We start from the raw sequence: 1064283 nt of genomic DNA on the forward strand, positions 1-1064283 counted from the left end.
CCTTAAAAATGTGGTTTACAAAAGGATTTTGAAAATTTGGTAGATCAATAAAATTCAAGATGAATAGAAAAAAAATTTAACAGAATCTTTTAGAAATAATAATGGGATATGTATTAAAATATAACCAGGTTAAATGAATTTTGTGTTGTAGTTATACAGGAATTAATATTAGGTAAAAAATTATTATAATGGGCACAACCAATAAAAACAGATAAGTATGTAGGCTTTAGTAAATATGTTAAGGTTAAAAAATAAATAGAATGTAGATAATGATAGATAAATCAATAATCATATTTACCTACAGAAAATCTAATAAAAATTACAGGTATAAACTATCAACAAATGACATGACTTTTAAGGCCATAGTGAGTGTCAGAGAAGTAAAAATGTTAGCACATCCCTTCTCACGGTCATGGTTGACAATTTGGCACCAAACTTGACCAATTTAAATGCAGTTAGTACATCATCTATTGGTCAACATTCTGTTGTTAGGTTCTAATTAACAACACATCCTGACCAGATCACCTGTACTAGTTGGCCATATCACCAAGATATGGCTACCTAATAGCATCAATTCTACAGATTTTTTTAATTTCCAAAAATTTCATGTTTGAATTAATAATTAATGAAAAAGTGATAGGCTAAGTTTAATTTGAAAATGAATTTATTCAGATAATTGGTGTATTAGGAAAGATTTTAAAATCAATTATAATGATATGATATTATTTTATAAATCACATACTTTAATCTCCAAAATTTACATATGTTACATTTAACAAATAACTATAAGTAAAATGTTGACACCATAACAAGTATAAATCACATTTTATTTTTTTTATTTAAATACATCAATAAATACTAATAACAATATATTTTTTTCTTTTTTAAAAAAATCTAATAAATACAACCCAAATAAGGAAGTAACAGTATCATACATTTTTCTGCGTCAATAAATAAATAAATAGCACTACTGAAAACACAGAACCTATTAAGGTATTGAATAAATTGTACATATTTATCACTTCAAACTTAAACTTTAGTAAAAATAAACCTACTACTTAATGGATATTACATTTATATTAGATCTGAAGACTGTTGAAAGTCAACAATAAACTTAAAATTATTTTTGACAATAAATAAGTAAATAACAACTAAGAGCATATTATACTAAATTTACATCTATTATTCAACATTTAATTTTACTTATTACGTTACATATATTTAGAGTATTATAAGTCTTAGTTATTATCTACAGAAAAGTTAAAAGAAATATTTTTAATATTTGACACTAATCAGTCATACATATTGTAGTTACCTTTTTACACTGAATATAAAATTTATGTAAAATAAAAATAAAATTTGATTAAACAAGAAAAAATACTGTTAATAAACTTTGTTACATTTTAATGAGGTATTATTTTCTAAAAAACAATAAAACGAAATAAAAAAATGAACTTTGTGCAACTATTTGTACAATATGAAGACACCTTTTAAAGTAAAATACCTTTAACATATTTTAAAAATCACAGATTTAAAAAACAATCTGCTTAAATAATTATAATTCTATTAACTTTTTTGTGGCTTACTACTCCCTTTGAGACCTTTCCCATGAAAAATATCAAGAAACAGTCCTGAAAACACAATAATAGTGGCTAACCATTGTCTTGGAAGTAATGAATTTCCAAAGAAAATTATGGAACTTAACACAGTAAAAAATTTACGTGTAGTAGTCACTATAGAGCAAGGTAATGGACCAAAATGCTCTATCATTAAAAATATAAACATTTGTCCTTGTGCACTTGCCAATGAAAATGAAACTAATTCCCATAGTAAGCTACGATGACGATCTACAAATAATATAAATTCAAAAAACTCACCGGTGTAGATCACAGTTATACCCAAAAAAATTACAGACCATTTATTCATGCTTGACATCATATGGAGGGATTTTGTTTTATATTCTGCTCTCATTCTTTCTTGAATCGCACCGGTTAAACCGTCCATTATTAGAGATAACAATAGTAAAATTTCGCCGAAACCAATAATTGATTCACCACCAGATGCCTGTTTTCCATCTTTATACATAAATAAGGCAACGCCAATGACAACCAATAACACAAAAAAATATTTTCGAGCTGGATACGATTTATTTCCTAAAAGTACACCGAGAATCATCACCGGAATCGGTTTTCCCGATTTTCCAATCACTTGAGTCGGATAATTAACCCACTGTAATGCCATATTTGTACAAACCATAGCTAACAAATAAGTTAAGGCACTTGACCAATAATAAAACGATTTTGTTGAGTTTTCTCCTTGTGGCATAACAGTTCTCAATAAAATATTAGCATATATATAGTTTACAACACACTGAACAAAAACCAGGGAGAGCATGTACGTAAACTTTTCTTCTTCACCCGGTTTACCATATTTACCTCTAGTAATTCGTTCTTGAATAATAGCATAATAAAAATAACATACAAATATACCTACAGCATAAAATATCAATTTCGTATTTTTATTTAGTTCCATTTCACTCAGTTTACTTCATAAATACGGTTCATGCAGGTAGCATAAGATTACGAATATAATAAGGTTAACTACTATCCGCTACTGAACGTCAGCACGATGTAAACAATACCACGTCAGTGATAATCAGCTGATGTCAAAGTTCCAACATTATGAAAAGAAAACAGATTTTGAAAGTAAATGCGATCGTTGAAAATTAAAATATTAATTTTAAGAAGCGAATTAGCTTCTTAATAAAACAGGTAGAAAAAGTTTTAAAATATATTTCGTGTGCTCCCTAACTTAAAAGAAAGTTACATTTTTCTGTTTCAATGTAATAGTAACAACGTTTAGTATTTTTGGTTAATTGTGAGCCTGTTGAGAATGCACGCAATCTCTCTGAAACAGTATGAAATATTAATTGTACTTCAATTGTCAGATGGCGTTAGTGAACGTGTCAACTGCCAGGGTTGTTATCACTTTCGCTTTTAGTTTTTGTTTCTTCAGTGGTTATCTATGAAAGTGTACTTTAACCGTGTAGGTTGTTTTTTGTAAATGTTATTATAATGTTGATCTATGGGGCTACGTTTATCCTAAAATTACGGAGAATCTTGTATTTTGTTTATTTATGATTTCAATTAGTGTGTTTTATCATAATGAGCGATTAAATTCAATGTTTTAACGTATTAACCAATAAAATATTTTAGTTCAGTTTATTTAATTATTAAATATTGACATAATGCACGATTCATTTTGGTTTGGTTATTCTATTAAGAATTTTTTGTTTGAGGGACTGAATATTAACTCGGTTGGAGGTAAGTATTTATTTGCATTTTTACTGTTTAAATCCGAATTAACTGACTTATATTAAGATACTTTGCGTAATCTTGCTAGGTTTTTGATTTCGGTAATATAGTTGAGTGGTTCGATTTATTTTTATTGTAGTTTCGTTGAGAAATTGTTATTTTTATTTCTTACGAAGTTTGTCTAACCTATTTGCTTACTCATGTGAACAGAATTACTAACGTCGTTTCACAGTAGGCATGTAGCATTTTTAAATAAATAGATTTAGTTAATTGGAATCCAAACAATGAAGAGTGGATTTGTGAAATCATTCTTTGTATTCATTCTATTAAATTAATAGGTACTGTTATATTATTGTTTATGAGAATTGTTTGTAGTAAATTGACTTCTTCCCTGCATACATTACTGAGTAAATAAATTGAGATAAGTAGGGATTTATTTTGTACCTAAATTGGTTTTATTCATCTCAGTATAACAGGCTGCCCCACAGTTTTATGAAAACTTTTAATGTTATTGAATATTTCATAAAAGATTTTATTGTTAAATTGTTAAAATTTAAATATCACCACTTCTCAGTTTTAGTTTATTGAATCACTTAATGTCATAAATTCCACAATAAATTAGTGTCATTTTAATCAAATTTTTTTCACATTTATTTTTTGTAGATCCAATTAAACAATTATTCATTCATAGTTCCACTGTTAAATGAAAACTATTATCTTGGGTTTGTGAATTTTTAACTTTCACTTGCTAAACTATGTTGTGGGGTCTATCATGCATGATGAAATCTGTTTATTTTCATGCTTGATACCTTTACATATCTTGTCTGTTTCCTTTTTAAAAATAAGTACTTACTATTACATTAGTATGAAATACTACTTGTCTACTTGCAGAACAGAAAATTCCCAGGCTTGATACCCAGGAATGATGCAAAAATTATGTGTTTATGTCAGTACAAATTGTAGGAAATCTTTTTACTAAATTCTCCATACTTCAAAATTTCCCGTTTAAAAATTCTCATTGTGGTAGAGCTCTTCTCTATGTTACAAAATGGCAATGAAATTGAACAAGGTAGAGTTTTGAGGAAATTTTATTGTAAATGAAGCCACAAGGAGAATATTCATAGAGTCAAGTCCGTTAGAAATTTTATCTGTAGTGCATTGTCTTTCGTATAATGTTTTTATTAGAATTTTCCACCACTTTTAGAATATTATCAATTTTCCACTATTTTTAGAATATTATCTGGAAATATGAAACCATCTTTTCCAGTTTAATTCTGTTACTGTTAATTAAAAATGAAATCCCTAATATTTTAATTGGGATTTTGTACTTAGGATTGATGCTAAATTTTTATTTTCTGTTAAAAATGTCAGAAATACAAACAACATTTAAGGGAATCTATACTTACCCAAATTCATGCTTGTTTTTGTGTGATTTCTGAATGATTACACTTAGATACTTCTTTAGTGCAGTCTTTTACTTCACACTGTTCCTTGTTGCTGTTTAGTTCAGGACACCTCTGAAGTAAACTGTGTGTGTGTTGCATGGTAGTTTTAGTATGATTGTATAATGTGTTTCTTATTCAACCTCTCATTATTATGTTTTTTTCCACACTTACTGCAGTTATTAGTTTTTATCAACTGTTGTGCTGCTTTATCTGTTTTAAAATTAAATTTTAGAATTCATCCACAAGTGTGTTATTCATTCTGAACTTCACTTTATTTTACAATTTCATTTCAAGTTATCAGAAGGAAATACATCTTCTTTTTACTATCCTAAAGGCACACCTTACTCACTACAGGAATTTAGGTAAAATTAGTTGTTTATATTTTGACGCACTCTGATCTTGTATCTGTTTATTTAATCTTTATTGCTTTCATGGTTTCAATCCCTTAATAGTAATTTGAGTGGCCCTGTTAAGTCTAAATTAACAACTTAATTATTACTGTAATAAGCATTTCCTTTTCTTGGGTTATTAGTTTTTGTTTAATTGTTTATTCATAAAAAACCTACCTCTTGCTTTGCTATATAAAATTAAATATGTAAAAAATGTAATTGAAACTTTCCAAAGTAGGAAGAGCAAATTATGAATAATAAAAAATAATTATCTGAAATTAGTAATAAATACTAAATTATGTTGTAAAAACAAAAAAAGCATGGTATTATTAATAAAAAAGATTTTATTAATTAAAAAGTGTATTCAGATATCCACACTCGCATACCACAAACACAGATACTAACATGACCTCATGACCACATTTTTATACTTGCCTCTCAGTATAATTACTTGAAATTTACTTAAATCTTGTTTAAGTGTGAATAAAAACAATCTAAAGAAAGGGATCTTGGGATAAAGAAAGTTCATTTAGATCATTGTAGCATAACTAAAATATGAGTATGTATCCTTAACAGTAGATAAAATAAGAATCAATACAGTTATTGTACAACAAATATAATGTTGTATAACAAACTCAAAAATAAACATAAACCTTTAAAGATTTTACTCATTCTTGGGGTGATATATAGCAAGGCTCATTTTGGATTAAAAAATATGTAAGAACTATCCAATCCATCCACGTAAGAAATCCTTCCGTAATCAGACTTTGAACTTTTATTTTAAGTTTAGGGATATTTTAAAGAGAAAGCTACACTTTTACAGATTATAAAAGTTATCAACAGCACTAAATTCCAAGGTTCACTGCAGGTACATAATATCAGATAATAATAATAATCAGATAAGAATCCTTTTTATTCATCTTTTGGGTTGCTTTGAAAGGAAATTCATAAATTTAGAGTAAAAATATGATTGATTATTATTATAGTAAATATTGCTCACAAATTTCTGTGTTTCATATAAGTTAAAGTTAAAGGAAATGTGCTAGTTTTTAAAAAATCAGTTCCCTTAGGGGTGAATGAAGAAAAAAGTTTCCTTTAATAATAGTATCTAAATTCTAATCTATTTTCTGTTGTACATAAAAAGAACTTTTATCCCAACTTTCAACATTTCCATATCTTCTTATTCAATCCAAATTAATTTAAAATTGTTATTAGTTTTTAAGGTAATTTTTTCTTACTTTTCTTAAATACCGATTACAGAATTTCTGTGCCAAATACCTTCTATCTGGGAAATTAGTGATGAATTATTCTTTAAGATGGATTTCATTTATGTTACATATAAGATTTTGCTGTATTATTTATTTTTCTATTTGGTCTGAAATTAAGTTTTTTTGTACCTAACTTTAATTTTATTATTTTATTCATTACGTAATTTGATTTTTTTAAACTAAAATTTTCATATACTCTTACATTATTTTATTTTTAAGTATTGGTCAGTCCTGTATGCTTTCCTTTCCTCTTTATGTTTAATATTAAGATGTTTACTATTATTTTATATAAATATAAAGAATTTTGTTATTATGTTGCTGGTGTGATTACCCAGCTGTTTATATTTAGTTATGCTTATTTGTATTATTGTATTCAGTTATTATTTAGATATGGAACTACACAGACATGAACAGTATTTACAGGTATTACACTTAAAACATGTAATTGTTAATGAAGAATATACTTGAAATATGACTTAAGTGTGTTCTTAATTAATATCAGTGAATCAGTGTTATGATCTAAAAAGGTTGAGTTATGTGATTCAACATATTTTATTTTTGGTCCTCCAGCCAATGGAAAAAAAAGTTAATTATGAACACCAAGATCTTTTAAATTTTAGCTCAGATACTGCCAGTAGTTTCCAGATTTGGTTCATCAACAATTTACCATAATAAGTTGATTATATAGTCAAGGTACATATTTTCATTGTTAAAGTAAAATATTGAATTGCGTCTTGTTGTATGCATGAAACATTTAATAAAGGCAATAGTCCAGTATTACTTACAGATGAGAATATTATTAATACATTATTTAATATACATGATAAAGATATTGAAAAATCAGTGTTAGAAATTTTATTTACAATAATAATGAAAAATTACACTAATAATAAAAATTTGAACATTCTTTAAACAATTCTAATAGTAAATTAATTGATAAATGTAATTTATATAATTTAGAATGTAATGAAAATAATTCCATGAATATCAGGCACTTTTAAAGAAGTTAATTTAATCTTGGATTCATTCAATTGAGCTAATGAAATGATTGACAAAGAAAAATGTAAAATTTTTAAATCTTTCAGCAATTAAGTAAGCACAGCAACAATTCCATCTAAATCATTTAGTAACAGTTAACTAACTCTGATATTTTGGATAATGTTAATCATCATGAATAATGATGAGGACCTGATCTATGAGGATAAAAATGCTGAATAAATTGATAAACAACTGATGAAACAATTAGTAAATCATTTGATAGAGAATACTGATTCCGATGTTATAATAAAACATTAAAAATACTAGGTCAGATTACCTGGTGAATAATAATAATAAGATAAGATAGAAAAATGACTTTAGAAAGAAAGCATTAATGAAATCATCATGATTGACGATTCATCACGTGCAATGATGAAGTTAGCAATGTTTATCCACAAACAATCTGGTTGACAACAGTATGAGTATATATTGAATGCCAACTATGTTACTGTTTCAAAATAAAAATGCAATTTATTTACACAAGAAAACATTCTAATAAATTGTTAAATCATAAGGAACTGTCTCAAAACTATTTGAATGAATTATTCACTTAAGATGATTACAAGACATTGTTTCAGAAATTATTTCTCAAGATGGAATCTCAGTCTAAATTTAATTGAACCATCTTTAATTAGTGTTAATTATGTTCTTCATTATTTCTTTCTGAAGATCAACTTACTAAGCATATACAGCGTCATTGCAAAAGAGATAATTCACTTAATTACCTTCTAATATAAAAAGAAAGAAATGTATAAAAACAATTTTAAGAATACATGAAAAATTGGAATTCACATATATTTAAAGATAATAGGAAAAATATCAACAGATACCATATGTTTCTATTAAGAAAAATACTACTTCTATTGCAGTGTTATTCACAATAACAGTAAATGCTATTTTAAATATAGCTACTTCTACTATTACTAATGGTATTAATACATTTCAACAACTTAGACATAAACAAAAGGTTATTAAATGGAGGAATTAATAAATATAATATTAACAAATCATTCACGACAAATATATTCAATAAATTTAATTAAGATTATATAAGGTAATTAGTTCATTACATTGTATTAAACGAGCTCCAGATAATGATAAATTAGATACTTGATGCAATAACAAAAAATGTCATAAATATGATGTTGCAGTCACACCATGAAACTGAATGAATTTGATGAACTGACAACAGCGTTTATTTCACTGGAAGTTTAATGAATGCATTAATAAAATGTATAATTAAAGATTTTTACATCAAGACTTAATAGATCGGCTAGATTCATTTGATTGTTCATAGATTCTTCCTTGCTATTGTTAAATCAAGATTCGTTGTTTTAAATGTATAGTATAGCTGAATTTAATTCTGTACAATTGATTAATGATCTGTTTTCTAATTTGAGATTTTATATATATTTGATTTGATTCCATTTAAGTATTTAAATATATTTATTCGCAACAAATTAATAGATAGAAGTTCTTCTGATTCAAAGAATGAAATTTGTATTATATTTTGTGTACTTACTGTAATACCAAATAAAAAAAATACTATAAAGTGCAATCTTGAAATTGGATTTCAGTTTCAGGAGACATGTTTATCAGTTGATGAATTGATAGAGGCTGATGTCTTTTACAGAGCATTATCTTATTTCTGTCATTTCACTTTGGATAAATTTACAGATGGTCAGCTACCACTTTCTCGAATAATTCCTTCACCAACATTTTCTTCTTGCGCAATAGCCTTAATAATTTGTTATGGCAGGCAGAGAAGTCTGAGGCTTTGATTAAACCATACATCACTCTCATTCCCATTTGATGATTCATGGAAGAGTGCAATTAAATATGCTGATGCCAGGTACAATCAGTCTAGAGGTTTAGTTTACCCTACTTAATGTACATATAATTTCTGTTGGCTACATGATTGTTCTGACTAATGGATACATCATAAGGCATCACGAACAACATTATAAAGAAATCCTAGATTCGTGCAGTGCTTGGTACATATTATGATAATCGGACTATTGAGTCATGCAGTTACTTACGACTATTACATAAACTAATGTAATATATATATGAGCTTTATCATTTATTGTATAATTGATTGTAATCTTGTGATTCATTGTATATTTAAATAATTGAATGTAATTAGTTATATGTTTTGAACTTATGATTTATTATATAATTAGATAACTGTTGCATACTATTGTATATTTGTGAGTGATCGCAATTTGGTCTAAACTTGAATTTAGGCATTTATTTCCATTTTGATATGGTGACAGTATGCACTTTGTAACATTATGATTTTATAGGTTATGTACAGTTTCATGATATTATATTTGTTGTTAATTGTAATTTGTTTATTAATATGTGGTAGTGTATAGCTTATTTTATGTTACCACATTGTCTACATTGTATGATATATATATATATATATATATACAGTTATATATATATATAACTTATATATGTATATATATGTGTACAGTTATATTATTTTAATTGCAATTCAAAAATTGTTGATATTGTTAGCATTGATATTACTTGTAAATTTTGATTATAGTATGACTAAGGAAAAAATCATATGATTTTTTGGTGGGCAGTATGGTCAGTCCCGTATGTTTTCCTTCCTTCTTTATTTTTAATATTAAGAAGTTTACTATTCTTTTCAATAAATATAAACAAGTTTTATTATGTTGCTGGTGTGATTACCCAGCTGTTACTATTGTATTCTGTTATTCATTAGATATGGAACTACCCAGACATGAACAGTAACATCTACAGGTATTAACTTAAAACATGTAATTATTAATAAAGAATACACTTGAAATATGACTAATTGTGTTCATAATTAATATCCGTGAATCAATGTTATGATATAAAAAGGTCTGAGTTATGTAATTCAACAAGTATAATGCACAAATTATGGATAGATTATCATAATTCGGAGAGAAAATGCAGTATCAGTAAAAAGTTTATTTCATCGTTTATTGAAGTTATAAATGCAACCATATATACAGAGTGACTTGGAATGATACTGCAAAACTTAGTAGGCAAATTTCTCTTGTAAATTAATGAAAAAAGTTCTTATAAATATGAGTCCAAGTTACAGATAGTGAAAGATTTCACCCTGATTTCTGCTCCTCCACTGAAATGAAGCCCTACTGAAATTTTGGGAAGGTGCTAAGAAATAACATGATACTGCAGGCAGACAAATGCATATTAGTGTAATTTTTCTGTTATTGCTTTACATGGACAGTACAGCTAAATTGCTATTGTAGGATGTTGCTGGTAAATAATTTTTTTAGAATTAAATTCTCTTATCAATTTAAGTTTTATCAGCAATTAGTTATTTTATGTCAAAGCTAAAACACTGTTTAACTCAGTTTTCTTATTATGCCCCATTTCATAGACATAATGGTGATAGAGTTCTGGGACCCATTTTTAAAAATGTTTCAGGCCAAAACATAAACGATTAAATTTGCCTCTTAATTTACATTACTTAAATTTCAGTAGGGCTTCATTTCAATGTAGGAGCAGAAGTCAAGGTAAAATCTTTCACTACCTGTAACTCACTGAAGAAGCTGTTTTCAGACAACTTTATATGAACTTTTTTTAATTATTTTAATGAAAGAAATACACCTATGAAACTTTGCAGAATCTTCTCTGGATACTTTATAAGTAATCTATTGCTGCAATTTTTCAGTGAATAACTGTTTGCATCTCATTTTTTTATTTTAGGTTGTGTGTTGGTCTGCGTTATTTTGACAATGTGTGCAGCATTATTTGAAGCAGTGAAACTATGTCAAATAACAATAAAATTAAAATCATTATTACTATTTTCGCCAACTAAATTGAGTATATTTTGTGTTAATAGTGATCAATCTAGTTTATTGCGTAACAGTAGTATGTCTGATGAAAAGGTTACTGTTAATAAAAGCAGGCAAGTAATATCAATATTATTTTTGCACTATTATAATTTTCTTTTTTGCAACTGTGGTTGCATATCTACAACTATGTAACTTGGGTAGGTGTTTGGGGTATCTAATACTACTCCTAAAATGGATTTATATATATTTGATAATAAATATAAAAATTATGAATATCATATGACATTGTTTCCTGATATCTTTTATGAATGACTGAAAAGTCAGTCGGTTAAGGATAAACAGTCAGAATATTACACTTAAAATCTGGCACTTAGTTTTGCACTCAGTTGAAACAGCGAGGTGTTAACCTACCTGCTTTGTTATTAAGATTATAGTTTGTCATATACCAGGATGAAAAGAGCCACTTTGTTAAAATATTTTCTGGAATTCAAAACTAGGTCATGCTATAATAAACTGATCTCAAATTGTTGAAGTGGTGATATGCCTATACAATTATATGTAGATTCCATGTACAGGCTGCTGATATGTAATTCATCAGACTTCAGAAAATGTCAAAAAATGGTGAATATGTTGCTAATGTGGAGATTGCAGCACCCTTGGATCCAAGCAAGGCAAATTATTATTTAATGTTGATGAGCTCTTTATATCCTTGGTGGGTATGTTCTGTTTTGTTCTTCATTTTTTCACAAAAATAGTGGTGAAAGTCCTTTGGAACCTTCTGCCCTTTCATGTCTTATTTTTTGTTATTTTATATATGAGGTGTGTGAGAAAAGTAATGAGATTGGTAACACTGTGAGTGATCTGGCAACACTGTGTCTACTGGTCTGTGCTAGACCGATTTGTTCATCCCTTCTATATGTTCAGTACGAGTTTCAACTCCGTTCAGCCAACACATTATTTTTGACAGAGCCATCAGTGAAGTTGTGTTTTTGTTGTGTGTTATGAAAATGGAGCATCAGAATTTAGAGCAACGTTGAGCAATCAAGTTTTGTGTTAAACTTGGGGAATCTGCGAGTGTGACCTTTGAAAAATTGAAATAGGCCTATGGAGAACATTGCTTATCAAGGGCACAAGTTTTCTGCTGGCACAAATCATTTTTGGAAGGCCGAGAACACGATGAAGCTCGCTCAGGGAGACATTCAACTTCATAATCTGACGAAAACGTTGAGCATGTGAGGATTCTTGTGAGATCAGACAGTCATTTAACAATAAGGATGATGAGTGAACAGTTAAATTTAAACACTTTCACCATACATCAAATTTTGACAGACTATTTGGACATGTGAAATTGGTGCCGAAAAACCTCACAACGGAACAGGACAATCGAAGAAGCGTGTGCGTTGATCTTCTTGAGAGGATTGACAATGACCAAGAATTCTTCAATCGTGTGATCACAGGTGATGAATCCTGGATATTTGAGTCATCTCCTCGGCTGAAAAAATGTCAAATGAGCAAATCAAAGGTCAAAACCAATGCTGATTTGCTTTTTTGACAGTAGAGATATCGTGCATAAAGAATTTGTTCCTCTACAACAAAAACTGTCAACCAAGTGTTTTACAAAGTGTCCTTGAAAGGCTCAGGAAAAAAATAATTCGTGTGAGACCAGACATTGCAGACAAGTGGATGCTTCATCATGACAATGTCCCGTGTCACACAGCCATTCCCATCAGGGAATTTTTGACCTCAAAACACATTCCTACGGTTACTCAACCTGATTTGAGTCCTTGTTCACCTGATTTGAGTCCTTGTGACTTTTTCCTTTTGCCGAAATTGAAACATGTCTTAAAAGGATGTCATTTTGGAACTCTGGAGAACATTCAAAATACTGTGACCGACCAGTTAAAAGCCCTACCAATTGTAGCCTTCCAGCGCTGCTACCAGGGGTGAGAACAATGACTCCACCGGTATATAGCTCCCCAAGGGAACTACTTTGAAGGGGATAATATTGTTGTTTGAAAAAAATAAAAACTTTGGTAAGTAAAAAGTCAGTCTCATTACTTTTTTCACACACCTTATATATACATTTTTTGAACTAAGTATTTTATATTTATGTCCTGTCTGGCCCAAGCTATTTCATGGGATCCCTTTGTAACTCTTTTGTTCTTTGTCATAGTAAAAAATTATTTTTAAGTAAACTTGTGTATATTTCATTTATTATTTAAATTTTACCTTTTTTAAATTAAATTTTGGACTTCATCCTCGTCTATTTTATTCTTTTGGATGGTTGATACCTCTAATATTATGGTGCTTATCTGTAAAAATGCCTGTCTTACTAGATAAAATTGTTGAATTTTATTTGTGTTTTAAAGTTATTAAAAACATTAAAATTCCTACTTCAATTTGTTTTTAATAATTAAAAAGTTTTAATGTTTTACTCATGTTTAAGGGAAAATTTTTTATTATATTTTCAGATTTTTGTTATTTGTATTTGAAGTGGCATCATATGTTGGACAAGTATTTCTTGGTTATATTTTGATGCTTGCTGTTATGACATTTAATGGATTTTTATCAATAGCATTGATATTAGGAGCCGGTTTGGGTTATTATTTGTTTGGACTCCAGTGTGCTCAAGCAAGAATGAGTGTAGCAAAGTTGAAAGTTCCTTGTCAACATTGTCTTCAAAATAATAGTAAGTATTTTGTGTGCTGTTGTTTCAAATATGTTATCTTACATTTTTATTTTATGTATATTTCGTTATTGCGAGCAAGGTCTTGCTAAGCGTAAATGTATGTTGCATGCTATTTACATCACTTTGATAATTTTTTTTTTTTAATAATTGCTTTATAGTACAGTTGAGAGTTCAGGATACATCATATTATGATTTGACATTGCATCTTGGCAAAAGATTTCTTACCAGGTGTTTCACGTATAACAGTTTCTTCACTTTAAAGAAATTAACATTATACTGAAGGTTTTGCTTCCTGGATTGCTTCTTCCATTTAAAAAAAAAAATAATTCCTTGAACTTGAAGAATGCTATGCCTTGCAATTTATATATGCAGGATGATCACCATTGTGAACTTTTTTCCTTTATAGCTTCTGTTGAGCTACGTGTTGTGGAATGACCAAAATGTTTTGAAGCAGCATTGACATTTTAATAAATAACGATTCAATAAATTCCACCATAATTCTCTTGGTAACATAGGTTTATTAAAAGTTATATCATGGAAGGACTAGGGTAAAACTTAGCTGGTCATTCTGTGTTCAAACATTGACATGCAATACTCCTTGAACTGAAGTTTTTGACAGTTTCATTTCTGTACAATTAAGGAAATTACAAACCAACCACAACACCTTTGAAAAAAATTGAATATCCTGCATTCAGAATGGACTATCGACCAGAAGAATTCTGTTAAAAACAAAGTACAGGCAGAGTTTAGAGGAGCTCTGTTAAAAACAAAGTGCAAAACCAATGTCCTCCTTTGTCATGGATCATAGATGGTACTGATGTGGATCTGGAATTGAGTATAATTACATTATATTGAAGTGTAATCTAATTAATTGTCTTGTCGCTTTTACTTTTTAAATTTTGATTTATGCTTGTTATTACTTAAAAATCTATGATCCAGTTGAAAAGTAAAAAATAAATAATAATGTTAGGACTGTTAAATGATTTCTGGTTCAGTAGTTTGTATTGATACAGAAAATTTGAACTTCATTATGGTGATGAAGGTAAGTGTAACCAATCGATATTTGTAACATTTTTTCTGTTTTTTGTTTTTTTTTTTTTTTTTTTTTTTATGACAAATCGACTGCTTTGGTTATTTTGTCCTGTGAGATTGGAAATTTGTAGTGTATGAAAAAATGCAATGTCTGACTGGGATTCTAACCTAGGACCTTCGGATGAAAGGCTGAGATGCTACTTCGTTATCTTTATACCCGTTATAATTCATAGATTTTACCTGTTATTTCATAGATTCATAGAATATATGATTGTATTTTGTAATTAATTCATATTCATATATTTACACTTCTATTTTATCACTTTGAGATGTTTTTTTTATACAAAAACATAATTTATTTTTGGCTAATCATAATAGTCTTTAACTTAAATGTATTATACTTAAGCATTTTATCTTTATGTTAGGCATATACAAAAAATATTTTTCAACCATATCTTACCGTTTTTCATTATATTAGTATCATATGCGTATCAGATATTTCTGATGTAAATTCTAATATTAATATTTTTTCTAGATTGATATGTTTTCATCTTTAGTGGATAAAATAGGGATATTGTAAAAAATATGTAATTTTTCAGATGAAGATAATGTTGCTTTCATTTAAAGTGTAGAATCAAGAGATGTGTTTATTCTCTGCATGTTTATGTTGAGGCAGTGATTAGTGTGTGTATGTAGCAAGCAGTTAACTTTGAAAAGTATCTCTTGAAAAGACCCTGTAAACCACTATTCTAATCCTGATATAGCTCTATGCTTTAATGGATTTGAAGACTGGTTTTTAACAGATTTTATTTTAAATTATTTTTATTTTTATTTTTATTTTACTTAAATTATATTTCAATGAATTGACCCACATGTCAGTTTTTGATATTTCATCATATCTGGCCAATACTTATTGTTTCAACCTACCAATGTAATGATAAGCATTATTATGTTAACAGTTTGTTACATTTTTATTAGTGAAATGTATAAATACATGATTTATTTTAATTTGAATCATAAACATCATATTTAAGTACTGGGATTACAACTGTATTATTCTTGATTGATTGATTGATTGAAGAAAGAAGATAGTTAAGAAGTATGACCATACTGTGATTGTTACTGGTGCCTTCATATCAGAGAATCTCGATGTGAATAATGGTTAGTTTCCTTTTTCTGTTTTTTTTTTGTATTTTGCATGAAAAAATAGGTAATTATAATTATATAGGTAATAGGTAATTCTTTATGTATATATACATAATTATATAACTTTATATAGTATTTATAAATTCTTTTATATATATATAATGTATAAAGAGACTTTTTATAGTAAATAATCAAACTAGTTTAAAATCTATTTCGGTCTATTTTTTTGTAATATTTCAGAAACTAATCACGGAGAATTTACAAATGTTATATTTTCATTAACGTTTTTTAAAACTATATACGAGGTGTGTGAGAAAAGTAATGAGATTGGTATCACTGCGAGTGATCTGGCAACGGTGTGTCTACCGGTCTGTACTATATCGGTTTGTTCATCCCTTCCACATGCTCAGTACAAGTTTCAACTCCGTTCAGCCAACACATTATTTTTGATAGTGCCATCAGTGAAGTTGTGTTACGAAAATGGAGCATCAGAATTTAGAGCAATGTTGTGCAATCACGTTTTGTGTTAAACTTGGGGAATCTGCGAGTGTGACCTTTGAAAAGTTAAACAGGCCTATGGGGAACATTGCTTATCAAGAGCTGAAGTTTTCCGCTGGCACAAATCATTTTTGGAAGGCTGAGAACACGTTGAGGATCAACCACGCTCAGGGAGACCTTCAACTTCAAAATCTGACGAAAATGTTGAGCGTGTGAGGGTTCTTGTGAGATCAGACCGTTCTTTAACAATAAGGATGATGAGTGAACAATTAAATTTAAACACTTTCACCGTACATCAAAAGGTTTGTGCCAAATTGGTGCCAAAAAACCTCACAATGGAACAGAAGGACAATCGAAAAAGGTGTGCGTTGAACTTGAGAGGATTGACAACGACCAAGAATTCTTCAGTCGTGTGATCACAGGTGATGAATCCTGGATATTTGAGTACGATCCTGAAACAAAGTGGCAAAGCGAAGAGTGGCACACTCCGTCATCTCCTCGACCGAAAAACTGTCGAATGAGCAAATCAAAGATCAAAACCATGCTGATTTGCTTTTTTGACAGTAAGGGTATCGTGCATAAAGTATTTGTTTCTCCAGGACAAACTGTCAACCAAGTGCTTTACAAAGATGTCCTTGAAAGGCTCAGGAAAAGAGTGATTCATGTGAGCAAACCCTGTGTCACACGGCAATTTCCATCAAGGAATTTTTGACCTGAAAACCCATTCCTACGGTTCCTCAACCCCCCTATTCACCTGATTTGAGTCCTTGTGAGTTTTTTCTTTTCCCAAAAGTGAAACATGTCTTAAAAAGACTTCATTTGGAAACTGTGTAGAACATTCAAAAGACTGTGACCGACCAGTTATTAGCCATACCAGTTGAAGCCTTTCAGTGCTGCTACCAGGAGTGGGAACAACGACTACGCTGGTGTATAGCCGCCCAAGGGAACTACTTTGAAGGGGATAATATTGTTGTTTGAAAAAAAATAAAAACTTTGGTAAGTAAAAAGTCAGTCTCATTACTTTTCTCACATACCTCGTATATGTGGGAAGATATCAGTTAACTGTATGTTACTTTCAATCATTTAGTTTCTTGAATGTCGCTCAGTTTTTAATTTTTGTAGTAAATGTTAACAAATAGTATATAAGAAATAATTTATTCCAAAACTAGGTTTTGTAAATGGCAATATTCATATGTCAGGTGTTTATAAATGGTAGAAGAGATCAGGAATGTTAGTAATGTGCAATTTTATCTAATCCTCTGACTTTTGGATCCTGTTGATCATTTGACGGATGCCAAACTAGTATTCAATTCCAACCAAGCATGCTGAATAATTTCCTTTTTAACAATAACAACAGTATTGACATTTTTTCAAGTATCTTTTAAATTTCTAAACTCTGTTAGTGTTAAACTTAGATTTCTAACAGATCTAGAGATTCTCCTTAACCTCTTCATCTATTAGTCAATGTCTCATTCAGTGCAGTTGATATTTTAAGTTTATTATTAAAGTAGACACTATGTTCTAAAAATGACATGAAAATATTTTTTCTTTCTCTTTAGTTTGGTCATATTATGAAAAAATATAATTCAAACATATCTAGATTGTGGTTACCGGTGTCTTTTTTTCTTCAAAGAAAAGAAATAATACCGGATTCTTTATAAAGTACTTTATACACCAGCATTAAACTTGTGGAGTAATGAATGTCTTCAGATTCATTTACCTGATTGGGTGGTTTTGTTGTGTTAATCAGAAAAATTATAAAATTTATATAACAACCGTTGATGTGAAATTTAGCTTATCAGAAAAAACAAGAGAATTAAAAAATATTGTCTGATCACATAATCATAATAAGAATACTGTGAAATTTTGACAGGTGTTCTAGGAATCATCAGATTAATAGTTTATGAGTGATCTAAAAATTGTGTGCAAATAATTTTAATTAGTTATGATATTTGTCTATGATACATCAAGATTCAGATTTCAATGAGAAAATCGTTTTCTAGACTTATGCATGATTAACAAATGAGTGTTACAGTGTACTTAACAGTAGTTAACATTGGCTGCCTAGGTAAATTTCATTTTTCTACATTTTCTCTTGCTTTAAGTATTGTACCATGACATTATTTTTTTTAAATATCTTTTGTTCCCATAAAGTTATGTTGTATACTGATAGTTGATTTAGATTCTGTATACTGTGGTATTGTTAGGCCTACTGAATTGATGAAATTGAGACAAAAAAAATAGGTAGTTGAATGCTGCCAACAGAACTAGTATCTTTAGTTTTGTAAAAAAAAATTCCAAAAAACTGCTGTATATAAAAGTCATTTTGAATATGAATGTTGTCCATCATTTTTTAAAATCTGGAGTATTTTATTCAAATATATTTTACAGAAATTAAAATCTCAGAAACTTCTTTTGAGTGGAACAATATGAATTTCTTAGAAAAAAAATTAAGTAAAAGGGTATAAAATCATAAAAGGGTTGTAGATTCTCACTCACATTATTTAACAAAACTGCCTCATCTCAAAACAATATATCTCTTTTCTTTCTCGTAAAAATTTCCTGACTACGATGGATTTTTTTTTAAGACAGAACTAATTAATATAAATCTGCATTAATTATTGGAAAAGGATTAGTAGTAATATTTTTTTTTTTTTTTTATATTATCGTGAAAGATTGAAATTTATCTAAGTTAAAGCATAAAGCAAAAGTCAGTTGAAAATCTTTTGAGGAATTTTTTTTTGTCAGAACCAGAATATTTGGAATGCAAAATTAACTAAAATTCACATTTTTTGTTTTATAATTTTTTATTGGTTACAGGTAAAAAGTAGCATAAACGTATTAATAGTGTTAAACTGTTAGCTTATTATGCTGCAAAAAATAATTCTTTCTGTTATTTACCATATCAAATTGGTGTAGGAACTTGACACAAAACACAACTTGTTTCCAAAAATAGTGTAGTGTAGACATTCCCATCATGTTAAGCCATCTTGCTGTGACATTTTCAGAGTAATTTGGAAAGTGATTTCTTATTGCCTTCCTTATCTAAATCTATTTCTTATAATTTAATATACTGCACATAAGCCTGCCAAGCCCACCAAGATGTAGATGATATTAAGTCTTGGAAATTTAATATAGAACCACTCTAGTATGGAGGTATATATAATCTTATGTTCTTATAAAATGCAACTGAGAGAGTCAGAAGATACTCTTTTGGTCTTTTTCCTGGTTGTAGTTTATGGCTGGGTTCTAATTAAAAAATTAATCGTATTGGTGTATGTATGACATACTATGTATATGTATGTACATGTGTATATGTCTATGTATATGTATGGTGTATATATAACATACTATGTATAAATTGTTAGTTCACAAATGAGAGATCAATGGATCAAAAGTCAATAAAGTTGCATCATCATATATTTTGGTGACTTTTACATTTTTGTATATTTTTTTTTTCAGAAAAAAAAAATAGAACAACCTGAAGATGAAAATTCAGTAGTTGAATCAGAGAGTGAAATGATGTGTCAACAGATTCTGACACATCAAAAAATGAAGTCTGATATAAGTAATAATAAGAGAAAGGAAATGCATTAATGACAGTATTTCTTTGTTCCTGTTCTTGACCAGGATGAAAATGAAGAACGAGTTGAAATTATAAAAAAAATAAAAAACTGGATAAATACATTTTAAATATAGCTTGGGTATTTTTTAAGGAACCTGAAGCCGCCATCTTTCATAAAAATACTATATCTGAAAGCTTGCTCTACACTAATAAAGAAAGTGAATCTGTAATTTCTTATTTGGATTACACTTACATTGCATTACATCGGGCCTGCAAACCAATAGCTGTGATTGCAGTTTCTAATCTATACATTTACTCTCTGACCTGGCAGTAGCTAGAAAACTACAGAGTTGGAAAATATGTGACAGTATTATTTAAAGATATTGTCAAAAAATAGCTTTTTTAGATCAATGAGATTGAAATTTGAGTTGCGAGTTAAGTAAATCATCCAAACACAGATGTCAGTGTCAAGAATGGATCAAATTTATGAAAAGAAGAATTATGATACTATATAACTGAATTTAGAAAAAATAAATATATAGTTCTGTCTATAATGATATAACAAAAACTATAAAAAATTAAATTAACTGAAACCATAAATAATGTTTACTTTAAAAGTCTTTGTTCTGTGAGTATACATTCTTGGAAGTTTATGATATTGTTTTAAGACATTTTTTAATAAATATATTCATTAGTGAAACAATCTGTACTTATTTTAAGAGTAATATTATAATAAGAATAGTATCAATTATAAAATCTATTATTATTATTAGTTATAAAATCTTAACATATACAATAAATCTTCCCAAAACAAAAAATGTTATGTAGTATAAATATATTTATAGTTGTTTAAAATAAAATTCATAAATTTTTTCATACTAATTTTAAGTTTTAATGGGCTGTGAAAAACTGTCTCATTTTAACTAATAAATTTTTATTTAGCTAAATTTTTTATCTCAATACCCATTCACAAATAATGTTAACACAAGATTGTAAGTTTTTTACACCCTTTTTGAATGATTTTTATACTTGTTTGTTATATATGCATGAATGTAACCTTCAAAGATGATTTTTTGTATATTCCCTTTTTAACAAATTTCTACATTGTATCATAGTAACTGACTCCTATTAACCAACTCATTAAGTTAACCTTAGTTAACCAGTGAGATAATCCTTATAGTGCAGTGTATGATCATTAATATTATTGTAAACAATAATTTATAGTTGTTTAATTACTTAGTACTGAATGTAATTAATCAATTATTAAGGGCTTTATGTTAAATAAGTTCTGTTATGTAATAGAGTAGAGTGCCAAGTGATGAATTGTCAATTAAAAAAGTAGAAGTTTTGGAAAAGATCAGACCAGAAGATTACACCAGTGTTGAAGATGAAAGCAGAGATGGAAATGAGTTCAGCATACAGAGTTGAAAAATATTTTTGATGTCAATTGTTGTTGGATAAGCAACCTGATGGATTTTTTCTGGATGAATTATTTTGCCACTGAAGCTTTGAAGCTTGTGTGCGGGAATATAAAAATGAAATTCTGTAGCATATGAAATATGTTATGCCTGACCAGGATGCGAATCCAGTACTTCTGAACGAAAGGGAGAGAAACTTTCACTTCACCATGGAGATGGGCATTGTAATAAATTTTTTAATGTAATAAAAGTTAAAAATGGAGAGACTGTATGGCAAAAGTAAAGTGTTTCAATGGCAAAATAAACTAAAATCATATAAATTTTTAAACAAAAATTTACCAAATTCAGTAGAATTAATTTGTAATTGTATATGTTAATTATATTTGTTGCTTAAGGTATAACATGACCAATTACAAACATGTATTTAAATAAAAATTTTGTGATTTTCTTATCATAAGGATTTAAAAAATCAGACAATGTCTGCAAGTAAATAGGCCAGAATAATAGTTAAAATTTTATTTGATTTGTGTTGAAGATAATGTTAATTAACCATCTACATGAGTTACCTTAAATTACTATCATTTTAATAATTCACAGAAAATTATTTATTCTTATGGTTATTTACAGGGAAGTAAGTCTCTGGTTTAATTAAACTTTTTGGTTAACTGACACCAATTGCAATTTAGTTAACAGGGATTTACTGTAGAAGAAAACTTCTAATCTTCATTTCATTAATTTGATCAAATTCCTCATCAGTAGGGATGGGGTTTTCTGTGAAAAAATTACAATAAAATCAATAACATTTTATATTATATTTGTAGTTTATGTACAAAAATCATTAGATTAAATGAAATATTGGTTATTGGGATTTGCTATTATTTTATAACCTTCAGTTTCCTAGGATCATTACCACACATTTCTGTTGTCCTTCAGCACCTTTAAAAATGAGTGTTGTTATAATAGGTATGAACAGTTGTCAAGGTTTTTTTTATGTAGGCCATTGTAACATTTTTCTAAGTACTTAATTAGCTGTGTGTGTAATTTTTTTATACTTATACAGCACAAAAACTTAACACAGTTATTATTTTTAGTCCTTTTTTTTAAGTATATTGACATAATTAATATTGATTCAATTTTTAGTTGATTATTTATTAATGAACATTACATTTATTAGTTTACTATGGTGTACTATCTCATCAGAATTAATTAAGTTTGTCACCAAGTTTAATTAAGTCATCAAGTTTAATTAAGTTAATTAATTTTGTTTAACTTATATTTCTTACTCAGTTACTATTCTAATAAAAAAAAAAATCCACGAGTATTTACCAAAATTTTCATATAAGTATTAATAATCATACTTTATATTATTTCTTAAATAAAGAAATAACCAAAAAGAAATTTTATTTAATGATATTAATTAATTTTTTAAGATGTTATGCTAAACTTAAAATAATAGGACTTTTCTAGTCTCTTTGTAAAATAGTAAAATAAAATGTTGTAAATGTGATAGTATGTATATTTCATTATTCTTGTACTGCTGGTTTGAAGATAGTGTTGTGTACAGTTTCTATGTGAGAGTTTCTGAATATCATGTTAAGTAATAAATATTTACTCACATTTTTTTTGGTGAAATAATGTAAAAAATGCTGTGTAATATAGGTTTTTAGGTAGATTTCATAAGAAAGCTATGTATTGTAATGGGTACCATGATTCGACTTCCGGAAAATTTTGACATCTTCGCATTTCACATCTCCCAGACTCCAAAACTGTCAGTTCAAAGTTTATACATACATTTCACTTTCTTGTGGACACAATAACTGTTTTAATTTTGCACCAGTCACTTTCAAATTGATACCTAATATACAACGACCCAAAATCTCAATCAAGTTCGTTAATAGGCAAGATCAAACCATGGTGGGCTTTTTTTCAAAAAAAAGAAAATATCACCATAACTTTCTTATTAAGTAAAATATTGAATTCGTTTAAAGGTCCTGCTATTCTTTGGATAAGGGCCTAGAACTAAGTAAAGTTTTTTGATATCATCTACCATTGGCCCGGGGGAGAAAAAATGGGGTTTTGAAGATAAAAAAAATCATCTTCCTTAATAGTCACAGTATCAAATCTGTTTAAAGTGGTTGTTAGTCCTCTAAACATTACCTAAAACTTTACTCTGAAACAATTTTTGATTGGCCAACCCTTATGGCTAGGGATGACCAAAATGTTGCTGGAATTGTAAGAAGATGGGGCTTGGCATACGCTAAACATGTGAAACTTTTTTCACATGCAACCATTGTCATATTGAGTAAATTTGAATGGAAATCTTTTTTATCCTCTACTTAGCACCGGTGAAATCTCTGTCTTCTGGCATGCTGAAAGGATTTTTTTTAATTACATAATAAATTTTCTTATTTAGCTAATTGGGATATATATAAAAGGTCTTTTAAATGGTACATTCTTGATTGGAATAACTTAATTAAAAATGCTAAAATTAAGCAAGAAAATGTTAAAAAAAGATTACAAAAAATGCCTCTTTAACTACTTAAAGAGGCATTTTTTGTGCAGTTTATTTTGATGTAAAATTTAAATAGTTGTTAAATAAAGAGACTCCTTTATGTTTTCCTTATAGAAATACAGGTGATTCAAAGAAACAGGAAATTTTGAAAGTTGTGTTTGTAGCTGTGGGCGATTGGTACCACTTGATAAGTGGTGCCAGCCTCTCTAATCTAACCTGCCATTTAGTTGTTATGGATCCTTGGATTGGTGTGCAACGTGCATTTGCTATCAAAGCATTTTACAAAAAACAATGACAGTGTGGAGGAAGTGCGTAGAGAATTCGCCGTCATTTTAATCTGGGACGGCACGACCGTGTTCCATCAGCACATGCAATTAAAACATGGATATCTAATTTTGAGGAAACTGGTTCGGCAATGAAAAAGAAACCTCCAGGCCATGAGCGAACCGTCCGTACACCACAGAATGTTCAAGCTTTACAAGATGTTGTCACACGAAGTCCACATCGGTCAATCCGTCGTCTCTCAGCATCTTTACAAGTGCATAGTTCAAGTGTTCGAAGAATGTTAGTGAAGGACTTGCAATTCCATCTATACAAGTTGCAGATCGTCCAGGAACTGAAACCGAACGATGCAGTTGTGCGAGCACAATTCTGTAATGTAATGCTTCAGAAGATAAATTGTAACGAAGAGTTTGTTCACGAACTGTAGATGTCAGACGAAGCGCATTTCCACCTCAGTGGATTTGTTAACAAGCAAAATTTCAGATACTGGGCACAAGAAAATCCTACGCAGCTACACCAGCGTCCGTTGCACAGCCAGAAAGTGACCGTGTGGTGTGCTATGTCATCTTACAGTGTTATAGGCCCTTATTTTTTTGAGGATGACAACGGTCTTGCGATTACAGTGACGTTGGCTCATTACGTAGCCGTGCTTGAAACCTTTTTTGTGGAACAACAAAAGAGATTTCCACCAATTCTTAACACAGCCTGGTTTCAACAAGACGGAGCAACATCACATCTATGGCAGCTGTACGCCGATTGTTTGGACAACGTGTCATTTCACGAAATGGTGACATTAGATGGCCTCCCAGATCGCCTGATGTCTCAGCTTGCGATTACTTTTTGTGGGATCACCTTAAAAGCAAAGCGTTCCACAATAGACCTGCTACAACAGAAGAACTGAAGGCAAAGATCCGAGAAGCAATTGCGGAAGTTCCAGTTGAGATGTTACGTCAAACCATGAACAATTTAACGAAGAGACTTCGTGAGTGTTTGCGTAGAAGAGGAGGTCACCTGCAAGATGTCATCTTTAAAAAATAAACTAAAATGTATGTATCCTAAAATGGCAACATTTGTACAATTACATGAAATAAAATGCATTTTCTAAAAAAAATTTTTCATTAACGTTATTTAATTTTTTAAATTTCCTGTTTCTCTGAATCAATCTGTATTTTAAATCTTGAATGATATGTTAGCATCACTGCGTAGCATAGGAACTAAAAAACAGTCCCTCACCACCTGAACATGTCTATTATGATTAGCTTATGCTTAGCATTCATTCAAAGAAGGTGTTATTTAGTGTCTGTGCAGATTTTTGTGATTAGTGACAATAACTCGTCAGCTACGAGACAGTACAGCCATAGCCAGAATTATTGAAAAGAGTTCCAGTTGCATGATTTTTTAGGGGGCATATTTACAATTTGATATATGTTGAATACATTTATGTTATAAAATACAATATAAATACCTACTTTAAACACACTTCTTTTGCTGACTACATGGAATGATGTTGACAGCACGAACCCAGTTATGGAATGAAATGGGCATGTACTACTATTGCTAACCTCTGATGAATGCCTTAATGCAAACTGTACATAGCCTTGCACCGGGTATCTGCCTAAAATTGAATTGCAAGAATCAAACAGCCGAAGTATAGTAATGTATCAGGAACTTCTAAGTCATGCAGGTGATTATAGGGATCTTGTCGATGGTAATAATCGGTGATAAGATGAGGGTATGATGTGGAAACAAAGTCAGTCAATGCAGTGGGTTAGAAAATTATCACAGATACTGAAAAAGGTTTGCGTACACATAGGTGACATCTTTGACATCAAAGGCATTGTTCAGTATGAATTTCTACCTGCAAGGCAGGTGGTAACTGCTACTACTGTCTGGAAGTCATCAGACATCTCTGCAAAAATGTGAGGAAGAGAAGCAGCTGAATTTAGATTTGAGAATTGTTCCTTCACAATGACAATTCACCAACCCACATATTGCAGGTGGTTCTTGAATTTGTTCAAGAAATTCACTGAATGTCATCATAGTAACATATCTTATTCACTTAAACTAGCCATCTACTGAATTTTATCTTTCAAATTAAATTTGCCATTAAAAAGACAGAAATTTAAGATAATAGAGAGATAGTAAAAGAAAATTCACAGAATACCCTGAAAGTTATTTCAAAAAGTGCATTCTAGAACTGTTTCTCAAAGTGGAAGGGATGTTGGGAAAAGTGTACAATTAGAGGAAGATTACTTTGAATGAGATTAGTTGTATAATTCTGTTAATATTCAATAATTTTTTTTGTTTAGAAAAAGTTTGGTTATTTTTTTTTAAATAGACCTTGTGTAATTGACTTGGCTACAGTTTTATTTTAAGTGCAAGTATTGTATTTCAAAGTAAATTAGGAGAGTGGCCTTTGGTTTTGTATTTTTAAAAGATTTCTTGAAATTTAACATTATGGCCATGTAGTTTTGATGTTTGTAAGTGAAACTTATATGTCATTTGAAACTCTGATGGTCAGAATTCATGTAGTGTGAATGATAGTATATACATTTTTAACACCATTTGTTACCTATTTACTGAAAAAAATGAGAATTGCAGTTTTTCTAATTTTATTATTTGTTGTGATGATTTTTTTAATGATAGTGTATTGTTGAAAATTCTTTTTTAATGTGAATTAATACAAGAAAATCAGTTCTAAAACTGATTCATTTTTTCTAAAGAATTTTTTTGCCAAGTTTATTTGTATCTAATTTATAGATACATAAAAACAGTATGTGATTATTTATTCATTTATTTTCTTTGTTGTTATTAGGGGAAGATAGTACAGCTAGTACTTTGGTTGAAAATGAAAGTGTAGCTGGAACCAGTGCTGAAACAACTGTAGATTGCTCATCACCTCATACTGCGACACAATCGATAGCTCATGTTGAAGTACATTAAAATTAATTGTGTGCTCATTAAATTGATAATTTTTACTTTATACTAGAGTTCATAGTATTTTATTTACATGATAGCAGAATTTAGAGATTTATTTTTTACTTTAACAGTATTTCTTAAATACATAATATATTGCATGATGTATGTTTTTTTTTTTACATACAGAATGGTATTCAGCTAATTTTACCATTTTAATCAGTTGGTTCTTTTCATCACCTGAAAAGAACCAGCTACTTTTCATCAACCTATTGGTACTTTTTATCAACTGTTTGGAGATTCATATTTTTTTATGTATTTCTTGTATGATAAATGTATGATATTTAACCCTTTTATTTTCACCTACTTTTATTAGAATGCCAAAAACCTGTCAGAATTGTTCAACTGATTGGTTGAAATATATTGTTGCAAGAAATATCAGAACCTGTGAGGTCATAGGAATAAAAAATTCACTAGGCAAGATGTAAATGTCTATGTTTGATAAAACTATAATATGTGATGACTTGTAACTTTTTAAGTGCGTCTCTATTGAAACTTAGTTATTACATGATTGTTTAAAGTTGAAATTTGAGTTAAGATTTACTATAAATAAAATTAGCGATGGATTATGATTCGTCGCCTTAAACTGCATAAGAACTGTATTTTGTGATAATATTAAGATTGTGGTGTTATAGGATTTGGGTTGCTGTCACTTAAGCTGAGCAGCATGTTGAAAGTGTTATTGAACAACCTCTGACAATTAGATTCATAGAAAATGCTCCTTCATTTACAATATATATATTATATATATACAGGTCAAAATGTATACAGAACTTCTAAATTTTGACAATAACAAAACATTTTTAACACCATTTGTTGCCTATGTCCTGAAAAAATGAGAATTGTAGTTTTTCTAGTTTTATTATTTGTTGTGATAATTTTTTTATGATAATAGTGTATTGTTGAAATTTCTTTTTTAATATAAATTAATACAAGAAAGTCAGTTCTAAAACTTCTTGATTCTTTCTAAAGAATTTTTTTGCCAAAGTTTATTTGTATCTAATTTATAGATACATAAAAAGAGTATTTATAAAAAGTTGATTTATATTGTAGTTTGTATTCTGTAAAAGATGAGAGCTACAGAAAAAAATTACGGAGTTCAGTTGTTTTAAATATGTTCATTAGTAAATTTTTGGGTGTTCTTTTTTTAAAGAAGTTGTTTTATGTGCGAATTATAAAATTAATCTATGAATTTTACCAAGAATTTTTGTAGTATCATTTACCACTATCACTGTTAGGCAGTAAAATTCTTGAATAATGTAGTCGCCAAATAGGAAAACTACCCATTGTTTCTTTACTTTTAATTGCAGTACAACTTATCTTTATTTTAAGGGAAAATATTTTGTGTCTAAATGGTTCCGGGTAAAATTTAATAGACAGAAGTTAAGAATTTTTTGTCAGGGGATATGATTTGGATTGGTAGCTCAGTTATCTGTAATTGTTTTGGTCAAAGGAATTTTGGTGGTTATGAAAATTTGTGCTTGTTTGGCATTGTATAGATTGTTAATGTATAAATTCTTAACACTACTATTCTTAGCTTTTGGTAAACAACACCATTCAGAATTATGGGTTTGAGATGTATGTAATTAATTAAAGTTAAGGCATAAAATTTATGCCTTAACTTAGACTCGAGCATTTAGCCTTGGCTAGATATTATTTTCTCATACCTTTTATCAGTTCCAGTTTGTTCAATATAGAATTATACTAATGGTAGTTCATGCAGGCCTACAATTAAGTATCTGCAGGGTCAATCCAGTTTTTCTATATTTATAAAACATTACGATTTTGCATAGTATATCGTACAGATGTCTTTATACCTATAATTTCAATATTAATACAGTCATGTCGTCAATGATAGTTTAGTCAATTTGCAAGTCTTTCAGTTTCTTTTAAAGGTTTATCTTATAAACCTTTGTCCAATCTGACATCATTTGGAAGTACACTGTATTTTTGATTTGGAACTGATTCAGTATATTAATGAAGTCGATGTCTTCTTCACCAGTTGTGCTCATTTACGATTTATGTTCACTTAAGACGGCATCTTAGAATAAATTTGTTCTTATTCATTTACAAGAAGCTATCCTATTATTGTAATTAATATAAACATTTTATTAAGTGGGGAAAAGAGTAATCATTAATAAAAGTTTTTAACGTCTGAAAGAACAGAAGAAAAATGAGAACATTATTTAATTACATTTTTTTTTTTGTTATGAAATATAATTAGATCGTGTTATAAAAATATATTTTTTATTTTATTTGTATCATGCATGCTTGTTTTTACTTTTTTATCTAGCAGACTTTTATTGTACTTTATCTCCCTGGTTAATTAGCTAATTATAATTCAATATGTGATGGACGTTTATTTTTATAACAGTTTTTGCAACTATATTCCTTCAAATTTAATTTTTTGTGCCCAATTTTATTTTTTTCTATAGTTTCTATAGGCTGTCTTATGCAAAAATATTCCTTTATTTATTTTTTTTAAAACTGAACACCTTTATTCATTTAAAATATTAAATTTTAATTTATTTCTGTCAACATTTTTAGTAGGCATAGAGGTTTTAAATATTTCTACGTTATATTACATGATTCATCATTTTGCAAGTTGTACAATTATTTATTGGTTTTCTTTTTTCATCTGTTTGTCTGTTGTAGAAGTTATTGTTAACTTAGATGTACTTTCTAAATGTTATTAATAATTTGTGATTTATTACTATTATTTTATGCTGTAATGAGATTACACAGTAACAGTATATCTTACATTTGACAAATGTCTAATGAAAAATTAATTGAATTTAGTTTTTGTTTTGTTAGTATTCAATAAAAAATGAATGTTATGTTTTAAAAACACTTTAATAATTCATGTTTATTTATTAGTTTTGAAAATTATTATTTTTTTTAATACCTTTCTTAAGGTAAAAATTTTGATATTAATTTTTTTTGGGAGGTTAAATAAAATTCTCAATCAGCCGTATTGTATTGTATTATTTATTTTTGTCAGGGTTCTTTAACTGAGAATTTTAGAACCATTTAAGATAAACAATTGCTAAAGTTTCATGAGTTGATCTTAATTTGTAAATGTAAACATTTTCTTAGAAATTTAGATTTGTAGGTGATTCTAAAATGCTAAATTTAATTTATGTTTGATTAAACGTCAAGAAATGCCATACTTAGTTTCACACTGTGTTTAAATAAATATAGTCCTGACATAAATGATAAGTGAATTAATACAAATGGCACTGTTTAAAGTTGCTTTCTCTAAGAATAATGATGTTTTTACAGTCAATTTCCTTGTTATGAGCAAAGTTATTGTGACACTCGTAGGGACACCTATGAATTCATATCACCTAAATTTAAGTGGGCTTGGCTTCCTGTTGTACAAATTATATTTAGTTCAGTAATGAAAAAACGTGAAACTATTTGCTTTTCAGTTTATCTAACAAGCTTATGCTATTTCTATGAGGGATTTGTGTCTTGTCAATTTGTCTGTAACCTTCAGTTTAAGGCAAACAACTTAACATGTACATTACTTTAATTAAATAAAAATATATTTAAATATAAGTTTTGTAAAATAAGTGTAGATAATTTTTGTGATATATAGGCTAAATATTGAATTTCTTAATATGCAGGTAGTAATATTTTTTTCTAAAAATAGAAAGTCAGCTTTAAATAGAGTGAACTAAATTGAATAATCATAAAGCAAGTCATTCCATCAATTATTTTTTGTTTTTTGAAAGTGGTATAAAATGATTAACTTTCACGAGATAGCAAATTGTTTTATTTAGACCAGTAGTCTCCAAATTGGGGTATGCCAAAGAAGTTTATAAATAATTTGATTTTTGACTACACACACATGCGCATGCACATATATATATATATTGTAGTATATGGGGTACAATTTATAATTCTTTTCGTCTTAAAAGACGAAAAGTACGTAATCAAAAAATTTTGGAGATTGCTGACTTAGATTAAAAAGTTAAAACATAATCATATAAAAAATTGAGTACATCTAAACATAACCATTCTTTATGAGGCTGATTATATTTTATATAAGAAAAAAATGAACATTATTATGTGATCTTTCGAATAGTATTTGTGTTATTAAATATTTTGTTCCTCTTATCATAAGCTTTGTGATAGAGGCAACATACTCCATGTTTAAATTGTGTTTACCAGTTTGTTTTACTGTTCTATCACTATTAAAGAAATATGTAATATTAGCTTGTTTGTTTAGGTTTTTAACTAAATTGTGTTTTATTTGTTTTTGTGTTTTTTTTTTTCAAAGACTTAAGTAATTTTGTTTTGTATTATAATAAATATTTTATATACTTTCAGATGTAGTTTTTTTTTAATAGTTTTCAAACTAATGCTTGTTTTTTGTAGCATTATTATTATTATTACCACACTTCAAAAAAAAATTATCAAAATAAACATTAAAAAAAAATATATTTTTTAGAAAAATGTGTATGGATTTATGTTTATAGGTTGTGATTAATTTACTTATAAAAAGATATCTCTGTTAAGATTCTCTGTTAATTAAAATATGTAATATATTAGAAAGATGATAATATTTTTTTATAAAAAGGTTTTTATGTTTGTAAATATACATAAAAAAGTGATATGTGATGATATAGTATTTTTACAAATGTCATAAGATTAAAGGGTAATTTAATAATGCTTCATAAATATCTATATGTTTTTGTTACTAAGCTTTTGATAGATGTGATAACTATATTTTACTAATTAATCAGTTGCAGGATTTTAATCTTTGAGGGTTTTTAGGGACGTAATTTTTAATGAGGCCTATATCATGTCCAGTTGCATATTTTAAAGTATAATATCTTAAGCCTTTTAAAATTTTTTTTTCTTTTTTTGGCTGTTGTTTTAATAATGTATCAAGGAGTAATTAGACTGACGTACGTGTGATGGACTAAGGTGATGAAACCGATGGAAAATGTAAGTTTTTGATTGACAGCATACATTATTTGGTTGGATGGATGAATTTGATTATTAGGATGGATCTGTTTAACTTGTATAAATTTTGCAGATTATTTAAGAATTAGAGATATAAAAATATTTATTTCAAACTGTTTTAGGTATCTAATAATAGATAAGGTTAAAGTTCTCAACACTATCAGCAAAAATATGTTTCATTTTTTAATGTTTTTCATTGTACAGAATGATAAATTGTTGATATCTATTTTAAAAATAAAATAATCTTCAAAAAAAATAAAGACGAAACTTAAAGAAAATGTATCTACTGATCCCATTGAAAAGAACTTTGTATATTGGATTGTAAAACTGCACGTTTAGTTTATTTTGAAAATACCCTCCAAAACAACCATCTTTTTTCCTACATTTTGCAGAATCTCTGGTTTCATACTTCTAATTTATTCTTTAATTCTAATCTTCAGTATTTTGAGAAGACAAAAATTTTTTAGTCATTCAAACATATCACATGGGGTGAGGCATTAACAGCATTCTCATTTTTTTCTCAAAGAAAACTAGACCAAGTATTCCAAAGGATGCTATTGGAAAATATATAACGACCAGTGTTGTTCAGCAGTTCATGATATTTTTTACTAGAGTTGTTTGTGCCTGATACCAGAAGTTTTGTTTATTCCCTTACCCACAGAAATGGAAATGTGATTTATCACATTATCTAATATGCTCATTAGCATATTGTGATATGTTTTGTAGGATTAAAAGTTAGCAACAAAAAAATTGTATGATCATTTAACACCTGCTCTATTTGGATTTTTTTATGCTGATAACATTTGAAGAGTCTTATAAATTCTTTGAACACTGATGTTTGACAAGCCAAGAGACCAGACTGTTTAGAAGTTTGTAAGCATTGCAGTTCATACAGCGTCTGTGTTTTCAGGTGTGCTTATTTATTTATTTGTTTACTAGACGGATTCTTCTTGATGCTGAATCAATTTCTTTGAATTCTACAACCATACTTTTAACAGTATTTGGTGATAGCACCAGGTCATTCTGATAATAAAAGTTTACATTTTTAAAACTATACCATTTTTGAAGATGCTTTAATCATAAACAAATACTTTTGACCTATCCAGTGCTACATTGTAAATAAGTGCTTGAAAAAGAAAGATTAATTTTTTGCTGAATGTACCTTAATAATACCGGATTGATAAAAACATTGTTTATAATCACTTTTTTCTATGCTTGCTCATTATAAATTCTGTCTTAAGAAAACCTCATCTCAATTCCCCTTAGGTAAGCAGTATTGCCAGCATTGTCTCTCGCTCTGTACATCCCTCTGTTCATAATACTAAAATCAAACCCATTATATTTGTACTTACTAAAGAGTGCCAAATAAAGAATATTTTGTTGAAGCATATAGAAGAATAAAGAAGAATAATATATTTAAAAGGAGAGTTGATGAGTAAGTTTCATTTTTTCCATGTATGCTAGCAGAATGTTTTCCAGGTGTTGCAACAGAAAAGTTTTTTTAAAAAAGGTTATCTATGAATTTGCTATTAGTATTTTCTTTGTTGAATCAATGGAAAATATCTGTGTTCATAATATGTTGATGAAAATATTTCTAGAAGAAAGTATCACCAAGTAAATAAAAAGCTAATCAAAGTTCAAAACAGCAAAAAAATTTTACTAATCTTGTGAGAAATCAGCAAAATGATATTGAAAAAATGAAAGGTGTGAATATAAACCAAGAATTAAACCTGAAACATACTGCATCTCAGTTAAGTATCTTACAGTCAACTGTAGAAGGTGACTTAAATAGTTTACACTATAATAAATATGTTATGCTTAATAAATAATGTAGGTATATGTTTTTCTTGATTTAAAAAAAATGGTTTTTTTTTGTAGAAAAACAGTAGTACAAGTATTATATAACTTGTGCAATAGTGCTTTTTTGAAATAAGTAGCCTAATTTTGCAAGCAGTTGAGTTATTTTGTTTTAGAATTGATTGGCAGAGTAGAAGTTTTTATATAATTAATAATATGGGCTCTAAGAGAAAAGTGTACATTTAATTGTTTGTAAATGCGCACAATTAAAAAAAAATAATAGAAAAAATATTTTTGTCAATTGATTCCCAAAAAATAAAAATTGAAAAAATAGTACGTTGACTTGTAATGATAGTGATTTTTGCCTTATTTATTATAATTATTGATTAAATGTTGTTTATTACTTCTTTTTTTAAAATAATACTCACTTTGTTATGATTTATAATTGTTAGTTTATTTTATGTTATATTTTTCTTTATAGTAAACTTGAAACATCACAGTTATTAAAGTTACCAGTATATTCTTTATGTATCTGTTTTTTTTTAAATTTGTGTGCATGTTAATTCTTTTCAATGAAATTTAGTATCTTTGCTGTTATTATTAATTATCAGTTTAATATTTATGTATTAGACAATTAATTACACTTTTATGTGTAATTCTTGAATAAATTAATTTTCTTTTAAATAATTTTATTCTTTATAAAGTAAATTTTTATGTAGTTGTTATTCTTTTTTTTACTTTGTTATTCATTACATGATATTGTTACTGTCATAAATAAAATTGTTTAAAAAATAAATTATGTTAGTATCTTAACCCTGTTTTCTGCTGTGTTTTATATATACACACACGTGTGTGTGTGTGTGTGTATGGTGTAAAAAATATAACATAAAATTATGATGAATTTAGTTGTACAGTGCATTCGGAATGTTGCTGTGCACTGGAATTATGGAAGTGTAATGAAGAAACTTTCATAATTACTTATATTTTTATTTCATTGTTTTATAGAGATGGATTTTGTAACTGCAGTAGTTATAAAAGGTGTTGAAAATGACCTCCTCCAACATCAATACAACACTGCACACGTTTCAATTTGTTTTCAAACACTTAAACCAGCTTATTTCTGCAAGGTCTTGTACGTATGTCATTATTGCAGTTTTTAATTCATCAATCCTGCATGACGTGTTGCGATACACTGGTTGTTTCACTGCCCTCCCTAGAAAGTAAAATGTGGGGGAGTCAGATCGGGCGACCGTGCCACAAACCCCTCAAAATGATTTGTTCACCAAAGACATTTCATAAAAAAGCCATTGATCTATTAGCTGTGTGCACTGTGGCGGCATCTTGTTGGAACCAACCTTGATTGTTTTCCACTTCTGTTAATTGATTAATGAAATTTGTTAAAATAGGACAATAACGATCACTGTTAACTGTATTTTCAAAAAACATTATGTTCATGCATGTTCTACTCACAGTGACCCAGACGCCAACCCCAATTTTCACTTTGTGTAAAGATTGTTCATGTAATTTATTGGGATTAGTTGTCAAAAACCAGTTGTGCATTTTGTGAATTAATATACCCTCCCAGATGAAACCACACTTACCTGTAAAGCACATGTCAAGAGTACCTATGGAATTTTGGTAAATAAAATGTTTAAACCATTGATAATAATTTAGTCTTTTAGCATGATCTGTAGGTTTCAGATTTTGAACACACATTACTTTATAGGGGAAAAGTTTCAGCTGTTTTTTTACAGTTTTATGTGTGGTAGCAAGTCTAATATCTTGCTGCTGTGTCTAACTTATGCATTGCTGAAATATCAGCAGTTTCTGTTTTTTAGTTTAGGTGGTCTTCCACTTTGATCAGTGTCTTCAACGGGGCTTGTTGCCCAAAATTTTTCAGTGAGTTCAAACTGTATTACGATGAGGAACAAAAGTATTTAGAAAATTTTCAGAAAATTTGTGCTTCACTAAATCAGTATACTTGTCACATTCATGAAAGACATGTTCAATGAGAAGAATGTGTTTCTTTACCAAAAGAACTATTACGTTTCTTGCAACTATTGATTCCAATAAATGAATTGACACAAAAGAAAATGAAACTTGTCACAACTTAACAATTGATATCTTGGTTTATTACTGAGCAATGCCCCACAAACCCACAGGGCAACCAACCTAATGTGTAAAGAACAGAATGCATCACATAATTCTGAAGCCTACTGTACAGCGACTTTCCAAACGTACTGTATTTTGTATTCCTTATTTATTGTGAAATAAGCTAATTTATAAAATAGAGTAGTGTGTTAGTTCATGAGAATAAAATCTACTTTCCCTGTGGTAAGTGTAGGCTGATGACCATTTACCTTCATTTTATTTTTTTTGACTATTAATGAGTTTTGAAAAGTGACATTACAAGAATAAAATAGTAACTAATTATTGATTATAAATGTTTGCTCATATTTACTTGATTTTTTTAATGAAAAATTCTATTTTCTTATGAATTTTGAAATTTTAACTATTTATTTATATTAGAATTGTTTATAAAGGAAGAATGGATTGCACTTGATGAAAGGTAAGATATCTTATCTTTTCTTTTATACCTTAGATGAAAAGTAAGATGTTATCACTCTGCAGCAATGGAGTTTGTTTTGAGTAATAACAGTTATGTTTATATTTTGTTTGCCATGATAGCTTAGTTTCATAACTAACTGCGAAGAGTTCAGTTACCAACAAGCTTTGTGGTTTCAAGACTATCAAAGAGTGAAAATCATGTGTTAGAATAAAAAATCTAACTTATTTGTATTTTCGTATAATTTAAAATACCACGATACTTGCAGTGGAAGAGTGTTTGAATATTTAATAACTATCATTGAAGTTATTTGGATACTACTATATTTCTGAAGTATGGAACCTACTTTTTTTATACAGTATCAAATTTGATTTAAATGGATTATTTTCAGTTTGTTAATGTCTTTTTTTTTAATTTGATTAGTGGCTATTATGAAAAGATAGTAAAAAAAAGAAGTAAAAACTAAAAAATGTAGATGAAAATGTGATTTTGTTGAAATAAAATTTGTTAATTTTACTTTTATCGTAAATTTATGAATTGCAAACTATTTTTAACTATTGAAGTGAATTTTACTGTCTATTGTCTTTTGTCTTATTTATTTAATTACAAATTTTTGCATTATGTAATTTTTTTATCATATATTTATCATTGTGGTTATTGTTTCATATATTATCATATGTCTTATGTATCTTATCACTTAAAAATTAGGGCAATTATATGTATTGTAAAGTATTAATAGTTGTGGTTTTATAGATAATAGTGTAATAATATTTTCCTTTCGTAATGATAATTTAATTAAACTCCTTTATATACAGGAAATGCTCTATATAATAGCATTAATTCAATTTTTCAGCCATAAAGCATAATGCTATCTAAAACTTATCAGTTGTGTTAAAAAAAACCATTAAATAAAAAAAAAATCATTAAAATTCAAAAGTAAAGATTTTCATAACCCTATCACCTTCAAATGCAAAGAAATTTTTATTTAGCGTAAAACATAAACAAATTTTATTGATCAGTTTTGAAGAAGAGGTTTTTACACGTTTGATATGATTATTTCAGAACATGTTGGTCAGTTTTGTTGCAGTTTAAATAACTACAGGTTTTTACTTTGGTATCATCATAGCAACTCTCATCAGGAAGTTGAGCAACATTGATTTAATAAATTCACAGTTTTTCTTTTGTGCACATTCATCACTCTAATTGTTCAGGATTGAGACTGTTGAGTTATATCCCAAGGATTTAAAATTTTGACGATTGGAGTTAGTCCACAAGTTGAAAAAATAAAAGGAATAAATGAAATTATGAAAAAAATTATGCAAAATTAAAAAAACATTTGCATGGGACTCTCATCTGAAAAAAATGAAATTAATGACTTAAAACATCAGCACTTTTGGTTCAATATCACAAAACCACACAAGGAAAATGGTTATCGGTTGAATAATAGTTTTGATTGATTCTAGTGAATTCTTACCTTTAAATACTAACATAAATAATCAGAAACTATATTATATATATTGTATGTTAAACATTTATTTTTTTATATTTTCACCATTACATGTTAATATAGTTAAGGAACTGCTCCCTTGATAGATCTAATGATCCCATCCCATCATTTTGGTTTCCAGGCTACATTTTCCCTGTGTGAATCTCAAATTTGAGGTTTAAATTACATTTCAGAAAAAGTAATTCATTAAAAATAATAATTAAAGCGAATCTGATCTATTAAATAAAGTATCAAGGTATCACTGGTTGGTTCATACATATGAAAAACCGATTAAATGAGAAAGATTTTATCACACTCAACAGATGGGCTCAAGAGTGAACATGTAGACAAGAAATATGTTTTATACTATCAGAGAATGGATGTATATTTCATGTGTTGTATAAAAACTTCTTGGAAGATAATTATATGTAAATTGTATCTCTTTTGTTAACAGGAAATGATGAATGAATGGTGATTTAAAAATAGCTTAGGAAGAATAAAAAAAAGAGAAAATATGATGTAAATACTACACAGTGTACAGGTCACAATTAATTATGCTTGTACTGTGAATTTAAAGTAGGAAAGAGAGTATTAAGGTAACGTAGCTCAGTGGGTCAGGATATGCAGTTTTTCTAAAACTTTTCTCTTTTAGCCAGTCGGTGTGTACATTTCTGGACCTGTTTTGTTTTTGTCAGGATAAGGCTAAATTTTCTTAACATTCATCTAGTAGTGGGATGCCTTATGAGATATTATGAACAAAAAAGTTTATCTTTTCTGTAACTGATTATCTTATTACAATCTACTGCATTATATGACATTTTTTTTTAATGTCATAGTTCTCATGGAAGATCTAGTTATTGAAATTAAATTACAGCAACTGCATCAGTCAATACATGGGACCAACAGGAGGAATATTGAACTAAAAAATGTACAAGCACTGCTCACAGGAAAGGAATCAACCTTTGAAAATTATATCATAGAAATATGTTACAAATAAATAAATATGTTATGTATTTGTATATCATAGAAATTTTACATTTAGTGTATTGTAGCCACAAACTCAACACATAAAATTTAAAAACAATACTGTAAATGAACTAATTAAACACAGATGAAATGTATTATTTGATTGTATGCTAAAGTGATCTTAACCGCTTCAAAATTAGTCTACAAACAATCCTACCTGGAATAATCACTATTGAAAAAGGTACATAATACTTCAAAAAATATCTTTTATAAGCATATTACCATGTATGGTAAAAAATCATTACGGCTTTTTAAATTTATTTTTTCAAAATCATTGAAAGACTTTCAAATTATGTTATTCACTGTAAATATTACAATATTAAAATATTGTAATACGTGCAAAATATCTGTTTTTAAAACTGAATTTGAATGCTGACTGATAAAATTTGTGCTAATTGTTTAACAGACTTCAAAAAAAGGAAGAGGTTTTCAATTTGATATATTTGCGTTTTTTTATGTTTAAGCATTACCAATTTCAAAGTCCACCAATTTTGAATATTCTTATTTTAGTTTGTAGAGGAAATTCTTCTACAGTGGTAAATAGTAAGTTTCTTCCAGATAGCATCAGTAAAAATTTTTTTTACAAAATTGATATGATCACAAAATAATTAAAATTTTTTTAATATTTTTTTATCTTCATAGTTATGTAGAATATTCTCACTAGAAACTTAATGAAATATTTGTAGGGAAGCTTGAAGTTACATAGTGAAATATATATTCCTGCATTCCAAATGTCCTTAACTCGTGCTTTGTAGTAGCATTTGTTTAATATTTGTCCTGGCATTCTTTTTCTTATTTGTTTGAAGATATGGGTCTGTTATTATAAATGTCTTTCTTCATATATGTGTCCTAAAAAAATTATAATTAATAAATATTATATTATAAATAAAGTTGTTCCAATTAAGGATAATTTTCTATTTTTTGTTTTCAATTTGGTATCTACTTCAAAAAATTAATATCTTTTACTTTTCATTGAATTTTAATTTTTTTTTTTGTTTTTCTTTGATTGTTCTATTTTTAATCTTTTATTTATTTTGTAAGGTTCACTGTATTTATAATTACTAATATTTCTTATTGATTGCAATTTTATCTAGAAGCCTGATCTTGATGTATAAGTAAACATTACAAAAAAAAACATTTTAGGAATCTGAATCTTCTTAAAACCTGATGTTCTGCAATACTTGTAGTGTTTCAGGATTTATTATTCTTGAAATTGAACCATATAATGTAAACTACCAATGGCTTAAAGTGCATTTAATAAAGTTCCTGTAAATCGCCAATGTTAAAAAACTAATTATTTTCACTGTATACTGTTAACATTTATTAATGGCTAATAATCATTGCAGTTGAGATAATCAAATATACTATGAATAATTATTAATTTTTACTTCCTTGCATGACGTACAAGGAAATATTGTAATCGCAAAAAAGTTTGGTTTTCAGATTTCAATGGAAATATCTATTTTGACTAGTTTTGGTGTGACATCTATACATACATGTGTATCTTGTATAACTCAAAAAAAAAGATTAGCCATAGAATGTTGAAATTTTGGATTTAGGACTTTTGTAACATCTAGTTATGCACCTTCCCTTTTTATTGCATTCTATATGACCCAAAAAGCCCAAAGTCCTAAAAATTTGGATTTTGGACTTTTTCTTAACTGCAGTAATAAGCCCTGATTGAGAGCTTTTCAATGATATGTCATAAGTGGCATTTATTTTCATTGGTTCCACAGTTACAGCAAATAAAATTTTAATTAATGAAATATTTTGATCTTACAAGGGGAAGGCACATTGGTTCGAATCAGACTTAATTTCCTTCTTTTTTAAATTATTTTTTTAATTTAAATATATTTATTTATTTATAATTAATTATTAACCTCTGATTTAAAAAAAAAAAAATACAATAAATAATTCAATAACAACAATAAAAGAAAGAAATGATAAAAATCAGATGTTAGTGGAATAAAAGTTTGCGTACTTCTCATTTTAAAAAAAGTGTATATGTAATCTAATAGGCGCACAAGGAAGTCATGTGGTGCCCATGTCAGATTTTTTATCATAAATATGATTAATTGTTCCTGATCATTAAGAATTCCTAAAAATGTAAAAAAATAATTTTTTTAACATGTGTTTTCAGATCTTTTCAGAGTTTTAGTTCAGCTGTTTTTTGTTTTTGGAAGTTCATTGTTATGTTTTTAGAATGTCAGAATTAATTTATAACACTGATTGACATGATTTTTGTAACATTAATGAAAATGCTCGTTTTGTGTTTCAGTTATCTATTCACAGAAATGTCCTACCATATACCATTTCTGAGTACCTGTTAATCTGTTTGGAATTACCTGGAATTCTACAAGCCTTTAAAGACTGTTATGTTTCTTTAAAATTTAGTTTGATTCTGCCTTGCAAACATAAGTGTCTTTTAGTGATTTTGTTATATTTTATATAAAATATCATGTTCTCATTGTTGCAGAAATCCAGTGGATAAGTTTTGTTATATTGATGGAAGATTTACATTTAATTCGCTGACTACATTTATCCCACAAAGTGAAATATAAAAAGTCACATTTTATATTTTTAGTGCCAACCTGGAGATCAAGATAAACGCTAGGCTCCTCATGTTTACTGTGTGAATTGCCACATAAATCTAGTGCAATGGATGCATGGCAAGAAAAATTCTATGCTGCTTACTGTTCCTATGGTGTAGAGAGAACCTTCGGACCATTTAAATGAATGCTATTTTTGCATTACTAAACAGAGGAGTATTCAAAAAAGCAAAAGGGCAAAATTGAGAACCAAAATTTTCCTTCAGCAATAAGGCTCGTTTAAACAACTTTAAATTATGATTCATATTCTTCATCAGGATCTGATTCACAAGTTATCTGAGACCACTAATAGTGGTCCTATGTTTTTACTAACCACCAGTGAGCCTCGTTTAATAACTAAAAATGAATTAAATAATTTGGTACGTGACCTGGGTTTGTCAAAACAAAAAACTGAACTTCTTGGTTTCAGATCTCAATAGTGGAACCTGTAAAAAACACAAGTGTTTCACTTTACTGAAAACAGAATATAACACTTTCAGGTTTTTATAAATGGAAGGATTGCGAGCATCTTGTTATGATATTGATGGTTTATTGAATGAAATAATATGGAAAATATAGCTTCTGAATGGCTTTATTTTCATAAATTCATTTAATTACAGTCTGAAAACAGTCTTGATTCATAATGGAAACGAAAAACCATCCTTTAGCTCATTCAGTGACAATGAAAGAAAACTGGTAACTTGGTTACCATATTAATTGAAGTTAAATATGAATTGTATCAGTGGTATATTTAATAGTGATAGGTGTATTGCTAGGTCTTCAGGGGATTTTACAAAGTATTATTGTTTTTTATGCCTATGGGACATGTGGGTAACACAAGAACATTTCATTAAGAAAGGCTGTTCTTATAGAACTTCTTTTGAACCAGGTACTTCAAATATAAAGTATGCTCCCCTCATTGATCCAAAAAAAGTGCTTCTCCCACCTCTCCATGTTAAGCATGGACTAATGAAAAACTTTGTTGAAGCTATGGACAAAGAAAGTAATAGTTTCAAGTACTTAAAATAAGTATTTTCCCTGTTAAGTGATGCAAAGAAGAAACTAAAGAAGGTATCTTTATTGGATCTCAAATAACGAAACTTTTAAGTGATTCCTTTTTTAAAGAAAAATTAAATGATAAAAAAATTGGTAACTTGGAACTGTTTTGTAAGTATAGTGAAGGGTTTTCTGAGTTATAAGAAAGATGATGAAAGCTCATAGATGACCTCATAATAGCCTATAAATTACTAGGATGTCGTGTATTCTTAAAAATTCAGTTTTTGCACTCTCATTTGGATTTTTTTCTGGAAGGTTTTGGTGCAGTAAGTGATAAACAATTAGAGAGATTTCATTAGGACAATGGAAACAAGATACCAGGGATCTAGGACCCATCTAAGATTGGTGACTACTGCTGATTTAAAAAGAGAACATTTTATTGAACACAAGAGAAAAAAGTGAAATACTTTTCACTGTATGGTATCTTTATGTAACATTTTATATTTTTTATTGCATATGGTCCTTAATAAAATGTCATTAATTAGATTTAATATGTTTTAGATGTAAATATATATATTTTTTATTCAATATACATTGCATTGGAAAAATTTATCATCTTCTGTTTTTAGTTAAACACCCCCACCCCTGTAAAAAAAAAAACTGTACATGTTACAATATTCTGCATATCATCTTTGAATTTAGGGCCACATAATACTCTAAATACAGCTATTTTCATCAATTTTACTTAAAAAAGTTTTAATTTTTTCACTACTATAATTCTTTTTTTTAGATTGGTCATTAATCATTAGTATCATTTTTACCACCATTATTATAATTTTTTGTTATATAATAACAATATTACCACAATTTTAACTGTCATTCTTATCATTATTGTAATTATTAATCTTGTTAATTTAAATCAATCTTGTGATTGTTTTCATCATCATTATTATTATTATAATTATATAATACCTACATGATAGATTGGTGGTATCTTTGTCAAATCAACCAAAATGTTTGGAGTCAAATTCTGGTAAAAAATAGTCCCATACAAAAAATAAATCATGGCTGTAATTATTATTAAATTGCATCCTCATATATATACATTTATATATATGTTATGTATTTATATCATTACGATTATTTATTTATCATCATTATTATATTATTTTCTTAAGTTTTTCCAACTAACTTCATATTTTTATTTGTAATAATTAACTTAAATGTATTACGTGAGAGAACACACTTATTCAGCTGGTAGATAAATCTTTTTACTTATTTGTTTCAAAAAAGATAAAAACAAATTTACATTACAAAATGATTTTACGGTTAATTGTTATAAATATTTAGGCATAAAGAAAAAAAATAAGCAGTATTGTTTATATTATTTATAATATATGATCATGATTATATAAGTAACTGAACTTGTTTGGCTTATTTGGTGTATTTTTTATAACTTTTGGCTTTCAGCCAATGATTGTGGTCATTGCTCCCTAGATAGATAATATACTGTTTAGATACTGCAGTAATGTCAAAGACCTTTAACGTTTTAATTAACTGATTTTATACAAAACAAGAGTTTTAAGAAGTTTAATTTTTGTACATTTATATTGTGTTATTTTTTTACCTTCAGTAAAATTACTTCCATCTTAATTAATTTCAAAATAATTTACTATTAATTATTATTCAAAAAATTTAAAAACCAAGTAGTATATCATTAATTTTTACTCTCCTGGCTATTATAGTTGTAACAATAAGAAGAGAGTATTGTTATCAATAAAAAACCAATCTTTGACTTTTTTGTTTCTCGGTGATCTGAGGCCCAGAAAAAATATTAAAATCTTTGTTATAAATTTATGGATTTGTATATGAGTGTATAGTGGTCTAGATTTAGCTTTGATTTACTTTAGATAGTCATGAAATTTATCAAGTAAAGTAATTATATGATTGCATAAATTTTTCAAAATTTAGTAGTCAATTCTCCTACTTATAAGTTATAAATTTCATGATGTAAGATAGACTGTTCTTGAGATATGTAGCTAGGTAGATGCTACCATATGCACATATGTCAGTGCTTAAATTTCAATGGAGGGTATGCTACATCTTAAAAGGAGATTATAATCGAGGAAAATTTATCTTTTGTAGCATATCACAAATTACTATTAGAAGTAACAGTGAAAATAGTAGGTCTCTGTACTTTGAATGAAAATTATGGGGACTATTTGGAAATTCTCTGATGGGGGCCTTATTCTTTAAGCATTTGGAGATTGGTGTCTCCATGGCCCTAGCCTCTGCAACTTTTATTCCCACTACACACAGCTGTAGAACACTTTACACAATACACATACACTACACAGATTACAACATATACCCTTACACCTTACACAACTTCTTACACTTAACACTCAGTGGTGTTGCGACACCTTACTAAATGCTACCATAACCCAAGGTGGAAACTATCATGCCAATGGATGGATGGCTCTATGTAGTGAATCCCAAACGATGTCCTCTGAGCACCTGGGTGAACCCAATTGTATTTAGCTCTAGCTCCAGTACGTATGCGTTCTGCTGGAGTGGTCCTTTTGTTGCCAATACTTGTGGAAACCATATGTTAGTCCCAATTTCTAGTCCTTCAGTCGTTGTTGATCCATTTGAAATAACCAACAAATCTGGAAGTTTAAAAAGGCTTCGACCAACTTTGGGGCAAGGTTGGGTTAAGTTGGGGCAAGTTAAGTTAAGTTGGGGACTTGGCTATCACTCCCATCTTCTGCTATGACTTCACTGATATTCATTTATCAGAAATAAATGAAGAGCTATCACCGGAGTCTATTTCAGCTGTCCAGAGGATCATTTGATCTGCGAGTCAACTAGAGGACTCGTAGAGACTGGAAAATTGTGGCTGGCTTCCTTCGATTCCTCACCCAACGTAGAGCGGCCGAAGGGATTTAGTAGAGTAGGAATCCGGGCGGCTAGGGTCCGCCTGGACAGTTTGATTGACCGAAGATAGGCGCTTGAGCCACGGTTAATTACATAAGAGGTGTCAATAATTGTAAAAGCTCTCGGCGGAACGTTGACTGTACTGCCGATGGGCATGGGACACCATGCAGCCGTGAGGTGTAGCGGTATCTCTACGATAGTTTATTGTGGTGAATGTCACGCGGGACTCTGCGATGGAGCCGAGTGGGAGTAGGAGGTCTGTTCGCCTCTCCCTAGACCGGAGTCCATAATTTAACCTAAGTCTGAGGTTTATTAAATTTAGCTGAGTTCACTAAGGGAACTAGGACTAAATTTCTTTGTTGCGATCAACATGTTTGTTGGTATGTTGTGTTCATTTTGCTCGAATTACGAGACATTCACGAAATTGGCTCATAATAAGTAGAACTAGGCGCGGGGTTCGCGCTTTCTCGGGCTTGGTTAGCTAGTTCAGAGGGATACGATGTAGGACATTCAAGATGTCCGGATGAGGCCTTCAGCGAAGGCAATAAGTTGAGTTATGAAATCACTGATGCAAATGTCTACCGAGGCATTTACATCGGTGGCATCCCAACGAGGCCAGGCTTACTACTATGAGATATAAAAAGTCAAGAGGGCAGAAGACGAATCCCGTTAAAACCCATCAGAGCTAGGAACGGATGGGGGTGGCGGCGACCGGAAGCGTCACAAGGCGGATGTCTCCCTCTACGGGTTTGGGATGTCCAGAGGATCATGTAAAAGGAAAGTGGTATTAATGTGCTATCATTCTCTTTTATCTTAACCTTCTCGACTCCCAACTGTTCCTGAGCGAATAAGAATTTGTTCGTGTGCGACCACATATACCAAACTCAAGACGCTGCTTTCGGTGCAAGGGTTTTGCTCACAATAAAGATAATTGCACGAAGGAACAAGTTTGTGCGCGTTGTGGCTGTACAGGGCATAATGATAGTACATGCGCTGCAGCAGAAAACTGTGTTAACCGCAAAGGTCCACACCCGACTAGATCTCGGGAATGATTCCTCTATAAGGAAGAGAAGGCTATATTAAAAATCTGTACCGAGCAGAAAGTATAATTTCCTGTGGCTCGTCGGAAGTATAAAAACTCCCTAAGGAGCTGAAGGTAAAATGTCTAAAAATATTACATGCTGGGAGTTCTATCTAATATCCGTTGGGGAGCTGATCGTATATACATGTTGCGTTCTAGCTCTAGTCCGTTCCCGATTAGACTACGGCTGCCTGGCTTATTCCTCGGCGTGAGCCACGTTCTAAAGATTTAAGGTAAATGAAATTAGAAAACAACTTCCAAAATGTTATTAAGTAAGTTTTCTAATAAGTTTCGTAACACTGTTTGAATTGTTGCTGGCCGATCACCAAGTAAGACTAATTATGCAAACAGACCAAATAACAAGGATCAAGTACACATCTAGTTGGAACATGTTCATACCCAACGCTATCAACGAGTTAGTTTTAACTAGGGTTCTTCAAATTATGGTGGGGAGGGGGGTTGAAATATTACTTTGATATTTTTTTTTTTACTTTTTGGAGGTCGTGGAGCCGAAAAGAATGAGAATCACTGTTCTAGACCAAGAACACTTATGTATGTATGTATATGCGTACAAATTTCTTGAGAAGGTATTATGTCACACTGCTTTTGACCTTATTTCTCAGGATTGACCAACCGATTTTCTTCAAATTTGGCTCAAAATATACTATATATAGACACTGATCATATTCATTTTTTTTTCAAAATTCGTTAAGGTGGTGGGGGGATATCTCGAAAAAATCCTATTTCGATTTTTTTCAGAAGAAATTTAGGAAAAACGTTATTAAAGCATATTTGTTACCTATAATACATATATAAGTAATAAGAAAAAAAGCTTTTTTCCAAAAATCAACCTACATCTTGTAAAATTGAAATATATGTTGTTTTTTTTTTTTTTACTCTTATTTCTCTTCGGTTTAATATCTCTTCGGTATATCAAATAAAATCGATCTAATCTATTTGGTCTAATATCTCTTCTAATAAATCTTCGGTATGTCTCTCTTTCGGTATTGATAAAATTATCAAGTCTTATGTAAAATCGAATAATTTTTTTTCTTATAATATTATATCATCAAGAATTTGCGCAAATTTATCGACATCAAAACGAATTTTTCCTTTTGCTTATTTACTATCTATTGCTAACCTTAATTGTGAATATTAAAAAAAATTAAAAACTTAACGTGTTGAGAGTTATAACAGCAATTTAAAAATGAAAAGATGAAAAGAAATTTTTAAATGTTAATTTTTGTGTGTATGTTTAAGTTAAGTGATGTGTATAGAAAACTAGTTGAAAGTTATACAAACATTTTATCGTTTTTGTTTATTTTGGTAAATAAAACTTAAAAAAAAAGAATTTTATGTAAGTTTTAAGATGCATTCCATCCGTTATTTAAATAAAAACTTTTACCGTCAAAAACTTTTAACCGTACCTCCAATTTGGAAACTTGCCTGTATAGATATCATTACGACATATTAGTTCAAAGTAATTAAAAAAAAATTATTAAATCTCGAAGCAATTAATGCTCGATTAAAATTTATAATGAAGGCGTACTTGCATGTCACGTTTTAACGTATATAATGTTAGTAATTAAAAGGTCAACCTTGAACACGCAAAGTAAAATGAGTGTGAATGCAATGCAAACTACTCACGCAATAAGATATTCATTCATTGTTCTTGTCGTGAAACGATAAGATGATAAAATTGTACTTGTGTATACAACATATATATATATATATATGTCGGTAGAAGTGTAAGTATAATTTAGTAATTAATCATCAAGCTATCCGGAAGTTTTACTAGATATGTTCGGTTTCTGAATTAGCAGTCATCCATCTTCCGTTTTACTTATTACTTTTTTTTTATTTGTTACCATTCTACAGTTTAATCTTATACAATCTACGAAACTTCGATCGATTATTTTTAATTAGTTTAATCAGAAATAGTTAATTAAATTATTTAAATCAAGTGATATTCTACGTGTCTCTGTTAAATAACGTGACTGGTACAATAACTCACCTTTATTTATATGTATTGCAATTTTAATGCTTTTCCCTATATAATTCTCAGTCTTACTTGTACACCGATGCAGTCTTGTTCTACACAGTCGAAGGCATGGAGAATAATCAGTCAGTTGCTAATAAATTTCACAAGGGAAAATAAAAAAGTCACATGATACCGAATATGGAGGATGTTCCAGTGTAGCAATGTGTTTGTCAGCCAAAAACCGCTTCACTTAAAGTGCTGTGTGAGCTAGAACATTGTTTTAATAAAAAAAGAAACTTTTTTCACATTTCTACTTGTTTTATCTGATTATTTATCTCAGGTTTGTCGAAACTTCCTTAAAATAATGCTGAGTCACTTGTGACATTTAGAATCCGTGTTTCCAAAATTACGCCTTGAAATTAAAAAGCACATGAGCTTTGAATTTGAACTTTTTTGACGAGCTTTTCTTATTTTAGGTAATAATATTTGATAGTGCAGCGACTGTCGTTATGTCATACATCATATTGAAAGCTCCAAGTTTCTTTACAAGTAATGATTTTTTTTAAATGTCGGGGTCGGTGTCAAATTTCTATAGCATGCTAGCAGAAATCCCCATGCGTGGTCAGTTTTCTCTGAAATGAAAACCCTTAGGACTATTTCGGCACAAACATTTTTTCATATTGAAATCCTCTAAAATCTTTTACTTTTAAAAAATAATTTAAAACGTTCCTAAATGTTATTTCTATTTCAATTATATTCACTTAATAGTTAACAAGAGCATACATTCATTTTATTGATTTAAATATCAATGGTCGGTATAAATTATTTAGGATTGGAACAACCAACACGCGAATCATCAGTGAATCATTGTGTATACCTCAAACGGTTGGTATACCTCAAACATCATTAAAATAATCATATTTGATTAATTACCAGATATGTACAGAAGCCGCCACGTAACGGCGGACTTGGATGATCAACCCGCACGTCACTGCTATACTATTATTCTCTGAAACATTGGCACACCATAACTATAGTGTATGTAATATCGTTACATTCGACTTCAGGCTGGTCATCCCTTCAGGCTATGACATCCCTTCCACTGCTCTTAACTTCACTCGGCGACATCTCCTCATAAGCATCCGGAATCTTCCGAATAACACAAATATTCTGCCACTCCGCTATAAGGTCGGCAGTTATGAAAATAATTTAAAATTTTTGCTAAATGTAATTAAAAAAAAAAGCTGACGACACAGTTGTAGGACTTTCCTCGGACTTTTCCGGGGAAGTCCGACAACTGTGACTTGTTTCTGATGCACGGCTTACACACACACAAGTTAATTTAAAATATTTATCATTTTATTTAAATATAATGATTTTTCATTTATTTAATTCAATGATTCTAACTAAAGCGCTCGCGCATATCGTATTTAATTCGCGCGGGTGTGGCGGTACTAGCGGCGACGATCGGCCACACTAAACTAATGTAATTTCACAACTTACATAGAACAAATTTCGTTTGTACGGTCGGGAGCTGGTATAGCCGCAAGGCTTAACGCACCAGGTACTGAGTCAACCAGGAGATCGAGTTTGAGACCCAGCCAGACCGAGTCACTTTATTACAGTTTAACTCTTATTCATTTATTTAATTCTACCGCTCATCTGTGACGTCACAACATGTAGATGACTCAACAGCATTTTTTTGGAATGGGGGTGCGATTTAGGAAAAAACTCTTTTTTACAAATTATTATTATTTAATTATTAACAAATGTGCCTAAGAAAAATATGACCTTAATTAGGTGAAATCTAGAGAAACTGAGGATATTCTTGCTCTACAGTTTGAACTCCTCGACCTTTTAAAAGTTGAAAATCTAGTGGCATTAGTGCCCCATTTATAGAAGTCATATGACCAAGTTTGGTCAAAATCGTACCAGTAATTGAGATATAAGATTATTTAGAGGGTAGATTATTTACACGTACATACAAACATTAATACCCGGAAAATTTCCAGTTTTTTTTTAGTTTTTTGGTTTCCTTAGGTGTCAAAACGTCAAGATCCGGTGAAAACCGCATATGCCCAAATTGGACATTACAGTACTTTCCCTCCTAGAGCTACAGAGCTACCTGGACGGGAAAATAAAAGTAAATATTTGCAGTATTTGGTTCGGTATGTAGGAATAATATAGAGTATAAAACCTTAGCTAAGGTTACGTCATGTAGCCTACTACAATCATGAAAAACGGGTACATGAAGTTTATAATCACAGCTAATCAAATTGCCGTTGGTTCTGTTATGTTCAAATAATTATGAAGTCTAGTTAGAGTTTTTTTTTTCCTGTAGTATCTAAACCAGGTAGTTAACTTCAGCGTATCTGATTTTATAAGTACAAAAAGTTGAAGTAGAATATCATTCTATCAAATTTATAAATATATCCATGAAATACCATTATAATTTATTATTCTATTTTGATGAAAACTAACTTAAAAAGTAAGATATTTATATCCTGTTTGAAGTGCACAAATTAATTAAAAACTTTACAAAAAATCATTTCACAGGAATCTCAGCTATACGTGGATAATTAACAGAAGATCTAAATTTCGTGGTTTATAACCATAAATTTTCCTAAAATTCATTAACTTTTTACTAAATTTAAAAAAAATTCAAGTAAATTTCGTAATTACATTTATAAATTCTTATAGAAGGAGTTTTATAAACAAGGATTAGAAGGTTTATGAAAAATCGAGGTATCGCAAATCTGTTTTATTTATTCATATGGAATTAGGTATTTGTTGTTTATTATTTTAATTAGGTCCAGTAATTTGTATAATAAATTAAAGAGTAATCTTCAAGGTACGTTTTGAAATACGTATTCAGGTGGGCGTTTTATATAGCTAAAAGTTAGGAGGTCGATGCACGTCTGAGGTTACGGCTATGTTACATTCTTCTACTTTTTTAATAAATTTTTTACAACATTTTTTTATTATCGTCTTATAAATTTTTAATGAAAAATTAATGAATTTTAATTAGCAAAATTCTAATACTCTTTTAATATTACCATTCCAAGGGCGTTTTAAAAACTAGGATTAAAATGTTTATTGTATACTATATTTGTATTTCTAATTCTTATGTTAATAACCCCATCTATGTATTCCCACAGAACTATATATTTTGCTGATATTTACTTTTTTAATTACATTTAATAAATTACAGTTAATTATTTGTTTTCTTCATCTTTTAGTTTTATTAAAAGAGCAATACAGCTGGACCACTTATATATTTCGTAGGGCTTATGCAAGGTAGGGGTTATCTTTAGCCAAGGTTTTTCTATCCTTGTCATTTTATATATATAGAATCATTCACGGGAACCGGATGTTTTTGAAGTGGGTTGTACTCGGGCGTTCGTGGTGGGAGGGGCACGTGGCTGGTGTCTGACGTTTCCTTTGTTCATAGCATTTACATTTTAGTCGTTGAGATGGAGCCGTGGACGCTAGATCAACGCCTGTACGCGTATGACATTTTTGTGCGAAATGACGAATCCGCAACTGCTGTTCAGCGAGATTTCCGCCATCGGTTTAATATCCATCGTAATGCAATCTCCCTTCTCGTAACACAATATTGCGATGGGTAAACAACCTTCGAACAAGCGGTTCAATATTGAAGAAAAAACCACCGGGTCCCCGACGAACTGCTAGCACTCCGGAGAACATCGAACGAGTAAGGGAAGCCGTTGTCAGAAGCCCACGCCGCTCTATTCAGAGGCAGTCAGCAGCGCTTCAAATGAGCACAAGTACGGTAAGACTTGTGCTGCATACAGACCTGCATTTCCATCCTTACAAGATAGCCGTCGTGCAGCAGTTAAACGAGCAAGATTTCACGCAGAGATTACAATTTTGTCGACAAATGCTAACCGTTTTTGAAGATAATGAAAATTTGTTATTGTTAATGAGTGACGAAGCCCGTTTTCATCTGAATGGCTTCGTCAACAAACAGAATTGCCGGTATCGGGCAGAAAGAAACCCGCATCAGCTTCACGAGAGACCACTTCATAGCCCAAAGGTGATTGTCTGGTGTGCAATAGGAAAGGTCGGTGTTATTGGACCATATTTTTTTGAAGAAAATGACGCTGCCGTAACAGTAACAGCTGATCGTTACATTGCGATGTTGAATACGTTTTTCATCCCTGAGTTACGAAACCGGGGAATCGATTTTCAAAATGTGTTATTCCGGCAGGACGGAGCTACAGCACACACAGCGAGGGCAACGATGGCTGTTCTTCGTAACTTGTTTCTGGGACGGATCGTTTACAGATTCGGCGACATTCCTTGGCCCCCTCGGTCCCACGACTCGAGTAGTTGTGATTTTTTTCTGCGGGGGTTTCTGAAATCGCATGTGTACGGCAATAAACCGCGTACATTGGAGGACCTAAAGATCGGAATTCGTCATCACGTCACCCAGATTGATGTAGACATGCTGCAAAGAATTGAGGCCAGTTACCGTGAAAGGCTACAACAATGTATAGCCCAAAATGGACATCACTTGCCGTACATAATTTTTCGTTCACGAGTAAGTAACAAATGCTTTGATTTAACAAGTGTTTCAGTACCACTAAAACTTTTTTAAAGAAAATATTCAATTTTTTATGATTATTTTAAAAACATCCGGTTTCCGTGAATGACCATGTATATATATATATATATATATATATATATATATATATATATATATATATGTCAATGAATGTTTGTTTGTCCCGTATGCGTTCCTAAACCATTCATTCTATTGCGATGAAACTTTGGTTAGTTGTTGTGCGCATGCCCGCGAAGGTTTCTGAATTAGTTTGGACCCGCTAGGTGGGGCTGGGGTCGAGATATTTCGAAAAATTGCATTTACGGTCCGATTTGGCTCATATTCATAATATATATTAGTTACGCGAAAATAAATATTTTTGCGAAAAATGGACCCACAAGGTGGCGCTGGGGTTGAGATATTTAGAAAAATTGTATTTATGGGCCGAAGAAAAACTTTTGCAAAAACTATACCCGGTGGCGCAGGTGTCGAGATATTTACGAAACAAACAAATATAAAAATTGACTATATACTCGTATATAAAAGGCAATGTTCGTATGTGTGTCCGATAGAGAGTAAAAAACTGCTGGACCTATTTACGGGCGGGGAAAGGGGAAGAAGATAAGAAGGGAAAAGAAGAAAAGGGAAAAGGCGGAAAATGAGAAAAATAAAAAGAAAAAAGAAAGGGGGAGATTGGGAAAGGAAAAGGGGCAGAAGGGAAAAGGGAAAGGTTAAATTTTGTGAAGTTCCGTAATGTTCATTTTTTTAAATGTTTTACCACACTTTCAATTACATTCATTTAATCTATATATATATATACTCAAATCTAGTAATAGCAAAGCATTGCCGGGTCTGATAGTTTATATTTATAGCAAGGTCTCTCTTAATCGAGGCAATTGGGGGGTGTTGCCGGCTCCGATAACGAAATCCGAGGTTAACAGAGACGTTTCGTTCTTGAATTCGGTAAACAAGACATATTAATATCGAATTAGTAGCAGAATAAGGCACGAATTGAAAATTATTATAAAAGTATTATTATTTTATTTTACTATACTAGTATTTATTATAATAAAATTAGTAGTCACTAATCATCGACTCATAAACCTATTTTGATCTTTTAACCAAAAAGTCTATCATCTTTTTTTGTCTTAACCTAAACAACACGGTCCATAGCAGCACGTTCACGACATTTTCGTAATACAGTTACGTACCTAAGTCAAGAAAAGGATCATAAGTTCGTTGTTTTAAATATTGGAGCGCTTTTGTGAGAAATACAGTCCCTTCCTTGTGGGTATTTTTTTGATTTTCATCAATTGGTTCGTCTTCGTCACTGGAGATTTCATTAACCTCTTCTGTCATACAATTAAACAATACAACATACTGTATTTTATTTCAATACAGCAGATATACATTCAAAATAAATAGACTAATCTTTACGCGTATAGTAGATCACAGAAACTAAAGAGAATTATTTTTCTGTTTTACTGTCACGCTCTGTAAATACGCAATAGAAATTACGTACAACGAATAATCTTCAGTAATAGATTATATTAAAATTCGTACATGGAGTAAACGGCATCTCGGTTCATTTTTTTTTTTTTACTGTTTTTTAGACTTTTATAATGAATTTAATAGATGATTTTTAGTATAGTGAAAAGATGCCATACCTGAGCGGAGTTCGAACCCGCAACCGCCGGATGAAAAGCCGAGACGTTACTAGACTACGGCAGCCGGTATCTCGGTTAACAGATGCTTGATTAAGGGAGTCTCTGTTGTATATATATCTGTTGTATATATATATATATATATATATATATATATATATATATGTATATATATATATTAAAACATATAAATAGTCTTTTTAAGTATGTGAAAATTCAGTGAAAGTTCTTTTTTTTTTACTTTCTTGTACGAAGTAAAGGAAGAATTGTGATCGCGAAAAATATCGGTTTTCAGATTTCAACGGAAATACCCATTTTAACTATCCCTGAATCTATTTTGGCTAGTTTTGGAGTGACGTATGTATCTCGCACAACTCAAAAACGATTAGCCGTAGGATGTTGAAATTTTTTATTTAGGACTGTTGTAACATCTAGTTGTGCACCTTTAGTTTTGATTGCAATCGACTGAACCAAAAGTGCCCAAAAAAGCCCAAATCCAATTTTTTGAATTTGGGAATTTTTCTTAACTTCAGTAATAAGTCCTTAATGAGAGATTTTCAACGATATGTCATAGGTGGTACTTATTTTCATCGGTTCAAGAGTTACAGCCAAATAAAATTTTAATTAATGAAATGTTTGGATGTTGCAAGGGGAAAGCTCATCGCTTCGAATCAGATTTCGTTTCCGTTTCTCTTTTTTTAATTTTTTTAAATTTAAATATATTGATTTATTAATAATTATTAATATCTGATGTTAAGAGGTGGGTCTGTGTAAATAATTATATCTCAGAGTTTTCTTGTTACGTTTCTAACCGGATATTATTGAAGTTATATATAAATTATAATAAATGCAGATATACTAATACGTAGATGTATGTATCTAATATTCAGAGTGTCCCACAACGATACGAAGAAACTTTCAGGACATGTTTTACTGGTAAAAATAATGAAAAAAGTTTATAAACGCTTTGTTTTCGAGTTACGGCTAGCGAAAGATTTCGCCTGGATTTCAGATCTTCTAATAAAAAGAAGCCCTACTGTAATTTTTGGGACTCAAATTAAGGAGTAAAGTTAGCAGTTCTTATAGAATTTGAGCCTTGAAATAGGATAAAATGGTCCCAGAACTGTAACTCCTGTAGGTTTTAAGATATCTAAAACGCAAAAACGCAAAATTCGGTTTCAAAAAACAAGTTTTTTTTCAGGTTTGAGTACAATAGCTTTGTTAAATGACTAATGAACGCGGAAGATTTAGTAAAAAAATTTGTAGAGAATTTAATTCTGAAAAGATTAATGTAAATTCAGCCGATAAAGAGTAATTAAAAACTTTTAAAAATCGGTTTTTTTATTGAAGCAAAACACACGAAAAATAGACAGAAAATCTTATTATTCTTTTGAACATTCTTCGGTGTATCAGAATTTATGAACGAAAGGATCATTTCCAACGTGTTTGTTTTCTGTTGAACGCCAAGTAAACTATCGTATTATTGATGGACATCGTGTGATACAGCATAGTCGACGTAGCCCAGGGACTAGTTCAAGGCGAATTTCATGTCGCACTGATTTATCAAAAAACAAAGTGTAGCGCATCATACGGAAAGGAAATATTTATCCTTTCCGCCTGCAGAAGGTTCAAAATTTGCGGCCAACAGATTACCCCCGGCGGTTAATCTTTTGTTTCTAGACAACGCTAAGGTAAATTCAATTTTATTTACTGATGAAGCCATTTTTATGAGAAACGAAGTTTCCAATTCCAAAAATAGTCATTTATGGAGCAAAGACAATTTAAATGATACTGTGGAAACCAGTTTTCAACACGAATTTCACACTAATGTTTAGCGTGGCATTATTTATGACAAAATTCTGAGACTATTTGTTTTCAATGAAAATTTACGGGAGATGCATATGTTCATTTCTTGAAAAATAATTTTCCGGCTCTTTTGGAAGATTTACCTTTACAATCTAGATTGAAAATGATTTTCATGCGCGTTGGTGCGACGCCACATTTTTCTTTAGTAGCTAGAAATCACTTGAACGGTAATTTCTTAAACTGGATTGGACGTGGTGGACGAATCGATTGACCACCACGACCACCTGACTTTTTTTTTCTTGAAGAGCTGGGAAATCCATTTTAGAGACGCCGAAGCAGTGTCGGGGTCGCAAACAGGTCCCGCTAAGATTTAGGAAGTGCGTATGTATACCTGCGCCCTACCGACTAAACTTCCACCCCTGGTTATCCACCTTTCCTGGCACAGCTAACAACGCATTCCATCAGGATGGAGGAAATCTCCCACACACACAATCATACGTCATATTATAATACAAGTACAGATCATAAGTTGAAAATACAATACAGATTCTTACATAAGATCATTAAATAATCAGAACAAAATACAAAACAACATCAAATGATACATGATCAAATACAGTTAACGGCCACTTCACTTAACGTCACTAGATTACCTAATTTGGGGCACATGAAAAATACAGTGTACCGACAAAATGTTAATACTAAAGAACAGTTATTCATTGAAATACGAAGTGCTATTGAATTTATACGAACGATTCTTAGATGATACGGAAAGCCACCAAAAATATTTTACGTCGGGCAGAGTGCTGTCTACATTGTCAAGGAGGGAATTTCGAACAGTTACCGTAACTCAGGTTTGTTATACCCCGACGGGGAGTCTTATTCTTTAAGACTTTGGGGGTTGGCGTCCCCACGGGCCTAGCCTCCGCAGCTTTTCTTCCCACTATACAATGAGCTGCGGAACACTTTACATTTTACACATATACTACACCAAGAACACTACATAAATTACAACATACACACATACACACATACACAATTACACAACAACACAACAATAACCTACACTGATATTTCTTACATTTACACTCGGTGGTGTTGCGACATCTTACGAAACGCAACCGTAACCCAAGGTGGGAACAAATCGTGCCGATGGGTGAATGGCTCTACGTAGTGAGTCTCGAACGATGTCCTCTGGGCACCAGGGCGAACCCAGTTGTATTTAGCTCTAGCTCCAGTACGCGTGCGCTCTGCTGGAGTGGTCCATTTTTCGCCGGTACTCGTGGGACCAAAATTTCAGTTCCAATAACAAACACAATGATGGTTGGTGGTCCATCTGAAAAAACCACCAATTCAAGTCTTGCGAAGAGACCTCGATCAGCTTCGTCTGACGAGGATAAAAGTTCTACAAAAGAGAATTTCTTAGAATCAAAATATAAAAATATTAGATTCGTTGTTCTCAGAAATAGTCAGGAAGGTGGCTCCCTTCAAAAGGTCTCACCGTTTTTAATAAACAAAACCATAACAGGTACAAGTGGCTCCCCGAAGAATATCAGGAAATTACGCGACGGATCGATTCTGGTTGAAACATTCAACGATGAACAGAGTCGATCTATCTTACGTCTCCTCAATATGGGTGGTATAAATATAAGTGCAGAATGCCACAAAACGTTAAATACGAGCCGGGGTGTAATTTTTTGTAGAGACCTTCTAGATATAGATATCTCGGAAATAATTGATGAGCTTTGCCACCAAGATGTTGTTGAGGTGAAACGTATAATGAGACGGCAGAACGGAACAGAAGAACCGACACCGTCTCTTATATTAACATTCAATCTCCCTGTTCCACCAGAGAAGATTAAAGTGGGTTACCTCTCGGTTCGGGTACGACCATTCATACCCAACCCACGGCGATGTTTCAGATGCCAAGGTTTTGGTCACACTACAACATCTTGTACAAAAACCAAGATCTGTGCTCGATGTGCTAAAGAAGGTCACAATGACACTAACTGCGAAGAAAGTGAAAAATGCGCAAACTGCAGTGGTCCACATACAGCTCGCACCCGAGATTGCCCAACTTTTAAAGAAGAAAAGGCAATTCTCAAAATCTGTACGGAGCAAAAACTATCTTTTCCGGCTGCACGTAGAGAATATAAAAAGATAAACAATTCACGGAACCTGGTTAAACCAGACGTATCTTTTGCCACCGCTACATCTAAACAAATTCCTACAATAATCAGCAGTGCGGATCCTGCAATGAACTTAAAAAACTTGTTCAGATGCTATCTGATCAAGTAGCTTCACTTACAGCCACTATCTCAGAGCTGACAAAAATGAATAAAAAGTCCTCCGTCGTAGCTAGTGAATCAAACAGTATGATACATACGAAAGTTCCTATTCCCAAAGTCGTACCGCCACGAATAGCGACTATCACAGCTGGCAGTAAGCCACCTAATAAGCTCCCCATAAAGGGAACCAATATAACTATCTCCTCTGGGATGTCAACTACAACACCACATTCAAATAAATCTCCTCCACCATCACCTCATATACTGGAGGATATGGTTGAAGAACCTCCCGACCCTAGGGCATCGGAGTTCTTTAAAATAAAAAATACAAAAAAGAAAAACCGACTCACATACAACTAATTTTTATATAATTTCCGAAATTTATTTATTTTTTTATTTTTTACACTTATGAACATTATTCAGTGGAATGTTAGAGGTATTCGGTCCCGCATTGAAGATATTAGAGTACTAGCGCACACACATGATCCACTAATCATGTGTTTCCAAGAAACTCACCTTCTACAACATGACCGAATTACACTTAGAGGATACTTCTGCGAGAGATACGACTGCCTAGTAGACAGTAGGGAGAGTGGTGGAGTAGCGATTTTCATGAAGAATGGGGTGTCAGCTACAAGAATTCAACTAACCACTGTCATTCCTGCTATGCAGTAAAGATCTCTATTCCCTTCAAATTGCATATCTGCAATCTGTATCTCTCACCGAACACTGAGTTCAGTGCTTTAGATGTCTCAAATCTCCTCACACAAATACCATCTCCACCGTTAATAGTAGGAGACTTCAATGCCCATCATATTTCCTGGGGCTCAACCTTCTGCTCCACTCGAGGAAATATGATAAACAGATTGAGACAAGATTTTGACCTTTGCCTACTGAATAATGGATCACATACATTCATGTCCTTATCAACTGGTACTGTATCTAACCTTGATCTTTCCATATGCTCACCGAATGTGCTCCCTCATTTTAATTGGTCGGTTTGTGATGACTTTCACGGCAGTGATCATAGACCAATTATTATTAGTTTCGGTGTAGACTGCGAGATTAAAAGAAGGCCACGGAGATGGATTGTTGAAAAGGCAGATTGGAACGGATACCATAAAGCATTCCAATCTCAGTATGACGATGGAGCAAACATCCTCGACCAATATTCTTCTTTTACGTCCATGATACTTAAGAATGCCAACAGATATATCCCACAAACATCGGGTAATCCTAGACGTCCTTTCGTTCCATGGTGGAACGATGAATGCAAAAATGCTATTAGGAATCGACGGCAGGCACTACGTAAATTTAATCGTAGGCCTACAACAGAACATCTAAATTTATACCGCAGGGCTAGAGCGGTGTGCCGTCGAGTATTCTTGGACGTTAAGAGAAATTCATGGACGAAATACGTGAGCACTATCTCACGCACTACTTCCACGTCTACTGTGTGGAAGAAAATTCGTGCAATCTTCGGATCACCGAAACAATCTATTCTTGGTCTTATTGATGAAGGAGAACTCCTTTCATCATCCTCGGAAGTGGCAAATAGTCTAGCAAAATCTTTCCGCTCGGTGTCTCTCACCTCTTCATATAATAACGATTTTCAACGGTACAAGATACAAATGGAGGTGTTGTCGTTAAACATTGGTGATTCGGTTGGTGAATTAAACACTCCATTCGTATTTAAAGAATTGTTACATGCACTTAAAAATTCACGGGACACTTCCCCTGGACCGGACAACATTCGCCTTTCCATGCTTTCACACCTTCCTAATTCGGCACTACAACAACTTTTGAATATTTTCAACGGTTTATTCTCCGAACAAGTCTTCCCACCCGGCTGGTCAGAAGCATTTATTATACCAGTACTAAAACCTGGTAAAGACCAGACGAACCCCTCAAGCTATCGCCCTATTTCATTAACAAGCGTTTTGTGTAAAATAATGGAGAGAATGGTAAACCGCAGACTTACATGGTACTTGGAGAAACATGGCTTTCTATCTCCAGAACAGTGTGGTTTTCGACAAGGACGATCTTCTATTGACCATTTAGTGTCACTGGAAACAGCCATACAAAACGCTTTCCTAAATCGGCAGCACCTCGTCGCTATCTTCTTCGATATAAAAAAGGCGTATGACACAGCCTGGCGACGTGGTATTCTTAACACTCTCAAAAAATGGGGAATCAAGGGCAATATGCTTGCTTTTATCCGGGGATTCTTAAATCACCGAACGGCTCGTGTTCGTGTGGATGATTCGCTCTCAGATAGTGTCATCTTGGAGAATGGAGTGCCCCAAGGTAGTGTATTAAGTGCCACCTTATTTTCTGTAGCCATAAATGATATTACCAAATGTGTTCAGGCTCCTGTCTCATGCTCTCTATTTGCTGACGACTTTGCTATCTACATTGCAAGCCGTTCGGCACCTACAGCAGAGAGACTACTGCAGAACACTATATATCACCTTGAAGCTTGGTCCAGGATTACTGGTTTCACATTTTCATCCGAAAAAACAAAATGTGTAGTTTTTTCTCGGCTACGAAAACGTTCTATTCCGCAAATTTTTCTGAACGGTGAGACTATTACTATCTCTACTTACGTCAAGTTTTTAGGTTTAATTTTTGATAGCCGTCTTACTTGGGTCAAACATTTAAAAGAATTGAAAACAAAATGTTCCAAAATTCTAGATATGATGCGAGTCCTTACTAACACCAACTGGGGAGCCGATAGATCATGTATGATACGTTTTTACTATTCCTTTGTTCGCTCCCGTTTAGATTATGGTTGTGTCGCCTACTCTTCAGCTCGTCAAAGCGTGCTTAAAAGTCTGGATAGTGTACATCATGCTTTCCTTCGGCTTGCCACAGGCGCGTTTAGATCAAGTCCTGTCGCAAGCTTACTTGTAGACTGTGGTGAACCATCACTTTGGGATAGACGAGACCAGCTCTTATTATCTTATTTTGCTCGTCTCAGAGGACAGCCAAATCACCCGGTTCTTGAGTCAGTCTTTAAAAATCCTAATCTAGGAAAGTATGAGGATCATCCACGTCGTACTGCACCTGTAGGTGTCCGTACCTGGCGTCTGCTGCAGCATATAAATGTTGACACACCGTCATTCTTTCCTATGTACCCTTGCTCATATCCTCCATGGAGAATAAACCTCATAAATTTTAATTTTGACCTGACTACATATAATAAACAATCGACACCATCTATCGTCTTTCAGCAGATGTTTCAGTGTGTTCTCTCCAAGACAAAACCAGACGCGGTTGTATACACTGATGGATCGAAACAAAACGATACAGTTGGGTGTGCTTTTGTTGTCAATGAGAGAACTTATATGTTTGGTCTCCCCAGTATTACGAGTGTGTTTACCGCTGAACTATACGCTATAAATAAGGCTCTAAACATCATTAACCCTAAATATAGAAAAATTCTTATTTGCAGTGACTCGTGTAGTGCTCTCCATGCCTTAAAAAATTTTTATTCTAAACATCCTATCGTCATTGAAATTTATAACGCAATCGCTGAGTTGAATAATCGCAACACAGAATTAAGTTTTTGCTGGGTCCCTAGCCACGTAGGGATTCCAGGTAATGAACATGCAGATTCTGCTGCCAAAGAAGCATGTAATCAGCCTCCTTTCACCAACCGAATTGCTACCTCTGATTTTATTAATTGTGTAAAACAATCACTGAGAACGTGGTGGCAAGGTGACTGGACGGCTACCGTTGATAATAAACTCAGACAGATGAAAGATTCTGTGTTACCATGGGACACCTCATACAGAAAAACTCGGCGTGAGGAAGTAGTCCTTTGTCGATTGCGGATAGGACACACGAGGATCACACACGATTACCTGATGATAAGAGGACAAGCACCCCTATGCGCACGATGCAACTGCCCCATGACTGTGCACCATATACTTGTGGATTGCATATGTTATGCGGCGTTGCGTCGTAAATTTAATCTACCCAGAAACATCCGTGGTGTCTTGTGCAATGATAATGAAATTTTAACCCGGTTGTTTTTATTTCTTCGAAGTGCTGGGTTAATGCAAAAAATTTAATATCGTTGCGTATATTTTTTAATGCTAGAAGAGTTTTTAAATAAGTTTCTTTTTTTCTGAGTTTTTGATTTTTTTTTACTCTTTATTTTTTTTTATTTTTTTTATTTTTTATCCGATTAGGAGCCTTTTACACTCCTTATCGGAATTTGTTAAATTTTATATAGTTATTTTTTATTTATTTTTTTTATTTTTAATATTTTAAAGACTGTCTGTGATATTAGTTGTAAGATTTTAGTAATGTTAGTTTTAAGTTTTATTTCAACTTTTTAATTTTTATTTTTAACCTAGTTTTAATTATATAATTTGTGTTAGTTCTAAGTTTTATTTCATTTTGTTGTTTTAGTTTTAAGTTTTATATTAGATCTTTTATGGTTTTTAGTTTTTTTTTTTTTTTTTTTTAGTCTTTTGTTATCCAAGAATGGGCCCTTTACACCCATCTTGGACTTTGTAAAATTCTATTTACTCTTGATTTTATATTAGTTTTTATCTGTGATATTAGTCGTAAGTTTTATTCATCATTTAGAATAGTTTTAAATCCTTTTATTTTTTATATTAAAAAAAAAACTCCGGGCGATGATAACGCGCAAGCGTTTTTCGCCCTACAAAAAAAAAAAAAAAAAAAAAAAAAAGGTTTGTTATTGTCATATTACTTATATTTCATGTATTTTATTTTTTTGTTTTGCATTATTAAGAATAATATTTATTAGGTACAGAAATAATAATACGATTTTCTGTCTATTTTTCTTCAATAAAACAACGATTTTAAAAAAAATTTATTTCATTTTTATTGCCTGTATTTACATTAATTTTCTCAGAATTAAATTCTCTACAAGTTTTTTTACTAGCCGGCCTCCGTGGCGCGAATTTTAGCGTCTCGGCCTTTCATCTGGAGGTCCAGGGTTCGAATCCCGGACAGGCATGGCATATTCACACACGCTACAAATCGTTCATCTCATCCTCTAAAGCTGTTTTATCTATTTCCCAGTTCAAATTACATAAGAAACTGCCAACGTTACTCCTTAATTTGGGTCCCAAAAATTACAGTAGAACTTCTTTTTATTAGAAGAGCTGAAATCCGGGGGAAATTTTTCGCTAATCGTAACCCAACAAAGCGTTTTCAGACCTACGTTTATAAACTTTTTCTATTATTTTTATCAGTAGAACATGTCCTGAAAGTTTTCGTTTCTTCGTGGGACACTGCATCGACTTCATAATACAGATTATGAAGTCAATATATCCGTGGTGGTTGTCAAATTTTTCTCTTATTTTATTTTTTCATTTATCCGACATTGTATTTTTAACGATTACTTTTTTTTAGTTAGATTTAAATTTAATGCAATATTTATTAATCGTATGTAATTTTCACGGATTTTCTTATAAAAAAAAAATACAGGAGGACCACGCTCTGCAGATTGAGGTTGTTTGCGCCGTATTTGTTTTATTTTAGGTTTTTTTTTTGACATGTATTAATTCATCACGGAAGTTTACGAAGAATCATTTACGTGGGAATATGTAAATGGAAATTTGTATCGTATGATAAATGTCGTGTCTGATTCGGATCCAATACCTCCGGTTGAGTAGCCGAGATGCTACCATTTCACCACGGAAATTAGTATTTCGAATTATATATTAATTATTTTAGCTAAATTTAGCATAAAGTTATAATTAATTGTTACGATTATTTTTATTAATACGAATACAACGAGTGAAGGGAGATCGAATGCAGTTTGTTTCAGAAGGTATTTCTAATTCTGAGTTTTCTCAGGTCAGATTTTTCATTAAATTTTGCTTGTTTGTGTTGAATAGATTGGAGAAATGATATTTACTATCTTAATTCTATTTAACAATAATTCCAATTTTTTGGGGAATGTAGTTTTAAATTCAAATAAAAATGAAATCAGATGATCTTTGCGTGGAAATTTGAAATCGATCGGATATATCAAATAAATTTTCTTGCAATCCCAATTTGAAATTATTTATTTATTTGAAAACAACAGATTAATGCTCAATTACTCCATCATTATGATAGGCGCCCTGGGGGTAGGTAATCCCCACGTCCGGAACACAACATCTACGTTCCACGTCCAGGGCGGCAACAGCTGTACTTATGTACAATATATATAGCTGGCTAACGGGGCTCCGAGTAAATTCCTCGGATGTATTACTTTATTGACCTGTCTCCATCTTCAGGTCAACAGACGGATTGGATTTTTCGGCTACCTGCAGGATATGAACAATTTATTGATTAGGAAGTGGACACATACCAAACTTAGAGCTGGCGATGTGGCGGCCAGGGTCAATGTTATTGCAGGTGTAACGGAGACCCTTCCGTTGTCCACATGCCCCCTGCGATGGCAAGCATGTAGAAATGGTGCCCATGTATGTCGTGCATGGGAGCTCTGAAAGCTTCGGTGAGTAGGAGCCTGGAGTCAGTGCAGAGGCTGCGCATCCTCTCTCTGCCAGGACATATGCCGGTTCCACCGGAGTACCGGATCGGACCTCCAAGGTTAGTAGCCCTGGAGTGGGGGTGTACCCCGGCGGCTAGCCTTGTTCAGAAGAGATTTATGTTCATGAATATTGAACAATCTAACGTGGCAGAGGGTGCACGTAAACACCCTCGTTTAGAATCCTCCGATTTGCCACAAGCGAAGAGGAAAAAGAGCAAGGAGTCAGATAAAATTAAGAGTGATGCTGACAAAATCAGTAAGGAATTGAGAAAGTCTTTGTTTGGAAACATTCCTCCCAAACCGAGATTTTTAGTTATTACAAAGGAGAATGGCAACTTTCAAAAAGTTAGTCCATTCTTGATCGCAAGAGAGATAACTAATTGTGCTGGTGGTCCTGTTAAGGAAATTCGCAAAACCTTTAACGGATTACACGTTGAAACTATTAACGACAGTCAAAGTCAAAAAGTCCAGGCATTGAAGAAGATCGGTGAATTTGCGGTATCAGTGCAACCGCAAAGCACCCTTAATACATCCAGAGGAGTTGTTGTTTGCCGTGATCTTCTAAACTGTACAGAAGAGGAAATAGTACAGGAAATGTCGAGTCAAGGAGTGATTCAGTGTCGCAGACTAACAATGAGAAGAAATGGCGAAGTTCTTCCTTCGGCCTCTCATGTACTGACATTTAACAGGCCTACCCTCCCTGAAAAGGTGCGTGCTGGCATACATCGGCTTGATGTACGTGCGTTTATTCCGCAGCCTATGCGATGTTTCAAGTGTCAACGTTTCGGGCACACTGCAGCTAGATGTGAAGCGCAGGAAATCTGCATATGTGGAATGAAGATACATGAGGGTGAACCATGTAAAGACCCTCCAATCTGTATTAATTGTAAAGGGCACCATAACTGCCGATCCAGGAATTGCCCAGTTTATAAATCTGAAACGGCCATTCAGGAAGTTAAAATTCTTCAGAAGGTTAGTTATCCTGAAGCGAAGAAAATTGTTAGTCAACGAACACCTCGACAATCGACAACTTATGCTGAAGCAGCTGCTGCCCCTTCTTCAACCAAAATTAACGTGGAGCAGTTGCTTAATACAATGGCACCAAGCCTTGCAACAATGATAGAAAAAATCATTGATGCTAAGATAGAGTCGACTCATCGCACAGAACCATCTAAGGGTGAGAAGGCTCAATCCCGCATTGACATCGTTGATAAAAGAAACGTACCAGCGCAGCATAAAAAACTAGTTAAACCTGCGATCATAACAACATCACCTGAAGTAGTAAATAAAAATCTTGATTTGTCTGGAAAAGAGGAAAAGATCACTCCTTCGTGTAGTTACAAAACTAAGGAAATAGCCACTAGAAAATCCGAGTCTACCGAAGTGGAGGTGCAAGTCTTTATTGAGAAAGCACCAGAGGTAGACGATATACAAATTGTAACAATGGGGCCTCCAAAAGCTCAGAGAACAGCTTCAGCGAGACCATCTATTTCAGCTGGACCCAGCACTGCTGTAGAGATAGAATCCGGCTCATCCGCCGCGGAGACATCATCGCCCATTAGTTTAGATTCGCTAGCAAAGATGCTAACAGCACCGGTGAAGGTTTCATCAACTGACGTCAGTCGAAGAACGTCACTGGCATCCGAAATAGAGGAAGACGATGCCATGTCTGAGGCCTCAGATACGCTGTCATCAGAGGTTGAGGCCGTCAGAAGAATGGAGAAACGCAAAAAAGGATGGCCGAAAGGAAAGCCTAGAAAGTAATTTTATTGGATCAGAAGTTATAAGAAAAAGTAAAATTTTGATCTTTTTTTGACACATGAAAATGTGAAATATTGAACCCTTTTTTTTATTTATTTATTTTTTTGAAGTGGGATGGGGCTAATGACCAAAGTAGTCGATGCCCCTAAAAACCTCAAAAAAAAAAAAAATTATGATAGGCGGATTTCGTAGCGTATCACAAATTCCAAGCCTGACCGGGATTCGAACGTTTTTGAATGAAATGAAAGGCATAAACTCTACCATTCGTCGTCACGCAGGTCAGCATGTACACGTAATTACATCTACCTGATTTTTAAAAGGTTTAGCGAATTATATTACCACCAGTAATATCTCCTTCTGATGAATTCGGTTTTATCTTTTAAAACCGTAGTTTTTAAAAGATAAAACCGAATCAGACACTGATATTTCCTTTCATATCTAAACATTCTAAATTCAATTTTTCATTTAGTTTTATTTAGTCTAATGGAATCGTAGCAAATAAAGTTGATCTTTACTTTTTTCTAGTTTTAACGTTAATTTTTTTAAATAATTCATTTATATTTAGATTTTATAATTAATTAGCAGCAACTTCACTTCGCTACCTCTATGCATGTTTATTAAATTTTTAGGTACTACGTTTTAGCCCGTCGACCATAACCATAGTGATCCCGTAACTTTGAAAATACTTCAAAGTTACGGGATCATTAACATATTTTACATATTAAAAATATAAGCATTATCGCTTATAATTATAGATATAAACTATAAATATATAATCTAACCAAACTTAACCTACGCTCGAATCGCTCGCTAATGTCGACTAATTAACAAGGATAGCGAACGAAGCGAACGTTGTTAAGTTGGTTAAATTATATTTATAAAATAAATAAATATAAAAGTTAAAAAAAATAGTAATATATTGATTATATCGGGTGATATTAACAATAACCCAAAAGTTTGCAATTTATTGGTCGACGGGCTAATACGTAAGTACCAATTTTTCTAATGAAAATAAGTCGAAGTTTAATTCAAAGTTACAGCAATCTCTTTCAGCAAAGTTTAGTTAAAATTTGATCCACAAAAAAACAATATTAAATAAAAAAGAACATATTATCCGTATAATTTTATCGATATAATGGTTAAAATATTTATAAAAATTGTTTAAATAATTTTCAACATTATTTAACGGGAGAGAGAAGCTTTCTCTTTTTCCTACGTTAGATAAACTTTTCTACACGAGGAGTAATCTTTCGTATATAAGTATATAACTACATAGTTAGTTTATATACCAATTTATTTTCTGTATCTTGTTCTACAAACAGATAACAGTTTATAAATCTAAGCACTATAATAGTTTATAAATCTAACTTTTCCTTGGAGAAGTAAAAAAGTCATGATAATTGTAAAAACATTTTCAGTTTTTTCAAGCTTTTAGTTAAATCATTTTTTGATTATTTATTTCTCTGATATGATTTGAACCCATTGAATCGTAAATAAAATAGACATTACAACAAAATTATAAAAAGATTAAATACATTCTGAAAGAACATATTTTGCCATTTATTTTCACCTACCTTTTATTAATTTTTAAGAATTATGCCGTTCATATGCCGACTTTCATCATTTATTCATTTCTTTAATCTCTCCCTGAAATTCCGCATTACTTTTCTTATCATTTCCAATGGTATACCAGTGATTTTTTTTATGGCTAGCAGTTTTTAAATGATTGAGGGTTCTTGCCTTCTGTTTAAAAATTTAAGCCTATATATCCCCAGTGAAAAAAATCACATGCTGTAAGAACTGCTGATCGTACAGGCCATGGCATGTCTCCTCGTTGTTTAAGTAAGATGTCCGGGAAACATTTTTCTGAAGGAATTCATTGATTTTCTTGCTATGTGAGCAATGGCTCCATCTTGTTGAAACCATAAATTTTCGCCTTGATTTCCGAGTTCATTAAGTCTTGGTAGCAAGAAATCGCGTAAAATTTTTACATAACGTTCGGAAGTTACTTAACTGATTGACTTTCTTCCTCAAAAAAGTACGGCCTTATTATTCCGAATTCGGCAACCGCGCACACCAAACTGTAATGCGCTCACAGTACGGAGGGCGCTCATGAAGTTGTAGAGGACTATTTTCTGCCCGGAATAAAAAGTTTTGTTTATTAACACAACCCCATAAATAAAAATCGGCTTCGTCACTTGACAGCACAATCGGGTTCACTGGAATATTTTCCTGAATACCCTGGCAAAACGGCTTATCCAGTCGCGTTCATTTAGCTGCTGCACGACCATCTTTTTGTAAGAATGAAACGGTAAGTCGGCGTGAAAAATTTTTCTTATAGTCCGATCAGATATTTGTTACGCAGCAACATGTTTAAGAGCTGAGCGACGTGGAGATTGTGTAACCCCTTGTCTCACTGTTTCAATATACTCGGGTGTTCGAACGCTTCGCGGCCTACCTGGTGGTTTTATTCTTCAAAGCTGAACCGGTAGCTCTAAGATTGGACTCATAACTGAATTGTCTTCCAATCGGGTACCGCGGCGTGTCGACCTAGCCGAAAGTGTGAACGAAAAATTGCTGCATGTTGATTATGGATTCAGAATGGTCAAATGGATTCAGGGATGGTCAAAATGGATGTTTCCGTGGAAATTTGAAAACAGAAATTTTTCGCGATTACAGTACTTGTACAAGGAAGTAATAAGTCATAATAACCGATATGTCACTACAACCGATGTAATTGTAAACAATATACATACTGTATTTACGTATTAACAGCAAACCAAATCAACAGACAAGTTCTTGGTCACTATATCCGATATGTCATTATATCCGATGTCACTATAAACGATAATATATATAGCCGGCAAAGTTAAAACGAAATAATCTGCCACAGCTGTTGACACTTAATTCATATTTCAAATCTAATATGTAATTTTCTAAATAAAAAGATTACAGTTCAGTTATAATTTGTTACTCGCAAGATGAATCTAATTCAAAATGCGATACCCTTGATTGGTTTCATCCTAAATACGTGTTATTAACTTAAAAATACCGCCAGAAACAACTTTAGTTAAAACCGTTGTGTTATACAGCAGCGCTGGTGTCACCATGGACAGCGCAGGATCTATTGAAAGCAGTATGACGTAAGTAAAAACGTCTATAAAATATTAATTTGGTTCAGTTTGTTTTTGAAAAGTTCATAGCTTTTTATATAAAATATTAGAGTGCGTTTAACAAAAAAGAAAACTTTTAACTCAAGCGAAGTACTTACTTTATATTAGTACTAATGAATAAAATTATATACGTAGATGAATATTTAATTTCATTATCGACAGAAATAATATAAACAAGCTGAATTATTTACATTGGTTTACAGACAAATAAAGGTTAAATAATGACTTTGATTATAGTGATTTATAAAAAAATTCGTAACTTTTGTTTTGTTATTTATAATCATTTAAATTTGATATATTTTATAAAAATGAATTAACGCTTAGAACTAACAATGCATATAAATAAGTTTTTCTTTGTTATTTGTTTTACAGTCATTTACGTAGAAAGAGAACCCAAACAAACATACCAACCTGTAATTGGTTTATTTATATTAACCGAAACGATTTATTTTTAAAGTAACGGGTGTCATTAAAATAGACAATTTGAAAAATTTAATGATCTGTTTTTATTTATAAATTAAAAAAATAACTTTTACTTCAGATGAGCAGTTAATAAATATATTTTAAGATTTTAAAACTTCATCAAAAGAATGACCATCATTTTAATTTACACATTCAAATCGAGTTTTTACGTTTTCCATCATACGTCGTTAAATATCCGTTGGAATTCTGGTAAATTTTGTGTAAATTTCTGGTAAATTTGTGAGGAATTAAATTTTTTTTAGAATTCCTTAAAAATTGTCTAAGTTCGTTGAGAATGAACCACTAAAAATAGCCCTACAAAAATAATCGTATGCTGAGATTCAGCGATCTTGCGGACCAACGAATATAATCGTCTGGTGTTAACATGATCTGGAAACATTCGTTGATATTGATTGACTGATCGCTTAGTTGTGTGATTCTGTTGAAAACGCTAGTCTGCTTTGATTTGAGGTATCTCCGCCATTCGTAGTGACAAAAATTCTTCAACATGTCTCTCTCGTCTAACATTTCTGTTACTATCCTTAAAGAAATTTGTATCGATTATTCCTGTTGTACACCATACAGTGACTTTACTGGTTTGATGATTCTTGGTACATTCCATTAGGGTTTTTTACATGTAGTATTTGATACATAAATTGTTGGAGTTTGATACGCATTACACTTAACTGCAGCTGTAATTATTTTTTACATCGGGTGGATTTTTAAAGCTAATCAAATACTTATTCAAAATAAATTTTTTTAAATATTTTTTGTTTTATTTATGTGTCCTGTCTGATGTGAATTTAATGTAATATACGCGAACAAAACTTCGATGAGTTGGTAAATTGTTTAAATGATGGCAATCTGGAAAAAATATGAATAATTTCAGCGAATATGTATCGGTATAGGTTGTGCGAAAAATTTAGTTACTAATTACTAGAACTTCTTTTATTTTATTTATGATTTATTCGTTAGTTGCATCGTTTGCGGATGACACGGGTATCTTGGCTGTGAATGCTGACTCTATTGTAGCTTCTGCTAAACTACAAACTGCATTGGATCTAATTAACAAGTGACTAACTAGATGGCAGATGAAGGTTAATCCGAATAAATCTACTAATGTTACGTTTGCGATGAGGAGATGTGACTATCCGCGAATTCAACTTAATAACATTTTCATCCGGAGTGCTAACAGCGTGCGATACCTACGACTGATCTGGCTCGTCGTCTGACGTGGATGAGTCATGTCATGGAGAAAAGGACGCAGTTTAACATTAAGTTCAGGGAGATGTACTGGTTGCTAGGCAGGAGTCGCAACTATCGTTATCTAACAAACAATTGCTGTACTCAACGGTCCTGAAACCGATTTGGATCTACGGAATCCGACTACGGGGCGCAACAATTGAGAGAAACATAGAAGTCGTACAGCGATTCCAGAACTATTTACAAATATAAGAAGCAACGTGGTTGGGAAAAGCAGTTAAATATACGATTATCTGGTATTGCAATCCTTTCGGTAGGAGATACGGCGATTCGGCACAAGATACAAAAAGAGACTGAACAAGCATGTGAACTGGCTTGCAGTTAACCTCCTGAATAACAGCGTGTACGTTAGACGCCTAAAGCGACTGGATACATTAGATCTGTAAGTTGTCCGAGATTTGAAGTGAATCAGCTACCCTAGAATGTTGTTCAAAGTCAAAATTCTTCATTTCGTTTCGTCAGTTACTTTTATCGGTTCTTTTATTTGTTTTAGTTATTCTTTGTGCGATTCATAAAATTATTTGTTTGTGTTTTCTTTGCTTTTTATGTTCTGAACTTTGAACTTTGATTAATGTTCATCGGACTGTTTGTATGTACTTATTTATTTTTAGTATATATTTATGTATACTATATAAGATATATATTCATATGGAAACCCCACTCTGCTTGTCATTTTTTTTAAATTCAAATTTACTTGTTTCCGGTAAATTGAAATCTATTGTAAATTAAAAACCGCGCCAGAAAAAAAATATTTATATCGTAGAAAAATGTACAGATAAACGTAAACAAATAATAAAAAGAAAAAGATTGCATTTCAATGAGGTCTCATTGCAAATCATAAAAGTTTTTCCATTTTATTCTTCTATTTATTACTTCCTTGTACGAAGCAAGTATTGCGATCGCGAAACATTTTGGTTTTCAGATTTCAACGAAAATATCAATTTTGACCGAATCCCTGAATCCATTTTGACTACTTTCGGCATGACCTCTGCACGTACGTATCTGTCTCGCATAATTAAAAAACGATTAGCTGTAGGATGTTGAAATTTCTATTTAGTACTGTTGTAAGATCTAGTTGTGCATCCCCCCCCCCCTCATGATTGCAATCAACTAGACCAAGTGTCCAAAAAAGCCCAAATTCCAAAAAAAAATTGGATTTTGGATTTTTCTTAACTGTAGTAAGCCCTCATTGAGAGCTTTTCAACGATATATCATAGGTGGTACTTATTTTCATCGGTTCCAGAGTTATTACCAAGTAAAATTTTAATTAATGAGGTATTTGGATCTTACAAGGGTATAAAGCACATCGTTTCGAATTCGACTTTATTTATTTTTTTAACTTTATTTACACTTAAATATTTTCAGTAATTATTAACCTCTGATTGTAAGAAAAAAATTAAGATAAATAATAATTCAATAATAATAATAAAAAAAAAAATATGAAAAAATATCAGAAATGAAATAAAATAAAATTTTATGTACGCTTCATTTTAAAAAGATGTGTATATGTAATTTAATAGGCGTACAAAGAAATCATGTGTCGTCTACATCAGATTATTTTTATTTTTTAAAGAAATAATTTTTTTGTTTTATATATATATATATATATATATATATATATATATATATGTTTATGAATCATGTTTTATTGTACTTTAAAATAACTATTTTTGTGTAATGTCATCATCTTTTTTAATTCATCACATAACTCGAAGTTTGTACCGTGTGAATATGAAATTGAAATTGTGTAGCGTATGAAACATGCCATGATTCGAATACCTGACCGAATTTCGAACTCGGGATCGGGGTTACGGTCATCGGCTGTAATGAACGGTCAAGATGTTATCGCTCTGCCACGGAAATCGGTAGAATATTTTCTTTTTTTCCGTTTTTATACTTCTATTTCTGTGTTAATTTATAACGCGTAATTTTTGCAACAAGGTTGGAAAAATAAGTTCCATCTGATGGCAAACGCGACAGAATAATAGGAACTTTAAACGAATCCGATATTTTACTTAATCAGAAAATTAAAGCGATATCCTGTTTTTTTCGAAAAATTAAATCCGATAGGTAGTGCTGTTGTTTTGCCATTTGGATTTATTTACATTCTGAGTTTTATAAAGTGAAAGGTTAAATTTTGTTAAATTGCTAATGTTCAGTTTTTTAAGGTTTCATGAAACTTTCAATTGTTGTCATTTAATCTGTATGTATACTCAGATCTAGCAATAGCGAAGCATTGCCGAGTCTGCTAGAATTGCGTGCTTATTAAGAATATTATATTATATTATTATTTATTGAAATAACGTTTTAAAGTTTAATTAAAAAATGTACATTGTGCAAATTTGTAAGGTGCAGTATTGAAGTGAGTATTTTACATGATTTTTCATGAATTTTAATGATGTATACACGTGCATTCAATAACAAACAACTTAACCTACAAATTTAAATTGTCAGTTCTCATTTGATTCTATGCAACTTATGAAATATTGAACGGCTCTTTGAAAATAAAAATTTAAGTTTGTAAAATAAATTATAACATTAATAAAATTACAATATAAGTTACTTATAATATAGTTTAAAGTATATTTAAAAAATTGAATTTATAATGTTTTAGCTGATTAATTTTATAAAAAGTTTTCTAAAATTATTTTTAATTTACAATTATCTAAAATTTGGTAAAATAGATGTTAAAACAAAGAATGATAAAAATGATAAAAATTTCTACCAAAATTTTAACTACATTGCTTTTTTACAGTGCTTTAATTTTTTTATTAATTGATTAATTAAGCTGTTACATGGTTATGAAACATCAAAATTATTAAATTTAAAAAAAATATGTAGGAGGTACTTTTTTAGAATGATGTTAAGTGAAAATTAGTAGTAATGTGGATGAAATTTTATTAATTACACTAATTATTAATTTTACGACGTTTCGATTTTTTAATTCAATTTTCATCGGACATCTCAATATTTAGTGAAAATAAATATTAACCATACTACACATAATTAATCAATAAACCCATTACAATAATACAATCACAAACTGATAATATCATACTAATAGTCATTTTAATGAAATTTAGAACACATTCCTGCTAATTTTAACTTAATTAATTAACTTTAACTTAATTTTAACTTATATTTATGTGTGTGCATTTATTACAGAATAATGCCGCGTCAGGACAATGTCTGTCGGGTCCGCTAGTATATATATATAAATGTATTTATAAACTTTTGGACTGACAGTGGTTTTGGGAACTGGGGGATGTAAAACGCAAAGATATGTCGAAATTTTTCGGAATTCGAATCTTAGTACCAAATACAATATGCAGCTTTCTTATGAAATCTACCTAAAAACAGCTGATACATTAAACAGTACCCACTTTTGATTGATCATTGGTTGAAAAGAGTAGGCTTTTGATTTATTGAACAGCTGTATCACAATGAAAATCTTTCATAATGACAATCATTATGATAGTTTCCAACCGCGTAATTCAAACGTTATAATTTATCCGTAGAAAAAATTATTTATTATATAAGACTTAATTATTAAATTAATACTAGAATTAAGAAATAATTTATAATAATTATGCGTTTAAAAAATCATTGAAGAATTTAATTAATTTTTTTACGATTCCAAATTTCTCACAATATTTCGATTACATATATTTACAATAAAATTTAATATGTTTGTATATGAATTTCGTATTTTTTCTTCCCGTATTTATTATGAAGTATCCTTTGGTTCATAAAGAGAATTGAAAATTTATATTGGATTAACCGTTTTATAAAGAAAAAATTTTTAAATTATAATTTCAAGTAATTTTTAATTAATCAAACCACTACTTATTTTTATTTTAAGTGATTATCTAATTATGGATTGAATGGAAGAAGATACAACAATATATCGGTTAAATTTTTGTTTATAGTTGAAAATGTGAGAAATATAGTTATACATTAATCTACAAAGATATTAAAATCATCGTTTGAAAGTATTTTAATTAAATAAACTTACGTCATAATATAAAGGGAATAATAAAAATAAAAAAAAATAGAACGAAGGGAAATTTTAAGATCAAAAGGGAAATATTTGAAAATACACAATACAGCGTCGCTGACTAGGATGCCAGTTGGATGGAGGGAATGCGCGGGACCGCCAGCAGGAGACTGGAAATAGTCGCCGGGGGCGGAGGCGGAATTGGACCTAATACTGGAGCACACTGGCCACCAAGTCGACGTAGAGAAGAAGCGACAGCTCTTCAGAATTTACATAGACGCCTCCAAGCCGGTAGATCCTTACCTCCAGAATCTCCTTTAACGACAACTCCGACCGCTTCTGCATCGACATCGTCGTCTAACGTAAGGGGTAATAGACGACATAATCAGCACTTAGATAACCGTCCCCATATACTTCATAAGGTAAACAGTATCTTATATTGTTATATGTAGATAGCATGCATTTTATGTTTCATACTTATTGTTAAAACGTTTAGAATGCAATCATCACATATATAATCGTAGCTAAACGATCCGATAGTAAACTTAACGATCCGTAATCCTTTACGGGTTTTTTGTTAACATTTTCGTTGGATCTGATAAAAAATTATTTTTTTGGAGTGGGGAGGATTACTTTAGGCCAATATAAAATAATGATAGCTTAAAATGTATTTGTTGTCGCATGAAATATAACAATGATAAAATTTGAAATTATTTTTGAATTTTGATGATTTATTTTTTTATTTATCTTTATATATCTACATAGTTGTCAATGTAATAATTAATTAATTTGTGATAACTCGTAACAAATTGACAGCTAGTTTTTTTTGATTTTATCAGTATTATAATTTAATTGTTAGCCGTTGAATTCATTTCGACATTCAAATAAATACTCTTATTAATTATATAATAATACTAATATTTTAAATTTGTAAAAATATTAACTGTTGAAGAATTGAGTTTGTTTTTTTTAAACCTGTTATATACCTTTTATAATTCATATTTATCTATAATTATAAATAATAATACAGTATTTATTTTTACAAACATTTTCCATTAATTTGTTTTCATTTTTTATTATTTATTAATCACTTCAAAATTGTTTTCAAAAAATGTGTAATAATACGAATTTCAGTAATCGATAAAATCCCGGGAAAATTCCAGTTTAACCCATTAAGTATTTTAAACATAATGTCATGTCTTACTTATATAATTATAACAATAGTTATTATTTATAAAACAAAAAATCAATTAAACAATTCATCAATTCACAAATTTAAATAATTAGTAATTTTATCAATTAATTTCAAAGAAATATAGATAGGAAATATAGGTGTATAGATAGATAGGCTTAATTGTTTAATATTAAGTATGTAAAAAACATACATATTTATAAATGTACGAATGAATGTTAAATAACAAGTTTTTATAACGGTTAATTTTTTTTACTACAATTGTCATAACACGTTATTTGAAGTAATTTCATTTTTGTATATGTGAATTATTAAAAAAATGTTCATATTTCGAAAAAATAATTTACCATAAAATATAAAATATTTTTATAAAATAAAACGAAGATTTATTTTATCTTTATGTATTTATCTTTAGCATTTATCTTTATGTAGTATATCCCCGTGTATAAAGATTATATTTTACCGACAGATTTCGCGTAGATGTATAATAACTGACATGTAATCGTTTATTTTAAAATAATAAAAGCCGAAGTAAAACAGATCTGATTAAATATTACAATATTCCTAAAACAGTAACATTGTAGCATTTTTAATTTATTTTACCTGTAATTTTTAATGATGAACCAATGGAAATTAAATTGTGAAATCTTTCATTTATAAAATTTTTAATACTTAAAAATTAAAAAACTAAACAAAAATTAAACAATTACAGAATAAATTAATTATATAATAATTTTCACTTACCTAACTTTTATTATTATGTCCGAGCGCTTTCGTATATTAATTTATCATCAGGAACATTTATATGTTATGAATTATAATTATTTCCTTTACAAATATATTAGATGAATTTTGAATTTTTTAAAAACAAAAATTATAAATACAACAATTGAAGAAATTGACGTCGTCCGTCATATCAGTATGAAGATCTCAATTGTTATATAATTAATTTTAGAATAACTAGTCGGCCCGTCTTGCCAGAACCTGGACCCTCAGGGCCCAGGTTGGCTCAGGCGAACCCCGGAGTCAACTCAAAGGCTCCTCAGGGCATCACGGGGCCTACTCCAGGGCCATAGAGCTCGTTCCGGTCGCCATTCACATCTAATCAGACGATTCTACTCCCTGGACCTCCGCATTGTTCGTTATCCTCATGATTGTGAGAATAATACCGATCAATAATAGTTAAAGTATTCAGGCTCTATAGAAACCCGAAAAAGAAAATAAATTATAAAAGACAGAATAGTATTAGCTATGATAACTAAAGTACACACACCCTTGACGACGAAAAATTCATAATTTATTTCTTTTCCATGATGGCAGAAATATAATAATGAAGTAAAAAAAAACTAATCTTTTTTTTCCTTAATGAATATTATTAATTTACAACTTCACCCTCTCTGGGGGTAAATAAGTAATGAATATTTTTAATATTTTAACTTTCAAGGAAGCTAGGGCCTAGGTCTGTGGCTTAAAATCTTCCATGGTATACTACGAATGTATCCTGAAAATTTGAAAGAAATCTCAGTTATGCCAACCAAGAAACATATTTCATATTTTTCGAAATATTTTTGCGAATGATCGAATATTTTTTTTCTTTATCCCGAACAAACAAAAAACCCTATTTTCTTTACTTAATTATATAGATATAGATTTTATTTAATGTATATTTAATTCTATTATTTTTGTAATATTATTCATTCCATTGATTCGAATCATCCGTTTCAAATCCAGTTCGCACAGTGACAGAGACTCACTGTTTACAGTTCATTAATTCAATTCATTAAAGTTTTTACTTCAACCGGCAAATCTTCATTATTACAATATATTTATTTCGAGAGTTTTCGAAATGAAATGTATCTAAAAACTTTCTCAGTTATGCCAATTAAAAATTTGGTTGCGATTGATCGAGTAGTTTCTTTTTTTATTCCTAACAAACAAAAACCCTCTTTTTCTTTAATAGTAGAGATATAGATAATGTAGTGTATAAGAAAAACTAATGAATAATGATGTAAAAATTTAAAACGAGGTGCACATTCGAAACTATGAAACAATTATCGTCAATAGATATTTTAAGATGAATGTCTTAAAGACTAAGATTAAAAAAAAAAGTTATAAAATCTGGTCGTGCCAGCTAATCTAGTTCCAATGAAGAGTTAAGTTGTTATAAACTGATAAAATGTTACTTCGACATGGATTATCCAAAGTGATATCTTTCATTTAACAACTTTAATTTATGCTTTGTTACTGATAGAGGTAGAACATTTTTTCGTAGTGTTTTCGTTATTGTTTATTTATTTTTAGTTATGTTAATGTATCTATGTATAATTTTATTCTTTATTTTGTCTATTTTATATCTATAAATTGTATTTTCTTTAAATCTTCTAATGATGCGTGTTTTAATTATCGATATGTAAATAATTTTTTTCAATTTTTATTTTAAAAAATACAATTCTTGAAAGTTTCTTTTCTTGTTATTTATTTAAAAATTTTAACTTATTGTGTTTATTTTGACGATGAAATTTTGTTTAATTTTTATTTGGAAGGTATCAAAAACTAGAAATGTTTTTATTGATATATTATACATTATTTTTTTCTGTTTATTTATTATTATTTTTCTATTAATAATTTACCTTACTGCTTTTTATGTTATTTTTAATTATGCTTATAAACGCTTTCTTATCGATTCATACTTTATCAGAAGAGTTATGTATTAATTAAAAACCGATAATTTTAAAACATAGGAGATATATTTCTGTCTTTGTTCAGTCATTTGGAAAAACTGTTATTTCCAATATTAGTAAAATACAAAACACGGTGGCTTATCGTAAATTATTCATTAATAGATTTTATATACATATATAAAATTATGTCTTAGGAATGGTCGGCCTGAGTCTATACAAGAGATACTTCATTTACATGTCATATATATATATATATATCATTTTCATCTTATTGGTCAGCGGAGGGGGGAGGTTGCTAATTGTTCATTAGTTGAACAGATTGCAACGAACATGTTAGGAAAATAAAATAATATACTGTATATATTATTGTTTTACAGATTTACAATTTTGGGTAAAATTGTGTATGTGTACAAGTAAACTCACCCGCATAAAAAATTGCAAAATAGTCTCTACACAATATCTTCCAAAAAATCATTAATTTATTTTTTGTAGATTTTATTTACCTCCTCAATAATTGTGGAAAAACAATTTTAACTCTTCGTACCGGTTGTAAAATCTCCAATCTCCTATCAGAGTTCGTTTCGTGACGATTACTGACAAGGTAAAATCTTTTAAAGAAGCTTTTGTTTACTTGAGGAACTACTCTCTCTTTTCCTGTTTAACCTCCAGAACCACCGTAAGGTATTAATAATCATTCAGAGAATAAACGAGGATGTTATGTATGAATGTAAATGAAGTGTAGTCTTGTACAGTCTCAGGTTGACCATTCCTGAGATGCGTGCTTAATTGAAACCCAACCACCAAAAAACGGAGGACGAGCCAGTACTAAGTTGAGTTTCTGGAGCGTTTCAGCAGTGTGGGCAGCAGTATGTGGACAGGCATTGTCGTGCAACAACACAACACTTTTCGACAGCAGTCAAAAGGCTGCTGTCGAAGCAAACTCGGCGTTTGCTTCGAATCGCAGATTTTAGCTCGGCAGTAAGCATCTCACTGTAACGCGCACTGTTTATTGTCGTGCCCCTTTCCTCATAACGTTCCAGTTCTGGGCCTTGTTAATCCCAAAAAACCGTAAGCATCAGTTTTCCTGCGGACAATTTGGTCTTGAACGTTTTTTTGCAGGGCGAATTTGGATGTTTCCATTCCATACTCTGCCGTTTACTCTCCGGCTCGTAATGATGGATTGGTGATTCGTCTAAGAATATGTCCCGTTCGTTACCATAGCGATCCAAATGTTTTTGGCAGATGTCCAAGCGCGTTTGTTTATGCGACTGTGTGAGTTGTTTTGGGACCCGTCTTGCATAGACTTTATGAAACCCAAGTCTGTTGTGGATGATTTTGTAGGCAGAACCGTAACTAATTTGCAGACGATGTGCCCTTCATCGATAGTTACCCGTCTGTCTAAGAAAACCACACTCAATGTTTTCCTCATTTTTGGCGGTAAACGGTGGTCCGGCTCCTTGGTCGTGCGTAACACTTATGCGACCGTTTTTGAATTTTTCATTCCGTTCGTAGACACTCCGTTGCGGCAACACACTGTTCCCGTACTGTACCGAAAGTCTTCGATGAATTTCGGCCCCTGACACACCTTCCAACCACAAAAAACGGATCGCTGAACGTTGCTCTTCTTTGGTGCAAACAGAATGGGGGCAACCATGGTTAACGGCAGGGCTGCGATAATGGAACTAACCTAACAATTAAACCACGCAAGCGTCATCTACGCAACACGACAGTACTACCAACATAAACAAAAATATAACTAAATTGTGGATAATAATTGACTTACACTCGTGTGTGTGTATATATATATATATATATATATATATATATATATATATATATATATATATATATATATATATGAGTGATGATGAAACGTTATCAGATTTGAAACCACAAAAACTCCCTACCAAGTTTTTGTTATTTTTTTTATGTCAAACGGTTATCGGATTTGTCACCTGCGACCCCAAAAACCCCGCATAGCCATTTTGCAATTTCTTATGCCCACACCCTTAATTTACCCCCGTACGGGGGAATGTTTGCAAAAGTAATGGTGGAATATTGTATTGCCACCCGACTTCAGTAACCGTGCAAAATTACATCAATAGGCAATGTCAGGAAGTATGTTAAATTAAGGATGCAAGATTTGAGGATGAACATGAAAAAACCACTGTGAGTTAAAGAAAAGCAAGTAAAAAAACATCCTCCAATTTGTGGATTGGTGGATGTTTACAAGCTTTTCATTTAACAGTTTCATATAAATTTAGTCCGGGACGTTAATATCCGATGAAGCTTTTTCAGAAGACACAGGTATAATCAATGTTTGTAATTATTATCATGAACATTATAAAGTCTAGCATTACGCTGTGGTAAACTGATTAAAGTTGTCACTTTTTGGAGTGAATTATTACACCTCTTTATTTCGGTGGGCTTGCCATTCTGATTTACAACATATTTGGATCAGTGAGGAATATAACGGGAAATCAATAATTACCTTGTTGTTTTGAAAAATGTAATTTTTAAATAAAAATGACTTGCGATTCTTGTCAGGTAACCTACAATTATATCGGTTGCGTCACAATACAATTAATATATTCGGATATTTTCTTTGAAAAACGTTTTCTCTAATTAAAGTTATTAATTAAATTATGTACTTGTTACATACACTAAACCTTAACATTTATATAACATAAATTATATACATGCTATATTTATCTGTTATTGTAATTTCTTTGTGGCTGAATATGTTCCAACAGCGGAGATAAACTAATAGAACAACATACGTACATAGCAAATAATGTAGCTGTTACATAATTACTCACCCACATTGTCGTATGTTTTGTTTAGAATGTTTTTTATTTTACTTAAAATTTTCTTTATATAAATTACATAAAGGTTTATTTTAAAAAATAATGAAAATTATAATAATGGAGTTGAAACTATTGAGTTGTTTGCTCTTATAGTATAATAGCAATATGTCATTGCCCATGAGTTTGAGCTTTAATAACTTATTATAAAATAACGTTTTTTTTGTCTTCAGTCATTTGACTGGTTTGATGCAGCGCTTCAAGATTCCCTATCTAGTGCTAATAGTTTCATTTCGGTATGCCTTCTACATCCTGCATCCCTATATATATAAAACAAATATTATATATGTAAAAAAAAATTGTTTTACGTATTCCAAACGTTGCCTTCCTGCACAATTTTTCCCTTCTACCTGTCCCTTCAGTATTAAAGCGACTGTTCCAGGATGCCTTAATATGTGGCCAATAAGTCTGTCTCTTCTTTTAACTATATTTTTCCAAATGCTTCTTTCTTCATCGATTTGCCGCAACACATCTTCTTTTGTCACCTTATCTATCAATCTGATTTTTAACATTCTCCTATAGTACCAAATTTCAAAAGCTTCTAATCTTTTCTTCTCAGGTACTCCGATAGTCCAAGTTTCACTTCCATATAAAGCTACGCTCCAAACATATACTTTCAAAAATCTTTTCCTGATGTTTAAATTAATTTTTGATGTGAACAAATTATATTTCTGACTGAAGGCTCGTTTCGTCTGAACTATTCGGCATTTTATATCGCTCCTGCTTTAGTAATTCTACTTCCCAAATAACAAAATTCTTCTACCTCCATAATCTTTTCTCCTCCTATTTTCACATTCAGTGGTACATCTTTGTTATTTCTACTACATTTCATTACTTTTGTTTTGTTCTTGTTTATTTTCTTGCGTAGGACTTCATCTATGCCGTTCATTGTTTCTTCTAAATCCTTTTTACTTTCGGCTAGAATTACTATATCATCAGCAAATCGTAGCATCTATCTTTTCACCTTGAACTGTTATTGTGGAACTAAATTTTTCTTTAACATCATTAACTGCAAGTTAATATTTTATTTTAAAATAACTTTTAACATTTTGGAAATCTTATTTTATATCCAATAATTCTCTTTTAAGGTAAGCAATTTAAAAAAAGAAACTGAAGAAAAGTAATGAAAATTATCTCTTTTTGATTATATTTCTTTTCTTAGATAAATTTACGTTCGTGTGAAATTTGCAAAAGATATTTCCTACTAACTGTCAAATAATCAATAATTTTTCTTATTATCCGAACACAGTTTGAGCGGATTTTTAACAGAGGTATTTGAATTATCGATTATCTTACAAGTAACAGTTATTTAAGTCAGGAATTAGAAAAATAAATAAATAATTGTAATCTTTATAGATAATCATTTTGAGTAAGAGAATTTTCATATATTAATCAATATTACCAATAATTTAACCAATATTGGGATGAGAATAATATCTGATCAATTTTTTTAATAAGCCAACCACACAAAATATAATAATTGTTAAAAAAAAAAATGGAATCAACATCAAGACCATGTAATGTGATGTAGGCTATGTAAGTAGAATTTTAAGATTCCTACTGTCTCTACCGACGCTGTTTAATTTATATATTATGTACTTCATTCGGTTTGAAAGGTTTAAAACGAAATATCTCGATTTTTGATGATTTTATTAACGGTGCTACATATCTTGTGGAGAAACTTACATTACCTACCCACAAAAGACCATATAACATCATCTAACATGACGCATACGTATAGAATATCAGAATTCCCATTGTTCCTTCCTACCTGCCTGACGCGAGAAATTTTTTTTCAATTTTCATTTTGTCAATTTTCATCGATTTTTTGTCTAAGAATTTTTTTAACATCGTGGTACTACAGCGAAAAACAGCTGCGTCGATTGCAACAAGATTTATTTCAATCGAATTAATAGGAAAAAAGTTATTCGCGAACAAAGATACAAAAAAATATATACGGGTACCTACATAGCCTCCTTCTTTTGAAGTCGATTCAAAAATAAATTATAAACCAACAAAAAAAGCTTTCAAAGAGTTGCCATAAAAAGAGTTTTTTCATAACTCTGACTACTAAGGACTTCGCCCTCGACAGATTACTACTTAGGAGGAAAAAATAAGTACGGCGTAAAGTAAACATGCAAATAAGTAATTATATAAAATAGTTTTTCGATTTTTTGAGTAAAATTTTGAGATGTGTGACTGTATTATTCCATTTCCTAGACCGTTTTTAACCACACTTTTATCAGTGAACCGTATTCAGATATCATCCTTCAAAATTTCATAAAAATTGGTTAATCCAGTCTGAAATTTCAAGCAAAACGATAACTGAAGAAAAAAAGGCAAAAAATTACGCTTATTTTTTCTCCCATCCCTGAATTAAATTGCCCAAATACATAATCAAAGTGATATACAACTATATTGGAATCATCTAATTAGTACAAGAATGTGATTTTGTGTCCAGAAACGATAAAAAAGAAAGAAATGTTTTTTTCCCACCACTTATGAAATACTTATTATCCTCAAGTATTTCTTATGAAATACTTATCCTTAAGAAATACTTATTATCCTTTACTCCTGAAGAAAACATGAATGAAATACTCATACATGACATATTATTATAATGGAATAATTTAATCAGTGAAAAAGTGTGACTTTGAGTCCAGAAACTACAAAAAGAAAAAATGTTGTTTCGCTACCACGTCTTTATAGAGGTTTGAATAAGACCAACCATCAGAAAATATCTTAGCTACCTGAGGGGTATCAAATTACGTAAAAAATTTACCTACTCTTTGAGTAGTTTTAGATACAATATCCATAAGACCCATATCTCCTTGTCACCTTGTCTACTCACAACTAAATGGTATCAATGTCTAATATACAGAAATCATCGTACCAAATTTCATTCATATCGGTCCATCCATTTTAAAGATATAAATTTAAAAAATAGACCAACATAAATACGTAGATCCTTCTGGAATTTTTAAATGTTAAAATTGTATTTTTTCATTAAAAAGATTTTTAAAATCGTCAAAATCTGAAAAAAACCGACATTCAAAATTTTACTCGATTAGCTTACTTTCCGTTGTATACCATAATAATAAAATAGTACAATTGTATGGCCAGGAAAATAATAAGTATTTAATAACGAGTAGTCTCGATTATATACAGAAACAAACCTTGATCTTAAAACGGAATAAAAGACGAAATACAGAAATATCTTACGCGTGTATCTGCTGAAAGGCAGACTGAAAGTGATTGGCGATGTTAGAAGAGGAGGGGAAACCACGTGTTCAGTCTATAGCGGTGGTGGCTCGTGATGGAAACTTCCTCACCACCACTTCTTCACTGTTATACCTGTCTAAGATTGTCAGCCCCCGCCATTTTGAAACAAGATCATTTTATGAGAAATTCTTTCGAATATTTCATTTTCACTTGTAATAGAAAAAACCTTATTCCAAAATTTTATAAATATTTGAAGACACGTATATATTTGTTGTATAAAATATTTAAATAATGATTTTAATTAATAATGATGAAAATATTTAAATAATGAGATATAAAAAACATATATTTTTACAAATATAAATTCTTCCACTGCATAATACTAGTTTATTTTTATTGTTTTACACGCTTCTTAAATTAGCTTATCAAAACGAATACACCAGTGTTTTTTTGTAACTTCTAACAAGAGATAAATATTAAAAAACACGACTGCAAAAAAAAATTGATCTTTAATATAAAATAATTAAAGACCGTGTGGATAACAATTTTTCTTATACATAGTATTTGTATAATCTTTTTCAAATTTTTTTAATTTATTTAAACATATATATACACATCTTTATATAGGCTATGACACTTTTGGTAACGTAAGGATTCTATCGCGAGATCATACATTTAAATCGGTTCAGCCGTTTAGATGGTACGGTGGAACAAACACCTTAAATATATATATTAACTCCTTTTTGGACAGTCGTGTGAAAAAAAAAAAAACAATCATTGGGATTGAATTAGCTAGTACTTGAAGGAAAAAAAAGCAAATAACTGGGAAACCTTTAGTCAAAAGATTCTCGAATTGGATGAAGACAATAAGAGGATATTGATTATCACGCAGGAAAAAATACATATTTTTAGAACTTTTTTAGTTTGAAATTTTTTGTTTAAATTTTTGTTTGATTAAAATTTTGTTAATAATGGGATGGGTACTTTTCTTTATTGATTATTTGAAGAAAAATTTCAATAATAACATGAAATTCTTTATGTAAATAAAAGTTTTAAGAGTAATGCAACATCACTATATTACCCTATTTTTTTTACTTTCTATGAAACAATTTTTAAGATTTTGAACTCATCGGTAAAGATATAGTATTACAGTTCGCCACTTCTCTGCCTTTAGGTTACGTTAAATATCAAATTAGCTTTGAAATTACGTTCCGATTTTTAATTATTAGTTTTCCTTAATTACTTTTACGCTAGTGCTCCTAATAATCGAACGCCAGGAGTCTGACTGAACGGTTTATCTAGTTCAGTTGGATGCTTCCACAGGCCATACAATAGTTAGTATGTATGGTGGGCCTGGTATTAAGTGGCTACTTAGTAACTGAACGTAAAGCAATCTATTGCAATATATATTTGAGATATTAAAGCAAAATATTTTGATCAGTACTTTACTCCTCCTAATCTTAGTAAAGATACCTCATTTTCCTGAGGATTGTGAGCAGAATGGTTCCCGTTGCCTGAAAGGGAATTAAGGTACTCTTTTGGGTGAGGTTTGTCTTTTATTTCGTAATCCCTTTATGAATATATCCACTTTTTTACACTTCCAACACTTTTTGTTATACTTGATCCCTTCTTTTCCGACAATGTCTGTGGATTTTAACTAAATGCTCCATTGAGCAAGGATTTATTGATTCAGGAAAGAATTCATTCAGGTCTCAGTTTTGTTTACAAACCTATCCGGGATCTGTTATTATCACTTGGTGTTTATACAAAAAGCGCATTTTTGAAGTTTGGCCTCCAAATCTTTATTAGCACAATATAATAAAATAAATTCGGGCTTCTGTTCTTTGGATAAAATCTGATTTTTAAATTGTAATAATGAGGCAAGCCGAAATTCAGCATTTTTTTGAAAAATGTAAAGGAAGTTATCCGTGTTCAAAATGAATCAATTTTTTTTTTACAATTTTTATGATATAATTTTAACAAAAAATTTGTTTTTTACTAAAAGGGTTTAAAATGAAACTTAAGTTAGCAGCGCCCCTAACTGTTAGCATCCCTACTTAAAAAGTACAAAAACAGCAGTACGTTTATTTGTAATAATTTTTAAGGATGATTTTTGAAATAGATACTCTTTGATTATTCCTGAAACCATTTTAATCGGTTTCATTAAAATATATGTGTACGTGCGTATACGGCTTAGATACCTTCGTTAATAAAAAAAAGTAATTTATAAGATATTATAAATTTTAGAGTTAATACTAAAAAATACATTACATAATTACGATGAAATTGGTATTCTCTTAAAGTATTTCCTACTTCTTCAGCCGTTTTTAGGTATTAGCGGTTTTAGAGACCTGACATGAGACACCAGCCATTTCCAAGAGGGGCTAATAAAAATTCATCCGTGCTGTACTTATAAAGGAAATTGGATGAAGTGATTTACCGTTTTACCCTTCTTCATTTTGCCGAATATACAGTTTTACATCAGCCCACTGAAATTCAAGGGACATTCAGTCCTGACATATTCCATATTCCATATTGGTTGGGACTCACCATTGGGCTATATCCGAGGTGTGTGAGAAAAGTAATGAGACTGACTTTTTATTTACCAAAGTTTTTATTTTTTTCAAACAGCAATATTATCTTCTTCAAAGTAGTTCCCTTGGGCAGCTATACACCGGCGGAGTCGTTGTTCTGACTCCTGGTAGCAGTGCTGAAAGGCTTCAACTGGTACGGCATTTAGCCGGTCGGTCACAGTCTTTTGAATGTTCTCCAGAGTTCCAAAATGACGTCCTCTTAAGTCATGTTTCAATTTCGGGAAAAGGAAAAAGTCACAAGGACTCAAATCAGGGGAATAAGGGGGTGGAGAAACTGTAGGGATGCGTTTTGAGGTCAAAAATTGCGTGATGGAAATGGCCGTGTGACACGAGGCATTGTCATAAACCTTTCGCATGTCCAAATCGTCTGTCAAAATCTGATGTACGATAAAAGTGTTTAAATTTAACTGTTCACTCATCATCCTTATTGTTAAACGATGGTCTGATCTCGCCGACGTTTTCACTCTACGCTTTTGTCAGATTTTGAAGTTGAAGGCCTCCCTGAGCGAGGTTGATCTTCAACGTATTCTCGGCCTTCCAAAAATGATTTGTGCCGGCGGAAAACTTGTGGTTTTGATGAGCAATGTTCCCCGTAGGCCTGTTTCAACTTTTCAAAGGTCACAGTCGCGGATTCCTCAAGTTTAACACAAAACTTGATCGCACAATGTCGCTCTAAATTCTGATGCTCCATTTTCGTAACACACAACAAAAACACAACTTCACTGATGGCGCTGTCAAAAATAATGTGTTGGCTGAACGGAGTTGAAACTCGTACTGATCATGTGGAAGTGATGAACAAACCGGTCGACACATCGCTCGCAGTGTTACCAATGTCATTACTTTTCTCACACACTTCGTATATATATATATATATATATATATATATATATATATATATATATAAATGTAAATAAAACGAATATCTTTTTTCTACGATTAATTCACTATATAAGCTGAAAACTTGTGCCTGAGAATATAAACACAATTTTTTTAGCGTATAGAAAATGCTATGCTTGACCGACATTCGAACCCAGAACATTCCGAATGAAAAGCTGAGATGCCTCTACTACGCCATGGAAGTTGACAAATAATTATTCTGAAAGAAATAATATTTGATTACTACGGTTTTTATCTCGGATGCTTTATGTAAAATTCTTACAATGAAATTTAATCGATATCTAAACCAATTCGTCTGTAAAGCGCCTACGAGGAAAGACAAATAGACAGATTAGACTTTCACATTTGTTTTATAGATATTCAAATGAAGCTACAATAACTGCCTTCAATAATGATGCTTCCTGATCGGCCGATACCAGATGTATATGAATGTTAGATGTCATAATCAAACAACTGATTACGGACGATCTGAAATTTGATACAAGTTAGAACTAAACATAATACAATTGTAATCAAGAATAATAAGTGTCTAATGTCGAGCATAATAAGGAAAAGAGGAATGGATTTCGGTTGCTTTTTTATCGAGCCTTATGTACTGCTACACATCATCACGCCAAACCTATCGACATCCTGGTAATACTCAGCTTTTCAAGTAAATTCCCTCTGGTTACCAAAGGACCTAACTGTTTAATGTTCATTATCGATCTTGAGATATGAGCTCTTCTTATTGCTTGTTGTATGTATCGAAGGTGATTTAACATAGATCATATGATAAGAAATACTTGAACGGATAGCAACAATTTAATGTACCCTTCCCTGGTATGATATTATGTTCTCTGACTCTTAGTTGAAAAAATAAATAAATTTGATTTCCTTAGTCAAAAAACACATGCTAATAAATCATGTTTTATGAATTTTACAAAGATGAATATAAGAAAAAAACTTATTGAATTTCCATTTTAGTTTTATAACGATTTGTTAAAAATATGTGATGAAAATAATTTCGTTCGTTATCTAGATTGATTCAGATTCATAAATTATGTAAAATTCAAACTTACATAAAAACGATGTTTTATCATCTTTATTATAAAAAAAAGAGTTTTAATTTTCACATATTATCCACGAGTTAGATTTCTATTGCGTTATGGTATTTTCATTTAAGATCACCTATTAACATATTGTAAACGTTTTTCCAAATAGAATTCAGGTACAACTAACTGGTTTTAGTGAAAAAAAATCCTTAAATTTGAGCTAGGCAGTACTTAAAAAAAAAAAAACAAAAAAAACAAAAAAACAATAACAATATTAACTTCGAGCAGTAGTTATTGTGATTTATATAACCGTAAATAAATTCAAAATGTTATAGGTCATAGAAGTACACTCTGAATCGCAATCCATTTATAAAAGTAAAAAAAAAAAAAAAAAAAAAAAACTTTAATAATCTGGCTGAAAATAAAAAAATAAAAATAAAAAAAAGGTTAGATGATACGCGATTTTAGATTAAAAGTCTTGTCAAGTAGTTGCTGTAAATAGAGTTTTAAGATATTAATGAGTTTTTTAATGGCTTCAATTCATAAAATACTTCATGAATGCTGCAGCGGTTTGGGAAAAATTTCTTTTAACTGATAATTTATATTAGTGAGGAAGTTACACGGTTTTTATTAAAAAAAAAAAACAAAAACAAAAAAAACAGTATTTCATTCATTATTATTTATTCAATAAACAGTTTTATGTAAAAAGAAACTCATTCGTGACAGAATAATGTTTTAACCGGAACGTACTGAATTCAAATTCCGATTAGGTTTTGCATTTTTTGACACACTACAAAATTCATATCTTATCATAAAAAAAAAACTAGATAAAGGTAAAAATCAAGGCTATATTATATATATATATATATATATATATATATATATATATATGATTAAAAATCAATGGTATGAACACTTGATATCGTGTAAGGGAAACTTCCTGAACTAGTTTGACTGATGTTAAAATTAATTTTAATTTTCAATGTTTAAAGAAAAAAAAATCGTTATCTGTTAAATTTTTTTATCTGTTGGCAGCTCCCCTATGTTTGAGTGAAATTCATTCAGAGTTCAGTTAACCACACCTTTATAAAATTATCTAATCTGATACCTCGTTTAGAACGTTTCTTTTTCGGGATGATGAACGAACATTCTGGTCCTTTGGATCGAAGAAGTTATATTTTTTATTTTCTGAGACTTTGAACCTAAGACTTGAAATTGCCACAGGCAGCTGCAGTTCTCTCTTCACAATTCTGTATAGCGATTAAATACTTGTCATTTTTTAATTTTCCTGCATTTAATGATTCTTGCTTCATGAAATCATACACGTTGTTTACAGTTTCGCGCGCCTGATTTCGAAGTTACCTTTCACAACAGACTTAAATTCAGCCATACTATTTGTACGTACGTAACTATTAATGTCGTATGATAAATAACATTGTTTATCGCGAAGAAAAAATATTAGATAATCCATTTAGTAAATCGGTAGGCCAGATCAAAAGAGCTAATTGTTTAATCTAGCCTTCTCTCCTTGATTAAATAAAAATGCTTTTTTGAAAAATCAACCTCACCTCTTAAAATTGAAATGTATGTTTTTTGTTCTTTTGCTCCATTTCACTTCGGTTAAAATATTTTTCGAACATTTTTTGAAACTTTTAATTTCTTAAAATGATAGATCCGGGACCTTCTTCTTCATTTTCCTGTTTAGCCTCAGGTAATTACCTTTCAGATAATACTTCAGAGGATGATATGTATGAGTGTAAATGAAGTGTTGCCTTGTACTGTCTCAGTTCTACCGTTCCTGAAAAGTGTGATTAATTGAAACCCAACCACCAAAGAACACCGGTATCCACGATCTAGTATTCAAATCCGTGTAAAGATCCGAGACCTAAAATGCAGAAAAGTTTTTTTTTAATTTAATTTTCTTACAGAAGCTTATATTGAAGGTTTAGAAAAAACCTTTTTTAAGAAAATTTGTTAAACTTAACCCATACATGAATATTTTTAGAAATGTTTTCTTAACATTTATTGCCCACCTCAAAAAAATGTATATATTCTGTTGATTGGTTTATGGCTCTTTTTTTTTGTCTTCAGTCATTGACTGGTTTGATGCAGCTCTCCAAGATTCCCTATCTAGTGCTAGTCGTTTCATTTCAGTATACCCACTACATCCTACATCCCTAACAATTTGTTTTACATATTCCAAACGTGGCCTGCCTACACAATTTTTCCCTTCTACCTGTCCTTCCAATATTAAAGCGACTATTCCAGGATGCCTTAGTATGTGGCTTATAAGTCAGTCTCTTCTTTTAACTATATTTTTCCAAATGCTTCTTTCTGCATCTATTTGCCGCAATACCTCTTCATTTGTCACTTTATCCACCCGTCTGATTTTTAACATTCTCCTATAGCACCGCATTTCAAAAGCTTCTAATCTTTTCTTCTCAGATACTCCGATCGTCCAAATTTCACTTCCATATAAAGCGACACTCCAAACATACACTTTCAAAAATCTTTTCCTGACATTTAAATTAATTTTTGATGTAAACAAATTATATTTCTTACTGAAGGCTCGTTTCGTCTGAACTATTCGGCATTTTATATCGCTCCTGCTTCGTCCATCTTTAGTAATTCTACTAATGGTTACTACTTATGGCTCTATACCTTTAATTTTTACGAGTATTAAAAAACGCTTTTTTGTATTTTTCTTCATTACTTAAAGAGCTACTAAAATTAAAGTAGCTTTGGGATCTTTATTATATTTCAAATCCAAACCGAGAAGAAATCTTTTTCATTATTTTCAAAAAAGTCATACTTCATTTTTTCAATATTTTTAAACAATTCTCTTTTAAATTAATTATTATATTTTAGGGATCACTTCTTTATAAATAATTTTTTTATAAACTTTTCCCACAGAGTAAGGAATCCCATAAAATCAAAAATGTTTTATCCGAAATTAGGAAATTTTTAAGTCTTATTTTGGTAATAATGATATCAATAAAAAAGCCCCCTTGATACTTGGGCTTAAAAATTTTTTTAAAATTTCGGTTAAACGTTTTTTTAGTTTTTTCGATCTCGACGAAAATAAAACTAACTTTGGTAAATATTAACTTTATTAAAAGAGTTATTTAATGCGAAAAATTGTGCAAGAACATATAACTACTTTTTAAGGCTACTTTATTTTTTTTAAAATGTTGTACGACTTTATCGGCAAAGCTGGTAAAATCACGCAATACTGCGCTAGCTTTTTGTCTTTTTCTTATATAAAAATTGCTAACCGTTATTATTTTTGTATAGAAAATTAATTAGAACAAATAAGAAATATTTTCATTCATTTTTATACTCGGTTCGGTTTTAAGTTGCTCACCGACTGTATGTTTATAGACATACATGTGTGTCTGTATGTGTGTGTGTGTGTGTGTGTGTGTTGTTTGTAATACTGTAAATTTATAATCTTTATGGTATGATCCGATCCCATAGTTCTAAACATTTTATTTTTTTCTTAAGATAGGAATTGCGTTGAATCATTGTAAACCTTAAAAAAAAATCCATTCTTAGACGAATTATTTTTATAGTGTAGTTATCAGTAGCCATAAAGTTCCTAAATTTTTTTAAATTAACTATCTTCTGAAATAATAATTTTTTTTTTAAATACTAATTTACTGTAAAATGTTTTAATTGTTAAAAATCGCCTAGTGAAATTTAGTTATAAAATAAATAAAAAACAATTCATAAATATTATATTGTTAATGCAGTACCTTGGTAACGTATATTCTGTTTAAAAATTCAGTCTTCGTTGGAGTGGGTTTGTGTGAGGTAGGGAAGGCGGGAAGGCCCTGCCTCAAAAAAATAATTCATAGTAGAGAATTTTTAAGCTTTATTGAATCTAAATATTAATAAAAACACGGAAAATTATTTTTGGAAGAAGATGGTTATGATCAATTCTAAAAATTTATTAAAGTATTATGAATTTCTTTTATTCTTTTACCATAACATAAATTTCAGCTTTACAAAAGGAAAAACTGATAAGTATACATCGAATACAATAGTTTAAGCTCTATATAATATTTAAAATTAATAACAAAATTAAGCTTTTGTATCATATTTATTTTCTGTATCATATTTTAAATTTCGTAACTATTAAATTTTTTTTCTATACTTCTAAAGGAGAAAGGAACTGGTCAATTTTCCAAACCTCTTACTCGCAAACAATTTATATAATGCTGTTTGTTTTTTATATAAGAAAAATTGGTAATAATAGGTACTGATGGGGGAATTATATCATTTGGACACTGTATTTACAGCAGATGACAATTTAAAAAAAAGAAAAGGAAAAAAATTAAGGATTCTAATTTGTACCAAAATGTCAGACGCCTAGTATAGTACAAAAAAATACTAGCAAAGCGCAAAGAGAGCTTTTGAAACTTATTTGGGTTGTGTAGAAATAATGAATGGAATTATTTCAAGGCTGCTGTGTTATTCATGTAGCATTTTAGAAATTAACAGCGAAGACTTGCTATATTATAGTTACTATCAAAGGGAATTTATTTGAAACGGACACAGTATTGATGATAATTGTATCCTGTTATCTGTTTAATTGTTATCCAATGTAAATAGTCTATTGTTAATTCCTATCAAGTCTTGATTAATTTGCTCACCGTCCGTATAATGTCTTCATTGCCATCAACATTTATTAAAGTATTATCAATAAAACTGTCTTCACTGCTTATCTCTGTTAGTGACAAATATTCCCCATCATTTTAACTAGATCACATATCAATTTCGTGCTTTCATACTTTTCTCACAGAAGTTTCACTCCATCATCACATTTCATTAGTGACCAGATCATCAGTCAGATTTCAGCTCGGGGGGGTATGCGGTAGTCTTAAAACTGAATGACTTTAAGGTGCATTACATTATGTACGATAGGCTTTAAAAAATTATGACTAGAAAAACTATTATTTATTCAACGACAATGTAATTAATCCTACTGTTCAACACAATCCCAGGCTTATTTAGGTATTTATCCAGACTTTTTGTAAGCGTTCTTATTCCAGTAATAAAGAATCGATCACCTTCGTGTTTGAGTCATCTTTGACTCGCTCACTGATGTCACGTAAAAACAAAAAAAAACATATTGCGAGGTCGGGATTGTAAAGTGAATAGGGCAACACCTTCTGACCAGACTTTTGAATAGCTTCTGTTGCCTTTTGAACGGAAGCTTTTATTGGAGGCGGCCGTTATCCTTCTTCTTCATTTCCTTCTTACTGCAAGTTTCAACTTTATTTTCTAGCGATAGTCACAATAGTAGTCACAGATCGTACGTTATTCAGCAATAAATTGGGTCTTTATAGTCCCAAAACACCGTTAGCATCGCTTTACCGGTTGACGCGTAGGTTTTGAATTTTTTCCATCGAGAAAACTGAATTTCTATTCCGTACTCTGATGTTTGGATTCCAGCTTATAATGATTACTTCAAAATAATTATTGGCTGTGCAAACTAAAAAAGTATTACCTTTTCAATAAATACCGTTGTTTTAAGTTCTGTACAAGTGTGAATTCGGATCTCTGTAATTTTGAGTTGTCTCGGAACCCCCGTTGAACATGATTTACAGTAATTCAGCTTATTATGGATAATTGAACGGTCAATTCTGACACTCCCACTACAAATTTCAGTAATTTCTAGAGCGTCAGTCGAAACTTTCAGTTTGGGTAATACATTTTTTACCATACTATTTTAACATATGCGAGTGAATTCTGGCCGGTTTTGCAGCTTTAGAAAATAGAAATCTTATCATAGCATGCTGTTTTCTCCCGCAGTAGATGCCTCAAGCGGAGCTGAAAGTTTGAAAAAAAAACTGGTAATAATAATGAAAATTGTTTTCAAATTCCTGATACTTTCAGGGGTGACAGCTTCAACATCAGTCAGTGCCATATATTATATTAAATAGTTTTCCTGCTGTTGTCATTTGTGTTTTTTTATTATAGAACGACCCTTGTAGCGTAACATGTTAGTAAGTGTTTTATTACGATTAACAGTGCATGCTGTAATATCTAAAATCAATTTATTACAAAATATTTATCTTGTAAAGATAAAATGAAATATAATTTTGTAAAGATCAAAGATGTTGCAAACATTTGCTAATAGTAATGTTACAGGATATTTCAAAATATTTCTGTTAACATTACCATCGCTTGTCACATATTAATCCTCTAGCTGACATTAAATTACGTCGTTTTCGTGAAAAATATTTACCCCTATTCTTTACACAGATCGATTTTTTTAGTTAAATTGTGTTGTAATCTGTGAATGTTAAAAATACTGAATCTAATTAAACGAAATGGAACGAAGATGACATGGTAAGATTAATAGAATTGTTTATGGAATATAAAATCAGGAATAAAAAACAAAATGTATGGAGTGAAATCGATAGAGAAATGGGAACAAAAAACGCTAAAGTTGAAAAAAAGATGCGATGTCCGATAGGAAAATTTCAAAAAGATGAAACTTATGATGAATCTGGTACAGAAGATTGAAAATAAAAATGGTTTAGATATAAAATGGCGTCTCGGCCATTCATTCGGAGGTCCCGGGTTCAAATCCTTGTCAGGCATGACAATGGCATTTTCATATGCTACAAAAATTGTCATCTATCTCATCCTCTGAAGTAGTACCTACCGGTGGTCCCGGAGGTTAAAAAAAGATATACCATGCTATTATTCATCAAAGATAAAAATATTCAACGCCATTCTCAGTAAACTGGTGTGAACGAATTAAAATTAGCAAGAAATGAATGAGATGAGAAGTATGAAAATAAATTCCTACGGCACTAATTACTTAGTTTTTTCGTTATTTTCGGTACAGACATTTTCATTAACAGTTCAAAATCAGAACTAGTGCTTCTTAGAAGTTTCTTTACTTATTTTTGAAGTCAACCATCAAATCACAGTAACCTTTCCGGTCTTGCAGTGAAAGCCACGCTCAGTATCTTAGTTTACATGTAGCCAGCCAGACTATTACATATATTGTTACATAACATAGGTATTGTAAATCTACCTTACGAAGGAAACATTTTAATTTGTTTTTAGTCTTTTTTCAGCTTGTTGAATTTAGTTACTTCATGTAGCTACGATCTCAATATGGATTTAGTTAATGATAATTAGTGTATCGATAATTTACTGTGCGTTTAAGCTTTCATTGAACTGGAATTCGGAACTGTGATACGAAATGAATTAACGAAATGGAGCGTTTTCAAGGATCTCAGCAGTAAAACCGACAGTGTGAAAAATATGGTAATTAGTTTTTACTAATTACCATAAAGCACAAAGAATATTTTATTTATAATGAAGAAACGTATTTTTAATGATCGATACAAGATAATTACAAAAAATACGATAAATAATAATTCTTGAGTAAAATTATTTATTAAATATTATTCAAATAAAACTGCAGTCGAAAAAATTAACTGAATCAGATCGTTTATATTATGCAAGTTATACGGATTCAAAGAATAATTTTCATTATAATTAAAGTTTTAATTTTCATTAAAACTTAAGAAAGTATCAAAATAAAAGGAGTTGGCTTAACTACAGAACCTAACTTAGTGAATAAAAATTATATTTTTTTTGTATTGCCTTCAAAAAAATTGTATATGTTATAAAATAATAAAGCAATTCTATTCATTGTTAATAAAATCATGCTCTGTGTTCATCCAATGCATCTGTATTTTTATTTATACTTCAATTAAATCTAATCTAATGATAATATAGGAAAGAAATCTAATATGGGCAACACATGACTTACTTGTACGCCTATATTAAATTTACATATACACATTTTTAAAAACACATAAAATTTTATTTCACTAATAACTTATTATTATTATAACTTATTATTGAATTATTTAGTGTAAATTTTTTTTATAATTGCAGGTTAATAATTATTAATAAATCAATATATTTAAATTTAAAAAAAAGGAAATGAAGTTGAATTCGAACAGATGTCCTTCTTCCCCTTGTAAAATAAATATTTCATTAATTAAACTTTTATTGGAATATAACTCTGGAACCGATGAAAATAAGTACCATTTATGATACATCGTTGAAAAGCTCTCAATGAGGGCTTATTACTGGAGTTAAGAAAACGTCGAAAAGTTTTTGGATACTTTTGGTCCAATCAAAAGGGAAGGTGCAAACTAGATGTTACAGCAGTCCTAAATTCAAAATTTCAACATCCTACGGCTAATGGTTTTTGAGTTATGCGAGATATATACGTACAAACGTCACGCCGAAACTGGTCAAAATTGATTCAGGGATGGTCAAAAGGAATATTTCCGTTGAAATCTGAAAACCGAAATTTTTCGCGATCACAAATCTATTCCTTGTACAAGTACAAGGAAGTAAAAATCAACCCTCACCTCTTACAATTGAAATTGTTTTTGTTGTATTACTTTATTTCCCTTTGGTTTAAATATTTTACAATTTTTTTTTTAGTCTATACTTCATAAAAAGAGCTATTTAGAAATGTCTACAATTTTTTAAAACTATAGATCCCGGATCTTTTTCTTTCTCTGTTTAATCTTCGGCATCACCGTAAGGTAATTAAGAGCTCGAATGCGGATGATATGTAAAAATGTAAATCAAGTGTGGTCTTGTGCAGTCTCACATTGACTATTCTTGAGATGTGTGTGTGATTAATTGAAACCGAACCACCATGAAACACCGGTATCCCCGGATGTAAAATGCAGAAAAGTTAAAAAAAATTTTTTTTTTCTTATTTTCGGCTTTGTTGAAGGGGGTTTTAGATTTACTGGAAATTAAGCTAATTTGTTAAGCCTAACTTCCAAATGGATATTTTTAGAAAGGTTTTTCTTAAATTTATTCACCACCTCTAAAAAGAATATTCTGTTATTTTTCGACTCTAACGTCTTCTTTTTTTTTATTAAAATTTTTTTGTTACTAAAAGTTTTCTTCATTATATAAAGGGCTATTAAAATTAAAGTATTTTGGTACCAATATTATATTCCAGACCCAAAATGAGAAGCAATTTTTTCATTACTTTCATAAAAGTTATACTTTATTTTCTCAATAATTTTAAACAATTCTTTTTAAATGAATTATTTTTTGTCAAAGATTACTTAATTATAAATAATTTTTTCCTAGATTTTCTCCACGCCGTAAGGAAGGTTCTAAAATCAAAACTTTTTATTCGAAATTTGTTATTTGTAATTTTGATACTTAAGTCTTATTTTGGTAATTATAAAAATAAATTTAAAAAAACCATACTTCCAAATTGTACAAAATTCGGAAATTTTTTTTTCATTTTTGTCCTCAAATCTTGCATCCTTAATTTAACATACTTCCTGACATTGCATTACTATTGCAAACACCCCCTGATCGGGGGTAAATCAAGGGTGAAGGAGTAAAAAATTGAAAAATCTATGAAACGGCTATGCGGTGTTTTTAGGGTCGCAGATGACAAATCCTATAGCAGTTTGATATAAAAAATAATAAAAATCTGAAGTTTTTGTGGTTTCGAATTTGACAACATTTCGTCATCACTCATACATATACATATATTTATATATATGATTAATTGTATATATACAGATGACTTTTGGCGGGTAGTATGTTGAGACACAGCTCCTTTATAATTTAATTAATTAAATGAAATAAAAACTAAACTATGAAAAACTTTGCTCTTTCGTTACTTTGTGTACTAAATGTTTGATTGAAAATTTTTTTTTTATCTTATAAATATATTTGAAATTTCAGTATATGATGTTACCTTTTGAAATCCAAATTAAAGCTACTAATTAAACTGACGCAATGTATGATAATAATTTGATTAAAGTATGACTAAAACGTATAAAGCAAGTTTTTAAAAATGTTGAAAAATGTTTGTAATGTTATTTTTGATCTCAACGTTTATAAAACTGATTTTGTTAAATATTAGCGTAATTAACGAGTCTTTTTATACGGAAAAATTGTACAAGAACATTTAATGAGCTTTTTTAAGGCTGTTTTACTTTACAACCTCGTAGAATTGCCAGGATTTTATTTTTCACAACTTTGTTTTACTTTTTTATTTTCTACATTTTTACGATTTTATAACATTGATGAAACAACACCTTTACCGGCGTAACCGAGAAAGTCATGCAGTATACTTTCCTAGTGTTTTATTTATTTATTTTATAATAAAAGCAAGGATAATGTTTTTTCATTATCAATCGAACAAACAGGTATCGATGCATTATGTTTACATGTATTGACTGTGTTATAGAGATACATTCTTTTTATTATACTATTCCTGTTTTATACTCTTTTTATATTTTATAATACAATTTCATATGAATGAAATAGAATATTAAATTATGCAGTTGTATATAAGCTACATTTTATTAAGCTTTTATTAAATACGAGAATTTATGGGGTCGAGTCTACATATAATAAAAGATAAATTTTGAGTAATAAAATTTTTTATGCTTCAGAATTTATGGCTAAACATAGTAAAAATATATTATACAACAGTATATTTTATATCTTTTTTAATCTTTTTTAAAAGAATATGTTTATATTTTTTTATAACATACGTAACTTTTATTAATAACGTTACTCAGTAACTAGACGTTCCTCACATTATTACACTATTACACGACTGCCCAAAAAGGAGTGTAATGTATTTAGGGTGTATGTATATGTGTTCTACCGTAGCAGCTCAACGGCTGAACCGATTTAGATTTACGACCCGGCGTTGGAATCCTTATCTTACCGGGAGTGTTATAGCCTGTGCGTGTGTGTGTGTGTATATATATATATATATATATATATATATATATATATATATATATATACTCGTATGTTTTTAATAAATGTAAAAAATTAAAAAAAAATTATACCATATAAAAACTTGTTGCACGCTCTTTAATTATCCTATATTAAAGAGCAATGTTTTTTGTTTAGCAGTCCTGATTTTTAATATTTATCTCTTATCACGTTTTATATTTTATTACGTCGGGGAGGACCTACGGTTAATAACTTATAGAAATATGTTACTCCGAATAAAGAAATTTATAAAAGAAACGGCTGGTGTAATTTTTTACTTGCGAGTTTTTTTAATTGTTTTCATATGTCCTATTATCACTATTACAGCATTTTCACATTACAAAAAATTGTTTTTTCATGTGAAAATGCAATTTCTCGAATTCCTACGAATAAAAACTTATTAAAGAAAAGGTGGTTAAATTATTAAGGAAAACTGATTGTAGAAACATATCTCTAAACAAAAATATTTAAATTTAATTCGATGTAATTTTAGACATTGAGCCTAGAAGCAAGATATTGACTGGCTTGAGAAATTGAAATACCATGTAAATAAAGTAATGAGACTGGTTCAGAAAAACTTTTTATTTACAATCCAATTATGCATTGACTATCACCTCCGAAATAGTTCCCTTTGGAAGCCACGCAACACTTCAAACGGTTTTCCCACACTTCATACCAATGTTGAAACTCATAAACCGGAATACCCTTCAGATGGTCGGTTACATTTTTTTTTTTTGTTTTCTGCTGTTCCAAAATGGTGTTCTTTGAGGGTGTTTTTAAAGCCGAGAACAGGAAAAAGTTGCAGGGACTCAAGTCGGGTGAATAAGATGGTTGAGGAACTACAGGAATGATTTTCTTTGCCATAAACTCATTAATTGAGAGTCAGTGTGATAAGGCGCATTGTCATGATGCAGCATCCAGTTGTCTTTGATGGCTGGTCTCACCCGGGCAACTTTTTTCCGCAGTCTTTAAAGAATTTGTTGGTAAAAATATTGATTTACAGTATGTCCTATAGGCAAAAACTCCTTATGGACAATTCCATTACTACCGAAGAAACAAATTAGCATGGTTTTGATTTGCTCATTTTTGCTTTTCTGGGACGTGATGGTACATTTAAGGTTCGATACCAAAGCTACAAAATTCTTTTGTTTTCTTAAGATAATTAGAACTTAATGCCAGGATTATTCAGGAACATGAGAAGTGAAGTGGTTTTCTTCACTGACCAACCCCTTCCCAACCAACTACACCTTCACTGATATGAAGGTGTATTTGGTCCTCTCGTCTTGTCTTTCAGTAAACATTTTATCATTTTCTATCCAAGACAAACCCAGATGCCGTAGTACGCACAGATGGATTGAAGCAGAATGACACCGTCGGATGTGCTTTTGTTGTAAATGGTAGAACTTATGTGTTCGGTCTACCTGGTATTACAATTGTCTACATTGCTGAACTGTACGCCATCTATAAGGCTTTGCATATCATTCTCATTTGTAGCGAATCGTCACAACACACAAGTAAATTTCTGCTGGATCCTTAGCCATGTGGAAATCCTGGGAAACGAACTTTCGGATTCAGCTGCTAACGATGCATGTAGCCAACCGTCTTTCACCGCTCGAGTTGCAACTACCGATTCTATTAATTCCATTAAACATAGTGGCAAGGTGACTGGACTGCTACAGTGGATAATAAACTCCGACATATCAAAGAGACGGTGTTGCCATGGGACTCTTCGTGCAGAAAAATTCTCCGAGAGGAAGTGGTCCTGTGCCGATTGCGATTAGGACACACAAGAGCTACACACTGATATCTGATGTCAGCATAAAATTCACCACTATGCCTACGATGCGATTGTCGCTTGACTGTGTGCCATAACCTTAAATTTGTGACTGTCTTACGTCACAAATTTAAATTATCGAGGTACATTCGGCGCATCCTAGGAAATAAGAATATACTAGACCGGGTATTGTTACTTCCAAGAAGAATCAATTTACTTAATTAAAAAAAAATTAATATGAAATTGTAAACCGTACGGTAGGTCTAGCAGATATCCGCTCAAAAACCCACCGGGTTAGTCTAGTGGTGAACACGTCTTCGCAAATCAGCTGATTTCGAAGTCGAGAGTTCTAAGGTTCAAATCCTAGTAAAGGCAGTTAGTTACTTTTATACGGATTTGAATACTAGTGGATACCGGTGTTCTTTGGTGGTTGGGTTTCAATTAACCACACATCTCAGGAATGGTAGAACTGAGACTGTTCCAGACTACAGTTCATTGACATTCATACATATCCTCATTCATCCTCTGTAGTAATACCTACGGTGATTCCCGAAGGCTAAACAGGAAAAAAAAGAAAGGATATCCGCTCAAAAAAAAAATAGAAATAAAACTGTTTTTAAAAAAATGATACTGATATCAAAAAAGGTAAGACACTTCATTTCTATTAACAAAATCTGTTATTAATTTAGAATTAAAAAAAAATATATATGTTAAATAAAACTGTTACCCAATTTAATTTATAAGTAATACATATCACATTTACAGAAATAATACAGTTATTTGTTGTTTAATAAATGAAATCGTAAGACATTTTTTTAACATGTATTTTTTTTAAATAAAATTTTATTACAGATTTTGATAATAGAAGTGTAGTGTCTTACCTTTTTTGATATCGGTATCATTTTGTTAAAAACAGTTTTATTTATATTACAGAATTTTTTTTTGAGCGGCAGAAATGATATCTGCGATATTCTTACTGTACGGTTTACAATTTCGTTGTATTTTTTTGATATCACTACGTTTTGTTAGATTATTCTTTTGTTGCCAATTTTTTTTGTTGATCATTTCATTTACTTATACCATATTTTTCCTTTATTAATAAAACTATTATCTTTAGGAATCGAAGATCCGTGATGTAATTTTGCACTTATTACTTTGTAAGTGTAACCCTCGATTTTTATCGTATCCCTGGGACACACTTTTTACATTATTATTAAATGAATGTTTTTTTTTTTATTTCTCCCAGTCAGTTCAAATAATTCTAATTGCAGAAAATATTTTTACCGATCGAATTTATTTCTGTTTTATGTAACGAATCTTTGTTGCCACATTTGCAACACGTTCCTACTGTTCGTGTTTTTGTGTTTTATTAGCAGCTTTAATCTCTTAAACTAATACTTTTATATTTTTTTATTTTAATGAAATGGGAATTAAAAAAATTGTTTCATCTTCAGTACTTTCATTTACATAACAGCATTTACTATTAAAATAAACTGTAGTATATTTTCTTTTAAATTTTATTATTTCAAGTACATTATCAAGTTTTTGAACGAGATAATTTTTTAAATTCAAAGGCGCCGTTAAATACCGCTACCTAGCGGCGCGATTCGTAAACTCACCTTTTTGAGGCAAACGTGACATATTCGAGACCCGCGGATCATCAAATGGAAGAAAAAAACGTTGTCTAACAAAATTCGAGGTATTTTTTGAAAGTGTTCTTTATTACAAATCTAATTGAACTGAAATATAATGTTTTCATGCTTATTTTTTACCTATTTTCATTTCACTTTCAGCTTGTCATGTTTATAACTATATAAACATAATTCGTTGACTTCGCCGCATCGTCCAGTTCTGCGGACTCTTAGCGGCGAAGTTCTAACGAACTTCTTGATAAGATTTAATGATAATCAACAATAAATTCTGATTTTATTTTGTTATTCGTGTTTTTCCTAATGGTTACGTGTCTTATATTATTTTAGTTTTAACCTTATTTTATTAATATTTAAATAACCAATAAGGGGCTTTTTTGTTACGTTTTGACCCATCAGCATGCCAAACCGATCAAAATGCAGGTGTTATTTAATCTTATAGGTAATACCTTTAGTCTGTTTACCGCAGGAACTGTAGTGATATTAAGTAATTTATATTTCAATTCAAAGATATTACTTCTAATGCCTGTTGAACCTTATTTGCTTTACATATGACCCAGTCATAAAAAAGACTGGAACAAATAGTACATGTTTTGTTGAATAATAATGTACTACATTCAATACTTAATATTAGTAAGAAAATTTTGGGTAGAAAAAAATTTTTTTGTTCAAGTTGTCAGGATAATTACTTTTTATTGATTTACAGATTATTACTTTTGTACTTTTTTCGATTTAATTTTTATTTTACCTTATTCTGCGGTTTTCTCTTTTTCCAATATTCCTTCTTCGGTTCACTATACTCTTTTATTCTTTCTTTTGACCACTTTATTTGTGGGTTTTCGATTTTAGGTCATATATCTTCCGATCTTTAGAACAATTTCCTAAAACTTTTCCTATGTTGGATTTTCTCTTCAGAAAATCTGTTTTACTCTTTAATTTTTGTTGATGTTTAAGAGCCAGATAAATTAAGTTTTTCTGTTTTTAAAGAATTCGGATATTTTTTTGTGAATTTATTTTCCCACATTCTTGAATGACAATAAAATGTCATATTAAACGCCATTCGTTATATGCCAAAATATTAGTGTCATTAATTTTTTTTTATATCAAATCAGACTTTTTTTTGGCATATTTCTAAACTATTTTCTATTCTCCAGGTTTTGATCTCTTTTGTGGTTTCTAAATTTCCTTCTGAAAAATTACTTTCTTCTGTTTGAAGAAAGTAATTTTTGAACATTCCGATCCGTATTTAATTAATAACTTTTAATGTCTTTTTATTTTTAATTTTATGGATAGGAAACTTTTTTGTTACAGATTCCTTAAGTTAGTTCGTAAATTTTCTTTATTTTTTCGATTTCATGAATTGCCAATTTTTCTAAATCATTGTGTTGGATCATTTTTCCTAAAATTTTAAATTTTTTGATTGTTAGGATTTAAAATTTGAGTTTAAGAAATTTTTTTTTTTTTTTTTTTGTTTTTTTATATTTGTCAAGAATTTTAGTTTTTTTTTGTTTTTTTTATAAAAATTTGTAATCCGTTTTTCCACTGTTTCTTTGAGAAGGTTACTTTGAATTTCTACCGAGTCGATATTTTGAGTTAGAAGTGCCCTGATCATCGAAGAAAGCTGAAAAGTTGACTTTGATTTCTTTTGTTTTCGTTTCTACAATTATTGGACGGTCTATAAATTCTTATAATTAAAGATTCCAAAGTTTATATATTTTTTCTAAGATTGTATTAAAAAGAAACGTATTTGATAGTCCATCTCCTTGTCTGAATCCGATTTTGATCAGAAATGTTTCAGATATTTCACCCATGAATTTCATTTTGAAATAGAATATTCTAGTACATTGTATTATTTTCTTTTTAATAAGAGTATTATTAATTAAATAAAAATATAACTAAAGTCATGAGAGTAATAGTAATGACCGGATGAACGATTACAATTTAAGTTCATTGAAAACTCCAGGAAAGGTCTGAAACATTTTTCAGCCTTTTTGAGAATAAATTTGGAGTTTTCAAGCCAGTTTTAAACATCTTTCTTTCTTTTTTACTTGCTATTCATCCTTCATTATTTTTTAATCAGTCTAGTTACTTTCTCTTTTCTTTCTTAGTAAATTTATATTTTTAGGATACTTTATGTACGTGTATAAACCTTATTAATTCACGATCGTCTAACGTATTTCAAACACGATATTATTAAATCCGTACACCGTAATAATCATATAAATGACAAATTAATGCAAATAAAATATTTTTAAAACCTTAAGAGAAACGTAATTATTATGAAACATACAGATGTAAATAAGCTAAAAATTATTATAACTTTAATTTAAGTAGATATACAACAATAATAGGTCATAATAATAAATAATATTTTTGCTAATAGATTAGTTATATGCAAATAATAAGTTATTTTCACATATAATAGACATATGATTTATGTGTATTCTATTATGTAAATTTATTTAAATTTACGCTTAAAAGCATAAATATCAAATTACCTGTTGATGTATTTTGATTTAATTAAATAACTTACATATATTATGGCTCATTAATATTACACTAAGTCATTTAACGAGATAAAAACGTTATATTTTGAGAGTAATTTTAAAAAACCTAAAGTGAGAGCTTATCTGCTTTTTCTTTAAATAATAATGATAAAGTAATTATTAACTGATTTTAATAAAGGGGAAAGGCTCTTAATTCAACCTGTACTTTTTTTCTTTCCCGACTAGTCTAATTATATAATGTGAATTATATATTCAACAATGCTTAACGACAGTAAAGAATGAAGTGGTTTCCCGTTTCCTCCTTTACTGAGCAAACTATGTATTTATATATTAGTAATATAGAAATGACAATCCTTGCTCAACCTTGATCTCAGATCTCATGAAGTCACACATCCCTCTACGAACTAATAGAATTGCAGTATTTTGATTATGTGACGCTAGCCCTGCCCCTCCGCCATCTTGTTCTCGCCATCTTTTTCCTTCACTATAACTTTCTTATTAAAAATGTCAGTTTTCGATAACGTTGTAACGTTTCTTTCATTTCTTTTATTTTAATTCCAAGCTTTTTTAATTTTCCAATTCAAAAGACTTTTCAGATTATGATCGTAAACTATTCAGTCCTTTACGCTTCAAACACTCTTTCAGTGTCTCGCGCTTTGTAAAATAAGCGTTCCCGGTGTAGAATTGAACTCCTTGATTATTCCACTTGAAAAAGTAGCGGTTAATCCAAGTTAACATAATAATCCAAGTAGAACTTTCCAATTCTTAGAACCTCAACTTCAAGACTGGCTCGTCCTCAGAACATCTGTCACTGATATTGATTTCCCCTATTATTCTCTTTTTACTGATATATCTACCTAATAAGCTGTCGAAAAATTCCTCACATTCCCCCTTGATTGTATCTCTGATAACTTAATATTCAAAAAATATCTAACGGTTTCGCTGAGACAATCGTTCGAATCATCATTAACAGTTTACGTCATGTATTCTCTTATATGAGTCATCTTTTCGTCTTCTGACAAACATTTATTCGTCAATTCAGGTGAAATGTGCTAATCTTGAAAGACTATGAAGTTTTGCCACCATCTTTATCAAAGAACAAAAAAAAGTTGTTTCCCGTTTTCTACGTCGCTGAACAAAATATATAATTACATATTAGTATTAAGTATAGTAATGCTAATTCTGGCACAACCGTGGCCTTTGATCCCATGAAGTCACGCACCACTCTACAAACCAACAGAATTGCAGTATTGTAGTCACGTGATACTGGCTCGCCCCTTCGCCATCTTTTTTGTTCGGTATAACTTTCTTGTTAAAAATCCTAATTTTCGATAACCGCCAACTTTATAGAAAGACGGTGGTGTCCGTCAACATTGTTCTGGTTACGGACAGTCGCCAGAATGATCTGTAACAATATTAAAAACAACTTTCGGAAGAAATACTCCTACATCATCAGTACCTATTGTAAAATATTTCACAGTTTTCGACTTAATAACTATAATTTTTATGATTTTCTTAGTACTCTGTTTTTGTACAAGTTGGTTACGTTTTCTACATAATAATCTACACATTGATCGTGAGAATACAAATTTTGAGAGTACAAATTAGATCTGACTTTTGGTCCTTGAAATAATAATAAAATCCTTCCGAAATGAGATTTTCTTTATCCTTGTTGTTGGTATATTGAAAAGAATGCAGCCAATCGACCGCCTGGAAAGTCCTTTGATGATATCTGCTGTATAAATTAATCCATGTAAAAACATGCGCTATGCAATGCACATTTCCCCTTTTGTAGAAAGGACTATATTTGTGAAATCGTTTTAGGAGCAGATTCTGGTATCTCCCGAACTTCGTTGTAAAACCGACGTTGGAATCCAGCCTTTTCCCGTCCCTTTGTGTATACCTTGGAAAAAATTGAACAAACTGTTTTCATCGTACCTCAGTAATTGTATCTTCTCCGTAATCCCAGTCTATATGATGATAGTTGTTATTCAACCATTCTGCTATTCGATGATATCTTAGCTTGAGGCTAGATTTTGCATAAGGTGTATGGAAGAAAAAAATCGTAAAGGAGTAACGATACATTATAGCCAATTCCATTACGATAAAATCGTCACTATTCATTATTATCGAGGAAACCGTGAAACTCAATTACACCTTCCATGATGATAACCGAACAAATAATAAAACCATATTGTTAACATACATTTTTATTAACTGAGAACAACGGTTGCGTTTCCACACCACCCTTGAGGTAGCAATCGATACGCGTTGTTTTATTAACGAGTGAAATCTCTTCCCTGGAGACCTACCATAAAAAACTTGAAATAAATTTTTTTTTCATGTAAATTTTTCTTACATCTACTTGTATGGCCTCATTCTGAACAATTTTAACCGTTATAGAAATTATTTAACCATACCGGACACCTCCTGATCATCTCTTTTCAACCTCTCTTGAAATATGGTTCTTGGTCCGCAATACTGGTACCCCAGTATGTGAAGTTCTACCGGAAATAAATTAACGCTTTTGTTTATTAACGTTCCTACTGCTTTCGTAACTAAATCACTCGCAGCGTTTTTGTGGGAACAATTAACAGACAGACTGCTTCCTCTGTTTGAATCGTTACCTTTTCGGTACACGCTCGCCATTTTATATATCTATTTCCATTGAGTTCAAAACCGACAATGGGTAATACGATTAATTCATTTCTTTTATGGTGCGATGTTTGTTTTCAGCTTGTTACTTAATAATTCTCGAAATTAATTTTCACGACAATGTAAATAATAAATATTATTAAATACTTGCCCTTTGTTTTATGTTTGGACCGTAACCACCGCCAACATTTATCAGTTTGTATTTATGAAAATCATACCCGTATTGTATTGAATTTGCGTCTCGATCAAGTTGAAGCACGGTTTTTTCTGTCATATTTTTCGATATCGTTCTCTCTTTGTTCATCGATACGTTTAAATCAACAGCATCTTCATTGTCTTCAGCACTGTATGAATTACAGATGCAAAGCTCTTTAACATCGATATCACCCTTCAGGGATTTTTCAAAGGGTATCCGACGGAGAATATGTTGACCCGCTCTGTTCAGAGGCATCGTAAACAATTAACACTGAGATGAACCCAAATCTCCTTTTATATTTTCCAGTTTTCGTAGATCTTCGACTCTAGAAATTATGTCTCTCTGATGATCGGTATGACTCGTGTCTTTTGAAGCCCTAAACAATTTCAATTTTTCATAAAGCTCGGTTGGACCATCAACATAGATGTAATCGGATTTTGTACTTTCATCAAAAACTATCGGTATCCTTATCCCTCTGCCGGTTTTTTGTTTGCCGAAAATAGTTTCCTTTATATCCTCATATAATTCAGCCCGACATTCGATTTTATACTACCTTATCTCGAATTCTGTATTCTAAGAGCATTGGTAATCATAAAAATTTATTTTTGTTCTCTGAGGTCTTTGTCGGAATTTACGTACGGACACTATTCTTTTTTTAAAAAGCAACTCGTACAATCTGTGCGTGCCTTGGAATCTTGTGTCGCCAACAAAAATTCCATGGTTTTCATCGAAATGAACAGATTTGTCTTCGATTTCCCATCATCACAAGTGAAATCTATAAACATTATCGGTTTTATTTCCACATTATATATTTATGTATAGGTATTTATTTTACATTATCGGCTTACGGCTTTCCTTTCATCGACTTACGCTTTTACGGCTTTCCTGTCATCATGAGCGTGTCTTCTACCGTACAGCCGTAATATACTCTTACGGTGAGGACATAAGTCTTTTAGGCGTAAGCATAACCATCCTCTGCTCCCGTCTTCTCCCCCTCCCGTAAAACAACAGTGATGTAAACCCATCGCTCGTTCAACTCGATCTGTGCACGTTTACTTACGACCTCTTCGGCGAATTCAATCATTTCTTTTCTTTTTCTTCCCCTTCTTTTAGCTAGTTAATAGTCCATGCGTACGTCATCGTCTTGTTAATAATTATTTTTATCTTTCTTCGCGTGATCCGGAATCACCGTAAGGTATTTCTTCAGATGATGATTGAGAATAATATGTATGAATGAAAATGAAGTGTGGTCTTGTACAGTCTCAGGTTGACCAATCCTGAGATGTGAGGTTAATTGAAACCCAACCACCAAAGAACACCGCTATCCACAATCTAGTATTCAAATCAGTATAAAAGTAACTACCTTTACTAGGATTTGAACCGTAGAACTCTCGACTTCGAAATCATCTGATTTGCGATGACGAGTTAACCACTGGACCAACCCGGTGGGCTAACATCCTGTCCTACAAAATGATAACTTAACTCTGTTGACTATGTGGACTGATTATGTAATTAACATGATTATTGTTAAAGATAAAACAACTCAGACAGATAGCGTAAATTAGCAGATTAATGTATCCCTTTTTCTGTGAAAAATTAATGTGCATAAATCAAATCGCAATTTTTAAAATAAAAAATATACAAAGTGATTCACAAAGAATGTAACAAACTTTCAGGACAGGTTCTACTGGCGAAAATAAAGAACGAAAAATTCATACCATTATAGGTTTTGAAATACATCGTTAGTGAGCGTGGCTGGCGAAAAATTTCTTCCTGATGTCTGAGCCTTCGGTAAAGTTAAACTAGACTGTAATTCTTAGCACCCAAATTAATGAGTAAATTTAGTTGTTTTAATAAGAAATTGACCTAAAAATTGAAACAAATAATTTTCAGAATTGTATCTTTAGCAGTTTTCGAAAAAATCTGGAGTAAAAGACAAAAGATTGGGGTCGATAAACGCACTAGTTCTGTTTTCCATAAAATAATTTTGTTAAATGAGGAATTAACATAAAAGTTTTAAACAACACTTCTTGAGAATTTAATTCCGAATAAAAGCGCCACAGACTTCTGAATAAAGTCCACAGAAACTAAATACAAACGAAAGAATGTCAAAGTTTATTAAAAACTAAAATATGAGAATGCGGTAAATTTATATCTATAAACATGTAAATCTTAAGTACAGTCACCGCCAAGTAACGACGAGTTTGGAGTAGCGACGATTAGTACCCAACATATCATGCATTATGTATATGCTACTAAGAGATCGCCAATCATGGTGTGCCAATGTTTGAGAGAATAACAATGACGTACGGGGTGATCAATCCAACCTCGCCGTTACATGGCGGCTACTGTACGGATTGAAATATTTTAATGAAAATTGCTATACATGTTCTCAACAAAGTCTTCTACAAACTAAAAATTCTGAAATTTTTACTTTTGAAAATTCCAAAATGGCGTCCATTAAATATTTTTAACCGTTAATAGTTCCTTAAATATTACGTATTATATTATATAAAATGTTAAGCCTTTTATTATGAATAAAAATATCAGGTTGTTCGTTCAAATTCCTTGATAAATAGCTGAAATATAACTAAAATTGTTGAATTGGATCGAAAAGTGATGCAGTCTGAAAATGTTGTACCTGTTTTCATTCCCTTCACTAATTAAATTAAAAATAATTACAATTATTATTAATAATATAACAACCAGAAAATGTAGATTTCATTAAAATATTTCAATCCTTTCTTATGATATAAATGTTTAATAAACAAAAAAAATAAAATCAAAAATAAATTAGCAGACAGGGAGAAAATTAAGAGACATTTTGTCCCAATCGAATTTTTTGTTTATTTTGATGTTCTGAATTAGTCCCTTAAGTTTGGACAACACCTGCCGGGATTCCATATGAAAGTTCTTTTAATTTATTTTTGGGCGTTTATAGACCTAGAAAAGGCATTCGATAACGTAGACTGGAATAAAATGTTCGGCATTTTAAAAAAAGTAGGGTTCAAATACAGAGATAGAAGAACAATTGCTAACATATACAGGAACCAAACAGCAACAGTAATAATTGAAGAACATAAGAAAAAAGCGGTAATAAGAAAGGGAGTCCGACAAGGATGTTCCCTATCTCCGTTACTTTTTAATCTTTACATGGAACTAGCAGTTAATGATGTTAAAGAACAATTTAGATTCGGAGTAACAGTACAAGGTGAACAGATAAAGATGCTACGATTTGCTGATGATATAGTAATTCTAGCCGAGAGTAAAAAGGATTTAGAAGAAACAATGAACGGCATAGATGAAGTCCTACGCAAGAACTATCGCTTGAAAATAAACAAGAACAAAACAAAAGTAATGAAATGTAGTAGAAATAACAAAGATGGACCACTGAATGTGAAAATAGGAGGAGAAAAGATTATGGAGGTAGAAGAATTTTGTTATTTGGGAAGTAGAATTACTAAAGATGGACGAAGCAGGAGCGATATAAAATGCCGAATAGCACAAGATAAACGAGCCTTCAGTAAGAAATATAATTTGTTTACATCAAAAATTAATTTAAAGGTCAGGAAAAGATTTTTGAAAGTATATGTTTGGAGTGTCGCTTTATATGGAAGAGAAACTTGGACGATCGGAGTATCTGAGAAGAAAAGATTAGAAGCTGTTGAAATGTGGTGCTATAGAAGAATGTTAAAAATCAGATGGGTGGATAAAGTGACAAATGAAGAGGTATTGCGACAAATAGATGAAGAAAGAAGCATTTGGAAAGATATAGTTAAAAGGAGACAGACTTATAGGTTTGTTTTTTTTAATAATAAAAACAAACTAATAATAATATTCCTGCATTGAATATTATTTCAACAAGCAAGATTACTACTGAAGAAGTAACGGGTATAATAATGTGTTATGACTATAAAATGTAAAACTGGGTTTCTCTCTCTCTCTCTCTCTCTCTCTCTCTCAGTGTGTGTGTGTGTGTGTTTGTATTTGTTTGTATGAGTATAATATCCGAGATATTTATTTAAAGATATAAATACAAATATTTGTATAAGTTACACATCAGTTATTTTATTAGAAGTAGATTTAATATAGCATGAAAATCACTTCTGTTTGGATAAATATCTTCAAAGTTATGTGTTAATTGTGTATAGTTTATATTAATTTCTCTATAAAGTAAAGAAAAACAGATAAACTGATCTTTTTAACTTATATATATCAACGAATTCATTGGGTAGATAATTTAATATGAACTGAAACTTTTTCCTTTGATGAAAAAATAATTATCACATAACCCTGTTAGGGATGACAGTATTGATAAGCTAACTGAACTGTGTTTTCTCCGGTTATCATTTTTCCGATTCTCTGAACGGAACTTCGTGGTAAGGGTTTTCAAAGATGTTTCTTATGAAACATGTACTGTAGCGTAAGCTAAACGGGCAAAAGAAAGGAGGTAAGGACAGTTGGTTGACTCATAAATAACAATGTATCAGGATGGTTGTGAAAATTTTTTTATTTAATGTAAATAAATCATGTAAATTAAGAAAACAAATTAAATAAGTACTGAATACAGAATGTTAATAAAGTTTTGGAACCCTTAAATAACTTTTCAACAATTAAACATAGAAAAATTAAATCTATCAAATAGGGTTACCTCGAAACTATTTTTACTTCCTTGTACGAAGTAAAGGAAGTACTGTGATCACAATAAATTTTCGGCTTTCAACGGAAATATCAATTTTGACCACTCCTGAATCCATTTTGACTAATTTCGGCGTGACATCTGTACGTGCGTACGTACGAATCTCGCATAACTCGAAAACGATTAGCCGTAAAATGTGAAATTTTGGATTTAGGACTGTTGTAACATGTAGTTGTGCACTTCCCTTTTGATTGCAATCAACTTGGTCAAAAGTGTTCAAAAAAGCCCAAAATTCAAAAACATTTGGATTTTGGACTTTTTTTAACTGCAATAATAAGGCCTCATTGAGAGCTTTTCAATGATATATCATAAGTGGTACTTATTTTCATTGGTTCCAGAGTTATAGCAGAAGGAAACTTTAATTAATGAAATATTTGGATCTTACAAGAGGAAGACATGTCGGTTCGAATTCGACTTCATTTCCTTTTTTTTTAATTTAAATATATTTATTTATTAATAATTATTAACCTCTGACTGTAAAAAAAAACGTACGATAAATAATAATTCAATAATAATAAAAAAAAAATATGAAAAAATATCAGCACTAATTAATGAAATAAAATTTTATGTATTTTTCATTTTAAAAAAAAATGTGTATATATAAATTAATAGGTGTACAAGGAAGTCATGTGCTGTCCACATCAGATTTTTTTGTTTAACCTCCGGAACCACCATAAGGTATTATTTCAGAGATTGAACGAGGATGATATGTATGAATGTAAATGAAGTATAGTCTTGTACAGTCTCAGGTCAACCATTCCTGAGATGCGTGGTTGATTGAAACCCAACCACCAAAGAACACCGGTATTCAGATGCGTAAAAAAGTAACTAACTGCCTTTACTAGGATTTGAACCTTAGAACTCTCGATTTCGAAATCAGCTGATTTGCGATGACGAGTTCACCACTAGACCAACCCGGTAGATTAACGAACGATTTATCTAAAATTATATTTGTGTTTTGGGGGTAAAAAATGAAAATATTGGGGTTATAGCTGTATTAAAAAATCACAGCTTAAAAACTTTATATAAATAAATGCGAAAGTTTGTCTGTTTGCAAGAGCATCAAGAGAGAGCCAGCCAACCAATTGCTTTCAAATTTTTAGAATACATTGGTGTTATCCCAGGAAAGGTTGTAAGCCACAGATCGAGGCCCTGATCCCCTCGTAAGTGAATTTGTGAATTAAAGATATTCATTAACGAAAAAAGTATCCTTTTTCATCATTATTATTTTTCTGTTTCCCATGGCAACAGAAGTATAATGAAGTAAAATGATCCAAATTTTTTTTCTTTAGTCAGGGTCTACGGGGCGAAGCCTCCTGTCTAGACGGTCGGGTGAGCAAAGCGAGCCCTGACCGGCTAGTTAAAACGTTAAAATGAAGTCAAATACAATTAAAAATACAATACAAGCTTACATCAACTTACAATACATTAACAATATGTGTCAATGATAATATCGAATTTGCGTAGAGAACGATTATTTAATTGATACTCGAGGTAATATATCTTTTTAATATGAACAGTGAGAAACAAAGCGGCTACGCATACCGTAATATTTTTATGGTAAACAATATAAAATTGGCCTTAATTTAAGTATTTACAATAATATTAGAGGTAAATTTAAAAAAAAAATATGTATGAATGTTAATATTACATCGGCAGAAAAGGACAGTTTAAATTTTTAATTTCCGAATTAATAAATATAAAAAAAAAATGTTAAAATCAAATATAAATAAAGCCCTTTAAATAAATTAATATAATCCTTAAAAGAAAGCGCTATAAGAATTATATTAATTTATTTAGATACAAAATTTCAACTTACACCATCAAATTAACTGTATATTTATGTTACATGTATACAGATAAATAAAATTGTAAGTAAACGTTGTAAATATATTAGTAAAAAAAAAAATTTACAAAAATATTTTTATAATTAAATATTTAGAAATTAATTCGTTTAATTTGAATTTTTGTTAGACACCTAAATACAAAAAGCTGTAGATACAAAATCAATAATTCGAGTAGTATTAACAAATAAAAACTTGTCAGCATTTGATTTAAAAGCTTTGATTTATTACGAATTTATATGAAATATATTTTCTTGTAAATTAAATATTCATTATACAGAATAAAAATTTTATACTCCTGTTATATCATAAAATGACTATTTCGGAAGATGTTCTACAGCAAAATATAATAAAAAAATCATATAAATATAACTCCGGAAATATTTTGTTTTTTTTAGTTTCGGTTGGCGAAATATTTCATCCTGATTTTTTGTTCTATAGAATAATTTATGCTCTACATAATGCACTAGTAAGATTTTTTTGAATATTAATTATGGTTAAAACATAGTGTTTTAAGTTATTTGACCTGACAATTATTTTTTTAAATCTTTCTCAGAACTATTTTAGTATTTATATTTTTTTAAGTCACCTTTGTGACAAAAGTAGTATAATTCGTATTAGTTATTAAACCTGATTCCAAAAATCTACAACACATTTAAGTTTTAATTATTAAAAAAAATAAATAAATAAAATCCAGATTTAAAAAAAAAATTTTACAAGTCCATATTTATTTATAGTTTATTATTTCGTGCACATATTTCATTAACCCATTATGTAATAAAAATAATTAAGAAAAAATAAATGCAGTTGTTTCAATGATGATAATTCGACAAAAAGTGATGAAAATAAAAAAAATCCGGGCGGTATAAAAAAATTAAGGAGGGGACGTATCAAAATAAGATAGAAACTGAAAGACGACGCTAAGGCGCCCATCTTCCATCTTACCCAACATGGGTTAGTTTTTTGAAAATTATATTTTATTATTTTTTTTTTTATCTGAATTTTTACGGGCATCGACTGCTAAGGTCATTAGCCCTCGTCACATTCTTTCAAAGAAATTACTATCACCATCTGGATCGTCATATGTAAGGGTGTAAAGGGCCCTTACATTTTATTTAAAAACACAAACTACACAAAACATTAAGACACAAAAGACAAGTACAACACACAACACTTACGGGGTGTAAAGGGCCTCGATATTAAAATTTGAGATAAGGTTCTCAAAAGACCATGAAATTAAAAATTCAACCCATCAATACCACATCCTTCTTTCTTTCTTCTACGAGTCTCGTTTATAGTTTGTTTGAGCACCCTCGGGGCGACCAGAACCCAGTATTATTTTCTTCGCCCGAATCCAGTGGCGGCTTGTAGCTAATATTAGTGGGGGTGCTGCTCCAAAAACGTTTTTTCTGGGCTTTTTCAAGGCCACGGTTAAAGTTTTCTGTAAAATAAAAGAACCGAAAAAACTGAATCAAACAGAATAGCTGGAAGCAGGATAATAATCTAATTCTATACTTTATCACATTCAAGAATATAGTAGACGTTTTTAAGCACATTGCGTTTAAAAACCCTATTCGGTTTAACCGAATAATTAATAAAATGTCAATACAGAAAATGTTTTTTATTATTATTAGATAATAACTTAATAAAACGTCCACTTAAAAACACTATAGTCCAACGGTGCTTAACTTAAATTTCTATGTACACAGAAAATACATAATTAGTTTTTACTAATTATCTTTTCTTTCGCCCTTCCAGCGTGTTTTTGGTCAGATTTGGAAATCAAAGAGCCCTTGCTTTCTGTCATCTTCTAATCACTACTGAAAAAACAACTAAACCGCTTCCATATGCCTTCCACCGACTAAACTAGAAAAGGAACAATCAAGGAAGTTTCCGTACACACGCAGAGTAAAATAAAACTACCTTCCACCAGCACGCCAGGGTCGGCACTCCGGGAGCGACAGTGGTCTCTCTTCCTCGCAGCCTCGCGTGTAGCTTTCTATGTGCGCATACGCACAACAGCCAAACACTACGCCGCTGGAACTGTGAAGCGTACAGTTCCATACAAATATTTTTGTATCTTTTTCGTAAACTGGGGGATGGTTACTGACATTAAGGTTAAGGATTATATATTGAACAAGTATAAAGAAAGAATTAAAGAAAAAAGGACTCATTACATTAAATGTTATCGATAATATCAAGTGGAAATAGGAGGTGATGCGGTTTCACAATGCCTGTACGCGAGCCACCACTGTCTGAATCAAACGGCTTGAAGAAGAAGACTTTGATCACAAATGAGTTGGTCCTCTAGTTCGGAGGTTAGAAGTGTGACTAACTTCATCACCATAGAATATTGTTATTACCCCAAAAAATTCTTCGGATTTGGACAGGAGTAATAAGAATTATAAACCTGAAAAGAATAAAGAGAAACAAGAAAATACATGTAAAATAGATGAGTAATTTAAGAAGTGAGAAAGATTCATAGAGAAAATCATTTAGAATGAAATACTGAGGGTTCCTGAAGTGAAAATGATCGAGTGATTTGGAGAGTGACGTTAGAAAGCTTAAATAACCACTAGTGGGCTTTAATGCCAAGAAGTAAGACTTTTCTTCATTTAAATACTATAATAATCGGGAAAATAATAATAATTTCACCAAATTTTAGTAATTATCATTTTTTAAATATTTTTCTCCTATTAGTTCGGTGTGTTTTTAAAAGAATAATGAGTGAATAAATTCCACAAAAACTATTTTTGTCATCAGGTGGGAGGAGGGGGTAATTAAGATAAATTTTCCTTTAAACAGAAAAGCTATTAATTAAGAAATAATTTCTGATTCGGATCCTATACTTTCGTAAATAACGTTTTATCATTTACGCATGATACTCTGACAAATAGACAAATTCATAAATCGAGATAGTGGATTGGTTTTGGTGTTTAACTGTATATGAAATGCGTCAGCTAAATGGGAATATTTTTATCTTGAATAATAAAAATCATATTTAAAATCACTTCTAGAAAAAATTTCAGTTATATTTATTAATACTAAAATATTGAAAAATAAAATACTATTAACTCTCAGTGAAGAAAATCTCTCATCAACGAATAAATTTAAATCAGTATTCCAATATACTAATAAAAAACTTTTTTGATAAAGTTCACATATAGAACTAATTGAAATTTTTAAATTATTTAAAAAAGGAACTATTCAATCAATGTCAATGCGTCATATGTGAATAACAGTACCTTTGGGGAATGTGGTGTAGTGGTTTGATATTACATTTTTGATGTTCAGGGAATGTATGAAACAGTAATCATTTTGTAATTTAGTATCGTTGTTGACCTTTAGTTGTAACCTGTCTCAAATGAAATGTCATTTTCATTATTTTATCAAGTGGAACATTTTCATAAAAGGTCATTAAATTTTCATTAGTTAAGTTTACTGTAAATATTTATTTCCTATTAGGTAATGTAACATATATGCTACGTCATACTTTTTAATTTAACGTACAATATTATTATTTTTTTTTTACGATTGGACTAAAAGCTTTAAATATTTGTGCACACGTTTATTACTAAGTTCATTTATAGATAAAATTTAATTAAATTTGATAATAAGTGTTTAAAACAGATTTATCTGTTTTCTGTTATGGATGTGAACAAATTATTATTACATCGCCCTCCTACATTAACGTCAAGTATTACGTAACACAACGGTGTACCCTTTCCCTACATTAACCGTCACAAAACATGAGTTAAATTAAGATATATTAGTTCTATTTTTGGATTACAACTAGTTATTAAGAGATAATTAAAGATAATTTTAATTTAAAAGATGTAATCTAGTAAATCTTTTTTAAATTATTTCTAGATCGGCGTTTTTTACTCTGCCGGTTATTATAGTATGTAATTATTATCAAACAATCAAAGAGTGACCCAATTTTTTATATTTGTGAGAATGAAAATAATTAATTTGCGAGAATATCAGAATGACGATTCCGGGAACTCATCCGTATGTAAAATTTAGCCGTTACGTCGGGCACTACAGAATGGCCTCCAATGACGTGGCATTAACTTCAAAATGTTCACTACAAATCGATTGAGATTTTGATTTATTAACGTGATACTTTCGAATCCGGAATTAGTTCCTATCTAACTGTGGCAGTGAGGTCGGACGAAGCGCGCCGACTCACGATAAAATAGAGTTTGCTGTCCTGAAATTCCTCGGATTAGGTTCTTCTCAAAGAAAAATACATTAATCTCATTGAATAAGAGTCGAATTGATTCAAATTTCCTTTGAATGGATTAAATTGACTGGATGTTCCTGAAGTGACGTTCGAGCCTCCTTCTAATGGAAGTGCTGAATAAAAACTGAATTTTAGTTTTCAGCGGGAATTGACCGTATATGAATTATATCTTTTCTTTTTGTTTTTAATCTCCGGGCCCACCGTTAGCGCTATCTAGATTGTATTGTAGCGCTATCTAGACGGGAAAGTAAAGAATAACCAAATCGTTCCGATAATTTGTTTAAAATACAGTTGAATTAATTTATTTTACAGAAGCAATATTATTTGTTAAATGATGTTGAATTGTTAAATGATACTTTTCTCCATCCCGTTCAAGGTACACAAAAATATGTGCTCAAAATTATTTTAAGTAACGCCTTCTGAATTTTGATTTAGTTTTAATTTTTTTTATTTGAATTATTATAATTCACCATATAAACTCGAAAGCTTGTGCATGGAAATATGAAATGGAGCTTTTGTAGCGTAATAAAAATTGTCATGCCTGACCGGGATTCGAACCCGGATCCTCCGGATGAAAGGTCGAGACGCTACCACTCCGCCACAGAGATAAGCATATATTTATATTTAGTATTTTCTTGTATTCAGTATTTCATATGTTAATATTTTAAATAATTAGTATGGAATTTATTTTTTTATTTTATAATTTGTTTTTCAGAGTGTTCAAAAAGTGACGCAACCTTATAGGGAAATGAGTAAGTTACAATAGCTGTTGAAAGTGGCCTCCATAATACATAATTAAATACGACGTTGCAGCTCTTAAACACATGTAACGTTTGTTGAGGAATTGCAGCGACACATGTACAATTTCGCTGTGTAATTCGGAAATAGTATGAGGATGAGTTTTGTAAGCAGCATCCTTAAGGTATCCCCACAAGAAAACGTCAGGAGGGGATAAATCAGGAGACCGAGGAGGCCACAACCCTTTCGAAAACACTTGTCATGATTAAATATTTATTTACTTTATTAGGATAGCTGTTTGTTAGTTTATTTATATAAAATTTATGATTCCTTTATTTAAAGAATAGTGCATTCTTATAACACTAGAAATAGTAATCGGTTAGATAAATAAATATATAATATTAACTAATTTTCGCTCATACTTTAGCTATTTATTAATAGCCGGGCTCCGTGGCGCTAGTGGTAGCGTTTCGACCTTTCATCCGGAGGTCCCGGGTTCGAATTTCAGTCAGGTATGGCATTTTCATACACAAAAAAAAAGATATTTTATTTATTAATAATAATAAATAATACGTATAATTTTATTTTAATATATTGGCGTATTTGTAGAGAAAAGGCAGATCAATATGCACCTTTAACTTATAAAATTGTAATTGAGAAATTTTTTGTGAAATTATTTTTCTGAAATAATTTTGAAAAATTTTTGACCGTAAAAGTGTCTTCCCTCTTTAATACTTTATTAAATATTTTCCTGTTTTTTCTAAGTTAGTTCATAATTTGATCAATTTTTTTATTTTTCAGCCTAGGATTTTTCTTTCAATTTTCATAATTTTTCAACAATTATTTCATAATCTACAACAATCTTTCTTTCGTTTTTCATATGTATATTACAATGTCCGGTTTGAAGGTTGAAGGATGTCGGTGTGTATATTTTCAGTCTCGGTATTGATAATTTACATTATCTTTTAATTTGACAGAATTGATTATTGTACGCAGTATAAATCAATTACAGCATTAACACACGCGTGCGCGTTTTATTTATATATATATAACTTTTTCACTTTTAAAGTTGTCATCAAAGCCAAGTTACTCTGTTATGAATACAGGCAGCTTATTTAATTATCTATTTGATATGATTTTAGTGCCTGAATTGCCACTCGTGTCCACGCACAATCATTACTCACGTGGACGTAATCCAATAGTAACTGTCATTTATTCATTACAGGAAGGTGATAAAAGCAAATATTATTAATTATTATTTTCTTTTTTGGGTTTTTCATTTATTTGTTAAAACTTTTCTGTTTTTACTGTATAAGTAATTTTTTTTTTATATTTTGATTATTTTTGTTCTTTAAGGCTAATTATGGACCGAATTTAAAATTACTTCTTTCTGAGTTTTCGCTGGATTACTGACATTCTAATTCTCAGTTATTCTTTTGAACTGCATCTATTTTTTCTTTCAATTTTCTGGAATTAAAAATCATAAACCTTTTTCTAACTAAGTCGCTTTCTAAATTCATTTGTGGAAGTATTTAATTCTTCCAGAATTTTTTCTGTTTCCATTAATCAGTTCGGTTTAACTTTTTGCTGCTATAAAAATCATAACTTTTTAAATTTATCTATTATTATTCATTCGGAAAATTAGTCTGTAAAAGTGTCTTCCCTTTTTAATTCTTTATTAAATATTTTCCTGTTTTTTTTTTGTAAATTATTTCATAATTTGATCAATTTTTTTATTTCTGAGCCTAGGATTTTTCTTTCATCTTTAGAATAATTCAACAATTATTTCATAATTTACAATAATCTTTCTTTGTTTTTTTTAATACGCATTTTATAATACCCTGTTTTTTGCAGAGTTAAAAATATTCATAATATTTTGATTTATTAAAATCGTATTTAAACAAATAAAAAAAAATATATACATATGTATTGAATGGAGAAGAGGATTTGAAAAATTACTTATTCGCATCTTTTATAAAAATCTTTAACTTTTTCAATTTAAAGTTGGAATTTTTTTTAATTACGGTGGATTTTTATCAAGAGGTAAATTATTATTTTTTTTTTTTAACAAAAATAATAAATGGATGATTACAACATATTGGTAATAAATAAATTTTATACTTTAAGTCGTTTATCTTGTGTTACATTACGCTATTGACCAGCTGATTATGCAGAGTGGCACACCGAGAAGTTGATACATTTATAAATAAATGTTTTTACTTCCTTGTACATAAGTATTGTAGTCGCGAAAAAATTCCGTTTTCATATTTCAACGGAAATATCCAATTTGACCATTCATTTTGGCATGACGTCTGTACGTACGTATGTAATCTCGCATAACTCAAAAACCATTAGCCGTATGATTTTGAAATTTTGGATTTAGGACTGCTGTAACATCTAGATGTGTAGATCCCCTTTTGATTGCAATCGACTGGAAATGAAATTTTAATTAATGAAATATTTGGATCTTACAAGGAGAAGATACATCGGTTCGAATCCGACTTCATTTCCTTTTTATTTTTAACTTTTTTTTAATTTAAATATATTGATTTATTAATAATTATTAACCTCTTTTTTTTCTCTTTTTTTTTTGTCTTCAGTCATTTGGCTGGTTTTATGCAGCTCTCCAAGATTCCCTATCTAGTGCTAGTCGTTTCATTTCAGTATACCCTCTACATCCTACATCCCTAACAATTTGTTTTACATATTCCAAACGTGGCCTGCCTACACAATTTTTCCCTTCTACCTGTCCTTCCAATATTAAAGCGACTATTCCAGGATGCCTTAGTATGTGGCCTATAAGTCTGTCTCTTCTTTTAACTATGTTTTTCCAAATGCTTCTTTCTTCATCTATTTGCCGCAGTACCTCTTCATTTGTCACTTTATCCACCCATCTGATTTTTAACATTCTCCTATAGCACCACATTTCAAAAGCTTCTAATCTTTTCTTCTCAGATACTCCGATCGTCCAAGTTTCACTTCCATATAAAGCGACACTCCAAACATACACTTTCAAAAATCTTTTCCTGACATTTCAATTAATTTTTGATGTAAACAAATTATATTTCTTACTGAAGGGTCGTTTCGCTTGTGCTATTCGGCATTTTATATCGCTCCTGCTTCGTCCATCTTTAGTAATTCTACTTCCCAAATAACAAAATTCTTCTACCTCCATAATCTTTTCTCCTCCTATTTTCACATTCAGTGGTCCATCTTTGTTATTTCTACTACATTTCATTACTTTTCTTTTGTTCTTGTTTATTTTCATGCGATAGTTCTTGCGTAGGACTTCATCTATGCCGTTCATTGTTTCTTCTAAATCCTTTTTACTCTCGACTAGAATTACTATATCATCAGCAAATCGTAGCATCTTTATCTTTTCACCTTGTACTGTTACTCCGAATCTAAATTGTTCTTTAACATCATTAACTACTAGTTCCATGTAAAGATTAAAAAGTAACGGAGACAGGGAACATCCTTGTCGGACTCCCTTTGTTATTACGGCTTCTTTCTTATGTTCTTCAATTGTTACTGTTGCTGTTTGATTAACCTCTGATTCTAAAAAAAATAATATGATAAATAATAATTCAATAACAAAAAAAAAATATGAAAAAACCAGAAGTTATTGGTGAAATAGAATTTTATGTTCTTTTAAAAACGTGTGTATGTAATTTAATAGGCGTGCAAAGAAGTTATGAGGTGTCCACATCAGTTTTTTATCTGCAATCTCATATTAAGCGTCATCCCTATTTCTTGGAAATACCGGTAGATGTCGCCTAGTCTTTGTATTCGCTTCTGATTCCGCAACACGGTAATCTGTAATTAATTTTGGTAATTTGTGATTTTGGTAATCGCGTAATTTTAAAATCGCTACCCGGACCGCAACAATGGAGGTCATTTTGAAGATTTCTTTGGCCACCTTTGAGCCCGATTTAAATTTTTTGACTTTTTTATGGAGATATTTAAAAAAGAAACTTTTCCCGTTAGGATCTGCAAATCTTATAGAAATGCGTGCGCGGATAGTTAAGTTGGATAAACCAGTTCCTTACAAAGTGAAAATGAAATTGAGGATGAAAGTCTACAAAATTTGTGAATGTTGCTGAACCAGACAAAGATAAGGTGGCACCAGTGGATGAGCAAGTACGTAAGAATTTGTGATTCGATTGAATTCTGATTCCAAGGAATACAGGGGCAGCAGCAGCTAGCAAAAACAAGGTAACAGCTCACAAGGAAATGCTCTTCAACAAATCTACAGCGATGTCATGTTACACAGAGAGACATCCAAGACTTGGAATCAATATTGTATAAACATCATTTTACATCATGTGATTTTTTTTGGCCTAAATTGATAGGAAGATAGGGTAATAGATTTTTCTTCTCGGTATATTCAAACAAGGTAGGGTATCTAACGTAAACCCACCGGGTTGGTCTAGTGGTGAACGCGTCTTCTCAAATCAGCTGATTTGGAAGTCGAGAGTTCCAGCGTTCAAGTCCTAGTAAAGGCAGTTACTTTTATACGGATTTGATTACTAGATCGTGGGTACCGATGTTCTTTGGTGGTTTGGGTTTCAATTAACGACACATCTTAGGAACGGTCAAACTGAGACTGTACAAGACTACACTTCATTTACATATCATCCTCATTCATCCTCTGAAGTAATACCTCAACGGTAATTTCCGGAGGCTAAAGAAGAAAAGAAAGGATATCTAACTAAGTTGTAATACTTAATGTGGGTAATATAGGTCTATTGTACTTTCAAATCATCTTCTGAACATTATTGTTGTTACATTTATACATATTTTTAAGTAAAACTTTCAGAAAATGTCTTTTTTTATCAATACAAAGAGGCAAACCTAGAATCTCAACTAATCCTGAAATAGGTGTGTTGTCAAGCAGTTCAGGAAAAATCATAAGGAAATCTTGATAAATTTAGCAATAGCTTGTTGTCTAATGAGTAAATGTAGTGTCCGTAAAACATGGAAAGTAATGTTTGATACGAGTTCGTACAATCCGGCTTTGCCTACCCCTATTTTGTCCCGGTGAAATCTACCTCCGCCTTCCGTCGTGCCGAACGGAATTTTTTTGTATTCTAATTTCTCAATACTCAACTCGGAAGTAAAAAATCATCTTCCGAAAGTTCTTGCACATAAGAGTGAAATTTATTTGTTTTAAGAATTTTTGAACTGAAAAACATTTGCTCATGTTCGATAACAGCTTTCCGAATTAATGAATGAGGGAGGGTCTTCAACAAAGATCTAAAATACGTCTAATGAATTTGCATCAGTTGTAATAATCCTCGGTCTACCGGTTCTAGGACGATTCTTTACAGTATCGATTTGTTCAAGTCGCTATACTGTCTTGATCGCAGTCGATTTATTTATCGGTCTCTGTTTGGAAATCTATTATTAAATAAATCACATATCTCTTGTAAAGGTCGACTGAGTCACCGTACTCGTACATCATCAACTGGGTAATTCTTTCGGTTTCACTTAAAGAAGGCATTGTTATTTGAAGATTTAACATTTAACAAAACTAAATAAACGAACGAGGAAATTAATAATAAAAATTGAGCAAAAAAAAAATTGAACCAAAGATCTACAACTAAATTTTCACAATTACTATCAAATTTTACCATTACAAGTATGTTTAAGTAAAAAGGTGAATGAGGAGTTATAAATTGCATTGTTTCAACATAATACAAACTGTATTGTTGTAAATTAACAGCTAATTTACCCAATTGATTTTGATATACATTTTTTAAGTAAGTATTTTCAGCTGATTTGTTACATTTATAATAAGTAATATACATCAGCTGTATTAATAATATTGGAAGTTAATTTTTATTTAAAAAATAATATTTGACATAGACGTTTAATTTGTTATTGTGTTATTAATTATTAGTGAAATAAAATTGTTCATGCGCGTTTTACCTCGTTTTATTTTTAAAACCAATTTTCCGTTCTTGCAGTTTTGAATGCCTATAACTCAATAATGAAAACATTAAAAGAAAAACGAGTTTCACCATTGCTTTTCTTGTAAAATTTTTAATCGAAATCATTTGTCAAGTTACCTTAAACTTCCGGCTCCATAGTTAAGTATTACTTCAGAGGATGAGATGAATGATTTGCAGCGCGTGTGAAAATGCCATGCCTGACCGGGATTCGAACCCGGGACCTCCGGATGATAGGCCGAGATCTTACCACTCGCGCCACGAAGGCCGGCCGAAATCATGTGTCGGTGAGTAATATGTCCACCTTCCTATTTAAAAAAAATTAAGTTTCATTCAATATGGAGGATTGAAGATGGCGGACAGAAATGAAAAAATTCACTATAATGCAGATTTTTTAAAACTATGTAGATTTCCATATTTTCCCGCCTCCAAATACCTCTCAGATATACATAGTATAATGTAAAGCTGTTTCCATACTTAAATATCACTCTGTGTATATATACACGTACGTACTTCGTAATAAACCTAACCGGGGAAGTTCTGGATTATATTCGAAGCAATCCTTTTTTTTTAATTTTCCATTTTCAGGAACACTCTATTTTCCACTTTGATCCAAAGGTATCCATCCAGAAATTTTCTTATAAAAATTAAACAGTAGACTACTTATGTCGTAGATAATTTCAAAATAAAAGTTAGAAAAAAAATATATATATTGTAAGTTATATGTTATATATATATATATATATATATATATTTATACTCGCACACAACATGTGTTTTTGTTCTAATGATAGGCTACAGATGTTAACAAACTAATTTAGTTTTTACGTTTGAATGTTTGCTTTTTCTCGTATAATACATTGTGTGTTTGGTGATGAGCAATATAATCCCAGCAGTACAAAATGTCTTTTATGTCCTCGTAAACTCTTAGATATATTACTCAAAGTTTATTAACAAACACACTCATAAGAATTGTAGATAATTTTATTATTTTGACCAGTAATTTTTATTTTTCTTATTATTATATTACAGAGGTTTTAGTGTTGCTTTTAGTGAAAAAAAAATAGTCTAGTTTGTATTTAGTACTTCTTGACGTTATCGTCACATTATCGATGATTTGAAAGCGATCATTCAATAAGAAACTAAAAACTAAAGTTTTTCAAACTTTTCTAAATTTTGACTGTTTCAAATAACTGAATCTTTTTCTGTAAACTAAATATTTTCAGGGCGGACAATTTTCAACGATCTATGCATGATAGGAAGTAGAAATAACAATCTGAACTTACAAAAATTGATTTTATTTAATCTTTTTGTATTTTAATCTACAGATTAGAAGATTGTTTTTTTTTTCAATGAGACGCTACGAAGGTTATTAAGGCTATTTAATCTTTTTTTTCAAATAAGAGGTTTAAAAATATGTTTGTCTATTTATTACTTTTTTTAACCTCCTGGACCACCGTTAGGTATTGCTTCAGAGGATGAAATGAATGATTTATAGCGTGTGAAAATGCCATGTCTGACCGGGATTCGAACCCGGGACCTCCGGATGATTCGCCGAGACGCTACAAATCGCGCCACGCAGGCTGACATTTATGTATTACTTAAGAAACAATACCCTAACGCTCAATTATAGTAACTCTATGGAATGTAAATTTTATAGCATGTGAAAAACGCTAAACCTAACTCGAATCGAACCTAGAACCTTACGGCTAAAAGGTAAAGATGGAGGTAAAAGTGATAGCTAAAAGCTATCATTTAGTCACGGAGGTCGGAAAAATAAGTTTGGATAGAACACCTTAATGCAGGGTTAAAATTTTGTAATCTTTCAGTTAAGAAAATAAGTTGTTAGGATAATAATAATAATTATAATTTATTTATTATTTATTTATTTATACATATTCATATAATTGTATAATATAGGGTCCCGCTAAGATATAAGTCTTGCCAGCAGTTCCCGTATTAACATAAATTGAATACAAGTTGTTTACACAGTGCAAAACAAGCAAAAAATACAATGAAAAATATATTTATATCCTTAATAAATAGTTAAATTCTATCAAATACTTTATTAAGGTGGCGTCAGAAAGTAATACAAAAGTAAATAAAAATTAATTAAATATGAGATTAATTTATAAAATTATATTAAATAGATTTCAATAAAAAAACTCAATATTTTAAGCTTTAATTAAATTTTAAAAAAAGTTTACGTTAAGGTAACTTTTAGTACATGCATACATCTAAATCTAGACTGTTTTTGTGTATTACAGAATACATGTTATAATATAGAATACAAAAATAAATGATACATAAATCACACATATTGTAATAAAAACAAAAATAACGATTATAATACACAAATATATATATATTAAAAAAAAAAAGAAATTTATAGTACAAAAATATTAAAAATAAAATAATATTAAATATTGAAATAAATATTATGTATAGTACGTACATAATTAATACATAGTACAAAAAATATTTTATTATAAAAGAAAAAATAACTATCAACAAAATTCCCACTAATAAATAATTAAAATATTTGAAAAACTTCTTTTTCAAATATTTTCTTTTTATCTATTTCTAAAATATATTAAGGTAATTTATTAAAAATGATTGAATTTAAGTTTTTAAAATCTTCTTACCATATAGATCCCAAACTGTGCGCCGCGGCACCCCGGGGAACTGCGACCTCTTCTTCTCAGGGGCGCCGCGAAATATTGTAAAAGCTTCATAGTTATTTGAACCAAGATATTTATAATTATTAACTTAATGTTAATAAAGTAAAAAAAAAAAAAAAAAAATTAATGAAGCTACACGAGTTTTATTTATTTTTGTCTCTTACTTACGAGTAGTTATATTTTTACTTAGAGTAGACCCCATGGAAAAATTTTAATTGAAAAAGGGCGCCGCGACTCGGAAAAGTTTGGAAACCACTGATATAGATTAAAATAACTTGGTACCGTGTACATTCTCTTATGTCACAAATAAAGGGGTACGTTGCGCTTTACTGGGTATTATTTTGGAAAAATAATTTCCAAAATGAGAAATAATGGTAATCTGGAGAGGTCAATGTATTGCAATACTTATAAAAATTTTAATTTGGGTGGTTTGATAAAAAGCCTGAAACCACTTTAAGCGTTCTTTTTTGAAGTTTAGTTATAATTTTTAAATGCGCATCAGTTACCAAACCCTCTATCTTCACACCAAATCTTATTAACGATTCCATTAGAACTTTATACATTAGTAAAACAGTTAATAATAATAATAATACATTTTACTTAGTTATTGCAGTAGAGGGTTAATTTGAAGCTTTATTTTAAGTAAATGTCAGGAAGGCGAGCTATATTTATGACAGTTTTTAAGTTTACTTTTAAATAGTAAAGTTTACTATTCTTATAATTATTACCTTAATTGCATGCTACAAAATATAACATTTAAGCATTCAAATCCTTCAAATAAAACTTAAGTTACGAATTTCAAGTCACGATACAATGTTCATTTTATTACGTAAACAAAGAATTCAATTTACATTGCTTTATTTTGTTGATTTTCGATTTTAAGAGTAGATAATGTATTTATTTTACTTACATTCATTAATTATAAAACGTCGTCGCTCATTATATTGTTATTATCCAAATAACATCGTATTTTAATATTATTATTACACCTTCCCCCATTCGTTTAAAAGGATGAGAAAATAAAATGATTCAAATGTCATTCGAATAACTAATGCGTGAAAATAATTAATTAATTTTGTTATCTGTAGAAAACACTGTACTGTTGATCTTTAGTAAAATAAAATTAAAAAATTATTTTGTTTTTATGTTTAGAATCATTATCTATTTGAATATCAACTACTAAGTTTTATTTTATAATATTTTTGTCTTATGAATATGAAAAAATCGTGAGCGTTTTTAAAATTCATAAATAATTCGAATAAAAAATCAAATTATTTATAAAAAGAAAAATCTGTTGTGGACACCAAATGACTTCTTTGTACGCTTATTAAATTACATATACACATTTTTAAAATGAAAAGTACATAAAATTATATTTCATTAATATCTGATATTTTTTCTATTTTTTTTTAGTAACGGATTTTTTCCTTAACGTAATGGAAGTTCACTGGATTCCGTATCGGGAGTTTCGTTGGATGTAGTTGGTATAGGACTTGTTGCAAATGTCCCTTTGGATATTCAGACAAAAGAATTGAACAAGAACTCCAGTAAGCCCTTGAATTATTCTCTCGTAGATTAAAAATATTTTACAATATGATCTGAAGAATTTTATTTTCATAATCTATTGTTTACGGATGAACAATTGATAATGCCTAATTGACAATACATGATTTCGTAGTACGCCTATTAAATTACATTTACACATTTTTTAAAATGAAAAGTATATAAAAATCTATTTCACCAATAACTTCTGCTATTTACATATTTTTTTTTTTTTTTTTATTGTTTTACTGAATTTTTCATAAAAATATTTTTACAATCAGAAGTTAATAATTATTAATAAATCAATATATTTAAATTAAAAAGAAACTTAAAAAAAAAATATAAGTAATGAAGTCGGATTTGAACCTATGTGTTTTACTTTTTTCCTTGCAAGAACCAAATATTTCATTAAATAAATTTTTATTTGGCTATAACTCTGGAACCAATGAAAATAAGTATCCCTTATGATATATAATTGAAAAGTTTTCAATGAGAGCTTATTTCTGCAGTTAAGAAAAAGCCTAAAATACAATTTTTTTTTTTAATTTGGGCTTTTTTTGGACACTTTTGGTTCAGTCAATTGCAATCAAAAGGAGAGTTGCAGAATTAGATGTTATAAGAGTCCTAAATCTAAAATTTCAACATCCTACGGCTAATCGTTTTTGAGTTATGAGAGATACATACGTACGTACAGACCTCACGCCGAAACTAGTCAAAATGGATTCAGGGATGGTCAAAATGGATATTTCCGTTGAAATCTGGAAACAAAAATTTTTCGCTGCATAATACTTTCTTTACTTCGTACAAGGAAGTAATAAATTAGGTTTTTTAAAACAAACATAGCACATTCATTAATTATAGAGTAAGATCGTAATTTTGAAAATGATCGGCTCTGATCCAAAATATGATGCTTCGAAAAAACTATTTTTTGTTTTTTTTGGTGTGGTTTTCTTAATTTATAAAAGCAAACTCAGAAAAAAATAAACTAATTTTCAATTTCACAGGTCACTATTACTTTTTTCTATGCATACATCTTCTTAAATTCAAGCATATTTTGTTTAATCCATTAAAATTTGCAACCTTTTTTAATAGATATCAAATTAATATTAAGAGAAAATGTATGTAGATGAAATATTTCGTATAGCTCACCAATTCTCTACATTAAAATTATCCTTTATATTTTAAACAATTTTTGGGTTCATTATTTCATCTTTTTCCTTCAAAATAAGTTAAAATACAGTTATGAAATTATATAATACAAAAATTTACATGATTAATCGATAAATTAATATTAAAAAGTAAGATGTAACCCAAGACGTGTATTATAGTTCTGGATTTGTCTGTGTGTAATGTGAAGAATTTATTAAAATATTTTTCTTTCAAAAGAATTTAACTTATATGTTTTTTATTTTTATTTTTTGTGGCCAGTTTACTGGTAGGCTACGGTAAGAAAGAAACGTTGAAAATTTCTTCAACTGGAAAAATTCAATTACGGAATTCTTTAAGTGCCAAACCTCTTTTCAGTAACGCAACGAATTACTTACATTTCACAGTATGTTAGAGGCTTTGCGAACAAAGAAACCGGGTAAATAAGGGAAAATACATTTTTTAAATATTTAACTTAGTTTTATTATGACAATTTAATAGTTCATATTATTTTGAACTAAATTATTTTAACTTCTTAACCAAGAGTTAAGAAATAATGATAAATAAAATTTAATTTTATATTTATTAAATTCCGAATGTAATTTTTATTTTATTTTTATACATCCTAAGAATACATTACTTTTCACGATATTTCATTTTCTTGTGAAGAAAAATGTATTAAAATAGGTCCTTATTTTTTGAATTGCGTATTTGTTAATCTATTGAATAAATACTTCAGAAATAATCAGATTGATTTTAATGAAACCTACTTGATAAACACTTTTCTTTTGCATCATATCCATATTCTGTCCGTATTTTGTACAACAATAAATCAGAACAGCGAGAAATCGATCATAAACTAAATTCCTCGTATTCATCGATTGGATAAAATGTGTTCTTTAGTATTACGCTAGCAGCAGGGCGTGCCTACGGCACACCTCCGCAGCTATGCCGTCCGGAGGGCCTAAAATAAAAAAAAGGATAATTTGAAAGGATAAATATGTGAATAATTTGAAAACAAAATAAAAAAAGATGATTCTTTTTTTATTTTGTTTTTTTATTTTAAAATTATACGTTATTTTTTTTATTTATGATTTTTTGCCCTGCTGGGCGGCGTCTCAGCATGGGGTTAATAGGTGTCCAAAATGTATTACCTCTTGTGTAAAAATATCATTTTTGAATGATGAAAATTGATATAGCAAATGTTAAATTAGAAATTTAACTCTACAAATTGCTACAAACGAATCGGGATTTTCCGTTAGTGATCGGTACATTCCGGTGCCTACTCGCTGGTTATAGTTCATTACTTTATGAAGAAAACCAATCACATAAATAAATTTTTAAAAAAGTTTTAAAACACCACTCTTAAATTAAACGCACTAAAAGGTAAAAAATAATTTTAGGACGGTATCTTTGAATAGATTTGACAAGCTTTGATGGTGATATGTAAGATTATGTGAAAGTCGTAGTTTCAAATTGAAGATGTGATGTTTTTACCAAGTTTTTCTTATGCGTGTTTGCACCCCACTCTTTAGATCATTCATCACGCATAAGAAAAAATCAGCAACAACTTCAAATTTTTAATTTGAAACTATGACTTTCACCATCAAAGCTTGTTGTCAAAGAATGTCCCAGAGTTCAACATTCTGCCCGCGATTGCTCCGATTGGTGGCAGTTGAAGACGGTACGTCCAACGGAGTCAATCTGTCCACAGTAGACACACACGTCTGAGTCCGTCCGTCTGAACCTGTTGAGGTACGAGCGGAAACACCCATGTCCCATAAGGAACTGGACAACCCGCAATTTATAATGATATAACATGACTGTGGGAAATAATCTATTTTTTCTCATTCCCAATATGTACGTTGCAATCTATTCAGTTTTGAACAATCAGGAACCCAATTTCCAGAATAAGATTGCAATAAATTGTAAAATAATATTTTCATAAATTTTATTTCTCAAGACTCATTTCTCCAAAATATTTTGGTGAAAAAATTCAAGAAAACAAAATTTGAAACATCTTTTGCGGGAAGATCCTTTTTTTCTCGTTTTCGTATTGATGTATGCATCAAGCTGTAGTACTGTGTATGTAAGTAGGAGAAATCGCTTTGTCAAAATTTTAAAATAAAGAACTCTGATTTTTTTAAGGGGGTAGAAAATGCATTTACGCACAATATGTCGGATTCCCGTTTACAAACTTCTGCAAAACACACCTATGCCACCATGGGCCTGATCGGGAAACCGTTTATCACATTAACACTGTGTCAGATCCCTTCACTTGTTTCTAAAATGGCGATCAGCTCTTTGCTTAATTCCTTTAACTAGTGTTGAAGCGATCCAAGTTTTTCTTTTTCGCACCTAGGACCCTCTCTGTAAATTGCGCCAAACTGCCCAAGCCGCCGGGTCTTGGAGCACTATACTGCCGATGTTCTCTGGCTCCACAACTCCTAGTCTGTTCAGCAGCGTCTCTCGTTCCGTTTTCCACCGGACACTCTCAAAAAACGTGTCCTCGGCATTGACATATGTCACAGAGTAGTATAGACATCTGGGGATTGGTCCTGCCGATCTTATGTAGGTAGATTCCGTAGTAGCCGTGTCCGGACAAGAACTGTGTCACGAAATATCCGACTTCCCTTTGCTGACGCTCCACCTATGGTCGGTCCTCCGGATGAGTCTGGCAGTCCATCTTGCTCTAATTTTCTACTCCTACAATGCCTGCCAGTTGAGAAATGTGCGAGTCAATAATAATAACTAGTGGCCCCTTGCTGATCCTCAGCGTTACTATTACGAAGTAATGTTATATATATTTTTTTAATCTGCTAAAAACGTATTCCATTTACAACTTCTCACCTCCAATTCCCTTGTTTTTCTCTTTTCTTTCCTACCACAGGTAAAATGTGTGCTCATAACCTATTTCCAGTTCGTCCAGACGTTCTACTATAAGGATCGGGCTGATTTTTTTTTATTCTACTCGGAACGGCTCGCAAATATGTTATCAAGCATCAAAAGATCTTCTTCTTTGAATAATAACTTCGGAAAGTTCTTCAGTTAAATAATAAATGAGGATTTTTTTTGAGGAATTCTCAGAGGAAACTCAAGTTTGGGGACCGATGACTCTTGATGACGTATCTGTGGGTCATTTATAACGGTTCCAGTCCGTTTACAGGTTTTCATTCCAATTTTTAGGTAGATTTCATAAGAAAGCTACATATTGTAATGGGTACCATGATTCGACTTCGGAAAATTTCATTATATCTTCGCGTTTCACATCCCTTAGACCCTAAAACTACCGTCAGTTCAAAAGTTTATATATACATATATGTATTTCACTTTCTTGTGAACACGATAACTGCCGTAATTTTGCGCCAATCGCTTTCAAATTGAAATCTAAAATGTAGCGATCCAAAATCTCGGTCGAATTTGTTAATAGGTAAAATCGGACCACGGGGGTGGAAATGAGAGAGCTTTTTCGAAAAAACAAAATATCGCTATAAATTTCTTATTAAGTAAAATATGGAATCCGTTTAAAGTTCCTACTATTCTTCGGCTAAGGGCTTAAAACTTATATAAGTAAAGTTTTTTGATATCACTAACCATTGGCCCAGGTGAAAAAAATGGGGTTTCGAAAACAAAAAAAAAATCATACCTCCCTTAATAGGCACAGTATCGAATCGGTTTAAAGGGTTCGTTAATTCTCTAAACATTACGTAAAACGTTTGTTTGAAATAATTTTTGATATGACCAACCCTTACGGCAAGGGATGACCAAAATATTGCTGGAATTGTAAGAAGATGGGGCTTGTCGTACGCTAATATGTGAAACGTTTTTACATGTGCAACTATTGTCGTATTAAGGAAATTTGAAGTTTTTATTAACTTTAAGATGGAAATTTTTTTATCCCCTACTTAGCACCGGTGAAATCTACCACCGCCTTCCGGCGTGCCGAAAGGGATTTTTTGTAATGTAAAAAATAATTTTATTTTTTGTGAAAGTAATGTTTATTAATTCTGAGAATCGGAGATTTATATTCGGGTGAACGTTGGGTACTGTCATTGTAAATAAAACCTCTGAATCTTGGCTAGCCCTGCACTCATTTCACTTTTTTTATTATTATTTGAATTGTTTTCTTGCCAAACATTGCAATATCTTTGTGAAACTTACTAAAGTTGTAAGATTTATTTTAAACTACAACATGAGATATATATTCTTTCTTGTTGTTTTTTTTTTTTTTTTTTTTTTTTATAGTACAATGTGTAAAATTTTCTATATGTATAAATCTCATTTCTCGAAAACGATTTATTTATATTTTACAACAAAAAAGAAAAATAAATAAAACTATAAAATCAACTATTCTTTTTATGCTGGAGCAACTTGAAAACTAGTCCAAGTTAAAAATTTATTTTACGCGATAAATAATTTTTTCAATTTTTTTTAATTTTATATTGTTAGGTTTTAACTAGTAGTAGTGGTAGTCACGTATTTGTGTGTGTGTGTGTGTGTGTGTGTGTGTATACAGGCTAAAAAAATTGCTAAAACATTTTTACTTAGAAAAATCAATTTTTTTTACTTCGACATAGGAAATTAAAACAAAACAATTGATAATTCTTTTTTATGAAAATTGTGTTTTTATAGCCGGAAAAATATAAACTGTGAAAGCCAGTAGGATAAATAACTAACGTCTTTGAAATGGAATTTTGCATAAGAATATTATGTATGTATTAATTGGTAACTTGTTTAGGAAATTAAAAAAAAAAAATTGCAAAAGCGACTTGTTTGTACAAAAAGATATTTTAAAAGAAAGAACCTTAATATTTTTTTGTGAAAACTCTTAAGAAATCTAAGGCTAATTAATTTGGTTGTAGAAGGAGGTGGAATAGAGTAGAATTCTCTTAAAAGACGGCAAAACATTTGAATACATGATCACATAAATCAGGATTTTGATGATGTGTAAAATAAAAATGATCCCAGATATAAAAAAAAAAGTCTAAAATAAATTAAAAAAAGAAATATATAGAGGCTGTTCGGAAGTCTAGGTCTGACAAAGAAAAAACAAAATGTTTCAGAAATATATTTTTAATTTTTGCAACGAGTAACCTTGCAATTCCGATACATTTAGACAACAAGATTTCAGCTTTTTAATACACTTAGTGTAATGCGATTTTTCCAACTCTGGAAATAAACGGTTAGCTCATTAATAATTAACGGTAAATCATTAATCATTTAAAATAAATCTTCATCCAGCGAACCATTTCGTCAAGTCTGGGAAGAGGAAGTTATCGCTGAGAGCCAAAAAGCGCATATTGAAGCACTTTGAACCGTTAGTCATGGAGTTTTGCATTGAAACCTAAATCACGTGTGCAGGTGCATTTTCATGGTAAAAAGGCGCCTTTTTTTTGACCAGATGTAGACGTTTATCTAAATGGTACCTTTCAGTCATCCACTAATTAAGCTTAGTATTCCCCGGTTATGGTCCTGTATTTTTCCAAGTAGTCTATGAATACACCGAGAGAATTTCAAAATGTCGTAGCTGTGACTTTCCTGCATTTAGAACCGTTTTCGGACTTATTGGGGCATTTTTACCTGTTTCCACCCACTGTTTGACTTCTACCATGTTTTCTTTTTTCATGTAATGTTGAATCTATATTTCATTTACTGTTATAGAACGTCGAAAAAATTCAATGGAATCTCGTTGAAATGGGTCTAGACATCCTTAAGAAGTGTTCAATCGAATGCAATTTTGGTCGACTTATAACAAATGCGGCAAAAAAGAAATGTATTGTAGAGACACGACCTATCGAGATGTTTGCGATGTTAGCTAGCTCGCGTACCTTCTGTCAGCGATAATTTAATATGGTATTGTGGAATTTTGTGATAAATTCGTTAGTCGTAGCGGTTTTTGGGCGTTCTGAGCGTTCATCATCTTAAATGGATGTACGATCACGTTTAATTTCAGCAGTCACTTTTTTACCGTCGTAAACGAAGAAGACTTCTTTAAAGTGGTATCCGACTCTTTTCGAATGTCCATCGGGACAATGAACTTGTCTTTTAAAACAAAGCACTTAATCACAGCTCGATCTTCAATTTTATCCACTTTTCTGAAAAACGATCAAAACTCATTTGCTTTACTCGATCCCCACAAATAAGTAACTCAACGCAGCCGTGTGAAACTACACAGCGCGCCATGTAAAGGATCATACTTTTTCTTTTCTTTTTTTTTGAAGTGGAGGAATCATTTTACAGACGTCAAAGCAGTGTCGGGGTCGCTAACAGGTTCCGCAGGATGTTATTAAGTGCGTATGTATACCTGCGCATTACCGCCTAAATCTCCACCCCTGACTACCCGCCCTTCCTGTTTCGGCTAATAAAGCATTTCGTCAAGAAGGGAGTAGTACGCCCTCACACACAGTCACACTGCTCATACTCTAACTTCAGTCCACACCACGAACAGACAACATCACGCAAGGCCACGTACGTCACACCACACACGATCCACAGCATCGCACAGCACACATCACGGCACGTCAGACAGTCACATCAAACTCAGGCGGCGTGCCCAGCGGCTCATCGCTTCTAGGCGATCCCCACACGTATGAGGGGCCCCTAGGCGTTCACCCGCGGGACTGTCCACTCACGCGCTCTCCAGGTCTCCTTCCCATCCAGGACTCTTCTACAAAACGGAGATTATCTGTCACTTTCTTTTCATATCTCTCAACTGCCTTCCATTCCTCCTCTCCTTTCATCATGATAGACTGTGTCTTCTCCGGAAGAAACATATCATGATGTCCCAGGGTATCCAGTAGGATACCGTTAACGCAGGATATCCATTTCTGAGTCAGGTCGAAAACTTTCCGAACGACTCTTGTATAAAGTTGAAACGATAATCGTAATTTTAATTTTATTTTTAGGAGTAAACTTTGAGCTCAACGAAATAGTATTATTGTTTTATTCATTTGAATCTCAACGAAAATTTAAAAAAAATGTTTGTTTTTAAATGAAAATAGTGCATAAATAGTTACGTAATTTATAGGTTAATGCGTTGAGTAGAGATATTTTTCCAATTACCTTAAAGTATTTTATTTCAAGTCAAAAGAGAGTACTTTCTTTCTTGTAATTTTTTTTTTTGGTATAGGCTATATATAGCATTTCCCTTTTTTCTGTTTCACTTTTTTATTTATTTAAAGTTCAAGGTTACAGTTATGTGGTGAAATGGTAATCGTCTTCTTTTAAACTTGTTTTCTTATTCAATTGTAAACAGGCGGTAGTTTTACTTTTAAAAGAAAAAAAAAACAAACTTTACTTTTTCTAATTCCCTACTTTTCGAGTAGGCTACGCATTCTGTATCTTAAATCTACATATTTCTTTGATAACAATAGATTGTTCAAATATTACTTTTACAAGTGTTAAATTATTAACGCTTTTTTAAAAATAAAATATAAAATTTGCCCTTGAACTTGAATCGAGAAGATATTCAATAAAATTTGTATTTTATACACCTACACAGAAAGATACGAAATCAGACAAAGTTAAATATGGAATCACGTAGAATAAGGGTATGCGATGCAAGAAAAAGACTAACAGCGGAGAGGGAAAATATCTGGGGAAATAGTATAGTCGAGTTGAGGTTGTAAAATATTAAAACTACTGCAGAAAAGTTTACCTTTCTGATTGTTTCAAGTTTGGGATTCGGCAGCATAAGTTTTTTTTTCTATTTTATATGTTTTACAATACTATACCTTAAAAATCTGATTCGGACATAACATGACTTCTTTGTACGCCTATTAAATTACATATACACATTTGTTTTAAAAATGTAAAGTACATAGAATTTTATTTCATTAATAATTTCTGATATTTTTTTAATATTTTATTTTTTATTGTTATTATTGGATAATTTATTGTAAACTTTTTTTTTACAATAAAAGGTTTATAATTATTACTAATAAATCAGTATATTTAAATTAGAAAAAACTAAAAAAAATGATTAGAAGTCGAAGTCGAACCGATGTGTCTTCCTCTTATAAGATCCAAATATTTCATTATAACTCTGGAATCAATGAAAATAAATACCACTTATGATATATCGTTGAAAAGCTGTCAACGAGGGCTTATTACTACAGTTAAGAATAAATCTAAAATCCAATTTTCTTTTTGGATTTTGGGTTGTTTTGGACATTTTTGATCAAGTCGATTGCAATTAAAAGGGAAGGCGCACAACTAGATGTTACAACAGTCCTAAATACAAAATTTCAACATCCTACGGCTAATCGTTTTTGAGTTATGCGAATTATATACATACGTACAGACTTTAAGCCGAAATTAGTCAAAATGGAATCATAGTTAAACAAATATTTAGGTTGAAATCTGAAAACCGAAATTTTTCTTGATCAAAATACTTCCTTTACAATGTACAAGGAAGTAAAGAGCAATTTTATGTACATAAAACATACATAAATAAAATTAAAATAAAGAAAAAAATGAACTTGAACAAAAGAAAAAATAATAAAATTATTACGTTAAATTATTTATATTTTGACCTTTAGAAGCCAATCGAAAATTAAAATACGAGTAGGTACCAACAGCTTATTAATTCTTAATTTAGCAGAGACTTCAAAAACCAAACTTTTTTTAACACTTTTTGTTTTATTTTTATTATTATAAAAACCACTACATATTATAAAAAAGAATACAAAGAACTTGTAAGAAGAAAATTGAAAGACAAAACATCTGCGTCTTATTATAATTAGAAAAAGAATGCAGAGAAACGCAACGCAAGGTAACACGGTAATAGTTTACGTCCTCTCTATAATTTTTTGGTAACAGTGACTTCACGCTCGGAATAGTGTAAGCTAAAAATCTCTGGAATGCGTAAATAAGTATTACTTTATCCCAAAAGTCCTCTTACTAATTTCTGGAATATTCTTGCAATAATATTTTGAATATTTTAACATCACGATATACATCATATTCCAACAATCCGATATAAACAATGGACAATTGACAATTTTTGTCAACATTTTGTTGTTGACAAAAATTAAATGAAAAATATTTTTACACCGCTCATCGTATTTTTTGTAAAAAAGTATGTTTCACCTAAATTATTTGGGAGAAATTTAAAATGGTACCATGATATTCCTACACAAAATAAAACAATGAATAATCGAAATCAGTCCATTTAGTGAAGTGCAAATTTTTGATTTATCCAAAAAAAAGTACCCAAACGTGTCCAATTGGGAACTTTTTTTTACATAGACTATAATGAAAGAAGGATCCCACAATTCAATCCGTGCGCATTATTTTTGGGTAAATTCAAACTTTGCATTTTACCTAAACCTAAAACTTCATCGAAAATATTTTCCTTTCGTATGCGTTCTTAAACGGAAAATTACATGACGAAGATGTTTTCGTTATATTTTTTATTTGTTTCTCGTTACCATTGTACAGTATTGGTTTGTTGTAGCGTAATCATTTCACTTTTTATGTCATTCTAATAAAAAATTATTTTCACATAAAAATTTAAGAAAATGTCTACCAAGTATCTTAAATATAGAAAGTATATTAAAAAAAAAAAAAAAAACAATTTGCTAATATTTTTTGAAATTGAATCTTTTATGAATGTGAATGTACACACATAATACACAAATTCATGAGTACACATAGAGATATATAAATAAAGTAACGCCAAAAACTAATACACAAATTCACATCCCAGGAAACCATTCTTCATATTTAATAGTAAATCTATATATTTTCTCTACATTTCTTTATGTATCTTTATTAACACGCAGTTTATTTTTTATTCTTTTGCGTTTCTTCTGTAACTTTTTTTTCATATGGAAAGCGTTTGTTATTGGCCTATAATATTTAAATTAAAAAAACATTAATAAATCCGGGTTTGACAAAAACCTCACTATAAAGTTACTTGTTCAAGTTTCGACTTTTTTTTAGTTTAGATACCAAATTAAGAATTAAAACCAGCTTTTGGTTTATCATTTTTTTTATTTGACTACTGTTTTAAAAAGTCGAAATATTAAAACAAAATTTGATAAAATACAATTTGTTTACTTTTTAATGTGTTTCTTTATTCAATTTATTATTCTTTTTTTGCGTTCATATTTATCATAATTGCTATGGTTAAGCAAACATTCTTTTACTTAAAAAAAAAATCTTTTTTAAGCAGTTTTTACTTCTTTGTACGAAGTAAAGGAAGTAAAAAATTGTGATCGCAAAAAATTTCGGTTTTCAGATTTCAACGAAAATATCCATTTCGACCATTCCTGAATCCATTTTGACTAATTTCGACGTGAGGTATGTACGTATGTATTTTGTATAACTCAAAAACGATTAGTACTAGGATGTTGAAATTTTGGATTTAAATATCCAAAAATAAATTTTAATATTTTATATTTTTATATATTAAATTTTGGATTTAAAAATATTAGAAGTTATTAATGAAATAAAAACTTATGTACTTTTCATTTAAAAAAAAAAAAATGTGTATATGTAATTTAATCCGTACAAGGAAGTCATATGGTGTCCACATCAGATTTTTTGCTTTTGTGTCAATACTTGAATCTGATATTTTTCCTATTGGTTAAATATTAAGACGTACATTAAAAGTAATCGAGATATCAAGATACCAAAGGCATGATTAAATAACATGCAATGCAGTTCAAACGTTTTAATTGAGTTCTTTTACAAAAATCAAGAAATTGAATTCTTTTTTTAAAATAAAAATATTTCAACGATTTGAAAACTTTGTAATTCTGTAAATATTTTTTTAGGTAATACATGATTGAAAAACTTGTTTGCTTACTTTTTATCATTTTATCCACATTTTCCACTATTTTTTTTACGGATGTAATAAAGGAATTAGGGATTTTCGGGATTTTTAAGGTTATATCGGATGTCAAAATCTACAAGAGGGATTAGAAATTTATAAAATGGTTAAAAAATGTTGTTATTTGAATCGGATTTGAATTTAGATCCAGAATCTTTCGTGTGAAAGGTGTAATTTTACTTAAATTTAAAACAAATCTAATATTTTTTAATACCCAGATCAAATAAAATGTTATAAAAAGGAAATTCCAATACATTTTATGAGTAGAATTTCTATAAGACTCTTTTCTTAAGTGAATTTTTAAAAATATATATTCAATTCGTACATAATTTATCTTTTTTTTTTCAAAAATACTGATTTTATTAGTCAATAAAAAAAGTTTATCCTATAAACTTTAAGATATCACTCTAACACCGTTGGTCTAACAACCAACTAACTTAGTATTCAATTTGTAATTACTATTATGCGGCAGTTCCGCTGCGTAACTCGCCTGCGTGGATCGATGAAGTACTGTGATTTTGGGCTGTAGAGAGGGTAAATGAATGTGTGCGTTTATTTAAAATGTTTTGTTGACTGATGCACCTAGTGAAGCAAAAAATACATAAGTGTTTTTTTATATATAATTAAATATAAATTTACAAATTCTTCTTAAAAATTACGATTTTGATATTAATTTTAAATACCGTATTTATTCGAGTACCCCCCGCCCGCGAATAAGCCCCGCACCTCGATATTTCGGACCGAAAATCTAAAAAAAAATCAAGTATATACCGGTATTTTAAAGTGCAACAGATATGATTAAAAAAATACGTAAATACGAAAATATTCAGAAAGTAAAGCATTGAATTCGTTCATTTAAATTACAATATTAATATTACATTAATAATTAATTACCGTAAGTACTAGTTTGGTTTAGAATCAGTAGGCCAGTAAAATGAAAAGAAAGTATCACGTTGAAAAGGATCATTTCAATACACTTTTTAATATGGGATTTTATTTTTAATTAATCACTGTAACTGTCAATGTCTATAGAAGAATTACCGGTAGTCTCCACGTCCCTCTGTCAAAGGTATTCCGCATTTTTAAAACTTTTCCTTACTAATTCCGTGGAAATACCTTCTCAAGTATCTTTTATCCAAACACAAATCCGGTTAAAATCTGGGCGTTTGATTTTTTCTGTAGGCGTGAGAAAGAAATTTTCATCACCCATCCATTTACTGTTCAGTTGTTTTAATGCAGATTTGAACGGCTTATTAATGCAGACATCTAGTGGTTGCAATACAGATGTAAATCCGCCTGGAATTATTACTTGGTCTGTCATACCCTTTTTTAAAATGTCTTTCACTTTATCAGTCGTATGCCCCCGATAACTATCCCTTACTAGCGTACTGGTATTTTTTTTATTAAGTAAATCTCCTGATCGCTTTTGCCATACACACCTGATCCGATCTAAAATTAAGGTTTCGTCCATCCAACCTGATTCCTGTGGTCTGATAATAACTCTATTTACCTGTACGGTAGGAAGAGTTTTTCTTTTAAAAACAATGTTCGGAGGTAATTTTGATTCATCGGAAGTAATGTTAATAATTAAGGATGTAATCTGTATAAGCGGTGTTCGGTATTGATAAACAAAAGCCTAATGTAACTACGTATATTTATGTGATTTAATTTAGGTACTTCTAAGAAAACGTTTACTTTACATAAATTATCCTGGCTAAAGACTATGTTTCAAGTAAGCCCCGCACCCTTATTTTTTCTCTCCAATTCCAAGAAAAAAAGTGCGGGGGGTACTCGAATAAATACGGTATTTAATAGTATTTAACATTTTAAATACGTTAAAGCAGTTTACAAAAATCGTTGTCCATATTTTCACAATATTTTATATTTCCGCTAGGATTATCATAACTGGATCTGAATGTTATTTTCTGCGATTCCTAACACTGCCACTCTAACAATCGTGTTTGACGCATTTCGAAGTATCTCTAATTCTCAAAATTTCTTTTAGAATAATACTGAATGTGCGCTTTTTGAGAACTGAGGTACTCCGAAATGCGTCAACTCCGAAGTTTAGAGTGACAATGCTAGGAAAGCAGAAAATTACAACCAAATCAACGTTGTCTGTAAGTAAAAATTATATGTTTTTGATGTAAAATGTTAACAAGAAAAAACATTATATATATATTTACAAATTATTGGTAACAATTTATTATTGTTAAAAATAGTTTTCTTTTTTTGTAGAAAAAAAATCCTGAGAAAATTCAGTAATAAAGGGGAGTCGAGAAAGGGAGGAAAAACTGGCCATCAAAAAAACAAATATCTACATTTTTACAGTCCAAAGGTAATTTAAAAAATCTGATGTGGACAACACATGACTTCCTTGTACGCCTATTAAATTACATATACACATTTTTTTTTAATATGAAAAGTACATACAATTTTATATTTTATTGTTATTATTGAATTATTATTTATCGTAATTTGTTTTACAATTAGAGGTTAATAATTATTAATAAATCAATATACAGTATTTAGATTAAATAAAAAGAAAGGAATTAAAGTCGGATTCGAACCGATCTGCCTTGTAAGATCCAAATATTTCATTAATTAAAATTTTACTCCGCTATAACTCTGGAAATAATGAAAATAAGTACCACTTGTATATATCGCCGAAAAGCTCTCAATGAGAGCTTATTACTGCAATTAAGAAAAGGTCCAAAATCCAAATTGTTTTGATTTTGGGCTTTTTGGACATTTTTGGTCCAGTCGATTTCAATCAAAAGGAAAGGTGCACAACTAGATGTTACAACAGTCCTAAGTCCAAACTTTCAACATCCTACGGCTAATAGTTTTTGAGCTATGCAAGATACATACGAACGTACGTACAGTTCTGCTCAACAAGACCGAGTTTTTGTTTCTGATGTCCTTACTACTTCGCAGTAAGAAACATGATTTTCTGAGTACAACGCACTTTATACGTTCGATTAACGAGTGGACTCTCCATACAAGCATCAAGTTTCAACTCAGTCGCCACTGTGACTCACTCCATAAGCGCGTATGAAAAGTACACCAATAAAAAAGTCAACATAACCTCAATTTGAGGTTATGTAGTCTGTTGTCGAACTTAAATTGAGCGTAACTGAAGAACAACCCAACCAATGCTCATTAAATGTTTTACTTGTACAACTTCAAATATACTACTACAGCATAAACAAATTTCAATGAAATTGATGTAGTTTTAGAGATTTTCGTCCCACAAAATCTTTGTTTTTGAACAATTGAGCGTAACTCAAAAACGACTCGACCAATCTTCATCAAATTTTTACATATACCACTTCAGATACAGTACTACAGCAAATGTAAATTTCAATGTAATTGGTTTAGTAGTTTTGGAGATTTTTGAGCCACAAATCTCATACGTAGGCCTATCTATATGTATATTAATTAAATTTTAAATGAACGATATTTTCGTTCTCATACCTGAAACCGTAAAGAAAATTCAATTTCCTCCTCCAATCCCATGTGCAACCGAAAGTAATGCCTGCTTTCCTTCTAAAAGTCGGTAAAAAAAAAGTTTGTTCATAAACTGCAGCCATCATCTTTATTTACATTGCTGTAGTTTTTTATTCGTAGGTCTAGAAGAGATTATTTTGTTAGTTTTTTTTTTTTTTATATTAAAATTTATTTACTTATTTTTTTGTTTTCTGATCCTTTTTTTGTTTTTTAAATAATTGGCCTTTTTTTGGATTTCCAAAACCACTATGAATGTTCAACAATCGTAATGACCATCTGGGATTTTATTTTATTAAAAAAAAATTTAAGGGTTTTTGAGTGTCCATTTTCTTTTTCAATTCATTTCAATAACCGTCTAGCATTGATCTTTATTTTTATAATTTTTAAGGTTTCTTTTTTTCTTGCTTATGTACATTTATTTTTACAACACTTTTTAAACGTTCTGATGATGACTTTTATTTCCCTGGTTATAGTTGTAATGAAACTGCTGTAGCAGCAAAGCTATAAAAGGAAAGTATATTCTAGATGTCAGCGTTATAAGGGGCTGACATTCTTTGCCCTAAAAGTACAAAAAAATTATCGAAATTTCCCAAAGATATATGTACGTATATATGTATGTTGGCTTGTATTTTGATTTAATAACATCTCCGAACAGGTTCAATATAAATTCTTAGAAAATGGTTGAAAAACTTTGTATACAGATATTATACTGATGACATTAAATTTTGGTCAAAATTAAAAAAGAGAACAAAGTAGTTCCCGTCAATTTGAATTTTGCGCTAAGTTCAATGAAATAAAACGAAGGATATACTGTGTTCCTATACCATCAGTATGGAAGTACAGAAACGGTTACTCAAAACATATGTATGGAGCGTAGCACTGTACGGGAATAGAATTTAGACGGTTGGAACCACCGAAAGAAAGAACCTAGAAGAAGCGTTTGAAATGTGTTGCTTCAGGCGATTATTAAAAATAACATGGACAGAAAAAGCAGCTAATGAGAAGGTATTCAAACGAATAAATGTAAATAGATCCGTATGGAAGATCCTTACTAGAAGAAGAGATATACTAATTGGACATCTGCTGAGACATGTAGGGGTGCTGAAGATCATTACTGAGATTGCGATTAAGGGAAGGAACCACCGAAGAATAGCTGGAATATATCAGACAGGTAATGAATTCCTTGAACTGCCAAAGCTGTCAACAACCAAAGACAGAAGGCTTTGGAAGCTCGCTGCGAACCAATCTACGGATTGAGACAACAGAAAGACGAAGAAAGTACTTCAAAAATTTAAAGTACTTAAATTGAAATTAAATGTAAAACTTTTAAAACGATCGGATATTATGATGAGAGGGTGTTAAGTCATATTTCTAAAAAGATTTTTCCTCATGTCCGAAAAACCACTGACAAAAAGTTGAAATTTAGCAAAAATATTTAGCTATATATATTTCTCACCTTTACTCTGACTTTCGACCCCATCGGTCCAGAAGGCATTACGGTACCTTTTTTCTTTTTTTAAATAAACTATAATCTTTTTACCCTTGCTTAATAATATTATACTGAACTGTGTGAAACTTACTGAAGTTAAAAACATCTCTTCTTCAAGGAGGTAAAATTTTTTAATACAAATTTTGATTTTTTCCTTTATTATACTTTTAATTTTAATATTGCTTAACTTTTAAAGTAAGTATATAATCTGATCAGAGCTCCAATTGGCCCAAATTTGTTTTTTTACTGAACAGTTTGATCTTTTTCGGCAATTGTGCTCTTTCGTAATTACGTTATTAATATTTCAAAACTCAATGGTGTATTTGAAAAAAAAAATCTGTCTCGCATAACACAAAAACGATTAGCCCTAGGATGTTGAAATTTGTATTTAGAACTGTTATTTAAATATTTATTTATTTATATTGATATTTATTTAAATATATTGATTTATTAATAATAATTATCTTCTTATTGTAAACAATTTTTACAATAATAACAATAAAAAAAAAATCTATGAAAAATATTACGTACTTCACATTTTTTTAAATGTGTATATGTAATTTAATAGGCGTACAAGGAACTGATGTAGTGACCACATCACATTCTTTTTATAAACGTTTCTTGAGCGTTTGCTTTTCTAATTTTATTTGATTTAATATTAACCATATTTTTGTTGGATTATCATATTATTACATTTTTATATATTTACTATGGAATACTATAAAAACACTTGAATGAAATTCAATAAAAATTCGTTTTAAATATACTTTAAATTACAAAAAAGTTGAAAGCATTTCAAATTCAATAACTGTTAACTATATATATATATATATATATAAATTCCTTATAAGTTTTGAACGTGTGTTTCCTCAAGGTACGACGAGTGAAATAAAATGACAAACTTATTTGCAATTTGAGGTCAAGTTTAAAATGGATTAAAACTGAAGAAACACAATGCAAGTAAACAGTATTTTATGTTGTTTTTTTTTTTAAGTGAATAAAACATACGTTTGTTCAATCGAAATTCTTACGTTAGTTTTATTTTTAAAGATATATTATAATAAAATTTATAAAAATAAAACAAACTAAATTTCACCTGTTTAAAATTAGAGCGACGAGATTTCGTTCTATTATAGTTAAGTTCTCAGATACACTTTTATTCTTTGTTTACCAGGGAGCTTCTTATTCAATTCTGAAATAGTTTCTTTGAAATTTTTCACCTAAATTTTAACAGAATAATCTGACGGCACTATATCGTTCCAATGGAGTCGAAACTACTTTTTTCTACGTAAATTTTTCACTATTTTTATTTTTGTTGAATGCTTTAATATAATCGCTTGATATTCATTCATACAGTGCTCCCTTAACTTAATCTCACTAGTATACAAAGAGACGTAATTTTTATTTGTTCCGCTAACCGCAAAAACTACTGAATCAATCATTACGAAATTCTAATTGTTGCTTTTATATGACCACCGGAATGTTTAATGTAGTTCAAACTTCACCACTCTCACTATTATTAAAAAAAAGTATAAATAAACAACGTATAACTTCTTTTATTAAATTTAATGTATAAAAATGAATGTTTGTTTGTTTGTCCCTAATCCTTTCCTATATCATTCATCCGATTGTTATGAAACTTTAGCGAGTTATCGTGCGCATGCCCGCGAAGGTTTCTGAATTAGTTTGGACCCGCTTGGTGGTGCTGAGGTTGAGATATTTAGAAAAATTGTATTTATGGACCAATTTAGCTCATATTCAGAATATATATTAGTTACGTGAAAAGAAAAACTTTTGAAAAAACTATACCCGCTAGGTGGCGCCGGTGTCGAGATATTTACGAAACAAAGAAAGAAATATACAAACAGACTTTCTTCTTCTATAGATATAAAAGGCAATGTTCGTATGTGCGTCCGCTATAGACTAAAAACTACTGGATCGATTTACGCATGGGATAAAAGAAAAAAGGGGGAGGGTAAAGAGGGGAAAAAATAAATGGAAAAAAGGGAAAGAGGGGAAGATAAAGGGAAAGGGGAATAGGAAAAAGTGAAAGGTTAAATTTTGTGAAGTTGCGTAATGTTCAGTTTTTTAATGTTTTATCAAACTTTCAATTGTGTTCATTTAATCTATGTATATACTCAAATCTAGCGATAGCGAAGCATAACCGGGTCTGCTAGTAGTTTATAAAAGATCAATTTGTATTATTATCGTAATAAATGTAAAAACAAATTAGTTTGATATTCAAATTAAAAGAAATGATGACTACTCGCTTATATAATAACGTTTTGATGCTTTGAGAAGCACTGGATAACATTTTCGACTTCTTCAGAAAGTTTTATGTGTTTTAATAATTTAAAGACATTGTCTAATCTGACGGTGCCCCACAAGAACTCGTCCTTATCACGCGAAAAAAGTACTCTGTAGATTTTTATATCCTGATAAAGAAGTTCCATCAGGGTAATCCATACACATAATTGATAAAGATTCGACTTTCAATTCGGTATTAATAATTTCTTGACGCCTAGGTTGGTGAGGACACTCACCGGGTTGATCTAGCGGTGAACTCGTCATCGAAAATCAGCCGATTTCAAAGTCGAGAGTTCTAAGTTTCAAATCCTAGTAAAGGCAGTTACTTTTATACGGATTTGAATACTAGATCGTGGTTACCGGTGTTCTTTGGTGGTCGGGTTTCAATTAACAATACGTCTCAGGAACGGTCGACCTGAGACTGTTCAAGACTACACTTGATTTACATTCATCATTCATCTTCATTCATTCTTTGAAGTCCAAAATCCAAATTTACTCGACGATTTGAATTTTGGACTTTTTCTTAACTGTAATAATAAGCCCTCACTGAGAGCTTTTCAACGATATATATATATATATATATATATATATATATATATATATATCATAAGTGGTACTTATTTTCATTGGTTCCAGAGTTTTAGCCAAATAAAATTTTAATTAATGATATATTTGGATATTACAAGGAAAAAGGCACATCGATTCGAATCAAACTACATCTCCTTTCTTTAATTTAAATATATTGATTTATTAATAAATTTTAACCTCTGTAAAAAACATTTTACGATAAATAATAATTCAATAATAGTAAAAAAAAAAGCAATATGAAGAAATATCAGATGTTAATAAAATAAAATTTTATATACTTTTCATTCTAAAAAAAAAAACATGTATATTTAATTTAATAGGCATACAAGGAAGTCAAGTGATGCCCACATCAGATTTTTTTAATTTTACGTTTACGGTGTCAACTATTTATTCTTGTTTAAAATTTATTTTCAAAAGATTTCAATTCTAAAATATAACATGCACAGAAGGGGTGAGTTAAATTAAAGGATGCATTGAAGTGGGAATGAAAGGATTTGCAACCCATTCGCCGTACTCTAGTGTCTTACGTCAAGGCAGTCTATGGTACTTAAGAGGGAGTCGTCTACTTTTACCAACAACGTTTAGCCGATTACTGACTACAGAATGAAGGAATACGTTTCAAGATGACAATTTTAGCAAACAAATGAATTTCAAGTGATGATTAATTTATGATTTTTTTTTAATAAAATAAATTGTTTATTAGTATCATTATAATAAAATTAAATGAGTTTTTTTAAAAATAATTATAATAAAATTAATCAGTCGCAGTAGTATTAAAAAAAAAAAAAAAAAAATGCTGTTATTTACACCACTGCAATTTACATAATCCGAAATCAGCCTAGTTTACAAAGTAGATTACATTTTAACCCTTTGTATTTTTTTCAATGGATTGTGTAGTGCATCACTTCCATTTTAAAAGATTTTCTGATTCATGAAGGTTTACTACAACCCGGACGAGTGTAACATTCCATATCATTGAATAATTATATTAGTTTAAAGCGGCAGAATTACCTAAACTTGTTTTTAAGTTCCCGATATTATTGGCCATATCTAAATAAATAATAGTTTTGTGTTGTTTTTATCGTTATTATTTTTTTTAAAGAATTAAGATTTTTAATTATGTTGTAAAATAATAAAAACAAATTTTTTAAATACATTTCTAGAAAACTGAATTAATTCGGTATCACTTCCGCTCCTATTATAAAATCTCTATTGTGCTGTTCCCTATTAATACTAACTATCTAATCCTTATACGTACATAAACGTTTATACATTTTATAAATATATCCATCCTTCGGTTTACTTTCATGATTTTAAGCTTATTAAACATTTTTCTTCCGTTTATTTGTTAAATAGAACGTATAAATTCGTACTTTATTTTGCCTTTTTAATGATCGCGAAAAATTTCGGTTTTCAGATTTCAACGGAAATATCCATTTTGACTAGTTTTGGCGTGACGTCTGTACGTATGCATGTATCTCGCATAACTCAAAAACGATTAGCCGTAGGATGTTGAAATTTTGGATTTAGGACTGCTGTAATATCTAGCTGTGCACCTTTCCTTTTCATTGCAATAGACTGAACCAAAAGTGTCTAAAAAAGCCAAAAATCCAAAAAATGGATTTTGGACTTTTTCTTAACTGCAAAAATAAGCCCCCCTCATTGAGAGCTTTTCAATGATATATCATAATTGGTACTTATTTTCATTGGTTCCAGAGTTATAGTCACATGAAATATTAATTAATGAAATATTTGGATCTTAGGGGATGGCACATCGGCTCGAATCAGACTTAATCTCCTTTTTTTAAACTTTTTTTTTCTAATTTAAATATATTGATTTATTAATAATTATTAACATCTGATTGTTAAAAAGGTTTTTACAGTAAATAATAATTCAATAATAATAACAAAAAATGAAATGAAAAAATATCAGAAGTTATTAATGAAATAAAATTTTATGTAGCCTACTTTTCATTTAAAAAAAAAAATGTGTACATGTAATTTAATAGGCGCACAAGCAATTCATATGGTGTCCAGATCAGATTTTTTTATCTCAGACGAGTAATCGATTGGTTTTAGACGTATTACAACATCAGATTCCATATATTCTTTGAGTTTAAGTAACATCGGTCATGAATAAACAAAAAAAGATGATGACCTTTTTATAAAAATAATGACAATATGGAGGCTGCGCCTAGAGAATTTCACCGCCAGTTTTATTTAGGACGCCACGATCGTGTACTGTCAGCAAATGCAATTAACACATGGATATGTAATTTTGAGAAAACAGATTCAGTAATGAAAAAGAAACCTCCCAGGCCGTGTGCGAGCAATTTGTATGCCAGACAATATCGAGACTGTTAGCTGCTGTCAAAAGAAGCCCATACCGTTTAATTCGTCGTCATGCAGTGTCTTTACAGTCGCATAGTTCAGGTTTTCAAAGAATACTATTGCAGGACATCGTCTACCATCCGCACAAGTCGCAGATGGTTCAGGAACTACAACCAAATATGTTTAAATAATACGCATTCAATTCTGTGAACGAATAATTGTAAAGATAAACGAGGACAATGACTTTATTAATAAACTGTGGTTGTCGGACGAAGCTCACTTCTACTTTAACGGATTTATTAATAAATAACATTTTCATTTTTGAGCGCAAGGGAATCTTACATGCTACACCAACGTCAGCTATTTTGCAACAAAGTTACAGTTTGGCGTGCTGACATGTTTTTCATACTTAAATGTTACAAATAAATTTATTTAATATAATTTTTACTTTCCCGTCTAGATAGCGCTACAGCTCCAGAAGGGAAAGTATTGTAACCGGTTCAATTTGGTCATATGCGGTTTACACCGGATTTTGACACCTACAGAAACCAAAAAAGGGGATTGAAGTTTTCCGGATGTTAATGTTCGTATGTACGAGTGTTCAGTGCAAACTTGGTCACATTATTTCTATATATGGGGCATTGATGCCATTAAAGTTTCAACTTAAAATGTCAAATGGGTGAGACTGTAGAGCAAGATCACCCTCAGTATCCTGAGATTTCGCCAAATTAGGTCATATTTTTCTTAGGCATTTGTTAACAATTAAAAAGTAACAATATTTTCCAAAAATATTTTACAAAATCGAACCCCCACCCCAAAAATGCCCCCAAAAATGAATAATATTTAAAGTTTAAAAAAGTAACTCGGTCTGGCTGGGTCTCGAACTCCATCGCCCGGTTGAATCGGTAACTGGTGCGTTAAGCCTCGCGGCTACATCGGTCTACCGACCGTATTTCGACAGTCTGCCGAAATTTGTTTTATTTAAGTTGTGAAATTACATTAATTTCACAAAAGTGCCGAAGTGCCGAACTTCGCCGCTAGTACCGCCACACCCACGAGCGCGAATTAAATACAGTATGCGCGCGCGCTTTAGTTAGAATAATTGAATTAAATAAACGAAAAAATATTATATTTAAATAAAATTATAAATATTTTAAATTAAGTTGTGTGTATGTATGTGTAAGCTGTGCAACAGAAACAACCCCCAGTTGTAGGATTTTCCTGGAACGCGGCTTTAGCCGCGTGATGAGAAAATCCTACAAATGTGTTGTCAGTTTTTTAAAACGATATTTAATTTTTTTTAATTTTCCATTTCCCTGGATCATTCTGTACATCCGAATTTTAAAGAAATAGATATATTTTTGATTAAATTTAACGAAAATCTATCGAATTATAATTATTTAGCGGTTATAATTCTTTAGTTTTATTTATGGACGGATTTATTAGCTGCGTTTCGATTCTTTGGACCGGGAAGAATTTGTTGACCGTGACTGACGATGGGAGACTAGCCGCGTATGAACTTCGTTCTCCCCGCGTGATTCCATTTCAGTCCGTCCCCTGAAGTCCTGTTGGTGCTATAATCTTCCGGCCTAGCAAGAATGCGCTTTTCTGGGATACTAGTGTTTGGAGGATGCAATGCGCTTCCCTATCCGGAGGGATTCGCATATGCTGACTGAAACATAATTGTAAGAATTAGGGATGATGGATGTTAGGTGAGATAAAGTTAGGGAACTTTCTCCACTCGGGGTGTCTTTGTTAATGCATGTGGGCTGGATTTGGTCGGGTAGGATTCCAATCTGTGGTAGGGAGCCGGTCTGCATTCTTCTTTCTTCTTTAGCCTACCTTTCCGTAAACCGGCTGTAAATAATCTACAAACCGTAAACATTGAATTGTCCCGCGGCTCTGACACGGGGGTAAGCGCAGGCCTCTTCTCTCTTCCATTAGGCGACTGCTGGGTTTTTCTTATTCGTTCACTGTTGTCCGTCTGCGATCTTCTTCGCTTTCTTGAGGTGGGAAAGGATGTTTGACTCTTACAATTTGTATAGCAAAATTTCGCGTTCGCGAGTGTTGTGGAAAGGAGCGGCGATCGCCTTATTTTATTTATTTCATGAAGTAAGAAGCTTTAAGGATTTTCTTATTCCAAAAAAAAATATTCTTTTTAAAATCATCTAGATACATGTGCATCTAGAAAGGGTTTGGGTTTCGCGGTTTCGCGTGGGCGATAACGATGTCCTTCAAGGCTGTGCCGCTACCATCGATCCGCATCACTATAACAGATCTAAAACAGAAGCAAAGAAGCATATGTCCTTATGTTAGAGGGGAGATTTAATCATATTACCGCGTAAAGTCGTGGAGCGGTGAAAGCACGTCCACCGAGCGTACGTGAACAGACTGTTCAGGGCCACGAGTGTGAAAAATGGTTTTAGAGGAAAATTCGCGAAAAAATCAGATGCCCGGCTCTTTTTATGGTTTTTTACCCGATTATTTTCGTAGACTTCCAAAAAATAATCTTTTTTTAATGGTCATTTTCAGGGCCGTAAATTTGTCTAGATAACTTCGAAATAATGCAAACCTAAGGGTTAGTTTTTATTAATTTATTTAGCAATATCAACAATTTCCTTTCAGTATGTACAATAACATCCTGGATGTAATAATAGTTTTAATTTGAAAAAGTAAGATATAACGGGTTCATATTTAGTCTTGATTTATGTTACTCTGTAAATTATTAACTGCTATTAAAGCACCACAGTAGGTTAGTTAATTTGAAAGTATTCCATGCGGGAAGTCAACCCTCTCATAACCGCTAATGGAAAAACTTATTTTATTTTTTATTCGGAAAATTATAGTACTGTAGTAAAATAATAATAAAAGAACAATTTTTTTCTTATTTATCCTTCATGATTATTTTTTTGAAAATACTATTTTAGTTTTATCAGCTGTAGTGCTTCGTCTTTATATAAGTCACTTTTATTAAAGGACTTCAGTAAAAAGAGTAGGTTGTTTATGCAACCCGTATATTTTTTTTTACGACCGTTCTATCAAATGAACTTTTATTCGATTTAAATTATTCCTTTTTCTTCGGGTGGTCAGAATAAAAAACCTTTTTTAATAAAACTCATATCGCTTATATAAGCGATTTGAAAATATATTTTTTTTTATAGTCATCATTACTTAGATTATTAATAGAACCAATATAAATATAATCTGACGTCATTCTGTAATACAAAGAATTTTCAAGCAAAAATTCAAGAAAAACAGCCAGATAAAGTTAGGGGTAAACAAAGTAATATGTATTCCCGCACTCCAAACAGTCTTAGTCTCGCTCGTTAAGCCCCTCTTTAAGCAGTTTAAGCCCTTTCTTTACGTCCTTCTGTGCCTTTCTTTTCTTATTTTTATCAAGATGCACGTTTTTCTTCTTTAAGTTTCTTGTGGATGAATTTCTTTCAAACTGGCAGCTTTTTATTTTATAGTTCTATCCGTATTTAAATTAAATAAAAAAATATAAAATAAACATTTTTAGTAAAACAAAAAAACATTTTAAAAATTGGTCTGAGAATTAAAAATATTATAATTTTTTAATCGTTTTTTTAAGTTCGCAAACTGATCGAAAATTAACAGCAACAAGCCGTTGTCGAAAACTGTTTGTTTTCAATTTGACGGTGACTTAAATATAAAATTAAAAAAATAAAATAAAATACAGTTGAAAAGATTATTGACATTTTTATAAATTTTAATCCAAATTTTAAAACACAGTTATGTTTAAAAAAGATTATTCAATAATAAATAAAAAATCGGGCAATGTGCGGGTAATTATTCTACTTCTGTTAAAAAAAAAAAAAACAGAACTGTAAGGATAGTCGGAAAACGAGGGATTTAAATTTTAAATAATCTAGTTTACTAATAATTCTAACCAATATATTAAAATAAGCGATTAATTAATACATTATAATTTTAAAATGTTTTTTATAAAATTATGTAATTTAAAAAAATGTTTTTTTACCCCTCCAATTTTATGGCGGATTGAATAAGACCGAACATCATTAGAAAGTATCTTAGCTGCAAAGGGGCATAAAATTATGTGAAAAAATATATTTAACCTTCGATTAAAATGTAGAAATTCGGAACTTATGAGATACATATTTTTCTACCTCCTTGATCAGTTGAGAAAAAAATTAAATATTTATACGCAGAAAACATCGTGCCAAAATTCATCCGACTCTGTCCATCCTATCTGGAAATATCGAGAAAAAAAAATCTGATGTGGACACCACATCACTTCCTTATACGCCTAGAAATTACATACAATCATTTTTTTTTTAAATGAAAGGTACAGAAAATTTTATTTCATCAATACCTTCTGATTTTTTTTCATATATTTTTTTATTGTTATTAGTGAATTGTAATTTATCTTAAATTTTTTTGAACAGTTAGAAGTTAATAATTATTATCATAGAGGTCGGTGAATGTTAGGTCAAATGTAAGATATATAAGAAGGAATACCTGTTGTCATTGGTTAAATTATGATTGACTTTCCTTTTCTGATTAAACAGTTACACAAGTAATCTTGGTGGGCGGTGAATGTAACGTGTAATCTGAGATACTGAAGAGTGAATACCTTTTGTCCGGCGATATTCCGGCGATTATTTACCTACGTAGTTCATCATTATTCCGCAGTCGTATACAGCGCTAGTAGAGAGTTTTCCTCTTATTCTATTGTATTCTTTGTCATACGAAAACAACTGATACGGCCTTTACGGGGTTTTGTTTACATTTTATATGAGAGATTTTCCGAGTATTTTTATATGTTTATTTTAGGTTGCAGCCGTTCTTTTGCGACTGAATATTGTATATACGCTTTATAAATTAATTTTTGCACTTTATCGTTTATTTGTAAATTGGACCGGAGGTTTCGCGTTTTCTTTTAATAGCTTTATACATACGGTTTCTTACCTTTGAGAAGTCGTCTACTTCAAAATTTGAATACTTTTACATATTAGACCAGTTACATTCTTATAGCGATAGCGATAATGATAGATTAGATTATACGTGTAAAGACATATCTTTGTTGTTACGACCTCACGATGACGATGATTATGCTAATGATATCGGTGCATATGATCCAGATGTGCCTATTCAAAGACATAAAAGTAATATCGAATGGATAAATTACCTCTGTCTGATTTCTTTTGTTTTGCCTCCAACTTTACTGTATAATCAGGTATAAATATTGTTATTTCTGATCGAAACGACGTATTTATTATTTTATAATTTAATACAACTGCTTAATTAGATGATATAATTTAAAACCACACACACTTTTGTGCAGAGAATTTTCTGTCAAATAAAGTTCTGAAACAATTTTCACGATTTCAAGGGTAAAATCCAGCTGATAGAAAATAAATATTTTTACTAATTTCAGTCGACATTTTGCAGGGAATGATTTGAAAGCCCAAAATTTATATATATTAAACAAAAATAATTATTATTTTCAACGCTAGGATTTTCGGCTGATATGCCACACAAACTTTCGCAACTTTCATCTAGATTTTTACATTTTACAAATAATTTACACCTCAAAAGAACAAAAGATTATAAGCATACACTCTGTATTATAATATGTTAATGGAATATTTTCTTCTGTTTACACATCAGAGGGGAAATTAGCTATTGATGAAAGGCATTTGTTGTGAAAAGTTAGGTTGAGTTTTGTCCAGTCACAAGAATCAAACAAGCTATATTTGGTATCGAAACCTTTGTTTTTTCTAAATCAGATTCAGAATAAATTTATAAGCCACTTGTATATATCGAAAATGAAATAGAACTAATCCATAACAAAAATTACGGGCTTGGAACAAATGTAGATGCACGACCTGCTTCAAAAGGGGTATTATGTGTATTCCGACAATTTCTATTGTAGTTAAAAGTTGCCTGTTGTTTTGAAATACAAAATTACTGAACTGGTAGGAATAGTAAATTGTAATAGAAAAAGTGTCCCTAATGATTTTCTAATAGCAAAATTGAAGGAAAATGAAATGATAGCATCGAATCAAAAATCCAGTCAAAATGATGCTATTGCAGTGGTGTGATAAAAGGAATGTGCTACGTTTGTCAACTCGGCACGATGTTTTTCCAGTTGAGATAAGAAGAAAAGGACCAAAGGTCATCATTCCTTCAATTATAAATAATTAATATATTTATATGGGAGAGGGTTGATAAAATCGATCAGATGCTTGCGGCATACCCTCTTGAAAGAAAGACACAAAATTTGGAACAAAAAATAATTAAAAAACCTCCTAAATATGTGCATTGAATTTCACATATTTTGGAACAAAAGTGTGGAGGACAGTACACCATCTGCAATTAAGAGAAGATTTGGTGGGACAATTATTAAAATACATAACAATGACAGCAGGAAGACCATCACTTGTAGAGGATACTCTGACGTTGACGGAATGGTAACTGCCTATAAACGGAAAGAGTGCAGATGCTTCAAGATGTATAGTCTGATCACACAATAAAAAGTGTCAAGACTCAAGATACAAGTATACGGTAAGCGATGTTGCGCTGTGGATAGCTCCACGATTTAAAATATTCCATAAACGAAAAACTATCAGACTGGAATAAAATGTAAGTAGTAAAGACAATAATTTCAATTACAATATAAAATATAATTTAGTGATATTATGGGCAATAGGAAAACATCATTAATCATTAACACGTTCAAGGTAGGTTAGGTACTAAGGTTTTTGTAAACACAATATAATAAAATTTCCTCGAAAAATTACCGTTATTATATGTATACTAGGCCATCATTACTCAAAATTATGTTTATAATTAAAAAAAAAAAAAATAGATCAAAATACATTATTTTAATTAAAAATACAAAACGGGTAAGGGGTTAAGTGTGATATAAGATACTGAAGAGTGAATGTGTGTTGTCACTGGTTTAATTTTTATTGGCTTTCCTATATTTCCTTTCTTTTTCTGTTTAGCCTCCGGTAATTACCGTTCAGATAATATACTTCAGAGGATGAATGAGGAGAGGATGATATGTGTGAGTGTAAATGAAGTCTAGTCTAGTACAGTCTTAGTTCGACCGTTCCTGAGATGAGTGGTTAATTGAAACCCAACCACCAAAGAACACCTTATTCACGATCTAGTATTCAAATCCGTGTAAAAATAACTGCATTTACTAGAACTTGAACGCTGGAACTCTCGGCTTCCAAATCAGCTGATTTGGGAAGACGCGTTCACCACTAGACCAACCCGGTGGCTTTGACTTTCCTATACTGATAGATTGTTACTTAACTAATCATTGAGAGCGGTGATTGTTAGATGTAATCTGAGGTACTGAAGAGTGAATTTCTGTAGTCAATGGTTTAAATTTTATCGACTCCTACTCTGATAGATAGTTACTTAATTATTATTAATAAATCAACATATATTTAAATTAAAACAAAAAAACGTTAAAAAAAAGAGATGAAGTCGGTAAAAAAACTTCTTTTTACTTCGTACAAAGAAGTAAAAGAAAAGGTCGGAGGCTCAGGGGGCGAACACACAAGGTATAACAAAGAAACAGACATTCATTCTCATCTGAAGGTCACCGGCCTGACTGGCTCGCGAATGCAAACGGCACAGAATGTAGGATTACCAACCTTTGTAGAAAGCATTACTCAAAGCTCACGGATAATCGTGTTTATATAAATGTATAGTTACTTTTCGAACGATCTATATAATATCATCATTACTTGAATGGAAAGAAGTTTTGACTAATGCCGTTTGTACCTCAGATGTTTTACATATATTACAGCAAAAAACTATTGATTCAGATGTTATATAGCAACAAATTTATACATCCCTTTCCAAAACGGTGTATAAAACGATCAGTAACGAAAAAAGGAATACGACACAAATATTTAGTTCAAATCTTTTACGCTTTTTTGTTACAAAACAAAACAGTTGTTTTAATAGAATACAGTACTTCGTCAGTGATTAAGATCATTTTATAATAATATTAAATTTTTAATGTAAAAAAATAATTAAAAAATATGAAATTAAAAAAAAATAGTTTGATTTTAATAACAAAAATTTAAGAAATTACAAAATTAGATTTTTTAAGGGTTAAATCCAGTAATCGATCCATTGTAGCCGTGACCTCAATACATAAAGAGATTTTTTTTTATGTACGAAGATTAATGAATACAAAAATGCAATTTAAGGAATAACTTTTATTTGACTTCTATCACTGAGTTCTGTGAAATGAACCGTTTCTTACCGTCGTATAAAAATTTAAAGTTTTACAATTTTGATTTAAATATTAAAATCCTTAAGAAATTATTTATTAAGATCTAATAAAATAATTATTAAAATTTGAAACCTTTTTTAATAAGAAAAAATCCTCAAAGTTTTTATATCTGTAATAATATTAATAATGATGAGGTATTTAATAACGGTTGAACATTTATTTGAAGTTTATTACTATTTGACTATTTATCTCAATTTATCTGAAATTGCAGTATTTTATTATTTAGATAGTAATAGTAAAATGATGTAATAAAGAATGAAAATACCAAAAGCACTGAAGCAGAAGAACTTTTAGGCTAAAATACTGATTTGGACACCACATGAGTACATCTATTAAAATATATATAGACATTTTTAAAAGTACATAAAATTTTATTTCATTAAAAACTTCTTATATTTTTTCATATTCTTTTTTTTATTGTTATTATTGAATTATTATTTACCGTAAAAATATTTTTACAATCGGAGGTTAATAATTATTAATAAATCAATATATTTAAATTAAAAGAAAAAAAAGGAAATGAAGTCAGATCCGAACCGATGTGCCTTCTCCTTGTAAGATCCAAATATTTCATTAATTAAAATTTTATTTGGCTATAACTCTGGAACCAATGAAAATAAGTACCACTTATAATAAATGTTTTGGATTTTGAGCATTTTTGGACACTTTTGGTTCAGTCAGTTACAATCAAAAGGGGAGTTACACAACTAGATGTTATAATAGTCCTAAATCCAAAATGTCAACATCGTACAGCTAACCGTTTTTGAGTTAAGCGAAATACATACGTACGTAAGTACAGATGTCACGCTGAAACTAGTCAAAATGGATTCATGGATGGTCAAAATGCACATTTCCGTTGAAATCTGAAAACCGTAATTCTTCGGGATCACAATACTTACTTAACTTCTTACAAGAAAGTAGGAAACAAATTTAATGACCAAATACTGAATTTCAGTTAAGGAGATAAAAGACGACGGCTCTCTTGATTTGATCGTGTACAGAGAATGGATGATTGTTGTTGGCCTAAGAGAGTGTACGATTGGCAACTACTGGTCGGTCGCGACGTGATAACCACAGGTTAAACTTCCGGCCTTCGTGGCGCGAGTGGTAGCGTCTCGGCCTTTCATCCGGAGGTCCCGCGTTCGAATCTCAGACAGGCATGGCATTTTCACGCTACAAAAATTGTCATTCATCTCATTCTCTGAAGTAAAATACCTAACGGCGGACGCGGAGGTTATAAAAAAAAACACAGGGTAAACTGCAGAGTGTTCAAAAAGTGACCCAACCTTACGGAAGAATATTTCCTTCTTTTGTTGTAAATTTAATTGAGGAAAAACGGGTTACACAGTGCATCAGAGAATATTCATTGTCTCCTAATACATTAGATGTACCAGTTATGCCCAGACCCAGAATGCCTTCACAGATAAGTACGATGTGGATGCACCAAACAAGTCATCCATCAAGCGGGTGTACAAGTTCCAAGAGACAGGGAATTTGGCAGATGCAGCCAAAAATATTCGACCGAAAGCGCTAAAACCAGAAAAGTTGATCGACATGCAAGCTGCACATTCTCTTAGTCCTAAGAAGACTATGCGACTCCTATCTAATCAATCTGGTCTCTCCGTTTGTACTGCCCAAATAGCCATTGGGCAAGTGTTTAAAGATCCATCGGTACAGAATTTGTGTTATTCACAGATTGTTATTTGCAGAAACTGGAAAACGTGTAGCTTTCTGCCAGCGGTTAATGTCATCTGTAACCCCGGATGGAGAAGAACTCGTTGATTGGTTTCGGTCTAACGAGGCACGGTTCCACCTCAATAGATACGTGAATGCACGAAATTCACGCATTTGGTGTATGGAAAATCCACATCAGCTGCCCGAGTCTCCTCTGTACGGACAAAAAGTGGGTGTTTGGTGTACAATATCATGTAAGCAAATCTTCATTACATTCTTTCATGGCACAGTGAACAGAGAGAGCGTAACATACAGATGGTCAACAATTTGTAAAAACTATACATGCAGAACGGCTAGAGTATACGTAGTTTCAGCAGGACAATTCTACAACTCGTAAAACTAACACAACATTATGACTTTCTTGGATCAGTGTTTTCATGGACAAGTGATTTCGAAGGCGTTATGGCCTGTCGGTCTCTCGATTTATCCACTTCTGACTTTTATTGTGGGGATTTACTTAAGGATTCTGCTTACAAAAATCATCCTCAGACCATTCCCGAATTACAAAGCGAAATTGAACGATGTGTCGCTGAAATTCCTCAAAAAACGTTGCAACACGTGTTTAAAAGACCACTTTCAACAACTATTATAACTTACTCATTTTCCCATAAGATTGCGTTACTTTTTTATACTCTGTAAATACTCTAGATGCTGCAGGAAATCGATAAAAGGTACATATAATTGAATATGGTTCATACTTAATACAATATTTTACCATACATTTTATTAGTACCAGGTATCTAGCGACAAAATGGAAAAAATCTTTCTTGTTTCTGTTACATAAAGAACATATTTTTATTTTAAAATCGTATTTATATTTAAGCGGATTAATTCCTAAATGGCCGTAAAGAATTATTTAATCCGAGAAAAAATTTTATCATAGTAAACGTAGTCCACATTAAATTGATTAGCCTTGGAAATACCATACCACTTATTTTGGATCCTATACACAATATCGTCCAATTTGTAGATCATCAACAGTTTTCATTTTTTTTTATACCAAAAAATATCTTTATTAATTATTTATTTTTAAGTAGAACTTTTGGATATCTATTACTAGATAAATTATGAAACTTTTTTACAAACTTCAAATGTATCTGTATCGAAAGCAAGTAAATTTGGTCGCAACCCAATAAGCGGTATAAATAATTCGTTTCACTATAAAATGTGTTTACTGTTTCACAATTCAAGTTTTTGTTGTTCTTTCTTATTTTTTTTTTTTTTTTTGCTTTAAACTATATGTCCCATAAGGCTGTTTTTGTTTTGTTTTTTTTTATTACCTCCGGGACCACCGTTACGTATTACTTCAGAGGATGAGATAAATGACAATTTTTTAGAGTATAAAAATGCCATGCCTGACCGGAATTTGAACCCGGAACCTCCGGATGAAAGGCCAAGACGCTACCTCTCACGCTACGGAGGCCGGAAACTTAAGGTTGTTTGATTACAAAACTCTTCACGATAAATGTGCACCAATCAGAATTGTTTTTTTTTTTTAAAGTAAATGATATTCAATATATAGCTTGTCCCTGTTATCAATTATACAGTTGAATATGAACTACATTTCACCAATCTGTCTAAACAGTGTTTTAATTCACTTAAAATGCTACTCAATTTTGAGGATTCGTGAAGTTTATATTACACAATACTATAACTGGGGGAATTCATAGAATTTTGGAATAACATAGAGGAAAATCCTTCTGGATTTTTTTGTGCTCCTTAAAACGTTCAAAAGGATTTTCGTGTTCACCTTTAAAGTCTGAATCCTTTCTCAGATTGCTCTTTAGTATCAGGAGGAAAAATAATTTGTTGAAGAATTTACTGCGAACGAAAATTTTTTTTTCATTTGCTAGTCATCGCAAAATCGTTGAGTAAAATTTAATTTGTAAAAATACTCCGATTTCTTGTAAAATTGCCTACAAAAAATGGATGCCGAATACCTTTCTTTCTTTTTCACTTTTTAGCCTCCGAGAATTACCGTTCAGATATTACTTTAGAGGATGAATGAGGATGATATGTTTGAGTGTAAATGAAGTATAGTCTTGTACAGTCTCAGTTCGACCATTCCTGGGATGTTTGGTTAATTTCGAAACCCAACCACCAAAGAACGCCTTATCCACGATCTAGTATTCAAATCCGTGTAAAAATAACTGACTTTACTAGGACTTGAACGCTGGAACTCTCGACTTCCAAATCAGCTGATTTGAGAAGACTCGTTCACCACTATACCAACCCGGTTGGTTGGATACTCAGTACCTGGATATACCTTAAAAGCGCTCCTTTAGTTAGATTATTTGTCTCATTTCACATCTGAACATCCGCGAGTGGATCATCCCTTTCTCATTACGTACTCCCTTACCTCTTATCCTTGATTCCTTTTTCTACATAGTGTTTTACAGATTTTAGGAAGTAAGGACTTATTTGAATATTTCATCTTCAAATGAAATATGCTTTTTACAATACGGTAAGTTCTGCAGGATCTGTCGATCGGTGGGAACTTTGTCCTACTCGGTGACTGCATAAATGCTTAGGTACTTATGAGATGAAGTTCAGGCAAAGCAATCGTTAATTATTCAATACAAAATATATCACAAATTTTCCGTTTCTGTAAGTTTGGTTCGCTAATGTGCAACAATATATTCACCTAGTTAACAAAGACATCAGAAAATATTTCTCTCTTTAGTTTCCTAAGTAAGTTAGTTTCCTGGCACGGACTGTTTGTTATTCTTGAGAATAATTATCCTGTTTTTTTGAAGTCGCTTGATTTTCATAATCGCGTCACGTATAACGTTTTGGTTGCATTAGCTAACTGCGAATTATATCAGCGTATAATATTGCTAAGTTTAGATTTAAAAACTTTTTAACTACTTATCAGAGATGGTGAGTAAATTAAAGCCGTGCGGAACGAGGAATTATCATTAGTCTAAAAGTTTTAATAGCTATAATTTAGTTTCTAACGACCGTATAATTTTTTGGTAAAATAAAAATACCCTAGACTTTCTGAATAAAATAAACGTTGGGACATTTTATTTATGTTAGTCCTTTTTTAAATAATGTAAAAGGGTAATTTTTTTTAATGGCTTATACGTTTTGGATTATTGATATTTGGATTTTGTCTGATGAACAACATAATGTTCTTAATATCGGGCGGTTCATAAATAAACAAACAAGTATAGTAATTTAGTTTGCGTATTATATTGTCATTAAAACAGAGTAATAGCGTATGGTGCAGAATATTGCTGGCTAAATGCCATACTCGTATTACAGGATCATTAATCATATTATTTTATGAATTATTTTCGTTCTCTTTCTCTGTTTAATTCCCCTCGCTGTTTAGTTTACACATTCACACATATATACGCACACGCACGCGTGTCGATTAGTTTTGTTTTATTATCGAGACTGTGTGAAAAATGAATTGCCAACAAGTTTTTACCGATCCTTACTGCAGATGCCAAGAAGCTCTGTAATAAAGTAAACCACTAAAAACTTAAGCAATTGATAATTTACTATTAAATAAAGAGGAAGAGGGTTTTAGTTTGTTCGGGATAAACAAAGAACTACTCGATCAATCGCAACCATATTTTTACCCGTGTTTCTTGGCACAACTGAGAAGGGTTTTAGGTATATTTCATCTCGAAAAATCTAAAAAAAAAAATAAAATATATATATATAAATAGGTAGTAATGGAGATTTGGCGGTTGAAGCAGAAAGTTTAATGAATTGAATTAATGAACTGTGAACTGTGAGTATCACTATGTGAGCTGGGTTTGAAGTGAATGATTCGAATCAATTGAATATTAAATATTACAAAAATAATGGAATTAAATTAAGTAAAATAAGATTAAATTAATTTAAAAAATCTGATGTGGACACCACATGATTTCCTTGTACGCCTATTAAATTACATATACACATTTTTTTTTACAATCAGAGGTTAATAATTATTAATACATCAATATATTTAATTTAGTTAAAAAAGTTAAAAAAAAAAGAAAATGAAGTGTGATTCGATCTGATGTGCCTTCCCCTTGTACGATCCAAATATTTCATTAATTAAAATTTTATTTGGCTATAACTCTGAAGCCAATGAAAATAAGTACCACTTATGATATATTGTTGAAAAGCTCTCAATGAGGGCTGATTACTGCAGTTGAGAATGTCCAAAATCCATTTTTGGGAGATTTTGGGCTTTTTTGGACAATTTTGGTCAAATCGATTCCAATCAGAAAGGAAGTGTACAACTAGATGTTACAACAGTCCTAAATCAAAATTTTCATCATCATACTACGGCTAATCGTTTTTGAGTTATGCGAGATACATACCTACATATGTACGTACATATATCACGCCGAAACTAGTCAAAATGGATTTAGGGATGGTCAAAATGGATATTTCCGTTAAAACCGAAATTTTTCGCGATCACAATACTTCTTTTACTTCGTACAAGGAAGTAAAAATGTTTGCTTAAAAATAATAGCTTAATAATAGGCTTCCCGTGGAAGCCTATTATTTTTAACAGGCATGTGAACGAGTTCTCTTATAATATCTGTGCAAAAAAATCGTCCGATATTCAAATTTCAAACCGGGTATTTTTTAGTAGGTTGAAGGCTAATTTTTGCATGCATCAGATACACTTTCGATCTTATAGATCACAGTTATTCGGAAATGTTATCTAAAAATGAAAAATTATTTATTAAAAAGGGTAAATAATAAATAATTCGTTACGGTACTGTGATTCGAACCGATGTGCCTTCCCCTTGTACGATCCAAATATTTCATTAATTAAAATTTTATTTGGTTATAACTCTGAAACAATTAAAATAAGTACCACTTATGATATATCGTTGAAAAGTTCTCAATGAGGGCTGATTACTGCAGTTAAGAATGTCCAAAGTAATTCTATTTTATATATATATAATGATAAATAACACTTTCTAGCGATATAATATTCCGTAAGTCATTCCTGGAAACGGTAAAATTATCCTCAAGAACAACAAGCATCCCATTATAACACTACTGAGAAAAAATGTAGACAGTAGAACCAGACTGTAGATTTAAAAGATACTGTCGCGTATTATCGGTTTGATAAAACATATTGAAGTGCTTTCTTGATTATTGAAGAGGTTTTTGCTCTTTGATTCTAGCCTTAAATCAAAATTATAATTATCCAAGAGGTATAATAAATATATATAATATAATTAATATATATAATAAATTAAAACATCTATATTTTTTTTTATACATTTACTAGATCTAAGAAATGAAACAAATTAACGCTTTATGGTATTCAAATATTTATACATAGAAAACAGAAACAAAAAAATAAAACCTTTGAAATAATGGTGTTGTAGAAGGATGCTGAAAATTGGATGGGTAGATAAAATCTAAAGTGAAGAGATTTTAAGAAGAATTGGTTAGGAAATAAATTAATGGTAGAATTTTATAAGAACAAATTACGTTATTGGACCATCTATTAAGACCTCAGTGAACAGTGATGGAAAGACACACAGAGTGTAAAACTACAGGAAGAAAAAGGTAGAAAAATATGAACAGATATTTAAGAAGATACGATGTAATAAAATCTTAAAGTAAAAAGATTAACACAATACGGAAAGGAATGTAGAAAGTAATCAGTCAAATGACTGCTGACTCAACAAAAGAATTATATATTTTATAAAATAAAATTTTATAAACGAAGAGTGAATAAAAAAGAGAGCCCGGAAAGAGTTAAAATTATAAACGATCTAAAAGGAAGCAGGAACTATTATTATCTTACAATTTTAACCGGAAATAAAATCGAAAGGGACATATCTCAAGAAGCCGATGATAATGAGAATGTTTAATAAAATTAATAATAATTACTGAACTTACAATCTCAGATATCTTTAACATCAACCGAAACATGACTTTGCGCATTATTCATTCATTTTCCCAAAAAAGAAAAAAAAAAAGAAAAATACTTCTGAAATTATATTTTATTAAGCAATTCTACTACGTAAAAATGTTATTCATTTTTTTTTTCTTTACCGATGAAATGTTAACATATAACATCGATTGAATTTTGATGCTCGGTGTTTTTATTTCTTCTTTAAGTTTGCGTGACGTTTGATCGAAAAGGAAGAATGTTTATGTAAGAGAAGAGAAATGAACCGCGATAAAGTTAGGTGATATGGTATGAGTTGTCAGGAGGAAGTATATTTTCAGAACCCCCTCCTTTTGCGTTCAAACATTTTCTTCTCTTCCTTCCACTTTTCTTCATATTCTTAGCTTGCGATAATGAACTGAACTAGGGAGTTTTTCACCCTTTTCTTTCCTCTACTTATCCGACCTTACTAACGTTCAATAATAATCTTCTTACATCCTGATTCGATTTCTATTTGAGTTAATGAAGAGGTGGTATGATACGCGAATTCTATTTTTAGTCCGTTAATGTTTCTTTCTCTAATGTACATTTTTAATAACTTATCTGTGTTTTTTTCTTTAAAAAAAAAAATTTTTTATATATATATATATATATATAAAGTAGTGTATATATACACTACGTAACCTATAATATGATAGAATATTAATAAAAGTAAATCAGCAGAAGCGAACTTAGGTGGAACAAAGAAAACCGATAGAAAACCTTGGGTTTCAGACGATGTATTGCAGCTGATGGATGAAAGTAGAAAATATAAGAATGCTAGTGATGAAAGAAAGTAAAAGGAACTATCGACAATTAAGAAATACTATAAATAGGAAGTGAAAACTAGCGAAAGAAGAGTGGATTAAAGAAAAGTGTTCAGAAGTGGAAAGAGAAATGATCATTGGTAAAATAAACGGAGCATACAAGAAAGTTAAGTAAACTTTTGGGGTACATAAATTAAAATCTAATAATGAGTTAAACAAACATGGTACACCGATATATATTGACGAGTGATATGGAGGAAATGAATTAGAAAATGGTGTTATAGAGGAAGAAGAGGAAGTCGAAGAGGATGAAAGAGAAGAAACAATATTGAGATCTGAATTTAATAGAGCATTAAAAGATTTGAATGACAGAAAGGCTTCTGGAATAGACGAAATACCTGTAGAATTACTGCCCAGAGCAGGTGAGGAACCAATTGATATATTATTCAAACTGGTGTGTAATATTTATGAAAAAGGGGAAGTTCTGTAAGACTTCAAAAAGAGTGTTATAGTCATTATACCAAAGAAAGCAGGAGCAGATAAATCTGAAGAATACAGAACAATTAGCTTAACTAGCTATGCATCAAAAATCTTAACTAGAATTCTGTACAGAAGAATTGAGAGGAGAGTGGAAGAAGTGTTAGGAGAAGACCAATTTGGTTTCAGAAAAAGTATAGAGACAAGTGTAGCAATTTTAGGCCTCAGATTAATAGTTGAAGGAAGATTAAAGAAAAACAAATCAACATACTTGGCATTTATAGCCCTAGAAAAGTGATTCAATAACGTAGACTGGAATAAAATGTTCAGAATTTTTAAAAAATTAGGGTTTAAATACAGAGATAGAAGAACAATTGCTAACATTTACAGGAACCAAACAGCAACAGTAACAATTGAAGAACATAAGAAAGAAGCTGTAATAGGAAAGGGAGTCCGACAAGGATGTTCCCTATCTCCGTTACTTTTTAATCTTTACATGGAACTAGCAGTTAATGATGTTAAAGAACAATTTAGATCCGGAGTAACAGTACAAGGTGAAGAGATAAAGATGCTACGATTTGCTGATGATATAGCTTAGAGTAAAAATCTTTTAGAAGGAACAATGAACGGCATGGATGAAGTCCTACGCAAGAACTACCGCATGAAAATAAACAAGAAGAAAACGAAAGTAATGAGATGTAGTAGAAATAACGAAGATGGACCACTGAATGTGAAAATAGAAAGAGAAAAGATTATGGTGGTAGAAGAATTTTGTTATTTGGGAAGTAGAATTACTAAAGATGGACGAAGCATGAGCGATATAAAATGCCGAATAGCATAGGCGAAACGAGCCTTCAGTCAGAAATATAATTTGTTTACATAAAAAATTAATTTAAACGTCAGGAAAAGATTTTTGAAAGAATATGTTTGGCGCGTAGCTTTATATGGAAGTGAAACTTGGACGATCGGAGTATCTGAGAAGAAAAGATTAGAAGCTTTTGAAATGTGGTGCTATAGGAGAATGTTAAAAATCAGACGGGTGGATAAAGTGACAAATGAAGAGGTGTAGCAGCATATAGATGAAGAAAGAAGCATTTGGAAAAACATAGTTAAAAGAAGAGACAGACTTATAGACCAAATATTAAGGCATCCTGGAATAATCGCTTTAATATTGGAGGGACAGGTAGAAGAAAAAACTTGTGCAGACAGGCAATGTTTGGAATATGTAAAACAAATTGTTAGCTATGTATGATGTAGGGGGTATACCGAAATGAAACGACTAGCACTAGAATCTTGGAGAGCTGCATCAAACCAGTCAAATGACTGAAGACAAAAAAAAGTTTTTACGAAAACTGACTTATCGTCTTCACCTCTCCCTGACTGGCTCAGTCAGTATAACCCTTCTTTGTTCATTAAAGAATTTTTTTTTAAATAGAATGAAATATTTAATAAAATTATTTTTCATAGTTTTATAAGCAGTAAGAAATATCAGACTATTAGCCTTAAAATTTCAGTACACTTCTTTTTCATTAACTCAAAAACGCTTCATTAACCATCATTAAAAAAAAACTGAATAAAATTTTTAATTTTTTTTACCGTGAATTATTTCACAGTTGCAAATAGTTAAACATTAATCAATCAATAGGGAGGGCAAGAGAGAGAGAGAAAGAGTGAGAGAGAGAGAATTAAAAAATAATATACGAGGGCGATTCGGAAAGTAGCCTCCGTTTAGCTGTAAATAAAACGTTGCATAGATATAAATATTTTCTTATATACAACTTAAAACTATAGCTTTTAACTATTTTTCAATATAATCTCCATTTAAATTAAACCATTCCTCATAGCGTTTCATTAATTTACAAATACCTACTTCATAAAATCCAGTCGCCTAGGTACTTAGCCAACCTTTCACAGCATTTTGAAGTTCGTCGGCGTCATCAAAATGCTGCGAAACAATCCATTTCTTCGTGTAAGTGAAGACATGAAAATCACTCGGCGCCAAGTCCGAGCTGTAAGGAAGATGATCAAAAACATCCCATTGGAATTGATTCAGAAGTTTTTGAGTTCTTCGAGTACTGTGAGGATGTCATGCAAAAAAAATACACCGGATGACAGCATACCGCGACATTTGTTCTGAATGGGACACCTAAGTTTATATACCGTTCAAATATTATTTCAGTGGATGAATGAGGATGATATGTATGAGTGTAAATGAAGTATAGTCTTGTACAGACTCAGGTCGACCATTCCTGAGATGTGTGGTTAATTGAAACCTAACCATCAAAGAACACCGGTATCCACGCTCTAAATCCGTATAAAAATAACTGCCTTTACTAGGACTTGAACGCTGGAACTTTTGACTACCAAATCAGCTGATTTGGGAAGATGCGTTCACCACTAGACCAACTCGGTGGGTTTTCACAGAAGACTGCTGAAGTAGCTGCTTGCGTCACAGCATTTCGATCGAACTTGAAAATGCGGTGAAAGGTTGTCTAGGTACCTAGGCAGCTGAATTTTATAAAGAAGGTATTTCTAAATTAATGAAACGCTTTGACAAATGCTTGTATTTAAATGGTGACTGTTGAAAAATAGTTCAAAGCTGTAGTTTTAAATTATATATAATAAAGTATTTTTATTTATGCAGGTTTTAAGATATTTGCAATAATTCACTTCATCTATTCATTCTTATGATGGGGTAGATTGTTGTATCCAATTGAAGAACATAAGAAAGAAGCCGTAATAAAAAAGGGAGTCCGACAAGGATGTTCCCTATCCCCGTTACTTGTTAATCTTTACATAGAACTAGCAGTTGTTAATGGTGTTAAAGAACAATTTAGATCCGGAGTAACAGTACAAGGTGAAAAGATAAACATGCTACGATTTGCTGATGATATAGTAATTCTAGCTGAGAGTAAAAAGCAAAACAAAGTTTTATATTAAGTTGTTAAGTTTTATATATATACATTTTTTTTTTTTTACTTCCTTATACAAAGTAAAGGAAGTTTTGTTATCCCGAAAAATTTCGGTTTTCAGATTTCAACGGAAATATCTACTTTGATCATCTCTGAATCCATTTTGACTAGTTTCGGCGTGACGTCTCTACGTACGTATGTATCTAGCGTAACTCAAAAACGATTAGCCGTAGGATGTTGAAATTTTGAATTTACCACTGCCGTAACACCTAGTTGTGCACCTCTTCTTTTGATTGCAATCAACTAGACCAAATGTGTTCAAAGAAGCCCAAAATCCAAAAAAATTTGGATTTTGAAGTTTTTCTTTACTGCAGTAAAAAGGCCTCAGTGAGAGATTTTCAACGGTATATCATAAGTGTACTTATTTTCATTGGTTCCGAAAGATAAATTTTTATATTATCCAACTCTATAGAGTTGGATAAATGGATCTTAAGAAAACGTTTAACAATCTTAGAAAATTTATAAAAAAAAAATAATAAATAAATAAAAACAAAATAAAACGAACAGAAAAAACAAAATCCCGGTTGATATTTTTTTTCATGACAATTTCCGACGACATACGGCAAATAAGACAGTGAAGCAATTGGGAAAATTAATTAATTTGAAAACTGTCATTCATCAACCCTATAGCTCAGACTTTGCTCCCAGAGATTATTTTCTTTCTCTTCATCTAAACAGTGGCTGGCATTACAAATCTTTGACAATGACGATGAATTGAAAAATGGTGTCATTGTTAATTCTATTACATGATTTAAATTACTGGTGTCAGAATTCTTTGAAGAAGGTACTGAAATGTTATGAAAAAGTGTTGTATGAGAAAATTAGTAAATAAATGTAATTTTTATGCGTAAGTAACAAAGTTTGTTCATATTTTTCAATTTTGTTTGTATTTAAAAACGGACCTTACTTTAAAAACACGCCTCACACATAATTATTAAACTGTTAACTCCAAGCAAATCGTTTATTTTATTCCTTATCAAATTTTGGTTAGTTTTTCACTACGCTTGGAATATCTCTGAGAGTAGAATGCTTCACTATAAACAGATATAAAGAAAGATTATTGGAAATTACATATATGTATTCCAATGCAAATGCATTTTCTTCGGAATTTTTTATAAACTGTTGGTAAATAATAACTGTTGGTTAATAAAATTTTCAGATATAACTCTTAGCTTTTACACCTTATCACCATAGCTTTGTATTCCAATGCTTTATCTATACCTGTACATAAGGTTATAATTCACTGATTAGGATAAATACTTATCCTAATATATATAAATTACGCGATCTGATTAATAATGACATATTTACGAGAGTTTTTTCTTCAGTAATTAATAAACATTTGGAAGAAGCAATATTAAATAATATAATAGGCAACAAGAGTTAGATGAACTGGAAATTATTAATTATACCGGAAACACAACTATTAATTACACCGGAAACTGAAAGGGAGAGAGCTTGAAAACAGCTGGAGTGAATGGATAGCCGATACTGACCGGCCTGCTGATTGATGAGAGTGGAGTTTATTAATGAGATTAACTCTGAGACTGTTTTTAAACCGTTACTAAGAAAGTGAAGGCTAGAGGTTATATATATATATATATATATATATATATATATATGTATAAAATAAATTACTTTTTTTTATTTATTTTATTTAATCTTTTATGAATTATTTGTTTATTTTATAATCAAAACAGTACTGTTGATTCGTCAAGGTTAGCGAGCGAAGCGAGCGTAGATTAGTTAGATTATATTATTTATTTTCATGTTTATATCTTTAAATATAATGTTTCATTATGATATAGGTATTTTTTTCGATTTTCATTGTGTTATATGTTATTTGTATCACTATGTAAATTTTTACTAATTTTCTATTTTCCGACACCCAAAATACATCATTAAATGAATAAATATTAATTTTGAATGAATTTGATATGTTTTTTTTTAGGATTTCGGGGTGAGGCATCTCAACTAAATAATTACCAAATTGAGCGTTGTTTTATAAGTTTATAAGAATTTTGTGTTGACAGCACGGTTCATACTTTCCTTATTTATATATATAAATTCATTTTTAATCTTTACATTATGTTTTTATCCTAGGTTTTCAGTTTTTAATAAACAATAGCAGACGCGACACAGTTAATAGTTTTACAGCGATCTCTTGTTACTTTTGTATTTTTTTCACGGCGCAGATATTTCTAAATTCACATAGCCCAAACATGAATACTTTATTTTTCATTCTCTTTTTCCGTTTAGCCTCCGGAATCACCATCAGGTATTACTTCAAAGGATTAATGCAGATGATCTGTTTGAGTGTAAATGAAGTGTGGTCTTGTACAGTCTCACTCAGGTCGACCACTTCTGAGATGTGTGGTTAATTGAAACCCAACCACCAAAGAACACCGGTATCCACGATCTATTATTCAAATCCGTATAAAAGTGATTGTTTTTACTAGGATTTGAACTTTAGAACTCTCCACTTCGAAATCAGCTGATTTGGGAAGACGCGTTTACCACTACACCGACTCAGTGGGTTAGACAAGAATACCTGCCTACATATTGCTTATCCAATCAGCGTAAGTTTTGAATCGTTGTCTAGACAACACCCGGCTTCAGATTGAATAGCCAATCAGCGTATGCCTTGACTGTGAAGCATTCCAACTGTGCTGAGTCTCGTTTTTTCCTTAAGTATTTGGTAAAAAAGAAACCTGATTAAAATAATATCATCCAGTTTGGTAGTACAGGCAGTAGAGAACAATTAAACATTTATTTATTTAATTTTTGTAATTATTTAAAACCTAGAGTATACGTACGTAAACAAGTGTGTGTGTGTGTGTGTGTGTGTGTGTGTGTGTGTGTGTGTGTGTGTGTGTGTGTGTGTGTGTGTGTGTGTGTGTGATCCTCATTTATAGGTACATATCTATATATGTACGTATAATCTAACTAGACTAAACCCCATACTACTTTAACTTTATTATCAAAAAAGAAAAGGTAGAAACAATTTAATTATACCATCAGATTCATAAAACGTTTTTGTGTAAAATGTGTAAAACAGCATTGCGTAACGATTTTTCGTTTTGTTTCTAATGGCGTGAAAATAAGAAAAAAATTCGTTGTTTCTTTTGGTGATGATGGTTTAACTTTAAAATATAAACAAATATTGGTAACGTCTGTATTTGAGGAAAATGAAAGGGAAGGGTTGAAATTTCTTTTGCTGTAATCCGGAGATTCTGTATTCAAACAAACAAGGATGATTTTTATTAACGACGCAAATTTAAGATAAAATTCTGGATCATATTTCACCATCTTTCAGGCGAAATACTTTATTATAAACTAGACACTAATTATTAATTACTTCAATTATTGAACGGATAAATAATTATTAATAAAAAAGCTGTCAACACAGTTATATGAATTTTCCGTCACACAGCTAAAGCCGCATTCCAGGAAAGTCCTACAACTGTGGGGGTTTTCTGATGCACAGCTTAATACACATAACATAATTTATAATATTTATCATTTTATTTAAATATAATATTTTTATACTTATTTAATTCAGTGATTCTAACTAAAGCGCGCGCGCATACCGTATTTAATTCGCGCGTGTGTGGCGGTACTAGCGGTGACAATAAACATTAACTAAATTAATGTAATTTCACAACTTACATAGAACAAATTTCACTTGTACAATCGGCAGACCGGTGTAGCTGCGAGGCTTAACGCACCAGGTTCCGAGTCGACCGGGCGATCGAGTTCGAGACCCAACCGGACCTTTTACACTTTAAATATTATTCATTTATTTAACTCTACCACTCACCTGTGACGTCACAACATAGCAGATGACTACAACAGTATTTTTTGGGGTTGGAGTGCGATTTTGCAAAGTTTTTTTTACAAATATTGTTATTTTTTTATTATTAACAAATGTGACTAATAAAAATATGACCTTAATTAGGCGAAATCTCGAGATACTGAGGGTGACCTTGCTCTACAGCCTCCCACCTTTGGCCTTTTAAGTTGAAAATTTAATGGCATCAATGTCCGCCTTTTATATAGAAGTAATCTGACAAAGTTTGCTCAAAATCGGTCAAGTAGTTATGGAGATATAAGGTGTTTTAGAGGCTACGTACATACGAACATTAACATCCAGAAAATTTACATTCGGTTTTTTGGGTTCCTTAAGTGTCAAGATGTCAAGATCCGATGAAAACCGCATATGCCAAAATTGGACCGATTACAATACTTTCCCTTCTATACCTATAGTTCGGCTCTATCGTTATCTAGACGGGAAAATAAAATTATAAATGTACCTATCAGTTTTTTTTTACATAATTGTAAATTTAAACAAATGTGTGTTGTAATCTTTAGTTATAATGAATTTTAGTCGTTAATTGTTTTTTAAGAAAATTAATATTTAGTTGTGAGCGTTGAACAATTTCAACCTGTATAAAAACGTTAACCTTTCAAAAATGTATTTGAAAGAAATATGCGCAATTATTATCAAAACATAAAATTCTATTGATAACTAGTTATCAGATGCTTAGATCCTAGAGTTTATGTAATTTATATAGATCGTTATAAATTTATACAATACACGATAAATTTTCTCACGATAAACCCAAACGTTGACGACGTAGAGATATCTGATTCAAATTTACAGAAGTATATTTTCGCTTTCGATAAGAAAACAAACTTATTCAGAATTCAGATATTTAGATCTTCTCAGAGATTCGTGATCTCTTTGTATCCGCAACTGACGTAATGTCAGCACGGGTTAACTAATCTTACATATGTTTAATTTTTATTTATTATAAATAGAAGGAAAGTATAACTCATTAAGAGTTAAATTAATTACACATCTATAAAATGATTAATTTACATAAGTGTTGCGATATAGTTAATACTTTGAGGAACGGTCGTTGAGGAAGAACCGAGGTGCACGTTTCGTGTAGGTGAGGGCAGTGCAGATCTCCGGGCGCTAGCTTGGTGGTCGCCTAGGATACCACCCCCCGCTTAACTTCACGATCAATATACACTCAGGTGGCTTGCGTTTGTCTCAATGACACACATCCTTTCTCGCACCGAGACTGTCGGCGTGTGCCGCTCGTAGCGGTGATCTCTCTTTTTATATTTCAACTTACCTCTTCGCATCTCTTACCGCCCCCTTTTTATCTCTTCCCTCGCCTAAAGTCACGTTTTAGTCCTCTTCTAACCGCTCGCAAAGCTCGCTCGGTTCATTCATGCAAATAACACCCTTCATCTTCAGCCGTAGTACATTTTCTGTGCGCAACAGTGATATCTTATTCCGAATCCATTTACTAAAGTACTACGCTCTAACTGTGACAAATATTCAGTAATTTTGAGACAATTTTAATTTTAAAGAAGAAACTACCTTTATTAAAAAAAGGTTAGAATAACTTTTAATTTTTTTTAAATTTAATATACCCTAATTATTACAGGATCTGATGATATAATACGTCGCTTACTTGATATTTATTAATATGCCCCAACTCTACTTACAGTCATAACATATACAACTCTTTATTTTTATATTTGTTTTACAAATTATCGCTTAATAGTTTGAATAAACTGTAACCGTAAAGAACCTTCGATACAAGAAGCACTAATAAGATTTTCTTTTTATGAAAGTAGTGATGTTGGTTATATAGTCAGTTCCTACGGTAGTACGGTAAAGTATAAAAGTGTTATATGTAGAGCTGAATATCAAGTTCATTTCGATGGGCTTAGCATGACGAACTATATAGAATATTTAGCTCGGGAAACCACTTCACTTCTCATTGCTTCTTATAAACCTATCATGGAATGCATGTTATTTCTTAAAATAACATGCCAGTTAGGTAACTTCTTATTTTTTGTTTCGAGTCGTCTATTAAACAATTTTATTATGGTACTTAATATTATATAATTATTATTATTATTATTATTTCGATCCTGCCGTGCTGGTGGTCACCGACGTTATACCCATTGCTCTTTTGGCAAGGGAGCGCCAGGCGGTCTACAGGAGGCGACGGGCAGGCGAAAACCGGGAGACCATCGCTGAGGAGGAACGGACTCGCACGTTCCTCGCCTGGCAAGACACTTGGGACCACGAAGCCAGAGGTCGATGGACCGCAAGGCTTATACCTCTGATCAAACCGAGAACACAGCAGCGGCATGGAGAGGTGGAGTACTACGTGACCCAGTTTTTAATGGGTTATAGATACTTCCGTGCTTGCCTTTATGCCATAGGGAAAGCGCTGTCCGCCGACTGCCTCAATTGCCTCGATGTACGGGACGACGCCGAGCACACCTTTTACAAATGTGCTCGGTGAACGGCAGATCGAGGGATACTAGAAGCGGATCTCGGAGTAATAAGTCCCCACAACGTGGTTGCGATGATGCTCCGTGACCTGAGCAGCTGGGAGAGTGTAGCACGATTCGTCGGGAGCATTCTCAGGTCCAAGAAGGACGACTTGGATAGTCCTGAAAATTAGGTAGTGGCCTTCTCAGGCTAGGATAGGACACGGCCTGAAGTAATGTATTAAACGGTTCCAGGTTGAGTCCTGGTAGAAAGGGGAGTGGTTTTAATCGGAAATCTGCTGATGGCGGTTGGATAAAACCACCAATAGGAGCCCGACCCTCGTTGCATAAATGCATTTCCACCTCCCCCCCCCCAAAAATATTATTATTATTACATTATTCTTATTAAGTAGAAATAAATGCAGTTATTTGAATGCCACCTTTAACTAAACAAGACGTGGCAACGTATTACACATCAAACGATTTACTAGCACATTTTCATGGGTTTTTTTCAGAAAAACGAAATGTCAGCAGAGGACTGTGGTTTCTGGGTTCCCCAAATTTGAGTAGCAGGCTTACTCGATTCCGTAACAATATTAACCGACTGAAAATAAAAGGCCGAAGGTCAATGAGATTTGAAGTGTTAGTAGTTTGGAAATGAAACTACAAAATGACAACACTTATCGTTTTGTACGGCATTTTATTTTCCTGTAGGATTGCGTAAAAGCATTTTAGCCAAAGGCCGAAAGAGAAGATCTGTTTTCAGCTTTGACTACGAAGCTTGGTCGATCTGCAGGTTTGAATAGTCAAATCTAGGAATGACTGTAAATCGGCCTTTGACTGTAACATATACATCACATTTAGTTATACAGAAATGTATATTAATAGGGAAAATTTATTTTTTGCTAGAAATACAATATAATAAAAATTTATTAACACATTTTAATGAAGAGTTGTCAAATGTATTTATATTACAAAGTAGTTTGTTTTTTTTTATACTTTATTGGATTTAATTTTTTTAAACAAAAAAAAAGAACAAAAACATGATGTTTGAGAGTTTAAAACTGTAAATTGTGTCGCTCTGGTGATTTAAAAATGCTGAATAAAACATTTAACAATTTAATTTGTATTCCCAAGGTATTATTGGATGTTCCTATATCGGAATGACATTTATGAAAAAGTTGTTCATATGTTGTTACAGTCAAATATTGTCCGCTAGCATGATCTAATTCACTAATGATTTTCAATTTTTATTTGAATGTAATATTATTCAGTTTAAATTAATAATTCATTAAAAATGGCAACATTCACAAGTCATTTGCATATTTAATGAGAATCATTCATCAAAACATTTTTTAGGGATCTTGTTCTTCAATTTAAATAAAATACAAAATTTCAGAGTTACTGATTAGTTGTAAATTATTGAAATGTTATGTAGATGGTGTTTCATGAAGAAAACATCGTATGGTGATAACTTACAGCACAATAAAGCTAGCTTGGGGTTGGTCAGCAGTTCTGAAAATGTATTCTTTCTGCAAAAAGGGGGAAAAATAGTATTTTTAATAACATTGTGATTAATCATTTTCATTAAATATGCAATGTCTCATGAAATTAATGTTATTATTATTAAAATTACTGGATGGAAATATTAAATATCAGTATTTAGTTCTTTTTTCAAAGAAAGCATCACTGGTATGAATTATGTTTTATTTTTTTAATCTCATATTAAATGTCCACACCGCATATCTGATAGAAACTAGTTTCTACCAACAATAACTTTTATGTAATCTACAAGTGCTTCTCCGTACTGAAATATTTTCTTCTTGTAGTTTCTTGAATGTGACTTATTTTACAGCATTCTAGCTCCCAGTCGCAGCTTCACTCGCGCTATATGGTTACTTACGTTTCCCGTGGTGGTAAATCTTTTTATTTTATATTTATTAGTCATGTAACCGGAGGCAGGTGCAGTCAGTCACACATACAGTAACGGTGGCATATCGCATTTCCCGTTGCTCAGTTGTTTCAATCGAACAGGATTGGGCTGTGTGTAATCGGTCGCTTTCCAATCTTGACTGTCTTTCGTCTTCAGTCTCTACCGCACAGATAGTTTTCATCATACATAGTTTTTTTTGTATTTCTCCCGATTGAAGAATGTCTTTTAGGCATGGTATGATGTTTTGAAAAAAGATTAGAGAATTTAAAAGATCGCAGTTAAATACTTTACACACTTTAAATTAGTAACACACACATGATAAACAAAAGCAGCTATTTATTTATGTTTTTAAACAGCTGTAAAAAATTGTAAATGAATGATTCGTAAAAATTACATATGCATGTGCGCTAAATCAATTGAAACTTAGGAATAACGGTACGTTAAAACCACAGCCCTTTTCAAAATTAATCAATTCAAAAAAATGTTAGCTAAAAATTAAATTTTTCTTAAAACTCAAAGTCATTTTGAAAATTAAATAAGCTTTAAGGTAGAAATAAAGTGTTTTAAATTTTGTTATAAAATTTCGTTACGTCGGAGGTCCAAAAAAATTAGCCTATGTTCACCGCAGGGCTTCAAAGTGTAGGTGTGCAAAATTTTAGACAAATCTGTCCGGTAGATCTCGAGTTAAGTTGGAACAGACAGACAAACAAATATTGATTTTTATATATATAGATGATTTACTTTTCACAAAGAAAAATTTACTTTTTTCTTCAAAAGAAAAAATTCTACAAAAGTTATTCAGATGATCTTTTGATCTTGGTGGTACCAAAATAGAAATTCATCCTTGAGCTGTTAAAAATCTACAAAAAATAACAAATTTCGTTTTATAAATATTAATTTCAACAGAACAAACAGCCATGTAAAGTGCCTAGTGATGATTGTGGCCAGTTGTTTTAATGGAATGCAATACTCTTAGTGGTAATTTTAAGAAATAAAGAAATATGGCCACCAGTGATACAAAATAATAATTGCTTTAATGCAGAGGTCTAATTTTCACATTTCAACTGGTTACATCAAATGATATATAAATAAAAAATACAACAACAAATGTTTAACAGGAAGTTAAACATTTTTAAGTTTGAAACTCTGAACATAACATTTTTATTTTAAATTGAAATTAAATTTTATTGAGGAATTTTAATCATCTATATCTTAATGTATTATTAGAATATGCTAAATCTTATTCTAATTTTAGAAATACTAACCTCTATAAATTTGCTAGCTTTTATATTTGTTTTATTTATTTATTTTTATTTTTTTAATATAATTAAAAAATGATTTCTTTAAACAAGTACATTTTGTTGTACAACGATCTTTTAGTCAGAAGAAACAAATAACAATAAAAATGTAATAAATTGAATACCAAGTAATGAAATAAAATATTTAATAAATTTTTAATCATTGTAATTAAAGTACAGGCAATAACAGAAAAAATTAAATAAGGCAGTTATTTTAGTAATCAAAATAATTAACTAAATGCACATCCTCGTGAGAGAGCGAGAGAGAGAAACAAACAAACAAACACACACACACACACACAAATAATAAATGTATTTGAATAAATACATGGTTAGTGTAATATAAGATTTAATTTAATTGCAAACCAGAAGATTCTTGACTAAATTCTGTATATTACTATTTTATTTAGTCATTAAATAAATATTATTCTTTTCCACAATCAACTAAGGAAATCATTACAAATTACTAAAAACTGTAAAAAAACATTTAAAAACTACAAGTCATATTTTAATAAAAAGTAATTACAACAATTATCTACTAATATTAAATTAATCGAAGAAAATTTAAAAAAAATTCTGTCAGGTGTGGGGTTCGAACCCACGCTCCCGTTTGGGAACCAGAGCTTAAATCTGGCGCCTTAGACCACTCGGCCAACCTGACTTGTTCTATAACTCGTCAAAAACATACATATATTTTAATTGAATTGACATAATGTACTTGCTGAATAATGTATTTTGTGGGACAGTTAATTTATATTTTCCCACTCATTCTTACGCAACATTTTTTAAAATATAACAACTTATATCTAACCTATGTTCTAAATTATTTTTTTAACTTATTGCTTGTAATTTTAAAGTTAACCAGAAAGCCATAATAAGCCATTTTCTCTATTAAAATTAATAGTGCAACAAAAATTCATTATTTAATTACGATAAGTAAATATTTCTTGCTAGTTGGTACGATACCTTTATAAAATATATTATAATTTTTTTCTATATTTGATTGTAAATAAAAAAAAGTTTTCACTAATTTTAAAACAGCCGTTTGTGAGCCGTTGAAATTTCTGTTTTTTATGGTTCCTTTTCATTTGCTAATTTTTATTTTACACAAAATAAAGTAATTTAAATTAATAAAGAGCAAGATTTTTTTATAGTTTGATGAAACACACACCAACGATTTCTTGACGTTAACATTAACATGAAGCTTTATCAAAAATTGTTTGCGTTAAAGTCAGTTGTTTTTAACGGTGTTAGCCAAAAATAAAAATTCTGACCCTGTAAATAATATCTGGAGTTTAATGGATAAATTTCAAGATATTCCGATAATTCATAAATGTTTTATCATTATGCTCAAATATTAACAAATAAGTGAAATTAAAATTCTACCACTTCAATTGAAATTTACAATTAACTTATTATCACAATTTATTAATTTAATATCACATTTACGTTTATTTAATTTATTTTACATTTTCTAAATATGAAAGGCAAATATAATAATGCTTTTTTTAAATAATAATAATTTTCCAAAGAGGCAAATTAGTAATGTTTACAATTTTAAGAATTAAAATATTCTGATAGTGAATGCTTTGCATGCCGATTTGTAAGTGTTGTGTCACGCGAAACGTAAGCGCAGCAGTTTATAAAATGTTTAAAGATTAAATACAGCTGTAAAACATTTTTCTTTGAATGCAATATGTAAAATAATAATAAAAATAAAAAATTAACTTTACCACAACACAATTCAACTATACCTGAAGTTACCTTCATTTGCTGATATTGTTTTACGGCGTTTTCAGTATTGCAGTTGTAATAGTATTTTATTAGTACCTAAGAAACAGTGTGTTCATAATAGTTTACCACGTTGCTGTACAAGAAATAATATTTCAAGCTGATATAAAATTTGCATGTTTCTAACGTTGTTAACATTTTCAAGCCTTGACCTTCAAATTTACCGTGGCACTAATTTGTGTATATGTGTGTGTTTTATGTAGATATTTTAAAAATAAAGATAGGTTTAATTAATTTTCAGTTAATAATTACCTCCTTTATTATCGTGTGCATTCTAAAAGGAAAAAAAATATATTTGCAATATTTTTATTTGAATTATTAAGAAAATTTATTCTTTAAAATCTATTCGCTTTTTTCCTAAATGATATTCCATTCCTAATCCTAAATGACATTCCTAAAGAAAGGACACTTTTTTTGCTGTCAATTACTTTGATCAATGTCGATTTATTAATTATCCATGACTACGATATTTTTATTACCTAATTTTTACGTTACTAACTATAAATAACGTAATCTAACATAGATAAAACTGTAAATGTTTGTTCAAAATCTGAAATCTCCGAAAGTTCTTTACCGATTGCTTTGAAATTTTGACACAACGTTGAATTCGAATACGAGCGTGTTTTTATATACCTATTATTTATATACCCAAGATGTCACACCTGTGACAGGTAAAAACATATTTTTTTTTAAAAACAGCGCTATCTGTTGGACGTAAAAGCAACACACGCTATACGAAATACTTTACGATTCCACTTCAATGTTTCCGATATGTGCGTCCACTATAGACTAAGAAACTACTGGACCGATTAACGCGCGGGGGAAAAGGGAAATAAGGAAAATCGGGAAAGGGAAAATCGAAAAAGGTAAAAGGGAAGAAGGGGAAAATGGAAAAAATAAAAAATAAAAAAACGGGGAAAAGAAAATGTAAAGGGGAAAGGAGAAAAAAGAAAAGGTGAGGGGAAGAGGAAGGTGGAAAGGGAAATATAAATGAAGGAAGGAAAGGAAATGGGGAATGGAGAAGGGGACGTGGTGAAATGAAAATGGGGAAAGGGGAAATTGAAAGGGGAAAGGAGGAAACAGGAGAAAGGGTAAAAGGGAAGGTTAAAGATTTGTGAAGTTTCATAATGTTCATTTTGTTAATGTTCTATCAAACTTTCAATTATGTTAATGTAATCTATATATATATTCAAATCTAGCAATAGCTAAAAGTATTGCCGGGTCTGCTAGTTATAAATAAATGCTTTTGTCTACATAATCTTATACAAGTAAACAAAATATTTTTTAAAGTCATATTTAAAAGACCATTTTTTAAATTCATTGAAAAGCATGATAAATTATGACATTTTAAAATTACTAAAAATTATAAAAGATTAATTTTCAAATTAATAGAATTTGTTCTTCTAAAGTAACTAATGGAGGTAATAATTATTAGTGCTTTCTTAAGTTGAGTTTCTGGAATGATGGGTTAATACCATCTTAAAAAATTAGGAAATCCTTTAATATACAATCAAGTAATATTTTCAATATGTTATGTTTGTTTAACGAGTTGTTACTTTTATCACATTTAGTGTGTTACTAAATTTAATAATGTTCAAGTTTGTTGAGATCTTGGTTTTTATGTGCCTTGTAAATTCTATGGTTAATAAGTTCTTTGTTTGTGTATCTGTTTCTATGAGATGATTTAAAAAAGTTTGATTCTGTTGTGTATAGTGTCTAAATGTTCTCTTTCTGCATGGATGATCTAGCAAGTGACTTTGAATGATTAAGGTACATCCAGTCTGTCCAATGTAATAATTAATGCAATCACTGCATTTAAATGTGGATTGCTACATTATAAATTAAATTAATTGTTAATCAGTTATTGTTTGATTTGAATTTATTTTAGATACTGTAAATAAATTTGTATTAGCAAATATATTTCATTATAAATTATACTGGAGCATTGTCAGCTGTAAATTATTTAGGTTTTCAATATACCTAAAATATGTAGGAACAATGAATGTGTAATACTCTGTTTTTAGTGATTTTTTTAAAAAGCTTATTTTGGTTTTATAAAGCAAAATAATTAAATAATTACAAATACGAGGTCTGTTCAGAAAATAACCGAACGTTTTTAATTGCGTGCCAACAGAGATATTTAGTGACGTGTGGTTGGCAGCATTATGTTCCGCACAATCTTTGTAACCACATGTTCTTGGATTGTTGCTATCTTGTTTAGTTTTCATATTATTGCTATTTCAGTGCAATATGTTTAATGTTAGTAGCGATTTTTGTAATGTGTGTTTTTCAGGAGAGCAACGATACAACATAAAGGTTTGTGTGAAACTGGGGAAAACTTTCACAGAAATGTGTCAACTTTTGAAACAAGCTCACAGATGATGCTCAGGGTCGTGTACAATGTTATGAATGGTTTTCACAATTAAAAAATGGTCAATTTAAAGGTGACCCTCGACCAGGGAGGACTTCAACTGATGACACCCACGTTCAGAAAATCAACAATCGAGTTGCAGCAAAGTTTGATGACTGAACAGCAGAAAGAACATCGAGTGAGGACTGCAGAAGTGGAAACACCACTGGGAAAAGTATATGAATAGGAGGGGGGGGAGTACTTTGAAGTAGACAAGGATCAGTAATCTGTAAAATTAATAATAAAGATTAAAAAAATAAAGTTTGGTTATTTTCTGAACAGACCTTGTAGACTAATTATCAGTGTTGATTAAATAATTTCTTTACTTTTTATTCTGTTTCCTGTTTAATCAAATTTAATGTTTTTTTTTAAATTTATTTGTTTGTTATTTACTTTATTTAAATCAATTAGCTCAAAATTAAATTTAGTCCTACTCTACAGATTTTATTCTCCCTTTACTGAATGGAGGTGATGTTTATTTCTCAATAGAAAATAATACAATAATATCTTGTTTTATTCTATTCATGCTAGTGTTTCTAATGACTTATTCATGTAAAAAACCTAAGCATAAAAGACTTCCATTAGAGTTTTTCTCTGAGAGTAATGATATTCACTACATAGCCTGAATGTAGTATGTGTGCTGAATAGAAAGAAAGTGTCACTTATAAGGATGAATATTACCTGCATTTTGGTGAACTTGGTTTGCTGATATCAGCAAACATTTGGCTCAATGAATAAGGCAACAGGAATCCACTTTACTCTTGAAACACAAGAAGAAACATTTCTTATAATCTTTACAGGAAACCACTCTATTCCTCACTTTGCCTGGTAAGCAATGATTGTTACTCTTGGAGGCGGCTAAGTAATTTATGGAAATGACTTGTGAATCTATCAAGCTACTTGCAATGATTATAGATATGACGGTTAATATAGAATAATATTAACAATCAATGAAATCCACTACCACCACATTGATATGAACTCAAGATCTTTCGGCTTACTTAAAAGCCATCATCAGGAAATGAAATTACTAATTAAAGTTAAAATTTAAAAGATCACAGTTAAAATTTAAAACTGTCATGACTGTCTGGTCCTACCAGTATACTGAAGGAATATCTCCTTCAGTATCTCCTTCTCGAAGGAATATTCCTTCGATTAAATATACTGGTAGGACTATTACATTTTAACTGTGATCTTTAAAATGTTTAATTTTAATGCAATAATTTTATCTCCTGATGATGGCTTTCAAGTAAGCTGAAAGATCTTGAGTTCATAACAGTGCTGGTAAGATGGATTTCATTAATTGTTAATATTATTTATTTAACATATCAGCAGTACCATGCTCGATAAATTAGTTAGTTAATATAGAAATTGATTTTGTTGTTAGTTTATTTAACCCACTGGGTTGATCTAGTGGTGAACTCATCATCACAAATAAGCTGATTTCAAAGTCAAACGTTTTAAGGTTCAAATTCTAGTAAAGGCAGTCAGTCACTTTTATATAGATTTGAATACTACACCATAGGTACCAGTGATCTCTCATGTTTTTTTTTTTTAACCTCCAGAACCATTGTTAGGTATTGCTTCAAAGGATGAGATGAATGACAAGTAGCATGTGAAAATGCCATGCCTGACTGGGATTCAAACTCAGGACCTGTGAATGAAAGGCCAAGATGCTACCACTTGTACCATGAAGGCTGACGATCTTTCATGGTTGGGTTTCAATTAACCACACATGTCAGGAATGGTCAACTCGAGCTCATACAAGACTAAACTTCATTTACATTCATACATATCATCTTGTGAAGTAATACCTTACAGTGGTTCCAGAAACTAAACAGAAAAAAAGAGAGTGTTGTCAGTTTATTTTGAGTCTCTGAGACATACAAGGAGTTATGAAAAAAATTTGTAGTTTATTAAGTTTATTGCCAATTTGCAAAGTTTATTTACTCCAAACAAAAATGAGTGTTTTTGTTAGTTGTTTAATAAAAATTAACAGTTGTTTTATAAAAACAGAATATGCCAATTGATAGTGGAGGTATAACTTAGGCCCTCAATTTTTTTTAATTCTTCATGTCAAATTACATTTAAAGGATTAGATTTGTCCTGTAATTGGTGCCCACAGAAATGCAGTACTGTATTAAATTAGCCTTTATATTTTATATAGATATGTGAAAAATCTTTTACCAATTATAACTAGAAATTCAAAAAAAATTTGATCAATATTTTAACAAAATTTTTTCTTTGTTTTAACCTGTAGAATGGATTTGACACATTTTGATGTAAAGTGTGAGTGAACAGGTTTTTTTATTGCCTTTTTAACTGAGTTAAATATATTGTAATATTAATGTACTTACCAAAGTGTAAATGTTGTTCAATAAATAGTGATATGTTTACTCCATTCACTACAGGAACTGATTATATAGTAACATCATTACTCATAGAGAATTTAACATACTAGTATTGCTTGTATCTCAGATACTTCACATTAAATCAAATCTATAAGAAACAGTATTTTAGGTAGTGTAAAATAACAAATTAATGCTCCTTTCCATGGGGTTTTCATTAAATAACTAAATAAGATTAAAAATATAATTTTGAACTTTTTTGTTGATATGGGAGATTAAATTTTGAGCTGTGTGTAAGTATCAGCAAAGATAAGTTATTTATATTATTAGCAGCTTTTTTTTTTAACCAAATCTGTCCAATTGACTAACTGTATGACTGACAAATCTCAACTTCCTATATTATTATGAAATTCCATTTTGGTGATGGGAGCAATCAAATTACAAGAAAATCATTTTTATACTGTGGTAAACAAAAGATTGTTAAATTTAAAAAAAATGGCTTTTAATGTAAAATTTTATTTTAATTGAAAAAAAATACTGCGAGTGATTAAAAAAAGTATTATATGCAAGCAGTAATGTTTATTGATCAATTTTAGCTTAACATTATAAGTTAGTAAATTAAAGAGATTGAGGTTGTAAAGAAGAATAGGGTTCCTGCTTCTTGACTTTTGACCTTTCTCAAACTGAAATAAATGAATTACATTTGAAGATCAATTCACCTGAGTGACTATAAATCCTGTTCTCTTATTATTAAGTTTTCTTAAGTTTTCAGAAAATATTTCTTAATTTAATTTATTTTTAAACCACTTATAACAAACTGGTAAATATTAAAGTTCATAATACTGAGATTTTATTTTCAATGGAAATGTATTTTATTATACCTTTGTGAATAAAAATACCTTTTTAACTTCATTGTACCATTTATAATTTATATGGATAACTACAGAAATAGGCCAGCTTTTACGTAGCAGCATTTATTTAATAGTTTTGATCATTCAGATTTTATTAATTTTTTTTATTGCACTTTTGAGTCTGATAAGAGGCATATTGAAAATTTATAGTTCTGAAAAGAGCTACTTGGAAACTCATCAACTTCTGGGATGTTCAGCAGTGGAGGCTAAGGCAGTGTGGTATCAACTTAGTAGGATGGCTCTAGAACCAGTTATTTTTACACGGATTTGAATACTAGATCGTGGATACCGGTGTTCTTTGGTGGTTGGGTTTCAATTAACCACACATCTCAGGAATGGTCGAACTGAGAATGTACAAGACTACACTTCATTTACACTCATACATATCATCCTCATTCATCCTCTGAAGAATTATCTAAACGCTAGTTACCAGAGGCTAAACAGGAAAAAGGAAGAAAAAAAAGGATGGCTCTAGAAAGAGCCATTTGCTCAACTCACTCAGTGAGTTGATAAAAATAATGATAAAAAATTTTGAGTTGATAAAAAAATAATTGGTCTAGTCCAGAAGATTTAACTTCAAAGTGGTTGTTAAAAGAAGCATTTTAGTAAGAAGAGGAAATCACTTTAGTGTTGATGGATAAATTCCCTCACATTGGTTAGCAGTGTTGAAGTGGCTGAATTCTTGTACGTTAAGTATCTTCTTAAATCTTCTTCTTTTTCTCCATGATGTCATTTGGGTATCTCCATTGGCAACATTCTGATATGGCTATTCAAGCTCTTTTTATTTTTATATCAGTCAGACCGCATTGGTGTTTCCTAACTGGTTAAGTCTGTGCATAATATTGGTCACTGAGACAATATTGTGCACAGTGACCACAATATTGCCTCAGCTATATTTTGTTTTTATAAAACTGAAAAAACAATTGTCAAAAACACTGTTTTATTTGGATTAAATAAACTTCAATTCTGAAAAATCCTGAATTTTTATAGATAACTAAATAGGTTAGTTATTAATTTTATTTTCTGTTATTGTACACAGGAGAGAACATATTGCTTTTGATAAAGAAATACCCCACTCTCCTGAATTCTTGTGTTTCTCAAAGTCTTGGTACCAAAAGTTTGATATATGTATGTATGTATGTATGAATATGTATGTTAATATCTATGTTTGTACATAGTGTCCTGGAAGGAATTGATCAAACTTACAGGACTGATTCAGGACATCAAAATAAATAAAAAGGTTTATTTGAAGATTAATGATAGAAGAAAGACAGGAATCTATTTTCATTATCTCTCTGTATGCCATTTTGTGGTTTTTCAATAAAAATTTATATCTAAACAACAGATCAAGATATTTTCATGAAATTTGGTAAACAACTTCTACAAAATAAATAAGTATGAAAATTCCAAAATGGCAACCATTTAAATATTTTAATCATTTTAGTTTAATCAAATTATGATTTTGTTTGATAAAATGTTAATTCTTTCATTGTAAATAAAATGACACCTCATTTGTTGATAAATAGCTAAGATATGGCTTAAATTGTTAAAGTGGATTGCAAAAATTTTTCAGTTGACAGTTTTGTGTTTTATTAATAAAAACAAAAGTTTTGTGTTCTAATAGTAAAAATTATTAATTATTTTTCAGTTAGTGAAGGAAATGAAAACAGGGAAAGAAAGTGAAAATGAAACTAGATAGTACTTTTGTCCACATGAACGGTTTTTCTTTATTCTGATGTCCTCAATCAGTCGTTTAACGGATCATTCTGTTCTTGGGCATTGTTTAACTTACAATCATGAAATTTTGTATGGAAGCTTGTTTATTAAGGGAATCAAACTAGTATTTAAATTTGTCAAAAATTGAGTCTGGAAGGGATTGCTTGTTTCATAAAAAGAATTGAATTTTTTTTTTTTTTTTAAATAGTATCAACATAAATAGAGCACTGATCAGTAACACCAGTAAAAATTATTTGAAACAAAAAAATTGCTTTATTTTTTATTCTAATTTTATATTTATTAATGGTTTGATAGCACATTTGTTCTTTAAATGAGATGTTATTAGTGTGAAAAAACTCTTCTTGGTAGGAAATCCTTAAAATAAGAGTTCCATAAAGGTTTTTGTTATAATTATTCTTTAAAGTCATATGTTATCAAGATGGAAATAATTTTCAACCCCTTATCACATAGATTTAAAGGTTCACATCTAATTAAAATAAATACATATATGAAAGTGTTCAAATAGGCCAAAAGTTATCACTAACAAGTAAAAGTTTGATCACTTTTTACTTATATTACAGGTGATGTTCAATACTACAAAAGTAATTCTTTTACTCCATTTACTTCAGGGATTGGTTATATGGTTAACATCATTACTTACAGAAAAAGTAACAGACTAGTATTGGTTGAACCTGAGATACATGCATAACATCTATAAGGGATAATTCAAATGCAGATTACATTTGAATTTCCATGTATTAACTAAGAGAGCTTTTCCATATGCAGTTTTAATGAGCTCTATAGACTATATACAGTATTTTTTGCCAGTTTCTGAATCATGAAACTTTTTAGACTCTTTTGTTCTGTTTTCGCATTTCAAAATATTTTCTAAATCTATTGCTTTTTCATTAATATAATTGTTGTGTTTAAGAAATACTATTATTTCAATTTTTTGAAAAATATTTTGAATTAATATTCTTTATAATATCAAATATTCAATAATTTTGAGTTAATTTACACTCTAAGATCGAATTTTTAATAATTTTGAGTTAATTTTCTTAGTAAATTATGATAAAGGAATGACAGATTTTGATGCTGTGCCAAAGCATACAAAATTCATCTATACATGCACACACACACACACACACACACACACACACACACACACACACACACACACAGGGATAATGTAATTTTTCTTTCTTACAAAACCATGTCAAATCAAGAGCTAACTATGCTTTCTTATAACTATATGGAATTTAATCGTTAGTTTTATTATTAACTTTTATTAGTCGTAAGTTTTATTATATGTCACACACAAGTTTGGTAATTGTGACGAAAAATTTGTGAAGTGCCGAAGTTGTTACTCAAAGCTGTTCTCTGTTTCATATTTAGGATACCTGCATTAGAAACTTGGTATTCTTTCATTTAAAAACTTGAATTAAATTTTAGTTAAATTACATTTCATTCAGTTCATGTACTAAACTTACAAGAAAAAATAAATTAATAAATAGTATTTCATTATATTCAAAATTATTTTTGTTCTGATATTGTTTTTTTTTTTTTAAGTGTAAAGTATATACTGTTTTTTTTTTGTTTTTGGTATAACCTAAATTTAACCTATGACAATAAATTCTTTCTATCTTTACTGAGCTGAAACAGACTTCATAACTGCATATTTCTTTTTAAGATTATAGCAGAATTTTTTTAATGTTTGCAAATTATCACTTATCTTAAATTGTTTTGGTACTATGCATTTTTCATAAATTAATGTAGTAAATTAAAGTTTTTTTAATGTAAGTTGCATGCCCTAATTTTCAAATTTTGGAGAAAATTCTTAGAATAAATCAAGTATAAGTTGAACGTGAGGAACTTTTTTACTGTCGATCTTCCATTCTCTTGTTCTCAATTTGCTTCTCTGAAACTGGGTCTTGCATTCAATATTTATTTGGCAAGCTAAGCAGGTCTACTTCATAGTTTTCCTTTATTGAATATGTAAAGAATTATGTGACACTTGTAAGGTATATTTTATTAAACTCCATCTTTTAATTGGATGCTTCTTTATAAAACAAAATTAAATTTAATCAAATTATTGGTTATTGATACCACACCCAAGGTATTATGTCTTTGGTGATCATTTTAATCAATACTGATTTTAAGGTTATAACATCAGTAATAAAATATTTAAAATTTATTAGATAAAGGTAATAGTTTGATGTATTTTTTGCCGTTCATTGTAAACCTAATATTTTTTTAAATATTACTATGTTTTTGCGCATATAGATCAGCAGTGAAAATGATAAACTTTGAAATAAATAAATTTAAAAAAAAACATTTTTTTGCTTTAAATTTTTTTTTAATTACCCTTATGACAATCTTCAGTTACAAAATATTATTTAAAACTATAAACTTTTGAAATGACAAACCGATCCAAATTTTATGTTTTTTTATCTTGCCTCACTCTAATGAGCTACTGAAGATGGGTTGCAAGTGAAAACTGAAAACATTTTATTTGTAAAATTTGGTTTACTTTGATGTTTCAAAACTTTTCAGTTTTAAATAAATTTAAAAAGTATTCTTTTTTCTTTATCTTGACAGCTAGCTGTAACTGATAACTTTTTTTATGATCAATTTCATCTAAATTTATACTTTATAAATGATATTGCAAATGATTTTTTTCTCAATTTTACAAGATAATTAATTACATCTTTCTTCTGAAGAGAAATTTTCTAAATTGTTATAATGGAGATTATTTGTACCATTCTTTGGATTCAGTTTTAGATTTTTATTCTATCAACTCAATTTTAAGTATTCTGGTTTTTTTTTAGATTTTTTTTTAATGCTCTCTTATACCATAAATCATGATTTATTTTATAATTCTGATGATAAAGATAATGCCTTAATAGATAATAGAATCTTCTTTTTTTTGAGAGTATTTTTAGAACTTTAATATTATGTTTTTTTGCCCAGTAAAGTTGAGATATTTGGAGAAATTGCATTTATGATTCGATTTGGCTCATATTCAGAATAAATATTAGTTACCTGAAAAAAAATATTTTTTCTAAAAATGGAAAAAGGGAAATAGGAAGAAAGAGAAAAGGAGGAAAATGGAAGAAAAGAAAAAGGGAAGAAGGGAAAATGAAAAAGTTAAATTTTTTGAAGTTCCATAATGTTCAGTTTTTAATGTTTTATCAAACTTTCATTTGTGTTCATTTAATATATATATATATATATATATATATATATATATATATATATAAACTCAAATCTAGCAATGGCAAAGCATTGCCAGGTCAGCTAATCTTAAAAAAAAACTTCAGATTAAGAATGTTGTAAATTTAATTTTTCAGTTGATCTTTCCTAGAATTAAATAACCATGCAAACCTCTTTCTAAATTCAAAACTTTGACAATTTATCTAAATTTATTTCATCATCCATTTTTTTAATTTATTATCAAAATGATAAATCATTTTTTCAACTTTTTTTCTTCAAAGTGCTTTTTAATTTTTATTTATTTCCATTACATTTTAATATAATTGTTATATTTAAGAAATAATTTTGTTTAAATTATTGAAAAATATTTTGAGTTAATTTGCTTAACTATGGTCAACTATGACCTTAACAAGGTCAACTATGGTCACTTTTTTAAAAATACTGTTAATAACTTTCAGTTTATGTCACTGAATAAAACTTTCTTTATAGAAAACTAGATTAAAACACTAAATAGATTAAATTTACAAACGTACGTTTACAAACCTACGTAGTTGTGTTTTGCATCGTAAAGTAATTTTAACTTCTATGTGAAATACTCAGAAAATTCCAGGATTATGACTTGATAGATAGATAGAAAGTACCAATATTCTTTGGATTTATGATTAAATAATGATTGTATTTCTTTACAATAATTAGGTTTTTATTCAAGAGCTATTAAATTATTTATAATACAGAAACTCATAGAACTTAGTATGCTTTATTGAAATTTAAATATTTTCATGATCATATTCATTTCTATAGTATTAAATTTGAATTTTTATGTGTATTTTAGTTGGATTAAATTGGCTTACTATTTGGTTTTCCTTATATATAATAAATTTTATTAAGGAAACATTATACATTTGCATAGACTGAACTAATATCCTTTCAATATACCCTTATCTGGCAATAAAATTTTATTTATTTTTGTAGAGCTGTTGAGCTCTTGCCAATTTATTCTATGTATATTTTATTATTAGAACAAGTGGTATAGTTTTATCACTGAACATTCACTTACAATATTTTATTAATATTATCTGTTAGAATTGAAAAAAGAATCTATCTGTTAGTAATCTATGTATTTTACAAGATATATGCTAAGTTGCTGCATAATATTATGTAGTAATAATTGTCTCACAGTGCTGTAAGCATTATTCTCCATAGGGAATGTTCACAGCACCATAGACTTCCTCATGACAGTTGTTAAATAGCTTTTTTTAGTCATTAATCACCATGTGTTCTGAGCCAAATAAAGGCAGTATATACAGTGCATTGTTTTTACAAGAGAAGAGTTAATTTGTTATTGTTCACTTTATATCAATCATTTTTATACCTAGATGTATACGAAAAAAGTGAGGCTTTCTCTGAAAGTTATAAGCCAATTTGATGTACAGCCAGTCCCTGTGTTAACAAATTGAAAATTTCATATGCAAAGTTGAATATCATCTTTGGTATCAAATCTGGCTGAAAAGCCAGATTTGCACAGGTGGTTGAAGAAAAGTATTTTAGCTCAGTGTAAGTAGCAGTGGGAAACAATAGAACTAGTGGTTCTATGAACAGTAAGCCTTGCATATTTTTTAAGTGGGATCTACAGTTAAATACAATTAATAAAGTGAGAATTAAAATAAAGTATAAATTAGATTGTAAAAGATTTAGTCAGTGCCTAAAATAATCATTTTGTTAAAATCAATATCATAAACAATGTTTCCATAAACACCTGATATCAATGACTGATGACTGTCAAGGAGATACCTCCACTAGTCCCCTATGTTTTTTTTGTTTTTTTTGTCTTCAGTCATTTGACTGGTTTGATGACCTCTTCAAGATTCCCTATCTAGTGCTAGTCGTTTCATTTCGGTATATCCCCTACATCCTACATCCCTAACAATTTGTTTTACATATTCCCCCCTATGTTAGATAGCAGATTCAGTACAATATTTCATCATAACATTTTCTGTCACATATTAAATTCAAAATTATTTTGTGAGGTGAAGGACACCAGAACAATTTTAGTTTCTTACTATAAAGTTATATAGTAAAATTATACTGTATAGTACTATGTATACTAGATAAGGAAAAGTGTTTTAATCTGATCAAATTTTGCATTTTAGGGTTTTTGCATACCTTGATCGTTATAACCACCTATGACAAAAAAAAATATAATTTTAGTACTTAAAATATAATTTTTAGTTATACTAAAATATAATTTTAGTATAACATATGGTCTGTTTTTTTGCTTAATATCTACAGACTGAATGGACCAATCCAGATGAGTTTTGGCATTGATGGCATTTAGTTCTGATCACAATTGTTCAAGGGGGTAGGACCTTCCTTTTGAGCCTTATATCTCAAACTTTTATTCAAAGGGTTGATAAATTTTAACTTAATATTCCTTAGGTAGTATTTTGTTTTAACCAAATCCATACAAAGGGATTTGGAGGCAAAAAAAATTTTTTTTTTCTTTTATGTCGTTTCTGGATTCAGTCACATTCTTGTACTAATTAGATGATTTCATTACATTAATATATCATGCTGTTTTGTACTGAAACAATTTGTTTCGAGAATAGGGAATAATAAGCTTACTTTTTTCAGATATTGTTTTGCTTAGTATCCTTTTAAACTGGATTAACAGGTTTTTATGAAAATTCTTACAGTGACTGAATATAGGTATTGATGTCATTTAATTTTAATGGCAATCGATCAAGAGAGTGGGACAATGTGCCACCATGGATCCCTTATTACAAAATTATATTCAAAGATTAGAGTATATATTAAAATAATTCTTTACTTGCATACTGCATTTTTTAATGTTGCACTAGTATTCCTCCTAAGCAGTAGTCTGGTGAGGATGAAGCTCTCGGTAACCAGAGTTACATAACTACCAGCTTTTTTTAATTTACAAAGAAATGTTTAAAAAATATATGTGTTATATACCCAAAAATAGTGTTGATAGATTTTTTCATCATTAGATTAACTAACAGTTTCATTATAAATTAAACTGTTTTGTATATATATGTAAAACCAATAATCTTAAACAAATATGAAAGTGATTATGATCATTATACAAAAAAAAAAACAATATCTACATCGATATTGTTTTATATTCAGTTATGTAACTGAAAGTTATCTCTAAAGAACCTAACATATTCAGCAGAGAGAAGACTAAATTAATGCAAAAACTTCTAAACAGAGTTGAAAATTGTAAAAATTACAAATTATTCAAAAGATTAATTAAGATTTTTTTTTAATTTCATATTACATACTAATAAAAAAAAAAAGGTTAATAGTATTACATTACTAAATTATTAGTAATATTATAGAATTATATATACATATTTATTTATACAATTTTTAATTATTATTGTTGTTACAGATTCTTAGTAATAAACCAGAGATAGTTACTGAACAAGAAGACTTGGGTACTGATTGGTTAGATAGCGAATTTATTGCTGAATGCCTTTGTTGGCATAATGTTTATAGACAAAGACATGGTGTACCGTTCCTTAGCCTTTGCCCACAGGTAATATTTTTACAAGATATTTTTATTTAGTATTTTGCATTCTAATGATAAAATAGTTTGTTTTTAATCACTTTTTTTCATTTGTATGAACTATTAGCTAAGAGTAATAGAAAAAATATTAACATATGTAATTTATAAATGGAAATGCATTTGGAATATTAACATAATTACTTGTATGTTTTAAGTAAAGTTTAGTTGCAGAAAAGGTAATAATTATAAATGCTACTTAGTGCCACTAAGTACCTTAATGATTAAGTACCTACTTAGCATTAATCTTTGCTGTTTTTCTGAATATCTTGAGTTCAATGCTAGTATTTTCATCTATGTCTTTGACACTTATATTTATTATGCAGTGAGTTAATATAATAAGGAAATTCACCATACCATAAATAGAAAAAGTAATAATGATTTTTTGTAACAAATAATAATAACTATTTTTAACTTATTTATAAAAGGGAAAAAATCTTAATTTGACTTATAATGTGTATAGGTCAAATTAATGACATGCACCTATTATGTTTTTCATTAAAAATGTTCAAGCCTTAGATAAAATGCTATGATTTGATAATTAATTTTTACTTTACTGGCTATACAATTATGTATAGCTGTATACTATTCTACTATATAACAGAAAGTATGTTAATCAGGTTAAATTTTGCATGCTGGGTTTTTTTGCAGATCTTGATATTTCATCACCCCCTATAACCAAAAAACATAATTTCAGCATTAAAAAATTCTAGAAGGATGCACTTATGTTGGCCTATGTTTTGCTTGGATATCTCCAGATATAATAGACAAATTTGGAAGAAATGTAATGTGATGATTTCTGCACATAGGGCATTGATGCCATTTAATTTTGATCATGATTAGACAAGGGGACAGGGAGATACAGACCTTAAGTTATATTAATTTATAACTTTTGTAACATATTTTTTGCGCAGTTTCATTGAGGGTGGATATATCAACTCAATTTAAACACTATCTGTCCATTCTGTCCATCTTCTAATAACAAATGAAGTATCATCAGCTATAACAGTTAAAAATTAAAAAAAAAAGGAGAAGAAGAGGTCAATGGTTCATAAGAATAAGCCTAAAAACATCAATAGGACTATGAAATAGATGTATTTGTATATCTTTAATCAGAATTATTATATACATTTATGTGCCATTGGAGGAAACTGACGTCATTTTTCAACAGAGTTGAGATCCAAAGCGTAATCAGTTCTTGAACTGGCTTAATGATTAGGAATTCTGTACTTCAGATTGGCAACCACAAGTCCCAGTTTTTAATTCCATAGAAAACTTATAGTCTCTTTATAAAAAAGGTACTTATGTAGCTTATGTAGACCAGTAAGGAATTAGTGAATTCCATAAGCAAGAATATGTAATATAATTAGTCAAAACTATGGAGACATAAGTCCTAAAAGATATTAAAGTTTATTAATAATTTTCCTTCTAAGTAGCAGTTTGCCAAGGGTAAAGCTCTCAGAAGCCAAAGTTGCCAGCACTTTTTAATTTCTAGAAGAGGTTCCTCTGATGGTCCTGTTTATTACAGGTAACATCTGGAGAAAACATTTAAAATTAAAGACAAGATGTTCATTAAGGTGATACTAAGGTATTTTTTGTTTCTTTGTCAATTTCTTTATGTTGGACTGTTCACACTGTGTATATAATAAGTTTTCTGATATGCAAAGTATTTCCGCGTATAACTTCAAGAAAATTAGTCAAAAATTTTAAGAGGAAATTAATAAATATTCCTACATTCCTACACTCTCTTAGCTTACATTTGGTAATATTTATATAATGCTGTTTCTTTGTATTTCTTTTATCTTTAATTTTTTTTCCATATGAACAGCATTTTTTTATTTCTAACCATATTTTAAGTAAAATAAAAATATAAAATATGAAAATTAAAAAACTTTTTAAAAAATAATACAATTTATTTTAGATTTTGACTTTCTGAAGTGGTTGCCAAATTAATGATTGTCAAGTTTGTTCGATGTTGGCACAAATTTAAAAAAGTTGCATTGTAACAAAGTTAAAGTTATTAACAAATTACTAACCCTTAATTTAGTGTTTAATTCATAAAGTTTAAAGAACAATTGAATATTACTACCTCCTTTTTAGTATATATATATATATTTTTAAATATGTTTCATTACTTTTAAATTTTTTTATTGCATTATCAGATTTTTTTTGTGAAGATTTTATTTTTATTATTTATCAACTTTGCATAGATATTTCCATTCCCAGATGTATCTAAAGTATATAAGTATATTGATCGGTTTAAAAACTAGAACACAGATAAAATTATATAACTTGTAGGCAACAGTGGGTTTGCAAATAAAATTTTGAAAAAAGATAGTAAGACGGTTTATTACAGTGAACATAATTTTTTCTTTTATAGTCAGAGCATGTGTTTTATTTACAGAATCTGTGAAAATCTTTTCTATAAAACAGTGAGTCTATTCTGATATCAAATTTTATAATGCAATACTTATCTCATATATTTGAAAGTTTTAATATTTAAGTTTAATAATGATTTATTTTGGATCAGCAGTCCAGATTAAATAGAGTATGCCCTCATTGTCCTAGTTATTATTAGACTTGAAACTTGTTCATTCTCTCTAAACTAATCGACCTCAAATATAACTGTGAATTGCTTACAAAAAGTGAATGTCATTTTCAGAAAATGAATTATACACTCATTGATCAATTTGAATGTTTTTTTGTCATGCCAAGCAATGAATTTAAAATTGAAATCCCTGTCATCCAAATTGCATTTTCTAAACTCTTATTTATCCAAAACTTCACAGAAAAACAATTGTTAATTCCTGCATGATAGAATAAAATCATATGCAATGAGATCACAGATCAAGAAAAGACCTTCCAGCATTTTTCATTGATGGAATGCGAAAACTGGTTCACCATTAAGAGAAATATGTAGAAATCTGTAAATGGTGACCATGTGTAAAAATATATGTAAGTCTTAGAAGTAAACAAATTATATTTTTATGCCATATTTGTTTCATTTGACTATCTCTTTTCATTTGTGAGTTACCAAATGATATTTGGTAACTTACTTGTGAATAACCAACTTACATTTTAGCTGCCCCTCATACATCTACAGTAAACTATAAAATTACAGCTGAACCTCCAACTGTAATCAACCTGTGACCATCAGTAATTTAGTTAACATGGATTTAGAAACAATATTTTTACAGAAAATAATACTTATACATTTCATTAAACAGATAATTATTTAAATAATTTATTTACATACTTAACAATTGAAAATCACCATGAGTACGAATGTTGATTGAGACTACAAAAGTAGTAGTCACTGCAGTTTCTGTTTTTAAAAAACGAGAAAAGTTAAAAGCTTTTTTATTAGGTAATTCTTTCCATTACTACCCAATGTTTTTAATAAAATTCCTTGTTTTTCTTGATATAATAGGCCAAAAATTAGAGCACTCTTTTTTCTGAATAAATAAGGCTTCATTGACTTTTTTGTGAATCCCTGTTTCACTGGTTATTTTTTAGCATTCCAGAAGACAAAAATTTGTGGAACACCAATTTTCTAATTCAATTTTATTATTTTTCCAGCCACAAACAGTACTTTGTCCCTCCTCTATTTTTCCAAACTCTCCATTTCCATGTTTTAATGCATAATCATATATTTAATGATTATTTTTGTTTTCTAATTTCTGATATTTTTCTAACAAATATTTATTAGTTGATAGTAATAAGTGATACTGAAACATTTTAATATTACCCAAATTAGAAAAGACAACCCATTCTGTCAGTAACGCACATAACATCGAACGAAGGATAATTAAAAAGATAAAGGACCTCTGGTCAGTGCCGTTTTTCTGAAATAATGACTATGATGGACTCTTTGACTATGATGGATATTCATTTTTAATCTTCAACCAAAATTCACATAACCCTAATTTAGTTAATTTCATTTACAAACCTCCAACCCAAGATAGTTTTATCAAAGATTCTGTTTGATTGTTAGGATTCCACAAATAATATCTAGTATGAAAGAGTTTTGTATACACAGGAATTCAGAAGGTAGGTTTCATAATGAACAAGAAGATAGTGAAGAGACTAGAGTATTTCAAAACGCATAGCGATAGAATCATTGTAATAAGGATCATTCTAATAAGGTTTTGATTATAAAATCAAAACCTAAACCGACAACGATTGTTAATGTCTATATGCCTACAAGCGCCCATGATGATGATGAGGTAGAGTGTGTATACAAAGAGATTGATGAAGCAATTAAACACGTAAAAGGAGATGAAAATTTAATAATAGTTGGAGATTGTAATGCAAACATTGGAAAAGGCAAGGAAGGAAATATAGTGGGTGAATACGGTCTGGGCAAAAGGAATGAAAGAGGGGATCGACTTATAGAGTTTTCCACGAAGTATAATTTAGTAATTGCCAACACCCAATTTAAAAATCATAATAGAAGAATATACACTTGGAAAAAGCCAGGCGATACTGCAAGGTATCAGATAGATTATATCATGGTTAAGCAAAGATTTAGAAATCAACTCGTTGACTGCAAAACTTACCCTGGAGCAGACATTGATAGCGACCATAATTTGGTGATAATGAAATGTAGATTGGGGTTTAAAAACCTGAAGAAAAGGTGTCAGATGAATCGGTGGAATTTAGAGAAGCTTGAGGAAGAGGAGGTAAAGAAGATTTTTGAGGAGGACATCGCAAGAGGTCTGAGTAAAAAAGATAAGGTAGAAAATGTAGAAGAAGAATGGGAGAATGTTAAAAAGGAAATTCTTAAATCAGCAGAAGCAAACTTAGGCGGAATAAAGAGAACTGGTAGAAAACCTTGGGTTTCAGACGATATATTGCAGCTGATGGATGAATGTAGAAAATATAAGAATGCTAGTGATGAAGAAAGTAAAAGAAACTATCGGCAATTAAGAAATACTATAAACAGGAAGTGCAAACTGGCGAAAGAAGAGTGGATTAAAGAAAAGTGTTCAGAAGTGGAAAGAGAAATGAACATTGGTAAAATAGACGGAGCATACAGTAAAGTTAAGGAAAATTTTGGGGTACATAAATTAAAATCTAATAATGTGTTAAACAAACATGGTACACTAATATATAATATGAAAGGTAAAGTCGATAGATGGGTGGAATATATTGAAGAGTTATACGGAGGAAATGAATTAGAAAATGGTGTTATAGAGGAAGAAGAGGAAGTTGAGGAGGATGAAATGGGAGAAACAATACTGAGATCTGAATTTAAGAGAGCATTAAAACATTTAAATGGCAGAAAGGCTCCTGGAATAGACGAAATACCTGTAGAATTACTGCGCAGTGCAGGTGAGGAAGCGATTGATAGATTATACAAACTGGTGTGTAATATTTATGAAAAAGGGGAATTTCCGTCAGACTTCAAAAAAAGTGTTATAGTCATGATACCAAAGAAAGCAGGGGCAGATAAATGTGAAGAATACAGAACAATTAGTTTAACTAGTCATGCATCAAAAATCTTAACTAGAATTCTATACAGAAGAATTGAGAGGAGAATGGAAGAAGTGTTAGGAGAAGACCAATTTGGTTTCAGGAAAAGTATAGGGACAAGGGAAGCAATTTTAGGCCTCAGATTAATAGTAGAAGGAAGATTAAAGAAAAACAAACCAACATACTTGGCATTTATAGCCCTAGAAAAGGCATTCAATAACGTAGACTGGAATAAAATGTTCAGCATTTTAAAAAAATTAGGGTTCAAATACAGAGATAGAAGAACAATTGTTAAAATCTACAGGAACCAAACAGCAACAGTAATAATTGAAGAACATAAGAAAAAAGCGGTAATAAGAAAGGGAGTCCGACAAGGATGTTCCCTATCTCCGTTACTTTTTAATCTTTACATAGAACTAGCAGTTAATGATGTTAAAGAATAATTTAGATTCGGAGTAACAGTACAAGGTGAAAAGATAAAGATGCTACAATTTGCTGATATGATATAGTAATTCTAGCCGAGAGTAAAAAGGATTTAGAAGAAACAATGAACGGCATAGATGAAGTCCTACGCAAGAACTATCGCATGAAAATAAACAAGAACAAAACAAAAGTAATGAAATGTAGTAGAAATAACAAAGATGGGCCACTGAATGTGAAAATAGGAGGAGAAAAGATTATGGAGGTAGAAGAATTTTGTTATTTGGGAAGTAGAATTACTAAAGATGGACGAAGCAGGAGCGATATAAAATGCTGAATAGCACAAGCTAAACGAGCCTTCAGTAAGAAATATAATTTGTTTACATCAAAAATTAATTTAAATGTCAGGAAAAGATTTTTGAAAGTGTATGTTTGGAGTGTTGCTTTATATGGAAGTGAAACTTGGACAATCGGAGTATCTGAGAAGAAAAGATTAGAAGCTTTTGAAATGTGGTGCTATAGGAGAATGCTAAAAATCAGATGGGTGGATAAATTGACAAATGAAGAGGTATTGTGGCAAATAGATGAAGAAAGAAGCATTTGGAAAAATATAGTTAAAAGAAGAGACAGACTTATAGGCCACATACTAAGGCATCCTTAGTATGTGGCCTAGAAGTCAAATTTGGAAAAGACTGTAAATTTTCATTCAAAACACTATTATTCATCATTTAGAATATTTTGATAAATGCCTTTATTTCATTGTTTACTGAAATTTGTTGTTTCACCTCGCAAACATAAATTAAGTTGTTGAGGTGACTGAAAATATCCGATAAGTATGTTAGTGTTATAATCAACAGCTCATTCAAAATCGATCACACAGTTCAAAATTGATATCCATTAGGATCACCTGCACTTCTGAATGTTCCTCCAATAACCTGCTTATCATTTTTCCTATAGAAAGTCATCTTACCTGTGTGTGTGTAACAGTAAATGAATGTGGTCACTGCCAATTTTAGAACACTGTTTTGAAAATAAACTTTCGTTTAAAGCCTGAGATTTAATAAAATTGAATACTTTGATGCCCTCCTGGAGAACACGTTTAAATTGTTCAGGCATCCCACTTTACCGCTAAAGCTTCTCTGTGGTTGCTACAATGAGTTATGGTACAATTTTTGGTAACTGATTTTACTTACCTCCATGCCTCGAACCTGTCATAGCTCGAGCACCATCAGAGCAGAACCCACTGCACTGCTTGGGTTCAGTTCAGTCTATTTTCTGCAAAGAATTCATGTAGTTTTTTTCAATATTTCACTGACAGTAGTTCATTTTGACAGATCATTACAAAATAAATAATCCTTAATAGTACTTTGAAATGCATACCATATGTAAACCAAAGTTGAACACAGGTCTTTACATCTGTGCTCTTGTCAAGCTGAATAGCGAAAAATCACTATTTCTGACTTGAACTATTAAATTCTCTTTAACTTTTAATGCCATGCTTTCAATCCTGTGATGCACAGTATATCACTAGACAGTATCATACCTAGCCTTTTAGCTGACTATTCATCTAGCATACAGATCACCATAGCCCACCAGGTTGGTCTAGTGGTGAACTATCACCGCAAATCAGCTGATTTCAAAGTCAAGAGTTCTAAGATTCAAATCCTAGTAAAGGCAGTTATTTTTATATGGATATGAGAACTAGATTGTGGATACTGATGTTCTTTGGTGGTTGGGTTTCAATTAATCACACATCTCAGGAATGGTCGACCTAAGATCAGTTCAGGACTACACTTCATTTACATTCATACATATCATCCTCATTCACCCTCTGAAGTAATATCTTATGGTGGTTCCAGAGGCTAAACAGAAAAAGAAAAGCATACAAATCACCATATCTTTTGCAGCAGGTAACAACAGCTCTTCATCCAGTTGTATGAGCTTTTCCTCACTTGGCTATTTTAAGCTAACTAAGAAAGATGCCTCGATTACTTTTTAAGTACTGCTTGTAAAAGACAACAATTTTCAAACAAAATAATTCTTAGGTTTCTTTTCTACCGTTGAATGTTTAGTAAAAATGTTTCAGTAATGAGGGTTTCATGCTTTCATTTGAAAGGATTTCAAAGCAGATATAACAATTGAGGACATGGATCATTGTTTACATCCATGATAGTAAATCCAGTATTATTACTGATTATTTCTCAGTATAGTTATTTATAGATTATTAATTATATTTCTCAGTATAGATTATTTCTCAGTAAGTATTATTACTTAGTATTATTTCTCAGGATTATATTATCTTGACTTGCTGCAAACTTTGATTCTGAAGTAGAGCTCAATGACATTGGATTTTTAACTGATGATTTTTTGTCTGTTGTTGCTCTATTAAACCACTTATCCATGTTGATTTGTATTTTATGTCAAATAAACTTAACCAAATTATATACCAAATATACACGCACATATATATATATATATATATAAGAAAAAAGTCCCTTCTGAGATATGTATACCCACACTTGCATATCAGTTTTATAAAATGAAAAAGTAACCAATAACAGCATTTTCATATCAGATCACAGCGTAAGTAAAACACCAAAAGCAACTATATCCTTCGGTCTGTAGGATAACCACGACCAACTCGCTTAACTGTTACAGGAAAGTATCACAATGCTTTTGTATTGACCATTAAGAAACTTGTTCATACATGCACTTTGCAGAGCATGATGCATGGGACAGACAAGTTACTACATTTGCACTGTGACATGTAAGACTAATCAGTGTTGCATGTTCATCCTTTCTAACTGAATAACTAATATTATTATTGTTGCTATACACAAATAATTTCCTTACATTAAGGGAAAAGGAAATGCTTAAAAAATACTTTTATATTATAATATATCAAAAAATATGTTTGAGAACCGCTGATCTCCTGTATTAATAATAGTAGATAAATACTACTACTAATAGTAAATATCTGTTGTACTAATAATTTTGTATTACCAACTACTATTCATGATTTCCAATCCATAACTAGTAAACAATCAAATTGTCATTCCTGCTTACCTAAAATTCATTCAATCTCTTTTATGAATTTCATTTGCTACTGTAATAAACTGAACAGGTGAGAAAACATTTTATTGTTTGAAGCCAAACAGAATTTTCAGAAATTCTTTAAAAGATTTTTTTCTACATTTTAAAATTCCCTTCTGCATTATTCCAATCAATTCTAGTAGTACAACTTCAGTTCTTAATGTTCTCATAGTATTTTTTCAAGAAATACCAAGAGAAATTCAACAGAATCATAGGCTTTTATAATTATCTGCCTGTATTTTATTAGTTTTAATAAGAATATTAATGTTATATAAACTGAATTTGAAGTTACTAATATAAAGGAAATGATTTATTTTTAATTGTGATTACAAAACTGCTATTTAAAAAACATTCTTAAAAATACATCAGCAGTAGAGCTGTAATTTTTACTTATAATTAATTTTCTAGAATCAGATTAACTTTTTTCAGTTGTAATAGAATTGTTAGGTGCATGGCGTAGAATATTTGTTTTGCTATCAGCTACTGTCACTTTCCACAGATTGCTCTGGCTGTCTTCTCTTGTTTCATTTATGTTAATAGAAGACATATTCTACTCAAAGACACATTCTTTTTGTATTTTTATGAAAATGTGTATTTAAATGAGTGGTTATTAGCACAGATACATTAATATGTTATAAATATTATAAAATAACTGACAGAAGCTTGTAAAACTAATTGAAAACTTTTATAAATCAGATAAAGAAATTTTCATATCTTTTTCATTTCTTATTATCATGTACATTTCTAGCACATTAACTTTACATAGATTATTTTTTTCAGTTTCTCTTCTTTTAATTCTCTCTCTCACTGGGTCAGGCTCAAAGCAACTCCACTTCTATTTTCTCTCACTCTTCCCTTCCACAACACTCTTTATCTGTCTACCTATCTCTCCCTGCATGAACCCATTTTCTTTAAAAATCTATCCTCTTTTACCCCATTCCTAATTTCCTCTCTATTGTACAATCTAATGGCACCTTCATTTCCCTTTTAATGTTAAGGGAAATCTCCATTTTGTTCTGATTCTTTCAGTTCCTATGATCTTTTTAATATTTTTCAATCATACATTCAGCTTATATTCAAATCACACCATTTATTTAAGCAAAACATTGTTATTCTCTTTTTCTTATCTTTACACTTGCTCTTCTCTTATGTTTTATCTTTATAAATCTCATTTTTTTTTGCCTAAGGTATTAACTTGGGTCAGCATATAATCTATGCTTGTATGCATATAATTAGTGAATGATCTACTTAAGATATAACTTAAGATATTTCTTTTACATAAAGATACTTCTTTTACATGAGATTTAATCCTTACTTTTTATTCTTTATTTTCAAAATGCTGCCTCTGAAATATATCCAACCTTAAAAGGTTAAAAGTGTTGTGAAATCATCACCACTAACTACTAACTAGTGGTTGTATTAATTATCCGCAGTTATGTAAATCTTTTTATTCAGAACTTTATTCCATTAATTGAACTGTAGTTAGAAAAAACATTATACTAAAAATTGTTTATGGCTAAACTCATTGAATATTTATGTTGACAACAATTTTTTTTTTTTTCTATATTTATGTATTTTCAATACACAATTCATAATATTATTAATTAGTTGTACACTTACGTATTAAATCCTTATCTATTTATTAAATAATTATTCTACAGCTTTGTGAAAAGGCGCAGTCATGGGCAAACCATTTGGCACATACAAACACATTTTTTTATCGTCAAGACAAAGATGTTGGCCAAAACCTTTTCTGTCGGCTGACAAATACTCTACAGTCTGATGTCACAGGTAAATTAATTCAAAATAACCATATTGATCACATAATTACGGCTATAATCTTGTAATAAATATATATTCTACATAACCATATATTTATATTCCTAAGTTTTTACATATGAAAGACGAATTTTGTACTATATTAAAAAATGTGAAGCCTGACTGGGATTGAACCCAGAACCTTACAGATGAAAGGCACAAGATGTTACCACAGAGGTCAGAAAAGATTAATTGAGGTTTGTCTGTAAAATTCACAAACTATAATAAAAATTGTTCTGCGTACCTTAGATGCTATTCAGCCTTAAGTAAACACCTCTGCTTTAAATACACCACTCCCAATGTTCCTTAGATCCTTCAAAAAATTTCTTGAAATTCTTCATTTTGAGACACTTAACAGTTCATCTAGCAAACTTTCCTTGTCTAGTTAATCCACTGAAAATTTGGATTTTTCAACTTCATTTTTATTTTGGGGAATAAAAAAACTCCACTGGTACTAAATCAGGTGAATAAAGAGAATGTGAAATGACTATTTTTTCATGTTTCACCAAAAACTGACTGATCAATAACTCGTTATGAGTAGATGCATTGTTAGCATGGAGCATCCATCAGTTTGACTTCCATGCTTTAGGTAATTTTTTCTGATACCTCACAAAAAACTTTCATTTCTTCAAAATAATACTACTTATTCATGAAATCCTTACTTCTTCATCTACTTTGCAAACAGTTACATGACAGTTAGAATTCCTTAACTTTTCCATAATTTCATTTTATCAGTTTGAACATAGATGATAGGCCTGAACAAAGATCATCATCAGCTAAAGTTCAGACATCTTTGAAACATATCTACCACTCTGGGTTTGAAATTGGCTTCAAGTCTCATCCTTGTATGCATTCTATAACATTGCAAATGTTCCTGCAAAGGATTTCCCATTTAAAGAAAACTTTCACATTAATCTATTGCTCTAGAAAATCGCTCATTGAAAATGCAATGAAAAGTGTACAGCACATGTAACACTTATTAACATAAACATATTGTAGTGCATTGACTAAACAGAATATTACATTGCAATTTTCATTAGGCTGCTACCCAACATTGCTACTAGGCTGCAGCACATTACCCATTCCATTAGTAGAGCTATCTGTTGCATAATTTAAAAATTTCAGGTATTATATGGACGAACCTCATATTTGTAAAATCAACCAAATAAAAAAAAAATGTTTAATCAAAATATTAACATATATGTAGACTTCTTCATATTGTGAAAATTTACAAGTTTTGGGATGTTGAAAATCTCTACTTCATCATACATAAAACAACGAACCAATGCATTGTACTTCTTTTATTTCTATTCATATGATCCAAGAAGCTAATACTTCCTGAAACCTAATGTTTTTTCTATGAGATGCCATTGCTGTTTAAATAGGTAATGAAGAATTTGACTGTAAAATATATGTTGATACAACTTTAAATGTATCAGTGCTGTGCTGACAGGTGTTAATGATATACTATCTGAGATTTGAACAAGAATAATGTTTTTAGTGAAATGCTGGGAAATACCTACAAAGTTAATACTTGTTCAACAAAAAAGAAAATAGCTGAGTTTTTATAAAAGCATTGTAAAACTTGTTGTGATATGTTTTAAAGTTTAAAATGATATCACTGGGAATAATAAGACTATTCAGATTTGCTTGTATGATGTAACCTTGTGAGAGTAGATGATAACTGGAAAGTTCAAATCAATTCTGTAACATGTCGTGGGAGATCAGCGGTAATAGCTTGCAGTTAGGGTAGTGATAGTCCAAAAAGTCAGAATGTTTAAGTTATAAAGATTCAAAGAATTTTGGATGCATATATGGGCACATCCTATGAGTAGATAACCTATAGATTAGCCAGGACAATATTTATAGAATTATACTGCCTGAGACTTTACGGAAATTGACAATTAATGAATTCAAACAAGTATAGATGAAGAGGCATTGTGAGGGAAGTCACAGTTTGTAGAAGATACACATTTATCATCATCAGAACAAATATAGTGCTTAGTAAATCAGTCAGTTATATTGTGATTTAAACTACAATCCTGCTATCTATTTTATTTCATAGAAATTTTTTGGATTTGTTTGTTTAAATACATATGTGAACACATTTTGTTGTAAACCAATGATGCTCATAAATGTTAACTTCCAGAAATTTTTTTAGATTTTTGCTAAGAAGCTCACATAAAATTTTTTCAATGAAAATTCAAACTTTTTTTGGGAGGGGGAAGATTAATTTATTTGCATGAACCTCACAATTTATTCTAATCTGCATTAAGAGATGAAAAGTTTTATTGCTGATATATTAAAGTAATTTTTAATTACATGACTTGCGATGAATGAATTCTAAATAGTAAATTAATGTTACCATACTATCTCCTAAAAAATAAGAGGTGATTTATTGCTTTTCATTTACTGTGTCAGAAATGTATATTATTTATTTAGTATTTATAAAACATTCTAAAAGATTTTTTATTATATGTGTCACTTACATCATTTGTGCCTTTTTCTTCTACTGTGTAAGTCATTATTTAAATCTTCATATTTATACTAAACCATTCATTATGAAATTCATTTTTAAATTGTATTCTTCATTTGTGAATTAGATTAAAAAAAAATGACCAATCATTTCTAGGTTATACAATGTAGTGCAATGCTATAAACAATAAATAATTAACAAAATATATTAAAAGACGCCTTCAGAATTCACTAACAAAGTACAATGTATATACTTATATTGCTTTTGTAATGAAATAAAAAACAGGATTTATAAATAACAAATTGATAGATTTAAATATGTAACAAAATACAAAACGTAACCCTCATATTATAACTTAACTGCGTTTCAGGTCAATCATCATACAAAACTGTATGTATCATTGTGTCATGTTCCTAATTAAATTCTGAAGAGAATAAACAGTGTTGATATATCTAGTGGATTTTCATAAAAATAATTAGATTTTAAAGAGCGGAGCAACATATCAGTACTTTAGAATTTTTGGCAAGTTGACAGGGTAATGGTGTACTGTTACTTTAACCTCCAAAAAGTTAATATTTTTGGAGCTAGTGAAGGATAATAAAGATAAATTCAGAGCAATAGCTCTAAATTTATCATGATTTGTTCAGTGAATAGACTTTTTGGCCCTTTTATATTTTTTCCCCATAATGGTTTTTTCTTTTTTTTTCCAAATCAGTGGGTATTTGAAGATATTTGCAGAAAAATTATAAATATAATCTAACCAAACTTAACCTACGCTCGCTTTGCTTATTTCTCTGCAAATATCTCCAAATATCCATTGATAGAGTATGTAACAATACTATTGTTATAAATTTCTTACATGTAAAACATCTAATTTTAATATGAAATGAAATAAAATAGTGTAGAACTATTGCTTTGTTAAAAACTTATGACATCTAATTGTTAATGTCAATATGTAGGTAAGTTACTAAAAAATGAACAATTATTATTTTCTTAATGAGTTTAAATAGTTATTCTTTAAAAAAACATTATGAAGGAGAAGCAGAAAAGACCTGACTTTTCTATACATTTTTATTAAAGTTCAATTATTTTATTTTTAGTACATTATAAACATATTCTACTATATTGCTGTATTGCTTAGAGTAAGGCGTATTAAAATTGAAATTATTTGATGTTAAATACCAATTAATAAAATCGTGTTCAACATTCCTCTCTCTTTGTCTCTGAAATAGAAGAAAAGAGAGATTTAGATCAAAGGTAGCATTGATGTTTTTAAAATTTAAGGTAGGATTTGAACTCAGCTTCCATGAAGCAAGAGCATTGATTTGTGTTATGAAAATTATAAATAAGAGTACCATAACATTCACGAAACTTTGATAAATCAGGGTACTAAAAGATTAAGATTAAGATCAGGGTAGTAAAAATTAATAATTGTATAATGTAATAATGAGATGTATACTAATTTTTATAGGTCAAGAAGTGGCGTCATATTGGTACAGTGCTGTTAGACAATATAACTACCTCAAGGAACCTGATGTCCTCCATGCTAACGTTAATGCAGGTAATTGTCAATATTACTTCACTAATATTTAATTTTAAGATCATACCCTTTAGAGGCAGAAAGGATTAATTTATTTTTTTTAATTGATATAATAGGATGAATCTTTTCAATAAATACATTAATTTTTTACTGATTTAATGATGTGCTACATGTAACTTATAAGAACTTTTAAAATGTTTTGAATAAATTTACATTTATAAAATAACTGCATTTTTGAAAATTTTATAGATTGAAAGTGGTGTTACTATTTCCAGATTTACAGACTCATCTAAACTGGCAGCCCTGTTTAACACAACATCCTTTCTGAGAGATGTTCTTTTGAAAGATTTTTTCTACATATTACCTATAACTTACAACTCTTAGCCCTGCATTTGAGATGATCTGTTTGCTTTAAAGCAAATACAAAAGTCCTTTAAAATGAAATCAAATCAATTTTCTAGTCTATGAATTTTTCTATTACTATCAATATAAATTTTATGTAGTAGGTAATTGTGATATTAAATATACTATTTCAGTAAACTATTTATTTTCATAAACCAGAATTGTATAATAATGTTTAGTGTAATGTGTACACCATATAATCATACACAAAATAAATTAACGTGAAGAATTATTGCTTCTAATGTCACTCTGGTGGTTCATTGGTCACTGATTTACATGAATTAGATTTTTTTTATTCTAAGGTTCCATTTGTAAACATAATGGGAATCCAAAATTAAATTTAATTTAATTTAAAAAAGAAAAGAGAAAATCATTTATAACCTTTACTGAACATGTGAAACAACAATCAGCAGGTAATGCAATATAAGTTAGCAGTACTACCACCATACCATCACAATGAAAAAAATACTTCCCACACTGTAGATAACTTATTACTTTTCCTGACTTATTGAAAGGGTATTGAATCTAATTAAAAGCCTGAATCAAAATTAATTTATTAGTTTCAAAACCTAGTGAACTGAGGCAAATGGTCAGAATTTATATTTTATGCATATTGATTGTTAGAAACAAACAACAAAGTACAAAGTAGAGATATGTTAGCTGTACTTCACTTTGTCAGGCAAATTCATCTACTATTAATCCAGCTGTGTATGCTTCTGGAGAGAAAGAAACCAGTTTTTACCAGCAACTCTTGGGTTAGTGCACTCTAGTACTGACTATGCTATATATTGTTGTTGAGAATTGAACACTATCTTCAGACTGGTTATATAAAGCAAGTTACAGACTTTAAAGAAGAAGTTTTTAATTTATTTTTTATGTCTTTCTCACAGACATTCAAGAAATGAACACAGAATAATTAAGGTACTAACACTTTTAAGCCCAATGAGTGCCTAAAATGGTTCTATAAGAGTACAAATTACTATGCATGAGGTTAACATTAATCATTCTTAAGTACCATGACTCCAATGTTTAGTTAAATCAAATCATTCAAGGAAAGAGTCTTAGGCTTCATTCATAAAATAGAAAAGATAATCAATCTATAGAATAGGACCACTTGTCAAAACAAAGATAAAAATAATAATAAGTAATCAGTTAACTGTAAAAATGAATACATCAGCTTATCATTTAGTTGGTCTCATATTGAATTCCCAGCAAGGATCTGGTGCCTTTCCTCATTTCACCCTATCATTATAAGTAGAATAACAATCTCTAATCAGGCAAATGCTAATTAAATAAATAAATAATATTTTGGGACCAAAGAGGAGTCTTGTTAATAAATTTCTTGTGTTATCACATTCAACTCTGAAGTCAATTTCAAGGCAAAAAGATTAAAAAGGAGCATTCAGAACAATCATCAAGGTATGATAAGCGTTGAGATTGTTTTTATTCCATAAATAATGACTGTCATGTGTACATTAACTTCGCTACAATTCAGGCGGAATTTGTTGAAGACAGGCGGAATGTTTTATAGAAAACATTCTATAAAATTCAGATTTGACACATAGTTATTACCATCTCTTTATTAATAAGAGATCTTTTTCAACTTAATCTTTGAACCAAGTTGAAAAACTTGGCAATGAGAATGTGCTGTTCAGTTTAGAGGGATAAGTTTAATAATTGATGATATAATTTTACAATGACAAAAATTTATTAAATGCTGCAATCAACCCCTCAATGTGGCCAGTGACTGTTGAAAAATAAAAAGAATTAATACTTTTAAATTATATTTATATTGTAATTATTTTATTGTTCAAAGCTGTTACATTTTATGTGTTAAGCAAACTATAATTTTATGATTTCTTTTTCTCTTTGTTACAAAGGTCACTTCACACAGTTAGTGTGGGCAAGTACAAGACTGTTTGGAGTTGGAAAAGCTCGAAGTAGATCAGGGAAAATTTTAGTAGTTGCAAATTATAGACCACCAGGCAATATATCTGGTCTTTTCCAAGAGAATGTACTTCCTCCTATACCAGAATATGAACTAGAATTAACTAGTATGTCTGGTAGTGACTCTAGTACGTCTAGGAGTACTGATTATTGTACATAAATAGAGCTATTGATTAGTGTTTATTAATTAATTAATTTATATTATTATTATTATTGTTATTGTATTACTATTGTAGCTCACCTCGATGAAAAACACCAATCTTCATTGTATTACTGTACTGCATAATGTGATTTTGTCAACATAAAGAAGATATTACGTTTTATTAGATTTATATGATATAGTGAGTTTATTATAAAATAATTATTAAACATACTTATGGTATTCTTTTATTGTGGTACAGTCAAATTTATTAAAGTGTAAATGATAACTGTATTATATTTATGATAAAACATGTTTTGTGATTTTTACAACAAAATTGTGATTATGAGATAGTGTAGTATATAATTTTATATCATAATTCAACATTAAACAATAATTTATTTTTCTCAATTTTTGACTTCTTAAGATTATTTTGTGACTGGTGATTTTTTTTTTTTTTTGCTTTTTTTGAAATAAATATTTAAAACTGCTTGTAATTTATAAAAACAGTGAGGTTTTTCTTTTAGAATTAGCAAACTGCATGCTATCTGCTGCTTAAAATATTCAGAAGTAGATCCAGAAAACTTGTTCTGTAATAGCACATAGGGAATAGTGAACTCTTTTTGCCCTAATAATGTAGTTTTCTACTTGCTGTGAAAAAATATTATCTAAACCATTGCTCTGTTGAATAACTAACTTTATATGAAAATTACAATATTTATTTTTTCTTAATATTTCACTAGTATTTTTTCACTTAGTATTTACTAATGCTGCTAGTTCATTTTAATGAATAAACCTTTGTAACAGAGCACCTGATTGGGCTAATCTGGGATCAAATTTTTATGTTGCAACATCTTTACTGCTTCCCCAACCAACAAACACAACACTTTTAAAAGAAGGGATTAAATATTTCAATATTTAAATTTATAATTAATAGGACTTAAACATTTTACTTAGCGTTTATTTTGTTTTTTACGGTTTGAATATTACAATAATTAAATTGTAACTAGTGAACTGGGCTTGGAAGTACAGAATTAGGTTTTTTGATTCTTTGTAAATTATGATTGGAACTCCCACCCTCAGCTACGTGAAGGAACTAATTTAGTGGATAATATCTAGTATTTATGTAACACCTACAATTCTCAAGGCTTTATTAAAAAATTATGATTTTTTATCAAAATATAAAGAAATAAATTAAAAATTGTATTGGTATAAATAAAATGAAATGGTAAAAACACAGTTATTGACACCTTAGGAAGTGATGTATATATTTAATGACCAAATATAACTATGAATAGATCCTTACATGTCCATACTTGCAGACTTCCAGATTTTTAGAAAATTCAAAATTTAAAAAAAATGTCTACTTATTATAAATATCTAAAAATTTGTATTTCACTTAGCAAAAATTATTAAAAATAACTACCCTTAAAATTTAAATATTTTTCTTTTATAAAAACTGTTCTTTGTGACCAGTTTTTACTTCAAATTAAACTATAGTTACACTGAAGTAAATCAGATACAATATATAATATAGGTCCTTTGTTTTATAATTTCTAGCAAATTATGTGAAAGCGCAATCTCCAGTTATTGCCCCAGTAAATTTTTTATGGCTGCATCAATAACTTGTCATATTTTGGTCTTCCATTGTGGGGCTGCTATTTTTTATGAGAAGCTTTTATATGTAGAATCAACAGTGTTATAGATTGATAAAATAATAAATAAATAAAATAACAAAAAATATAATATTATCACGAATTTATGTAGTTTTTGAAATAGACCTAATGATCAACTTTTCAAGGTTTTTAAATCAGATCACAAAATTTTATGAACATTTACTCATTTTAATGAACAATATCTGATTCTACATTAAAATGTATATGGATTTTAATGGTTATTCTGGATAGAAATTGTACCTCTAATCTAAAGATTGTATAGAATCATTTCAATGAAACAGTTGTGCCAGTTTTGGAGATTGAGATAAGTATCACTTGTTCCTTCTTCAATCTTTTCAACCATTCTCTTTTTCTTCACATCACAGATTAGCCCTCACTATTGTAATATCATTCTAATTTTTTTTTTACAGTAGCATTGACTTCTAAACTATTAGCAACTAAAAGTCAGTTCTTCTCAAATTTCTATAGATTTGGTCATTGGCATTTTGTTTCACTAATTTCTAGGATGCTACTCTTTGAGTTTTCAGGCATCATAAACCACACTGTTGTTGTATGGGATGGAGTTTATCATAAAATTCTTATTAAATTATTATCATTTGGGTATTGCATCAGTTATACTTGTACATACAAATCTATAAAAATAGTTATGAAATTACAGAATCTTTGTTTTTATGTATAATCTTTATTTAAAATAACAATAATTCTATATTACACAACAATAATAAGCAAAATAAAATAAATACAGAAAATGTAGTAGATTGAGCTACGAACATTTTTTCATTTGATATATATTTATTAAGATAAATATTGTTTCAAAGCTTTATTAAAAAAGTGTCCTGAACAAGATGTTAAATTACCACAACTAGGAACAGTCCTGCTGTGTGATTATGATTGCCTTTTTCTCCACCTGATATCTTATCCTCCAAACCTTCTTCCTTGGATAAATATTGTGGGATTTAGGTCAGCCATTGTCCTGGTTCGATCAGTGGTATCATTCTCAAATCTTCTTGTAGACAACATTGGCAGGCACTTTTTTACTGGGGGGTTCAGTTAGACAGTAACTCTTTTTTTGTTTCTGTGAAGTTTTACAAGTGTGTTTTCTATTCAGGAGTTGTACAAACTAACAAATGAGATTCTATTTCCTTAGATACTGATATAATTATTTTGAATAATGAATAAGCTGTAATATAAAGCTTATATATAATTAAAGTTGATTTATTTTTAAAATTAAATTTAGAAGTTTGAATCGTCTAAGATTAATATGAACTATATTTTATGATAAATCTTGGATTTTTTTTTAATTGCAATTCCAAATAGGTAATTTTTTTATTAACTGTTATAGTAGAAGAATTTTAGTAACGTATATTATAAAAATGACTGTGATTACATAAGATGGCAATATTTGAGGAAAATAAATTATTATTATTACTGTATAGATAACAGCTTTTCTTGTATACTTTACTTATTTATAAATTAATTAAAATAAAAAGTGTAGTCAGATGCAATTTAATTAAAATTACATCATTTATATATTTATTTAATTAAATTTGATTGTATCGTACTTGTTATAGAATTTTTTTTAATGTATATGTTTAAAAAATATATATAAAAATTGTAGAGGTGCTTCTAATGCATATTATCAATACTTGAATTAGATATAATTTATTATTTTAATTTAGATATTACTATTTGATTGATCTGTGTTTGTTTATATTGTTAATACAAGACAATCATAGCCGGCTAATTTTATATTTTATATACATAATTGACTAATAGTTGTAATTAAATATACTTTTTGTTGAATAATTATTATTACTTTTCTTCTTCATATAATTTTCTTTATTACTTATATAATACTATAATCATCGATGTAACTGAAAAAGGATTTTTTAAGCGTTCAAAAATTGGTCAGTATGTATCTAATTATGAGCTTATAAATATTAAATTTTTATTGAATAATTCATTGACCCTTTTTTATTCATTGACCAAGTGTCTAATATGAATATGATCTATACTATTCCATTTAAAGTGCTAGTAGACAATCTGTAACTTTTAAATTTTGTATTCCATTTTAAGGCATTACTGGCCATATTCATTAGAAAGCATTAACCCAAAATAATACTCAAATTTTAACCATTACTACTGTTTTACAGTTGGTTTGTAAGACAACAAACAAGTTTTACCTGAGATATCTTAATAATGAAAAATACATGTTAAGAAGAACCTTTTTTGTTGGCTTTTATTTAAATGAACTTTTGTAAATTATTTAAGTATAAAATTATAATATTTATAATCTTCTTCCCCCTTAAAATGTAACTCCCAAAAATTAAAAATATCACCACCAGTTTTTAAGCATAATATTTATGTGAATAAGATAAAAATTAAGAAGGTAAGAAATTTTTTTTACAAAAATGTTTACACTATAACACAAATATTACTTAATGTTTTCATTTTTTGTTAGTCTTTATAAAGTAATTTTTCTAAGGCAATAATGCAATTGGAAAAATAGGCCTTTTATTTATATTTTCCATTTAATAAAATAATAAAAGTAAAAAAAATTACATTCCAATAAATTGGTCCCAATTTTGTACATGCATGTGCATGTACGTTTGTGTGTGTAGATTAGGTATTGAGAAAAATAACTCCAGTTTAAAATTAAATTTACTTTATTATATTTATGAGTATAAAATGTATATGTTTATTACATGAAAATAAAAAGTCTAAAATTTTTTAGCACCATTTACAGCACTGAAGACATCAAACTGATAATCCATCCCAATCCAGCTGCTGTTATTTTGTGGCAAAGGTGGTCGAGTGACTGGATTTTTTTCCTGTTATGCAATGTCTTTTACGTAACCCCAAAAAAAAAAATCCATCCGCATGAAATTGGTATTTTGCAGTGGCCAAGCGATGGAAACTTCTCTGCTTATCCAGACTTTTGGAACCTGTTATTGAGCGCAGTCTGCATAGCTTCTGCACAATGTGGAGGGTGTCCATCCTATTGGAAAATTAGGCTCTCTATACTTTCAATCTGTGAAAGCACAAATTACTCTAGCGTGTCAGAGTATACTATATCTGTACTGGTATGCTTGTAGAAAAAATATTCCAAAAATTTGATAATGCATGATACTACACCAGACATTAACTTTTGCATAGTTGCAGATGAATTCCACCAATTCATATGGATTTTCTGAGCCCCATGCTCAACAATTTTGGTGATTTATGACTCCATGAATATGAAATGTTGCTTCCTCAGAAAATACAGAGCAGAAATGAAGTCTTACATAGCCATTAGAAACTGAACTCTTAGTGGCTTAATTTCATATATATTTCTTTTAGATATATATAAGGTACAAACATAATGTTTATTGAATTATTTTTTATATTGTACAGTTTATTAGGACAAGTAGAGGGAAAATAGAAAAAAATAAAAAATTACAGATATTTGTAAACAAACTATCATGACAAAGGAATGGAAGAGTATAATGGAAATAGAAGGAAAGAAAGTGATGACAAAGGAAGTCTTCAATAAGAAAAGGAAATTACTGAATAGTAAAAGTCTGGCCTTAGAGTTAAGGAACAAGTTAGTCAAATGCTATGTATAAAATGTCTCATATGAAAGTGAGCATAGACAGTGAGGAAGAAGGAGAAATACTTGATTGTGGTTTTTGAGATGTAGCTATAGAGAAAGTATGATGGGCAGATAAAGTGAGGAATGAGGAAGAAAAGAACAGGATTAAAGAAGAACGAGAGCTTATTTTGTAGATACATAAAAGAATAGGAAATCACTTAGGATATTTGGTTAAAGAAGTGGAATCTTGACAACTTCATTGAAAGAGTCAGTGGAGCAAGAAAGAAGAAGGATAAAAGTTAATAGATGAGCTGAAGATTGGAAATTATAAGGGAACAAGGCAGAAGGCTTTGGAGAGGGTAGATGTAGGCAGCAGTGGTGTAAGGATTGCTACCAGGCAGAACAGCAGATGATGAGAGTTTATTAATTGCTTAACACAGTTTCTCTTTTTTTAAGCAAGAAACTTTATTACACAAAAAATTAGTGGTTATCATTTTACATTGTATATTTTCCTCTATATTTATCAGTTCATTCAAGAAGTGTGACATTTGGACCACATATTCTTTTCATACCCAATAATAGATGAACAGTAGTATAGTAATTTGTTTCTGTTTACTGTAATTTGTTTGTTATACAAGCATTATGCTTTTTTTATTTAATTTATGTTTGCAGCTAAGCCTGTAATGCCATTCATTCTGTTTAAAGTGCTTTGGTATCCCAATAATTAAATCATGTATCTCAAAAACAGAGCTTATTTACCTATTTTATTAATTTCTATCATAAAAAATTTCTTTTATAAATTATAATTTCTAAAGATAAAGGTTTTATTTTATATTTATGATATTTTTTATAACACAGAAAAAGGCATAAAAGAATTACATTTCTCAATTTTTTTTTTTCATTAGTTTCAATATTCTGTTACTCTGATATATATATATATATATATATATGTAAGGTATTAGAAAGGTGAAATGGAAAGAAGAGAGTATTCAAATAAACGGTACACATCTAAACCACCTGAGATTTACAGATAATATAGTTCTTTTCTCACATGAACCAGAATAACTAGAAAGACACATACAGGAACTACAAGTGGCTGGCAAACCATATGGGCTATGGAAGTACCTTAAAAAAAGCCAGATCATGTTCAACAAGTTTTCCGATGGAAGAAAGATGTTGAAAAGAATTGGACCAAGTAGATCATTACATATATCTTGGCCAACGGATGTCAAGTGAAGGTGATACAATCAAAGAAGTTGAATGACGAGTTAAGCTTGGGTGACAGGCACTCCGGAGACTTAACATCATTTTCAAGAAAAAACTCCCCTTTTGCCTTAAAAAGAAAGTTTTCAATCAATGCATCCTACCATTCCTTACCTATGGAAGCAAAACTTGAACATTAACCATTCAATCATTACAGAAGTTTTGGGTACTACAAAGAAATATGGAACAATGTATGCTTGGAGTTACCAGATGAGATAAGAAGACCTGTAAATGGATCAGAGAACAGACGAAAGTACATGATATTATCATGAAAGTTTAAGAATTAAAATGGTAGAGGGGTGGCTATATAACAAGAAGAACTGGTATGTATGCATTATGAACTAACTATAGATAGATTTTTGTTAGGTAGATTATCCAGCTTTGCCTTATTAGATGGTTTAACTACAGTTTTCGGCATTTGGCCTTTTAATGAGTCGAGTTGAGTATACCAATTACTAGATAGTTGAGTATACCATTAACTAGATCTGCAAGAGCACACCTTTATTGTTTTCTTAGCAGCAATAGCACAGTATGGTATACAGAACAAGTGACTACTTTTCTGTAACTACTTTAATGTATAAAAAAGGTCATTTTTAATACATCAAATTTTGATTGCATTACCACAATCACCAACCTCCATTGAGAGTAGTTACCCAAATTCTATTTTAGTACGAAGCTCAGTATGTATAGTCATGTACAGGCTGTTGCTCCTCAGATGTCATTGTCAGTGCTAGAAAAAGATTAAATGCATTTATGCACTAGACCACTTCTATTCCTATAAGTCCAAATAACAATCAGCTGACATTCAAAAATTTGATTGTCATCTCTATGCAGTTTAAAAGCTGCTTGTGGTACTAAAACTGCAGGAATTGATTAGACACAATATCCATCCGTTGTTGAAATAACATTTTCAAGATTTAATATTATTGGGTAAAGTAATATTAATTAATGAGTTTTTTCTTGGCAATGAGATTTGAGTTTGTAAGATGTTAGAATCATTTAAATGTTATAGAGAGTGATAATTAATTCTCAGACTGAGACTATTAAAAACATACACAATAAATCAAAAACATTTATTATCTTGAATCAACATAGTCCTTGCTTGCTTCTTTTCATTGTTTATATCGCTCAAATGGCCAAAAAATTACTCCCTTTGGAATCACCTTCAGTTTACTTGAAATAGTCTTCAGGTCTTTAATTGCAATCTTCTACGATTAAAGAAACATCCTTGAATGTCATCTCTTTCATTGAGATTTTTTATTTTAAGAAATAATCTTTGTTTTGTCAAAACAAGAAACAATCTATAACAACTAAGATAATCAATTGGTAAGTTAATATCACAGCAGTTCAGTTCAGACATTCTTCTATGAAGCTTAGAACAGATCTACTCTTTTTTACATGCAGTTCTCTTATGACACTGCAGGATCCAGCATCAAATCTTATAATGATATAATTTCTTTGATCTTAACTCACTGCTAACAATAATAATTTGTTTGACCTTCTTAATTTAATGATTTTTTCCTACGTTGGAACTAAAGCAACTGGCAAACTGTAATGTTACTAAAGTATATTATGAAGCAGCATTATATTAGGTAAAGATAAAATATATATAAATTGCAAATGAATAAAATTTATTTTCTCTGATGCATCAAGATATAAACTCATAAGTTTAAATATTGAAAGAAAAAAAATATGCTGGTGCATTCTCATGATGTCATACAAACTTTTGTTATCAAAAAATTCAACCAGCATTATTTTTATTATTTTACTTCCTGAACTATTAGTTTTTCCAGACAAGTTGCATTTGATGTTTTGTATTGGATCATACTTTAAGAAACAATTTCCATTAGTCTTTACAATTCATTTTAAAAGATTTCTATTATCATCAAATATTTTAATTAATTAAGCAGATAATGTAGCATGTTGAAGCTTTGTTCTTAGATTAATAAATTATGAGTAAAATACTCTATTCTTTTTCAGACCTACTAGAATCTTGTGTAGAGTCTATCACATGTACACGATCATAATATCTCATGAGATGATATAAGAGTGATCATGTATCAATTAATCACTCATATCATTTATTTTAACATCCAAGAATTCAAAAATTTGATCTTTTCCCCAGAAGATTTGAAGCAGTTCTGGTGAATTTTGTGTTCGATAATTAGGACAGACTATCCTTTCCATTTCTACCAATTTTCATCCTTTGAACCATTTACACCTCTTGCAAAACAATTGCTCTCATACATTTTTTTACCAAAAACAATGTTAAATAATTAAATGATTTTGGTAGCTGTTAGTTTTAATTTTATATATAATTTACTGTTCTTTGTTTCACTTTTAAACATAAACATAAACAAAAACAAGTCTCCCCATAACAACTCTAACTCTCAACTTAGTTTTGTTAACCAACCAGGTTGAAAATTACACAGCTAATAAACAAACATTCTTTCTAACTGATGTAACTGATACCATCAGTACCACTGACATTAATATGGTTGTATTAATATCAGTTCACACAATGTGTATAATTTCAACTAACAAAGTCCGGTACAAAATTAAAAAATATGTTCACCCTAATGGCATTTTCTCATAATAAAGGAATAACATTGTATATTTTGATCTATACATACAGGTACTGTTTAAAATTAGAATTTTTGCACGTTTGAATTATGTTTTTTTTTAGAGCTGGTCTCAAAGATAGTATAATAGCTTAATGTTGAATATAAATACTTTTCTCTTTGTTAAGACAGTGAAGATATTACACAAATTTCTGTTAAAAATTGTAAAAAATAAGTAACATAGACATAAAGATTATTCTTTATGTCTCAAGACATAAAGAATAATCTTGTAAAAATTATTTATACTTCAAGGTTCAGTTATGTACCAGTGGCTTTAATAATTGCACAGCACACTAAAAGATTATGTGAAACATTATTTACGTCTTCAACAAATGAAAATTTCAATAAATACTCTTATTTTCTAAATCTATACCAAGTCTTGTGTAGTTTAAAAAACATTATTTTCAAATAATGGTAAGCTTAAAAATAATATTCACATTAGCCTGTATGCATTAAATAAAAACACTACATGTTTTAGTAATTGGAAAGGATTAAGCAGTCAGTTAGTTTACAGGTATGTTTACAGATATGTAAGAAAAAATATTTTTAAAGATGATTAAACATTTCAGTTTTGATTGTAAAAAAAGTTTAATGAAATTCTGGAAATTTTTTAATTCTATTTATATAAATAAACATAGTAATATATTTATATTTTATTTTTTTAATAATGTTGTTATACAATAAATTTGATGTAAGTGTGTTAATATTTCATGAAAGGATAAACTTGTTTAGTATGTTGTTCCAATTCATTAGTATCATAATAATATGTTAACTGCATTTTAACATCTATCAGTTTAGTAATATTTTATTTTAAATGTGATGTAATATTAATATAAATTTTATGTTAGAATTATATGTTCATGTCAGTTACATGATAATAATTTATGTGTTAATGTATGTTTTTACAAACTGTCATAATTTACTGTAATTATGTTGTTATAGATAGTTGAAAACATGTTTGTTAACTGTATTAGTTAAATGTTTAATGTTTTCAATATATATCTTTGGTAGATACTTTCATATAAATCTTAACATAATACATCTGTTTATATTGTGTAAAATGTAGACATCATTTACCTCTTTAATTTATCTTCACCGAGTTAAAATTTATAATAATAATTATATAAAAAAGAAAATCTTAAAAATACATTCAAAAACTGAAGAAAGGTTTTTATCTAAATAAATCCTTATAGGCTAATGTGTAGTGTATATAAAACTGAAATTATCCCTATTTTGATAATAAATTAATTTAATATTTTTTAAGATAAAACATTTTTGTACTGCAAAATGTCACAAATTTAGAATTTATAATAATCTAATATGTACAAGAAAAAATTCAATGAGTTGCTAAATGTAGCAAATGAAAAATTAAACATAGTTGTTAAAGATAATACTGACCCAAGACATGAAAGTTGTACAGTAAATCCTCTCTTAATTAAAAATTATATTATAGGGACTATATCTGGACAAGTAAATTGCATCTTTCCGTTAAAATTAGAACTGAAAGATTTCTACATAAAATACAATGGAAATGGAACACACACATACTAGTAGAAAAGGAAATTGGCCATTTTTTATATTACCTCTTTTAAAATTATTCTTGATTTAATTTTTTATTATTGTTATCTCTGCTGTTAAATTACATTTAACATTGTATTACAACAAGAATGAGGTAGATGGAATGCTAGAACTTTACCAGGAATCAAACCTGAGAGTAGTTCTAGAAGACAGTAAGGTAACTATTATACTAATGGCCAGCCATTTTTGAAAAAATGTCATAGTTCAGAAAAAAATTTATTGTAGAATGGAGAATTTACTTATAAATTATTGCCAGCTAGGAAACTGTTATAAGGTACAGGTGTTGACATCTAGTCTATTGATCCTTCTTTGTCAGAAAATTAATGACATTATCAGTCAGATTAAAAAAGTTCAGATAAAAGTATATTACATTTAAATTCGTTTTAAAAACCTCAAAAATAAATGAAACTTTTGCAATGAGGCTCATTGATACTTCATGTTCTGTGTGTATCAGATATTGTTATATGATTGTTGTACATTAATTCTAAAATAAATACTTTTATTTGGTAATTATATATTTTTTTTATATGCTATTAATGTATCATTTTTATGAAGAATGATAATTGTCCCATATCTCTTGATAAAGGATACCTATCTAGCAATTTCTATTTTTTTTTTTTTTTTTTTTTTTTTTTTTTAGTAATCCATGTTAACCTGATAAGCACCTTTTTCCCAAGTTAGCTTTTTGTATGACCAAAAAATAAGAAATCAAGATCAAGATAAATGCAATAACTTTGTTAAAACTTTTATCACAGAGCTAGCAATCTAATTTATAAAATGTAACAAGAAAGTAGACATCATGGATGAAAGAGACATCATGAATGATCTGTTGATGTAGTAATTAGGATACTGACTTCTACATCAGTAGTTCATTTCATTAGTAGAACAATAGTGTTCATTTTCTGAAAAGGGAACAGCATTCTTTTAACTGTCACTCCATTTACATTATCTTCTTTGTTAAAATTCATGTAGAAGTAGATCAATGATTACAGTTAATTTTAAAAAATAACCAACACAAAGCAGTGCTTTAGATCTCTTCCAGATAGAGGGTACCCCTCCCTCAAAATTCCTAAAAGATCATAATGTTTTTACCCAGGATGAACATTCCAAATTATTTAGCAACAATTTTGTATTGATTTTGTATTTGGAATATATAGCAGCTGATGTTAGAGTTGCATAAATCAAGTTTGTATTAAAAAGAACTCCTTTAATTCATAATGTTCATAATCTATTGATATGAATACTTATATTAACAATATTTTTTATTGAATTTCTGTAACAATACAATATTGATTTGTTTTTTCTATAATTCATATCAAATTATATTCTAATTACATTTATTATTTTTTTTATTACATACTCATACTTTTATATATATGTTAATTATTTGTATAATTTTATGTAGAAATTAAATTAATATGCTTTGAAATTTCAAAATAATTCTAAAATGGTGCGCTGAAAACATTTTACCAAACCTAGGGGTTGCCTGTGTTGATACTGTACTCCAGTAACTCTTAAGAGTAGGTTTTCTAATTATCCCCATGTTCAGTATGCAAGCTATAAAACAATTCATTTCAGAAATGGTAATATTTTTCCATTTTCGGTATGGTTCATACAGCCTATCTCTATTTGCATTTAAATATTGATTGGCTGATCTATTGGTTTCGTTCACCATCAGTTCAAATAAATTAAGTGTAAATAATAAATAAAAATAAATTATAGGTGTGGAACCTGGATTAGGCATACGTTTTGGGCCGGGGAGTTCCAGAAATTGATGTGGAAGAGGGACATTATCTTCCGGTTCAATGATGTTTCTGTATGCCTCATCTGAATCCCCATCACTATCACTTGTAATTAATTCATCATCTTTCTCAGCCCCACTGTCACTAGATAATTCGAAATCGCTATCAGTATCATCAACAAAAAGTTATTAATTTCTGCATCAGTAAGACGTCTACTAGGCCCGGGCATTGTAGAAAAAAAAACACTGAACTAACGAATAAATCTGGATATTTTACGGACCATATTTTAACTAAAACCACAACTAACACTATATTTGAAACTCTAATTTCATAAAATAATATTATAATACCTATAAAAAATCCCTTATAAACCCACGGAGTAAACAAAACATAACCATGAATGCACGTAACAAACTTCTGTTTACATCAGAGATTATCGGAATTTTGAAATCGATTATTCTCTAAAATAAGTATCGGAAAATGAAAACAACCCACACTATCGATATCTACGAATTGTAAGCTTTAAGAAAAGATATATATGAGCTATCTAGCAGTAACGCAAAGAAATTTTTTTTGCCTTCAGTCATTTGACTGGTTTGATGCAGTTCCCCAAGATTCCCTATCGAGTGCTAGTCGTTTCATTTCAGTATACCCCCTACATCCTACATCCCTAACAATTTGTTTTACATATTCCAAACATAGCCTGCCTACACAATTTTTTCCTGCTACCTATCCTTCCATATTAAAGCGACTATTCCAGGATGCCTTAGTATGTGGACTATAAGTCTCTACCTTCTTTTAACTATATTTTTCCAAATGCTTCATTCTTCATCTATTTGCCGCAATACCTCTTCATTTGTCACTTTATCCACCCGTCTGATTTTTAACATTCTCCTATAGCACCACATTTCAAAAGCTTCTAATCTTTTCTTCTCAGATACTTTGATTGTCCAAGCTTCACTTCCATATAAAGCGATACTCGAAACATATACTTTCAAAAATTTTTTCTTGACATTTAAATTAATTTTTGAATGCTGAACATTTTATTCCAGTCTACGTTATCGAATGCCTTTTCTAGGTCTATAAACGCCAAGAAGTATGTTGGTTTGTTTTTCTTTAATCTTCCTTCTACTATTAATCTGAGGCGTAAAATTGCTTCCCGTGTCCCTATACTTTTCCTGAAACCAAATTGGTCTTCTCCTAACACTTCTTCCACTCTCCTCTCAATTCTTCTGTATAGAATTCTAGTTAAGGTTTTTGATGCATGACTAGTTAAACTAATTGTTCTAATTTATCTGCCCCTGCTTTCTTTGGTATCATGACTATAACACTTTTTTTTAAGTCTGACGGGATTTCTCCTTTCTCATAAATATTACACACCAGTTTGTATAATCTATCAATCGCTTCCTCACCTGCACTGCCCAATAATTCTACAGGTATTCCGTCTATTCCAGGAGCCTTTCTGCCATTTAAATCTTTTAATGCTCTCTTAAATTCAGATCTCAGTATTGTTTCTCCCATTTCATCCTCCTCAACTTCCTCTTCTTCCTTTATAACACCATTTTCTAATTCATTTCCTCCGTATAACTCTTCAATATATTCCACCCATCTATCGACTTTACCTTTTGTATTATATATTGGTTTACCACGCAAAGAAATATATGAACATAAAACTACATACCGATATATACCAAGTACAAGAAAAAATGTTTAAAAATAAAATTAAACGTTTACTTTTTCAAAAAACTAAAACAACAAAGTTATTTGGTCTGATAAATTTAAATAGAATTATAAAAAGGTTGTTTTAAAATTCATAATAATTTTTGTAATTAATAATAGAAATGACTATTTTAAACAGCAAACTTGTGTGAAGAATACCAAAGAAAAAAACAACATCAGAAAAAAATAAAATAAACACATCTCTGATTTTTTGGTGTTTCTTTCCTTGAATTGTTAATATGCTTTTGAAAACACTGTTAATTTTATACTTTTTGTCAATATAATGTTTGTATACTTTTATTTTTAAAGATTTGATGAAAACAGAATGAATTCATTTCATACAATTAGCTAATAGCTAATTAGCTATTAGGTCTAAATACAATTAGCTATTTTTTGTTATTGTTTTTTTTCAACAAACAGTACTGGATTTACAATCCACATTCGCAGTTAAAAAAGTCAATTTGCTGGAGATATGCAAATAATAAAGCAAAATATTTAATGTGTTTAAGTTCTCAAAATGAAACTCTCTTTATGTTTATGTGGAATAAATTTATTTTCAGGTCAGTCAAAAAGACAATAACAGGAAACTGCTTAACTCCTCACTTTCCCTTATAAGCTTGGGGTGGGTGCTAGTTATTTTTCTTATGAATTATCATGATGTGATTGACAAACCCCAAATCTATGTAATTGTAAAATTCTTTTAGTTATTTCATATAATTTTCTTTGAAAATATGTCCTGATAGATTGATGTATAAAAGCACTTCAATCTAGCATGGTGTAACATGTCATCTCAGTTGATAATATGATTTGGTTTAAGGTCACATCCTCAGAATAGAATGAAATGAAAATCACAACACTGTTGCTTCAGATAGAATGTTTTCTTCAGCCATACTCTACATATATATCTTTGCGATTTGAAAATGTTATAGTTCGACTAGAATCACAACACAATAGAACTATTCGCTGTGAAAAGTATTTTTTTTCCTTAACCTCTGGGACCACCGTTAGGTATTGCTTCAGAGGATGAGATACATGATAATTTTTGTAGTGTGTGAAAATGTCATGCCTGACCAGGATTGGAACCTGGGACCTCTGGATGAAAGGCTGAGATGCTACCATTCGTGCCATGGAGGCCGGCAAGTGAAAAGTACTTGGTGTTTAGCCAAAAATGTTCAACCTAAAAAACATTTACATAGTATTTAGAATATCAAGATATTTTTTTAATATCCAACCTGAATTGTAATTCATATTTGAACCTTTTTTTTTATAACGTAAGATATAAATTATTCAGATCATATTTATGTAACTTCACAGTAGATATTGAAAGAGGTTTTCTCTTACCTAGATGCTGATTTTTACTCATTTCAAGACATTTTCAGGATCTTTGTTCATTAATTTTGAAATCTCATTCTCAATTGATCAATAATAAAAGATGTGTTCTTTTTTTTGTTTGTTACATCCTGCTATGGACCATGCAAGTACTGGTTTATTTCTTTCTTAACCTCTTTTTCTTCTCTTCCTGTCCTTGTACAAGTTTGTTTCTATTCATTTTCTATGAATTCTAGGATTCCTTTATCTAGCCTTTCCATGGGCATTCTTTTTAAGTGAAGCATAATCTTCTTTTCCTAAAGGTGGTTGTGAATTTTCCTATTGTCTGGTATATCTCTGATATACTAAAGAGGTTCAGATAAAATGTTTTCTTCAATCACATCCTACACATATATCTTTGTAATCTGAAAAGTTTTTACAGCTGGAATCACAAACAAATATCTCATAAGAAGGAAAAGGAATGTTGGTATAAGATCTGGAGATTTAGGTAGCACTCTTTTGAGATCAAGCAGTAACTAAAAGTTATTTTCTAATTTCATCGGCAGTATAACAAATAGCAATATCTTACTGTAACAATATTCTCATTTGGTTTTCTACAAATTACAGCTCAATAAGCAGTTGTATTACAAAATTCATGATAACCTTCACATATACAGTTTTATATTAACAAATATTAAAAATTAGAAAACATCTGCTAAAAAAAACTTTGCTGACAAACAATGCTCTTTTGTTCTGGTTTGGTTCCATTGTGATTTTGTATTAACTAGCAAATACTCTGAATTTTGAAAATCGGACAATTGTTTGTAGAGATATTATAAGAGCACTCCACTGCACCTCTCTAAACAGCACCGCAGGAGTACCCTGATTGTTACCAGTTAATGGTAACAATCAGGGTACTCATTGGTCTAGCCTCACTTTAGGTACTTGCATCACCTCACCCTAGCATCACATGCAATCCCCACGGGAAGCCCATTATTATTAAACAGAAATTTGTTTAATTTATTTAATACTATTTTGTTTTATTTAATGTAAATTTCATTCTATTATTTTTGTAATTTTATTAATTCGTTTGATTTGAATCATTCAATTCAAACCCAGCTAACTCAGTGAAAGAGACTCACGGTTCACAGTTCATTAATTCAATTCATTAAAGTTTATGCTTCAACCAGCAAATCTCCACTACTACATATATTTTTATAAATATTCATACATATATATAATATATATACATATTTATATAGCTTATGACACTCCCAGAAATGTAAGAATTCCAACGCAGGGTCATTCATCTAAGTCAGTTCAGCCATTGAGCTGCTATGGTAGAACAAACACACATACATACACCCTAAAAACATTACACTCCGTTTTGGGTAGTTGTGTAAAAAAAAATACTATCAATCTGCAGAAGACTGCATGCCAAACTCCAATTTTATGTGTAATGATTTTCATGAAAACAGTGAGGATTTAATATTTTTAGAATAACTACATTTTTCTACCCATGAGAAACAAAGCCCCATGTTAGAAACAAATAGATTCTAGAACTTGAATTCTACTTTCATCAATAAAAAAACAATGATAATATCGTAAAAAAGTTTTGGTTTGGTTCTTTAAATTCATGAACCAGTTCTGTAAGATACAATTTTATTCTTTTTGTTACTCTGAAACCAATAGTTATTGATAGTCTGATCCATGAGGATATCTTTTTAAGAGATTTTCTGGATAAGCTGTTTCATGCTCTTAAGAACCTCCATGATTAAAGGTGATTGTCATTCTTATTCCTTTTGGTCATGTTCATTCAGTCTTTGAAAATTTATGTTGATGACATAACATTTATTTAGTTTATTTATTTTGACGACATAATGGAAACTGCAGCTGGCAAAATTTATACTTAAATTCATATTTCACATTTTTGGAAGATTTATATAAAAAAATATAATGAAAAAAATGAAAAAAATTTATTATTGTTTGAAATAATTCTATAATAAACACATGCTCATCCTTGATAAATAACATACTTGACACAAAAGAAAATATAGATACTTAAATGATATTATTACACTAGGCTATTTCAATTACAGTTACAGCTAATATTGAGTAAATTTTGTCATCTGATAAATAGATTAACATAAAGTTTTTCCAGGTCATATACCCTCATAGATTGGTACCCCATTAGGATTGCTACCTTTTTGAAACACTTCATAGATTAAAGATTACTAAATCACAACAATCTAATTATATTGAATTATTTATTTCTATTTAAAATGCATATTTAAATGTCGTTTGCAGTCATAAACAAATAATACATTTTAATAAAGTATTCATTACAGATTTACTAATTTTTGGTTGTAAGTCACAATCTGGCTGTTTAAAAATGTTTAATATAAATTCAGGACATGAAAGTAATCTACAGGGTTATTCTGTATTCTTTTTAAAAATATTTGTAATTTTTGTTTTAATTAATAAATTAATTTATTGAATTTGTATTCAATAGGTGCCTATCTATATATATATATATATATATATGTGTGTGTGTGTGTGTGTGTAAACTGAATTCATCACTGATAAATATATCTATAAATTTTACTAAACTTGTTGGATTATTAAAGAATTATGTATAAAAATGATAATTAATTAATAATTGTAAATATTGTATAAGTAGTGTACACTGTACTTTCATTTCTTTTTCATAAAATGTATTTATGAAGACTACAATGTGTCATCGATGTAATATACATTATAATGTATATAATTAATAGATTATTTTATATAAATAAAATAATTTAATAGAGCTGTTAGTAGATTAACCTATAGAATGCTTGGCAATCATTCCTACAATGCCTTTGTTATTATTAGCACAAATTTTTTTTCATTAATTAAAAAAAAATTATATATTATAATAATTAATGTTATTAAATTTTATATTTAATGTTACTGGACTGAATGTTGTAATGTGAAAAAACGATGCTCAATTTATGATTTGTTTTAATTACTACTTACTTATTTTTTTATTTATTATTATTTTAAAATAATTATTAAAATGCTTAATCATTATTTATTTATTATTGTAACATTGTATTGAGTGCCTTTGATTTTTCTTATATATTTAAAAACATATATTTGTAATAATTATAAAGAAATATTTCATTTATCAGTTTTTCTCTTCATTACATCTTTTTTTATACAGATTAATAAAAAAAAAAAAAATATTGAAATTATGGCCAGCTTCCAGCTATGTTTATATAAATATTTTATTTTATTTAAAATCATTTGTTAATAGTTGTTTAATGCTTTGAATTTTCATATCCATGATATATATTTTGTTTATAAGATATTCAACATTTTTTAACAATTACAGTACAATTTATCATGTTGGTTGCAGTATTTTTTTTTTTTTAAAGCATGTAATTTTCTGGCATTACAAGACTCCCACTATCCAGTATCACATTTCCATTGTTGTGTTATAGGACACCTAAAGGTTGTAAGCTTTCAACTCTTTTAACGATATCTATCAGTCATTAACAGAACTATTAGTAAATTTTATATTCAAAAGGTGCAGGTGCAGGTTTTAATCCTTAAAGGTGCACCTTAAAGGTGCACCCAGGTCCACTTAATCCTTCTAACTTCAGAATTTAACCTTTAGGATTACTCAACATGACTTAAAATAATAAATGGGGAGGATGGATGAAAAACATACCTACTGCACAGAAGGGAAATCGAGAGCAGAATATGATGTTTCACTATAAATGCTTGTACAGGACATATCTAAATAGTACCGCAGCCAGCATGTTATTTTAAGGTAAAAGTTATAAAAACTTTACCTGTTTCTTTGCTAGCTTTTGCTCTAAATCTCACTTCTCCAGGGACTGCATAGAGTTCTGAGTAATGTGTTGAGTGAGTCGCTAGAATTTCAGTTAAGTTTTGAAAGATCTTTGTTCATGATGTATTCAAAAATTATGACTTAAGTTATGTTGATTTATTTAGAATTTTTTTTGTGTATTTGAAATATACAAACTCACATAAACATTAAAAAATAATATTTTAAATAAACAAACACAATTTAAATTGCTTACTTTTCAAACAAATCAAAAATAATGAAGGCCCTTTAATAAACTGGTATATTCAACGCTACAGTGATTCTTATTGTTTCTAGTAGTAAGTGTTTAAAAAGTTTCATTTAAAGCAAAAGTTAGTGCTTGGACTCAGGAAAGTTTCATAACTTTCATCCTAAAACAAAATCTGCTGTAACGTTTTAAAAACTGTTCCAATAATTATTTTACTATTTATGTAATCAGCAACAACAATATGAACTGTAAAAAGTAAATAGTACTTTTTAAATTGTTATTAGATGTTTTTATTTCTAGATTTAATATTACTAACAGGATATATTATCTCCATTTAAATCCTAGGTCTTCCTGTAGAATTGATTGTGTATTATGTTCCTTAAAGTTTCTAAATTGGTCTATTCTAAGACTACTAATTAGTTTTTATTTAGTTTGTTTGTAACTGTACTTAATGAATACTTTAATATTTTTGGGCATAGATCAGTAAATGATTGAGTGACAAGTAAATGGTAATTAATGGTATAAAAGAATCATGACTTTGTAAACAATACAAATGCATGCAATTCATTTCATACTGATTTAAAAAAAAAGAAGTGATGTTGTCTGTTATGTGTCAAGAAACTTAAATGTGCAAAAAATTACAACTTCCATCAATATACAGTGATCTGTAATAATACCTTACTATTAAAAATTATTACAGTTATTCTTTCAGCCATTAGTTATCTATGTCTATCAGGATTTGTTAAAACAAATCATTTTCACTGTAACTTAACTACATTAATTCCACAAAATATATGATTCAGATAGTTTTCTGTATGTCCAGTGCTGCATTTTGTTACATTGCCTCACTAACCTGCATGTGTCTTTACAGATTGGCTTATACTATCATTTGTAGATATATAAAATAACATGCTTGATCAACAGCTTATTGCATATAATTTGCTGGCATGTTCTTTCCTATTTGAAATAATTGTTCCTGATCTTGATTCTCATTAATATAACAGGAAGGAACATTTCTGTACTTTTATTCACTATTAGAATTAGAAAACTCTCTTTCATTTCTCTACAGTGCCACTAAAAAAACCATTGCTGAGGTAGGACCTGACCTGACACTATGTTTTCTAAAACATAGTAACTCTGATTTTGTAACATTTCTTATTTCTTTTTAATAAAATGCCCTTTGCCCAACAGTAAATAAACAAAACAATCATCCAAAGGGTAGTTTAGAACCATTTAAAAGTATCCCTTGTCATAGCTGTTTAAATCTGTCATTTCATCTTTCAAACATCTATCAGTACCATGAACCAGTGTGCAAAATTATGGATCCCTATGGCCATGATCATGTCTTCAAACTCTTGGAGAAATGCTTCTATCATTTTTATTTTTCACCAGGTGATCTAAATTCAGTAAAGAATTAGTGTACAATTATTGCATATGCTTGTTGTTATTCCTTAATGACTCATAGAACTTATTAGAGTTGTTATGATTTATGTTACTGACATTATGTTATAAGTAAACAACATTCCAACTTGATAATTTTATTCTTAATTTAAAAATTAATAATAATGAGAATCAATTGAAAGTAAGTTTCTTCACACATAACTTCTGAATAAGATCTAAAAAAAGCTGGCTAAGAGATTTTAAGTTAAGAAATTATCACAAGTTATTTTTTTACATCATTACAAATCAGGTTTTCTATGCACGATTCAGATCAGAGTCCTAGAAAAGAATTAAGATCTGTAAAAGTTTATTCTAGATCTGAATTTCGATATTATTAATGTAGTTTGGTTTTTGGATTAAATTAGTTACACTGATTCCAGTTCACGCAGTAAGATTGGAAATAAAATAATAAGGAACCAAAGTTATTATAATACATTTATACTTTGTAAAAGGAGTAATAATAATTTTGACTGAAAGAAAAGGAAAAAAATGATTACATGATTATAAGAATTGAAAATTTTGTTTTGATTTGAGAGTATGCAAAAATGACTTCAAAATGAAAATGAGCAATTTTTTATGTTAATTATAAAGTTAAAATTATTAACTTTTAAAAAAATAAGATTGCCAAAAATCTTGGGCTATATGTGCTTTAAAACTTGTTCAGTTTTGAACTTGAAGTAATTGTAACATTGTACCAGTGTTAATAACAAGTAATCCATTATGTATGAAAATTCAACAAAAAAATGTATAGTTTTAATTAATTTAGTCTGAGTACATTAAATTAAATTTGTTACTGAAAGCTTACAATTTGTATTGTTTAGACTAGAAAAAAAGTTATTTTTTGCTTCTTTTTAGCCATGATATGGTTTTACATGGTTGCTGGCTGTTATGTGTATGTTTTATATATATATATAATTTTATTAAATATTTTATATAATATTATAGTTGGTATAGTGCTGTACTGCATTGCTTTTTAATGTATGTTGTTAAAAAAAAGATTCTCTCTGTTCTCTTTTTGCTCTTTATTTCAATAAGGTAGAAATAAATATTAACATTCTTCTTTCTATGAGTAACAAATCGCATATAAACATATTCATACATATAGAAGTTAGTTTTTAGTAACATATCATATCCCAAGATGTATATGAACTGCCACTAACAGTTGAATTATTTTAAAGATAAGATAAGCCAATTTTAAATATAACTGATGATTTTTCTTTTCACTTCAGGATGTTTTCAACTATAAACAAGTACTTTACATCAGTATTGTTATCAGTAACTCCACTGGAAAAGAAGCTGTAAAAGTGGCTTTGAAATTTTCTCTGGAAGAACAATCCACATAATTCCCAAGTGAGTTGTTTATAATTGTGAATAATTTTAAATAATATTCTAAACAAACAAATAAAAATTTTTTTATATATCAAAGCAGTTTTTTTTTTTTTAGTAGGTAATATAGTCTGGATTTGAGTAATACTTATTTATAAAGTGTCCCCTTGCAAAGTCCCAAGTCCCAAGTCCCCTTGCATAGTGCATAACACTTTGCAAGGGGAATTGGTTGGTTTTAAATGCTGAATAAAATTGTGTCTAGAGTTTTATTTTTTATAGAATTATTCATCATATTTTTTAAAAACTCATGCAAGTTTTTTTTATTTCATTAGTTTTCTCTTTTTTACTAGAATAGTTTACACTTTCTACATATAAAAGAATCCAGTTTTTAATGTTTCATCCAGCTCTAAAAAGAAATCATTTAAAAAATAGTTAATAAATTGGTGTAATAAAACAGAATTCTAGTATCTCCAAGCGCTTATTTTAACAATGTACTTGAATTAAAATACGTAAACCATAAGATATTGTTGAAAGAATAAATCAGTTTTTTGATTAATTACTGCTTCAGTTTAAATGGTTTACAATTTTAAATTTTAATTGGTTGGAACAATTTAATATAAAAAAAATGTTTCCTTTATGAATGAACTAGGAAGTTAAATAGTAAGTTCAGTTATTAGTGTGAATTTTGACTTCGCACCAGACCTAGGATTTCCCCTTTTTCTATCAGATTGCAGCATTTTTCAATGCTGCCGACTGTCTCAATCTTATTACTATTCAATGGTGCCAAACTTGGTACCATTACTGCAACCTTTAATATATACTTAAAATCGTATGATAATGCTAGCAAAGGCACTTTTATACAGATTTGAATGCAAGATCATGAATACTGGTGTTCTTTAGTGGTTTTTTTTCTTGTTTAACCTCCAGGACTACCATTAGGTAATTGCTTCAGAGGATGAGATGAATGATTTGTAGCGTGTGTGAAAAATGCCATGTCTAACCGGGATTCAAACCCGGGACTTCCAGTTGAAAGGTCAAGACACTACCACTCACTACTTCTTTGTGGTTGGGTTTCAATTAACCACACATCTTAGGAATGGTTGACCTGAGACCTGTACAAGACTACACTTCATTTACATTCATATATATCATTCTCATTCATCCTTTGAAGTAATACCTTACAGTGGTTCCGGGGCTAAACAGAAAAAGAATAAAAGACAATCACTCACTGTACTTTTCTGGCCCAGGGTAAAAATATTAGTTTTTTTTCATGACTTTGACCCAACACCAGACTCTGATTAGTCCATTTTATTTTGAAATCAAAAAGTCAGAACGATTAGAGTTTTCAAAAAAATGCCTAGCAATTCTTGAGATATACCAGATCATCTGATCTGTGAAGAATTTCAATCAACTGTAACTTTTGAATAGTTTGATCAATTTTAGTGGCTCAAAATGAAAATCACTCACCTTGATCTTCACTGTTTATCAATATGGCTATACTAAAACTTTAGTCATGGATTTTTTCATTTAGCTGGCTCTGTTTCAGTCTGATTACAAAGAGTACAAACCATAAAAAATTATTCTTCATTGTTGTCAAAAGTAAATGGAACTAAATCAAGTCAGCATGGTGGTGAGGGGAAAATTTTATATGTTCTCTGATTGGTAAGAGGGAAAAAAATAAATTCAAAATGTTGAAGCTGGATCAGAGATCATAATGATAGCTGATCATAATCAGCTAATCATGATCAGCTGATCATAATCAAAACACATTGACCTATAGGTTTCTTAGATTACTGCAAATACAAAAGATATGCCATATTTTTACCTGTACTGTTATGTCAACAAATATATTGGTTTTTTTGTATTTCCACAATGGCTATTTTAGAAAAAAAAACTGAATTAAAAATATATAAAGTATAAATAATTAAAAATATTCAAAAAAACACCTGGTAGTTCTTGAGACATAGTAGATAAAATGATCTTTGGAGAATTTCCTTAAATGTATTTATCTGTTAAAAACATAAATAACTATAGAATGATTTGTTTGCTACTTATACAAATCAGGTTAATACATAAATCACGAATGCATAATATATTTTTAATTAAGTTTTATTTCTAAAATAATTATTTTGGATATTCCAAAAAAGAGAGGGATGTAAACTACCTGTTTATGTCAAGAGAAAATCCTTTTCTAAATATTTTTAGGTTATACCTCCCCATTAAAAATATTACACAATTAATATAAGCATACAATAATTTAAAATTCAAACTATCACTGTTAATTATTGATGAAATATAGATATTTAAAAAAAAAAAATTCCCACTTATTTTTTGGTCATACATGGTCTACCCATAGAAAAATTTATAAACAATTACCACTAAAATTTATGAATGTAAACTTTATCCACTTCATAATTCAATGAAAAGTTGTTTTCATTATTTTTACTATTATACCAACATTCTTTTTAAAAATACATTTAAAAATGTATTATGTTACCTACTAAGAAAAAAAAAAATAGCTGCCTAAATAACAATAGAATCTACGGAGACAACAACATTTTATTTAACATTTAAAAAAAACACTCAGGATATATGACAAGATTTACTACTAATCTCTAAATTTAGTATTGCAGTAACTGAAATAATTAAAATGTATAATAGATAAAGCTTGTATGAAATTTACTAAGAAATAATAAATTATTTTATTAATGAGAATTAAAAGAACAGAGATTTATTATTATAATTTTATTATAATTAATTTAATAACTGTTTATGTGGATTTGAGGTAATCAAATTGTGTAAGAAAGTGTATGAAAATTTGTTTGCCTGGATGTTTTGGGCTTGCCTTAAATTTGCATATCACCGAAGTATATTAGTGAACATTCATTGTTTTTTTTTTGTTTACTTGATCACTGTTTACTTTTTAAATGAATTAAATTTAAATTATTACATGTATAAATGTTTTTTATGTACTGAAATTTAGATAATATGTACAAATAATTTTAAAAAAGGCAACTGAGCATATATATCAAATGAATGCCAGTGTAAATAAAATATAAATATTTATAAAGAAATGTAGTAGATATATGTTGTACACTGATCATTTCATTTTAAATTAATCACTGTTTAATTATCTGTGTAATGTTTCAAACATGAAAGTTATTAATGAAGTGATGTAAATAAGTGAATCCAGTCTGATTACTTAAAGTACAAACCATAAAAAATTATCATTGTTATCAAAAGTAAACGGAACTAAATCAAGTCAGCATGGCAGCGAGGGGAGAATGCTATGTTCTCTGATTGATAAGAGGGAAAAGAAGAAACAACTAAGGACAGCTTCAAGTTTGTAGAAAGAAGAAAATGCATTTTTATTTAGTTCATTAGCCTGAAATTTGATAATTTAGCATTACTGATATTTCAATTCTGTATAATTACTTTTTGGAATTAATACAAAAAAATTTTACATTTTAACTGAGAATTGGTATTTTTAAGATGGTGAATATAAGAAATAATTATTTTTGTCATTTATACTATAATTTAGTTCAGATTGTGGAAAAGAATTGCTAAAAAATGAAAACATAAATTGAATTTGGTATTTACATTAGCAAAAGTTTATATATTTACCAAATTTTCAAAAAACATTTTCAAGTGAGCACCCTGTGCAAGAATACACTTTGCACTAGAGTGATCATATAGAGTACCAATCACAAAATGTTGTGGTCAATGTTATTGATTTCTTGTTGAATGCTGGTCTTCAGTTCAACAATAATGAGGGGATTGGATTCATAAACTCTACCCTTCAAATAGTTCCAAAGGAAAAAAATTCAACTACACAAATCTGTGGAATGCAGTGGCCACTGATCTCTGTCTGCTGGCAAGTTGTCCTGCAAAAGCCACATAAATGCGAAAAATTGTATGGCACAAATTGACAGAGTGATCATATAGAGTACCAATCACAAAATGTTGTGGTCAATGTTATTGATTTCTTGTTGAATGCTGGTCTTCAGTTCAACAATAATGAGGGGATTGGATTCATAAACTCTACCCTTCAAATAGTTCCAAAGGAAAAAAATTCAACTACACAAATCTGTGGAATGCAGTGGCCACTGATCTCTGTCTGCTGGCAAGTTGTCCTGCAAAAGCCACATAAATGCGAAAAATTGTATGGCACAAATTGACAGACCAGCTAAAAGATATTGACCACCCCATTATACAATTAACAGGAACAGCACACTGTACAGAAATTTCTCACTGTGAAGTGAATGCTGAAACATCTGATATAGATTTTCAGTCATCTTATACCTGGTGTGTTATGAGAATTAGATTAACATGCCCAGATAAGTGAATCTGTCTCTTGTTTGACATAAAATATAGAGTATCAGGTCTATCACTCATTAAAAATATTTTTGAGAAGATCACAATAACTAACATGTTTGGGTTAGTTGTTCTCTAAAGTTGTTGCAGCTGTAACAATACGGTTTCAAATTTAAATGATTAAATATCTTACAGCAAGATGTGAATTTTACAGTACTTTGTTGTGATAACTTACATATAGATTTTTTCTGACTGGCAGAAATTTTTCTTTGAATGTTGGCTATGACCTTTACAGCTCTAACAGAAATTTGCCTACTTAATTTTGAATTTGAAACTGACCCCATTGTATACTACTTTTTAACCAAATCTTGTATACTACTCTATGCTGGGGTGCTGTATTAGAAATTATTCTGCGAATATTTAAAAAAATCGGTTATGTATTTATAACCAATTGTGGCACTAGTAGAAACAGCATTTAAGATGACACTCAAATAACTGCAGTTCTAACCAGCTTGGTTTGATTTTAAGTAGCTCACCCACTATTATTGGCTAATTTTCACAAATTACATAAAGTCTGATTGGTGTTTTACTATAACCTGATGCTTCTAGCTATACCAGTTTGCATTTCCTTACAACTTTTCAATAGTTTGAGTAAAGGGAATAGTATTTCATCTATGAAAATTTTACTTACAATTGCCTTTGTATTAATGAAACCTAGAGCTCAGTGAGACATATTCTCCTAAATCTGAATATATGACAGAACCCTGTTATGATCTTCCTCATGGCATCTGCTGTTGTACTAACAGATCTGTCAAGAATTATAAGAAGTAATTTTTATATCTCATAACAAACTCCATCTAAAATTAGCATTGAGAAGTTATATTCTTACAAAATCTTTCTTTTTAATATATTTTAATGTATTTCCACAAACATTTTGTCACCACCAGTTTTTATTTTACAAAGAGTTATCAGCTTAAAACGTTTATGCACATCTTTACTATATAGCTTTAACATAGACAAAAAACAGTTGTAACGCACATGCACTGGATAGTTAAAAAAATACTTCTTCTACATTATTCAAGAAGCTTTCAACACAGGTGAATAGAGAAAGCTTTTAATGATTGAAGTATGCTTATTAATTCGTGTTTGCTTTTTTATTGTCTTAACTCTCCAAAAATTAATTTTTATTTAAAACTAATTCCTCAGTAATAATACTATACAGATTACTTATTAATTTTATAAATAATTGCATCTGTATTTTAAAATTATATTTAAGTGTTAAGCATTTACAAACAATTTTACATCATATATGTTATACTCATAATACAACATACAGATATGATTATAATAAATTTTGTAGACCAGATTATTCTTACATATACTTATATGCGTTTTCACATTAATTAACAAAGCAGAAATAAAACAAACCCTGAATTTTATGTAATATATAAATATAATAATTTATTAAAAGTTTAAAAGCATAATTTTTCCATTTAGGATGATTTAAGTAAAATAGTAACATTTATAAAACCAAAGTAGTATTAAAATGAGAGGAACATTAAATGAACAACATTTATATAGGAATTTGGTTTAATAAAGTGCAGCTTATTGTGTGATAAACTAAATTTTTAAACAGAATTTATAGTCTTTTTTTTGCGCCTTTATTTGTTTATAATAATTTAATTTGTAGTTACAAATATTAACAGCATCTTATAAATCTTATACTTATAAATAATGTGTAAATTTGTTATGATACAGTTATATTATGCCTTTGATATTATATACTTGATTATAGTTATTATTAAAAGTAGATATCTAATGGTAATTTAAGTTGAAAATATGCTTGATAACTTTTTAGTTTTGTCATGTTTGTCTATTCCATGGATAAATTTAAATCGAAGAATTAATATGTGAAGTATTATTGGGTGTACAAGAGAGGTATTTTTATAATGATTGGACGAGATATTGCAATGAAATATCTCTCATGTTATTTATATATCATATTTCAATATAATATCAAAAAAATGCAAGAAAGGTTAAAACATTTTTTGTAATAACAGAGAAAGTAATATTCTCTTGTTTTTTGCATGATTTTAAATGCAAACCCTACATACATTTTTCCCTTTAATACCTCTATAGTTAATAATAGTTTTATTTCATACAGCTAAATGTACTTAAAATCACAAACTTATGGTGATTCTAGCCTTCAGTGAAATAGAATGCAATAAGAAATGGAACACATGGATTTCGATACTGGTTCTACACACATTATTTACTTTAGATCTTAAATTTAGCACTACTAAATTCTTTCTCTGAAGTACTGCTTCTTTTTGTGGCACTTTCTGAAAAAAAATACCTTGTGCTATTGAAATATCATGACAATAATCCTCTCAGATGACATTAACAACCACAGTTTTATTTTAACAGAAAAAAACTATTTATTGATGAAATGAATTTTAATGTTACACTACAATTAGGTTGACTGTAACAGTAATTGACAGGCTGAACTCAACATGTTCAATAAATTGTTATTGATTTTCATAAAGAACTTGAAAATGAGATGTTTCTTTCAGCTTTACATATATATTTATTTACAGCTTCACACGTGCACACACACACACACACACACACACACACACACACACACACACACACACACACACACATACACACACACACACACACACACACTTATTTATTCATATATATTTTGGTATTTCTAAAGTTAATGTTTAAACCCTACTTTTCAAATGTTTCGATTAATTTTCTCATCAGTGGATGTCTAAAATTTAATTTATTAAAACAAATTTTTTTTTGCTTTTTTTTATTCACCATTGCTGATTTTCTTTTTGTATTACCCTTGAGTACTTTTGCAGAGATCTTTGATTTCAGTGATTAAGATAGTAAAAATCTATCACTACAGTTTATTTACATTCCTAATTGATTTATTATTATAATAAAATAAATCTATTCTAAAGAGGTCTTTTTAAAAGAACTAAACAGATATGAAAAAAAAAAGAAAAAATACTAAATGGAAAATCTTTAAATTGATTTTAAAAAACTAATGCATTCTGATGCTGGTTTGACAATTTGTTGAACTGGAACCATTAATTTCAGATAATTTGGAGATAGCCAAGTGGAGTACTCATGGTAACAATTACACAATTATTAAATATTAACTTCAGATGGTTTTGAAGTCCATAATTTAGTATTAAGTCATGAATTTATACTATGCGATGTCGTAATTACAGTGTAGTATGCCATAGTATACAAAATCGTAGTCTGTAGAGTCAGCAACCTAATAAAATTTAAATAAAATAGTGATCTTCCCCTTATACATGTACTTAGATGATTATACATGTACTTACATGCCTACTCTAAGATGATTGATGATTGAAAAGATATTTTCACATTAAATATATATATTTACAAATAATAATTACTTTAACTGACCATACTAAATTCATAGGTTTCTATCATAATTTCAAAATTAAATTGTTAAACAGTCAACTATTTGTTTAACATTCTCCCACCATCTGTGTGCCAATACAGTATGTAGTAATTCTATAGTAAACATTTCAAATGTTTAGATTGATTTTCAAAAGCAATTGATAAATATTTCATTTGGATATATCAACACAAAATACAACATGGAAACAAATAGCAAACAAGTTAGCTATGTGTAAAATTATAATATGATTGAAAACTGTTATAATAAATTCATATACTACAATAAACTTAATAATAACCCTTCATGTTTGAAACAAATTATAATAATTAATTAATTGTCAGATGTTAATTAATGTAAATTATTGTTTTATGATACTATTTTTTAAATAAAATTAATGTTAAAATTGTATTATTATAAACAGCTATTGTTTTTAAAATTAATAATTATTGCTTATATATGTACCTCAATCTCTGTTATTCTTTATTGTATATTGATTTATTTAAATAAATAAATATTTTTTTTTTTTATTGGAGGTTTTTGTAATAGAAAAAAATAAACAAATTAACATAAATATAGCACAGAATGTATGAGTTTTATTATTACATTAAATACATAAAACAATTAAAATTTAAAAAAAAATAGAATTTAGAAAAAATAAATCAAATTTCTTGGATTTTTTCAGTAATAATATTAATTAATGTATTGAATGAATAAATTAAAAATTAATCCTTTCAAATTTTATCAGTAACAGATTTAGTATTTAGAAAAAAGTAATTAATTTGTTATTATTATTTATTATTAATGAGACATTATTTAAAATGTCAATGTGGATTAATAAAAATACATAACTTTTTAGAATATTTATAATGGATTAAAATTTAATTCAAATATTATTTAATTTTTTCCTCTTATGACTGAAAAAATGTATGACTAATACATCTGTTTAATAATTATAAATTGATTGTATTTAGTGTATCTTTTGGATTAGAAAAAAAAACCAAAAATGTTTTAATTTGAACAAGTTTTATTATGTTAGTGTAGATACATTGCAAATGATTTTTTTCTTATTTAACATCTTTATCTACTTGGAAACTCTCTTCACTGTTATATTTTTAATGTTTCTAATAAATATTAATTATAAAATTTAATAAAAAAGGTATTAATTGTTAGTTATCACTTTGAAGTATAATTCAAGGCTACTAGATCATTATTTTATTTTTTTAGGTATAATCTACTTTTATGGGAATTAACTACTTTTAAATGTTTAATAGTATCAGTCAACATATCAAAACTGAAATTGAACACAGCATTGTTTAATTTTGGTCTGTAAGAACTAATTTACTTAATATAGTTTCATCTGTTAGTATTTCAACCAGATTTTACCGTCATTTATCTTTAGTCTGGATTTACTTTATGAGAAATCCAGGTATTATTAAACCACTGAGAGCGTAAATTGTTTTTTTGTTGATAACATGTTGAGCATATTGGTTCTTATCCAATCACCAAATTTAAATATTATAAAATTGTCCTTTCACAGTATTTTAATCAGTAAAGTAGTAAAAATGATTATCTATTTATTCTTACATATTAGTAGGAAATCAAAAGGTTCAGGGTTCTCAAAAAATGATTTATTTTACAGTTACCAAAGAGAGGGTAAACAGAGTACACTGAAAGATTCGCAGGCAGGCATCCCTACAATAGACCACATCAAAGATAAACTGGTTCTACATGTTCCCATATCTTCAGTAAAAAAACCTCTTCAGAATCTTGTTTTCGATAGGACCAACTCTGTTTTTATTAACCATCCCTTTTTCTTTATCTGGCTAGTAATTAGACTAATGTATCTTTACAAATTCTGTTGATATAATTATTTCATTGTTTTCTTTTGTTCAGTACTGACTCTGTTAGCTAACTTAGTAATATTCTTTCACATTATCATTCTGGACTATAACCTGACTGTTTTCCACTATATCTTAAAATGTACTTAATTTCTTGACTTGTGTTTTTTAATTGTAATTGTTTCAAGTCATGATTCAGCTGCATAAGCCATTATTAGTCAGACAATGACTTTATGGATTCTTACTTTCATTGTTTAATTAAAATATCTATTTTCCATATTACACCCCATTATTCTCTCAGCTTTCACAGCTTTCTCTTATGCTTTTCTTTCTACTTATCAGTAATACGTGATTAAGTAGCTGAATAGCTAAACAGAAGTACTCTGAACAATTCTACTATTCACAATGTAGGCTAACAGTTGTAATCATAACTATTTTATACTGACAACTTCTTAATGACCATGTTAACTTTAGTTATTGCCTGAAATAACTAAGAATCCATGAATTAGTAACTGGAAATAATTATCACAATAATTTCCAAACAGCATCATATTTATAATATAAATTCACGTCCTTTTCTTTGACAGCATTCTGATTTATCTATTAATCAAGTAATCTAATCTACAGTATACAAAAATTAAATGATAATGTAACAACAGTCTGTCCTCTACATTTATACCTCAGACATAACTCCTTGTTGTACCTGATCTTAATACCTGATCTAAGAAAGTATGTCTAACTTTTTTTTTATTTTTAACTAAATATGGTCTGATTAAGTCAATAAAACACATAAATAAATATTTTTGATACTTCAGAGCCCAACAACAAAAATTAGAATAACACTAACATTTCATTTTTAGCTTAAATGAAGTATTTGGCAAATTAAATCGTTTACTATTTTTAGTCTATTTTATCAATTTTTTTTGTTGAAAAAATGTAATAGTACTTTCCCATTCCTATGATATATGCTTTTCATTATCAATAATACTTGGTAAAACAGCACTCATGTATTGAAGTTGACCTCTGTATTTCAAAATTTTATTGATAATTCCACCTTTTCCTACTGATTTTGTATTACATAATGATCTCACAGCTTTTTCTGTTTACAAATCTAGGACAAATTTAAGCAAAATTCTTCATAGCGGATAGAGAAATAATTACATTTGCAAAATACTATGTAGAAATTTATTTTAGTGTTTATATTCTATTCTGATGTACAAATCATTAAATCCTCTCTGACCCATTCCTTTTACAGTTACAGTGAAAAAAAATTAGTTAATTCCAACAAGTCCTTTGTAAAATATATTAAAGTAATTTTTAAAAAAAGTCTTGTACTCCAGAAAGACAAAGATTTGCAAATGGATTAAATCAAGAATTTAAAGAATCACTCGAGTGCAAACTTAAATTTCTTAAAAAACACCCTTGTAATTTCTTTGTGGTTGAGTGGTATATGGAAGTATAGAAGTGTACCATTCAGTTCAGCACACACTATAGTAGCAAATAAGTGAAGGATTATGCCTGCCTGTACAGCATACAAAAAAGTTTATTTTAGTTATGTACAATAGTTTAATTACATGAGAAGATTTATTATGTATCTGCCAACAGCATAGCCTATGATTAATGATATAAATCAGACAATTTCAAACCATATATACTAATAAGAATATAAGAATATTGTATTGGTAATATTAACACTTCTTGATTCTAAACTACATTTTGCCAAATATTTTAATTCTGCTCTCATTATGTTTCATGCACTAAATTTTAAATACTGACCTGTTCCAATATGTCCGTGAACAATGAAATAAATTAAAATTGCGTTTTTAAATTTATCAATTGGATTTTTTGTTAATACTAAAATAGGAATAATGGTTTAGTAAATTTTCTACAAAAAAATTATAAAAAACAGTGAAGTAGCTATTAAAAACAACAAATTTTATTTATACAGAGTGATTTATTTAAAAGCGGGTCACCACCAGTTATTCTAAGGCTTTGATGCAGCAGAAAGAATAATCATTTCTTTGATGTTATAATTTATATTTTATTTACAGAGAAAAATAATATAAATTAAGCATCTATACATATTTGTTTTCAAATAATAATTTTGATGTTATTCAGCTCATCCAAAAAATGGGAATTGCATTTTAAACTGTTCCTTTTAAGTGGTTCTGGGAATAAAAATTACTCGTAGTTTGGAAAAATACTCAAAAAATTCTTGAATGAATCATACACATGCACATTAATCATAATAACCCTCTTTATACAAACAATATTTATTGATTTCTGAGAATAAAAAAAATCAACCAAACACAACATATATCATTGTAAATATAGAATTGACCATTAAATTCTGTTACATGAGGGGACATCAATCACTAACTAATGTTAGGGGATAAACTTTGCAGATTGAGGTGGGTCACTTTTAAATAAATTTATCTGTAATAATGTATGTATAGTTTGGCATCCATATAACACATGTACTTGACCTTGTAAGAATAAAATATACTTCAAATCTAATACTTCTATTCAGAAAATGTTATTTTGTTAAGTGTTTTTATTAAATGTATAGAATAAGTTCTTGTTTTGATCTGTTAACAAATGTAAATTACTATTATTTACAAAAATAAATTTAAATTGTATAATGTAATGAAAATAATTTTAATTTTAAAATTGTGAAAACAAAACGGCTGTGATGAGGTGGCTGGTTCATGATAGCATGATGCTGAAATTTATTAAGTTTTGAAAGATATAAATATTGTATGACTGAAGAGTGTATAATAAAGAGTAACATCTGTTTTGCTTAAAATTTATATTGAAGTTAATTTTTATATTGAATCATTGTAACAAAAAATTCTTAGTATGGTTATATTATACCAATAATTAAGAATAACCTTCCCTAATATTCCTGTCAGTTCCAGCTAAAATCTTAAAAAAAGGAAACAAAAAAGCTGTCTCTAACAAGTTACTGTTTGTATAAAAAAGCTGATGTATCAAAATTATTTTTATAAACTACTTAAAAATCTACCAGGATAATGGGAAGCCAAAAGACAGATATATTATTAACATATAATTTAAAACAAGGAGTATTAGGCATTGATTTTGGAAAACTTAATACCACTCTATAATATGGCATGATGAAGAAACTGATGAAAACTAATGTTTCTAATTAAAAATTAACATAAATCAGATTTTTGAAAGGGAGGAAAGGGGGAGAAATTAAAAAAATGACCCGAAATACCGACTAAAACTATGTATAACACTCAGTGGAGAACACTTTAGAAAAAAATGTTAGAGGTAATCCCTTAACCTATAAATTGAGATGTAGATAACGATTCCATAATTGCGATACATGCATACAAAAAAAGTACAAAAATAGCACGAAAAAATTAACCTGATGTTTGCTAGGTAGCTTTTTCAGTTTTTCCTTGAAACACTTCAAAATTTTGGGAAAAAAGCGCTAATGTTGTCCAAAAAGTTCCCCTGAGCAGGATGTTGTTAGTTAATTTGTTATTGCAAAATTTTGCAATTGTAGGTCTGAAAAGGACTGATTATTACATTTACCACACCACCCATGAGATATGTAATATGGAGGATTGAGATTTTTTTTTATTAATGAGTGAAATCTCTCCCCGAAGGCCTACTATAAAACATCGACATTTTTTATTTTATTTTTTTTTTAAAGGCCTACTATAAAACATCGACATTTTTTATTTTATTTTTTTTTTAATCACTTTAAAAATAGTTTATAGTTTAAACTGAATATTGAGCACCTTTTCATTATCTTTCAATCCAAAATAAACCAGTTTCATCAAATAAAATTTTGCAAGTCAAATCTTCATCGCTAAACAGATTTACATAATTAGATGGTAAATAAACATGAAACAACTCATACTTTACTGTGTCATTCAAAACGAATACCAACAAAGCTTTAGACATGGTAAACATAATTTTCTTGTCCCATACAGTGTACTCATGGAAACAATGTAGATCTTCTAATCTTTTTGTCGGATAAATGACTGTAGATGAGGCGACGTTAAAGAAATTCATGAACATGACTGGATACGTGCTTTCGTGCTAAATGCTTGATGTCACTAAACAGAATGATAAAATCTACCACATTCGCAGTATTTGAAAATGATCCCTTCCACTCTCTTATATGATTCTCCTTATCGTCATGAGACAAAAGTTTATTGATCGATTCTGGTGAAATGTGCTCCAAATACCAAATAATGTTTGGAGACAGAGTTTCAAGATGTGGAACTGTCATCTTCATCGAAGAACAAAAGAAGACAACCAATCACCAGAACGATTTGTATAATTTTAAAATAAAAAAAATTCCCCTCCACAATCTTTGACTCTATTCAATTTTTTTGGATCTATGTTGCTTCAAAATACCAATACCAACTGTTACATTTGATTCCTTGGTCTCTGAAAGAAAAATAAAATAAGCATGTATTTATTTACCTTCGATGTCTGTATATCAAAACGATTCCAACCGTTCGACCTCCTTGTAAAAGTCCTTTAGTGATAACTGTTGCTTCACCCAGTCCATTTAGAAATTGGCGCTATGTAGTGCACATTTCGCGCTTTTGTGGAGAGGACAGTCGTCTAAATTTGTTAGATTATATTAACCACTTTATATATTTACTGATAATTCTGAAATTTAATAACTCCCTTCATTATAACTAAAAAGCAATTCAGGGGGGTTTGCATAATAACGATACTACTAACTTTTATATTTCATTTATTACTAAAAATCGTTTTAATATATATATATATATGTATATACACTAAAGAAAAGTAACTTTTTTTTTAATTGACTTTCAAGGGAAGCATGTTTATAATACGATCTGTTGTAAAAAAGAAAAATAAACTGAAAAACATTCAAGACAACAAATTGAATGATTTTGATGATGTTTTCATGTATTTTGTAGAGAAACTTACTCTGGTAATTCTGAGAAAAAGGTTATTTTTTCTTAACTTATGGGAACGGAAAATTTAATAATCTACACAAACGATTTAAAGGCATTTGGCATCATAATTCAATTTCTAAAGATGTGATTAGATATATCTTAATGACATTCTTTTAATTAAAGGATTTTTGCGCAAAAACGTCCCTGCTAAATTGAGTTAGTAAATTATTTATTTTACACAATCATCTCAATTTTTTTCTCTAATAACACATTATATAAGACACTACAACACAGTTATAAAACCAGAAGTGTTACAAACACTGTTTCACCTAAATGAACAATCAAAGACAGATAGACTCCAAAAAATCGAAAGAAGAATTGTAAGAACCTGATTCAATAAAAACTACCAGAAAGACAGGCAGTGTTGGATTGTGTCCAACAAAGTCGTGTACAAAGAGTTAGAACCCATCAGTGTTACCATGCGTAAGATAAAACTAGGATTCTTTGGACATATCATGAGAATGCAATATTCAAGATTTCTGAAACAACTACTACAGTACAATCTCAACTCAAAAAACACCAAGACGGATGCAGATGAATCAGAGAAATAAGAAAGGATCTGAAGGAAATTGGCCTTACATTTTAAAACACCACAGTTAAAATAAAATTAAACAAGAAAATCAAGAACAAAAGCATTCGCTTCTCACTCACATCCCAACCCCATAGGGGGAAGACACCCACCTTGTGACGTTACCAGTTGCGACACCACCCTCTCCGTTCCAAGACTTGATGGGCTTTACCGGAGGTCATCTTTAGACCCTCTAACTGAATACATCTTACAGTCATCAGTCAGGCCTCGGTCGGGATGTCACCGATCCTACCACGATCGAGTACCTCGATTAAACTTCCTTTGTAAACCTACACACCGCAAGGACGCGAAGAACTAGCCAATATACTCCACTCCTCGCGGATCATCCAGTTAATACGGAGATCTAGAAAGGAATGTATTCTCTCAAGTTCCCTAATAGCTCGTGCACGTTCGACCTCGTATCGGGGGCAGATGTAGAGGACGTGGTCCACTGTATCATCAGTCCCACAATCCGGGCATTGACTCGAATCCATCAAACGAAACCTAGCCAAACTCGTCTGAAAGTCACCATGCCCGGAAAGAAACTGTGTGATATACCGATTGGGGGAGATCCATCCAATCGCATCTAAATCAGACACTATAGGAAATATACCATGCATGTATCGACCTGTGGGGAATTCGTCTCACCTGACCTACCAAGACGCAAGACCCGAGTCTTCAATCTCCTGCTTTCGTTCTGACGTCAATAGGTTATTTACCTTAGAAATAAAGCGTTCCTTACGCTAGCCAAGATATCTATTGGTTTGATTCCGGCTACAACACAGACTGCCTCCCGCGAGACTGTTCTGTAACCGTCTATAACAGCCAGCAAGAGGAGTCGCTGGGCCCGCAGCAAAATGTCTGCGCAATACCTAAAAGCCACGCGGTGAGCCCAGACAGGCACAGCATACAGCACAATAGCTTCGCTGACACCTTTGTGAAGGATACGCATGGTACGGTAATTCAACCCCCAATCGGGATAAATGACCCTACGGATTCCACAAAAAGCATCATTTTTGCTACATACTGTAGATGTGCCTTGAACCGAAAATTCTCATTAAGGATAACACCCAGGTATTTTTGAGTCGTAACGTACCAAATGGGGAGACCAGCCATTCGGATTCGTCGGGAAGCAGCCAATCGGCTCTTAAGCAACATCACTGTGGTTTTCTCCAGGCTGAAAATCATTTTATGTTGAAGACTCCACAGTCGGAGTGCCTCACAAGCATGAGCAGCTCGGAACTCTACCTCGTTACGCGAATCCCCTTCAATCAGTAGCAGCGCGTCGTCAGCATAAGCGATGACAGGACAACCACATAGCAACCTTAAATGTAACATCGAGTCGAATTCTATAATCCAAAGAAGGGGACTCAGAACACTGCCCTGAGGGCATCCTTTAGTTAAGGTCTTACGAACTTCCGAGCCGCCAACACGCAGGGAAACAGCCCGATGGCTGAAAGAACTTGAGAGCACTTCTAGTTCATTTCGTGCACACTTATGCTTCTCCATCTGAAACAGGGCAGAGGCTCACCATAACTTATTAAATGCCCCTAGAAAAATCCCTAATCCATATTTATATGGACTGGGGGAAGCTATATCCATCACCTTTAGTATGATGAAGAGCATCCTTAATGCTCTTGCCCGGTCGGAAATCATACTAGTTGTCCATTAGCAAATGATCAGTGGCCAATCTAACATTAATACGCAAATATAGGACCTTTTCAAAAACCTTGCCAATCACGGGCAAGAGCATTAGTGGACGGTAAGAAGAACTAACAGTAGGATCTTTGTCGCCACCTTTGAACAACATCAAGTTTCCACGCTTCCAATACTCCGAAAAGTGGCCGGTGAAGAGCAACCTATTATATATTCTAGTTAGAGGACTAAGGACCACTGGAAGTCCTCGGACGAGGAGCTCCACTGTGATACAATCATATCCGGCGGCCTTGTGCCATGCCGTGCTACAGATCAGCTGGTGCACTTCCGCCTAAGTGATCACAGAAATTGTATGTCGGTCTCGAAAATCCCGACTTCCCGCCTGGCACGCCGGTGATATGAAACCTCACCCACCATAGTGTCATACGGAAGCAAATAATTCAGCAAATATTAAGGACATGGTCCTTATCAATTACCACACCCTCGCGGATTGACAAAGATGACGGGAGGACATCTTTCCTGCGCTTATGTCTAAGGGCTCTATACACAACGCCCCAAGGGTCTCTATTTCCTTGCTCCTGAATGAAGGAGCGCCAGGAGGACCTAATGCTATGAAAGTACCTAGTCCTCACTCTGCGGTAATCTGCAGTTAGGGCGGCACGCCGATCGGGATCACCCTCTCATTGCGCAGCCTTCTCAGTCGGTTCACAGACTACTTCATTGCTGTCAGATTCCGAGACCACCAACCAGATATACGTTCCTGGCCAGTGTCTCTAGGAATGGCGGCTTCAGACGCTATCACCACCGCAGAAGTGAAATTTTCTGCAGGACATCTAATGGCAGGCCGTCAAGGTCTCGAGAAAAAAATCTCTACTCTGGACTCAAAGAGGAGAATTTCAGCCAGTCCGCCTTCCTGTGCAGGAAGCACCCTTGGTGAACAGGAAAATGTCCCTCATGGCCATCGCGCAGCTCATCCACTATTTCGAATAATATCAACCGATGATCGCTAGAACAGCTGTCGACCACAGACCAGTCAAGGATCCTGCCAGGGATGTCTCTATCAGTGGTGATGTCAATGTTTGTAACTGAAAAGGCCAGTCGTCCGTTAACCCTACCGAAGTAAGTGACCAACTGATCTGCAACATTAAAGACCTCAAAATTGTGCTGCGCGATGAAACTGTCAATTAGGCCACCGCCATGATCAATGATCCCACTGTGCCAGAAAAGCGACTTCGCATTAACATCGGCACCAATAAGGATTGGGCCATTGCCCACAATACGAAGGATCCTATCCCATATCGCTAGGTGTTCCTCAGTGGGATCCCTGTATTGGAAATATGAACTAGCAACTGTAATATTCTGTCCGCGAATGAAAAGTCTGACCACAACATGATGCGCGTCAGAAACCTGCCGTATAAAGACACTATCAAGCGAATTCCTGCACAGAGTAGCAGACATACACGAATGCCCTACACAAAACTTTTTCCAGCTGTGAAAGCCTGGCAGATCACCCCTAATTACATACGGATGCTGCAGAAAGACAACGTCGAGGCTCCGTCTCTCTACAATCTCACCTAACTCAACCTGGGACTACATAAGCACCCTGGGCATTTAGTTGACCGAACCTAGTCATCTAAGGAATTAAAGTACCCTAAAGTAGCCCTTACGTAACAGCCACTGTTGGGTAAAGTTAACAAAAAACACACAGCTAGTATTTGCCAAAAGAAATTGGACTTTATTGAAACCAAATAAATTTATGTTATAATTATAATCTTAAAACATAACAGGAAATTGTGAAATTAGCATGACTTAATACTACTTAATATATCAGCTGAATTAACAAATGAATAATGCTGTTAAATACAAAAATACATGAATAAACCTTTATAAATACACAGTGTAACAGAGTCGAAAAATAAGAGAGTTGTTTACAATAATTTCAGTATAGAAGGCGTTAAATCACAATATAAACACATTAAAATAAATAATAATATAAATAGAATTTATTCTAATAGTAAGTTTTCTTGAAAGTATTAAGTTACAAAGAAGCACAAAAACATAACTTCATATCCGGAGTAATTCTCTTTAGATTAATTTAAGTGAATATGAATTCAGTGCATGAATAGGTAAGAATTAATCTCAGCGATTAACAAGTTAAATTAGATTAAATGAAAGAGTTGACTGCAATAAACCTTTCAAGTAAAGGTAATTTGCTCTGAGTAACTGACGTTTGAACACGAACTTTTGATGAACAACACGAAATATAATAATTGTTATCAATAATAATATGAAATATATCGCACATAAGTTTTATAATTCTGAAGTAGTGTTTAAATTAAAAGTAGATTTGATAAGAACGATAGTTTGCATTTAATAATCCATAAAATGGGCTACACATGAACAAGGATAACATAAACGTTTAATATGAATAATAATGAATAATTTACACTTGCTTGTATCACACACAAATATTAGCCAGAGATGAACTCGTAAAAGCAAGTACAGATGAATACCTATGTAATCCTGGGCGTGGTCCGCACGGGTGTATCAGGAATACAGAGGTGTGATGTGGTTTGGTGGTAGAATGATGCGTAGAATCTCAGATGTGTAGTGACGAGTTTTGAGATTCTGCTTGAATGAGAATGTTACCACAAAGTTTGCAGGAGAGTATGGCCATAGGCGACTGCACTGGTGAGATGTTGGATCTACTCTGCCGAAAAGATGGCGAAAGAAAAAGGGGGAAACCAGATCCAGGTAGTGGGCAGGAGAGAGTGTGTGTAAGAGACAAGAGATGTGTGCATGTATTAGTAAGGGGACGAAAGAATAACGAGTGTATGAAAAGGGTAGTCAGAAATAACTCGATAGAAGAATGGACGCGGTCGCTAAGGATGACGGAGGGAGGGTCGAACACAACAAATAATAAAAACAGATAGTTTTGACAGACACAAAAATTCAAAACAAAGAAATTTAACATTCCAGTAATAATACAACGGGACCCACCCTAGCTTGGAATTCGTAGAAAATAACGGAAACTTTATGCCAGAATGGCGTAAACAGCCACACTCCTTACTAACAACTGGGTGCTCATGATTCTTGTGCAACCTCTTACTGTTCGAGGCCGGAGCTTCGAACCTATGCAAACAATCGTCACGTTTGTGGCTCTCCTCGCCACAATGGGCACACACCAAGGCAAACTTACAAAATTTAGCCCTGTGACCATATCTGCAGCACTTGAAACATCTTCGGACATCCACGTACTCTTTTAGTCGGCAGGACCCTAAATCAATAAATAGTCTGCCTTCGGACGTAAATTTTTGAAAGAGTCCAGAACTTACCTCGAAGACTTCATGATATTTCTAGGTGTCACGCCTACCCGTTTTAAAGACCAACCTGCAGTCCCGCCGGAATGCAGCTTCATCCAAATCATTATTCTGCTCCCTAATGAGGGACAAGACATCTTCGTCGGTCAGGTTACGGTCAATATCATAGAATATAATACGGTGCCTACGCGTTCTCTTCGGGTCTATTTTCACATTCAATCGCTTAACCGCCGTGGAATCTCTAATTGCCTGAATGGTCTCTGTATCATCCGCTACCACAACTAATCCCTTGCCGGTCTCTTTAATGTTCCTGATTTTAAGGCCTTTCCGGTCTCCCCCGAAGGGCAACCTGGAGATCTTTTTTCAGCTGACTGCTGGACACAGTCGATCCCTCCGCCCTATTAACAAATGCAACCTCAGGTTTCTTAGAGGACGGCTGGTTTCATGTCTACCCCTGACCACCTCAGCATACCTACGCAGTTGCATCGGAGCCGGGGCCGACTTCTGAGCTACAGCTACTTCTGCAGGCCGTGAGGCAAGATTTTCGAACCCCTCGACGAGAGCTGCGAAAGCCGCTTGGAAGAATTCGAGCCGGGGCAATAATGCCCTCTTGGTAACAGCACTAGTACACTTGGGGTTCGCTAAATAGGAAGACACACTGTAACTCTCGACTTCCAAATCAGCTGATTTGGAAGTCGAGAGTTACAGCGTTCAAGTCCTAGTAAAGCCAGTTGTTTTTACACGGATTTGAATACTAGATCGTGGATACCGGTGTTCTTTGGTGGTTGGGTTTCAATTAACCACACATCTCAGGAATGGTCGAACTGAGAATGTACAAGGCTACACTTCATTTACACTCATACATACCATCCTCATTCATCCTCTGAAGAATTATCTAAACGGTAGTTACCGGAGGCTAAATAGGAAAAAGAAATAGGAAGACAAGCCACCCAGTTCTGCCAAAACATCACGGGCCAAAGGAGCAGAGCTGCCAGGCCTGCAAAAACTCTTCAATAAATGGGTTCATACCCTCCCGAGTGGTCCCTCCTATATCTACCTCTGAACTATCGTTGTCAGGATTAGGCTTCTTACCTACCTCACTAACATCTGTCATGGTCGGAGATGCCCTGACCTAACGGTACACGAATACAAAATGCTCGCTGTAATATGTCTCGCTATATTTTCTATATTAATAGCGAAAGTAAGGATGTTTATTAAACAGACAAAATATTTGAAAGATATTAAAAGCATTTCGAAGGGCTTGACATATTAATGTATAAAAAAATATTCCTTTTTTTATAAAGACATTTCATTTTATTGAGCCACTTCATTTTCATTCCCTCAAATATTTCCTAGTAAGTCTGAAAAAGTTCATACATGCATATAAATAAAAAGAATTAATTTTTAAACAAGTACAAAACTATAATAAATAATTCTAAAACTCTCTTTGTAACTAGACTGCGGAGCGACTTTGTAAAAAAAAAAAAAAAAATGTATTATTAAAGCATGGTTAGCAGTTTGGCAAAAAAACAAATGTTACTGTATGTTAAGAGTTCAAGGACAAGTGACAGAGCATAAACAACTATATTAATAAACCCCTTGTTACGTGACCACTGTTCTTCGTGGAAGGGGTGTGAGGTAAGTAAAAAAAATTTGTCATCATGGAAGATTTTTATTTTATAAACCAACAATGCTATCTAGGGAGACAAATTAAAACTACAAATAACTTAGTACACAGTTAACAATCGTTTAATATACATCAATTATTTAATTTTTTTTGTTTTGTTTGTGTTTGAAGAAACGTTTAATTGATAAAATCAAATAATATATTTAAAACAAAAAAAAGAACTTTAATAGTATTACTTTTAGTTTTTTTAATCTGGTAGTGCGGTATTTTTTTAAAGTTTTTTAACGCATCTCTTTCATTAACATGATACATTGCAGTGAAACAATTTTTTGTGTGTTTGTTTTGCAGTAAATAAAATTTTATAGATGGATAACAAACATAATATCAGTAAGTACAATATACGATATATTTTGATTTGATTTTTTTTATAGAAAAGTTACGATAAAAAAAGTATTAATTTATTGAGTCATTTGGTTTCCTGGAAATTTCTAGATGCTTAGTTTACTTGATTCGACCCCACCATTATCAACTACATCCCTTATACGTGTCGTTAGAATACTTGTAACTTATTATAAAACGAATCAGCCGAGGGAATGTACTATTAATTAGAACCCAACAACGTAATATTGGTAGGGAGAATTTATATATATATATATATATATAGAAAGCTTTATTTTTAACATATGACTGGTGTTCGACTGGGTCTCGAACTATTAATCTCCTACATCGGAAAGCTAATTCTAAATATCACCAATATTTCGATAGATATATATATTTTATTATATTGATTAAATTTAATGTATATTCGTTTTTATTTTAATATAATTTATTTTGTTTGTAGAATTGATTCAACTGATTAAATTTATTTGATTCTTAGTCAATCTTCTATTTATCGTTCAGATCGGCTGTGGTTAAATACACCATTTGATTACAATTTTACTGTGTTAATTTAATAACAATTTTTTTTTTTATTAACAAATTTGAAATAGCAATTTTTTTATTAGAAACCAATGATCTACCATTTTGGTATTTTAAATTTTACGAAATTAATAACCTACATATTAAAACAAACAAATTTCTTTTCATTAGAAAAAAAATTTCCCAAATGATTTTTCTCGAATTAATTTTAAACTAAAGCTGTACAAATTGTTCGTAGATTTATAAAAAATAAATTAAGTGAAAAATAATATTGGTTAGGATCCATAGCAGTGTACATAAAAACAAAGTATTTTGGTCGGAAATTTATAACTTTAGCGAGATGTTTTGTATCGATTTATCGGTATATCGTAACGATAAACTTTACAGATCGATTTATAAATCAATTTTGTTTTGCCTTTATTATCGGTTTGTATTATCAAACTATAGATAACGATAAACTTTACAGATCGATTTATAAATCAATTTTGTTTTGCTTTTATTATCGGTTTGTATTATCAAACTATCTATCTACTGAAGTAAAAAATTATTTTACAAAATATTTTTTGTCGATTAACCTCTGACTGTATAAAGTTTTACAAATAATAATTCAATAATAACAATAATAAAAGAAAATATGAAAAAAATATCAACAGTTATTAATGAAATAACATTTTATGTACTTTTCATTTTTTTAAATGTGTGTATGTAATTTAATAATCGTACGAAGAAATCATGTGGTGTCCACAAAATATTTTTTCTGGTAATAAATTATTTTAAATATTTTGATGTTTTGGACAAAAAGGATTTTACAGAGCAACATAACGATTTTAAAAGCGGTTTATGCTTATATAACGAGTATGTTTTAATTCCAGTTTTATTCATATTGTATCTTAAATTCACAGTTCAGTGTGAACAAAACCCGTTAACTATTATTACTTTAATAGAAAATAAATTGAAAAATAGTTAATTTAAACTTATTCTAAATAAAAGTTAAATATAAAAATAAGAATTACAATTAAAATGAAATTAACTTGCACCTTGCTTTCCCATTTTTATAAAAAAATATTTTATTAAAAATTAGAATGATAAAATTAAAAAATATACAAAGATTTTACATGAATTAATTAACAAACTCTAACGAAAACGTTGAAAAATATTATGTAAATTACAATACAGATTATGTAGATTTAAGTAAAAAAAATAATTAAAATTTAACTAGGTTAACCTATAAACTTTTCTATCCCCAGATTACACTTTAGGAAATCTTTTTTTGAATTTTGTCATAACAAAGCTACCTTCATAATTATATCAATTAAAAAAGACATTACAGGTACATATTAATGAAATGTGTATATAGGTTAGGTTGGGTTGTTAACCTAACCTACAGAGAAATACACAAACATCTTGCATTACAGAACAAAATTAATTAATTATTATACAAACAGATTAAAAAAACAATAATTCTTTTACTAAAGGAGGTAACATACATAATTAAGAGTAAGAAAGAAAAACGATGTGTTTTCATAACTAATTCGTAACGTAATTCGGATTCATAACGAGTTTTATTCTTTTTTTTATTTTCTAATAAAAAAATCAATTTTTTAATAATACAACAGGCTATTTTTGATAAAACAGAAACCTAATTATTCGACGGTGTTAAAACTCGAATGCTAAGTAATTATTACCCAGAAATAAAAAATATCGGTTTAAAGAGCAGGATTTAAAGAAAAGTTTTTTGGGATAAAAAATCCACGATAATCCATAAAAATATACAGAAATAAATGGAAAATATCTTATTGTGATTTTGCAACAGTATCTATGAGAGAAGATTCTAAAATTCCCGACATTAAAAATCACATAATAGGCTACTGTATTTACTCCATGAAAGTGGATTGATTATGTACCATCATAAATTCAATAATTTTTCTTAAGTGTATATCAACCACAAAACAAATTAATTATCCAGTAGTTTTTTTTACGTTTTCATAATACACGAGATAATTCAAGCAAAAAAAAGTAACGTAACCTCACCACATTAAAACTGAAAATAATATTTTTAATTTTATGAGTTTTTGTGTAATTAGGCCTAATTAATTAATTGATACTAATAACACAAGAATTTGAAACCTTTATGGGTATAATTTTTTATTCGAATTACCTTGTACATTAAGTAGACAATATGCCTGAAGTACATTAAACAATAGAATTGAGCGTGAAACATATGAACATTTTAGGTTATCAGACTAAATTGATTAAGGGTTTTCTTTGAAAGATGTATATTTTTTAGAATTTTTAAATAATTTTTTTTTTAATATTATTTGTTATTTCTATTCGTTACTTTAGTTATTAAATTTTCTATTGTAGAAAATATTCATATTACAAATAATTACCGACGTTAAATAAAACTGATAAAAAAACAAGTTTTCACTTTCTGCCAACTTAAATTTTACCAGGGAGATTAATGTTAAAAATAGTACCTATTTGTACAGATAAATAAATAAATAAAACTATTAATACAATTATAATTAAGACGTTAATTTACGTATATTTATTAATTTTATTTATTAATATTATTTATTTAAGTGTTAAAAAGTACTTACAAAAAATAAATCTAGTAAACAAAAATAAAGACCGCGGATGATTATCACGCGACTCAAATCTTTTGTATAACCCACAAACCAGTTAATACTTGTTCATTTTACGCCGGGCAACGTAACGGAACACGTTGTTTAGTATTAAGTAAAAAAAAAACATTACCAGGAATTAAGGTAAAATTAGGGTAAACTTATTGAATAGCAGCATATTTATGCGAAAATATTAGTTTTTAAGTATTTAAATTAATTATATAGATTAATATTCAATTTTAACTGGTTACTGACTGTTGATTAAAAAGCCACGTGTCTTAAGTCTACATAATGATAAAAAATTAGAAAATCTATTTTCCTGAACTAAATAATTTATTTAAATTGTATTTAATTTAATATTTATTGCTATCACATTTTGTTTATTTTTCTTATTTTAAAATGTATTTGCTATTTTTTGATAAAAAATGGTTTCAAAGGCTGTATGTAGTCTTTTGTCCATGCTTCATGGCACAATTTTGGTTGTAAATTAAAAATTGTATTTCATAATTCTTAATTTGTTTAATATACTATTAATTTTATTTGGTTTTAAAATTTGCTGCTTATTTAACATGATTCATATTTTTTTTAAATATTTTAATAATTTCTTACAGAAAAAAGTTGATGCAATCAATTGAAATTTGCTACAGCCTAAATTAGGTAAAGATTATGCAATGTATGCTGTTGGAAAATAGCCCTACAATTTTGAAAAATAGCAGGGATTTTCTAAACCTACCAGCAGTTATAGAAAAACGTGTATGGCAAAAAATTAATTCTTGTTTGAATAATTAATATTAAAATATCCATGCACCAAAGTTTATTTCATATCCTGAAAAAGTGTATGCAAAAAAATTAATTATTGTTAAGTAATTAATATAAAGTGTATGAACAGAAGATTATTGCATATCCTGAAAAAGTGTATGCAAAAAAATTAATTATTGTTAAGTAATAAATATAAAGTGTATGAACAGAAGATTATTGCATTTACTGAAAAAGTGTATGCAAAAAAATAGTTATTATTTAAATAATTAATATAAAGTGCATGAACAGAGGATTATTGCATCTACTGAAAAAGTGTATGCAAACATATAATTGTTTGAATAATTAATTATAAAAAATGCATAAACCAGTTATTACTGGAATTTTTAAGTAGCTATGTAATTAAAATTTTTGAAATTGTATTAGCTAATGTTTATTATTAAATAATTACTAATAAAATAATGGAGCGAGGCCATTGGAATATTATCCTATGTGTTTGCAGTAATGTGTATGTTTTCATTAGTTTTGAGGTCACTTGTGATTTCTAGATATGGGCACAAAATCAAAAATATTAGACGACACATTTACATTTATTCCCATGTATGTAAACAACATTAGTTTTTTACGCCTTCATGCATATTCATAAATTAATTTTCATATAACGTTCTTTTCGTAATACGGAATTGAAATAACACCTAAGTAAGTAATTAGGCTGTTACAAGTGATCAAATAATTTAATCTATACTTCTACAATTTTTTTCATGAGTTAAAAATAACTTTCAATTAATTAAATTCTGGGGATGCGATAACAGACATTCATTAAAAAAAAAGTTGCATATACATGCACAGTGACCCCAGGTATTCATAAATTCATAAACTAAACTTCTGTTATCAAAAAAAAAAAAAAAAAAAAAAAAAAAAAATTGTAGCTTCGTAGTTACATATGTTAATTGTCCACGAATAATATTTTCATTGATTTATTACAAGAGATCTTTCTTAATCATTATAAAAAGAATTATCTTTTGTTTTAATGAATTATTTATAATGAAAGATAATTTAAGATTTATGTTTAGATTTCATGCAGTTCCATATTTCTGGTAAGTCGAAACAGAAGCAGATTGCATATTTAAGTCTCAGAATACAACCTTTAACCGACACCTCTTATGAAATTTTTAAAACATTTCTTTTCTGTTATAGATTTAACTAATTCATTAATATAACAGATTCAGGACATAAATACATGTTTATAAGTAATTTTCAATGACGTTATTATCCAGCAATTGTTACATAAAAGGGTTATTATCCTTCTGTAATTCTTTGTTAAATCTTAAACCATATTTTCAATTTATTCCTTAATTTGTTTTATTATTGTTTCATGGCCAAATGAAGTAACAGTTCCTTTAATTTTTACATACAACCTGATTTTTTCAAATCTAAATGGCGATTGCCTTTTATTAGTAATTTTGGTTTATTTCAACTTTCTCTGGTTATATAATTGACTGTATTATTTACATATATAATATATGAGGCCTATACATATAATAATAAATATAATTCTAATCTCTCAATCAGATCAAATTTTTAATTAATTTGGAGAAATGTTAACATATATTTTCTCCATGTTAATGCTTAAAATAATTTTCTTTGCTTAATTATGGTGACAATATGCACATAAAAAATGTATGTAACTAACAACTAACTACTAATCACTTACTAATAATTAACATTAACAATTAATTTGGTCTTTATGTGTAATAATTTATTAGTAGAGACCAGATTATATGCAACATAAAAAACTTGAAATATGCATGCAAATATTTATGAAAAGTGGCAAAATATGCACTTTAAATAAAAATAAAAAAAATTGTAATTTTTATTTTTTTTTATTTCAAAATCAGTATACAGTTAGTAAGTAGCTGAATAACATATCGATAAATTTGATAATTAACAATTATCTAACATTTAGTTACGTTTGTAAACATAAACAATCAGAGGTATTGTTCTGCGGTTGCTAAGTGCGCTCTAAGAGCCATACAGCTAATAAGGGTTGATCGGCTACAATTTAAGATTTCATTTATTAACAAGGTACCCTACCAAAAAATATTGTAAATATAGCGAAAATATGCATCATCACTAGATTTTAAGGAAAATATGTAAAAACCGGTGAGAATGGGCTTAGTATGGAAATGCATATAATCCGGTCTCTATTTAGAAGCAAATTAACTGGTAGAGGATTTTTATGTGTAATAATTTATAAGCAAATTAACTGGTGGTGGGTTTTTATGTGTATTAAGTTGCTATAATATATTTAAACTAAGATCATTAAGTTTAAGCATAACCGCTGGTGAATTTATTTGTCATCAACAAAATATTCAAAGAATTAATTACGATCTGATTGTTTTGAGATTAAGATAAATAATTTGTTATTAATTATATGAGAAACAATTTGAGGGGCGTTTTCTTTTTTCCTGTATTCGGATCATACTTTTTTTTTTTTTAAGGTACTCTTATTCTTTAATTCAAGATGTAAGAACAAGACAATCTTGTTCTTATTTGACTGGTTTCTTTATCTAAACCATTAAGTTGGATTATTTCTCCCAGATATATTGATTAGCTTGTTGATTTTTTCCATATTTTATGTTTAAGGACTTAAGGAATCTTTGATGTTGGTAGTGAATTCTGAATTCTTTTAATTTTATATTCTTCTTAGAATTCTCCCACGAATTCCTCTTATTATGATTCTATTTATTATAATTATACAAATTAAATGGTTGTATTGATTTCGAAAAGATATAAGATATTTGAAACTATTTTGACCAAGTTCCTACTATTGAAGCTGTTACTTTGTTTAGGCCAGTAATTCTTTCGTATATATTGCTCATGCACTCCATAAGTATCAGAATATTTCAATATTTCTGGCATTACCATCTAATAAAGCAAACAATATTCTTTCGTTCAATTCTAAACTGAAGAGGTGAATGAACTATTTCCACCGATATTATTATATAAATCATTTTGCTATCGTTATAGACTTTTTATTTTTTCTCTTCTATTTCAAAATTCAACTGTGTATTGTTATAGCTCAAACGGTTTTTCTTTCATTCTTCTTTTACAGTTAATTTAATGTATTTGTGTCCTGGAATCAATCGTACCTAAATTTTTAGGAAAGTATTTTGCAATTATGTTTATCCTGTCTACATCATCATGTTGATTTGTATATTATTTTCAATGCAGATTCAGTAATTTTTTACTCTTTTAAAAATGTTTTTCTGTTTCATGCCATTTTATTATCAAGTTATCGTTTTGTTGTTCCCCTCTTATCAGAAATTGTATAGGTTTTATTTTTTTTAGATAAGACATTTAAATAATTCTATTGAGCTATAAATAACTAATCCAGTAAATTGTCTATCCATTAAACATTGTATTCCCCTTTATATTTGCCCCAACTAATATCTTTCAGAAGAGAATATACTTCCGTTCTTATAATATTAGAATTTTTTTTTTTAATTACTTATTTAGATCAATTATATTCTAGTAACACTTTATTTGTCCGTAAAATATATTCTAGAAATCATCATTTGAGGGCAAGGTTGAAAAGGTTTGGGTGACAATGCGTGAAGCAGTATGTGAAAACTTCTAGAATAACTGGAAATGTTGAAACATAAATTTATTTTTGATTAGGAACTCTCTGTATAATATATTTTTATTAGTGCCATATTTTCATTGTCTAATAGTATTAATAATAATAATAATATCTGCTATTCTTTATCGTAATAAATTTGATAAATACATTGGCATATAATCAACTTCCAAAGTTTTTTCAGTATCTGTCGCATATGTATAAATATTGTTCTGGCCTTACACTCCAGTTAGGATGAATTGAAATAAAATTACAGGATTAATTACTAATAAAACTACAGTTCAGTGTAGAATTGACAGTAACCAGTATAAATGATTGGTACTTGAGTATGTAATATAATATCAGGTATCATTGTCTGTGCTCTGCCTTGCAGTGTACAGCATACAATATCAATGGATAACTGAATGTTTCCTGCCTTTGCAGGGAACAGTACATATCAGCAACCACAAATGTACTCTGATTATAGAGTACAAATGAATATATCTTTATGATATATAACACTATCATGGTGTTATAAATAATGTTATACTTGTTCTGCAAGTAATTCACCTCATCGGCTGATATGTAATAAGCATAAATATGTTGTAATAATTCAATAAGTGAGTGCGCGACGCGTACGCGTTTTCAACCGCGTCGGACACCGGCCGTTTTCTTCCATGCGGGGTTATGCATAAACCGTAAATGTGGATATGCGAATTGTATAAGATGGGTGTTACTAACGTTAACACCCATATGTATTTTTGTGTTTGTTTTTTTACAGGTCCAACTACATCAGTTCATCAATAGCAGTCCTCCCGATTATCCACCTGAGGGGAACATCCCGTTTTTCCAAAATTTAATTTTTATTATTTCAGAATAATTTTTCTTTAAATTTCATTTTTTTCCAGTTTTAATTGCATTCATAAAATTAAATTTTTAATGAAAATACAGTAACTTTTTTTAAATTAAAAATACTTTTACACAGGATTTTAAATTATTAATTTAATTTTAAATTTTTTAAAGAAATAATTAATTTTATTACACAAGGTAGATTACTTATGTTAAAGGTATTTAATTTATCATTTATATACAGAATATTTTTAAGCATTTAATTAATAATTCATTTTTATTTAACATTAAAGGGGGGATACTCCACCTTGGCCCTTTACCCCATCTAGCGAGCTACAGTCTTCTTTTTCTTCAGTTCATCGCTTCAACATCAACGGCATCAGTCCTCCTGATTACCCACCCAAGGGGAAATCCCATTTTTTCAAAATTATAATTTTTATTTTTTGAAAATAGCTTTTCTTTTATTTTATAATTTTAATAGCACTGGTAAAATTAAATTTAAAAAAAAATACAGTAATTGACTTTTTGAGTATTAGTTTTTAATTTAGAAAAAATTAAACTGTTTTTTAATATTTAAAGTAATTTTATTACACAAGGTAAATTACCTACGTTAAGGCGTTTCATTTATCATTTGTGTAAGGAATATTTTTAAGCATTTAATTAATTCATTTTTATTTAACATTAATCAATTTTTTAATATTTAATTAATTAAGCTTATGATTATTATTATTATTCAATAAAGGGGGGATACTCCACCTTGGCCCTTTGCCCCATCTAGCGAGCTACAGTCTTCATTTTCTTCAGTTCATCGCTTCAACATCAGCAGCATCAGTCCTCCTGATTATCCACCCGAAGGGAATATCCCTTTTTTTCAAAATTATATTTTTTTTTAATATTTATAGTATTCATTTGATTTTTTCATTTCTTTAAAAGTTAATTTGAATTTAATTTTTTCTTATTTTAATTTTAATAAAAGCTCACTTTTGATATTTTAATTTCATTAATTGAATAAAATTTATAACAGCAAAATTAACTAAAAATAAGAGATGCTTCTACATTTTTTAAAACATTTTTTTTTTTTTAAATTTAGGTTGTGCATATTTGTTTATTTAATTGTTAACTTGAAAATAATTTTAAAATTAATTGAATTAATAAAAGTTAATTTCTTTTAATATATTTTTTTCATTAAGGGGGTATAGTCCACCCTGACCCTTGTTACCCTCACAGCGATCTTCAGTCATCATCTACATTCTTCAGCAACATTATTATGTTTTTATTATGTGTTTTGTTTGAATCAGGGTAAGTTCAAAATCGGTCAATGAAATCTGTAAATAAAATATTGTAATTTATTTAAGTATAAAAAGGATTTTGTATTTTTTATCATTTTTTCTTTTTCTTTAAATAAAATTATTATGAGTAAGAAATAATTTTAATTTTAATTGGCGCCGGATAAAATCATTTAGTTTTTTATACTGATAAAAATTTTCATGCTATTTCATGAAAATTAATTGACTAGGATCGTAAAAAAAAAAGAGCAAACCCTGATTTGAACTTTTAGTTTTAAGAAGGCATCATTATCCAGTGTGATCGGCGGTACAGTGGTCTTGTTTGCAGTTCTTCAGCATCTGTATCCACCGCTGCAAGTCAATAGTGGTGGATACCTGGAAATCTATACCTTGATGTCCTATTCGTTCACAAAAGTGCTGGTCGATCTTGTTTGAATGATGACTTAGAAGAAAGAAGACGAATCAACCTGGTTGTTATCGAGATGGCTGCAATCGAAGGCCACTACCACCACAGGGCAATAATATTAAGGTAGTTTATCCTATTATATTTTGGGAGGTTGGGCAGGCTGAGAAACATAATGGTGTGTCGGTTATTCGTAAATTTTTGTATGAGTTTTATATTAAATGCTTCACTCTTTGGCCATTACTCCCTGATATAATCATTTGTTGCCCTTGCTGCTCCATTTGCACAAAAAACAATAAAATTTAGTGTAGTCGAGCAGCAAACCCAATAATAACACTTAACTTAAATTGCAACATCTAGTGCAGTGGTACTTGTACTCAGTTTTTCCAATTGGATTTTCATGTAGTCTTATGTTAGGTGTATATTCTAAAGGCACAGAAAGAGAATTGTTTCTGTGTGCAAAAGGAAGCTTTTAAACCAGTTTTTGAACAATCTATGGACAGTCTCCATACTGTAGAGTTATGTTCATGATGTAATGCATCTATTACTGCACAAATATTATTACAAAACACTAAACTATTTTCTTGAGAATATAAATTGTGAAACTCTTCTTGACAGTTACGAAAGAAACACCCTTCAGTGTTAACGTAGAGAAGATTCCAGCCTTTCAGCTTAGATTCAAAAAGCTCGGCTTGTTTCTTTGACAAATTCAAATTCTAAACAAGGTTGTTTAAATCACCTTGAGTTATCAGATGAGATTCACAGAAAGAGAATTCTGTTTCAAAAGTAGTATCGTCTTGCTCCTCATGTCCAACTTCAGTCGCCACCTCAAATTCCAGTTCATCTAAAATTAGTATGTTGGAGGATGCGGTACAGGTGAAGCTTCACTGCGAGGCACTTTCCTTGTTACCAAATCTGCCTTGACTGACTCGTGTCAGTGTCGCCAATGCTTAGTATCAGATGATGCTTATCATGTGCTGTACATCCTCAAAATGTGAGTTTAGGTGTGCAGAGGCGGTCAGAGAGCTTGAGGTTATTGGTTCAAGACTGAATCTGCAGGCTAACTGAAAAGTTAGAGATGAGTGGCTCATTGTTAATAGATTTTTAAGGTTTTTGGCACTTGAAAGGACTGCAGAGGGTGTTTAGTATAGAAATTAGACTAGGTAGCTAGGAACCTGTTTGGATGGTTTTCCACCAGAGTAGGTGATTTCAGCAATTGTGCCCGGTAGTTGTTTGGTATGTTTGTAGGTTGATTGGTAATTTTAGTTGCTTTAATATGATAAGTTGAAATTGCAATGTTGGGTACAATTTTTGAGGGTATGAGATTTAATGTTTGTTTCAATTTGTAAATTTTTATTGGTTATCAGTTTTTTGATTCAGTGTAGGCAAGTTTGAAAAATATCTTTTGTTAGTCGATGGGTTTTAACACCGATGGAAATGTCTTTCTAGACATATGCATCACTGCTTTCCTGATAGAGGTTGTACTGATGAATGAAATATGTAATCAGGTATTAAGGATCTGGAATATGACCTCTGGTAAATCCATCTGGGTTAGGAGCAGAGCAAATTGTGTGTTGACCTGGATCGTAGCAAGGTGGGTATCCTCCTTTATGGGATCAGGATTATGTTTGGATTTACAATTCTTATCCCTGTTAATTTTGCGATACAGACATAACAGTCCGACAAAGGGTCTTGTGGTTTACACCACACAATTGCATGTGCCAATTACCTGTAGCCCGGTCTGTCAAATGTTATACACAGGTTAGACAACAAAAGTGAGATGATCAGTTCTTACCTTGATCCCCAAATTTACAGTCAAACTATAGCTCGTAACACTTTTTAATTAGCGTAGTCAAACGTTATGGTTGTTTTTTAAATATCAGATTCTCACACATATAACAGGAGTTCAGATCATTTATACACTTCTTTGGTATATTTATTCTCTAACACAACACATTGCACTCAATAACTCTAAAACAGAGTGAAACCAAAGTATGTCCATACACCGTGAATATTTAAACAATACTGGTGTGTTATTGGTACGAATGTTCTGTACTGACATGACAGAATCTACAGTATCATCATGAATTTACCACTACTGCCTTCATAATAAGTTTGTACCTCACCCTCTGTTAGTATTCATTAAAAATATTCCTTTATGTAGATGAGTTATCCCTAAAAAATACATAGAATTCAGCAAAAGATATCCTTCAAAAATGTTATCGCACAAAAACTATGGGTGATAAAAAAATTTTGATTATATTTTTTAATTCAAGGTAAAAAGTTACATTAAAATCACAATAAAACTTTCATTTCCCAAAACTGTTGATTAGTTACATAGTATTAGATAAAAACACACTATTTAATTCTAATCCAGTTTTAATTAGGAATTCACAAGCTTATAAATCTCTCTGGTATTATTTTGCAAATGTAATAATATACTTGCTAATTTTGTCACAGAGTTGTTTTGAGTTATTTACATAATGAGTTTTTTGAAATGGTAATGTATGGCTTATGTATTAGTTCTACGATCTGATTAACAGTATTCTTTTTAATTTAGTATTTTGGAAAAATGGTCTGGCTTTCTTGATCAATAAATTAATAAATATTCCAATTTAAGACACAAGCTTTTCCACCCTTTTGTTGTGAAATTGGATTGTAACATAACTATACTTTGATTTTTCTTAATGCTATTTAAAAAAACAAGGAAATGTTTGTTATCAAAAGTATTTATAATACTAATATTGTTTGTTCTTTTTCTCTTTTGTTGCAGGTACGACAACGATCACTTAACATAGGTCAAGAGATTAAACAGTGTTAACATGGCTTAACTATATAGTTTTATAATAATTAAAGGAAGGACTACTTACTTTGTAACTGGTGCTTCTTTTCCAGTAGGATTAAGTTTTTTTACAGGTATTATATATATATATATATATATTCTTGTTTTGCTTTGTAAATATGTGCATGTTAGAATAAATTTGTGTGTTAGAATTAAGGAAAAATCGCATTTCCCAAATAGGCCCCTGAATAGGTTCTTTTTTTAATTACATTTGTTATGTTTTTTGCAGGTTCAATTAAGTATTTTGTGGTTATAATTAATTAGGTTAAGTTGCATTCACATACCCTACCATCCAACCCCAGTAGGCCCAATTATGAAGTGTGAATGTATATTTTAAAATGTTTTGTTATATTTATTTAAAATTAGATTAAGTGCATGCTGTTAAGTCATGTTAACCTGTAGGGGATTTTCCCTATTGTATATGTATATTTCAGGTTCATCAAATTCTATTTTTATCAATTATTTTAATTACTTTTACTAATTGTGTTTCAGAATGTTTAAGTTTGTTTCAGCTATAGAAGATTGTGATATTTTAACTAATTAATGATGAAAAAAAATAATGTTACGAAGAATGAAGTAGGAAAAACTGATTCCAAAAGAATCAAAAAGATGAAAATATTAATAACTCAGATTTATATTAATTTTTTTTAAATTCCTTTACTAATTTCTCTTCAGAATGTTTCCAGTGTGTTTCAGGTTCAGACAAGTAATTATGATATTTTAACTAATTAATGATGGATAACAGTAAAGTGATTCTTGGAAAATTATGTGTTTATTGAAGAGTATTTAACAAAAAAAAGGATGAAAAAGATTTCTAAATGATGGTAGATTAACACAGAGTCTAATTGAGACAAGTTAGTATAATTTAACATACATTAGATTATAGGGAAAAATATAAAAACCCATGAGAATATTTCTTTAACAAAATGAGTAAAGGTTTTTTTTGAAAAAAAAAACAGTTTTAATTTTTGGCAGAATAAATGGTAAAACATTTTAATGGAATACTGTAGTTGAGTTCAACGTGTTTTAAGTAAAAAAATATAATAAATGTAATCTTATTTGTTAATAATACAGACTTGTGAAGGTTTTTACAATGTTTTACATATAATGTCTCACTAGTTGAATCAATTGTACTAGTTTTAAATAGAAGTTTTTTCATTGTTTATTGAAATTTTGCACAATAATATATTTTGGATATTGTTGATGATGCACTATTTTAATAGTAAAAAAACTACAGCATGTTGCATTCACTATGGATTCAATATATTCCATATAATCATGTAAGCATTTTAAATCTGTGTTTGTTACAGTCTACTACAGGTTCTATTTTTTGTCATATTAAAGATAAAATCCATAACAGTCGTTTGCAATCACAATCTATGATCAAGCAGCCATTTCCCATTCACATTCATTTCCAGCTCTTGTCTCAAAGACTATAAGTAATGGTAACCAAATCTTCTCTTTCTTAGAATGACAGGTTCTCACTTTTCCACTCTCAGCACTACTAGCCTGATAAGTTTGCTGCTGTTTAACAAACTTATTGCAACCCCTGTTATAAGTTACTGTTTTCAGTTCGCATTCTGTTATGTGAGTTTAATTTGTAATTTTGTATGTTGTTAAAAACTGCTAATTAGAAGGGAAGGCTGAAGAAATACTGAGGACAGTTTTTTGTTATACTGGATAGTATAACAAACTTACCCCAGACAGTACAAGAGGATGTTACGAGATAAAGTAATAGAAAAATAACATTACCCATCTTGACAAAAATTTTTGATTGGGATATTTTAAATTGAACTTAGGAAATCAAAAAAATGTTAGTTTTTCATGTCGTGTGTAAATCTTGTGCAGAAAAATTTAATACAGTAATACAAAGAAATTCATTCAAAATCTTAACAATGATTGCTTATTTTTTTGTTTGAAAAATATCTGTGTAGTAAAAAAATATGCTATTTGGTCCATCAATAATAAAGCATTCGCTTCATAGACAGGACATCCCTATTCTAACACTTTCAGTTGTGTCACCAAATAATAAAATTTCATTGACCTTGAATAAAGAAAAAGATGATACAATTTCTTCACCAGCCTTTGAAGATCAGAATCTGCATCCTTTTAGTCAGGCAAAGATGAAGGATTTCATCCACGATTTGCCTCTTAATAACCATGATTAGTTTGACAAGGCTTTAGATGGAAGTCTTTATGTTTTTCTTTTTCTGTTTAGCCTCTGAAACCACCGTCAGGATTATTTCATAGAATGATATGTATGAGTGTAAATGAAGTGTAGTCTTGTACAAGTGAACTTATAGGGCCAATTTTGAGTTGAAAAATTTTAGTTTTTGCTTGAAATTTTACTGCTACAGAAATAACAAGGAATTCAAGTCTTTCATCATAAGAAAAAAACTTATATTGTTTCAAGATCCCTGTTTTAATGAGTTGGTCATCTAGAGATAACTTATGATCAACAGACTGATATTTGTCGATTGAATCAAAGAAGTCTAAAGGATGTTCTCCCAGTGGAAACAGACATGTTACAGTATAACTTTGCATTTAGTATCCTTAAAGAAACTTTTTTACCTAAATTGTCTTACCGCATTGTCTAAAAACAAATAAAATACACAAACATTGTGTGCTGTTATGGGAAAGTAGGAAGTGTTATATTGGGACAATAAAAATAGCAGTTTAAATGTTCATACTTCGGTATGAATGAAATAGTAAATTCAGGATAATTGTGGGCGATTACAAAATGACCCTCCAATAAATAAAAAATTGGTGCTAGGAATGAAAAATATAATAAATGCGTAGATAATTAGACTCATAAAAATTTTATAAGTTTCCATATGCTCCATACATTAGGAATTAAGTTAGGTTCATTATGCTTCCATCAGTTAGGGATAATGAGTAGTTTGACAAGGCTTTAGATGGAAGTCTTTATGTTTTTCTTTTTCTGTTTACCCTCTGAAACCACCGTCAGGATTACTTCATAGGATGATATGTATGAGTGTAAATGAAGTGTAGTCTTGTACAGTCTCAGGTTGACCATTTCTGAGGTGTGTGGTTAATTGAAACCCAATCACCAAAGAACACCGGTATCCACAATCTAGTATTCAGATCTGTATAAAAGTAATTGCCTTTACAAGGATTTGAACCTTAGAGTGGCGTTTGCTATCAAAACCTCATAGGAAATTGTTCATTATTTGTAGTGAAAGTAAAGATGGACATTTTTGGGCCTCTCACAGCTGCATTTAGTAATTTCACTTGAATAACTCCATACATGGGTCTCATTTTAGGAATTTTCTGAGTAATATAAAAAAAAAAATTATCAATATGACCAGATTTTAAAAACCATGCTAAAAATTACAAGGAATGTAACATGAGTTTAAAGTTACATTGTTTGAAGTCTTCTTTTGATTATTTCCCATAATACTAAGTGCATTTAGGGAAGAACAGGAAGGAGAGGTTCAATTAGAGATTAAAACCGAGATGGAAAATAGGTACCGGGATCATGGAAAGTCTCCATGTTTTCCAACTATTACCTGTATTTAAAAAGCTCTTGCTAGACTCATAAAAATAAGTCTATTACATGTTTGGGTGAGGTATGTTAAAAAATGTTGATTTTTTTAATGATTTAGTTTAATGTTTGGTATCTCATCCTGTTTAGATTTATCCTATTTAGAGCTGTTTTTACACGTTACATGTTACTCACAGACTACTTACAATATCTCTTTTAATCAACAAAAGGATCACATCATTTTTCTTACCTTATTTTATACTTGTACTATTTAAATCTATTACAAATCCTAATTTTACACTGCTGTAAAAATTGCCATCTTTGCCTGATATGCAGTTTCAGATCCATTTTTATGAGCACTACAAATTCTAAATTTTCTGGAGGGCCTTGCTCTAATAATTAGTAGAATTTTTTTTATAAAACAAATGGCTCCCACTCTTATACTTTGTAGCCCATTAGGCTGTCAGCAGATGAATGTGGAAGCCCTTGATTATTTTGCAGCAAGATAGCATTACTCTCTCCAGAAATTATTCAGCTACACTACACCAAAGATCAGTGAAAGTTTTGGTATGTTTCGTTTTACTTTTACAAAGTAGTCTATGAATTACACTGGCTGTGTAAAGTGCCTAATCAAATAAGTGAGAAAAACAACATTTTATACCCTTCGATGTAATGACACATTAAAAGAAAAGCACATATTCATTAATCCCGCTTATCCACTCCACTCATAGATTAGTTGTACTCATTTATAACTCGTCATTTTAATACAGGCTGTGGATTTTTGACTATTCTCTTTCTGAGGAACCACTCCTCGGTAGTAGAGTTTTTTTGTCCCAAAAAGACAGTATCATAACATTTTTTTTTCTTTCTGACCATTTTAGTCACAACAGATTGTGAGAAGAAGAAAGTGTGAATGCTCAATTTTTCAAATCTGTTTTTAACATTTCTCTTCATAAATTTATTCGATTTGTTTTAACCGTTATCATTACATAAATGCCGCAATTCAGTAGTCCTACAAATAAATTTGGGGAAGAGTACCAGATATCTAAGTAGAAAATTCTTCCCTCATTTAGTTCTCTAGTTGCATCAAAAACCACTTGTTAGTGAACAAGGTTGTTGACTAAATTTTAATGATAGTAAACACAATAAACTTTTTCGTGTTAAACTAGTTATGTTAGATTTTTGAAGAACAAAAAGTAATGTTTTATTTTCCTGTTATAGCTAATTGAAAGCATACACAAAATCCAGTATTTACTATTTTAACCAAATCCTCCCACCTACATCTTATCATATTTTCTCTTTTACTTTAATAATATTTCTGAGTAAATGATAATTCTGTAAACATGTAAATCTTTTGAAAAAATATAATTTAATACTTTATAAGTCAATTATGTTTAAGTTGTTTAAAATGTAACTTAGTTATGTCAACCATGTTTATTTATCAATCGCCTGTTAATATTCTGTTACAGATCTGGTTGTAATTGTTCAGAATGCATATAGTTTTTACTATTATGTAAGAAGTTTAATTTGAGATAAGAAAGTGCCAGTGAAATTCAATGAAGTAATTTATAAAACTTTCTGTCAATCCTTACACATAGAGCAGGAAGTTGGGTACTAAGACGCACAAAAAATTAAAATCTGAAAGTTCCAGCTATAGAATTTTTGAGAAGTGTGTATATAAAAACTAGAAAAGAAAGAATTCAAGATTAAATAAGGAAATGTGTTTGTGTGAATAAAATGCTGGGCATTATCAAGAAGGAACAACTAAAATGGTTTAAAGAACTGAAAAAAATGAGGGATGTGAAGTTAGCTAAATTATTCAAGCAAAAGAAGAAAATGCAGAGAGAGAATGCAAGAGAGAAATGCAGTAATGCTAGAAAGTCTTGCAAATAGAAACTGATGATATAGAAAATATTGTGTTCCAAAATCTTTGCGTTAAAGAAAGTTTAGAAGAAAATATACTGTTGATGGTAAAATATAATATGTAGAAGAACAAAGATCATATGAGAAACAAAATATTATAGACAAACAAAACATAAGAATAGCAGTCAATTATTAACAGTTTTTGTTACTGACATCATATGTTATATTTTATAAATAAAGAGTAAGAGATACTGTATTATAGTAAATAATTATTCAGTAAATAGAGAAGAGCAGCTTTAGTATAAAAATAGATGTATGTTACTTCCAAAATCATAGGTTGGAAGGGTCCTTGCCAACAATTTAAAATTGTGATCAATAAATACTGAAACATACACAACAATCGTCACTATTCAATAAGTTGTCTTGAAAAGTGTATTTTTGAAGAAAGAATTCAGCGATAAGATTCTTGTTTTATGAAGTGTAAAAACCATCTACAATTTACTAATGCATGCTTAAACAATACAATTATAAATAGTGCAAAATTTAAAGAATCGAACAGGAGATTGTTAGTTGAGTACTGACTGAATAAAAAACAGTTTGTTCGATGGAGACAAACCTGATTTTAGAAGATGCATAAAAATTCAGAAATTTTCTCTTGGATTCATTTTTGGAAGGTAAGATGAAGAAAATAATCTTTTAGTATATTTATAGATCTTAAAAAAAGTATTTGATTATGTAGAATTAAATAGAATGTTTTAATAAAATTTAAGAAAAGCCACATTGAAATAACGATCCAGTATGGATTTAAACTACTACTGGATGAGATAAATATTAAATAGTTTATGAAAATCCATTAGAGAAAATCAAAATTGAGTACAGCTACACAATTAAATTTTTTTTCATCAATTATTTTATCAGTCAATGAAAAGTTGTACAGTTAGACATTACATACAATAATGAAGAAAAAAATTTCTGTTATTGCAGTTTTAACCAGATTATTATTATTATTATTGCTGTTGTTGTTATCATAAAACTATAAGAAGCAAAAATTATTTAAGAATGTTAAGATTCCATTATCCATAAATTTAATTATACAATATGAATTTGTTCTCATCAACAGATATACACATCAGGCTTCAATTATCTTACAAAGTCTATTCACACAGATTGTAATTATAGTTATCTATTAATAACAACACTTATTAAGCATTGTATATTTCCATGAAGTAGGTTAACAGAACTAGTTAAAATTTTGCAGATCAGCAAGGCAAAAATTCAAGAATAGATATTTGTTGAACCACATATATGTAAGATTGAGTTTGAGAGGAATTTGAATGAACCTGAAAAAGCAGTAAGGTATTATTTCAAAATATTTTTAAATCATTCATAGGTAAAAAAAAGACAGAGAATTACCTACAATTGTTAAGTAACTTCTTGAAAACTATAGAAGTACTGGGATATAATATGTCTAAGGAAAGAATACACATGTTAATTAACATTTGAACGTTTATCCACCTAAAAAGCAATCTAAATGATGAGCACAATCAATGATTTCACCAGAATATATCTGTAGTGGAAACTAACTTCCAGTGAAAATGAGGCCTGAGTATGATTGTTCATAGGAATCTGTGTCCAGCAGTAGCTGGAGGGATATTCTAGAAAATGAATTCAAGAGAAAACTGAAGAAAAGCAGATGTTAGGTAAGATCTAACATCATACTGTAGGCAATATAATTCTGTAAAAAAATGAGGTTTTTTTTTTAATAAAACGTCCACTTTAAATGTATATAATAGAAATAAAATTTATAGAACAATGGTAATCAATAAATTTTTGATAGTTATTAGTTTTAATTTGCACCAAAAAGTTCATATTTCTTTAAATTGAACAAAAGTGGGTTTTTCTTTTTATTTGAATTTTTTTAAGGCTTAATAGCTTACTTTACATAAACAGCAGAGCAGTCATGTACTTAAATGATTCATTAAAGTTAAATTAGAAAATCAAGTCTGTTTGGATTTTTATTTAATGTTTGTATTAGAATTTATTTGAATTGCATAAAAACACATAGTGTTAAAATAATTTCTGTAGTGTGATTCATGTTAATGGTGAAAAGACCAATTTGTTTTTTGTTTAAAAAGGATAGGTATAATTCTCTAATTATTCAAACTGTTTATTATGATTTTCCCTTTTATAATAGTTATTTGACTAGTCAAAAAGAATGAATTAATTGATACCTATTATTAAACTTCACAATATTGAGATATAAAAAAAAAATGATTAACTTTTGTCATTCTTATGTCAAGACATTTGACGTATTTTTGTTTTTATTTACAGCTCTGTTTGTATTGATTTCAGCTTTATGTTTCATTACCTTTGGAGAGAGAAATCTGCAATGATGAGTTAAAAACATTTACCAGATTATTATTATATAATTCAACATTGTACAAGTCCTTATGCCAGACATCTGCGTTATTCTACAATCATAAGTGAGTACAATATTACTTAAATTTGGTAGAAATAGAATTTTTATTATTCGGTAAAAGTTTTTTAACAGCATTGTAAAAGCTTTTCTTTGAAGAATTTCATACAAATCATTTGATGTAAAATTTGAGTTTAAAACCAAATTTTAACTCATTATTTTCTATATGATTTTTGCAAGTTTAAAATTATTTGAAAAAATCTATCAGGAATTATGAAAAATTACTGCATCTTGTTTTTGCAAATTTTTTCCACTATGCAATTTTAACTTTCTACAACCTCATTAAGAGATAACATTACTTTTAATGTCATCTCTTAATGATGTTGAAATTTTGAATTTAGGTCTGTTGTAACATATAGTTGTGCAACTCCCCTTTTTATTGCAATCGACTGAAGCAAAAGTACAAAAAAAACCCAAAATCCAATATTTTGATTTTGGAATTTTCTTAACTGCAGTAATAAGCCCTCATTAAGAACTTTTCAATGATATATATTAAGTCTACTTATTTTCATTGGTTCCAGAGTTATAGCCAAATAAAATTTTAATTAATGAAATATTTTGATTTTACAATCTGTTCAAATCTTACATCAATTCAAATCTGACTTCATCAACTTTTTTAATTTAAATATATTGATTTATTAATAATTATTAACCTCTGATTGTAAGAAGTTTTACAATAAATAATAATTCAATAATAACATAAAAAAAGGAAATATGAAAAAATAACAGAAGTTATTAATGAAATAAAATGTTATATACTTTTCATTTAAAAAAAATTTGCATTTGTAATTTAGTAGGTGTACAAGGAAGTCATGTGGTGTCCACTTAAGATTTTTTTAAAAATAAATGCATTTTTAAAAATATTTTGATGGTTTGGACAAAACGGTTTTACAGCAGTTAGGATGAACATAATGATTTTAATAACTGTTTAAGTTTAAGTAACAAGTATGTTTTAATTCAATTTTTATTCGTATTGTATCTTAAATTCATAGTTCAGTATGAACAAAACCGATAGATAAGTAATGCACTATTTTCAAAACTGAGTAACTATTATTACTTTAATAGGAAATATATTGAAAAATAATTAATTTAAACTTATTCTAAATAAAAGTTACATATAAAAATAACAATTCCAATTAAAATAAAATTAACTTTCATCGTGCTTTCTGATTTTAATAAAACATATTGTATTATAAATTAGAATGATAAAATTAAAAAATATACAAACATTTTACACAAATTAATTAATAAACTTTAATGAACGCTTTGAAAAACAATAAACTAAACAAAAAAAATATGTAAACTATAATACAGATTATGTAGATTAAAGTAAAAAAATAATTAAAATTCAACTTCTTTATCAACTACAACTTCTCTATCACCAGATTACATTTTACAAAAGCAGATTTTCATTTTGTCAACAAAATTTTTGATTTTTATGCTTACTTCAGTATTATATTAATAAAAAAAAGACATTACATTATAAGTACATATTAATGAAATGTGTAAATAAAGAAATATACAAACATCTTTTATTACCGAACCAAATTAATTAATTATTACACAAACAGATTAAAAAAAATAATAATTTGAATTTTTACTAAACGAGGTAACATACAAAGGATTTTGTGTTTTTTATCATTTTTTTTTTCTTTAAATAAAATTATGATGAGTATGAAATAGTTTCAATTTGAATTATTTTAATTGGCACCGAATAAATTCTTTATTTTCTTATATTGATAATAATTTTTCATGCTACGTCATGAAAATGAATTGACTAGGATCGTAAAAAAAGAGCAAACCCTGATTTGAACTTTTAGTTTCAGAAGGCATCATTATCCAGTGTGATCGGCGGTACAGTGGTCTTGTTTGCAGTTTTCAGCATCTGTATCCACCGCTGCATGTCAATAATGGGGGATACCTGGAAGTCTGTACCTTGATGTCCCAGAAGAAAGAAGACGAATCAACCTGGTTGTTATCGAGATGGCTACAATCAAAGGCCACTACCACCACAGGGCAATAATATTAAGGTAGTTTATCCTATTATATTTTGGGAGGTTGGGCCAGGCTGAGAAACATAATGGTATGTCAGTTAACTGTAAATTTTTGAATGAGTTTTATAATTGATGAAAAATTAAATTTTATGTTTATCTCTGGGCGTATGTCACAAATTATTATAAAAAATGCATATATACAAAAATTAAGTGAAAAGAAAAAAATATTCAGTCTCTGTAGAGATTTAATTCAATAAAACTGACTTAACACCATTATGTTTCTAAGTACTTAATATGAAAATATGAACTTAATTAGTTCTGAAAGTCATGATTATAATCATATCACCTGTAAATTATCATCACAGCCTGTAAATTTTTTTGGTTTTTTTTTTCTTATAAAATTGAACTATAATTAATGGTAATAATATAATTAATTTTAATTAATAGTATAAATTTTTATTGCATTATGTAAACATTTTTAATATGGAAATAAAAAAAAAATCTTGTTTTGTTTAACAATCACGCAGACATGTTTTGCTTTTCTTACTAGATTTAAATGCATTTTCTCTATTATAACCAAGTAGTTGGGAACTTTATAAAAAAAATATATCTTAAAGTAAAATAAATATACTCATATCTTACGAACAAAATTGTGTAGTTTTTGGTATTATGGGACCCCTACTGAAATGTTTTTTTTTTGCATTTTTCTTGTTCAAGTAACTTTGCATCATTTATTATTTATGATATGAATTTAGAATATAAAATAATAAAACATAATTGTCATATAAGCAAAAAAGTTCAAATATCATACTGGCAAACGCGAATTATTACTAAATTCGTCTATTAATTTATCTATAATAATTTATTCTGAAAGTTGCACAATGCCGGTTAACTTGATGTCGTTTACATCGCCGGAGATAGAAACTTTTATTTAAAAACCGAAGTGTCTTTCCAAATACTTTTAAGCTATGCTTTTTATAATTAATCGAGATAAAAATTCGTAAAGATATTCAATCTGTTAAAAGAAAAAAATTGCATGTATGAAAACTTCCCATGACTATCCTAAATAACCGATCTAAAATTTTCAAAATGAATTTGAAAGTTTGAGGGCTCTTTTATATGCGACTAAATTTTCAAATCTAGAGACTGTATTTCAGGCCCTGCACAATTTGGAAAAATCGCCTTTTTTTTAAATCTGGATTGCAAAATTATTGTGCAAAAAGTGTCAGCCCGATTTTGTTGAAATTTGGTGTGTTGCTTTATCATATCAAAACGTTGTTTGAGGCAAAATCTGAAGGTCCTATGTATAGTATAAGTACTGGAAAAAAATTCCCCAAAAATCTTCTTTTTTTTTACAGTTGTTATTTTTCGATTTGCAACCATTGATATTGTGTGTAAAATTTTTTTCTCCTTCGTTTTTTTCTCTAAAATTAACAATTATCTAGTTATCTAGGTAAATAGGAGGAAAAATGGATATTTTTGCTATTTTTTTACATTTAGTTTAATAAAAATTTAAGTACCTTTTTCAACTGGCGCATAACGAAATAATCATTTCTGATGATATTCCAGAGGCATTAAACCAAAAATTAGCGTCATACAGAAAAAGTCCAAATATGCCCATTTTAAAACAGATACCGCCTGGACTATAATATTTAGGTTCTGAATAAGGAATATTACAAATTTCATCAAAATGTGAGACGAGCCCCTAATTTTTAACAATTACCCACTGTAATGTACATTTGTAGTACATAATCCAATAAATTTTGTAATCATAACATTTATAATTTCCTAAAAGGGGTTAGACAATACTTTTGAATGGCTTCCATGCTGACATTTTGCCTTAGCTTAATAATTTTTTGAATTGTCTATTCCTTTTTAAGTGTCACTAAAGTGAAAAAATTTTTCTTTCAAATAATGAAATCCAATATCATTTATATCTATTGCCTGAAGGAAATCTTTGAAAAGCTCTTATTTTTTATGTAGTGGTATAGAATCATTTTCGTGTAAACTAACGGGGGAAAGTACAATATGTTCCGGGTAATTGTGCTTGGTAGTTCTTTGGTAATTTTTTTTTTTTTTTGTCTTCAGTCATTTAACTGGTTTGATGCAGTTCTCCAAGATTCCCTATCTAGTGCTAGTCGTTTCATTTCAGTATACCCTCTACATCCTACATCCCTAAAAATTTGTTTTACATATTCCAAACGTGGCCTGCCTACACAATTTTTTCCTTCTACCTGCCCTTCCAATATTAAAGCAACTATTCCAGGATGCCTTACTATGTGGCCTATAAGTCTGTCCCTTCTTTTAACTATATTTTTCCAAATGCTTCTTTCTTCATCTATTTGCCGCAATACCTCTTCATTTGTCACTTTATCCACCCGTCTTTTTTTTAACATTCTCCTATAGCACCACATTTCAAAAGCTTCTAATCTTTTCTTCTCAGATACTCCGATTGTCCAAGTTTCACTTCCATATAAAGCGACACTCCAAACATACACTTTCAAAAATTTTTTCCTGACATTTAAATTAATTTTTGATGTAAACAAATTATATTTCTGACTGAAGGCTCGTATCGCTGGTGCTATTCGGCATTTTATATCGCTCCTGCTTCGTCCATCTTTAGTAATTCTACTTCCCAAATAACAAAATTCTTCTACCTCCATAATCGTTTCTCCTCCTATTTTCACATTCAGTGGTCCATCTTTGTTATTTCTAATACATTTCATTACTTTTGTTTTGTTCTGGTTTATTTTCATGCGATAGTTCTTACGTAGGACTTCATCTATGCCATTCATTGTTTCTCCTAAATCAGTTTTACTCTCGGCTAGAATTACTATATCATCAGCAAATCGTAGCATCTTTATCTTTTCACCTTGTACTGTTACTCCGAATCTAAAATTGGTAATTTTAGTTGCTTTAATATGGCAGGTCAAAATTGTGATGTTGCCAACAATTTTTGAGAGTATGAGATTTAATGTTTGTTTCAATTTGTAAATTTTTATTGGTTATCAGTTTTTTGATTCATTTTAGGCGAGTTTGAAAAATATCTTTTGTTAGTCGATGGGTTTTAACACCGATGGAAATGTCTTTCTAGACATTTGCATCACTGCCATCCTGATAGAGGTTGTACTGATGAATGAAATATGTAATCAGGTGTTTAAGGATCTGGAATATGACCTCTGGTAAAGCCATCTGGGTTAGGAGCAGAGCAAATTGTGTGTTGACCTGGATCGTAGCAAGGTGGGTGTCCTCCTTTATGGGATCAAGATTATGTTTGGATTTACAATTCTTATCCCTGTTAATTTTGCGATACAGAAATAACAGTCTGACAAAGGGTCTTGTGGTTTACACCACACAATTGCATGTGCCAATTAACCCTAGCCCGGTTTGTCAAATGTTATACACAGGTTAGACAACAAAAGTGAGATGATCAGTTCTTACCTTGATCCCCAAATTTACAGTCAAAATATAGCTCGTAACACTTTTTAATTAGCATAGTCAAACTTTATGGTTGTTTTTAAAATATCAGATCCTCACACATATAATAGGAGTTCAGATCACTTCTTTGGTATATTTATTCTCTAACACAACACATTGCACTAAATAACTCTAAAACAGAGTGAAATCAAAGTATGTCCATACACCTTGAATATTTAAACAATACTGGTGTGTTATTGGTACGAATCAGAAGACTCCTCTTGTACTGACATGACAGAATCTACAGTATCATCATGAATTTACCACTACTCCCTTCATAATATGTTTGTACCTCACCCTCTGTTAGTATTCATTTAAAATATTCCTTTATGTAGATGAGTTATCCCTAAAAAATACATAGAATTCAGCAAAAGATATCCTTCAAAAATGTTATCGCACAAAAACTATGGGTGATAAAAAAATTTTGATTATATTTTTTAATTCAAGGTAAAAAGTTACATTATAAACACAATAAAACTTTCATTGCCAAAAACTGTTTATTAGTTACATAGTGTTAGATAAAAACACACTATTTAATTCTAATCCAGTTTTAATTAGGAATTCACAAGCTTGTAAATCTCTCTGGTATTATTATTCTGCAAATGTAATAATATACTTGCTAATTTTGTCACAGAGTTGTATTGAGTTATTTACATAATGAGTTTTTGGAAATGTTAATGTATGGCTTACGTATTAGTTCTACGATCTGATCAACAGTATTCTTTTTAATTTAGTATTTTGGAGAAATGGTCTTGCTTTCTTGATGATCAGTAAATTAATAAATATTTCAATTAAGAGACGCAAGCTTTACACTCTTTTGTTGTGAAATTGAATTGTAACATAATTATAGAGTAGCTATCAATTAAATACTTTGGTTTTTCTTAATGCTATTTAAAAAAAGAAGGAAATGTTTGTTACTGAAAGTATACATAATACTAATATTGTTGGTTCTTTTTCTCTTTTGTTGCAGGTACAACAATGGTCACTTAACAAACGTTAAAGTGTATTCACCAACGTACCGCTAGGACGCTCAGTCCTTTTTTTAACCTCCAGGACCACCGTCAGGTATTGCTTCTGAGGATGAGATTAATGATAATTTTTGTAGCTTGTGAAAATCCCATGCCTGACCGTGATTCGAACCTGGGACCTCCGAATGAAAGGCTGAGATGCTACCATGGAGGCCGGCAGGATGCTCAGTCAAGCCAGCGACAGGGTTGTATCTTCTGTTTGACCTTCCGGTCAAATCGGATAAGTTTTAGCATAGTTTACTTTAGTTTGTAATTGTGAGCTTGAACGTCTTCAACCTTAATCTTTTTCAAATTGAAGTATGTTGAAAAATATGTTATATAATTAATAAAAATACAAGTTGCAAAATTTGGAAGAATGAGATTGCCTCATTATTCTTCCTCAGAATCTGTAATAGCAGTAGCGTTGTTATCAGCCGTTTTGGTCAACTGCATCATATAGTCAGGATACAGTGAAGCAATAATAGACCATAAATGATGTACTGTATTTTCTTTTGAAAAAGAACTCTGCGACATGCCCGTGTAAGTGGTGCTTACAATTTCCTACCGAGGATCGTTTGAACGCACTTCTCGCCACGCACGCTCGATTGTCTGTGTATGAACTCCCGTGTCCAGATGTTTGAAATTATATTTGTGGTTCATCGCTAAATGTTGATAGTCCTCGTGTTGCAAACAATTATATGTCTTCCAGCAATCGCTAACAATTACTGTACCGGGAAGAATATACTTTTGTATGATAGGCAATAAGGTGGCGTGTGTGAAAGCAGGTGTAGCTAACTCTACAAGGTATTATATTGTTAAAAGTGAAACAGTAATTTGGATTTACAGTGTACAAAAAAAAAGAATTCGGTACTTGTCGGTTATACGGGACCCCCTACTGAAATCCAATTGTTTGCGTATATAAAAATAAAATCGCCTATACGTATAACTTACTGTATATAATTTTTATTTTTAATGTTCATCACCGGAGGTTAGCAAATGTAGGTTCTGTTTGATTAGATTATGTTGATTCCTTGTAATGACGTATCGCGCATTATATCAATATAACCTAACCAAACATAACCTACGCTCGCTTCGCTCGTTAACGTCGTCTAATTAACATTAAATATACAAATTATATATTTGTATATATATATATTTTACCTATTTTCGCGGTCAGTAGACAGCTTCATTGTGTCCTGACTATATGATGGAGTTTCCCAAAACAGCTGATAACAACGCTACTGCCATTACAGATTCTGAGGAAGAATACTAAGGTAATTTCACTCTTCCAACTTTTGAAACTTGTATTTTTATTAATCTTATAACATATTTTTCAACATACTTCAATTTAAAAAAGATTAAGGTTGAGGATGTTTGGGCCCACAATTACCATTTTATTCTACTTTAAAGAAGTTATAACTAGTGTTATAAAGTTATATTTAGAAATTATTCTTTAATATTCAAATAAGTTATAACTAGGGTTATAAACTATTATCAAAATACTATTTTAATTAACTTAAGTATTTTAAATACTGTTCTCTTTTTACCAGTGTTTAACAATTAGTTAAGTATGTAAATTTTATTTTTAGGCTTACGACAAAGTAATTCTATTACTTTCAAATTATTTTACAGATTAAGTAGTGATTAGTACTAAGTAAATCATTTTTACTTAGATTTTATTTAGCTGTATACTGACAAGAGACTTTTCCAGGTTTAAGCACCGCCTTGTTTTAGCAGTTTACGCTAATTTAAGCCGTTATCCACTTAATTTTTTTAATTTTCATATTTTTTAATAAAGTGAATTTATTTCTTTTGTGAACCTAAACTTAAGCTAATGTTAAAATTTATATTTAGTGTTTTTTTATTGGGGCTAATGGTGACTAATCGCCCACCACCTCTTCGTTATCCCTCCTCGGAAATTTCGGGCGAGGAGAGTTTTATAACTTTGGGAGCCCGGAAGAGGAAAGAGGGCCAAGCGCCGGGCGTTGGTAGCTGTGGACAATAAGTTCATGGAGCCAACCACAATCGAGGGTGGTTTGGAAACAGCAGCCACCACCATGGAAGTTGACCCCCTTATAACCTCCGATTGAGAAGCGGGAGAAAATTCTGCTCAAAATGTTGGACTGTGCTAGGAAGTGGCCCACTTTGGCCAGAGCTATATCCGCCATAATCCGCGGGCGCCTGGTCGCAAACTCTCAGTAAGGTTGCAATTAAGCAGCGAAGCTGATTTCCGGGAAATGTAGAGTTTTCTGCATTTGATGGGAGAGGGAGCTTAAAGTCGTGGTTCAGGTACCCTCCTTTTGGGCCACTTGCAAAGAAGTGGGAGAGGAGTTCTCCTCACTAGGCTATGATGTGTCGTCAGTGAAAAAGCTGACACAAGAAACGGTAGGCAGACCCCTACGATTCTTCTGGTACTTGAAATAACGCCAGCCACCAGTGACAGCATTCGTATCACAAGGGGGCCTTCTCAATGCCGCAGATGCCAAAAGTTTGACCACTCGTCAAACTTGTAAATATGTGCATGTTAGAATAAATTTGCATGTTAAAATTAAGGAAAAATCGCGTTTCCCAAATAGGCCCCTGAATAGTCATAGGATTAAGTTTATTTTACAGGTATTATATATATGATTGTTTTGTTTTGTAAATATGTGGATGTTAGAATAAATTTGCATGCTCAAGTTAAGGAAAAATCGCATTACCCAAATAGGCCCCTAAATAGTCATAGGATTAAGTTTATTTTACAAGTATTATATATATTCTTGTTTTGTTTTGTAAATATGTGCATGTTAGAATAAATTTGCATGTTAAAATAAGGAAAAAACGCGTTTCCCAAATAGGCCCCTGAATAGTCATAGGATTAAGTTTATTTTACAACTATTATATATATTCTTGTTTTGTTTTGTATATATGTGGATGTTAGAATAAATTTGCATGCTAAAGTTAAGGAAAAATCGCGTTACCCAAATAGGCCCCTAAATAGTCATAGGATTAAGTTTATTTTGCAAGTATTATATATATTCTTGTTTTGTTTTATAAATATGTGCATGTCAGAATAAATTTGCATGTTAAAATAAGGAAAAATCGCGTTACCCAAATAGGCCCCTAAATAGTCATAGGATTAAGTTTATTTTACAAGTATTATATATATTCTTGTTTTGTTTTGTAAATATGTGCATGTTAGAATAAATTTGCATGTTAAAATAAGGAAAAAACGCGTTTCCCAAATAGGCCCCTGAATAGTCATAGGATTAAGTTTATTTTACAAGTATTATATATATTCTTGTTTTGTTTTGTAAATATGTGCATGTTAGAATAAATTTGCATGTTAAAATAAGGAAAAAACGCGTTTCCCAAATAGGCCCCTGAATAGTCATAGGATTAAGTTTATTTTACAAGTATTATATATATTCTTGTTTTGTTTTGTAAATATGTGCATGTTAGAATAAATTTCCATGCTAAAGTTAAGGAAAAATCCCGTTACCCAAATAGGCCCCTGAATAGTCATAGGATTAAGTTTATTTTACAGGTATTATATATGTGATTGTTTTGTTTTGTATATATGTGGATGTTAGAATAAATTTGCATGCTAAAGTTAAGGAAAAATCGCGTTACCCAAATAGGCCCCTGAATAGTCATAGGATTAAGTTTATTTTACAAGTATTATATATATTCTTGTTTTGTTTTGTAAATATGTGCATGTTAGAATAAATTTGCATGTTAAAATAAGGAAAAAACGCGTTTCCCAAATAGGCCCCTGAATAGTCATAGGATTAAGTTTATTTTACAAGTATTATATATATTCTTGTTTTGTTTTGTAAATATGTGCATGTTAGAATAAATTTGCATGTTAAAATAAGGAAAAAACGCGTTTCCCAAATAGGCCCCTGAATAGTCATAGGATTAAGTTTATTTTACAAGTATTATATATATTCTTGTTTTGTTTTGTATATATGTGGATGTTAGAATAAATTTGCATGCTAAAGTTAAGGAAAAATCGCGTTACCCAAATAGGCCCCTAAATAGTCATAGGATTAAGTTTATTTTGCAAGTATTATATATATTCTTGTTTTGTTTTATAAATATGTGCATGTCAGAATAAATTTGCATGTTAAAATAAGGAAAAATCGCGTTACCCAAATAGGCCCCTAAATAGTCATAGGATTAAGTTTATTTTACAAGTATTATATATATTCTTGTTTTGTTTTGTAAATATGTGCATGTTAGAATAAATTTGCATGTTAAAATAAGGAAAAAACGCGTTTCCCAAATAGGCCCCTGAATAGTCATAGGATTAAGTTTATTTTACAAGTATTATATATATTCTTGTTTTGTTTTGTAAATATGTGCATGTTAGAATAAATTTGCATGTTAAAATAAGGAAAAAACGCGTTTCCCAAATAGGCCCCTGAATAGTCATAGGATTAAGTTTATTTTACAAGTATTATATATATTCTTGTTTTGTTTTGTAAATATGTGCATGTTAGAATAAATTTCCATGCTAAAGTTAAGGAAAAATCCCGTTACCCAAATAGGCCCCTGAATAGTCATAGGATTAAGTTTATTTTACAGGTATTATATATGTGATTGTTTTGTTTTGTATATATGTGGATGTTAGAATAAATTTGCATGCTAAAGTTAAGGAAAAATCGCGTTACCCAAATAGGCCCCTGAATAGTCATAGGATTAAGTTTATTTTACAAGTATTATATATATTCTTGTTTTGTTTTGTAAATATGTGCATGTTAGAATAAATTTGCATGCTCAAGTTAAGGAAAAATCGCGTTACCCAAATAGGCCCCTGAATAGTCATAGGATTAAGTTTATTTTACAAGTATTATATATATTCTTGTTTTGTTTTGTATATATGTGGATGTTAGAATAAATTTGCATGCTAAAGTTAAGGAAAAATCGCGTTACCCAAATAGGCCCCTAAATAGTCATAGGATTAAGTTTATTTTGCAAGTATTATATATATTCTTGTTTTGTTTTATAAATATGTGCATGTCAGAATAAATTTGCATGTTAAAATAAGGAAAAAACGCGTTTCCCAAATAGGCCCCTAAATAGTCATAGGATTAAGTTTATTTTACAAGTATTATATATATTCTTGTTTTGTTTTGTAAATATGTGCATGTTAGAATAAATTTGCATGTTAAAATAAGGAAAAAACGCGTTTCCCAAATAGGCCCCTGAATAGTCATAGGATTAAGTTTATTTTACAAGTAGTATATATATTCTTGTTTTTTTTGTAAGTATGTGCATGTTAGAATAAATTTGCATGCTAAAGTTAAGGAAAAATTCCGTTCCCCAAATAGGCCCCTGAATAGTCATAGGATTAAGTTTATTTTACTGGTATTATATATATGATTGTTTTGTTTTGTAAATATGTGCATGTTACAATAAATTTGCATGCTCAAGTTAAGGAAACATCGCGTTACCCAAATAGGCCCCTGAATAGTCATAGGATTAAGTTTATTTTACAAGTATTATATATATTCTTGTTTTGTTTTGTAAATATGTGCATGTTAGAATTAATTTGCATGCTAAAATTAAGGAAAAATCGCGTTTCCCAGATAGGCCCCTGAATAGTCATAGGATTAAGTTTATTTTGCAAGTATTATATATATTCTTGTTTTGTTTTGTAAATATGTGCATGTTAGAATAAATTTGCATGCTTAAATTAAGGAAAAATCACGTTTCCCAAGTAGGACACTGAATAGGTTCTTTTTTAATTACATGTGTTGTGTGTTTTTTACAGGTTCATAAATGTTTTGTGGTCAAATTAATTATGTTAATTTGCGTTCGTGTATCCTACCATCCAAACTGAGTAGGCCCAGTCATGAGATGTGAAGATATATTTTAAAATGTTTTGTTACATTTATTTAAAATTAAATTAAATGCATGCTGTTAAGTTATGTTAACTTGTAGGGAATTTTCACTATGTATAGTTTTATTTATTACGCATATATATTTCAGGTAAATAAAATTGTTTTTTTATCAATTATCTTGATTATTTTTACTAATTTTGTTTCAGGATGTTTAAGTTCGTTTTAGGTATAGAAGATGTGATATTTTAATTATGTAATGATGAAAAACATGATGTTATGAGGAATTAAGTAGGAAAAATTGATTCCAAAAGAATCAATAAATGAAAATATTAATAACTCGTAGATTTGTATTAATTAGTTTTGATATCTTTTTACTAATTTTTCTCATAGTGTTTCAAGTTTGTTTCAGCTATAGAGAATTAATTAATTATACTTTAACCAATTAATGATGAAAACAGTATGATATTTTAACCAATTAATAATGAAAACAGTGATGCTTGGAAGATTATGTGTGTATTGAAGCGTATTAACAAAAAAGAAAAGGATGAAAAGGTTGATTTCAAAAGAATCAAAATGATGATGGTAGATAAACACAGTCGAAAGTCTAGTTGAACCAAGTTAGTATAATTTAACATTTATTAGATTACAGGGAAAAATATAAAAACAGATGAGCAGATTTCTTTAACAAATTTACTAGAGGGTTTTTAAAAAATTTTAATTTTTGACATAATAAATGGTAAAACATTTTAATGGAATACTGTAATTGAGTTCAACATGTTTTAAATGAAAAATATAATTAATGTAATCTTATTTGTTAATAACACAGACTTGTGAAGGTTTTTACTGTTTTACATTTTATATTTCATTAGTTGAATCAAATGTATTAGTTTTAATGAATTTTTTTTCATGTTTTGTTAAGATTTTGTAGAATAATATATTTTAGATATCGATGATGATGCACTATTCTTAACAGTAAAAAAACTGCTGCATCCTGCGAATGTAGTATGGAATACTATAGAGTCAATATATTTCATATGATCACATAAGACTTAAATCTGTGTTTGCCACAGTCTACTACTACACGTTCTACCTTTTGTCGTATTAAAGGCAGGGCTTCAATCCATGACCAAGTTGTTTCCCATTTACATTCAATTCCAACTTTTTATCTCAAAGGCTACGTCATGGTAACCAAATTTTCTCTTTCTTAGTATGACAGGTTCTTACCTTCCCACCTTCAGCACTACTAATCTGGTAAGTTAACCATTATTTAACAAACTTACTGCAAACCCTCTTATAAGTTATTGTTTTCAGTATTCTATTGTGTGAGTTTAGCTTGTAATTTTGTTTGTTGTTAAAAATTGCTAATTTGAGCAGAAGGCTGAGGAAATACTAAGGTCAGCTTTTTGTTATACTGGATAGTATAACAAACTTACACCAGACAGTACAAGAGGATGGTACGAGGTAAAGCAATAAAAAAATAACATTACCAAAAAACAGACATGTTTCAGCGTAACTGTGCATTCAGTATACTTCAAGAAACCTTTTTACATAAACTGTCTTACTGCATTGTCTAAAAACAAATAAAACACCAAGCATTGTGTGTTATAATGTGAATGAAAATAGGAAGTGTTTTATTGGGACAACAAAGAGAACAGTTTAAATTTTCATACTTCCTGTATGAATGGGATAGTAAATCCAGTATAATAATAGGTGATTATTAAATGGCCCTCCAATAAATAAAAATGTGTGCTAGGAATGAAAAATATAATATAAATGCCTTGATATGACTCATAAAAATTTGATTACCTTCCATATGCTCCATAACTTAGGAATTATGTTAGGTTCATTTTATACTTTCTTAAGTTAGGGATAATAAGTAGTTTGACAAGGCTTTAGATAGAAGTTCTTCTGTTTTTCTTTTTCTGTTTAGCCTCTGGAACCACTGTCAGGAATACTTCATAGGATGATATGTATGAGTATAAATGAATTGTAGTCTTGTACAGTCTCAGGTTGACCATTTCCGAGATGTGTGGTTAATTGAAACCCAATCACCAAAGAACACTGGTATCCACGATCTAGTATTCAGATCTGTATAAAAGTAATTGCCTTTACTAGGATTTGAACCTTAGAGTGGTGTTTGCTATTACAATCTCAAAGGAATTTTTTATCATTATTTGTAGTGAAAGAAAAGAAGGACATTTCTGGCCTCCCACAGCTGCATTTAGTAATTTCACATGAATAAATCCAGACATGGGACTCATTTTAGGAATTTTCTGAGTAATATAAAAAAAAATTATCAATATGACCAGATTATAAAAACTGTGCTAAAATTACAAGAAATGGAATGTAACATGAGTTTGAAGTTACATTGTTTGAAGTCTACTTTTGATTATTTCCCGTAATTCTTAGTGCATTTAGGGAAGAACAGGAAGGAAAGGTTCAATTAGAGCTTAGAAAGCAATGGAAAATAAGTACCGTGATCATAGATGGAATGTTCTCCATGTTTTCTAACTACTATTGGTATTTAAAAAATCCTTGCTAGTTTCATAAAAGTAAGTCTATGAATGTTTGGTTGAGGCATGTTAAAAAAATATTGATATTAAATGATTTAGTTTAATGTTTGGTATCATCATTTAGATTTTTCCTATTTAGAGTTATTTTTACATATTACCCGTTATTCATAGACTGACTACCTTATTTTATACTGACACTGTTTAAATCTATTCCAAATCCTAATTTTACATTGCTGTAAAGATTTTACGCGTTTGTAAAAGTTTTACAATTTTTCAAAATTCTGTTCTAAGTGTCAATATTTTTTGCAGTTTCTGATCCGTTTTTATGAGCACTATAAATTCTAAATTTTCTGGAGAGCCTTGCTTTAATAGTAGAATTTTTTCAATAAAATATACAACCCCCTCACTGTTTTACTTTACAGCCCATTAGGCTGTCAGCAGATGAATGTGGAAGCCCATGATTATTTTTGCAGCAGGATAGCGTTACTCTCTCCATTAAATGTTCAGCTACAGTTAACCAAAGATCAGTGAAAGTGGCTCATCAAATAAGTGAGAAAAACATTATACACTTTGCTGTAACAACACATGACGAGAAAAGCACATATATTTAATAATCCTGCTTATCCTCTCCACTCATAGATTAGTTGTACTCATTTATAACTCGTCATTTTAATACAGGCCGTGGATTTTTCCCTATTTTCTTTCCGAGGAACCACTGACAGGTAGTAGAGTTTTTGTCCCAAAAAGACAGTAACATAACATTTTTTTTTTCTGACCATTTTAGTCACAACAGATTGTGAGAAGAAGAAAGTGTGAATGCTCAATTTTTCAAATCTGTTTTTAACATTTCTCTTCATATATTTATTCGATTTGTTTTAACCGTTATCATTACATAAATGCCGCAATTCAGTAGTCCTACAAATAAATTTGGGGAAGAGTACCAGATATCTAAGTAGAAAATTCTTCCCCCATTTAGTTCTCCAGTTACATCAAAAACCACGTATCTAGCAGAAACTTAACTTTATCTAGCAGAAAAAAATTTAATTTACATGCCAGTGTAATTGTTTCACAGTTGCCTTCTTACATTCCATATTTTACATATTTGATTAATATCGCATGAACCTTTTTTGTGTTACAATAGTTCTGTTACATTTTTGAAGAACAAAAAGTATGGTTTTACTTTCCTGTTGTAGTTAATTAAAAGCCTACACACAATCCAGTATTAACTATTTTAACCAAATCCTCCCCCCTACATCTTATCATATTTTCTCGTTTACTTTAATAATATTTCTGAGTAAATAATAATTCTGTAAACATGTAATATTTCTGAGTAAATAATAATTCTGTAAACATGTAAATCTTTTGAAAAAATACAATTAATTACTTTAAAAGTCAATTGCATTAAGTTGTTTAAAAATGTAACTTAGTTATGTCAACTGTGTTTATTTAACAATCGCCTGTTAATATTCTGTTACAGATCTGGTTGTAATTGTTCAGAATGCATATAGTTTTTACTATTAAGTAAGAAGTTTAATTTGAGATAAGAAAGTGCCAGTGAAATTCAATGAAGTACTTTATAAAACTTTCTGTCAATCCTTACACATAGAGCAGGAAGTTGGGTGCTAAAACACACAAAAAATTAAAATCTGAAAGTTCCAGCTATAGAATTTTTGAGAAGTGTGTACATAAAAACTACAAAAGAAAGAATTCAAGATTAAATAAGGAAATGTGTTTGTGTGAATAAAATGCTGGGCATTATCAGGAACAACTAAAATGGTTTAAAGAACTGAAAAAAAATGAGGGATGTGAAGTTAGCTAAGTTATTCAAGTAAAGGAAGAAAACAGATATAGAGAGATACAGGGAGAAATGCAGTAATGCTAGAAAGTCTTGCAAATAGAAACTGATGATATAGAAAATATTGTGTTCCAAAATCTTTGCGTTAAAGAAAGTTTAGAAGAAAATATACTGTTGATGGTAAAATATAATATGCTGAAGAGCATAGATCATATGAGAAACAAAATATTATAGACAATCAAAACATGAGAAGAGCAGTCAAATGTTAACATTTTTTGTTACTGACATCATATGTTATATAAATATTGTAAATAAAGATGGCATCTTTAGTATAAAAATATATCTAAATAGATGTATGTTAATTTCAAAATCATAGGTTGGAAGAGTCCTTGTCAACAGTTTAAAATTGAGATTAATAAATACTCAAATATACACAACAATCATCACTTTTCAATAAGTTGTCTTGAAAAGTGTATTTTTGAAGAAAGAATTCTGCGATAAGAATCTTATTTTATGAAGTGTAAAAACCATCTAAAATTTGCTAATACATGCTTAAGCAATACAGTTATGAATAGTGCAAAATTTAAAGAATACAACAGGAGTTTGTTAGATGAGTACTGACTGAATAATAGTTTGTTTGATGTAGACCAATTTGATTTCAGAAGATACATAAAAATGGAGAATTTGTTTTAGCGCTTGCATTCATTTTTGGAAGGTAAGTTGAAGAAAATAATCTTTTAGTATATTTGTAGATCTTAAAAAAAAGTATTTGATTATGTAGAATTAAATAGGATGTTTTAATAAAATTTAAGAAAAGCCAGATTGAAATAGCGATCCAGTATGGATTTAAATTAATACTGGGTGAGAAAAATATTTAAATAGTGTATGAAAATCCATTAGTAGAAAATCAAAATTGAGTACAGCTACAGATTTAAAAATTTTTTTTTTTTAATCAATTATTTTATCAGTCAATGTGAAAAGTTGTAGGTGTACAGTTAGATATTACATATAAATAAGAAGAAAAAAAATTCCTGTTATTACAGTTAAGTAGTAAAAATTATGGAAGAATGTTATGATTCTATTACCCATAAAATTTGTTATACAATATGAATTCTTTCTCGTGGACAGATATGAACATCAAGCTTCAATTACCTTGCAAAGTAAGTCTATACACACAAATTGTAATCATAGTTATCTATTAATAGTAAAACTTATTTTGCATCATATATTTACATAAAGTAGATTAACAGAATTAATTAAAATAGCTAAGCTTAAAAGTAGATTTTCCTGGATCAGCGAGGCAAAAATTAAAGAATAGATATTTGTTGAACCACAGATATGTAAGATTCAGACTTTGAATGAACCTGAGGAAGCAGTAAGCAATCAATTCAATATATTTTTAAATCATTCTTAGGAAAAAAAAGACTTAAAAAAAGAACTATTAGAATTGATAAATAACTTCTTTAACTATAAAAGTACTAGGATATAATGTGTCTAAAAAATGAATACACATATTAATTCACATTTGGACAATTTTTCCACCTAACCTTAGTGATGTAACTGATGAACACAGTGAATGCTTTCACCAGAACATGTATGTGATGGAAACAAACTTATAGTGAAAATGAAGCCTGAATATTATTGTTGATAGTAATCTGTGTCTATCAGTAGCTGGAGGGATATTCTAGAGGTTGAATTCAGGAGAAAACTAAAGAAAAGTAAATATTAGTTAAGATAATATCATACTGCAGGCAATATAATTCTGTAAAAAAAAATTCAGGTTTTTTTTTAAATTTGTGTTGCTAAAAGCCCTGCCCTGATTCTATTTCGGTTTGCAGTTTTGATATCTGTTCAAGAAATACTATAAAACATCCACCTTAAATGCATGTTATAAAAAAAACATCTTTTTTAGAACATTGGTAATCAATAAATTGTTGATAGTTACTTAGTTCTTAATTTGGACCAAAAAGTTATTTCTTTAAATTGAATGAAAGTGAGTTTTTCCTTTTATTTGAAGGCTTACAAGCATACTTTAAAAATCAAGTCTGTTTGGACTTTTATTTAACGTTTGTATTAGAAATTATTTGAATTGCACAAAAACACATGGTGTTAAAATCATTTCTGTAGTGTGATTCATGTTTTATAGTTTTTAACACTACATATTGGTGAAGAAACTAATTTGTTTTTTAGTCAGAAAGGGTAGATATAATGCTCTGATTATTCAACTGTTTATATAGTTTTTCCTTTTATTACTTGATTTATTACTTTTAGTCAGAAACAACGAATTAATGTAATTAATTGATACCTATTATTAAACTTCACAATATTGAGATATAAAAAAATATTAATTTTTGTCATTCTTATGTCACGAGATTTGATGTAATTTTGTTTTTATTTCAGTTTTCATGTTTCATTACCTTTGGAGAGAGAAATCTGTAATGATGAGTTAAAAATATTCATCAGATTATTATTATATAATTCAACATTGTACGAGTCCTTATGCAAGACATCTGCGTTATTCTACAATCATAAGTGAGGTACAATATTACTTAAATTTAGTAGAAATAGAATTTTTATTATTCGGTAAAAGTTTTATAATAGCATTGTAAAAGCTTTTCTTTGAAGAATTTCATACAAGTCATTTGATGTAGAATTTGAGTTTAAAATCAAATTTTAACTCATTATTTTCTGCGTAATTTTTGCAAGTTTAAAATTATTTGTAAAAATCTATCAGGAATTATGAAAAATTACTTGCATCTTGTTTTTGCCAATTTTTCTCCATAAGCAATTTTAACAGTCTACAACTTCATTAAGAAATGACATTAAGAGATTAATGTATATTTAAGTACACAGTTTTACCCATGGATTTAAGTATTTTAGAAAAATGTCCTGATTTTCAATTTCAATATGAGAGCAATTATGCTTTTTCAGCTCTATTTAAAGATAGAATGTATTTATTTTGAACATATACAGGGTGTCCCATATAAAACACAACCCAACCTTATATTGGTAGGTATTGAAATAATAAAAAGGCATGTGTAAATGTAAATGTAATTTTTATTATTACCATCCATTACCTTACATTTAGAGTAAATGTTGGAAGTGGCCGCCATCTTCTTGAATACAAGCTTCAATTCTTTTTACAGCGTTTCTTACAACTTTTTTCAAAGTTTGTGGCTGGATATTTAATACAGCTTGTTCAATATTGACTTTCAATTGTTCAAGTGTTCGTGGTTTGTTGCTGTAGGCTTTTTCTTTGAGGTAAACCCGTAGAAAAAAATTCGCTGCAGTCAAATCTGGAGATCTTGATGGCCACAAGCCTTGACCGATAACACGATTACCAAAGAATTCCTCAACGAAATCAGAAGTTGAATCTGCGTAGTGCGATGTTGCACCGTCATGTTGTAGCCAGCAGTGTCTGTCTTCCTCTTCCAAGAGTGCGGTAAATTGAAATAAAATATCCTGATATCGTTCTGCATTAATGGTGTACTCGAAAAAAATAGGACCGATTATTTTCTTCTGCCATATCGTGCACCACACGTCCAACTTCTGCAGGTGTAATTGTTTTTCGTGATAAACGTGGGGATTTTCAGCGCTCCAAATTCTACGGTTTTGGCTGTTTACATAGCCATCCAAATGAAACCGTGCTTCATCTGTGAAAAATAACAAATCCATAACATTAATTCCCTCACGCAGAAATCAACGGAACCATTGACAATATTGTAGCCGTTTTTCTTTGTCGGGCTCAAGAAGTCGATGAACAGTTTGAATGCGATAAGGTCGTAATTGTAATAGTTTGGTCGCCCGATGAACAGTTGATTTAGACAAATTAATTTCAGCAGACAAACGTCTGATCGATTTATTTGGCGAGGCGAGTAATCGGTCTTTGATTTCAGCGACTGTATCTGTATTCAACACTGACGCAGAACTTTTGTGTTTCTTGTTATTAACAGAACCAGTCTCTCTAAATTTTGCAACTAACATTAATACTGATGTTTTGTTAGGAGCTGATTTATCTGGGAACTTATGGTGAAACAAATCTTCCACTGCAACCGCTGATTTCGTACTGAAGTACGACTCAACAATGAAAACACGTTCATCTAGCGAAAACACCATCTTGTCTCTAGCAATACACTGAACGTTATGATTGCATTGTTGTTACTATCTGTAGTGTTCTACTGCGTCGCCGCGATGTTCAGATGTTGGAAGAGTCCATTTCAGTAACGAGTAGGGGAGTAAGCTTGACTTTTGAAATTTCATGGATGAGGGATTGATTGGTTGCATTTTATATGGGACACCCTGTATTTTAAGAATGTTATTGCTAAATGTACACAGTTTGTAATTTCAATATTCACTGATTTGAATAAGGGGTTTTAAAGGTTGAAAAATTTACATTGTAATTCTTGTCAATCTTATCTTTAAAAATAAGTAGTTGCTCCATATGTTTGTGTAGAACAATGAATGTACGTACACAAGTAATAATGCTAGTTAGTACTAACCTTATTTTTTGCCAGCATTTTAAAATATAACCACAATTGTCAGCAGTTTTAATGGAATTTCTCATTTGATTTGCAATCCTTCACAGTTATCTTAAATGAAATGTAAAACTATGCACACATTGTAATAATCTTCATGTAATAAAGAGTTGGTAATTCTCAGAATTACCAACGATTTACCAAATCGTTGGTAATACCAACGTAATTCGTTTACCAACGAATTACCAAAGATTTTCTTCAGATGTATTGAAACTCATGAATAAATATGTACAAAAGAACAATTATAATTTATTGTATCGCAAATTAATTAATAAAGTAGTAGTTTGTAAAATATAAATCTTCAAATAGAAACTTGTTTTGTTACGATATATTTTAATTTTTTTCAACCTATCTGATGACATGGCTTAGACCCAGTCTAAATTAATGGTTTCAGTATTAGTTTAAATAACTTTAAAAAAATTCATAATGATTTTTCATAATTCTTAGAAAAGAAACAAAGAAATAATTATATAACCCATCATTAGTTGTGTAATAAACAAGTAAACTTAATTGCACTTGTAATGATTGATTGATTAGTTTAATAATCACTTAAGAAAACAGATTAAAATTTTTCTGCATCCTTTCAAACTTTAGTTCTCTTGTTCCATATTTTAAATTACTTCTCTTTTACCTCTTTGTAACATTGAATTTTCAGTTTTAGAAACTGGAACTAAGGGACCTAAAAATTCTATTAAGTTTTTTCATTATTGCATCACTTCTGCATAATAATTTTTTTATGTTTATAAACAAAATTTATAAATAATTAGTTTAGAGATATTAAAACAATCCTTGGAGAAATAATAACAAACAATCTAAATGAAAAAACCTCTATCCAAACAAGAACAATAAACTAGCTAAAGCACAAAAGTTACTGTAAAGCCTGCTACACTTACAGTAAAAAATTTCTATCCATGAACACAAAAATTAGATACCACAACACAGTTATAAAACCAGAAGCCAGATTTCCAGTAGAAACACTCTTCCACCTTAACGAACAATCAAAGATAGACAGACTCCAGAAAATTGAGAAAAAAGTCAAAGAAAGCTGCATTAACAAAAAGTACGAGAAAGATGGATAATGGTGGATTGTGCTAAACAAAGTCGTGTACGAAGAGTTAGAACCGATCACTGATACCATGTATAAGAGGATACCATGCATCGAGGATACTTCGGACAAATCACGAGAATGCAAGATTCGAGCCTTCTGAAACAGCTGGTACAGTACAATCTCAACTCAAAAAACACAAAAACAGAATACAAATATACACAAGTAAAAAGGCCTTGAAAACACTCGCTTCACACTCTTAAGAAAAAAACTCACAAGATGAACATTTTCAACACCAGAAAGGACACTGAGATTGGAACATATGAAAACATATTGGAAGGACTGCATGGCCTGAACAGTCCCTTTTGGTAATGGACTGACTAAAGTGATCCTATGTGATCATAAAAGATGAGAAAAAACAAAACAAAATTTATGCTTTTTGGATTCAGAATTTAATATTATTTTTAACATAGCTTTCATTACTTTTAATAATTTTATTTATGGTTTTTATTTTTAAGAAGCCTTTTTGTTATGAATTCAACTATAATTCAATAATAAATGTAACCAATTCAGCCTAAATGTATAAATTTAAAAACGATACATAACGCTTTCAAAAAAAAAGCAAAAAAGGAGACATTCGTTTTTAATGAAAAACAAAAAATTGTGTAGTTGAAAATTAAAAATTCAATCAAATTGGGACGAAGATAATTTGAATAATTTTATGTTCAAATTTTGGGCATATATAAACGACTTGAACGTTATAAATTGAGATAATTTGAATAAATTATTTTGATATATCTCACAGCATGCAATTGCAAAAATTTTAAATTGGCTAAAATTACTAAACTATTAATAAAATATTGATTTTTTTTTAAACAAGAGAATTTGCTACAGATATAATCTTTAGTAAGATTTATAACACTGAGTCTTTAAGGCTCAATATTAATGTCATCTTTGTCTGAATCATTTTCACTAGCATAAGTTTATTTTATAAATTTTACAATTTCATTATTCTGCTTCATCTTGTTCATTATTATCTTTGAATCCAGGAATTGAATGATAGAGATTAGTTATCTCTTTAAATAAACATAAATATATGTAATCGTGTAACTCAACGTAATACTTTAACTTTTGAGAACGGGACTTTACTGTGCTCTGTTGCCATTATTAATAAATTATCTATCATACAAAAAACCTTTCCAACAATTTATTTAAAATACAATTAAAAAGTTTTGTTTTAAAAAACAATATTACATTCTCGGTGAATTTTAAATAATACTGATTAAAAAAAATTCCCTGAGTTTTCTCCAATTCATTGTATTTATAAATGTTCAAATAATTTTCATTAACACCTTCTAATGTGTGCTTTATTTTGTAATTATTTTTATATTTAATATTTTCATATATTTACCTTAATATTATTTCACCAGTTCATATTGTAAATAATTAATTTATACAAATTTTAATCACATCATTTTTTTTTAATAATAATTATGTATTTTTTTATGCTGCTCTAATCAAGGTTTTACATCAGTTATCCGTACAGACAACTGCTGAGGTAGTTCCTTTTTTTATCAGTGGAGTAGATTCCTGAAAGAAATATAGTGCATTATTATACCAATCAGAATTAAAGATTTAATTCATTAAAATAAAAAAACTCTGGGAACTAGAAATAGTATCATCATGGAACTTTTAAGAGCCAAAATGAAAACTGGTCTCTCATTAATGGTGAGGCATTAAAGCCATACTGTCACAATGAGTAAATGGGAATCTGTCAATTCATTCAATCGTAGCAAACAAAGTTGATTTTCTGTGACTGTAGATTCTGCCACCAGCTAAATTTCATGCTTACCGCATGAAATTTATGCTTATGGCTTAGGCGATAACCATTCTCTTACTTATTTTATACCTAAATATAATTCTTAAATTTAGTTTAAATTTTTTGTTTTAACCCAGTAATACATATGTAAGGCAAATATACAGTACACAGGGCAAACGTACTCTTAAGATTTTTATCTTGAATCAGTCAGCGTAGAATACATAATTAACAAAATCGTTAATTATTTTTATATAAGTTTCTGTATTGCAGTTCATGAAGTACTTTCTGAACTTTTATTCTGTTAATCCGTATATTGAATATTACATCCACTGCAATTTTCTTCTTATATTATAAAGGCCTATTTTAACATTTTATCAATAATATATTTGTAATGAACCATCATGAAACGTAAATGTGGTTTTTTCAGTCAGTTTTTTTGTATATTCTCCTGAAGATTGTGAAAAGGTGGAAACACTTAAAATATTTTGTTAGCAAGAGGGAGATTATATAATTATTATAATAATTTTTGTTTTATACAATTATGTTATTTTTCTCTTTTCTTTTTTTCAGGGAAGAAGAATATCTGATATTGAAGAAATTTTTATAATTATTAACATTTTTATTATCAAATTTTTAATTGTATCATAATAGATATGTTTATTTTGTAAATGTTATATGCCTATGTGTATCAACATAAACATTGTTAATCTGTTCTGATCAAGGTTTTGCCATGGTTTCCCTTGGTACAATAGGGCAAATGCCGGAACAGTTCATTTTGTTTTCCATGGAATCTAATCTTTGATATTTTTAGTCATATTCAAAGTAATAAAAATAAATATTTATTTACACTTGAAATTTCATTTGTTTTAATTTGATTGCCTGCACAATTCCAAATATTTAAGTACTAGTCCAAATTCCAATTTAAAAAACCATCAAATTAAAACCAGTTTCTGAAATAGATTTAAAAAACATTTGAATGTCATAAAATTCTGTTCTTATATATTTTAACGCTTTTTTATTTCTGTAATTCCTTTTATATAATATCTCATTTATAAAAAAGCATTCGTACTACAGAATCCTGGCTTCAATAACACTCCTCTAAACGTATCTGTCCTCTGACATGCATCCACTTTGATTCCGGTTTTGATATCCATTTAGATCTGTTCCAAGGCTGTTTTGTGTAATTTTACAGCCTTTAATGTTCAGCCAATTACAACACTCCACTTAACCCTCAATCAAGAAGACCAGATGATTTTTTTATGTAGGATTTCTTCCCCTAGCCTTTGAAGAGCCAACTTCTGACTACAAAGAAGCAGTATCAGTTTTGGTCTGTTCTAGGCACTTCATTAGCCAGGATATGTCGTAGTTTCCTGAATTGTAACATTACAAATCTGGGTTTTGAAGGGCATTAAAAATCAAAAATTTTGACATAAAAACAACTTTAAGCTTCAACCCTTATCAAAATTGCATCCATTTAATTTCTTTTAGTTAGTTTCAAAACTGGTTATCATGTACCTCTTAATAATTTTAATTGCTCAAAAATAGTGAAGTAGAAAATTATATACATATAAAGATAAGGTAAATGTTCCTACCAAAATATGACTTATATTTCAGTATAAGACTCTTTTGACAACTTTTAAAATTAGCTGTGAAAAATATTAAATGGATGACATTTTTTGGTAGGGTTAACATAACCTTAAGATTTTAAATCAAAATCTTTGTTTTTCACTACCTTTAAAATGATGTTACAACCCATCTCTTTCTAGATAAAATTTGAGATCAACTGGTGGTTGATCTCACACTTATCAATAGATCACTTCACGGTAGAAGCATTGGTTTTTTATCATTTTTACTTCTTTGTATGAAGTAAAGAAGTATTGTGAATGCAAAAAATTTCGGTTTTCAGATTTTAACAGAAATATACATTTTTACCATCCCTGAATTCATTTTGACTAGTTTCGGCTGTATGTCTGCACATATGTATGTATCTCGTATAACTCAAAAACGATTAACTGTAGGATGTTGAAATTTTGGATTTAGCACTGTTGTAACATCTAGTTAAATCCTTTTAATTGCAATTTACTAGACAAAAGTGTCTGAAAAACTAAACTTTTGGATTGTGGGTTTTTTCTTAACTGCAGTAATAAGCCCTCATTGAGAGCTTCTCAATGACATATAAGTGGTACTTATTTTCATCGGTTCCAGAGTAATTTTAATTAATGAAATACTTGGATCTTACAAGGGGAAGGCACATCGGTTCAAATCTGACTTCATCTCCTTTTTTTCAACTTTTTTTTAATTTAAATCATTGATTTATTAATAATTATTAACCTTTGATTATTAAAAAAAAAAACTTTTCAAACAAGAACAATATGAAAAAGAATTGGAAGTTATTAGTGAAATGACATTTATCTTCATTTTAATTCAAAAATCTTTACAGAGGTTAATAATTATTAATAAATCAATATATTTAAATTAAAAAAACAGGAAATGAAGTCTGATTTGAACCGATCTGACTTCTCCTTGTACGATAAAAATATTTGATTAATTAAAATCCGTAACTATGTGTCCATAGTTATGGATCCGACTCGTTCTCACTTACACTACATAACTACTTGAGCAACATGAAACAAAATTAATATATAAAATGTTGATACAGACACCACAAAAAGATGTGATTACATTTTTTTCTTAGTGTACACATTAAGGGGTCAACCTGTAGTGGGTGGCAAAATAAAATGTAGATTGCAAATATCCTTAATATAAAAAAGTCAGCATTAACTGATATATCAAGATGATGTTAATTTCATTGAAAAGGAATTATATGCAATATCTATTTTTCCATATGGTCAAATATTTAATAAATTTTAAAGCTATTTTAAAGATTCTATATGTAGAAAAGGTTTAAGTTATAAAAAATACATGACTTAATTATTGGTCCTTTGCAAATTATCATCTAATACATCATTGTTATTCATACATTTTTCCCCTTTTTTTTTATGATCAATTTAACTGCAAAAATTCAAAGCTAGTGTGTGGGAATATGGAATGAAAATTTTATAGCATATGAAAAATCCCATGCTTGATCGGATTCAAACTCCAGATGAAAGGTTGAAATGCTGACCGAGTGGCAGTAATTATCAAAGAATTGTTTCTAAAAAAACTTAGGTAAGGCGTTTAGTGTTTTTGAAATATTACTGTCAGTGTGTGTACTAATTAAATAAACCTGAAGTATATGCGTTATTAAATAGATACTCTAATATTTATCAATGAATACTGAAGAAAGTGTGCGTAACATATGCTGCTCTTAGAAATAGACAATAAAAATACTGCTGTTCTCTTCAATCAAAAATATATTCTTAGTAGCTTGAAGCATTTCTTAAAACTAGAAGTTAATTTTAAACAAGAGAATAATATTTTATTAGTTTTATTCAAGTAATACATACACTGTTTAAAAAAAATGTCTGCTATTAAAATCTTAATCGAGTGAAAACAAAGTTTCAGAAATATTTGCCATAATAAACAGTTAAATGTTTAGTAGTTCAGTATGAGTATATACAGTTGGAGAACTTTTGCAATGGTATTAGGCTACACAATGTGTTTAGTTTCTTTTGCAAGTATTATTTTTTTATAAACTTTTTTTTTTCAGCTTTGTTATTACAATGTAAAAAAATTTGATCTTATGAATTAAAAGTTTTAAATCTCCTTATATTAAATAAATTTTGAAATGATAGATCCTAGTAAAATTATTAATATGGAACAGTCTACTGTGTACTAAAACAGACCGATGTAACTATTACACTGAGGATGATGTAGATTGAGACAACTATTTTAAACTTTTTGATGTTCTACTTTTGAAAAACTGATTATATCAAATGATAATTCATTTCTGATCTATTCAGAAACTGTGCATGAATGTGATGTATGCTAAATGTTTATGTTTGATATGTGGTGTAAATAGAATAAATTAAGTGAATAAATATAAAACTGATCAAATGTATATTATTTTACTCCTTTTTAATTGTATTTTTTTTTTGAAACCATGAACAACAATCCTTCTTCCAATACTTCTAAGGAAGGAACTGAATTACAGCTATGAAAAGAATATTTCTGGAAGCATATTTTTAGTTACAATATTTAGAAAGTGAGCAGTATGTATTCCTTATTTACTGAATGGAGAATGCTGATCCTCTAGATACACAAAACTAGGTATAGCCTTGTAGCAAATGATAAAACCACCTTTATAAAATATAAAAAGTAATAATATGTACTAAAAAAAAATAAATTAAAATTTAATAGAAACAAAAAAAAAATTAATACTTTTATATTAAAAAATTTAAGACACTCTTTTTAGTGCATAAATAAAAATATGTATTTCCAGTTAAATTACACATTAAATAATATAATTAAACATTTTAAAAATTAATTATATTTAAATACGAATTATACCCTCCCTTAAATAATATTAATAAAATAAAGTTTACTTTATTTATAAAATAAAGACCACTTATATTCCAGTTTCTTACCTATGATTCAGCACTATCGGTTCTCCTTTTCGGGAAAATATATGAAAACCAACTCTTCTCCTGGTATAGATTACTTTAAAAACTCACTATTAAAAAAAAAATAGAACATTTTATATCTAAGTCACTTGAAATTATTATTAATAAGTATTTTGAACAAGTAAATTTCTTAAATAAAACAGTTCTTCAATCAGGTGCAAAAACTAACCAGGGAAATTACAGACCTATTCATCTTTTAAGTAACTTCACCAAAATTATAGAAAAAATAATAAACATCAGGTTATTGTGCTTCTTAAAAAAGTTTAATGTAATTTATCAAAACCAATATGGATTCCAAGAAAATAAATGTACAAAAAATTTACATTTAAATATTATAAAAGATGTACAATTAAATATTTTAATAAAATACCTTTATAAGCTATTTTAATAACAGAAAACAAAATTACTTTCTCGCCGATCTCTGTGGCAGAGTGGTAGCGTCTCTGGCTTTTATCCATTTGTCCCAAGTTCAAATCCTGATCAGACATTGAATTTTTGATATGGTTCAAAATTTCAATTTCATATTCCCATGCACAAGCTTTGCACAGGCTTTATAAGGTGAATTGAATTAACAAACAACAAAAAAAAAAATCATGCGTAACAGTATCAATTCTCTATGTAATATTATGGTTTACCCCAGATATAAGAGCACAGTCACTCTTACTATACCTAATTTACAAAAATTATCTATTTAAAATTAAGTCCGATAATATGTTTGTTAAATCTTTTGTTGACAACACTGCTATTTTATTCTCACAAAAGTTTTGGTTTGACATATTCAATACAGCAGAGAGTATGCTTTTAAAAATTGGAATATGTTATACACATGAACTAAAACCAGGTTAAAACCCAAATATATAACTTTTCTCCAAATGTTGCCAGCTAGCCTTTGGATAACCATTAGATCAGAATTTACACAGCATTTTGCAAAGTGGTTCGTGATACTGTAAGTAGTTGCAGTTGTAAATTAATAACAAAAGCTATGGCAGTAAAAGAAATGTCTGAGCAATATGATAGATCAGAATCTCAAATGGCAATCTAAATCGGTTTCGGAAAATTAATAAAACAAAATCTTTTCACATAATTAAATTTATTCTTTATTCATATGCTTATTCTTTCATAAATTATTGCATTGAGGTTTTTGGGAGGGCCATTTGATGTTCACTTAAATAAACTTCATACTGTTCAAAAATATATTCTTAGAGCAACCTTGAGTAAGTATAGAATTTTTTTTACAAAAATCTACATTGAATCTATATTTCAATGTTCCAAGGGTTTTCATGATTATGTGTAGGAGAAAGTTTCATTACGCATATCACAAATTGCTAAACCTATTGAATTTATATTTTGGGTTTAAATAATTTCACATGTAGGAAAATAGTGGAGTGGATATCGGATCAATTTTATTTCAAAATAAATTTTATAATTCAGTCCTGAAAATGTTGCAGTTACTTAACGTATCTACAACGAATTCATGATTTCAAATAATTGTATCGTTGTGTGAAGCCTAAATTGTAGATTGATGTTATGTTTTGATCTATAATTATTAGTTACGTAATTTATAAACTGCTAATTTACTAATAGCGAGTGATAACTATAAAGTAACTGTAATTATATTCATTTGATAGCATCATAACTAGCACCTCTTCTGCTAGTGATCACTTATTGTAACAGTTAAATTAATTCTAAGTTAACTTGGATAGTAATTAATGTTTAATTAGTATTTTAATGTTCTGAGGAAAACTGCCAGAACATTGAAACACTTCATATCATAAACAAAATAATTTTTTTTTTAAATTCTAAACTTACCCAAGGCTGCTCTAAGAATATTTTTTGCAAATTAAAAAAAGTTTACAAAAGCGAACATCAAGTGTCCCACATAATAAATATGTATTTGTTACATTCAAGGTAAAATTAATATACACAAAACAAAATTTTCCATAAATAATTACACTGGGTAAATTTTGTAAAATAAGACATTATCATCAAAAGACAGTACACATGGATAAACTATTGTAATAATTAGATCTCTAAAACTGTTAAGTGCTATTTCAAAATTAACTTCATATTGGTTGCTAAAAAATATAAATACAAATTTATATAAATATCTTTTCAAATTATTCGCAGTAATAAAACACTGTTAGTCATTATATCTGGAATAGATATTAATTATCTAATATATATATATATATATATATATTGACAATTTATCAAATTATAATTTATTTATACCACTAAGACAGCAAAATAATGACATTCGTGTACTTAACTATTCCATTATTACTCGCATCATCATTCTAATTTTTAACAAAGTGTTAATTAAAATAAAAAATTTGCAAAAACTAAAATACTGGATCTATCCACGCCAAAAATAGCTAAATTTTTATGCAAGTCTTTCTTTTATAGTCAGTAAGCTAATAGCTAATAGCTAATAGAAGAGAGGAGGAGTATAACTGAATTCTGTTTCATTTACTCAGTTTCTGCCATTAGGGCAGGACCTGCATGGCTGCTGCTCTCCAGCTTGTTCTGTCCTTTGCCACCCTCTTTTTTTCCACATATTTTCCCATTTCCATAATACCACTCATTTGAATCTCTTCCTTTGCTTCCACTTACCAAGCCTTCTATCACATCCACTAATAAACCCTTTCTCATACAATGTCTTAGCCAAGTTCCTTTCCCTATATTCAATCACATTCTCCTATTCTCTCTGATTCTCCTTCAGACTTCATTTTTTAAATGATCTTGCCATCTGACATTTATCATTCTACGCCACACCCTTATCTCAAAAGCCTCGATTCATTTTTTGTCTGCGTTTCTCACTGTCCACGATTCAGTTCCACTGAGCATCACATCCAAATAAAACATTTAATTAATCTCTTCCTTAACACTTAACTTTCCACACAGCAGTCTTCCTTTCTTACTTCTTGATATTCTTGTTTTAATTTTTACTATGCAATCAGGTCATCAGTTTAAAACTGAAATTTCTTCACCTTCTCTAAAAACTCATTTCTTTCTTAATCTTCATTCTTTCCTCTTTTTCCATCTTCTTTTTGTTGATCCTCATACTTTTACAAGCTTCATTTAAGTCACTATGCATTTCATTAGTTTACTTATACTCTTTGCCAGTACCGCCACGTCAACAGCAAAATGTATTCATTCTATTCTTCTTCCCCACTCATCTTTATTCCTGTTCTCCCATTTAGACAGCATTTATTATTTCTTCCAGATATATATACTATACAGTATTGGTGACATGCAGCAACGATTGTTGGTGAATGCTTAACATAGCTAACCCATTTAACCTGTTTTCACTAAAGGTGCTTCTTAGCCATGTTTTAATTTGATTTTTTTTTTTTTTTTGTTGTTTGTGGGCGAAAAACGCCTGGGCGTTATCATCGCCCGGTAGTTATTAATAAAAGGGTAAAATAACTCCAAAATAAACCATACAAGGTGTAAACGTAATATTAATCATATAATAAAAATTTACTAAAACAAGTCAAGAAGACAAAATAAAACCCAAAACTAATACCACAGACAAAGCTGATAAAATATAAAAGTTAAAAATTAACTTTAAATTTAATTTAATTAATTAAATTTAATTTGATGAAGGGAGCTCCATGAATGCTCGATAATACTTGTGCAGGGCAGTAAAAGCAATATCAGCAGAACCTTTCTAGTAGCTGGGAAAACCAATTCGTTCTTTTTTAAAACATCAATGATGTTTGGCACTTCCTCTCCTCATTCCACATTTTTGAACCACAATTTCATCTCTCTTTCAATGCCTTCTAAATTGTAGAAAGTTGCACCTTCATCCTGTTCTCTTCATTGCTTCAATGAAATATCTCTCATGTTAATTTGATGGAAATTTATAAATGAAAATGCAGGCAATTTGTCTGCAGAAAATCTGACTTCTAAAGATGACATAGTGGAATCCAAGGAAGAAATTATTAGACCTCCAAAATTCAGATTTATTTTTGACTGGACAATGCCTATTTTGATTATACTTTTGTCAGCCAGTAATGCGAGTGGTGGTTAATATCAACATTCAAATTCATTGCAATTTCGTCTGCTTCTTTTAAAGCAGCAGTTCGCAGTTTCATCAGCCAAATTGCTGTACTACAATCTTTTTTAACCCTTGAGATGATGTGTTCCTCAATTGTAGCACCACACAGCTTAATTATTCCATTTTCTATGATAGGTGATTGCTACGACACATTTTTGATTTGTTTTTGAAAAAATCTTTTCTTTTAGATGTTGGTCTTTTAGTTGTGAATTACCTGCTTCAATGAATAAATTGCGTAAGTTGGATAAATACACCATCCAGATTGTTATCCCAAAGGTAAATCATCTGTACTGGAAAAAAATGATGCAGGAACCAATTGAGGACTATATTTTTTTTGTTTTTTTTCTATTAATTTTCATGAAGTCTGGTGAAGTTGAATGTCCAGTGAAACGACTTCCATGAGCGATTTTGCAAATTCTATTGCAGTCTGATGTCCCTGGGACTGTACATTGCTTTGCAATAATTGTGCACATCTTTGTATTTAGTGAAAGATCTGATGGAAAATGAACTCCAAAAGTCTCATCATTCTGGCTGGTGGGGGAAAGAACAAACAAAACACCTTTGTTGAGTAGGCTAGCCATGGTGAATATGTGTCCAACCTCTGGTGAATGAATTTTTTTTCTCTAGGTGTTTGGCATCTGCCATAAAATCGTAATTCTTTGAAGTTACTTAGACATTTTTTCTTATCAATCAGCATAGTGCTCGCCAGGCTGACAAATTTTGCAATATCATCTTTATGACAACCGTTATCCTCAATTTCATTTTCACTGTGTTGCACATTGATCTGAACTGTAGAAGAAGGCTCCCACAACTGCAGTGTTTGGACAAGAGGATGGTTGTACTTCCTTGTCCTTATCCTCATCACTGCTGCTGGTAGTTTTTTCATTTTAAATTCACTATAAAAAAAAAAGTAAATATAATTTTACCAAACGTTGATATGGATGCGGACGTAGCATCTCGCTACATTGGTTTGACAAGGAAGGTTCTAGCTGATATATTTATCAAAATTGTGTTCTATGGTATATGACTGTACTAGTTTAATAAAAAATATGACTTATCATCACAACATTAAAAGCTTATGAAAGAATCATCAATAAAAAGTTTATCAGACATTTTTTAAAAACCACTTTTTAGGACTCAGGGACTCCAACCAAAATAGATATTTCCATATATCCATATAATCAAATTTGTCACAAGGTAGTTAAATGTTTTACTTTCTTTACTGATGAATTTGAACTAGAAATTGCCAAAAGCAATATTGCTAATTAGGCCATGTTTTTTTAATTACTTTTAATTATTCATCAAAAGTATTGATTATTTAGAAGAATTTTAAAATTATAAACTTAAATACAAAATTCTATTTTATCCAAAAGAATCCCTAGAGGCATAAAAAGGTAACTAAAAACAAAATTTTAAGTGACATGTTTTTTTAAAGAAAGAGTCGTGCTTGTACAAATTTACAGTAGGTTACTTACTAAAAAATATTGTAAAATTCATTCATTATAATAAAGTGGATGGCAGGTGGCTAGCATGGAAAAACAAACTTTACAGTCACAAAAAATTGCATACACCTACCTACTTACTTTGTGAAAGTAACAACTGCACTAAGTCTAATCAGAAATATGTGCGCTCTCATATACTTGGCAAAATAGCTTCTGAAACATTACAGTGTGTTTAAATGAGATGAAAATGACAAGACTATTCTAGAAAAATCTTGCTGCGGCAAGTATGGTAGCACCTGTAACAGTAATTCTTAAATCTTCTCACAGATAGTGTGAATGTCTGTATTTCATTAGTTTCTTTCTTCCCTCTGGAAATGCCCATCGACAAGGTACCTGGGTTTGAAGCCAGATTGATAGTCTTGTGAAACAAAAACATTTTTTTTTTTGTGTGCATTAATAGCATACTAATAATAAACTTGCCACCAATTTATAACTATTACTGTTAAATGTTTTTTTGAGAGAGAGAGTCTTAGAATAGATATAGAAAAGTTAACATTGTTTTTATAGTGTTCAAAAAGTGATGCAACCTTCTGGGAAAATGAGTGAGCTACAGCAGTAGTGGAAAGTGGCCTTCATTATGCAATTCACATTACTGAATATTACTGAATATGTTTTTGCGTGCTCTTAAACACATGTAACGTGTAGAATTGCAGACACATCATTCAATTTTTGCTTTGCAATCCAGGAATGGTGTGAGGATGAGTTTTGCAAGCAGCATCCTTATGATATCCCCACAAGAAAATGTCAGTGGAATAAATCAGGACATTGAGGAGGCCATAACCCCTTTGAGATCAGTTGTCCATAAAAACACTGATCCAAGAAAGTCATAGTATTACTAACTGTATGAGTCCCATAGCATCATTTTGCTGAAACCATGAGTACTCTAGCTGGACTGCAGTTATAGTGTTTACAAATTGTTGCACCATCTGTATGTAGCATTCACTGTTCCATGAAAGAATGTCATGAAGATTCGCCTATGTGACATTGCATACTAAACACCCAATCTTCCATACACCAAATGTGTGAATTCTGTACATCACGTAACCTTCAAGGTGCCAAAATCAGTCTGAGTTCTTCCCCATTTGGTGTTACAGATGACATGAACCACTGACAGAAGGGTACAATTTTCCAGTGTCTGAAGGTAACACAACTCGTGAACAACACAAATTCTGTACAGATGCATCTTTTAACACCTGTGCAATGCTGTGTGGGCACTACCAATGAAGAGACCAAACTGTCTAGATAGATGTTGCAAAGACTTCCTGGAACTAATGTAATATAGAGCTTGCACGTACATCAACTTTTCTGGTGTTAGTGCTTTCAGTCGACCACTTTTGGCTGCATCTGCCACATTCTCTGTCTATTAGAATTTGTCGCACAGCCACTTAATGGAGCACTTGTTTGGTGCATTCCACATCCTACTTTTCTGTGCTGTGAAGACATTCTGGGTCTGGGCGTAACTAGTACACCTAATGTATTGGGAAATAGTGAATATTCTCTGATAAATTGTGGAACCAATTTTTTCCTCAAAAATTGCAACAAAAAAAGGGAACTTTCTTCCATAACATTGCATCACTTTTTAACACCTATATTACAGATAAAAATAGGAAAAATTAAAAAAAAAAAGAAAAAATTTACATTAATTATAAAAATTTATTTAAATCCAATTATTAACTGTTACATAATACAAAGTATATATGGTATATATATATCATAATTTATACTAAACACTACAATGAATAATAATTATAATATAGTGAAGTTACTTGACAAGGGAACAATATTATAAAATAAAAACGTACATAACTTAAAACAGGTCAACTTATCTTAAAAAAAAAAAACAAAAAAAAATTAAGTACAATAATAAAATAATCATACATATACAAGCAAAACAAAAAAGAAAACTAAAATGAGAATAAATAATTAAAAGAAATACATATGCATATAATTATTACATTATTTTGTTTCAGTTTAATCCTTAATTCAATAATATATTGATTGTTTACATACAAGTAACCCATAATAATGTTAAATGACATATATATTATATAGAGAGAAAAGTTATGCAAGAGAAAAACAGAACTACATAACTACATATTCTCTTTAACTAGAATAAATAAAGGTGCCTCAAAAATAATTCTGCCCTTTTACTTAAAGACATTCCCTATACAAGGCACATAAGGTTTTTATTAATTTAATAATTATTTTTTTACTAATAAAAATATATAATATAAATATACCATAATATCTATACGATTTATTCATTGGAAGTATAACATTCATAAAATTATTTTTATTTCATGCAAATATTTATTTTTGAATATTTTTAAAATGTAGAAGAAATGGAATACAGGCAGTAGTAACAGTGGAATGATTAACTTGTAATTTTTTATATTTTTTATAAAATATAAATAAAAGAAAATTTTATATCTTAATAAATAAAATATCAAACTATGTGCAAGTAGTAACATACAATCACTTATTGCTTGATATTCTACACAACACTATGTATATACTTTTTCTTTTAACATCAAAATGTAATAAAAATTAACTCAAAAGTTAACTTCTGAAAGTAATATGTATGTGTAGCGAGCAAAAAGTCAATTATGCATCAATATAATTAAAATTATTGAATATGTGCAATATAAAAGAAAAAAAATTGTTAACCCAATCTTCTTAAGTGCGCAACATTATACAATAAATCTATCAATTTATCAGAAATTTCAAAAATGGATGAAACTTAGCAATACATGACAACTTTAAGTTAGCACCACTATAGGTGCATTCTTAAACAATTCCACCCACACCCAAATTAATAGTTACTGATTCAGTTGTTAGATTGTGATGTATTCTGTTAATTTAAAATCCACACCAAATTGTAAACTGTAATGTGAATTGAAGTTTTTACTGCACAATGCATGCAGTTATCTATTAATTTATTACTAATAATTAAACTAACATTTAATTTAAAAAAGGTTTATAATTAAATCAGTTGCACTTTATCAATATAAAATGTATATCTGTAATCAGTCTTACTGAAAAAAAGTCAATATTCAAATATTCTATTAACTCCATTTTTAATTGCAGTCATTTTCATTGACAGTTGAAATCTAACGTCAAGCAGTGATAAAATTAAAAAATAAATGAATAAAAATGGATACGTACGAGTGGTGCTATCTATTCATCAAATATTGTTTATATACACATTGACATTGAAGTAGTTTTCATTATTCATGGGTCAATATAACTGGATTGTAGTACCGTTAAAAAAAACAGTAAATTTCTGAACAATCAATAAAAAAATTATGAATTACACACCCTTAATATTATCGACTATACAAGTGTGTAAGGAGGCATCTTAAAGGGTATATCACATTTTCAGGAAACATTAATAAATCCAATAAAGGCTACAAAAATAATACCCAAAAATATTTTGTCTCTAGTCACAATACTTGTATAAAATCAAACATTGAAAATTATATGCTATCGTGAACTGCAATTTTCCATATAAGAGCATATGTAGAAATAAAACAAGTCAATTTTCAGAATACATAAAAATCAAATTTGGTGTAAACACAGATGCACAGAAACTTTTCACTCACAAAATAATAAATTAAAAAAAAATTATATATTTACATTAATACATAAGTATATGAATAATTCTTTCTCAATAAATCAAAATTACATTTTTTAATCATCTATTTATTCAAATTAAAAATATATTGTTTAATTGTAGGATATATTAAAAAATAAAATTAATTTACATTAAAATAACTTGATAAAAATTTATAGCATTTATTTATTAGCTATGGAACATTTATGTATATATTTTATTATTTTATATGCATAGTATTATTACTATTATAATTTATGTAGCATTATGTAGTTCATCTAATTTAATTTCGTTTTAACTTAATTCAATATGGACTAATAATAAATATTAAAGTTGCAATTATATAATAATAACAATAATAACAACCATACATCATCAAGTTATCTTTCATAAGTATATATAGAGGCAATAAAGAATTAAAAAAGAAAAAATTATTTACTAAACATTTATTTATTTTAATGCCTTAAATAATTATAACAACAAATCAAAATACAAATAAACCAGAATATTTTTTTTATTATTAAATAAATTTCTTTGTTTAAAAACTGAAATCATCAATAAAGAATTTAATTGAAAATATTGTGCTGAAAATTATATAATAAATTTAATAAAAAAAATATGAAATTAATAATATTGTTATTATCTCATTATTATTTATATAATTCATATGATGATCATGAAAATGATTAGTTAGTAGCAACGACAATTCATTCACCACAGACCGGAAGAGAACCCACCAGGCGGTACACGCTGACGAGAAGGAGCAGAAGCCGCTGGAGTCTGAGCAGAATTATTAGAGCTGGCGTTTGGCACAGAAGAAGTGGAGCCTCCATTAGTAAGTTGTTGGTTAGGAGTCTGAGGCTTAGACAATGGCATATCGTAACCTTCACCGGTCACAGGGTTACCATCTAAATAAAAAACAAAAAAAATAAAAATAGTAGAACTCTACCACCAGATATTTATAAAATAAACTATATCTTATAATTATTTTTTTACGTATTAATACTTTAAAAAAGAATAACAAACTGTATTCAGCTCTCTGCTTTGAATAACACCATAAGGCTACTGTGGATACAGTCCTGTGTTTTGTTACTGCTATACGGAAGGTAACCTGACATTTACAATTAAAAAATTTAACAGAATATGCTGTGATTTACTAACTACCAACAGAACACAACCTTATGCTTATCAAGCATGAAGGATTTACATATATACCGTCATATAAGCAGTTAACAGTAAATATAAATTTTAAATACTAACTAAAATAAGGGCAGGCTGAACAAGTCTCTTAATCTAGAAGCAAAGTGAAAAAAATTTGAGTCACCCGACTAATAGTTTGTTTATCATTGTTGAATTTCTTCACATCTTGCTGATACCAAACAAGGAATACTTTCCTTAGGCGATATTTTAGCTTAAAATCAAACGTCATTCAAATATTATAATTTAATACAAAAATCAAATATGTATATAAACTTTCTTTCATGCTGATTTATTTCTCTCAACAATAATCCTGACCCTTTGGAGTAACTGAATGGTTATGTGTTTAAATGTACTATTTACTAAAATAGAATAAAATTATTTACACAACATTTATTTATTATAACACATCATCAAACTACAAATAAAACCAGTATTGTTTATTATTTTTCAATAGATTTTTTTATATAAAGATTATAATCAACAAAAAATTTAATTAGAAAATGAAATAAGTAATTTATGAAATTAATAATATTATTATCTCATTATTTTTATAATCTATATGATAATCTTAAAATGATTGGTCAGTAGCATTAACAATTAATTCCTTCACCACAGACCAGAAGAGAGCCTGCCAACCAGGTGGAGGTATGCGCTGATAAGCAGGAGCAGAATCAGTTGGTGCAGGATTACCAGAATCAGTGTTTATATCCAGTTGTTACAGTAGAATATAGTTTTTCAAATTTAAAAAAAATAAAGTAACAAACATCGCTGAATTGACAGTTAATTGTTCGAAGATAGTAACTTCCACAATGCAAATACATTATTAATCCACTTAAGATTTAAAGTTTTAGCAAATCTAGCTTATGAAAATTGAGCTGAAAAGAAAATCATTAAACTGAATATCAGAATGAGTAACGAAAAACTAAGGATTAAAATCTAATATTGTTAGCTGTGATAAGAGAAGAAATGTAACAATTTGAAGAGAAGACATTTGGGTTTGATTTCAGACAGAATAGGTGGGCAGAAAGAAAAATAAACCAACAAGCATTAAATATGAAAAAATTAAATTACTGGAAAGAGAAAAGAAAAAAAAGGCTTACAATTATTTAAGACTATTTTAATACCTACATTAATGAATGTACGGATCAGGAAATCAGACCGCACTGAATATGCATTAGAGCAGGAACAGACAAAATGAGATTTCTTAGAACAGTAAGGAAAATACAAAATCATCAAGGCATATTTTAGAAAAAAACTGTGAAGCAGATTCAGAAAAAGTCAGCTGCAATACATTATAAGAGCAAGAGGTCAAAATAAAAAATGAAAATCTGGCAGTGAACCAGGCAATTCTAGGTAAAGAAAAATACCTCTATTGAAGCGTAAATAGAAAACCAGAAACCAACAGGATAAATTGACATTAAACTGAATATATAATATATATATACTTAATCTGTGGCTCTAAAACTGAAATTAATAAACAGAAACGTCACATTATTTTATAAAAAATAATTAAAAAACACAAAGCTAAACAAGTACTACAAATGAATTTCCTGTAAACAAAATGTTGCTTAAAAAGAGAACCCAGTTCTCTTTTAAACCAGCACTTAAATATTTAAAATGTACCTCAAAACTAAGAAATGAGAAAACAATTTTATAAAAATTATAACTTTTACCACACAATCAATTTTTAAAAAGAAAAATATAGTTCAAAATTACAGCCTTTTACTTTATTATCATACAAAAATTTAGAGTTTATCCCTGCGGCTGATGAGCAATACTATCAGAGGTGAATAACCTGCTTCACAGATAACTAAATTTTTTTACAGCATTGGTAAGCAATAGAAAATTGTTTTGCCCTATTTTACAAAGTGTTATGCAATTCTACTTATCTCACAAAAGAAACACCCACTTACTAAATCTGCTTTACAATTTAACTACTACGACTCCAGATGTAATAAAAAATTTATAAATAATACTTTGTAAATGCATAAACTACAAAGAAATCCTAATCTGTACAACTGTCGAACGCCTATATAAAGGTCTCACCTTATACTAAATAACTGAAAACAGAGGAACCACTTCTTTCTCTTTCATAAGCATAGATAAGCTGTATTATTAATTCCACAATTAACATAAGCTTTAAAAAAATAACATTTATTAGAATATGCTTGAGAGTATAAATATCTGTGTAATTTATTTCATTTTATAAGAATATTGTCTAACAATTAAAAAAATAAAATGCTGAATTAAAATACAACATAATTATTGATCTATAACTAATATTAACTAAACTCTGTCAAGAAATATTTCACATTGATATGCTGAAAAAACACTCATTCATAACATTTTTTTCTTTTTAAACTAAAAGCAACTGACACAGACATAAGACATCCGGAATGTATAAATGAATAACAACAATAAAAACAAGTAATACTTTTACAAGCAATTAATGGATAAAAACTACACTACATACACAGAATACAAAAGAAAATAAAAAAAATTAAGCGTTTAGTACTTTTCAAAAATTCCATTTCCATATCCCACACACAAGCTTGAAGCTTATGTGGCAATATCATCAAGCAAAATAAAAAAATTACAAAAAACTCAAAATGCAATCACAAGAGAATGTAAAAAAACAACTGAAAAAAAATTAATCTAAAACACTACACATTTCTAACATTATTTACGTTATTATTATTTGTAACCAAACTGTTAACAATTAGCTGAATTTCTATAAAACTAGAATTTGATTTTATCTTTATCAAAATTAGAACTTCCATGGTAGTCCAAAAAAGAAAGAGCTTAGGTTTTAGTTTAACATTCTGTATTCTGTTAATTACCTCCCTTACTGATTGTTTCCAGAACTTTTTGGCTAGACGCTCATATAATCAGGACTAAGAATATGATTATTATTTAATATGTTAACATAGTAGTGACATTTATGAATAAAAGTGACAATTTTATAATTTTTTTTATAAATTGTCACCAAATTATTTTCATTACACAGGAATCAGGAAAGTGAGAAAATAAGTGTTTCCATTCAATTACTACAGATGTACTACACATGGCAAGTCATTTCTTAGACAATGTTTAGTTTTAGTTTTAATTTCCTTTGATGTGTAGAGAGATTAATCGATTCCCAATTTGCCCGCTCTACTTCTGTTGAAGTACTTCAAAGTATTTCACACGTATTCAACTCGTGAATATAAAACAGGTATGAAATTAGTGTGATGAATTTCAGTCAAAGTCATACGTAACAAAGGAGTGGGTGTTCATTCATCTATATCGGCAGCCCTTCTCCAAGCAATAAGAGAAGGTTTATGTGTAATAATCATTGCATAACACTACTTAGATGAAAAATTATTCACTGTTGTTTAGCGTACCAAAATGTTGCAGTAATATATCTAACAAACAGAAGCAAAAGTAAAACAATATGGGTGCCTCATCATTCAGAAAAGCAGTTAGAAATTCTACAGTAAGCAGCCTATAGCACTTTTGAAATTTTCTGATTTTCATTTATTTCCAGCACTGAAAAATCACCTTTGCGACAAGCAATTCTGATCATATAATGATGATAGCAGTAAAGTGTGGAAATGGCCATATCAACAAGTTCCAGTCTTCTAACCACTTTAACCAAAGTGATGTAGAAAATCGTAGTAAAGTATGTAATTTGTTTTCAAAAAATGGAATATTTTTCTGTAAAAATTAATTAAAAAGTACAAAGTAGGAAAGTTATTTTCTAACTCCTGTGACTGTTTAACAACTAGTAACATAGTAATTATTTATAAGTTCAAAAGATAAATTTTAAAATTTTGGGGATTTAAAAAAAAAAATTTTTTTAAATTTCAAAGTTAAATTAATGGAATCATATCAGGGAAACTATAGGCAGGTTTGAAATGTAAGTAATGGTTACATAAGTTAATTTCTATCATTTGAATTAATATCTGTATGTCAGGGGTAAATATTGTTTATTAAAACAAATTTCACAAAATACTACTTAATTTTTCTGTAATACATAATTTTTTTAATTTTTATTCTTAATAAAAACATGAATTTATCTGCCATTTAATTTTATAACAAAATACAATCCAATAAATAAAGTTCATGAAATAAAGCGGCCAGCAATAATTAGATTCATTCTAATAAGGTCTCAGACAACAATCTACCAGCTGCTATTTAGCAAGCAAATTCTTTATGACATTAACAAAGCACATTAAAATTCCCAAATAGAATTAGATATTTTTTTAACATTACAAATAAGCTAATATAAAGCGACTTGATTCAGACACTAATATATATATATATATATATATACACCAAATAGTTTGTGAATTTTATAATTTATTATTGGACTGGATTTACTCTTCTATACATTTATAACAAAACAAATTTTTTAACATATATAAAATATGTTTGATAAGATTACAACAGTTGAAGGTGATTAACACGAGATAAATTTAACATCCTGAAAATAACATAGCCTTTTTCATGAGCAACTAACAACAATCATTCCATGTTAGGCTTACTAAAGAAAGTGAATGAGGAGTGAAGCAGTTTCCATCGCCTTTATCAATGGAACATCATAACACAACATGCCAAGCCCACCAAAATGCTGGTAATATTCATGAACCCTATAAGCTTATCAAGACCTTCAATCTATCACATGATTAATGAATGTAACTATCATCAAGAAATGAAACTGTCACCTTTTGTACCATAGGTGCAGTAAATTCACTGTGATTTATGATGTGAATACAATGCATATAAATTCCTCAGTCAATAAAAAAAGTAAATGGCTATTAACAAACTCAAACTGATTTCTGATACATTGTGGCCAAAAAATTAATTTAAAGTGGTGTCATAAATTAATTTTTATGAAATAAAATAAAAATGGAGCATGTATGTTACATGTTAATAATGAGAAATTGTGGCAGGAAAATGTTTGATATGTGCATCAAAATAAAAAAATAATTAACAGAAAAATGTGAACACAGTATCACAGTGGCATAGATCGGAAATTTATCTCTATAATAAAATGAAATATTATGACAATTTAAACACCTGAAATGAAATAAAATCTTACTGTAAAAAGTTATACAGAAAGTAATCTAAAAACAATGAATAAAAGCCAATGCACTGATGTTGTCCATTTATCAATAAAGCTATTTGTTGTATAGATGAGATTACAACTCATACTGTTTATTTAACAAGTTTTTGAATAAAAGGGCACAGATGAACATTGTAGTGCAAGCAAATCTCTCTATAGGGTATTATTCAAACTTGTACTTTTTAAAAATAACGTTAATTACTTTCAGAGTACTCTGTCTGAAAAAAAAAAATTTTAAACACGATTACATAAGGAGAATTGAATATACATGATGACTGTTTGTATTACCAATATTAATGGAATTTTTTTTTAACAGATGCATTATATTGAGGAAAAATAAACAGTTTTTTTTTTTTAGATTCATGAATCTTGAGCAGTTTGTTTAATGAACAATTTTTAAAATATTCAACAATATAGAAAGATATCAAAATGTTTGGATGAAATCAATTGTGCATAAGACACTCTCAAAATATTATCCAATCTATGCCAGAAATAAAACATTGAACATAATATTTGAAAATTAATACTAAACATTAATATGATGCCAATACATATTTCTCTACCTATGAAAAATAATCTATTCTGGATAAAAAAAGCAGCTTTTCAGTAACAAACATAATTACGGATTATAACTATTCAGTAATTAAAACTAAAACGCATACAACCATGCATTTACAATAAAAAAATACAAAATAAGTTAAAACTACAATAAAAAAATAAAAATACAAAACAAACATAGAAACCTTAATATAACAAAATAAATAATAAGTATACTTACACACAGCATGCAACTGATGCAAAAAGGTTTAGAATAAACACATACATTTTAATCCTGACTCCATTACAATATATTTTCTAACAATTTAAAAAATATTAATGTAAAGTTCAATATTTAAAAGAATTTATTAATTTAAGATTTCTGTCTGTTTAATTGAGTAACTGCTTGACTGTTGTTTTGAACAGTCTTCATCAGACTGAACGGTTGAAACTAGAGATTGTTAATCGATTGTAATGGAAAACTAACCTGTTACAGAATTGTGAAAAAAAAAATAGCTAAGAAATTATATATTGGTAATCTAATACAAAACTGACAAACTGGGATATATACAATTGATATATTCATTCATTCTCAACAGGTATAAATCAAATTTATTGGTTTAATATTAAATATATTTTTATGAGTGAATGCAGAAAAAATTAATGTAAAAGTAATAATCACTTGACTTTCCAGTGAGATGATATGTTGATCACTGTGCTAACCAGCACCACTGACATATTAATAATATTATATTAATGAAATAAAAGTTATTGAATATCATTTATATATAATTTTTTTTTAAATATTTACATTTAACACACTTCAGTTAAGACAGACATCAATACAAGCAGTAACAGTCAAATAAATATGTGAACCACTGTCTGAAATTTCAGCTGCCAGATTAACAGCGTAATTATATTCATACACCTGCCCTCTAGATAGGTTAACTGAATAACGCCACACAATTCTGTAGGATGGGAAAGTTTTGTTTACAGAAAACCTGAACTTTTTAATTTCAGCAGGGAAATCAGTTTTTATTTTGTCTTATTTTTTAACAGTTCAATGCGAAGTTGGTGATAACAATAACCTCCTGCTCTATTCCCCAAGTAAAAAAATGTTTTGATCAAGAGATTACAGAGAAAATACATTTTGAAATTAAAAATACACTTTGTTGCATCACTTTTTATTATTTGATGTGAAAAAATATCAGAATGCAATCTCATACTGCTTAGCTAAATTAAACTAACTTTCAACACTAGTACGATATAAAATCTTTAAGGGTATTGAGAATGCCAGTGACCCAGACAAACCAGTACGGTCATCTTAAGTGACATAAGTAATAAACAGGTTTTTTTACACACATTGTATGTAAAATAAATAAAATCTCAAAATATGTTGCAGATGAAATATTATGAAAAGTGAAAACAAAGATTTTTTAATACAATAATTTGAGAGAATAATTTTTTAATAAAGGGAACTAAAAATAAATTTTTAACAGGTCAAAATTTTTTGGATAATAATTTTTATGAATAAAATTATGTAAAAAAAAAAGCCAAGACAAAAGTTATAGAATATTTTTTTCTTAATACAGGAAATAGGAAAATGATAAGGCCTGTAATGGTATATGTTAATGAACAGCATGAATTAAATTTTTAATACTTCCCTTTCCATTGAATAATCTTCATTAAAATAGTTAACAATAATAGAAAATAATGCATACATAACAAATTTACATTCAAATATACCAGTAATTTTGCAAATAAACCTTTATATTCCCTAAGTGTTGTTAATTTAATTAACAAAATGGATTTCTAAATTCAGATTTTTTTATTAGTTTCCTCACTGATTTGCACTCTCTTAAGAGCATATAAGATTTTGGTTTTATCTGCATCCATTCACATCAAATGTTATGGAAGGTACACTAAAGTTAGCTAAAATTTAAAGTGAAATTCACAAAAAGGTTTTCTTAAACAATTTTTAAATATATTTTTTCAAATTTTGTTTGTTTTACAAACAATATTTGTAAAATTGCATAGCGAGATACAAATATTGAAAAAAGTTTTTCAAAAGTTCTTGAGTTTTAATTTCTGTTTTTAAACTTTTTTTTTTAAATTTATATAGAACATTTTTCAAAAACATTTCTTAGATGTGATAGATCTCCTCCCAAACACATATTTTTAAATTCTTTAATGCTAGATATAGGTTTAGAAAGGGCTTACTATTAATACATTAAGTTAAAAGAAAAGGTCCAAAATATTTTTTTTTTCATATTATTGCAGCAAATCACAAAGGAAAGTATGATTATTTCATAATCTTATGAACATGTGTATATTTGTTCAGATGTACATATGTATACTGCATCCCTTTCTAAGCAAACTGTCTACCTACAGAACTCAGGGCTCTCAAAATGCCCATTCCTGCTAAACTATTATATAAAAAAAACTATTGAAGGTGTACGCAAAGGGGCTTTTGTATAATGAACTGAATAACTCTCCAGCAGCAAGGGCTCTATGTATAGAGGAACACTGAATCTACACTCTGTGTACAGATTATAAAGCAGCTATAATCTGATCCCAAACTAATACAGCAAGGATGACTAACAAATTTAAATTGCAATCAAAACGAAATAAATCTAATAAGATATTTATTTTTAACCACAACTGAGGCTAAAAATAATATAATATTATATTTATAATGTATTTATTATAATATTATAGTAAGTTTGGTTTTAATGTTTTTAAACAAATGTGGAATCAATTCCTTTTTGTCATTAATGCAAGTATTTATTTATTTAATTGACTTTCTTCGTCATCTAAAAAATAGATTAAATAAAGTTTATTTGAAACCTGATGTATTTCACGATTTAAATTGAGATCATAAGATGCACGGCAAAAACAATTATGATATTTAAATTTAAAGAAAAAATCAACGGAGTCAAGATTAAAAACTAAGCTAAATTATTAAAATAATTACCTTTTCTTCGTACAGAGTTGATACGGCGAACAGGAACGTAACCATAACCATCCCCGGTGACAGGATTCCGGGTTGAATGTAAAGCCTTTCCTGAGCCTTCTACACATGCAATATTATAACAATGCAAACAATACATGCCAAACCACCACCACATATAAGAAATAAAGAATAAAAAGCTCCAAATATATTAATAATACTATACATAATAAGTATTAATACATTGTGTTACATTTTATTGTAATTAATATTACATTGCAAAATGTTAGAAAACTTCCACACTACAATTACGTTAACTGCTTAGGTATTATCTTAAAAACAATAACGTTACTGAAATTTTAGTTATACATAAATTTAAAAAAACAATGATCATTTCTAATTATCAATTATAAAGAAACATGTAGAGATTAGAAAAATACAAAGAGACATACTCCACCATAAAATATTAAGGAAAATAATATTCATTTATAAACCTCTGAAGATCAGAATGCGTACGGGATGTAAATGCAAAAATTTGAGCTTCAAACTTAAATTTAACCATAAAATTAGAAAATGAACTGCAAAGAATAAATTTAAAAAACTTTATGATGAATATCTGAAATTATCAAGCAATATCAAATTATCAATATTTGAATTATCAAGCAATCTCCTGCAGCATACAGTACAAAAAATAAACTATCATGAAGCAAAGTAATTAAACAAAATGGATTTATAATACTTAAGTAGTACGCAAATAGCCATCATTCAGCAGATTTAATAAAATAAGAAGACAAATTATGAGCATATTTTCTAAAATAAGCTGCAACAAAACTCTGATAGTTGTCCGATAGTCAATTTTTTTTTAGATTTTCTTTTGTTAAATGAAACCAATTTCATGAATGTTGCAGGAAAGTATAATTTTTAAATGAAATCCCTTTGCTGTTAACTGGCAATGCAAACAAAAAGGGTTCTCAGAGACAATTGATTGTAAACAAACTGAATTTTTTTATCCACTGAACCAATAGATAAAACATTCAAGAAGCAAGCAGCGTGATTGTCGCTATTACTGTGAAAATTTCATAAGTAAAATTAATTTTGTGAGGATTATTCAATAAATATACACAATAAAAGAAAAACTAATTTAAAAACCTAAATGCAAAATTTTTTGTTCTGAGAAAATTTTTCCTCTCATTCTTTGAGATTTGAAAATAGGTGTGATAACGTAAATCTTCTGAGTGAATCTAATGCTGCAGCAAGTAAATTTTAGCCATTACAAACATTTCTATCGGAGGGTTGATGAAATGTATAAAATTGTATGAAGTTACTTTTCTTTAATTTTTGTTTAAGGACTTTTTAACCTCTAAAACCACCATAAGATATTACTTCAGAGGATGATATGTATGAATGTAAATGAAGTAGTCATTCAAAATCAGCTGATTTGCGATGTCAATTTTGGCACTAGACCAACCCAGTGGGTCTTACTCAAGGACTGCAGTTATATTTTCGATTCTGCATTATGTTTTTTTTTTTATTTAGCAATAGTTTTTACTACTTTTGAATTTTCTATGCAATTAACCCACAGTCTCCTAAAAACTTTCAGAGTTAATAAAACTTTTGGTTCCAAAAAACTTCCTATTCATCCTAAAAACAGCAGCCAAAACCTTTCCAACACAAGGATTTTGTATTCATTGACAAGTGAGCCAGACAATGGACCTACTCTCATACAAACTAGTGCAAAAACCTTTTTTCAGGTTGAACTCATGACTTCATAACCACTGAAAATAATTTTGAATATAGTTTTTCTTTTCCAATAAGTTTTAATCTTTTGTCAAATGTGATTTTGTAGATCATTTGGTGAACTTGTTTGACTTTTTTGGAAAAAACGAATCATTTTTTATAAAGCTTAACCCATAAGTAAACTAGGTTGAATGAAGTTGATATAATGAAGTTATATAAGCATCTAACTTTGACTGGCAAAACCTTACAAACTGTACTGCACTTCCAGTGTTAATCGGCATGTCTAAACAATGTAACCAATTAACAAAAAGAAATTTTATGGCCAAAATGCTACTGCCTGTGAATCACTCACAAACTTGTATTTCAAAATTAATATGTTCAGTTTTAAAATATAACCACTTCCAAAAAAAGAGTGAAATGTTATATTGGAATAATTTTTTTAAAGGACACTTATCAAGTTAAAAATAAAAAAAACCAAAGGAGGAGTCTTCTGACAAACAAACAAAAAAAAACTCTAAAGGGCTGCAAATCAAAAATAACAAACCACTATATAAAATGCAAAAAAAATCAAATACTACTACTGACTTATACAAATAATATGAAATGACTATTTGCATAAAAATTTCATTAATTGGTGGATGTTCTTAGAAGGACTAATTCCAAGGATTATTTGCATATAATGGATATATTTTGGTTATTAAAATGTACAAACTCTGTTGTATATAATAAATTATAACCTTAGACAGGAAAAATTTGATACAGTAATACAAAAATAACCTGAATTTAATATGATACTAAGTCATCAATAACACCTAACGTCTATCAATAAATGCAATGTAACAGATATCTTTGCAAAGATAGTATGCAAAAAAGTACCTATTTTTGCCAACCAAGATGATAATCACCAAGGTCACTCTAATAAATATAAAGGAACTAAATATTCAAGTGAATTTTGCTGAGAAAAGAAGATTAATTGAATATCTGATGTTTAGAACCTCTTCATCTAATTCCGATCAATCATGTTAATGAGGTAGATTAAAACTACACTAACTACAGCATTTAACTGACTTGATTCACATTAATTTTGAAAGCCTCCAGATAATTTGTAAAGTTAGTTCAGGGGGGGCCAAAGGCAGCTGCCCTTGTTTATTATATTAGTACCACCTATAGATTGTTACACCCATAGATTGCCAGATTGTCATTAAGCTGTGCTCAAGCTGGTCCTAAAGTAAACAATACTAAGGTGCAATAAAGCACATATTTTTAGTTTTAAATTTTGATATATCCATGATATGCAGTTTTAAAAATTAAAAACTCATTAAAAATAAACTATGGTGCATTAAACAGGAATAGTTGTAAAAAAACTGACAAAGTTGTAGAATTTTATGCACAGCTTAGACACAACTTAATTTAAAATAAGTCAGTGCTACACTAGCACTCCTTGTGGTGACAGGGGGTACTACTGACACAATATACCCACTAAGCCACTAGTTCAGAGCATTTTTTGGGGTAGGGGTGCAACTGAAAATTTTTTTTTGCAATTTTTTAATTATTTGCAAACTTGCTTCAGAAAAATAAGACCTAATTAAGCAAAATCTCAAGATACTGAGGGTGACCTTGCTCTACAGCCTCACCCCCTTGACCTTTAAGTTGAAAATTTAATGGCATCAATGGCCAATATATAGAAGCAACCTAACTAAGTTTGGTCAAAATTGGTCCAGTAGTTCTGGATATATTATACCTTAATTAGGCAAAATCTTGAGATGCTGAGGATGACCTTGCTCTAGAGCTTCAACCCCTTGATCTTTTAAGCGGAAAAACTAATGGCATCAATCCCTTATATACAAAGGTAATCTGACCAAGTTTGGACAAAATAAGTCCAGTAGTTCTGGAAATATAAGACGTCCAACATCGAGTACACAGACACACACGCGTGTACATATGAACATTAACATCCAGCAAAATTTCTGATTTTTTGGGTTCCTTCGATCTAAAAAGTCAAGATCCGGTGAAAACCACATATGCCCAAACTGGAGCAATTACAATACTCTCCCTTCTGTAGCTATAGTGCTAGATAGAAAAGTAAAACTAATAAAGTCTTTTAACTGATGTTAAATCATGTGATTTTAAACATATGCTTTCTTTTTCTTGTCTCATAAAAAAAGGTGGAAAACCTTTTAATCCATTTTGAGCAGTTTTTTACATTCTGTATGATGAAGTCGTGAAAAACAAGTTTGAACAATTGCATGATGAAATAATATTAATTCTATTCATGGCAAGTCTTTTAGCGACAAAATTAACAAATAAATTATTAAATATGACAAAAAAATTAAGAAAATACCTAAGCGAGTTATAAAAATACAATATTAGCAATAGTTAATATACAAGTAAATATAGTAGCAAAAAATTAATTAAAACTAAGAAAAGAAAAAACATTAATAATTAATAGCGAAGAAGAATACAGTTAAGAATAGCGAAGATATTAAATCACAAAAGCTCTTTTAAAATAAAAATGTTACGTTATTACTTAACTGTGATTTGTACCAAACATGATAATTTTTTTCTCTTTTTTATTTTTAGATAGTATGTGAAGAAAAGGCCAATTTAAGATGATAAAATGTGAGAAATTTTAAAATTAAATATATGAATAAAAATAAAATGTTTTATTTGGAATTGTAAAGTATGTTTCTTTGTTTAAACTTTTAACACAATTTTAACTATAAATATAATTCACAATAAAAATGTAACTATGCAGTTTTTTGGGAAAAACTGCAAAATTAAGAAGAATATATATATATATATATATATATATATATATATATATATATCTTAGAATTGTAATTTCAGACACATTGTTAAAAAAATATACATACATATATATGTGTATATATGTATACATATATATGTGTATATATGTATATTATATATTTGTATATATGTATACAAATACATAAAAACAAATAGGAATTACAAGAACCATAAACACAAAGATATTTCGGGTAATAATGATTACAACTGAAAAAATAAATTATATAGTATGTACATTATCTACATTGTTTCAGGACTGGTTAGCCAAAAATTAGACAGGAATAAACCGTTAAACATGTTTTAACAGTTTATGGAAAGATAAAATTATCCAATTCACATGTTATCTGAAAAGGTTTCAAGTTAAGCTTTGTTGATTCAGGAGTGCAAGAAGCAAGAGAAAGAATCTAGTTAAATATTTATATCATTAGATCAAGATACCTTGATCAGAAGCTTTATAACAGAATGGTGACAAAAGTTAATGTTAAAATAAATAAAATTAGTCCCAGTCAGTCTTTGAATTATTTCCTAAATAATAAGGCAAATGCTAAATCATATCCATCAATCATCACAAAATAATAACCAAATAAAACAATTACTAATTAATTGGGATCTAAGCAAGTTTGTAAATTATATCCCTTATTAGATGATGATTTTACAACATCTGGAATAACTCAAGCAGTAGCATCCGGAAAGTGAAGGATGTAGAGAGCCTATGGAATAAATGCATGGCTAAACCAAACAATTATTGGTTTTACTAAAATATTGAAAAGGTGATTGTTAAAATAATAAAAATAAACAAAAAATCAAGAGAAAAAATAAAGGAAAAGTAAGAATAATAAATAATGTAAAATAAAAAGACAAGATTAAATAATATAAACAACAGGAAACTGGTCAATAGAAAAATATCTTCCTGAGTGTAAAATGAAAAAATTAACAATTGTTTCCTTTACAACATTTTATCTTTTTTAATTAAAAAAAAAAAAAACAAAATAAAATTTTAGAAGAAACAAAAAATATTTTACTAACAAGTTTCTTGAATTTTAATGTTATTTAGATTTTATCTATTTTGATTTTAAAAATAAATTCATTTAAACATTTTACAAACAACAAAACAATGTTTTACTAAATAGTTACTTTTACTGAAATTTTAAAATGTATTTATTCAAAAAATGTATTAACTGGTTGTAAATTAATTTAATGAAAACTCAAGAGTTAACAAACAAAAGCATTTAATGTGTAAAAGCCACTAAACAAAAAACAAATTAAAAGCAGTGAAAACCAAAAAGCAAGTATGTAGTAAATATAAAGCACCCAAAAGAAATATAACCAAAAAATAAAAACATCTGTTTACTTCAGTGAATAAATGTGAACAAAATAAAGCCACCAGTGGTTATCCTGTGCCTGTGTTAAATTCAATACGATTTAACCTTTCATCAGTGCTATTCGGTTATATTAATGTTAATGACTTCTCGCATAAGTTGTAAAAATTTTAACTTCTTGTTTAATCGGTTAACAATTGTGTTTTTTCTGTTTCTTTTTTCATTAAAAATCATAAGGATAATCATAAGACTAACACCACATTAATTTGAAATGTTAACGCTCATTAGTAATTATATAGCACTTTACACAATATTTATATTATATTTCATGCCAACTTACAAGAAATATTCTTGCCCTATTAAAGTAAGGGCAAAAACAGTTAAGATGTGCTGTGAACATAGTAATATATAATATTATAATTATACAAAATTAAGAAAAAAAAAATCTTATACAAATCGCCAAAAGTCACAAATTTTGAAAACCAAAGTATAAGAAAGAAAATCTTAAATGTTATTTTTTTAAATAAAAAAGCTGAATAACAATAATAAAATTGTATTAGTTTATAACATACAAATAGTATCTAAATATATACTTAAAATATCCAAAACAATTAAAATTTCATTTATAAAATCATTCTTAATCATACAAGTTAAGTATCACCATCCAAGGTGTGCAAGATAAATTCAGGTCAGAAAACTTTCATTCTTTACCAGTTAATTTTTTTTAAATGAATAATATATCACATAGTTTCAACATCACACAGAAAGAACTTTTTGATATTTATTAACAACTGACAGCAAATAAACTTTTAAAACATTATAATGTTCTTGTTTCCTTGTGATTAATAGATTATTACTTTGATAATCCACTCTCATATGCCACAATTCTCATCTAAGATTACATTCTTGTTAAGCAAGATAGAAGCCTGTTCCGAGGTGGCTCTTGACTATCTTTAGGAAAAATCAATTTTTGCATATTTTCCTCTAATTTATTTGAACCGGTCAATATGTCGCTCCTATCGGGTAGATTCATTGATTTATCAAGGTAAACCTTGAGATATACACACACCTTGTGGACTGACCACTTCTTGATCAAAGATGCCTTTGAAATACTTCTCAGAGTACAGAGTTACTGTTTTTGGCCCCTTTATAAGATAATATATCATCCCTTTCTGAATTCAGATGCTCACTGGATCTGTGCCTGAAGACAAATTACTGCATCCATTGTGTTTATGTAGTTTGGTGGAAAAAGCTTAAGAACAAAGTCAGGGATTTTTTTTTATCTGCTGATAAAAAAACAGGTCAAACAGATTTACCAGGTAAAACAGATCCTTTTTATCTTATCAGATCATATTTACAAATATAAAAAAAAAAGTCAAATGTGCTTTTGTGAAATACAAAACGTCATGAAAATAATAAATTTAAGTCAATTTCCAGATATTGTATGTTTGAGGGACCCCAATAAAAAATCTGAATGCATGGTTACTGACTTAAAGGCAATAATGATAAAAGAAGTTATATAATGACTAGCAGAGTTAAATAAAATAGAATTTCATTGCTTGTAATTATAGAAGAAAAATACTGAAGTCAAAAAAGGACATTTTTTATTAGAACTTGAACCAGTATATTTCAAGGCAGTAAAATTCATGCAATTTAAACATATCTAAAATGAAAATTATAAATATGAATTATTTTATTCATTTAATCAAGGGAAAAAAGTATATAAAAATTATCCAAGTGCTAAACGACCAAATTCCTTAATATATGAGTTAACACATAGTTAACAGTAGTTAACAAAAGTTTCTTGAAATAATTCAAATTAAGATGCTAATCTGTTAACATAATCGTAGTTGTTACAGAAACATTAAATAAGGAAAAACTTCTGACTGTTCTCTTCCTTAATAAAGGTAAGAAAATTTTGAATTTGCATTCAAATTTTAACCAAAAAATGTAATTGATCAAAAACATTCATTTACTTTGCTTATTTGTTTAGTTATGTTTCATCGGGATTTTTTTATATAATTTTTGGTAACCTAATTTTCGTTATTTCTACACTTTTTTGATCTCCGTAATAGAAGGTTTATTTAATCACACCAGCATACAATAGGCTGACACACCCGATAAACAGTCACCCAATTAATTTTTTTTTATTTTAAGAGAAATGGATCTTATTACATATGAAAAACGTGATGATTGAACCAATCAATTAATTTCTGGATAAGATGGCAGAGATTTATACACCATACCGTGGTGAATAAACAATTGTCAACTGCGACTTTACATTATAAATTTATTTAGGAACTTATCAAATCTGATACGTTAATTCATAATACACGATTCAATGATAAGATGGTGCTTATATCAAATGTAAGTACAGTGCGCACACAGTTTAATATACAATAAGGTGCCTATTTTTTTGTGCATACTTACACAACATTAATTTTCAAATATGATTGCAATAAATACAACAATCAACCGATTAAAACTAACAAAAAATTCAAAAACATTTCCATCAAGAATTGTTTAACACAAACCGAGAATCAAGTACTTTGAATGTGCATTTCAATTGTTATCTTATCGGCAGAAAACACAAATCAATAAAAAAATTCACATTTTTCTCAGCTTTGACCACTCACTGTGAACTTACAGTACATCTTGTAAAACAAAGCTTCTACCGTTGGCCTAAATTGGCCTTTTTTTTACTTATTTTATATTTATAAATTTAAATGTAATTGCTAATTATGACAATTTAACAATTGCAATACACATTAGTTTCTTGACGTTTAACTTCATACTGATTCTCGAACATGTATTTTCTTATCTTAAAGAAATTAATTTTTGAATAAACTACTTGCTAACAACATATTATACTTTAAATTACTTTTCCTATTAAGCTGAAGCACCAATTAGGTAAAATAAAAAATATTTCTTCCATTTTTTTTTAATAAATGTACCAACCAGTTGTATATTATGAACACACCTCTCAAATGAAGGTCTGAAAATTTATATGTAATAGTGTAAATTATTCTACAATACAGATATATCATCTCAATATTATAAAACAGATGCAAAAAATAAGTAGATTTGGCAAATTACCATAAACGTGAACCTGAAACACTTTTTTTTAATATATAAAAAGGTCAATAAACTTCATAATAATTACTTTGTAACTCTTTATATAAAAGAATAAACTAATCAAAGTAATACAGGATTCATTTATGAATAATGACAACAAAATTTTCCATGTCTTGAAATGACATAGTCTTTAAATAATTTAACAAAATAATACAAAAACATTTCAATAAAATCACATATAAATTATTACTAATTAGAAGAAATAATGTAATAGAAGTTTAGAAAACTACAGTACTAAACACACACACACACACACACACACACACACACACACACACACACGCAATGACAAATTTTCACAATGTTATTAAACATTTTTATTATTTATGCATTTTTTTACTATTAGAATGAAACCTTTTGCAATTTAAACAAATATTCCATTAGGAATAATAAGAAGTTAGGAAAACATCTAAGTGCCATACATGAGGTCACAAATTATAATCATAAAACATATAAGTGCTCAAAAATATTAAAATCATGTACCTAAAAGTCAGAAAAATTAAACTTGAAAATTATGATTATACATCGAAACAAATTTTAAGGCTAAAAATACATTAATAAATTGTTGTCACTAAAAGGAGTTGAAAATAATTAAATTTTCATATTCACTGAGAAAGATCTTAATTAAAGAATAAAATTAAGATTTTTTCCCTCAGAAATCAGTAGTCAGATTTTTTAATCAATAGAACTTTTCTTTTACTGAACTCACCGAATAAAATAAATGAAGATAAAACTGAAAAAGTTGTTACCAAGAAAAAAATTACACACAGTTTTAACACGACACTTTTACATTACAAACTTAAAATAAAGAAAGAACGATATTTTAAATGTAAAAGACAACGCAGAAAAAAATGGAAAAATTAAAAAAAGTTGCTCCGATCTAAAACTGGTGAAATAAGGGGAAAAAAGATAAACAAAAAAATTAAAAACCTAAACAGAATAATGATAAGAAATAAATTAATAAGAACTGTAGTATTAAAAACACAACTACACTCACCCTATGACTACATATATATATATATATATACAAATTAATAATCACCCAACAGATAATTCAATTTTTCACTAACGTTCAGTTAACATTATATTAAAATTAAATCTTATTTTTTAGCATTTTTTTTTTTAGAATAAAACCTTTTTGTAATTTAAATATGTATTTACTTAAAATATGTATACACTTAAAAGAAAAAGCTACAAGTAATAGGTTTTATAATATTTTAAATTAAATGTTTTACACTGACATAATTTCGAAGTTGAAACTAGCATAGAAAAAGGATAAACAACAAATTTTTATAATTGGTTTTCAAACGAATTGTGACAAATGGCCATTTAATATGTATCTTACCTCTCATTGAATTTCCATTAATAGATGAAGTAGATGATTTACTCATAGGTGTTATATTTCCGTTAGTAATATTATTATTAGATTTATTATTATTAACGATACCGCTATCAACGGTATCCAAAATGATATTACTCTTCATACGATTCTTGGCAGAAGGTGTTTTAGGTATTTCAACTTCACCAAACAGACGTTGATATGAGTCATTACCGGGTTTATTTGAAGCTTTACTGCTCGTAGTGCTTGAAGCATCATCATCACCTAGGAACAGATTACTGGATTGGTGGATTTTATTTCTCCGAGGCTCAGAAGTTGTCTGTTCTCCACCGCTTACTCCAAATATGTCACTGCTACCGCCACCAGGGGGTTTCAACACTCTGTTAACAAGAAAAGAAATGAAGAAAACAAATTAAAATTCTGAACGACCCAGACATTACGAGTACAAAAACAGAATAAGGATTAAGTTATCAAAAAATTTACATAATTAAATTTTTTTAAAAATCAAAATAAACGATTTTCAACTTTATGTATTTTTAAAGAAAATAATTTTATATTCCAAAAACAAATAACTGTGGCTTTAGTATCTGACTCACAGTATATTTGTAAGGAAAAATGTTAATTGTATATAAGAAAAGTAGTCTAGAAATGATTAAACAGCACAACAAACATGTACATTAAAAGGTTATGTTACACCTAGTGCCCAGGAATCACTCAGGCAGGCGATATGTTACTTTGATGTTAAGCTCTTAATTCAAGATTTTTATAAAAGAAGTGCATCATTTTTAATATTATTAATCACTAACGTCATTTAACTAATGCAAATTAAATATAAATTAAAAAAAAAAAAATATTGACAAGGCAATTCAATTTTTTTTCTATGCTAGGAAAAAATTGTTATATTGTGCTAAAATGGAACTAGAAAAATTTTCATAGCCCATTTTTGTTTAGATTAATACAGACATTACCAAATGACAGTAATCTTCATTCTTGCTACCTCAGTTCTTAATTCAAAAAACAAATAAGGATTTTTATCTGAGGAAAACAGCATACTAATCAAAAAATTTCTTTCTTTAAAAATATGATTCTACCAGAAATCTATGAACTGGATAACTAAGTTTCTGATTAATATTATGTTAAAACATTTTACACGTTGAAATCATTATTCAAAGACAGTATATGAACAACAAACAAAAATAAAAGATAAAGTAAACTAAAAAAGACAAACTGTTTTATTTTTTTTTACTTTTACAAGTGCTACATAACAAAAATATTCTTATATAAATATTCTAAAAAAGAATAATCTAAAGAAATGCGACTGAATTAAAATCATAAACTGTTAAAAATTTAGATACAGATGTATTGAAAAATTTGTGAAAAAGAATGCGAGAGAATGTATTTTTATTTTATTATGCCAAATAATAAAACAATAATTTTTTAATACACTTTTATTAATTTTTAAAATAAATTTACATATTAAATAGTATTTAAGTGAAGGCAAATTCTGTATGGAAATTTTTAATCTGTAAACTAATGGATTTAAAGGTTAGGCAAAATAAAATTGCCATCTCCTAATACCCCCTCCCATTCAATAAAAAGAGCAGCTTTTTGGCGAGACACTCAAATATAGATTAACTGGATCGGTTTTTACACACACAAAATACATTCAAACAATGCGTAACAACCTTATCATGATAATGACAGTTTAATTATGTTTCATGAATCATACAAATGGTGTTATTTGTAATGGACATTATATATTAATTACCAGAAATTTACATATTTAACTAGCTGTTATTCAAACCATACTAAACTGTAATATTGAAATTAAAAATAACTTTTACGAATGAATAAACATTGTCATTTATTTATTCACATATTCATAAAATAATGTATCACGTCATTTAACATGAAAACTACTGATTCATATGACAACACTGAGAAAAATCTAACATACATATCAATCTATACAATACATATTTTATAAAAAAAAAAATCAAAAAATGAATATTCATAACTAAATAAATGGTTGTTAACTTAAGAATCAGCAAAAGTAAATCATAATAATTTAGTCACAGTTAACTTATTTTCACTAAAAGTACATCTTAAGAGGCATCATAACCAAAACAATTGTAACCAAACTTAAAGACACAAATCACCGGTGAAACAGCATAATCATTCTCTAAGTAACAAACATACCGTGCTAAGCTTAACAGAGAAATCAAAAAAAGAAGCAGTTTTGAGAAGAAGCACCTTCTTTGAGCTGCATAATATACTAACGTAATCAAGAATTTATAAAAACACAGTTGACAATCAACTGTAAAAATGGACTTCACTGTATTCAGCCCAAGGACTTTTCATACTCCTTTACTTACTAGTGTAGCTTGTATGGATTACATGTTTAAAACCATCTAAAATTATTTCTGTCGTGAAATATTACATTTTATCCATATTGTCTACACTTAATAGGAAAATTGGCTATCTTCAAAAATAAAAAATGTACTTAAATGCAGCTGCTCTTGTGAAGTTGTTCTGACATAATCTGGCAAGTAAAATTAAAATGTCAAAAAGTTATGACATCTAACATTAAAATAAAAATGTTTAAATTAAATCCTTTGTTTTTTTTTTCATGGCGTAATTGTTTCTTACATGAAATATTAATACACAAAAACGTACATATTAATGAAAAGTTGAAAAAAATTTGCTTTTCTCTGTGCCAATAAAATGTATTTGTTTCTTCAAAGGAATAAAAACAGAATCTATATTACTTATTTTACGCTTAACAATTCTACAACAAAAGTGCTAAGTCTTAATGAGGGTACATAAATTTAGCATATACTTTCTTCACTCTTGCTCAACCTCATAGATTTTATCAACATAAGTTCTTTACAGGAATAAAACCTAATGCAGGTAGTATATATACTTTACTATCGCTTAAAATATATTTTAGAAAAACATTTTTGGTCACCTGATCGCATTGTGATCCATAATGCCTGATGATAATTAAGGCTGTGCCTATTCAATTACAAAATGGATCTTCTAAGTATGTTTATTTTGATTTTACCTTTACTATATTAAAATTTAAATGATTTTATGAAACAGTATGTTTGTAAATATTTTATGTTCCGTATTATATTTTTTAATCATAGTTAATAGAATTCAACAGTATACAAATTTAATTTTTATTTCATTGAAGCACAGCCTATAAAAAATTATCTAGTCAAAAAAAATATAACAATACCAAATAATAAAAAAAATATGAAACCATAAAATATAATGCACATTTTCTATTCAAGTTCATTACCTTAGCAACAATCAACAATAATTAATAAATAAGAGGCTTCTTCTTATTAAAAAGAAAAAAATTAATATTTCCAAACATTATACAAAATAATGTTTTATGAATTCTAAAATCATGGAAATGAAAGTGTCACACATGAAGCTGATGAAAATTACAGTCTCTAATGATTTTTTATTATTAGATTCTATGATAATTAAAAAGAATAACAATACTGTTAATATCAATTAATGCTATAGAATCAGCAATGATTTAAATTTAAAGGAGAGAGAAGTAACATAATTAACAAAATTTAACAATGAGACATAAAATTTGATTATAAAATTTAGAAATAAAATAATTAATAGTGCCATACGAAATTAAGTAAGATAATAAACTGCATTTCTTAATGATGAGTAAGTTTAGCAACATCTTTTAGAGAGCAGCACATATTGGGACTGAAATATATAACATGTGTCATTACTTCAGAATGTTACATTTAATCCACATCCTGTGAAGAGTGCTTCCATCAGTATAACATAATACTGATGGATTATTTAAAAAGCCAAACAGAATAATTATAAATAACAAATGAAATTAATAAGGAGCGTATAATTAAAAACCATTTCCATTGGGAATCGTTTACACAAACCGAGTATAAAATAATCTGAATGTGCATTTCGATTGCACATCCATTAGATCACTGAAATTATAAGTTGGTCAAGTGCCATTTTATTACAATCTTACAATCTATTGTTATTTATTGGTGGCTGATAATCGCAACCCTCTATGCTACAAGAATGTTACAATAGCTACTTGAATTTTACTTAAAATATTTTAATTATTTTTAATTTGGATATTTTAATCTTACTAACTACATGTAACAAAATTTGCAAAATGGATGGAGGTATCACTTTTATATAGAATATCATATACATCCTTCATCATTTCAGCTCCTTTCCTGTACATAAATCACCATGTGATGTGAATGTCTATAAAAAAATATTTTTTCGGAAAGTATGATTCAAAATATCCATTGACCATCGATAGAAGTAAAAATGATTTGATAAAACTTTCAATCAGATGGATGGTCAAAGTTAACATTTATTTTCCTGACAAAGTTAGTAATATATGTAATGAATTGCTTCATAACAAAAGGGTACAACAATTTGTAGCTTTGTAGTATTTGTCCTGGTTGGTGTTGTACTTCTTACTACTGTGTGATTAATATAAACCGAATGAGGTATAAGAGGTATGCTCAAAAAGCGATGAGAATTTTTGTTTTTTTTGAAAGAATTTTATTTATTCGTCTACATTAATGTTATCCCCTCTAAAATAGTTCCCATTAGATATTATAAACTTATGCGAGTGCTTTTTCCAAATCCCAAAACACTTCTGGAACTCGATCTTTAGAATAGCGTTTAGCTTTTTCAGCTATTCACTTTTAATATCATCTATACTTGTAAAATGATGGCCTTTTAAGGTTCTCTTTATTTTTGGGACTAAAAAAAAGTCACATGGGGCCACGTCTGGTGAATATGGTGGCTAAGGTACTGTTAGTGTTGTTTTTGGCTAAAAATTGATGAACAAGCAATGAAGTGTGAGCAGGCATATTATCGTGGTGCAAAAGCCATGAATTCGCCACAAATCTGGGTGTTTTTTCGGATTGCTTCACGCAAACTGTGTTAAGAAATTGTAGGTAATATTACTTACTGATCGTTTGACCTTGTGGCAAGAACTCATGATGCACTAAAATCAAAGAACATTTGACCTTACTTGATGAGCTTTTTTCAGCCTTGGTAATCCAGAATGCCTCCACTAGGATGATTGAGCCTTAGTTTCAACATCATCTCTGTAAACCCATGTTTTATCACGTGTTATACATTTCAGTAGTTCTTTTTTTTGACTTCATTTAGCAACTCCTGAACAACTTTTCATTCGCCGCTGTTTTTGTCCAAAATTCAACAATTTTGGAACAAATTTTGCTTTCACGCGTTTCATACCCAACACATCTGAAAAAATTTCATGGCATGAGCCAACTGATATCCCAACATCATCAGCGACTTCTCCAACTGTGATTCGGCCATCATTCATAATATCACTTCTTTCATTTTTTCCATGTTTTCATCAGTTGTTGATGTGCTGCAGCTCATCATTTTCACAGTCTTCACAACCAACCTTCTTGTTAATGCTTACACCACTCGTAAACCCTTGGTTTACTCACAGCAGACTCACCAAATGTATTTAACATTTTTTAAAAAACATTTCTACACTTTATTTCAGTTGTTATAGCAAAATTTAATACAAATTCTCCAATCCATTATTTATACAAATAAAAAATTGCCGACCATACCAAAATATGTGTTATCCTTTTGACAGCTGACAACAGACTAACCATCAACATTGCTAAAAATGTACAGATACTTTTAGGACATGTTACCAATACAACAATGAAAAAAATCTCGAAAATCGAACTAATACAACCCGTGAAATTTCAAAATTCTCATTACTTTTTGAAGACACCTTGTATATTGTTTTTGAGAATGACTAATGAATGATTCATGACAAACCTTGCACAACTATTTCAGAGTTATGACATTTGACATATGCAACACTTATAAAATTCTATCCTTAACATAAATTTTCACTAGCCAGATCTGAAAATCATTAATTACTATTAAATAATTTGTCTATAGTAACACTCAAAACTGAAATTTTTTCCTAGTTAAAAGAAGAAATACAGTTTCCAAATTTCATTCTATTTCGTCAGTTGAAATTTTTATTTTTCCAAATTGATTCCTATAGATATGTAGAATATATTCAGGGAATATTTTAGTCAACTAGTTTTTTATTCCTTATTTGTCCTGGAATTTTACCCAAATACTTATATTTATTTTACATCTCCTATTTCTTCTTCTTCCTTATGTTTTGTGGACATTCATTCAGCCTTCTTCCATCTGTTTGGTGGCCTTTTTTCTCTATTTCATCCCAGACTCCAATAAGTCATATGGCCAGCCATCAGTATGTATGTGAGGAAAAACACTCTGTAATGTTCCTTTAACACATTTCATCCAGTACTGTCATTCCTTATGACCACCTCAGGATCTTCAGTTTGGTTAAAAATTGCTTACAATTTTTTCATTTTGTTTACCAGTACTCAAAAACTATTATGGTACATAGCTAGTCTGATGCCCTGATTTTATACATCTACCACAGGACATTCTTAAGAGTTTTTCACTTCAATAATAACATGGCTGCACACACACACACACACACACACACACACACATATATATATATATATATATATATATATACACACATAAATTATTAAATATATTACACAAAGATCCTTAATTATTATTGTGTTTAAAATAATAATAGAAGTAAACAAACAAAATATCAATTTTATATATATATTACACATATATACAAACATTTTCAAAGAAAATACAAAACTACTTAAAGAAAATATTCTTGCCTCAAATGGCTCGGTGTACCACTGAAAGATGCTCCAAAGAGATCATGACATTCACCACCTGGAGGCTTCATTTTATGTTTATTACTTTTATCAGTAAAACAATTAAAAAATAAATATGTAGATTTAACAACTGTCAAGTTTATTACTTTTTATTTAATATAAACACCTTTAAAAACCGTTCTCCAAAATGTCACAAACACAATAAATCACTTCTCACTATATTAACAGAACACACAAATTGATAATTTCATTAAATAAAAGTTGTTAATTAGGGAAAAAATATTAAATTTAATAAGTAGTGAATGAAGAAAAAAATCATGCAATAAAATTAGTTGTAAGAAAATAATAAAGTGAAATGTTAGTTATCTTAAACAACATAAGCAGAAATAAATTATATTTTCTACGGTTAATAGAAAGATGAAAACATTATTAAATGAAAAAAATAGATCTGCTAAGAGTCATTTTCTAATTCAAAGTGTAAGGGTAATACATGTGCAAAGAAGCGATGATGAACAGATTTTGCCAAAACTTATCAAACAAATTGTAAAGCATCCTTTAAAGAAGATATTTTGGAGATGCTTCAATTACTTTGGACCTAAAACTTTAGTACCCATCTCTGGGATGATGAACAGTGAAAAGCACATCCCATTATTGAAAAATAGGGGTCTACCAGAAAAACTCATCAAAGAAAGTTAGGCTTTTCAATTCTCAAAAAAGGATTCAGTGTTTGGACTGGCCTGGGAATTAAAAAACCCTGAAACCAAATTGAAACTATGCGGGCGTTTGTAAAGAAAAGACTGAGAAAAATGGACTGCTATACCAAAGAGAAGATGATTCATGCTGTGATAAAAGTATAGTTTCACGATCAAGAAATAAAAGAAATATATATAAAAAACTATAGATTCAATGCCTAAAAGAATTGAAATGATAATTAAAGAGCGAGGAGGACATATTAAATACTGTAATAAACACTACATTCTTTGTATGTAATATTGATTATTTTTTAAAATATATTCTTGTTCTCTACTAGAAATTAATTGTTTTAGCATATTACCTCTCTACAATTTGATATGCAAATTTTTTATTCATTTATTATTTTTTTTAATTAAAAATTTTGTAGATTAAAAAGTGTATTTTATATTTATAGTAAAGTTATGATTTAATTACAATTTAAATTCATGTCCTACAAAAAAATACAAAATATTTGTTAACAATGTTGTAAAAATTATTTTAGTTCCCATCAGTGATAAGATTTAAATTAAATTGCTCAAAATACTATACCAAGGTAGTCTAGTCAAGAGTACAATTACCACCCCCTAACATCTTTTATGAACATGAATAATCCTCTAGCGGGAAGGGTCTAGCCATATTGTTTATCGTTCAGGTAGGTTACAACCTAACATCTGCCATACAATTCCATAGATGTATTAGGGTTTACCTTAATGAAACCGGATCCAGTTATTGGATGGCTGTATAACCAGTCTTAAAAAAAATACATTTTATTGCATCAAATAAGATGTTCCAAAAAGGATTTTAAATTTCAAATATCAAGTGCAATTACTGCAAATAATTATGGCGTACACAATTTCAAACAAATAGCCCCTTAAATCTACCGACATACTTTTTCTATCGTGACAAAATTTTTGAATATCTTTCTGCTTAACTGAGGCTCAATTTTACACAACACGAGATTTTACAAATAACCAGAAAAAAGTGGGATGGATTTAAATCAAGAGACCACAGTGATCTGCATGGTACCTGCTGCTAGAGATAAGGGAACAAGAAATGGTTTCTTGTAACAAGTTGTTCAGAGTACAATATGACCGACTGCGCCCGTCTTTCAGGAATCACATATTTTTCAGATATTAACATCTAGTGGAAGCCACAAAAAACTTCAATATCGTTGCAGTAAGGTTCGCCATTCACTGTTACTGAATTTCCCGTACAGAATCATTTTCTGAAAAGTACGGCCAATTATCCCGCTAGCCCAAAATTTCAATTAACAGAGGCTCGTTGAAATGAAACGTCTTTTCATAAATTACTTAGCAAATTTTGTTTGTTTAAAGCACCCGTCTAGCTGAAAGTACTCTCATCTCTAAAGATAATTTTCCTCGAAAAATTACAGTTATCCACTTAGTTTTCCAATATTCAATCGACAAATTTTTGGCACTTCAAACGGCCTGCCCGGCTTGGGTTTTTGAATTTAGTTAAATCTTGTAATTTTTTTTTTTTTAATTTTCGAATTAGCTGCACATTAATGCCTTCCGGAATAACAAATTATTGTGAACGACGTTGTTCGATTACCTTAGAATCAAATCGATACTTTCTCTCATGACCGAGATGTTTTCAAGAAACCAACTATCATCAGGACGCCTGGACAATTTAATCTTTACAAATGAACCTGTTTCTTCGAACCTTTATCAGTCCTTTTGTCCACCTGGACAAGTGCTGGTCTAGTGGTTAACTCGTTATCAGTAAAGGCAATTACTTTTATACGGATTTGAATACTAGATTACGGATACCGGTGTCCGTTGGTGGTCGGGTTACAATTAACCTCACGTCTCAGGAATGGTCGATCTGAGATTGTACCAGACTATACTTAATTTACATTCATACATATCAACCTCATTCATACTCCGAAGTAATGCTTTACGGTGGTTCCGGAGGCTAAACAGAAAAACAGAGAGAAAGGTCCAGTTCCCCTCCACCCGAAAATAAAGTCCCTAAACAGTTTGTAGATATGTAAATTTTGTCGATCGAAAACTGTTTCTGCGTAATATTCAACGTACTTTTAATGCGTTTTTACCGTATAAACACGTCAATGTTAGCTATAACGCTCCATAACTAACTGTTATATAAATCGATGGAAAATGAGGAAGTTGCGGTATCGAACGGCAAACGATTTAAATCTTCGTTCTTACGGAACACCATTTATATGAGCCGATTAACATCAGTAAAACCTTTAAATCCTGGACATTTATACTCCGATATCGAAAGAAATTACGATGGCTGTCCCATCCGTTGTAAATGAGTGCTGCCACAGCACTCCTTGAAAAACTCTCCCTCCGTGATTAGTAAATATGATCTTTTTAAACCATCCCTTTTTTCCATCTCAGGAAGGTTTAACAGAATATGGCAACGTATGTAATTACTGGCTTTGGCATTAACGATTTTAAATCTATCTGTAAAATCGACTTGCTTACGTCATTTTTATACATTAACGATAACGAAAGTCTGTAGGAAGAACAGATATTTTATTGACTAAAACAAAACTTCTTAATATATCCTAATTAAAACGTCGGATTATCTTTAAATAGCATACACTCGGAGATAAGTAAATATTTTTGGCTTATTAGAAGTAAAATTTTGTCTAGTAACTTTCGATATTAAATTAAAACACTGAACCGATCAGAATGAAACCAGCAAACAAATTTAACTACTCGTATAGTATTAAGTTATAAAACATAGAAAGACAATTAGAACGGGATACAGAAATGTAAACCGAAAACTCCTTTTCCTAAGACAGAACTTTTATCCCATCTGTCATTTATGTGTTAAGTTCATAATAAAAAAAAAAATTAAATCGATTAAAATTAGTTTACCATTAATAGAATTTAACCGAATAAAGATTAATAACAAAGATAAAACATATCGGTAACAAAGGCTTCCACATATAGGATTTTGACCTTGGAAAAAATCCCACCCAGTTCCTGTAATAATTTATATTAATGAATTCGCAACAACCAACTTTCCTTACTGACTCACCTTTGTAATAATAAGCCTTTTTTAACTAAAAAAAAATACATTTCATAACTAAATTCTTATTTAAGAAAAAAACCAGAAAAAGTTTCTGTTTTCCAATTAAGGAAATCTGTGATGTAATAAAAAACATATGTACCAAAATTAAAAAAAAAATTATAAAACAACTATAAAAATATCTATTATTGCAATAAAAAAGGGAATGTTAATTTTGGATTTATGCCAAGCAAATAAGTACTGTACATATTTTTACATTAACATAAAACGTTGACAAATTCATTTTTTTAAGCGATAAACATAAAAACTTTCACCGTACTCATTTCAAATTAATGTATAAGTTTCACAGTAAAAATACATAACTATTATAATTAATCAAATAAAATAAAGAAAGCAAGCGCATGATTTTAAATCTTTAAACAAGAATATTATCAAGATATCAAATCACACCATAAATGTACATAACATCTGGTGGCGTTTAAAGTATTATTTTAATTATTATTATTGAAATTAATTAGTCATAACAGTATAAATATAAAGACAATAAATTTTTGCCCGAACATTATTAGAGAGAAGAGGCTATAAGATTTAAAAGAAAATTATTTCTGGGTTAAAGAAAAACTATAAAATATTATTTTAAAAGAATACACAAAAATAAGTCAATATTTGTGAATAAGAACAAGAAAATATGAAAATATTAATTGTACCATTATTTTACGAAGGAACAGCTTTTTTAAAGAACCCGCTAAATAAATCGCTCTGAATGACGTTACATAATCATAACTTAAAAATCGATAATTAATATAGTAGAAAACTTAACGGCTGCCAGTGAAATCTAACTTAAAAATATTAAAGAAATTATGTATATGTAAGGTAACAACACACAGATTTTAAATCTTTTCATTTCGATTACTAAAAACATTCATTAGCACCAAATTTGTTAGAAAATGGCTGACTTGAGACTGAACAAAATTAGTATTTTCACTATTTAATTTTTAATTTATTTTTTATCGATGCATAATTCAAGAAGCCCCTTTAAAACAAGCTTGTATAAAGTGGAATTACGCAAAAAATGTAAATGTCTATTTTGACCGGGATTCGAACTCAATACCTTCTAGATTAAAGGCAGATCAGATGCTATAGAGGATATTTTAATATAATTTAACTATATAGTTGCATTAATTAAAAATATAGAGAAAATAAAGTAAAAAAATAGTTAAAAGTGGTATAAAAATTCAGAAAACGTAATATATAAAATTAAAATTAGAAAAATAATACGCCCAAAACTAATTTTATAATTAAAAAGATATACATAATGCATTACATAAATTAAAAATTATCACAAGAATCTAAAAAAATTATTTAAATAAAGTTCTATAGTCTTACATACACAAAAATGTTAAAATTAAAAACTATTTTTTTAAACGAACGTTTTTATTATTTTATATATAAAAATAAAATAAGCATTTATAATTTTTCCAATAATTTTGAAAGCATGCTATTAAAGTAATGTATGCTAATAGTTTGAAACATTAATAAAATGAAATGAAAAATAAATATAAAAAGATTTTTAAGAGAAAATTACAAAGAACACAGAATAAAAAAGAATAAACCAACAATCAGCTGTTGAGATTACAAAACTTGCGTTAATATCGTGCAGCAAAACAGACTTCCTCCTCGTTGCTTGAATCGAATTAGCGTTATACAAAATCTATCAAACCCTGAGATAATATAATAAAAAACAGATTTCCAGATCGCCTAAGTTATACACAACAGGCTATGCATGCGACCTACAGAAAGAATACAAGTGCACTGAGACGCTCGGCTTAGCTGTTGATGATATGAGGGGCAGGCAACATAGGCTGTACTAGTAGGCTGCCAACACAAGATCCAGTCGTCTTTCTTAAACTCGTAGCTATACTACTAAACTTATATGTATGTGTATGTGCGCGCGCGCGTTTGTCCCCCTGTCCTGACCTCAGCATTCCACGGCCAAACCGAGTACAAGTTGTAGTACTACTCCATGACAAGATAGAAAGACAACGATAGGGCGGGGGAGAGGGCGCAAGAGGTGTGGTACGACGGGGTGTCTACAGTTTTTTAAAACACCCACGTATATTAACCATTCACACGCGCGCACTTAATCCATTAATGGTAATCATAAAAAAATAAATTCTATTTCCTTTCTCAAATAATTTGAGTATAATAATACAATTACATAAATTAAAACTAAATCAAATATTATATATATATATATATATATATATATATACTGTAATAAAATTTACACATTTCATAAATGCTTAATTTATTTAAATACTTTTTTTTATAAAAATATCAAAGCCGTTTATTTAATAAAAAAATGCCAATAATAATGGGAACGTGAAGGAGAATTTTCATTAACAAAAAAAAAAAAAGATGAAAACAGACTGGAAAAATTACCCAAAACTTATATAATTGTGACCAATTCATCATTACATATAAATAAAATCCACAAATATTATATTACATTGGACAAAAAGCCACAAAAATTGTTAATAAATGAACTGGTATCACAATTTCTAATTTTTCATCCCTTTCAACAACAATTTATCATAAAATAAATATAAAGCACAAAGGACTTATTTACGGCATGAAAGCGTTTAGTAATTTTTCCATATGTACATATGAAATTAACATATTTCAAAATACATACCATAAAGGTTTTTCTCAAAGCGAACATAGTCTTTAAGTATTGCCGAATTCAAACTGATATAGCATAGAGCAGCTTATATTAAAAAATAAAAAAACACAAAAACAAGAGTGTTTTTGTATCATGATTATATCAATACAAATCTTATTTATATAAAAAAATTCATTTTTTTTTTTTTATTTACAAGCTTCGAAGTGGCCATTAATAAATAATACTATATAATGAGCAAAAATGAAAAGTACCAACCGCTATTTTCAATAGTTAATAATTATTAAATATTTTGACGTTATTTTTGCTTAACATTATTTTAATATGCTAAATACTAGTCTCAGTTAAAGACGTTTTGAAAACGAAGAACTTTTCAATCTTTTTTGTATTAGAATCAAAATGAAATTTGTAGCGCGTATGAAATATATAAAAGAATGTATTAAGAGGATACATAAAGGATATTATGAGGTCAGTCTTTATCCGATATACGCGATCGAGGATGTATGGTTTTTACGTACGAAATAAAGGAAGTATTGTGATCACGAAAAATTTCGGTTTTCAGATTTCAACGGGAATATCCATTTTGACCAGTTTCGACGTGACTGCTGTACGTACAGCGTATGTATCTAACATAACTAAAAAACGATTAGCCGTAGGATGTTGAAATTTTGTGAATTAAGACTTATAGTCTTAATTCACAACATATAGTTGTGCACCTCTACTTTTAATTGCAATCGACTGAACAAAAAGTGTCCAAAAAAGCCAAAAATCCAAAACATTTGGATTTTGGACTTTTTCTTAACTGCAGTAATAAGCCCTTATTGAGACCTTTTCAATAATCTATCATAAGTGGTACTTATTTTCATCGGTTCCGGAGTTATAGCCAAATAAAATTTTAATTAATGATATATATGGATCGTACAAGAGGAAGGGCTATCGGTTCAAATCCGACTTAATCTCCTTTTTTTAATTTATATATATTGATTTATTAACAATTTTAACCTCAGATTGTAAATTTTTTTACAAAAAATAACAATTACAATAAAAAAAAGTTATTAATGAAATAATTTTATTTTGAAACGTATGGATTAAATGAAAGTACATCAAATTTTATTTTATTAATAATTAATTAATTATTATTAATAATATAATTGAATTAATATTATATCGTAAATTTTTTTTTACAATCAGAGGTTAATAATTAATAAATCAATATATTTAAGTAAAAAAAAGTTAAAAAGAAAAAAAAGGAGTTGAAGCCTGATTCGAACCGATGTGCCTTTCCCTAAGATCCAAATATTTCATTAATTAAAATTTTATTTGTCTATAACTTTGGAACTAATGAAAGTAACTACCAGTTATATATCGTTGAAAAGCTGTCAATGAGGGCTTATTACTGTTAAGAAAGAGTCCAAAATCCACTTTTGGTTCAGTCGATTACAATCAAATAGGAGGTGCAATGCAAACTTGATGTTACAACAGTCCTAAATCCAAAATTTTAACATCCTACGGCTAATCGTTTTTGAGCTATGCGAGATACACACGTACGTACAGACATCACGCCGAAACTAGTCAAAATGGATTCAGGGACGTATCAAAATGGATATTTACGTTGATATCTGAAAACCGAAATTTTTCGCGATCAAAATATTTCCTTTATATCGTACAAGGAAGCAAAAATGTGTATATGTAATTTAATAGACGAATAAGGAAGTCATGTGGTGTCCACATCAATTTTTTTTTATATAATTCAACCGGTAGCTATCAGAAAGAAACAGCCTCCCGATAAGTACGTATACAGAACTGATAAATCACGCGGTACATTTAAAGTTTTCATATCCGATGAGAATTCAGTTGAATACCAAACGATTTATTAAAAATAAAGAAATCAAGTGTAAGGAAAAAGGATCGATATACGTGCCGACCGAAAAACATGCACTAAAATCTTCTTCGATCAATCGAACCGTTCCGCTCATAATCCCGTGATAGATTTATGTTTTTTATCCGAGCAGCTAACAGCCGAATATTTTATGATTTTCCATCGACCGCCTCAAATAGAAATAGTAAAAACCAATTGTTTTCCTTGTAGCTACGTTAACAGCACCCGAGAACAAACTGAGGTTTCTTAAGGAAAAAATTCACCCGTCAGTGGAATAGTGCGGCACGTGGATCCGATCGAAGCACAAATCGTTCAAACGGATTCCAAATTCAAATGAATGAAATGATCAATTGGAAATTGATTCCAAATGAAGATTATTCCGCTTGTACATAAATACAAAAACATTAGAGAATAAAATTAAAAGTATTTTTAAGGAATTTAGGTCGATTAAAAGAAAATATTTCCAACAAATTGGATTAGCCTGAGAGCAGGCTTTCCTAAAGTATGTAAAAGAAAATTAAGTCTCCGTTCAACATTAGTACTACGAGCGTGTGAGAGAGTTGGAGGAATGTAGTGAGAAGAAAGCGAGTACACAACATCTAAACTAAAATTTAAACATCGAAGTAAAAAACTAAAATAAGCGGAATTAAAAATAGGTTATAACCTTAAATGAAACTTAAGATAAGACAGTTTTTAATAAATTAAAATAAATGACACTGATTAAGCCCTTGGTTAATCAATGCCATTAAAATTATTATTATTATTATGTATATGCAATAATATTCATTCACTTAACGCGTGTGGGTGTCATTATTGTTAATGAAGAGGTCAGTTAACCCACATAAAATAATACCCAGTAAAGTTTTATATAACTTTATAGAATAAGTATAATATATATAGAATACGAGTCCACAACGTTATGAATGTATATTAAGTGTTCACGTATTATTTTAACATTAAAATTGAAAATACTATATATATATATATATATATATATATATATATATATATATATATATATATATATATATGTGTGTGTGTGTGTGTGTGTGTGTGTGTGTGTGTGTGTGTGTGTGTGTGTGTGTGTGTGTGTATTATAGAGCTGACATCAATTTAAATTTTTTAAGTACGAGTACACATTATTATTATTAATAATAACAACTTCCTATTGTACCTTATATGTACGACCCGTCTTTGACCTTTGAAAGTTAAATACGCCTCTTCTTTATTTATGATGTTTCTTTTATAATATTTATTCTCTCATTTTATCTACTATAATTTTTAATGGATTTGTAACTACCAAGATTATTACAAATAATTTACCCTGATCCCATTTAAATGCTTAATTAAATATTACGAAATCTACAATAAAAAAAAATAAAAAAAACAATTTCGTGGTAATAACCTTCATTGAAGATACCTAAAAGGTAACAAAATTTACCCTAAATGAACCAATTAATTAAAAATTAAAGGTATTTTTTCAGTCATTTGACTGGTTTGATGCAGCTCTCCAAGATTCCCTACCTAGTGCTAGTCTGAAATGAAATGTACTATTTCATTTCTGTATACCCCTATATCCTACATCCCTAACAATTTGTTTTACATATTCCAAACGTTGCCTGCTACACAATTTTTTCCTTTTACCTGTCCGTTCAATATTAAAGCGACTATTCCAGGATGCCTTAATATGTGGCCTATAAGTCTGTCCCTTCTTCTAGCTATATTTTTCCAAATGCTTCTTTTCCTGACATTTAAGTTAATTTTTGATGTAAAATCATATTTCTGACTGAAGGCTCGTTTCGCCTGTGCTACTCGGCATTTTATATCGCTCCTGCTTCGTCCATCTTTAGTAATTTTACTTCCCAAATAACAAATTCCTCTACCTCCATAATATTTTCTCCTCCTATTTTCACATTCAGTGGTCCATCTTTGTTATTTCTAATACATTTCATTACTTTCGTTTTGTTCTTGTTTATTTTCATGCGGTAGTTCTTACGTAGGACTTCATCCATGCCATTCATTGGAATTACTATATCATCAGTAAATCGTAGCATCTTTATCTTTTCACCTTGTACTGTTATTCCGAATCTAAATTGTTCTTTAACATCATTAACTACTAGTTCTATGTAAAGATTAAAAAGTAACAGGGATAGGGAACATCCCCTTGTCAGACTCCCTTTCTTATGTTCTTCAATCATTACTGTTGCTGTTTGGTTCCTGTAAATGTTAGCAATTGTTTTTCTATCTCTGTATTTGAACTTTATTTTTTTTTTTAATGCTGAACATTTTATTCCAGTCTTCGTTATCGAATGCCTTTTCTATGTTTATAAATGCCAAGAATGTTGGTTTGTTTTTCTTTAATCTTCCTTCTACTATTAATCTGAGGCCTAAAATTGCTTCCCTTGTCCCTATACTTTTCCTGAAACCAAATTGGTCTTCTCCTAACACTTCTTCCACTCTCCTCTCAATTCTTCTGTATAGAATTTTAGTTAAGATTTTTGATGCATGACTAGTTAAACTAATTGTTCTGTATTCTTCACATTTATCTGCTACTGCTTTCTTTGGTATCATGACTATAACGCTTTGTTTGAAGGCTGACGGAAATTAAAGATATCATAATAGAATTTTTAGGAAGCTACATAAAATTAGTAGTATGAACAATTCAGCTGAACAATTCCTACTCAATCTTCAGTCCATAAATTTAATTACTTCTTTCAGTTTAAGAAACTTAAAATTTAAAAAACCGAATTTTGAATTATTCGTTCAATAATGATCGAATCAAATTCGATTCAAGAAAAAGATATAAACAAATTACGATTACCGTAACGTTTCTTTGGCATGTCGTTTAAATTTACTAATCGGAAGTCATTTTACAAATACACCGTCTGAAGTACCTCCCTTAACTAAATCGGTTACAATTCGATGCAAATCACTTTACCACTAGTAAATTTACACTAAAGAAACACGCAAAAGTAATATTAGTAGATTTAAGAGACATATGGTAAGGATTGAACAATCGGAAAAGACTAATAAAGAATTATAAATTATGATGAAATCGCCTCGAATTAAAATAAAGCCGTTATAATGATAAAATCATACTAATTATTTCATCCTCATAACATAATTCACGGAAAACTAATCAAAAAATGTTGCCCGCTTACAAAAAATAATATTAGATGACAAAAGAATACGTAGAAATTTAAAACATTTTTTTGTTTATTTAATCTTTAAATGACTCAATCAACTGCAACGACTTAGCATTTAAACTTTAAACTAAATTATACATTTAAACAATGTTGATGGTTACAGATAAAAAAATAATAGATGACAATTAGATAATTCGTTCTCTAATTTAAACGTTTTATGAATCACAGTTTAATTCAACGAAAATTATTACTCAAAAAATAATAGTAACTAAAGAATAATTCGTAATAATTCTTAGATTTAACTAAAATCCCGGAAGTTCAAGTAATATAAAACGCATTGATATCATCGACTGAGATCAAATATGTGTACATAATCAAATTGTACTAAAACATAATTTTTACATGATGGAAACAAAAATCATTCCCGACGGCAACCTTTATTTTTCATTAAAATTACCTTCACTTATATTTGAGGTAACAATATATAAGCCGCTTTACAACAATACCGATGAGTTTGAAGTTTAATAACTCGCTTCATTAAAAAATCGAATGCGGATTTATTTTATTCGTCAATAAATTTTCTATTAATAATCATTAATAATTTTTCAAGGAATAACCATTTCTGAGACTAATGGTTATTTTAAAAATTAAAAAAATTGGTTTATCGTTTTTACTTTCCCGTCTAGCTATAATAGAGCTATAGCTATACAAGGAAAAATATTGTAATCGGTATAATTTGAGTATATGAAGTTTTCACCGGATCTTGACGTTTTGACACACAAGGAACCCAAAAAACCGGATGTTAATGTTCGTATGTACGCGTGTGTTTGGGGTTGGCCTCTAAATCACCTTATATCTCCAGAACTACTGGACCGGTTTTGACTAAACTTAGCCAGATTAATTCTATATATGGGGCATTGATGGCATTAAATTTTCAACTTAAGAACAAGGTCACCCTCAGTATCTCGAGATTTCGTCTAATTAAGGTCATATATTTCTTAGAGCATTTGTTAACAATTAATAACAATATCTTCCAAAAATCTTTGCAAAATCGCACCCCCACCCAAGAAACATTTTGCTGTAGTCGTCTGCTACTCTGTAACGTGACAGGTGAGCGGTAGAATTAAGTAAATTAATAATATTTTAAAGTGTAAAAAAGTAATTAGGTCTGGCCGAGTCTCGAACTCGACCGTCCGGTCGACTCGGTACCTGGTGCGTTAAGCCACCAGGCTACACCAGTCTATCGACCCCGTACAACGAAATGTGTTCTATGTAAGTTCTGAAATTATATTAGTTTAGTTAGTTCGGACCGTCGCCGTTAGTACCGCCACAACCGCGCGAATTCACGGTAATACGGTATGCGCGCGCACTTTAGTTAGAATCATTGAATTAAATAAACGAAGAAATATTATATTTAAATAAAATTATAAATACTTTAAATTAAGTAGTGCGTGTATGTGTGCGTAAGCCGTGCATCAGAAACAACGAAAGGAACATCGAACTACAATTGGTACAATGGATAGGAACTTCTACTATTTATAATATACGACTTAGGTTCTTCCATTTTGTAAAAATCTATTAATAACATCATAGCTACACTATTTATCAATTATAAATCAAAATACAGGTTTAAAAAATATTTTTTTTTAATTTTATAGGCGGAGGTCAAGTCTTCCTTCAAAAAATCAGATGTTACGATGTTTGGATGTTAGCCGCGTGACGGAAAAGTAATACTACATTTGTGTTGTCAGCTTTTTTAAGATAAGAGAATCTAAACGGTAATTAAAATTCACGGGGCTATCATGGACAAACAGTTAGTAATATTTAAATACGAAGCGAATCACTTTCAAAATAATGGAAGTTTTCTTTCATAATTAGGACAACAATCCTAAAATTTCAAGATCTTACGGCTAATCGTTTTTGAGTTATGCGAGATAAATACGTACGTACGTACAGAAGTCACGCCGAAACTAGTCAAAATGGATTCAAGGATGGTTAAAATGGATATTTCCATTAAAATCTGGAAACCGAAATTATTCACGATCACAATACTTCTTTTACTTCGTACAAGGAAGGTAAAAGTTACCTTTCTTTAAAGCGTTTTAAATAAAAATTTAATTAATTAAATATATTGAATAAATTGAAAAGAAAATATAGAGAATTTAAAAAGACATTATTTAAATAAAGAAAAACGATATTTTGAAGAAGCGTGTTTTGTAAGGTTTCATTATCAAAGATAATACACGCGACTAGTGTGATACTACTGCAACTATATTATTACTACCACTACAAAAACCTGTTTCTCTGAAGACACACACGAACTACTTACTATTTTCATAAAAATTTGGGATAAATATTAATATGCATAAACATACCGAATAAGTTCAAAAACGAATCCAAACTAGACAACATCCTCTAACAGTAAACCAAAATAGGTCTTGAAAACCGTGATGAAATAGATAAAAGCAAACTTAACTGGAATAAAATGTAAAAAAAAAAAAAAAATACAGAATATAATTTGTTTATGTTAAATTTAACACGGCACGTGTAGCTAGCTAGCTACATTTACAGTTTGTCCCGCCTGGAGTCCAGCCAAACGTTAAAGTACAACGTTTGTCGCCACAATTGGTGTTTTTAACAGACAGGTGACAGAGAAACTATTTTTATTTCAGCCTATAGTACTAGAAAATATTGTTTATATATATATCCAGCTTACATCCAGGAGTCTCCTCTTAAGATAAACAAGTCCGCGTGAACACGCATAAAACAATAGGTTTTTGGCGGTCAAACAAGAAAACTGTAAAAGATCTGTAAAAAATTGATAATAATAATAAACTTTTCTTAATCTCGATATTGCTAATGTCCAATTAAAATTAAAATAATTAATTATATTACGTTAACTAGAAAATCAGAATGCCAGGCCGACAATCTTATGAAGGAAAAATAGAATGTAGCTTTCGCAGAATGACCTTGCAATCCTCTCAAAAGATCTAGAATCGATACAAATCATCTAAGATATAACAACTAGGAAAACACGACTAAATATATCAGTCAAAAAGACAAAAATAATGAACATTAAAGACACCCAAAAATACATACAAAATAGTGGAGTAAGATTTCTAGATGAACCTATACAGAAAAAAAAAATATCAGGATTGAGACAAAGTTTCAAAAACAGAAAAATCGGAATAATCCAAAATACATCCAATAAAAAAGCTTATAAAGTCCCGGATTCGAATACCGGTCAGACATGATATTTTTATACGTTACAAAATTCCCGTTTTATATTCTCATATACAAGTTTCGAGCTTATACGGTGAATTAATCATTTAAAAAAATCTGAAAATAAAACATTACAATGTATTAATATAACAAGAGTTTTTTGTTACGAGTGTTCAAGCACGAACACAAATATGGAAAGTACAAAAAAGTAAAGGAGAATATATTACAAAAATATTATTAAATCTCGTAAATTTAACATAGAAAAAAGGAAAAAACGGACACGATGAAAGACTTGAGATTGATGTTCTTCGTTCACTTTGTCAGAATGAGTGAAAACAAAAGTTAAAATAACGTGAATTTAAAAATATAATAGAAAAAGTATTGAAAATAGAGACGCTTTTACAACGAAAATTAAGATGTAATAGAATTTAAAGAATAAAAAAGACCAGGAAACAAAATTCAAAAATGAAACGGTCGGAAGAAGGAAAAAAACGATATGCGGAAAGAGTGAAAAGATACTGTGAAGAAAGAAAACAACAGAAGAAAGGTCGGAGAGAACGCCGTAATAAAACGGCTAAATAAGAAAGAAAAATCGAAATCATTCAGATCGTGTGACAAATTATATAATTACGAAAGTAGATTTAATAAAAATTTTTTTTTTCTTGAGATGTCGTCACATAAGCATGAAGTTTCCGCGTGGGATACGGGAATGGAATTTTGTAGCGTATGAAAAATATCATACTGACCGGGATGCGAACACGGGACATCCGGATGAAAAATCATACGTTACACTCCACCACGGAGATCGGAGTTTAATTAAAAATCTTACATCAATTTTTTTTTTTGCAAGGTAATATCGACACAAAAATCCTGATGCAGTTACGAGATCTAAGTTTATATATACACAATCCAAATTATAAGAATATAAAACGGGCAACACCATTTGTTAGAGCTATTAAACCAAACCGTTGAGTTTTTACCCGCCATCTGTTATTAGTTTATAATTATTTGACGATCAATAAATATTTGACTATTGTCTGCAGTGTATTTATTATATTAATAATGTTTTTTATAAAACACATTAGTTTTGTTTTGTTTCCATTGTTTTATAACAATACGTAAAGATTCAATTCTATTTTAATCAAATAATTGAAAATTAAATTTTATTAACTAGCTGAAATGGTAAATACCGCTAATATTTACTTTGCTTTAGAAAACTAAAGTTTTCTTGTTCACGTGTATAGTAGTAGTATTGATTATAAATGAAAGGAGAAAAGATATGAAAACAATTATTCCGCGTTTAATCTGCAGTAGAACAAGAACGTAATTTTGTCTATTGCAATATGTCATGCCATTGATATTCATGGTAATTCTCGTGCATGTTGAATCCTACTGATTCAGGCAGTCAAGATCATTTAATTGGATTGTATGTAGTATTGGAAATACATCAAATTTTTTATAGAAAAAAAATATCACAAGGAAATTAGGTTCTACATTGGGTAGAAGTTAAATAACGGACGGTTGATGAAAGTCCTATCTGTTGATTTAAAACGTGTATGATGAATTTAATAGTTCACTGATCGGTAAACGAACTATTTTTGAACAATCGTACGTGTTCGCGGGATTTTATAACGTCTTTTTCGCGTGTTATACTGAATCACAGCGAATTAGCAGGAACATTTTCAAGATAGAGAATATAAATTATTTAAAGGACCGGTGTAGGAAGGAGACGATAGAAAATCTTTACATTTCCTTACGGTGATTGATGACGGGGCTGTGATGAGATTTACGAGCGCGTCCGATAATCAAGAAATTCCCGTATTCCCTTAGATATAACCACCACCTTAAATTATTTAGTCTTTCCTTGATCTTATCTTTATTTTTGTTTAGTATGTCGCATTCGTCATAAGAGGCCTACATTTGTTTTTAAAAACAAAAATTAAACATTTAATTAGCATTTTACGATCCGCATATTTCACATGCAGCGTGAGTCAAAAGTATCGAAACAGCTCAACTTTAAAACAGTTCCTGTTAGAATACTGTAACTTTCACGATAAGCTATCGTTTGACTAATTTACCTTTTGAGGAGAAATAGAACTCAAACCTCTTATTTGGGGGTGGCCCAGAGATAGTAAACATAAATATTTTAAATGGTAACACCCTTTGTGTGATATGTCATTTTAAAGTTCTATTTAAGATAAGAAGACTAGTATAAATACGTTGGTACGATGTCTGAACACAAAATGGCGACGGAATAAATTTTGGATTTTGGAAAATCACAAAAATTTAGCGAGTTTAAATAATAAAATTAAACTAATTTAATTAAAACTTATTTTTAAAGTTAAAATTGTTTTTATTCCAATTTAATCAGTAAATCAATCTGTCACCTTATCAGTCACCTAATCGTGCTGATAAGCTGATCATTGATTATCTCTTAACCGTTGTTGCAAAAATGAAGCTTCTTACTTCATTGTTGTGTAATTGTATTTTGGTAATCGCACGTAAATAATCTTTATTTTATTTGCAAAGTAATATTAACACAAAAATCCAAATGCGGTTACGAGATCTAAGTTTATATATACAACCCAAATTATAAAAATATAAAACTGGCAACCGTTTGTTAGAGCAATGAGAATTTATTGTGATCGGTTAGCTCATTAATTTTGTTTACCTTTACCGCACTTGTAAGCCGCTTTTGTTATTTACATCTATTTTACCTATTTTTCGTCCTGTGAACTTAGATGAGTACGATCGAAGACTAGTTCTGCAAAAATATCGACAATACTTGTGCAGATCCAAATATATTAAATAACATAATTGTTATCGATGATGCCACATTTTTTATTTAAATGATATGTAAATAATTGAAGTAATAATAATAATGAATCGTGAGGCACATATACAGTATCCAGTCGAAGTAGAAGTACGATCAAAAAAAAAATTGAGCCTTTGCTTCTCTACCATATCATTCCAAACATTGAAAAACGTTGTTGCCCAAATTTCCAAAACATTTGGTTTCTACCTCATTTCGGTCTTCAGGTACGTGACCATTTCTTCCTGGAGGATGAATTGGTGGGGAAGAGTCAAATAGAATAGCCAGCGAGATCAGCCGACTTGTCACCATCGGATTACTTTCTACGGGGCCTCTTAAAAAGTATTGTTTATCATAATAAACTCAATAATATCGCTGAATTACAAAATAAAATTCGCGAATCAGCACAAAATATCATTATGGAATCATTGAATATTCAGTTATCATTTTTTACAACCGAGTGATACTGTAAATCAACAGAAGGTCGAACATTTATTAAAATGAAATTAAGTAAATAAACAAATATTATATGATTAATATATATATATATTTTAATAAATTTATTCTGTAACATCCATTTAATCAAATTTATATAAATTTTTATTATTTGTGATAACAGTTTCTTAAATTATCAATTTAATTTTTTTCAAAAAACAACTGTAACCCGCCGCCATTTTGGGTACAGACATCGTACAAACTTTTTATTTATACCATTTTTCTTAAAGAGATCTTTAAAGTGATTATCACACAAAGGATGTTACTACATAAAATATCTGAGTTACACAATCCCTGGGCCACCCCTCGAAGGGTTGAAATGTTATTTCTCGTCAAAAGGTAAAACATCTGACCGATAACTCATCCTGAAAATTACAGTATTCTATACGGAACGGTTTTTAAGGGGTTTCTAGACTTTTCACTGTCTCCGTGTAAATATACGTATACAAATATATTACTACCTTCCCCTGCAACTATATAAACAGCTATTAAGTAATCTTCACTATCAAGATCAAGATTCTTGTTGCGACAAACTAGTAATAAAATAAACATTAATAGAAACAGACAAACAACCTCGTGACTATAATTAATTCCATTAAATATCTACGAATACTACTCGATAAGGATATGGCCTATAAAATAAAACTAGTACACAAACTGTGCAGGCACATATTATTAATAATAATAATAGAATATTACTTATTACCAATTAACATCATTAGATTAAAATTAATTCATATGCAGCAATAATTTCCTCCGCTAAATAAATACGTATTTAAATGACTACTTGAATATGCATCGCTTTCGAACTGATCATGGATATTCCATATAAGGAAACAACGGTAAGAGAAACTTCGATAATTTTAACATTTAATACGGGTGTAGCAAGTGCAATGGCGCTAAGCAATAATCCATACGTTTGCCATATAAGACTAACGATATAAATCATTAACTACCACTAAATATTTTATGTAGCTATTATTCTTAATTGAAAAAAAGTTTACATATAAATCCTGTGTTAGTAAATTCATACAAAAATAAATAAATAACGTTTAATAATAGGTATCAATTAGATAAAGATCAGTTTATATATAGGTAATAAAAAATATGTTTCAATTTTTATTCAATAATTCAAATTAAAATAATTTCCAACTAAAACATAGAAAAGAATAAACACACTACTATTTTACGACTATTTAATTAATTTTTTTTTGTTACAGAAAAAATTTATGTAATTACGTTTCTTAATAAAAATATTTACAAACCATCTGTAATCGTTATACCCCTTTAGAGTAAGACGTATATTTTAGATATATACAAATTAATCGGAATGAAATTGAAAAATAAGTAAACAAAAAATGTAAATGCTGACTAAACACATTCATCGTTCCAAAAGACCTGCCACCAAAATTTTGTAATTGGTATCGGTTTATTCAAAGCTCTTCATTACAAAGGTGATATTTTTAGTAATGTTTTACTAGAGCTGCTACTTATCAAAATTAAATAAGTTACCGACCGACTGAAACGAATTATTTTATATACCGTTAATAAAATTGACTGATTTTTGTAATATGAATAATAGTAATACTGTAGACTTCGCCTGTTCCGTTGTTTTATACTGCACCTACCATGGATGTCAAACTTTCATGGATCATTGGTTCGGACAGTATAAGGACATTTTTTTATTATTATTACTTTTATTATTTTACGTCATAGATAATACAAAAATTAAGAAAATGTATATTATGTGATATAACAAAAAAATAAATACTGTTAAAATGCATTATTCATTATAAGTAATTTTTAAAAAAATTGAACCAAAAACGTAATTACTGTGACCTATTGAATAATGTAAAATAGAGAATACGCCTGTAAGGTAAGTTGGAACAGCTTTAGTTCAAACTGATATCGGATCGACCCAATAACGAAATCCCGTAATCCTGATAACAAAATCTTGAAAAAAAATTTATCCTCTTTCACGGGTCTATTCTATTATAAAGTAAACGGATGAGTTAGAGCAACATAATATCACAGGCGACGGTACGTATAAGGGATAATATAATTACGAGCACCGTGCTCGACCGGTTTTAATCTTCAGTATTAGTGAAAATACAACACCGTAATACAGTTGGATTAGCCGGGAAAGTCAGAAATAATAACCTTCTGTACCGGAAAATAAGAAAGTTCAGTTACCTATATCAATATGGTAATACCGACATCAAACTTAAACGTTATGAAATTAAAAAAAAAAGGAAAATTTGAAGCGAGAAGAATTTTAATTACTACGGTTAATTTAATTGTAATATAAATTTTAAAAAGAATATGTATCTTTGAAAAAATCGTTTAAAAATTTAACTTTTTAACCCCAGACGGCCGGCCGACCGCCAAACGGGTTGTACGTTTATCGACAAAAAACTGCGTTCTTTGTTCCCCTGTAAACATTTGAGTGAGTTTAAAATTGTTTTTCGAAATGATTTGTCAATCCCTAACAAATGCTTAAATCCCAAAATTGTGAAACGGTGTTGGATTAATTATTATAACACGATTAAATCATGACAGAAGCTCCCCGTACGAACATGACGGTCAACTGCGTAGCTAGCGAGCCTTCTTTCATGTATGCGCCTAAACCGACTCAAACGTACAGACATTTTGGCATCGGTATTAAAAAAAGTGTTTTTTATTACTTCCTTGTACGAAGTAAAAAGGAAGTATTATGATCGCGAAAAATTTCGGTTTTCAGATTTTAACGGAAATATTCAGTTTGACCATCCTTGAATCCATTTTGACTAGTTCCGGCGTGACGTTTGTACGTACGCACGCACGCTCGGCATAACTCAGAAACGATTAGCCACAGGATGTTGTTGTAACATGTAGTTGTGCACCTACCCTTTTGATTGCAATCGACTGGACCAAAAAAGTCCAATCAAACAATTTTGATTTTGGAGTTTCTCTTAACTGCAGTAATAAGCCCTCATGGAGAGCTTTTCAACAATATATCATAAGTGGTACTTATTTTCATTGATTTTAGAGTTATAGCCAAATAAAATTTTAATTAATGAAATATTTGGATCTTACAAGGGTAAGGCACATCGGTTTGAATCCGACTTCATCTCCTTTTTTTAACTTTTTTTTAAATTAAATAAATTGATTTATTAATATTTATTAACCTCTGATAAAAATAAGTAATAACTCAATAATAACAGTTAAAAAAAGATTAAATAGAATCAGAAAATATTAATGAAATAAAATTTTATGTATTTTTCATTTTAAAAAAATATATCTAATTTAATAGGCGTACAAGGAAGTGATGTAGTGTCCACATCAGATTTATTTTACTGTAGAAGCTACTACGCAATCGATTACTATATCTTTAAGGATTTTCTTACTTAGTAAAGAGGAGGCTTCTTAAAATAGATGGAAATTGTTAAATAGAGGACAGTTTAGCTACAGACCGTTTCAAACAGGTGATCTGACTGGACATGGGCGATCCGCTTCAAATTCTAATTTCAATTTCAACCTGATAATATTTAACTTTAACCGCATATCATCGTAATCTCATTAAATTACATTAACAAAATAATGTTTATTCCACGTCAATCGGCCAATTTTTAAAAACTATTATGAAAATTAATCGATTTGGCCGACTGACACGGCCGCTAAGTTAAGTACCGCTAAGTTTTTAACATTTATTGTATTATGTCGGTAACACTTGCTTTTATTCATATTTTAATTAGATTCGAGGGGGCGGCGGTAATGTAGACTGGACAAGCGAGGCGAAGGTCGACCTCGACCCTTACACCTCAGGTAGACTGCCTCTAATCGGTTTGAGACGGCCTATAATTATGAATATATTACGAAAAGTAAAGACATGGTGGAGTTTCCACTACACCTTAACCGAAAGATACGATAGACGAAGAATTGTTAAACAATACATAAAATAGCTTACCTTTAAAACTATTTCACAATCATTAATTACAACTATTTTTATTCCTCCTGTATCCCCTATGATACAACCGTTGTAAACAAATAAAATAAAACCCCGAAAACCTAACTAAAAATATTTTTTAATTACTATCGATAACTTATCGTATGTATTAAATGAACGAATAATCATGGAATGCAATTAATTTTAATTTAAAAAGCATTCACAGTTAAAATTCCATATGTTCGTGATTTAAAGCAATTGGCCTTGCTTTACCAACAAAATAAGCTGAATTGCTTCCCATTATATAAACCTTTATATCTGCATTACAAAACACACACAAACTCACATTTAAAACACAACAGACTGGAAACATCCAGAAGAATTCAGTTTATATAAAAATATAAATCGTTCGTATGCATGTTTACAATGAACTAAGTAAAAATGTGATATTTTTAGAACTAAAAATCAATTTAAATAAAATAAAGGTCGCAATGTCAAATTTTTTTTCATTTATTTGTAACAATTAATTCAGATATTTAGTTTAAATCTAAGTTAGTAAGTTAATACTAACTTATTAATAAAACCCGGAATTTTTTTATAACGAAATTTTACGGTAAGGTACAATATAGACTAACAACCAAGCAAATTATCACAATTACCGGGAGATACAATACCATCGCTTTGCTCCGCTTCCATTATTATTAGCGGTTTTGGATATATAACCCATCTAGCGAGAAATTGTCGGTTAGTTTCTTATGGCGTATAGAATAAAACAACCCAGATTATACAAAATTAACCGACCGGGTTTGTCTAGTGGTGAACGCGTCATCTCAAATCAGCTTATTTGGAAGTCGAGAGTTCCAGCGTTCAAGTCCTAGTAAAGTCAGTTATTTTTACACGGATTTGAATACTAGATTGTGAATACCGGTGTTCTTTGGCAGTTGGGTTTCAATTAACCACACATTTCAGGAATGGTTGAACTGAGACTGTACAAGACTACACTCATACATATCATCCTCTGAAGTATTATCTGAAAGGTAATTTTACCAGAGGCTAAACAGGAAAAACAAAGATTATACAAAATTAAAAACAATAAAATCGACTTTAAAATCATTGGTTACAAGATAGTAATATTTAAAAAAATTATAACTTCTTATTTTTATTATATTTTTAAAATTTTATTTTTATCTTTATAACAAAAGTTATTTTTTATTTACTCGTAAAAATATTGATTTATCTAAAAAAAAGTTTGAAAAGCTACATCTTTATAAAAAAAAATTATTTTTTTTCTGAATTTTTTTCTTTTTAGTCTCTGGAACCACCGCAAGGCAATACTTCAGAGGATGATATGTATGTAAATGAAGTGTAGTCTTGTACAGTCTCAGGTCGACTATTCCTCAGATGTGTGTTTAATTTAAAACCCAAACCATCAAAGAACACCCCGGTATCCACGATCTAGTATTCAAATCCATTTAAAATTATTACAAATCCGTATTTCAACCTAAGAACTCTCGATTTCGGAATCAGCTGATTTTTGATGACGAGTTCACCACTAGACCAACCCGGTGTGAATTTGAGGGTGGGTTTATCCCATCGGGCTGGTGTAGTAGTTAACTCGTCATCGCAATCAGCTGATTTCGAAATCCAGAGTTCTAATGTTGAGATACGGATTTGAATACTAGATCGTGGATACCGGGATGTTCTTTGATGGTTTGGGTTTCAATTAAACACATATCACAGGAATGGTCGACCTGAGACTGTACAAGACTATACTTCATTTACATTCAAACATATCATCTTCTGAAGTAATACCTTAATAATAAGGACCAACAAATAAAAAATATCTTCGTTCATTAATCATGCGATCACGTAATAATTTGCTAAAGCTTTTTTACCTGATCACCTGGAAGAGACCTTAGACCGGTCTCACACTGACCACAGTGGTAAGAGTAAGATAGTAAAGGATCTGATCTAAACTTTCACAATTTATCTTCTGTGATGTTGTTATTGTTATTACTGCGATAATATATTCTTACTGCTGTGATATTATTGTATTACTAGAGCTAAAGCGGTCCGACTGTCGAATATACCATAGGTTTGTATACTGGTAACGCAAACGCGACTTTAAAATGTCGCAAGCACAAAACGCAATGTGGAAAGTTCATTCTTTCTGTGATATACGTACGGTTTTGTAGTACCACTTCAACGAGATTAACACAAGTCAGGATCAGGAACAGGATGAACTGTTTACCCCCCTCTCTCAGCCCAAATTGCACATTCAGGACCTTCAGTAGACCTAACTATTTTTTCTCTTCACATTGCAGGATTAAGATCAATCATAGGAGCAATCAATTTTATTTCAACAACAATAAATATACGACCAAAAGGAATAACTATAGAAAAAATACCCCTTTTCTGTTGATCAGTCCTAATTACAGCAGTTTTACTACTAGTATCATTACCAGTATTAGCCGGAGCAATTACAATACTGGTAATACTTGTACATTACTATGGGACTATGTTTTAAAAAAAGAAAAATACCCAGATAAGACTTGAACGTACATAAAGAAAAAAACATAACTGGTCGAACATAAATAACCTCTTTTTTGATAGATTCAAAGAAAAAAGGAAAGGTAGTTTCAAATTATATTTGAACAAGCGTTGAACATTCTATAAAATACTATGATTTGATAGAACAAACTTTTATTGGCTAAGACAAATATTACAGTGGATTGAGGAGAAGAACTAAATCGGTAAAGAATAAATAAGCAGAAAATAGAATTCATATATAACCGTAAAATGTTGACATGCAACAACGTAATATTATTATATTATACGACACATACCTAGCAGCCAATCTATCTCTATATATATCTCGATTCCGTTTCCGTTACATTCTAAGTTAACTTAGCATTTACGTTAAATTTTACCACTCCATCGCGTACACAAGTACGTACACCATTTCGTATTTTATAATAGTAATAAAAAAATACAACATCCTTTTAAAAATTAAAATAATGCGACATTGGAAAAATAATAAAATAAAACTACCGAGAAAATATGCTAATTATATTAAAATGTAAATTAAAAACGAAAATATCTTATTAGAAAGGAAATTATAAAAGAAAAAAATCCATAACCCGTGAGGGTTATAGTAGTTTTTAACGCCCAGCACCCTACATAAAATTACAGACTGAATATCCACTACATCTAATATTCTTTAGACCAAAGTTCCTTGTTTTATTACAAATATAGTAAATTACTGATTAAAAGTACTAAATAGCTAAAAGAAAATCTAAACTGTCGACTTATTTTTCTAAATACTCTATTATTGTCGCGTGCTATCGGTTTGAAGAGGAAATTAAGAGACAAAATTAAAACTTTCTAAATTCTTATAAATGCAATTTATTTATTCCTTAGCTTAATTACTACATAAGTAAATAATGCGACAGCTACAATTCTGATTTCCTTTGAGATTCACAGTAACTAATAATAATTACACAAAATTAACAAGCCATTATGATAGTAAGATTACAATTGCCGAATCGATCGTTAATTTTGTACAAGGATTATTTACTTTAAATGTTTACAAAAGGAAGATAATTTATACTTTTACAAATGAATAACCTCACTTTGAACACAAATAACTACCGATCGAAAAGCTTACTCATACTTAATCGCAGAAAGGAATATTGTTTTAAAACGCAATTTTCTCGTGACGTACTCTTCTCTCGTACGTTCGCTTATTACCGCACACTCAATTCGAATGTTATCGCACAAAGTTCCGATGTCCGCTGGTCCTCGGCAGAATTTATATCTCCGGGCCTAAGCCTTGATCTGTGAGAACAGCAGCCGATTTACCCTTTTTTTTGTTCAAACGTAATGGTTTCTATTGTCTCCCCCCCCCCGCACGGATGGGATTTTTATTACCACCGGTAAGAAAGAGATTACCCGGATAACACGCTCCCCTCAAACCGAACCGATGCGCGACGATGTAATTAACTGAAAGGGGTCTGCGCGTCCTTAAACACGAGTCCTCCAGGAGGGGAAAGAAATATAAGGAAAAGGAGTGGATCTAGAAAACAGAGGAATCGTAATTTGAGACTAACAACCTTCTCCAGGAACTCAAACTTTCTTTTTCTGTTTAGCCTCCGGTAACACCGTAAGGTGGGATTCTTCAGAGGATTATATGTATGAATGTAAACGAAGTGTAGTCTTGTACATTCTCAGTTACAGTTAATTGAAACCCGATCACCAAAGAACACCGGTAATCCACAATCTAGTATTCAAATCCGTATAAAAGTAATTGCCTTTACAAAAATTGAATCTTAGAATCTTGACTTCGAAATCATCTGCCCTTTGCGACGACGAGTTCACCACTAGACTAGAGGAACCCAGACTACATAATCCCTCCGGAGTTCATCTTTTCCCAGGATGATAACAGCATATTACTGGTCGACGACTATGACAGTCTTAAATAAACGCTGCCACAAAACGCTTTTACTCTCGATAAAAAAGAGCTGTATGAAACGACGGTAGGGCTTTTTTCTTAAAGAAAACAATCCTCCATCCCCAGAATTATGCGGTGTATAGAAAAATGTTTATTCGTCCGTCATTAATCTGAAATCCCTCATTCGATAATAAACTTAAAGATATGAATATGCAGTAAATTTTGGACGATCACAACTCACGTTCTCGACCGCGTATCATAAATAACCAGAATGAAATATTCAAAACAAATTAACTGACCTGAAAATTATAAAACAACGTAACTCTTAATTCTATTTCAAAACTTATAAATCTTTTTTTTAACGATAATTTTAATAAAATGTATCGTTTCGTGACAATTATTCCATAAATGAACGTAAAAGTTCAAATATACCTTTTTTTTCTTTTTATGAACGAATTAATGATATGATTTTTTTACTAATAATATAAATATTAAAGCGAAATCAATACCGTCGCTGTAGGGTCAAAGTGAAGGTTATTAAACCGGTAAATTTACGATTCTTTATTTTATGTAACATATTTATACGTTTATAAAGGTAGAAAGAAAGAAAGAGAGAGAGAGAGAGAGATAGAGAGAGAGAGAGAGAGAGAGAGAGAGAGAGAGAGAGAGAGAGAGAGAGAGAGAAAAGCCTCCGTTATTTGTGAAATACTTAAATATGAAAAAAATAATCATAAAAATTTATATTATATATAATACAAATAAATAACGAAGGTTTATTATAATTATCTATTATCAATGGTTATAAAAAAGTAATAAAAAATAACGATTAAAGAAAATAAGTGCGTAATAATAACAATAATGGAAGATAAACATGGGAAAAAAATTATTTCTATCCTTTTGAAAACTTGTAATAAAAATAAAGTAATAAAATACGCTAAAAGCATAATACTCGTATTATTTATAATTAAACGATAAAAATTATCATCGTTTAACATTCAAATAAATAACCTAGAAAGGCACAATGCATTTACTTTATAATAAAAAGGGGATATAGTATAATATTTCAATTACAAAATATTTCAAAGTAGATTCAATAAAATAATATACAATTAAAATAATGAAATATTTTAAATATAAAGATGACCTCTGCATGTAATGTGTAACACATTAACTTTCACTGTCAACCGTTAAAAGTTTAATTAACGCTACACATAAAAGGTGTGTTTTCGGGCTTTTTTTCCCCCACCAGAAAGCAAACAGAAAAATTAATCCGTTAATCATGCCGAATAAGTAAAGAAAAAAACAGGAATCACTTATAATCTTGTAACGGGAAAAAATCGTAAAATAGCAGACAACAAATTAGGTAATCATTTCCCAGCACTGGTTATTTATTTATTCTTATATAGTGGAAAAATAAAGATAAGTTAAAATAAACCAACTTTTTTTTTTAAATTCATAAAAATCGATATTTTTAAACTTTGAATGGCTCTCCCCGCAAATATTGCCCCCAATGTATTTTTTAAAAGTTATTTTTTCGATTTTCTGAGAAGGGGAGAAGAATTTGGGGGGGGTTAATAATAGGATAAGCATGTGCCCATGAACTGAGAGCTTAATAAAAAGTGGGGTTATATTTATAAAAGTTTTGTAAAAATCGAACCGAAACTTTTACCAACAAATTGACCCGTATACAAGAATCTCTGTGGCAAATTTCATCAAAATCGGTTTAACCAATCAATAGTTATTGCCTCAAACACGCAAAGACCACGTACATACGAACATTAGACTCCACATTTTTTTTGTTTTGTTTTTTTTTGTTTTCTGGGGTCCCTGGGTCATAAAACTTCGATAAATGCAAAAAAGCATACCCCATTTTTTGTCTAATTACCATACTTGCCTTCTTACAGCATAGTTCTAGATATACGATTACAGTTAAGTAAAAAGTGTTTCAGTAAAGATCTATTAACCGATATTTTTTTAAAAGTTATTATGAAACTTACCGAAGTCGCACATACCTTAAAAAGGCATAAATATTATGTTCTCAAAAAACCAAAATTTAAAAAAAAACAATTTCCCAGATGATGTACCACCTTTTCTGTAGCAGAACATTTAGAATGAACAAAATAACCAATAGAAATCTTAAATAAAATCGCTCTCAGAACAGATAAACAAAATATTTCATTTTAAAATTGCCCCAAAACGTTTAAAAATATAAATAGTTAAAATAAAAAAGTTAATTTATTCAAATACCTTGTGAAATAATAGTACAAAATGGGCAAGAAGAAAAAATGAAACTAAATAAATCATATACATTAACTACGAGGGAGGTCCAGAAAGTACCTTACGTTTGTGTCTAGCGTGGAGATGGGTAGGGATAGAGCCGCCATCTTGGCGTCAAAACGTTTCTACACTCAGTACGCATTAAGCTGTCGTAGCGTATGGACTGTGGGTTTTCTACTTAGTTCGTTGTGAATTATTGAAATGTGCGCTTCAATTGAAAATCCCTTGATTAGTGAGGTGCGTTCAGTGATAAGGTTTTTACTGGCAAAAATCCTCAAACCAATTGAAATTCATCGGCAACTTTGTGAGGTGTACGGAGATGGAATAATGAGTGAAGGTGGAGTGAGGCAGCGGGGCACTCAGTTTAAAAATGGCCGCACCAATGTTCATGATGAGGACGGCAGTGGTCGGCCTAGCCTTGTGACTGATGAACTGACGTTGAAAATCAACGATAAAATTTGTGAAATCGCCGCATTACGTTTACGTAACTCTCGCTTCATTTCATCCAAATTCCACGAAGTTTACTGCATAAAATTGTATCGGGGAATCTTGGTTACCACAAGTTTTGTGGGTGCCAAAAATCTAAGGCGGCTGATTTCTACAGAGAAGGAACTGAAAAGCTTGTGCGTCGTTATAATAAGTGCCTCAATTTAAACGGCAACTATGTAGAAAAATAGTTTAAGATTGTTCCTTTCAAACGTATACAATAAAATTTCTCTTTTTTATTTGGTCGGTTTAAGTTACTTTCTGGACAGCCCTGGTAAAAACAAAAAATCCTTACCCGGAAATGCAAAATTAAACATTATTTAAAACCGGGTTTTACATAGGTCTGAAAGTTGAAAAAAATCCTGGGGAAATACTTCCCACCAACAAAAACCGAAGAATGCTGCCCAAAATACAGCCGGATGAGAAACTAATATGAAGAAACGCAAAAATTCTCAATAACAAGCGGCTACAATTAAAAGGAAAACCGGACGGTCACCTTTATAGAACAAATAACAGATCAACATACTTCTTTTTCTATTTAGCCCCTGGAGCCACTTTACGCTGGTTCCAGAGGCTAAAAACACTCTAAAACAGAAAATCCTTCAGAGGATGATTTGTATGAATGTAAATGAAGTGTGGGCTTGTACAGTATCAGGTCGATCTAGTAAACTGCCTTTACTAGAAGTTGAACCTTAGAACTCTCGACTTCTACATCAGCTGTTTGCGATGACGAGTAACACCACTAGACCAACCCGGTGGATTAATCAACAAAGAAAATATTCCACTAATTCGCAAATAAAAAAGTAGAAGTAAAATGGTGAGCAGAAATCTCTAAATATTTAAAAGAAAATAACCGACCGCCATTTACTAATCATTTAAAGGCAAATAACCGCAGACGATAATAAAAATGGAGAAAAATGAAAAACATGACCTTCCGGAACAAATCCTCTTCCAAAAAAAATGCAAAGAAAGAAAAGGTACAAGAAAGAAGATAAATACTCAAAAAGAAAGAGAAAAAATGTGAAGGAAAATTAAAGAGAAAAAATGAAAGCTAAATGACAGTTGGCACGTGGTCCTTTAGCTGACCAAAATCGAAAAAAAAAAAAAGAATTGCAGATTACAGTTTTGAATAAAAGTCTATTAATAACAAAAACAAGCTTCTATTGTTAATAATACATCCACGTTCATAATAATTCTAAGTACGGTTTTAAAAATTACACTTGCAACCAAGAGAGCGCGTACAACGTGAATTTAAATTAATGCAGCGATAAATAATAATATACCATCTGCACAGCCGGCTTTTCATAACAACTGAAAATGAATGTGACCTTAGTATAAATGAATGAAACCATAAAAGGTATAAACTCTAATACTGAAATCCTTTTATTCATTCATAATTCTATTTCTATAGTTTCCTTTAAAACACAATAGAGTACCGGGGCGGTGGTTTATTTTCAATATAAAGAAATATATTTAAATAAATTTTAAGAAGAAAGAGTATTTAAAAATAATGAACAAAAAAATTAAAGATTTTTCTAAACTTTCTCATCATCCATCATTAGTACACAAATTAAAAATTAATTTCAATGTTGTATAGTACAATTCCCATAGATATTATTATCATACGGCAATCTTCTTCTTTCTTTCTTTCCTGTATAGCCTCCGGTAACTACCGTTTAGATAATTCTTCAGAGGATGAATGAGGATGATATGTATGAGTGTAAATGAAGTGTATATAGTCTTGTACATTCTCAGTTCGACCATTCCTGAGATGTGTAGTTAATTAAAACCCAACCGCCAAAGAACACCGGTATCCACGATCTAGTATTCAAATCCGTGTAAAAATAACTGGCTTTACTAGGACTTGAACGCTGTAACTCTCGTCTTCCAAATCAGCTGATTTGGGAAGACGCGTTTACCACTAGACCAACCCGGTGGGTTATCATACGGCAGTCTACCTTACCTTAATTCAACGTAAAATTTAATAATATCAACGTAAAATTTAATAATATCAACATGATACGTGACAATTTGCTTCTTTTTTTTTTTAATTGTAAAAAATTACAGTTGAAATACATATTATTTCATTTAAATTAATGAAAATGTTCGTACATTTGATCGGTAAAGAAGGTTCGGTAGACTGGTTGGAAATTAGTGTAATTTCATTTTCCTATAACTAATATTAATGTAAATGACATCAGTGGCGGATTCAGGGGGGTATGTTAGCCACGGATCCCCGAAGACCTTGCATTTTGAAAACCTAGTTGAAAAGAACTGAAACATTTTACCAGTACTGTAATGTCAAAATAACCAGTTAAAAATTGCAGCTCATTAATTAACGTGAATATATATTTTTTCTTAATACGTAATTAAGAGAAGTTGACGTCAGTTTCCCTAATGCATATTCATAACGACATGCAAATCTATATAGATCGCGTTATCGATCGGTATGCCAAGATGCGTAATCATCTAGTTGAATCTATTTTTTAAATAAATTATTGTGTTATTATTATTCCACACTTTCACAGCCTTTTTCCGGTGACATACACGGAGTAATTTATACCAACGACATTAGGCTTGCTATTGTTGACTAAGTGCCTTCCGGGCAACATAGCAGGTGTCAATTACCACACGCTCCTTTGCGTTAGCGCGTGGGTCTTTCACTGGATCTTCAGTTTTTCAAGACTGTTGTGCAAAGTAGATGGTATTATTCCCTCCTGAGATATAATTATATATAAACTTCTTTTTCATTACAGATTTCTTTAATTTCAAAAGAAAGATCTGCATATTCTTGCAGTTTCTTATTGTGTTTAATGTTCAAGTCAATTTTTCCATTTTGTCAACTATGACTGTTACAATTCCTTGGTTCCAGAAAATTTTTGCGTTGTTCTCCAAAAAGGAGGCTGGCTCATAAGTATAGTAGGGCTTATTTTGAAACCCTAAATTGTGTTGCAGAGTTCTATGCATACAATTTTCGCCATTATTATTATTATTGAATTTTATAAATCGAAATTAAATTGAAAAAATTTAAGCACTTTTTTTGGTTTGCTGAAACCCTCCCTCTTTTACAGCAATACTAATGATCGGTTAAACGATTTTTCGCGTTTAAATTAAATAGTTCAGAATACAGTATGTATCCAATAAAAGAGAATGAAATATTATGTACCCAACTCAATTAGAAGAGAGTAGGCAAATGCCCTTGCCTCCAATGTCTGTCTCCCTCCGCCAAATTCAATTGCTGGATCCGCCTCTAAATGACATGCGATCTTATTTTTAAAAAAGAATTTCGTGGACTTATTTAAAAATTTGGTTTAATTTTTTTTGTAAATTCGAATATTTTATTTGTTTTTCAAGCTGTGAATGAAATTATAAAAATGTTATATAAGGTGGTTGTCTAGCAAGAGGATCAAAGGAACTAACGTTATTTTACTAAAAAGTTTGATTTTTTATTTTCTTCTAGAATTATACTATAATAATTTTAATTTTAAAACCGCCATTTTCTTTCACAAATTTAATAATAAATGAACCTTCTTACAATTTCATGGTAGTAAAAAAATAACGGACAACACCACTAAATTTTCTATGGTCGATATATAAAGAATTTCAGAGGTGTTTTTACAAATAGTAATATTTACAATATTTATCCTCTGTTATATAAAATACTTTAAAAATAATTTATAAAACATACGAAAACTGATATATTCTTTACATATAAATAAGAAAAAAAAAACATATGTCATAATAGTTGAAATATATATAGTTAAAAAAAAAACACGAAAATTGTAACCAAAAAAAAAAAAAAAAACAGGAACTATTGTTAAAAGAAAAAGTTAAAGAAAGGAAAAGGAACGAAGAAGGAGCGTATCAGATTTGTTTCGTACCCGTGAAGGCCAATCTGATCGTCCGACCTCAACATCCATTATTACCTTTAAATAAAAATAATTTTTTTCTTCTATTTTTACTATTATGATTCCTGGAAATATAATACAAAAGACATCATGTTACATGCACAGAAATGACACGTTTACTTAAATGGTATCCATCGCACTATTAAATTATTGTATTTCATTGAAATAATGTAAAGGAGAATATTTAGTAAAACACAAATTCACAAACTGAATAAAGAGTATATCAGATATTCCTGGCAAACGTTCACAAACATTTATATGTAGTATTACTTAGGTTATTTAAAAAATTAATTTTCTGGAATGTAACGTTATTTGGTTAAAAGTTTTATATTTCTTAACAATTATCATTTTGTGACGTGTTTTTTAATCGGTTTAAAAATTAAATCTTAGACCAATTTTAAAAATTAATTTTAGTATATAGTTGACTACTAAAATACGATAAATATTAAAATAACAAATAAATTATCTTAAGAGTTAATAAATGCTATTTAAAATAAACCTCTGAAATACGTTAAAAAAAAATTCTATTAAGACATCGTAAAAAATAAAAAAACCAAAATCGTATCCGATTTTTATGTAAATAAAATAAGTTATAGTTATAAATGTAACAGTTTCCTTTTAGGACTTCACTCTTCACTGAATGTACAGCTATAGAAAAATATTTTAAAATACGGTTAAAATGCCGCTAGTCAGAAACCTTTATTCTGTGGCATTTTCTCGCTGTAAAATCTTATTTTTTACAAAAAAATAAAATAAAATAAAAAATAGTTATCGAATAACTAATTTAATTTACAAAAAAACTGTATTTGACAGCCCATTCTATGAGCTTAACCTTCGACAATACCTAAGCGCAATCAAATATTTTTATCAGCTGAAGCCTTTCCTCTACTTAACAATTCATATTTATCTCATATTTTAATGGATCGAGCAAATAAATTCTGAGAATTACAGCTCTAAACATGTTAATGAAATTTTCTTTGGCAGGCAGAAAGCTGTATGCGTAAATACCTTTACGCAGTATTTTTCATAAAAACATTTCGTTCGCTCTATTTTTCTTTGACTGGGGTCGATGAAGTGCGATAAGAGAAAAGTTTCAATCGCCGAGCCGTAATATCGACAGATAGAACAAGTGATCAACGTTACATCTAAACCGTAGTTCACTCTAAGCTGCACGGCTGCGCAATGATTGAGATATTGCAATAAATTGCACAAAGAAAATTATTCCCCGCGCATCTATAATCGGCAATTGTAAATATTTAAGGTATACTCGATCGCACGTTTAGTTGAAACATATACCGGGAGTTGTTATAAACTTCCGGTATATTATTATTCACAATAAAAACATTCTACTCGGTTACCGGCAGTCCATCGCTCAAGAAATTGTAATGTTTACGAGTGATAGAGCCAGTGTTATGCTCGGAAATGAAATTAACTGAAAAACAATGTGTACTACGTAGGGAAGATTTACGATTAGATGATGCTTAGAAAAATGTATTCTATATCTATTATACAGGATATAGAAAATTTGATTAGAACTTTGTACATAATGTTTCACCGATCTCGCATCAAAAAGAATTAGTTGAAGCGTTAGAGCAATATGTTACATCATTTAAACCGTTAAATGAAGTCAGATGGTCATCCATACATTCCGTAGTATGTATTTTAGTAAAATATTACGATACAATAATTGAGTACTATAAAAGTCAGATAGCAAAATGCAGTGAACTCAATTCGTAAATATTGTGAAAAAATTCTGACTAAAAAAAAAGTTAAGGAAACTTTGTTCTAAACGCGATCTGCTGTTGAAGTCAGTCACCACTTACGGCTAATTTTTCAGAAGTTACGTGTAAAATGACTTTACTCTTTCACATATTATTCCACCTTTAAGAGTAACTGTCTGTCTCAGACCGATCTTTTACTATTACATTACTCCACTGGGTTTTCCACAGTACAGTTTTAAATAAATGAGGTTAATATAATACAGTTTAATTTAATTTAAGATTAGGCGATTTTCTATCGATTTTTAATCAAACGCTTATTGGGAAAGAACAAAAAATAAAAAGGATATCCACTACAGTTAACAGTCAGAGATTCCCCTTGCATTAAATCTAATGTAATTGATAGTACCTAAAAGATTACTTTTGACTCTGGTTGTACCTTCCGCAACGAATAAAACTACGATCGACAACTCAGTTTCTAATTTTCATACAACTCGACTGTTAAATTAAGTACAAAATGAGCTAAAACTACTGTTCACAACACAGCCAATAGTAAAACCTAAAACAGGCTACCCAACCTTCTAAGATAGAATTTTTTTTTTTTAGTTTTTTTTCAACGCGATTTTATAGATGGCTAATTTATTAAAATAAAATTACTGAAATCATTTCCGCTCATTCTATTTAAAACAGAAGGTCGTTATGCAATTTAAGACAATAAAGAACAGTACGGGGGTAGTTAGAAAAGATTAATGGAATATCGATTTATAAAACCGTATTTATGTCAACCATTATCAAGGTCACTTTTATGCATTAGAATTTAAAAAAAAATCAATTATCCAGAAATAATCCATTATAAGAAAACTCATTATCTAAAATTTCTACAAATTTTCTTTTAAAACACTCATAAATAAGTATAAAGAAAAAGCCCATTGTCTTTGAATTAATTTATTTATTCCAAATTATATGACAATAGAAGTTTTTAGGAAAACCGAATTAAGTAACAGAAACTGATTTTTTTTTGTCAACGAAATAAATCTATTGATAAAATCCAAGAAAAAAATAACATTTATTAATATTACTAACTTAAACTGACTAGTAAAAAAAGGAAAATAAATTTTTACAACAAACTGCAACTATAAAGATAAATGGATTCAGTTTAAAAAAAAAGTATCACACAGTACACAGAATAAAAAAAATAATGATAAGAATAGCATACAATAAAACTGAAACGTGTTAAGATGGAAAGGCAAACAGAAAAAAACCCACAAACATTACAAAACTTTCCCTCACGTACAAGGAATAACAAAAAAAAATTTTATAAAAATACATTCGTGCCAACATGTCAGACTAGTCACTGATTGATAAATGAAATAAAATGACACACGTAAAATCATGAATTTAAATGAAAGTTAAGAAGATGAAGAAGTTAAAAATAAATATAGAATAAAAATAAATTACATAAATATGTACAAGCCTATAAAAAAATATATTTCTTACGCACGCTTCTATCTTTTTTTTTTTTTACGTGTATGAAATATAAGATATCGGAAGAGAAATCTATAAATACTCTTCCTAGAGTTGATTTCATTTTATATTTAAGTTAGAAAAAAAAGTAGTTATTAGATAAATTAATTACATTTCATAAAAACAAAACCGATTTAAGTTACAGTCGGTATAGGATTAATCAACTAAAACCATTAATTCAATTTTAGAATGGAAAGTATGAAAAACAAGTACTTTTTTAGTTTTCAATTTTGAAATCGATACAAAAATTATTCCTTACTTTTTTCTTTAAGTTAATTCAATATAAAAATCTTTTTTTTCATTAACAGCTTTTTTTTCAATTAATCTTTAATTTTTTTTTAAAGAACTCATTTCTTTTTACTAGATTAAAAAAATCTATAAAAATAACGAAGGGTTTTTTACAAGTAGTTTTATTTTACACTGACCTTCATTTACCCTTAATAATCTTACCGGTTACAATTTCATTTATTGTAATAAATACCCAGACGAAATTAAATAACTTCCAAAAAAACTGAGGGGACGGGATCCATATGAATTGTTAAGTTTAATCTATAAAGTAAACATTATAAACAAGATTATAAAAAAATCGGCTAATTTATAAATAGATCTATTTTCAGTGTTAGGTAGATTTCATAAGAACCTATTGTAATGGGTACCATGATTCATCTTCGCGCTTCACATGCCCCAGACCCAAAACCACCATCAGTTCAAAAAGTTTATATATACATTTACATATATTTCACTTTCTTGTGGAACCGATAACTGCCGTAATTTTGTGCCAGTCACTTTCAAATTGATACATAAAATATAACGACCCAAAATCTCGGTCGCGTTTGTTAATGAGCAAAATCGGACCATTGGAGCGGAAAGGGAAAGGGCTTTTTCGAAAAAAAAACGAAATCTCTTCTTTCTTGTTAAGTAAAATATCGAATTCGTTTAAATTTCCTACTATCGTTGGACAAGGGCCTAAAACCTATCTACTTAAAGTTTTTTGATATCACCAACCATTCGTCTAAGGGGTGGAAAAAATTGGGTTTTGAAGACAAAAAATCATACCTCCCTTAATAGACCACAGTATCGAATCGGTTTAAAGTAATCATTAGTCCTCTAAACATTACCTAACTTTTCTGGAACAAGTTTTCAATTGACCAATCCTTACGGCAAGGGATGACCAAAATATTGCCGGGATTGTTAAGAAGATGGGGTTTGTCGTAAGCTAAACATGTGAAACTTTTTTTCACACGCAAAGATTGTATTGATTAAATTTTGAATTTTTTTCTTAACTTTAAGGTGGAAATCTTTTTAATTCCCTACTTAGCACCGTAAAATCAACCTCCGTTTTCCGGTGTGCCGAAAGGGATTTTTTCATTAAAATAGGTTCGGTCGTACGGTCATGATATCGTGGACAAAAAACATATCGAGAAGATGGACTAATAGTTTAATCCATTTATATCCTGAAGCATTTAAACAAAATTCAACTCCATCCAAATATGTTTTGTATACTTTTCATTAGTCAAAATGAAATTTCGAATAATTTAAAAAAAAATAATATGAGAAGAGTGTTCACCCTAATCGTAATCGGGCATAACTGACACTAACTGTGACAGAATACAACTAATGATTAAAAAATCTGTCAGTGCGACAGTTTGATATTTCAAATTTGACAGTTTTGAATAGAAACTATCGGCTGCTCGAGTTGTCCCCTAACTGACGGTAGATGTAACAAGCCAACACTACATTCATTATACGAGCAAGGAATACCAGCCGCTAACGGGACCCGAATTAAGAAGCTACTGTAGATCTTCTGGATAATTCCAGAATATTATATCAATCTTTTTCCTTCTTTTTTTTTTAAAAGAAAATCAAACAGGTGTTTACACCTGAGTAAACACAAGCTGTAGTGGAATCCACATTTATTTACGCTATGAAAAACGCTAAATCAAATTTTGAGAAAAAACCAAAAAAATACAAATAACAAAACAAATTTTTAAAATATACTTACCACAATAGTCTTTAAGCATTACAATCTATAAAAATAGCACAGGCTACACACGCTACAATGAAGCAAATGCTACAATCATTCAGTTCACTGTATGCTCAATACTTCAAGTAAGGAACGTACAAGTTTTATGGGACGCCCATTAAACAGAAAAGTTTTGTAATCGAATCGGCTAACAGAGAAAAATATTACAGGATATAAAAAAAATTACGTATGAAAAGCCAATATTAATTAATGGAGGAAGTGCAAAAACCTTTCGTACATTAATAAAACCGAAGTTTTTTAGAAATCATACGAACGATATTTTATTTATTTATTTTTTGATCGATGAAATTACACAGAATCTTTAAAGCTAGTATCTTTGAATCTACGAAGCTTGTACACGATTCCATTCCATTTCCGGGATTCGAACCCGGGATCTACGGATAGAAGGTCGAGACACTACCGCTCCGCCATGGAGATCTTTTATAATTATTTTTTTACGTAGATCCAGGTAAATAATCGGCAAATAATTGTTAAGAAACTTCAACTGATCGTAAAAAGCTTAATAGTTCAATCGGTTCAACGGTTCTTAGAATATATACAAACATACCGAATCAAACGTCGAACTGTTAAATCTAGGACCCTCACTTCAATTTTTTAGTAGTTAAAAAAAGAACATGTATTCACTAAATAACAGTGTTTCGTCAGGAATTTATTAATAATATACTTTGTTCTAAGTATATAGACCTATGATAATATGAAAAAGGATACACGCGCGCACGCGCACACACATTCATGTTAAAATGGAACAGAAAATGGCTTTTTACTATATACTCCAGCGACGTTCCGTTTCTATTTAGAAACCGATCGTCAGCAGCCGCCTTCCAGACAAATTATTATCAGCACGCAAACATCTAAGAATAAAAATTCCTTTTATGTTTTTTCCTTTTATAAAACATAAATACATTCCCTTTCACTCCATAGCAGCGGCTGTTTGTATCTAATATGCTTATCAGCAAAGCCTGTTAAAGAAATCCTTTTTTCCTGGTATTGTTTTTTTACTCTTTTTTTTTTTAAATTAAATACCTCTCTTAATATTTGAAAAAAGCGAAAAATCTAATCCAACATTTAGTACTTAAGTACAGCAAAATTCCAAAAAGTAATACCATTTTTCGGAAAAAGTAAAAAAAAAACATGTAACAAAGTAAAGTAAAAAAACAGTGGCGTTGGGCAGTGAAAAGTTTAAACGTTAAACTAAGGAGCATTAGATCAGAAATTTAATACCACAAGAAAAATTATTTCAATCAAAAATCATAAAAGGAAAGGAAATTACATTCTTACAGCCACTTATAATTAAAGTTAAATTAGGAATAAATAAATGAATTAAATGGAAGAAACATTTCGTTGCAGCATCAAGTCGGTCGAAAGAAAATCAATCTGTCATTAGTAAAAATAGGCTGTATCCCAATCTCACGAGAAATTTTGATAAAATGGAGTCCGCTGCCTCAAAGGGACTTTCAAGCTTCTTTCTGGGAAAAAACAAACTTACGAGAACAACCGGATCGCCTCATAGTAATATATCGTCAATAGCAAACCTTTCTTCCTCACCGCCTAATCTTTCACATTTTCCTCGATACCTTCGTCACCAGTGACGGTTTATCTTTTTGAAAAATGCCAGAATCTGAACAGCAGTCTATCTTAAATTATCTGATAGGAGTAGGGCCTGACCGTAGGCCAATGAGGGACCTCCAAGCCCAGTGAATTGATAAATTTAATAACGCTTACTACATAATTTTCGTTAGCTCGATGAATACTTTCGCCAGGATTTCAACGTTTTCACAACAGTTTTTTAAAAGAAAAATTATCAAAATGGCAGACACACACACACATATATATATACAGAGTGTCCCATATAAAACGCAACCCATCAATCACTCATCCATGAAATTTCAACAGTCAAGCTTACTCCCTTACTCGTTACTGAAATGGACTCGTCCAACATGTGAACATCGCGGCGACGCAGTAGAACACTACCGATAGTAACAACAATGCAATCATAACGTTCAGTGTATCGCTAGAGACAAGATGGTGTTTTCGCTAGATGAACGTGTTTTCATTGTTGAGTCGTACTTCAGTACGAAATCAGTGGTTGCAGTGGAAGATTTGTTTCGCCATGAGTACCCGGATAATCCAGCTCCTACCAAAACATCAGTGTTAAGGTTAGTCGCAAAATTTAGAGAGACCGGTTCTGTTAATAACAAGAAACACAAAAGTTCTGCGTCAGTGTTGAATACAGATACAGTCGCTGAAATCAAAGACCGATTACTCGCCTCGCCAAATAAATCGATCAGACGTTTGTCTGCTGAAATTAATTTGTCTAAATCAACTGTTCATCGGGCGACCAAACAATTACAATTACGACCTTATAGCGTTCAAACGTTACCTCAAAGAAAAAGCCTAGAACAACAAACCACGAACATTTGAACGATTGAAAGTCAATATTGAACAAGCTGTATTAAATATCCAGCCACAAACTTTGAAAAAAGTTGCAAGAAACGTTGTAAAAAGAATTGAAGCTTGTATTCAAGAAGATGGCGGTCACTTCCAACATCTACTCTAAATGTAAGGTAATGGATGGAAATAATAAAAATTACATTTACATTTTTACACATGCCTTTTTATTATTTCAATACCTACCAATATAAGGTTGGGTTAACTTGACACGGTTTTTCTTTTTTTTTCTATAAAATCCATTTTGAAAATAGGAAAAAATAGTAAGTACGTTAAATTAGTACTTCAATGAAAAAACCAATTAAAGAAAACAATGTAATTATAAGAAATGTAACATACTAGTAAGTAACTTTTAAATTAAATATATTCAGTTATAAAATATATTCTGGAAGTAAAAAAACTGTTAATACATGACTTTAGATATTACTTATTCCGATTCAAATGAAATAAAAACAAAAAACTTCCATCTATTACAACGAATTTCTATGTTTGTAACTTTTTAACTAAAACACAAAATACAATCGTAAAAGAGTAAGAACCGAGTTAGGATACGTTAATTATAACTTTCAACGAAGTAAACAAAGGAAATATACTGAAAATAATAATTATAATAATAATAATAAAAAGATTGTTGAAAGGATGGAGGCCTATTATAATTTTTAAGAGCAAAATGAGCTAGTTATAACAATGTAATAACAACAATAGAAACAAAATTCTAAAGGTGAAGGACAAAAATATTAGATACGCCATCTATAATTAAAAAGAAATAAAAAATAAATTAAAATAAAAATAAAATAAAGAGAATCAAACTGAATAAATTCTAAGTTATATTTATGTAATTTAATGTAATTCTAAAAAATTATTAGTTCAAAAAGGTACTATTACATAATTCAGGTAATCTAACACTCAAAATCATAAATTATAATAAAATTTAATACAATTTATAAATTAAAATTCCTGGGAATAAATAAAATTTATTTATCTATTTTTAAATAGTTTAACATATACTGTTTTGACAGTTTAAAATTTAATTTTAACATTGCTATTATAATATTAATTACATTTCGCAACTAAAAATTAAATTTTCTAAACTTTAAGTTAGGTAAAATTAAAATTACAATCGCGGTTTTCATTTCGTGAGTTATTAACACTTCTCATATACATGAATATCGCAATATTTAATTCTATTAAAGAATGGACAACAAAACATTGCATGAAATGCATTAAAATACAGCTAAATGATAAAAACATTTCGTACTAAATTTTTATTTTTACCGAGAAATGAAAGATGTAAAAATTTGTATAATATCAATGGGGGTTTTTTCCATTACTTAGCCGTTTCTTCAGACCGAATAAATAGAATTCAATTTAAAATTTATATAAATCATTCGTGAACAATTCACAAAAAAACTATAATTTGATGGGTAATATGAATTAATTTTTTTAGAAAATTATATGATTGGAAGCATTAGTAACACCGATCGGTGCAATTTTTTTTATGCGTTTCTGAATTTACCCAAAATTTAAATAAATTTAAAACTTAATAAAATTTAAAACTTAATATAATTCGTATAGATATATTTTAAATTTGCGTATATACGGACTGACGAAATTTTGAACATCGACTATGAACCTCTTTAACACAAGGTTGCCAGTTTCTTTTTGCTTTTAAATCGATTACATTGTACTTTACTTTTTAACCGTATAATGTACGCTACTCTTTACTGAACTAGTAGATAATGATGTTAAAGATCAATTTAGATTCGGAGTAACAGTACAAGGTGAAAAGATAAAGATGCTACGATTTACTGATGATATAGTAATTCCAATGAATGGCATGGATGAAGTCCTACGTAAGAACTACCGCATGAAAATAAACAAGAACAAAACGAAAGTAATGAAATGTAGTAGAAATAACGAAGATGGACCACGGAATGTGAAAATAGGAGGAGAAAAGATTATGGAGGTAGAAGAATTTTGTTATTTGGGAAGTAGAATTACTAAAGATGGACGAAGCAGGAGCGATATTAATAGCATAAGCGAAACGAGCCTTCACTGAAAAATATAATTTGTTTACATCAAAAATTAACTTAAATGTCAGGTAAAGATTGTTGAAAGTATATGTTTGGAGCGTAGGCTTTATATGGAAGTGAAACTTGGACGATTGGAGTACCTGAGAAGAAAAGATTAGAAGCTTTTGAAATGGGTGCTATAGGAGAATGTTAAAAATCAGATGGGTGGATAGAGTGACAAATTAAGAGGTGTTGCGGCAAATCGATGAAGAAAGAAGCATTGGGAAAAAATATAGTTAAAAGAAGAGACAGACTTATAGGCCACGTATTAAGGCATCCTGGAATAGTCGCTTTAATATTGGAGGGACAGGTAGAAGGAAAAACTTGTGTAGGCAGGCAACGTTTGGAATATGTAAAACAAATATTTAAGGATGTCGGATGAAGGGGGTATTATACCGAAATGAAACGACTAGCACTAGATATGGAATCTTGAAGAGCTGCATCAAACCAGTCAAATGACCGAAGAAAAAAAAACTCTTTACTGGGATATTGATATTCGGAAATATTTCTACGAATATGACACGTTTCTTGAAAGGATCAAGAACGTACAGTATAACGACCGTATAACTGAAACACTAACTGAAAAATGAACAGTTTACAACTGTCGACAATAAACGAGAATGCCGGCCTCCGTGGTGCGAGTGGTAACTTCTCGGACTTTCATCCGGAGGTCCCCGGTTCGAATCCCGATCATGCATGGCATTTTTCTCACGCAACAAAATTAATCTACAATTTCACGTCATCATCTCAAGCAATACTTAACGGTGGTCCCAGAGGATAAGAAGCCAATAGACGAGACTAACATACACAACTAATAACGGCGCTAGTAGTGGCAACGACGGTACCAGCAGCGTTAAACGTAACCTTAAATCACTGCGTTTCGAGCCGACTCGGTTCGGTTTTAAGTTGTTCCTTCGGTATATATAAAAATATAGTTGAAGACATCTTTAATTGATTATTCCTTTTATTTAATAAAAATTAGGTCGAATGATTGCTTTGTTTCTACTAAAAGTTTTAAATTGCTGATCGTTTCTCAAAATTCTAATTTTATACAATTAAATTTCAAAATTTGCTAAATTTTTGAATTGGAAATTACTTTTTGTCGAATAAATAATGCTATAATGATTAACGACAAATTGCCTTCCCGCACAATAAATACATTTCCGTATATGATTTCAGGCCTTATCAGGCTCACTATCGAATGTTACTGTACTTTTATTTCAAATAAATTTCTCAATACCCGATTTTTAGAATTCTCTATGGATTATTAACACAAACTATAGTAATAAATAATGTCATTAAATTGGAAATAAAATGACTGCTTTACAACTTACAGATATTTTTCCAAAATATTTCTTAATATTGTAATTATATTTAAAATTCCTTTACCTTTAAAATAAAGAAGTTTAACACAAAAATACCCAAACACAAATAAATTTTATACGTAAAAAATAATTTAATTATTAAAAGACTAATAATAATTTAATATTTGTATAAATATTTCATCTTTAAACAATAAATTTCTTAAAAACTTATATTTATTTTGTTTCTTATATAATAAAACGTAGACATCTATAATCATCGGTAAACATCTGAGAATTGAGAATGTTACCAGCAATTTTTCCTTGAATACAATAAATAAAAGGAGACAAAGTAAAAAAAAAGTATAGAATTTTGCAGTAATAGAGAACAAGGGTCAAACAATGCGGCAAAATCTTAAACCAAAAAATCAATATAGATGAGAGCGAAGTAGGTCAAATTCCAGGATGAATTCTCTTTTCCCCGACCGTAAAATATCTCTCCCAGATAATTTAAAATACGTCGCTTGAAATTTACGTAAAATATGTACATATATTACAACGGAAAGATATTATTATATTATCGTAAGCTTTTTTTGTTTAAATTACTATGATGGAATTTTAAATGAAGTAATATAGTAGAGTATAGACTGCGTGTTAGAGGGAATTTTAAAACCAAACATTTACCTGAGGTACAGGCTAAGAGGGATCTTTCATCTTTTGCAACACCGATGATAGTTAATTATAGAAAGAGAGGTTTATTATTAAGACTTATTTACATAACGTTATTTACTACAGATTATATTAAATTAAAAAATTCAGGAATTTTCTACTGTTCTTTTATAAATTGTTTTAAGGACTTTCCCTTCACGCGGCTTTTCCCAATCAAAATAATTTTTAAAAAATTCGTTATCTGGAAAATCCTGTAATTTCGAGTTAACGTGTACAGAAGAATTTCACCCATAAAGCTGCACTAAAAATCAAATAAACCTAAACCAAATTATTACATTTAAGAATTATTGAGAAAAGTTAGTGGTTTTGAAAACAATCTTGCAAGAAAAATTTAAATGCAAACAAAAATAAATCGCAGAACTGTGTTTCCAGTAGTTTCCTAGAACACTTATGTAAACTAAAATTCAATTCAAATTATAATGCAAACAAATTGGAGGCAAAGTGCACGCTTTGTTTGCCAAAGGTCTTGTACGAGTTTGCATGTCTAAGTATATTTTATTAAATTGCAATAACCAATCAAAAATAGAAATCAAATTTTTAGAGAATTTAATTCTGAGAAAATTGATATAATTTAAACTTCATTAAAACTGAATGAAATTTGTAAAAATCCATTTTTATTGTATAACCATCAAGAAAATACTGAACATTTTTTATTACAAATGAAAGTTGTACTACAAATAAAGTACGCCTATTTCTAGCAAAATAATAAAAGAAATAAATTATTATTTAATATGTCACTTAATAACAACATATCATTCATTGGCTGCGTAAAACGCGTACTACCAGTGTCAAAGGTTTTTTCAGAGCGAGGATTTATAGATGGAAATTCTCCAACGATCCAACGATTTTGATCTGTTTTTTAAACTTCACAAACCACAAATTGTTGCAATAAGGTATCCCATTCTTTATCCGATCCACTTTTCGATCTCCCGAAAAATTGCGGAGGGAAAGTTAAACACTTTCGTGCTCCTCTTTGAGTTTGGGTTTGTGTTCATTTCTTTCTGGAATCCCTCTACGGATCGATTATTTCTTCCACTATACACCGGTCCCTACATCGGATTGTTCTCTGGGTTTCGAGTACTCGCACGTTTCCTAAATACCATTTGTAAGTATGCACAGCTCCCTAAATATGTGACCATAAATATAATTCTTTAGATCGTCCTTGATATCTGTAATTTACGCGTTTGGTGGAACCGTTTCCGTTTACAACCTATCCGGAAGGTGTTTAAAAATTCAGGGGCTTATCGGGTAAAGCAGAATATGAATCTCTTAATCCTTTTTAATTTCAATATACAGTTTTGTAAGTAAATATTTTATATCTAATTTTTCAAATTACTGTAGCACGCATACCTATACAATAATTCTTAAAACAAAAAAAAAATATTCTGAACATAAACACACATTCTCCATACAATTCATAATATGTATATACGCGCGTACGCTTAGAGAATAGATCGAAAAAAATAAATTTAATGTTTAAGGAAAAAACTAAATCGCCCAAACTTTCTATAAAATTCAAATCTAACAATATCCGGATGTAAAAATAGAAAATATAGTATTACTACGTAGCATATGAATATTTTATATGAAGGTTGCGTAATAAAAATGCTAAGTTAACTTCCAAGTTAACAAAAACTAAAATAACACATTGACTAGAAATTTGTGATTATTATTATTTATTATTATTATTAATAATAATAAAATCGTAATTGTAATAATAAAATGTACCATGTAATAATAAAATGTATAAAATAATAAAAGTAAAATTTATAATAGTATCCTCCTTACAATACGCTTATTTATATCCTGTTATTCCCTTATTAATTTCAAATTTAAAAATACTTACTTCAAACATTAAAATTTCTATCCTATACAAAACAAATTACACGGATTATTTCGAGTTTAATAATCACTTCAGGGTTATTCCTCCGGCCGGCCCGAGTAAAATGCTGATCTGCAAAATACCTTAGAACCGGACATTATAAGGGAAAGACCGCTCCACAATTAATTTTTTTTTCAATTTTTATTCAATAATTAATGAATTTTTCCTTTCTTGATCGACAACCCATTCTTTCTTTGATTCCTTTGCGGTCTCTTAAAAAGAAAATAACAGTACGATAATAAAATTGCGGTTGTTTATTGTAAATATCGGATATAACTTTAGGATCTGTTCACTCAATTTTCGTTTAAGTTTGGATTTTACGTATTTAACAAATTTCAAACGTTTTCATAAACGCCTATAATACGGGGTTTTTTTTTTACCGGTCCAGTCCTCTTGTAAAATAAGTATGAGAAAGTAACTTTTGCAGAACCAACGAAAATAACCCCCTTGTAAAAATGTTATATCTGCTCGAAATAATCTCACACATTTTTAAAATTATATTTACACAAATCACTGAGGGGGTAAAAATACCGAATGGAGAAATGATACAGTGTACATTGCACTATAAACTAACAAATTTTATTATAAAAACATTAAAAAAAGGAATACCTACAAAATTTTTCAAAAAAAAAAATATCGAAACAGATTTTTTAAATAATGAAAAAATACTTGAGTATTCATATTCAGAAAATGCTATTTCAATAAACATTAAAACAAAACTGGAACCTAAATTATGTAAGTTTACCACGCAACAACGTTTTATATGTAATATACATTTTTTTAAATAGTATTAATTGAGAAAACGAGGCCCATTCTATTTTTAAATTTTTCTCAGACGTATTGCCTGGAGAAGCATATGAGGCAATCAATCTAATTTTTTTTAACGCTTTTGTTTATAGTCGCATGTACAATTACAGTCATTAGCGACTAAAGTAACGCTATCATGTAGTGTTACATAAAACAACAAAAATAAACTATAAAGAATAAACATAGACAAGTAACAACAACAAATACAAACTAAAACACATATATCAGGCAAAACCAATAAATTGTATTCTTCATTCCACTGTAGGAGAGGAACCGCAACAGATGTTTTACACCTTCTTTCCGGTTTAGTAGAAATTTCGTATCTGAATCTAAGTCTAAGTTTTGCCTTAGGTTTTCAAAGATTGGGCTATCTTTAGAACCATGCAGCAAATTCAAAAAAGCTACCGATGAAACTTTTTTCAATGGGGGTTTTTTTGAATTTTAATCAACGTATTCTCTTCCGGGAGTTCTGCAAACCGAATTAATCGAGCGATTAAAGCTTTGATATAGAGTAATTTTGATTCATTTATTATTATTTAGAACACATTCAAAGGATAAATCATCCAAAAACCAAGCAACTCTATAAGAAATGTCCTTTTCAATCAATACGGTTTTGAATCTTTTTTATTCAATTTAGATATGACTTCATAAGCATATAAAAACAAAATGTTACGTAAAATATCATTATATATGGATTCTCAGCGACTAAGATATCAGAATTCAGAGTTCGATACAGCTTACATAATTTGAACTTTTTGGCATTCATTCAAAAAATCTTTACCAAACTTTAATCTAATTTAACTTCTGCAACTTACAGAGAATATTTCTTTATTTTAATGCGGTTTTTTCTTTAATCAAACATAATGTTTAGAAATTATCTGATAATAAAATTTTTAACGTAGTTTGTATTAACATGCGATTGTAATTCCAAAACGGTTGTACAGCTTTCATGATTGAAGAAAAAAATATTAAACATTACGGACGCTGGCACAGAATATTTTTAAAAATCCACTTCGAAAAAACAAAACTCTACGAATTGGAAAATTAAATACAAGTCCAAAAATTACTTTAAGAATTAAAATACATATTTATCTATCACGTACCGTGGAAATAATTTTCCAAAATTAAAATCAAAGGTTTAACGGAACGCAATGCTTTTCACAAGGGCTTAACCCTAAGATAAGTACAGACAATCAGAAGAAATAATCATGCCAAACGGGAGGGGATAAGTCTTAGGGGATTTACACCTGACTTTAACGGGGACACTAAACAAGAAAATTATTTAATCGTCACACGCACACGCGCGCGAAGAAAAAAAGAACGTATAATATAAAAAATATTAGAGGCATGTCTAGTTATAAACCAAAAATTATGCTTGAAATACGTGACTTGAACCGTGTACTCCCACAAATAAGAAAAATAATAAATTACAGTGTGGGAAGACCGTACGGTATATAGTGTATAATGTAAAGGGTCGACATATAGAGAACGGACGGATGGAATTGAAATCGGCGGTGTCCATTTATACTACAGGAAGACACGTTTGCCCCTGCCTAAGCTTCGCTGGGTTTTTAACATTCAACTAATATAGACAGCCAAGTTACACACACACACACACACACACACACACACAAAGCTCATAAGTTCTGCAATAAAACTGGACTAACTTGTTTAGGCAAGCAACGTTATTTTAATTATTTAAAAGAATTTAAAACACTGTTTTCATTCGGTTTTTTGTAGTGTTTAAAAATAAATATAGATAAAAAAATATTTAAAAATAAACAACAAGATTTCTCTATAACAAAAATTACTCCTAAAATATAACCATAATATTCGTAGACACACCCTAAAAAAAAAACCAAAACAATGTATATTGTACTACTAAATATACACGCTATACATTATAGTTCATTATAATACCAATAAATGAAACGAGTTTGTTTTTTATTATATAGTACATAGAATTGTACTATTTACATTCTACCAGAATATAAATACTGATGCATACATATATGCACGTATGTAAACATACGTTACAATGTATTGTTTACAAATAGAATTCCTAACCTCTAAACTAACAAAAAGGTCACACAACAACACAGAAAGTAAAGTGTAATGATCTTGAAACACCTGACTGCTTATTATAGAGTTCTATACGTAGATAAAATACTCGTGACTTTCACCAGATTACAGCACGATAAAAATTTATCGTATATTCATTTTAATAGTGTACAGTAAATAAAAGGAATATTATAATTGCGTTACGTTTAAATTATACGTTAATTTTTATGTATCATTTACTATTAACTATAATAATATAAGAATATCTTTAAAATATTTACACATTAAATGTTCAGATGATTTACACGAACGTACTTAATAATAGTTTTATAGTTTGTAAGGCGAAATAATAAAAAAAACCACCAAAACCTACTCCCAAAAAATGACACACCCATTCTCAAAAATATCAAACATTCGATGCCAGGTTTATTAAGGAAAAGTGAGAAGCGGTTCCTTGTTATCTTCTATAATGAGAAAGCATTCGATACAAAACTGCACTAAATCAGAAAACCAAACTCTTTGAAATGTCTATAATATTTAGCCCGAAAGCGCAATTAATAAGTTAACAAAAAGGCAGGGATGAAAAACTTTATTATCATTAATATCATCAGAAAAAGCTAGTATGACTGACGGCCTCCCTAAATCAAACCTACAGTTAAGAGTAGAACAGGTGAGATAAAGCAATTTTTCTGATTAAAAAAGCTAAAAAAAAATTCGAGGGATAGCTATAAACGATTAAATAACAAATTTTCAAACATACTAAACGGCTTAAATATATCAGCAGTAATGAAACGATACATTACGTTACACTGTACAAACGTACAGTCCACTACACTGTAAATGAAGTACGTAGAAGTTATAAAGGAAGTATTCCTTAACAAATTAAAAAGTTTTGAAATTGAAAGCTAAAGAAAAAGTTTTGAAATCTAAACAGAGGTGAAAATAAGTCTCTCAGATAATGCACTGCGTGGGATTTAGTCGTAAAAAAAATAATATATATATTTATGATCAGTCAACATATAACGCGAGAGATCCCATTAATAAATGAAAGAAAAATAAATAAAAAAATCAAACTCATCCGGAAAATTGTTCTTTCGAAGATTCTGACTTGAATAAATCTCCCAGCTTTCGTCCTCAACAGACTACCACTTGGGATTAAAATTAAGTGGAACATTTAAAAGTATCAAATTATGCATGTGAAAAAGCATTATTCTACTCTTTGAATAAAGCTATGAGAGTAAATCGCCATTAAGTATATTGCCTAACTACGGGGTAATAAAATTATATGAAAATTTTCCTCGTAAACCAATCGTAACCAAAATTAAATGAATACAGCGAGTCATATTCAAAAGGTATCGTACAAAATCTCATAAAAATCTACTCACCCAGCATAAAGATATTAAATAAAAGAATAACTGACAAAAAAACAAAACAATAAGGCTAATTATCCCCCGTATCCGAATTAACTATTACCCATTATATTCAAAGTAACATAAAAAGAACAAATCTCTTTTCCCTATCGCTAACACGGATAATGTTTGAATAACACCGAACACCATCGTAAAGCATTTTAGCTTATTTACGGGTTATTAAATTACCTTTAAATAGAATTTTGAGATACATGACCCCTAACCATAACGGACGTAGTATTTTCCTGCCCTATTGACTAGGCATCAGTGCCCCATACGCACAGAAATGATCATACAAATCGGTCCATCCAGTCTAGAAATACCGACCAAACAATAGGCTAACATAGAGACGTACGTACGAACTTCCATAATTCGTTCCAGAATTTTTCAATTTTAAAATAGTACTTTTTTTGTTACAGAAAGGGGGGGAGTGTCACGAAATGCAAAGATCTGCAAGAAAACTCAAAAACGTTTGATGATACCTTAGATAATCATCTAAGTTTGATGATTCGATTAACATACTTACATTGACAAACTATACTTTTATAATTACATTGACGGAGAAGAAAAATTAGACATTCAGAATATAATTTTTAGATTCTAATGTGATATATACTTTTTTTTCCAGCACGAGTGTAAATTTGAGTGAGTTTATTAAAAATTTGATTTTTATTTCTGTTTAAAAAAAAATATTTATCTTTCATTTTTTTCCCTTTCTTTCGGCACGTGGGAAGGCGGAGGTAGATTTCACCGGTGCTAAGTGAAGATAAAAACTATTTCCACCTTAAAGTTAAGAAAAACTTCAAATTTACTCAATACGACAATGATTAGCATAGGACAAGCCCCATCTTCTTACAATTCCAGCAACATTTTGGTCATACCTTGCTGTAACGGTTGCTCATGTCAAAATTTGTTTCAGACAAACGTTTCAAGTAATATTAAGAGGTCTAACGATCACTTTAGATTCGATACTGTTCCTCTTAACAGAGGTATAACATTTTTGTCTTCGAAACCCCATTTTTCACTACCTGGGCCAGTGGTCGGTGATATCGCAAAACTTTACTTAGATAAATTTTAGGCCCTAATCCAAAGAATAGTAGGAACTTTAAAAGAATTCGATATTTTACTTAAGAAAGTTATAGCGGTATTTTGTTTTTTTCGAAAAAGCCTCCCCTTTCCACCCCGAAGGTCCGAGTTTGCTCATTAACGAACTCGACTGAGATTTTGGGTCGTTATATTTTATGTATCAATTTGAATGTGATTGGCGCAAAATTACGACAGTTATCGTATCCTCAAGAAAGTGAATATATATAATCCTTTAAACTGACGGTTGTTTTGGGATCTGGGGGATGTGAAACGCAAAGATATGTAGACATTTTCCGGAAGTCGAATCATGGTACCAATTACAACAGGTAGCTTTCTTATAAAATGTACCTAAAAAGAGAGAAGTTTTAATCCCGTCGGCAAAGAAGTAACACGATTAGTAAGAGTTGGTAAAAATTACCGACTTTCGTATTCAGAAAAGGTCAATTGGTCTGATATCCCGGCTCGTAAGGTTTACATTATCCTATCAGTCAGGTTGTTCTTCATCTCAAAAACTATGTGTAACTGGGGCGAATTACATAGAAATCGTATTATTACATTGTATGTGTGTGTGTGTGTGTGTGTGTGTGTGTAAATAAATAACTATATATGAAGGATAATTTGTCTTTTTATTTTTTTATTAAATATGATAGAGTAGTTTTTATTTTTACATCATTCAAAATAGTACGGTAGTCCGTGAAAGAAAAACCTTCACTCATCTCTCACGCTAATAATAAGCGTATAATAAATATTATTTGATATTTAAACAGCGACATTATACGATGATTTATTACCGTAAAATGTAATAAAATGAAATAGCAGACGTAAATATAGGTATAATATTTTTAATATGTAACATTATACCATTAGTAATAGTAAACTTTAATTCTACAGTTATAACCATTTAATGTTTAAATCTCCAGCCTCAGGAGAGGAAAAAATATAGAAAACAGGTGTTAACGGAAGATATATCCGATTCCAAAGCGCATATTATAATATAATGATGCACGGTTTTTAACACACACACACAAAATTTACTTCTTTGTATTATATTATACAGTACTTAAAATAATTGTTAAAAGTAACAAAGATAACTATTTGACTTTCACATTTTTAAATTTTAAAATACATTTACCCTTTCACCAATAATAAAAATGCCGTAAGCTATGAAAATTTGAGTGGAGAAATGTTTTATTTTTTTTTTTAATTATAAAAGAGAATTCTATTATCCAACTATAATTATAAGATAGATCAATTACATATTGTTATCAAACGTACTGTACTTCAATTTAATCGAAAACTGTTGAAAGAAAAAAATTACTTTTTGATAATTTACATTAAATAAAAGTAATAATAAAATAATTTTATATATAAATTAATGTCATCAATCAATGCATCAATATATCAATGCCCCAATGTAGCTTATATTATGTGATGGGCTAGAACAGAAAGTTGAGATGATAATGAGCTATGATGATAATATTGGACTTCTCAAAATGTTAACGGATCCTAATTATGTAAATGTATATGAGAACGGTAAATTTCTTTTAATTCGACTAAAATAAATTAGGTTAAAAAGATAATAATAACACCGGCCTAAATAAAACAAACAAAACAATTTAAATCTGTGCAAATTGCCGACACTTAATTTGGGTCGATATTAAAAAATTATAATTAAAAAAAAATTGAATATTACACTTTTATGGTTTTTCTTTAAGTCTATAATATTTATTTCTTTGTAAAGTTTTTTAATTTTTAATGATAATAGGTCCAAAAAAAGTTTAGCGTGAAATATAATAAAATTAATTAAGCTACGACAAAGTAACAGTTAATGATGACTACAAACTCGAAATATTTTTATTTCGTTGTAGACATAATTTATCGTTAAGAAAACTTACCAAGGATATACAAAGAAACTTCCTTATAAATTAAGAAATACAATCATCCCAATCTGTACACGTTTAGAGACGAGTAACGCTTGAACAAACCATAGAAAAAAATTAGAGACGGATTCAATTGAGAAACTTCTTTGTTTTTGAAGACTATAAAAAACGACGGATTATATTGTAAAGTTGCATTACTAAATTTCGTTAGCTTGATTTATCAATTATGCCTAAATTTTAAATCGGATACAATACAGGTTCTTAAAAATTGATAAATCGAATTCAAATTGAGAACATTCATCTACAGCTAAGTAATACTCATGAATCAAGGATATTTTTATGTAGCGGCTGAATAGATTTTCCTATTTGAAGGCCACTTTTTTTTTTTAATTAACCAATAATTCGAATGATTTTATTTTTGAAAATGAGAATCTTTTTTTACCGATTTTTTCCAAGAAAAGTACGGTATTGCATTCAGTGTAACGGCGGGATTGGGGACTAAATTCAATTTTCTTATTACCATTCAATTAAAATGTTGCCATTCATTAAACTTTTATATACAGGCCTATATTATTATGCATATGCATAAAAAATTATGTCTCTAAAATTTCCAAAACTTCTAGATCAATTTCATTGAAATCTAAATAAGCATTAGTAGCGTATCTAAAGTTGTGAATGTGAAAATATGATCAAGATTGGTCGAGTCGTTTTTCATTTAGACTCAATTTAAGGTCGACTACAGACAACATAACCTCAATTGGAGGTTACGTGACCTTTGTATCGGTGTTTTTTTAATACGCGTTTATGCAATGAGTTACCGCGGTGAGCTAGTTTAAATTTAATGCTAGTGTGAAGGGTCTATTCGTTATTTTTAATTATTTCATCAAATTACGGTTATAATAAATTAATTTTGTAATAAATATAAAATATACAGTGTTTCTAAAATGGTGGGCTGGCTATACTTTTTCGGATTCTACTTGTAAAACTAAATAAAAAATATCCTTATGAAAAATGACAATTTCTCCTTCTTTCTCACCATGTCCGCCATTTTGTTACTTTTATATAAAAATGTATATCTCAGGTTCGGATATATGAATCATATTAATATTTGGTAAGCGTCTTGGTAATAAAGTTTTAAAATTAGCTAAAAGTCAGGACTTAAATATCTTCAAAAATTACAAAATGGCGGCCATGTTTATTTTTCAATCCGTTTACCTCCATAAATGTTAGTTTTATCAAAACTTGTTTTTTGCTAAAATATTAACCCTTTTATTTTGAACAAAATAACATTTTATTTTTTTAAATCGGTTACCAAATAGCCGAGTTATGGCAGAGATGTAATTTTGTGTCTATTTTCATGTCCTTCACTTGACGTTCAGTTCTATTAACTATTAATTGTTTTTATTTATTCCTAATTCTAGTACTGTAAATTGGTATCAGATTAAATAATAATTTTCTCCCAATAATAAACCTAATAATTATGACACAAAATTATAAATCAATTATCTCCCGTAACTCGACTATTTGTTAACCTATATAAAAAATAAAATCTAATTTAGTTCAAAATAAAATGGTTTAATATTTTAGCAAATAACAAATTTGATAAAACTAATATTTATGGAGATATATAACAGATTGAAAAATAAACATGGCCCCTATTTTGTAATTTGCGAAGATATTTAAGTCTGATTTTTTGCTAATTTTAAAACTTTATTACCAAGATGCTTACACCCAATATTAATGGGGTTCATCCATCCGAACTTGAGATATAAAAATAACAAAATGGCGGACAGTGGGAGAACGAAGGAGAAATTGCGCCAATTTTCCTAAGGATAGTTTTTGTTTAGTTTTACAAGTAGAATCCGAAAAAATATAGCTAGTCTACCATTTTTGAAACACTCTGTATTTTAATATTACATAAAAAAATTTATACCTCTTCGTTTTCTCATTTAATTTATGTTTTGTATATTACTTGCGGAAAAGAAAAATACAAACTATGCACACGATAAATAGATAGTCGACAAAAATTGTATTATAAGTTCATGAATAGTATACAGATAGATAAACAAATAAGTATATACAGTTTGTAATATAGAAAAAACAAGAAGAAATTCCACTGTGAAGAATTATTAAAGAGCGAATGACTAGCTAACATACAAGCACATAAATGAACCATTGAAATAACGGTTTAAGAATGTACGTTACATTCCAGGAACAAGCAACAACTTTTATCTCCTTCCCCCCCCCCCCCCCTTAAGGTAATATACCACTGTAATGTCAACATAACCGCTATACGAACATCTTCATCATCATCATGCATGATTGATTGTCCTATTCGATTAATTTCCTTACCGATCAACGGATTTCCTTCTCCTGTTAAAGTAATTATTAAATATTCAAAAACCATTAACTGGTACGCATTACAAAGTTAACATCAATGCCGCTATATATTACCGGGATTGATTTTAATAATCTTGTAATTCTCATTGAAGAACCGCAGTTACAAAAAAATTAAATGTCAATGTCCAAACCCGAAGAGAAAATTGAGAGGAAAACAACGTTATCTGATAAAGAATAAAGTAAAATTAAAAGTTTCTGAAAATAATCAACAATAAGCTTCTTTCTTTTTCTGTTTAGCCTCCGGAATTACTGTAAGGTAATATACTTAGGAGGATGAATCAGGATGATATGTATGATTGTAGTGTAGTTTTGTACAGGCTCAGGTCGACCGTTCCTGAGATGTGTGTTAATTGAAACCCAATCACTAAAGAACACCGGTATCCACGATCTAGTATTTAAATCCGTATAAAAGTAACTACCTTTACTATGATTTGAACCTTAGAACTATCGACTTCGAAATCATTCTGACGCAATCACCACTAGACCAGCCCGGTGAGTTCAACAATAAGCTTGGAGATGACCAGTCCTCCATCTTCTTCAAGTACAGGGTTATCATAAAAGAACGGTGCGGTTTTGAACATGGTTTAAATTAAAACAGAATTACTTACAGTTTGTTTTTTTTATTTTTAAAATTTGTCGTCTCAAACATTTGTTTAGATAATTAATAAATTTCAATATGTGCGCCCTTAGTCGCTCGACAAATGTCCAAACGATACTCAACTTCTCTCCAAACATTAGTTAACATTTCTTCATTAATCCTGTTTTTTAAGCGGTTTAGGTCGCGAATTTTTTGTGCATAAACAACGCTTTTGATGTACCTCCACAAGAAAAAATCGCAAGGTGTCAGGTCTGGACTCCTTGGAGGCCAAAGTATGGGCACATGCCGGCCTATCCATCGATCTCCAAATTTTTCGTTCAAAGCGTTCGTGACCGATGCATTGAAGTGCGGGGGAGCCACCATCTTGTTGGAAATGAAGTCGATGAATGTTTTCGAATTCATCCGGCTGAGGAAAGCAATAATCGATTAACATGTCAAGATACACAACTCCATTAATTGTTTTTTCAGCGAAGAAGAAAGGCCCTATTACACGATTTTTCATCACACCACACCAAACATTAACTTTAGGCGAATCGCGTTGTTTCTCAATAATTGCGTGTGGGTTTTCAGAGCCCCATATTCGTGAATTCTGTCTGTTAACGCATCCATTCACATGGAATGTAGCTTCGTCTGTAAAAATTATATCGTCTAAAAATGATTCGTTTTCACTTATTCTGTCCGACATTTGAACAGCGAAATTGTAACGTTTTACACCATCATCGGGTTTCAATTCCTGCAGTATCTGGATTTTATAAGCGTGTAATTTCAGTTTTTTTTGTAAAACTTTGATTTTGGAATACCTAATTCGACGCTTCGACGGGGGATGGACTTCCCAGAACTTCTAATTGCCGATCGTCTAATTAGGTTCAACAGTTTCGTCTGGTACACTCAGTCTGCCGGTTGATTTCTGTTTCTTAACCGATCCAGTTTCTTCGAATCGTTTGAACCGACGTGTTATTATGTTATTTTTGTCCGGTGGACCTCTTCCGAATTCACGTCGAAACGCACGTTGAACTAAAATTACGGATTTTAATTCAGCCATCAATAAAACACACTTTGCTTTGTCTTTATCAGAGAACATAGTAACTCATTAAACTCACCGCAACAATACAAGAACTGACGTTGTGGTTACACTGCTGATAAACAAACTTTTGGGTTGGAGGCTTTCAGGGATACCAATATAACATCTAGAAATTTCCCTACAATCTTCTATGAATTACTGAAACCGCACCATTCTTTTATGATAACCCTGTATATTACTGATATAAAGCGATATAATTTCATTAAATAAAATACAAATACAAAAAGTTTTTAGTTCTTGAGAAACTATTAACTCAAAACGGGCTAACTCAAAATACAGGGACCTACTTTTTAGTCCACTGGTACAATTTATCTTTAACAATGATTAGTTAAATACGAAAAGAAATTCAACTGAGATATAATTTGAACAAACGACTGACATATAATATATATATATATATATATATATATTCAAACCTGATTAAATTTCTTTTCGTATTTAACTTAAGCATGGTTAAAGGCAGACTGTAAAAATATCTTAAGAGAACGTCAATCCATTCTAGTATTACATCCGAAATTAGAATTTTTTGTAACAGCCTCTCCTTAAATTTCTAGATTATACTATTTGATTAGAATCATTTGTACGACAAGAACGTATAGTAAAAACAATATAATGTAGTAAGGTGTTCCGTTGAATTAAATAACAATAAAGCAAAAAATGGAAGATGAAAAACGTTACACAGAAAAGAGAAAGATGATAGATAAAAAACAGGACAAAACCTATTGAGGATGAAAAAATATTCCCACACTAGTAGATGAATAAAGACTAAAGACATATATATATATAAAACTTACATACATACACGTACCTCTCACTTTAAGTAAGATGGAATGCATGAACCATTCACAGACTGCAAAATAATAGACGAGAAGGAATAAGAATGTTAGGGAATAACAAAAAAGAAGAAAGAGGGAAAAGAAAAGAAATGAAAAAAAAAACAGAGAAATAAGCTGTACTCGAATCTGGGCTTGGTACTTACACTTCGTTGTGAATGCATACTGCAGTGTTAAACGTACTGTAGACAACACTAGTGGATTCCAGATGGGTGGAGGAACCAAGTGTCTCCATCAGCCATTAATTCTTTTCTTTTAACGATCATACACACACACACCACGAAAATCTTCTTTTTTTTAAAGGATGCCGTTTACATAAATCGCTTGTAGTAGAAAACGACATATTTTAAATGTATTTCACCGTAAAATAATCGTAAATGAAGATGAATTGATTTTAATTCAAAAAACCGACTGTTTGGTATTTATTTCTTCTTGTGATATATTTGTAAAGAGAAAACTGAACTTAATTACGATTAAAAGTGCATATTACATTATATTATCCGACAATTATATCCCAAGTATAAATCAAAGTGCTTCACCCGTAATGAGTTTTCTGAAAACACTTTTTAGAGACAGACTTGGTGTGGATGTGTAATACACAACTTTATTGTAGCTAATATCTCCCATACACTAGTAAATTAATCACCAATGTAAACTTCAAGTCTGAAAAACCGGTCGTAATTCACAGCTGTGTAGGTCTATTGTATCATCGTATTCTGTTGTCACCTCTGTTTTGAATAGCAGATTAATGTGTAGCACATTTGGTACGTTAAACCAGCTTTCGGGCTAATGGAAACAGAGCGAGTAATTAATTATACGATATCCTTGAAATACACCGGGAAATGTTCGTATTTAATTTTTCATTTCTTCTCTTACAATCGTTAACTATTCTCCAAATAATTAAGACGTTTGAATTTGTATTTAAAGGTAATTCTGCTCAGAAAAAATTTTCAAGATTTTAGAAAAAAATATTAAAAAGCAATGTTTTGCATCTCGATAATTTTTTAATAGATCATTATTCCAAGAAAAAATGGATTAACTCTATTTAAAAATGGAGTTCAATTGTTAAAAAAATGTATTTAAAAAAAAATTAATAATTCGTGTTTAAATTCCTTGTTGAGTAACGCATATTTCAATACAAAAAAAATTAGTACTTATAATGTATTGCTTTATACAGTCTATCCCGGCTGTATCCTATGCAAAACACCCGTGGTACAAGAGCCATCTGTCAGAGTACTTTCTTTGACCAGAATGTGGTTTACGATACGATGGTGAAAAGAGAAGTATCTTCTACAAGACTGAATTATCACCTGCGATTCGTTGATATGAGACAGACATTACTGTTCGATGAAAAAGAACCCCATCTTCAATTCTCATTTTTACAATTAAGCCTGGCATAGGATGTTTGTAATTCTTAGTAGAAAAAGTACGGCAGTCATTTTTGGAGAAACTTTTGACTCGTGTCACCGAGCTGGTCTAGTGGTTAACTCGTCATCGCAAATCATCGCGAACGGTTCAAATCTTAGTAAAGACAATTACTTTTATGCTAGATCGTGGGTACCGGTGTTCTTTGGTGGATGGGTTTCAATTAAGTATACATCTCGGGAATGGTCGACCTGAGACTGTACAAGATTACACTTCATTTATATTCATACACATCATCCTCTGAAGTAATACCTTACGGTGGCTTCTGTAACCACCGTAAGGTAGCTTCGCATAAGAGAGGTCACATACATACGTTACACGATTACGGCACATAATACGCATAGATACAAGCGGGCTTTTATTCTCGATCGATATGTGTACATAATTTTCATTAATAATTGTAGTGTTTAAGTGTAAAATTAATTTAATACAACTTTACAGGTAATCAAAATATTCTTGAATTATACAGGCAAATAATTAATTCAATGAATAATTTCCAACAGCAGAGCTATAGGAACGATGTCTACATTTTTCATTTGATAAACATATAATTTTAATCCGCAGAGAAACAAATCTATCACAATTTCTGATTCTGAAATATTTTTATAATAGAAGTTAATCATAATTTATTTGATTTCAGTTTTATTAAAACTTTTTTTAGTTAATCCCTTCGAAACAAAATACCACGATTCACCTATCCTCACAAAAAAAAAACTTTTATTTATAAAACAATTTGATCGACATCTACGTCTGGATAATACCGGCGGTGGAAAGATAATGTTTCTGTTGGTCGACTAGTACATATTAAATGTTGCCATGGTAATACAATAAGGTTGCCAGGGTCAACCGGGCAATGCTACAACATAAATCGTGTAAACATCAATATCTGACCCGACAAATGCTTGTTATTTCTTAATAAATCAAGCATTCTCCTACTAATCAATTAGAAAATAAAAATATATTTACTATTTTTCCCTCCCTTTGAATATCTTATACTAAATCCGTTACTTCATTGTTTTGCTCGTATGTGGTGTGATGTGATCGGTTTAACAACTGACTGTCCATCATTTGTATAGTACATTATAAATAATACCACAGGCAAATGATGAGGATCGAGCCAGAACGTTCAAGATAAATATACCATACTTGTCAACCTTTAACCTTTTTCTTTTTAGAAATTACGTTTATATATATATATATATATATAGTATCTTATTAAAATAAAGAAAACGGAAATGAAAATAGAATGTGACATTAAGTTTAGCTTAAAAAAAATATACTATTAAAAAATTATATTTTAAATAACTATAAAGAAACATTAGCGAGTGCAAATTATATCAGAGAACTTATATATACTGTATGTATATATATATATTACACTTATTAAATATAAATTCAGTATAATAATGTGTAACTAATGTCATTTTGTTGTCATAATAATAGCACGCATGCAAAACTAATTATAACAACCACACATACGGTAGGTAATACTGTCTACAAATGTTACACTTTCTCTTCATTCATAAACAGTTATAATCTCACACACAACCAACAAATCATGTTACATTTATTCTACTCGTTAACCTTATTATTAATTTTTATTACTTTTAAAGGAAAAAAGAACGCTACTTGCTCCAGATAAAATGATGCGTCTGCTGGATATAAAATACATGAACCATCATCCCTAAAATACAACAACAAAGATGTACAGTCATTTGCAACATAAAATTACATAGCAAATAAAATTCTTAATGACTAGTCGGAGCAAAACGTTATGCACTTATACGGTACGCTTTGCGAAGAAAGTAAGGATCAACATCTTAATCGATATGAATAAAAAATACTTACTCTTAAATTGTTTAGCAAAGATAACCGGACCAGAAGGGAAATAAAAACGATCGGAAAGAGAAATAAATAAATAAAATAAAATTGAAAAGAGAAAGAAGCTATTACGACAGAAAACACAAATATATATGTGTTGGAAACAAGCGATAAAAAGAACGGAACGCGTCAAATCACGCTGTAGTACGAGAAACAAACAAACTGAAAAAAAATGAACGATAAAATAAATACAAAAAAGAAATCATAATAATAAATATAAATAAGTTATATAATCGTTTAACTTTTCATATTTTTATTTATAAATATAATTGAATTTTATTTTAAAGATATTCAATAATAAATAAGTCCACTTAATGAAATAAGGTACCTGGTACCAATTTTAAAGAAAATACAGAAGAGGTGAAATAGTGTAGAATGAATGAACAAAACGAGGGTGAAAACATATTAAAGAATAAAATAAGGAACTACTAAAGATAGATATTATACCCTTTCTATTGCGTGTTATAAAACCGACACATGCGCACGTGCACGCACATGCACGCACGCACAAATAATAAAAAAATCCGGAATGAAAATAACAAAGCTAATATTAGGGACTAAATAAATCCATACCTGGCTTGAATAAAATATTACTGAAATATATATATATTTTCTATAAAGTAAAACGTATACAAATTGTACATTTCAATACATTACATTCTAAATTAAAATAATCAACGCGTAACTTTACAATATATCGAGTAAACGATGCTTATACTAATTCTGTTAAGAAAGAAATTAAAAGTCCTGTTATCCAATTATGCTTTAGCTACTACGTTTAATATATACAGCCACCGGAAGGATACACTGTTCCAATATTTGCTTCGAACAAAGCTTCGCGTAGAATGAATTTGGCACGATCTGGAAATTAATTCTTAATTATGTAAACTTGCAAATAAACGTTTGACTTACTAATGCAAAATTAATTAAAATTCTCATAAAAATTCCACCTAACCTTTTACTTTCTCAACCTTTTTGTTGTAAAAAACGTTTCCTTTTTGGTACCGGGTTATATTCTCATCAAAATGATCGAAAAGAATTTACAAAAAGTTCCTTAATTTATTGCACTCATTCTTTATCAAAATTTGACACAGAAATAAAAAATAGTTTAAGTAAATAAATTTAGAGTGAGATATTTGGTTTCTTGAATCCCCAAATTGTTAAGTGGCGTTACCTACCTTACTTCACATAATACGTTAATGGTAGTCCCATAAAATTGAAATCGATAAATTAAATTTATCACTGTCTGAAAATCTGCTAAAGCAGATGTCGTTTTTCAAGTGTACTATGGAAATAAAACGGTGCGTGTAATTTCGGAGTTAAAACATCGCAAATAATTTTTTAATAAATAATGAAAACATTAACGATCTATTGCATTCTACTACTTTCCATAGTAAATTAATATATTCTGGAAAATTAAAAATGGGAAAAGAAGGGTTCGGCTGAAATGTAATGCGCACTGGAACGTAACGTGATAACAAATATCGTACAAAGCGACAGGTGCTCCTATCTTGTAGTTTATATAATACTACTAATATTTCAAAACCCATTGACCCCACGCTCTTCATTTTTTGAGCCTGATACGTCAACGCGTCTAAAACAACATGCAGCGAAAGAATTTTTAACAGCGGAAAAAGTGAACGCATTGATATTCCTCATCGTCTAAAAGCCGTTTATGGTGATGAAACTGAACTACTATAAGTAAATGGGCAATACGATTTTACGCATCAGAAACTGGTAATCAAAAGCGAATATTAAGGATGAACTTTGCAGGCGATATAAACCGGTTTCTGTAACCGATGAAAAGTACCAAAAGGACAAGTCCACGTCCTTCTGGTGCTTCTGAAACGGTTACGTCGTATTTGACAATCCACGGAGCCGATAATTCTGCAACATAATAATGCTCGGCCGCACACATCGCGTGCAACCGCAAAAGCCTTTGTGAAGTTGAAATTTTTTACCTAATTCACACCACACTCACCAGATTTGGTGCTCTCCGATTTTCTACTCTTTCCGCAATTAAAGAAGGATATGATGGGTATTCATTTCACAAAGGAGGATGAACTGAAGAACGCAGTAAGGTCGTGGATCAAGGAAAGACCGCCGACATTCTTGGTTGACGGAATGAGAGAACTGGGAGAAACGTAAAACGGGGAAAACTAAATGTAAGTTTTTATAGGAAATAAAATGTACTTTTACGCCATATACGTTCTATTTGCTAATTACGAAAGATTGTGCATTACATTTCAGACACCCCTCGTACAAAATAGTAAATGAATTTCTATTACGTTTTTTCTCCCTGTTTTAGCCCCCGGGAATTACCGTTCCGGTATTACTTCAGAGGATGACATGTATGACATCTGTCATATGGCATTGTATGGCATATATGTATGGCATTGTAGTCTTGTACAGTCTCAGTTCGACCATTCCTGAGATGTGCGGTTAATTGAACCCAACCACCGAAGAACACAGATATTCACGATCTAGTATTGAAATCCGTATAAAAGTAACTGCCTTTACTAGGACGTGAACGCTGGAACTCTCGACTTCCAAATCAGCTGATTTGGGAAGTCGCGTTCACCACTAGACCAACTCGGTGGATTAAGATTACGTTAATCTACTCTTCCAATTCTAAACCGATTCTTTACTGATATAAGATAAGACTATGCGCTATGATTAGCATGTAATCGATTTCGAACAGCCGTTTCGTTTTGCAACTAAGTTAACAGATTACAGAAAAAAGATCACACAAAATTTTCTTCAATTATTACCGTTGTAGCATTTCATCATTTTCCATAGTAAAATAATTATTGTTTAATGGAGATTCAAAAAGAAATAAAAAATTGCATCAAACCGTTAAGATTACGGATGACAAAATATCGTCGATTTACATCAACCATATTTCAACAAACTTTCTTTCGTTTATCACCAATACTATTTCTTTGAGCTCAAATTACAATAAATATTATAAAATACTGCATCGATTTTGAAATACATTTGTTATCAAATGCAGTAGAGAATTTCATAAGCTTGTCAATCTTTGCATAACACCTGAAATAACATGGTTCTCAATTTATTCCGTGAAGTAAACTTATTGCACATTTTTAATACGAAGGAACAAATTTTTGTAACAGGATGAAAATCTTAAGAAATTTAATTTCAAACATTATGTAAATGACGATGATGATGATGATGATGATGGAGAGTTTTGTTTTATCGACGAATTAATTATAAAAACAGATACCGGATCTGAATAAAATATAGGTCGGTCAAATGCATACAAAATATATATATATATATTAAGAGAGTAATATAGAAAGTTAGACGGACAAACAATATAAGGAACGAAGCATAAATAATCGACAATAACTAAGGATAAATTAGAAAGAAAGTATAATACTTTAAATTGAAATTAATATAGGTCGTTCTTTTGTTAAGACCAAAAAGGACGCGGGGATTATAATATAAAGTGATACTCGAATAACAAAGTTTAGGAGCAACGAAAAGGTCAAGTCTAAAATTTATACGCCCTTATTTAATCGGAATAAAAAAGAATTAAAAATTAAGAAAATGATATACATGTACAGACAGAAATACAAATAACTCCAGAGATTTTATCAGACTCTACTACCTGTGACAAACGAACATTCCATAAAACGTTTATAACTAGTAAGCATTGTTATTCGAATGTACAAAACCAACAGAAAGATTTAGACCGATATAGTATGACATAACAATGAAATATTATCGTGATAAACTCGATAAATACCGCGATAAAGAAAATACAATACCCAAGGAAATTAATTTTAAATTAAAAGAAAACGATAATATTTACGACAGAATATATTTTAAAGCCAAAATACGATTTGTTGACGTAAGTAACCCTTCTCGTTTACAACATAGTAAGTAATATAATACTGTTAGATAACAAATAACTCGCTAAATTATTCTCTTTAACGAAATATTCTACTACCTTTTCTTCTTTCGTTTTTTGTTAGCAAAAGAAATAATAGAAATTTAAAGGACAATAGTAAACAGTACAACAGACGTTTTCAGCTATTATGCGCTAAAACATTATCGATTTTATAGGCTGTTAAATAAAAGGTTAAGCATAAAATATACTCTTACAATAAGGCATCAAATACAGACGTTCAACGTTCTCGCCTACGTGAAATTAGGGCTTTTAAGGAATTACGTATAAAAACTACCTTCACTGGTTGAAGGGGGGGGGGGAGGGATTTGTCTTCATGTCAAATTGACATAAATGGATATTTCCAAATAGTAATGGTAAAGGGTAAGAACCTCAGCTATCTCAATTATACGAAGTATAATTATGTGAACTGACAGAGACAAAATCGTTGTTTCAGATAAATTACTAAGTCAGTCCAAGCTATAATAGGTAGATTTCCTAATGAATTGTGAAAAAATAGAGATACATGCTATTTGAAAGGGTCTAGAAAGGGAAAGCCCTTACCTTTTGATAGGTTTATCCATTATCTATTTCTCACCAAACAGCATTTTGTTTTTTTTTTTTTACAGGGATCCGTTTATTCCCCAGTGATACTAAGACGGCATCGGATCCATGCTAAGATTCATTTGTCCTATTCTGAATTACTGTACCGCTAATAATCGAATGAGGTTTTATTTGGTGGGAGGGGGTGAAATTCTGAAGTTCTACCTATGAACCCGTCATTTTTTGTTTAAATCACCAGGGTCCATTCCTGTCTATTAATCTTAACACATTTACATCCTCGGTTGTCTGTTTATAAAACAGATAATTAGTTTCAATATTGGTTTTCAATTTATATTAAAATATTTACCTAAATAACCTTTCTCTACCAAATTAACTAAAACTAGACCTGTTAATGTGGTGTTGAGGAAAAAGTTTCTTTGTATTAGCCCAATAACGGCTTTAGGATCGATAACTTTGGTAATATTAATCAAATGTAGCAACACGCATGCTTTTAAAAGGTGACATCACTGAGAATTAATTATAATTTTTTTTACCTGAACACAAAAATTCTTCCACTTTTAGTATAATTTAATAATTAATTCCGCATAATCATTGTTTGTGCCAGATTTCATTTGTAACTTTTTCCTCCTGGCAATAAATTCAGGCCGCTCATAATTTCTTTTAACTGTTATTTATTTTCTGTTAAAAGAACGATGTTAACGAGTATTAACACCTTTATTTTTTTTCTTTTCGGACAGTTATTTCATTTTAAAATTTTCTTTCAAATCGTGTATATTATTTCCTCTGCGAAAAGTTAAAAAAATATCGGGAAAAGACAGACTGTATCCTTGTCACTCTCGATTTTGTTGAAATTATACTGTGCAACATCGATAAAAATTGCAATATTGATCAAATTATTAGGATTTTAATTCTAATCTTCTTTTAGATTACTTTTCAATTTTAATTATTGTATAATATTATATCCTTAATAGGAATGCTGGGTAATCGTTTTCAACAGCAGATTCCCAAAACATTTAATAAGACACACAAAATATATTAACAATTTTTTTTCGGCCAATCAGGGAACGTGAAATAATATTATAAAAAAATAGAGCAATACGAGCATTATAGAGTATAAATCTTATTTGTATATTCTCCCTTCTCTTGCACTCATCATTAGCTTTTCGGGAACTACAAGAACAAGAGTATAAAACACAACCAAAAACTTTAATAAACATATTTTAGATAAAATTTAATTTCCGCGGACCATAAAACGCAGGAAACCAAAGAAAAAGAAAAAATCGTTTAAATCTGATTAGATGAACAGTTACACGTATTGTGAACATAAGGGAATATAAGTTCAATAAAATGATTAACTTTTCATTGCGTGTTCGATAATGCGTACAGACCATATGGGAAAAAGGAAAGGGTCCATCATATCATAATGTTTCCCCAGATGTCCAGTAAACAATTACTCACTTTCCATTATTTCTCCCCTTTTTTTACTTTAATACTTTTAGACAAACTGGTATTATTATTAATAAATATCCGTATGTAAGCACAGCATTCGTTAAATTAAAAAAAAAAAGATGACAAAAAATATTGATGGAATTTCTTGGAATTTGTAATGAGTTGTATGAGTAATTTCACTTGAGATTTTTCTCGTTTATTTAAAAGCTTTAATATATATAAAAAAAAAATTAAAAATTATAAAAAATATTTCGGAAAAATTTGTTAAATCGGTAAAAAAAACTTCAATCATGTTACATTGAACGAGAATATTTTAAAACAAATTTAAAAATACAGCAATATTTCAAAATCAATCAAAAAGAAAAATTAATCTATATCAAATCCCACTTAATTAAATAATTTAGTATTTCCGATGGTAAAATAACTATTAAAAAAAAAAAAAAAAGTCTAATCCCGTTCAAGATATCACCTACATAGAAAAATACCATAAACCGTAATCCCTTTTTTATTTTTTACGAATACATGACTAAAAACCAATTTTCTTAGGTATAAAGCTAAAACAATCGCCAATTCACATATATTCTACAATCGAACAGCATTTCACCAAAAATTTTAATAATTTTAGAAGTTTAAGGAGCAAAAGATCGACAAGTATATAAATTTCGTGAAGATAATTTTTTTATAATCATCAATAAAACATCCAACAGACCACACACGCGCGCGCATATAAAATCAGAAAAAATAGAAAACTTATAGCAAGAAGTTTCTTTCAAACATTTAAGAGTTTTGAAGGGGAAAAAATTGTACTTCACGAAAACTACTTTCTACACTTATTTAACCGATAAGAAATTTTATGTATGGTGAACAGGATTAAAAAAACTAAGGAATGAAAACTGACTACAGTTATTGAAAAAGAAGGAGCAGATTTTAAATATTTATTTCTAATGAAAGACAATAGAACATGAGCACCATTTGTTATTCGACAAATGTTGAATCGGTAGCCCATTTCTCGAGATACACAATTAATTGTTAACTGGTTACTGAATTTTTTGCTGTAATAATTAAACTTCGTAGATCTTGAAGAGTAGCAGGCATAGGTGGTATATACAAGCTGTCTTTTTTATGTACCCACCCACGCAGATAAAAATCTGTAAGGGATAAGATCTGGTACCTTAGAGGTCTTTTAGGATGAACAAATTAACGTTGCCCACCTCTTCCAATCCATCGTCCTGGAATTGTCTTTTTTTCACGATCGCCAGGATGCAATTCCTAAAGTAACAGCAGCATATAAGGCTTCAGATGCAGACCTTTTTTAAGCACAAGTCATACATTGGTTGCGGAATTCCTAGTTCTCTGCTTTTGGATTTTCTAGGGCTACTTTCGAAAACGGTTCGATACGATCAACATTTTCATCTGACGTGCGCAGAAGACCGGTGCTTTTCTCTTTGCATATGTAAAGGGAAAATCTAAACAAGAAGTAAGTTCAATTGTACCGATTAAACTATCACAATTAACACCGATTAATTAATATACCTGTATTTAGAGATAATGTGTTAGGAGTGGCAGCACTATTTTAATACATTTATTGATTTAGTTCATAAAACAGATGACTTGACTAATATTCAAAAACATTCTTTTTTGAAGGATCTATCATTAAAAATTTACCATTAACAAATGAAGATTATACTATAGCATTGGAATTGAATTGTCACAATCTGGCAATATATAATTGCACGTTATAATGCTGAGCGTAGTAATGAAATGTAGTAGAAATAACTAAGATGAATGTGAAAATAGGAGGAGAAAAGATTATGGAGGTAGAAGAATTTTGTTATTTGGGAAGTAGAATTACTAAAGATGGACGAAGCAGGAGCGATATAAAATGCCGAATAGCACAGGCGAAACGAGCATTCAGTAAGAAATATAATTTGTTTACATCAAAAATTAATTTAAATGTCAGGAAAAGATTTTTGAAAGTATATGTTTGGAGTGTCGCTTTATATGGAAGTGAAATTTGGACGATCGGAGTATCTGAGAAGAAAAGATTAGAAACTTTTGAAATGCGGTGCTATAGGAGAATGTTAAAAATGAGATGGGTGGATAAAGTGGTGACAAATGAAGAGGTATTGCGGCAAATAGATGAAGAAAGAAGCATTTGGAAAAATATAGTTAAACGAAGAGACAGACTTATAGGCCACATATTAAGGCCTCCAGGAATAGTCGCTTTAATATTGGAGAGACAGGTAGAACGGAAAAATTGTGTAGGCAGGCCACGTTTGGAATATGTAAAACAAATTGTTAGGGATGTAAGATGTAAAGGGTATACTGAAATGAAACGACTAGCACTAGATAGGGAATCTTGGAGAGCTGCATCAAACCAGTCAAATGACTGAAGACAAAAAAAAAATGCTGAACGCATTTCTACGATCAGATTCTATAAAAAAAGAATCCGTAAATAATTTATACAAATTTATTAATGAAATTTTATCGTATGTGAATTCGCGCATATGTATTTCTTGTACTGAAAATTTGTTGATGATGAGGCGGATCTTTGTTGAACTTACAGTGAAACGCACGTTGAACGGAAACAATGGATTCAGTCTGCGTACTGCAGCACACAAAACGAATTTTCCTGCGGCGTCACCATTTTCTCGTAAACAAACCACAGCGCCGCTGTAGGCATTGAATGGAACTAATGTTTAAAACGTTGAACTATCCTCTATTCAGCGATGTATCTCTTATGTGTCTCTATCTATTGTCTTTCATTAGAAATAAATATTTAAAATTTGCTCCTTCTTTCTGAATAGCCAGACATAATACAATCAAATGAATGGTATGTCGTTTAAATAATAGAGAACAAACCTGTAATTACAGGTTAAGCCTACAAAAAACTTCTACAGGTATAATAAACATATATTATACAGTATTCTTTAATTATTTATATTAATTAAAATGTTTATATCGCTGATGATTCGCGTACAATAATATTAACGATGAAGCTAAACGTATGAATTTTATGCTGCAGGTCAACGTCCACATGTTTCCTAAATGAAAAAATTCTCCATTCTAGTATTAATTTTATATTTACGTACTTTGTATGACTCCATATCACGTGAATTCATCTATAAAAACTTTAAATGTACTCCTCTACTTAACATTACACAACGTTGCTGCTTTAACACGGAAAAAAATATCTAATTACGCAGTGCATTGTACTGCAATGCAGCTGTAATACGATGTTAAAAAAAAATATGTATTCGTAACAAAGCACTTATAATTAGAAAATGTGTATAAATCTATACTGTAGGTAAAACATAAAAACTTACGATTCAGTTACGGTTTAAACGTAATAAAGCCTAATATAACCAGCAAGCCGTAGTACACTTGTTTGTGAACCGTGTAAAATTAAAAAAGCATAAAATATAGAACAATGTTTATATATATATATATATATAAAAGCGTTACAAACTGAACTGGGCTGCGTAACAATGTTATAAACAGAAGCCTACATACAATATAACACAGCTGCCTATTCTAGACATCCAGACAAAACAATAACATACTGATGTAAATATTTTCTTTTCTTACTTAAAAAAATAAATAAATAATGCTACTTTACAGTATTGTCTTTTATATCAGAACTACGTACTGCACACACATTATTTAAGAACAAACTTCTTCAAATGCAAAAAAAAAATAATGAGTAACAAGCCGAAACATATTTTGAAACTTTTAAATAATATTTATATTATTATAACATATTTATTTAAATAAGCTTTACATTACAAAATAGTGTCCCAAACTTTTCTAAATGAACTAAAATAAAATCTCATTCGGCACGCCGGAAGGCGGAGTTAGATTTCACCGGTGCTAAGTAGGACATAAAAAATATTCAAATTTAGAACAAATTCAAATTTACTCAATACGACAATCGTTGCATGAAAAAAACCGTTTTCACATGTGTAGCATACGACAAGCCCCATCTTCTTACAATTCCAGTAACATTTTGGTCATCCCTTGCGTAAGGGTTGGTGATATCAGAAATTGTTGCAGACATAAGTTTTAGTTAATGTTTAGAGGATCAACAACCACTTTAAACCGATTCGAAACTGTTCCTATTAAGGGAGGTATGATTTTTTTTTGTCTTCGAACCCCATTTTATCAACACCTTAGGCTAATGGATGGTGATATAAAAAAAAATTTACTTATATAAGTTTTAGGCCCTTATCCAAAGAATAGTGAAACTTTAAAGAAATTCGATATTTTATTTAATAAGAAAGTTATAGCGATATTTTGTTTTTTTTCGAAAAAGCCCTTCCCCCTTACAACCCGAATGGTCCGATATTGCCCATTAACGAACTCGACCGTGATTTTGAATCGTTATATTTTATATGAATTTGAAAGTGATTGGCGGAAAATTAAGGCAGTTATCGTGACCACAAGAAAGTGAAATACATATAAATGTATAAATAAACTTTTCAAGTAACGGGGGTTTTGGGGTCTGGGGAATGTGAAAAGCGAAGGAATATCGAAATTTTCCGGAAATCGAATCATGATACCCGTTACAATAATTCTTATGAAATCTACCTAACACTGATTATGACCCATCAACACATTGTAGTTTAAATTTTACTGCCATCTTAAAAATGTACAATTTTCAATATTTCTTGAAAAAAAATATTGATAATTTTACTGATGATAATAACGGAAATCTAAATAAAATTAAAGTATTAGATAATGTATAAAATAAAATGTTTTTCATAACGATAATTACTTAAACCAACAATAATGATACAAATTTACAACGGTTAAGAGATGAATGACTAAATATATATCCATAACGAGTATCACATTAATGAGGAAATGAAATGCTACGTCATCTCTACCAGCAGACGCATTCAAGTCATAAAGGTTTCATAACATGTAGTGAATTTATTTTTGTAGAAAACTCAAACGGTAACTTGAAAATCGTACAGTAAGAATAAAAGCAAACGCACCGAAAAGATAAATATGTCATATATATGCGAAAACTTGTTTTCCTTTTTTATCACGAAGTCGCTCCACACTTTCAATGTACTACTTCATAATAATTTCGTTTATTTACTATCATTTGTTAAACAAATTCTACTTAACGTTTTTATGTTATGTATGCACTAAAGATTCTTTCATAACTAATTGTTAAAAAGTAACACTTAGAATTTTATTTTTAAAAAATAAAATAAAATTTTATTTTTTATTTTTTTTTAAACAAAATAAAAAAAAATATTTTTTCCTCAGATCGGCCTTCAAGGACCACGCAAATATCTGTAGTTTCTTTCTCTTTCTTCCCGAAGTTTTCAACTCTTTCGGATTGTTTCGCTCTTTTTTCTTCAGTCCATTTTCCTCTTTTCATATACAGGAACCTTTAGTTCAAATATTCTCGTTATTCTTTTCAATCTAGATAGTAATTTTCTGTAACGTGGAACCTTTTGAGTTCTTCTTTTATCTGTTTAACACAGTTACGTTGACATTTATAATTACAAGTTTATTAAAAATCTGTTTGTTTAGCCCTGATCGTTCATTCGGACCATGTAACTGTAGAATTTTACTCATTTTCTTATTGTTACTGTCAGTACTTCAATTTTATTGCATAACTTATTTTATCTAAACGCAAATCACAAAATCCGTCAATAAACATAACAAAAATTAAAACCTATAACCGACACTAAAAAGAAACCCCTGAAACACTCCCGATTATAGAACCATACAGCAGCAACGGACACTGTCCAGGCTCTACGATTCAAAGGGAGAATTATGAAAACTCCCGCCACTTTTGCGTTCCGTTCCGTTTATCTAAGCCCGTTTTTTCTTGGATCATATAAATCCTTCTTTCTATCTCAAATAGATTTTCTTTTCTAGTTATAATTGTAGTTTCCGTACCGTACAATATTAGCGGTCTTACAACTGTGCTATATGAGTTATTCTTATTAACTAATATAACCTATATTAGTTTTGAGTAAAAGACTGAAAACAAAAATCAACAAAAACTGAACGTCACAATTTAGATTGCGGTATCTACAAATTAGCCGCCATTTTAGTCTGTATATTGAGCGTGCATTAAATGTCAGCTGTTTTATAGAAAGCATTATTCTGTTTGATTACTTTTGGAAAAAAAATAATTATTAAGTTAAGAGTTCAGAAAAAGCATTTCACAATATGTAATTAAATAATAAAAAATATTTCCCCTCAAATATGCTTATATTAAAAATCAACTACCTGACTACGTAAAATGTAAGAAACCTACGTCCTTAATAATAAGAATGATGACAAAACGAGACAACTTATGTTAATTTGAGAAGAAAAATTATAAATTGTAATAGTCTAAAAATAAGATAGACGAAGGAAGAAACCAGAACTCGGTCCAAAACGCGTTATGCATAACTTAAACACACACATATATATATATATATATATCGAGAGAGAGAGAGAGAGAAAGATAGAGAAATTGAAGGGGGTAACGTAATCCATTTAAATATTCATTAGATGGAGTCGTCCTAAAATGTAGCATAATCAATTAGCCTATTTACTCTCTCTGTTTAAGCCTTTTGACCTAACACAGACAGTGCATGCGCGCGCACAAACCCAAATCCATCAATCAATACAAGATAAAATTTGTCAGATAGTAGTTAAAATATGAATATGAATAAATAAAAATATAAAAATCAGAGAACCAACGTAATAATAATGACATTAATTAAAAATTAATTACTACATCGGAATATAATGTAAAAATTGGCAAATACAGAGAAGAGATTTGTGCATACGGTATTGTAAGTGGGCGTCGCGCTTATCAGATGACCTAAGGGGGACGATCAATACAAGAATTTCGGCGCCGTCTAAAACTCTTCCACCCTTAAAATAACCCAACAATCCATCTAAACAAAAGTTAACTATGATAATGGCAATGCAGAAGTTATAAATCGTATTGTAAATTTATTTTATTTACTAACATTTACAAGAAAATTTTAAAGAAATTAAAAAAACAAAACTAAATATTGCAATATAATTAGTTTAATCGCTAAATTTTAAATAATTCTACTTTTATAAATTTAAATCGAATTTACATGAATTATTTTTATTGTATAACGATGAGGACCTGCTAATTTTACAGGTATTAGATAACTGACTAAATAATTAAATTTAAATCGACTAATGGAATAAATTGAACCGTGAAAAAAGTCTATAAAATTTTCATGACAATTTAGTGAGCATAAATTATGAATTTTTATCCCAATATTTCTCTTTTTCAGCCGATTACAAACTCAACACTTAATAATTATTTTAATTTTTAAAATATTTAATCATTATTCTTTTTACTAAACAATGATTTTGGAGCACATTTACCTCTTTGTTTTACACCTTTCCAAACATTAATTGAGAAAATGTATCATTTAGTAAAAAATTTACTGATCTTTTACAAATCAGCTACCATCCATTAAACGTGGCTAAATGGAATTCAAAAATTAAATTTATTAAAAAAAAATACTAAATTCTATTTTAATTTAACAAAATCAATATCATTCGCTACCGAAATTAATCACCGTTAAATTCATCTTTCGGTCAATAACTCCGATCTGCTATAGCGTAGGGAAAAGCGGGGAGAAATTAATATATAAATATTTCTCAAACCGGTTTTCTAGCTACTGTCCGCTCTACGTGTGTGGTGTGTATAGGCAAATGTAAATACACTTACCGACTTGCCAGGCCTGACAATGTAAATGCACCGGCAAACATTTAGTCTGGAACAGACTCAGGTTCACCACTCCTAAGTCGTGTAGTTAATTGAAACCCAACCACCAAAGTGAAAAAAACAAACTGAAGTAGAATTCAAGAAAATATCCGACTAATACATTAAAAATATCCGACTAAACAAAATAAAACTAAGATGAACGATTACAAAAATAAAAATATTTCTAATTTAAGCTCTTTCAAATTGTTCCTTGTTACCAAAGCCTCTCCCTAAAATTAACATCCTAAAAATCGCTGCTTTGCCTTAAACTATTATTAATTTAATTACAGGATAACAAAAAACCTCACAAAAAAGTTATCAGTTTTTTTTTTGTGCCTGGCATTATTCTTTTATTGTGGAAAAAATGAATGATACATGAAAAAAGTTTAAAAATTCAAACAAACAATATTTTTAATTTTCATCGACTACCATCTAACATTTCAAAAAACACCACTGAGTATTTTTTTGGGGGGGGGGCCACTTGCACTACTACTAACTACTATGCCCAGCACAGAAACGAATAGTTTATACTAGTTTATTTTCCATTTTTAATAAATTGATTTAGTTCAATTCTTAGCGAGTCTCGGTACGAATGGTTTGTTGTTTTCTTCTGTAATGTGTGGCGTGTTAGTTAATCGTGTGATTAATGAATCCGTATGTTTTTGCATTTTTTGTTAGTGAATATTTTTTGGAGTTGCAGAATTTAAATCCATAGTTAATAAGTAGTCAAGCTCGTGAAATAGTTAATAATGTATACGATTTTATGAAGAAAGAAGCTATAAAGTTAGGAAAATGAGATGATGACAAAACTTTTAATACGAATTCAAAAATGGCAAGAAAGAACTGCTGCAGCTTGTGGAACTTCAAGATCACAAGTTCAAAAACTGGGATAAGACAAACAGGATCTTCTTAAATCTAAATCGCAGTGGATTCGACACTTTCGACAAGGAGTTGCAAGACACACAAAACATAATGAATTCTCTTTTTCCTGTTTAGCCTCCGGTAACTACCGTTATGATAATTCTTCAGAGGATGAATGAGGATGATCTGTATGAGTGTAAATGAAGTGTAGTCTTGAACATTTTCAGTTCGACCATTCCTGAGATGTGTGGTTAATTGAAACCCGACCACCAAAGAACACCGGTATCCACGATATGAACTGCCTACATTAAATAAATTACGAGAAGAAGTTCAAAAGAGTATTCGATTTAAAGGTTCTAGAATTACACTAACAGCTATCCTGAAAGAGTTAGGGTTAAAGTGGTGTCAAACTGGTAACAGAAAACTTTTGATGAGAAAAAGACATCCGGTGGAAGAAGGTAAAATATTTAAGAAAAATGACATATTTATTCATTTATTTGGATGAATCGTATATTTTTAAGGTCCAATTCGACCACATAATCGTGGTCTAAATGACAGTGGTGAATGAGTAAAAGTGCAGAATAATAAAGATAAACGGTTAATCATAATTCACGTTGGAGGAGAAATGGGGTTCATTCCGAACGCGATGCTAACTTGGAAAACGAGTTTCAAAGAGCGGTGACTATCACGACATCATAAACAATAATTTCAATTTCATGAAGCGGGCATCTGAAAAATTAATATCTGGTCTTACCACAAATTCACTTCTGCCTAGGAATTCAAATGATAGAAAAAGTGACGATTAATTTGTTAGAAAAGAACAATATTCCGTTTAATAAAGCAATACTAAAACCACAATTATAAAACTTAATTATATCGCAAAGAAATTAAAAAATAAAGTACCATTTTGATGAAATATTAAAAAAACACTGGCATCAAGTTCTGCGACTTCCACCTTACCATCCCGATTTAAATTCGATCGAGATGGTAGGATCGGCTCTGAAAAGATCTATCGGTAATAATAACAACACGTTTTTAATGTTAAATTAAAAAATTAACTGAGAAAAAGATTAATTAAATAAATAAGGATGACTGGAAACCATAATGCGAACAAGTAAAACCAGCTGAAACTCAGTATAAGAAGATGGTTTGAATAGTAGATCGTAGATATCGGTGTTCTTTGGTGGTTGGGTTTCAATTAACCACACATCTCAGGAATGGTTACTTGAGACTATACAAGACTTCACTTCATTTACACTTATACATATCATCCTCTGAAGTAATACCTGAACGGTAATTCCCGGAGGCTAAACAGGAAAAGAAAGTATAAGATGGAACCGCTAATCAACGAAATGATAAAAATTGGTCATACATCTAGACAGTGGTAGTGAAAGTGACTTCCGATAACGACAGAGAAAAGAATGAACTTGCACAGGAAATGCGACAAATACAGCAAATTTCAAGTGTTACAATAAAAAAAATAATAATAGTACAATCAACAACGAAAACAATCGTACAAAAAAAACTTGAAAATTCTAAACGGAAATGTACAAAAAGGAATTGTACAACTCAACATCTAATTTAGTATAATTACGGATTCAATATATACATTCAAGCACTAGATAAGATTTCTTTAGTTTAAAAATACACCTAAATAAAATTTCTTGTTTTGGCAATCTTTATTTATTGAGTCGTTAAGACGTAATAATGAGTTATAACTAATAAAACATGAAAAGGGTAATAAATTAAACGCTCATAAATAAAAGTACAACGATTATTATTTATTGGCCGATTAGAAAGGCCATAGATTTCAAGTAAATGTTTCGCTTTTTGTACGCACATAACCCTCCAGTTTTTTTGTTTGTTGGAGTGCCTGGGTCATAAAACGCCAAATAGTGAAAAACGTCCGTACCCCATTTTTGACCGATAACCATAATTGTCTTGGAGCATGGCTCTAGCATTAGGAAGCTAAAAATGTAAAAAATTAACTAATAAATTTCTTAAAGAAAAAATAAACTTTTAACAAATTTTTTTTTAAATAAAAATTTCTAACATAAAAATAAAAAGTAATAATGGGCAAATAATTTATAATTAAACTGAACAATTTATTAACACGCTATTTTTTTTTTTAAAGAATTAGAACACGTTATATTATTAATAAACAACATCTGATAAGTATATATCTACTATCAATGACACGTAAAAATATACTTTTAGTACTTTTATTTTCAAAAATAAAAAAAGTAAACACCACAATAAAATTAACACATTTTGTGTGTTAATACGTAAATAAAAAATCATATAAAATTACAATAATTAAAATTTAGTTACTTGAAGAATACCGTAATACTAAAATTCCATTATTTTATAAACAGCGTTCATCATAAAATATAATAAAATTCACACGTAAATAAATTTTTATTATGGCTTGTTTTCTATATGGTACATAAAGTTTATTATTGTTGATAAGCAGTAACGAAATAGAAATAAGAGTTTAAATTAATAATCATAATAAAGATTTATTGTAATAAAAAAAAAAAGAATTATCAAAAAAAAGGAATATCACTGCAGTAAAATTCAATTATCATGAAACAATCCATACGCAGAAAACTGATCGTTAATGATGAATAAAATGTTTAACCTAAATAGCTCATAATATTATATTTATGCGATAAAAATATAACGTCAAAGGAAAATTAATTTTTAAAATCTGATTACAACCTATCTAAATAATAAAATAATGGAAATCAGGAACATTTAAGGATATTTTGAATACTAAAAAACTACACTTGTTAGCAGTAATCGTGATTAAGAATTGAAAATTCCGTAACAATAATTTAAATCTCAAATCCGACCAAACATTAATTCCTAACCGATAGATTAATAATTTTATTAAGAGGCGATGGGGATACAGAATAATAAAATTTCCAACCATTCGAACCGGGATTCCATACATTTTCTCGTGTAATGATAATTACCCGTTTAATAAAAATTGCGAGAAAAACTAAATAAAATGTAAAAAACTATAACCCCTATTTTAAGGGGGAAAAAATTTCTTATTTTTTTAGGTATTAAAATTTTAGGTAGAGGGTTGCTTAACTGAAAATCGTTGACCGGTTAGAGTCTTGAGTTATTTCCGACGGATTAAGATACACCGATCTCCGCCTGATAGCTCCTTTAACATTTTTTTTTCAGAGATACAAAGATTTTTTCGTTTTCTAGTTTTTTCTCTTTCTCCTTAAGTTTGACCGTTTTTTCTGTGGAGTTTTGGCTAAATATTTATGATATCGATATTAAATATTAGGAAACGTTACATTTACAACGACAAATTTTAGTATCTTTATATGGCTTTTTTTTAATACGGGCCGCTTCGATACGATCCGTATTTTATCAATCGGCAGTACAATTTACAATCCTATATTCTACCTATGTTTCATAAGGCTGTACCCCGGTCCGAGTAGTTTATCACGTGAAGGCTGCTGACCTCCTATTCGCTGTTAATAAAAACGTAAAAAATTATATAAATACGAATATTTATTCAATAAATCAATAGTATTTTATTACAACGACCGTTAAAATATTTACCGCAGACAAAAAAAAAAATATGCAAATTAAGTTTTTTTTTAATAATTTAATAAAATGAAAGTCATTACTATAAACCATTCCTTCTCAAAGTGGGCGACAACGCCCCTTGTGGGCGCTGGAGGCCTTCAGAGGGGGCGGTAGAAGGCGATGGCTGATTTAAAAAAAGGCAAAAATTATGTTTTCTGGTATTTCAATCAAAAATTAAACACCTAACACTACACTAGTACAAAAAATTTAAAAAATTAACTGAAGTGTTGTTTTTAAGAACACCTTAAAAACAGCAACTGCAATTATTACTTTTAACAGATGGTAAATTTAAAAATTTTGGGGGGCGCTAAAAAGGTTTTCATTCTTAATGTGGGCGGTGGGAAAAAATGAGAATCAATGCTATAAAGTAACAAACATCCCAATTTCTTTAATGTACATCTAGATGTTACGAAGAAGTGTTTTTAAATTATAGTATGAAAATATGTCGAGGAAAATATTTTTATTTTGTAAAGTAAGTTAAGTCAAAGCATAAAGACTAAAAAAACCATTAATTACTTACCAAACTAATGTGAAATAATACGGGAAACAACGAGATCTAACGAAAGTTAAGCAATATATTATATATCTTAGTAATTGATAGTTAAAAATAAAAAAAAATCTGGTAACAACATATAAGTAATGCTCTTCGTTGATCTCTCCTGACATCAGAACTGAAAATCACTAGCAAGCACATACTTTATAGATTTTAATGTTTAAAAGATTAAAGAATTGCAATGAAACTATCAATTTCATTTGGTTTTTATTATTTTTTTTTATTTTATAGGTTTCATATCAGTAATGTCCATGGCTGTCAAAGTCTAAAAAATTAATAGAACATCAATAAAACTGTGTTTTCCTATTATTTACTACGACCCAAACTTAAAAAATAAATAACTCCAGAGATAATATGAACAATAAAAAGATAATATGAACTATTAGCAGAGAAAGTACATGATACTTCCTTTTTAACCAACGAAATCGTTCAGTGTGAACCAAAAAATTAAAAATTTAGTGTGAAAATTTATATATATATATATATATATATATATATATATACTCACACAAACAAAATAAATGCAATAGAAAAAAAATGGGAAATCTCGAAAAAATCCGAAAACCATTAAAAATAAATGAAAACACAAATTCAGAAGTAATAAAAATCAATACAAATCAATGAAACTGAGAAAATCTAAGATTCCACCAGAAAAAAGAGCTAAATTCTTCGACCATCTAAAGGGAACGAATGATATGTTAACGAACGGGCTTACAAAACAAATCTTCAACCATATTTATAACAAAAGCTCTATTTATATCAATAGAGCTTAGTGGTTCAAAAAGACCTAAGAGAAATGGAAAATTTCTGATGAAATAGTACAACATAGAACAATGGTCAGAAAAAAATAAAACAGTACTTCAAGGGTTTCGTAAAGAAAGAGAACAAAAGTGACGTCCGGTTGGAAAGGGCAAAAACAGTCAGTGAACGAAGAGCAATTGGAAGACCAGAAAAGAAAACTATCAAAAGAGAGAAATGAATGCAACAAAATGTTGCGCACACACACACACACACACACACACATATATATTATATACATATACACATACACATAATTTGGTGAATAAATATTGTGTTCATTAATATTTTTATAACAGAAAACAGATAATTAATAAAAAATTAGTTAAATATATTTTTCATATTACCATTTATGCCTCTATTCTAATTCCCTCCTGGATAAAATTGATAAAGAAATTTCATGTATACTTTTATATCGTTTAAAAAAAAATTATTCCTGGAGTGAATAATAATGACATCACGAAACAATACAACGAATTAACCCACTCTGTATTAGTCGATATTAATCTTTAGTTAAATCAATTCTTAAACATGTCAAAATTTGATATGATAATAATACTATTTATAAATGACTGAATTAGTGAATAAAAAGATGTATAAAAATGATAAATCACGCGTTCTATTACTAAACTATAAATTACATCTATGCATTATATTTAACGAAATAACCAAACTAACAAATTAATTATATAAAGCGTTATGGTAAAATACTGAACAGTTTAAACAACGGTCACGCGTTTTTTATATAGTTATTTTTAAATTCTTTTAATTTATTTTTGTTAACTTATCGTTATTAAAAAAACATTTTATGTGGACATCACATGACTTCCTTGTACGCCTATTAATTAAATTAACATTTTTTTTTTTTTAAATGATAAGTACATAAAATTTTATTTCATTAAAAATTTCTATATTAATTAAAATTATTATTCATCTCAGATTTTTTTTTAAAATGTGCCTTCCCATAAAATCCAAATGTTTCATTAATCAAAATTTTATTTTGCTGTAACTTTGGAACCGATGAAAATAAGTACCACTTATGATAATATCGTTGAAAAGCTTTTTATGAAGGATTTATTACTGCAGTTAAAAAGTCCAAAATCCAATATATTTTGGTATTTTGGGCTTTTTTTGGACACTTTTGGCTCAGCAAAAAGTTCGTAGTACAGACGTCACGCCGAACTAGTCAGAATCGAATCAGGGATGATCAAAATAGATATTTCTGTTGAAATCTGGAAACCGAAATTTTTCGCGATCACAATACTTCCTATACTTTGTATAAGGAAATAATAATGAAAAATATCAGGAATATCAAACAAAACTCGCCTCGTCTTTTAATTTCAGTATAACATAATACGTATAAACAAATACGTTCAGAAATAGAGTTTTAGTTATTTACATCGCTTTCAGATAATAATACAAAGTTATAATTTTGTTTTTCTTAACATTTTAAAATATTTCTTAGTCTCGTTAAATAATTAAAAACAAAATCAAAATATTTCATACGATAATTTACGAACAGAGCAACAAAACCGGTAACATTTACAAAACCACTATAAGGTAAGTTATGCTGTGAAGTTTCAACTCCACAAGATTTTTTTTTTACATTTTAGAATATATATTACATTTTAGCATAGATAAGTCGCTTGATGCAATTAACAGCAATTTTTGAAAGTGATCGATCAAAATATGAGAGGGACAAACTGAATATACGTATAAATGGGCCCTAAATATATATAAATAACAATTTTCGTTTTGTATGTCCTAATAACTCAAAAAACGAATTAACCGATTTCGCTGAAAATTCCACAATCCGTTATTATTTGTCCCGGGAGTGTTTACGTGTTATTAGTACCATAATATTTAATATATAATGGTATTTAATCACATAACTGTGAGTAACTCAAAGACAACAATCGATATAGACGATAAAACTCTATAATCGATAAGATAATACATCAAATTTAGTAAAGAGGTTTTAGGTTATTTACTTATACGTTTTTTACGATTTATATCAGTAATTCCAACTGTGCGCGGCGGCGCCCGGGGGTACCGCGGCCTCTTCACAGTGGCGCCGGAAATTACTGTAAAAGCTTCATAATTAATTGAACCGACATTTATAATTATTAATTTAACGTTAATAAAGTAAAAAAAATAATGAATCACGAGTTTTAATTTTTATCTCTTACTTACGAGTAGTCATACTTTTACTTAGGGTAGGACGCCATGGAAAAATTTTAATTGAAAAAGGGCGTCGCGACTCGGAAAAGTTTGGAAACCACTCATTTATACGGTAGTGAGATCGGTAAGGTTTGAACTGTGGTAAACATTCTGAAAATAGCGAAGCATTGCCAGGTCCATTAGTACATTATGATTTGATCTACACCCTGTACTGATATAATTAAAGCAATTTAAATCTAATTAGAGATAAAGCATTATAATAATAAATCATAAGGGTGAAAAACAGAAACTTATATGATTACGATTTAGGAGAATGTTGTAACAATAAAATAACGGGAATTACCGAGGCGACAGATAAAGTAATTTTAATTTTAGATTCCAGACGCATATAATCCTTATCAAATTGAAATTATATCCCGGTGTATAGAGTAAAACTCTAGGCCGTATTACCATTTATATTACTTTCCATAACTTGATGCAAATTGTATAACTTAAAATCGTATTATATTTAAATATATTTAATAAAATTTACCTAAGTAAACCTACTTTAAAAAGCACAACTTAAATATGAATTATTTCATATTGCATCCAACAATTTATCTCACTTGTGCGATTACAAAAGTTTTACTTTCATCTACAAAATTCGTAAACGAATCTAAAATTTTTGGATAAGAAAAATCATCAATAAATTATTCAGGACTGAAAGTTAAATAAATAATTTAAAATTTGATTTTAAGGGAGTATAAATTCTATTACAATCCAAATAAAATTATTGTATGATTTTTCGTAAATATTTTTTTTTTTATTTCTTATACACAAAAAATAAAATAGATTAAAAACTAAAAGATTTAAATAAAAAAAAAAAATTCGGATCTATATTTTAATTTCAAAATAACCAATAATCATATCTTTTAAAATATTCAGTTTCAATACAGAAGATTTACAATGATGAATTGAATAGTAATAGATTTTTTACATATATAACTCAGCGAGTAGCACTGGATGAAAGGTCAGTAAACATAAATATTTGACGAAGGTTGATCTACAACTGCAGAAAAGATAACTTTCCACCAGAGTAAATCATGAATTGAACTAAAACTAATCCTCCTATATAAGATAAAACTGTTTACTTTTTCCCCCTTACTCTAACTAAAAAGATTAATAGAAAAGGGATGGTGCCACAAAACGGGCAAGACTCTTGTGGACACCTAATCTTTCATCTTTTACAAATAATATAAATTAAGTATAATAAGTTAAGTTACATAATAATTATTATATTGCATTATAAAACAATGTTAAATTAAGTATGATTAAGTTAAGTAATATTATAATTAGTATTAGGATTACTCCATTAATTATTAATTTTGTAAAAGTGAAAGAAGTAAAGAAATATATATAAGAATTGAACCACATTTACAAATAATACATAAAAATAAAATAAAAATTAGAATTTTATTGGGGAAAAGTTAACGAAAGAAAGAAGGAAAAAATTATGTAATTTTTATGTATAAATCTGGACTGCTATCTTTTTAAGAAATTTTTTTAAAAAAGCTTAATAAAAAAACTTAATTTTTGATTTAATTAAAAAGATACGTTAAAGAATAATCGATACTCGGACGATTATTATGCTAGAAGGTACGGTAAAATCATATTTATACATAAAAAAAAAGTGGATTAAGATCAATCGATATCGTTATCTGCTGATTTTGACGTCGTTGGACACGCAGGTCTCTCCAGTTTGATTACCGGTATAGGGCTTTTTTATTACTGAATGCCCTTTCTTTTTCCGTTTAACCTCCGGAACCACCGTGAAATATTACTTCAGAGGATAAATGAGTATGATATGTATAATTGGAAATGACGTGTAATCTTGTACATTTTCAGGTCGACCGATCCTGAGGTATGAGGCTAATTGAAACCCAACCTCCAAATAACACCACACCGGTATCCGCGATTAAATGCCACATGCTTATCTAGAGCCGAAACCGAGACCGGCTGATAAAAAAGCAAGCACGGTTAAACGATACATCCAGGATATAATATACAGGTTAATCGAAACAATTTATTTGATATTACTCGTTAAAGAACGTATAAAAATCTCGAGTCGTCAAAGAACTGTCAATTCTAATAAAAAGTAACGTATATAGTGTTACATAAATTTCATTTAATACTGAAAGCAGATAATTTAATTACAGTACATTAGAATTTTCTACAGTTAAAATGAAATAATAAAGAAAAATTAATGCTCAGAGCTCAGACAGTCAATTTACAACCACAGTCAGTAACCGCACAATAAAAAGATAAAAATAAACAAATATTCACGGATAAATTGAAATTTAGCAACAACCGTAACCGTAAAGAGAGAAAGATAAAAAAAAAATAGATATTTTTTTTAATACTGCAGCTACTCGTTGCACACCGATGCATTCACTCCATTTTACAGAGAGAATAAAAGCACTTCTTACTAAATAAAAAGGAAAAAAAGGCAATTTACTTCGGTTAAAACTTGTCATTATGCATTTATCAGAAAATGCGCAGTACTACTGCAACCGAAGTCAACACAACCGTGTATTAAGTAAACTTTTTTTAGTCTTGTGTAAGTTGTTACGCTATGTTGATTTTTGTCCGCTAATGACCTAACACAAAGTAACAAAATTAAATAGTAAAATGTTAAAGAGAATCTGCATTAAAATTGGAGAAACGGGTGAAATGTTTAACTAACAGAAAAACTCAAGTAATGCAGAAAGTTTAACGAAACTTTTTCTTAATAAACTATATCATTTAAATTGAATTAAAATGAAATTTACAGTTACTAACTTTTTATTTACTTCTGTCTATAAAATTTGAAGTCCATACACCATTTTTAACACAAACACCATATCTGCTACTGAATATCTACGTTTAATACAAAACTAAAGCAAATTAGCACACGTAATATCTTTTTCATTTGTATAAGACAAAACTAACAATGTGTGTTTCCGACTTAATTTAACCCTATCCTCATTCTTCACACAACACCATGCTTAATTTTTTTAACGGTAATGTTATGTTCCATATACGTTGATGTATATGGAACCTTCGCTAGTAATGTTGAAGAGGATTTTGTTTTAAGCATTTCACTCGCTCAAGGTAGTAGAAAATAATGATAAATTTCAAAAAAATATATATAGGTAATTTCTTTTTTAAATAAATTCTTTTAAACTCTGATTTAATGGGGAATATTCCCCGTAAATTAGATTTTACGGGGATATTTATCTAATTTATCCAATCGAAACGGATATTAACAGAAAAAATGGAATGATAAATTTTTTTTAAATTTTAAATCGTGGTTCTACCTTTCGCTTGACTGAGTTAGTTCACTCGCTCTAAAGGTTAAAAATTAAAAAAAAAAAACAATACGTTTTAATTAATTATTCTTTCGAATATGGTCTCGCACCTCTTTAAAACCTATAAATCCTTTTGTAGGGAAAATCTTTTTAAAAATTAAACTGAGGGTTCCATTTCTGATAAAACATAACAAATCGAAATAGGAAAAAAACCCTAATAGTTTAACGAATTGAAGTAAAAGAAAATACTGTTAAACGAAACAATGAATGGATTAAATGAAGTTAAATGAAGCATGGGGATCATATCATTGCTCGGGAGAAAATGAATTTTAAAGTCAAAAAGAGTAACAAATAAAAAATAAAACAAATAAAATGAGTAACAAATAAATAAAGTAATGTTAACAAAAGGTAAGAGAACGTGAAATAACAATATTTACAAAATATTGTTATAAAAGTAAAATGTTCAGAGAAATTTAAAAATATTTTTTAAAAATTATAAATAAAAGAGAGATAAAAAATTTGCTGCTTACAAAAATATTATGGCGTTTATGAAAATGTATGCTAGTAATACAATAAATCTAGAAATTAAAAAAGTAATTAAATGGAATGCTTGGGGAAAAATGTTTTAGGGGAATGGTATATAGGCAATAGGATAGCGATAAAACCAAAGGAAAGATGTATTTAATATATGATCCTCCGGGAAAATTAAGCGCAACAATAGCATACAAAATGAAGAGCACTTAAGTCAAACCGGAGTAGACAGAGAATTGTAAAATAAAATAAAAACAAGATGCGTCAAATGTAACTGAATTTCGTTCTAAAAGTTAGTGTGTAGGATAAAAATTTAAGAAAGATAAAATTAAAAGGTATGAATAATAAATTGAGAATGTAGCGTTGAGACTGGAAGAATGTCGCAGAATAGAAAGGAACTGAGATGTGCATTAACTTGGTAAAGTATAAGAACTAAAAAATAATCACCTAATGAGATGTTTGCAGGTATTTAATTTTTAAATATATGACTACGCGATCACAATTATTTAATCTTTAAACGATACAAATATAAGCAGCGTAATAATTATGTAAATTAAGCCGATAAAACCGAATAATAAAAGATGATCTTATATACAGTTAAAGAAATGAGCGACAGACAGGTAGGCTATTATACTAATTTTATTGTTAAAATACGAGCACGACTTATGGAAAATAAAATATTGACCTACGATAATTTATTTAAAATTATTTTCCGAGCCTTATATAAGTAATAAAATTGATTACGCAACAGATAACCTATAAACACCGCAACAAACCGAACGTCTCGTTCATTAAAGTATTCGTCGGCCGAGATACACTTTTTAGTTCCACCCTGAAGCATTAATGCATATCCATTCTTTAAACCGGCTTTCGACCGATCACAATTCTTCGCTCGGCTCGTTCGTCTGGATTCAGGGGAGGGTCGATGACCTTACCGTCTTGTCCCGTTTTTTCACGGGAGCGAGCGGGACATCGGCAACAACGTTCTGTTGTTCGATCTTTGCTCTACTATATATTCTATATATATACATCTCATACCAAGAATTAATAAGTTCCAGTGACCCGCATCACGGAGTCGAGTCGTATTGCGGCACTTTTTTTTTTTTAAATTGCCAACGCTTAATGTAGTTATACATAGTACAACTCTAAACCCATCCCCCTGTAATTTTAAACTTGGTCCGCAGCGTTCAGAACAAAAAACATCCTTTATAACGAACAAAACAAAAACGTTCTACCCCAATTAGCTTTAACAATATTACGCTCGTGTACACTCATACACGCGCGCACGCATGCGTGCGCGCACTCACATAAATTAAGGCAATAGTTCAACAAGACTTTTCCTGTGAAATATTTTCTTTTTACACAAGAGATTTAAAAACCGCTAAAACGTTAATGGATCTTAAAATAATAAACGGTTTAACGTACGAATATATCTTATCCATTCATAGCAATAGCAAATTCAACTTTTATGTACAATGTAACACCGGATGATTATTTTCTTAAAATAACTGACTGAAATTAATTGCTTTAAATGAAAATTTAATTAAAGTTTAAAAAAATATTACGTAGGAAAAAATAATTTTTTTGTTAATTCTGTAAACGATATTTTAATGCTTAATGAAAATATTTTAGGGCAATCGCAGTAGAAAAAGAAAATAACAAAAATCTTTGGCACCAAAATTGGTCATTTTTAGGATTTTTTTTTATTTTGAAAGATAACAGATGAGGTTAGATCGTCCTTTTTCACACCAATCAACTCTTTTCGTTATCCTTCTTTCCGATTTTGGGTCTGCGAGTTTAAGAAGAATCTTACTAAATGAATACTGAGGAACCCGGGATCTATGAGGCCTTGCAATATCGTTCTGATTTAATTGTGAAGGGGGATCGAATCAGAGATTCAGGTTTTCTTGTCCGGTCGCTGAACACTAACCCTGTGACAGATAAATCTAACAGATAGCGCCGAATTGATTTCGTAAATCTTTATAAAATATAATTGCTTTAAGGATACAGACAATACAAAATAGTAAATGAACGGTCGACCGTCGATCGACAAACCGTATCGATTGCACGATGGTGTTCATAAAAAAAGTAAATTGAATAAGGCCGTTGGGAATGTAACAGAATCACTTCTGAACCACTTCTGTCAAGCAATACTAGTAATTATTTCAAACCCAAAAAAAAAATTATACAACTAGATGCAAGCGAATAAAACTACACTATAATTAACGTCAAGAATAGAACACACAAAACATTTATCAAGCCTCAGGAAATATTATTATATAATCACGATAGATAATATAATGGGGGAAAAAAATGCCAACAGATGACAAACTGTGTCAAATCTAGAAAAGGCAGGAATGCAGAAAAGACAAACACTTTATATAAGACATGCAGACAGCGTTTTTTTTACGCATTCTTTTTATTAAAAAAACGAATAAAAAAGCAGATTTCAAGGATATACGGATAACCAATGAAGGATGACTTCTCAACAGACCATAGACCATTATACGTCAATTTTTTTCTTTTTTCTTTTTAATAATACTTTACAAAAATATAAGGCTTCTTTTATACGTGCTACAGGCAGAAACCTTAGTAAATTTAACGCTTATCAATTAATTTGTAGAAAATTAAAATTTAACAGTCATTTCAATTATTCAATACAATTTAAAGTAAAACTAAAAGTATAAAAAATACTATATACATACAAAGATAGATAGATAGATAGATAGATAGATAGAGAGAGAGAGAGAGAGAGAGAGAGAGAGAGAGAGAGAGAGAGAGAGAGAGAGAGAGAGAGAGAGAGAGAGAGAGAGAGAGAGAGAGAGAGAGAGAAAGAGAGAAATTAAAAACTATATAATGAATCATAAAGAAATTCTAGTAAACACCATCAACATGATACTTAATATTTCGATCCAGTAATGAAGTACAAAACTGATTCCCCGAAAATGAAATGGATTTAAAATTTTAAATACCTAGCACATAAAAATGAGAAATTGACATTCACAGAGAAAACATTTAATAATATACGCAAAACAATTAATAAATTAAAGCGTAAAATAACAGACAAAAAGTAAGGGAAAACATTTAGGTCGTATAATATATGTACCTTTCTGTCTTCGATCATTATCTAAGAATCTGATACGTGAGACATCCATATTTGTTTTTACTTACACATTTTAAAAAAGGTGGATACAATATACCTTTCAAAACTAAATAAGAGCAACTCATTATACAAAAAACCACAAACTGTCAAACTTAGAATGTCTCCAGGAAAATATAATCGAGTAGACCGCTCATATTTACAGAGGATAAACAGGACAGACCTTCAAATGCAGATACAATAAAGGGGACACGTAAAAGTAACATAGAATATCTGTCCACCGACTATAGAAAAATATCATAACAAACATATCAAAGAAATAACACAAGCATTCAACATACACATAAAATGAGGTGAGGACAAAACATATTCAGTTAAAAGGATTCAATTTCAACTGGAAACTCACTATTAAGAATAATAATAATATCGCTTAAGGATTCCCGTAATATTTTTTTTTAAAAACGTTCTTCTAAATCTAAGGAGTAAAGACCGTTTAAGCTTAAATTTGGATCGGATTGTGGTAAAAAAATTTTATAATCATTATTACAGATAAATAAGACTAAAATTATTTAATAGCGGTTACATTTTTAAAAAAAAATTTAAGCTAACACAAATCAAACGTTAAAAAAAGTAGAAAATGAATAAAAAAAAATAACCATTAAAAAAACCTCTACAATCGTAAAAGTTTTTAAATCCAATTACTTTAAATTTACTACATTTAATTTTTAAACGAGTTTAAAAAAACATTTTATTTAAAAAAAAAATACACATTACGTAAAAAGTTTTTAATAAACCAATTACTTTAAATTTACAACATTTAATTTTTAAACATTCTTTTAAATTATTTTATTTTTTAAAGTTAAAGTTTCATTTAAATAGATTCTACATAATAAAAAGAGGAAGATGATCTAATTACCGAGCGGACTAAATTTTACCCTAGTAAATAAATAAAATCAATTTTCATTCAAATTTCCATCTCAACAAAAAAAAAGATGTTCGTTAAATTATCGAACAATCTTTTCAATATGAATGCACTATTATAAAACAAAAATGATTTTCTCAAATTAAAAAAACCCACGAACATCAACAGCACACACAAAAATGTTAATTCGGTTATACATTAATATAACATATTAATGATTTTCATTTAAATCGGGGAAAGGCGTTACGTAAATATGAATGTCCAGAAAAAAAATTCGCAAAGAAATAAACTAAAAATACTATGTATTTTGTACAATTAAAACACTCGCTAAATTAAAGCTGTACGCAACTTTAATAAGACACAAAATTTAAGTTACAACTGAAAAGTATCATTAATAATTTAATAATACCTCAATAATCATCAAAAAATGGAAATCACCATCGCCTCAAATTAAACAGGGAAGAAAAAGAGAAAAAGATTAAAATTTCCTGTTCGCTTGATTAAGGAAGGCTGTAAATGTGAAAAAAAAATAAAAGAACAATTAAGTAAAAAATTGTAAGGGAACTCCCCCTCCCCCGCCATAAAAAGTAGAAAAACGATATTAATGTTTTTCTACTTCTCACAAAAACAATGGATAAAAGAAAACACCGCAAAAGTATTTTACGGCATAAACGAAGGACTACTTAAAACATTTTGTTAAAAAGTAAATAGAATCTTAACAAAACTGAAAGAACTCTAATAAGATTACAAAAAAAACGTAACTCGGTCATTGATAAACGTACAAAGAATGGAGCAGGCAAACATTTTATCCATTTCTTTTTTTTTCTTTTTTAGATCGCTACGGGTTTTATTAATCATTTAACCACATTTATTAATACAGTCAACTTCTAATAGATCTCCACCTTCCTCTTCATTTTCAAACTGCGTTGTTTCTTTCTCTCTTCTGACCATTTCTAATTTTAGATACAGTGTTTCCTTTCTGAATCCTTTTTACAGTATTTTACTTCTGAATATGTTGCTATTCCCTGTGTCTGAATGGTGTATACCTGCAATTCTGAGAGATCTTCGTTTGATTTCTTTGAATCGTATGATATTAATTTTGCCTTCATTTCATTTGCCAAAAATTAGTCTGTTTGTTTTCGTATGGCGTCTCTGAGTCTGTCTGTTTTGAGGTACAGCTGATTGTTCTTCCGCCTCTGAGGGTTATTTTCCAATCCTATTTTCCCTTTGATTTATTATTATTTTTTTTAAATAATATTTTTCTATAACATATACTTTAATGATATTACAAATATAACTTGTTAATATTAAACTTTAATATCCATTAATAAACTAAAAGTTTAATTTCAAAAACAAAACAGAAAAAAAAATTGTGCGTTATTAGTGTAAGTAAAAACTTGTTTAAAACAAAAACTGGATCAACAACAATCAAAAGAAATGATTTTTTATCATAAATAAAAGGAGAATAAACCAGTTAAATGAACTGACATTACCTGATATTATTAATTAAAAAAATAAAAAAAAAATACTAAAAATTCCTGTCATTTTTCCTGACATCTTACGTCATTTCAATAAAAGAACATTAACATTTTCTGAACTATTGCTTTCCAACCCTAATAAAAAACCTACAAATTTCGCAACCCTGTATTTTTTTTCATTTATATATTTACAATTTTTAATTTAATACATAAAAATATAGTTTGATAAGATATATAGATATATATATATATATATATATATATATATATATATATATATATATATATGTCGTTAAACGTAATAAATGTAATAATAAATAATTTAATCGTAACAAGCATATGTGGCGAAATCATCAAGCAAAAAAAAAAAAAATTCAATTAAAAAGAAAAATATTAAAACAATTACACTTCGACTGATTACGTTTTTTACTTTCTTGTACAAAGTAAAAGTATTGTGTTGGCGAAAAATTTAGGTTTTCAGATTTCAATTGAAATATACATTTAGACTAGTATCGGCGTGACTTCTGTAGGTAGGTACGTATTTACCTCGCGTAGCAAAACGATTAGTCGTAGGATGTTGAAATTTTGGACTACTTGTGCACTTCCCTTTTTGAATGCAATTGAATGAACCAAAAGTGACTTTTTTTTTTAATTGAAATTACAAGCTCTCATTGAGATCTTTTCAACGATATATTGTAAGTGGTACTTATTTTCATTGGTTCCAGAGTTATAACCAAATGAAATTTTAATTAATGAAATATTTGTATCTTAGAAGGAAAGGCACATTATCGGTTCGAATTATACTTCATTTACTTTTTTAAACTTTTTTTAGTTAATTTGAATATACTAATAATAATAAATAATAAAATGTCAGAAGTTATTAATGAAATCAAATTTTACGTACTTTCAAAAAAAAAAAATGTGTATATGTGTATAGGCATACAAGTAAGTAATGTGGTGTCCACATCATATTTGGTGAAACATCTGATTATTCGTTTTTGTTTTCATTTTGTTGAGGTTGCACTCATAATAATTTAGAAAACATAGTATTATATAGATATAAGACTTACATTTATTTAAAGAGTAATAAAGGGACTGTATTAACTGTCCACTTAATTAAAAAATTGAAATAAATCCACTTTATTAAAGAAGTACAGCAAAAAACGTATATATGTAATTTAACAGGCGTCCAAGGAAGTCATGTGGTGTCCACGACAGATTTTTATAAATACATTTAATCAACGAAAAATTGCTTAAAAATTAAAATTATATTAATAGTTGCAGTTGTGGAATGAAATAATTAAACAAAACTATCTTTATTTAATAATAAATAGTAATTAAAATGCCAAAATATCTTTCATAATTAAAAAATAAATATATAATATATACTAATTTCACACTTGAAACGTAGTTAACAATGTACGCTACATTTTCGAAAATGTATTATATACGAAGAGTGAAATAATATTTTGAATATAATACGTTGTAAACGACCTAAAACATTTCAGTTTATTTTTTTTATTTTTAAATAACATAAAAACTCTTAAGAGAAGAAAACCGATTGTTCTCATCACCCCCTGAACCAGCTATAAAAACACAAAAAAGAGGACGACAAATAAAAATAGTGTACTTAACACACATCGATATAATTAATTAAAAACAAGAAAATAATTAATTATAGGAAATTTCATTTTATTTTTTATCTGAAATCGTTTACATTAATTTCATTAAATCATTAAAATATAATTAACATACTTTATTTAACAGTGTGAATAAATTTAACAATTAATTATTATATTGACGTCGATAATTTGCATATCGTGCGACGATAATAACCTTAACGGGTAATAAACCTTTACGCCAAAAATCTCAGTAAATTTTCCCATGAAAATTATCGGGAACATAAAACAATTTAAGCGTATTCCACGGTCATTTAATACGATAACTATCTTAAACGAAAAATTATCTACTTTATTTTTTACTACAATAATCTGTCCGTAAAAGCACAAATTTCAGTTAAGAAAAAGATTTAAGTCAGTAATGTTTCCTTAAAATCCCATGTTATTTTAATGTTATATTACCACAAAAAACAAGCTAAAACTCAATTTCAGTTAGGCAGTTACCGTTTCCAAGTTTTTGGAAGAACTAATCCTAAGACAGTGCTGTTGATTAATCCAAAATCTAACCGCTTCTATAATGGAGTTTATATACAGAGTAATTCAGGAGGATAAGGCAATACTTTGACAACTGATTCTAGAGGCTAAAAATAAGAAAAAAGTTCATATAAACATAGGTCCGAAAACGCTTCGTTAGAGAGTTATACAGGGTGAATGATTTCGCTCGAGTTTCAGTTCCTCCGGGTAAATTAAGGCTTTCTGAAGTTCTGGGAAGGTCAATTAAGAGGCAGTCGACATGTTTAAAATTTTATTTCTTTTTTGTTGACTTTATTTACATCAATCTTCTTATAATTAAATTCTCTACAATTTATGTTTAAAAAATGTATGATTTATTGCCAATTTAACAACGTTATTGTACGTCAAACGTAAAAAAAATGTGTTTTTGACCCTGTTTTTGACGTTTTACATGGGATGTCTTAGAAACTAAGAGAGCTACAGTTGTGGAACCTATTTTTTTCGATTTTTCAGCTCAAAAACCATAAGAAACAATTGAATCTGACCCTTAATTTACCCGGAGAAACTGAAACTCGGGCGAAATCTTCCACCCTGTATAACTCGCTAAAGAAGCGTTTTCGGACCTATGTTTTTATAAACTTTTTTTTAATTTTTAACCTCTAGAATGAGTTGTCAAAGTATTGCCCTATCCTCTTGAATCACCCTGTGTAGTATTACTTACCGTAATCGTAAATACGGTTACGTATTATTAAAGGGGATTTGAACGAGAGTCTTCTAGTATCACAGGACAGAAACCTCCACAAAAATCTAACTGAATGGTTTTACAAGAAACGTTTAAGGAGGAAAGAAATGAATCAGAGAAACACCAGAATAATAATATCCTAATCTTCCAACGGATTGGTCGCGGGATGAACGCCCACTAACCAGAATTATATATTTTCAGAGTAAAGTTGTTTGTCGCTTATTGCGATATCATCGAAGGTAGACGATCTTACTCAATACCTTCAAACCATTTCCTTATCTTTAATCTTTTTTTCTCCGGATTATCGGTTCTGAGAGTGTAAACCTGATTTTTCTATGTATTCCACGCCGAGGATGCCTCTACCGATACTGTCACAAGGATCCTCATTATTATCCGATTATGAGTGGCCGATCGTGATTACGGAGGATTACGTTTCCAGTTCGATTGCTACATTAATTGAAGTGCCGATCGGTACTCTTCCTAATCTGTTCTAAAGTGTCTTTATTAGAACCTTACAGGATAGATGAAATCAATATTACTGATAACGAACCCAAACCAAAAGGTTGGGTTATAAGATGTAATGAGAATAAATACAAAATACGCAAAGAAAATTGGCTCAAACGTAAAAAAAAAATATCACGGATGACTTTTTTGGTTTTCTAATAAAAAATTTCATTTTGTTTGATTACGATAATTTATTAAAACTTTCAATTTCATCATATATCTTTCGGTAAGCACTATAGAATAGATGTAGTAAAACTAATTAAATTTTAGCTCTATCGGACCAAAGATCTCTTTCTATTGGATTTCGGCCCCCAATCGTTGTTGTTGTGAGTTCTAATTAACAACTACACAAACCTAGAGAAGTATCAATTAAAATCAATTAAACGTAATCTGTCTTTATTAAGCAATAAATACTACTTAAATTACCAATCAACATTTTTATTTCCTGGTATTTCGACAGAAATATTTAAAAACTAATACTGAACAATAAAACGGGTGTATAAGCAAAAAAGAAGGTCAATATACATGTAATTTAATTTCACTTAAAATGTATCTTAACGAATATTTTTAAAGGAGTTGTCCGTCATTGAAAATAACGCCCCGATTTAGGAAAAGTTCAGAAAATGAAACTGACAAAACAAAAATTAACTTCCATGTTTTCTTCTCAAAAGATGTTCATTAAAATAATTTAATTTGTCGGTAATAATTACGCTACATTTATAGATGATACAAAAGAACAAGCAAAAGGAAGTATTAGAAAGCATCATTAATTAGAAAATATTGGCAGACTGGTAAAAATCGCATTAACAGTAATTACCATTAAGAAAATATTAGAAACGTCTAATCCACCGATCATAAATTATTTATCGTGGTTGAACGGAAAGAAAGAATTTATAAAAAGAAAAATTAATCTATGGAGTAGAAGCAGTGTTGTATACGTAACTCATTGTTTGTTTTACAAAAAGAGTACGTATTTTAATTGTTAATACCGATTTACACTAAGGCCAATAACATAAAGTTTCATTTACTGATGATCGATTCTGCAGTGGTACGTCAACGTTTTACCTATTTTTACAACTTAAAATAATATTAAAGCGAACAATTTATAATTTTATCTTCAACCCAGAAATAAACTTGAGAAAGCACTTTTGTTTCAAAAACCCCTAAAGATAAACAACACAAATTTCAACGTTCTATAATCAAATCAAACATTAAGAAAATTTGTAACAAGTCAATCAGCCAGGACTTTTTTTAGGCATATATAAAAAAAACTACATCCATAACAGTTGAGTAAGCTAGTAAAGCAATTAATATTAATATAAATATATATATATATATATATATATATATATATATGTAAAGAGTAACCGGCAGTAATCACTTATAAAAAGGAATTGGTGTCAGAAAAAGCTAGTTCTAATTTCTCTCATTAGGAAAATGGGGGGTGTCTCCATCAAAGCGTAAACGTTATTTTAACGCAAGAGTAAAATAACAGCAAAAGTAAAATTTTAAATACTTTTCCAGGTTATGGTATACGGTAATTCTAGAGGCAATTTCCGTTTTGGAGCATTTAATTCTTAAACTCACTTACAAGGCGGGATTTAATACCTTACCTAATATAATATGTATAAAGATTAAACTACAACGTGAATTCCTACTACAAACGGAAATTTTTAGTGCATTTAACGCTAAAATGATTTACTTATTATTTCCTTCTGGATTTTCTTTTGTAATTAATTTATTTAGAATTTTCAAATGTGTAATTTACTATTATATAATATAAATTATGACTTTTTATTTTATAAATAAGTATTTGTGACGTTGCTCTGATCAGTTTGACTACACCTATCAGACATGTTGTTGGATAGTTCCTTTTATTTATCCGTAAAATAGAAAACAAGCATACACGAAGGTCGTCGTCAATAACTGAAGACAAATGACTGTAGAAAAGGTTTTTTATTCAGTAACAATAAAACTATAACGCTAGCAATCTTCCACCGGTCTTTTCGCTACGGAGAAAAAGTGAGATATTTTTGTTTTGATTTAAAAACTTTCGATCCAGTTATAAAAATTTGGCTTTTTGTCATCCTCGAGTGAATTTCGACCGATTTTACACATTCAGAAAAAAAAATCTAATCACAGTTCTTCCACTATACATGTTTTAACCGGAGCCCACATATTGAAATAGATATAATCAAACTGAATATATAGTTTTCACGGTCTTGAACATTTATTTTTTACATCAAAGGATTAAAACTAGAACCTGTTCTCGGTTCGATTCCCGACTAAGAATATGTTATTTTAACAATTGATAGTTTTATCTATATTATTTTCGTTTCAGTTAGCAGGTGGCTGGGAATTAACTCCCTACCGAAAATTGTTGGTAACTTTTTCAATACTTAACTAATTTTCATAAAAGAAAAAGCATTTTGTTCTTTACAACGGTAGAATTTATTGCGCGATCTCATTTATGTCATCGCAGGTGTCAGTGGCGGACCATGACGCAACGTCCAACTTTGCGTGAACGGACTCGGCTAGCATCCCGGCACGAAGTATGGCGGTCCGTGGTAGAAGTACAGAGATGAGGCGAAGTGTGAAAGGACCTCGTGCCTCGGTAGATGAAAAGACCATAAGAAATTGCCACTCGAAGTTAATGGACACAGGTTTCGTATTAAATGTTAGGAGATGCGGTCGCCCCTCAACATCCAGGAAGGAGGAAAATGTGCAAACGGTTCAGGAAATGCTCACTGGAAGACAGGCATCTCGCCAAAGCGGATTAACTCGACACATAATCCGAACTGTTCTGAAAAAAAGAGTAGAATTTTCGTCCATGGAAACCACATTACTGCTAGGAATTATCGCCGGAAGACTGTGATCATCGGTTGAAATACGGGGAGATGAGCTTGCTTGGTATGAATACCGATCCGATATTTTCGATAATATCCTGTGGTCAGATGAAGCCGTGTTTCATGTCGGGGAGTTTGTTAACCGACACAATTGTTATTATTGGGCAACAGAGGAGCCGAGGGTGGTTGTTTTTTCAACAACCACCCATCGTCCAAACGTCACAGTGTGGTGCGACATGACATCCACGAAAGTTGTAGGTCCATAACTCATTCCGGACGCGATGAATGTAGAACACGGTACCTTGATATGCTTGAAGATTATGTTCACGGTATTGTATCCGCGTGGAACAATTACAACGACCTAATCATTATTGTGAAGTGGGGCCACGCCTCACTCCGCAAGTCCTATCCGTGCGTGGCTCGACCCCCGTTTTCCAGAACGCTGCTTGGGATGTCGTAGCCCCCTTGAATGACCAGAAAGGAGTCCTGACCTAACGCCCTGCGACTTCTTTCTTTGGGGGGTGGGCGAAAGAGAAAGTTTATCGCACAAAACCAAACACTCTTGATGAATTGGAGGAGCGAATTCCCAAAATTCTTGGAAACGTACCGCTGGATTATCCTGTCCCCATCCGTTTACGGAAGTTGTCGGATAATGGTGGTGCTTATGTGGCATTTTAGTGATGCATAACAATTCCACCATTTTAAGGAACAAAATGATTTTTCTTTCATGAAAATTATTAAGTATTAAAAAGTTAACAATTTTCAATGGGAAGTTAATTCCCGTCCACTCTGTATATGTGACATATTCCATTAAGTAGTATTTATAAATTTTTTTTTAATGGTACTTTTACTTCGAATAATGAATTGAAAATAAAATTTAAATCGAATCGATCAGAAAAGAAATAACCTGATTAATTAGAATACGTAAAAAAAAACGTACATATGAAACCCCAAAATTATATATGAAATTCCATTAAAAATAAAAAATTTACAAGCATAAAAAGTTAAAATAATAATTTCAAAAGTCATTAATTTTATAAAAGTAATAAAAACGATAATTAAGACAATGATCTTGAGCTTGAACTTAATTCACTAGCGCGTGACTTACTTAAATGATAAACCGTTACTTCACGTCAGGTGGTTATTTGCAATTAACGTGGTTAACACAACTCAAACTCACTTCTACCTATTAAATGTAGCACTATTATTATTATTACGGTAATAATGAAGCATACTCAATAACTCTATTACATTAAAAAAGAAAATTAACTTCACAGTTTAATAAGTTATTTGTAATACAAACGCTCACAATAAAGATATACGAACATAAATCTTATTAATAAAACATTCAGTTGAAAGTTATCGTATCAGAAAATTTAATTAATTGAAAAACAAACAAACCTATTATTATTATCATACTTTACAAATCGATTGCTTTATTACACTATGCAGCCCTGTGAATAGTAGAACAAGCTAGACAAATAGAATTTTTTTATTAAAACTGACAAATAACTACTGTTTTTATGACGTCGGATACAATAAAATGCGACTAACAGTTCGATATGATGTTGGGGAAATGTAATAATTTTCGCTAATCTAATGGCCAAAATGTTTCATTATAATCAAGCACAACTACATACAAAAACAAACCGTAGAGAAAATTTCATAACTTTACAGTTTTGCGGTGAAAAAAACTCCTATTTTCACCCCCTTAAAAATGCAGCACAATTTAAATTTTACGGAACATACAAAAAGAATTTCCTTTCCAGAATTTAAAGGAGGAATCTTTCTTGAATTTCTAAAAAAATTTGAATTCTAAAAGATGTAGAAATCCATATATTAGATTTCTCAATCCAGTAGAGTTAAAATCGTACGAATAAACCTGGAGCACAACTAGTTCAAAAACATTAATTAATTAGTTTTTGCCTTAAATTTCCTCAAGGATTGAATAAAGTATCCTCATTTCAGTATAAAGGACCAACAACCTTTAAAAGAGTTGACGGGTCGATAAATTTTTGAAAGTCCAAAAGAGGTTTAAATACTCGCGTACAATAAAACCGGATTTGTTTTTTCCTCATTTACAACCAACTTTTGTGTATATTTTGAGGAAAGATCATATAACAGCAACTTATTTTATCGCTGGTATTTTAATATTACAGTATAGACAAGGATGATAATAGTTACCGATATCGATTCAAAAACAATAAAAATTTAATTTTGAAGTTTACGGTAAAAAAAATTGTTGAATTTTTTGGTAAACAAAATTTTCAACTTATAAAAAACATCGTCCTGATAACTGTATATTTAAAAAAACAATTTTGATTATCTTTCTGCAAGATTAATTATCGCGCGGACGGTAATGTAACATTACGTAATGAGTAATTAATAAATTAAATTATTACGTAACCTTACGTCAACGGTAGTGAGGAGTAAAGTAGTTTTACCGTCGCCTTCCTCACTAAGTGTAATGTACAAGCGCATATAAAAATGCCGATTCCACTGAAATTAGTAATTAAAGCTTGACGTAACACTTTCGTTCTATTCGCTATAGAGACTGGTTGTATAGCGGACATCTTTAATGTCAGAGAAAGCGACTCTGACAGAAGCTTCTTTTACCCTAGGAGCTTTACTAGCGCCACATCCATACAGTAGAGTGTAAATCAACCACTAATGCGTCTGATTCTGTTGTGGAAATATAAGTCTTATACACAGCTTCAAATCGGTTTCCTTTCTTAATTAATTTACTGTAATAATTAAAATCAAAGAGGATTTTATTTCTTCTGAATATGATACTGCAAAACAAAAACGTAAACGGTAAAATTTATATATTACCGTTAAACAATTTAATATGAGGGATAGTGTACCAAATATTAATAAAAAATAGAAGATAAAAAATAAATAATCACACTATGACAAATTAAAATTTCTTTTCTTTTTTTCCCAATTATGACATTTACCAAGAATTAATGCATAGGTATTAAAATCGAAAATACATTCTACAAGCAATAATACACGAGAAAATTAAAAAAATAAATTAAAATTTACTCGAAATTTCAATAAACAAGACATAAAAAATATGTTAGTACAGTACCCTACTTACGACAATTTGTGTTACGAGCGGTAAGGAAAATTCTACGATCACTTTTATTCTGTTAGTATATACGATATTGTCAGCTTACCTGTAAACAACAAATTCAAAACAATGTGAATGAGAAAAAATATTCAAATAAGTAATTACAAATAACAAAATTTAAATAAAATGTTTAAAATAAAATAGAATTTAGAAAGCCTATATAGGTAAAAAAAAAATAACCTCTAAATTTTAACGTTAAATACCGTCGGGACACTACGTTCCGACAGTATGTTGGTGGGAACGGGGGTAGTTGCTACAGAAAACGCACGCCTCTAAATCACTTTATTGGGTAGTAACATAGGCTTCATATTTTGAAGCCATGCTTACAGAATAGTAAATACTAAAGGCTATTTATTACAATTCTGTATAGGGCTTACTACAGTGTATGCACGCGTTCGCGCGCACACCACACCATTGAAAGAGAGATACATCGTACATAAAAAAAAAAGGAAAAACATTAATTATTACGTATACAAGATATGCGAGCCAGATAATTTTTATAATTATTATTGGGGAAAACTACCCACTCCTAATTAATAGTAGTTAATTTTATACCCTAATAATTCTAGTCAAATATTTTCTTCTCTAAAAAGAAAATCTTAAAAATAAAAAATATATATATATATATATAGACTAACACAATAAAAAACTATTTCCAAATTATATATATTATAATGACAGTGTGGAACAAAGTATGTAGACCGAACGGCAGACAGCGTAACGTATGTCTGACTTTTAAACATTTAAAAAACAAACCCTGTCATTTTAAACATTTTGTTTTGTTTTTAATTATTAATTACAACGTAAAAGAAGACAGGAAGGATATTTAATAATTAAAACAGGATGCATAAAAGATATTTTTTTGTTTTTAATGTTAAAAGGGTATTTTAACGGAAATTACTATCAAACATGAAACAACAAAGAAGAATTATTGATAATTTCATAAATAATGTATGTCTTTTTTTTCTTTTAAATATCGTTAACATATCTGCAAAAAAAACAAGCGGCATCCAGGATGAATGTTACAGGATAAAATTACATCAAAAATAAATTATTCGACGATTAATTTTCTGTTTAAAATAATAAAAAAAAACTCGTGTTCCAAAACGATGAACAACGAATATTAAAATAACTGTAAATATAAAGTAATTAAAGTAACGTTTAATTAATTAATTTAAAGAAAAATAATTATATTTTTTACATTGTTAATAAAGTTTATCCGTAGATAAATCCTTACACGATATTATAAATTGTTATACGGTTAACCTAATTTCTAACTTTTACCAGACTAAGCTAAGTGAAGGGTAAATAAGTTTGCTTGTAGTGGCCGTAATTCCCTTACGGCTGCACAGATTTTCATTAAACCCATTATAATAAATTAAATTAATCAATTCTTGGTTACGCGAGTATCATTATGTACAGATGTAATTGATTTCACAAAATTACAAATTGCTTGAAAAACATTACAAAATGCAAGGGTTTCTAAGAAATATTACTTATAAAAAATTTGTCTATGGATGCACGCACGCGCCTACGTAAACTACACAATAAAATTTATCTCTTTCAATATTTCTTTCTTAAATTTTTACTTCTTATTTCATTTTTTTTCAGGTGATTTTTCCACAACTTGTCACCAGTTTTAGGATTATTCCATCGACAGTTATGTAATTCTTTCACGAATTTCTTTATAACGTACTTTTTTAAATTAAAAATCAGAATATAATTACAGAAGTACTTTATAACCCCCCGAAAATAAGGAAATAATTGATCAAATATTAGTTTTATATTTATTATACATTTTTGATAATAAATATTATATAATATATAGTAGTAAGAAATATCACGGGTTTCCTAACCCTTCAGGATCGTCGGTGATTAAGGAGCAGCAGATCATAATCTGTAGATACAGTATAAAAGCTAACATAACACGCGCGTGTTTCACGCTGTTCAAAATTTCTGTTCAAGATTAGCGGTTCACTGTATTTCGACGCAACAAAAGAATAAGATAGCTGAATAATATGCTGTATTCCGGTATATTCGAGAATATTCCGATCAGTATCCGATGTAATTTCAGCAACTGATGAAAATGGCTTTACAGTTTATTTTAGAAAATACACAAAATTTTCCTTTCCTTCATAAAAGAAAAAATTTAGTTTTATTTTTTTTTCATAGGGAATATAATGTATAAAAATGATATCTGATAGTTTATCAAAGTAAAGGTCTAAAAATTAAGATGTAAATTCCAGCTCTAGTAAATTACAATGAATTTGTTTTAGACTGCAAAAACATTGAAGATTTAGTCTGCGAGAGACGAAATCTTCAAAAATTTAGAATTCAACATAGTAAGTACATAAACCCCCATACATTAATTTTTATGAATTGTACAAAAAACCTGTTATCTATCATTGATAATATTTTTAATACTACTATTAAAAACGTGGTTCATGAAAACAACCCATAAGATTTTTACCTAATTGGAATATGTAAATATATTTAATATTTACGTTGAATCATTAAAGTTTATTAAAGAGATATCCCTCGTCATATATCAATTTATATATATATATATATATATATATATATATGTTAAGTAACATATCGGACACACTGACGTCACACATCACTCCCGAAAAATAAAGCACAGCCAACTTCAAGAATAACAATCATTGTATGCCAAAATAATTGAGAAAAGACAAAGATCAGAAGCGACGTTTTATTATATTCTTTACCGAGCGGAATGTTTTAATACTGGAACAACAGGTGATGTACAGCCCTACCCTAGTAAAACCTTCACTCTGTTCACCCATGGTGAATTAATTGTATAATAAACATCACTAATCTCAGAGAAAGAAACTGACTACTGTCACGTACCTTTTATTTAGGTCACATCCATAAGAAAGACGGGACAGATAGAATAAAGTAACAAATTAATAAGCATTTCTGTTGCTAAACAATAACCATTATTAACGCTGTCAGCGGGAGATTAATTATTTTTATATAATATACATTGTCTCTTTTTACTACAGTCAATAATAAGTAATGATCGGTCGATTAGAAAATTTGTCGTTTCTGATTATTTCCGGTATTTACTTTATGGAAATTATTGGTATCTCATTAACCATATCTATTTTTCAATATTTTCCAATTAATGACGCTTTCTAATTTTACTTAACTTATCTTGTGTTTGTTCATGACCTGTAAATGTAATAACTATGTTAATAAATTTAGTATTAACGTAGTATTAGTATTTTATTAAAAAAATATTCTTTTGAGAAGTAAAAATTTTTTACACGATTCAATACCTGAAATAAAACTTTAAAAGGTTTTATACAATTTTTTGATGATGCTATTGTTAGTCTAAATAAAATATACGTTACATTTTTTATTTTCGATTAGTTTGGTTATGCAGTTCTTTTGTAGGTAAATATTATTTCATTAATATTTGTATAAAAATAACAGGGAAAAATCGTGATGCGTATCGACTAGATCATATTATGTTTGCCGTTCAGTGAATGGCTGTACAATGAACTCTTATAGAAAGCAAACTCTGACTGGTGTATTTTGTACTCGTATAATTACAAGCGTCATAGACATAATAAAAAACATAAAAACAGCTAGTGTGATATTAATTAAATAATAAGAAATCAGTGCTCCTTTTGTCGTTGAACAATGTATTATACAAAACGAAAAATTTTATATTAACTCATTCAAAAACTTAATATGTTGTTTAAATAATGATTTATTATTCGCTAATATTTCGCCAATCTATGATGATACTGTATTCGCAGAACAACAAAAATTTAGAAAATAATTTATTTCCGTTACAAATAGTTCTGCCGTAAAAAAATATTTTTTTTTCTTTCCCGTTTCAATTATAAAAATAATTTATACTTTTTCGTTGGATCTGGTTGACGTAATTTAATAACCCTCCAATCTGCGGTTTTCTATAATCTTCATGTTACGTAACAATTTCCTTATACAAATACTTTTTCTCTCAAGTTTACAAACTTTAAATATATATATATATATTATTGATATATTGTTCAGCAGAAAAGGTCATAAAATCCTAGACCGTTGTTTCACAACGAGAACACTTTTCGACGATGAATGTATTTAAAAATCGGCTGACGTACTGCATATGACCTTCATGCAGTAAGTTGTAGAGAAAAATCTAGGACTTTCCTGTCGTGTAATCAAAAACTAGTAAAATGTAAAAAAAGGCAATTTTTTCATAATACACTGATAAATTAATTACAACAAAACGGAAATGCGGTCTGCCTTTAGATATGCAATCACAACAACATGTGGGGAAGAAAAGATTAATTTATATACAAATAAAAAATGGTAATTATAGAGTTCAACATTACTGGTGAAACGAAGTATATATGAAAAGAACAAAATATAAAAAAATTATATTAACAATTTTTTTTTAAAGTGTCGGAACATAACACTTTACGAAATTCAAGGTTTCCTCACCAAAATTTAATTTACATACATTCAGAATTTATCGTACAAAAATTTCATAAAACTCTGTTTATCCAGTCAGAAGAAATCGAGTATATTAAAGTAGTAAGATAACGGACGAGCAAAATAATTAAGCTTAGTATTCATCCTTGAATGAAATTCCCTCCAAAAAAGGCATATGAATGTAATAGAATCATCTAAACAGTCACACGTTTATGACTTTGAATCCACAAAAAAAAAAGAGTTTATATTGTTCCTACTCTTTCGTATAAGAAAGTATTTTAGCTACATAAGGGCTGTTGAATTAATTACCTACACTTTCAATCTGAATATATAAAGGCTAAAGTTCAATTTTTCAAGAATAAAAATTGTTTTTGGTTAGCAGTCGTGAAACGTCAAGATCTGCAGAAACCACGACATACAAATTTGATCCGATTTGTATATTTCTCTCACATAGTATACTGTATAAATATATAACAGAACTGTAGAGCCGGAAATAAAAATAAAAAAATTTAATTTTGTTTAAAATGTGTAAACGTAAAATGTAACTAGCTCATATACGAATAACAATATTTTATTTTTCATGTTTAGCTACCAGTAATTACCGTTTAGATAATACTTCAGAGGATGATAATATGTATGAGTTTAGATGAAGTGTAAGTCTTGTACAGTCTCAGTTCGACCATTCCTGAGAACACCGGTATCCACGATCTAGTATTCAAAACCGAGTAAAAATAACTTACTTTACCAGGAATTGAACGCTGGAACTCTCCACTTCCAAATCAGCTGATTTGGGCAGACGGGTTCACCAGCAGACAAACCCGGTGGGTTCATTCATAATTGTTATCTATGTTTTAAGTCCCGGTTAAACATAAAATTTTATCTTCAAAAAATCCCATTATACAATTAATTAAAAAAATAATACATAATTTAACATATATTATACGAACAAAATAAATTAATAAATAATTGTAATTATATTTTTAAAAAAGGAAGGGAAGCCAATTATATTTTAAACCAGAAAATGTTTTAAAAAACTTCAGAAATGCTTCATAAAATCAATTTTTTTAATACGCATTCAAAAACTTTATTTCTTATTTGAATAAGAAAAGAGGTTTTATCCTAATATTTCCTACTGTTTCTGTAAAGAACTTTACTGAATATATATGCACATTAAATTAGTTACTTTATTTAGTTACTAAAAAAAAATATACACAGACACACACACACATATACGTTTAATTAATTACCCTTACATCCATTATAATATTGTTACGCAACTCTACACACATTTTTTTTCACTTCTCTGATATGCTTTTCATGCATTTTTATCCAATTTACTATTATTATAATATTTTAAACAATTCTGATTTATCATATTTTGTTTTCTTTTTAAAACATTACATATCCAATGTTAATCGTACGACTAGAAAGAATCGTTTGAAAGCTATTTTATAACAGTTGTTAAAGTAGTTTCAGGTTAGAGGGAACAAAAAATAAACATCACTTCTGACATATTAAAAATTCTTACCCAAAAAAAATGTGCTGATTTACAGCAGGAAAGCGCAGATCTGAATGATCCAAAAAAATAAAAGTTCTCCAAATCTTTTTTTTTACATTTTAATAAAGTGTAATATTATAAAATAATATGCTATAATTTATTATAAAACAATTCTTCTGTAATGCTGTTCAAAGAGACAACTTCAAAATTACACATATAACCTAAATCAAAATTATACATATTAATTTTAAAAAAAATATAAGTTAACAAGAAGACCTTGACAATAACATTCAAGAAAACAACAAAACTACGAAGAGATAAATTAAAAGAAAGAAAAAAAATACACAGAAGTCGAAAAAATATATGATAAAGCTATTAAAATTTGTATCCATCACTTTTAAGTTAAAATTTGAAATGTAATTATAAACAAATCTAGACGTAATACAATAAATGATATGTTTTACTGTAATCAAAATAAAAGAGTATACGAAAAGATTTATACAAGGACAATCTGATAAATGAAACAAAAAAAAAAATAAAAAAGTTATATTCTCACATAATTGTAAACCTGATTATAAATATTATTACTGCATTTATAAATGCGAAAAAATCCATAACGAAGAAACATTAATGAAATGAGATTTTAATAATATATGTCTGTATTTTTATTAATTTCATATGAAATATATCAAAATTACAGGAAATAAAACAGCAACATAAATAATACTAATAAAAATATTAAATCATTAAAAAAAATTAAGGCAAAGATAGGATGATAATAATTATTATTATTATATCGGTAATGATACATATTTTTGTAACATTAAGAATATGACGAATAAAAGTTATAACGAATAGCAACAATTTAAAAATTACTGAAAATTTTAATGGAACAAAAAACAGAATATTATTTAATATTCCCTCCCGACCATACATAACGCTACCAATAAGACAAACCTAGTAAATAAATTAAAAAAAAAAATTATGATTTAAGAATGAAATTAGCACTTTATACGAATTTCTTTTACAAATTTAAATATTTACCATAAACCATATTTTCTTAGCTTATCGCTCATGGGTCAAACCAGCAGAGTAAATAATTTCACTAAGTACATAACCGTAATAAAAAAAATTAAGTACTTTTTTATTACAAATACAATCGATGTGTAAAAACGGGGGTAACCTTTAATTATATTTAATAGATATTGGTAGTTATCTACAATTTTTTATTTTATTTAATAACTAAATCAAATCGACCCGATCAAATTTTGGTAACAGAAAATCATTTAGCATAAATGATATATACGAGTATATATTTATTTATGTTACCGTGAAAGACCAATATCGGGAGCAAATGACGATATTCTCCGATGAATGACGTTTCATACTATATACATCGGTGAGAGACCGAAATATTTGCTTATTCAGACTTTCGCGGTATATGACGACCAACCAATACAGATAAGCTGTCGTGGGGGTCCAGAAGATAACTATAAATTTAAAAACAATTACCCGATACCAATCTCTAAGGTAAAGAAATTACGAGAAAAACCTCGTAAAAAAGGAAGTTTAAATTTACCCCAAACAACCTACGCTCGCTAACCCCGTTTAATTAACATTAAATATACTAATTATACATGTATCAATTCATCATTTATAAATTGAAAGGACGTTTTCTTTTTTATTTACTACTTAGCCTCCAGGAATTATTGTTCAGGTATTACTTCAGAGCATGAATGTATGAGTGTAATCTTGTACAGACTCAAGTTCGACCATTCCTGAGATTTGTGGTTAATTGAAACAAAAACCCCACCAAAGAACATCGCGGTATCCACACGATCTAGTATTCAAATACGTGTAAAAATGTCTGACTTTACTAGGACTTGAACGGTGGAACTCTCGGCTTCGAAATCAGCTGATTTGGGAAGACGCGTTCACCACTAGACCAAACCGGTGGGTTAAATTCAAAGGACCTTTTCTTTTTCCTGTTTAGCCTCCGGTAACTACCGTTTAGATAATTCTTCAGAGGATGATTATGAGGATGTATGAGTGTAAATGAAGTGTAGTCTTGTACATTCTCAGTTCGACCGTTCCTGAGATGTGTGGTTAATTGAAACCCAACCACCAGAGAACACCGGTATCCACGGTGAAATTGAAAGGACCAGAATATGTTAACTGCACGGATGAACAATAAAAATACAAATAAATGGTCATATGGTTTCCTCTTCATTCAATTTTTAAAAAAATTTTCAACTTCGCTTCCAATGTTTATAGAATAACTTATATAATCTATTGAATATTTAACTTAATTACACGAGTTTAGCGAGCATAGTCAGACATTTTGTTTGGCTTAAATTTAAACTCATTTTTTTTTACGAAAGTTTTTCGTAATCTATTTATCTTACAGATTGGTACTGGGTAATTATTTTTAAATTTCTGGTTATCATTTCAACCCTCACCAGAGAAGCATATGGCATATGTGTATACCGGAGATCAAAATAAGCTAAACATTTCGGTCTTTCACCGATGTAATTGGTATGTGTCGACATTCACCGGAGAATATTGGAATTCTCTAATTTCGCTCTTTATATATATCTTTATGTTATATATATATATATATATATATATATATATATATTTCAACAAAAGTTATTTGAATGAAATCTAATTTGTTACAAATACATGAAAAATGTAAAGTTTATCTAATCATTGAATGAATACCACTCTTCTCCATGATAAATTAAAAAAAGATTATCTAAATTGTTAACTATTTATAACTTTAAATAGTTAATACGATTCGTAGTAGTTAAATATGATGACTGATATTGGATTGACCGTGACCGTATTACATTCACGAAAAATAAAATATCTTCACTTTAAGATTATTATGTCGGCTCTTCGATGATTAACTAAATCTCACAATCGTAAATCATTTGATTTATTTTTCACTCATCTTTCATAATAAATATAGTTTATTTTTAGTGCGATCCATCAACTCTGATTAGTTTAAAATTTACTAAAGATAATATTAAAACTTCACAAGAAGTCATTTATTATCCAATCAGTCTCCTGTAGAACTTTGCATTTCATTTTTGTTCCAAATTTTTCTGGGAAAAAGTTAAGCGTAAATTCGAGTTAGTTTTCTTTTAATTGTTTTTTGAAAATAAATATTAATTATAAATAAAATTATATAAATTACAAGAAAAATTATTTTTCATATTTTTACGCATTAAACACCGCACCAAGTATGTAACAAATAGCAATTACAATACGGTAGTGGTCTTTTGTATTAATTTTTTTTTTTACACAACTGCCCAAAAAGGAGTGTAATGTATTTAGAGTGTATGTTTATTCTATCGTGCAGCTCAAAGGCTGAACCGATTTATATGTATGACTCCGCGTTGGAATCATTACGTTATCAATAGGTTATAAAAATTATATATATCTATAAATAAATTTATAAAAATTGAAAACAAAATGATAACTTAAAACTTATAAAACATTAATAATTTATCCCACGTCATAACCTTGTTAATTAAAATATATTCTCTAAGCTTTTAATGTTACCTCACATCTAACATAAATGAACCGATTGATTTTTTTTTTTTATTACAGCTGAAAGAATAAGCGTAGAGTATATGCCGTTACTTCTTGTTAAAGGACAATTAAGAAAAAAAAAACCACCACTACAACCCGTAAATGGGATGTTTCATAGTAAGAAAGCTATATACAATATTACTTCATAGAAATAATAATTACGACAAAGAAGAGTAAAATCGTGCCAGGAATTTATAACAGGCATATATATATACGTACACAGTTAACCAGAAATATCTCCATGGATACTATTGCTTGGAGATGTCTATTGACTAACCTAACGTAGCTGCGTACATTTCCGTCATAATAAACTCCCGCGGGACATCGATTTCGGGTTCTAATCACTTCGGTCACTATAGTAACCGACAAGGCAACATTATGTTGAAAGAAAATGCTAATTCGGAAAATAATAAATTAAACGTTCTGTTTCTTTTTATTATTTAGAGAAAAATAAATAGAGATATTTTATATTAATTGGAATTTTATAACGGGAGAAAGTTTTCAATTCGTCTAGTATACGCAATTATTTTAATGTATATTTTCACGCTTTCCTCTGTCACATATGCAGAGTTTTCGATGATTCTTTTTTTATTTTTTAAAATTATTCCTACCGTTATCCGTTAGAAACTAAAAAAATATTTTTAAGAAGATATGAAATATTTTCATTTTGTCACATTTATTTATTTATTTCCTAGTACTGAATTCTAATAGCTAATGTGATGTAGAGCATTTTCACATTCAAAACATATTAACGTGAAAATTCAAAAAAATCTGTTGGAATCCTGCAGTTAAATATTTTCTAATATGTACCAAAGTGCCTTAGTTCACTTCTGTTGGACATTTGTTTACATTGTTTTTCAGCATTTCTTTTCTTTTTTTTCTATTTCGCCTTTGTTCAGACTAAAAGTAAAACTGACATTTATTCTTTATATTCCAATTTTTTAAGCTTCTGGTAAAATTAAACATATTATATTAATATGATACTAATTAAAAAAATTCTAAATTAACATCGTCTTCAAAAACTCGAAATTTAAAGAATTCAAAGCTCTTTTTTAATAAAAATAGTAAAATTTTATTTCCTTTTAACAAAATTACGAAATTTGCAAGATTAATTCAGTAACTGAAATATTTTGAAAATATAAGTACATTACAAATATAATACCTATTTCCGTGGCTGAACTATAGCGTTTCATCCTTCCATCCGAGGATATCGGGATCAAATTCCAACTCCATTTTCATGTAAGTGTTAGAAAAGGCATTTTACATGTCACAGAATTTAATTTTCATTTTTTCCAAGTATGTAAATTTTCTCATACAAACGTACAAGGTTTGAAGATTATACGTGGAAAAATGCCTAATTTAATTTTCCTAATAAAAACTGTGTAATTTTTATAAAGAAAGAACTCAGTTCAATAAAATAAATTATTAAGAAAGAAATTTATTAAATATCTTAACACATTTCCATGATTTAAATATTTATTTAAATATAACGTTAAAATTTGATTATAATAAATCCAGAAGGGGGTTCTCGTCTGTCTTTTGAAATAAATTTAAGTTCTATTGAACTTTTATTGGTTTTGTTTCAAGTTCAATATATATATATACGTACCGTACAAATTTTTTGAATTACTATAATAGAATTTGCACATTATTCACATTATTGTTACAAGTGGTAAGAGAAATAATTCAATATAGACTTACACTGCATATACTAATACATAAATACTAATAAAGTTAAACTCCGTAAATTGAGATAGTAGTATAGTAGTAATAATAGATAGATGTAGTAATAAATAATAGATAGTAGTAATTGAGATAGTAGTAGTAAATTGAGATAGTAATTGTGAAAAAATGTCAAAAAAATATTTATTTTACAAAAGCTGACGACAAAGTTGTAATAATTTCCTAGCATTGGTTATTTATTCTTATGTAGTAGAAAAATAATAATATTGAAAAAGTTTCCTAAAATTTAAAAACGTTTAAAAAAAAATATATTTTTAAGCTTTGATCGGCTCCCCCACCCCCAATATTTAAAGCATCCCAAAGTATTTTTTGGGGACCACTTGCACTACTACTATAACTACTAGCAAGACAAAAAAAGTTCCGTTAAAATATATATAATTTTTTTAATTTTTTATGGAGAAGTGGGAGAATATACGGGCTTTTTTTTAAATGGATGTACGTATGTACTGCTGAATTTTGAGAAAATTGACCCCCAAAAAATTATCTATCCCACCCCCCTTGAGATATTGACCCCAAAATTTTACCGACAAATTTACCGATATACCCAAGTCTCTGTGAAAAATTTAATCGAAATCGATTTATCCAGTCAAAAATTAGTAAGCTTCAAACACGCCAACAGATGTACGTACGAACATTATTATCCCCCGCTTTGTTTTTTGGGGTCCCTTGGTGATGAAACATCGAGAAATGAAAAAAAACCCATACCCCATTTTTTGACCGATTACCATACTTTCTTTTCTTGCAGCATAGCTCTACACTTATGATGACAGTAGAAAAGTAAAAGTATAACAACGTAAAACGAAAACAAATAACTACTGAAAAACCAAAAAAAAATTACAAATAATGTTAATTTACATCTCTCAAAGCTAAAACTCAAATATTTTAACAATAAACTGAAATTTTATGGGTGAAAAACCTTTGAAATTCAATCATATCGTGAAATAATCACTTCCGTATGAATGTGTAATTTAAATTGTACTTCCTGTTTAATCGATAAAACGAAACTAAAAGTTGATAGATGTACGATAAAAAAAAGCTAATGTTTTTGTTTCCATTGCATGTCAACAACTACAATGTCATTTTTACAAACATACAAAGTCCATTATAATCTACAGAAAAACAGAAGGAAAAATTATTCAACAATCAACATTCAGTTACTAAAGTAAAAAAAAAAAAAAAACTAATTATTAGGAAAATTACAATAAAAACCTCAATCTTCAGTACATTAAACTTTCAAAGTTTAATGTAATCTAAGTTATCTATACGATTTAATTACACAATAATACTGTGTAAAATACATAGTAATTATTTAAACTAATGAAAATAAACACAAAAATAGCATTTCATAAGGTATAAATTAAAAATAAATAATTTAAAGAGAAAAATCATAAACTATACACACATTTAAACACCACAGATCACATAATGTGACAATAAAAAGAGTAGAAACCGGTTATAAAAATTAAAATTATTCTATTATCTAAGGATTTCAATAACGTCTACTAAGTCATAGTGTATGTTGTAAATAGTTACAGCGTTACTTTTAAGGATGGATTATGCAGCTCGCCAATTAGCACAGACACGCTTACTTTATGCGAAAGTGTAATAATAATTGCAACCTTAAAGAACATATTTTATAAATATAGAGCTAGCAATAACTACTACATAAAAAGAATCATTTTCCATACTTTTAAGTAAACTAGCATATCTCTTTAGCAGAACTAACGTGTCGCAAAAGTTGTGATATTTTATATTCAAAGGCGTGCTTAGTCGGCCGGTATAAAAGAATCCTATTTACCGTTCAATGAAGGTTCCTGAGATGTGTGGTTAATTGAAACAAAATCACCAAAAAATACCGGTATTCACGATCTAGTATTCAAATCCGTATAAAGCAACTTTTACTAGGATTTGTACTTGCAACCTTTACTAGGATTTGAACTTTAGAATTCTATATTTCAAAATCAACTGATTTGCTAGGACGAGTTTCATGACTAGACCAACCCGGTCGGTTTTACTGGAAATCTGCTCAAATTGTTTACGGTTTCGTAGATAACCTCCCTTTCGGCACAAAATGTCAATGAAGAGCGAAGCTTTTTCTTTCTTTAAGGACGAGCCTGTTCTCGAGTATCTCAATGATCTCTGGCTGAAAACAATTTTATTGAAGCATTCATCAAGGTGATCGACTGAGAATCATAAATAACTAATATCCATTCCTATCTTGGGTAAAAATTTCCATATCTGAAGGACTGATATGTATTATCAGACAATGAAATTCAGAAGTTATAAGCACTTTTGTAGTTATATTGTAAAAGAGTTGGTCAACAGCGTGCACCGGTCTGTCAGAATCAACAATCACCGAGTTTCTAATCTTTGCTGTTCTAACGGCCCCATTTTGATTATTTAGGTCCCTGCTAGATCCACGCTGAAGACGTGTAGATTTGTAGGATTGACGAATTTTTAGCGGGATCTTTTACGTCAACGTACTGATTTAACCATCAGACGAAATACTTTCAAAGTTACTAATATTGTTTTCTAAATTACTTTCAGAATAAGAGAAAATTCTCAGCGGAAATAAATTTCAGTTCGAAATAAAACATTCCAGAATTTAATATTGAAAACGATATACTATAAAAAATTATTTTCCCATAGCCGATAGAAAATTACAGCACAAAAATTCAAAATTAAAACGCACATCATTTTCAAAATCTCATAAATATAAAAAAATTATACACGTCACTTTAAAATGATAAACAAGCTACAAATTAAGGACCACCTACCGATCGTTATGTGTTCAACAAACGAAGTAATCTAATAATCAACCGACAAACCATATAATAAAAATTTAACCGTTAAAAGAAATTAAGGGAGAAAAAATATATACAAAGGAAAAAGATATAGATAAATAAATAGAAAGAGAGTTAAGGGAGAAAGAATCAACGTCATATTCACAATTTCATTTGAAAATGATATAATTACAAGAAAAAAATTGACAATCATTAAAATGAAATAAAATTTTGGAAATTACAAATAATGTAGTTGAAAAGGAAAGAATAACATGGTGTAAAGAGAAAAAGAGAGAGGGAGCGAGCGAAAAAGTAGAATTATTCAACATCACACTCAAGAGGTTATTCACCTTTCCAGAAGGTATAATAACATTATAACTCGACTCCTATGTCAATGTCAGCGTCAATGCAACAAAAAAAGGTAATATAAAAATAATAATAAAATAAATAGCTTCATAATGTGAGAGTATTAAAAAGTAAATGGAAAAAGAACTTTAATAAACCGCAATTTTTTTTCGTAACATTCTTTGGTAAAATATTTCAGACGAATGATTTACGTAATAATAAAATTATAGAAAAAAATGTAATACTAATATGATCAGTTAAAAAAAATCCCCGTAAATTATCAATAGGTAAAAAAAATAAATTAGTATGGACTAATATGGACTCTTATATGAAAAAGATTAGGCTTTAGGATATTTAAAAAGAATTAAGAACAACATATTAATAAAAAGAATCCTAATTATCTTTCTAAATAACTGGTTTAAAGAAATTAAAGACGATCTAGAGGAATTAAAAATCAAAGAAGAAAAAGAAACTTTGGACCGAAATACTTTCAGATATAAAATTAAAAATTTTCAACGGTTTTCAGGGAAAACCAACAGGAAGAATATTTTCCCATACAGAAACGAAATTAATCTATGAATGAAAGAGTACTGGAAAAGAAACAATAAATTTGAAGTTTTTTTTTTAATACAAAGGTGCAAACGAAAAAAGCTAACAAAAAAGTTGTTGAAGTTACCCGTCACGCGGCTATTTATAAAATATAATTACTGTATTAATGACATATTGATAAAATCTCCCGTTATAATTACAAGATAATATTATTGGCTTCAGGTTAAAACCGCAAATTTAAAATCTGGAATTATTTAAAAAAAAAAACCTTCTATTTCAACAACTTTAAATATTAAAATCGTTTTCAGCGCCCTTGAAAATTTATAAATTGACACCTCATACAACCATGTTTGTTACTTTTTGCGCGAACCCCAAAACGGGAGTCAAAGTTCAATTTTATAAAAAATCTTTTTTTAAGGATTTTTATTACAATAAAAAAAGGAAAAGAAGAAGAATATTTAAAAACCACATGACTTTTGGTCTGATACGGCCGCTTGATGGGGTTTGGTGCTCCCAATTCCGTAAAAATTAATTTGTATACTTAATTAGACGACAATACAAGAAACCACAACGAAAAAACCAACATAGGGATCACACAAACCTTCAAAAGTTTAGAGCATATTTTGAATAGGGGTAAGATTTTTGAAAACTTTTTTTTGTTGCAAAAACTGTTATTTTTTCATTTTTAACAGATTTGCCAAAGAAAAATAAGACAGGCGAAAAAACTATACTGAGGGTAACCTTACTCTATAGCCTCACCCCCTTAACCCTTTACGTTGAAAATTTAATGGCATCAATGCCCGATATATAGAAGTAGTCTGGCCAAGTTTGGTCAAAATTGGTCCAGTAGTTATGGAGATATATGGTGATTTAGAGTCCAAAACCGAACAAACATACATAAGAACATTAATATCCGGAAAATTTCCATCCGGTTTTTTAGGTTCCTTAGATATCGAAACATCAAGATCCGGCGAAAATCGCATATACCAAAATCGAGCCGATTACAATACTTTCCCTTCTATAGCGCTATCTAGACCGGAAAGTAAAATTGTGGAAAGAAAAACAAGCTCATTGCGTACACAAAAATATTTACTAATAGTATAGAAATACAACAGCGCATCATATCTACTAATAGGAAACAAAATAAATATGAAATACAATAGTAATGAAGAGAATAGACGTTTGATATTAATAAATCAGAATAGGAAATGTAACTGACCGAGACAAATAAAACAACCACTAATCAGTAGAAGGTTCAAAACTGAAAAATTACAGAAAATCTAAAAAAAAGAAATGGGAGATGCCAGATCTTAAAAGTTAAAATCTGATATTTATTTTATCTAGCACGAATACAGGTATCTCAACATACTCGTATGATAATGAAAACAAAAAACAAAAAAAATACAGTAGCCTATTTCCAAGAAAGGTGAGAACGGAAATTCTTTTTTTTTCATTTACTTCTCCGTAAGAACATTTTCTGGAATAACTCACGATATTTAAAAATAATTAGATAAAATGAATTACATTAGGGAGATGGGGTTCTATCACTTTCCGACAGATATATAACTTTCAGACAACAAGCAGAAACTTTGGCAGATATCTTTACATCTTCAGACTAACAAACCAATCCGAAAGAATACACCCACCCGCTCAACCCCTTCCAATTTTTTCAAATAACCTTGGAAAGGCTAAAACCATTTCCAAAAAGATATGCTAAAAATAACTTATTATTAGAGAATTACAACCTATCTAATCAAAATTATAAAATTGGTAAAACACATGACTAAGTCCGATCGGCTATTAAGAATCGACCTAATTGTACAGTCGTACTACATAATTCGAACTTTAATTGGTCTATACCCGTTTCAAATAAGACTAATGAAGTATTGTGTCCGTATACATTTTGCTACGTAGGTCAGGTCAGATCAGATGATCGATGGCACAGTGTAATATAAATAAAATTAATGTTCAGGATAAATCACGATTCAATTTGGCAACACAGTTTGTCTGGAATATAACGATGATTTTGAAACGAATACGTAATTAAGAATTAAAATTTACAATCGTTGAACATACGGCATCAATAGTAAATCGTAATTGTGTATTATTTAATCTTAATTGTGTAGTAACCAATTGCGTATTTCAATAAATTTTTCTTGGCACGTAAAAAAATATACATCACTGTCAACACGGAATAGTTTTTTTAAAATTAAAATAAATTATTTTTACTTTCCCGTCTATATAAGTTCTAGAAAGGAAAGTATTTTAATCGGTCCGATTTGAGCATATTCGGTTTACACCGGGATCTTGACGTTTTCACATCTAAGGAACCTAAAAGAACGGATGGAAATTTTCCTGATGTTAATGTTCGTATGTACGTGTGTGTGTTCGGTGTTGGCCTCTAAATCGCCTTATTTCTGCACAACTACTGGACCGATTTGGAATAAACTTGGTCAGATTATTCCTATAATAAGGGAATTGATGTCATTAAATTTCCAACTTAAAAGGTCAAGGGGCTGAGACTGTACAGCAAAGTCACCCTAAGTATCTCGAGATTTCGCATAATTAAGATCATATTTTTCTTAGGCGCATTTGATAAATAAAAATATTTGCATAATCGCATCCGCACTTTAAAAAACTACTGCTATGTTGTGACGCCACAGGTGAGCGGTAGAATTAAATAAATAAATAATATTTAAAAGGTAAAATTTCGGTCTAGCTGGGTCTCGAACCCGATCGCTCAGTCAAGTACCTGATACGTTAAGCCTCGCGTAACAGTCTGCCGACCGCACAATCGAATTTAAGTTACATTAGTTTAGGTAGTGCCGACCGTCACCGCTAGTACCGCCATACCCGCGAGAATTAAATACGGTATGCGCGCGCGCTTTAGTTAGAATTATTGAATTAAATAAAAGAAAAAATACTATATTTAAATAAAATGATAAATATTTTAAGTCGAGTTGGACGTGTAAGCCGTGCATCAGAAACAAACCACACTTGAAGGACTTTCCCGGCTGAAGCCGTGTTCCGGAAAAGCCCTACAACTGTACTGTCAGCTTTTTTAAAATTATAAAGTTTTAAAAAAAGGATGGACTGTTAGTATTTGTATGTACAAACAAATTCAGACAGTTCAGGTTCTAAATTGTAAATTCTAAGGATACCGGCTTCCGTGGCGCGAGTGGTAGCGTATCGGCCTTTCATCCAGAGGTCCAGGGTTCGAATCCCGGTCAGGCATGGCATTTTCACACAAGCTACAAATCGTTCATCTCATCCTCTGAAGAAATATCTAACGGTGGTCATATGCAAGGATGGTTCTCGCTTATTTATTGAGTCTTTGTATTTGAACCGTTATATCGGCATGAATATAAAGCAAAAAAATAAATTCGTAAGAAATTTTCACATCACTCCGGCTTAAAATCCAAAATGGCATCCTTTTCAAGAACCGCGAAATGCTCAAGAAGCAAGATTTCAAGTTTTTACGAGGAAAAATTACAGATGTTTAATAAAAGTTTTCTAATCAGATATAATAAATTTATATAACGATTTATTGAAATGTATTATAATCTAAATAAAAAGTATAAAATAAAATACCGAAGAGCTTTATTACAAGAATCTAGATTAAAAAATCAATAACGTAATGAAACCGGACAAACAAGAAAATTATTACCAGGAAAATACGTCGATTACTAGTAGTTTTAAAACAAATTTTTATTTAGTACCGCAGTTGATTACACAAAATTACTTAAATTAAAAAAGGAAAAAAATGTATTCGAGTTTTATAAACTATTCTGTCGGTAAACAACCAACCGATATACACACACAAAAGATAAGTAAATATACAAATTCTACTAGTTCAAATCCAATTACGAATTCTGCATTCCAAACCGGTGTTCCAAATAACAATAGGTAATAATCAGAAATTCTTTGTTTCTACGGAAAACACACTTCCCTACAATTTTTTTTTTTTAATTTAAAACAACGATACCGGCACCAAATTAAATTTTACGCAATGTCCTGATTCAAAAGAGTAATGGATAATAAAAAATTAATTAATATATATATTAAAAAAAAACTAACAAGTTCGAATAATAAATGTGTGAAGCATTATTAAAAAAAAATGTTTATATATAATACAAAAAAGTTTATATTTGCATAAACTTATTAAAAAAGGAGGAAAAGGAAATAAATTATCACAATAAGTAGATAAATAATGTGCATTAATAATGTAAAAATGATTAACTACGATGAAATAGAGGTCGTCGTATCCTTTTTTATAAAACGCTACTACATAATAAGTTCATTAAACAGAGACAACAAACAGTTTTCCCCCCTATCAAATAGCCTAATTGATAAAAAGAAAATTCTTAATAACGAGAAGAAAATAATTAAAATAAAATAAAAATAGCCAATACAAGTCGAAAAGAAGTATAAATGTAAATTTTTTATATGTATTCAATAGTCTAATACTTTTTAAGACGAAATTACATTACGTATTTATTTTATTTAGACTAAAATAACTACCTGTAAAACAATAATCTGAGATATTTTTAGAATAAATTCATAGAATTTAAACCTTGGTAAATGCCGATAACATTTAAACGGTCAGAACTTTAACTTGAAAAGATCCAGATTGAGAAGTTTGTTTCAGCGTAATCACTCGGACAACACACACTATTATATGACATAGGGATAAAAAGGAAAATCTTTCTTTTGAGTAATTATTACATAACAACCAATCACTGCTGGAAAAAAAGAATACATTTTTATTCATGTGTTTTATCTTTTCCTATGTTTTTATTTAATTTAATATTTATTTGAAAACACCTGTACAAATAAGGACAATGTAAAATGCTATTGATTTCCTTAATTTTTCCTGCTATCGGTTTCAAATATTTTACAATATTATTACGTTACAAACGCAATTTCATAATATTAATTAACGAAATTTTAATATTATATTACAACTACAAACGAAGGTTTTGTTATTCTCAAAAATAGTATTCAAACTAAAGAATAATATGTGTTTTAGTATCACAGAGTGAAATGAGGAATGAAGAGGTTTCCAATTTTGCCTTCACAGTGCCGGATTATATTTTAACAAATAAATATGTTTTTTGTTTAACCTCCGGGACCACCGTTACGTATTGCTTCAGAGGACGAGATGAATGAATTATAGCGTGTGTGAAAATGCCATCCCTGACCGGGATTCGAACACGGAACCTCCGGATGGAAGGCCGAGACGCTACCAATCGCGCCATGGCAGCCGGCTTTATGTTAAACCCACCGAAATACACGTTATATTCAAGCCTACACGCGATATCTTTACTCAGACTGAATGTACGTTGAACATCATTACTGCAACAGAAAACACATCTGACTGGAAACCTTAGGTAATTTTAATAACATTTTAAGGTTCGAGTCCTTTGTTTCCAGTTGCTTTTATTTGGATTTGAATGCTCCACTGAATTAAACCGGTGTTCTTTAGCGGTCGGGTATCAATTAACCATACATCACGGGCGCGGTCGACCCGAGTCTGTTCAAGGCTACATATGTTTACCGGTACATTTACACTTACATTGCACTACATCTACAGTTATGTCAGGCCTGGTAATAGGGTGATAAAGCACACACACGACGTCCTTAAAATAAGGTTCGTTTTGAATTTGCCGCCTACATACGCAGCGACATAAACAGATGACGAGCCATATGAAAGGTCTACTGGTGAACGCGTCTTCGCAAATCGGCTGATTTCGTAGTAGAGAGATCCAACGTTCAAATCCTAGTAAAGGCTTTTATACGGATTTGAATACGCTTTCTTTTCCTGTTTAGCCTCCGGTAACTACCGTTTAAATAATTCTTCAGAGGATGAATGAGGATGATATGTATGAGTGTAAATGAAGTGTAGTCTTGTACATTCTCAGTTCGACCATTCCTGAGATGTGTGGTTAATTGAAACCCAATCACCAAAGAAAACCGGTATCCACGATCTAATATTCAAATCCATGTAAAAATATCTGGCTTTACTGGGACTTGAAAGCTGTAACTCTCGACTTCCAAATCAGCTGATTTGGGAAGACGCGTTAACCACTAGACCAACCCGGTGGGTTGCGGATTTGAATACTAGATCGTGGATATCGGTGTTCTTCGGTGGTTGGATTTCAATTAACCACACATCTCAGAAATGGTCAACCTAAGACTGTACAAGACTACACTTCTCTTACATTCATACATATCATTCTCATTCAACCTCTGAAGTAATACCTGACGGTGATTCCCGGAGGCTAAACAGAAAAAACTTATTACAGTACAAAAAAACAAAAATACAAGAAAAAACGATCCTGAGGTGATACGGAAAGCTACCGGAAATATTTTACGTCGCACATAAGGGTATTCGATTGAAAAACTTGGCCAGTATTATTTTTTGATACAAAACATGATATGACAAGACTATTTCTTAGTTAAAAAGTGTTGCGAAACACACTAGGATTGGAAAATAATATCAAATAGGTACTTTAATTATAAACGAAATTTATTACATATAAAAATAACACACAAAAATGGCATTAATCCTATGATGACATCTATGGTTCACCCGAAGATTCTTGTGCCCCTTCTGAAAGGTCTTTATCATCAGATGAATCTGACTGACACCTTGTTTCAGCGTGAAGAGCGTTTTCACTGTTTCTTTGAGGAACGGTTTTCTCATTTTTTTTCGAAGTAGGTCGCATGCCTGTTATTACGGGATCCGAGCTAGGGAACAATCTACTTATAATGTCTAGATGCAGAACTCTCTGATGAACTTTCGAGCAAAATCTTGACAGTATGAGCGAAAGTGTTTCGAGCGTAGCAGCTTGTTCTGCCATCATTCCTAACGGTAATAAAAACTTTTCAATGAATATAATTCCACGTATAATTTCGCCGTGCCTAGACAAAAGAATTTATCAGTATCTATTTTATGGTCACTAGATATAAATTACTTTTTGACGATAGATTAAAATCTATCTATAGATAGATATAATCTATGCCAGTTACTGCCACTGATAGCTCACAATCCATAAAAAATTTCCTACTTGTGTTTCCGTCATTGCTATTTCCAAATCTTGCTTTAGGAACATCTACTATTAAACCAAATTGTGTTGAACGATTTGTTTATCATTTTTTGTTTTTATTTGCAGTTTCTTTTACTGGCAATTTATATGCAAGACGAAGCAATCCTTCAAATATCTTATTCTGGCATGCAGTATCGACAAGCCGAATTTCAAAGAATCTTCATTTATCTGCTTTGTCATTGTGAAATCGTTAAAATCTTTGGACGAAACTCCACAGATGTAGCATTTCATCGTTGATTTAGTGTTCGTCTCGGCATCGCATACTTCAGCATCATGACATGTTTTATAAAAAAACGTTCTATTTGTTAGTGTGATTCGAGTTGCTTTCAATGAAGTTATTATATTTTCTACACAACTAATTTCTTCTTTCGTGATATCAGCTGTTTCTTTTATAAATCTTATTCGAATTGGTCTGCAAAATCGCGGAGATGAAGGCAATAGATTGCGTCGTATTATATTACTTTCTTCGGTACAAGAAAATTTTAATGGGACAAACGAACTTTGAAAAATGTTGGCATCTGAATCTGAATTGCTTTCAAATTTTTGCTTAAATGTTGCTTGCTGGGATCAGTCACATCCAAACTTGTGCACTAAAGTTAATGTGGTATTTCTTCAATATTCAAATGGTGAATAACTTCAGTCAAATATAAAAAAGCCGCGAAGCAATGTGATGTAAAATATCTTTGAGATTGACTTCAGCACAAGTCAACAACTGCAATTTTAAATGATTCCTGCACGAGATACACCTTTATTTGAACTTTACTAGAGGTGCATAGCAATTTTTTATTGGAGTTCCTTATAATTTCATACCGTTTCCTTCTTACCCGAGCTTCAACAAATATGAATAATTGCTTATAACGATGTTAATCGCTGCATTTGATCCTTCTTTTTTGAAATTTCAATGAACGATTTTCTTTATTTTTTTGCGCGCATTGGAGATTGTATTAAGTTTTTCATCACATTTGAAGCATCCGTCTTGCTTTATAGCGTAACTCCATAGAAATGACCACAGTTAACTCTGCAGAGTTCGTTTCATTTCGAAGAGCTTGTTTTTCTTCGCTTCACTAAAAGACTTCTATGGACGTCCCGATCGAGTTCTCGTTTATGGTATTTCCAATGTCCCTTGAAGACAAATATAATTTCTTTAAAAAAAATCTCTGTAATGTGAAACTATCAATCTACGTTTAATTTCTGATTTTGTGTATGATAAATTGTGCTTCATTTGTTTTAGTTGATCCTTTGTGTAATCCTGGGAACTCGACAAAGAAGATTCAGCATGATCCAATTTTTTGTATATATCTTCATCCGGGTGCTCTCTCATTTTATATTAGAAACGTTTCCGACTCATCATTTTGACTCCGGAGGGATCTACAAAGAAAAAGGTTATGTGCTATAATTTTTATTTTGTTAATTTTGCTGAGTATGTACTAATCAGAGCGATTACTTTGAAAGTTGGAAAAGTTTTTAAGTAGGATGATTAGAGGATATCTGTTTCTACATTATGAGATATAAATCATGACCAGGACACATCCAGGAGTATAATAAAACCCTTTAAAAAGTAAAATTAAAAAAGGAAAGGTCAGATGAAATATAATTCTACGTCTCTTAATACATTATAATATATTTCTGCCAAAATTAGTAAAATGTGTTGAACATACCTGCCTCTAAAACATCCATTGTCAATAACTGGTTAACACTTCGTTACAACTTCAAATATCACTTTGATATATTTGCTATTGCAATTAACGCCAGGAACAACACTTATACAATGAGTAACTATGGAATTCGGACCGAGAACTCTGCAAAATGGTGAGGCGGGAAGGGTCGGGTCTTTGTTTACAATCTATTCAGGTATCACAGGTATAAGGTTATTTATGATACTGGTGATTCTATGAAATCCGACATTTGACCACGTTTTTGAATAAAATATCCTTATGTGCGTCGAACAGACTGTCGTGTAACAGCTTTGTTGTATTATCATTTCATTTGTTTTAATTTTTTCGTTTTGCTATATTAAGAATAATGAGGTTTAGATACAGAAAGAATATTACGATTGATTTTCTGTCTGTTTTCCTTCAATAAAAGAAAAAAAAAATACTTTTTTTAAAGATTTTTTTTTTACTTTTTATTGGCTGTACTTACATTAATTTTCTCAAAATTAAAATGTCTATAAGTTTTGTTACTAAATCTTTCGGATTTATTAGTCATATAACAAAAATATTGTATAACAAAACTATTGTTCTACAAACCTAAAAAAACTTGTTTTTCGACACCGAATTTTTTGTTTAGGTTAGTTATCTTAAAAACGACTGGAATTACAGTTCTGGAACCTGTTTAATCCTCTTTCCCAGCTAAATTTACATAAGAAACTACCGCTTCCTTAATTTAGATCCCAAAAAATTACAGTAGGGATTTTATTAGAAGAGCTGATATACGGGCGAAATCTTTCGCTCGCTGTTTATATATATATATATATATGAATACAAAAAAAATCATAAATTATTTAAATAGGGCAAAAAGAAAGAAAAGAGAAGAAAAAATCAAATCAAATCCGGTATTTTATTTAATAATTAACTATTTTTCAAGTGAAAATACACGACAATAAAAAATAAATAAGTAAATACAGTAAAATAAATAGGAACGGCAATTTGATTCCCGGTACGTAAACACGGATGTCACTCGATATAGTCAATTACGGACTAGACATAACCGATTCACAAGATAAGACGGGTCGTAGATAGAGATACAAGATATAACTTACTGAAGCCAATAAAACGGTTTTCTTCAATAACCATATATAGAAACAAGTTGTACAAGAAACCATGAAATACAGATACACGTGTGTGCACTAATACACACACTCACACATGAAAGATACATTTGCATTTATTTAAACTTACGTTCCAGTTTTACTTAAGTAATTAATTACATTAGTTTTTTTTAACTGAAAAAGGATGTACAAATTTAGTAAGCTCGTTCTCTCTCTTTCTTTCTCTCTAGTGCTATAGTACGGTTATGTTAACAATAATTGCCGAAATTAAAATGCGTAACTATAAACACGTTAAAATATGATAATATTAATCTACAGTTAATTAACGTGTATTAATTATGTATATTAAAGTTAAAATGGATAATAATCTATTTATAATGCAACAAAAAAAAAAATGTATCAGCCTAAAGCGAAATACAGAAACTACTAAAGCTATTTATATTGATTAGATTTAGTATATTTTTGCATTAAAAATTGCTTTTTTGTGCTTAAGAAATACAAATCAATTTCACTTCTTCAATGAAACTAAATTGTAATAAAAAGTAATAATAAAAAAAGTTAATTTTTTTTGGATGCAGTAAATTATTTGTAACTTTATTATAATAATAAACAAAATACCAAATCTTTTTAACAGCCGCAATCAATTTTCACAAAATGATTACTATTTATGAAACCTTTATATTTCATTTCAAAATCCGTTACATAATCGACTAACGGTTTAAAAGAATAAATAGTGTTCGGAGGAATTCCATGTCGATACATAAATAAATTACTGCGACAACAATCCATTAAAGCCCTTTTACCACACGTTATCTAAAAATAAGTTCTTACAAAAGTATATAAAAACATTCATCCAAGTTAACTTACGAATCATTCGAAATCTCTCTCTTTCACACACCAACAAATTGTTACTTTAGAATGACCTCACATTACAATGCATATCTACCATCACCAAAATAATTCATTATTGCTTTTTTTTTATATTCGTATAAAAAAAAGTAATTTTCAGTCTTCTTTCTTTTTTCTGTTTAGCTTCTGAACCAGTGTTAAGTTATTACAGAAAATGAATAAGGATATGTATGAGGTTTTTTTTTTGGGGGGGAGGGGCGAAAAACGCTTTCGTGTTATCGTCCGGTTGAAATAATAACAAGAGGCTTCTTCTAGGACATTAAAATATTAGCAAAATGTAGATAAAACTAGGATAATAATAGGAATAAAATTGAAACAGTAAAAGAAACGCAAAAATTAGGCTAATACATGAAACGTGAATAACAAAATATCAAAATGTTGACGGGTTAAATCTTGTTAAGTATATTAATTCTTTTTGGAAGTAAACCCGGTCTAGTACATTCACCTTGAATGTAAATGAAATGTAATTCTTGTGTCTCAGGTCGACCACTCCTGAGATGTGTGGTTAATTGATACCCAACCACCAGAAAACACCGGTAACCACGATCTAGTTTTCTTTCTTACCGTTCACATAACACTTCAGAGGCTGATATGTACTAGTGTAAATGAAGCCTCCGGAATTACTGTAAGGTATTATACTTAGGAGGTTGAATCAGGATGATATGTATGATTGTAGTGTAGTTTTTGTACAGTCTCAGTTCGACCATTCATGAGCTGTGTGGTTAATTGAAATCCAACCACCAAAGAACACCGGTATCCACGATCTAGAATTCAAATCCGAGTAGAAATAACTAACTTTACTAGGACTTCAACGCTGGAAATCTTGACTTCCAAATCAACTAATTTGGGAAGACGCGTTCACCACTAGACCAACCCGGTGGGTTACGATCTAGTATTGAAATCAGTATAAAAGTAACTGCCTTTACTAGGATTTGAACCTTACAACTTTCAACTTCAAAATAAGCTGATTTGCGATGACGAATTTGCAAAGACCAACCCGGTCAGTAAAGAATTTTTCAGCCTAAAAAATTCTGATGTAACGGTTAAATGCTCGCTCGACCAATTGATACATTGATGTGATAAGTAAGGCGATCGATCGATCGATCGGATGACCGCATAAACTCCTTTATTAATCACTAGTTATTCATATATACTACTGAATTATAGATTAGATGCCTAAACACTTTTTTTATAATTTCAACCTAAGACATATATCTTTAAGTATAGCATAAAAGTAAAAAATTGTAAAATAAATTAAAATATCTGGAAATTAATCTTAAGTATTAATTTGTTATAATAAAATTATCAATTATCAGTGGGTGTCCACGCTTCACCCTACAATCATTAGATTGGTCTGATGCTGTACTCCATTGTTTTCTAATATGTTTCAAATTATAATAATAGATTCTTTACCCTACATTTTTCATCAAGTATTATTAATCGCTTAGTTTAATATCATGTCTTTTCTTCACTAGTTTTTACGGTCAAAAAAAAAAAAAAATCAAATTAAGTAAACCTGAATGTCTTAATAGCAAAGAGTCCCTGTAGACCTAGTTATTATTTTTAAACAATTTTTCCAAAAATAATAACATGAAAATAGATAGATGAACATATGTATACGGTAAAAGGTAGTAAATGAGAAGCCAGGTAGCATTTTATACATTTCAATAACCAACCAAAGTATGAAAATACCTAGGGAAATAAAGTTAAAAACGACGGTTGGAAGCTGCAATTTGTTTGTCGTTAATATACCTAGGGTAAGGAAAACGTAACTATACTTTTTTTTAATGGGATTTTAAAAAACTTCTATTTTTTAAAATTTTATATAAGAATATTTTGTATAGTTAAACTGAAATTACTATAACATTAATTTATTGAAAATTAATTACATATCTTAACAAATATCAGCGACATGATTTTATTTCCGCTAAGGTAGTCGCGTATACGTTATTTTTCGTTACTTGAAACCACACATCTATTTATTATTCTTTAACCAAATAATTCATCGTAAAAGTAAAGCTGGTTTATATTATTTATATTTAAATTTTAGTCCAGAATACGAAATACATTAATCCACAGATTTTACTGTTCAAATCTAAAGTTTTATAAATACAATCGGCACAAAAAAAAATATATCTGATTAATTTTTAAAAACCGATTCACAAAATAAAGACTTAATTATTAGAAAAAAAAAATTTAATTTAATATAAGTAACGATATGCTGAAAAAAATCGTAATATACAAAGTCCACAATATGTACGTAAAGGGTGGAAGATATAGATTTATGAAAATAAAGGGATGAGAAAGAAGTGAACGAAGAGTGAAGTAGTAACGTCTCGTCTAAAATGACGATGACGGCGACTGTAATTTCAATCGATGATAAGTCCTCCTCTTTTAAAATGAGTCAAGTAACGAGACATAGTGCTTCTGCAGCAATATATTTCACGTTCAAGGTAAGAGAAAAAAAAGCACAATGTATATATATATATATATATTATATATTACATAAAAAAAGGCTGATAAAAAATAACAAGATATAAAAATGGAGAAATGCACTTAAAATATAAAATGGTGGTGTACAAGATAAAAATTAAGGACCTCAAAGTACAGTCAGGTGTTAATATAAAATGGTGGCGTAACTTTAAAAAAAAAAAGAAGAGTAATAAATAAAAACATAAAACCTTAAAATACAGAATAGTGATAAATCTAAAAACTAAGGACCCAAACCGCAGTTTACATATGAAGTATTAGTATCATTACGAAAAACAAATGTTTTTATGAGAACTTTCTCTTTCAGAAGTGTATTCAAAGATCTAATTCTTTGATGTATTTCAAATGAAAAAAAAAGAAGTGTTTTCAGTACCAAGAGGCCCAGATTGAAAAAAAAAAAACATTTTACAATTTATAAAAATGGAAGCGTATATAATTGAATATAGAAGAAAAAAATTGTAAAAAAATGTTGGATCCTGAGCCAGACTAAGTTTTACTCGTAATTATTTCATCCAGAAAATTGGCGTTTCAGTAGTTATCTGCCGATAAGAGAACTAACTGAATACCAATCAAGGCTTCAATTTTATGATAAAACATTTGAGAAAACTGTATTCTAAACTATTCTTACATTTCTATTAATGTAGATAATTTAAATAAAATGATGAAAATTTCATTTACATTGTATTAAAACTATTTTGAAATAAAAATATTTTGAAGCAAAGTTTATTTTCCGATTTATGTAAGATATTATATGATAAAAAAAATCGTTAAGTTTAACATTTAGCACGTAAAAAACCTTAGTAAAAAAAGTTAACTAACGTAAAAAATCTATACAATAATTTGATAGAATAAAAATCTGATGTAGACACCACATGACTTCCTTGTACGCCCATTAAATTACATATATTTTTTACATATTTATATTTTTTATTACTTTTTTGTTATTGAATTATTATTTATTGTAATTTTTTTGCAACCAGAGGTTAATAACTATTAACAAATTAATATATTTAAATTTAAAAAAAAAGAAGGAAATGAAGTCCGATTCGAACCGATGATGTGCCTTCCCCTTGTAAGATCCAAATATTTCAGTAGTTAAAATTTTATTGAACTGATGAAAATAAGTACCATTTAAAAACTCTCAATGAGAGCTTACTACTGCAGTTAAGAATAAGTCCAACATCAAAATTCTTTTGGATTTTGGGCTTTTTTGGACGCTTTTGGTCCAGTCGATTGCAATCAAAAGGGAGGTGAACAACTACATGTTACAACAGTCCTAAATCCAAAATTTCAACGTTCTATGGCTCAACGTACCTACAGACGTCACGCCGAAACTAGTCGAAATGGATTCAGGGATGGTTCAAAATGGAATTTCCGTTGAAATTTGAAAACCGAAATTTTTCGCGATTACAATAATACTTTTCCTTGTACAAGGAAGTAAAAATGATTTTATTATAAAAAAAGGAATTAAAATTTATCAGAGTTGATTTAATATTAAAAGTATTACATTTTAATTCTAATTATACAAACAAACAAAAAAATTGTTCCTAAAAGGAATAAATTATCCCGTAGAAATAATTAAAATAGTTACGGTTGTATAAGTTGCAACCCTATCATAATTCAGCAATATCCAATCACAGATCATCACACTAAAAGCACGTTAAGCTGAATCTCAAAACACGCCAATAACACTTAAATTTAATTAAACATAACTAATCAATAAACCAGATTTGAACTGCGACCTAGGAACATTAAAGAACACCTATTCCAAGTTTTTTTAAAATTACAAAAAAAGATACGATTCCAATACAGTATTTAATTAATTAAATCACATAAATATAACATACAAAACAATTAATAAAAAGAGATATACAATTTTTTATTGACTACATTCTTACACTTTACAAATCAAAGAAACGGTGTAACATCAATAAAAAAAAATTAGCTAAGCAATCGGAAATAGTAAAAAAAAATTAAAATTATTTTATTTTGATCGTAAAAGTTTTATTACATAATAAATTTTAATTTAATAATATAAAATAAGTATCAGTAGTCGTTGTAAATAGATAAAATATTTCAATAATGAGATTAAACATTAAAAGACAATTTTCATCATGTTTATGCATGGTAATCATAAAAGATAGTTAAAATTAAAAATTCAATAATCATAAATTGGAATGAAGATACGATACAATTTTTTTTCCAATTCTTACGTTAAAACATAGATATGATATAAAAAGGTGGAACTTAAACAAAAATGAATGACACTGAACGATATAGAACATTTTTTCTATTACAAGAATAAATAATAATATTAAATTATCTGGTTCGATTCCCAGCATGTTTTTCTCAATTTTTTAATTAATTTTAACTATAATTTCTTAAAATATAAGGTTAAATGAAGTTTAACAAATATACTCTAATTTTTATAATTAAAAAAAAAAAAGTTGTATGATACGGTATGTATTTTCAATTCGGTAAAATTTATCTTACAAGTAACCATAAAATTGTAATACCAGCAGTACCCCTTGAAATAAAAAAAATAAATAAATACCGTAAAAAAGGATTTTTTTTTAAATTTTCATTAAAACTTCAGTATAAAAAGCTGAAATAAAAATCTATCGCTTTAAGTTCTATAAAGCAATATGTTCAAATTAATGTAGACAAACCTTTGAAATACCATAATATAGTAAAATAGATTTTAGACATGGAAAATAATTTAAAAGGAAATAAAAAAACCGTTATTTTGAATTAAAGAACCGGCTTAATAAAATAATAATAATAATACAGAAAACAAGATAAATAAAGCGGTATACGTAAAACTTAAAACAACAAATTTTATGCAGTTTATTTGAAATGTAAAAAATTATTATAAATATAATTAAATTACCTCTTTTTTCCATAACCAATATTGTCTAACTCAATATGACGATATGCTGCGTAGGTAGCCATAATGTTTATAAATAATTAACACAACCGGCGAACAAAAAAATTAATATTAAAAAAAAAATAAACCAAGCTGTAATAAAAACAGCTGTGCAAAAAAAAGCAAGGGTTTTAAAAAGAGGTTTTTTAAAATTTAAAAGGACAAGAGACAGAATGAACTGATGACAACGCCCCGGGTGTATGAACGGCGAAGTTTTGACTGACACTGTCGGTCGCCGCAGCCAGTACTGACTCTAGTCGATTCTAACTTCCCCCTTTTATCACCTTTCACTGTAACTCTCTTACCCGACCGTAACCCCTCCTCGCCTACACCTGCACGATGCGACGCGGTCGCAGTCGTCGACGATTACGGCGAAGCGAGAACACCTCTCCGATCGGCCGAAACGAAATTCGGGCCACGGTTTATGAAGAAGACCAACCCTCTCGCCGTAACAAAATTCTACATCCAGGTAGACGAGAACTACAATAACGGTTGACTAAAGATAAAAAAGAAGACATAACAAAATAAAGTGAAAATAAATTTGTAGAAAAATGTTTAACCTTAATAACGTTATTTAAAATTTAAAAGTCTGTAAATTTTCTTCTTTAAACAGGAATATAAAATATATGCAATAAATACTGAAAATAAAACAATAATTGCGTATTCAAAAATACAGTATTGATAAAAAAAATGGACCTATGCATTACCGTAAGCAAATATGACTAAAAAAAGGACACGATCCGACCTGCTACAAAGTTTAAATATGAAATGCAGATCATCTGCATTATTATATAATAAGAAAATATCTATAATTTTATAAAACAGTGGAGAGAGGGTTAAATACGGAATTTTTAATTAACATTTATTTAATTATTTATTCAAAGGTACCACCCGGAACCAAGAAAAAGTTAAAATTTTATTTTATTAAAAAACAACAAAAATCACTTGCACATGTTTAAGGTGGTGCAAAATCAATTACAGCTTCAATAAGAAGCTATCATCAGAATCCTTACTGAACTGCTCTTATCATCCGGAAGCAACTCAATTTATAGATAACTGTACCCAAGAAAGCAAACATTTTGCCGCTTCTGCTACTACGTCGCCAACTCCTTCTAGACTAAGTTCTCAAGAGCGAATTTTTTTTTAAAAGACAAAATCCTAACATCGAAATAAAATCTTCAGTATTATTTTTTCCTTAAAAGAAAATGCGCTGTTATAACCTAGAAGTTTACAAATAATACGAGAGAAAGCACTATTAAAGCCAGTTTGTACTTTACCACACGTGGGGTAAATCCAACCATCGGATGAGCGGTTAACTCTTCTATAATTCTGTAAGAGACCGGTTCAAATCCAGTAAAAAAGGCAAACGAAAAAAGATTCAAATGTCAGAATAAACGATTTACGTCAAGATCGGTCGTTAGGATTTAATTAATGGTTCTTTAAAGAACAGTTAGTTTTACGCTGCACAGCAGACAACTGGTGAAATGTAATTGGAGCTAACGGACTCTAAATGAGGCAGAATAATCTCTGGATGGAAGAAAGATATTAATTAGTGTAATTAAATTATAACTATACTAGACATAGAATCGCACTAGACAGAAAAATATTATTAAGCTATATTTTAATCAGTAGATTACTTTTTCTTATAATTATAAATTACGTCCGTTTTAAGAAAGTCTTCAACCGAGAAAAAAATTAAAAACAAAATAATCTCAGTGCGGAGTAACTAATTAAATCTAGTTGAAACTGTATTTGAAAGCTCAGTTACCCTTCTGCTTCATATGAAACACGCTTCTACCCTCTTCTCAAATACTAAAATTTGTTAACAGTCACCGACCAAGGAATCAGACGTAACTCAGTGTAATAGAACCGATCTATATAAAGTTAATTAAACGCGATGTAATTAAAGAGACGTATACTAACCTCATCATCACTCCTTTTGCGAAACGGTAACTGTATAATGAAGTATCATGCCAGAATACTACTTTAATTTTTCTATTAAGGAAACCGTGTTATTTTAACTAAATTTTAATGATTTTTAAGGAAACTACGTCATAATTATCAAAATGCGGAAACTCATCTTTTAATTCGTAAAATCTGAACATCTTTATTGAAATATTTTTTAAAAATAGATCAGAGAAATTACATTTATGAAATACTCTGAGAAATTAACACAATTAAAAAATAACTGACAACGATGTTGCTGTACATTTTGAGGGTTAACATAAAATTTAATTTGTTGAATCAGTAAAAAAAAAGAACTCAATTTTAATCCTGTGCGTATGTTTATTTATATACCCGGTGACTTAAAAGGACTTCACAATTTTAAAAGCATACGAATATTTATTGAGATAACTTAGAGATTCAGTTGAGGTTTTAATTTCATGGGAAAAACATCAATTCTGTCACCAAACACAATCACTTTGGTTCGATATGGCTACTCATTTGTAACGGGAACATACATCCCAACCCGAAGTCGATAATTCCATATTGTACCCAGCAAATCGGGTGTTACCTCTGCAGCTGCGGCGTCAATTCGAATCTTAGCTCAACAAGATCAGCATGAAAAGGTGTGGTACATAAACCCGATATTTAATGAAACCTCACAAGGAAAATCTAGCGGGATCAAATCTGGGGAGCGAGTGGACTTCTACGCGGTGGTGAGGTGGTACCCCGTCTTGCAAAAGTAACGGCGTCCATATTAGTCGACTGAGGAATTCGACAATTTTAAACCACGTCCAGGATAAAAGCCACCACGTCCACGGTCGGTTAACTTCTGGAAGAAGAACAATCTGTCTCAACGAAAGTTTAGTGTCAAGTAAATTTTCAGTAAATCGTATGCCTACCAGGAGGCTCCCTGCCGTACTCTCTACAAAAATTGCGTGTACTGCAATTGTTGACTGTAAATCGTGAAACAAAACAACAGCGAGCACATTCCGCAGCAGTAAATTTATCCATTTTTAACAACAATTGTGAGAGCCCTGGTGGCCGAATTCGGTATTAATGAATCAAAACTTGATACGTTTTCTATGAAATAAAACCTAAACCGAATCTGTACGTTATCTCGATAAATTTTAATATACTTTTAAATTAAAATTTTTTTTAATCAACCGGTATATAAAATGCAGTGCTTATATCCTTAATGATAATACTTCGGAAATTATTCCATAATAAGTTTTTAATTAAACCCCTCCCCCTCGACTCGATGATAAAGATCGAATACTATTCTCATCTGTTTTTTCAGCACTCATTTAAAAAAAAATTTTTTCAAAAAAATACCTCTACTGTACTAATTAAATTACTTTTTGGTAAAGCTAAAAAAAAAAATTACGTACGAGTAAAATTTTATTAAAGCTAACCCTATTCGAAACGAGTACGCCCTCTATACCAGCCCCCACCCCTTTTCCGATTTTTTGAAAGTTTAATTGAATCAATTCTCCTAAAGTACAAGCTTCCCCATACTGAATTTCATTATGACGGCAGTTTAATACGTCCCCGAGTTATACATCAAAACAGATATCAAATCCCCCCCTACCGTAAATGCATTATACAAAACATTTTAACTCTTAATTGATTTTACTGACTAGAATGGCAAAAAATAGAAAAATTCAGAAAGGGGTTTTAACCAAATAGGAATAACTTTATTTTATACATAAACATCAGGAAAAATAGAAAAAATAATTATGACAATATAAACTTAATAACAACGAGAACGACATAAAACAAAACTATCAATAGAAAACAATTATGTAAATAAATCTCGATACCACCATTGTTTTAAAAAAATAAATATTTTCGTAAAATATTTACGAAATATTTTACCACCATCCTTTTTTTATTAGTAAAGTAACTAAGCATATTACTTAACTCGATCATAATAATACGTTTAACACCGGCGCTTTTTGTTAACAATATAATTATTACGCACGTTTTAATAAGTATTTATTTCACATCTTCACAAAAAAATTATTTTCCCCCTTTCATGTTTTTATTTAAATATTTAATAATTAGATTAAATAAAAATGCAGTATTTATAAAAAAAAACTAAAATACTCAATCTGCTTACTTCTTAATTTTTTCTTCATTTCTTTTTATTAAGCACTTTCGTATAGATCTTTGCTTCCTCCTTACAAATGAAAATATAAACACAGAATTAACAATCTGAAGTGGACACCACATAACTTCTTTTTACGCCAATTAAATTAGATATACACATTTCTTTTTTAAATGAAAGTACATGAAATTTTATTTCATTTTTCATATTTTTTATTAACATCAAATATTTATACAACTATTAATTCAACAATCTTATCTGAAATATTGGGTTAGATTAAAAGTCCCTTTATTACTCTTTAAATAAATGTAAGTCTTATATCTATCTAACACTATGTATTTCAAATTATTATGATTTAACCATCAACAAAATGAAAACAAAAACGAATAATCAGATGTTTCACCAAATCTGATGTGGAGACCGCATGAATTATTTGTACTCCTATTAAATCGAATTACATATACACTTTTTTTTTTTTTAATGAAAAGTACATGAAATTTTATCTCAATAATAACTTTTATCTCAATAATTGTTATTACTGAATTATTATTTATTGTAATTTTTTTCTTACAAAGTTAATACATATTAATAAATCAATGTATTTAAATTTAAAATATATATATATATATATATATATATATATATATATATATATGAAGTATGATGATTCGAACCGATGTGCCTCCCCCCTTATATAAGATCCACACATTTCGTAACTAAAATTTAATTTGGCAATAACTCTGGAACCAATGAAAATAAGTACCACTTATGAAGTATCGTTGAAAAGTTGTCGATGAGGGCTGACTATTGCAGTTAAAAATATTCCAAAATTAAAAAAAATTGGGATTTTTTTGGATACTTTTGCTCCAGTCGATTGCAATGAAAAGGGGAGGTGCACAACTAGATGTTAAGAGAATCCTAAATCCAAAATTTCAACTTCCTACGGCTTATCATTTTTGATTATTATACGTACGTATAAACGTCACCCCGAAACTAGTCAAAATGGATTCTGGGATGGTCAAAACGGATATTTCTGTTGAAATCTGAAAACGGAATTTTTTCGCGACTATAATATACTTCCTTTACTTCGTAGAAGGAAGTAAAAACTTTCCTATTTCACATTATCAAGATTTGAACTACCTCTGTCAGCGATACAAAATTTAATATTTACATATATTTTATTTATTTAAATTTTAAATTTGTTTTGTCATATGTTCTGACGAAGTAAAAATCTCTGCGAAAGCGCTTAGAAATTTTACTGTTTAAAGATGATGCTTTAAAATCTGATAAACTATTCTTTAATATACATTGTTTTAAGAAGTAAGGAGGATAACGGGTTTAATTAAATGTTTTTTATCATTAAGTGTCAACAAATTGGTGTTTAATATCGAGCGGTTACTATGGAGACGAATGGCATTAGCCAATAATTTGACGGAAAGGCTTGTATTTCCATAGCCATTATCACGACCAAAGTCTTGTCCATTCATTATACATCGATATTTCTCTGGATATCGATAATAAATTTACTATTTTTATCATCGCATAAAACTGAAAATTACAAAAGTGAAAAATTGTAATGCTGATCTTAATTTAAATTTACGTAAATAAAATCTACATAAGAAAAAAACCTCCATCGAGATAAAAAGGGAAAAATTTCTAAGACCAAATTTTTGCTATCATCGATTTAACCTCGACGAGACTACTCGTCGTACTATATCACGTTTCCTTTTAATTAGATATAATACTTATATAATACGGAGAAAATAGCACACCACACGTCGCTCCACTATCGTACAATTTACAGTACATTCTATAATATTATCTGCAAAATAACAGTATTAAATCTATCATAATCCTTCGGATATTTAAATAACCGTTAAGTTACGGTATTTTAAAATTTAAATTACCAAACTAATTTAATACAATATGACGTACATATTTCTAGCCGATAAAATAAAAACATTAAATATACAATGTAATAAACAGGTTGACTTCAAACAGTAACTACCGAATAAGAATTCATGATTAAGAACTTCTTAACCGATATTCATTTAGGTTACAAAGACGTAAACATATATAACTTCATTAAGGATTTCCATTAATTAAAATAATAATACACTAAGGTATATGGAAATTAAGAGGAAAAATTAACTTTTATATATGCGCATAATCAAGGTGAAAGCTTTGTCGAACATATTAGTTCAGTTTCTCACCGTTCAGAATACGGCGATACTATCGCTCTTTTTTAATAACAGTTATAGCTTTTGAAAAAAATTAATGAAAACAGGAAGTTACTTAAAAATTATAAATAAAAAAATAATTAAAACAAATCTAGTATCATTTGATTCCTTATTTTCTCCCCGAATAAATATTTATTAATATTAAACAGATGAAAATAGTATAACGACTTCCCCCACCAGTGTAATGGGTATGTACACGAAGATGTAACAGAACGAGGTTTTAAAATCATGACTACTTATAAAAATAAATAAACGGGTAAAAATAAAAGCATTATACCAAAACTTCCTGCTATAGTTTTCTGTTAATCCAATAAAAGTAGAGGAGAATTCTGAGACAACGTACTTTCAATTATGTCATCGAAGTTCAATTAATGGCACTGTCATGAGAATAATTGACCTACTTTCTCCTTCTAAACTTTATACTACATATAACACACAATTACAGGCAATATAATCTCTGTGTTGATATTATTTTAAACATACTCAAGAGGAAACATTCCTGGACAGTTCACTGATCAATTAAAAAAAGAAAAAACTGATGTGGGCACCAGATGATTACCTATTAAATTACATATACACATTTTTTTTTAATGAAAAGTACATCAAATTTTATTTCATTAATAAGTTTTAATTTTTTTTTAATTTTTATTATTAAATTATTATTTATCGTAATTCTTTTTTTACAGGGGTTAATAAATATTCATAAATCAATATATTTAATTTAAAAAACAAAGTTAAAAAAGGAGATGAAGTCCGATTCGAATCGATGTGCCTTCTCCTTCAAAGATACAAATATTTAATTAAAATTTTAATTGGTTATAACTCCGGAACCAATAAAAATAAGTACTCTTGTGACACATATCGTTGAAAACCTCTCAATAAGGGTTTATTACTGCGGTTAAGAAAAAGTCCAAAATTTAAATTTTGTTTGGATTTTGGTCTTTTTTGGACACTTTTGGTTCAGTAGATTGCTATAAAAAAGGGAGGCGCACAACTAGATGTTACATCAGTCGTAAATCCAAAATTCCAACATCCTACGGCTAATCGTTTTTGAGTTATGCGAGATACATACATACGTACGTGACGTCACGCCGAAACTAATCAAAATGGATTCAGGGATGGTGAGAATGGATATTTCCGTTAAAATCTGAAAACCGAAATTTTTTCGCGATCACAATACTTCTTTTACTTCGTACAAGGAAGTAAAAACCGTGTCCGAATCCTTTATTTTAATTTGAATCAAGATCCTGCAGCAGCACAGAACAGTAATAAACATTAGCAGTAAAGAAATGGAATTAGTACAAAAATTAAAAAACTATTATTTTATAAATTTTAAATATCGGCGCAGGAGTCGACACAACGAGATGGAGGGGGAGTACGCACAACTACTATCATTCTGCTTACATCTGATAACAGTGGATAAAAAAAATATTGACATTTTCATAATGCTAATACTAGTGAATGGTGACATTAATTTGTTCAATGCGTCGATTACTGTACGGAATAGTAGAGTAATACCCTAGGCAGTTATTTCAACCGATAAAAATGTCTGCAATAATCGTTAAATATAACAATTGGGAGACCTGAATATAAAATAATATAACCACCATTCAAATAAAGAACGAAAATATCAAAATCAAAACGTTTTTGACATCGGTCGAGATACACAAAAAAATACTATAAATCTAAACCACTTAAAAGAAGAGAAAGTTTTTTAATATTACAAAATTTACTTTTTTGGATCGTAACCGGTGGAACTATACGACCAAATTTAATAATTAATTTTCATTTAATTTTTTAATACGTCTCTGTGTGTTCTCTATGTCTGAATATTTTTAACCTGTAATTCTGAAAGATCTTAATTTGTTTTTTTGGAACCATATGATACTGGTTTTGTTTCCATACATTTGTCAAAAACCAAACTGCGCTCCATTACTTGTCAGGCTAAACAAAAATCCTCTTGGTTAGTCTAATCCGGCCCATTCCTGTTATGTCAGTTAGTCTGTCTGTATTGAGGTATAGTTCATTGTTTTTCTGCATTTTCAAACCCTCATCGATTTTACTTTTTTAAATATTTTTCTTAATCAAAGATTTACTTTTACATATATTATAAAATTAATAAATTTATAATATTTAACTACGTATAATAACTAGCAAAGATGTAGCTGAATTTTTACTTCATTCGGCAAAGAGCTTAACATTTATTCTGAAAACCTACCGGGTTGGTTCTATGGTGAACGCTTCTTTGAAAATCAGCTGATTTTGAAGTCGAGAATTCCAACGTTCAAATTCTAGTAAAGGCACTTTTTATACGGATTTGAATACTAGATCGTGGGTACCGGTTTTCTTTGGTGGTTGGGTTTCAATTAACCACACATTTCAGAGATGGTCGCCCTGAGAACGTACAAGACTACGCTTCACTTACATTCATACATATCATCCTAATTCATCCTCTGAAGTAATACCTAACGGTGATTCCCGGAGGATAAACAGGAAAAAAACTTGTTCTAGGAATAGTTCTGTCGTTAAAATTTTAGTTTCTATGTCGAGTACTCTTTCTTAGCTTCATTCTTTTATCACATGTTGACCAGTTTTGGAACCACTCCATTGTCAAAACTTACTGTACTGGTACTTTTAAATTTCTGCTAATCTTTATATAGCGTTTAGTCAACGCCCCCTCCCTTTATTTGACGTCATGCCTAATCTGACAATTTTCTTGTTTGTTATTATTGGTTATGCTTATCTTTAAATTTTATTTATCTATTTCCTGTTTTCAATAAATTGAGACTCTTTAAAAGAACATCCGCTTGATTATTGAAGATCGTTTTATTGTTACTTTTTAATTTAAATATTTCTAGATGTTCTAAAATGTTGATACTTCTTAATTCAAACATTTGTGAATTAATTTCGTTGATTCTTCCATTTTCATGGGGGTATGTTCTTTTATTAAATGCGGTGCATAATTAGAATTTTGTTTTTAATTTTTAAAAGATCATACGTGTTCGTTATCTTAATTTCAATTTTCTTCCCGTTTATCCAACGTATGTTGGATAAACACAATCCATTGTGTTTACCTTTTATTTTGAATATACCATTACTGTTGTAAACATAGTTTTCTTCCATGTTACTATTAAAAATCTTTTTTAGTATATTATTTGTATTTATAGCAATTTAATATTATCTTTACTAAAGAATTTTTTAATCGGTAAATTTCTTTCCCAATAAATGTTAATTTACTCCATTAAAGGTTTCTTTATCGTTTGAGTTTTTAATTTCATTTAATTAATTTTTATTTAATAAATTTCTATTTAAATAATTATTTCTATTTGCAATGAATAGGGCATGATGTCAAAGAAAGGGAGGGGCATTGACTAAAGCTACATTATTACGTTTTTATTTCGAAACTCGTAAACATATAATAAAAGAATGAAGCTAAGAAAGGTAAACTGTACTCGACATAGAAACTACGGTGATCTTAGCAGAAGAGATAATAGTAATTATTATCTTAACAATAATCTTAAACTTTTACCTTCTTACTTATTTTAAAGAAAAGGTTTTAGAATCATTTGTTAAATCAAGGGAAATGTTCTAGGTTTTTTGGACAAATAGTTTTTTTATTTTAAATTTCATCCTTATTATGATAAAGGTAGACGAACCTAAAGGTGGAAGAAAATGATATATTTCCTTCCTTTACTAATCCCTCATATAGAACAAAATAAGTTTCTTAAAAATCATAAAATTTAATGAAAATTCCAATTTTATGGGATGCTTTTTTTTAAGTTTTCCTTTTCAAAAAACTTTCAATGTTAATATTTGTAATAAAAATGTTTTGTATAAGGTATAATAAATAAATAAATAAAATTACGATTACATCAGAAGATAAAAAAACTACAAACATTCATCTGATTTTTCCAACAATCTAATACGTTCAATCCTCAGATATAAGGCTAAAGAAAATGTAAAACATCAACATATATATATATATATATATGTATATATATATATATATATATATATACATATATATATGTATACACACAAATCTGTACATAAAGAAATTTTTAACCCAAACTTTTGGTTTTTTTGGGATTCAAAAACCTTAGCAAATTATTTAACATCTTTTCAACATATTTTCTTTAAAAAAGACCTTGTTATAAATTATAATAAAACGATAAAAAATCATAACTCTGGTCCCTATATTTGTTAAAGCCTTTTTATAAAATATATATTAAAGTTTTCCCCATTTGGATCAAAGTTAAATAAAAACTTGCAGCGATAAAAACATTTTGTTGAAGCAATATAAAAGAAATTTATCAAATATTAGTAATTCCAGAATGAGGGATTTGTAGACTATTCATTCAAGTATATAATATATGATATATGTGTACTATATGATTTATAGTATATATAACATCTGAAGATTAAACATTTTGCTTAATTTAATTTTTTTTAGCAGTATATACTTGTTTATAAAAATATATAACATGATGCATATAAATGAATACGATATATCACATCCATGCATGCACGCATTTTTTATACGTTATAATACATTGACCTGAACATATCTTAAAAGTATGTAGCAGCATAATATCAAATTGATATTATGAGAGAAAGAGAGAGAGAGAGAGAGAGAGAGAGAGAGAGAGAGAGAGAGAGTAACAGAGAAAAAACAACAAAGAAAGTAATTTTAAGATTTAAAGAATAAAAAAAACAACTCTTGGAAAAAACAAGAAATAAACAATTTTCTAATCACGGAGAAATATATATTTCCTCTTCTTTCTTTTTAATAAATAAAAAGTCATTAATTACAAAGATAAAAAAAAATATTTTTCTAAATATTAACCGTCTAAAACGAACTTATAAATTGAAAGTAAAAAAAATTTACGATAGCAGAACGTGCAATTCACTACCGGTCACGACGGATGAAATGAACTCGGACACTGAAAAGGAAAAAAGGCAGAAGCACAAACAGAAAATAAAACATTACCAATAAAGTCTATTTGTCAAAGAGAAATCGAAAATATATATAGAGAAAGGGGCTGAAGAAAGGTATCCCAGAGAAAGATGTAAATAGGGATGAAAAGAGAGGAAAAAAACAAGCTACAGAAGAGGATAGAAGGAATTATAGAAATTAATTGATGACAAAGCATAAATAAATTAACATTACTAAAGAAAATTGGCACGCTCCCAATAAAATAAAATATTAGCTATAAGTTTACAAAATAAAAAATTAATTATGAAACAATTAATTGCGTTTGTATTAATTTTCCTTAATAATTTATTAAAATAAAATCAAATGACTAACATAAATAATAATTCACAAAATTGAATGAACAATAATTGATTTTACTGTTTACAAATAATCAAGTAGATTGTAAAATAAATTAATAATTTATTGTTTAATCAAGAATGTCTGAATGAGTCATAATTAACGAGTTAAAAATAAAAACCTAGCATGAAAATCAGCCAAAATTGTACAATAGATGTTCTAAGGCTATAAAAATAATGGTAGGAAAGTACAGACCACAATTTTTTAACTTAGATTTTTAAAATTAAAATTTCAATGTTCTATTCGAAAATAAAAAATAAAAAGGCAATTTTATTTTAGATTTAAGAATCAGAAAATAATAATAATAAAAAATAAGAATTTTAAAGTCTAAGGAATATTATTTTATATACATAAAAAAAATTAGTGTATATAAATAAAAAAAATTATATATATATAAAAATTTTTTTTATATGCATAAAAAAGTGATAATTACTGAAGTAAATTTAATAAGCTATTAAATACAAAAGAATTAACCAGATGTTCCTAAAATAGTAGCTATCAAAGAAATTTAAATAAACAGAAATAATCTCAAAAAACCATTTCTTCCTTTATACACACACAGCTTCATTTCTTCTATGTTTTTTCTACTAAAAACCAGTCGTTTTATCCAATAAGAAGGGGAAGTCTCATTAAAAAAAATCAAAAGTTTTCATTATTTTTCATTTTCACTAAAATGCATTCGATTAAATACAAAAAAAATCAGCATCACAGGCATTACGTATCCATTTAAAACATTAAAAAACCGACAAAACGTTTTTTTTTTTTTCATATTTTTGTACAGTTCCAATTTCAGTAATAAGTTTTAAATAATTAATTCAAACAAAAGAACTATAATTTTTAAAAATCTGATGCGGACAACACATGACTTCCTTGTACTCCTATTAAATTACATTTACACATTTCTTTCAAAATGAAAAGCACATAAAATTTTATTTCATTAAAAACTTCTGGTATTTTTTTGTTATTGAATTATTAATCATCGTACATTTTTTTTACAATGAGAGGTTAATAATTATTAATAAATCAATATTTTAAATTAAAAAAAGGAGATGAAGTGGGATTCGAACCGATGTGCCTTCCCCTAAGATCCAAACATTTCATTAATTAAAATTTTATTTGGCTATAACTCTGAAACCAATGAAAATAAATACCACATGATATATCGTTTAAAAGCTCTCAATGAGGGCTTATTACTGCAGCTAAGAAAAAGTCCACAAATTTTTTTTAGGTTCTGGGCTTTTTTTGGACACTTTTGGTCCAGTCGCTTGCAATCAAAAGGGGAGGTGCACAACTAGATGTTACAACAGTCCTAAATCCAAAATTTGAACATCCTACGGGTAATCGTTTTTGAGTTATGCGAGATACATACGTACGTATAGACCGTCACGCTGAAACTAGTCAAAATGGATTCAGAGATGGCCAAAATGGATATTTCCCTAAAAATCTAAAATCTTTCGCGATCACAATACTTCCTTTATTTCGTACAAGGAAGTAAAAATATGTTTATAAAATTTAAAGATAATTTTTTAATGTTTAAAAGTAGATGTCCGACGCAAACTGTACAATTAATTTTAAACAAAATTTTTATAACAAAACCAGTACAACAAAATGAATAACAATATAACAAATACTGCTTCTTAATCCCACTGATACATAATTTAAAAATAGTAGACAATTCACTCTTTAAAAGTCATGATAGAAACTTTTTTATCATGAGATCAGAATTTTTTTACATTTAAAAAATTACTTTTTTTTATTTTAATAATTGCCTTTCATTTGATTGACAAGAAACCACAGTGAAAAATAATTTTTTCCACACACACACACAATTACTAAAAAATAGATTCAGAAATTGTGAATTCCAATTTTTTTGGGGGGGAGGGGCTTAAAATATTTCCTAAACGAAAAAACTTGGGGAACGAACCTCGATGAAAAATTAAAAAATATCTATACTAAACATCCAGAAAATTTCCATCCTATGTTTTGGGTTCCTTTGGTGTCAAAACGTCAATATCCGGTGAAAACCCCGTATGTCCCAATTGGACTGATTACAAATACTTTCTCTTCTAGAGCTATATCACTATCTAGATGGGAAAGTAAAAAGTTGTTAAAATGTTATCATATCTTTAATTATTACCAAAACACATCCTGGGAGAAGAAAGAACAATTTTATCTAAGATTGGTCACAACAAAATTTAAATGATTTTACCAAATTCTCATATAAAAATTCAATGTAAATTTACCGGTCAATTATATGTTTTTTTTATAAAATACATATTGGGAATTTAATAAATTACGATTGAAGGTTTGAAGAAAAAAAAGAAGTCTACGTAAGAAATAAAAAACCGTGGCTAAAAATATAAAAGGCGAGGAAGAGATTTTAGAGAAATTACGTTATGCAATCATTTTATATAAAAAAAAAATGAATTTCAGGCTTCAATAATATACGTTGCAACAATCTACAGTCCAATTCATGACAAATAAAATAAAAATACCTTCCAATTCATTTATTATGTATTTTTTTCTTTTGAAAGCAGTACCCCTTTTTTTCTAAAAAAATTTAGAAAAAGAGTCTATAAAATCATAAAATTCAGTTACAAATAATAATTGAATACAAATAAAGGTCAAACTGAAAACAACCAACTCTTATTATTAATGAATTCTAAATTTAAATAAAATAAATTGAGATAAAAAAAATAATTGTTTTTTTGTAATTTTAAATACGACGATTTTACAACAAAACCCATCCTTATAAAAAGTGATCAATTAAACCATCCAAATAAAAAAAACCCATTAAAACAGTGAAAAAAAGAGGGTCAATTGAAATTAAAATAATTTGTTAGGAAGCTAAACTAAAGTCTATCAAAACAAAAGAAATAAATTTTAAAGAAACGACTGTAACAGTATTAAACCTGCCAGTCTCCAGGATCGACCCAAAATAGTATAGTAATGAACCCGAAGTATAAAATAAAAACAAGTTAGATCTAATTATAAGATCCGGGATAATCACAAAGCAAAACAGGATTATTATTATAAAAACTATTATTAGTCTACCACAGATGCACACCGATGGACGAACGGTCGGATATAAAACTAAAGTCAGCTAACAAGTACGTTTCTTCATTTATATATATATCTAACACTAGTCTGTCCATCAAACTTGAAACACGGTTTAAGTGATTTCGCTTGCCAAAGAGTAATATATATATAATGATCATTAAAATATTACGAGGTCAATGACTGACAAACAAAAAAATATCCAGAAGCGGAGAGTAAACCATACACCACAATATAAATAGAATCATATAATAATATACCCGACGCTAGTGCATGTAATTTTTTTTTACACGTATAAGAGAAGCTAGTCTGCGTGAAAAACTCGAAAAGATTGCCACGTCTCAAACTTCCTTCTATCTTCCACTTAACTGAAATAAGTAAAAATTTAAAAATAAAATTTTACTTCAGAAAATCTGTTTACTATTACAGACTGTAACAAAAAGGATAATCACACCATCTCTTAACAACAAATAGAACTAAACGAAAGAAAAAAAAATGTACAGCGGTTATAAATTATTATAAGAAGCTACTACCGTATTTCAAATAACTCATTCTATAAACCGAAGTGTGTCTGAAACTAATTTGTAAGACGTATAAAACTTTACTACGAAAGATTTTAATAGTTTTCAGAGTACGCGATTAAAATTTTTACGATTGTTTTAACGGTAGAAATTAAGGTTACATGTACGTAAATTAATATTACGTAATATATTTTTTAATAAAACAATATATATATATTAGAAAAAAAAATTATCCGAAACATAAAATAATTCGAGCGTAAAGAAATTACAATGTATTTCAGAGGCGATTGAAAAGGTCGATGAATCTAAGGAGAATTTACATCTACTCTTTCGCTAGTGCAGATTTCCCCGTAACTCTCCGTTTATCCGACCGATTAATATTATTTTGTAACGGTAGAAAGAGCGATATATATATATATATATATATATATATATATAAACAAGAAACGAAGTAATAAGTAGTAACAAACTAATTACTATAAAATAAGAAAAAATATAGCGGACTTTATTGCCTTTAGTTACCGTTACGTAGTAACTTAATTTATTCCAAAAGCAACAAGCGATGAAACATCTACAACAAAATTAATATTACATGTTGTTAATTATACCTATCTAATTCAGTTAACTAAGAGTTGAAGTAAGCAAACTGCGCGTACGATTGTTGACGCGGTATATTCACAAGCATCTCCTATAAATCCTGATTTGTATAAAAGAAACTACGCGGATTAATATTCAGTAACCGTGCCCTTTTATAGTTTACAAAAATTATACATATATTTTAAATTTAAATGAATTAAGACGTGTTAAATGATCAATAAATATTTCTTACGTTGTTCGGCACGTTTGATAACAGATGAGTATTTTATTCATTAAAATTGTTCATTGTCACGTAGTTACCTTGAGTTTTTAAGTAATGAATTGTTCATAAACAGTAAATTTTCACTAATATTTTCGATTAAATTTCTAACAAAATCATCAAATAATAAATTCAATTCAGTTTTCGTCAACCGATTGCAAAAGATCCGTAGTGTTGTCAGTATTAACAGATACAATGAGAGGCTCAATATTATTTTCTATAATACAGAGTGGCGTAAGAAGAGATCCAACATTACGTATGGTTAAAAAATATTTATTTGAATGCAATACAGAAAAGTAAAATACAACGTGTTTACTATATACCTGGAGATTATGTTCTGTTTATAGCATTTTCAATATGACCACCATCACGTCTAGTAACTTCTTCAACGCGAACTTCTACGTTGTTATACCTCGACGACACATTCCTCGATTATCTCATTGCAAGCCTCGATGATCAGCAATCGCAGTTCCATCACTATACAAGGATGTTTAGGGAAAATTCTATTCTTTTAGAAATACCAAAAGAAAATAATCACACGGGATTCAAATCAGGACTGGTCGGGGGGCAGTTCTGTTTACACGCAAAACGATTAGAAAATCGGTTTGAAATGACATTGCTTTAATAGTTTCAAGCAGAAAGTCTAAAACAACATTATCCGTGTGCAGTCTAGCTCCATCCTGCATAAACCACTCTTTCTAATCGAAATCCTTTTGAAAGAAGCTGAGAAACAAAATTATCACGCAGCATGTTTGGATGACGTTTACTGTTCAATGTCTGTTCAAAAAAGAACGGTCCTATTACCTCATGACTTGAGTTAGCGGTCCATAATGTAATTCCAAGACCGTGCTGCACCTTTACATGAAGCACGTGTGGATTTTCGGAAGCCCAAAAACGTACATCTTGTTTATTAACAACCCCGTCTATGTGAAAATGTGCGACATCTGAAAAGAAAACATTGTTCAACAATAAGTCTTGGTACACAGCCCGTTCATTCTTTGATGTTTATTGTCGACCATTAATTTAGGCAAAACTGCTATTTTGCACGGATACTAATGCAATGCAATGCAGTGAAGAATATACGAATTCTTTACTGTATAAGCTAATTGAATACGGTGTAAGTAATTTGTCAATATTGTTCTCCCAACGTTTAACATCTACGTACTAAGATTATGTTATTAAATTAAAGGGCTTGGTAAAAAATGAAAAATATTTAACGTTCTTTCGATCAATAGATTTTAAATTGCAGAAATACTTCCGGTAACGTCAAATAAAAAAAATATGTCTTTTAGAAAAGGGGAGAATTAAATGAAGAATCTGATCAAATGTTTTGAAAATTGGCGGTTAAATTCCTCGAGTATCTCGCTCTCTCTCTCTCTAATTACATTCTTTCAAGGTACGAACGAAAAAATTTAGAAGTAACCGAAGCTCATTTAGCCATTACAACATTAAAGTAGTTACTGGATTAATTCGTAAACGCGAACAAGTTTATTTACCTGAACAAAAAAAAGAGAATTGAAATTGAAAACCTGTTACAAGTAAATTGTTTTTAATTGTTAATTGGAAAAGACTAGATTGCAATTCCACTTGACTAGATTGCAATTTCGATTGTTAAACATCGTTATTTATGTTAAACATAAATAATTAAATATACTGATTAATAATAATAATATTAGATAATCGTTAATAAGCTACATTTAGCGGCAAGAGTAAGAATTTTCTGCACTATCACTATTTGTACAGTAATTTTAAAAACTAAAGTATTTTTTTAACGAAAGGCTTATTAACATTTCATTTAATAGAATGTACTTCGATAAACGATTACAGAGATATTAAAGATTAATAAATTGACATAATCGCCGTTTTCAAATTTGCGAACGTATTTTTTATTTATTAAAAACGTTGGTGTATAACAAGCGTACCAAATATTATACCCATCTTGTAAAATTTTCTTAAAATGAAGGACAGAAGGAAAACGACAAGAAAATCACCATTTTTTCATATTAAATTTTTTGTTCATTTCGATAACTGCACATCGAAATGGACAAAAATTAATGTGCAAATGAATTGCCAGGTACACTTTTTTATTACACTCTACATACAAAAATAAGTTACACGAATGAAAAAAGAAACTGCATTCTACTTTAATTAACAAATAAACAACGAAATATTATTGAAACGTGTTTAACGGAAAAGTCTAGCTGATCTTTTCACCGATAATCTAGTAATAAAAAGCTAAGAGAGAATTTCAGTATTTCTCACGAGTACGGTTAAGATACGTAGATGATATATTTTTTATTGTTTTTGATAATTCTTATTACATTGAAGATGTTACAAAAAATTAAACCAAATCGCCAGAAACATTAAATTTACTCGTCGAACTGAAATTAAACACACGTTAACATTTTTGGATTTTAAAATTAATTCTAAAAATAATAAAATAAATTTTAATGTACACGGAAAAAGTACGCGCACTTTTTAATACATCAACGACTACTACTATCCTGTACGACCCAAGGCGGGGACGGCTCACGAATAATCAATGTGACGGTATACAGAGTGTCATATGGTGGCTTATCGTAGAGAAATTCATTTTATTAAAGAAAGAAAGAAATTCATCGACTTCACTACAAAAGACCATGATAAAATTCCACCCTGACTTTGCTCCCCCAGAGGCCCCCATCGGGGTCTCCCCTGAATCTTAGGAACAACCCGACTTCCGCTTCTGGATAGCCGAGATGCCCCTCCGCAGGGTAGCTGTCTTTCCCGGCCATAAGCTACTAGGTTCCAGACGTGCATTTTGCACGCCCATCTCCTGAACGCGCCCAGGGCCCTCCGTGCCATCATCGGAAGCACCCCGACTCCCAACTCTTGCGTGCGGGCGAGCCAAGGTGTCCTGGCCAAGGAGCCTGCCGGCTGGCCCTAGACGTCGCCACGTTTCGTCCCAACTTCCTTTATTTTTCGAATTCTCTTCCCATATATATTTCTTTTTTACTCTAATGTCTCCCGCTCTCAACGGGGCAGGTCTTGCCATGGCTGCTCTCCACTTGCTCCCGTTCTGTGGAAGTGTTTTTGTCTCCGTATATTTTCCTCTTTCCATAACCCTATCGATCGACTTAAATCTTCTTCATCCCCTTCCTCTCTTTCCATCTACGAATCCTTCAAGTGCATCTATTAGTAATCACGTTCTTCTCGTACAATGTTTCTAGCCGGTTCCCTTTCCTGCTTAAAATTGTTTTGTATCTTCCCAACATCTCCTCATTCGTTATTGTATCCTGCCTACAGACGTTTACCATTTTATGCCACACCCATATCTCGAACGCCTCAATTCGCCGTTTGTCTTCCTTCTTAAAGTTCAGGTTTCTGCACCGTAAAGGATAACACTCCAAATAAAACATCTTGCAATCTCTTCCTCAAATCTAAATTTAATTTCGCAAAGAGCAAACTACTTTTCCTACTAAATACCTCGTTACCCATTGCTATTCTTCTTTTGATTTCTCTTGTACTGTTATAATCTTCCGTTATGAGGTTACACAAGTACTTGAATCTCACACATCAGTCCCAATTCTTACATTAATATTTTCATCTTTGTTTTCTTTTTATTAATTTTCATCCCTAGATTTTCACAAGCCTTATTTAGATCGCTAAGCATTTCATTTAACTTTGTTACACTTTCTGCCAGCATCACCATGTCATCAGCAAATCGAATACATTCTTCTACTCTTCTACCACCTATTCCCACCCCTCTATTACCCTTCAAACGACTGTTGATTGATTTCTTCTAGATAAATATTGAATAGTGTAGGTGATATGAAGCATCCTTGTCGCACTTCCTTCCTACTTCTGTCTTTTGCATTGTCTCACTTCCTATTCTTAATTTTGTTTTCTAGTTCACGGACGAAAATAGTTTAAAAAATATTTTTAAAAATCACAAAGTTAACGTGGCTATCTTGTTCATCAACACTATCTTTTACTTAGATTATCTCTTCCGACTTTTTACGTTTTAAAAATCCACACCACCGTCTTTACTATTATCTTTTAGGTGTTTCCTTTATGAAAAAAATCAACTTCCAAGCAATGTACTAGTTTTAAAGGAAGTAAAATCGCAATTAGATAATAATAATAAATTTAATGGCTATCAGCATAGTAAACGTATAAAAAAGGAGGTACAAAAAACCACTTAAACGAACAAAACATTCACATCCTACAAAAAATATATATAGAATTATCCTACATAAACACGTTAATTATTAGTAAATAGGTATCTTATTTTAATGAATAGATTTTATAATTGTTACGGATGTAATCCTAATAATTAATTGCAATAGTAACGTAACATCAGAAGCGAAATATATGCGGTAGCAAAAAAAATAACCTGTCTACATAAGCTTACAGGAAGCAGGCAGGCGTTATTATTTAAAGAGACAACAACGACAAAGCGAGTACACGTTAAAAACAAGGGCGGATAGGAATTTAGGTAGGTACCCGGTTGCGGAAACGCACCCACTGTTACACTTCCGATATCGAATTACATACCTCGGTATACATACTGGAGATGTATTATGTATAAAACTAGCGTACATAGACATAAGAGGGCTGTGACCCTCTCCGGTGTATACATATATATCAGTAATCCCAACCCATCCTGTACGCACCCTTTGTGGGCTTCCATTTAGATAAATAAAAATGAACAGTAAACTTCGTTCTATAAAATGTTACATAGCTGTACAAGTGTACCGAACTGATGATGTGTAATAGCACTTCAATTAATTACGAGACAGATATAAACAACATTCATACCAGTAGGGAAATGATAAATAAAACGATCACAAAAAACAAAATCCTTCTTGTTTGATATAAAACAAATGTATCAGAATAATTGGAAACGACTGAAATAAATTTTTCATCGCTTTAATTTAAAATAAACACACGATGCGTTTAAAAATAACACAAAATTATTAAATAAAAGTATATAAACAGTTTTCCAACAAAACCAAAAAAATTCATTCACGAACGAAATGAAGTACAATTTTATTATTGAGATTACAAAGAGAAGACTGAATGCAAATCTCAGTAATATTAAATATACCACCAGGTTGGTCCAGTGGTGAACGCGTCTTCCCAAACCAGATGATTTGGAAGTCGAGAGTTCCAACGTTCAAGGCCTAGTAAAGTCAGTTATTTTTACACGGATTTGAATACTAGATGGTGGATACCGGTGTTCTTTGGCGGTTGAGTTTCAATTAACCACACATCTCAGGAATGGTCGACCTGAGACTGTACAAGACTACACTTCATTTACACTCATACATAATATCCTCATTCATCCTCTGAAGTATTATCTAAACGGTAGTTACCGGAGGGTAAACAGAAAAAAGAAAGAAAAAGTAATATTAAATATACAAGAATATTTGTTAAAGCTTTCATTCAGATTAGCGAAAAAATTTCAAATTTTGAGCAAAAAAAAAAATGATCCAAGAATTAAAAAGATAAAATTGTGATGTTTAGCTCTTTATGACAGGTGAATATGAACAACAAGAAAAGAACACAGGACGACTTTGAAATGCGATGTTACCAAAAGATTATGAAAAAGGCTGATTAATCCATGAAATGAAGAGAGCTGAAGACGAAGAAGAAATAAAAAATAAACTAATTATCTGCATATTCTTGTACAGATGAACTAAATAAACCGGCCACAAATTAATACATCAAGTTTCGTTAATTTGATATTAGAAAGATGTGTACACAAATCTTGGAAAATGTCGAACAGATTCCTAAAAGAAAAAACTTACTGCACCGCAAAAGAAAGCAACTTATCCCCTACGCCCTCAAAAATGTTTCAATCGTTGAAACATTTTTTGAAGTAGACGTCGAATCTTGTTATATGAATTACGAGTGCATGAGATACGGATTATGAAATGGATTTGAATTAAGGCTTCAGGATTATTCTGAAATCTGACGAAAAATTCAGAAAAGTAAGTTTCAAAGATTTTTATTGAAGGCGTAGTGAAAACTTTACGTTTTCCCTTTTCAATTCAATATTCTTTTCCTTCTTTTTTCCTTTTGTAATCTGTTCTCAGTTCTTTAAAACATCTATGTTTTTAGTTTTTTAACTTCGTTGGATCGGTAATACTGGAAATCCTAATAAATATTACTTTTAAAAGAAAAGAACGTTCTCTTGAAATAAAAGACTTATAGATTCGAGAAAAAGGATGCATAGGATCCAGAGTAAAGAGTCTATTATCATACACGAGCAGAGGCTATCTAAAACGTGGGAGTACATGAAATGTAAGATATTAAAAAAAAAACGCCCGTCTGAAAGGGAATGTCGACATAATTTAATCCACAAGCGCCTTTCAAATGATACTCAAGAACAAAGATCATACTGTTTTTTGTCGATTCATATATGTTATTTGTTATGAAACGCCTGAAGAATGCTCACATCGATTGAGTGTTGTTACTAGAGCGTCAACCTAAAAACTGTGAACAAAAGAACCGATGAAAGGCATACTTGTTTATAGGGAATGAGTCGAGTATCGAGTAATCGAAGGCAGGTGATTGCTGCAGAAGTTTTTCCAAAAGCAGTAAATACCTACTGCTAGATTAAAACTTTTCACCTAATACGCTTTTTTTATAATTAGTACAGTACCGACTCTATAATGGCTTAGGATCAGAGAGGGATCATCCTGTATTGTTTAAAAAAAAGTTCATCTACTCGTAGATTGATACGCTTGGAGAAGAAGTTATGCCCAGACAAAATATATATACATACACACACATATATTCGGGTCGAGTGAGTACTTTTTTGAAGTCTGTTGAAAGAGTAAATGAAAACAAAGATTGGTTTAGATGAAACAAATAATTGAGGATGTAAGGACCAAGTAAAATATGTTTAGGTTTAATAAAGTAGTATGAAACTGAAAGAAATGGAAAAATTCTCGAAATAATTATTAATCAAACGATAGTTTGATAATTTTACAAAAAATATACTCCTTTTTTACTTCCTTGTACGAATAACAAAGAAGTAATATAATCGCGAAAAATTTTGGTTTTCAGATTTCAAGGGATATATCCATTTTTACCATCCCTAAACCCATTTTAACTAGTTCCCGCCTAACGTACGTACGTATCTCGCATAACTCAAAAACGATTAGCCGTAGGATTTTGAAATTTTGGATTTAGGACTTTGTGCACGACATCTAGTTGTGCGCCTTCCCTTTTGTGTGCAATCGACTGGACCAAAAGTGTCCAAGAATGCCCAAAATCCAAAAATAAAAGAGTTTTACTAATTGTAGACATCTACGTTGAATAATTATAAAAAACGAATGATAAATCGTTGAACAGATTTTCCTTCTTTTCTGCAGGACGTTTCCCTCAAAATAATATTAATTAATTAATATTTATTTAATTAATAATTTACTACAAAGTGTAATTAAAAACATAAAGTATGTTTCATTTACCATTAACAATTATTAAAAATTACCTCGACGTAAAATTTTGGCTTTTGGAAAGGAGAAAAAATTTCAAACATTTAAAGAGTTAAAAAAAACATTCTCATACAAATATACATAAATCAAAATTATCATAAATATATATATAAATCAAAAGCATCCTAAAATTGAAATGGCTCCTTAACCCATTAGCAAATGAGAATATCCGGTTGGCTAAACGTGAATATTTAATTTAAATTCGTTGCCTTTCCTCGAGGATTCTTACTGGGGAATATGAGGGCTGATGACCCAAGGGCTCAAGCTGGTTGTAGCCTTTCTTTTAACAAAATGTATGTTAAACACACAATTTTTTTATTTTTATTTTGTCCAGTAGTAAAATAAATCGTATTTAAAATTTATTTCAATAGACAAAGAAAATGAGTAACGAATGTATGTACTAGCGGCGACGAATCCCTGCTTCCTTTTACTGAGAAAATGTTTCTCTTATATCTAGAGAAGTATTTATTATACCACCAAGTATTTCTTTTTTAACGTTTTATGGGAATTATTAAAATTTGAAATCGCCGTAATATTTAAATTTTGTCCCTCAGTGAAACGCCCTCCTTTCCTTTTAGATAAAACAATTAAGATAGGGTATATTACTTCCACATCGCAGAACTGTTACTAGCCAAAAGTCGGTTAGATCTGAGAAATTACAGAAGAGAACAAACAAAAAAGTACTATACCATTCTTGTGCATGAAGTCGGGTAAAAAAAATAGCCTACTTTTACGGTATCACTTGAAAAAGAAAAAACAAAATGAAATAAAACTAGACATACAGCCAAGAAATTTTATTTTGTTAAAAATTACACACGTATGCCGGATATCAATGAAAATATATACATACACAAGTCGGTTAATAAAAGCAATGAATATTTTTCTTACGCCTATTGTACTCTTATAAATGTCCACCACTTAAGTAGTTAAACAGGCGTGTCCTAATGTTTAAGGAAAGTTACAACGACAAACTGGAGCGTACTACAAATCACAAGAGGAATCTGACTACTACCTTTAGAAATGGTAATATACCCAAGTACAAGATTAATTAAAAAGCACAATATAACCTAATTAGGGTAAACCCTAATTAATATATAAATTATACATTATTTACCTATAAATAGACATCATGCTCCGTGTTAAAACGACAAATGACAGATCCAAAAACGTATAACGATTGAAAGTGCAAAATTATAACCTTTTTCTTTATTTTCACATCTAAAATGCACTAACACGTCCTACTACGGAAAAATTGATTACACTCAGTCAAATTTACGATTTCAGGAATCAATTTAGTCTAGAAGGCGGCCAAATTTCTGGCAGGCACAAAGATCTAACAGATTTAAACCGATGGTCATTAAAAATTACTTAAAATATAATTTATTTTTCATTAATAATTAAAAAAACCGCTTACAAACAATTATTTTATGCATACGTTGAAGCGCTTTCAAAATAAAATTTCATCATCAGGAACTTAAAAAATGTATTTATAATCTTAATAAAACTAAAACTTCTTCGTCATGTAAATTTGTTTATGTAACGTAAATTAATATAACAGTGGACGTCAAATGTTTAAAATTATGTCGACTTTCCTGTCATTATGAATGTCTCTACCGTTACGTAGATATAAAAGAATTGTTGGTAAGTGGGCTTTTTAATTATTAATTATAATAGTTTGATAAAATTATTAATTTATTTTTCTACTTAAACTATTTCCATCAAAACCTAACAAGAACGAAGGTATTCGTGAAAGATTTACCAGTTGTAAATTTCGTTTTAATTTTGACCACTGGTTCAAGGGGTATTAAAGATAATTTTACTGAAATACAATTCTGTAGAAATTAGTTAAAATTGTTTCAGAAGAGAAAGAAAATAAATAAATAAGACATTTATAATAAGACATTATTATTCTTGGAAAAATTTCAGACAAAGAAAGATAAAACAACTGAAACATTTTAGTAAGTATAGTAAAGTATAATAAACATTTATTAAGCTACCATTGGGGACAATAATAAAATTCTCCTACAATTAGTAAAATTTCTAATTTTTTAAGAACACCATTTCTTCAACGATTTTATCGTAATTTTTTCCGTTTGTAAAAAAATGGTTCGGTTTAACGTAATATTTCATTTTTTGTTTTTAGCAAACAGTTTTTACGTAATTTCTTCCTTTTTTTAAATTTTTCATACGTTAAAGCATTTAAGAAATAATAATTTGAAAATAGATTAAATGCTAACTCAAACAATTAAAATTTATTTTTAATTACATGTACTATGATTTATTTATTTGAAAAGTAGGTAAAGAAATATTTCAAAGGTTCAATGAACTATTTACACAATGATTAATTTATTATTTTGAAAAATAGGTAAAGAAATATTTAAAAAGTTCAACGAACTATTTATAATAGATATAAATAATTATATTTTTGCATTAATAAAAAAAAAAACGAAAACAATAATTGAGTAATGGCTAATTACTGTTTTTAGTTTTTAAACAAACGTTAACATCTAATAAAAGCCACAAACCGCCACTATCTGTTACATATTGTGCCTAGCCAACGATATGACATAAACCCACGTAGTTCCTATGCTTATACACGGCCGCAAAAAATGAATTTCTGATGCTTGCCACTAATTGTGGTAAGGGTTTTTTTGTAAACACAATTCCATTAGATATCACGTACAAAATAAGACTGGAAGACTGAAAATCAACCCGATTTATGCTACGTGTATCAACGATGCGAGTGTAAAGTTTAGTATGTATTATATTGACAGGAGACCGGTTAATTTATATTTCGTGTGAAATATGTATGTTTTACTATAGATAACATGCCATCTCAAAAAGTGAATTATAAAGGTTTTCCTTTCGGTTGTAACGAAAAAGAATCGTTACATTTACCTGATATCTAATAACATATCATCCTGATATATAAGTATCATAACCGTAACAATAAAGGTTGTAGGCGACCTGGCAAGTCACTCCCGATAATGTAAAATACTGATTTTCGAATACTAAAGAGATCTGCGACAGCCTTATAAATGAAAGTGAGGTGAGAAGTAGCAACAACGGAGTCGTGCTCTAAACCGAACGTACAATCGCATATCACCACCCGAAGGCCACCGAAACGAAGGTGGTGTATTCACCTCTATCAAATGAAATTTTAACCTCACTAGGGGTAAAATGAATAACATCACTTTCAGAGAAAACGACCGTCACTAATGTTACTTGTATCTCACGGTTACTGGGGCGCAATAATTAATCTACTGCTATTTGTAGTAGCAATGCTCATCAGAGGAGAACGCAACTAAACATAAAACATGTAGAGGAGTGTTATTATAAATTATTATCATATTTATAACCGTAAATGTCATTTCCTCCTTATGATCTAATAAGTGCATCGTACTTATAATGACACTGAAAATTAAATAATTATAAAATATGTTGTACCTCTTAGATAACTAAATTTAATGGTACTTTAATTAATCAAATAATTCAATTACTGCACGTCTAATTATTTTACTACGCTAACTCTACCTAATAATTCATAACATTATTAAGTTGCCTGTACGATATCGTATGTTGGAGAAAGCAGAAATGTACTTTATATTTGGAGATATTAACTCAGACATTCCAGACTTCAAAAAAACCGGTGACTATCGTATAAATTGACGCGAAAAGAACACTGCATAAAAGAAGGAAAGGTACATAAATACGGTACTTGACTGAAGTTATTATAACCCGACTGCCCCGTTTTTTTTTCGAGTTTGACCTATTGAGGACAACGCGAAGCAACATTCCTAGGCGATAATTTCTCTTTCTTCTGGAGGTTTTCGTAATAATTTCAAATAATTCTTCATTCTTCCGCTCTGGTTTTGGCGTTTCTTCCGACCAGACGTCGATTTCTTTTCTCTTGGATATTTTCAAATTTTGTTACCACTTTCTGCAATTCATTCAATCTTGTGTACTATTTCATCAGATATATTCAATTCTTTAGATCTTTTTGAATCGCTGAAGTCCATTGATTTTCGTTCTTTTTATTCTAGGTTAATCCTCAATCGCTATATAAATTTAACCTTTGTGATTTCATTTTAATATTACTTGAAACTAGATTAAACTAGAAACAACCCTTTTTTAAGTACCTTTCTCACTTAAAAACAATTTACATCAAAGGAAGCGAAAAAAAATTCTAGAAATTCGTCCTAATAAAACGTTTACTCTTTCCTTGTTGTCCTTATCCGACTTGGGATAATTTTCCAACACGATTTCCAAGGAATAGCTGTTTCTAAGTCACAAATGCTTCTTTTAAAAATTAGAAAAGAATATTCGTATAAAAAAATGTTTTAGTAATGAAAAATAACTGTCATTATGATACGGATGATTTCTCTATATTTACAAAATAAGGAAAATTATTTTAAAATAACTACTATTATAAGGTAGACGGAACGAGAATAAGCGGTGTAACCATAAATAATTACTTACATTCACTTCAACTTGTAATCGCTGAAAGTTGTTCATGATAAGACAATGTGCCTGCCGACTCATCATTTTCTTGTGAGTTTACAGCGTACCGTCCGAATTGGTGCAAAATACTGAATCGTATTTATTGTTTACAAAATCATTTACTAAGCAACAATTAGTTATAATAGTAATATAAACCAAACTTTTCCTACTTTCCAAAATATTCATCATCAATAGCACGAATGTGAATTAAAAATTTAACAGTAACTCCTTTTATTTTTAAATACCGTCCAGTGTTCCAACAGCGACTGTTAGAAGGATTGGTTTGGTTTTTAACACAGATTAAAGACTGGTTTGTTCAGAACGGTTTTGGTTATAAAACGATTACAAAATTGTACTTTTGTATCTTAGATTTAATTTTCTAAGCACTTTGTAACCATTTTGTGTCTTAATCGTTAAATAAGGTAGAAAATAAAATCGGTAAAATAAATTTAATAAAATGACAGTCAACAGATACATCAGTTTTAAAAAACGAGAAAACAGTAAGTTATAGAATATTTAATTTTAATAAATTAACCTATTTTGGTGCTAAAGTTGCATTGGTGTTAAAAATTTAAGCTAGCCCGTACGAAGCCGGGTAAACAGCTAATATATAATAATTCATGACCTAAATTATAAAAAAACAACGGCATACAAATAAGTATATCATCTTACAATAATTAAGAACCTTAATATTTCCGCCCACGGGAATGAACCATTATTAAAATATTCTAACTGTAAAAAAAAAATCAGTGAAAATTACAACTTGATATTTTATATTTAAAAATACAAACTATTTTAAGGATATCATCACGACTAAGTCATTAAAATAATTATATGTAATCGACAAGATTGTTTACATGTACACTTTCTTGAACTATAACAACATAAATAAATTACGTGCATGTGAATATAAGAAACACGCACGTGCGTGTTCGTATGTGAAAGATAGAAAAAGGGTGTCAATTTGTATAAAATTGTTCAATTAACATAACATATTATGAGAATAAAACAATTATCAAAAAGAGTATAATTATTATTTGATCATATTGTATACGGGTTTTACCACAATGCATATGACATAGCGAGATGTAATATTAAGAATACACGTAAATGCATGCTTAAGAATATATAAGCCATTTTATTAAATCGATGGGAGTGATAATACAGTGTCCGGCATATAAATCTGACGATTTTGTAGTAATTGTTACGTTGGCACCACTGTCAATGTGAAGGCGGGAGTGTTGTACATCGACAGGTCTATTCATGCTATTTTAGTAGCCAGTATGTCGTGATCGGGTAACAACGAGCGTTTGTGATCGAAGCCTATTTTAAAAATAATGACTCGGTTATTGTAGCACAGCGTTTATTTCGCAGACATTTCAATTTAAATCGACACGCGTCTGTTCCTAGTAGGAATACGATATTGTTGCGGGTAAAGAATTTTAGGTACACATCGTCTGGTTTAAAAATGAAACCGACAGGACGAAAACGGACTGTGAGAACGGCTTAAAACATTAACGCTGTAAGGTTAGCTGTTACGCGGTCTCCACGACGTTCAGCAGCGAGACATGCTGCTGCGCTAGCCATTTCTGATCGAAGTGTACGACGAATTCTTCATGCCGACCTGAAATTTCATCCGTATAAGAAGATGTCAGTGCAGCAACTTAATGAAAATGATTGGGCGTCTCGCAAAGCAGCTAGCGAGGTCATCCTCGAAAATGTCCACCAGGATGCCATTATTCTTTTAAGTGACGAGGCGCATTTTCATCTGTGAGGATTTGTGAATAAATAAAATTACCGTTATTAGGCTTCGCATAATCCACGGTAAATTCTTGAAAAACCTTTTCACAGTCAATATGTCAACAGTGTGGTATGCGGTTTCAAAGTTCGGCATAATTAAATAACGACGAATCTTTTGCAGTAAAACCTCCACATAAAACATTAAATTCATGTAAAAAAACCTTAAAATTTGTAATCAATATTGTTTTTTTAGGAAACGTAAATTTACTAAAGAAACTATTCTTTTATTGATCCCCTTTTCCTTCAATTTGTTATTGATTTTCGTCAGGCGACCAAGAGAGGGTTGTAGTTTACTTACTACGACTAGGAGGTTTGTTGGAAAGTTTCCATGCAGTAACTGTAATAAAGTCTAAAACAGGCCTAAAATGCTTATAAAGTTAGTCGGGACTTTTAATATACGTACTTTTCGGCACTCATTAATTCAGGAACGGTTTTATATGAAAAACATAAATAACATTTTAAACGATTAGCCCTATGAAACGCTTTGCAATTTCAAAAAAGAGACTAACAAAATATAACGTTTAAACAAGTTCGCTAAAAATTAAATTGTTTTGAAAACAGATTAAAATAACCTGGTAATAGTTAAGTGTAAGAGTATGCTGACGGAGTAAAGTATTCATATATCTTTAAAACACAAGAGCCCAGTTAAACTAAAAGTAAGCGTTAACAATAAGGTTCACTCTCGTAAATAACCTTCAGATTGAGTAGTGCTAACAAACTGTGAGTGTTTGCTAATTTCACGGTTTGAAATCAACATATCAACCGATATCATCAATAGAAACTATACACGAAGTAGGATGGAGTATGTTTACTGACAACCGTAAGCGATCGGTAATACAGTACTTTCATCCTTGTGTGTTCATATAAGCTTAACTGAATTCAATTGTATATTTATTCTTAACTACAAGTCTACAGTATCGCCTCTTAGGCAATCAGTTATAAACCAAAAAAAAGCAAGAGAATTAAAAAATCTTTTTACAATTTGATTCATATCCTACCATACAAAACACAATTTGTATGTGTGTCCGTCCTCCTTCGCTTAGCACCGGAATGTATTCGATGAACTAGCGGAAAATCCCGATTCGTTAATACGTCTCGTGATGGTAAAGGCATATACCTGTTACATTATTATATATCGATATATATGCGAAATATTTTACGAAGTTTTGGGAAAATTTAGTACTATTTAATCGGTACAAATTTTCGGACGAAAATCGCAAACATCTCGAAAACGGTGGGTCCTAACGCTCTGAAAAACTTTTTCAACCCCCCTCCAAGAAAATCCTATTCGCTCCCAGCAGTACCCGTCGGATGATAATAATTTCAAGTGCCCCAGGGGCGACGTTCGGAAATTGGGGATGAGGTGTCACCGTAATATCTCGGCAACCGCTCGTCTCATTTTCGCGATTCAAACGGCATATGTATCAGCAGGTCGAGTGCTAACCGTTTAAAGCATTAGGTACACTCTTCATCAACCGGATCTTGCTTATCCGGAAATTATATCGTTTAGCCCAATGTTTTGAATGCACTCACCCACCGTAAAACGTACCGATCCGATCTTTCGCTAAATACGTTCAAAACTGTGCGTTGCGTAGCTGTAAAGTATTAACTTATGAAGACTAAAGAGGAGAAAATATAAAATGTATTAAAACTCCACTAAAACGTACTAAAAAGTAAAAAATAATTTTAGGACGGTAATCAGACTTCAATTAAAAATTTGAGTGGTCGCATCCCACTATTTAGGCCATTCATCACGCATAAGAAAAAATTGGCAAAAACATCAAATTTTTAATTTGAAGCGTATTTTAATTTAATTTAATTTTAATTTAATCGTATTTATTTATACGATTGTTTATCTTCATAAATAATGAACTATAACCAAAAAGTAAGCACCGGAATGTACCGATCACTAACGGAATATCCGGATTCGTTAGTATCAATTTCTAGAGTTAAATTTCTAATTTAATTTTCGTTAAATTAATTTTCATCATTCAAAAAAAAAATTTTTACACAACAGGTAATCAAGTTTGGACGCCTAATAATAATCCAATTACGAGACGCCGCGTACCAGGGCAACCAGCCCGGAGGGCCTAACTGCGGAGGAACTAGTATTTTAATAAAATAAAATATTTTTACTTTCATACTGTTCTGTTTTATACTCAATTCTATTTCGAAATGTTATTTTAACATTTCTTATGAATTTAAAAAAAAAAAGATAATTAGAGAAGTCTTATTGAAAAACTGCATTAATTAAATTATTAATTAATTTACAGGAATTAAATAAACACAAAAATAATTAATCATTTAATTAAATGAAGAAAACTACCAGTGCGAAATTAATGAATTTATTCTTAATTAAATTTATAAATAAATTTATTGTTATTCTTTAATTTAATAAAAATTAATTGAAGATGATCTAATTAATTAATTAATTAAAATTTTATAAAATAAAGTCGACTAATATTTTTAGGCGAAATAATTATAAAGCTCTCATTTAACAAAAAAGGTTTTCTGAATTTTAGGATACAGTAAAATAATAAATAAAGTAATTATAGGATAAACCGCAATCGTTCTAAAAAAAAAAAAAAATAAATAAAAAAAAAAAAATACTTTTACATTACTTGTATTTACAATAAGCCGTACCTAGGTAAACAGAGATACGTACTGGAGGTTCTACACTATAGCTTATTTTCGTTAGGGTAGAAGTTGCTGATTTTGGTTCGGTTTGGGGTACTCCGAAGGTTTAAATTCAGAGAATTTTTCAATTCAATGCTGTTTTTAAATAATATACCACAACCCTATCCATTTCATTTAAAGTTTTTGAATTGCCTTACGCACTGGATGCATAAATGCGGTGGTTTCAAACCGGAAAATCGATCGTTTCCATATAGCAGCAATTATAAATTCCAATTTTCTATTTTTTATCATTTAAAAAGGTTTTAAACATTTTAATACACTCTACTCGCTCATTGTAATACAATATACAGTGTGTATATTGAAGTTCTCCTGGGACTTTCATAACCTGTTCTACTCGTAAAAATAATGGAAAAAATCATATAAATGCTAAAATTCATCGTTTGCGAGTTATGTATAGTGAAAAATATGGCTCGGATTTCAGCTACCCCAGTGAAATGAGGTCGTACTGAAATTTTTAAACGTTAATTAAGGGGCGGAATTAAGTGATTTCTTACGGTTTTTGAACTGAAAAATCGAATAGAATAATAGGTCCTAACAAAACCGTATCTGAAATAAGTTTTAAAAAATCTGAAGAAGTGAAACCAATCGATTGGGGTAAAACACCCCAGTTTTTTTTTAAATGTTTGACGTATAATAACCTCGTTAAATGGGTAATAAACATATAAAAAAGTTGTAGAGAATTTAATCCTGAAGAAAATGGTGTTAAGATAAGTTAATAAAACAAACAAGCGTCTAAAAATATGAATTTTATTTGGAAACAGTCCACTACATCACAGTAAATTATACGTATCAGTTTATAATAAATGTTCAAAAATGAGCCCGCCATTTTCAACACATTTCTTAGCACGCTTCTGTTGCCCGTTTTAGTTCTTTAGGGCTGTCTTTAAGAAGCTCAGCCGCATCCATAATGCGGACAATTAACTCCTCACGAGAATGTAATTTTGTTTTGTATTCAATATTTTTTATCCACCCCCGCCGAGTGGCAAAGTATACATCCAGCACGATGGCGCACCTCCCCACTTCTCTAATGCCGTTTCCACTCACTTAAATCATCATTTTCCTGAGAAATGGATCGGTCGTTGAGGTTCATATTCCTGGTCCCCAAGATCGCAAGATCCAACACCTTTAGGATTTTAGTGTCTGGGAGTCTATGAAAAATATCGTATACAAAACAAAAACACATTCTCGTGAGAAAATAATTGTCCGCATTATGGATGCGGCTAAGCAACTTAAGGACAGCCCTGAAGAACTAAAAGAGCATGTATTATCAACTGGTACGAATACATATAAGATCTAATATGCTATTTCTAAATAGAATTCGCATTTTTCCAACTGTTTTTGTTTTATTAACATATCTTACAACATTTTGTGCAGAATTAACTACTCTACAAATTTTTTTTTAGAAATTTATGCGTTTATTACCCATTAAACAAGATTATAGTACTTCAAACAAAAATAATAATACAAAAAGTTTTAAGAACTTGCTTTATACTTTTTAGTCATACTTTAACTAAATTATTACTATACATTTGCATAAGTTTAATTAGTAGGTTAATTTATATATGAAAAGATTCTTTATATCCGAACTCTTAATTTCCACCCTTAATTTATCCCCGTACGGGGAGGGGGCTATGTTTGCAAAAGTAATGAATGAATATTATTGTATTGTCATCCGGACTTTAGTAACTGCAAAATTTCATCAATCGGCAATGTCAGAAATGTTAAATTAAGGATGCAAGATTTGAGGACTAATGTGAAAAAAAATTGAAACAACATTGTGAGTAAAAATAAAACAAGTAAAAACAGGGTTTTTTGCCCCAGACTTCTCAAAACCTATTGCAGATATGGTTCTGGGAGTTAAATTTATTCGATTTCTCCACAAAAAATATAAAAAATCACTAATTCTTTTCCTTAATTAAGGTCCTAAAACTTTCAGTACGACCTCATTTCACCAGGGTAGCTGAAATCTGAGTGAAATCGTTCACCAGCCGTAACTCTAAATCGAAGCATTTAAGCATATATGTTTACGCGAACTTTTTCTATAATTTTCACGAGTAGAATAGGTTATGAAAGTCCCAGGAGAACTTCCTGATACGCTCTGTATATTGTTGTATAGACAACTACACAACAATAGTTATTGGCAATTTAGTATTGGCGGCATAATATATTGAGATTCATTTTTCATATCTACAGAGCAAATTTTCTTTATTCAATATACATAAGTAGCGATATGAGAAAGTTATCTCACAAACCCGATAAATAATTTAATATTCTTCTTCTTTATTAAATGATGAGATAAAGAAATCATTCGGTTATACAATAATTTGCCTTCGAATCGGGCACACACGTTATGAGAGTCGTTACATTATCAGATGGATTCAGACGAGGTAGATGACACAGATATAGAAAAAACTCGTAAACAACACGCAAGAAAAGAAGAGCTAACCGAACGAATAAGATCTGGAAAGATTTAATGGAGCGGGTAGAATATGAAGGCGTAGAAATTATAGAAGATAACGATCCTCGCAAAACAGTTTTAATATAAAACCGCTTTCTTCAGAGGGAATTAAATTATTCCACGACCTAATTCCGATTTTTATCGATCCCGAACAATCTTCGGAAAGAAAGTAATCTTCAAAGAATATACGAAAATTAAAAACAAAATTACAACAACAAAAAATAAAAAAATAATGATTTTTAACTGGTCAATTTAAAATAGATGACATTGCCACTAATTAATTTGTTTAATTTAAAACAGTTTTTCGTTAAAATAATGTGAAGGCAAGAAATAAATAATTGAGCAAACACTCAATAAAATAAACAAAATAAATGTTAAATACTTTAATAGTATATGTAATAACGTTACATATATATTAGAGCTAATGTTTAATTTTCTAGTTATAACGGGATTTTGTTGAGAAATTAAGAAAACAGTGTAACTGTAGGACAGCAAAGGTTGTGAACAGTAAAACACATTACAGAATAGGTATTTGTGTAATTTTTAAGGAATTTTTTCTACAAAAAAAAACTTTTTAGTTTTCTTAAAAGCATTTATTAGCACATCGTAATAAACAAACTATTTCAAGTAAGCACGCATATCATTTCATTTTAAATAGATTTAACCTTTCTTTCTAGCATGTTAAGTTATACTAATACTCTTTCTTTTTCCTGTTTAGCCTCCGGTATACCGTTTAGATAATACTACAGAGGATGAATGAGGATGATACTGTATGAGTGTAAATGAAGTGAAGTCTTGTAGATTCTCAGTTCGACCGCTCCTGAGATGTGTGGTTAATTAAAACCCAACCACCAAAGAACACCGGTATCCACGGTCCAGTATTCAAATCCATGTAAAAATAGCTGGCTTTACTAGGACTTGAACGCTGGAACTCTCGACTTCCAAAACAGCTGATTTGGGAAGACGCGTTAACCACTAGACCAACCCGGTGGATTAAGTTATACTAATACTGTATTCCCGTTATGTAACGCAGTATTTTGGCGGTTTTCTAATCTCCGGGAATATTCATAGATCACTTTAACGTTTAGCATATGTTTTAATATAATGCAATCTTCTGCTAATTATTTATTTTATTCATTTATTTACAAGGCAGGCTTATAACTGCCTTGTAAATTTATCTATCATTTACTTAATGATAGATAAATTTTATAGCGTCTGAAAATACAAAGCTTGACCCGGCTTCGAACCCAGAACCTTAAAATTTAAAGGAAGAGAGGCGTATCTTTGAATTACATTTAAAACATGTAATACAGTTCTTCTGCAGAGAAAAGTACGCGCACTTGCAGGAGTGATTTGATGTGTATACTCAGATTTAATGCTGAAAAAACATTATTTATTTATAATTTGTTTCTTCATTTAAAAAATCTAATATGGACACCACCTGACTTCCTACTACGCCTATTAAATGACATATACAAATTTTTTAAATAAAAAGTTCTGAATTGAATTATTTATTGTAATTTTTTTTACAATCAGAGGTTACTAATTATTAATAAATTAATATACTTAAATTAAAAAAAAAAAATAGAAAAGGAGATTAAGTCCGATTCGAATCGATGTGCCTTTCCCTAAGATCCAAATATTTCATATTTAAAATTTTATTTTGCTATAACAACTCTGGGGAACCGATGAAAATAAATACCACTTATATCTTGAAAAGCTCTCAATGAGGGGTTATTACGGCAGTTAATCCTTACTTTTTGGATTTTGGACTTTTTTGGTCCAGTCGATTGCAATCAAAAGGGGAGTTGCACAACTAGTTGTTACAACAGTCCTAAATCCAAATTTCAAAATCCTACGGCTAATCGTTTTTTAGTTATGCGAGGGTACAGACGTCGCGCCGAAAATAGTCAAAGTGGATTCAGGGATAGTTAAAATGGATATTTCAGTTAAAATCAGAAAACCGAAATTTTTCCTTTACTTCGTAAGAGGAAGTAAAAAAAAATATTACTGTTTTTTTTTTTTTGTTTAATTGGAACGGTAAAATGATAAATATAATAATTTTCATTTAATTAAAATTTACATTTAACTTAAATCGTACATAATTTTAATTTAATGCAACTCTTATGTACCACCGAAAGTCTTAAAACATTTTGATTTCCTCGAACCGTATAACTTCTTATTACAATTCTAATATTATAACTTTAATCTAAAATTATAGAATTGTATAAAACATAATTTATGAGAATAGTAAATAAACTTAAATTTAAAAATATTTACGGAATTAGTTTCTTAACTTTTAAACTTAAAAATTAATAAAATAATTTGATCAAAAAATCCGTGGGAAAATGAACTATCGTTTAATATTTTTTTCAGAGAATCGTGAGTACGGGTCAATTTGTTAGTAAAATTTTGAGGTCAACATCTCCAGTAGGATAGGGTAGATAGTTTTTTTGGGGTAAATTTTCTCAAAATTTCCCCTATATCAAAAAAAAGAAAGAAAAAGGTATCTGTTGCATAGTTTTAACCGAATTTTTTTTATATCTTTTATATCTACTAGTAGTGCAAGTGACACCATAAAAAATACTTTGGGGATATATTATGGGTGGGGGAGCCGATCAAAGTTTAAAAATATAGATTTTTTCAATTTCAAAATATTTTATTGGTTTATTTTCAAGAATCATTATTTTCTTACCACATTAGAATAAATATCCAATACTAGGAAATAATTATAACTCTTTTAATATTTCTTTCTTATTTTGTTTAAATTGTTTTTCTTCTCTTGATAGTCCATTTAATCTAAAGATACATCTATTATTCTATTACCATCCAAAAATCTCAAAATCACATTTTAAATCAACTCGTAGTTTATTAAATAATAAAAGGTATTGCTTACATTATTATTAATTTATTACTAAAGAAAAAAAAAATGATTTACAAATTATTTAACTCCTAGCTAGGACAATACAAAAAGCTACGCAGAAATACGGATTAAAAGTTACGTTGATATGCAGAGGGTGATCTATTTGTGGTAGGAAGCTTATGCTTGTACTGATTCAGTAGGGATCTCCATATATTTCCATTACATAATAGAATACATTAGCAGATTCTTTATGCACAGGTATTTGTAAAATACTTTTCCAATGAATCATAATCCATCACTAATTAAACATGAGTAACAAAATTTAAACGTTTTTTTTGTTGTCGAGTCTTGAATAATTTTGTCGAGTCTTTGTACATAATTACATAACTCTGGCTCTACCCATGTGCTTCGCACGCGTACTTTACGTGTAGCTTGAGTCTTTGACGTTCATTTGTTCATCAAATGAAGTCAATTTATTAACACACAATGAACATTCATTTGTATCTTCAGTTTCGGCAGCTCTGAATGCTGTTTGAAGTTCAGCTCGCGGGTTTTTTTGTAGCCTATGTCTTTCAATAAAAAATGAGAAAAGATCCATCTAAATCAGTGTAGTAGCACTCGCTAAATGAAGAAAAAACGTTTAACAAAAAGATTACAAAATTGGGTAATTTCTTATTTTTTTGAAAAATTAACATATGATATCGCGGTTTTTTTGTAGCCTTACATGTTTCTCTATAAAAAAGATTCACAGATATCGGTGTATTAGTAATTTTTACGTGCTTAAGTAACAAAAAATAGTTCAGATTTATATATTAATGTGATAAATAATAGTAAATTACGCATGAAATTAAACAACTTTTAAAATAGCAAACAGAAGACACATTATGTACAGAATTTAAAAAACACAGGTACAACACGGAAATGGAATACTAACATATATATATATTAATGGACTAATGGAATATATATATATATATATATATATATATTATATATATATATATATATATATTGTAACAAGACCGCTATAACGATCCTGAGTAATGGATAACGGATTTCTGCCAATTAAGAAGAAAGTAGTAAAAAATATAATAATGGGAGTAATCCAGAAAGAGGCTAAAAGGAACCTTTTTGCTAAAGGTTAACATGTCGGTTTAACAATCGTCCTTTGTAATACTGCCCATTGACACACCTAAACCAATGTTGTTGCGTGAGAAGAGTTACCGAACTCAAATTTTGAATTTCATTGGAAAATGTGTGAGGGCGGACGATATTATCACGCTACAAGTTGGGTCCGGTACTGCAGGTAAAGAGAAGAGTATACATGCTCCGAGAAAGACCAGCTGACAGTCAAGTCTAAGCCAGGAGTATGGGAGTCTGCGAACGAGTCTAAGCAGGACGTTATGAATCAAGTCAGCGATATGCAAGCCTGCAAGAGAGAGCTACGATGAACTTCTAAGTGAAGAATTATTATGTGAGTTTGAAGCGAGAATATTCTGCGAGGAGGTCAGTGAAGGAGCGAATTTCTAGTGGTGGTTGGACGCAATTAAGATGACATGACGAGTAATTCCAGTAGACGAAAACAACAAATGGATCGATCAGTGAGTTATTGTTAGACTATAAGTGAAAGAGATATTGTACTACATTTCATTCATAAATTGTAAGGGTAGTTTTATTTGTGAACGTCAAATGTATTTGCATTAAAAGAACTTTATACTTATCTATGTGTCTTATCTATGTGTACCATTACTGTTGTTAATACAAGACTAGTTCTTAAAAGTATTAAGATTAGCGATCATGCTAATATCGTTTGTCAATGGGACTGAATTCTGGTTTTCAATATTTAACTACCTGTGAATAAATCCTGACAATTACTTTAAATTCTATTTTATATGTAATTATTGTCTATTGTTGTTGTGATTATTATTGTTGTTTGCTGTTATTATTATTGTGAGTTGTTTATTATTGTTATTACCGTTGTCATTATTAAACAACGTTAAACTAATAAATTCTAATTACATGAAAATTTTGAATTGTCAATCTTTCAATATCCTGATCGAACCGCGAACACACCACCATATATATATATATTAAAATAAAGCGCAAAACGTTACTGTCGGATGTAATTTATTATTGAAGGTTTACCGAATCAAAAAATAATCTTTTTTGTTTGAATTTTTTCAAATTCTTGAAACTGCGTTGTTACAAAAACGTAGAGTAAATACACAAGTAGATATTTTCTCACTGTCGATTCTCATGTCAACAAGTACACCGAGACCATTTGAAAATCTTATAAAAAAAGGCCATAATAAACATATGTTCGTGTAATGGTATAATAAAATTTCAGAAAAATGTGATAACTGTATCAGAGACAGATGAAATGACACAAAGTTTGAGTTAAAGCAGGACCTAGCTTTCATTTACTGAAAGTACACAACTGTTTCTAACTAGGTACTAAAAATTGACGATTTGATAATATTACGATTTTTGCCTATCTATCGATACATTATGACGGAATGAATTTTTTTTTTCTTTGCAAACATATGAAGAAATTATAAAAAGTTTTTAAACGGAGAAAACGATGAGTTGTAAATATAAAACAAATATAAAACTACAAGCTAATCGAACAATCGATCTTTCTAGTCGAAATAGATTGCCTCAGCTCAGCTCCTAACCAAATAATTTGTTATGTTTTAACATAATTATGTTCTAAATTTTTATTTTTATCCTAAAATATCAGTAAATTAGCCATATAATTTTTTCCTGGCTATTACACTAAATTTGAAAATAATGCTCACCGTTAAAAAAAATGACGACCACTTGAGAATTTTACTTGCGGATGATTCTTAACACAAATTTGATACTACAATACTTAATACTATGATATTCTAACGTATTTTTATATACTAAACAATTTCCAGAGGGAAATTACTAGACTGATCATAATTTGTTAGAATAGCCATTCTAAAGTAATTTTTATCCTCTTAATATGCAACTCAATCGTTCAATTGGAAATAACGGCTCTTTTATATCGGACTAAGAATATATTTCTATTATTACAAAGCCTTTTAAAAGTAGCTCATGATATAAATAGGTAAAGATTTAAATAAAAATCCTTCAGGCTCATACTTAATAACACTGGATATTATACACTACCCTACTTACGAATTTTTTTTCTTACACACAGTAAAAATAATCTACGGTCTGCTATACGGTTAGTGTAGACTTAGTTATTCTGTTAGTAAAGACACGTTTGTGACCGCTTACCTGTAAAAAACAAAATTCAAAACAAAACGAATAAGTAAAAATATTTACATAATTTAATTATTAATAAACAATAAGAGATATGTAAATCGGTAAACATTTTTATTAAATTCAAATATTTTAGATACATCATTATATATAGTGTAAAATAATTTTTTTTTAAATTAACAAATTGCCAGGTTAACAGACTGATATTTTCTTTTTAAAGTTCACACGAAATATTTAATGAAATCGTTTTTTTTTTTTTTAAATTACAACGACAAGAGAAATGCATTATAGAACCTTTCTTTTTCTCTCTTATCGGCAATATTATTCTTTTACAATACAAAAGTTTTACGTAACAAGAGAGAAACTAATATTAAAACTTGAATTTAAAAGTATTCTATAATAACTGTAAAAAATTGTAATTATTATGTTAACAAAAATTAAAAATTAGGATACATATTTAACCTACTCTCTTTTTCTGTTTAGCCTCCGGAACACCGTAAAGTATTACTTCAGAGGATGAATAAGGATGGATGTAAATAATTCTAGTGTCGTACAGACTCAAACCGAAATTTTTTAGACATGTAGTTAATTGAATCGCAACTACCAAAGAAGACCGGTATTCATGATCTAGCATTCAAATCCGTATGAAAAGTTCCTTTACGTGTATTTGAACCTTAGAACTCTCGACTTCGAAATCAGCTGATTTGCGATGACGAGTTCACCACTAGACCAAACCGGTGGGTTCCTTTACACCTACTAAGTTGAAACAGGGTATATAATGCGATTTTTCACAATAGGAAAATTAATATACATTTATAGGTGTAAAATAACAGTCGCAGTCTTCATATGGATGTACATAAAAAAAGCACGAAGCACTAGCTAAAACTGCTTTCTTTTAGATAAACGATGTTAACATAGTCAGTTACTGTGATAACCAAGAATGAAGATGTTTTTTACTGTGCTGAATATCACCTGCATTTTAAAGGACTTTGCACACTCAAACGCAGTAATATATAGGTGAGTAAAAAATAAAATTGAAAACCATTCTTCAATTTCTCCAACAAGACTGGTATGAGATTCCAGTTATCTCGAGAATTACTAGGATACATTTTCCAGTTTTTTTACTAGTGACTAGTCAGTCGTCTACAAACGTAATTTAACTTACCGTATTACATTACATACGAAGCGTTAATGTGGAGTATGCGTATATAACTACTGTGAATTATATCTTATAAATAGTAAGCGGAAAGTGTTCGTTTAAAAGTATTACCCGTAATTATTTTGCGATCATTCATTGTAAAGTGTAGTATGGTTTTGAGTGTTGTATGTAAGGCATTATGGCACTAATTCGACCATTAATAATGTATCAAAATGTAGTGTACAGTTAATAAAATGTAGAGTTCAAAACTAACCATTTTTACGTTGGAAATTAAAAGATATTTTTGTAATATAAAATATCTTAATATTTTAAGAATCCGTTGCATTTCTATTTCTTACACAACGACAAAGTGGATATTTGTTTAACAAACGTATAAATTAACTTTTACATAGATTTGGTATTCGTTGACGTATCTATACGTGCGAGAAGGAGCAAATAAAGTTTTACCATACCGATTGATAGTTATACAATGTAACATATTACCCAATAAAAGTCGCCTATTTAACTTAACTCACTCCCACACTATTTACCTGTCTATTCCCTGACTGCCTCGAAGGCTCAGGTGGTAACGATTTAATGAATAGTATACTGCGATATATGTGCACTAGTAATACTACTATTTCCAACGGGTAAAATAATGTGCATGTGCAAGAATGCGTGCGTCTACTGTAACAGGAAGAACAACCAGCGTTCTAAACTACACAACTAACAAATGATCTCCACCATGCTGTCGTCATATTCATACGTGAATAATCAAGAAAACAATACATTTGATAACACATAATATCTAAGACCAGTGCTGCTTTTTCTTAGCTTGACAAACACTATAGAATAATTTTTTATTAAATTTTACACAATCATTTCTATAAAATAATTATTATAGCCGCAACTAACAATTTCAAAGTACTTTAAAATTGTTTTAAATGTAAAACCCCAAATCGGATCGAACGTGAAGCTAACTTTAATCGATAATACCGATTCTATATGTATTAATTTATCAAATTCTTAGTTGACAACAGATATTTGATTCAATTTCAGTAACAGACAGCGAGAATGGATTTTGTAGGGTATGAAATACGCCAGGCCTAACCAGAATGGAATCCGAAACCAGAATCTTTAAAATGAAAGAAATATCATTCCGTCACAGAGATCAGTGAACGTCATTTAAATATTTTAACTGGAATTGTTCTATTAAAACCAAAATTAAAAAAAGTACTAATAATAAAAGAAAATTTAACATAACATTTTATTTCGTCTCTCTCTTATATCGGCTGCACGAAATGGCAATAAGTATCAAAATCCAAGCTACACTGAAAAAAAACAAAACATTTTAAATACAACTGGTTTTTTTTATAAAATAAATTGTATTACCACTTGAACTGCAGCTTCTTTTATTTTTTTTACTTCCTTGTACGCATACAAGGAAGTATTGTAATCGCAAAAAAAATCAGTTTTCAGATGTCAACTGAAATATCAAAAATTTTAACCAGTTTTGGCTGTTTTACGTACGCATCTCTCGTATAACTCATGATTAGCGGTACAATGTTGGACAAAGTGACCAAAGAAGTCAAAAATTCTAAAACATTTTGATTTGGGACTTTTTCTTAACTATAGTAATAAGTCCTCATTGACAGCTTTTCAACAAAATATCATACGTGGTACTTATTTTCATTGGGAGTTATAGCCAAATGAAATTTTAGTTATGAATATGTGGATTTTATAAGGGGAACGCACATCGGTCTGAATTCGACTTCATCTCCTTTTTTTTTAATTTAAATATATTGATTTATTAATAATTATTAATCTCTCTTTGTAAAAAAATCTTTCGATAAATAATTCTATGAAAAAAAATATCAGAAGTTATTAATGAAATAAAGTATTATGTACTTCTAATTGTAAAAGACATGTGTATATGTAATTTAATAGGCGTAGAAGGAAAATATGTGGTGTCCACATCTGATGTTTTGATTTAAAAAATCTTACCGCACACATTACTAAAATGAAAAAAACACTTGCGACATTATTACTTTTAACTACAAGGCAGTGGTAGAAATAAAAAAGAATATTAATTAATTTTAATAATAAAATTAAAATTCAAGTAATGAACATTTAAAAAAGCTGTCATTTATCATATTCAATATTAGTAAACAATTATAATTTATTTATTACATGATAACATTAATAAAATTTTTCAAGTAAAGATCGTGTCGAGTTATTTAATTTTATTCGGGAGGAAATGAAAACTGGTTTTTTAATATAGATTTTGAATAAATAATGTGCATTTTCTTTGTCATAATAAAACGCTTAACACTTTTTCTAATAACATTTAAATTTATTGTCATAACATTTCAAATAAACCAGCGATTTCAAAGATATTAATAATTAAAAAGTTAAATGGCCGCCATTTTTAAAAGAGTAAAGAGATTAGGTTCTTTATTTTTATACAAGTAAATCTCTAGATACCTCAGCAGTATAGGAAATTTCAGTTCTACGATCAACCATTCCTAATTTTTGTGTAATTTTTATGTTAAAAAATAAAAAATGGTGGTTAGCCAGTAAACTAAGCGTTTCCGAGCGTATGTTGATATAACCTTTTTTTTTTATTTCGATATAGGGGATCATCCCCGAATTCATGAAACTTTTTTTATAAACACTCTGTATAAGGAATGTTCCATGACGTCTTCCCCGAACTTCAGGATAACTTTTTATCGTCTCCGCCGAGAGATAATTTTTTTGCCTGTTTTTCTTTCTTCCACTAAATGTAATAAAAATTATTAATAATAATAGTAAATTAATAAAAATAAAAATTATCACCTTACATTAGGTGCGAAAACATACTGCCGCGGTTAATTGTCTCCAATAACTTTATTGTTTGTCAAAGGATTTTTACAAATAAGGTGTCATTTTGTTCAAAATAAAATGCTTAATAAGTTTTGTAATAATAATAAAATTTGTTCAAACAAGTAGTTACAAAAATATTGAAGATTAAGAAATTACGATGGCAGCCATTTAAAAATTTTTGTTGGTGACGTTTTCAAATTGGTTTTTATTTTGTAGAACAAGAAACTAATCTCAGATTTGTCAAATTTAATTAAAAATAGGTTTACCCGAACCCGTTCCTGAGAAATACTTTTTGTCGAAAATCACAAAATGACGTTCAGAAGGAAAACAAAGCAAAATAGGGCTTACATCGATTTTGCTTTTTTGCTCAATTTCGTGTCCTGAATCAGTTGCTGAAATTCGCCGAAGACTTCAGGAATTATATATTTGTAGTATATAATTTGGCATTGTTGTTGAACTTGGACAACGGATGCAATATTTACAATCATTCTACAATTTCTACTTCTTGTTCTGAGGGGGGGGGGGATCGTAGGAATATTAAATTCACTAAGTGGAAGAACCTATATGAGTTATTTACAGTACTGAAATTTCAAGTCTATTAGATTTAGATGTGGGATGTAATTAATTGTTTTAGATTTTTTTTTATACATTTCCTGAACTACCTTCCTACTTGAGGAAACTTTGAGAATATATGCACAAAGAGCTAACTGCTACTAAATTCGACAAGAGAGTATTGGCTGTACCAAAAACCCGTTTTTTAGATGTTCCTTAATATTTCTAAACCGTCTTAACCATTAAGCACAAAATTAGGTATTTCTGTCAAATTGGACCCAGTATTATATATATATTTTTAGGCCCTCTTCAGACAAGCGGGGTTTAAGGCGGTATTCAATTTCAGTTTTGTTATTTTCTTTTAATAATTAAGAATGTAACCTAAAATCGATTTCCAAAAAAAAAATTTCTAAGGCCGTATTGATTTTTAAAGTAAAATATCAAGGGGGAGAGGAGAAAGAGCTTTCTTTTTCGGTTTTTTTATCTAACGACCAAATTCTTGAAAATGTTCAATAACTGGAACATTGATATTAAATAAAACAACAACCGCATTGAGCGAGGACAATGAGGAAAGATTAATTTACTAGAAATATTTTCAGGATATCTTTAGTTTCACACCTCTGTGTAACGTTAAAAAAAATCTAATTTTGAATGTATTTTTATTTGTTGTTTTTTAAGGAGAAATTTTAGTAAAAAAATAAATGTCACGCATTAATAAAAAAGTTAATTGTTATTCTGAAACGAATTATATAGTTCCAGACTCAATGGCAAACAGCAAGTAGCATTATTTAACATAATCAAACGATCAAGCCATTTTTCAATGTTAAATTTATGCCTCCATACAAGAACTTATGTTTCACCTATTATTAATATTCTATATATATTTTTTTTAATTAGCTAAGGTAGGTAAGTAACGACAAGTTTTGGCAAATGTAACGTCCCTTTTTTAATTCAAGTTGAGGACTACACCAAAAAAATACCCTAACTTTTCTAATAAGAAAAGATACCTTAGATATTTATATAGAATGTTTCAAAAAATTTATACACACTTTGAACTGTCATAGAATTTATTTTCCTACCTACAAGGTTAAATTTTTAGGAAAAGTAAGTGTACTTTCTGGTCAAACTGAATGTTCCGAACGGTGGTTAAAGTAAATGTTCAAAATGGGGACCTTTAGCATCCTCAAATATGTGAGTACGAGTCACGACTGATTCCGCAGCTCGCAGCAAAGTGTCCAACGGGATTTCTGTACACACTCTGGATCACATTTCAAAGTGTCCAGTTTACGCTTTTTACGACTGCACACTTCATCATCTATGCCCCATAAAATAGAATCGAGCGGCGTAAGGTCTGTAGAGCATGCAAGAAACTCGATCGGTCCCCTGCGTCCTATCAACTGGCACGGTACATTTTGATCCGGATATGCTCGCACATCCCTATGATGGTAAGGCGGGCCGCCATCTTGTTAGTAATATAACAGCTGTCATTACACGAATGGACATTGCACGAATGGAATAAAAAATGACATCAGCAAGCATTAAGTACTTTTCTCCAGTTACGTACCTTCAAAACGGAAAGGGTCAATGAGTCCCCTAGTAGACAAACCGTACCGCACGTTCATACCAGGCCAATTTATAGCCTTTTCAACAGTAATGTGAGGATCATCTTCGACCCAGTACATGCAATTGTGCCTATTCGCAGTTCCATTAAATTTGAATTACGCTTCATCCGGCCGCACAATGCTACCCATAAATCTCGGTTCACGCGTACCCGTCCCCTAAACCCGTTCACGAAATTGTACCCGGCGATCTCAATCGTCGTCAGTTAGCTGTTACACCAGCCTTGGAATATACATACGCAACTCTCCTTTCTTCAAAATGCGTCCGCACACTACTTTCAAGTGACCTTTGCCTTTATGTTGAACGTTGAAACAGTTCCGGCATCGCACCTGAGGATTCATCCCTTGTAGGCCGTGCAAGGTCGCCCTGATCTGCCTTTTTGCACATCACACACAGTTCCATGGACCTCGAATTTGTCTCGTAGTTGGTTAAGGCAACCGTTTTGAACATATACTTTAAGGGTCGTTTGGAATATTAAGTTTGACCAGAAGTTACACTTATTTTTCAAATTGGACTGTAACTTTTCCTAGAAATTTAACCTGGTAGGTAAGAAAATACATTTTTTATGATAATTCAAAGTGTGTATAAATATTTCTTGAAACATCCTGTATAAAAAAAAAATATTACCTTCTATTTTTTAGTGTCACCATTGTCAGTTAAAGGTAACGTGTAAGTGATATCGTAATCAATGTATATCATTCTACATTCCGGTAAAAATAGAAAAATAAATATAAATTTTACAAATGTATGAAATCAAAACGTCGGAAGAGATTTGTTTAAGTTAAATAAAAAAAGAAAAAAAAAAAAAAATATATATATATATATACAAATCTAGACGGAACATAAAAGAATCAAAACACGATACACAGTATATAATAAGGATAGTTACAAAGATATTTACGATCAGTTAAGGTTAGGTAAATCGAAGTAAAGGGGGAAAGAGCAGTAAAAAGGGATTCATGAGGGATGGAGGGGCGGGTGAGAGTGTACAGAGGAAACGAGTAAAATCGAAGAGAAACAAGAAATGATAGCTTTGCCGTGTTGTGTCACGCAAGATGGGTCAACGGGCCAGAGCGGAGTCTACTAGCCAGTCGGGGCAAACCGACTTAACAGTATATTCATTATACCTGACTTAACTTTATTAATAAAGCAGCAGCAGCAGTGTTCACAGTTTGTAGTAGTCAACCGTTCTTTCGTATTAGCATAAACAAGGTGAATGAACGTAATATATAATAATACTAATAATGAAAACAGGAAGAAGACTCATTGTTAAGTAATTAGTAATACAAAAATAATCATATCTGTAGGCTGTAATGCATTTTAATAGGTTTTTTTTCAGTGCACTCCTGAAAATATACTGTTTTATTGACTGTAACTTCCCTTCATAAAAAAAACCCTGAAGAAACAGACAAATCATTTAATTAACATGAAAAATAAAAAAAAATTCCTTCAACTTCCTTCGTATATCTTTTGTTAATATATTCATGCATCACGCAAGAACCGCTGAACTGTATTTAATATAACTTTAAGGAATAACTCGTATAAAGCCTGATTGAAATTTAGTCGATGCTTTTAATACGATATTCTGCTTCTAGACGGAACCCGCATGATCTGATAAGTACAGGAAAAAGATTAAACGCTTACAGTGTTCTTTTATGCTCACACAAAATCATCTTTTTAAAAGACAAGGCAACTAACCGATACTCCATTACAGTTTCTTATACCTCTTCCTTTAAAATCAGTGGTTTTTAACCGGGGGTGCCCGCACCCCTGGGAGTGCAGGAAGGTATTATTGGGGGTGCGGGAGAAGCCTCTCTAACAATATACATATATTATTTTTGCGATATTTGAAAAGTATGTATTTGAATTTTCGATGACGTCAACCAATTGTTTTTTGTCTAGTCATTAAGAAAAATAATATTGTTATAAAAAATTTACATTTTTAAAAAAATAACAATAAATTTCACAAAAAAACGTGTTTTTCTACACCTAAAAATCGAAATATATTTTTCAATAGGGGGCAGAGACCTTTTTTCAGATTCAAAGGGGTGCGGCTCACTTAAAAGGTTAAGAAACACTGCTTTAAATGTTGCGTGTGTACGTTACTGGTACAAAAGTGTCGCTTGTCTTTGTTCGGTTAAAAATTATTTAATTAGTGTTTGCAATCGTTAATAAATACTCAGTGGAAATGCCAGAAATTAAAAAAAAATCCCTTTCGGCACGCCGAGAGGCGGGTGGTAGATTTCACCGGTGCTAAATAGGGGATAAAATAGATTTCCACCTTAAAGTTAAAAAAAAATTCAAATTTACTCAATACGACAATCGTTACATGTGAAAAAAAGTATTCACGTATTTAGCATACGACAAGCCCCATCTTCATACAATTCCAGCAACATTTTGGTCATCCCTTGCCGTAAGGCCTGCTCAAATCAAAAACTGTTACATACAAAATTTTTATGTAATGTTTAGAGGATTAACGACCACTTTAAACAGTTTCGATACTGTGCCTATTAAAGGAGGTATGATTTTCTTTGTCTTAGAAACCCAATTTTTTCAACCCCCTGGCGCCAATGGTTGGTGATATCAAAAAACTTTACTAAGATAAGTTTTAGGTCCTTATCCTAAGAATAGTAGGAACCTTAAACGAATTGGATATTTTACTTAATAAGAAAGTTAAAGCGATATTTATTTTTTTTTTTTTTCAAAAAAGCCTTCCCCATTTTCACCCTCATGGTCTGATTTTTCTCATTAATGAACTCGACCGAGATTTTGGGTCGTTATATTTTATGTATCAATCAGAAACGATTAGCGCAAAATTACGACAGTTATCGTGTCCACACGATATCTGTTACATTAACCTTTGAAACTGGCAGTGGTTTTGGGGTCTAGGGGATGAGAAACGCAAAGATATATCGAAATTTTCCATAAATGAAATTTTAACTAAAAGGAGGAAAAGTTGTAATTACAAACGAAGAAAGGCAAAATCATTAAAAATGTATGGACAGTGGAAAATCTAGGGAGAAAAGTCAATCGAATAGCGGGACAGTGTATATGATGTATCTGGGACTGAAAAAAGAACAGAATTAGAAAAGTGGTCATTCTACACATTTTTTTTTTCGTTTCATATAAACGAGAAAAACAGGGTTGATAAAATGAAAAAAAAAAAAATCAACGAAGCCTTATTTGTATACAACAGAAATGGAAAAAGGAAACCCCGATTTCTAGCACGTTGTTTAAAAAAAAAAAAACTTATTAGAAACGGGAAGCTAATAGTGAAAGTTATCCAAATTAATTAGCGTAAACTAAAAAAAAATAAACATTACAATATTGGAGGGACTGTTCTCAAGAAGTTCTCAACACCAATATTCCACTTAGCGATTTACAAACGTCAAGTGTTACATAAATAATTTAAGAAAAGCTATTTTTTTTTTTTTTACAAATTACTTGAAAAAATAAAATATTTAAAAATTAAACAGTATTTGAAAAATGAAAATTTCATTCGAATTTACAGTCTGTCCTAATTAATTCGGATATTAATGACACTAATATCTGAATATAATATAATATAATCATAATGATTTAACCATATTCGGGTATATTATATTAATTATATACTTACTTCCTTGTACAAAATAAAGTAAGTATTGTAATCGCGAAAATTTTCGGTTTTCAAATTTCACCCGAAATATCTATTTTGAATAGTTTCAGCGTGACATCACCACATATGTACGTACGTATGTATCTCGCATAAATAAAAAACGATTAGCCATAGGACGTTGAAATTTTGGAATTAGGACTGTTGCAACATCTAGTTGTGCAACAACCCTTTTCATTGCAATTGACTGGATCAGAAGTGTCCAAACGAGCCCAAAATCCAAAATAATTTGGATTTTATTTCTTAACTACCGTAATAAGTCCTCATTGAGAGCTTTTCAACAATATATCAAAGTGGTACTTATTTTCATTGTTTCCGGAGTTATAGCCAAATAAAATTTTAATTAATGAAATATTAGGATCTTACAAGGGGAAGGGCACATCGGTCCGAATCCGACTTCATCTTCTTTTTTCTTTGTTAGCTTTTTTTTTTTTTAATTTAAATACAATGATTTATTAATAATTGTTAACCTGCGATTGTAAAAAGTTTACGATAAATAATAATTCAATAATAAAAATAAAAAAAATATCAGAAGCTATTAATGAGATATATGTATATTTAAAAATGTGTATATGATATTTAAAATAGGCGTACAAGGAAGTCATGTAGTGTCCACATCGGATTTTTTTTATAATTGTAAAGAAATATATATATATATATATATATATATATATATATATATATATATATATATATATATATGTATATATAAATAATTTAATATAAATTTTGAAACTGTGTAATGGCTGCCGTCGTATGAATTAAACATTTTATAAATACACAGCAATCGTATATACAAAGAATTTACGGGACAAAGTGAAAATAAAAGAAAAAAGGATCGATATAAATATGAGTCAGTAAACGCTTCGTTTTCGCCCAGATTCCTATTCAAAGGATAAAATTAAGCACTGAAAGTCTTAGAGCGCATTAAAAGATAAATTTGATGGTTTCATGTGGTTTATCACGTCAAAAATTAAATTTTTCAGGTTCACAGCTACGGACACCCATTCATACCAACTCTCTGTTTTCTTTTATTCTCCTATGAAAAGAGCACAGCATCACTCCGGAGAAAAGAAGTGGATTAGACTGTTTTTAATATAATCTAACTTTCCGCTTTCGACTTGGACTGTGGATAATAAAACCTTTTTAATTAACATATGGTTTATTTTGTAAACATATGATATATATTTACATTTATCTTCAGTACTTTATCAACTGATAATTGTTTAATTATGCGTAGTAATGATAATTACATTCAAAAATAACAATTAACTTCGTTTAAATATTTTGTATTTTAATATCAAACATTATTTAGTGATAATCGTAGACGCACCCAAATTTCCTAACATTAACTTTCTGGAATTCTGATCAACAGTTAACATTCTTACGATAAACAAGAATTTGTAAGGGATAAAATGTCGGTAAATGTAGAGGTGCGTTTAAAACGTAAATCTCATAAAATACACGTAGAGTATACGTTTCTGTAGTTTTTTTTAATATTAAAATATCAGTACCTTAAATCGAATCCGATTAGAGATTTAAAAATTTATTTCATAATAAATACAAACTAAATATTAATTAATAAAATGAATTAAAAATACATCGCAAAAATACAATCGTTTTAAATTAATACTTGAATTAAAAAGGAAAAAAGAGTAACATACAAATAACATCAATGAAGATTAATTTACATAATCTAAAAATTAATTCAAAATAATCATGCAGTCCAAAACAAATCAAGAGCGAAGATTTCTCTCTAATCCTGTAATTGATATAAGATAAATAACTTGACATAAAATCCCCAATCTAAAAAATTTTACAGCATTTATATTTACTGCAAAAGTATTATTGAACGCAGTTATAAATCAGGCTCTTAAAATAACGTCCCTATCGTTAAATAAGGAATACGCAAAACACAAACTTGTATAGCTTATTTATTTATTTAGGGTATATGGCACCAAGAAACAACACAAATTACCGTCAAAAATTAGAAACATCAAACAAATTAATATAAGATTCTGATTCTAGAGTCGCCATCAGGAAATCTTCTAGAGTCCCTTCATAAGCTGTCGTAGGGTAAACTTCTGTAATATAAGAGTTTGATTTTCACCACACTCGCAAAGGGGTCGGTGTTTTACCCCATTTATAGAGTAAATAGGCGCACCTACCGTGCCGAGTTCGTACTCTGTTTAACGTTGACCATGTCTTACGTGGCAAAGCAAAACCCGGCGTCTTTTGAGTAATACATAGAATTTTGTTATTCTGCTTTGTGGTTCATTCTTGATGTTAGACGTCAGTCAGATTGAATTCTTCCTCTGTAGCAGCAATTGCTGTTTTGATACATGGCCTTCTAAATCGAAGGTGACCGTGATTGACATCCTTAATGTCCTCATGTATTGGTAAGTTTCTATTTTCCATAATCTTCTTGTACTCTCTAATAAGAGCGTTCATACGCTGCAAATCTGATAAGTGGTATGTGGCTCAATACTGGGAGCCATTCCACAGGAGCAGACCTGATAACCCCGGCAATCATTCTCATAGTGTTATTAAGTTGTATAGCTTATAATACCGGTATACACAAGTAACGTAAAGTACATTGGTTTGGTACAACTACTTTTTAGCAAAACATAACATTTGTTTTAATTTTGTTTTAACTTGGATATCTAGTAGCACCCTAGTTAAGAGATTTAAAAATCTTATTGATATTAATTTTAATTAAATGTTCATGAAAAAACAATGTTTTTTCATGAACATTTAACATTTCGGAATTTTTCCGAAAACAAAGAACACTTTACCGGCAAAAGTTTCGTCATTTTTATGAGGTGTAGTCATCTTTCAGATTATCTTCAAACCCTAACTTCATTTATTTTTTTAAATTCTAAAAAATTAAAACAACTTTATAATAAGATAATAATTACTCAAGAATATATTGTTACGTTAAACCATCCCTGAAATAAATATTCATTTTAATTAAGGATTAAGAGGGAGGAAAAACAAGGGAATTTTCTTTTTGTTATATTTTATACTTCAATATACGCCAAACAATTCTGAGAGTATTGTAATGGATTTTTCAGATTAAGGAAAAAATGCAATATTGAGATATGCAGGATATCCTTTTTTTTCCTGTTTAGCCTCCGGTAATTACCTTTCAGATAATACTTCAGAGAATGAATGTAGATGATATGTATGAGTTTAAATGGAGTATAGTCTTGTACAGTCCCAGTTCGACCATTTCTGAGATGTATGGTTAATTGAAACCGAACCACCAAAGAACACCGGCATTCACGGTCTGGTATTCAAATCCGTTATAAAAATTACTGACTACTAGGACTTGAACGCTGGAACTCTCGGCTTCCAAATCAGCTGATTTGGGAAGACGCGTTCACGACTAGACCAACCCGGTGGGTTAATGCAGGATATGCTGGAAATTGTTGGCCAAACTTAATGGACAAATTCAAGACATCAAAATAAATAAATAAAAAAAAAAAAAAAAAACAACTTTACGTGGATAAATGCTCGCTTAAGTTTCGCTTTGTCCGTCTGTTTTATTACTACTAATAGAAATTATTTTTAAAAACAAGGAAATGAGAAAGGTCAAAATTGTTAGGCGACAAATTACGTTTTGTAATCCAATTTAACATTTCATCCAAATCTGAACTGTTTATAAACTGGTTTGAACAAAAAATAATGTCATTATTTTCACTAAAAAACTTAACTTCTTATATTTAACAGATTTATATGGACGCCATTTTCGAACTTTCAAAAGGAAAATTTTTAAACTTATTTTGTAAAAAATGTTTGTGAGGATACACGTTGAATTAAAATATCTAAATCTAGAAAAATCACAAAATGGCGTAAAAGAAAATCTAGCGAGATAATGTATGTATATCAGTCCCTGAAATTTGTCCAACACCTTCAAGGGTACCCTACAGACATGCACGCGCGCGGACACACACACACACACACACAGAGTCTATAATAAATCGTTTATCAGTAATGTTCTATTATTAATTTGCATAAATTTATCGAGATCTTTCTCTCGAAGCTCTGTAGACCTCTTCCTGGAGGGATTTGAAACACTCGCTTCGGGTAAGATTGTTACGATTCAGGGTCGTTCTGGGGGGAGATCGTCCCATTATCATCAAGCATTCAATTCTCTTATCCTTGAACATTTCCTTTCGGATGATTTTCTGTGCGTTTTGCTAAATGACCATTCAACCTACGTTAAGAAAACGTGGATCTATTTTGTGTTCTTATTGTTATTTGTGGAATCTGATATAGAGGCCGGTTCTGTATACTCCAGTTTTTTATTCTCTATACGGTGGTGTATGAAATTCTACTCCCTGGGATTGAAACGAGTGTGTGTGTATGTGTGTATGCGCGCGCGCGCATAACGCTGGAAGAATGTAGAAGTGTTCAGTATTCAATAAACAAGAGCTTTTCAAAAATTTGTAATTTTATTTGTTTATTTTTATTTAATTTGTTAATGTTTGTTTTTTTTTGTTTTTTTTTATTATAAATTCCCTTTTTACATATCATAATGTAGCTCCGATTAGGAGATATTGGTAACTAACATTAAATTTTCACAACACACACGCAAATTGCCAAATAAACTACAGATATTCCCTTAATTTATATCAATCATTTTGTAGACTAAAACAATTACATACTAAAGATTGAAAACAAATCCGATTAATTATTAATTAATACACATTCATACAGTTTATTTGATTAATACAAAACACAAACAAAAACACCGTAGAAAATAAACGAAGAGGTGTAACAGAAATTTCATTAGACAAGCTAAACTACAATAAATAAATAATGCCCATAAATAAAAAAAAAATAAAAAAAAAACAATCAATTGAAAATTTAATTTATTTTTTTTAATCAATAAGTACAGTATATAAACTAATAAATGAACGTCACTGAAAGAAAATAAAATAACGGCAAAACCTAATTTTTACAACAATCAGTATATAAAAAAAAAACATTCCATCAAACTGCTCACTACGATAAAACTAAATTACAAAAATTAGAAATTATTAAAAAAAAGAAGTCATAAATAATAAATAGATAATTAAAAGAATCCAACAATGTCTGGTGAAAGGAAAGAGAACGAGATAACGATACTGAACTTACTCCCAATTAAAATTTCCCCATTTTAAAACGGAAAAGAATATTATATATATTATTCTTTAGTTATGATTAAAGAACTGAACCAGATGATGGAAAAAGAGCAAGAGAGAAAGAGAAGAGGGGAAACAGAAAAATGAACCCAGTAATGAGGTGATCGAGGTAAAAGTAAGAGGTCAACGGCAATAAAATTCTTCACCGTACTCTAAATAACCATTCTAAAATCGTTTACTGTGCCGGAATAATCTTTTATGAAATATTAAATTTATTTTTAGAATACTCAGTACAAAAAATTAAACGTAAAAAAAAGATAAGCGGATTGAAGAATCTAAAAATATTAATTAGAACTTTCAAACTTCGGTTATTAAAAAAAAAAAAATCATTTTCTCTTAATGTTTCATAAGCTATATAAAAGATATGACACCGCAAATTGCAAAAAATAAATAATAAGCTGCATTTTGGTTACTTAAAACCGAAAACATTTCTTCGGGTATTATTTGAGAAGTGCCTTTTCATTTCATTTCAGCACATTATTTCACTACGTAAAGGGAAAAAGTTGGCTGTTATTTTGAAGACATAAACTGATATAACTACGTGAAAAAATCTGATGTAGAACAACATGACTTCCTTGTACTGCTCTTAAATTACACGTACACATTTTTTTACAATCAGAATTTAATCATAATTAATAAATCAATATATTTAAATTTAAAAAAAATAAATAAAGTCGGAGTCGAACCGATGTGCCTTCCTTTTGTACAATCCAGATATTTCATTAATTAAAATTTTATTTGGCTATAACTCTGGAACCAAAAACTTTTGGTCCAGTCGATTGCAATCAAAATGGGAGGTGCACAACTAGATGTTACAACAGTCCTAAATCCTAAATTTTAATATTCGACGGCTAATCGTTTTTGAGTTATGCGGAATACATATGTACGTACCAGATGTCACGCCGAGATTAGTCAAAATGGATATATTTCCGTTGAAATCTAAAATCCAAGGTTTTTCACGATCACAATACTTCCTTCACTTCGTACAAGTAAGTAAAAATAAATATTTTTTTATTACCATAGAATTTTGGTAAAACACCTGCTTCTACCAAATAACTTACACAAATAGAATCGAATGACAACTGTTTGTAATGTTCCCCACTTCATTCTCAGAATTTGAAATGTAAATAAGTGTTGAATTTCAAAAAGCTCATCATTATTATCTTTTTAAATGCTTCAAAAAGACGGTAACTTTAACAATTTATATATATTTCTATTATTTTGATGCATTTAATTTCAGCCGACAGTTTTCAATTTTTACACTGAAAAGCTTCGTTCAAAAGTTGAAGATTTCTTCATTTCAAATAACTTGAAAAAAAAAAGAGTGTAATATTTCATATTATACTTGAACGTTTTATATTTTAACTTAAAAAATTTAATAGAAATTCTTTGAATTTGATGGATTAAGGAAAATAAAGAGTTCTTAAGAATAAAATTTGAGAAAAATATTTTATCCTGAACTTAACCGTACATATTGTGCAATGGAGGAAGCATCACGACTTCAAGCTGCATAGATTGTGGGTGTAATTAGGAAAAGTAGTAGAGATTGCACGCTCGGCGAGATATGTTGAACAACGGGAAACGACAGTGACCTTCCGGAAGTCCCCAGACGACTTTGGGAAGATAATTAGGTTTCATCTGGGGGAACTCGGGTATCAGAATAAATAACTGGATTAAGGAAAAATTAGCAAACTTTTGTTCGTACGACTAAGAATTTTCGAATTCCTCTCCATGAAGTAAGAAATTCGTCCCACTCCGTAACTACTTCTATATAATTCAAATAGCATGAAATGATTTCATTTTGATCAACAGTTATCATTTATATTCATAAAACGTAAATGCACGTGTACGGCACTAGTATTATAAAAATGTGCACTTGTTTATTCGCCCCTTCTGAATGCGCTTCCAAATAGATGCGTAAAACTGTGGCTGAATAGATAGAACGTATGATGCTTAAACGCATTGTCTCTAGTTTACATTTGGTTGTTTAATACTACTTATCTTGTGATTACGACACATGTTAAAAATCTGAAAAACAAACTAATCAAAAGCTGCTTTCTTATAGAGTAATGATTTTATTATACAACCACCCTACATTGTGAACCCGGATGAAAATAACGCTAAGGCTCAATAACAACCACCGGCTTGGTCTAGTAGTGAACGCTTCCCAAATCAGCTGATTTGGAAGTCGAAAGTTCCAGCGTTAAAGTCCTAGTAAAGCCAGTTACTTTTATACGGATTTGAATACTAGATCGTGGATACCGGTGTTCTTTGGTGGTTGGGTTTCAATTAACCATACATCTCAGAAATGGTCGAACTGAGACTGTACAAGAGAGTACACTTCATTTACACTCATACAATCATCCTCGGAAGTATTATCTGAAAGGTAATTACCGGTGGCTAAACAGGAAAAAGAAAGAAAGACTCAATAATACCTGCATTTCGCTAGGCTAAGCAAACAGATAAGAAAAGTACATTCATCTTGGGGAAGAAGGTAAATAATCGGTGGTCACTTATCTTATTAAGCTGACATGGAATCCTTGTTATTATATAAACAGCTGTGCCGATTTCAATGATTTGAATCTTTTTAATCTACAACATTTACGGCAATGGTACGTGACATAAGTACTTATCTTGTTAATACAAATAGAAACCATTATCTGAAAAAAGTGTTAGTAAGAGTAAAAGAATTTAGCTGAAAAAATAAGGCTAATATCCATTAAACCTACCAGAACTGATTTTTATTTATTGTTTTATAAAAACAAATGTATTGTAAATCAAGAAGAGTCCTAAGATAAACATAAGGAATTTTCTTCTAAAAAAGTGATAATACAATTGAACCGAGTAAAGAAATAAACTACAGATTCAAAAAAAAAAAAAAAAAACGACAGTTAATATATTAAGCAGCCGATGACTGACCGACACTGTAATACTCAAGCTAAGAAATCTTGTTTAGGTCATTGTACTGCTGCGCATCAACAATTTCTGTTTTAATGCCTTTTACTAATGATTTTGTTAAAATTATTAACTTTTTTTTTTTTTTTTTAGTTTCGTTCGTTGATTTTAAAAAAACTCTCATACTGTGTATATATATTATATATACTTCCACGTCTGAAATTCAACCAAAAAATGTTAAGTATTCCTTTCTTTTAAGAAAGATATAAAAATAAGTCATATAAATATACGCGTATAAATAACGATAAGATAATAACTGAATAATTTTTAATATGCGTTTTCCATAGCCGATATGAGATTTAATTTTAGTGGAAACTGTATAGCATTCATGTTCAACGGCAAACATCTGAAAGCTAAGGATTCGATACGAAATGAATCAGGTTAAAAAAGTAAAATAAAAGTAAGTAAAATTATGATAAAAAGTACCGTTAAGTATGGAAAAAAACGTGAACGGGTGAAGTTAAAATACAAGTATTTTAACTTCGTATAAAGGAAAAATACAATCTTAACTTTTTTTTTGTAACATATTTCACGTCAAAGTGAAGTCTTGAATATTAACAATTTTGAGTTTATTTCCTTAAATGTCTACATTAGCATTTATCTATAATAAAAATAAAGGAATAAGTAAATAAACAATACATGACCTACGTTGAGATCGCTTTACTATATACATGGACTATGTTTCTCATTACAACTTTTTAACTACTAATGAGGATGGAGTTTTTTTTTTAATCAACAATTTTATCATTGAATAGACGCATTTTAAACTAATTCTTTTTATTTTTACTAAAAAATTTAATTAAGTAATTAAATTAAATAATTTCATAAAAAATCAACAAAACGTGACTCATTAATTAACCCTTTAACTCAAAAAAAATTATACAAAAAATGCACGAATTAACTAAATGTTTGCCAACCGGAAATGAGAAGTCAAAAATCGTCACAGCTTTCACTCAGCTAATACAGAACAATACGCTTAAAAATTCGAAAGATATACATTTACAAATAAAAAAATTAATTAATTATACATATTACGTTTTTTTTAGGTTAATCATTTGTTGCATAAAAAAAAACTGACCTGATCGTTGCAGATTAATATCTGCACACTATAATGTATTTTAAAATTCTATTAATATTCTATTATAAAAAAATAACGCTGTATAAAAACATAGATTTTACAAAATATAACATTTTGTAGAATAATTAATTTACGCGAAGACCGTTATTAAAACAAAAATTAATAAAAAATATATATTAATTTGTTTCCGGTATTTAATTAATATAAAGATTACGCACACATTCACATGCACAGCAATTATGAACCAAAATTCATTAATTTTTAATACTCGACAACTTAATTATTTCATAATAAATAAATTCATAAAAATTATAGATGAATGAGAAAAATGTGTAATTATTAATTATTATATATTAAGTTTGACAGCTAATTGATATAAAATTCATTAAAAAAAATATAAAAATACAAATGGCAACTTTTTCACTTAAAAACAAACATATCCGAAAATTTCATTCTAGTTTTAAATCATTTTTAAAAAGGATAAAAAAAAAATTAAATAAAAAATGATTTAAAAAATATTTTTTTAAATTCTTTAAATTTTGGCATTTTAAAGTCCCAGCAAAAACAAATAATTTACAATTCAAAACATTTTGTCGATTTAAAAACAAAAACCAACAAATAATTACTTTTTAATTCTTAATGTAATTTTATTAAATTATAATCTTAATTTTAATTCCAAACATCGATATGCTGACAAAAAAATAAATAAAAAGGCGTCTATGCGAGAAAAAGCTTTAGTCAATTAAAACAGAAGTCGACAAATATTCAACTTTATCACTTGTTAAAAAAAATGACGATAATGTAAACTACCGAGACATGGGCTAAGGTACTCTCTGGAATGTTTTTTTTTTTTTACTTTAATTTTTCAGAACTAATTTTCTTTCAGATTCGCGTGAAAATACTAAGAGTGTCAGAGAATAACTTTTCTGGTTATATCATTCGCTTTAACAATCCAACATGAATACAGAAAATTTGTTGTCTACATGGTTATGGAAACCCTTAAAATTGTTCATTTAAGTTACAGGGGAAAAATTTACAAGAGCTCAGAGAAATTCTCCTAACAAAATAAAAAAGTAAACGTCAACTTTCATACCTAGACGGCACGAGTGTAGGGATAAACCCTTTTATATGAAAATTGATACACTGCACTTAAATGTAAATCAATCGTAAATCATGTTAACATAAAATTTTTAGCATTTGAGTTTTTCTTTAATTATATAATTACATCACTGAAAGTAAATCGTATATTCTAGCTTCACAAATATACGAGTTTCATTCAAGGTTTTTTGTCAGTAACAATGAGCCCAAAGTTCGGGCACTTTTTTGAACTGTAAAAAGAGTACACTTAAATAAAATTTATTTTTACCGGAACTTGAAGAAAATAATCGTAACTGTTTTATAAATGAAGAACCGACATTTCTGGACCCCTTGTTTTTATCGTTGCAGCTCAAATCTGAGTAAAAGGAAACTCAAATCGTACTCAAGAATAAATTTTCGATCGAATATTAACTATAAAATGTACATTATTATATAATCAATTATAATAACTGTTATAAATAATTATAACGTAATTATTTTATTATTAAGATGTATTAATAAACAATAATGTTAGCTAGAAAGAACTCACGCGAAAATAAACATAATGAAGTCATTATAATGTTAATTGAATCTAAAATTGCATTAAAATTCTACAAATGTTCACAGTAAGCCTACTTCCAATACTTAATACACCGTATGTTATATTTTAATTATCGGGTATAAAAAATTGAACAGATATAATCAAATTTATGTAAGTGCAACAAATTATCACGTTGATGAGTGTCTTACGGTAATTTAACAAAAATTATACACCACCTCAAAATGCGATAAGAACGTGACCGACGTTTTTCTACGCATGACAATGTTTTTCAAATTTATACGTAATCTGATATCAGCTAATCGTATAATAGTTAAATTTAATCCGACACACAGTCACAAATACACACAAAATTTAATTTTATTCAGTAAATCATCGTTTACATGGTTATTATTCATAGTACTCAAAGAGTACCGATTTATATTAGGCGTAACAGCTTCTAACATTAAGCGTACTCCATGTTCATATGTAACTGTAGATGAATTTACCGATCAGAACAAGTCTCTTACCAAAATATATGAATAGTGCACACGTTAATATCTTGTAGATAATGTATGAAATAAAACAAGTACACGCATAGCATTCTAATTTGTTCATTTTTACAACCGATGAACAATTTTTTTTAATGTACCTTCCGCACCTATAAAAAAAGAAAAACCCGTTAATTTGGCAACTGTCACTATATACTCTCTCCCCTAGAGCATGAAAAATAACTCTTCCTTATAATTGTAAATCAATCATTCATAAAGTGGTCGTTTTCATATTCTTGGCTGGTTAATAAGGTACAACAAAGAGAAGAGCGATTGTATTAACAGTAGAAGAATTTCTTATTCATTTTCCCTTCCTTTTAATTTAAATACGGAATTAATTTTTTATACTTACATAAAAAAGTAAAACAAAATTAATAATCAACAATCATATGACAATTATATGAAGTTTGTAAGGATAACCTTTTCTTTATCTTTCCTGTTTAGCTTCCGGAACTACCGTAAGGATTACTTCAGAGGATGAATGAGGATGATATGTATGATTGTAAATGAAGTGTAGTCTTGTACATTCTCAGGTCGACCAATTCTAGATGTGTGATTAACTGAATATCAACCACCAAAGAACACCGGTATCCACAATCTAGTATCAAATTCGTATGTTTAAGCCTTTACTAGGATTTTAACCTTTGAACTCTCGACTTCAAAATCAGCTGATTTGCAAAGACGCGTTCCCCACTAAACCAACGCGGTGGGTTTAAAGTATAATCTATTTTACACAATTCTAACGGGAATCATTTGAAAATATCAATTTTGAATGAACAGGATAGATGAACCCTTTATACTTTATATTGTGTCGTATAAAAAGATCCTGCAACGATGCTGCTAAGATTTTCCAGTATTTGCATTTGCATGAAGCGACCAGGATGAAGTTAACCTATTCGATAAAAAGAATGTATAGAAAGATTAAAAAATTAACTTTGGAAAAATATTACTTGCAGAGAATGTAGCTATGATGATCATTTTACACATTATTTCAACGTAGATTTGAACGGGAAAAAACTTTAATGAAAACCCTACATGACAGCTTTATCCGTGTTTTAGATAAACTGTTAAAATGTCCAGATCAGAATAAAACGGCCGTCTCTAACCATCATTAAAGGTAAATATTTTCGGTGGAAAGGGGGGTGTAATTACACATCATGTAACATTGCAATTTCACGCTGAAACATGGAACATTTTATTCCAGATTTATCATTACCATATTAGATAACGAAATTTCTAACAAAATTAGAAACATGTGATTCATGATCATGGAATATCGTAATGATAAATTACGTGTAATTAAAAACGAGAAGAAATTTCGGATAACGGTTTGCAGAATCGTTTACATGATTTGTACCCTCCTTTCTGTCGAAAATATTTATCTTGAATGGTGGTTGGGGACGACCGTTTTACCCCGATCTGGACATTTTAACGGTCAATATATTTAAAACACGAATAAAGTTATCGATGCGAGGTTTTCATTAAAGATTTTCCCGTTCAATTCTACATTGACATCAAAGTGTAATATGACCACCATGCCGTTTAAAAAAGTAAAGTTGAATTCAATATGGCGGATCCAAGATGGCTCACAATAATTTTAAAAGCAACTCAGGGGTAGTTTCTTTTAAACAGTAATCAACTATATTTATTCTGGTAGCGTAAACACACTCAGTTTTCTACAATTAAGCAGTTTCCAAACTTTCCCAACCCTCTGTATATCGCATTTACTTATGTTAAGTGCCACCATTGTATTATATTAAGGTTTTATACGGCAGTCACCCGACTTTACCGTGTTATAGTAAAAAAAAAAAAGTTTAATGAGAATCATCAATCTTTTCTTTATAAAATGTATAAAACGCTACTTAGGTGTCACTTAGGCGTTTTGGAAAAGTAAATTTATACAGCTATAAAACATTTGGTATGGACACGACGTGAATTCCTTGTACGCCTATTAAATTACATATACACATTTTTTTTTTAAATGAAAAGTACATAAAATTTTATTTCATTAATAACTTCTGATATTTTTTCATATATATATAATTTTATTTTAATAATATTAATAATATTTTATTTTATTTTCTGAATTATTATTTATTGTAAAAACTCTTTTATAATCAAAAATTAATAATTAATAATAAATCAATACATTTAAATTTAAAAAAAGAAGGTGAAGTCGGATTCACACTGATGTGCCTTCCTCTTGTAAGAACCAAACATTTCATTAATTAAAATTTTATTTACCTCTAACTATGGAACCAATGAAAATAAGTACCACTTATAATATATCATAAAAAGCTCTCAATTAGGGCTTATTACTTCAGTCATGAAAAAATCCATTTTTTTTTATTTTGGGCTTTTTGGACACTTTTGGTTCAGTCGATTGTAATCAGAAGGGGAGGTGCATAAACAGATGTTACAACAATCTTAAATCCAAAATTTCAACAACCTACGGCTAATCGTTTACGAGTTATACGAGATACATACGCACATACATCACGACGAAACTAGTGAAAATAGATAGGAATAGTCAAAATGGATATTTCCGTTGAAATTTGATAATCGACATTTTACGCGATCAAAATACTTCCTTTACCTTGTACAAGGAAGGAAAAATAATCGTCGGCTATATAACTTTGGCATTTTAACAAGTAGTTCATGTAACTCTGATTTATCACTCTAGTACCATTTTTTTTTTCCCGAACTAACAATGACGTAATTAACGATATTTATAACGTACGATATTTATATTTAGAAGCGAATTCCGGGTTTTGACAGGCGTTTCGCAAAAGATTTAATCTTGTTGGAATCGTCAAGTGTAACACGATTCCACTAGCAATTTCAAATTAAGTTAAACGATGGAGACGCGTTACAGATGTAATTCTAAATTACTCTAGAATTAAAAAAATACGCGTGAATGAAACATGCTCTCTCGCTCAGGTACACAGCTTCAATCGGAAAGTACTATTAGGACGTTGTTATAAATTTGAGAATAAGATAATAGCAAATTGGAGCTACATAATGTACTGGATACAGATTTTACTTTATGGAGCAGGGGGTCTTAAAAGGAGCCTTTGAATTGTCTTAAGATTACGGTAAAATATTGCATATTTATTTAGGTATTCTTTAAAACGATTTTTATCCAAATTAATAGGGTTTTGAAATCATAATAAAACAATTTTTTTTTTTTTTTTTTTTTTTTTAAGATTTATACGTAGGTTATTGATTACGAATCTGACCTTAACTTTCTTTTTTTTAATAACACTTTCATTAACCTTACAAACACGGAATTTAAAATAAATAAAAACTTATAATCGAAATACATCTTTGAACATAAAACTTGTTTTATTTAATTAAAAAAATAAATATAGACTATTATGAGAAAAATAATAAAAGATTGGTATATTATGTAGATCATGATGAAAAAGTCAAAAGTTCGCACATTAAATTATAAAGATAACAAAATGTTAAACTACATTACTACTACTGCCCAAAAAGCAAAAAAAGGAATCTTTGTTAAAATTAATTCATGTGTTCGTTCATTCATGAAGTACTCATTCATTGAGATAATAATAATAATTATTATTATAACACAATAATTTTTTTTTTTTTTTTTGTTCGGTAACGCAAAACGGATATCTAATCCGCGTAACGAGGCGCTTTCGAATCGTGACTTAAAAAAAAAAAAGCTGATAACAGAAATATTGTTTTTTTAATAAATATAACATTTTAGTTAACAATGGTAATCTGAATAGACATACAACAATACAACGCCAACAGCGTAACAAAATAACACCTAATGCCAGATATTTATGTTCTCGATACAATATAACTTGTAATATTTCATAGTATAGTTGTTACAATCTTTCTGAATCAACAATCGTATTAAATATACAGATATATGCGATACAAATGTATTATTATACCACCCATTTCCGTCATTCTGTATGTAACTCTTGAACTACACATTTCCGGTTTTCATTACTTTTTTTTGTATAAATAAATATTTTAAAAAAATAATAATAAAATTTTTTGGGATCCTGGATGAATTCGTGAAATTGTTTTTAATAATACTCAAAAGGTCGAAAATGTTTACAAAACTTATGGATAGATTTAAGTAAGAAAAACTTAATCAGTAAACCGTGTTTTTTTTCCGTACTATTTTAGAAATTAATGCAATCGATAACAATACGTTCCAACGCTCCACTATCCTGGAAAACGCAAGAAGCCGAAGTTATTGGAATTTTTAGGTTTTTAAAAGGTCCATTTATATAGAGCTGATCCGATATGTGTTGGCCAAATTTATGGACCGATTTAGGACATGCACGTAATCAAAAAAATTTATTGCAGGCAAATATCCTATTATAATTTCACTTTCTCTCCATCCATCATTTTGCGTTTTTTCAATAAAAAATATCTTTAAAAACAAATTCAGATATTTTAATCATCAATCAAATTCAGTGTACATCTCCCAAACAACATCAACAAAACGATTTTACTTCGAAAATTACAAAATGGCGGCCATTTACATTATTTAATCATTAATAGCTACATATATACACACGGGAACTGGATGTTTTTGAAGTGGGTTGTACTCGGGCGTTCGTGGTGGGAGGGGCACGTGGTTGGTGTCTGACGTTTCCTTTGTTCATAGCATTTACATTTTAGTCGTTGAGATGGAGCCGTGGACGCTAGACCAACGCCTGTACGCGTATGACAGTTTTGTGCGAGATTTCCGCCGTCAGTTTAATATCCATCGTAATGCAAGTCTCCCTTCTCGTAACAATATTGCGACGGGTAAACAACCTTCGAACAAGCGGTTCAATATTGAAGAAAAAACCACCGGGTCCCCGACGAACTGCTAGCACTCCGGAGAACATCGAACGAGTAAGGGAAGCCATTGTCAGAAGCTCACGCCGCTCTATTCAGAGGCATTCAGCAGGGCTTCAAATGAGCACAAGTACGGTAAGAGGAATTCTGCGTACAGACCTGCATTTCCATCCTTACAAGATAGCCGTCGTGCAGCAGTTAAACGAGCAAGATTTTACGCAGCGATTACAATTTTGTCGACAAATGCTTACCGTTTTTGACGAAAATGAAAATTTATTATTGTTATGAGTGAGGAAGCCCATTTTCATCTGAATGGCTTCGTCAACAAACAGAATTGCCGGTATCGGGCAGAAAGAAACCCTAATCAGCTTCACGAGAAACCACTTCATAGCCCAAAGGTGACCGTCTGGTGTGCAATAGGAAAGGTCGGTGTTATTGGACCACTTTTTTTGAAGAAAATGACGCTGCCGTAACTGTAACAGCTGATCGTTACATTGCGATGTTGAATACGTTTTTCATCCCTGAGTTACGAAACCGGGGGAATCGATTTTCAAAATGTGTTATTCCAGCAGGATGGAGCTACATCGCACACAGCGAGGGCAACGATGGCTGTTCTCCGTAACTTGTTTCCGGGACGGATCGTTTCCAGATTCGGCGACATTCCTTGGCCCCATCGGTCCCCCGACTTGAGTAGTTGTGATTTTTTTCTGTGGGGGTTTCTGAAATCGCGTGTGTACGGCAATAAACCGCGTACATCGGAGGACCTAAAGATCGCAATTGCTCATCACGTCACCCAGACTGATGTAGACATGCTGCAAAGAATTGAGTCCAGTTACCGTGAAAGGCTACAACAATGTATTGCCCAAAATGGACATCACTTGCCGGACATAATTTTTCGTTCACGAGTAAGTAACAAATGCTTTGATTTAACAAGTGTTTCAGTACCAATAAAACTTTTTTAAAGTAAATATTCAATTTTTTATGATTGTTTTAAAAACATCCGGTTCCCGTGAATGACCCTGTATATTGGTTCTATGGGATTTGAACATCTCATTCGTTCAAATCTGTTGTTAACAGTTGAAATATGGTAGAAACTGTTTAAAGGTTTTTAGTTTTAAAGAAAAATTGAAGCCGTATTGAAATTTTTGGAGCATAACTTTTATGGTTATATAGTTTTTAACATAGTTTTTGACCTGAAAAATTGAAAAACAAGTTACAGAACTGTACTCTTGTAATTCTTGAAAAAATGATTACAAAACAAATTTTTTCTAGATTTGTCTTACAATAACATATTAAAATTGCACAGTAAACCAATAAAATTTCAACAACCAAATTTGTAGAGAATTTAAGAAATCTGGCCTTTTTTATATCCACAATAATTTGATATCTATATACCGAATAAGATATATGAAATACTGCAATATAATTTTAAATTTAAATTGGGGAAAATCTGGAAAAAAGATGAATTACCAAAAGTAAATTAAAATAAAATTAATAAATTGAAATAAATTAAGTGCTAGTTTAATAGCGTTATTTTACATTTTATTTTTATGTAAAAATATTAAGAAATAGAAATCCACATTCAATAATATTTTAGAAAATACGTTGAAATTTTTTTTTGTAAGTTGACTAATAATCGATCACAAATTGAAAATCGTGTAAATGAGTGTTAAAGACATACCCTCACACTAATCCAAAAATATGGTATCAGCGAGTATTCCATTGAGTGACAACTGATAGTGGTAATTAATGAAACTAAGGTTAAAATACGACAGGAACTGAGATTTATATAGCACTGTAAACTTGTACGTTTCCAATTCAATTCTAAACAAGCACTCACTGGAAGTTATTAGAAGAGCCACTTTTTTCTAAGAAAGTGGCTTGCGAATTTAAATTAGGTTTTTATTTTAGGGTAACTTCTCTTTCATGATTTTATTTTTTATTATAAAATGAAATATATTGGTCCGTTGTATATAGTCGTTTTTCTTTCACACATACAAATACATAATATTTTTTACGGAGCAACATTTAACAGTCTCGTATATAAATATATATTATACATACATATATCAAATCTATATCGCTGTGAATTCAACAATGTTAAATTTTATTTAATTTTTTATAAAAAAAAAAAAAAACATCTGTAACTATGACACGCGCTTGCGAGTGCGTAAAAGTTTACTATTTTATATTTATTTATTATAACCAGTAGTAGTAGTAAAGCAAACGCCTTAAAAAGAATGTTTTTAATCAACTTTGAAGTAAAAAAATAGTGGCGCCTTCATAAACAAACAACATATATTTAAAAAAATGTATAAACATTCTACAGCTAACCGCTTTATCTCTAATCTGACACCCACCCACGGGGTAAGGTAAATCTCACACTTGTCATGTGTCTTATCGAAATTACAAATAGGTAAATAAATTTAAAAATAAATACCTTTTACGGATGATTATATAAATTATAATATTCAAACAGAAATATATATATTTTTTTAAAATATAAATGTTAAAAGTAATTTCAGTTATAGTAAAAGTACGTAAGTTTTAACCGAATACATTTTCATAAGCGCTAAATAAGTAAATAAAATAAAACAAATACTAATAATGAATGTGAAAAAATATTTATAAATTATTACGTATTTATAGCAAACATATCAAATAAAAAAACTAAACATTAACGTTACACAAACACAATACAATTATAATATCACGATACATAATATATTTAACCGCCAAATAAATGTAACTTTTAAATAAATTTTCAACCGTTAAACATAAAAAAGAAAACATTTGGCACATACTCCTACCTCAAAATGATTTATTTTACCACAAGCCCAAATCCACAATGAAACGGGGTAAAATTTCATAGAAAAAAAAATATATTCACTAAAAAAAAAAAAACTTAATCCAAAGTTTTTTTTAACATTCATTTTTTCCCCGCTACTTGAAAATCAGTCGACATTACCCCAAAACAGGGAGGAATTCATTTATTTAATAATTAGTTTATGACTTAATTCATCTTGTTTTTTTTTTTTTATTTAGTACTTTTCTTTTTTGTCTTATGGCGTTTGCAGGGGGGGAAAAAATTAAAAAAACAGCGAACGGACCGACCTCAAAACGATATATTTTTCGGCGAGAAATCATTACTCGGTTTGGACTGTAGGCCACATTTGAAACTAGCTGTGAAAAATATTAAAAGGGTGTTTTTTTTAGTTGAGTAGCCTAAGTGTTAAAAGCTTTTGTTTTTCAATACCGTACAAAATTAATTGTTATAACCTTACCTTTTTAAAATAAAATTTTTGAATGGCCCTCCTGGGTGTTCGGGGTGTGCTGGTATCGTACAAAACCAGTTATAGTTTCCAGCTGAATTTTATTTTTCTATTTTTACTATTGAAAAGTTATTTAAGGGGTTGCCATGCTTTATTAACAATCGGTATGCACTCATAAAATACTATACATATATTAATTACATACTACTACTTATTACCAATATTATATTACATATATAAAAACACTCAAACCATAATATATATAACAATTTCCGAGTAAAAATGGCGTTTTAGTTGTGAAATATTCTCCAGTTCATCTAATAATACTGTTTACATGTATATTCCACAATATTTCAGGTCGGGTGCGTATCGTCCCGTGAAGAAGCTGGAACCTATTAATCGAACCGGAGGAAAATAGATTTGTTACTGGTTATAGTTAGTTCCCTGGACGATGTTTGCATCGTCCAGGAAACTGGAGGTCGACCAGTTTCCTGGACGAGAGCAATATGCTGCTCGTATCCCAAGTAAATACATCCCGATTTACTTAGCGGGATATTGGCATGAAAAACCACAGCACAGGAAGGAATTTACGAATTAATTAATCTTTTGGGCGGGGTTTTTTGCATCTTGTTTTCCGGTCTGTCTGTCGATAAACAGCTACTTTCACATCGTTCACGCGTTCCTCGATTTCTTCCTAGTCCGTCGTATTCCATGGGTTTTGGTAAAACGTCGACCGTACGAATTTTCTGAATAATTATTTCTGTCACTGCGTCCTTAATATTTATCTGAATTAACGGGAATAATTTTGTTTAATTAGGAGGCCGTACAAAAAACGTAGCATATGATTTAAATACTTATTAAGCGACGCGTAACTTACAAATAAGTAAGGTGACCCGTAACTTATAAATGCTTCTTAATATAAAAAAGAAAATAAATATTGTTATCCAAGAGAAAGGTAGTCGACTTAAAAACGTATTAGACTTTAAATACATAAGTAAGAAATAAACCTTAAAACATGCATTCCATTTATTATTTAATAATAAGCTTCCTAATCGTCTAGAAATTCAAAAACGATTAAATGTCTGGACGGATGATATGAAAATTGAAGACGGATTAACGGCGTCAGCAGTAGATAATTTCGAGTAAAATTTAAGTACAGTAATAACCGAATTACACTTGTGACAGACTATCTAATAGATAAGTCTACACCTATGTACGCTTTCGAAACGCTATTAAATTAATAAACACTTAAAAAACATTAACAACTGAATTTTTTTTTCATATTTATAACTTAAAGCAGGCTGAATGCAGATACAATATTAGGAAAAGAAAGTGCTTCATGAAAGTAATAGTTAAATAAAATAGAAATGCACTTTACGATAATACATTTAAGAAATACATATTTTTTTAATAAGTTTTCACACAACTCTATTTAAAGAATTTGAATGGAAATATATATATATATATATATATGTATACAACATTATAGGCCAATAAACCTGCACTGAAGAAAGTTACAAGTTACTTACGCAGCGTATATTGTTATCCATAATAACAAATAAAATGGGTAATAGGTAATATGTTAATGTATAAGTTGTCAATCAACAAGAAAAAAGAAGAGAGAAATACAAAATAAATAGTATAATTTTCATTCATAAACAATATAAAAGGGAAATAATCTGTTATTGTTACATTCTATATTATTAAGCAAAATGTTAAAAGTAAAAAAAGTATACAAAAGAAAAGAATTATGAATAACCAACCTATAACAACAATAATAATAATAAACAAATGAATACGTAAATGAAAATGAACTCTACATTATCTAAATAATCTAAATTTCTATTAATAACATACATAGGTTATTCATTCTCTACATTTTTCCTACAATAAATTATTATAACTAATATATATATAATAAAATTTAGACAACTTAATAACACATAAATAACAATTCTATAACAGATCTTTTCTGTTTACAAATATAAAGAAAAAATAAGCCCTAATTCACACACTCGTATTCATTCAACCAAAGTTCAGAACGGATATAAACTACAATAATATGCGTACCCGGGGGCGTTCCTCCCGTTATCAATTTTTATCCAAGAGGGGAGGGACCAAATAAATCAAAACTTCCAAGAATCATACTAAAGTAATGGGATTTAAAATTTTATTACCGTTTAAATGTTTCACCAAAATTAATTTTAAATAAACCTTACCGCCACAGAAAATATATATAATTTCGCTTTTAAAATTATAAAATAAATTTCCGAAATGAAAGAAAAACTGAAAAAAAAAAATTAACTTCCACTTTTTGTCCTGAAAGAGGATTTAATTTTATATTCTTTTTTTTTCTGATCAGGTTTGATGAACTGCAGCCGACCGGGCTAATTTTTATACGAATTTTGGAGTTGTTAATTGCGAAACTATGAGTAAACATTGTGTTTTAAATTAACGACGGCTGAAGATCTACGAAAAAATATGAATGGACTAATGGAAAGACAATAACATTTTTTTTAAAAAAACCTTACACTACTACTATCGCTAAAAGATTATTCGGAGTTAAATATTTATTTTTTCTTTGTAATTAAAGTTTTTATCAAACAATAAATGTTAATAATTTTAGTAGTACAGTTAATAAAATTTTGACGGACTTATAAAAACTCTGATGAAACAAATTTTACACTGGTGAATCTGCAATGTTTTTGAAATCCACTAAATCAGCTTTTTCATCTTTTCAGCTAGGAACTTTCCTACGGTTTACGGAAGGATCGGTCGTAATAGTAAAATTTCAGATAAGCTAACTACAAATTGATAAGATCAATTCATTTAGTCATTCTAATCGAGACGGTCCAAACTGATATTCTCTACAGGACAAAAGAGACGAATCGCAGTTCACTATCGTCTATTCTGATGATACTCGAAAAAGCGTGATGATTATTACACGTTTGTGTTATACAATAAAGATAAAATTATACCCGCGATAGACGTAACAAAACGGAATCGATCCCGTATATCGGTTTGATGTAGAAGTTACTACACAAACCCATGTACCATCAAACGTTAAATCGATTATGAATCATTATAAGATCAAATTTTATCCGATTAAGTCGTTTTAATTATTAGTGTTTATTGGAAAATCAATATAACGGATCCATAGGCGAACATTCCTCCTCCAAACCATACTGTATGCATCGACTCTTCGACGACCTAGTGAAAGATTTAACGTTTTTCTCTAAAAGAGGAAAAAATACTGACTGATCAATAAAAGTGGTAAATGGTCGAGAAAGGCTACATACAGGTAAAAATCATCAATTTGTCTAAAAGTAATATTTATGTGAAAGGAAAAAGAGTTTTCGGAAAGAGGACTGAAATGACTGCAGACATTAGGAAGTAATGAAACTATCAATGAAGGAAGATGCTCCAGGATCGAGGAAACTGGAGGACATAAACCAGCCGATAGAAAAATTCACCAAGGATAAAGAAAAAAGTGTTATCAAGAAGTTCGTTAGAACTTCGCCAGTAAGAGTCCGCAGAACTGGACGGCATGGCGAAGTCAACGAACGATGTTTACAGTTCTAAACATGATCTAACCGAAAACTGAAATGAAAATTGGAAAAAACTAAAAAATAAGCGTGAAGATTATATTTCAGATCAATTAGATTTGTAATAAAGAATACATTCAAAAAATACCCGGAATTTTGTTAGACAACGTTTTTTTATTACATAGCGCCGGTAGGTAGCAGTACTTGATAGTACTAGTTAGCGTACAAAGACTTGATAATGTACTTGAAATTAATAAAATTTAAAAGAAAATATACTACAGGCTTGTTTTAATAGTAAATGCTCTTATGTAAATGTTAGTACTGAAGATGAAACAATGTTTTAAAACTCCCATTACTTTATTAAAAAAATAAATAAATAAAAGTATTAGTTTATAAAAGATTACAGCTGCTAATAAAACACAAAATACACGAACAATAGGAAAGTATTGCAAAGGTGGCAACAAGGATTTATTACCAAAAACAGAAATAAATTCGATCGGTAAAATTCTTATTCTACAATTAGAACTATCTGAACTAATTAATGGAGAAATAAAAAAAAGTTCATTTAATAATAATAAAAAAAGTGTGTCCAGGGATATGATAAAAATCGAGGGTTAAACTAACAAAGTAAGAAGTGCAATATTACATAATGGATCTTCGATTCGTGAAGTTCATTGTACTAGTTTTATTAAAAAAAGAAAAATATGGTATGATATGATTATAGTAAAAAAAAATTGGCCGAGAAATTCAAAAACTATTCATTTGTTTGTTCTAGAAAGGAAATATAAATCTTAATAATAAATTGCGTGACATCTGGTACGTATATACGTATTACGCATAACTCAAAAACGATTAACCGTCGAATATTAAAATTTAGGATTTAGGACTGTTGTAACATCTAGTTGTGCACCTCCCATTTTAATTGCAATCGACGGGACCAAAAGTGTCATTTGGTTCGTGAGGTTCACTTGGTGACATTTTTGGTTCCAGAATTATTTTTTTGTTTTTTATTTTTTTGTCTTCAGTCATTTGACTGGTTTGATGCAGCTCTCCAAGATTCCCTATCTAGTGCTTTCATTTCAGTATACCCTCTACATCCTACATCCCTAACAATTTGTTTTACATATTCCAAACGTGGCCTGCCTACACAATTTTTCCCTTCTACCTGTCCTTCCATTATTAAAGCGACTATTCCAGGATGCCTTAGTATGCGGCCTATAAGTCTGTCTCTTAATATTTTTCCAAATGCTTCTTTCTTCATCTATTTGCCGCAATACCTCTTCATTTGTCACTTTATCCACCCGTCTGATTTTTAACATTCTCCTATAGCACCACATTTCAAAAGCTTCTAATCTTTTCTTCTCAGATACTCCGATTGTCCAAGTTTCACTTCCATATAAAGCGGTATAATATTGATAACATAATCGGTAATTCATAAAAAAAATAAAAGAATAATTAACAAAAAACGCGGTGACATCCAAAAAAATTATAATGAAATTGTAAACCGTACGGTAAGAGTCTCGCAGATATCATTTCTTCCCCTCAAAAAACAAAAATTTCTGTAATAGAAAAAAAACTGTTTTTAATTGATACTGATATCAAAAAAGGTAATACAGCACTACACATTTCTATTATCAAAATCTGTTATTAATTTATTATTATTATTTTTTAATTCATGTTTAGTATATCTAATAGACAACAGGTATACAATTTCATTTATATGTAATATCACATTTACAGAAATGATACAAATCTTAACGATTATTCGCTGTTTAAATGAAATCGGACCGGTAAGAGTTTGCAACAAATTTTTTCTATTTTTTGCTTATATGGAACGCTTAAAACATTGTTTATTATCTATTATTGTATATATAATCTATTATATATATTTACCATGTATTTTTTTAAACAATATTCTAAATTAATAACAGATTTTGATAATAGAAATGTAGTGTCTTACCTTTTCTGATAACAGTATCGTTTTGTTAAAAACAGTTATATTACAGAAATTTATGTTTTTCGAGCGGAAGAAATGATATCTTTTCTTTTTTTCCTGTTTAGCCTCCAGTAATTACCGTTCAGATAATACTTCAGAGGATGATAAGTATGAGAATAAATGTAGTCTTTACAGTCTCAGTTCGACCATTCCTGAGATGTGTGATTAATTGAAACCCAACCACCAAAGAGCACCGGTATCCACGATCTAGTATTCAAATCCGTGTAAAAATAACTGACTTTACTAGGACTTGAACGCTCGAACTCTCACTTCCAAATCAGCTGATTTGGGAAGACGCGTTCACCGGGTTATACCAATCCGGTGGGTTTGAAGAAGAAATCTGCGAGACTCTTTCCATACGGTTTACAATTTCATTGTAATTTTTTTGGATTTTGATTCTTTCTCAGATGCCAATCGAAAGTGGCGTTTACGCCCCACTGAATCCATTTCTGTTCTTGTCATTTATTTTGAAATTTCTGTTCTTAAAACAGAACTTCACTTACCTACTTCGGTTACGAGTTGAGAGCTCTATTTATAACAAGAATATTCGGCTTTACACTACAAAGAAGAACGACGACTTACTTATAGCCAGTAGTCTAAAATATGGTAACGGATATTAGAGAAAATAGCTTGGACCTATCACTAAAATGGGTGTTCTCAAGATCTGTGTTAAAGATTTCTACATAAAAACCACGGTACGAGACACCTCGATATAAATATATGTTAAAAGCAACCCTTCCTGGCAGCAAACGCCCATCAAAAAAAAAAATTCACAGATCAGGGAGTAAAGTGTACCGATAAATTATTTTCCGCCGAGCAGTCATGAATAACAAAACCACGACCAAATGGAAATAACCCTCAGAAAATTATCGACGTTTAGGGGAAAAAAATCAGTCGGACCCGAATCTTTAACCAAACTTCAAAAACTCGTACGAAATTTTTTGCAAATTTTATACGCTTGTAAAATATTTGTCTTATAATATCAATTCAGGAAGCAAATAATAATTGGTCAAGAGGCGTTGGCGAACTACTCATATTTTACGAAAGGACATGTTCAAATATTATACTATCATGTAAAATAAAGTAAGATATCAAGGACGTCAAGTTAAAATCATTCATAAACGATACAGAAATAGATTAATACAAATCAAAATAGTATTATGTTATATATAAAAACAACACTTAAAACGATATAATGTTGTCTCGGCAGCTAAGCTCTTAGAACAACCTACCGAAAGCCCTAATTCCCAAGCATAAAGGATTGGAATACGAATCACAATTTTATTTCAAGATTTTTATCATCTACTTGAAAACTTAAAACTATTCATTTATTAAAAGAACAGACGAAGAGAGAGAATTATAAAGAAGGGAGCAAAATAAAAGAGATATAAAGATTAAAGAAACAAAGAAAAGATAATACTGAATATACAAGCCCCATAAATCTATTTTTTACGAGGGTACAGTAGTATAACAGCATCATCTCACGGACGAGTACAGTAAAACAGTAATTTGTGGTAACATGTAGGCCATAACAGGCCAACAAACAACAATCTCTTTTGTTTGTTCCCTTTTACTAACACAACTGCAGTATTAGTATACAAGCATATTGGATGATTTTTTTATATGTAGTACCGTAACAATAATCATACACGAATGCTTGTGCTTGCGAATACGATTAAAAGCATAAAAATGATATGCAAAAACACACACACAGAGAGAGAGAGAATGAGAGAGAGCATTTCGGTTACTTCAAAACTTAACCACTGCTAATAAACTATAAATAGGAAATTAATGCGTATCACATCTTTTGTAATTGCTCCACGAAAAACCACGTACAGAAATGCTTGTTAAAAAAAAAATGAAGTAACACTTCTTTTCTACATAAAAGAAAATGGATTAATTATTAATGTAGGAATTCATAATATACGAGAATTTGTAGAATTACAAAGAGTAGATAAAATTACCAAAATAAAATAGATATTGAAAGCAGATGAATGCAAGCAAGGAGATATTTATGCTAGTCTGAAAAATCTGTAAAGATTTTTCATCTTCCGGACGTGACGTTACATTCTTCAGTAAGAACGTATAAATTATTTTATTATTTGACGGTCGACTATCATAAACGTAACAATTTTAATTTAAATCTAATTATAATTAATTATGCATAGAGAATTTATACACATGAATATTAAATTAAAAACTTCAATAAAATCCCTGATGATGGAGAAGTGACTCCCGAAAACACTAAGAAACACATTGAAAATTGTTTATAAGTGGAAACATTAATTTATACAAACTGTAAAGATATTTTTAAAACTATTTGTACGGAGTAAAATTTTCATAGTCAGAAACATGAACAATTTGACACGCCAAAACTTAAAATGAGAGGAAAATGTTTTCAAAACTTTTTTGTTGTGATGCACCGGGATATTAAGTAAATTAACTCTGGTTTGATAAAGTACGAAATGAAAAGGTTTTAACGGAAGTCTGTATTTGAAGATATACATTTTTATTAGAGGATGTGTAAAAGTAAAAATTGTACAGAAATAAAAAAGACTGCTGTTAACAGACTTCAAAAAAAGAGGTAATGTATTCGAATGGTAAATATTTTTTTTTTATGTTTGTTCGCACATAACTTTTTTCCTACTCATTCGATTAAAATAAATCTTGTTGCAATCGACGCAGCTGCTTTTCAAACTTGCTGTTTTAGCATATTTTCACTTAAACTCTAAAATGGTGATGGATTACCGTATAATTATATCTTAAATAAAATACGAGTACATCAGACCTGTAAAAAGGTTATGCACTCGCTACTTAGAAAACAATCCTGAATAATATATTCTAGGTAGGGTTATATGTCATGTTACAGTTCCTACAGGGATGGTTTGCGCTTTCTTACCACCCTATGAGACCCACATTTCCCTTAATGGTTTTGTGAGGATACATTAGATCAAGCGAAGACCATGTTGAATCTCTTTTTTCTGTTTAGCCTCTGAAACCACCGTAGGGTATTACTTAAGGAGGGTGAATGAGGATGATATGTATGAATGTAAATGTAGTCTTGTTCACTCAGGTCGACGATTCCTGAGATGCGAGGTTAATTGCAATCCGACCACCAAAGAACACCGGTATCCACGATGATTTAGTATTCAAACCCGTATAATAGTAACTGCCTTTACTACGATTTGAACCTTAGAACTCTCGACTTCGAAATCAGCCGTTTTGCATGACGAGTTAATCACTACTAGACCAACCCGGTGGGCAACCATTAGACCTTCTTGAATCTAAGGGTCAGGTTTCGGTCTATTTGAGGACTAATTTTCCTCAATATTTTTTTCCTTAATATATATTAACAAAATATCAACCAATTGCAAAAACATCACCAAGTAAAGCCTGGCTTTCTAATATCTACAAAAATATAAGTACAATACCCATTAAAGAAGAATTAAAATAAAAATAAATGTTTGAAACACTTTACGTAGAAAATTATTTTTGGAATTTTAAACGGTATTGCCTTCCTTGTAATAAGAAGTGATAAATAAAAACTTTCACCCCCTCACACGCTGTAAGCGGCGCTCCCGTAAGGTGAAAGAAATGGCCAAGTCAGGAACAAACAGGAAGGTAATAATTTGTAAACACATAACGCATTTTAAATAACAACTATAAATACCAAAGTGAATACAAGATTATTATTATTATTATATATTCCAATAACGGAATTATATATTATAGTTATGGATGAAAATATATAACTAACGCAACACACATTTTAAAGGATCATTATTAACAATTTATATGTAACGGAATTCTGTACAAAATATTAAACGTAATGACTGATGGTGACGGCCAACAAACAAACAATACAGTATAAATAAGTCTATATCTTATATAAACATAAAATGCATAAGAAAACACAACAAAATACCATCATGTAGTAAACAAAATATAATGTAGCCTGCACAATGCAATTCCAGTGGCCAAAACATATTTATGAATAGAATATAAAAAAAACAAACGAAACAAAAAAGCAATAACAAAAGTCGCAATACAAAAAAGAAGAAGAAAGTCATTGCCCTTACATGTTGAACAGGGAATACAATAAGAAACATAAATAGAAGAGAGAAAGAGTGAGAGAGAGTCAAGAGGTATATGGTAGAGGGAGGAAGATATGATAAGTAGGAGGTAGAGGTAGGTTTTCATGTGGCGATCTAATAAACGAATTAATTATTAAAGAGCTTAAGTTATATAGCGTACACAAGTACGGGCAACAAACAATATAGAAAAGAATAAGCAAGATGAATAGGAACCAAGAAATGTCCAAACGTCGACGAACTTTGTATAAATTGTCATACAAGAGTCATTGTTTGGATGCATCGTACTAAATTTCTTACGACAAACCACCATTTTGTATCTCTTGTCATACAAAACCCGCTTTACGTACACAACAAAGGTGGCTTTAGATGGACGGACGCTAACGCGCACACATACATACATACACAAGCATGTAAAAAGTAACATTATTTCGACCCTCTTCTTTTGGCCGGGCTAGACGACATGTGGGAAACCCCACAACTTTTGTGTGTGTATATATATATATATTGTACAGACACATAATACGTATTCTACGTATTAAACGTAACCTGAAGCACCTAAAACTATCATATTATATGTCATGAGGCAGGCAGGACAACCTAATATAAAATACACACTAATCAAACTTATGTAACATCAATGAAATAGGCTTACTACATAGAAAATTTAATTCTTAATGGATATAAGTACATATAAATGACGTTTATATACCACGTTACTAAATGGACATTTTCATAAACGAATACTAGTTTTTAAAGAAAAAAAATTACGTAATAATATATTTATATAATAATTAAACAAACAGCTTAGTTATTAAAATTAACAAAAATGTCTCACACTTCAGTATTCTATTCTATTTGAAAAAAGAAAACTGGTAAATGGTTGCGTAACATTCCAAACTTGGCCCTAAACAGTTGTTTATTTAAAAAAGAGGTTTTTAAATATTAATTGCTTAATTATCTAATATTTAGAATACAATTCAGAAAAAGATAGAAATGTTTACTGAAAAAATTTGGTTTTAATTTGACCTCATTCATCAAACGATGTTTTTACATTTAAAAAAATTCAGTTAAAAGAATAATTTAGAAAAGTTAAAATTTTTAATACACATATTGTCGAGATTTCTAAGGTTCAAATCGTAGTAAAAGCAGTTACTATTGCTTTTGCTACGTATAGATCTATATAACCTAATCCCTGTAAAGAAGAACAAGAAATATTTACTACAACCTAAATGATCCCGATTTCATGTATCTAATAAAATTCTTATCAAGTATTCTTTGTCTTCATATTCTATATCCCAATTAAATTCACTAACCGTTCATGATTTAATGTAATTAAGATCCCAATGATTTGTTCTTTTCATACGAAAATTTTCAGTAGCTTCTTCCATTAGTAATTTGTACTAAATCTCTTCCTCTTGTACAAACCTCAGTATCAGCTAATGCGCAGCATTCTGTTGTAATAATATTTTTAACGCGTATATATATATATATATATATATATATATATATATATATATATATGTCGGAGAATAAAGTACAGTGGAGTATCTTCCGACAAAACGATGAGAATATTCTTTAGAATATCTGTATTTTTAGTAGTTTTAAGAAATGTACCATTACTTGTAATGTTTTGTAAAATAAGGTTTAAATTGTTTTATTGCGGTAGGCTAGGCCTAGGTAGGCACATGGTTGTCAACGTAGTCGGGATCCCAGGACGATAGGGGTATCATAAAATTAATAAGGAAAAGGAAATATGCAGTAGGTATATTATTTGAGAATATGGAGAAAGGGTAGTCTTGCTTTGGAACCCAGATCGAACAGACGTCCTGGTGGTCGCGAATTCGTTATTTCCCTGAGCCTCGGTCTATCGCAAGTTGTTTTAATATTATTTGAATTCTAAATTGAATTAATCTTATATTTTAATTCGTGTGCTACTGAGTTATTGATAAGTGATAATTATCATTTGTAATTATTTCATTGTACGAGTTATCTACTCATTTTTATTAATTGAACTTTATTGTAATCTTATATATTCTCCACTTGTAATGGTGGGAATGAGTGAAGCACAAAACGTTGAATCCCTGACAAATCTCCTCGCCTCTCCGACATATATATATAATATATATTTTAATTTATTCAAAAAGTTGTATTTACATTCCAACCATAACTTTTTTTTATTTTATTAATGATGAGATTTGTAGAAGCAAAATATTAACAATACTATTTTACGACACTAGTGAGTCGTCTTCCGAACATGAATGAAAAATTAATGTTATTAACGATCTCCGTTGGATGCAATATATATAATAATAAAATGCTAAAAGAATACAAGCTAAAAATTCACTTCAATAATAAAATCTTTATGATATTTATGAAGGCAAAAAAAAATTTCTTCACGGTGAAAGGTAATAACTAAATTAAAATCTATTAAAAGAATAAAAATCAAGTAAACTGATCATTTATGTCATCACTTTAAACATTAATCTGATCGTTTAAATTTTGATAAGTAGCTTACAATAAAAAGGAGATTAGAAAATTACATGCCGAGATATATAATACTCGTACCGGTTCTAAACCTCTGTTACCCGAGAAATCTACGATAGGAGGGAAGGAAGATTATAGTGAACTCGTGTACTGTATCTTAATCGGTTATCTTTTGAAAGGTATGACCGCCCTGTATTCCTTGCACAGATATAAAGCTGACGTACTCTAGGAATGTTTTTTTTTTTTTTTTTCATAAGATCTAGAACCAACCAATAATCGATGTGTATAAATATTTTCATCTTATTACTAATATCGTAAAAGAAATAATTATAAAAATATATTTCACATTATGGAATGCGTAATATCTTCCTCATAATTTAAGATTCGCTGATGATTTATTTTAGTATGTAGACTCATCCACATACCACTCGAGAATTGCAGAGCGAAATTGTACGATATGTCGCTGCAATTTCTCAACAAACGTTACAACGTGTATTTAAGAGTACGCAACGTCGTATTCAATTGTGTGAATCGCATAATGGAGGCCACTTTCAACAACTATTGTAACTTACTCATTTCCTATAAGATTGCTTCACTTTTTGAACACTGTAGATAAAAAAAAAAAAACTGAAAATTAAGAAAATATCGCTTTCACTAAAGAAGAATTATTTTATTACCTTATTATAATACACATATTATTATGTAAAGATCGTACGGTACCAGTTAAGAGTTGCTTTCACTGACAGTAATAATGCTCATTACATATAACGGTTTCTACGGTAAGCAAGATGAAGGTGTATAACATATTTTCATGAATTTCGAAATGTTAATATGCAATAACAAATTTATCAAAGTGAAGTAAAGGGGAAACCACTTCATTCTCCAGTTTCCGATAATAAGCTTATATACATATATATCTGACGTACTATGTTTCTTATTCTTAAAAGTGGCAGGTATCTCGTAACAAATTATCAACGTTCAGATAAATTATTTAAGAACTCTCCTCTTTTACGCAAAGAGGTTTACTATTATCTTTATAACGGTAAGAAAAAATTGTAATGATAATGAAACATCAACCGAGATGAGTGTTATGGAATGCGTGTACAACTGGTTAATTCTACTACTCTTACGTACAGTAATTAAAAAGAATGATAATTGTTTATAATTATACATTATACTAATTTTATTAAGTACATCTAATTACAAATATAAACTTCTGCTTACAGATTCTCATCGTTACACGCCATAATTTTATAAATATGGTCGGATGGTCAGTGATAATTTATGATTTATTCATAATCTCAATAATTTCTAATTACCTATGTATTTATTTAACCTAAATTCAACTTAAACGGTTCACGTAAAAAACTCATAATTTATAATATTGCAGCTTTTAAATAAATACAATTTTTTTTAATTATATAAATCATTAACAGCACATCTGAGAAAGCTTAGACTTAAACTATTATAGTATTCGGCCTCATATAAATATAGATTAAAATAATACAGTAAATTTTATAAAATCAAATCGTAAAAAATATGGATGCGTGTTTAAATCTGTATTAATTTCTTTTTTTATAAGAATGTTGGATAGCTCGGAGGATTAATCCCTTAAGAGTTCCGAATCTTGAACTACTAACGAGTCTTATTATAATACGTTACCGGTGACAACAGTTGCAGTTTATATGCACCGTAACATTTTTAGATTTCTCTACACGAGGGCACATCCACATGAGGGTGGTACATACAGAGCGCGGCAGCATACTTTGCTGATTTGAAGGGTCAATAAAAACAAACATGTTATAGGGTATCGTTGTAGCATATGTTGAAAAAATTATTACAACATTGAAAACTTACTTTTACACTGTTGAAAATTGTATCCAACAAGTGGCGCCCCCATTGGCGATTCATTGATTTACCACAATTCGGAATCGTCGATCGACTCTTTGCAACATAGCAGGAGGTATGTTGACTGTTGCTCGGCGAATATTCTCCTTCACTTCAACAAGGGTGAAGGAGATCGCCCAAGGGTCCTTGGGCGATCAGTGTACACAAGGGATTTCAGATAACCCCATAAAAAATAGTCACAAGGGGCTAAATCGGTAGATAGCGCGGGCCATTGAAGATCACCCTCTCAAAGAGATCAGGCGCTCAGAGAATTTTTACAGCAAAACACGCATTGCAGTTCGCGCCGTGTGTGCCGTAGCTCCATCCTCTGAAACCACACATGTCCAACATTCATTTCGTCAAGCCTTGACAAAAAAAAACAGGGGCAGCTTCATGCTTGCGTGCCAAGCACTGAGCAGATCGCAAAAAAGACAGCCTCGATGTTTTTGGGTGATCTCACGACCGTTCCCCTGATCTTCTCTAGTCAACATTGCCAGTTCTCCTGAATGTGTTTACCCACATAACAATCGACTGCCGACCGGGAACACGAGCTCGGGTGGCAATCTCGAAGTGTGTGCGGAATGCTCGCTAAGTAGCGACGATCGAGCGACCATTTGAAAGTAAGCCTCTACGGCAAACGCGCATCGTTCCTTCGTCCACCACTATCTCGATACTGAAGTGGAAGGGAGAAAAAACTTCCCGAGCCACCCGTTCGAATGAGATCATCTGCATCCTTTAACGGCCTAAAATTCACTTTTTACGTATCGTAACAACTGCGTAGTGTTTTCAGTGCCAGTGTTCCTTAGCAGACTTGTTTTACAAGACTGCTAACGAAAGGTTTATTTTTTGGATTCTTTTACAGAATTTTTAAAAAATTTTCTTAACATTTTTTTATTAAAGTTAATATGTTTATGATATCTTATAAAATGTATTATACAGGATGATATTTAAGTATAAAAACAGCATTATACTGCATATCTGCGAGTTATTTGCAGGCAGCATGGGATTCTACAGAAATAAATGACGTACTTTGTTAAAAAAATTTGCGTTACGGCGGGTTTTTAATTTTTTCCGTCATCTTAAATCCGCCATATTGAATCACTATTGTTTGAAGTTCCTTATTGCATGCATTATTATGTATGCAATAAAATTGTTCGTGCAGCGTGTTTTACCTGGTTTTATTGTAATACGATTTTTCCGTCATTGCAAATTTGAATGCTATTACTCGAAAACGAAGGCATTAACAGAAAAACGGGGTTTTCCCCATTATTTTCTTCTTTTTTTTGTAATCGAAATCATGTGTCGTATGTCGACCTTCCCATTCAAAAAACCTGATGTAGACACCACATAACTTCCTTCTACGCCTATTAAATTACATATACACATTTTTTTTAAATGAAAAGTACATAAAATTTTATTTCATTAATAACTTTCTTACAATATTTTTTTTTACAATCAGAAATTTATAATTAAAAAACACGAGATGAAGAAGGATTGGAACCGATGTGCATTCCCCTTGTAAGATCCAAATAATCATTAATTAAAATTTTATTTGCTATTATCTCGAACCAATGAAAATAAGTACCACTTATTATAATGGGGGATATTATTTATACAGTTAAGAAAAAGTCCAAAATCCAAATTTCTGGCGATTTTGGGTTTTTTTTTTACACTTTTGGTTCATTCAATTGCAATCAAAAGGGGAAGTGCACAATTAGATGTTACAAAAGTACTAAATTCAAAATTTCAACATCCTACCGCAAATCGTTTTTGAGTTATGCGAGATACATACGTATGTACAGACGTCACGCCGAAACTAGTCAAAATGGTTGCAGGAATGGTCAATCAAAATGGTTATTTCCGTTGAAATCTGAAAATTGAAATTTCTCGCAATCACAATACTTCTTTTACTTCGTACAAGGAAGTAAAAGGTTAAGTTTACCTCAATAAGGCGGATCCAATGCGGCAGACATAAATTAAAAACCCACCGTAACGCAGATTTAAAAAAAAATTAAGAATCACGTTTTTCTTTCTGTTCATTTATTAATATAGAACCCCATTTCTTTTAGTCTCCAAATACCTCTCCAGATATGCAGTATAAAGCCGTTTCCATACGTAAATATCAACATTTATAAGTTGGAATTAAGGTCAAATTGTTTCTCATGATTAGTAATTCTTTGATGCGATGTAGTTGTCATGTAACCCGTTTTTTTTTATAATTTAATTTTCTTGAAAAATACTTGGAAGTAATCCGAATATAGGTAATATCCAGAGAGCGATAAAGAAGAACAGTATTTACATGAAAGGTATAATAAATTGATATTGTGTTTTTATATGAAACATCTAGGCCTTTTAAATGTATGGAATGTTTAAGTGTAACTTTATATTTTCATTCTAAGTGGATATTTAAATAAATGCATTTACCTGTAGCACATTCATTTTATTTTTCTAAACGGTTAAAAACCTGTAAGTGAGAAATTCTATTTTTAACTTTTGCAAATAAAAAAAAGAAATACTACTACTCTTCTAAAGGTCGTGAGAAATACATTAAACCATGATATCAAAGTCTATCAAGGTCAAGGTTCGTGGTACAACAAACGACATTAATTAAATAAAATATAGTATGTATGAGAGAAAAAAAAATTAACACTATATACAACGTAGCATGTCTAGCAAGTTAAAGTAGGGTAAGACAGATAGATTAAAACAAGAGGAAATAGTAACGACGTAAAAGGTAGTAAAGGAAGGAGAAAGGCCTTCTAAGCTGAATAGAACACAGACAGCACCACAGTCCATTTATTAAAGGGCATCGCTTCATAATTATCATCATTATTAAGTAACTTAACTAGTACGCACGAATATCATCTCACCGTTACTGGACGCTATTGATATTGCACAGAGAAAACACGCACTATCTTATAAACATAAATGCAATATCCATATCGTTACATGACATATAAGTCAGTTGACTTTTTGTTGTTTGTTTAATGCATTACCATCAAAAACGGCAATGCGAATGCACTTTATCTTACAAAAAAAAAAACAAACACACACGAATAAAAGGGACTGAAATATAAAATGAGCATAACATTTACAAAAGAGCCATATCTTTGGCAAGAACAATTCAATAGATTCTATGTTGCAGACTACCCCTTTCACAATGAAGTTTTTTTTTTAAAACCAACAATAAACCTGTTGACCGAGCGAAGCCAGGTTAGTTTGTTAATTACGCATCACGGTCAAACGTGTCTTCATATTTTTATCAAACTTTTCGAAAGATTCATTGTTTTAACACGAAACAACTTTTTCCAAAATTTACCGAACATAGTCTCCGATGTTCGCATTTTAGATAATACTTTAAAATTAACATTTTTATTATATACCCAGTTAAAGAACGCCAGGCAAAGTTAAAATATTTAAACTAATTGTGATCTAATGTAAGCAATATACAGAGTGATTCAAAAAACGGGAAATTTTAAAAATTAAATAACGTTAATGAAAAATTTTTTTTAGAAAATGAATTTTATTTCATGTAATTGTACAAATGTTGCCATTTTAGGATATATACATTTTAGTTTATTTTCTAAAGATGACATCTTGCAGGTGACCTCCTCTTCTACGTAAACACTCACGAAGTCTCTTCGTTAAATTGCTCAAAGTTTGACGTTACATCTCAACTGGAATTTCCGCAATTGCTTCTCGGATCTTTGCCTAGTTCTTCCGTTGTAGCAGGTCTACTGTGCAACACTTTGCTTTTAAGGTGACCCCATAAAAGGTAATCGCAAGCTGAGAGATCAGGCGATCTGGGAGGCCATCTAATGTCACCATTTCGTGAAATGACACTTTGTGCAAACAATCGGCGTACAGCTGCCATCGATATTCGTGCAGTATGTGACGTTGCTCCGTCTTGTTAAAAAAAACCAGGCTGTGTTAAGAATTGGTGAAAATCTCTTTTGTTGTTCCACAACAAAGGTTTCAAGCACGGCTACGTAACGAGCCGACGTCACTGTAATCGCAAGACCGTTGTCATCCTCAAAAAAATAAGGGCCTATAACACCGTAAGATGACATAACACACCACACGGTCACTTTCTGGCTGTGCAACGGACGCTGGTGTAGCTGCGTAGGATTTTCTTGTGCCCAGTATCTGAAATTTTGCTTGTTAACAAATCCACCGAGGTGGAAATGCGCTTCGTCTGACATCCACAGTTCGTGAACAAACTCTTCGTTATCATTTATCTTCTGAAGCATTACATTACAGAATTGTGCTCGCACAACTGCATCGTTCGGTTTCAGTTCCTGGACGATCTGCAACTTGTATGGATAGAATTGCAAGTCCTTCACTAACATTCTTCGAACACTTAAACTATGCAATTGTAAAGGATGCTGAGAGACGACGGATTGACCGATGTGAACATCGTGTGACAGCATCTTGTACAGCTTGAACATTCTGTGGTGTACGGACGGTTAGCTCACGGCCTGGAGGTTTCTTTTTCATTGCCGAACCGGCTTCCTCAAAATTAGATATCCATGTTTTAATTGCATGTGCTGATGGAACACGGTCGTGCCGTCCCAGATTAAAATGACGGCCGAATTCTCTACGCGCTCCCTCCACACTGTCATTGTTTTTGTAAAACGCTTTGATAGCAAATGCACGTTGCGCACCCCACTCCAAGGATCCATGACAACTAAATGGCAGGTTAGGTTAGAGAGGCTGGCGCCACTTATCATGTGGTACCAATCGCACACGGCTACCAGCACAACTTTCAAAATTTCCCGTTTCTTTGGATCATTCTGTATAAGCCAATTTTTAAGACTCGTGAAAAAGATTTTTCATCTCGCTTTTGATTTAGGGTCCGATGGCACACAACACGAACCAAGTCTAAAATTAGGTAAAAAAAAATGTTTTTACCCTTAGTAAAATTTTGAGGTGGTCGGTATCTAACGACCTCTTGACGAATTGTAACCAAGATTAAACGGCATGAAACACCCTTGTTCAGAAGTTATCAAGCAAAATTTCATAACAATCGATTGTTAATCTAGTCTGAATATGTTAAGCAAAACTGTAACTGAGAAAAATAAAAATGAATAACATTTCGTCCGAAAAGATAACCAAAGTAAAACACAAATGTAATGGAATCATCACCAAAATTGTATAATAATGTGACTTTAAATCCTTAAACGACAAAGAAAAACGCTTTTTTATTGCTTACTTTTTTGCGAGGTTTGATTAAGACCAAACAACTTCAGAAATGGTATTACCTGACGAAGCATTAAATTATGGAAAAAAATTTAAATTGATTCAAGTAAGTTTATTTATTCTGAGTAAAAGTATCTCTATTCCCTCTTGACCGATTGTGATCAAAAAGTAAATGGGATAATAAATGTCCCCCATATACAGAAATCATCGTGCCAAATTACATCCAAATCAGTCCATCCAGCCTTAAGTTATCAACCAAAGTAGATAAGATAAGTAGGTAAAAAATACATCCTGGAAGTTTTTAATGCTAAAATTGTTTTTAAAATTATTTATTTTTTTTGTTAGAGTGGATCATGTAACATAGCGATTTCCAAATGCCCCTACCGCGCAAAATATGATCCTATTAGCATTATTTCCTCTTTGCATAAATATATACCCCGCATAGCTACATATTATACTGTTAACCTATGTATCCGGAAATAAAATATATATTTTTTTTAAATACAATATATGTACACTGATACAGTGAATTTAACTCCGTGACGATTGGTGACCATTGGTGTACAGTAAGGTGACCAGTAAGATTATTTCTGACACCAACTAAATTTTCTACAATCAATTTTGACGAACAGGTTTTTTTTCAGTACAATGTAACCGAGTATAACTGTTTACAGAAATAGTAACATTTGAATTCATAACGTAGCATCTTTTTTCCGGATAGAATTATTTATTGTTGATATCATATTAAATATACAGTTAGATTCACCGGCACATATGTTGCCGCATGGACTGAAAACCTATGTACTAGCATTTTGCACGAATTGGCTTCTGTTACAAGCAAACTAAAAACATTGTCATTTTCTATATGTCTTTTGAGGTATTGTAATATATAAAAAACTGATTTCATAAACTTGCTGTAGTGTATGTAACTGTTAAGTTTATTCTAAATGATATATTGAAGTTGTGATCTAGGCCTACTTCCTGTTGTACAGCAACTAATAATAGTAGAATCATTCATAACTAATGTGCTATTTATAAGTTGTAAACACAACACACAATTCTAAGAATTTCATTTACTTATTTTTTAATCTGCTCTAATCATTGTACTGTGAGGAATCACAAAAACTGAGAAGCCATTCGTGTTCGTTTCGCCAAGAAAACGTGTAAATCGCTCCAGTACTGTTTGCAATTTAGATCCGTTTGACACGCATGCTTTGAGGCGTTTAATAAATAAATTTCATGTAACCGAAAAATGCGTTCCTATTGTGAAGAGAAATTATGCAAAAAGCCCGCAAAAGTGAAATTAATTTCAAAGGGAGTGAAGGATCTTTACGGAGAATATTACGTAAAATGGGATTAAGATGGGGGAAAAACGAAAACAACCGAAAAATACTGATAGAACTGTAAAATGCAAAGAATTAAATTACTACAACAAATTTCCCTATTTCGTGAAGAAGGTTGCATACACAGATGAAACCTACATTCACAGTAGTCATGCGACACCAAAATCGTGGGCAGACACAACAAGCTTTCACGAGGGACTGAAAACACCAGCATCCAAGGGTTCACTATTAATAATTGTTCATGCCGGCTGTAATAAAGGATTCATTAACAATGCTTTACTTATGTACGAGTCACATAAGAAAGGAGATTATCACAAATCGGTGGTTTCCGAAAAGTACAGGAAATGGTTACGGGAGAAGTGTATTCCCAACTTGCCAAGTCGGTCAGTCATCGTATTAGATAACACATCGTATCATAACGTTCTGCTACAAAAGCAGCCAAATTCTAACTCTTTATAAAGCGATATGATAAAATGGTTAGCCGAAAAACGATGTAACTTTTCTTCTGCTATGACGAAGACTGAATTATATGATGATATAAAATTACACAAAAGAAATTTTTAGATGAAATTTTCGAAATTTATGGTCACACAGTTCTACAACTGCCACCTGACTTAATGCCACTGAATGATTTGGAGTCAAGTGAAAGAGCAAGTAAAAGAAATACAACTTTTAACATGTCGTACGTTCTTAAATTAGCTGAAGAGGAATTGTCTGAGAGCATGTTGTCAACGTTGAAAAAAATACATTGAAGATGAACAAGATGTATTTATATGATGTGCCACATCGACAATTTTGTGATAAATGTGAATTCAGAATCGGACACGAGGTCTTTAGGATCTACCGACGACAGCGACTAAAGCAATAAAGTGAGCTAGATTAAAAAAATAATGTTAATTGGAATAGTTTTAATTAAATAGCAGCATCTTATGTATTTTTAGTTATAAATATCACCTATATTAAACTGACAATGTTTTCAATCGGACTAGTACCGTGCCAAATGTTTGCTGAATGCTAGTAGCTTTTTCTGCCAACTTCCGTGCCGATATTTATACAAATACACTTTCCTCTCAAGTACTGGTGTTTTTCCTTTCATAATACCCTTGGATTAATCACCTCAATTAGGTGATTTAATCACCTTTGCTGATTAAGTTATAACTAAAAACAACTCAAATTATATTTGAGGTTCAAACTCCTATAATAGTAATCCAATATTCTCATACAAAACCATTCTTTCATGAACCAGTTTTACCAAAAAAATTGTATTTAAAAATAAAAAAATGAATCTATATTAAGAAAAATAAAAGGGGCTTTCATTTACTAAAAAACCTATAGAACAAAAAATGCGAATATTATACGTTACAGAACAGTCAGTTTACCAAAAACCCTATAAAAAGCGGAATGATTGCAAAATTTTTCAAAAATTAACGTACTTAAAATGGAGAAGAAAATATTATGAAAAATTCACGGCCCTAAAATGGTCAATGTAGAATATAGGCTTAAAAGCTCAGAAGAAATTTACAGAAATTAGGAAATAATAGTAACTACAATAAAAATAGAAGACTTAAAATTTTATAAACATTTATACAGAATGGATGAGAACAGACTAACCAAGTAGTTCTATACATACTTTAAAAACATAAAAAAAAGATGCGTGGTTTCAAGAAGTTCAGGATTTAAAAATTAATATTTCATAGAAGAAGAAATAATTGAAAATAGAAACAAATTTAGAATAGTAATAGAACAGTCCAAATTTCCAGTAAAGCTGAAAACTAAAAATTAAAATGAGAGTAACGAGAGAAAAGAAAACACGGGAAAAGAATGAAACAATTTTGGAAAAAAAAAATGAATCCCACAATCGAAATTGAACGATCAAAGTTAATTAAACTTTTTTATGCTTGTCTATTCATGAAAAATAAATACCACAATCCACCAGATCGGGACAAAGCATTAAAAGAATTTTTTTAATGTAAACGACCTTGAAAATTGCATTACAACACGACTTCAAAAGTGTCAATCTAAAATAAAGACTTGTGGGTTGTACGTACGTAGGCTAACTATATGAATTAGGTGCGAATAAAACGGGAAACTGTTTCCTATAAAATTAATTAAACTATAAAATGATTTGCATAAGGTGCTTTGCACTTTATGCACGAATTATAAGAGAGAAAATTATAAAAGAAAAACAAATTTGTTTATGGATCGCTATTGGAGCAAACAAAAAATAATAAGATGAGTGTGAGTAGTTAACACCGTTAAAAAAATATATATAAAATAAAAAAACAGATGCAAATAAACTAAAAATAAACCTTGTTTTACATCGAAAACTAATCTGAAGAGGAAGATTAACGACATACATCAAGAGAACACTTAAAAACGTTCAACGGTTTAATACTTCCGTAGAATGTTTAAAATATATTACAATTAATAATAGCAAACAATCAATGTCAATGCTGATTATATATATATTCACCTAACACCCTTGAAACAACAAAATAACTAAACTATAAGAAAATATAAATAGGTTTGAATTTGTTAATACAAACCTATTACAAATATACAGATAAAAAACAAATGAATTTCGTTTTCACGAGTCAATGAACTGAAGTAATCAGGCAGGAGAAACAAAACAATTTATATAACACGAAAATAAATATTCATCGATATAATCCATATGCTTCCCAAAGAAAAACACACACACACACACATCCACGAAAATAATTAAATATCGTTTTCTACACCATGAGCCTTCATCATCGTAATTAAAAAACATAATTACCATAAATGCAACATTGATAGAATCGCAACTCTCTGAGTTATAAATTTTGTCGACCTGTTTAAAGGTTAATAATTAGATTAATAAAAAATAAAATGTAACAAAGGAATGATAAAACCAGAAATATAATAACTGAGGAACACTTAACAAACGTTAACTTTTAAAACCAAATTTGTAGGCGAAAGAACTACTAACTAAGGGCAAGATGATATGTACTCTCTCACCAATAATTTTTAGCTGTCTCAGAAAAAATAATCCCGAGTGAAGAAAAAAATATATAATGAGCAAAATTACATTGTATCCGCATTAAAAATTGGTACAGAAAGATGCCGCATGCACAGTTATTGTCGGTTTCGCCTTAGCATATGATTTAATTACCTTAACATAATATTCAAAAATAGTAACAAAATAAATATAATATAAGAAACACCAGAAAGAATATTTCTACATTTTTGTTTTTTTAAATAACACAATACATGATAAATATCAAATTGCCCAGGCTTTTTAAAAGACAGGAAGAAAAAATATAAATATTAAAACTCTTTAAATACATCGGGGAAACTATTAAAAAAATTTAACACAAAGAAAATGGGCCAATAAATTAACCCAAAGAAAACTGATAAACAAAACATGTAGGAAAAAAATCTATTTTAATAAATGGAAAATTAAGGTATTTGAATACGATGATTCGTTCAGAAACGTAATAGTAAGCGTTTAATGATGATCCATACGGAACTTTTAAAAGAAATCCAAAAGGGAAAAAAATATTTTTAAACAAAATATTTGGATAGATTTAATTAACTCCAGTCCCTCAAAATGATATACCAGATCTGTAGAAATCAAATCTCTCGTATATTTCTACACGAGAGGAAATTGGCTTTTATATTACGCGTTTTAATAATCAACTTTAATACTATTCCTAAGAAAGTCCTCCTTTTTTTTTTTTTTTTATCTACGAAGATAAATGTACTAAAGCGTACATTGTGATAAATTTATCACAAGAGACTTAAACAAAGCAGGAATAGGAACTCGGTAATTACAAAATCGGGAATTAATTAAGAAAATGTTTAAAAAAATGTCGGAAAGGAGAGGTTTTCTACGAAAAACAAACTCCGAAAGAAAAATAAACGTAGAATTCAGGAAAACGGAGAGAAACAACAGAGAAAAGTACTCGGCAGAAAAGAAAAGAGAGGGACAAGAAGGAAGTGTTAACCGTAAGTCCGTAGTTGGCCGAAACGGCAAAAAAAGGGAAGAAAATCGAATGTTATTTCCGAATCGTTTTTCCGTGGAAGTTCTTCATTCAATTCATTCAGTCTGGAAATTGTATCCGTAAGAAAACTGAAGGAAAACGGAAAAATAACTTTTGAAACATTTTTTTCAAATTTATTCTACCTTATGGCGTTTGAAACGAGCAAAAACGATTTCTATGATATCTGGGAATTAACCATGAGAATAAAGTAATAAACAAATGGTTACTTTTCATCCCCGAATCTGTAACTGGTTTTGAAAATAATTCTGTTTTCAGGAAACGAACCTTCTTCTTTTTCCTGTTTAGCCTCCGGTAACTACCGTTTAGATAATTCTTCAGAGGATGAATGAGGATGATTTGTATGAGTGTAAATGAAGTGTTAGTCTTGTACATTCTCAGTTCGACCACTCCTGAGATGTGTGGTTAATTGAAACCCAACCACCAAAGAACACCGGTATCCACGATCTAGTATTCAAATCCGTATAAAAGTAACTGGCTTTACTAGGACTTGAACGCTGGAACTCTCGACTTCCAAATCAGCTGATTTGGGAAGACGCGTTAACCACTAGACCAACCCGGTGGGTTCAGGAAACGAACCTAAGGTAATGTTATCTAACTACTGTACATCATCATCATCATCATCATCCATAATTTCCCAGAAAATTTAACCACTTTTTTATTTATCACTACATTAAACGTTACAGTTTCTTTAATTTAAAAAAATTACCATTCGTGTTTGGAAAATGCCTATAACCTACAAAGTATTGACCCAAATTTGATGAGGATGATGAAAAATAAAAATTAACATGACAGCTACTCGTTTCGCAATGTCGAGAAAAATTTATTTAATGTATCTTTCGTTTATTTTTTCTGGAAAATATCTCTCCGTAACTACATAAAATGACCTAATGAACGGAAATATTTTTGAGAAATAAAAATAAGACAAAATCCCCTACATTTTTTAACTTAATGAAATTAAATAAATAATTAAGCACATCGATAAAATTAACCGATAAATATATATATGACTTTATAGTACAATTCACAGATACCGTTATGTAATCTAAGAGCTCGTTACATGATATAATATTATTTGCTGAACCAATTTCAACCGCTAATGGTGGCTGCTTGTCCGGTATCTTGGTGGTATTTGTGAATTACCACGTACAGCTATTATGGAAATAAATACAGCAATTTGTACTAAAAAAAATCTGATGTGGACACCACATGACTTCCTTGTACGCCTATTAAATTACATAACTTTTTTTAAAATGAAAAGTACATAAAAATTTTATTTCATTAATAACTTCTGATTCTTTTCCATATTTTTTTTTCTTTTTTGTTATTATTGAATTATTATTCATCGTATTTTTTTTTTTACAATGAGAGGTTAATAATTATTAATAAATCGACATATATTTCAATTTAAAAAAAGAGATGAAGTCGGATTCGAACCAATGTGCCTTCCCCTTATAAGATCCAAATATTTCATTGGGCTGTAACTCTGGAACCAATGAAAATAAGTACCACTTATGATAAATCTTCAAAAGCTCTCACTCAATTAGAGCTTATTTCATTTCACTGCAGTTAAGAAAAAGGCCAAAATACATTTTTTTTTTATTTTGGACTTTTTTGGAACACTTTTGGTTAAGTAGATTGCAATCAAAATGGGAGTTATAAAACTAGTTGTTACAACAGTCCTAATTCCAAAATTTCAACATCCTAAAGCTACTTTTTTTTTAGTTATGCGAGATACATACGTACAGACGCCACGGAGAAACTAATCAAAATCGATTCAGGGATGGTTAAAATGGATAGTTCCGTTGAAATCAGTAAAACGAGATTTTTCGCGATCACAATACTTACTTTACTTCGTTCAAAGAAGTAAAAACAAAGCGAAGGTGGAGAAAAGGTCGTTGTAAAAGAATAAATATTACAGACGACAACCGATATTTATTTATTATAGTTAATATAACTAACCAGGTAACTAATAGAATTTTTTAAGGTGAAATACGTTTTTAGAACAGGAAGAAAAAACAACATCCAATCTTAAACTGATAAAAAGTATCGACCTATTTGGATTAATTGAACAAAATCAATTGCTGTTTTTACACCCCGATCAATAATATTGTTGTTGAATGTAGGTCTAAATAAAATATTAAATGTATAAGAAATTCAGACTTTACGCGCGCTATTAACTAATCCACTTCTTTTATTTTTTGTTCGTGTTTCTATCTAATTTACCTAAAACCAAGCCACCGTGTAATTTTAATAAGAGATTCAAAAAATGTGAACGTTTCGTTATCTATAATCCTCTCTTTTCGCCGAAAAGTATACATAAATCCCTCCGTTTTATAGGCTGGTGGAGAGACTCCCCTGTTGCTATTCAGGTTTTCTTAAATATACGTAATAATAACTTAATTTAGTCGTATCGATCAAGTAAACCCGGACTTCTTGTTCCGTCTTAAGTTCATCTACATACATAAAAGCCATTCATTCGTTTGTCCTACTTTACACGATTCGGCCTCAGGATAAGCATTTTTAATACAGAAACAGTATTTAGAAACTCTTAAAAGATTTATAAATAAATAAATTTAATACATTTTTTATGGGCGAAAAAAAAAATTAGTACATTTTTTATGGGCGCTTTCGCCCGGGTCAAAAAGTAATAAAAAAACCCCCTTCTCAGATATTAAAATATTAATAAAATAAGATTAAAATTAAATGAAAACTAAGACAGTATTAATAATATTATTAAGATAATAAAAAAAAAACGTAACCATTGGAACAAAATAAGATATATATTTGATTATAATTAAATCTTATTTAATGATTCTTCTTAACAGTAACAAAACCCGGTCTAGTTCATTCTTATTTCCTAGAATGCGTCGAATTTCCCTCTGTAATTTAAATTCGCGTCGGTAGGCCGCATAATATACGCAGTCCACAAGAATAAAGCGCACAGTCAAGTGGCAATCGCATCGTATGCATAGTGGTGCGTTTTCTTTCGATATCAAGAATCCGTGAGTACCTCTGGTACGTCCTAATCGAAATCGACATAGGACCACTTCCTCTCGGCGAATTTTCCTGCATGAAGGATCCCATGGTACAGCGGGCGGCATATTGCTGTTCACATACGCTGACGGCTGGCTTACCGCGGTATTAACTATTCTGAACTCTGACAATGAACTGCGTATGTGAGTATACGGAGCTAAACGAAATGTTTTCGTTAAGGAATGACTATTTGACTGTTCCACCCGTCCTATCAGTCACTCTCTCTCTCTCGCACGCAGGTTAATAATGTGCACAGCTATACGCCGCCCGCTAAAACACAATTATCTTGTAAGTGCCGGATTTTATAATCCGCTGTAGCAGTCCTGTCACCTTGCCAACTTCTTCGAAGTGCATGTGTAATGAAATTAATAAAATCGGTAGTTGTTACTCGTTGTGATAGACGGTTGGCCACACGCATCTTTAGCAATACAATCCGCACGTTCATTACCCAGGATTCCCGCGTGGGTGCGGATCCAGAAGAAATTCACCTGTGTTGTGAAGATTCAATTCGCCTATTATTATGAATTTCGATGACGACAGGATGTCCAGAATACAAATCCTCTAAAGCATGGAGAGGACTACACGAATCGCTACAGTTAAGGATGTGGCTTTGATTTAATGATATTCAAAGCCATATTGATGGCGTACAGTACAGCATTGTAGACACTTGTATTACCAGGTAGACCGAACACTTAAGTTGTTATTTACAAAACAAAAGCGCAACCAACGGTATCATTCTCCTTCGACCCATCTGTGTATACAACTGCGTCTAGGTTTGTCTCAGATATAAAATGGTAAAATTGTTTGCTGATAGACGAGAGCGTTAGATTTTTATTATATATGGTCAGGTCATAATTAAAATTTATGGGGTCGAGTCTCCACGTAGGTTAATAACAGGGATAGGTTGGCAAAATAGAAGGTGTCAAAATTCAAAAGGTACATCCTTTAATACATGCCTAGCATGAATCCAATAAGCGTTTAGCTCAAACCGAACAAACCTACTCAAAAGAAATGAATCAAAGATATGGGGAAAAGAAAGGGATCAGCTACACCTACAATCACCGGAAAATGAAACGATAAAATCATCCAAAGGAGTTTATCAAGACATCCATCCACCACGTCTGGCAGTCCATCTCACCCGTAAATCCTCAGGAAAGAATTTATCATCTTATCAAAAATTGTATGTCGACCGGCTCAAACAAAAGTGGAAATAAATTCATTTTCCTCTAAATACAAGCAAACCACACATGAAGAACTGTCACTAACTTAAATATTATTTATAGTTAAATTATATACACTATATTAAGGAATTTATAACCATATATTGTCGTGTAAAATGTACATATATATTTTTAATGATGTGCAATTATGTATAAATATGCACGTAACGTATTTGTTATTAATTAAATATAAATATATATATAAATAAATAGAGAAAATAGGAAAAAAAAAAATTTTTAATATTGAAGCATACACATATAAAAGTAAAATAAATTCAACAACGACCTTGAAATAGCGGTGTTTTGAACAAATACTTGATAAAAATAATATATTTTTAAGTGGCACTTAAATTTTAAATTTCATTTAATACAATAATAGTATCAGTACTTTGCGTGACTTGATTCACAACAGTCTTTACCACACACAAACTTTAAATTATTGTAATAAAAATATAATGCTATTTTTATTACCAAATAAAAATATGTGTAGTATAAAAATTACTTTACTTCCTCCTAGTACACTATCTACACCGGTATTATGATACCTAATAATAGATATATCTTGAAATCTCTAAGATATTGACAAGTATAAACTTGTCGACAGCTAAAATGTAAAACACATACTTTTAATATGGATCACAAATAATTTCATACAATAAATAAATCTTATCTAATAATCTAAATTATTTGATATAAAACTTCCAATTTTAAATAATTAATTTTAAAAAAATATGGAAAATTTAAAAATAAAATACTAATATTCTATTTTTTTTAGTTTTCAGCCACTTCACTAGTACAGCTCTCCAAGATAGATTCCTTATCTAGTACCAGTCGTTTCATTTCGGTATACCCCCTACATCCTACATTCCTAACGATTTGTTTTACATATTCCAAACGTAGCCTACCTAAACAATTTTTCCCATTCTACAGGTCCCTCCAATATTAAAGCGACTATTCTAGGATGCCTTAATATGTGGCCTGTAAGTCCGTCTCTTCTTTTAACTATATTTTTCCAAAAGCTTCTCCCTTTATCAATCTGCCGCAACACCTCTTCATTTGTCACTGATTTTTAACATTTTCCTATAGCACTACATTCTAATCTACAAAAGATTTAAATTTTAAATACGATATTCAAATGAAATTATTCATAGCTATCTTTAATAAATAATTTATTGTAAATTATTTAAGTCTCTTAATGGAAGGCTATGGGAGATCCCCCTTCGACATATTATCGATTAAGTCAAACTAATTAATCTCTCCTTTTTATTAAATATGAGGAAACAATTATTATATTATCTCCCTCTCTCACACTCACACACACAGAGAGGGAGAGAGAGAGAGAGAGAGAGAGAGAGAGAGAGAGAGAGAGAGAGAGATAGAGAGAGAGAGAGAGAGAGAGAGAGAGAGAGAGAGAGAGAGAGAGAGAGAGAGAGAGAGAGAGAGAGAGAGAGAGAGAGTGTGTGTGATTGAGAGAGAGAGAGAGAGAGAGAGAGAGAGAGAGAGAGAGAGTGAGAGCGAGAGAGAGAGAGAGAGAGTGAGAGAGTGATTGAGAGAGAGAGAGAGAGAGAGCGTGTGTGTGTGTGTGTGTGTGTGTGTGAGTGAGGAGAGTAGAAGGTATGTACGGGTATGTGAGATCACTGTATGCGGGCGACAAATAAGGAGAATAACATGAAATAGAATTATATTCAATATAATAATAACTAAGCGATAAAATAATAATAATAAAATTAAAAGGAAAATTCTTTACAGATCATGAACTAAAATAATTTCCTGTATTTAAAAAAAATTGATGAATAAAAAAATATTCGACTTTCAACAGCGGAAATAACCTATAAAAACTTATTAAAATAGGTTTGCATATCACTATAAAGCGGCATAGAATTATGATGAATATTACGAAAATAATAATAATGAAAAATTACAATAAAGTTAAAAGACATAAAATTGAACAATGAAATACAATAATTTAAAGCACAAACGTTTACAATAGCTAGTTGACTATCTTAACAACTTACTTAATCGATTTCAACGACATAAATCAAATTTTTTTATTAGCTTGCTCCTTTCAAAAAAAAAAAACTGAATTTATTACTTATTTACAAAAAAAAAGTTATTTTTACATTCGTCTAAAATGAGACAAAAAATAAAACAAAATCAAATTTTAACATTTATTACGTCGAAATTAGAAAAACAGTTAATTTTTTAACACTGCCATAAATTATAAGGCATACCGAATGTAATTAAGTACAACAAATGTACAAATTTAATTGTACCTAATAAATTTATTTTTATAAACAGGAAACAATGTGCTGAACATTCCCAACACTTAAATAAGAACTTAAAATTTAATTCCCTCGGATAAAGTTGTAAAAACTCTATCTATTTTCATATTTATTTATCAAAACATCAATAAAAAAAGATTCTACAATAATTTGGTACAACCAAAAAAATAAAAACGCTGACAACGCAGTTTTAGGACTTTCCCGTCACGCGGTTTTTTCTGATACTTGGCTTACACAGACAATTGAATTTATAACTTTGTTTAAATATATTTTTCTACAACAGCTGTACGTCAGTGCTACAATAGCGCCGCTCCTTGTCATCCAGGTACCCATAAACGCAGTATATCCACTTAGCTACTAGTTTAGACCATTTTTTGGGGTGGGGGTGCGATTTTAAAAAAAAGAATTTACAAATATTATTTTTTAATTGTTAACAAGCGCCTAAGAAAAATATGACCTCAATTAGGCGAAATCTAGTTATACTGAAGGCGACCTTGCTCTACAACATTCGTTCTCATAACGCCCCCTTGTAGGCGCTACAGGCCTTCAGAGGGGCGGTAGAAGGCCCACAGAAAATTGGGAATGTTCCGGAAGTCTAGGAAGGCGTTGGCTGATTAATAAAAAAAGGCTAAAATTATGTTTTCCTGATATTTCAAACTAAAATTAAATTCCTACTAACAATAGTACAAAAAATTAAAGGGACACCCCTATATTTTATGATAAAAAATGATTGTATTCAAACTACTTTAACTTTGCAACCAAGAGAGGCTTCGAGAAGAATAAAAAAAAAATAATAAAGCTTGAATACACTACTTTTTGACAGTTTTCTTCAGATTTCAAAAGTCAGCTAATTAAAAAAAAACCTCAAATTGCGCTCATTTAAATTGTAATTTTCAATTTAGAAATAGGATATGCCACGTATAAAAACAATAATTGCAATTATTATTCTTAACAAATGGTAAAGTTTAAAAATTTTGAGGGCGCTAGACAACTTTTTGATTCTCAATGTGGGTGGTGGGCGAAAAAGTACGAGAATCAATGCTCTACAGCCAACTCCCTCGACCGTATAAGTTGAAAATTTAATAGCATCAATGCTGCATATACAGAAGTAATCTGACCAAATTTGGTCAAAATGAGTAGTTTCAAGAAAAAAAGTGTGAGACACCGAACACTCACCCGTACATACAAACATCCGGAAAATTTCCATCCGGTTTTTTGGGTTCCTTAGAGGTATCCAAACGTAAAGATCCGATAAAAACCGCATATGCCCAAATCGGACCGATTGAAATTTTCTCTTCTACAGCTATAGCGCTATGTGGACGGGAAACTAAAAGATTGCACATTCCCAACATTGCCCTTGAGAAAATAAATAAATAAATATATATATATATATATATATATATATATATATATATATATATATTTAGAGTACAATTTCAAAAAATATAAAAATATATTTAGTAAAAAAAATGTGGGTCGGATTTGATCCCCTTCATCAAATGACGTTTTTAACTTAAAAAATTAAGCGTATTAAAAATAAGATTATATTTGATAAAAAACAATAGAAATTCTTAGTAAAATATCTTATTGACCCTCTTAACCAAAAGGTGTTTTATTATCAAAATTACACTATATCTACAATATAATTACTAAAAACATTTTATCCCATTTTTACTCTCCCTTCCTAAAGCTGCATAATGAAACATTTTTAATGACACAACTCATAGAAAAATTGCAATCCACGAAATTCCTTATTAAAAAAAATCCCATGTTGTCTACATTAATCCTAGATACAATCATTCGATTTTAAATCTAGAAAATTAAAGTTAAAAAAAAATGATATTTTATATTCGGGCCCCCGACTGTATATTCGCCCCGGCTGTTTTTTTTTTTTTTTTTTTTTTTTTTTTTTTTTTTTTTTTTTACTTGATATCGCGACATAAGCTTGAAGCTCATGGATGGGATATGAAAATGCTATGCCTGACCGGGATTCGAACCCAGAACCTCCGGATGGAAAGCCGAGACGCTACCACTCACGCCACGTGATTTACCTCAATAAATCGGCCAAATTTGGTTTGACGTTACTCAACAAAGCTAGAAAAATGTATAGTTTACAAAACAAAAAAAATATGGATTCGTGATGTCCCCCAGTTCGATGGGGTCGAAAATCAAGCCAAAGCGGTAATACATAAACCCAAATTTCAACATTTTTGGTAACGGTTCGATCGAATTAAAACTTACGATTTTAAATAACTTGTTAAGTACTTTCATCGTATTAACCTTAATTTAACATTTTTGTTTTGTTTTTACGACTGCGTAGACATTTGCAAAAAAAAAAACAACTGGATATCCAGAACAGAATATAGAATATAGAATTTTTGATTATTTTTACTTTACAAAAAATTATTGCTCTATTATTCATCAATAGAAGAAAATTAGTAAAAAGAATTATTTAATCGTTTAGAAGAAAGGTTTTATGAAAATTTTATTCTTTAAAACGAAAGCGTGTTAGTCCTATTTGTAAACTGTTCCAAACATGATATGATAAGAAAATCATTCGGGAGAAAGGAAAACAATTTTTAAATAATAAAACATTTACACCTAAAGTTTAAAGTAAATCTAATCGGCTTTAAAGAAAATGGTAGAAGAACTAGATATCAAAAAGGAAGAGAAAATATTTTTTTAAAAATGCAAGATCTACAAAACTTCAAGGAAAAATCCAAGAACAAAAAAGGGTACTTACGCCACCGTGTTTTGATTATTTAAATAATAAATAATTGCAATAATTACTGAATTTATTAAATAAAACTCAAAAAATTACGGTGTTAATTAATCAAGGTTAGCGAGCGAAGCGAGCGTAGGTTAAGTTTGGTTAAATTATATTTATAAAATAAATAAATATTTTTTTTTTTGTCTTCAGTCATTTGACTGGTTTGATGCAGCTCTCCAAGATTCCCTATCTAGTGCTAGTCGTTTCATTTCAGTATACCCTCTACATCCTACATCCCTAACAATTTGTTTTACATATTCCAAACGTGGCCTGCCTACACAATTTTTCCCTTCTACCTGTCCTTCCAATATTAAAGCGACTATTCCAGGATGCCTTAGTATGTGGCCTATAAGTCTGTCTCTTCTTTTAACTCTATTTTTCCAAATGCTTCTTTCTTCATCTATTTGCCGAAATACCTCTTCATTTGTCACTTTATCCACCCATCTGATTTTTAACATTCTATAAATAAATATAAATAACCATTTATTAAAATTAATAAAGAGACTGTTCATTTTCCACCGAAATCCGATTGACTACTTTGTTTTTAAATAAAGCTGTAGAGCTGCGGTGGCGTTAATACGTAAGTACCCAAAAAAGATATACAAAGAGCAAAAAAAAAAAAAACGAACTGAAAATGAAACTATAAAAAAATATTAATTAGACATCAAAGTCAAAAAACAAGGTACTGTGTATTAAGTGCAATTGTTTTAAGTTCATCAATACCCGGGAAAAAAAATTATAATTCTTTAAATTAAATTCAGCACTTTTTAAACTTCTAAAATTTGAAATTCAATAAAAAATTTAAAAAGAATTTTAACAAATATAAATTCTATTAATTTATTTTGTTTTAAATCTTTTGGTATCATTTTTATTTGAAAAATGGATGGATCAGCGTTCATGTTAAATAAAACTTAAAACGGATAAAGAAATCAACTGTAAAGAGACCGGGCCTGTCTGACGTGGTAATTATGTATTATCTTAAGTTTTCCAGTTCGTTTTCTCTAATTTTCGCGCGGAAATATTTTATTATTAGAACAACAGCTAATTTTACTTAAGGACAGATACTATTAAAAATCCAGTATTAAGCAATGATGATAATCTACGAAGTGGTCAAAGGAGAACTTTACAAAATAAATAAAAAGAAAAAAATTGAAATCTGTCCATTTGATGAAGAGAAAAAACATCCGACTGAAAAATTCTGATCTCTTTATATTACGATTAAAAAAACAGCTTACTGGTTAAAATTGTCGAAAGCATGTAATTTAAGTTTTTTCATCTTACGTTGCAACAGATTTAAATAGCAAAAAAGACAACAAATATTTGATTTGTCAAGTTAACAAAAATAAAATATAATAAAATTAATTCAGTATAGGTATTTGACACACAAATTACAGACTTTAAAATAAAGCAAACAAAAACAGGAAAATGTAACAGTTAACCGGATAGAAAAGATCTAAAAAGGTTAACCTAATTTGTGATATTAAAAGTAAATAATAGGCTGATTCATAATGAATCAGAAAAAATAACTGGTTCTGGTTTTTATTGAATATATAAAAAAAATTAACATATTGAATATAGTTCGTTAAACAAAATAGAAGAAAACACATCCCGCATTAATAATTCGATCATTATAGCTGTGCATATAATATAGGTAAAATATTTAAGCGACTTTCTCTTACATCAATCAAATTAGCTTAAATAAATAGTGGGAATTTTAAAGGAAAAAAAATAATCTGATAATCTGGAATACTATAAATAGTAGTCAAATATCCTGGAAGCCTTCACAGGACACATACAGTTATTAAGGATTACCGTTAAGAATCATCCGTGGTGGCATAAAAAACAAGTGACATTTAAAAATTAGCTAGTGTCAATCTATCATCTACGGCAGGTAAGGCAAGCATATAAAACAACACACGTAGTATTATTACAACAACATAAAAATATTATTAAAAACTGTTACGTAAAACATGTTACAGTATTTTCTTTTGGATAGAAACATATTTTAATCTTGATTATTTTAAGTTAAGTAGCCAGATCACTGTCCTTCTTGAAACTATAACTATTAACTACATAAAGAATTTATCTTTAAGAACGTTATATACGTAATTTAAAAGAAGGAATAAACTATAAAAGCTAAAAAAAAAAAAAAATCACCTATATAATTTCTCGATAAGATTCTTATTTACGACCAACTGTATTCCATATAAAGAAAAACTTCTTCCTGATTACATTTACAAAAGAACTTCACGGACTTTAAAATCATGCATGTCAGATTCGCACGTCGCCGTCACTGATTATCTAAGTCAGAAATAATATATGTACGTGAATGCGCGTATATTAGTGAAGTAAAAGATACAATATTTACGAATGTGTGAGTGCGTGGCATTTTAATATAGTTAAAATGAATCTAATGTATTGTCCTGTCTATAGAAACCCGTTATTCACAATAGAAAATAATCAATCGGTCAGATTCGATCGATTGTTCGTCGTCCGTTAATTTTTTTTTTCTCTTACGATATATCAATTTTTAATGAAACAGACAACGAAAGGCTGACATACATGATAGGATAATACAATAAACACACTCGTTCGCCCGCTCGAGCGCACGTACGGACGTATCGATACATATAAAATATATTTTTATATTTCGCAAATAGACGCAGGAAATGTTTTTAAGTTTACAAATACATCCCTGGTAAAACAAAATTTAAAAAATATTCCTTTGTACGAGACAGGCGCTTACGTTTTCTTTTTTATACTAGTAAAGTAGAAAAGATAAATAAACGGTTAAAAAGACAAGACGACTGCAAAAGACACGCATAAAACAATACAAAATAAACAGCACGTTTTCGTCTCCGTTTGGGTGCAATGAACCACCATCGTAATCTCAAGTATACTTTACAATTCTCTCTCGCTCACTAACCTCCTCAGTGTGTATGCATGTATACAAAAATAAAATATACACTTATAATAAGGATACGATATGTTCATGATTTTAAAAGTTAAAGGAAAAAAAAAACCTTTAACACACCAGTAATGATCATTTCTACTTTGTTTTAACTTTCTTTTCTCTTTTTGCTTTAAAAAACATTAAATTCTTGCTTCTCATAGCGGCACAGTCATCTTAACACGTACAACAAGAACGTAGTAGTAAGTTTTAGTAATAGTGCCCTTCATAGGGAAAGAACAAAAATAAGATAAAGACCCGTTACGGAACTGGAAAACGCAATAAACAAATAAATAGGCAGACAGAGAACAACAAAGAATCAAGTCTCTGACATCGTCTGCGGTTTTGATCTTCCTTATTGAAAGTTTAGTTCTGTACAAAGTATTAAAGAGTATATAAAATACATATAAGAGTAAAAGTATATATCTAAATTTGACAAGAAAATAAGATATTTGAGGAAAAAAGTACAGTCTAAAAAACAGTAATTATAATATTATAAGAAAACAAACAGTAATTCAAGTACAAATATAAAAAATGAGTAACTGTCAGTCAGTACGTCTGGCATCAGATTTGAATACTTTGCAATTTCAATGTAAACTACAAAATTGATTTCATGTTGGTCTTGGTTCAACCTACACGGAGATTCTTTCAACAATTTAAATTACATATGGCAACAACGGGGCAACTATTTAATAGAATAGACTAAAACTGTCTGTAAAACTTTCAAGTTTAAACCCGACAAAAAAAAATATCAGCTATTCGAATAGAAATCCCATATTTTAAACTCTTTTATTTCAAAATGTCAGCCCCGCTTGAAACGTTTACTGTAGAAGAACAGCGCGCTGTGATAAGATTTCTATTCTCTCAAGGTGTAAAAAAACCCACATAAATTCACACGCCAAGATTAAAACTGCATGGTAAACAGCGTAATAAGAGTTCAAATTTTTATAAATGTATTAAATAGTGTCCCCGATTTTTATCGTAATGAAAACCGATGAAAATGTCGACAGACATTTTTGAAATCGCATTAATGATTTTACATTCAGAAAGAAAGATGCATAAAAATTTGAGAAATCGCTGAAATTTGTAGTGCAGAGTCCAATCAATCCATGTTAAGCTGAATTATCGCAAAACGTGTTCAAGATGGGTTCAGGTGGCGGTCGACTCAAAATCACCCGAATTCATATGGAATTTATCAACGATTGTTTTTTAGCGGAAGGTTAAAACTTTTCTCCATCGCATAATATTTCGTATGAAACTGAAATCAGAGTTCGCCTACAGAAAAAAATATAAAATCTTAGCGTCAGGCGATAAAGTAATAGCCAATGGTGTTTTAGGACTGTAAAGACTTCAAAAGCTGGGTTGATATAATCCCGACCCAGCTTTTGAAAAGCTTCCCGTGCCTTTAAGCGGAATAGAGGCAGGCGTTATCATGTAAAATAATTACGCCTTTTGATTGAGAACCGGGAAATTTCCTTCTTATTGCGGGTTTCAATTTATTTTTTAGCACGCCACAATAGTACTCGCTGTTGATTGTACATTGTTCATCCAAATGATTATATCAACCATCTCGCACAATCAGTTTTTTTTTGGTAGGTCTTCTTAAAAAGCTCTAAGAGCTTTTTAACAGCATTTTTTAAATTTTAAGAGCTTTAAGAACAAAGGTGAAAAATTATTTATTACTTTTTTAAGAAAGCTCACGGATATGTGGGACAAATGCCTAAATGTAGCTGGGGATTATATTGAAAAGTAGCATTAATTTTCGATGTCGCTGAATAAAAAAATTTTCTTCAGACATCTGTGTCTTCAATTATTGAACGACTTCCGTACATAAATCTCCCAAGATCTGACAGAATAGTTTTAAAACAGTTAAACTGATACTTCTGCGTTTCATACTATTTTACGGATGGGGTACGCATTTTCTACAAAGAGGATTCACCCATACCGGGGATCTTCAAAATCTAAAAAGGACAGTAAATTTGTCGCAGAATATTTTATTTAAGCTGGCCAACACAAAACTGTCAATCGACTCCAAAATGATAATCGATATCCAAAAAGTTAGAATTTCGGTTTTATACTGCCATTCTTTCGAGTTTCTTTCGTCAACATCTATTCTTTTCTTTATGTCTTCTTCCTAATTTTTGGTGCTATAAAAGCAGGCCCGAACCTAGTGGATCGAAACTGTCTAGACCTGTATAAGCCAGTATAACCTTAACACTATAACAAAACCGGTCTCTAAACTCGGTCTTAGAAGATTCTTGTTTACTGCTCTGCGGCTGCTTACTACATAATTGTTGAAACGCTTATAGATTCTTAAGTATGTCCTTTTAATTCCTTTTAACAGTAACATCATTATTATGATTATTCAAAGTTGTCCAACAAATATTGTTGTGACATTACGGTTGAAATTAAACAGATCTCTATGCTGACCTCTAAAGAATCTTTCTCAACTACTTTATGTGAGAGAAATTTAATAAAAAAGGAAGGAGTTCATTATTTTTATTTGTTATTATTATTATCCTTTATTTAATAAAATCTGTCTTTCTAAAGTACGGAAGTGTTAAACAACCACGTTAAAATAGGTTTTTAACATGTTCGAGAATAAAATTAATGGTCACTATATGACACGCCATCTGATAAAAACACGATCACTGGCAGTGCTGAACTGCTACTTAGTTAACGGTACGACATTTATATACTTAAAAAAGAAAAAAAAAACATTTGATTAACTAGATTATAACTAGATACGTGTTAGATTTAACAAAAAAACATTATTTTTTTAGGTATAGCCGAGGGATTAAAACCACTGAATACGACATACTAACGAATACTATACAATGAGATACTAATGAAACTTAAGTGACTGATTCAGAACATCAAAATATGTTCACAAAAATGTTCATACGGACAAATGCCGGACAATGTTCATGCCCAAATAAGGGTCACATTTCCTCCGAACGAAATTTTATGTTTTTTTAAATAAGTTGTTATACCTTGGCATACGTGTACTCAACAACATCTACAATTTATATTGTAGATGTTGTCAAATATATTTATATATATTTGAAAATTTTACGTTAGAAAAATTCAATATTTTTTAAACGCCGTTTAAATATTTTTTATTAATAATTATTTCCAAAATATTATATTACGTGTATCGATCATTTTATAAAATCAAATGTTAAGCCTTTATTGAGAAAATACACCTTATTTTTTTGAAATCGGTTTGATGAAATTGTTCGCAAAAATCGGCTGTAGTACGATAATTTTGTGTCTTGGAACTTTCTACTAGTAAGAATGAAAATTATCAGTAAAAATTTTTATTATTATTAATAATAGAAATAATATATTCAAAAAATATATACATTTTTGTTGAAAAAACGCAAAATGGAGAACGGACGAAAAATGAAGAAAGATAGGTTTATTTGTCCGCATTAAAATTTTTGTTAATCGATCATTTAAAGTTAATTTTGTTAATCGATCATTTAAAGTTAAGTTTGATCAACAAGCTTCCGAAAAACCCTTTATGATGAGTTTCTTTCTTTGTTTTTACTGTTTAGCCACCGGTAATTACACTTTCAGATTACCGTTTTGAACGTTAATTACCGTTCAGAGGGTGATATGCATGAGTGTAAATGAGGTGTAGTCTTGTACAGTCAGTCCGACCATTCCTGAGATGTGTGGTTAATTGAAACCCAACCACCAAATAACACCGGTATCTCGATCTAGTATAAAAATCCGTGTAAAAATAACTGATTACTAGGACTTGAACGCTTGAACTCTCGACTTCCAAATCAGCTGACGTTACGGGACCTATGTTCACTGAACATTTTTTCTTCAGTATGTTAAGTAGAATCACTTCCTAGAGTTTGAAGAACACCTTTAAAGAACACCCTGTATGTGTGTGTGTGTGTGTGTGTATATAAAATTATATATTTCTTTAAATATTACAATATTTATTTTACAATTTTAAATAAATGTTTTCGATAGTAAATTACATATGAAATAAATTTCTAAAGCATACCGTTCTATAATAATAATGTTCAAAATGCTTTCCCTCTACTATCCCTCTACAGCTTAGCACTGTTTTAACCTCAAGTAATATCCGTTTATAATATTTCATGTAATGTAAGGTGGTACAGAAGAAGATTCGTCAATTATTTTTCTTTTATATTCGTGAATGTCTGCAGGTTTTGTTTTGTAAACGTTACGTTTCAATTACCTCCCAAAAAATTAATTCAACAGAAGAGAGGTCTGAGTACCTGGCAGACCTTTATGTAGCCTTAACGGCCTATCCAGCGGTTTGTAAATTATTCATTTAAAATTTGCTATGCCCTTAGATAATAATGAGGCGGTGCTCCGTGAACACTGGACCTCTCGTCTTCCAAATCAGCGTTTTCACCACTAGATCATCCCGGTGGGTTTATGATGAGGTACGGTTAAATTATCGATCAAATGATAAGTAAAAACCACGAAAATAATTCAGTCATAATTAAACTAGTTACTCTATGGAAACGGAAAAAAATTCAATTATATTTTAACCGGTCAAATCCGGATTCTTTTTATATTAAATAAATAAAATTATTAGTTATTTAAAGGAAATCATTGAATCGCTTTAATTAGCTAATTAATTAATTAATACGATAATAATATGGTGAAAAGCACAAGAAACGTTACAATATTATATTATCATAAAAATATGATCGATTAAATTAGATTTCTAATATCATTTCTTACTGAAGTATAAATTTATAACACAAAATCAATGACCTGTGTCAACATACCGGAAACTTTCGATAAAAATATCAACTACTACACCACATCCGTTATTTGCAAAAGTAGAATTATCATTATAATACATTTTACGGCACTAAAATTCTACAGATTCATCTTATATAAAACTACATATCTTAATTATTATTTTTTTAACTCGTTATCCGCACGGATTAACAGCATTAATGCGTGTTCATGGAACCAGTCGACCGATTTTCATAAATCTTTCGTTATCTATTTTAAATAATGAGGAAAGTATTCAACATTTGAAAATAACGATGTCATTACTGGAAATTTATATATATATATATACCGGGTGACTTCTTTTTCCATCCGGATGACTTTTTCTTTAAACATTCAATCTAAATTTGTTACGTGCATTTCGAAGAATATAAAAAAGTATACAAATAATCGCTATTTAAATTTTAAAAACTAAATTTCTTAAAAAATAGTATTTAAAAAAATTCATTTAATACAAGTCTCTGATGTACATTATTTTGTTTATTAAAGAAATATCAATTATCATCTCGTTATAAATTATAAGAAACGATATACCAGCTGAAAAAAATAATAAAAGGTAATTATTATTTACACCTGAAATTTAAACCGATGTAGCAGAACAGAGTCCAATTTATAAGTATTAAAAGGCGGTTCAAAAAATTACCGAATTAAGCCCCTCTGAACCACACAAATAAAACAAAAATATCAAAAATATGTTTAAATTACAAAATAAATGCACAAAATATTCACAACAGGCAATAATGTAGATCTAATATAATGTAAATATTTTTTAAAAAATCTGTTCTGGACGCCACATTTCTTCCGAACACTTATTAAGTTACATTAACACTTTTAAATGAACAGTACATAAAATTTTATTTCATTAAAAAATTCTGATATATTTATATATATAATTATTGAATATTATTCATCGTAAATGCTTTTTACAAACAGAGGTTAATAACTATTAATAAATCAATATATTTAAGTTAAAAAAAGGAGATGAAGTCGGATTCGAACCGATGTGCCTTCCCCTTGATTCAAATATTTCATTAATTAAAATTTTATTTAGCTCTAACTCTGGAACCGATGAAAATAAAATAAGTACCATTACATCGTTAAAAACATCACAATGAGGGCTTATTACTGCAGTTAAGAAAAAGTCCAAAATCCAAAAAAAAAATTGGATTTTGGGCTTTTTTGGATACTAGTTGATTGCAATCAAAACGGGAGGTTTACAACTAGATGTCACAACAGTCGGAAATCCAAAATTTTAACATCCTAGGCTAATCGTTTTTGAGTTATGCGAGATACATATGCACATACGTATGTACAGATGTTACGCCGAAACTAGACAAAATGGACTCAGGGATGATGAAAATAGATATTTCCGTTAAAAACTGAAATTTTTCGTTATCACAATACTTCGTATAAGGAAGTAAAAAGATATTAACTCACTCTCTCGTAAATAATAACATACATGGAAAAAACTTGCGGTTAAAATTTTTATTTAAATAAGAAAAATAATGGAATTATAAGACTACTTGTCAACTGTTGAAATTGTTCTTTTAATAATTTTTACATCTGTTGACACTACTAACTTTAATGAGTCAAGATTAAATTCCTTTAATCATGTCAATAAAGTGATGGTGTATATATTACTGTAATTCGACTACTACTCTCATCAATAACTGTTACAAAACTAATAACTGTCATCAATAACGGTCACATATATAATATAGAAATGAGACAAAGATATCAATAATATTTTTATTATCAACCGATAGATAAGAATAATTATCGATTAAAAGTCAGTTCAGAAAAATGAGGCTCAGTTCTACTTCAGCAGCGACAATCGTGAGGTTCAGTTCCATTTTTGTCTTCTCCGTGAAGGCTAAATTACGGAGATCCCAATAAAAGGTACACAACGTTTCAAAAATATACCCTAAAATTATTTATTGGTATCAATAATAAATATGAAATATAAGAATTTTCTTTTAAACTTCAAAATCAATATTAACAATTTAAAGATCGGTTAACTTAACGAACAACTGAAAGTCAAAAAAGTTTTAATTTCTACGTAACGCAAATGAGATACATTTTGTCATGTACTATCTAAAACTAAAGCATATATTAATAATTAAAAGATAATTAAACTGAAAATGCATTGTATCCAATTATACAGGGTTAAATAACTGTAATAAAACATAGTGTGTCACTTCAATTTAGTTATTTGACTACTGCCTCTTTCATATTCTCAGTTCCTAAGGAGTTGAGATATTACTAAATAGTCAAATATTAAAATTGTAGTAAGGAAATAAAAATTTATCACTACCATTTCTTTAGAGCAGCGTTTCTCAAGCTACGTGTCGCGGTGATCGCGAAATTAGCCTATAACTTTACAGATAAACAATAACGAAATCATTTTACGAGAAAAAAGAAATCATTTATTATAAATATTTTACTTAAATTTATAAGTGCAAATATAAAGAAGATAAATTAACAAGAAAGGTGCGTTTGTTTTCCATATAACATTTTCGCCATTTGTACATTTGTTAGAAACAGACCAAAACAATTTTATTCAAGGCGTAAAAGACGAAACGGATATTTAGTTTTTAGAGCAACAAAGATGAAAAACCCTTTCCCCATGAAAAGATGTGAAAATCTTTTCAATGCTTCAGCGACTAAATTTCCACATTCTATTACACAAGCAAGCAAAAACTTATCTAAATCTTCAGATGTGAATTGTATTTGTTCCGTTGAGCCGGTCGTAAATCTCAAACTGTAACTTAGCAACCGCAACGTTTTCAGTAAATGGATTCAGTACCCGTCTTCGAGAAATCATATTTATCTTCCGGGAAATACTCCATCGACTGAATTTTTATATCACGCTAATGTATCTTCATGCAACCCAAACTGTAGCGAATAATAGCGTGTCTATTTTTCTAAAAATAATCGGAACCATTTAGTGGAAACATGCAGAAATGTTTGCTTTGAAGGCGAGTAATACAGATATCAAACTTTTAATGAAAACGTAAACTTCGTCTATCATTGAAGAAATGGTTCTAACAAATCCTTGTCAATGCATATCCTACTAGTTTAAATGTGAAATTACATCGGATCAGTAAGCCAACAACAACATATACTCATTTTGTAAAAGCATTGAGAATGGTGTTTCTTTATCCTGGAAAAATATCATTAATTCATTTCGTAACCCAATAACCAGGTTAAAACTTTACCCCTCCATAACAATCTCACTTGTGTAAGGAAAAGATTTTTTCTTTTTGCCCGTTTCATGGCATTGCTTAACCACTTGAATTCACTTGCTGAATTATCTGATCGCAAACATCGGCTGCCATTGTATCGATTTGCCTTGATACTATGTCGTTAGAAAGCAGAATCTTTTTCAATTTTTTTTACTTCTTCCACGCCTATTAAAACTCACCATATCAATTGTAGCAGGCGGTATGAGTTATTTTTGCGAGGGTTTGGACACCTTAAGATACGCTTAATGCAGCCCACCGGGCTGGTATAATGGTTAATCTCATCGCAAATCAGCTGATTTTGAAGTAGAGTTCTAAGGTTCAAATCCTAGTAAAGGCAGTTACTTTTATACGGATTTGAATACTAGAACGTGGATATCGGTGTTCTTAGGTGGTTGGGTTTCAATTAACCACACATCTCAGGAATGGTCGAACTGAGAATGTACAAGACTACACCTCATTTACATTCATACATATCATCCTCATTTATCCTGTAAGTAATAATACCTTACGGTGATTTAAGGGGCTAAACAGAAAAAGAGGTACCTTTTAATGCTACGAGATATATGTACTTTTATCAGTACGGCTTGATTTACAAATAAAAAGCTTGTTGATTTCTAAGAGTATGAAATTTTCTTTCGAAAAATTCCAAGGATTTTCTTTTATGATTCGGATGTTTAGTTCCCAAGTGTAAATTAATTATAATTTTTTTTTTTGTGGGCGAAAAAAGCCTGGCCGTTATCATCGCCCGGTAGTTATTACTAAAAGGGTAAAATAACTCCAAAAGAATAAACCATACAAGGTGTAAACGTAATATTAATCAAATAAGAAAAATTTACTAAAACAAGCCAAAAAGGCAAAATAAAACCCAAAACTAATACCGCAGACAAAGTTGATAAAATATAAAAGTTAAAATAATAGAATCAAGAAAGTATAAAAACTTACCTAACTCCGATGGGTTGTGCAAAAATCCCCTCCCCGGATAGTAAAATTAAACAGCATTAATTATATTGATTAATGCTATCATGGGAGAGGACTTGAAAGCAAACAACGCACTGTTGGCTTTCCATCCAATGAGGTGAAACCATAATTTAAATGTTTTTGTGCAATCTTATGTTTTTTCAGAACTATACCCATTTTGAATAACAAACTAATTGGAAAAAACAGCTACACCGTTTAACCGCACACTAAAAAGCCGAAACCTCAATTACTATTTTCAATGAAACTACGCTTTTAAAAACTAACGGCAAAGACGCAAGCTTCGCATTCGAAACTAAACTGACGTTCCGAAATCCCTTACCCCTTTTTCAAACTTTGAGAGCACGTGTTCAAACGTATCATACGTACGACTATGTTCGAAAATCATGACACTCGTCATGTTTGCACAAAATCGAATATTGTGCAAGCAGACTAAATTACAAAGAGCACGTAGGTAAGTTGGAATCTGTAAATTGTTCATGTTCGATTAGCGGTCCCTCTTCTGCAAGTTTATCATCTCTTTATTACCATCCACCGGTTTTTCTTATACTTAATTCTACATATTGGTTTTTAATCTCTGTAAGGAAGTGGGAACCTCTCTTTACAACTTACTGCGTTCTTATTATTCATGAGATTTGATCGTAGCTGCTCTAAAAACCTGTTCGAGAACTCTGCTTTCCACCAGATAAAACACGGCTAAACAAACAATCCATTCAGGCGCCGAAGCATTTACCGGAAATAATCCGGTCGTACTAACCATCCCAAACAATAAAAATGCTAACAAAAACTGTAAATTAATTATTTTGTAAAATATCGTGAAATATCTATACGGAGGTAAGTATAATTATTAGTATCAAACTGACAAAAAACCTAGTCAGCCCATTGATACATATGATAAAATCGCTAAGAATTTAAGTAATCCGCGCTTACATTTGCACAAAAACTTTAAAATACATTTTTTTATTTTCAAAGTTAAAATAACGAATATTGTTTACTGGTTACTAAGATAATGAAATAAGTAAGATATTAATGAATAACAATTTTCCACTAATCTATATATATATGTAGAAAAAGACAAAAATGTATAAATTTAATTTATGCAGAGAATACAAATTAATGAAAATAAAACGAAATTTAAATTAAACAATTATACAGCGAAAAAATCGTTAATTAACAACAAATATTGCACCACTATGCAATAATTATTTCCTCTAACGATAAACGAAATATAATTTATTTTCAAAAAGGGTAAAAGTTATGAATACAAAACGGGCGACTGCGCCCATGTTTTAACAGTAAAATAACACAAATAAACTGAATTTTTTTTAACCTTTTACGACATATTTTTCTCATGAAGTCGATTTTACCTTATTAAATAATTTAATTTAAAAAATTATAACTTTTATATATTACTTTCGCTTGTATTATACATAATTTAATTATATTAAATTATAACATTAATATATATAATTATAATTATTATATAATTATAACATTAACATATATAATTATAATTATTATATATTATATAATTATAACATTAATTATATTTTATATTAACATTCAGATTTAATTTAAATAAATATCCACGATGGCAAATCTTTAGCATCGACAGAAAACTTACACGATTTGAATGAGATTTCATAATTACTGATACAAAACAAAAAAAGAGAAAAATGAAGGTCGGTGGTATCGTACGCTTGCGGCATCGTTTGGTTTATTGTAATTGAAAACATCAATAAAATATACTTTAATGAATTAATTTTTAATAGACATTAAACGTAGATCTGTTCATCCATGAATAAAATGTAAAGATCCTTTTAGTGTGCGATATATTTGTAACGAATCGAAGGAAATCGGTTATCGACCGAAAAATTATATTTCTTTGCGAATTAAAATATTACTCTATATTTCCAGTCATTATAATGAGACTAATATAAAGGTAATATAATATAATACAAAAGTAAAAGCGTCTACAATTCAGATTTAGACACATTTTGTTTTTAAAGTACTAACATGTTAGAACTTTATCCAAGATTAAGGCTAAGTAATAGACTGTACTATGATGAAAAATCAGAAAATTTTTAAATGTATTTTAAATTTTCAAAAAATACACAAGTAAATAATTTTTTTTAATGTACATTTTATAAAAATTATGAGCCAAATTAAAAAAAAAAACGTTAAAGGGTTTTTAACGAGTTAAAGTAACGTAAAAAACGTTAAAAGACTAATTTACAACAAAAACAACGAATTTACGGCTAAATTACAACAAACACCCCACCGCCCAAAAAAAAATGAAGAATAAATTACGTATTATTTTTAATAAGTAGGTTAAACACTTATAAGATGTCTGGGGTAAAATATAGTGTAGCACATAAATTCAGTATATTTAAAACATTATGACATTAATGTACGCTACATGAAACATAAAACGCATACTTATATATATATATATATATATATATATATATATATATATATATAAAATATATATATATATATATATACACGGTTTCTTGTTTTAAAGTAAACATAAAATAACTAACAATACTATCAAAAGAGCAACAACGGATACACCTTAATTAAGATATTAAGTTGTTGAAATTTTTTTTTTTTACAACCAGAACTGTTATATACTTTACTAGTGTGCGTAAGGTTTATTTTACTACACTCATTAGCATATTAAGCATCACTCACACTGGTGTGCGCGCGCACACGCAGTGAAAGAGATAATAAAAATAGCCTACATTTTTTTCACCCAGAAAGGTGATAAAATCAAATAAACACTTAATATTAGTCGAAAACAAATTAAAGTAATAAAATCGTGCAAAAAATTGTTATTCAACCCCTTTTTTAATTTTGAATTTTTTTTTTCTTTTACTGACGATTTCCGAAGTCCGCATCAAATTAAAGCAATTCAGCAACTTGTTAAACCTTAATTAGACACACCTTAACATGTTGAAAAGATTTAAGGGCACTCGTAAGCGGTAGAGTAAAAAAAAATATTTTTAAATTTCTTCGCAGTTTATTTTTCAATATTTTCGGAGTAATTTAATATAAGATTGATAACTGTTTGTCAAGAAACAAATTACTTTAAAAAATTGCGTCACAGCAGTTTTTCAAACAACTACTTACTATTCTTACTCGCACAAAACTTCTCTCCTATGTCTGTTCTTCGAGCTATACAGCCAATATTTCAAAGTTTATCTCATAAAGATTTATTGAAAAAATGTCTCCATGGACAGACGCAGAACTCCAACGAATCTCTTGACCGTATAATTTGAAAATGGTTACCAAAAATTATTTAATTATTTAAAAAGTATTTTTCTGGGAAAGGAATCACTTGAGTTGAGTATACGATGCAGTGTCAACATTAAATAATGGAAACATTAGCTTAAAGCTCTGCAGAATCTTGGAATCAATTCGGTTCTTAATACCATAAACATTTCAAAAAAGATTGACGAGGAACGCGGATAACTGAGGTTGAAAAACCGGTTCAAGAAATGCAGAAAAAGGCAAAACAGCCAAGCACAAATGAAACGTTAAAGGTAGACTATAAAGCCGGGAAGTTTTAAACCATGTACCTTAAAATTATTAAATACATTTTTCCAAAAATCATATTTTTCTACATTTATGACCCGTTAGGAATAATATTTCAACTCTGTAGTCACATAACTTTGGCTAGCTAGTCTACATGGATTTCTATTTCATTATTAATTTTGACTTTTTTATTAACGACTTCATATTTTATATATACGCAATTTTTAATTTTAATTTACAATTTAAAATTATTACATAAAAAAAAAAAAATAGTTTTATTTCTGTTTTGATTTAATTGGGAAAGGATCTTTTAACAACTATAAATCTGAATTTTAATTTAGAATTTACAACGAACAATTTTAATTATAATGTATAATTTGCAACGAAAGATTTGAAAAATTATTATAGAGTAATGGATGATGCGAGGTACTCGCGAAAGCGCTCTCGCAAAAAGTCCTCCCACTCCATTTCCACCATGGCACGATTTTACCCATTAACGAAGTCGACGCCGAGATTTTGGGTTGTTATAGTTTATGTATGTATTTGAAAGTGATTGGCGCAAAATTACGGCAGTTATCGTGTCCACAAAAAAGTAAAATAATAATATATGTACAGACAAACTTTTAAGCTGATGATGGTTTTGGGGTCTGTGGGATGTGAAAAGCGAAGATATATCGAAATTTTCCGGAAGTCGAATCATGGTACCCATTATAATAAGTAGCTTTCTTATCAAATCTACCTAAAAAGTACTGTCTCTCTGCATTGGATATAATATATAACTTCATCATTTACGAATGAAATAAATATGTAAATTACATCCTTTGTTACTGTAGTATTTATAATAAATATTAATTTTAAAAATTATTTCAACTGTGTATCGGTCAAAACATATTCTCTCACTAACTAAGTTCAATGAGCTCAAAGGACACACTCCAAACATAACTGGAATGGACTTTAAATAAATTACCGTGGCTAAAAAGTACAAAAACACGTATTATCTAAAAAAAATTTGTATTTGTTTTATTTAAAAATTACTTTATTTAAAAAGATTATTTTTTTATACCGTTAATTTACTCGTTAATAATTTCACCGCAGTTCGAAGCTATTAATTTTGAAGTTAATAATTTCTGTTAAAACAAAGGGATGCTTTTTTTAAAATAAAAACCAGTATAAAAATATCATTAATATTAATTTGATATAACTGTAATTTTATAGCGCTATTTATTTTTAAAAAATCTGACTAAAATATTCTAATACTGACCTGGCATTGGTTACTTATTCTTATATAGTGGAAAAATAATTTGTGCATGAAAAGATTTCTTTTTTTTGTGGTTGAGGGTAATCTATGATGTAGTTTTATTGTAAAATTCTCATTATATGTAAATAAATAAATCATATTTATAAATCGGTATTTTTGAATTTTTTCTCTTTCCTCGCCACTAAAATAACCTTCACTTTTTTCAAAGTTTACTTTCTTATTCTTAAATGGAAGAAACTAAAATAAATTCCAGTAAAACTTGTACAACCAATAAAAAGGTTATTTAAGATTTTTTTTTTGGAAGGGTGAAAATTTATTATTTAAAATTTTAATAATATTAAAAACTTAACCAAAAAATCTGATGTGGACACCACATGATTCTTTTACGCCTATTAAAATTACATATATACATTTTTAAAAGTACATAAAATTTTATTTCATTAGCAACTTCTCATTTTTCATTTTTATTGTTATTATTGAATTATTATTTGTTAATTTTTTTTTACAATCAGTGGTTAATAATTATTAATAAATCAATATATTTATATTTAAAAAAAAGTTAAAAAAGGAAATGAGGTCTGATTCGAACCGATGTGCCTTCCCTTTGTAAGATTAAAATATTTCCTTAATTAAAATTTTATTTGGCTATAACTCTAGAACCAATGAAAATTACCACTTACGATATATCGTCGAAAAGTTCTCAATGAAAGCTTATTACTGCAGTTTTTGGACACTTTTGGTCCAGTCAATTGCAATCGAAAGAGGAGATGCACAACTAGATGTTACAACAGTCCTAAATCCAAAATTTTAACATCCTACGGCTAATCTTTTTTGAGTTATGCGACATACATACGTACAGACGTCACGGCGAAACTAATCAAAATGGATTCAGGGATGGTCAAAATGGATATTTTCGTTGAAATCTGAAAACCAAAATTTTTCGCGATCACAATACTTCCTTGCACTTTGTACAAGGAAGTAAAAAGTTTTGAAAAATTCAAAAAATCATTATTTTTTAAAACTTTGATCGGCTCTTCCAACCCCAGTATTGCCTCAAAAAAAAAACAAGTTTTTTTTGGGGGTTGCTTGCAGTACTACTATCCCTACATAGGAAGATATTAGAAAACCTTTGGTAAAAAGTTAAAAAAAATTCGGTTAACAAATATGCTGCAATAAACAAATAATATCGATTATTGGAAAGACGAATTTTTTTTTAAAAAGTTAAGTTAATTAAGCACGCATGAACTAAACTTAACAAAAAAAGCAGGACTGTTTGAAAAATTAAAAAAAAATTAACTCCCAAAAAACTGCCCACCCTTGGAGATATTGACCCAAAAAGGTTACCAAAAAATTTCCCCATACACACGAGTCTCTGTACAAAATTTCATCAAAATCGGTTCATCCAATCAAAAGTTATTAAGGTTCAAAAAATAATAAAACAATACTTATTTTTAACTGTTAATAACCATGAGCAGTGAGAGAAATAAAATTGGATGACTTTAGTAATTTGTCTAGATGGCATTTATAACAATTTGTTATAATTAGAAAGCATTTAAAAAAAAAATAAACAATTGCGTGCTAAAACGATCATGATACTGACCACGGAACCAGGTGCAATAGTTTTAGACAGAAATAATACTGTACGATCTAAGCGGCATACAATATAACACGTACGCTATACTAGTTTTATTTTTATGCTCTGAAAACAAAGAATTCATATCTTCCGTTAAAAATCAAGACTTAACAAAATCAGTTAAATAAAACAGCTTCAGATGTATTTTATTTAACAAAAGAAAATGTGCCCAAATTTTTAAACAGCCTCAGATGTCACAACTTCATCTGCGTCTTCATTCAGATCATACATCCGGAATAACCTCCATATTTCATCAGGAGGGTACTCTCTCAAATCAAAATATAAAACAAAGTTAACTGCTAGAAAACTGAACGTGATATTTCATTTACATTTGTTCTTGTAATTTGTTTTTAATTCTCGGCTATAAAGTTAAAATAGTATAGCTGTACAGTATACTATACAAGGGAAAAGCAGGCTAGTCGCGTCAAATTTTGCAAATTGGAGTGAAATTACAGATGACGTACAATTTTAGTATTGAAAGATTCCAGAAGGGTGTACTTGACATCTCCAGACTGGGATAAACCGAATCGGTTGTAATTTGGAACGATGTTTCTGTATATGAGACATTGATCTCATTTAATTTTGACAATACGTCAAGGGTCCCCTCCCTATCTCAAAACTTTATTCTTAAGGTAAAAAGGTTTATCAATAGATAAAAAAACTTAAAGCCCCTTAGTTAATTAAGATACTTTATGTTTATTCTCAATTAAATTCCCATTTAGGAATAGGGATAAAAGACTTTTTTTAAATCTTTTTTTCTTTCTGGAGTTTAAGTTATATATTATTGTACTAATTAGACGATTCTAATGCAATAGTGTCACTTTGGTTACGCTATAGAAAATAGTATCATTTTCGTAAAGGCAGTTTTACTAAAGGATGGGTTCATACAGCTAAATCGTGAATTGAATTGGCTTAAATGATCAAGAATTTACTATTTTAGATTGGCAACCACAAAGGCAGGATAAAATTCTAACAGACAAAATTTGTGATCCGATTAAAAAAACTACTGCTTACATGAAGCTAACATAAGCAAGAATACGTAATTACAATTAGTCGAAAGTATCCTGAAGCGAATACACGAAGTTATAAAATTTAAAGGATTATTAATAATTTTCCTTCTCAGTAACAGTCTGCCGAGAGCGAAGCTCTTTGAAAAAGCTTGTTAAAATTTTTCTCTCTTTAAAATGCTTACCGAGTAAATAAATCGCAAAGCTATTTCCATAAACAGATTTGTAAAATATTTTGCAATTGCTCCAACTACAGAAATTTTAAAATAAGGAATATTAGTTTTATACGTACGTGTATGTATATATATCTTCGCATATTCTTGCCCTTTGTAAAATATTGTATAGCACAGTTAAAAATGTTCTTTTCAAATTAACTGGATATCCTTATATGCGAGTAGCTATTATTAGATGGAAAAAGGACTACCTCCTCGCGGTAATATAAAACAATTACTTTTCAAAAAAAGGAAAAAAAATACCGCGCGTTTCAAAATGAATATTGGGGGTTTTAAAGTTATGTAATATTTATTAAGTTTTACTTACACCTATAAATAATACATGAAATGAAAGACCAACTCAAACAGTTTTTCTTTTAAGTGTTCAATATGAACACAATTCATCACAAGGTACATATGTAGCCGATAAGAGAGTTCATCTCATACTTCAATCAACAACTCTTGAATAATTGATGCGATAGCTGTTTAGGTCACCCGGTAATGGGAGTACATACACTTGATCCTTTAGAAACCCCCAAAGAGAAAATCGCCCGGGTTCAGATCGGGCGAACATGGAGACCACAGGAAAGAAGCCCTGTCATCTGGTCCCCGGCGCTGATCCAGCGATCAGAGAGAATTTCATTCAACCGATCACTTACAAGCGTTATGCCAGTGAGGAGGCGCACTATCCAAATAAAATTCTGTGGTTCGTACTGCAGTTGAAGAAAGAACCGTAGTTCAATTTATTCCAGACACACTTGTTTCCGCGACGGCCCGAAAACTTACCGTCGGGATACGGCACGAAAAGCATTCATTTTTGGGGAGTACCGTGCGTGTCTGATCTCCAGATACGCACGTTTTGAGTGTTTACTTTTCCATTAACATGAAATGTTGATTCGTCACTGAATACACGACACGATAAAGTAAATCTTCACAGTCACAGTGCATAATTTCATTTCCGAAGCTAGCACCGCAAACCATAATCTGTAGTACGCTTTAGAGCTTTTAACAGCTGTAAACGATGCGTTACCTTAAAACTCTACTCACAGTAGTCACTGGAATTTGTAATTCGTGGCTAGCATTCCTAACGGATTTCCGACTATGGACAAAAGACTCTCTTGCACGTTCAACGTCGTCCTGTATTCTTCAATTTACAAATACAGCCGGTGGTTTCAAATTCTTTATACCATCTAGGAATGTTACTGTCACTGAGGGATCACAAAGAAACACATATTGAACGGTAATTACAGATTCACACTTTGCAAAATGCAAAACATTGAACGGTTTCGAAGAGAGGGTCGCCATTTTTGCTACTAGCGCTTTTAAGCGGAAAGTACAGGAAATAGTTTATGAACTTGCGCACACCTAAAACTATTTGTGAAACTTGAGTTATATAATATAGCTTTAGAACCCCGATGTTAATTTTGAAACATACTGTATTTTTGGATAGTATATTTTCTTTTATCTATTTCTAGTGTTCACATCGTCCTTACAACTTTGATATTTCTTAAATTATTTTGTTTGTTTGAATTTTTGCTTGATAATCAGTCTACATTTTATACATAAAACTACTCTATAAAAAAATTGCAATTTTAAAAAACATTACAATACAATTTATAAATCACAAAACAAATTGTATGCAGTATTAAAAAGAATTTTCAATAATAATATATGTTAAATGGAATTTAAAATTTGGATAAAAAAACAGACTCATGACTGAGGAAATTCCAAAAATCTTCTCTTCTTGACATTTATAATCAATATTCGTTAATTTAAAATACACATTCATACAATTCGATGGTTTTATATAATGACGTTAATAAGGAAAGAAAAACGACTGAATCCTAAACTATTCGATCGAAAAATAATTAAGAAAAACTATTTATCTAAACATCCATCCTTAAATTGGACAACAACCTTGTAATCTTATTAGCTATTTTAGAAACTTCAATCATGTTCAGATATTTTTCAGGGGGGTCCAGCAGATGGCTGGATCAGGACGTCCTGGTGACGCATTGAGGACCCTCGAGGTTTGTGAGGTGGGCGCGCGGTTCAGGGGAGGTATGCGTGGGGTGCAAACCCGACCCAGACTAGGCGATATAGAAGGGAAGGGTAGCCCCCTTGGGGAAAGTCACCATGGCAACCAGGAGGGATATCGTGATGTCTCAATGATTCAAGAGGGACCCCGTCACCCACCGGGTTGGTCTAGTGGTGAACGCGTCTTCCCAAATCAGCTGATTTGGAAGTCGAGAAATCCAGCGTTCAAGTCCTAGTAAAGCCAGCTATTTTTACAAGGACTTGAATACTAGATCGTGGATACCGGTGTTCTTTGGTGGTTGGGTTTCAATTAACCACACATCTCAGGAACGGTCGAACTGAGAATGTACAAGACTACCCTTCATTCACACTCATACATATCATCCTCTGAAGTATTATCTAAACGGTAGTTACCGGAGGCTAAACAGGAAAAAGAAAGAAAAAGGGACCCCGTCGGGACATCAGCTTCATGCTGCACTAAGGGGGGGGGGGGGCTAATCTACAGCCACGTCACTTGGGAGCGATCGAAGTAACGTCTTCGGTTAAAAAAAACAGGTAAGTGGTTAACAAAAAAAATATATATATATATATTTTTAAGGGAAATTTAACACGTATTAGTATAACCTTAACTGAATATATTGATAGATAAAAATGAAGCCAGACATTTATAACAAAGAACTTCATCTGTATAAATAAATTATTATATTATACTGATATTTCTCGTAATATTAGTACTTTTTTCTAATTTAAAAATACATAATACGGTTAACTGCAATTACTTTGGACACTTTACAGTTATTAATAAAGCAAAATAATACCCGATTAGTAATCCACTTCTCATGTAGCTGTACATTTAATAAATGTACGTACAATGAACGATTAAAAAAAGAATCCAGCTTTAAAACGAGTCATGATGTTAGAACATTAAAGAAACCCACACATACATGGAGTAAAGGATAAAATAACAATACCTTTCTACAACAATGCAAGGAACAACTTTTAACGTAATTGCACACTACGAATACAACATTTACGATGAATACCAAAAGGGAATTTAAGATGATCGATCGATTCTGAATAGGATCGATTACCTTTCACTAAAAATCTTTCTATATATAAATTCATTACCGGTTCGGCTTTCTTCTTCTATGCACGCATACGACACAAAAAAAAACTATTAAAAAAATGAGAAAGAAAAAAAACGAATAACAACAAAAAAAGAGAGAGAAAGGGAGAAAATAATATAATAGGTCAATAACACAGTAAAGCGCAGATAACAGGTGTAACGAACAAGAATACAACACAACATTAAGAAGCCAATTGGATTGGATTTTTATATTTATTTTATACAAACTACAAATAAAAAAGAAGAAAAAAAATCACGCCACAACATATACACCTTTCACTACAGACGAGCACAAAGGAAGTGGAAGAAGGTAGAAAGATATTCGTGACTTTAAATATCACAAGTTCGTGATTTTATACAAGTACTGAAGGCAGATTTTTGACACCAAGTATACGCTACTACTGCTTCTACTTTAACATAGTCTAGTAGTAGTTAATAATAATAATAATAGTATTACTATCCCATAGTAAAAAAAAACTAACAATACTACGTTTTTTTTTTTTTTATTAACACACCTTTTTTTTAAATTCCTTCTTTTCACTGTTAATAAATCATTAATTCAAAATCAGGAATTTCTTTCGTTTTGTGTGTGAGTGAATATATTTATTTAAACATAAAATAGTAATAACAACAGGTTGACTCCCGATAACTCTCACAAATACAACATTTATATTTAATTTTAGGAAGCCCGACATTCTATCTATATCGGATTTCTAGGCACATTAACAAAATCTAGGACGCCAGGTTAACAGAAACCAGTCGTCGTCGATTGATCCACAAGTATACCCTCGAACAAATCACAACGTGAATTACTTAGCCCTCTAGTGCGACATCTTAAGGATGGACTTAGAAGTTCAGGCTTCCAACCGCGGGACTAAAAAATTCCTTTCGGCATACCGGAAGGCGGAGGTAGAGTTCACACGGTGCTTAGTAGATGATAAAAAAGATTTCCACGTTAAACTTACAAAAAAAAATTTACTCAATACGACAATCGTTCCATGTGAAAAAAGTTTCACATGTTTAGCATACGACAAGCCCCATCTTCTTACAATTCCATCCTTTGCCGTAAGGGTAGGTTATATCAAAAAATGTTTCAGACAAAGGTTTTAAGTAATGTTTAGTGAACTAACGACCACTTTAAAGCGATTCGATACTGTGCATATTAAGGAAGGTATGATTTTCTTTTTCTACCCCCTGGACCAATTGTAGGCAATTTCAAAAAGCATTACTTAAGTAAATTTTAATCCCTCATCCAAAGAATAGTAGAAACTTTAAACGAATTCGATACTTTACTTAATGGGAAAGTTATAGTGATATTTTGTTTTTTTCGAAAAAGCCGTCCCATTTCCACCTCCATGGTCCGATTTTGCCCATTAACGAACTCGACCGAGATTTTAAGTCGTTATGTTTTATATATCGATTTGAAAGTGATTGGTGTAAAATGACGGCAGTTATCGTGTCCACAAGAAAGTGAAATGTATCTAAATGAATATATAAAACTTTTGAAGTGGTTTTGGGGTCTGGGAGATGTGAAACGCGAAGATATGTCGAAATTTTCCAGAATTCGAATCATGGTACCCATTACAATAGGTAGCTTTTTTATGAAATCTACCCAAGATGGAAAATAAAAGGAGGTTCAATGATAAGTAAAATGGGATTTATATGACGTAGTAAGAGATAACCCCCTATTCCCCTCGGAAGTCTCACATATTAAAGGCAAAAATGATGACCAAAATCCAACGGTACTGATTCTACCAAAAAAATGTTTTCTTTCTATTAACCTACTACAGGTTTAAGGTTAAGTCTGTAGGAAAGATTTCCTCCCATATTCGTAATTATGTATCGAGTGTAGAAACACAACAGAAGATCCAAACTTGAAGATTATTAAAATTAGATGCAAAATCGTCTAACCTATCTTAGGAGAGAATTTCCGTTAAAGATTTCTTTCTAAATAATGGAATTAATTGATTAATCGTATTCCATTATAATGAAAATAATAAAACAAAATTGACAATAAAGCCTGAAAATACACAATAAAACAAAATTATTATATATAACTTATTTAAAAGCTTCTTGATTTCTGAATTTGGGTAAAACAGCAATGTTTTTATTATTGGAGTTCAAGAGATTTCTCTAATTTCCCTGATTAGGCGATGATCGCAAGGTTCACGGCGTTTTAATTATTTCTTTCTATCATCGACTTTAAAATTATTGACCTTCGGTATTTATTTAGCAACATATTCAAAAAGGATGAACAAGTATCGGTAAAAAATTGGTACCTCTTTTATCTTAACATATTTTAAGCTCCCAAATAACTTTAAAAAAAAAAACGTAATTTTGAAAGACGTACTGTAGAGTTCCCAACAATAGCCATTTTCGTTTGTTGAATCATCTATTATTATTCGAACTTTAATTTTGAACTTGAGTTTACAAAATGTCCTTCTTCTCCCTTTTTAAAAGTAACATTCGTAAAAAGTGATGTAAGAATTTTTAAGAAAGAAAAAAACACGAGAAATCAAGTTGGGATAATAATCATAAAATATCTTTCAATTAATCAACATTTCATTTAGTACAAATGATATAATCTATTAACTATTGTTGCTTCGGATAAATGGTTTCTCGAACACGTTCTTTCGGATACCATGTGAGACCGTGGGAGGACTCAGCGGCCAGAAGTTATTCCACTGAGTAAGTAGTTTGACACGGACTGTCTTCATGAAGTCGCTCTCGCATCTTAATTCTAATCGGAGGCCATTTGTTGTCGCTCCCTTGGCAGCATTATCAACCGTTCGTTCCCGAAGATCCCGCAATAGTCCGGGACCCATACGAATACGGGGGGGGGGGGGTCATAGATTATTGGAATGATGGGCTCAGATGCAACTCAACTTCTCAAGTAGTCTCGCAGTCAGTTATTACCATGAAGCTGACGTGACTACAGTTTCAATAACTCTCAAGGTAGAGTAAATTGCGTAGATCTCGCAATTCAACAGACATATATTTAATGTACTTGCTCATACTAATGTCGGTCAACTATTATCGAGTTCCACAATTTCGGAAAAATGTGGAACTTATGTTTTCAAAAATCTTTGTTAACGCCTTTAACAATCCCTGTAACAAGTCAATAATAATATATTCTAATATTTTATTTCCAAACTCATCTTCCTATTAACGTCTGAAGAAGACCTCTTAATTTTGATTCGAACATCTTTAAACGCGAAATATATATATATAAAATATATTTTCCATTAGATAATTACTGAAAAAATTCTTCAGTGAAATTCAGCTGTGAAGAACACAGGAAGTAAATGTTATCGGATGGTGCAGGATAAACATTAAGAGCCAAAAAGAATTACAGTAAAAGACTTCCTTCTTTTACTTAACCGCGTTACATAATGTGAACGGAATACAAACTGCAACAAGAAACATGTATTACAACAAATTTTACCTTTAATCTTTAAAGATAATGGATGAGAAACTTCAAGCGATCGATATACATGAAATAAAAATATTACAAATCACCTTTCTGTAAATTAATTAAAAATAAATTTGAATTTAATTACGCTTTTATATATATATTAAAATTATCTAATATTTATAGACCTCCATTCAACAAGGGGCGTTAATTACTCATAATACTAAGCATTACATAAAGAATTACTAACATGTATAATGCTTTCCCCCTTACCAAAAAAAAAACCAAATCATATTTTATCAATAATAATTTATAATAAAATAAATTAACGACTTTTGCTGTCGTTATTTATGCATAACACGCACTTAAGGAAATCGCACGTAACTATTAGTTACATACAAAGCGAAATTTTTCACTCGCAATAATTATTTTCATTCTTATCATTAAAAATAAATCAAAGATTAATACTAAGTAATATTATACCTCGTAAAAAATACATTAAAATATAATAATTATATGAAAAAGTAAGAAACAAGTTAATATTCAAGTTAATAATAATAATATAATCGAAACGAAATGTTTTAATTAATAAGACTCGTAATATAAGCTTGAAAGTGTTATAAATATAAGCAACTGCATAAAAGGTATTAGCAGCGAAATAATTTTGTTAAATAAGAAAAAGTAAAAGCTATCAAAATTATTACTTTCCCACGGAGTAGTACATGAGAAATCAAAAATTTCACATTTACAAGTGAATTTTACTGTAATAATAAAATTTATCATAAAACGAAATTATAATTACACACAAATTTCATACGTTGTAGAAATATAAAACAAGTATTTTAAACCACAAAATAACGGTTTTATAACATCGTATCTACATTTAATTCTACATTAAAATAAAACGCTATTAAAAATACGCGTAATAATAAATAAAAAACACGCAATCGATATGATCTGAATAAATAAAAATAAGCTAACAACAAAACAGATTAACTTTCGTAGAGTATGAATTGAACATAAATAAAATTTTGATCGTTCTCTACAACTGATAAAATTGAAAATTACTTGTTGGGAAGTTATAAGAAAAATAATTTTCAAAATCTATTGTAACTGGATTTTTTAACACTTAAAAAGTTATATAACCCTGTCGCTTTTATATAATAAAATCCACTTAAAACAAACACCTTTTGCATAACAATATGTATTAAATTTATTCTAAACAAAAAGTATGTGTAATTGAACATATATAATATTTAATTATATTAATAAAATAAATTTAGGTACTTACGTATTAACGCCACCGCAGCTACAGCTTTATTTAAAAACAAAGTAGTCAATCGGATTTCGGTGGAAAATGGGCCGAAACAGATTCAAAACAGAATATAATGGCTATTTATATTTATTTATTTTATAAATATAATTTAACCAAACTTAACCTCGCTCGCTAACCTTGACTAATTAACACCGCAATTTTTTTGAGTATTTATTTAATAAATTCAGTAATTATTACAATTATTTATTGTTTAAATAATCAAATTGCAATAATTACTGAATTTATTAAATAAATACTCAAAAAATTACGGTGCTAATTAGTCAAGGTTAGCGAGCGTAGGTTAAATTATATTTATAAAATAAATATTTATTTATTTATGTTAAACTCTATATCGGCCCATTTTCCACCGAAATCCGATTGACTACTTTGTTTTTAATAAAGCTGCGGTGGCGTTAATACGTTAGTACCTAAATTTCATTTTTTTCCATTTTTGTTTATAGTCGCATCAACGGAAATAAAAATCCACCCGATTTAAATAATAAAAACAAAACATTGGATGACAAAAGTGGAAGATGAAAAACAAACGGTTAATAAGTAATGGAATATTCCCTCTACTAGACAAACTATTTTGACTGCGCACAGATTATTCCGTAAAGGATCTCACGAAGTAAAACCGCTAAATTAAGTTGTTTATCCCACTCACAGAGAAATCGCAATAGTCTTTTGATGTATTTCTCCGGTTGAATAAGTTCTTCACATCTGAACCCAAGTTTAATTGTCGAATAGATCCAACACACTAGACAATCTACGAGTAAGTAGTTTACGAACCTTTCAGATTGCACGGCTCACAGTTCTGCTGAGGAGAGCCAAATAGATGGGCATGGGTCAGCTTTGTGCGCCCGAGTTTGGATGATTTAGTCTCTTCTGTTGTTCGGGATAAAAGATTTCTCGAAGACGTTTTTCCGGATGCCATGTAAGGCCGTAGACGGATTCAGCGGCCGAACTTATTCCACTGAATACGTAGTTTGTGACACGGACTGTCACAAATGAAGTCGCTCTCGCATAGTAATTCTAGTCGGAGGCCGTTTGTTGCCGCTATCATGGCGACCTCATCAGCCCGTTAGTTCCCGAGGATGCTGCAATGGTCCGGGACCCGTACGAATACCACTGTCTTGTTTACTCTTGAGAGGGAGTCGTAGAATAAGGGGTGAATGATGGGCTCAGATGCAGTTCAAGCTGATGTCACTACGAGTTTCAACTCTCATGGCAAGAGTAAATTTCGTAGACCTCGCAAAAAAACACAGAGGAATAGGCACTAAGCTTATATATTATCTCGTTTTTAGGGAATATTATTGAACAGGCACCCTCGTCGGCAGTCAGAGCCGTCTGTATAACCATTGCACTTCTTAAATCTCGCTTTAATACCAAAATCTAATTACACATAATCTGAAAATCGACCCGTTTTATTAATATAATATACGTTGTACGAAAATAAAGATACAAAGCAAAACGATAATTGAGAGATAGAAATATTATGTGACGCTTGTTATCCCCCACTTCTTATGTCCAAATACATAAGCAGTGTTTAATACCAATGTAATGGACTCATACAAATTAGTACAATAATGCGAGTTGTGGGGGAGAAAAAGAGCTTTTTGCCCTCACCTCTTTATAGATGTTTGAACAAGACCAAATATGATCACAGAGTATCTTAGCTACCTATGGGACATTAAATTATGTCATGAAACGTCAATACTGCAATTTCAAAATATAAAAATGTTTAAACTATTTAAAATATTTTATTATTTTCATGTGTGTGTGTATGTATATTTATTTATTTATTAGAAAAAAAACCATTTACCCCTATCACTGAAATTACATACTGTAACTTCCAATTTTAAAAAAGGTAACAGAAATTTTTTTTTAAAGATAAAAAACACCATTTGTCGAATAATTAAGAAAGTAAATTACCGCGCTAAATTCGATGATTAAGCTAATCTGGAAATACAAATCCAGACTAGATCCAAACACATAATTCAGTAAATGACAAAATAGGATTGACCGACCTCAGAAGTAATAAAAAAGTAGGACGTGGAAGATATTTTTAATGACAGCAGAACTTTCACCTTTTTTGTATAATAACAGTCAAAAAGTAAGAGCAATTCCAAGTAACCAAATTAGTCAATTCGGGTTCACTTTAGAAAGAAGTTTTTATTAAACTTCTTTGAAGTAGATATTGTAATAGAAAAAAATAATAAATTATTTTTTTACAAATCCTTACTACATTAAATATTTTGTTTATCAAAAGATTTATGATTACTAAATGAAGGAACAAAACATATTAACTGTAAAAATATAATACGTCCATTTTAAAAGATAAAAAAAAATTCCTATCGGCAAGCCGGAAGGCGGAGGTAGATTTCACCGGTGCTAAGTAGGGGATAAAAAAGATTTCCACCTTAAAGTTAAGAAAAACTTCAAATTTACTCAACACAACGGTTGCATGTGAAAAAAGTTTCACATGTTTAGCATTAGACAAGTCCCATCTTACAGCTCCAGCAACATTTTGGTCATCCATTGCCGTAAGGGTTAATCATATCAAAACTTGTTTCAGACAAAATTTTTAGGGAATGTTTAGAGGACAACATTTTTTGTCTACGAAACACCATTTTTTCCACCCCCTGAGCCAGTGGTTGGTGATTAATTTTTTAATTTAATGAAAAAATTATTTCAATTAAAAAACGTAATTAAATTATTTTAAAATAACATATATGCATACACTGTGTAGGATTGGATAAAAAGACACCTCGAGATGAAGACAATAAAAAAGAAAGAGAAAAAATAGTACGAGATATAAATAATTTCAGAACAAATGAAGGTGCAATTTTTTTGTCCATTTTCTTATCCTTATTGTGGATGTAAGGAAAAAACCAACCTTTTATTAAAGTCCTTTAATTCATGGGAATCAAATCTTTTTTTCCTCATTTAAGATATTCTAATCCTTGTTTCTCTCTTTTTTAAGAATTATTTCGACCTAGCCTACAATGGTACGATAACGTAATAGTTCTTATACCAACATTTATTTCGCTTTACTCTTTTCACTAATAATGGTAAGTACTCGTTGCAACTGCGACCACTTCACTTCGTTACACCTTCTAGTTTTTCTAATTCTTCTACCGCCTTCTCTCTTCTTTTTTTGTTATTATTAAACAAGTATTTTTTTTTTATTTTTACAACAAACATAGTCGTAAAAGTTCAACTACCTTTTCGGCTTCTTTTTATTTATAAAACAAAAATATAAATATAGAATTAAAAAATTAAATTACCGATGAAGTTAATTCATTTAGTTTCGGTGTGTGTGTAATAAGACACGGTTTCTTCTTTTAATATTTATTTCCTATAGTATTTTGTTGCCCTTTAACATTCTTCATTAATATATGAATTCTTTTTTACTACTACGAACGTCAAGTCGAGAGGTTTAATACAATCATTATTTTTTTTATTCTGTCTATTAACTTATAAACCAAATTAACAGATCCTGGATAGCGAATATTTTTTTTTTTTTTAGTAATTGAACGTTTACCTAGTAAAATTTTAAGTAATTCTTTTATACGAAAAAATTTTTAACGGAACACTAAAAAACCAAGAAAAAATCATTCACTGGGAAGAACGCGGCACAAATTTTCATAAAATTTAAAAGAATTTTAAATAGAGGTAAAAGAAAACTAAAGGTTTCTCTTTCCTTTCATATCACTTATTATCCATTACTTGTTTTGAAGGAAAATTTCCGCAACGAAATAAAATTGTGTTCAATATAAAAGTGATCGGAAGTAACATGTCACCCTCAAATTTTTAACATTCTTGGGAAACTATAAATTTCACACTAATCGGCAAAGATGTAGTACGATGATTATAGTAATCGTAAAGAAAAATAATTAGTTTTAAAACATTAAATTTTCTTCTTTTCTGCGGTATTTAAGGAAAATGTCACAGGAGATTACTGAAAATAATACCGCTTTTCACGAAGCTTTGTTTCTTGTAGACAATTTAATTTAATTAGTTAATAATGCAATGTTGGGATGAAAGTTAAGTCAAACAGAGAACTTTCGGTTATTTTTTTAGCAAACTGTATTGTTGTTTGAAGTAAACATAAAATTTAGATATTTTACTGATTAGGAAACACTGCCTCGCAGTACAGCGACTATTTTTTTTTTTCTAATGAAACCCGAGATTGCCAATGGAAATCTGTCTTCCTTTATAACCGGTTTTCCATCCCATTACTTAAAATTATGTACGTACCATAACAGTAATGAAAAACTACTTCAGTTAAAAACTTCAAATTTACCCAATACGACAATGGTTGCATGTGAAAAAATGTTTCACATATTTAGCATACGAAAAGCTTTCATCTTCTTACAATTCCACCAACATTTTGGTCAGCCCTTGCCGTAAGGGTTGATCATATCAAAACTTGTTTCAGACAAATGTTTTAGGTAATGTTTAGAGCGCTGACGAACACTTTAAACCGATTTCGATAGTGTATCTATTAAGAGAGATATGTTTTTTGTCTTCGAAACCCCATTTTTTCCACCCACTCGACCAATGATTGGTGATATAAAAAAATCTTTACTTAGATAAGTTTTAGGTCCTTATCCAAAGAATAGTAGGAAAGTTATAGCGATATTTTATTTTTTATAAAAAGTCCCCCCATTTTATCCCCATGGCCCGATTTTTCTTATTAACGAACTCGACCGAGATTTTGGTCGTTATATTTTATGCATCAATGTGAAAGTGATTGGCGCAAAATTACGACAATTATCTCTGTCCACAAGAAAGTGAAATAATTAAATATATATAACCTTTGAGCTGACGGTGGTTTGGGGGATGTGAAACGCGAAGATAAGTAGAAATTTTCCGGAAATCGAATCATGATACCCATTACAACAGGTAATAGGTAGCTTTCAGGGATTTCATAAAAAAGTACCTTTCTTATGAAATCTACTTAAAAATCCTACTATCCTACTACTGAAAAACGAGTAATCAATTTTGTTTTAAAAAAGGTCGCCCTAATAATAATGATCATCAGAAAAATAAAATATGATTATGTTTTTAAATTAATTTAAATAATTAAAACGGATTGGAGTCAGACAGACAAAACGTGGTACCTTTCAAGTTTATTTTCGATTTACCTACAAATTTTCTTCAATATGTTGTACGAGTAAATTTCTTTTTTTTAAATGATTCGTTAAGGTATGGTTTTTCAAAGATAAGCTGTTTATTTATTTTTTCCCCGTTAGAACTAGCTACAGTCGTATTATACTTTTGCCTATGAGCATGAAAATTAATAAATCGCTTCAAAAAGTAAGGATAAAAATTAAAAGGATAAGCATATTTTATTTCTCTTTTATTTGCTATTATCCGACGCAATTTTATTTCATTTCGAAAATATTTCTTAAAAAAAAGGAAAAGCTAAAAAAATAATTATATTTAAATTGTTCTTTTAAAAATTATATTATACACATACAAACTACTAATTTATTTATTTTTTAAATTGGAAGAATAGTTAAGACTATGTGAACCAAATGTCCGCAAAAGAAAATACATTTTGAAAATATAAAATAAATTTAACCAACAAATAAAAAACGGTAGTTAGAAAAAAAATAAAAAAATTTTATTTACTTGAAGTCCTAAATAAATAAATGATGACCCACCAAACTAGTAAATCTTGTAATGAAAATTTACAATGCCTTTTTTCAATCTTTCCACAATTTTTTTTTTTTAATTTTATCAATCCGTATAATTTTCAAATTTTATTTTTAATAACAACGTATTAGGAAAACCGTTATTTTTTTTTAAATATTTCTGACACCTTCATATATTAGTTTATTTTTATCATCTTACAATCTTTATTATTCACAGACATTAAATGCTACAAGATATACAAATAGAAATAATTTTCTTTCTACTTTAGAAAACTAAAAAATTCTTGAAAACAAATTTATCGGCAAATAAAAATTCAAATTATATTATAACACCTTATAAAAACAAAATATAATCTTATCAATCTTCCTACAGTTAAAAATTTTAAATAATAAAAATACCAAATTATACAGTTAAAAGTCGTAGCAATTTTGTTTGATCATACGAATAAAATACAGCAGCTGAAACCCACACTATAACAAACTAAAATTCCGTAAATGGTATTCATATGAAAACTGAATACAAATCGCTTCAATATATATATATGAGATCAAGATATATTGTATGCATAAGCATACAAGAAAAATAATTCATTCAGCCTACATATTAAAACTTGTTTTATATGGTAGGTCAAGCTATAACCTATATTATACGTTTAAATCGATTAGATTAATTTATATTCGATTCAAATTTCATCAAAATAAGATCATAAAAATAAACTAAAATTGCAATATATGAAAATGAAAAAACCACGCAATTTATTTTTTTATTAACCCGAAAATTTTATTATAATTATCAGGTCGTGAAAAAGAAATATTAAAAACTAACAAGGGTCATCGAACTCGGTAGAGAAATTATGTACAATAAATGAAAATAGCTGACCATTCAACCCGGAGCTCTTTTATAATAATTGTATATTATGACCTTTGAAATTGGACTTAGCCTATTAGTGACCGGATATGCATCAGACTAACGTTACCGACCACAGGAAAAGAAAAAATATATATATATCATAATAATAATCTGATGCACGGTACGTAATTTTAGAACTAAAATAACCGCCCAAGTTCTCATTGAACACCAGACTTGACGCATACAAAGAATTAAATAAGACAATTATTACTCGTAAGTAAAGTGCAGTTATTTTATTGTTTCTCATCGCTATTACCATTACACGACAAAAAAATGTTTTTCTAAATTTAATTTTTTTTTTTATTAGTTTTAATTTTCATCCAATATCACCAAAAATAAAACTTCCTTTACGTGAAACGTCTTAAAATCACACTGAAGTATACGGATACGAGAACAGAAATTTGTAGCGTAACGAAAAGGTCTATATCGTCCTACCTTAATAACGCCTAAACTATTAGTCTCACAGACGTAAATGTGGTGTCATTTTATAACTTACACGGTCAGCTCGTCGATACGACTTTATGAGTTTGCGTCCCTGGCGAGCGGGTTGGCAGGGAGGGAACACAGTGCAAGTCGGCTAAAACTGGCGCTCTCGCTCATTTCCATTCAGTGTAGCTCACGACTAAAGACGTGATAGCGCGGTGAATAGGGTGTTTATGTTAAGAGTTTGTCGAGATAGATCGATTTAAGTAATAATAAGTGTATTTTTGACTATATTTATTTGTAAAAATAAGCATATAAAAAAAGTATAAAAATTCTATATATCAGCCTCAGCCCGCTCTAAAGCCAGCCGGAAACATAAATTACGTATATCGTTGGAAAGGGGAGGTTATGGGCCACGCACTCCAATGTCCGGTACCGAGCGAGCGAGACTGTTTCGGGCGCGTCGCAACGCTGGCACGGCGCGCTCAGTGAACGACGCCGACGGCGCGATTTACCGCTTCAACAGACCTAAATTGAAAAAAACTATCGAATATTACTCGAAATGGTAAGTACCATTGTCAGTTTAATGTTAAAACTAAATTTAGTTAAAAGAATTAAAAATTAAATTTTATTCATTTGATTTCATTCTTATATCAGTTATTTATTTATTTTAATTAAAAATTAAAATTAAATTTAGTTTAAGTAGTCATTGTCTCTTTTTTATTTCAATCCAATACACTAAAAGCGACTCGTTGGCGTACAGACCGACCAACTTATCTGCAGAGTTGACCAAATGAAGAAAAGATGGTGGCTCTCCCGTTTCACTCTACAGGTAAGCTGGTCGTCTGTAGCTCGAAGGAACTTCATGGAAGGTCTGTAATGTTTTACGTTAAACCAACGACCGTGCTCCCCGACACAGCCACACCCGATTTTATGTAAAAATAGGGTTACCTTTTACCTGTTTATAAACTTCTGTTACTATTATTTTCGTAAGTAGTAGTTTCGCAAATCGTAGTTTTGAGGCGTCTAATAAATCACTAAGCGTGTCGTCATTATTAAATATTTATTATGCCGACACATGTAAAAAATTACATAAAATATCGCTTCGGACTCCTACACAAAATAATTAAAACCAGTTTTCGAGTGACAAAAACGGGTAATTTAACCTTCTAATTTTATTTTTTAAAGAATAACAAAACCGCTTCTATCAAACAAAGCAAGGCGATACACGATAAATGCTTCGGTCGTAATTTTAAAATAAATTATATATTCATTCAAAAGATCTTCTCATTAATTTAATTATTATAAAGTTTAAATAATATTAATTAAAAAGAACCCTTAATTTTCTTCACAGTTTAACGTCTATATTATATGTGTACGAAAAAATGTATTACAACCTACTGAATTCTTTAGATTGCATGAAATTCCTATAGTTTACGTTTATAAACTAGTCCATGGCGTAAAGGTCTAATCCCAGGAAGGCTAGACTTTTTCACATATTACAAAAATTCATATTTCATGGACTGTAATAATCGGGCGGCTATTCTGCAGTTTTTTGAAAGAAAAATAACATAAATTTGAGTTGTTACATTTAATTACAAATATGGACTACAACGAAAACGATTTTTCATTTTATATAATACTATGCTGGAAAGGGGTTACACCCCCACGACCACCAAGCTCTCTTTCCTCCAACGTTTCCCTCGTTCTTGACATAGAAGTTCTATACATAATAACGAGGGGCTAGGCCCTCGATCTGTGGCTTAAAACCTTTCTTAGGATAACATAAATGTATCCTAAAATGTTTAAAAGGAATCGGTCGGTTGGTTCTCGAGTGATGCTCTGATACCTCCTTCGATTATTTCGAAAACTACCAAGTATGGTGTAAATTGCCAAAGGTGTCATCAGGTCATTTTTGGTCCTCTATTAGACTAATTTGGTTTCCCCGATTTCGTATTGTTAGGCGCACGCGCACAGGGACTCAATTTTTTAATAGTATAGATTATGTATTTTCTGACACTACTCTAAGAGTTTCACCACGTTTCCCCCGATACACCCACTAAAAGTTCGAGATAAAGAACGTAATAATTTGTTTAACAGTGGAGTCGCACAACACATTTATTCTTCCTGATGAGATTTATGTAATTATTACGTAATCAAGAAAATATTTATTACCGTAACTATCTGAAATATATTTTGATTAATCTATTTAAAATTAAATTTAAAGAAATTCTTGTATAGAAACAATATTACTTGGTTAACGAGTTTTTAGTTCATACTAATTAAATAATAACGAATTTTCTCCAAACATGTTTAACATTACTTAAGAACAAACGCAGATATTATGCAATTAATCCGTTCAAATTTTTAAATATAAAAATTTATCACATTAACACAGCAGCAATAATATTAATTAGGCTTTTGTTTTGTTTTTTCCAATCATTTTTCCGATTACTGCCCAGTCTGCGTCAATGTTTATAGATTAGCAACTGAACTGCAATCTTCGCTACCAGCTTGTCAGGCCTGGGACGTAGCTGCAGAATTAGTGCAATGTAATTATAAATTTACCGTTAAAAAAGTAGTCTTGACAGACTACGGTCGACCATTCCTGAGATGTGTGGTTAATTCAAATCCAACCTCCAAAGAACTCCGGAAACCACGATCTAGCATTTAAATCCGTATAAAACCAACTTCATTTACAACGACTGGAATCTTAAAACTCTCCAGTTGAAAATCAGCTGAAATTCTTTTATTCATAGATTTTAAACTTTTATTTTGCCTAGCTTTGCTCCGATCAATCTTTCCACGATTCTCTTTACGCTTACATGTAAATACTGCAGTACTTACTTCTTGTCATCCATGAAATAGAATATCTACCCCGTTCCTGACACGAACACAATACACAATTTATAATAAATCATACTACGTTATGAATAAAATATTTATTTATATGGTAACATAATATTTTATTTCACTGTTAACAATATGGAAACAATTTATTTCACTGTTTTAAATATTGGCTGAAGGGTACGAAAGGAGATCATAATTTAAATACCGGATACACCTCTGGAAATTTAACAATTTTTTTTTTACAGAAATTTTGATAAAACTTAAAAATGTTATGTTTCTTAGTCTAGAATTGTACAAAATTTTCGAATTTTTTACAGTTTTAACTTATACGTTTTAAATATACGAGTATATAAAATTACGAATAATTTTCAAACCTTATTAGAGGATTTTGGTGTAATACATCCATCTACCCTTTCTATTTCTAAAAACTATTGATAATTCCTTACTATTCAAATTCAAAAGCTTCTGAATGAGATGTTCTGAATGAGAAGTGGAAATAGATTGTCGTTACGGAAGTAAAAGCTTTAACTTTTACCCGACTATTTTATAAAATCATAATCTTATTGCTTTGAGCCAGGTCTTTCGCACTATGTCAGAATTTTCCACCTTAACATTTGGTAATTGGTGGCTTCTATTTCCTTTCGGATCGTAAATTACAATTTTTAATTTTTCAGTCCTCTCTTCTTTGCATCTTTATTGATCCTTCCAAATACGTTTAGAAATTAATGAAAACTTAATTTTCTTTTCCTTTTTTAGATTTATTTGCGGTCAAGATGAAGTTATTTAATGGTTATTACGCGTTATGAACATAATTGTCGTGAAATCAAGTCGTATATATGGAGTCGTTAATACAATAACATTTTAATGAATAAGGGAAAAAATGGCTAAAATTAATTAAAGCCTGAAAAATATCGGCAACATTCGGTTCACAATCTTGTTTAAATAATCCTTAAAAATACTATCATTTGAAATATATTTAATGTGTCAAATTTTGTTCAATTAAACCTTTAAAACAGTGTACACTTCAGTTAAGATTTAAATTTGTTTCAAATTTTACATATTTTACTGGTTTAACGAATCATAAAAAACCGAAACTTTTTTATAATTATTAATTTCTTTTTAATAAGAAAATAAAAAACATGATAATGGCAGTAAAAAACACTTTAAAATTAATTATGTAATTAAAAAATATATCACACACACACATAAACGAGCGCGCGCTGAAATAACATTTCTAAATGTTTGCTTTTATTAACAGGAAAAGATGTATCTACGGAAGCTTTCTTTATCAAGCAATTTTGAGTTAACAAACAAGAGAATAAATGTATTTTATCTTTTTGTAATTAAAAACTGTTACAATAATAATGCTATTACTTGAATGAAAAAAGCATGTACACATACAAAATAACGAAGTCATGCTTCTTCCTTCCACTTACAACTAATAGAAACGTTACTCTAATAATTTGTTTCCGACAAACAAACAGGGAGAGAGTTAAAATAAACTTTTCAGTTCCGTAATACAAAGTATAAAGATAAAAAAAATCTAATAAAAAAAATAATTGTTTGATTTTAAATTTAACTTTCCAAGTAAAAATTTATATTTTAGTTATGGGTACCGAAAGAAAAAAATTAAGAAAGGTAAGGTAAAAAAAAATTAATAAAATTGCAAGAGTATAGATATACGAGAAAAGAATTATAAATAAAATAACGAAATGCTACTAATAAAATTTCCAATCCAAATAAACATAAAAGTGTTAACGACACGAACAAAAATAAAAAGCAAAACCACGAGATCTGACGATAACCTACAATTAACTTGATCGTAAAAACTAATGATATTTAAATTTTATAAGTTTCTCTCTCTCTCTCTCTCTCTTTACGCGCATGATTGTGTGTCTGATACTTTGGATTGTCATCGTTACATCCGTAATCTTAACAACTTTATAACAAGTTCTACTCGAATATAAAAAAGAGAATACATATAACAAAAGAAACGGAACCGGTATAGTAATAAAATTAAATTTGTGGAAAATAAATGTAATATTTAAGATAGGGGATAAAACATACAGTAGAAGACTACATTACGTTGAACAGATATATACTAAAAGAATATAAAGAATTCGTGAAAGTTCTAAATTATTAGACAACAAAATACGAAAGAATTTTATTTCTAATACCCTAGAAAATAAATTTCTATTATTACATTATATTCAGCGATTCAAAATGCAGGCTGCCATTTATGTTTACTTAAAATATAAAAAACTTTATACAAAAATTCCTCTCTTTGCCGAACTGCCAAAACGAAAAGAGATTTATATTAAAATTTAATAAATAAGATGTGTCTGAATACGTATTTCAATATCTTTTCGTATTTTTCCCCTCAGCTGAAACGGCTTTAACGAAATTTAATTGAAATGTGTTTATTTACATGAAGCCTATCGCATATGAAAAAACTTTTAACGGGAAACAAAAAGCAATTTTTTTGTTTAAAATTTGCACACTGAATATACACAACGTGCCAAATAAGTAATGAGACTGATTTTTTTTCCAGGAACACTTTCAAGAAACGCGCCAAATGTGGTAACCATTTCACCCGCTAGATTGTGCTGAACACCCAGACGCTTTGATCGAGTCGATGACTCTACCAGTGAATGCACGCAGCCGCAAATGTAACGTTGTGCAAGTAGCAGCGGTCAAACGTAGCATCATAGATCAAAGAACGGTGATAAATTTTACTTTTAATTAGGAAAAACAGCATCAGAGGTTTACAAAGGTGTTTTAAGTTCAACCCAGAGACAAAACATCACAGTATGGAATGGCATAGAACATCATCACAGAAGCAAAAGAAACTCAGGTTGAAGAAATCACGCATCAAGACCATGGTGATTGTTTTTTTCGATGTTTCTGGAGCGATCCATTGTGAATATCTCCCCGAGGGCACAACACTGGCCGGACACTATTACTTAGAAGTCACGCAACGTCTGTTTGCTCGCATGCGTCGTATCAGGACGCATCTGTTCCAGAGCAAGAGTTGGGTTCTTCTGGATAACAATGCATCGGGTCACTGCGCACTATCCGTGAAACAGTATTTAGCATTAAAACAGATCTGTGTGCTCGAACACCCACCCTATTTGCCTGATTTGGCACGTTGTATGGAGGTGCAAGGGGACTAATTTGAATCCATTCAACCGGAAAATTAAAATTAAAGTTCTTAGTATCGATGTAATGCTAGTTGTCTCATTACTTACTTGGCACGCTTGAGTACATTTTAGGAAAATACTAAAAATAAAATTATTAAATAGATTTCCAAGGAAAATATTTTTCATCTATACTCTACTGCCAACTTTTTCGAGCGATCGACCCCGAAGAGGTGCTAAATTATTTACAAATTTCATAAGAATACATTACTCCCACGGGAATGCATTTTAGCAAAAAACATCACGAATCAAGAAATAGAGTAAATAAAAAAAAACACTTAAAATTTCAACGGAGGTTCTCTCTGAAAAGAAGTAATTTTTTTGCATGAATCGTCCATCTCACACCACTCAAAAGTACGGTTGGAAGGATTTCAACCAGATTCATCTTACACTTCCTATCGTCCCTTTTATTTTGGGAAACCATTCAAAAACGTTTTAAGAAGCACAAAGTTCGACGAATATGAGAAGGTCAAGAATGCAGAACAAGAATAGCTCAGATACCGTAACCCACCGGGTTGGTCTAGTGGTGAACGCGTCTTCCCAAATCAGCTGATTTCGAAGCCGAGAGTTCCAGCGTTCAAGTCCTAGTAAAGCCAGTTATTTTTACACGGATTTGAATACTAGATCGTGGATACCGGTGTTCTTTGGTGGTTGGGTGACAATTAACCACACATCTCAGGAATAGTCGAACTGAGAATGTACAAGACTACACTTCATTTACACTCAAACATATCATCCTCTGAAGTATTATCTACACGGCAGTTACCGGAGGCTAAACAGGAAAAAGAGAGAGCTCAGATACCGTGGTAATAAGAATTCTCATCGAAAGACGGAACAAATGCTTTTACACGTAGCCGAGGGTTATGTCGAAAAGTATAGTTAGTTTTCATTGAAAGATTATTATTTATTCAATGACAATGAAATTTATTTCTTTGATTATTGGAGTTCCTTGTTTGTGTGTGTGTGTGTGTGTGTGTGTGTGCGCGCGCGTGTGCGTATTACGGTAATTTAAAATAAATGGCTACTTTTATACGTTTTACAATTTAATGTATTTAAATAATTAAATACTACAAAAAAATATTCAAAAAACAAATTTAAACTGAACTTTATTTGAAAACAAAAAGAATATGGAATTTACAAACATCAGTGTATGCTGTGAAATCAATTACTTTACTAAAAGTAAAGTAATAAGTTCTATAAACTTAATATAAAATTGAAATTGAGAAAAAATCCATTTAATAACTAGATTCAACTACCAGTTGAAACCCCTTTTACAGATAATACTGTACAGTTTATAGCCAACCTTAAAAACTGGCATTACCAAAAATAAAAAGAGAAAAAATGAAAGAATGGTAAAAAAGGAGAACAGAACGAGAAAGAGAGAGAACGAATGAGAACGGAAAGTCCGTTATATAATTCCACTCTTAACTTCAATTTAAGCTCATTCGCAGCCATTTGGTCCCTTTCAAAATTTAATCATCACAAAAAAGTTATTCTCGTAATATCTTCCTCTTGCCTTATGATATCTTTCATTCAATCTTTTGTATCACTTTAAGTGCATTTTTTAATTCCATTAAAATTTATATATCACATTACTAAAAATGGGCCCACCATATTACATATGTCTTGGTGTCTTGGTCAATTTATATTCAACTCTCTTTTTTTATAGAAATTTTATTAAGTTTATCATTAAGAAAATCTATTTTTTTTTTTTTAGAAATGCAATCAGTACCAAAAAGAAAAATTGATTTAATCTTATATATATAAATGTATGTGTGTGTGCCCGGAAAATTCAAATGAATGAAACCCGATCAACACTTAACAGTATTTTATAATATAATAAAAGAATATACATTACAAAGAAAACAAAAAATATTACAAATATTTTTCAAAATTGTTAAAAACATGCTTTATACTTTTTAGTCATACTTAAAATTATCATACAGTGCATGAGTTTAATTAGTAGATTAAATTAGACTTCAAAAGATAACATCATACATTGAATTTTCTAATATATTTATATACTATCAAACAAATTTTTAATCAAACATTTACTATATAAAGTAACGAATAGTGAAGGTTTTGCATAGTGAAGTTTTTATTTAATTCACTTAATCACAATTTTCGACACACGTTTTTTAGAAAAAAAAGTCTCATTTGATTTCTCAAACGGCTATCGGATTTGTCATCTGCGATCCCAAAAACCCCGCATTGCTGTTTTGCAATTTTTTACACTGGAACCTTTAATTTATCCCTGTACGGGGGGATGTTTGTAAAAGTAATGGTAGAATATTGTACTGTCACCCGACCTTAATAACCGTGCAAAAATTCATCAATAGGCAATGTCAGAAAGTATGTTAAATTAAGGATGTAAAATTTGAGGAAAACATGAATAAAAAAACATTGTGAGTTAAAGAAAAGCAAGTAATAAATCAGGCAGATTTAAACTGATAGTGAACTTAATAAAAATAAATGCAGCTGATTCTTTTTACAATCACGTCTAGATAGCGCTACAGGTCTAGAAGGGAAAGTATTGTAATCGGTCCAATTTGGGTATATGCGGTTTTCACAGATTCTTCACGTTTTGACACCTAAGAACCCAAAAAACTGATGAAAATTTTCCGGATATTAAAGTTCATATGTACGTGTGTGTGTGTGTGTGTGTGTCGGGGGGGGGGCGTTCAGTGTTGGCCTCTAAATCACCTAATATCTCCAGAACTACTCCTACTTACTTTTATATATGGGGGGCATTGATATCGTTAAATTTTCAACTTAAAAAGATCAAGAAGGTGAAGCTATAGAGCAAGATCACCTTCACTATCACGAGATTTCGTCTAATTAAGGTCATATATCTTTCTTAAGCACATTTCTTAAGCAATTACAAAATAACGAAACTTGCAAAAAGCCTTTTCTGCAAAATCGCACCTGCAAAAATGTTGTTTTAGTTGTGACGTCACAGGTGTGCGGTAAAATTAAATAAATGAATATTTAAAGTGTAAAAAAATAACTCAATCTGGCTGGGTCTCGAATTCGACAGACCCGCTGACTCAGTACCTGGTGCGTTAAGGCTCGCGGTTACACCAGTCTGCCGACCGCACACGCGAAATTTGTTCTATGCAAGTTGTGAAATTACATTAGTTTAGTTAGTGCCGGTCGTCGCCGCAAGTACCGCCATAGCCGCGCGAATTAAATACGGTATTCGGGCGCGCTTTAGTTAGAATCATTAAATTAAATAAACGAAAAAATATTATATTTAAATAAAATTATAAATATTTTTAATTAAGTGTGTGTAAGCCGTGCATCAGAAACAACCCACCGTTGTAGAATTTTACCGAAACGCGGCTTTAGCCGCGTGACTGTGAAGTCCTACAACTGTGTTGTCAGCTTTTTTAAATGTTGTCTTTATGAAGTTGGCACAAAATTAAAAATAAGAACAAATTAATAATCCTATTTTCTTCGAAGCAGATATAAAGGTAATAAAAATTAAGGAACTAACAAAAGATTACTTCTTTTTACGTTTTATTTTAATTTTACTGTTTTATCTTTTTTATTTCTAATTAAAATATGGATAAGAATAAAAAAACCGCTATTTATAAAAATAAAAACGCCATTAGCATGATACAAAAAGCAGACAGTTGTGTCTTTATAAAAATGAAAAGCAATAATGTTCTGGTTGTAATGGATTACGCAAATACAATTTTATATTATTATTAAATTTATCGCAGTGTTATAGTACGGTTAAAATATGGTATTATATTTATAGTTTTTACAATAAAAAATAATTCAATAATATCAATAAAAAAAGAATACAAAAAAATCAGAAGTTATTAGTGAAATAAAATTTTATGTACTTTTCAATTTAATTCAAAAACTTTTACAGAGGTATAATAATTATTAATAAATCAATATATTTAAATTTAAAAAAATTTTTTTTAAAATATATATGTATATTAAGACGGATTCAAACCGATGTGTGCATGGTTATGGATCCGACACGTTCTCACACAATATAAATATTTGAACGACTTGAAACTAACAAATATAATATACCGATACGGACACCACTAAAAAAAATGTGATGAAATGTGGTGTCCACCACAATGCAATTATGCAACTGTCCACTTTATTATAGAATCAGAGGATCGTATCTCACTTACAAAATGAAATTAGTTTAAATGAAGCGCAGCAAAAAATGTGTATATGTAATTTAATAGGCGTACAAGGAAATCATCTGATGTCCGCATCAGATTTTCTGTTTTCTATTTTCACGTACATAAACCAAAACCGAAAATGACACGCGTGTTGATGAAATAAAAATTTTCTTTAAATTTTTTTCAGTACGACTTGTCAAAAATCATCCGACAAGTTGTATAGCGCTTAGCATAAGCAATGATTTCGATAAAAAAGAAAGAAATATATTCAAAATTTCCACTGTTAATGTGATTTTTGTATCCTAAAGTATCTACAAAAACCTTACAACGAGGATACAAAGTTTTTTTTTTTTACAAAATAATCAAAAATCCATAATTCTGAATATTCGTAAAACCGTACCTTGTATCATTTTTATAGATTTTTGTAAATCTTTTTAAAATAATTTTTTATAGAAAGGAGTACGTTCACATTAAATTACTTTGAGCTAAAATTTCAGCCTCCATAATGTAAATCCCTGTAAAATTAATTGTTTATAAGTGATAAAATTATAGAATAGTATTTAAAATAGAATGTATTTATTTATGAGTGTAAGAAGTGCGAATAAGTATAAAGGAGAGCGGATAAAAATAACGGGATAATAATAACCAACCGATATTTATAGTATTATTATTATTATTATTAACATTATTACAGTTAATAATGAGAACCAATTAATTACTGTAAAGAAGACCCTGCTTCTTCATTTCTACAAGATTCCATTAAACAATAATATGCAAATTAACTATTCATTTTGCATAGATATTATATATGTATAGATATTGTATATGTTATATGATATTGTATGTATATAAGTAATACATTATAGAAATACCGTACAAAATAATAATAAATCAAAAGTACGGGTGAAACGCTGTGTTTAATATTAATTATCTGTAGGCCTATGTAAAATTCTCACAGGAAAATAAAACTGTGTCGCGTAATAAATGAATCTCACTAAATGCTGGGTACGATAAATATAAACACATAGCATGCCTATGTAAAAATTAAGTCAATTTTTTTTTAATCAAAAAATTATAGAGAAAATATTGGAAACGCGCAACACCTATATTTGTCGAAACGAACTACACTATTTAATTTAATTACACGAATATCAGGATTTAAACAAGAAAATTATTTCGTTTTATAATTCGATTACTCCTTGTGACTGAATTAGCGTAACAATCTTTCTTTCTCTTTCTGTTTAGCATCCGAGAATAACCGTTCCGATATTACTTCAGAAGATGAATGAGGATGATATGTATGAGTTTAGATGAAGTGTAGTCTTCTACAGTCTCGGTTCTACCTATCCTGAGATGTGTGGTTAATTGAAACCCAACTACCAAAGAACACCGGTATCCACGATCTAGTATTCAAATCCGCGTAAAAAAAACTGACTTTACTAGGACTTACACGCTGGAACTCTCGACTTCCAAATCAGATGATTTGGGAAGACGCGTTCACCACTAGACCAACTCGGTGGGTTTAGTTTAACAATCTAAATACAAGATTCTGATATTTTCTCACAAATATTCAAAATAAATGATTGAATAATTTTCATGTAAATCATATTTCTATAATGAAGACAGCCTCCTTAGCTAAGGCTCAATATTAGTGTTTCAAAATGAATATTTTGAAAGCTATATAATATTTCTCAACTTTCACAAATAGTTATAGATGTGCGCAAGCTCAACTGTTTCCCGTACCTTCTTCTTGAAATCTCTAGTAGCAAAGTCTGTATTTTTTGCAGTTTGGAAACTGTGAATCCGTATAATTACCGTTCAATATGCGTTCCGTTGTGATCCCCCGAACGTCAATAACATTCGTAGATTGTATAAACAATTTGTAACTTTTTTTTGCCCTACATCCCCGAGCCGGACATCCAATTAAGTATACTCGACTCGGGGACGTGTCCTTTCCGGATCTTTTAATTGCCTGCCTCTAATCTCCAACGGAAGAACCAGGCCCGGCTATGCCGTTCCCAGCCCCTCCGCCGGAGACCGGGTCTTTCCTTTTGCCAGCCTCAAACCGACGGCGCAGGAGCCGAAGCCGCCAAAGCGTATCCGGGAACCCACACCGCCGGCCGGGTCTCGGTCTTTTCATTCATTCGCACCTAACGGACCCCAGGAGTCCCCGCTCCATCACGGGAACCTACACACCAAGGCATGTGAGCCCTCAGCAACGGGGCTGTCCGCCCAGCTCTACTATAAATTACACCCCTCAGTATCCCAGTCGTCTTGCCTCATCTTCTATTATTCTGATAACTGTTCTTGCAAATATTGCAAAATTATTCCAGTTTCCGGACATAGTCAAGAGCCACTCCGAGAGCTCCTCCGGTCGGGTATGCATCAGTCCTGCATTTATACGTTGTTCCTCCCATCGTCTGCACTCAAAAATAGTTTGTTCGGCATCGTCAACCGCAAACATTTTCTAACTGCCGGCTGTATTTGTAAAGGGAAGAATACAGAACGTCAGGGTGTGTCCGGAGACAATATTGAACGTATACGTCTTTTGTGCGTAGTCGTAGTCAAACTTTATTTGGCAACAAGATGGTGGCTGTACGTCATTGAATATTTTCCCCGACCGCTGGATCGGTCGCCGGGGACCAGATGATAGGGCTTATTTGCTGTGGCCTCCCCATTCTTATCCCGTGCGATTTTTTCTCCCGGAATTGATAAAAGATGAAGTGTATGTCACAGTTCCCAGCAGACCTACCCGACTAGAGATACAGGACTGAAGAAGCTGTCGCATAAATTACTTAGGACTGCCGTCCTGTGACGAATGGTAGAAAAAACTGTTTCACTTGTAAGGAAAAACAATGTAAGGAAAACTTAATAAATATTAGATAAATTTAAAACCCGATATTCATTTTTATTCTTTCTTTAAAACATGTCTTTCAATATCGGTAATGTGTTTGTAGACCTATTTTAAATATTAAAATAATCTTTCACAAATAAATTTTTTTAAAACTTCCTTAATAAGTAATACACATTTTATCTTTATCTGAAAGTCGACTGAAAAACATTTAAGTTATCAACAACAAAAAAATCCAAAAAAATGTTAAAAGCGTTAAAAAAGTAATGCTATTAAAAATTAATTAAAAGGACATTATGATTTTTCAATTTTCGTTATGTTTTGGGGGGAAAATGCCGAAAATGGAACTAGTTAAAATCACTTCAACTGATTTTGTAATTTTAAGTAAATTTTATAGATTAAGAGAAATAAATAGTTGCGATAAAAAAAAATACTGTAAACTGAAAGTAACTCGGGAAAAAGCATTGAGTAATTTTAAGTATAACCGAATGGGTCAGGCATTGCCGAACGATTTCTACTACGAAAACATGCTGCAGTCTTCGATTTTAAAACGAATTTTTATAAAATGGGTAACGAAACGAATTAAGAGAAACTAAATTTAGCAAGAATAACGTAAAAAGGAATTTTCAAGAACGAAATTATTTCACTCATTTCCGCCTTTCCGTAATACACGGAAAAATAATCCGTATTACATTAAAAAATACTGCTGCTTCGACCAGAAACATTCTTTATGCATCAGCTAGAAAGACTAAATAAATAATACTTATTTGTAGGAACGAACGACAAACTACTAAGAAAAATAAAAATCCTCAGAATAAAATATTGGAATAATTTGCTTATCCAATTTATGAATTTCAAACCGGTTTAACTTACGTGAATATTTATATATTTTTATACGGTTCGATGAAATTTTTAGATTAAAATATATATATATATATATATATATATATATATATATATATATATATAATAAAAATAAATAAATAAATAAAATGATATAAATAAAACTTGATTTACAAAAGTTCAAAAATAAAAGATGGATTTATTGATCTCTTGATTGTATGCAAATCTCGTATTACAAAAATAAACGACCTCAATATTCTCTTTGCATACAACAAAACCTATAGTAAATCAAATGAAGAAAAGACCAAATCCTATAAAGTTGAAAAATAAATAAACTTTCTCTCCTTCTCCTCTTTAGAGGAAATAATTAACTTATATACACAAAAACCCTTAATTTGTTTTAGATATAATGAAAAAAAAAAGATCTTAAATCTACAATCAAAATAACGAAAGTCCAGTTTGTAAACTGCACCACTTTTATACAAAATTAGTCCGGTAAGATGTTTTAATGATAAACTTGATTAACGAACTCGCAATAATGTCTGAAGTTACTGCGGTAACAAAGAGAAAAAAATCCCCTGACAACTGCTAGTACGACTTTAATGTTGTTTTTGTTTTTATTCAAAAACTTCTGTATTAGTAAACGGTTGTTCTAATAGATAAAAGTAAAGATTTTTGTACATACAATTATGCAATAATTAAATTTTTTTTCTAAAAACCCAGAGGCAATTTACTACAGCTTTACCCAAATATTTTAGATTTAAATTGCATTTAAAGAGAAGTAGTAGCCCACTCTTTACCAGATAAACGTTCGGCCAATTTATACAACTTCCAGTCCCCAAATAAAAAACTATAACTCCGCTACAATAAGTCAATGATATAAATTGATGCTCCGGCGCTGTAGAAGGTGCTGCCATAAACCACAGTTGACTGAATAAACTCTATGAATTTATTTAAGGAAAAAGAAATGAAGAAGGGATCCTCCCCACCGGGACGACGGTCTTAATTTTTCTCCGGGCGGGTCCGGAAGGAGTCCCCAGCCCGATCACCGAAAGTGAGACGCCAGAGAATCCCGGGGCTGTCCTAGACCGGAACCGCGTGTTATTCAGATTCAACAGCAGCCAATCCTCATGCCGCATGGGTAATTTTGCAACCCCGGCCACCAGGGGCGTGTCCATGCACATTATAGGAAGAACATCTGGCTTCCCGGCGACAGTCCTTCCTGACGTGGCCAGCCTCCCCAGAATTAAAACAATGGCCGATACGGTCCGGAGCACTACACGATTTTTCCCTGTGCCCCGGACGCCATCAGCAGAAGCAACGGTCCTCCAGGGATCGCCGCACTACTTTGCAGGCCACCCGTCGTATACGCACCCGACCATCAGCCAACTTGGCGAGGATGGGTGGCACAGCCACAGTCACCACTTTTGTCGCTTCATAGGCGTAGATGAACGTTTGTCGGCCAGTTTTATAAGGGTTACCGTCGACCAACCTACATCATTTCAACTGTAGATAGGATTGTACTTGTCCTAGTCAAACTGACTTTTTCTTATCGTAGAATAATTAAATTGAGAAATATTTAAATTTTAAAACTTTTGATTTTTTTCTTTTCTACATTAAAGTATAAATTTCTAATTACATGGAAATGATCTTTCAGGTAAACTTTACAGAATTACGATGAAATTCAATTCCTTCTTTATGGTTGTCGTATCTAAGCGGTTAGTAAACCCGTTTATGTTTAAACGGTGTACTGCTGCTATATTTCAAGTGCATATACGTGTCGAATAAATGTGCGTCTTTTACATGGTAAGTAAAAACAAATCGCTATAAAACAAAGAAAAAGAAAGCCTGTGATTAAAAGTTGTTAGTCTACGATATAGAAACAAGTTTAAAAAATAGTTCAGATATATTAACACCTAGATTAAAATATATTACAGTAATAAAAATACGGCTATATAAGTTTAAAAAAAATATGAACACATTAATAAATAACGCGATCAAAAACCAGAGAATCCTTATCTAAATTAAAAGTTTCAGTAGCGTGATTTAAATCAATAAGTAACATTTCAATTTATATAAAAAGATAAGAGACAAACGATTTTTTGTAGGTATTTAAAACGAATATGTAAAATTGAATTTTTATCTTCCTGTTTTAACCGGCATTAACGAGTCTAGTTTACCGTCTAAACAACGAAAGCATTAAGAACGTAGTAGTAATAGACAATAATAAAAACCTAATAGACCGACGCTGATGTAACATAATATAGCTATTTTATACACGATAAAGACGCAAAGCAATCAGCAAATTACGTATGCCGGACAAACCAAGTGTTTTAATACTCTTATCGATTTTAAAAATCTTACTACTTCATTGTTATCATTAACAACAAAAATATTCACCGCCAACGGAATTGCGGTTCAATCATATCATTTCTTTTTGTTTTATGTTTTTATTACATGAATTACATAACTAAAAATTATACAATTAACTCATTATACCTTAACTCTTAAATAATGATTAAAATTTTAATAATAATATACGCGACTAAATAAGTCTTATCACTACAGAACTTTAACTTTAATAATAATAATTGGCTTCTGCAGGGAATGTTACATTCTGAGACGGGGGGTGGTTTATACGTAGCATACAGGATCAAGTAGTAGGCTATGTATGCAACACAATGAAACGATAGACCATATAATCACTGGCTGTCCGATTCTAGTTCCGACGGAGTACACCAGGAGGCACAACAACGTAGCAAAAATTGTACCCATAGAACTCTGCGATAGATACAAGTTAAGAGTTTAAAAAAGGCCCTACCTATACTTATGAGCCAGCCTCCTTTTTGGAGAACAACAATGCAAACATTTTCTGGAACCGAGGAATTGAAACAAGCAAACTCCATCAACTGTAATAACCAGATACAATAGTAGTTGATAAAATGGAAAAAGTAACTTACCTAATAGACGTAGCCATTCCATCAAGTAATAACATCAACACTAAACGCAATGAGAAGCTGCAGAAATATACAGATCTTGCTTTTGAAATTAAAGAAATGTGGAATCAAAGAGAAGTTTATATAATCCTAATAATTATATCTGCGGAGGGAATAATACCATCTACTTTGCACAACAGTCTTGATAATTGACACCTGCCCTGTTTTCCGGCAGGCACTTAGTCATCAATAGCAAGTCTAATCTCGTTGGTATAAATTACTCGAGTATAAGGAATGTCACCGGCAAAAGTAAAACCTGTGAAGTGTGGGATAATAATAATAACTTTAGAGGGTAATAATTATTTAAAAATCCATATATTTATATTAAAAAAAAAGTCGGAAATGAAGCCGGATTCGAACCGATGTGCCCTTGTAAGATCCAAATTCTTTCAAATTAGTCGAGTTATGGCAGAAAATTGATGTAATTTTGTGTCTTTTTTCATGTCCTCCATTTTACGTTAATTCGATTTAATACTAATTGTTTTTATTTATTCGTAATTCTACTATTGTAAATTAGTATCAAATTTAGTAATAATTTTTTCACAATAATACACCTAATAATTGTGACACAGAAATACAACATCAATTTTGTCACGTAACTCGACTATTTGTTAACCGCTTTTAAGAAATAAAATGTCACTTTGTTCAAAATAAAAGACTTAATATTTCAGCAATAACATATACTTTGATAAAACAAGTATTTATAGAGATATAACAAATTTAAAAATAAACATTGCCGCCATTTTATAATTTGCGTAGGTATTTATGTTCTGATTTTTTGCTAATTTTAAAACTTTATTACAAATACGCTTACCAAATATTAATGCGAATCCTCTATCCGAACTTATAATATAAATTTGTATATAAAAATAACAAAACTGCGGACAGGGGGAGATCGAAGGAGAAATTGCCATTTTTCCTAAGGGTATTTTTTGCTTAGTTTTACAACTGGAATCCGGCAAAGTCTTATCATTTTAGAAACACACACACACACATATATATATATATATATATATATATATATATATATATATATATATATATATATATATATATATATATATATATATATATAATTTCGTAATATAAAAAACACCTTTATAACACTACTAGTCCGGTCTTACATCAAAACATATTATTAAGAAATATAGTCATAATTATTATAAAAATGAAAAAAGAAATATACATATATAAGTCATAGTAACAGAATGGCAGACATATTATTAAACGACCATTAAATAATAATTAAAATACTATTATATTATTATTATTATTATTATTACTGCTCAATATCGTATGAATGATATAATAAAAAGAATAACAAAATACAAGTAGTATTATGAATGCGTCTGTAATTATATCACAAGTAGTTAAAAAGACAGACATTAGCAAAATTAATCGCATTTCACTCACTTGAGCTGTTAAATACCACCTTAATTTCATTCTGTTATATTCATACTAAGGAATAGGCGTACACGATAACGTGACAATAGTAATTTAAAATTTAAAAACCTTAACAATACAAAAGTATAACCAATTTAATTTTTAAATAAGATATAAGTTTCCTTTTAATAAAATACCTTATGTGGTATAATTTTAAGTATAGTACTTCATACGCAATACTAATTAGGTTTATATAATTTATAAAAAAAAACTGGGTTATAAAATGTATTACATATAACAAATTATTGCTAATATTCATCCAAATGTACAATGGACCACTAAACGCTACATAATTATCATTAGTTGAATTAAATAATGTAAATCCATTTTGGAAATTGAATTCGGGAAAAAACTATTGTACAATACAGCCGTATCAAACAAAAAGCGAGAAGAAAAACAAACACGCTGAAAGTTAATGTAGAGACCGATAAGTAAGAACTTATTAAATTTTAACTTCCTTTTATAACCTTCGTTCTGTCTTCTTATAAATGACCAATCGTTGACACGAATTAAATAATGTAAAAAAACCTAATATGGACACCACATGACTTCCATGTACTACTATTAAATTACATATACACATTTTTTTAAAATAAAAATACATAAAATTTTATTTCATAAATAACTTGTTATATTTTTTATTTTTATTATTGAATTCTAATTTATCGTAATTTTTTTTACAATCGGAGGTTAATAACTCTATTAATAAATCAAACATGAACTTTATTATACAATTAATATTATTACAATTGGCGACATTGACTGTAAATAATTAACTTGTAACATCATTTTGGGTGTATATTAATGACGAATTAAATAGGAAGGTGAAGTACATCGAACGAGTACTGCAACAGAACTTTACTCGACCAGAGTCTAGATCGAGCATGTACTGGTATGTTGTTGTGAGGGTCTATTTTTTAGTCACTCTGTAGTTAAACAGAAATTCCCGAATAATTAAATAAAATAAAAGTAGGAAATCCAAAGTAATACGATACTAAATTATAATTTTCAATAATATTAAATAATCAGATGTTTCACCAACTCTATTACATATACACATATTTAATCATGCCTATTAAATTAAATATACACATTTTTAAAAGTATATAAGATTCTATTTCACTAATAACTTATTATTATTGAATAATTATTTATTGTAACTTTTTTTACAATCATGGGTTAATAATTGTTAATAAATCAATATATTTAATCTAAAAAAAAAAAAAAATTTAAAAATAAAAAACGAGATGATGTGCCTTCCCCTTTTAGATACAAATATCTAATTAATTAAAATTTCATTTGGCTATAAACCTGGAATCAATGAAAATAAGTAACACTTATGACATATCGTTGAAAAGCTCTCAATAGGGGCTTATTACAAAAGTTAAAAGAGTCCAAAATACAAATTTTTTTTAGATTTTGAGCTTTTTAGACACTTTTGGTTCAGTCGATTGCAATCGAAAGGGGGAGGTGCAGAACTAGATGTTGCCAATAGCCCTAAATCCAAAATTTCAACATCCTACGGCTAAGCGTTTTTGAGTTGAGTGATACATACGTACGTACGTCACATCGAAACTAGTCAAAATAGATTCAGGGATGGTCAAAATGGATATTTCCGTTGAAATCTGAAAACTTTTTTCTGAAATTTTTCACGATCACAATACTTCTTTACTTCGTACAAGGAAGTAATTACAATTTAGATAAATAGCTACGCTAGGAGTAATTGAATTGCACCAGAGCCGATGAGAGCGACCATCTTTTGTCTACGATTTTTTTTTTGGTGGACTGATTTTACTAGACAAATACTTCAGTTATTAGGATTAACGTTCAGTTACCGGACAAGAAACTAACCCTCCCACCAAGTCTCCTATCGAATAACACCGAAAATGCACTTAAAACGTTTTACAGTCTCCCGGGGCACTGTCAGCACGAAGGCTGATCTAGCAGGATCAGACGTGTAACCGCAGAACCGATAATGGAGGGGAAAAGGGAAGAATAACCAAAAGATGTAAGGTGGTGCCAAAGGACCTTCAGAGAAAACAGAATATGAGATAACAAAAGAAATCTAATCGGATGAACAGTGTAATTTAAACAGATTCGAACAGCGTATTATTAATAAAGAATATTACGTTAAACATTTTAAAAACACGCTTTAACAAAGAACGATTTTCTCAAGAATTATAGATCCACCGGAGAATAAGTTCAGGGGTCCTAAACTTCCGGAATCTTATGGCATGAAAAAATATCCAACCGAAATTCGAATCGTGACACACAGACCTGTATTGCAGGTTTTTTGTTTACGTTTACTCGTATACATCAAATTAATTTTTTCTTTTCTTTTTTCTTTATTCACACTTTACTTACGTGTCTCTTGTTTTGCCCATCTTGTCGAGCTGGATACCACTTAAAAATTAATTTTATTTAATCTTTTATTTGGTGCGAACAAAAGCTAACCAAGTAAAAAGGAATTTCATCAATCTTTTGTAAATTTTAATGTCAGTAGTTACCGCATTAATTGTTTTAAAAATACAATTAAAATAAAATAAATTTAAACAAACTTAATGTCAGTGATCATAATTACAGATCAGTTGCAATCAACGATTAAAGAAAATATAGGCTATTATGAAATTCAGTGAGCGCGCACGCGAGAACACGCAAAATACAATACATATATGTGTGTTCTGCCGTTAAAATATTAATATTTTTGTTAGAGTATATAAAATCTAACTGACGTTTTCTTTAATTTAAAAATAATTTTTATTTATTCCTTTAATGAGTATAGGCGCATACTCAAAAACAGATACTTAAGTTTTAAGTAAAACATGTTACATTTTTTAAGGCGAGGACGAGATAATTTTTATAACGAGCGAAAAACAATTTCGACCGGGGGAATTTGCACCAAGAACTTTTCGGTCCTGGGAATTTACAAACAGTAAGTTTACTTTTCTGCCGAGGTAAGATATTTAATCGATCTTTACAAAATGGGGTGGAACTACCCTGTATTTGCAAATACTGTACAAATCACCAGTATATTAGTTTAAATTTATCACATTTTCACGAGTTTATTTACATTCCGATCGAAAATCAATTAAGCTTTTATTTTTCCCAAACAGAATAAAAAACTGAATGAAAAGCGAGTATTTAATTTCCGGAATCAACAATTTATAACATTATCTTGTTTACTTAAACATACGTATAACGCGTGCGTGCGTTCACACACACATATACACGTAAACAGAAAACAAATCTTTAACAAAAATCATACTACGTTGCAGTAAAACATCATTAATTCCTTTAATCCTACCTTACTAAAAATCATTTGTATGGGGGTGTCTGTGTGTCCGTCCCCCGTAGCTTAGCACCGGAATGTACCGATCACTAGCGGAAAAACCCGATTCGTTAGTACACGTCTCGTGGTGATCAGGTGTATACTTATTATATATCGATACAGTATACATATCGATATATACGAAGTTTTGGGAAAATTCAGTACTTTTTAACCGGATCCGAATTTTCGGACTAAAATCGCAAACATCTCGAAAACGGTCGGTCCTAGCGCTCTGAAAAATTTTTTCGACCCCCGTCGTCAACTACCTACGCTCAAAGCGGTACCCGTTGGATTTTAATATTTTGAAGCGTCACCGGGGCGCCGTTCGGAAATTGGAGAGACGGTGCGATAGGGTGCCACCGTAATATCTCGGCAACCACTCGTCCGATTTTCACTAATCAGACGGCGTATGTATCAGCAGTTCAAGCGCTAACTGTTTAACGCATCGGGTACACTCTTGATCGAACGGATCTTGGTTATCCGGAAATTAAATTGTTTAGCCCTATGTTTTGATTGCACTCACCCACCGTAAAACGTATCGATCCGATCTTTCGCTAAATACGGTCAAACCTGCGAGCTAGCGATGCTGTAAAGTACAAACAAACTTCAGAAGACTAAAAAGTAGAAAATAAAAATATATAAAACAAATTTTTAAAAACCACCCAAATTAAATGCACTAAATAAAAAATGCAGAAAATAAAAACCATCTGAAACGAATTTTTAAAACATCACTCTTAAATTAAACCACTAAAAAATAATATTAAGATCTAATAAATGTTAACTTTAAAAAAAAATGTTAGACGTATCTCAGAATGGATTTGACGACTAGCTTTGATGGTGATATGTAAGATTATGTGAAAGTCATAGCTTCAAAGTAAAAATTTGATGTTTTTGTCAATTTTTTCAAGAGTGGGGTACCCTGGCACCCCACTATTTAGGTTATTCATCACGCATATGAAAAAATTGGCAAAAAAAAATCAAATTTGTAATCTAAAACTATGACTTTCACATTAATCTTACGTATCACCATCAAAGCTAGTCATCAAATCCATTCTGAGATAGAGTCTTAAAATTGTTTTTTACATTTTAGTGCGTTTAATTTAAGCGGTGTTTTAAAAAATTTTTTTACATATTTTTATTTATTTATGATTGTTTTTCTTCATAAATAATGAACGATAACCAAAAAGAAACACCGTAATGTACCAATCACTAGCGGAAAATCCCGATTCGTTAGTATCATCAATTCTAGGGTTAAATTTGTAATTTAACTTTGGTATTACCAATTTTAATCATTAAAAAAAAATACATTTTTACACGACAGTAATCAATTTTTTTCACCTAATAATCGCATTCCGAGAAGTCGGTCGCCAGGGCAACGCCCTACAGATTTTAAACATTAAAATAAATTATATGTTTCAATAAAATAGTTTTTTTTCGTTTTTATATAAACTACAAAGCAAAAGTTATCAAACAACATTGATTTTTTAATGTAAAAAATCAATATTCATATTTATTTGACAACAAATATATTCATTAAAAAAAAACTACAGAATGATTGGGGAAGAATTTCTTCCACATATAAATGAAGCAAAGTACAAAATTTAGCTTTTTTTGAATAAATAAATAGTAGAAAATGTAAGAATGTAATTTTTTTACTACAGGTTAAAAATAAATAACTACGTATTTAGATAAAAACATGATAGATTAGACGTTAATAAAGATTACATATTAAGATAAATAATTATAAAAAATCCTAAACCAAGCTAGTGTTAGACTAAATTAATTCATTATGATTAAAAAATAACAAAAAATACATCAATAAATGAACAGGCAGAAGAAAAAAAAATAATATGCAGGCATTCAAATGACTGACCGCTACAGGAAAAAAACTATTACACAATATTAATCGAATGTTTACGCTTATTTACGAGAAATTAAAAATATATAACCGAACAACAAACTAATTATATAATACTGAACGAACGTTAGACGAGAAGCGTATGACACGCGGTTAAGTTAACGCACAAGAAGGAATAAAATAAAAACGAACGGGGCCATGCAGTGTGGGGGGACTGGTGCGCCTCCGCTCTAAACACAACCGACTCTAGCTATGGACAAAGATGTCGGGTTTTGAAGGACTTCGTCTACCTCCTAAACAACATACATGCATACGCAACAAACGTATATATCGACCTCGGCATAAAACTTAAACGGCTATGATTATTAGCAGAAAGTTAAAGCTCCGTTTAGTTCATTTAACCCGCAAACTAGTCGCTACTGAAATAAAGGAAATAAAAAAATACGATTAAAATGAAAGGGAAAATAAAAAAATTTAAAACATAAAGAATGTTGTTCTTTCCTTTTTAAGGTAACCGCTAGTCTTGTACAGTATTTCAATAAACCCCTCTGTTAATGGATGACTCAGCGACCAACCTGAACTAGTTCTTTTGTTTGTTTGTTTTATTTTAATCTTCGTAGATTCTCTATAAAAGTTTATCCTAAAAGTAGTAATTAAGAATTTTTTTAATCATTTAGAGAATCCTAAAAATTCAATTATCAATCCAAAGTTAAAAAAGGACCTCGGAAGGAAAAAGCGAGTTTGCATGCATCAATGTTAACTATAATCGGGGTATGAAGTGAACTACATACGTATTGGTGGCGTTTCATCAGTATTTGTACTACTCATATTATAAAAATTACCTAGTTTTTAATTAAAAATAAATAAACACAGGTATTAAAAACAGCCCAATCAGCACAAATACAATTTTTAATGACATCAAAACACCATCTACTTTAAAGATTTGCAACTTTGAAAAATTTTTCGACATCACCTAACTAAGATTTCCTCATCGACGAATTTTAATTCTGATGTAAACTGCGTTTGACTCAATAAGGCATTCGTTCTCAAAGTGGGCAATAACGCCTACTTTCGGGCGCTGAAAAAACCTTCAGGGGGCAGTAGAAGGTCCACAGAAAATGGGGACGTTCAGGTGGTCTACGAAGGCGATATTCAAACTAAAATTAAATACCTACTACTTAAAAAAAAAATTAAAGGGACATCTACATTTTATGATCATCTAAAAAATGATTGTACTCAAACTAATTAATCTTTGCAACCAAGAGCCTTAGTGAAACGAATAAAAAAAAATTAAAACGTGAATACTTTACTTTGTGACAGTATACTTCGGATTTCAAAAGTCGGCAAATTAAAAAAAATCACAGAGAAGAAACTTTTAAAAAAATTTTAAAGTTTGTCTATGTTTGTTCAAGCACATGGAGAGAACGAAATGTTTTCAATAAACTGCATTAAAATCGTTTAATAGCTTAAGACTTTATCTTTAATTTTTTTTGTATATCTACGATTTTTCTGAACCGAATTATTCCACTTTATGAATTATTATAAATAATGAATAAATAAATAATAATAATTATTTATTATAAATTATTATTCCACTTGAGAAAGTGCCACTTTTGTCTTTAATGCTGCATATCTCCCGATCTATAAGCAACGTATTGATAGAAATAAATATGACAATTAAAGTGTTGTATATTGTATTATCACCCGATCTTAGTAACTGTGCAAAATTTCATCAGTAGCCAATGTCAGGAAGTATATTAAATTAAGGATGCAAGATTTGAGGAAAATCATGAAAAAACAACATTGCGAGTTAAAGAAAAGCAAGTAAAAAGAAGCGACTCACCGGGTTGACCTATTGGTGGACGCGTCTTCGCAAATCAGCTGATTTCGAAGTCGAGAGTTCCAACGTTCAAATCCTAGTAAAGGCAGTTACTTTTATACGGACTCAAATACTAGATCGTGAATACCGGTGTTCTTTGGTGATTAAGTTTCACTTAATCACACGTTTCAGAAATGGGCTACCTGAGAATAGTACTACACTTCATTTACCCTCATACTTATCATCCTCATTCATCGTCTGAAGTAATACCTGACTGTGATTCCAGGAAAAATAAAGTAGTATTTATCTTTAATCCTGCTTAATTATTAAATAGAATCTGGTTTTTAATTTATAAGGAAATATCTTTTTTTTTATTTTTAGTCCTTGAACATCATTTTCTTGATGAACCTCTTTCAAGTTTTTCAATCTCGGCTTGTCTGACCAAATCAAATCCTATTTTTTCCGTACCATTAAACATGTATTGTCATTACAACTGGTTCCCCATCTACCGCAAAGAATGTAATCATAAAAAAAAATTTTCCCTGATGTTTTTAACCTTGCTTATGAGCTGCCTATATCTATTTATTCATACGAATTCTATAACATAAAATTTATTTCATTTCTTTTTCCTAATTTTACTCTTTCTATCACTTTTTGATTTCAGCTTTTCCTGTTATTTCTTCTTCACATTTTGCAGCCATATATAATCACTATATACATTGGAGAAATAATAACCTTGATAATGTGTTATCTTTCTTTGTACCACTCCAAGATGTAGTTCTATTTTCGTTTAAAAATACCAACCATTACTTAATCCCACATTTTTTATTTAATCTCTTTCCCACAAACACACTGTACCATTTATATATATACCAGTGGCGGCTCGTAGCTAAAATTAGTGGGCACTAATCCAGAAAATCTTTTTCTGGACCTTTACAAGGCCATGGTTAAAGTTTTCTATAAAATAAAATAACCGAAAAAATTACTCAAATAAAATAGCTAGAAACAAGATAATAATCTAATTCTACACGATATCACAATCAAGTATACGGCACACGGTTTTTAAGCACATTGTGCTTAAAAAAACCGTAATCGGTTTAACCGAATAAATAATAAAATGTCAATACAGATAATATTTTTTAGTATTACTAGAAAATAAATTAATAAAATGCCCGCTTAAAACACTATAGTTCAACATTGCTTAATTTAAATTTCTACGTACACAGCAACAAGTGCACAATTAGTTTTAACTAACTACCCTTTTGCCCTTCCAGCGAATTTTTGGACAGATTTAGCGATTAAAGAGCTTACTGAAGAAGTAGCGAAGATCGCTACTGAAGAAACAACTAAACCGCTTTCATATTCCATCCATATAGTAAAAAAAACTACCTTCCACCAGAACGTTACAGTCAGCAATGCGGGAACGACAGTACTTTCTCTCTCTCTCACTCTCTCTCTCTCTCTCTCTCCCTTGGGGCCTCGCGTGCAGCTTCCTATATGCGCATGCACACAACAGCCAAACACCACGCCATTGGAACTGTGAAGCGCACAGTTTCATACAAAGATTTTTGTATCTTTTTCATAAACTGGGGGATGGCTACTGACGATTATATTGTAAAGAAAAAAAGTGACTTTATATTAAATGCTATCTATAATATCAAGTAGAAATAGGGATGCTGCAGTTCCACAGTGCCTATACGCGAACCGCCATTGAGATATTTAGATGATATTAAATAAAATTTGGGGATCTTAAATAACTTTTCAATACTTAAGACATAGAAAAATAAAATTTAACAAATTTTCTTAACTCTAAATCGTTTACATGATCACTACTTAGGATGTAATGCAAGTTATTTTTTAAACTAGCTGTGAAAATAAATAAATGGGTTCCAACTCTTTGGTTAGAGTTGTTTTTTACAACAAAATTTTGTTTTTCAAACACTTTAAAATAAAAACAAAAAATGTGTCACAATCTTATGCTTTCAGTTCAAATTTTTTTCAGTTGAGGGGCCCCCAGGAATGTGGTATCTCATGCTGTAATATAAATTGTTTGAGGCATTTCTAAATTCCATTTTTCTAAACGTTATTTGAATAAGTTGAAAAGTTATTTAAGGGTTCCATACTTAACACCTGTGTGAATTTATGTATGTATGTATGTACTCTCAATTACAATACAATTAATCATCTACAATATGTAAATGTGACGTATGTAATATGTATACATATATTTAAACATAAGATTACGCAATAACAATAACAATAAATTTACAGACAAAAAGAAAACGACTCCTTTTGATTGAACGCAACGAAAATATATGACGATTTTAAAAGTCATTCATGAAAAAAAAGTATAATTAAATTTAAAAAAAAAAAAACTAAATGTAAATGTTACAATGATAAATTATTAATTAAAGAAAGTTATATCAAGATGAAAGATAATTTTATGATGGATATACAGAAGGATAAATGGGATTAAGTACTACTACTGTACGATGTATCATTAATATGGCTGTCCATCAATTTATCTCTTATGACGAGAGGTCAAATGAGGTTACAGTGGTCAAAATAATCATTAATGTACACAGTATGGAGACAAAATATAAGAAAAAAAAAAAAAGAGAGAAAATATAAGCCGATCAAGCTCCGACCTAAATTCTGTTAGTTTTAATGGTAAACGACTACAGATTTTATATTTTAATTACAGAAATAACATTAATGAGTAGGAAATTAACTTTGTTATGTTTATGAATTATCTCAAGGATCACCTCTAAAAATAATTTCATCTGTCACTCATTTAAAAATGAATTTTTTTTCTGATTCTAATACATTTTTTCTTCTAATAGTTCTATAAAGAAAGTTAATATAAGAATACAATTTAAAATATATATATATATATATATATATATAGATTGATAATTTTATTAAACAAAAATCAAAATGACGATAGATGACAAAATATGCCAATATATCTCTGCAGTAAAAAGAAGGTAAACTTGAACTAGTAAAACAGTAAAGATACTTTAATGAAGTCAACAGAAAATTGAAAAAGTAACAGTAAGATAAATCAACAACAGTAATGACTAAGGAAACATGTAAACGGAAAAAACTATCATTCATTATGCAGTAAACTGGAGTTTGACTTGAGAAGTAATTGTACTTCTGTTTGTATGTGAAACATGAACATTTAAGAAAAATAAAAGCTGGAAGAGCATTTGGAAAATGGATACGGAGAGAAAAAAAAGGACGTAATTTGCAGGAAAACTATAGAGAACATAAGAAAAACTTACTCTATTAAAAAAAAAAAAACCCATACAAAAAGACATTTTTATACATGAGAATTTGTGTTAATTATTTTATTAATTACATCTTGTTTGTTTTCTCCAACCAGTTTTGCAGCTAATGCCGGGTCCGGGTGAGTTAGTGTGTTTGTGTGTAAAGGCAAGTGCAATTACTGGTACTGGGTTGCCAGGCCTGATGTAGCTGCTATGCAAGTGTAAATGTACCGATGTAGTCTACGAAAGACTGAAGTCAACCACTCCCGAGAGGTAGTTAATTGAAACCCAACCACTGTTTTTATCCTAATTTTTTTGCGTGAAAATCAGAATTTAATTTTCTGATCTTCAATTTAATTTACCTATAAAAATAAATTATTGAAATCGCCCAGAGATATTTCCTCTAAAAAAAAAGGTTTGAAAATATAATCTGAAACTTTACTTATACAAAGAGAACTTTCCTCTTTGTAACTTAAATAGAATAAATTTGAGAAATAAATTATAAAAAAGGTGGGTGAAATCTTTCTTCTTAATTTTACGGCAATGCAAATAAATAAAGGGTAAAACTACTTTCATTTTTTAAAACAAAACATTATAAAGTAGATCTGCAATTAGGGGAGCATTATTTAATTTTGGTTAATGTATTCATTTAGACCGAACCTGGTTTAAATCTAAATTAATTTTTCTAACAGGAATAAAGAAAAGAACAATACAAAGAAAGAAAGGAAAAATTATACACAGTCTTGAAAAATGTTTGCATGGTAAGAAACTGTAAATCATGAAAAAACTAACTATACAAAAAGAGCAAAACAATACAGTCATGATATATAAAGTAAGACGACCAGAAGGAACTATAAAAGAGAATAAGCGCTCAAATGCTTTCAATTTCTATTCAAATCATCTTTGTTTATATCAATAACTAAGGAATAAAAGATGTTTGATAAATATCCAGAATGTATTTATAGTCCAGTATGGATTGAAAATTTAATTTTCCAGAAAATTACTTTGTGAATAAGTAATTGAAAACATTATTTTATAACTACAAATATATTACATTTATTTCAAATAAAATATAATTAATTATAAAAGTAACCTAAATGTTCATAACAAAATTTGCTCCGCATTACTGTTATGTGTATAATTTTGTAGTTTATGAAAGAGATAAAGAAAATTATCAATAAGTAATGCACATAAAAATCAATCATTGGAAATGAAAAGAGACGATGGATAACTTCAAGTTCTTTACAATATAAAATATCATAAAAAAAAAACAAACATTCGGTACGAAATCAGAAGATGCAAATATCAATTTGCATCTTCTGATATATAGGTCTCGTCCTTTCATCCAGAGGTCCCATGTTCGAATCCAGGTCAGGTATGGTATTTTCACACACGCTACATACAAATCATTCATATCATCCTCTGAAGCAATACCTAAAGGTGGTCCCGGAGGTTTAAAAAAAATAGTAAAAGTTTTGGTTAGGTACAATAATTGTTATCGATTGCTGGAAGGCATTAATTATTTTCAACACGAGGGCAACCGACCTTTAGCGGTGAACCGTAAGTATAATTTCATATATTCGGATACGGGAGGTCACACAGAGACAATCGAGCTTACGTGGCGAGAAATGCGTTCAAACGTTCCTCGGTACGGAAATTGTAAGCACCACTTTCACGGGTATCTCGCAGAGTTGTTTTTCAAAATAAAATACAGGAACTACAAGACCCGGACTTCACCATTTATGGCCCAGTCTTGCTTCATTGTATCCTGACTGTATGATGGAGTTCCCTAAAACAGCTGATAACCTGAGAATCTGTAATGGCAGTAGCCATTAGATTCTGGCAAGAGCCATTAAGGATTGTGAGGAAGAATACTATGGTAATTTCACTCTTCCGATTTTTGAAACTTTTATTTTTATTAATTATAAAAAATATTTTTCAACATACTTCAATCTGAAAAAGATTAAGGTTGAGGACGTTCAGGCTCACAATTTCAGTTTTGTTTTTTTTTTAATAGTAACAATGATGAATTCTCACTACTTTTATACACATTAGATTTTATTCTAATCTTTAAATACTTCTTAACAGTATGGCATATTAAAATAGAACATTTTGTTTTCTTTTGTTGAAAAACTAAACATTCATCCTCCTCTACAGTAGTGGTCTTAAAACGGCACTACAGTTTCTATAAAAAAACTAATGCTTTAAGGAATCATTATTTAAGATGACAGCCTATAAGAGGAGTATTTCAACTTTGGAAGAATGTAAATTCAAAGAATTTCCTGATTGCCATCAATATTATCTATTTTTCAACTAACATTCTTCTTGCCCGACTCCAACCAAATGGAACAAAGATTTGCGTGCACACTGCTGTCACCTTACAAATAAAAATAAATAGAAGTATTTACGTCTCTTGTAGATCGATCTATAAGCCGATAAAGCCTTTCGGCCTTATCAATCTTCTTTAAGTCTCTGTAAGACCATCTCTGTGGCGGAGTAGTAACATGTTAGCCTTTGATTCAGTTGTCCCGGGTTCGAATCCAGGTCAGGCACAGCATTTTTCATTTGTTACAAAATTGCAATTCCATATACAAAGCTTTGATTTTAATTTAAACTGTTGTTCTATAACAATAATCAAAGAGTCTGGAAGGTGAGAAAGGTTTTTTCTTTTTGGGACGAAAAACGCTTTACGCATTACAACGCTCGGGATAAAAACTACTAATTCTCCTTCTTAGATAAGAAAAACATTAATAAAGTAAGATTAAAACTAAGATGAAAAAATATGATAAGATTAAAACTAAAATAATAAAAAAAGTAATAACCATTAAAGATAAAATATACAACGCGAAAAAAAAACAACAGAATTTATTATTGAATAACATTAAATTTTATGAGAAACGTTGATGCTTTCTTTCTTGCATAAAAGTTTAGTTTTAAACATCAAATTTTCAATGCAAGTAGTTAACACTATAAGCTTCTTATTACTCTTTGCTGACCGTCATATGGAAGTACTTTAGCCTATTGATCCAGCGATATAAAAAGCTATAGGCAGACTTACTACATAAACAAGGGCATAATTCTACATATGACATGGGCCCTGACTCATTAAACCTGTACAAAACTTTCAGAATACCATATCAACCTTCTAATGTTGCATTAACTTATAAATTATCATTATTTTATCATCTTTGGACTACGCAATCTCATCAACTGAATTACTGGCACATGCAAGCAGTACGAGCAACAGATATTGTGAAGATAATCAAAGGAATGAAAGATGATGAAACATGAACAGATAAAAAGTAAAACATTAAAGAGAATAAAAAAAAGCAAGTCAGGCAATCAAGTAATCAAAAGAAACAAAAAAAGTACAAAAGAAAAAACCAGATAAGATAAAGAAGAAAAAACAAATAATGAAATGAAATAAACTGACAACTAAATTAAACACTCTGTTGTAACTGTTCACATATTTGTTCATAATAAGGATATATGAAATAACTATACACATGTATAAGCTTATGTATTGATTAACCTAATAACCTGTAAACTGATTCAACTTAAACTGATATACCACGTAAAAATCATGTTTAAATGAAAAAAAGGGAAACTTAACCATCTTAAATAACTTTATTTTGTTTGAATATTTTTTAATATACATTTTACATAAATTAATAACGAAATATTGAATGAAAATGAAAACATCACTGCATGTCAACATTGATACTTATAAGTATCAGAACATGTTTAGAACAACTACTCTTTATTCCTTTAATTGTGTGGACTAAAGACTGGTTGTAAAGGAAGTCTAATATCGATGCAATTACTACATATGTTATTCAATTATTCTGTTAATGTAATCATTACTTGAAAACTCAAATAGAATGATCAGCATATCACCCAGTTATTCAAGTAAAAATATATTATTCTGTTGCTACTGGACATACCAGCGTTATATATATGTAGGCACATAATAATTCAAAATCAAAGAACATTCAATGATACCTCCTTTATCTACAAACTAGTTTCTAGTTGAGTTTAACCAGCTTTTAAGTCAATCATACGAGGCTCGGCTGATAAATTTTATACACTAGCATGCTTCACGGAGACAAAAGGTATTATCTAGTGGGGCCTGGCAGCACATTAAACTCCCACTCTACAAACCTGCGATAATGCGTTGAAATCCGTTTAACGGTATTGTTTTCAATGGCAGTTAAAATGGAGTCGAGTACGGACAAATTGCCAAACGATTAAACAACGAGCAGTGATCGAATTTTTAACAACAGAAAATGCGAATCCTACGAATATTTTTCACCGTTTAAAAGCGGTTTACGCTAGTGAAACTGTTCACAGGAGTACTGTGAAAGGATGGACGTTGAAATTTCGCAAATGTGATGCTGGTAAAGCGAATATTGAGGACGTACCTCACAGCGGACGACCAGTTTCTGTGACTGACGAGAAACATCGAAAGGAGGTGGACGATTACCTTCAAAGTGACCGCGGCGAATCACCGCATCGCTCTTCACATCGAACAAGAACGAGTAGGCCATATTATCGAGCGATTGGGTTACCGTAAAATGTGTGCACGATGGGTACCACGCAAACTAACGGATGGCTCTCCGCAAGCTGAAGTTTCAGCTTATTCCGCGTCCGCCATACTCGCCGGATTTGGCTTTGTGCGACTTCCACTTCTTATCTCAACGGTAATCATTACACCACCGACCACCGAGGTGAAGGAAGCTGTGGCCACTTGGATCTGAGAAACACCGCCAGAATTTTTCAGTGACGGAATGCAAAAACTTGTCACATGTATCGTATAAACGGGGATTATATTGAAAAATAAATATTGCATTTTGTAGCTAAGGTATTGCACTATAATTCATTTTTTATTTCATTCCAATATCTGTTTTCATTCTTATGCTACGCATATATGTGCTAAATTTATCAGCCGAACCTCGTATGATTTATAAAGACTTAAGTGATACATTTTAAATTTCTTAAAAGTGTTTACAGTTTTTTCCTCTTCAAATTGCATCATAATGTCTAATATATGATAAAAATAAAATAAAACTATCCATTTCTAAAATTACCTAAAAGTACTTGTGCAATTCGATCGTTAACCAATCGTCATTAGAAAACAGAGTTTAATAAAAATATAAGTTAAATAACAGAATATGAATGGAATTATGAGAAAACTACCTGTAGGAAATACCTACAAGAGAGTATATTTTTGTGCCTTAATAAAAACAATAGTTTTACTAAAATGTGTTCATACACGTATGCAAAATACTCTTTGTTTTTTATGTATTGGTTATTTATATATTAATATTTTTATTATTTCTTTTTATTTCTATTTGTATTAATTATTCTGAATGTATGATGATTATGAACTTTTAACAATCAATGAACATCTAATCTAATCTTAGGTTAAAGCGTTTTATCTATTTATACAACAACAGGCTCACAACCAATAAGCGTTACTGATGAACGGTAGTGGATTTTGTAGCGTGTGGAAGATGCCATGCCTGGTCAGAAATCGTACCGGGGAACTTAAAATGAAGAATAGAAATTTTACCCACTCCACTACAGAGATCGGTTTTCGAAAATAATTTTTTTTTTTTTTAATTTAATAATATTTAGTTTCATTAAAAAACAAAAACCAAAATTATGTTACTAATTATGTTAGTACATCCGTACTAAATAGGTATTAATCTATATTAATTATTTAAATAACATATTTAAGGTTAATTAATATAAAATTACTACAAAATAATTTATAATTCAGAGGTGCTGCTGAAAATTATTTTGTACATATATTTATATTCATGCTATCAGGTCTTTTTTATTACTTAATTAGTATTATTTTAACATCTATTGACAGAATATAGTTTCTGTAAAAGAGAAATTTTTAACAGTAATTTAAATAGATATATATATGAAGATTTTTCAAATCGTTACAATTTATTAGAAATTGTGAAAAAGAGCATAGGTCCTTTCTTGCATGCCTTCTTATTGTGTTGAGTCACATGAAAATTATTCTGTTGTCTGATTTTGTTATGTTTTGTTGATTTTGTTTTAAAGAAAAAATTAACCATCCTTTTTTGTAAAGACTGTACATTTAACAAAACTAAGAGTATCAATAAAATTATTTATACAAAAAAGAAGATTCAGTGAAGTAAACAAATAGAAAAGAAACACCATCAAGAAAGGAGACAGAAGAACAATATATAATAAAACCACATAAAATGCCAATAAAATTACGTACTTAGCGCAATGCAACAAACATGACAAATCAACCGGTTCTGAATGGGAGGATAAAGATAAAATCTTCTCACCAAATCAATGATTCCTATTAAAGGAATTAGTTCCTATTCATATGTCATTTTAATACTCTTATACTACACGCATCTCATGAATATTTATTCACACTTATAATGTCTATTTTATGATACTATATTAAGTACATACATTGAAAAAAAATAATTATATAAGAATAATTATTAAAGCACATCCACTGACAACAAAAAATTATTCTGACACATCATATTAAAAATATAAAAAAGTATGAACTTACAATTGAATCCTTCCATCAATAACTTTCTCACCGTACCTGGTGATTCAAAAAGGACTTCACAAATTTAACAACGTTTAAAAGTTTAGTGAGATAACTTGCAGATATGGTTGAGGACTCATTTCATTGAAAAATACATCAAGTTTATCACTCAACATTAACTTTGGTTCGATATGGCTTTCATTTGTAATTCAACATATATCCCACCACCTGAAGTAGATTTCATTCCAGTCTGCAGCTGCGGCGTTAATTCGAAGTCTAAGCTCAACAAAATCGATCAAGAAAATTTTTGACAGCTAAGCGATAGTGAGGTGGTGTCCAGTGTTACCGATAGTAATGGAGTCCATTTTGGTTATCATCGTCTAACTGAGGAAAAATTTTGAATCATGTCCAGATAAACGAAACCATTTACGGTTACCTCCTGAAAGAAACACGGGCCACACAGTCTGTTTGCTAGGGCACAAAAACATTGATCTTAGGACTATCATGAATGCGCTGCAAAGTTTTGTGAGGGTTTTCGCTGTCCCATATTTGGCAGTTACGGGTGTTCACCTTGCCACTAATGTGAAACGTTGACTCATCACTAAAGATAATGTAATTTTTAATGCAGTCGAACAACTTTGTCATCATCTGTAATGTGTTAAACCGTGGTTACTTCGTATGGCTTCAAGAGTAATCGTTTACGTAATACACGCCAAACAGCTGTTTGTAGAATGCCAGTCTCACGTGACGCACATCGAGTTGATTTCTTCGGACTACGTGAAACGCTTTCTCCTAGTTGTTCCACAGCAGCTTCAGTGGTTTGATAAGCAGCCTGGTGACTTTTTATGTTTAACAGAACCTGTCTGAACGAAGGTTTGGTGCCAAAAGTAAATTGTATGCCTAGCAGGAGGCTACCTACCGTACTCTCTACGAAAATTATGTTGAACTGCAGTTGCTGATTGCAAAACGTGAATCCAAAACACATTTTTAACAGCGCTGGCAGCCGTATTCGGTACTAACCAACTACGCGAGTGAAAACTTAGAACTGTTTTACTATGAAAGTCTTCAACCGAATATTTAAGTTATTTAAATAAACTTTTATATGATTTTAAAGTTGCGAAGACCTTTTTGAATCACCTTGCATTTTATATTATCCATACAAATAAGTCTAAAATAGATTGACTTGTCGAACCAGTAAAAGCTTACAGAAATTAACACAAATTAACCATACGGCAAAATCTTAAAAATATAAAGGATGTACCTTCCAAGGGTACTATAATATCCCTTCCAAAGGATATTATAAAATTTACTTGAAAAAATTATTATTCTTCTAGGCTTTAAATTACATTTCCTTGGCTTCAAAATTTCCATTCCATATTCCTATGCACAATTTTCAAGTTAATATTGGGAATTAATCTTCTTAAAAAATTATTCTATTTTAATATTACTGATAGCTATACCGACCGACCCCTAAATAATACCATACCGCATTTACAAAGAAGGAAATTAAGTTAGCAGGTTGAAGTAATAATAAGCAGCTAAAAGTTAGAAAAATTCAAAATTGAAAGAGCATTGAAAATTTTTTTTAAAACCTAAAAGTTTGAATATTATTAATTTTTCTAACTTTTTCTTCGTTCATACTCTTTCTAACGGTATATATTTTTAATGTGATTGAAGAAATTATTTTCATCTCGACAAACTCATTTTTTCTCATTTTTAAAGCCATTCATTTAATATAATATCTTGAGTTTAAGAGAAAAAAGATTGATAGTAAAGATTAAATGTTAATCGAAAAACCATTATTAAAAACACAATGTTAAATTTTTATGATTATATAGAATTATATTTACTATTTATTAAACAAAGTTATTCATTAATTAAATACTTACCAGTAGTTTAAAGTACAATAATAATACATTTTATAAACATTCATGGACACTTCATGATGAAAAACTTACCTGAAACATAAAAAAAATTTATTAGTAATAATAAAAATGAAATAATTGTAAGTAGTATAAAGCATTAACGTAGATTTACTGATCTACGTAAAACTGTAAACTCTTCTGCTGTACCATTACTTACAGGTATCTAGTGAGGAGTTAGTAGCTATTATGATCCTTAGCAAAAATCAGAAGGATCGAATCTCTCCCATTAAACTGAAATATATTTAACATCGTGTAAGTACATATCACAAACACATTTTGGCTCAACCTCTTCAAAAATAAAATGCAAAGGTTGCAATTCTCTAAGTACTAAATAATCAACTAAGACTCGGGGGCTTTTTAATGGAAAATCTTCACCTGTACGTAGAAGCACTTGACTGTATCCATTGGGGGCTCGAGTATAGGCACTGTGGAACTGCAGCACCCCTATTTCCACTTGATATTATCGATAACATTTAATAATAAGTCCCTTTTTTCTTTATAACTGTACAATATATAATCCTTAAGCTTAATGAATGTAGCCATCCCCAGTTTATGAAAAAGAACAGAAATTTTTGTACGGAACTGTGCGCTTCACAATTCCAGCGGCGTGGTGATTGGCTGTTGTACACATACGCGCATAGGAAGCGGCGCTTAAGGAATAAAGAGGACTGTAGCTCCTGCAGTGCCGACCCTGTTGCGATGGTAGAAGGTAGGTTTTTTTTTTACTCCGCGAACGTTCCTTGTATATTCCCTTTTCTAGTTAGTCGGTGGAAGGCATATGAAAGCGGTTTAGTTGTTTTTTTAGTAGCGATCAGAAGTTGGCAGAAAACAAGGGTTCTTTGATTGCCAAATTTGTTCAAAAACACGCTGGAAGGGCGAAAGGGAAGATAATTAGTAAAAACTAATTATGTATTTGTTTCTGTGTACAACGAAATTTAAATTAAACACCGTTGGACTATAATATTTCTAAGCGGACGTTAGGAAGTTACTGTCTAGTAATAGTAAAAAAATAGTACCTGTATTGACATTTTATTATTTATTCGGTTAAACCGAATCTGCTTAAAAACGTGTACCATATTCTTGAATGTGATAAAGTGTAAAATTAGATTATTAACAGGCTTCAAGTTATTCTATTTGATTCGGTTTTTTTCTCGGTTCTTTTATTTTACAGAAAACCTTAACCATGGCCTTGAAAATTCATAGAAAAAACTTTTCTGGAGAAGCACCTCCATTAATTTTAGCTACGAGCCGCCACTGCTTATATATTACCGACGTGAATGTATCATATCGTAACATTATTACAAGTGGAAATAGTTATTAATTAATACTGCTGTAAAATTATCATTTTTTAATATTAAAAACTTTCATTCAAACTCCAACATAACACAGCCGATAATTATTATTAGTGTTTATCATAGTAAAGAACAGAAAAATAAAATGCAAGCCTAAGATACCCAACAAAAAAAAGATGTGCTTTTAATTTACAAATTTAGGAAACTTTTAAAAGCTTAGAAATCTCTTTCTTCACTTATTAATAGTAAAAATAATTTTACCGTCTTTTCCAAAAAGATTAGTTTAGGAAAAATTATACCAATTTTATTTTTCAACCTTTTTCGGAAATGGAAAAATTTCAATGAATCAAAAAGTCGGTGAAGGTAGCCAGCCCAGTTTCGTATGTAGTTTTAAAAATACTTCTATACGTCCACATCCATATTAAATATTTTCAACTCTTTTAGAATGCAAACTGTAAAACCCTTTTTTTAATTCCACCCTCTTAATGAAAGTTTAAAATTGAAATCCTAAAAAAACATAGAATTTTTTATTCGTATCTGTGTACAATTTATCCGCACAAACTAATAAACTTCATTTATCTTGTTTCATGAAGTTAAACTTAGAAAATTCTTCAACTGCATATTACTTGGTAGTAAAAATGATCCTGACAAATTTCAGTTAAAAAAAAAAAAAAAAATTGTAACGCTTTTCACCTCATTATAAGTTAGCGAGAGAAAAATCCCCAACCAGGAATAGGTTACTGCCTAATAAGAAAATCTCTATCAGCTTTTAATTTCCAGTACTTCTTGCTCAGCCCATTTAATTGGGACTATTAATCAGAATAATAATTAATAGTTATTTCTTTTATTTCTTCAATAAAACCCTTTACGAAGATTTTAAATTTCAACTTTTTAAGAGAGGATTAGTGATGATAATGGGTCAGCAAGTTTAGCTATACAATCAACCGCTATAGAATATTTTTTATACAAATCAAAATTAGATATGTCACATTTTCAATCAAGTTTTTATCATTTATGAAAAAAATCTACGTAAAACATTATCTATTATCTGAAAATATAATGAAATAAAGTCTAGTATCTTGATGACTATGAAAATTATAATCAAAAGTGATAAAAATTATTTTAAAAAGTTAACACAAGTATATTAACAAGTCTACGTAAAAGATTCAACTTTGTGTTAACAACCAATTAAGTTCAATATCTGTTCGTTCTGTGCTAATCTTTAAAAAAGAATTATTACATCTTAACTATCGGTTTCAAGTACCTTAAGAGGTACTAACAAGGTACCATGACAGGTACTTCCTTTACAGTTTACAACCTACACTTTGCATTAATACAAACTAATCGCGGTTTCTTCTTTATAAAAGTTCCTTTATGAAAGTCAATAATATCTTTTGAAATTATTACTCATAAAGGATTACGCAAGAAAAAACAACGGTTTATGTGGTTGATTAGCACTTCATCAAACTGGTCGAAAACTCAAAAAAAATAATTACTACTTCGTCAATTAATTAGGTATCGTGAAAAATTTCAGATTTCAGCGGAAATATCCATTTTGACTAGTTTCGGCGTGACGTCTGCACTTACGTATGTATATGCGTAAGTATTTGGCATAACTCAAAAACGATTAGCCGTAGGATGTTGAAATTTTGAATTTAGGACTATTGTAACATCTATTTGTGCATCTTCCCTTTTGATTTCAATCGACTAAACCAAAAGTATTAAAAAAAAGCCCAAAATCCAAAAAAAATGTATTTCAGATTTTTTTTAACTGCAGTAAAGCCCTCATTGAGAGCTTTTCAACGATATATCATAAGTGGTACTTATTTTCATTGGTTACAGAGTTTTATCCAAATAAAATTTTAATTAATGAAATATTTAGATCTTACTAAAGGAAGGCACATCGATTCGAATCAGACTTAATCTCCTTTTTTTTTAATTTTAATATATTGATTTATATAATTATTAACCTCTCATTGTAACATTTTTTTTTCTATGAATAATAATTCAATAACAAAAACCTATGAAAAATTATCAAGAGTTTTTAATGAAATGAAATTTTATATACTTTTCATTTAAAAAAAAAAAAGTGTAAATGTAATTTATTAGGAGTACAAGGAAGTCATATGTTGTCCACATCAGATTTTTAAGATGTAGCTCGTAAAAAGGTTTTACAGGAAAACGTACATTTTACATGAGAATTAGAACTGGACATATATGTTTTTAACGTAATCAAAACAACCTTTACTGAGAAGAGGCAGTAAATACAAAACTTTCTTTTATAGTAATGTCTTGCTTTATACTATACTGCCTATCCCAACCTCTTAATGATCGAATGCAAGTACCGCTTCCCTTCTTTGAAGGCAAGCGGTGAATGTTTTACAGTGTATATTCAACTTAGTAAAGGAAACTGGAAACATATTACCATTTAAATCTACTTGGCAAAAGGCGCTTCTTATGCTTACATGTGGCTATCACTTTAGAGGTTACAGCCAGCCAGGCCGAATAAATGTTAGTAAGGTAGGACACAAAAAAGTAGGGGTATATAATCCATGCGTAAATAAATAAATAAGTATATCTTTAATTGTCATCAATATATAGTAACACATTATCACGTCAGGAACGGGTGGATATTCTGTTCCTCACATAAAAAAGAACTCGATCTTGTAGAAGTTGTTTCATTCTACGGAATGTCCCATTTGAAATGTCCTATTTTTTATTTAACATTTTGTGAGGTATAGTTAAATTATCGACGACATGAAACAAGAATTAAATGAAAGCCTGTCTTATCAGGTTATAAAAAATTAAAAATTACATTAAATCACATCACTTCCACATGTTCCACACCAGTCACACGAAGAATGTACAGTCGGTAGGTGATGTCGTACCATGTTCGTTGAAGCATTCTGAACGCTCTCACACAGTCCTTGGATGTTTGATGATTTTTTCTCATATATACCCTGTCTTTGACATAAGCTCAGAAGAAGAAGTCCAGAAGGGCCCTGGCGATCTGGATGGCCAGGGAATTGAACCGTCTTTTCCAATCCACCTACCAGGAATCTTGACTGTTGGAGCAGTTTGCGTTCCCAAAAATTGAGCATAGGCATCCTAATATCCTCTTCCAGCAAGATGGGGCTCCCACGGTATGGCTTATTGAGGTAAGGGAAAAGCTGGGTGAGACTCTTTAACGAAGTTTTTTAAAAACAGGGTATTTCAAATGGGAAATCCTTTATTTATATAAACTGGTAGAAGGAATTTTTAAATGGTTCGGTAATTTATTAAAAACGGCTAGATAAGGATAATAAGGCCTTTTATCATAAACCAGTTTGATGGAGATAGATTACTGCTATTTTTAAAAAAATAGCAGTTACTTTTGTTTTTAGCAAAGATTGTATATTCATAAATATAAATACAAGTAGATATAAATGAAAGATTTATAATATTCTAAATATCGATCGACAGGATTCATACTTATGGTTGCCAAACATTAATCACAGATAATTTTGTATTTTGGAAACATGTAACTGATGCACAGCACCCACTACTAACTGATATAAATGCATCTGCCCACCTACTACAATATACATCCATTTAATTTCATCTTCTTTGGCAAAATATTCTCAATATGGATTATTATACACTGGCGGGAGATAAAAAAATATGTGTTTTATAAAGTGCTATGTTATAATGACTGCACAACCCATTTTGGTAAACGATAAATGAGCACAATTATACCTACAACGATCATCCATTTAAATGCACAACCCATTTTGGTAAACGATAAATGAGCACAATTATACCTACAACGATCATCCATTTAAATCTAAAACTGTAAATATGCACTATATTGCAACAATATTAAACAACAGGGATTGAATACTCTTTGAGCTTATGCAAAGCATTATATGATTTCAAATAAATCATTGCTATTCAATAAAAATTTGACAATAATAAATACATATACTGTAATAAAATTTCTTAGGTTTATTTTATTTTACCACAACCAAATCTCCATAGGAGACATGACTTGTGCTAAGCTTTTATTTAACTTGCTTTAGTAATAATCAAATCTTGCAACTGCTATATCTTTTGATCTATCGTATGAAAATCAATGAAATTTGGTACATGTATGTAACTTCGATGACAATACAGCACTACGGTGTCGGAATTTGATATGACCCACCCCCACGCGCTACCCTACGCTAAAATCACGCATTTAGTTGAAAATTTTCATTTCTCATGAACTATAGTATGAAAATGATTGAAATTTGGTAACGTATGTAGTAACTTCGATGTGTAAAAATAAATATTTTTATTTTTTAGTCTTAATAAACAAACTTGAACAAACAATAATATTCAGATATAAATGTTATTAAGAATATTTATTTTTGGATGAAAAAATTGTTCATTAAGACTAAAAAGTAAAAAATAAAAAAAAAAAATACAAAAACATATTTGATTACATATAAAAAATTATTTTTTTAAAAAACCTTTAATTTAACTAATATTAATACATTGATAAAAAAATGGAAACAAATTAGAAAAACCCTCTAAAAAGGAAAAATAAGAATTAAATCAAATTGAGAATTTTAAACAAAAAAATATAATAATACACTGAAGAGTAAAAAATAAATTATATAAATATCTAATAAATAACAAATAAATAAAAAATGTAATAATTATTAAATTTTAAAATTAAAAGTAATGAATGCGTGGCGCAGTTTTTATAACAGCCTTTTCGAATAAGTATTTATAGACATTTGCTGTATTTTAAAATGCATTTTTTGTTTAATGAGGTTGTTTAGAATATATATATATATATATATATATATATATATATATATATACTTTATTTATCTGTAATAAAATAACTCAAGTTTTAATTCTTTGATTGGTCAAATTTGCACCGAGATGACCTTTAGGGTTAATAAGATTAAAAATAAAAATTTAATTTAGAAATCTTGCACAAAGTTATTACATTTTGACGGTAATTTAAAAAATTATTAATTATCATTATTATAATTGTAATCGTAATTATGAATTCATAAGTAAATTAAAATGAAACTTTTAGCGGAAAGAGTGCGTTCAATTTGGCTTAGATTACAAGCAGAATTCGAGGTTTAGGTTCCAGCAGACCTTTCCGCCTCCTCGCGTCGTTATTGAAAATGAAGATTAATTGTTGTAAAAATAAATGTTTGTGTTGTTTTAAATTATAAAAACTGCGCCACGCTTTAATATAACTAAATATTTTCATTACTTTTAATTTTAGAAGTTATTAATTACATAAATAAATTTAATAATTAATTTATTGGTTATTTATATAATTTATTTTTTACTTTTCAGTGCATTTTTTATATTTGTTAATATTTTATATATTTTTTTGTTTAAAATTCTCAATTTGATTTAATTCTTATTTTTTACTTAGAGGATTTTTCTAATTTGTTTTTTTTATTTATTTTTATTAATGCTAATATTAATATGAGGTAAATAAAAGCTTTTTTAAAAATTAATTTTTTATATGTAATCAATTATGATTTTGTAATTTTTATTTGTTTTCTTATAGTTCATACACAATATAAAATTTCATTTCACATATTTTATTTAGACAAAAATTAAAAATTCTGTGACAACAATAAAAACAAGAAAAAATATATAAATAAATTATTCATTACGCCATTTTGTAAAATAAAAATAAAAAATAAAATTTGTTAATATGTATAATTAAATTGAATTTAAAATTATGTTTATAATAGTAGATTGTCAAATAATAAAAATGTAACGTCATGTCCGTAAATGTTTACTGTTATCTTATTATAGATAATAGGCGTAAACATTTTACGGACATAAGACGATTTCATTTTTATTAACGTATAACTTATTTTATTATTTGACAATCGACTACTACGAACATAACAATTTTAACTACAATCCACTTATAATTATACATAAAAAAATTATATACAATAATATTAAATCATTACTTCATATAATCCCTGATGATGGAGAAGAAACTCCGAAAGCGCTCGGTTATTTACATTGATTAGTGGCAATATTTTATATAAAAAATTAGAAAAATTTATTTTTTGCTATTTGTTCTTTTTCCTTCTTTTTGTACTTATTTCCTTGTTACTGAAATGCACCCTTTAATTTTCTTTTGGTGCTCTTTCTTCCTTCATCCACGAAAACCTTCTCATTATTACATTACCTCCTTGAAACTTTATTCTATTCAAACACAATCCTCTTTTTATCCTTAGATTATTAAATTTCTCTTTCATCCGCTTTATGGATCCTCTTAGACTTCTTAGTTTACAATTTTTCAAATATTTATTTAGTCTTTTCGGAATCATTCGGATCACGTGTCCGATGAATTTTAATCTTGTTTTTTTAATTGCAAGTTTCAATACTTTTTAAGTTTTATGAAACTCTCCTATTGTTTTTTTTGGATCATAGAATCTCTTTTCAGCTTTTTGTTTTAATAAATAAAAAAAACCTAATTGTAGTAATGAAAATATAAAATATTAATTCACAAATATTAATACGAGAAAAAATAATATTATTACATTGGCTAAAACATACAACACTTGCTAGCATAAAGATAAAGAAAACGCGGATAAAAAAATGTGTTTGTGTTAATAACTAAACTTATCTAAAGTGGAATTATTCAATCAGTCTGATTGGAAAATTTATGTTATAAAATAATATTTAGAAAGGTAAAAAATGTATATGTAATTTCATCCAAATGATTTTTAAATGGTTAAGCGGTGGAGCACTTAATAGAATAAAGAATATTTTCTGGAAATTAATTGCACATGTTCACAAACATAAACAGCAAAAAAAATTGAATTTTTTTTGAAATGACAAACGTTCAAGGAATTTTATTTATGAACTAAGAATGTTATAATAAAATTGAACTGTAATGTTAATAAGTATTTTTGGTTTTAGTCAAAAGATTGCTACTATTTACAATCTAATCGATGTGAAAATTTGTGAAACAAATTGTTAGGGATGTAGGGGGTATACCGAAATGAAACGACTAGCACTAGATAGGGAATCTTGGAGAGCTGCATCAAACCAGTCAAATGACTGAAGACAAAAAAAAATCGATGTGAAGGATGTACTTCAAGTAAATGCTATTTATAAGAGAATGTCTAAATTGGCTGAAAAAACTAAAATATACAGAAAAGCATAAAACATGTGAAAATAACAAAATAATATTTGAAATATAAAAAATTAACTTATAACATAAAAATTCTAACAACCTTATCTTCTACCGGCATCGTTTCTTCAGATTATTTTTTAAGCAACGTGATTCTACAACAGCAGTAATACTAAATTGAGCGATTAAAAATCTACCCTAAAGAAAATGAAAAAAAAATCGTGTTAAATTTTGTTACACTAATGCTACACTGACGTCTTTTGTACTACAGTAAATTCCATTATGATTTACAATGTCATCTGAAAAAAAAGTATTTACATTTTATCAATTATTTCAAGGGAACAATTCCCATTCTATGAAATAAATTACAGAAATTTAGATCACGGCGAGAGGGACTGTTGCTTTAAGAACAGCCCGGCTAGCTCTTAAATTTATGGTGGAAAAGCTACTGTTGTAATTGTTTTTAAACGGGTTAACAGAAAATCATTTATCAATAACGTGTTGTTCGCGCGTAGTCGTCGTTCGCCCTTTTCGAAACTGATTACCCAAAGTTCCAGCTGCACATGACATACAAGAATCGGTCCACTGTACTTTTATTAATCACAACCGATCTTATAATGCTTTGATGTGGTATGGGAAGAGATATATTAACAAAATTAGGCCCGATGACCACCCAACTAACAATCTATAAACATTTACTCTACAAACAGTAATGTAGTAAAAAAAAACTACTTTTTAAATAACATAACCGACTAATTAATTTTAACCTTTCACAAAAAAGTAAAAGAAAAGAAAAACGAAGTAATAAATGGAATAAAATAACAAGGGAAACGGTAAAGAAGAAGAAAAACAACAAAAGGAAAAAAGTACAAAGAAGAAAGATAACAATATACACAGGATAACTTTATACAAGTTAGTTCATTTATCCTAATTATTATTACAAGCTTTACGGCTAAGCTTACTCTTTTACTCAACGATATAACGGTATAAAAAAGTTGTGACATTCAACTATAATAATCTTAACAGCACTCGACCGTATCGCGGTTGTCGTACCGTCATACCTACCGCACGTAATAACTACGTACATTGAAAATAAAATTAAAAAAAAAAAAATTAAGAAAAGAAATACTCGTAATAATAAACGTACCTCACTAAACGTTGTGAATGTATAAGTACTACAAAATAAAATATAAAATAAATATGTGCAACAAATTTTTATTATAAATCACATCGGAATCGACAAACAATACCGTTAATAAAAGTTACGAGAAAAATAAATTGCAGTTATTCATTAACCACTGTACTCTTCCTCCTTTATAACAAAGAACTTTAACCAGAGCCTTTCTCTAAAAGACCGAACATCTCTAGGGAAACGTATAACATTTTTTATTAATTTATTTTCATCTATTAAATAGGCTATACTACGTAATTTAAAACATTTTGTAATAAAAACTATGAAAAAATTTACATAACAGAATTACCAGTAAAACATTTATTCAGACGGGGCAGTAGAACGATATATATTATTACATTATACAGAGTGAGCAACATAAAACCGAACCCTCGTAAAGTAAATGCTGCAGATCGGTAGGTTACGTTGGAATCAAATTTTACGAATGATACAGATAAATTAAATAAGAAAAACGTAATTTAAATGTTGCATTTATTTACCTTATTGTTACAAAAAATGTTCAAAATGATCAGCCCGGGCAACGATACACTTTTGTGTTCGACTGATCATATTGATAGTCATCTTGACGCAAAACGTTGTTGTCAACTGCGTTGATTTCTTGTTGAATCTTCACCTTCAGTTCATCAATATTGTGATCATAAGCTCTCTCTTTTAAGTAGCCCCAAAGGCAAAAAATTGTAGGTAGACAACTCTGGGGAACGTAAAGGCCACCGTCCTCTGCTGACAGCTCGTTCATTTGTGAAAGTTGCACGAACGCGGTTCAGGGAAACGTTTGATGTGTGACACACGTTAGTAAGTGTTGTAGGAAGAAGCTGTATTTTTTTTTCATTATCGGTTAATTGCGCGTAGATTTTTCCGAAAATTGTGAGCTAAACTTGTATACTGACAGTCCGGTCGAACCAGGAGAATTCCACTGATGCTGTCACTAGACATAAAAAACGCGTTCGGGGCTATTGGTTGGGGTCACATTAACGACGCAATTGCGGCTAGGTGCCTCAGCCCGTACCTGCGTAGGCATATTGAATGTTACTTGTCCAACAGAGGATGTCTGGTAGAAGCACAGGAAGAAACAGTACATTTTCAAATGCACGGTGGAGTTCCGCAGGGCTCTGTTCTGGGGCCGTTGTTGTGGCTGGTGATTATAGATGAACTCCTTCAGAAGGAGTTTCCTGTCGGCGTCCAGGTCCTGGCTTATGCAGATGACCTTGCAGTCCTCGTAGAGGGAAGGACGGTCTTTGAGGTGCGGGAGAGGGTGTATGCGGCCATCGACACTATACAGGAGTGGTTGAGGTCCAGGGGACTGCAACTGTCTACGGAAAAATGCCGGTGTATTGCCTTTACGGGTAGAAGAGTGCTAGAACCGTTCAATATTTCTATCAACGGTCATGCTATAGAAGAAGCGAATAACATCAAGTACTTAGGAGTTATCCTCCAGAAAAACGGTAGATACACCGACCACATAGTCAATGTATGCAACAAGGCAGAAAAGATGATAAAAAGCCTAAACATCATTATGTCATCCCAGAATGCCCCTCGGGCCTCAAAGCGCCGTTTACTGGCGACCACCGTCGTGTCTTCGCTATGTATGCCGTTCCGGCCTGGTGGCGCTCTATCGCCATCAGGCGCAACAAAGACAGACTGGCGAGGACGCACAGGTGTGTGCTCCTAGGTGTTGTATCCGCATACAGGACAGTGTCCTATGCCGCCCTGTGCGTGTTATCGGGTACACCTCCTATTGACCTAATCGCAAAAAAGAGGGTGGAGAGGGCACAAGGCAAGCCAGAACAAGAGGTCAGGGATGCTGTTTATAATATCTGGCAGGAAGCTGTGGGTCGATGGACGCTGTGGGTCGATGGACGAGAACCCTCATCCCCAACATCAAGCCATGGTTATCGAGAAGATTTGGTGAGGTTGATCATCACCTATCGCAGTTTTTTACAGGACATGGTCCTTTCAATAACTACCTGCACAAAATAGGCAAGAGAGAAGAGCCAATTTGCAACTACTGCAACGAGATAGATGATGCTGAGCATACCTTTTTTGAGTGCAATAGGTGGGACACACTTAGACATAGTAAGGCACTCACAGGTATAACTCCAGAGACAACAATCGACTACATGCTAAGAAGCGAGTCAAACTGGAACAATTTTGCTAGCTTTGTTAGACAAGTTGTTGTACAGAAATACTCCGATGAGAGAAGACAAGGTGTTGGCTAGAATAGGACTGGGTGGACAGCCTTGCTGGTGAGGTCCAGCATGCTGCGGTGTGTTGGCACTGATGAGCCACCAAGGACTCCACGCGTAACAGCACACTGAATACTGAAGGGACCCGGCGCCGCGTCGCGGCGAACTGGGTCTGGCGTGGTGTCCAAAAGGGCAATATTAATAAAGAACTCTTAAAAAGAGCTAACCGGTAGGCCGACCTGCCATGCCGGTATATAGCCGGTAGGTGGGGAGGCCTATTTGAGTTTAAAGACACTCCCCTGGGCGGCGTAATACCAACAAGTCGGTCCGGCCTAGGGGAGCTGAGAGGAAAAAAAAAAAGGCCGGTCGAAAAATATTGGTATACTATACGATTACCGGAAACGTCACACCAAACACAAATTTTCTCATCGTGAAGTGGACACTCGAATATCTCGTGAGGATTCCTCGCCGTCCAACACCAGATTTTCTGCGAATTAACACGGCCGGATAACCTTGGCATGTGCGAAGCAATTATGTTGTATGCTGCACCAGTTTGGGCGGATAGGATGAACTTCCGTAGTTATAAAGATATATTATTGAGATCCCAACGACTTTAACTGTTGATGGTTTCGCATCAGGCGGTGTTGATGACTGGGAGAGTGAAACCGGTTGATATTCTAGTTCTTAAGAGACATGCTTTTTATGCTTCTTTCTTTTATTACACGTTGACACGTTTCGGAACTACTCAATTGTCAAAACTTATTGTCCTGGTACTTTTAAATTTCTGCTAATCTTTATATAACGTTTAGTCAACGCCCCTCCCTTTATTTTATGTCATGCCTTTTCGTGTTTATTTGTTATTAATGGTTATACTTAACTTTTAGTTTTATTTATCTATTTCCAGTTTTCAATAAACTGAGGTTTTTGAAAAGGACATCCGCTTGATTGTTGATCTGTTCATATATAACTTCTTTATTGTTATTTTTTAATTTAAAGATTTCTTAATTTTATAACATGTTCATTCAGCTTCCTTTGACATACTCGTATTTGTGAATTAATTTCGTTGATTCCTCAATTTCCTTCTTTTACTAAATTCCTTGCATAATTAGAATCTTGTCTTTGATTTTTAAAACAGCTCATGCGTTCGTTTTATCTTAATTTTCTTTCCGTTTATCCAATGTATGTTGCAATGTGTTTACAATTTATTTTCAATTACAATTACTGTTGTAAATATAGTTTTCTTCTATCTTCCCAGTAAAAATGTTTTTTAGTGTATTATTTGTATTTATAGTCATTTTTATATTATATTTACTAAAGAACTGTTTAAGTGGGTCAATTTCTTTCCCAGTAAATGTTAATTTACTCCATTTAAGTTTCTTTATAGTTTGTTGTTTTTAATCTATTTCTATTTTTATTAATTTTTCTGATTTCTTTTTTATAACCGTTATTTTCTGCTATTTGAAAAATAGTGTTAAACTCTTTATTACATGCTGATTTCTTTAATGGTAATTTATGTTGTCTATCATTTATTTACAAGCCGCTAATTTATGCTTCATTGGGCGATTCGAATAGTAAGCAATGATGTTATTTGTATTGTTTCTTTTCTGCATATTTCAAAATCTAGATTATTACTATTTCTTTTTATTGTTAAGTCTAAAAAACCAACAGTTTCGCATCTTTCTATTTTTCTATCGTATATTTAATGTTACGGTGGAATTTGTTCATTTCTTCCAGAATCTCTAAATTATTATTTATTTTTTAATTACTAATAGTGTTATCCACGTACCTTACATATTTTTTTATGACATCTAGTATTATTTTTCAGTAAGTGTTGTCCTTAGCTTATAAGACAGCCACCGTATCGTTAAAGTTCTGATTCTTTTAAAAATATTTTTTTATATTTATAAACTTGCTACTGTACCAAGAACTTGCTTTCTTTCCCATCTTGCTTTCTTACTGTTACGAATTTAAGTCGTTCTGTTGCGATTTAGCTTCACGGAAAAAAGGAATGAAATTACTTTTATTAAAGATATAGAGATGAAACGCGTATAGAAAAAAAAATCGACAAAACTTTTTCGTAGAAAATGCGGAAAAAAGATCTAAGATTTTAAATATATATTTTCTAACAGTTTTTTGACGTAATCTTGTTTTCCAGTTCGTAATTAACAGAAATCAAATTTGCATTTATGCCATTTTAATATTAAAAATAAAGCCATTATTCTCGAGTTATATATTTAAATAATGAATTTGTTGTCATTGAATACATCTTACGTTTCATGAATCTTATCAAATTTAACGTTCTAAAAGCACATTGAAAGGATCAAAGAATGATGAATGTTAAAAACACTGTAAAAGGAAGATCGAATAAAGAAATTGACATTCGATATTAAGGAAGACCATTGTGTATTCTCATAACGAGAAAAAAATAAAACGTGTGATGAACGGTAATGTTACAGAAGTTTCTAGATTTATCCCGGAATACAACATCTGGAGTAAAAGTAAAATAGAGAAAACTATTATTTTACTTTTAATCGAATCATTCATATGGATCAACGCTACGGACCCCGTATAAATAGAAATAAACCTTTACGAATTATGTCGAATCTTTATTTTCAAACCTCCATTCCCCAAATTCAACTAAAAGAATATAAAAAAAAACATTTTAAAAGTATTTTAAAGCGGGGATAATTAATTATAAACTCTTCAAAGCCTTAACTAACCCACTTAACGACAACTAGGCCCTCCTTCAAATGTTTAGATTGTGAATGCGTTTTCAGTTGATTTAACAATTAAAAAGATGAATGATGTCAAGTTAAGAATGGAGTAAAAATTCTAAAAATATACGTTTAATTTGATGGATGATAGTATTTTTAGATACGCTATTTTTATTTTGAACAATAATAGAATAACATAAAATTATATAACATCTGAAACAGACCATCTGTTAACTCCCACACTCACAGTTACGATACTCTCATTAAAACATATCTGATGAATATGTACAGAGTGTGCCGGGAAGATTCTGCTAAACTTCACAGGCGTATTTCTCTCATTAAAATAACGAACAAGTTCATATAAACAAGGGCCCGAAAACGCTTCGTTGGCGAGTTACGGCTTGTGTAAGAGTTCGCCCCCGATTTCTGCTTCACCGCTCAAATGAAGCCCTACTGAAATTCTGGTAAGGTAAATTAAGGGGGAAAATTTAGTGGTTTCTTAAGGTTTTTAACCTGAAAAAAGTTTTGAAAATGGGTCCCAGAACTGTATTCAAATTATTTTCTACGAAATAGGGTGTAATAAACCAAAAAAAGCTTTTTAGCTTTGGTGATGAATTGATAGAGAATTTAATTCTAAGAAAACTGATAAAGTCAATAAAAAATAAAACAGTGCAAGAAAATAATGTATTCCTTAATGCAGAACAATACGTACCGATATGTAAAATACTGAATTACATTAACAGTAAAACTAACAGCCTTCTATTATCAGATAAAAATGTAAAAACAACCTAAACTTCTAAAACCAAATAAAATAGCATAAGTTATTCTTACAACAACTGTTCAAAATGTCCGCAATCAACCTGAAAACCCATCTCAGCAAGGCGAGTTACATACAAGATGGCATTTTTCTAGCATTCTAGGGTTATTTTTAATTTCTACAATGACCCGCGTGATTCATTGTAAAAGTTCATTTGCATTTTCTGATTTGTTTGCCTCAACGCTTTCATATATTCCCAGAAAAAGAAATCCAAGGTATTCATATCAGCTGATCTAGGTGGTCATTGGTCGCGGTCCACCTCGATCGACCCATCGGTCAAGATGAAAAACACAAAACGTTTCATTCAGATAAATAAAAGGACCGCAAAAATGGACTAGTACGCCATCGAGTCGGAAATAAATATCAGTTTGTATTATTAAGTTGCACATCCTCTAAAAAGTATTGACAACTCATTTTGAAGAAAGTTCAGGTAACCGTTACCTGTGAATCTACCGCTGAAAACGTGTGAGGGTCGATAAGAACATTACCCATTATCCCACAACTGACATTTAATGAAAAACTGTGCTAGAAATTTTAATGGTTTCACGAGGATTGTCACGTTTCAAAAAGTTTTATTTCGTGTACTGTTTATCTCATCTCGCGTAAATAATGCTTCATCTGTAAATAATATCGGTAACGGAAGGACGTTATCTTATAATAATCAATGACAATAATTCAGCCGCAGAATGTAATCGCTTTCTTCAAAACGCTGAACCGATTGAGGAAGATAAAGATGGAGATCTTCATTGTGTAATGTTCGCCGTAATCTGCGGCGTGGAATCCCCAAGCGTGCAGATAATCTACGAGTACTAGTAATTGACTTCGCTCTATCGTAGGGTAAACTCTACTCGTTCACATTTGTTTCCCGTTCAGATATTACATTAAATATTCCACTTTCCCTTACGTGCCGGTGAATATCTGCAAATATTTGCCGGTCAGCAATGTTTCGATCGGGAAATTTCCGACAATTCTTCAACGCCTCGTGTAGCACTGCCGTTGCAAAAAACTATAGATGAAATGAATGTCGGCATATTCTCGATTTGTAAACTGAAAAACGGCTTCTCTCTTTTCTCTTTTACAACAGAAAAAAATCATTTACTAATTATCAGTGGCGGCTCGTAGCTAAAATTAACGGGGATGCTGATCTAGATACTTCTTTGTGGGCCTTTTCAAGGCCATGTTTAAAATTCTCTAAAATAAAAGAACCGAAAAAATGGATCAAATAGAGTAGCTGAAAGCAGGATAATAATATAATTTTACACTTCATCGCATTCAAGAATATAATACGCAGTTTTTAAGCACATTTTGCTTAAAAATTGTATTCGGTTTAACCAAATAAATAATAAAATTCATACACTTAATATTTTTTAGTATTATTAGATAATAAATTAATAAAATGTCCGCTTAAAAACAATACAGTCCAACGGTGTTTAATTTAAATTTCTATATACACAGAAACAAATACAAAATTAGTTTTTACTAATTACCTTCTCTTTCACCCTTCTAGCGTGTTTTTGGACAAATTTGGCAATCAAAGAGCCCTTTGCTTTCCGCCATCTTCTGATCACCACTGAAAAAACAACTAAACCGCTTTCAGATTCCTTCCATCGATAAAACTACAAAAGGGACGGACAAGCAACGTTCCATACACACGCGGAGTAAAAAAAACTACCTTCCACCAGCACGCCAGGGTTGGCACTGCGGGAGCGACAGTGCTATCTCCCCCCTTGCAGCCTCGCGTGCCCTTGGAACTGCGGGGGCGACAGTGCTCTCTCTCTCCCTCGCGTGCAGTTTTCTAAGTGCGCATGCGCACGACAGCCAAACACCACGCCGCTGGAAGTGCGAAGCGCACAGTTCCATACAAAGATTTTTGTATATTTTTCATAAACTGGCGGATGGCTACTGATATTAAGCTTAAGGATTACACACTGTACAAGTATGAAGAAGGAATTTAAAAAAAAAGGACTTATATTAAATGTTATCGATAATATTAAGTGGAAATAGAGGGTGTTGCAGTTTCATAGTACCTAAACGCGAGCCGCCACTGCTATTATTAACAACAACTTTGAAAACCGGTGCAAGTGAACGAACTACTTAAAAACAGATAAATTACAAATTACATAAAAATTTTAATTAAAAATAACTTCTCAATAACAAATTCAGCACAGTGAACCAAGATTCTTAATCACAACCGCAACAATGTTTGAAAATTTTATTCGTCGAGCTTTGCTCTCTGGGAGATTAAACTCAAGACTACTAATATTGAATAGTATTACAGCGCCCCTATTGGGAAATGCACTAATAATTAATAAATATGATAATACTGGAGGCAGACAATACATATTAGCGTAGTTTTTTAATTATTGTTTCACATGAAAGTACAACTAAATTGCTGTTGTGGGATGTTGTTGGTAGATTATTTATAACAATTTTTTCAAAATTAAATGCTCTATCAATTTATCCAATATGTTTTGTTTATTGATATAATTTTACAAAGTTATTTTATGGCAAAACTAAAAAAACTGTGCATTTCAACTCAAGTGTTTTGTTATTACACCCTATTGCGTAGAAAATAATGGGAATACATTCTAGAACCCATTTTTAAACTTTTACAGGTTAAAAACCAAAGGAAACGACTAAATTCGCCCCCCCCCCTCTAAATTTACCTTCCCATAATTCCAAAGGCTTCATTTCAGCAAAGGAGCAAAAATCAGAGCGAAATCTTTCACTAGCCGTTAACTCGCTAACGAAGCGTTTTCGGACCCGTGTTTTATATCCACCTTTTTCCTTATTTTAATGAGAGAAATACGGCTATGATGTTTATCAGAATCCTCCAGGGACATTCTGTATATATTAAAAGAAAAAAATAAATAAAACCGATAAAAAAAATTGTAAAACTACGCGAGATATGCACTAACAACAAAAACTCCTTGTGAATCCCCTCAGTTACGTGTAATACAGTAGCTCGATAAGACATATTATTAAAGAAGATGATACCTTTCTTCCAACTTTGCTCATTATTTTTAAGGTTTCGTTCGCAGAAATTAATCATATACATATAAAATAGGCTGTTATTCTTTGCATAAACTTTTTTTTTATACAACACAGTTATAAAAAATTAATTATATATATAAAACAACTATCAATAATTTACTAATACTTTACTTGATACCGATAAAGCAAAAAAAATGGAAAAAATAAATTTTTTTCGATGTAAAAAAACTTGATTTCATTCTTTTTTAAAAATGTTAATTTTATTTTTTTTCGATGGCCGTGTATGGATCAGATTAACAATTTTACGTGTGATTTTTAGATGGAAAATTACTGGAGTAATTCTTTTTATCCGGTCATTTTTCATTTTTGTTAATAGAGTTGTTTTCTCTCCTCAGAAAACGCAAAGTTGACTTCTTTTGTTAGTTCTTGAAATCCACTAAAATTCTTGTTTGAAATGTGTTCCTTCATCGGTGATTTTTATTTCTTGCGTATCTTTACGGATATTTTCGATTCATCTATTGTTATTTTTTTATATACGTGTGGATAGGTTTTTTACGTTTTATGCGAATGATGCGAGCAATAAAGGCCACATAGGTTTTGCATTTTCGGATTATATCGCTGAGTTTTTCAATCTATGTAAAGTTCTTTTTTGATTAGGGGTGTTGTAGTTATCGTGGATTTTCCTTGGGTCCAAGATTTTCCTGAGGATCTTTCTTTGCGTTTATACTTGGGTCTAGTGTTTTATTAGTGGTCTACGGCATTCTGCTACATACAAGTAACCGGATCGATGACGAAAAACCTAATAAAATAAGAAAACAAAGAAGCGACGTGAAGGGTCTTTTCATGGGTCACAAAGACTCTCTGAAATGCGTGTATGAGAATATACAATAGTTTCACAAAAAAGGGCATATTCTACAAAATTTCATTAAAAAAAAAAATTCTAGTTACAGTTTGAGAAAATCCTCCCTCACCCTGATTTCTACTCTTAGATAAAATTAAGCCGTTCTGAAATTCTCGGAACTTAAATCAAGGGGTAAATTACGTAATTTCATATGAAGTTTGGCCTGAAAAATCGAATAAAACAGGAATTGTAACTCTAGTATTTTATAGTATTTATTCACAATTTTTTAGGTTTGACATAAAATAACAAGAATTGTAGTGAATTTAATGTGAACTGAATGGAATGAATTATTTATGAAATTTCACTTTTATTAAATATAAAACAGACCTCCTGTATTATAATTTTAAACCATAAATAGAATCTTTTTCATAGTGGAAAATATCTAACAATATTGTCGCGTGTTCGCGGCTCGATCAGGATACTGTAAAACAAGACAAATCAATAATAAATAACTCGATAATAAAAAAAAAATAAAATAACTCAATAATAAATGACTTCAATAATATATAGAATAATGTCAACAGTAAACAATAATAATAATAATAATAAATGTCAATAATAAACAAATAATAATCGTAGTAATCAACACTACTGTTTAATAATGATAAACAGTGATCACATACAAAACAGAATTTAAATTAATCATCAGGATTCATTCACAGTTAATTAAATAATGAAAAGCATAATTCAGTTCCATTGACAAAGATATAAGCAAGACCGCTAGTTTTAACACTATTAACCAATAGACTTGTATTAACACAATAGTACAATAGGTAAGACAAGTATAAAGTTCTTTTACTGCAAATACCTTTGCTGTTCACAAATAAAACTACCCTAACAATTTATGAATGAAATTTATAAATTTATCTCTTTCACTTATCTAACAGTAACTCACCGAACCATTTCTTGTTTTCATGTACTGGAATTACTAGTAACTTCACCCTAATCGCGTCTTACTTAAAACTTAATTCACTAAAAATTCGCACCTTCACTGACCTCCTCGCAGAATAGCACACTCTCTCGTAAACTCTCCTCACAGACTCACATCATAACGTCTCGCTTAGACTGATTTCAACTAGTTTTTCCCGTAGTATTTATATTCCTATCCTCTTTACTTGCCGGACCGGACACAACCCGAAGCGTGAGAATGGTCGTCCACCCTCATACATTACCATGAAATTCCTAGCCTGGTCTGGTAACTCTTCTCACGGAACAGCATCTGTTTAGGTGTGTTAGTGAGCAGTATTACAAAAGACGATTGTTAGACGGACCTGTTACCTTTATTAAAAGGGTTTCTTTTAGCCCCTTTCTGGATTTCTCCCATTATTATATTTTCTACTACTTCTTAATTGGTACTAATATGTACTCAGGTCCGTTATACCGGTTTTATTACAATATCGATTATTGTTAATAAATAAAAAGGATAATTAAATAATACAATAGTTTAATGGTATTATTTAAATTTCATTGTGCTTTGTTAAAACTATTAAGAACAAAAAATGTATTAAGAAATAATTCTGAAAAAATAAAATAAATCGGCAGTCTGACAATTTAAATTCACGTATTGCATTTCAATACTTTAATATTATGCTTTCAAATTTGAAGAAAATTACAGTGCTTCAATATCAGTTTCGGTAGCTTTTTTTTTCACTTTTCAAACCAAAAATATGACAATATTTTTTTTTATTGCATTTCAATAAAGTAAGAAAAGGGGTGTAGTGAAACTACGGAAAATCATTCCTAACGTTAGAACTACAGTCCTCTAGAATTGTGAATAACTGTTGTGATGAACTAAATTTGTAGGGTATTTTTTCTAGGCCAGTTTGCATAATTGACAGTCAAATTTTTCAATTATATTTTACGTGAAATATAAATAATTATGCAATCCAACCGAAAAGCAATCGGCAACATGTAAGCGACTATTGAGGATTAGATTGTTCCTCTTTTCTTGTATTCTAATGTATTAATGGAACAAAAATATTATTTTAGTACAGTTGAGTGTAATGATTATTTTCTTTTTCATTTCTAGATTTATGTTAGGTCAAGATGCAGTTATAAAGAGGTTATTATGGGTTACATTAATTTTTGTTTTTTGATTTTTTAGTTTGCTTAATTCTGAATTTTGGATTTAATAGTAATTTTTTGAAATTTGTTCTTAATAATGTACATATCGCCCGTCAGATTGGAGAAAATTCTAGTTTCTATATATTATTTATTTAATCATTCATAAGTATCAACGTCATGATGACTTCAAATAATAGTAACTGAATAATGGTAATGAAATTTTGTAGCTTGTGAAAAATGTCATTCCAAACTTTCAAACACAGAATCTCCGGATGAAATACAAAGACGCTAACGCTCCCACCACAGAGGTCAGACGAGTTTTTTTTCCAATACATCATAAAAATTGCATATAATTACTAATTTTTCTGAATAATTTGTGTCGATATAATTTTACTTATTACTGTTAATATTACTTGACCTTTAGAGCAGAAATCTGAGCAAAATCTTTTGCCAGGTAAAGAATGTTTCCAGACCTATGTTTAAATAATTTTTTTATCATTCTGGAGGGAGGAAAGCATCTATAAATTATGATAGAAATTCCATGAAACACCCGATGTCTAACAACATTGTAAATCATATTAAGCGTGAAAAAAAAATAAAACACATTAGGAAGCTGTTATGACAAGATTTGTTTATTATTAAAAAAAAAAAATACAAACTGTACCTTAACTTAAAAATATAAACTGTAACTTCTACGCAATAATAATAATTTATTTATTTATTTTGTACAACAGAATAGCTATTTTAGCCTTTGTATATTGTACACTGAACACAAAAACTAATAATGTACATATATGTTAGCATATACAATTCAATAGCAAGTTTAAATGCATATAAATAATAATAAATGTAAGTTATGAATCTATGCATAACATAACATAAAAAATAATAGTAGTAATAAAGTAATCCAAAACATAAAAATAATTTTCATATTATAATGCGTTTTAAAAATAATAATAATTACGAATTCATAAAATAAATACAACAACCAGAATTATAATTATGATGATTAATATAATTAACAATATTTTTAGAAATAATTTACAATTAAAAACACAATTCAAAATATACAAAATGTAGAACACAATTTTAATAATACATTTTAAAAATAATAATAATTACAAATTCATAAAAGTAATTATAATAATATTAAAACTTAGAATTTGTTAATAGAATATCTTTACAATTGTACAGGCCCACAATAGTTATAAAACATAATATAAGTAAACAAATACACTTCTCTACAACACTGAAATATCTCTTGACAAACTTCAACAAATTTGATGATACTAGAACTTCGTAATAAACGCCTCTACATATATATATATATCTTTTACGTGTGAGTGTATTGTGCGTCAGAAAAAATAATTACAAATAATTGTCTACGGCTACGAAATAAGTTACTAGTTTCTATAAATCTGGAAAGAAGGCAAACAATAATTTATATTAGCGGATAAAACATAAATTAAAACTATTTTACGTGAGTGTTAAATAGAAATTTACAAAGTTTATATCAATTTGAAGGTCGCTCGGATTGAATTGTCACTACCCATTGTAAAATTTATGTACAAACTGTATATTCATATATTAATCTTGTGTGTTAACATTGAACCGTGGGCTAGAAACTCTCCTATCCCTTATTATATTAGTTACTGGCACCGATTCCTAATTAGGCCGTCGCCAACCGCATTTTACGATTCGACTGAGTCACACTTACTTGCGTACTAATACAAATAACAATCACCGTAGGCGAAGATAAAAAAGAAATTGGAAAAATTAGTAGTAGCAACTCGCTGTGCTACTACTACCCAACCACTACCTGGCAACAGATTTTTTTTAACAATCTAAAAAAAAAAGAAGAAAAAACATTAAATATAATGGTTTTAGATCATATCTGTCTGTTTTACACCGCCATACATTTCGATTAGTAGTTGACGAAAGATACTTTTTTCATCATTTTTATTTTAAATTTTAAAATTATTATAGTGTTTAACCTCATTGCAAAAAAATATTAAACGATTAATATAGATGGAAAAAAATTTCAATATATATTTAAAAACAAAGAAACTGACATTAAAGATGACAATTAACATATTATAAAATTTAAATGTCAACTTGTTCGACTCGCGAAGTAATAATCCGAACATGTTTTAGAAATTTATTGCCCCCTACTTCTCGAAGTAGAAAGAACATACGAAATAAAAAGGTTACTCAAAGAAAAATATTTTGTCATTCTCCAATCACAAAGAACACCTAAACAAATAAAACAGTAGAAAATAAACCGTCTACAATTTTGTATGTTTACAACAAGAAAGACCTGGCTAAGATATTCTGTACTACATTAATAGGAGTTACAACTTCAGTTTTTTATTCCATTTAAATAGGTTGAATAGTTGAAGAGAAAGCTGTGGGCAAATTTTTTCGTACAGATCAATGCGTTTACTTTTTTCACAGTTCTATTAATAATCTATAAAAGATTTTTTTTAAGGAAGTTATTTAAAGGCAAGTAAAAAAATTCTCTCGTAGTAATTATTAAATAAGATGTAATATAGAGAACGATTTGAAAAAACAAACAGAAAAAGACATCTTTTACACTTAAAAAATGGAGGGGATGGATATTTAAAACGTTCGCCTATTTCAAATTTCTCCGTTAACAGAATTTACGAGATTTTTCTTTATAAAAAATACATCGACAGACTTGGTCGGGCTAAAAACCTTTACATAGAATAAAGAAGGGAACAGTACAAAATAAAACAAAGTGAAACATTTCATTATTAATTAATTATCGATCTCCATGTTAGAATGGTAGCGTTTCAGCCTTTCATCCGGGATCTCGAGTTTGAATCCCGATCGGGTATGGCATTTTCTTACGCTACAAAATTCCATTTCCATAGTACCACGTACAAGATGTTCTGTAAACTTGTGAGGTGAATTAATTCATCAAACAAAACAAAATATAAAAAGTGATGTTTGTCGGGACTCACCACCGTACATCGTTTTTTAGTCAGTAAACGAACGAGGTGCGTCAGCCGCGTCGCACTTACAGTAACAGTGGCAATGGCTGTGTTGGTTGAGCCGCCTTGCCGAATGCAGTCGGACCCCTTAAAAAATCGAAATTAAAAAAAAAACCGAAAATGGATTTTAGATGTTTATGAAGAGCATATGCAAACCCAAGTCGAGTGTATATCTGACACTCTGTATATGACATTTCGTGCGTAAATGCATTTGCAACTCCGTCCAAAAAAAAAAAAAATTATAAACGAGATATACACTAGACTTGGGTGTGCATATGCTCTTCATAAACATCTAAAAACCATTTTCGGTGTTTTTTTTTTAATTTCGATTTTTTAAGGGGTCCGACTGCATTCGGCAAGGCGGCTCAACCAAATGTCGGACTCCTGCTGGTGGTCTAATCCAACCGCCATCAACAGACTACCGAATAAAACCATCCCCCTTTGGAGTAACCCTCGCATCCCGGAATCACCCCGAGGCATTACTTCGAGATGTATAGGCCCCCTTACGAACTCACTCGTACCAACAACACGTCTCGAATGCTCAGTCATAAAAGTGAAATCACAAAACTAATAACACGTCGATATATCGCGACTTCAATAGCAGTCTGCGACTCAACATATTTCTATAACCGTCAACTTTATTGGTAATTATGGATAAAACGTTGCCTCCTCCTCGTTTATTATAGTCTGAAATGACGTAAACTTACAATCATTGTTCAAAATCTTTTACATTTCTTCACCCTCTGTGCAAGACGAATTACGAGAAATCTACAAAGTTTTTTTTTTTAGATATCCTCATGAAGATTAACACACACTAAAAATCAAGTTAAATAAATAATAAATTTCATTACAAATTATAGCGGGCGACGTATTGCTCTGCACATAGGCTGACGGCTGGCTTACCTCGCTATTAACTATCCTGAACAACTCTGACAACGTACTGCACACTATGTAAGTATAAGGAGCTATAAGAGATGTTTTCGTAAAGGAATGACAGACTATCTAACGGGGTATTCCATTTTAATTCAACGAATGGTCAGTGCATCACTATTTTTGATTTTCATGATATTTGGTATATGAAACCTACCCACCTTGTAGTGGCCAAAAAAAAGTCACTTTTTCCATGAGCTCTAGCATACTTTTTTTACATCGTACAGAGGTAAAAAAGGGCTTTTTGGTAAGAGTAAAGATGGAACTTCATATTAATGTACTCAAAATTCATTTTGTTACACAGCCAAATATTGTTATGTTTACTGAACTTACGTTTACATATTATTGTTTCTTTTTTCCAAATTTTGGGCCCAAAGTAAATAATGAAGGGCTTAGGATATAATACGTCTGTTTTTTACCTTTTAACTCTCGGGTACTAGTAGTACTAAAAAAAAAATTGGACTGTTGCAGAGAGTACTTCATTAAAAAAAATTGCAGCCAAATCGTAAGATTTAGAAAATCTCATTTTTGGGACCCAAAAACAAAATCTAGGAAAGGGGCGTAAGTACATTTTATGCAATTTAAAAACCATATAAATTTTATTTTGTTACTCAAAGGGGTTGACGACTAATGAAACCAACAAAACCGCTAAATAGACTGTTCCTTCTAACCGTAAACAACGTATCCAAAAATACTACGTTACGATTTCTTTACATATACAAATTACAATTAAACTCATTAGAATAATTATATTGATAATTAATAAATAGTCAATTACAGAATGATAAATAATAATTACAAAATGATAAACAATTCAAATACATTAACAAGGTGTTCAATTCACTTTCATCTTGTATTACTCCTGCTAATGGAAGTTATGAATAAATCTTGCAATTTTGATAACAAACTTAACTAACATAAGTTAGTGCTCCTGCCATTTTTTATTAAATAGATATGATAAGTCCTCAATCATGTTGGTGAAGATGATCATCTTGGTGAAACGTTATGTCCTCTTCCAGTACTTGATAGAAAAAATTCTGAAGACGTGAGAATCTTTAAAATATTTTCCAGTTGAATCCGTTTGATTATCCCTAGATGATTTCTTGAACCAGAACCAGGACCATACGGATGGAAAAAGTGTATTCGATAATCCTCTTCATTTACACATATTTTGACTTCAATGACTTCGCCTAACCACCACTTGCCGTCGTATTCGCAGCCGAAATAATTTTTTCATTTCGACTTTGGTAAACCTATAAAACAATCAGAAACACTAATGTCCTTTTGTACCGATACTAATGTAAATTTTTCTGATTCATAGGTCGTCCAGATTTTCAGAATACATTTCTGACATCTTGGAACATAACTGTGAAAGGTTCTTGTTTCTGGGACTGTTGTGATTACCTGATGATGAGAACTGAGATATTCTTCAGTCTCTTGAACATCTTTATTAGAGCAGAAAATAAATGTTATATTTTTAATATTTTCTTTGCAATAATTGTACATTTCAGAAGGAGTAACAATTTGACTGCCCTTTGAAGGATTGCTTTAATCACAGTCCTTAATTGGTCCTACAATTCCACCAATACCATCACATATTCTTTTTCCATGGTATGAGGCAAAAAAATAGTATTCAGCTGCGATTTCAAAATATTCTTGATGGTAGCACAACTTTATGAAATTCTTTTTGTTTTTGTACTGGGCTGAGGAGCAATCAGAAAAATAAAAAAATTATTTAACTTGCGGTAACAGTGTTTTTACTTTATTTATAACTTGCTTTTGGAAGCAGAACGATATATAGTATTCTGCTTCAAGTACTCATAACACAGCAGCTTTGGCTTAGTAATTTTCCTTCTTTTTAAAAATATTTGAGAAATGGATGTAATGTGGCATAACCTTTTGACCACTGATATTACTGGACTTAATTCTGTATCACAAAGGTAAAATTTTGAGAGAAGTCTCCCATTACAATACATCCACCCCATCCAACAAGGTTTTTTTCTTTTTAATCTTGAGGAAATTAGCTTGTTTCTTTGTAACAAAATGAAGCCTTTTTAGATACCCCAATATTTTCAGAAAGTTTAAAGTACACTTGAAATAGAAGAATTTGAATAGGTAGCTAACAACGATCAACAGAAACCCAAAGTTTGAAGATAATTTCAGAATCAAAATTATCCCAGCTCTCTTGCCGTAATCTGAGCACTTCCATTAGTGCCTGGACATTTTTCATACTGTGACAGCATACACGTTTCATTTTCTATGTCACATACTATGGTTGAAAGGAGAATTTTATAATAAAATTTCATTTTTAGAGCAGATAACATGAGTTTTACATTTTGGAGGGTGAAACACACACAAACACAGAGTGATTACTTGACCAACCACCCAGGAACACCAAATTTGGGTTTTATGTAAGCAAATTTTGAAAGACCAATTTTTAAATTATGTTTTTCTTTGAAGGCTGTGTACAATTCTTTAAAGTTATATTAGAAAAGCTATTATGAATATTAATTTTTTTCCCGTTAGTTTGTCTTACAGAAAGACAATTCTTCTTGCCCGGTATCATTCGGCTGTGCGCATCATTCTGGTAAAGATTTTTGACGCATTTAACATATTCATCAATTACGTGACCGGGTTTCTTTTTGCCGATGTGGAAAGATTCACGTGTTTTAAATAATCGTTTGGACTGACCAGCTAAATACTAACACTAAACTCATTTTGAATTTTTTGAATGCTCGAGCTGCTTGGTAAACATTAATTTTTTTCCTGGGTTGATGTAACTCTACCTATTAGGTAGGTATTCCCTACCTAATTCAACAAAATTTTGTGGTAGTAAAATGGTTTCTTCTGTAGAAATATTTAAAGCAAAGGGACTGTTTATAATTTACTGGTAACAGACTAACAACAGTATTTTTGAAACAATTTTTTAAATTTGGTTCCTTTGCGCTGCTCGATAATTTTTTAACCTTAACAAAGGAAATCCCATGTGCTGAACAAGCTTTATTCACAGACTCGAATATAGCACATTGTAGCTCAACTGTATATTGACATTCCGGTTCACTTTTTGTATCATCTTGTGGTTTATGTATTTTGTTTAAGCATTTTGTACACAATGCTCTATTTGGGAATTAATTTTAAATTTGGACTGCTTGTTGAAACTGTCAAAGATATTTCCCGAAGAGATTTCTTAACCGGTTTAGTGTAACAGCTACATGGATTAAAGCAACTTTCCCCATAATATGAAAATATTTATCTAAATATTCGGTTTTATGAAAAGTACAGATTTTTTGTTTCAGTATATCCACTTCTTAAAGATATCATGTTATTTGCTGTTCAGTAAACTAAAATATCAATCGATACTTACTGTTGTTAAGTCAATGCTGTTTCACTGAGGAATGCCAATTAAATATACCATAATCGGTTTTTATAAAATGCAAGGGTTCTTACAATAACAATACAGTTAGTATAAATTATAAAATTACCAACTGCCCGTCACTTTTGTCTTATTCTAGTTTCTCTATACCTAAAATAAAAATTTCTCTAATTAAGAAAATTAAAAATAAAAGATATCGCATAAAAGAGAAATTTACTCCAAATAAAATTACTATAAAACAAGTGTACATTACCTTACCGCAGTATTAACACTAGCCGGTATTAACATAACCACAGTATTAACCCACCGGGTTGGTCTAGTGGTGAACGTATCTTCCCAAATCAGCTGATTTGGAAGTCGAGACTTCTAGCGTTCAAGTCCTAGTAAAATCAGTTATTTTTACTCGGATTTGAATACTAGATCGTGGATACCGGTGTATCACATCTCAGGAACGGTCGAACTGAGACTGTACAAGACTACACTTCATTTACACTCATACATATCATCCTCATTCATCCTCTGAAGTATTATGTGAAATGTAATTACCGGAGGCTAAACAGGAAAAAGAAAAAAGAAAGAAAGTATTAAAACTAGCAACAATAACATATCACATTGAAATCAAAATAGTAATTGAGCCTCTGCAATGTTTATTCAGAATTACCCAAACATTCATATCCATGCACGCCTATTCCTTTCGTGTTTAAATATGAGTATATGTGTTAAATATCAAGATATTTGGTATAGTAGTCCTACATTATTATCAGAAAAATTACATGCTATGAATTTTTTGGATACATTCTTCACGGTTAAAAGGAACGGTGTTTTTAGCGACTTTGATGGCTTCATTACTCATCAATCCCTTAGTAATAAAATAAGATTTCAAACGGTTTTAAAGTACACTTACTGCTGTAAATGTTTCAGACTTTTACGACCAGTCCCACAAGTGGTTTTAGGGCCCCAAAAACGAGATATTTAAAAATCATATGATAACGCGGCCGTTTTTTTAATGATTGCACTCGGTAACAGTCCAATTTTTCTTTTCTGATTGCTACTAGCACCGAAGAGATAAAAGGTAAAAAACAGGCGTGTTACCCTAACCTTCTCATTATTTATTTTGGGCGCAAATATGAAAAAACAACAATTTATAACGTAAACTCGGTAAACAAGACTTGGTATACAACAAAATGAATTTTGAGTTCACTAACATGAAATTCCATCTATACTCTTTCCAAAAAGCGCTTTTTGTATGATGACCTGCGTATGACGTAAAGAAAATGTGACAGCTCATGGTAAAGTGTCGAAAATGGCTGTTTTTACCAGTGGGAAGGAAAGAAAATAGTCTATTAGACCATAAAATCTTTTTTTTAAACATAAAAAAATATATTTTTACCCACTAAAAGGTTGGTAGTTATATACAAAATATCATAAAAATAAAAAATAGTGATAATGTAAAATACTTAAAAATTTGTTAATTAAAATGGAATACCACTCATCACTATCTCAAAATACTTGCGAAACTATCTAACCAGTATAGCTAAATAAAACAATAACACTAAATCACTCATCAGAACCCCAGATAAAACATAACTTTCACTGTCCTCACAAGACTACTTCCGTAACTATCTAATCAGAAAAGGAAAGCCGATTAAAACCGAACCAATGACAACACAGATTCTCTCATCAATACAGCACATTAACTCCATCCTCACAGATGACTTCCTTAACTATCTAATCAGAATAGGGAAGCCGATAAAAACAGAGCCAAAAACGACACAGATTCTCATGTATACACAGAGTATATTTTTTGTTTCGGTGTCGAATTGACGTAGAAAGAGGGTTTGGATTAGACAGTACAAAACTCTTCTCTATCAGTTTACTTATTCTTTTATAGTGGAGACCACCACGTCATTGTTAGACATTTTTTTCCTACTAAAGGAATACTGAAAATGTATCGATTTTTTTAATGTATTTTTTTTTTTAAACGTATCGATATGTTTTTTAGTCTGAAATAGTCCTCATTTTTATTAAAAACTGAATAACAGGGAGTTGAATTTTTTTAATTTTGACGTTAATGTCGTAATGTTGTTTTATCATGGAAACCACAGTCGAATGGAATTTATAAAACTATTTACCTAATCATTTATAGAATTAAATAAATATTACTCCGCCTGTCCAACAAAACATTGAAAAACTCTCTTTTTTATTTTTTTGAAATTATATTACTTTTTTTAAATCTGTTCTTTTTTAATAAATAGTCTGTTCTTTTAACATCCTTGTATGAAATAAAAGAAGTATTGTGATGGCGAAAAATTTCGGTTTTCAAATTTCAATGGAAATGACTTCTGTAACTATCTATTCATTTTGACCAACACTTAATCGATTTTGATTAGTTTCGGCGTAACGTCTGTACGTACTTTGCATTTCGCCTAACTCAAAAACGATTAGTAGTAGGATGTTGAAATTTTGTATTAAGACTGTTGTAACGATTAGTTGGACACCTCCCTCTTTGATTGCAATGGACTGGGCAAAAATGTGTAGAAAGTCAGACCTCTAAATAAATTTGGATTTTGGACTTTTTCTTAACTGCAGTAATAAGCTCTGATTGAGACCTTTTCAGCGATATATCATAAGTGGTGCTTATTATTATCGATTCTAGAGTTATAGCCACATAAAATAAAAATTTTATTTGAAATAAACGTTTACGTACTTTTCATTAAAAAAGAAAAAAAAGAAGGTAATTTAATAGGCGTACAAGGAAGCCATATGATGTCCACTTAATTCTTATATACAGGAGTTCATACACATCACCAATCTAGCAATTTTTTCCCAACCTTCTGTACTAAAAATCCTTTCATTTAAAGTTACTTTGACGGGTACAAAGCAAGAGTGGCATATGCAACAAAACTGCGAAAAGAGGGTTTTACTTTTCTTTTTTTAACTCCCTCCGAACTCAATTGCAGATCCAACAACCTTTGAATCTGTAATATTTATAATGTTCATATTACGTTTAAAATTTTACCCACTAAATAAATGTTTTTTAACTTTAAAAGTCTTTTTCTCAGCACTACCATTTGTATAACTGCTCAAACTAAAAATTATTTTTTTTTAACTTATGATTTAATTAAATCTGTATTATTAAACAATTAAACCGTGTAAATTTAATTAAGTTTTTTATGGTTCGTTTAACACTCTGTAAATGAAAAAAAAGTAATTAAATCATATTAAACACGGTTTTCAAATGTCGGTCGAGTGAGTTTTTATGAAGCAACAAGAGACTTTTCTGTAACACTATGAATTAAAAAAATTTAAGTTAAATTAAATTTTTGTTTGTTATTATATAAAAAAATATAATTACTATAATAAAAAAAGACCGCTGTAATGAGAAATATTTAAAATTACAAAAATAAACTTCCATTTAAAAACATAAAAAAAAAACATTTTATTATTTTCGGAGTACCATATACTTTTAATGCATTTTCAGTAACCCTTCCAGTAAGTGCACTGACAAAGAGCTTTTTAATAACGGTGTGGTTGTCTCGTACCAAAAAAAAAAAAAATATCGTTTCGAGGTAGGAGTATATCCTAAATTTAATTTTGTTGTATCAATTGAAAGGCTCCCCATATGAACACTACATATGTATATATATGGGGAGAAAGGGGGAGAGGTGCGCGCGCGAATGTATATAGACGTGATGTCATGATATTCAAAACATTCTCGCTAAAAAATTTTAACAATACTTTAGTTGAATAATTTGCAATAAAAAAATATTTTTTTTTACTATTCCAAACAATCTTAGCAAACGCTCAATAAACACAGTCCTTTACGTCATTCGTTTGCAGTCCGTTGTTCTTATAGCTGTTGTTGTTTTTATAAAAATCCACCTTTCCTGGCTTTGACTTTCTTGAAAACGGCATTGATTTCAAACCGTTCCAAAAATTGGCAATTTAAAAAACAAAATTGAAAAATATTTTTTTAATTTTTTTCCACTTTTTATTATTAAAATATGAATACTTGTATAAACTAAAAATAATAAGTTTGCTGGCTATTCTAAAACTAATAAAGAGCAAATTACTTTTTAACTCCATTTTCTAAAATCATAATGTAATCGTCTCAGAACTGATACCAGATTATTTTTTAGTGTTAAAAACATCTTATTAGTTACTCCTGTTCCAAATATATAATCTTTTTTATATAAATTTATGAAATCAACTAACTACAATTAATTTAATGAAAATACTTAACAAAACAAGAAAATAACTAATAAAGAAATAATAAGCGCATAAAAATAATATGAAAACAGTTAATTTGCCAGTTATAAACACAAAAAAAAAACAAAAACAACCAGTAATACGAGATAAAACGTACACAATATAACAAAATGAAATAAGTAAAACCCACAATATATTTATAAAATAAAAATTTTTTAATATTTCTTCGACGCAAACATAAAGATAAATGTTTAGTATAATTAATAAAAATAAACGAATACCAAGAATTTTTGTTTAATTTCTCTGAAAATGGCAGTAAAACAAGATATTTAGTAAAATGTTGACCCAAAAAGATTATTAATAATAAAATATGTAACTTGATAGATATCTTAACTTTCAAAAAAATATCCTGTCTTTATGATATTAAAAACTATTAAATAAAAATTTTATCTTAACAAAGATTGTAATTCTCGATAACATACTGCTCAGTAAAGTAAGCATTCATTTTTCAATCGGCTAAAAATAAATAAAGATATAAAACACTGTAATAAGAGTGTCAAACTGCAATGTAAAACTATTAATAATAAAATGAAATGTCAAAATGAAAAACAAAAAAATAAATTTAATATTAAATCGATTTAATCAAGTTAAAAACTAGCAGAAATCTGAATAAATTAAATTTTTTTATATAATTTTTTTTTTTTAAATATGAGAATTCCCCCCCTTAGACGATAAGCCTATAGGTTCTGTAAAATGGAGAAACGCGTAGGTAATTCGTTGTACTATCTGTGACAAAATAAGTAAACAGTCGTCATGGATGTGACACGTAAAACGTCTGAAATCATGTTTTACTTGTCGATCAAATATTTATTTCTCTGATAGTATTGATGTTCATTATATAGGTAATCCCGATGAATAGCCGTGTAAAGCTGTTACTTATAGAGTGAATATCTTACCAGGCTAATTTGAAACAATATATTCGGTTCAGTGGAGAAGGGTAACGTAAAACTACGATCTTAAATTTTCTCTAATAAATCTGGCACGAGATGTTTGTTCTACCTTAGAATGATTATGCGATCTATAAGAAAAGTTAAAATTATAAAAGTAAGAAATTATCTGGTATCAAATCGCCTATAATATTTGGCTGCGGCAGCAAAATATTTACAGACGGAAAGAACGATGAACTAAAAATAAATTGAAAAAATCCGAGAAAAGAAAAATAGAAAAGTATCAGCCGACTGACACACAATTTTTTATTTCAAGTATGAACTTCTCTTTCCTTTGGATCTGTGATTTACAACCTTTTTAGGTCCACGACCCACAAAAAGTAAAAAAAAATTATATATATATATATATATATATATATATATATATATATAATGAATAGTTCGCGACACCCCAACCAACACCGAATAGTTAAAAAACTATTTAGCTGCGTTGATAGCGATGAATATGAGCATGCATATATGAAATTTACAAACATGATCGATTTGCAGGTTCCAACTAGGTTTATGTGTACGTGCTAAGTCGATAGTTCCAGAGTTCAAGTCGTAATAAAGTCGGTTATTTTTACACGGATTTGAATACTAGATCGTGGATACCGGTGTTATTTGGTGGTTGGGTTTCAATTAACCACACATCTCAGGAATGGTCGAACTGAGACTGAACAAACTACACTCATACATATCATCCTCTGATGTATTATCTGAACGGTAATTATCGGAAGCTAAACAGGAAAAAAGTTTTTAAAACGTAGTTTCTATGAAAATAATTGAGGTGTAAATTGAGGTTACCCCGTAATAATCAAACGGTGTAACTGTTTACAATTTCATAATAAGATTGCTCAATTCTCCACGGAAAAGTTTACGAAAACTTTCCACGCAAGTCAGTTTGTCACATTCGAGTGTTCAGAAAGCCGCTAAAAAATTGAAATTGTATCCGTATCGCGTACGATTAGTCCAAGAGCTTCAGCCTCAAGATTTAAACAAGCGATTGCAATATTGCCGTCGGTTTAGGTCTCTCGTAAATGATGACGGAATCGAATTTTTAAACAGTGTTCTTTAGAGATGAAGCTTGGATCCATCTCGATGGTTATGTGAACATTCAAAACTGTCGAATTTGGGCGGTTGAAAATCCTAACGCTTTACAAGACAAATCTTTGCATCCTGAAAAATTGGTGTGTGGTGTGCGATATCTCGTCATTGTATAGTCGGGTCCATATTCTTCGAACAGACAGTAAATGGTGAAGTATACAGGAATATTGTACGCCAATTTGTGTCTCACCTCTAAAACAGTATTGCTGATTTCAGCAAGACGGCGCAACATGTCACACGCCTCAAGAAACCATGGAATTTCCGCAAGAGTTCTATGATGATCGAATAATAAGCAAGGGCTTATGGCCTCCAAGGTCCCCAGACCTCACATCTCCTAACTACTTTTTGTGGGGCTATATTAAGTCTGAGGCCTTCAAAAACAATCCTCACACTTTTGATGAACTTAAAATCAATATTACAGACTTAATCATGAATATTTCCAACGCAACTCTTAAAAAGGTTTCTGCTAATATGCTGAAGAGTCCGCGCATGTATAACCGCTAGCGGTGGGCATTTTGAGCATATTCTTTAAAAATTATGTAAGTAATAGCTTTTTATTAAATCTGTTTTGTAAGTAACAAATACATTTTTTATTCCACCTGAATTTCCCTTTCTTAAATTACATTTAAAATTGGGTAACAGGACTAAAAAATCACTGTATATATATATATATATATATATATATATATATATATATATATATATATACATAGAGAGAGAGAGAAAGAGAGATTAAATGAACACAATTGAGAGTTTGATAAAACATTAATAAACTGAACATTACGCACTTCACAAAATTTAACTTTCACATTATAAAAGTCAGAATGTAAATAAATCCCACTGTCAAAACAGCACTATTTAATTTAAACTGTTCACTAAACACAGTAATCTGTTCAAAATACCCCTAACTTTCTTTCTACTTGTCAGATCTAGGATTTCAATAGCTTCCTACATTCTCCGGACAACGAGAACCATTTTGCAAAAACCCGCGAGTAAATCGGTCCAGTAGTTTTTAGTCTATAGTGGACACATACGAACACTGCCTTTTATATACATAGAAAAAGAAAGTTTATTTGCATATCTGTTTGTTTGTTTCGCAATAACCTCAACCCCCCAGCGGGTCCATTTTTCGCAAAAATATTTCTTTTCACGTAACTAATATGCATTCTGAATATGAGCAAATTCGGACCATAAATACAATTTTTTGAAATATCTCTACCCCGGCGTCAATTAGCGGATCCGGAACTAATTCAAAAACCTTCGCAGACGTGCGCACAACAACTCACCAAAGTTTCATCGCATTCGTTTGAATGGTATAGGAACACATCGGGACAAATATTCATTTTTATATATATATAGAGAGAGAGAGAGAGAGAGAGAGAGAGAGGATTTATATAGGCCTACGACACTCCCAGTAACGTTAGGATTCCAATGCGGAGACATACATATAAATCGGTACACCCGGAATACATTACACCCCTTTTCAAACAATTGAGTAAAAAGTTCACAAACAGTTAAAACATTATAATAATAAATTAAACAAGGGAAAATACTAAAATTTATTACATATAAAAGAAAAAAAAAGTTATAAAGTTAATGAAAATTATAATTCAGAGGGGGTTATTTTTTGTCTTAAAATTAGTATTATACAAAATCTTATAGAAAGATCTGTAAAATGACTCGTTAATTTAATAAAAGCAGTAAAGGAAGAATGATAATAAGACCCTTCTGTTACACTGAAATTTCCTATATATAACCCAAAGTGAAATACTAAAGAAATGGAATCGTCTATTTACTTAGTGCAAAAATTTGGCACAGTTCAGAAAGGACAAAAAAAAGGATGAAGTTTTATGCACCCAGTCCTTTTAAGAGAAAATACCACCAGAAAATCTTTAGCTATCCAAGAGCAATTAATTAAACGAAACATTTTACCTACTCTAGAGTAAAATTTTTAGATAAAGGATCCAAAGAGATCGTATAGTAGTATCTCCCTCCCCCTTTGACAGATTTCACAAAAATTAAATGGTCCCAATGCCCGTTATACAGAAATAATCAGAAGACATTTCACCCAAATCGATCCATCCGGTCTGGAGATATAAAGATGAAAACAGTCCAGCCCAAGATACATATAGATCCTTCCGAAATTTCTCACTGCTATAACTATTAAAAGGGAGTCATGAAAGGCCAATATCTGAAAAAAAATTCCCGAGGGCCGGGAAAATAATGTTATGCCACTAAGAAAGTTCAAAAACAAATTTAAAGTAAAAAAAAAACTACTACAATTAATTAATTCTACGAACTTCAGAAAAACAAAAAAGTAAACTAAAGGTTATTTATTAAAACTGGGTTAAGAGATTTCAAACTTAAAAAAAAAACCGAATTGACCCAATTGTTAAGCAAAGAAATTAAAACATTATAAATGCAATATTGATGGAAGGCGATGTTTACCAAATAAGTAACAATAATAATAACCTTTTGTACCGCATTATGACCCATTGTTGTGACTGTGTATTCTGTTGGTGGCATTTAATATTTAAAGACACTTCATTCTAAATCGACCTTGTCATTCATAATTATTATTATCATCGTAGTATACTCCCAATAGTTTCCTAACGTAAACACTCAACTTATGTTGTAATGAGGAACAGAACAAACAACATTCCTTTTTAAAAATTGTTTTTTTGCATCTATTATGAATCGATCGATCTATTATTGTAATATTACGAAACTGTAAATATTTCCATGGCCATTTTCTAACTGTTACCTTAGCAATTAACTAATCGATTTTAAATTTAAATTATCAAATAAAAATGAAATAAAATATTCAAAATTTCAAGGAAACCGAGATATACTGCTGGTTGAAAAAGATCTGTGAATTTGAGAATTGAAAGTCTAGAGAACAGATACTTAGAGATAACAGAAAAACAAGAAATTTATTATCCTGCAAGCATAAAATTTCTCATAAAACATAACCGATCACCGCCCCCATTTTGAGTTTTCATAATTTTTTTTTACAAAAAGTTACTATTATTAATACTTACATAGCAAAAATCTGAAATTTGGTCAATTTCATAAAAAATCTAACATTTTAGATACTATGGATAAAATACAGCAATTTTTGCATCCAAAAGTTTGAGATTTTTTTTTAAAGAGTGAAAAGTTACGTAAATTATAAGTATTTTTCATATTTTTGTAAAAAACGTTTTCTACGCTACATTTATTCTTTACAGAAAAAAAAAATTAAACTCATGAAATTAAAAATATTGAAAAGGAAAATCGATAACGTTTTGTTAAAATTTCATCCTAAAGAATTTAGATAAAAATTGACATTAACCAGTTAACAACCCTTTATTTTCTGAATAAAATTTTTCCCCAATCCATGTAGTTAAAATTAACAGCAAATGAGTTATTAGTTTTCTATAAACCCATAATGCTGAGAAAATTCTTGCCTAAAAAAAATTTTATGTGGACACCACATGACTTCCTTGTAGTTCTATTAAATTACATATAATTTTTTTTTTTAAATGAAAAGTACATAAAATTCTATTTCAATAACTTCTCATATTTGTTTTCTTTTTTTTTTATTGTTATTATTGAATTACTATTTATTATAACAATTTGTTCACAATTAGAGGTTAATAATTATCAATCAATATACTTTTTTTTTTCTTTTTTTTTTTTTGTCTTCAGTCATTTGACTGGTTTGATGCAGCTCTCCAAGATTCCCTTTCTAGTGCTAGTCGTTTCATTTCAGTATACCCTCTACATCCTACATCCCTAAACATCCCTATGTTTTACATATTCCAAACGTGGCCTGCCTACACAATTTTTTCCTTCTACCTGTCCTTCCAATATTAAAGCGACTATTCCAGGATGCCTTAGTATGTAGCCTATAAGTCTGTCTCTTCTTTTAACTATATTTTTCCAAATGCTTCTTTCTTCATCTATTTGCTGCAATACCTCTTCATTTGTCACTTTATTCACCCATCTGATTTTTAACATTCTCCTATAGCAGCGCATTTCAAAAGCTTCTAATCTATTCTTCTCAGATACTCCGATCGTCCAAGTTTCACTTCCATATAAAGCGACACTCCAAACATATACTTTCAAAAATCTTTTCCTGACATTTAAATTAATTTTTGATGTAGACAAATTATATTTCTTGCTGAAGGCTCGTTTAGCTTGTGCTATTCGGCATTTTATATCGCTCCTGCTTCGTCCATCTTTAGTAATTCTACTTCCCAAATAACAAAATTCTTCTACCTCCATAATCTTTTCTCCTATTTTCACATTCAGCGGTCCATATTTGTTATTTCTACTACATTTCATTACTTTTGTTTTGTTCTTGTTTATTTTCATGCGATAGTTCTTGCGTAGGACTTCATCTATGCCGTTCATTGATTCTTCTAAATCCTTTTTACTCTCGGCTAGAATTACTATATCATCAGCAAATCGTAGCATCTTTTTTTTTCACCTTGTACTGTTACTCCGAATCTAAATTGTTCTTTAACATCATTAACTGCAAGTTCCATGTAAAGATTAAAAAGTAACGGAGACAGGGAACATCCTTGTCGGACTCCCTTTCTTATTACGGCTTCTTTCTTATGTTCTTCAATTATTACTGTTGCTGTTTGGTTCCTGTACATGTTAGCAATTGTTCTTCTATCTCTGTATTTGAACCCTAATTTTTTTTAAATGCTGAACATTTTATTCCAGTCTACGTTATCGAATATAATTAAATTTAAAAAAAAAAAAAAAAAGTCGTAGGCAACATCGAACCGATGTGCCTACCCCTTGAAAGATCCAAATATTTTATTAATTAAAAGTTTATTTTGCTTTAACTGTGGAACCAATGAAAATAAGTAACTCTCAATGAGGGCTATTACTGCACTTAAAAAAACATCCAAAATCCACAAAATCTGGATTTTGGACTTTTTTTGAACGCTTTTGATCCAGTCGATGACAATCAAAGAGGAGATGCACAACTAGATGTTAACAATCTTAAATCCAAAATTTCAACATCCTACGGCTAATCATTTTTTAGGTTACGCGAGATAGATATACGAGCAGATGTCACGCCGAAACTAGACAAAGTTGATTCAGGGATGATAAAAATGGATATTTCCGTTGATATCTGATAGCCGAAATTTTTCACGATCACAACAATTACGTGGTACAAGGAAGTAAAAATAAAACATACCCAATTTTCGACCATTTATTCTTATTTACATATAAGAAAAAGAAGATAAAACCAAAAACAAACTAAACTACATCCTGTTTAGAATGAATTAAAGTGAAAGTGAGTTAAATTAAAACTAAAACAGAACTACTATAAAGCGATATTAATTTTTAAAATGACCACACAAACGATGATTATGATGACGATGAACAGCAGGAATAGTGTTATAATACAGTATAATAAAATTTTAAAAAATAACACATTAACATGAAGAGAAGAAGATTCAGTTATAATAATAATAAAAAGAAGATGTAAAGAAAAGAAATGAATGAATAAAAGTCAGTGGGAGGCGGATTTTTATAATGATATTATAATACAGTTATCCGAGATCGGTAACTATATGTAGGAGTTGAACTTTTTCCTTTTTATTATTACTATTATTATAGTGTTTCTTTGAGAAAGATGAAACCTAAAGAATATTAGAGATAGGCAAGAATACGATGAATAAAAAGAAAAAGAAGAGTCAGACGGATGTCGAGGATAAAGAAAAGTATATAGGCCTACGTACGTACACCAAGAAAAGGAAGTTAATGCGTTTTTAATATCTGAGAAGCAATAGAAAGTCGAGTTATGAAGAAAAAAGGTTTTTTAAAAACTATGGGAAAGGGTTGGTTGGCGATCAGTTAACTGACAACAACGTTCGTACAACGTCTGGTCTGTGTCCGTCTGTAGTTCATTGTAGGCGCCTTACCGGACGGAGGTAAACCGACGAAAAGAAGTGCGTAGGTAGTAGTATATAGAGGATTTATTACTACTACTATTATTATTATTAGATCTTTTTTCCTTTTTTTTTAAAGAAGATACGAACGGGTAAGGTTTCGTTAATATGTACAATGCGGTTAACTACGAATGCTTGCTCCCTCCAACTACAAATGAATATAAAAAGTACCGTTAATTTAATACAAAACCACAACATATATAAACAAAACCCAAGAACTCCACTCGAGAAAAAAAATATGATAATGGCAACCTCCCCTAATGAAAACACCACCACGTAATTGTTTTTTTCTCACGAGATTTTAAGTGTGGTACATCAAACCTATAATTATAAAAAAAACCTTTATTATTAATAAAGCTAATAATTAAAATAAAACAAAAATGAATAACAAACTCGATTTTAGGTAAATCCTAATTAATGATTGGCAAACTGTGACTCTATTAAACATTATTCTAGAATAATAAATTTGAAGGTGATCTTACTCACCGATAAACGGTAAAAATCAAAGGTAGCCCTTACTTCAATCCCCATTACTAATTTTTCTGTCGACCTACGCAATTTAATTACTAAAATTCTATTTTTTAAAAACTGAATGTTGTTTTTTTGACTACTAGAGTTCGTTTTTTATTTCCTTGTACGAAATAAAGTAATGTAACCGCGAAATATTTCGGTTTTCAGATTTCAATGGAAATATCCATTTTGACTAGTTTCGGCGTGACGTCTGTACGTGCATACGTATGCACCTCGCATAACTCAAAAACGATTAGCCATAGAAGTTGAAATTTTGTATTTAAGACTGTTGTAACATCTAGTTGTGCACCTACCCTTATGATTGCAATCGACTGAGCAAAAAATGTGTATTAAGTCAGACCTCTAAATAAATTTGGATTTTGGACTTTTTCTTAACTGTAATAATAAGCCCTCGTTAAAAGCTTTTCAATTATATATCATAATTGGTATTTATTTTCATTGGTTCGAGTTATCACCAAATAAAGCTTTAATTAATTAAATGTTTGCATCTTACACGGCGAAGGACACATCGGTTCGAATCAGACTTCATTTCAGTTGCCGATACGGAAACCACAAAAAAATGTGATGCAATTCGTGTTAACCACAATGCAACTGTGTAGCTGTCCACTTTATTAAAGAATTGCAGGATCGTATCGCACTTTCAAACGAAATAAGTTTAAATAAAGTGCAGCAAAACATGTTTATGTGTAATTTGATAGGCGTACAACGAAGTCATGTGACACTCACAACACATTTTTTTTTAATCGAACTCGAAATCAAACTTGGCGTATGAGAAATAGACAAAGAATTCTCCTATTCATATTCAAATTTCCTCATCTTTTTGAAACGGCAATATTTTAGTAATCAGCCTTTTGTTAATAATTACAGATTGCAATCCAAAATGTCAATTAAAAAAAAAAAAATTCTGGCATCATTATTTTGGAAAACGTGAGAAGAAAATTAATTTAGTAAAAGGATGAGAAAATTGTACAGCATATGAAGAAAAAGTGCTACGTTAGTTCAGGTATAAAGAAAAATCACGCTACGATTACACAACAAGAAAAGACTACATACGTAGTTTTATTGTGGACCGCTGAAGACAAGGCGCCAGATAATTATTTTCATGGTGAAATCCTACTTTCGCGATATTGTTCACATACTCGGATTATTAAAACGAACATATCGATTATTACTTTCAATAATTGTATAAATTCTACCGTATAGAATTAAACAAATACTACTACAATAACAGCCGTATTGTTCTCAATCGGGCAAAATTTTCCACGTCGAATTTTTTCCAGATCTTGTCGTTGCATATCACACTAATAATTTTATTATTAATGTTTTGTAAAACATTAACTTTACAAGTTACACATACCGTGGGCGATTCGTAATCAACGCCAAGCAAAAACTACTAAATTGATGAAAACCTGTATACATGTTCTTTTTACGGTTTAAGTGTATACAAAGAAAGGATTTTTTCTTAAATACAGAGTTTAATTTTTCATTAATTTTTTTTTTTAAATTCTCGGTAACAAATTAACTTGATTTTTAGTCTGTGTAATATACATGTGAATATTTAAAAACCTGATCCTAGACTTTTCGAAATTCAACCTTCAAAGGCGTAGAGAAGAAAGGAACAACAAGTTGAACAATCGGAACAAATTTCCGATTATACTAAACAGGATGTTCACTAGATTTGGGTTTGCCAGTACTCTTACAGGTAAATGTTACCCAGAGTTGTCGACTTCACCAAGAAAATAATGAATAGATATCGGAAATACATTTTCTTTTCTTGCATATCTTCTGGCGATCTCTAAGAAGTTAAAAGACGTAAAAACAAAATATTATCTTGAAAGTCGATTTAAATATACCATTCATTAATTTTTTCAAGTTGTCATTGCTTACTGGATTATATTATTTTTGTTTTTTTTTTTTTTTAAGTTTTTTGTTATAAAGACGCAACTTTCTTGCCTTGTTAGCGTTTCTTAAGAACGGCTTGTTTTTGTGGACATCTGCATATTTTAATTAAAAATCTGATGTGGACACCACATGGATTCCTTGTACGCCTATTAAATTACATATACGTATTTTTTTAAAATGAAAATTACTAAAATTTGTTTCATTAATAAGTTCTGATATTTTTTCATATTATATTATTATTATTAGTTATCGTGAAACTTTTTACAATTAGAAGTTAATAATTATTAATAAATCAGTACATTTAAGTTACCAAAAAAGCCTGATTCGAACGATGTGCCTTCCCCTTGTAAGATCCAAATATTTCATTTATTAAAATTTTATTTGGCTAAAACTCTGAAACCAATGTGAAAAGCGTTCAATGAGGGCTTATTACTGCACTTAACAAAAAGTTCAAAATCCAAATTCTTGTTTGTTTTCGACTTTTTTGGAAACTTTTGGTCCAGTCGATTGCAATCAAACGGAGAGGTGCAACACTAGATATTACAACAGTCCTAAATACAAAATTTCAACAGTCTAAGGCTAATCGTTTTTGAGTTATGCGAGGTGCTTACGTAAGTACGTACAGACGTCACGCCGAAACTAGTCAAAAGGTATATTTCAGTTCAAAACTGAAAACCTAAATTTTTTTGCGATCAGAAAGAAATACTTCCTTTACTTCGTACAAAAAAGTAAAAATAGACTTGAAAATAAAAATAAATTAAAATAAACGCTTTTTCAAATCTTTAAATTTCAAGTTTTATAATTACCAAATTAAGGGTTGTAAAGCATCATTAAAATCCTATTTTCAAAAATGAAAAACCTATAATTGCCTATTAAAATTGGTGATACTAATAAACAATCCAGTACAATCAATACAACAATATACTGAGATTGGGGCATCAGGTGGGGGCCCGTCTGTATAAAAACTTTAAAATGAATGATACAACAATCCAATTTAATATAAAATCAGAAAAACAGGAATTAAATAACGAAACCTTTTCCAATACAGGATGACGGGTGGATGCATAGAGCCTCCTCATCAATAAAAACATTGACAATTTACACACGATCACTAAAAACTGATTTCATATTTTCATTTTATAATTTTTTTTTTGTAAAAAAATTACTTCACTACTACACCAAAAATTTGACAAGAAAGTCTTATACAATACATGAAAACCAAAAAATGTAACAAGAAATTCAAAATATCGATATTTTTGAAGTTTATCGGCTCCCCAAACAATATTGGGAGTCCAATATTGCCTCCCAAAGTATTTCTTTTGGGGTCATTTGCACTACTTCGATATAAAAAAATAAAAACAATCAGTTAAAAATATGTAACTAATAAAAAGAAAGATTTTTCGATTTTTGGAGTAGTGGGAAATTTCCGGGCAAAATATTTTTAAAAATAGTAAGATAAGCATGCACGCATATACTGACATTGCTAGGGTAATATTTGCAAAATTTTGAGAAAATTGACCCCAAAAAATATCTACCCTACCTGGAGATACGGATCTCAAAATAAATCGCCCCATAAACACTAGTCTCTGTACATAACTTCATAAAAATCGGTTAAGCCAATCAAAAGTGGTTATTAAGCTTCAAACATGCCAACACACGTTCATTGGGTCATGAAACGTCGAAAAAACAATTTCATATTCAATTTTTGACCGATTACTATATTTTCTTCCTTCTAGAAGCATAATGATATCTGTTTCATCCGTTCGATTTTTATCTTTAGTACGGAGGCTTTTATTGGTTGCAGTTTCGTTATTTCCATTTCCTTGTTTTCGCTGTCTGAGGATTAGATCTTCTTTTCGTGGCATTTTAATCTATCTTCAAGCTGGATGTCGTCATCGTTGACGATTGATTCTAAAGATACGATGCCAGGCAAGTAAATTTAAAAGGACTACACCAAACAACAGCAAATTAACAAATATCGTAAATTGTTTCCAAAGCGATTACATACTGAATATAATAATATACTAGAAAAATATATCGCCACGTAATAACAATTTGTTTATTAATAATAAATGAATCACAAGCATATTGCAACATAATACAATCATAACGTAGTAAAGTGCGAAACGGCAATTCAATCATTCATTTAGACAGAAATGAACACCTGAGTATTTTTAAAATAAAAACAATAACTAAAACAGACACACACACATACACACACACACAAAGTAGAACATGAACTGAACAATAAATCATAAATATATACATATATAAAAAATTTCTAAAAACAAATAATAGCAGTCAAGGACATTTACATAACGTAATACGGGGCATTTGGTTTCGACTATCTCGCCAATATCAATTACCTAGGCGTCTGTAAGGTATTGTAATAATAAACTCCGACAAAGGACAGTGAAATACGCATATATATATATATATATATATATATATATATATGTCTGTGTGTGTGTTTTGTTTGTGTATGGATGAGCAATATCTTTAAAAAATTGAAAATAATTAAAATATTTCATTGTATAAAAACGTAGTTTTGTCAACCGCTATCATTAGTACAATAAATCAAGCACTACTACGCTGAAATCAAACACTAATATGTAAAAAACTGATTTAACACAAAAGTTTTAAAATGCGATTTAAATTTTAAATGCGATTTAATTTTAAATTTATTACACTATTTTAAACATTCATCATCGATACATACAGAGAAAAATGGACGTATAAGAAAAAAGGTTTATTTAATAGAAAAATGTTAAATATATTATATAAATTGTTAAACAGTGTAATTAAGAAAACATAAAAAAGGAGTATTTTTTTACAGCACTTCTAGTATAAGTGATGTGGACACCACATAACTTCCTTAAAAAGTACACATTTTTAAAAGTACATAAAACCTCATTTCATTAATAATTTCTGATATCTTTTCATTTTTTATATTTTTTATTGTTATTATAGAATTATTATTTATCGTTTTTTTTTTTATAATCAGAGGTTAATAAATTATTAATAAATCAATACAATTAAATTAAAAAAAAGGAGATGAAGTCCGATTCGAACCGATGTGCCTTCCCCTTTTAAGATCCAAATATTTCATTTATCAAAATTTTATCAAGCTAAAACTCTGGGAACAATGAAAGTAAGTACCACTTATGATAATACATCGTTGAAAAGCTCTCAATGAGGACTTATTGCATTTAAGAAAAAGTCTAAAAACCAAATTATTTTTGATTTTGGATTTTGAACACTTTTGGTCCAGTCGATTGCAATCAAAAGAGAAGAAGGTGCACACAACCAATGTCACAACAGTCCTAAATCCAAAATTTCAACATTTTACGACTAATCGTTTTTGAGTTATGCGAGATACATATATATACGTACATACAGACGTCACGCCGAAACTAGTCAAAATGAATTCAGGGATGGTCAAAATTGATATTTCCATTGAAATGTGAAAACTGAAATTTTTTGCGATTACAATACTTCCTTTACTTCGTACAAGGAAGTAAAAATGCAAACGATTAGAAGTATTGCCTCGTTTAAGGCAATTCAAATAGAAAAAGCTCATCACTAAGGTCTGCCCCTTACAAAGAAGTGGATATGAATTTTAAAGACGATCTTAACCGATCAAATTTCCTCCGACGAATAAAATTTAAATGAAGGGATAACAGTTTAATGTAATGTTATTTCATATTTTAACAAACAAGTTATATTTATAAAAAAATCAATCAGGCCATTAAATATTTGTCCTATACTGTTATTCAACGGTGTAGAGTTTTAGTTTTTATGTAAGCTCAACTATTTAATTCCTGTTTTTATTACGTGCTTTTCTTTTTTAAACTTTCGTTTTATAATTAACTAATATTGCAACCAGTTTCCAGGTAATGCTGGACAACAGCCGATCCGAACACGTAAAAAGTTTAAGTTAAGGCCTATCTAGTAGTATCAGACAGGCCAAATACTACCAGTCCCCAGGTACTGCTGGGCTGCAGCCGATCCGAACATGTAAAAAGTTTAGATAATCAGATTCATCGATATCTTCTCAGATTCTATAAATGTTGTGACAAATTTATAAAAACGTTAATAACGATGCATTGAAATCAGACTGCACTTAAAATGAGAGAACGCGCGTCTTTTTAATTCATACAATGCAGTAGTTTCATATTTACTCAATTTTATTTCGATTCCGAACTGTTATAATCTTATTGCTATACACGTTTTACCAGTCAACCGATCTCCGTGGGAAAGAGGTAGCAGCGTCTTAGCCTTTCGTCCGGAAGGTCCCGGATTGAGACCCTAGTCAGGCATGCTATTTTTCGTGCACCACATTTTTTTAAATTTCATATTTCCATCCACATGCTTCAAGCTAATGTGGTGGATTAATCGTAAATTAAATAAATAGGGAGTCCTATCAAACTATTGTAAAGGAATTTAAAACGAAAATTATATATTTCGAACACAACATTAAACACCGAAAAATCTGTGTGAACTATTTTGAATTTACCGTCACAATGCCGTTAAGTACACAATCAAGTATAGAATGCGATGCACCGTTACACGACAGTTATCCACGGGAAAAATTGGGGCGATACCAAATTATTTGAGGTATCCATGCGTTTAAACCTGGTGTGCGCCGAATGTTAACAAGTACAACTTCTTCATGGTAAATATCTCGTATTGATTATTTGCAAAACGTTACATTAACGGGACGTTTTTGTTTTTAACAAAATTATCTTTCTTTCTCATCAGCTAAGAGTATTGGATACTAGTCAGTAGTCTTCAAAGAAAAAAAAACACTAATAAATTAATCGCTATTCTGGTTGTTTTTTGATTAAAGGTAAACCAATTATAAATAAACTTACACAGGATGGCCCACCCTTAATAAAACAATCATTCAAATGTTCACTAGATATATATAATTTTAAATATTTACAGATCTCTTTATCAGAACATTATTTTAATAAGCGAAATATGATTCGAAATAATTTTTTCCAGTTACACCAATTCCAAGGGGTGTTAAAAGGCAATCAAACGATTATTAAATGGTTAAGTTACTTTAGGGACGAATTATAATTGGAACGGATATATATACGAGGGATATGGAAATACACCGTTAAATTAGCACAATCTTTCAGAAATTATCGTATTTAAAGGGAAAAACTTGGCTATGTTTTTTTCATGGCACAACTGATACACTAAATTAAAATTACTGCAAGATAAGAGAAAATATTTATAAATATTTTTATAAAACACCAGGGTGGATAGAGCCCCTTGGTCTCCCGCTTCGCTCGCCATTCCCGTTTAGCTAGGACTCTCGCAATGTTCGTTACCCTCATGGTTATGAGAATAACACTCATAAATAACAATTAACGTATTTAGGCTTTATAGAAACCTGAAAAAGAAACTAAATTACAAAACACAGAATAGTAGTAATTACGGTAACTAACGCACACCTTTTAAAAATTCACTGCTTATTATTTTTATAATTAATTTTTAATTTTTTCTTCTTTAATGAATATCTTAAATTGACAATCAACCCCCCCCCCCCACCAAAGAGCTAGAGCATCGATATATGGCTTAAAATTCGAAAGCAATCTATCTGTCGGTTGGTTCAAACATCAAACAAACTTTCGGCTTAACATATTTCTCCTGTCATGTTTCTACAAGACTATCCGTCTTGGAGTAGTACCTTGGTTAGGCTAATTACTCTATGTATTTACCACCGGTTCAAATAGTAAATATAGACATTTATCACTTCATAATTAGATATGATCCTTTAATATTTGAATTAATAATACAAGATTATGTATAAGTGTATGTAAATGCTTTTAGCGATTCCATAAATGATACACTATTGAAGAATTTATATTTATATGCGTATATTATACAGGGTTATCATAAAAGAATGGTGCGGTTTTGAACATGGTTTAAATTAAAACAGAATTACTTGCAGTTTAATTTTTTTATTTTTCAAATTTGTCGTCTCAAACATTTTTTTACATAATTAATAAATTTCAATATATGCGCCCTTAGTCGCTCGACAAATGTCCAAACGATACTCAACTTCTCTCCAAACATTAGTTAACATTTCTTCGTTCATTGCTTCATTAATCCTGTTTTTTAAGCGGTTTAGTTCGCGAATTTTTTTGAGTATAAACAACGCTTTTGATGTACCCCCACAAGAAAAAATCGCAAGGTGTCAGGTCTGGACTCCTTGGAGGCCAAAGTATGGGTCCTTGCCGGCCTATCCATCGATCTCCAAATTTTTCGTTCATAGCATCCGTGACCAATGCATTGAAGTGCGGGGGAGCACCATCTTTCGAGTTCATCCAGTTGAGGGCAGCAATAATTTGTTAACACGTCAAGATACGCAATTCCATTAATTGTTTTTTCAGCAAAGAAGAAAGGCCCTATTACACGATTTTTCATCACACCACACCAAACATTAACTTTAGGCGAATCGCGTTGTTTCTCAATAATTGCGTGTGGGTTTTTCAGAGCCCCATATTCGTGAATTGTGTCTGTTAACGCACCCATTCGCATGGAATATAGCTTCGTCTGTAAAAATTATATCATCTAAAAATGATTCGTTTTCACTTATTCTGTCCGACATTTCAACAGCGAAATTGTAACGTTTTACACATCATCGGGTTTCAATTCCTGCAGTATCTGGATTTTATAAGCGTGTAATTTCAGTTTTTTATGTAAAACTGTGTAAATTATCGATTTTGGAATACCTAATTCGACGCTTTGACGGGGGATGGACTTCCCAGGACTTCTAATTACCTATTGTCTAATTAGTTCAACCGTTTCGTCTGGTACACTTGGCTGCCGGTTGATTTGTTTCTTAACTGATCCAGTTTCTTCGAATTGTTTGAACCAACGTGTTATGTTATTTTTGTGTGGTGGATCTCTTCCGGATTCACGTCGAAACGCACGTTGAACTAAAATTACGGATTTTAATTCAGCCACCAATAAAACACACTTTGCTTTGTCTTTATCCGAGAGCATAGTAACTCACTAAACTCACCGCAACAACAATACAAGAACTGACGTTGTGGTTACAACTGCTGATAAACTTTTGGGTTGGAGGCTGTCAGGGATACCAATATAACATCTAAAATTGGTTTCCTCTTTTTTTCACTCCTAACAGCGAGAGGAAATTTTAGCGGTCGTTATTACGTATGGGGAAGAGAGAGTCTGTTTTTTTTCCAGTTTCGGTATACCTTTTCAAATCATTTTTTATTTAAATTTAACGTAAAATAATTTTTTCAATGCCAAATTTCAGTTTGCCAACTACTCAAAAAATTATGGAATCTGAATGAAATAGTCAGCCAAGGCTTTGAAATTTACAAGCGTGCATGTAGATACAAAAACTTAAATCACGCAGGACACGTATGTATACACTCATAAGAAACTAGGTTAGCATACGATGGGAAGAACATATAACATGGAGAGTGTAAAGTGTATTACTGAGATAGAACCCAGAATCTAAATTCTACTTAAGTACTTAAGCCTACTGCTGTATCTTAACTAGATGAAGTGTTAAAAGGGTCTCAGAAAAAAAAACATTTTAATCGAATCTGACACTACCACTTCAGCGAAACTATTCTAAAAACATTCAGATAAAGTCTTAAGTATACACTGATGGTTAAGAGAGATAAACTAAAAGTTATTTATATAAATATATATATTAAACAGTGTACGCACGAATAAGAGTAAAACTTTTTTTACTACCTAATTCAGTTACCTGTAGTTAAATTATTTTGTATTTGTAAAAGCTAAATCTACTTGTAATATTTTTTCATTACAGTGGTAATTACACTCAATCACTGCACACAACACATATCGGTAAATACAATTTAGCAGTAATCAGAACTAAATACTTACTAGCTAATATTTATTTGACCGGTTCGTCGATTGTCTACTTTGACTAAAGTAAAAAAAAGCGGCATTTGTATCATATGATAATCAAAAGAACTTACCTGTAACATAAAAATAAAAACATACATTAGTAATTTATAATAATGAAATTCAATTCTTTAAAATCAAGTTATGAAAAGAGCCAATGGGTACATATTTACAAAATGTTTTTCTTGTGTTATCAATTCTGTAACATATCGGTACTACATACAGCCATTTAAGGTAAATAATTTATTTTAGATAATAAAAATGTAAAAATACACTGAAAAAATTACATCATATTTTTCAAGGAATGAGAAAGAAAAAAATGAACATCGTGACTTTCAGAAAGAGCATTGGATAGAGCTCACTTGTACCTCGGTTGCTTTACACGAATAGTCAAAAAAAAAAATAGCGGGTCAAATGTATCATACACATCTCTAGTCATTAGAAGTGGGTGTATAAATATAAACACTCCTTTCATAATTAAATTACAAATCGGGAAATTCAAATAATCAAGTCTAAATCAAAGATTTTGATATGCTCGTAGAAATTAAACAATCCCTACTGAACATGAATGAGTTTAAAAAAAGTTATTTAATAAATAAGTTAATAAATTTATAAATAAAGTATAATAAATAGCAACAGCAGATCGCGTTCAGATATAATTGAAGTGGTTTTTGAATATTTGACAGTAACACTTGACAACAAAGTGCCTCCCACTTCTATGCGTATATAAACCAACCAGCCGACCCCTGGGACTGGGATTCAGCTGTAAAATCGATAATAGTTACCCCTAGACTGCACTCCGTTGCTCGTAATAGAACAGACGCTAGACAGACATTACTTTCTCTACGTTTATACATGATAACAATTATTATAGACTCGACATAACCCTAACTTTCAATGCATCATACAATATTCATCACATGACGCAGTATACCTTTTATTAATTTACTTGCAATTAATTAAACTTAAAATTAATTAATTAAGAAAATTTCGTTTGAAAGATTTAAAATGCCTACATTTAAAATTCTTATAATTTTTACTTTCTTGTACGAATTAAAGGAAGTATTGTGAGCGCAAAAAATCTGTTTTCAGATTTCAATGGAAATATCCAGTTTGACCATCGCTGAATTAATTTTGACTAATTTCAGCTTGACGTCTGTACGTACGTATGTATCTCTACAAACTCAAAAACGTTTAGCCGTGAGAATGTTGAATTTTGGATTTAGGACTTTTGGATTTAGGTGCACAATATCTAGTTGTACATCCTCCTTTTGACTGCAATCAACTGAACCAAAAGAGTAGAAGAAAAACACAAATCCAAAAAATTTTGATTTTGGACTTTCTCTTAACTGCTAATAAGTCCTCGTTCAGAGTCCTTCAACGATATATCATAAGTGGTACTTATTTTCATCGGTTCCAGAGTTATGGCCAAATGAAGATTTAATTAACGAAATGGTTAGATCTTACAAGGGGAAGGCACATGGGTTTGAATCTTCTTTTAATTTAAATATATTGATTTATTAATAATTATTAACCTCTGATTGTAAAATTTTACAATAGATAATAATTCAATCATAATAAAAAAAATATCAAGTTATTGATGAAATAATATTTTACGTACTTTTAAAAATGCGTATATGTAATTTAATAGGCCAACAAACAAGTCAGGTGGTGTCTACATCAAATATTTTTTTATTTTTTTTTTATTTTTTATAGAGAAACGTACAAGATACAAAAAACTCAGATTCCATAGGTTAATTTTTCGAAAAAAAAAAAAAATTATCAGTTTCACAACGTATAAATAAATTTCTTTATTACGCAAGTACTACTGCGCCGTTTTGGATTATCTTTTTTTTCTTCCTTTTTTTAAAAGCTGTATTGTTATCATAACTAAGATTTATTTACTGAATACTTAATGCAACAATCGGTGGAGCCACACTACCCTTTCATGGGTGTAAAAAGATACAAGTTCGAACCAGTCTCTTAAGCGGCTAATCTGAACTGGGATATCATTATTTCCCATTCGTTAAGGCAAATTTTACAGCAAACCGCAAAGCCGCAATGCTAATGGTCTCCTATAATTAGATTCAGTTCATCCGGTCGGAAACAAGTCATAACTAGAATTTAAAAAAGCCAGTAAATAATGATTTTTACAGAGTATAAGCTTCATAAGATACTTCCACTTGATCGGTTAAATTTTTTTTTTCTTTTTAGGAAAATAAAACACTAACATACAACGTACAGGTAAGAAAACCAAATTTACAAAATATAATGTATTATGGAAACATTTTTTAGTCGCAATTTTGTTATAATATGAAGCTTTAAAATTGATAAAATTTTCTTATACATATATATATAAATTTTTTTTTTCTAAATTAAAGTCATTCCTGCAAAATTGCGTTTGTCAAACCATATTAAATTGAAAAATAATTCTACAATTAAAAAACATAATTGATTGACCCCTTTCTTAAAAACCCATTTAACTTTGTTCCTGCTAGGTCCTCTATGTTAAGGATGCCGAACCTTCTTCTAACACAAAGATACAAAATTTGATGGACAAAATTATACATTTTATAGAACAATGGCGTTTGTGTTTTGGTATAGAATAGCTGCGTAAAAAGCTCAGATTTAGTGTAATCAAAAAAGTACAGTGAGGGGGATCAAGTTTTTAAATTCAACCCACCGGGTTGGTCTTAGTGGTGAACGCGTCTTCACAAATCAGCTGATTTCGAAGTCGAAACTTCCAATTTCAAATCCTATAAAAGCAGTTAGTTACTTTTATACGGATTTGAATACTAGATCGTGAATACCGGTTTTCTTTGGTGGTTGGGTTTCAATTAACCACAGATCTCAGAAGTGATCGGCTTGAGACTGTACGGGAATACGCTTTACTTACACTCATACATATCATCCTCTAAAGTAATACCTGACAGTGTTTCCCTGAGGCTAAACAGAAAAAACGTTTTAAAATTCAATGGGATATTTTCATATGCCGCACAATTCAGAGGTTAAATTAAGTTATTTCTTCTTTTATTAGCGGTGAACCTGTTTCTCCTGGATACATAATTTCTGAAGCAATGTTAAAAAGTGTACGTATGATATTCGGCGTAACATCGTTTATCGGTAAGTGTTACAATCCTGATAAATATGCTCGGAACCAAACGAATGACTACGGGCGGCATCGATTTCTGCCTAGAGGAATTGAGCAATATTCTGGATCGCTCGATTAATCTAAAATGACTCTGTGTTAGAACCTCGTGCTGAGGATGCTAGAACTGCAGAAACTGTGAATGTATCTATGGTGTTCTCTGACAGAGATGGGCCGATTCGGAGACTACAGTACGATGATTAAAGATTAAATAACTGACGTTACCAATCGGTAATAGCCGGGCCTTCTTAAATTAGTTAGTAGATATATCTATTTATAAAGGGCATTATTCCAACTTTGATTCGAAATTGAAAACAATTATCTTTTATAGTTAATATACAAAAAAACCGCTTACCAACAACTGAATTCGACGCGTTCAAGCTATTTCGGAATTAATTTCGATCTTCAGGAACACACATATCCGTCCTATTTGTAACATTAATTAAAACTTCACTTTGTATAAAAAATGTGAAATTTACGTAAAACATAACAATTTTAACTGTTGTGTGAACAACACCAAAGTTGAGACCACCTAATTGACAGGACGTTTACGTTGACATAATTTTAAAACATATGACGAGCAAGTGTTATGTTTTAAGCAAATACCAAGATTTTTATAAGTTACATGTGAAGTTTTAATTAATGTTACAAATAGGACGGATATGTGTGTTCCTGAAGATTGAAATTAATTCCGAAAGCGCTTGGACGCGTTGAATTCAATTGTTGGTAAGCTGTTTTTAGTATATTAACTATAATTATATACTTATACCAACGGGTCATGCTTAACAAAATTATTATAAATTATCTTTTACTAAAATTGATAATTAGCGGTTTTTGAAACGAGGGCAAAAAATCGGTAAAATCTTCCCAAAGATGAATAGATGCTTATCAACACCGACAAAGAATCATATTTTTCTGGTTTAAGGTGACTTACAGGTGACTGAAACTCCTGTTATTCAACAATTATATATGTACTTGACAGAGCATAACCTGAAAACAGGAATATTATTGTATCTTACTGTTTATTAAACATATCTTTGGTCATATCTGTATCGAAACCAAATGTAAAATATTGAAATCCCCCAGCCTTGAAATGGCATTTTATCATCGATCATCATGTATCTTAGCAAAAGGAAAAATATTATTATAGAGTGTAATGAATCTTCAGTCTTCCGATAACGATTAACTCCGAAAATCTGAGCAAAAAATCTGGCAAATTTTTGTTATATTACTGGATTCCGATAAGCGTTCCCATATTCGTTTTTCAAAACTTTTTTGTGGAATTTCTATAGTAACCGTCAAATAATCTTAACCAACTTATTTAAGCATCTTTCCATGAAGAATGGTTTATATCAGGATTCATCGAAGAGGATCCGTTATTTAGATATTACTTAATAGAAATATATCGAAGAAATTGTAAGTAAACCTAATAAATTAATTTAAAGAGAAACCTGCTAAGCTGAAGTTAAATGATATATACAAAAAAAAAAAAAAAAAAATTCGTTTAGCTGCGATCGGCCGATTCGAAAGAAAAAACTCCTACAATTATATACTAGGAAAAATTTTTTTTTTTAATTAAGAATTTCGACACTCCGATAATAATCTTGTATCCTATTCCACCTGATACTTCAACTAAAACCTACATGTTCAGTATAAATAATACCGAATCGATAAACAGTAACTGCTGTTGTCAGTCGATAGACGAAGTCAAGTCGATAAAATATCTCTGAATAATATTAACGACCATATGAAGTGGAACTGTCCACGTACAGTAATTAACATTTAAGACTAAAATACCTTATTCGTACTTTTATATATTTTGCATACGCTCATTCAATTTTTCAATATGGAATCGAGATACGGGGAAAACATATGATACCCATCTTAATATATATGCTTAAGGTTATATATACCGGTAAACGCTTTATTTGAAGAATTTAAAGTACCTACTTTGAGACAAATATATGTCAAGAAAGTAATACAACACATATATAAATGATTTTATACACCGTACAATACTCGTTCAGAAGGAACAAATGCTTATACCACATTCTTTTCAAAATTACCTGTTTGCAAACGTAAATTTACATATTAGTACAGTATAGTTTCTAACGTACAAGTAATAAATTGTAATCTAACGGAATAGATGAAACACAATATATATTTAAGATTATCAAATTGAAAGAAAAAAATAATCCACACTAATAACAATAAATTTAACATATTATAAGGAATACAAACAAATAATAAATTAAAAATACAATTAAATATTTAAAAATCTACAGATATAAAACTGAATATTTAAGCGGATGTTAAGGCAGTATAAATTCATAATAGTATTCAGTTGTCTTATCTAATGAATATTTCTTGTCTTATCATATGCTATCCTATAACGTATTTTTTTTATTACTCATAATGAATTATTTTTTCTCATTTTTTGGATTATGAATTTATTGTATTCTATTTAAATAATTTATTGTAAATTTAAATAATTGTTTCTGATTCTATGTATTTTTTTCTTTTAAGTCTATTTTATTTAACTTAATTTTTCAATTTAAATGTACCATGTTACTAAAACGGACATTTTTATTTAGTTAAATATTCTATTTTTAATTAATTATTTTATTAATCATCCTATTATATATGATATAACTCGCGGCAAACGCTAAAGATTTCTTTTAGAACCTGCGTTAAGTATAAATATCTTGAATAAAATTCTATATATAATTTTCAATTGACAATAAAATAAATGTTAAAAATATTTATTAGTCAAGTCAAATTCCACGGCTGGATGGACGAAATACTACTCATGGACGAATTATAATATACAGTTAGGTTAACCTATTAAAAAAAAACCATTAACCTAACAGATTTCATTCAATCACAGATGGCAGTAAAAAAAAAAAAATATTTTTTTCAATATTGGTAAACATGTTTTAATAATAATTATAGGTATAATTATTTTCGAAAGTTAATAACATTTGAAATGAGTAAATAGAATAATAAGTAGTCTAGGTAATATTAAACAAAATAATAATATAAACAATTATAATACATAAATTAAAAAAACCAATTCTCTCAGTTGATGAAAGAAGAAAAAATAAATAAAAACTAAACTATTTTTTAAATGTGTGAACAATTTTACACAGTAACAAACAAAAAATTGAAAATAATTACTACCGACATACATACCGCCTTCATAATGGTTATTGATGAATAGATAACAAATTAATTTTGTGAAAATATAGTTTAACCAAACAACTATACTATTAATAAAAGAAACCTTTGTGGTAACAACAATCTGAATAATAAAATACGAGAAATTTCCCATCGGATCGTTTGATACTACATTTTTTATTTTTTATTGTAATACCGACTAAACTTAAGTATATTAAAAAAAAGATTGCTCACCGATCTATTTATATAAAAAAAAATAATATAATGAAAGAATTTTTTTTCTTTTAGCAGTACGTATATTTAACATTTAAATAAATGCAAAAAATATATAGTTTAAGAACGCATGACATAAAAGGTTGATAGCCAGATATATTTTAAAGTTAAAAAACACATATCGTCTGACCTGAGGTGAAGTCTAGTTGAAGGATTTAAATGGACTGTTCAGAAAATCTAAGATCTGTTCTTAAATTCTAAATCTAATCTATTTTAGTGCGGCTCTTTATTGCTTGTAAATACACAAAGGATTAATATTCCGAGCTATTCGACGGGGAAAAGCTTTTAATTAATAGATAGATGTTCGTTATTACTTTTAAAACTAAGAAATTCTACGTTAAATTGACGTAATTTTTAGTAGAGGTTTAAGACAAATGGACATAAATGACATCAATATTTTGAAGAAGGCTAGCAAACTGCAAAAGGAAACAGCCATGATGATGCGGTGTATAGGGTTCAATAAAGAAAAGAATAAAGCCCGGAGGAATCAGTATCGTTGCTTTTTATCCCGTTTCGAAATCCCTCAGGATAGTCTTCATTTTCAGCAACACTGAAATGAATATTTTGACAGTTTGTAAAATTTATATCGGTTAAGCATACGGTGGCGTTCGAATATTACGTAATATTCGAATTGTGTTCACCCTTTTCTTACTTTTTCTGACATAAATGGAGAAAGCAAAATCGACAAAAATGTATCAACAGTGGCAGCTCGTGTATAGTCACTGTGGAACTGCAGCACCCCTACTTCTACTTGATATTATCGATAGCATTTAATATAACGATCCTTTTTTTCTTTAATTCTTTCATTATACTTGAACAACATATAATCCTTAAGCTTAATGTCAGTATCCATCCAACCAGTTTATGAAAAAGATACAAAAATGTTTGTGTGGAACTGTGCGCTTCACAGTTACAGCAACGCGGTGTTTGTCTGTTGTGCGCATGCGCATATAGGAAGTTGCACGCGACGCTGCGAGGAAGAATGCCGACCCTGGAGTAGTGGTAGAAGGTAGTTTTTTACACCGCATGTGAATGAAACGTTCCTAGTTCGTTCCCTTTTCTAGTTTAGTCGATGGAAGGAATATGAAAGCGGTTTAGTTGTTTTTTAAGTAGCGATCAGAAGGTGAAGGAAAGTAAGGGCTCTTTGATTGCCAAATTTGTCCAAGAACACGATGGAAGGGCGAATGAAGAGGTAATAAGTAAAAAACTAATTATGTATTTTGTTTCTAAGCACAATGTGCTTAAAACCCGTGTATCGTATTCATTAATGTGATGTGTAGAATTAGATTATTATCCTGCTTCCAGCTATTCTACTTTATCTTTATCGGTTCTTTTATTTTAACCATGGTCTTGAAAAAGCCCACAAAAAAGTTTTCTGGAGCAGCATACTATTAATTTTAGATACGAGCCGCCGCTGAACGTCAATAAATATATAATGTGTACAACCTTAGAACATAAATCTTTTTATTTCGTCTAGAATTTTCCTAGAATAGTCCAGTTATTTTTAAAAATAAGTCGGTTATTGTAAAAATCTAGAAACATTCTAGGCCACATACTAAGGCATCCTGGAATAGTCGCTTTAATATTGGAAGGACAGGTAGAAGGAAAAAATTGTGTAGGCAGGCCACGTTTGGAATATGTAAAACAAATTGTTAGGGATGTAGGATGTAGAGGGTATACTGAAATGAAACGACTAGTACTAGATAGGGAATCTTGGAGAGCTGCATCAAACCAGTCAAATGACTGAAGACAAAAAAAAAAAGAAACATTCTACAAAGCAGTATTCTATTGCAGCAGTTTTGATGTATTAGGATAACTTAATTCTCTTATTCGACCAAACTGAACTTTACCTAATTTTTTTAATGGCATTTAATAACTATAAATTCTGAGAAATAATTCATACAGTTGTTTAATTTATGTTTCAGCGCTGATTGGAAAGAAAAAAAACCACAAGCGAACAATAATGGACCTTTTAAAATCTACATAAACGTATCATAATTTTAAATTGATAGATCCTTAAATTAGATATTTTAATCTGTAGTAAAATAAAAATTACTGAATAGACAGATCTTTTATAATCACAGGAGTAAGGTGTATTTGCTTACATTGCGGGGTGCGGTTTATCAAATATCTTACTTACGTAATACCCTAACGGCCCAATATGAAAAGGAAGACGATACAGAAATCGTACGCGTACATTTATACATTTTATTAAACGAGTTAAATAATACTATAAACAAAGACGCAAGGCTATAAAAATTTGATGCGACGCTGAAAACATATAATACATAAATTAATCAATTTTATATAAGTAATGATTGGCGTTTGAAGAAGCAAATCTGGCCGAAGAAAAATCTAACCGTTTATTCTTTAATCGGTTATACTTCAAAGATTTGTACTAAGGATGTAGGATACATAAAATGATTACATCCTCGGTATTATTGTAGTTTGATGGGAACGGCTCTCCACCTACGGATTTAATGAAAAATTTTTTTTTATCGGATGACCGGAGATTAGGATGTAACGTACAGTACGCAGACTTCAACATTTGTTAGTCTAGGGTGTTCGACTCCCGGAAAGGTCTTACCATTTTCATCTTCGTTAAAACACGACCGAGAATACGATAACCAAGCTGAATCGAAAGTAATTCTCAAATTCATCACCACAATTCAATTTTATTTTACTGTAATTAAGATTCGTATAATCTGTGCATTTCGGTTGACAAAACTTTCGTTATTATATATAGAACTAATCGAAAAATATAAATGTTCATTATTATTATCGATTATGAATAAATTTATTAGGGTGCATTATGTAAATTTTATGTCTAATACGCTCCCGCGCATGCGATGAATATGACGTGGAGGAATACAATAATTTAAAAATAAAATACATCCGAATAAAAGAACTTCAGTAAAGTTTAAAATGAATTCAGCGAAAGATAATTATACAACAAACACAAAAGCGAGACGAGATGATATTCGTTTTAAGTCGTAAAATTCAGGTGTATAAGGGGTTAAGTGGTGAAGAGAGAAGGCACGATATATTTTACGGTACATGAATTTCTTAATGATCGAACCACATCCCGTCGCTCGCAATCATCTCTTGTACAAAATCAAAAACGAGAACAAGAACAACAGGAAAAACTCCTCCTTTCTTTTTCTTAATTCAAGAAATTAATGAACCGTGTTACTTGTACGTCTCACTCTAATATTTTTGCACAAGCCTAACAGCACGAAACTTTAAGGTTAAAAAATTCAGAGCAAGAACGAAAACTAATAGAGGAATGAACAACTAGTGCTATCTGTCAGCACAACGCGAAACTACGAAGACATGAGCAGCTGACTTATAAGCTCTGCTACCTATCGGTATGACAATGTACTACTCTAAGCACGCGTTGCTCTGTATAAAAAAATGAACGCCCGCGCAAAACAAAATTACTCCTGGTAAACTAAACTGTGTTATTACTTACAATTACACGCAATCGCTATTAAACATTTATATCACTGAAAATTATACGATTAAATAATTAAAAAATAACTAATATTTTTCAATTAATTTTGCAAAAGATTTGGATATTCCATATAAAAATTAATGCTTGTAATGAATTATCCGTATGAATATCCGTTAATATCATTACGGACAAATACTGTACAAATCGGATACATATACAAAATCATAAATGAAAATTTCATGTTTGGATATTTTAAATGCGAAGCTTTTGACATAACCTATTTAATCAAATTATCAACAATATTGGACTGATAATATACAATAATATCAATATTATATACAACTGATAATACCCCAATGGTAAGTGAGGGGTGCCTCACTTACCTTATTATCCAACCAAATTACAAACTTGATTACAAAAATAGACATAAATAAATCATATATCTAAATAACCATTCTTTAATTAAAACAATATTTAATCCTATATAGTAATAAATTCAATTCAAATCAGATAAAATATATTATACGAGCATTAAAAGCCTCCTAACCCATTAGTATCCTATCTGTCGTTAAGAGAAGTGTTACAATTGATAAATATTAATCATTTCAAGAACCAATATTTAAGTATTATTTATATCATCATAATCCAAAATTTTAACTTGCTCATAATTAAAACTGCCTTTATTTTCTTTTTCATGTTTGGATAAGGCTGTAACCTAATTTTTCTTGCGTTATTTGCCCTATACAATAAACCCCAGCACCACCGTTACTCAGAGGATGAGATGAATGACAATATCTGCAGCGTGTGAAATTCAATGCCTGTCCGAGATTCGAACCCGGAAGCTCCGGATGAATGACCGAGACGCTACCACTGGCGCCACGGAGGCCGGTTACATATGTCCCTGGCAACCATTACATTGAAGTTGTATACTATTTTAGATTGCTTAAAGTTTCTCAACTGGTGATTTCAGTTTAGAGAAAAAATGGTTAATCCAAAATTCGCGTAGATAGAGCGATTTTCGCACTTCGCCGATTTGAAGTTACGAATTCAGTTTTAAACCGCTTACCTCTCTATTATCACCGCGTGAGCACTCTATTTTCCGCTCATTTTTTCGGAAACGTTTAAATGAGTTTTACATTAATTTCTGATATAAAACTTTTCATCATTTGAAAGTACGGAAGTCTTGAAGAAGGCACTCGAAATGGACACGAAAAAGTTCTTAAAATTTAAAATAACAGTTGCTTGAAAGTCTTTTACGTAAAAGACTTATCATGAGTACCATGATTTAACTTCCGGAAAATTTCGACATCTTTGCGTTTCATATACCCCAGACGCCAAAACCACAGTTAGTTAAAACGTTTATGTATAAATAAATATATACATGTGTATATAAAATTTACATTATATATATATATTTCACTTTCTTGTGGACACGAAAAACTGCCGTAATTTTGTGCCAATCACTTTCAAATTGTTACATAAAATATAACGACCCAAAATCTCAGTCGAGTTCGTTAATGGGTAAAATCGGACCATGGGGGTGAAAATGGGGGCTTTGTCGAAAGAACAAAATGCCGCTATAACTTTCTTATTAAGTAAAATATCGAATTCGTTTAAAGTTCCTACTATTCATTGGATAAGGGCCTAAAACTTATATAAGTAAAGTTTTTTGATATCACCGGACCATTGGCCCAGGGGGTAGAAACAATGGGGTTTAGAAAACAAAAAAAAATATCATACATTCCTTAATAGGCACAGTATCGAATCTGTTTAAAGTGGCCGTTAGTCCTCTGAAGATTACCTAAAACTTTTTATTTGAAACAATTTTTGACATGACCAACCATTACGGCAAAAGATGACCAAAATGTTGCTGCAATTGTAAGAAGATGGGGCTTGTTGTATGTTAAACATGCACCTTTTTTTAACATGCAACCATTGTCGTATTGAGTTTTTATTTTGTCTTCAGTCATTTGACTGGTTTGATGCAGATCTCCAAGATTCCCTATCTAGTGCTAGTCGTTTCATTTTAGTATACCCTTTACATCCTACATCCCTAACAATTTGTTTTACATATTCCAAACTTGGCCTGCCTACACAATTTTTTCCTTCTACCTGTCCTTCCAATATTAAAGCGACTATTCCAGGATGCCTTAGTATGTGGCCTATAAGTCTGTCTCTTCTTTTAACTATATTTTTCCAAATGCTTCTTTCTTCATCACCGTATTGAGTAAATTTGAAGTTTTTCTTAACTTTAAGGTGGAAATCATTTTTATCCCCTAATTAGCACCGGTGAAATCTACCTCCGCCTTCCGGGGTGCCGGAAGGGATTTTTTTCATCAGTGTACAGCTTCATATTTTCAGTTTTTTTTTTTAATGAAATTTTGTATGATGACTTCTAAAACATGAATCATTGATGTCATTCATGTCATTACGGATATCACATCTTAAAATCTTAGAGCTAAATAAATTTTTTTAGATATTTTAATATACCTTGTTCTTTTACGCTTTTGGTTGAAATTTTATATTTTTCCAAAGCAAAAGGATAGCGTTATCGTATATGGAAGGAAAGCAAAATTCCTAATTTTTTTTTGTCAAGATATGTACATTCTTTTCTTATTAAGCGATCTTCATTTACGGTCTCTTTTTGTTCAATAACTTATCGGCTTTTTAAGATTACCGTGTGTTCAAAAAATAAAAAATGAAGCATTTATCCGTATGAAACTAGACTACTATTTTCCTATTAAACAACATAACTTCGGTAGCCTGAAAAAACCTTATTACTTTCTGTTTCTATTTAAAAAAATATAGCAATTAGTTTATTTAAAAAATTAAAGGATTTAAATTATATTACTAGAACTTTCTAATATAAAAATGAGATGAAACAATTGTTTTTTTTTTTCATAATAATTTAGCTCAAATATTTACAGATTTTATTTGTTTTGCTATTTATTTTACAGTATTCAAATTTTGTTTATTATAAAATACACAATTTAAAAATGAATATTGAAGTTTTAAAGCTACGTAGTATTTTTTAACTTTCAAGTACATGAAGTTTTGAAGTACATCAAGTCAAACACAGTTTTAACTGTATGAAGGTTAAAAAAGTTTACAGATTATGGTTTGCGTGTTAGCTTCGCAAATGAAATGATACAACGTGACGCGATGAAGACTTTCTTTATCGTGTCGTATTCAGTGGCGAATCAACATCCCATGACAACAGGGAAACACTCACTCATAATGTGGGTATATGGGGATCAGAAAATTCTCACGAAATAATGTAGTATGAACGAGACTCCCCAAAAACTTAATGTTTTTTGTGCTGTATCCCGACGGCAAGTTTACGGGCTGTTCTTTTTCGAGGAAACAAGTGTGTCTGGAGAGAACTACCTTGATATACTACAACTACGGTTCTTTCCTCAACTTCAATACGAACCACAGAGCTATATTTGGCAACTAGCAGTCCCGCAATGCTTCGTTACCGCTAGATTTGAGTATAGAATAAATGAATACAACTGAAAGTTTGATAAAACATTAAAAAAATGAACATTACGGAATTTCACAAAATTAAACCTTTCCCTTTTTCCTACGCGTAAATCAGCCCAGTAGTTTTTTAGTCGATAATGGACGCACATACAACATTGGCTTTTATATATACGAGGTGTGTGAGAAAAGTAATGAGATTTTACTTACCAAAGTTTTTATTTTTTTTTCGAACAACAATATTATCCCCTTCAAAGTAGTATAAACCGGCGGAGTCGTTGTTCCCACTACTGATAGCAGCGCTGGAAGGCTTCAACAAGACTGTGACTGGTCGGTCACAGTCTTTTGAATGTTCTCCACAGTTCCAAACTGACGTCCTTTTACGACATGTTTCAATTTTGGGAAAAGGAAAACGTCACAAGAACTCAAATCAGGTGAATAGGGGGGAGGGGGTTGAAGAACCGTATGGATGCGTTTTTAGGTCAAAAATTCTCTGATGGAAATAGCCGTGTGACACGGGGCATTGTCATGATGAAGCATCCACTTGTCTACAATGTCTGGTCTCACGCGAATCACTCTTTTCCTGAGCCTTTCAAGGACACCTTTGTAAAACACTTGGTTGTGACAGTTTGTCCTGGAGGAACAATTTTTTTATACACGATACCCCTACTGTCAAAAAAGCATATCAGCATATGGTTTTGATCTTTGATTTCCTCATTCGTCATTTTTTGGGGGTCGAGGAGATGACGGAGTGTGGTACTCAAATATCCAGAATTCATCACCTGTCACACGATTGAAGAACTCTTGGTCGTTAATCCTCTCAAGATCAACGCACACGTTTCTTCGATTGTCCTTCTGTTCCGTTGTGAGGTTTTTCGGCACCAATTCCTTTCCGGCATCACAAACCTTTCGCATGTCCAAATCGTCTGTCAAAATTTGATGTACGGTGAAAGTGTTTAAATTTAACAGTTCACTCATCATCCTTACTGTTAAACGAGTTCGAGGATTCGAACCCGGAACCTCCGGATGAAATGCCGATACGCTACCTCTCGCGCCACGGAGGTCGACAAAGATGGCGGCTCTATCGCCACGCTAGGCAAACACAAACTTAAGTTACTTTTTGGACCGCCCTGTTATAAAAGAAAGTCTGTTTGTTTCATAAATATCTCGTCACAGGCACCACTTAGCGGGTGTAGTTTTGCTATAAGTTTCTTTTCACGTAACTAATGTATATTGTGAATATGAGAGAGGTCGGTCCATAAATACAATTTTTCTAAATATCTCAACCCCAGTGCCACCTAGCGAGTCGATTTTACCCAAAAATACTTATTTTCACGTAACTAATATATATTCTGAATATGAGCCAAATCAGACCATAAATGCAATTTTTCCAAATATTTCGACCTTAACGCCATCTAGCGGGTACAATTATTGCAGAGGTATTTCTTTCCAAGTAACACATTCTGAATATGAGCCAAATCTCACGTTAAATACAGGTTTTTTAATATATCTCGACCCCCGCGCCACCTAGCGGGTTCAAACTAAATCAGAAACCATCGAGGGCGTGCGCACAACTCACGAAAGTTTCATCGCAATCGGATGAATGGTATAGGAACGCATACGGCACAAACAAACATTCATTTTTATATAATAAGACAAGATGGTGCGTCTCCTCGCTAGAATAATGCTGTACGTGATCGGTTGAATGAAATTCTACCCGACCGCTGGATCGGTCGCCGGGGACCAGAGGACAGGCATTGTTTGCCGTGGCCTCCACGTTCGTCCGATCTGACCCCGTACGATTTTTTTCTTTGGAGTTTATAAATGATCAAAATGTATATGCCACTGTTACCGGCTGACCTACCCGTACCGAGACACAAAATTAAAACAGCTGTCGCGTGAATTACTCCAGGCTTGCTGATTAAAGTATGGTATGAAATCTCCTATCGGCTGGATATATGCCGTGTGATAAATTGTGCTCATATTGAACACCTATAGAGAAAACTGTTTTAGTTCCTTTTTCATTTCGTGTGTAATTTATCAATGTAAATAAAACTTTTAATATTACCTAACATTAAAACCCTGATATTTATTTTGAAACACAAGGTATAATTTCCGCTAAGATCATCATAATCTTTCTGTACAGTACAATTATCCAATAAATAAAAAATAATAATTTTGGCATAATAAATTACACTATTATTTTTATGGATAATAGGACAAAACAATTTTCTCTCATGTATAAATTTACGTTTTGTAGCGATGTTCGATCAAGATTTTTCCACGGCTTTCCTTCAATGTTGGAGCAATTTCTTTTTGTAGTCCTTGGAATAGAACATTCCTGACGTGATCTAATTTACGTAATATATTAGGAATAAATAATTTATTCATTAAAAAAAAAAAAAATCCAGTATTCAAGACTTCAGCAGAAAAAGATATATTTGTGTAATATAAATGAATTACGAATACTGTTTTCTAATAACAATTTAGGAACAATAATGTAAAAAATTGTTTCACAAAAAGTTAAAATCAATACCGAGAAAACTCTATTTAATTAAATTACACTACAACTTCGTGAAACTTTAGAAATATAGCAAATAGCTATTAACATTAAAATCATATATAACCTTCTGCATTAAGCTATCTGGTTAATATTATTTAAAAAGGAAAATACAATGCAGTAAAAGTAAATTTACATATTTATTTAAAATCACACGCTATCACAACACACACACACACACACACACACACACACACACACACACACACACACCAAACAGTTAAAATACAAATCGTGTTTGTTAGTACTTTACATAGGAATTGTTTAAATTAAAAAATATATACCTATTGATTTATTCGTAATTCAGTAATAACAAACAAAACAAAAGTTTTATAAAAAATAAAAATGAAGGATTATCATTTCGCCCTGAACAAGCTTTGTCTTTTTTGTTAACACCGGTAAAAATTTTAATTAATACCTGTGAAAAAAAGAATTTATCTATTGAATATACATCAAGCAAGATTTAGACATACTTCTTTATACTATTGTTATATCAGATACATAAGTACAAAAAGCGTTTTAGGAAGTTACTGACGTATTTTATATGCCATATCCTTACATCAAAATAATTAAGAAATTTCATAAAAAATATGTGTCTGTAAAAGTTTTGCTTGAGTTGCAGTTAGCGAAATATTTGGCCTAGATTTTTGCTCTAAAGCTTACTACGGTATAATGATATACTAAAAATAAAAAATCATTGAGAAAATGAATGATTTTATTTATGCCATCTTCAGGGTTCCCACCGAATTTTAAATTAGTTTTCCTGAATTTCCTGACCAATTTAATAAAAATGTCTTACTCTTATGATAATATGCTAATGAGGTTTGCTCTACAAAATATACAAGAGGTTTGTATATAAAGTAATGACTAGTTTGTTTTTTTTTTGTTTTTTTGGCAGCCAATGTGACAACACTGTAAAGTTACTACTAAACATATGATTATATGAACAGCTGATTTATATTAGGTATTAATATTTTTAGTCTATTGTTGCCACATGAGACGTTTCACGAAAATTTTGTTTACGTGTTTTTGTTGTACGTTACAAATATGAGCGATACTAATTATGAACAACGTTGTGCAATCAACTTTTCAAAATTGAAAAGTGCGTATGGAGATGACGCTCTATCACAAGCCCAAGTTTTTAGGTAGCTTAAAGCACTTTCGGATAGCCGGGAATCAGTTGCGGACGACCCACGCTCTCGAAGAGCGTTAACGTCAAAAAGTGACGACACTTTTGCAGAACAATTGAATTTGAACCATACTATACAGTCCATAAAATTTTTTCAAACGAATTGGACATGAAAAAAGTTTGTGCACAATTGGTCCCAAAAAACCTCACTGTTGAAAAGGAAGACAATAGGATGGAATGTACTGCGATCTTCTAGGGCGAATTGAAAATTATCCTGATTTCTACAAAATATTATTAACTGGTGATGAATCTTAAATATTTGAGTACAACCCAGAAACAAAACGACAGAGCAAGGATTGGCAGAATTGAAACCAAAAAAACCACGTCCCAAAAAAAAAGATAAAATGAGCAAACCAACACCATGCTAATCTGTTTCTTCGATAGTAATGACATTATCCGTAAGGAGATTTTGCCTACAGGACAGACTGTAAATCAATATGTTTACAGAGAAATTCTTTAAAGATGCGGAATAGAGTTGCCCGTGTGAGACCAGCCGTCAAAAACAATTGGAATGCTGCATCATGATATGCATTTTGTTACCACGATCTAATACCATCGTTTATACAGAATGTGCTGACAGGTGCTCGGCATAATGTAAGGGAATGATTCACAACAACAAAATAAAGAATAGAGTTCACGTGGACAAATGAACTACAGCATTGACTTCTTTCCCATCTCCATTATTTTCAGTTTTTCAATAATAATTTATATCTTAGGAAAACTGATAGATACTTTAATTAAATTTGGTGTAAATGTACTCAACAATATTTTCAACAAAATACCGTGAGTCTGGAAAAAGTTGCAATAATAAAAAATCATATCTCCCTATGTAATTGAGGTAAATTATTAATTGAAACTGCAAAATAAAAGGGATATCATCAAATATTTTTATCATCATGCATCCAACCGGTCGTGAGCAAGGTCACGAATGCGCACAACGCACACAATTCCGATCGTGTGATTGCCCAATTTTTTTTTCATGAGCCCACTCATAGGGAATAATGTTTATCTAGACATGCACAAACTCTGTACGTTATTCTGAAAGTTGACCAAATTGAACAAGAAAGTAACGTTGCTGTATTGTTTCAAGATGGTGCGATCCCACACTTTAGCCTTGACGTTGAACGCAGGATTCCCTAATCGTTGGATCGGTAGGGCCGGTCCTGTGGTTTAGTCACCGAGAAGCCCAAATTTGACACCCCCTGGACGTTTTTCTATGAGGGATATTTATAAAAAAAACATTGTCTACAGTGAAAAAAAATTTACAACATTTAATAAAGATGTACATAAGACAATGGATTACCGTTACCATAGCCGCAGTTACACATGCGATGATCCAGCGGATCTGGGGAGTAAGTCGATTATCGCCTGCCTGTTGTTTGCATAGCGACTAACGGAGCTCATATTTAATTATTCAAAAGTATGTAAAGTTGGTGAATTTAAAAAAAATACTCGTTTCATTATCTCTAGCAATTTCTGAGATACGGTTGCTGAAACCTTTCTCGATGACCTGTACATAAGATTGAAAATTCTAACTTTCAAAACGGTAGCTATTTAAATTATTGATCATTAATAGTTTCCTAAATATTAGTTTAATCGAATTATATTTCATTGGATAAAACGTTAGATATTTTATTATGAACAAAATGAAACCTTATTTAATCAAATCTGTTGAAAACAGATTTAACATCTGTTGATATCGACGAAATTTTTCTAGTAGATTGCAAAATGTATGATGTTTCGCCTGTTTTCACGCACCTCCCGGGTGTTAGCCAACGCCTCGGGAGATGTTGACTTGATTAGGCTACCGAAAGACATGTATATAGTATAAATCTTCATAAGAAAGACTGAGATAGCGTAAACCAATCAAACCGTAATCTCCTTTTATGAACAAAATTAAGGGACGGGACATCAGTTTAATGTACTGATTGTAGAAAACGGTTCAACAAAAGATTTTTAATAAATTATAAAGGCAATTATAGATAAACGGTCGCATATGTTTAATAAAAAAAATGAAGTAACTTTCCAATCTATTTCTAATTCCTGTTCATTAAGGATATTTTATCAAATTCTCCTTCCTAACAAATTAAATTATTACTTATATAATAATTAATATAATTTTCTGGCCGGTTCTCCAGCGATAACCAGACTATCGTCGTTTTTCGTTTTGAATACGTATAAAGAAACAAATTATAAAGAAATTCCAGTTATCGTCTTTACAAATCGGTTAATAAATGCACGGTATTGGATGAGTTTACTTTTATTTTTAATGTTGCAATGAGCAGAAGATCAATTAAAAAAAAAAAAAAAAAAAAAAAAAAAAAAAAAAAAAAAAAAACTTTGCATTGTTGCCATACGGAAGGTACAATCCAACAAATTTGTTTACGCTTCCTTAATTTTCTTTACTTTCTTAAAATAAGTTGTTTTACTGTATTTATTAACGATTTGAAATAATTTTTTGCAATTTTAATTACTGCAAATATTAGGAAAATTTGTACACAATAAAAATATTCCAAGTTGCAAAAAAAGAACATTTTCTGTAAATGAAAATAATTATTTTAACCTCATTAACGTATAAAGTAAGGTTACACTATTCATAATAAGGATAAATAAACTTAACAAGATATATATATATATATATATACACAAATATCCCCTGAATCGAAAGCTCACCCGGTCATGACGTAAAGAGAGAGATGCAGACACATAATTATGCAGGTGATTACTGCATTATATTATAAAAATACGCCCAGGAGGGTGGTACGACTAGTGGCAACCACGCCTGACGGCGTCTTTACTTTCCCCTACAACGTAAAGTAAAAATGAGCGCCTATTATAGAGCTAGGTCTCTGAAAAGCTATCCGTTATCGATGTAAAAACTTTTTTTACGGCTATTCCAGTACAGTTATATTAAAAAACAAATTTTTTGTAGATTAAGAATCAAGTAAAGTAGCAAAAACGTAATTTCACACGACTTAATAAACGCTACTGTTACAGAAAATTATGCTAATATTCATCTAATTACAATTTATATGATCATTAGTATGAATTTAAAATATTATGCCCAGTTATATACAGTTTTTCAGTTGTTAGATATTTAAAAAGAAAGGACGAACAGACGGTTACTTGTGACGGTGAAGTTTAGTTACAACTAATTTAATTAATACAGGGTGATTCAAAGAAAAGGGAAATTTTAAAAATTAAATAACGTTAATGAAACATTTTTTTTAGAAAATAAATTTTATTTCATGTAATTGTACAAATGTTGCCATTTTAGGATACATACATTTTAGTTTATTTTTTAAAGATGACATCTTGCAGGTGACCTCCTCTTCTACGTAAACACTCACGAAGTCTCTTCGTTAAATTGTTCATGGTTTGACGTAACATCTCAACTGGAATTTCCGCAATTGTTTCTCGGAATTTTGCCTTCAGTTCTTCCGTTGTAGCAGGTCTACTGTGGAACGCTTTGCTTTTAAGGTGACCCCGCAAAAAGTAATCGCAAGCTGAGAGATCAGGCGATCTGGGAGGCCATCTAATGTCACCGTTTCGTGAAATGACACGTTGTCCAAACAATCGGCTTACAGCTGCCATCGATATTCGTGCAGTATGTGACGTTGCTCCGTCTTGTTGAAACCAGGCTGTGTTAAGAATCGGTGGAAATCTCTTTTGTTGTTCCACAACAAAGGTTTCAAGCACGGCTACGTAACGAGCCGACGTCACTGTAATCGCAAGACCGTTGTCATCCTCAAAAAAATAAGGGCCTGTAACACCGTAAGATGACATAGCACACCACACGGTCACTTTCTGGCTGTGCAACCGACGCTGGTGTAGCTGCGTAGGATTTTCTTGTGCCCATTGAAAAATTCTACTATTTCTTGACTAAATGTTTCTGAGATATGGGATCCATCGTGACGGTATATTCACGCCACATTGACAAATTTTAACCAAAATTAAACGGCATCAATGTTCAATAAACATAAAATTATCGTGAAAAATGTCATCAAAATTGGTTAATCCAGTCTGGAACAAGAACAAGTCAACATTTTTTGCTCTTCCGGATTTTTTTCATTAAATCGTTAAATCTATTAAAAAAAACCGAAATGAAAACTTTGACCCAATCGGCGAACTTTTCCTTTTATTTCAAACTTTTTTTTGTCTTCAGTCATTTGACTGGTTTGATGCAGCTCTCCAAGATTCCCTATCTAGTGCTAGTCGTTTCATTTCGGTATACCCCCTACATCCTACATCTCTAACAATTTGTTTTACATATTCCAAACATTGCATGCCTGCACAATTGTTCCTTCTACCTGTCCCTCCAATATTAAAGCGACTATTCCAGGATAGCTATTTTTCCAAATGCTTCTTTCTTCATCTATTTGCCGCAACACCTGTTCATTTGTCACTTTATCCACCCATCTGATTTTTAACATTCTCTTATAGCAACACATTTCAAAAGCTTCTAATCTTTTCTTCTCAGATACTCCGATCGTCCAAGTTTCACTTCCATATAACGCGACAGTACAAACATATACTTTCAAAAATCTTTTCCTGACGTTTAAATTAATTTTTTATGTAAACAAATTATATTTCTGACTGAAGGCTCGTTTCGCCTATGCTATTCGGCATTTTATATCGCTCCTACTTCGGCTATCTTTAGAAATTCTACTTCCCAAATAACAAAATTCTTCTACCTCCATAATCTTTTCTCTTCCTATTTTCACATTCAGTGGTTCATCTTCGTTATTTCTACTACACTTCATTACTTTTCGTTTTGTTCTTGTTTATTTTCATGCGGTAGTTCTTGCGTAGGACTTCATCCAAGCCATTTATTGTTTCTTCTAAATCCTTTTTACTCTCAGCTAGAATTACTATATCATCAGCAAATCGTAGCATTTTTATCTTTTCACCTCGTACTGTTACTCCGAATCTAAACTGTTCTTTAACATCATTAATTGCTAGTTCTATGTAAAGATTAAAAAGTAACGGGGATAGGGAACATGACATCCTTGTCGGACTCCCTTTCTTATTACGGCTTTTTTCTTATGTTTAACTATACAGCCGTAAAAAAACTAATTTTAATAAGGAATTTTATACGTACAATCTTTGCCGTCATACGTCTGCCTATGAGCAAAACTAAAAAAAAGTAACCCAAAACTTTCAAAATAAATTATTTCTAATGACCTACCGATTAAACACTAAATCTAAACATACACATAAAAACGTATGAATGTGTATGTTCCCGTATAACTCTGGAACGCCTGAAACAATATCAAGTACTTGATATTAAAAATAATTTGGGAGTAAGAAGTCCGTCAACGCTTTGGGTGGGGGTTACATGTAGATAATCGAAAACGACTGATACTAGTGTCAAATCCGTAGTTTTCGCGGTCGCTAGGCTGATTGGTGACAACCCATCGGGTTGGTCTAGTGGTGAACGCGTCTTCCCAAATCAGCTGATTTGGAAGTCGAGAGTTACAGCGTGTCCTAGTAAAGTCAGTTATTTTTAGACGGGTTTGAATACTAGACCGTGGATACCGGTGTTCTTTGATGGTTGGGTTTAAACTAACCACACATCTCAGGAATGGTCGAACTGAGACTGTACAAGACTACACTCATACATATCCTCATTCATCCTCTGAAGTATTATCTGAACGGTAGTTACTGGAGGCTAAAAAACAGGAAAAATAAAAGGCTGATCGGTGACAATCCGGATGACATTTATACGTCTTCGAAGTTGAAATCTCGTGAATCTACCGGAAATTTTTAGAAATCATACTTATACACCGGTCTTGGAGTCATACGAATCTTAGATGTTATATTTAAGGGAAGGTAATTCGGCAAGTTTCCTAGTTTATCATCTTTCACCGAATGTGACAGCTTCATTTCGCACTTTTAGTCGATCGTAGAAAGTAGAAATATTTATTTCTACTTTATTTGACAGTGAAATGTGCATTTTGGATTAAAGTTCATTCGTAATTTCTTTTTCTTTTTTAAATGTACGGGCAATGACTACTGTTGTCATTTAGCCCAAATGGAGGTTCGTAACGTATAAAAAATGCTATGTCTGATAGGGATTCGAACCCAAGCTGCAAAGCTACCACTGGCGCCACGGAGGCCGGCATCAGCTTTTCATTGCATTCTTAATACAGTAACAATGCATCCAAGGAAACCTAAGGCGATTGGCCAAGTACAGTGAATGGCTAAAAAAAAAAATATGACACGACAGCGTAGACAAGAAACTCCGAGAAGAATAGAAGACTTGCGACGGTGCGCGACAGAGCTGCTACATCTACAGCTTCAGAGCCAGTAAAACAGCTTGAGGCTGGAGTACAGGAAATGAGATATAATTTATTAGAGATATAATTTATTAATTATTCTTGCTTTTGGGAGGGGAAATCAAAAATGTTTATAATCAAATTTTGCATGAAAAGCGAAAGTGTAAAAGATTTTACTTTGTAATATGCATACTGTACTTACACTTTTTAGTAACTGTAAATAAAATCACTTTTATTTTACACAATAAATACATCTGAGTCCTTTTGCTGCCTAATAGAAGAAGGGGAAAATAAATAGCCGGACGATGCCGGATAATCAACTAATACTTTCATAAATTTATACTAATAATGTATTTCTACTAATGTACTTCTAATACATTCTACTAATAATGTATTTATACTAGTAATGTATTTCCAATTTCTTAGTAACATTGTTGTTACGGTAATAATCCTGGTAAGTAATTCCTTTTTATTTGTTATACTTCTTTTTTTTAAGTATACAGTCTTCAGTCTGATTTAAAACAGACTTTGTGTTAACACAGTTATTTTTAAATTAAAAAACACTCATTCATACAAACTACGTTATTAATCTAATTAAATAATAATTTATGGCTATATTATATAGTCCATGATATTCAAACTAGTAGTATTTTTAATATTTAATCGCATAGTTATCCAAACGTTCGCTGTCCATCAAATATTTATAATAGATTCACTACCGCTATTTTTCGCTACTCAGCCCGTTATCTCGTAGTATCAATATGCGCGCAACAAGCGATAAAATATAGACTTAAATAAAATTTGCATCGTATACTCATTGTAACATCGACTGAAACCTATTGAAGCCTAATATTTAGGCTTGAAATACAAATTATAGTATTATTACTGCATCCTATTGAATAAAAGGAAACATTATTGCAAGGAAATTTAATTTGTATTTAAATGCGACTTACGTAATTCATTATTTGAATTTTTTCAATTTTATTAACAAGTAAAAAATAAGACTGACCTGAAATTCATTAATATTTCGAGTAGTTGAGTTAATAATCTCTCATTAGTTCATATCCTGTGAAGAGTCAGTAGTAGAAAAATGAAAAGACTGTTGTATATGTGTATATTTTTTTTATTTTTTATTTTTTTGTCTTCAGTCATTTGACTGGTTTGATGCAGCTCTCCAAGATTCCTTATCTAGTGCTAGTCGTTTCATTTCAGTATACCTTCTACATCCTACATCCCTAAAAATTTGTTTTACATATTCCAAACGTGGCCTGCCTACACAGTTTTTCCCTTCTACCTGTCCTTCCAATATTAAAGCGACTATTTAAGGATGCCTTAGTATGTGGCCTATAAGTCTGTCTCTTCTTTTAACTATGTTTTTCCAAATGCTTCTTTCTTCATCTATTTGCCGCAACACCTCTTCATTTGTCACTTTATCCACCCATCTGATTTTTAACATTTTATATTAACATTCTATTTTTAACATCCTATAGCACCACATTTCAAAAGCTTCTAATCTTTTCTTCTCAGATACTCTGATTGTCCAAGTTTCACTTCCATATAAAGCGACACTGCAAACATACACTTTCGAAGATACACTTACGGCTTCTTTCTTATGTTCTTCGATTGTTACTGTTGCTGTTTGGTTCCTGTACATGTTAGCAATTGTTCTTCTATCTCTGTATTTGAACCCTAATTCTTTTAAAATGCTGAACATTTTATTCCAGTCTACGTTATCGAATGCCTTTTCTAGGTCTATAAACGCCAAGTATGTTGGTTTGTTTTTCTTTAATCTTCCTTCTACTATTAATCTGAGGCCTAAAATTGCTTCCCTTGTCCCTATACTTTTCCTGAAACCAAATTGGTCTTCTCCTAACACTTCCTCCACTCTCCTCTCAATTCTTCTGTATAGAATTCTAGTTAAGATTTTTTATGCATGACTAGTTAAACTTGTTCTGTATTCTTCACATTTACCTGCCCCTGCTTTCTTTGGTATCATAACACTTTTTTTGAAGTCTGACAGAAATTCTCCTTTTACATAAATATTACACACCAGTTTGTATAATCTATCAATCGCTTCCTCACCTGCACTGCGCAGTAATTCTACAGGTATTACGTCTGTGTATGTATTTTAAATATATATTTAAAATACATACACAGTGATTCAGGAGGAAAGAGAAATAATTTGGTAAATGATTCTACAGCTTGAAATAAGGGAAAAGTTCAGAAAACGCTTTATCAAATTATGGCTAGCGAAAACTTTAGCCCGGATTTCAGTTTTCTCTGTGAAATGACCTCATATTGTAATTATAAAAACGAGTAAACCGAATGGTTTTTTTAAATATTTTTTTACCTGAATAATCTAATAAAAAAGATTGCAGAATATTACCTCCCGTAGTTTCATGACATCCAACGTAAAACTGAAAAAAATCTGTGTCGAAAAACACTTTTTTTGGGTTTGAATTACAATAATAAATGCTTAAATATTATTGTCAAAACTCGTAGAAAATTTAATTCTGGATAAATGATGTAATAAGTTTATGAAAAGCAAACAAAAATCAACGTTTATTATTAAAAACCAAACAGAATAAATTTTGAATGTAAACTTATATTATGAATCTGTAAAAATTAAGAACAGCTGTAATTAACAGACCCTTTCATACAAGAACAACGTGTCACGAAAAAAAAATTATCTGGAATTTTTAAACAATGAATTTATTACAATGTTTGAAAATTTATCATTGGCGAAACGAACTAAAATGTACCGTTTTGTTTTTTCTGATCACGTAAGTATCGTCATCAGCGTCCGGACATGATATTTATACAGTAAATAAATAAATATTAAAATGAAAAACTAAAACTCAGTAATATAAAAACATAGCATAAATAAAACACCTACGACGTATGATAAAGCTGAATATACCACAATGAATTTATCTAAAACCGCATTAATTAGTTATATTAAAACAATAAAAAACATCTACCATAGCTAAATGGTGTGAATAGCTGAAATATAATAAAAATTAAATATTTTAAATATAAACGGACGGCACTAAGAAATCGTAAAACATTCGATACAGCAACAAAGTCTCATTGTTTCCTAAGATCTTCGTCATGTTAGCACCTAGTTTAAACTTCCGACGCAATACCGCATAACAGACACGATCCACAAGGATGTGATGAACAGTTTGTAGTCACAGCGAGCACAGAGGTGCATCGGTTTGAGTCACTGAAATATCCATGAGTGTGCCCATAAGCAATATACTACAAACTTGGTAGAACACAAACACATTTCACGAATAAAGCAAAACACAATTCCTATATGAAAAATTTACTGGTGAATAGATTGGACATAGAGAGCCGGTGAACTGACTACCTAGATCACCGGACCTTGCTCTCTTAGATTACTGTTACCGGGATTGATGAAATGCAAAGCATACAAGCAAAAAGTAGACATACGTAATGATTCGCTAACATTCTCGATGTTACTGCTTTCATTAAGGAACACAAAGATATCATAAATCTGACGACAGAAAATGTAAGGAAACGAGTTGAAAAGTGGATCGACGTCAATGGTAGTAGAATTTTCCAAAAGTTAGTAATTATTAATAAACCAAAATATTTAAATAAAAAAAAAAGTTAATTATTAATCAAAATTTTATTTTGCTATAACTGGAACCAATGAAAATAATTGCAACTTATGATACATCGTTGAAAAGCTTCCAACGAAGGCTGATTACTGCAAAGTCCAAAATTCACATTTTTTGGACACTTTTGGTCCATTCGATTGCAATCAAAAGGGGCACCATTCTTATTCGCTTAAGCGTAACAAGAGTTGCTTACTATGATATGAAATAAGCACTCTTTCCTCAACTACAAGATGTACCAGAGAATTTGATTGGCAAAAATATGGTGCGCCTCTTCACTGGCCTAACATTGTAAACATTGTACGGAATCGGTTGAATGAAGTTTTTTTCCCGACTGCTAAATCGGTCGACACGACGACAAGTTTTTTCGGGAGACCTTCAATGTCATAAGGTTTTATAAGGGATCTTGCTGTGCCTACCCTACCCTACTAATGTACCCGATTTGAAGCAGTTGAGGCTTCCATTACTCCAGACAAGCAGATTAACATATGGGACAAACTCAGTTGGATGTGAGCCGCGTGACAAAAGATGCTGTCATTGGAAAACATATAGGAAATAACTGTAGAGTTACTTTCATTTTATTTTAATTACTTTAAACCAAAATTAAGAGATATTAAATAGCTTTGGAACTTCAATAGTCTTATTTGAACATCCTGTATGTAAATATATTTAATTACATCAACATATTTTTTAAATAAATTTAATTAGATGTGTGCAAGATAAAATTTAATTATGCTTTGTTGTTAATGGTAATAAAACTATTTAATTTAACGTTAATTAACAGTTTCAAAATATTAAATTAGATATTTCATTTGATAATAATTTCAAGCTCTTCAAAATAAAATAGGAAAAAAATCATAAAGGATGTAAAATCAAAAACGAAACTGTTTTTTCAAATTGAATTTTCCATATATATTATTTCCATATAACTCGGATGTTCGAAATGATATATGAACAAACGAAATATTTCTTTTTATCATAATAAAATTCCTAACGTTTAAAATACTAACTGATAAAATACTTTACTAATCTAACAATTTACTATTTTCTCTTTTCCACTTTATTATTTTACATTTTACACTATAAAAATTAATAGAGCTGAAATTTTTAAATTCAAACGTAAAATCGTTTTATTTATTACTCTCAATAATAGGGAATTTTGATAAAAATATGTATACAAAGAATGATCTAAAAATCTTAATCCATTCTTGAACTATACATTTATATTTATATTTCAAATCTAGGTTTTATAACCTTTCTTCTTAATTTTACACGAAAGGAACGTACACAAAAACTAATATTGGACCAATTTTTATAAATGCAATAAATAATCGGTTTTATTTTTATTTCAGATGTACAAACACAGTGTTCTTTTTATTTTATATATATATTTTTTTTTTCTTCATTAACTGTACAATGTTTTTTAAGGCTCAATATTTATTTTGCGACAATACCTAGCAATTAGAGAAAAAAAACAAATAATGAATAAACTTTTTAAACGACTAATGTTATATTTTTATTTTAAAAAACTATATCTAAAAAAACCAAAGGAAATGGATCAAAAAACTAGAAATAAAAAATATTGCGTGATTTTCCTCTAACCTACGGAAAAGACAAACAAAATTAACCACAAAAACACGTGAGCTAAATTTAATAATGCAAGGTTAAATATCCAGATAAGATAGCAAAAACAACCATAGTCAGATAATAATAATAAAAGAACTACAATACATTAATCACAAACCAATAAACACGAATCATTTGAAATATTTATTTACCTGAAAATTAAAAGGTTGACCAACGATTGAAAAACTTTCCCGTGTCTATGGTTTAAATTAAAATTTTAAAATGGAAATAACTCATTTAACTTTAAAAAAGTTATTTTTTTATTATACTGCTTTTAAAAGTTAACTACATTAAAAATCTTAACTAGAATTCTATATAGAAGAATTGAGAGGAGAGTGGAGGAAGTGTTAGGAGAAGACCAATTTGGTTTCAGGAAAGTATAGGGACAAGGGAAGCAATTTTAGGCCTCAGATTAATAGTAGAAGGAAGATTAAAGAAAAACAAACAAACGTACTTGGCGTTTATAGACCTAGAAAAGGCATTCGATAACGTAGACTGGAATAAAATGTTCAGCATTTTAAAAGAATTAGGGTTCAAATACAGAGATAGAAGAACAATTGCTAACATGTACAGGAACCAAACAGCAACAGTAACAATCGAAGAACATAAGAAAGAAGCCGTAATAAGAAAGGGAGTCCGACAAGGATGTTCCCTATCTCCGTTACTTTTTAATCCTTACATGGAACTAGCAGTTAATGATGTTAAAGAACAATTTAGATTCGGAGTAACAGTACAAGGTGAAAAGATAAAGATGCTACGATTTGCTGATGATATAGTAATTCTAGCCGAGAGTAAAAAGGATTTAGAAGAAACAATGAACGGCATAAATGAAGTCCTACGCAAGAACTATCGCGTGAAAATAAACACGAACAAAACAAAAGTCAAGAAATGTAGTAGAAATAACAAAGATGGACCACTGAATGTGAAAATAGGAGGAGAAAAGATTATGGAGGTAGAAGAATTTTTTTATTTAGGAAGCAGGAGCTATATAAAATGCCGAATAGCACAAGCGAAACGAGCCTTCAGTCAGAAATATAATTTGTTTACGTCAAAAATGAATTTAAATGTCGGGAAAAGATTTTTAAAAGTGTATGTTTGGAGTGTCGCTTTATATGGAAGTGAAACTTGGACGATCGGAGTATCTGAGAAGAAAAGGTTAGAAGCTTTTGAAATGTGGTGCTATAGGAGAATGTTAAAAATCAGATGGGTGGATAAAGTGACAAATGAAGAGGTATTGCGGCAAATAGATGAAGAAAGAAGCATTTCGAAAAATATAGTTAAAAGAAGAGACAGACTTATAGGCCACATACTAAGGCATCCTGGAAGAGTCGCTTTAATATTGGAGAAACAGGTAGAAGGAAACAATTGTGTAGGCAGGCCACGTTTGGAATATGTAAAACAAATTGTTAGGGATGTAGGATGTAGAGGGTATACTGAAATGAAACGACTAGCACTAAATAGGGAATCTTGGAGAGCTGCATCAAACCAGTCAAATGATTGAAGACAAAAAAAAAATTTTTAAGTTAAAAAAATATGTTTCTATTGGTTTGATTGACGGGTCAAAGAAGCAAATTTGACCTAAAATTGCGAAAAAGTTCAGAATATTCAATGAAAACATCTGGAGTTCGATTTCACTATGTTGATCAAATAATATATTCACCTTAAAAATTACGCAGTATTAAAAGTATAACTGGAAAAAATATATATACATAGTTTTTCTAAAATGATGGGCTGGCTATACTTCTTCGGATTCTACTTAAATAGTAAACAAAAAATACCCTTAGGAAAAGTGGCAATTTCTACTTCGTTTTCCCACTGTCCGCCATTCTGTATTTTTATATAAAAATGTATATCTCAAGTTCGGATAGAGGAATCACACTTATATTAAGCATCTTTGTAATACAGTTATAAAATTAGCAAAAAATCACGATTTAAATACCTTCAAAAATTACAAAATGGCTGCCATGTTTATTTTTCAATCCGTTATATCTCCGTAAATATTAGTTTGATGAAAACATATGCTTTTGCTAAAATATTATGCCTTTTATTTTGAACAAAATGGCACTTTATTTTTTTAAATCGGTTAACAAATAGCCGAGTTATGGCAGATATTGATGTTATAATTTTGTGTCCGTTTTCATGTCTTCCACTTTACGTTCAATTCGATTAAATATTAATTATTTTTATTTATTGTTAATTCTAGTGTTGCAAATAATTTTCTCACAATAAAGTTTAATATTGCATAATAATAAAACAAATGATATTAATTTTTCACTTTTGAATAATTTTACACAGCGATTATTGCTGCTGATCATGTTAACAATATAAAAATGAAGCTTCTTTTAACATGAATGGTATTCAAAATTATCACAACCAGCGTATCTGGAGCGACAAGAATCCTCATGGTACCTTACAAAGTAGTCATCGACAAAACTTTCCCTTGAACAAATCGTTTTAAATGGAGAAAATTTCTTGCTCATTTGACTGAAAATCTTCCGCATTTTTTGGAAGACTTACCTCTACAATTAACCTTTTCAGATCATGTAGTCTTGGAACTGGTTTTGTGCGGCGCCAGTATTAAAACGCTGTAACAAAATCAGTTTATATGGGATCTAAGTCTGTTATTTTTTTTTATATTCACAAAGGAATCTGTTTTATTACACAATTTGAACGACGTTTATCAGATGTAAAATGTTTTATTTAGACTAGAAAGAATATGACCATTTTTTTCTCAGAAATGTGCTTGTGTGTGTGTATGTGACTTGTGTAATATAACTGCTATGAAGATTACGGATTTATTTATTATTTACAAAAATAGCTTATCTTACTAGCAACATATCGATGTATTGAAACACATAATAAATTATGATATACGGCACACACATGTAACACACATCGATTCGTAATGAATAACAATATTCAGTAAAAATGGGTTTTTGTCAATCTGAATAACCTTTTGAGTGGTGGGGATTTTCATAAAACGTAGTTTTCTGAATCTTTTTTTTCCTGTTTAGCCTCCGGTAACTACCGTTTAGATAATTCTTCAGAGGATGAATGAGGATGATGTGTATGAGTGTAAATGAAGAGTCTTGTACATTCTCAGTTCGACCATTCCTGAGATGTGTGGTTAATTGAAACCCAACAACCAAAGAACACCGGTATCCACGATCTAGTACTCAAATCCATGTAAAAATAACTGGCTTTACTAGAACGCTGTAACTCTCGACTTCCAAATCGGCTGATTTGGGAAGACGCGTTAACCACTAGACCAACCCGGTGGGTTAGTTTTCTGAATCTACTTTCATTTATTAATAACATATGTTACTAATCTGTGATTTATGACACGAGTTTTAAATCATATTTTGCCCAATTTTCAACCGATTTGCTTGAAAGTATTATTTTTAAAATCAGCAAACTTTGTTTCATAAACACAAAGCAAAAAAAATTTCGCTAATAAAAAACGCGGTAGAAATGCGCAAACAAAATTAAATTATCGTAATTTTTGTACTGTTTCAATTTTTCTGTTGTTACAGACATAAAAAATATCCAATCGTAACGGTTTTTTTGGCCGGAATCTGTTAAATCTCTTTAATATACTGAAATTTTTTTCACAAGATGGTAGCATAAGACTATGAAGGGAGGCAATCATAAACCAACATATTTTCGCGGAGCGCTAATCAACCGCGGATCATTGTGATGGGAAAAGGTTAAGAGAGAATATGTGGTTTCACCACGATGGAGCTCCAGAACATTTCAGTCAGTCGGTGTCAGATTTCTTGCATGAAACTTTCCATGAAAAATGGATAGGCTTCGGAGGGCCAGTGCCCTGGCCTGCCCAGTCACCTGACTTAAACCCTCTTGATTTCTACCTGTGGGGCCAATTGAAACATATTATTGTATATTAAACTCAACATTGAGAATCTTCAACAAAGGATCCAAAATAGATTTCAAGAAATTAGGAATACTCAAAAAGGTTGGGTCCCGTTGATTCCCTTGACCAATGACGTTTTTATTGTCAAAATTATACTGTATTTACTCTACATAATAAGTATTTAGTCAATACTTAAAAAAATAAAATTGGAACCCATTTGAATCCCTTGGTCGCCAGCTGCCTCATATTAACATTTTCAACCACAATATACAAAACCGATCAAGCATCATAATTATAAAAAAATGAAATCCTTAATTACTATAGGACTTCCTTGTACGAAGAAAAGGAAGTATTGTGATCGCGAAAAATTTCGTTTTTCATGTTTCGGAAATATCCATTTTAACCAACCCTGAAACCATTTTGACTAGTTTCGGCGTGACGCCTGTACGTATGTATCTCGCGTAACAACGATTACCCGTAAGATATTGAAATTTTGGATTTAGGACTGTTGTAATATCTAGTTGTGCAGCTCCCCTTTTGATTGCAATCGACTGGACCAAAAGTGTAATAATCAAAAAAATATATGGATTTTGCACTTTTTCTTAACTGCAGTAATAAGCTGTCACTGAGAGCTTTTCAAATAAGTGGTACTTATTTTCATTGGTTTCAGAGTTATAGCCAAATAAAATTTTAATTAATGAAATTTCTGGATCATACAAGGGGAAGAGACACATCGGTTCGAATCCGACTTCATCTTTTTTTAAAATTTAAATATATCGATTTATTAATAATTATTAACCTCTGATTGTAAAATAATAATTCAATAATTACAATAAAATACGGAAAAAACATCAGAAATTATTAATGAAATAAACTTTTAAGTATTTTCATTTTTTTTTTAATGAATATATATGTAATTTAATAGGAAGTACAAGGAAGTCATGTGATGTCTACATCAGATTTTTTTAAATAATTCCATGAAATCTATATCAATCCCAAATAAATACTCGTGGATTATGTTCTTGAAAATCAATTTTTAAAAAAAATTACACATACAGGTCCCATTTAGCCCCTCGTTATTTTTTCAAGCTTAAAAATTTATTTATTGGAGAAAATTATTTACTTCTCAAAAACGCCCCCGATTTGGTGCAATTCAACAAAGCTAAAAAGAAAAATATGTACTAAATTTCAATTCTTCAGGTCTAAAGAGATCTCCCATCCCTAAATCCGATCAACTTAAAAGTTTGAAATTTAAATAACTTGACTTTCATCAAACCAGAGTTCAATTTTCTACAACCACAACAAAAAAAAATAAAAATTTCAACGGCAAAAACTACCTTACCTTCCCCCTCTTTTAAAATTTTGTACAAAATTTAACGCCAAATACAGAAATCTTTTAACTACTTTCGTAAAATTATGTGTGATATACCATCTTTCAGAAATTACTTTTTTTTTTTTTGGACTTCAAAAAAATTAAATAACCTATTTAAAACACCTTAACTTCTCTGACAGGTGTGCAATTTATCGTAACTCACGAAACCGTAACGTCTTTTTCTGGGCCGCCGCATGTTATGATTGGACAGGAACGGCAGACCATCTGCTTGGATCATATTTCTTTAATGGTTCTGTGACCCTTCACATGATTTACATATGGTTACTTCCAGAATTAACGGCAAGAGGAATATCTGACATCGTTACGCTTCAACAAGACGGCGCTCCACCAAATTTAGCTGTGAGTGTCTGCACACGGCTAAATGAACTGTTTCCAAATCAATAAATAAACCACCTTGAAACCTTTGTAACAATATTACTCACAATAAATGTAATGTTAACCAGACATAAATGTTAAAATGTACTGTTTTTTGTATTCCTAAAAGTATTTATCTAACTGTACTATGCAATTAACATATGCAGATATTCTTTTCGCCCGCACTATGTAGATTTGTTTTTAGACAGATTTTTATTTACATCAGTGATCTCAGAATAACTCGAACAGATTTTGTTGTTAAAATTTTACTTGTTTATCCTCAAAAAAAATTCAGTTTACCGGAAAGTTAATACGTGTGTTTTTCCGATATTTTAAGTTGAAAAAATTCCCAATTTTTTGAGCTGTACAAAAATATATTTTTGGATCAATTTTACTAACCCGGCTATAATATGCTGTAGTTATATTGTATTTATTAATCTGGTATATTTTTCGTGTCGAGGTTTGGCTGTTTTATTAAGACCTTCTCTGATCAAAAAAACATTTAAACATTAAAAAATTGTGGAAAGAGTATAAATGTATGTATATCGGCCTTCTTTCTCCTTGATATTTCCGGACTGAACGGATCGATTTCGATCAAATTTGGAATGTTGGTAAAAAGCATGTTATATTTTTTGTCGTTGCTGGGCTCTAAGTCACATTCTTCTACTAGAAATAGTAGACGATTCTATTATATCAGTATGTATATTCTGGCATATCTCATAATAGTGTAGATGATAATAAGCCTAATTTTTTTTTCAGATATCATTTTGTTTGAAATCTTCTGATTGGATGAACCAATTTTCACGAAACTTTATACAACAAAGAAACATTTTGTAACTGAAAGAGCTGAAATATATTGAAGGTGATTTAAGGAAGAATATTTCTGTGCTCTTAAGAAAAAATGTGTGGTTTCCCATGACTTACACGAAACGCACATGAAATTTTTAAGTTGTTTGATGAACAGTAATACCAAATATGACTTTTTTTGAAATGTAAACCTCTATTCAAAAATATACACAAGTATGCTTCTTAGAAGATTTCTTCAGAGATCTTTGAAGATCTTTACAGCTCCTTTGTCAGATGAGTTCCCCTACGAGTAACTGATACGATTTAAGTTTAGTTATAATCGGTCAAAGGTATGAAGATGTAGGTCGATGAAGGGTCTCGTACCTCAAAACTTTACTCAAAGAATAAAATAATTTTCAAATATTTCTTTATCTTCTTACTTATATACATTAATATTCCAGTTAATTACCTTCCTAAAGTAGATAATACTAAAGAAAGTTCAAAAAGTGACGCAATTTTATGAAAGAATGTTTCCCTCTTTTGTTGCATGTTTAATTGAGTAAAAATGGGTTACACTAAGAAGCAGGAATATTCATTGTCTCCCGATACATTAAATGTGCTCGTTATACCCAAACAAAGAATTCCTTCACAGAAAGTACGATGTGGATGCACCAAATACAAGTCCTTCATCAAGCAGCTGTACAAGTTCCAAGAGACAAGGAATGCGGCAAATGCAGCTAAAAGTGGTCGCCCGTCTGTATCTAAAAGTATCTAGCGTCTGTTCTCTACGTTGGTTCCCGCACGGCACTGCGCAAGTGTTTAAAGGTGCATCCGTACAGAATTCGTATTGTTCACAACTTTTTACCTGCACTGGAAAACGTGTAGCTTTCTGTCAGCGGTTCATGATATCGTCAGAGAGTGAAGAATTCTGACGGCGTTTGGTCTGAGAAGACATGGTTCCACCTTGCTCTATACCTGAATGCACAGAATTTACGCATTTGATTTACGGAAAATCCACACGGACAAAAGGTGGTTTGTTTGGTGTGCCATGTCACGTAGGCGAATCTTCATGACGTTCTTTCATAGCACAGTGAATAGAGAGAGCGCACGCAAACATACAGATGGTCAACAATTTGTATTAACTATACATGCAGAACGGCTAGAGTATACGTAGTTTCAGCAGGACAATTCTACAACTCGTAAAACTAACACAACATTATGACTTTCTTGGATCAGTTTTTTCACGGACAAGTTATTTCGAAGGCGTTATGGCCCCTTGGGGCTCGTAATTTATCCCCTCTTGACTTTTTCTTGTGGGAATGTCATAAGTAAGGATGCTGCTTAGAAAACCCATCCTCCCACCGTTTCCGAATTGCAGAACGTAATTGAAAAATATGTCGCTGTAATTCCGCAAAAAAAAGTTACAACATGTGTTTAGAGCATGGAAAGTCGTATTCAATTTTGTGAATCGCCTAATGGAACCACTTTTAACTACTTTTGAAATTTCTCATATTCACATGAGGTTACGACACTTTTGAATACCCTGCACTTTATTGTATCCTACAATTTTTAGTGTGGCTTTTATTTTATTTTTGATTGATGAATTAAATAAGCGACTTTATCACTAACTGTCAGCTCGAAAACAAAACATTTTCATACATTTTTATGTTATTTTTTTCTTTATTTTTACTTTAATAATGCGTTTTTTTTGTTGTAATACGCCTGTTTCTTCGTAGTACACCGTGTATTATACTGATACATTTAATGATATAAAATACTTATTTTGATTATATTTTTTAAAAAATCACGATTATTTCTAACAAATTATGTTTGTAGCTTTTTTTTCTAAGCATAACATTATTAAGAACTTGTAATATATATTTTAAATCCACTGTTCGAACACTTTTATTTTTATTTTTTTTTATTTGTTCAAATATCATATTATTTTGTTCGTGAAACAGACACATACATCATGAAAATTCCTACACCCGTTGTGTAGGAATTTACAAAGGAACAAACCACCCACACGTTATTCTCCTCGCGGGGACGATTAAAAAAAAAATTCCATTTCAAGCGCATGCACGTAATGAGCAACCGGTAATCTCATTAATCTACCATTTATAAATGTAGCGTGTGTAAAAATAAACCTTATTTTAAGATGTCTGGATTCTTAACTACACATAAAGACTGAATAACGTTCCTTTTCACAGTTTTAAAAAAGCAACATCAAACCGAATTTAAAACAACGAAGCAGATGTTCAAGAAATAAACCGCTTCGTTACCTGAATAACGATTATATCTCTGTATTTATATAATAGTTCTTTAAACAAAATAAACCGTACTAAAGATACTTTCACATCAAAAAAGTTCCCTTCCCTTCCCTCTCTAAAAACAAAATAATGGGAAAAATGAACTCTGTATCCACTAAAAGATATACAGTAAAATAGTCTGATACACGCCTGAATCTCAAGTACGTTACTCGAAATAAGTTTACGGTTTTAAAAAACCATAAAATGAAAGATAAAAACCTGGCGTTCGAAATAACTACTTTGTTAATACAAATTCATTAAAAAAAGTCTGCAAATTTTGAAGTGCATATTATTTTCTCAACTTTACACACTTGAAATGTGTGTTTAATAATTGTTATTTACAGAAGTCAAAACGGTTAATAATAAAGGAAAACAGTAAGCGATCTTTTAATCTATTGTTTAGACTTTCTATAACTAGCAAGATATTTTAATTTTATTTCAAGGTAAGAAACCGGATTCTAATGATAAAATGAAGAAAAAACGAACAGAATGTAACATTGACCAATAAAAAAAAAATTAAATATAATTTTTAAGAATGGATACGCCAAACATAAATAATAGAATAAATATTAAAACCGTAGCACACAAAATTTGACAAATTTTTAAATACGCAAACGATTCCGGATAATTGGTTCAATCGTCTGATGCATCCGCACAGAATTCGTATTGTTCACGACTTTTTACCTGGACTGGAAAACGTGTAGCTTTCTGTCAGCGGTTCATGACATCGTCAGAAAACGAAGAATTCTGACGGCGTTTGGTCTGAGAAGACATGGTTCCACCTTGCTCTATACCTGAATGCACAGAATTTACGCATTTGATTTACGGAAAATCCACACGGACAAAAGGTGATTGATTGTATGGTTAACTAATTATTAAACAGGTTTTAACACGTTTTATTATTGGGAATTTTATTTCTAATACAGTATAAAGTTACATAAACAAAATTATTAATTTGTAGTCGTACATCATTAATAAAAAGTAAAGCTTGATAAACAAAACAGGTACAAGTCAAAATAATCACTGCCTTCCTATTATGGTCAGTAAAATAAAATATGTACTTTTAATGTCTCCTAATCTTTTCTATTTTGCTTTCGTCTCCCTTTCTGTCGTCTTGCTTTCATTTCCTGGCGTTCTACACATTTGGCAAAGATTCGCAATTCTGCTAGCGCGTTTCTATCACTGTAGCCTTTTTGCATAAAATATTGCTGATCCGTCAAAGGTATTTTTTTAATCTAGTGTAGATACGCGTTTAACATCGGATTCGTCTATTTTTTTTAAATTCGTCCAGATTTTGAATAATCTTTTTGATTATTTCGTCATCGCCGATTTAATTTCCATCGCAGTATTTAATATTTTCCTCGATTTTCTAGAATTCATCAAAATTTGAACCTCTGCTGCAAAAAAATTATTAAAGTTATTTGTTAGCATCATTATCGGCGACGAATATTTATTTCAGCGACTTTTAAACCGCATCTAGCAAAGCAATTTCTGATTGTGTTCGGCTATGAATTCCTGCAAAGCATTCACACGTATACCCTGATATCTTTACTCTCAGCAGAAGAAATCAACATATTTTCAATTCATGTAAAATGTAGCTTACTAGTAATTCATTAAACACATTTTTTTTTTTTTATTATTATGCCTATGTCAGTGAGTAAATTAATTTGTATTTAAAGGCAAAAACTCAATTTTAATATTATCGTTCCCTTCCTCCCTATAGTATTTAAACAATGGTTAAATGACTTACATCACCAATAAAACTGTTATTTTACTATTAAAATAGAGAAACAAACGAACTAGCGAGGGCCTTAAAAGCGGCATTTTGGACTGTTGAACCGGCGTAATTTTATGTATTTTATGATGATTATATGTATCAGTGTAGTCTGTCTTGTACAGTCTCAGTTCGACCATTCCTGAGATGTGCGGTTAATTAAAACCCAACCACCGAAGAACACCGGTATATACGATCTAGTATTCAAATCCGTATAAAAATAACTGGTTTTACTAGGACTTGAACACTGGAACTCTCGACTTCCAAATCAGATGATTTGGGAAGACCCGTTCACCACTAGACCAACCCGGGTAAATGGGTTAACGCCTTCCTACACCGCCTGAACGCCCCCAATTTTGTGTGAGCCTTCTACCGCTCCGTTGAAGGCCTCCAGCGTCTACAAGAGGGCGTTATCGCCCATTTTGAAAACGAATGATCTTAATCAATAAATAAAATTGCCCTTACTATAATTAAAGTATAAATATCGCTTAAAAAGAATTAAATAGTTTTAAACTTTTAAAACGTAGGCGTTGGAGGAAACAGAAAAATTAGTTAAGACGGTTAAAACTGTGAAATGAATTGATTATAAAAGAAAAAACATTACAATAGGAAATAAAGAAAAGGAAACTAAACCGGACTGGATATGTACGAATACAATACAAATGCAGAAGAGTTCACAGAAAGGGTGATGGTAAAGACATCTCTTTTTCCCACCATAGTAGTTTGATGACAACATAAAAGAACCAAGGGAAATTCTTTGTAAAAGGACAAATGATTTGTTATGTCAAAAACGAGTGTTCTGACATCACACATACCTAACCTCACCGATTAATCCGAACAGCAATATAATTATGCAACTATATTTTATTTTCTCTGTATTTATAATACATCAAAGAGAAAGCGATCAGTTAAAAATATATAAACTCCCGAGATTTATATATTTCGCGAAGGTTTGAGGCTTCGCGAAATATATAATATATATATTATAATATATATATATATATATATTATTATTTTGTAGCCTCCACCAACCACCCCATAGCTCCCGAACTTGCCTTTTTTATTATTACCTTCATTTTTACATTTAAAATTAGGCTATTTTTTGTAATAAACTGTTTCAGAAATTACATTGCAAAGTACAAAGAAATAATGTTTAATAAAGTTTCTTGCATAAAAATGAACATCATGGTAACTAAAAATAACAATCTCTCTTTTTTCCTTCCTTGTACGGAGTAAAGAAAGTATTGCAACAGCAAAAAGTTTCGGTTTTCAGATTACAACAGAAATATCCATTTTGACCATCCCTGAATCCATTTTGAATACTTTCGTCGTAACCTCTGAACGAATGTAAGCATGTATTTCGCTTAACTCAAAAATAATGTGTAGGCTAAACGGAGTTGAAACTCGTACTAAGCATGTGGAGGGGATAAACAAACCGGTCTAGCACAGACCGGTAGACACAGCGTTGCCAGATCGCTCACAGTGTTACCAATCTCATTACTTTTCTCGCACACATTATTTCTGTTTTTTAGTAAACTAAATTTTTTAGCCAAGTTAATAACTTAATAATAATTATTAAGTGACAACTTAATAATTCCTCCAATAAATAAATTTTTAAGAAAAAAAATGTAAAAGGAAGCATAAATAAGACCATATATACACATATATATTTTTTTGTTTAATTTTCAAGACTGAAAATCTAGCTGAATCTTAAAGAGTATTAATATAGACAATATTGAAAAAAATGGGCTCTTATGAACCCGACTCAATAATTAAATTCTTTTTTTATATTTTCTGATAATTCATCTTTTTGAAAAAAAGGATTATACAAGGTAGATATTGCTATGGTATCAAACTGGACCCAAATTCTTTTACTGGAAATGTTAATTTCGTATCTTCACCATACTTTGATCTAATTATACTTTTACTTATTACGTTTATAATGCTTTTCTAATATTATAATTTTTTGAATAAAATTTACTAAGAATATTACTTTTTAATGAAACACAGCACATCAGTAGACTACATATTGTATGATGTCTATATAGATTCTAGTGCCAGTAAATATATATATAATTTCTTTGATCGAGCTGTTAAATAAAAACAAAACTTTCTTTAAAAAATAAGAGAAAATCGCACGTAAAAAAGAAAAAACTTCAGCGATATTTTATCCTAAGAAATCCGGCTAATAATTAATTTTCTACAGCAGAGCATTTCTATTATAAATTGCATCTTCAGGCTAAGACATAATGAAACTAAAACTAATATTCAATTTAAATATTACCATTTTATATATATATATATATATATATATATATATATATATATATATATATATATATATATATAGAGAGAGAGAGAGAGAGAGAGAGAGAGTGAGAGAGAGAGCTACAATTATTATTAAACTAGAGAATTTTTTTATTAACGACATCCAACAATAAAGTTACATGTCAAAGAGAGATTCAGCGAATTATATTGTACCTCGTTCACAATGGACGCAAAATGAAATATAATATGAAAGTTATAATGCATAACGTTATTTGTAAAGTTATTTATAAAATAAGACAGCACACTTCGAATCTACAAAATACAACAATAGCGTCACACAGTGTTATTCTATACTTCAATTTAAATACCAGCACTTATCGAATTCATTATAATAATATCACGTATTATTAAAGTACACGGCATTAATAAATAAGTTGATAAATTTTAATTATAAATAAGAAAAGTTTCATTTCAATTCCCTACAGCTTGTAACCTAAAAGAAAAAAAACTACTATTAATTCTTAATAATATTAAAAGAATGTATAGTTTTATATAAAATGACTTCTATCTTTAAAAAAACCTTGCTATATAAACACAGAAGGATTTGAGCCAAACAAAAATTATAACAATTTTTTCGGTTGTTAAAATCCAGCGAAGACATCTAACATCAGTAAAGAATGACCCGTATTAATGTATCAATCTTTTTTTAAGTCCAACCGATTTCAAAATTCTTAAATGAAATGAAAGATTAAATAATTTTGGGAGTAACAACAATTCTACTTACAATAATTAAATTTAGCGTTGTAGTTTTGACATTAGTGCATCTTAACTGTATACTTCAGAACAACCCACAAATATTTAACCGCTTTCAAATCGGCAATTTTTGGAGAAAACAATATTATAATTCAGATTCAAAATATAGTTAGAGTCGCATAAGAAAAAGGGAAAATATAGTTTTTTAATATTTATTAGGCAACTATTATGCTAGACGATTTTCCCCAAATACGTTTAATCACATAATGAGTGCCTTTACAAAGAAATGGTTTCCAGGACATCAAATGAAAATATCAGAAAGTTCATACAAACATGGGTCCGGAACAGATTCGTTTTCGAGTTCTGAAAAATTTCTCTCTCATTCTGCTCAAAGGGTAAAATTAAACCGTATTGAAATTCCTATAAGTTACTTACAGTAAAGTAAAAATTAGATTAAATTTGATGGTTTCATATTGAATAAATCGGATCCCGAAACTATATCTTTAATAATTTTCAGAAAACTATAGTAAAAACCAATTTTGTTTTAGTTTGACGCACAATAACTCCGTTAAATGCCGATAAATATACAAATCTTACAAGATTTGTAAATAATTTAATTCTATGAAGATCTTACGGAACACTGAATGAACATGGTGAATTTATGGAATTCAAAAACAAAATCAAAAATCGAAAATATGGCGGAACACTTTTGTATTTTAATTTTAAACCAAAAGACAATTGGAAAACAGAATTTTAATTCTGTTTAGGAAACGAATCGATTATTAAAAAGAAGAATTATGTAAGACAATAATTAATAGCATCCGTTGTGTTGTTAAAAATTTAAAAAAATAATTCGTTATTTAGAAATAGCTTTGAAAAAATAAACTAAGAAAATTCTTAATTTGTGCGTGAAAGACAATGCAAAAAAAATAATTCGATATTTAGAAATAGCTTTGAAAAAATAAACTGAGAAAATTCTTAATTTGTACGTGAAAGACAATGCAAAATAATAATTCGTTATTTAGAAATAGCTTTGAAAAAATAAACTGAGAAAATTCTTAATTTGTACGCGAAAGACAATGCTTCAGAAACACTTTTTGTTTAAAGTTACTGTAATTGAAATACCTAGTACAATAAAATACCCAGAAGCCAGTCAAATTATTAAAAAAAATAAAATAATAAATAAAAACGAACAACATACTTGCCTTTATCATTTAGGTGTAGATGGAAATTTGGTAACTGAGATCTTTTCTCCTGTCATTTTATACCAAAAGAGAAGATCAAGCAATAAAAGGAAAAAAACATTTTAATGACATGTACAAAAAAAAAAGTAAAGTTAAGCATTTGCTATTGAACTTAAAATTATGTTTTGTGATTATTGTGCAGAAATAACAACACAGATCTGAACTAAGTATAACAGCAGAATTTTTTATTTTTAATTGTCCAATCCCTAAATCCTTATGGAAAATTGAAATAAGATAAAGTTTTTTTAACGGCCAAAATCACATTTTATTCAACCGATTCCCATAAATCAATTTAGCTAAACGGCGCTCGCTAGATGCAGTATCCCGCATGCTACTGGCATTTGGCCAACGGCTAATGATCGTAGTCTAAATCTATGTCGCCGTTTCAAAACCGTTATAAAAAAACCAGTCACAAGACAGTTGAATTCCTCGTTAAGTTTTTTTTATCAATAGTTCTTTGAAACTGCTTTTGAAAATTGTTTCTCAGGCCAAAATTTATAAATTATGCAGTAGATAATAAAAACATTAACGGGGAAAATACGAAAAAAGGGTTCATATTTTGGGCAAAATAATCCATTTCGCTTTTCCGGCACGTGAAAAATTAACGTATTTTGTAAAAAAAAAAAGACCGTCACTCTGGTTTATTTATATTTCTGGAGGTTAGAGCTTGACTGACTTCAAAAATACACATTTTTGGATTAATGAGCGCGAACGCACACATATACTATATACTTAATTTAATATTGTCAAATAATTTTATTACGCAATTAAAATTTATGAAAATAAATTCACAATCATCCGTAAAATCTAGGCAAGTCTTTCTTTTCGAAAGATGTATTTTACATATACATTGTTGAACGATACAATTGGAGACTAAGTGAAACTCTTGAATGGATGAGTTCTTGGACGGAAAACGTCCAAGAATAAAAATGTCTTAAAGAGGATTGTATCTTTTAACTGAGAATGTTATACTCGTAAAATTTGAAGGTTGATTTAACAAAAGAGATTTAAAATATTTCAATATGTTTTTATACACTCAAAAAAATCTGATGTGGACACCACAAGACTTCCTTGTACGCCTATTAAATTAGATATACACATTTTTAATAGTACAAAAAATTTTTTGTACTCCCAACTGTACTCCCGAACAGTTTTACCGGCGAGAAGGTGCACCATATATTGTTGCCAAATAAAATTCTCTGGTCCATCTTGCAATAGAGAGAATAAACTGCATACCCGAATAAGCAATTCTTGATACGCTTGCTTCGGCGATAATGACTGGCCCGTAAACTTGGCATCGGGATTTTGCACAGAAAACATTAAATTTTGAGGAGTCCCTTTCACATTGTAAGAGTTCATAGAGATTTTCTGACCCCAGATACGAACATTACCGCAACCAATAAGATGAAATTTAAACACAATAAACACAATACGATCAAATCGTTCTCTTCATGTTGAAACATTTCAAAGTTAGCACGCACAGCGTAGTAATTTCAACGCGCGTAACAGCTGTTAATGGTATGGACGAATTATATAAACGTTTCTTTAAAACATTTCACACTGTCATTACCGGCATGGCTAGTTCGCGGCCAGTCTTCCAAACAGATTTTTTTATGACTACGCATTAAAGACTCTCAGATATGTTCAAACACTTTTTTCAGACACTCCGGTCGTCCCGTATCCGATCATTTCAAACAGATTATACTATCGACGAATCTATTGTTACTCGGATATCAATATTAAACTTTCTACTAAGCGCACGTTAAACTGTAACCATAGATTCGCGTTTAGCGAACTACAAAACACAGAAGGCTTTTGTTCAAAAGTCGTCATCTTTGCTAGTGGTGCTGTCAAGCGTAAACGTAGGAAGTCAATCTACTTCCTTTTCATGTTAAGGATGAAAACCAATCATGGTTTTCATGTTAAGGACTACCTACATAAACAATTTCTTCAGCATTGATCGATCGTGATGGGTCAATTCTCTGGTCACCTAGATTTCTTTCTTTGGGAGAGTGTGAATTAAAAAAGAATAATAGAAAGTGTAATTAATGGAAATACTTCAAACATTCTTCGTAATTTTTTGAGTGAAATTGAAAATCGTCTAAACATTTTACGGGCTGGTAGATAAGTTGTCTTGCAGCCATGTCTTCATGATTTCTGTGCGCTTGTCTTGTGTTGGCTTGATTGTAGGAATATATAAATATGTGTGGTAAGTCTTAGTACCTGCCAGGTGTGCAATTTTTCTGGATATTTTCCTCCTTTAGGTACTTTTCGTTTGCAATGTATGCGTGTAGTGGTCTGGTATGGATGATGTTTTCTTGTGGACAGAATGTGTGTGTGAGCGTTTACCCCCTTCCCTCCTAAGTAATGCTTTATGGGTGGTTTCCCAGCAGGTGGGGTCGCCAGGAATGGAGGTTTAGTCGGTAGTGCGCAGGAATACATACGCATTTTCTGTTAGCAGCTTGCGGAACCTGTTAGCGAATCCGAATTCGGCGCCCGTAAATGAGGTTTCTCCGCCTCAAAAAAAGACATTTTACGTGCCACAAAAGGTGCTTTATGTGGAACACCTGTTTGAAGTTAATAGTACTGAAAACAAACCGTTTGAAATTCCCAGTCACCATGTATATAAACAGTAACGAGGCTTATATCAAAGCATCTAGTTCCGAAATTTGGTTTCTAGTTTGGAAATATGGTAATTGGAGCGTGGTTTTGACGTTATGATATTAATCCCGGTGAAAAAGATTTATAAAACCACCCTTAGAAATTTAAACTTTATTTCCGAAATCAACAAGAAATATATTTAATTAAGAATAATATCCTTAAAATACGCAAAAATTATAATAATGTACAATATGGTTCTAAACCGGTTTCGTTTTAAGATTCAAATTGCCGCTACGGAAAAAATGTAAAAAATCAATTTATTTTTTTCGTTCCGATGGTCTTTCAATTTTAAATAGAAGTATGAGTACACTAACATTTTTTGTCCTTCCTTCGATTTAACAGACGTTCCTGACCTTTTTTCAAAGTCGAACGTATACTTATAGATTTTTAAAGGCAACTATGGGGTGTGGTATTCATACTTTAGAAAATTTCCGTTCGTATTTGGGAGAAAGAAAATAGGAATTTTATACAGCAGTCAATAATGCTAAGTGGTAAACCATCGGCCAGACCACAATATTGTTACGGTTAAATAAAGTTAAAAATTTAATCATAATATAAGTTAAAAAAGAAAATAATTGGAAGTAGTTTCCATTAAGTTATGATATTCATAGACAATAAATTAAACAGCGTTTTATATTCGTGTTAACGGCGATAATATATCGATTCAGACGTTAATGTCTAGACTACTTTTGGCAACTTAATAACGCAAATGGATATAAATGCAAAAGGACGGGGTAAAACGTGTTACCTACAATTTAAACGTCATACATCCCATAATACACCGCGCCTAAGAAAAGTTTTATATAAAATACTAAAAATACAAAACAATTTTGAATAATCAAACGTACAACTTAAATTATAGGAATATCAAATACAGTGTAGAATAAACAGTTATAAAATTTCCCTACAGAATTAATAACGAAGCTGAAATTTATTATTATTATTTTTTTGAAATAGATACTGCTGCGTCATCCGATAATGAATAATGAATCCACCAAACCTTTTCATTCCTTTGTTTTTGTGAAACAGGCTCTTATGTTACAGATTATTAATGATATTTATGCCAGTAATTGATAACTTGAATGCTTTTGCTTAAAGTGATTAAAATCTCTACTAGAAATTAAGAAAGGTTTAATAATATGCAGAAACAAAATTAGGAAGTGGGTGTGTTTACTTTTGTAAAGGAGTGAATAGTAATTCCAGCCGTCAATCTACTGGTAAATCAAACCGAGCAGTTCGTACAGTGAATGCTAACGTTGAAAAATTCCCTTCTTGATTCGCCTAAAACCGACAACAACCATTTTTCAGCATAAAAGAATTTTTATTTATTTATTTATTTATTAGGAATTTAGGAGGAATTTTTGCGCATAGCCGAGTTCGGCAAGGATGTTTTACTCGAAATTCTACAGTTATGAAGTCATACAAATGAAAGAAGAAAAAAGGGGTTTAAACCCGTAACTAGATGATTTCAACGATTATTCCATTCAGTTTTGAATTAGAATAAAAAATATAGAATCTTATGAGATACAACTCAATCCGTAAATATTCTCTATAATTTCCTAGTCTCCTATTGGATTCGTGCAAAAATGTAAATAACTTGTACCTGTTTCCGAAATATTTGTGCGTTTGTGGCAATACAGTGATATTTACCTCCCCACACACTCTTCCTGACAGGCAGTTATACAAAACATCAACCGCGGAGCAAGAAGGTTGTCGGGTAAAACCAGATCTTTTAATTCTAATACCTTTATACGTACAAATAAAAGCATTATCTCTATAAATCCTATATTTCAAGTAGAATTTAAATAACTTAAAAGATTTTATATATTAAACTTACAAAAACAATTCTTTTATTATTGTATTTTTCCATAATCCCCTCTGTACTATCTCAAAGACAAAAGTATGTGTAAAAAAAAGTATGTGACAAAAGTAAGTGTTTGCCACCAAGAGTACAGAATTCGATAATGCTGCTTACTTTATTTTTATTATTTTTTCTAATAGCGCTTTCGAGGTTTTCCCTCATCATCAGTTAAACCTTTTCTTCCAAACCGCACATTAAATTCAAACCATTAAAATTATAACATAAAAATATGTCGTCATAAATATTAAAAAATATAAAATTAAAAAATTATTATTTTTTTATTATGTGGCTAGCCGCACATAAAGTACAGTAATAAGTACACAGTACTTATGTGTGGCTAGCCACATAATAAAAAAAATTTAATTTTTTAATTTTAATGTGTGATTTGGAAGAAAACGGTTTAACTGATGCGGGAAAACCTCGAAAGCGCTATTAGACAAAATAATAAGCAAAGGTAAGAAGCTTTATCGAATTCTGTACTGTTGGTGGTAAACGGTTTTTATACTTTTGTCTTCTAACTTCTGTGAACATTTTATTTAAGAATAATTAGAAGTGTACAATCAGACTTATCGGTGATTGTCTGAAACCAGTTATTCTTGTATTAATTTATATGAACGCTAAAGTTTCCTAAGAATTTATTGTTGGAATGGGATTTATTCATATAAAAAAAAAACCTGAAAGACTAGTGTAAGATATATACACGAAGAAATGTATAAGTATTAAGTCGAACTTTGTTATTACAACAATGAGCGGTTAACAAATTGAATTTATTAATTGGAAAAAAATTAATTGATTTTTCCTTTCTGTAAGTTTTCACTTAACAGTTAGTTAATGTAACTGATTAAATTAATCAGGAACGGGATTATCTTTTATGAAAATTTAAAATGTATAATTATGCGTAAATAAAGAATATATATTTGTATAAATAAATATGCACAAATACTAATAAAAAATTTCTTGCACGATATAAAATTCTGAAAAATCCTTCCACTACGCCCCTCCCATAGATTCATAACAACTACAACTTCGTAACAAAATTATTTTTCCATTACGATCAACGATGTCAAACACTTATCGAAACTAGATAAAATAAAATTAATCAATAAAAAAAAGAAATAATATTAAGATTGCAAAATTTAAAACAGTATATTGTTTACGTAATCAAGGTTAGAAAAACAAAGACTAAAACTAGTAAAAGCTGATTATTATTATTATTACTGGCCTACCGCAATGTCATGAAAACGAGGTCATAAAAGCAGAAGCCAGACAAATATCACGCTGACACACTATCGGGTTATTTGTTTATTTAACTGATAAAAAACGAATGGTTACGTTAAAGATTTTTCAACATTAAACTCTTGCTGAAAAACTATTTTCCAATTTTCAAAACATAAATGCTCGCCCGGCACCGGACATTGGAGTTACTGTGGCGTGGCTCATAACCTCCCCTTTCCAACGATATGAGTAATTTATACATCCGGCTGGCTTTTGCGCGGGCTGAGGCTGACATATTGAATTTCCTACTTTTTTAGAAGTTTATTTAATTGTTTACACGTAAATGCTGTCCAAATACACTTATTACTCAAATCGATCTATCTCGACAAACTCTAAACAGAAACACACGGGTCACCGCAATATTCAAGTCGTGAGCTATACAGAATGGAAATGAGCGAGAGCGCCAGTTTTGGCCGATCTGCTCTGTTCGTCTTCTCCGCCAAACCGCTTGCCAGTCGAAGTTGACCATGTAAATTATAAAATGACACCGCATTTACGTCTCATAAGGCAAAACGATATAGACCTTTTCGTTACGCTATAAATTTCCGTTCTGATACCCGTATGTTTCGGTATGATTTTAAAGACGCTTCACGTCAAAAAACATTATTCGGTTTTAAAGATGAAATTTAATGTATAAATTAAACAACATAAATCGTGAAATTTTACCATGAAAAATTAAATGATTACTGAAACAAGGCGTAGTAGTATCGTACTGCTAGCATAACTGATCCATTTAAGCTATAAAATAATTCAGAAAGGATGAAATTAAAATATTTTGCATTTTTTAGATTACTTTTAACAAATGAACAAGCAATGAGAAAAATATTGACCCCCCCCCACCCCCAACCTAGAAGAAAGATGAGGAGGCCCACACCGTATTTGATAAAAACTATTTAACGTATAACTTGTAAAAGTCTCACAGATATCATTTCTTCCTATCACAAATTTTAAAAAAATAATACTGATAAAAAATATAAGACAACATTTCTGTTATCAAAATCTGTTATTAGTTTAGAATTATGTTTAAAAAAATACATGTTAAATGAAATTCTTTTCGGTACTTTAATTTACATAACAGCATTTAGTAACTAACTATTAACACAAGTTGTAGTACATTTTCTTTTAAATTTTATTATTTCAAGTACATTATCAAGTTTTTGTGTGCTATCTAGTACTATCAAGTACTGCTATCTAGCGGCGCGATTCGTAAAAGTCACCATAAAAAAATGAATAAAATGACGTTACGTCATTTTATTCATTGACGAGTCCCGAGGTTCATCAAATGGAAAAAAATTCGAGGTATTTTTTGAAAGTATTCTTTATTACTAATCTAAATGAACTGAAATATAATCTTTTCACTCTTATTTTTCCCTCAATTTTCATTTCACTGTCAGATTAGATCATGTTTAGAACTGTAAACGTAGTTCGTTGACTTCGTCGCCTCTTACCGACGAAGTTCTAACGAACTCCGTGATAAAATGAAGTAAATTTTTATTTTATTGTATTACAAGCTCCAAGCACCCTTCAACCAAAAAAAAAAAAAAATACCTTTGTTTCATAGTTACTAGACAAAATGCAGAATAATCTTCAGATTTTTTTTTAATTTTCTAAATAAATTATTTTTTTTATTTTATTCAGGTGTAAACTTATTATTAAATGGTAGACAACTGATTTAATCATAAAGATGGCTAATCATGCTATCCATTATTGTCATTCATACACTTACGTAAAGCGTATAGGACACTAAAATTTTTATACGTAAATGAAAGCAGCTTTTAAAATAAACTATTGTAATTAAGGTAATAAAAATAAAACTACAGGTTTCACTGAATAAATCTATTTACATACAGACGCTGCTCTAAACAACATAAATGCCAAGAAAGCGGCGGTCAATGTTAAGCCAAAAACATACGAGACTATAAAGAAGTAATAAAAAAAAGAAAAAGTGAAAGGGTTATAATAATGATGAAGGAAGATGTACCCGTTTACGGACTCGGGCCGAAGCACAGAGTTATTAACTTTTCATCCGTTAGGTTACAACAAATTGTTTTTTCTTTCGATACCATCTAAAAAACACGATCGGATTTGTATAGTAAAACAATCAAGATGTTTGTGACGTGTACAAATATCCGGCTGATCTATAAAGTACCGTTCGGCCAAATAACCCAAACAGCAGGGGGTTAGCAAAACTGTAAAAGATTTCACCTTACGTTTCTAATTATCTAGGTTTAGTTATATTATTTTACTCGCCGCTAACCTCATTCATAATCGTTGTAGATAATAATGGTATATTATAAGCAGATGTAATAAAGGAAAATAAAATTTTAACATTAAAAATACAATTAAATATAACACGTAGAAATAATATAAAACATTTGGGTGCAAATTTAACTTTTTATTGATATTTTATTTTGAAAAAGTAAACTAGTACGATTTTAAACTGAAATCCTTCCAAAACAGCTAAATTCTATGTACATAGTAGCGAAACGTTAACTATAAGATATTCGGCCTTAGGGCAGGTCATTGGCACAAACTAAATCGACTGTATTGTATCGTTACGGTAACCTTTTGTTTCATCTTATCTTTTCATCTTCATTCTATTTTACTAATCCTTATAATAACAAAATAGCTGCGGACAAAGTAAATTCTTTTATTTTAACTAAAATAAAAGAAAACCAGACTTAAAAATAAAAATTCAATTCAATTCGATTCAGAGATTCACTTACAAAAGCGAAACGTACACACAATTTTATTGAAAATTAAAAATGTTCGGAAAAAAATACACTTTCTGAAAACTTTAGATTCAAAATGAAGTACCATTTTCGCGTAGAAAGACGACGGACTGACGCCACACTCCGTAAAGTTTTAAATCTAAATAACATACTGAGTTACTAAATTCTTTCTGTCGACCGTCATTTGTAGTTAGGTTCCAATAAGCAATACACCCACACCTAGAGTGTACCAGGCCCGGTTGTATTTCGCCAGTCATAACTTCAAACAGTTTCCGGATACTTGTTTATACATTTTTTTTTTTCTTTAAAATAATCTCCCAATTCAACTTCCGAGCAAATACAGAATCTACCGTATTTAGATTAAATAAAACATTTTAAAGAAAAAAGAATTACTTTTATACATTACTGGTAAAAAATTGTTAACAATTCGACATCATCAGAAAAATGTGTTTTAGCAATTCGATACGTCAGTTAGGTAATATTAAAACCGTATCTGTGCAAAATCGACCGAACGGCATGACACAAATTCTTATAAAATGTTAAATAAATAAAGAAAGCGACATAATTCGACTTCATAAGCTAGAATTAATCGTCTTAGGTCAATAGTATTTATTTCCTTTTTAAAAAAAATAAACTTATATGTAACAAAACAGTACGGTAACAAAAAAAAAAAAAGAAAACGGTTTAATAAAAGGAGAATGAAATGTTACAAATACGGAATTTAAACGCGATAATAGTAAAATATTTTTTTTACAATAAATAGCGGAAAGGAGTAACTAAGTTCACAACGACATTCTCCTATGACAAAAGGAAAAAGTTGTACATGATTTTTATTACTTATACAAGACATAATTTATTAAAATACCGACCTAGTTAGTCTCTATTTGAGATTCTGCCGTAAATTTCGTGGTTTATCAACCCACTTAATTTCAAATAGCTTCCTGTAACACCATTTTTTCAAAGGCTTTAATTTATTTTATTTTTTGTTTTTCCGCTGCACGCTACACAAATATTTTTAAGGATATTTAATTCTTAATCTGCATTCGAGAGAAATAAAGTTTTCTGTTACATAAAATCTTCTAGCTTATATCGGTCTGTTTTTGATATTTGCTTTACTTTCGTCCATCTTTGTAATTTTACTTCCTAAACAGCAAACAATTTGCTATTCTTTTTTAACACTAAATTTTTCAGTATTCTTCTTTGTCACATTTCATTACCTTTGCTTATAATAATCAATGGTGCGTAATTTACCCGCTTTAAGATTACAATTTTAGTAGAACCACAGTATATAAGGGTTTTTACGATTGTTTCGAGAAGTTATATCAAGAAAAACAGTATTTGAATGCAGATATTGGTATTGGTAGAGATGTAAAAAAAGTATTTGTATTGCAGGTATATAATGCACGTAAATCTGTGTTTTATAAAATGTAAATTGTTTAAATGTTTTTCTATCAGCAAACGAACTTCTTCTAATTACTTTACGTATTACTTTAACTTGTAAGGTACTAAATTCTCTCCTCCACATTTGAAGCAGGGTTTATAACGCATATATATAAGTGTGTAAAAACAGAAATATAAATAACACAAATTCGATATGTACACTATCTTTCACGCCCTTTTTTACGGCTGTGACGCGGTGCTTGTGATGTTGTAACAGCATCACAAGAAACTTTCACGAGTTCTCTCTGAAAGCAAAGATGTTCACTATACGGCCCTTTCCTGAGGTAAACAGAGAAATGAGGTCGCTTCTGAACAAAAGCCGCATTATGGTGGGCTTCACATGCAGATATATAACAGCCGTTTGGTTCAGCGAAGAGAAAATAAGAATTTTTATTTTCCTTAACCCTGGTTTAAATAGCTGCGTTGTTTTTGTGATTCACGTCAGGCCATGGGAGGTCCAGTCAGATGAACACTTGATGTTTGACTGTGATTCTCTTGGGGGGCCAGAGACCGGGCCACCCTAGAACTTAGATGTCAAGGGGAAAATTGGCCACTCACAGGCGGCGGGTCAATGCGGCTTTCGCTGCATTGTCGGACTACGTGGGAGTTTCTTGATGCGATTGTTTTGTTCAACCGACATCAGTAGTTTACCTAAGGGAAAATACTCCTGCCGCACTGCTGTGGGAAGCTAATCTAAAGATATACATGGCTGACCACAACCAATTAAGGCTCCAAGCGCTTTAATATGGTGGATAGGTACTTGCTGGCATTCAGCGACCTAGACGTGGCAGCGAATTGCTGTCTCGACGAAATAAATTTTAATTTATTGATGTTATATATATTTTTAGTAGTTGACGGGGTGTCCCTACCCATTTTAGCAAATATATGACAAGTGAGCGGTTGAGACACGTAACCCGGTGGTGTATGGCACCGGGCTTAGTCCCCTCACACTGTTGGGTAAGCTCTAGGAGCTATTTAGGATACTGGTCGCTAAACTGTTCGAGGCTCAGTAGCCGTTTGTGGCACAGACATTTGGTCGTATGCTTCAGGGCGACCGAAATGGGTGGTGGCGGATGAAATGCCAAGCAAATCAAACAAAGTAATGCACAAGCATTACGGTTGAAACAGTTAACAAACATATGGAATGTTATTCCCGTGATTCGATACATTTTCTGTTGTATTATAAGATTCGTAAAAATAAAAATATTTTATTTATCGATTTAAGTAGAATACTTAAAAATTATTTTACAATAAATATACCGTGCTTATTACCGCAAATAAAGCTAAAGAGTCTCTCGTCTAATAACAAATTTGACAAACTAACAGGTCTTTTATTGCTTATAAACGAATGAACGGACAGTTTTTTAAAAATAATTCAAAATAACGTCCATAAAAGATGTAACCAGATTTGTACGAAACTTAATTTTGAATTTTCGAACTGAGGGGGTTCCGATCATTCAGAAAATCCTTTCCCGTCTAGCGGTATTCCAGATCTATAGCTCTAGCAGGGAAAGTATTGTAATCGGTCCAATTTGGACATATGCGGTTTCCACCGGATCTTGACATTTTGATACCTAAGAAACCCCAAAAACAAAAGGATGGAAATTTTCCGGATGTTCGTATATACGTGTGTGTGTATTCGGTGTCGCACTCATTCCAAAACTTATATCTTACGTCACTTATAACTCCAGAACTACGGGACCGATTTCGATCAAACTTTGTCAGATTTCTTCAATATACGGGGCATTGATGCAATAAATTTTCAACTTAAAAGGTCAAGGAGGTGAGGCTACAAAGCAAGCTCACCTCAGTATCTTCTCGAGATTTTGCTTAATTAAAGTCTTATTTTTGTTAGACAGTTGTTAACAATTAAAGAATTATATTATCAATCGCACCCCACCCCAAAAAATGATCTAAACTAGAAGCTTAGTGGGTATACTGCGTCAATAGTACCCCCAGTCTCCACAAGAAGCGATAGTGTAGCACGACATGCTAAATTAAGTTTGTATATGTATGTGTGTGTAAGCCGCGAAACTGTAAACTCCTGTGTTGTCAGCTTTATTTTAAATTTGAAAAAAATGTGATGGACACCACATTACTTCCTTGTAGGCTTATTAAATTACATCACACTTTTTTTTTTTTTTAATGAAAAGTAAATAAAATTTTATTTCTGTAATTTTTTCATATTTTTTTTTTTATTGTTATTACTCAATGATTACTTATCGTAAACATTTTTTTTACAATGAGAGGTTAATAATTATTAATAAATCAATATTAACTCTCACATGAATTTAGTAATCACACTCAAATAAGATACAAGTTATTTCGTAAAAGTATTATTATGTACAGCCATTGTTATCAGAGATAAAATTTTCCTATGAAATATTTTTAAATGGTTGGAAAGAAACTTTTTTTTTATTTTTCACTAAGAATACTTCTGCCAAGAAAATTCATAAATGATAAATTTGAAACGACTTCTGCAAGAAAATTTTAAAAAATTTTACGGTTTCTATTTTAATAGATAAGAATTGAAAATGAAAGGTCATAGGTTTGATTTAATTAATTAATAAATCTTTACAAAGAATAATTTTCTAACTATATAAGGAAGCCCAAAACTGTAACAAATTAGTAAAAAAAATTTAAAGTTGTAAATCTTTATCGCATCTATATAATTAAAAAAAAACTACACTATAAAAACCCCAATTAATTATTATTACACATGAAGCGATATATTATTAAAATGAATATTAATTCATAAAAAAAAAATTATTAATAAAATAAATTATTTCACAACGATAATAATTGTTATTAATTCTGATAAACACGAAGAATCTATTGATTAAACCGGTGATTCATCGGAAAGATACGTGTTTAATCAATAAAAATGCATAGTGTGACTTTCTTACGTTACGTATAACAATCGACTCAAGACTCATTTTACTTGTTAATGTATTACGTGCACTTTTGATGATTATAAACAAAGTATATTTTCATTCTAAAGAAAAAAAAAAATTAATGAAGAAGCACGTATGAACGGAATGACCTTGAATGTGTCGTTTGGATATGGAAACAAAATACCTGAATTTGAACTATCGACAACAAACTACACGTAAAAAATCAAAATTTACACCAAATAAAAAGACTACTAATTTTTTACTGTCCTAAACTCGTGTAACGTCCAGAAATTTTCAGAAAAAAACATATTTAAAACAGGAAGCATCCAGACCTTATTCACTGACAAATTAAAATTTATAATTTTTGTGGAAGATCACATGGTAAATATATTACATATTTAACAACTTAAAAATAGTTTTTATTAGTCCCATTAATATGCATAGTGTTGGACTGTAATAGTGCAATAACAGCAGGAGGGCTCTGAGATAAAAACCCACCCACCTATTATTATAAATATGATACAAAAAACTGATTTTCTAAAAAACAAATTTTGCTGTAATTCAGCCTGTACCAGAAAAGTCAAAATAGTAGAAAATAGGAAAAATTATTCTTCTCGTAATATTTACTTTCATGCAAAACTTCCAGAAAATTTGAAAAAATGTGATGTGGACACCACATTACTTCCTTATACGCTTATTAAATTACATCATACATTTTTTTTTTTTTATTGTTTTTACTCAATGATTATTTATCGTAAACATTTTTTTTTTACAATGAGAGGTTAATATTAATAAATCAATATATTTCAATTTAAAAAAAAGGTAAAAAAAGTAAGGAAATGAAGTCTGATTCGAACCGATGTGCCTTCCCCTTGCAAGATCCAAAACCTTCATTAATTAAAATTTTATTTAGTTATAACTGTGGAACCAATGAAAATAAGTACCATTTATGATAGAGATCGCTGAAAAACTCTCAACGACGGCTTATTACTGCAATTAAGAAAAAGTCCACAATCCAAATTTTTTTTAATTTTGGGCTTTTTGGTTCAGTCGATTGCAATCAAATGGAGAGGTAACCAACTAGACGTTACAACAGTCCTAAATCCAAACTTTCAACATCCTACGGCAAATCGTCTTTGAGTTATGCGAGATACATACGTACGTACAGACGTCAATCTGAAACTAGTCAAGATATATTCAGAGATGGTCAAAATGGATATTTCCGTTGAAATCAGAAAACCGAAATTTTTCGCGATCACAATACTTCCTTTACTTCGTACCAGGAAGTAAAAATGACAATAATTTTAAACGGAAAGTACAGGTTTATGACATATCATTTCAAATAAAAAATTAAAATTTGCCGTAAAAAGAATTTCAGGCTAAGACTACCCTAATCAAAATAGCAGTTGTTTAATACTTTTCATTCTAACACAATACAACAAGTAACAGTCTTGAACCGAAAAATAAATCTTTTTGAGATAACAGCTTTGCTTCTCCCCCTACTGCTGCATTTTGGTTAGGGTACTCGTTGAAGGAATCTTTTTTTTTACTTCGAAATGTTTCTTTTCCAGCGTCTTTTTTAATGATGCTAACCTTTCAATTTAATATGTTGGATTTCTCCAAATTCCCCATGAAAGCCCGCTACGTGCTTGGAGTGTGGTGATCTCATAATAAAAAAAATCTGCTGTGGACAACACATGACTTCCTTGTACGCCTATTAAATTACATTTACACTTTTTTTGTTTAAGTTTTTATTTCATTAAAAGCTTTTGATATTTTTTCATATACATTTTTTTCTTTTTTTTTGTTGTTACTGAATTTATATTTATAGTAAAACAATTTTACAATCAGAGATTAATTATTAGATCAATATATTTAAATTTAAAAAAAAGGAGATGAATTCTGATTCGAACCGATGTTCCTTCCCCTTGTTAGATCATAGTATTTCATTAATTAAAATTTTATTTGGCTATAACTCTAGAACCAATGAAAATAAGTACCATTTATGATATATCTTTGAAAAGCTCTGAATGACGGCTTTACTGCAGTTAAAAAAAGGCCAAAATCCAAATGTTTTGGAATTAGGTAAATCAATTAAAAGGGAAGGTACAGAACTATTTGTTACAACAGTTCTAAATCCACAATTTCAGCATCCAACAGCTAATCGTTTTTGTTATGCGAGATACGTACGTACATACACACATACAGACGTCATGTCGAAACTAGTCAAAACGGATTCAGGGATGGTCAAAATGGATATTTCCGTTGAAATCTGGAAACCGAAATTTTTCACGATCACAATATACTTCCTTTACTTCGTACAAGGAAGTAAAAATATTCCTAGGAAGAAACTATAATATTAAATTTTATTTTTCTATGTTTAAATGTTGAAGAATGATTTAAGAGTTCCCGTACTTTACTAACGTCCTGGATATTTAATATTTTTCGAATTCTTGAAGCTGTGACAAATTAAAAGTTTCTAAGTTTTTAATTTAACGCAAATTTCAATAAATTTCGAAATTTAAATAAAGACAAAATATGTCATTATACTTCCTCTTTTGTACATTTTTAGTCGGTTTATTTTTTTTACTGATGTATTTATTCATCGCAGAAGCTAATAATAAACAAGCTTGTTTTTCATAAGCACACCTCTCCCCAAATGTGAAAATTTGTAGCTTACGAAATATGCCATGCCTAGCCGGAATTCGAACCCGAAATCTCCGGATGAAAGGCTGAGACGCTACCATTCCGCCTGAGATCAGCTCCTTTATTATCTTTTAATACTGTTTTATTAATTTTCTTTTTACTAGTCATTTTAAGACATAAAATAAGCGTTTTAATATATATATATATATATATATATATATATATATATATATATATATATATATATATATATATATATATATACACATTTCGTTATCTTACGCTCATCAAATTTCAAGGCGATAGTTGTACATCTCAATGAAAAACATCTTTAAAAGATTATTTCAATTTTATATTACTGTGCATTTAATTCATTTTAGATATGGCTACTTAGCTGACAGATATAAGATTTTAATGATTCCTTATAAATTTATAAAAGAAATCAAATTCTAAGAAATAGAAATGCAATCGTGTAACAGTAAAGAAAAAAACAATTTTTAATTTTTTACGCTTTCCACGGACAACCTTCAAAGGTGAAAGTTCTATAAAATGATAAATCTGTCAAAAATTTACAAAATCATCACATTTTCATAAATCATAAAGTAAATTCGATACAAAATTAAACAAAACAGATTATTGAATGAATATCCGATCAATATATTCCTTTTTTATTAATTATTCCTTTACGTATAACCATAAAAATGTTTATTGCAAGTGGTCAGCTAATAAGATGAATGGGACTAATAAGATGAATTTCCCTGTAGAATACTGTACTACTCCACAATTTAACATTTTTAAATCCATGCGTTTTTTTTGAAAATTAAACTAAAGCTTTACTACAAAATTAAAAAAAGACGAGTTATTGTCTTACATTAAACATTTATAGGATTTATTTTTATTAAATTATACATTCTTAAAAATGTATAAGAACCGTTAAGGTTTAAAAAGGACATTAAAATAAATTAAAAAATACAAACATTTCACTAGAAAATTACCTGTCCCAGATTAGGTCAAACGGTAAGTACTATGACATAGAATGACCCCGCGTATTATATAACGGGCTCAACTCATAAATACCCTGCAATAAATAAATAGATTCCCATAAACAGGCAAAGTAGCATGACTGTACAAACGGTATGTAAATTTGCTAAAATTCCAAAGGAATTATTCAACTTCCATAACCACGAACAAAAAAAAATATTTTTTCAAACACTAAGTTAAAATATTGTCTTCAGAGTAGAATATATATTAATTAAATGTACACCACCAATATATCTCTAAAAGTTTTTTCGATTAAAAATAGATTAATATCGCTATAAATTATAACATAAATAAAAATACGCATCCTTTTATCAGTACAGTAGAGAAGATTCATTTTTAAATCCGACCTTCACTTTAAAATGATGCTGTTGCAATCAATTATATTTATTATACATCCTTGCAACATACTTTGTATAAGTAAATCATAGGCTTACAAGCAAAAGAAAAAAAAAAACAGTAAAAATTACGTCTATCATAAATTGGGATGTAAATTAAAAAAAAATTAACCTTTTACATTTGTAATGTAAAAACTTCAACATATTGTAAAAAAGAAAAGAAAATAAGTATCTGATATGATGAGAGCATGGGGAAAATACAATCATCGATTAGGGAAGATATAAAACGATGATATTTCACGTGCGTTTTCTGAGGATTGTATACCGTGCTATTCAGATTCCGGTAAGATGGATTTACGGAGAATACTGCGTTTTAATAAACGCATGAGAAGACAGAATCTTCAGTAATGTGTTGAAGGGGCGGATATTTTCTGCGGCAATATTGTTTCAACTATTATTAACAAAATTTCTTTAGCACAGTCGTTAAACACGAAGAGTATTTAATAAAATAGGAGCACTGGACGCAATTATAACACTGAATTGTTAAAGGGACCCACCGTAAATTCTAACGCAACAAAAAAAAAGCTGGATCCATTTCTGTTTATTGTTATTCCTGCCCTGAATTAATTAGTGCATACGATTTCGGACCAAAACGTCTATCTAAAACAGCTTTAAATGGCTTAACGCTGAAAGGAAAACTAACATTCAACGAAAAAAAAAAGGTTAAGGTGCGACTGAAGGTATCTTCTACGGCGGGCTTCCTCATCCGAGAAATAAATACATAATGGTTTTTCAGTAAAAGAGTTTTTAGGAAGCATAGACTGACAATCAATTGATTAGAGCATGATAATCAACTATAGCTGATGTGTACACTACCGCAAGAAAGAGAATACAAATCATTAACAAGGTGTGGCAATTAAATAACGAGACTAATGCTGCTACAAATTACAATACTGCGCATGCGACAAATTCACACGTCCGACAGCTGCGTAGCGTGAAGTCTTCTCTCTCGATTGTTGCCACTACAGTTTCTTTCTATAATCTGTCGGTTTCTGTCATTAATCTAGCCGTGGCCTTCGTTATAAAAATTTTTATCGCGTATATAACAAAGAATGTTTATCACGTGCGCGGCGTTTTGAGTAGTTTAAGCGTTTCTAAGATGGCCGAGAAGACGTTGATGATATTCGCTCGGGTCGCCTTTCCACGTCAAAAACGGATAAAAATATTGAAAAATTGGTAATTTGATCCGATCTGTTCGTCGGTTAACTATTCATGCGATTGCTGAAACTGTAGGAATTGACAAAGAATGCGTAAGACAAATTTTACGACAATTTTAACATGCAAAAGGTGCGCGTGAAAATGGTGCCTAAAATTCTAACAATCGAACAAAAAGAAGCTCATGAAAATGTTTGTTCTGACGGTTTTACTGCCATTGAAAATGACCCAAACTTTTTGGAAAGAGTGATAACATTTGATGAATCTTGGTTTTTCACATATGATCCAGAAACTAAGAGTCAACCCATACACAGGAAGGCCCCAACTTCACAAAGAGCTAAAAATTCGAATGAGTAAATCAAAACTCAAAGCGAGATGATTGTTTTTTTCGATATTCATGGGACCGTCAAACTAATAATCAACATTTACTACCTTGAGGTCCTTGCTGAACTCCGTGAAATACCCGAATTGTAGCAGAACAAGTCATGGGTTCTTCATCGGGACAACGCACCGACTCACACTGCCTTGTCTGTCAAGACGTTTCTAGCCAAGTATAATATCCCAGTGTTAGACCATCCAACTTATTCGCCTGACCTGGCACCATGCAACTTATCTGTTCCCCAAGGTCAAATCTCCATTAAAAGGGATTTCAGACCGTTGAAGCTGTGAAAGAAAAAGCGACACGCGTCATGAAAGAGCTCACAGAAGACTTCCCAGCACTGTTTCAAACAATGGAAAATTCGCATGGAGCGTTGTACTGATTGAGGAGGGGTGTATTATTGAAGGGGATAACTAAATATGTGTAAATTTAAAATAAAGTATTTAACAGCATTAGTTTTGTTGTTTAATTGGCCTCGTATATTTTTTGTTTTAAAAGATTCAAAAAAAGCTTGAGGTTTTACACCAAATGGATTAGATTTTGACGATTTTTTTTTTTATTTTGTAGACGTTTTCCTTTTTGTAGAAGGTGGAGCTGTATAGTTATTAGCATTAAGTTTCTTCCAAATAACATCTGTAAAGGATTTTTAAAATAACCTATTAATTATTTACCTAATCTAGACCATTAGTAAACAATTTTATATACAGTAGTAACCGTTGCTCTATATCGAATTAAGTATTTTCGTAGAAAATTCAAAAAATTGAATTTCATCTTTGTTTAAAAACCCACTTCTTGCCAGATTCCAGAGACCACTTCTTCGTGGTGTATTACTAGTTTACCTATTACATCTGCATTCTTTTTTATTTGTATCAAGATGCATATTTCTCTCGTCTGCGTTGGTTGAGGAATGACTTCACGCCAGAATTCTTTTTCTTTGGACAACTCATAAATATTTTAAATAAATTAAAATTGAAAATAAAAATGAAATCAACATAAAAACCACGAGGTTCGACTGATAAATTTTGCACGCTAGCGTGCTAAACGGAGAAAGAAGGTACTATCATCGAGTTGGGCGTGGCAGCATATGATAGCTAAAATCCCCCTTTACAAACCTGCGATACTGCGTTGGAATCAGTTTACCGTTTTGTTTTCAGTAGCAGTTAAAATGGAGTCGAGTACGGCCAATATGTCAACACGGTTAAAACAGCGCGCAGTGATCGAATTTTTAACAGCAGAAAATGTGAATGCTACGAATATTTTTCATCGCTTAAAAGCAATTTACGGTAGTGAAACCGTTGACAGGAGTACTGTGAATAAGTGGGCGTTGAAATTTCGCGAATGTGAAGCTGGTAAAGCGACAATGAGAACGCACCTCGCAGCGGACGACCAGTGACCACCGACTGACGGGAGAAACATCGAAAAGAGGTGGACGATTTGCTTCAAAGTGACCGGCGAATCATCCAGTAATGCATCGCTAATCAGTTAGGCATATCTAAAGAACGAGTAAGCGATTTCATCAAGCAATTGGGTTACCGTAAAATCTGTGCACGATTGGTACCGCGGAAACTGACGGACGAACACAAGCGGCGTCGTGTCAAATACTGCCAAGAACTTTTACAGCGCTATTGTGCCGAAGAAAACGACTTCCTTTTCAATATTGTGACCGGGGATGAGAGTTGGGTACATCATTACGACCCAGAAGAAAAAAGGCAAAGCATGGAATACAGACATTACGAATCGTCATTACCAAAAAAATTCAAAACTCAAGCCTCGGCGAAGAAACTCCGTTTGACGGTGTTTTGGGACGCCAAACACGTTTATGCGACTGAGTATCTGGAACATGGAACGACTGTGAACTTCGAAAGGTACACTGAGACGTTAAGACACCTCAGACGAGTATGTAGCGTTCGAAAGACCACTATGCCCGTAATCTTACATGACAATGCGCGGCCTCACACATCGCACGCCACTGCAGAAGAGCTCTTCGCAAGCTGAAGTTAATCCTATTCCGCATCCGCCATACTCACCGGATTTGGCTCCGTGCAACTTCCAGTTCTTCCCTCTTCTCAAGAGGGATCTACTAAAAGGTAATCATTACACTACTGACGATGAGGTGAAGGATGCTCTGGCCACTTGGATCCGAGAAAGACCGCCAGAATGTTTCAGTGACAGAATGCAAAAACTTGTCACACGTTGGGAAAAGAGAATCAGTGTAAACGGGGACTATATTGAAAAATTAAATACTGCATATTGTAGCTAACTTTTATTCATTTTTTATTTTATTCCGATGTCTTTTTTCCTTCCCGTGCTACGAATATATGTGCAAAATTTTGCCTCGTAATATAACTAACTGTCTTTACAACGCCTTTAAAGGTAAAACAATTTTTTATTTCTTTAAATTCATTGTCTTTTTAAAGTAGACGCCTTAATTATTAAGGGTTATATTTAATGATACTTGGAGTCTCCCACCATGGACTCTTTCGGTAGTTCTCCACCACTGCTGCTTCTAATCCAATAGCTTTAGTCAGCGGTCCTCTGTAGCCCTCATACCTTTCTTGTACGATACTGTACTCGGAAATGGGTAAAGATGGCCCCCGTCAGCCTTCGCAGAAACCTCAACTGATATGATTTGCAGCTGTATATCAGCCGCTGATTCTCTGGCCTCCTCGGATATTTTTTCGCGTGATATTTCGCCTTCTATTAAGACAAGTCTTTCTTCTATTCTTCCTCAGTTTCTTCTTCTCGTATAGAGTACAGATTTTATTCTTCTTTCAAATTAAGGGTTAGTAAACTGTAAGTATATTTTTATTTCTTAGTAATTGTAAACTATTATTAGAATTTCATAAAAAAAAACTAAATTTTGAAAAAAAGGCCGCAAGGAGTTCCTTAATTCTTGGGTGTATACAACAGCTAGGGCTTCACCCTAGACAGATTATTATAAAATTTTGAGATACGGGATACATTGTTATAGTTCCTCCCCACCCCCTTCATTAATTGTAACCAAAATTCAATAGCATCAATGACCCCCACATTAATATATCTTTAAAAATTTTTATGTAATTTTGATCCAAAAAGATAAAACAATTAGGCTTATTTCCCACCCGAGTGAATTCTTCTCCGAATAATTAACCTAACCCATATATATTAATGCAATGAAGTTATCTATATAGTACAAGAATGAAATTGTAAGTCCAGAAACTATAGAGTTTTTGCCCCCACCCCTTTTGTAAGGGTTTGAATATCATTAGAAAGTATCCTAGCTACCTAAGGAGCGTTAAATTATGTGGAAAAACTTACACATCCTTTAAATAAAATTTTAAGATATCGAGCCTACAAGATCCGTATGTAAAGGTCATTCACTATAAAAACTACACAATTATAAAGTCGCGAAAACTAAAAATGGAAAATAAAAATAAACGTTACAGTTTCGTTATTTTTGTTTATAAAAGTTGGAATTATTTGTAAGATATTACAATTACGTATAATTTTCGCCTTCAACATAATTAATTACAATATGATTTTTCAAACTTCCTTTTTAATCAAATTTTTTTCAGGTTCATCTTTTTCAAGAGTTCGGTATAAGACATAATAATATACTATTTAAATTGTTTTGAAGAATTTTCTTCAGATTAAATTTTTTTCCCAAATGTGCTAAACGTACAACTGTTTTGTTATAAAATTAAGGAGAAGGTAATTTTTACCGAAAATGATTAGTAATATTTAATAAAAATCGTATCGAATATCTTCTTTTTTTGTTTAACCACCGGGACCACCGTCAGAGAATGCTTCAGAGGGTGAGATGAATGATTTGTAGCGTGTGTGAAAATGCCATGCTTGAGCGGGATTCGAACCCGGGACCACCGGATGAAAGGCCGAGAAAATACCACTCGCGCCACAGAGGCCGTACGGAATATTGAAAGATTTTTTTTTTTAAATCGAAATGTTAATTAATAAAAAATTCAATAGAGACTTTGACAACGATAACCAAGATAGATATAAGAACACAAATTACTAAGACTAATAGTATTTTATTTAAATAAAAACCACACAACAAAAAAAAAGTAGCAGAAGCAATGAACGAACGGTATTTTAGTAATATAATGAAAAAATTACTACAGCAATATCAGATAATAACGGGATAATTGTATGAAAGAAAGAAAAAAGAATATTAAGTGGAACAATAGAAATTAACGTCACGTAATGTAAGAACAGTATAAAATATATGAAGAAAAACATAAATTTTAATAAGGCAAGAAAAAAGATTAAATCTGTAACTTGCATTAACAATGTACACGTGTATATCTATGTTTCCAATACAACACACAACTTAAGCAACATAAAAGAATATAACAGCACTTTAACATAGAACCAAAATAGATTTTAATGAAATAATTTCAATAAATTGAATCAACTCTAAGCAGAGAAATAAATTAAAATATTTATCTACAAGAGGCCCAATCAACCACAAAAAAAATTCCCAGTTTATTTACCTAGTTATTAGTTTTCCTCACGAAAAAAGTTTTCCAAAAATATTTGTGAAAATTAATTATATCAACTTAAACACCTTTAGATAAGATCTCAGCAAAATTTTTGTTTTCAGAGTACACCCTTAAAAAGAATTTTAGAGAAAAATTTAAATTTGGAAAAAAGGCAGGAAATAAAAAATGTTATTAAACTAGATAAAGAAAATATTTTGAGATGTTAATCAAGGTATTTCATACGAAAACATTTTTATCGATCATTTTGTAGTCACTTTACGATCGTTCATTACGTAAAGATTTCGTGTACAGTAAAATTACAGAACGGGTGAAAAAAAGACATTGTTCGTTCACCTGTGCAAAAACATCAGTTGTTATTACAAATGTATTCGTATGAAATAAAAAATATCTTATTCAGTAATGATGTATTCTGCCAGTCGGTAAGACCTTGGCACCACTGTTACTCGCAATTTGTTTCTTTCCCGCGCTCTTTTCTTCGATTCATCATTACCTTCACTACGCTAACTTCAGTGTATCTTTTTTCATCTTCAGCCGAGAATTGTTTTGCAATCAAAAACTGTTTTTCATTATTCCTTTTCCCCTAATTATACGGCCGACCCAGTTTCCTTTCCTCTTTCTGATAGTCGCCGATTTTATCTTCTCTATCCTCCGCCAGAGCCACATTTTAAAGATCTCGATCTCACCTTTTTCTTTCTTCACCAGCGTCCATGTTTCACTGCCGTACAAATATATACTCCAAACATAGCCACTCTCTTCCTCAGGTTCTAGTACATGCTGGAGAGTAGGTTTTTCTTTCAAAAAAGGCTTCCTTTGCCGTTGCAATTCTCATCTTAATCTCTTCTTTGCTCCTCCAGTCTTCAGTTAGAATTTTTCCGAGATATCTGTATCTTTTTACTCTGCTGTTACAACATCCATATCATCATTCTGATTCACCTTCTTAACTGGAGCTCCGTTCGGTTCTTTCATACGTTAGCCGCATTTATATACCGACAATAATATATACAATCGTTGCCTTTCGTCTAACGTGAAGGAGTGAATTTCAGGCTTTTCCTTCATGAAATCTATAGACCTAATTGGCATTTCTTAGATTCTCTAGAACTTTTACAGAGAATACCCTATGCGTGAGAAAAATGAAAAAGAATAGCTTGCGATAAGTCTGGCGTCACGTCGTAGATAAGAGTTAATTTTCTAATTCCGATTATTAAAAGTAAACCCCACCGGGCTATGTTAATTAATTTTTTTTTAATCCCTACATCCCTGGGCCGGACATCCAATTAAGAATACTCGGCCCAGGGACGCGTCCTTCCGACTTTAAGGAGGTTTCCCCATCCACCGGCTTAACATCCGGCACGACAGGTCAACCCCCCCGGTTCTGGATCTTTTGTCCCTGCCTCTAATCCCCGGCGGGGGAAACAGGGCCCGGCTATGCCGTTCCCCGCCCCCCCACCAGCAACCGGGTCTCGGTCATTATGCCTTGCCTCAAACCAAAGGTGCCAGAGCACCAAGGGCGCAAGCACCCCCAGAAAACCAACACCCTTGGCCGGGTCTCGGTCTTAACTTAACCCCTCGCGAAGGCTTTCCCATGGAGTCCCCGTCCCCTCACAGGTACCCGTACACCTAAGCATACGGGTCCTACGAGACGGGGCTGTCCATCCTTCCCTATACTTAGCGCTCTAGTAACCCCGGCGTCGATATTCCTCCACCTTCGTACGGAGAACTGTTCTCGCGAAGTTTGCGAACCATTTCCAGTTATTTTCAGAGGCCAACATCCACTCCACAAGATTTCCCGTCACAATGCGTTCATCTACTAATCGTTGGCGGTGTTGCGCCCATCTATGGCACTCGAACAGCGTATGTTCGGCGTCATCTACGCCCTGACAATATTCACAAACAAGCGACTCCTTCTTACCAATTCTATTCAGGTAGGTGCTGAAACAGCCATGGCCAGACATTAATCGGGTAATGCGGTAATCCATATCACCGTGACGCCGGTCCAGCCAGTTATCTAATTTACGTATTAGTCGCCTGGTCCACTCTGCTACTGATGACTCGGTCCAGACCGTCTTCCACACATTCCTGACCACCTCTTCTGCTTCAATTTTATTATGAACAGCCGCCCTTAGCCTCCTACGTTTGACTTGTAGGTAAATTGGCGGAACTGATGCCAAAACACATAACGCGTTATACGACACTGTACGGTAACCTGACAACTACACCTAATAGCGTCGCCCGATGCATACTTGTCAGTTTTTGTCTGCTTCTTTGTATATTTACAGCATCAGCCCATATTGATGCCGCGTATATGGTAGTGGTGAACGCGTCTTCCCAAATCAGCTGATTTGAAAGTCGAGAGTTCCTGTTTCAATTCCTAGTAAAGTCAGTTACTTTTATACGGATTTGCATACTAGATAGTGGATACCGGTGTTCTTTGGTGGTTGGGTTTCAATTAACCACACGTCTCAGGAATGGTCGAACTGATACTGTACAAGACTATACTTCATTTACACTCATACATCCTCATCCCCCTCATTCATTCTCTGAAGTAATTACCTGAACGGTAATTCCCGGAGGCTAAATAGATAAAAGAAAGGTTTGTAGTCATAACAAAGCAGTTTGTATTTTATAATTCTGTATAGATTGATTAAATTATACAAGTGTAATGATTACATTATCATCAATGCGAAATTTTAAAATCCATGTACGACGGGCAGGTTTAATTTTTTACAATTATTCCACACAAAATAGTGTACAAAAATAAATAAATAAAATAACTCGAGTACAGCTGTTCAGTTATAGCAACGTGCTTGCGGAGTGGAGTAGATTTACGGCTGTAAATAGAGAAAAAGCGCCTTGCTAGGAAGGCTCTGCTATACCTAATAAATCATTTAACATCTGACTATTTAAATCTACAGCTTAGACATGATTATATCAAAAATCATAAAACAGGAGAGAATCTAAACACACTACTTAAATAATGATCATAAAAATAATAAAATTAAAAAAAATAAATAATTCAACAAATAAATCAAAGCACTTTCGTCACGGTATAATTATTTATAAATATTAATTGATAGAACAAAAATATAGTGCTGCAATAACACTTAAATTCAGTTTCTTATCTTTATGAATCTATATATAATTTAAATAATAATCTCGTTAAGCAATTAAAATACCGCATTAAAACATACGCAATTAAAAACCTAAATAAGAAAAAAATAATAGTCGTAATAATAATAATAATAATAATAAAGGAACATAATCAACGGGTAGTTGGTATACAGGAAGAGCGTGCGTATAGACTAATGCGCAGACACACTACAATATTACACTACTGTTCACTAAATTATTATGAGTGTGATCTGTTCATTCGTCTGAGCGTGTCCAACTTATTATTATTACGTAATGCATCTTTCAAGCAAACACACCTTGAAAAATACACCTACGTTATATATATAATTTTTGTTTTAAATTAATGAATTTCTTTTTTCCCAAAATAAAAATCGAATTTCTGACAATTTTTTTCTGTATGTATTTAATAATAATAAATTATATAGCGTCTAATTAAAATTCCCAGATTTACTAAATATTTAGCTTTTAAAAATTTCAATACTAATCGAAATAGATAGTCCAATCTTTTGTATGGGCGAGAAAGAAGGTTTACAAAGCACCTAGTGGCATTTTAACAAAAGATTTAAGCAAGCATTATCCAGTCTGGGTGTTTTACGAAGTATCACACACAATAGTTATTTAAAGCAACTTTTTTTAAACGTAGAAATAAAACGTTAGTCAATGTAGAATACAAAATATAATGCCTAGGATACTTCGTATTCGTTGTAGACCCCATAAATTGGAAATAATGGTCGTACCACAATCGAAGCAACCTTGCCACATTTAACAGGCTTTCCAACGCGCGATCAGAAACACCGTAAATGAAACGTTTCATTCGTCTACAGAGAACAAATAATTATCATTTCGACCGCTTAGTTCCAATCTCCGAAATTGTTTTAGGTTTCCTCAAAAGATAATAGACACAAACTTCTCTTATACAGGGATTGTGAACAAAAGAGCAGGAAATAAATAGAGATAACAGGCAGAGCGAGCAGCAAATACCAACTTTACAACATCCTGTCAACTGATACAGTTAAAGCCAGTCAAAAAAACGATTGATAATTGAACGCATTTTATGTAGTGTAAATATAAATTGGAAATTGAATGGATTCCGATGTAATTCAGCTAAATTATAATGTTCATCTAAGTTGTACGTTCACATATTATAATCTCTCATAATAAACTCATTTGGGTAACGATAAAAAAATCGTTTCGATATTGATTTTTTTGTGTTTGCCTTTATTCTTACTTGATCTTTGGTAAATGGGGGAAAAAAATTGTTTTAAATATTTTTTTTCATTTCGATATATTGACTTCAAGGGTGTATAAACGACGTCCGTTCAGACGGATTTCATATAAATTTGAAGGTTTGTTTTAAAGTCCATAATCGACGTTTATTTTTCATCAAGGCACTAAAGTTAGATGCGCATCAAAACAGGTCAACACGCATCAATTCTAAATAATCTTGGGTGCAGGCGTTTAGACGACCACACTGTAATCCAATGAAATTTATGCAAGCATTACAGTAAATTCCATACAGTGTTACGTCGAATGTTAGTTACCGAGATAAGATTTTAAATAAAACTACACTCGTTTCAAATTTGTGACACTAGACGGAAAGCTCGTGTGGTGTGCCCATTATGTCCATACAAACCGACACGCTTTGCAACGATACGTAGCATTGTATTTTGTACATTTGCGAGTCCCCAACCAAAATCTTTCATCAGAAACATGCGGGTATTAATTATGAAAATATATCTCGAACTCCCTAGAGATTAGTGGGACGAACATCCAAGAACTGGAATGATCTTCAAAATCTCTTCTAGATGGATTTGATGGTCTCAATTCACAAGCCCCCGTGGACAGATCGGATGGGTTTCTCATAACCCACCCGATTTCCCTTATTGATCCTTCTTCCCGGAATGTCCTATGGGTTTCGTCTAAACGGCCGCTGGATCTGTGTAAAGGCCTATCGAGTCATTACCACCTCTTGTTGTTAGTACATAGTCGATGGTTGTAAAAAAAATATCCAGGTAAAGCCTTTTTTCTGTTTAGCCTCCGGAAATCACCGTCAGGTATTACTTCAGAGGATGAATGAGTGTAGTCTTGTACAATCTCAGGTCGACCATTTCTGAGATGTGTGGTTAATTGAAACCCAACCGCCAAAGAACACCGGTATCCACGATCTAGTATTCAAATCCTGAGTCGGACTGTATGATGACTGTACGAAATCATATTTAAGATTAACCTTAAATGATGAATCCGAGCTACAAGTTGTTAAAAAAAATCCCGTTATGAGAAACAGGATTTCAATCGAAACAAGAATTAATTAATAGCTGACCCTACTGAAGGTTTGATTACAGATAAATCTTTCTTAACATAGACGTAGTACATATGTCATTTTTATTAACATGAAAATAGTAAAAATAAAAATAGATACTAATAAAAGTAAAAACCGATTGTCTTCTACACATTATCAGTCTGATCTGTGAAGTTGGTCAGATGATAAAAAATAAGCAGCTAAATTTATAAAAATGAAATACTTTAAATTATGCGATAATACCTTTAATCAACTTAAACCGATAAATGTAGCGTTCATTACATTAAACACACTTTGTTCGTGTTTTCATAAAAACTACAGAAAACAACATAAAATTTAACTATTGCAGCGAACGAAACCACGAATTAACTATATTCACATAAATAAATCTTAGCCAACTTTGATTTAAAAACAAATAATAAACCTTTAAATCAAAAATTTAATTTATTTACGTTCGCTAAATACAAGGATATTATTTGAAGTGAAAGGATATTATTTGATGTGAAACATCATTGAAAGGTGGAAACATGAAGGCTGAGTAAGACGGCAGAGATGAGTCGACCGTTGCTAAGGCAACTAATACTTGAAGTACACGACCCCCGGTTACGTGTGTTTTCTCTTAGCAACAACTCCACCGACAAATTAATCTTTCAAAGTTCCACTAGTTCAGGATACTTCTAGGATCCTTTTAAGTACTCGGAATTATATATGTAATATCAGTCAACAATTACGCCCGTAAATTAATATGCGTGTATTTATTACAAAGACATAAAATGTCTTTGTTCCAACATGCTATGCGTGGGTTACAAACGACATTTGTCGAATAAAAAATACACAAAAAAAAAATCACAATTTATTAAGTAGAGTGGTAAATAAGATAGGAGGTGATTTATAACTGGAAATTGGCACGATTACACACCAGCTTATTAAGTGGATATACCAGCTTTCGACCACGCAAGATCATATGGAAAAAGGGCAAATACACTTTCTTCTACCTTCTAATTCTTAGCATTAATATTTTTGCAAGTAATATAAGTATGTCATTTCAACAATATGTTTCTTGCTTTAAATTTACTGAATATATACTACATTTTTTTACTCTTTTACGAAAATTGTAAATTACATTATTTATAAAATTTAATTTAAGAAAAAAATTTAATTTCACGTTATTTTTAGAAACACGTTTCACGTTTAGAAACGTGCATTTTGGGAAAGGTATTAGAATTGTTAATCAGCTAAATAGTCTCTATTAATGCTAAAAGAGTCCAAGTGGAAAAAATGGGATTTTTTTTAATAATTAACCATCTAACTTAGGAACAGGGCAATTTTATTATTTTTTTTATAAATAACTATTTATATTATTATATAATATTAAGAGGCAGGTCTTATCTACAGATAAGTAATTCGGCTCAAGAATAATAAACTTTTTATACAACCACCCTCAGTTCCACTGGACACGTCATCCTCACCAAATTACCCAAGTGATGTAATATCGTAAGAGACCCTTATGTTCTGAAGCACAGATTAAGCCTAAACTCACAGAATGCCACTGAGGAAATGGTAGAAAGGTATAAATAATGAGGAAACAGACCATCTATCCATAAGAATCAGGAAAAGACAAAAATCCAACCCAAAGGAATAATTCAAGGTTATCCATCCATTTTTTCTCGTAATTTAAGTTTTTTCCGAATTGTTACCATCCAAAACCCTTAAGGGAGATTTTGGGCAAATGCTCCGTGGATCCGTGCATAGGAAGATAAGACCTTTTTAATTATGGCGTCCTTGTTATTTGTTTGATTTGGTGAAAGCTGCTATGAATACAGATCTGTTTATAGAGATTACTTCTTTTTCGGTGATTATAAAAAAAAAATTCTGCAATCTTAATGACAAAATGATGCTTACGAGGAGGCATCTAATCCTAATACATGAATCCTTCCTAATACATGAATAAAAACATCTTCAAATATTTCAGTGGCGATGGATATCGTTAAGTATAATCGGCTAGTTGAAGAATGTAACAAGGAAATCAATTCAATCTTTACTTTGCTAAATAGTCTGGCATGGGATGAATCTTTTAGTTTTCAGTACGTCTGGTTAATTTCAAGCGAGGTAGTCTCAATGCCTGCTGATCGTCTCAACGCCAACAAAAAGGCTAAGTTATGAATTTCCATGAAAATAATTTTGAAATATGAGACTGATCAGATTACCATTCTTCGCACGTGAGTACCGTGCGAAGTACCTTTACTACGGGTAAATAGTGAAATTTGAAGTTAGAAATCATAATCTAACCCCTTACATATCAGTAAAAAAGTAATTTTCTTAATTTTTTAGACTTCTAGGAATAATTATAATTATACCGTTCAGATACATTTAGGGCTAATCAGGAAATGATAAAATTAGTCACGAATGAACATCTAGAGGCAAGAACAAAAAACGGTAAAGCACTAGCTTCATGAAGAAGAACAAATTTTCAAGAAATGCACTCCAACTAAAACAAAATAAAGTACAAGAGGATATCTTTACTGTTAGTAATACGTAAAGACTGTTTCACTGTAAAAAATGTATTCTGAAAACTTTATAAATATTTTTTATTCGTCTTAAACTACATCTTATACTATTTCTCTATATAATCGCCACATGAATTAAGACACATATCGTAGCGATACACCAGCTTCAATATAACCTCGTCGTATTTTTCTGCCGCCTGTCCATTTAGCCACTAATTAATACCATTTTTAAATTAATCGACACCCGCGAATCGCTTACACCATTCATAAATTCTTTCAACATCCCAAACAAACGGTAATCAGAAGGAGCTATGTCCGGACTGTATGATGGGTGATCATATATTTCCCATCCAAATGTTCTCAGTAAATCACGTGTCGGACTCGCAACATGTGGACGTGCATTATCGTGCGGCAGGACGACGCCGTCGGTCAGCCGCCCACGTCGCTGATTTTGAATTGCGCACCGTAACTTACATAGAGTTTCGGAGTAAGTCACGCGGCATGAAATCGATCAGCAGTATGCCAAACCGATCCCAAAAGACTGTGCCATACATTTGCTTCAAAATGGCTACAGCTTGACCTTTGTCGGTCTGGTTGTGATTGAGGATGACGCCATTCACTTGATTGCCGTTTTCTCTCTGGCGTGTAATACGTAATCCAAGTTTCATCGCCGGTAATCGAATTAAGAAACCCATCACCTTTTTCTGTGAAACGCATCAAAAATTCCAAAGCAGATACCATTTGGATTTTTTTTGTGACGTTCGGTTAAGACGTGCAGCATCCAACGTGCACAAACCTTTCTGAAACCTAAATGGTCATGAACAATGCGACCGATAAACAGCTCTTGAAACATCTCAGGAAAAAGAAGAGCCAGGTGATCGTTGAGCGACGATCTTTTCTGATTTCATCTTCGATGCGTTTCAACAAGTCCTAGGAGATCGAGGGCCACCCAGAACGTTCATCATGCACATTAATTCTGTAATTTCTAAACCTTTCACACCATTTTCTGACTTTCTTTTATTCATTAAATATTACGGTACACAGGAACCAACTGCCTATGAATTACAGCCGGCTTAACGTTTTGATGGTTTAAAAAACGTATGACGCCACGTATTTCACAGTCGGCGGCAACATCGATTTTCCTATTCATTTTATAACGAAATAACTCACACGTAATCAAAAATACAACGCGACAACTTACAGATAACAATACAGTGCGTAGCCATGAACGACATTGGTTTGCCAACCTTAAGGAGAGAAATTTCCCAGCGGTCTTTACTTTAGAGATATCCCTCGTACATGTAAACATGAGTCCTGAAACCTCTTTTTATTAAAAAGTTTTATAATTTTCGGAAAAGGTTCTGAAAACTGAAATTCCTGGAACTTAAATTAAGGGGTGATTATTTTATGATTTCATAGGGTTTTTGATCTGTAAAATTGAATAAAATAAATTCTAAAACTATCTCCACTTATTTTTTGAGAAAACGCAAAACATTATTGAAAAATATTTTTTTTTTAATTTGACATGCAATAATTTCGAGAAAATCTATGTAACGCCAGCTGAACATTATTAAGAGTTAAATAAAAATTTGACTATTAAAAAACAAAACAAACCGAAACTTAGCAGAAAAAATGATGTAATTTAATTTTAAACGGATACAAGAATTATTTCAATATTAAAAATTATTTAAAAACACAGTCAATTATTAAAAGTAAATAAATGAAACGCTATCACCAAAAAGCCTTAATAATACTCCGCTCTGCCTTTAACACAATATTCCGCTCGATTAAAATTTCATGGGTAACCTCTTCTTAATGTTGCGAATAATTACAACTGCGTTGTAAATTCTTGTCAATAATTCTTTTCAAGTTTTTTGTTAATACTAACAATTTATTATTATTTTAACCCGCAGAGAGGGCAGTTCGCTAGTAAATATTATTTCAAATAAAGGAGTAGCTAGCAGCATTGCTATAATTTCAATCTTGTAAATTTCTAAGTCTAGATAGTGAATAATTAAAGTTCATTCATCAAACTTTCTTTTTTCATCAGAAGAAAATTCTTTGTTCATGCGCAATTCCGCAAAAACAATAGAACAAACGCTAATTGAAATGATGTGATTATGACTAGTTAATAAACAGTCATTGACGCAAAAGCTCATTCGCATTATTTTATAATAGAACGCAAAGGCAGCCAAAATAAAATGCATCCCACCAATTTACACAAATAACTTTCAGTTACATACATAGATAGTGGGTCATACGAAAAAATGCATCAATTACTCTAACAGAACGTTTTTATTTAATGGACTCAAACTATCCATTAATGAATAACTATAAAGTACGGCACGATCTATATTTAAGCTTTGCTGTTCACATTGCAAGAGTTAAATATAAAACTAGTTTTTGCTCACCACTCAGATAAATTTACCCTAAAAACTACCATCAAATTTAAATAACAACTGAGAAAAAAGATCAAAATTAGTAAAATATTTTGGATCCCAGTTGACTCCCTTGACTGAATGAAGTTTTTATCATCAAAGTAACACAGAATTTAGAGTATTTTTAATAAATACTTGATCCCCTTGCTCTGTAGCTATCTCGTATGTAACATTTTAATAAACACCACGGCTTGACAAAACAGATAAAGCACCCGAAACAATAAAATATTCAAACAATTTTTTTAAATTCTTATGTCAGATCCTATGGGACTCCCTTTTACATTTACACTAAATTAAATTTGGATTTTAATTCTGAAAATTAAGTTTGGGTCCCATTTTGGGGGGGGGGGGGCTTTACAGTTTATTTATTGGATTAAATATATATTTAGCCTACTTTAATAAGTTGACCCAATTTGATGCAATGATATTCAACAAGAAAAAAAATGTTTGTTAACCATAAAAAAATATATGTACGTGTTGTATTGGGTACCATGATGCCCCTTGTCCGATGCGATCAAAAATCAGGCCGCTGCTTGGATTTATATATAGCCAAATATCATCTTTTTTTAACAATGGTTTTCCAGATATAAGACAAAACTTGTTGAACATCGCGGAACCTCTACTTTTTTTTTAGTCAAGCCCGTAAGATATTACACTTCAGAGGATGAATAAGGATGGCATGTATGAATGAAATGTAGTGTTCTATAGTCCATTCATGAGATGTATAATTAATTGAAACCTAACCACTAAAGAACACCGGATTCAACGATCTAATATTCAAATCCGTATAAAAGTAACTTACCTTTACTAGGATTTGAACTTTAGAACTCTGTCGACTTCGAAATCAGCTGATTTGCGATGACAAGTTCACTCTGCTAGAACAAGCCGGTGAGCTTACATTTTCGTAGAATTTATGTTGAGCCGGTTAAGGGATATTAATCAAAATACAAGCCAATACATCTTCCGGAAATTTCTGTATTTTTTGTTTTTTATTTAAGAAGGAACCTAGAAGCTTTTTAAAATTTCCAAAAACTCCGATGCTGATTAGTTTGGCCTTTCGCAATTTTCTCTTTATTTACTGCAGCACCAATACAGCTATAGCCGAGAAAAAAGATTATAAAATTAATCATTCAAGTAGCCCAGACGGGTCTTGCGTGTGTGTATATATATATGTGTATATATATATATATATATATATATATATATATATATATATATATACATACACACCTACATGCTAAAGGACAATATTTACAATTTACATATGCATATAAAAATAGTAATGATATGAAATAATTTATGTATAAATAAAATAAATTAAAATTCAGCCTTAACACAATTCGTCTGTGTTTTTTTCCTAGTACTTTCCGGTCATTCGGCCATCATCAGGAAGTTTTCTTTCAATTTAAAAGTATTAAGATAATTAATAGATTAAGAATAACATAATTAGATTAAAAAAGTTATAAAATATTAAAATCATAACCGGTCGTCGTATTTGTAAAATTACGTCCGTTATGTTGGAAAGTCGCAGTTGTTTTGCGCAGATAACAACTGCATATTTTATTTATATATAAATAATCTTACATACTAACGATGCCATGCTCGAAAAATTAGATATGAAATAAAGTGGTAAAAGCCTTGTTTTAGTTGAAATGATAAAACTTAGGCCTATTTTAATCGTACGATACATAAAAAAAAGAAGTTTAAAGTGTTGTGTACTTGTAAAATTCAATATTAATGAATGCTAAAATACAAAAAACTCAAACAATGATATCACCATTATATAAACTACAAAAGATAGGCCGATAAATAATAACATTCCATCAATTATTATTAACCTTAACGATAAGAAATAACATTTCATGAAACAAGGTTAAAGTTACTGAATGCCGACAAACTACTGACATGACGGAAATATAAACGATGTACAACAGTGTTATACGAACCTATCAAAGAAAGCAAATAGGAAGTTAAAATTCAATATCAAAAGAAAACCCGATCGATTCAGAGAAGGAAAATATAAAAATTTCATTCAAGCAGATAGAAAAGATAAATATATTTTTTATCAACGCAGACACATTTCAAACTGTTTACATACGACTTATCGATCACAAAAGACAAAAATTATTGAGCTCAGGTGAAAAAGCTTTACCTTCCAAAAATATTACTTCCTGTCGTCCCATCTTTTTTAGATTTATTCAAATTGTTCAAACTACATATGATAATATAATCAAGTAGTAATCTTGTAAAATTAGTTAAACGAACAATCCTGAATAAATATTCAAAATTAAAAAAGACGACAGGCAAAAAACATTCTTCTTTTTAAATTTATTTTAACGTATACAAACATATATTATGACACTCCCGGTATCGTAAGAATTCCAACTAGGGGTCATACATCTAAATCGGTTCAGCCGTTGAGCACCTTCGGTGGAACAAATATACATATACCCTAAATACATTACGTTTCTAAATACATAAGAAAATTTTTTTACGTTTGTAGAATTTAATTTATTTTCTAGTTTTTATATTTTGTTGAAGAAAAAAAACCAGTTTGCAAGAAACACAGAAAGGGGAGACACCTCCCCACGTCTTCATAGAAGTAACGGAAGGAATACAGAGACAAAAAAAACATTAAGAAATAAAAAAGTACAGAAAAAAAGATCGTCAGCAGAGACAGACTCTTGCTATGTAATAATTGAATTCTTTTTCGTCCGACCCATAGTAGGAATATTTATTCTTATACATAAAAAAGGTGTATAAAACAATCACTATATATTAAGAAGAGCATTTCCGAAGAATTTTATATCGAGCGAAACACTGTGTAAACAGTAAAGGACCGACCCGTAGATATTGAATAATTAATGCAATACATTTTCATGTACTAATTTTAATAACCGATATTGCTTCTAGATGTTTTCAAATACCGAAATAATTCTAGTGTTGGATTCAAAATTATCTAAACTATTATAGAGAAAGATATCAACTAGACGTAATTCTGATATAACACGTATTTTTGTTCGAAAATTTAAGAAAATAAGTTAGTAAAACTCTACTAAAAATAAATACGATATAATAAATAAAAATAAATATTTTCTTCTGCATGTTCAATAGCGAACTTTTTACGGCGTTTAATTGTTAAAAGACGCAGGTTTCTTGTGTACGGCTTATCAAAAATTTCTTACAAAGTAAACTGGCAAAATTAGTAGACATAACAACACAATAATAATTAAACCTGTCATTCTTTATGGTATGGAAATCGTTTACTTGGAACAATATAGGAAAAAAAAATTAAAAATATAGTCCTCATAAAAATATATGGATATATCTTTTAATTTCATTTATTAACACAATAAGGCTCTTTCTCCTAAGTTGAAGTATTATGATACGCGAAACAGTTGTGTTGTCTGGTTTGCTACAGGTGGATGCTGCCTCAGAGACGACGGACACAGGCCACCGCGACTTACTGGGGCACAGATAGAGCTCGTGGTTAATAATGACTACAAAACTCTCCGACGGCAGGGTTGCCATCCCGGAGATGCTTCAAGACCTGGTCATTCAGGAAATACCACGACTCCCTGTTACACGTAGGCAAAATTAGCCTTCCATCCGGTATACTGGTGGACACCGGAAATTTTCGCTTTACGACAATCACTTTAGGTTCTGCTCCGCAGAAAGCAACGGCTGAGGAGAATAAATAGCCCTGCATACGACGAGGTAATTAACAGCTTCGTCACTGCTAAAACCCTTAACTTCAAAATCAAAGAATCCAAGAGAACGAAATTGCGACAACTTTGCCTTGAGTTTGATGCAGATCCGTGGGGCGGGCATACCGGCTTGGAAGACCTGTCTTCACGGCTATACAGGCGAACGAGGAAATTAACATACTTTTCCCGGAAGGTGACCGGGATGTTGTAGAACATATTGAATGCGGTCGTGGACGATTCACTCAGGACGAGGTGGCCCAGGTAATTGCCAAACTGCGTGAAAAAAAAAGTCCGGGTCCTGATGGCATTCCGCCGGCAGTTCTTAAAGAGGCTTATGGAGGAGGTCCCTTGGGAAATGACAGACGTCGCCTGTTTCGGGCTACAGAATAGGTCTTTAATATATTGGAAGGAATCCCGGGTTGTTTTCCTCCCGAAAAAACCTGGTGGCACGGATGAGACGACCTACCGGCCCATCTAATCAACAACATGGGCAAGGCGGTGGAGAGGCTCGTAGCTCGTAGCAGGATGAAGCAGGTTGAGGATGGACTCCATACTAATTAATATGGCTTCAGGCGAGGGCGTTCCACTTTACAAGCGCTCAGGCGGGTAGTCTCCTGGGCAGGAAGAGTACGTAGTGGGACATGACGAACGCGGCAGATTCCGCTCATGATTTCACTGGACGTTCGCAACGCGTTCGGCTCAGTGGAGTGGGAAGCCATCATGGCGGCTCTCACAGCTAGGGGGGTCAGTGCTTACATCAGAAGGCAGATCGGAGAATATTTGTACGACAGGCAGATGAGGATTGAGACTCAGGATGGTCCGATTAACAATAGTCTTGGCTGAGGAGTTCCGCAGGGATCAGTGTTAGGTCCCCTCCTCTGGATTCTTGTTTATGACGATGTTTTGAGGCTTCCCTTGCTGGCGGAAACTGCTTATGCGACGATCTCTGCATTCTTGTAAGTGGAGCTACAGCAGAAGTGGAGGCAAAAGGAAATCAAGCGCTACAAACGGTTTATACATGGTTGGGTGATCATGGTATGGATCTATCCGTACATAGATGCGAATACATCATGTTTCCTGGTCGGCGTCCGGTAAGGGACCTTGTTTTGAGGGTAGGCAGCCAGAATATAAATAGGCGGACGTGTATACGCTACCTGGGGATCTTGCTGGACAAAAACCTGAAATTCAGGGACCATGTCTTGTATTGCTGCGAAAAGGCCGGAAAAACGGTTCGGTCAATCAATGCCTTGTTGGCGCCCATTGTTGGTTAAGACATCGAAGAGGAGACTCATCGCCTCGGTGGTGGCCTTTCTTTGCCCCGGTGTGGATTGCTGCCACAAACGTTAGGCACAATGTTGTGAGCCTTCAGGGGGGGGTTCATAGGAGTGTTCTTCTTGGTGTCATCGCAAGATATCGTACGGTCTCGTATGAGGCGACATGCGTCCTGTCGTCGGTTCCTCAGATTGAGCTGTTGATCCTGGAACGCACGTTCTGTTTTGACGGTGTGGACAGGGCTGAGGCCGCAGATATAATCCGTAGAAAGTGAAAGAAGTGGCGGTCGGGAGACCGAGCAGGCTGGACCAAACGGATCTTCACCTTTGGCTTGACAGGCGGTAAACTCGGTTATTACGTGACTCAATGTTTTACGGGGCACGGTGCTTTTGAAAGTTACCTGTAAACATTCCACAGAAGGTCTTCTCCTCATTGCATGTATTGTGACGGGGAGGATGACGCAGAACACACCATATTTGTGTGTAATGAATGGTTGGGAACGACATAGTCGGGCCTGGTTACCGTCCGCTGGGGATTTGAGGCAGACAACAGAAGATCCAACCAGGGGGGGGGGGTTGTGGCGGAGTCGACCTGCCGTGCCGGATGTTTAGCTGGCGGGTGGGGAGGCTTCCTTGAGTTAAAAGACACGCCCCCGGGCCGCGTATACTTAATTGGATGTCCGGTCCAGGGATGTAAGGATATAAAAATAGGTGGATGTTGTTTTATGAATATGTGAGATTATTGGACGAATAAAAAGTGAGGAAAGGAGTAATGAACAGAATTAAAGAACGGCACGTATACAAAAAAAAAGGAAACATTCAGTTAGAGGATGTGGAATACTTGACTGAATTCAAAGTATCGGTAAAAAGAGAAAGCAAGCTAGGAGGAAGAACGAAGTTAATACAGAAATATATACTATAAATAGAACCAAAATATTTATAAATTCTATATATTTACCAAATTATTTATTTTTATAAATTTAAAAATAATATCAATAAACTAGAAAAAAATTATAGAAAAAGAATATTTCTTGGAAATATGAGGATAAATGAATCTCGATCGAACAAATAACCCGCCGGGTTGGTCTAGTGCTGAAAGCGTCTTCGCAAATCAGCTGATTTGGAAGTCGAGAGTTCCAACGTTCAAATTCTAGTAAAGGCAGTTACTTTTACACGGATCTGAATACGAGATCGCGGTGTTCTTTGGGGGTTGAGTTTCTATTAACCACACATCTCAAAAACGGTCGACCTGAAACTGTACTACTAGACTACATTTCACTTACACTCATACATAACTTTAATAGGAAACATTTTTTCCTAGAATGTGTAGTTTTTGAGATATAGATGTCTCAATTTAAATGGACGACCGTGGTATTCGTGGTATTATAACATCGAATTAATTTCAAAAGTAAATTAAAATAAACTAAAAAATATACTCTACATAAACCAAAAAAGATAATTGTATTTACTCGCGAGTAAATATATTCACGTAATTTTTTGGCCAAGCTTTTTTACCTAAAATTTTTTTACCAATTTACACTTAGGGAAATTTAATTTTGTAAGATTTAAAAAAATTTTACCATTTGCAGAAAAATTATAAAAATAATCTAACCAAAATTAACCTACGCTCGCAAGTCAAGGTTAGCGAGCAGAGCTTGGTTAGATTATAATTATAAGGAATATTGCTTGGAGATTTGGAAACGATTTTACACGGGTTTATAATGAAAATAAAATAGGATGGTGAGAAAATATTTATATTTATTTGAAATTAATTATTTTTTCTAAGTATAACTGTTTGTAACTTGAACATAACTGTTCCCAGTGATTTTTTTAATCAGTTGACATTTTAAAGTTCCTCTTTTTGTAACCTAAACATGGGTACAACCTGATTAATGAATATTTAACAACCGGATGGACGATAACCCCCACAACAAATCGTCGATCCAGCATCCGGTAATAAACCATATCAGTATTCCTGGACATCTTCAAAACGTATTAATAAAAACCAAATTAAATATATATATATATATATATATATATATATTTATATGTATATAAATATATATATGTATATATATATATATACATATATATATTACACTAATACTAAATAAATTTATATTCTAAGTCATGACTAAGCTCAATCCAATAATTCAGAGAACTGGATGAGTCAGCTGAATGCAAAATGACTATCCCTGTCTACTTCCCCCCCCCCTCAGCCACATTGGCCGTTTTATAGTGTCGGGATTATTTCATCACTGAATCATTCAACGCCCTGCATGGAAAAGGGATCGGCCCAACCTTAGGGATTGTTCGGTGAAGACGCTGTTACCTAGTATCCAAACTAACTCGTTCGTACTAACATTTTTTCGAAAAAAACTCGTGTCAAAGTGTTTTTTTTGATTCAAGTGAATTTAAATAATAAATAAATAAATTGCTAACATATAACCTGCATGTATACTGTACGTAATGTGCAGTATATACAATTGGAAAAAACGGACACCGGAATCGTTAATTCCTGAACTCTCAAAAACAGTTTCTAAAGGCAAATAATAATAATAATAATAATAATAAAAAAGATCAACTTCTTGCTAAAAAAATAGGTTTAGTACACAACAATCTGTAATAAACCAGGCGCTCGAATTTGTAATTTAATTACATCAATAAAGAATTCTTTATCTCTAGTCAAAACTATGAGGTAACAAGCACACACAATTTTTAATCGAAAGTTATTTTATTGTATAAAAAAAAATTGAATAATTTTTGCAGATATGTCTTTTTTTAAAGTTAAAAATTAATAAATATCTTATACATCGACTTTTGAAATCGGCGACAACATAAAAACAAATACTACTGACAACTTACAAACACTTAATTCCTTTTAAAAGATTACTTATTTATCAAATACAAAGATCGAACAAGTATTTTATTTATCTAAGTAGACAATTTAATTTTTCGTTAAAAAAAATTTGTTTACAGTATGTTGAAAACCAACGACAAGCTCCAAAAGAATTTCCCCTGCAGTAAAAACAAAAAATTATTCAATCAGTTTAATTGAACATAAATAAAAAAAATAATAAATGAGGGTCAAACTGAGAACTTTCTAATTTTATAGAAGTATTTAAAAATTAAAAAGCGAAATAAACAAATACTTCTCACTCAAACACAAAATAATTCAAATTCACCTCTATTAATCATAAAAATCAAAACAAAAAAATTCGAAAGAAAGATAAAATAAAAATGTTATTGTTACTTACAGGGTAGTAAAACTGACCTATACGTAAACAAAAAGATAAAATATAGGAAATAAAAATAAAAAACCTATAAAAAATATACTTATGTAGTAAAGCATTAAGTGAATTTAATACTACTTTAAACAAAAGATCTCTTACGTAGTGATAACGCGTCTACGCCTTCCATCCGAAGGTTCCGGGTTCGAGACCCGATCAAGCACATCATTTTCATACGCTCATACTCTAAGAAAAATTATTATCATCCATCAGTAACTTGTTATAAGGCGTCAACCTGTTTTTGCTAATGCAGGAATAAATAACCCTGCAATATTTTGATTCTAATAATTGAAAGATTCAATTCATGGCCTTGCCTCACATGAGAAGCTCATTTGGTTACGATTAAAATAAGCTTTAATTTTTTTAAAAATCCATTTCTATTGAAAATAATTCATTCGGTTACTTCCTCGTTAATTAGACGTTAAGAAATACTAAATTTGGTTTTAAAAATATGAAAATCCTATTAAAACTTAAAAGAATAAAAATGTAGCCAATTTATAACAATGTAATGTTTTACAAATGACATCGGTTACCGCTTTAAATTTGGTCATAAAATAAAAGTACAACAGCCCCCCACCCCTTATAGTCTGGGTCGATGGCTCCACGAGAGTTGTCGCCCCTGAACGTTAACCTAAATAAAGTTAACACAAAATACGTACTGTAACCTTCGACTTTTTCGCAGAAGTAATAGAACAGTGAGTTTTACCTACCACCTGTTCATTCCCGATCTCAAAATTCTACTTTTATTATACGAGTATTATTCGATAATAGAAAATCATTTTCAAAACTTTTTTAAAGTAATAAAATACATCAAAAAATTCAAATAAGAACTTATAACGGCATACTATTTTAATAGGCGAACAGAAACGCAAACGTAATAATATGTATAGCCTAAATAAACATGCAATGATAATAAAATTGCGCAAAATAAAAGATATATAAAATTGTTTTTATAACACTTCAACTCCACTGAAAACTAAGCAGATCATAATCCAAAATAAACTTAATTTTGGGATTCCTAGGCGGCTATCAATCTAATAGAAACAAAAAATTGTATCATCAAGATTACTTATAACGTGCCGATAAATGTCCGCAATCGTCGGGGGTTTATTGATTACTTCAGAAAGCGATTGAAGAACACTTACGTAAACCGCAATACATAACGGGTTAGAAAAAAATATACTACAGCGAGACAGAGCAAACATGCAAACTGTTATGACCGACCACAAAGAAACGAATAAAGGCAAGAAGAAATCTGTCTATACAATAAGAAAACGAATGCAGAAAAATGACGTTAAATAGGCAGTATTAGATCATACTACAAGGAACATTCAATAATTAAACAGACACCTACACAACCAAAAACTGTTTATTAAATAAATATTTTTGCCTTCTTTTCCAGGTAATCCCCACCAACTTCTCTGAACTTGTCAATTTTTTTACGAGTCTTCTTATCCCCTCAGCTAAGAATTCTTTACCTTGATCTCAAATCTCTTGGTCAGGGCTGTAAGGAGAATGAGGTAGAGCTCCCACCCCACTTTGACAATAGTTTTCAGCTTCAATTATGCCGTATGAGGTCGACCGCTGTCTTGAAGAAGAAGTTAAAGAGGAAATGTCCGGAACGGCAGAGGAACTCTGCTATCCCGGAAATGTCCGGGATAGCAGAGTTCCTCTGGCATTCCGGACATTTCCCGTTTAACGCAGGCTTGACTTTGTTTCCAATAATGGCCGATTAGTATTTGCTGTTCGTAGTGCGCTGCTCCTTCAAATCACAAAAAATCGGACCATGGGTACTCCAAAAGATGATTAACATGACCTTACCAGCCGACGGTTGCCTTTTGAATTTCTTACAGACAGGCGATTCAGGGTGTTTCCACTGTATGCTTTGACACTTGGACTCCGGCTCAAAAATTATGTATCCAACTTTCATCCCAGGTTAAATCCATGTCTAAAAATGCGTCACCTTCGTTGTTGAAACGATTTTTGAGTTCGGTGTAAATGCGAAATAACTCGGTTTTGCGATGAACGGTAAGCTCTCTGGGAATCCACCTTGCACAAATCTTAGGGTAATTCAGTTTGTTTTGAATGATGGAATGAGTTGTGCCAACACTACTTACTCGACATTTTTCAGCAATTTGTTCAACTAAGTCGTCGGGTCTTCTTGGATAAATGAATCAATACGAGAATCTAATGCCGAGATCGACACTGATACCGGACGCCCGAAGAGGTGCTCGTCGGTCCCGCTTTTGAGGCCACTTTTAAACTTTTCTACCCGCGTGTAAAAACTTGCACGGTTCATACAACTACCGCCGTAGTCTGTTCATGAAGAAAATATTTCTGACGGTTGTACACTTTCCAAAAATAAAAATCGGATCACATAACGGTGTTCTTCAAAAGTACACGCCATCATCACTAAGACTTTAGAGGTTACGTTCCGTAAATATTAATCGAACAGCTGACTACCAATCTTTGCAAGGTTGTCAACTAACATTTACAAAAGTTCCAGTTGCCTACATTAAGCGTTTCCTTCACTAAAAATGTTTTTTTAATTACTGAATGACCCTGTATATTATTACTTTATTAACTTTGAAGTAATCGTGACTATATACAATTTTTTTTTTTGCAGTCACCATATAATTTTTACATTAAAAATGTTTTCTAATCTACCTGCACAAAAAAAAATCGAAATCAGTCCACCGGGTGAAGAGTAAGGATTAAAAATATATTTTTCAAATCTGTTAAATAGTGAAATTTATTGTAATTGTAACATAAGTCGCCGAACAAACACATACGAAACATATTCGCTGAATCTTAACTTTAGTATTGTAAAGTAGAAATCAATACTTCAGTCTGAGAGATGTAATCTGCTCGTAGATAGAGAGAAAGATTAGATTAGACGAGGGAAGTAGTGCTCACGACCATTCCAAATCAAAGAGACTTGGGGATCGCTTTCATACCGAGAGGGATAAATGGCAGGAGAAAGGGATTCTCTTCTTATCCCAACAAAACGGATTGAATAGGTCAATTTCAGAAGGGCGCGTCTAGACATCACTAAGATGAACTTATCTTGTTACGTTAGTCTTTTATTAATAAGAATAATGTAAACTTATTCTCTAAGTTTAAAATTGTTTTTTAAGTTGTTAAATCTAAGTTTAAAATATGTAGTTAATTAAAATAGTAACAATCATAATCTAAAATCATTCATAATAAAAAAGAAATTTATAATTTGTCGATTCAGCGTTTTTTTATCTTTGTAAAAAATTAAATTTATATTTTTTCAAATAATAGTTTTACAAATGGATTCATAATTAGTTTAAAAATAGGAATTAGAAAAAAAATATTGCGCTGAAACGTTTCGTTAAGTTTTAACGAAAGTTTATTTTAACCACAACTTTCTTTGATAGTAAACAGTAAAAATCAGAGACATTGTTTCTCTTAAAACCAACTGCGCCAAAACATTTATTCTATCTTCTTCAAAGAAAAAATCCGCAGATACCATTCCATAAACTTGTAAGGCATATCGGTATAGATGATAAAGACCGTATTACCGCTTGTAAAAGGAATATTATACGGATAACAAGTGCAGATGTATTTACATACTACTGTCAACAATCTAATATATAAAAAGTCATTAAGTAATTTATTTATTTAATCGAACCCGTTGTATGTACGCAATAATGTTACAGTTGTTCGCAACCTGACAAAGAGAAGTCAATCCTCGAAACAATACGTTAATCATAATTACAAAAATTAAGGAACAGGAAGTTTTTCTTTCCCAATCGAAATGTATGTACTATTCTGAATAAAGATGTCATCGTATGACAACTTTTTACGTTCACTTTTATAAACATCGTTAATTTCAAAGCGACATTTTTAGTGCCTTTATTACCCTAGATATTTTAAGTGCGTCACGGCTTAAAATAGGGGACAGTGCCAGAAAAAAAGTCATCATTCATTAGGGGAATTAAACGCTTTACGCCGATAAAAAGTAAAACCAATTTAACCATTCTGAACAAAACAATATTTAAGTTAAAGAAATTAGAAAATATTACACTTCGTTCAAAAAGTAAGGGATCCTGCTCCATTAGAATTAAATCAAGTTTCAAAATAATCGATTCATGAACCTTTTAAATTTCGATAAAAGTTAAACGTTAAAAAAATTTTATAGTTTTTCTCCCAAAGATTCTAAACAGAGCGCAGTTTTCATTAAGTTATGAAAAAGGATATTTTTATAAAAAAGGGAGAAAATTATGTCCGGTATCCGTACATCTCTTCTGTACTTAACAACTTAAAAATTTATTTAGGTGACATTTTAAATTTTATTCTAATATTTCTTTCTGCTATTTATATGTACAAATGACAAGCAATTTTATGTACAGTAGAAGCCCATTAGTCCGGCATCGCTCCGGAAAATTGTAAAAATTTTGGTTTTCTCCAAAAGTGTGTCTTTAAAGCAAATAAAAACGCTCGAGAGCTATTCGGAAGTTTTCGGGGAAGTTCGGGATCATCCGGAAGCGCTCGGTATTGTTCGGAAACAATTAGCGGCCGGCTAGTCTCAGCTGTCACAACAAATTCAGGTGCAGTGCAGCTCCGTTAATCAATCACGAAGCGTCTTCGCCATTTTTTTGCGCGTTGTTGTTTTGTGTCCTTTCACATCGCAGTAAACGTAACTTTTGAAACTGTTTATAAAAAAAGTGATTTTCGTTCTAACTGTACAGTGACCATGTTTTCAAAACCTAAGCCTTCGAGTTCAAAAGGAGAGAAACGAAAACACCTAACACTGACTCTCAATCTGAAACTAGAAATCCATCAAACGGCTAGAAAAAGACGATAATAGAAATGTTTTAATGAATGAGTTTAATACTGGCTCATCAACTATTTATGACATTAAAAAACAAAAAGATGAACTAATGAAGTTTGCTTCTCAATCGGTAACAACTGAAAAATTGGCTTCTAGACAAACATTAAAAAAACCAAAACTGGAACAGCTAGATAGTGTATTGTTCAAATGGTTTAGTGCAGTACGTTCTGAAGGAAAGCCGGTAACAGGGCCAATGATTGTTGAAAAGGCAAAGAAATTCGGCCAAGATTTAGGAGTTGCTGAAAGTGAATGTAATTATTCTGATGGTTGGCTCAGAAACTTTAAGTCTTTAAGTTTCGGCATGGAATTCGAAGACTTTATGTAACTGGAGAAACACTTTCAGCAAACCAAAACTCTGCAGAAAAATACAAAGACGAGTTTGAGAAAATCGTGGCTGATAATGATTTAACACCTGAACAGATTTACAATGCCGATGAAACAGGGCTATTGTGGCGATGTTTACCAACATCTACACTAGCTGGGGGAGGAGAAAAAGCAGCCAAGGGTTTTAAAAAAAAACAAAGACAGATTAACCGTTTTGCCATGTGCTAATGCGTCTGGAAACCACCGAGTGACCCCTTTTGTGATAGGTAAATCTGCAAAATCCAGGGCTTTTAAGAATGTTACACACTTGCCTGTCCAATACGATGCTCAATCAAATGTGTGGATGACTGCCGCCCTCTTTAAAGACTGGTTTTTTCACCATTTTGTGCCTGAGGTCAAGAAATCCTTCAAAAGCCTTGGTCTACCAGAAGATACTAAAGCCATCCTTCTTTTGGACAACTGCAAAGCCCACCCGCCAGTAGATGAGTTAGTTTCTGGAAATATTGTTGCTACTCCGCTCCAAAATCAAAGATGAATGAATGCATGCAAGATGAATGAATGAATGCTCTGAATCAAAGATGTTACGTTAGGTAACATCTTTGATTCAACCCATGGACCAAGGGGTTATTCAAAATTTTAAATGCTTTTATAGAAGGTCTTTTATTCAAGGCCTGTTAAATGCCGACTGTGACGTGACTGATTTTCAAAAAAAGTTTACAGTAAAAGATGCCGTCTATGCTATTGCACTGTCTTGGAATCAGGTAAAAGATACAACACTCCAAAAATGCTGGAGAAAACTTTGGCCAGCTGCAAACCCTGCATCTGACCTAACTCTACAGACTGATGAGGAAGAAAACCATCAAGACGCTCTGACCAAAGTTTTGGATGTCGTTAGAAGTGCTGACAATCCCTTGAAAAACCTGCCTGAAGATGAGGTAGAGGAGTGGCTTCTAATCGACGAGAATGAGCCTGTTGAACAAGAACTAACCGATGAGGACATTATCAACATATGTAGTAAACCCTCAGCCTACTCAAAATCTTGAAGTAAGTGACTCAGATGCCGAAACAGTAGAAAAGGAAAAATCAGCTGGGCAGAAACTGCAGAATCACTAAATAATTTTATCTCTTTTGCTGAGGCTAGTACTAGCTACAGTGCTTCAGAAATTATTGATTTCCATATAATTAGAAATAATTTTATACTAAACGCCAAAAGTCAAGAAAACAAAAAGACATTCCTGACTTTTTTAAATCTAAGTGAAATATGTTTTACAGTACGTGTACATACATTATATGAAATGTAAAATAAACTTTGTTGTATGTATTTGCATACTGTATTTGTAGTTTAATTATTAACCTAATTGTTCTTATAATTACCGCCCGATACACCGGAATTTTCGGTAGTCCAGCACCGAGCCGGTCCCGAACGTGCCGGATTATCGGACTTCTACTGTATAAATTTTATACATATGTATGATCTTCACGTTTCATGACACCCTATAACCAAAAAACACAATCTTAGCGTTGAAAAATTCCGAAGATATCTGCTTGCATATGATGGACTTGCACTTTGCTTGATATCTAGGGACTGGACAGACGATGATTTCTGATGTCATTTAATTTTCGTTAAAATCATAAAGTGGAAAGGTTAAACGATTATACAGGTGAGCGCAAATGCTTTTTTCTTTTTCGTCGTTTCTGGATTCCAAGTTACATTCTTGTACTAATTATATCATTCAATTATTTAATATTTTACTATGTTATTTATTTGGGTAAAATTTCATTCGGGGATGGGAAATAATAAGCCAAATCTTTTTCGTTATAATTTTGTCTTATTTTCAAACTGGATTAATCAATTTTTATAAAGTTATATTTTATAACTTCTGAGTACAGGTCATTGATGCTGTTTAAATTTGGTTACATTTGATCCATTGGATGGAGATTTATATGCTGCTATAACGGGAAAGTGTATAGATCTTTTTTAAGTTTCTGCATTAAGAACATATTTTTAAAAATTGATTAACAAATAGGTAGATGCAAATAAATTGTAAATCCGCGAATTTTTTTTAAATATTTCATCCTAAATAGTATAGTCAGTTTTGTTCGTGGTTGAAGCTCTCAATAGCCACAGCTGTACATCCAGCTTTTCCAACAAAGTTAAACGATTCTCTTTCGCCGGCTTGTTTTCTAATTTCTACTTTTTGTCGAAATTCTAAATTCAAATTCCAAAAATCGACGCTAAATTAACTTTTATCAGCAGAGCAAAACATTCAATATGTATATACTAAGCCTGTCAATGTTTGTAGCAAATTAATATATTATGTATTTTTGTACACACTGGTTAAGGACTTAATAATAATAATTTTCCTAAGTAGTAAGTAATCTCTTTTTTCCCCCTTTTCTGCCTCCGGAACCACTGTAAAGTATTACCTAAAAGTGTAGTCTTGTACAGTCTCAGGTCGACCATTCCTGAGATGTGTGGTTAATTGAACCCCAACCACCAAAGAACAAACGGTATCCACGATCTAGTATTCAAAGTCCGTATAAAAGTAACTGCCTTTACTAGGATTTGAACCTTTCAACTCTCGACTTCGAAATCAGCTGATTTACGATGAGTTCACCACTCGACAAACCCGGTGAGTTAGGTAATAAGTAATTTACCGAAGGCTAAGCCCTCGTTACAAACTTTATAATATTACTAGCTTCCAGTCACAGCTTCGCCTGCGCTATATGATTATTTCAGTTTCCCATAGCGGTCAATCTTATTTACTTTATGTTTTTTAGCCAAGTAACCGGAAGCAAGTGCACACATAGTAACGGTGACAGTGGCTGTGTTGGTTGAGCCGTAGAACCGTATTACTTTCGCACCCCTTAAAAAAAATCTGATTTAAAAAAAACCCAATGGTTTTTAAATATTAAGAGTATTTACAAGCCCAAATCTACTGAATATCTCGTTTACTATAGGCGGGATTGAGAAAATTTATAATCATTATTCAAAATATTTTTTACCTTCCTTCATACACTTTTCAAGGTCGAATTTCAAAAATCTAGAAATTGGTTTATCGACATGAAGATTGCACTCACCAAAAATCAGGTTGATTCATTTGTTACCGATAAATTAAAATAAAAAAAATAGTAGGGTTTCGAAAAAAATTCACAAATCCATTTTAATCCTTGAAACACGTAATTTAAAAAAAAATCTAGAAATTTGTTTTCATGCATAATATCATTCAGTTCAAACCCAGCTCATACAACGATAAAACACACACAGTTCATCAATTCATTTCATAAAAGTTTGTGCTTCAACCGGGAAATCTCCACTACTACATATATATGAGAAGTGGATCAAAAAATAAGTTAACAGTCTTGCCGTGTTTTTGAACTGAAAGAGTCAATGTCTTGTGGCGGCAACAACCGTTCTATTGTCTTCACGCTCCCCCAGCAGCAATTCTGTACATTTAGCACGTGTGCAGTGTCGTCAATATGCAGTGCAATGTCGTCAATATGCAATGTCTGTCCTCTAGACGGGTTTCGTCCAGCAATCCGATTTTTGTGGGCAAACAATTACGATTGTGAAATTCATCGTCAGATTGTCGAGGTATACGGTGAAAATGCATTGTCACGCGTCCCATGATCACAAAACGGTGCCAAATGTTCAGAAACGGAAGAACAGAAATGCGAGTGACGAACTGCGTACTGAACGTCCTTCAACTGCAAACATGACTGATAAAGCGGAACGCGTGACTGAAATGATCTTGAGTAACCGGCTCATTAAAATTAGAGAGATTTCAAGTGAACTTAAACATCAGTTATTGTAGTGTGTTTTCGATTATTCACGATCAGCTTCGTTACCGTAAGATGTGCGCACGATGGGTGCCACATCTGTTGACCGACATCCACAAACATCAACGTTTTGCATCTGCTTTTACTTTTCTTCAACGTTATTCCAGGACTGGTCCACAATTTTTGAAACAATCACGGGGGATGAGAGCTGGATGCTTCATTACTCTCCCGAGACTAAACGAGCCTCACATGAATGGAAACAAAAAAAAATTCGCCGCAGCCAAAAAAGTGAAAACATCCCCCCACGTGTTGGAAAGGTTTTGCTGACAATCTTTTACGATCGTGAGGGAGATGTTTACAGTGAATTTATGCCCCGAGGAACAAAACAATCAATGCCGAATCTTACTGTGAGACTTTACAAAAATTGCGTAAAGCCATTAAAGATCGAAGACCGGGAAGATTGAGCGATGGGGTCGCTTTTCTTCAAAATAACGCTACTCCTCATTCAACTCATGCGAAAAAGGATTTACGGTAAAAATTCAAGTGGGAAGTGTGGTCTCATGAAAGGGAAGCGTTTCGCCAATGATGATGAACTGAAGGAAATTGACGAAATTTTTATACGAGTGGAATGCAAAAACCTGTCACAAGGTTTGAAACGTGTTTAGAAAAACTTTGCGATTACTTCGAAATATAGAAAAATATATGTACTTTTTATTCAATTAAAAAAAAAATTGTCTTAAAAATATGTTTGTTTCATAGACGGAGTGTAACTTACTTTCTGATCGTCCCTTGTATATATTTTTTCGACATGAAATATATCTAAAAATAACCTCAGTTACGCCAAGAAGCACGGGTAAAAATTTGGTTGCGATTGATCGGTTAGTTTTTTTGTTTATCCCAAACAAACAAAGAAAACCCTCTTGTTTTAATATAATAGTATAGATGTCTAGTGAAATATTGAATCTTTAACACCAATTTTTGAATTAACTATAGTACTAATACTTTAAACACTACAAAGAAACAATCCGGCGCTAACGCACTAGAAAATTTCATAACATCATACCTAAATTGAGGACGATCCTGAAATTTCAAAATGAAAAAGAATTAAACAGAATGCTAAGAGTGGAAATGTGATTTCCAGTGTAGATGATAATTTTTGTTTTTGAAGTCGGAACAGGTCTAAATCCGTGAAAAAAATATATCAAATAGAAATTAACCCTATCGGCGGTTCAACTGTTTCGTTTTATTTTGTTTTTATTTAAGTTTAGGAAAATATTTTTTCATTTATGCAAATATGAATTTTATTTAACTATAAAAAAATATAAAATATCTTTATTCAAAATTATTAATATAAGTTTTAAACCGCTTTATCTGATTTGTTTAAAGCCGATTAAATATCCAGGACGGAAAAAATGCACGATTTAAATCGCTCTGGGTAAATCTCGATTAGATGAAAATGAGTTCTCGAAACCGATGATAACTAGTTTCATACAATCTCAGAACAGTTAACATGCAAAACGCGTCCCATTAAAATATCTTACTGACAAAACCGCATCCTGATAGATAATTAACAATTTTACAATCTTTAACTAGTATTTTATTAAGATTACATGCACAGACTTAACTGGATCGATCTGTTTTACTTAGCTGTTCCCTTAAACATAAAAATACAATATATAACCGCCCTAGTATGGTGGTATGTTGTTTGCCTACGCTAAGATACAAAACACCTTGTTCACCTCCTCTCTTAAAAGAAAGCATACTTGATATTATGCACAGTATATACCTGTATTAACTTAACTAGACATTTATGGTAACATATATACGTTAAAAGAAAAAAAACCCGTATGCATACAGTTTCTTAAGTACACTGTAACAAGCCAATAAAAAAAAAAGAATCGATGAAGACAGACATTAATAAATTAAAACGCTCATTAATAATACATTAATAACAACAAATGTTTGTGCGCCTGTAAAATAAAATTTATTTTAATGCAAGAAAAATTACACGTTAAATAATACATTAAAACACACCTGTTCAATTGAAATATATGTAATCACAAAAAAGATTAAATCCACTTCTGAAGTAATTTATTAATACTGATACAAAGATAAAAATTAGTTACACAAAATTATACATTTAATAAATTACGAAATTACGGTAGCATTTAAAAAATAATAATTTCCAATTTAAATAGCCCGCAAAAGATCAAGTAACTTTTCCGCCTTTGCGCCGGTCAAATCCAGTACTTCGCACAGGTTTTCCATTGCAAAAGTCTTTGCAATTTAATCATTAATTTTTTTAACTTCATTGTACGAAGTATTAAGTAAGTATTGTAATGGAGAAAAATGTTCGTTTTCAAATTCAACAGAAATATCCATTTTGACCATCCCTGAATCTATTTTGACTAGTTTCGGCGTGACGTCTGTACGTACGCACGTATGCATGTATCTCGCATAAATCACAAACGATTAGCCGTAGGAAATTGAAGATTTGGATTTTGGACTGTTGTAACATCTAGTTGTGCACCTCCGCTCTTAATTGCAATCGACCGAACCGAAAAAGCCGTACCGAAGAGTACAAAAAAGCCCAAAATCAAAAAAAAAATTATTTTGGACTTTTTCTTAACTGCAGTAAAAAGCCCTCATTGAGAGCTTTTCAACGGTACTTATTTTCATTGGATCCAGAGTTTAACCAAATGAAATTTTAAATTAATGAAATATTTGGATCTTACAAAGGGAAGGCACATCTGTTCGAATCAGACTTCACCTACTTTTGTTTTAACTTCTGGTTTTGTTTTTTAAATATATTGATCTATTAATTATTAACCTCTGATTGTAAAAAACGTTTTACGATAAATAATTCAATAACAGTAAAAAAAATATAAGTTATTAATGAAATAAAATTTCACGTACTTTTCATTTAAAAAAAGTGTGTATATGTAATTTAATAGGTGTACAAGGAAGCCATGTGCTGTCCACATCAGATTTTTTTTTTCGTAATAACCGTTTAAATATAACAAAAACATTTTACGATTTTTTAAATTTTGGACCTTCCCGTATCAATGGAGCTTTTTAGTAATCTTAGAAATTACCTAAATAAAATTTAAGCATCAGTAATTTTTTTTTTCTATTCTGGGGCTCCTTATTCTGTGGGGATAATTTAGTAATTTATTTTTCTTAACGAAAAACTAAAGAGAATTGCTTGTAACTAACGAATGGCATAAAGAGTGGGGTGCCGCGGGACCCCATTCTTTAGGCCATTTCAAATTTTTAATTTGAAGTTATGACTTTCACATAATCTTACATATCCCCAACAAAGCTTGTTGTCAAATTTATTCTGAGATACCGTCCTAAATTATTTTTTACATTTTAATGAGTTTAATTTAAGTGTGGTGTTTCAAAAATTTTTTACACTTTTTTGTGCATTTAATATAACAGAAGTTTTAAAAAGCTTATATATTTATTATTTTGTACTTTTTAGTCTTCATAAGTTTATACTTTACAGCTGCGCTAGCGCACAGGTTTGAGCGTATTTAGCGAAAGATCGGATCGGTAGTTTTATGGTAGGTGAGTGCAATCAAAACATAGGGCTTTAATTTAATTTAATTTCCGGATAACCAAGATCCAGTCGATCAAGAGTGTACCCGATGCGTTACAACAGTTAGCGCTAGACCTGCTGATACATACGTTTGAATCGCGAAAATCGGACGAACGGTTGCAGAGATATTACGGTGGTACCCCGTCGCATTCCCTCACCAATTTCCGAACGGAGCCTCTGGGAGCGGATGCGATTTTCCTCCAGGGGGTCGAACAAATTTTTCAGAGCGCTAGAACCGACCGTTTTCGAGATATTTGCGATTTTCGTCCGAAAATTCGGATCCGTTTAAAAGTACTAAATTTTTCCAAAACTTCGATATATAATAATATAACAAGTACTCACTACTGACCACCACAAGATGTTCACTAACGAATCAGGATTTTCCGATAATGATCGATACATTCCGGTGCTAAGCTAAGGAAACGCGCACACAGACATACATACAAATGCCGTTTAATAGGGTAAGATCTGTTTAATAATATTAGAAGAAAACTAATGAAGTGTGTGTACTGTCTTATCCATTTGCCTGTTGACCTAAAACTCAATACGATTAAGATCTCGTGCGCAGAGATACTTTGGCCTAACTCTGTGATTAATGGATAAGCCGGTTTAATTATTTTGGGTACGGTCGTACCTCCTTGTCAGATCGGGGTCAAAATTTAACGGAAGTACGACAATACTTTTTCGAAAGTTCCTAGTAATTCTAAAACAATAAGTTAATTGTATCCTCACCCTTAAGTCCTACCGACTTAAACTTTCAGGACGGTAAAATCGTATATTACGAGGTACCGAATTTAAAGTTCCTATCTATAATGCCTCCACAAAAAGTTGAAACATTAAAAAAAGTCCTAAGTACCATCCTCCCTTGTTTGATAAGTTAAAAATTTAATGGCAATCAATCATTAATCTCCCATATACATACAAATATTTGAGCAAAATTTCAAGTTTTAATAATGGTTCAAACAGCCGAAGATATTGAACAAAATGCAGATCGACATACATACATCATTCCGAGATTTTTCATGGGTTTTTCGGTTACAGGGGTTCATGAAACGTCGAAATTTAAAAAAAACTCACGCTCAAAATTATGAACGATCGCCGTACTTTCCATTGTATAGTCTAGACCCAGTGCGCACCCATGATCCCCGGGTACCCGAGCACGAAACTCATCTTCCGTGTTGGATCGAGGGCATAGCACTCCATCTAGCGAACGCCACTGGAAATTCGTCGTAGTCTCGATAAAAATGGGAACAAAATATGTGAAGTTACTTTTATTGCTGTGCATGAAAACAGACAGCAAGCCTTACAGCTATCGCTTTCCTTTACAGCTATAGGTACTATAGCGACTCTATAACTACTACAGGGAAAAGTCAAATAGCAAAGATTTTTATAATATCCCGGTCCATTTTTTGGATTCAACTAATAGTTTAGTCCAGATAAAGTAGTAAATACTATATTGTTAGAATATGAGTAGCCGCTTTATTTTCGTTTACATGGCTATGCTTTGACTCACAATTTCTCCTGACATACAGAAATATCTCGAGAAACACAAATACTTCAATGTAAAAAATAATTTTTGGATGTTTGTTTTTTTAAAAACTGCCAGTCGAACATTTTTCATTAAGAAAACATTTTTTAGAAGAAATTTTAAAAATATTCCGGTGTACTTAAATGCTGCTTTTCAGCGCAAAACATTCAGCACTTTTTGGTGAAACGGTATAGACGTTTCTGTAGAGCGTTAAAAGTTTTCATCGCTCTGTAACGGAATAAATATTTATCAACTACATAATAATAAAGTCTTTTAAGTACTTGTTATCAAATACTTAGCCTTCTCAGAAAGATGAGTAGCCCCCACGGATAAAAATTGGATAAAAATATAGGACAAAATGAAATATACTAACGGAATTAACGTGTCATCTTACATCGTAAAATTGACAAGGACTACAAATATCTTGGTTGTTATTTTGACTTACGATCGATCGATCGGGTCAACGTGATATTTAAAGTAATTTAGATAAATTAGGAAATATCTTTCTAATACATTTATAGAACGATACATTAAATCTTGCAAGACTTGACCTGTTTGTATGCTTACTGAGGGTAGTGTCATATGTGGTCTCAAGTATCGATTTACAAGTATGATATAAAAAAAATCCAGCATATATAGACGGCTGCTTGGAAGAAGGGTGTACACGCCACTTTAATCACAATGCTAGAAATTTGTCGTGAAACTACCATTATTATTTCTTTATTATTAAATTATTAAAATTTCTATTGAACAGTATTCATTTGCAAAGGATATGTAAACGACAAAGGAAGGCTTGGACATGGATTCCGGCTCAACGAAGAAAACATTATATTTGAACCAAAATTTAAATATTCATATTATGAATAAATAAGTTATACAGGTTGTAAAGAAAATATATTTCATAAAAAAAAAAAAAACAGGTAGTTGAATTCGAACCTCGTACTGAGATTACGCTACAACTAGTATGCGACACCGTTCGGCCAACAAGGATTTGGTACAGAAACTACGACGAATTTAAATCATTTTTTTTAATTAGGATGCACAACATAATGAAAATCACGACTTTTCAAAACAAAACAGTTTCGATTTACCGATGTTACTGCAGGTATAAACAAGTAGGACGTTAAACGGTCGGCAGTGTGTAACTGCTGTGTGGGTACTCTGGATAAAAAATAATTAATGAAAATAATATATTATACTTTCCTAATCACACATAATTTTTAAACAAACTGATAAATTACAGGATTAGAATGTAGTTCAAAAAGATTGTATACTGTTGTTTTATGATGCCAGTACACAAATCGCGCGCTTTTAGGAAGGTCACAAAAATATACATGCGCATAAAAGAAGAAAACTACATTACAGATGACGTCATAATAAGGTTACAGAACTCGTATCAGCTGTTAGTATGTCTTCCCGCCAATTCTTAACAGACTGGCCCAACATAGAATTCCCCCACCATCGATTACATACACCTTTCGTACTCATACCGTGAAACCGCCGTAAACCAGTTAAAACCGACAATCAACCTGACTATGTATATGGAATTTATACATAAACGTGGAAACATACATCATTTTATTAAAATAACTAAATATAACAAAGAAAATTAAACGGGAATCAATATATATACCTAAATACAAAACAATATGATTAAAATCAGTGAACAATAAACATCAACCGCATTAAATTATAGAAATCACTAAAAAAAAAAAATTCAACTGAATTATCAATGTGCATGTGTAACTAAAATGAAAAACACGAGGCATTTCTTTCCAAAATCTAAAAATTTCAGTTTCGTAACAAAGAATTAAAATGAAGAAAATTTAAAATAAAATGCTCAGTCAATAAAAAATCAGTTTCATGTGGTTTACGAGATCTAGGCTAATTCTTTTTTATAAGATAATTTACATTCGACCGGAGAATAGGGGAGAAGAAAGAAAAAATATTCTATCACAAAGACTACTACAGTAGATGTTAAGATTTATCATGTGTTCTTAACATTTCTATCCGAATTTACTCAATAAAAATTATACTACTTTTACAGATAAATTTATAACATCAAAAGTATATATATTTTTAGACCAGCATTTATAAATAACTTAAAAAAATAAACAGATTAATAACAATACTACAAACAGCTGAAGAATTAGCAAACAAAAAGTAAAGAAGAAGCACAAAATTTAAACCTCACGTTAATTTATAATATTAACAGTAAAGTATTATTGATTTTTTGTTTTTTAACTAAACAATAATCTTTAGAGGTTAGGGTTATTTTATAATTTAAATTTATTCGAATTGAGATGAAATTATATTAACGGAAATAAAAAATATTACACAACCTATACCACAAAGTTTTTTTTATTTGCACCACCAAAATTTTCAAAAATATTTAACAAAATATCAAAGAAAGGGAAGTGTAGTATTTTCACCTATTATATATCTCAAAAACATACATACACACGCAAAAAGAGGTACATGAGTTATTAAAAATAAGTTTAAAAATGACATCCCTAAAGCACGATTCATCAAATGCAATATGCCGCACGTTGTAAACGTAGATTGGGGGGCTGAAAAGGTTAATGACATTCATAATATATGTAATATATAATAAATACTTAACATACTTGCTTGAGTTTCTTTTTCCATCAAGTCCAACATTGAATGATGTAGAAGTCATTGTAGAACTCAGACCTTTTTATTCGGATAACAGGAAAATAAATGCTACCACGATACCGTTCACACCCTCTCACACGACTATCCGAAACGACTGGTTTACCAAGGCAGCTGGAGCAGTCCTTTATTAGAAAACCCGCGATTACATTCTATGTAACAGCTGTTGCTATTGGCTGCATCTGAGCTAATATGAGTCAAACTAATCTCTAAATAACGTAGTAAAATTTTAAAGAAAGTAGTTATCATTTGTATGTTACCATTACATTTTTATTTATTTAAAATAATATTTTTTTTTATTAACATTACATAGATTAACTGTTGTAATAATTTAAATTTCACATTGTACTGACCAATCGTAGTCGAATTTACTAATTTTTTCTTCTTTATATTTTGAAAACAAACATGGCGCTTTGTAATATGTCAACGTTAGCTTCTAGTATTATTTACTACGGGGTAGTAAAGTATATTGTACTTCATTATGTTTAGCATAAATCTGTTGGATAAAAATTATGATTCTTTTTAAAGAAACTTTATTTGTAAAAGCTTTTGTAAGCTAATATTTATTTCTATGCTGTTGATATTTACAATTGTAATAGGTTAGGAAGTGGACAATGTTAAATCAAGCTGCTGTAGAAGCTTTATATTCTGCAACTTATGTAGAAAATTATTTAGATTGTGTTGAAAACCTTCCAGATGATTTGCAGCGTCAAATATCTCGAATGCGTGAGTTGGATGTCTCTTATCAAGGTATGGTAAACACCGGTCGAAGTGCTTATGATTTATCAATCATATTTTTGTTAATATTAAACATTGTGTTGTAATTTATATTTAAGTATGTTTATGTTCAAATTTTTTTTCATACTGAAATTTAGATTAATATGAGTTTCCGTTCAGTATTGACCGTAAATTTCAAAATGTCATTTCTAACTAGGTTAACCCCGTGATGGCGGTTTTTAATTCTTACTTCGACTATATTTTCAAATAATGTAATTGCTTTCATGAAATAGAAATAGAAGTTTTCTTTTAAATTTTCATTCGCCCCTTTTCTATTAATTTTGTTACAATTTATCTTCTATTTTTAATACCTGCAATTATGCTCAGTTGTCACATTATTAGGTGGTTAACCTTTATATTTATTATATTTTTAGGCTAACCTTCAAGCTGTGGATCTTTGCTTGTTGCAGTTACATTTAATATTCTGATGAAAGTCAATTAGATTGGTTCATGAAAATTGCCTGTACCATTCATATAATTTTATTTTTGACAACATAATCCCAAAATTTTACCTCTAGCATTTAGACATCACATAAATTTTGTTGGCCACATTTTATTTTTTGTTTCGCTACTTTTTATAGAATTTGTGCATTCCCATGATTTTATAACAAAATAACGTACATTTTAATATTTAAATATATGCTATGGTCCAATAAATTTATATCTTATCTGGTCTCAATTTTTCAATAGATTTAGAACATGTTTGTACAAAATATCTAACATTTAAATTTTTATGTTTTTGGATTCTTTATAGCATAAAAATACTGTAAAATTTTTATTTATATCATCTCTGATTCAATTTAGGATTTTGTAATTTTTCTGTTGTTATTTTTGTTTTTATTTTCTTATGAACAGTTGTGTGACAATATTCTATAAAAAAACCAAAAAATGTATTTGTAAATTTTAGATAAAAAAAAGTGCATTACAGATTTAAAGTAACATAAATAAGGTAGCGTAACTAAATAATTGTTTAGCTAATAAGTTATCAAAGCTTAATAAATTTAAACAGAATAAACTTAATGTTACAATGATATAAATTATATAATTAAAGGCTTTACATACAGCCGTTATATAAATATGTTGCTTTATGATGAAAAAATTTGCCTTAAAAAAATATATTTTGATCAACTTTAAAATCAGAATACTATGGGAATGAATTGTTATTAATTTTTATTTCAAAGTAGAATTAATTGAATCTTATGTAGGTTTACCTAGTAATTGAGAATTAGTTGTATTTTTCTGGAAAATCAGTGATTTTTTGGTTTGTTAGTGATACCAAAATTTGTATGAAACTAAAAATCATTTGGTTGTAGATCCTGTTTCTTACATCTCTGAACACTTTTTAATTACAGTTTATATTTAATTAATTCATAGAGTGCAAGCTTTCACGGATTGTGCATGAGCTTGAGCTTTATATGTATCTCATAATTGTAAAAGTTTCAATAAATATTGGTATAAAACTTGTAAAAAATAACCAGAAATTTAGAGTAATCAGAATAATAATATATGCCTCTCTCTCTTTTTCTGTTTAGCCTCCGCAACCGCCGTAAAGTATTACTTCAGAGGATGATATGTATGAATGTAAATGAAGTGTAGTCTTGTACAGTCTCAGTCAACCAGTCCTGAGATGTGTGGTTAATTGAAACCCAATCACCAAAGAACACTAGTATCCATGATCTAGTATTCAAATCTGTATAAAAGTAACTGCCTTTACTACGATTTGAACCTTAGAACTCTCCAATAATATATACCTATAAATAAATTTATTTATTAGTATAATGAAAATCTTTTCAGCATCATCCAATAGTAATTCATCCCATCAATTGATAAAAAAAATGTTACAAGAAGAATAGATTAATTTGCCAGTTGAGGGAGATGATTTTGAAATGTTCTATTCTACCTTTCTTATTTGATTATCATATTTCATAAAAACTTCAAGAAAAAGATCGTTCTTGTAGACCTATAAAATTAATTATGCTATTGTTCTACAAACAAAATTGTTCAATATATTAATTTTTGGGCGATGGAGATATGTTTAAATTTAAACTTGTTATGACTGAACAATATATTTATTTATAAAATATGTGTTAGGCCTATGTATTTTTTTTTATAACTATTAAACCATTTTGAAGTTCTCAAAAAAAAAGTTCAAATCTTAAATGTTAATTTTTAATAGATAGACATCTCATATTCTTGAATGACCTGACTGAGCAATCTCAAGGTGCTGATTGAAAAGTAGTTGATTTTATATATTGGGGTTTGGTTTTAAAAGCTGCTTTTTAACTAGCTGATAAGCTTTTCAAGCCACAAGAAGTCAGCATCCAACAGTTATCACATGTTGTAAATTTGTACCACTGTTAATTCTCAGTTTAAGTCCACAGCAGATGATTTTGGTTCAAGTGATGTTGAAGGAGTTTTTCTTTTACAGTCACATTTGCATTTCCTTTGAAGCAAAAAGAACAACCGGTTTCTTTAAACTGTTGTTATATATCATTCACTGACCCTAGTCCAACACCACTCTCAGAAGCTATTTTCTGTCTTTGTGTCATACTGCTTAGAAAAATAAAAAGTTTCAAACACTTTTTTGGAGTTATATGCATTATTCATCACATACAGAACAAAAAAATATGAAAATATAATTTTGGAATAAAAAATGAAATAAATTTTCACAAATCTCTTTTATAACACGAAAATTGCTTAATAACCTGACATTACACAGACAACTTAAAAAATGGGTGTGGTATAGTAGTACAGCCACAACATGGAAATAAACAAAATTTAAATTGGATTAATTTGCACGCTACTGCAGTCACAAAGTTCCTCTGTCCTGAACAATTTTGTTATTTTCTCTCTGTTTAATTTGCTTTCATTCTTGCTTAATGAGATCATTCTGGATTTTCCTTTCCCTTTACAAATTATTCAATACGTTATTTCATATTCCTCCTTTCTTCTGTCATATGTCCTGCCCATCTCATCTAATTTTCTTGCAACATATGCTCTAGAACGGTCATGCATGTCATCCAGTTATCTATTTTTCTTTCATTCATGGGTGTAATGTCATTCCTTATAGATCTATAAATTTTGTGGAAGACATTTTATTCCAAGGTCCATAATTTATCTCATTTCATCCCCTTTTCTTAGGATCCAGTAATTATATTGATTCTCTCTAGTGATAGTGTTACACACACACATATATATATATATTCTTTTTTTTCCACCTTGGACTACCTAGGTGCGTCTTTTCATTTCAGTAGGCTAATGAAATTTAGTAGCTTGGACATAATAAACTTTTTTTATACTATAGAATACATTAGGGCATAATTTGAACTTGTATTTGTGAAAAGGTCTTGTTCAAAAGCAGTATACAAGATGTAGACAAAAGCTTTCAAGTTATCTTTCATTTGGAAACGAGTAGAAAGCAGTGGTTTTTTGACAAGGTTTCCTTTGTGGTTAGATAAATTACAAGTTAGATTCTTAAATGAATCGGTACTCATTACTCACTTAGAATACTGAATTACAAATTTGTTGATAAACCTGAATTTAAAAAATAAATTAAGTAATTCCAGTATTTCAAGAATATATTTTGATTTACTTTAATTGAGTTACAGAAACTTTCTAAAACTCTTATGTTTATTATTAAAAACAGGAGTGATATCTCTTAAATTATGGTTTTATATTTTATTGTAAAATGTTATACCTGTTATTTTTTGTTGCTCTGATGTATTCATTATCAAACTGACTTGAATCAGAGTAAAGATTATTATTATCTCTTTTATCACATAAATAAGTTGCAGTGAATTTTTTATCATTAATTCACATTAGATTAAAGCTTTGCTTTGTTGATTTGGTATGAAAATTTTTGTATCATAAAATGTGCCATGAACCAGAATTTGAACCTTTCAAATAAAAGGCTGTAATGTTAACCACTTCATTACTGAATTCTTGGAATTCTGTAGTATATTACACATACAGTATTTATCATATGCTACAAAGTTCCATTTCTATATCCCATTAAAAGCTTCTAGCTTACGTGGTGAGATCATCAAACAAAAAAGAAAAAAGTAATTTATTCACATTCAATGTAAATATGTTCATATTTATTGCAGATTCTTGTTATGGAAAAATGTACTTTTGATCACTAAAACCTTAACATGATACTTATTTGCAGATTCTTCAATTTCCTCATTAACATATATGTATTATAAATGCATATCTATAGTTGAAATAACAAGAAAAGTAGACCGAAATATTTTAAGTTATATTCATGTTAAGTTTTCAATTTATTCGAACTTAAATTGCTTGAACTGTTACATTTATTACCACTAAATGTCTCCTGATCTGCAAACAATATGAAATATTTTCAGTTTTTGATTAAAATCTTTAAAAGGATCTTTTGTTTATGAGAAATTGATATTTGAAAATCACAAAAAATAATTTATGTATTAATCAACATCCTACGGAATAATTTGAACCTTAACACCATCAGTTATAAATTAAAAAACCTAGGCAGCATTGAATGGTTATATTGTCAGTAATGTTATAAATAGTCATTTTTTCTGCCTCCATTGACATACACTTCAGATAATGGATAGGATAATGGATAAGAATTATTGTACCTCCATTGTATGGATACTAATTGGAACTAATATCAGTTTTCTCATTTTGAATATTAATCGGATTTCAAATATTCCAAATCATTGATCATGTGTTTTAATTTTTAATATATATTTATTTTCTTTCAGATAATTTTTTTTAACTAATTAAATAAATTAAAAGCAAGAACAAAAATTTTAAAAAAGTGTTGTACTAGTAATGAGCGATAATTAATTCAAATCCCAGTCAAGCAAGGATTTTCACGCAGTAAAAGATATTCATTTCATAAACCCATGTATAAGCTTCAAGCTTACGTAGTGAAGAGTCATTAAAAAAAAACTGTTAGGTATTTAACTAACCGCAAATTTTTATTTAATCAAACATTCAAATACCTGTCTCATTTTATCTGTCATAAATTAAAACAAAGGTGTTGAAGGATTGCTCTGAATAAATTGTTGACGGTCATGTGATTAAATATTTTACAAGAAATTTTTCAGTATTAAAAACATGCCTTGTGAATACGACCTGTAAAATGCCTCTGATAAATGTAATAATCATTGATCTGAAAGCAATAATTGTATTTACAGCTTGATATTTGAGATATTCAAATTTTATATATTGACGTCTCAAATCCTTTTTTATATTTGTGAAGAAATGTTAACAAGGACATGGTCCAAAGAAAAAAATAAACTATGTTTTATGTTACAGCTTTTTTAAAAGAAGTTGAACAACACCAAGATGCGCTTCGTAAAGAAGATTCAAATATTCGCAGGCGAGCTTTACTTCGTGTTCAATCTGCACTTATTTCTGCACAAGAAGTTGGTGATGAAAAAATGCAGATAGTACAAAATTTACAAGATCTTATTGAGAATAAATCACGCCAACTTGATTTTGATTATAGAAATCTTGGTGAGTAATTTTTTGTTGTTTTTATTTTGTATGTAATTAAATGCACTATGGTGGTTAACTTTTTTTTTTCTCTTGTTTTATTTTAACTATACGTTTTTTATTTTTTATTTTACTATATTTTAAAAAATGTACTAATCTGAAATATGAATAAGTAAAAAAATATATGTATATTAAAATATATAATAAAGACTTTGGAAGTTGTATGAAAGTAGAAAATTGGAATAAGTGTAAAAAATGTCTGGTGTAATTATCAGTACTCAATAAGCACAACTGCAGACAAAGTTGAAAAAACAATTGATAGAGTGAATAATTTCAAGACTTTGTTATTTTGAAAAATGCTCTTTTAGTCCAAACATTATGTCATACTACAGCATTCAAGAAATGTAGACCATTGAATTTAATTGTATATTTTCAGAAGTATTATTACTACTTCAAGGAGATAAATTTCAAACATGATGCTGGTTCTAAATATGGATTATCCATTAACCAACTAGTTTCATTCAGATTATTTTTTTAAACAATTTTTTTTTCATAAATTTCATTTTTGTTCCTGTGCGTGGTTTCTAATAAATGATCTGTTGCATATTATATCAGTATATATGTCACTGTACATGATTATCCAAAAATTATAAAATATTCTCGATATAGACTGTATAGGATAATATTATTACTATTTATTTTGTATTATCGTGGTAGGATAATGATAATATATATATTTGTTGATTTGTTAAAATATCTCTACAAAGAAATTTAATAATTATTAAATTTAGATAGCTATCTCATGTTTCAAACTGATAAAAAAGATTTACGAGTGTGTAATTAATTAAAGATAAAAATGAATATACAAGAGTGCTATATAATGATTAACCTAGTTCGGGTCAAATTAACAGGATATACACTACATCAGCAGATAAAAACACAACTTGAATTACAGAACTATCTGTCTTCCCCAAACACTTCTTACCTTCAAATTACATTGATACTTAGTGAAGTGAATAAACTATACTTTTTACTTTAAAGTAAATACTGGTCAATTAAAGTAAACCCTTGAGACTAAGTGAATAACCTTTTACTAATACTTATAAGTAAACACTTGTATCATTTGTAGTTGTCCAAGTATTTGCAAGTAGTTTTCCCATTTTGCTTTTACTTATCCAGTATTCTCTTTACTTATCAAGTAAACACTTAAATGATTCTTATCCTGTACATCATCATGTTCAGAAACGTTTGTTAATACATCAAACGTTTCTTTTGTTTTAATCAATCCAGCACCGTTTGCATGTCAGTCTTTTAGCAAACATCGTCATGTCTAGTGAAGAGACTAACTTCGAAGTACAAGAACCAATAGAACCATCTGCATCAGAAAGTAGCAGACTGTATTTGGTAAATATTATTAAAGACAACACCGTTGTTTTAGACCGGTCGGTCTATGAGTTCTAAAAGAATTCCCGCCAAAGAAAAAGCATGGAACACTATTCAGAAGGAATATCAGAAAAGTGCGGGGAAGTCAATTACAGTAGAAAAACTAAAAAAAAAATGAAATAACATGAAAACAGACCTTAAAAAGAAAACTGACAAAAATAAAAGTGGGAATAGAGCAGTGAAATTACTAAAATGGGAATCAAACCTCCTTGAGTTACTTGAAATTCATGAAAATCCTGTATTGCATCAGGTACCGGGAGCAACCAACGTAGGAATTGAAAATAGGATTCAAGAAGATACCCTAATTCAGCCTACTAACGAAATCGCTAACAAGTCATCAGACGAAAATCATTCAAAATCAGGACAGCCTGAAAAGCCTAAAAAAAGAGACAACATTGGGACAGTGATGAAACAGCCGATCTATCAACCACTGATCTTCAACGACTCGTTCTCAATGAGCAGCTGAAACTTGCAAGAATGCAGATGAAGAGAGAGGAAATAAAAATTAATGAAAGCGACAAAACTTAAGAGAGGAGACAAAACTGGAACAAGAGAAAATAAAATTACGTTAGCTGCAATCATCTTCAACAGAGCGGTGCTAGAGAAGGTTAAGGTTAGGTTCTATTCAAGTTAATGAAGAGAACAGAGATTTTGATCTCAGCCAATACTATCACTTCCAAAAAAAAAGAAATTAAAAATTCATTTATACTTGTTGGGGTCGCGTGCGTATGTGTACTAACACATGCTCATTCATTTGCGTGCACACATGCACGCACACACACCAATATAAAATAGAAATATCCAGTATAAATGATTAATTTTGTTTTTTCTCTTATACTGATTTTCTCTTTATTTATTTTTCTCCTGTTATTTATACTTATTACATTTTTTATCTACAAACTGAGGTAAGGAAAAGGGTAACAAATTTATAATAATAATAAATTTTATTAAAGTTTAATAATAAATTATAAATATAAAAAAATGGTAAAATTATAAAAAATGATAAGGAGTTTATTCCAAATCAATTTTCCAACAAAACTTTTTCCCAATTTTACACGAACAAGATTCGCCAAAATCAGGAACCGTTTCTTAAGTTGACCAAAAATGCGTTCAATAACAACTCTTTCTTTAGAATGTTGCTTATTGAACACTTCTTCCTGCCTGTTTAAAAGGTGTTATTAACCATGGGGCAATTCCGTACCCACTCTCTCCCAAAAGGCATACCGTACCATTAAATTTAGCCATGGTTTGGCAAACACTGCTCCGTTTCCAAATGCGACTGACATGGGTGCTACCCGGCCAAGAAGCATCAACGCTAGTGATTTTTTTCAGTGGAATCACATGTTACCTGAACGTTGATGCTGGGATACTTCTTACAGTTTATGTAACAGTCTCCGTAGCGTGCTGGTTTATTTATTTCTAAGTGCGTGCAATCCACAGCACCTATTACACTCTGCATTTTAAAGCGAGAACTCCATTTTCTCTTGGCTTCATTTAACTCATGAGCATTCTGTGGGAAGTGAATCCACTCAGATGCCTTTTCGTTTATTTTATTCAGAACGTAATCGAAAGTTTTGCATACTGTAGAATGGTGAATCCCGAAGTCTTCACTGACACTGTTTTGAAATCCAGGGTCTGATAAGTATCGCAAAAATACTTCCATCTTCTGTTGCGATGACAGAGCACCTCCTCGCTTTTCATTACTTTCTTCCAAAAAAGCGTTCGTCAAAAATTCAACTGATTCTTTTGTAAAACGAATTAGTTCTTCATATATTCTTGGACTCAATACTCGCCTTTCTTTGTAAGTTGTAAGTTTTTGGTTGACGAATGTTGACAAAGGCAGCCATACCAAGTATAAAAAATTAAATGAAAGTTTGATAAGGTTACTAAATAGCTACCTTGAAATTCTACCAGTAAATACTTGAATACTCTTCCGCACTTGGGATTTTATTCACTCATTTTAAGTAGAGTCTGAACGGAATCAGTAATTGCGTGTAGTTACAAGTAAACGCTTGATAAGTAAAGGTTATTCACTTCCCTGTTTTACAAGTAAAGAGAATACTTGTCAGGTATCTAGTTTACCGTTGTTTATTCACAGAACTGCAAGTAAAAGTAAATACTGGTTTTTATTCACTTCACCAACTAATAAAAACCTTTTTCTTGAAATTATCATATATATTACAAAAAGAAAACAAAATTCACAATAGAATAATATGGTATTATTTACAAATATATTTAAGTTTATGTATTAGACTACTTAATGCAAAATAATTTTTTTTTTATATTATTTGTTAAACTTAAATAAATCACTACACCCAAGCAGAAGACTAATTTTCTCATTACATTTATGTATTAAAATAAACTGATTCTTTTACATATTCCATTATCAGTTTCTTTCTCTAGACTTTTTATTATCTTATGTAATTTTTTTATTGAGAAATAATTTAAAATGCATTTATCATACCACATAAAAATCCATGAGTTCATCGTTACACAAATTGATAAGTCCATGTAGTGTTGATCCATAATAATTTTTTCAATGTTGAGTATTTTTCTGTAGAACCAATCCTAAAGATGGTTCTTTTATTTTACAAAATATTAACATGTGAAAAAACACATCTCTCCAATAAAAAAGCATGGTATGTTGGTTTGTTTGCTGTATATGCTCACATTTTTTATTTTGAATGAAGTGTACAAATTATTCATTCCTTCAAACGCTTTACACTTCTTGAACAATTCATTAGTTTAAATGATTTGTACTTCTTGATATGAAAGATTTATCTAAAATTATATTTAAACAAGGAAAACATTGAAGTTAGAGCTGTGTTAAAAAATCTAAACACAGGAAACAAATAAAAATGTTCAGGATTTTGAAATTTTTTATTGTAAAAGTTCTTGTTGTTAGTATGTTAAATTCATGAACATTAGTTACAATTGGCAAAAAATTTTACAAATTCATGTGTAATAAAACAAACTATGTAACATTTTCACAGCAGTCTGTAGGCCCACCGTTTTTCTAGTCTTAACTAGTGAAATATATCCCATCAGATAAATCTTTCTGCTGGCATCATAAGTATCTTATTTGAAAATGAAATTCTCAATTTTATTTTCCCTAATTTTTTATATCCTAATTTTTTGATTTATTCCTAATTTTGAGAAATATTTGTATCGCAAAAAAAAACAAGAAACTTATTAAATCACAATTAGCTGGTAAAATATATGATGATGCATTACTCACTCTACAGTTGAAAGACACTTATCAGTGTATTGTGTACTTTCAAACCTAAATAATATATTTTGGTAAGGAGATGATAAGCAATCAACCAGCTGTTAGATATTTTTTATTTACTTAATTAAATATATCCAACTTGAGTGAAAGTGCACTAAAATTGTAAATTTACATGATTAAATTGTAATTAAATTAAAAACGTATAATTAGATTATAATTATGATTAGATTAAAGACTGATCATGAAATTATTTCGGAAATTCGTTTTTATTAGTTCTTCTTTCAGATTTTGGTAAAGAGCAAGAAAACAATGAATCAACCAAGGAAGTACAACGTGAAGGACAGTCAAAGGATGGTGATGGAACTGGTGGTGGGAGTGGAGGGGGTGTTGGAGATAGAACAGGGAATGAAAGAGGGAGTGATAGAGGGACAGCAGGAACAGGAGCCGAAAGACAGAATAAACGGCCTCGACGAAGTAGAGTCGATAATGATTCGACGCCGATCGTCGAACCACCACCGTCTTCTGAACCGGTTACACCGCTTCCACGTGCCACAGCAACTCCTGCTAGCAAAAAAACTAGTGCTACAACTAAGAAAAAGAAAAGAAAAGCAAGACAGACACAGCATCGCGAAGAAACACCGCCGAGAGAAGATGAAATTCCTATTGATCCTGATGAACCGACTTATTGCTTATGTGACCAAATTTCATATGGAGAAATGATCTGTTGCGATAATGATTTATGTCCTATTGAATGGTTCCATTTTTCATGTGTCGCGTTAACTACTAAACCTAAAGGTAAATGGTACTGTCCAAAATGTAGAGGAGATCGACCTAATATTATGAAACCTAAAGCACAATTTCTTAAAGAACTGGAAAGATATAATAAAGAAAAAGAAGAAAAATCGTAATAGGTACAAAATTAAAAACATACAAAACAAATAGTTATATACTGGAAAATGTCTGAGTGGTCTATAATGTTGCATGTATTCTTTTTTTTATATTTAAAAATAAAACTTACCCAGTGCTTCTGCTAATGTAAATTTGAGCATCATTACTGTAATGTGATTTTAATTGAACAGATTTAAAGGGTTTTCCTGTGAGAATATCACTAATTTTCGTCTTTTGCCTACTCTCTGATCATTTAGTAGAAACATTTTTTGTCAAATTGATCTTCAGTGACTGTCTGCAATTATTGCTGTTTTTGAAAATTCAGGGAGCAGACAGCAGAAGTTATCAATTCACTTTGAATTTTCCTTGAGTGACTGCAGCGGTCATCAAAAAGAAACTTCTGAATGATTATATTTTTTTTAAATTGAGATTTTTTTGTTTTATTAATCTTAAATGTGATGTACACATTAAGAAAATTTAAAAAATGTAAGAAGAATTTAAAGATCGGAAACTAATGTATTAAATTTTGATTGAAAGATAATGTAAATGTCAGTCCATTTTTACACAGGAAAATTTTATTAATCTGATAATTACTTTTGAATTCATTATGTTTAAGGTGAAAGATTTGAGTTTGTTGAAAACTGGTTTCCAGATCTTAAAATACACTTGCACAACACAGGAAGAATAACATTTAATATGACAGCCTTTAACAGGTTTCTAGTGCAGTTTGATTTTTAGTATATTTGTTTTAATACAGAAATATAATTTATTGACTGACTGGTGTTGTAGACACACCTTATAATTTTATAAGTGGGGTGTAAGGTATCCTTATAATTTACAAGTAGGGTACAAGGTATCCTAATGCTATAGCATTTGATTTTTGGTATCTCACACACATACACATGTGCACAAGAGTGCAAAATGTAGCAAGTCGGCAAAAATTTACTGCTAATTATTAAATATCAGTGAAAGTATAATGGTCATTTGATTATAATTATATAAGAGAAACTTTAACTAGATTTATAATGTAATAGTTTTAAAGCCCAAAATAAAGCATACTTATATGAATTAAAAGAAGGGTCTGGCACAGTTTATTAAAAATATTTGTAATTTATATATATATATATAGTGTAATTTAATGTAATTTCAATTGAACAGATTTAAAGGATTTTCCTGTGAGAATATCACTAATTTTCATCTTTTGCCTACTCTCTGAACATTTAGTAGAAACATTTTTTGTCAAATTGATCTTCAGTGACTGTCTGCAATTATTGCTGTTTTTGAAAATTCAGGTAGCAGACAACAGAAGTTATCAATTCAGTTTGAATTTTCCTTGAGTGACTGCAGTGGTCATCAAAAAGAAACTTCTGAATGATTATAATTTGATTGATTATAATATATATTTGTATATATATATATATATATATATATATAACCAAAAATAGTTGAATTTACAAATCAATGAAAAGAGATTATTCTTTAAAAAGTTCTTTATGATTCTATTTCTGGATCAGTTTACGTAATCATTGAAAAAAAAAACTACATTAGGTAGGTAAAAAAAACTGAATGCCACTCCATTTTTGTTACAATATATCTCTGCCAGATAAAAAGTAAAAGAAGTAAGTTCGGAATGTATTTTATGTCACTGATGTATAGGAAAACAAATCAGTTGTAGCGTATACAGAATTTGTGTTTATTATATATATATATATATATATATATGTGTGTGTGTGTTTATTATATATATGTATATGTAATATATATATATATTACGTATACACACTGGCAGCAGAAGCTATCCAATTATTATGTACAAGTAACTTTTAGTTTTAGTTGATATAAATAAATAAATCATTTCATATTTTTATTGTATTTACTAGTATTAATTGCATTACTTTGATATGTATCATAATGTTCGGTGTGTTTTGTTTTGTGTAGGAAATATCCATTTCCTAATAGAAAAAATAAATTCTAAAATGAATCAATAATATTCAACCTGTGTTTAATGCACATGGTACCTGTGCAGTAATATTTTAAAATGATTATAAAAAGCACTCATTTTACAAAATGTTCAGTACGTTACTAACTAGTATTTATAACATATTCATTAAAATATTAACAATTATTTTTCATTTTCTTGGTATAATTTATGGTATTAATTATTTTATACAAATTATTTTATTTTAGTTTTAAGCTTTATTATGTTACTACAAGCTTTTATATTGTGTACTATAATCACTGTAAATGAAAGTCAATTTTTCCCATGAAAAATTACCAATAAATTTTTTAAAAAATCAATTGACATTTTCATCCAGCTAAAATTAAATTTATAAATGGTAAAGTTGAATATTCTTTATTACAGCTTTCATTAAAAGTATTGATTATTTAACACAATTTAAAAGAATATTTTTTTATAAATAAAGATGTCTATGTGCCTTCTATTTCTATTGAAGTTCTATTTTAAAACCATTGTAAGTTTTATAAGATATAATTAGTATGTTTTAGTTTATTTAAATTCTCTTGTTTATTACACTAACTGCTTTGAATTATTTTATTATCTTTTAAACATTCTCATAATATACAAATTCAATGAAGTCTGTTGAATTTTTATATTTCAACATTTATTGTTTTATTTTAAGATTGTTCAGGTACAATACAATCAATTATTAACTCTAAATGTTTTGAATAAAATATTTTATTATATAAACAAAAAAAAAATGGTGCATAATAATTATTGCAGAATTGATGTGAATACTGTTATTGTACATAATGTTATAAAAATTTTAATCATATCCTCCAAATTTTCAAATAAAAATTTGTATATTATACAATAAATACATAAATAAAATCAAAACCAAAACAATATTAAGTATGATAGAATATTTTTCTATTTAGATAACATTAGTTGTCAATATTATTTTAATTTTTATTACCTTGATTTTTCAATGAATCCACGTTATTTTTCTGTGCATTAAAACAAGAGCTTTATCATTTGATTTTTGTATGAATTAATGCAGTCCATTTCCTGATGTTCACTTTTTTTTAAATATTGTTCTATTTTTAAGAGTAGGTAGATCACAGTGAAGTAGAACAGACAGCTAGAAATTGGTGTGATTTATTCCAAATAATACTCTCTGGTGTTTTTTTTATTTTGTTTTACAAAAGTTCATAGTACCTTAGTATTCTTAAAAGCTGAAAAAGTTTCTTCAATTTTTTTTTGTAAACCTTTAATATGTTTTGTTAAAACTGTTAATTGCTTTATTATAAAATGAGTTGATCATATATAATTCTACGAATATATTTTATAAAAAATTCAATTTTTAAGTTACATAAATTAATCTATTTTTAAATTAATAGAAAAATAATGGTAAAAAATTTATGGATATTATGTAGTTAGGTATTGTGTGTCATGATGTAAATTTAAGTTGTTATTTGGAGATGATGAAAAAAATGTTTGTTATTAGGGAAACTGAGTACATATGGTAGCTATAATCTATTAAAAAGTATTGGTTCTACATTAATCTGTATAATATCATATTTAACTTTATTTTATGGTTAAATTTCTAAGATCATGAATTCATATGGAAAAGCTTGGCGATATGAGCCCCAGCTTTAGTTGTAATATATATATGGCTGTGAACAGTAAAATAACTTGTTATTCCCTGATAACTGCATTGTCTAGAACACTATTTAGTTCTGCTTAGGGATTTTTATAGAATTTGGTTAATTAAGCAGAACATTAGGGTGAAGATGATACTTGAATAAAAATCATATTTAAATAAACGCAGTAAAAGTACTACATCATCTTGAATGAATTGAAACTATTTCAGCTGTTTTTTATAAGCAAAATATAATTGTACTGAACAAAAGAGTGATGTCATCTGCTGAAGATACGGAAAATCATAGAAGTGCCTCCCACCATAGCTCTTTTCCTGCTCTTACGGATTGTCCGCCATTCATCCTGGAAATTACACTATTTGCCGAACAACCAATAGATTTCTTTTATTTCAGTTTTCATTCTCTTGTCTGTCTAGATAAATATCATTTTATTACCCATTTTTTTTTTTCTACATAATGAATGTTCTTCCTGTATGAAAATACTTTTATTTCATTTTATTATGTTTTATAATCTAATAATTTAAGGTTATAAACAATCATAATTGTAAATGTGAACTACCAGAGTTTTTCCTCCATTTAATATAATGTTTAAATTTGTTCTAAAATCAGTTTTACCATTTTATTTTAATTAAATAAAAATGTTTTTAATGTAATTATTAATTTTAAATAACTGATTTTTTTTTCTTTGAAGAATGTATTAAGCCAAATTTTTTGTACAGTTGAAGTTATAAATAACAAATATGAAGTATCTTACTGTACTACATATAATAAGCTATTGTATTAAGGAAGTAGCCAACCTAAAACCTAAAAAATAAAAATATAGTATTTTTTCCAAATTTAATACTTGTTGAATGTTTTATTTTTGTTTTAAATTTTTTTAAATTCTTTTAAATTTTTCTTAATGTAGTGTCCATATAGGTTAAGGCAGCTGATATTTTTTCAGCTTTGTATTAGCTTATAATGAAGTTCTGAGTTTCATAAAGCTACTGCATGTAAAGAATACGTGTTAGTCTTAAGTTTATCTTTTTAGTTCATCTTTTCCCCTCTTAAAAAGATGTATTACTTGAACAAAATATTGCAGTCTTATCTGAAGGTACTGTGGCAAATCATTTTTTTTTTTTGAAGAATAATTAATCAAAGTACATATCAATTGATGCATGCAATTTTGAGAATACAGGTATAATTTTGTCAATGAAGAATTTTGCTGTGTCATCAAATAAATATAACTGTTGCGTTATGAAAGAAGAGAATAAAGTATGTTAAAGTCTTGGGAGTTTCAACAAATAAGAGAAAAATTTTGGTTGAAAAACGTAAAAAGAAATATAGTCAAAAATAGAAAAAAATGAAAGTAACATTTGATAATGGAAATCATTTTTATTAATAAAAGTGTATTAATTATATATTTGTTTTTATTTGTAATTTGTTCAAATATTTTTGTTTTTCATTGCTAGAAACATGATAATTTGAATTTCCTCCCAAAATATCTTTATGAATATTTTTTTTAAATGATAAGAAATGTGCCTTCTATGATATTGAGTAGAATACATTAATGATGGTCATTAGACCGTTTAAAAATACATCCAATAATACGGTCAAATGATTTTGAATTTTTATACTTTAATTATTAGAAGTAAATTAAAACAGAAAATTGTTATATATATGTATATCTTGGATCAGATAACTCTGCAATGAGATCAATAGTATAAGTAGTTTTTATTTAAAGTGCATTTTTTACTTGATCAGTGTTTTACCACCCCTCATTCTTTTTAGGGGTTGTAAATAAGTTTTTTAAATTAATTTTTATAAGCATAATTAGCCTCACTGGAAGATTAATATCAGCAATTAACTTGTTTAAATTAACCATTTTTTTAAACCTTATATAAATTAACTAATTTTTTTGTTTGACTGCTCTATCTTTGCTTAGAATTTGTGTCAAATTAATACTTACCTGTCAAGCTAAATTTTCAAATGTAATACATAATTCTTATTATTTTATGTAGAAAATCTTCATAATCTTACAACAGTTTTAATTCCTAGTGGTTTTTAGTTAGTTATATCTTTTGGCTTCAGTAGCACTCGTTTACAGAAGGATTTGTAAATTGCTAATTGCTTATACCAGTATTAGAATGAAATCTTGAAGCCTATATTTCATAATTTTTTTTGAATATGGCATTAAGAATAACTCTGAAGTTTATTATTAGTGTAACTTCCTTTAAACATTGTTATATTAAGACTATTACCTGTAAATGCCTTTAAAACCTAACCTTTTATATACTGATTTAATGCTTTTGTATTTATTTAGAGGTGTTTACAACAATTATTTTTATAAATTTGTTGATAATTTAGAATTGTCACATTGATTTATCATCATAAATAATGAGAAAAAATTAATAACGAAAGATCAAGTTTTTTCATTATATAATATATTGTGAAAAAATAAGATTTGTGACTTAAGAGAATATTTAATGAATATTGATTTAAGTAATAATATTGGGCCTTGTAAAATGTATAATTTTTTACAATAGCTAAAAAAATGGTTTTGTGTTTGTTATTTTAGTACTAAAAAAAACTTGCGTTTTACTTTTTTTTACACAATGTTTACTTTATTTGCCCACAATAAATGGGTTAATTAAATATATTCTTATAAATATCTAATTTTGCCAAAGTTTCAAAATACATATATACTAAAAGGTTTTTCCATCTATTTTTTTTTGTGAATAGAATTTTGACTTAATAAGATATTGACAGTATGTATTTAATTATATTAATAAATATTGCAAACCAAAATAAAGCATGTTAAGTATTGTACTGATATTAAAATAGATTTTAGGTAGGTAATGTTTGTAATAAGAATTATCACTTTATTTGAAAGCTACTGATTTGTCTAATAATTCAATCTCGCAGGAGTCATCCCTTGTAAGTCCATAGAAATAGTTACCATCATGTTTATAAAACATCTGCTCCTTGCTCTAGCCACTACCTAGGATGGAAGGACATCTTCTTGAAGGGTTCAACCAATTACTTAGTGCTAGCTGCATCTGGAATCCGAAGAATCAAATCATCTTGTCCAGGGCCAAATTTTGTTATATATTTTGCAGCAATTTATTTATGTGTAAAGTTTTGTTAGCTTTTATATTTTGGAAGAAATAGAAAATCATTATGAATTCAATTTTTAGAAAATGGCTAGTGAGCTTTAATGAACAGGTTGTTTAATATAATAAAATAGTTATACCAGCTTTGTAAGCTAATTTTATATATATAAAACAGTGTTGTAAGCTAAACTGTATATTTTTTTATTTTATAGTAATGTTTGTAGAATTTAGAAGAATTGTGTGTTAAGATTGCTTTAATAGAACGTGTTATGCTTTTTAAAAGTTATTATTTTTTTTTTTTTTTTTTTTTTACTTAATAACATTTATAGACCACTCATACATTGAAATGAATATTTAAATTAAATGATAGAAATTTGATCAATTTTTAATTGCAAAAAGAAATTATACATAGGCTCTATATATACATATTATATTTTTTAATAACATAAATTTTAAATATGGAAATTACCTTATTAAAATATATATGATTTAAGAGTTTTTGACATTTTAATTTATCCATTATGAAAATACTAATTGAAAAAAAAATTAATCAAGTGTGAAACTGTAAATTTTCTAAATGTTAATTTATACATATTTTTGTTTGTTTGTTTTTTATTTGTGTAAGGAATTTTATTCAGTTATTATTGTATAAAAAGAGAAAAATATATAATGATTATATTATATTAGTTAAGATTATTGATATTTACATCAGATTTTGTTTTGATGTCTTTCATTTTTTTTTTTTTTTAAAGAGAAAGTGAAAAGAAAAATTAATTATATTATTTTTTCTTATATTGTAGTATTTTTGTTAATGATTGTTACTTACCATGTTCTTTTACCAAATTGTGACAAGGAGGTTATGTGCTCAAATTTTTGTGTGTATATCCTTTTTGTAATCGTACAGTTTAATACATGTTGGTACATTGTAATAGCTGCTGTTAATTTTCTAGAAAATGCTTAGTTTTTCAGTGTTTCTAGTATTTTTAGGTATTTATCACCATTTTACAAAGTATAGAATAATTAATGATTGTGAATGGAACCATGATTATGAGGATTGTGTAGAAAGTGGTAAATTTATTGCTGCTGTTCTGTTCAATGATCCCGGCCAATTTAAGATCGATCAGTCCCAGAAACGTTTTTTTATCATATTACCTTTGAGTTTCATCACTTTTGAATATTTTACATTGCTTCCAAGCCTTATTTAAAGTTTAAAATCTCTTTGTGTTTGAAGTTAGATCTATTTTGGGATTTCAGAATGAAAAATATTTGTGACCGAGTAAGATTGATTAAAGATTAAGGAAGTTTATGGTGGTGATATGGATATATTGTATGATAATGATGTTAAAAATTTAAAGCAGTTGGAGAGAATGACTATGATGATGAACAAAGTGGACGTTAGGCCTTTGTTATAGATGATTTACTTTGTCATGTTTATCAATTGGTCAAGCAGGGTTGGTGTCACATGCTTGATGACAAAAAACAACACTCTCTTTACGTTTATCATATCATAATCCAAAATGAAACTGAAGAAAAATCTTTTTAATAGATTTTTATTGACTGTGTTATTATAAATTAGCTACTATTTCCATATAATTATTATATTTATATAGGTTGTAAGCAGTAAGCCTCACCAGGTGATGTATTTAATTGCCACATCTCAATTTATTTTTATCCCCAAACTTGTGGCAGAACCATAAGATCATAATTTAGTCTTGAGTAACAGTTTATGATACTGCAATTTTTATAAAATATTCTCTGTGTTAAAGGTTTTGACATTTCTCTTTTGTAGATGATCCATTACAAACAAGATTACAGGATCCATTAAGGAAATACGTGATTTTCACCAAAACCTTTCTTAATATGGAGGTTCCACTAAAGAGCTGTGTAAAAGTTAATAACTAAATAGCATTAATCAAGATCTGTCATTAATTATTAATTGAGTTCTCAACCAGCTAAAAATTAGGAGATTAGTTGCTGATGCTAACAATTATACCATGTAGTGTACCAAGAGTTAAAAACAGCTATATGAAACCAAATATTATTGCTGTGACTACAAAATATTTGTTAATAGATCCATTATTGTATAAATGATGAAACATTGTTTCTAAATTCTAGAAGTATTAAATATTGGCCCAACTAAACCCTCATGAGTCACAGAAGGTGGCTTAGCTAACTGACAAAAAGTTTCATGTAATTGTGTTCTGTTTCCAGAAACATCAGTTATGTATTGGACTGTGTGTATTTTTAGATTAAACATTGAAAAGTTATGCGTTCATCAAAAGCAAGTACTGTTGCTTTAAAAAAATAGTACTGTGTTTCACAAGAGTCGCTAGCAGAATTTCAGTGGGGGTTTTGACTGATATTAAGGATTTTTGGTCGCCTTGTTCACCTGATTTTTTTTGTACTTTTTATCTCTTCGGGTATGTAAAAGGAACAGCTCACAAAATAGAACTCTCATTCTTTGGATGAACAGAAAAATAATGTCACTTCTGCCATCTAGGTTTTACATTTTCCAAACTATAATATGTACTGAATAAGCAAAGAATTTGCATGTATTTTTTATAAATTAATTAAAACATTAAAAATGTTAGTATGCAGCATTTATTGTTTCTGGTATATGAAAGCTTGTGATTTAATTGGAGTTAAGCCATTTTTAAATGAATCACTCGTGTTTAAAAACAAGCAATAAAGTAAGAAATATGTTTATATGTTTAAATAATAAAATAGAAAAGAATTAAACATTAATAAAATCATTTTATAATTTTTCATTCAAAAAAGATCTACCACCATTATTAATTAATGATAACAGATCTTCATTATACGTGTCACTTGGCAGGTTTTATCATGACACGTTAATAGTGTCATATTTTATCTTGGCGAAAAAAACTTCAAAACTATTCTAGTTGTACACCATATTGAAAGTTACATACTCGAAAGGTGAAGTGTATTCTACAATGAAAAAAAGAAATCCTTATACTTTATTTTGTTTTTATATATTCATCAAGAAATTCACACGTTTTTACCCAATTTTTTTCTTACAGTATTTTATTAAATTATTTATGATAATAATAAACATGACCAATTTCAATACACTCAAATTATGTTACTAAATAAGACGCTATTTGAAGATTTTTCATTGAAGTTTATTTATTCATATAACTAACAATGTTTTACCCCAATTGCAGTTACTGTTGCTGATGAAAGAAGAGTTTTTAGTATGTGGAAAATGGATGACTTAACAGATCTAGAAAAGACTATATAATATAGGTAAAAAATTAGCAAGTAATATAGATAAGCTTATTTTAAGTTACAGTTCAGTCTCTCTCAGGTCATGATACAATACTATTTAATTTTAGGATATATATTTTTTTAAATTAGACTGGTGATATTGTAAGTAAAAAAAAATTGCTAAGTGATTATCATCATTTTTGGGGCCTTTGTGTTTTAAATATTAATATTTAATTAGGCAAATATACATTTTTGACAACTCTGTTTTAATTACTGTTAACTGAGAGCAGTTTAGTAACAATATATTGTTGTAACAGATTAACAGCAGTCTGTTATGCCATTAATGAAAGGTTATATCACAATGTTAACAGCAGTACATTGAACTGGCATGTGTAAAAGCATTCTTTTAAAAAAAAATTAAGTTGCCCAGTCCAAAAAAATTATTTCCTACATTTAGTCAAATGCTTTGAATTTTGCAAGATTTGGCCATAAGCTAGTGAATATTGTATCTGTGGGGGTTTGATTTTGTTAAAAATACTTGTCACCTGTATCATCTCACAGAAATGGTAAGTTTTTTTTTTATCATAGTTCCGTGTTACCAGAAATGTAAATAAACATATCACATTAATTAAAAATATAAACTTCTGCAGTAACAAACCAAACTAAAGTTTATAATGTTTATAAAAACTTTGATGTTTTCAATCATCTTTGCCACTATCCTCAGTGACTGATGCTGCTGTTCTACTCTGGCACTGTCTGTCATTGTTTGAATTAAGAATTTAAAAATATTATAAGTTTTGTTCAGTTTTCATTGAATAAGTTTACATATTAAACTAACAGCATTAACATAGCAAATCATCCTATATTTAGGCATCCTTGAATGTTGGAAAGGGGTTAGAGAATACTCTGGAATTTGGGGAAAAACTGGTTTCATTACCATGACATTCCATGTTAAACTTAATGTATTGCCTGTTTAGGAACTCCTTGAGGTATATCTGGTTTTTATACCTCAGATAAAATGATGTGTAAAATATAAATAAATAATGTTTATTTATTTATATCATTTTATCTTTTATCATTTTATATCTTTTTTTTTTTTTTTTTTTTTTTTTTTTTTTTTTTTTGTTAAAAGTGGTGGGGAATCCCATTTACAGACACTTAAGCAGTGTCGGGCTCGCTAACAGGTGCCACAAAATGTTATTAATATGCATATGTAAATCTGCACACTTCCGACTAAACCGCCACCCCTGGCTACCGCCCTTCCTGGAACGCTAACGAAGCATTCCTTCTGGAAGGGGGGTTACACGCCCACTCATACGTTATAGTGCATTCGCATCATAGTGGGATATCAACAGAAACATATCAGTTACAGCAAATAAGAAACATCAAGATACAGAAACAGATTATCAGACTACGCACAATATCTGTGGACGCCAATAGATATGGGAGCAGAGTGTCTGCAGCCTCTTAACGTCAAGGCGACACCCAAATGTACGAGGGACCCCCTAGTCGCTCACTCACGAACCTGTCCGCCCCGGCACTCTCCGACGCCGCCTATTGTTTCATGACTCCTCCCATGCTTGGAGATCCCTCATTATGATTTTCACATATGTAGTGATCGCCTTCCACTTTTCTATCATTATGTCTATCAGCTCCTCAGGCTGGAACATCACTTCCCTGCCTAGTACGTCAAGTAGCTCTGCCCTAGGTCCTTCATATCTCAGACAGTGGAAGAACACGTGGTATGACGTTTCCTCCTCCTCGCATACTGGGCAGTTCTGTTCGTCGTCGAGGCTGTATTTATGAAGGTATGCTCTGTATCCTCCATGGCCCGCCATAAACTGAGTAAGGCTGTAATCCAGCAAGCCATGAGCTCTCCCTCGCCAGCGCCTTAAATCTCTCACCAGGCAGTGTGTCCATCTGCCTTTCGTGCTGCCGTCCCACCGTTCTTGCCACTTGTTCGCCATCTTCTTCTGTCTGCAGGGGAGAGAGCCCCAAGCTCATGTAATCTTATCCGTATTTCAATTACCAAATCTATCGGAAGGATTCCTGCAAGTACTTCTATCGCATCCTTCGACACGGTACTGTATGCTGTGGTGATTCTTAGGCAGTGTAGGGATTCCATCATGTCTTTGTACTTTTGGTACTTCATTACTCCCCCCATACCTCTACTCCATAGAGTGCCGTTGAATAAACTACGCTTACAAGTAATTTCCTCCTTTGCTAATTTGTTCCATGGCAGTTGGGAGAAGGGCAGCAACTAACTTACTTGTTCTTTCAGCTTTTTCACATGCCTCCTTTACGTGTGTGCCGAAACGAAGCCGGGCGTCAATCCAGACGCCTAGGTACGTAACCGCCGGTCGAAACACTATTCTTTGTCCTTCTAGTGGTATCACTATGGTGGGTCTTCGTTTGGCCTTTGTGATCACGACAGCTTCTGTCTTTTCGGGCACCATCTGCAGCCCAACCTGGTTCATCCATCCGCTTATTGTGTTGTAAGCATTGGTTATCTTCTCGACTGCCTCTCTCCTGTTCTTGGTTTCAGCCACGAGGGCCAGGTCATCAACATAGCTCAGTAAGGAAACATGTAGGGGGAGCGGGAGCCGGAATACCCCGTCATATGCAATATTCCATAGAGTCGGTCCAAGTACCGATCCCTGCGGAACTCCCCTTTCTATGATTCGCTCCACTATCCCATTCTCCACTTCACAGCGCAATTTACGCCCGGTCAAATACGACATTATAATTTTTGTTATATATGGTGGAACTCTGCGTGTTATCAAGACCCTACCTATTGCAGCGTGTGATACACTGTTGAACGCGTTTCTCACATCAAGAGTCACCAATACGCATAGACTGTTTTTGACCCGGTTTTCTTCTCCCCTGATGATCCCTTCAGCTATTCGATGGACAGCAGCCACTGCATCAAGGGCTGATCTACCCATCCGAAAGCCATATTGATTCTCGGAGAGGCCACCCTTTTCTTCAATCGCATCTTCTAATCTCCGCTCAAACAGTTTGGCTAGAGCGTCGATCATGGCGAGAGGTCTGTATGATGAGGGTAGCTCCGGATCTTTTCCAGGCTTTTGCACAAGGTCTAGTCTTTGTTCTCCATGTTCCTGGGAAAATTCCCTCCCTTAGGCAGGCGTTATATACGTCCAATATCGTATCGGACTGAGCCCGGGCCGCCACCTTTACAACTAAGTTCGGTAGATGATCTGGGCCAGGAGATTTGTCGGCTGACATGCGGGCAACTGCCGCCGCGAGTTCGGCATCGGGAGTTCCGTTCCTATCTCGATGTCTTCCGTCAGTGCGTCCCCGTGTGGGAAGAGTCCCTCTATAATGCGTCTAACCTCCGATTCCTCCCTCGAAGCAGGAGCTCTGGTTTTTAACGCACTTCTCACCAGAAGCTGATAGGGTCTCCCCCACGGGTCATTCTCTACTTCGGCCAGGAGTTTCCTCCAACATTCTTTTTACGACTCCCGTATTAGGTTATTTAGTTCTTTCTTGCAAATTTTATATTGTGCCGTATATAGAACCCTGGCGGCACAATTATATGCCCTCGTTGTCAGTCTCCTGAGGTGGTGACATTGCTTCCTTTTTGCGCCTATCTCCTGGTTCCACCAGTACGCCGGAGGGTGATCTTTTATCTGGTGTCTTCTGGGTAGTGACCTGTCGCAGGCCTCCCGCAGACAGTCCACTAGGCGTATAGCCTTCTCTTCGGCTGTAGGAGTCTCCCCGACTGTTCTTAGATCAAGTTCCTTTGCGAATGCTGCCTGGTCCAGGTTCCTAGTGCTCCAACCCTCGTTGGCATGTTGGCCTCTTCCACGTTCACTGCCAGTAGTTGTCATAACAATAGCCTAATGATCACTAGCTTCCCATACTCTGCATCCTTCGATCCTGGACGCCAGGTCTGGGGTAGCAAAAGACACATCTACAACTGAACTAGTAGCACCCTCCTGAAGGTGTGAGTGATGCCCATGTTTAGGCAGATTAGATCCAATGCTGCAGGCATATCCGCCAGTATGCCGCCGCGGGCATTAGTCCTGATCGAGCCCCAGGTGGTTGACCAGGCATTGAAATCCCCCGCTAGAAGTGTCGGCCGCCTTTCAGCTATATCACGTGTGATTGATTGCAGCACATCACTGTATCTTTCCATGATCATGTTAGGCAAGATGTAACAAGAATATATATATATATATATATATATATACGCCGCCAATCCTTGCTCTGACGAAACCATCTCCCTGATATACCTTCCTTACTGGGAGTTGATTGCGTGTCCAAATGGCCGCATTTCCGTCTCTAAATAAGATCCACCCCTGGCGAGGGCGCGGAGCGTAGTGCTCCGAGTTGAGCACTATGTCTGCGCCCATCTCGTAGACATACCTGCTCAGCACGTCCTGTGCGAGGGCCGCGTGATTTGTATTAACCTGAACGATATGCATTAGCGGTCCTTATTCTACCCGGTTCTCTATACTGTGCCCTTCTATGGCTCTTTTAGGGCATGCCACACTACCCGTACGCGGTGCCCCTCTTTGATACAGGTCATGCATTGTGGCTTCCCATTGCATTCAGCAGCACGGTGTCCTGCTCCTCCACAGTTGAAGCACAGGCACCCGCTCTGTCTTCACCCTTGCAGTGTCTCGCAGTATGTCCCGTCTCCAGACAACGGAAACCGCGTTGGGGCAGATCTTCAATATCAATCCTGCAGAAGACCATTCCTATTTTAATCCTGCCCTTCTGTAGGATCAGTGTGGCATGAGCTGCCGGTATCTGGCAAGTTGCCACTCTGGGCCCAACTGTCATCTTTAAGTTCTCCGGCAGCGGCTCCCCAATGGCCGAAGTGAGTCCACTTAGAATCTCTTTAGGTTCTATGTCTCCCTCCAAATCTCATATTCTTATTGTAAACATCTTGGATTTGGTTATTACATTCCCTTTCTGTACAACAGAGGATAGCGCCTGTTTAAGTGCTCCAGTAGCGTGCTTCTCCTCCCTGACCCTGATCTCCATATTTTCTCTGTTCTTCCTTATGGACAATATTTCTGTCGTTTTTGGAATCACGACCTTCTTTCTGACTGACTTCAGCAGGTCTGCGTAAGGTGTGCGGACTTTACTACTACTGTCTGCATCTTATGTGTGTCCTCTCTCGGTTCAGTACTGCTCCACGCCACTGGTAGTCTACCTTCTGGTGCTATGAAGTGGTATTGCTGCCCATTCCTCCTCGCTTCACATTCTAGGATCTTACGGATATATGTTGCCACGTTGTGTCCATATACTTCTGTCTGTATTTCTCCCAAGCAGCCACCGTTAGCTGCCTTGATTTTTGTAATGTTGGAAGATCTAGAACACTTAATTTTGAACAAAATAGGAATTTATCTGCTATTCAGTTTTTCTGAAATTGGCATATACCCAGTTCTATTCACAAAACTGGTAAAGACTTTCCTATCGAAATTGTTTTAAAATTAGTATTTTATGCAAAATTCCCAAACATGTTGCCCTTCCTTTGGTTGCAAGTTGAAAACTTGTTTATAAATATCTTAGAATAGTTTGGTCCATCTTACAGTTTAATAGGAATGATGTGATAGTCATTGGGTGAATTTGCATAGAAACTAAGAGAGTGTAAACCCCCTTTTATTTTTTAAAATTCATATCATTAAAAATTATTTGATGTCTAGAACACTCAGTTTTAAGCTGAACCAAGCATTGAAAAGTTTCAATGCAAACTTGTCATTTCTATGTATATGGGGCATTGATCATATATTTTTTGTTTGGGAGTGGCGGGGGGATATCACAAAAAACTATTTTGATTTTCTTCAGAGGCATTTTAGAGAAAACTTTATTAAAGAAAATTTGTTACCTACAATGTATATATAAATAAAAAAAAATCAGCCCCCACTTCCTAAAATTGGAATACATGTTCTTTTGCTTGATCTCTCTACAGATTAAATATTTTTCAATAAATTATTGAAAAATATTTAATCTACTTCATATATGCTTGAAATTTGTACTTCATATAGCTCTCAAAAAAGTTTTAATATTATACACCCAGACTTAAAATATGATTTTTTTTTCTTATTTTAGCCTTTATTGAAGAGGGTGTTGATTTTAGAGAAAATTTTACTTAAATAAATCTATTATGCTTAATCTGTATATGTGTGGTTAAAGGGCTATTAAAATTAAAGTACCTTTGGCACTTAATATTCCAGACCCAAAATGAGAAGCAATTTTTTTTCATTAGTTTCATAAAAAATATATTGTATTTTTTGAATATTTTAAACAGTTTTCTTTTAAATGAATTTTTATATATAAAAATTATTCTTTATAAATTTTTGTTAAATGTTCATTGCAGAGTAAGAAAGCCCCTAAAAAAAATTAATTTGAAATTTGGGAATTTTGATTCTAAAATCTTATTTTAGTAATTTTGAACTGAATGGCATAGTCAGGAAAGTTGCACATTTTTTATATGTGAGTAATGGTGCAACTAAAAAAAAAGAACAATGTAATAACTCTAAAATAAATAATCATTTAGGACAATCAATTTTCCATATATGCAGCCCAAAATATTCAGTAAATAAAATATGTTCATAGAATTGTTATCATTCATAACAGGGGTAGGCAGAGCATGCAAATGGAATATTGCAAAATGTGCTCTAGTAATACTGATATTTGTCTACTTTCTAAATAATATTAGCATTGTAATAAATGAAGTACCATACATTTTTTTTATGAGTTGTAATAGATCAGGCTTAGGCTGGAGATTGTTATATTTTATCTATTTATCTAAATTGCAAAATGTGTTGTGTTTAATTATTTGTTATAAATGTAAATATTTCAACATTTATTAACCATGAACTTCACTAGATTTATAATTGAATAACTTGACTGCTACAAATTTTTTGAACCTGTTTGACTGGCTATGAGATCTAAATTGTGATCTTACTAATATCAACATCACATTATTTGTAGGATATGTAGACAATAAGGCATCTTATTTTGCATGTTTTTCTACATACACATGTTCATCACATTCTAATTTAGAAGTTGACGGATTTAGAGTCTATTAAGTAAACTTTTAATGATATAATTTTTAGAAGATAATATCTGATTTTAATGCTTAAATTTGAGTCTTTGTTATTTATTAGAAAAGTAAAATATTTATAAATTAAAATGGTCATATTGCATGTTACAAACAGTGTTTCACCAAATTTGAAAGAAAGTAACCTCAGTGACATACCAAAAATGCATAATAAATACTCAGTACGTTCAGTATTCTGCTGTTAAAACTGTTTTTCTTAACATGATTAAAAAGTAGACATTTTTCTTTCATTTTTATCTGTTAGTTCATAGTAGCTGTTTAGTTTTTACATAGCCTACAATTTATATTTTTCACATATTTTCATTTTCTTATATTTTTGATGTACAAAAGTTTTTTAATTTAAAAAAAAAATTGCATTTTGTGACTTTTTTGCAAACAATTATCAGTCAATAAACCCTACTATGTTTTATGCAAGTACTTTATTTGTAAAAAATTATTTGTTACTTATCTAATCTAGCAAGAATTGGAACAAACACAAATAAAAATTGCGGGTAAATTGTAACCAAAGTTAAGTAAGAAATCATATGTTAAGTTTAATTAACCATAAGATACTGACATCTGCAATGTATAAACTTATTTTATATGATATGCCATTAATACTATAAGAATAAATATGCTCTACTGGCAGGCCATTAGATGTTATTTGGAATCTCGCATCCTAGGGCCATAAAAATCAATTATATTACTTTCTTATGATGGTAAAAATAACTAAAAAAATATTAAACTGGTATATGAAATTGTATTGTGGATAGTTGGAACAATTAGATTTTTTTTGTGGGGTGTTACCAACACAAAGTATGACTCAATGTAGGATCTCATGGCAATCAAGCTATTAACAACATCAGTAATTAATCAACCATCATAGCACATAATGATAGGTTACAATTGCAGTTGTTACAGTAAATACCTGAAAAACTAGGCTTAGAAGAAATGTCGATTGAAGTATATACTTTATTATTTTTTAAGAAATGTCTTGTTTTGATTACATTTGAGGTAGCAAAAATTTCATTACAAGTTTGTAATTGGTTATCTAAATCACATTTATGTGACATATCTTTGGATTTGTTTTTCTTTAGCTAGGGGCTGAGAAAATAACACAAGCTGAAGAGGCTCTGAAAAATCGTTATCAAGCATTTGCTTCGTGGCGAGTCTTGTGCAGGGACTGTTTAGTTTCTTTTTGGGTAAATCTTGTGTTGGTGTTGTACTTCTTTTTAACAAAGTTATCAGATTACTTTTCTAATACGCCATTTCGCAATACCAAAATCCCGTAGTCATTACTGGTACATACTTATATTCAAGGCTCAAACGGTAGAGTTTAAAACTACCGTACTTATTTATATTATCACCAGTCTTCACCGTTGTCATGGATCTGAGAATGCTTCGGTATTATTCAACTACTAAATGAAAAGGGCTTATCTCGCCTTCCTTTATAAATAGTTATTTTATATTTCTGTCAAATTGTCAAACTAATATCAACAATAAATAATTGGAAATCGTACATAAATACCACCAGTTTCTACATATGTTAATTCCTAGCAGCCTCATATGTTTCTTACATTACTTTCTGTTGTACGAGTTTATTGAGAACTGCACAATAAACTTTTAAGGAGCAATATATTTCGTCAGTTTTACCGTTTGTTTTTCTTGGCTATCAAATCTTTATATTTATTTTGTTAAAGAAGCGACTTAAAAACAACTATATTGCCAGAAGATAAATGTAAATGCTATGGGATATGAATACTGGAGCAATTTTTGTTACGTTTTCATTTGTAACAGTTGGCAGTACTTTCACAATATGGCGTTTGCGTTGTATATTTATGTGTTAGCTCGTTACTATTAAAGAATTTTGGTCGTTGTTGGGTGGTAATAAGAAATTATGTCTCTTTTCAAGAAACCTAAACGTAACATAAGAAAACGAGGGGAACTTGGAAGTGTTGATGAAAACGATGGTGAAGATGTAGAGACTAAAGGGGACACAGAATACATTGGATTTAAGAAGAATTCGTCAGATAAAAAGGTGAAAAAAGAAGTTAAAAAGCAATCTGTGCTTAGTTTTGAGGAAGAATGGAATGAAGGTATGTTTTTTAAAATATGCGTTATTTTAACATTTCATTTCTGTTTTGTATTCAACTCTAGTGTGGTCTCTTCTGATTTGAAGTATACAGTGGCCGTTCCTTCGTTTTTTAACAGTACATTGTCGGCTTTAAGAAATGTATGTATATACATTTTTTATAGCATTGTTCTATAGCGTAATCTATTTGCTATTGATTGTATCATTTATAGTAACAAGTGATTTTTATCAATAAAATTCGGTTTGTGTGTTAAATTAGCTTTCCTCTTTTCAATATTTAAATTTGGGTTAGATATAACAGTATTATTAGCATATCGTTGATGTGCATATGCTTATCAGAACTGAGATTTTAATGTAGAGATAAGCATTAATATCTTCAGTTATCTTTTTTGATGTTAATTCACCATTGTTTGTGAAAATATGGTTGTGTATGGGAATAATGGAAAATTTATAGCGTACGGGAAGTGCCATCCCTGCTGGAATTTAACTCAGGATCTTTCAGATGAAAGGCTGATTGAGACACTACTATCATGGAGGTTGGAGGAGCAGTAAATAAATATTTATTCCCCTGAATTCTAAAATAGAAGTCAAGCTATATAAAGATTATGAGCGTGCTAGGTGTGTAATGTTGATTTTGTAGTGGTTGATATTATCTCATATTGTAAATTTGTGTCTGCCCTATTTGTGTTTTGTGCTCAATATTTATTATTTGTATTTTACCCAACTAAACAAGATTGTAACACTCCACCTTTTAAACAAGTAGAATAAACATAAAAAACTACAAAGATCATGTATCCAGGGAAAATATGTTACATTAGGTAAACTGCAATTATTATTGGCATCGATTTGCTGTTTTTAAGAAATTTGTTATGTAGCTATTTCAGGAAAAAAATTCATCTATTACTAGTTGCTGTCTTATGCCTCATGGTGTAGTGTAATTTAGGGCAGTTCTAAATGATGGACTTAATTTAGTAATTCTATATTTCCTGAACTGTACATTGTATGATTGATGTGTAGTAGTTGAGAGAGTAGGTCTGAAAGTTTAAAATAACATTGCTGGAGCATATTTAGTTGTGTAAATGACTGCTAGTGTGCTTGCGCTGCCATTATGTGTCAATTGTGAGTTAGATGACTATAGTACAATACAAGGTTTTGTGTGTTGTTATGGAAAATCTCAGTCAGCAACTGCAGTACGGTATGCATATCATCTCAGATTTAACATTGATCTTCCAACAAGGAAGAGCATATGTCATTGGTTTCATCAGTTCAAACAAATAGGGTGTCTGTAAAGGTAAGCACATGGGCTGACCATGCCAGAAGAGAACGTGAAGAAAATGAAGAAATTGAAGAAAATTGTAGGAAGCCCAAGAAAGTTAACCTATAGAGCAAGCAGAGAACTTGGAATACCTTAACTGAGGTTAATGTGTTTTGTGCCCCAATGCAAATAAAGGTTTGTGGACCATTCTTTTTTGTGTTATGCATGGTTACTGGGATGAGATACCAGGACATGCTAGAAAACTGGATTTTCTCTCAACTAAATGAAGATTCACAAGACTTCATTTTTCAAAAGGATGGAGCTTTGCCTCATTGGTACCTAGTGAATCTACCTCAATGGTGGACAGGTCACATTGGGATTGAAGACCTGGCTCTTCAATTCTAGCCTCCAAGATCACCTGATCTAACACCATGTGACTTTTTCTTGTGGGAGTGTGTGAAAGATGCAGCTACTGCTTAGATGTGTGCCGTGCAGCAGCCAGAGGGGGTCACATTGAACATCTTTGAATTGTAACTATAAATTTTATTATGAGTATTTTCAGATGTAATTTACTTCACATTTGTCAGTAGTTCTCAAGAGTTACAAAATTGAGTCTTATTATTTTAAATTACTCTGTATATTCCTTAGTTATGAAGTCAATTGATTGATTTAAAAAAAAAGATCTATTTAAAAAAAAATGATAGCTGTTTCGATACACAGTACCTTGGTAAACATACAGAATATTAAAGCTTAAAAGTTAAGATACAAAGAACAAAGTAAATCAAATAAGGTAAACAAGCTATCAAGGTATAATCATTGTTTCAGATAAAATTTGTGATAAATTGTATGAGTTGTTTGTTTCAATTTCTTAGATAAAAATGTTTGTGATAGGGTGTTCTTGATATTTAATTTAAAAAAAAATACATATATATTTATTTGATTTTGATGAATTAGGTTTTGAGTTTTTATTTTTATAAAAGAATTTAACCGATTGCTACTTTATAAGATCAATTAAAATTTAGTTTATTATTTAAATTAATTGTTTTTATTCAATATAGTCTACTACAATATTATAAAATAAAATTCACTTTATGTAAGACTATGAAATTGCAAGGATTATTACATATGGATGCAGTGTAAATTGTGTAAATATGGAAAATGTAGATATTAAAAACGAGTTTGAGCATGTTGTATGGTGAAAAATATCTTCTTTTGTCAGTATAGTTTAATATTTTCTTCTTAGGTTAATGTATGTATTGAGAATTTTTTAATTTAAATAATTTTAGTTTTATAAATCCTCTCAGGATTAAAAATTTTAAGAGAAGTAAAACAATTCTGCTTAGATAACAAGTTTGTTCATTAAAATTAAATGATGTCAAAAAACTACTAGTATGTTATTTATAAATTAATAGTAATTATTTATTCATACAGTAACAATTGGCTGATGCAATTATGTTTAATTTTTTTTTATTGTGGATAAGAAATGAATTTTGTAGCAGTGAATATTGTCGTATGCCGTACCTGACCAGGATTTAAATTCCAGAAGAAATTAGTCTCTTTGGTTAAAATCCAAGACCAAATTTTATTATAATTACAAATGGGGGGCAACATTTTTTTAGTAATTTATTTGGTATTTTCATTTTCATAAGTATACGAATAATTTTTAAATGTTTAAAAAAAATTTTATAAAGTGTGGTTTGTCCAGAATTAATGACAGAAATATCTCACGTTGAAGTGGAATTGTCGTCTGATCAATGAATAGCATTTTATTAACAATATGGAAATGTGATTAATGTGTAACAGTTTCATTAATGATGTATATATGTTAAGTATTATAACCAATAATTGTTGTAACTGGCTCGACATTAGACATTAATCACGCATAGCCATTTCCAAGAATAAGAAATGTATTGATGCATGGCTTACTAAGGAAGTGGGGAGTGAAGTGGTTTCCTGTTTCTTTCCTCTCATAAAACTTTGTAAGCTGTTTTTCAGCCTATTTAGGAAAGTGGATAAATATGTTGTGAATATATCGCATGCAATAGTATGTACATACTGTTGGACATGAGCATGCCAAGCCTGTTGGAATTTATGTGACAGCTTTTATAAATGTAATCTTCACTTTATTCACCTGAGAGACTGGTATTATAATGAACACTGTTACTGAAAAAAAAAAAAAACACAATGACTGGTGTTTTTTTTACCTTATGAGCAAGATTATATAAAGAAAAAATAGAGCATTTGATTGGGATGTCGTGGCATTAAGAAAGATTGGGACATGTATCCCAATTCAGTAGTGGAGTCGCTAATAAATAACAATGCAGTAAAGAACAGATTTAAAAAAAATACAGATATACTGTAATTAACTTCATAATGCAAGTTATTAAAACATAGTAAACAAATTAAACTGAAGTAAACTTAATTAGTGTCATCAACTATTGAAACAAAAAATACCTATTACACAATCTAATCACTTAAGATTTATAGTAAATTGTTTTAGAGAAAATAAATGATATGACTTTATTTTTTTTTAAGCTAACATATAATTGTTAAGGTTGCATAAATGCTTGAGGTAATTCCCATCTAAAAACAAAACTGAACCAAAGTTAGAAATGAAACTCCAAGTTCCAAAAAAATAAGAAAGATTTATTTTTCATTAAAATACTTGGTAAATCTTTTCAGATAGATATAAATTTATTTTTTATTTCTGATTTCCAAAAATAACACATTTTGGGTTGCCAGTCAGTGTGTTAATGTAATAACTATATAAAAATATTACTATATAATGATATTATAGATCATTATCCACATTTTTTAACTTGACTCCAAGGTAAAATCATTTTTCTGAAGGTTAGTTTTGTCAAAGCTGAAATCTTAGGAAAGAAAAAATAACCTATTTGATTTTTTTTAATTATATAAGCTTAAAGTCTGTGTTGTGGGAATATGAAATGAACATTTTTAACGAATGAAAAATGCCTTTCCTGACTGGGATTTGAACATGGAACCTCCGGATGAAGGGCCAAGATACTCACTTTTCCTCCTTTCGTGGATTGATAAAGTGTATTTATTTATGTATTTGTAATTTTTACAATACAAATTGTATTGTATGTTATTATATATTATTAATTTTTTTACTGCAATATTTTACATATAAAAAATATCATATTATGAATTATTACAAAGTCCAGTTTTGAATTGCTTGTATAGCTGTGTATTTGAAATGAAAAATATATTTATTTGAAAATAAATTTTTCACTGTTTTAAGAATAATTGGCTAAATTTTTTATTGGATTTATTGCTTCCATATGACACAAATAATAAGAATAATAATATCAATTTATTACCATTGTCAGTACAATACATAAAAACTGTTGTAAAATAAATTAATATCTTTATACAAATGTAAAATAAATAATGTAAACATCCAGGTATTATTTACTCCTCTCAAAAATAATAATAATAAATTGTAATTAAGTTAAGCATAGAACAGACCAAATTAAGGTTTACTATCAAAGAAGAAAGCTATCTTAAGACATAAGAAACAAATAATATTCTTAGCTGATTGACTAAATGTTAAAATTTAAAAAAATAAAAAACATACAAAATGTTAGATACTAAAGAAATCCTATCAAAAAAACAAAATTAAGAATAAATAATGTATTGTCAATTTTCAGCCCATCAAAAACAAAAAAATTTAGATTATGATACACTGCATTAAAAATTAGCCCAAAAATAACATCATATTACAACTTTATAAAATTTTTCATCAGATAGAAAAAGCTGTATTTTCAGTTTATGAGGGGAGAATGAAATGCACTGGAACATAACATAATGTTGTTGCACAAAGCAGTAGGTGCTGCCATCTTGTAGTTTCATTTCTTCCTACTTTTTTTTTGTCTTCAGTCATTTCACTGGTTTGATGCAGCTTTCCAAGATTCCCTATCTAGTGCTTGTCGTTTCATTTTGGTATATCCCCTACATCATACATCACTAACAATTTGTTTTACATATTCCAAACATTGCCTGCCTGCACAATTTTTTCCTTCTACCTGTCCCTCCAATATTAAAGCGATTATTCCATGATGCCTTAATATATGGCTTATAAGTCTGTCTCTTCTTTTAACTATGTTTTCCAAATGCTTCTTTCTTCGACTATTTGCCGCAACACCTCTTCATTTGTCACTTTATCCACCCATCTGATTTTTAACATTCTTTTCCTCCGTATAACTTCAGTATATTCCATCCACCTATCGATTTTGCCTTTTGTATTATAAATTGGTGTACCATATTTGTTTAAGACATTATTAGATTTTAATTTATGTACCCCAAAATTTTCCTTAATTTTCCTGTATGCTCAGTCTATTTTACCAATGTTCATTTCTCTTTCCACTTCTGAACACTTTTCTTTAATCTACTCTTCTTTCGCTAGTTTGCACTTCCTGTTTATAGTATTTCTTAATTGTCGATAGTTCCTTTTACTTTCTTCATCACTACATTCTTATATTTTCTATGTTCATCCATCAGCTGCAATATATCGTCTGAAATCCAAGGTTTTCTACCAGTTCTCTTTGTTCCGCCTAAGTTCGCTTTTGCTGATTTAAGAATTTCCTTTTTAATATTCTCTCATTCCTCTTCTACATTTTCTACCTTATCTTTTTTACTCAGCCCTCTTGCGATGTCCTCCTCAAAAATCTTCTTTACCACCTCTTTCTCAAGCTTCTCTAAATTCCACTAATTCATCTGACACCTTTTCTTCATGTTTTTAAACCTCAATCTACATTTCATTATCACCAAATTATGGTCGCTATCAATGTCTGCTCCAGGGTAAATTTTGCAGTCGATGAGTTGATTTCTAAATCTTCGCTTAACCATGATATAATCTATCTGATACCTTGCAGTATCGCCTGGCTTTTTCCATGTGTATATTCTTCTATTATGATTTTTATTATCCTTTTGTCCAGCCCATATTCATCCACTATATTTCCTTCCTTGCCTTTTCCAATGCTTGTATTTCAGTCTCCAACTATTATTAAATTTTCATCTCCTTTTATGTGTTTAATTGCTTTGTTAATTTCTTCATATACACACTCTACCTCATCATCATCATGGGCGCTTGTAGGCATGTAGACATTAACAATTGATGTCGGTTTAGGTTTTGATTTTATCCTTCGTACAATGATTCTATTGCTATGCATTTTGAAATAATATACTCTCTTCCCTATCTTCTTATTCATTATGAAACCTACTCCTGCCTGCCCATTATTTGAAGCTGAGTTAATTATTCTAAAATCACCTGACCAAAAGTTGTTTTCCTCTTCCCACCAAACGTCACTAATTCCTACTACATCTACATTTATCCTATACATTTCCGTTTTTAAATTTTCTAATCTACCAACCTTTTTTAGACTTCTAACATTCCACGCTCTGACTCGTAGAATGTTATTTTTTAATTTTCTGGTGACCCCTTCCTTAGTAGTTCCCACCCAGATATCCGAATGGGGGACTCGTTTACCTCCGGAATATTTTACCAAGGAAGGCGCCTCCATCATTTTTATATGAAAATGCAAAGAGCTACATTTTCTAGGAAAAAAAGCAGCTGTAGTTTTCCATTGCTTTCACCAGCGCAGTACTCAGAGGACTGAGTGATACTGATATTGCCATTTAAGTCGACCTGACCTACGCCCTTAACAACTACTGAAAGAGCTGCTGCCCTTTTTTAGGAATCATTCCTTAGTCTGGCTCGCAACAGATACCTCCCCGATGTGGTTGGACCGTCAGTCCAGCCAAAGTACTCAAGCCCCCTCACCAATGGCAAGGTCTCATGATTGATAGAGGGAGTCCCTACTATTAACATTCCAAAACTCACCCAAGCCCTTTCATTTTCTGTCAGTCGCCACTGTTGAAAAGTCTATATGCTGCTATGTTAATGCAGCATCTAAACTGCATCTAAACTGATGTGCAGAGATTTTTAACACAGGAAAAAATGACATTCATTGTCACTTGAAACTGTTGATCAAAGTACTGTGAATAAATGGTTAATAAAATATTCTGCATCAGAAGCTGGTAAAGTGAATATTGAGGAAAATCTTGCAGTGGTCGATCAGTTTTTATGACTGATGAGAAGTGGTAAAAGGAGGTGTTTCTGCCCCCTTTTGCTGCTTCTAAGACACTTTTGGATACTTGTGTGTTGTTTTTCACAATAAATGGAACTGATAATTCTCCAGCATGGTAATGCTTGGCTGCACACATTGTTTGGCTCATGTGAAGTCGAAAATTGAACCTTCTATAATTAAAGAGGGAATATTCAATTCACCATGGATGAACTGAAGGCCTCAGTGAGATCATGGGTCAGGGAAAGACTGCTGCAATTTCTGTGTTGACAGAAGGAGAAAACTGTTGGAAGAAATATGTAATAGTAAGTAGTGACTATGTGGAAAGATAAATGTAAGTTTTTGTCCACAAAAAAAAAACAAATTGGCAAAAAATTTATGGCATATTTGTTTTATTAACCATCTCTTTTAATTTGCAAGTTTTGAGGAACTGTACATTTCATTTCACTCAGATATTTTGAATTTTTTATGTATGTAGCAAATTATTTTATAAAAATGAACCAGAAATGGGATATAATTTATTTTTTCAATTTATAGTCTTAATTTTAGGATCAACAAGGTTTACCCAGCCTTGGGTATTATAACCTGTTACCCTAAGCAGCACATTATCACTACAGTAACAAAAAATAAAAGAGATCTTCCAGGTGAACTATTTATGTAATGGCAGAATTCCCAATCATCCAAATTACTGAGATGAAGGAAAAAATGTATGATTTGAAACTCATAACTTAAATTATATGCTTCTGAATTTTAAAATATTTGTAGTGCATGAATTACTTATAATGTAAAGTTTTCTAAGAAAACCTAGGAAGTAATGTAACAATACTTAACAATTCACATTTAATTTTGAGGTGAATTCAAATTTATTGCAATTTATTTTAAATGTTGCTTCTCAGTTTCTGTACAAGAATATAAACCAGGCACTCTGGCATGATAATCAATGCTTCGGCAAATTAATTGACTTTCCCAAAAAAACTATTTTCTCAGGTTACAAGTATCACATTTGTTTGATTTGACTTGTTTGAAATTATAACTCAGATCTGTTGCTTCTCCACAGATATACTACTATGTATAGAAGGTGTGTAGTAAAACTATTTGTAAGTTAAAGCACAGTTGCACCTAGACTGCATTATATGAAGACAATTGAATATTGAGTTCAGTAATATAAAAATATTTGACCCAGATTTTAGATTTGAAATAATAATTTTTGATACGATATAGATTTGAATGCTAACTGTGGATACTGATGTTCTTTGGTGGTGGGTTTTCAATAAATCCACATAAATATTTATGTAACCTGATATACATAAATAAATATTGATTTTTCTTCACTGTTATTCACCTTCATTTGACGTGTCTTCTCCACAAAAATATTTTTTGATATTTGCTGTGTGTATGATTGTTGTTTAACTAATATGAATTTCTTAGCATGAATATGGTAGTCCTGTAACTGATGAAAGTGTAAAGATGTAAGTGTACCAGTAAAACCTTTCATAGATTAAAAATTAAAACAATTTTATATATTGTGTATCAAATAAGATATATTGTATATATAAGTAATCAAAAAACTTGGTGGTGGTGGTTTGTTCTCTAAAAATATTTCTTTTTTTGCAATCCATTTCTCTTCAAAATCTTTTCTATGGTATGGTGGTTTTTACTTGAAAAAATTTCTATGATTTCCTCAGCTGTTTTGAAAAATTTATGTTATAATCTAAAGACAATTGTTTACATAAAATAGTATTTCTTAATTTGTTTCATCATTTCACTGTCACGTTACTGGAATTTTACTGGAGTTCTTGTAATGATTTTTATGCTCATAAAGTTATCAGCTTCAATTGGGAAAAATTTTTCCATAACTCATTTAATGTTAATTTTTTATGAATTCAGAAGTTAAAACATAATATTGTACAGAATAGTAATTTGGTATAAGTATAAAGGATTCTGTTTACAGTTTTGTATTATTTTTAGTGAATATAAGCAAATTTTTCTGGTTATGCTAACTGTATGTGCCATAAAATTGGTTGACTGCTTGAAATAATCCGTTTAAATTAAGAAACTACTATATTGTGTTCTTGCTTAAAATCCTTTAAAAAATATCTGTCAGGACAATTTTTACTTTCTGTATGGTCTTGATTATAATGAGGTTGTACCTTACTGTTCATGTTAACCTGTCCAACAGGTTATATTTAACTAATCTGTGGATTAATCATGAGTTAAATAAATGTTTATTACAAGATTGTTATAACTGAATTGTTATGTGTGTAGGAAGTATTCTGATTTTTGTGATTTGTCAGGTTATTACTGTACTCTATAGCACTTTGATTTATAAGGGCAGGCAGTCAGCTTGCAGTGGAGTTTGTTGTTGCACCTTTTACTGGTTTTATGGTAGGAGAAGAGGTCACTTTATTAAATCCAAAATGGCAGCTTCCAACATTGTTCCATTTTGGATTAAAATTCATTTAAAGATTTTCTAGTGGTTGAAGCAGCTTATTTGTATTATTTACATTAGGTTAAGTATTATTATTAGGTTTTTTATAAGAAGTGACTTTTTTATTACCTCAGTTTGTGATTATTATTATGACATACCTAAAATTGTTAAGTAACGTGAAATTTTTATAACATTTTTCTTGATACCAGAGTTATTAACAAATCAACCATCTAGTTTTCAGGTAGAAAATTTTCCCAACAATTTTTTCCAGGCATCATTTTGATTGGCTTTTGAATTCTGTGGCTGAAGAATTTTGACAGAGATCCTTAATTTAAAGTGATTATTTTGCCTAAATAATCACTTGAGACTTTCTAGATGGTGTAGATCATTTTATGGAACTGTTCAAAATGCAAAAATGTTAAACTTCGTCTATGTTGACTTGATATAGTGCATATATTTAAAAAAACAGGTAAAATGACTAGCATTACTGATGGTGTTTCTTGCTTTCTTAGAATGTTACAGATATTTTAGATAAAGGACAGATATTTTTTCATTCCTGAAAATTGGATTTTGGTGTGATTTATTCAATTTTTGCTACTATTTTTTCCATCTGTTAGTTGAGTATTATATCAAGAAATTAGAAAGAATTTATATTATTTGAGTCTAATGAAGCATTGATGGGTGTGATAACCCTAAGCAAATAATACTGACCCAGCCCAGCCCAGCCCATACATGTTTTTATTTCTTTGTGCACTAATTTCTCATGGTTTTGTTATCACTTTGATCTGTGGGCCTTTGTCCTTTTGATTTTTATTTTATGGAATTTTTTTAAAGTAGTCTTCAGTCATAAATTGAAAATATACTTAACTCAATTTCTACAATTTCAGTTGACATCACAGAATGGTTCAACCAGCATGAAGAGACTTGTTAAAGTATGTGATTTGATGCATATATTAAGCAGTTTGACCATTTTAATTGTAAGCAACTTTTCCAAGATTTATTTGAAATGATTTATAAATATAAAAAAATACAAGGTTCATATTAATTTTGTAGACTATTTAGTTTGGTTATGTATGTTACCTTTTTATGCTCTGTATTAATTTAATTTTGATTTTTAAGATGTGTACTTATATTCATAGAAATAAAAATTTAATATATTTTTAAGTAGCAAACATTTTGTGGCTTTCAAAATGAAAAATCCACATTAGTAAAATAATGCGACTGATAATTTTATATTTTTATTTTACAGCTGATGATGGGGAGATATTTCAAGTTAAAAAATCTTCTCAAAGTAAAAAAATACGTAAGTTACTGGATAAAGAAAGAAAGAAAAAGAAAGAACCAAAATCTGATGATAATTCGTTGAAATCACAATGTACAACTAAAGAAATCACTGTAGATGATGAAATAACTATAAAAATTAAAAACCCTTTGGTATGTTTGTATATATTCATTAATGGTTTAATTGGTACTGTGATGCTTTTAAAATGTTCATATATGTAAAAATGTGTTGCATATCAGTTTGTATATATGAATGTAAAAAGGTCTATTTCTTTAATGAGCTGCATCTGTTTGCTTTTGGATATGATTCAAATTTATGCCAAGTAGATATCTAAAATAATTCAGTGGGTGTCACCCCATTGTGATCGGAAGCAATAAAAAAATTTTAAAAAAGATCAGAAACCTTAAAAAATTTATAAGAACCAAACTTATCTACAGGAATACAATAAAATCAAGTTATAAGAGGAAAAAGAAAATCACTTGATTTCTGATGGTGGGATTCACCAGAAATAATGTAAGGGATCCCATGAGTGTAATTTTAATATACTAAAATCTCTTTTAAGTTTCTTAAAAATTGGTAGATATAGAATGTTGGATTGAGAAATATTTCAATAATTTATAAATAATTTTTTTTTTAAGATTGATAGAAATTGATTTAATTTTTTTTTATATCATGTTTTTCACATAAAACAAATGGTCTTTTTTATTTTCCTTTACTCTCAGATTTAATTTCAAACTATATTTTTAAAAGAATTTCCATAATTTAGATTCATTTGAAATTAAATTTTTATGATATTCAATTTGTTACCAATTTATTTGAATTATTATGTGTATATTTTTTATTTGTAATTATTTTAACCACGGTTTATATTTTTTGTATTTGTCTTAATTATTCTTCATGCACTTCATGCATAATTTTGTCATTTTATTTTAGAATTGTAATTCAACCAGTTTAGAATTGCCATCATGGATTGGGTTATTCATATTGTTGTTGCTAGGTTTTAATTCTGGTTAGAATAGGAGGAATCCAGTTCTATCTGATAAGAAACTCAATGATTAGTTTGGCTTTTCATGCGAGTTACAGCTAGGAAGAAGTCTCTGATTGGTCCCTGAGATAAAGTTGTCCCTCCCTCTTACAGAGTTTTATTAACTGATTACCCTACTGAGTAACAGAAGTTTCCAGGACGGTAGTAACTTCTTTTGGTACCAAACAAAAAAAAAGGGATGAAGAAAATTGAAATGGGATTGTGGAAATAGGGGGAGGGGATTGCCTCTGGTCGGGTAGGTTAGAGAGGTATGTTTTAAGTAACTGAAAGTTAAATATATTATTTATTTTTTGATTTTAGCCTGCAACCCGTATATTAAATGGAAAAGAAGCATTGTCTACTGTTAGTAATTTAAGTTCTGAAGAAGAGGAGGAAGAAGAATCAATGCCAGGAATAATGCGTCATAAGTTTTCACATCCTGATCATATGAAGCAATTGTTAAAAAGTAAGCTTTATTTTAGATAATTTGTCAATAATCTGAATGTGATAGCAGAAAAGAATAGTGTTTTATCACCTTATATATTTCTGCATTAAGAAAAAATTTAATAGTGTTGTTAGTTGGAAGCACAGATTTCAGAGATGTATTTCATTGTCTAATGCAGTACTCTTGGTGGATAGTAATGGTAATATGTAATGGTAGTAATATGATAGTAATGGTAGTCTGGTTGTACTGATTTTCTGATGTATCTTATTCCTTTGTTAAAGCAACTGAAGTTATAATTGTATTTTAATAATGCTGCTTCTTTACATTTCACTGAAGTAGTTCTCCCACTCGAGAGACAACAGTGTTAATATTTAAGATGATGTGGTTAACAGTCAACTTTTCTTACATGAAGTATTCAAAAAGTAGAGGTGGTGGTAGCAGGGTATATCATGCCAGTGGTGAGTCTTGATATACCCTGAGTTTTTTTATAATCACAATGATACTGGAAGAATTAAGATTTTATTCCTACAAAATTGATTTCCAGATAATGAGATACTGCGTTCCCTGATACTGTGTCTTTCTTTAGTTGATTATTAATAAAATTTATGTTTGATGTTAGTTGGTTGCATCTGCATAATTTTTTATTGTATATATATTTTTATGTTTAAATGATAGGGCTCATTTGTTTACACAGAACTTCTACTGTTCTTTCAAGTCAAATTTGAAATTATCTTGAAATTTTTCATATAGGTTCATTGTCAATGTTAATACTAATCAGTCATTACTGACAAAAGTAAAGACAGTGAAATAATAATAAAATAAATTTTAATGCAGAATGCACCATAAAAAAATGGCATAGTTTACTATGCCGGAAGTGTTAATGTACCTTCATAAATGGTTTATTAGAACTAGATACAAAAGGCTTAGAAAGATATATATACCCAAAATGTAAACAAATCACTAGCGTTGAATATGCTAAGAATACTTGTTAGCAAATACCTTGTTTTATATACATTTAAAACAAGGTATTCTTAGATTATTAGATAGGTAAAAGATGAAGATTATTGGTACACTTTAAGATTCAGTTAAAAGAAGGTTTAAGTTAACTGGAACAAGTCTGCAGCAGTAGTGTGTAAGGAAAAAAGCAAAGAGTGATAAACATTAATTGGCATGATAGACTTCATCTTCAGCTCTTAAGCAATATCTGTGTCTATCAAATAAGATAGTACACTTTTATAAAATATAAAAAGTTGAAAATAAAAATATATGAAAGTAAAGAATGCTCCTCTTTCATTAAAAAGTAAAAACTACATATTTTTCAAATCGAGTTGTGAAAAGGGCTTGTAATTTTTTAATTGAAATCAACTTTTTAAGATATTTATTGAACAAAAGCCCCATTTGTAGTGATAAATGTCTCGTGTTTTATATTTTTAGCCATATAAGCCTGTCATTATTTTAGTGGCTGAAAAATTCTTTTTTCCTTTTCAGTGCATTTAAATTAAAGCCTTCTTTAAAAAAAATAATATTTTGATTTATTCTAGTTAGTTAATGAACAAAAAGTATTAATTCCCATTCTAGAAATTGGAGAATAATACCAGAACCTGTTATTTAATTATAGTTAAAGTAAGATATGCTGATCATAGTGTAATTGATATAATTGTGTGATTACAACCATCAGCTCTTCATTTGAGTATAGTTGGATCATATTATTATATCTTATGATTTTAGGATATATCAGTTGTAATTGATATTATATATACAGTTAGTACAAAATGTTCCATGACTTAGTGTATAAAAAAGGAATTAGATTGTAATCTTGTGGGCAACGCTGTAAGTTGTCGACAACTTGTAAACAACATAACCAAAGCTAATTCAGTTTCAGTTAAAGGTTCTTGTGCTATGTCTGTTTGTGTGAGGGTATTTTTGTACCTGTTGTCAAATTTAAAAAAATGGAACATGTTAACATAAAAATCATTTTTTTGCCCGGAAAAAGTGCTTCAGAATCATTTTGAATGATAAAACAACCACATGAAGCTATCTGTTGTTTGCATGTGTTCACTTGTTTTGGGATGGTCAAATATCATTTGAAGATAATGAGAGATTGGTAACCAGTTGTAGTGATGAAAACATCAGAGTGTGCAGTATTCCGCTGCTGTCTACCATGATGTCCTGAAATGTTTATTAGACTGATTTTACCCGCATGCGACAGCATTTTCATAAAATCAAGAGTTGCTTCCTGCTTCATGACAACAAGTCAGGTCACACAGCCATCATTATGTGGCAGTTTTTGACCAGACAACAGGTAACAGTGCTGGACCACCTTCCATATTCACCAGATACAGCCCCTGCAAACTATTTTGTATTTTCTAAAGTCAAGATACTTGTGCCTGTGCGGTAGGCGTCAATAAATGCCATAGAAGAAAAGCATCCTAAAAGAATTAACATCACATCCTATTGAAGGGAGACTATTTAAAAAAAATATTATTTCAAAATTTTTTTTGTGTTTATGTACAGCGTCATTATTGGAACTTTTGTAGATAGTGTAAGTAAAAAAAGTATGTTAGTGGCATTTTCTCTAGATTATAGAAATGTTCATTCTGCTTGATTTATGGGTTCATTGTGTTCACTTATTAAAGTTTGCATAATATTAATACGTGGGTATACTGATATTGAGCATCATATTATATTTGGCCGTAAATGTTAAGTTAAAGAGAAGATTTATAAAAGTGGGTTTAATGTTTACTTAAAATGCACTTACTGATGAATTATCCATTATTTAACAAAAAATATGAATAGACTTGGCTCTCTTTCAATATAAAGTGTTTTTCATCCAAATACCATGACAGCAACTTGTAATGGTTCTTTTTTTAATTTAAAGATTGCATTACGGCTAGTGTTAACCCTTAAAGCATCAGTTGTTTTCAGCTAGTATCAGTCAAAAACCTCAACACATTTTTCAGAAAAATATGTCTATCAAAATTGACAAAAAAATATTAATGTGGACACCACATGACTTCCTTGTAAGCTTATTAAATTACTTATATACATTTAAAAAAAATAAAATGTATGTAAAATTTTATTCCATCAATAACTTATGATATTTTTTCAGATTTTTTTATTGTTATTATTTATTGTAAATATTTTTTACAATGAATGGTTAATAATTATTAATAAATCAATGTATTTAAATTAAAACAAAAAAAAATTAAAAAAACAAAGGAGATGTAGTCTGATTTGAACCGATGTGCCTTCCCTTTTGTAAGATCCAAATATTTCATTAATTAAAATTTTATTTGGCCATAACTCTGGAAGCAATGAAAATAAGTATCAATTATGATATATCGTTGAAAATCTATCAATGAGGCCCCTATTAATGCAGTTAAGAAAAGTTCAAAATCCAAATTTTTTGGATTTTTGGGTTTTTTGGTCCAGTTGATTGCAATCAAAAGGGGAGGTTACAACTAGATGTTACAACAGTCCTAAATCCAAAATTTCAACTTCCTACTGCTAATTGTTTTTGACTTATGTGAGCTACATTACGTACAGATGTCATGCCGGAACTGGTCTAAATGGATTCAGGGATGGTCATAATGGATATTTCCATGGAGATGTGAAAACCAAAATTTTTCGTTATCACAATACTTCTTTTGCTTTGTATAAGGAAGTAAAAAATAGTAAGCATTGTAAACATATATTGTATGATTATATATCATATATTTGTCCAGTAAAATACTAAAAAGGTTTATTCACTACAATTAGTCCACAAAATCTAAAATTTATAAAGTTTCTCTTAAAATTCAAATGTAACTGAATAATTTACGTTTTTACACTTAATTTCTTAAAAAAGCATGATATTTTATGAATAAAATTTAAAAAAATTATTGAATTATGTACAATATTTACAAAGTTACATGGTTTTTACTAATTCTTGGCACTTTCAACACTTATGCTTCAGAATGCTTTCACCATGTAGTCCTTTGTTGCAGCAATTGCAGGTATTCTTGATGTTCTTTTCCTCCCTTCCTTGGTACAAACACAACACCATGATTCCTTTTTTGGCATTTTTCTCAATCCAGAGGTACCATGAGGATTTTCTGGAACACCTTTCATTTGCAACCATTTATTTCCCAATATTTCAGTGACATTTATTGTAAAAGCAAGTTGTGATTTAATCTTTGTACCAGGATTATATTTCTTATACAAAATTTACGAGTTGAGAAGCATTCTAACCATAACATTAAATGTAACCTTCTTCCAGTATCACATTCTTTCATCCAAATATGTATACATCGTATCGGATGTATCAATTCTACCCAGTATTTATTGTTTTATAATTTCTGGTTTTGAAACAACTTCATGCCTTTGTTGTACATCCCAACCCTGTAGGGGGAAGACATCCACCTTATGACATTACTGGTCACCACACCACCCCCTCCATTCCAAGCCCTGAGGGGCTTTACCGGAGGTCGTCTTTTAGACCCTCTTAACTGATTACATCTCAGTCATCAGCTAGGCCTCAGTCGGGATGCCACCGATATAAATGCCTTGGCAGACATTTGCATCGGTAAAATACAAATCGAATTTCGCCTTCACGTAGGTCTCAAATGGACATCTTCACATCCAACCCATCATGATTCCCTCAAACTAACTTACTGAAATCGCAGAAGCGTGAACCCCGCGCCTAGTAAAGATTTGACAACACTGTTCGTGACTGTGAATGCCTCAGAGAACAAACGAGTTTAAAGTTAAATCAGCGCTACCCTCGTACCAATCAAAATTATGTTTTACGCAACATAGAAATTCAGACCTATACCCAATTAAGTCGACAAATTTAGGTCACCTAACAAGGGGAATGCAACCTCACTCTCCGCGCAGGAGCTGGGGACAAACCCAGCACCCCCACCCAGTCCCATCATGGTGTCTCGCATGGCATTACCAAGTCAGGACTGCCACCGGCGGAGGTAAGTCATGACCCCGGTCGCACGGCGGTGCAATCACCCCCACTAACGGGAGCCCCAAAGTCCTTTATTGAACAGTTAATATACATCAGTTGTTAAGAATTTGCTGGATAAAAGTAGAACAGGGGCTGTTTGAGATTTTTTCTCTCTAAGCACAAGCAAGCCACGGCTAAGAATGAAAATGTTTTTCGGCAACAGTAAATTTTCTGTTTCTTCTAACAGTGCCTATGATTAGGTACCAGACTCATATAGATATTGCAGCAAAAGTACTGACATGAAATCAACAAAAATGTGGTAGCCTTTATTTATATAGTTGCACGTTGTTAGCAATTTTTTTACTACAAAAAACCAAGATAAAATTTATTAATTTCAGTTTTATTTTTATCCCTGTTTGAACTTTTATAGGTTAAAAATCCTAAACAGTAATTACTAAAAGTCACACAATATCCAAAATTTAATCCCCCAATGATGATGTTTTTTTGTTGGGCAACTATTGTAGTAATGATGTGGGACTTTGTACAGACTAACTATCATTAATACTTATTTGTTCATGTGGTATATAATGGCAGCGGAATACATTGTTAGCATGGTCAACTATAGCATGATATTTAATGCAGAGATCATAATCTTTTTGTCCAGGAGGTGGACATTTTTCACTATTGACTAAATAGAAAAATGTTTAAAAAGTGAATCTGTGTGTGGATTTGCAAACCAAGGTGTAACCTGAGATGAGACTGTATTCCAGTGGCTTTCTGTGTTTACCCATATTCAGTATGCAAGCAGTGAATCCTTTTATTTCAGATTGTCATATTTATCTTCTTTTTATGCAGTTCAGATAACCTATCTTTATTTTTATTCAAATGTTGTTCAGCAGACCTACTTGTTTCTTTCACAATAAGTTTAATAAACTAGTTATAAATAACAAATAAAAATAATTTGATCAGAACCAATTACGGGTATATATTTTGGGCCAGAAAGTTCCAACAATTGATGTGGCACGACTATGTCATCTTCGGGTTCAATTATATTTCTATAACTTTCATCCTCTGATTCATTATCACTACACACATGGAAATGTCACTATTTTCTTAATCTGATCTACTATCACTTGATAATTCATATTTATTTTCACTTGCTGCAAAAATGTCTTCTGTATTACGAACACTAAGACTGAATCTGGCCATAGTTTTACAATAACAATTACAAATATACAAAAAACAAACAAAATATTATAATATACTTAAATGAATCTTCAAAAACATTTTAAAGGAATGAATTTACCACAAAATAATGTTAAAACAAAGAAATAAAACAAATAATCTTCATACAAACATCAACAACTAGCATTAAGCATGCAAGCGTCACGATTCGATGTGTAACTGTAAAAATATTGATGATTTTTCAGACAAAATATCGATAGATATATACAAACACTACCATTGTATTCATAGAATTGTAGGCTTTGCATTGATGTATGATCATCCAATCTAGTGGTTAAAATATGGGCTATGTTGACCTCTAAAGAGAGCCCTGATATATCAAGACATTGAGCATTCTGACTTTACAGTTTTTGATTAAAAAGTGCTACTAATAAAAGATAAAAAATTGATTATTCCAGCTTGATTTGATTCTACTATTATCCATTGATTTATAAAGTGAAACAGAAATTGTATGCAGTGTTGTGTGTTTATTGACCTTAGAAAAAACTGAGTGAATATCAGGATTAATTAAATTTAAAAAGTAGCATTTTAATTTCTTTTTTTAATTTGTAAATATCTTGAATAACTTTGAAGGTGTAAATTTATTTTCTTAAAAAACTGATATATATCTGTTTTTATTGCTTTTGTAATTCTAAGTAAGGCTCACCCTAATTTGTAAAATATTTTTCAAAAATATGAAGCCTATGGAAAATTTTCTAAGAGAATTAGTATTTTCTTAGTAAATTTTCTAAGTGTTGTTAATTTATGAGATAAATATATTTGGTTTCATTTAGGGTTTATATTTTTAACTTATTTGATATATTTTTAAAAGAAATTGCGTAATTTACAATTATTTGTTTAGTATTACAGTGTAAAACCTTTTTTAGGGATGATGCTATTTAGTTTTTTAGATGACAATTATATATTTTATTTTTCTTCTCTTTTGATTAAATATAAACTATTTTGTTACAGGTGGTTGTATCCCGGATGCTGCAATGATACACGCAGCTAGAAAAAGAAGACAAGAAGCTAGAGAAATGGGTGGTGATTACATATCTGTTAATAATGATAATGATAACAAGTATGAGAAATATTATTATATTTATTTTATTTTTTTTTTTTAATTTTATTTTCTACTTTCCTTTTCTAGATTAAGTTTATACCTCTGTAAAAAAGTACATTTAAAAAGAATTATTTTTATATTTCACACATTTTTACCAATTTCTTATTCAGAAATATCTTTGTCAACATTTTGATGTTGCTCACGTTACTTAAATTCTTTTTTTAAAATTATTTTCTTCTTTCAACTTAAGTTGTTAATGTCAATTTATTTTTGTTTATTTTGGCCAAATTGTAGACTCTGAGATAACTGTCTCTTTGTCACTTATTTATTCTTTTCACTTATTTTCCATCAATGCTTTTTACATTGCCTTATTATGAGTTTCATCATATTATAATTTAGTGGCATTGTACAGTACATATAGCAGTTTTGATGATTGTAATGATGTGCATCACTGTAAGCGATGGTTTTAAATGTTTAGCCCTACTGAATTAATTGTAATTATTCCATATTACTTAAAAGATGTTAAATTTAATTATTATTAAAAAAAAAAAAAAAAAATACATTGATCCCCATTTTGAATATTTGTGCTTATGTGCTCTTTGCACTAACATGGGCGGGAAATATGTCATTGCATTTATAATAGTCTATTTGTCTGTATGGTTTACCTATCTTCTTATTGGTAACAATTATTTTTCTGGTCTGATGGAAATTTGATTTGTTTTTTAATGTTTGTTGATGGTCAGAGTATCTTAATTAATACATTTTTATCCCTTCTTTGGTAATTTTGATTTCTAACTTCTTTTATATACCTGAATTTTCGACCAATTTTTTCTTGCATGATTATTAAAATGTCATGTCATTTGTTGAATTCTCCTCAGCTTGATTTGTAACTCATCAAAACTCTATATCTTGACATCTGTGTAAAGTACTGTGTATAACATGAATAGGTACCATCTCCTTCCAGTTGATTGACACTTTTTTATTCCATATTTGGGCTGTATCTCTCACTTTGATGAAAATATACCTTCATATAATTGTATTCTTCTGCTAATTTTACAAAGTTTTACATTGTTAAGATTTGGACCCTAAGTACTTGAAATTGCATACTGTTTTCAATGGTTCATAAATTTGTTTGTTATCTTTTCTTTCCTGCTATTTTGGTTATAACCATTGATTTGTATTTTTCCCTTACAAATCATTATTTTCCATTTTTTTTAATAATTTCATTTCACACACTTAAGTTTATCATGCTCTGGCTGTTCACTTTCTCTTACTATTGAAATATTTGTTGCAGTAATGTTTCATGTTTTATCCTTTTTATTACCTCACCCATTACTGTTATGAACAAAAGAGATGATTGTGCATGTCTCTGGTTTACTTTAGTTTCCTTTACCAATGTTTTATTAAGTTTCATTTAACATAATTCCTTTGATCATCTGTTCCAATTTCTCTGCAATATCTTTGCTTTTTCATTTCCTCTTAGAAGTCATTACTGTAAAAAAATCATATTTTTAACATTTACCTATTAATACTGTTAACTGGCTGCAGATTGTTATAGTGTAAATGGGCCTGAAGTGGTTTGTAATAATACCCAATTATCATTCTTTATAAGTCTTTTTGCAGTCAAGGTGTCTAAAATCTCTTGTTAAATAATCTAAATTTAGTTAATATCTAGTAAGCTGTAAATATTTTTCAAGAATTTTATGTTATTTAAAATTTATATATTAATTGGCATTTAAAATTAATGTATTATGTATCTTTTATTGACACAGTTTACAGTTTTGACTTCAGTTGATTAGCACACAATTTCGGTTTTGAATGTTTGTTTTGGGCATTTGGTTTTTTTAAGTATAAAACTTAGCCGTTTTTTTTTTTTTTTTTTAGATTTGATGGAGGATCAAAATCAAGATTAATAAGAGAAGATGAAAATGACAATAGTGATGATGAAGGTGTAAGATTAAAAATGTCGTTAAATATGACTGCTGCAGATAAAGAAAAACGTAGGGAAGCTTTTGATGCGGCACAAGATGATGGTAAAGTATTTTTTAAATTGATTGTTATTAAGTCGCTAATGCTATATTGGTGTCACTTACTGTATTATTTCCATAATATATGTTGTAGATTTTCCTTTATATTGATTTACATATATTTTAAAATAATGAAACAGATTCTGAATTCCATGTAAGAGGATATAAAAACTAACAATGTTTCCATGTATGGGTAGCAATAATATTACCTATATTGTGATAATAGCATTCATATTATGTACTTGATATCTTTACTCTTATTTTAATATTTATAAATTTTAATTATAATAGATGCAGTTTATTTTGTCTGGTTTATTTTGTCGGTGAGATTAACAAATGAATTAGAACATGCCATAAACTAGGAAGACTATTTTATAAAAAATTACTTTAGTTTGTTTTGGAATATATGGATTATGACATTGTTTATAATAAGTAAAAAAACAAAATATCTGAATATAATAGCTGTACTGCAAATAATAATACTTGAACAGATCCAAACCTGTTCATTGGTGAATGCCAACTGAAGAATACTTGGGTGGCTATATATGTAGTTGTCATAAAACATTTGAATATTTGACAATTTGAAAAGCGGAAGAAGGATTCAGGCCATAAACCAATCAAAATAAATATAATCTCTTTTATATCTTTATGTATTAATCATATGTTTAACTTGGTTTTCATAGCATTTATACGTCATAGTGTGCATTATATTTTTATAAATTACATAGTATAATCTTTATTATATTATGAAGTTTGAAAGTAAATTAAAAAAAAGAAAAACCGTATGTAGTAAATATACTGCATGATGTTATTATGGAGATGTCAGTTATAAACTTTCTATAAATAGCACTTCTTGAGTTCTTCTGCTGCAGGCAAGTTATTACAATTTAAAGAAAAAAAAAAAACAGAAAATACCATTACATTTCTTTCTCAAGTTTTGCAATGACTGGATTGATGGTAATACAAAAATCTGGTAAATACAAAATATTTTCACCTTAATAACAAGCAATATTTACTGTAGAAAAGAGTATAACTATGATAATTGGATTTTCATCATTAACAAGTGTGATATTATAAGTGCATGTAAAATATTTCAATTAAAATAAATTATGATTGATTAATAGCATTAATAAGCTGATTTTTATTTATTTATTTTTTTTTTTTTTTTAGAGACAGATGATTTAGATAGAGGTGAAGATGACGAATGGGAAAAACAACAGATAAGAAAAGGAGTCACTGGAGCACAGGTATGATTTTAATTAAATATTAATAAAGTTTTGCTGTGTTCACATGAGAGTGTTAAAGTGAGTCAGCAATTAAAAATTTATCATAAATGAAAAAGAATTACTTCATTTTATTTTATATGAAATTAGATTATTTTTTAAAATATCATCTCAAAGATGCTATCATTTTGTTTTGAACATTCCAACCGTCTAGTGCAGGTGTGTCAACTCGGTTTAAACACTATCCATTTAATGCAACTGGTAAGATTCACACAGGCCACATCACATTTACAGATTTTCTTAAAATTATATTTTGAAGTGAGGATTTGGAATATGGATAGGATAATTGGAACACATTAGGTAATTAAGTGAAATTAAGGTAATAAGTTATTATATTGCTATATAATTGCTTTTATTTAAACATTTATTTAATTTAATGTATTTATAAAACTAAAATTAACTTTTTTTTCAAACTTGCCAGCGCTTTCGTCCTACTAGTTCTCCAATATCTGAATTCAGAGGCTGAGAACAGACAATCATCATTATGGCAGATAGATGTTTATCAGTTAATCTTGATCTGTAGGTCATTATAGTTAATTTCATGGATGAAAATAGTTGCTTACACAAGTATATACTCCCAAACTAGCACAACATTTGTGCAGCAAACTTTTTAATTTCCAGATATTTTTCACCTAAGTAAGAAATATATTTTGGAAATTCTTACTTCTTGATATTTGTCTTTTAAAACTGAATTATTCTGGAAATCAATTAATTTCTCTTTATCAAAGTGGAAGTATTTTCAACTTCAAAGGAAAAAGGCCCAGTAAAAAGAGAATACATGTTTTGTAACTCTTTGAAATCATTAACGTCTATCGAATTCATTTTTGATTTCTTCAATTTTACCATAAAAATGAGCAATTTTGATTTTGTGCTTTTAACTGCTCACACGTAGGAACGTTTTTTTGTAGATTATTTTTAAACAAAGTCAGTTTTTGTACAAAACTTTTTATGGCATCTTACATACTCGTTATTTATTGATCTTTGCCTTGCCTTGCGATGTAATTTTAAGATTATTCAGATGACCTGTAATATCTGTAAAAATGCCAGATCTTTCTACCCATAAAGGATCTTTTATAATCGATATATTTTCATTTTTTCTCATCTTCCATTTCAAGAAATAGGGGTTTACCATTTTAATTCAACAAATGATCAGTGCATCACTATTTTTGATTTTGATGATATATGGTATATGATAACTACTCAACCCACCTTGTAGTGGCAAAAAAATATTTTATGTTTAAAAAAATCTTTTATGTTTAAAAAAATCTTTTGTCGCTAGTAATAGACTATTTTCTAACTCGCCAACATGTAAAAACAACCATTTTCATCATTTGTTCCATGAGCTTTAGCATTCTTATCTTGCATCATACAGAGGGTCAAAAAGAACTTTTTGGAAAGAGCAAAGATGGAACTTCATCTTAGTGTACTCAAAATTCATTTAGTTACATAACCAAATTTTATAATGTTTACTGAAGTTACGTTTATAAATTGTTTTTTAAAATTTTTGGCCCAAAATAAATAATGAATGGCTTAGGATAACAGGTCTGATTTTTACCTTTTAACTCTTAGGTACTAGTAGTACTTATAAAAAAAATATTGGACTGTTACAGTGTCCTTCATTAAAAAAATGACTGCCAAATTGTAAGATTTAAAAAATGTCTCATTTTTGGAGGAGCCCAAAAACCACATGTGGGACAGGTGGCAAAAATCTGAAATGTTTACAGCAGTACTTTTTATGTACTTCAAAACCACATAAAATTTATTTTGTTACTCAAACGGGTAGATGAGTAATGAAACCAACAAAACCGCTAAAAAGATCGTTCTTTCCAACCATAAACATGTATCCAAAAATACTGGTGTTATGTATTTTTTCACATTATAAAAATTATAACTTTATTTATTAAAATGAAATAATTGATAATTAATAAATAGTATTAAAGAATACTAAATTAAAGAATGATAAACAATTCAAATACATTAACAAGTTGTTGAATTCACTTTTACCTTATTTTACTCCTGCTAATGGAAGTTATGAATAAATCTTGCACTTTTTGATAACAAACTCTTTTTACCACAATATGCGCTTTTTGTTTACTTTCTATTTAGAGGAGGATATATATATTTCTATAATAGAGGAGGATATTCTTGGAAATTCTAATATATTATATTCATCCTTATAATATAGCTGATGAAAGTGAATTTTCTCTTATGCTTTATTTCTGTTATGTCTTTAAATTTCTGGTATAGCATTTTGTGGGGGGTGGGCATAATTCATACAGAGTACAGTAAGTGTGTTGTTCTTTATAGGACTGAATATTTTCCTTAAAAATTTTTCTTTCTTTTAAAATGCCTATGTTAATCATTATCAAACATTCTGGACATACAATGATTTTAGAGAAATCACTGCATCCAAACGCCTTAATTTTGCATTCATAGAGATACATTTTTTGTGTACACATTTTGTATTAGAATTCGATTATGTTCGTTCGATTTCTTAGTGCTATTTTTTTTGGTAAGTCCATTCTATAATTTCTTCAAGTTATGTTAACTTTTAATTTCTCTATTTTTTCATAACTAATTTTTAAAAGAAGTTGGAGCATTCTTGATATTTGTGTTAAAGAATTTGCAGGCCTATTTTTTGTGCTGTTTCTTATAGTACGTTTATTTGTTCAAATAATTATAGATTTTAAATATTATTTTTGGGTTGTAACTTTTGTAATAAAATATTGGAGGGAGGTTTAAAATTGACGGATGTGTACAGTATAAAATAAGAAGTGTATCTTTTTATGATGAATTTTCAAAAAAATGTATCATGTAGTTGGCCTTTTCCTCTATTAATAGACACAATGAAGCCTTGGTGATACCATTTTTTATCACAATTAATGCTGGTTCTGTATATGTAAGTTTATTCCATTATTTGTAATCCACCAATACACACCTACATACATACATACATAAATACAGAACATGTTTTTGACTAGTACGGATACTATCGAAAAACTGATTACTTCATCACTAGCTTTAAAAAACTGTTACTTTATTTATTACAATTTATTTTTCTTTCAGTTGGTTGCAGTTCAGCAGGAGAGTTTGTATTATCAACAGTTTATACCGCAAGAGACTGTCATGGGTGGTAGTACAGCTGTTGGTATGGCACCAGTTGTTCCTATGGGAATACATAATGTACAACAGGTTGATTGTACTGCCGTATCAGTATTTCCCCCACTACCTACTGATAATGATACGACTGGTGGTGATCCACCTTCTGTCTCTAAAAAGCTTAAGGACAGGTAATAATTTTCTGATTCATTTTTGTGAATTGCTCTTAAAGGTAAACAATTTATATAAATTGTAATAATAACCTTTAAAAGAATCAAGTAGCTGTGAAGTGTAGATGGTCTCTGAAAAGAATGAGACAAGGATATTTTCTTTTATTGTTGCTTTTCAACTTATATACTAAAGGATGTGGAGGAAAAGTGAATTAAGAAAAGTTAATAATATTATGATTTGCAATCGTATAGTCCTTTTAGTGGAAATTGAAAATGTATTGAATCAGATCTTTCTAAGTTGATATTGCATCTGCCCAATTGAATTTTTCTTATCTGAACGAGATTTGTAATTACATCGCATTTTGATTGAATGAAATGGTTTAAAAAAATATATAAAAATGAATGTTGTGCAATATTTTGTAATTGCTGTTTATGAAATGTGTTTTATGTTATTATTACTTATTAACATGCAGATCTATTCTAAATCTTTCTGATTTTACACATTTTCCTCTCATCTTACCTAATTCTTTTATCTCCTATTTCATTATATTCTTTTGATTTTGTTATAATTCTAATTTGTATTTTCTTAAGACAAAGTTCAATTCATGATTTTTATGTAGTTTTTTCTCTCTCCTTTGAGCTCGTTTAGCTAAGCTATTTTTTTATATTACCTAACTATTTTATTAAGTGAATATATATCTTAATACTAATGACAATGAATCAGACTGTCTTTTACATCTCACATCACTCTCTCTCCCCCCTCATTGTGTGTGTGCGTGCGTGTGCGCACGCGCAGTGTATCTGTTTCACTCAGATTTTTTCTTCATATTTTATGCTACAGTCTCGTTTTTGTTTTCTCAATTCTTTCTTAGCTAATGTAGTTGCAACCCTAGAACTGTTCAGCAGTTCTTGTGGACTATTCTTAACTTCTTGAGCATTTACTCTTTTGTATTGCCTCTGAAGTTTATTTATTTGATTTCACATTTCTTCAACATATTTATAGTACATTCTCTTATCTATTCTTCCTTATATCATAGTTTGTTTTTTAAATCCTTCAACTCTTTTAAAGGGTATGAAGGTTTGGTTTATTCCATTTATTAATCTATCCTAATTTCTTACAACACTTCATGGTACCAAAGATAAAATACCCTATTCATTCGAGTACCCCTGCACTTTTTTTCTTGGAATTGGAGAGAAAAATAAGGGTGCTGGGCTTACTTGAAACATAGCCTTTAGCCAGGATAATTTATGTAAAGTAAATTTTTTCTTAGAAGTACCTAAATTCAATCACATAAATATACTTACATTAATATCTCTTTTATCAATACTGGATGCTGCTTTTCCAAAATACATCCTTAATTATTAACATCCTGCATTCGAGACTGGTGTAAGAAGACTTAGTAAGTAACTTCTGGTGAAAGGCACTGGTAATAAAAGGGCTTTTCATGGCTTTAAACCAAAATACACAGACATAGAAAAAAAATTATATGACTTCGTTATGAAAAAAAGGAAATGAAGTTACGCTGTCACTACAGAAATCGCTAAATCATTGAATAAAGTTGATTTTAAAGCAATTCGTGGATGGATAACAAGATTTTTTTGCATGAAATGATTTGTCAATAAGATGAAATACGACCATTTGTCAATGACTTCCAGACACTTATGAACAAAAAATATTACATTTTCACAAATACATAATAAATCTTAGAAAAGATAACGACTATTTGCCTTCTCAAATAAGAAACGCTGATCAAACCCCCGTATATTTTTAAATGCCATTTGTCAAAACCGTAAACAAAAAAGGTGAAAAAAGTGTTACAATTCGCACTGGTGGTAATGAAAAACAAAGGTTTAGTGTTATGCTTTGCACCACACCTTTGATCAAAATGATCAAAATTACCTCCGTACATTGTTTTTAAAAGAAAAAGTCTTCCTACCATACAGGTAAATGGAGTTATTATCAGAGCACAGGAATCAGGTTGGATGGACAAAACCTTAATTTTAGATTCGATCAGGTGTGTATGGCAAAAGCAATCAGGAGATTTACTTAATAAAAAAAATACCGGTATGCTAGTAATTGATAGTTATCGGGGGCATACGACTGATAAAGTGAAAGACATTTTAAAAAAGGTTATGACATACCAAGTAATAATTCCAGACGGATTGACATCTCTATTGCAACCACTAGATGTCTGCATTAATAAACCATTCAAATCTGCATTAAAACAACTGCATAGTAAATGGATGGGTGATGAAAATTTCTTTCTCACACCTACAGGAAGAATCAAACGCCCAGATTTTAACCGGATTTGTGTTTGGATAAAAGATGCTTGAGAACTTGAGAAGGTATTTCCACGGAATTAGTAAGGAAAAGTTTTTAAAAATGCGGAATATTTAATGAACTTGATAGTAGTGAAGAACTTTGGCAGAGCGATGTGGAGACTACCGGTAACTCTTCTACAGACATTGACAGTTACAGTGATTAATTAAAAATAAAATCCGATATTAAAAAGTGTATTGAAATGATCCTTTTCAACATGATACTTTCTTTTCATTTTACTGGCCTACTGATTCTGAACTAAACTAGTACTTACGGTAATTAATTATTAATGTAATATTAATATTGTAATTTAAATTAATGAATTAAATGCTATATTTTCTGAATATTTTCGTATTTACGTATTTTTTTATCATATCTGTTGCACGGCAGTGGGGGGTACTCGAATAAATACAGTATATGTGATGTCATAAATTCATTAGAATAATTCTTTGGGAGCAGCATTTGAAATAATAAATGTATAATTAAAACTCTCAAAAGTGGCATTTGTATATAATTGTAAGTTTAAATACATGGTGATTGTAATCTATAATTTTTTTGTAATTATAAATTCATGAATTAAGGGTTGTGTATGGAACATTGTATAGCATATTTGTAATGGATGAAAATGTCAAGCCAGGATGGCAAATTGATTTAATCATAAGATTTTCTGTTACCAAATAATCTTGCATGGATGTAGCCTAGGATTATTCATTTATAGGCAAAATGCTACTAATAAAACAATTTAGATGGTTGGATTTCGTTATGCTTTCATGGTGATAATTATTGACATAACAGTTATTGCTGCTATCATGCACGTAGTTTTGCTGCCACCTTCTAAGAATTTTATTCAGTTTATAAAAATGTTTTCGGTATCTTTACAGCATCTAATTTAATATAGCTTAGAAGAAACATTTGTGTAAGGCTATTACCAAAAATTTGTATGTTAATGGTGTATTAAAATGATTCTTGGAGCCATTATTTTTGGGTTTAAAACAAAATTGGTATGAAGTCTCATTTCACTTTATGTGTATATATATATATATATTTTTTTTTTGTAAATATTTTTATTTCATATATTTCTACATTTATGTTGCAGCTTTCTCTTTAGTATTTTTTGACTGATGGATTTTTTTGAGATTACTCAGATGTAAAACAGATTTTTATTTTTGGAATTTATTAATACTGAATTAAAATACAAAATATATTTATTACTTTCCTACACAGTCTCCCTGTATTTCTGCACATCTTTCACAATGTGTCAGGAGTTTGGATTGCTTCATAAAAAATTTGAGGACTTGTCATAAGCCAATTGCGAAGGAGATTGTTTTTGCTCTTTACTTGGTGTTCTCCCACTGCCTCCTTCAATGGCTCAAAGAAAAAGAAATCTCAGGAGGATAAATCTGGACTGGGGATCTGTACTGGGAATGTTGGGATGTTCTAAGGTCAACAGTAAATTTCTTCTGTAGTACTAATGATTGAATGAAGCGTGGTGTTGTGAAGGAAAATCAAATTGAGATTAGCTTAAGTGTTTTTTGTTCCTGTAGGCAGCTTTTACTTGGTCTAAGAAGTAGAAGTAATATTACTCCCTAATGTTTGTGGAGAAAATCGATTAGCAAATATGGCTTTCCAGTCCCAAAAGATGGTTACAAGGTATTTGGCTGACAGAAACGTTTTTACCATTACAGAAGTCACCCTCCTACACCACTCATACCTGCTGATTTCAAATTTCAACTCTGGAGTGTAGTGATGAGAACCCATGTCTCATCACATATTAATATTGGGTGAAAGAAATTATTTCTCATCAGAATTGATTCAGGAGCTTTAGACAAATTTCCTTCTGGTCTGTTTCTGATTTTGGGTTAAAATGTTTAGATCCCACCTCGTATGCATCTACCGAAGCCTAGGTGCATTGTGTTAATGGAATGGACACTTCCATGACTGTTCCCCATGTTTGAAGCAGTTTTATCTACCATAAGATGCTCTTGTTTAATGAGGTCGTGGCTTTATGGATTAATCAAATATTGTCATCCAACACACTTATTCTTTACTCAGTTTCTACAGCTTCACATCCTTTAAATATTCTGGAAATATACCACAAACTTATACATATGATCCAGGGATGAGGATTTAAATGCTTTCCGTTTAGTCATTTCTCTATCGATAAAATGAGACATTTCCCTTTAATTAATTTCTTTTTACAGGGAATTCTGCATTTTAGATTGTTAGTTATTTTTACACTGGACATTACCGTTAATTGTTTTCCAGGTTAAATGATTTAAAAGAAGTTCATAGACGCCACGTATTGGATTATGAATCGATGGAGACTGAATTGAACGAGCTGAAGAAGGAAAAGGAAAGGCTGAAAACGGAAGCTCCGACCTTAGGAGATCGTTTCCGTTTCTACCAAGATTTGCGTGGGTATGTCACAGACTTGGTAGAGTGTCTAGATGAGAAGGTGGGTCTGTTGAGTTGATAAGATAATAGTGTCTTCCTTGGGGCTGGGGGATTTGTGGGAAGTAGGGAGGGAAATTGATTATTGAATCAAATGGAGATTATATATTGTTTTTTATTTTTTTATACAAGGTCAGATAAACCATTTAAAAAAAAAAAATTTAAATTGAGTAAGGTTATGCAATCTTTAAATGAATTACAAACATTATCATGGTCTTTAGGAAGTGTTAGTTCGAATGGAATTATTTACCCAATTTTGGAGGTTGTAGCACACTACTTTTATTCAGGGGTATATTTTTAATGGGGCATTTGAAGATTTTGACTAGCTGTCTCTCCTAACATGTATAGTATATTAATGCATATAAAACACAATAAAATAATATATACATTTTAATATTTATGAATAAAAATTTGCTTTTAATTTAGTGCGATTGATTTGTCATTTATTGATGGGAGATGAGTGTACTTTTAGTTTTAGTAGTTTTAGTTTACTTAAACAGCCCAGCAGGGCTCGACACTACTTAGATTCTTGACCAGTAGTTACTCTGTCCTTTCTGACTTCTCTTTCTGATATTGTTCTGTGTTGTGCTTCAGCTCTCTTTTATCTATCATTTCAGTAACATCACTTTATAGTTTGTACTCGTCCTTCATTCCACGTTTGGCGTTGCTAGTACTGTTATCTATGTTTATTGTTTGGCTATTGTATACTGGAAATCGATTTTTGTTATATTAGGAAAATGTTATAAGGATATTTTCTGAAAAAAAATTATTGCAGTTTTATGATAATGCAGTGAGTTAAGCAAAAATGTAGTTGTCATATCGCTGTTTAAAATAGCATCATCCTTAAGGTTAAGTCGATTGAATAAGTGCTTACTTTTCTTTAAAGGTGAAATTCAACCAGTTCAAAGATAAGATGAGATACTATATGAAAAACTTTAGAGGAATGAGGATAGGGACAAATATAAAATGGGGGTTTGTCTATCTGCTTTCTGTTAGTCCCAAGCTGTTACTGATATCAGATGTTTTAGAACATCTGATATCAATACTAAAAAAATTCGAAGAATGTTTGTCCTTAAGAACATGCCAGATATATGGTAGAAAATAAGGGATGAAATAGTTTGCAGTTATATCTCTACTCGTTAAGGTTTCTGATTTTATAATTTTTTTACATGATTAAATGGTTATCTGACCTTGTCATCAGTTGGAATGAATAATTTGTTCAGGGGCTATTTTTAATCTTCTCTGTTTTGTTTTTTAATTTTATTTTTATTTTTTGTATGGGGTAATGAATGTGTTATTTTCAGATATTTGACATGTGTGCTTTGTATCAAATTTTATTTTAACTTTACCGGTCTCCTGTACATTTTAATTAAATTTTTCACCTTTTTAGCTTTTTTTAAATATTTTTCTCTAAATTTTTTCTATGCGCTCTTCTTGACTGAAATTTAGGATTTTTAATCATTGACAGATTGTAGAGACCATTCATTTTGTTTCAGCTTTTGGATGTGAATGCAGCATCTATTATCACAATGAAATTAATTACATGTGTTTATTATTCAATGAAATTGTACATAAATACTCCTTCACTTGTGTAATACTTCATTTACAATTGTCAACATTTCAATACATTATTCCTCTTAAAAATAAATGTACAACTTTTTCTTCTTTTCTTATAATTATTAATAAAACATCACTATTATTATATTGTGTCATGTCATGGTAAACTTTCTATTTTACGTACCCATTTGTGAGGTAAGGAGTTAAATTCAAGATAAGGAGAAAAATTTTCATTTGAAATTTAAAAAATTAATTATAAAAAAAATTATACAAATTTATATTTTTTTAAAATTTGCTTTATAAATTAAGTAAGGTGACTGAAGTATAAAATATGAAAATATTTTCAGATTTTTTTAATGCGTGTTAGTTTTTTGACTTTTTTAGTATTTTTTTTTTTTTTTTTAATTTTGATTGAATAAAGTGTTATTGATGAAGAGTATATAGCATGACTATTTTTTTCTTTTATAGTTTTTGGAAGAAATTACTATTAGTATAGGTTTTTAAAATTTATTTATTAATTAATGTTTGTTTTAAATTTAATGATTTATATTATGAGATTTCTAACTTCCAACGCTGATTTGCCATTTTTTTAGTAGCAGCTTATATTTCTCCATAATTATTTTCTCTACTTACAGTTGGCCATACAAAGTCTTCACAAGCCATACACCTATTAGTTCCAAGAAAGTGTTATTATAAAATATATTGGTACTAGCTGTCATCTATTCCCTGTAGTGGTTGGGAAATTTCATTTAGTTTGTCTTCTTAAGAAATTAAAAAAAAAAAATTATATTTCATACTTTGTTGGTGTTAATGTTGTAGTATTTTTAATGTAATTGTAATTATTTAGCATAAGTAGCTACATTATTGCATTTATTTTTTAATGGAAGTTATGTAACATCATATAGGAAGGCTGTGAAAGACTTCAAGATAGGCCAGGTATCAGTCAAAACAATCATGATCAAGAATTTTTTATTCAACAGCTGTTAGATTATATCCAAAGATATTATGTTAAATATACTCCTCTTTATTCGTTTCAAATAGAAATCAAAAGAGTTATTTGTGGTTTACAGATAAATTGATATTTGGTTCCTCATTTCACAAAGTTAGCAATCACTTATTTCTTGGAAGTTTAACATTTATAAAAAGTTCATAAAAGTAATATAATTTAAATTTGCTTACAAAAGAAAATAAAAGAAACCATTTAAAAAAATAATAAAAACCATTTAAAAAAATAATAAAAACGACTATAAAGAGAACTATACATTTGCATATTTTAAATAAATTTGATTTTCCTTTAAAATCAAAATGGATTGTAAAAACATTTATGTAATGGTTTTACTTAGATAAAAAAATTCTGTTTAAACCAGGTTTCCATTACAGGGAAATAAATAATAATAATCATCTGATAATGTAATTTGATTGAAATTTTTGATTGTAGTATTATATCTAACTCTTAAGTAAATTCGATATCATTACGATTCACAAAACATTAAAAATATTTGACATGTAAAATAAAATTCATTGTTGACATTTTATCATTTAAGATTATATGTTTGTATTGAAAATTTAATTAAAAAAAAATTTAAAGATTCCAAGTGGACAGAAAAAGTCCACACTATATATATAATGTGTAATTTTGGTTTTTAAAAGGATTGTTGAAAATGAAGGACATTCAGTAATTAATGAAACAAATGACAATAGCAGAAAAACAGTTAATAGAATAAATCAAAATGTATGATATTTTAAATCAGCTCCTTGACATAGAAAATATTTCAAAATGTTATTCCATTTGAAAAGTTTACCTTGGAAGAACAACAGCATGCTGTGATAAGATTATTTTCTGAAAGTGTAAAACTGACCAAAATTCACTTCTAAGAAAATTAACCTTGAAAATTTTTATAAGTAGATCGAACAGTATAAATCTGGTACAGGTTTAACTGACTTTCGTTATTCAGTAGACTGGTTTCGAATGACTGTATAATCACATTAATCTTATTTGTTAAGACAGACTCATAAGAAAGATACCCTATTTAACATTCGCAAAGAACTTAAACGATAGTTTTTAATGGAAGCTAATATTTTTATAGATTGCATAATAACTTGTGAAACTTGGATTCATTGTTTTGAGGCAGAATCCAAACAGTGTATGGAATATAAATATCCGAGTTCGCCTGCCTGGAAAAAATTCAAAATGTATAGTCAACTGGTAAAGTGTTGCTAAGAGTGTTTTGGGACTAAAAAGGCTCAATTTATTGCAATTATTTTTAAGAATAACATACAATTAATAGTAAGTACTATTGTGACATACTAGAAAATAAAGTGTAACCTGGAATAAGGAGGAAACATTTTGGCTCTTTCTCAAAAGGTGTAATTCCCACCCACATCCCATTTAAAAGACATGATGTGGTATTCATAAGTTGGGTCAGGAGATGTTGCCACATTCACTTTACAGTCCCGATCTCGCACTATTAAATTGCTTTGCTTTGTGAGGTTTTTTCTAAAGGTTTTTACGTGGCACAAGTCCAGCAGCAGTGAACAAATCAAGAATGCCTCAAATTCTGAGGTGAATGATTCTTTACTACTGGAATAAGAAAGCTTACAGAAAAATGGGACAATCATCTAAATGTAGCCAGAGATTATGTTGAAAAGTAGCATTAGTTTTATTGTTATTGAATAAATTATAATTCTTCTATAGTTATTTGTCTCTTAAATTATTGAACTAAGTTTATCAGAGCAATATGATCAGTAAATGATAATGATAAACTATTATATGGGGATTGTTGATTAGTACAACTTTAAAAACATTAGAAGTAGGTAAATACTATCCATTTTTATATTGGAAATTAGAAATCTCAGATTATAATTAAATTTATTTTTAGTTTACATTCAGTATTCTGTTATATTATGCAGCCTTCTGATAATTATTTTTAATATATAATTGTGTATAATATTGTAACTTTAATTGTTTTATAATATGTATATTTTTGAATTAAGATGATTGATAGTCACAGAATTTACTCTTTTATTAATTAATATGTAAATTAAATTTTCATTCTTCTATCTTTGCACGTCATCAACTCATGGATCATAGTTATAATGAATACAATAATGATGTTAATAATATTAAAAATAAAGCAAAGAAAAAAATGAAAGAAAAGAGTAAATAAGACAAATCTACCGTTGCAGTTTACTAAAAATTAATTCAGTTTAAAAAAAAAGTACTCTAAAAAGGAACAGAAGAGTACAGGTTCTAACTGCTTAGGTTCATCCTGTATCAAACAGTAAAATTATGGGACCCCCCCCCCACATACACACACACAGACAGAGAGTATGTGAGAGAGAGAACTTTAAACTAAGATTATAACACATTGAAATTCTAAACATATTTTATATAGTTACAGTTCTGTTCTAGTAGCAAAACATGAAAAAATATTTTAAGTACAACTATCATAAATAAATCTAAAAAAATCCAAACCACACCCAATTAAAAAATAATTACTGTAACTAATCTGTATTAAATTCATTAAAGGTACAAAGTAGAATTTTTTACTAAACTAAACTCTTTAAATAATCATTTACATATTAAAAAAAAAAAAAAAAAAACTTGGGTCCTGGGTAACAGTAAACTAACTCCTACAACTCAATTGTTCCATGACTTGTGGAATATGTAAGGGAATAGCATACTGGAAGTTGAAATCTGTGAATTTAAGTTAAAATGCCAGTCACCAAAACTATTTTCAGTGAACAGTTTTTTTACAGACCATCAAAATTAAGAATGCTGAATGCAAAATCTGTTTGTGGTTTCTCTTACATGTAGAGATAACTGTCTAGAAAACTAGAGAAATATTTCCTCCATTATAGCGATTTAGAGAAAGGCCTATATCTCAGACTTAGGATATAACTAATATTCTCACATATGGTATTTGTACACTACAATTTACATAAGTTTAACATTTTTTGGCTTATCTTAAAAAATCTGGTCTTAATTTCTTAATGCAAAATGCTGATTTTGATGTAAGTTCAATTGAAATAATTTTTTTTTATTATTGTTTATAGATATTATTTTTGATTAGGTCAAAGTTATATGATATAACTAATTAAAAATATTATTGAATAGTGTAACAAGTGATGCTTTCTGTTATTTTAATTTCATTTAGTATTAATAAAAATGAGATAAAATGACCTGTAATCCAAACAGACTCTAAAGTAAAGACTGTTTCATTGTAAAAAAATTTACTCTGAAAACTTTATAAATATTTTTTATTTCTTTTAAGCTACTATTTCTAGTAAGCTACTTATACTATTTCTTTATATAATTGCCACATGAATTAAGCGTCAAATAATGGGCAGGCAGGAGTAGGTTTCGTGATGAACAAGAAGATAGGGAGGAGAGTGGAGTATTTCAAGACGCATAGCGATAGAATCATTGTAACAAGGATAAAATCAAAACCTAAACCGACAACAATTGTTAACGTCTATATGCTTACAAGCGACCATGATGATGATGAGGTAGAGTGTGTATACGAAGAGATTGATGAAGCAATTAAACACGTAAAAGGAGATGAAAATTTAATAATAGTTGGAGATTGGAATGCAAGTATTGGAAAAGGCAAGGAAGGAAATATAGTGGGTGAATACGGGCTGGGCAAAAGGAATGAAAGAGGGGACCGACTTACAGAGTTTTGCACGAAGTATAATTTAGTAATTGCCAACACCCAATTTAAAAATCATAATAGAAGAATATACACTTGGAAAAAGCCAGGCGATATTGCAAGGTATCAGATAGATTATATCATGGTTAACCAAAGATTTAGAAATCAACTCGTTGACTGCAAAACTTACCCTGGAGCAGACATTGATAGCGACCATAATTTGGTGATAATTAAGTGTAAATTGGGGTTTAAAAACCTGAAGAAAAGGTGTCAGATGAATCTGTGGAATTTAGAGAAGCTTGAGGAAGAGGAGGTAAAGAAGATTTTTGAGGAGGACATCGCAAGAGGTCTGAGTAAGGAAGATAAGGTGGAAAATGTAGAAGAAGAATGGGAGAATGTTAAAAAGGAAATTCTTAAATCAGCAGAAGCAAACTTAGGCGGAATAAAGAGAACTGGTAGAAAACCTTGGGTTTCAGACGATATATTTCAGCTGATGGCTGAACGTAGAAAATATAAGAATGATAGTGATGAAGAAAGTAAAAGGAACTATCGGCAATTAAGAAATGCTATAAACAGGAAGTGCAAACTGGCGAAAGAAGAGTGGATTAAAGAAAAGTGTTCAGAAGAGGAAAGAGAAATGAACATTGGTAAAATAGACGGAGCATACAGGAAAGTTAAGGAAAATTTTGGGGTACATAAATTAAAATCTAATAATTTGTTAAACAAACATGGTACACCAATATATAATACGAAAGGTAAAGTCGATAGATGGGTGGAATATATTGAAGAGTTATACGGGGGAAATGAATTAGAAAATGGTGTTATAGTGGAAGAAGAGGAAGTTGAGGAGGATGAAATGGGAGAAACAATACTGAGATCTGATTTTAAGAGAGCATTAAAAGATTTAAATGGCAGAAAGGCTCCTGGAATAGACGGAATACCTGTAGAATTACTGCGCAGTGCAGGTGAGAAAGCGATTTATAGATTATACAAACTGGTGTGTAATATTTATGAAAAAGGGGAATTTCCGTCAGACTTCAAAAAAAGTGTTATAGTTATGATACCAAAGAAAGCAGGGGCAGATAAATGTGAAGAATACAGAACAATTAGTTTAACTATTCATGCATCAAAAATCTTAATTAGAATTCTATACAGAAGAATTGAGAGGAGAGTGGAGGAAGTGTTAGGAGAAGACCAATTTGGTTTCTGGAAAAGTATAGGGACAAGGGAAGCAATTTTAGGCCTCAGATTAATAGTAGAAGGAAGATTAAAGAAAAACAAACCAACATACTTGGCGTTTATAGACCTAGAAAAGGCATTTGATAACGTAGACTGGAATAAAATGTTCTAAATTTTAACAAAATTAGGGTTCAAATACAGAGATAGAAGAACAATTGCTAACATGTACAGGAACCAAACAGCAACAGTAATAATTGAAGAACATAAGAAAGAAGCCGTAATAAGAAAGGGAGTCCGACAAGGATGTTCCCTATCTCCGTTACTTTTTAATCTTTACATGGAACTAGCAGTTAGTGATGTTAAAGAACAATTTAGATTCGGAGTAACAGTACAAGGTGAAAAGATAAAGATGCTTTGATTTGCTGATGATATAGTAATTCTAGCCGAGAGTAAAAAGGATTTAGAAGAAACAATGAACGGCATAGATGAAGTCCTACGCAAGAACTATCGCATGAAAGTAAACAAGAACAAAACAAAAGTAATGAAATGTAGTAGAATAACAAAGATGGGCCACTGAATGTGAAAATAGGAGGAGAAAAGATTATGGAGGTAGAAGAATTTTGTTATTTGGGAAGTAGAATTACTAAAGATGGACGAAGCAGGAGCGATATAAAATGCCAAATAGTATTTTTAGAGTGTCGCTTTATATGGAAGTGAAACTTGGACTAAGGCATCCTGGAATAGTCGCTTTAATATTGGAAGGACAGGTAGAAGGGAAAAATTGTGTAGGCAGGCCACGCTTGGAATATGTAAAACAAATTGTTAGGGATGTAGGATGTAGAGGGTATACTGAAATGAAACGACTAGCACTAGATAGGGAATCTTGGAGAGCTGCATCAAACCAGTCAAATGACTGAAGAGAAAAAAAAATGAATTAAATAAAATGAATTATCATAGCGATACACCAGCCTCAATATAGCCTTGTCTTATTCTTATGCTGCCAGTTCATTTAACCGCTGATTAATAGCATTTTTAAGTTCATTGTAACTCATTAATTGCTTACCACTCAAAAATTCTTTCAATTTCTCAAACAAATGCTAATCAGAAGGAGCTAAGTCCGGACTGTATGGTGGGTTATCGTAAATTTTCCATCCAAATCTACTCAGTTAATCATATGTTGGACATGCATTTTCATGCAGTGGGACGATACCATCAGTCAGCCACCCTCATCACTGTCAAAGTTTTGCAGTAGGTTTCTGCATTTATAGTAATTCCACGTGGCGTGAAATCAATCAGCAGTATGCCAAACTGATGCCAAAAGACTGTGGCCATCAGTTTGCATCCAAATGCCTATGGCTTGACCTTTGTCAGTCTGTTTGGTGATTGAGAATGACACCTTTCACCTTTTCACTTGACTGCCTTTTTTTCTGGCATGTAATACGAAATCCATGTTTCATTGTCGATAACAATTGAATTAAGGAACTGTCACCTTTTTCTGTGTAGCGCATCAAAAATTCCAAAGCAGATCCCATTGAGATTTTTTTTGATGTTCCATTAAGACATGCAGCACCCGACATGCACAAACCTTTCAGAAGCCTAAATGGTCATGAACAATGCGACCGATAACAGCTCTTGAAACATCAGGAAAAAGAAGGGCCAGGTTGGAAATCGTTGAGCGATGATCTTTTCTGATTTCATCGTCAACGTGTCTTTAGTGATTATTAAGGGCCTCCCCTGGTGTTCTTCATCATGCACATTAATTCTGTTTCATTCATTCATTACATTATCACCGTATACAGCAACCAACTGCCTATGAATTTCAGCTGGCTTAACGTTTTGATGTTTTAAAAACGTATGACTCCACGTATTTCACATTCGGCAGCAACATCAATTTTCCTATTCATCTTATAACGTAACAATTCACACGTAGTCAAAGATACTACAACGTGACAACTTACAGACAACAATGCAGTGTGTACATTATTAGCATGGCTGTAAACGACAGGTTTACAAACCTTAAGGAGAGAAATCTCTCAGCAGTCTTTACTTTAGAGATGTCCCTCATAGAGAAATTATTTTACAGCTAAATGCATGTGCAAGAGTGATAACCTATCCACTTCTGTCCAAAAGTTTAAGAAATTTTTCTGCATTAATAGATGTGAGAAATTTTGATGAGGGGGACAAATAATCTATCTACTTTGTTCAAAGTACTGCTTAATTAGGCATCAAACAATCCTTTCTGAATTAAAAATAATGTTTTTTTTAATTAAATTTTAAAATTTTATTGCAGATTGTTTCATTTTTTATGCTTATAAATTTGATGTTGAAATTGGATTTAAGTGTTATTCATGTATAACACAGGAAAAGAGTTTTGAATGTTACACTAAAAAGTTTTAAACTTATAAAATTTTATAATAGTTTTTTAAAAATATATTTGTATATAAAAATATTGATATTGTTTTTGAAGTAACCATTAATTTTCATATAAAAAATTGAAGTGATTTTAAATTGTTTGGTAGAATAGTAACATTAAACTTTGCATTAAAAAATAATTTTGTTTCAGTTTTAATAAATTATGTGTTTTTTAGTACAAGCAAATGTGTTGATAATTTTAAAAAAATGTTAAAGTTTTCATCAGAATGTGTTTTATAGGTTTTTAATATTATTAGTTTCTCCTGGTACAGTAATGATTGAAAAAAGGCAGGTGTCTGGTGCCATTCTAATTCATTTCATGTTTGTAGAAGTTACATGTTTTTTATTGATATGTTGTATTTTTCTTTGGTGTACCCTCTTTTTACAAAATAGTCATCTGTTCAATTTGTTTCTGCTATATTTGCTTTGGCTTCTGCATCTGTTATTCATGTAGTTTGGTAGTTTTTAATTTTTACTTATGACATGACAAAACCACTACAGTAGTCTCTTAATTTGTGTGTGCATTTATTTTACGCAGTTTTGATTTTACTTAGTAAAAGCATATGAATTCAGTAGAAAAAATTTGTTTACATGTTAGGAAAAATGTTAATAAGATTTTATTTCAATTTCTACCTGTTTTCTGTTAAAGGACAATAATTGAGTATTAGTAATACATTGCAGGTCAGTTAATCAGAAACTAACCTCAAATTTCATATTTTTCTAACATATTGACTTATGAAGTTTTTATTTACCTGAAGTTTACTGGTACTTCCACATAAATTAAGGGGCTACTGTTGTATCCTCTGTTCATTCTTTTTCTTGTACTGTCTCAATCATCTTTTGTCCGTCTTTTTGATCCATTCTTTACTAACTTTATTCGTTTAAATCATATCAAGCAATATTACTTCATTATAGGCTGATGTCATTACTTTAATTCTTTTCCCAGTTTTTCATTGGCATTCATCTCACAATAATACTCAACAAATGTTGTTCAGTTTTTCTTTTCAGTGTGTATAACTTAAGTTATTCCCGCTTTAATTTGTAAATTTACTCGTATGATTTGGAAATTGACGTAAATTCATTTTGTCTTCTATTTTCGAATTCTCCCTGAAGGAAATATGTGTTTTTGCTACAGTTTTGTTCTGCATTGTTTATCTTATTTCTTTATTCTTTATCTCAAAATCTGTTACTATGGTTAACATCCTCATAAAAGGAAAGTCAAAACAGGATTTTAGTTCTTTAGATGCCTCTAATTAGAAATATTTGAATAAATCATACATAATACTTGTGCTTCCATTAGAAAAATCTTTCAGCTTTTTTTATGCCGCTTCTAATATAAACTTAAATGCTTGTTTTTATTTTTATGTATTCTTAAGTAATATTATTTACATTTCTAATTCTTATGAAAATCATTTTTGCAGCCCTTCACATTTTTATTCAAGAACTGTATTTACCTTATTACTGTATTCACTTTTTGGAATCCAGGTGTTTTTAATGAAAGCTAAATTTGATTTTTATTATAACTTAATATTACATATTCTTGTTATTTCTAAACATGTCGAAAGATTTTTTAAATAACTGTTAAATTTGTTAACGCAAAGATTTGATTAGAAAAAAATCTCTATTCAGTTAATATTTTTTATAAATTTATAGAAATTTGTTTAATTAATTGATTAACCGTTTTGCTTTACAGGTTGTAATATTGTTGGCGTTGGAACAGCGTCTTAATAATTTATATAGTCGGCGTTGTACAGAACTGACGTCTCGTAGAAGACTCGATGTCAAAGACCAGGCTGAAGAAATGGCTCCAGCCTCTGCCGCATCTTCTAGTCAGTAAACTTGCACTCTGGCCTCTACGGCCTTTGTTGTCTCAGTTATCTTCTACCAACATGTTTTAAATTTAAAATATTGTAAAGCATAACTACCCAAACTGGAATTAACAATGACAGCTCTTAATTTGGATGACTGTGTTAGATACTGGCCTATTTAATGAACTTTATCTGACAGTTGCTGCTTGATTTTGTTTCTTGTTAACTCTTTATCCATACAACATTCAAGAAAAAATAAGCACGTGTGTGCATCTGCACACTCGTGCGTGAATTATGTATTATCTTTGTGAACAGATGGCCTTAATTTTTATATTGTGTGTTTGTGTCATAATGAGAGCAGTGTTATTGATGTTCCTTTCTTAAATAATGAATGACACCAGATGTATTAAAAATCATCTGATGCTAGTGACAATGTAAGATTCTCCAAGACATTTAACAGATGTTTATTTTGTTGTTTAGGAATTATTTTAAGTTTTTTTGTATGCTGTAATGAACTACAGATATTTCATCTAAAAAACATATATTAATGTGTATTTTTTTAGTCTGTTTAAGTCTTTCTTTATTGTTAGTTTTATTTAAAAGTTGAAATAAAAAATTAGGAAGATGAAATTCAGACATATTTTTATCCTTTATTTTATTCATATGTCAAATTAAATTAAAAGTCTTACTTATAGGGTACATTTCTTCCTTTTATTTTGCTACTCGTTTTGTATAATAGTGATTACCATTTACCAGAGCAATTTGGCATTCACTTGATGCTGTTGTTCTTTTGAAAGCAATGTTGTTGATTATATGAGAGGTGGTTAATTATTGTAACTTATCTTAAGTATCTTAGTTGCATTAGTGTACAGAGTGAATATGATCTGAAGACCCATAAATTACATTAACTAGGAAATGGTTTTAATAAAAAAACAAATGCATGCATTACTGCTTTTGATGTAGTTATCTGAAGGCAAAAACTTAATGAATATTAATCTTTTGAACTCCAAATATGTCTATTAATAAATACTGTTATATACGACTGATATAATTTTATAGCTGTATAACTTTACTCGGTTGCAAAGCTATATGTGTGAAATTATGTATGTATATGTGGGTTAGGATGGAAAGGAGCCTGCACATTACCTGATATGCAACTTAGCTTTAAGTTTGATTTTTTGCACCATTCTAAGAATCATAAGGGATGCATGGCGAGCAGTGAGAAAGGGTTTGCAAATTAAACAAACCTCATCTAAAGGAGTATTTCAGGGGATCACATGGTTGTAAGCATCAATTCTTCTCCAAATTCTTTGGAAGATTATTTCTTGAGGTATCTTTATCCAGAATTGGATCAGCCCCTGTAGTTCATTTTTGCAAATTACCAAATCCGTCCATAAATAAAACTTAAAATTTATAACCGCCACTAAATAACCAATGAAATCCGCTCGATAATAGAAAGATACAGCAGCAAGGGACATTATCCAGGCTCTGCGATGTGTAGGGAGAAATATTGAAACTCCCGCCATTCTTGCGTTCCGTTCCGTTAGTTTATTTTCAGAAAGAAAGGATCAAGGGAAAAGAAAAGAGAAAGAAACAATCAATCTCCCTAATGGTTTATGAACTGCTGGGTTGGGTACATCTGGATTATTTACCATAAGCGGGTATTTATTTGATGTGAACAGACGTTTTTAGCCGCTTCTATTTCTAAACTAAAGATCCAGTCCGCTTTTACCAAATTATATTCTGATGAGGTTTAAATTTTATTATTTGTCTTCGTAGAAGTATTTACAGTACTCATTATTATGTAGAATTAAATGTTTAATCCTAAATTTTAAGCTATTTTTAAGGAACCTGTTTCATTTATACAGTGATCACTTTCATATTCAGGGATATATTGTAGGGATTGGCAAAATAAGAAGGTGAATCTCTAGTCTAGACTTAAATCTTATCTCTAGTTACAGTTTATTACAAGGAATATATATTTTTTATTGACCATTTACCAGTAGTAATTTTTATTAATTTATAATTATAATTTTATGGTTTTAATATATTATGTGTGGCTGCTCTGGAGTGCTTGTTTTTGAAAAATACTATAATTTTTCTCTTAATGTATTGCTTATGACCTTTATTATTTTTTTTTTATGTCTGATGAACAGATATTATGTATGTAGTGTTTATTGATAACACTGTGCAGAATATGTTTTGATTAATGTTTTTTTGTATAACTATTAGTTGATATTGATTTAAAAATGTAAAGGTTATTATGGTCTCCTTGTTGTTCAGTTAACACTGTTTATGACATAAAATTATTAAATATTTAAATATTATTGATGTTATACAGCAACTTGTTTTTTTTTTAATATTCTGATATTTTCTTTTTTCTTTTGTCAACCTGTTTTTTGGCTGTACGTATTTTTTCTCCTTTCATTTTCTAATTGTTGGTTATAAAAAATTACTATAAATATTTATATTGTTATTAAATTTATTTGTTTCTTTGATAAGTGGTCATATTGTGTGATAGTCGTTCCCTTTTTCATACAAGTTAATAATAATAATCTGATTCTGTTTTATTGTAAAATGGGTTCAGTTCATTAACTAATTTTATACTGAAGCATCTGAATAGTTCATTTATTAATTGTATTAGGCTTAACTCCATGTGCATATTTATATTTGTCAAAAAGGAAGTGAGCTTAAAAATTAAATAAGTAATGTTAATTAGTGCTGCCATGTATGTAATTTTTCATTTGATTGATTGCAAAATATAATAAACATTTTTTTTAACTGTGTATAATTTTATAGGATTAATTTTAAAAGTAAAAGAAATTCTGTTATTTCATACATGATGAAACATTTGTACAGAATTATTTGGTTTTATTAACATTAGTTTGTAAGGATTTATTGGTTATGTTGTCAGTTAATTGAATTATTTATTTTTTGTATTACTTTTTCTTCTTTATTTTCGTAACCAATTTTCAAAATGTCTAATAAGTGGCTGTTCTATAGTTTTATTTTTGTGTTTAATCATGTTTATAATTTTAAAGTTTTATAATATAATACGTTAAATTTTTTTTTCAGAAAATCTGAAAAGGGATGAAGAGAGAGTGCGAAGGGCAGCAGAACGGGAAGGACGTAGGATACGTAGGATTAGAATGAGAGAACAAAAAGGAATACAGAAGCATGTCGATGGTTTTTCTAGTGATGATGAAATAACAGAAATGGAAGCTTCTTCATTTCGATCACAAAGAGGTATTTTACTACTTTTAATTTATTTTAAACTGTTACACAATAAGCTGGCCTTAATTTAATTTAGTCTTGTGGATTATAGATTATAGAATAAGTCTGTAATAATTGTTGAATGAGTTTCTTGTTTATTTATGCGCCTGGTAACTGCAGAATGGTTGGATCATTTTTTATGAAATATAAAAAAAATTTCTTAGTTATGTAAGTTATTCTAGGTATGTTTCTGTTTTTTAAATCTTGCCTACTGTATGTTGCCAATACTATAATTAAATGTAATTATGAATATATGATATGATTAATTAATATACAGTTTAAGCAATTAAAACAGTATTAAAAGTTCCATGTTCCAGGTATTTAGTAATTTTCTATATATATATATATATATATATAAACACACACACGCACATGATTTATTTTGTTTGAGTGATGATTTATTTTGATTGAAAATGACAGAATAAAGGATTTGCATCAAATTTTGTAATAAAACAGAATAAAGTTCAGTGAAGTGATGATGTCAAGAAAGATTTTTAGCAAGAATATTATGTTGACACTTAAGATTTTATGAGTGGTGCTAACAGTTTCAAGAAGGTCGAACACGAAAAAAGGGTTGGATATTGTAACACATCAACAGTTGATTAAAATATGAAAAAATAAATAGCTTTGTGATTGTTAATTGTCAGATCACTATTAGGTAAGTTGCCGAACAGGTGGCAATCATTTATATAACTCATGCGAAACAGTTTTGACTGATGAACTTTTGACTCTTCTCACGTACATGAAATGAGTAGTACCAAAATTTGTTCCAAAGTTGTTGAATTTTCAACGATAACATTGCAAAAAAAGATTCATAGAATAGTTATTAGCTGATTTAGTTGGTGACTAAGAATTACTCAGATGTGTCATAACATTTTAAATTATATTAAAATGAAGGTCCAGTTATCCTGATGGAAGCTACCTGAATAACCAAGACTTAAAAAGGACGTACAGTTCAATTAAATGTTAAGGTACCCCTTACTGTTTTTTTTTTCAATTACAATGACACCATCCATTATGAATTCTTACCACAAGGTTCTACTGTCAGTAAACAGTATTATTTAGTGATTTTATGCTACACCAAAAAATTCTTTCCGCAAAAGATTTCAATAAAACATTGGCATAAATGTGTTGCATCCCTGGAATACTACTTTTAAAGTGACAGTATGAATATACTAGAATAAGTAAATTATCTTGCTACTTTTTGTTTACACCTCATATGTTCATTCCAATACTGAAGAGAATTAACAAAAATATGTAGAAACTTTACAGAAAATGTTTTAAAATTGGATAATTTCTAAAATAAGTGTAGATTTGCTCAGGAAGTTGTGTTTGATTGAATCTTAAGTTTTAAGGTTAGATTATATTAATAAGTATTTATTAATAGAATTCTCTTAATTGGAAACCTTATTTTGTTCTAGATTTGGTGGAACAAGATGCAAAGCATGTATTTGAAGATGCTTTAGATGAATTTTCAACTATTAAAGGTGTATTAGAACGTTTTGAAGATTGGCGTAAAATTGATTTGGAGGCATATTCTGAAGCTTATGTTAATCTTTGTTTGCCAAAAGTACTTGGGCCGCTTATTAGATTACAGTTATTAATGTGGAATCCTTTATATCAGGTACATTACTATTTATTAATATTTTATTTTTAATTTTATTTAAATTTGGGCAGTACTATTTTTTTTCTTTTTAATTTAATGTATACTCTTGTTAAATAGTAATAATGAACCATCTGTTAAGCAAATGAATTTAAGGAAAGTATTTGTGTCTTTTACTAATGCATTTTTTTTGTATGGTAGAATAATGGAAGCGGTGGTGATCTAGAAAAGACCGTGTGGTGTCACAATCTGCTCATGTATGGGATTAAACAGATCGCACCAACTGAAGAAGCTTTAAGAGCAGATCCAGATCTGCAATTAGTACCTCGTGTTTTTGAAAAAAATGTTGTGCCAAAATTAAACCGTAAGTATATATTATTATTTTGCCAGTTTTGTTTTGTGTTCTTGATCTATTCTAAATATTAAAGAACTCTTTAGTATCAGTTATGGATATAAGAATTAGAAATTCTCAGAAATATTTTTGGAATTTAAATTTTTATGGTTGTAAAATTATGGACAATAGAAAATCGGAAAGGAAATCGATATTTTTGTGTTACAGGAAGATGTTGAAAATAAATTAAAATAAAGATTAAGAAAAAAATTAAAAAAAAAAACAATATAATTAACAAACTGTAAAATCTGTACACAATATCTGATGATGAAAAAAATAATTAAAATTTCTAAATAGATATTCAAATTACAGTATCAAAGAAATGTTTTGTTAGTTATCAACTGATTGTAATTGCTGCTCAGTAACTGAGATAGTTAACTTATCTCTTCTTAATTTTAATATTATAAATTTGTTTTTATTATTTTGATTAAGTAAGATAAATCTCTACTAAGTGTTTGGAAAAGATAACAATAGAGACTTATAATTAAGTTTGTATATATGTAAAATTTAAAAAATGATAGAAATAGATGTTCTGGTACTCTTTGATGGCGCCATCTTGTAACAAGGTCATATCTTCTGTTCAGAAGGTATTTTAAAAGATATGTATCGTATTTATTATTTTCAGAAAGCAGAATGAATTCTTTTACATGTTTTAAATGTATTCTGAATTAATCTTTTACTCTATAATAATTGTTATTGGTAATGTGATATTGTTGTTTTTATGATTATTAGAACAAAAGAAGTTCTTTGTACTGTTTGAAGTACTTCATCGCTGCTTACCTGAGCTACCAAAATGTTTTTTTACATTTGGATGTACATATGGATATTTTTACATATATTTACAGAATATTATTCCCTGTAACATAGTGATTCAAAATAAAAAAAATACATGACATGAAGAAAAAAAATCTGTCGTTATACCAAACTTCTTGTTATTTATTTCATTTTAATTTAAAGTTTCTAAGAGTTTTACCATGTTTTAACAATAAATTTATTTTCATACAGTTGTAATTGGACTGCAAATCATAGATCTCTGCTCGAGTCTTGTTTTGCCACCATATTGCCTTGAAAACTTTCTCCACTGATGTTCTCTTCTGAATCTTCCTTTACAATCTAACCATTGCTTTCTTGGTCTGTACCAAAAAATCTAAAACTTTAGTTCTAATGCTTTGTTTGTATTTATAGCCTGTACAAATATTTTATTTTTATTACTTATTTCATTTTGATGATTTCTTTATCGCTACTGATATATTATTTGTATATTACTCTATTTTCATCTTCTACTTCATATTTCTTATACTCAACCAGTGAGGTGATTTTTGACTATATCCATCCTTAACTGGTACCAAAATAATTGTGTCATCGGTTACTAATGATGATCTTGTTTCATGGTTTTCTATTCCCTTTCCACTTTGATTGTTGTGGATCTCATATATTATAATAATAATAAAGATTTTATTTATGACCAAAAGTAAAATACAATTGTTTGTGTAAATAAGACAAAAACAAACATCCAAGAAGTAAATTTAAATTGCCTGCTAGGTTTGTAACAACTTATATAAAAAAAATAAACAGACTGTTTAAATAAAGTAATAAACACCAATAAAAGGAAAAATAAAAATTGCAGTCTAATAATAAAGTATCTAAGTACAAAAAAAAAAAACTTAGATAAACAATAAAGTATAGAGTAAACTAATAAGCAAGTATAAGAGACCTGAAAAGTCTCAGATATAAATAAAATATAATTCATTCATAATGGTAATGAACGATAAGATTAGTTTACATTACCTGTTCTGAAAATTTTATCTTTCCTAATGTGTGCTTACAACAGTAAGCAACTTTTCAGAACTTTCTTGCATTGCTTTTATCATTTCTTCACATTACTTATACAATTTCTTGGACTACTCATTTCCTTCTTAGTGTTTGTATTCATAGTTTCCTTCTAGGATTTGCTACAGTCTTCAGGCTTTGTTAATATATTTCAAGATTATAATCTTCTTTTTCCCATACTCACAACTCTTCTGAATCATCTGTAATTCTGGCAAAGATCAAATCAGTTATGGACATTCCCCTCCGGAAAGTACTTGTCTTCCTTCTACTAATGTTTCACTTTATTATAAAAAATAAATGTAAATTGCTAGAATCTAATAATAACAGAGAAATAAATCTTTAAGAATAGTATTATATTAATGAATGCAAATTAATTTAAAGAAATATGTATATATTTAATTAGACAGAAAATACTTTTGTTATTTCTTTGTTTTATTTTCATATTTAAATCTTTTAATTGATTTATTGCTGACAGTATAATCTCTGATGTCTTAGGTGTGTTTTTTATATCAACTAATTTATATTATTAGTTTGCAATATCTAAATTAAAATTTTGTTTTCAGAATTGGTTGAGGTCAGTTGGGACCCGGTTTCAACATCTCAGACACTTGTTCTTGTACAACTTGTTACACATTTAATACAACAGTTTCCAACGTTATCAAATGATAGTAAAAATTTTACAGCACTCCTCAGTACGATTGTAAATAGAATGAGAGATGCGGTTGAAAATGATGTATTTATACCTATATATCCGAGACAGTAAGTTTTTTGCCACGGGTTATATTTGCATTTATATTGATATTGTGTGTTTCATTGACTGTTATGTTATACAAGCTGCGTTTTTAAAGTAAGATCCATTTTGAATTTACTGCCTAAATACATGGTGTAAATATAAATAGATGGCTCATTTATTTCAATTAATAGTCAGCTGTTAGCAATATTAGTTTAGTCAGTTTGTTGTTAGTTGTTTATATTCAACCATTTATGAGTGCTACAATATGTGATCCTGTTGAGTGTGAAGTACAAAGAGTAATAATTTTATTTGTGATAGCAAAAAACAATTCTGTGGCTGAAATTCACTAGCAAATTTGTAACATTTACGGGCTGAATATTATGAGTTATGCTAAAATAAGACAGTGGTGGCGTTCATTTTGAGAAGAGCAAACAAATGTTAACAATGAAGAACATAGTGGGTGGCCATTGGTGAAAATGGGTGATTTAATTGAAAAGTTGAGAAAACTTTACTGTCGCAATAATTCCTACATGCTTCACAATGTTTGATTTTCTAAGTTTTGACAGAAAAATTGGGCAACAAGTAATTGTGAAATTGCCAGAATATGCTGAAGATGTTAACTGATACATGCAAGGAAAACAAACATCTTGCTGCCATGAATAAATTTTTGTGGCTTTAAAAATTTCAGCGGTGCATGAATTTTTATGGCATATAAAAATGAAGATGATAAGTTGTTTGATTGCATTGTTACCGGAGATGAAACTGATTTCTTATTCAATGTTGAGACAAAGCAGTAGTCGATGCAATGACATTCATCCATCCTATAGCCCCGACTTAGCTCGTAGCAATTATTTTCATTTTCTACATCTTAAATAGTGGTTTGCATCACAAAGGTTTGATGATGATGATGATGAATAGAAAAATGGTGTTACTGGATGGTTTAATCACTAGCAGTGGACAATTCTTGAAGTGGGCATGAAGTTAGTGAAATGCTATGAAAAATGTATTGAAGGCAACTGTATAGAAAAATAATAAATAAATGTAGTTTTTATGTATAAGTTATTTTTTTTTTTTTTTGTCTTCAGTCATTTGACTGGTTTGATGCAGCTCTCCAAGATTCCCTATCTAGTGCTAGTCGTTTCATTTCAGTATACCCTCTACATCCTACATCCCCAACAATTTGTTTTACATACTCCAAACGTGGCCTGCCTACACAATTATTCCCTTCTACCTGTCCTTCCAATATTAAAGCGACTATTCCAGGATGCCTTAGTATGTGGCCTATAAGTCTGTCTCTTCTTTTAACTATATTTTTCCAAATGCTTCTTTCTTCATCTATTTGCCGCAATACCTCTTCATTTGTCACTTTATCCACCCATCTGATTTTTAACATTCTCCTATAGCACCACATTTCAAAAGCTTCTTTTCTACTCAGTATCTTTTCTACTCAGATACTCCGATTGTCCAAGTTTCACTTCCATATAAAGCGACACTCCAAACATACACTTTCAAAAATCTTTTCCTGACATTTAAATTAATTTTTGATGTAAACAAATTATATTTCTTACTGAAGGCTCGTTTAGCTTGTGCTATTCGGCATTTTATATCGCTCCTGCTTCGTCCATCTTTAGTAATTTTACTTCCCAAATAACAAAATTCTTCTACCTCCATAATCTTTTCTCCTCCTATTTTCACATTCAGCGGTCCATCTTTGTTATTTCTACTACATTTCATTACATTTGTTTTGTTCTTGTTTATTTTCATCCGATAGTTCTTGCGTAGGACTTCATCTATGCCGTTCATTGTTTCTTCTAAATCCTTTTTACTCTCGGCTAGAATTACTATATCATCAGCAAATCGTAGCATCTTTATCTTTTCACCTTGTACTGTTACTCCGAATCTAAATTGTTCTTTAACATCATTAACTGCTAGTTCCATGTAAAGATTAAAAAGTAACGGAGATAGGAAACATCCTTGTCGGACTCCCTTTCTTATTAGGGCTTCTTTCTTATGTTCTTCAATTGTTATTGTTGCTGTTTGGTTCCTGTACATGTTAGCAATTGTTCTTCTATCTCTGTATTTGAACCCTAATTTTTTTAAAATACTGAACATTTTATTCCAGTCTACGTTATCGAAAGCCTTTTCTAGGTCTATAAACGCCAAGTATGTTGGTTTGTTTTTCTTTAATCTTCCTTCTACTATTAATCTGAGGCCTAAAATTGCTTCCCTTGTCCCTATACTTTTCCTGAAACCAAATTGGTCTTCTCCTAACACTTCTTCCACTCTCCTCTTGATTCTTCTGTATAAAATTCTAGTTAAGATTTTTGATGCATGACTAGTTAAACTAATTGTTCTGTATTCTTCACATTTATCTGCCCCTGCTTTCTTTGGTATCATAACTATAACACTTTTTTTGAAGTCTGATGGAAATTCCCCATTTTCATAAATATTACACACCAGTTTGTATAATCTATCAATCGCTTCCTCACCTGCACTGCGCAGTAATTCTACAGGTATTCCGTCTATTCCAGGAGCCTTTCTGCCATTTAAATCTTTTAATGCTCTCTTAAATTCAGATCTCAGTATTGTTTCTCCCATTTCATCCTCCTCAACTTCCTCGTCTTCCTCTATAACACCATTTTCTAATTCATTTCCTCCGTATAACTCTTCAATATATTCCACCCATCTATCGACTTTACCTTTCGTATTATATATTGGTGTACCATGTTTGTTTAACACATTATTAGATTTTAATTTATGTACCCCAAAATTTTCCTTATCTTTCCTGTATGCTCCGTCTATTTTACCAATGTTCATTTCTCTTTCCACTTCTGAACACTTTTCTTTAATCCACTCTTCTTTCACCAGTTTGCACTTCCTGTTTATAACATTTCTTAATTTCCGATAGTTCCTTTTACTTTCTTCATCACTAGCATTCTTATATTTTCTACGTTCATCCATCAGCTGCAATATATCGTCTGAAACCCAAGGTTTTCTACCGGTTCTCTTTATTCCGCCTAAGTTTGCTTCTGCTGATTTAAGAATTTCCTTTTTAACATTCTCCCATTCTTCTTCTACATTTTCTACCTTATCTTTTTTACTCAGACCTCTTGCGATGTCCTCCTCAAAAATCTTCTTTACCTCCTCTTCCTCAAGCTTCTCTAAATTCCACCGATTCATCTGACACCTTTTCTTCAGGTTTTTAAACCCCAATCTACATTTCATTATCACCAAATTATGGTCGCTATCAATGTCTGCTCCAGGGTAAGTTTTGCAGTCAACGAGTTGATTTCTAAATCTTTGCTTAACCATGATATAATCTATCTGATACCTTCCAGTATCGCCTGGCTTTTTCCAAGTGTATATTCTTCTATTATGATTTTTAAATTGGGTGTTGGCAATTACTAAATTATACTTCGTGCAAAATTCTATAAGTCGGTCCCCTCTTTCATTCCTTTTGCCCAGCCCGTATTCACCCACTATATTTCCTTCCTTGCCTTTTCCAATGCTTGCATTCCAATCTCCAACTATTATTAAATTTTCATCTCCTTTTACGTGTTTAATTGCTTCATCAATCTCTTCGTATACACACTCTACCTCATCATCATCATGCGCGCTTGTAGGCATATAGACGTTAACAATCGTTGTCGGTTTAGGTTTTGATTTTATCCTTATTACAATGTTTCTATCGCTATGCGTCTTGAAATACTCCACTCTCCTCCCTATCTTCTTGTTCATCACGAAACCTACTCCTGCCTGCCCATTATTTGACGCTGAGTTAATTACTCTAAAATCACCTGACCAAAAGTCGCCTTCCTCTTCCCACCGAACCTCACTAATTCCTACTATATCCACATTTGTCCTACCCATTTCCCTTTTTAAATTTTCTAGCCTACCAACCTTTTTCAAGCTTCTAACATTCCACGCTCCAACTCGTAGAATGTTATTTTTTAATTTTCTGGTGACCCCTTCCTTAGTAGTCCCCACCCGGAGATCCGAACGGGGAACTATTTTACCTCCGGAATATTTTACCAAGGAAGGCGCCTCCATTATTGCTATGTGAAAATGCAGAGAGCCACATTTTCTTGGAAAAAAAGCAGCTGTAGTTTTCCATTGCTTTCAGCTGCGCAGTACTCAGAGGACTGGGTGATGTTGATACGGCCGTTTAAGTCGTCCTGACTCACGCCCCTAACAACTACTGAAAGAGCTGCTGCCCTCTTTCAGGAATCATTCCTTAGTCTGGCTCTCAACAGATACCTCTCCGATATGGTTGCACCTTCGGTCCAGCTACTCTGTATCCCTGAGCACTCAAGCCCCCTCACCAACGGCAAGGTCTCATGATTCATAGAGGAGGGTATAAGTTATAAAGGTTATTAATTTTTTTAGTTTTTTGTTTCAAAAGTTTAGTTTTTTTAAGTTTATTTCAAAACATACCTTATTTTAAAAACACACTACTTTAGATATATAAATCAGAACATTGCATGTGTATTTGTGTTTTAGTTAAAATTTAAGAATATTTTTAGGGATAAATTTATCAGATAACTTTATTATGTAACCAGTAATTTTAAGCCGAGAGCGTATAGAAATTGTCAGTTTTACTTTCCTGTCTATATAGACATGAAGCTATAGCTATATAGAAAGGAAAATATGGTGATCGGTCAAAATTGGGCATATATGGTTTTCAATGAATCTTGACAAATTAACCCCTAAAGATGCCACAAAACCGAAAAAATGGCATCAAAATTTGCATGTCAAAACGTGTACGTATGTATATTGGCGTGTAAATTGCCTTATATCTCCAGAACCACTAGGTTATAATATTTGTGTAGTAGGGGCATTGATGCTATTAAATTTTCAATTCATAAGGTCAGGGAGTGGGGGATTCAGGGAAATAGATGAAGTCATCTCCAGATTTTGCATAATTAAGGTTATATATTTTTTTGATAATTTTATGAATATTAATTTATTGAAAAAAAATTTTTGATAAATTTCACCTCCACCCCTAAAAATGGTTTTAATTTTGAAGGTAGTTTAAAAGGTAGTATAAGGGTTGATTTTCATTGCATCTTTTTTTTCTTAATATTTTTGTGAACAATTATAAAAAAACACCTTTTGGGTAAAAGGTTTCTTGCTAAATTGCACTCCTATTCCAAAAAAAATAGTATAAATCATTTTGAAACGTTGTAGAAGACAGTAAAGTGGATCTTTTTCATTGGAGTTTTTTCTATTAGCATCTTGTTGGATCCACAAATTTGTTCCCCCATCAACGTGGAGATCTTAACCCCTCACCCCCTTACACATCCCACTTAGCAGCGTGACTACTGCTGTAGTCATTTGCTATGTTGTGATGTCACAGGTAAGCAGTAGAATTAAATAAATGAATAATATTTAAAGTGCAAAAATTTATTTAAACTGGCCACTAGTACCGCCACACCTACCTGAATGAAATATGGTACGTGCGCGCACTTTACTTAGAATCATTGAATTAAATAAGCAAAAAATATTGTATTTAAATGATAAATATTTTAAATTGTGTGTGTATATGTGTGTAAGCCGTGCATCAGAAAAAGCTGTGTGACAAGAAAGCCTACAACTGTGTTGTCAGCTTTTTTGTGTAATAATGCTTTTGAGTCTGACCAAATCAAGGTCCGTAAGAAATTTTTGAAAGTGAGATTTAAAACAAAAATAACTATTTAAGACATGATCTATTAGTAAACAAATATATATTACTTGATTCTTGTATCATTGATTGATATAATTTTTTATAATGATTGCAATCTTTAATAGTTCTGACTTGATGAATTATGTAATTTGAACATAATTCAAGTAAGCAGTTGCTAAAATACATTTTATTTTCATGTTATCTTTTTAATCCTAGAAAATCAAAGGAAAAGGAATTTTACTTAAATGTTAGTCAATCATCTTAGTCTTTTATAGTTTTTGTCAAATGCGTATGGACTACTTGATATGATTCGTCAAAAAATGAAGATTGAACTTAAATATTAAAGAATAACTTAAATATTTCCAATTGCATTGCTTCTCTTTGTGGAAAATAAATAAATTCACTCAGAATATAATTTAAAAAATTAAAATTGTTTCTCGTAGGATCAATTTAAAAAAAAAAATGTATGCCCTCCCAATGCATTTCAAAAATATTCAAAAGCAGTGAAAATTAAAGCTAATAGAATTGTATTTTTTTTTTTACATTTGCTATGGATAAATGTCAGTAATAGATTTCTGGGAGTAAAAATAGAATTTAGAACACTTCATAATTTTTTGAAATTTTGACAGGGTTCCCGTTCCATAATAAATTTTATTTGGTACCCACAGGAACACTGGTTAGGTATTATGCATGTTGAAAAATTAAAAAGCATAGCTTCATATTAAAGAAATTTGAATTAGTTATCTGTATTTTAAATTTGTTGGGGCTTTACATTTGTTACATTTGATTTTATAGGATCTTTCGTGTATGTTAATACTCTCATCTATTATTGTCACTTATAAACTGTTCATGCTTCAGTGCAATGAAGTTTCTTTCTTTACAGTTGTATTTTACTAAAATGCCTTATTTGATCTAGGAAAGGGTTGCTATAGTGGAAGCTTATGTGCGTTCTGGATCCTTTCAAATATTCCTTGTAAAATTTCTGAATGCCAGTATCTCATAAGAATAGCATAGACAATTTGGTTAAAAATTGGTTTACAATGGGGTCAGTTTCAAATGCTAAATGAAATAGGCAACCTTGCAATCGGACTAAGGAACCATAGCCTCTAATTCAAAAAAAAATTTCTGCTGGTCAAAAAAAATCAATTCATAAGTTATCATAACAAAGCAGTGTAAGATATACATCTTGCTGAAAGATTCTTCACGATTTAAATTTAAAATTGTATTGTGTTACAACTGTGTAACAACTTAAGAGAACAGACAAACCAGAACGTGCTAGTTATTGTGACAGGCTTCTCAAAAACATTATTGGGAGACAGATGTATTTCATGTATAAACACACTGTATTTCATGTCAGATGAGGCATGGTTTCGTTTATCTGGGCATATTAATTTACTCATCAGATATCAGATGACTGAAAATCCTCACCAGATGTTTCAGGATCTACTTTGCATTGAGAAAATCAATGTTTGGTGTGCTGTCTTTGGTAATTGTTTAGTGGGCTCAATATTTTTTGGCTGGACTGTCAGTACAGAAGTGAACCGTACAATTTTTGAAGAATTCTGTGCTTAATTAACAGATTATGAAAAAGTTGACTTCTTCCAACAAGACAAAATATGTCACACACCAAACAATTTAGTAGCACTTGTTCATGGGGCTTTTACAGTAGAAAGAACTGTCAACATAGGGCGGTGGCCTCCACATTCCCAGATTTAGTTGGGTTTTTTCTTCAGGACTATTTGAACGTGAAAGATGGAGTCTATGAATCAAGTACTTACACTATTGATGAACTGTAGGCAAACATTCAACAAGAAATTGACAATGTTTAATGTCAGGTGACTCTCTATGATCATTTGATTACAAAATTGCATTGTTCAGGACACTCACTTTGAACATCGTTTGTAAGACTAGTAAATATGTACTTTTGCTAATGTGAAAACATGATTTAATTTACTTTTTCATTTTATTTCATTAATAAAGTAGTTAACCATATTTAATTTATAGTGGTTTGATTTTAAGCTGCTCACCCAATGTGTATGTATGTATATGCAACACCGAGCAAAATAATCAATACAGGAAATTTGTTTATTTATATGTTATGACTATACTGCTTGACCACACCCATTCTTTAAATTGTTTGCAACTTGTGAGGCTATTTTTCTTTGGTTATTTAGCAATTTTCACGTTATATTTTATATTTTTTGTTCTGAGTCTTGAATGTATAATAATGGACATGAGAAAAACTGTTTCCTTCTGAATATACCAGTATGAATGACTGTTTCTGAATGTGGTGTTGGATTGGGGACAGTGAATGCCATTTTAAAGCAATTTAAAGAAATTTGTTCCTTTTCACCTCAAATGTGGCCATAAAAGAAAATCTACTCCAACCTAAGGTTGCTTATTATGAGAAAAAGTTGATCCAGAATTATTTACTATGGAGTAAACAAAGAATTAGTAGTCAGTGGTACAGATTTACACATTACAGCTGTTAGCTGAACTGAAGGCTTGTTGACCAGCTAAAAAGCTTTTTTCGACACCAACAATGTGTAAAAAGAGGTTCTTGTGGGCCAAAGCACATGCTAACTGGATCAAAGAAGACTGGACAAATGTTATATTTTGTGACTAGTCACATTTTTATGTTTAGGGCAAAGGATTCCATACGTTAGAAAAGCATCAAATAAAAATACATCACCGGTATCTAACAGTCAACATCTCCAGAAAAATTGGGGTTGTTTCATATTTGAAGGTCCTTGTTCATTACTTACAGCAGTTGGTATGCTGGAAAGTGATGGATTTTTAAGATTCTGAATGAAAGGGATACAACCAGGCGAAAAAGTGGAAAAATTTTTCAAAGTGATACTTGCTTCCGTAGCCAGACAACTCCCCAGACTTAAACCCAATTGCAAATCTTTGGGCAGTAGTCAAAAAAGACTTAAAAAGTGAATTGTACCACAAAAATTGACCTCTTTAAAGTAATAATACTGGTATGGGTTTATGATGAAATAAAAAAATGGTATAGTACAATTGTTGAATCGATGTCAAAATGTGTACATGAAGTGGTTAATAATAAAGGAGAGCATATTAATTATTACATTTCTAAATAAAATTAATTTTTATTAGATAACATCTGTATTCAGATTAATTTTGCACACTACTGTATATGTATTTACATACATACATACACTGAAATCTGTCGTACACTAAAATTTGTTAATAGTGCTACCATTAAGTTAATAAGATTTTTTCCTCATCTTACTAAAGTTCATAAGAATATTATTAAAATGTCCAAGTACTGTATATTGTCATACAACTTGAAAGATTTGAAGGTTTTGAATTAGCAAATTTCTTAAAAATAACCAATTTAAATTAAATGAAATTACAGTTACCACATTAGTAAATATGGTTACAACATATAACTACTTTATTAATGAAATTAAATGAAAAAGTAAATTAAATCATGTTTTCACATTAGCAAAAGTTTAATATAACCAGTTACCACATTAGGCTTGCCACTATATGGCATTATAATAAATTTTTAATATAGCAGTAAATGAAAAAGATATTGGTTAATTAAATTAAATTAACGTTAAAACGTTAATTATGAGAGCCCATTCACGAGTCTGTGAAAATTAGTAGTTTGTTATTATCATTTGGTTTAATAAATATATTAAATTGTGGATTATCCACTTGAAAGGAAAAAGGAGTGGGGGAGAGTAGAGAAAAGGGATAGTCACTTCATAGAGTGACTGTTTCTGATCAGGGTATTGTACCATTTTTTTTTTCCTGTTTAGCCTCCGGTAACTACCGTTTAGATAATTCTTCAGAGGATGAATGAGGATGATATGTATGAGTGTAAATGAAGTGTAGTATTGTACATTCTCAGTTCGACCATTCCTGTGATGTGTGGTTAATTGAAACCCAACCACCAAAGAACACCGGTATCCACGATCTAGTATTCAAATTCATGTAAAAATATCTGGCTTTACTAGGACTTGAACGCTGTAACTCTCGACTTCCAAATCAGCTGATTTGGGAAGACGCGTTAACCACTAGACCAACCCGGTGGGTCAGGGTATTGTACGTGGACCAATGTTTCTTTGTTATTGGTATTTTGTAATTGTAAACACTATGAATTAACTGTAGTATTTGTTAACTATTAATAAATTTCATCGACTTGCAAGGAAACAACACCTAACATCGCTTACTTTAATATTACAGAAATTATAGTTAGTTTAATGTGGCTTCAGTCAGTCATTGGGTATTGTATAACTGTCAGCTTGTAAAGAATTTTGTTCACCATCTTACTCAAGAACTCAAAATGATTGTTAAAGTATGGAAACAAAATTTGTACTGCAACAAATACAACAAAATATGTGTTTATGAATTGTGTCATTGTTGTTTCAGTATGATGGAGGGTAAGATTAATGTGTTCTTTCAACGTCAGTTTGCCAGTGGTGTTAAATTATTAAGCAACTTAGTTCGTTGGCAAGGGATCCTTAGTGATGAAGTTGTGTTCGAATTGGCTCTAGATTCTGTTTTAAATAGATATTTATTATCTGCCGCACGTATTTGTGATCCTCTTCAAGGAGCAGCTAAATGCCATATGGTATGTCATTTATTTATTTAATGCAAATGTGTTTATTTTTTTAAGTTGCAGTATTTTAAAAAACTTTATTTAAAAGATGTAGTGATATTAATTTAATTTTCATTTGTATTGTTTTTTAATATAACCAGTTAGACAAGAAGGAAGAACACACACCCTGTGAAGTGCTTTTGAATTAAAATAAAATTATTTACCAAATATAAGCTTTTAATTCTGAATCAGATCTCATTTATGATACGACAGGAGTTGGATATAGAAAAAGGTTTTATTTCGAATGACAAATCTTATATTTTGCTATTAACTAATGTTATTTTAATATTCATTTATGTGTTGTCAGTAATGTAATGTTGCTGAAGATGAAGTGGTACTTCTTGTTTGCCTGCATCTGGTGAATAATATTTTTAATTAATACAATTTTGATACATTAGTGAAAAAGATCTCTGAAAAATGATTTTTTGTCAAGTAACTACGTTCATAATCAGATGATATAATTAATCATTTTAATGTAATTAGATAACAATAATCAGATTTTAAACATCTTACTATTCTGTGATGGAGTGTTAGCATGTGACCCTTTTATCTGGAAGGTCCTGTATTCCAATCGTGGTCAGTCGCAGGTGTTTTTCATTCACTAAAAAATTTTCATTCCATACTCCTATGCATAAGCTTGGAGTTTTTGATGAAAAAAAATTGGCTGCAGGTACTTCTAAAATGATTTAAAAAAAAAAAAATTTTTTTAATTTTTGTCAGTATGTATTCATTTATAAATAGTAAGAAAAATTTCTGTACGAGGTGGATATAGCAACCCCAGACGAGAACAGATTCCTTGAAAAAATCTTGTTTGATTGAAATATTTTCATACCATTAATCTAGGAAGAAAAGGCTCAAGAGTAATGAAAGGGGGGGGGGATAATTTCACAAGAATCATTGCTATATACTGAAGTTTATTCTTTGATAAGCATTGACTAAAGGAACAACCCTGCTGTCCTTTTTTATTGTCTTGTGGACTGCAGAAGTGAAGTCCAGTTATATCTGTTTCTTCTATTTGTACTCTTTAAAGAAACCTTGTGAAATCAATTTGTGCACTGCAGTAAACTTCAATAAGTTTTTCTCCTCTTATAATTAGCTGAAGAAAATCCATTTTTCTTGACTAAAATATTGTTACTTTTAACTCAAACATGGCTGATTATCAGACATTTAGCCTTTTAATGTAATTTATTTGGTGATAGATATCCATATGAAATATTTACTACAGCCATTTCAATTTCAAGAAAGTTTAATTTCAAATACTTATCTTTTTTAAAGTTAGACAAAAAAGGGGCATACATCCATGTTATGGATCTGTCTTATGTGCATAACTTTGTAATTATAATTTGTTAATGTTTCATGTTTATTTACATTGCAGCCAATCTTCCTAAGGAAAAATTACATAAATATTTGCATTTTTATTTTGAAAGTATACTTCCAATAATTATTAATTCAGGGTTTTCCATTTTAATTCAACAGATGATCAGTGCATCACTATTTTTGATTTTGATGATATTTGGTATATGATAACTACCCAACCCACCTTGTAGTGTCAAACATATATATTTTTTTATATTTAAAAAAAAAACATTTTTTTGAGTAATAGACTATTTTCTAATGTGCCAACAGGTAAAAACAACCATTTTCGTCACCTTTACCGTGAGCTGTATCATTCTTATTTTACATAATACACTAGTCAAAAAGGGCTTTTTGGAAAGGGTAAAAATGGAACTTCATCTTAGTGTACTCAAAATTAATTTTGTTACATAACCAAATCTTCTAATACTTACTGAAGTTATGTTTCAAAATTGTTGTGTTCTCAAATTTAGGGCCCAAAATAAATAAATATGGAAGGGCTTAGAGTAACAGGCCTGTTTTTTGCCTTTTAACTGTTAGGTACTAGTAGTACTTGTAGAAAAAATTGGATTGTTACAGTGTCCTTCATTAAAAAAAATGGCTACCAAATCATAAGATTTTGAAATGTCTCATTTTTGGAGCTCAAAAACTACATGTGGGACAGGTGGAAAAAATCTGAAACTTTTACATCAGTGTACTTTTTATGTACTTAAAACCATATAAAATTTGTTTTGTTACTCAAGGGGTTGACGAATAATGAAGCCAACAAAACCGCTAAAAACACTGTTCCTTCTAACCGTAAACAACATATCCAGAAATACTGATGTTATGTATTTTTTTCATATTATAAAAATTACAACTAAACTCATTAGAATGAATAAATTTATTTATAATTAATAAATACTCAATTACAAAATGATAAATAATAATTAAAAAATTATAAATATTATTATTCAAATAAATAAATATTGTTATTCAATTCACTTTTACCTTATTTTACTCCTGCTAATGGAAGTTATGAATAAATCTTGCACTTTTTGACTCGCTTTTTGACCTCTGTGTGATGGAAAATAAGAACACTACAGATCATGGAAAAGGTGATGAAAATTGTTGTGTTTACCTGTTAGCAAGTTAGAAAATAATCTATTACTCAAGAAAATATTTTTTTTTAAATATAAAAAAATATTTTTTGGCTACTGCAAGGTGGGTAGTTATATACCAAATATCATCAAAATCAAAAATAGAGATGCTGTAAGATTTTTGAGAATTTGTTGAATTAAAATGGAAGACGCCTTGATTGTATTTTATACATTGCGTGATATGTATTTCAGACTTCAGAGGAGAAATTTCTTCTTTAGTTTTATATATTATTCCTTTTTTTCAGTAATAAGAGTACCTTTTTTTTGCATAACTCCATGATATCATCCCTAGTAGAAGTAAAAAAATATTCTTTTCATTTTTAAATAGGGATGGTTTATTTTTGTATTTCTTATTTCTTTACCCACAATTTTTTTTTGTCTTCAGTCATTTGATTGTTTTGATGCAGCTCTCAAAGATTCCCTATCTAGTGCTAGTCATTTAATTTCAGCATATCCCTACATCCTACATACCTAACAATTTGTTTTACATATTCCAAACATTGCCTGCCTGTACAATTTTTTCCTTCTACTTTCCCTCCAATATTAAAGAAACTATTCCAAGATGCCTTAATATATGGCCTATAAGTCTGTTTCTTCTTTTAACTATATTTTTCCAAATGCCTTCTTTCTTCTTCAATTTGATGCAACACCTCTTCATTTGTTACTTTATCCACTCATCTGATTTTTAACAATCTCCTGTAGCACTGCATTTCAAAAGCTTCTAATCTTTCTTCTCAGTTACTCCGATCGTCCAAGTTTCACTTCCATATAAAGCTACACTTCAAACATATACTTTCAAAAATTCTTTTCCTGATGTTTAAATTAATTTTCGATGTAAACAAATTATATTTCTGACTGAAGGCTCTGTTTGCCTGTGCTATTCGGCATTTTATATTGCTCCTAAGTAATATTACCTGTAAGTCAATAACTTAAAAACAAATAATAGAATTAAAAAGGCAGTTAAAGAATGTTTCAGTAACAAACTCAAGCTCATTTACAGAAGAAAGTACAAGAAATTCAGAGCAAATCAATTAAATACACCACTTCAGATATTAAATTTAATGTTATTGTCAAATTCATACCCCTCTTTCATCAGTCATCATCATTTTACTGTCAGTTATACGTAATGATAAATTGGCAGTGGATATATCAGACTTGGGGTAAAGTGCTTAGTATTTGTTCATCATAAAAAGCCAGCTTAATTTTAAGTGAAAAAGAATAAACAGTTTTGTCAGTTACAATTATTTTCTAACTGTGAAATAAAGTAAAATAATATGTAAATTGGCTTAATACAAGAATGAAAAATTGTAGCATGGCTTATGATTTATGTAGAGTGTGAAATAGCCTTCTGTACTTTTTTCAGATTATAAATGTATTGCTTCATAGGCGATATAACTTTGTTATTACTATTATTATAAAATTAGTAATAAACAATTAATTCCTTGTTTGTTTATATGTAGATAGTATAATGAATTGCATAAAAATTATTCTGGGAAGGTAATCAAATTAAGCTTTCCAAACTTAGACAGTTACGTATTTGAAAATGGTCTTCAATTTGATAAATATTATAAGAAAGAACTTATCAAATAAAATTAGTAAGTCATATGGTAGGGATTGTATGAGATCTTACTATTAGTTTGATCTAAGCTAGATTTTCTTTTTCTGAAATAAAATATTTCTCCTTTTTTTTACCCACTAACATATCAAAAAAAAAAATTGTTTTTATTTACTCCATACATATTTGAAAAGGATGTACTTTAAATAAAAAAAATCTATTGTTTGTAATCTGATAAGAAAAATTTCAGAGTTATGAAGGGTTAAAGAGATACAACTATGATATTATATAAACAATAATGGTGATTATATTGACCAAATTCGTCATCCATTAAATCATGTATTTTTTTCATATATAATTGAAAAACTTCTTCTCTGCAGATGTCAAAAGGATTTTTATTTGTAATTGTAGGATAAAAATGGAGAAGATATGAAAGTGTAAATAGACAACATGTTGTTGGCAGTCTACAGCCCTCAGAAGATTAAGATCACCTACTAATGCTTTATTTAGTTAATTTTTATTTTATAAATTACTTTTTTTTCAGATAAGCAGTGTGCTTCCGAAAGTTTGGTTACAGCCTGGTGGTTATGTACCACAGCAACTAGTTCCTCTCCTTAACCAGGCTAAACTTGTTGCACAACAATTAGACCCCATGAAACCATTACATAGGTGTGTACATTTTGTATATTTATTATTAATAAATGCTTTTATGATTTATATATGCTTTCATCAATATACAAGAATTAACCTGAATTAAAAGCCAATAGAAATTTTGGATTTAATTAAACAATTGTTGAAGCTATTTTAGAAGCTCGATCATACTTAAGAGCTTGCTCATTATTAATAGACATTTGAATCATACTTATTTTCAAATCTATTACAAAGTATTATTTTATATATGGTATCTGAATAGAGAGAATTATTGAACCAGTACTCCTATGATTTGCTGCCTGACCCCATCCTTATCGAGCCAAAAAACTGAAGAATTTCTATTTTATCTGCATCCTTCCATTGAGAAAGTTGTGAATTGGAAAATCAGTTTCGTTCAAAATAATTTGAATGATATGAATGCTCAGCATAACGATTCATTTTATGTACAATAAGATCTAATATTTTGTCATCTATAAAAACAGTAAAAACAAAAAAGTAATGAAAGACATTGTTGAAGATTTTCAGTAACTGCTTTAGCAATACCTGATGGATCTGTCAAATTAAAATATGAAAGCATGTTAACAGTTATCATCTGTACTACAGTGCAATTGATCGTTAAATGACTGGAGATAGTTTCTTGTGGATACTCGTGACATTGTTGTTTTGAGGTGTCATTACTTCAAACATTAATTCATTCATTCATTAATGTTACTGTACTGTAGTACAGTAGTACATCTTGTCTATATATTCAGTAGCTATATAATTATTATTGACAGGCAAGGCAATAGTAATTTACTTAATATAAACATCATTAACCGATAATAAATTATTATTCTCTTGTAACAACTGATAACATAATTTTTTTTGTTAAAATTAATTTTAGTGTTTAGTTGAGGTAAATTAAATCTTTCAAAAATATCATACTCTGAATAATTTGATACGTTTCAACATTACTTTAATTAAAAGTGGGATCATCTGAATCAGAAAGATCACAAATAGACTTGTCACTTTCAGTGTCAGAAGTATTACTAAAGAAGTCTGATTTCTTGAGAATTCATTTTATTCAAATAACAATAAATGTTCAATATGTAATATCACTAATAAAGAGTAGTAGAATAAACTTTTACTAATATAATATTAGCCTTCTAAAATATCAGCTGACAGTCAAGTCTACCAGTACATTTTCTGACTCTTTTACCACAGTCCAGAATAGTGTGTGGGCTCATTCATTTAAACAAATGCTGCTGTGTGTAATATCACAAAGAGTTCTCAGGTTTGACAAAAGTTGCGTATCGGTTTGATACACACAGTTCATTAGGAAATTTAATTACGTATAAAATCAATACACGTGGGCCTACAGAAAAAATAAATAAAAATAAGACCAGGTTAGGATATAAACTTGCTTTCCAGGTGTGATGCTGTCAGTGTTAATTTCTATTTTTTCTTATTACTGTTTCAAACTTGTATGACAATAGTTCCTCTTATTTTAATATCTCGGTCATTAATTGCTAAAATATTTATCATGTAAAATTTTTGTAAACTATGAAATACAAACATTGTAATTTTATTCAATATGATACACTAAAACAAAAAACTTGCAAGAAAAGCTTGCAGTCCAGAAAAAACTAAAATAAAAAATACTTACGTGTTTGACAAGTAAAAAAGAATGAATTGTGTAAAATAATTTTCCAAATGTTAACAAAAATTATTAAGATTGATTTTAATTAAAACTGTCATTTGTAGCAGAGAATTTTCTGGGAAATGCCCAGCGACTTATGCACAGCAGTGAATAAACTTACGACAAAAAATTTGCACATTACTGATTATATTAGTCTGCTAAACACTCATTTAGTTTAAATTTGTTTTCAACATTAACTTAAAAATAAAATTAAAAAAAATATGTACATATAAATAACCTTTTCTTTATTATTTTTTGTTACAGGGATGCGATAGAAAAGTTAAACAGTCTATTAAGAGTTGCATCATGAGATTAGTAGTTGTGTGTTAAATAATGAAGATGAGAATCGATAACAAAAAATATATTCATTTAATGTAGCTATTAACAATTTTTAATAGTGTGTTATGCATTCCTTCTTTTTTTATCGCTATATGATGATCTGAATTCGTGTTTTAATCGTCTAATTTCTTAATGAAAGTTAATAAACAGCAGTTAAAAAAAAAATTCCTATATTTTTTTCGGTCTTTACTGTAAACTTGTCTTTGTATACTTTATAAATCAGCCTTTATTATTTTCATATTTTTTTTTAATGATTAATTTTCCAATAATATGGATCTAAATAATAGAAATTTCATTATTAAATTTATTTATATATTTATACTTCTTCCATTGCAAATTATGTGTATGAATTTAAACAAGAGATAAAAAAAAAAATTAATTTTAGTTTTAATAACAAACTTGATCTTAATTACATTTAGGCCATAGAATAAATTTTATGATGCAGATAAAATTTGTGAGAGAATATCTTTAACATCAATTGAAACAGTAAGTTAAAAAGGATTTAACTGTTTTAACTACTATAAATTTGTTATTTAAGAAATAAAATATTTGGTTTGAAAAAAAAAATCAATTCATGTTTGTTCTTTTATGAAGCATTATTTTCATCTATAAAACATTAAGTTCTGTGCCCCTCCACTTGTAGAACTGTAGTTCACAAATTATGTCCATTTTCATTCTTGAGGTATACATAATACTTATATATTATGGTAAATTTTTTTCTTTGTATTGCTTTTTCTATGATTTTAGTTTTTCTGGATTGGTCATACAGTCGACAATATTTTATTTTGATTTATTGACAATCAGATTAAAGTGATTTCATTTAAGCTCAGGTAATTTTTTTTGGTAAAATTACCTGCTTAAATCTTTAGTATATACTTAGGTACACTTTTTAAATAAGTTTCACCAAAATATTCAGATAAGTGCATGTAATTTAAGTTTATCAAAATTTGTTCTATTTTAACTACTGAAAGGTTTCTAACACTGATGTAGATTATAATTACTCTTAGTCTGCAGTTTTATATTCACATTATTGTATTTCACTTTTAATGACATGTTTGTATATTAATTTTTTTTATTTCTTTTTATATATAATATTTACATTAGTTTCTGTTTTATTATTGCATAAAATTAATATAGAAACTTTTTATTTTTAAATAAATATTGTTACAATAATTTATTTAAGCAGTTCTCTCAGAAGTGTTATTTTTGAAATTAATGTAGTTTATTTTAATTTTATGTATATTTACATGTTGTTTTTCATTACCAAAATTATTATGATTATTTATTTATTTTTTGTAAGAAGAAATTTAAAAAATGTTTTACACTATAATTTGTTTTCTTTTATTAAGATAAAATCCATGAGATTCTTTTAAACAAACATTGTTATTAAAATAGATTGACTGATTAACAAAAAAAATAAATTATAATAATGGAAGTAAAAATAAAAAAAAAAGGAATAGAGCAGTTTTATTTAATGCGTTATATTATTTACTTAAAATTATATATTTTGAATATTATTTAGACTTTTACAAGTAATAGTTTGTTTGTAATGTGTTAGAGAGCAATATTTTTTTACAAAAAAATAATTCTTTAGAATTCTTTAAAATTACCATCCAAACAAAAGGTACTTGTAAACAGCTTTTATTAAAAGAAAAAAGGTTCTTCAAAATTATTAAATTATTAGCATAAAAATGATGTAATGAACAAAAAAAAAGAATCATGTTCATACTTTTCAATTTATCTTTGATTATAGAAAAATTTAGCAGAAAAATCACAAAACTGATAGAAAATAAAAGGCATTCAAAATTATTAATAATTTTTACACTGTATGTATTAAGGATAGATAATTGGAACAGAGGTGTGATTTTGTATTATAAAAAAAAATAATAAAATTTATTTGTACTATAGAGGGGTGTTGGTATGTAGGCAGGCACGTGTTTTCTACTTAACAATCCAAAATAAATTACAGCTACCAGAATTTCAGAATTTTCAAAATGATAATTTATAAGGTGTTTCTTACAACTATAAAATGAAAATGTAATTAAAACTATTATTGTTAAAAATTAATCAAGATTTGAAATTATTAAATTTTTAAAATGTGCAGGATCTAATGTAAAATTTAAATTTGTACCAGGAATATCAAATAAATTACTTGAAATAAATTGGAAATTGTTGAAATTGGTTTTCCAACCAGGTATTGAGCCTGGTTACTTATACGTTAAAACAATAAATCTGAAGTAAAATATTAATTTGATATTTTTGCGATGTGGCTTTATTGTTATTATTTCTCTCATACACACATACACACACTTTCTGTCTCTCTCTCTCACTCACACCCACACACGCATTCACTCACACCCATTCACTCCATTCATTCATTCCACTATTGGTGCTATGTAATGTAGTTCATCTTTTAAATAATAGAAGTTCAGTTGATGAAAAGAGAACTTAAAATTTGTCTGATTTTTTTTTTTTTGTGTTGTGATTACTTTCTAATCTAAATATTTTATGACTGTTTTCTATACAGAGATGCTCATTGTGTAGTGGTTTTTTTTCATTGTTCTCACAGTCGAAATCTAATAAAGGAAATTTTTTATAATGTTCTAAAACAATGTCCGACAGTAAAAGTTTTCTTTTTCTTTTTTTTTTGTAAAAAAATGATATGAAAACTGTGACAAGTTTTTTTAATAATAATTTTATACAGTTACAGTATTTATTTGTAATATTAATATTGTTTAAAAACACATGTTTTATTCAATAATTTATTTAAAAATAATTTTTAATAATTTCTGTTATAAAAAATTATTACTTAGATTGTATATAAACTAATACTGCACATAAATAATACATGTTACTAATTTATTTTATATTTTTCAAAAAGTAGAAAATCAAAAAATACTATTCTTTTGTAAGACTTTTTTTGTAATAAAAATAAAATATCAAAATGATTTTTGTGGGTTATGTTTAAATCGTGTATTTTGATAAATGTGGTTGTATTATAATTGGAAATGTCCATTATACTCAGGGCATATTGTAACTTAATTGATTTCTAAAAAATAAAACAAGAATCTTCATATTTTGACCGATATTGTGATATTAAGACTTCTGAATCCGTATCTTAACATACAACAAATGGAACCTACATTAACACAGTATTTGTACTTTAACAAAATCTGTATATATTTGTTAAAATGATCAATCGCTCAGGACCGTACTGCAGCAGGAGTTTCATGTATCTCTTCTATTAACTGGGTTATACGGAGCGGCTTCCGTACTGTACTGAGAAACATTTTTCTAATGTTTTCTCGTTTTAAAATTTTTTTAACAAGAAATTGTAAATGATGAGTTTCCAATCCTTGAGATGATTTATCTTTAATTATTTAAAAGTTATTTTAGAGATGTAAGCTTTTGAATGTCTATAGTAATATGTTGATAACTAAAAATGATAATTTTTACGTCATAAAGTGTGTTGCTAAACTGAATTATTCAGAAATTATGTCACAGAATATCAGATGCAGTTTTCATTTGACTGTTATGGCATAATTCATTATTATTAAAAAAGTTGTTGTAATGTTTATGAATTTCGTGAAAATTATCTTATGTATTCCCCCTCTGGTGTCTGTGCATGATAATGTCCTTTGACATGCTGTGTAAGTTATTTTTCTTTTACATGTTCAATTATGAAATTGTAAATTACAAGAGAGATTAAAAATGTGTTTATGTAACAATACAATAACCAGCAATTTGCTTCTAAAAATAACCAATTACTGGGAAAAAGTTTAAAATAAAACGTTATCTGAAAATAATAAAACAAATTCTGAAAATAAAATAAACTTTAAAAATATTATTTTACATTTAAGACTTTTATAATTATTATGTGTATTAAAGGTCAGTAGGTAATAAAATAATTTTTTCCTTTAGGTTTCAAAAAAAATAAATCAGCTGAAAAGTGTATTTATTGGTATTTGAAATTTATAAACTACAAAATAACCTTTCTTTTCATTGTTAAATTTTGTGGCTACTTTTCATTGTAAATTTAATGAAAAAAGATTTTTGACATTTATGTCTAAAACATCCTTTTCTTCTGGTAGTAATCAAACTAGAGCTGAATATCGTTTATTATAACGTAAATTAAATGTAACGTTCATGCTTGGCCTCGACAAAAACTGCAGGGCACTGGAATTCATCGCCATAAGTCCTGCAATATTAATATTATGAAATGGTGTGTTTCTTTTTTTTTTTGGCTGCAATAGATGACATGATATATAGTTATTCATTTCTATGATGTATTAGTATACATCATGTATTTTACTACATAATCCTTTATTACAGAAATGTAGCACAGAACAAAACATTAGTTTTATTAGCTCTTTTGAGTTTAGATAAATGTAGCTAATGCAATTAAAGTAGTTTGTGTGTATTAAACCTTGCTAAGTTTTGGGTAATCTAAATGAACATATAAGCAAAAAGAAGAATATTTATTGAAAGAGTAGGTTTTTCAATGTTTGTAATTGAAACTGCTTACAGATTATAAACAATTGATCGTCAAACTATATACAGATTATCCAATGCGGCTAAACTAAAGTACATTAACACTATTTTCAGGGTTAATTAGTGTATTTAAACATTCATTTTGTGTTTCTGTATTTGATAATGTTAAAATTATATAATCAAAAAAATTTTGTCTATTTTAATGGTCTTTATGAAAGAAACAAATTATTTGCTCAGTATCGTATTTGCATATTGTTCAACATACTTCAAAGCTACCTCAAGTCCTGTATTTGGTATGTTATATATCTAATTCTGGTTCATTTATCATTTTCAATAGTTTTACTTGTAGTTTTCCTGGCATCAATCGCAGATCAATTTTACAGTAAGTTTTGTTAACATTTTGTTATTTATCGTGAATTTTACTGAAATTTTTCACTTGCATTTCTTCTACCGGCAGTTTTAGCAAGGTTCAGTACATTAATATTCTCTTTTTCAGATTGTTATCTTCATGTTGATTATAAACAATCATGTTGGTTATAAATGTTGACTGGATCAACATTTATATCTTCTGATAATATTTTACATATTTTTTTTTTTATGAATATGAAGATTCATCAGTCCTGTAAATATCTGTAATTGTAATTCATTTTTATCATTTTATTTATTTTTTATTATTTTCCTTGTACTTTAAAATCTGATTTAAAATTAGATTTTTATTTGTTTAATGACTTACCTCCTAATCCATGAGCAGAGGATAAGTAGAGGTTAACTTTTTTCCTCCTGTGATGGAGGTATATTTGAAGCAAGAAATAGTGTTTAAATTTCATTACAAATAAACCCTATGAATCCACGTTTAATAAGAATATGTATCGCTCAATTATTTTGCATTACAGGAGTTTATTTTATAACTAGCTGGTCAGCCCTGCCCCTCCCGACGGGTTGCCCTTGCAGGAGGCGTCTCTGAATGCGTCTCAAAATTGATCTTTTGAAAGATTTTTTTGTAAGAATTTTTTTTTGAACGATGAAAATTGATATAATGAAAGTTAAATTAGAAATTTAACTGTAGAAATTGATACTAACGAATCGGGATTTTCCACTAGTAATTGTACATTCTGGTGCCTATGTTTTGGTTATGGTTCATGTTAAGAAGAAAAACAATCACATAAAAAAAAAAATATATATATACATATATATCGCATAAGTGTACACCTGACCATCACGAGACATGTACTATTGAATCTGGATTTTCTGCTAGTGATTCCGGTGATAAGCTAAGGGGGATAGGCACACGGACAGACGCACATATAAATGCTGTTTAGTAGGTTTAGGATTTGGTGGTGTTCCCCTTGCAGTATTCTATTCTACTTTTCAGATTTATTAGTAATAAGCTCCTTTCAACCGCGATGTAGTGTGAACAGTTTTTTTTAATAATTGATCATCTGTTTTAGTAATGCTATTACTGCACTAAAAAAAAAATAAAAAGTTTATAGTTTTGTAATTACATATTCCTATTAAATTTTAAACATTAAAATATGAATGAGTATTAATCTCGTAAAACATTAATCTTTGTATTTTGTGTAAGCTATTAAATATTGTTAATTTTTAGAAATGTTATTTTGTGTATTTTTATTAGATTTATTATCGGTAATTAAATAATGTTATCACTGTAAGAAGTGAATGTAGAACTTTGTTGTAAGTAATGAATGTATAAAAAGTACGTGCACAATATTGTAATATAAATGTTAGTTTATTTATTTGTAATTGTTTTAAAGAAAGTAATTTTTATATATTCAACTAATGTATTAATCTTAGTAGAATATATAACATTTTGTTTTTTTTAATTTTACATCCATCAATTATTATAGTCGAGTTCTATTCATAAATAATGAAGATAATAACCGTATAATTATGGTGTAATATAAGTGATGATCAGGAATTTTGTACGTATTACAGCGGGGATGAGAAAAAATTAGATTAATTTAATCACAGGTACGTTAGTATGAAAATTAAATCTTTTAAACATTTAAATTAAAGTTGTATTTTAATTTTTGTTTTCTAATTGTATTTATTTTTATTTTAAACAGAGTATTTTGTATTTTTAGTACAAAAATTGTATGCTTAGTGATGTAAATAGTAATAATAATTAAATGATTAATAATGATTGAATAACTTTTGTACGAGTTTTTATTGGTTTTTAAAATTTTTGTGTTTTGCGGTTGTATTATGTTGTGCGTAGTGTTATATATTTAAGTTTGCCGCCGGAAGGTTTGTCGCACATATTATTGCTAAAAATCATTTATAACCTACCGATTTGATTTTATAACCCGTTGACCGCAACGAGGCTATTCTGTCGTCTGTATATCGCCTACGTTCTGCCGGTTTCAGTGGGGTCTTGTGATCGAATATCAACATCTATATGCACTTTTGAAGCGATAAAAAACAATAAAATTCTATTCATGATTGCAAAATTCGTTTACGCTTCCTTTTTATTCACGGTCCCACCCTGCTAAATTCCAGCCGCAGGCTTACGGGTTCGTCGCGTAGATTCAATGAACGATCGTTCTCGTCGGTCAATTGTATTTCGATCTCGCCGACCCGTAACTTTAGCTAGCAAATGAGATTCACTCCGGAGAAGGGGGCGCACAGCTTGTTCTAAAACAATTAGCGCCCCGGTAGGCGTATTCCTGCTTGCACGAAAGGCGCCAACTCCGAAAGAACTTCAGCGGACGGACTGAAGGGGAATCACGCGGGGAGTACGAGGCTCAAAAAGCTTAGTCTCCCACGATCATCCCCAGTAAATGTTTTTCACTCTGGTCCATAGGATAGGAACGCAAATCACCAAATCCGTCCTTAAATAAAAAATAAAAATTTATAACAGTCACTAAATAACCAATAACCCGCCCGATAAAAGAAAGACACAGCTGCAAAGGACTTTTTCCAGGCTCTGCGATCTGTAGGGAAAAATAAACTCCCGCCACCCTTCCGTTCCGTTCTTCCCGGTATATATATCTGGTTCCACGTCATCTCTTCGATCATTAACCCAGATCCGCCGACAGGAAATTCGTGTAGTATACGATCCTATTTGCAATTGGGGTAACTGCCGCGTATGATGTTAAATTTAACGCGGATTACGTTCACTAGGGCTATATTCACCGGGTTTTTGGAAGTGTGCACTATATCGGGCGCCATCAGTGTTGAAGCCGAGCAGTGTTGTTTTACCAGAAAGATATTGCGCCACGTACTTATTCGGATGCACCCAAGAGGCGTCCTGCAAACTAACAACATCAGGAAACAGACCATGCGTATAATGTCCCGCCCTCTGCCTAATCCTATCTGGGGTTTCTTTTAACTTTTTAGCCTCCGGGAATTGTCGTTCACGTATTACTTCAGAGGATGATATGTATGAGTGTAAGAGAAGTGTAGTCTTGTACAGTTCGACCGTTCCTGAGATGTGTGGTTAATTGAAACCCTACCACCAAAGAACACAGTTATCCACGATCTAGTATTAAAATCCGTATAAAAATAACTGACTTTACTAGGACTTGAACGCTGGAACTCTTGACTTCCAAATCAGCTGATTTGGTAAGACGCGTTCACCACTAGACCAACCCGATTGGTTATCCCATCTGGCCTGCCACGTCGTTCAATTTCCCCAACTTTGTCAGAAGTTAACACCTAACTTATTGGCGACATAACGCCATTGCCGTTCAGACGCAATCAAGTCTATCTGTTTTACGGCCGCAATCGCCAAGATCGCCTCTTGTGAAATTGTACAGTAGCCACCCGCTACTGTTAATAGTATAAGGCGTTGAGGGTCGAAATTCTACATAGTTTTTGTATTGTTATTTGTTAATTATCTATTTATCATTACTGTATTTATGAATTTATTTCATTCTCCTTTACCGTATCTTTTTTTTTCTATAGTCATTGATGTAGATTGACTATTTACTGAAATTTAAAACAAAATAGACTCATAAATACCTAAAGAAGATTTTCAAATTTTTTTCGTTCAGGAAATATCTAAATTCCAAGAAATACGTACATTAATCATAATTTTATGATTGACAATACATTCTCTCTTATATAATATAGGAAAAATAAAAACAAATTTTCAGTACATTTACAACCATATTTTTATTACAACTGTTGTATTTTTACAACAGTATATTTTCATATTTTTCCTGTATATTCACAGATTACAGATATTTTTTTTGAGGAATAAAACTGGGATTTTTGAGGAAATAAACTTTGATCCACTAATATTTTAAGAAAATGTAAATTTACCTGAATTGTTTACTTTTATACACTTAATCGAGAAGTATGAGTCTACATAAGAACTGAAACAAGGAAAGCATAATTTTCTAAAAACTTAAATTTGTTAATTCTCAGCAACTTAAGTATTCATTTTGAGTGAGAGTATACAATGTAGAAGCTTGTTACAGCTTTCCAAATTTTAACAAATGTTTACACGGCTCGGTGATTATATCTTAATTCACCGTTCATGAATTTCTTAGTAATAAGGTAATTATTTAGCAAATAACAGGTGTAATACGTGTAACTAAGCGTATATAACTGGATAGGACAAAAAACTCCAAAAATCTAAACTTAGAAGTAACTGTAATAAACTTAATAAAGTTACTCTGTAAAATGATTGTACACATGAGTTCCAGACAACAATGGGAGAAAGTTTAAAACGAAATATTTTATTCTTATTTTCGAAAAAAGTATAAATTAATTGATATGTAAAAATATAATTAAATTTATTCTCTCTTGGTCGTAAATTTATGAAGTTATTTTTCAAAAAAATAATCCATTTCTATCCTATTAATTTTTATCTGATAGTACAACTAAAAGCCTTTAAATGAATACTTAAAAAAAAGAAGAATATTACATTCCCGTCTAGATAGCGCTATAGCTCTAGAAGGGAAAGTATTGTGTTCGGTCCAATATGGGAACATGCGGTTTTCACCGAATCTTACATTTTGACACCTAAGGAACCCAAAAACCGAATGGAATTTTCCGGATGTTAATGATTGTATGTACGCGTGTTTGGATTTGGACTCTAAATCACCTATCTCCAGAACTACTGGACCGATTTTTACCAAAGTTGGTCAGATTACTTCTATGTACGGGGGGCATTGATGCCATTAAATTTTCAACAAAAAAGTCAAAGGGGTGAGGCTGTAGAGCAAGGTCACCCTCAATATTGAATTTAATTAAGGTCATATTTTTTTTAGGTACATATGTTAACGATTAAAAAATAACATAATTTTATTAACTGGTGTATATTTTATTATAGTTTGTTGACCAAAAGTAAAATCTTTTCTTCGTAAGTTGTGAAATTACATTAATTTAATTATTTCCGACCGTCGCCGCTAGTACCGCCACACAAATTAAATACTGTATGCGCAAGCGCTTTAGTTAGAATCATTGAATTAAATAAACGAAAAAATATTTTATTTAAATAAAATGATAAATATTTTAAATTAAGTTGTGTATGTAAGCCGTGCATCAGAAACAACCTACAGTTGTAGGACTTTCCCGGAACGCGGGATTAGCCGCCTCACGTGAAAATCCTACCAACTGTGTTGTCAGTTTTAAAAAAAATTAAAATGTTCATAAAATTTCCATTAAAGTAGCTGTATTTAATAGTTTTGTAAAGTAACAGTATTTAATAGTTTTCCAAAATAACAAGTAACAATTCATCATAGCTTTACGTCAATAGCAGAACTTAAATGAAAACGACTACTAAAACGACGTTTTATTATCAAATTTAATTCTAGAGTAAATCTTGAAAGGGGTCATTTTTCGAAAACGTTGAGTAGAGATCATCTTCCTAAATACAACCCTTCTCACTAAGTTTCTTAGAACTGATTTTAGAGTTTTATAATTGGATTAGCGTCATCGCTATTGACAATCTAGTGTTGATGGTTTGTTTGCGTAAAATATTTTCTTTGAGATAACCACAAAGAAAAAAATCTAGTGGCGTCAGATCAGGAGATTTCGGTGGTTATAAGGGAAGACTGATGACGCAATTATCAAAGAGTTCGTTAATGAAAGCAGTTCAAAAATTTGTTTGACAAAGTGGCGTTTGTTGCTGGGACACCACCGTTAGAATTGTTGGCGATATTACGCACAGAAAGCTACTAGGGGAGGGGAAAAAACGAAGACTAGGATGTCCTCTTGAACCGATGACAGTTCAAGTGGGAGACGTCCGCAAAGAGAAGGTGGTCCTAATAGTTAATTAAAGAAGTTGCACCGTGGGTAGGATTGGGTTTTGATGAGATCAATTTTGACTTCACGAGTGCTTCAGGTTTTACCTCTTCCCAAGAGATCGCGTAGAAGACGACCTGTGCTGTACTGCAGTGAGATTAATAATCGAGATCATGTGTTATTTCATGCGGTAGATGGAGGGTCGTAAGAGAACGATACTGCACAAAAACTGGTCTCCTAGAAAACTGGTCTCCTAGAAAAAACGTCATACCCAAAATGCTGTCAACGGAAGAAAACTGGGAAGAAATCTCCAATTTTATTAGGGAGATTATCAGAGGGAAGGAAGCGAAGGCATAAGCCGCTGGACAGCCTGCCTTTGAGTGGAGGAGGCGTTCGTGTGTGGGTTCCAGACAACGATAAGCGGGGAACTTTATGGAGTCTGTGTATTGCCGCTCCCAAATACTCTCCAGGAACAGAGTAATACTTTGCTGAGTTCGGTTCCAGGGTGAAGTCAGCGAGGAGAATTGCTTTTAGTCGATGTGAGTCCAACACCTGTGCGGGCAGGTGGTAATGATTTTTTTTCAACTCCACCAATCTATGGTCGAGATTTTCTCCTCTACTACGAAAAAAAAAAGTGTAATGAATCGCAATAAAATATTCTGAATTTATTCACTAACCGCAATACTCATGTCTTATTAGGAACCGATTTTGTCTTTGTACTTACAGTCTAGCTCTGGGCGAAAAGATGCAGTCGCTAATTGCGACAGCGCAATAACAAAATCATATTCCTCTTGCGTGAACACCATCTTCTCACTAACAGTACACTGTACATTCTGACCGCTTTATTATTGCTATCGGTTGTAGTCTAGTGCATTAGCGAGACAAGTCTATGTTGGATCTATCCGTTCCAGTAAACTGATTGAATTTGATTAAATTGATTCCATTCAAATTTGATTGATGAGTTACCTATTATATGGAACGGAACGCAAAAGTGGCGGGAGTTTCAAAATTTCTCCCTTCGAATCGCAGAGCCTGGACAGTGTCCCTGGCTGCTGTATGATTCTGTTAATCGGGAGCGTTTCAAGTGTTTATTTTAATGTCGGGTCTAAGTTTAAAGTTTTGTTATAATTTTATGGACGGATTTGTTAATGACGTTCCATATCCGTTTGAACCAGCGTTCTCAAACCCATTTCTGGGTCCGACCGCGGGAGACTAGGCTTTTAAAACATGCGCTCCCGACACGTAATTCCCCTTCAGACCATCCACTGAAGTCCTTTCGGTGCTAACGCTTCATATGCTAGCAGGAATACGCCACAACGGAGCACTAATAGTTTGGAGGGAGCAATGCGCCCCCTTCTCCGGAGGGAGACGCAATTGCTGATTTTATTTAATTAATTCTTAGTAAGATATTTTAAGGAATGGATAAAAAGAAGATCTTCATCCACTTCTTCAATGGCTGTCCTTCACGGTGCTTCTCTGCTGGGCTCTTTTTCCGGACTCCTATCCGTGACGACGGGTCGCGTAGTGGGTCTTCTTTCTTCTTTTTCTTCTTCTTCAGCTATTATATGGGATACTCTATATTTTAAAGGGAATTAAAAGTTTCCAGACTTATTGAAAAGGAGTGAAGAAACTGTGTGTGTGTGTGTATATATGTATATAATGCCACTATTGATCAAGTGCTATCTCAATTGTTGACAATGGTAGATGATAATAAAGGAATTTCTTAACAGAATAATACTTCTTAAAGCGGTAAATTTCAGAATTTTCAGTCTAGTACAAATGCAGTCACATAATTTAAAATAAACTTTTATTTAATTTTAAGTGATTTACTGAAGGGGGAATCACAATCAGACTCAAACATATATTTTTCTATGAGTACTTAGGCCTAACTCTTTGAGAACTGGATCAATTTCTTTAGTTCTTTTGTTACTTTGCAGAAAAAGTTCTACTATTGGTCCCAGATTAATTTTTTTTTTAAATATTCGTACTTTAATTAGAAGATTTTTCAAACAAAAATAATACGGTCTAAATAGACAATTTTGACGACTTTTTCTTTATTTTTGTCATTTTTATTGGTTTTAATTGGTTTATTGCAGAGTAATGAAATATTATCTGATTTCATCTTAATTTTTTAACGTGAAAATATAAGAAAATTTTTTAAAAAAGATTTAGGGAAAATATAATACATATTTATACCCGTGTACTTCTTCAATTAATATCTTTTATGTTACGTACAAATATTTCTGATATTTTTATGTACTTTATTTAAAATAGTATAAATTAGAAAGATAAAATTAAATAGAAAGACAAATATTTAAAATTAAAATGTTTGAACTGAATGAGTCGAATCAATCTAATGAATAATATTACAAAAATAATAAAATTAAATTTACGTTAAATAAAATAAAATAATATTAAATAGATTTTAATAATTTCTGGTTAATAATAATCGGCTTCCTGAGGGTAGTGCGTGTGAGGCTAGGTGGTGAGGTATGGTACCCTCGTGTTAGGGTAGACCATTGATTCCCAAAGTGGTCCAGGTGGACCCCCAGGGGTCCACGGGAGACTCGACGGGGGTCTACGTTGGCATGACGAAGAACTAAAATGTTGGCTTGACTTTGCGTATCAATCAAGGCAGCTAATGTTTTGAGAAGCTCAGCGACTGTTACTTGTAAAAACTTGCATATTCCATATTCAGTACAACGAACGTGTCGAGACTTGCAAAGCGCCGCTGCCGTCCGCAACGCTTGTTCAGACGTGCAAAGGGACGAAATACGACTTGTGGTGTGTGTGCTAGCAATCTTGCATGAACCTGTTTGATTCTTCACTAATATAAATATTTTTTTGATCGGCCAACTTTACTTTTTTGACATCCACTCGCAGCACAGTCAATCAAAAATTAACCAATCGATTCTCACTTTTTTTCGGAAGCTGTTAGTTAGTGGAACTCAGCCGTAACGCAAATTTTCATAGTTAGATCTAATCTTCACATTTTCCGTCGACCGGAAATATGGTAGAAATGTATCTGCAGGGGGTTCACCGGAACCAGCAAAATTTTGAAAGTGGTATATGAGAAAAATAAGTTTGGGAACCTCTGGGGTAGACCAATCATTGCCATCAACTGGTAACAAACAGGTTGCTCCTGGGGCGCTGTTTTATAAGGCGCTATAGGGTGCTTATGTAAAATCTCTGCAATCATCCGATGTTTAAAATTCAAACAGGGTATTTGTTAGTAGGTTGAAGGCTACCTTCTGCATGCATCAGGTACACTCTCGATCTAACAAATCATTCATGCTCTGAACTAATCCCGCCTCGGCCGCGCCGGTGAAGGACGACCGACGCCGACCCAACACTGAAGGGCTTTGGGGGCCACCACTGCCACGCTGTAGTGAGGACACATCTACCGCTAAGGGAAAGCTCGGTCGGACTTCAATGGACGAGCCGCAACTCCCTGACCTCGCCGGAGACCAGCTTCCAAACCCAACAGCTCTTCTCAGAGCTAACGCAAAAAAGGGTCTTTTTCAGGGCCACCATGAAGTTAGTAAGATTATAAATTTATAGCATTAAAAAATTACTGAAAAATCATACTGCTGCAAGCAAAAATAAACGGACTGTTCGTAATGTTTAACAACCCTTAAGTAAATTTTCAACCGTTAACATAGAAAAATGAAATTTAGCAAATCTTTTTATCTGAAAACGTTTTATTTTTTCGATGTGACCACCGTACTTCCAAGCACACAAAGGAAATTAAAACTTTTATACGAATAAGGATAGGATTTTGTGACAAATCATTTTAAAGGGCATTACAATACAAAATTTTTGACGTAAAAAACGTCTGGCTTTAGAAAAATGACGAACGTTTAATTTTTTCACGGTTAGTTTCGAATCAAAAGTGATCTACACTACTCCTTAAATAACTAAAAACTGCTGAATAGTGAGTGATATACTAAAAAAATAAAATTTAACAAATATTCTACGTCAAAAGATTTATTTTTCTGTACAAGACCACAATTTAGGTGTACTATAGGGCACTTTAGAAAGAGGTATGAAAAATATAAATTCACCGCCATTTTGATTAAGGTTGTCGTAGTCAGATTATTTACGCCTAATTTTTTTTTTAATACCCTTTAAAATGACGCGTTACAAACCAACTCCTTCCTTTTATAATATTTTAGTTACTATAAATGGTTTTGCGCTGTAGTGGTCTCAAACAGGAAAATAATACATTGGTTTCAGTGAGGAAAATTTGGTAAATTTTATTTTTTTGTATATAACAGTTTAAATATGTGAGGATCCACACACACACATATATATATATGCACGTTATTAACACACACGCACACACACACACACACACACATATATATATATATATATATACACATACACATATACACATATATATATATATATATATATATATATATATATATATATATATATATATATATGTGTGTGTGTTAATTTTTAACAGTTTTCAACCCTTATCACATAAATGTAGAAAAATTCATCCCAGCCAGAAAAAAAAATTGGATTTGGAGTAGCACGGATGATTAAGCGCGCGTTTAACTTCCCGTGCGGTTGAAGGCTCAGCAATCAGTTATGTATTTTATCATCGTTAAACGGCTCCTCAATACTATCTTCGGTCATTATCACGCTTTTGAGCTCTAATTAACAACACACCATGGACTGGCGATCGTTAGATGTAACAAGTAAACTAAATACACGCTTTTAAATATAATTCTTTCGCTCTCTATATTGTTATCTGCTTTTCTGTTACATTAATTCATAAATTATCGACTAACGATAATATTAACCGTCCTTTGAAACACATTCAGTCGAATTAATATTTCATAAACAGTTAATTAATTTATTTAATAATCAGAATAGTAACTATTTTTAGCTACGGATTAACGAATTTTGGAATGCCAACTTTTTTTTGCATAAACGGATAATTTGAGCTGACTGAATTAAGTTTTTTTTTTATTTACACTTCATTAGTTACGTATTTAACGGTTTTTCATAATCAATTGTGGTGGCATTAAAATATATTTAACAGGACCATCTGCTCACAAAGTATAATTAATCATTCAAATAGTTTTAATAAAATAAGAAACATATGGTTTATGTACATATACATATATGTACACAAACACAAATTTAACCTCACAAATTTAACGAAGACAAGTTACAATTCTTTATTACGACTTAATTAAAAGACATTTGCTGAAACTTTTGACCAACTCAATTTAAATATTTATACACTTCTTTTTCAATCTCGTTAAGTTTGATTTTAGATAGAATTCATAATAAAGCCACCTATTGTAATGGATACCATGATTCGACTTCTGGAAAATTTCGACATATCTTAGCGTTTCACATCACCAGCCCCCATAACCACTGTCAGCTCAAGTTTACATATATATATTTGACTTTCTTGTAGACACGATAACTGCTGTAATTTTGCGCCAATCACTTTCAAAGTGTTCCCTAAAAAAAAAAATCGACCCACCATGTCGGTCGAGTTCGTTAACGGCAAAAACCATGGGGATAGAAATCGGCGGCTGGTATTTTCAAAAAAAACTATTGCTATAACTTTTTTATTAAGTAAAATATCGAATTCGTTTAAAGTTCCTACGATTCTTTGGATAAGAACTTAGTTTTTTGATGTAACCAACCGTTGGCCCAGGGTTTGAAAAAAATTGGGTTTTGAAGACAAAAAAACCATACCTACCTTAATAGGCACAGTATCGAATCGGTTTAAAGTGATCGTTAGTTATTTAAACATTACCTAAAACTTTTGTCTGAAACAATGTTTCATACAACCAATTCTTACGGCAAGGGATGACCAAAATGTTGCTGGAATTGTAAGATGCGGCTTGTGAAACGTTTTTCACGTGCAATCATTGTCTTATCGAGTAAATTTGAAGTTTTTCTTAACTTTCAGATGGAATTATTTTTTATCCGCACCAGGTCGCTATAACCTAAGGGGCCTGTATCGACACAGGCTGAGGCGTGTATGCGATGCTGCCCTGCAAGGATTGCAGTGGCGCATGGAGTGTAGGGAGGAGGTGGAATTGATGGCGGAGCTAATCGGCCGGGCCATCAAGACTGGCTGTGACTAGATCCTACGGCGGCCTAGGCCAATGGACGGACCCGCCATTAGCAGCCAGTCCGCTGATCAGAGCGTGCCTGGAGCCGTCATGACCCCATTTTCTGGGGAGTCGTCTGTGGAAGGCAGATGGAGGCCCGGCAAGAAATGGTGGTCCTCTGACCTTAACGATAAATCCCCCAACGGGGATTATCGTTAACCACGTGTGCGCTGAGCGTCTTCGGATCTACCGGCGTGCCCGTAACACATATGTTCACGCCATCAAGGAAGCCAAACTCAAGTTTTGGAAAGACTCCATGCGCGAGTTGCAGCGCGATCCTTGGCGGCTCGCGAAGACCTGCTACCGACCAAAGCCATTGCACGTGTTGTCCAGTATTCGGTGCGGGTTAGGTGGTCGTGACCACAATTTAATATCTGTGGCGACTTACCGGGCGTTCCTGGGTACTCTGTTTCCAGATGCTTCGGAGGGTGAAGCGGAAATCGGCGTTAGGGCGGGTGAAACACCATTCCCTGGCGTTCGGACCGTGGAACCCGAAGATATAGACCGAGTGGTTTCTCGAATGGCATTAAAGAAGGCACCGGGGATTGACCAACTTGACCCGGATATTTTCCATCATTTATTGCCTGTCATAAGAGTGCCACTCGGCAGACTGTTCATGGGATGCCTAAGCTGGGGCTGCTTTCCGGCTTGCTGGAAGGTTGCTTTGGTAAGGGTACTCCTGAAACCTGGAAAGGATCCTGGTGAGGTCGGCAGTTATCGACCCATCAGCCTCTTGCCGGTTCTCGGCAAGTTGCTTGAAAGGCTGGTTGTGGAACGGCTCGAAGAAACCATCGATATGAGCTGTATTCTAAATCGAGGCCAATATGGCTTCATGAAAGGGGTTGGCACCGAGGATTGCATCTTAAATGCTCTTACCGAGGTGGAAAGCGCCAGCTGCAAATATGTTTTGGCTATTTTTATTGCTATAGAGGCAGCATTTCCTTCCTTGTGTTGAAGTTCTGTCCTCTATGCTTTGAAACGCCGCGATGTTCCCGAAGCCATACAGGCCGTGGTACGAGACTACTTGTCTAACCGTACGGCTCTATTTAAGGATGCGCACCCAGTTGTGGAAAAATCCGTCACCAGGGGAAGCCCGCAGGGTTCCGTTCTCGGTCCCCTGCTGTGGAACCTGGTGTTCGACGGATTTCTGGGGTTGACATTCCCAGAAGGAGTCACGGCCCAGGCTTTCGCCGATGACTGTGCAGATCGTGAAGAGTAGCAGGCTTGAATTGGTAAGCCCACCTGGTTGGTATAGTGGTTAGCTCGTCATCGCAAATCAGCTGATTTCGAAGTCGAGAGTTCTATGGTTCAAATCCTAGCAAAGACAGGAATAAATTTTTACGGATTTGAATACTAGATAGTATGGATATCACTGTTTTTTGGTGATTGGGATTCAATTAACCACACATCTCAGGAATGATCGACCTGAGACTGTACAAGACTAAACTTCATTTATATTCATACATATCATCCTTATTCATCCTCTGAAGTAATACCTTACGGTAGTTCCGGAGGCTAAACAGAAAAAGAAAGACAATAACCCTGAAGTAAAAGGTTACATATATATATTTGTTGTTTATATTCTAATGTTGACATATGACAGAATAGAATTATAAACGAGTGTTCCGGTCTAAAGTAATAAAAATATTATTACATTTGCTATTTAAAAATTAAAGAGCTAAAAAATTTCATTTAATTGAACGAAATAATATTAAAAATGCCTCTTATAAAAAAAATTATAAAAAAATACGAATAATACACGTGTAATGGCACTCATAAAAAATTATAATATGAAACACAAGTTTAAATTTAATATTATATTATAATACAATAGGAATAGAATAGGGCAGCTTACACTTTAATATCAACGCATCACTTTTTATTTAAATAACTTGAAAATAATAATCTGATATTTAATAATTAATGGCCTGATGTTTAATATAAACGAGGTTATGGATTTAAATGGGCTTTTATTCAAAATCGGTAAAAGATCTTTAATAATTAAAAATAAATTATTCTTTTTATTTATACATAAAATACCTATTATTCAGACTGAATGAATTATCCAATTTTAAGGAATTGTAAATGGGTAAAACCCCGAAATTACAAAACAATTTATTTTATTGTATTTTTGGACAATCTAATGTTTTAAGTAGATTTCACAAGAAAGCTACCTACCTATTGTAATGAGTCCCATGATTCGATTTTCGGAAAATTTCGACATAACTTCGCGTTTCACAATTCTAGATCCGTTCATCTATGAACGGCATAGATGAAGTCCTACGCAAGAACTATCGCATGAAAAGAAAGAAGAACAAAACAAAAGTAATGAAATGTAGTAGAAATAACAAAGATTCACTGAATGTGAAAATAGGAGGAGAAAAGATTATGGAGGTAGAAGAATTTTGTTATTTGGGAAGTAGAATTACTAAAGATGGACGAAGCAGGAGCGATATAAAATGCCGAATAGCACAAGCGAAACGGGCCATCAGAAAGAAATATAATTTGTTTACATCAAAAATTAATTTAAATGTCAGAAAAAGATTTTTGAAAGTATATGTCTGGAGTGTCGCTTTATATGGAAGTGAAACTTGGACGATCGGAGTATCTGAGAAGAAAAGATTAGAAGCTTTTGAAATGCGGTGCTATAGGAGAATGTTAAAAGTCAGATGGGTGGATAAAGTGACAAATGAAGAGGTATTGCGGCAAATAGATGAAGAAAGAAGCATTTGGAAAAATATAGTTAAAAGAAGAGACAGACTTATAGGCCACATACTAAGGCATCCTGGAATAGTCGCTTTAATATTGGAAGGACAGGTAGAAGGAAAAAATTGTGTAGGCAGGCCACGTTTGGAATACGTAAAACAAATTGTTAGGGATGTAGGATGTAGAGGGTTTACTGAAATGAAACGACTAGCACTAGATAGGGAATCTTGGAGAGCTGCATCAAACCGGTCAAATGACTGAAGACAAAAAAAATATATATATATATATATTCTTGCGGACACGATACCTGCCGTAATTTTTTTGCCAATCGCATTCAAATTGATACATAAAATATAAAGACCCAAAATCTCGGTCGAGTTTGTTAATGGGTAAAATCGAACCATGGGGATGGAAATAGGGGGACTTTTTCGAAAAAACAAAATATCGCTGTAATTTTCTTATTAATATCGAATTTGTTTAAAGTTCTTACTATTCTATGGATAAGGTCCTAAAACTAATCTTAATAAAGTTTTTTGATATCACCAACCATTGGCCCAGGGGGTGGAAAAAATGGGGTTTTGAAGACAATATCATCAATATCATCATACCTCCATTAACAGGCAGAATATCGAATCGGTTTAATGTGGTCGTTAGTCCTCAAAACATTACCTTTGTAATGAATTATCTTTGTCTGAAACAATTTTTGACATGACCGACCCTTACGGCAAGGATGACTAAACGTTTGCTGGAATTGTAAGAAGATGGGACGTGTCGTATGCTAAACATGTGAAACTTTTTTCACATGCAACCATTGTTGTATAGAGTAAATTTGAAGTGTTTCTTAATTTTAAGGTGGAAATCTCTGTTATCCTTTCTTTCTTTTTCCTGTTTAGCCTCCGGTAACTACCGTTTAGATAATTCTTCAGAGGATGAATGAGGATGATATGTATGGCTGTAAATGAAGTGTAGTCTTGTACATTCTCAGTTCGACCGTACCTGAGATGTGTGGTTAATTGAAACCCAACCACCAAAGAACACCGGTATCCACGATCTAGTATTCAAATCCATGTAAAAATATCTGGCTTTACTAGGACTTGAACGCTGTAACTCTCGACTTCCAAATCAGCTGATTTGGGAAGACGCGTTAACCACTAGACCAACCCGGTGGGTTTCTGTTATCCTTAGCACGGGTGAAATCTACCTCCGCTTTCCGGCGTGCCGAAAGGGATTTTTTTTATTTTTAATTCATACGATATTCTTGAAGTCTTCAGATATCTTGCCCAACTATCTTGATTCGGGACCTGTAAGCAGCTGTGTCTCTTGTTTGTATACTTAGTTTACTTGTTATATTTAACGATCGCCAGTCTATAATGTGTTGTTAAATAGAGCTCAAAAGTGTAATAATGGCCGAAGATAGTATTGAGGAGCCGTTTAACGATGATAAAATATAACTGATTGGCTGAGCCTTGAACTAACCGCATGGGAAGTTAAGTGCGCGCTTAATCATCTGTGCTACTTCAAATCCACGTTTTTTTACTAAAATATTATAAGAGGAAAGAGTTGGATTGTAACGCGTAATTTTAAAGGGCGTTTCAAAAAAAATATTTGGCGTAAATACGTTGGACTATAACAACCTTAATCAAAATGGCGGTGAATTTATATTTTTCATACCTCTTTCTAAAGTGCCCTACAGTACACCTAAATTATGGTCTTGTACAGAAAAATAAATCTTTTAAAGTAGAATATTTGTTAAATTTTATTTTTTTTAGTATACCACTATTCAGTGTTCAGTTTAGTTATTTAAGGAGTAGTGTAGATCACTTTTGATTCGAAACTAACCGTGACAAAATTAAACGTTCGTCATTTTTCTAAAGCCAGACGTTTTTTACGTCAAAAATTTTGTATTGTAATGCCCTTTAAAATGATTTGTCACAAAATCCTATCCTTATTCGTATAAAAGTTTTAATTTCCTTTGTGTGCTTGGAAGTACGGTGGTCACATCGAAAAAATAAAACGTTTTCAGATAAAAAGATTTGCTAAATTTCATTTTTCTATGTTAACGGTTGAAAATTTACTTAAGGAGTGTTAAACATTATGAACATCCGTATATTTTTGCTTGCAGCAGAATGATTTTTCTGTAATTTTTTAATGCTAATTAATTAACGTCTGTGAGGAACACAAACGTAAACTTGTTATTTACCTCCTCTTCAACGTTCGGTATGCTGCTACCTGTCATTATGTACTGCAAACCCAACTCCCGTTGGTCGGGTGAAAGTTGTAATTCCGAAAAGAATGTATGGATGCTTGTTGAAAGATAAAGAGATCGACATGGCTTTCTAAAATTAAGAGAAACGTAAACAAAAATCTAATAAGCTTTTTAAATTTCATCGTTTATCATCCCGTACAAAAAACCACAAACACAAGTGACCGTAAACACGTCATCGTTTATAATTGAATTTTATACCGTCGTTGAAGCCAGAATATCGTACCGATTCGTTCGGTGGAGGCATGTTCCCGATACTGTCGAAATAATCGACTTATCGTCGCATTTCTTATAGCAAACCAAGTGAGTACCCCCAACCCTTATAGAAACATCCTAGTTAAGTATACCGGCGTTGTTTTTCCACAACTTTTTCGGCAACTTGTCTCACATGAAAACTTCTCCGAAGCGAGGGATTTTTAATTGTTTAGCATACTCTAATAAATTCGTAATCATACAGCGGACGTGACGGTACGGAATCTAGAAGTTTTTTTTATTAGCGCAACCAATACCGTGTTTCAATTTCAAACCTCTGCACCGCCTTTTTCTTTAGATGTAATCTTGCACCCGTTTTCTTTGTAGTAGTTTCTGGAGTACCTTTTTTCTTAACTCGACCGCCGAACTTTGACTTAGGTTTTATCGCGTTGGTTACGCTCAAGCTGCCGCTTTTTCGCCGCACTCGAATCCGAAGCCGTAACACGTTTCCAAGCCCTTTCGGCCAACTCTTTATCCGCCTGAGCTATTGCCCTACCGTCTTTGTACTTCGCGTACGCTATATCGTGCAGTTTACAGGCTTCGTCTAATTTATTAATACCGGGGTTGCCTCTTTTTAATCTTTTTTGAGGCTTGGTGTCGGGGCCGCCGTACTGGTAGCCTGGCAAATGAGCCTCTACCGGTAGATAATCGACCGCCTTGTTCAGAACGGCCCCCGTCGTATTGGTCAGTGAAGATATGATTCCGCGACTTGTTTTTTATTCACCAGTCCTATCTCTATTAATACATGACAAAACAAAAAAAAGCGATAGTTTATATAAAGCTATCGAGTTCGTTTTCAATGTATATTCGGTCGCGGTTTTATAGCGTTAATATGATATCGATAAAAAGAGACCTTCTGTCTCTTTTTATCATGCTCACGAATTATTTGCGATATGTACGTTTTGTTGTCTTCTATAAAGTTCTTCATTTTATTCTCTATGTATGTTGTACCTTGCAAGATCTTGGATGGCGAAATTTTTGCTTAAATGTTCGAAATTTTCCTTTGCTTGCTTTTTTCAAACGATGTCCATGTAATTTTCTATTGCTGATAAATGGATTTTATTGAGAAACTCTGTCAATTCACCCCTTAGACCGTCTGTCGCTTCGATTCAGTCTTTCTATATTGAGAAACTGTTCGCTCAAAATATCTGTGTATTCGGTGAACATATTTTTCGCTCATCGAAAATTGACAGCGTCGGTATCATATTTTGCGTCGGCCACAGAACATAGTCGCTTCCCTTTCATATCGTAATCACCGTCGTCAGTTAACGCGAACCCCTCATCGAATAGTTCGTTCATCCTTTTATCGCGTTTGTCAAACATAGAATTTACGTATCGGAAATTAACGGCATCATCCTTTCTAACATCACCCACGTCGCACAACCTGCGCCCTTTCATATCAGAATCACCATCCGGGGTCAAAGCGAACCCTACGCCTGGCGGTCCTCGTGAACCTCTTGCGTAATTTCGGGAACTACCATCACCTACATGTAATTTCTCTTAGCTCTTCAATTATCGAGATCATTTCGTTTCGAACGTCCTTATTGTCACCGTAGTATTCATCATAAAGGTCGCACAACCGATCGACCAGTTCGTTGGGATCGTCCCAGTATTTGTAATTCGGTTTAGATTAATCTAACTCATCAATCCGGAATCGGTTGGGGTTGAACCGTCGTCGTAAAATCTTTTTTTCGTCTGCTTATCTCGAAGTGTGGAAGGTTTATCTCTCTTTGTCGACTGAACTTCCGATTCTTCGTATTATTTATCCGTATAACGTACACCTTTCCCTATTTTGTCGGACTACGAACTACCGACGATTCGCTATTATAGCTATCACCGCGTGAAGGTTTATCACATAAAGAAGCTTCGCTATCAAGCGATTGGCTGCACGCTAGCGGTATCGGTACAGCATTCTAACGTTCTGGGAGTGGAGGTGCGTGTTCTGGTGAGTGTATGTCAGATTCTCTTAACGCAGGCGGTGTTGGGTATCTCAAACCTTCTCGAGGCGACACTGTTGGGAATCTCGCAGGATCTCTGATCTTTTGACGAGGTGACAAGTTTCTGACGATCTGTGCTGCAGGATCTCTCGTGACAGCTAGAGACTCGGGCTGTATCATCCCTACTTGCGAAAAGGGTGTATAGCTCGGCGAAAAATGAATATACCCTTTCGATAACATTTTGGCATATTCTGACGAACGAGGATTATACTCCGGCGAAGTCGGTAGATCTAAACGGCCATCTCTAGACGTGCTTGTGCTAGGATATAGTACTGTATGCGGAGTGGTCGTTAACGAATAAGGTATATTTAACGGTTTTGCCGGATGTTTCGGTCTGAACAGTTACCTAATTATTTTATTGTATTTTGCCGACTCTCTACTCTTTATCTGCCCGTTCGGTTGTAGATGGGCACCAGTCTCCTCCAATATTTTCTCATAAGTTTTCAGAATAGGTTTGTTTGACGGATCTTTCGGATGGAATTTTACTATTCTGTGAACCGTCAAATCTACCAATTCCGGGGATAATTCGAAAGTCTTATTGTCGACATGCAACTGATGTGGATCGAATCTTATTTCTTTATCGCGCATCATCCACTTGCCATCCTTATACCTCAAACCAAACACCCGATCGATTACCTTTACCATACGAGGGTCCTCACTTGGTTCAAGTGGAACATCGCGTTATATGAAGTATGTTGTTTCCTTACCTCTTCAAAAGCCTCCTCTTTAATCGTCTTTTCATGTAGGGCAGTGTTTTCAGAGCCCTCCTCGTCCTTGGTATAGACACCCTCATCATCTTCGTTATCCATTTTATCATTACTATGATAACCATCATTTTCGTCGTCGTCATCATCATCGGTTGTTGATAATTGTAAGTCTTTCTATAAATCTACTGGTAAAGATGATTTTTGTGCTGGTTATCGTCTTGTTTTCATTTTCAACACGTCTTTAACGTCCTCGATCGATTTAGTTACGGGTTTGAATAGTTTTTCCCTTTCCGATTCCTCTACAGTTAAATTATTAACATAAGCAGAGGGTTTGCGTCGTACATCATCCTCTACGTCGGCCAACTTTAACATAAAACGATTCTCTTTTTCTGTATTCATAATAACGCGTTCTATATTTGACGAACGATAAAACTTTCATGAAAATTATTACTCTGAAGAGCCGTTTGACAGGGAAATATTCGCGTTAACGGTCACCGATATCGGTAACAAACGGTGGAAACCGATCCGATAACGGCTTTTTTTCATCTCACTTTCTTTATCTATACCGATAAAGCCAATAGGGTCTTCATATAGTTCTTATCTCACCCGCCATAGCGCTAGGAAACAACCGCTAAAGATAAATATATGTGATGCAATCAATATACAGTATAAATACTAACACTTGACCTCGTTCGATCATTTGGTATAGAACCAGGGAGTTGACATCTACATCAACAACCAGAGCTATTTCTGAGGATGCAACTGACGAATAATTATGTCAGAAATATTATCAAATTTCACCCGTTTACAAAAACATATTTATTCGATAAAGAAGAAATTTTACGTCAGTTCTGCAATTGGTATGCTTTAATAAATTAAATCGGGCAATATTAAATGATGATGAGTGGACTATTAATATAATACTTGAGGACCTAAAAGAAGAACTACAGTATACTGTATGAAAGTTATAAATAAGTGGTTATAATTAAAAAAATAATATACTGTCTTGTTTATTGGAGCTTACCTATCTTGAACTACTTACGAGTCCGTTATCGGTTTACCGGATGTCGTTAACAGTGACTAATATTTGTGATGAATGTGTCGAAACCGATAACTCACGTTCTTTATCTATAACTATAAAGTCATGATGGACATTGTTCCAGGCCGCGGAGCAAATAGATTAAAGTCGTCGAGCGACATACCGTACTCACATGGTCCTTGTACACATGCGCTAGATTAAGCTCGTTCTATTTGAACACTGTCAGAAAATTACAGTTGTCCCGGGTCAGATGTTTCGGCGTCTTAGCGTACGACTGAGTCAGGTAGAAGCAATCGTTATTGTGCCGACCGCGTGTGAAACACTTTCTAATATTTAGCTGTTTCTCTTCGATGATGTCATCGAATATCATTCATCAGTGTTGTTGAGTGTCTTCAGGTGATATGACTGTTTGTCATCCGAGTACGGAAAGTAATCGATCTCAGGTACAGATCTCGTTAAAGTTTCCAAGAAATGATACTTGGGCTGATTTAACGACTTGGAAAACACGCATCTCTGAAGCGTAAACCGTTCGGATGGAACAGTAAAGTGAAGATAGCGTTTGTCTTACTATACATCAGATAGTGGTTTGTAACAGTGGGCCGTGCTCTGCCTTAATCCACAATTGCTCGTCTTGGTGATGTTGTCGAAATTAATCACCCTCAACTTTTGCTTTTGTTTGATAAACTTCATGACCTATAAATTTATTATTTCAGACTTGTCCATCCGTGAGTTATACGTGTTATCCATACCTAGCCATTTAACCAACATCTTATCGCCCTTGCGATATTTTGAGATGAATTTTAATTGTTTTTAAAGATGTTGTTTCTAATTGTGAATTTTTAACATCTAGTTTAAAAAAAACATCATATTCGGGCGATGATAACGCTGAAGCGTTCTTCGCCCAGAAAAAAAAACAAAAAAAAGGATTCTTTTAAAATTCTTCGAAAAGAAATTTTTTAATGATTCAAAGATAATAAAAACAGAAGAGTGACATTTCAGTTTCATGGTATCAGAAGGCAAAACAATCATTAAACAAATACAAGAAATTTATGGACAAACCTGTGCTGTTTGCACAAATTTCTACATTGGAAAAATGTAATGCAGTTTTACATAAAGGTATAATGAACACAGAAAATCTTATATTATATTGTAGAATAGCATGTGTCATTCACCTCTTAAAAAAAAATTTTGATTGTTACATTAGTGAAAACGTAGATCTACATACACAAAACCAACTGAACTTTGATGAACTAATATGTATACCGTGTGAATGAACAATTTCTGTTCAAACACAACACACTTATCAGTCGCTTTCTAAGTGATCTGAAAAATAACTTGAATTTGAAATAAATATAAAATAGTAATTTTAGTACTCTGAAGTTGACCATAATGTAGCTGATAATATTTTAATGCAAATAAAGAAGTCTTTTAAATTAATCTTTATTGATTTTTCATTGAGGATTAATCATGTTATATACAAGTTACGAGAAAAAAATCATTTTTAAAAATATTTCTTAACAAATTTATTCATATAAATTAAATGTGACATTAAAGAATATTTATGCATTTGGAAAAATACTAAAACATAAATATATTTTAGTATACAAATGATTATAAATACACAAAACTTTCATGTTTTAGTAAAATTAAATTATTTTTTATATTTATTGTTTTTATTTTCCCAGCTATGGGGAAGTGTCAGATCTGGATTTTACATGTCTGAGTCTTTGCTGATCTTGATGACTCATGACCCATGTTGGCAATGAAGAATTCCAGAAGGATGTATAGATGTTGGCGTTCATTTTGGTTTATATCTCTACACTGGTTGGACCAATTTGGATGAATTTTGGCAAAATTATTTTTTATATAGGGCATTAATGCCATTTAATTCTGGACACAATTAGTTAATGAGAACTAACACAAAATTTTATTTAAAGGTTAGGTAAATTATTTCACATAATTGAATGCCCATAGGGCGAAGGAAAAAAAATCTTTCTTTCTCTTTGTTGTTTCTGGACTAAAAATTTCATTCTTTTATTAATTAGATGATTCTAATATATTAGTATGTCGATTCAATTGTGTTTGGACAGTTTCATTCAGAGTGGTGGATAAGAAGTACAGTTTTTTTATATTTTTTGTCAGCTATCATTTTGCTTGATATCTTTATTCTGGACTAACTGATTTTTATGAAATTTTTATGACTTCTGAATCTGGGTCATTGATACAATTTTATTTTAGTTACAATTAGTCAAGGTGATGGGAAGATATGGTTACTATAGATACTGTACCTCAAGATTTTTCTCAGAGTAGTCAATTTTTCTACGTAACTCTTTACTTGGACACATACATACTTTAATGTTCTGCTTAATTATCCTCCTAAGAATAGTCTGAGGGTGAAGCCCTTGGTGGCCAGATTTTCATAACTTTCCTGGCTTAGCCAGAAAAGTTGCAGCTCTTTTTTTTAAACATCTAAAACACTAAAAACAATGCCAGTTACTTTGCTGTCAAGTTAAAGCAGTGTTTCAATGCATTATTTAACAACAGAAAGAAATACCTTAATTGTTGCCTCAATATGTGTTCCAGTCATTTTTATAGCTCTGATGCACCTGACATACAAGAGGCATCGATCAAAATTGCTTTTTTTTTTAAGAGTAATCATATTCACTGCGCAACCAATTCCTATTGTAAACAGATGAAGATGTCATGTGAAGAAGTGAATAACTTGTATTTCAATTTGCTTGTCATGCTGATGTAAAAGTACAGCTGTACAATTATCTCAGTGAAGGACACAGAAAATTACTTCACTCCTCAATTTCCGTAGTGAACTTACAATGTAATTGTTTGTTATTTTTTGGGAGACTTTAGTAACTCATTCATGTCACCTTCCAACAATTATGGTTTTATCGTATGGACTTCATTAGAAAAATCAGATTTAATACAATTTACTTTCCTGCAGAAAGTAAACCCTGTTCTCAGGAAAGGATGATTATTTATTAATATATTTTTTCAAAATTAAAAAAAATATGTGACAAACATAAAAATTAATAGTTAATTTTCAGCTGACTTATTAATTTAATTAATTGTAATTTTTAAATGAAAAACCCAGTTATATGTAGTTTAATATTTATATATCGTCACTCCTCCACTGTGTGTAGCAGAGATCCCCAACTTTTATCCAAAGGTTCTGGGTTCGAGACCAGATCAGGCGAAGCATTTCTCATACACTACAAAATTCATTATTATCCATTAATAACTGTTACTGGGATTAAGCCTGTAGTCGCTGTATAAATAAATAAATGAATTAGTATTATGTAAAATATAAAACATAGTGAACAGAGAATAGAAATATGAATGAGTAAACTAACAATTACTAACTCAGTTCAATATTTTTTACTCTAATTTAGATTTTAAAACTTCTGCCATAAAATAAATTGTGAATATTCAATGAAAAAGAATTAATAATAAGCTAAGGTGTTAAATATTCATAATTAAAATGTCTAGCAATGTTCCTTTAAATCTGTTTTAAAGGAATTTGTTTTAAACCTTGCTAAAGTTTAGAGAATATTTTTTTTGAAAACCAAAAAAATAAATGTTAGTTACTAGCATATGGTATTCTCATTGGTATTTGTTTGAAACCATTTCAAGAAATTTGTTTAAAATTTCTTATAAAACCAGAGATGTTTATAATTTTAATCCTTTCTTTCCTTAAAAGGACAAAGTTAACCGATTTAATAAGATTCCTAATAAGGAAGAATTAATCAGTATAGATGTAATATTATTCCATTGCTTCCTGCATTTAAGAAACAATGTTGTTATTAAAGATTTATTGTTATCAAAAATAAATAATTATCAAAGCAGACTAATTTTTTTTGTTTATAAAAAATATCTAATAAACGGAATTAATATTTCAATAATTAAGTTAGTTAACAAACAGTTGAATGCTCTTTATGATTTAAATCATATCGTTAAATAGAATTGTACAGTATACATAACATAGCTTAACCAATTATTAGTTAACGAGCAATTATGTAGTTGTCCAGACTGTTTAAATGACTACGTCAAAAAGTATGATTGACGTCAAAAATAATTAGGTCTAATAAATAATAACAAGATAGTACATGTATATTTATTGTTAAAATACTAGTACACTACTTCAAAAATTATTTTCTATAATATTTTTTAAACTAATCGTATGAATTAATTTTATCTATATGTGATTATATTATTGATTTTAGTATTCATTATAAATTTATTTTATTAAATTTTTATTATATACGTGTTCATTATATCGCTTAGAGGAATGAAATGCCTCCCTTATTGTGTTTATTCTTTGTGTTAAGTACTGTTGAGAGATATGATGTGTTTAATATTGATAACCCCAGGGTTCAAGGGTGAAATTTGATTCAAATGATTCATTTAAAACATAACTTAATCATTATTAATACAACACGGTATGAGGAAAACTGCATTCTGATAAACAATTTAATCTCCTCCACGTATTAAAATCATTTATATTAAATTTTTTACAACATTTTTAAATTTTATTTTCTTCAGAATAAAACAATGTTTTGTTTTTTAAATATTTCATTTCGATTTATGAAGTACAATTCAATATAATGGTGGTAATGTAAGCATTTATGTATTGTTTAATTGATAATTCATTGTGTCGTCAGGAAAAAGTGAAATGTGTTAAAGATTGTTCAAACGTTTGAATTACAAAAATCATTATGGATTTATTAAAAGGCATATGTAAGTTAATATCTATTTTCTTTAAAATAATGTAAATATTATTGTATGTTTAATATTTATCATTTTTCATTATCGTATGGTTATCTGTCTCGAGACAGGTCCTTTGCTTCATGTCTGTCTCCATTCTCTTCTGTTCACATTTATTTTTTATGTTCTAGATTTTATATTAATTTTTTATGTGGTAATTATGATAATATCCAATTTATGAGTGATTTTTAATCAGTGATTTTGTATTAAAATTATAGATTTTTTTTTTTAATAATCAATTTAAAATAAAATTTGTAAAAATCTTTTCCTGGATCTTAGGTAGCTTTGTTCTATGGAAGTGTTTTGAGACGGCACTCAAAAATGATTAAAATAGAATAAAAGTGGACTTCGACATGTAATATAATAAATGTAATATTTTTATAAATTTCATCTTCAAAAAAATTTTACTGTATTTGATTTTTAAGTTTTTAATTTTTAAAACATGGTATTTAATGGATAACTAAATTCAAACTTATATTACAATATATATATATATATATATATATATATATATTACTTATTATACATATTGTTGTTTTAGTTTACTTATTTGATTTTACTTTTCTTCTGGATTTTATTTTACAGAAGATCTTTTATACAATTTTTTTATTTTTTTACAGAATATTTTATGTAGGTTTTTAATGAAGGAACACATACTGTTCTTCTCAGGTTGAGGGAAGTTCAATTAATTTATTTATAAAAGTAAAATGCAGAAGATTTTTTTAATGTCCTGGTTTAACTTTTAATTTCTAAAATCCAGTTAATTAATTTTCTTTTTTATTTCTACTTTCCTTGCATTGCTTTCTTTTTTACCAATTTTGGCAAATGGAAGGACCCCCACACCAACTGTCATTTAGCTTTCTATTTTGCTAAGTTTTTAGTTAATGAATAAGCTTTATTTATTTTTATTATTCTTTCCTCAACAGTTTTGTTTTCTAATCCATTTTGTTTGTTTATTTCACCAAAGTATTTGAAATGATTTGATTTTTTGTATTTTTCCTATTTCTGTTTTTAAAAGGGTGGGTATTTGATGACAAAGTAATTTTTATTTTCAAGTTTTAATTTTGTTTATGATTTTTTTTTAATGACAATTATTGATTATTATTAATAAATTTATCACTGTTTTGATTTTTGTATAAAAAATAATATAATATCAGATGATAATGTTCAATATCATGCTAATATAATATAATATTAGGTTAATCCAAATCCAGAATTGGTTGTCCAAAATTAGCTGAAACAAAAAATTTTGAAGGAAACCTTTTTTACATTGTGTATGTCTAAGACAATTACATAATTTAAATAATCCATCTAGCTTTTATCACTGAATTCCTTCATTCTATGTTTACACTTCTTATCTGATGTGTAATATTTTTTACTGCTGGTGTTTTTTATATTTCTGGTGATTGTTTGGTTACCTGGGTATACTTTTTTCAATTTATGTTCTTTTTTAAATCTATGATTCAGATGAAAAAATAAAACTTATTTTTAATAAATATACATTTTTTTAATTTTTATTATTTAAACTGAACTTAAATAATGCTCCTGAAAATTTCAACTGTTTAGCTTAATAATTACTGGAAAAAAGTATTTAGATAATATTAGGCTCTTCCAGAAACTAGTTTGGAAAAGAAATGTGTGTGAAAATTTTAGAGTTAAATTGTCTATTATACTATTGTGAGTAATCTATACGAGTATATTAACTATTCCAATAAGTTTCTAAAATTTTATATCAATTTTATGAATTAACTATTTATAATTTTGATACTCTTTATTCTAAACATATATTTGGTTTGTTAATGAAGTTTATCATTATCATTTTTACCTTTAATGAAGTATAAATTCTTGAAGTGTCTTATAATCAGTATGTCAAATTAGATGCAGACATAAATTTTTATTTTTGTTTTTTTTTTTTAATCATAGTTATAGCTTTATCTTGAGTGTTATAAATTTATAAAAAATTATCAAATTATCAGGATTATATGCTGATACTAAAATAATGTCTAATAAACAGTTCTTGTATTTCACCAAAGTTAAAAGTGCTGGATTCAGATTAACTTATCAATTTTGCATTTATTGTGGGTCGTGATCGTGGTAGTTGTCAGATATAAAAACTCTAGTTAAATATGTACTATGAATAAATAAATTGTACTTAAAGTAGTGTAAATTTGAAATACCATTAAAATTCGATGTAATAATTCATTGATATTAATACTGGAATGCAACTGAACTTTTAAGGAAAATAAAAGAAATAAAATATGGCTCTTTCTAAATTTGTGAAAATATACTTCCAAAAATCATCCGAAACAAGGACATTTTTCAGCTTCTTTGACAGTGTTTCTTTCAAATTGATCTAGATATAGTGATCAAATATTTGTATTTGATAACATACTACTGGGATTTTGTTGAGATTCAAATTAGGCATTATTAACAGCAATGTCATTTACACCTCCATTATTGAGATATCAATAAAAGGCAGGTTTTATAGCATGTTGCTATAAATTTTAGGAATTGAGTCATTTTATTACATTCATTTTTCAAAATCTGTTTAAAAATTATTAAATTAGTTTTTTATATAAAAATACTTTTTAAATTGAAATTGTCGATAATACAAGCAACTTCACTTGTTTCTATGTCCTTTTATTAAAGTTAATATTGGGGTTGACTATATGGACTTCATTACCTGTTGTTCATTACAGCTAGAAGATCAGAAATTTTACAGCCCATTTTTATAACAAAACTCAATTATTTTTTCCCAACAAAAGAACATGTAGTGCAGTACATTCATAAATTATTTTTAAGTTTGTAATATTACAAACACATTGTTCTTCTACTTGAGTTAAATGAAGTTCAATTAATCTGTTTATAAATTTCTTTTAATAATTGAAAACTTGGATTAAAAAAGGGCAAAAGCAAAAAGTAAACTACAAGCTATGGAAATTAAATATTTTAGAAGCATAGAGAGCAAGATAAAGATGGATCATGTAAGCCCTTGTAATCAAAGGCTCTTACAGATTTAGAAATGTGTTGGGATAGGAAAGTGAAATAGTTTGGAGAAGTTAAGAGAATATGGGAATTAAGAACAGCATTAAAAAAGTTGAACTTATCGAATTTGAATAAAATGGCCTGAACTAGCTGAAGTTGTTAATTAAAATCTCAATTGATTTTTTAAATTGGAACAAAACTGTGTTTTTAAAATAATGAAAACTGTATAACTGAAAACTGTACAGTTAAGCAATAAAAAAATTTAATGGATCCAATTTCCACTAGCAAATTGTTGCTAAAACAAAATGAAATCAAAATATTTTTGAAACTGTTCATTATTGTTGATGAAAAATGGATCACTTATGACAATAATGTACAGAAAAGATCATGGTCAAAGTAAGATGAAGCTCTGAAAAATGGTGGGAAAGCCAGGATAGACATAAAAAAGTGATGCTGTATGTGTGTGTGTGCGTGTAGTGGGATTGAAAAGAAATTGTCTACTATGAACCGCTGTTGCCCAATCAAATGATTGATTCTAATGTCTAGAAAGATTATGCCAAGCGATCGAGCTAAAGTGATCAGAATTAACTGATATGAAAGGTCATCTTCAATCATGACAATGTCTTACTCCACATATCTTTGGTGACATGTTGAAAATTGGGACAATTTGGCCAGAAAGTTTTGATACACCCAACATATAGTCCTGACCTCACAGTCAACTACTGCTGTTTCGATTTCTACAGAGACCCTCTTAATGGCATAAAAATAATTTGAAGAGAAAATCACTTACTACAGTTTTTTAAACCAAAAACACAGAAGTTCTACAGCGATCGGATTATGATTTTATTTCAAAAGTGGCAAAAGGTAGTCGATCAAAATGGTATGTACTTGGTTTAGTAAAATTCATTTAAAATATTAAAAAATCTTGTTTTACTATTGCATTAAAATAACCTTTGCACCAACTCCTTATATTGATGGGATTAATTGTATTTTGTTGATTATTGTATTTTTTTATAAGGAAAAGGAACTGACTGGACTATAGTTCATAATTCAGCTTAGTATATCCACTTAGTATTGTCCAAGCTTTACATAACACCACTCTTATAAAGCCAGCTTTCAGGCTGAAGACTGCACAAGTATACACATATCACATAAAGTTATAAGATTATATTAAAATTAAATCTTTATGAGAGATTTTTTTCAGATAATATATAAATATATATACTACTATTAAATCACATGTATTGTTTTTTTTTAATATGATTTAAATTTTAAAATGTTATCATTTATTTATTTATAATGTCTTATGCAATGCTGTAAGAAATGCATTGAACCTTATTTAATTAAAATAATTTGTGTGGTTTTATTCCGTTGTAATGATATTCCTGATATCTTTCACCATTTCTACGAAATGTAATAATTATTTTATTTGTTAATATGAATGATAAATACTACCCAATTATAATGAATAGAATTTAATTATGAATTCATCAGATCACCTTGTTTTTGTAAAAGCTTCTTAGACCAGATTTATTAAGACTTTAATCAGCAACTCTTCAGATCAAACTTTACTTGATTTTTTAATGTATAAATATTTCCATTTCTGCTATACACTATTTTTCCATGTTTGTTATTATTGTGATATTATGAAATGTCTTAAGCACTAGTCAGAACTGCTTTCTCTGAGAATAATGATCATCAGTATATATTCAATCCCTGTGGCAAGCAGAGAAAAGATGTTTTGCTTGTAAGCCAAAATTTCATCTGGAGTTTAGTAAAATTGACATGCTGATGTATAGTAAATTTTGACTCTCTGAGAAGGCAATGAGAAAATATTTCATTCCTTAGATTTCCTTACTAAGACTGGGATGGGATGCTTGTTATACTTTTGATTGGTTTTGACATTTTAATGAGTAACTTGTGATTTATGTTATGTAGTTTACAGCCATTACAGTTATGGCTGTAATACACAAACAAATTTTTTTCTTCTGACCACAAGTCTGCATAACTAATAGTTAGTTATTAGAGTGTACTCAATAATTTTATATTATACATTTTTTATTAATTTAGTTTATTGAGAAATCATTAATTGTTAATGTTCAATTGTGATTGGGAAATAAATAGTTTCCTATCAAAAAATTGTTGGTTAAAGAAATACATCTCTCTAGTACTGCTTATTCTTTACACAAATCCTAATAGTAGTAGTATTAGATCAAATGAACCTTATACAAGGTGCTTTATTGTAAAACAATGCAAAATATATGCTACCTCTACTTAGTAAAGTAAGAAAAATAATAAGAGATTAAATCCGAAAGGTCCTGAGTTTGAATCCTGGTTGGACATGCTATTTTGATTAATTATAAAGTTTTTAATCATATGAATGAATTTATAAACTAATCATAAAAAAATTAGGTAGGAGAATTCAATATATCAGAAGTTTTAGAATTTTATTACATAATAAAATTTCAAAGGATAAATAAAATAAGATTGTTATTAGTCAGCCGACCTAATTCAAGAAAGTTTTCAGGGAGAAAATAAATGCATTGAAACTTAAATTTAGAATTAATCTTGAAATTTTCTAAAAAGCATTTTTTCATCAGTCACGTGTTTAGTTACCATCCTATTTAACTGCAGTCTGGTTGGTACTTTGAGAAGAATGTTCCTATCATCTCAATCTGGGTTCGATGAGACAGATCTTCCTTTATAACTGCTTTATAAGACTTCCATTAAAACTACTTCGCAAAATGCTTTATTACTGTCATTTTTGACTTAGAAAAGGCAAATTACATATGTTTTGATAAAGTCATATATGTAATCCACCTGGGAGGTTATAGTCTAGAGTGAACACCTTAAAGGTTTATGTTGGGATTTCTAGATATATTAGTGTTTGGAGAGCAACTAGCCGATCATTTACTTTAGATAACTGTCTATATTAAGTGATTGTTAAGTGTTGCACTATTTGCAAATAAAATTTATAAGTAAAATTTTCAAATATTTATTAAAATAACATGACTATTGATTTTGACATTTATTTTTCATCGTTCTCTATGGTGGATGGTGAGCACCTTTATTCTAATTCAATTTTCTTTTTGAAAGGTTAATGAAAACTTCTGGATCTTTTGAAGAACCAGTTTAAGTAATTAGAAATAATAAAAACAAAAGTTAAATTTTTTATATTTTTGTTTAATGTATACAATATACTTGGAAGAATTTGGATTAGCTTATGATCATTATTTATTTTGTTCTTATTTTATTTATTTTATGTATTAGTTATTTTTAAGTATTAAAATTGATCTTAACAATTTCTATTAATAACACCACACACACAATCGCGCGCGCGCATGCATGCACAAAGTGATTCAAAACAATGGCAATCTCTCAGGAGCTGATTTTATAGCTAAAAATAGAAAAAAATTCATATAAACATAGGCCCACAAATGCTTTGTTAGCAAGTTATGGCTAGCCAAAGATTTCGCCTGGATTTCATTTACCCCGGTGAAATGAAACTTCCAGAAATTCTGGAGAAGTAAATTAAGGAGCAAATTTAGTTGTTTCTTATGATTTTTGACCTGAAAATATTTTTTTAAATGTCCCAGAACAGTACCCCCATTAGTTTTAAAGAAACCTGACTTAAAACAAAAAAATTATGGGTAAAATATAACACGTTTTTGGGTTAAAAGTAAGAAAACTTTGTTAAATGGTTAATTAAGTTCTTTTTTTTTCAACTAGAAATTTGGGAAATTTAATTCTGAAAAGATTCATGTAAATTACTTAGAAAAAGTTTAATGCAGGATATTGAAATTTAATTTTGTTAAAAAAAAAAACGGACTGAATTGTGAAAAAAATTTTAACAGTATGAATTAACTAATTTTTTTCATAGGTTAGAAACAACTTTTAACATAATTAATAACATAAGTAATTAATAGCAGTATTTAATAACAGCTGTTATAATTAAGCAGTTATTAACAACTGTTAATAACAGTTGCAAATAACAGCTGTTATTAATAACAGTAATTTTAACATAAAATGTGATTTAACTTTGAAAACAACTGAGAAATGACATTAAACATTAGTGAAGGACTTATTAATTACCTTCAAAGTTGCTTGAAGTCGCGCCTCATAACATTAGGAGTGTTCTTAGTAGTTTCTGCAGCTTCTATTATCGATACCTTAGTTTGTCTTGTGTGTTAATCTGTTCTGAATAAACAACTGACTTCATCCAACCTCATAGAAAAAGGTCTGATGGCATGAGGTTGGGAGATCTTGGTGGTCATTTCACTGGTTCGTTTTGACCAATTCATTGTGTACTGTATGTATTATTTAAATGATCCTTTACTTTATTAGAAAAATGAGGAGGTGCCCTGTCATGCATGAATCACATCTCTAACCTGTTTTCATAAGAATTATCTTTCAAGAGAGTGGGCAGGTTTATTTCCAAAAGGTTTCCCAAAAGTGCATTTCTCCTGTAAGCCTCCTTGGCAAGAAAAATGGACCAATCCAATTGTCACCTAGAACACTACATCATACATTAATTGAAAATGTATGCTGAAAATGTCTTGTCACAGTTTCAATGGTTTTTGTACACCCAAATATGAATGTTTTGAAAATTTACTATTCCATTTCTTGTGAAGCATGATTTATCAGTTACCATAATACGACAAAGGAAACAATGATTTTGTACCCTTTTTCTAGTTAACCTTCGGCAGAATATCATCTGTTTATTATAATGTTTCAGTAATAAATGTTGTACCCATGTTACATGGAACAGGTACAACTATGCCTTATGAAGTGCCTGCCATATGCTTGATTGTGAAATATTTAAATGCCATGACACCTGTCTTCATGCTTGTAGTTGGCAATAATTGCACAGCATTTATTATTGCTTGTTCATTACTACGGTTTTTTCTGCTTCATTGACGACCAGTATCTACTCATTTTGGTTTAAAACTGCTGGTTTCTCTAAGTCATTTCTCCACAGGTTTAAAAGTTTTGCACTCAGTTGCTCTTCAATGTGGTTAAGTTTCATGATATTCTTGAACTGCCAGCCAAGCCATTCTTGTTTACCATAAATTAATATCATGTCCATATACTCTTCATAAATACATATTTGCATTGTGTCCCATTATGTATTAAAGAAAATTTTAATAATTTGTAAAAACTATTCTGAATTGTACACAGAATCTCACAGAAACCTTTTTTTTTTGTACTCTAATCCCCTTCGTCGGTCCGACTGCTTGGTATTGCGCCACCCAGGGGAGTGCCTGTTCTACTCTAATGGGCCTTCCCACCTACCGGCTATAAGTCCGGCATGGCAGGTCGGCCCACCAGTCAGTTCTTTTGCCCATCCGTATATTGCCACGTCAATACCATGTATTGTCGTGACGTGGCGATTGGGTCTTTTCAGGTCTTGATATTATCCTAACGAAAAACCCTTAGGAGTCCCCAGTGGATCATCGGAACCGACACACCTCGACATGTCAGCCCTCACCACTGAGGCTGTCCACCCTGTCCTATGCTAAAGTTTAAAATCCTAGTCTCCTCTCATCGTTGTTTTTCAGCATAAGTATTCTTTTGATGACCAACTCAACTTTTTTCCAAGTTTCTTCACTGTTTAACATGCTATTGATTAGTCTCCCAGTTCCATCAGATGACAGGTCAATACCGTCTGTCTCTTCCCTCCATTTATGACATACAGTGAAAGTATGTTCGACATCATCATCACAGTCACAATACATACAGGCTGCAGTTTCCCTTCTACCGACTCTACGCAGATAGTAATTAAAACTACCGTGTGTCCTGTAAAATACTGTGACGTGTAAAAGTTTATTTCACCGTGTTTTCTATGTATCCATTTCCTTAGAATGGGATTAGCCTTCTGGTCCTGTCTCCAGGGCCTGACAGATACCTTAATATACAAAAACCACCATCATCAAGATTTTTCAAACAGTGTTTCAAAAAGTTAATTGCTGATCGGCTGATATTGCCAACCTATGAAAACAAATTAATTTATTCTAACAAAAAAGTAGTAAATAAATTATCAGCTGTTATTTCCAACCTATGGACAAAATTAGTTATTGTATGCTGTTAAAATTTTTTTCACAATGTAGTCCATTATGTTTTGTAATAAAGCTTAATTTAAAACTAAATTTGCTCTTTAATTTACTTTCCCAGAATTTCAAGAAGTTTTCATTTCACCAGGGGAACTGAAATTCGGGAAAAATCTTTCACTAGCCATAACTCACCAACAAAGTGTTTGTGAGCCTATGCTTATATTTTCCCTATTTTTAGCTATAGAATCAGCTCCCAAGAGATTGCAGTATAATTTTGAATCACTCTGTGTATATAAAAATAAGTTTTATTTTAAAGTTTATTTTATTTATATAAATAAAGTTTATTTTTAAGTTTTATGCTCTGATTGTATTAGAGTTTTCTATGAGTCACCCAGGCAAATACTGGAGAAGTTCCATTTTTAGTTTGTGTAGTAGCATACTTACCCCTTGATTGTATATATATATAATAAAACAGTATTATATACTGATTATAAGATAAATATCTATTGTAAACTGACATTCATATTCTGATGAATCTAATTTCATAAAAAAGATTTGCTAAAAGAAAATTCATAGAAAATATTTTCAAATAAATATAAATAATTAGAAGTAAAAATAAGAAAGAGATTAATAAATTACAGGAATAACTGCTGAGGAAGCAAATTAAACTATTCGAATTTTTGTTAGACTTAAAAAACTAGTTTATCATAATTATTGCAGAATATGTGTTTTATGATAAATTGGACATAAATTTAATGATGTTTTTTTTATTTTCAGTAAAAACACCAAATTGAATGAAAAACACTGATTATAACATTTTATTATTATGTTTATTGAGAAAAGTACCAAAATAAACAATTTAATTCATAAACTACATGCGTCTAATAACCTAATAAAAATAAACTAATTAATCTTATAAAACTGATAATTTCACTGTACTAAATTAATATTATTATCATAAATTGCTGATTATAATTATTAACGATTAACTTAAACAAACCATTTTGTTAGAACATTTTACAATTTAGACATTTTCTTCTGTATGGAAATATTAAATTTGTTGTGGATGTAAAACTTTATTTTATATCTATAAATTAAATTAAATAATAAATGATAATTCTATTTTCTTTATATAAATTTATATAATCATATCAAAAGATATATTTAAATGAGAAAGTACAAAGTGTCATTCTTGTCAGTTTAATTATATGAATCTGTAAACAACAAATAATACAATACCATTATATATACCATACTCTAAAAAATGCTGTAATGAAAATCTTATTTCTTTGTTGGTTTTATGACATGAAAGAAGGGATTGAAAAACCTAAGGACCATTTTATCATGCATTAAAATTATATTGAATGGAAGTAAATGTTTGGAAAAAAATAAATCAAGATATAAAAACCTTAATTTCCTAATCTATCAAGGAAATAAGTAGATATAGTTTAAACTTTGATTTACTAAACTTAAAAATTAGACTGTATTTCTAAGGTGCTGTAAAAATTAAAAAGAAAATTATCAGTTGTAAATATCAACCCCTAGAAATATAAAAATATTCTATCAATTAAGATCACATCAAATTACAAATTACGTTACTTAAGAGGTGTGCCTGAAATTTAACTTAGTGTGTAGTTCTAACTTTGAGGGATCATTCGGTTTTTTCCAGCAAAGTTACCAAACATAATTTTCTATTTTAACAAAATAGAATAGTTAAATTTACACAAATATTTAAAAATTTGGGTTCATTTTTCACGAATAATATTTTAATAAAGTAACAATTAAGAACGTAAAAAAATATTTTTTCAATAAGTTAGATCAGTGGTACCAACTTGCACGCAATCAAAGTTCGTAATAGATAGTAAAAAATCTCGAATACTCTAATGATACTCTAGAGTAATGGAAATAACTTAATCTATTAAACTTTAACATGAATGTGTAATGTATAGAGGCATTAATTACGATAGTAATTACTTTTAAATCTGAACGTTTTTAATGACAAACTAAATCATACTTTGTGACAAAACCTTTTATTTTAAAAAGCTTATTTCAAAACGTTTCCATTCGTTTTGAAACTTACTACAAACATTTTTTTACATCGTGTATTTAATTGAACTTTATGAAGATTTAATTTAAATTAATATCACTGAAGATTGCCATGGACAATAATATAAATTCATTATCAGAATAATTTAAACTACGTTACTAAATCTAAAAGTAACAGTAAATTCTCAGATTAGAAATTTATTAATATATTATTATTTCCAATAAATTAATAAAGAATATGCTTGTATTTCCCTTTATCTAAACTTGAGGTTGTAATTCATAATTAAACGAACTACAATTCTCAGTTTATGATTGTATAACATTTGCAACTTGAGCGGTAAAGTGATATTTCGTTGCCTAAGTTAACGTTGAGTTTAGTTAGCCGATGAGAGTTATTTGATTAATTGTTATTGACCTTAAATGAAATTGGGAAAATGTTATTGTAAGTTTGTTATAAATTGATGTAGCTGGTGCCGCAGATTTTAGTCCTATATGATTGCTACTAAGCTTTTGAATTATTGCGTTAATAATTTACGTAAACTTAACGTAAATAATTATTTTAGGAAGGTGTAGTATCACAAATGAGTTAAATCTTTTAATCTTGTTGATAGTAGTTTTTAAAGGAACAGGGCACATAAAATTTTAATTTTAAGTTATGACAACATTGTTATGGTTAGGTCAAGCGGAGCTAAGATAATTTGTAAATTTTTGTTTCTGTGGCTTCAAAAATTGAAGAAACTAACAGATAATATTACAGGAATATCTTTATATTATAGCTGTTACTATTTCTATTGGTATTTAAAAATATCACGTGCATCAAAAATAAATCAGAGTCTTCCCATACTTTTTGAAAAAAGTAATAGTTGAAAATGCTGAAGGTAATGCATAGTTATTTACCATTAGATTATGTTTAGAAATTAACAGTTTTTGAATAAAACATTCTGTCGTATTGATTATTGTTAACTACATTTTTAAATGTGTTTATTATAAATTAAGTCTTTTTTCAGGTGTGTTTATTCTTTTATCATTGGTAAAAGGAGAATTAACTTTGTTTCCTAGTGAGAAAGAAATAATTTATTCATGGCAAGCAGAATTACTTTCTGGGACTGAATTACCTCAAAGTATGACATCAGTGTGGAATTTTAGTGCAACATTAATCATTCAACAAAAGACTGACAATTTTACTACATTTAAGGTATCCATTACTTTATTTTAATATTGTACACTATTTTACTTTCAGGATTGCTAAATAAAGTATTTCTTGTTTTGTTATAATAATAAATTTTGTTTTTTGTAAAAATATTTCTTGGTAAAGTTATAAACAAATAGTTTGAAATTTTTTTGTTTTTAATCTAATATGCAAAATACCCATTTTGCATATTTTTTGTAAAAGAGAAAAATTGAAGCAGCTAACTAGGTTTATTCTAATAAAAGCTATGTTCAACTGTACGAGTATGTTGTATAGTTAAAAATTAAACATTTTTATTTATCTCTGAAATATAGAAGTATTTTCCTTTCATTTGAAGATGAATATTCAGTGGCAGTATGTTATTGTTTGGTTGAGACAGGCCAACTTAATAGTACGAGTCATCTTTTCTGGTCAAGATGTTGGGAAAAATTGCTGTCATCTAATCTTTGTGTAACTACAAATTTATAAAAATTTTATAATGTTTTTTGTAATTAATATACAAGTTATTAGAACAGTACTGAAACAAAATTTCTAGACAACAATCATTTATTAAGTTAAAAATATGAAGTTTTCAAAACAGGAGGAGTTGCTGAAACAACTTCCATAACTGCTTTCGCTACCAATTTAGGCTGAGAAACATCTCGACCCGCTCAACCATCCTGGCCCTTAAGCCTTCGGTGTATCCCTGTAACTGCCACTTCACTAATAACAAAAGCAAAAATCTTAGTTTGCGCATGCAGGACAGGATATCTGTCCTGCATAAAATCTGTTCACCATAAAATCCTCCATCTCACCATACAAAGAATTATATCATAGATACAAAGAATACATACCAATCAGTTCCCTCACCATTTCATCCAAGACCAAATCTGATGAAGCCAACTGTTTCTCTAGTTTATTCAATGCAGCGACCTTGCTTGGCCTTCAAGGGCTGTAATGCTTGTTTTCCATGACCAGCAGTAGTCGGAAAAAAAATTTCCTCAACTATTCTAGCGTCTGAGTCAAAATCTTCAACAGTCATTCTAACAACTGCTCCGACAGCCCTCGCAGCCTTAACTTTCCTAACCGCACCCAAAGACGACTTCTTTAAAGGAGATATCCCTTTTCCTTTCCTTCGGGACCACACCCGCTCAGTTTGATTTTGCGTTTGACATGCACCCGTTGCGCTAATGGTCTTGCCATCTGAAGCATCACTGCCTCCTTCCATCACATTAATCACTTCCTTCAATCGAGCCTCCCATCCACTCATACCAAGAAACGCAGAAACCCGAAACACAAAACAAAATACCAAAAATCAAAGTCCCAGAAGAATACAAAAGTTCAGTCAATATATAACTAAGCAAATGAAACAGTAAACAATAAAACAAACCTAAACGTAAACCACTAACTAAACACTAAACAACCAAAGACATAAATACAATGAACTAGACATGAACAACCAATCAACAGTAGCTATTAACAAAACAACGACCAGTCACAGTCATCGTAGCAACCAATAAACAACAAATGGTTGCCCTGGCAACAACTAAATATCTATAAAAAAAGAACTATAAATTAAACTAAAGTGAAAAACCACAAACTACTAAACCAACACACAAAAACCAAAAGACAAAAAGTCACAAGCCCATGGGAGTGATTTATAAATAAATAACCTACCCGGCCACTAACCTAGGTTACCTATAGGCCACACACAAACCAAGAATCTTAAATAAACTATTAAATCAAACTAAAATCACAGAAAAACAAAAATAAAACAATTCCTAAAAACCCTATAATAAAACTAGTAATAAGTACTCAATAATTGCACACCAATAAGACAGAGCTAACCTAAAGACGGCCTACTCTGTCGATGTCACAAGCTGAACTCTCCAGGCAACCAAACAGTCAAAATAGAAAAAAATCATAGCAAAAGAAATTGTAAGTCAAGGACCAAAATTTTGGTATATTCTTAGGATAGACAGCAAATGCAGAGTTTTATAAATCTGAGATAGGTTACATTTTTTTTGGATGATTTGACATTGTTCAGGTTTAAACCTTATTTTTTGGATCCAATTTTATGTAAAACTAATGCTAGTCCTAGAGCTCACTTTGCAATCTTTTTCATTCATGGGGTGTGGTTGGAATTGGTTGGGGATAGGGCTGGTTAGAGGAGGAAAATTTTTTTTTAAAGTAGGTTAATTTTTTGTATAATTTATTACTTTAGTGTTTCTCTCCAAACTACATTTTCATTATACTCCTTTCGGTTTTACTAGTACTCTAAAATTTTTAAAAGATTTTGCATATGGGAGAGCCACTTACAGGTGTTCATGACTGAAGACTGGTTCTGGCTAGTAGACTCCAAATTTATCCAGTGTCTATCCTTGTGCCTTGCTTATGGTCTTAAAGCTTCTATTTTTTCTATTTAGCCTCCAGAACTACCGTAAGGTATTACTTTAGAGGATGATATGTATGAATGTAAGTGAAGTGTAATCTTGTACAGTTTCAGGTTGACCATTTTTGAGATGTGTGGTTAATTGAAATCCAACCACCAAAGAACATCAGTATCCATAATCTAGTATTCAAATGTGTATAAAAGTAACTGTCTTTTCTAGGACTTGAACCTTAGAACTCTACTTCAAAAATAGCTGATTTGCGATGATGAGTTAACCACTAGGCCAGCTCAGTGGGCTCATATAGAAAGCTAGGTTCACAGGAAATTCTTTCCTTTTGAATGAAAATGGAAAGGTTGAATTTGATGGTAAAAGATCAGTTCTAAGGAGTAGCTTCCTTTGCCCACTATTAACTCCATTTATTATTTACAAATCCAAAGTATTTTGTACAATTTATGCACCATTAGTCTTGTGCTATTTAATAGACCATGAGCAACATTCAAATTTTTAGCAGCATGACTGTTGAAACTTTTTTTAGTTCCAAGATGTGAGGAGTTAATCTAGTTAGATACATACTACATAGAAATTCTGTGGTAAATTGTAAGAGTTGACTTTCATCTTCAATTAACAGATTGTTCACAGTTACATAAGTCCCAGTTTCTCCAGGTATAAAATCAAGAACTTTCCTATTAATTTCTTGGTTTCTTGGCAGTGGTTTTTTTTTGTGCTAGGATTGCTACCTTTGAAAATTTGAGAGCCTATTTTCTGGAGACTAGAATTGGTTACCATAAATTTCTGTAACTATGTCTGTGATGCAAATAATTGAAATGGGTAATTTAATGATTTCCTTGTCCACTTCATTTGTCTGATGTCTTCTTGATTGCAATGAAAATGTTGAACAGTATAAGGGTGAATCCAAAAGAATGTGAAAATTTAAAAAAAACATTCTTATTTCAAATTATTAAATGAAATGTGCTCATTTTTCAACATAATCCCCTTTAACTTCACACACTTAGTCCGTCTTTTAATAAGTTTTTACTATTCACCATTTCACCTTTAGGTGTGAAGTGAATATAAACTGGACATTCTATATCCCAGAATATCATTATCATCAACTTTTATTGGAAAATGTGATTTTGCAATTTTTTGCCATTGAAGATGGAAGGTTGTTTCCAGATATTCATGGATCTTGCTTCCATTCAAACAACTTTTTCTGTATTGTTTCTTTGTTGTATGAATAATAATCTTTGCTGATTTAATTTCTTGTGAATTGACTAAATGTATCTCTGCTTCCATCTCTTCCTTGGTTCAAATCGGTCAAAGGAACAAGCATTTTAAATTGATTTTAAAACAGTCACTAACAACTAACAATAAAGCAATACTTCCAGTGAATAAATTGTATGATTTTATGATTTATAGCAGAACTGGGAAATATAAATTTCCCTTCACTTTCTAACTTCTTGTATATTCAAATATTTTTTTCTTTCGTAGCCCTGATTTACTCCACTCAGAACTTCTTCTTACTTATTTTGTGTTAATATCAGAAGAACAATCTCATTGATGAATCTTAATTTTATTTTTTTCCTTGGCTAGTTTTTCCAAGTCTTTCAGTTCCTGTATTGCTTTTTATCTGTATAAGTAGAAAAGTGGTAGGTGTAGACTACATCTTATCTCATTCCTTTCTAAGTCAGAGCTTGTCTTTCTTCACCTTCTACTTGTAACTGTTACCTAGTTCTTATACAATTTTAAATGTCTTTTCTATCTACATTTAAATCCTTTCCTTTAAATTGTAAAATAATAAATAATCTGTTCCATTCTAAATATAAAATCCCTTTTTCGGACCTACAAAGGCATTTCTTGCACCCATATTCTCTCTGAAACTGCACTGGTCTTCAACTAATACACTTTTTTTTTCAACCTTGTTAAACACCCCTAACATCCCCGGCCTCCGCCATTAGGCTATGCTCAGGAATGTCGGAGTGTCGTGGCAGTCGACTGCCCCCCTGACTTGCCTTCTTCTTCTTGGTGTCTCATCAGGGTCCTCTCAGTTTCATCAAGATGCAGTAGCCCTCCCTTCTGGATGACCACTGCACCTTTCCGTTGAGAGGCTACCCTTCCCGTCCCTACACTAGGTTGCCGTCGCGTCCCTCCCTCTCATACCTTGAGGGTCCCAGATGCCATCATCGGAAGTATCCCGATCCGTCCACTCTTGCGTGTGTACGGACCAAAGCATCCTAGGCATCCAGGCTGCCTCCCTGTCCCTACACGGTGACCACGATTCGCCCCCCCCTTTTTTTAATTGTAAAACAACATATGTCCGTTATCTCGTTATCGTCATCCTTCGAGATGCATCCTTCACCAGTCTTCCAAAGGACATTTAAAAATCAAATAGATTATTAGAGCAACAAGATAAAGAAGCAGCAATTCCCCAATATTGGCCAAGCCGTTGCACTATACCGCTTCATGTCATGAATAAAAAAGAAAAAGAAAAAATCAAATCAGATATCAAGTAAAGCAGCCATAGAGGAAATAAAACAACAGTAAGCGATAAATTCTCCTGGAACAACGCTATTACCTCATAGTACTTTATACGCTGATGTCCATATGCAATTAGCGTAGATCCACCGACCAACCGACAAGGTGAGAAACAACCATATAAGCAGCAAAATAAAACAAATACATAAATAAATGAATTCCCTAATACTAGTTAAACTTCCACGATACTGATATCATTGTCATAAAAAGTTAATATGAGCAGTCACAGAGGATGAGAACTACCATCAGATTCCACCCTGACATTGGCAATTGGCTCGCAGGTACCATGCGTAGTAGTATTCAGATAAAATTGATGCAAGCAATCAGACAACAGTGATATGAGAATCCTATATATGAGCAACAAATTAAAGAATAAAAAATAAAAAATGCAATAATATTTCTAATTCTAGCTAGACCCGTCACGAAAAGTGATACTGTTGCCAAGAAAAATCAGGTAAAAGCATTCACAGAGACATTAAGCTACAAATTCCTCTAGGACATTGGCAACTATCCCTCAGGTACAATACACAATAACGTCCCGGTATCCTTAGTGTACATAACAAATAAACAACAACCCAAGCATAATCAACATACACCACAAGAGAAGATAAACGCAATAAATTCCCTAATACTAGATGCTGTTCACGAGAGTGACACCAATGTCATAAAATCAGTACAAGCATAAAACAGAGTATGAAAAAACCACTTAGCATTCAATTCTTCCAGTGCCTTGGTTATCGCCTCACAGGTACAATATACTATAACCTCCAGATACAATTAATACCACTAACAAACAGCAAACAAGAATCATCTATATAAGAACCAAAATGTACAATACAATAAACACCCTAATCAATTAAGTCATTACAAAACGCAGATATAAATGTCACAAAAATAATCAATCAAACGCAGCCACGGTGTGGAAAAAGAACAATAAGCATTAAATTCTACTAGGATCTTGAATATTGCCTCGCAGGCATACATACACAGTAACATCCAGTTATAATTACAAGTAAAAAATCAAAAACTAAATAAGTATAACTAACTCTACGTTGAGATGTATATATTCTATTAATCACTAGGGACATTGCTTCTGGCCGGCTCCTAGTCTTCACCCCACTCCCTTCCTGCTGCTTCCTTTGTCTTCAGGTTGCTAGCTACCGTTCTTCTGACCACTTCCCATTCTCCCTTCCCTTTAAGCATATCGCCCACCGTTGTTTCGGGCGTGAGACCCTCTGTTTTGTACCTGCGACGCACCTTGGCCCACTTGTCACATATGTAAAAGGTGTGCTCCGCAGTGACCTCTTGACCAGAGTAAAGGCACCTTGGGGTCCGCCTCCTCTTAAAATGGTGAAGATAGACCCTGAACTCCCCATGTCCAGACAGAAACTGCGTGAGGAAGTAGTCTACTTCCCCATGCCTCCTCCCGATTCACGGGCCCAAGCTTGGGATCAACCTCCTGGTCCATGCCCCTGTTGCCACCATGCTCCACTCCTCCTGCCAACTCTTCATCAGCTGTCGCTTAGCTTCAGCCTTTGGCGTTCCTTCATATGTAGAGATTAACTGCGTGGCCCAATGCTCAATGGGGGGCACTCCTGCGATCACTGCTGTGGTGCTGTCAGATACCGTGCGGTATGCCGATGTTATGCGTAGCGCCGCTCTCCTGTGAAGGGAGGCTAGCATCTTGACATTCTTCTTTCTAGAGAGCGCATCCTTCCAAGCCGGAACCGCATACAGCAAGACAGAGGAAACCACTGACAGAATCAGCCGTCGCTTACTCGCACGTGGTCCGCTCTTACCGACCATGGTAAGGTTATCGTGTACCTGCTCGGCCCGCTTCACGACCTCCTCAAATAATACACCTACCAGAAGTTTTATTCACCTAGAAATCATTTTTGATGAATGAGTTGTTAAACTAATGATGTAGCTGTTGTTACATTTATCAGCCTCTGCTTTCTTTATTTTGATAACAATTTCACTCTTTTTAAAATGTGAGAGTATTTCTTGCCTTATAATTGTTGCATACAATGTATAATGCTTATGTAGCTCACCATAGTAATTCACATGGTATTTCATTAATTTGTCTTATTTTCATTAAAATTTTTTAGAACTGTCAAATTCAATTTATATTAAAAAACATTATGTGATTTTAAATATACATAAAAATAAATTTAATTTGATTTATCATTAAAAATTGATATATATATTTTTTTTTACAGATTACTAATGTTGCAACAACGGAATCTAAGCTTGAAAGCGCACCAGTAATTTTACCATTTGAAGCTAATTATGTCAATGGTTTGCTTACTAAATTTTATACTGATCCTGGTGACAGAAAATGGTCAGTTAATTTAAAAAGAGCGTTAGTTACATTACTGCAGTTAAATTTAGAAAATATCAATCAACCTGCATTCACTAATGATGAAGTGAGTATAATCTTAACCTGTTGTTATTTTATTATTATTATCATCATCAACATTTTAATGACTTATTTTTACAGATTTTCCCTTAGGATCACCATTAATTGTAAGCAACAAAAAGAAAATTATTTCAAAGAATTAATTTTTACGATAAAATAAAAATACTTGTGTTATATTCATCAGTAGAAATTTAAGTAATATTTTGATCGTACACTTCATTATCAGTTACTCTAAAATTTTGTGTATAAGAATAATAATTAATAAAATGTTCTACATTCTCTAACATGTTTGATGAACTGTGAATGAAGACATTGACTTAAACTAATGGTAATTTACTATTTTAAAAATAAACTGCGAACATGAGATTTGTGTGTTTGAAATTTCACTTAATAAAATGTACTAAATTTTATTTCATCTTTTCAGAAAAAAATTAAATTAAATTTACTTGATAGTCACCATAAATTCATAATACATAATAAAAGTATAATTAAATTTTAAAAGAAAACCTTTTTAAAAAACACTTATTAATTTTTTTTTTTTTTATAAATTTGTTATATTTTTTTAATAAAAATAAAGTATCCACTTTCCAACAATTGTGAGTATTAATTATCCAAGCGCTTTCAGACTATTCCTACAATATCAGGGATTACTTAATTAATTATGAATTTTATGGTTGTGCATATAGATTTTTATAAATAAAATTAAAATGAAAATTAATACAATTGTTGGTAAGTGGATTTTTTAATGAACTGTATAATACCAACAGTGCCAAATGTTAAGAAAATTAAGCTTAAACTATAAACAACAAAAGGTTGCGATGAAATTGTTTAATTTAAAAATCAAATTGCACAAAATAATAGCAAATATAATTAATTCCTATTTATACAGAACTATAAAATTCATAATTAATCAGTAATCCCTGTTGATTGAGGAATAATTCGAAAGCACTTGGATATTTAATATTCACAATTGTTGATAAGTGGATACTCTATTTTTATATTAATTGTATAATAACAATGGTGCCAAATGTTAAGAAAATTACATTTATTATAGTTAATAATTTTTTTAATTTACTTAAAAAAATTATAGAGAAATTTTTCAGAATATTAAAGCTTGTTATATGCCCTGTGATACTGTTTTGTTAAATAATGGCTGAAGTAAAGTAAGCTTTTGTTTTGCTTGGATACAATGTTGCCCTTTTATATTTTTCTGTCACAATTACATAAAATGAATACCAAAGCCTATGGCTGTACAAGGAATGTATGTTTTAAATAGTAGATGTGCATCAAATTGATAAATAAATTATAAAACGTGTATATGATAGATATGTGCACTTTGGAAGAAGATTTACAGTTTTATACAGATATTTACAATAGTGGTATTATGTTTTCTATAATTAGAAAATAAAGATTTAACATCAAATGAAACTTTTTTTTACAAAGCATGGCATTAAAAAAAATATATCTACTGCCTTATTGTAAGTAAGCTTTCTTAAAACAATTTTTTACTTTTCATAATTTGGTGACCAAGGTGTATGTTAATCATGTATTCTGGTCCTTTTACCTCATATGTTTTCCTTTGTAATTTTTTAACGATGCTTTCAGATTTCTTCTTATGTGCAAATCGAGTAGATTACTAAATGTCTAAACAATTCATAGATAAAGAAATTAATTTTCTGTTTTTGGTGTTCTGAATTTTTCAAAAAAGAAATATATCATTAAATTTAATTATCTCAATAATTGCTTTGTAGAAAAATGTGGTACTTGTTTAGTAACAAGATGCCAGTTGTAGAAGTCTGCTATTTTTTCCACATTATACTAATAGTGATATCGATTCATTATCTCCATTACATTACATCCTTAATCTTTAATCTGCTTCTTTATTTCAGCCTATTGTATGTTAAAAAAACATAATACTACTTGTACTGTTATTTCAAATTTAAAATCAAAAATGTGTTTGTTTATTCCGTTTCATACTCATTGAACTGGGTGCTAGCAGCGAATTAGTAAACACTGGAGAGTTTGCCATGTACTGAAGAAAAAGCTGTTACACTAGTTGCAACAAAATGGTATTTTATAGGCAAATAGATTGTGCGAAAATGCATAACATGAAATTATATTGCAGTGATCGCATACAGTGTTGTAATTTTCACAATACTGAATGAAAGTTAAAATGCATTTCAATAACTGGTTTCAGAATTCCCAAATTCAGTTTGTCATGCTGTAAGATTCATATAATGTTGGAGTGAACAGCTCATATCTTGCGGGGTTTGAAAGCAATTGAAAATGAGCAAAGCCACTGTAATTGATTAGAATAACTATATGTAAGAAGTATGCGTGTATGAGTTTAGGCAGCAAGGTATCAAAATAGATAGAAAAAATACTATTGTTGTAATTTATAAAAGCTTATTCACACACAGAAATAACGACAGTGGATGGATACTACCTCAGTAATGGATTTTCAAGTGTATCTGTGAAAAATGAAGCAATGTTTTCTTGTCCTCATACCAAACAGAAGTCAAGTCACAATATTCGAAGTCATTACTACCAAAATTGCTGAAGAAACAACTATGTATTAGAGAATATATACATGAGAGTTATACATTTTTTATATAAACAACTATATATTGGAATATATACAGATTTTAAAGTAAACCATAAATACTGTCTCATGGATGAATTCAGAGCACTCATCCAAACTGTTGAGTGTATGTCGGATAATGTAAAATGAAGAAATAAAAAAAACATGGAATAGTACACGGCCATGTAGAATCATATTTAGCTGAGTTCATATGTCACAAAAATTACCTGATAAAGCCTTCAGTATCTTGCAGTCTCCTGACCTATGACAACACAGCACAATGGCAACTGTGTAAATAATTAATAAGTAATACAATATTAAATTAATACAAGGTGTGTTCAGAAAGTAAGATTACAATATTTTACAAAAATTAAATAATGCATATTTAATAATCAAACTTGTATGACATATTATGCAAGTATGCCACTTTATTCTATGTATCCGCTACTTAGTTTCAACCATTTGGTCAGCAGGGGTATCATCTTTCTCATTCTTTAGTCATATGTCCCTGCTGCCATCTGTGACCATTCATACACAGCATTTTCACTTCTTTGCAGTAGGAAAGCATTTTCTACCCATATGGTCATTGAAAAGGGTGAAAAGAAAAAAGTCACTCAGTGCCAGGATGGGACTATGGGCTGGATGGTTCACAATATCCTACCAAAACTGTTGAGATCAACCATTTTGCTTGCAGTGTAGGGTCGAGCGTTATTGTGCGATAGACACACCCTCTTTGTCAGTTGCTCTCTTCTTTTGTTTTAAATGTTCCTACAAAGCTTTTGGAAGGTCTTGCAGTATCTGTCACCATTTATGTATTGACCTTGAATCAAAACATCTATAAGCAAAGTTACTTTTTAATCCCAGAAAAATGCCACCATGAATTTTTTGCAGACTTTGTGTTTTGAATTTTTTTGCCAACGGAGAACTAGCATTGTTGCTATTGCATAGATTGCCTTTTGGATTTGTGTGTAGGAGTCATCCAGGTTTCATCCCCGATCACAGTAGAGTCGAGGTATTCTTCATTCTCGAGCTCATAACGGTCAAGAAACTTCTGAGAAGTTGATTTGTTTTGTGTTCCTCTGATAGTATTTTCGGTACCCACTGTGCATATGGTTTTTGAAAATTTTAATGGTTAGTTATTGTTTCATACAGCATAGTTCGACTGATTTCTGGACACATTTCCATCCATGATGTCCATCCACAGTCAAATGGCGATCTTTGCAAATCAGCTGTTAGTATTTATCAACAAATTCATCTGTCACAATTGACAATCTTCTACTCTTCTGTTCATTGTGAATGTTTGTTCTACTATCTCTAAATTCTTTGAACCATTTTGTTACTTTATCACATGACATCGCATCGCTGTAAACAAAAAAAATGCGTTGGATGTTGGCAGGCTTTTCATTTTTAGCAATAGCAGGATATCAAATGAGGGTTTGCACTTCACACTTGGCAGGATTGGAATTGCCATGTTCATGTTAAGACACGATTCTGGCGTAACCATACTGGCCACCACCTAGGTTTGTTTTCTTCACTTTGACCTCCGTTTAACGAGTGTATAATGTTATATGCAGGAGTGTCAAGTTTGAAAAGAAAAATTTCCCTCTGAGCTACAGACATGTTATAACCTTACTTTCTGATCATACCTCGTACAGTACTGATATTGCTGACTAATATTTGAACAGAAAGTAGACTGGCCTTCTTCATTAGCAGTTAAGTACCAAAAATAGTACGCTGTAATAATTGCAAAGGTATACGTAAATCTTAGTACTTTGTAGAAATACTACAAGGACAAATTTTTAAAATTACCTGTTAAAAAGAAACAATACAGAATTAATAATCTGGAATGTCTTTGTTTATTTAATAGTTACAGAATAATCTACTGATTGGTTTATTTTGTATTTTTTCAGAGTGGATTATATGGAACCTGTAAAACACAGTATATTATCACAAAAAATGATTACATTCAAGTACATAAAATAGTCGATATGCAATCATGCTCAAATTACAAAGAGTTAAGGTGGAGCAGTGCTCCAAATTTTATCTGCCCTAATAATTACCAGGTAAGTTAATAATCAGTTAGCTTAATTGTTTATTTTTCTCAACAGATTTAACCAGTTCTCCAAATTTATCCACTTATAAACTTTTGTTCTGTAGGATCTCAGTGTAGATCACTATCACCCCAATCTGTATATTTTTCTTTCTTTTTCAGCCTTTTTAGTCATTTTTTTCTTTTTATCTCTTAATAGTATACAGTGCTATAAAAAAGGACATTCATAAAAAAAAAGAAAAGTATTGTAAGGTATATTTATTGAAAGATATGAAAAAATACAGATGGTAGGTTTACATGCTCTCTCTTTTCCTGTTTAGCCTCCGGTAACTACCGTTTAGATAATTCTTCAGAGGCTGAATGGGGATGATATGTATGGGTGTAAATGAAGTGTAGTCTTGTACATTCTCAGTTCGACCATTCCTGAGATGTGTGGTTAATTGAAACCCAACCACCAAAGAACAGCGGTATCCACGATCTAGTATTCAAATCCGTGTAAAAATAACTAGCTTTACTAGGACTTGAACGCTGTAACTCTCGACTTTCCAAATCAGCTGATTTGGGAAGACGCGTTAACCACTAGACCAACCCGATGGGTTAGGTTTACATGCTAGTAGTCAGTTGGTCCACCTTTAGCTCTCTTGCAGACTTCATTCAGGCATAGATGTTTGTTTTTATTTATTATTAAAAAATTACGTTTATTATAAAATAAAAAGCTCGTTTTTTATGGTACATTAAATTCAGACTGGAATAATGTATCTAGAACACATTGACTGACCTGCTTTTTTTTCAATTCACTTTTATATAAAATCTCTAAGTATAGCATTTTAAAATTGATTGTTACAGCAAAGTTTGTAACAGTAAGTTCTTTGTAGAGTGGAGAACTTTCAGTTTGTGAAGGAGTCTTTATACTTTTCTGAGATATTAACTTTTTTATTATTTCTTCCAATACATGTTGAATTCGGGTATGTTTCCTTATTTTAATGTTATCCTTTTACTTTTCACAGTTTTCTGATAATTCTCACTTTTTTTTTAATTTTCATCTCTATCAAATATTTTTTTATCTTTTCTAAACCAGTGTCTCAAAGTCTTTGAGTCTGATTGAATTCGTCTTCTTTCTATAAATTCCATTTTTAAAGTCTATGTAGTACGGTGCAAAAAAAAATCAATAGTTTTTCAAAACAACTTTTTTATAGTTACTAAAAAATATTTCTTTATTTTTTACTCATATGCTTTCTTGACCATACTGTTTGTGTTTTTCAAAGCCTTATTTCTATTTTGTAATACTACTCTGTTATTTAAGTTTTTTACTTGTTAGTTTTCTCACTTCCTTATTTCATACAAACTAACATCATGTATTTTGTTTTTAGTTGTTATTTAAGTTAGTTTGTGTGAATAAATCTGTGGAAAGGCTATAAGTTTAATATCCAAGCCCTCTTAAAACAACTCTTTTGTAATCAACAAGTACTTAATTAACTAAGTCCCTGATTGATGCAGTTTAACATGCACAGATTACAAGAATCTATCAACAAAAATGAAATTGGTTTTATATAGAATTACAATAAAAAATTTGAAATAAGCTTTTAAAACAAATTTAAAGAATTGCACATTGAATTAAAAAATTATAGTTTTTCAATTCTTCTTGAAATTTTGACTGTTTGAAGTTAGTAAAAAATTAAAAGTAATTGCTAACACCCTTTGGAACTGATTGCCAAATTTAAATAATATGATTTATCTTTTTTTGCAGCCAAATTTTTTTTTTTTTTTAAAAGTTACTTATATACTTTTTAGTTTTATTTAAAATGTGGTTACCCTTTTAGAATTGCTTCTTGGCCTCTGGCCCCATGCTGTAAAACTTGTATTTACTGCTACTGGAGTTGTATATTGCTTTAACAAGTCCAGTGTGCCTATGTTCACATTGTCAGGGCTGACAACGATCAGTGGCTGTCAGTCAACCTGTGTTGCTGTGGTGTTTAGGCAACACGGCTGCGTAGTGTGTTGTAAAAGTGCCACTGTCGGCTAAATAAGGACGTTTCCTTTGTCTGAATCGTGTCCCCATTTTCATAGGTTTGTGAGGCCAGTAAATTTTTCTGATCCTCTGGCAGGTTTGGGAAGCAATTTTGCTCTGACCTACCCGGTGGTTTATATTAGGAGCGTTTAAGCTTTGACTTTTTCAAGCGGGGTTGTGAGAGAACAGGCGGCCTTGCTCGGAATAGCTAAGCCGAACACTCACCTGTTTTGTGGTTGGTGTTAATGTTCATTCAAATTGCAGCTGTAGTGCCTGGCGGTGCAGTTGCATTATTTTAATAAGCTGCGATGGAGCAATCCAGGGGAGATTGCCTCGAGGACTTTGTTGGTTTAGTCAAGGGCTTGGTTATTGGTGACCTGTTCCTGCCAAGAAGGCCACTAGGCAGGTCTCCGCAGAGGTCACAAAGGTCTCCATGAGAGGGGACACTGGTGGATTGCATGAAAAATCCAGCCAAAACCTCTGCATCGAGCTCTGTGGGAAAGACTTTGGTTGGAACCATGCAGAGGCAGCAAGGCAGTGGAGGGTAAGCCAAGGCTGAGAGGCAGCTCCTTGCGAAGTCGAGGAAGGTGTAGTACAGTGGTGTGTTGGCCGGCTCTGTCCTGGAGGACTCTGGGGCGAAGCCTCACTTGAAGGGGTCTAGCTCAGGATCTGAAGGGATAGGACAGATTGAGGGTATGCAGTCTGCATGGGTCAAAATATCCTCAAAAAAGGAGTCAAGGATTTTGGTTGAGTTTAGACAGCTAGTCAACTCGTACCTTTCTGAATGTTCCTTGATGGTTGCTGAACTGGTGTTGAAAAACGAAAACCTCCAGGGCACAAACCAAGCCCTTGATTCAGTCGTATCACGACTGTTGGATCAGGTGGTGGAAGGAGTTAAGGACTTTGAAGCGGAAACTGGGAGGGTCCTTGGCAAGATCCACACTTCTCTGAAATGGGTAGAGGAGAAGGTAAAAAACCTGTTGTCTTCGCTATGGTAACAGCTGCGCCAGGGCCTAAGTGGGTTAGTCCCCTGCTGCCAGTCCAGGCACCAGGTATTAAAATTAAGCAGCCCACTGTCAAGGTGGTCTTTATGACGCCTGGTCCAGGGGCTTCATCTGTGATGAAGAAGCTGATCCTAAAGAAGGTCCTGGACCCGCAGAAGGAAAGGATCCAAATTTCCTGGATCACAAAAACAAGGGACCACGGAGTCGCCTTAGAGGTTGTTAATAAGCAGCAGGCGAAGCGGCTGCTGCAAGCTAACGTTCTTAGGAAGAACTGGCTGAAGGCTCAGTTGCTGGCCAAGCGGTGGTAAATATTGGTCTACAATTTGTCAAGGGCAACGAGGGCAGAGGAGCTCAAAATCTTCAGGGCTATACACAGCCGAAATCCTGTGTTGGATATGGCTGTCAAGGACTTCCTCAAGGGGACCAGGGCGGTCCGGTAGTTGGGCTGGAAAGAGGCCTTGAAGAGCCACTGGATAATTGAGACCTTGCCAAAGATCCGACAGGTCTTGGTGGCCGGTGGTCGGCTGTTCCTTAGGTGGACCTCTTGCAGGGTTGTCGACCATACAGAAGTACCCCGGTGCTTCAAATTTCATGGCTTTGGGTACAACCCTCTCCACTGTAGAACACAGTTGGAGATGTGTGGTCATTGCACCCTTGCTGAGCATGGGGCTGTTAACTGCCCTAATAAGACTCCACCTGCAAAGTGCGCACCCTGTGCCTTTGTGAAAGGCTTTAATGCTGGACACCGGGTCAGGGGGCAAACAATGCAGATCACATGACACAGCCTGGGCGAAGATTGTAAACAACATGGCGTATGGCGACTACTGAAAAAAGGAAAGCTTTCGAGGATGCTCATCACCATGTTGAATACTTGCGCTGGTGACAGTTAAACCTGCATTGTTTCCGGGCTGCCACCAATGAAGCCAGGAGGATTCTTGAGGAGTACATCCTCGTGGTCCTCTTGGTCCAGGAGCCATACATGGTCAGGGATAGGGTGATTGGCTTCCACAGGGTTGATGTTATTCATTCTCGTGGGGAACGGCTGCTCTCTGCGATTGTGGTCAGCTTGGTCTTGTTGGGTGTCTTCTGGATGCCTCAGTTTTCTGATGAGAAATTCTCCATCGTGCAATTCATGAGGGGTATGCTCGATGTTGTACTAGTGTCAGGATACTTCCAGCTTGGATGGAGTATCGATGACTTGTTGGCGAAGTTGGGACGGATTCTGGACAGTCTCCTGGGCATCAGAGTGCTGGTTGCTCTGGACGCTAATGCCAAGTTTTCCACCTGGGATTCACCACTCACTGACTCCAGAGGCGCTAGTCTCGCACAATTTGTTGAAGCCAGGAACCTCTACTTGCTTAATGAGGCAGAACAACCGCCGACTTTCTCTTTCGAACTGGGTGAAAGTTACATTGACGTCACCTTGGTGACTGGTGATCTGCTTAGGTACACAAGTAGTTGGACTGTCTGGCCCGAGGCCAGTGTGAGTGATCATAGGCTTATAACCTCTGAGATCGCTTACGGTGGCGATCCAAGAGCTCCAGATTCAGGTCACTGTAACCTAAGGGGCCTGGATCAGCACAGGCTGTGGTGGAAGTGTGCGGCTGCCTTACAGGGGTTGAAATGGTGCATGGAGGTGGAATTGATGGCTGAACAATTCGGCTTAGCCATCAAGACTGGCTGTGATAGGGTCCTATGGCGTCCTTGCCAATGGACGGACTATTAGGTAGTGGCCAATCTGCTGATCAGAGAGTGCCTGGAGCTGTCATGACCGTTGCTTCCATGGAGCCGGTTGTTACTGGCCAAAGCCATTGCACGTGCTGTCCAGTGTTCGATGCGGATTTGGTGGTCGTAACCACACTTTAACATCTGTGGTATCCATTCCTGGATACTCTGTTTTCAGATGCTCCGGAGGGTTAAGCAGAAGTTGGCATTAGAGCGAGTGAGACACCATTCCCTGGCATATGAGTTGTGGAACTCGTAGGTATAGACCGAGTGGTCTCTCGAATGGAACTGAGAAAGGCACTGGGAATTGACCGACTTGACAGATATTTTCTATCATCTGCTGCCTGTCATAAGAGGGCCAGACTGGCAGACTGTTCTCGGGTTGCTCAGGGTTCTCGAGGTTGTTCTTCGGGGTTGGTTGTTCTCTGGGGTTGCTTTCCGACTTGTTGGAAGGTGGCTTTGGTGCGGGTGCACTTAAAATCAGGAAAGGATCCGAGTGAGGTCAGCAGTTATTGACCCATCAGCATCTTGCCGGTAATCAGCAAGTTGCTTGAAAGGCTGGTTGTGGAACAGCTCTGGGAAACCATCGATATGAACTCATTTCTAATTTGAGGCCAATATGGCTTCATAAAAGGGGTTGGCACCGAATATTGCATCTTAAATGCTCTTGCCGAGGTGGAAAGTGCTGACTGTAAATATGTTTTGAGAATTTTTATTGACATAGATGTAGCATTTCCTTCCTTGTGTTGGAGTTCTGTCCTCTATGAGTTGGAACGCCGCAATGTTTCTGTACCCTTCCAGGCTGTAGTACGTGACCACTTGTTGGATCGCATGGCTCTGTTTAAGAATGCATACCTAGTTGTAGAAAAATCTGTCACCAGGGGAAGCCCACAGGACTCGGTCCCTGTGGAACCTGGTATTCGACGGATTTTTAGGATTGAATTCCTGGAAGGGGTCACGGCTCTGTTTTTCATTCACTGTCTCCTGTTAGTTTGTGATAATTTGCAACCGCAGCTAGAAGACCGAGCACAGGTGGCTTTGTCAACCGCAGAGGGCTGGATGGATATTCAAAATTTAAGGATTTCCATGCCCAATCACAAAGTTTATGCTTCTCAAGGGTGCAGATAAATTATCATACAGTCGTAACCCCCCCCCCCCGTATTAAGTATAAAGGCTGTGTAATCAGTCGAGTTGGAGTTCATAAATATGAGGTTTTTTTTTCAAGGTCCAGTCGGTTGCAAAATAAAAACCGCGCAATAACGGATGAACCTTTGCGCATATGTGTTGCGCAGCGTCTCTAGTATGGCCTTCAATCACGCTGCGTCACTTAGCTTAGTTCTTAACACGCAGCTAGCACGTAAACATGTCTACAACAGTAGCATCTCTCGCCAAGTGTGAAGTGCGTGCGGTAATTCAATTTCTTCAGGCTGAAGGGTGTAATGCAGCTGAAATTCGTCGACGAATAAGTAATGTATATGGTGAAACCTCAATTAGTGACAGCAAATAGTGCAGGAACTTTAAAGCAGGATGTACAGATGTACATGATGCAGGCGGTCAGGGAAGGAAGCGAGTGTCAACCGATGATCTCTGTGAGCGAGTGGATGAGGCAATTCAAGAAAATCATTGGTTCACAACTTCTGTATTGAGTGATTCGTTTCCTGAAATTGTGAGTGAGAGATTTCAGTACCGCAAACTGTGTGCGAGATGGGTTCCCAAGATGCTGTCCGACCATCACAAAACAATGAGAATGGATGCCTCCCTAACATTTCTCCAGTGCTACCATAATCAAGGAGAAAATTTTTTGAACAAAATTGCACAGGGAACGAGACATTGGGTCCATTTCGATACTGAAGAAACAAAAGAACAATCCAAACAGTGGATGCATTCTCATTCTCCCAGTAAACAAAGAAGTTCAAGCGAACCTTCTCCAACAGAAAGTGTATGGCTACTGTGTTCTGGGACCGGAATGGAGTTCTCTTGGTAGAATTCATGGAACGTGGCATGACCATCACTGCAGCCTCATACTGCGTGACTCTTCAACATCTACGAAGGGCAATTCAGAATAAGCGGAGAGGAATGTCGTCATCAGGCATTGTCTTTCTCCATGACAATGCTTTGCCGCACACTGCAGCTGTAACAAAGAAGCTCCTGCAGCGTTTTCGTTGGGAAGTGTTTGATCACCCACCATACAGCCTGGACTTGGCTCCATCCGATTTTGCTCACATAAAACGCTGGCTAGGTGGACAACATTTTGGCGCAACAGCTGCAGACCAGCGTAGAAACATGGCTGAAAACACAGGCGGCTCCGTTCTATGACGAGGGCTTTGGAAAGTTGGTACCACGCTACGACAAATGTCTAAATTGGAGTGGTGACTATGTAGAGAAATAGCGTAACTATGTAAGTACTTGTTACAAATAAAAAATTGTTTATTTTCACTGTGGTTTTAATTTCGTGACCGATCGGACATTGAAAAAAAATAACCCTCGTATCTACGTATTTTGTTTGATGAGAAGTTGTTGTATAGCTACCACATTAGGCAAGTAGTGGCTGACGCCGACTGTGATGCACAAGCTTAGGAGGATTGCTCAGAAGGATTACAGACTGTCGGGCTGACATTTGTACAGGGTGTACCAAGGTGTCTACGAAAGTATGACCTCTTACGTGGCGTCCATTTGAGCGTATAGGTTGGAGAGGAATTGAGCACTTATTCAAAATTTAAGGAATCCCTAGCGCAGAGCCTTAATTGCATGCACTGATGTTTTTAAAACAACCTCCTACGAGGCTACCACTGTATTGGGAAAGGCTCTCCCAATCGATTTACTGGTGAAAGTTTGGGCAGCCACGTAGAAATTGCAAAGAGGCAGGGAGACCAAGGTATTTGGGATGGTGTTACAAGCTGGGCCTGTACTGGAGCAGAACGATGATCTCAATGCACCGTTTCTAAATTTCAAACAGTTGTTCATCTCCCGCCGGTGGAGGAGGCTTTACAGCCTTGTGATGGAAGCATGGCAGCAAGAATGGCATGCCACGACTATGGGAAGGTCCTTGTATAGATTTATGTAGGATCTGGGGATGGTGTATGCCTCTCCTTCATTTTTAAGGGCAACGGGAGCCCGAGTGCTCTTCAACTTTGTAAATTTAAACCAATATTTGTTTCAGTTCCACCTGACAGCTGATGAGCTGTGCGTCTGTGGGAAGGTCCAATCGAACAAACACATGATGTTCGATTGCCCAGCTCTTGGTGGGGGGCCACAATTCAGGCCACCCTGGAACTTAAAGATCAAGGGGAAAATTGGCCACTCACAAGCGGCGAGTCAATGTGGCGAGAGCCGCATTGTTGGACCGTGTGGGAGTTACGTGATGCAGTTGCTTTGTTTAACCAACATCAGTAGTTTACCTAAGGGAAAAGACTCCTACCACACTGCTGTAGGAAGCTAACCAAGAGATACGGCTGGCTATCAGCCAGATTAAGGCTCCAAGCGTTGTAATGGTGTAAAGGTACTTGTTGGCATTTAGCGGCCTAGGCGTGGCAGCGAATTGCTCTCTTTGACAAAATAAATTAATTATTGATAGTCTTATATGTTTTAGTAGATGATGGGGTGCGCCTACCCAGTTTAGTGATATATGACAAGTGGGTGGTGGGACATGCAAGCAAGTGGTGTATGGTACCACGCTTATCCACTCACTCAGGTTAGCTCTAGGGGCTAGTTAGGACGCTGATCGCTAAACTGTTTCGAGACTCGGTAGCTGTTTGTGGCACAGACATTCGGTCTTATGCTTTCAGGTGACTGAATGGGGTGGTGGTGGGAGAAATGCCAAGCAAACCAATACCTTTTTAGAAAATCCTGTTATTATGACAAAAGTTGTTTGGAGATGCAAAAAATATTCATCTGAATAAAAAATAAAACAAATTTAGTGAAAGTATGTAAAGCAACTACTGCCAAGCATGAGGTTGCAATATAGGATACTCTATGCAATGTAGGAATGATAATTATTTTTCCTTTTGTTCCTCCAAATAATTTTCTTATATTTTCCATGAAAATTCATTGAACATCAAAATTACATCAAGTTATATATAATTACTGTAACAATCAGTTATTAAGCAGTAATTAACAAAGAAAGGAAAAATATTCAAATCATCTACGTAGAGAATAACATTTTTAATTTAAAAACATTTCCACTTCAGTTATCAAGGGGAAAAATTGATAATGGGAAGACCAAAAGAATTTTTTTCTATAATAAAAAGAATCATTGAAATGAGTGCATTTGTCATGAATAAGGCTTGAACATACAAATAAATCCTTTTTTCAAGTTGATGAAAAAAGAAAGTTTTCTAATTACAGAAATCCCTTCTATAGCAAAGGTAACAGAAGTTTTCATATGGGCAGCTTTACTGGTATAGAAGCCTAGTTAGGTATCAAGAGGGTTAGAGGTTAATTTCTAGTCACAAATCAAAAGTTTCAACAGTCTCATCAAAATGGAAAAACATCTAATGTTATTTATGTTCATGTTCTATGAGAACTAGTGTACTAAGTGTTGACTTAAAACTGTTAGCATTTAATCGTTATTTCACATCCTTCTATTTTCAAAATGCTGTTCTTGAGTAAAATTGGTAAGGTCTCAAATTTTTGAAGTAATGCGGTTTACCATTCTGTCCAAAATTTAAGTTATTTATTTTACTGATTGGTTACTAGCAACTTGGTAAGTTTGTTACATTGATTAAAATATTTCTCACTTTTCTGGTAGATATGAAAATATAATAGCCAGAATCATAATGTAAATGTCTATTATCAATACAATGAAAGTTTTCTTCAAGACATGTTTACTCATATAATTTTAATAAGATAAATTTAAAACTGTTGAAAAGATACGGAAAAGTCTCAAAATTTCATTAACGGTCTGTCTTAAATTGTTTTTTTTTCAGAAAGAATTAATAAATCACGGTGAAAGAGAGTATACACTAGATAGTGAAGGAAAAGCATTAATAAGAAATGTACAGTCAAAAGGTCTAGTTTGGTTACAGCCATATCAATCTCAAGTTGAAGCACATTATTCATCTGTCAGGTCTTTATTTTATACAATACTCTTTATATTACATTATAAATTGGTTTAAACTTTTAAAGGAGAAATCCACATTAAGATGTGTTGCTAAGTTCCATGCGGGCATGCTTCCTTGAACTGGAGCCCAGTTTCTTGTCAGTGTCCTATGCGATTATTATGAGCTCTTTACATTTATATGTTGTACAAAGATTTTGTGTAAGTTACTTTGATTTCAGTACTGACGTAACTGTCCTGTGGTTACATGTAGGGCTTTTGTTTGATTAATTTAATTATTTAGAATAATTGTTTTAATGTATATTTTCTATAAGAAAATGTATAATTTCAATTTTCAGTCAAAATGTCACTGTATTTTCAATAAAACAATGTTAAGATTCAACATTCAGGATATTAAATATATTTATGAAAAATAGATGGAAAAAGTGTTAGGTGCAAATTTTTAGATGTTTTCTTTTATATTTAAAAAGTTTTTTTATTATGATATTTTTTTTTTAAATACTTGTTAAATTAAAAAAATTGAAGTGATTGTTTTGTCATAAAAAATCTGTAATAATACTATGATATTTAATTATAAGTGTAATTACTCACTGTTTATGTGGGTACCAAGATCTTATTTATTACCAAGAAGGGAACTCTCAGCCAAAATTAAAAAGAAAAATATTTTGTATGAAAGCTTTTTCAAATTTCATTTCTTCTAGTTTTTATTCACTGAACTCTTACTAAAATTCATTCACAACGTGCAATTACAAAATTCTGTACTGTTAAATAAAAAAAAAATCTGTCGTGGGATCCTTATAATGGATGAAGGAACTCATTGCTAGTTCCGTCTGTTCATGGGGAACTTGGAATTAAATTAATAAGGAATATGTTATTACATTATTCCATTTTTTTGCTGTTGACCCCTTAATAATAAAAGCCAGGTGATTCACAAAACTCCAGTAAAGTGGACATTTTATGGCTTAAATTGTTATTGTAATTTGGATTTATTATTACTGTTTTTTTTTTACCAAGCACAATGTAATAGCTGAGTTACAGTTCAAATCTAGAATCAAACTGAGCCGATGTGAGATATGTCATTATTTGTTGTGTAAATTAATTGTTTAGTTAATACTAGTCCAATGATTGAAGTGTATTTAAAAAATGGATATTAAAATGTAAAAAAAAACCTTTTTCTCAACTCTGGGTCCTACAGCATCACCAAATATATGTTGCAATGGGTGGTTATTGATGCTAACCATTAACCCACTGGTATGTCAGTAGTTACTGAGCTTTATTGGCAAATTTATTTTTACATGTAAGCATAAAATTGAGTGTAATAATGGTTTGTCTCTTAGGTATGAAAACCTAATGGTTATAGATGAGCCGACACTAAATATTAGTCTCTCCTGAAAATATATTGATAATCTCAAGAATTGCAAGCATTCCATGCTTACTTGGAAGGTTGATTATAGAAATTTATCAGTGCCTTTTTTATAAAGCTGACTATATTGTTTTTATCAGCATGCCAAGTCTACAAAAATGATAATTAATAACAGCCCTGCAACTAACATCTTCACTCTGTTCACTACAGAGACTGTCTCTGTGAAGAACATCATTATAATTAGAATAGAAAGTAACTCTGACTAGCGTCTCTTGAACCTCAGGTACTTTATTTGTGTTATAGTATAAGAAAGATTGGGACAGATAAAAGAACAAATTAATACACCTCCATTCTGTTTTAAAACAATGCATTCAATGTATTTGCTGCCTCTATTCATTAAGAGAATTAGTAACTTGTATAGACCAGTAAATAAGTAATAGCTAATTATTGAAAGTAACTTTTTGATTTTTTATAAACCTTTTCTTAAAACTCTAAATTATGTTTATGTTTCAGGCAGACATTGACACTTGTAGATGTTAAACCGATTACTGATCAAATAACTGTTAATAGCGGGCAGGCTGAGAAAAAGGAAACAGATCTAATATGGGAACCATTAAATTTAGATCCTACATATGGTAAACCTCCTACAAATAAGACTGCTGTTCTTAGCGAGGTATTTATCTATTTTTTAATAAGTGGTATTTTAAATTTAATTCATTTTTTGTGTAGTTAGGTTATAAACTATTTTTTTTCCATTACCCTTCAGCATGTAGTTAGTGATAATGATGTTATGGCTTTAGTCCAATAATCCTAAAAAGTCTAAAAAGTAAGTGCTGCATTTTGTATAAGTGTGATTATGTAACTTCATCTTCAAAAAGTGGTGTGTACTGCTGTTTGAAATGGCCGTTGAAGGAAATTAAGTTGGAGTAGTTACCTGTGAAGTGCGCATATGTTTAGTGAAAGAAAAAATATCACATGTTGCAAAAATTTGAGGGATGATAATAAAAAGTACGAATGAGATAACCATCTACATGAACTTTTTATCTGTATCAAACAAGTGACTTTCAACAGGAATGATTTTAGTACTTCACAGTTAAATCAAGTACAAATTTGAATGCAGGTTATGCTGAAAATAAGTTCTGAATACCTATTAAAAAAGATCAATAACATACATACAGTTTTTATTGATCTTTGAAGTAGAAATATTTATTTCTACATAGATGTAGGCAATTTTTAGGTACTTGTCATGGCATCGCACCAGGAGTTGTCACTCCTTCACCATAGAATGATACTGTCTGCAATTAAACCCACATTTTAGCTGTAATTTACAACTAGCTGTTAAAAACTGAGATCTTTATACATTTAAACTGTCTAAAAAATTATGAATTTTATGAAAATTCAAACACTAAATTTGAGAAAAACAATATATTACGGATTAAATGTATTATCTGTTTATAAAATTACATTCTAAGTGGGTTTCATAATTTTTTTAAGATGGATGCCATTAACAGAAGTGCTCCTGGGAATTCTTCAAGGAAAGTGCTTATAAGACTTTGGAAGAGCTAACTTCATTAATCTAAATTTAAGTTGTTCATAATTTGCAATAATTAAAAAAAATTCAAGTTGTAAAACAGTTTTTTAATTCTTCATGTTAAAAAATAAGACTTGCTTTAACAAACTCCTAGTATTTTATTATTAAAGTATTGATAAATTTTGTAATGCTTGACCAAAAATGTTCTGGTGTAAAAGTATGTTTATATATCTGTACCTATAAAACAGCTTATCCTGACTAATTCTTCAGTGCTCAGCAAAAACTACTGAAGATAAATTAATGAAATTTGTGTAGATGTTCTTCTTACAGTGTATGTGTACACTAAGAAAGGATTTTTTGAAATTCCAAGTTTAAATGGAGTATCAATTTACTATTTTTTTAAATTTAATTTTTGAAAGTTAATTTTTAATTGAAATTTACTACTTTTTTCATTTCTTGGTAACAAATGAAGACATCAACTTGATTTTTGGTGTATGTAATTTTTATGTAAATATCTAAAAACCAGTTTTTAGATTTTTTAAAATTTGACCTTGAAAGGGGTGAAGAAAGGTAATAAAAATTTGAAGAATGATTGCAAATTTACCCCATTTCTGGCTCTATTAAATGATATATTCAATAGATTGGGGCTTGCAAATCTTATCAGATAAACATCTAAACACCATTTTCAGGTTTTTTTGAATTTTTACTTTTTAAGGGGTGGGATGGTGTATGGCAGTTCAACCAGCATAGCCACTGTTACTGTATGTGCAACACAACTGGCTGTGTCTGCCTCCGGTTATTTAACTAAAAAACATAAAATAAAAGTAATTAAAAAATGAGATTGAGACCCATTCTCAATGAAAGTCGTAAAGCTAGTACCTCATTGCAGCAGTTTCTAACAGGCCTGAAGCCACTTTGTTCAACTGGAATACTGGCATCTAAAACAGGTGAAATTCTGTTATACAGCTTTCTCTTGACCAGCTTATAACAAAAACAGAACTATTGAATTGGCTTCCACACTATTGGCTTCCACATGCTCTGGTTCTTTACCTGGCTTCAGAACAGCTGCTATCTTAGATGTTTTAAAAGTCTTAGGCAACTCACACTAGCTAATATATTATTAAAAACTGCCAGAAGCCATGTTTTTACTCTGTTACCCATGTTCTAAAAATTATTCTAGAACCTGGAAGTTCAAACCAACCCACAAATACTGTAGTAGCCTGCTTTCACTTGTGCAGTCAAGCACCCAATTACAAATTTAATATCTGTTTTGATGGTACAAGGTATGCAAATGTGCTTAAGAAACTCTGGGAAGATGTCAAATCTGGCTGCTTTCCTGGTTGATAGAGCAGTGATCACCACTAGTAGCTCCTCTAAGATAAAATTTCTGAAGACTTCGGGGGGTTGGCTGATAAGAATTATTTAGGTCATCCAGCCCATACAAAACGCATTTGTCCCTAAGTTGACAGAGCAGTTTTGACAAACCCACAATTCGCTTAGCAGTGGCTTGAGGTTCAGGATGTGATACTGTGCACTGAGTTGAAGGTTCACCAGTGGAGATTTTTCTAAGGAGTGACCAGGATTTTCGACTGCTTTGGGTAAAATCCAAGTTTTTGGCACTGTTTACCCACTCACTTCTCTTTTCTAGCTGTATCGAGAGAGCTCAGCAATCTGTCAGCTGTGTCACAGTTTCTGGATTCATAAAACTTCTGATAAAGGCCCTCACATCTTTCATTCCAACCTGGAATATAGTTCCTTCTATAAACTCACAGAATGCAGGCTTTTGCAGAGGACAGTATAAGACCATTGAATAGTTCATAGTTTTTTTATTATAGGAGGAATGAGCCTGATGCCATTTTCAAGCCTTGTGGTAAAGGCCTCCCAGTCAGCTTTGTTAAAGTTCCACCTTGGCTGAGGAAAGAATCTGATAGAGGTATCTGGAATCCAACAGTAATGAAAACAGGCCTATGCTGTGAGTGGGGGAAGACAGGCACCAAGAACTCTCCTAATCACTGCTGTGGGTTTTAAAGATCGATTGTAGGAGCAGAAGCACCAAATTTGGTGAGTAACCATGTCATCGAGCTGAGTAAAAAATTCTTGCATCAAATACTAAGAAGAAGTTGTTATTCTTGGCCCAGCTGGTTAGGTTTCTTCCATTATTATCATTGGACAAGTATCTCAACAAACTATGATTATTATTAAAGTCCCCTACAAAAGGATAGGATGTTCAAAACTGGGAATCACAGTGTCTGGGCATTGGTTGTTAGGAGGCTTATAAATATTAACTATAATAATTTCAGATACTTTTACTACCAATATATTGTTATCAGAAGTTTTGTGGATAGCTGACAATTGTCAATATCCTCTCAAAGGTATGTTGCCACACCACACATTCTATGATCAATGGCTTCTACAAGTCTATACCCTAGGATATTGCCTCTTGCAAAATTTTCTAAATTTTTAATCCAGAATGGAGGATGAAGTTGAATATTGTCTGGGTACTTAATGTCCTGTGTGTTCCCTGGGGGGTAGTTCTAATTGCACAACTCTGGTTGCTGGACTGTCACAAATTGTGACCTCCCAGCTGTCAGCTACCACTCTATATCCAATCAGCCCTTTTCAGGGCCAGTACAATAATATTGATTCTTTTTTAAATATGTGTGTAAAAGTGCTTCCAACATTTTAAAGTGGGTGTTTGTTTTATTAATTGGTGGTTTTTATAAATAAATTATTTGAATAATTTATTAAATGCAGTTGTTTGTAATAAATTTAATATATCCTACTTATTGATTATCCTATTTATTAAATTTGTTAGATTGTTGTTTAAAGTCACCTACTGAATGGTTAATCTTCAAATTGCTTCTGCTTAGGTTATCTGCTGGCTTATTTTGCCTATGTATTTTTATCAAACTTAATTCAGTTTTACGTATCATGTTTGTCTTGTTTATTTTTTAACCGTTTATTTAAAATAGTAGTTAAAAATTAGGCTCCACTAATATTACTTGAACATTTTAGTTGGAATGTAAATTGTAGCATTGTTTTTTTCTTAATATATACATATATATATATATATCAGGCTAAAAGTCAATTTTTCTTTCTCTGGGACTAGAATACTTAGTGGATATATCTAGTAAAGTTTTGGCACCAAACAGTTCACTTATTCTAAAATGAAGTAATATATTTTTCTCAGATTTAGAATTTTCCAATATCTGAAACATGACCTACAATATACAGTACAATACAATATTACATACAATATTATTTTAGTATGAGAAGTTTTACTGAAATTTCATATTCAAAGAAAGGTTAAAAACTGAATCTTTGTAACTTTTTAATTACTCTCCATTAGTTTAACAGATGCCAACAGTATAAATAACAATTGTTTTAAATACAAGATTTGATAGTTCTTGATTTTTTGACTTGACTGAAATTGTGAATTGAACTCCAAACTTCATTTATTTAAGCCTGTAACTTAGTAATTTTATTTCTTTTAGCTTGGTGTTACACATGGTTATGCCCTGATAATCTCTCTAATGAGAGATTTTTGTTTAGTAATTGCTATATTTAGAGATTACTATCTTTAAATTAATTTCTTTATAATTTACAGAAATTAAAGTTCCACAAGGGACATTTGATAATTAATGAGACAAAATGATGTAGAGAAAATACTGTTTATTCACTTACAATGAAAATTCCAGCCTAGAAACTAACAATTCAACATAGTATCCAGCAACATTTAGACACTTGTCACACCATTCTGTGAGCTTTCTGATTACAGCACCATAGAAGTCATTACCTTGCTGTTTAAACCATTCAAACTGTGTACTGCTTTTTTGACCACTTTGTTGTCAAAATTTCTTGTTGTGTAAAAAGTCTTTGAGCAGGCCGAACAAATGAAAATCGGGTAGGGCAGGGTCTAGGTTGTAAGGTGGATATGGCAACACCTCTCAACCCAATTTCTTGAGCGTTTCTCCTGTTCTCTGAGTGATGTGGTGGTGCACATTGTCATGCAAGAGAATCACACCTTTTGAGAGAGCACCCTGATGTTTTCACTTTATCATGGGTCTCACTTTCTGTTGGAGCATGATAGAATAGTACTCACTGTTCATGGTAGGTTGTTCTAAATAGTCACTAAAAATTGGGTCTTGCAAGTTCCAGGAGACTGTCAACATCACTTCAGCTGATGCGTGAGTTTTGAATTTTTTTTGTGGGTGAATCCGGATGGATGTCTCCACCCAAGACTTTGCCAATTGGATTCAGGCTCGAAATCGTGAATCCATGTTTCATCACAGATTATTATAAGATCTAGAAATTACCTTCCACTTCAAACCATTCTTTGAGCTCAGAAAAATGCAAATCTGGGTGTCTGTGTGTTTGAGTCAATTGTCTTGGAACCCATCTTGAACACGTTTTGTGAAAATTCAGAACCTTATGAGAGATTAAATGTGCGGCTGTGACACTAATATTACACAAACTAACAATTTGGGAAATTTTGACTTGCCTGTCATTGTGAGTAAGATCATTTATGTGATTTTGCAGTGCAGTAGTCAAAACTTCAACTGGTCATCCAGAGCGATGGAGATCCGTCACACTTGTTCTGCTCGAATTAAACTGTTCCATCCGCTTAAACAATGTTATTGCAGTTTAAAAATTTTTCACCATCCTGTTTCGTCATTCTTGAGTAAACTAATGCCGGTTTCACACCTTCTGATTATAAAAATCTTATCACTGAATGTTGCTTTTCTGGCATACATGTTTGAAGCGGAGCTGACATTCTGAAAACAACAAAAGTGGTTACGTTTAGATTAATTATAATCGAACAGCTGATTAAATCTGTTCCCAAGGTTTCCTACTTGACCATCAAAAATTTTCATTGTCATTGAATTTTTTCTCTACATCAGCTTGTCTTGTTAATTGTTGAACATCCTTCGTACTTTGTTATAATGTCTAGTAACGACTCATCATGCACACAATAGCAAAAGCCTCTTTTGGCTTGCATGCAGCTGTGTTGCATAAGAATTCTGTATAAAACATTAATTCTTGAATTTTTTAAGCTGCATTTATGTATGGACGTAAGAACTATGCAGGGGGTCTAGCTTTATCTGATAAACACCGTTTCCACTGAATAAGTTTTTATAGATTTAGTGGTTCTTTAAATATTTTATTGTTACATAGTAATTATAAATTTTGAATGTTTTTTTTTTTTTTTTTTTTTTTTTTTTTTTTTTGTTTAGATTCATTATATGTTGGGCGAGACAAGTGACAGTTTGTCTTCATGGGAAGTCGGTGCGCAAGGTCTGAATAATGAAACGTTGTTTCGATTAGTTGATTTAATGTGGTGGCTTGATGTTGAGGATTGGGAAAAATTATACAATTCTGTTACACTTGGTACCAGCTACAGACAGGAAACCATCCAGTCAGTGTGTATTTATAAATATCTTATCTTAGTTTAAATCTTATTATTTATTTAGTGTGTTCAAGTTTTCTCTTTTTATGTAATGTACTTCTTTTTATATTATTATTTATCATTTAGGATGAGCTAACCCAATGAGTTCTACAGTATTATTAATTTCATATTCATTTCTTCAATAAACAATTTTATTTATTAACTTTAAGAACATTAATTTGTTATCTAGTTATTAATTTATTTATTTTAAATAATAATTTTTACTTCTGAATTAATCTGAAAAATTTGAATGAACTTGCAAAAAAGACTGAAAAGTGAATGATAGCATTTGTATGATGGTCATTCAAATACAAATCAGAATTTTGCCTCACAGACTGAGGCATTTTTGGACTGCATTGTGACGTGATGAAATGTGTAGGTCCACAACTACATCCTGGAAAGCAAGAGAACAAGTATGATGTAGAAAAAAAGTGGGGAGAAGCACCGATTAAGGCCAATAAATGCTTGTCAGCTGGTAAAGTTCTGGTAACTGTGTTTTGGAACTCAAAAGATATGCTGCTGATTGATTTCTTGCCCAAACAAAGGATGGTAATGGGACATACTACTGCCAGCTTTTTGGATGATGTCAGGGCTGCTTTTTGCAACAGATGACGTCAGCAACCCATTTGCAACGTCTTCCTTCTTCACAGTAACTCATGGACGTATACAGCAGCTCAAACTCATGATAAACTTGCTAACGTTCATTGAACATCTCTTGAAAACCCACCATACGTCCAGTTTTTAATTTTGTTTAATTTTTTTTTAATTTTGGGGCCCGTGTGTCAATGGGGCTTTGTTATTGATTATAATAACCAAAATAAGGTTTAAGTAACAAAATTTCTAAATTTCAAATCAAATGTTTTAATTGTCAGGACTCCCTTACTCTATGGGGTAAATTTTTTTTATAAACAAATGATCCTTAAAAAAATCTAAAAAAAAGAATTGCTAATGAACAAATAAAGTATAATTTCTATGATAGTAATGAAATATATTCTAGATCAAGGGTGTATTATAGGGCCAGAACTACTTGAATTTTAATTGCCCTTAAAGTAACAGAAATATAAAAATAATTTTTTTGAATAGTAAAATTTTAAAGAGAGAGCAAAAAAAATATTACATTTTTAGAGCCAGGAAAACATTTTTTTTTTAATTTCCTAAAAATATTCTTATATAGTTTAAGCTTCACAGATTTCCTTGAGTGAAGTTTTCTCTAAATCTAACACCCCCTCCAATAAAGTCTAAAACAAGAACATAAACATTTTTGTGTTTAAGGTCTGGGGTTATAATGATGTAAAAGCCCTATACATGGTTATAAAATACCAGAAAGTCTTTTAAAAAATATTGAAACTAAAGGAGATAGACAGTAGAAAAAAAAACATACATTTATAAGATATGGGGGTTGATGTTTTGAAAAAAAAATTTTTGATAATTTACATATGCAACGTAGGTAACAAATTTGCCAAAGTAAAGTTTTTTCTAAAATGCCTCTGAAGAAAATTGAAGTAGATTTTTCATGATATTCCCCCACTCCCTGAATGAGTTTTGGAAAAAATTAATATGAACAGTGCCCCTTATATAGAAATATTTGAGCCAAATTTGAAAAAAAATAGTTTGGTTAGTCCTTAGATATATTGCAAAATACAGAGTGACACACGTACATATGCACATTTTTTTTCTTGATGAACTAGCTGGAACCTAAAAGAATTTTTTTTTTTTTGATATCAGTCATTTGACTGGTTTGATGCAGCTCTCCAAGATTCCCTATCTAGTGCTAGTCGTTTCATTTCAGTATACCCCCTACATCCTACATCCCTAACAATTTGTTTTACATATTCCAAACGTGACCTGCCTACACAATTTTTTCCTTCTACCTGTCCTTCCAGTATTAAAGCGACTATTCCAGGATGCCTTAGTATGTGGCCTATAAGTCTGTCTCTTCTTTTAACTATATTTTTCCAAATGCTTCTTTCTTCATCTATTTGCCGCAATACCTCTTCATTTGTTACTTTAAACGAATAGATTTGCAAAAAAATTGTAACTTTATGGACATGATCACCATACTTTCCCCTTTAATATAGCTATTCTAGCTAATTTATCTGTTCTTATGTTTATGTTACATGAGTCAATTGTATTTTTAAATATTTTTACTTACAGATTTATTAATTAATTTTATTACACTGCATTTATAAATTGTATAGATATCCTTTTTTAATGTTATATGTGATTATAATTTCTTTTTTTACCTTTCAGGCAAATATTCTGGGAATTAGTACCGGAAGTTGGTTCATCAGCTTCTGTACTATTCATTAAAGATCTTGTTAGAAATAATAAAGTTAAAGGTTTTCATGCGACTAGACTTCTTATAAACTTTCCTTTTAGATTACGTCAACCTACTGAAGATTTACTTACACAGTGTGAGGTGAGTTAAATGTAGTGTTCTGTAATTCACAATTTCATATTTTTGAATATTAATCTATGAATTCTGGTCAAAAAATAATCAAACTTTGTTATAAAACTGTTTAGGTATTGGCTCTTGTCATTCTTGAAGTATTCAAGATTCTTCCATTCATACATATCCCCGTTGTGTTTTCACTTCAGGAAGTAGTCATAAAATGCTTCAGTGGTTCAAGTGTTGGAGAATGTTTGGCTGTGAATATCTTGCCTCTGAACATAGAAAACAGCCTTTATGACTTTTGGTATACATGAAGACTCCCTTTACATTCATATTAAAGTTGAAATAAACAACCTATAAATTTGATTCATGTAAATATTTAGATCCAGGCATTGGGCTACTAGGTTTCTATTTGTAGGCATTCTGACATTTTCTTTTATTAGTGACATGAAGTATTTGTTTTTTGTGGAATTGTATAACTTAAAAAAAAAAAAACATTTGAATCATTTTACCGAATTCTGTTTTAGTCTAAACTAACCTGAATGATATAATTTTATTAACAATGCAATTATAAATATGTAAACTCTATTAGCCAGCATAACTCTGTTATCGGCAAAAGATTACAAGATATGAGTCTTAACAAATTATGTATTATAAATAAAGATTTATGAAATAGTATTTATTCCCTTTTTGGTTTTATGTGCAAATATATTTTTTAGATGGGTGATGAATTAGAGAGGTTTTACTATTTATTTTCATTGAGCTTAATGTCATTCTACAATTCCTTTAGTATATGTATGTATGTAGAACGTTCAATAAATTGAGAAGGTATGCGTACTATACTATTTCTGGAACTAAAAACCATGTTTGCTTTTTAATATTTATTGTTTGTGATATAAAATATGCATTACTAGTTTAAAACATGTTTTTTTTTTAGGAAGGAACATCAGTTGAAAAATAAATAAACAGTTGAAAAATTTTTAAGACTTCATTCCTTTCTATTCGTCTATTATTATTTTTTAATGATTAGTTTGGGATGTAAATAGCTGAAGGTTTTAGAAGTATTATTATAAGACTGTTTGCAGAAGCTTTCAGTTTATTATTACAGAAATATAGATATTTTATTAGAGTTTAATTTAAATTAAATTCATTCTAATTGAATTAAAAATAATAAATAACAATTTCTATTATTAATAAATGAAAACAGGCACAAATTTGTCAGACTACATAATTTTTGTAATCCACTTTAACAATTTTAACCACATCTCAGCTATTTATCAACCGATTTGAACAAATAAGGTGTCATTTTGTTCACAATAAAAGACTTAATATTTTGTCTAATAAAACATACACGGATAAAGTATTATTTAGAGAGATATTAATGACAAAAAAATTTTATTGGCTGCCATTTTGGAATTTTTAATATATTAATTTATTTTTATTATAAGGAATTTATTTTGTAGAAAATGTTGTAGAGTACATGTACATAAAATTTCATAAAAATATCTTACTCCATTTATTAGGTATACAGTTTTAGTGAAAAAATATAAAATGAGGTAGGACATTTGTCCACATGAAGTTTTTTATTTATTTTGATATCCTGAATAAATCCCTTAAGTCTGTCGTACACCTGCCACCTATATGTACATGTCTCCTGAAAATGGATGTGTTATGAGGTAAGTTAATATGTTGGTGGCCAAAACCATGTTCAGTGAACTGGATTTCAAAGATCACCAACATAATGGTCAGTGCAGTTCAATGGATGCTGTCAATAATTTTATAGAGGAGATAGCTACAGTACTTGTTTAAAGCTCACAAATAAAATAAATAGAATTTTTCTTTTGTAGATTTATAAAGTTGATTTAGATTAAAAATCAGAGTTATTTAAAAAATAATTCATGAGATCCATCTGTTAGCATCGTAATGGACAAATATCTTACTTTATATCTTTAGCTTTATATCTTTCTATAGCAAGAGTTATTCATTTTCTCTTAAACTTTTTATTTGTTTTTTGTAGGAATTTTTGAGGTTAGGTGATGTTGGAGAAGAAGTAAAGAGTTCAGCTGTTTTAAGTTTTGCAACAATGATACACAAAACTTGTTCTGTTCATTGTAAAGCTGATACATTAGATAGATATACTAAAATATACCTTGACAGATTTAAAGGTTTGTTTAAACATTTTATTTTATTATGTAAATAGTATTAAATAATTAAAATGTAATAGTATTAAATAAATTAAATGTTGTAATCTGTTTAGAATAATTATATATATATATATATATATATATTTTAACACCCAGAACAGAATTTGGAAGGGTATGTCAAATCACTTATATTATAGTAGTAACTCTTGCAGTATTCAACTGCATCATTATATAAATAACCTCGTTTGTTACCTGCTGATGGTGACGATTGGTCTAACTCCCATGAGATGCTTACATACGTCACCATTCTAACCTCACATGCAGTCCTCACAGGAAGACCATTTAAAGCAAAATTTTTTTAATTTATACAATGTTTGTTCAAAAAAAGACCAAACTTTTTTAATTATGCGCCAATGGAGATATTTCCTTACAGACAATGACATTTCTATTGAAGAAACAAATTAGGATGGTTTTGATTTGCTCATTTTTGCTTTTTTGGGACATCGTGAGTTTGAAGTGTGCCACGCCTTGCTCTGGCGTTTTTTTCCTGATTAATCAAATATCCAAGATTAACCAGTAATAACATATTTTAGAAAATCAGGATCAGTTTTAATTCGCCCTAGAAGATTGCGGCATACTTCCACCCTGCTGTTTTTCTGTTCAACAGTGAAGTTTTTTGAGACCAATTTTGCACAAACCTTTTTCATGTCCAATTCATTTGTCAAAATTTCATGGACTGTGGTATGGTTCAAATTCAGTTGTTCTGCAATCATTCTGACAGTTAATTGCTGGTCGTACTGTATCAAGTCTCTGATTCGCTCAACATTGTCATCACTTTTTGACATTAATGGTCTTCCAGTGCATGGATCATCTGCAACTGATTCCCAGCTACCTGAAAATGCTTTAAATCACCTAAAAACTTGGGCTCGTGATGGAGCATCATCTCCGTATGCCCTTTTCAATTTTGAAAAAGTTTCAGTGGCATTCTCACAGAGTTTAACACAAAACTTGATTGCACAATGTTGCTCATAAAGTTATTAACATTCATTTTTGTAACGCACAACAAAAGCTTGTTTCACAAAATGTTTGTTTACATCTCATGTGGTAACAATAGACTAAAAATATTAATACCTACTATAAATCAGCTGTTCATACAACCATGTTTACTAGTAACTTTACAGTGTTGCCACTTTGGCTGCCAAAAAAAACTAGTCTCATTACTTTATTTACAGACCTTGTAGATATAAAAATTTTATTTGCTTGGACATAAATATAGATAAAAAATAACAATATAGTTGTTCGGCTATTATATTATGCTCAATATTTTGATGTAATTTATTTCTGTAGAGATAAATCCTTTTAAAACATACTAATTTAAATGTTAGGATTACAGATCCCTTAATTTTTTTTTTTTTAATGTACTTAAAGCAATTGATCTACTAAATCTTTCAAGGGACGTTCATCACTGTGTTTAAAAAATTAAACAGGTTGTTTTACAGTGGATTTAAATTCTTGATGAAGGATTTTGATAGGAATTTACTTTTGCCATTATTTATATAATATTAAATTGTTATTTTTGGCAAAAACTGACATATTTTTAGTCAATGTATGGTCCTGATATAAAAACTGTGTTCATTGTTCTGAATTTTCAGAAACAAAGGATTTAAATTTTATATAAATAATTTTTTTATAAATTTTTAACTAACACTTATATACATATATCTTCATTTTTCATTATAATCAGAGATGGTTTATTAAGTCTGAATGATTCAAAATGTTGTTATTTTGAATCAGTTTTGTATCCACAAGTTCTAGAAGTCTTTGAATTGTGTCAGTCCTCTTCTGTCACTTTACCATTATCACTGAAGTTTTTCCAGGTGAGATGTGTTTTTTCTGCTGATTTCACATGTTGTCTCACAATACTCAAAAGTTGCAACATCAGTGCCAGATTTTTATATTTGCTTCTTTATTTATTTGTCTTGAGATATTTTTTTTAAAATTATTAAACAACCTTTCATGAAAGTTATAAATATTTTAATTTTTGTTTTTTCAGTTACAATCAGTGATAACAAATAACAGAGACCTTGTTACATTGAAGAATTGATAGTTTTGGTGACAAACTAAATCAAATGTATTTTTATATTATATTTTTTAAATTTAATTAATTTTACTCTCCGGTCACTTACGTTACATTGAATTTGGTTTGGTTTATCATAAAAAAAACTAACAGTTGGTATATAACTTAACAAAGCATTTCCTTTAACTCTGTAGGGTGTCCTATACGTTTTTATACATAGAAAAATAAACAGTTTTTATAAAAACCATTTTTACTTATATAATATGCTTAGAAAAATAAACAGTTTTTATAAAAAACATTTTTACTTATATAATATGCTCTACATAACTACCATTGTTTTGAAAATATGTTTTGATGTGTACTCCACTGCTGAAGCGTAACTGGAGTTATACTTGTAATGGCATTGATGTTATTTTCCTTGAGATAATTTGTGTTTTGTATCTTGTTTATTTTTCCTATGTATGAAAACTTAGGGACACTGTGTTTATTATAACTATTAGTATGGTCATCATTTGTTATGATTACAATATTTCGTATCTGGCTTTGTTTTATTCTTACAATATACAGTTTTATTTTGTACATTGTTTTATTGTTAAACTATTGTAATAATCATAAAAAATTTACAGTAATTTTTAATTTAAACAAGGAATAAATAATAAAAAAACCCAGCATATTAATCCATTTGTTACTAAATTGGTATACCTACTAACAAAATTAAAGAAGCAGAGGTTTGACAGCCTGTAGAGACTGATTTTACAAAGGTTTTGATTGTATCTATGAATAAGTAAAGTTTATGCCAATTATCACCAGGAGTTTCTTGTAATTATGGTACGGAATATGTTGAACTTTTTTGAGTTTCTGGAGAATGCTCCTCTTTCCATTTAGATAAAGTTTATAGATCTTTTATTATTATTATTTTCATTGTTTTATGTTAAATTTTTTCCATTATTAATAAATCCTGATTTCGTCCAGAAAGTACGCTTCATGGCGATCGGATGTTGTATTTACAAGGACTTTGCAATATTGAGTTACCTCAAATTTTGGAATATCTTACACCGATTATAACAGGACAAGCATCTCAAGACAGACATTTGAGATTCCTCGCTGTTTGGGCTGTCCTTAATTCAGCATATACTAATCCTAGTAAGGTACGATCAAATTTCATCTGTACTAGTATTGTTATTAAAGTATTGATAATGAACAATTCTTTTTTTACAGATACCACTGAAGTAATTCTGTACTACATGTATTCAGTTTTATAACTTGGTTAACCTCACTTGTTGATGATTATGTTTTTGTTCATAAGATTGAGTTTTCTCCAGTTTTTTAAAACTATTGTTTTTAAGTCATGTGTTTCAGTTTTAATTCATTAATTTAGTGCGTATTCCTTTTAGTTCTTATTATATATTTCAAAAGAGACAGTGGGGTTGAATGCTAATCTTGCTTGTAATGCTATCCAGGTTCTTTAAATATATTATAAAATTTATATATATATAAATTTAAAATAAAATGTATGAGGTGTGATAGAAAAATGAGAATTTTTTAATTCTCTTTAACTGAGTTCTTCTTTTTCCCAAGCGATGGCAGCACTGTTATAATGTTTATGTTGATTTATTATTATTATTCCTATTGTATACATTGCAATCTGTTTAACTAGTGAACAATAAGCAACTCTCCACAGTCCAATGAGATGAGGATGATATGTATGACATATAAATGAGGTGTTGTCCTTGTAGACTGAGACCGACCATTCCTAAGACCTATGGTAAATTGAACCCCAAGCTCCAGAGTACACCGATATCCACTGTCTAGTATTCAAATCTGTATAAAAGCAAACTAACCTTTACTAAGATTTGAAATCAGAACCTTCGACTTCAAACATCAGCTGTTAAATACAGATTTGCGACAATGAGTTAACCACTAGACCAGCCTACTGGGGTACTGTCTATAATGTATGTCTTATTTTCAGCTATATTAGAATTGTAGTTCAAATTTTGCAGCCGAGTAAGGAGGATGTATTTTATTACAAGTAATTTATTTTGTTCGAAAGTGATGCACATAGAATTTGCAACAAAATTTTGCTTTAAAAATGGAATGAAATGCAGTGAAATGATGAAGATGTTAAATGGCTTTTGGTGGTGATGTTATATCAACACTAAAGGTTTTATGTTATACAAACAGTTTCAAGAAGGCTGTGAATATGTCGAAGATGACAAAAGAAATTGATTGGTAACACATTTACAGCTGATGAAAATATCAGTGAAAAAAGGACATTGAGATCAATAATTGTCAAATCACTAGCAGAGAAGTTGTTAAAGAAGTGGAAACTCTTATGGTTCAAGTAAAACAATTTTTGGCACAAGATGAGGAGCAGCAAAATTTGTTCAAACTGTTTAATTTTCAACAAAAGCAACATTGTAAAAAAAAAACACTGCAGTGCAATTGTTAGCTGATGACTGAAAAATACTCAAATGTGTTATAATAGGTCATGCTATAACAAAAACACAGGTGTATTGTTATGATTTTTAAACAAAGATCCAGTTATGTTGATGATAGATTCCTGAAGAACCAAGACTGAAAAAAGCATGTTAAATTAGATAAAATGTTAAGTTTATCGTTACTGCTTTTTTAGATTACAATTACTTTGTCCATTAGGAATTCTTATCACAAGGACATATTTAATAGTTTACACTGTTTATGTGGGCTGTCCAAAGAAAACAATCACAAATCTGGACAATTCTTGGATTTTAGATTATGATAACACCTCAGCTCTCATTTCACTGTTAATTCATGATTATTTAGCTAAAAATAACACTATGCTGATGTTGCAGCCTCTGTATTCCCCAGACATGGCATCCTGAGAGCATCCTGAGCATTAAAAGGACAACAATTTGTCACAACAGATGAAATAAAAAAAATTAATTGAACTTAAGGCTATATAAAAAAGCTGCTTTTCAAAATTGTTTTGATGCTCAGAAGAAAGACTGCATAAGTGTTTTGTATGTCTGGGAGATTACTTTGATGGGGACAGTATTAGTATAGAAGTAAATAATTTTTTTTTAATAAAAACTAAAATCCTTAATTTTTTTTTTGTCACACTTTGTACATCATTTGGTGTTATGTATATCTATTTGTCTAATCCAATATATTATAATATTGTAAGCTGAAGATAAACCATTAATGTATGAAAATAATAACTGAAAAAAAATGTATGTTGTTAACAGCAATTATTATGGAATGCAATGTTTAGTAGTTGCATGTTGCTTGATAAATAATTTATTTATTTATTCTAATCTCTCTTTTGTTAAAATGGACTGTATACAACATAATTAAAAGTAGTAATAGTATTTTAATCTTGGCTAAATAAACCAACTTGCTTTCTAATATTATTAAAGATTAATTCAGAAATTCAATGTGATTGTGTAATTCAATTGAAAAAATATATAATATATTTAAAAGAGAAAAAAACTTACTGGAAATGTTTGAGAACTTATACAATTAAATGCAAATAGTGCAACAAATTCTGTATCATTCAAACTGAAAGAAAATTGATATTGATAGATTTTTATGCCTAAAAGTAGAATAATAGCAACAAAATCAAATTATATGCTGCATTTACAATTAATAATCATAATTTTACTGTTTTTTATGAGAAGTTGATACTTTGCACTCGTGCAATGTAAATACGATTGATAAATTTGAAATATCAAAAGCTTTCAAAGCTGAAAAAGAAGCTATTTAAAAACAGATACAATTGAAGTATGGACAGAATTAAAATATTGATATTAACAGTTGATGTTTGGTTGACCGCAAGTACCAAATAATGTACATTGTTTTAACTCTGTTCCACCAACTTGTACACAAAGAGGGATTTGCAGTGCAAACCAGGTATCAGCATACAGTTGCCAAAATAAAGAAATATGGATAAAGAAATTATATAAATAAAGAAATATAGTTAGTTTGGTATCATTTATTTTTATTTATCAATGTTTAATGTTCATCATTGTATTCTAACATAATAAACTGACATATTTACATCTAATAATTGGAATGTGTTACCAAAACATATTAGACATAAAGAAGTCAAACTGAGTTGAAAGATGGATTCAAGTTGGGATATTCTAAACTTCTATTACCATTGTTTATTAGCTGCTATAATCATAACAGTTATAGATGACCCGATATGAATTGGAAACTGTATCTGAAAATGTCACAACTATTCTTAAGGATTGCAAACACCTCATGCCATAATTCCATCAGACCGGCAAGAAGAGTGTGAAATAAATTGGTTTCCCTGATTTTCTTCTTCACTGAGCTTAATATACTTTTGCATGTAGAGCCTACTGAAATTCATGCAATATTTAGTCCTACAAAAGACAACTTCATTGTTGGGGATTGGTAGTGCAATGGACACCATTTTCAAAGAAAGTAAATTTGATTAGTCCCTCTTTAACCACAGGTGCTTTATACATATCGCAGCCCAAGCTAAGAACAGAATAGTTAGTTTAAATCAACAAATTAGGAAGACCAGGTGTAAGTCAAAACTTAGATAATTGTACAATGAGTGGTATAATCATTTTTTATTGATTTTTATAAAAGGTCCTTTATAAACTCCTTTTACTTCATTCACTAATGTTGAATACAACTCGTTGATCACTCAAAAACAAATTAAATGCAAATCAATTGAAGAATAAAATAAAAATTTTAATACTTAATACTTTTTATAAAGTTTAGCATAAATACGTAGGTGTGTAGTAATTTTATGTGGGTAGTAGTATTGACACTGGTTCAATACTACTACCTAGTACTAGTGTACACTGGAGGTTATTGTGTACCATGACAGATAACATAAGTAGTAATAAGCCAGTCGCTGCTCCAGCAGTCCATCCCCACCCTGCACATGATTGAGCTTTCTAAACAACTACTTGTCAAGTAATATTTGTTTTTACAAAGCTAAACAATAAATAATTAATAATAATTCATAAAAATATTTAAAATTTTGGTCAAAATAAGAAAATATTACTCATGGTTACACCACTACATAGCTTTAAAGAAAACAAATTCCGTAATCTATTTTTACTGACGTTAATACAAGAGCAAGCATAATGGTACTATATTTCAGTAACTGATAATATGTTGCCTCAACTCTTAATGAACTCCTTTCTGTTGTAAAGTGATGTTTATATCCACAAAAAATGTATGTTGGAAAAATATATGTATATTGGGGTAAAATTTATATTGGAAAAATGTGTTTAGTAATTGATTCCATGGATGATATTATTTCAAAATGGTTAACAGACGGATTTTACAAAGTATTGACCACTTCTGTCTCCATGAAAATCGCTTCATGAGGATATTAAATTTTTTTAAACAAATAATAATTATTATACTTAATTTTATTGCTTTTCAAAGGTTTATCTGTTATACCTATTGTTTGTGACCTATTTTTTAAAGAAAGAGTTTAGATATTTGTAGGCTTTGAACATTTTTTTCTTTTCTCTTGTTAGCAAATCCTTTTCTGTCACACTAACTATATACAGTTAGCTGATAAATTATCTGATCACTGAACTCAAAATTGTTTAACTCTTAATGATCAATGGGAACAGTTGCCTCTGACTGTTAGCATTTTATCCTTACCTTAAATCTTTCAGTTTCTCATATTTGAGATTTGTCAAATTAGCTAGTTAAGAATGCAGTTCAGTATCTTTTCCAAAACTATTTTCAAGTAGGTAATATCATCTTTCATACAGAGATTTTATTACTAATTTATATTAAATATAATCTGCCAAGGAAAACTTCTTGAATATTATTCTGAAGTTTTGTGAATATATTTGATATATGTTAACTTTTGTTAAGCAATCTTTTAAAGTAATTAAATGGCAATATATGGAAATAAATGTGGGTGGAAATAACACAATATATAGAGAAAATTATATATATATATATATATATATATATAAATGGTTTTTCAAAAAGTATCCAAAGTTTCTGAATTGCACACCAGGGAGGAATGGGTCAAGAAAAGTTCCCTGAGATGATAAAAGTGTATTGAGTTCAATCAAATATAAAAATTCTTTTAAAAAATTTTTCGTTACATTAAAAAGTCATTTAATACAATTGTTTTCCGAAGGACAAACTACAAAATGATGTTATTATCTCAAAAGTTTTAAAAGGCTAAGAGAAAATGTTGGAGGAAAACATGTAAAATTCATCAAGATAAGTTTTGGTTCTTCCTTCACGACAATGTGTCCATGCTTTCAGTATTTTTTTTTGTGATAGTGAAGCTTTTTAAGATTGTTTCTCAAAGTGTATTGTGATAAGTGTATCAATAGAGGGAGCGCTACTTTGAAGGTATTAAAGACTGGCTTCTGATTAACTCCTTTATATAGCAAATTCAGTTACTTTTTAAATTGATCATGTACTTCTGAGGTCAAATATGTAAGAGAGTTAAGATTTGTATGAGGACCTTACTTTGAAAAAAAAAATTAAAAGTGTACAAATACATTTCTATTTTTAGATCTTATTGAAACAGTTATGAACCTCCTTTGTGTACTAACTTCTCTAATAACTGAAAAAATCTTCTGGAACTAAATTTCATGTATTCATTAAGTGAATTTGTGTTTAATCAAAATTAATAAGTGCTATTTAAATTGTAATCTAACTATGTATATGTTCTGAAACAAGTTTCTCAGTCATTGTTATAAATTAATATGTAGTTAATTTATGGTTTTTGGGATTAAAATGACTGATCTTATTCCGCTGTTATTAGCTTAGTAGATCTCTTCACTGTTACCATTGTTTTTTGTGTTTTTTTTTTTGTAGCCATGATAACATTGATTAACCCTTCGCGGGCGGCGATGTTTTATGGCTGAGTGGAAGACATTTTCAAAAAAAATGTTCATGCAAAAACTATTTAAAGTAACTTAAAACATGCATTCATGCATAAAAACAACATATTCCTTGTGTTTTTGTTGAATTCTGCCACTAATCTGGTTAAGGAACACTGTTTAATTATCTCGCAAGAAAAAGCTTATGTGAAAACAGCACAAGTCTCACTGAGCACACTAGAATTTGCAAACTATAGGTGATGATTTTGGTTATGATGATTTTACATTGAGTTCTTTTCATTTAAAAGATACTGAATAATAGTAACAGTAGTAACATTGATTGTAATATAATAACAATAGCAATTTTGAAGAAGTAGTGAATCTAGGCAGTGAATAGTATAATATGGTTTTATTATAATAATATAAATATTTTTATTCATTTCCTTTAGAATTTTTGTCTTGAAAATTTTGTTTGAATTCAAATGAAGCAAGCCGAAATTGAAGTTTTGGAAGGAACAGTTTATAAACAAATTACTTAAAAATGAGTGAAAAACATTAAAAAAAATGCACGCGTCTTGTTACATATGCATGATCATTGAATTCATCTGATAACTGAAGTAAAATGGTTCCCAAACACGTGTCAGGAATTCTTACTTCAAAATGATTGAAAGAACATCTTCTGCTGAGGTATTCCATTTTAATTCAACAAATGATCAGTGCATCGCTATTATTGATTTTGATGATATTTGGTATATGATAACTACCCACCTTGAAATGTCCAAAAAATATTTTTTTATATTAAAACAATTTTTTTTTTTAATAATATTTTCTAACTCGCCAACAGGTAAAAACAGCCATTTTTGTCACTTTTTCCATGAGCTGTAGCATTCTTATTGTACATCATACATAGGTCAAAAAGGGCTTTTTGGAAAGAGAAAAGATGTGACTTCATCTTAGTGTACTCAAAATTCATTTTGTTACATAGCCATCTTGTAATGATTACTGAAATTACATTTACAAATTGTCGTTTTTTTTTAATTTTGGGCCCAAAATAAATAATGAAGGGCTTAAGGTAACAGGCCTGTTTTGTACCTTTTAACTCTTAGGTACTAGTAGTACTATAAAAAAAATTTGGACTGTACTGAGTGTCCTTCATTAAAATAAATGATTGTCAAATTGTAAGATTTTGAAAATGTCTCATTTTTGGGGCCTAAAAACCACATGTGGGACAGGTGGTAAAAATATAAAATGTTTATAGCGGTAAGTACTTTTTATGTACTTTAAAACCATATAAAATTTATTTTTTTACTCAGAGATGTTGACGAGCTATGAAGCCTTCAAAATCACTAAAAACCATCAGAGGAGCCATCAAAAAAATAAAATTCTTTAACTTTTGGTAACAGTGTTTTTACTTTATTTATAACTTGCTTTTGGAAGCAGAAGGACGATGTAGTATTGTGCTTCAAGTACTCGCTAATCACACAGTAATTTTGGCATTGTAATTTTCCTTTTTTAAAATATATGAGAAATGGATGTATATGTTTTTGAACAGTGATATGACTGCACTTCATCCTGTAAAGGAAAATTTTGAGAGAAGTCTCCCATTACAATATATTCACTGTCCAACAAATTTTCCTTTTTAATGTTGAGGAAATTAGCTTGTTTCTTTGCAACAAAATGATGCCTTTTTAGATAATTTAAATTTTTGGTAAGTTTAACTTAGTACTCTTGAAATGGAAGAATTTGAGTAGTTCACAATGGTCAACAGAAACCCACTCTTTAAAGATAATTTCAGAATCAAAATCATCCCAGCTCTCTGGCAGTAATCTGAGCACTTCATTACTGCCTGGACATTTTTCACACTATGATAGCATGCATGTTTCCTTTTCTTTATCACATACCATGGTTGAAAGGCGAATTTTATAATAAAATTTCATTTTTAGAGTAGATAACATGAGTTTTACATTATGATGGCTGACATACACACAAACAGAGTGAGTACCTGACCCACCAGCCAGTACACAGAATTTAGGTCTTAAATCAGCAAATTTTGAAAAACCAATTTTTAAATTATGTTTTTCTTTCAAGGCTGTGTACAATTCTTTTAAGTTACATAAGATAAGCTTTTGTGAATATTAATTTTCTTCCCATCAGCTTGTCTTACAGAGACACAATCCTTCTTGCCTGGCATCATTTGGCACTGATCATCATTTTGGTAAAAATCGTGGATACATTTAATAAAATTTTCATCAATTACGTGACTGGGTTTCGTTTTGCCAATTTATGGCAAAATTCCACTTTTTTTAACTAATTGTTTGGATTGACAGGCTAAGTACTGACTAACACTAAACTCATTTTGAATTTTTTGAATGCTCCAGCTACTTGGTAATAAACTTAAAATATTAATTTTTTCTTGGGTTTGATGTAACTGTTTTCATTTTATCCTTTATTTTAATGATTAATTCTTCATATTCCCTACCTAAATCAACATAAATTTGTAGTTCTAAACTGGTTTCTTCTGTAGAAATACAGAAGAATCAAAGGAATCATTTAATTTACTGGTAACTGACTCTGCTATTTTTGAAACTTTATTTTTTTAAATTGGTTTTTTTGCAATGCTCGATAATTTTTGAAACTTAACGAGAGAAATGCCAAGTGCTGAACAAGCTGAACAAGCTTTATTCATTGACTTGACTATAACACATTGAATCTGAAATATATCTTGACATTAAGGTTCAATTTCAGTATCATCTTGTGGTTTTGTATTTTGTTTAAGCTTTTCGTACATAATGCTCTGTTTGGGAATTAATTTTAAATTTGGATTGCTTGTTGAAAGTGTCAAAGATATTTCTCAAACAGATTTCTTAACCGGTTTAGTGTGATAGCTAAATGGGTCAGAGCAACTTTTCCTATTAATATGAAAATATTTATCTAAATATTTGGTTTTATGAAAAGTACAGATATTTTTTGTTTCAGTACATCCACTTCTTAAAGATATCAATGTTATTTGCTGTTCAGTAAAGTCTAATTGTTGTGCAATACTGAAGATCTATTGTAAGTCAATTTGTGACATACTGTTTTAGTGTGAATACCAATTGAACACTCCATAATCCATTTTTATAGATTGCAAGGGTTTTTACAATAACAATATAGTTAGTATAAATTATAAAACTACCAATTGCACCTCACTTTGTCTTATACCTGTTTTTCTACAGCTAAAACAAAAATTTCTCTAATTAATAAAATTAAAAATAAAAGATATCGCATAAAAGAGAAGTTTACCGCTAATAAAATTACTTTATAAACAAATGCACGTTACCTAACCACAGTATTAACGCTAACAACAATACTAGATATCACATTGAAATCAAAACGGCAACTGAGCCTTCTACAATGTTTATATTCAGGATTACACAAACATTCATATCCATGCATGTCTATTCTGTGATTAAACATGTATAAGAGTCATACTTTAAGTAACAAACTATCTAGAATATAAGCTATCTCATTATAGACATATCAAAATATTTTGTATAGTAGACTTACATTATTATCCAAAAAATACATGTGAATTTTTGGATATATTGTTCATGGTTTAGAAGGAACAGTGTTTTTAGCGGTTTTGATGGCTTCATTAATTGTCAACACCTTTGAGTAACAAAATAAATTTTATATGGCTTTGAAGTACATAAAAAGTACTTACTGCTGTAAAAATTTCAGATTTTACCACCTGTCCCACATGTGGTTTTTGGGCCCCAAAAATGAGACAGACATTTTCAAAATTTTATGATTTGGCAGTCATTTTTTTTAATGGACACTCAGCACAGTCCAAATATTAATACTACCAAGTACTACTACTACCTAAGAGTTAAAAGGTAAAGAACAGGCCTGTTACCCTTGTAAAGTTACGTTTACAAATTATTTTTTAAAAAACAGTAATTTGTAAACGTAACTTCAGTAAACATTACAAGATTTAGTTATGTGACAAAATGAGTTTTGAGTACACTAAGATGAAATTCCATCTTTTCTCTTTCCAAAAAGCCCTTTTTGACCTCTGTATGATGTAAAATAAGAATGCTACAGCCCATGGAAAAAGTGACAGAAATGGCTGTTTTTACCTGTTGGCGAGTTGGAAAATAGTCTATTACTCAAGAAAAATTTTTTTTAAAAATATAAAAAAATATTTTTTGGTCACTACAAGGTTGGTAGTTATCGTATACCAAATATGAAAATCAAAAATAGTGATGAAATAAAATTTTTGAATTGAAATGGAATACTTCCTTCTTTTGGCTTTCTCTTTGAATTTACATGTAACTACGTGAAGACAAATAGCCAGTCACATTCAGAGACATATATGGGTTTCTGCCCGCCAGTGTAAGTACAGGTAGCCCATATATGGGTTTCCGCTCGCGAAGGGTTAATCCTTGCTGAAGATATTTCTGTTAATAATGCATTGTAGTGAATATTTAATTTTGGTTTTAGGTTTATGAAATATTTTGGCCTATTTTAACAAATCGCTCTGAATCACTTGAAGTTAGAGTAGCATCATTAACAATATTAATCCTTGCTAAACCGACTTCAGCTGGTTTAATTAGCTTATTTTGGTTTATGCAAACTGAACCCAGTCAACAATTGTATCAGTTTTATTATACTACAATTCAGTCATTAACACAAACTACATTCCCATGTTATGCTCATCTGTAAGTATATGTCTTTTTTAAATAAAAATTATTTGTTTTATTTTATGATTTTTTTTTAATAATTGAATATGTATTAAGATTTAAATATTTGGGTTGCATGCTTAGAACTCAAAACAATAAAGTACTATAGGAACACATTTCAGTAATAATAAATGTACTAAACATTATCCTATGTTCTAAAACAAGTGTTATAAGAATCTGATGATCTTATGGATTTCAACATTCTAGTTGAAATCTTTGTGCAGTACACATGTGCACACACACGTTCATCAATAACAAATATCCTCTCAATATAATATGTTGGCACAGATTTATTAATGACATTAGACAATGTAAGCAACTGTATAAATTAACCGCATGGATGAATATGAACAAAATAAATGATTAAATTTTTTTAACCTCACCATCACAAAAGCAATCAGATGCTTTCAAAATATATAGAAAACTAGCATTGACATTGTCTCATTCAACACCTTAAAGCATAGTTCCTTACACAAACTGTCTGGTTTTAGAAGTATACCACATATTATTCTATACACCCATGTCATTTGAAGACTAGATTGATGACTCAACACCATGAATTTCTGGGAAACACTATGGATATTATCCTATAAAAAAATGATGTCTTTTTAATATAAGCTATTTTCTCTTGATTCTGGCAATGATCTCATAGACACAATTACCAACATTGAGAACAAGCTTGATACTCTACATACATACAAAAAAAGATCATAACATGTTTAATCATTATGTAACTTATAAACACAAAAAAAAGAAAAACAACTATTCTTATAAATAGATACGACTCAGATCCAACACATTTTTCAACCATACTAGCAGACAAATAATTGTCTACCTAAAATAAAAATAAAAAATTGTCAACAAAATCTGGTGACACAGGATGAAAACAACAGTAACAGTCACTTTAGAAAAGTTGCAAATGTTTTAAAGTAAATTTTTGAAAATATTTTATTTTTAAATTTGGTTTGTTATGTTGCTTAAAAAATTTATATTGTAAAATAATTTTTATTATCATGAACATATATATGTGTATATCAAGAGTTAGGTCTATTTGCTAAGAAAAAATTGATTTGCAACAGTAACATTAGACTTGTACATTAGCTTCAGTTGGGTTATTAAGTAGCTTTTTGACTTTTTCTTTTAAGTCTTGTTGGTTTTGTTGTGAGAGTAAGTAATACTGATTATGACATTAAATATGATAGTTGTGAAATTTAATTGTGATTTGATTTCTCATTGCAGTAGTAGATAATACTGCCAAATTTCACCATGAATTATGTGCAATATGGACCTACAAGAGCAAATAAAAGAAAAGTATAGGTAATTGTGCCATTTGTTTAATGAAGGCTTACGGATTGCCCTGATGAGATTGTTCTTATAAATAATGTTGAACAATTGAGTGCAAAAATTTGAGAAAATGATGCTTTGATTTTCTCAAATTACTGTTCTTACAATGAAATATAAGTTAGTTCACAAAGTAGTTTACAAAAACTTTACTGAAAAACTATGTTTTAGCAAATTGTATGCAAGATGATTCTGAAATGATGACTCGAACAGAAAAAATAAAAAAATAGTATTTACACAATGATGTTTGGTCTGCTATGAAAAAGAAGATAACAAATTTTTTCCTTGCTGCAACTATGATGAAATGTGAATTTATTATAAGTTTTGAGAAAAAACTATCCCTGTAGTGGTCAGTTGAGTTCACTGTATGCAAAACCTTCAATCAAAGCCTGTCATTATACAAGGTGTGTAAATAAAGTAATGAGACTAGTTCAGAAAAACTTTTTATTTATAATCCAATTATACATGGACTCTATCACCTTCAAAATAGTTCCCTTGGTAAGCCACGCAACACTTCAAATGGATTTCCCACCCTTCATAGCAGTGTTGGAACTCAGAAACCGGAATATCCTTCAGATGGTCAGTTACATTTTTTAAAAAAGTTTTCTACCGCTCCAAAATGGTGACTGGAACAGGAAAAAGTCACAGGGACGCAAGTCAGGTGAATAAGGTGGTTGAGGAACTACAGGAATGCTTTTCTTTGCCAAAAACTCATTAATTGAGAGTGCAATGTGACAAGGTGCATTGTCATGATGCGGCATCCAGTTGTTTTTGATGGCTTATCTCACACGAGCAACTCTTTCAAGAATTTCTCTGTAAACATATTTACAGACTTCGTAGATCACAGCTGATGTTTTTTTTTAAATTAAAAAGGTGCATTTCAGTTGATTTTATTAGTCATGAACAAAATCAATGCACTTTCAAAACTGAGTTACTCAGTTCGAGTTTGGATTTCCAGGTTAATTGGAGAGGTGAGTGGCTCATTGTTGAAAGATTTAAGGTTTTTGGCATTCAAAAGGCCATGGAGGGTGTTTAGTGTAGAATAGTAGCTTGAGTGGCTAGAAACCTATTTGGGTGCTTTTCCGCCAGAGTAGGCGCATTTGGCAAATGTGCCCAGTTGTTTGATATGTTTGTGGGTTGATTGGTAATTTTGGTTGATTTAGTATGGAAGGTCAAAATTGTGATGTGAACAATTTTTGAGGGTATGAGATTAATGTTTTGTTATAACTCAATTTGTACATTTTTATTGATTGTTTTAGTTTTTTGATTGGGTTTAGGCGGGATTAATAAATATCTTTTCTTAGTTGATGAGTTTTAATACTGATAAAAATGTCTTTCAAGGCATTTGCATCGGTGACATACTGATGACTGAATTATGTAATCAGGTATTGAGGGGCTAGAAGATGACCTCTGATAAAGCCCATCTGGGCTAGGAATGGAGGAGGTGTGGCACTGGGATTGTCACAAGGCGCAGGTGTCTTCCCCTATGTTAGTTTGTACCATTTAGTATTGGTAAAAAGGTTTGCAATAATGCTTGTTCACATGCATTATATAGTTGCATTGTTCAAAAGATTAAGTAATTTCAAGATGAATACTTTTATCATCTCTCTTCCTGTTATAGCTCAGATCTGGTACTTTTTGATATCTTTGACTTTCTGTTTTCACTTCAAGAAGTGGCTTCTCAATGATTTCAGGAGAGTTGGAGTTCAAAAATGTCAGCACTGACAGATAGATAGAAATCTAAGGAACTTTTTTTTGTGCAGGTTGTAACGGTTCATCCTTGATATGAAAGTGTTTAAAAAATAATGGTGACTATATAGAAAAATTAAGTAGTCATGGAATATATATTGAATCATAAATATATTTTTCTTTTTGTATATATTTTAATATCCAACTGGTTCTTATGTTTGATGTATTCTTGATTCACCGACTTTGTTCTTTGTACATTCTATGATAAACAACTCCCTTATCTAATAATCAATTTAAAAAATGTTGATTTGAAATATTATCTACCTAATTAATTTTGAAAATTTAACACACTTCAAAAGCATTGTATCCTTTCTAGTATTTTTATTTACCGTTACTGCTATTAACATTTAATGAAAGCCCTTGTGTGTGTATTAAACCTTTTTTATCTTATTGCAGCCGTGTTGTAGCATCACACTTATCAAGATTTGTTCATCTTCGTTCAAATAATTGGGCAACAGGGAATTATATTCTTGATTATGAGGAACCTGACAGAGGATATGGTGGTTTAATACAAATGCTAATGGTCGGAAGCGAACGAACAGGTTTACCGAATGTGGTGATTGCGGTTGCCGAACAACACGCACTAGGTGTTGCCACCGAATATACTGTAAGGTTTTTTTTTATTTAGTCCAGTAAAAGTAGAGAATAAAAAGTAAAAAGTAGTGAAGCAATGAAAATGGCATAGATATTCATTTTTACTTGTTCTTTCAGGAATCATTGAGTCCACAGCATGATTGGTGGATTGGTGGTGATTGATGGATTGGTGTATGATTGGTGTAAATCAAACATAAAAGAGATTTTAGTTTTAAAAAAGGATTTAATTATTAAAAAAAAAAAGGAAAAAAGAAAATATAATTTAGTTTTCTACATAGTTTCCTGCTTTAGAAATACATATTTTTCACCAAGAAGGAAGGTTTTTTATTGCAGCATTGCAGAATGAAGCTGGTTATATCAGGAGTCAATTGCACACAAATCCTTCCACTCTCTCGTCATCTTTAGATTGTTGCCCTCCTAGAGCTTCTTTAAGCGGCCCAAACAAATTAAAATCGCAGGGTGGTAGGTCCAGGCTGTAGGGAGGATGATCAAGTTGTATCCAGTGTATTTCTTCTAGTTTTGAGACTTAGAGCTGCAGTATGGGGCCTGACATTCTCGTAGAGAAGGATGGCCTCTCGAATCAGTTGGTCTCGTCTTTTGCGGCTATATGCGGCCTCACCTCGTTCAACAGCTTGCAGTAGTAAGCAGCATTGATTGTGGATAGCTCATTCAAAAAGTCAATGAGCAAAATGTCTCACCGGTTGAAAGAACCTTGCCAGCTGACAGTCAAGTCTTAGCTTTCATTGGGGCTGCCTCCCCTTCCCCACCACTCCATACTGGCTTGTTTAAACTGGGGAGTGTAGTGGTGGACTAATGTTTTGTCGCAGGTGACAATCCGATTGCAAACCTTGCTGTAACCCTCTGACAGACCTCCAAACATCTCAACTTCTGATCTGCGGACAAAAGGCAAGGGACCCTCTGGCACACATTACGGAATTACGGAACTGTAGGTCGTTTGTGATGATCACTTGACAGCTCCCATAACTTATTCTGATCTGTTCTGCAATTTCAGATACTCTCACCCATCAATCGTCTACAAAAATGTCTCAAACTGCACAAGTGTTTTCATCTGTAATGCTGGTCTAAGGATGGTGATCATGTTCTTGATTTTCCACTCATTCTTGAACTCTTTATGTCAGGCAAACACTTGAGTCCTTGACAATGTTTGATCCCCGAACTGAGCAGTTAAAAAATTTCCATCACTTGAACTCCTTCATGAACAAGAATTTTTATAATTATGCATCGTGCAGTGGAGGGGTGCAACTGTATGAGAGTTACTGATGAATTGGTTGGAAGTGTGGAATGGCTGGCTCTCCCCACTCCTAATGACCCCACCCAATCATACTAGAAGTGCGAGCCCAGTCCTACCAACCGTAGACACTCAGGAACAATAATCCCACTTATATTTCATTTACCCTCATATTTTAATGGGAAAGGGAGAAAATTCTATTTTCTTCAAATATTTCCAAAGAAAAGGTTCAATAAAAAATGCAACACTAGTTCTTTAAAGTTAAAATATAATAGCTTTTTAAATTTTCTATAATGTGGTAGTTATACAAGATTAACTGACAGATAGATTTTGAAATACCATTTTTTTACTTCTTTGAAAGAACCTCATTTCTTTTTGGGAAAAAGAATTCCTTCATTTTGCTCAGAAACAGCAGCTCCTGTGTGAACATTTCTTAGAGGAATCAATAAAATATAAAAAAACATAATTTATGTTACTCTCCATGGCAGAGTAGAAGTAACTCTACCTTTCATTCCAAAGTTCTCAGTTTAAGTCCCAGTTTGGCTAAGAACTTTTTTTATAAACTTCAAAAATTCATTAACATCTGTCAGTAACTATTATTGGCTATTAGCCTGTTGGCATATAAATTAATAATAACATAACGTGATCCATTTTTAGATAAAGCATAATAATAATAAAGCATGCTATTTTAACGTTGATAGTTTATTGAAGTTAAGTTTAATTTGGTCCCCACTTCCGTAAAAATTGGTCAATTGAATGAGCCAAACTTCCTAAATGGTACCTCTTTTTTGCATGAGGTTCTTTGTTATAAGTCAAGAAAATAAAATGTCAGATTGTAGACAAATAAATTAGACTAGTTTCTGTTTTTATATTTTTAGGAAATATTTTTTTAAATGCATACACATGGATAATTTTTGCAGTGTAACAAATTTTTTTACTTTCTTCACTTTAAAAATATTTTATTTCAATGAAAAATAAAATGTATGCAGTCTAAAATAAAATGTATAAAGTAATTCTGTTCTATATTGTGTTATTTATGAAAATAACTCCAATTATTTACAGAAAATAATATTTATTCTCACTTAATTATGATCAAAATCTGATATATAGTCTACAAAATAAATGTTACTACTATATTAATTCATCATCATTGTCCGTTCGCCATTATCCAAGTTAATTGCGGTACCTTCCATTTCCAACTCTTGTTGTTCATACACCATCCTTCTCTTACGGCTCTCCCTGCATCATATCTTTCAAACTCGGTCATCACATTCTTAACCTACCTTTCCCTTGGTCACCCTATCCATCTCTTACCATATTCACTATATTGAAAGATCTCTGCTAAGCTTCCGATCTAACTTCTCTTCTTATCATACCACTACATACTCTATCCAACCTAGTTTTCCTCACTATACTTCTCTTAATTTCATTTCAGCAACCTGCACTCTGTTTTTTAACTTATCCCCCCATGTCCTTGTTTCTAACCCATAAATCATCTTTGACGCCCCTTGTTAATTTTCTTCTTCCTCTCCTTTTTCTCACCGAACCATATAGCAGCAGTTTCTTACTTCTCTGAACATCCCTTTCCAATTCCCTTCTAAAATCTTCCCAGGATCTTTTCTTTTCTTCACTCACTATTCTCTTACATTATTTCTCTCTTTTATACACTTCCTTATTCCTTACCTTTCTGCTTTCCCTCCATTTCCTCTATGCATTCTTTTCTTTTTTATTACATCCCTAACTGTTTCGTTCACCATTTTGTTTCCTTCTCTTTCACAAACCCTTTACTCCTACCTTATACTCTTTCCACTCTTCTAGCCATAGCTTTTTTAAATTGTATTTATTCCTATTCTGCTTCACTTATTTCACCCTTTGGTATTAGTTTCTTAATTTCTTCTCCTTCTCCTTTTCATATTTCCTAACTTTTAAATAATTCTTTACTTCCATTCATACAGAAACTTTACCAATTCTTAATTCACCAATCACAACCTGGTGATCTCCTCATAAAACTGTTTCTTTTGCTACAACTTTGACATTCATTAACTCCTAGAATATTTCTCTATTAAGGACTAGGACAATATCTCCACTCTTTCATTTTACCCTTATCTGTAAAATTTGATCCCCACATGCTTCCCACGTTTCCATGCATTTTTCTACATCTTTCCTTATAATAAAACCTACCCAATTTCTAGCCATTCTTTTACTGTTCCAAAATAGCACAAAACATTTCTTAAATTCTTTCTTTCCTGAACCTTTCCACTTTGTTTCAATTAATCCTAGAATTTCTGTATCTTTCTCTATTCATTTTTCCAATCTTTTCAAGACATGTCAAAGACATCACATTCACAGTAGCAAGTAAGACTACACAACTGAAGCCTAACAGTTGTATTGAAAAATATTGATTTAATCTGCTGTCTAAATATGGACCATACATTTACAACTTTCACCAGAAGAAAAGATATCTTATTCATTAATGAAGATTAAGAGTAGTCTAAATGAATGTTTTCTGGCTATCATATCTGTAAAAAAAATAATAAAAAGATAAATTATCAATTATTTTACGGATAAATAAATATCCGTAAAATAAAAGAAAAGTTCATCACTAAAATAAAATATTTAGTGATTTGGTCTCATTTTTGAGATTCCATTGGTCAAATATGACAAGTTGTATTTTTTTAACTACTCACACACAGTACAACACAGCTTCAGATGTTTTGGCCTTTAAGTATCTTAAATTAAGCACGTTTCCAATCTGTTGACTACTGAAGTACCCGGTGAAGGGGGGGATGCAGATGATTATATTTAATGTGCTGTATAAACTCAACTCTTTAAACCCCTGCTAAAAGCTTATAGGATTATTTTCAACTTTTGTTGTCACAAAACCATCGAACAATATAATATTCCCTTGATTTCACCTGGATAACTCAACAGATTGATAAAAGAATCTACTTCACCTAAGCTTCTGACAATGTGACCTACTGATCCTGGATGAGGTTCATAGTGGATCGATAAACATTAACGGGTAATATTATTGCTGATGATGTATTACAGCATATTCTCCAAGGTACCTCATAATAAAATTCAATTGAAAACTGTACAGTCTCATGATATCTGAGCTATTTAGTGTATTATACCTTTATATATTTTTCTGCTCTCAACAGCCATTATACATTATTAGCATGCAGTTACTTCTCTAAAGAGGTAGCTCCATGCTATTAATCTCTCTTAAGGGAATCTAAGTTTATTATGTACTTATATCTAGTTAAATAAACTGAAGCTGTTTATTTAATTTCAGTGTGTTTTGAGATGTTTATGTTTTAAAACGTAGACTATATGTTTTAAAAGGACACTTCTTCATTTAGGACAGACAATTTCTTTAATTTTTATATAAAAAATTTAATTTATCTTGTTTTTGCTTTGATTTTTATTTAGGCATATTTAAAAGTTGAAGGACTCGGTGAAGCAATCAGGCATTTATTTCATAACAAAACTGAATATAGTATTACCAAAGTTTTTGATACGTTGCAAAAAATGACTGTACCTATTCGAAGAAGCGAAGACATACATCTTGAATTAATAATTAAAGTTGATGGTAGAACGATTGTTTCATATTTTCTAAATGAAACTAATTTCTATAATTTAACATCAGGTATGTTTCATAAATTTTTTTGTAAATGAGTATTCAATCGCAGTTTTTTAAATATTTATAGGCATTAAAATAATTTTTTCAAAAAATCTCATTGTTTAATATTATTTTAAATGAGGTAATTCTGAAATAAATGGTTTAAGATTTTCTTTTGTCATGAACTTTTGTAGTCTAGATAAAATGTAAGGGGCGACTGAAATGTTGTAAGGCACTCAGAACATAATGAGAGAACAAAATGTCACAAAAAGTGACAGGTGCTGCCATGTAATTACATTAATGCTCTACAACTAACATTCCAAAATTCATTAACCCATGCCCTAGTCACTATTGTTATGGATTTGAGTTACAGCTGCTACTTCCAATATGTCTAAAACAAGTGCAGTGACTGAATTTTTAACAGCAGAAAAAGTGAATGCTAATGACATTCATCATTGTCTAAAAGCCATTTATAGTGATGAAACTGCTGATCAAAGTATTGTGAGGAGATAGGCAAAAAAATTTTATGTGCCAGAAGTCTGTAAAGCGATTATTGAGGATGAATTTACAGTGGTTGACGACTGGTTTCAGTGACCGATAAGAAACACTGAAAGGAGGTGGATGAATTGACTCAAAATGTCTATGCGCAACACACTTCAATGAATGAGTTGGACACTTTATTTCAGAACTGGGCTAGTATAAAATCTGTTCACAGTGGGTGCCAGTCAACGAACAGAAAAGAACAAGATGCAGGTCAGTCTCTTGTACTTTTCCTATATACAAAGTCATAATATCCTTGTACTAGACAGAAGGTATTACTGCATGTATTAGCTACTAAAAAGCTCAATTTTAAAACATTTTAGTAAATAAATTTTTGGGTTTTTTAAAAGGTTTAATCATTGTTCTCTAAAGAGAGATTGACTCAAGATATAGAACCTACTCTATATTTTTTTCTCCTGTTATGAATAGTTATGTAGGATTTAAATTTTTATTAGCAGTTGAAATTTGTCAAAGCTATGATACATATTTTAAGTTAGTTATCAAATTACATTAAAATTAGAGTTAGCTTAAAGCTACTTAAGATAGTTATTTACAGCTCACCAGATTGATCTAGTGGTGGATTCATCATCACAGATCAGCTGATTTCAAAGTCAAGAGTTCTAAGGTTCAAATCCTAGTAAAGGCAGTTACTTTTATGTGGATTTGAATACTAGGTCATGGATACTGGTGTTCTTTGGTGGTTGGGCTTCAATTAACCACACATCTAAGGAATGGTCGACATGAGACCATTCCTTAGATGGTCTTCATTTACTTTCATACATATCATCCCCATTCATCCTCTGTAATAGTACCTTAAGATGGTTCTGGAGGCTAAACAGAAAAAAGAAAGATAGTTATTGATGCGATTGACCTTGCAATAAAACTTTCCTCAATTATGTTACTTTATAATTCAATTATATTATTTTTTCCCATGTTTAATAAAAATTTAAGGGTATATCATATATTCAGGACAGTAAAGAGATGGAAAAAACAAAAAAAAAAATTTTTTTTGTTAATTTTTTTTAACAGTTATAGAAAAGTTATCAAAGTTAGTGCTCAGCTCAGCAGAGCTCAGTACTAATGGTTGTAAGCCTTCATCTAATATTAGATCACATTTTACTTAAGATTTAAACATTTTTCTGGAAGAAATTAGAAATTACAAAGCATGTAGTAGTTCATGTGAATCAAGTTGAATACTGTTAATGTGTGCGACATCTGTAGTTTGTCTGTTGAACCTTCAGTTAGATATACTCACACTACATATGCAATGCATTATTAATTAATTTATTGATACTATGCTGTTATTGATCTCATCTATGTATTGTATTATTTTTTTTCAGTGGCTAGAAAGTTAAGTTCACTGTACTTTGAGTTCAGTGTAAATTATCAACGTTTAACATTTCCTTTGGCTCTCATAAGACAACAGGCCAATGATTTTGGTATAACAACATTATCACAAGTTAGAAGTTCATTATTTGTGTCTGCTCGTGGTCGTGTAAGTCAGGATGATGAAGGTGCTGCAAGAAATGCTGAACTAGACCTAAGGTTTGACATTATGATTTTTTTATTGATGATAATAAGAAGCCATTTATATATATATATATATATTACTGAATAGAAAAATTTACATGTGTGTTCATAATACAGGGTCAGTGAAAAAGGTTATAACAATTTACAAAAAATTGTATCTCAAAAACTACTAAAAATAATCAGAGTATATTTTTTTTTAAATTCACCAATTTGAAAAGTTTTTTTATATACTTTAGAATGCTTCAATATGAGCTCCATTGGTTGCTCTGAAAACATCCAGCCAATAATCGACTTCTGCTCAGGTCCGCTGGATCATCACAGTTGTAACTGCGGCAATCCAGCAGCGGTGATCCATTGTCTTAAATGTTGAAATTTCTGATTATTTCACTGTAGACAATGTTTTTAACATACCCCATAGAAAAAAGTCTGGGGGTGTCAAATCTGGGCTTCTTGGAGGCCAGAGCACAGAACCAGCCCTACCAATCCAACAATTAGGGAATCTTACTTTGAGAATGCATCAAACGTCTAGGCATATGTGTGGCGGCGTTTTCCTGCAAGTTCAGCAAATTGGACAAGAAAGTAACGTTGCTGTAATGTTTCTACAAGATGGTGCGCCTATTGATCACTGCTGCTATTGCCATAGTTACACCTTCGATGATCTAGTGGTCTTGGGCAGAAGTCAATTATCAGCTGGATGTTTGCAGAGCAACCAACAGAGCACATATTGAAACATTCTAAGGTATGTAAAAAACCTTTTTGAGCTGGTGAATTTAAAAAAAAAAATACTCGTTTGATTATCTCCAGTAGTTTCTGAGATACAATTTTTTTCAGTTGCTGTAACTGTTTTTGATGACTCCGTATTATTCAAGATTTCAAAGTATAAAACAATCTCGAATAAAATGAAATGTTAAAATAAATTAAAATGTTAAATTAGATGTTTTAATAAAATAGATATAGAATTTAATAAAACTGAAGATGCAGGATACTGTGAAAACTGGTCAGTGGAAATTAAAATGGTAAGTTTAACTTATCTTATCACTGTGTTTTGTTGGTTTATATTTCATATAATATTAAATATGTATATACTTATAAATTTTTATTTGGAATATTAGTTATTTAGTTGTTTTTTTTTTTTAATTTAGACATTAGACTTTCTCATTTTTATTTAATTCCTAATATGAGAGCCTACAGTAATTAAAGAAATAAATGACTAGAAAAATTATTATTTATTCTTTTCAACATAATCCCTGGCTATATTTAGGCACTTGTCCGATCTTTCTTTGAGCTTTTGTATTCCAGTAGTAAATAATTGTTCACCTCAGTGTCTGAACCATTCTTGCACCACATTCATGATTTCCTTATTATTGCCCATCTTAGTATCAAACTCTTTGAAAAGTAAAAAAAAAATTGATGGTGTGAGGTCAGGGTTGTAAGATTGATGTGCAAAACTCCTGACCCAACTTTTGACACAGCTTCCTGTGTCTTGAGCAGTAATGCAGAAGAATTACGCCTTTTGAGAGAGAACCAGGATGTTTATCCTCATTGCAGGTTTACTTCCTAGCATGTCACAATAGTACTTGGTGTTGATGGTACGTTTTTCTTCCAAATAATTGCAGTAAATTGGATCTTTACGGCCTTAAAACACTGACAGCATCACTTCACTGGTTGATTCTAGGTGAATTTGGATGTTTCCATTTCGTACTGTGATATTTGGATTTCAGCTCAGAATGATAAATTCCTCTGTTTGTTTACAAGTTCATTAATTTGCAATCTAAAAAAGTGTTACGTTATGCTAAAATCCGTCATTTAAGATCCTTCAAAATGGAAACTTGGGTATTTGTGATTTTTTTCTCAACCGTCTTGGTACCTACTTAAAACATGTTTTGCTGTAAGTCAGCTTATCATGGATAGTGCTGATACTAAAAATTTCAGAAATTTTTCAAATTTTTGCCTGTCCTTGCAAATAACAGCATTAATGTGATTTTACAAAGTGTTAGTCAAACTTCCACTGGTCTTCTGATAGTGAAAATCGATGGCACTTGTTCTGCCTGATGTAAACTCTTTGAGCCACATATAAAAATGTGCATGGTTAATATACACTTTTTACCATATCACTTTAACATCTGTGAGTGAATTTTGGCCAGTTTTATATCTTGGGAAAATAAACATTTTGTCATAGCAAGGTGTTCTTTCACGATTCATCTTACTTATATTTTGAAATTAAAAAAAAGAAGTTACAATAATAAAAATTCTTTTTGTACGGCTGGTATTTTCAAGTAAGGGATATTGACGTGAATGTCAGATATTCAGTTTATTCTATTAAATAGTTTTTCTGCTGTTGCCATATGTCTCTTTAATTATTGAACAACCCTCATAGAATTATATTTTATAGTTTAAAAAACATTTTATTACTATATATGTAGTAATAAAATATAAAATATATTTTGTTAAGGTTTACTTGGCATGGTGTCACAAGTTTACGACTGTTTAGTCCTTTGAGTAATACGTGGTATGGGGCTGACAGAAGCAGAAGTCTTCATATACGTTTACCATTTGCTACACAAATTATAGTCAATTATTCAAAACCGTTCATTAAAATAACTGCAGTCAGGCATCGAGGTAAGTTATTGTTTTTAAATTACTATTTTAGTCATATTTTGTAATGATTTAACTGCAGTTAATAATTAGACTTATTGTAAAGATAAGTAAAAAATACTGTACTTTCGGTGATCCATTTGCAATGTAATGAATGTACTTTTTAATGATTGAACTGCATTTTAACACATCATAACGCTATACTAAAAATCTATAAATAATTCAGTTTCAAATTAATGGGATTTTTTCTACTAAAGGACCTTTTGCAGCTAATTACTAACACCCCTTCAATGGAGATTATTATCAACGTTAGGTGTTTTAAAAAAAATTAGGAAATCCTATATTATGAAATCAAATAATGTTTCATACTTACTGTATTTTTTCATTTACCACACCGTGTCTGCATGATAAAAACCAGTTTAATATTCCTGATTGGCATTATTTAGTTTTTTAAACATCTTTGGGTTAAGTTAATGTAATGGTACAAATCTAATTTTTTTATGATGACATTTTATAGGCTTTAATTTAATGTAAAACATTTAAGTATTAATATATTTTATAAATAAATGCGATATGTTTCATTGCTTACATTTTTTTTTTTTTTTTTTAAGAAAAGATGTTCTGCCATTTTCCCTCGCAAATGAACTAATCTGCAGCTAAATCATTTTAAAGCTGTATATTATTATATTTACTTTTCTATTTACTATGTAGTTCTGGAATCCATACATTATTTTTTTTTTAATTAAAAATGTTTCAAAGCATTGTTTTCTGTTGATTAGAATGCCTCGCTGTGTTAATGATATGTGACATTATGTTTCAGCATGACCACAAAATTAAATCTCAACTGATTCTGGACACAGACCCCCAAAATATTAAAACATTGTTTTTGTTAAATTTTGCGGTTTTATAAATTTCATATTGTTGAAGTATGTTGACAGCTTTGTTTTTGTATGCTATGTTTAAAGTTTGCATCTGGTGTTTTTACACACACAGACTAATTTTGATAAAAGCAACATATTATATGAACAGATTCAGATCGGGCAGAATGTATTATTGATAATAATAATATTTTTTTTTTGTGAGGGAGGTGGAAATACATTTATGCATGGAGTGCCGGGCTCCTACTGATGGTCTTATCCAGCTGCCATCAGTACATTACCTTCTTTTTACCAGGACAATCCAGAATCATTTTATTCATTACTTCAGGCCAAGTCCCTCTATCCTAGCCTGAGAAGGATGCTACCTAGTTTTCACCTGACTCTTCCAGCATCTGCTGCCTCAGCAAACCATCCAGACGGTGTTCCCAAGATCAGGGCTGAGGAACGACCACTGTGCCGCCCCTGACGAATGAATGCTCAAGGACTCGAAGTATATTGCTCCACCATGCACAGTTAACACGTCTTTCACATCCAACATAATGACAGGAACCACACAATGTGAAAATGAATATGTGGTCTTCTGCTCATTGCACTGCCTCAGTTCATTGAATTGTATCTAGGGTCGACCGATTCTGCTGGAAACCATATTGGTTGGGCGACAGGCCACATGCCTGATTTATTGCTGTAATTAGTCTCTTCCATAAGAGCTTCTCCAATACCTTCCCAGGTGTATCAAGCATACACAATGGGTGGTAGGAGAATGGCAACTCGGGAATCAGCACAAGCTGCTCGATCATCCATCTGGCGCTGAAGGCCCCAGCCACCAGACATTGCTTCTAGACATTAAACATGTCTAAAAGCAGATGGGGCCTGTAGTGCTCCACCAGCTTGAGAACCTCGCTCAGTATGCTGTCAGGACCAGGGGCTTTTCTGACCTTCAACGACTGTAGTACTCCCACCAGCTTCTCCATCAAGAAGAGTGGGAAGTCGCAGAATTCCCGATTGGCATGAACCAAATGGTCCTGGAACGTCTTAAAAACCTGCTCCACTTTAGCCTCGTCTGGTGGAGCTGGTGACTGCAAGACCCCAAGTCGCCAGGCCACTATCTTGTAACCCAGCCCCAATGGTCTGCATTCATGGTCTCTGTCAGTTCTCGCCAGCAGCGTGCCTTAATCTCGTTGATGGCCTGACGAAACCACTTCTTCGCTGCCTTTAGCTCAGCTGAACTGGCATTTGCATTCATGTGATTCCTTGCATGTTGCACCGCTTATCTCAGCTGAAGACTCTCAGTGCAATGTCTAGTCTCTACCAGTATATGGGTTGCTTCCAGTGCCTTGGCCCCCCTGTGGGGCATGGAGGCATCGCATGCAGAACCGATCACTCGCATGGTTGAAACAACCATGGCTTCAGCACCAGAAGCCCTTCGTCCCTGGTGATGATGTTCCCAAAGACTACTGCACCTGAGATCTCTTCTTTGAATCTTTTCATCAACTTTATTGACATTGTACAGCCATGAGGTTCCTGGGCGCTCCCATGCACTGTTTAGGATTGTAAACCCGATGTACTACTTAGTGGTCGCTGCCAGTGTAGTTCTCGAGGACTCTCCAGTCCTGGTAAAGCGTGACCAGCTCTTCAGAGGCAAGGGAAATATCAGGAATGATCTTTGAATATCCTGGATGGTGGAACATCGTCGTGTTCCCTATTTTGAGGACCGCGAGTCTAGTTCATGATACCCAGAATGTATTTCCCTCTGGAGTTGGCACACCATAGCAAACTCCACTGCCCTGGAGTTGAAGTCCCCACTTACCACAACCCCACTGGCAGCAGCAAGGACAACACTTACAGTGCATCAACCTTCTGGCAGAAGTTATCAGGTCATTTAGAGTTCGCTATCAGATCATTCGGGAGTAACAACTAAAAATTGTCACCCCCCCACCGCAGCAGACTGAGCAGAACCCCTCACCTGTGCTCTGCCACCGAACTTGGGCTCTGCTACAATACGGGATCCAAATTGCGGCAGCCCTGAGCAAATCTTGGAACCATTGGAAATCAACACAGTCATGGTAGCTGCTCACTGATCAGCACCAAGTCGGCCTCCCTGTCCTTGACTAGCAGGTCATCAGCTAGCTGATTACGTGCTGAGGTCCTGTTGAGGTTGACCTGTAGAACGTTGAACATTGTAGAACGTTGTTGTAATTCTGAAACATTCTTTTTTAAAGTTCCATTAATTTAGAAATTTATCATTATAATTTTTAATAATTTATATTTTACTTTTGGAAGAAGGCAAAATAATTGCTGTTAATTACTTTTAAGAAAATACTTACAATGCTGAGTACCAATTTTACAAAATTCTTTATATACTGTATACTAACTTAGTTACTATTTTCTTTGTGTAAAAAAAATAAATAAATATCTGGTCAGAAGAACTAAGAGCACAGTCCAGGAAGACTTATTTTTTGTTCAAGAAAGTTCAGGGAAGAAAAGAAAAAAGTTGAAAAATAAATACAACTAAATACTTAGCATGTTCCATAGCAGAGAAGAGCATAACAAACAATTTTTTTTAGAAAATCAGGAAAATAGGTGTAGCACTTATAAAAAATTATTCAGGTGTATTGTTTAGGATTGGACTTTAACTTTTCTCCAAAATAACAACTTTAACAGAAGTCAAATCGAGCCTCCATGAGGTACATGTGGATATATCCAGAACAAATAGGAGAAATTTGTCTGGTGGAATCTAAACAAACTGCACAACTTCATCAATCATCAAGTCTTACCCCCACTATCACCTCAATAGATCACATTTAGAGTTATAACTCAGGACCTAGTCCTACCACAGGTGACCCCTTGATAGTCAACCATAAAAGGTTTTTTAAAGAATACTTCAGCAGCTGAATCAAGTAACACCAGAGTTCAGAGAAGGCAGCACTTAAAAGATAACATGTAATCAGAAAAATTGGAATGCCCTTACACCACATACACAAACAAGAACAGTACAGAACCCAAAATCAAAATGAAACACACACACATACACACACAGTGTGAACTCACTCATGCAGGTCAGTATACTAAAGATAATATCTAACCTAATAAACCAACATAAAATTCTCATCATGGGACTGCAGAAATAAGAGACACTGACCAGGACACCATGGAATCTCAAGGATATAGGCTCTACAAATGTACATCTGGGAAGATAGTGATGAAAAGTGTCCCACAGTTTGGAACAAACTTTTTGGTCAGCCTCAAAATAATAAACTCCATACAAGAGTCAAGTCACATCCCCAAAAATCTCAACACTCCCCCTAGAAGCATCTAATAAAATCTACACCATAATAAATGCCCACGACCCTTTTAATAATAAAAACAGATCTCCAGAAGACTAAATAAACAGATAAATTCTGGGACCTACTCAACCAGACCATAAATAACACCCAAAAAATCATGTTTAACAACTAATTGGAGACGTCAGTACTTAACTAGGCAGAGAAAGAAGATACTACGACATCATCGGAAAATGTCCCACCCAAAGGAGAACAAATGAAAACAGACAGAGGCTCATCAATCTCTGCACAAACCACAACCTAATTTTGAAATCCACATATTTCAAGAGGAAACTTCAAAACTTGGAAACACCCCACTTATACTAAAGGAGAATTGCAACTAGATCATGTCTTCATGAACAAACACCACCACAAAGAGATGTATAATGTTAATGTCCTCTGAGGAGTTGATTCAGGTTGAGATCACTACGCAGTCAAAATTAAAATTAATTCACTCCCCAAAGAAAGCAGCAAAACCATGCCCTTAAAACTAAAAGAAAAATACACCCTACCCAACTAATGAAGAATGAAAATTACCAAAAAGCAACCGAAAAAAATAACAATCACTTTTAAACTCGAAGACATAATCAACAACCTTAAGCAAATCGCAGAAGGATTGGCCCCTAATACCCATTAAAAAGCATCAGTGGTAGAATAGCGAGTGTAACAAAACAGTGAAGAGACATCAAGCTGGGCTATTACACCAGTCCCAAAAATTGGAAACATCCTTCCAAATCTAATAAAACAAAGAAAAGAAACCACCCAAACCCTAAGGAAAATTAAAAAGGCAACACCAGAAAGACACACTGAAATCAATAAAAGATTTCATTGCAGTTGAGAGACTACCACAAAGCCTTCAATAAACAACTCCAAAAATACAAACCCCCACCCCTACTAATAAAGGTTGAAAACCATAATGTGGCCCACAACAATAAAGGCAATGCGAAAATCCTAGCAAAATATTTCAACACCACTGGAAAACATCAAGCCTCCCACAATAAAAGAAGTGTACCAAACACTGGGTGAGATGAAGAATAACTAATCAGTGGCAGATCAGACCTTTGTAGAGATCATGCAGGAAGACCAGCAAATATTGCCTTTCATCAACCAGAACACTAGATGACAGCCTTCATCCATCTACTAGACAAAAAAGTGGACAAAACAGACCCAACAACTACAGGGGCATCTCATTCCTAGACACAGGATACAAAATTCTTTCAAGAATCATCCTCAACAGGACTGGCTTACAACTAGAAGGAGAACTAGGAGAATACCAGAGAGGTGTGAAACAGCTGGTACAGTTCAATCTTGACTTGAAAAACACCAAGACAGGATGCAGATAGATCATGTGAAGTATAATTGGCCTTAAAAACACTCACTTCACACTCATAAGAAAGAAACTTACAACATGAACATTTTCAACACCAGAAAGGGCACAGAGATCAGAACATATGAAAAAGTACTGGAAGGATTGCAAGGCCCAAACAGTCCCTTCGAAGAATAATGAACACTATTTTTTTGTCCTTTTATCTAAAATTATATAAAGGTGGGACATAACTGGAAAGATGCAATGTATTATGAAATAGTGGATCATAATGTAATGTTATAATACTAATTATTAACCCTGTACATGAAAGGAAATACAATAGATATCTTTATAAAATTAAAAATTAGAAACAATGATTTTTTATCTGTAATTTTAGGAATGATTCTTGCACCAATAATTAAATGGTTTTCTTAATATCATTTCAAGAAGAGTGAAAATTCACTTTTATTTAAATATCCTGTGACATTTTTGATTTTCTAAAAATGAAGAGTGACTGGATTCTCATGTTTTAAGGTTTCATATTCCCAAGCAACAACAATTGTTTGTAATGCATTAGTACCTAGCTCTTAACTATATCAGAATTACAAAACTCAGCCCTTTATTTTTCAAGAGAAGGCCAAAAACTTTCATAGAAACTCAGAGAAATTTTTTTCCTTTTCACAGAAATTAGCCTGGAAACAAAATTATGAAATTTAAAATTTCTTTAAAGTTTAGAATGAATGCTGATTACTATTTTCATTAATGTATGGGGATGCTTTCTAATTAAGAAGTATATTTTTTCAATTTATTTTTACTACACTGCAAAGTTTAAATTGTTTTACCATTCCTGTAGATTGTTTTACTAATCCAGTAAAATGTTTTACCTAATAAAATGCTGTATGACTTTTTTTCTAAAGATTTGTTTCAAATTTTATGCCTTGATGGAAAAATTATTTAAACAAATCCATAAATAAACTGGGAGTTGTATTACTGAATTCAAATCTTTAAAATCTTCAGTGCTCTATCTACTGAGTAAAAATACCAAAACAGAAGCTAATATTTTTATTTAGAAGTGGAATTTTGTCTTTAAATTTATTTCCATTCCAGAAGCAAATGTGTTTATGCTACCTATAAAATTTCTGTAATTTTTACAAAAAAAAAGTGTAATATATCAGAGGAAGTTCATAAACATTTTATATTTTAGATTATCTAGATAATAAATGTCTTGTAGTAGCAATATTAACCCTTTAAACAATTTCATTTATATATATATATATATTTTTTTTTCTTCTAACCACAGGCCAATTACTTGATTTTAGAATTATCTTTTTCCCACCATTTGTGGTCAACCAATAGTATTCTAAACAATAGTATTCAAACAATAGTATTCTAAAAATTAAAAAAAGTACATAAAAAGCAGCATTATTTAGTGTACCCCAGTTGCATCCCTAAGAATACAGCAATGATTTTTAGGCCACAGATTTTCCATTTGTATTCAGTATATTTTATGTTAGTCAAGGAGGATTACCATATCTGCATAACTCTCCTTCATGTGAACTGCATGACCAACAGGAATAGAAGGAAGACAGACAGTTGCCATTGTGAAGTAATACAGCTTTTAAACTAAGCTTGGAGGAGTGTATGAATAGCCTCCAATCAGTTGGATCATGATTCAAATTCAAACATTTCATTAAGCCATTAACGTCACAGCAAACAACAAGATTGTTTTTCTTCTCAAAAAAAGAAAGCAGAGATCCCTATGATGATGTCTGTATTGTGAGACCCTGATATTGCATTGGAGAAATTCCATTGCTGCAGCCTTGACCGTAAAAGTTCTGCCTTCTTCGACAAATTAAGGTCTCGAATAAGATCACTCAATCTCTGCAGTTTATCATCTTTTTCATCAAAATCAGTCATGAGATGTGGAAGGCTTGTTGGGTTCCTCTTCTTCCACACTGTCTTCATTTTCTACTTCAATCTCATAATTTTGGGTTGGGCTAGGAACTGATAAAGTATCTGAATGTGGAATAAGTAGAGTAGTAGATTGAAGATTAGGGTATTGAACTGTTCCTCTTTTCTTCATTGACAATCTTGCCTTTATAGGTGGAGTCAAGCAGAAGTAGCAGTTATCTGTATGGTTTGTAGGCTCCTGCCAAATCATAGGCACAACAAAGCTATAGATCATTTTTTATTTTTCAGCCATTCTTGTAGTATAACTGAACAAGAGTTGGAACATATATGTGGAGCCGTGACTTATTCTGGTCCCCAACCCTCATACCAAAATAATGCTGATAGGCAGTCTTCACAAGAGGTGTCAGATTGCATTTCTGTGACGAAAATGTTATTTCACCACAAATATAACAAAAATCCACTGAATTTACACGTTTTCTTAGCACTTTCATTTAACAAATTTTTCACTTCAAAATCACTTGAAAACCAGAAATTTTGCACTAATTACAACAATAGGAAAGTCACAGCAATACTAATAATGTTTATAACCTACAAATAGCTGGAAAACATTTAGGTGTACAACTCCAAAAACAAAATTACCCCCAAACTGAAAATGTAGATCGGGTAAAAAATGACATATCATTGTATCCCAAGAGCTCATTTATCAAGAGATCGGTCATTTATTTGGTGATTTTTGAATTCAGCAGATAGAAATACATAAGAATAAGCCCAAAATATTTTCATTGTTGGGCAGTGTAATTTTTGTACTGTATAAAACTATAAAAAATAAACTAAAGTTTTGACTTTGTAATAGTTATTTCAATTTTCTATAATTTTGTTTTTTCTTTATAAATCAGAATGTTTATGGTTATATTTGACCCTCATTGTTTATACATTGCTTATCAGAAAATTGAAAAACATAAAACTAAGAATATACAAAATAGAGTTAAACTAAGTGGCAGTGTCACACTTCACTTAAATAGTGTTTTTTTTTAAATATATGATTAATTCATAGTATATCCTTCTTCTCCAAAACATTCAAATATCTCTTGTTTTGTACTATAATGATTGGACTCTATTAATTATATAATGACTGAAAAGGTATCTATCAAGCAGGATCATAATTAAAAGAAACAAGTCACAGTAATTATTACTTGTCTGTAGCTGACTCTATGCTATCACAATGGCCAGTGTTATAATTGTAACATTTTGTTCTCTTCGTTTTGATTTAATGAAAATGTGATCAGCTTGTGAATGTGATCCCATTTGTAAATAATAATCTACAAGTCTGCTGAACTCAAGACAATTATAATTTAATCCTTAAAAGCAGTTTAACAATCAGAAATTATTGTATTATTTTGATTTTTAAATTGAAAAAAATAAATTTTTTATATTAAGATTTATTTTTTAAAAATAAATATTTGTATTAATGCTTTTTTTTTTGTTAAATACTATTAGATTTTGCTGCTGGTTCTCGGTTGGGAGGTGTTTGGCATACTATGACTAGAATCGTTGCTGGAAGAACACATAAAAATACTCCACATAATATAACTGATGTAAGTATTGAAAAGGTAATAATGGTTTTGTTATTAAAAATCATTGTTGTGTAATATTTTAAAAGAGAATTTTCTTATGCATTGTGCTTTTTGTATTACATTTTAAACACCATCATTAGTAATTGTATATTTAAGTAAAATATATTGATTTCTCAACTTTTCTATTTTATAATCGATATACCACCAAGCTATCATTGAAATTTATTATTTCACTCACTAATAAATTATTTAAGTTAAGAAATAGCAGTTGTTAAGATTTTATGTAAAGTGCTATGGTTAATTAAAATACATTTATTTGAGTTTCATTAAAACAAATTGTGTTGGAACGAATGTAATCCTGTATAATCAGTAAAACAAGCATATATTGAGATAATGAGTACCACCAACTTAGATAAACAAAACCATTGAAGTAAAAGCTTTTTTGCTAACTAATTTTATAACACTTATAATTTTATAAATATTAAAAATACAATATTTCATTTTGTAGGAATGGACTATGGATTCAGAAGATTTAGGTGCAAGATTAGGTGCTAGTGTATTTGATTGTCCTGGTGCTACAAATCTGAGAGATGTATTACATTTATTGAAAAGAGCTTTCCTTGCTAAAAATAAAAATTATCAGTAAGTACGATATTTAATTTTGTTTTATCTTAACCAGCTTAATTTTAAGTGCAAATATCTATTAATGATTTCTTTCTTTCGTTAAACTATTCGTTTATGTATACTGTTTCATATTCTTTTCATTTTTTCACCGGAACTTCCAGATGAAAGGTCAAGATGCTACCACTCTGCCATGGAGATAATTTCTGCCAAGTAGTAATTTCTGTACAACATTGGATAAAGAGCAAGTAGAAAATAAATAAGTTCATAGCTATATTAACCGAACTGCACAAACACCAAAGATACAACTGCTACTACTGATCTTCATATCAGTGTATCTCTTTATCAATTGAAACTATCAAGTAGGCATCCAACCAAAATCCACAGAACACTACAGGAGAAGATATGAATCGAGTACAAGGAAAGGGATGCCGAAATGAGACAAATGACCCTACTCTAAGGATGATTTCCATGCCCCTCTCCAAACAGTGAGCTCATTTCCCTAAATATCTATTGTCATGCAAATGAGGTGTGGTCTTGTACAAACACACACCAACCATTCCTGAGACGTGTGATTAATTGAACCACCAAGGTGCACTGGTATTCGTTATCTAATATTCAAATCCGTATAAAAACATCATCTAACTTTTACTAGAATTGAATCTCAGAGCCTTTGACTTCAAAAATCAGCTGTTAAACAACTGATTTGCAACAAGTTAACCACTAGATCAGCTCAGTGGGCTAAATATATTTTACATAAATTACAAAAAATAATATTTGGTTTAAAGTGGAGGGAACAAGAAAGAACTTGAAGACAGCTCATAAAATTGAATAATTTAAAAATATAGCATTAATTGTTTTATATACATATATAAAATTTTTTCAGCCTCCTCTAAGTACAGAATTAGAGAACACTTTTACCTTTATATTTTTATGATCATCAAAATGTTTTAGAGTCTAAGCCCATCTCTAGTGATATTTTTTAATTTTAATAAATTGTTCATTTGTTTACATTTACACATTAATTTTAGCTTTTTACATTTTCAGAACAAATATTTGTTCTGAATTTTTAAAATTTTATTAACAAACAATTTTTACAAAATAAAATGTAAAAAGCTAAAATTAATGTGTAAATGTAAACGAATGAAGAATTTATTAAAATAAAAAAATATCACTGAAAATGGGCTTAGACCAGAAAACATTTTGATGAACATAAAAAATAAAGGTAAGTATTCTCTAATTATGTACTTTACAGAGGCTGAAAAAAATTATATTATTTATAGTTATTTAACATACAGAGGAAAAGAAAAAATGGACTATAAAAAATTTAATAAAAATAAATTAATATATATATATTTATTAATTTATATGTAAAATATGTTTTATGAACTTTTTTTTTTGTTTGAGTAATCCCAATTTTTTTTAAATATTGATTTTTTTATTGGTCTTAAATATTGGTTGTTAGCATGACTGTGCGATGCTAAAGGTTCAGTTTATAACAACTACACAGTTTACAACTGCCCTCCAGAAATTATGTTGGTTAGTTTTGATGATTTAAAGTATCAAATAAATTAGAGAGTAATTAATAATGAAGAATTAATTTTAAGTAATTTTTTACTGTCACTGTTTAGAATGTATATATATATTTTTTTAAACAGAATGGTACCTGGGGGAGTAGCAGTTCTTGGTTTATTTTCACTGAAGGAACAATTGGCATTTCAACCACCAGGTGGCAATTGTGGTGTTATGTTATCATTTGTGCCACTTCTTAATCAGGTAAGTGTATAATTATCTTACTATATTTTCAAAAATTTTAATTTAATTCTTTTATCTACTTTTATTATAAAGTGATGTGTTTATATATAAGAATATATCCTTCCAACTATACAGTTAGTTGAGCTTCTTCATTATATATCATCTAAATGCTATTTGCTTTTATTACATATTTTTTATTTGATTTTATTTTAACAGCTCTACAGTGATGCCATTTTTGAATAGCATAACATTAGCGTTCAGGTACAAATGGCATTCAGAAACACAAATGCCATTTATATAATTTTGAATTTCACAAATGTGCGTTAAAACTGATGTGGTGGGAGTTTATCAGTTTTTCATCTTTGGAATTCTTAAATTGAATAATTATTTATTACAGTAGTACTAGGTATTCTCAGTAACATCACTTATATTATTTTTGTTAGATTTTTAAATTTGTAGTACTACTTTCTGCCATTTAACCTGTACTTTTATTCTGGATCCCAGTTCTTTATTAGCGTTATTGTAAGGTTAAGTTCTGGTGTTGTAGTCAAAAAGGGCAGTTATGAAATATATTTTTAGATATGTTCTTCTATGTAGAAAATATTATCAGTCACCATAGTATTGTTTTTAATATTTTTATACTTTCTTTTATTTATACCATATGGAACTAAATATAAATTATACCATGTTATTTTTTCTTAGTTTTTGACCTTTCTATTATTATAAACATCACAGAAAAATGATCCCCTCCCAATTAAATTACATAACTTTTCCAGTATGTCCTAAAATGAAAATAACATTTCTTGAAGAAAAATTAATTAATTTATAACTTGTTTTTTATTTTGCTTACTTAAAGATATTTAAGTATAGTAAAATATGTTCATATTTATTGTCTGGTTATAATAAATATAAAAATTAAAAGCAGTTTTAGAGTATTAAAAATAGTGTATAATTTCTTATTTCTTTTATGTATTCATTAAATATTTTATATAAAATTATAATTCCAGAGATTTAAAACTAAATTATTATGTTAGTTTTCAATAAATTCTCTTCAATTCTCTGAAAAATATTTTTAATGATAATCACTACAAATATACCATACTTCTTCAGAAACAAGCTATATCTTCTTGAAAAGTTTTTTTTTTATTCATTGTAAGTATGAGTAATTCACCAATTCAAAAAAGTGTTTTCTTTGCAGATCAGATAAATAAAATAAATTAATTTGTTTTTCGTAATGCAATTTAAATTCTTTACATTTTAGAATATGCAGTGAGAATATAATTTATTATTTTAGCAATTTTTGCAAGGGCTATACCTTTCTCATAGATAGTATAGCATTTCTATCTTAATAACTAAAAATGGTGTTGTAAAACCAGCCTCAAAAACTTTGGTATTGATAATATTGGCATTCCATATCTTAAAATATGAGACACAGTTTCAAATTTTTATGACTGCAGCAACTACCACTTAGATTATTTGGATAGATAAGGTTTGTGATGAGAATCTCTGGCTCAGAAGACTAGACAGCAAAGGAATATATAAGATCGGTATAAGGTAAAAGCTGAAATACTTTGGACATGCGGTGACATATCCAGAGACGTATTGGCTTCTATGTCTTATTCTTCAAGGGAAAATCACAGAAAACTGAGGTCCAAGTCAATGGAAATTGTATTTAAACCATGAAATTTTCCATTGGTAATCAATCACTTTTCAGATATGAAAAACCATTTATATATCTGACAGAGTGGTTTTCCAGTTTGGCTAAACAAAGTTATAATTGCTTAGATAATTGCCAATATTGGCTAATATTCATGATAAATGAAGAACAATAACAAGTTTATGAAAAGAACTTCCTTTAACATAGTGGAAAATTTTTATGCTGTTGATTGTCCCAAGCTGGAAAGATGCCTGGTTAATCAGACACCTCAATAAAAACAGTTATAATTCAAAACTAGAAAGGATTATTGAAAAAAAACTATCAATACTATCGGCAATAATTGTGAATTATTGCCAAAAGACATTGTCAGTTATAGTACTTTATGTGGAATGTATCTTATAGTAGCTAATTTGTATATAAAATGAAACAAATTGTTGGGCAGAGAATTAAATAGGTAATGGTAGACCTGAGAGAATACTTTTCTGGGGTAATATCTAGAGGATCTTGTGCAAGGTAGAAAGGTTCAAATACAAATTATATTAAACTTGTTAAGTAACAGGTCATTACTGAAGGATCAAACTCTATAAGGATTATGATAAACACATAGGTTTCATAATTATTCAGAATTAAAGAACTGGATAAGAATAAATGACTTAAATACAATCTTACATATCTGTCTTCTCAAATTCAAATTTTCACATAAACTGAAAGATAAAAAATCAGAAAAAATAATAAAAATTCAAAATTTCTTAATCTTTATTTTCTTTAATAATCTACCTAATTTTAGTCTGTTTTATTAACAGACATTATAATAAGTGTAATACTTTTATAATTTTATATATTTAAAGAAAATCCTACTGAAGGATTTTCCTTTAGTAGGATTTTCTTTAGAAAGTCATAAAATTAGAAAAGTATTTCACTTATTAAATATATATTTGTTAATAACTGAAATGAAATACTGTTATATAATTTTATATACTTCAATAATGTGAAAATATAGATAACTTACTAATAATGTATGCATGGTACATATGTCTTTCATATACAAATATATGTATTCACATGGTGTGTGGTTCATATGTGTAAGCTAACCAGTCTCTTGTAGGTTATTGCATTTTGTTAATATACCAGTATACAGTAAAATCCGTAGGTTTACTTCATACAAATATATTTGGTGTATATTAAAGAATACTGTAGTTTTAATTTCTTATAATATCTCTTGGAAGATGTTTATATTGTTGATCTAAGGCTATAATCAAAGAGCACAAAGGAAAGTTTTAGTTTACACATGGTTGCAGATTGATTTCTATCCTTCCGCTTGACAGTGTCACTAGCAAATGTGGTGACTTCTGAACAGAATGCCTTCTGCGTTTTAAGGGTTACTCCTTATTGAGGTTTACCCAGTTTAGTGTACATTCCGTAGAAAGTTTAATTGCAATCCTCTAAGTGAAAATAAAATTTGTTGATGGCATAATCAGTTTCAAATGTCAGGATGTGTGTGTTAAGGGAAGAGTATGGAATGACCAGCTTATCTGAAGAAAATATTGAACATGTCTGGGAGTCTTTACTCTATAGTCCTAAAAACTGTGTTAGGAAGGCTAGCTGTGAACTAGCAATGTCAGTGATGAAAGTGTGGAATGTCTAAGGAAATACTGTTTACAACTGTTACAGGTTAATTTCACGATCAAAATGTTATAGATTGAAGATAATGACTTTCTTGATTGTACAGTGTTTAGTGATGAGTCAGCATTTCATCTTAATGGAAACGTTAATACACGTAATGTCTGTATCTAGTGGTCAGAAAATCCCCATGAAGTCTTACAGTGTGAAAGGGAATCCTCAAAATTAAATGTTTTTTATGTGATATCCTGGAGTTAAGTTTGCAGAGTGTTCTTTTTTTGCTTATTTGGATATGCTGCATATATGGCTGTCTCCTCAACTGCAAGATGGACCAGCGAATTTTATTTGGCAACAATATGGTGCACCCCCTCACTGGCATAACTGTATGGGATTGGTTGCATGTCATTTTCCCCAACTGCTGGATCGGTCGGCATGGACCTGATGACACAGCTGGTTTTGTTGGTCTACAAAGTTACCTATCTGATCTCTTGCAATCTTTTTCCTTTGGGATTTTATAAAGGATCTTTTGTATGTGCCTCCACTACCAACTGGATTCCCGATTTAAGCCACAGGATTGAAGCAGCTGTCGCTTCCATTACTCCAAAAATTCTGATTAAAATATGGGATTAGCTTTCCTGTGTAGGTTGGATGTGCTAGTATGTCAAAAGTTGCTCACAAAAAAACAGGGAATTAGAAACATTAATTTGAATGTACTTCCATAAATCAGACTGTAGAGATCAAAAAATTGTTAGAATAATGTGATTTTACAAAAACATTTCATGAACAGTTTTTTTTTTCAGAAAGTTGATGTTTATTAATTTAAAAATATTTTCAGTGTTTTTCTCATAACCAAAATTTCCTCATATTGGAAATGCATCCCAACCTCATTCCAGTTATGAGAAGTATTTACTAAAATTTATTTAAGTAATAAATAAATCTATGAATAAATTCATTTATTCAAGTAAAACATTTCTTATTTATATTCTTTCTCTATTTTCTTCCTACTAACTGGTTAATCTTTCATTTCCATTTAATTAAGTTAGTTTCCTGTTGTGAAATCTAAATAGCTTCCCATATTCATTCAGTGAAAATATTAAATATTTGCTTTATTATATTATAATTTAAATATTAAAAAAAAGACTTAAATTTTAATCTAGGTTGAACCAGTATTGTTCATAGAACGCAATCAGTTAAGTTTATCAATGACTCGTCGAGATGGTCTCCTTTGGGAAATTCATGCTGGAGTTAAAAAATTACACGATGGAAATAAAGAACTGGCATTCAAATTATATCATGCTCCTAGTATATCTGTTACTACTGGCGGTATTTGGAGAGTCATACAATTTGAAGGTGCCTTTATTATTCCATCAAGAAAATCTGGTGTTTTTCATCCACCAGCTCCACTTACTGGGTACGTACCATTATTATTTTTTTGAACAATTCAGTGTGTTATGTTTTTAGTTAGTTGATACTTTTTGTTGTTTTATCATAATTTTGTACTTAAAAATAAAAGAAAATCTTTTAATGTCAATTAATCTATTGTAATCTACAAGGTCTATTCAAAAAAGTTGACAAATGATTTTCGTCAAAACTATGAGATTTGCATCAAGGAATTCTAACTGAATCATCAAAATCCAGTTTGGGTGATTTGGAAAGTGAACTATGTGTGCATTCGAGTGTGCTATGATTAAACTGCTATTTATAGCTAAATGTTGGTCACTATTGTAGCATTCTATTGATTTGATAATGAATAATAGTCAGCATTTTGAAAGGAGGGGTGTAGAAACCTGAAAAGATTTAGATTCTCAACTTTGCAAAGATGTATTTACTTTTAACTTGCAGCAATGGTATGAATTTATTCAACAAAAAATTACATTTTTTTAATGTCTAAACCTTGAAGGCCATTTAGATTGTTAGACATACATAGAATGTAATATATAAAAAATAAATGAAAATTATAAAGAAATATTAATAGATGTTAGATGAACAATTAATAAATAACAATAAGATTTTATTATTATTGTTTAATAATTTAACAATTAATAATTAGATGAAAAAACAGTTCTTATGTAACTATAAAGTGAGTATTTCAAACAATGTTTATACAATAAAAGTAATCGATGTAGAATGTAATCCATATCTGTTGTAAAATGATATTTCTTACTATTTGGCAACAGTTATTTATATTTTATACTTTTCTTGTATAATCACTGTTATAAATGCTTGTTTTGTAAATATTGTTTATTTATTTCTAATTAATATTTTTATTGTTTTTACTTTAGTTCTATCCTTTAGTTATTTCCTAAAATAATATTTCCTCATATTAACTGAAGATATTTTAACAATCAGAATGTTCATCTACTTATAAACGTTAAGTAACTGTTACTTAACGTCAAACAGTTAATAAATGTTATCAAGAAGTTTATCATCATCTTAATGATGCTGTTTGCTAAAAATACAGGATTTGTTGAAATTGCAATACTAGAAACTCAGCCATAATACTCCCTGTCCATTTCTCACAATATGTTCAGAATTTTTTAAATGAATATTCAGTTACCAAGATTCACCAGGTATGATCTACCATAATGCTAAGGAAAATCTGTAATAGGCTTTACTGCCATGGGGATTTATTACCTTCATAGGCATTTATTACTGCATTGTTAACCAGGCAGTAATAAATGGGATTATAAAACAGTGAATAAAGCTGTAGATGTCTGATTTTTCCATCAATAATAAAAGCATTCCCTTTATACTGTACAGAAAAAAGTAAATTTAACCAGAAACTAAGGGTTCAGGATAGGTGGTTGAAAATCACAATAAAGACAGTTAGCTGTAAGTGGGAAATAGTTATCTAGCTGCACAACATTCATAGTTAAGTCATTTAAATTACTCTATTATGCATGCATGTCTAATGTTTAGACTGAAAAATATAATTTTCTCATATTCAGAATTTTCCCACAGGCAGACTGTTCTGCCTATATTATTTTAGTTAAGGCTGTACTATTACTATATGTACTATTATATATGTATTTTAATTTAAGGCTGTACTTCATCAATATAAAAATGTATAAGAAATATCAGTAGCATTATTTCATTTTACTTAATAAATATAATTTATTATCTAGCTTTAGAAACCATGAAGACATGAATAAATTGGATTATTAAAAAAATATAGTAGATTGGATGTTTGGTACTCTGTATGAAACACATTAAAAACATAAAGATTTCTTCTCATCGTATCTGATTGTGAAATTAGTATGAAACTTTTCTATAATAATTATTATTATTATTTGTTTCTAAAACTGCTGTTTTTTTTTTTCTTAGAGTAATTTTATAATAATGAGTAGAAAAATATTTGTAAGATTTTATTCTTTATATTAATGAGTATGATTATAATTTTGTTAATTTTTACCCACAACGGAACAGAGATGGTATATGCGTTTGGGATAAGAGGTTGTATATGTGTGTGTGTGTTACCATTTTTCTCAAAAGCTACTGGACCAATTTCAGTGCAGTTTTTTACACTACATAGGTATCACTTCAGAGCAGGTTCTTAAACAGTTCTAGGCCAATAGGGGGGTGTAGCAGTGGATGTGTTTCTACTGGACTGATTTCAATGCTGTCTTTCGCATTACATGGGTATCACCTCAGAGCACGTTCTTAGAATAGTTTTATGGTTATAAGCCGCCAGCGACCACTGCAGTAGATATGTTTCTTCAAAACAGCTTTGGAATGTTTCTAAGTCTTTCTAATTAATATTTTAATATTTAATTATCCAGTTTAATTTCACTGGGTTTTTTAAATTTTAAATTTTTAATTTTATTTACTTGTTTTTATATACAGAATTATATATATATATATATTTTTTTTTAATACTGAACTCATACCTGGATAAAAAACTAGGTTTGTGTGGACAGGTATATTTAATATTGCAGAGTAATTTTGAAATAAAGAGTAAATAAGTATTTATTCACGAATGTTAGGCAGTAACATTTTTAAACTCACTGCTCACTCACTTTTTTTAAAAAAACTCTTTTTTTTTAAACTCACTGCTTTTTGTATTTAACAATAACTCGTTTGTTTCAGTTACACATTTGTATCATGGGGTGATGCATTGCCTAGTAATTCAGATAAAGCTGCTGTTGTTGATCTAAAAATTATTCCAGGAAATAATGAAAGTCATAATTCATTATGCATCGGTTTCAAACCAACTTGCCTTCAAACATTTACAGATCTTGCTACTAGACAAACTGTTAATGTTCAATATGCTAATGTAAGTTTGTTAAATTTAACTATATGAATCGGTAATTAATATTTTCCTGTTTTAGTTGTGAGTATCTGTTTTAATAAAACTTTTAATTAAATATCTTAAAGGCCTGTAGATGTATATTATTTTGTTTTAAAAATAATCAATGTATGTAATTATTATTAAATCTAAATGCTATTCAAATATAGTTTTTTAGTATTGAGTAAATTGAGCTCATATTTGTCAATGCATGTCTTCATAATCTTTCATTGAAAGCTTAAGTTTTTCATAATAAAAATAGTTTTAATTTACAAATACAAAGTTTACTTTGTATATTAACATCATAGTGGTGTAAACAATATATACATTTACCATTTCTACTTTCATTCTATCATGTAAAATCATATGTTGATTTATTTTTTACATACAGTACATTTAAAGTATAAGGGCTTGCTTGCAGAGCTTATTCTCTTGATAAATATAAATCATAGTCATTTAGAATTTAAAAATGCAAAGCACAATGACTAATGAAAGAAATTTGTAATAAAGAGAATAATTAGTTAATTGAAAATGAAAAAATAATTAATTAAATAGTAATTGGCTATGAAAAATGCATTGGACATTCAAAAATGTTACAATCTAGTATCAAAATATTGATTAGAAGGTATTCAGAAAATAAGGTTAACATTTTATAAAAATCGAAAAATGTATATTTATTAATGAAACTTATATGACATATTTCACAAATATTCCACTATTTTTTTACATATCTGACATTGATTGATTGATTGACGTATCTAAGCAATTGATCAGCTGGGGTATCAACTTACATGTGTCATACATTCCAGCCATTATCTCCTTTAACTGTTCACTCGTAGCATTTTTCACCTCTTTGTTAGTTAAAAAGCATTTTCCACCCAAATGGACTTTCCAAAGGGTGAAAAGAAAGTCACTTGGAGTCAGGTAGGAGAGGATGGTTCAAAAATCCCAATCAGAACTGTTAAGAGAATGATTGTTTTGCTGCAATGTGGGACCGAGCATTATCCTGCAGTAGACATACTCCCTTTATCAGCTTCTTCTTTATCGTCTTCTTTTGTTTTGAATGGCATGACAAAGCTTTCAGATGGTCTCACAGTATCTGTCAGCATTTATGGATTGACCTGTATTTAAAAAATTGATAAGCAAAATTCCTTTTCAGTTCCAGAAAAGTTTTGCCATGAATTTTTTTGCAGACTGTTAAGTTTTGAATTTTTGCCTATGGAGAATTTTCGCCACTGTATAGATTGCTTTCTGGATTCCGGTATGTAGTGAGCCAAACAGGTTTCATCCCCAGTCATGATAGTCAAGTAATACTTCACCGTTGAGCTCATAACTATTGAGAAACTCTCAAGCACAATCAACTTGATTTGTTTTGTGTTCTTCTATTAACATTTTCAGTATCCACTGTGTGCACAATTTTTGGTAATTCAAACAGTTAGTTACTATTTCATACAGCACAGTTTGACTGACTTCTGAGCACATTTCATGAAGTTTGTCCACACTCAAACGCTGTCAAATGCTAGTCTTCTGCTCCTCTGTTCATTGTGAATGATTATTTTTACCATCTTTAAACTCTCTACACCAGTGTTTCTCAACACTACTGATACTGCAGACCAATAAAAATTTTAAGCTTGTGCTCTGGACCACACAGAAACTTGCATACCAAACTGAAGAAAGTGCGGATTTTTTTTTTAGTAATTCACGAACTAATTCCTAAAAATTTGAACCAGTATTGTAAACTCACACTTGTACAGTAAACAAGTGCTCGGTTTTCTCCATTGTATGCATTATTATTGCCACTAAAAAAATGAATAATAATGCATTTAAAGGTTGTAAAACTATGTAATAAATATAAAGAAGTTCACAGACCACTAAAATTTTCCTGCAGACCACCAATAGTGCTCGGACCACCGGTTGAGCAACAGTGCCACTTTGTTACTTTATCATGTGACATCACCTCACTGTAAACATAAAAATATCATAGTAGATATTGGCAGGCTTTTCTTTTTTAGCAATTTCAAGATATCTGATGAGGACTCGCTCTTCACACTTGGCAGAATCAGGAATTGCTGGGTTCATGGTAAGACACAATTTCGATGTAACCAATCAAGCTAGTGACCCCCACGTAGGCTTATTTTCTTCATCTGGATTTCCCTATCTTGCAGGAGTGCCAACTTTCAAACAAAAGATTTCCCTTGGAGTTACAGACACGTTGCAACCTTACATTCTGAACTTTTCTCTATTTTGAATGAACAAATACATTCTTGGGAGTTATATATCAAAATTGTAATAATATTTAAAAAGAGTTGCTCAGGGTTTACAGAAATAATCCATAGATTTATGAACAACTGGTATATTATTTATTTATTATTCTAGCCGTTTACATATGTGCTGATGAGTTTAAACCTTAAGATATCTTGCTTCATAATACCTGTAAAAAACATTGAACATACCGTTATATATTATATTCCAAAGTCACACAACTTTAATTTGAATGAAATAACGCATATTTATTTTAAAAATTATTTACTTTATTGAGAATGAATATAGTTCAATACAGAAAATATTATTAAGTTGTATTCTATTCAATAAAGAGTAGTTCAATAAAGGTCTGCAGCCATCAGAAATTCTCTAATGATAGAAAGAGATTGATCCATTTAACGCCACACTGCAAAGATATGTTTGTACAAACATTAATGAGTGTACTGTACTCATTATGTGAAGTCCACATCACTTTCACAATGTATTTTTAATCAAAATAAGTTGTTATAATCTTTGTTTTAAGTCTAGTTACCAGGATGCTGTTTTAATTCAGTATACTTTTGTTTCTTACTTTAAAACAAAAAAGCTGGCTAAGGGCTGCATTACTTTTCTGGTTTTGTTCGTGACAAATTTTTATTTTAAATACACCATATGGTTTTTAAAGATGAATGACGTAATTTTGCAGTATTTAGAGTACAGTTGCGAAAAAGAAAAAAAGGTCTAATAAAAAACTTTGCATCTGATTTGCCTCCATTGATCAAAAAACATTTTTGCCTTAAAAACTGTGAAGTATTAAAATTACTACTGAAAAAAATTCAAAATTTTCAGTAAAATATTTTGGGTTCCAGTCAACCCACGTGACCAAACTTTTTTTCATCCACATTTTGATGATAATTAAAATATTCGTGATCTAGTATTTAGAGTATAATTTAAAAAAAAAAATGTTTGTTAGGGTCCTAAGTTAATTGACCACTTATTCAATTGCTAGCTTGTGCAACATTTTTAATAATGGCCACAACTTAAAAATCAGATAAAGTAATAGATTGTAAAATACAAAAAAAATTGTCTGCTGTATTCCCTTATAAGGATTTTAAGCAAATTTTGCACTTTCATACAAAATCTGTTTAATGATATTATTAGAAAACTAGTATGAAATCAGGTACCATATTACTCAGTTGTCAGTAGGGATGCAGGCTGGAAATTATGTTTAACAATTTTGTATCTGTTTTCACTCATAATTTTTGCAATCTACTTAAACAATTTTAGCCATACCTAAGTTGTTTGTCAACTAATTTGAACAAATTAGGTGTCATTCTATTCATAAAAGGCTTATTAACATCTTAACTAAAATATAATTTGATAAAACTAATATTTAAGGATCTATTAAACTTATTTTGTAGATGTTTTTGTTACATGTACATTAATATTTCTTAATCTCTAATTTCTTATTTCAAGCCATTCTTAAGATAAAAATTTGTATTGAAAAAATACAAAGTGGCACACAGATAGAAAAAGAAGAAGATTTGTTTACTTGATAGTTTTTGATCTCTTGAATCAGTAAAATGGAGTCAAAAATCAAGCTACAGCAGGGATATATAGCACAAAATTTCAATTATTTTGGTCAATAGGATTTTGATATGGAGCAAAAAGTGTTTAGAAATAATACTGAATATCCCCCATCCCTAAATATGATTGACTAAGCATTTTTAAATATCCTAATTAGTACTTTCATCGTAAAAGCTCAGCTTTCTATGACCAGTATACAAAGATTCAAACTGTGAAAACTACCCTGTCCTCTTTTTTATTTATATCATTTTCAAAGAATTTATGTAGAGATTGTCCACATAATAATCAAAGTATAGACCAATACCTGTAAATACATTTTCTAGAAATTTCTATGGTTATTTTTACATTTTTTGAACTCATTGGGTCATGAAACATCAACATTCACAAAAACCCAGACATAAAATTTCAGATCGCTCTGTGTATTTTTCTTTTATAGCTGCTACATAGCAATGATAGAGCTATAGTCAGGAAAGTAAAAATTAATATTAACAGATACAAACTGAGAAAAATCGATTAAACTTATTTCTTAGATTAGCCATTTCACAAGCATTTTCCACTTTACTGTTTTTATTTTTTGAATGAATTTATGAGTCCACTAGACATTAGCAGTACAAAGTCATCAACCAATCACCATTGTTTAACTTAGATAATTGTTGGTTCTTTTAACATGAGTTATGTAACTGGCATAATGTTGTTACTTGATTTTTTCTTATTCCTACAATCTGCTACACTTATTAGACTCTGTTACATGCCAAGAAGCTGTGAAACTACATTCAGAGTTGTAAAATTATTGTGAACATTTAGTTTTAAGTTAAGTATACATAAGTTTTAAATTTGTAATTTCAATTAATATGCAATCAGGTCTATCCACAGGTAAATAATACCAACTGCAGAATTAGTCTTATAATAAGAATAACTAGTTGTTTGTGCTTGACAAATAAATAAATCTAAGAATTAATTTTTATTAAGTACAGCTTCATAAAAGCCATTAAGTACTTTATGTTTGTTTTTCACCCTTCAATTTCCAGTTTGTTACTCCTTGAGATACACCACGTACTTTAGTAACGTAAGCTTGTAAGGATGAAGTTATTGTATTACCTGGAACATTCCCATCCTTTTATTTTTTTAATATATCTCCTGAGATATTCTAGTTATTTTTTGTCAATTGAATGTGTGATGGGATCTTATTTTTTAGTATAATTATTTGTTTGTTAATATTAGTATTAAATAAACAACTGTATTTTAGTAGTCATTTGTGTCATGTTTACAATCAAATTCATTTTTTTAAATGTTTGTAAAAAATATTAAATTCTTTTGTATTTTATCAAAATGAATTCAAAACTCTTCCTAATATATTTTATATTTATTTTTTAGCTACCTGGTTGGTTAAAAACTGCTGCGCATGCATTATTTCCAGAAAATTTTCAAACTGAAAGTACTTCTACAGAGTTTGCTTTTAACAGTCCTGTACCATTTCCGTGGAATAGCAAAGGTAATTATCAATTAATTAACTTAGTAAATATATCAAGTTTTGATACAACTCCAAAACAACTACACTCATTTTCATGGACAAAAACTTCTTTTGCCAGCTGCCATAATGATAAGAGCTCAGGAACCTAACTAAAGTCACCAGTCGCTCCTGAAAACTTGCATGAATAAGCATCATCAAGAGTGACAGTCATCCTGTGTTAGGCTTATCAAGAAAAGTGAAACAGTTTCCTGTTACCTTCTTGGCTGAGTATATATATATCCTGTTGCATATCAGCTTTACAAGCCCAGCAAATAGGTGTTGGTCAGCCGTAAGCAAAAATTTTACTTTATTACCATAGGAAGTGAATGTACTGTGTATAATTACTGTCAGAGAAAATACCTCTGACAAATGTCTCTTGTAACTAAGTTGCTTTACATATATTAGAGCCATAAGAAAGACTGGGATGCAAAATGTAAACCAATAAATTAAGGCACATCTTTCTGACCTGAAACAGTGCATTACAGTGTAAGGTAGTACTTTGGATCTATTGTATGAGATAGTATTTGTCAGTTTAAAAAACAATATCTATAAATGTCATTTTATTTAGGTTAGAAAATTTTACAACACATTATTGTTTTAATCCCATTTTTCTTTTCTCCTCTTTAATTTTAAATATTTATTTGCTCTTTCTGTAGGTAAGTTCATATAACTTAAGTGATTGTTTGCAGAACCTTTTTTGATTTTGTATAAAATTGATTGATTGATTTTGTTAAATTGTATAGTTGTCCCATCCATTCTAAAGGGTCATTTGTTATGTAATACATTAGTTTTTGTTGGTGAACAGATCCCCAACCTTCCCTTCTCTTCATCAAAATCACTTTTTTTATATAGTATACCTTTCCTTTCTTTTTCCTGTTTAGCCTCTGGTAACTACCGTTTAGATAATACTTCATAGGATGAAATGTATGAGTGTAAATGAAGTGTAGTCTTGTACATTCTCAGTTCGACCAATCCTGAGATGTGTGGTTAATTGAAACTCAACCACTAAAGAACACCGGTATCCACGATCTAGCATTCAAATCCATGTAAAAATAACTGGCTTTACTAGGACTTGAACGCTGGAACTCTCGGCTTCCAAATCAGCTGATTTGGGAAGACGCGTTCACCACTAGACCAACCCGGTTGGTTTATATAGTATACCTGTCAAATAGTTTTCTTCTCTTTAAAAAAATCTAAAAAAGAATAATTTGGTACAGTAGTTTTTACTTATTTGTTTGATGTTTTGGTTTTACTTCTTTTTAATTGTAAATTTGCTAGATTGAAATTTTTGTATTTTTTTAAATTCTTGTCTATACATGATACTGTTAATATAACATAATTTAAAAAATAGAAAAGCTGCTGTATTTATTTGAGTACCCCCACACTTTTTTTCTTAGAATTGGAGAGAAAAAATAAGGGTGCGAAGCTTACTTGAAACATAGCCTTTAGCCAGGATAATTTATGTAAACATTTTCTTAGAAGTACCTAAATTCAATCATATAAATATAGTTACATTAGGCTTTCGTTTATCAATACCGGATGCCGCTTATACAGAATATGTCCTTAATTATTAACATCCTGTTCATATTATTGATAGGAACGAAGTTACGATATTTTTATAAAACTGATTCATTCTGTATAGGCTGCATCTGGTTCTAATGACACTACTTTTACAGTATCAGTTACCCATCGTCGTCTTGTCTATTCACCATGGTCATTGTACTGATTATATATGTGGACGGTTATGTGCATTTTATCTGTTTAGTTTATATTGTAAAGTTTAATACGGTGATTTTTTTAATTACGACATTAAAATGAGTACGAAAGGACAGCGTCTACATCTTTTATAGTAAATGAAAAACTGTACGTTATAGAAGAGGCTGAAAAATTGGAAATCAGGCGGCAGGAAGAAAATTTGACGTAGATGAAAGCTACATTTGAGACTGGCGTAAGAAGAAACAATTTCTGGTGAAAGGCACTGGTAATAAAAGGGCTTTTTGTGGCTTAAAACCAAAATACACAGATGTAGAAAAAAAAATTGTATGACTTTGTTATGAAAAAAAGGAAATACGATTATGCTGTCACAACAGAAATGTGTCAATCATATGCTCGTGAAATCACTAAATCATTGAATAAAATTGATTTTAAAGCAAGTCGTGGATGGATAACACAATTTTTTACACTAAATGATTTGTCAATAAGACGAAAGACGACCATTTCTCAACGACTTCCAGACACTTATGAGCAGAAAATATTACATTTTCACAAATACATAATAAATCTTAGAAAAGATAGAGGCTATTTGCCTTCTCAAATAGGAAATGCTGATCAAACCCCCGTATATTTTGAAAATGTAAATGTTTGGCTGATGAAAAATTTCCCTACAGGAAGAATCAAACACCAGATTTTCACGAGATCTGTGTTTGGATAAAAGATGCTTGGGAAGGTATTTCCACAGAATTAATAAGGAAATGTTTTAAAAAATGTGGACTATCTAATGAACTTCATGGTAGTGAAGACGATCACCTTTGGCAGAGCAACGTGGAGACTACCGGTAACTCTTCTACAGACATTGACAGTGACAGTGACTAATTAAAAATAAAATCCCGTATTAAAAAGTGTATTGAAATGATCCTTTTCAACAAGATACTTTCTTTTCGTTTTACTGGCCTACTGATTCTGAACTAAACTAGTATTTACGGTAATTAATTATTAATGTAATATTAATATTGTAATTTAAATGAACGAATTAAATGCTTTACTTTCTGAATATTTTCGTATGTATGTATTTTCTTATTATATCGGTTGCACTTTAAAATACTGGTATATACTCAATTTTTTTTTGTATTTTGGATTTAAAAAAAAAGTTTTACAGGCTCAATGAACTACACACAAACAGCTATCTGTATTTGTTGCTTAAGTTTATTTAGTAATTTATCTTTAGTATAGGCAGATATTCATATATTATTATTATTATGTTACTTTTATTTATGTCTCATGTTTGGTTAAATACAATAAAGTATTGATTTTATTCTAACACGTGCAGAAAATTTTTTTATGATAAACAATTCCACTGTTGCAATGTTTTGTACATTTTACTGCATGCAAAACATGAAAGTAAAATAAGACATAGAATGTCACAAATTTTATTGATCTAAAAATATTTGAATTTCTATAACAAAAGCTTTTTAAAAGAGAAAAGAAAACTTTTAACAAAATGACAAAAACAAACTTTTTTGTTATTCTAGTGATTATCGAGAAGTTTTTTTCAATAGTTTATATCATTCTTTGCATGTTATGTGTTTAGAGTAGTCGTAATAATTTTATTATGCTAGTTATTTTTATTACTTGTTTTATTTATTAATTTAAGTTTTTTTTACTAAGATTTATTGTAGCAGTGATTTAGAACTGTTTGTACTGAGTAATAAACTTTTATTAGAAAATAAAATTAAAATAAACAAAAAATTCTGATATGCACACTAAATCTAGGTATTAATTCAAAGATGTACAAGCAAAAAAAAAAATTTTAGTTAATAATTATGTAACCATTTTTTTTTAACCCGGGACTACCGTTGGGTATTGCTTCAGAGGATGAGATGAACGACAGTTTTTGTAGCATGTGAAAATGCCATGCCTGAGCGGGATTCAAACCCGGGACCTCCAGATGAAAGACCGAGATTCTACCAGTTGCGCCACAGAGGCTGGCTAAATTATGTAACTTGTATTATAGTATATATAAAATTACAATAAACAGAAAATAATTTTTTTTATTTTACATATTTTTTTAGGATTGTGTGCCATTAGCGATGATGCTGTATTAAGTTTGGATAATGCGACTTTGAAGCATTCACTTCATGAACAATACACAATTGCTGTTGCAGATTGTTCTGCTGAATCACATTTCAGTACATTAGTTAAAAAGATACCAAATTCTGGTGTCCTGGTGAGTACTACCAATTTGTAATTATTGCACTGTATCTTCATAAATTATTTTTACTACTTAATTATGTTTAGTTCGATTTTACTTTACCTAATATTTTGTCCTTGTACGCTTATCTTTTTTGTTTATTATGTTATAGATAATTAATTATTGTTTTATATATATGAATATCATTTGAATAAATATAAGCATCACTTCTTTTTTTTCAAGGTAAGACTGTAAAATGAGCTTGTAAATTGTGATTCTCAGATTCTAGTCTCTTTTTTCATGTATTCAGGATAAATAAACATGCAACTCTTAACAGATAATATTGAAACACTAAAAATAAGGCAAATGTATTTTCTAAACAAATATAATTCTGAACTTCACAAATAATAATAGTAAAAACTGTGCATGATTACATTGACCTTTCAAAATGCAAACAATACTGTGGGAATATTTGTACTGAATTTATTTAGATTCGATAGTTGAACTAATATGAGAGTACCCCCCCAAAAAAAAAAAAACAAGAATTATTTTCTGTAGGCAAGTAGGTTGGCAGCACTGCCCTCTTGTGCTAGGTAAATTTACTAGACTCTTTCCCTGATCAGTTGACCTGATAGCTTTCACAAGAAACCATCGCAATGGACAGAGTAATTGTTTCCTTAAAGCCTACCCATTGCTCTCAGCGATTTTGCAATGGCAAACTTTAAGGAGCAATTTGCCAACATCAAATTCTGTTTCTTGTTAAAGAAAACAGCAGCAGAAACAGTTTCACTGCTTTGGGGAGCTTATAGGAAAGAAGCTTTAAGCCAGGCAAGAATTTATGGATGGTTTGCCTGGTTAAGAAGTGGCCAAATATCACTTGAAGATGAACCCTGTTTGAGTTGCCTGTTGTTGTCCAGAACAGATAAACATGTTCAAAAAGTATGAGATGCCATCATGTTTGATTGTCTCAGAAAAGTCGACGAATTGAAGGAAATAACTGGAATTTCTTAGAGTTTATGCCAAAGAATCCTAGTTGAAGATTTGAACATGAGACGCAACACAGCAAAGTTTTTTTTCATTACTGCTTTCCAATGACCAGAGGAAGAAACGTCTGAGAGTATTCCAGGAATTAAAAGAATAGTTGCGAACTGAACTGAATTCTTTGTCAAAAGTCATAACAGGAGATGAATTTTGGTGTTACGGCTCTGACCTTTAAACAAAAAGAAGTTCAGCCAACGGAAGACAACTTCATTACCCAGTCCAAAAAAAGCATGGCAAGTGAAATCAAATATAAAGTCCATGATAGTTTGTTTTTTTGACATCAAACAAGTCATTCACGTTGAATTTGTCCTTAGGGTGACACAATGAATCAACACTACTATCTGCTGGTGCTGAAGTTATTACATTAGGCAATGGGAGAAAAATGACCTGAATCGTGACAATCAAGGGACTGGCTGCTTCATCACAACACGCCAGGACAACACGCCTGCCCTCACAGCATGGAAAATCAATCAGTTTTTACCGTAAAACACCATGACAATGGTTTCTTATGCTACCCTTAATCGCCTGACCTAGCCCCTGTGACTTCTTATTCCCAAAAATGAAGTAAAACCTAAAGGGAAAGCATTTTCAGGATGCAGAGGAGATTAACAAAAAAAAAATCAGTGGTGGCACTTAACAGCATTAATTCAGAAGAATATAAAAAATGTTTCAAACAGTAGAAAAACCATTTGGACGAAAGCACATCATCTAATGGACAGTATTTTGCAGGGGATTATTGTTTTCAAGACGTTACCGTAAATAAACAATTTTTCTTTTTTCTTTTTTTGTGGGGATACCCCTCATTTACTGTTTGTCAATGGACAGTGACTAACAAAGGCTTAACCCATTATATGTGTTGCGGATGCAATTAGTACTAAACAATATAAAAAACTAACCAAAACTGAAAAATTTGTATAAACTATTGATTGAATCCCTTACTATTTTCAAAATTTCAGTTTCTTTCCTCTTCTCTTGCTTTTTATAAAAATCCCTGTCCCATGTGACTGTCCATTATCCTTTGTATCTGAGCTAGCTTTCTATCTTTTCCACTGTGAAAATCAATTCATTTCTTGTTCTTATAATCACTTTTTTTTATTTCCATTTCTTCAGCCTGAAATCCTGTACGGCTTGTTTCATGTGATTGTGTATGTTTTCTTTTGTATAAGTAATTAAACTTCACAGGGGTTAATTTGAAGGGCTGACCCATCTGTTTTTGAAGAAATTTTCTTTGATATTTCATTCCCCTATTATATAATGATAGGTTGCTAATACACATGAGGTCACAAATATGAATGAATGATAAAATCGCCAGCTCCTAGTTGCCGGTTGCTTGCCCATTTGGTTTACTGCTCAGATTAAAAGCTACTCCAAGTCAGTGGATAGTTACTCGACCTTCCATTGATTTGTTAATCTGAACAGAAGCAGCTGTAAATATATCTCAATCATATTTATTACAATCTAAAACTCCATCTGGTCAAGAGATGAATCTGAACCTTATTTCATCTGTTATTATTGCTAACAATTGGTGACAATTCATTATACATCACAATCCCCACATGAAATTTCATGTGCCAGATTATTGTTTTTTTTTTTTGTAAATAGCTACAGTGAAATAATTTTCAGGATACAGTTGTGTCGACTAATTGTATTCTCTTTATTCAAAAAGCCTGTGGCCATATATACAGTATCGGCTTGAAGCAAGTTTGAAGGAGAAATATCGTCATTAGTTGCTAAGAGTATTCATGATATAATATCTCGAAAGTAAAAAAAAAAACAGTATTAGTAATAATAATTTATTTATTTCAAAGCAATACAGCAGGCTTATGCCTGCAATAATAACTAAACATTTATAATATGTATTGTAAAATTAAGCTGTTACATAGCGGGAATTTTGTAAAAAATATTACCCACTACATTAAAATTGCAAAATACAAAATTTAATTTTTGTTTATGAATAAATAAAAACAAATTAATTTTATATAGTTTTAGGTCAAGAATGTTTTAAATAAAAACATTATTTAAAATGTTCGTCACAAAAATAATCCAATTTTTTTAAAACTTTATTTATTAGTATGAACACTTTTAATAAGCCCAAGGTCACCACTAAATTTTATATAATTTTTTTTTGTTTTTTAAGGGAGCTAAAGTTTTATCTGGAGAAGATGAAGTAGAATTTTTACCATCATCAGCAGCTGTAGGTGCATTCCAAGTGATTTTTAATGAAAAAGTTTTAACAGAGAATGAATTTAGTACAGTCTTTAATAATGATACTCAGATAGTGTAAGTACTGGCTACTTTAATACAAGTTTTCTATATATTTTTTTAATAATGCCCTAATCACAAGTTTCACCAAAATTAGTAGGATGCTGTCTATCTATGATCTTAAATTCAAAAGATTTGTGAAAAACTTTCAATAAAGATGATTTTTTCATTCGAGTAGCGTTTGCATTTGAAATATAAATGCACAGATTCTCATGACAGATACCTAAGCATCATTTCCTGGAGCACAACTTTCTTCAGAGTTTGTTAAAAATTGATTAGATGTAGTATGAGGTATGTGTGAATAAGTATATTTTTTTAATCTTAAGTTTATATACATATTCATGTAAAATAAATAGCCGCAAAAGGTTTTTGTAATTATTTTTAAATTTACTTTCTATATTTAAGGCATATCTATGAAAATTTTTAATTTACTCTTGATAAAAACATTTAAAAAATACAATTTAATAGAGAACCACTTATCTAGGTAAAAATTAATATGGGATCTTCAAGAAACTTCCTCCATAAAATATAAAAAGAATCATCAAAAGTAGTGTATTTTGTACTAGTAAAAGTAATGCATAAAAATATTTAAAAAAATTGCATGTAGGTTGAATTTTGAACCGTCTCAATTTTTTTATTTTTGAAAAGTTAAAAATAGAAATTAACCAGAAACAGAAACAAGTATAGAAAAATTATGGAGGATCATTCACAGCAGAAATACAATGAAAGGGAAGAGGAAAGCGTGCTTAAAAACTATAAAGAAACAATTGAGGAAACTTTTACTCTCTGGAATTCTTTATTTACAAAAAATTCTTGCAAGACTTTTTTTTTTAAAACTTTAGGATTTGGATGTTTTGAATGCCATGGAAAATGAACTAAAAATCAATTTTAACAGCATCAGTAATCCCTTTTGTAATATGATAATGTAACTGAACTGAAAAAAGAATTCTCTCAAAAAAAAAAGGAAATGAGAAAGGGGGTACTAGTTTAAATTTTTGTTAAAATTTATTACGTATTTCATTATTAATAAATTATTAAGTGATTTTTATTATATAATAAATGATCTGTCATCTGTTTATTTTTAGGATATTAAAGAAAGATAGTGGAATGATCGAAGTCGAATTAAAGAATGGAGTTGTTTTTCAACATTATACTTCAACTGTTGTATTTTTGGTACCTGGTATGTTTAGAGGATTTACTTGTGGTCTATGTGGAGATTATAACAGTGATACAAATAATGATGAACCACTACAAAATTATTTTACTAAAGTGTGATAAATTATTTTATTATTTGAATAATAGATTATACTTGTTTACTATTAATTATTATTATTAATTACTTTGTTATATATTTTATTTACTTTAAATTTACCTTCTCTCTTTATAATCTTGTAAATAGTTCGAGATCTTTGTATATTTAATTAACACATAATATTAAATAACATACAAAGTTGCTGATCAATAAACATTTTTGCCATGCTTTCTTAATTATATTTGTTTCTTTAACCTTCTGGTGTACTGTAATAAAATATTTTTAATAGCTTACTGAATATTTATGTTGTAAAAAAATATTTCTACAACATTCTTTAAGTCAGTAAAATATTGTCACCTTCGAACTGGGTTAGCCACATCTACATTTTACTTTTAGTTTGGACGAGATGAACATCAATGTTGCTGGGTTCTTTGTTTATGTCTTTCTTAACTCATCTTATAAATTTGATGGACGGACTCATTCTGGAAATTTTGACTGAAAAGTAAGAAGACAGGTTTACCTTTATCTTGAATGTGTATGCTTCTGTTGTCTCTTATTAAACACATCATATTTTCAGGTTTTTTCGCTCTATTAAGATGAATTCAATTATAAAGCGTTTTTTTTTCTTTTAGTATTGCTTTTTTTAAAGCAAAATTCAGGATTTAATAGTTATGATTTTTTATATATTTCTTTAGCAAGAAAAAACTAAAAAAAATTTACAGAAATAAGCATTTAATATAACTAAATGAGGGGAAAAGACTAAATAAGTTCTGACAACAGCTGTCTTGACTTAGTTAAAAATTACATTTTAAAATAAACTACAATAACAAGTTTAATAGATAGAAAGTTTTTAACCAATAAAACTAACTGTCTGTAGGCATTACTCATGAAAAAATAATGTTACAAAGTCACAATTCTGAAAAAACTGTTTGACTTAATGTCATACATTACTCTGTATATCAATCAGTTTTTAGTTTCTGTTTGTTATTATTCTATGTGAAAGTTTTTAAAGATATTACATTTCTAAATTTGTAAGGAATGTTTTTTTTTCTGTGCATTAATTGTACTTAATTTTATCACTTATGTTTAAAAAGTTCATTATACAGAATGTGGCAGAACTAATTAAGCAATTTTGAGGAGTTATAAAAAAATAATTGGAGATATAGAAAAAAAATGTTTTTATTTTCTAAATTAGCAGTACATACTATTTAATAATCATTAAGTTTTGAAAATAATGTCCTCAACATTGTGACCTTTAGCAGCAGCACACTGTTGGAGATGATTTCTGAAGCTTTGTACAGCTTGTTTACACATATTGCAGAGTATGGCTTTAAGTTCTTCAATAATCCACTCTAAGCCCTGGTAGAGTGTGAGGGTGACGTTTAAACACCTTTTCCTACAGATATCGCCAAATGATTCTTCTGAAGACATTTTAAATTAACACTAGTTGGATCCTCCAACTTCTTTGGACACTCCTCACACATATGTCCTTCATCACCAGAATGAGTGCAAACTGCAGGATGTTCATAGTACTTAGCCCTGTGACCAAACCTGCAGCACTTAAACAGCACTGGACATTTAAATAATCCTTGACCTTACACGAGAAGAAGTCTACAAACAACCTGCCCTCCGCAGTGAAGCTGTTGAAATTTTTGCAACTTGTTTATGAATTAAGGGACGAAATCGTCATTTTCCTAGAAAAGGAAAATCTACCGGAAGCTGAGAGAAGTTTCAAGATGGTTTGTTTGTGATGGAATTGAGTACTTGGTTTACATATTCAAGAAATTAAATACCTTGAATCTTCAACACCAAGGAACAAATACACATATTTTGAATAGGAGAGATAAAGTTAATGCTTTTTGTAGAAAACTGGAATTGTGGAGCAGAAATTTAAAGCAAAAAACTTAGAAATGTCTCCAAATGAAGATGAATGGTTTGAAACTTACAAGGTAGAAGAACCAACATGTGAAAGTTGTTTTTGCAACCATTGAAAAATCGTTTAACCATGCTAGCAAAGAATATAAAAAAGTATTTTCCTGCTGACAACAACTTGGTAGCAAGTTACAAGTGGAGTAGGGATCAATTTCAGAATACTTCTGAAGAGCTCTCAACTGCCGAAGAAGAAATCCTTATAGACTTCACGGCGAGTGGTGAATTCAAAAGACAATTTAGTAATAAATCACTTTGAATTTTGAGCAGGGATGTATGATAAGTTTTCTGTAATGAAAACAAGAGCATTTCATATATTATTACTATTTTCAACATCCTACCTTTACAAAACCAGATTTTCTGCAGTGGTGCTTTGAAGACAGAATATAGATCTCAGCTAAATATAGAAAAAGAACTCAAGAGTGTCTATTTCTAATATCAAACTCTGCAAGACAGGCCCAAGGGACTCACTAATAACTTAAGTAAATTATCTACTTATTAAGTAATTATTAACTTGTTTTTAATTTACTTTTGATAAGTTAATTATTAAATAGATTGTGCAATACAATCCTATTTATAACTGTATTATATTAGTGTAAATTGGGGGTAAAGCTGTTCATGTCCATAACAGACTGTTACGTGTACCTTCTGATTAACACTAAATGAGCAGCGATAAAGAACCGCAGGACTGTCTTTTTGTTATTTTTATCTCCTGGTGAAAACATTGCAATAAAACCAAGGCAACATAATATTGTTAAATTATTGTAAAAATTGCGGTGTTTGTAATTCATTCGAATATATGTATATCAGTATAAATGTGTATTTTATTATTTATGTCAGAATGTATTTTGTTTTGGTTTCCTTTCAGTAAATCTATTTTTTTTTTGTCTTCAGTCATTTGACTGGTTTGATGCAGCTCTCCAAGATTCCCTTTCTAGTGCTAGTCGTTTCATTTCAGTATACCCTCTACATCCTACATCCCTAACAATTTGTTTTACATATTCCAAACGTGGCCTGCCTACACAATTTTTTCCTTCTACCTGTCCTTCCAATATTAAAGCGACTATTCCAGGATGCCTTAGTATGTGGCCTATAAGTCTGTCTCTTCTTTTAACTATATTTTTCCAAATGCTTCTTTCTTCATCTGTTTGCCGCAATACCTCTTCATTTGTCACTTTATCCACCCATCTGATTTTTAACATTCTCCTATAGCACCACATTTCAAAAGCTTCTCTTAATCTTTTCTTCTCAGATACTCCGATCGTCCAAGTTTCACTTCCATATAAAGCGACACTCCAAACATATACTTTCAAAAATCTTTTCCTGACATTTAAATTAATTTTTGATGTAAACAAATTATATTTCTTGCTGAAGGCTCGTTTAGCTTGTCCTATTCGGCATTTTATATCGCTCCTACTTCGTCCATCTTTAGTAATTCTACTTCCCAAATAACAAAATTCTTCTACCTCCATAATCTTTTCTCCTATTTTCACATTCAGCGGTCCATCTTTGTTACTTCTACTACATTTCATTACTTTTGTTTTGTTCTTGTTTATTTTCATGCGATAGTTCTTGCGTAGGACTTCATCTATGCCGTTCATTGATTCTTCTAAATCCTTTTTACTCTCGGCTAGAATTACTATATCATCAGCAAATCGTAGCATTTTTATCTTTTCACCTTGTACTGTTACACCGAATCTAAATTGTTCTTTAACATCATTAACTGCTAGTTCCATGTAAAGATTAAAAAGTAACGGAGATAGGGAACATCCTTGTCGGACTCCCTTTCTTATTACGGCTTCTTTCTTATATTCTTCAATTATTACTGTTGCTGTTTGGTTCCTGTACATGTTAGCAATTGTTCTTCTATCTCTGTATTTGAACCCTAATTTTTTTAAAATGCTGAACATTTTATTCCAGTCTACGTTATCGAATGCCTTTTCTAGGTCTATAAACGCCATGTTGGTTTGTTTTTCTTTAATCTTCCTTCTACTATTAATCTGAGGCCTAAAATTGCTTCCCTTGTCCCTATACTTTTCCTGAAACCAAATTGGTCTTCTCCTAACACTTCTTCCACTCTCCTCTCAATTCTTCTGTATAGAATTCTAGTTAAGATTTTTGATGCATGACTAGTTAAACTAATTGTTCTGTATTCTTCACATTTATCTGCCCCGCTTTCTTTGGTATCATGACTATAACACTTTTTTTGAAGTCTGACGGAAATTCCCCTTTTTCATAAATATTACACACCAGTTTGTATAATCTATCAATCGCTTCCTCACCTGCACTGCGCAGTAATTCTACAGGTATTCTGTCTATTCCAGGAGCCTTTCTGCCATTTAAATCTTTTAATGCTCTCTTAAATTCAGATCTCAGTATTGTTTCTCCCATTTCATCCTCCTCAACTTGCTCTTCTTCCTCTATAACACCATATAGTTTTTTTTAATAATATTTTCTTTTCAATGTTATCACGCCCCCCCCCCCCCCACCAGGAGAGTAAACCCCACAGGTTGAGAAACACTGGCTAATGTTAAAATGAACACACTGTAAAAAAAAAAAATAGATTGACAGTTATTAACTTAAATGTTATAAATGGTCAAATTTGAAGATAATAATTAAAAATTTTCCCAGAAACTTTACTCCAGAGCTGTTTTAAGGGAATCAAATAAAAAGCCTGTTCTTTGAGTTCTGATTCCAAAGATTTTACTCTGATTACAACTCAGAAATCCATAAATAAAATTTGTTTAAATCCATGTACCAAACCTCAAATCACTAAATTTTCATTTTTTTTTACTTTTCATGTTGATATCTTGTGACAAATTCATGGAGATATGAAACACACTGTGCTGATCTCATAAATAAAATAACAAGTTGAAGTAATATGTAAAGATTTTTTATCAGAATTTTAGAAATTTATAAATACACAATAGATGTGAGAAAAAGGCACAAAATTTCCCATTTTATTTTTGGGTAGTCTATTTTTATACCTGCAAGGAGGAATCTACTTTATATCTGAAAGGGATCTGGTATTGACGCCCACCATGATGTCAGTCGCAAAATGGTAATAAAAATGTGATATTGTCTTCCCTTTAACATTTCATTTATAACAATAATTCATAATGAAACTTAACATATTATGTTCCAAATCAGTACAAGTCTTAATTAAAAGTATACAAAATTGAAAAACTTCATGATTTTAGATTCATCATATAAATTAAAAATAATATGGCAAATCACATACTGCCAAAAATGCCCACCCTAGGCTTTTTTGTGTCTTAATCAATTTTGATAATACAGACAGCTACAAGAAACTCTTCTTAATCAATAATTAAGAGGTTTAATGCACTTCTTCAGTGCAAAAAAAGTGATCACAGGTTTTCTTCCTATATTTATGATACAATTGCCATAGAAAGTTTTTGTTCAAATACTGATCCAGTGACAGAAAATTACAATTCATCTGCTGGTAAAAGGCATTTATCTTCTATCTGTCCTCTTAACACTTGTAATAACAACAAAACTTATTTTAATCAAAAGATTCAGAAATTGGCAATAAGTAAAGATGTCCATAAGCCATTCCAGTTTCATTAATTTGAACACATGAGATTTTTTGTTTATTCTATGTTCTGCTTGACCACACCCATTCTTTAAGTTGTCTGTGCAATGTGAGTTTATTTTTCTTTGGTTATTTGGCAATTTTCATGTTATAATTAATGTTTTATGAAAGTTTATTTCATTTTTTATTACAAAATCAAATTTTTGTATTTTTTGTTCTGTATGTCTTGAATGTATAATTACGGACGTAACATTAAGAAAGCGTTTGAAAATTGTCCCTCTTTCTGAACATACCAGTATGATACGACAAATAGCTTCTGAGTGTGGTGTTGGACTAAGAACAGTGAATGCTATTTTAAAACAATTTAAAGAAACTCGTTCCATTTCACCTGAAATGTGGCTGTAAAAGAAAAACTACTACGACAGAGGATTGTTATTAGTATTAAAAACTGAATCTTAATCCAAAATTATCTGCCGAGGACTTAAATTGAGAATTAGCAGCCAGTGACACAAATTTACACATGACTATTGTGATGCCAACTTCATGTAGTTGGACAGAAGGCTCATAAGCCAGCTAAAAAGCAGCTTTTAACACCAGCAATATGCAAAAAAGCTCTGTGGGGGCAAAGCACATGCTAAATGGCCTAAAGAAGACAGGAAAAATGTAATGTTGTCCGATGAATCACATTTTTATGTTCAGGGGCAAAAGGTTCCATATGTTAGAAACGCATCAGATGAAAATACATCACTGGCTTATGTCCAACAATCAGTTAACATTCTCAGAAAAAAATGTTTTGGGGTTGTTTCACATTTGAAGGCTCTTATGTGTTACTTTCAGTAGATGTTATGTCGAAAATGATGGATATATCAAGATCAAGGAAAGGGCTGTGACAACTTCAAAACAAATTCCCACAAGGCAACAGTGATTTGGTGCCATGCCATACTGCTAAAAAAGTGGAAATATTTTTCAAAGAACTGAACATTAAAGTGCTCCTGTAGCTAGGCAACTCCCCAAACTTAAATCCAATTGAAAATTTTTGGGCAATAATAGTCAAAAAACGACTCAAAAATTAACTGTACCACAAAAATTGACCTCATTAAAGCAATAATATATATTGGCATCGTTTCATGAAGAAGAAATCAAAAAAATGTATAGTACATTTGTTGAATTGATGCCAAATCATGTAGGTGATTAAGAATGAAGAATAAATGAATTACTAGATATTCACAAACACCACAGGTATTTTATTTTTCTAAATAAAGTTATCTTTTATTACATAACATCTGTGTTCAGATTAATCTGCATGCTACTGTACATGTCTATGCTAATGTCTTCCTAACTTTTTTTCTTTTTCCTGTTTAACCTCCGGTAACTACCGTTTAGATAATTCTTCAAAGGATGATATGTATGAGTGTAGTCTTTGTACATTCTCAGTTCGACCACTCCTGAGATGTGTCGTTTATTGAAACCCAACCACCAAAGAACACTGGTATTCACAATCTAGTATTCAAATCCGTGTAAAAATAACTGGCTTTACTAGGACTTGAACGCTGGAACTCTCGTCTTTCAAATCAGCTGATTTGGCAAGACACGTTCACTACTAGACCAACCTGGTGAGTTTAATGTCTTCCTAACTAAAGATGATTATGCTATCACAGAGCTTTTTAGTTTAGTTTCTACTTAAAAAAATCTCAAGGAAGGCATTATCATTCACATTTCTATAATGATGGCAATAAATCTAGCTAAAACAAATTTTAATCACTTGCGAGGAGAAAAGGATTGCAGCATTAAAATGCTGCAATAGAATTATAAATAATTCTATCATCTGAGGAATAAAATTTCTTCAGGACCATTTAATGCGAGTATGAAGGAAATATGGTCTTTTAAAATTCCAGATGGAACATAGTTAATTATTAAATGAATATCAAAGCAAGTAGGAAAGCACAAGATATCAAATACACCAGTGAAGATCCACCAGGTATTACAAGAGTGTACAATGCTATCAAAATGGGTTTGAATATCATTAGATCAAAATATTATCACATCCTTATCTGTAGTGATTCATAAGGTGCTCTCCAAGCATTAGAGGATTTGTATTTCAGACATCCTAACATCACTGAAATATATAATACAATCGCCGAACTAAGTCATCACAACACACAGGTGAATTTCTACTGGATCCCTTATGTGGGAATCCTGGATAATGAACAAGAGGATTCCGCTGCTAAGGATGCCAACCATCTTTCTCCGCTCGAGTTACAACTACCGCACTTCACAGTCAGCAGGATTTTCTAAGACAGCAGCCATTATGAACGAGTGTTTTTCAGGAGCAAACAAGCGAGCGATATTTCCAATAACACAACTAGAACTGCTCTAAACTACTCAACAGTGCAAAGATAGAATCGTTACTTTCATTTCTTCGCGTAATACCGAGGACCCCGTATGTTAATTTTCGAATAGCCATTACTTTCATCATATCTTAGGATTGGTCAACCTGACTCTGTACAAGCCTACACTTCATTTACATTCATACATATCAAACTTTGACGTAATATCTTACGGTAGTTCCGGGGGCTAAACAGAAAAAGAAAAAAGCCTTCGTATTTATCCTGCTCCAAAATGTGTACTGTGTAAACAAAACATTGCATTGGAAGTATCTAAAAAATATACATTGTATATTATTAAAATGTCATGTAAGAGTATTTGTGTCTGACCATTAAATTAAAAATGCTGTCAGTTCGGGAAACTTTTTTTTTTAAAGATCAAATTTATATAAATAATTTTATCTACATTAGAATATGATTTATATATTTATTTAAATGAAAACTTATATACAATTATAACAAAGTGTTTATGTGTAAAAATTGTTGTTGTTGTAAAGATATAATTACTACTATCTTTTCTGCTAAGATCATTATAGTATAGTTTCTATGTTTAGTACTGCTTACCTTTCTTGGCTTCATTTTTTATCACTTGTTGACGTGTTACGGAACAACTCCACTGTCAAAAGTTAGAGTACAAAATACAAGTACATAAAATTTTATTTCATTAATATTAACGATATTTTTTTTTTATTGTTATAATTTTTTGTAAATTTTTTACAATTATTCATTATTAATAAACATATTTAAATTTAAAAAAAAAGGAGATGAAGTCTGATTCGAACCTATGTGCCTTCCCCTGTAAGATCCAAATATTTCATTAATTAAAACGTTTTATTTGGCTATAACTCAGGAACCAATGAAGATTGTTACTACTTATGTTGAAAATATTGTTGTATCGTTGAAAAGCTCTCAATGAGGTCTTATTACGGCAGTTAAGAAAAAATCCAATTTTTTTCGGATTTTGGGCTTTGTTAGACATTTTGGTTCAATCAACTGCAATCAAAAGGGGATGTGCACAACTATAAGTTACAATAGTTTTAAATCCAAAATTTCAACATCCTATGGCTAATGGTTTTTGAGTTATGGGAGATGGATACGTATGTACAGACGTCACGCCGAAACTAGTCAAAATGGATATTAACATTGAAATCTGAAAACCGTAATTTTTAGGGATCACAATATTTCCTTTACTTTGTACAAGGAAGTAAATAATGGTCTCAAATCGCACAACAATTACGTATTTTATTTAAGCGCTTCACCAATATTAAGCCACTAATGCTTCAGTGTAAAAAAGTAAAGATGTTATACGTTAATCACGAAGAAAAATACTGAACTATGAAGAAAATATTGAACTTACTATTTTACATTAAACCAGTAAGCACAACTACATATTAATTTAACTCTTTTCTTTATTAAAAAAAAAGTTATAAATTATTGGTTAAAAGCATGTAAATAATTACAATTCATATTTACAATCAGCCCGCCGAGCTGGTCTAGTGGTTACCTCGTCGTCGCCAATCAATAGTTGAACAGCTGAATTTCGAAGTCGAAGGTTCTGAAGTTCGAATCCTAGTAAAAGCTAGTTGCTTTTATACGGAATTGAATTTAATCAGTGGATACTGGTGATGTTTTTTGGTGGTTGGGGTTCAATTAACCATACGTCTCATGAGTGTAGGTCTGAGTCTACACAAGGCTACCTCATTTAATCATCTCACTGGGCCGTCCCGTCCCGGGACCTCCGGATGAAGGGCCGAGAAGCTACTATTCGTGCCAGAGTGGCCAACCATTGTTCACTAGTTAAATAGATTGCAACTAGACATTAGAAAAATAATAAAATAAATATTTAAAATGTTCATTCTTTTAAACTGTAGTAAATAAATAAATATTTTGTTCCTACAGGTATGTTATAATAGTACATATAACAAAGTCACATTTTTATAAGATAAGTTATAAATATTATTAAAATCCATATTCATCATTGAAAATGTTAACACATGAAATAATGTTAAAGTAAATACATTAAATATTACTACAAAATAATTATCAATTCAGATGGTGGTATTAAAAATTATTTTGAGCACATGTTGAAAGGGATGCAGAGAAAACTACTGTTTAATTAGCATTTCCTAAGAATTTTTTGACAAAATAATATTGTTTCCGTAAAGGAAAGTTTTTTAATTGTATTTTAAATAAATTGGTGGGAAGACTTTTCAAATGATTCGGTAATTTATAAACAACGGCAGCAGAAGCATGCCATTCTTTTCGTAAGCCGAAGATGTGTGTAAATGAAAACCGTTCCATTGCCTGTTTTGGTAGGGTGGATATTATTTTTCAAGAATAAGTGACTACTTTTTTAGCAAAGGTTTCATGTTCGTAAATATAAATTCAAGGATAAATTAAAATTTTTCATTTGCTAAATATCGGTCTATATCATTCATGTAGGTGCCAGAAACTGATCTGGCAGCAATTTTTGTTTCACAAAAACCAATTCTTACTTTTTGAGGGAGCCCCGAGAGATGAGATTATATTTTAAACGGCAATACATGTAGGCGTATAAGCTTAGCTTTTTAATAAGGCGCTTCAAAGCATTCTACACATTCACTACAGATGATGCCTTCTACTTTTTCATCTTCACAGCTAGATTTAGGGAATGCATTTCCTACCAGTTTTCCAAATGTAGAGCTTCCTCCAGAAGTCAAAAATGATTTGCCTGAAAATCCATCTGTTCCCCCTGCAACTGATTCTGACTCAGAGACTGAATTGGAAAATACTTGGGAGGTACAAAGTGAATATTTTGACAACCTAAATGTAATATTTGATTCTCCACCAGCACTTAAATGTGCTCTCAATAAAGAGGTAAAGAGCATGAATTTTTCAGTGAAATATTCAATGATGAGATTGTGGCATTGATAGTTAGAGAGACAAATTTATATGCCTCTCAAGAAAGAGTAGTTAGAGGTAAGAGAATGAATGTTAAAAATTGGTCCTCCATTACTAAGGAAGAACTAAAAGCATACATAGGATGTCTTATAATTATGGGAATTCATGTTCTGTCTTCCATAGATAATTACTAGAGTTCAGATTTTATGAAACAAAAAACGAAGAGAAATTGAAACGAGGTGAGTTTATGTTTGGATACAAGGGTAAATTGTCTGCTGTGAAGTGGCAGGACAACAAACCAGTCATGATGTTGTCAACTGCTCATAATCCAAGAAATACTATCTATGTGAAACGCAAAGACTCAAAGATAATGGGTGGTGTCAATAGATTCGATCAGTATCGGGAACAGTATGCTGTTGGGTGGCATCGCATCTTATATTTTCTCATCAATTTAGCAATAGTGAATTCGTATTTGCTAAAACGTTTGGTAGACGGCAGAAAGACTAGTCAACTGAATTTCAGACTCGCAATGGCTAGGCAACTGATAGGAGGTTTCACTTCTAGAAAAACCAGAGAAAGGCACAAACCAGCAAAGAGAGGCATTGTTGGAGTACCAGATGAAGTGAGAATGGCTGTAGGAATTCATGTTCCGCAGTCAATAACAACTTGGAGAAGATGTAGACAGTGTAGTTCCAAAAATTTTGAAAAAAGAACAAGAATTTTATGCAAAAAATGCCAGGTGCCTTTATGCATCGACCCATGCTTTGCTGATTTTCATAAAAAATAACTCATTTTCATATGTATGTACTTTATCATGAATATGTATATCTCCTTTTTTCATTCAAGTTATTATTAAGTACAGTTTTGTAGCTATAAGTTATATAATGTTTGTAAAAATCACAATATTAAACTACTTTTGTGACTGATAAATATTATTTTATTATTGCCTGGGAACTCTGGTGGGCTTCGGGAAGTATAGGTCCCACATTTGAACTGAAAATGGTAAAATTTTGAAAATTATAAAGTTATTCTATTGACAGTTGTATTAACACTATTTAATATAACATTTTAAAAATTATTTCAAATAATAATTTGCCTGTTAAGGGTTAAGCAATAACACCAGCTTTATTAAATACTGTTAGATTTTCTTATATACACAAATTTAAAAGAATGAAAAATCCACAAAAACACGAGTTTGGACACTATATGATTTTTAGTTACAGTTACTGAAAGATTTTTGTTCTGAAAGTAAAAATAATGCTAAACTAAACCAAAACGGGCCAAATTTTTGATAAAGTTAATACTTTTTCCTCTAATCTTAACAGAAAAAATTGGCTTCCAGAATTGTATCTCCAATAAAAAAATAAAATAGATTTTGTTTTAAATCATTTTTTTCTGAAAACCAACATCAAACAAAAAATATGAAAATTTTAAGCATTACAAATTAGTAAAGATTCTTTCTACTATATTGTATTTAATTTTTTGTTGTTTAGTACTTTATTTATCGGCTAATTTACATAAAATTATTGCTCTATATTTCATCTCAAAACATCTCGTACATAATTGAAGTCATGTCAATTAATTTAAGTTTAATGCAAAATAAAAGTAAACATTTTTTTGGCAATTTTGTTGTATTAGTTACTGTTCATACAGAATTATTTTTTTGCATGTATTAAATTGTTAGTACGACTAGCACTAGATAGGTAATCTTGGAGAGCTGCATCAAACCAGTCAAATGACTGAAGACAAAAAAAAAAAATTGTTAGTGATTTTTAACAATAACAAAGAAATATGCCCAAATACACATTGTACGTACAGGTACAGTAATACTATACTACAGAAACTGTGAAGAAATACTATTGACGATTTCCAAACTGAATTATTCCCTATAGGTATTTCCTTTACAAGAATTTAAAAATACTTGTAAAGGAAAGACTGGCTATTCATACTGTTCAAACGTAAAAGAAAGTTGAGAATCAATTACTGCCAATGATTATTGGCAAATAATGCATTAACCATATAAATACTCTTCACTGATGAAGCAATATTTACATGTAATTGTAATACAAGACACAATTATATTTGGAATGGCAAACATTAAGCTCAAACTTCTAATGTAGTTTTCCAATAAACATCTGGTCCAGTGTAATAGGAAAAAATTTTGATCTGACATCATGACCCAAGGTAAATTTTCCAAAAAATAAGCTTCCTTAGCTTACAGATGTCCTTCTGATAAAGCAGGTGCCACATATTGTATCCAATGTCTTCAGAGTTTGAAGCATAAACGTTAAACACATGGTCTGGCCATGACATGAGTGTAGAATGCTATGTGGCATTGGGCACAGGATAAATTTGTGCTATTATAGGTTTTTTGTTCGATGTTTGCCCCACCATGCATCCAACGATGGATATATATTTCAAAATATCAATTTGCTGATTCTCAATAATTTGATTGCTGTGTTGTAATAAAATTACTTACCTTTCTTGACTCAAGTTGAGATACTATCTACCACCTTCTGCAACATTTTTCTTCCCCAACAAACATTGAAAATATGAGACCAACATTGGGCACATATTGTGTGGCAGCTTCTTAAAGCAAACACGTTCAGTAAGATGAAACACATTCATTTTTATTGATGTGTTAGTAAGAATCTCAATCAAACATTTCATTGAGATTTATTATCTGTTGGACTATCGGCCAACAGGTAGATTGCGTGAGACCTGTTAGCAATCCCACAATTTAATTTCTTTGTATAGGAACTAGTGCTTGCTCAAAAGTCCAAAAATCAACTTTAATACAGAACAATGTTTACAGACCAAGAATTTGGAGAAGGCAGTGTGCTAAAATGTGCATTACTTTCTACTCCTACGTTTTGTGCTTTACAATAATTATCTCTGAAACTACTACAGACACAGTTCTGGAACCCATTTTTTTTTTTATGCAAGACTGCACATACAACCACTAGTTTACTCAAGAATTTGTATATGTAGTTTTAGAACATCATTTGGCTTATAAAGCAGAAACCTGAGTGAAAACTTTTGCCAGCCATAACTATAAAATATAGTATTTCCAGAACTATGCTTTATGAAATTCATTATTTTAAAGGGAGGAATTGACCTATTAAGTATACAAGAAATTTCCCAAAGCAATCTGTACATTTAAATAATTATGTTTTAATAAACATCATGGATAACAATTATTTGTTTTTTGTCAGAAAATTATAAATTAACAAAATGAATTGCACATATTGATCTTTTTAAATCTGATTATTAAAATTATAAATTACTAATGTTTAAATTAATAGAGCTTATTCTTTCAAAAGCCTTTCAGTGCCAATTTATCAACACCTTCCTCAGTGGAGGACAGCACTAAAAAGTCCCTGAATTTAATTTTTTTTTAAAATGAATTAATTTACCATAAAAGCTTTGAAGACTTATAAATGGGAATATGGAAATGGAATCTTGTATTGTATGAAAAATGCTGTGGATGACTGGGATTCACACCCAAGAAGACCTCCACCTGAAAGGCCAAGACACCATACGATCAGCTAAATTTAAAAGCTAGTCATTGATATTTTAACATATTATCATATTCTGCACTTTTTAGATAAATTTATTAGGATAAATAAAATAAAAATAATTAATTTTTAATTCAGTGAACCTTCATACCAAAATTAAATCGAGTATTTTTACTGTTATCAGGCTGTTAAAATAAGGTACAAAGAAATTATTTTTAACACTGGAGAGTACGTGTATCCATCCCCTGTGCCTTGATTCTTTCATATTATTGTATAAAATATAAATTCAATCAAAATTCATAAAAGAAATGTCATCATTCTATATTAAATTTAACAAATTCATAAAATTGGGCCAGAAAATATTTATTTACAAACTGCAAAACGGAGGAAATTATTAAATTTATTTCTGTTCAGCCACTTTATTGTAATGAAAATGCTAACCCCATTTTTTTTAAATTCAATTTTTTATAAGCAGTTATGAAAACCTTACCAAAGATTAGGCATCAATGCAAGATAAATAAAAAACATCAAGAGCACCCTAGATGGTCAATCAGTTGAATTAAATTTATAGCACATCCTAATAAACAGGAATGTAATAAAAAAAAAAAAAATGGAACGTAATACGGAAAGAGAAAAGAATATTTACTCACCCTAAAATATTTGTAATTGTGAAAAAAAAAAATAATAAAATTACATATAAATAGATTTATTATCTAGAAGACATGAATGTACATTAATGTATTACAATATCATATTTTAAAGTCATAAACAGCCACAATAACTAAAATAAATGCAAAACTATGTGTAACTATACCAGAAATAAAAAGTAGTAAGTGATGAATCTTAAAAAAATATCAATGCAGTATTAAAAGTATCAAACAGAAACTTATCACATATTGACATAATAAAGGGCAATGGAATGATAACATACATATATTTATTTATATTTTAATTAAGGAGAGAAGGACCAAGCAAAAACAATTTTTTCATGGTAAAAATTAACACAATTAAACCTATTTTAAAATTATTTTGTATAAATTTTGAATACTGCATTAACTGTCCAGATTTACCACTTAACAAATATTATTATAGGAAAAGTTAGTACAAAGCATAAAAGGTATTAAAAAATTTGATTCACTTTTGATCAACTATACAAAATAAAATTCCCAACTAAAAAAAATAACTTAAGTATTTTATTTATAGAATGGGTGTTTGCACGTAAATAAAAGAAACATTAATTTTTAACTAGGTAATTAGGTATTAAACACTACATACATAAAAAATAGTTGTACAACAAATCGGAATGAATAGTTTTTAACTGTATAATATAAAATATATATTATAATTTTTTTCTTTTTGTATAATTCTCATATAAAATAGATACTCAATATTTTACAATATATAATTCCTACGAAAAGCAAATTTATGTCTTAATATATTAGTAAAAAGGTTTATAATAAATACCGTATATTTCTTCAGTCTTCATGAACAAATCATAGTACCTTAATAAACTGTAATCATATTAAAATCTGTATATAATAAAATAATTTTGTAATTTTATCTTTTTAATATAATATAATTTCTTTTATACTCGTAATAAAGATTTAAAAAATACTTTGAAAAATTCAAATAAAATACACAATAGGTAAATTGTTGGTTTTTTTTTTTATAAATAATATGTGTAGGATAAAAGTTATAAAAAGAATAACTAGTATAATTTGGTAAGTAGCAGATAATACAATAACATTGTCCAATCAATTGTAATCTATCTTTGATAATAATAATTTTAACCACTTTAAAAAATTAAACAAAAAATGCATACAAAACAATGTCATACTGTAAATTAACCTAATAAAATTTTAGTAGCAAATACATATAACGCACAAAACCATATTTGCAGTGAATGTGATGGAACCATATCCATAACTGATAAAATTAATGAAATAATTACAGCAATATATTATAGCAGAATAAAAAAAGGTTTTAAAAATGCCCAACTAATACATATGTTCACCCTTCCCTGTCAATAAAACTACAAAAAGCTATGCAATTTAAATTGAGCAATAAATATCGATGACTCCAAATCATTAGGCTACAATTAAAATATAGTAAATTCTGTAGTAAATTACCTTAAGCATTAACAGCTGAAAAATTTCTAACTGTTTAATTAAAATATACTACTAAATTCATAATTCATACTGAATAATGAGAGGATTGTGACTTCCGATTAACAAGTAAAAATAAGAGGAACTTTATGATAAAATCAGTTTGCAAAGTCAAATCATTTACTAATAACTTGTAATAAAAAACTTATAAAGTTACTACCCTAAGAATTAGATAAATGGTTGGAGGGTGAAAATTAAATTATATTAACTTATTTAATAGAACCTTTATCCACAGAAGATAAGATAACAGCACATTCAACAAAAAAAAAAACCTTTCTTACAATGTCTTACATGTCATTACTATAAGGAAACAAATATTTTTTTTTCTTCTATAAGATTACATTTCTGAAACGTTTTACTGAAAACTGTAAAGGTTCTCTTCAATATAAATTTCTTTTACAGAGACAGGGTACAATCAGTTGAAAATAAATCAATTTACAAGTTTACAAACATTAGATAACAACATATATGCTATCCTACACATTTTATTTTTCTAATTTACTAATAAACCCACCACTAAACTATGTTTATTTGCTATTTAACATCAAAACAATATTATTAATAAAGACCGATTATATGCAAGATGTAATGGATAATTTAGTCCACATAAACTATACTGTTTTGGTCCCAAATGTAACTACTATTGAAAGTATGTATGTTTTTCTTTAACATGCATCAGATCCTGTTTGAACACATAATATATATAGGACAGCATTATATATAACATTATAAAATTAATTAAGTCTCACAATAACGTGCAACTACTTTTTTCTCTAAACGGATTTGCTTTCTGAGAACTAAAACCGACGAGTAAACAATCTTCTTGCTCGTGTTCATTGATGAATTTCATTATATCTTGGACAGCTTGTGAAACGGTTATTCGTTTAATAGCAGCTTCCCTCCTAAGCTGTTCTGTAATTTGTCTTTGTTGATGTAAATTAGTGATCATCATATCCATAACAGCCGTGTCGGACAATCCTATTTTATAGGGCGTGGTTAAAGCTAAATAAATAAACCACTAGATATAATAACAAACCTGCAAGCAGGTAGAAGTTTAATATTCGCTGAAACGACGATAACACCGTCGAAACTTGGTTTAACTGATTTTTTCGGCAGTCGACCGAACGCTGACAGAACAACAAATAGGATAACGTGAAATGCACTTCAACGAAGCAACAAGTTGCTTATGAATTACACTGAAACTTCGAACGTACAGCACAAGACAGGATGCACTCAGACAAAGCAATATGGCTACGCTAAAACAGTGATGCCAGAAAGTTCTAGATTAATTTCCCGAAAAAATACGTTTAAATATCTTTAATATCTCAGTTTGCAACTAAATGAAAATTATAATATTAATATTTTGAGTAACTAAATACCAACGAGATAACATATATACCGAACAGAAACTAATTCGGAAATTGTTAATAAAAATACAGGATATATTCATTTACAAAATAATTCCCCTCTCCTTAATATTTACAATCGCATATGCTGTTATCTATAGGCTTAACAGAATAGGAGTGAGTTAAGAAGCGGAACAGTTTCCTAATGTACACCACTAGAAAGCAGACCTGAGCAGGCATGCGTAATAATTAATTAAGTTTAGTATTTATTGTTCGAATGCTGTAAGGGTAACCACAGTATTGTTCTTTATGCTATTTTAATATTGTGATTTCTTTTAAATAAATTAAGAAATTATATTTTTAGTACTACCTACAGTAAGGCACTGGGTTTCCATGCGTCTTCCGTTACTGGAATAACGCAAGGAGATCGTAGTCAACAATATAAAATTAAATAAGTAAGTCATATTAAAATTTCCAGTACTTATTAAGTAAGATGACACATAGAGCTATACCTATCTATAAGTAAGATGAGTTATGTTACTAGGCAAAAACGGTTTTAAAACATTTAACAAAAGTTTTTCACAAGCATAGCTTAATTTCTTTTCATCAAGAAATTAAAAAAATCCTATTCGTTGGCTTACAGCTGCCACTTTTACAGAGCAATTGGAAATCGTTTTCTGACATAACTATGAATTTGGGATTGAGTAAGCAGTTATAAAAATTTAATACCAGATTCCATATGTTTAATGATCAAAACTTTGTCTAACATATAAATAACTATTTTATTACAATCATATCGTAATTATAAAATATCATGTAAGAAAGGATGGTTGCTATTCCATGAACTGCTGCAGTTTGCC

At 30.5% G+C, this 1064283-nt stretch overlaps 8 protein-coding genes, 1 long non-coding RNA gene and 1 other non-coding gene across 19 annotated transcripts; 6 read left to right on the forward strand and 4 right to left on the reverse strand.

The window, feature by feature from the left end:
* Nucleotides 1–722: 722 nt before the first annotated feature.
* On the reverse strand, nt 723–2639 carry meigo (Solute carrier family 35 member B1 homolog meigo). The gene has a single exon (XM_075370528.1). It carries the CDS (start codon nt 2530–2532, stop codon nt 1567–1569), a length of 966 nt encoding a protein of 321 aa, XP_075226643.1. The 5' UTR covers nt 2533–2639; the 3' UTR covers nt 723–1566.
* A 349-nt stretch (nt 2640–2988) lies between these two features.
* Nucleotides 2989–42221, forward strand: LOC142327333 (protein SLC31A2-like). Of its 4 annotated transcripts, XR_012756959.1 has the most exons (5): nt 2990–3323; nt 11190–11391; nt 13750–13967; nt 20106–20836; nt 27236–27342. XR_012756959.1 is itself a non-coding variant. In XM_075370276.1 (4 exons), exons 1-4 carry the CDS (start codon nt 3248–3250, stop codon nt 41775–41777), a joined length of 552 nt encoding a protein of 183 aa, XP_075226391.1. In that variant the 5' UTR covers nt 2989–3247; the 3' UTR covers nt 41778–42221. The 4 variants fall into 4 exon arrangements, 3 of the variants coding, with proteins under 3 accessions (XP_075226391.1, XP_075226392.1, XP_075226390.1); XM_075370276.1 differs by lacking the exons at nt 20106–20836; nt 27236–27342 and adding an exon at nt 41722–42221 and having other exon boundaries at nt 2989–3323; XM_075370277.1 differs by lacking the exons at nt 20106–20836; nt 27236–27342 and adding an exon at nt 16081–16160.
* Nucleotides 42222–76478: 34257 nt separating this feature from the next.
* LOC142327928 (uncharacterized) lies at nt 76479–217324 on the forward strand. The gene is made up of 5 exons (XM_075371304.1): nt 76479–76754; nt 199820–199966; nt 210643–210772; nt 214747–214836; nt 217098–217324. The coding sequence occupies exons 1-5, from the start codon at nt 76479–76481 to the stop codon at nt 217322–217324; spliced, it is 870 nt and encodes a 289-aa protein (XP_075227419.1).
* On the reverse strand, nt 184596–184679 carry TRNAL-UAA (transfer RNA leucine (anticodon UAA)). The gene has a single exon. It is a non-coding gene; the product is annotated as a tRNA-Leu (tRNA).
* A 77931-nt stretch (nt 217325–295255) lies between the features above and the next one.
* Nucleotides 295256–307225, forward strand: LOC142328149 (uncharacterized). Its single transcript, XR_012757201.1, has 4 exons — nt 295256–295440; nt 298814–299846; nt 301532–301668; nt 307101–307225. It is a non-coding gene; the product is annotated as an uncharacterized LOC142328149 (long non-coding RNA).
* An 11065-nt stretch (nt 307226–318290) lies between these two features.
* LOC142327296 (uncharacterized) lies at nt 318291–810211 on the reverse strand. 5 transcript variants are annotated; one of them, XM_075370201.1, is made up of 4 exons: nt 643337–643491; nt 347161–347376; nt 340616–340782; nt 318291–321178 (listed from the first exon to the last, which is right to left on the reverse strand). In XM_075370201.1, the coding sequence occupies exons 2-4, from the start codon at nt 347229–347231 to the stop codon at nt 320982–320984; spliced, it is 435 nt and encodes a 144-aa protein (XP_075226316.1). In that variant the 5' UTR covers nt 347232–347376; nt 643337–643491; the 3' UTR covers nt 318291–320981. The 5 variants fall into 5 exon arrangements, with proteins under 5 accessions (XP_075226316.1, XP_075226317.1, XP_075226315.1 ...); XM_075370202.1 differs by lacking the exon at nt 643337–643491 and adding an exon at nt 352562–352780; XM_075370200.1 differs by lacking the exon at nt 643337–643491 and adding an exon at nt 352534–352780.
* A 301-nt stretch (nt 810212–810512) lies between these two features.
* LOC142328016 (inhibitor of growth protein 1) lies at nt 810513–824180 on the forward strand. 2 transcript variants are annotated; one of them, XM_075371454.1, is made up of 3 exons: nt 810513–810849; nt 816178–816378; nt 821303–824180. In XM_075371454.1, the coding sequence occupies exons 1-3, from the start codon at nt 810714–810716 to the stop codon at nt 821935–821937; spliced, it is 972 nt and encodes a 323-aa protein (XP_075227569.1). In that variant the 5' UTR covers nt 810513–810713; the 3' UTR covers nt 821938–824180. The 2 variants fall into 2 exon arrangements, with proteins under 2 accessions (XP_075227569.1, XP_075227570.1); XM_075371455.1 differs by having other exon boundaries at nt 821315–824178.
* Nucleotides 824181–840745: 16565 nt separating this feature from the next.
* Nucleotides 840746–915255, forward strand: LOC142327293 (PAX3- and PAX7-binding protein 1). Of its 2 annotated transcripts, XM_075370196.1 has the most exons (16): nt 840746–841029; nt 852068–852252; nt 853446–853590; nt 860699–860807; nt 862674–862822; nt 863987–864063; nt 867166–867389; nt 871954–872143; nt 883633–883768; nt 886823–886993; nt 888442–888644; nt 888825–888987; nt 891408–891603; nt 901644–901845; nt 906464–906588; nt 908513–915255. In XM_075370196.1, exons 1-16 carry the CDS (start codon nt 840831–840833, stop codon nt 908556–908558), a joined length of 2520 nt encoding a protein of 839 aa, XP_075226311.1. In that variant the 5' UTR covers nt 840746–840830; the 3' UTR covers nt 908559–915255. The 2 variants fall into 2 exon arrangements, with proteins under 2 accessions (XP_075226311.1, XP_075226312.1); XM_075370197.1 differs by lacking the exons at nt 840746–841029; nt 852068–852252 and adding an exon at nt 852312–852613.
* A 23501-nt stretch (nt 915256–938756) lies between these two features.
* Nucleotides 938757–1045884, forward strand: LOC142328230 (uncharacterized). The gene is made up of 24 exons (XM_075371838.1): nt 938757–939156; nt 951272–951459; nt 958577–958783; nt 963268–963420; nt 973070–973209; nt 975077–975236; nt 981329–981510; nt 983791–983959; nt 985950–986097; nt 989126–989301; nt 999463–999680; nt 1003188–1003398; nt 1008067–1008283; nt 1010137–1010341; nt 1012779–1012945; nt 1021834–1021931; nt 1022419–1022552; nt 1024190–1024307; nt 1028721–1028974; nt 1031650–1031836; nt 1037051–1037168; nt 1040975–1041129; nt 1044272–1044414; nt 1045482–1045884. The coding sequence occupies exons 1-24, from the start codon at nt 939135–939137 to the stop codon at nt 1045669–1045671; spliced, it is 3960 nt and encodes a 1319-aa protein (XP_075227953.1). The 5' UTR covers nt 938757–939134; the 3' UTR covers nt 1045672–1045884.
* A 14718-nt stretch (nt 1045885–1060602) lies between these two features.
* LOC142327414 (guanine nucleotide-binding protein subunit gamma-1-like) lies at nt 1060603–1063534 on the reverse strand. The gene has a single exon (XM_075370453.1). It carries the CDS (start codon nt 1063033–1063035, stop codon nt 1062823–1062825), a length of 213 nt encoding a protein of 70 aa, XP_075226568.1. The 5' UTR covers nt 1063036–1063534; the 3' UTR covers nt 1060603–1062822.
* Between the last annotated feature and the right edge of the window lie 749 nt (nt 1063535–1064283).

Source organism: Lycorma delicatula, chromosome 7 (genome assembly GCF_047948215.1).
Source record: "Lycorma delicatula isolate Av1 chromosome 7, ASM4794821v1, whole genome shotgun sequence".
Lineage (NCBI taxonomy): Eukaryota > Metazoa > Arthropoda > Insecta > Hemiptera > Fulgoridae > Lycorma > Lycorma delicatula.

Bases quoted from the DNA above. Each gene is read 5' to 3' on its own strand.
- LOC142328230 (XM_075371838.1), top strand. From the start codon at position 939,135: ATGGATTTATTAAAAGGCATAT. The intron at 958,784-963,267 runs GTGAGTATAATC...GTATTTTTTCAG, and splicing joins CTGCATTCACTAATGATGAA to AGTGGATTATATGGAACCTG. The intron at 1,012,946-1,021,833 runs GTAAGTTATTGT...AAATACTATTAG, and splicing joins AACTGCAGTCAGGCATCGAG to ATTTTGCTGCTGGTTCTCGG.
- LOC142327293 (XM_075370196.1), top strand. From the start codon at position 840,831: ATGTCTCTTTTCAAGAAACCTAAACGTAACATAAGAAAACGAGGGGAA. The intron at 886,994-888,441 runs GTATTTTACTAC...ATTTTGTTCTAG, and splicing joins TTCATTTCGATCACAAAGAG to ATTTGGTGGAACAAGATGCA. The intron at 888,645-888,824 runs GTACATTACTAT...TTTGTATGGTAG, and splicing joins TGTGGAATCCTTTATATCAG to AATAATGGAAGCGGTGGTGA.
- LOC142327333 (XM_075370275.1), top strand. From the start codon at position 3,248: ATGCACGATTCATTTTGGTTTGGTTATTCTATTAAGAATTTTTTGTTT. The intron at 11,392-13,749 runs GCAAGTAATATC...TTATATTTTCAG, and splicing joins GTTACTGTTAATAAAAGCAG to ATTTTTGTTATTTGTATTTG. The intron at 13,968-27,235 runs GTAAGTATTTTG...TGTTGTTATTAG, and splicing joins ACATTGTCTTCAAAATAATA to GGGAAGATAGTACAGCTAGT.
- LOC142327296 (XM_075370201.1), bottom strand. From the start codon at position 347,231: ATGAAGCCTCCAGGTGGTGAATGTCATGATCTCTTTGGAGCATCTTTC. The intron at 340,783-347,160 runs GCAAGAATATTT...TCTTGTTAACAG, and splicing joins GGTACACCGAGCCATTTGAG to AGTGTTGAAACCCCCTGGTG. The intron at 321,179-340,615 runs GTAATGACTCAT...TTTTTTATTTAG, and splicing joins TAAAGCTTCAAATAAACCCG to ATGGTAACCCTGTGACCGGT.
- meigo (XM_075370528.1), bottom strand. From the start codon at position 2,532: ATGGAACTAAATAAAAATACGAAATTGATATTTTATGCTGTAGGTATA.
- LOC142327928 (XM_075371304.1), top strand. From the start codon at position 76,479: ATGCGCGGGACCGCCAGCAGGAGACTGGAAATAGTCGCCGGGGGCGGA. The intron at 76,755-199,819 runs GTAAACAGTATC...TTGTTGTTACAG, and splicing joins GTCCCCATATACTTCATAAG to ATTCTTAGTAATAAACCAGA. The intron at 199,967-210,642 runs GTAATATTTTTA...ATTATTCTACAG, and splicing joins TCCTTAGCCTTTGCCCACAG to CTTTGTGAAAAGGCGCAGTC.
- LOC142327414 (XM_075370453.1), bottom strand. From the start codon at position 1,063,035: ATGGATATGATGATCACTAATTTACATCAACAAAGACAAATTACAGAA.
- LOC142328016 (XM_075371454.1), top strand. From the start codon at position 810,714: ATGTTAAATCAAGCTGCTGTAGAAGCTTTATATTCTGCAACTTATGTA. The intron at 810,850-816,177 runs GTATGGTAAACA...TTTATGTTACAG, and splicing joins GTTGGATGTCTCTTATCAAG to CTTTTTTAAAAGAAGTTGAA. The intron at 816,379-821,302 runs GTGAGTAATTTT...CGTTTTTATTAG, and splicing joins TTTTGATTATAGAAATCTTG to TTCTTCTTTCAGATTTTGGT.